The sequence below is a fragment of the Oryzias latipes genome, chromosome 20, assembly GCF_053564925.1.
Source record: "Oryzias latipes strain Hd-rR chromosome 20, Olatipes_Hd-rR_3.1".
NCBI lineage: Eukaryota > Metazoa > Chordata > Actinopteri > Beloniformes > Adrianichthyidae > Oryzias > Oryzias latipes.
In genome coordinates this window covers 22,803,366-23,919,066 of record NC_136256.1, presented here as the reverse complement: position 1 = coordinate 23,919,066, position 1,115,701 = coordinate 22,803,366, and the positions used below count along the sequence as shown (strand labels likewise).

General features: G+C 39.2%; 29 protein-coding genes and 10 long non-coding RNA genes across 124 annotated transcripts; 17 read left to right on the top strand and 22 right to left on the bottom strand.

The window, feature by feature from the left end:
- Positions 1-13,802: 13,802 nt before the first annotated feature.
- Positions 13,803-34,468, bottom strand: dnajb6b (DnaJ heat shock protein family (Hsp40) member B6b). The gene is made up of 10 exons (XM_011488993.3): positions 34,328-34,468; positions 29,242-29,350; positions 28,226-28,335; positions 27,272-27,325; positions 26,979-27,086; positions 24,590-24,700; positions 24,356-24,500; positions 24,207-24,277; positions 15,993-16,151; positions 13,803-14,788 (listed from the first exon to the last, which is right to left on the bottom strand). Exons 2-10 carry the CDS (start codon positions 29,304-29,306, stop codon positions 14,679-14,681), a joined length of 933 nt encoding a protein of 310 aa, XP_011487295.1. The 5' UTR covers positions 29,307-29,350; positions 34,328-34,468; the 3' UTR covers positions 13,803-14,678.
- On the top strand, positions 34,404-45,879 carry LOC110017261 (uncharacterized). Its single transcript, XR_002292610.2, has 3 exons — positions 34,404-34,544; positions 45,123-45,195; positions 45,739-45,879. It is a non-coding gene; the product is annotated as an uncharacterized LOC110017261 (long non-coding RNA).
- Positions 38,402-65,792, bottom strand: ube3c (ubiquitin protein ligase E3C). Its single transcript, XM_004081117.5, has 24 exons — positions 65,593-65,792; positions 64,945-65,050; positions 64,807-64,860; positions 63,902-63,976; positions 63,270-63,416; positions 63,059-63,174; positions 62,805-62,962; positions 62,171-62,324; positions 61,209-61,429; positions 60,232-60,383; positions 59,246-59,433; positions 56,533-56,619; positions 56,285-56,442; positions 55,352-55,578; positions 52,860-52,964; positions 51,756-51,843; positions 48,815-48,912; positions 48,315-48,447; positions 46,148-46,395; positions 43,333-43,545; positions 41,858-42,046; positions 41,712-41,778; positions 40,833-40,963; positions 38,402-39,369 (listed from the first exon to the last, which is right to left on the bottom strand). The coding sequence occupies exons 2-24, from the start codon at positions 65,008-65,010 to the stop codon at positions 39,199-39,201; spliced, it is 3,246 nt and encodes a 1,081-aa protein (XP_004081165.1). The 5' UTR covers positions 65,011-65,050; positions 65,593-65,792; the 3' UTR covers positions 38,402-39,198.
- A 3,560-nt stretch (positions 65,793-69,352) lies between these two features.
- Positions 69,353-71,601, top strand: mnx1 (motor neuron and pancreas homeobox 1). The gene is made up of 3 exons (XM_004081116.5): positions 69,353-69,983; positions 70,444-70,604; positions 70,924-71,601. Exons 1-3 carry the CDS (start codon positions 69,479-69,481, stop codon positions 71,209-71,211), a joined length of 954 nt encoding a protein of 317 aa, XP_004081164.1. The 5' UTR covers positions 69,353-69,478; the 3' UTR covers positions 71,212-71,601.
- Positions 71,602-72,867: 1,266 nt separating this feature from the next.
- Positions 72,868-80,304, bottom strand: nom1 (nucleolar protein with MIF4G domain 1). Its single transcript, XM_004081114.4, has 11 exons — positions 79,227-80,304; positions 79,030-79,142; positions 78,029-78,224; positions 77,524-77,847; positions 77,291-77,401; positions 76,937-77,107; positions 75,958-76,079; positions 75,744-75,876; positions 73,636-73,767; positions 73,423-73,532; positions 72,868-73,219 (listed from the first exon to the last, which is right to left on the bottom strand). Exons 1-11 carry the CDS (start codon positions 80,118-80,120, stop codon positions 73,042-73,044), a joined length of 2,484 nt encoding a protein of 827 aa, XP_004081162.1. The 5' UTR covers positions 80,121-80,304; the 3' UTR covers positions 72,868-73,041.
- Position 80,305: 1 nt separating this feature from the next.
- On the top strand, positions 80,306-115,867 carry lmbr1 (limb development membrane protein 1). The gene is made up of 17 exons (XM_023949893.2): positions 80,306-80,584; positions 85,395-85,467; positions 86,417-86,456; positions 87,146-87,285; positions 88,660-88,763; positions 95,872-95,998; positions 96,375-96,443; positions 96,534-96,598; positions 96,869-96,941; positions 103,276-103,365; positions 104,316-104,392; positions 104,871-104,948; positions 107,875-107,948; positions 108,199-108,289; positions 108,956-109,022; positions 113,268-113,429; positions 113,787-115,867. Exons 1-17 carry the CDS (start codon positions 80,522-80,524, stop codon positions 113,870-113,872), a joined length of 1,479 nt encoding a protein of 492 aa, XP_023805661.1. The 5' UTR covers positions 80,306-80,521; the 3' UTR covers positions 113,873-115,867.
- A 690-nt stretch (positions 115,868-116,557) lies between these two features.
- On the bottom strand, positions 116,558-129,485 carry rnf32 (ring finger protein 32). 2 transcript variants are annotated; one of them, XM_078938657.1, is made up of 8 exons: positions 129,400-129,485; positions 128,587-128,818; positions 128,359-128,501; positions 127,300-127,404; positions 127,033-127,190; positions 124,887-124,995; positions 119,424-119,591; positions 116,558-116,930 (listed from the first exon to the last, which is right to left on the bottom strand). In XM_078938657.1, exons 1-8 carry the CDS (start codon positions 129,412-129,414, stop codon positions 116,700-116,702), a joined length of 1,161 nt encoding a protein of 386 aa, XP_078794783.1. In that variant the 5' UTR covers positions 129,415-129,485; the 3' UTR covers positions 116,558-116,699. The 2 variants fall into 2 exon arrangements, with proteins under 2 accessions (XP_078794783.1, XP_020568321.1); XM_020712662.3 differs by lacking the exon at positions 127,300-127,404.
- A 46,461-nt stretch (positions 129,486-175,946) lies between these two features.
- LOC144988307 (uncharacterized) lies at positions 175,947-182,379 on the bottom strand. Its single transcript, XR_013652167.1, has 2 exons — positions 181,855-182,379; positions 175,947-177,483 (listed from the first exon to the last, which is right to left on the bottom strand). It is a non-coding gene; the product is annotated as an uncharacterized LOC144988307 (long non-coding RNA).
- Positions 182,380-190,055: 7,676 nt separating this feature from the next.
- shha (sonic hedgehog signaling molecule a) lies at positions 190,056-197,507 on the top strand. The gene is made up of 3 exons (XM_004081111.5): positions 190,056-190,641; positions 193,665-193,926; positions 195,340-197,507. The coding sequence occupies exons 1-3, from the start codon at positions 190,342-190,344 to the stop codon at positions 196,014-196,016; spliced, it is 1,239 nt and encodes a 412-aa protein (XP_004081159.1). The 5' UTR covers positions 190,056-190,341; the 3' UTR covers positions 196,017-197,507.
- A 1,660-nt stretch (positions 197,508-199,167) lies between these two features.
- On the bottom strand, positions 199,168-224,924 carry rbm33a (RNA binding motif protein 33a). 16 transcript variants are annotated; one of them, XM_011488988.3, is made up of 19 exons: positions 224,644-224,924; positions 220,612-220,687; positions 220,194-220,242; positions 219,691-219,764; positions 219,298-219,601; positions 217,218-217,367; positions 216,643-216,811; positions 216,252-216,469; positions 215,146-215,455; positions 214,352-214,413; positions 210,849-210,978; positions 210,085-210,449; positions 209,459-209,713; positions 209,056-209,361; positions 208,017-208,748; positions 204,537-204,713; positions 203,691-203,870; positions 203,351-203,439; positions 199,168-203,005 (listed from the first exon to the last, which is right to left on the bottom strand). In XM_011488988.3, exons 1-19 carry the CDS (start codon positions 224,660-224,662, stop codon positions 202,933-202,935), a joined length of 3,738 nt encoding a protein of 1,245 aa, XP_011487290.1. In that variant the 5' UTR covers positions 224,663-224,924; the 3' UTR covers positions 199,168-202,932. The 16 variants fall into 16 exon arrangements, with proteins under 16 accessions (XP_011487290.1, XP_011487292.1, XP_023806154.1 ...); XM_011488990.3 differs by having other exon boundaries at positions 199,168-202,981; XM_023950386.2 differs by having other exon boundaries at positions 209,459-209,638.
- Positions 224,925-230,317: 5,393 nt separating this feature from the next.
- Positions 230,318-259,044, top strand: LOC105356694 (uncharacterized). Of its 2 annotated transcripts, XR_013652196.1 has the most exons (6): positions 230,570-233,344; positions 243,562-243,898; positions 244,105-244,278; positions 246,665-246,745; positions 246,847-247,014; positions 258,518-259,044. It is a non-coding gene; the product is annotated as an uncharacterized LOC105356694 (long non-coding RNA). The 2 variants fall into 2 exon arrangements; XR_002292591.3 differs by lacking the exons at positions 243,562-243,898; positions 258,518-259,044 and adding an exon at positions 230,318-230,456 and having other exon boundaries at positions 230,559-230,617; positions 246,847-247,884.
- On the bottom strand, positions 250,965-255,334 carry en2a (engrailed homeobox 2a). Its single transcript, NM_001104744.1, is given in 5 exon segments — positions 250,965-252,958; positions 254,500-254,563; positions 254,565-254,777; positions 254,779-254,782; positions 254,784-255,334. Coding segments are annotated over 5 exon segments (807 nt in total). The 5' UTR covers positions 254,990-255,334; the 3' UTR covers positions 250,965-252,638.
- Positions 259,045-265,348: 6,304 nt separating the features above from the next.
- insig1 (insulin induced gene 1) lies at positions 265,349-406,058 on the bottom strand. 2 transcript variants are annotated; one of them, XM_011488987.4, is made up of 7 exons: positions 274,267-274,391; positions 273,496-273,895; positions 273,050-273,400; positions 271,849-271,973; positions 271,379-271,545; positions 270,864-270,963; positions 265,349-267,231 (listed from the first exon to the last, which is right to left on the bottom strand). In XM_011488987.4, the coding sequence occupies exons 3-7, from the start codon at positions 273,381-273,383 to the stop codon at positions 267,202-267,204; spliced, it is 756 nt and encodes a 251-aa protein (XP_011487289.1). In that variant the 5' UTR covers positions 273,384-273,400; positions 273,496-273,895; positions 274,267-274,391; the 3' UTR covers positions 265,349-267,201. The 2 variants fall into 2 exon arrangements, with proteins under 2 accessions (XP_011487289.1, XP_078794785.1); XM_078938659.1 differs by lacking the exons at positions 273,496-273,895; positions 274,267-274,391 and adding an exon at positions 406,047-406,058.
- Positions 298,449-316,587, top strand: LOC144988330 (uncharacterized). The gene is made up of 3 exons (XR_013652198.1): positions 298,449-298,562; positions 298,875-298,942; positions 316,451-316,587. It is a non-coding gene; the product is annotated as an uncharacterized LOC144988330 (long non-coding RNA).
- Positions 319,429-335,634, bottom strand: htr5ab (5-hydroxytryptamine (serotonin) receptor 5A, genome duplicate b). Of its 2 annotated transcripts, none has more exons than XM_023950345.2 (3): positions 335,494-335,634; positions 331,983-332,766; positions 319,429-323,788 (listed from the first exon to the last, which is right to left on the bottom strand). In XM_023950345.2, exons 2-3 carry the CDS (start codon positions 332,688-332,690, stop codon positions 323,456-323,458), a joined length of 1,041 nt encoding a protein of 346 aa, XP_023806113.1. In that variant the 5' UTR covers positions 332,691-332,766; positions 335,494-335,634; the 3' UTR covers positions 319,429-323,455. The 2 variants fall into 2 exon arrangements, with proteins under 2 accessions (XP_023806113.1, XP_023806114.1); XM_023950346.2 differs by having other exon boundaries at positions 331,983-332,763; positions 335,494-335,623.
- Positions 352,369-360,683, top strand: LOC144988153 (uncharacterized). Its single transcript, XR_013651978.1, has 3 exons — positions 352,369-352,431; positions 354,114-354,247; positions 359,567-360,683. It is a non-coding gene; the product is annotated as an uncharacterized LOC144988153 (long non-coding RNA).
- Positions 365,068-367,036, bottom strand: LOC101158564 (uncharacterized). The gene is made up of 7 exons (XM_011488984.4): positions 366,817-367,036; positions 366,440-366,584; positions 366,258-366,371; positions 366,037-366,181; positions 365,815-365,963; positions 365,595-365,734; positions 365,068-365,521 (listed from the first exon to the last, which is right to left on the bottom strand). Exons 1-7 carry the CDS (start codon positions 366,944-366,946, stop codon positions 365,358-365,360), a joined length of 987 nt encoding a protein of 328 aa, XP_011487286.1. The 5' UTR covers positions 366,947-367,036; the 3' UTR covers positions 365,068-365,357.
- LOC105356692 (uncharacterized) lies at positions 368,388-372,030 on the bottom strand. Of its 2 annotated transcripts, XM_011488983.4 has the most exons (7): positions 371,774-372,030; positions 371,560-371,704; positions 370,352-370,465; positions 370,126-370,270; positions 368,986-369,134; positions 368,773-368,906; positions 368,388-368,678 (listed from the first exon to the last, which is right to left on the bottom strand). In XM_011488983.4, the coding sequence occupies exons 1-7, from the start codon at positions 371,877-371,879 to the stop codon at positions 368,530-368,532; spliced, it is 942 nt and encodes a 313-aa protein (XP_011487285.1). In that variant the 5' UTR covers positions 371,880-372,030; the 3' UTR covers positions 368,388-368,529. The 2 variants fall into 2 exon arrangements, with proteins under 2 accessions (XP_011487285.1, XP_020568390.1); XM_020712731.3 differs by lacking the exon at positions 370,352-370,465.
- dlgap1b (discs, large (Drosophila) homolog-associated protein 1b) lies at positions 385,911-486,209 on the top strand. 7 transcript variants are annotated; one of them, XM_078938655.1, is made up of 15 exons: positions 385,986-386,119; positions 413,755-413,829; positions 414,484-414,616; positions 422,148-422,230; positions 436,695-436,814; positions 445,124-446,230; positions 448,152-448,366; positions 451,882-452,059; positions 454,509-454,764; positions 474,897-475,282; positions 475,357-475,436; positions 480,037-480,452; positions 481,426-481,517; positions 482,703-482,855; positions 483,337-486,209. In XM_078938655.1, the coding sequence occupies exons 6-15, from the start codon at positions 445,154-445,156 to the stop codon at positions 483,550-483,552; spliced, it is 3,069 nt and encodes a 1,022-aa protein (XP_078794781.1). In that variant the 5' UTR covers positions 385,986-386,119; positions 413,755-413,829; positions 414,484-414,616; positions 422,148-422,230; positions 436,695-436,814; positions 445,124-445,153; the 3' UTR covers positions 483,553-486,209. The 7 variants fall into 7 exon arrangements, with proteins under 7 accessions (XP_023805707.1, XP_023805709.1, XP_023805708.1 ...); XM_078938653.1 differs by lacking the exon at positions 436,695-436,814; XM_078938654.1 differs by lacking the exons at positions 413,755-413,829; positions 414,484-414,616 and having other exon boundaries at positions 385,938-386,119.
- On the bottom strand, positions 448,700-462,730 carry LOC110017305 (uncharacterized). The gene is made up of 2 exons (XR_002292673.3): positions 462,579-462,730; positions 448,700-452,215 (listed from the first exon to the last, which is right to left on the bottom strand). It is a non-coding gene; the product is annotated as an uncharacterized LOC110017305 (long non-coding RNA).
- Positions 462,772-463,206, top strand: LOC144988331 (uncharacterized). Its single transcript, XR_013652199.1, has 2 exons — positions 462,772-462,910; positions 462,993-463,206. It is a non-coding gene; the product is annotated as an uncharacterized LOC144988331 (long non-coding RNA).
- A 2,281-nt stretch (positions 486,210-488,490) lies between the features above and the next one.
- tgif1 (TGFB-induced factor homeobox 1) lies at positions 488,491-493,097 on the bottom strand. Of its 4 annotated transcripts, none has more exons than XM_078938658.1 (3): positions 493,032-493,097; positions 490,674-490,903; positions 488,491-490,075 (listed from the first exon to the last, which is right to left on the bottom strand). In XM_078938658.1, the coding sequence occupies exons 2-3, from the start codon at positions 490,896-490,898 to the stop codon at positions 489,413-489,415; spliced, it is 888 nt and encodes a 295-aa protein (XP_078794784.1). In that variant the 5' UTR covers positions 490,899-490,903; positions 493,032-493,097; the 3' UTR covers positions 488,491-489,412. The 4 variants fall into 4 exon arrangements, with proteins under 4 accessions (XP_078794784.1, XP_020568328.1, XP_011487284.1 ...); XM_020712669.3 differs by lacking the exon at positions 493,032-493,097 and adding an exon at positions 492,929-492,977; XM_011488982.4 differs by lacking the exon at positions 493,032-493,097 and adding an exon at positions 492,214-492,744.
- Positions 493,098-494,171: 1,074 nt separating this feature from the next.
- On the top strand, positions 494,172-497,244 carry otud1 (OTU deubiquitinase 1). The gene has a single exon (XM_004081106.5). The coding sequence runs from the start codon at positions 494,811-494,813 to the stop codon at positions 496,083-496,085; it is 1,275 nt and encodes a 424-aa protein (XP_004081154.1). The 5' UTR covers positions 494,172-494,810; the 3' UTR covers positions 496,086-497,244.
- Positions 497,245-497,821: 577 nt separating this feature from the next.
- kiaa1217 (KIAA1217 ortholog) lies at positions 497,822-614,330 on the top strand. 47 transcript variants are annotated; one of them, XM_023949985.2, is made up of 22 exons: positions 497,822-498,211; positions 562,014-562,300; positions 581,886-581,966; positions 582,972-583,167; positions 586,437-586,635; positions 587,463-587,556; positions 593,577-594,394; positions 595,281-595,385; positions 595,829-595,878; positions 598,233-598,372; positions 598,525-598,700; positions 600,994-601,124; positions 601,878-602,025; positions 602,643-603,129; positions 603,264-603,462; positions 603,534-603,823; positions 605,015-605,170; positions 605,408-605,530; positions 608,254-608,331; positions 608,419-610,050; positions 610,573-610,704; positions 611,693-613,269. In XM_023949985.2, the coding sequence occupies exons 1-22, from the start codon at positions 498,142-498,144 to the stop codon at positions 612,215-612,217; spliced, it is 6,117 nt and encodes a 2,038-aa protein (XP_023805753.1). In that variant the 5' UTR covers positions 497,822-498,141; the 3' UTR covers positions 612,218-613,269. The 47 variants fall into 47 exon arrangements, with proteins under 47 accessions (XP_023805753.1, XP_078794738.1, XP_078794762.1 ...); XM_078938617.1 differs by lacking the exons at positions 497,822-498,211; positions 611,693-613,269 and adding exons at positions 523,588-524,790; positions 614,162-614,330; XM_078938627.1 differs by lacking the exon at positions 497,822-498,211 and adding an exon at positions 523,588-524,790 and having other exon boundaries at positions 603,537-603,823; positions 608,419-608,511.
- Positions 614,331-617,365: 3,035 nt separating this feature from the next.
- On the top strand, positions 617,366-626,619 carry nphp3 (nephronophthisis 3). Of its 2 annotated transcripts, none has more exons than XM_011488978.4 (27): positions 617,366-618,191; positions 618,291-618,416; positions 618,498-618,648; positions 618,734-618,886; positions 619,098-619,231; positions 619,826-619,986; positions 620,060-620,216; positions 620,485-620,559; positions 620,645-620,815; positions 620,920-621,023; positions 621,374-621,488; positions 621,587-621,730; positions 621,838-621,935; positions 622,019-622,121; positions 622,223-622,305; positions 622,657-622,807; positions 622,892-623,056; positions 623,123-623,217; positions 623,819-623,941; positions 624,027-624,216; positions 624,294-624,535; positions 624,643-624,718; positions 624,793-624,920; positions 625,023-625,263; positions 625,368-625,493; positions 625,609-625,724; positions 625,799-626,619. In XM_011488978.4, exons 1-27 carry the CDS (start codon positions 617,865-617,867, stop codon positions 625,965-625,967), a joined length of 3,924 nt encoding a protein of 1,307 aa, XP_011487280.1. In that variant the 5' UTR covers positions 617,366-617,864; the 3' UTR covers positions 625,968-626,619. The 2 variants fall into 2 exon arrangements, with proteins under 2 accessions (XP_011487280.1, XP_011487281.1); XM_011488979.4 differs by having other exon boundaries at positions 617,372-618,191; positions 619,829-619,986.
- A 40-nt stretch (positions 626,620-626,659) lies between these two features.
- On the bottom strand, positions 626,660-630,233 carry uba5 (ubiquitin-like modifier activating enzyme 5). Its single transcript, XM_004081104.5, has 12 exons — positions 629,763-630,233; positions 629,587-629,632; positions 629,356-629,445; positions 629,150-629,259; positions 628,982-629,068; positions 628,771-628,855; positions 627,890-627,994; positions 627,681-627,808; positions 627,468-627,603; positions 627,314-627,392; positions 627,149-627,255; positions 626,660-626,951 (listed from the first exon to the last, which is right to left on the bottom strand). The coding sequence occupies exons 1-12, from the start codon at positions 629,933-629,935 to the stop codon at positions 626,874-626,876; spliced, it is 1,224 nt and encodes a 407-aa protein (XP_004081152.1). The 5' UTR covers positions 629,936-630,233; the 3' UTR covers positions 626,660-626,873.
- A 67-nt stretch (positions 630,234-630,300) lies between these two features.
- acad11 (acyl-CoA dehydrogenase family, member 11) lies at positions 630,301-647,237 on the top strand. Its single transcript, XM_004081103.4, has 20 exons — positions 630,301-630,484; positions 630,577-630,676; positions 632,196-632,321; positions 632,520-632,681; positions 632,759-632,923; positions 633,002-633,143; positions 633,218-633,339; positions 633,986-634,092; positions 634,314-634,425; positions 634,713-634,790; positions 635,721-635,859; positions 636,004-636,111; positions 636,650-636,748; positions 645,325-645,394; positions 645,802-645,887; positions 645,967-646,038; positions 646,148-646,302; positions 646,418-646,534; positions 646,602-646,711; positions 646,780-647,237. The coding sequence occupies exons 1-20, from the start codon at positions 630,363-630,365 to the stop codon at positions 646,892-646,894; spliced, it is 2,307 nt and encodes a 768-aa protein (XP_004081151.1). The 5' UTR covers positions 630,301-630,362; the 3' UTR covers positions 646,895-647,237.
- On the bottom strand, positions 639,494-643,158 carry ackr4b (atypical chemokine receptor 4b). Its single transcript, XM_011488980.4, has 2 exons — positions 642,808-643,158; positions 639,494-640,875 (listed from the first exon to the last, which is right to left on the bottom strand). The coding sequence occupies exon 2, from the start codon at positions 640,867-640,869 to the stop codon at positions 639,769-639,771; it is 1,101 nt and encodes a 366-aa protein (XP_011487282.1). The 5' UTR covers positions 640,870-640,875; positions 642,808-643,158; the 3' UTR covers positions 639,494-639,768.
- A 41-nt stretch (positions 647,238-647,278) lies between the features above and the next one.
- u2surp (U2 snRNP-associated SURP domain containing) lies at positions 647,279-655,305 on the bottom strand. 2 transcript variants are annotated; one of them, XM_011488976.4, is made up of 26 exons: positions 655,170-655,305; positions 654,343-654,441; positions 654,131-654,245; positions 653,719-653,843; positions 653,555-653,625; positions 653,360-653,448; positions 653,180-653,215; positions 652,987-653,069; positions 652,702-652,867; positions 652,406-652,617; positions 651,998-652,041; positions 650,491-650,595; positions 650,339-650,405; positions 650,098-650,261; positions 649,825-649,987; positions 649,663-649,742; positions 649,498-649,585; positions 649,257-649,394; positions 648,974-649,163; positions 648,814-648,894; positions 648,684-648,735; positions 648,455-648,596; positions 648,266-648,376; positions 648,069-648,196; positions 647,807-647,983; positions 647,279-647,731 (listed from the first exon to the last, which is right to left on the bottom strand). In XM_011488976.4, the coding sequence occupies exons 1-26, from the start codon at positions 655,239-655,241 to the stop codon at positions 647,593-647,595; spliced, it is 2,937 nt and encodes a 978-aa protein (XP_011487278.2). In that variant the 5' UTR covers positions 655,242-655,305; the 3' UTR covers positions 647,279-647,592. The 2 variants fall into 2 exon arrangements, with proteins under 2 accessions (XP_011487278.2, XP_078794734.1); XM_078938608.1 differs by lacking the exon at positions 653,180-653,215.
- Positions 655,306-658,793: 3,488 nt separating this feature from the next.
- Positions 658,794-666,189, top strand: pcolce2b (procollagen C-endopeptidase enhancer 2b). The gene is made up of 9 exons (XM_004081100.5): positions 658,794-659,029; positions 659,205-659,313; positions 660,445-660,700; positions 661,634-661,758; positions 661,840-661,976; positions 662,065-662,228; positions 662,872-662,955; positions 664,913-665,080; positions 665,388-666,189. The coding sequence occupies exons 1-9, from the start codon at positions 658,905-658,907 to the stop codon at positions 665,516-665,518; spliced, it is 1,299 nt and encodes a 432-aa protein (XP_004081148.3). The 5' UTR covers positions 658,794-658,904; the 3' UTR covers positions 665,519-666,189.
- Positions 666,190-666,949: 760 nt separating this feature from the next.
- On the bottom strand, positions 666,950-680,919 carry trpc1 (transient receptor potential cation channel, subfamily C, member 1). Its single transcript, XM_011488975.4, has 14 exons — positions 680,573-680,919; positions 680,269-680,469; positions 678,612-678,766; positions 678,437-678,538; positions 678,130-678,332; positions 676,687-676,818; positions 676,392-676,587; positions 674,366-674,702; positions 672,373-672,512; positions 670,609-670,758; positions 668,737-668,921; positions 667,883-668,084; positions 667,468-667,662; positions 666,950-667,388 (listed from the first exon to the last, which is right to left on the bottom strand). The coding sequence occupies exons 2-14, from the start codon at positions 680,432-680,434 to the stop codon at positions 667,161-667,163; spliced, it is 2,391 nt and encodes a 796-aa protein (XP_011487277.1). The 5' UTR covers positions 680,435-680,469; positions 680,573-680,919; the 3' UTR covers positions 666,950-667,160.
- Positions 680,920-686,078: 5,159 nt separating this feature from the next.
- On the top strand, positions 686,079-688,696 carry chst2b (carbohydrate (N-acetylglucosamine-6-O) sulfotransferase 2b). Its single transcript, XM_004081098.5, has one exon. The coding sequence runs from the start codon at positions 686,611-686,613 to the stop codon at positions 688,006-688,008; it is 1,398 nt and encodes a 465-aa protein (XP_004081146.1). The 5' UTR covers positions 686,079-686,610; the 3' UTR covers positions 688,009-688,696.
- Positions 688,697-689,333: 637 nt separating this feature from the next.
- Positions 689,334-752,558, bottom strand: LOC101157820 (sodium/hydrogen exchanger 9). Its single transcript, XM_023950088.2, has 16 exons — positions 752,309-752,558; positions 751,516-751,682; positions 747,734-747,811; positions 747,516-747,592; positions 742,892-743,007; positions 735,163-735,268; positions 731,222-731,360; positions 730,186-730,291; positions 726,951-727,039; positions 726,232-726,345; positions 723,040-723,151; positions 721,893-722,046; positions 698,943-698,988; positions 697,139-697,194; positions 690,908-691,013; positions 689,334-690,838 (listed from the first exon to the last, which is right to left on the bottom strand). Exons 1-16 carry the CDS (start codon positions 752,502-752,504, stop codon positions 690,659-690,661), a joined length of 1,842 nt encoding a protein of 613 aa, XP_023805856.2. The 5' UTR covers positions 752,505-752,558; the 3' UTR covers positions 689,334-690,658.
- On the top strand, positions 746,024-781,326 carry dipk2ab (divergent protein kinase domain 2Ab). 5 transcript variants are annotated; one of them, XM_078938607.1, is made up of 6 exons: positions 746,024-746,103; positions 760,633-760,888; positions 760,981-761,053; positions 761,146-761,514; positions 774,437-774,740; positions 779,061-781,326. In XM_078938607.1, the coding sequence occupies exons 3-6, from the start codon at positions 760,985-760,987 to the stop codon at positions 779,405-779,407; spliced, it is 1,089 nt and encodes a 362-aa protein (XP_078794733.1). In that variant the 5' UTR covers positions 746,024-746,103; positions 760,633-760,888; positions 760,981-760,984; the 3' UTR covers positions 779,408-781,326. The 5 variants fall into 5 exon arrangements, with proteins under 5 accessions (XP_078794733.1, XP_078794730.1, XP_023805887.1 ...); XM_078938606.1 differs by lacking the exon at positions 746,024-746,103 and adding an exon at positions 753,180-753,930; XM_078938604.1 differs by having other exon boundaries at positions 760,633-761,514.
- A 95,139-nt stretch (positions 781,327-876,465) lies between these two features.
- LOC144988140 (uncharacterized) lies at positions 876,466-1,105,874 on the top strand. Of its 2 annotated transcripts, XR_013651956.1 has the most exons (4): positions 876,466-876,707; positions 1,005,500-1,005,638; positions 1,104,453-1,104,613; positions 1,105,736-1,105,874. It is a non-coding gene; the product is annotated as an uncharacterized LOC144988140 (long non-coding RNA). The 2 variants fall into 2 exon arrangements; XR_013651954.1 differs by lacking the exons at positions 1,005,500-1,005,638; positions 1,104,453-1,104,613; positions 1,105,736-1,105,874 and adding exons at positions 905,694-905,751; positions 906,031-907,315.
- On the bottom strand, positions 989,829-992,141 carry LOC144988303 (uncharacterized). 2 transcript variants are annotated; one of them, XR_013652162.1, is made up of 4 exons: positions 991,841-992,141; positions 990,682-990,756; positions 990,330-990,383; positions 989,829-990,252 (listed from the first exon to the last, which is right to left on the bottom strand). It is a non-coding gene; the product is annotated as an uncharacterized LOC144988303 (long non-coding RNA). The 2 variants fall into 2 exon arrangements; XR_013652163.1 differs by lacking the exon at positions 991,841-992,141 and adding an exon at positions 991,571-991,729.
- Positions 1,006,210-1,038,382, bottom strand: plod2 (procollagen-lysine, 2-oxoglutarate 5-dioxygenase 2). Of its 2 annotated transcripts, XM_023950214.2 has the most exons (20): positions 1,037,939-1,038,382; positions 1,024,290-1,024,381; positions 1,022,900-1,023,036; positions 1,020,991-1,021,154; positions 1,018,505-1,018,617; positions 1,018,350-1,018,413; positions 1,018,052-1,018,149; positions 1,016,382-1,016,483; positions 1,014,505-1,014,630; positions 1,014,293-1,014,414; positions 1,013,364-1,013,468; positions 1,012,356-1,012,481; positions 1,011,260-1,011,401; positions 1,010,471-1,010,533; positions 1,009,310-1,009,423; positions 1,008,973-1,009,038; positions 1,008,690-1,008,794; positions 1,007,925-1,008,071; positions 1,007,153-1,007,278; positions 1,006,210-1,007,034 (listed from the first exon to the last, which is right to left on the bottom strand). In XM_023950214.2, exons 1-20 carry the CDS (start codon positions 1,038,039-1,038,041, stop codon positions 1,006,879-1,006,881), a joined length of 2,271 nt encoding a protein of 756 aa, XP_023805982.1. In that variant the 5' UTR covers positions 1,038,042-1,038,382; the 3' UTR covers positions 1,006,210-1,006,878. The 2 variants fall into 2 exon arrangements, with proteins under 2 accessions (XP_023805982.1, XP_011487276.1); XM_011488974.4 differs by lacking the exon at positions 1,010,471-1,010,533.
- Positions 1,049,050-1,057,958, bottom strand: si:ch73-206p6.1 (phospholipid scramblase 1). Of its 2 annotated transcripts, XM_078938183.1 has the most exons (8): positions 1,057,827-1,057,890; positions 1,057,172-1,057,246; positions 1,054,689-1,054,738; positions 1,054,337-1,054,379; positions 1,054,017-1,054,237; positions 1,053,762-1,053,923; positions 1,052,798-1,052,959; positions 1,049,538-1,052,680 (listed from the first exon to the last, which is right to left on the bottom strand). In XM_078938183.1, exons 4-8 carry the CDS (start codon positions 1,054,362-1,054,364, stop codon positions 1,052,651-1,052,653), a joined length of 603 nt encoding a protein of 200 aa, XP_078794309.1. In that variant the 5' UTR covers positions 1,054,365-1,054,379; positions 1,054,689-1,054,738; positions 1,057,172-1,057,246; positions 1,057,827-1,057,890; the 3' UTR covers positions 1,049,538-1,052,650. The 2 variants fall into 2 exon arrangements, with proteins under 2 accessions (XP_011487274.2, XP_078794309.1); XM_011488972.4 differs by lacking the exon at positions 1,054,689-1,054,738 and having other exon boundaries at positions 1,049,050-1,052,680; positions 1,057,827-1,057,958.
- Positions 1,105,738-1,112,605, bottom strand: LOC144988141 (uncharacterized). The gene is made up of 3 exons (XR_013651957.1): positions 1,112,461-1,112,605; positions 1,112,203-1,112,339; positions 1,105,738-1,105,854 (listed from the first exon to the last, which is right to left on the bottom strand). It is a non-coding gene; the product is annotated as an uncharacterized LOC144988141 (long non-coding RNA).
- Positions 1,112,606-1,115,701: the final 3,096 nt, after the last annotated feature.

Here is a 1,115,701-nt window from a genome sequence, read left to right as displayed (position 1 = left end):
ATGCTTTCAAAATTGTAATTTTGACAAGTTTGTCACTATCTTTTCTTTCTATAGGTCAACTTTATTAAAGAGATGAATGTTTGTCTCTAAAATGACATAAAAGGATATGAAGAAAGACAACAAGGAAAATAACACAAAAGACAAATAAAGGACAAGTTAATTTTAATTAAATAGAATAGAATAGAATGCCTTTATTGTCACTGTACACATGTACAATTCACATCACACACACATGCAGTGAAATTAAAGCCGCTCACTATTCAGTGCAAACATACAAGAGAGAAAAAACTCGCAGAATAATATAATAATAAAATAAAATAATTTCTCAAAATGAAGGGCACAGTTTACAAATTACAAACTACAAAAGAACAAAATCTACAATAGAAATTTCTGCAGAGAGGTAGTTATGACAGACACAGAAGAAACCTGCTGTGTCCATGAGTGCAGAGATATATTGCACTTAATGTATTGCACATATTGGGATGGTTTTTACATGATGGGAAGCGCATAGTGAGAGAGAGAGACATGGAGGTGGAGCTGTCAGTGACCGTGCATGTGGGAGTTCAGGATGGTTATGGCTTTTGGGAAAAAACTGTTTTTAAGGCGGTTTGTCCTTGATCTGATGCACCTGTAGCGCCTTCCTGAGGGCAACAGGTCAAACAGTCCAGAGCCAGGGTGGGAACTGTCTTTTATGATCTTCCCCGCTCTGCCTAGACAACGGGAGGAATAGATGTCCGACAGGGAGGGGAGAGGGGAGCCGATGATCCTCTGAGCTGCTTTGACTACCCTCTGCAGTCTCTCCCTGTCCGCCATGGTGCAGCTGCCGTACCACACTGTAATGCAGTACGTCAGAAGGCTTTCTATGGACGTGCGGTAGAAGGTTGTCAGCAGGCTGGGGTCCAGATTGTGCTTCCTGAGGACCCGCAGAAAGTGGAGTCTCTGCTGAGCCTTCTTGATGACCTCTGTGATGTTCTCTGTCCAGGAGATGTTGTTGGACAATACAACACCCAGAAACCGGAAGGTGTGAACCCTCTCCACACGCTCTCCATTGATGTAGAGGGGAGCTGGGTCGGTGCTGTGCCTCCTGAAGTCCACGATGATCTATTTGGTTTTCTTGGTGTTCAGAGCTAGGTTGTTGTTTGAGCACCAAGCTGCCAGCTTCAGGACCTCCTCCCTGTAGGCTGCCTCGTCTCCCTTTGAGATGAGTCCGACAACTGTGGTGTCATCAGCAAACTTCACGATGAGGTTGCGACTGAAGCGATGATCCAGGCAACTGAGAAAATATAAGAAAGAAAAACATAGGTAGTCTATTTAAACCTGATTTCAAAGTAGGCTAAAATAATAATAATAAAAAGGTATACAGAAATAATTGAAAAATGACAATAAAAAAATTTGTTGACATTGGAAAAATAATTGCTCATTGAAGTAAATAATTCACAATATTGAAATTACTAATATTAAAATACTGAAATTAAACTTTTGTAAATTTTGTAAATATTTGTATATAAACATATATAAATATTCCAAAACATTATGAGGTTTTAATGCGTAACTTTCTGACGTTAAACCTGTGTTGCAGGCTGCTGCCTTCCTCTGACCTGATATTTTCCGTACCATATTTGAACATGACTAAAACCTTCACAGACATTTAAGTTGTGATTAAAATGTGAGTAAAGATTTCAGTCGGTGCACCACAGTCCAGCTATAACAAGGTCACTCTGGTGGTTTAAAGGATTAATGGTCTGACCGTGATATTTAAAGAGATTCAGCAAAAGGTCCTGAGTTAAAGGTGAGGAGTCATTATCAACATCTGTCTGAGCAGAAAAGCAAAAGACGACCTGTGAGAAAATCTTCACTCATTATCCTTCTTACTTCCTTTCTGTGTTTATTAATGGGAGCCGAACAGCCCTGGTGACATTTTACACAGTTTCATGGCCGTCCCATCATGCGTCTTGGGGATACCTTGGCATTTGGCTGCAATGTTTTTAATCAGTGTCTGCAGCGCTGACCAGCACGACTTCAACCCTGCTCACTGTCACTCATCATAAGCGAGTTTATCAGAACGCATCTAACCGCCAAACTCCGCAGGGACCTTAACCATTTGCATACTAAGATTGCTTTCTTTTGCTCGGCTGAGAACGCTCCTCTTTTGCATAATTATTAATGATAAAGAGACGGTGAACAAACGTGTCAGAAGGTATTAGCATTGAGTATACAACTAGATGCGAAAGGATCCGTTCAGTGACGCGCTGGGAGAAGAGATGAGGGCAGAGGAGAGCAAAACGAGAGAGCAGGACTGTCAGGAGAAACACTTTTGTATGAAGAGAAGGGGTTAATTAAAGGTCCAAAGATGGAAACAATAGACAAGAGTGACACTGTTTGGAGGAGAAACCCCATAGAGATGAAGAGTCTGCATCAAACAGGAAAAAAAAAAAATTAAATGTTGCCCAAAAATAACTAAAAGAATGAGAAAGCGAGAGACATTCTCAAAGGGTTTCCATTGAAAGCAGCAGGAGGCAGTAAAAGCAGCAGATATATAACATGCAATTACATCAAAGGAAGTAGCGCCTGGCAGAAGGCGAATCCACAGTGGTGAACAGCATAAGATGTTTACATACAGCAGAGTAACTGTAGCTGCTCATTTCATTTCTGCTGTGTACCATTAAAGCAGCGGGGCCCATATTGTCTGTCATCTGTTGTCGGTAATTACCACTTTTTACATAGTCTTACCTTCAGTGGATAATGTTCAGTGTCTATATGAGAAGTGTTTCATCTGAACAGTTTAACTGTTTGCCACTTTATGTGAAACATCTGCACCCTTTTTTTTTTTACAGGACAGGAACAAATAAGTCCTGCAGACTATGACACCCCCCCCCCCCCTGTGTTTTCTCCTAAACACAGACCTGTGCACCCTCTGCGCCATCTAATAGCATGATATTATAAATGCTTCAAGCGCTTGTTAAGTCACGTCTGCGCATTTGTGGCACAATAGATGACCTTTTCTGGCTTAACGAGGCTTTTTCACAAGTTTTCAAATCAAAACATGCAGTAGAGCTTGGATTAAAGCTTCTGTGGGGTTTTTATTTTATTTTTATTTTGGTACTGGATAGTCCATATTTACTTCTCAAATGTTTGACTGGAAAGAAAAAAATGATGTTCAGAAATCCTCTGCTTGCACCTGTCCTCCTTTTTAGTGGGTGTGAGACTTTCCAAACTTGGCAGGTCACATCAGTGAGAATAACCTCAGGGGTCGCCGCCGGTCTCAACTTTTGTATCCTTCAACAAATAACTGATAATAACCTTTAACCTCACCGCTTTGCATTTGAATGGACATCAGTATGCCACAACCCCCATTCTCTACAGCAACCTCAGGACCAAATGAAAGGTCAGCCCTCAAAATCTAAACTTGATCTTTCTTTTTTTTTTTTAATGAACCCATCCAGATGTGGGGATGAGGGTGGGGCTGGGATGCAAGCTTCAGACTCATCTGCATCACAGATCAGGGTTCTTAGAGAAAAATCAACCATCCATGATTCATTACATGTTTCCTGCTGAGCTTTTGGAGATGGCAACCGTCCTAGCAACAGGATCCTAGCAACAGCAACAACTCTCTGCCGCAGCAGCGGCCTATCAGCAACACCGATGTCTGATCAAAATTTAACCAATGACGAGGGGGGAAGCATGTGGGGAGCGTGATGATGTGTTTCCTTCCACATGCAGCCTTTCAGGCTGGGAAATGTTTCAGGGTGTGAACTCCAGAGGTACAGAGCTGTGTCTTTTTGGGTTACATGTGTGAAGACTGACCTTTACTTTTGGATTTAGGGCCATTTTGAGACTCGTGTCCACTAAATTATTTTGTTCAAGTGTGAGCTTTTCTTGTGGTGCTGAGGTTTTGAGACACTTTGATAAAAACTGTGTTTTTGGTGTTTTTAACATGTTTTTGTGGCATTTTTCTGATCATTAAGGGCATATATTAAGAAAATTATTATATAGCATTTCTGGGTATTCCCTTTATGCAGATAAAAAAAGAAAGTTTGAATAAGATTTGATTTGCACAAAATATTCTGCATGGGGGACAAGCTCCCTGCTCTGCTCCATTCCTATGGATCCACATGTAGACGACTAGATCCATGTCTGTCTTCGGTTTTCTCCTCCGAGCTGACATCTGGCTCAAGATTGTATGGGTGTTGTACCAGTTGTGTTAGGTTAGGGGTTGGGAGGGGCTGCAAGCTAGTTAGAGAGCCTGTGAACAGAAAGCTCTCAGTTATGGGTGACGGAAAGGAGGGACAGGGTTGCTTCACGCCAGCAGTCCCCCCCACAACTATAAAGGTAAATTTTGAATGAACTCGCGCCGCTGTGCAGAAACTATGTTCTAGAAAACGATACAAGTTTTGATTTTGCCTAAAAACGACATCATCATACTTAAAAGACCACTGGGAACGCTTTCAAAATGCCTTTTAAAGCAGACTATCAGTTAGACTTTTGGGAGAAATATATTTAACAAAATGCGGGAAAATGAACAAACATCTAATCTTTAAAAGAAAATCATTATAGCAGAATAGAACACAATAATAGACTAAATATATGCACTTTTCACTACCGTAACACGATGATTTAGCTTCAGGAACTATAAAAGAAATCCAGCACATTAGCGCAGCATCTGAACAATTATTGAGACAACCACAACAATCATGCTAACAAGTTCACTAAAGTCTTTATATTAAATGACTAAATCCAAGGAATTCTGAGTCATCTGTGTCACTTCTGAGCAATTCCACCAAGTCTGGCGTTAGACGTGAGAGCGTGAGCGGCGCTTCTTCTGCTTTTTGCTGCGTTGCTGTCAGTAATAAATAGTGATACACACACCTACAGCGCCTTCCAGTAGTTGTTAGTGGGAAAATAATAAACATGTAAGTCACACCCTCGGCCCAACTATCCAAAAAACTGTGACCTATATTCCGTAAAATTCGGTAGCTTAAAACATGATTGAAGTTGGTCTTAAAGAACTTGGCAGTTGTCTAAATGAGTATAGACTGACATTACGAAGAGGAAATGTTGGTGGTTTTATGTGATCTGGAACCCTGTCATCATACAAGCTGATAAATGTATCACAATATAAACTAAATATTTGGTCATTTCTGTTCAGTTCGCATCATGTTTTGTGGTTTTTGTCTGAGCACAGAAAGGATTTGTGCTCTGTTCGACTTTTCCAACAATGCACTAGCTTGAATGATGCTTTGCCGAGGCCTTAAAAGGTTTAGTTAAACTTTTTTGTGCTTTATTTGATTAAAAAAGTTCATTTCCAAGGTTTCTGGTGTAAACATGACTCAAAGACAGAAGATTTCAACCTATGATTAAAGCATGAAAATAATATATTTAAAGCTCAAATTGAATTGATTAGTTTATTTTAAACAATTTTCAAAACAAAGAAAAGACAACAAAAATGAAATTACCTAGATATATTCAATTCATTTAGGAATTCATTCATGGATCGATTAAAAAATAAATTAAAGAAAATAATCTTTTTGAAATCATAATTCCTCCTAATCCATTAAGTATAATGATTGTTTAATTGCTTGGATGGGAGGGGGATGAAGCAAATTTATATAATCCCGCCCTTATTATGTATTACATAATTTTTTTTACATTATTACCATGATCCTGTTTGTAACACATTGATAAAGTTTTAAAATCTTTTAAATCCACGTCGAAATTAATTTTAAGTTTCAAAGATGGACTCACTATTGATTTCCACAAAAAAATGTTTTAAATAATTAAAAAAAAAACATTTTAATGTTCAAAAAGAAAAATGTCCAGGGGTGTACACAGGGGTGTAGATAAAAACAGAAGCTCACCTTAAAAAGGAGTGTAGTGTTCCTCCACATCAGGTAGGGGGGGCGATGATATTATCTTGATGAAGTTAGGTCACAGGGAGCCTTGAGATTCTACTTTGTAGAAGTGCACTGTTAATAGCCTTTTGTTATAAAGGCAGGTATGGTAATTTGTAGGAATAACATCACCTATACATCTGCTTGGACCACAGTGATCTATCCAATATTAACCGAAAGGCTAAATGCTTTGTTTTTGTTTTAAATGCCCTCTTAGCAGCATAGATTTACCACAATACCAGAAACTTCTATATTAGACTCCTCCTACATGCAAATTATTTGAAAGCATTGGATTATTATTTTTTTGTTGTTGTTCTGCTTCGCTGTAATGACATGCCATTTTTCAAAAAAAACACCTTGACCGTCATCTTATGTCAGATAAGCCTGATGTTCCCTTCAAAGGAGCATGGTCTGTGCAGCCCCCAAATGGCCTGACAGCATTTTCTGTGATGATGCATTACACTGATGCCTTCCTCTCCATTTCGGAGCAATCTCTCTTTTTCCTGCCTACTTGCACAGCCAGAGAATGAAGAGAAACCACAGATGGAGAGGTCAAAAACACCCATGCATCATTGACATTCTGACTTAGATGGGTCCGCTTCGACATTTACACATAGATAACACAAGAAAACATTTAAATTGACACTTTACCCTCTCAGGGATGATACAACTCCAAAAAAAATGCATGTAATAAACCTACAGAGCTGTTTTTTTTATAAGCTTCGCCACAAACCGCAAATTATAGATCAAATCAGTCTAATCTTTCTGATATTCAATTTGTTTCCAATCTAGAAGCAGAAAGCACCAGTGAAAGTATTTAAACAGCACAATAAGGATAGCAAAAGCCCTCTCACTCTGCACATAAAATGTTATTTTAGAGTCAAAACTGATTTACATATTGTTTCTTTGAACCACTGCATGCATGTTTTACTGCAATCGGGTCCTGATTGCTCCCAGCGGGAAAGAGGCGTTTTTGTCATTTAAATAGCCCCGCGGATTGTTCCCTTTATATTTTTGTCAGAAAGTTTGAATCTTGGATTCAGAAAAGGCGGTCTAATCAGCACACTAAAATTACTTGTAGATTCTCTGAAAAACATCCCAGATTATTTCAGATTGACTCTAGCATCCAGCATTTTAGAGAAGCAGCTTCCTTTCAGCTCCTGGAATGAAAGACAAGCATGTGCTTTCATTTGAGGAACATTGTTCCTGTGTTGGTCTCTCAGCTTCAGGATTTCAGTGGGGGCTGTTGGACTTGTCGTCATACCTTTGGGTGACGCATTTCTGAGAAACCATGAAAAAAAATGATGAACGAAGTAAAAAGTAAAATCGATTTTTTTTCTTTTTGCATGATGTAGTCAATGAGGAAATAGCCGCTCAGCCCATGTCAAAGTGGACGCTAAAAAATCAGTCTCATCTGAATTTTAGGGAGGGATGGATAAACACAAAAAAATGGGTCACTATGTGATATCTTTTCATCATAATGACAAACACAGATACACCGTTTGAGCAACTTTATCAGCAGCATCCTTGTAACATTAGACATCATTATGGTCTGTTGGAACAACTGTCACAAAAAAATCCATGTTTGGAGTAAAGGTTCCTGGTTTTTCTCTGTTAAATGCAGCTTTTTTTATTTTGAAGTTGAATGCTCTTCTTCTGTTTCATTACTGGCTCTTTTCTGCAAAATGAAACCTTCCAAATGCGTTCATTTTTTTGTGCCCTTTGCGAGCTTTAAGGGTCTCAATTTAGCGATTGGCGCAGCAGCTTTAGGGAATTATCGGATGTATTTTTGACATTTGACTGAACGGCTTGACACGCCTTGAGAATAAGTCGGATGTGGTAAAGAGAATCCAGCAGTTTTCCAAAATAAAACTTCCTTCAGAATCAGATTTTCATTAAGGACATGGAAAAAGTGTAGGTTGCGTTTTCTTTTACTGCTGCCAACTGTCCAACCAACTGTCCCATAATCCAGTACCAGTCTGCTGCCTGGAGGTTGGGGACCACGGGTCTAAAGAATAATGCGTTTGCATTCACACCAAACGTCATCCGAGTTTACGTTTGAGTGCAGTTCAGAGTTAGCTTGTCAGAGCTCAGGAGAGCATTCACATCTGGGAAATGAAGCAGAGCATCAAAGGAAACAAACCGGTGCGGACCAAACAGCTGGTCTAATTTTATACATATGATTTTTATGGGTGGCGTAGTGATAGGACACTACAGTAGTGAGTTTTGCTGTGCATGCGTGGGTTTTCTCCAGGCATCCTCCAACAGTCCAAAAACACGTTTCATAGATTAATTGGTATTCCATTAGATGTGAATGTGAGTGTGTGTGGTTGTTTGTCTCTGTGTGACCCTGCAATGGACTTGCAAACTGTTGAGGGTGTACCTCACCGTCACCCAACATTGGCTGGGATAGGCTCCAGCAGCCCTCTCAGATTGTAGGTTTGGGGTTAAGCTGATGGATAGATTTTTTTTTATCTTTCTATCTGCTTGTCCCATCTATCTGCCATAGAAAATTGGGATCAGTATCATTGAATATGAAAATAAAACTGCCTGAAAATCAGCTCAGTCAAAACCAAGGGGACCATATCTGTAACTGTAAAACACAAACTGCCATGTAACTAGACTGTAGGATGATAGTTTCTGTCACTTTCCTCATAACCAATATGAAATTGTTTATTTTCAGAGGATACTTTTTTATTCCAGGTATTTGCTTGGTACCGTTTAAACTCTGAAATATTTTTCTGTAGAGTTTGAGGAGCATATCTAAAGTTTATTACAGGCTCACTTTCAAGCTGTGGTTCACTAAAACTGCATTATGCACTCCTGTTCCCCGCTGAGCTGCTGTATCCAGGGATTAAGGCACATTCAGAGTCTATATGAGAAAACAGTTTCCTGAATCAGAGGAAAACTTTAGGCACCCTGCAGTGAAAGCTCCTGCAAGCTATCTCTTATATAAAAAATGCTCAGCAGTTGGGCTCATACACTCACAATTCAAAGCTTTTGATTAAACTCACATTTATGCTTTCTTTTTTATTAGACAAGGGACAGTAAGTTAAATAATTAGAATAAAATTAACAATCATTCAAGAATCTAAAAATTGCAGTTAAATGTGTGAAGAACAAAGCCCTTGAAAAGAAAGGACTCAGAGTGTACGCGTTTTTTACAGATCTGGTATTTCAATGAATTGCTAGTAAAGGCATTTTTTTTTGCAGGCGAAGGTGTGAATCTTTATGCATGTTAACTAGTTTTACTAAAAATGATCTTTTTGGTTATTCTGCTTTCTGTCTTCTATTCTGCTGAGTGCACTACAGAAAAAGCACAAAAAAACTGTCTCACTCCAGTTTAACTGCTCCTAAATCCCTGTCTGACAGCTGTTCCAGAATGAAGCCCATACAGGTGGCTTTTTGTTCCCTTCCACGTGTTCTATATTTTTGTGTCATCTAAGTGGCATAAGGACACCACATCATTCTGGGGTTTTCTTCTTCTAATACATATGTGTCAAACTCAAGGCCCCTGGGCCAAATGTGGCCCTCGAGAGCATAAAAGTTTTTAATTTCGTAAAATAAAAATTGGTGTGCTTTTATTCATATCTAGGGGGAATCTGACTTGAAATATTGGACTGGGCAACTATACATTAGGGCGTAAACACTGTCCATTTAACCTAACCTCTCAGAATCAAATGTAAAAGGATTTATGCTAAAGTAACAAGCAAACATATGTTTTCTATGTAACTGTAATTTTCACTTTAAAAAGTTATAGTAAATAAATAATGAGTTATTTAACATTAAGGAGTAGGTACGTTTATTTTTCATTACATTTAGTTACATGTATAAGTTATTTCTGGCCCTTTGAGGACAGCCACTATGCTGATGTGGCCCTCAGTGAAAATGAGTTTGACACCCCTCTAATGTGCATCAAGCTTTAATTATTGGATGTGTGTATGCAATTATTTAGGTTTTAGGTGCATGAGGGGAAGCAATCTGTTCAGATCTTAAGGAATTTAGCACCAGTTTGCACAACTCCCCCATCAGATGGAAAGATGACAATAATGTTTGATGATCTTCCTGGAAAAAAAGCATCATTCCACGTCTCTTGCTTGTTATAAATCAAACGGGGATGCTGCCGGTTTTGATGCCTCGTGAGCTTACATTCTCTTCGCACTTGTTGTTATTTTGTGTGAACATGTATGCATTCTTGCTTCTGTTGCTCTTGAACGCCAACCGCTTTTAATCCTATCTGAATGGTTTCTCGTTGTTCCAAAAACATGTATTTCAATGCAAAACTGCAGCTTAAATACATGGAAAGCGTTCCTCTTCCTTTGATGTATTTTCACTTGGTTGTTTGTGGTAAAGTGCAACAGAACATCAACAAAGCAACAACAAAAAACACACATTTGGATGCCATATTTAAAGGTTAATAGTTGCTGTTGTAAAAAAAATCATGCAGCGACTTATACATCTTCCTTCATGAAAATAAAATAAATAAAATATATTTATTTATATATTTATTCATCATATTTAGCTATTAGGGATGAGGTATTATAACTTTTTTGTGTCAGACTCCCCCTTTCCTTTAACTTTTGTCTAAAAATGTCTGGTTGATATAATTTTGGTAACAATAGTGTAAATTGATCTTTTTTTCTTTCTTGTACATTTATAAGTTGATAAAATGCAGAAACATTTCGTTTTTAAATATTTCTTGAGATATTTTATTTATTTACCCTGTCAAAGCAAAGCATGTAAACAAGATCATATTTTTAACTAGATCTTTTCTTTTTACGTTTAGATTCCTGGGATGCTGAAATGTCTCTGGAAATTAACATAGGAAGTTTGTGTATGTTTAAAAAAGAGAAAAAAAAGGAAAAGTGCGTACTAATTTTGTTATGTCTTGCACCCAATTATTATAATAAAATCCGTAAAATATTAGACTTTTTTTTCAACCATGATGACTGAATATTTAGACATTTATTCCAGCATCTGGGTTTGACTCCACAGTATAGCACCTCTTAAGAATGTTTAATTTTTATTTCAAAATTCATAATTTCATAACATGTATGCATTTATTAGAAATGCATTTAAATTGCATTTATTAATCTAATATATATATAATTGTATTTCATGTGTAGCTATAAGTTACTCCACTACGTTTCTGTTTTTTTTTCGGTAAAACATTTTATCAAAATATTAAACCTTTGGTCAAAATTGACTAAAATGTCTGGCTACTAAACAACCGGTTACTGTTATCTTTCTAATATTGATCACCTCCCGTTTACGCACTTGGCAGAACAAACTGTCCTCTACGAACTTGGCATGCGTTAATTTTATAATAATGCAACCTTGGCCGACCATTATCCCTGACGTATTTATGCGTTTAAGAATGCTGAAATATTCACTTTTAAAATGATTTCCTCAAATTGTGTTGTCCATTATTTCTACTCTTGTTAAAAATAACCAAAATTGGGTTGTTTTCAACCCAACAATGAGCGATCAACTTTTTTCTGGGTAATTTTAACTCAGATAGCTAAAGGGAAAAAAAAACACAATTTGTGTTAAAATGAAATCACTATAACTCAGAAGATTTGCATTGCTCTGAAAAGTAACCCAAAAATATATTCCAGCTTGATTAACCCAAAAAGAAGTGTTTAAGAGTGTAACATAAAAAAGCAGATTTTTCTTTTCTTTTACCTGTCTAATGTGTATATAATTACATTTGATTGATATAAGTGCTCCTCTTCATTTGTTCTTTTTTTCCACCCCTACAGATGCAACAGCGTCTGCGTGGCACTTAGACGGATGAAGTGCCTCCAACCTTTTGGAGGTGAAAACCCTCAAAGTAAAAGTCACTCTGAAGATTTCACAGATGTTGTGGGGGGTTTTTTGTGTTTTTTTTCTTGCAGGAGGACGGATGTGGAGTTTAAGTCATTGAAGGAAGATGGGCCACTGGCTTTGCACAGTTTAATTAAATCCTCAGAGACTGCTGGCTGCATGGGAATAAGGGCCAAATGAGTTGCTGGGTCATGTGTTTGCGTTCTGCTGCATGAATAATACAAAACACTGCAGACTCATTCAAGTAATCTCACAGTATTGCTCCTTCCAGAGCTCTGCTGGCGTGACAGAAAAGTCCAGAACATTTTGTCTCTGGTCCCCCTCAATTACTGTGTTCAGAACAACAGTAGGTGAAAATTCATAGCATGCAAGATGGGAGGACAAGTGACTCAGCGTATAAAGAGAGTGCACCTTGCATTTTGCAGCATGAGTTTTATGACACTGGAGCCGTGGCAATCTGCTCAAATGAAAGTCATGATAACCCTTTAAATTGCATTAAACTCAGACTCAGTGGAAGAGCAGAAAAAGGAAGTATTTAGCTCATCTGAATAAATCACTTGCCAGATGTGTAATAGTATTTTCAGGTGCAGCCATTCACTGTAGAATGACCAGCTGTTCTATCCCCTCCCAGCAGATTCTCCTCTGTCATCAAAAATTCATCTGCTTGAAACTCTTAGACAGGTTTTTGTTTCCAACAATAAGTTTCACAATTTGGTAATGATCTTTTACCCTTGTGCTATCCTAGGCACTTTACCATTGGGAGTGGGGTCATCTAGACCCACTAGACAGTGCGCTGAACCTTTTTTCTTCAATGATTTGTGATCTTCACTGGTGTCCATGGATTACATGAAATCCTTCCACCTTTATCCACCTTTGTCATGGTAGGGAGAACACGTCAATGTAAGGGTGGGGTCATCTAAGATAGCATAAGGGTTAAAGGACATAGTTTCTGCAGAGCGGCTATACTTCATTAGAAACTCACCTCTGAGTTGTGGGCGGGAGCTTGAGCGTGGAACAGCCCCCTTCTTTCTCTACCATTGCTGAGAGTTTGGAGCAGGGAGCTTGTGGCCCACCTTGTGTATTTTCTGAGTCACAAATAAACTGCTTTTTTTTTTCATCTGTTCCTGCTCACAACATTTTGAAATACTCAGAAATACAGTGTTAAGGTTAATTTTCTTCATATATGTCCACCATCAACAGGAAAATGCAACAAAAAACATGTGAAAAACACCAAAAGCATGACTGTGACATGAGCAGCCATCACAGCCACAAATAAAAGACGATGTTTTGATTTATTCTTTGATGTGTTGAAGCCTTTTTTGAAGCATATTGATGGATATCAGTGTTTAAACGAACAAACCTGTATAGGGCTGCTGCATCAGGAAGAATGATGGAGCCAAGGATGACACAGCCACTGCAATCTTTTTTTTTTTTATTCCACTCACTTTCTCAACATCAAATCTATTTTTTATTGCTTTGTAAACATCCCTGACCTGAAACTAAAGTGTTTTTGAAAAAATAATTTTAACATCTTCACTTGTCAATGTAATAAATACCATTTTTTTTGTCATCTGTTTTTTTATTCTACTTGTTTTTCTGTCCATTTTTAAGATAACTGTCCCTGAATCTCACTGTACCATATAATAAATAACAATAAAGGCTTTTCTTTAATTCTTTCATACTTTCTTATTCTATTCTATTCTATTCTTCATTTTAACCCCAACAGCAGCTCATAGACACATGACAGTAAATATTGTTTTTATTTATTTTTAAAGTGTTTTATTTTTTAATGTTATTTATGATCGATTTGCTAGAACTACAGTAACAAGGTCATTTCCCCTTTGTGGGAACAATGGAGTTTTGTTCTATTTTATTCTGTTCTATTCTATTCATACCATATGTCGCTCATTCACCACGTACCATTTAATACAGGACTCTTATTAATTTAACATCACTATGAATTAAAAAACATTGAAGAATATCTGTTTATATTATTGAAAATTAATTAATTCAGAAGGGGTTGAGCTAGGCACAGTTCCAGACATGACCACTAGGGGGTTTAAACACGTCAAATCAAATTACCCAACCCTTTACATTTACTGGATTTATTTATTTTTAGCATCACACAAAAAGAAAAAGCTAAAATTGGGAAAGATTTCCTAAAAATAAGACCCGCTTTTGTTTCATGAGGCAAATTTTTGGTTGCAGTACCATAAACAACATTTTCTCTGACCAAAAGAAGATGATTCCTATTAGCGACATTTTTTTTCCCAATCATTTATTAAGTGTCCGTGAAAAGTGAACACCTTTTTAACCAAATATTTGCATTTACACAATTTTCACAATTTATTTAGAAAAAAAACAGTCAAACACTGATGACATGAGGGGATTTTTCAACCAAATGAAATATAGAAGGAACTAAAAACAGTCCAAACAGGATAAAAGGAACATGATATTCTTGAACATTTTCAACCTGTTTCAGTTCATTATCCTCCCTTTCATTGTCTCCTACAAAAGAAGTATCCACTGAATAGCCTGACCTTCACATACCCTCACCTGCTTCACAGAATTAGCACAGGAACTTTGTATCAAACAAGGCTGTTCCTGCCATTCTCCTTCCACCTGGGCCCTTTTCAAAAACTTCCCAAAAACACAGTAAAACTTAGGAAAGTCCAATCATGAGAGATGAATTGAAACTCAAGGTTCCATTAATAACAAACACAGCCACAGCTGAATCGTTAAAGCGCGTCTCGGACAAAATAAACCATTAAAACGGAGGTCTCTGCAGGCGAGCATCTAATGTAGAAGTTAAGCTTTGCGTTGCAGCTGATTAACAGGTGGAGAAATGAAGCAGCAGTAAGGCTGTCGGCTCGCCAATAATTAGCACAAAAAAAAAAACTAATGCCACAAAGAACTCATGGCTCTTCTGCAATCAGACATCATGTTCTGTACAAGTCAGAAGAGTTCAAAAAAAGGCACCAAGTCCACTGAATCTGGGGAAAAGGCGTCCAGCTCGCTTCCTTTTGGATTCTGCCTCCTTCAACCACAGCTTCTTCCTTTTGGTATCCACATGTCCTTCAAAAATGAAAGTATAAAAGCAACGTTATTTCTCAATGAAATGACAAAAAAAAATATTTAGCCCCAAACTTAAAAATGCATAACTTTATAACTTTCCATTAATGTCATTATTTTTGCATCTCAACGTAACATTGTTGTGAGTAAAAACTTACCAAATCACCCAATGTATCAATATTGACGCTATCTAATAAAAAGATGTTACTGCAATGTTTAATGGATTTCATCAAAGGGTAAAAATTTGATTTTTCTTTTTTTTTTGGCAATTCCTTGATGTCTTGAGCTTTACAAGGTTAAATACGAGTTCATTGAGTGAAGAATTATGAAGACAACAGTTTTGGATTTTGAAATGGGAACATTTTTAATTCCCTAAATGTGAAATCAAATGTTGTAAAATTGCCTCATTTTCAAGACTCATAATTTTAATTTCTAAATTTTCAGGGGGGGGGGGATTCACACAACTGTCACATAGCATCTGAGAGTTTTAGAACTGGAAGGTCCACTACTGTCAGACCAGCAGCTCTAAAAATGATCAGTGTGTTCTAACCTATAATAAGCATGAACAGGTTTATGTTTATAAGCACATTTCTCCATCCATAAGTGTGGTAAGTGTGCTTTGAGCAGCTATTTAGAGTTTTATTTTCAAAGTACTTTTTTCTTGGGTAAAAATGCAAATAATTGACCCCTTAAATGCCACAAACTACATCACACGCATGTTAATTGATGCTGTCTTTGCTCTGATATCGAAGTTGAAGCCACAGAAAGCAGGTTTTGTTAAAAACTTTCTGAGGGACTTGGAGGACTGTGTCATTCTCTCAGACAAAGAATCAAGGCCTTTGTTTGTGTCTCAGCAGGAACTACACACGCTGAAATTAAAGCTTCCATGCTAACGAAGCCGCCGCCATGTGACGCTCGGCGAATGTGTGCTGCTGATAATTGCTCCGCTTTTGTGGCTGACTTCCTGACCCCGTGGAGGAAAACAGGGGGTGGACTCCGACCTCTGATGGTTACAGCGATGTAGAACAGAGCTGCTTAATGAACATATCTGCCCTCTGTGTTTACATCTGCCAATCAAATGAGCCCCTCTTCTTGGTCCTGCTTTGTGTGGCCATCACGCCTTAAAGTACACAGTTAGTTGCGCTCATTAAGGCTCTTTAAAATCTTTGCTGGTGATTAATCAGCATGCAGTGGCGGGTGGGCGGACCTCTTGTTAGGCCCAGACTCAGTGGGCCGTGCTCCTCCTCTTCCTCAAAGGGGTTTTGAGCAGAGTTCCTCAGGTAGCGCTGGTGCAGGCCCAGGCCAGGAAGTGTGTTCTGTCTGCGGCGATGAAACTCCTCCTCCAGGGGGTCTTGGGCTGTGATGTCTGCGGGTGTGAGCAGAACAGGGTGGGAATGAATCACACCTAAGCTTTTTCACTGTCTGGATGAATTGCCAGAGGTGTTCGACATTAAATCTGTTTTGTTTTTTTTCTCCTCCCCCCCCATGCAGCTCTTGTGAATTTCATCCTTCTGACAGGAGATGTGTGTTGCAATAAAAAAAAAAAAAACCTCACATATTGGCTTCTGATGCCCTTGGCAGTGTGAATACAATCAGACAGGAGAAAGTAGATGCACACATCTATTACAGCAGGTTGAGCACGAGTCTAAAAGGTATATTGATGTAACCAACAAGAAACAACAAGAATGATATAAAACAAGTCCCTGAGGATACGCAGATGCCCCATTTTTTCCCAAACACTATATTTTTTATTCATATTTCATCTGCCCAACTTTATTGTGATTAGTCATGTAAATAAAATGAGATTTGGTTATTCTTTTCTCTAGGTAATTTACATTTATATTGAATTAGTGGCAGGCAGGGGCTAGGGTGAGGGGGGGTGTTATTATGCTGGGAGATTACAGGCAGATCTCATTGCCATTGTGTTGTGTAATTAAGGCAGCGGAGAGGAGGAGAAAGGAGGCCAGATGCTCGTTGTGTTGAAACTGGACGCATTGTAGGGAAGGATCTGCACCAGAATTTTTTTTTTTTTTAAATCCCCTGCAAGGTGTCCGATAGCTCTGCTTTGAACGCAGCCCAAATCACCAGAGGCTTTAACTGACGTCAGGGTAAACTGTGTGAGCATCTCAGCTCCAATACAACAGTCGATCCATGCATCCCCCGCATTTCCTTTCTTTTTTGATGTGAATTAGATGGAAAGTGTTGGTAGAAATCTCTGCCAGCTCCAAAAGTGTGCCAGAATTTTTGAATAGTTTCAGAGATGAAGCATTTTTAACCCTTGTGCTATCTTAGATGACCCCACCCGTACATTGACGTGTTCTCCCTACCATGAGAAAGGTGGATAAAGGTGGAAAGATTTCATGTAATCCATGGACACCAGTGAAGATCACAAATCATTAAAGAAAAAAGGTTCAGCGCACTGTCTAGTGGGTCTAGATGACCCAACTCCCGATGTTAAAGTCCCTAGGATAGCACAAGGGTTACAGTTAAAGTCAAAGTTAAAGTCCCACTATCTGTCACACACCTAGGTGTGTGAACTTTATTCTCCGCATTTGACCCATCCCCTGGGGGAGCGGTGAGCTGCAGACACAGCCGCGCTCGGGAACCGCAATACACACAACAAATAACAACTTCAATATTGAATGAATTTTAAAAAGTAAATCGTTCCCAGTGGTTTTTAATTAAAACTGTGCAACCTGTGCTATTTTCTACAAACATAGTTTATGCAGAGCGGCAGTATTTGATCAGGAGTACGCATCGAAATTGTGGGCGGGACTGCTGGTGCAGAGTTATCCTTCCCATGATCTTTCTGTTTACATGCCTACATCCCTAACTTCAGCCCCTCCCAACCCCAGGCCAACATTAGCAGTGGGACAAAAAATGGTGAGCAAGATTGGAGCTATCCAGCCGTACAGTTTTGAGCCAGATGTCAGACAAGGAAGACGTACATGGATCCAGCCGTCTACAAGTGGATGCATCAGAATGGAGCGGAGCAGGGATCTTGTGGTCCACTGATTATAGTTTGGAAGTAAGATTTTTTTTTAACCTTTGTGCTTTCATAGGCACATTAACGTTGGGAGTTGGTTCATCTAGACCCACTAGACATTGCTATGAACCTTATTTCTTCAATGATTTGTGATCTTCACTGGTGTCCATGGATTACATGAAATCTTTCCACCTTTATTCACCTTTGTCATGGTAGGGAGAACACGTTAATGCAAGGGTGGGGTCATCTAAGATAGCACAAGGGTTAAACAAAATCTTAAGGTCTGTTCCTCCATTTGAATAAAGAAATACTCAGAAATATAATTTTAATCTCCTTTTTTTTTTAGATGTATCCTCCATCATGAGAAAAATGCTACAAGAACACGTTAAAATCTCCAAAACACTTATTTTCATAAGGTGTGAAGTCTTTAAATCGTTTGAAATCAGTTTTTAAAACATAAAGACACAAATGTGGAGAAATTTGACTAGAATTAACAAACGCATGAACATGGGCCTCAGGTGGATCAGGGGCAACATATCTGTAAAGATTTGGAGTAATCCAGGTCAAGTTATCGCAGAATCCTGTTCATTTTAGCGATTCATTGTTGGTGTGTGCTGGATGTGAATGAATGGGGCCCAGTCTCCTGGGCTCAAACGTCAAAACAGAATTGTAAATCAGAGACAAAAAAATGCCTCTTCTCTCTGTTGAGGGAAGATTTCTCCAGACATTCGATGCGTTCTTAATTTATTTATTCAACCATCTGCCCTTTTTGTCCAGAATAATGTCCGCTTTCCTCCAGGTGAACTGCTGAGTCCTGGTTTGGTGCTGTGGCTCTTCTGTCCTATGTCTACTTTTTGTGGAAGGAATGTTTAGTTTCTGTAATGTTGGGATCAGAGCAAAGATCTCAAAGCTCTGTTTCTCCCTCTGTGTTGGTCCTTGGGGTGGACTAGTTTTTGTCTCTGCGTGTTGCTGTGTTTCCAGTAACAGGGAAGGAGGGTTTAACCCTTGTGCTATCCTAGGCACTTTAACATTGGGAGTTGGGTCATCTAGACCCACTAGACAGTGCGCTGAACCTTTTTTCTTCAATGATTTGTGATCTTCACTGGTGTCCATGGATTACATGAAATCTTTCCACCTTTATCATGGTAGGGAGAACACGTCAATGCAAGGGTGGGGTCATCTAAGATAGCACAAGGGTTACAAGCAGGGATGCCCAGTTTAGATACACCTGGATAGTTGTAATTTGACATGACATCTAATGATGTGTCACACCTCTGAAGTCAGCACATAAAAAAAACCTGAATTCCCAGAAAGCTAGAGAAACTACTCAAACGAGCAGCTAAGTGTTTTCTAGTTAACTTTTAAAGTCCAATTGCACTCAAAATTGATCAGAGTCATTGTTTCAACAATTGACTATATATGAAAACTGGACTGGGAGCCCCCTCCCCCTGGCATTACAAACAGGAAGTACCCACGGGTCCAAAGAGCCAAAATACCATAGACTTCCATTGAGAAATAAACAGCTTTACTCAGTCATTCTTTTTGTCAGAATAAGCATTCTCACTCTGCTACCTTTTTTAACACGTTCTTGTACATTTTTTTAGTAGTGCAAGTTATTCAAGTTTTTAACTGAGCAATCAAAGGCCTTAATGAAAGTCAATGGTGCCCACAGGAATGTTTGATTGACAGATTCTCAAAGGGTTGGGGTGTGGGCTTTCAACAAGCCCAGTCCTGACTGGTGAGAGTGGTTGCCATGGAAATATTGATTTGGACCAATCAATGCTTACTGACAATGTCTGGCTCCAACATGGCAGCACCCATATCCCGAAAAAGAAATTGGCCACATTTAGTTGGAGCCAGATATAAGCCTTTCTTTTTCTATGGGTGACAGCACAATCACTTGGTTCAATTCTCTTATAGGTCAATGGTTTCAATTGATACCCCACCCCCCAAGGAAGTTGGGGAGTGGGGTTCTGGTAGTTTTTTTTTTTTTCTTATTAAAGTTAGTCGTTCCACATTTCAGCCTTTTAAATGCATACTCCGTCTGTAGAAAATCTTTCAATCTTTGTCGGTGAGTCATTTAAACCATTATTACAATAATTTGGCCTCATTTAGGATCAAACTGAATGGCAGCCATCTTGAAAATGTGTACTTTCTCCCATCAGTTTGATGTTTTTCTTCCTTTCGTACATCAGCCTGACATAACCTTGGTTGTGAATTGGCGCTTCACAAATAAACCGAATTGACTTCGACTGTATGCATCCCTGAAAATCTGCTAAATAGATTTGAGGGAAAGGTCTCCGGTCTTTCAGATCTGATAAATCTGATAAAACGGAATATTCAATGGAGGAAACTTTTGATTTAAACACTCAAAAACTCAGGGACACCAGGAGTTCAAAGGCTGGATGTTTGGTAGTACCAACATTCACTTACCGCCATTTTATTCCTTTGATACTCCTAATAGGTAGTTTTAGTATTATTTTTTACTTGGATAACATTTTTCTCAAAACGATTTATTCTACACATTAATTAGATCCATTATTATTGCTCAAATAAAATATTTTCTCTATTTTCATTTTAAACAATAAATCAATGTTATAATTTTTTTTTTGCAACGAAAAGATAGATTTTTGGCTTCTCTATCCACTTGTGATCAAACTGGCCCCTATACTTTCCGAGATTGTTTGAGGATGGATGTGCTCCAGCCTTAAGAGAAACACAGATATTGTCAGATTTCCATTCTCTTTGAACAGGTGTGTTATTGCCACAGGCCTTCCTTCTATTCTGATTCTAGTCCAATTTCTGTGTCACAAGTGCTTTACCACTGTGTTCAGACTAAAAATGGGTACTTTAAACCTAATCTAGTTATTTTCTTTCCTGTTAGGAGCTCTCAAAGTTTACAAGGATTGGTTGGGTTTTAACTCCAAACTTGAGCAATACTTTAGAGTTTATAAACCACCCTGTTTGGCTGAACACTTTTAGAACACAGAGATGACCTCAGCAAGGAGAAACCAGTTCCCAGGGGATCTTTTACCAAAAAAAAAATATAGGGGGCTTTACTGTCAGAGATAAAGCACACAGAATTTGTCTGATTAAGGCTAAAATGTTCAGGCTTTTTTTTCCCCTTGAGAATTATTATTTACCTCAATTAGCAGCCTGGAAAGCCTGTACAATTTCAAAATTCCACTATCGAAATGTATAATCCATCAACTGTTAATTAATTCTAACAAAGACGGTATCAAAGAGCGGAGATGATAGCATTTTTTTATTATTTTTTTTCGTGTTCAATGAAGCAGCCTTTATTTTCAGGATGAAGGTCTTCATTAAAAAAAAAAAAAAACAAAGCAAGGAGAGTTCCTGGATGCTTTCATTTGCAGCTATTGTCTTGAGAATGCCTGTCATTTATCTTCAGGCAAAAACAATGCAGCCTGGTTGTGTTTGAAACACAGCGTCTAGACTGGAATACAGGCACCACTTCACACCTAAACACACAGGGACACCAAATCGATGTGTGACAGACGTGTGTAGCCTTACACGTAGCAGGCTGGAGCTTAGGTGTTGGCTGAGGAAGCCTAAAATAAATCTCTGCTCTGAAGGGGGCTAACACCACATGACAACTACAACCAGATTATTATTTTTTTTAAGAGTTCCTGGGTTAAAGATGTCCAGCTTCGTACTGATGTGACGTTATTTTTGTTCAGGAATCCCCTAAAGGCAACAGCAGGCTTATCTTTGTGATCTTTTTAGTAACCAGTGATGAAGCACACTTTGGGTTTGACGGGCAAATTCACGGGGGGGGGGGGGGGGGGGGACAATAAGATTAATTTATTCCTTCACGTTCAAATGGTTTACTAAAAATTTGACGGACATTGTTTCCATGGCTATGATGTGTTACTCCATTTAACCAGGTTTTAGTTTGTCCCCCCAGATTTTCTTTAATAAAGCAACAGCGCCATCTAGTGTACAGATTGTCAAATTTACTTTCATCTTGAAAGTGTGCGGAACAAATTCTTCATATGGAGGATTTGTTACATTTTTAAGATTTTATTTTAACCCTGTGCTATCCTATGGGGTTCAGATGACCCGATCCTCACATTAAAGTGTTCTCCCTACCATGACAAAGGTGGATAAAGGTGGACAGATTTCATGTAATCCATGGACACCAGTGAAGATCATAAATCATTGAAGAAAAAAAGGTTCAGAGCATTGTTTAGTGGGTCTAGATGACCCAACTCCCAATGTTAACCCTCGTGCTATCTTAGATGACCCCACCCTTACATTGTCGTGTTCTCCCTACCCTGACAAAGGTGGATAAAGGTGGAAAGATTTCATGTAAGTTGGGTCATCTAGACCAGTGGTCCCCAACCTTTTTTGTCACTGCGGACCGGTACAACGCAAGACACGTCCACCTCGGACAGGGGGGTGATGTGATGTTTGGTGTTCGCGACTTTGACGTGCGTTAAGTGTGACGGATGTGACAGAGAGAATCCGGTCACTTTTCAAAATAAAACGTTTATTTTCGAAAAAAACAATAAAATGGAAATTTTTTCTTTCTATGCGGCCCGGGCCCGGTGCCAAGTGTCCCGCGGCCCGGTACCGGTCCGCGACCCGGTGGTTGGGGACCACTGATCTAAACCCCACAATACAGTGCGCTAAACCTTTTTTGTTCAATGATTTGTGATCTTCACTGGTGTCTATAGATTACATGAAATCTTCCCACCTTTATCCACCTTTGTCATGGTAGGGAGAACACGTCAAAAAAAAAGGTGGGTCATCTAAGATAGCACAAGGGTTAAGCGAACGTTTCATTTTTTTGTTAAGATTGCGACTGGAAAATGTTACTGATCGTTTAGAAATTTACTGTGACATTTGAAAGACAACGTCCGACATAGGGCGCTGTAACACCGTTTAATGTCCGACAGAGGGCGCTGTAATACCACGACTAGACATTGCTGCTGCTGCAACACTTGTCTTCCATCTCCGTCTTCAACAGTTCTGCACGCGGAGAAACAATTTGTTTTACTGAATCACTTTGAAAGAAACGCATGTTTAATGAGAACGGTCTTAATGCCACGTGGAAACGAAAGTACGCACGCGCATCAAAACCTCTGTGACTTTTTTTAAGTAAATAAAACCTCCTGATTCAAAACATCTGAATTCCACCTTTTTGCTCCTCTTGACTTGACATGTCAAATCACGCGGCGGGCCGGTTGTGTAATCAAACTTCAGCACATTCTCCATCCACCAAGCCAAAAACCATAACCCTGGAGGCCTAACCAGACCCCCCCATGGTAAATATAAACAAACTATTTTAATGTCTTTAAACATAACCCTGCATGTGTGTGAGATGCTTTCCCTCAGCTGAACTCTGTTGAAGGATCTTGCTGACATTTCCACAGAAAGACACCTTTTACAGTAAAACTAGGAGGAGCTTGAACAGAACTAGTTCCTTGGCCTCTTTCTTCCACGAGGGGTTATTTTGAACAACACAGCGTTTTGTTTTTAAGTGTGCATGCTGAATGAATGATGAGTCGCATTAGTTGTTTTAATGATGCACAGCTGGAGCTGCATGAGTGAAAAACAGGCATGATTCTAGTTTGCAGCAACCGTGTGAAGCAGGCACAAGCATCCGCCTTTACACTACAGGTGAGAGATCATTCAAAGCCACTCAAGCCGAAGAAACACAAGACACTGTGATGGTCGCAGGGTTTCCATCGTGTTTCCACAAACTTTATTGACTAAAAACAGTCCCCTGCGTCTGTTTACCAGCTGTGTGGATTGTTGAGATGAAGATTCACAGTCTGAGTTCAAGTGAAACCATCAAATCAGGCACCATGCAGAAACAAAGTGAACACTGGGGTTGTTGTTTTTTTCCAAATGCTTAAACAAAGGCAAAAGTAAGAAAATGCATGTTAAGATATTAAATGTTTTAATAATGCATATCATTTCTGTTATACACACAAACAAACAAAAGCACTCAGGTTAGCTGGGTGAAGTTCTTGTTAAAGACATTAAGAGTGGGGTGTTAGATCATTCTGTGGTTAAACCGGTCAAACGGAAAGAGCAAAAGTGACCAAAATACACCAGGCTGTGCTCCTGTTAGGACAACGAGGACATTGAACCGCCTAGATGGAAAAGAAATGAGCGGCATATACTCAACTCTGCATTTGGCAGCTAGGAACAATTCAAAAAATGGTAGAAAACAAACCGAAAAAGAAAAAGAAAACCCAGCAAATTGGTCCCTTCAAATAATAGAATAAATACAAATACACAAATTCTGAAACTCAGTAACTAAAATGAGGAGACAGCTTTTTGGGAAGAGCGTCCACCCATGAAACGCAGGATTACAGAAGACATCGGTGGTTTTCCAGAGGAGAAAAGGGTTTTGTTGGAGCGATTGTTACTTGTTATCCAGTCTGAGTTGCTGCTCCTTACCATTGATTGTTAGAGATTTTAACTGACCATCCTCCGTGACTTCTACCCGCTCCACCCCGTTCTCCACAACCCTGTCAGAAAACAGAGGTTTCAAGATTAGAACCTGAAGATTGCAATGAAAATGAGCCTGCTTTGATGTCATTCATTACTTTTTTGTGGTAATTTTTTTGCCGTTGATGATTTTGGTGGACGTCGACACTGATCTGAAGTTCCCGCCTCCCCCACCACTACCAAACGAAGAAGACGAGAAGGAGGCAAATCCACCTCCACCCATGTCTGAAAACGAGCCAAAACCTGAGTAAGAAAAACAAAAAAAAAGGAAGTTAAACTGCAAATCCTGCTGGGTCGGATAATTGTCGGGTAATTGGAGGTGATGAACACACCTGTATCAAACCCGTGGAAGCCAGGAAAGCCACCAAAACCAAAGAGAGACCCGTTCATGCCTCGGTGTGTGCTACTGTAATGACCGTGGCGGACCCCAAAGGAGTCATCACCTATGGAGAGAAAAGCCAAACAAGTTTGATTTAGTCAGAGTTTTACAGAAAGTCCACGTTTCAATTTATTCAATTACATAAAGAGACTTTGGCAAAAAAAAAAAGGTCTGATTGTTACCATTTGTGGGGTTATTTAAGCTGCTGTTCCTTCTAAAATATAAATGTCAAACTAGAAAATCATCCTGAGTGGGTTTCTCTTTTCTAGAACAGCCTATGCCTCAGAAAACTATTAAACCAAAGTAAAAATAAACTGCTAAAGAGCCAAGAACCAGATCTCCTCCTAAAGCCTGGTGGAGCGCGCTCTAATTGCTCTGCCAAACTGGGTCACGCGGTAGGAGAGGGCCGGATCGCCGACTGTTACAGAAACAAAAGATTCGTCCTTTTGCCTCACATGTTCCCAGCGAACAGGTTTGACTCAAACGCTGACATCTTACAAGAAAACTCCTCCCAGACCACATTTTCAAAGCTGAAGCATGAGGATTACCTTCAAGAACTTCCTACAACTTCCCCATACCTTAAAGAAGAGCTGACACCGCCCCATCATTCCCACAGAGACCTGCGTCACTAGGCCCGTGGGGGGGCTTTGCTGTGGACGAGTGACAGATCCACAGGACCAGCTGCTCTCAGCAGGTCCTGTGGACTTGAGGACATTTCTTAACAGCTTTCCCTGGCTGCCATCTTAAGAGCAGTTAAGAAACCAAAATGGCTCATGAAGTGCTAAAGTGAACCTGATCTCTATGCGTCTTTATAAACGCTCCAGTCAAACTTTGTGCCCAACTTTGACCTTAAGTGGGACAGAAAAGGAGCTTAATGACCCAAGTGAGCAAACGGCAGCGAGAGCATTTCAATAAGCAAAGCAGCAAGGCGTGTAAACAACAACAACAAAACATCCCAGAGCTGAAGTTTGTAAAGCACCGCCGCATGTTAAGTCCAGATTTCCACCAGGTTGTACCTGCTCCAGGACACGGCACACGCACTCCTGCCGTTATTTCATCTGCTTTTGTTTTAATACAGAAGCTATTTCTGAAAGCATTCCAGCTGAGTGATGTCGGCGAGCAAATCCATCCACTGGCTGCCTCCGAACTCCTTATTTAGAGTTTCTGGAGGTGAGGTGCACATGCCTTCCAATCGGCCCTCTGCTGAACTCCGACACCTCGGGACATTTGTTTTTTAGAGGAAGGAGAATTGGTTTTGATTGTTTTCTTTCGCTTTTCTATATCTTTAGATTATGCTTCATATACATATATATGGCAAATACTAACAGTATTCACCTTAACATATTTTAACCTAGTTTTTCTACATATGAAAATGATAAAACAGTCCAACTGTAGTGGTCAAGTTGGGTCATTTGGATGCCAGGATTTAGTCATCCTTTTATATTATAAAGCAGGGGTCTGTCATCAGATGTGGCTCTTTGGTTAAAGAATTATCAAATGTTTCTAAAGTTGCTTTTTTTTTTTTTAGACTACAAAATGCATAAAACAAAACCAAATAGTCGAATGAGTAGAAATGTATCTGACTCCTTCACAAACGGTTGAAGAACAGGACATGTCACTTTGTGAGACTCCAGACTACAATAGCTGATAATCCATCAAGCGGTCCGGCTTCACGGTTTACCAGAGTCCCACCAAAACATTTAGACAGAGCACTAGAAAAATCAATAGATGAGTGAACAAATCAGAATTTACACATATGCTACACAGAATTACAAATCATCCATTTTAGACAAAGTTTCAAAGGTTTTTAGGGTGCCACACCGTCTGTAAAACACGGTCACTTAATATCAGTGAAGTTTATGAATTTCTGGCTGAGATGCAACACAAACGGTAAAATGAACTGTATAGGTTTTTGGTTTTAATCACTGCTGACTTTACACTACCGGTTAACAACATTTGCTGCATCGTATGTGGCAAACGCAGTCTTTTATTTTGAAAAGAAGGGATTTGAACCTCTCTCAACAGTTAAAAACTATTTCAAATTAAGAAAAAGAAATTAGTTATTTTCTGTTTAATTTACATTTTAATTTACAATTGTCATTTCAACATAAATACAAAGAAATGTCTTGTGTTTCTAATAGGACTTTGTGATTCCTATGATATTGCAGTCAATGGGAAATGAACCCGAATGGCTCTTTTAAGTTGAAAGGTGGAAACCCCTGTAATTCAAAAGTATGAAGATGCTGCTGAAGTGTTTCTCACATGATGACCTTTGTATCAACACACACACACACACACACACACACACACACACACACACAACAACAACAAAATGGACTTACCAAACAAATCTGCAAATGGATCTCTACCTCCAAAGAATTCCCTAAAAACGTCCTCGGGATTACGGAATGTGAAACCACCCCCACGGAAGTGATCCTGGTGGCCCCCTCCTATAAAGGTAGGAAGAGAAGCAGCCACGATCAGCAACAGAAAAAGCAGCCATCTGTTTAATTTGTGAGAATGTGGAATAAAAAGCCATTTCCATGGATATTTCCCACCAACAACCCAGACTAAAGAAGAGACAGAAAGGAAATAGCGGTAAAGAAAAGATTCCTTTATTTCAGTTTTTCCTTACCTCCTCCTGATAGGCCTTCTTTGCCGTAGCGGTCATACATGTTTCTCTTACTTTCTAAAACAAAAAATTAAAGGAATTTTCAAAACTACATTTTTATTAACTTATGAGAATTGACATAAAATAAATACATAAAAACAAATGAAGCCTTTACTCACAAACACATTCATTGAGGTGTCCATGACTTGCAGATGATGAAGACGAGCATGTTTGTGATTTTAAAGCTTGTGTGTGATTAAACTCAACCTTTAATGTTAAATCTGATTCCTTTATTTATCAGTGGGACATTTTAGCATAAAGTGGATTGTATTCAGTTAAAAAAAACAGTTTTTGTTCTAATTGTTTGCATTTTTCGAGCTAACTTGTCTCCATGTTTTTGTTAATATTTTGGGCTCATGAAATCTATAAGCTGAGCTGCAACGAGAAGTTGAAAGTGTCCGTGTCACAGACTTGATCCTTTTTGTTTAGGTCTGCTTACTTTATCCACAAACATTACACATCATACGGGCTGTTTTACCTTTTTTTTTGTTTTCAAAATATTTTTTTCCAACCTTTCAATATAACTTTTTAAACTATTTTTTAGGACTACAACAGTTGTAGTCCCACGTCTTTCTGTAGAGTTTATTTTAACAATATCGACTTCTTGTGATGATTTTGGGATTATTATTCATGAGTTACTGAGAAACTGATGTTTGTCTGGAATGAATGTGATGTTTGGTTTATTGTTTTTATGAAAGATGTATTCAATACTCGACATAAAAACACCATATTTAAACATCTCACATTAGAGTAGCAACAATTTATTCTGACATTCTACTTAACAGCATAATAGCTTTATTTATTCTGACATTCTACTTAACAGCATAATAGCTTTTCTCCCACCACCGATAAGAAGTTACATAACATGATTGAGTTTTTAAAAAAGTGTTTTCTATTTAGAGAACCGTGTCTCCTTACCATCTGAGAGCACCTCATACGCCTCTGACAGCTCTTTGAACCTCCTCTCCGCCTCCTCCTTGTTGTCGGGGTTTTTGTCCGGATGCCATTTTAATGCCAGTTTTCTGTAACTGTGGACACAGCAGGTTGTGAATAATGTGGACGGAGGAAAACAAAACGTTTTCTTACACAGCTCAATCACACAGATACGCCCCTCCCATCTCCACAGATAATAAAAAAAAAAAATACTGACGAGCTGTGCGGGCGTCACGTAGCATTGTGCTGCATCAGCTGTTTTCTTCTAAACTCAGCAGCAGAAACAAAAACTGAGGACAAGACAGGACACCACCACCCCCCAGAGAAAAAAGGCTTCACACAATCCTGGGATCCACTCCCTGATGGTGCCACTGAACACTCTTTGTGTCTTGTTGTCAGGCTACTGCTAATTGTGTCACAGTGGTCTTTGTTGAGCCTGACAAAAGATTTTGTCTGAGCAATCTCCATTTAGCATAAAGCTCATTTAAGCTCAGAGATGTCATAGGAAAGCTGCGTTTTATCATCATTCCAGCACCTTGGTACTGGATAAAATACAACCTTCAGCTCATAAAGATTTGATCACATCTTGTGTGGCGACTGTTGAAAATAAACTGAATTGCAATCAAAGCATAAACAGATGGGGTTATAGTTTCATTATACGGTGTTTGACCTGAAACATCCCTACAGAGAGAGAGCTAAAGTCTGAGGCTTTTATTTATCGGAGCGAAACTGCCAACAGGTTCAGTATTCTTTTAGAAAAAAGCTAAATCTTTTTTTAATTCCTTATCTTGTAAAAATCCCATGTATTTATTGCTTTACTGTGAAGGATGACTTCAGCACATTCCTTCTTTCAATTGGTTCATTCTCAGCCTTCAAATCACAGGAAATGCCTACTTTACAAAAATAAGAATCTGGTGAGATAATTGACCTAAACTCTTGAGCAGACTAAGACTCGGAGAATTTAAAAAACGAATACTGGACAACGGACAAAAACAACTTACGCTTTCTTGATTTCCTCTGGTGTTGCATTCTTTGGAATTCCTAATATCTGGTAGTATTCTCCCATAGTTCTGTTGGTGGACGTATTTCTGCAGTTCTATGAAAGCTTTTCTGTATGGAAAAAAAGGCCAGTTTGTGAGTAGGTATGACATAAAGAGGTTTTTAAAATTGATCATGTTTCAGCGTCGAGTTTAAAAGGAAAAAGTCACATCAAACATTTCATCCACATTTTTCTAGATTTCCAAACTTCCTCATGAATTTAATGTCTTTTCTCTCATTTCAATAGTGTAAAAACATCTTCATTGTTGGGTTTTTCAGTTAAGGATATTAATGTTGCACCTGATCAGAAAGTACAACTTGAGAAAACTCTTGCAGTTATGAAACTAAAATGTTAAAAACCCACTCCAATGAAAATTGTGTCAACATGTTTTTGTGGCATTTTTCTGATGATGGATGACAGATGAGTATATATGTATATATAGAAAATTTAGCTTAAAACTGCATTTCAGAGTACTTTATTGCAGTTGGAGAAAGAGAGATATTTGTGGTTGAAAATACATCAGACGAGCTCGCTGCTCTGCTCTGCGTTCACCAATAGACGACTAGATCCGTGTGCGTCTGTTTTCCTCGTCTGAGCTAGCATCTGGCTGCATAGCTCCAATATTACTCGGTATTTTTGTTACACCAGTAATGTTAGGTTGGGGGTGTGAGGGGCTGTAAGCTAGCAGGAGAGAGTGTAAACAGAGAAATCTCAGTTATGGGTGACGGGTCGAGAGGCGGGGCTGCTCTGTGTCAACAGTCCCGCCCTAAATTCAGAGGCAAATTTCCAATAAACTACTGCCGCTCTGCAGAAACTTAAAAAAACACTGAGAATACTTTGAAAATTCATCAAAAAACAATCGTAGCGGCTCTATAAATTAGACAAACTGATTCATCCGCACATCGATGAGACTTCCAGAACACTTGAATTAAGTAAAAATGATCCAGAACTGCCGTTTCCATCTGCCATAAGAACATTTTAATATTTTCTTTTATGCAAGTTCTACTAAACGCACCAAAACTGGGCGGTCATCTTTCATCCGGAAAAGAATCTAAACATGTGAAATAGCTTTTTCTTTTCATTTTTGAAGTTACCGTAGTTAGAGACTGAGATGTCTTCTTTTTTTTTCTACAAAGTTATGAAACTTCTTAAAACAAGACACTACAAGCCTGAAATGAAGCGCCTGAAGCTGTGAATTTTTGTTGCTGCTTTTAGTCTGAAGTCAAGCTGAAAAACGCACAACCAAACCAGATGAAGACACACAACTCCAGACATGAAAATGGTTATAGAAACCAGAGGGGCAAAATACACTGATTATTACAAATAAAAGTGTCATAAGAAAATGTTTTTAATGTTATTTATTATGACCAACCTTTACTGCAGAAGAAAAAACAAATGAGTTATCTAGTATTTTTCTAAAAGTCAGCATAAGAATGAGAGAACTTTCATAGATTTTGGAAAAATCTGGAAGACAAGAATTATCTCCAGACTAATGTCAGGGTTTGTTTTTTTATCCTCAACATAAATATTCTCTTTTCATTGAAAATTGTTAAGCTTTTGGAGCGTAAAGTGTTTTAAATAACATCGTAGAGTACAAGGTTGTCTTGGTTTCCACTGACAAGGACAACATTAGAGGTAAAATAATGAAATTAGCTAAATATTTGCTTTTTTTTTTTTTTTTTAGACAGTTGAAAAATGAATAGTTGGAGGAAAAAGATGTTAAAGAAAAAGACGATTTTAAATCGACATGGAATTGTTTTCGTTATTATTAGAAGGCAGTTTGCTAAACACGACTCCACTGTTTCCTATTTTTAACCTGTGGCCTTTAACGTTAGATTGTATTTGTGTTATGTGGCAGAGTGGGGGGGGGGTGACAGAGGTTTTTGAGCCCTGGTGGAAGCATGGTACAGACATTTAAAAGGGAGAGATCAGGGATGTTTAGGTTTTACTTAAAAAAGACAAGACAGCTCTTTACAGGCTGTGAGGCTCCCAAACTTTAGTAATTACATTAAAAAAAATTAGCTTTTTTTTTATTTTGGCATCACTTTTTCAGGGTTAAGGCTTTTCTTAAAAGCAATTCATTCTGCCAGAGTTGATTAAGAATAAAGTTTGACTGTTTTTCCATCAAAAACAGACTTCTTTGTGTGTTCACTTCCTCAAAGTTTCACTGAAACTTTAAACTGGAAAGCAGATGTGTACCATTTTAACACGCTACACAAACAAGACACAAAAGTTATTTAAAACTAAAATGACATTTAAACTATTCCAAAACATCTCAGTTGGCTGCAGACTCATTCTTCATCCACCCTGTTAAAAGTTGATCATCCACCCTGTTAAAAGTTGATCATCCACTGGCAGTTCAGTGCACTAAATTCCCCTTTTCCCATGATCTGTTTACCTAAACAAAAGCGAGCTCTGTTCTACATCCTGAAATAAACCACAAGCGGAACATATCATGTCTAGAGTTAGATCTGCTGCGCCGACGCGCACATGCGGGCAGGCATGCGCACAAATAAAAATAAAACCTCCTCAAAGCTTTTGTCAGCCCGTCAATATGAAGGTGAGATCAGGAAGGGCCAAATGAGAAGTTGTGAAGGATTTTGACACAATCGGGCCATTCTGAGGTAAAAAAATATTAGGACATCATAAAAATGAGGACTTTAAGAACAGTCATAACAAAATAACATTAATACGGAGGTAATGCTTAAGTTTTTGATGTTACACAGAATAAAAAACATGAAACCAACAGATATTTCCTTTAAATTGAGCAGTAAAAGATTAAAAGAAACTGATGCAGTGGTGTGCCAAATAAGCTTTCCCTTGGAGCTGTGCTGTTACGTAAATGGGGATGAGTGAGATTAAAAGTCAAATTCCTTCACTGGTAAATCACAGAATTGAGTCCAGCGATGAATACTAAAATATTAAGCCATTTAAGGTTCCAGCAGGTGAATTGTTTCCAAGTTGTGTGTAATCTTCCAACATTACCCCAGAATTGCACTGATCAGTTGTTAGTCATGCTCTTGCAGTGTGGAAAACTTTGGGGTAAATTCCATGAAGTGCATTAATACTTATCCCGATTTTTCAATCCCATCATCTACTTTTAATTCAAATCTAACATCTTTTCTAATAGTACAAAAAAATAAATCCCCCCAAAAATTATACATGCTGCCCTTTCTGTGTATTTTTATAGATATTTTTGTCTATCAGGAAGCTGAAGTTTATATATTAAGACTATCAACATTGGTGAAACCAACCAGGAAACTAAAGAACAGTAACTTGAATGATCCATTCTGCAATGTAAAGAAGCAACACTCTCAGATAGTGGCACTGATCACAGTGCAGTTGTGTCATATTACAGGTTAAAGTATTCAGACCCAACATATCAGCTTTCTTTCATGCTGCTTTTTAAGCCTGATTGCATAACTCACATCTATATACAGTTGGAGATAACCAACCTACACAATGAGCTGGAACTTTACTTTTAAAACGTTGATGTTCTGCACAACTTCAAGTTAAGTAAATGTGTTGTCCAACAGCGTTTTGTCAACAAAGCATTTGCTTTTTTATTTTGTAGAATTTAGCACTGGAAGTAACAATAACTGTATAGTTTGTTTTAAATAAGAATAAAGACTCAAATCTATACTCTATTTAATATCACTATTAACATTTAGTTTGATTTAAATCTTAATTTTTCTTTATTTTAACCTACTCAGGAACTATCAAGTTAATAGACGTTACCCTATAAGGCTGAAAAACAAAAATCTCTATTTAGTTGTGGATTTTTGCAAATTAGTATGTAGCAAATTATTAAAATAAACAACGCTCCACATAAAAACCATTAGAATATGGACCAGTACCATGTTTATATTCAGGGAATTTTTTTTTATAGATCTTTTTTTTTCTAAAAGAACCCCATCAACAACTAAAAATTATTTTAGATTTCGAAAAAAGTATAATAATCAGCAAGAAGCATCAAAAACTCAATTAAGACTTTTTTCCATTACAAAATACTAAAAATGTATTGTTTAAAATAGGATTTAATTGATAAATCTATGGACAGCTTAATTAATTCAGAGTTAAAAGCTACTATTTCAAATAATACTGAAAACATCACATTTTTTCAAGTATTAATTATTAAAAAGGAGGTTATGGTTTAGTAAAATAAGTCCAAATGACATAAAAAAATGTATAAATACCATCTTTATCTTATTTTATTTTTTATTTTTTAAAGTTGGACATAAAAGTGTGTAAGTCCAAACTCATGCCAATTTATGAGATGGGGAAAAAAACGTAATTGTTTCATAAAGTGTTTAAACAAACTAGTGTTGATAAAAATTCCCAGGTGTGAAAAGAAACTGAAAAAAAAAGAACAGGGGTTGTTATGTGCATTTTCTAAACGCTAGCATCAACTGACCAATCAGAGGCAGGAGCTGGAAAAATAACTTGTGAAAACAACCAATCAAATGCGGAGAAACTTCCAGAAAAGCTTAAAGCTAAATATGCTTTATTTATTTTTATGAAATAATCTTAAAAATAAATAACTTTATACAACAAAACTATATTCGGGAACAAAAAAAGGAGGGGAAAGTTAAAAGTTTAGTGTCATCTTTACGTTAAGTGCGCATGTTTTAGTAGCTAGTAACTCACGAGCGCTTACATAAGGATTTTAATATGAGCATATTGATTAATAATTCGCCTAGGCTAATATCTAAAGTTGCAAAAGTACAGACTCTGCATTTGAACTGATTACATTTGTAGTTCGTCAGGAACTAATATATTTGTTTTTAAAGCCATATTACGACCGGTTAAAAACTCGATTAGCTTAAATATCATCAGTTACTTAATACAGCTGTGCCGACGTAAGGAAATAACTTCGCTAAGTTAACGTATGATAGTTAATTTTAACCAACCGCTATCGGAGCATCACTGTAACTTAGAGTCCTTCAATTTCAAAGGGTCGTTTTTTACCGTTAATGTCGGCGAACTGAAACTAGTATTTCCCGCCGAGAGGCGTTTGAGTTTTCCCGGTGCCCTGGAACGCTGCTTACCCCGGAGGGGAAAGTGTCCTCTGCGTTGCCCTGACGTCCTCTCGCTGTCGCCGCGTCCTTCTTCTCCTCTCGCAGGGTTCGTTTCTAAAAAACCCGGCTGGTTTCCGATGCTGCTGTAGCTTCTCTCTGGCCTTGCCCCCTACTGTGGCTGATGCATTCAATGCCAACGGAAATCGGAAACTCTAACTAGCTCAAAGGGCTGCGACTAATCTTCCAGGTATTTTCCACCCACATGTGTTTTGTGCTGATTCATTAAGCACTTGATTAACAGTGATGAACATCTGCACAGGAGGAATAAGGGGTATTTTATGTCGGTCATCAAGGAAGCAAAAGAACTGATGATTTATTAAAAAAAAATTAAAAGTAGGCCATAATTGTTCCATTGAGAAATCCTAAGGAGAGGGTTAGGGTTATCTTTTATAGGCAATGGTTGTCCCTAACTTATTCTCAATTAAAAAGAAAAAGACCACTGGTGGTTTTAATAAATCATTGTGGTGTTTTTGTGTGAAAAACAAACCAGTTATCACACTAACTGGTTTAAACACAGCAAAAATTCAGATTACAGGGAAGAAATCTGAATTCTAATCAATTTCTGTAAAACATTTGAGATAAAAATTCAGATTAGTATTCATTGAATACAAAAAAGCTCTAGTACAACAGATAAAAACAATATATATGTTTAAATATGTATACATTTAATCCCCAAGCGTAATTGGCGAAATAAAATAAAATTTTTGTAAGAAAGTTTTGGGAAAACATTAGGGGAAAAAACTTTTATAAAAACTATATAATCATTTTTTAAACGTATTAATTGCTCCTAGTTTAGTTACATGTTTAAATGCCAATATTTCCTTCTTTTATATTCCCTCACATCTTAAAATATTAATTTATAAAAAGAAAATTAAAATTTATCCTAGTTTTGACCGGATTCCGTTAAACAATAAATATCCGTGTATTTTAATTGCGTGTCCTTCAGAAAGTCGGTTTTTCAGGTAGTTTCCTAAATATATTTTACTACACATTCTTAATAACAGAAAAGCACCTGCTTGAAAATAGTTAAACTAAATATCAAATGTACTTTGTTTAGTGTTATTGCTTGATATAAACCCCCTTAAATAGGCTTTATTTGAGAAGTGCGGACCTGTGGACTTTTACGAGCGACATTTGAATGCGCCACATGACAGGGTTTCTGAGACGAACGTTTGTGAAAGGCTCGTGAGTCCCGTGACCCGCCGTCATGGTGACGTGCAGCACAAACAAAAATCCTCAAGCGGAAGGGTCTTCAGAGCAGCGTAGATCTGTCTGTCTGCAGTTCAGACAGACTTGATAAACCAGGTGGATTTTGATAATAACAGAAACTGTTGTCACGCGCCATTAATGTGCGCCCCCTATCGCACAACACGACCCACATCCACCGTGCAACCTGCAGAGCAGGAAAAACCTTGCAAAGGTAGTATTGTGTTGAAACTGGTCTTGTAACATTTCTTTTTGGCTGAACTCGTCCTAACCCAAAGAAGCCAATGCGGGTCACTGCCGTTTGGAGTTAAACAGAGAATGAAATGGCAGGCTGGAATCCATTTAAAAGAAAAATGAAGGTCGTTTTTGCAGTAAGATCCTGCCAGAGAGCTTGCCAACTATGAAGGGCCCAAGGAAACTTACAGCTATTAGTTATTGTAGACATTATGGGCAGTCAGTATGTAATTTAGACTCATTGACCAGAAGGCATCACAGAAATATAGACCATGGACAGGTCAATGCACACATCATAAAGTTAATGCCTATCTAAATGCATCCGTTTATCTGACTGGTGAGACTTCAGAATGCAGAAAATCTAATTGTGATTTTTTTTTTAAATAAACAATAAATTCAGTCAATTGTTTAATTTTGCCTAATCCAATAAAGTGTAAAAAAGTTGAATAAAAAAAGCCATGTCACATTATTTTATTAAAGTCTGTGTTTATTTTTTAGCAAAGTGCTTCCATGTCAGTCTATCCAAGTGGTGGACTTCATGTTTCTGTCCGTCAGGAAGTCATAATTTCAGGCGGTTTTCTCAAAATTAAAAAGCAAAAAGCACTCACACTTCTCACTATGAGTTAGGGTATTGTGGAAAAAATTCAATGGATGTTATCTACACTGTGTTTGTTTCACTTTATAGATGTTCAGGATAGGGAGGCAATTATATTGGGATGATAGACAAACCGCATTTAGTGGTTTCCACATAATGGTCTCCTTGTGTTCAGTGTGTCTTACTTTATTTATTTTTACTTTATTTGGGCCCAAACCAACAAAATTCTAATAGAAAAACCCTTTCAATGCAACATCAGTTTCAACGTTCTGTGGGCATTTAAAAGCGGATTTAGCCATTAAGTCATTCCTTGACCATCATTCTAACAGCCATGAACACACATCACTCACCGACGAGCAGCACCACCTGGGCAAGCGTCTTTGGGTTGGCAGTAGGCAGTCAGATGGTTGCAGGTGAGCCGGCGTTCCTGCGTTACCTGCTTCAAGACAGAACTACTGGCAGAGTTTGTGACAGACTGAGGGGTGGAGCCCCACCCGTGACAGACCGCAACCATGACCAGAACCTAAGGACGTCTGCACTCGGACGTGGTTTAGAAAATGCCACACAAACCATTTACAACCGACTCCACTGCTTTGGCTTGAATGCCAGGCGAATTTGCAGGTGACTCCACTAATGCCGAAACACTGCTGTGAACATTTGCAAGACGGTGTGACCTGGATAATGGTCTACCGTCCTGTTCATGTGCACAGAAATGATGGTCGTCTGCGTTACTGAAGATGGCGAGGTGAGCGATACGTTAACAAGGTCCCCAGGAGGTCTGAGCAGGGATCACCACGCAAGACAAAACCAATTTGGTTATTGTAGATGGTCCAGTCCCTGCATGGTCTTTCATCACAGAACCCATCATCATCCTCCAATTCCACCAGCACACCCCCAGCTCTCTGTTCATGGATGATCATGCTTCCCCACATGGCGCAAGAATTGTCACAGCTGGATTTCAGGAAGTGGGAGTGACTTCTATGGTGTGACCGGCAGTGTCCCCTGACCTGAACCCCTATAGAGCACGTCTGGGACCAGCTGTAGCAGAGACTGGATGATCAAACCCCAAGTGTCCTGGCAGAACTGCATGTAGCACTTGTGGAAGACTGGAACGCCTCAGAACAACATCAGGAGGCTAGAAAGACGCACAAGACGTCACTGTCCAGCTGTCATTGGATCATATGGTGGAAATACCCACTTTTGACTATTGCGAGGAGTGTACTGGTATGTTTTGTTCCTTGTGTGTCACTAGCTGCCACTAGATGGCGCTAACATACAGTAAAAGTTTTGGGTGTGCTGTTCTTTTATATTTTTTCCTCTATTCTGATTTGTCTAACAAAACCTGTTAATGACTTGATAAAATAATCAACATTGCAGGCACATGCTACAGTTCCCCATCAGACTCTAGTGCTTATTGATAGTTCTTTTCCTTGCAGCAAGATAAACAAGCCTAAAAGCCTCAATTAGCCCTTAAAAACCCAAAGAGCAAGCTAAAGCATACAATGCTCTGAAGATGATTCATAACGTCCTGCATTAACGTTGTCAGTTACAATCCATCACAGGGTAATAGTCTTTAATAAATCTCTGAGTAATTGAGATGAATCCCTCATTTCAATGACAAGTCTGGTTTTTAAGACCCAATTACTACTATGAGCTCTCCCTGGCCGAGCTGAGTGTGGGGTTCTTTGCTCCGGCACGAGAGTGAAGAGAAGAGGGTGGTGAGATGGACTCGGTCCAAAAAGCAGGAAAGATATCTTTCCCCCCCTCGACGGCACGGCATCCGAGGGCAGCGTGATTTACGATAAACGCACACAATCTTAATTTGTGCTCGGCCCGATAATGCATCTCAAGGCCAGAATAGTTCTGCTCAGTGTTTCTTAACTGGATGTTTCTTTAATTATATGTCAGAGGCCGTAAAACTGCAGCCGAGATTTCCCCGCAAAGCACCGTTTTATGCCTCGGTCATTACTGTAAATTACAAGCAACAGGAAGACTAATGGAGAGAAAAATGAAAACAGAAAAGTGGGATTTTTATTTATCTCCATAAAGTCTTTGATTTTCACCGTTGCAAGTCCGACAGGCCTCATCCGTATGACACATGTGCTGACCAGGAAAGAGACTGTTAGTGTGGACACGACCTCCATTCATTACACAAAGGAAAGAGAAACAAATCTGTACAAATAAAACAAATCTAACCACAAAAGAAAGGCGATCATGACATGTACATATTCACAAGACCATGTTTATAAAGTCTTCTCTGCTTGTTTAGTCCATCAGTCTTTAACACTTTAGAAGATGTGTGCACACTTGCGGTAAAATAACACATGATGGTTATTACTGATAGTATTTAAGAAATCTGTTAAACAGGAATTTAAACTACTCTATATGTCATTAGATGATAGCTGGACACAGAAGCTCCGTTGCCTACGCAGCCCTTGGCATACCACCAGGTGGTTTTAGAGTCTGACACCCTTTGTTGCTATATTGCTTTTTTTTGTTTTGTTTTTTTCGTTTTTTTGTCGTACAATGCCACTAAATCTTTGGTGAAAAACAACTATCAGTCCTTGTGAGAGAACACTAAAGTAAGAATCCACTGCAATTGAGTCCTGGAGGGATTCAGGGGAAACAGGATTAATCCTTTACTCAAATTCTGCTTCACGACTGTCTGCGGTTGGCGTGCGTCTCCTCACCCACACACTGCTTGGCACACGCTTCTTCTCACAAACTAATCATTTGGAGCCTCTTTTGTTTCCGTCGTCACACCTCAGTGGAGTGGAGTGTGTGCAGATGGAAGGCTCCTTCCCGCTCAGCTCAGCTCGAAGCCGGCAGAAGACTCGATGGCGTACAGAAGCTTGCTCCTCATCGACTGCTGGTCACAGAACTCTGGGAGCTTTAGCAGGTTCATGCAGGTGCTGGCGGTGGGCAGACGCTCAAGGTCGCTGCCGCCGTTGTGAATGCAGAAGGCCGGGTGTAGCTCCTGTTGGGAGGGGTTAAGGTGTTGATTAGCCATTTATAAACTACCACATGTTCAAGTGCTTAAAGGCAGGCAGGAGAGGGAGCAACAGGTGTCAGTGATGATCTCAATTTCACAACCAATCCCCATTAAGCAATAAATGTCAGATTCCACACTGGGATAAATGTTAAAAGACAGACATTAGGAGCGAAACTAATATGGCAGAGGGATAAATTTAGGAAATCAGTTTGAAAGGTACTGGGGGGCAGGCTGGCCAGCAGCTTGACCCTCGGATGAAATCCATGAAGGATTGTAATTTCATGTTGTCTATCTGGCATTTTTTAAATCAAGGCCCGCCGCTGATGAGAGCCCCTCATCTTCAGACTGTGACACCGACCATTTCCATCATAAAACAACGACTCCGCCCTGATTTCATCCCGCTATCCAACGCCGGCGCGTACGGCTCAGCAGCCATACTTATCCGATTAAATGGCTCTTCGAGGGCTTCGCTATAATGACCCCATTTTTCTGGCAATTACCGTATTAAACTATCGTTGCTTATTGAGAAAGTGTCATTACTTTGGCTATCATTCTGGAGGGGGGAAAAAAAAGACAGTTTCCATCATCTTTTTTAAATAGCTTCTCGTGACAGAGCTATTTCTCCTCTAATGAATCTTGGGCCGTCTCCTGACAGCTAATTAAAGCTAAGCTGGCTCGAACTGGAGACCGGGTCAGGGGCCATTCGCCCACAAATTACCGCCCTTACAGGCCCAGGGACGAGCCAAAGTGGGAGGGGCGTCGCATCCAGTCGCAAAAGTCAAATTGATAAAACCAAGAGAGACGCAGCCGAAGAACGTCCTTCCCTCGGCACTGCAGTTCAGCTATAGATTTTTAAGAACCACTTACAGTAACAAGGATATTTAAGCAATCAAGTGATAAAAAGAAACTTTAATCGGAACGCCGGCTCCTGTTTATCCCATCTCTAACTGCTTGAGTGTCCCACAAATCAAGGTGGTGAGGAAGGGAAATGGTTTCCAATTAGAAGATCATTTCAGAGAACAGTGAGCCTCAATAATTCACAAGCGTTTAAGGAGCAGTAGAAAGAAATTAGAAATAGCTGTTTTCTGCCACGTGACACAAAAGGAAGGAGGTGAAAAGTTCAACCTCCTACCAAGTTTTAAATGGCAATATTTGTCCAGACGAGGAGTTCAGTCAAGCCCACACAGAATTCAGCTGCTGACAGGCTTTTTTTTTTCTTTTTCCAGCAGAAGGGTTCATGAACTATGACACAATGGTGAATGTTCAGATAAGGCTGTCTCCTAATTGGGAAACGATCATTTTTGAGAGTTGCCATCAGTCTTCAGAGTATTTTCATTACTAAAGCATTAAGAAAGAACACTCTTTACTGTGAAAACCAACCGATACAGGAAGTATGTAAAGTCTGTGGACCAAGTAAACAGAGAGGAAAGTTCCTGAGAAAGACTCACCTTAAATCCAAGCAGGGGAGGTCGAGAGCAGCTGGTGACAAACCTCAAGAGTTTACGCTTTTCCTCTTCTGTGAATCCTTCCACTACTTCCCAGAAGATCTGGATGACCGGGTGATTGGCTGAGTAACCGCCTAAAAGATACAAAAAGTATATATTTTACAGTCTTGACTCAAACTTCAACTCCTTGACCTATATCTATTCTTCACATTGAATCTCTTTTTGTTAACCTGTCTGAAAAGTAAGCATCAGCAAAGAGATTCATATCTGTCATTTCTAGAAAGATGGCATGAAGCAGAAAAAGCCCTACATATTAAACACCAGTAGAATGTACTTTTAAAGACCCACTTTGATGAAAATCCTATTTTTAGTGTTCTTGAGGCATTTTTCTGATGACAAAGGACATATATAGAGAAAATTAGGCTTAAAATTGCATTTCTGTGTATTTCTTGATTTAAATCATTGTGAATCAAAAGCAGACAAAAAAAAGGTTGGAGAAAGATTGTATATGTGATGTAGAAAATATGATGGGTGAGCCACAAGCTCCCTGTTCCCCTGTGCCGCGGGGAGGGAAAGGGGGGCGGGGTTGCTCCACGCCAACGGTCCCACCAAAACTCAGAGGAGAATTTTTAATGAACCACTGCCACTCTGCAGATAGTTTGTTCTTGAAAATGACACTTAAAAAAAAAAGACTAAAAATTGCGTAATCATGATTAAAAGTCCACTGGGAACGCTTTTGAAATAAATCAAAGGATGATTGAAGTGAGTCTTTAAGGCAATAATGTGGAAAAAAAATCATAATACTCATTTCAGCCTTTCTAAGTAAATCTAAGAGAAAATAAAAATGCCAACACCCACCAGAACTTCATTATTAGAACCCACCTGAATAGTTTGTGAAGTTTTTCAGGTCTTCGAGACTAATTGGTACATAAGCTCCAGATATCAGCACCTGTAAATATGTTGTCCTTAGTTTCAGTGAGTAATAGAAATGTTTGAACTTGAAGTTTTTCCGTTTCGCCCCGTGATACCTGGATCTCCTGCTGATCAAACATCCGCAGCCACTCAAGGTTGACCACATTGGCCAGACCCTGTCTGAAAGCCAGGCAGTGAGGTCTCATGTGTTTGTTCAGCCTGTAGTCCGCCACCAAATGAATGTACGCTATCCGGTTTGCTGTGGTCACAGGAATGTCTTTGCCTCCTGGCTTCAGTTCAACCACCTGAAAAAGATTTACCGTTTAAAAAAAACTTTTTTTAAGGAAAAGATTTGATCTAGTTTACTATATTGTTATATTCAGAAGTTAACCCCACAATGAAGATGTTCCACTAGAGCAGATGGATTTATATCAATCACAAAAAGGGCAAAAAAAAATAAAAAATTCCCTGTTGATTGTGCCTGTATGAGGAAATCAGTTTGAATTAAAAAAAAGGAGATTATATGCCCCCAAAAGAATAGTTTCTACTGAAACTGCTGATGTGACTGCTTCAAATCCTGCCAACACCACACAGTGTGACATAAAAAACAATAAAGACCTCCCATCAATTTAACCAAACATGTTAAAATTGTTTTACCTAATCCGTCTGATATCACACCAGATTTTAGTGTATTTAAAAGTATACACAGATTTTGAAAACCAGACAGAAACTGAGTGGTTACAACAGATGACTGATAGCCTGTTTGTTTAACAACAAGACAAACTGAAGACTAAAAGCCTGGTAAGAATGACTCGGCACACCACTGACGCAGTCCTAAAAACTCATCGATAAGCTTCACAAAAGATTCTTAGTATCCCCATTCCAGGTTAATATGAGGTTTTGTTCTGGATTTTCCCTGAATGCTGTGTGCTTCACTCAGCGGCAGGTGACCACTTTCAGCCGCTTTCTGCCTCACCGTGAATTCTTATTATGTGCTAATGTAAGAGAATTACTGCTGTTATCTTGCTTGCCTTGGCTATCTCGGGAGGGCAAATGCAGGGCAGTCTGCTCCCGGGTGTGTGCCTAATCTTTCACAAATTGTTTTCCCTATCGTGTTTGCGATTGCCTATTTTGAACCAGAAGAGGCAGATTGTCGCTCAGGTGTTGTTTGAGAAGAGCTAATAAGACGCGTTAAGGCCCTGAGCAAACAGGGGATCAGTGGAGAGTGCAGGTGTCTTAAAGCCCTGGCGGCGTTTGTCGACATCACTGTGAGTTTGGAGAGGCAGTGCGCTTAAGAGCTGCCGGTTGCTTTTGTCAGGCGTGAGGTCAGAGCATTTCTGGGGGGAAAATCAGGAAAGAACGGTCAACAGAGCTTATGTGCTCTTCACACCGCAGTGCTTGCTTGAGAAAGACAGCGGCAACGTGCTTTATCACAGCTGAGCGGAGCATCAAGACGGAAATGAATCAGTCACGCCGCAGCGAAACACCAAACAGATTCACTGTGGTGCTGATGGCAGTAGAAATGGAGGTGAAAAATCAATACGCATTAGTTTATTCGGTCCAGTCCCACCGCCTCCCAACCAACAGTCACCTGAGCTTCTCCCAGGTCGTTGTTAACCACTGTGAAATTGAGGCCGAGCTCTTCCACATCATCCTCGTAGCTCTTCAGGAAGAGCAGGTTACGGTACATCTCTGGATCCAAGGAGGCCAGGTGGTGGATGTCCACATCTGCGCTGGTTCCAAGAAGCTTGGACAGGAAAAAACTGGCAAAGGGCAACTCTACCAGCATGTTCTCATACAGCGCCTGTGGAAAATGTGAGCATCATCAGAGGGCAGGTCCAGAAAACTGAACAGTCTATATCTAACTCTTTACCTTACAGAAGTCCCTAACAGGGGCATAGAAGTAAAAGAAAAGAAAAAATTAGAACTAGTTTCTTATGCGCCCGAGAAAGAAACTCATGCGCAGTTCACCAGTTGATCAAAGCTGGTGTAACCCCTGCACCAAAACAAACTACCGGTACACGACTCAGAGGGGAATTTCTAATAAACTACTGCCCCTCTGCAGAAACTATTTCTAAGAAAACAACACAGGTTTTTTGATTTTACTTAAAAACGTCATAATCATAAATTAAATAAAACAGTGGGAATGCTTTTAAAATAGCTCAAAAGATGATCAGAGTGGCTCTTTCAATGAAGGCTAGATGGAGAACAACCTGGAAAAGCAGCGGATGTAATGCTAATGAGCATACATGCTAAAAAAATCTGATCACAACGTAAATAACAAAACATTACATCAAAAGTGATGAGACGATAAATCTGACCACATCAGACTGGGATCAAAACACAAACCACAATCCATCTTAAACACACAGGCTTCTTCTCAACTCCACTCAAACTTTACAAATGCAGACTCTCACCTTGACCCTAAATACCATTAAGAACTGCAGCCGGGCAGGTGACTCATAAACCCAAAGCTAATGTACTGGTATAGTTGGAAAAAGAGCCCATTGAAGACGTTAAATTATGCGGGTCTTTATAAATGATAGCGCAAAAACCCTGACCGCATCAGCTAAATGGATTATAAATCCAGAGGATTTCCATAATGTATGCCTCTTAAACACACATGAATGCATAAATCACAGCTATTTTCTAAACACAGGTTAATTGCACAACTTCAAACATTGTCTATTTTATATGCAAAATAATCCACTTAGCATTACTCTAGTGGCCGGTGCTTGTTTCAGACCATATGTGCCGCATGGCCCCTTGAAACCTATCAATAACACTTGTGCCGGGAAGAGGCAGCAATAAGGATATGGAAAAACCTGTAGCCTTATTTTTTTCAACGCCACTCCCTTTATTTATGAGTGTTTATTGCCAGAAATTGTGCCAAAATGACTTGGGTTGGAAAGAATTAATTATCACAGCTCGGGCCTTTTAATATAAGTGAGTGCAGTGGCAAAGCAATTAAAGCAGATCGCGGCGCCATCAGGTGGAATAAATGCCAACGGCATAGCAGGTGCATTCTGTTAGCTGCCAAATAAATTTCTTAATTTACAACATTAAAAATCAATGAAATTATAACGCCTTTCAAACGTATCTCAATCGATCAGAAGTGCAACCTTCACACAACTCTTGAGGAGGACCGGTGAGAGGAGAAAGCTGATGATGAGGATGAAGTGGAGGGGGGGTGAGATCTTCCTCACCTTTTACTCTTAATAATGTGCCAGTCGATCGGCTAATGAAAGAAATGAAGCTCAGAGGGAATCACTCACGAGTCCGATCCCTTCTTGATGAAAATAACTTTTTAATTTATGCTGAAACCACAAAAGCAAAGCAACCTTATCTCATGTTTTCCAATTTGTGTCCTAAATCTTTCAGCTTGTCAGCGGCTTGGACCAGTGAGGAAGAAGGATGATGGCCGGCCTCTATTCTGATGTTCAATCCTATTTCAGTGAGTACCCTGGACAAGCCACTCCTGCCTGTAATACATCACCTCCACAACAATGGCACGCCTCGGACATTAATTAAGAATATTAATCTCCTGTGTCCTTTGAGCCGCAATGTGCACTATGCACACTGCAGCGGCGGTGATGCAATCTCAATCCATATAAACGGTTGCCTTTTATCCAGGCAATAATGGCACTAAACAAATATCAATACGCATCTCAAATGGACACTCAAACGTCCATTTTTATGGAGAAAGAGGAACTTGAGGAAGGGTTAATTGAAAGTCAAATTCAAATTAATTTCCCTCAGTCTAATTGCCCGTACCATTAGTACCATAGTACCGCAGGGACAGCAATGTGGGGCTGCTGATTGATCATTTCTCACCTGCAGAGGAAACATGCAAGAAGAGTTCAAATGCTCTGATAAATGGACTCAGCACTGTTTAGTGCTGAGTAAGAGAAGAGCCCGAGATGTTCCGGACTGTAAAACAGATCAAAATGCTATTACCACATGCTTTGAATGCTTATTTATGCCCTCTTCTTTGTAGGCCTGCTGATTTAATGCCGGCCAAATGCAATCACTACACAAACAAGAGGTAGGGAATCATCGACTAATGGAAGTCCTAATTGAGAGGCGTCCACTTGTCATGAGGTAATTCTTCTCTGGACCAAGATGATACACCCCAATAAGGAGGCCATCTTGATAAACAACCCCCACCACATGCATTAGGGATGATTTAGAAATGTAAGGCTCTAACAAATAGTCCCATCCAAGAAGGGGAAGGACAGACAAACAATGGTGAAAACACATCAAGGACGGAGCTAATTAACAAAAGAAGTCTGTGACCTTACTCTAAAATCTTTGAGAGAAATAAGGATGAAGGAATTTACTGTAATACAAAAAACATCTTTTAACCAGTGGCGTATGATCAAGCTGCCTTTTGCACGGAGGCTAACCTTTCCGAGGATCCTGCCCAGGAAATAGTAGTGTCTTGTGAAGGACTCTCCCACCAGCATCTCCGCTGCAGGATTGGGATACAACAGTCCCTCGTTTGTTGTCTTGAAGAAGCCCTGGTTGGGGTTGAAACCTGACTTGAGGAGCTCGTTGAGGAACTCCCGAAAGATGCCACCACCATCGATGCCCGCCTCATCCAGACCATGAGCGTTCAGCAGGTGGACACGAATCCTCTTCTTTAGGTCTGGTTCTAATAAAGAGGCAGAAATCAGGAGAGAATTAAAATAATGCATATTTGATGTCATTCAGGGCCCTTTCATTATTGTTCATTACGATGTATTAATATCAAAAATATGATTACACTACATAATTTTTGATTGTTGTATTTTAAGTCCGTTTATATACTCATTTAACATAAAACACGTGGACTTGATATAATGTTGATGCATCAATTGTTTAGAAAAATCATTTATAAAATCAATTCCACACTATTTAATCTGGCAAAAAGGTTTGTACATGATGGCTCATTTGTTGCATATTTGTTACACTCAAACGTTTTCAGCCATCAAAGATATGTTTTGCATGACAGAGTACCCAGACCAAAACTACTCTAACCAAAAAGAAGACGAAGATTCACCTCAGTTTTCTGCGAAACCTAACCTTGATTATCTCAAAGAGTTTGAAGAAATTTTCTATAAACTGGCAAGAAGGCTGTAAATCTCACTGCATAAGGAGTAAAAGTAACAACATTTAAAAAAACGAACATCCATACCTAGAATGCAGACTACAACTGTCACAATAAATCCATATTTATGGAAAAGACTTCTGGTTTTTGTCTGTTAAATGTAGATTTATTTATAAGTCGACACTTGTTCTGTTTCTCACTGGCTCTTTTCTGCAAAAACAAACCTTCCAAATACGTTTGTTTTTTGTTAATTTTGCTAGCTTTGGGGTTTCAATCTAGTTGTCTGTGAAGCGGCTTAAAGAAAATATCGCGAGTGATCGAGTGACTTGTGTGGTGTGAGGAGGAGAGAATCCAGTATTTTCCACAATAAGACTTCCTCCAGGTCAAAATATGAATAAAATGGTAAAAATGCAGGTTGAGTTTCTTCTTTTTTTCTCTCTGTGGCCCAGTACCAACTGCCCCACGGACGGGCACCAGCCTGCAGGGGTTGGTGGCCAGTGCCTTAAAGTAAAGACCCTTGGGATTTACAACAGGACAACAACCCAAACAACACCAGAAATACCACTTCTATATCTGACTGAGATGCTTTTAAAAAGTTGTTCATGATTCAAAACTCTCAAATGTAATGAAACTTTGGCCTAAACAATTAATGGATTTAGGGGGAAACAGTTTTTCACACCATGAACAGGTCCATGTTGGAATTCTTTCCCCCTTCTTATAAACATCTTTATTTAAAAACTCTATTTTGTGTTCAAATGTGCCCCATTTGCCTGAATTTACCTTAAATGCAAAAACTAAAAGATATCAGGCCAGAGGGCAAACCCTTCATATTCTGAATATCCACCAAAGCAAACACATATTTAATAACATCCAACAACAGATCGATTATTCCGGAGAAAATGAGCGGAATGTACGGTACTTTATTGTGTTTTTAAGGAAATGTTTTCCAAGAAAGGCCTTTCTCAAGTATTCAAATCAAACTCAATAAAAGCTCATTTTTCAAAACAGTTCATGTACAGTGATATATCAAGGCAGCTATAACTTATAGACACATATATGATATAGATCATGTCTTCAGCTCAGGTCTCCTACTACTCTTCTTAATCAGGTCGCTCCCAGTGAAGTACCCTTTCAAATTTGAACACAAAAGAGGTGCCTTAAAATAATTGATTCAGCTTTTATGTGGTCCATTACAATAATCAGAACCACAATTATGCTTTTCCTAAATTCAGTTCTGCATAAAAGAACCAGGTTTCTGGTTTTGTTACAAATACAACCTATAAACAAGATCCTCCGATGTGCAATTTTAATGGAGCCTAATAAGAGTATGAACGGCAGCATCATTCACTACAGTGAGTGTTCTCCTCTTCTCTGCAGCCATCGTAAAATAAAAGTAGGAAATAACGGCAGCAGCTGCTGCTTTTCCTATGACGAAGACACAGAAAGAGCAATTCACGCAAAAAACAGCGCAAAGGAAATCCTACCATTTTCTGGAGAGAGCTTATCGTAAGCATCTTCATAGATGTAGTTTCGTCTGATGGTGACATTGATGCCATCGGAGAAGGGCCCGTCGCCCTGCACGTCCCGTTTGTCAGCAAAGATTAGCCTCTGGAAGATCTAAAGGGCAGATGTGAGCGCGGTCACAGAGTCAGCAACAAATCCTGCCACCAATAAAACTGTGGTCTACATTTGAATTACTTCCCTTTTTAATAAATACGGTAACAGTTTGGAAAAAGGTACAATCTAACTTATAGATAATAAAATGAGGCTTCCAAAAAAGTGAAGTGATAAAAAATGTCTTAGTCTATTGCTTCTGATAAAAGCACGATTCAAATTTCAGCAACAGAGATTAAATCTGTACATGATCCTGTCACCAAGCAGATTACTCAAATCTGACAGATTACAGACGATGCCTTCTAATTTAGTGAACACATAGTAGATGGAATTCATCTGTCGCAGGCGTGTTTGTGACGGCAGGTTGTACCTTTACTCGCTCCTCAAAGGGAACAACAAAAGGGAGTTCTGTGAGGATGGCCAAGTTCCTCTCTTCAGACACAGACAGCTGTGGCGGCTCCAATCCAACTGCACAGAAGGAACAAAGTTGAATCGGTCGATTAAAGTGTTTGACACCCAATAGGAAAATTATTTCCAGTCTAAATACTTCTTTAAGGAAGAATTTACTATTCATTCTTACAAACTAAATTGTACAAATCAAGACCCTCAATATGTTAACTTTAAATTCAAAGCATTTTGATTTTTTACATCTTTTTAGAACAGATTAATTGAAATATTTCACATTAGTACAGCACCACATTACCCTCAGGGTAAGATGTCTTGGTACTTTGGTACATATGACTAAACAAATTCCTTAAAAGGTATTTAGTAGAGCTAAATTGTTTTTCCTTTTTAAAAAAGTAGAAAACAGTTTTTCAAGTCTATAAAAATTGGGGTAAAAAGAAATGTGTGTGTATATATTTATATATAAATAAAGTTTAGACACACCTTCTTATTCATTTGAATGAAAAATATAGATAGAGAGATAGAGATAGAGATAGAAATAGAAAGATATTATTTAAATTATAATAATAATTATATATATCAGTGATTTTTTGCTTTTGAAACTTAAGCGTAAATCTGCATTTATTTTACTTAAATAACAGTACGACAGAAATGCATAAAGCACTATAAACATACACTCCTTTTTTTCGAACAAAACTTCTGAGGGCGAGCTGTAATAACTACATTAAGGTGAATTAGTTTTATACTAGTAACAACTCCATACCACCAGCTTCAATAGATTTAAAAATTTGGTTTTTTCTTAATATTTTGTAGTAATTGTAGTTCTAATTGACATTTTTGTCCAAAGCATTTCACAAGTCTATAAAGTAAACAAAGATCTTATTTCCTAATCCCTCATTACATGCAATGAAAGGGAAGTTTCCCTCTAGCTGAATTTTATTCAACAAACAAAAGTACAAAACATAAAATCAAAACAGGTAATAGAAGCAGTGTCAACAGGGCTAAAGAACAGTCTTGAAATGAAGTCAAACTTTAATACATCAGGTGTTTCTCCCCAACACTCATAGTCATTCCTCACTGTTCAGCTGTGATAAAGAGTCTGTCCAGTGTTTACAGACCTGCCCTCCTAAAGCCTTTTAATAACACCCTTTTAATTAACTCATCTGTGAGCTGCCCATCCACCTGCTTGGACTTATCCATTAAATTGATGTTTATTTTGTACTAAACGCAGAATTTAGATCATTTAGCAGGTAAAAAAAAAATGCCAGAATGGCTAAACCGCTCTCCATCCTTCTCCATTCTACTGCAGCTCAATTATTCTGCTCAATTAGTCAACCTGATCTGCATTTTCCCATTAGGTTTCCATCTTTGAGGAGAAATATGGCCTCGGAGTGGTCAATACGCGTCTCATTCATCAGCCTCCGACCTGTCCATTTAAGGAAATGAGAAAAGGCCAGACAAACACGCACCAGATGTGGTTGAGTTCATCAGGTACATTCCTACTAATTGAAATTATCCTATACAGCCTCTGAACAGCATTAGCTAGATCATACACACACTCTTATCAGCTCGTTTTCACACCACACAGGAGCCAGCTCTAAGGAAAGACTGCCTTTTTCTTCAAGTCTTTAATTGGATCACAGGTCATTCATTTTGGTGAAATTAGAAATGATCCTTGCAGTTAGTCCTACATGTAACATTCCATAACTAAATGGTAAATGGCGCCTACCCGTATAGCGCTTTTCTACCTTCCTCGAAGGCCCAAAGCGCTTTACAGTCACAGTCCCATTTACCCATGCACACACACACACACACACACCCACACACACACACTGCCCTACACTGGCGCCAGCCGTTTCACCAGAAGCAAGGTAGGACTCAGTTTCTTGCCCAAGGACACTTCGACATATGAGTGGGCAAGGCGGGAACCTGCAAACAACCGATCAGAGATCGACCGCCCCACTATTGCACCACATGATATAAATCCTTTTATTCACAGTATTGTTTCAAAAGTATACAATCAATAGTCTAAGGAGAATCTACAACCTGTCAGTCGAAACATCTTCAAAGATTGTTTACGCTGCAATTAGATCCTCCCTATTAGAAAATAAGGAGATGACTTCAAGCTCTTAAGAAGAATATCAATATTGATAACAGCTCCATAAAATATATTTTAAAAACACAGAGAAGGTGACTTTGAACGGCTATTACTGTGATTTCCCAAGCTATGTGTCAAATTGACAAGCATTATACGATTCAGAATTTGTATCCATTGCCAAACGCCAACGGAGCATCCCTGTTCTGTCCATGAAATACAGCATCGTGGATTAGAGGTTTGGTACACAACAGTCTATTCTACCATGGAATTATGAGGGTCAATATTGTTGAGGGGGATGAATGCAAAGATCAATAGCTTTTAAGTGTTCCATTTTATCATAGGATTTAAATATGTGAATGCAAACAGTTTGGCGTTTATCACTTCCATGTTGCTCTAAATGGAAGCGCTCATAAATGATTTACACACAGAGTTTTGTGAGATCTGCAGTTAGTGCTTCAGAAGCTCAAGATTTATTTTTATTAGATAAATATTCATCTCCAGATTAGTCAGATGCCTCAATGGAAGACATTTAAGTCGTTGGCTAAAAGACAAACTTGACTCTCGACTTTCTGATTCCAATCCACAGTGCATAGTATCTGCACTGATAAAAATAGAGATAGTACAAATGATATGAAATATTCTCAAAATTTTGTCCAATTTATTTCCACCGTGATAAAGAGGGAAACCTGGTTGTTGGAAAACTCAAATGCGCCAAACAAACTGTTCACGCTTTAAAAAGAGGCAAATAGATTTACTCCTATTTATATTTACTCCTAAAGATAAAAAATATTGGGATTCTGCACTTTACCATCAAGCGTCGACTGAAGAGGCCCAATACGACCCATCCTTCGTGTCCTCCACACATGTCTTGCTGAAGGGACATACAGTTGTGTGACCTTAGGAGAAAAGATGCTGCTTATAAAACTGGAATCAGCTGAAACTGTTATGACCATTGACTGTATATTAGAACTGGGTCAAGTGAGTGTGACTTGACCCAAGAGGACTTGCTTCCGGTTCCAACGTAATGAATGAATTCAGTCTACTTTTTCGTGATACAGACGTTGGAACCAGACAATGTCAGTATGCAGTGATTGGTCCATGTCGGTCAGAAACAACATTTCTATGGCAACCACTCACACTAATCAGAAGTGAGCTTGTTAGAAGTCCACACCCCAACTACTTGAAAGGGGGCTTGGGAGAATCTCTCAATCAATTGCTTTGAACGTATGACATGAGAGCACATACTGAGACATCTGATTGGCCAGATGAAAAAGAGCAAGAATGGTTCAGTCATTCTTTTTGTCAGAATAACAGTTGTTTCTCTGATAATTTTGTTAACATATTCTTCCTAATCTTAGGTTTTTTATGATATTTCTTCTGTAGTCCAAGATAGTCAAGTTTTAAACTGGCCAAATGGATGCCTCAATAAAAATAGGTCGTCGGTTGTCATACAAACATTGCAAAAATTGGCAACTGAATTGACTTTTTTTGGTTGGAGCCGGAAATAAACCATTTTCTATGGTAAAACCCATAGACCTTATTTAAAATATATACACATATATTATCCATAGTTAAAAACATTCATAACAGGACAATGTACATAACTATTTGGTGTTTACTTTGTTAATACTTAATTGATACTTAATTAATTAACAGGCAGCTCAAGTCAAGACGTTCTAACTGTACCAAACATCATTATATAACTAAGCTGCAAATAACTAGACAAAGTTCTGGCTCATTTTTCTCAGTTCTGAGCTCCATTTATCAAATGTTACACTGAGGTCAATGCTGCCTGTAAGAGATATTGACCTAAACCACAATGAATATGCAGAGTTTTAAAATGATCAACACCTGACACGGTGGGGTACATATGGGCTAACAGTAGAGGTAAAATCCCCAAACAGATATGCACCTTATCCGCTCGGATGTTGACCTCATCAGAAAGCCAGTGACCTTCTGGGCAGAAGGGTCGTCTGATGTCCCGAGCTTTCACCATCTTCACCAAGTTAGTGATGACCTGTGTTGCAGACACACAAACACACACAGACACACATTACAACACTGTTGTTACCCTTAAGTCATAAACAAAAAGTACATTGAAATGTTATGTAATAGCAAAAATGTGGGACTAATGTAGTGTTTTGGGCTTTTGAAATGAAGTTCTTTTTCTTTAAGGAAAGCAATTTGAGAATTTAGCCATTAGTGCACCATTTATGGAGGGTATAAAAGAAAAACGACCTGCACTAGCCCTCAATTTCCAGCGCTCTTAATTACAACAGGGTTTGCTGACATCAGCTATAGGTCAGAGAAAGCTAAAGCTTCAAGGTTCTGCAGGCACTAGGTTTACAGGAGGCTCACAGCTACAAGAACATACCACCTAAATGTGAGGTTATCCATTTTTCCTGACATTGTAAAGTTCAGATTTCTTTTCCCACAAACTTGAAACTACTAGCAGGTTGATAAAGGTTGAATGTAAACCAATATAAGAAGTCTGAAGGAAAATTGGACTTTTATTTATGAAAAATTAGTTGTGATGTGCAGCATCTTTAACTCTGTAGAAAAATACTTCCCCTTCAAATGCTCTCAAATCTCATCCAATCACAATGGGCTGCTCTGTTGCTATGGAAAATTGGAATAAGACAACTTTGAATAATCGCTCGCATGTCAATGATGTGATACATCTGCCATAACAGTTACAGCCAGTCAATTTCCATAGAATGCATCAACTGGATTTTTTTTCCAGTTGAAATGCTTTTCTCTGAGGCGTGTCATTTTCATAAAGTGATAATCAATCCCGGCCAATCACCAGAGGCAACCATAGCTCGCAATAATGCCAAGTGCAAAATGCTGTAGAGGTGCATGGAGATGGGGTTGGAACAGACCTACCCCCTGACTCTGGGAATGAATAAGCATTCCTTAATTAGCCCATCGGGTTAAGTGCAAACCTTAATGGGCCTTTCCCAAACTCCAGCGTGACATCGTTCTCCAAACATGGCCAAGAAGAAAGTTCCATTAGCAATATTAATACAAGCTTAGTTGATCATTTTCATTCAATTAACTTCTTTCAATTAAATAGATAGCTGGACAATAGAGGTGATAAAAGATGGGGAGGGACGGCTGATGACACGAGGCAAACATTAGTGTGTTAGGGGTCACTAACGTTAAACCGACTGTAAATCCCAACGTTCAATTTGGAAAATGCATTTCCCTGCTCCCCACTTCTTTAATGGGTCGTTTGAGCTGACAAGGGGCCTTAGGGAAGATCTTTTATAAAAATTCCCAACGTCCTTTTCAAGCGTTTTCCACCGTTTCACATGTTCATTTTTAAACCACTCCTAAAGCTGAGAACCGAGCAGCTTAAATGTTTGCTCTTTGAAAGGGAAACAAAGAAGCAAACGAAAAGAGTGGAAAATGTCAAATGAGAATAGGATTAAACTAATGTTTTCTGCCTCATTTCCTCTGGGTAAATAACCAATGGGTGACCTCTGTGGTTCTCCATCTTGTCTTTGCCTGCTCATGCATGCATGCATGGCTCCCGCTAACACAGATAATCGGTGTACCGCTCTGCCTCAATGCACAGGGAGACAACAGCACAATTAGGTCCAATGATAATGTGTTACAGACACTATCAAGTGTCAACCCCAAAGAATACGACCCATTTACTGTTTATCAAAGAGGTTTAGGAAATTCAGAGGAAAACAGCAGCTTGAAAAATGTTTCTCAGGCACAATTGTCCTGAAAGTTAAATGACCTACAGCACAAGCACTTGTCTCATTTTTCACGCCAACTACTTTCTAAATCTTAATTTTCAATTTTATAATTGTTGTTGGATGCAAAACAAAAATATGTGCAAGTAAACACATATTCAACTAGCAACTTCCATCGTATGTCGACTATTCCCTGAGTTAATTGAATGTATTTTTACTAAGTAAATGCAAATTTCTGATTTGATTTGCTTTTCAGTAATTTGTTGCTTTTTTGTAGAAAAAAATGCATCTTTAGTTTTAATGTCACTACTAACTTTTGTATTCATTTAAGTTTCCTCGCTGTTGAATTTATTTAACTTAATATGTCTAAATAACTATTAAAATGAATTCATGTTGTGAGTTAATATTGCTTTGATTCAGTTATTGGCAGTGATTTCCAGTCCTAGTGTCAAAAAATCTTATTTTGAAAGTCTTTTTTCAGTAAAAATTAAATCTCCTGACAACAGATGTCTTTTACCTGTAATCTGAATCATGCAAAACACATGACAACTAAAAGAGTAAAGACAAAAGTTTTTTTCTGATTGAAAAAAAAATTAAACATTACTGCATGTCTGCCTTTGAACATGCAGGCAGATTTTTACAAATCTGGAGTAAACAATGCAGACATTTAAAAAACAAAACATGTATTTTGTCTTACCTTGAAGAGCTGCACCCATCGCTTCTGCTCAGCTTGGATGCGCTGTTGGACCTCATTGTTGGTCTTGACACCCACACTGCGGAAAGCGGCCATGTATTCCTCTCTGTGCTCTGTTTTGGTCTCAGGGTAGGCCAGCTTGATGATTCCCAGACACGCGTCTCTCAAACAGCGAGAAAGAGCCACCAGCTCCGACAGCGTGAAAGGCATCATGAAGGATTGTACATGACCTGTTCCGAAAAGGAATTATTTTTACATAGACTGACTTTCCTGTACGTAAAATTCTGGGAATGTTTCCTGTTGTCTAAAGTTGAACAGAAAAAAAATATTTCATTTTTTAACAGTAAATGACAAGTGCAGGATGAAGGAGATGGCGGCTTCAGGAGATTTTCCAGCAACTCGTCAGGATCCTTTGCAAAACTAAACTGTTATGTCTGAGTTTTTTGTTCCCCAGCTTTACAGACCCCTTTCCAGGTGCTAATGGTTGGACTGATAGCTTGTGATCTGAATAAAAGAGGAGTTGGACCAGTCTGTTGTCCAGTTGTGGTGGCAACAGGCTGGACTCAAAGGTTTTCTTCTGGATGTAATTTTATTGGAGCTTATAGGGGAGAGCTGCCATTTTCTATGCAACCTTTTTCTCCTGTTAATTCTGGTGGCCGGTTAGTCAGTGTGTAGGTTTGTGACTTTTATTTTGTAGGATTTGAGCTAAGTCTGTGGCCTTGAGTGTACCTGACGTTAGGATGCTCCTGGGGTATTCCCAGTTTTGTTTGAGTTCTGCTATCTAATAAATCTAAGTTTATTTTCATCTCCAGTTCTTTACCTTACACATTCTTTGTTTTCCTGTTTGACAGAGGCTAGTAAGAGCAAACAGAAACGAACGACAAAAAACTCATGTCTCCATTCAATCGAAGCAAGCTGATGGGCAGGGTCCTTTACCTTCCATTTCATGTCCAAAAAACTCGCTGTCGTGCACAGAGATGAGAGAGTGGCTGAACAGGGAACTGAAGAGATAGAAAAGCGGGATGATGCGGTTGGAGTCCTCAAACGACATGGGGGACCCTCGAGAGATAAGCTGTAGCAAGGGCACCATGGAGCTAGAGGGAAAGAACGCAAGCAAACATTGTACACAGACAGTTATGAAAAGCCAGACATATGCAACATAAAATAAACACCCTAAGGCTCACCCTGTGATCATTTTGGTGGTCATGGAGGTTATCAGATGCCACAGATGCTGCAGGAACCTTGCGTTGAAAGCTAAGCTGTACAAAAGTCTGCAAATAAAGAGAAACACACATTTGTCCATCCATAAACATTTGTTTAGATTATACATGAAGCACTTATCAATCAGAACTAAGACGAGGCGTATTAAAGCCATTTTCCAATAAAAGAACCAATTGAAAGAGCAATAAAATGACTCTCAGCCAAACTGTCTGCAGGGCTAAGATTGTTAACTTCATCCTTTTTAAGTAGAGGACACAAAGAAAACCGAAAGGCAAAAATACGTGACACCATTCACCAACAGTTATTTCATAGAATTTTCCTGGCCTTTCTCTCCTTTTATATTTTGCGAGGGCCAAAAGAAGAGATTAAATGAGCCATTAAGCTTTATTTAGGCGAGGCACCTTCCATTAGTAAACTAGTTGCTGGTGAGGGTGCCCAGCGTGGGTCATAAACAGCCCTCATGCTTCCTGCTGGAGCCCCATTTAACTTAATGGCTAGGGGTGTGAGACAATGGGGGACAGCGGAGGAGGAGAAAGAGGGGGCGGTGGCGGTCCTTGCCGTGACCCCTGAGCTTGAGCAAGCTTCCACACTCACGGCGAATTACAGGATAACTCCGAGAAGGGCCCGCATACCTTCTCTGCACTCAACAAGCTCTGGCACAAGGGTGTGAAGGTGGTCTTTGTTCAAGTGTGTGTTTGTTTGTCCTCAACTGCAGGGCTTTTCACACTGAGGGTACGTACAAGTGACAATAATGTGGTAAAAAAGCTCAAAAACAAAATGAAGTGCCTCAGAAAATGACAAAGAAGAGGCAGCTATAAAGATGGCTGTCTTCACCGGGGAGCTTTGTGTACATTCACATCCGAGACATTGTGAGTAAAAGTAAAAGAAAAAAAAAAAGGTTATATTTATTCATAGTGACGTTGTCCACACTCAGGTTTCTACCCCGACAACCCAATATGCCAGAAGTGGCTCTAAAAAAACTTCAAGTGGAATGAAAAAATGGACATTAGCTCAGGAGTGTCAAACTAACCTCCATAAGGGCTGAAAAATAGTTTGTGACCATCTGTCGCGCGACCGCGCTGTGGAGGAAAGCGCAGACTGCTGCTGTAGGCTTGTCATGTGGGTGTTTGATTGAAATGAGAAACAAAGCACTAAACGCCAGCTGACACGCTGATTTACAGCCCGAAAGAACCCGAACCCCATTTCAATCACGGAGTGAACCACCTATAAACAAAGTCAAGACCTCAGAAGGAGGTTACGGATGTGTATGTGTGTGCGAGAAAAATAGCAAATTAAAAAAAAAGGGTTTGATGAATAATGCCAGGATCATTTCCTTTTGGATGTGATGGAAGAATCTCTGATCAGGAGAGACCCGGCATCCTCGCTCAGGTCAGATTTGATAACGCGGAGCTGAAGAGGGATTACACCTTAATGCAAATTAGTTTTTGCAGACTTTTTATTTAGAATGACAAACATGGGGATTCCTTGACAAAAGAGGAAAAACAAGCAGCAAGCAGGCAAAAGTAAATGAAGATCACTTTTATCGGTGTGGCTCTATTAGTGTCTGAGCTTCACACGAGGCTACAAACAAAGTCAAACTGCACCAAACATCTAAGACAAGAGCAAAGCTGCTTTAGAGCATTTAGAAATGACAATGTGATTCTCCGTTGTTTGGACTTTATGTAATCCAATAAAGACCAGCAGGCAGCCTGCAGTTTCATAGACCATTTTATAACATATTTATTAAAAAAGCAATGCGCTGGGCTAGCCACACGACTGGATGCCCTATGTCTCTTTCTTGTGCAGTAGGAGCAGTAAATCAAGACAAGGATGCAATTTGCCCCCTTTAGCCTCTTGTAAAGCTATCCTGTCCACTCCTGCAGTGATGAATCTTTCCCTGTGAGCTAATTATTTTGTACAGATATCCAATAATGATAGAAGATGGAGGACGGGGTTTACACTAAAAGAAGAGAAGGATGAGGGGATGGAAAATCTACACTAGCACTAGCACCGACTACTAACCAACCGCACTGCAGCTTCACAAGCTCAGCTATCCACAGGGTATGTTAGGGTGGAAAAATAACTAACCTAATGTGAAATGCTTCCAGTGTAAAATCTCTCTTTCAACCAATGACAGACACAAGCTCCATCAGTAATTAACTACATCAGCTTGACCTTCCACCAAGTTAAGTCGAGATCATCTCCTGTCAATCAATGCACCGGCCCGCCTCCTCCCACGCCACCTCTGACATTGGAGTCCTAATGTAATCAACCCGAGAAGGGGTAATTGCCTTCATCAAGAACCGACAGCTTCCCTGACATCCCTGCTTCCTCTGCCGGTTGTAAATGCCAGTGGGTGCAGAGCACAGAGAACTGTCCGTCTGCCTGCATCACTTCCCTCTTATTTACATTATTGCTTGCAGGGCAAAAGCACATAAAGACAGGTTTTCTCTCAGTCAGGACAGAGTGTAAATAAGCTTAGAGATGAGAGGGGTTTTTTTGTGATCCCAGACAAGTTAAGCATTCGACCAAATAAAAGATAGGAAGGATTTGAACCACATCTATTTTAATAGTTCATTTTGATTCGAGGAGGATTGCTTAAAAGTGAGGTGCAGCTTGGATTTAAAGCATCCACAAACATTTCGCGGCCCTGTTGAGGTTTTTTTTTTTTCCTACCTGACTTTGGGCACCATCAGACGGTGCTGCACCATGAGTGTGTGACAAATGGAAGCCATCATTGTGAAAACGTCCTCGCTGGCCGAATCCCTCCACACCAAGTTCAGCAGGGCATTCGTCTGTTGCTTCGTGTCCAGTTTGTGGATGCATTCCTCTGTTATCTGCTGCACTGAAATCCGGCTGTTATCCTGCAAGAGATGCAAAGCAGACGTTTAAATAACTGCAGCAAGCAGATAAGATCAAAGAAATTAAAATATAACATGATAAACTATAATCCGAACTTGGTTTGCATTGATTACAATAACCTTTTTTTACACAGACTGTTTCAGTTCTCAAATAATCCATCTTTAGATGCAAAATTTAGTCTTTACTGTTACAAGAAGCTCCTAATCCAGCTATGTTCCCTCATTTTTAAATCAGTGCTGTAAATAATCAACAGAAATGAGTTTTTAATGCAGGCAATCATTTATCTTTTTATCTTAAACTGGTAGACAGATCTACCAAAGAATAAAAATTGTACCTAAAATTCTTTATTATTCGTTGTTGTTCATGGATTGTGAAATTTGTAAAACTGGTGGTTTGATTTGCAGTTCCAGGGATTGTACTGTGAACATTGTTTGAAGTATGTTCAGACAGATATGATTAATCTCGCCAGAATGCGAGGCTTTTTTCTGTTGGCCGCAGGTGAGAACAACTCTGGCTCACAAGGTTTGTAGCAATTAGGTTAAGGGTTCAAGTTGGAAGAATGAGCCAAGATATGGAAACGAGGTATTTGCCATGCTTGTTTTTGTTTTTCTATGCATCATTTTACTCAGCTGTATAGTGTAATGGCGCAAAAGCAAACAATGTAAACCCACAAGAAAAAGTGTGATCGTGTGCAGAAATGCAAATAAACACCCTTTGCAAAAACTGACCGGAGCCACATAAATAGAAGCTCGTCATTTTAGGTGCTTGGAAGGCATGTGTACATTTTGTGCCGACTGTACCTGCATGGTTGGTGGGTGGATCTTGGTGTCATCTTCATCCTCAGACTCGCTGCTCACTTCAGGCCTGCTGGAGCTTTCTGACACCGGCAGCAGAGGCAGCAGCGTCTGCAGAGCTCGCAGGTAGAGCAGGAGGCCCTCCTCTGACAGCGAACCTGCCAACACACACACACACACATTCACCTCTGTCCAATTCACTATGCCTCTCCCATGGTAAACCATTTAGTATTATACTTTCACTTTTTGAATACCTTCTTTTTTAAATAAAGCTTCATCTCACTCCGATGAAAATTGTGTTTTTGGGTGTATTTTATCTTTGACATTTTTCTGATGATGGAGGACATATATAAAGAAAATTAAGCTTCCATTGCATTTCTGAGTATCTCTTTACTCAAACCATGTAAATCAGGAGCAGATAAATAATGCAGTTGGAAAAAGAGCTTATTCATGACGTAGAAAACATGCTGGGCGGGCCACGAACTCCCTGCTCTGCTCAATTCTGATGCATCCACTTGCAGAAAACAGATCCATGTACATCTTAGTTTTTCATCGTCTGAGCTGGAATCTGGATCTAAACTGTATGAATGAAAAACTCCAATATTGATCGCCATTTTTGTTGCAGCGGTAATGTTGGGTTGGTGTTGTGAGGCGCTAGTGGAAAAGCTTGTAAACAGAGAGCTCTCAGCAACGAGAAGGGGAAGGGGGGGCGGGGTTACTACACGCCAACAGTCCCGCCCACAACTCATGTAAATTTCTAATGAACTTCTGCAACTCTGCAGAAACCATGTTCTAGAAAACAACGTTTTTTTGTTTTTTTGCTAAAAATGGCATAATCATAAATAAAAGATCAATAGGAATGCTTTGAGAATAGTTTAAAAGACGATCGAATTGGGTCTTTACTAGCGGAAAGACAACATATGGAGTAAAAGGGAAATGCAGTAGATAAATATATGTCCTGAAATTCTTTCTGCAAGGCTTACCCAAACGGTTTTCTCCTGTAAAAAGGACAAAATACAACAGCCATGGTGCCTGGCTGTGCGCAGCAGAGGAAGATACAACTGTTGCCTGCAGGGAGCTCAGGAAGGCCTCGAAGGGGAATGAAATGCGGCAGTCTGAGAGCGCCGGGATAAAGAAGTGAAAGATCTGCTCGGTAAATGGGGCAGAAATAAACTCCTCAGTAAACGCTGCAAATACAAATTGCCTGCAAAAAAAGCAAAAACAAAAAGAAAGAAGGTAAAGAAGACATAAACAAAGCTTAATAAAAACACTCGAGTAGAAATGGCTAACAGGGTGGATTATTTTTACTTTTCTTTGCATGAGTTTGCCAATGTTTCCTTTCCAAATAGAGCTGCTTTGTGTATCCAAGCCACACACATCTGGTGGTTCAAGTAAGATAATTAGCTGCTAGAACCAGTGTGTACACAAGTTTCTCTCACACCCGCCTTGCTTTTCTTCTGAGATGAATAGCCGTCCTCTTGTCGTTTGCTATTAAGAATGTCTCAAACTCAGAGCAAACAGACTGATTTTCTGCGCCGAGTCTGAGAGACTTTTATGGCTTGTTGTAAATTGGTCTCAATTAATTCTTGTTTCCCCGTAGAACAGAGGGGACAAAAAAAAAGGAGTTCCAGTGTGTCAGTTAAGCTTAATGAATGTTTTATGAAGAGTTCACTGAAGACAAAGGACGCTAGCTTCTCCACCTATTTACTGAACTTTAGTTCCGTTTACTGCAAGCAGCGGAAAACCTGCAAACATGCAGATGAAATTTTAAGCAAAAATAATCGATCTGTTGATCTATTGATCAAATATTAAAATACTCGTATATCTTTTTTTTTCTTTTTTTTTTTTAAATCTTATTTAACTTTATTTTCGTTTTGATTTAACAAATTCACAATAATGCTCTGAGGTTCAATAAAATGAATTTGCATAATTTCTCTTGGTTTACCTTGCGCCTGTTGTGCAAGAGGAGTAAGTAAAGTGCAGAGGCTTAAGCATGTGCTCCAACAATGTGCTTGCCAAAGGGACAGAGGGAGCGTCGCTGTACTCCAGGCTGGAGGGAAGCCTGTGATTCACAAGAATGTACAGCGACCTGTAGTATCCTGTGGGAGGACACACACGGACATTTGGAAAACGTGAGTAAAAGGAAGAGAAATATAAATATTAAACACCCAATCAAAGTCTGTCTTACAAATACAGGGGGGGAAAAAAACAAAATATTAAACTTGGTTAGCGTTTACAATTCTAACTTGTTCACTTTTGTGTGATATTAAGGCTTCAAAAGAAAGATTTACAACATATAAAATGACTAAATTTATGTTTAAAACTTCTGATAGTGCTATCAAAGAGTCATAATACTGAAAAAGCATAAAGGCTGTGTGCGTTTCAGATAAAACTGTTTGAGGAATTAAGTTGAATTCATTCTAATACACATTCGACAGCCCTTATTTATATATATATAATGCTTCTGTGCGACAAACTGTAATAACTCACAATCTTAAAATTTTGCTTCACACAGGCGACAAAAATGATTCATATACGTAAAACAACATATATGTTAGTGTAGAGTACTGGTAACTTACCTTTCTGTACCATATAGTGCAAAATCTGCTCAAGTATCAAAGCTACATAGTTAGCATCTAGAATTACAGAAAGATATGTTTTCTCTGAAGAAAAGACTTCCAGCATGCGCATGGGAACTGCAACATTTAATCTGTCGTCTGTAGAGTTTTGCAGAAGCCTGAAAAAAGAAGCGAAAAAGACATAAGTGAGTTTAGATCCTTCAGATCTTAATTTATGTAACGCCCGATTAGAATTACACTCCCATGTACTCCACCTGCAGCAGAAGCCCAAGATCCTCCTGATTTGAAACATACATGTCTGCTTTTGCGGGGTGGTCAACAGCTTTACAAACAGTCTGTTGTGTTTCACCAGGTTCTGGCATAACCATATCTTTAAGAAAAACAAAAGCACAAAGGATTTCAGAATACATATCTCTGGGTGTGATAGGAAAGGGGAGCAAAGACAAATAAATGTTGCATTCTTACCAATCTATGTGAGTCCAGGTTCTGTCTATAGAAAAATATCAGTCGTCTTGAAAGAAGGCAGAGATCAGAACTGTCCAGAACATGCTGGGCTCCCCCTGCCTGTGTCTGGCTGACAAAAGTGTCAAACTGGGCTCTCTGAATGGCATACTGGTAGAAAGAAAGATATCTGAGGTAACATGCAGACAACTAAAGGCAAAACAAGCTTCATATTCATATAACTACAAATGTAAAATGAATAAGGAATTCATTTTTTCTTTTGTCCTTACAATGCAGCGCTTTCCCTTCATGTAGCCTAACTGCTATTGACAAAGAAAGAACAACTTTTCAATTTATGAAACAAAAGTAGTAGAAGATCATTTCCATTTCAAACTATTAAGGTTGTAACTTGTCTACACATCTGCTTTCCTAAAACCTGAAGGATTTTATCATTAATTTATGGACTGGTGGCTTCTATGGTTTGTCCCATACTCAATACTGCGGCATCACGACTTTGCTCTTCTGATCTATGCAAATTCTGACATCTACAAAAGCTTTAAAGAAGTTAGCATCTTTAGTAAATAATCAGCGGGCTCGCAAGATGAACGTATGTGAAACCATTGAGACAGGGTTTAGACACAACCTGATTAACATACCTGTTGTTTCATGTCCTGATAACCACGTATGTAAGACTGAATGATGATGGCATTCTTCAGTCTTTTTCTTTCATCCTGGCAGACAAAAGAAATTAATCTTACATTCAAGTTAAGTTGTTACATTTTAATGTAAAATAAATATATAATTTGAAATCTACCCTTTATTTATTTCTAATCTGCATTTTAAGCGGTCAAACACAAAAAAGGGACAGAAAAAATGTCAAAAGCACAACAATTATGAACACAATAATACCACCTAATACCAAAAAAAGCACAACGACATAAACTAAACATTTAAACGTAGAAATATTTCAGCAAAACCTCAATAAAATTAGATGTGTTTGATAAAAATGTGAATCTTTTCTGCAACATTTGCAAACCAATTCAATTCTACTTAAAAATGCATGTCAAAAATATTTCCTCTTTGAAACAATAGTACTAATGGATCACCGACACTAATGCTTTTAAAGACCCTCTCAGCTTTTGAGCAACCCAGTCCCCCAATTGTCTTCCCCATTGCTCAGAGCGCTCCGTTTACCCACTCTCCCGCTAGCTTACAACCCCTAAAAATCACTAACCTAACATTACAGGGGCAACAAAAATGGTGAGCATTATTGGAGCTATCCAGTGGTACGGTTTTGAGCCAGACGCCAGGAAAACAAAGACGTGCATGGATATAGTTGTCTACATGTGGATGCTTTAGAATGGAGCGGATCAGGGAGCTTGTGGCCCACCTAGCAAGCTTTTTTTTCAAACAGCATTTTTATTTATCTGCTCCTGATTCACAATGACTTTAGTAGCAAAATACACAGAAATGCAATTTTGAGCTTAGGGTTGCTACAAGAACATGCTAAAAAACACCATTCTCATTGGAGTGGGTCTTTAAGAGATGTTTAATAACTTACTTCTCTTTTTCTCCTTTCTTCTTGTGTTCTGTGCAACAGGGATGCTTTCTCTTCCTTAGAAAAGAGCAACAGAAGGACATGAAAATACTATAGCTAAAAAAAGACTCACAATTATACTTCTATACACATAACATGTACCTTTTTACTTGCTCCTCCAAGGGACACCTTGGGTCTTGTTTTGAAATCTCCCTCGAAGCTAAACATCTTCAGATGCTTCCCATCGACTAAGGCTTTTTAAACACTTCTGAAAGACAAAATAAATCACGAATGGGGTCTGAAATGAAACAAAAACCAGACCAGCCGGCTCGTGACTCGGCTCATATCCATAGCCTGGAAATATAACACTAGTACGATCCGTTAACATCGAGTGTCTAGACTAGACTAGACATCATCCACAAATACATTTGCTTTATGACAGACAACACAGGCAGATCTCTTACATGACTCAACACCCAAAACAGCCTCAGTTTTTACTGCAACAATAGTTAGCTAGCCAGTTATCTCAGTTAGAGTTAGCTAATGACTCAGCAGCTGGCACAGGCTTAATTTGGATTTGTTGTGCTTTCAAAACCAAAGTAACAACGAACACACAAAAAGAGAAACATCTGTTGACAATAACGGTGACACCAACTCCAGCTCAAGGTTGTAATATGATTATGTTGACATTATAGCAAACGGCTAACCAGTCGCCGGCTAAGCACACAGGCTAATTTACGAGTCCGTAAAGTCAACGGCACACAGAATAAACAACACTGGATCGGTAACGTGCAGATGGTTAAGCTTTACCTTTGTTTTTACCTAAATAAAATGAAAAAAAAATTGGCACTGAGAAGGTTATTCGTCTGAATCCAAACGTCAAGTCTTATTTTCCTTCTCCCTGAAAATCAACACAGTACAGTAACTTCGCTTCTTCCGGTTCCTGCTAATTCCAGGAAGCTGATTGGCCAGGATGGGTGTCAATTTTGATTTAGCCCCGCCTTTTCACTAGAGCCGTTGAGAAGGTTCTCTCACTGAGTGGTCAATGTTTAACCTCCCAAATGTTCCCCAAACCAGCTTATCGACGCTCTGTGCACTATTAAAAATAAAAAAGCCTTGGCTAAATGTTTAAAAATGAATTCATCTTAAATAACATTCATATTTTTAACAGCATTAACACAAACATCATTTTTCTGTTTGCACATCCACACTTCAAGCACAGTACTCATTCAAACAGAATAGCTGGTTTTCATGTAATTAGTGCACCAGTAACCTAAAGAAACTTGTATCGTTTTGTAAAATGAATAATACTGATAATAATAAGAAATATATAAATTCATTAATTAGAAACATACATTTTTTTCAGTCTTCTATTGAATCAACATCAATGCTGTGACGTACAGGCTTCTAAGCTTCACTCCCCTGCAGGCAGTTGCAGACAAGATTAAATTTCACCCATTACTTAAAGTCTTGTGCTTTATATTACCTTATTACTTTTTTATTTGTTTCTAAAATGAACATTTCTAAGATTTTATTTCTATTACTAACAGCTAAGGAAATAGTCATAAACGTAAACCTAAATTATTGTTGTTGAATGTTTGCTTAACATAAACTTATAACGAAAAAACAAACTTCCCATTTGGCTAAAGAAATTCTTACTAAGTTTTACAAAATATTTTTGCCTATTTTACTTAGATTTAAAATCTCTGAAGAATATGCTAAAAGGTTTAATGATAAATTGACCTCTAAAAAAAATTTTTTTAAATGTACATGTTAAGGACAATGATGGGTTGGTTACCAAGAGCTACACCTATTTAGTGTTAGATAAGTATTGCAATTTTAAATTGAAATATTACTTTTCTGCTGTGGAAAGGTCCAATTAAATATGGTGTACCTCAAGTCTCACAGTTGGCATCCCCTGATTGACACTGACCACTTAAGGGGTTGGACTGGGGTGCTAAACCACCAAATGGTTCCCGAGCGCGGCTGTGCCTGCAGCTCCCCCATGGCTGGGTGAAATGTAGAGAAGTAATGTCACAAACCGAGGTTAATGACAGTTTAAGGACTTTAACTTGGCCTTTTACCTTGGTGTCTTGTTGTTTTGCCCACATCTTGATCATCCTTTCTCTTTGTATCCCATTTTCATTCAATGCAAAACTATAAATCTTTATTTTTATAATTCAAAATTGTTTAACATTTCAGTTTTACTATCAAGTATTTTTGTTCAAACCAAACAAGTTGATTTTAATTGGTCACTCTTCTTTGATGTCAGATCTCACAAAACAAAAACTTTGCTACATTCTAAAGGTCACACTAAGTCACATGTAAATAAATTAAATTGTCATTCAAAATATGATGCTATTTATTTGTGATTGTTAATGTAATATTTTTATTCTGTAGTTATTTCTGCATTATTCTTTGATTTTTAAGTCCCATTTGTAGCATGTTCACTATGCAATTCAAATTATTGAGATAATTTTTTTAAAAATATGACATCTGATTTTTATTTGGTATTTTGTATTGCTCATTAATTGTTGCGTAAAATATGAAAAAAATGTGACGTTTATAAAATATTAAAGCAATTTATTCCACTACATTTGCAAGTCTCTTCAGTTTTTCTTTGATCATAACTTCCTTTATAAAGCATTTTATCAATTAACAATTCGCCTCATTATCTAAAACATAATCCACATGTAATAAAAGCTTTTTATCTAAATTTCAATTGCAATAAAATGTGTTTTTTAGAAATGATAAATTACTAACTAGGAAAAAAGGAGACTGGAGGCTCTTCAGGATTTTAAGGAATGTCTGAAAATTTTATTATATATTGATTTAGAAGGTGACACATGGAGACCAGATTTTGTTTCATTATGTAAACATATAAAATATAGTTTGCAACGTATCCAAATATTACTCCCCCAATTCGGTTTTGTGATATTTCTGTCTTAATCTTTGTTTTCTATTAAAATAATTCAACTTTATAAAAAACAATCAATTCAGTCTGTCTTGGATGCATTAAATGATTTCTGAAGGGACAGTCTGTGTGAGTTTATTTTCATGACAAATAAAAAAAAGTAGAATAATTATGAACCTGTAATGTTTTAGGAGACCTCCATTTTTTTATTGGTGCCAGTTTAGCTGCATAAATTTATTGTATTAAAGGAGACAGAGTGGGCCCTTAAATTGCCTTTTCATAATGAACACATTTAGTGAAGGTAATTAATTTATAAACTCTTCCAATTTGTCACTTTGATTTGTATTTTAGTTAATTGTGGACGTAATTACGGTGAGAATTAGCGGCTTTCAGCAAAGGGAAGGGTTTCAAGGTCCGGTTGAATCTCGAGCACCTTAATAATTTCCCTCTCTCCAAGATGTGATGAAAAGAAGCCATAAATCAGGGTGATCGCTGAGGGCCAATAGTAAATGGTTCCATATTTCACCACTGCTTTAATAGAAATATTCATGTGGGGCCCTTAATGAAATTAAACTCGTGATGGGGACGTTGGGAGTCCAGTTGGAGCTGAACATGGATGGGGAGCACAAAAGCTTTTGGGATGATCCAAAAGTTGTTTTTAGGCGGAAATCCTCACTTATTAGAGGTCAAGAAGATGTTTTTTGTAATGGTGTCAACGGTTGAAAAAAAAAAGACAAAATAAAGTTGATGTATATGTTTAAAATATTTTCAATAAGTAAGAAACTATCTGGTTTGCTTCCATAATGACTAAACTTTCGGGATTTCCTCGCAGGCCAACATCAATCTCACAGTTATCATTCTGTAATTGGTCATGATCATCAAGGGCCACAATTAAATGGCGATCCTTTACTTGAAAAGTACCAGCTGACTTGTTGATTTCCCCAGAGCAAATAAACGTCCCAGGAGCGCGCTTCGCTGATGAATTGACAAAAACTAATCAGCTTTATTGGTAGACAGGTTAAGGGCAACGGGGTGTCAATAATTCTCGTTCTGACCTCCTCTTCCATTAACTTTAAGTGGCTTATTAGAGCGGAGTCACCCGGAGCCAGGGGCCCATTACGTCTTTCTCCTAATCACATTTTAGGACTTTCAATTACAATTGTTGGAGACTAAGTTTTAATTGTTTTTTTAGGAGAGTTTCAAATAAATAAACTTTTTTTAATAATATTTTGCAAAAATAATTTTGAATTGACTTAAAAAATATTCCAACATTAAAAAAACTATTTGTTATTTGACTGAAATTAAAGTAATATTAACGCCAACCAATTGTCACATCTGCGACTTGTGCGAATGTTATCTAAAATTAATCAAAACTGAATACTATAAAATAATTTAAAATTAGGCTAATGATTAATCTTTGCGCTCACCGCTTTTTAGCCCATAGTCTCATTCCCATCCATAATACTTCTTTCTGTGGCTACATTGTGAACTATAATGTGTTTTTATCCGCATCATACTCTTGTTTTCAAGCAGCCCTCGTGGCTTGAGCATTGCAGAGTCTCGTGCGTAATAACTGTGATCAGTACGGGGCGTTTTGCGCGCATGGCACAGCCCCCTATAGGAGGCTGCACCAATCGCCTCCATCTGACCAGAATTAAGTGTCAAACGGAGCTCCTCTCTCACACTCTGGACCGCATCATAACTTTGGAGAGGTGGGAAAACCGCGCTGACATTTCTTTCAGTTTCACAGGCGCTGCTACAGGGACGCGCAGCCGGTGACCCATGGAGAAATCCAAGAACTTTCGCATTGATGCGATTTTAGCCGTCGATACACCAAAGATGCAGACGTCACCGCTCGCGCTTGTGACTTCTCTGTCTTCATCCTCCTCTTCTCCCTCCATCCCAACCTCTGGAAGCGTGGCAGCCCCGGAGCTGAGCACCAGCGCCGACTCTTTACGCGCTGAGACGCCGTCTCCTCCGAGGATTTCCACCTGCGGGTTGATTCCTAAGCCAGGCTTCTTCAACAGCCCGCACGGCATGGTGGGACTGCACCCACAGAGCACCGCAGGGATCCCGGCTCAGGCTCTTTACGGACATCCCATGTACACCTACTCCGCAGCTGCGCTCACAGGCCAACACCCTGCGCTGTCCTACTCCTACCCACATGGCTCACATCACCATCACACCAGCGATCCCATCAAATTAACAGCCAGCACTTTTCAGCTGGACCACTGGCTCCGCGTCTCCACTGCTGGGATGATGCTTCCAAAAATGTCTGACTTTAATTGTAAGTAATATACAGAACATTTTAAAAAAACAGATAAAACCAAACTTCCAAATTAATCCTGAAAAAGTCACTTTTGGATTTGTTCAATTCAACTATCTTCTGAATAAAAAGGCCGTCTGTCAGAGGGGTTTTCTTTTTTAGTGAGAGGAACTAAAATGGGCAGATAATGGACAGAGGGGAAAGTGGCGCAGCAGTGTGAAAGCCACAGCCGACATGTGATTTGCTCTCCAAATACTGCCTTTTCTGTTTCTGCTCGTTTTAACAGATTTGTTCAAAAATCAAGGGGCAAACACTTGCACTAAGGGGATAGTCATAAGATAATGCTGCTTAAGCAAAAACACTCGAAGACAAGAAGACAGTGTGTTATAAGATGAGGCAGATTTAAGATCTTATTTTGTAATCAACTTTATTAGAAATTGTTTGGTTTTGCTGTACTAATATTCTCGTTGTTATTCTGCAGCTCAGGCCCAGTCCAACCTGCTCGGGAAGTGCAGAAGACCGAGGACAGCCTTCACGAGTCAGCAGCTGCTGGAACTGGAGCATCAGTTCAAACTGAATAAGTATTTGTCCCGACCAAAGCGCTTTGAGGTGGCCACGTCCCTGATGTTGACAGAAACGCAGGTAAATCGCGCGGACTTCAGATTTTGGAAAGATGGTTAAAATATAAAACTTTTGGTAACTTATACTGAAATACAATCAACAAAATAATAATAATTCTAAGCATATGCACGTTGGAAAATATCTGCATCAACCACTTGGAAGGTCTTTTTTTTTTTACTTCTTAGGTCAGGTTTGCGCGCTTTTGCGCACCAGCTATTCTGTGTTTTTATAGCATTTAATGCATAAAGAAAATGTGGGGTAAATATAAGTAATTTAAGAGATTATTGCTTACTATCATGCGGATCCATCAACTGAAAATTCCATCTGTTCCTTTTCTCAGGTCAAAATCTGGTTCCAAAACAGACGCATGAAGTGGAAGCGCAGCAAGAAGGCCAAAGAACAGGCCGCCCAGGAGGCCGAGAAGCAAAAAGGATCCAAGAGCGGCCAGGAAAAAGCGGACGGACTCGATCAGTCGGACTATCACGCCAAGACAGACTCGAGGAACGGCAGAATAAGAGACTTCCGGGACAGTGACGACGAGGAGGGCGACACGTTCCTCTACAACTCCTCAGACTGCTCTTCAGACGACGAGCGGAATCACAACAGCGACATCAGTCCGCAGCCGTGAAGCTGCGCAAAACAAGACGAACTTTTCTGTTTTTGGAAACACTTGCATGTAATTCAATTCACTACCATGGAACAACCGAAATCATGAGTTTAAAACTGATGTTTTTGTAAGCAATAACAGGCTCTCTTTTTTCCAGCATCCTCCTGTTGCGCTCGGCTGTGATCTGTGAAGCTGCATGGCTCTAGGATTTGCAGAATTAACCTGATTATTTTTCCCGAAAAATCTAACATTTTATTGCGTTTATCTATTTTTGTGCTGCCAAATCTTTTGGTAAACCTCTTATTGTTTATTTTTCTAAAATGTATTTAAAAATGGAACTCATACAGGTGCATGCATATTTTTTAGCCTCTCTCCAGCTGTCAAAACATAAAAATAAACTTTTATATCAAAGGTGACTGTAGCATGATTGTGGCCGCAGGCACGCATGTAAAGAGGACAAGTGCTGCTGCATGCATGTCCTCTTTGAAGGCGCACAGTCCCTGGATTCATGATTTAGTGGCGCAGCTTCAGCCAGCTGTTTTTTCCTCCTCTGACAGCTCGGGTCATGGGAATCACTGTTAATAGCGCTGTCGGATCTGTGCAAACGTGCAGCGAGAGCAAACAGCAAGTAGGTAGTGAGACGCAGGAAACATTTCACACCACACTAGCAATGGTCTCGTATTAATAAAACCCTTTAAAAGGCGTGCTCAGTGCGGTTTTGGCCGCAGGGTGAGGCCTGAAATCATTTTCAAGTCATGACCTGACAAGGAAAAATGTCAACATTCATCCAAGAGACTAAATTAATAAAGAAAATGTTAATTTGATTGTACGTTTTGCAATCATTTAAATTATTTTTCTTTAAACTTTGATAAAAAATAGTTATTTATATTCCCAAATCCGTGCTTAGGCCCAACTCACCTGTATGCCCCGTTAGAGCAATAACCTTATGTTCCCTGGTGATCAGTGATGTTTGAGTGATTTCCTTCCATTTGTAAATGCTTACAAGAGGATCTGCCGGTTATCTGCAGCTGTTTGTTTTAGCAGGCCAAATTAAAGTTCAGCCTGGGGTCACCAGGTAAAGCTCTGACAGACAAAAGCTTGTGTATGACCTGAACACGGAGTCCATTGATCCTATTATCTCCACCATACCGAGCAAATCTGCCTTTTCTCCATCATTTAATAAACACACCTGTTTGTTCCTCGAGAGATATCAGGAGCCGCCATGAAATAAAACAGCAGCTTCATTCGTGAACAACAGACATTTCCTCCTGCTGACCTTGACGGCCAATTCCTGACCCCAGGTTACCCACACTGCAGCCCTGGATGAATTCAGACGGATGGAGATAATAATTAGGAGTAAGTATCGAATGTAACAGAGCAGCTCTGCTATGCTAACCATGTGGGAAGCTCCTGGCGTCAGGAAGCAAACACACCAGAGAGGATTCAGACTCCCCAAGCAGGTCGCTGCAGCAGAGTGTGCAAACATGAATGAACAACACAGCAAACCCTTAAATTCACACGGTTCACACACAATGGAAAGGTAGAGAAAAAAAAAATCAACAGAACGAAAAATCAAACAGACACGGCTTTTCATAGAATTACAACTCCATGAAAATACAAAAAAATCAATTTTGTGTTTTTATATCACCAAATGTACAAAAATTAGTATGGACAGTATCCAGTAGTCTAAAATCTTTATTTTTGTATCGATTTAATCAACACCAGAAGGATAAAATAAAAACAGTCGTTTTTTCTTTTCTATAAACAGGTTTGCTCATTATACACAGTATTTTACCCAGAAGGTATTCCTTGGGCTCCATAGGTGTTTTGGATTTCTGGTGTGTGTATGTTTTACAGTTTGAGTGTGGCCTCTTTGGCCTCCATAGCTTTGGCGGCGACCTCGGCGCGCTCTGACAGCAGCGCCGCTTGTTCAGCTGGTGCCTGTGTCTGTGCGTTCTTTAGAAGGAAGTGGCTGATAAAAAGCTTTAAGCCTTCCCGCAGCATTGCTAACTGGGGAATTCCTGAAATCCTGGTGAATGAGAAAAAAAAAAAGACAAATGTTGATTTTTCAAATTTACGATTTATGTCAGGCAGCAAAAAAAACAACAACAGATTTTTAGCCTTTTGTTGCACAAAATTGACTAAAAATCTTAACAATTTTTAATCCAGGGACAAATGTATTTAGATCATTTCTTTACTATTTGTTAAAAAAAATAAAAATAAAGAACAGACCTTCCAAATATAGCGGCCAAATCTTCAGGATCGGTGTCTTTTAGCAGTTTGGTCAACACCTGACGCAAAAAGCGCACAGTGGGCTTATCGAGCTCCCCAAACTCTATCACCTAAAAATGCAAAGACAGTGACTATGATGAATACTTTTTCAGTTCATGCAATGAACTGAAAAAGCACATGTGAAAGTGTTGCCTACAGAGAAACATTTGGTACCTTTAAAATGGAGAGTGAAAGGCATTTCCTTTGAAGGAAATGGGTCACCAGCTGGACCAGATTGTTAAAGGTGCTGCTGGAAAGGTTGGGCAGCTCTCTGAACTTATCCCACAGACTGAACTGGAACGTCATCTGTTTGAAAATAAGCATTACATCAAGTTTTAAGTTTCTGTTTGATCTAAATAGATGTAGTTGTTGCACCAAATTCTCCTTTTTGAGTACCAACTAAAAGGTAGCCTTTTGATTTCTGCACTGAACCACCAGAGGTTTGGTGAACTCAACTTGTGATGCAAAAGGATCCAACTTTTTAATAGGTAGACATACTTAAAATGTTTGAATAAAAACATTCGGGACATTCATGCACATTCACACACCAGTGGAGCCACACTGGAGGAACGGAGGGTGAAGTGTCTTGTCCAAAGACACAACGACGGTAACTGGGGTGGATCAAGAGCCGCTGACCCGCCTGAGCCACTGCCACCCCCAATGATAACACAAATAACCAGTTATTTGTGCGTATATTATCAATTTTTTTCCTATTCAAGATCAAAACTGCAAAAATGGGGGTGTAGCATTTTAGATAACCATTTGGTTCTTAGGTATTAACTGGGTTTCAAAAACTACATGGACTTTCTTACAAAGATCAGGCCTGGTCCATTGACCATTTCCTATTTCCAACCAATGAGATCACCGTCTTAGACTTTGCCATTACATTCACTTAGACTTTCTTTAAAGACCCACTCTGATGAAAAGTGTGCTATAACTGTATTTAACATTTTCTGGTGGCATTTTTCTGATGATAAAGGACATATATAAAAAAAATTAGGCTTAAATTGAGAGCTCTCAGTAACTAAGAGGGGAAGGGGGGACGCGGTTGCTCTGCGCAAATGGTCCCACCCATAATTTAGAGGCGATTTCCGAATGAACTACTGCCGCTGTGCAGAAACCGTCCCAGAAAATGACACTGGCTCTTTAACTTTTGGCTTGAAACGGCGTAATCGTAATTAAAAGACCACTGGGAACACTGTTACAATGGATGAAAAGGTGATCGGGGCGGGACTTTAAAAAAACACACTCTCACACTTACGCACACAGACACACACAAAAACAATCAACACTGAGTCAGAGAGATTATAAGGATCAGATTGAACTTTTTTTTTGTTTACAAAAAATGGCAAATTAGACTTTTGAATAGAATAGAACAGAATAGAATAGAATATACTGCCAGCAGCAGTTAAATTGTAGTTGGTCCAGCAGCAGCAGTGCACAGGGCAATAGTGAGTAAAAGGTGAATTCATAACTAAATACAAATAAAAAACCATAAGAAACAGCACAAGAGGTACAATAGACATAATAATAAAATACAGGAAACACAATAATAAATACAGTTAAAGTATAGTGTGCGGTTTGTGTACACTTTTTGTTCATTTTTCAGAGGGATCAATTGAGGGTGTTCGTGTAGCCCAGGGGAAGAAGCTGTTTGTGCGTCTGATGCTGTGTGACCTGAAACAGCTTTGAATAAACCTAAATTAGGAATAAAGTGTTAATAGGGGCAGAAAACTAACTATTTTGCATTCACTTAGAGAAGTTTTTTCCCCGTATTTCCATATCAGACAGGATCAGGTATTATCATGACTAAATTGTGAGTGAAAATATGCGTTTCCAAAACCACATCAGACACCTTTACCAGCCGACCACTTTGCTAAGATGACTTTCTCATCCAAACCCAGTTAGCATGTGAACAGCAAACATTCCCAGCAGCCCCATCTCCAGCTCTTGATGGAGACAATGGTTACCAGTTTCTGACATGGCGTTGGGGCAGCGTAGAAGGCGTGAAGTGTGGTCTCAACCTCATTGTTTGCAATCACAGTTAGAGAGGTGTCAGAGGCTCCCACACTGCAGAGGTGATCTGCAGGCCACACACAAACTGGGGAGGGCTTCACAGGTTCAACAAACACCAGCAGATCATCTGATTTAGTCCTCCACGGAATGAAGTGATCGACTTTTAAATTGCTTTTAATTCTTTTGAACGATCTAATAGAATGAGCCGCATTTCCGACACAAGCCTTACCTTCAGTTTATTCTCAAATTGCTGGGAAAAAACGCACCTGAAAGCGGCGATCGTGGGAGCAGAACTTCTCTCCCAGCACAGCGTAGAAGCCATTGAAGGTTTTCTCTTGCAGACAGCAGTCCATCAGAACGTGAACAATCTCTCTCTCCTGTTTGTCTTTCAGGCCCATTCTTTCAAAAGCAAAAGCATATTTCATTCATTATATTCTCCAAGCGAATGCTAAAATATTCCGTCTCAATGCTATAACAAACCTCAGCAGCTTCTCAAAAGCATCCAGGTAATCTTCACTGGTCATAAGAACACAGAAGATGTTTCTTCTCACCTCAGTGTTCATCCTTTGCTTCCTTGCCAGCTCTAAAACTTTGGCACTGAACTAGAGAAGAAACAAATAAAGATTCAAAAAATATCATGTTTTGGCTAGTTTTTGCTTTTAATCAAACATTTTTACCCAGATCTGCTCCTAATGTAAAATAAAATGATAGTTTTTGCACAGTTTTTGTATTTTTTTCTTTTTTTTTTAATAGAAATTTTAGAATTTCCTTTTACAAATGTGCATCCTTGCTTAATGTAAACGTATGCTCCTCTCTGTTATTTAAAATAAATCATGTTTTTTTTTCTGTTTTGCAGTGGTTATGAATCAGCATCACAACAACTGTCAGTGTTTCCCTTTACAATATTAAAACAGACTGTAGCCTAAATATTTATGTAAAAAACAAATAGTAACAAATCATCTTGTTTTTCATTTTAACCTAGAAAAATTGCTTAGGAAGACATTAATGCACACTTTCCCTCGCAAAAAATAATGTTTACACCTTTTGCATCTATAAAAGTGCTTTAAACCAGGATCTGTTATGGTCACTTTGAGTTTGGCCGATGTTATTCGCACACATTTACATGTGACTAAGCACAAAAATGGATGGAAATTCATGTTGACCTCACGTAATCCGTGCGATCGAAAGGTAGATTGCCGCACTGCCTGCACGTATTTTAACCGACCCCCCCCATGGAGGGTTTGTAGGACCTTATCTATCAATTTATTTATTTTCATTTTTTTCTTGTTTTATTTATCGTTTCACACACTGTTTTTACTGTCATGTCTTATCTGTTGTTGCTGGAGAGCTGATCCATCTATCCATCCATCCATCCATCCATCCATCCATCCATCCATCCATCCATCCATCCATCCATCCATCCATCCATCCATCCATCCATCCATGTGTGGTGGTGTACCCAGCCTTCAGTAGAGCTGTGCTTGGCAGTTGGGTCCTCTTGCTTGCCGATCATGGGCACACCGCTCCAAGATGAACCAACGATCCACCAGCGGCCCACCTGCTCAGCTGCAAGCAGATTCTCCAGCGAGACCCTCAGTTTCACATCACTGCCTCCTGAGCTTCGGTGGATCTGTGTGCCACACATTTATAAAGCATTTAAGCAATAAGCATATTTTTATATATGTAAACAAGCCCGAACAAAATGTAGATAAAATGTGCTTTTAACAGATGGTGTCACGGTACACTGAGGCCACCTGGTGGTGAAATTGAAAATGACTTGAAATAAATTCTGACAAACTGTTTTGTCACACACCAGAGTCCTCTGCAGCTTCTTCAGTCTCTCTACAGGTTCAGGATCATAGCCAGGAATCTTCCTGATGTCATTGTTCTTTAAAGCCAGCATAGTTTCCAGCATGAAACGCACCTGCAAAAGGGTACATACATGTTAGATCGTCTTCTAAAATAACAAAGACATAAAAAACAATATACTAAAACTAAAATTTGTATTAGTTACAAATGTGGGAGGGAGGTAAATTACAGGCTGACCCTGGTTTGGTCCTGAAACTTTGACTTTGTGTCGTTGGCTTTGCGCTGAGCCTCAGAGATGAGCTCCTTTAGAGCCAAAGGGTCGTCCTTTCTCAGGGCAAAACCGACATTCTTCAGCACAAACAGAATGAGTTCGATGTCCTTCTCCAGAAACGATCCCAGCAGAAGTTTGAGGATGTCGAAGATGAGGGTGGAATGTACCACCTGAAAGTTATACAAGTGAGCCACGATGGCCACGAGGTTGTCGCACTCTTTCCCTTCACTGGAACTCTTGTAGACCTCATCAAACCTGCGCACAACTGTCTCCAGAAAATGAGCTCCCACCTGGAAGGAAATGAAACATCATCACAGCTGCTAGTAAAGCTGATGCTGCCAAGCATCTTTAGGTGATAATAAAACACAAGATGTCTGCAAGTCCCACAATAAGCTAATGTAACTTAATTAAACCAAATACAATTCTGTTTTTGCATTTTTCAGAAGCTTCACACAGCAGATATAACCTTACCTCTAGTCCCACAGAGTGATGGAGGATGCTGACGAGCAGCACATGCTCCGTTACCAGGCGATCTGGCATCAAAGTCGGCGTCACACAGGCTGCAAGCAGCACCTCTGTCAGAGTGTCATTCATGTCTTTCCTGCTGTAGTTCATAAACAGCTCATTCAACTGACTGCAGACGAAGCCCATGTTTGGCTCACTTAGCCTGAAAACATCAAACGAAAACATTCATTTGTGGAAACCGCCCAAAAAATGAGAAAATCTACATTTTAGCATAACTGGACTTAAGCCTTTCTAGTAAGGTGATTTTCTCAGATCTTGAAAATGAAAATTCAACACAATTGATGCTTCTGATATACTACACGATTACATACAGGTTATGTATGCGGATTTGTTTCTGGTAACTCAGACTTTTTGCTACTAGCGCAGACAAACCTCACATAGATTGAATTTATCAAGACAAACCAACAAAAACAATTCAATATAGAATTAAGCTATAAGATTTTCTGTCTTGAACATAAAGCATATACAAGTCATCTTTGCCACTAACTGGGCTGGATTGTAAAAGAAATTATTTCTTGAGTTTAGTTTTACAGGTTCTGCGGTTTTGAGGTGGAAATGATCCCTGGACTAAAATCCAACCAGTTATTCAATGGGGTTTATAGCAAATCTTAAAATGTCTGATAAAGGCTTCTTAGGACTTCATCCAAACCTTTCAAGAAATTTCATTAAAGCTCATTTTCCTTACAAGCTAATTTATTTTATTCTGCAATCAGAATAAAATATAATTGTATACACGATGTGATCACACATTGAATGGTATAGAACCGTTTTACAGAAATCAAATGTATTAAACTTTCTTTTAAATACAGGTCATATCAGGATTTGGGTCAAATATAGTTTTCCAAGAAGGGCTGAATTCAGATGGTTAAAGAAAACAGATTGAAGATTACAAGTTGACAATCCAAAAAAATGTATATAACTTTATAAACATATAGAAGAACTGCTACCTGTTCAAGAGGCCTTTGATATTCCTTCGGAGCTTTTCCAGCTCAGCTTTGCGTTTATCATCTCCAGCGTTACGCAGCTGAGGTGGAACGTACTTTCCAGGTTCAGTGGTGACCTTAACATTAGGAGAACATCATTCATAAATAAATGCACGTCTCAGCGTTTGGTAAAACTAGGAATTCTAAGCATCTGAACTTACAGCTTCTGACTTTAAGCTGGGAGGAGCTTTTTCATCACTCTGATCTTCATCCTCTGATTCTTCTTTGTTTTCTTCATCTGCAGCATCACTTTCCATCAGCTCATCACTGCCTTCCCTTACATCCTCCTCCTCATCTTCCTCCATGTCATCCTCCTCTTTATCATCATCATCATCATCATCATCATTTTCGCTCACTTCACTGGCCATCTCATCTTCAGCTTTTTCATCTTCTTCTGACTGCTGAGTGTCGCTCTCTTCAAGTTTTTCGAAGTTCTCTTTGGCCATCTCCATGTCGTCATCATCATCATCACCTCTGTACATTCCTGCAGCCGCGGAACCAGAGTCGAGAACACCCAGGATGTAATCTAGCCCATCAGTCACAAAAGACTGAGGAAGAGTCTTCTTGTTTTTCCTCTTGTTCAGCCCAAGAAACCGCTCTAGCTTCTTTATTTCTCTGTCCTCTTGTTCATTTGCCTCCAACAGCGCCATCTGTCTTGACTCTTTCAGTCTGTTGACTTGTTTCCCTTTTTTGGTGGATTCCTTTTTTTTAGATTTGTCTTTATCCACAGAGGCAGCCTTTGACACATCCTTACTTTTATCCGTCTTTTTATCCGGATTTTCTGTTTTCGTTGTGCTCTTGCCATCGTTGGGGGTTAAACAGGGACTCTTCTTCTTGCCTTCGTAGTGACTCTTCATTCGGGCTTTCTTCATTTTTCGCTTCTCTTTGCGTAGTTCTTTTCTGCTTTTCTTTTTCACAAACCTCAGCTCATTTCTGCTCCCGACTTCGTCTGGACCACTTTGACTTTTAACGAAATCATCCACGGTCGTCATGTACTTTTGTAGCACTGGATTCGCCTTCTTTTTCTTCATTTTCTGCCTAATTTTGCCTTTCATTTTTACAAATTTAACTCAAAGTGGGTCATTCCATAAAATATTTCAGCTCTCTTAAATAGAAAACTTGGCATCCACAATTGCTATATTAATACTTTTTTTAATCATCTATTTTCTTTTTATTACCTAAACAGCACATGCGGACGCTGTTGTTGATATGACCTATGGACACGTGACAATCTGCTTCCGGGGCACACCGGAAGCCCGCCCCCTGCTGGTGACGGCGTTTATTTGGGGGCGGTTTGTATTTGTAAAGGAGCGGCTTGTACTTCGCTTTTAACTGTCACTGGGCTGTTTATGCCGAGGAGAGGAGCAGCTGGAGATTTTGGAAGGTGTTGCCAGTCGCGCGAACCGTGATGTAGAGGGCGTGTCGCTTTTTTTTCTTCGTATTTGCAATATGAAGAATGGAAGAAGACGATGTTACCATCAGAGAGCAGAATTTTCATAGCCAAGTTCGAGAGTATATCGTAAGTAACGGAACTGCAAGCCAAGGCTAGCTGGCTATATAGCTAGCTGGCTAACGTCTTTAGTCCTGACTTAGGCACTAAATAATCGTAATTATTGCAATCACATTAGAAACCATGAATCCAACTTTTATTTTCTAATTAACAATAGCACTGTTTGTAATTTGAATACAGAAAACATTAACAGATTTCTAATAAAACACTTGTGTTCGCAACACTGCGTTAGCTGCTGCTAGCTTAGCACCTTAATACGGAGGAGGTACTAGAAAGAAAAACGACTTTTAGTTAATTCCTACGTAATTTATTTATGTGTCAAGAATCCAACTTATAGAAAGTGAATTAGAAAAGAATAAAGATTTTATTCATCTGTTTTTATTTTTGAGCACTCAAATCTTAGTCTTTGCTAATATCAGTGTTTAATCAATGTGATTTTATTTTATTTCTATGTATATCGTTTTAAAAAAATACTTTAAGCAAAAATAATACATCCCTGTTTGTCTGGGACTGACAAATTTAGACTGAAAAGCAGCACATGTTAAATGTTATGTTCCTGAATGCACACAAATATTTTGGTTATTATTGTGCAGCTATTTACAATTCATTCCTGCACCAATGGATATAAGTGCATCAATACGTGGGTAATTATTTTTGACCTGAGCATAACCGGATAAGCTTGTTTGAAAGGGACAAAGGGCTGGGTTTGAAATAAAAAAGGATCAGGCTGACCAATATTTACTTTGAAAATGCCACCTCCATGTTTTCACTGAATCGGAAGGACTTATAATTAGTTTGAAATTAACAGTTAAGTTGGTTTTATCAAATTAATTAGTTTTAAAATGGTTTTATTTTGTCATTTTTCAAGCAAAAATGGCATTTGCATTTTTTTTCTACATAATATTTTATAATTACCTTAATGATAATGAAATCTTTTTCAATTTAAACCATTTTAGATTTAACAAAATGGTTTTAGAAGTAGATAAATGAATACATGGTTTAATTGAATCCTGTTGAATTATAATTCCAGTTAAATTATCTTATAAATTTTAACCTTAATTTGATTTAATATTGAGAAATGGGGTCTACACATTTAAGTGTGTTATTTAACTGTTCTTCCTTAAAATAACTGTTGAGAACTCTAATTCTCATAAAATTATTTTAAAAAGAGTTCTTGACAAATACATAGATTCACTATCTACTATTTCATTGGCGACCTCAACATCCCAGGTTTGGCTTGCACATTTTGTCCCGAGTGTCTATAGCTGCGTCTGAGGCCTGTATCCCATATCAGCTTGCTTTACATAATCCCTCTGCACCAAGTTGTAATGTGAGTGTATCGTCTAACATTAATGATTAGGAGAACCATCATAAGGATGGTTTTCTGTCTGATGTTACTTCTGTGGTAGTGCTGAGTCAAAGCTGGTCAACATGTTTCAGTCACAAGATGTTACACTTGTTTTGATGGATGTTAAATCTGGAAACCTGTGTTTTCTACGGTGTCAATATTTCTTATAATGTTTCCTGGCAAGTTTGTCAAAAACTACTCTAAAAGTACCCTGCTGTGGGAAAATAGTCTAGGTAGCATGACATTTAAAAAAAAAAATGTGGCTCAACTAGTCATTTGAACAAAATTCAAGGATGCCTCTGCATGTTGTCACTTTGCTTTGACATGTTTCTCTGAATATGAAAGGTCTGTTCCATCAGAATTGCATTTCTTTTTTATCATAACATTGTGATGCACACTTTTTTAGTTTGTGAAACCTCCTTCTATTAAATCATTTTATTGGAATATTTGGGACATAGCAGTTACTTGCATGAACTTTCCAAAGGTTAGAACAACAAATACTTTGGAGTTTATCTGTCATAGGTTTAAGAAAACTACAGCAAACCAATTAAGATCGTTTGCAAATTGTTAGAGTTGGTGTCTTCCCAATATCCATGCATATTTTTATCTAAATGTGACTTTTTCCTCAGAACAGTGTTATCAATAACAAGGTTTACTGCTGCATTGACTGTTTTGCTTGCTTTTCTGTGCTGTTACCCATCTGTCTTTCTGTTTGTGTTGGTTTATCAGTTTAAAAGCTCCAGATTCTGCGTTGTTTGGGATTTTTTACCCAACCAGCATCATTACAGGCTGTAGTTTCAATTAAAAATGTGTTTATTGTGCAGCTTGCGAAGGGGGGAAATGGTTGTACATTTGTTACATAGCATTTTGTATTCTTTTCAAGACCGGTTGAGGAGATTTGTCTGAAATGTATACGGTCTGGCTGAGTCATTTCATAATCAGAGCTCGAGCCATGCTGAGTTATGCAGTGCTGACAGGCTGCAAAGTGCTGAACTGAGGGCTTCTAACATTAGTTACATGCTGTCTCACTATGGCGGTAGAGGAGAGGAAACGGGATCTTTCTGACTATCCAGCTTGTTGTGAATCTTTGGTTATCTAATTAGTCTTAAGTATACAGAGATAAACAATGATTTATTGCTCCCTGTTCATTTGCCCACCTTAACTGGGCCATAAAGAGAAAAAGAAATTTACATTTATTTTTTTTCTGAACGTAAGAAAATGTACATTTTAGTGACATTTATCTTCCTGTTATGTTAAGGATCAGGGTTTGGGTGACAAGTATGTTTCTTGAAATGTTTAAGGGATTTGTCCAACATTGAGGTGATGATATTTGGATATCACCTGAGGTTGGTGTTTTCTGTAATCATATCAATTGTGTTGTTGAACACCTTTTAGTTGACCTTTTCACCGCTTTAATTTTGAAAGTCACTCTGAAACTAAGCTATTTCACTTTTGAGTTTTTCCCCTGTAAATATTTTTAAACTAATTGATTTAGTGTAATTTATTAGACAAGAATAATCAAACATTTGGGTATACATATCAATTCAAATGAATGGACGTGTCGAAACGTTTGACTGGTAGGGTAGTCTTGTCAAACCAGCTGATTAACTGATTGAGAATAAATAAAATGTTTCTTCACAAAGAAGCATTTGGGGTTTTTGTCTGTTTACTTCTATGTCCAAGTTTAAGGTTGTCTGCTTATTATGTTGTCATATGTTGACTTTGCCTGTGTTTCTCATCTTGTTTATTTGGGCTATAACATGGCATATTTTCTTGTATTTAATCAAATATGTTGATTCTTTTTATTCATGGAGGTCTGTTTGAATCCTCAAGAATGAGTGGAAATCTGCTCCGTTCAGGTTAATCTATTCCATTACTAGGAGTATCTATCAGGAGGAGGAGCTCATAGCATTTACATGAACAATAAATATGTTAGATTATAAACTCTTTCTAGTTTAAATCAGTTAAACGAAATAAAACAATTGGTTAACAATATACATACAGTACAGACCAAAAGTGTGGACACACCTCCTTCATTTGAATGAATAGGTGTGTCCAAGCTTTCGGTCTGTACTGTATAAACAAACAAAATAGAAATAATTAGTACAGCAAGGAACTATGGATACGAGCATAAAATCTGTATTTGACAATACAGTCTATGTGCGAATTCTCCATCATGTCTGAGTGTCTCGTCGCCACAGTTGTTCCAGAATAGCAAACCCGAATATGACTATTTTAAACAAAGATATTCAACCAAATAGGAGCTCACAGTCACTACTTATGGGGGCTCAAGTTACTTTGCAACAGACCCTGTCCGATTTCTGTCTAATAAACTCATTCAGTTAGACCATGAAGGACTTTATAGACCAGATAGGCAGATTTGAGCCGTTCAAAACTGAAACAACACAGTAGAACGGATTGATCTCTTTTGTCTGGGATTTTTAATGCTCTTCTATAGCATGATTCAACAGAAGAAGCAGAGAAAATATCGTGCAAAGTAAAAAATGTGTTTGCCATTTTATCTTTTAGAGATGCTCTAATATTTTAAAAATTACCCAAATATTTCAAACACATTCTCTGAACAATAATCTTGAGTCCAGTACCACCTTGGGGTATTTGAATTGTTTAAGATTTTGTAATACTTTTCCTTTAAAGCACATTTTTGATCACCTTTTTTTGGCTCCAAAGTTGTGTTTGACAGCATTACATTGTCATAATGTCAAACCATTTTTGATTATTATTATTCTCTGTAGTTGTTGCTTCAATCATTTGGGGTTTGACTAAAAGAGCAATTCATCAAACTCTATGTGTAAACTCCACTAAGAAAGCTAGGTTATGTGTAATCCGGACTAAGACGTTTACACATTTGCATCATTAAAACTAAGTTGCATTTTGCAAGACTGTTGTAAGCCAAATGCCTTTGGGATTCTGAGTACCTGAGAGAAGTTATGTAATCATCTTTTATGATGGCATCAAGAAAAGGTCCGCATGACCTTGACTTAGAACTTTTGTTGATATCAAGAAAAGAGTACGGTAAATAAACACTTCATAAAACATATATATATATATATATATATATATATATATATATATATATATATATATATATATATATATATATATATATATATATATATATATATATATATATATATATATATATTTTTTTTTTTTTTTTTTGAATATTTCCAACACTCAGCTTTTTTTTTAACTTTGAATTGAAACTTAAAAACAATTTTTTTTATTTTTTTTATTACATGCGTTTTGCCATTTTTAAGGCTGGACATTTACATCTGACTGGAATCCAGAGCTAATATTCAGATCTGTCAGTTTATTCAAGGATAAAATTCTCTAACATTGAACTGTTTTGAACATCTCAACAGTGTATCTGAACTAGATGAATGAAATGTTTTAAATGAAAAAGTTCAAGAACACAGAGTGTTGATTCAATGACTTTTTTCCTGTTTTTAGATTTGTTTCCTCCTGTTTGCTGTCCTCTACATCGTGTCTTACTGCATCATAACCAGATACAAGAGGAAGAGCGGTGAGTCTTCTCTGACACATTCAACGTCGGCTCGGTAAAATCCGGCCATGAGCTTGAGCGCTTATTGTCAGCAAATCAGTTTCACACCAGCCATCATTGCCTTTTCTCTTCAGGAGTTTCTTTTATGGCATTTAGATGACAGCTTTGTTTTTAACTTGAAGGAATGTCCCGGTATACAAAGATTAGCTGTACAGAAGACAGGCAACACCAGTGCTAATAGTCATCTGCCCTAGTTAACTCAGTAGCAGAATGAACCGTATCCGCCCTTCATTGCTTTCAGGGCTGGGTAACATGAGTGTAAATTGCTGACATGTTCTGCTTAGTGTTGTTGTAATCCCTCAATAAATCCTCAAGTTTTACAAGAACGCTTTGTTATTTCTGACAAAGACTTTTCTCCATCCAATCAGCCTTTGGAAGATCACGAACCTGTTGCAAAGCTTGCAGGACTTGTTTGTCCTCTGGCTGGACTGGTTGCAATATTTTTGACATTATCGCTCATTGCTATGTGAACAATGTCTACCGTTTTGTCATTTTTAGGTATGAATCACTTAAACCAAAGGCAGTCATTTACAAAAAATACAATTGAATAATTTAAACACGAGTTCCTCTGCCTGAAAATGACAGACACGTCCTCTGTGACGTTCTTGTGGATGTTGTTTTCTGGTTTTCAGGTATTTAAACTGTTTACGAGGCCCTAAAATAAGTTTATGGTGTTGTGTACTGTGACACACAGATTATAATGCACCGTGGAGCTTGAATATTAGTTAAATATACACATGTATTTTGCTACAGCAGGTTGAATGTTTTGTAACTAAATGGTTAAATCTGTTGTCTGGGGTAAAGAAACGAGGTCAAGCAGAGTTTATTATTTCATTTTAAAGATCTCTTTTGAAGTGTTGTCCTTTTTCAGACAGTTTTTAGAGGTCTGGGTGCTCTGCTTCTTTTACAGATGAACATGAAGATGAAGATGCAGTTGTCAACAGAATATCGTAAGTGACTTTTTCTCATTTGTGGAACAGCATCATTGAGATTTCCACAAAATAAGGTATTATTATTATTATTACAACAATTCTTATATGATTGTTAAAGATACTTCACAGAAGTGCTCTGTTTAAGTGTTAAATGATAAAAAGTAAATAAAAGAAAAAGGACAAACCGGGATCTTTTTATTGAATTTGTTCATTTTTTCCTGAAGTATCAGATCGGGAATCAATATCAGCTGATACTCAAAATCAAATGACTCTAAATCGGATCGGGCTAAAAAACCTGATCGGGATATCCCTATTATAAAGTAGCAGTTTAATTACTTTTATCCAAAGATTTCCTTCCTGCCTCTCTGTAACATCTTATGCTTAACGGAGGACTTTAATTTTCTGAAGAGCAGAGAGAAGATCCAAAGAAATAATAACTGTAAGAAAGTTTCCTCTGAAGCTTGATTGTCAGGCCTAATTTACATTTTCATTAATTTTCCAAAAAGCATCTTACTAACTGAATATTATAGTAATCTTATAATAGGAGGTCTTAAAAACACCAGTACACCCCCCCCCCCCCGTTTTTTTTTAAATTTTAATTCTTTAGTCGTCTTTTTACGTTTTGCTTTAATCTTTTTTTAATCGGCAGGTTCTAATTTGGTTAACATTTTTGAGTGGTTGCGTGTTTTTTCCTCCTTCCTTTTCAGATTATACCTCTGCACCTTCACCCTGGCAGTGTCTGGAGGAGCCGTGTTCCTGCTGCCTTTCTCAATCATCAGCAATGAGATCCTCCTCTCCTTTCCCAGAAACTATTATATTCAGTGGCTCAACGGGTCTCTTATTCACGGTTAGTAGCTCATCGAGATGAGTGTGTGGTTGTGTTTTTCAAATTAAAAGATGTTGAATAACCTTAAAGGAATAACAATCCTTGAAACGGCGAGAATTCCAAAGGTGAATCACATTGAAACAAAGAGGAAACAATGTACATTCATGGTGGATGCTCTTTTCTTTCCTTTCATTAAAAAATTAGCGACATGTACAGAGTAACATACATTTTTCAACGTTAGAATTTTACAACTTCATGAATGCAAGGGAGCAGTTTGAAGAATAAAATTCTTATTTTATGTTCACTCCTTACTTAATCAAGAAATACCTGTATATAAGAATGTATATTTGAATGAATATACATATCTTGAAATGGTTTGCCATTGGCTATTCACAACCACAATACAGATAAACCAAAGGAAAATGGACAGAAAGATGAAGTAACAAACACTAATAACTGTTATCATAACTCCCAAGTTTGATCTGTCAATCCTTTTTTTTAAACTGAAGAATATGTTTACATCTTTTCAAATTACTCTGTTGTGAAAAGAAAAACACAATTGTTTTAACGTAGCGACAGGGTAGTTGAAATCAATTCTCCTATGATTTAGATGGTCAGAACAGAAAGTAAAAGCTTTTTGTGAACTCTCTGGCATCCCTCTAATTTTAATTTTCAACTTTCAGAAGAGTAGATTTAATGAGTAATACATTTGTACCTTGTCTACATCCAACTTTCTGAACGTTTCTTTACGCAGTTTATAGTTTTTTATTGCAGAAACGAATAATTCATTTCTGCAATAAACAAAATGGCCATACATTAGTTTTATATGGATTACCACACACTTCTACACAATAAGTCAGAAAAGGCAGAATAAGTGCAACCTTTTCATTATTATATCCGATAAAAATACTTCACATTATTCAACACAAATATACTTTCGGACACTTTAGTTTAATCATATGATACGCATGATTTTCAAAGATAGATTTTCATCCATATTATCCTAATAAATCTCAGCTCTGCTACATTTTCTATTTTTACACCATCAATAAATTGTGTTTTTCCTTCGGTTTCTTTTTTGCAAAAACCCTAAACTTGGAATTCTATTTAGGTTTGAAGCAACTGTAAGAAACAGTCTTATTTTTTTCCATTTTCTAGTACAAACATGTTCTCTGATGATTATCTGGCATTTGGGCTGTTTCTATGTTGAAACACACCACCAGGTGGCAGTAAAGTCCATAACTTCTAGCTTCTCTAAATGAAGTGTCTGGGTGTATCCTTAAATAAACACTAAAAAGAAGCTTATTGATACTTTAACAAAAGAGTTTTATGATTGATCATATATGTTTATGTTTAAAAGCATGAATGAGTGTGAAACCTGTTGAAATCCTGCAGGTCTGTGGAACCTGGTGTCATTGTTCTCCAACCTCTGCCTCTTTGTGCTGATGCCATTCGCCTATTTCTTTTTGGAGTCTGAGGGATTTGCAGGTTCAAAAAAGGTAAAATTCACACATTAATGCTAAAGTGTTCTTAAGGGAAGTTGCATGAAATTTTAAGTAAGTTTGCTGACTTTCATAACAAATTGAACAAACATCTCGCAGCTTTTTATTTTTTAAATTTTTTTTCCAAAATGTTTTGATGCACAAACAATTTTATCTGAGTGAAAATTAAAGTTTAAACATGTAAACAGAAAATTAGCCTTTTTTGGTCCAGCTGTATTACCATGCAGGAGGGTTTTTTTTTTCTTTTCGGTTAGCGACCAAAGCAGCAACAGGTGTCTCAAGTCTTTGCCCTTTTCGTGACTCAAGCAACTGACTGTAACTGCCACCGCAGAAAGCTCATTAAGTTTGAATCTGGTCTTCGCCTAGTGCCACATCCTGACAAACTCTTTCAATAAGTCTATAGGCTGCAAACGCTTCAACACTGCTGCATCGGCCCCACTGATTTAAAGTCTGATTCCTTGTCACCCGCTTCCCAGCCCCCTAAAATAAAACTTCAAAAGCGCAGGCTAATAATCGAGTTGTAAGGCTCAGCGAACTTCCTCGTTTAATTGATTACTCACCCCCCCCCATAGAAAAAAAAAGAGGCTGGAGGCTTGTGTTCCAAAAGTCCATAAAGTCGCAGCAACATGACGGGACAATAGGGCCTTGCGAAATGGAAGGCAAAAGATTTACTTTTAATACACCTCTATCCTGTGTCACAGTTTGAACTCTCTCTGGTTTATGTCCCTCTTGGCAAAAGCACATAAAAATTAGTCTGTACTGTAGTGTACGGGCCAGTTCTGTTTTTCTTTAGTCCGCTAATTTGTTTTTGTTGGATTTCGTGAGGCCTTGATGTGCAGGAAGCACAATCACATTATGTCTTTTATTTTTTTTCTGTCACTTTCATTCAAAACCCTTTCCTTCCATAAATGTACTCTAAGGAAGTACTGTTTAGTGTTCAGCAGCACATCCAGTCGTATATTTAGTGCATGTTAAAGAGGATAGAAAATATGGGAGGGATTGTCTAGTTCCACTTTAAGATCTGGCCTGCCTGTGGAGGAAATAATGTGACCGACACCAGAAGAAAGTTAAACGCAGATCCCAGCTTTTATAATGTGGCATTATCCTTTTATCCTATAACAGCATTAAAGCACAACATCATAAGGTTTTATGTGGCATTTTAACCTCCTGGGCTAATGTTGAAGCCCCGCAAGATCCCTTTGACTGCGGAAATGAAGCAAATGATGAATTTCATTACTAACGTCCCGAGTCAGCTTTTTCATGTGGCTGTGTTTACTTTTGACGATGCACTAAAAGACGCCAGGAGAATAAGGATGGAAATGTGGATGCTTTTTAAAATGTTTTTCTTTTTTAATGCTCACTTCTTAAAAGGTTCTGTTGCCTGCCTGATTGATAGTTTCACAAATTGTCCAAATTGTGGATGAATCAAGGGGACTTGGGGTCCTGATGTCAGATGTTATGATTTAGCTTTATTTGCTGCTGTAAAATGTCGAGCTTTACAGCTGCAAGCTGCGTCTTTCACTGCCAGAGGTTGTCCAGTGTGTTGGGTTTCTCATTTGCATGCACTGTGCTGTGGCAGTGTCTCATTATTTTAGAAATGAAATAATCAAAATGCCACTTTTTTATTGGTAACGGCCTAATTCTGATGTCTAAGCATGTGCTGATGTATATGTCAGACTTGTATGGTCTTACAGACATTGAAAAAGCAGCTTCTTAACTTCTAGTTTATTATTTTTTTTTTATTAGAATCCATTTGAAATCAGTTAATAGATCCTAAAAATATATTATTCGAAATGGTTTTTATAGAGGTCAAGCTTTAGTTTTTAGATCTTCAATTTAAATAAAAGAACATTTTAGAGCCAAAGCTTCATTTACTAGAACTTATTCTAAGCTAGGTTTGTTGTTAAGTGCTCAAGTTATTTTTTAACAGCGGAATCTGTTGAAAGACGTCTAAATTGTTGCAGGCATGCTTTGGGTCGAAGCCAGTATTGAAATGTGTTTGATCCTAAAACGAGTTGGAACGAGTCTGACCCCATGACTGACCCAGCAAAGGGCCAACAGGTTTCATTTGGCTGTTAAAGAAACTCCTCATCAATCTCATCCTAAGCCCTAACTCGCCGATGATGAGAAGTGTGTTTATTGTGGAGGAGGAGTGAAGAGAAAACGTCTCGCCCAGCAAACCCGTTTGGTGTTACTAAGATACTCCTCTTTGTTGGAGCTCCACAATAGGGCCTCGGATATTTATTTCAAATCTCCTGAACATGCAGACATTTTTCCCAGGCCTTCTTTCTGCCGAGGAATATAAAGTGGTGTTTACATACCTTCCTTTAAGGTCACAGTGTCTCCCTAAAGCTGCTGGTTACAATGTTCGTAACCACAGCAACATATTAGCTTGAGCTGAGAATTTGAAAAAGGACAAGCGAGGTTTCCCGTCCTCTCATGACTCAGTGTTTCTAAACGAAGTGAAAAGTTGTGGAACTTGATCTGTTCTGGACCAGTTCTTTACCGTTTTTGGTTCAGAGCATTTGACTTGAATTGTAGCATTTCGTCTGGAAGTCGAACTAGCTTAGCGCGGTTGAAGTAAATTGTTGTCGGTTGACTCAAAGGTGTGTTTGAGACTCAACTGTTGAGTCCAAACAGGTTTGTATTTGTCGATCCTTTGAGGCTTTACTTACAACAGAGACTGATCCAAAGCAAAATGGAAATAATACCAAATGATGCTACGCTTAAATAAAAGATTTCCTTCCTGACTCATTGTAATTGGTAAAGGAAGCATTGCTGACTCTTGCTACAGTAATTTGCCTTGATTCTACTTGTTTTTTTTCTTCATTTTTCTGTGTCAATGGGACTTTATTAAGAAGTCTCAAGTCGTTTGAAGTTCATTGCACAGCTTTACAGGGGAATGTCCCTCTTTTCCTGCTTTCTGTCTTTGACACGGCATTGCACTGTGGCTGACTGGCTGAAGGATACACTAATAAGGTCTCTTAGCATCTGGCATGTCTTTAGCAAGGAGAGCAGTCTTTTTTTTTTTTTGCCAGGGAGTGAAAAAAGGGCCCTGCCCCCTTCTTCACTTATTACACTCTTTGCCCTTGTTGCACGCTTCCCTGACAGTTGGCAGAGGGATGGTGCGTGAGATGATTGCTGCCACCACCTGCTGACCTGCCAAGGATTGACGGCACCAGCTAGGAGAAAGCTCCTGTGCAGCTCTGATCCTTTTCCTTGTCGTATTGCCGTACATTTGTGCAACTTTACAGATAATTCTTGCACGTTTGCTGTAATTGCCTCTTTTTACCTAAACACTAAAACAAGCTCAAAAGCAAAGGATGATGACATCAGCGCATGTTAGGTCTTAGTCAAACTGCATTTACAAATGGATATGGGTTGTTTGGAAGCAAATAACAAGCAAACCTTTATGGTGCATGTAGGTGGCCCACAGGAAATATCAAGGTTGGAGACTCCTCTATATGCAGCAAATTTTTTCTGTGGGCATGCTGCGAGTGGCAGGTCGTAGTGAACATTTAAACAACACGTAAGGGACATGCAGGCGCATTGTACCGATTTTCATTTTGTCCAATTCTGCAAACTGTGCAAGGAGCCAGTAAGTGCTGTTCATGTGATAAGTGCCAGCTGCTTGGGTGCAGCACGACTGGTATAATTTAGAAAACGAAACGATCAAAGTGTAGTTTGTGTGGTGTAAGGGCGTTGTATAACAACATCACCTGTACGTCAAGTGCGAGGAATTTGTATCATCCTTACAAATGCTTTATGCTACACTTACCACATGGACGACAATCGTACCATCCATTTTCATGATGGCCTCTAACGAGCCACACGGGAGCTACACGCCACACACGGGCTCCACCTAAGATGCAGCCGCTCCTCTCTATGACCCTACACTGGTCTGGACAAACCAATAACTATACTTTAAAAAAAAAAAGTTACATTACAAATGATTTGCCAAATGCTCTATATCTTAATGGAATATATCTAAAGTTATAGTTTCAATAGAAATTAACTACGCAGTGAAAATGTAGTGTTTTTTTATTTTTTAGAACTGAGTCAGAATGAAATAATGTCTATCTCCTCTTGTTATTTAGAATGCAGTTCTAGCGACCTTGTCTTGAAGATCCTGGGATCTAGATTGCATTTTCTCCCTCATTGCGTCTTCTAATCACTCGAAATGAAATCGGGCAAATGACGTGATATGCATCCGATTGTACTACAGGCGTAAAATTCCAATCACAGATGATGTGATCAGATTGTCTCACATTTCGCAGCGATTGGGTATAAACCGACCCTAAGGCTTTAGAGGGAATATTTCTGAACCTTCCTCATTTTTTCTATTTGGTGCTTTTGAAGGTATATTCAAGAATCTGAAATGAATCTGATACAGCTTAGCAGATGGATTAATGAATGCATAAAAAGTTGCTACTTTTGGGTTTTCTTTAAAAAAAAATTGACAATGTCTCAGTACTTTATGAGCAAACTCTGCTGCTAACCAACTCAATCTCAGTGTGAGGATCAGGGGATGCTGAATATTTCAGAGTGTCTATATTTAGAGGTAGTTACACATTTAGAAATGCAAGAATAGAAACTTCCAGCGGGCACTTTCAGTGCCAAGGCACAAGCCTTTTACTTTTTCTTTTTCTTTTTTTTTTTGCTGCCTTCAGCATTTGACAGTTTTCTCTTTGATCACTGATGACTCAGCGAACCCTGTCCTATTTATAACAAATCCATATTAGAAACAAAGGCCTATATTTTTATTCCTTTGTGGAATAATTGCAAGTATGCTTGACTATGAATTAGCAATTTCCTCCATGTTGCCTCTCAATTCAGTATCTAGTTCGAGCAAACCAGGTCTGAAACGGCTGATTGTTTCGTCCAGCAGCCGGGCCTGATGATAAAAAGAGGTTATGAAAACTGTCTTTGCCCTAAATGATCTGAATGTGGAATGATTTGAGTCTTATAAATGATTGAGAAGCCTATCTAAAGGGAATATACCTTCAACATGGCATGGGCAGCTTGTTAAGGTGGACTGGTGTGCTTGAGCGGACACATGTCCCATCTGTGGGGTCTGCGTGTTCTGAAGCATCCTTAAGAGAGCACATGTGGGATGTGGCTGAAGTCCCTGAAAGCATTCCTCTCTCACCTCTGGCACCTCTGGGGAGGGAGATCTGCTCAAACGTCGGCTCGTCTCCTCTTTCACTCTCCCTCCGTTGTTCTTTTTCATCTCTTTCTTCTGTCCTTTTTATTAAATCTGCTGCATTGAGCATTTTGCCATTAAATGAAACTGGAGAACAGAATGTTTTTGAAGTGTTTACCATCAAATCTATAGGGGAGGATATTTGAAAATATTTGTCTGCTTAAAGCCACAGTCTTGATTTATGGTATCATTGCAGATGCACATAAACTGCACCTGTTATGTCTGTATTGGTTGATCTTTTTATTCGCAATTTTTCCAACTCTTATTCTTTCTAAATGAGTCCCTGCCGGTTGACTGCAGTGCTGGTGTTGTCCACACTGGGGCACTCTAAACCCTGCCCAACTCCCCACTTTGTTGTGCTAGAAAATTCCTGCCTGAAGGCTTTTCCAGAAGCAGAAAGCATGTAAAGCTTAAAACCAACAAAGTGATGCTACTTTGCATTTTAACTGATGTGAATAAGCTGATGTGACTTATCTTAATGTCTTTTTTAAGTACAGGTTTAATTAATAAACACAAAATATAAACGTTACCAAATATATTTGACTATTTTATGTGTTAATTGATTTTAAATTGCAATATGACTTTAATAGCAGACAGGCTGTTTGCAGTTGAGCAAAAACTGTAAAATAAATGTACTCCACAAATAAAATAGTTTTCTCTTTTTGAAGCTGTCTTTGAGTAACAGGGGAACTGTTCAAAGAGGGACCCCCTTCATCTACTTGTTGGCAAATGCTGAACAGCAACCGCACAACCATTATGTTAGTTGGTAACAAATTGCTCACATGTACCCAATTTAAACAGCTCTCAAGAGGCAGGGAAGGCTTGTTATCCCATGCCTGGTTGCCTACCTGACATGTGTATGAAAGAGCCTATCTATCTTACAGTGCTAGACAGCTTGGCTCTCCAGCAGGGAAGTAAGGATATGGAAACTGTGTGAACAGGTAGAGAAAGACTTTATTAACCACTCAGCAGTTTGTGACCCGGAAAACCCAAATTACCCCAAAACCCTCTTGTCTGTTGGGCCTGGGACATGACCGCGGTACTAAGGGAGCTCCTAATCTGCACCATATGGGAGGTCTGCTCTTGATCGCAGACAGTAGCTGACCCAACCAGGCTTCATGGTCCTGACAGCAAACCCTCGCACCCCTCCCTTTCTCGTTTCACCTATGCCGCTCCCAGTCTTTAGTCGCCGCATTTAATAGACCTTAATATGTCTATATAAACGCCCCATTTACGCAAAAATCTATTGGACGCTTTAGTTAACGGCTCTCATAAGCCAGTTTGTGGAAACAATAAATATTGCATCCACAGTAGCTTGTTTAATTGAAATCAAATACTTTTATTACTAGTATCGGTATGTTTTTCTCTCTTGAATTAATGGAAACACAGGCTATTTAACTGCATCTGCGGGTAAAACATAAATCCACTTCTCATCCTTTTTCCTGACTGTAGGATAGTTTAACAAAGTTTAGTTCATGTAAGTTTGGGTTACTTTATGTGTTTAAGCACTATCTGTACTATTAACAGCTTAATGTCCCAAAGTAATAACTGAGGCTCTACTTTTATTAATGTGATGCTTGATTCTCCCTTGTTTGTCCACTACCAAATAAGGAACTATCATAATAAAAAAACAAAATAGAAAACAATAGATTTTCTTAATTTTCTCCATTGTGTTCATGTTTACATTTTTACTCCACCTCTGTTTGATTAACTGCCAAAGTCAAACCTGTTACCTGGAAACAGATTCAACACTAAATCTGTGTTAAAAATCCTTGACTTGTGTAAAAAACATTCCTACATTAACATGTTTTTTTTTTATTATTTAATAAATTATAATATTGTCTAAAAGATTGGAAAAAGTTTCTATTTTGGTTCAAAAGTAGGCGTGTTTTCTCCTTTCAGGGCATTAGGGCGCGTGTTTTGGAGACTTTTGTGATGCTCTTCCTGTTGGCTTTGCTAATTCTGGGCATTGTATGGGTAGCTTCAGCATTTATCGACAACGATGCAGCCAGTATGGAGTCGCTTTACGGTACGTGACTTGAAAAGTTTCGCTTTGTTGTGTACTGTGTTGCGTCTACACAAAACATCAGTAGAAAACTTACATTTCCTTGTGTTAAATGGAAGGTTTTTATTTTTTTATTTATTTTTTATTTAGTCCTTGTGACTTTAGCCCTGAAATTCAGAGACCCTAAAACTAACTTTAAGTTCAACCGTGGGTAGGGGCTTACTTTTCCCTCAGCTGAGCCCAAGCTACATCTGAGAAATTACTGCATTATTGCCATTTTAATAAGAGTAAAAAGCATATTTAAAAAAAAAAGTACATTTAATTTGTAAGTTTAAGCTAAATAAAACATTTAAATGTATGAAATTACAGTGTTTTTTAGTGAGTTTTCTTTTCTTTTCAGATCTGTGGGAGTTCTACCTGCCATACCTCTACTCTTGTATATCTCTTATGGGAGGGCTGCTGTTATTAAGTAAGATGTTTCATTTATTTACACAAAGCAACAAGATCTATCAAACACCCTATTAAAAGTGAATCAAGCTGTTGTCTTTATCCTGTGTAGTGTGCACTCCTGTGGGATTGTCAAGGATGTTCGCTGTAATGGGCCAGTTACTAGTGAAGCCAACAGTAAGTCATGGTTTATCTGTACTTTGTGGATGTTTGGCCGTCAGCAGAGAAGCTTCTTTTTATTTTTTTTAATAGGTTTTAATGAAAAGCTAGAAACTTTAGAAAGCTGAGCCTTCTGTTCTCAAAGGTGATTCGGTTAGCCATTTAAATGAATGACAGGACTACAAAACTATCACCAATCTTATGCTCCCATCTGTCATCACTCTAGTCCCTCTTTGGGCCTAATTATAACCCATTTAATCTTTTTCTACTTTGCTCCCTCCCCTTTAGATCCTAGAAGACCTGGATGAGCAGATTTACTGCATCCATTTGCAAGAGGAAGCCCTTCAGAGGAGATTAAACGGTATGTCTGTGGGAGAAGTGTTGGCACATTCTAGACAAGGGCAAGGGTTGACTGCGCTGTTGGGTGTGATCATGAAAGCCACACTGGAATCAATTAACATTGAAAAGTGGGCCTGACCCACTCGGACACAACATTCAGGAGAGTCTTCATCGACAACATTCAGGAAAATGTTTGTGTGTTTTTGACAATGACCTTTCCAATCACAAAGGGGATGTTGGGGAAAAGCCAAAGTAGCCGTCTTAGCACTGTCCATCTGTGAATTTTTTTTTTTCATTAAGACTCCACCAAAACTCTCCAGGGCACTGTCACTGCCGCTGAGATGATTGCCTCATTTAAGTTCAGATCCAGAATTGTATCTTGCTTAGTGTGATGGAAATCTTATCATGTTTCTGTGGACATAAAAGAGTCCCTCTTCACGAACCTTTGTGAGGCAAACACAAGAAATTTGATGCTCTTATCACTTGTTCACAAAGGGAAAGTTTAAAGAGCTGAAGGACGGCAAGAATGTTTTTTTGGCCTGCATTTCCGCCTCATGTCCAGCCCTCTGTGTTCCCTAAAATTCTTGTTTAACGGAGTGATCTTAAATACAGGAAGTCAGGTTCCAAAACGTACTTTTATAATACCTCAAGCACGCAACAAGGGCATAGATGTTAGTAAATGAAGAGCACAAGCGTCCTTTCAAACCAGGAAGGTAGAAGAGATCACTCCGTGATAACACATGTTTTCGAATACTATGCCTGCCTCTTCTATAGACTGCCACCAATGCGTACGCTTTCTTAGGGTTCATTCCACACTGGTTTGCTTTGAACTAACTGATAGAATAATTGTAATCTGTTCCTTATCATCTCTTGAGCTGTTTGATCCTTACAAGTCACTGTGAGGTGCAAAAAAAAAAGTGGTCAACACAGTCCAAGCTGCTTTGTATTTTCTTCTTAGAGGAGACATGGAATTAGATGTGAAGGATATTGTTGAGTGGAATGTAACTTATCAGATATGAATATTTTTATGGACATCTGCACATACATGGTGTTCAGGCTCATGCGTAAAACTGAAAGACGGAGATTTAGTTCCTTTGATCTAAGATCATTCCCCAGCCAAGAGTTGAAACATAGAAACCCTTCGTGGGTCACACTCCAGAGACTATCAAAGTTGTCTTCTTGCTTCACCTATGTCCACTCTGCATCAGTTCTTTCTAACTGATTATTATCCTCTTACTCAATTTGTGTTTTGAGCCGCATCACTCGATGCGTTCAGTTTTATTTACGTGACAGGCTGTTTATTGTCCTCTTTGTTCATGCAATCACAGGTTTTTCAATGGTGGATTTACCTGTCTTTTAGCATTTTTGTGCCCTACTTTTACCTCTAAAAATATGGGGTTTCTGTAAATTCACAAATTGTTAAAAAGAAAATACTGACAGTTATAAAAAGTGTTTCCCAAAATGATGTCAATTATTCTTTAAAGTAGTGTGAATCTCTTTACAGACAGATTGCAGATTCCAGCTAGACCTATGTGTACAGCCTTAGAAAACTTTCAATAAAAAGTAGTATCTTACAAGAAAATCTCCTCTTGGGACAATAGCGAGTCCCACAAGCGTTTCTCAAGTTTTCTTCACAAATGCCCTTATGGAGGATATAGGCTATCAGCAGGTGCAAATCAAGGAAAATATCAAGGTTGTAGACCGTCCGGTGAGCCTGCAGAGCGAAAATGTTCATGCAGATTCTTTCTATGGGCATATTCCGGGCACAGGTCCTAGCAATTACTTATAAAACCCAGGAGGGTAAAGTAAGGGTGAAGTAGATGAGGCATTTCAGCTATAACATTTACCACACACACGACAAATGTACGTTCCATTTCCGTGACGTCCCTTGAGGTGGCCAAAGTGGCTTCAACTGCAAGACACACCTGTGCTCCTCTCTACAACCCTCCATGGGCCCGGACAAGTCAAAATTCCCAACTTATTTGTCGGCTAAACATTTATGTACAGATGAAGAAAAAGGGGTCGCCTGCATGAAGAAATAAACTTTTAATTACTCTTGCATATAAAAGGTAGTATCTTACTGGGAAATCTCATCTTGGAACAAATTTGTGAGTCTTATAAATGTCCCTAAGCATTGGCAGGGCTCTGTGTGCTCACATCTCCTGTTTCAATGGAATTTTAAACCAAAAGGATCTGCTCTTATTTAGTCACAGGCTGGACATTTTAGTCTTTCAGTCAAATCTGACATTTATTTATACATGATTCTGAAAAACAAAACCAAACAAAAAAAAACTTTAAATTGTGTAATGTATGACTAAAACAGCACAACACAATTAAAAATAATGTTTTCCAAGTAATATTAAAGTGATTTTAAACATTGACTTTTTAAATAATAAAAATTGTGCTCTTAGTTTTTTTTCACCTCAATCATGTTGTGCTGCACAGTCATGACAGGAAAACACAACTAGAAGTTAATGAGCCGAAGAGGAAGAAGTGAACCGTAGCCGTGAAGTAACGGCAGACGAGTGAAAATAAAGTAACCGCTCTGTGCTGACAAGTCATTCCAGCCATTTACACGTCAAGAATCTGCAACCACTTCGATTTCATGCTGTTGATATGAACCAAAGATCATTATCATTTCTGAATCATGCATCATATGTGTTGTAGAACTTCTATCAAAGTTTCTTTATCGAGTTAAATGCGGAACGAGTAACTCTATGTTCACATTAGATAAATATTGGATGAAAGATCAGGAAAACCTCTAAAGTTTTTGCCAAATTCCTCAAATTTTTATGGAAAGTTTACTCTACTTTGCTACAGTGGATGTACAAGTTACTACATCAATCAACATAACCAACTTAGATTAAATGAAATAATCCTTTTTAGGAGATTTGACAGGACAAGTAGTTAGACTTGCACACACATTGTAGTGCTTTTTTCTTTCTTTTTTTTTAACAAAACATTGAATCTAGATAAATATCCAGTGTGCTGCAGTTCAGTCATAATAAGGCAGGCTTCTTTAGAGCCTCATCTGCTGAAAACAGAGAGCTTGTCCAGATGCTATGCGGCACAATGACCTTGCCAGTGCCTCTGTTGTCTCAGCATGGTGCTTAGCATATTTGTGGATGACGTAATTTTTTGACTGGAGACGGTTGGACCGGATCTGTTGAATTACTCTCAGCCTTTCTGTTTGCCAGAAATCTCACTCAGCATCTCTGCCTCGCTGTAACTCTTTAGCTTGATGGAACCGGCAGAGGGAGAAGAAGGATATATGCAACTTCAGTCTGGAATGATGTCATTGAAGGTTTCGGTTCTGCTTCACATTTAATTCTCAAAAAAATGATGATAGTCTTTTTTTTTTTTTCTTCTTTTCCTGTGGAATATAGAAATCCATTTTTTATTTCAACAATGATTCATCTTTCCTTATGACAGATGAAAAGTATGTTAGGAGTTGGCAATGACAATGTCACTGAGCAGATTTGACTTCCCAGAGGTGAAATGTACAGTTCCTATTCAGATGTTAAAGGAAGCTGTCGCAATATCCGTGACATTTCCTGTGACCGCTTTGCTCCAAGGGTTCAAACTTTCCCTAACCAGACAAGGTGCGTCAAAATGACAGAGGACAGAAAAAAGTCTGATCAAAGTGATTGGTTCTTCGCTCCTGTAACAAAGATAAAAGATGGTATTTTTATTGCACCCTGGTAACGCTGTAACACGGAACTAATTGGTCTTGATCTGCCAGTCACCCTGGGGGCTGCAAATGGATACTTTTATTCCTTGGCTTCAGGGGCCCCAATGCTAGTGTGTCAAGCTGGAAAGAAAATGGAGTAAAAGAGATAAATTATCCTTAAATGAGCCAGCCTTGTGGTTTTCCTGGAGAATCCCTTGCTGTCTTCTCCAGCCCACTCAACCAGTTATGGCATGTGGGAGACAGCTTTGACACAAGAGATTATTTTTACTTGTTTGAAAGCCTGTTGCTTTGTAGCGAGCAGGATTTCTTGATATGATGTGATGTCTGTTATAAACAATATGGGACAAGATGAAAACACGAAGAGGTAATTTCCTTTCATTTTTTTAAGTGTCATAGTGAACAATGTCCTACAGTAACTATTATTTCTAAAAGAACTCCAGATTCCAGTTTCTTTAAACATTTTATGATTCTAAGACCCAAAAAGTACAATATGGAATCACTACCTACTCTTGGTAAAAAAAAAAAGAGAACAGTTTGGCAGAATAATCTATTTCCACTTAAGCTTGGACTCAAAATCCGTCACTGCATATTTTTATGCCTTTAAATGCGTAATGCTTTTTATGGGGTGCAGAAGATCCCAGGTTTGGTTCCGCCATCAGTGGGTGAATGAGACTGTCGGATGCTTTGGGCCTTCTAGCAAGGTAGAAAAGTGCTGTGTAAGTATACGCCATTAATACAATTTAAATTCAGCAAAATAACCATTTTCTCCAAGTGTATTGATGCTTTTCTGTGGGCTTTAGCTTTTGTTGATATAAATGTAATGTCCTTTAAAGACCCACTCCAATGAAAATGGTGTTTTAGGTGTTTTGAAGATGTCCTTGTAGCATATTTCTCATGATGAAGGGCAGATATAAAAGAATTTAAGATTAAAAGTGCATTTCTGAGTATTTCTTTAGTCAAATCGTGATCAATCAGGAGCAGATGAAAAAAGCCGTTTGGAAAAGCTCTCAGTTGTGACATGGAAACTGAAATGGGCGGGTCAAAGGCCGAATCTCAATTCTTCTCCTACCCTTCTGGCTTCTCCCTATCCCTCCAATTGTTGGGACATTGGGAGGGATAGGGGGGTCTGAAATAGTTTTTTGAAGGGGAAACCCTTGCAGCAGAGGGAAACAGAGCCCTCCGCCGTGAAGATAATCTGCGTCGCACACATTGCTTCACGTGGGTGTGCTCTGAAGTACAGTTTGCAAATGTAAGTAATAACTTTTTGTTTTTGTGTGACTTTTTGAAGTTATAAAACTGATGTTTTGTATTTTCTGAGCACCGACAGCTACGCGCTAACGTGGATGACCGGCGACTATTGATGACGTCATCGAGTGGGAGTGACGTCCGAATTATAAGACACTATTTTTCTGTAACTTTCCATTTGGAGGGCTAAATGTAGGGGTAGGTAGAAGCCGTAGGGATAGGGGAAGAATTCGGCCAAACCCTCTCTGCTCTGCTCCATTCAGGTCCACTTGCAGACAAATAGATTCTTGTACGTCTTCGTTTTCCTTGTCCGAGCTGTCATCTGCCACAAAACTGTACATCTGTAACTCTGATATTGCTCACCGTTGTTGTTGCACTGCTAATGTTGGCTTGAGGTTGTAAGTGGCTGTGAGCTAGCAGGAGAGCGTGTAATCAAAGGGATGATGGGATATCAGCGAAAGCTTACTTCTGAGTCAACAGTTCCGCTTTCAACTCAGAGATGGATGTCTGATGAACTCCTGCCGATCTGCAGATTCTTGATTTTGGCTAAATACGGCATAATCGTAATGAAAAGACCTCTGGCTTTTGAAAAAGATGGTTGGAGTGAGACTTTAAGCTGCAGTTTTCCGAAGTTTGAACCGCTGATTTATTCATTTTAGATTTGCCTTTTCTTTTGTTGTTAATTTTTATTTTTTTAAAGCAGATAGTGCTCACCTTTTTTCTGCATATATTTTTACCTTTAGCTCCATTTTTTTTTATAACTTAATATATTGTTGGTTCATCTTTTAAATTTAAACAGCTGTCTGAAAGCAGCTCTTACAGTTTTGCCACACCTCATATTGAGTCGTCTTTTAAAGAGCTTTCATAAATCTTTTCATTGGTTTAAGTGGCAGTTCTCTTGTTGTAGCCATGTTTCCTGTCAGTCAGTATGTCGCAACAGCTTCTTATACATGCTGGCTTCTAAACACCACTCTCATTTGAATATTTAATGTTTGTCTTTCAAATGCAAATGATTGATTCTGTCGTTGTCCACTAATACCCTCTGCAAGTTTGTTGGCCACTGTTTTACGCCAAGAGCTCCGTCCAGATGCAAACATTTTTCATTTTAACGAACAAAGGAAAATTCACAAGGCATCGCATTTCTTCCTCTTTTGCTATTTTTTTTTTGTGCCTTGCCAGTTTTGTGAAAAAATGTTTTAAGGAATGTTTTATTTGACTAGTATTGGTCAGGCTGTTTTTACTAGAGAAACAGCTCAATTCGTTATAACACCAACAGTCTCAATGTGACTGCATCTTAGCCCCCAAGAAAACAAAGAACTGATTTATCAACTTTTAGAATTCAAAAAAGTGATAAATGTTCGCCAATCCTTAAAATGCTTTCACACCTGCAGTCTGATATGAGACATTTCTATCTTCACAGGAGCTTCCTCACACAGTTACGTCAGAGGAAGCTTTGCTCACCAGCTCAACAAAGAATTGGACATTATTAGAAATCAGAGAAATAAATTGGGTAAGTGTTTGTGTTTTGTGTCAGGTCTAATGCATATTGTTTTAGGACCTCGAACTTTAATGAAAATAAATGGCAAAGATGTTGGCTTTTTACATATTGCTGACAGGCAGCCGCTCCCTCTTCATCTGCCTTAATTTCTTTATTTGGACTTGGATCAGAACTGCCTGATAATTCCCATCCATTTTAGGATATTATAAATGAGGCCTGAGCCTTTTGGGGAGCAGGGTGGGGAGCACAAAGGCACTTAGGATATTGGACAACATGCAAACTTTATATTGTAGCCAGCCTTTTAGTGATGTCATTAATTTAGAAGGATGGTGCATATAAAGTGCACTTGGCAAACTTCGCGGGCAGGCCGGCTGGGTACACTGGGAGAATAAGGTGGACTAACAAGGTTGGAAGTAAAGAAAGAAAGTCAATATGGCAAAGACTGCAGGGCAGTCACATAGGCATCACAGGGGGGACGTCTGGAAGACAGTCAGCCCCCCTCTACAAACATGACCGTTCAGCTGCTAAAATAAGAGTCGAAATTGAAATGTCATCTGGCTTGAAAGACGCGTTGGTTGCGTTCACTTAAAACCACAACATAAATCACAGAATTAATTTGATTCCTTTTTAACCAACTTTCATGACTCTTTCCATTAATTAAGAGGATAGTGAGTAAATTATAGAGGAGCATGGTTTTTGAAGGTACTACCTGGAGGAGGTGGTGTTGTGATAAGAGGTGAGATGTGTCTGCTACACAAATCCACCATTTGTTTAACCAAAACAAGTGGTACAAACTCTATAAATAAAGCCAGAAGGCTTGCAGTGTCAGCACTCATCTTTAATTAAAAGTGTTTCATTTTTAACTACAAGTGGGGATGGTTTTGTTTTTGGAGGAGTTTCATTCATCATCATCAGGGCTTGGGTGTTTTTTTTGTTTTTTTCATGGATTTTGCTTTTCTCAGAGAGAAGAAAGAAAGCATCAGGATGGGAGAAGAACTTGCTGTATCCCATGGTGATGTTGATCCTGCTTGCAGGAACGGTAAGCGCCGAGACTGACCTGCCATTAAGTTCATATTGTTTGCCAATGGCGTACACAGTCTGGCTGCTGGTGGCTTTAACTAACGCCGTGCTTTTAAACTCGCCGTTTTTTCCCACCGAAGGAAAGGGTGGGGAAACGACTTTAATGTAATAGCTGTTTAAGACGCAGAGGTAAAGTAGCAACAACTGTGATTTTCAATAAATTACAGTGTGGGAATACAGTTTATGTCATCTGCTAGTGTTAGATAAGGCACTGAGGCCATGTGTGAGGCACGAGTCTCCTTCTTCCTCGCATTAGGGACTTTAATTTGGAGTGCTTTACCGTCACAAAATGGTTATTATGCTTTACTATACTTGTGACTCAGCAAAGCATCTGCAAATTCAATGAATGGTGATGCCGGAAACTTGGCGGATTGGGTCAATCTTTTTTGTAATTATGCTATGTGTAAACAAATCTTTGTCTTCCTTTGTGTCTGCAGACGATCTCTGTTATTATGGTGGCACTGAATATCCTCTACCTTCTAGTGGATGAGACTGCCATGCCCAAGGGATCCACAGTAAGCTGCCTTTCCAACTGCAGACCATTTTCAGCTCTTCCTGTCTTTGTCTCACACACACAGACACACACAGACACACACATACGTCAAATGTAAACTGCAGAGGTGCTTGCCTATCAGACCTGTCATGTTCCTGGCAGAGGCATAAATCAAATTCCGGATATGCTCAGGTGCATGTTGGAAGAAAAGGCTTGTTGAGATGATAATCGGGCTGAAACCGCTGGTTTTGTTTAGAAAGCTCATTCAAAGTCATTTCACAGGGTGCAGACTCAATGAGCTTGCTACGTGTCATGTGCCCACAGTGATTGAATAGGCCGCTTTCCCTCACTCCTGCAAGGCATATAAGGCCAAGTGAGGGGCTTTAACAGGGAAGCAGGCTAAGTGTGGAACCCAAGTGGCTCATCTTTATCAAACATGCTGTTTTAAGCCCCCTGAATCTCATCCTAAAAGGCAGCAATGGAGGTGTGTGAACTCCTGCATGAGCGTGCACGTTTGAGGTTGCATTCTTGTCTGGAAAGGAGCAATGTAAGATATCCCATTTCTCCTACATCTTATTTTGCGTCTGACAGTGCTGTCCTCCTCATTCCAATTATTTTATCGAGCAGAGATGTTTTGTTGAGCTATTGCGCATCCCAGAAAATCCCCCAAATTATGCCTGTCATGTAGCTTGACGCTGTCATCGCTCATGATGTGTTGTATTCACTAAATGGTTTCTCAAGTTGGATGGATGCCACACGTATGATCTCACAGGAGTGGGGCATAGTCCTCTACTACAATCAATACTAATATAAAATCCATCTTTTGCTATTTGTTTTTTTTTTTTTAATTTGCTCTTCAGCTTTCATGCTGCCCTCTGGCACAAAATTTCCCTTCTGTCCAGCATCAGGAAGAGCATCAGCTCTGTGTAAAGAAAGGCGTTTGCAGAAGCAGAGGGTGTCTGACTTTGACGTGCGGACAGAACCCCAGCAGACCACAGACTGTGGGAAAGTCAAATTAGGCCCTGAAACATCGATTGTCATGGATGGCGAGTACAAAGAAACGGCACTGCCAGTGTTTGTCTTCCTTTCCAGCTAAGCGTCCTTCTGCAGTTTTCGTCGCCCTGACGAGTGTCCCGTCAGCTTCAGGGAGGAGGATAAGGAATGTGGACAGACGAGGAGGAAGAGCAAGCGCGTAAAACGACAAAGCTGTGCCGATTCTGTTAAACGACACAGCTTTACAGCTTTATGAACAGGCGCAGGCCGAAACTATAAAAATGTTAATGCAGGCCAATCCCTTCAGTTCCCATCACACTTGACATTATATGTTGTAAAAGGCCCAATTACAGAGGCTGATGGTGATTCCATCTCCACTTGAAATGCTCTTTCTTAAACGCACACAAACAACTAAGTGGTATATCTGTCATCTTTGAACTTTGGTCTTTTGAAATCCAACGTTTGTTTAGAGTCCCAAAGGCGTGGAAATTTGTTTTTGAGGCTTTAATCGTATAATTTAAAATTGTAGTCATTGTCCAGTACTAATACTTGTAATATTCTCCTATTTTTAGATGTCCTGAACAAGCTGTAAACAGGCTACAGACACTTATGTTTCATTATTGCTCCATCATGAATTGACATTTAATATGCAGAAGGAGGCCTTGTAGACCTTAAGGTCTTGGTTATTTTTAGTGTGTTTCTTCCTGTGGAAAGAGAAGTGTATTTTCAAATATGTTTGTTGTTTCGTTGAAAGCCCAGTTGATCCTCCAGTTGATCCATCGCCAGCTCCCCATAGCATCAGGCACTTCCTTTACACCATGACGAACAGTTACTGTATGCTCCATTCACCTCTCGTTTCATTTTTATATCTAAAGTAAAAAAGATTCAATGCAAAATGCAGTATAATTAAATCTGACACATTATACCATCTGAATGATAATTCACCTTATTTCTGAAGCACTTATGTACATCAAACAAAACACCAAACCAAGCACATTTATAATAACTAACGTTGTTTTAATTCCATTCAAGATCATTGTAGACAATTTTCGCATCATCTGTTGATGTGTCTACTTTCATTTTTGATATTAAAGAAATAAAGTAGAATCATCAGCTCTGTGGACCACAACTGTACAAAAGGTAGTTTACTTTGGTACAAACAAAACCCCTGACCGACTCATCATGATGACTAAACAACAAACTGGTATCTTATGTGTTCTTATGTGTTATCTTATATGTTCTAGCACCCTCGTATAGGCGTCAAACAGCCTGCCTGGCGTTTGTTCATTCTCTTATATAACACAGGAACTCCAAATCCCAATAAAAAATGAAGCAACCCAGTTTTGTACTAAAACTTGTTTCCGGTTTTATTCTCACATTACGTTTGTAGAGATATTTTATTTTTGTTTTGCATGTAATTGAAAAAAGTCAACGCAGATGATTTCTTCCATGTTTTAAGAGTTTCAATTCCGGCGCCAAGTGTGACTAAAGTCAGAATTTGTCATTTGACAAAACACGCTGAACAGATTTACGTCTTTTCATGCCTCACTTCATCTCAGGGTTTAGAAAAAGAAAGGAGGGCTTAAGGGGTGGAGTGAATCTAGTTTATGTACTTATGCATTTGTTTAGTTGTTTTTTTTTCCCCTGTGTGTGTTGTTGGCATGCTGTCAGCCTGTACACCCCTGTTAGTAATGAGCTGTTTTTGTTTGAACACCTGTCCACATATAGAATGATCAACAGTGATTTCCAAAGAGCCTCTTTCATCTCTTTCCATTCATTACTTAGTCCATTTAATTCTGTCTTCCAAGTGGCGAAAATTCTTTGTTGGATGTCTGTAGTTGCAGCTGCACACAGCACCGACATTTCTTTTCATATTTCTTGTGACTTCAAAAAAAATTATGATTAATGTTTGGGGATTTATTGTGATAAATTACATTTGTGTCTCCATCTTTCAGGATCGGGGAATTGGAAACGCTTCTTTGTCCACCTTTGGAGTGGCTCAGGCCGTGCTGGAGATCATCCTCATGTTGTATCCTTAAAGTGTCCTGTCCTTTGTCTGTGGCCAGAGTAGCATGCTCCACGAGCAAGAGCAACATTGTGGAGGCAGCTTTGTTTACTCGGGGGGGGTATAGCTCAGCCGGACACCATTCCGGAAAGCACGTTTTGGTATTTCGTCACCTTTTATTGAAGCTGAAAAGGTTAGGTTCCAGGACATGGTTGCTCAATGAAACTCTGACGGCTGCAAAGTGTTTTCGGTCCTTGATTGGTTTGCTAAACAGTTACTTGATGGTGTCTTCTGTAGTCGGCTTCTACAGCCTACGCGTCTTTGAAGGACTCACTCCCCGGAAGGATGACACAACCATGACAACGGTAAAGATGGGATGTAAGGACAGGGTGTGTGCTAAAGCAGGGGAAAGAATGCTGAAACTGCTCCTAAGGTGCTGATGTGATTGCCCCCCTCCCCCCATTTAATCCATTTCCTCTTTTTTTTTTATCTTCCTTTTTTTGCCCCTTTTGTCTAGTTCTCCAGCACCTCCTCATCTGAATTCAGAGCTCCTACAGCTCACTAATGTTTTCCCCGGGGCCCTTCAATGGCTTTAGTTGATCTGTCCAATATTTGTTTGTGGCTTGCGTCAACACTGACAAAGTGCATGCTCCTTTCTTGCACATCAGAGGGAGAATTGAGTGTGGGAGGGGGAGGCGAGGAGGGAGGGGGTAAAAGATGTGTGTCCTGTTCAGCCCATAGTGGCACCTTTTCACTTGATAATGAGTTTGGGAGTGGTGCAGCTTGTTAACTAGCCATGACGCCCCAGTGAAAGGATTTGAGGGGATAATAGAAAGAACCTTGTAATGAGCAGCTTCACTGCCTGTAATTATTTTATGTGGTAACAGTTGTGCACATCACACATTCACTGCTTGGAGTTATTATTTTTCTCAGTCCCTGGGAGTCTCCATTAAAATATCAATTATTTTATTGAAACTGAAATCTGAAATAAGCCATTTTTTCTTTTTCTTTTTTATAAATCCTACTTTTAGATAATTGGTTGCTGTGTGTCCATCTTGGTTCTGAGTTCAGCCCTACCTGTGATGTCCAGAACTTTGGGTGAGTCTTACTATGCTGGGATATTTTACATTCTTTACATTCTACAAAAGATGGAATTAAAGATGTATATTTCATCTTTGGATGGGCTTTGATAAGCATGATGCTTCAGCCCAGTCCACTTTGGTTAATGTTGAATATACCATGGTCCAGGTGAATTCTTGATTCTGATTGGCTGCTGGGTGTGGATTAAAGAGTGATAATGCTCAGTGATAACCGCACGCCTAAAAAGAAACTCCGGTCACGTGGCCTAAATGCTCTATGTTACTGCGAAGGCTTCTTTAAAACAAACTTTTGCTTCATCATCTGAACAAAAACAAGTGGTAAGAGGTGAACTCTCTCTCTGAGCTGATGCTTTATTTAACCCATCATGACGGCCAGCATATATATCGCTTTCCTTTGCTGCTGCACTCGAGAATGAAGGTCACATGTAACAAATGGTCTGCTTTTTGTGGAAAAAAAAAGAGATCCTAACAGAAAAAATAACAAGAATAAACTGTTTGAATGTTTATTTCTTTTGTAAGTGACCATGGTATAAGTGGGATAATGGCCTGCGAAGTGTGCAGTGTAAGAATTAACGCACTTTTAATTCTTCTTCCACTTTCGGCTTCTCCCATCAGGGGTCGCCACAGCGAACAAGTCGCATGGTAAATTTGGCAATGTTTTACGCCGGATGCCCTTCCTGACGCAACCTTCTCAAACCGGGCTTGGAACCGGCAGAGGTAGAGAAGGGAACAGGGAGCAGCCCGGAGTCGAACTCTGGTTTCACGGATGGAAGGCGCCGCAAACCAGCACGAGCTAAACTGGCTCCCAATTAACGCACTTTTAATTAATGTTCAAATTTTAATTTTAAAATCTTAGCTCAAAAATGTTATGATTTGGATGAACTTTAGAGAAAAAAAATGAATTTTTTATAATGTGAAACAAATAATATAATTATTTACACTTATTTATGTACAATTATTTGGCAGTAACCTTAACTGATGATTTTCATCTCTCGCTTCAGTTACAAACACATTTAAATGAAGCTACAAAGAACATTCACGGAAAATGAACTAGTATTTTTCAATGTCGCTGCTTTGACACTCTATGAAGCCATTAATGTCAAATGCCTCTTTGCCAAACACTTGAGTGCAAAGGCTGCATCTCAGAACTGTCACCATCAGGTCATCTCAGTTGAATTCTCCTTCAATTTCCCGTAGTGACATCAGACAGAAAGTGGAAAAATGACAGCGGCGGTTCAATCACAATGGCTCTGATAAACATGCGGAGTGCAGAGCCCAGCTGTTTAAATAGTGCTACTCTTGAGTGTGAGAAGAGCCAACAGAGTGCAGGAATGAGACAGAGCAAGCATGTTGTGAGTCACTGGGAGCTTTACAAAATATCAACAGGTTCTGCTTTGTGACGCTGAATAAATGAAAGGAATAGATGCATGAGACAGCAGTGAAGAGAAAGGGCCTCCTAGAAAAGCAACAAAAAAAAAAAGATATGAGAGTCGAGTGTGACAGAAAGAGACAAGAGAGGGTTTTGAGTGTTGATGGGATTTGTGTGTGAGAAGATGAGGGGGGAAAAATGAGAAACTGTAAGAAACTTTAGCACACTGAACAGCTTCATTTAATAGTTAAAAAGAAAAAATTTTATTCCAACCAGTGCCCCAAAAGGCTGTGAAGTTCAGATGAAAAGTAACCTCTTTGGAGACTATATTGCTTTGATTCTTATCCTTTATAGCCTTATATTATATACACAGTGTGAAACAAGAATTTTTCAGATTTTTTCGTTTTGAAAATTAGTTTGAGAAGAAGAATAGAAAATAGAAAATAATACACGAGAATGGGTCACCAAACCACACAAATGCAAACGCTGGCTGCGGAACAAAGAACACAAAGTTCTAAATTCATAGACCAAGACTACTGACTGTAAATGAGAACAGGACCGAGTTTGACCCCCACCCAGGGAAAATTAATGACTTCTGGCTCCAATCAAAGAGTTTTTTTTTTTTTAAATGGAACACCACCATGTTGAAGCCAGACATCATCAGTAAACAGTAGAGATGCAACGATTCACTTTCCCCGTGAATCGGTTTGACCTTCGATTTTTGGGCCACCGTTTTGTTTAATATTTAGAAAAATATTTTTTTTTTATTTGCTTATAAGCGAGTAACGATTGAGAAAAAACTTTCAGTTGGCTCATACTGGTGTCATGTAATGTAACAATAAATAAATACTTTTTAAATTTAGCACAACAAATGTTTGACCATTTTAATGTACGTAAACAGAATGTATGCATTAAGGATGCAACATTTCACTTTCCACACAATTTGGTTTTTTGGTGTAACACATGGCTCGGTTTTTTCGCTCTAGAATCATGATACGCCTTGTAAGGAAGCAGTGGTCCGGTCAGTCTGAGTCAAAGTTTCTATGGCAACCACTCTCGCCAATCAGGAGTGAGCTTGTTAGAAGTCTACACCCTCACCACTTAAAAGCGGGCTCTGGAGAATCTGTGAAAAATTTGAATATTCCACATGGGGTCAGCAGGCACCTCCTACTTTTATTGAGGCTTCTGATTGGTCAGTTTAAAACTTGAATAACTTATCATGAAATATCATGAAAAAATTTTAGGATCAGCAGGAACATGTTAACAAACAAGTATCAGAACAAGAGTGGTTATCCTGACAAATGGAATGACTCAGTAAGAGCTGTTTTTTATTTCAGGAGAAGTTTATGGGATTTTGGCTTCTTGGAGCCAGTGGATTCTTCGTATTTGGACTGGCAGGCGGAGGGGCCACTCAGTCCAGTTCCTGTATACAGTCATTGTCTGAAACGCATCAGTAGTTTTAAAGTTCTAAAAAAGTCTTGGACCGGTTTGCTCAGTTAAATCCAGGTCCTGACCCACTGCCACCTGATAGTACATTTATTAGATATAAAATATTACGTTTAAAAAAAATGCAATCAAGTTTGGGCTGTGGAATTGCATCTAATTTGAGCATTAAGTCAACAGCACAAACTTGGAACAGATGATAAACTTTCCTAAAAAACCAGGATCAAACATCATGTTCTCCTCCATTGATCAGATAAAGAGCACTTTGAGGACGTTCATTGCTTGCTGCCAGCTGTTTAATATGCCTGTGACATTTGGAAGATTTTTTTTTTTTTTAAACCTCCAATTAAATTCTCACAAATTGCCAAATCAAGATCAAAACCTTTGGCATTAGAAACAAATTTGGGCAGACTTAAGTGGATAGCTGTATCGACTGGGGTCTCCTTCATTTCTGTTCCTGACTCTTCACAGGCAATTTTGTTAAAGGTCCCTGATGCTTGCCAAACTGCTTACTGCGGCTGGAAAGACGTCTCTGCAGACACTGAATTGATAGCTCAATGTAATTGACGGAAGAGATTGTGAAGTAGTGTCCAGAGACTCGGGCCTTCTTCAGTTAATTTTATTGTGACGTCTGCATAGACGGTCTGACAGAGTGAAACGGTTAGAAATCATGGAAACTAAAGAGGATTTAAAGCCTTATTTATATTCATTTTATTCTGCAAATAAAGCAATTATTATGCAAGTATACATTTGTTAAATCATATTTTCGTTATCACTTTTTAACGCACGCGGTCGAAGCCTGAACCGTCCAACGCAAAGCGCGTTAAAAAGTACTAAAACACACTTCGAAGGCCATTAACCCGCTTATACCATGGTCACTCACAAAAGCAATACACATTAAGCAGTTTTTAGTCCTTAATTCGTTCTTTTTTCCCCCGATTTGGATTGCTTTTCTGACAAAAAGCGGACGTCGCATCACATATAGATATAGATATAGATATAGATATAGATATATGCTGATCTATCCGATGGGTTGAATAAAGCAGCAGTTCAGAGAGAAAGTTCACCTCTTACTGCTTGTTTTTGTCCAGATGATGAAGCAAAAGAAGCCGGCGCAGTGATACGAAACATTCAAGCTAGGTGACCGGAACTTCTTTTTTCACCGTGCGGTTATCAGGTTTTAATGCACACCCAGCAGCCAATCAGAATAGAGTTCAACCGGACCATGGTATAATTATAATTAAAAAACCACTAGGAACGCTGAGAAAATAGCTCAAAAGATGATTGGACTTTAAAGCTGGATGGATATTTGTAACAAAACACATTTTTGGTTGGATTTTTTCTTTTTCATGAAGGGAAATGACTCTCACAGAATTGGCTAAACCGTCTGAAGCCTGATTTCTTGCCTCATCACTCTTCTTCTCTTCACAGGTATGACTAGGTTTGATCTTTTGGGAGACTTCGGGAGATTCAATTGGCTGGGAAACTTTTACATCGTCCTTTCATACAACCTGCTGTTTGCTGTCGTGACGACTCTTTGTCTTGTGAGGAAATTCACCTCTGCGATACGAGAGGAGCTCCTAAAAGCCTTGGGTAATTTTTTTGTTTCTTTTTGATTCCTTAAAACTTCCTTGGTATCTGACACCTTTAATGTAGTTTGTGTGTTGAATTATTTCTGGCATTAACACATTTTTACCTAATTTCCTCCCAATTTCAGCTCCATTAAATATGATCTGAAGCTTGAGGAGCTTCCCTTCCTCTCTTTAGAGATGTTTGGAGTTAGATTTTGTTTTGTGGCTTGTAGTGGTTTAGTGCTGCCCCTGAAGTCAGGGACAGGGATAGAAATGTCAGACAAAGGCACAGAAAAGAGGGAAAAAAACATCAGTACATCTGTCTAAATGAAAGACTGAATCTTAATGAGATTTTTCTGTCTCGTCTCCTATTGTCCAGGTCTGGATAAACTGCAACTGTCATACAGCCCCACGGACCCTGAATCAGGGAAGCTCTCGGCCAATGGGCATCAGAAAACTCTGTGAAAGGGCCGAGAGATCCTCGCCGTCTTGCACTTCTCGCACGCACACACACATTAGTAAAGCCAAAGGGAGATTTTGACTGTAGCGCCAAACTGCTGAAAAGCATTGGAAGAAATCTTTAAAGAAAAAAAAAAAAAAAACAAGAAATGGAGGCAGTTTTAACTGTTGCTTCAGGTGGAAGCTGAGAGCAATTTAGCTTCGTGACATTCCATCCTCTGCGTCTCTGATGGAAGTTAGCCGGCGCCGAGACCGAGGAGTGAAACAGACTGTCACTGCAGTCACCTTGATGCTGACCTCAACCCACGACTGTGACTTCCAGACCACCCATCCCCTGCTTCAGAGGCACGCGTCTCCTCGCCATCGTCAGCTGGTTTTATTTTGAAATGTTTACACCGCTGTGGCAGTCATCAGCAAAAGAAATGAATCTCCTCTCTGCTTGGTTTACCGTCTTAAGTCTTAATCTGTTTCTGTGCTGTGGAACCTAAATACACCATTACAATCAGTCTATTCAGATGTCATTTTTCTGTCTGAAATGGATTCAGGCGGGATGACTGTGCATTATTTTGAATGTTTGGTGTTTAAAATGTGAAAAAAATGTTTTTGTTTTCGATTAAAATCGAGACATTTTGTAATATACATTCATATCCATTGATGAAAATCAAATTAAATATCTATAAGAAATGTACATTTTGTTGGCATTTTAATTGGTGGACCTCAAAATGAGGTTCTTCTGAGAATTCAGGTTTTAATCTGGTTTTATGCAAGTATGTTTAAATGAAAATGTCATTTTATTTGAAGGGTGATATGATATTCCTGTTTTTAGTAGTATTTTGTAAATGTCATTACACGTTGGGTTGTCCCAGAAAAACTGACCGGGCGCAGAGCGTTGTTACGTTTGTAAAATGGATTTACATGTAAATATGCTGTTTTCATACCTCCAGTTTGTCTTTGTTAGTGTGCGAATGCATTGGAGGGTTTGTTTTTCTGCAACACAAACCACCAAAATCTTATGCAAGTGTGCAAAGGTCTTCATAATGTCAGAAACATTCACCATTAGAGCCAGCTTAAAAAAAAACTAAAACTTGGTGACTCAGGCCCCTTTTCAAGTTGGGGTCTCGCGGCATCATCTTCCTTTACACATTCAGAACCGCCTTGAATGCCTTAAAGACAAACCTCTCAACAGTTTGTTCACCTGTAAAGTTTATGCACATCTACGTTTTCTTGATGCTTCCACTGTGATCATCTTCCTACCGCTTGAATCTGAAATGAGCTGGAGGTCACTTTTTGAGTTCTGTTTTTCTCAGTTATTAGCCAGTTTGTCGTGTGTGTTTTAACCGTGACTGAAGAGATGCGTTTCTAGGGCTGAAAAAGGAAGAAAAACCAAACTTGCATACACTTTTAAATGTTTTACATTAAATCTGTCTGCATTTTCTGTCAAAAAAACTGGAGTCTTTAAAAAAAAAAAAAAAGTCCTTATTAAGGTTTGTCTCATACCATTTCAAATTTTTTTTAAGATGTCATAAGTGAGTGCACCTTATGGTATTTTGTGTTATGCCTTCACCCGATTCATTAGCACCTAAATAAATATTTAAATAATAATAAAAAAAATCAGGGGGAGTGATTCTTCAAGGAGTTAGAGCTGTAATCTGGTAACTAAAGTCGAAGGGCTTCCATGTCTTCTGGATGAGTTAAACTGCCCTAAACTCAAAATATTCCACAATAATTGTGCTTAAAGACAAAGAAATTCTTTGTAATCTGGAAAAAAAAATGGATCATTTAAAAGAAATCCTTTTTGGTGTTCTGTGGAGCGTTGATGTGTATTTGTGAGCGGGTGGTGGGGTCCAGTGAACTCCAAGCTCCACCTGAAGCTTTTATTTCTGTCTTCTGTCTGTAAAACTGCATGTCATTTTTTCATACATGTATAATGAAGGTATTTTTTTAATTGTTTCTGAAATGTTTTTGATGTTTGTGTGTTTGCAAATAAAAAGTAGGCATTTATTAGTGTGGCATTATGGGATGGGTGACAGCAATCTCTTTTGTAACGGTTAAATGAGAGAGTTGCACATTTCTAAGCTTCTAAACTTCACTCTAGCTTTTAAAACCAAGTGGTATCCATTTGTTTATCTTTTAAATATGAGGAAGACAAAAATTCAGTGATCGCCTAAATGACGTTAGAAATCAACCTCAAATTTTATCACAAAGAAAAACTGAAGCAAATTACAAATTTATTGACTTTTATTCCTTTAAGTGTCTGCAGTAGGGGTGTGTATTTTTCCCCCTCACGATTCAATACGCATCTCAATACATGGTCCACCGATCGATGCATAAAAGATTCAACTAACTTTGAGGCATTTTGGCAATAAAAACTGTAAATGAAAATCCCTTTTGACATAGATACTCTTTTTATTTTAAGCAATAAAACAAAAATGTATTTTACATAACAGATTCAAACATTAAAAACCTGCCATTTGGGGTCTTAGAGACTGTTTTGTTCCTTGTCGTTAAAAAGTGTTATTAATTTATTCAGGTATTGTTTGAGGTGTCAAAAAGGATGTTATATAAAATCAATTGGCCTGACTTGGTAGAAGCGAGCTTTTGATTGGACATCTTAGTGTTTACATCACATGTACATAAAAAGTTAAAGACAGACACAATAGGAAGACAAACTGATACTGCTACTACTCTTACTATTTTTATTGATTTTTTTTGATACCCATCTGTATCCTTTACATCCCTAGTCTGCAGGATATTAAGCAGGTTAATTCACTTGGAAAAGAATGGTAAGGTAGTTATTTTAAAAAAATGTAAATCTTTGTCTACAAAGGAAATCCTAAATGAGCTTTTTGTGGTATGGAGATCTGCACAGGGGACATGTTGGTCTTCTGTCTGCTATGAAGGCTTCAAAAGCCTCCAAACAAAACTGGTGGAAAAGGTGGGAACAGGACAGGAGAAGCGTGGGCCGCGGGTGTAGATGGGCGGAAATACCAGAAGCTCTTGGGAAGCTGGTGTCCCACAGTGCAGTCAGACAGATAGGGCAGTCCCGCACTCCTCTCTGGAAAACCTGAAAAACATGGCGTAAACTTAGTTCATTTGTACAAGAATCAGTTTAAAGACAAATCATCTTTTGATCCACTTTCATAGCGTTCCCAGTGGTCTTTTAATTAGAATTAAGTCTTTTTTTTTCTGCCAAAATCACTGTTTTCTAGGACATAGTTTCTGCAAAGCGGCTGGAGTTCATAAGAAATTCGCCTCAGAGTTGTGGGCCGGACTGATAGGGTGGCTTTCCCTGTTGCTGAGAGCTCTCCATTTAAACTCTCCTGCTGGCTCACAGCCCCTCACACCCCAACCCTAACATTACCGGTGCAACAAAAACGGCAAGCAGCATCGGAGCTATCCAGTCATACAATTTTGAGCCAGATGCCAGCTTAGACGAGGAAAACAATGGCCCACATGGATCTAATGTCCACAAGCGGATTTATCAGAATGGAGCAGAGCAGGGAGCTTGTGGCCCACACCTGATTCTCAAAGATTTACATAACGAAATACCCAGAAATGCAGTGCTCAGCATAAATGAGTACACCTCCTATAAAAAGTACTAATTTAATCAGTAGCTCAATGAAGAGAAGAAAAATTTCCAAACTTTCCACAAGGTTGAGTTTTTTTGAATGCATATTTAACTCCATAACATAAAATTATGGGTTAATAATCTAACTTAGATCAAATAATCTTCAGTTTACTTAAATTGGTTGAAGCAAAAATGAACACACCCTGAAACAAAAACTACCACATCTAGTATTTTGTATGAGCACCGTGATTTTTAAGAACAGCATCAAGTCTTCTAGGCATGGAATGAACAAGTTGGCAACATATTGCAACAACTCTCTTCTTTCATTCTTCAAGAATAACCTCCACCACCATGTTTCACTGTAGGCACTGTGCATTTGTCTTTGAATTCCTCACCTTTGCGACACCATACAGTTTTAAAACCCTTAGCTCCAAAATGGGGGATCTTTGTCTCATCACTCCAGAGTATAGAGTCCCAGAAGTCTTCATCTTTTTCAGCATGGGCCCTAGGGAATTCTAGGTGTGCTTTTTTGTGCATTGGCTTTAGGAGAGGCATCCTTCCTTTGGACGATAACCATGCACGCCATTCCTCTGCAGTGTGAGCTGTATGGTGTCATGGGAAACAGTCATTTTGGCTTTCTACCACTTTAGCTAACTGCAGTGAACTTGCATGGCGATTTTCTCATCAGAAGATGCTCCTGTTGAGGTGTTAGCTTCCGTGGATGGCCTGGACGTCTCTGTAAGATGTTTGCACTTCCATCTTTCTTAAAGTTTTGGATCACTTTTGCTGTAGTATTTTGACTGATATGTAAAGCTTTGACACATTTCTTTTCCATGGGACGCCATTGCTGACAGCATGAAACAGGAAAGGCTTTTCATTGTCAGGAAATGCCCTTTTATGGTCACCTGCGTGCTGGACACCTCTTAAATGAATCATTCGACTCACCTGTGGTTGACAGCCTGTTAATTAGAATTTTGTTGTCCTAAGTTTGGCTTTTCTTCTAGACTGTGACTGGGGTGTACTCATTTTTGCAACATGGGCTTGAATTAATTTGTTAGGAAAATCCCTTCTTTGTGTGTACAAATTAACATACCTTGTTTGCAATCAATGGCTCACCTTTGCAGGTATATTTTTTAGTATGGTGTTTACCAGAAAATGTTGATTCTGAAAGGACACTAAAGGTTTTCTGCCAAATGTAGTGGGGTGTACTCATTTATGCTAAGCGCTGTTTGTCCTTGGCCATCAGAAAGTGCCACAAAAACACAACTGTCATTGGAGTGGGACTTTAAAATGTGAATGCTTTTAAACATTTCTGATGGTGTAATTCCAGCATTCTCCTTATCAAGTGACACATAATTTTAAAAACTTCAAAAGAGGATAATGATTGATCCTTATAAACGCAACTCAGCTGCAGTTTACCAACTTCCATTTACCGACCAATGTCTCCTGCTAATAAACTTTTATTACGAAGCAGAACTCCACCTTATAGAGTTTGGAAAAATGTGAAAGGCATTTTGAATTCACTGTAATTCATTTCAAGGCTGTACCACTCCTCCATTCAGCTGAACCTTTTCACAGCAGATAAGGACACAAAAATAAAAGACACCTTTGCACACAACCTACCCCTTGATGAAAAACTCACTGAAAGGCAACAATGGGGCTGAAAGTCTTAAATGTCTTTTCATCTCCTCAGCAGCAGTCCAAGCAATGAAAAGCATGTCGTGCATTATTAGAATTGCTCATATTTTTTTTCAGCAAAAGGATTATTAGCCCAACCTTACATATTTTTGACATTCACTTGGTAAAGTGAATGATCACCTCTGGAGAGAAATGCACTTTCTATATAGCAGCTGTGATGCTGTTGTTTCCTTGCAAGCTTCAGCATGTCAAGAGGAAGGCAAGGCGGAAAGAGGAATCAGACCAGGATTAGACATTTTTACGGGGCTTTGTTGAAATGGCACAAATGGACGACTGGCTCTCCTTTCAGACCTGTGTCTTTATTTGGTCCCAGTTGTTCTCCTGCGGTTTGGAGGGTCGCTTTTTCTCCAGCTGCTGAAACACTCGTCTGCTTGATGACAGTGAGCGGTCGATATCTCTCAGAAAATCCTTCGTGTCGGTGTGACAGTGTCGGACAAAGCTGTCATTCAGCTCCTGCAACTAAATTAAAAAAATAATCACATTTGAGGCACAAATAATGCAAATGCTGCCTTCAGATGCACAATAGAGAACGGTGTGTGTGTGCGTTGCAATGGCTGGGGCATGCTGACAGGGAGCTCTTGTTCAACAGCCAGATCGATGCAATCACGGCTCCCACTAACAGAAAATTAATGGGAAAAAAGAGATTGTGGGGGGAAATGTGAAAACACCAAACACTGACACCTGCTCTGCTCCAAATGCATCGCACTGCAAAAACAGCCCCTTTAAAAAATAAATGGAAAAAAAAAATCTTAAATTAAAAAAAACACTTTCTTTAAATAAGCAAAAGAAAAATGTGCCAATGGGGCAAGAACCACCAAGAATTCTTATTATAGGAAAAAATTCAATCTTAAGAGTATTTGCTATTAAAAAATGTCTTGATAAGATTATTTTTCTTCCATGAAAGCCCATTTTCTTGACACAAGAGTCTACCTACTTTTTTCAAGAAGGAGATTTTGCAGTACACACAAACATGTCCTCTTTTGTTCAGGTGATGTCACATGGCTCAAATAAAGTCAGCAAACTTACTAGCTTCAACACTTCAACAACTCTTTCAACAACAAAGTTTCATTTTTCTGCTGTTCCCGTTATCTGTCCTCTGCTAATTACAGCAGCTGTTGCTAGGCAACAAAAGATATAAAAATTAATCAAGAAGGCCATTGAAACTTTAAAAATAAGGATAAATTGGCATGGAAACTACAAATATCTCATGGATAGAAAAAAAAACATAGTTTAATTTAAAAAAGTGTATGTTATGGAATTCTAACATTTTTTCTTGTATAAAATAGTGCATGAAATGGGAATAAATGTGTGATAAAAAATATATTAACAGCAATTTGCTAAGGAAAACTATTATAAAACCACTATTGTGAATACACTTGAAATGAAGTCATAGTACAGAAAGTTAGTGACTATATATTCTTACAGAGTAAGCGTGCTTTATTGTTAATTCTGCTGCAGCTGTGAAATACTTGTGTTGTAAGCCGGAGAGTTAAAAACAACAGATTTGTCAACACATATTAAAAAGTGACATCAGTGAGCCATGTTGGGTTCTGTTTGAGAAGATGCTTTTGTTTTTTTCTTTTACACATAAAAAAACACTCTCAAAACTAAAACCCTCCACTTAGTCTGTGATAAAGACATCAGAAACCTTTTACAATCAAACTTCTATCACTAATCAAACAAGGTGTTAACTCAGAAGGAAGGTTTTATGTGGCTGGACGTCTGTTCGGGTGAGTAGAGCCTCAGGTGACCTTTGACTCGTTGCACGGTGGGTCTGGATTAGAAGCAACACAGAAGTATGGAGGTGGACGCAGAGCTGTTATCTCACAGCAATCCATCTCCATGTCGGTACCGTCTTCCCTAATGTGTTGACTCAGGGTTGGACCTTCAAAAGGGGGCAAAAACTCCAATCTCCGCCGAAGAATATGCTCGAGCTGACCTGATATGCAGGTGTCTTTTCCAGGGAACACCCATGGCTTCAAGATACAAAGCTGCTTTATAGCCTGCTGCTATGATGAGGAAAACTGAAAGAATACACTTCTGCAACGCATACAGGTCTCAGCTTAGCACCAACACGCCTGTTTGCATTACAGTCAGCTAAGCAAATACGTTTTTTCCCTTGAAATATTGCGTCAATCAGACCTGTCAGTGCGGTGTTGTGCCGCTCTTGAAGATCACCGTCATTGTGACAAAAGATATGAGACAATGTCATACCACCCACAGCCACAGAATCACGCAACTAAAATTTAAAGCCGCTACGGCAAGAAGGTCCACCAGCGAACGTCCCGGTGCTTCACATTAGAGAAGGTGTCTCATTAATAAATGAGGGAGGTGTTGGAGACTGACAGGGGGGTGGGAAGGTCACACTGAACCGTGTCACGTTGTATGTAAAGTCCTCCTGCACACGTCAATATGGTTAATAAACCTCGCTGGAGCACTTTGCATGATTGCAAACCTCCACACCGAAACACTAAGTCTCAGTACTTATCACATTGAGCACACAGAACATTGAAGACGACTCGACTGCTTTAACTTACCAGGTCTAAAAGCTAGTTTAGTAAAACTTTATTGAACAAAACTCAGATGGAGGAGCAGAATGTGAAGAATGTAAACAGTTATTCAGTCGTCAAGTGAATTTGGTTAAATTTTTCTGTTTTTTTACATTTCTGAAACTCATAGACCCCTCTGATGAGAATTGTGTTTTTGACATATTCTTGTGGCATTTTTCCTGATGGTGAAGGGCATATATAAAGAAATCTAGGCTCAAAATTGCGTTTCTGAGTATTTCTTGCAGTTTGAAAAATGGCATATTTGTGACGTAGAAAATACGCTCGGCGGGCCACAAGCTGCTGCTCCATCCTGATGCATCTGTGTGTAGACGACTAGATCCATGTGCGTCTTTGTTTAACTCGTCCGAGGTGGCATCTGACTCAAAACTGTACGGGTGGAAAGCTCCAAAATTGCTCGCCATTTTTATTGCACCGCTAATGTTAGGTTGGGGGTGTGTGAGGCTGTAAGCTAGCAGAAGAGTGTGTAAACACTGAGCAACGGGAAGGGGAGGTGGGGTTAGCCCGCTCCAACAGTCTCACCCACAATTCAAAAAGGGGAATTTCTAATGAGCTCCTGTAGAAACTATGTTCTAGAAAACGACACAGGTTTTGAGATTTTTGGTTAAAAATGAAATCATTCTAATTAAAAGACCACTAGAAATGCTTTGAACATAAATCAAACGATGGTAGGAGTGGATCTTTAAGCAAACTCCTCTCTTCTATAGTAAGATGAAATTTACAGACATTTAAATAAACTTCACTCTTCCATTCTTTCCTTTTTCAAGGTTATACAGGATCGACCTTAACCATCACTGAACTAGAAGAGAAAACAAGACCAATCTAGGACATGGAGTCCAAAGATGAGAACTTGGCATTGAGACTTGGACTTGTGTCACACCAATGGAATCTCACTAGGAGAGGCTTCAGAATTGACCACCAGTAGTCTTGATTAGAAACTGGAGCTTGTTTGTTTTTACCTATTTCCTCCAGCACACCACTTTTAGGTTTGAGAGGAAATTAAAAAAATTTAACTGTGTTTTTGCTGTTTTTTTCATTTGTCCTTTAAGAGCAGATTAATACCAGTTTGTAACATAGAAACACTCATTTTAACCACTTGTTTTAGGACTCTTGGCTTGACTTGAATTGATAATAAAAGGACTTTTGAGCATCTCTCACAGACTCGGACTGAAGGGGGGATTTAGAATCACATGGACGTTCTGAGTTCTGTAGGCTACTTTGTGGTACTTTGGTTAAGGCTCTCACCTCACTGGGAAAAGGCCCTGGTTCAAATCCCGCCTGGGACATTTCTGTGTGGAGTTTGCATGTTCTCCTCATGCATCTGTGGGTTTTCTCCAGAAACTTTCACCTCACAGTCCAAAAAATGCTTCATAGGTTAATTGATAATTCTAAATTTTCCCTATAGGTGCGAATGTGTGGCCTTGCAATGGACCGGCGACCCAACAGCCCCATGGCCCCAAAAGGGATTCAGCAGGTTCTAAAGATAAATGAATGCTAGGAGTTAGTGTGGAGTTTGACAGATGCCTTTCAACTTACCTGTCATTTCTATAAGCCCAGATGAGCCTGAACTTGCAGGGACTTTCACCTCTGGAAAGACTGCCAAGTCTCTTGAATCTGTTGCACTTGTATTAATCTTTTTCAACTTAAGAATAATGACAAAAACTTGTTTGGTGAAGGCTCCTATGGCACTCCAGGATTGATGGACAGTAATGTGTTCTCCATACAATAACTGCTGATGTGATTTCTCCTGAGTATAGCATTTTCACACCTGAACACTCCAGGCAAGCAGACGATTAAGCTTTTTTGGTGGTGATCAGACATGTTGTTGATCAATTCATCAAATATCTTCTACATGTAGACTGTTGCTCCTGTGGAAACAGTGCCGTGTATCTGATTTCTTTTTTGTCTTTCAGCTGCTCCTTTTAGAGATTATTTATCTCAAACTAACCCTCTCTTCCCATCATGCCCTTCTTCCCTACAGTCAAGAATCTCCTCTTTGGTCTTCCTTGAGGCCTCTTTCCTGGTAGTTCCAACCTCAGCATCCTCACTGTTCTTCCATCGTCTTCAAATCATCTCAATCTGCTTCCGTACACTTATCTCCAAAACATCAAACTTTAGCTGTTGTTCTGATAGATTTATTCCTTTCTTTGTGTTTTAAATTTAGTTATATATTACTAATTTTAAATTCTTAAAAAGATATATGTTAAGTAAAAAATACCATTATGATATACTTTCAATGATTACATTTCTGTTTGTATTGGTTAAAAAGATTAAGTGGATGAATTTACCAAATAAATTAAGATTAGAATTCATTAAAGACAGTTTTGAGCAGTGCTGACCAGTGCAGTTTCTGGTTATCAAAGGTTCACTAGGTGGCAATGTTCCCATTTCCTATGATTACCATAAAAGCACCACAGCTTTAGGAGTCAAATGACCCCAAACACTGACTGCTTATGAGACTGATGGTCAGACATTTGTCAATATTTCCTCTATTTGTTGCGAGTTGAACAGCTTTAGGAGATCAAATCCCAAAATGAAGACTCACATTAGGTATTCAAACACTTCAGCTTCTTCACCTCTTCACCCTCTTTCATCCTCAGTGTGAGGATTGTGCACACACACCAGACAAGTTCAGACAGATGAAAGAAAGTCAGACCTAAACATGCACATGGTGCTGTTGTGTTGACCACAATGTCCAGACTGTTTAAACTTAAACACAAATCTTTTGTCCACAATAGTGGACAAACAGTGTATGATTCACAAAGCATCAAAGGTGCTCGACAATGAGAGCAGTCAGGGGTGTGTTTAAACCTGTGTGTGCACATGCGTTAGCAGTGGGGTCGGTGAGTCCCTGAAACCGGTGTCCTAACCTCAAGTTGAGAAGCATCTTGGTTTTTATTTGACCCCCCAAAAATAAATAAATCTATAAATCACAGGGTAAAATGACATTAGGTCTTGCAAAGTGATCAGATGCACGGTCGGAATGACAAATGTACTGCGCCCACTTTTTCTATTGTTATTGACTGAAGGTCACTTTTTTCTATAAAAGCGCCAGCCATGCATTCTTTCAGTTTACAAAGCTCTTCTTTTGTCTATTAAGTGTTTTTCCAGTGTCATAAACATACAAACACACAATGACTAACATGTCCACGAACATTACGCAGCATCCTACAAACTCTTTACTCACCCTGTCCTCAAAGAACCTGCGTCTCAGCTTTTTGTCTTTTGGACATTTGGTTCTCATGATTTCTCTGTAGCTTTTACGGGCAGAATAACCACGCCAGTAAGCTTGAATCCTAAATGCACACAGATTTTAAAAACAAAAATTAAAATGAAATAACCAACAAATGTAAAATAAATATCAGAAAAGCTGCTAAATGCAGATGTTTTTTCATGCCTATTGTGGTGCATTCTTGTTATTATGGGGCAGCAGTGGGTCAGGCGATTGAGCAGGTCGACCAATGATGGAAGGGTCGGCGGCTCGATCCCCGCTCCCATAACCGATCGCCGCCATGTCTCTGGGCAAGACACTCCACCCTTGCTGCCTCCAGCGATTGCGTATAAGTGTCTCGGGTTATGACCGAATGCTTTCACTATTCACTTTATAGTGAACTATATATTGCGTTTGCCATTTTTTAGTGCTGTCCGAATCTACAATTCCAAAATCGAGTGCCCTAGAAATTTCCCAGAAGTCTCAGCGAAAAAACAGTATGCATCGATGCACACTAGATTGGCGAATATAGACCACAATGCATTGTGTGGGATCAATTTTTGCCAAAAAAATGTATTTACATATATTTTTTGAATGAATAATCAATATTTTCATCCTCAGAACTTAGTGGATCTTAAATGATCGTTGCAAAACGCTCACATAAATAAGATTTTCACTTCGTAAAAACTGGTAGCAGTTAAAAATGGTCAACTTATAAAACGATTCAAATCAATTACAAAATGTGGCATTCTAAATACATATTAATGGAGTCAACATGATTCATTACTACGTAATTTTTGATTAAATGTTTTCTTTAGATCAAAATTGTTTTTAGTGTATGCGTTTGTTTATGAAAAAATACTGTTTGTATAAACTTAGGTTTGGACTGAATTAAGAAAAAGGGGCTACACTCGATATAAGTTGTCAAACTTTATCCAAAGCCCTTTTGGAACTTTGCAATTTATTGTTTTACTTCTGTTAATGATATTTGTTTTTTATTTTATCAGTTCCAAAAAAACAAGTAATACATTTTTCAAAATATAAGCAGTGTAACAAGCATGAAAAACATGTTGCTTTTTAAAAAGAAAACAATCACTCCCTCACACAGCAGCTTTACTACAACCCACTCTAGTTTATAGATATGGCTGACCCTGAACATAGTTTGATTGACCTCTGTAACTCAGAGCAGCTGCAGGCGCATGAAGTGATGTGTGGATGGACAGTAAAAGGAGTTAAACTTCAGACTGACTCCAACATCACCTCATTCAAAGTCAATTGGAGCTGCTTTGAGAGTGTATGTTCCATGTAAAACTTAAAATGAAATTATTATTAAATGATCATATTTGATCAATGCAAATAACGGTCATGTAAATTAACAAGAATATCAATGTGACTCTTTCCTTTAATTGAATCTTATTTTATAACAAGAATCTGTACCATGAGGCCACATGTGGCTTTAAAAACAAAAATAATAGGATAGTTAGTTAAGTTTTGTTATTTAGACTTGTTTAGGTTTTTGTAATGCAGTGTTTATTAAAATAACAGTTTGCTGACAGACATTAAATTACAATAAGAACATATTAAAGCACATTTTCTTATCTTCTGCTGCACAACAGTGTTTAGTTGCTGTTCAGAGGTAGATTTTTTAACATATATATTTGCATTTACACAAATAGGTTTTCTTTTTTTTAATTGGATCTACTCTAATGCCATGAAATAAAAAGATGACGGTGCACCATCGTCATAGTGACAGAAAATCTCCTGTTTGATTTGGCTTTGTTGAATTTTTAATTCAAGTAATCTGTTTTGACACAGGATGTGTTTTATTTTTTTAAAGTCTGTAGTAAAATACATTTATTTTCTAAAGAAAAATATACACACTGTAGTTATTCAGTTAATGTTAATATTTAAAAGCCACATTCTATATAATAAATATCTCAATGGCCTCAAAAAAGTGTTATCTAAACAATAAAGTGGGGATATGCAGATCTCACTGCGTTTTAGTCACTAAGAAACTGGTCCAAGTGGCTCCTTCACTATTAATAGTTACACACTTACCCTTAAATATGCATTTATTTATTAATTACTCTATTTATGGATGGTTTTTTTTGTCTGGGATTACCTGATGGCACACTGATGCCTGAAAAGACGAGCAGCGTCGTGGATCACCCGTGTTTCGTACTGCTCCCTTCTGCACACGGGGCAACGCTTCCTTCCAGAGAACCTCTCAAAGGCCTGCAGACATGTTCTGTGGAAAACATGGGAGCAACACAGCAACACCTACAACAAGAGAAAAAATATATACAAGTTTAGCTGCTAAGCTAATATTGACCTTTCGGCATATCTCCTCCGGAGTCGCCATAGTGAATCAGCTTAAAGTGATCCACACATTTGGTTTGGCAAGACTTTGACGCAGAGTGCCCTTCCTGACACAAGGACTGGGACGGGCACAGGAATTATAGGACACCAAGTCTTTCATCCAACCGGAATAGAGCTGTGAAAGAAAAGGCATGGAGTAGGATTCATTCAGATTTGCATCGTTTCAAGATTTCACACCAAACCTCTTCAAGCTGGTGGCGGACGTGTGCTAGTAAACAGTAAAAAGAAGCCCCTCCCTGCTCATCCGCTGTGAACACCACACGGTGAAAGCGTTCAGTAACATGAACATGCATCACATGCCCAGTGTGATCGTAGCTTTACCCTGAATTTCCATTGTTTTTGTATTGTACAACACTTTCCATCAGACAATCATTCAGGGAGAAACGTCACAACTTGCAAATGTGCAGGTTTGCATCCATCACAATGCAGAAAAATGACAGACAAAAAAATGTAAAAGTACAGTTTACGGTTAGTTTTTAAGTAAAACACACTGCATATTGAAGAACAGCCACTTTGGACAATGCAACCACTCCTAAGAGCTGCTGCTGTAAGCAATTTTGACTGTCACAATATAAGAACATAACACAATGGCAGTGTCACAATATGGAGGCTTGCAGGAAAACGCCAAATCAACACAGATTCCCTGTTGTCACTTTCTCCTGTTAGCAGGCTCTAATTAACTCGCCCCCCCTCGGACTCAACCTAATATTTACACATGCGTCTATGGCAACTGTGCTTTGTGAGGCCGTCTATTCTAGTCCCACATTCTTGAGAAGATTGGCATCTTAAAAGGAGATCGGAAAGGTGTAAAAAAAACTGAATGACCCTCACAGTAACACACTGATTGCTTCATCATCAGGTCACAGTTGAGCTCCAAGGCACTATGGGTAAATTTGTACAGTTGTCTACACAGATTAAAACATACAGGAACTGCAGAGGGGGAAAGTGGGGGGTTGGGGAAGGATTTGAGTATGTGTCTGTGTGTTTATGGAAACCCAGGTTTTCTAGAAGAAGTAGAAGATGTTTTAAAGCATGCAAAAAGCAAAAGGTAAAAGGATGCTTGAACTACCTGCGGTTGAAGGCGAAACTCCTCCCTGCATATCGTACATGGCTGAGCGGATTCCTCCCGTAATAAAGACCTCTTCTTGACCTCCATCCAATCTCCTTTTGTCAGTCTTTCTTTCGGGGAGGCCACCAAACCCAGTTTCTGAGCTAAAATTAATCAAGAAAAAAAACAACATATAAACAATTCTTAGTAGAATAACAAAAGCCGTCTAAAATCTCCAGTTATTTCTACCTAAAGTTAAATTAGGTGGAGTAGGTTTAAAAACATGTTTAGTTTCCTGTTGCGCGTCTCCTCTCTTTAGATCTTCCAGCTTCTCTCTTGATGGAGGTTTTCTTGACTTTCTGCTGTGTCTTGATAAAGGATCAGAAACGGAGAAGTCTTCACTCAACAGGCTTCTTATTATGTGGTCTTGAAAAGCGGCTGATGTGATCGCCCAGTTGTTGCTTGTTCTATAGATCGAGCTCTGTGAAAAAAATGAGCACAATGAAACAACAAACCAAATATCATAACCCTTTCCCTCATGTTTTAAATATTCATAAAACGCAACTGAACATTTTTTGCTTTAAGCTAAGTTCAAAAGGTTGGTTGTGATACTTCTCAATCTTCTTTGTCATCTTTTATGTTGTGATTAATGCTTTTAACAAGCTTGATCAAATACGAAAAGAAAAGAAAAAGGCATGTGATGCCAAAAAGAAAAAACTTTAATAACATTTTTTCTTATGGTCTTCTTTAACCACAATAAATAATTTAGAAAAACAAGGCTCACTTTCTAAAACTCTGCAGGTTTGACAACATTTTAAAAAAGAAATACATAATTAAAGGATCATAAAATGCTACTGTCTATAATCCTGCGGGATTAGCTAATTATTTAATTGATAACATGTGTTTAAAAAGCAATATAGTGCTACGAACAATTATTCTAGTTTTGAGACAAAAAAAAGCATAAAAACAGGTGCAATGTATTCTTAAAACGCAAAATTGAAAAGTTATTACTGTTTTCTACCTGAAAACATGACAAATTAGATTAAAAAAAGAACTTCAAACCTTCTGCATTGCCATCCTATCAGCAGTGTTTGAGATGTTGCTAGGTTACAAGCCCCACCCTTTGAGTCTGCAGCACAGGGACTTGTTTTGTCTCTGATTGGTTGATCCACTGGAATGAACTACCATGATTGGTCTTTTTTCCTCTTCTTAAACCATCATAAATATAACATTTGGAAACAATTATGCAGATTTTTTTTTTATCTCATCTGCCTGTTTTATAAGTATTTACATTTTGTACTAACATGTTTCAGAATCAAAAGCAAAACAAGACTATTTTTGCTAATTCTTTTGGAAGTAAAAATACTAAGTGCTTTTTTTAAGTAAGTTAAATTTATTTAATTAGATTTACTAGCTTGAAAGTAATACTGGAGTGTGAAATACTAATAAAAGAAAAGGAACAGTCATTTTCACTTAAAATTCACAATGAAAAAAGAAATGAAAAAAATTATAAAATGATTTAATAAAAACACAAAAGCAAAAAAAAAGTGCTTTGAGAAAGTATGACAGGCAAAAATTTTCATTAACCACAACAAACAAACCCATTTTTTTAAATGTGCAGTAATACAAAACATTCTACAAACGTAAATGTAAATAAAGAACCTACTTATGATTTTTGTTTTTAAACGTTTTAGATTTTTCCAAATGCCAATATGTTGATATCAAATTTAATGAAATAAGTGCTATTTTTGCTTAGTCTTGTTTTATTGATTTTGTCATCCCGAACCCAAGAAAAAATAATTTTGCCACCCTGTAAATTTTTGTACATTTACAAAAGATTTTCTTTAATTTAGGATTTCTTTTTACTTATTTGGTTGTTTGTTCTCATATTGTTATCTCACATCTCCCAAAAGAATGTTATTCTAAATAGTTTTTTTTTTACGTATTTAGATTGTCATATTTTTACACTAAAGATGAAAAAAAATATCACAATCTTTAGACTTTATTTTTCCTTGTGTATTTTTATTGCTCATTTGGGAGCTTGCACATCTTCTGCCTTTTAAAAAAAGTCTGGGTCTCAATCTCAGTAATGATTATTTTATGGTCAGAGAGTTGCCAGTGATCAGTTGGAACCTGCCTGGAAGGAGTTAGTCTGTATGTGAGTGACTCACCAAGCTGTCGTCAGAGTGGGAGCTGAACAAAGCCAAGCTGCTCATACCTGTGCCGTGAGCTCAGGGATCCCTCTCAGGTCACCCTTACACCGAAAACCATACACACCAACACAAAAACTCTCTCAATTTGTGAGCCTGATGATAAGTAAGCTTTATTTCTCACATTAAGGCCAGGGGTGCACAACCCTACAAATGCTTTTCAGTCTCGATTGGCTTTGATCTACTCACTCAGAATCAATGAAAACAGATGTCTGAGGAGAGGGCTAATGATGAGGTCTGTCAATCCGGGGACTCCTCTAAGAAAACAAAGTGAAGACCTGGCTATAGGTGGAGAAGGAAACCTCTGAGCTTCTCAAGAGGCTGCCACATTCTTGAGATTAGGGCTAGAAAAACGTAGACCACTGCCGTTAATGCCCCAGACAAAAGAATGGAACAATTTATTAGTTAAGAATTCAAGCTTGGAGCAGAATCAAAGGCCTGCCGTCCGCACAGCCAGACCAAGAGATTTGGTTTGTTGTTTTAAGTAAATAATCGTGCCTAAAAGATATGACAGGGATGGGGCTCAAGTCCCTTAAAAAAAGCCTCCATTCTTCCAACTGTCATCAGGATGGATTTTAGTGTCCGCTTTTATTTTCAGCAGGGTTGTTGTTTGTCTTTTTCTTCATGGATACCGTTTTAAAGAGGTTTTTATGTGACCTTTTTTGCCACCGAACCTCTTTTACTTATCTGTGGCATTTTTGAAGAGACTTGCAATAACAAGTAGACAGCCAACAACTTAAAGACTCACTCCGATGAAATTTGTGTTTTGGGTGTTTTTAGCATGTTTTCGTAGAATTTCTCTCATGATGGAGGACATATTGAAAGGAAATTAGGCTCAAAATTGTGTTTCTGATTATTTATTTCCGTGTATTAGTTAAAGGACCACTGGGAACGCTTTTACAATAGATCAAAAGATGATTGAAGTTGGTCATTAAAAAAATGACGGGTGCAGTTTTCACTGGCTGTGGATGAAAACGTAATTGCAGATAGTTTTACACCTGAAAGCATTTTTTTTTCAGTCATGACATCATCTAAAACATGAAGAAAAATGTACTCACAGAGGTGAGAAAATACTCCACATCCTTAAAGGATCTGCTCAGTTCAGGCTCCTAAAACTAGTTTGTGTCTATACATCACACGCTGTGATATATTGCATTGTTGTCAAATGAACAATTGCTGTGAGATATAGATGAGAAAAGGCAGCCCATAATGGTTAATTAGCAATTATGTCAGCCAGTGAAATGGCCAGGAGACCAATCACTTTGATAGAAGACAGTGGAGGGGGACAGAAATCTAATTATTTTATGGCTTGACCCATAATGCTGCCTTAACATGACTTTAATCACTCTGCGGTGCATAGGGTTCCCCCACAGCCTTCTGGGAGTGCACCAGTTGGGATGGGGAGAGTCAGGCTTTGCCATTCGCTGTTGGATCCTGCGTCATTGCTGACTAAGTAAGCTATAAAAGAACACAGCCATCATTACAGCCGTTTGGTTGCATTTCAGAGAGATGGAGCTCCTAATGATTAGACATGTCCTTTGTAAATGAAATACAAATCACCCCAGGCTTTTGGTTTTACTTCATTTACTAAGTGCTACATTACCTCATACTTGGGACCTAACAATGGATTTTCTATAAATCTCCCAGTAGTTGAAATGATGAAGGGGCTCACATATCACTGGATGTGCCAGTGCTTATTAGCACTTGAGAAGTTATTGATTTGAGATTTTGATTAATGTCGGCTGGTGGCATTCGGAGGCTCACCAATGCCCCCTGTGCACCTGCCTCAGACTTTTCTCACCAACCGACAGTTTGTGCTGACTGCCAGTCGAGCTCTGGCAAGAGAGCAGCCACTGCAGTGCCCGGTGTCCGGAATAGCTGCAAATCATTCTCTATTTCCAAGTTCTTCATTATTTAGGCATAAATGCATCAAAAGTGCTCAGAAGAAAACAAAGGGTTGACCTCCTGAATAAAGTTTATTGCTCGGTTCAGGAACAAAACCTTTAAATCTAGTAAAAAAGTAGTTTTTTAAATTAATTAATGTTTTAATTTTTCTGTTGCCTGCTAAAGCTTTCTGCATGTCCGTAAAGTCTTTTGACTTGGCTCCCTGTGTTAAAAGTATGATTAAGTATCTTGCTTTTAATTATAGTTGAAAAATATACAGATTTCAAACAATATCTGGTTCCAGGAGTGCTTTCTTCGCTGACACTCAGTTAATTTTAAGGAACAAGGTTACTAAAAAAGGTCATAAAAAAAAAACAATAGTCTTTTTGTGCAAAACCACTACCACATAATTTTAGCTTCCACTGAAATATTCATTTTTTCAGGGATGCACATATTTAGTTGATGCAGAACTGGAATAAAAGTCAGTAAATCTTGACTTACAGGACATTTCTGACCATTCCTCCAAAAACCTGCGCTCTTAACACCAGCCCCTCCCAATCCACGAAAACCAGCGGGTTTAATACAGTTCAATTTAATTATATAGACCAATATTGCAACAATAGTCATCTCATGGGCTTCATATGGACAATTGAATAATAATCATAAAGAACATTCATTCATTCATTTATCTTCTGTTTGTCCCTTTTGGGGTCACGGGGCTGCTGGAGCCTATCCTGGCCACTTATTGGTGAATGCAGGGGACTCCCTGGACAGGTCGCCAGTCTTTTGCAGGGTCACACATATCACACACCCATGGACAATTTGGAGTGACCAATTAACCTATGAAGCATGTTTTTGGATGGTGGGAGGAAGCTGGAGTCCCCGGAGAAAACCCACGCATGCACGGGAAGAACATGCAAATTCATTGTTTTTCTGTCTTGAACCAGGGGCCTCTTGCTGTGAGGCAAGAGCGCCAACCACTGCGCCACTGTGTAGCCCCATAAAGAACATGAAGTCATCCAATTCAATGGGTAATGGCTGAACTAACTAAACAGACTTAGCTAAACTGGGCATAACTGCAAGAGCCATGAGCAACTTGTTGTGGATAAAAGACAAATTTCTTATTTAACTGAATTCAAATTACAAATCCACCTCTCAGCTCAGTTATCTGAATGGTGGAGTATCTTCTCAGGAGGGTGTAGATCCACAGACCAGACATTCCAGACTCCAAAAATGGAAAGCAGTCCACTCAAAATATGTGTACTTTATTAAAATTGTAGACTGCTGTTCCTGTTAGGGATGAGTAAAACACAAACAATGTATTTTCACACACTGCTGCGTGACAAGTGATGGACCTTTAACTTGTAGGGTCAAAGGACACACAAATGATATGTGCAATGACAACATTTTCATTGCCAGGAGTGTCATTGCCAAACCTCTAAATCAACTCAAATGTCTATTCAAAAGTTCCCAACTTAATCCTATTTTACAAAACTTGGAAAAAAGCTTAGATATTTGTTTAATTTTAATTAAAAAACCATTTTTGAAAATTACATCAGTTATTTCAGATAAACAAAGATTAAAGTTTCATTGGGAATTCTCTTAATTTGACTTGCGGATCTGAAAAAAAGAAAATATATTGCTTTTTCTAAGTGAATTTTGACTTAAATTAAAGGACTTCAATCAGGGCCGAGGCTTAGTTCTGTTCAAATAAACACATGCAAGCATTCAATCTTCTTTCTCTTTCGGCTTTTCCCATCAGGGGCCGCCACAGCGAAGCAACCACTCTTTCGAGGATGAGTCGCATGGTTAACTTGGCACATGCAAGCATTCAATATAAAAGTAATATTAACAGTATTGTAAATTCTTCTGTATTAGTATCAAGATGCAAAATGAAGAAAATAACAGATAGGTCGATTTTATAGTGTTTTTTATCGTAACATTGCTATAAATACATTTTGCTGATGCAGAGGTACAATAAAGTGTTAGAGTAGCTTTACAACAGTTTCAAAAATTAAAGCCTTTTCAGTGGAATCAAGAGTGAAAACAGGAGCTTGTCAGGGATGAATTGTGAGCGCAGCTATATTGGAAAAGGCTTTTTCCATCTTGATATTGACCATTACCATGGTTATGTCTTCTTCATCCCCCTTTATGACTTCTAATTAACCTCCCCATCTTTGTCAGATGACATTCAAACGTCTGAAAAAATGGGGAGACTAAATCAAGCAGGTAATAAAATGGTGACTCTAGAATCCCTTTCTGCACATTTTTTCCTTGAATCTTGAGTTGCTTTTTTCCAATATCTTTAGACAAGAAGAAAGCCAAAAAAATTGGTCAATTCTGCATTAATTTGACAATTTCATAAAAGTTGTTGTGTTTTCCATTGTAGTGGAGTTAACGTTTACTCTTTCAAACACAATAAATTTTCATTTTAAATGGAAAATAAACTCAGAAATTTCCAAAATTAATAAAAATAACCAAAAACAAACTAAAACAATTTTCTTTTACTGTTATTCTGTCTGAGCTTCACAAGAATGACAGATTTCAAAGTAATGGACTGCAGCAGGAACCAGTCATTTCTGGCATGGTTGTGTGGCCATCTTTCTTTATAATGGACAATAATTGAGCTGAATCCATCACTATGGCTAGAAATAGACCACCATAATGGCTATAAATTGTTCCCCGTGAAGGCACTGAAAATCCAATCACTCCCGCTGTGTGTGAGAGGCATTGCAACCTCTGTGCATTCCCTTTTGTCCTCACAATTTGACCTCATGCTGATTGCATACAATGCAAACTCAGGCAAGTAAAATCACACCTTTTCTGCAACACTGAATGCAATCAACTGGCCTTTGTGATGTGTTGCAGGCTGTATACCAGGATTCCTGCCCTGAAAGAAAAAGGGTTTCTGGTTGAGGACTTGACCTTTGCATGATATAATACACAGATTCACAAATAAATCTTGATAGCACGAGTAGCATTAACATACTAAAGTATGCAAAGCTAGCACAGCAAATATAGATTGGTGCTGATTACCACTGGGGTGTGTATGCCACCCAGTCGTTCACCTGCTCAAAGAGTAAATATGAAATTAAATTGTTTCATTTTTTAAATTAAATAAAATGTGCTTCTGTAGATTTTCCTCCAAACTGTCCCATAAATCATGAGCAGCAGTTGTTTCATTTTATAGAGGCAAGCCAGGAGTTCAACGTTGCTGCAAGCAATGCGTTTGTGCTGAACCTCACAAATAAAAAGTTTCACATTCTCTATCCAGATCTACATCATATTCAGGCACTTTTGTCTGCTGCAAAATGATAACTTTCTCATAAATGTACTGCACAGCATTTGTAATCCAATACAGCTGGAGCCAGGTCAGTTTACCAAACCACCAGTTGGGTCTTCAATGTAAAACTGTCCTGAAATAAACAAAAAAACAAAAACAAACTTACATAATTGGCTAGATTTGAACACATTAGCAATTGTGCTAGGGGTCCATTTACATGTGACTTCTCATATTTTGAAGATGTGGAATTCTGAAAAAATAGATGAAAGGCAGTTTTTTTGCGTAAAAAGTTGCGTATCTGCACAAAAATGCTTTTGTCTGCATCAGAATCATTTGGAATTATGTTAATTGCGTAAACGATTGAAGAGTTACGGTGGTTGAAAGTATGTCAACAATGGAGCTAAATCTCCGATGCATAAGGGTTTAGGGTTCCATGATGCCCCCCTTGGATGTTTTTTGGAAATATCATTGCATCTGGATCTTTCTTCTTCATTCATGCTAACTCTACTCATCTGAGAGAAATGCACGCATCAGTAATTTGATGAAGTACATGTGCCACGCCTGTGACAGAATGCAGTACTTAGTTGCCATTTGCTGCTGAATAAAGACCGCCAAACAATTTGATGGCCACAAGCATAGTCAATCATTCACAGAAGATCGAGCCTCTGCACTCTGAAGCACGTTGCTCAACCACTCAGTGAGCAACTCATTCACTACTCTGTCGCTCAAAGAAATCCGCACAAGCGGTTGGTTTCCTGAGATTCTGGAGCACGATAAAAGCTCCAAACGCATGCTATTTGATGTGCAACCACAGTTTCTATAACTTGCCTGATCAGGTGTCCAACTGTTAATATTTCAGCGACTGTTTATTTTTGTTTTTCTCCTTGAATGACAAAGTTTGAAAGACTGTCAAACGGCTCGACAGTAACAGTATCAAACACAACATACCGCCAATGATTTATGTCCTTAACAAGTCACAGGTCACAGAGACTTGAGAAGCTTGTCTGACACCACTAATATTACTTCTCATTTGGATTTTTTAAACAAGTGTTTATTGCAGCTTTGAACATTAAACAAAAATTTTTCTACTTTTTTTTTTTTAGTTTGTGTGTTTAGGTATTAAGGCACACAGCCACTTCATACATTTTGCGCATTTTCCACATATGAAATTTCAGTCTTTGGTGATACTTCCATGATATACATAATTCATAAATCTTTCTTGCATCCGTCATTCATTCATGTGTGCAGATGGCCGTCAAGGTGTTTCAGGATTGTCTTTGTCTATGTTTGGTTTGTAGCTGTTCGGTTGAGAATTATGCAGTTTAGGCGTATTTTATGTAGTTTATACAAAATTATTACGTTATAGGCACAATAACCGTTCGGCCTACAACTACCGTTCGGGGTCCTTAGAGTAGTGCTGACGTCACATTATGTGATTGGCTGTCCGTTGATCCGATGACGTATCAGATAGTGATTGGTCTGGACAAATTACGACACTACCATAGAAGAAGATATTATGAAGTCAGTTGTAAACAAGCAGAGCTCCGACATAGAGCGAGATTATCTTCTAAACGTCCTTTTATCATTGTTATTAAGTGCATTTGCAGACGAACTGACTGCGGTCCGAACCCTTCTCCGGACCAAACACTATAACAAAGCACCTTCCCCGCCTGCAAACACGAAGCCACGAGACTCCACCTGCTCTGCTCAGAGACACTGTTCACTTGTGTGGAGCAGCAAGTTCATTCTAACAGCCACATATCTTTTTACAAAGTGGGTTGTGGAAAAATCTCTCTATAAACACTACAAAGGATAATTTCAGACACAACTTAAAAGGGAAAAGAACTTTATGTTGCAAAAGGAAACGTGAAATGAAAATAAGTAGAGCCCGAGCAGATCTCCACGCTACATAGTTTGTCCAAGTGGGGCCACCGTGGTGTGACGTTATCCTCAGTCGAAATGACCCCGAACGGTAGTTGTAGGCCGAACGGTTATTGTACATATACCGTAAATCTTATGCAATTGTGCCTGATTTTTGCAAGATGCATACTCATATATGTGAGTTTTCACGACCGCTCCACGTATGTCTAAAAGACTTTTCATGCATGTACCACTGATGTGTAATTTTTCCCCCCGCTTAAACGTATCACAAATCACGTATAATAATGCATGGTTCATGTTCTATGTCGATTTACATGTTCTTTGCGTGGTTTACTCTTACCTCTTCCATGGTTTTTAATGTAGTTCATTTGTAATACATCTGTGAAAAATGTATGTAAAGATCAAAACTTCCACGTATATATTAATGTATGACCAATTTTCATCCAAGCAATATGCGCAAAATGTACGTAGTGGCTTTGTGACATGGCCTATAGCAAAATAAAGATGTTGTGCTGATTCTGCATGACCTTGATTTATTTTGACACTAATTAATGTAATCTCATCCAGGTAGAACAGGTCTTCCAGCCTTCCCTAGACCTGGGCCAGACATGCTACACAACATTAAACCAGGTAACGTTCCTGCAAGAATCACATTGACTCTCTTGCCAGTTGGGGGGACAAATCTAAAAAAAACAGTGGTAAAGGTGATAAGTTTCTGGCTGTTTTCCTGTTCTGTCTGCACTTTCTAGGAAAGCAGAAGAACTCCTTATCTTTTCATACTTGAGATGGAGCTCATCAGATGCTGCGGACAATACCTTGGCCTAGTTTCAGCAAAAAAAGAGGCGTATTTTTGTAGTCTGGATTTTGGGTTTTGTGATTTTTGCCTGAAATAAATCAAAAACGAATTTGTGCTGATTGCTTATTAACCCTTGTCCTATCTTAGATGACCCCACCCTTACTTTGACGCGTTCTCCCTACCATGACAAAGGTGGATAAAGGTGGAAAGATTTCATGTAACCCATGGACACCAGTGAAGATCACAAATCATTGAAGAAAAAAGGTTCAGCGCACTGTCTAGTGGGTCTAGATGACCCAACTCCCAATGTCAAAGGGCCTAGGATAGCACAAGGGTTACAGGCAAAAAAGAAAGAAAGGAAAGAAATATTGCTCAAAGTGTCCTGGAAGATCAAGGCTATTAAAGGAGAAGTTCTGACTTGTTTACATTCCTACGTGATGTTCTACTCAAAATATCTCCTTTTACACCTCAAATCAATTTTCAGAGGTATGAGGACTTATGAAACTTACTCCCTCTGATGCGTTTTCCAATTCTCTCAACTTTTTGTTGCGGTTGACAGAGCTGTCAGCTTTTTGTTTATTTTACTCCAAATAAAAGTTCTCGTGGTGAAAAAAAAAACGGCCGCCACAGCTGGCTGCTGGGAACCCAAGATGTCATCCAAGCAGCACAATACCTGACCATCAGAAGCTGACAACCTTTGAACTGTCAGAGCTCGGCATGACAGCATCCACTGAGGCTAAACAAGACATGTCAGGCTGGCGTGTAAGCAGACATTTAAGGTCGGAAAAGGCAGAAACCACAGACAACGTCTTCATAAAGCAGCGCCCTGACCATTCAGAGATTTATTCCCCCCACCGTACACGCAACCTGCTGTACGCGCTCACATCTCAGCCACGCAGAAGTGACTTCAAAAGGAACAAGGAGATAAAACAAAATGAATTGCAGACACATCAAGCCTCCTGTGCCCTTTAAAGCTTAATTATACCTGTTGGGGTGATGAGAGACACATCACAGAACCTAGTGATTAATAAACAAACGGTGCAACCCATAAAGAGTCTGACAAGTCCCTGCTCATCGCCCTTCACATTTAGACTGGGGTGTTCATATCAAAGTCTATCAAACAAGAATAAAGTTGGTGCAGCTTTGGCCGAGGCCTAACCCCCTTCTTTCCTGTCCCCGTCTCCTGGTCGTCTTTCCTGTTTTCCAACGCCAAATGTCTGTCTGAGACGCAGGCAAGTGCTTCAGAGCACCAGCCTGGGCTTTCATCTTTCATTGCCAGGTCTAGATCACTCGACTGGGGCTTTGTACCTGCCGACGTGGTAAGTGTCGCATTTGCAGAGGGTTTTGTAAACAGACACACCTTTTGAGAAAGACGATGGGAACGAGATGAAGTTACTAAATGCTGAGGAGGAAACATTCCCTCGTCTTGAAAGGGATGCTTGTTGGGTCAAAGTTACAGCAGCCACAGTTGAAAATATGACATACAAAATGTTTATTTATCTTCCCATAAGTTATGAACAGTCCAATGAAACTGTGACCCCTAAATTTCATGTGACCTGTTTGTCTGAAGACATTCAAGCGACAAAGTTGACACATTTGTAATTATCTCAGACTTTTGGTATTTCTAAAGCCCCTTTTGAGTCAGTGTGGTATGACGCTGTTGGCAATGCAAGCTTCTTGCTTTAAGCCTCTTTGACCAACCAAATGGGATTTAACCTGATCATTTCACTAAGACAAGTCTGTATTGTTTTAGGTATTTTTCCTTTTAGCCATATTTCCTGACGATTTAAAGGTAAATATCAGCTATAAAACACAAACTGTATATTCAGGTGTATTTTGAGGACACAGGTTTCCTCAGACTCATGAGGCATAACTGGGTCAAACTTGTTTGGTAACCTATCATGAAACAATTTCACGCAATGAGTATTTATGTGACAATAACAACAGCTTCAAATGTGTGTGTAATCGGAGCGATGCAAAGACTGTACTGAGGAAAATCACACATAATTATCTCCACACTCTGCCGTTTACTAAACCAGAACAAAGCAATTTGGACGTTTTTTGGCTTTTTTTTGTTAGAAATATTACTGTTTTGGTTGTTTTTGTCGAAGCTCTTACTGATCCCATTTCAAACCACAGCAGGAAGTAGCTTTGTTTGGAAGGACCTGGAAACTTGAAGGGCCAATATCCGGCTTTAGACAACCACTGGGTGTTATGCAAGAAGAGCTGAACTCTAGGTTTGATACAATTTTAAAAATTATAATGTGAAACTTAACAAACTTTGTGGTTGCTTATGTAGGTCATACTCTCACAGTGACTTATACCTTATTTACTATTTTTCCGAGAAGATTTCACAAGACTGCATGACTTTGGAACTGCAAAACAAGCCCAAATCATCATTTTCCCACCACTTTTTCTGAAGCATTTCTGCCGACACACAAAGCTAAACACTCTTCTTGGGTTTTTTATGTCCATAACGTCCATAACTCCTGTGGACTTCCTCTAGCCAAGCCCCCCAATACACACACACACACACACAAACAGTTGGAAGTTTCCTTATAATCGTTTTATTATAGAATTAAACATTTAATGTGCTCCACAGAACCTGTAGGGTCTGAGGTGTGTCCTTTGGGTTTCAATGGATTTTTTTTACCTGTTCCACATTCTTACCGTGAGAAATCTTTAGCTGAAATATCAAATCCAGAAAAAGCCTTTAAGTGTCTAAAGGTTCTTTATGCTTGTCAGTAAAGTGTGCTAGTGTAAGAATATGTTATACTTGTTTAGAAATGGTTTTGTTGCATTTATGTGCAGCAAATACTGATTCTACTAAACAACAGATGGTCTCTGTTCTTTTGCTCATTGTGTTCTAGACACAATAACATATGTGGTTATTATATAGAGAACTTTAACGTACCTTAAGTACATTAAAGTTCCATGTAGTTAGATTAAAAACAACATTTAAAGTTTTTTTTTGTTTTTATTTGAAAGAGAAGAGTACACCTGTGTTGTCTTGTTTTTAATTAAAGTGTGTTCTATTGGGCTTTGGTTTATTACAGACATTTTACTTACATTTACTTTCACAGGTTTTATTTGTTATTAACACAGCTATTTCCCACTATGTTCATATTTTTCACATATGAACATAGAGATGGTAGATTTTTTTAAATTTTATGTTGCCTCTAGTTAGCACACTTAAAAATTATTTTAGATTTTAAGCTTTTGTTTTCAGATTTTTTAAATACTTCAGTTTGTTTCTACCCGGCTAAAAACTTAACCCATGAGGTTAACTCTTTTGGATCTAAAAAAAAAAGAAATGAAAACCTAGTTATGATCATAAAAATATGTTTTTATTGAAGTTCTAATAGTTTTGAAAGCATTGCTTCTAGTTACCTTTTTAACTTGGTTTTCTAAAATGTTCATTAAAAAACTGATACGTACAATTTCTATTTTGAATATAAATAAAATCAAAATAAAACCCCTATAGAAAAGATATAATTTTACTTTTTTTTCTTTTAAATATCTTAATTATATCAGGCTACTATCTGTAATTTGCCATCTTCAAGTATTTCAATGTGTGAGAAAAGTGTATTTAAAGGAAACTGAATTGTCAGGATAAAGTAGTTTCTTAAATAATGTGTAAACCCTAGGAGTTATAAATGGCTCTTGTTAGAGGTTGCATGACATAACTGCTGTCTATTACCGAAACCCGTGTGTTGTTCTGCAGGGAACTGCTGATAGACTTGGGCCAAATGAAAGGGCTGACTGAGCCTGCAGAAGTGCGGTTTACTATAAATGATCATGCTTTACCATTGATTTAACTAATGATGAGTGCTCTGAGTGCAACAATAGTAATTTTCTCATAAAGCTGTCAGCAGTTAATCAATCTGCTAAGGGTTTCTCTCCTTCAATGTAAGATTTATTAAATGCGCATCGGGGCTTGTTCAGGCTTGCTCAAGCCTGTCTGCTCAAAGCAACTCTAAATGTTTCTCATTGACTTTGATTTTATTTGTCACATTTCCCAAAAATATTTATGCTTACTTACTGCTGAGATAACAGCGTTTCATCTCCTGATGTGAACCTCATGTAATGAGCCTTCATCTTAATGATTTCCCTGAGCTCTCTGAGGCTTGAACTGCAAACGCCTGAAGGACATTTTAGGCTGGTACATCTGCCAACAATAGGAATTTCCCTAATCTAAACAACTCCAGTTTAGAGATTACAAAAACTTTACACCACTAAAGTGTTTCAGTACCTCACATATATATATATATATATATATATATATATATATATATATATATATATATATATATATATATATATATATATATATATGATACATAAATAAAATAAATCCCTTCATGCATTTGGCCAATCGGATGGACTCCTATACATCATTGACCAATCGGATGGAACGCTTTTATGTTAGATGCTCGCCTCCTCTGTAGACAAGGGTCATTTGGAGTGTAATTTAAGTTATGTTGACTCATTTAAATTAAACCATGCAGTGAAATGGAAATGATGTATTTAGTTGTTTTGCTATTTGTTCTTGTATCGCAAGTCATATTGTCATCGTAATATTGATCACTTATATCGCAAATCGCAAGTTTTCCTCATATCGTTCATATCAACTGAAATTCATCACATCATGCCGCGTGTCTTTGGTTTAAAAACAAAAAAAACAAACACAAAAACGTGATGTTTTTTGATTATATGCCAGTTAATAATATAACTGGTGGTCATGATAAAACTATAGACAAGTCCCAGATCTAATTGGATTATTTTATATTTACTTGTTTTTTTTCCCTATTCCTAATTTGCAAGACTCAACTGAGTAGATTTCTCAAATTTAAAAAAAAAGAAAAGTACAGTGTTTATACATTTGTGATTTAACTATTATTTAATTGCTTTAAAGGCCCACTCCCCAATGAAAATTGTGTTTATGGTGTATTTAACACGTTCTTGAGGCCTTTTTCTGATGATGGAGGACATTTGTAAAGTTTTTAGCTCAAAGTTACATTTCTGATTATTTCTTCATGCAAATCATTGTAAATCAGGAGCAGACAAAAAATGCAGTTGAAAAAAATGAGCAGAAAATACGCTGGCCGGGTCACAAGCTTCCTGCTATGCTCCATTCTGATGCATCCACTTGCAGAACCCATGAAAATATTCGTCTTCCTCTTCTGAGCTGGCACCTGGTTCACAACTCTGGATAGCTCCGATATTGCTCTTTGTTGCACCACCTATGTTAAGTTGGGGTTTTGAGGGGCTGGAGGCTAGTGGGAGAGACTGTAAACAATGGGATGATAGGAAGTAGGGGCAGTCCCACAACTCAGAGGCAAATTTTCTAATGACTACTGTGACCCTGTAGAAACTATGTCCTAGAAAATGACATAATTTTGGGGATTTTAGCTAAGAATGGCATTATGATAATCAAAAGACTACCATATTGTTGAAAAAAATGAATCTGAATAAAATCAAACCAATCATTTTTACTTTCTATTTATAGCTCTGTAACAAAAAGGCTTGGTGGTGTTCTTACAACACATTTACAATTACAGATTTTTTTTTGAACACTTTTTTGAACATTTTAAAGGTAAATGTGACCAATTTAAGAACCTTTCAAAATAAAAGTACTCTATAGCCTACATTAAATGACTGATTTAAAACAATTTTGTAAAAAAAAAAAAAGTCACACAGTAACGAGATACTTTCTCGTTATTACGAGAAGCTGTTCCAAAAAATATTTTTCGCAGTGGCAGCTCAGAGCTTCCGTAACACAGTGCAAATCTGAGCTCATATTAAAAATGAAACGTAAAATTATTATTTGTGCTGTCAGTGCTGCTCCTTCTGCTCTACTTTGAAGTCAAATATTAAAGTGATGTTTAATGTGGTCATGGGCTTCACATACAGCCTTCTAACTGCAGTCAGCGCCTTTAAAACACACAGCCAGGGCTGTAATTTTTACAAGTTAAGGCAAAATGTGCTCTAAATACAGTATCACAGTTTCAGATGAGTGGGGAACCATCTCATCAACATTTGATATTCAGTCAAGCATTTTTTTGGCATCGAGTGGCATGTTGTTATTAAAACTATAATCATAGATTTTGTGAATGAAACGATTCCATCAAATGGCAGGTATGAAACACCTATTTAAGAGTGTTTAACATTTGGCCACCATCCAATGTTTTTTTTGAGAATGAGAGCATAGTTTGAACATAACACCTACTTTTACACCTATAATAAAGCTGATTTCTTATCTTGTTGAATAAACTTAATAAATTGCATTTCCGTGTAACATGTTTTAATCTTATGGCATATTTTCCTTGAATAAGCAAAATATATCTGTTTTCGTTTTAGCAAGAATTCTTTGAAGAACAAAAATCTATTCACTATTCATGTTTTGTTAAATGAAGATTATTTTGCTTTTGAAAACAGGTTTTAAAATACAGAAACTTAGGCCACTTTTGTTGAAACTGAGGTCTTTTTCCTTTCCTAAGATTCCATTGTTGCAGTGTATGAATTCAGAACACAATTACTTTAATGATAACTGAATGATAAGATTTATTTCTCATCTCATCCACTTTTTTAAAGATGGATTTGTCTTAATTCTGCTTTTTACATCTAAAAATGTGACAATTCACAGCAGAAGCCTTTCCTTCTGTTTTGTATTACAAGTGTTAATTTACAAAAGGGGTGTCTTAAACTTCGCAGCCTCAAAGCTTGAATAGCTCTTGGGTTCCAAGTCTACTGTTTAACATGTTTTTGTTGGTCCCATCAGACAAACAGAGAATGAACAGGAGGAAAAAAGCTGCTGGTTGTTGAGCTGGGACCACCAGCGGCTCCCCTCTGCAGCTTTTCCAGCTGTATGAGGCGCTGTGGTGCTGTAAGAACAGGATAGCTCTTGAGACGATTGCCTTTCACTCCTGAGATGGTGCGTAAACAGAGCAGGGGGCGACAGATGGGCCTCAGCAAACTGGTCCCGTTGACCTTTCAACCCCACTGTCCAGCAGCCCTCTCATCTGTATAAGAAAATGTGGAGGAATTCCAAGGAGATTATCATCCTTTGTGTCCTTTGGTTTGCCATCCACTGGAGATGATGGATACAGAAGACAACAGCAAATGTGGAGCGCATTCCCGGGTTCCCGGCACGGCGGCACCTTGTTGTGCCGACGTAATTCTATGACACAGAAGTTGCAGGTGTAAACAGAAAATCGTGGAATGTTTGTTAATGCATGTTGTTTGAGTGAAAACGTGCATTTTGGTTAAGGTTGACTCCCAGACTCCCACCCTGTCTTACAACAATTAGTGTCCAAACAAAAGGTGTGACTGCAAACTAACCACTTTAGTAAATTCATGACATAATAAAAGTTCGTTTTGATGCAACTTCTGCTCACCGCTGTTTACCTGCTGACAGCGTTTTCATGGAGATAGCAGTAATGAGAAAGCTGACTGTCTAAATGAAGGATTTCACCTTCCTTGGTGAGGCAGAGCAGAGTAGCAATTTAGAAGATTATCACCTCAGATTTCCTGAAGCTACACGTTTGTATATATTCTCATTCTTATCTATTTTTTCTTTCCAAATATAAACAAAGTCTTTAATTGAATTGAATGTATGTTGTTGCAGGGCAATTTCCGTCTCAATCTAATTTTCTTGATTATATTTTACATCATTCTGGATTTTTGTTCTCCGATCTTTCAGACGTGCTCCAAAAAAAGTTGGGTTTAAAGTTTGCCATTTTTCAGAATAAAACTTCAGATGCTCCGTTGGAAAATTCTGGCTTCCCTTTGCAAAAAGTTAAAGATGTGAAATCAAAAACCTACTCAACTCCCTGAGTGATGAATGATGGAAGGAGTTGCTGTATCTACAGAAGCATTCCTACAGAGTTCACTTATGTTTTGTCCTAACAGGTCAAACTTGAAAATGAGATGCAGAAGTTTTATTTTACAATAAATTCAGAATCAGAGAATAGTTTAAGTCTCTTTAGCCTGTGGAAATAGATCCCACTGTTTATAGATTACACTATAAAAGGAAAACATGCCCAATTTGTTGCACCTTTATAGTGTTGCATTAAAATGGTTCCACAGCACAAAACAAACTAATTGAAAATTAAGAAAATAAGAAAGGAAAAAACTGAAGGCTTTTGTAGGATCTAAGATGGAACCATTGATCAAATGTGATCAATTAACTGATCATAAGCTAATTCACCTTTACACATGCAACTAATTGTACGTAAAATGTTCCTGGTTGTGCAGGTTTTTGCACAAAATGTAGATGAACAGACATAATCAGAGGCAGTTTTTGGCTTTAACTGTCAAGCATGGCGGGGGAGGAATGATGATTTGACAAGTCCTGGCAAGAGTGAACCTCTGTTACTATGATAAATTTTGCAGAAGAAATTTTATAAATAAACATTTGAAAAACAGATTTGCACAGACAATGGTGACTCAATTACAGAAATGATGCTGTCAGATTTTAAGTTGCCTTTGTCCATAATAATTTAAATCAGTTCTTAGACAACATATTGGAGAAAAGACTGCTAATGTCTGATATGTTTAGACTACAAGACAAAGTAAAAGTAGTTTTTAACATTAGTTTACATTTTTTGTTTTACTTGTTAATATTTAAACCTCAATACTTAAAATTTGGGAATTAAAAAAATTGCTTTTGAAGGTGAGTTTCTTCAAATTGAAACAACTACCAACCCACTAACATCTAGTTGTGATGCTGCCTTCTTAATATGAAGCAGATATTCAACAATATATTTGTGAGTTGGATACTCAATCTACAGTCTATGCCTGGGTGCGAGATAAACAACAATGCAGCATGGTTTAAACTGTTGCTGATCCTTTCGGGGGCATTTTTAACATTCCTTATTGAGTTTTAATCTGCTTTGCTTTCTTTTCATAGAATAAGCTGGTCAGGTCAGCATTGTGGTTTGTTTTCTGTGCCAAATGTAGGAACTCCAAGTACTGTGAGAAATACCTAATTGATCCTATTGCACCTCACCCTAGCAATGTTTTAGTTTTTCACCGAAAAACGAAGCGGACCAGATGTTGTCCCATCCAGACATTGTGCTCAGAGATGTTTTACAGAGTTTCTCTCTGTATCAATATTTCTCCTGCATAGCTGCAGGATCAGGCTTGCAGCACTCATGCTTATATAACAATGCTGATTAACAGAACATTTCCCTTTTGTGGACGACCACAAAGAGCAACTCTTAGCATCCCTGCGGCTGAGTCACCACAGAGCTTGGGCCCCATTCATGTTTTTCCCATGTTGCAATTTACTCACTGAATTAGGCTTCCACCAGAAAAAGTGTTTCGGTCCCAATTATCATCCGGCAAGAAAGAGGGGCAGTCGGACAGGGGTTGGGCGGGGGGTGCTTAAGCCTTTTCACCAGCGCTGCCTTGTTTCGCCTGTTCCTCTCCTTGAGAGAGTAATGTGTTTCCTCACACAAAAGGAGGATCTTCAGAGATATGCCAAGAGTCTGGAGAGTGTGTTTGCTGGACCTGTGAAGAGACCTCTTTAGGAGGCTTTGGGGACAATAGAGCATGGGCACCGGCCATGGTTTACTTTGTCCACGCCAAGCATTTCACACGCACCCGGGGCAACAGCCGGTCTGAGCAAAGGCACAACATTAGTCCGAGTTATTGAAAGGCCTTTTTCATCTTTGTCACCAAATCAGTGCAATTATTGCTCTGAGTTAGTTTAGGTTTTTTTCCAGCTACATGGGACTCTTCACACTTCTTTACCAGCAAACTATTTTCTCTCTGATGAGGGGAAATTACTGCTCTTGTGATACAGATACCATCATCTAATTTATCTGATTTAGTTTTGTGATTAAAGAACGCATCAAGATCTGTGCATCCATTGTGCATCCATTCTTTAATTCCGCTATTCTGAAAATACTTTACAGCTCATAAATATTGATTAGCAATTGCTGAACATGTAATTGTAATATTTACATAATTAAAATGCTTCTTTGCAGATAAGGTACATAAAATCTGACACTTTTTTAAACAATTTCAGGTAAATAACGAGTTTGCATTTTAAGGATAGACATCCTTTTCTTTCGTCTTTACTGCATCAACAGTCTTATCAACCTGCCTCCGCCTTATTGTTTGTCTTTCAGTGGTCAGGTTGTTGTTGCTATAGAAATATATAGATCTGACAAGCCCTGTGTTCCTCTCACTGAGTGCTAAACACAATAGAAAAACAGTGGAAAAAACTGTTTAAAATTCTTGTAATTGAGCAGAAATCACTCCATGGTTATGAACATCATTGAAAGTAATGTAAAAATACAATCCTAGGTTGAAATGGTGTTTCATTTATCCATCATCTGACAGGTGGATTCCTATTTAAAGATTATATATTTACCTCATCTTTCATAGTAGTATAGTTTGGCTGGGACTTATACTCAGATGCAACTTATATGTGATTTTTCCTAAATAATTAGAAACAACTGCCAAAGGGGATTGAAGGTGTCCGTGTCAGTAATTGCTACCGACAGCAACGCAGGAGAAGGAGCACCTCTGATCATAAAGCGACCTTCACTCTTGCCTCTGCAACTTGCATTCAACCGACCACTTTAAAAGGAAATGTCTATGTCAACACACGCTGTGCGCATTACTGACTTCTACTCTGAAACTCTCACGTTAACGCATCACTTTTCAAAGCTCTTAGGACCGAATCCAGGGTCTATGCACAAAATGGACGGCTATTGAACGCCCGTCAAACTTTGACCAATTTGATTTGATGATGACTTATTGATGACATCACATATGTACCAACTGTTTGAAAATTGATCATGAAGGAGCAATTAATAATTGTGTTTTGTGTACAAATGGCAAGTCTTTCATATATCAGAAGCGAGATTTGCACAGCTTCTACATTTCGCACCAAACCTCTTCCAACTGCAGGTACATGCGCTAATATCAGGTGGCGACAGTCCAGTGGGAACACACACGCATTCAAGAATGTACATATCATGTCCAGTGGAAACGTAGAATTACACTGGGCTTGGCGAAATTGTTCCAAGGCAATAGAATTCAAAGCATTTGAATTTGAATTTGAGTGATTTATGATTATCTTAATAATTCTTCATCTGCTGAGCTTGATTCCTCCTGGGTTTCCTGGAGCTAAACAACCATCCATGTGTTACTGCATATATTCAGTCTATCAGTGTTATATACTCTGTTATTATGATTTCCCTCACAAGATCAAATGTCTGTTCTTGTTCCCATATTTAGTTACATAAATGTCTCCCAAAAGTGCAATTATTCTTTAGTGCGACTTATATATGTTCTTTTCTTCTTCTTCTTTATCATTTTTGGTTGCTGCGATTTACACTCCAAAGCGACTTATAGTCCAAAGAATACGGTAGTAATCTGTGGGTAATTTTCATAAAGAGAGAGTAATGATGAAAAAAAACCCTAACGGTTCTCCTCCAAGCAGCACGCTCCTGGGGAGCAGTCACCTGAGACAACCCATAAATACTTTGTTAAGAAACACCTGATAACAGTGGCAGGTGAGCTCTTATGAAAACACAGCCACTTCAAACATCAGCCTCTGAGCTGCGTTTCCAACCGATGTTGTGTTAAATATTAATCTCATGCATTCCTGCAAAATCACAGTCAAATCTACTTGTGGAATGCAACATTAAGCTCTGAAACTGTACCGTATTTCCTAAACCACGAAGAAAGGCATGCTGGGAAGGCCTGTGCAGATTGTTTCTTAACCTCTGTCTCTCATCAGGGGGCTCTCAGTACTGATCCTTAAATTACTGCTCATCCAGGAGACCCTCCACACTGGCAGAGTTTGACAAATATGATCGTCGTATTCTCCCTTTGGTTTAAGTCAACAAAAGCACTGAGACAGCCAGCACTGACATTTGGACTTTGGCTTCTAAAGGCCATTCAGTTCATGAGGTGAAGGTGTGACTGTATGCCAAACGCATAAAATCCTAATGGATCACATGGTGCAGGTTTTGAGTAAGCGTGTGCAGGCAGATTTTTTTTTATTATAAACCACTCAACAGAATTAGCTTTTGACCTACATTTCCTTTCATGCGTTTGAGTGCTTAAGCTACAACTCAGAAGAACTGTGACTTGACTTATTGCCTGAGCAACCTACCAAAAAAAAAAAAAAAGCAAGTCATTTATGAATATTTGCTGAACAAAAACGAAACCTTCTTTTCACAGTTGTTTATGGTTTTGTTGCCTCTGTGGCATTTGAAAGGGTTTTTTGTGTGTGACTCACTCCAGTTGTAAATGCTAACAGATAACTTCCGAAGACTGAAAATCCTCCTTTGATACTGTGATGATGTGGGTGGACAGGTCCGTGAATGGCGCTTTTCTGAATCTAGCTTGACTTCTGATGGTGTATTTAATTAAATATGTTCCCTCTAATCTGAAAACAAAGACACAAAAACACAAATTCAACAGGATAAGATTAAAAAAACATGACCACATATGTGAGATGACAATTTTAAACAAACTGCGAAATATAATGATGTTTCATAGCAACAACAGAAAGACTCTGGGGTATGTAATATGATGATGTAGCATCTGATAACATAGAATAGGGACGATCAACATATTGACAAGCTGTAGTACTCTGTAAGCTGATACAGAGGGAAACCACTGGCAAAAGGTTTGTAGACTGTTATAATGAGACTGAATATTCAAAGTTTTTTTGTTGTTGCATTAAATACAGTGTAGAATTTATAAAGATTTAAAAAGGAAGGGCTTAACTGCAGAACACAAACGAAACCTTAAAATTCCATTAATTGAAATTTCTGTAATTGATATTTGTAAAGCACCGTAATGCTCCACTACATACTGTTCACTACATACTGTTCTTGTTCTATTTAAGACGAAGTTCTATTTTTTTCCTGACATATTTGTGGGTAATTCTGGCTGAATCCAATTGATTCTACAGCCAAAATTGACTCAAAAACATGAGAAAAAAAATATTGATATGAAATTAACGATCACAACGACAATTAAAACTAGGTGGACAAATAATAAAAAACATTACACTTTAGGAAACAAAAGAAAATTCCGAAAACCGAAACATTAAAAGAAATATTTAAAAAGCAAAACAAGTAATTTCTAGAAATCACAATAAAACGTTGAGAAATGAAACAAAATAAGAATTGGAAGAAGTCGGTATACTGAGATTTCACTGATTATATCATAATGTAGGAGTTTTGAAGAGGAGGGAGAGCAGAAGGAGGTTTTGCTCGAACTGATGATGATGAGTATCCATCAACTGTGGTAAAGAGTTGATTGATCAATCACTGAATGTTTGCAGTGGCTGTGGCCAGAAGTTTAAAGTCACACTCCAATCATCTTTTGATCCATTTTAAAGTATTTCAAGAGGACTTTTAATTATGAGCATGACATTTTTAGCCAAAAGAATAAAAAACTGTGACATAGTAATTCATTAGAAATTTACTGAGTTTAGGGTGGAGCTGCGAAGAGCAAGCCTGCACTGATTACCCATAATCCATTTGTGTACAAGCTCTCCCGCTGGCTTACAGCCTCTCACACCTTCAACCTAACATTACAGGAAAACAAAAATGGCAAGTGATGTTGGAGTTATCCAGCCGTACAGTATTGAGCCAGATGCCAGCTCAGACGAGGAAAACAAAGATGTACATGAATCTATTTGTCTGCAAGTGGATGCATCAGAATGGAGCGGAGCAGGGAGCTTGTGGCCTCGCTATTGTAGTTTGTAAATAACAGCTAAAAGGTTTTTTAAATAGCACTTTGTCGTCTGCTCCTGATTCACCGCGATTGAATATCAAAAAGCATTTTATATGTTTTATTGTTTCATTTCATTATATGATCATTATATGTTTCAATGTTTCATTTTATAACATTTCATTTTAAATTCTGTAAATTACTTTTTCACAATCTTTCATTTTTATTTTGTTTCTTTTCTGATGTTGGAATTTTTTTTTTTTTTTTTTGCAATTATGTTTTGGTTTCTGGAATTTGTTTTGATTACTAAAATATGATGTTTTTTCTTGTTTGTTTGCTTTTGTTTAGATTGTTGTGATCTTCAATATATTTGTGTTGATGTGATTTGTACCTGAACGCTGTGTGTGGCTGGAAAATGAAGTGAAACTCTGTGACGGGAGTATCTGGCACAGATAGAGCATAACAAACTGTTATGGATTACATTTAAAACAATGAACTTTTTTTTAATTAATAAAAATACACATATGTATTCTCATACCAAGCATTTTATAGTGGCCTATGATTTTTTTTTTTAAAAAGCTCATGTAATCCTATTTTTTAAGAATTATTTTTAAATACACACACAAATGGAGCATACATTTATTTAATTAACAATTCCTATTATACAATGGACAGGAAATGCCTCCATATTCTAAATAAATTGATGAAAATTAGCATTGTGCAAACATGGTGTGTTGTAGCACGTATTTCCTGTTCATTACTGTGCACTCTCCAATTCAAATAAATGAAATAAAAATCAATAAATAAAAATAAACCAGTGTGGTCAATGCTGCCAAAACGGTTTGACAGAATATGTGTTGTATTGTTTAAAATCTCACATAAGGAGACTAGATCTGAAATAAGCCATAACAAGGAGGACTTCAGACACATTTGGACTGTCTTTAGGGGCTGGGAACAAGATGCTGTCCAAGGAAATGGTAAAGTCGCACAACGATACAGGAATTCATAAAAAAATAAAAATAAATAAAGAATAGATAAAACAGATGAGTGCAGATCGATAGGCTCAAAATAGTGCACACATATTTGAGAAAGTAATGCTTTTTGCTGTTTTATGATGATTAAGAAGTTGGTCATGAAACTTGACAAAACCCCTTTGGACAGCCTCGGTTCTTCACATCATTATGCAGATTTCGCGGACGGTCTGTGTAATCCCAGACAAAGACTTTTTTGGTAAAATAGGATGCAGGTTTTACAGCAGATTAATGCCACAGCGATGTGTTCCACCGCAGATGATCCAGACCTAAACACACCCCTCACGGGGTAGTGGAAATGTCGGGGGGCTTCCTTCCTCTAAAAGGGCGTAGGGCCGCGGGGTGACATGCACTGCAGAAATCATCCTGTTGGTAATGTTCTCACTGGGAGGAAAAAAAGGATGCCAGAAAGAAAAGACAAAGTAATTCAGGTCGCTTTTGTTGAAAATCCTCCCAAGAGCTACTCAGGCCATGATTTCATTATCAGTCCGACTCGCACTAATCCTCTCAGAGAGGAGTTGGCCCTTGTTGGATGTCCATACTTGGGTATCAAAAACTCTGGGTGTCAAAAGGGCTGGGAGGGTCCAATATCCCTGAAGTTTACCGTGTGTGTTTGTGAGGCTGTGTAATTAATTGTGCGTGTTGGCAGATGAATGTAGAAATGCTGGTGTGTGAGTGTTGAGTGAAATGCTGGATGTCTGAGATCCTCCCAGGCTCTCTAGACTGTTTTGATTTCCCACTTCATGGAGGACGTGAGCGTAATCTCCTCAGGATTCCCCCTCTAGAGGTTTTTAGCTGCCATAAGCCACCATTCAACAGGCAAAACCCAACATGGGCTCCACACAGCCAGCTGGTATTACTGCGTGATTGGGGAGGGGAGAAGCCTTAATCTGCCCTTGGAGCTAACCTGTTGCTGAAAAGAAACCAGTGGCATCCAGCCAGCCAGCCAGGGGACTGCCTTCACTGACAAAGAATATTCTTTTTGGAAGAAAACCTGCATGGGAAAAAAAATTGCAAAAATACTCAGATTTTGTCATTTTCGTCCTCATGAATTCATTGAGCAGGCGGGTGAGACGTTTGCACTGTCATACATTAATGTATTATTGATTTAACATGTTTGAGTTACCTTCAATCTAAAAAAAAAAGAAAATATATATGCATTACAGTGTGTGAAGCAGGCAGACCTTCAAAATCAGACTCTATGCGCCGCAAACTGTTTACTTGCAAAGATTCAAAACTTTGTTGTTGACATTCAAGACCCTTTACCAGGCTTGCTACGCACCTTTCCAAGCTGATCTCTAAATTAGCACAGTCAACATGTTTTTGTCTCATTGGGAGAGCTAGGATGTAGAAATAAAGAAATTATTATTGAAATGAGTCAAAGTCCTTTTCCTCCAAAATGTTGCCAATAGAAAAACATGACAAACGGCATAAACTTGCGAATATAAATGTTGTATGTCAGTGTTAAAAGCATATCACATTTTGAATGTTTAAATGGTTTCATTATATAATTTGTCAATTTATGTTTTTGATAAACTGCATTCTAGTTAACCTCATACCTCCTCCTTGCCCTTTTTACTGTTTTTGGTGTTTGTTGATTGGCAAACCTACCTTGCCCAGGCACTATAGTTGAAAATTAACTTTGCAGCACATTCACAGAAATATTCATCAATGTACCCTGACCCTGTTGGAATAAATATTAAACAAATAAAGGTTTAAGACTCAATATGCTCTGTAATTTTTGGTTTAATTTTAAGTATGATATCTTAAGTCGTTAAATAATGACAAGTTAGACTGGCATTCATTGTCATCATTATGGAAATAGAAATTTGGATTTATGTTCTAAAAATAAGTGCTAGTTTTGTTCGCATTGGGATGTGTAACATTTAGTTTTAAGTAACCATAGCATATTTTCCCTTTTTGAATGCTTGTGTGGAAGTCATTGTTTTTAGATTATGATGTCTTACTTTGAAAATTCTTGTTGCATGAACAGATAATTTTACTATTTTGCAGTGAATTTCTTCTTAAGCTTAGTTTTCTTTTTCCAGTTTTAGGCTACCTCCTTGATTAAATTAAACTGTCTTTTAGTGAGTTCACACCGTAGAATATTTAATGCTGCTTTGCTGGTGTTTATATTTTAAAATAATTTTATATACAATGTGAAACAATATAATATTTTTAGGGGTTCATATTCCAGCTGACTGAAAACGGGCAAGTCTGTGGTTTTTATTTACATGTATATTGATAAAAATAGGTGATTTTAAGTATTGTTACATTTTAAAGTTTTAAAGATCATTGTTACAGTAATTGCATTTCCCGTGGTCTTTTAATTATAATTATGCTGGCTTTTAGTTAAATTCTAGCACATAGTGTCTGCAGAGCGGCAAGAGTTTATTAGAAATTTGCCCTTTAAGTTGTAGGCGGGACTGTATTTATAATTATGCCCTTTCAAAACAGCATTTTTTTCATATGCTCCTGATTTAACAATCATTTGCATAAAGAAATACTCACAAATGTCGTTTTAATCCTAATTTTCTTTATATCTTCCCTCATCAGAAAAATGCCACAAGAACAAAAACACATTTTCATGGGAGTGGGTTTTTACAAGACCACACACGACTAAAATGAACAAATTCCCAACAATCCCTTCTTTATTTAGTTGCCTATACTTTATTCCAGATTTAATCCTAAATCAAATATATGTTAATATCCTAAGAATATTTGGGTTGGTGGCTCAAAAAGGATTTTTCGGATAAACGGAACAGGTGACAAGGCTATATCCATCAGCCTTATGACAAAAGCTTCCATAATCTAAGTGTTTATGTGAGGCTCATTTGATTAGGACCCAGTTACCAAACCAATATTTTGACTCTGTGGTAAAGTTTTTTTGCAGGAAATTCATAAATAAATCGATGGTTATGAAATGAATTCATTGCCTGCCACTCAAGTAAATCTTTATAAGTGCTTTATCTGAAAACTAGTATTGTTTGGAGTAACAACGTGGATGTGAGATGGAAAATACTAACAAGGACTGAGGTGACCTCATTGCAGTGCAGTAGCATGTCCTCCTCTCCAGCCAACAGATTCACATCATATTGCACATATTGATGGATTGCTGGCTAGTTTGAAGAGCTTAAAATAAGTTCCTCTGCTGTGCGATCAAGTCTGAGCAGTGTGTCTTATAATGCAGCACTAAGAAGAAAAGGCCCCGTCACACTGGCTCTCTGTTACTCTCAAGGTCCTTCGTCATTTGACTGTCTGAATGGCTTTGTGTGACAGTTGTAGCTATGCAGCACTGATTGCAGCCAAGACTCACCGTGTTACCATGGAAATGGCGCTCACGTTACTCCTTTTGTGCCGTGCTGTTTTACTTTCATCCGTGACAAAACGTATTATTTAAGAGCTAAAGGTTCGATTGAGTATTCTGCTGAGGATAAATAAAATTAGGATCATCATTTTTCCTAATGTAGGAAAAATGATTTTTGAGAGTTTTTGAGAAAGAATTTTGTTTTTGTTTGTGAATAATTTAAAAAAAAAATGTAAAAGGAGCCTAATATAGCAAAATTTACAAACTTCATGAGTGCAACAATATTGCTGCTTCAACCTGTGGGCTTGAATTTAAAATTTGCCATTTACGGAAGTGTTTTTCAACTGTTTGACAACATTTAAACAGTTTTAGGAGCATCACTGCACCTTCTTGGTTTAAGAAAATTTACATAAAAACTCAAGAGTACTGAAATGGAGGCTGGATGGATCAGTTGGCTGGGTGTAGGATGTTTCCCAGGGGCGCAATGAGCCAAAAAAACCAGTGTTAAGGCAAGACCTTTAGTGCTGCTGCCTATATGTCTTCTCCCTGTGCCTTGAAACTAAAGGGTTGTCAGGAAGGGCATCCAGAGTTGTATGTATTTGTTTTCTTCTGTATGTATACATATTTTCCAAATTCAAATATTCATAACATTTTTGTAAATAGTTTGACAAAAACGATCTTCAATATTCAAAGAACAGCCTGAAAGACTATTTTGCAACGTACCATTAAATCCAGGACTTTTAGCATAACCTTGAACAGAATAAACATCAAGAATATTTGTAATAAATGTGGAAATAATTTCAGGCATTACAGGATTGATCACGGCAGGTAAGGCAACAATAGTTTTTCCCCTGAAAATGATCTCTTCTGAGGTTAAATCAGAAGCTGCTAAGATATTTTTATTAATAAAAATACCATATTTTTGTGAGTCCATATGTGTTTTTAAAAATTATCTGTAAAATGAAGAATTATTTATTTATTTGCCTTATGGTATTTTTGTGATTTTCTCAGATTATTTTTTTTGACTAACAGAATTTTGATCAACAGTTTGTTTATTTTTATTAACCTTTATTGTACCAGGAGGATCAGTTGAGAACAGTTTCCCATTTACAATGATGACCTGGCATTTTATATTACTATTTTTTTCGCATTATGTTCTTTTAATAATAATTTTTAAAAAGTGCTCACTGCTTTTAAAAAAATGTACGAATTGATTTAAGAATTGTCCAAATTAATCTTAATAGTGTTTAATTCGTAGTTGTTCATATATTTTTTTCCTATAGTCAACAACATGAGACCTAAAAATTAACCATTTTTAATGATAAGCAAACTTCCTGATTGCCAAAAGCTGAAATTTTATGATTAATGTAGGCTAATCTTTTCAAAATAAGGTGTATTTTGATTGTGAGCAGCGCTGCACCTCAGCAGACAGTATAAATACTGCATGTGTCATCACGGGGCTTCTAAGAAGCCATGGCTGGGGCGCTCTCAGATTGGCACTGCACTGTTTGAAGTTGTCTATGTGAGAAAGAAGCCCAGGGACAATTATCTTGTACATCCTCAGCAGTTCTGACATGACGGAGGAAAGGCTGAGTAAAGGAAGATCAGAGGAGAGAACACATAGAAATACATCTGAGGCCTTTGTAGATCCCAGGTATTACCGACTGTCTGAATTACCAGGATACACATACTTCACTAGACAGTCAACATGTCATGTCTTAACAGCGTTTGGCCTGACCTAAGAGCCAAAATTCTTAAATGAAGCCTGGTGAGCTCCGTGCCGTTTCGCAAGCTTAGATGAGGTCTTAAGCCTCAACAGAAGATGAATGCCGAGTGCTAAATTAATTTGAGGCATTTTCTTTTGTGTGCTGACAAAAGCGACCAGGTTGGTGCTGCTTTCCATAGCTGATGACAGATCATTGGGCTGCTGTGTTTGCCCAGGTGTCAGGCCTCCCGCTGCAGACAAGCAGAGGGTTTGTCCAGGCCGCCGAACCTCGCATTGCTGAAGTAGCTGTGTCTCGATTGTACACATCGTCTTATTCAGAGCTGCTGTGAAAGAAGTTCTAAAAAGTAATTGTGACAAAATAAAGGTGATTGAAATGTTGGAACATGCCCTGTATTCAAGACATTTCAGGCTGCAAGGAAGAGACTTTTCAAGTATCTGTACGCTGTATTCTTGAATATCTTTCTAAACATCAATCAACGTGAAGTGTATACATTTAAATGTGTTTTAATTGCTTGGTTAAGTTAAAAAAAAGTCATGTTTGGTAGATCAGTGGAGGAGTGATTAGGAATTTCTGAAGTATAAACTTTTTGGATATTGTTATATCTGCATGATCCTGGTGAAGTTAAAGAACCACTCTGATGAAAATTGGGTTTTTAAAAGGTTCTTGTGGGACTTTTCTGATGATGGGGGACACACACATATAGATAAAAATTGCATCCTGATTATTTCTTTATTCAAATCGCTGTGAAGCACGTGCAGACAAAAATAAATGTTGTCTTTTATAACAGAAAATACACAGGCCAGGCCACCAGGTCCCTGCTCCGCTCCATTCTCATGCATCCACTTGCAGACAATTAGATCCACGTTAGGTCTTTGTTTTCCTCGTCTGAGCTGACATCTGGCTCAAAACCGTACAGGTGGATAGCTCCAATATTTCTCGCCATTTTTGTGTTGCACCAGAAATGTTAGGTTGGGGATATGAGAGGGCTGTAGTAGCAGAAGAGCGCATAAACAGAGAGCTCTCAACAACAGGGAGGGGAAGGGGTGGCGGCGTTGCTCCTCAATGATCGCACCCACGACTCAAAGGGGAATTTCTAATAAACTACTGCAGAAAATATGTCCTGGAAAAGGACATAGGTTTTTTTTAGATAAAAAAAATTGTCTTTATCATTATTAAAACACCACCGGGACCCTTTTAGAAGTAAATAAAGAGATGACCAGAGTGGAACTTTAAAATGTTGGATCATCAGTCAGATGTGTGTAGTACTGGGTGGAGCCATGGCTGCACAGCTGGCACATGCCTCTGCAGCTCTAAATTGCCTTTGCCTGCCATGCATGACATCTTTTACCTTTATCCAACCCCAGAGATGCTAAGCAGCCAGTTTGCATGATTCCCAGTCACTGTAGTATATTTTGCATATCTTTAATGGTGTTTATAACCACCTTTCAGGAGGATTTAAAAGCGGTTTGTGCAGTCACAGTGGAATCACAGGTGGCTGGGTTGAAGGAGTGTCATTTGCACTTTTTCCACAGTCAGTTTCTTCCATGGTGTGTTTTTTTGAAAACCTTGGATTCGATCGTGTGCTCACATGCTCATCCTGCAAGTTTATATTTGTCCCCCTTTTCACTTTTAGGAGTTGATATAAGAAGGGGGGGGGGGCAAAAAAATCCTGCTGAATTATGTGTCAAAGTTGAAAAAGAGCACAAATTTCTCCACATTACCACAGCTTATGGGACAATAGTGCAAGGGGATTCATTTGTCCACAGGGTGAGCGGAAAATAATTAGCAACCTCTGCCACTTAATTTGGAGGCTGAGACCTTACCCTGCGAAGTTTTGTTTTTCTAAGCCTCCAACATAACAGAGTGTGTCTTGCCGTCAGCACCTTAAGCAAGTAAAAGCACTTCTTTTATGAACTAAACCTGCTAGATATTTGCTTTGTGAAGCCCTGCAAGAAGAAAAGGGGAGGGCCTGCAGTGAATAACTTTTAAAACACTATGGAAGAAATGAAAAAAGCTGCAGGAGACATGAAAGAGCAGGAGAAATGAATTGAATGTTGTTGTTTTTTCAATTCTAGTAGAAAGAGGGCGATGGAATCTGAGTTCTCCTTTTCCAAAAGCTTTAGCCAGGTGATTCATCACAGCGCTCTGTCAAAAGGGCTTTCCACAACATGAGATGAACAATAACACTGTGATTGCAAAGACAGGAGTGCTCGATTGAAAGATATCAGCTATAGGGTCAGCAGAGGAGAGCCAAACAGGGGAGCAAAAGTGAAGGTGGAGGGAGGGGAGAGAGGCTGCTCACTGATGGAAAAAAAAAAATCGTAACCCTTCCAAATGGGTGTCAAGAAAGCTTTTCTGCGTAACGAGAACATCCAAATTTAACCAAAACAAATTTAACAGCTTTTTAACTGTGAATAGAAGAGCTGCCAGGCTTGCCAGATTGCCAGATTGAAAATGTAGCAAAGAAGTGCAACCTTCAGACTGATGGCGAGTCCTCAGCTGGGGAGCGATGCTGAGCGGAGCGTGAACCGCCGCCAGACACCGATATCGCCCAATCAGCCTAAAGGGATTCAGATTCTTCATGCACTTCCTGACCAAAATTCTGTGTCACCGCAAAAATAATAAATGTAATCCCTACTGCAATTTAGTAAGGTGGAAGTTTGCATTACTGCAATGAGGCACATTGCAATAAAATCACAATAATTCACAGTTTAACCCTTGTGCGATCCTAGGGACTTTAACATTGGGTGTGGGGTCATCTGGACCCCACACCCAATGTGCGCTAAACCTTTTGTCTTCGTTGATTTTTGATCTTCACTGGTGTCTATGGATTACATGAAATCCTCTTCACCTTTATCATGGTAGGGAGAAAATGTCAATGTAAGGGATAAATCAGGGGGGAAAACATTTCTGAAAAACATTTGTCCTTTTCTTATCTGATGCAGAAATGCAGTTTAGTTCAGTTTCCTGATTAAGTGTCTACACAGCAAACTGTTTGAGACATTCAAGATATTTAACTAGGTTTTAAGTTGTTTTAAGTTCTGTTTGCTCTACACCTTTCCAAGAGTCTCTCAAAATCAGCATGAGAATTTAGAAGTTAATCTGTACTGCTTTAAAGACCCACTCCAATGAAAATCGAGTTTTGGTCTTTTAACGTGGCATTGTGGCATTTTTCTAATGATGGAGGACATAAATTAAGAAAATGTAGATTTCATTGCATTTTTGAGTTTTTTGAGAATCAGAAGCAGACGGAAAAATGCTGTTGGAGAAAGAACATATTTATTATGCTGTAAGCTAGCAGGAGAGCATGTAAACAGAGCGTACTTGGCGACAGTGAGGGGAAGTGCGGGCGGGGTTGATCCGTGCCAATGTTCACACCCAGAACTGAGAGGTATATTTCTAATAACCCCACAGCTCTGCAGAAACTATGTCCTTGATAATGTTTTTTCATGATTTTGCCTAAAAACAGCATAATTATAAATAAAAGACCACTGGGAATGTTTTGAAAATAGATCAAAAGATGATCGGAGTGGGTCTTTAAGTTGTGTGCCAAACAGAATACTTATTGCAACTGATAAATTAGCACTCTGGAACTTTTTTGGCATTACTGAAGCTTAATAAAAAAGGTGACATAGGAAAATGTAATTTAACATTTCATGTTCTCAATGAAATAACATCAAAAAGAGGACTTGTTATGGGCAAAAAACTTTGTCTTTAAAAAGAATAGAATAATATGATATATAATATGATATGTAATCAATGAGCTCACACACTCATATTCTGCGGTCTGACCAGGAGTAGGCCCTGCCACTTCATAGGTCAGATAAATCAGAATACATTTAGATTTTCATAGCACTGAAAGTAATAACAGGGAAATCAATCAAAACATGTCCTTAATATCCAAAGAAAGTGTTATCAACATCTGCAATAGACATAGAGTTCCCACTCACAATATAGATATATACTATTTATGGCATATGAAGTGTTTTTTGGTGTAATTCCATCCAGCAGAAGGTGACAGTAGAGAGAATGGAAGATTAGAAAGAAACTTCCAGCAGAACTCCAAAAGGACGAACATCTGCCGTGACCGTGCCGTGATTTGAACATTTTTGTCAGATGGGCTCATTTTCGCCGTTTCTATCTTAAAAACAATCACATTTCACGTTTCCTCACTACACACCTTGGTGTTTTTTAGCATACCATTGCGTGCTCCACAGCAAGATGTCAATAAAATCAAACCTTATCATTTCTCTAGTGTTTTTAATCAAAGATTGGAATACCAAGGCATGCAGAGTGCAGAAACAGTTGCATTGCATCATTACTTCTTTCAACAACAGTCTTTTTAGGAGTGCCTACCAGAACAGCAATCATGAAAGAACTAAAAGATGCCGGCTGATGTTCTGAAATGTTTTTTCATTTTAGCTCTAAGAAGGATTTCTGCTGTTCAATAGAAGCTGGCGTCTTTTGTCACATTTTGTTTTTTCATAATGTTGCTCGAGACCTTTCACGCAGACTTCACTTCAAAGACTCGCACAAACAGTTTGGTAATGATTCTATGAAATCATGTTAAATCTAAACTTTACCAGCTGGCAGTTTTTCTCTTCTGTTGTTTTAACTAGTATTACATTAATCTAATCTATGTTTAAATGGCTAAATTGGTGCAAAACAAAGTTTTTTTTGTTTTTTGAATTGGGGAATAAAAACTGTGCTTGTTTTTATGATATATAGCTTGGTTTATTTTCCATTACAGTTTTACCAAACATACGTATTTAGAGTGTTTTATAAGACATATGATGTTAGGACAAACCAGGAACCGGAAAGATCACCTGGTCAAAAAAACAAAACAAAAAAAAATCCTGAAAAGAAAATCAAAGCTTGACTGCCTACTATATTTTCTACACACTGAATACTATAGATTTTAATACAAATATTCGAACTGTTAATAACTCAAAGGTCACTTATAAATGACTCTAGAATAGATTTGTCTAGAATATTTATTTATTTATTTATTTTTTAAGATCACTGGTGTTTTGGTTTATATTTTTAATTTTTACCTCAAAATGCCTGCGAATATGCACTGTCTTCATTTGTAAGCGTGGAAAATATTTGTTCCAGCAAAACGTACAACCTTAAAAGTAAACTTCACACTGTGACGTTTTTTAAAATTTGCAATAACCAAAAATGTTGTGACCATTTCCCTAAAATATTGTAAATTGAGGACCATCATTTTGGGGGGTTTATTTTTGTAGAATTTCAATAAGCTCTCTAGTTTTGTGTCCTTGACCATGTCCTGTTTGTACAGGGATTTCTTCTTGTTTTTTGTCGAGAACTGATGCTGTAGGACCCAATATATGTTTGTAGGAGGCTTGGTGGCAGAAACCTAAAGATTAAATAACAAACCAAAACATGGCAAAACCAAGGGAGAAACAGAAGAGTGACAAAGTAGATGATCCGACAAGAAGAACGGAAATCCAAACGCTTACATGCACACACACTGTAGACAATGAATTAAAATGAAGAGGGCTGTGAATGATTACAAACCTAAACCTGGAGTGACTGACAGAGGGAAAACAGAGCATGCTCAAAATCAGGAACACGAATGAAAAACCAAACGGCTCCATCCACACAGTTTTTGTGCTTACTTTCAAAAACGCTGAACTTTCTAAATGAGTCCAACAATATTTGCAGGAAGTTCTTTCTGCATCTATTCTCATACATTTCCTGTTTCTAATGCAAAATAACCACATCTTAAAAATGTATATTCCCAATCTAAATAAATCAACGTGAGAATATTGTACTAGAGAACTGGACTGAGCAATCCCTCCCCCCTCGCATTCCAAAACAGGAAGTACCTGGTGGTTCTAAGAAGCCAAAATACCATAAACTTCTAAATAAACAGTTATGACTCAGTCATTCTACTTGTTAGAATGACCATTCTAATTTTTTTCATTATGTTTTTTTTTCTTTATCACAAACTATTCAAGCTATAAACTCACCAATTAGATGCCTCAGTAAAAACATGTGGTGCCTACTGGTCCCCACCTCACACTGTTTGATTGATAGATTCTCCTGAGCCAGCTTTTGGTGGAAGCGGTGTGGACTTCAGACAAGCTTACTCCAGATGGGGACAATAGTTTCTTCATAAATGTTGACTCATACCAACTCGGACCCATCCCTGTCGTCTGGCTCCAACATGTCCATATCATGGAAAAATAGCGACTGAATGGGGGGTACGTCACACTCACTCAGTCCAGTTCTCTTATACAGTCAATGGTTTTTACTACTGATCTAACAAACCATCTATTTTAATGGCCACGAATGAAATAATTAACTTTCAAACAGGAAAAAAAAGACAAGAAAGCAGGAAAACAATTACGTGATTTTAATTTAATCAATTCATTAAAATGTGTCTAAACAGCACTGAAGATGAGCCTGAGCTCACCTGAGAGGTTATCAGGCAAAAACAAAACAGTGAAATTATATGTGAGAAACAGGCAATGCCAACAATTTGTCTTAAGTACGACGAGCACTATGATTTTTTTTTAATTTGCTTTCAAGCTGAATGAAAATGCTTCACATTCATTTTTACATTTTATTTTGGTTTTTCTAATGTTGGCCCACAGCATCACATTTCAGAATATATGTCTACCTCCTCCAAAACGTAATAAATGGGTAATAACCTCAGTCAGTATTTACACTCAGGGCTGAGCTCCACCATTACCCCTCCATCGATATCAGCACTTTACGTTCAGAAGACTCAGAGCCGGTCCTCCGGCCTGTAATTTTCATAGTCCCTAATTCACGGTGAGAAGGAATAATATTACAGGGTGTTGAGATAAATAGTGATGACACTCATGTGTAATTGTGAGAGGAATCCACAACTCTCACTGCTTACAAAAGCTGCTATACCTTACCACCTACTGTATGTTATATGAGAGGGCCTGCGTCACAACAGAGCAGGTATGAAATGTGCTCTGTGGGAAAACAATCCATGACGTATGGATGATGAGGAAACTTCAAGAGGAACATCTTCTGCAGACAGGGACTTTGCATTTGGCTTCACTTCTGCTGTCCGCTACAATAATCATTTATATTTTCTTTTCTTTAGGTAAAAGGTCATTTTTAATTCTGTAAGCATGCTATTAGAGGCTATGTTTTGGCTTAATCTTGTTAAAGATAATCAAAGTTAAAAATTAATGTGTTGATAGCAGTGTAATAATGGACTTTAGGCACGACGCCTCGAGTTGGTTATTCCTTTTGGGGCAAAAACAATCCGTTTTATTTGCATAGAAGTACCCATTTCATTTCGAACTTTATTTTATAAAGCAATGTTATAATTTGTATCTAGTTTTAAACAAATAGGCATTTAACCACAATAATTACTGCACTAAACGGGTCGGTTGAAGCTATAAACCTTATTTAAGCCTTTGCTCATCTCAACTTCAAGTGACGGTTCAGTGCTTAGAGTTTAAGAATTTTTTTGACTTGTAATACAACCAAATGCTAATTTCCCGTAACATGCTTGCTGTCTTTATTGACCATACTTTTTATTTGTCGTCATCTTTGTGCGCAGAAAAGCAAAAAAGAGAAACTTTGTGAAAGGTTATTGGCTCACTGTGCAGCCTAAAGTGAAATTGTTTCCTTGTTACTCACATTAAACATTGAAAAGATGCTACTTTTACTTATCATAGGTCTAAAGAAAATATGGAACAGCATTAAAACAATCCACACAGTTTGCCACCAGAGTGTAACTATTGTTACATGGCAGACTCAATTTTTAGGTAGACTCCTGGCTTGCAAAAACCTGGTTTAAGAAGCATCTTTGTGCCAAATTAGGTTAGTTTTACTATGCAAAGCGACATCTTCATTGTCAGGTTTCCCTCAGGGATGCATAAATTGCATCCACTGCTGTCTGTCTATATAACTTTACTGAAAGCACTTTACTAATGTAAAGTGGTGCATAATGGCATAAGCCGCTTTTCTCTGTGACAGAATCAGCTGATGATTGCGTGAGAACTTCATTACTATAAAGTGTTGGATATCAACACACAGCTGTTTCTCTCCATTTCAGAATCAGCTGATTCCCGTTGATTGCGCAAACAGACGAAGTGCTATGGTGGTCTAAGGAATGTCAACACTGGAGCTTAAGCTCTGGTGAGAAAGGGTCAATATCCTTTGAAATCGAATAACTCCTGTCCTTTACAGCCAAATGCATTATAAATCTAGGAATTAATATTTTTCTGTCCAAGCAGCCGGCAGATATACTTACAAATATCCCAGGGTGCAAGGTATGACTGTCATGACCTGACTGGTATGACCTGACTGTTTCAAAGTCCTGTCCAAAAACACAGGGAATATTTAGGACTTTTGTTTTAATCCAAAATGCACAACACTCACCATTTCTGTCTCTTGTTCTTATTTTGTTCTTATATGGTTCCATTTGGAAAATATTCACATCATTGAGATCTCAAAAAATATATTTCAAACATATATACAAACAATGTTTTTCAGCAGAAATGGCAGAATTTAGGCGGTTTGGGAGAAGAAGCTTTCTAGGATCCATAGGAGTGGAATAAAATGTCATTTTACTGTTTATATAAATGTAGATGCAAGTTTGGGTCCAAACTTTATCCCATTTCATCATCGCGCTAATCATTTTTACTATCGTGTTTTTAGTTTTTAATTGCACTAAGTCACAGGATACAGTGGGATAAGAGAGATCAAACCTGGAAAGCTGCTGAGTGCAGGTTTCTGTTAACAGAGGAATTAAATCGGAGCAGTAGGTATGATTGTGTTTAAGCTGGGCTTTTTTCTATATTTGACTTGTGATAGAGAAGCAAATAAAATGTGGCAGCTGGAAGTAAAGTCAGTGGCATAGATGTGGGCTCATATGTCCAGGGTTTTATAGAAACATATATTTCTGGCTATTTCTATCTCCTACAAAGATCTAGATTAACATTCAAATTGATATTTTTGTAACCATCAATCAGAGCAATCGCAAGGCTGCAAGAGAGTCATTCCAGAGCAGTTGATTAGTGAAAACCTTGATACTTTTATTCTGAAAAGTTAAACAAGACAGGCTTTTGGTGATAAATTAGATTTAAAATATTGCAGATCATAAATATAGAAACTTTTTAAAACACACTAGAAACTGTTTTATAGTTTACTTTACAATGCAGGCTTAAACAAATCACACAGGAATGTCCCAGTTGATGTGCTACCAAACGACTGCTCTCCTTATGCTTGCATGTATTGGGATTTATGGAGGGCCAAGTAAAAACTGAAAGAGGAGACTGCTTGAGAGCGTGACCTGAGGCATTTTAGAAAAGGAAATGTCAAATTGTTGAGACAGATAATATTTACAGGCGTTGTTGAAATCCTGATCCTAATCCTCTTTTTTTTAATGCTTTCCTTTAATTCTTGATATTAACTTCTTTGAGCTTACAAAGATATTAATGCAAGAACTGAAACCAAGCTGCAAGCTCTCTTCCGCAGTTATCATCTACGTATTATTACAAGCGATTTCTCAGAAGTCTTCCAGAGTGAGTGTACTTTGGTAAGCACTTCAGAGCAGAGAGGTAAATATTTGCTGTCTTGGACACCACTATCTTCAGATCCACTCTTGTCACTTGTTCAACTAAACTACTTATGGCTATACGGCAGTAGATTACTTTCTTCTTTTGCCTGTGAGCCTGCAAAGATAAGAACAAAATTCCAGCCATGCAAAAAATGAAAAAAACATTTGAGAGCATTTTTTTATCAATCAGCAATCTAGGAAATTTTATTTTGTATTTGCATATTCGATAAAAAGATGAAGTAGAAAAGCAGCACTAGACTAAAGTCCAAACATCTCTGTCCATCAGTAATCCCAAAAACGCAACAAAGACAAACATTAGGCACTTCCCCAGACCGATGTTATACTATAAACTGTCAACCAACACTTTAGTGGAGCCATTGCTTCCTCCTGCATGCTGGCCTCGTCACTGAAAGCTTCCCTATTTGCTCTCCCCAGAAAAAGAAAAATCCCACCAACATATAAAAACTCCTCTAGACTATCCTGAGATACTCAATTTCCACCCACAGCCTTACACACGATTGAAAAACATCTGCTGAATGATAAAAAGAATCGTCTTCTCCAAATTAGCACCGCATTCAAAAGTTCTGAAAGGCTGCTGAATGTCAACAATGGAGGCTGAGCAGCAAAAAGCTTAATTATCCGTGATGTGTGCGGCTCGTTTGGTTGTGCAGATCATGTCTCTACCCAGGCTCAGTCCAGATGATGTAATATCATATTTGTCTGGAGCATTACATCATCGATACTGCTGGTGAGACGGAGATGCTCAGGCTGCACAGCATCAGAAGCACCGGGAAGCTAAAACTGGCAACATTGCAACATTCGGGGGCCAGGATTTCTGACAGATAAAATTAGGACTAAATACATTTTTATGCTTACATACAGGTTTCCTCATTAACATCCCTGCATTAAAATGCATGCTGATTCTAAAAACCGATGCAATTTATTAAGTAAATGACAAGCTTCCTTCGATTTTTCTAAACATTCCCAGCAGCTGTCTCAGCCCTTTGAAGTTAATTCTATTTAACAGATATATCTTAGGTTCTCCCAGACTCATTTTATGGCTAATGGTTGTCTGTGTTTCAATTACAGCCATACATTGAAAACAAATAATGTGTGTAGCCCCAAATGTTTTAATAATGGAAATTTAACAACTCAGAAATTCTTGTTTTTTTAGAAGACAAAGTCATCGCTTGTGTATGCATTCCATTTTTATACAAACAGCAGAACTATTTATGTATTAAAGACCCCATCCAATGAAAAATGTGTTTTTGGTATTATTAACATGTTCATTTTTCTGATGAAGGGGAACACATATGAAGTCAATTAAGCTTGAAATTGATTCACACTGATTATTTCTTGATCAAATCATTGTGAATCAATTTCTTTTTTAAATTTAATTTGTGACACTGGCTCAGCTACAAACTCAATGCTCCATTCCAGAAATGTTAGATTGGGGGAGTGAGAGGCTGTAAGTTAGCAGGACAGCACATAAATAGATCGCTCAATTATGTGTGATAGTAAGGGAGACATCCACTCCGACACTTGACGCTCTGCAGAAACTATGTCCCAGAAAACAGAAGGTTTTTTTTTTTTTTTATAAATTTTGACTAAAAACGGCATAATCATAATATAATCAAGGACTTATTGAGCCTGGTGGATTGCAGCCATAACAGTGCAAATTCAGATGTCAGTGGGGTTTGCACAAAATTATTTAAACAAAATTTGTTTGGACAAATATTATTTAACATCATTCATGAGACTCCAAGCAGTGAAAAAGACGTACATGGATCTAGTCGTCTACAAGTGAATGCATCAGAATGGAGCGGAGCTGGGCATAGTTTCTGCAGAGCTGCAGTAGTTCATCACAAATTCGCTTTGAAGTTGGTGTGGAGCAACCCCAACCCTACTCCTCGTCACCTATCTGTTTATACGCTAGCTTACAGCCCCAATCTAATGTTGCTGGTGTAACAAAAATGGCAATATTGGAGCTATGTAGTCATACAGTTTTGATCCAGATGTCTGTTCAGATGAGGAAAACAAAGACGAACATGGATCTAGTCGTCTACAAGTGGATGCATCAGAATGGAGCTTCATTTATTTTCTATGTCACAACTACAAGCTTTTTCAAATACCATGTTTTCATCTGCTAATTCAAGTCTATTTAAATAAAGAAAATGAAATTTCAAGCTTAATTAAAAAAGATAAAATAAAATAAAAAATACCAAAAATCACCATTTCTATCAGAGGCAGGAAAACTCCTCACTAAGCACTTTATGCACTTTTCTCAGACAGACATGAACATTTTCATACTTTTCTCTCCTGTTTAAACTTTCAAAGTTCAAACCTTAATAGAAAGACATTTCCATTATTATAGAATGAAAGTAAAGATCTGTAAGTGATCGAAGATTTATGTAGATTTGACAAGCTGAATGCATTCTGTTCTGCAGACACAGCATAGAGGAGCTTAATTTACAACGGCTACAGCCAATCATGATGCAGAGCATAATGCGCTTTGCGCTACAAAGTTGCACTGAAAAATATCCACAAAACAACACAACTGCAAAAGGTTAACCGTGAGGGATCACTGTATCCCAATATATTCCATAACTGTAACAGAGAAAATCACTTTTTGTAAGACTTTAACAAACTTTGTTTGCATACTAACACACCTTTTACATAAAAAAACAGATGTTTTGATGGAGCTGTGAACTTTTAATTAACTTTCAATTTTGCTGCCATCACAAACAAGCCAATTATTTGTATAAATGTTTTTTAAGTCACTCTGTCTTTGTTCAAACCGGGATCATAATGCTCAGTGTTAGCTTGGTTTATAACCACCTGTCTTAAAATTGAAAGATTTCTGTTAGCTGTGGCCTTTCTGTTTTTTTTTTTCCCCAATGTTTACAATGAAGTTTAAGGCTAGTTGAGTGTGCATAAAACGCCTGTAGAAGTGCTTATGGCTGTGTGTTGACCAACACAGCCATAAACGGAGCACTGAGAATTTGTTGCAGCCGACAGTTTCCAGCCGTGGCTCAAGTCAACATCTATTGGATTAATGGCTCGGTGTGTAACGCTTGATTTATCTGACTGTTTGAAGCTTGCTGGGAGCTTTAATACACAAATGCTTCATCCAATCAGGCATTTCTTTTTAGTAAATAAGCAAATGAAGTTTTTTATGTAGTAGCAAAACCTCAACCGACAAATTGGCTTAGGTTAAAAAAATAAATAAATCATAAACTGTTATTTGATTTTTTTTCTTACTCAGTGAGGATTATGGATTTCTTTCTTTTAACTCAAGATACACATTTCCTACAAAATCTATACAGATTTATCAAAACACACATAAAGATGTGATTGATTGCATTTCTTCCTATTAACAATTATTTGTTAATTATCTTATGACCATGGGTTATTCCCACATTCTAGCACTTTATCATAGAATTAGTCTATAAAAAGAAGCTTCTCTACCCTCTTTGTCCAATCTTTGCTCTCTATTTTATTATTATTATTATGATTATTGTTATCATTATTGTTATGTTCCAATGTATTTGCAGATGTTACAGTTTTGTTTTTGGTCTCTCCCTGTTTAAAGTTAGTCATTTCTATCCACTGTCACCCTGTGCAATGAAAGAGTAAGAGGTTGAATGGAAATTGTTTATTCATGCATTCGTTTTCCAAACCCTTTCAATAGCTTTTGGGGTCATGGGAATGCTGGAGCCTATCCCAGCCACAGTTGAATGAAGGTAAGGTACAACCTCAGTGGTTCACCTGTCCCTCGCAGGGAAGAAAGTAAATAAATTGAACATCATTTTGTTGGTTGGCTCTATTTTTAAACCAAAAACACAAAACAGTTTGATTTTGAACTGGAATGGAGTGTAACAGTTTAAAGGTCATAGTAATATTACCAACACAACTCTTTTGCATGACCAGGCCATCAAAATCTGCAAAATACATACATATTTATGTGTGTATTATAGTTGACTAAGGTGTTTCCACTCCAGCAATTGTCACCGTCTTCAGATGGTTCCACCTTCTGACTCCAGCTTTGCTGAGGGTCCCTTAACCCTTTAACACCTGAGTATTGGTCCCGCTGTTGCCTGCGACATCTTCGGTATTGGTGGTGGTGGTGGTGGTGGTGGGGGGGGGGGGGGGCACTATTGGTGTGGGACCTTGGAGGTTTAGCAGGTTGGGGTCTCCACTGAGGCAACACTCCTTGGGGATCCCCACTTCTCCTGGGCGTCTTCCTCCTGGGCAGGTGTGGGCGGCCTTGCTCTCTCCTGGATCTCCCGTGTGGGCTGGGTGGGTCCTTTACAGCTTTCGCAGATTTTTTTTTTTATTGTTTTGATCAACACACTTTATTGGAATTTTCAAGACCAAAAAACAAATTTTGAATGATTCAGACAGCTCTAATATTAAGATTATCCGTATTGTCATTTCTGCATTAGTTAGATCCTGTTCTTATAATGTTCTTTGTATAGCGATTTGAGAAAATTCTAAAGGCTCTTTTTTTTATGTACCTTTTTTCATAGCTTAATGCCATTAAGAATTCCTTTTTTTAAGTTTAAAAACATTAAAGTCCCGTAGCACCATCAGGACAACATACATGGAAGAGATCTTTGTTCGTTCCAGGGTCTTTTGCTTTTGTTTTGTTATAATAGCCCAACTCATGATCTTTCTATACCTCTATCTACACCAATCACATGTCATAGACGTAAAGAAGTATTGTTTTGTTGGGAACATGCCTTTGTCATTTGGTTGGTTTTGCCAAAAAGTAGTTGTCTTAATGGAATGTTTTGTTCTTTTAACTTGTACATTTAAAGTTGTTTCGAATCTGGAGAGTTTGCAATAAAAAACTTATTTGAACTTCCAGTAGGAAAAATGAATATACTTTATTTCCGGTGTGAGATTTCACAAAAGCTGCTATAAAAACTCTCTATTTTGTTGTTTTCAGCTATTCTTTGAAAAAAAAAATGTTCTGATTACTTAAGTAAGAAAAAAATACCAGATTAAAAGTAGGGAAGCCATCCCTTTGTGTAAAAAGAAACAATCTTTGGTTTTTCTTCGCTTCATCTTTCATCCAATTGCCTTTTTTGCTTCACACAAGATAATATAAATGGCACAAAATTACTTTCATAGCATAAAACAAGCAGAAGGTCAGCAGAATCTACAGCACAAAAATGCTTTTTAATTCATTATGTCTTTGGTTAATGATGGAAAATATGCTGCCCTCCCTGAAAAATGCGGAGAGCTGATGGTTCCGGAAGGTTTTTCAGAAGTGTAAATGGTCAGAGAGTCTTAGAACTTGGCTTGAATCAGGTTTGTTCGATTACCTGATTATGCCATTTAAATAATAACTGCTCCTCACTCCCTTAGAATAATTCAATTGGGAGTATAATGTTGCAAACCATTGATTTTTAATTTGCAGGGTTTGGTAACGTCCATAAAAGCACTGACAGGCTGTGGATGAAAATCTCCATGCCCTGAGTTAATTACTCGCATTGGAAACACATCCTGTGTTCAAAGGTTGGAGCAGAGAACATAAAAAAAGATCATCCATGATCATTTATGTAAAACTTCATGGTTGCCCTTCATCTTCGACAACAGTCAGCTCTACTTAGTCAGCCACAAGAAAGTGTGGCTGACAGTTTGCAGGAACCCGCCTGTAATTCTTACTGATACCTGTGTGTTCAACTTCCTCTTCCTTGTGGCAAAACGCATCAAAAGCAGTTTAAAGTGAAAGCTAAAATCAGCAAATGTCAAAAAACTTTCCTGGAAATCAATAAAAATATGTGTATTTTTGATAGAAAAATGGTAGTTTCTCCCTGAATTGACCCCATCATATGATAATAGGCCAAACAAAATCATCCAACTGTTGTTTAAGAATTGCAAAGCACAAACAAAAAATGTATTTGCGGCTTGGTGAACTGATCACTGTGTGGATGTTAGGCCACAGGGAGGGCTATTCTTGCATTGTGAATACATTAAAAGCAAAAGAATGGATTTGTTTAGAGTTAAAACCCTGAAAGCATCACTTCAGACCAAAAAACATGCCCGGTCCTGCGCCTGAACTCGAAGAATCACAAAGGGGGCAAAACTCAAAATGTGATGCCACGTTGATACCCCTTCAACCACACAACCTTAATTAATACTTCTCTCCCCCTGCAGTTACCTTCATAAGGAACACATGCGAGGAAGATGACCTGATATTGAGAAACCACATGTAAGGAAGGCATCATGGAAGCAACAGATCATGTTTACTTTCATAAAATGGCAATCCCCCTCAATCACTCCCCATCCTCCTTATAGCCGCTCTCTACCCAGCAATTAAATCCAGTTAGAGATTACTCTCTGCAGCATCCCTGTCTTCACAGGAGTCTCAGCCTGCAGCCTGGACTGATAATAACTATGGTCGGCGTTGTTTCAGTCATTCATTTGATAAAGTGCTTTTTCACCTTGCAGCTTTCATTATCCACACACCAGACAGAGCGAGCATGTGTGCGTTTATTCGCCCGGCTCAGAGCAAGCTGATTAAATAAGTGTCATGTCTTTATTGTCCAATCAATTTTTTTCCAATTTTGATTAAGGTGGCATAGCATAAAGGAAGGTGAACTTAGATCTATATTAAAAGAGAGGAGGTGGATTGACACCTCTGGAAACAATGCATGGAGGAAACAGAAAAAAAAAAAACAGAAGAGAGACTTTTATTTTGTCAACTAAGATCGATCCTGTTGACTGAAATGGCCTTGGTTCATGGCAGACCGTGTCTACCAGCAACAGCTTAGCCAGCCCACTAAGGCGTCTGTCGGCACGTCTTCTGGGAGTTCCTTTAGGGAGTGAACATAAAGAAGGCTTTCGGAGAAAAAGATGTTTATTGTGGTGACCCGCCTTGACATGGTAACGCTGCTTCCAGGCCACAAAGACACGTTACTCCAAGGCTTGACTTTCAGAAAACTTGAATCCTTTACAAACAAAAAGTATGTCAACAATTTTCCCATTAAGCAACCATAAATATCCAAGAAATTTGTCCTTTTGGATTTTAAACTTTTCCACATTCTGTAAATAATTGCATTTTTAGTACTTGTTCTTTTTTAATTATGGCCGGCAGCAGTCCTGGACTGCAAGGACTAGATTGTTTTCGCAGTTCTTCTTAAAAATGTCGCCATCGCCACATGCTCAATCAATAACTCACCAAAATCTGCACGGAACTTGTACCCAGTGAAAGCAAATTTAGGGTCTAGGGAACCACAGCCCCCCTCTCTCAAGAAATTATGACATTACAGCATGCTTAACAGTCAAAAAAAAAAACGAATGGGGCAAAAATCTCTTATGGGGCTTATAAAAGATATCAAAATCCATTTACAAAACCAAAACACACGTGTCAGGGACATCTAAAGAACATTTTGAAATTATTATGGGATGACCACAGGACCTAAGGCGTGTGAAATTTGGTGATTTTGGCATTTTCTCACAACATGGGAAAATATGTTTGTTAGAGCGACCTTCACAAAATTTCACATCCACATGCCACTGTAGGTTAATTCTACAACTCCAACCAAAGTTTTGTTCACCTTTGACCTCTGGAAGAGGCCACCACCTTGAATTTTAGCACCAGCTACAAATTTAAATTCCTCCTGGGGATTTTAATCGAACGCCTCCTAACTCCTCAAACATCATTGGGAAGCCACTTGGGGAAAAATGTTGGAATCAGAAGTTGGTGAATTTGAACGGCTTTAATGTGGCATGCTTGGAAAAGTAATAACCTTAATCACAACCGTAATATTGTGAAAATGTAAGACATGAATCCTTGGCTTGGGCTCAATGAAACAACATGACATACAACATGAACATATTAGGAATTTGGGCGGGATTAAGAAAAACTTCCATTGCCAAGAAAATCCAAAAGTTTCCTTTTGGCAATTCTTCTAAAAAATTATATAGACCTGTTCTTCACCCACAGGCAACCAAAACATGAAGTAGTTGCTATGGAGATAAATCCATCAGAAAAGCCACCATTTTGGGGAAAAAACATGTTTTTTGTCATGAATGTGTCACATGCTGCTCTGACCAGGATGGCAATGGAGAGGGAGAGAGTGAGGACAGGTAAAAAGGGAGTGGAAGAGGCACAACACTGCTGGCAACTTTAAGTTAAATTGCAATCACAAAGTCTAAAACTCTGACCTAAATTGACAACGTGAGTCCAAAATCCTGTTTGATCTCTTTTAATTCCAACTACATCACAAAGCATTAATATTTATTAGAAGGCCACACACATTTGTCTTCAGCATAGCAGGCAGATGTCAGCTCAGATAAATGCCCACAGCACATCATTTATTAACTCTGTTATCTCCCACAGACACTTATTCAGCTCCTTTCTACTGTAACTCACTCCTCTTGAGAAAATGCTGCTCACTTTTCTGGCGTGAATTGGCAAATAATTGTTAGTCATGGGAGGAGTCATCCTATAATATGCGCTGGGAATTTTAATCTTGACTTTTAATAAGCCTTTGACCTTCCTGCGTCTGCAGCCTATAATTAGAAATTCTGCCTGGGCCAGATTGACAGAATGCTGTGTCTTAAGGGAGGTAAAACCTTGTGTGACTGCGGTCAGCAGACCTTCTAAATCATGCGGCGGCATGAGAAATGTTTAATCTAACAAATTGGTTTCTGTTTCCTGCAATGGTCTTGTCCTTTTTTTTCCTTTCTTTATGCTTTTGGTCTTCTAAACGTGGACATGATGTCATTGTCTCATCTTTTTAAAAGTCACCGTGGAGCAAATACTGTAAGGGAGAGGCAGAGAATCGTGAGCTAATGGTCTCTCCTCCTTCAGCCAAATCTAATTTGGCCCTTATCTTCTCCGTGTTACACTGCTCCGTTGAGCAGTGGGGACTTTAACCACAGTTTGTTTGTTTGTTTGTTTGTTTGTTTTTATTTGCATATAATAATTAAATCTTATTTCTGTCATTAACACTGCGTGCTTGCAGAATTCGAGTTAATAAAGTTCCTCCTTCTTTGCCGCTTTGCATCAGACAGGCTGCACTATATTTAGCAACTAGCGTTTATTTACCTCGTGTCCTTGCTGGTATGTCCTTGTTAAATGAAGGCGAACAGGACTGTCACCATCCAGAGGACGGTGCTGCCCAGCCCCTCAGGAATTGATGGATAATGTGGGGATGTGTGGACCTCTGTGCCGGAGCAGAAAGAAGAATACGAGCACTTGAAAAGCCTTCTGCACTGCAGACACAAAGATCTTACAGTTACAGGAAATCTGTGTGTACAGGCAGCCACCACAACAGGCCTGTGTGCCTCCAGTCATACAGGTATTTGAGTTTTTGCAGCCTGTGAAGGTATTTAGACTTCATGGCATAGTGGTATTTGCACCTTTGCTGTTTCAGTGTGTCAATGCCGAGCGCTACACAGAGCCTCATGGATCAGTGCTTCTGTATGGATTCCCTGGAGCAGCCTCTTGTTCCTTTAACATTCCAGGTACATCCACACCAGCTCCTTCCTGTCGCTGCCCTTGTGTGCCGCTGATTGACAAGCGTCCGCTTCTCTCAGGCGCATAATCAATCTACTAATTGGTGTCGGAGGGTCGGTTGCTGTTGAAGTGTCCCCTGCTCTTTCTTTGCCTAATTTATCTTTGTCACTGCCAGACTCACAAGGTACATTAGCTGGGAAAGTTCAGCCTCTGCAGAGCCTTGTCTCACTCTCTGTATGCTTCGGGGCTTTGTTCATTTTTTTTCCTGCAATACATCACACAAAGGAGTAAATGTTAGCCTTGCACTGTTTCCATTGGTAACCATGGCTCAATAGGTAGAAAGAAGGAGCGGGGTCAGTCTTTCTGCGCTGCATAATTTGTGGAAACAATGCGCTTTATCATAACTCGGAACAGCAAACACAGCAAAGAGGCAAAAGAACTCGCAATTAGAGAAAAGCCTCTTAAAGTAGTTGATTGGGACAAATGCAATCCGTTCAGAAATTCAAGGAAAAGCCTGTATGTGGCCGCACAAATAGTATCAAACACATGTGATCACCCAAAGAGGCACAACTGCCTGGGCTCTTGAAGGAGCACTTCACTTCTGATTGATTTGCAGGTAGTTTCTGCCCAGGGCGCTAATCAAATCCTGATCTTTCTGATTTGCGGATGTTCAGGCAGCAGCAGACGGGTTCTGCTGCCTCACCAGCAACAGATTGATTACAGCTTTAACTCAGATTTATCCACAAATGAGATAGGGGTCGTAAATATTTTATCTGCCTTTGTTTACAGGTTTGAACAAAGCATCGGGCCAGAGCGGTACAGTGGAAGAAAATCCATTTGCTTGATCCCTGTCTTGTGGATTAGGCCCCCAGTGCCCCCTGTTGGCCCCCAAATCATCTGTTGATCCTCTCACACGCTGATCTGCCACATTTTCAGGGAGAAACAAAACTCAGGAAAACTGGATTAGATGTGAGAAATTATTGTTTTAGGTCAAACGAAGTGTTTCACATTCATTGTGTCTCTTCTTTCATCATACAAGGACATTTGTGAGCAGAAATAAAGTTGAGAATATGAACAAGTAAACCTGCTGAAAAGGTTTTTCATGTTTTCTTTTATTTTCTTCTATTTTTCTTGAGGTATTTTAATGTAATTTATAAAAACTTTAAGATCAGAGGTCGTCAGATTATAAAAGTTTCCTTTTCAATGAAGATAAATCTACTTTATTCCTACTTTTCCTAATCACTTTTTCAGTGAATAATAAAAACAAACAAAAATAGCAAAGTTGCTATTTAATAATCTTCAAGGCTGCTTTTATTATTTATATTTAAATCAAGAGTTTGTCAATTTGAATTAAATGGTTTTAAGCATCCAAAAGTTTATCTTTAGACTCTAAAAATGCAACAATATTTCTTAGCAACAGCTTTGTTGGCATGAAGGATGACCTGATAAATGCTGATTTTTATGGCCAATGGTTTGAACAGGCAGAGCTAAAGGTTCACAGTTCATGTTGATAAGTGCGAAAACTGCTGCGTTAAGATTAGAGTCTCACACAGAGGTTTCTGCACTTCTATTTCAGCAGAGGAAGACTGCAAACTGCCTCCACATCTGCAGAGCTGCCTCCCATGTTGGTCTGTTGTGTGTCACGTCGCTGAAGCTCCGACCCAGACACACAATCAGACAAACACACTGATGGAGACACTAGCAGCCGTGTACACGAATGTGCAAAGCCAGCAAAGACAATACGATTTTTTTAACCTCTCACTCTGTCTAGACCACTTTTGTTACAAATGCTTCTCCCCGACTTTCTGTATTTTACAGAAAATGCATCCTTGGTAGTAAATTCAACACATTTTTGGGTGCTGAGCTGCAGTCTAGAGGGCAGTCTTCTCGACAATATAGCAAGAAGGTGAGCTTTTGCACACCTTGCTGTCAGTTTTTAGGGAGCAATGAATGTGGAAGATGTGGCAAAATCTCATAGCTGCTTGGAGCGTTTTAAAAAGGTCAGGCGGTGGGAGTCAACCTCCAACGGTATGAAGAAATCAAAACGGGACACAAGAGCGTCTGTGGAAGAAATGAAATCACCAGGAAAGATGAAAAGTAGAAGGTATAAATCATAATGCGAGGTTTTCCTTTGCCAATCGCAGAGAGGTGTGGTTCTTTGGGAGGAAAAAAAAGCATCATCTAAGGTGGGAAAGGTGTTTTCCCACCAGAATAAAGCATAAACAACAATTTTAGGGTGCTCCAAACAGTAATCAATTTGTGCTACTATTAAAAAAATAAAAGCCCTGAGCAAGCTAATCTCTGTAAGGTCGGCCTCAATGCAAAATCCATCCATTGACTGGAGTGCGAGCAGACCTGTTTCCTGTGCGTTTGATCTGCAACATCTCCACAAAGCTGAAAGATAATGTACAATTTGAGAGTATGTTCAAATATACAAGGCACTAAAACTGCCTTCAGTTCACTCCTCAAACACCTGCGCTGTCTGCTCTGTGATCCCCTCACCTGTGATCTAAGCCTTTTATAAACCTCCCCAACCTGCAGCAGCACAGTGGAAAAAACATTCATGGCGCAGACTCCTCCCCCTGCGCCTGACGGGGCAGCCATTCTCCCAGGCAGTAAAGATAAAGGAAGAGGAGTTTCCCACCTGTCGGCAGGAAGTGACTTTAAGTTCACTTAACTCTTGAGCAGCTATATACTTCTAAGATCTCATCAGTTTAAAGTCGAAATCCAGAATTTCACTTAAGCTGCGATAACGTTGGACCTTCTGCAACGACAAAGAAATATGTTGATTGGGACTTGTTCAGACCTGCCCCAGCAACCTCTTTGCCTCTGTACATCTCACTTAAAGCAATGCTTGTTTGTACTTTTGAAATGTATGTAGTTCTTGGTGGTTTTATTTGCGGTGGCAGGACAGGATTAGCCTCGGCTTACTGAGCTGTGCTCAGACGCAACAAGAAGGAGACAGCCTCTAGACTGTATGAACTTAGTGGAGTGTAAAAGACCAAGTCTGGCTTTAGCTTCTGAATCAACAAATGCCCTGAAAAAAAAGGCACAACATTACTATAATCAATTGTTTATGTTGCCTTGAATTCAGTTTTTTTCTTCGCTCTGTGCTTGCTTTTATGACATGGTCTTTCTGCTTTCATTTTGCAGCAAAAAAAAAAAAAAAAACTTTCAAAACCACCACCTGCAGAGATGGAGAGTGGAACGAAAGGAAAATCTACCCGTTTTCCCTGAAACGTCCAAAAAAGCCCTAATCACATCATCATCTGATGCATCAATCCATTTTCTGAACCCACTGAATCCCTTTTAGGGGTGATAGGGTTGCTGGAGCCTATCCCAACTACTGCTGGGGAAAGGCAGAGTGCAGGACAGGTCTGGTGCAGAGTCACACACACCCTACTAGGGAGAATTTGGAATCAACTATAACCTACGAAGCATGTTTGTATCCCGTGAGAGAAAACCCGCACATGCAGGGAACTAACAAACTCCCAGCCGGAATTTGGAACAGGGCATTCTTGCAGTGAGGCAGGAGTGGTAACCACCGCACCACCCTTCATCCTCCTCTTTAGTAGTTCTATGATAATGCACATCATATTTTTATTCAACACTATTTTGAGACCGGCTGGGACCTTTTTATGTGGAGTTTGCGTGTTCTCCCTGTGCATGTGAGGGCTTCTTCCCACAGTCTAAAAACATGCTTCATGGCTAACAGGTGTTCATAAATTGCCCTTAAATGTGCTTGTTTGAGTGTGTGGCCCTCCAGGTGACTGGTGACCTGTTCAGGGTGTACCCTGCCTTCACCCTACAATAGCTGGGTTGGCTCCAGCAACCCCATGAAGCCAAAAAGGGATTCATCTGGTTCAGACAATGCATGGACTGATGGATGGATGGATGGTAGTGATAGTGATGCAATAGGAAAAGAAAATTAGTGATGGTCCCAATTTTCTCTAGTGAATTAAGAGCAAACATACACGGGTGACCTGAAAATATCAGACAAATGTTACCAAAAACCTCACAGTCAGATGGGCGCTTTTTCTATAATGCCTTGTGATTATTGTAATTATTGCAGAACGAAAACCCTATTGAAGGGTAAAAGCTTTCATTGTGGCGATACTTTTCCAAGAAAATAGACGTGCAGAGCATTTGTGACGCGAACAGACAAATGGAACTGAACTCAGTGTAAAGTGCGGAAGCGCAATAGAGGCTTCTTCTCTGACTTTGTTCAGCTCTCCGTTGGAACAGTTGTCCCACCAAACTATATGTGAAAAAGAAAATCCAAAGGATGACGTAAAGGCTATGTAAAAATGTTGCATTTTAAATACTTCTAATCATGTAAAAAAAAAAAAAAATACTTTTAGCCCAGAATTCCAGTTCACTCATTTAATCAAAGATTCATTCATCTGTTTCCCAGACAAATATTTGACCAAAATACAGGGATTCTGAAATAAATATTACATTCTCTATTTCATAGAGAATGCTGCTGGGAAATGCAATCTGCAACTCCATCCAGATCCTGAGCAAAATGAATCACGTTGGATCGAAGAAAGCAGAGTTTACCAACACCGGCGCTGGACATTGCAGCCCAAATCATGACTGACTGTGGAGATCTCACAGCTTTGGTTCGGCTACTCACCAGTCTTCCTCCAAACCCTTGCACTTTGACTTCCAGATGACAGGCACAGAAAAAAAGACCTTGGACCACTGGCCAACAGTCCAGTCCTTCTTTTCCTTGGCCCACTTGAGATGTTTCCTCCGTTGGTCCAGGTTCAGAAGTGGTTTGACCCAAGAAAACCAACAGTTGTGGCCCATTTTTGGGCCCTGTTTTTGAAGATGTTACTCCAACTCATTCCACTCTTTCTGGATGTCTGCAGGTTCTTGAACGTTGTCTTTTGATGATCCACTGAAGCCCATGGTCATCCCTTTTGCTGCTGCATCTTCTCCTGACACATTTTGTTCATCCATTAGACTCTCCGGGGTTCTGCTTGGACACAGCGCTCTGTGAACAGCCAGCCTCCTCAGATATAGAACCTTTTGTGGCTTACTATAAAAAGGATCCATGATGGTCTTCTGGCTAGTTGTCAAGTCCAAAGTCTTCTCCATATTGAACCATACTGAACCCATTCAATGACATCTGGGGAACCTGTGCAGGTGCTTTGAGTTTAGTAGATGATTAGTTGGTGAAACAACTAATTGAAACAACCCCAATTTATGTCAAAAGAAACAAATAAATACTTGGGATCAATTAAGCAGTGGACCCTGAATCTATATTCTATAAAAGTTAATTTTTTTTAAAGGAATGATGGAAATGAATACACTTTTCCATAATATTCAATTTGTTTTGGAAATAATCTCTCTGTAGGTACAAATATTTTCACAACAATCCTGATAAAAATATCAAAAGCACCACTGACCATTTTAAAATAATGTTGTTGTGTATCTATTTTTATTAGTTTAGAAAATCAGAAATACCTTTCAAGTTAGAGAAATAATCACAACTCTGGGAATCATTGTTAGTTTTAAAAATACTTACATTAGATGTGGGGATCCTCAGAGATCAAGTTTAGGTCCAGGCTTCTTTTACATGTTCTCCTTTTGATGTTATGCTGATGATGAGACTTAAGAAGACTTGGTGGGCCAAGAGCTCTAGCTGCATCTACCATCTTTCTAAAGGTTTTCTTTAGTTTTATGTGACTCAGTTTCTCTGTGCATTTATTCTTTTGAGCTTTTAATTTAATTTCATTAATTCTTCCTAAGACTTTTTTTGCTTTGAAATTGATTTAAAAAATACCCATTTTGGGTGAATCAAGATTGAAAATTCGTCTCTCAAGTGGTTTATTTGCCCCATTTGCTGTTCCAAAGTCAAGGCTGAAAACGTTGAATGAGCTTAAAAGTTCTGGGCCTTGTGGCCTTCAAGTGACCTGCTTGAGGAGATAAGATGGACAGAATCAGTGTCTTATGCTCTTTCTTTAACAACTTCTATGAAATGATCTCTGCTAGACACTTCATCTTAAATGGGATTCTTCTTTAAATGTCACATTTTGAAATCTTATTTCTAGTTTTTATGAAAGCTTATTCAACATTTCTTCTTCTTTTTTTTTCAAAAGTTAGGGCATTAAACACATATTTAACCTTTTTTTGGAGCCATTAAAAAAAAATTCTGAGCTCAGTCACACAGGTTGTCTTTGTTTTTATTGTCTGTCTTGATTTTGTTCATCACTCGTCATAAATCAAAGCAGTTCAGTGAAGTCTCTCATCATTAGGCATCCTGTTTCTTTTAAGCTAAAGAACAGAAGCCTCTGCCATGAAAGACAATTAACCCTGACTCCCTGAGTCCACACAACCACGTTGCCTAAACAAATCATAAAAATAGTTATTAGAGTCCAGCTTTTTCTGAAGCTGCCATAAAGGGATTTACTTCCTTCGTGATACCGTTCTTAGAGAATTCCTGCCTGTTGGGCAAAATGACCAAAGGTGTCCTGAGAGAGACGCTGTTCAGGGTGACAGGGTTTGAGCAACGGGGGTCAACCCCAGAGGTGTAGCATTGCGATAATCAGACTGTTTTTTTTTGTCGCAGCACTTGACATTTCCCATCAGCACCGGCTCCCATTCCTCACCTGGACTCTCTCAGACTTTTAGCCCCCCAACCAGACCTTTTTCCACCGTCTGTTGACACAGACAGGCCGCTCCTTTGGTCGCTCAGCTCATTAACTGCTTGCATTCCCACTGCCACAGTTTTTCATGCAAGAGTTTTTTTTGTTGCACATTCACACACGGAAATCGATTATTAGGAGAAGTAAGTGGAAAATGGGTATCCTGTCCGATCATAGTAATTACAATAAAGACCCCAAAAAGTCATTTATTTATCTTTTCTCATTTTTTCACTCTGATGAAAAGTGTGTTTCTGGTGTTTTTAAGATGTTCTTGTTGCATGTTTCTTATGATGTAGGACATTATGAAGAAAATTAAGTTTAGATTTGCATTTCGGAGTAGTTCTTTATTTAAATCATTGTGAATCAGGAGAAGACGAAAAAATGCAGTTTGAAAAGCTTAAAGTTGTGATGTAGAAGCTGCCACGGCAGGTTGTAAGGTCACTGCTCCACTCCTTTCCAATGCATCCACTTGCAGACAAATAGATCCGTGTACGTCTCGGTTTTCTTCAACCGAGCTGCCACCTAGCCAAAATCTGTACGACTAGATCACTCCAAAATTGCTCACCATTTTTGTTCTACCGCTAATGTTAGATAGGGGGTGTGAGGGGGTGTAAGCTAACGGGAGAGCGTTGGATGACAGGAAGTGGGGGCAGGGTTGCTCTGTGCCATCAGACCCACCCACAACTCAGAGGTAAGTTTCTACTAAACTACTGCCACTCTGCAGAAGCTATGTCCTATGCCAACACAGGTTTTTTTGCTTTTGGCTAAAAACGCCATAACACAATCAAAAGACCACTGGGAAGCCTTTTTGTAATAACCCAAAATACAATCGGAGTGGGACTTTAAGATTCCATAAAAGTCAGAAACATTCAATTTGAATTTAAACATTCAAAATAATGAGTGTCTGAAAATATGTTTTATGATCTTGCAGTCAAAATGAACCAAATATATGAATCATTGAAACCTTATTCAGCTCTGAATCATCACAAATTATCGAATGGTGCAGTCATGTCTATCCAAAGCCTCACTCAGCGCTAAGATATGAGCCACTGCATGCTGGGCACAACTTCCTTGTTCCTTCTAAGCAACAACTTTGACCAGCAGCCACAGTTTCCTGGATTTGTAAACTTTGAATGGATGTGCAAAGCAGGTAGGACACAGGTGATTGTCATCTCCTTTGGTTTCACACGCCTTGTGTCCCATCACTTCCTCTTCTGGCTAAATTGAGATATCTAGAGCAGATGGACAAATCTGAAGGGAAAGATAAAAATAGTTCTAAAAGTGAGTATGCAAATAACCAATCAGCAGCAGCAATGTTTGGCAGATATTTTCCAGGACAAAAGAGAAAAAGTTGATTGGGAGGGGCGATTTAGCAGAAAGATAGGATATCTGAGGTGACTCAGGTGGTTGCTGCGGTTGTACGGGGAGTGCAGTAGCCTGCTAACGGGGGCGTGATTGAGGCTTCCTCGCTGTTTGTTGTGTTCCTACTTCATACTTCAGACAGAGAGTCATTAACACGGCTTTTATAGCCTCAAGTGATGGGCAGAGATCATTAGAGAGATAGAATCAGTATCTTCAGTTTAATAAAAACAAATGCCGAAGAGTTCATGTTGAAGCAAAGTGCTTATCTCTAAGAAGTAGTCAGATCACTATGAATCAGCTTCAATCAATCGAGCACTGTTTCACAATTTTATGTCTTTCAGCCTTTGGTGTCTTTTGACTGAATCTCTTTTATGTAAGCTTGTACATCACATATCGCTGCTTATGTTCAGCGTTATCAACCAGGAGGCTCAGAAAAGAGTTTGATCTTTTCTGCTGCAGTGAAGGATGTTGCTAAAATCTTTTCCATTGTTCTTTTCTTTATGTTGCCAAGTCACTATTCAATAAAAAAGAGACATCATCAGCATAGAAACAAACTTTATGGGATTTGTCCTGACAACTGTCTCCCATTTAAACCAATTGTCTTGATTAAATGTTAAGTTTTGTTGTTTTGTTTTGGCAGAAATAATTAGTTTCGTTGATGCATTTATGTTTCATTTTAGCCATTGACAAAAAAAATTGCGGAGTTTACGCAGAGGAAAGACTTATAAAAATCCCACAGTGATGACCAGTTTTTTGATTTCTTTGTGTTGACACGCTTTCCTGCGTGTACACATTTCTTTGAACAGTGCAAAACTGGTAACGTCATGTTGTCCAGCAGAGTCAATGAGAGTGTGTGTGTGGTGAGTGTCTGGTCCTGTGATGATGGGATGTCTAAGATGCAGCCTGCTTCTTACCTGATGACAGCTGGGAAAGGCTTCAGGTCCTCATTCGTGACCCTGAAAGGAATAAAATGAGTTTACAAACATTTTCCGATTCATCTTTACTTTAAGAGTCTAGTAATCTGAGTCGTTTGTCCTAATCAGACTCTGTCATCTTAATCCTTCATTTTCGGCCAGATTCTCATCATTACGTTCTCATTGCATTTTTTTTTTGTTGCTTTTTTTGTTAATATTGGTGTAACTTCAGTGTTCAACTCTTCTGTTTAGTTTTTTGTATAACCCACTTTATGCCAAACTAATTGTTTGAGCTATTATGTGTATTTTAATGTTAATTCCACACAAAAAACAACCCCAATTGGTATTTTGATCCATTCACGCATTTCTGAGCATGCTTTAAGACCCTGCTCTCTGAGCACCAGCCCCTCCCAATCCACAAAAACAAGCGTGTTCTCTCATTGTGACGTGGACAAGGGAGAACAGCAAAAAAAAAAAAAAAAAACTACACACTATGTGCAAATAAAAAAAATTCAAATAAAAAAAAAAAAAAAAAAAAAAAAAAAAAGACAAGGGAGAACAGCCCCTTCCAGGAAGAGTCTGCACTGCTAGCACCGCCTCCAGGCTAACAGACACACCCACTTTCTCTGCTGAGCTAGCGGGGATCAGCCAGATGCTTTAATTTTATATATTCAATATGCACATCCATCTTTGCAAAAGTTCAGATGTTGTTTATTTTCGTGGATGCTGCTGTCATGAAGTGGGCGGAACCCACATGAAGTAAAGGCCTCTGTGCCTTAGAGATGGAACCGTCTTACTTCCTGGTAGGAAAATGAGCTGTGAAGATAACTAACATTTCATTTTAAAAACCATTCTTTAGTGTGCCAAAGGTAATATATTATCATACAGATGTAATTTACTCTGAAAGACTTATGAAAAGCATGAGATAGGCCCTTTAAATCCAGGAATCCACTTAATTTAGCATCAATTTAAATAAAGAATATTTTTTATGTAATTGAAAAAAAGTCAGGCACGAAGGGGTTAACTTCATGTATTCTTCTTCCACTTTCGGCTTCATGTATTAACGTGAAATAATTTTGCAAAAGGTAAAATACCATTTTAGTGTTATATGCAAACAGTTGAGTCACAGAGATGATAAGTTTAGCCAAAAAATTATTACATTAAAAAAAACAGTGTTTCTGCTCTGATATCACTGACATATAATTGCGCAACGTCGTCAGACACGTTGAACACGTCTGTCAAAAACCCCGCAAGCTCCTCCCCCGTCTGTCCATCACTATTTCCTAACGTTGTTGTTTCACTGCAAGGCGGCCATCGCCGACTCGCACAGACCTCATCCCCTTCACACTCCACTCTCCCAGCTCCTTCCCCTCCCACAGAGTTCACCCTGCCCTGCAGTTCAAAGTGGTTTTGCCTGTCTAGCCTTGGCGTTTAATGTTTAAGTATTGGGAGCGGCTGGAGAGTGCAAATAAAATGCCTTTAAAGACTCCAGGGCATGCTGAGGGCTGTGATTCCAGATACTGTATTGTGAAATTTCCATTGTACATGACAGATTAGCCTTCGAGCATCAGAATCTGTTGAGCCAGATTTTGAGTCTTTACTTGCACATAATGCTTTAGGCTTAGATAAATCATTTGAAGGAAGCGCATTCAAAACATTATTGCTGTGACAAAGACGTATACACCTTCATGGGATGGATGGCAACCTATACCTGTGCTGAAAAATGTTTGTCAAATGTTCAAAACAAGATAAAGGATTGAAGGTGGACCCCACCTGCACTGAAAAAAGAAAAGAAAACCTCACCTCAAAGAGTCATGAAGAGCTGCCCCTTCTGTTTGTCTGGAATAATGGAAACTCTGTTTGCAGCAAAGCAAAACAAGCTCCTTGTATGTTTGTGCGTGATATTCCGTAGTCTTAATCCATCTAACAATGTTACAAAACATTCAGACAGGAGGAGGCTTTAAAGCATTAATTGGGGGGACTTAAGATGGTTAAACTCTATCAAACACTTCCAGTTGCATCTCGCTTGCGCTTGATCAAGACTGTGGTACATGAAATCAAACATGGGTGTGGGTTCGGTTTATTTGGGAAGAAATGTTCATTCTTTTGAATGTCTGACTAATATGGGAAGCTTTTCAGAAATATGGCTCAATGTGAAGATGTGTCAGAGTGGATGGGAATGCAGGTCTGTGGGTTTTAGGGGCTGCTTTGTTTGATGGGACACAGAAAGAGGCGGAAGCTGGTGAATGGCTGCCCGTTTTCACGCCTTGTGCTGGATTAGTAGTCACATGCAACAGGCTTCTGAATACGAATTGTGAAATTCACTCCCTATTACATACAGACTTTATCATGATATGAAAACTCTGTGGATGCACAAATTCATGAGAATTTTGTTCTTCTGACATAAAAAAATACATAAATTCTTACTTTTGAGCTTGCACATACCTTCACTGTCTGATTCCCAGGTCAAACCCGAAAACTGCTTGGACATTTTTACATTTTTGTAAATACTCTGCACCTCAGGTCTGACTGAGAGTCGGTTCCTCTGTGGGGGAAACTCAAGTTCAAACCCATCAGCACTACGAGCTCTCGGAGCTGCATTATTCATTGCATTTTCTGTATTATTCATGTCATTCCACATCACATTTTGTCACTTAGAAGCAATACAGTTCAGTCTCTAATATTTTCCCTGTTGTTGCTTTTGTTATTACAACACTTTGCCCATGGATCATTCACATGAGGACTCTCACCACCTCCTCCTTTCAGCTCGGTGGCTTTAAGGAGTTTGTGTGTCACATCAGGATTGATCTCAGAGCTGCGACACCTGAACCAACACTCTGACCCGGAGCCAAATAGTACCACGCGGTGTCCCTCAGGGAACTGTAAACTCCCAGCACTGCTGTGTTTGAATAGCACCTCTGCAAAAGCAGCTGCAGAAATATTTCTGATGAGAAAATGTTTAGAATTTCTTTGACAACTGAGAAAGTGATGCTGGAAGCAGTTTGTTTTAATCAAAATTTGGTAATTGTGCAGCAAGTATGGTCTCACCTTCACTGGTTGTTCCAGCATGGCACCATGAGAGGTGCACCATGCTGGAGAATAGCCAAACTGAGATTTAAAGAGCTAGATTTGCTCATTAATATTTTTTTATTTCTGTCTTTGGGTCAATTATATTTTATTTTCCTTACATTACTTATCATCTGAATGTGACATTACAGATGGCATTCCTAATTAGTTTTATTTGAATAATATGGAGTAAAAAGCTTTTACATCTTTCTTTTTATGGAACGTTTTATGTTATATATTTACCACAGACAACAGTGTCACTCTGGAAGTCACTTTGCTCACTTTTCTTAGAATTTAGATCACCTGATAGAAAGAAAATCCTGTTATGGGTTAATTATCTCTGTGCTTTAAAGCCCTCTGCATGCCAGGACGTCGGTTAGAACAAATGCCAATCTTTGCTCCTTTTTATTTTTTACACTGAATGCATTTATTGATTTATTTTTGTTTTTCACTGCAAATCCAGGTGTGTGCATGCGCGCGCCGGGAGCACACTCGGCCATAAATGCGCACAGGCGCGCGCAAGCGCACGCGTTGAAGTCACTTCATCCAAGAGAGCGCCGCTTCAGATTTGAGCACAGCATTGTGCAAGTTGTCTGCGCTTCCTCTGCGTGTGTGTGTGTGTGTGTGTGTGTGTTTCGTGAAAGCTGGAAAACGGGAGGGAGGGTGAAAAAAGACGGTTTATAATTGATGTTTTCCCATGGAGGAGCCCCTCCTCCCCGCAGCGGAGGCTAACCCCCAGGTGGGAAAAATCTTTTAAGATTTTTTTTTAATGTGTGTGTGTGTGCGCGCGCGCGTGTGTGTGCAGGACAACATCAGGAGGGTTTGTCTAGTCCCTCCCCTGCTATATAGATCGGTGCTATAATACAAAGCATTAAAGGCGGTCGGCTCACACACGCTGCAGCTCGACTAGAGATCCCGTGGCTTATAATTCCCTTACTACTTTTTTTCTTCCAACCCCTCTTTCGATGTGCCCCGTTATTAGCGTTAGTCTGAGGCGTTCATTTCCGCACCTGCCGCGGTAGAGACCAGGCGAGACAAGGACGGAGCGAGAGCCCTGACAGACGCGCGGCTGAGACCAGCACCGGTGACTCGTTTGAGATCTTTAAAGGACAGGAGGGTGGACAGAAAATGCTACTCTGGGCCAAATTTGTTTTGGTCGGCCTCTTCTGCTTGTCCTTAGTGTCTTCTGGGATGGGCTGCGGACCGGGAAGGGGCTACGGCAGAAGAAGACACCCGAAGAAGCTGACACCTCTTGCGTACAAGCAGTTCATCCCCAACGTGGCGGAAAAGACCCTCGGGGCAAGCGGCAGATACGAAGGCAAAATCACAAGAAACTCCGAGCGATTTAAAGAGCTGACTCCCAATTATAACACAGACATCATATTCAAGGATGAGGAGAACACCGGAGCCGACAGGCTAATGACTCAGGTAAGGAGACAGAACCATTTCCTCCCCTCTTCTCCTAACGCACCATCCCGGCGCACTGCAACAACCTCCTTGTCGGTCTGGATTGCGCACCTTAAGTGAAGTGTGTTGTTCCTGCCGCTGAACTCTTCACACTGAGCCTTTTAACTTCACTGTGAGAGCAGATGCACTTTATGCACCAGCATGGGAGTTTGGAAACGCTGCGGGCTTGAAGCGAGCATTGAAATCCAGAGAAGTGATGTGCAGGAGAACAGTCAGGACACTCGGCCTGCATGGTTGTGACAGTGTATATAAAATATTAATGCGCCCCTCTCCTCACATCTATATTCACATCTATATTTGTATCTCTATGAAGCCTGATTTGTTGCTCTACACGCGCGTATTCATACTAACTTACATACAGGGCTTGTTTGGATGCTGCGGCTCATTTATGCGCCTTTTCTTGTAATAACAGCCATGAACGTCGGGTTTGCGCGCCGCTTCAAAACACATGGCGCAGCTCATTCGCACAATTATCCTCAACCAACTGCTGTTTGGCTGCGCTGGATTTGTGCACAGTTTCTTTAGCTTCATCAAGACTTCAGGACTGGATCAGGATGGCATGTGTTTCTCTGCTCCCTCCTGATGCAGCGCGTTGGTGATCAAATCAGCGCAGAGAGGAAGACGCGATACAGTGGAAAGATGCAGTGGTTTCTGCAGGATGCCGCGTCGCTCCAGTGTGACTTTTTAGCACTCCCATCCTGGTGAATTATTCACGCCGCTTGGGTGATATTGACTCAGTAAGAATGAAATGCCGGTGGTGATGATGGCGTCGCAGGTTGTGATGAAGCTCTGAACCATGCATGCGCATGAGCCTGATAAAATATTCACCGTGCGTCCGTTCTCCGCGTGCCCCCACCCTGCGCTCCCCTCATCCTCTGTGTGAGACGCCTCGAGGGTCTCACTCGTGGGGAGGAAATCACTGGCCCGGGAGGTGATTTCGAATATTAGAAGAACAGAAACATATATAGAAGCACCTGCTTCAATCTGAAGACTCTTTGGAAAATGTTCCACCTGCTGCACTGGCAGGGCGCGTCCACGTGGATGAGTGGCTAAAATGCACGTTTAAGTCTGTTTATTGCTGAGTCGTTTGTGGCTGGCGCCTCACTAGCCAGTCCTCATTCAACAACTCTTTGTGCGTGTAAAAGGAACTCAATATAAACTTTGAACTTTTGGTCAGTCGGGGGTCGGCGCAAGTTAAACTAGGTTATTCCTGCGTCATCGTGCATTTCACAGCAGAGCAATATCAAATTCAACCATGCAAATCCAAACAGAGGGGAACGCAGTAGTGAATGACATAAGCATAATCACATGGAGATTTAAGCTGTCGCAACGTTTTTGCTTTGTTTTGGGCTTTGTGCCACTTGATTTTTACGCGCGGGATTTTACGCACGCAGAAAGACCGGCTCCTCTCCTTATCTGGTGTTTCAGAAAACAGGTGTTGTACATGAAGTAAGGCACGTGCCTTCAGGAGCTCGGTTAGATGTGTGCAGTAAATAAATTAATGAGTCAGCTCACTGAAGTCTGGCCAGGACTGTGTTTTTGAAGGAGGAGCAGCTCGCCCCCAGGAAAGTTATCAGCAGATTTGGTTTGCTTTACACAAGTTTTCAGATAGTTTTTATTTATTTTCTCTACATGTCTTCCACAATCTGATCTGATCATTGTGGGCATCGTTTTTCGTTGTTTCTTTTAGAGAACTGCACTTCTTTATTTTTTAATTTGTCCACTATTTTTGATTTTTGAATTACGGAATTATCTTTTGCTGTTTTTCGGTCTTCACGCTTTACAGGAGATTAAATGGCTCATAAAAGTTTCTTTCGTGTTTATCCATTCTGTAAAGGTAGAGATGAGATGGGAGTTTGTTTGCACTGACAGGTAGCTGACAAGTGTTTCCTTTAACCCAATCATTTGTGAGAAGATTAAGTGGGCAGGCTGTTGAACAACTTTACGAGGAGCCCAGCGGTCCAAAGCGCCCCGCTGGGCTTCATGGTGGCTGAGTAGAATTTGGCTTGATTCGTGGCACACGACCTGATGAATTAATAAAAGGATAAAGCTTTGCACCGCTTTGTTCCATGTTAAAAGTGCGCAAAACTTGTTTTCTAGTTGTTTTAGTGCATTTTGCGAGTGAAACAGCCCTCATAAAACAGCAGTTGTCATAGAATTTTCTGAATGAAGCGTTTAGAGATGCTCTTCTGCACGCCCTCACAGATCTCCAAAGGTCTGTCAGTCAGCATCCAAAAACACCTCAACTTAAGCAAGCAAGTCACGTTTCAGGACTTTGCCGGAGAGGATAATGAACGTTTTTCCTTCGCTTTTTTTTCTTTTTGCACTGAAAGCCTCTTTGTGATGCTTTTTTTTCCAAATTGGTTGGGCGTCAAAAATAGTTGTCTTGTAGAAGGCCAAACATCTTCTTTGGGAGCGCAGAGAAGCTGTGGGTTCCAGTTTGTGGCATTTGAATCTCCTCAAGATCATATTCATATCAGCTGCAGATCAATAATTCATTTAAAGAAAACACACCGGCAGAGCACTTGCGCGTCCCGTTGACTGCAAACATGAATCTATATTAATGATGTTTTTGGGGCAACACGTTTTGATGGTGAGGGACGCTGCTTTTCCCGAGACTGAAGCCCCACATGTTATATGCCAGTGAAGCGAATGCGGTGCTTCATCCATATTTCATGAGCAGCTTTCTTACCCGAGATGTGCCCTCTGACGCGACTGCTCGTTCTGAGAAGTGCAAGCTCAGGATTAGAATTCCAGCTTCCAGAGCTTCACCTTAGCGCGTGGGGGGGGGGGGGGGGGGTCTCAGTGCCGCCGGTGGTGCTCCAAAGTCGAGGTGAGGCCTTGGAGTAACTTCAGGCAACTCAGAAGTGTGCACATACATATTACTTTAATGCGCAACTGTTTTTTGCGCAACTGTTTATCGCCTTTAGGTCCTGTTGTTTTGTCACATCAGCATCATTTGACGCATGTCTCCGTGTCCGCAGAGATGTAAAGACAAGCTGAATTCGTTGGCGATCTCGGTGATGAACCAATGGCCCGGGGTGAAGCTGCGGGTCACTGAGGGCTGGGATGAGGACGGCCACCACTTCGAGGAGTCCCTTCACTACGAGGGCAGGGCCGTGGACATCACCACGTCAGACAGGGACAAGAGCAAGTACGGCACCCTGTCCAGACTGGCGGTGGAAGCTGGGTTCGACTGGGTCTACTATGAGTCCAAAGCGCACATCCACTGCTCTGTGAAAGCAGGTATGGAAACAGCAGGTGCACCCTGCAACCTCAAAATGAATTTCACTACATTTGGCTTTCTTTTCGGACTAAAAAGAAGGGGGGGGGGAGTTCTTCGAAGTCATCAAGAAGGGAGAGGGAACATGTTCAATCCATTCCAAATTAGTATTTGATAATATCTGTGGCCTCAGTTTCACAAATAAACAAAATCTGGTTATTTCAAATAAATCAAAGGCGCAGACTTGAGTGATGTATGAACACAAAAGCAGCTTGTGGCGCTGTGAGCATTTCCCATGCAGCTTATTCCTTGATCTTACATCGCCCCACACTGTCTCCTGGTGGCAACCACGGCCCAAACCTGGAACCAAGCAGGTCCATGTGACCTGGAAAACCGTGGAGGACCACAATAAGAAACGCAATTTGTGGAATTAATCTGGATTAAGAGGCCTTTTTTATTCTTTTTCATTTAAAAAAAATGGCACAATTCCTTAATTTCTTTGTATTTAGACTTTAGTTCTGACTGCAGTATAAATAAAGACTTCTAGGGCGCACACTAAAGTGTTTTTCCACGTTTTCGTGCTCAGAATTTATTGATAAATCCCTCATTTGCCATTCCTCACACATGTTTGGAGATCAGAGCGCGCGGGCCTGCCCGGCGTGTCATCGGGGGTCATGCGACTTTACCAAACGGATTTAGCCCGAACAATGTTGAATTGGTCGGGCTAAATCTGGTTTTCAGTTGTCACCTTATTTCATGCTCGGGAATCTTAAAAGAAGATTAAAAGCCCCTCAGATTCTGAGTAGAACACCCCCCCCCCCCGGTCTCTTGTGTAGGACAGTGTGATCCCAGAGGCTGGTATGTGAAGAGCTCCACCAAGGCCAAAATTATTGTCATCAAGACTGACAACAAAGCAGGGAGAGGTGGTAGACAGGGGAGGGGGCATTGATGTTGCTCAACAGACAGCATTTAAGAGTCCAGGCCCTCATTTAAATTCAAATCTACAACTCGAGAGGCTTGGAAAAGTGGCTCCACTGTGTAAATAGTAGTTGTGAGTCGCCTATTTGTGTGAATTGTCACATAGAGGTTTCTGCACCTGAGTAAATATGGGGAGAGTCGCTGGGAAAGGCGTAAGTGTTCTTTGCCGAGAGTCGCTGGATCCACAGGATGATTTAGAATAACAATGCCTTCCCTTTATTGAGTTTTTTTAAATTAAGGAAAAGGCTTTCAGGTTCTTTTTTTTTCTTGCAGACAGCGTGAGCCAAGCCAATACACATCTGGCATCAAAAAGGATCATTATGCATAAAGGCCCTCTAAAAAAAAATAAAGCGCCAAATTAATGAAAAATTTGCGTGATTTTGCGTGAACTGTTGTGAATTGACTAGGATTCTTGTGAAATGTATTTAAAAAGGGAAAATTGTGCTGTATTTTGGCAGAAAACTCAGTCGCTGCAAAGTCGGGCGGTTGCTTCCCAGGATCCTCCACGGTCACCCTGGAAAATGGCACCCAGAGGCCCGTCAAAGATCTCCAACCCGGGGACAGAGTACTGGCCGCGGATTACGACGGAAACCCGGTTTATACCGACTTCATCATGTTCATAGACCGGGACTCGTCCACCAGCAGGATCTTCTACGTCATCGAAACCGAGTCTGGCCAGAAAGTGACCCTCACCGCCGCGCACCTCCTCTTCATCGCCCACAACTCCACGCAGGCAGAGCGGCGGATGTCGGCGGTTTTCGCCAGCCAAGTCCGGCCGGGACAAAAGGTCTTCGTGTTCGGGCGAGGTCTGCTGGCGCCCGTGACCGTGAAACGGATTTACACGCAGAGGCACGAGGGCTCCTTCGCGCCGGTGACAGCGCAGGGGACCGTGGTGGTGGATCAGGTCCTTGCGTCCTGTTACGCAGTGATCGAGGACCACAGCCTGGCGCACTGGGCCCTGGCACCGGTCCGGCTCGCCCACTGGGTGTCCTCGTTGCTCTTCGGCTCCCAGCCGCGCGTCAGCGCGCAGAGCGAAGGGGTGCACTGGTACTCCAAAATCCTTTACCAGCTGGGGACTTGGCTCTTGGACAGCCACTCGATCCATCCGCTCGGGATGTCAGTGTCCCCGAGCTGAAACCCCTGAATGAGACTCAAATGTAGGAACTTTCGAACTATTCAGTAGATTAAACTTTAAAATATTAATAATAATATTAAAACAAAACAAAATAAAAACGAACGAACGACACAAAAGGCCCCAGCGGAGTTGGGATATTTATTTCAGTGACTTTTCCATGGTGTGTCCTCTTTCAAAGAATGAATGGAGCCTTACAAAGTTTCTCTTTGAATAATTTATTCTCGTGTGAACTCTGCCAGTGTCACATAAATGGATTGTGAGACGATGCGAGCAGCAAATTGTGCATAATCTATTTTTGTATATCTCCAATGCAAAAAGGAAATAAAAAAGTAAAAATAAGAAGAAAAAAATATACATAAAATGATGAAAAAAATGACAAAAAAATACCGCAAAGAGATCCTGTAGGACGGAGCTAACTGACAGGTTGTTCTTATGTGCAGAATTGTGCAACTGACTGTTATATTTTGTGGGAGAAAAAAAAACTTTGCGGAGTTTCATAAATTATATTTTTATACACAGGAATGTAAATTACATTTTGACGGATCGATACGGAATCACATTTCGTTATCTGAAATAGTGTAAGATATGAGAATATATTTTAATTTAAATAGCTGGGAAAGTGTTCGAATGAAAGAAAAACAAAACATGTACTGCTTATCAAGAAGTGTATTATTTTGTAAACTGATGGTTTGTTGGAGCGGGACAGATATTCTGCCTCATGTCTGCATTATCTCCTTTTTTCTGTGTGTTCTTATTTTTCTTGTTTCGTCTAAGGAAAAAAAAAATCAAAATGCAGATTCTGACAATTCAGTAACAGTTTAAGTGGTAATGAAAAAGTTCCGTTGAATAAATGCATAAGAAACTCCTGTTAAAGTACTAAAATGATATTTTTCTTTTCATATTTTGTAATAGGGAAATAGTTTTATATAGAAATGACCTGCGGCAGATGCACAGTTTGTATAGTCTATTTAGCCAGACAATACCAGTTAACTTTCATAACAGGGCGATGTGTCAAAAAATGTCTAGAGTTTATTATTTATATGTTTATTACAAAAATGAGATAAAGAAAAACTTTAAACTTGTTACACGTGTCTGTCTAAATGCGCTCCTCTGCAGGAACATCACATATTGAGGGATTTTGTCACCAATTAAATGTTGTTGTTTTGTTTTTTTACCTTTCTGGTTCAGCTTCTTTTCAGAAACGTTTGGTTGCTGCTATTTCTCTAAAAAAATATTTTTGTCTTTTTTAATTTAATTGGATTGTCTCGGCCTATATATATGTGAGCACCAAGAAATTTGCAGAAAATGAGGCTTTGAAGTGCTTCTGGCATGCTTGCGAAATGTTGAGAGCTCATGTCAGATTTAACGAGGTCTGCCCATCTGCAAATAACTTCTAAGTTGCAGACAAATGAAACAGCAGAGTGTTTGTTGGCTCTGAGTCTGCTGCTGCAGCTTCAGGTCAAATAAAGTCTTTATCACAGCTTCTAAGCATCTTCACAAATCACTATAATCCTTCGGTGTTTTCATAGAGCCTCGGAACGCTCCTGCTGAGTCTGAACGGGAAGCTTTGGGTTGTATTTCCCTTATTGCGCGTCTCTCGTTCAACTGATTTACAGCGCTCGCTTCCTGCAGGAGACCCGGAGACTTATAGGCAATGCAAGGGCGACATCGTGTGGCCAAACGTTGGTACTACACACCAACAACGTACATCTCAATTCACGTTTTCTGAGATTTAATTGGTTAAAAAAAATCAGAATACTTTTTTAGAAGAGATGGGTAGCTAAGCAAAATATACTCAGCGAAAAGCAGCAACATAAATAATTGTCTTTATGTAAAACAATCAGAAGTTTAAAAAAAAGAAAAAAAACAACTCAAGCAATTTTTAACTTTTATAATCACTCAAATGATGAAAATGTTGGTACTTTAGATGAATATAAAATAAATGAATGTACTTTTAATAAAAGCAACCTAACTAATTTAAAAATAACGAGATAAATGTAGCGTACTAATTAATGTTTGGTGTTTCACAGACATTTCACCCAAATTAGTTCTGTACTGCTTATATCTCTAACTTTTTGCAGAACTAGTTTTCTTTATGCAGATATGCACAAATTGGATTATTTCAACACCTAGAGGCATCAGGTAAAAACCAAATAATGTAGGTTTGAAAAGGTGCATGAAAACTACTCGACTACTCTTTTAATCCGAATCTACTTGGTAAATGTTAAAGTAACTTCAAGCTTTCTAAATGAGGTACAACTGCTGCGATTTATCACAATATGAAGTAATTCAGGGGAGGTTTCTCCCATAATTGTTGAGCATGCACGAACAGGATTTCAAAACTCTTTTTACACTTACAACTTATGGTTTTTCTTATTGGAAAAGCTTTTTTTTTAAAAAAAAAAAAAAGTCCCAAAGTGTATCTAAATGTAGATGTGAAGAATGTGAAGCTTTGCTCTCCCAGAAATGATGCCATGTCATCCCTCAATCAGACTTACTGAAGGTAAAAGGGGCCACTGAACCTGCCTTTCTGAGGACTGTTGCAACATGAGCAGGAATTCCATCTTCGGCTACCACATTGTGTTTTGCTGTTGATATTGGGAGCTGGAAACTCCAGGGAGGGACAAAGCGGGGCCATCTCTCCCGGAGCTGTGACCTTGGGTCCCCGTCGGATACAAAAGCGTCCGCGCAGAGCAGCATTCCTCAGAGCAGGTAAACAGAGCTTCTCTAATCCCTCTGGAGGCCCTCAGTCTGCTGCAGCTCAACAACAGCTTTTACAAATGTTGACATTTGCAAACATGAACAGTCTGGCTTTTCTGGAAAACAGAACTCGCTGTCAAGTCTCCACCACGGGGCTTCAGGTGGCACAACTTGTTCCATCCAGGAAGCTTTTGCTTCTCCGCGGCAGCCAAAAACTCACCTCAAAAGGAGGTAACTTTATGGATAAGAATCTTTATCTCCTTTGCTCAAACAGTTATTTTGCTGAAGCTTTTTATTTCTAGCTATTTATAAACGGTTTGCAACAAAAGATCCTAAAAATCTGCAAACATTCCTGGTTTAAAACGATACGTTTATGTTGACTTCAAAACCCTTTAACCAAACATTTCCTAAATATTCAAACCAAAAGTGAGAATAAATTCCATAAACACAGTTTATTTTGCTCCTCATCTTTTATTTTCCAACAGTTTTTTGAGGAAAAATGGTACAAAAATGTTAGTTTTCACACAACAGCGTGTTACAGTATTGGAAAACATTTCCGAAAAATCCAACAGAGTAAACATCATCAATGATACATCAGATGATATATCAATTGCTTTTCGAAAAAAGGCAGCGAGTTTCAGTCGTTTGGTTTCCCGTACAGTTCGATATCAGGAAGAGTCTTTTTGTAAAATTCGACCAACAACGAATGTCAAGACGCTGGGATGACCTTTGGTGCAGAGAAAGCTGTTAAAGCGGCTTTGCTTTAGAGTAACGCGTCTGCTCAATGACCCCGGCTGTCGTCACACAGATGGAAACCTCCATCCACTGGGCTAACAAAGAACGGTAATCCAGGCAGGCCACCCTGCTGGATACAGAAGTGGATTCAACAGCATCGGAAAATAAAAAGAACAGGCGATGAAACGGATTATTGGGTCAGGGGGACAACAGGAGCAGCAGCAGCAGCTGTTCAGGGAGGAAAAATAAAAAAAACACGCAAAACCTTTGCTGGAGGCGGCGACGCTGAAATAATTTTTACAAAAGGGTTAAAAGGTGGAGGCGGGAACGACGCAGCAGCATCCGATCATCAGGTTAGCACCTCTGCAGGAAAAACGGGTTAAAAAGAACAGTCCATGGAGCTGCCTTCAGGTGTCAGCGATGAGAAAACCTGAAAACTGCAACACCAACCCATCTCCTCACTGGTCCAGCATGCCTTTACCAACTCAATTACAAAGAGTCGTCTTATCTGAAGAACTAATGTACAAAACAACATCGTAAATTAGCAAACCTTTGCAGCTAATCCTAATTCTTCCAGATTTGTGCAAATAACCTGAAACTTCTTGTACGTTTTATTCTCAAAGTGTCAAAAAGGGAATTAAATGTTAAAGCGTGTGCATTTCTATGTCTTCAAGACGAGAAATCTTGCAATATTTGTTGATAAAAACATGCCAAACCACTAAAGAAGGTTGTTGGGGAAAAAACAGATTTAAGCTGATGGAGTCACTGCTTTAAGGTGGATTTGTCCTGTAAAAACACAAAAATCATCATTAATGTTCCAGCAAACAGTCCTGATGGAATAAAACACATTAGAGTTGATTGAGGCATCTTTGATGCAATGACATAAAATAAACACACATAATAGCCCAGAAACATTAAAGCCATAAAGTTACCTTAAAAACTCTGATTTAGTCACATGTGGCGGGAAGATCGATGAGGTTAAATGTCATTTTAAAAGCTGAAGAAAGAAACTAAATGTTATAAATAAATGCTTTGATTCTACATGAGAATTCACAGCACATGTTGATCATTCTTTCACTGAAAGTACAAAGAGATTCAACGTGAATCTGTTCTGGTTTCATGACACAAAACCGCGTCATCATCATCATCATCATCATCATCATCATCACCGGCAAAGCCCGTACTTAAAATTCAAATCCATAGGATTTACCGTAAAGAACCTCAACTGAGCCAACAACAAACACCCGGTACAGAATGTCAGTTCAAAATAGAAAACAAATCAAAACTATAAACAAAAGAAAAACATCTCCACAACTCAAAACAAAAAGAGGAAAAAACATAAAGAAGTCACTTCCGACAAAACGGCAACATACAAACAGGAAACCTTCAAACCATGCAACGTCGGGTTCTGCACAAAGAATGGAACGTTCTCCATTTGGCAGTTTTGAGATTTGTGGTGTTTCAGAAACTGGAATTCACTCAAGTTTAAAGAAAATGCCACTAAATTTATGAATCACGTAAACAAGAATGAAAGCAGCAGCCTCAAAACCTTAGCTAAAATGACAAAAATGAAGACTTTTACTGTCTAAATTCAGCTTTTTGTCCTAACTGGTCAAAAAAAAACAACAACCTGGATTTGAATTATGCTTGAATTGTGCAGTTTGTTAGTGAACGCCAGGCGTCATCACACATAAACCCAAATCTCAAATATTTGTGACATTAAATAAATTCAGTGGCATTCCATGTAAAATGTGAGGTAGCAGCTTGTTTCCAGTGTTTCTATAAAGTTGAAAACCAGAGTGGATCATTCCTCCAAAGGGATTTTTTGTGTGTGAGGTGAACCAACAGATTCCATCAAGTACATCAGCAGAAACACAATGAAGATGCGTCGGCGTAAAGACAGTGGACACACAAGCACGGGCTAAAGTTAACCGGCTTCACATACCTGCATATTCACAGTATATTGGCCGTATTTTTATTTTTTTTGCATGGTTTTTTTAACTTTAATTTTTCCAAAGGTGAACAGAAATGTGGTCCAGATTTTTTTTTCCTTTCTTTTGTGGTAAATTTTACTTTAAAATAGAGACAAACTCTCCTAAAAAGGATTTCCGTCTGGACACAACAGCATGTACTCAAATATAAAATAGCTTGATACAACGTTACCAACACAGGGGAAAAAAAATCTCTACTTATTTACATGACACTTTTTTTAAACAATGGTTGCCCCCTCCACTTTTTTTTTTTTAATACAAAAGTCGGAACTTTTTCGTTTGAACAATAATTTACATTTGAAAATGGCCATTATTCTCAAACTATAGGAAGTGTTTGATGAATGCAAACCTAATTGAATAAATGTAAATAGTGTTTTTATGCTAATTCTTAGGTGTGAAAACAGTGAAATGAATGGAACTGCTCCCATTTGGAGATCAAGAAAGACATGCTTTATCTGGGAGACATTTTCTAATTTATCAACCTATATGGTTAATGTTTTGCAACATTTATTCAGACCAATTGGCTTTATAAGGACATTTGCTTCCATTTTATTTATTACTTTTAGAACATGTATGTTTTTTAACTAATTTTTGCACCAAAATGTTTTTTTCTTCCATAACAATATAAACCAAATTCTGTATTTACACACACTCACTCCATACATCAACACCAAACTTAGACTTCTTTTCACTGACTCCAAATACAACTTAACCTAAAAAACAAACAAAAATCAGGCTGAAAACTGATCCTGCTTCACAGTTAAAATACTTATTGAAGTCTAGAAGAAAGAACAACCAAAAGAAAAAAATATCTGTTCCCAATCTTGAATCCTTCAACAACAAAACCAGTAAAAATCCCCGCAACAGCCTTTTCTATCTTAGAGGTTAAACCATCACACACAGCCTCGCCACTAGGTGGTGCCATTAACCCATCGCCTGAAAGCAGCAGCTTCCATCAGCTGTGAGGAAACACTGCCATCTACAGGGCAGAAGAAACACTGCTACAGAGAAGCTTCTCAAATTCTGTCTCTACTTTTCCCTGCAGGAATCCAACTAAAGTCCAAGAATAGAAAAGACGACCAGCTCAAAATTTGAAAGATGTTCACGTGACCTTCTGCATTCATGATCCTACAAGCAGAGGGGAGCAACCATTATGTCATCGTTACATGATACTTAAGTGTCTAGGGAAAGGGAAAAAAGGAAGGAAAAAAAAAAACTGTTTAACAAACTCCACCAAAGCAGGTTTCACTGTTGAGAGTCTCTATTTAGTGCATTTACAAATACAAAGCCTTGACAGGCAAAGAATATATATGTACATGCTTACGAGTCATTTTCTAATGTTCACTAGTCCAAGTGGGGGGGAAGGGGGGATTGATCAATGGTGCAGAGATGTTCCTAAGAGGTGACAAAATCGTCCAACGTCAGGGATGAAAACGAGACGTTAGGAGACAGGAAGTTCTTGTAGAAGACGCCCGACTCTGTTGTGGTCCTCATCCATCGATCAGGGAGACGTCGATGTGGGACAGGTCAATCATGTGCCTGTGTGGTCGATCACAATCACGTCTGAACAACGGTGGAAGGGAAAACTCATACTCAGGACCCTGTACAGTAGGACTGGGTTAAAAACAACTAACCAAATCTACTGATCGCGTCTCCTTGAAAACATTTTTACACAGTTTTGTTAATGAAATGTGAGATTTTCAGATTTTTTTAATAGCTCAAATTACTAAATAATTAAGATCCAAATTAAGTTGATGTTGTGATTAAGATCAATAAATCATGTCAAACTGAGATCCAATGGATTCAATAGTGATGTGTAGCCCCACTGCGTAGCAGATCAAATCTAAGATTATGATAGTGTCATAAATAAGGAGGTGTGGTTTGAAATGTCCTCAAAAAGCGGGTTACCTGTGGAAGCTCATTTGGAAATTCAGTGCATGCTGAGGATTGGCAAACTTGGCAACCGCTTTTCTTTGCTGAGGAATCAACTTGAACATCTGCAAGGTAAATAAATAAAATAAAAATCAAACAGACTGAACTTCTCCACGAGAGGGAGTGGGGGTGGAGAGTTAGCATCATTTATTCACTTGAAACAACACTGCCATAGTCCGTCAACAGGGGGCGCTGCGGGATAAAGAATTTGACCAGCTGCACATTTGTTCTTTGGGAAAAATACCTTGCTTAAAAAAATAAATAAAGACACTTTATACATTTGTGATGCTGTGGTGTATTTGAATTGGGCTCTGACCTCAATGGGACCGATTGATCCGAGCAGGTTCTTCAACTGATATTCAGTGGTGGATGTTGAGAGGCCCTCGATGGACACCGTACGGCGCTGGTTCTCTGCTTCTCTTTGGGTCTGCCTGGCAGAAACCGGACGACCTCGACCCACGTTTCCACTTCCTCTCCCCCGACCAGACACAACAACCTGCACGAGCAGCGGATGCAAGAATTGGAATATATTAGTAAAGAATATCAGGAACAGGAAGCCGGAACCTTTTCTTTCTTTTAAAGGCAGAATGGCGCTGGGACTTCAGCCATGTGGAGAGCATTCTGTGCAGTTAACATGTTTTTTCCTCCGCTGCCTCTCAGCCTTTCACCAGATAGACTCATCACATTTCTACATAAAGCATCAATGTCAGAACATGATGCGTGTCACATGATGCATCTTCATTAGAATGAGAGGTAGGGTTCCCTGACTGCAGAGAAAAAGGACGAAGACACAAAAGAGAGGAGGCAGAGGAAATATGGTGTGTGCGCGTGTGCAGGGACGGGAGCATAAAAGAGAGGCGCGGTGACGGCTGCCTTACACTGTCGGCATCAGTGAATGTGCTATCTGTGACAGGAGCCTGGCAGTGACAGGCGTGCAGAGGCCAGGAGACCTTGTGGAGCCCTCTGCGTTGCACTGCAGTCAGCTTGCCAATCCTGAATTGGAATAGCGACCCGCTTAACTCCAGCTCAGCTGGTAGATCTACTCTTCTTTGGGCATTTTGACTTCTGCTACAGAAGAGTTGCCACCTAATTACATTCTACTATTTCAGGTGAAAGAACCGGCGCATCAAAAACACAGACGGATCTCTTATCGGCGACCTACCCTGCCTTGCTGCTGGTTGCTTATGTCCACACGGTTAGCCTGCGGAGCTCCGCCTGGTCCCTGTTGCTGCTGCCCCACTATAGTGACCATCCTTTGGATGCCCTGGTTGAGTGGAGGTCCTTCCCAGTTACCCTGCTGCTGCACCAGGCTGCTGTTGGCCTCGAGCCCCTTTCCACTCTGAATGGGAATATAGGAGTGTAAACTTTTATTTCAAACTACAGACTGTGGTTTGAAACTTCCAAACAGGAAGTACCATAAGTTGAAATCCCAGACTTACACTGAAAAATAAACCGCTATTACTCAGTCACTCTATATATCAAAATAACCATTCTTTCTCTGATACCTTTGGTACCAAATTCTTAATAATCCTTTTATTCCCCCATATTTTTTAGTGCAAGTTATTGGAGGTATACAGTGTTCCCTCGCTACATCGCTCATTCACAGTCTTGCGGTTTTTCTGTATCCTGATTGGCTGTAGACCGTTTCAATCACTCTCCAGTACAGAATGTGCTCAGTTTGCCAAAATCACATGACTCTTCAATCGTGACCAGATCTTTGTTTTCATTCTATAATTTTGGAATTATTATTCGTGGATGAAGATGTGAACCTTGGGAGTTTAAACAAAGGAAAAAGGAGATACAATGTTTATGTGGGTCTGAGAAACGTCTCTAAAGTATGGAATGAGGAGTTTTATTCCTGTTTTACAGCCAAACATCTATATTCCTACTTTGTGGACCTATCATGGGTTAGTTTTAGAACGTCGCGTGTCGAACTTTCAAAATGTTTGACAGATTTCGTGGGGCCTTATTTCAAGTCATAGGAGTGTGGATTTCCAACAAGCACACCGCTGATTGGCGAGAGAGGTTGCCATAGAAATGTTGACTCAAATCTACTTGGACCAATCACTGCTTACTGAGGACGTCTGGCACCAACATTTTGACTTGATTTGATTTGAAATGGGTCATTTCAAGCAATCAAATAAGAATAGTACACAAAAAAATTAAATTCATCAGTTATACATTCATACAATGACATATCAAACTTAAGATAATTAGACATAAAACATGACTGTATTAAATTAGTTTTTGTTGGAGCTGGAAGTAAACCATTTTCTACGGGTGACGTCACACTCATCCGGTCCGATTGTGAGATACAGTCGATGCTTTAAACAAAACTCGAGAGTTTAACCCTCGCTCCCAAAGATTTCACAGGCCGTCTTTACAACAATCGTAAATCAGCAAGCAGCGGGATAGGATTCCTATCTGTGCAGAATAAAGATCAACCTGACAAGGTAATGGTCTCATTATCAAATAAAGTCACAGCTCAACTCTGTTGACATGCAGGGAGGAACTGAAGGTCGTCTCTTCCTCGACTCTGCAGAACGCCGTGACAGATCAATATGTGGGAAGAAAAGAGGCGCTATCTCTGACCTGTCCCCAGCTGAGAGTAAATGGATTAATCCCTTCTATAGAAATCACAGATCTTGATTGTGCTCAATGCTAAGCTGCATTACACTAGAATGAACGCCCCTCCGTGCGTGTGTAACCCATCCCCCCCACACACAACCCATCCCCACCTTTTGTGTTTCACACTTCTTTGTATTATCCCAGATGAAAATATAATTTGGCCCTTATCTAGAAGACTTAGCTACACAAATCCAAATCCTCAAAAGTGGCAACTTTCTTACACAGGTATTATGTCATCCTCCCCCTCAAAGCCACCTTCAACCAAGTAAGATTAATTATAAGGGGGTTGGATTGGCACCTTTGTTGCCTCACACCTGAGCGATGGATTGATGGAGAAAAAAAAACAAGTGAAGGACGACAAAGAGGAGCGGAAGGAGAAGAGTAGATAACATTGTCAAAGCTTTCAGTGATGACAGCGGAACAAGACACAAAGACGCTCATTTTCAGCCCAACTGTGAACCGTGGCTCTTTCAGTTCCACCACTTTTTCCCCATCAGATAGCTTTAAACAGGCTTCAATTAACACACCGACTCTGTTATCTTTATCTGCAGGAGGGCCAAGATTTGGGTGCAAATTGTTGTTTGTATTTTAAATATGATAAGAAGCTATAATAGCTAACATGCATGTCTGTGTTTTCCAGTATGAATTAGTAGGGGTAAAAACTTGGAATGAAATGTTAAAAGCAATTTGTGCCTCTCAAATTTAAGTCCCACTCCAACTATACGTCTTATTTATTGTAAACGTTCCCAGTTGTCTTTTAATTATAACTGTGCAGTTTTTTTAGGGCGTATTTTCTGCAGTGCAGCAGGAGTTCATCAGAAATTTGCCTCTGGGTTGTGGGCGGGACTCCTGGCGCGGAAGTAACCCTTCATTGATAACCCAGCATTCCTTTGTTTACACTCTCTCCCACTAGCTCACAGACCCTCACAACCCCAAGCTAGCATAGCAAAGAAACGGCGAGCAATATCAGAGCCGTTGGATTCCAGATGAGGGAAAATGAAGACATTTATGGATCAACTTGTCTTTTAAGTGAAGGGTTTAGAATTGGAGCGGAGCAGGAAGACCTTGGCCCACCCATGGCAGTTGCAGCATCACAAACCTGAGCCTTTTCAAACCGCGGGTTTTTATCTGCTCCTGATCCATCACAGTTTGAATAAAGAAGTACTTAGAGATTCAGTTTTAGTCTCAAATTCTTTCATAAATGTCTTCTATTACAAGAAAAAATGTTGTGAATCAGGGGCAGACAAGAAAAAGATTGTTTTGTTACGTAGAAAAAACGCTGGACAAGCCACAAGCTCCCTGCACCGCTCCATTCTGATGCCTCCATTTGTTGACACTTAGATCCATGATCTGAGCTGTAATCTGGTTAAAAACTGTACGGCTGGACAGCTCCAATGTTGCTAGACATTTCTGTTGCACTAATAATATTAGGTTGGGGCTGTGAGGCACTGTAAGCTAGAGAAAGAGCGTGTAAACTATGTCCTAGAAGACGACAAGTTTTTTTATTTTGGCTAAAAGCGACATAATCATAGTTAAAAAACAAAAACAAAAAAACCCACTGCGAATGCTTTTAAAATAGCTAAAATGACCGGACTGGATCTTTAAAAACAATTTTCGTCTGTCCTGAAAAGAGGACATCAAGTATCAACCTTTAAGAGCAGCGATGAGGCGTTCGCCAACTCCACAGATAAATGTCAAACTTATCTCCAGCTTTTCTGTTTCAAAGGTAAAAATGATGTCTAGACATAGTGGCTTAAATACCACTTCCACAAACTTTACAGGGGGGGGCACTCTTAACAAATCAATTTTGTCAAAATGACAGACATCAGTGTGTCATTCCTATAGGTTAGACATCATCTAGATTACAAAGTAGACAGTTTGGGCAATCACTGGCATTTCTTTTCAAAGCTGTGTAGCATCCCTTGTGGATAAAATCTGCTCAAAGATGATCAAATAAATGTCAGAGCCGAACAAAAAAGAAGGTGTCGGATAAAAAAAGGAATCATGTGCTCACCAGTCCTGAAAGTTTGACGACTCTAACTTTTTGTGGCACCTGCTGGCCTTCAGTGCTGGTGGTTCTGGCTCGCTGCATCACTGTCCTTTTAGCTCCGGGTTTGGGTCCCTGGGTCTGGGCCGGGCCTTGGTTCAATGAAGGAGTGACGGGTATGTTTTGTGACGTTTGCATGGACGGAGGCTCAGCGTTAGGTCTGTTGACACCCTGCAGGATGCTGTTCCTTCGTTGCGGATGCAGTGCCTGTTGTTGATTCTGCTGGTGCTGCTTCCACTGCGGTTCGGAACCAGGAACAGGGTTCTGTTGTGTGGTACTCTTCCCCAGCTGCAGACGCTCCTTGACGTTCGGACGGGAGGCTGGAATCTGAACGCCACTGTTGGGGGGGATGCTGTTGTCTTGATTGAGAGTTCTTGGTGTTTGGTTTGAGGTCTGTTGCATTTGCTGAGGAAACTGTCTCTGCTGCAGTGGCCGTTTTTGATCCGCCTGTAGCAGCGGTTGTTGTTGTTGTTGTTGTACGGGGTGTTGCATTTGCTGATTTGGCTGAGCTTGTGTCTGAGCAGTGCCTTGGCTCTGCGTGTTCGTCTTTGAATTAAGCCTTTCCAATAGTTCCTTCTTTCTGACACCAGCCTGCATCTGTCTTCGCATTTCCTTCCTTCTTAAAATCTCCTCTCTCAGACGCTTCTGCTCCTCGATCTTAAGACGATACTGCCGAGTCTCCTCGTCTTCATTGGGATCCTGTAGCAATAAATAGAAAGCGGATAAATTATTTGTGACTTTCATTTCTTCACCACAAAAAGGTTTAAAGGAAAAAAAAAGACATTTGGACCCTTAAAGCAACAAAAAAACAGGAGGCCAAACATATTAAATTTTATTAATTTAGTCTGCGCTGTTAAAAATCTGATGGGAAGCTTTCCCCTCCATGTAAGCTCCAATGTCTTAGCCACTTTAATAGCCTAGAGGAAAATAAATACTTCCTCATTTTTTACAAGAATTTTGCCATCGTTGGGAAAAAAATAATGGATTTTATATTTTCATTGCTGACCTGTTGTGTAGTGCTTAAAGGTGTGCTTTGGACTTCCATGCGAACATCCGGCTTGCCTGCTCCTGCAGGCTGAGGTTCAGTCTTGGCAACAGCTTGGCCTCTTCCTTTGCTGACGCCAGACATCGGTTGAGGGGTCTGCCCAGGATAACTCCTCTGCGTTGTCCTGGCAACAGTCTTGATGTTGGCAGTGGAGGAGGCGGGGCCTTGTGTGGGGCGGGAGCTGTTCATGTTTGTTGTGTTCGTCGCTACAGGGAGCTCTCGCAGGTTACTGTTGCGCTGCTGCATCTGTTTGGAGGCAGGTGCGCTCTGGAGAAGTCAGATAATTACATTTAGCAACATTTTGGAGAAAAAATATTTTTAGTCTGTGATAAAACTAAACGGAGTAAATATGGTAATTTCTCACCATTCTGTGCCTGTTGGACATGCCGCGCACTTGGGCGTTCGAGGGGCGTCCGGGCATCTGTCTGGGGCTGCCATGGGCATGTGGCTGATGGAAAGGATTCTGGCCATGATGCATCATGGGTAGAGGTTCTCCGAGATGTACCTGTGGGTGTTGATGAGGTGGTAACTCTTGCCTGTGGTGCTGCTGGTGCATGGGATGGGATGACAGTGGGTCGTGATGTGGAAGCGGGGAGACAGGAGGGCCAGGCATTAAACCCTGAAATACCAGAGGAAAAGTGCAAAATGTAATCCAAATATTTATTATGGTGACACCAGGAAGGTAATTATGAACAAACTTAATTTGAAGCTTTGGATAGGACAAATTGTGCACTAATCACCTCTAACCAGACCCTCTTTGGGCCACAAAGCAGAAACTGAACAGGAATAACATCACTAGAGGGAGCTCTTGTCTATGTTACTCAATATGATGGAGCAGCACCAGACTCTTCCTTAAGGAAACAGGAGTTATCTCAAATACAAGCAGTCGTCAAACGTCCTCGTTTCTCAAACAAATCAAGGGTGTATTGATACAGAACATGGACAAACACACAAATACCTAGAAAGGTCTTAAATGACAAAATCACTTACTCTTAGTCGTACCTGCATCCCAAACTGAACTTGTGGATGAGGAAAAATGTTCCCCTGCTGGCCAAATGGTTGACGAGGGCCCATGAAAGATCTAGGCTGGTTTGGGGGACCGCCCTGCTGATTGAAGTTGACCATTCCCTGGTGACCTTGGTGGGGAGGGAGGTTGGGTCGAGAGGGTTCTCTCTGAAAGAGTCCTAGTGGGCTTTGGCCCGGCTGGTTGAAGGATGGTCTTGGCGGCCCGAAGCCCATATGGCCCTGGCCTGGCAGCTGCTGGTGGTGGAGGCTGTTACCGCTGTTCAGGAGAGGGCCGGGACCCTGGTGATCAAACATGTGCTGCCCTGGAAATCGCACTGAATCCACACGCTCTGTGTTCACACAAGGAGACCGAATAACAGAGATATCAGTGTTTTTGTTGCTTGAGAGCTTGTTTCAGTAACAGCCTCTCCAGGTGTACAGGGTTATGACACGACAATTACAACATAAAAACGGATCAAGGTACACAACGCAAACCACCATGAAGGTATTAATTCTGCATTTAAAATGTGAAGGGGAAAAAAAGTATAAATATGTATGTTTAATTCTGTTTCCAAGGTTCATTCTGATGTATATATATACACACATGCATTTAACATGAGTTCTGCTAATGGAGCCACAACAGAGAGCTAGCAGCATACCCTCTAGGTACAGCGCTAGAGGTGATGAATAGGGGTTAAATATTCTAAGAGAGCTTTGTAACCCTCGTCAAGGCTGGGTGCAAGACTCACCTCCCATAAACATGGGCTCTCTGTCTTGGGGGGCTTGATGTGACTGGCTTCTCAAGGGCTCCATGTGATGAGGGGGCCGCTGGGGCTGACCAAAATTACCTGGCAAGTGCTGCTGGAAGTCTCCTGGTCCCTGAGAAAGCATAAAAGTACACAATTATAGGGCATTCTGGGGAAAACCACAAAAAATAGTAATGTGCCGGGCAGTGATTGAAGTGTCTGAGTCATTAAGCAGATACAGAATCAAGAGTTTAAACATCAATATGCATTCCAATATCAAGGAAACCCTTCAGCGTGAATCTATAAGCAAACTTGGATTAAAGCTACTTTGGGATCTGTGATAAAACCTTCTAGAAGCCAGTCTAACAAGGAAAGGCTATTTCAGCAGGGGATAAGTGCCCTCATCTTTGTTTAAACTACTTCACATGTTCAACAGCTTTTCACTCATAGCATGCATGCTACTTCCCATCCAAGAAAACCAGATAAAAACCATTTAATCCCTCTTTGGAATTCAAATCCCCTTCATAACCATCTTCTTTATTCCTTTAAACATCCATCTCTGTTGAAAAATTAACCTGCTATTCAACATGTGGCACTTACACAAATGGACTGCTTGCCTCCTTCAAGCCTATTGTAAATTACTTAAGATGGTATCGAGGCTTAATCCATCTTTATTCCACTTCTAGGTGGAGGTATTTAGTAACAAAAAAAAGGTGTTCGAAAAGCTAAAAGGCCAGAGTTCCAAAAAACTTGCTTAACATAAAGTTAATGGAAGGTGCTTTACAAAGACAGGAAATCACACTGGGGGCGCAATCATCCCATTCTGAAAGGTCAGACAACCAGGTTTACACAATGAGGACTCTGGTGACCATATAATACCTCTCAAATAACACAGCTCATCCTCTCACTTCTAATCCAGGATAGAATGGAGAGTGAGCTCCTCAATAGGAACTGATATATTATGGAAAATAGCTAGAAGTTATAGCATCTAAATTCATATCTGCAGAAATAAATGCACTTTTGCAACATTCACGTCTAAAAAAAGCCGCTGGAAACCGTTTACAGTTTCCAGCGGATTCTAACTTATAAATCAATTCCCTGCACTGATGTGGTGGTGAAGTGCTGACACAATCGACATAAATCAGCTGATTCTGTAGCGGAAAAAAGCAGCTTTGCACTGTGATGCAACACTTTACTTTTCTCCGTATCAGAATCTGCTCATTTACATTGATCATGTAAACGATGGGGCAGTAACGGGACGTCAAAGAGCGTGTGTTACTTAGGTGCTGCTGACAACGTCTCCGGTGTTAAAGGGTTTAAGGGATAACGCTTTCTGAGGCAGTGAAAAGCCGCTTTGCACAAATATGCAACACTTTATATTAGTTAGGTGTTGTACATGTTGCATTAAGCCACTTTTTTCTGTGTCAGAATCAGCGCGAATCTGGTTGGAAACACATGAATTGCATAAACGGTTGAAGAGTTATTGGGATTGAAAGAACATCAACACTGGAGTTAAAGCTCCGTGGTTAAAACGTACAGCGACCTAGATTATCTGCCATGTTTATTAGGTTTGATCTCAAACTACATATAAAACACAACACGATAACAACTATTTTACTGTTCGCTCACCAGTCATTTTCCAGCTTTTTCCTAAGCCATTGCTTTTGGTATATCTCATGCTGCTTAGTCTGATTTGTTATCAGTTTTGGTCCACAGGGCAGTCTGTCTGCGTTTACACTGTAGTGAACTATTCTCAGGATCATTTGCAATATGACAGACTTATACATACATTTATTTGAACTGTAAGGTGCTTTGTCAAACGTGAAGAGTTTATACATTGAGACTAAGCATCAATTGTAAAAATCCACCGTACCATTTAAACTGTTTAATTGTCAACTGATAACATTTAAGATGGGTCATTTGATCAGTTATGATCAGTCTGGTTGGGTCATGTGGCCTAAAACCTTTGCTTAGTCACCGCCTCCATAACCTGGAAGCAGCCAAAAGATTTAAAAAAGAAAAACTTCAGCAAAGCAGAGAATCTACTTTTTCTCAATCTGTCTAAAAATGGTGATTTCTTAAATTATTTATTTAAGACTCTGCATTTAATAAATGACATATTTGTAAACCTAGATGTTTCTAATTTACTTAATCCTCAAGTAACATTTCATGAAAACTAAAACCAGTCATTTACTACAACCAGGTTGTACAAAGTACCCTCTCAATTTTCCTAATGTGCTGAATATTTTACAGATCAATAATATAATTAGGAAGGAGCAGACAGAAAATGAGCTGCTAATTTCTGAAATAAAAATCTGGACAGAATAAACATTTCCAATAATGACTAACTGGCGTTGAGATTATCATTTTAAAACCCACCTCACACCAAAAAATGATTAATGCAGTACTACTGGAGGCTATGACCCCCCCTGTTTGCCTGGCCTTTCAACAATTAAATCTGATGTGATGATAATGTATGATAATCATGAGTAATCAGGTGCCCACTGGTAAATGGAAAAGTGCGGCGTGGTGTGTCACCTGCATTTCAAATGGTTTCTTTGGCAACACCAGTCTAAATGAGCCTGACTTCAGGGAAACCAATGCTATGCTGTTCATCGTCTAACTTATCTGCATGTTTATCGCACTACAAATGTCTGAATAGAACCCCTTACTATTGTGCCCTTAGTGTCCACCTTGCTTGTAGACTTTTGTGATGCTTGATTGAAAAATAAACATTTAGAACATGTGATAAATACAAAGCAGTGCTTTTGATTAACATTAACAACTCAGCTCATCTGATTGAAATGGGATTGGGCCACTCGCTGAGAGCTCATTTGCATAAACCCGTATAATATGCACTTTCCAGAAAGATGTCAGGCAGCATCAGCACCACCTGATGCCCAAGCACCACTGAATAGAAAAACGGATTGACTCTAGGCACTTTGGCTGACTTCCTAACATGTCAGTTCCCTCAATGCAGTAATTACTTGAACAGTATTTCTGTCATCTCCGGGATGGCTTCTTTGTGAGGGAAATAAAAGACCTGTTCTTAGAGAAAGTGTGGAACTTCAAATCCCTTTGTATGACAGAAAATTCAGACTTAAGGGAATTATTTGCACAAAAAAGCAAAGGTGTTAACCTCCATCAAATAAAATGTTAAAAAAACTATCACATTTTATTGGTTCTACTAGAGTTGATGATATGAAGGCAAAAACTCCATATTTGCAATTCCATCGCATGACAAGCAGCTAGTGAACAAATCAATCCATGAAGAGCAGCTACTTTGGACCTGTCAAAGCAGCGTCAGCCCGCAAAAAAGCCTACTGCTGGGAGCTCCGATCATGCATTTCCAGCTGTGCAGCCAGTCTCCGATCAGTGTTTACAGATTTGATTTAACCATGTTTGGGTAGTGCACAGTCTTAATTAAGGTAATTATATTTCCTTCAACAAAAGGAATGCTAGCTGAGGTGAAGGGAAAAGAAGGTAGAGGAGCAGCTGCAACTCACTGGGAACCTCTGAGGACCCACAGCAGGTCTGGGCTGGCTCTGAGCAGGAGGCATCAAGGGCACTGCAATGAGAAAAAGAGGGGCAGACATTTAGAGCAGAAGAGGTTGGGGGCGGGGAAGGGAGTAACATTAAAACAAGAGGAAGCAAGTTCAGAGAGGGCATCCTTTTAGAAGGAAATTATATCTTCACACTGACAGTTCTTAGAGGTTGATGTCAAACTCCAGCTCAGATTGGATCCTCACGGCTGGGACCTCAAGAAAATATAAAAGGTCTTCTAAAAACAAATAACACATTTGCAGCTTCATAAGACCAGGTAGAATAAAAAACAAATAGAGCCCGATTTGATGTAGTTGGCCTTCTGTGTAATTTAAGTAAATGAAACGATTTGACAGCTGCTACAACTGGTAAAAAGCTATTTCCGCTCAGATGAGTGAAAATTAAAACACAGATGCCCTGCGGAAAATACAAGCTGACATACCATATGCAGCATTTGCTGTTTTTTAAAGAAAAACCCTCAACTAGACACGTTTTGTAAATGAGAATTCATTCGTGAATTGTTTTGACAGACAACCAATTGTGTATGTGGTTTTCTCTTGAGTACTTCAAACAACAGCGTGTGGGTGGATGCGTCTCACAGTGGCCTAACCGGGCTGCAAATCTCTGTAAATCAATACTAATCCACAATTTTGATGTGATTTCAGTATAAATCTAATCTCACTAGCTTTCTTATAGATGATGGAAGTAACAATGCATATCAAAGAAACCTATTTTCAAAGTTCAAATGGACAAGAACCTTGTACAGATGACTGTGAAGGTCCTCTGAAGTGGGGGTTGATGTGGATGTTTTTAGAATGTGGAGGCTGCTGCTGGTGATGCTGAGGGAAGTTGGGTGGGGGCGAGCTCATCATTCTTGGGGACGTATCCATCTGTGGCCGCAGTGGCGGGGAGCGATGTGCCATGTGAGGGGGCATGAGAGGCTGGAGAGACTGCTGGGGAAGGGGACGCCCGTGATCCTGGAAGGGATGAGGCCCTCTTGGACGTGACGGATGGTGCTGATGGGACGGAAGTTGGTGCTGATGGGGGGGCGGCATTCGGGAAGATGGCTGTTAATTGGAGAAAAAAAACAAAGAGATGAAAAACCACCTGTCAAAACACGCGTCTCTCTTAAGATTGGGACTTCACTGGTTTTAACCACGTGAAGACCCAACAATTAAATTCACCAGCAAGACTTCAGCCGGAATCCAGTTCTGTTTAAATTTCTTCCAAGGTTTAAAGTAATCAAGCATTCAGTTCTGCAGAAAGTTGCCTATTTTTAATAAAAACAAAATACGGCTGTAATATTTACAAAATACAATAGTCACTTCATTTTCAATCAAAAGAAATCCTCAACCATGGCATGACTGCATGTTGGCACAGTCATCATATAGTAGGATGATGGCGCAAATTGGTCTTCATAATTGGTCAAGCAAACAAACATGTAAGTAACCAAATTAGTTAATGTAACTCGACAACAAAAGGATGCAGCAAAAAAAAGAAACTACTCATTAACCGCAGTCAACACAATGTTTGCCAACATGTTATCGATGTGCCAATGTATTTCATTTCCAGCACTGCCGTTTGTTTTGAATTTCACTGCTTATTATCATTAATTAACGCAAACTAAAGTAACCAGCTGTTGGAGTTACATTTGCAATGGATTAGACAAGAGCTTTAACTCTGTTCAAGGGAGTGAATACCTGAAAAGAAGCAGTCAATACAGTTTTTTGCTTTTTACAAACACAAAAAAAAAGACCCGTATTATGCATTACATTTTTAGTGTTTAAAAATATTCTTCTGCACCAGAATTCTTAGTAGTCAAACATATATGTGCACGACATCAAGTTGTTGTAGACGTTTTACCTGTATGTTCATGTTTCCCATCAGTGGAGGCATTATCTCATGCATTCGACCTCTTTTCCCTCCTCTGAAATCTGACGATCCAAAACCAGGGAAGCCTCCTCTGCCCCTGCCTCCTCTTCCTCCTCGTCCTCCACCTCGGCCTCCGTAGCGGTTTTGTCTCTTCTGACGCTCTTGCTCTTCAAACTCCATTAAATCTTTCTTGGCTTTCTCCGACAGCTCTAATGATGTTTGAAAGAAGACAACATTAACTGTCTGAAAAAAAAACCCGTCTGGTAAATAAAATGTATGCATAAATAGAAGGAATTACTTTTTTACTTAAATGAAGAAAATGACAAATAAGTGAAACTAATTCCTGCATTGGCAACATACTAAAGTTATGAAATGTTTGTACCTAGTTTGTCAGGAATGTTCCGTCTTTTATTGCTTGCATCTGCCAACCGCTCGATAGCACCGTCCTTCCTCTCAGATTTGAACCGTAGTCGGCCAGACTCTTCGTCTTCCTCCTCCTCCTCGTTTGATTCCTCCTTTGATTCGTCGTGGAGCATAGTTTCATTTTCCCCCTGTAAACATTCAAGTCTCTAGTTTGTCGAAATACTTTTATAGGTTTCTTCTTGGCTTTGCGAATCTAAAACAGAAAACTAAACCTAACGAAATCACCATTTTCCTATTTATGTAAAAAAAAATCATGTTGAGTTTCATTATTTTATATTAATTTAAAAAAAGGACGATTTCCTTCACTTCCCTTGCCTTATGGATGCTGTTATTTTTATTGGGAAGGAAATAATTCAAACGTTAAGAATGAGGTCATTTGGCGTCTCTATCTACTAACTGCAGTAACATTTGTGATGCAAAATAGCAGAACACAAGTTTGCAAATGTCTGCAGCTCTCTTAGGTTCCAAGCACTTCGTCCAACAACAGACGATGAAAACAATGAAGCTGAATCCCCATACAAAGCTAAAGCATACCTCCTCTGTGTCATAGACTCCACCTCTGTCCAGGTCGGTGGCCTCTTGGCCTTGCAGTTCTTCACCAACATTCTCCTCAGCATCTTCCTCCTGAGCAATGCCATCCATATGAAGAGGCTCCTCCCCATAGGATGTTCGGTATTCTTCATCCTAAAAGAAATTGGACAGACCAGGGAGACGTTTATCAAGTTGCAATAACTCTCCGGTTACCATTACCAATTCATCATTTAATATCGGTCATTCATTAAAAACGATATTTTCCATCCTCGCAAAGCATAAATGGGAAGTTCTGCTTTAAATAAATAAATAAATAAAACAGAGATGAATAACTAAGTCAAGCTTGAGTTGGATGAACTAATAAAAACTGTTGTAGGCTCAGAAAATTGGAAATTCTGGCAAATGTAGAAATAAAACTCTGTACTAAGTAAACATACCAAAATTATATGGTAAGAGTTTGGGGGGGCGCTCATGGGAACACCCCCCCACCCCAATCTAAGCCCAAAATTTCCATAACAGTAGGAGCAAGGCTTCATTACTATTCCTGACGGCATTTGAAATTCAATGAGATGTAAATGTTTGACATGATATACAGAAATGCAGGCAGGGATAAAAACACTCCTCCCTGCTTCAGTGATGGTGAAAATATCATTGACTGACTCCTCACAAATCACTCAGTTATTGGTCGCACTGTAAGTTCATGACTCCATGTCAGAAACGATGCTGGGATGTTCGGAGGCAACAAATCCTTTTTATTCCACAACAAGATTTTGTTTTTACTCTAAAAGCAGGTAAGACATTTAACCATAGGATTTATTCCAAATGAACTCTATATTTACAATTTAATTAGGTTCTAAGCTAACAGGTCTCAAGACATAAAATTATTTATTCCCCAACAAAACTAACATATTTTTCTAACTTATAAATCAGTCCGAGCATAAGTCACAGCCGCCAAAAACATAATCATTTATAAGTTGCATTTTAATGTGACTTATAAATTTAATTTTAATTTAATTTTAAGGAGAAATGTATTTATGTATTTAACAAAAATACTTAAACAAGAACAAACATTTCATCTTGAAAGGCAAATCATAATAATGATATAGATAAATGTAACGCGTTAATACTTATGGAACTTCATAAAAATTAGGAGGAATCGACTAAATTAGCGCAACGTATGTATAATTATTAAGATATCCATTGCATTAAGAACATACCAACAAGTCAACTAAAGTCTATTCAGCATTTCAAATGACAAATAGTAAGGACAATGTCACAGCCAAGCAGTTAAGTGACCCCGTAAACAGCTTTTGCACAGAATTCAAATAGACACTCACACTAGCACACATCTTTAAGATCCAAAATAGACAGCCACTTGGGCTAAGGAGGTCAACGTCTTATCTTTGTTAGGAGAAAAGAGGTAGGCCAATATATCTCTGTCAGGTGCCAAACACAATCACATGATGGCAAATGGAGCACAGCAGACATTTGCACATGGATCCAGTCTTATCTTTGATCCTCTTAGCCCAGGCTAAGAGGAAAGGGAAACGAATAAAAAGAAACTCCCATCAATCATTAGAAAACTGTATGGAGTGTCCTTAGGAAGGTCAATAATCTTTTCACCTGCATGAGACTTTATCAGATCCAGTCTGAAGCCAGAGAAAAAAAGCCCCACACATTAACCTCTGTCGATTGGCAGCACATCTCCAACACAAAGCAGCTTTTTACACCCCTAAAGATACAAGACCCAAGGTCACAATGGCATGGGGATTTGGAGGCGACAACAGAGCATTACCCCACGCCAAACAAGCTGTCAACAAAACTTTGTCAGCAAGATGGAGAAATTTGCTGGCAGGATGTGATAATGAATCAAATCACCCCCCTGCCCAAAAATGCCGACCAACATCTCCTTCCACTGAATAGATTTTCTATCCTGAGAGCCTCTTCAGTCAGACGAGAAGTGACATTATCTCTACCACACAATAGAGATGGACAGGAAGGGGATTGGATAATTCGTGTGTGTGTGTATAAGAATGTGTGTACATGGGTCTTTACATGAGAGTAAGCAAAAGTGAGAACTCACTTGAAATTCACCATCTATAGGTTCATTGATTTGAATGTCCAGCACTTCATCTTGGTACCCATTGTCATCCTCGCATAGGTCTCCAGTGTACTCAATCTGGTCCTCAGAGATGTCCGGATTGTCTTCTTGGTTGTATTCTTCAGTATATGCCTCTTCTTCCTCCTGCTGGTACACCCCCTCACCCCCTTCTTCACAGCCTTCTACACCCAGGTTCATAACATCATCTGTGTAGTCTATATCCTGAAGGTTGCCGTCTTCATCATATGATGTACCCATGTTGTATGTGGCATTGACGTGCTGTTCACTAAAAAAACATGAAAAAACGCCATTAAAACCGAATGTAAAGTAAGACGGAACTAAAAGCAAAATTGGGCAAGTTCTGATACAACTTACCCCATATGTGCATCCTCATCATCACTTTGAAGAAGGTCATCATTCAGCTCTTCATCTGAGACTTCTGAGGGATTCTAAGACAAAACAAATAAAGAATTTTAAAAGTAGGGTCATTTCTAACTCGCTTGTGTCAGGGTATGCAGAAAAGGCATTGGGGCAGAAGGCCACCTCCAGCCCCAAGGGATGCTTCATTTTCATGTGGTGAAGGCAATCTGGGCAAGTCAGTGCAGCGTTTTTTTGTCCACTGTACTTCCTTTTTGTTCACATCAACTAATCCCCCCATGGAGGAGCCATCTGCTTTAAATACAGTCACTGTGACCATTCTCGAAATGCTGTTTCAGTTCTAGCACGTCGTGCTTTGGATGTTATCTTCTCCTTGTATGGAATAAGACGCACCAAAAAAATAAATCACGTAAATATTGTGTCCGACATGTACACACACACATTCATTACAATGCAGTATAGGGTGAAATTGAAATATATTTCCTTTTTTTTCCCCTTACCTTTTTACTAGATAACCAATCCTCTCCTAACAGGTCTTCTTCCAAATCGCTACGGTAAAGAAAAACAATAATAATAATTAGGTGTTAGCAATTACTAAGTTCAAAGATGGTACAAAGGTGCAACAGAAGAGGGGAGCTCCTCTGTGATTGATAAGGTGAGGGATATGGAATTATATGAAACCAGCAAAAAAGATGTTAAAACAGGCTTTTCTACTCATTTTTGGCACGGCTTTTCCACTTTTAATTGCCTTGTCAATCAGAATGAAAATATCATTCTTGATATGATGTGACAAAAAAGAGCGAAACATAGAAACACAAAAATACACACTTGGGAGCCGTATCAACACAATAAAGCTTCTTTTAAAATTAAATCATTAACTTTGGACCCAATATGCAACAGAAGAAAGCTGAGTTTTACCTCTCTATAGTATCATCTTCACCCCTTCTTCTCCGTGAACGCTCAGCACCCGGTTTGTCGTATTCAAATTCAAAATCTGTAAAAAGAAAACAAATAAAATGCTAAGAATAACATTTTTTACTTGCATTTGACAATATAAAATGGCGAGTAGAGTAGTTATCGCTTCATTAGAAATGTTAATGTGAATTTTAAACTTTCACATCCAAAAATCATACCATCAAATATCAGAAATCAAGACAACACAGAGAATAGAGGAATTATATTTTAATAACTTTTAATAAGGGGGGAAAAAAACTTGAAAACAATAAGTGACGTGATTTTTTTTTTTACTACCTAAGCCTTTATATTTGCCCAGTACACAAAGTCAATCTCACCAAAAAAGGAATAATATTTCTATCTATGTTTTAATATAAAAACCCGTTCCCTTATGTCAAATGTTACCATTTTCTTACTTACATGTTGGTACACTTTATACGGCTTTATATTCTTGCTTTGGTGCACTCTCTTTTAAACCACAAGTTGCAAAGATCAATGGCTTATCTCATGGCCCATCGGAACATATTCACTGAGGTTTAACAGGTTTCACCAACGTTGGCTCTATACATAAATTATCACTCTTGCTCCAGGAAAGGGAGCCTGTGTGAGTAAATAGCCAAAGGCAAAGAGCAATACTAAATTCCCCTCAAGTCTGACACAAACGCTTTAAAAGTGAGAGTTAAGACAAACCGACATGCAATTAAGTTTTAAATGCAATGTTCATGGTGGCTGTCCTCATACAACCAAGAATACTTTATCTGATTGTATTTTTTGCTAACATCATCCTTTTGTTTTTGTTTGGTTCAACATGACTCTAGCTTTGTTACAAAAACGCAATTTGTTTTCCTTTTTCTAGGAGTTAGTCTCCAAAGTTGCTGCACAAAATTAACAGGAAACAATGTTGACAACATGTTTGCCAAATATTAAATGGAGGTAGAATAACAAGCCTGTAATCCACTAGTGATCATTTTAAACAGATATTCTATAAAACAATCCTACATAAAAACCTAACAGAAAATCTGCAACTTTTTGCTAAAGAGTCTAAAGGTATTTATAAGAGCTCTCATCTGTCTGCCCAGCTGTTGGACAGGACAAGTAAAAAAAGCAAAAACAATAAATAAATAAATAAAAGTATTTATAAGGTTATTTAAACCAGTCTATGAGCAAAGCCCAATAAATCAACAAAATTATGAAAGAAACAGACTTGTAGAATCACAGCACAATCTCTAAAATGACCAGTCATCTATTAACTGTCTGCTTCACTGGACAGTCTGCACATCCATGTTCTTTACAATACTTCCCATCTAAGAACTTCCTTTCCACCCTCAAACTCTGAATTCCTCTAGACGAGGTGTCTCTAACCCTGTTCCCCGTGAGCTATTGCTTGTTTTGCAGCTAACCCCACTTCAGTAATTGCTAATTGCTAATTGACTGAACACTCCTGATCCAGGTGAACCAGTAATTACAGAAGCAGAGTTTGCTGCAAAACAAGGTGGGGAGTAGCTCATGATGAACAGGGTTGGAGACGCCTGCTCCAGAAACTTTGTTTAACCGAAGAGATAAATAAATTTCTTTTCAATGAAAGTATTGTGTTGCTGTAGCATCCAAGTGCTTCTTTCCCAAAATTTAAAGTGAATAACTGGCCTCTATCTACATCTTAAACTATATATCTAGGCTACAAAAATGATTACTTCTAGACGCTTTGCTAAGCATTTGCAAAGGCCAGATTATCATTCTGTCATATTTACATGTGGGCTCCAGTAACCCATGTGCTATCCTAGGCACTTAAACGTTGGGAGTTGGGTCATCTAGACCCACTAGACAGTACGCTGATCCTTTTTTCTTCAATGATTTGTGATCTTCTCTGGTGTCCATGGATAACATGAAATCTTTCCAGCTTTATCCACTTTTGTCATGGTAGGGAGAACACGTCAATGTAAGGGTGAGGTCATCTAAGATAGCACAAGGGTTAAAGGTCATCTGGGTCCACACAGATGTCATGAACTCTGAGTGGAACACCTTGCTAGTCAGTTATTCTATCCAAACATTTGTATTGCCATTAAAAGTTTGGCGACACTAAAGCAAAGCCATCCAAACTACAACACACAGCATAACACAATGTAAACAAAATGAAAATGTAATGGTAAAATGCTGACAACAGTTCAGTTTTTCAGAATACCATGACTGCTCAATGCAGAAGCAGCCAAAGGCTTAAGGCCAATAGATTACAAATGAAACTGCAACATTGTTTTAAAGGGTCCGAGAAGAGTTAAGATTTGCTTTTAAACAAGGCAAAGTAAAAATAAAAAAACATTCTATAAAAGACCAAAAATGTCTAATGAAATCATAAAATGGGAGACTTGGTTTTATACCTCCAGGAAAAGAAAAACAAACATTAAAATATCAAATTCAGACAACACATGTTAAAACAAAACCCTACATACTGGCTGCTGACAAAAAGGTGTCATCAGACATCCTTTGATTTATTCAAATAATCATAAGGCAAGGTTTTTTTAAGTTAACTTTCAAAAAGTATTGTAGTATCTGGACGTGTATATTACAAAAGCATATATAGTTTTTGTTTTCCTAATTTGATAAGTTTAAGGCCTCAGGTCACGATCACTCTGTCCTAGACAGCAATCCACTCTTTGATAATGTGTGCATCTTTTTCATCGGGCACCTTGATCAGTAAAAGATTAATTAACGGTCCCATGTAGACCTTCAAGATGTGGATGGTACTGATTTTGTTATGATGGACCAAAACGGTGCCATCTCTCTGTAGAAAGACAAAACCCCACCACTAGCAACACTGTGAAGACACTGCAAACCCAAACACCCCCATGATCCTCTCTGTTTACCAGGCCAGTTTGAAAGTTTATACAATTACTAACTTAAATTGTATGGGTGTCATTTTCTTGAATACATACATATTATTGTCTGCAATTCTTTGGGAACTAAACCTTGAACAAACTCTGAAGTTGTAAAATAAATCCCCCTTGTGAAGACTGACCAAACTGAACTCTACTTTAAATCAATAAATTAGATCAAGTCCATTCATTGACTTACTGTATTTGTATTTATGTTGTGTACATATATTACTCTTGCTTATGTCTAAATATGTTTTTCTGCTTTATTTTAGCACTGATGAAGGGGGGGAAAATCCGAGTTGGTGATGGTCAAACCAACGATGGCAATAAAATATGGTCTGATTGTCTAAACTAGGCTTCCATGACTCGATTTTTCTTTTACTTAATAAGTAAATTATGCTGTAAAGCTACTCTTTTTTATGACATCGTGTTGTACAAATTGGCTTTTACCAACCAAATCAAACAGAAGCTAAAATGCTTCACAGGGTTGACCAATACAAATCCAGCCAACCTGAATTCATTGGGCCATGGCGACGAGCCTTTTCATTGATTATCATGATCATCCAACATATAAATATAAACACTGATTTCCATACATACACTTTTACCTTTGACCACCAAATACCCTGTTTATAATGTTATCCAACGTATTTGTATTTATTTATTTTACCGGTGTTTTCGCGACCGTTGTTTGAACAAAAACACGTCACAACGATTACATATTTTTGGACTTTAAATCGGCATCTAAATAGCTTCAATAGTTGACAAAATAACATTTAATTGCCAATATAGAAGCAGTGTGCGTTTATTTGGACAGCATTGGACATTTTGCAGCTCGTTTAGCAACAGTTAGCATACATGCTAACTGCCTTTTACGTGATCTGCAGTTCATGGACCCAGCAGTGTAATAAAACATTAATAGGCTAAAATAAAGTACGGTTTTACTTACTTCTACACATAAATCGGAAAACAAAGGCAACCAATAATGTATTAAATTGATTTCAGGCGTTTCGGCGCTAGCTGATGTCCAAATTGCGGCCTACCGTAGCTGAAGCCCGTTCGTGTTCCGCTGTTTGCTAGCGCTAGCTCACATTAGCTCCAAGTATTGTCGAGAAAATCCACTACCCACCTTGTGCGTTAGCTGACATGATGCAATCTCCGTCCCGCCTAACGTCTGATAAGAAAGTCAAAAGTCCGCATCTAAAAATTCAGTACATCGTTACAGTAAAACCAATATGCTAGCAGACGCGGAATGACTTTCCATCCACGACCAGGTCTCAAACATGGCAGTGGTGGAGTCCGCCGGGATGGAACGTTCGTTGTGGGTGGAGAAACGCAAGCGGGTCCTTCGACCGCGTTGCGTTGCTGCACCGCAAAGGCGAGGCAGACAAGCATCCTGCCAATTCTAGGTCACACAACCATGGACATATTAGCCCAATCTATTCATTAAAGCTACAATTTCAGAATCGTAAATAATCGTGTAATTTGTTTTCCAAAAAAAATAATAATAATAATCATTTGTTACTTAATTGGAAGTTGTTGCTAACTCCCACTTTTTAAAATAATTGTATTCTTCGTATAATATAAAAAAACTGACTTACTTTGAACATCTTAAAAGAAATTATTTAGTAAATATAAATTTATACTAATTATTTAAATGTACTTAACCCTCAGGGAGTTTGCCATAACACCTCTGACTTCATTCAGAATTGAAGGTGATTGTTTTACAAAATGTTGACATGTTTTGATGCAACAAAAGTATAGCTAGAGTTATGACAAATAATTCTTGAGACACCCCTTTTAAAAATACTTGTATGTAGTTAAATGGAGTTTTACCTGTTTTTGTTTATGGGTTCATTTTATGTAGTCTTTTGCAATAAAACATAGAAACTGTTTGATCTAAATGTTTGTGATTTTTGCAAACATTCAATTCTAAATGTTGCCACTTAGAATTGAGGTTTTTTTGGACAGTTTCAGATTAATTTGGGGAATTTTTGTCTAATACCATCAAAACCCTCTCTGTAATAAAAGAAGGTTGTACAAAAAATGGTTGTCAAGCTTTGCCACAGAAAAAGTTTTAAATATAAATTAATTGAGCATATATATATATATATATATATATATATATATATATATATATATATATATATATATATATATATATATATATATATATATATATATATATATATATATATAAGTGTGTGTGTGTGTGGGTGTGTGTGTGTGTGTGTGTGTGTGTGTATTTATAAATATGTTTGTGTGTGTCTGTGCCATGGAGCTTCAAATAAATGGATACATCAAAGCTCAATAGCATATATCGATAAAGTAACAACCCTCTTCTCATCTCACTTACGTTGCCCCCCCTAGCACCTGTGTGCATCTCACTGCATTTCTGCTCTACTCTACTTTCCCATGGGGAGCGCCACAGATTCACCTGCGCATTCAGGCACCTGCTCCAAGACTCCAAACAGACTTCCTGAGCGCAAGCTGACCTGTGGTAAAGCTAGCCAGTTGGTAAACTAAAAGATCAATAAGCTGAGCAATGGGAAGGCAGGAAAACTGTGGAGAAAGGTGGAGCAGGTACCAGTGCCTGGAATAGAAGTTCATCCAAAATGGCACTGTGCCCCTCCACAGCCAGAGTTCTGCCACCTAAAGAGCTTTGATAAACCAAGCCTTGGTAGAAAGCATCTAGCACATGTGTGCATTGTCTCATTCTGTCCAGAGAGACCTACTACATAAATAATAGCAGCTTTTAACCCTCAGGTTAATGGTATGTTTTTCTGGTATGGACAGACAAGGGTTTATACCCAATTCTAAGCCAGGTAATGAAAAAGATGGACAGGATTGAAACAGCACAGTCTCCAACACAGCAACAAAGAAAGGGGGAGAGATTATTCTCAATTCAAGGACATGGGGTCACAAGTGACAACCATTTACACTTTGATTATTAATAATTTTGGGCTCTAAAACGAACATGAGTTTGCTTCTGTTACGTGATTTTCTATTTAGACTTGCCAATTTTCTTTAGCACACTTGAGAAACAAAAAGAGTTTTCCATGCATGTCTAAAATCCGAGGTTAAATACTTCTGTTGCTGTGTTGATATCACAATTTTTAAGTACAAGGACCAATGCATTTCCATGTAAATGACCCACGCAGTTGAGCAGGCAATCAGAGGAGCAGACAAGCAAGGAAAGAAAAGCAAGATAAGATAGGCTGAATTAAAAACATCCTTTCCAAAGTAGACAAAAACATTGTTTTTCCTAAACCGTTATATGGGAAACACAAGCTAAAAGGTCAGATTATTTCAGCAATCAAGGTCTTTTTCAGAGTCGAATAATTTAATGGAGGTTTGCGAGAAGGCAGAGCACGCTACACTAGAATTTTTTGTGAAGCTGCAGCTGCACCACAATAGGCAGAACAGAAGTGACTGCACAATCAGAAAATCAATGGATTAAGCTCTCTGCTTTGGGAAGTGAAAAAAGCAATCTTTCTATGCTTATAGAAAACAAAACCTAAATAATATGTTGAAAAGAATATCACAGTTATGGCGCCAAATAAAAAGCTACAGTTTAAGAACAATGAGCAAAACTGAAAATTTCTTACCCATGTTCGAATTCTGAAGAACATTTGTTTTAGGAGTGCACTTCTTTCATACGTTTTACCTATTACCGATCTCATCTGAGCCACAGGAAAAGATTACACAAACATTGAGATTTCCTGGATGGCAAAAAAAACTAAAAACCAAAGTAACAACTGAAACAGGAAAACGATTAGTGTGCAAAACCTTAGTGGTTTTCCTGTAGTATGCAAAATGGAAAACGTGTCCAAAAATATAAATCAGGTACAGTTTTTGCTTGAGTGAGGCTGTTTGAATTCCTTATAGAGGGAGATTTGGTTTTCAAAGTGTTGCAGAGCACAACAAAATTTAGTTTTTATAGCTGCCAACCTATAAATTTTAGGAGATTTGAAAGGAAAAGACAGTATTTTAACAAGTACAACAAAGGTTTACATGGCACACTTTTTTTTAAACATTTGGGCCATTTGTTTTTCTTTTAATACATCCAAATAAAAAATGTCCTTGTGATCGATATAAGCTTAGTTTAAGCAAAAAACACAAGATTAAAAAATGTCAGCGTTTGAATAAAAATTCGAACATTTGTCCTATTCAAGATTCTTTTGGTCACTTTTCATCTTAAAGTCATCAAGTAAACATTTTAGTGATCAAATCTTAGAGTCGAAGTCTGCATTTAATGTCAGGGTTGTTAGGGTACAGCAGAATTTACCCCCTCCCAGATTCCTCCTAGGCTGACAAACGTCAACAAAGACCCAAAGAGACACCAAAGAGAGGTGAGCAGTGAACTTGAACTGAAGCCTCATTGTACTGGCTCATTATGGGGTCCCACTGTGAGGAAGAGGCTATTTTGTAGCACCACAAGGTCAATATCGGAAAGGCAGGGCGAGGGGAAGGGATCAGCCATGAGATTTTTAATTTGGAAATGCGTAAAAAGACTTTGTTGTGAAAGGAAATAGTCTGAATTCTAACGGACTTTGGGGATTGAAAACGCAAAAAGTAAAAATGAGGTTGGCTGTTTGTTCCCTTGTACATGATGCCTTTTTTACTACTGTAGTGAACAGTATCAATCCAGAATTTATTAAAATATTTCCAATTTTTGCTTCTGAAGCCTTTTGCATCACAAATCATTCCTCTGAAATTCATGCAGTTTATGAAAAAGTGTCTAGAATATCTGTTTTAAAGCTGTTCAAATGTTTCCACCCTGCTTGGATTCACTTTCCCAGGAATTTTGATTTCACTTCCAAATAGATTTGAAAAGGGAAGCTGTCACACTCTATTATTGCAACCTCAGTGTTTCAGAGCTCTTTCCAAATCCAGTGGTTTTCCATAACAATGCAAATTAAAGGGTGCAAAGCTGGAGCAGACCAGACTTGTAATTTCCCATCCAGAGGACAGTAGTTCCTGACAACAAAGTGGTCTGTATGCCCTTTGTAGATTTGACAGAAAATGAAATTCCAAATTGGAAGTTGTTACGTGCAATAAAAAAAAAGTTTTGATCTCATTTTGCAAGGATAAGCACATTGAGAGATACACACTAAAGCTATAAAAAAAGCTTTAGTGCCAATAAGCAGTAAAGAAGTTTCAGTTTAGTTTCAAGTTTTATTCATGATTAAAATAACAACAAGATGAATGGCTTTACCTACCATAATGCAAATATGAATGTTATTGGTGGAAACTGGTAACTGAATATAGTAGCTAACTGCTAAACTGCTGAGGGTTTCTAAAGTAAAGCACTGTTTGGTAAACTTCAGTAGTTAATAAAGTTAATTCAAAAATTTTAGAGGTTGCCAAAATCACAATTTTAAGCAGGAATTTTTCAGAAAGAGCTGAAAGTGTGCTGTGGGTTTAGATGCCGGAAAAAAAACAATGGGAGAAAATGTAATTAATAATTAGAAAAAATACATTAAAGAATTGTGATATGTTTGGAGGTGAAACTATGCAAAAGCATTAATTCAATTATTTTTTAAAAGCTGGTGTGATTAATATGTTTTTATTTTCTGTTTACTTAAGGCCAAATAACTAAAATAATTGCCTGAAGGAGCTGAACATAGCCAGTTTATACCGCAAATAATTAAATCAGAAAACTGATTGACTAAATGCTAAATGTTCAATTTTGAAATCAGGAGATGAAAGTTAAAATCTAGGGATGCAACAATTTGCTTTTCCCATGATTTGCTTCAAATCTCAATTTCTGGGTATTACAAAACAACAACAAACAAAAAATGTTATGAAAATCTGTTTTTACATTTGCAAATGAGCAAGTAAGAGTGGAGGACAACCTTTTGGTTGGCCTTTAAAAGAGGTGCAATGTATTAAAACAATTCTAAATAAATTAAATATGGCACAATACATGTTTTTGATACTTTTAACTTAAACATATGTAAATGTATGTTGTAAGGATGCAACAATTTCTACTTTCCCCACCATTTGGTTTACTGGTGTAACATACAGTTTAGTTTTAAACAAAGACTTGTGCGGTACATCGATTATCTATCCACTGTTGGCGAGGAGCAATCCTGCTTTAATTTTCCATCATCCCTTGGTTTACACTCTCTCCCACTAGCTTACAGCCCCTCACACCTCCAACCTAACATTACCGGTGCAACAAAAATGGTGAGCAAAATCAGAGTTACCCAGTTTTAAGCCAGATAGCAGCTCTGATGAGGAAAATTAAGACGTACGTGGATCTGGTCGTCTTCAAGAGGATGTATCGGAATGGAGCTGAGCAAAGAGTTTATGGCCCACTGATAGTAGCACCTATATCATTGTTTTTGTTTTTTTACTTTTGCTCCTGATTCACAATAAGACACAGAAATACAATTTTAAGTTGCATTTTCTTTATATATGGCCATCATCACGAATGAAACGCAACAAGAACATGTTGAAAACACTAAAATACAATTTTCATGGGAGGTTAAAATATAATATGGACTAAAATAAATGTACATAAGTGGGTTAATTAGATGTAACATCGTTCCTCAGATATGATACCAGTCGCCTCTGCTATTTTCTTTGACAGAATTGGCAAGAATCAGTGACCCACATCTCAGTTCAATGAACTGCTTAACTCAGACCTGTTTTCTTCGGCTCTCTCTGTCAATGGACGGGTGAGGAGGTAGGATGGGAGGCGGGGTCAAACCTCGCGGGAAGCTCTGATTCGATGCTGGAATCCCTTCCACTTCCTGATTGGCCGCTTTTGCTGTCGCTCCCGATCCGCTGCTGACGCTTTCCGCGCCATTCGGCGTGCACGCGCGAGGGAAAGAGGCACGTAACCGTTGGGAGACTGTCTGGAGTCTGTCTGAAATCGATAAATTTGGAAAATGGAGTTTTACGATTTCCGCGAATTGACGGAAACGCCGCTTGGTGGGAAATGTTTTATTTTTTATTTTTGCTTTCCTCCCTCTGATATTTTCGCACACGAGTCATCCCGCATAGCCGAATATTTATTTTATTTATTTATTTTAGATAAAGGCTCTGAAAGTTTTTCCTCTGCAGTCTGGCAGCAGACATCTCTTTATGCTCAGGTAGGTAAGAACGACGGCCGACAGGGTAATGTCCAACAGCAAGTCGCATTATTTCTCCTGTGTTATTATTTGTGTTTATCTGGAAAATGTAAAATATTTTTGCTTTTTTTAAAATTTTTTTACTGCGTATATATTTAGCGAGTCGCGTGGTACAATTGGGGCTGAATATTTTCTGAAATGATTACCAAAGATACGCTCTGTAGTTTGTGTATTTTCTAAGTTTCTTGATACTAAACAGTTCAGTTGTGGTAACTTTGACCTCAGTCACCCCGCTACTGCGCAGGTGACGCACCTCTGCTGACGCGAGACATCTTCTGTTGTCCTCTGCCGTTAGCCTAGCTAAGTTGAAATTCTACCTCGATCAACCTTATGGTTAGAATTATTTTAATTAATTTATGTATTTTTAACCTTTTTTTTTTAGTAATACCAAAGTCATGTTAGCATAACTAAGCTATAGAAAGCACAAGTAGACTTTACCAATGTATTGTTTGTTGGTTACATGTCTAAAAACGACCATGTATTCTTGTTGCCCCCTCCTTCTACCATTTGAATGCTGGGAAATATGTAACCATGGAGTTCAGTAGACAACACTAACAGGTCTGTGCCTTTAGCCATATATATATATATATATATATATATATATATATATATATATATATATATATATATATATATATATATATATATATATATATATATATATATATATATATATATATATATATATATATATATATATATATATATATATACATATGCACACACACTAAAAGGAGAAGAATGGCACACTTTAGGCTTAGAAAAAGACCTATCCAGACAGGATGATTTGTCTATGAAATGATAACTACAATGCTTTGGACAGCATGAGAGTGCCTGATCTACTGCCGCTGCGGCGGACCAAGTCTAGACGCTTTTGCTCTGTCGCTGCGGTTGTCTGCAGACGGTGCAGTCATATGACCTGGGGAGGCTTCCTCCTAACTTCCATTGCAGCTTATATCCTCGTTTGTAGCAAGATGGCTGCTAAGGCGCTAGAGGTTTCTTTCTATATGCAAGCTCAAGGTTGTAGAAGCATGACACCCCAATGGTGGGATGACTAGCGTAACTTGCATCACAACGAAACGTTGAATCTCAAGAACGTAGATAGAAGTTGATTTCTTAGGTTACTTTGTATCATGTCCGATACAAAGTAACCTAAGAAAGTAGATAGAAGTGCTAGAGATGTCAATTTTTAATGGTTTTTTTTCCGTTGCTAACTATTTGTCTTATGTTTAGCACTGCAGGACATCAAATTTTAAAAAATAAAAATAACTTTTTGATTGTTTAAGAACAGCTTTGCTTTTTTAAAAACACAATTGTTTACAGTTTTTCAATGCAACCTCAAGGATATTTGTTAAGCAAGTTATTAAATGCACTCATCAATGCTCAGTAGTAATCCCATACATGTTAAATAGATTTAAACTAAAATAAAGAAACTAGGCAATGACCTTTGTGCTTTTTGGTGTACTAAAAATGTTTTCTAGAAAGCAGAAAGTCCATGTTTTTTTAATTAAAAATACTAGATTTATAAAATGCCATTATTATTTTTCTGGGTACAAAAAAGCAATTGAAAAAGAAGTCAGGTTTGTTTGTATTTTCTGTTTTTTTTTTTTTTTTGAGTTCACTGATTTAGCAGACAGCAGTGAAATGTTTCTGGTTCAGTGGTTTGCAAGTTGTTTGAGTGTAAGATCTTCCAGCTTTCCTCCAAGCTTGGTCAAAGAATGTGAAACCCATTTGTTCATCTACCTGCTCAAACTAATGATTAAGTTTACAATTTTTGCAATACTAACACATTTAAAAAGTACTTAGATTATATTTGTTTTAATTTGCATATTGAGCAGATTTCGTACTGTCCTGATGTTTTCTCCAGCTCTGAGATAACAGAAAATGCTAACTATGACTGTAAAGGTGCTCCAGGCTTCATTCTGACAACAATAGTTACTTTCACTCTGAAAGTCTGAGATGTTTATCTTTTTTTCTGAAGCCTGAAGAGATCTCTTCATTTCCCCCATCTTTGTGCACACTTGCCTACTGTCAGACACCGACTTTTATCTCATCTCTTCTCATTGCCTAATGGCTTTTCAGTGATTGTATTGTTTTAACTGGGGTGTGTAGCCTCACCAAAAGCATGCAGGCCTGTCCTAAGTCTCATCCTGTGTGCAACAAAAATGACTGGAATTGCAATTAGAAAAGGTAAGGAAGAATTTTGTTATCGTAAAATTATCGTCATATTTACGCGTTACAACGTTTAAAATAATCAAACTACTTAAAGTTTCTAAATTTGAGTGGTAGTTAAGAATAAAAAGTGCTTAAACTTGGTAAGTACATTACTTATAATAATACTAAAGTATCTGTTAGAATGTACAATATATCCTAACTTAAAGTGGAACATTTATACACTTTTATTAGAATTGTAAACTAGAATTAAACTAGTTCTACCAGCACATTTTGTTCTAAGTTTTTTTTTTAATCTGTTTACGCAGTCTGGATCTTTTATTTTTGCATAAAAAAGGAATAGACTATAGGAATAGACTAGGAATTGAATTTTTTGCAACAAAAGTTTTTTTGGCCTTTAAGTAGAAAAGTACTTGTTTCTAATGGTTTTGTCTTTTACTGTTACAGGGGATTCATGGTTTCGTATAGTTTTTCACCCTCTCAGGCCTTCAGTCTATACGTTTTCCCACCAAAATGGTAAGGTCTGTGTTTACTTATTCATTACAATACACTTGAGCAGGTTTAATTAAAAAAAGCAGAGCAGAGAAAAGCAGGAATGCCTCCCAGTTCTGCAGTTTCTGAATGCAGTTAGTTGCCTGGGGGGAGATATCCCTTCTCTGTAGACAGTAGTATTTGGAAAGCTTGAACTGTGGCCGGCGATGCTGACATTCAGCCAATCAAATTACCTGTTGTTATGTACCTCTCTGCTGCTATCATTTTTTAATCCATACTTCTTTCTGATTTTTTTTTTTTTTAATCATGGATGTGGAATTTTTACTTAAGTGGAAAATGCTGATGCAAGAAACGCTCTCCGTCTGCATGGTGTTTTTCTGTGGGTTCATAGTCTCCACCCACAGTTTGGTCACGAGGTCTGACTTGATGATGATGACTGGTGAAAACTAGCTTTCATCCAGGCTCTAGCGCTTCCTGGGCTTTATTGCATATCTGTCTCTGTTTCTGCAAGTAAAACCTGAGAAAGTTTCAAAGCTTTGCTCTGTACAAAAGCAGCACCTGTCATTTCCTGCAGTAAATGCAGGGTTGTTGTTTATCTCACAGTCTTTGCTGTGTAATGACACACTTTCCTTTGACATTGGTGAGGCACACTGAAAGTCAAAACCCAGGCTGGGTGAAAGAGGATGGTGCCATTTGCTTGTCGTGGATCACAACTGGGACCCACAACTGTTGGACTTAGCCATGAAGCACTCGGAGCCACAAGCGTCCATTTTAGGCTGACGTGAAAGAGAGGAGCTGCACTGTAGCTGTTGGGGAGAAAAATGGGAATCACGGCGGAATAATTGCCAGGAAATGAAGAATACAAATTAAACAAACGAACGTTTAAGCGAATCGTAATTAAAAATACGAATGCGTGGAAACGTTAGCATGGTTTTAAGGGCTTTTATGAACCCAACTTTGTTATTTTAAAACGCCGTCTGTTTTATTTTAATCATGTCGAATTCATCCTAATATTTTGTATGATAAAAATAATAATTATACAATAAAAAATTATTCTTTATATATTATTTATGTATAAATACGTATTTTTACATTCAGTGATAAAATAATATTTACATCCAACTTAAAACAATACGTAATGTAAGAATTCGGTCGTAATCAGTTTCAGTCATTAAAAAAACTAAGAAATAATAAGAAGGCGCATGAAATAAACATATGATATATATACAATTTAAAATATTTGTATTTTCTTCTGTTTAAATTTAATATTTATCCAAAAGGAATATTTATGAATAGAAAAGCCTTTGAATAGCATTATATTTTGATTTACTGTATAGAAATAATAAAAAAATTATGATTGTTTGATTAAAAAGTAAAATTATAGCTTTAATAAATCTAAGCTTTATATATATTTAATATTAAAATACTATAATAATGATTTGTTGCTTTTAAAGATTGTTTTTGATGAAATTGCTATTTTATTTGGATTTGCTAAAACAAAGAAACTGATTACATTTCTATGCATGTTTTTTAAAACACAAAAATGATTCAATTGAGCTTTTGCAAATTTTTGTCGTAAACGGCCAATAATTTATGTCGACTGTGTATTAAAACTGTAACAAAATAAAAAATATACAATAAAGACATATTTTTAAATAAAAATGCACGGTTCACAATTTGTTGCAGGTACAGAAAATTTGCATTTTATTTTTGATAAACTTTGAACGGGTGGAAATACGTGTTGCAAATCTTTTGAAAATTGACCATTATTTTTAAAGTTCTACTTTAATCTAAAATCTAAGCAAAAGATTTTCTTGTAACTGCTGGCAGAAATTTCATGGGTGAGTTTTTGGCCTTTGCTGAGTTGCTACAGAAAAAGAAAAAAAAAAATCAATTTTTGCCTTTCACGTGAGTTTGAGTGTCATTGAGAAAGATGGTGACACTTAATTCTTTTATTTTTGTACTTTTGCTAACTTTTAATATTTTATATCAGTGTTTTGACCTGTTGATTTTATAGCGCAAGCAAATTAGATGAATACGTTTATAACTGCATGTTGAGTATTTATATCTTCAGTTAGATTCAATTAGTAGATTAGCTTTACATTCAGAACGTCTTTGGAGATTTTGAGCTTGTGTTGTTATTTCTTTTTAGTATTTATAGTTTTTTTTTTTTATTTAAAACTAGCAAATTACCCCAAAACAAAAAAGTTCATTTTATTTATAAAATTTTTACTATTTTTTGTTTTCAAAGAAAATACTAAAAATGTGTGGGCCTTTCAAAGTGCCTGATTTTTTTGTCACACCTCTTCACAGAAGCAGATTTTTTAAATTTTAGACTAAAACTACAAAATCACATCGATTTTACATCCTTGAGACCCCTGACTGTAATGCAAATATCTGTTGCTATTTTTTTGTTTTATTAAAGGTGAGGGCTTTCTTTTGGGACAGGAGTGTAGACGTTGTCCACTTGCCTGCTTTTGTTACAGCAGTAGCAGATCCAGCCAGTCCTCACTTGTGCACATGCTGCATGTCCGTTCCCAGTCAGCAGCGTCGCAGTGACGGCTTCAGCTGTACTTCCTGTTTTCATTTGACTGCAAATCCTGCTCTGAATTTTACATGGAGTGTGCTCATCTATTACACCCTCATGAGCTCCACAAAAGGAGGCTGTGGGTCAGAGTGAGCACCGTCTGACTGAAGCACAAGGCTGCATGCTTGCTTAATCTGAACACCAGCTTAAACAAGTACTTACCTTCTGGAAAGAAACTTCTGTGCCTCAAAAGAACTTCTGCTTATTGACTTAACTTCTCGGGTTTCACAGAGTTCTCTGCACTTTGAAAGTGCTAAATAACAGAGTTTAGAAGGATGGATTTTTTAGAAAAACACATTTTTCCGTAACCTGTGTACTAAAAGTGCCTTTAGAAAATATATCAAATCTTAACTTTACACATAATTAATCCATATTTATTCTTGATATCCAAGTAAAAGATTGTTTTCTTTTGACTTAAAGGGGCGGCTGACAATAAAGAATAACAGCCCCGAACAAATAAATAATCTATTTGTTGTTTTGGTCAATAATGGATCCATTTAATTTCTCTAATTTATCTGATGTCCAACTATATAACAGTAATAGATCCTTTTCTCTTTGTATTCTCTTACAATAGTTTCTAATAAGATATATATATATATATATATATATATATATATATATATATATATATATATATATATATATATATATATATATATATATATATATATATATATATATATTTATTATTATTATTATTATTATCTTAAAAATTGAAACGAAAACTTACTGATTCTCCCAGGGTTTAAACCAACTTTTGTAATATGCTGTCCTAAATAATAACCTTGGTTAGCTTTAAATATTGATTGGCATTAATATGCTGGAAGCACATCGTAACTTTTACTCAAACCTTACATAAAAACTATACTCCAGTTATAAATACTAATAACAGTCCATAAGCCCACTTTAAATTCTTTTTTTTCTTCCAAATTTAAAGCTCCAGTTTGACCAAAATCTCAAATCCCCGTTCTATTTTTGTCTTCAAAGTTAGACTCTTACGTTTTGGTATTTTCCTTTAAGTAAACTAAGTATTTCAGAAACATGTTACTGCATAAAATGTCCCCAGTGCAGGGGCTTTGCAGAAACTTCACTTCAAAGTGGGATATGTGAGACTTGAGGGTGTGCTTGCATTTTTCCCTAATTGGGGCTTATTCCAAACACACCTTGAATACCTGCTTTCCCTTTGCCATTTGACCTTTCTGTGAATTAAGATAGCAAGGCAGGGTTGGAGCTCGTCAACCCTGCGGTACATCTTAGTGAGGGGAGGCTGCACCATGACTAATTAGTAAATCTCACTTCTCTCTAAGGTGAAAAAGAAAATCATTTCCTTTGCATGGAGCATGGGGCTTGATGAGTAAATACCCACCTGCACCAAGTTGCACTAACTTAATAAGTCTCCCTGGACTTTGAAAAGTGAATATTTCATATTTCACTGATCTCTAACAGGTTTTCTGTTTTATATTTGACTTTTGAAAGCCTGCTAAGGTGGTTAAGGCTGCACCCACCGACTGCAGGGTCTCTCCTGTCACACAATGGCGTGGAAAGGTCAGGCCTAATGAAGTCGGGGGTGCGACCCTCAGTATTCAGTGACTATGCATGGACTCCCATCCCACCGCTGCAACCATGCCGGTTAATCCCTTTTTGATCCTAATTGATAGGCATTAACATGATCCTTATCCAGGAGCTGTGTTTTGTCTTCCACAGCCCTTCTCTCTGGGTGTCAGTGACACAAAGTGTGAAAGCGCTAAACCAAATGTGAAATTGATATTTTTCGTGTTTGTGTGCTTAAACTCTGCCTGTGTTTCAAAACAGTCGGACAGAAGTGCTCATTGTTCAGCGTTTGCCCTTTGAGGCTCAAACCAGGACTTAGCACATAACCTCTGGAATCCGACTGTGATGTGAATGGTGTCAGCCCATTTTTCAGATTGTTTTCCTTTGAGTCCCTTTATCTTCATCACCAGATTACTGCCTTTAAATATGAGCTAATTGCCCAGTAAAACTGTTTAAAGTCACAGTTTCTCACTTTTATGTAAGCATAGACAAGGTGTGACTTCCACAGTCCAGCTGTTAATACCAGCTCCCAGGAGCTTCTCCACACTTAACATTTGACCGATAGATTGCAATCCGTTAAATGTTACTAGTCATGGTGTGAAGCCTGTCAGGCATCAACTAACTTTAACGGGAGACATTTACAAGCTTTGCCTAAAGTAGCTGATGCATACAACTGATGATTATTTTGGCTTTAATCATTCGATTATTTCTTCGATTAAGCAATTAGTGCTGGTCGTTTTGGCAACATCCACGTTGGCTTCAGTTCTCTGGTGCTTGACAGGAAACAAGATGTTTCTGTGCTCGTCCAAACGAAGTGATTTCAAGGCTGCAGCAGAAAATTATGCTTTTTTTCTGTTAATCTTTATTTATAAACCCAACCGAACAATTTGCTATTTCGTCTCTTGATTCATTTTTAGAGATTAAGGCTGTGTCCGAATTCCCACTCTAATCGCAAACTACTACAAAACTATTTAGTGCGGCACTTGGTAGTGCCCTAGATTTTAAAAGCAATACGGACACCATGCTCACTAGTTTTTTTTTTTTTTTTAAACAGCGAATTTGCCGTCTTCGATTTCACAAAGTGAAAATCTAAATGATAGAATTGTTTTGCGATGACCATTAATGAATCCAAGGAGTTTTGAAGATGAAGATGAAAATGCTAATGGTTTATTAAAAAATTAAATGCAATTTTTTCGCAAAAAATGTTCAAACACAATGCATTGTGGTCTATTTGCCAATCTAGTGAGCATCGTTTCACACTGGTTTTTCGCAGAGACTTCTGGGAAATTTCGAGGGCACTCTATTTGGGAATTGTAGATTCGGACAGAACTACAAAATAGCAAACGCACTACGTTGTGCACTATGTGAAAGAGTTCGGACATAGCCTTACAGTCTATGCAAGTGTTTTCTAATGTTGAGGTGTTATGGATTTATTTGTTTTTTATTTACAAATGTATGTATACCTATAACTTTATTGTACTTTTTTTTGCAATTTTTTGGTGAACAATAGTCATATAAGCCACTCAGTTATACGTTTATTTTAAAAGATAATACAGATTAAAATGTCCACACTGTTTTGTTTAAATCTTATTGTCAACATGGGATTAAAACATTTTGAGAAGGCTTTCTTAGATTGAAGTTTTTAAAAGAAAACTTTTTTTGTATCAGAGTTGCACCGACTACATGAGAGAACATCTCTTTTTGTCTGTCCAAAATACTAATATATTTAATACATCGGGCGACCGGGGTGCAACGGTAGGGCGGCCGACCTCTGAAAGCAGCATTCCAGGTCCAATTCCGGCCTACCCGCCAGTGTGTCGAAGTGTCCTTGGGCAAGATACTGAACCTCTGATGGTAATAGGTTCAACAGTGGAGCCGCCATCAGTGTGTGACTGTAGAGCGCTTTGGGTCTTCAAAAAAAATTCATAAATACAATACAGTCAATCAAACCTATGATAGCATTAATGCATGTTACAACAAGAAAAATCTATTTAAACAAATTTTATTGTAAGGTTTTATACGTCCACAATTTTGGTGTTAATATACTAAGCATAGTGGAATATGTATAAAATCCTCATTACTTATTAGGAAATGTGTCTGATAGTAACTAGAAGCTGTCATCTTTATTTAAACTTCCTCCTGATTTTTTTAACATGTGCCGACGTTCATTTGTCCTAATTTTCTCACAAAAATATGAACACTACGTCAGCCTAACAGGACTTTTCTTTTTACCACAGGTTTAAATTAAGAACATATTCAACTTATTTAAGGAAGAAAAGACACATTTACAAGTGGAGACCAGCCTTTCATGACATCCCTTTAAAGAGTTTTGGATTATTTTAGCACTTTTTCACATCACAGTGAATGTCTTTGGACCCAAAGGCCTCAAATTTCTGAAGAGATTGTTGTAAACCACAACCATCATAACACCAAAGCACTACTGACAGCACAAAGACATCAGTTATTTCATGGATTGACCTTAATCTATATTGTGGATAAACAGTAGTTAATACTCGTAAAGGAAAAACAGTGACATCTTGGTTAGTTTTAAGTTTTTTAGGGACTAAAATGCTGCTAATCATATTTCCTTCTTAAGTGCATACATAAAAATGCTTCCACATTTAAAGCCTTTTATGAATAATCTTATGGGATTTTGCCTAATGTCCCAGTATGCCTAAAGCTGCACAATTAAAAGTATTCCTAGCTATTGTGCTCAACAGTGTGCAAAAAAGTCACTTTAGCTGTAAAGTGCCAGGTGTCATGTCGGTTCTTGTTGGTTTCACACAGCGATCCCCGTCCCTCAGTGGAATGCATGCCTCCTGTCTCCATAGGATTGAGTGCTATTTCCAGTTTGTTTGTTACAGTGAATAATGAGTGCTCTGTAAGGGCTGATAACATAATTTGAAGATAGATGGAAAAAAAAGACTTATTATGGAGTTCAGACACTCCAGATTGGGACGGCTCCCGTGTACTCCACTTGACTGGCACCACCTGCCCTCTTTGTATGTCACACTCGCTTCACATATCCCTCTGCTGTGAAAGGAGCCGGGGTCTGCCAGTCCTGAGCAACTCCCAGCAGAAATCTGAGATGAATCTGATGCTGTTGTTTAAATTACTTTACCTTAAACCATTCCAGCTCAGGATGTATTGGAATTTTGGTTGAGGAAAGATTCAGTGACAACAAACACAAGGGAGCTTTCTTTATTGTTGCCATCTTTGCCAAAACTGTAAGAAAGTAAAAAAAAAAAAAAAAGAAAAAGGCAGAGTACTGGAGAAAAAGTTTCGGAATACTATCTTTGTTCCCTTATGCTGTAGAAGGTTTCTACATGTGTGATTAACCTGAAGGTGCTCGTCGGGTGTTTTTTGTTTTGATCGGCAGGTGGAACAGCATTTGGTTTTCTTGCTTCTTTTCTTTCTTTTTAAAAAAAAAAGAGATATTTTTGTGGCAAATAGAGAGCAAAATTGAGCTTGTGCACCTACGATATGAGTGGTTTGTTTCACATCCATCTGTGGCTGCATGTGAATATTTTTACTCTGCCAGTATTTTTCTGCAGAAAAAAAAACATGCAAAGCAGTTCATGAATATGAGAACACTGGAGTCATTTGAGTTGATAGAAAACAAAGTTCTAACGTGCCAGTATTGCACAGAAAGTACTTGTAGTACTCCGCAAAACTGTCCAAATAGCACATATTTAATTATTATGTTTTATTTTCAACTGTTTGTTTATACCGCTGTATCTTGCAGCATCTTTACCCCAAAACAAAACCACAAGCCTGCAATCTTTAATTCTCTTCCTCTTTGCTGCTTTTCTGGTTCTTTTGATCAATACAGACAAGGCCAAAGAGTTAAATAAGGTACAAAAAAAAAAAAACCTTGATGCGGTTCAATTTACACATGTATGGAACCCATACACCTCAAAACTAAACACAAGAATGCAGTTTGGGGGTCTGATTTTGCCAGAGCCTGTTTTTAGGAGGCTTTTTGAGGCCAACAGTAGCTGATGTTTTACTGAACATTTGATATAATTTGAATATATTAATAGAGATAAGGCACCTTCATGCTTAGCCTTAAAAAAGCATGCGTGATCTGTAAAATATGGCCAATTTTGATTACATAAACTCAAAGGTGCAAGATTATACCAAAAAAAATGCAATAAAGATTATGACACGATTCATATTTGTCAATTTCAGGTTTTTTTAAATCATTTAGTGTAATTTTTAGTGTAATTTTTTACTTGACGCATCCCAAACCTTACCTGCTTCAGATCAGCCTTTCCATATTGTTTAGACTTGAATCACTTCCTGTAGAAGTGACACAGATGAACATATCACATGTGAGGTGCTTGCAGGATGTTCCCACATCACAGCGAGGAAAAGAGGCGCTTCTTGTCATGTGTTGAAGCAGGTCTTTCAAGACACACGCGCTAATTTCCGATCCACTCAAGGTGTATAGTAGCTGTCATGAATCCTACCAGCAGAAATTCACTCATGACACTCATTTCTATGAATCCAATTGTGGACAATCGGACAATTATGGGCAGGATGCGAAAGATTTAGTGTGTTATAAGTGTGATTTTTTTGTATTTTGTTTAAATGTGTAGTTTGTTGGCTGGAATGAAGATTAAAATGAACAGTTGAAGAAAAGGAAGGTAAAGTAGGACACGCAATTCAGTTTATCTATAAGGCAGCAGTGGATAGAATAAACTGTGTTGGGTTAATACAAATCTCCCAGAGTGTAAGGTTCCTGTACTTACTCTAAGGCTTTTTTGGTTTTGACTAAAACTCAAACTACAATCTAACAATATTTTCATGAATAAATCCTAACCTCAATCTACACTATAATCTGAAAAACCTTTTTCTTGAAAGGAAGTCAAAAATACCAGTCCATTTAAAACTTTGACCTGGAGTATCAGTTGACAACAAAATTCTAGTCATTTTTTTTCTGCTGAAAAAGCTGTAGAGTCTGCTCAATCCAACTGCATTCATCCCGACAGAAGCACTTAAGATCAAGGGCCCATCACCTTTGCCACTAATGAGGCTGTTTATTTGCCAAATTTTCTTGCGCACTGAAACTGAGTGGAGAACAGGCCGTGCATAGCAGATCACATCATCAACATTAACCAGAGTCCCAAGATGTTTATGAAAGGGAGAGTAAAACACTGAAACTTTGAGCATGCAGACCTCACTGAGGTCACCACAAAAGGACACTTCAAAAACGATGCAACAGGCTTTAACTGAACGTCATCTTTTTACAAAATTTCCATTTTGAGGATATCAATTAAAAGGCTTTGAAGGTACTTTCGGGCCACATTGAGTCTAAAATCGTGACAAAAATACCACCTCCTGGTTTGGCGTAATGGAGGTCAAGTTTGTCTGTGTGCGGTTCAGTCTACACATGTATGAAACCCAGTTTCACCTCAAAACTAAACACAAGAATGCAGTTTGGGGGTCTGATTTTGCCAGAGCCTGTTTTTAGGAGGCTTTTTGAGGCCAACAGTAGCTGATGTTTTACTGAACATTTGATATAATTTGAATAAATTAATAGAGATAAGGCACCTTCATGCTTAGCCTTAAAAAAGCATGCATGATCTGTAAAATATGGCCAGTGCCATGCAGTATCTGAGGTTGCAAATCAATTATATTTCAATCAGCATAATGTCTTGAAAATCCTTAGGTCTAGTCCACATATTGGCTTTTTAGTCACAGTTGTGCCTAATGTACTCTGGCTTGAATTATTTAGCTGAGTTTCTATTGACCATTGTTTGAAAAATTCAGGACCATCACACGTTTTAATGCTTTTAATCCAATTTCCATCTCAGATCTTGTAGTGTGAGATTGTTTTGAACTGATGAAGGGTCTGGGAGCATTGATGAGTTGAAATGAGGATGTTTTATGTATGTGTGGCCCTCCTCATGAGTATACGGCTTTGTTTGCAGATGTAGATAGCCTCCCAGTCTCTGCGTAAATGTGAGGGTTTACTGTATGTTTGCTTATCTGTCCAGCCATTGATTCACTCAGTGTTCTTTTCATTTAAGGCTGTGCACTGGCTGAGGCTTTTTTTTTCTCTTCTTCCCTGGGACCTTTCCTATTATTTTTGGACCAGATGGCGAGGGGCACGGAAGCACCTCTTTTGTGTGGGTGCCCCTGTGAAAGGAGGTTGTTCTCCTTAATGTAATCAGCATCACCGGAAGGGTCCATTTTGGTCCGTGAAAGAAGACAATTGGTCTGGACACGTCTAGATTACAGAATCGCAGGGTTCATCTCCCAACCCTGCCCCCTCTGACCAAGGGCCCGGCAAGGAGGATCCTCATCTTTGATCAGTGAAGGGTGGAGGTGCTGATCCGACCCCATGCAGGCCAAAGGCCACCCCCCCCACCCTGCCCTGTTTACCCTGTACTTGGCTGCTGCTGACACCTCCTTCCGGAAGAAGCCCAAGAGAGGTGGGGTGGTTTGGGCATTAAAAGGGAGGGAGCTGGGTAGCTGGTGGGGGGCACCATGACCTGTCTAGACACTGTTGTTTCTTGTTGTCGTGATGTTGCCAAGGAGATATCGTGAACTTTGACCTCGAAAGCAGTTGGTTAGGAGCCACATTGGTCATTCACAGAAGACTTTTTTTTTTCTTCCTTTTTTCTATTTTAATTTGCAGGATTGGAGGTGGGGATCTGGACGGGAATGGATGTGATCCACATCAGACGCATCCTACCTTAGGAGGCCACAGCCAGGACTTTTCTGGCTAAGCTGTCCCATGAGACCAGCGACAGTACAGCTGCCTTTTTCTTCCACCTGGATACACCTTTGAACATTTTCTTTCCCAATCACAGTAAGTAAACTTATATTTTATAAGTCATTTGGTTAATAAACAGTTTGCAAAAACGCCTTTCTGCATCAAACCTTCTCTTTTTAAGATGTTTTGCTTAAGTTGCTGTCTTCATTTGGAGTCTTTTATCTTTAACATATCATGCATGATCTCTATTAACCATTAAAAGGTTGAGTGCAGCACCAAGCATTCCTTATAAAAGATGCTCTTCTGTAAAAAATGTGCACTCTTCTAAGTTGATTCCTTTATTTGGTGCAAACAGTTGGATGACGTGTTACTGAAGGCTCAGATAATCTTTGTTTTGGCTTGAACCTGATCGTTTGGGATAATGCGAAATCTGGCTTTGATGGTAAAGCTGCTCCTCAGGAGAGGGTGTAGTAATTTCGCCATCATGGCCGTCGCCAACACCAACCCCGCCCTCTCGCCTGCCACTCAGGAACAGTTAAAATGGAAGCATGCAGCAAAATGAGTGAGAGGGAGAAAGAGGGAAACGCCCACCAGTGCGAGCTAAAACACGGTTGACTGAGCTGAACTTCGCTTCGTTTTCCTGCCCAAACCGTGATGAATTTCTTTTTGGGTGCGTTTAGGTATCCGACTATAGGTATAAAATGGTTGATAAGGCTGGAATCCTCTAATTGTTCACATCTTTTGTTAGAGATTTATTTTTGACTTAGTCAATGAAAGTGTGCATTCGGTTGCTAAACAACGAGAAACACCAGGTGCCAAACAAAAGCTGCCTTTGGCGCCTTTCACAAATCTGGCTTCATCTTGATAACATTGTGAGACACTTGGCTATAAATCACATTTCTTTTATATTTACATTTTTTCTGTTTATTTGAGTTAAAATATCTACTTTCGAAGTGGCAGTTCAAGATTCACTTACGTATTTCGCCATGAATGGATATATTTCCTGTATTTTCTTAGCTCAAAGGCTGTAAAAAAAATTGAGAAACACAAAACTACAGTCTGCATCATCCAGAATAATCCCTGAGCTAAAGCCTTTTTTTAGATTTAACAGTAAAAAGAATTTGTCTGCAGGTTTGCGGCTGGACGGTTTTAGCGGAGTGTGATTGAGGATCTATTTGCTGCAGCGTTGCAGCAGTTTTGTTTTAAATTCAACTTTTATTGTAAATTTTTTTTACATGCTGTATAAGATCTATAAGCAAAAACACAATTTTTTTTTGAATATCAGGAAGAAAACACGTCGAAACAGAGATTATAGAAAAAAAAGACATTGAAAGATTGTATCTACATTCAAAGAATATTAAAAAAATAAATACATTTTACCAAACAGAATGATTTAGTGGTTGACTAGTGTTGGGTAACATTTCTGTACTTTTTATTGTTTGTTTGCTGAAAAAATAAAAAAAGTTACAAACGTTTACCCCATTGGCAGATTATCTTTAAATAGGCAAAACAAATAACCTGTCAATGGGGTTACAAAAACGGTCGAAACAAGAATTTTTTTTTTTGTCAGAAAAAAATTCGAATCACTAAGAATCACATATTCTTAAAAGAAGATTATTTTTTTAACTCGTGATAAGATTATTTTCTTGCAAGACACAAAATACAACCATTTTTCTTGAAACTAGATTTTTTAAAACTTTCTTCAGATTTTGTTTTCATAAGGGTGGATTCTGTAAGGCATCAACGTTGTAGCAGCTTGCTTTTTCATTTTGGTTACTACAGAATATATTATTGTTATAATTATAAAGTTGATATTTGTATCCACATGATAGAAAACAGATTGTATCTGTACCTATATCCACTCTTACTGGCTGAATTATGGTGTTCCCTTATAAGCTAGCATTTATTGTTTATTCTGTAAAATCACTTGTTTATTACAAAGTCAACGTTTAAACCTGCTTCAGGTAAACAACTCTTCTATAACATGTCAGTATATTAATTATTTCCGAGGTAACATTTTCTTTCTGTTTGCTGAGATGCCACCTAGATCTGGAAACTTGTCTGCTGCTTGGTGCAGCCGTTAACAGAGACTTCCTGATCACATCGTCACTTTCTGCTTTGTATCACATCACTGTGAAAGAAAAAAAATGGCGTGACTCATGTGTGCTGTCTTACTTTGAGCATTGGTCACAGCCGTGTTTGTCTTCTGAGGTGATGCAGTGACGTGTGAGTGTCTGCATTCGTTTTCTAGAGGGAACAAAGTGCTGTGATCATAGATTAATGAAACCCTTTAGCGAAACAGCTCTATCTATGCATGTGCTTATTATGTCATCTAGCTAACACCAATTAAAAGCTATACGCTACACCAACCCAATGCTTTTTCAGAGAGCTGAAGACCCTTTTAAAGTCGCTCAAAGACGTGTACGCAGTCTTAATAAACACCGAAATTAAGGATTATACCCAATCATTTCAACTTTCACAGGACTGGCTGCCACTTCCTAACAGCTCTATTGCAGAGAATCCCACATGTGTTCTGCAGAGGAGAGAATTTGCACATACAGAGGTAAATGTCCACCTTTTTTTTCCTTTTGGCTCTTCCTTCTCACCCTGAATGACACTTTATTATTGGCTCTTGTTGTGGTTTTCTTCCTCTCCACCGTGCAGGGAGCTGGTTGTGGACTAGGAGGAAGATGTCACACTAAAGATGGGTTTTGGTGATGATGTAGCTGCTGTTGATGCAGCATCGAGCTCTCACTTTGTGTCTCTGTCAACTATGATCCGTAACCACAAAGTGAGTGACAGGCCAATCCCCGGGGAACCAGGGGGCCTGAGGTGAGTCAGATGTGTTCTTGACCTTGTCTAACTGTGTGTCAGCAACTAACACAAACTCAGTAAAGAGAAAGAAACACAACTAAAAGTCCAGAAATGACACAATCGCACATGAACATCTTCATTCAGCATGTTGAGAAGCAAACAAATCTACTAAAGCTATGTGTTTTTTTTAACTCTGGATTTCAAATTCTCCCTAACTGATGAGTTATGAAATTATCATTACAAAGCTCATCGTATTCTCAACAACACCATGAATTGCTTTGTGTACACTCGAGTTCCACTGAATATTTTACTACTGCAAACCAGTTTGAGTCGTAAACATACTTTATTCTCAAAGCTGTTCAACTTTTTTACTTCACTGCTTCACATGCAGACCATATAACATTGCTTTTTATTCAAACATGTCAGAAAAGTTGTGTTTTTGTGTTGACTCGATTCAACACAAAATCATCTAAGGTATGATGGTTTTGTTTGAAAGGAATCGAACTTTTTCGGCATTAAACTTTGATGGAGTTCAGGACGTCTTTCTGCTCCAACCTGGCTATCTCTTTATTTTTTATTAAACCTTGTAATTAAATAAAAGTTTTGTGAACTGCAACTCACACTGGTCGTTTCTTGTTTAAATAATTTAATTCCATGTGTAAAAAATTTGATATTTTTTTACTTTTTCCCAATTTTTTCTTTTTTTAAAACACATTAACATGTGCATTATTGATCAAACTCTTGATCTTTTTGATTATTACCTAACGTTCTAACACATGGATTCATTTTGTAAGCAGAAATAAAAACATATGCATTGATGGATATTGTGAAAACTATGTTGCATTAAATGCAATAAACAATAAAGTTGCACCTTTTTGCTTGGATAAATGTGATTTTTTTTTTTTTTTCCACATGCATGTTTATTGTAGTTGAGTAATTTCCCCAAACTAGTCATAAAACTGCACCAAAAAAGAGGAAAGATTACAGAGTTTTAAAATGAAACAAATGATGCAACTTGTGCAATCACAACTTAAAATTAAAGGGCAATTTTATTTTTACATTTTATCCATTCATCACTTTTAGAGTTATTTTCTGCATTTAGCTATTTTGTGGTTAGAGCCAAAGCCTTTCCCACAACTTTTGCCAAAGTAAATGCTCTTAACTTTTGTCCCCAACCATAACATAACATCAGGGAAATATTGAAAAGGTTTTCTTTTTTTTCTTTTTTGGGTCCTCAGTTTCTTTTAAGTGAACTCAAGGAATTCTCTTTTTAAGAGTCACTCAAACACGGTGTGAGAAATGAGTTGCCCGGGTTTGACTTCACCAAAAAGCATCCAGTTTCTATTGTCTGCCAAGTCAACTTCTGCAGGCCCCAGCGCCCTGACTTCCATACATGAGAGATCAAGGGTTACCAAGGTGCTTTGGAGGAAGGAGAGCTCAATGTGAGTGGGGACAAACTAGTCCAGAAAATACTCATTTCCTCTGCTTGTTTGGTGGGGATTCAGATGAACAGATTTTTATCCTCCCATCGCTGTTACTAATGAACACTGTTGCTTCCCTTTGGAGGGCCCTGTGGCCGCTACCTGTCGCCTGCTGTACAGTATGCGGCTTGTTAATTCTCTGAGTTTGGCCAAAAGAAAATTTGTTCAGACTCTTGTTTATCCGGTAGTACCAGACAGAGGCACCTCATGTAGAAAAAAGGTAAAAGCAGTTCTGTCCACCTCTCATTCTTGCCAAAAAGTTCAGCCACTGAGCCACGGCATTAACTTGTATTCTAACAAGATTAAAATATATTCGTCCTGGGGATTAGCATAGTTAGGTGTCCTTTTGCCTCTTTTTTTTTTGCCTGCACTGGTGCGTTGACAGTGGGCTTTGATCTGTGTTGCGAGGCAAGAGTCCTGGCTTGGACCTTACCATTCGAGTGCCAAGTGTGAAATTGGCCTGATGTCATCCCCATTCTTCACCTTTTACATCTTTCACCACTTTAATTATGTTTCCGCCACAAAGCCCGGGCACCTCTGAGCAGATTCCACTCTGGCCGTAGGAAGAATTTAGAAACTGTGGGTAAATGACACAGTAGGGGAGGGGGAGGATGGTCGGAGAGGTCATAGCAGGATGGGGCTCTTTTGTGTTTGGAGGTGGACATTGATAGTTTCCTGATGGATCCAACACATTGATTTTTACAGCATGAGAACTCTCAGGAAAATTACAAAAAAATGAATTGTTTTGTTTTAGTTTCCTTGTGTTTGTGTCCAATTATTCAATTATCTTTTTAAAAGCGTTCCCAGAGGTCTTTTATTATAATTGTGCTATTTTAGCTTAAATTCCAAAAATCTGCGTTGTTTTCTAGAACATAGTTTCTGCAGAGTTAATCAGAAATTCATTTCTGAGTTAGCATGGAGTAAGTCTTCCCCCACTTCCCATCATCCCTTTGTTTACACTCTCTCTCCCACTGTTTAACAACCTCAATCTAACATTACCGGTGAAACAAAAATAGCGAGGCATAATGAAGCTATCCAGTCATACAACTCTGAGCCAGATACCAGCTCGGACGAGGAAAACGAAGACGTGCATGGACCTATTTCTCTATAGGTGATGCATCAGAATGGAGCGGAGCAGGTTTGCCATTGTAGGTCTTAGGTCACACGTACAAGCTTTTTACATCAACATGTTTTCTTCTGCTCTTACTTCATAACAATCTGAATAAAGAAATACTCAGAAATGCAATTTTAAGCTTAGTTTTTTTTTTGTAAAAATGACCGCCATCATGAGAAAAATGCTCCAAAAACATGATTTTCATTGGGGTGGGTCTTTAAATGAAGACCCAGATGAGGCGGTCTTCACATGAACCTCACTTCCATAAACGAGACTAGTCATTCTCGGTTCCAGGAGAAGTTATATCCACGAAGCCTCACCGCTTTGGCTCTCATTTGGGCATCAGTGTCCCTGTCTGAACTTCCTGTGGATGCGCTGAAGGAAGGATCAAAACAACAGGGGCGTGTGCACATGAACCGAAATGAATGGAGTCTGGGGATGTGTGTGCGCACACGCGTGTGTGCATGGCAGGAATGAAATAAAATGCAGTGATTAGATATGTGTGTAAAGCAGAGAGCATGAGTATAAAGAGTGAGAAAGCTGTGTGTGGAGAATGGGTTACTGAAGGGCGGGGAGTGGGGGAACCAGCCACCTGCAGCCATGACGGGCTTTGACCTTCATTGCTCTTTCCCTCCCTCCCTCCCTCCCTCCCTCTTCCTCTGCTCTCATTTCTGCCTCGTGATAGAAGCAAAGGCTCTTTTCAGAGGAGGAGAGGAAGACTGACCGTCTCGAAGACAGCGCTGGGAGCTGCCCCATCCACTCCAATGCTAGTCACTGGCCGTTAGACATGGCGTTCAAAGACTAGCGGTGCAAGTATGGAAATGGAGATAAGGCATTGTTGGGGAAACATGCCGGGGAATTGTTCAAGGCTTTCCCTTGCATAATGTTTGGATGCTTTTGCAAATGTTTCAATCTCAGAACCCATGAATTTGATCCTCCACAAATCAGACTGAAGGTTTGCAGGGGAAGGGGTTATTGTGCAATGCAAATTACTTCTGTGTGATTGAATTTGTGAATATTTCATGCATTTATCTTTTATGGACAGCACGTAATGAATTTGTTTCATGGAGAGCAAAAGTCCAGCACTGATGAAGGCTTACATGTCCTTCTGCCGCCAGAACTCACTTGGTTCTCCTAAGAGCAACACAAAGAGAGCAGAGTCTTGTTTGCGTATAATCTTCAAGGTTTATTTACTCTTCTTTTGCAGTTTTCAGGAGTCAGTTAATTACACAATTAATACATGATACAAATTATTTACATTTTTACCAAAGAATACTCCAAACATAAAATAAAAAATAGCATTGTATTCTACAACTCTGTGTTGTCATTTTATTTAAACATGTTCATATATAGATAGATATACGCTGATGAGTAAATTCATAATGTCGTACCAGCAGTTTTCATAAAGGCATTAAACTTGAGTAGTCTGCATTTGAAGTAATACTGCTTCTCTGATTCAGCACAGTTATGTTTCATATAAGGTTCCCACTTGAACTTTAAGGCAAAGTGTGTTTTCGGTTTGGTGGATTTTAATTCACACACACTTTTTGCAGATATACAACGAAAGAAAATTTAAAGAAAAAGAAAATTTGAAAGGCAAAAAAGTCCACAATTTGGTATGGATACAGTCTGAAACTTAGCTCAATCATACTTTTGTCAAGAAAGGACCAAAGTCTATAAACACAGTTATTTTCCCAAGTAGAACAAATTGCAGCTTCCATGCAAAGGCCCCATAAACAAATGTTCATTCACGAAAAAAAAAAGAGAATAAGAACAAAAAACAAAGAGTAGTTATTGCAAGATAAACAAGCAGTGTAAACACCTCAGATATCTACTCTAAAGCAACACTGGTCATTGGATAGATTTTTTTTCTCAATATAATCTATATAAATACACATATGAAGTCCTTTCAACAACAATAAGCGATTTCCAACATCTGTAATACAGTCACTGACAGATTTGCCTACTTTGTATGATAAATGGATATGTCATAAGAAGTTTCATCTTGGATTTCCTCCAATAAAAAAAAAAACAACCAATAACCAGCATTCATCGTCAAGAGTGCGAAAATGGTATTAATCATTGTCTTCATGCTACAGTGTTGTTTCTGTGACTGAAAAGCCAGCATTACAGTCTTTATCTCGCTACAAAATGAATTATATATTGCTATTTCAAACTATAATAACTGTGCAGACACATTGGTATGATGAAGGGGAGATGCACAGCTTTCAATAAAGACTATGAATCAAAAGCAAGGCCTAACTTAGTGGTATGGTTAAGTGGCGTGTTAGAAAAACAATCTATTTCAGTTTCTTTGAAAAAAAATGTAACTTTTGTGGGGTTTTTTTTTTAAAAACAGCGTAAAAAGATCTACAAAAAGCCCAATTAGCAGTGTTTGACACAAGTATCTCCTTCAGTCCATTTCTTTTTTACACCAAATACGATGAAGGAAACCAATAGAATTGGCATTAAAGTGGAGTTTACACTTCCTAAAATTCACAGTAGCCTGGATGCAGCAGAAAAATCGTCTTTGGACTTCAGTCTTTTTCACTTCACTGGCAGATCGAGGGCCAGTCCTCAAAATAATAACAATCACATTGGATATAAAAAAAAGGGGGGGGGGGCGTTGAGCGTGTGTTCCTCTTGAAAGGGGCGGGGACAACAAAGAATGAAAACATACTTTTTATACAACATCTTTTATAGACGTGATATTGCAGAAATATGTCTCTGTTATTCTTTAAAACAATTTATGCTGGTATATTCTATACACTGGCCCTTTATTTTTAACATTTTATTGCATTGTAGACTTGATTAAGCCTCCCATAGAACGAAAAAGCACTATAATATTCCCATAGGAAGCTATGGTTTCCTTAAAAACCCAAGGATTCTTGTGACCTTTTGCACTGGATTCATCCGTAAATGACTGATAAGTAGTATTTTTATGTGCTGTGACATTAAATATTCCTGTATTTTTGTGATATCTCTATAAAAATCTATCATAGGATTACTATAAGTTCTTTTTCGTCAGGAGGCGTGTTGTTTCCAAATCAATCGCTGTCTGATTTTTCGTCCTTCGACGTGACGGTGGCGTGATTGTACAGTCCCTGTGCCATCAGGTGCAGGGCCAGAGTGTTCTTGGTGCCGCTGGCTTTCTTGATTTTGGCCCTTTTGTTCTGAAACCAGATCTTGATTTGGGATTCGTTCAGGCCCAGCTCCTGCGCTAAGTTCTGCCGCCTCTGCTCCGTCAAATACCGATTTGTCTGAAACTCCGTTTTTAGTCTTTGCAGCTGCTCTGCGGTGAAGGCCGTCCGTGGTCTCTTGTCCTCTTTGCTGGTCGATTTCTTCTTTGGTTTGCGGGATCTTGGCCCTGTGTCGTGAGGGGACGGGGAGGTAGGGGGTTACAGACACATTTGGTTTGTCAGAGAGGGAGGGAAAAAGCGCAACTAAAAGTCTTAAAAACACAATTAAAGCTGAGCAAACAATTATCCAAACGAGTGCGCAACACAGACACGAGTGTAGCCTAAAATTCTACCACTTTGCATTCATTGCAGTGCCTTCAAAAGTATCCACAATTTGGTGCGTAAAAGATGTTTTAAAAAAACAAACAAAAAAAAAAACCATATCATCTAGAACTACAAATCCTCCAAAATCTAAAAAAAAAGGAAAACAAAACACCACGTGTCCATGTCCCTATTTTTTTTCCAATCAAATACCAAATGAAAAGTATATTTTTTGCTGTCATTATTCATAAACCCGCGTAAATAAATTAAATCATGAAACAAATCTTGCTACTCCAAGAAAAACGAGCAAAAAAACAAAAACCAAAGCATGCATGCTTCCCTGTTGCTCTGCACACATGCACGCAGCTCACATACATGCACGCTGCACACATGCAGGCTGCACACTCACCGCCACCATCTGAAGCAATACTAGTCAATTACAGCGTAGAAGCACCGCTGACGCAGCCTAAAGCCTCTGTCCTGCAAAGTTCGTCCTAAAACTGGTTCGATTGCAGAGCTGCTGCTTTGCATTTTCCCCCCTTTGTACGCCACTTGAAAAGCTCCTCAATGAACAAACGTGAACAGAATCTGAGCAGCTCACATTACAGACACATTAATTTTCCAACTGGATGGAGGCCTGTTCGATGGAGCTGTGTCAGTGCCGCGTGTTGAATCTATTCAAAACAGTGCGCTAAAACACGGCCGAAGCTGCTAAAATTCGGCCAGAAGTTCATGAATCAGTGTTCGGCAGCTTTACAACTCGTAGTAGTGAAGGTACACGCCTTTCCATATGGTTACATAATGCATAGGAACAAGTTGTACTCCACTTTTTGAAAGAAAAACACTCGGCCTTGCTTTAATACGCTGAGTCTGCGCTGGTTTTCTTTCAAAATAGAATGAATTCTTATCACTTAATGTTGGTCAGTTAGAACATTTTTGTGTATTTTTACGCACTACTTGTGCAGCTCCAACAACAAATACGATTTTATAGACGCCTTATACTGTTTACTGCATGCATAACTTTCCTCTTATGTCTTTCTGTTGAACATTCCGGCAAAAAACCTTAAGAATTTGTTATTTAATATAGTTTGACTTATAATAATAATTGGTTAAACTGTTTTATCCTTTGATAATTAAAACGTTACCGTTGTTATTGTTTTAATTTTACACTTTAAAGGTAAATTTTTGTGTCTCTTTTGTCATGCATTAAATGATTACTGATTGCTTGTATTTTTATTTATTTATTTTTGCGTGAAATGGATTCGTTTTTGTGAATGTTCGGTCGGCGCTAATGCGCGCTGCCTGCTTCACTCTGCCATTGGAAAATCGGTCAAGCCATCCGGGGTCAGTGTTACGGGGTATTTCAGGTTAGCGTGAGTGCGGGGTTGTAAAAACGCATGCCACCAACCTGAAGAAGGCCGGTCCGAGTATCTGGTGCAGTAGACCCACGCTGGCCACAGCATGGGCTGCGCCGAAGCGGATGGGTTCGAGCTGGCTTGGGAACTGTCTGAGTCTGAGCTTAGGCACTGGTCTCCACTCTCCCCCAGGGGTTGCAGTGGCTCCTCGGCGGATATAGTGGGCTTCTTTGCGCCGGTGACTGTGTGTGGAGTGGAGGTCCCCTCTGCTGGAACGGTGCTCCCCACAGGCTCGGTCTGGGGTGCGGCGGGGCTGTTGTGGTTGTTCTCCCGCGACGCGAGGCTCTCCTCGCGGTTTGCGCCTGCGTCCTTTCTCCGTCCAAAATCCGGCCGCAGGATGTTGTCGATGAAAAAATTGGTGACTCGGTGAGGAATCTGCAGGTTCCCCGGCGCCTGCAGGAGGGGAAGGATGGCTCTGTTGGATTCGTCTGCCGACTCCTGCCGCTCCACCACATCTCTGCTGCCGCGATCATTTTCTTCCATACTGATTCACTTTCCCCGCTTTACTCGCGTTAACCCCTTTATCGCTCCCTCCGCTGCAATAAGATTCGCGCAGAACTTCGGGGAAATGGGATTGCCCAAAAAGAAAACCAGCACTGGTTGAAGAAATAAATACAACCTCAAAGAATACGCAGTGCCCTGGACACCATGCAAAGTCTTGCGGCCGTGTCCTTTGAGAAAAGCATAATTTTAGACATATATTCCCTCACTCTCGGGTTACAACTGAAAGCTCTCAGCTAAAGCATCTGCCATTTGCGCACCAACAGATTCACTGCCACTGGATTTCAGCGTGCCCAGTAAAGCCTACACCTAAACTAAACTAGGGGTAAATAAAGAGGCTCCTAAACTGATGCTCTAATACTCTCACTCTGGAGTTTTGTTCTTATTTTCAATACGAGCCCCCTAAGTGACGCTCTCCCACCGTCCTCCCAGACACGTGCCTTAGACCAATAGCATGCCAGAAACCAAGCCACATGACGCAGACTCTGGAGCAGTCCACAAACGCCCATCCTTCCCTTGTAAAGAGAAAGAGTCCCGGACTATGGGAGAGGAAGTCTAATTTAAATCCAGTGCATGCTCCTACACAGGCTACTCCCAATATTTCATCTGCATTTGAGAAACGGTGACATGTTTTATTTTATTTATTTGAGAGTTTGGAAGCGCAGTGCGCATCAGTGCGCGTAAAACAATAGGTGATTGAAGCATCGGTTGTCAAAGTGAACCGCAAGGACCCCCGGGGTTCCTTGCTTACAGGGCAGGCATTCCCGATGAGAGAAGAAAAAACACATTTCAGCGCATTTAAATGCACCGCAACATAGTTTTAAAACAAAATATTCAAAAAATGTATTTCTAGTGGGTGCACGTGGTTCACGTTAGCCCAATTAAGACTGAAAACACCTTTACCTAAAGGAATAAATGTTTTACGTCAAATGACCTATTGTGGAAATCCAGGATTTGAAAATTACGCAAATAAAAAAAATATGATCTTGGATATAAATGAAAAGCTTACTGGATGTGGATTACGCACTACATTAAATACACACACAAGATGCAAACAGAGCTCAACTTGAAATTGTCTTTTTCTGTAAGAAAACGACAAATTGGCACGTCAAAGCTTCAATTTTAAACTACTTAAGCATTTTTTTTCTGTTTAATCATCTAAAACGTCTCTGTTTTCTTATGGAACAGCACGTCGTTTACGCATTTGAATATTTCTGTTCATTCTGGACTCCGCTTCTGTCTTTTAGTTGGTAGTAAAATTCATCAGAAATGAAAGGTGACAGCCCGAGAGTCCTTCTTGTGTGATTTCAAAGGCGCAGGGAAGCGTGATGAGTCTTCCCATGTTCTGCTGTTTGCCTGTCGTGACGCTGCGCTCGACCCAGAACTGGGTCCGTATCCCTTTAAAAGAAATCAGTGATGCAAACAAACTGTTTTGTGCGCGCCGCTCCCGACCCAGAGTCGCGGCAAAGACAAAACTTTGAGTAACTTTACTGACCAGAGTAAAGTTTGCAGTTGTTCTCCCAGGGCGCCGCCGGTGGCTGAGCCGGTTCTCCACCGACGTTTGAACCAGGACTGCGCGTGAGTGAAGCAGGGATGCGAGGATGAGGAAGAGCAAAGCACAGACAAAGTCAGTGAGGAGCTTCTCCGTGTTTCAGTTTGTTGGAAAAACAATGATCCTTTTTTAACTTTTCTTAAAATTTCTGCTTAAGATACAAATCATTGTTTAGTTATTTAACTGTTTTTTGGAACACAGGGCTAGTATCCATTCATTTTAATGACATTTGTTTGACTGCTTATTTTTACGCAGAAATGAAACGTGTATCCATGGTAATAAACAAAACTAATTTAGATTAAACCATGGTGTTTTATCCAAGTATTAAAACGTGAGATGCTGTAGTTTTCACTTATAATCGACACGCTCGCGTCAGGTGTATTTGTCTGTAATTTCAGTGAGTCTGTGTTTGTGTGGGACCTCGCACAGATGCTGCACGGTTAGGCCAATCTGGAGGAATTTTAGCTTCCTTTTTTCTTGATTCCAAACTGGAAAACACGTTCGCCGCTTCTGCTGCAAATGTGCCCCATGACAGAGTCTCCAATCCACGCAGGGAAAGTTGAGAGTGAAAGATGTAATTAGACAGGCCTCTCTCATGCTGCGATTGTTTCTCGTATGTGAGGGGAAGTGCAGATTAATGTTCAGCGCCAAATAAGCAGCAGACAATGGAGCCACAGACAGGCCGCTACCGCCTGGGCTTGGCCTCTAACCTCACAGCAACACGGGGATGTCTGGAGGAAATGACACCATTTCAAACTCTGAATTGGAACAAAAACCTTTGTGCACTGCGAAAAACTGCAGATTTCAATGCCCCAACCAATTTGCATTTAAGCCCTAATACAGGTTTTTTTTTCTTGACCTTTGTAAATTCTTATTATAAATTAAGAAAAAAACAAACACTTTTAAACAAAGATTCAGAAGTTTTTAAATAAAACTTTTACTTGAATGAAGCTTTTTTGATAAAACAGTTATTTATTTTTAGGTAAGCAATCTTTTTTTAGTGTCTGCTCACTCTAGGTTTTATTTATAGTAAATCCATCATTGCGATTCTTATTATTACTAGTTGCATTGATACATTTCTCAATGATTTACTTTTCTGTTAATAAATATTTGTTTGCACTTTGTTTAAAAGTTAAAGCTAAATATTATTAAACTGGTAAATAAACTCTTTCTCATTTCCTTTTCTTGAACTTTAAGCATCGTTGTGACAGATCGTGTTGTTATTTTAGTGTAATCATGACATTTTTCACTTAAGCCTCTCAGTTAAATTCGCAAAAGTCGGTTTTTCAGTTTGTTGGTCCCCTTGCACCGAATAAACCCATTTTAAAAATTATTTTATTTTTCCTACCTTTCATTTTCATGTATTTATCCCTATCGCCTATTTGTGAGCTAAACGGTTTGAGTAATATTGGTTTACTCTGGTAAAATGAACAAAAACAATTTTTAATGACAAATGTGCAAAATCTGCTTTTCCAAAACTGGCGCAGCTCCTTTCAAAGGTGTTTTTTCTTATTTTTGCTTAATCTGAGCATCGCCGTTTCACACATGAATCACTGCTGAAACATCCGTGCAGCTGTTTCTGCAAAATCATTTACGAGAAATCATGGTACGTGGAGCAGAGGCCTCGTCTTTGTTTCACAAAATCATAGTCAGGCGTTGTTATAGATCACAGAATAAAAAGCTTAAAACAAGTTTTTTTTTATACATTTTCATTATTGCATTTTAAAGTCAATAAATACATATAATAATTTGCCTAATTTTGTATTTATTTGTTTATATCAAAAGCAGTTTTATTCTGCTTGTATACATCAGATTTCTGTGCAGTCTCTATTTTATATTCACTTATAGCCCTGTCCCCCCTCCCTTTCTCCTGCTCCTGGAAACCCATCGTATGCACAGTGCGCATGTGCTCTGTCCTTGAGTTCCTATAACCTATTTTTTCTGTATTTTCTCGGTAGGATTGTGTTATACGTCACCAGCGCTCAGTGCTGTGGAGTACTACAAAAGGTGACGCGCAGAAGGAGGATTTGTGAATGGACGCCGTGATGTGTGCCAGCTCACAGATCAGAAGGCGGTGGGACCTCTCCAGATGCATCCCGGGGCCCAGCGCCCCTCCCTCTGCCGGTCACCATCCCTGCCTCCAGATGAATGGGGGCCTCTGAGATATCAGCTTTGTCACCATTGCAGGGGTCGCAGCAAATCCTCCAGCTTCCTGTCCCTTTCAAAACCTGAAAGCGCGACTCTACATTTGATGATCATGCTTGCTTTTTCTGTGGCTTCTTTAATTCTGTGCCCTTTTTATATAGAAAAAAATATATAAATTGTGGAAAGAAAGAGAAATAGGCTTGATGATCATTTTTTAGAAAGGGGGAACAGTTGCACCTGTGCGCCTTTGTTGTCCCAGCAATTCGCTAAGAGTGTTACAATTACGGTAACTGGGCAGATTTAGGAGGAATCACAAGTAAAAAAAAAAAAAAGTAAACAACATTTTTGCGTCTTCTCATCCAAAGGCAAATTTTAAAGTTGCAAGTCTGTTGGCAATTACTGCTGAAGGGTTCATCCAAAACTCTAAATACAACGAACAAGTTGGTTTTAATACTTGCTTTTCAAACTTCTGCCTTTTCTGTCGTGGAACATTAGTGTTGTGTTTTAGTTTGACTGCGTAAAAGAAATCCTCTGGAGTCGCCACGCAGTCAGCCAAGGGGCTGCTGCTCCTTGTTTGAGCCCTTTATAGGTTTTAATAACCCCTAATCCGTCTGATCGCTGTGGCGTAGATAAGTCTCATTTGAATGTGGATTGTTCTTCAGGAGAGCCTCGTTTTTCTCCACACAAGTCTCAAACAAATGCAACACCCTGCGCGCAATTAAGGTCTAAGCTACATTAGAGGAGGCTAATTGAATGCAACTCAGCTCCAATCACCAAAGAAAAACAGTTTGATGATCACTAATTATTACCTTGTTTGAAATATGGAAAAACTGGGATTTTTGAAAATCTAGAGGATGAAAAAGCTTAAACTTTCTTTTTTTTAAGTCCTGCGTAAATTTAGTCAAGGTTTTAATTTTGAATCCATCTTTCTACATTTATAAACATACAAAAACTCATTTAAATAAAATAAAACAAAATTAAAAGTTGCATTCTTAGAATTAATTTAAAGAAAAACAACTTTTTTTATCAATTCAAAAGTAATTTAGATTTTTTTTAATTAATAAGTTAAAACACCCGAATCGTTTTCCCTGATAAGCTCAACTGGTGTCAGCTCTGGAGTTTCACGTCTGACTTTGTGGAATGAACTCAACGAGGTGCCTATTTCTGGAAGTTTTATGGCTTTACATTCTCAGTCAGTCACACAAAACAAATAAGCTCCTGTCCGTCAAGTGGGAATTAAAAGGAAAGAGGCGCCAACAGAGGAAATTCAGGCAAGAAAAGTTATGAAACGAAAAGGAGCAGCTTCAGGAGGGATTCAAGGAGGCTCAGTTATTTAACAAATGGTGACATTTGATTCTTGTGTGCGGCTTTTGGGTTTGTGCGCATGTCTCCTGCACCTGTTCTTTTCAAGGAAAAGATGAACAAGTGGTACGAGGACAGGTGTAAAGCACTTGCTAAAGAAAAAAAAAGCATATTTCTGCATCTAGGAGTCATTTCACCGACCAGAATATGGAAACAGGTGAACTCCTGCAGGCAAAAGTGAGTCAAATTTAATTTATTTGGAGTTACTGGATGGCGTGTTTCTGTCTTTAACTTAAGTTCAGTGATCGATGAAAGGTGGAAGAGAAGTGATTTATGAAGCATCACAGATTTTTGTTTTTACTCTGTAATTACGAAAGTTACAAATACAGGCAAACTAAGGCAGTGCCTGTGTTTATTTGGTTGTTTTCGGTTACTTACTGAAGGTGTATTTTCCCCTCTCCTCCCTTCGTTCCCAGATCGGATTTATTTGAGAAACAATTCAGATTATGCGTCGCGTCCAGCTAGCAGCTTTAATTATAGAGGACGGAGGTCAGTCCCAGGCCGCCTCTCGACCCCTCTCCCTGTGTGGCACCGCGCCCTTTGCTGCTAAACTCGCCAAAATAGTGTCGGCCTCCCCTGAACGCGCCATGTGCCACCGGCTCCGGGTCACCCCCTGCGCACCTGAGTTGTTTTTACCCCCCACTTAGTTGACATGTCGTGAATTTGTCACTTATCAGGAAAATCAAAGAACTGTTGCGTGACTTTCCCGCATGGGTGTTCGGCTGCCAACTTTGTGCGCGTCTCAGCAGCCATGCAGGCCTTCCACCTGCGCGCGTCAGGACTAATTGCAACATGACTGAAGCTTTTTGATAGGATTTCTTCGACACTGCTCAAGCAGGTGACACAGCTTCTTTTGCTGCACATCTGCTGCACAAACAGAAAATTGTCCATTTTGTCCTTTTATCTTAACAGTTCTTTTTACCTAAAAACTTTAAAAAGAGAAAAGTTATTTTGTTATTTTGTTTTCATGTTTTGTTCGTGTGCTGATGTCGCCAGCCTCTCAGGTTAGGTCTGACAATAGAAATTCCTTGATTTATTCCAACCACCCTTCATTAAGCTGGTATTCTTATTACCCCAGTCGATTTTACAGAGTCTGATCTGGGCTGTAAGGGGCTGTTGGTGTGTTTAATTTACACTGGGAAGGATTTGTTTGGATGGCATGCATAATCAGTCATTACCTGGCGTTTATGCTGTCTTATTTTTTATTATATTGCACCACAGAAGAAGGGAAAAGAAATCTACACAGAGCTAAGGAGGATGATGTTGATGGTGGCTGCTGGTTAAGGTCAGATTTTTTTTTGGACTATCCTGCTGTTTAACATGGGGTACGAGAGGGGCAACTAAATAGCTGTGACAGAGAAGGATAGGCAGAGTAAGCAGCCTGTGATTGCCATTTGAATGGTATCTGAGAGGTAATTTAAGCTAAAATGGAGTCCACTTCAAGCTTACCACCCCACACACCCATCCCACCATTCCCACCAACTGCCCCCATGGCATCCACTGTAATTAATTATTCCTGGCCGGCACTGGGAAAGGCAATAAGCGAGGGCAGAGTACAGGAGTGGACCCCCCTCTGGTGTAATAGAGACTCAGTGGACCTAAACGACACACACACACTCTTTCATTATCTATCAGGGAGCGGGACATTAATGCCACCAAAAGACCTTTTGGCTCAGAAATCAGAGTGCAGTGACTCCCCCCCCCCACTCTCAGTCCATTTCATTGACCTTTTCTATCATGCATGTGACTCAGCCCACTCTCTGCTCTGTGACATAAATATTACAAGAAGGATATTCCTGCCAGCGTTTAATAAATGATCCTTTTCTATCAAAAAGTGTGCGTTCATCAGCGGCTGTAAGGGAAACCGCACACATTTACAGTATCGATAGGACTTCTTCTGAATCTTTTAACAATCAAAGCTTCTTTTCTCTGATGTGTGAAACACAGCAAGTGTGTCTCATTAACAAACAAAGGCAGTAAACTGACGTGTTGAAGCCTCTGCTTGATAAAGAACAGCTCCTGCATGGCATTGCAGTTCCCTGTTCCTCCACTAGGGGCTGCAGAAGTCATGTCCAGACCGTCTTGGAGGATAAACACTGTCATCTGGTGGCTGTGAAGGCCATCACTCCTGAGTAGACACCTTTGTTCTACTGTTTGCTTTACAAAAGCTTGCATGTTTTTTCTTGTATTGCTCACCTCATTGTAAATCTTTTTTAAAAAAACGTTTGCATCAAACCACATGAAGATATCAGTCGGTCCAAGTAGACCAAACACCAGAAAGACCAGAAGAACAGCTTAGAGCAGCGCAGCAGCAGGAGCAACCATCATAAGGAAAAGAATTCATAAATTGGAATTGTTTTTTTTTTAAGGCAATCAAAACAAAAAAGATTTAAAAAAAAGAGATCAAACTTTATATGATTAATTGGAAAAAAGGAAAGTAAAGAAGATACATCTGTGTACATCCGCATACACTTGTAAATGATACCATTATAATTCATCTTAGCTATATATACATATATTAGTACTTCAACAGTACATACAATATATGTCACACGGAATCCATTAAATGTGAAATATGTTACACAGACTGGTTTGTCACTTCTAATTAGTTATTTATACTTTACCAGTCCCAATGCAGATTATTTATGAAGTCCGTAAGCATCAATAGTATCAAATAACAAAGAGGAAGTACTTCCTGATTACATCAAAGGACAGACATTATTCCAGAAATCTGTTTATGCTTTATTACTTTTTTAAAAATCCAAATAAATGCTCTCACAGTCAAATGTTTACTTTTTAAAGGCTTCTTAACAACACAGGTGGTTCTGGAGGAAACTAAAGTATATTTTCCTTTTCAGAAGTTCTTTTTTGACAAGCTTCCACTGAAAAAACAATATTTATGCATCTGTGTTATTAGAAATATGACTTTGTAATTGTCTACAAGTTGGTCTTTGAATAAATTCCTTAAATAATCCTTATTGATCGTAGTCATTGAGCAATCCACTTTGTTGCTTGACCTGTGAGATGCATAATAGTGATTTACCTTAATCACATATATGATGGAAAACCATTTTTAGGGAGTGGTTTGACAAAAATAAATAAAATAATAAAAACCCTAGAGATTTTGCACCATTTTTATCCATATCCTCTTTTTTTTAGTTATATTGTGAAAATCTATTTTCCTGTTGGTTCATTAAAAGACCTCATTGAATATAATGTCTTATTTCTTTTTAAACGTTCAAATGAGGATCACAAAAAAGATGTTAAACTCAACAAAGCTGCTTTTTTTCCAGGCATGTTGACTCAACGTTTTACATTTTAGGCCAAAATGGCAGGAATTTTGGGAGTCACAAAGGTGCGGCACAGACACGTCTGCCAGAGCAAAGCTATAGATGGTGCAAATCAATACATGGGCCCCTGCTTGTCTTGTCTGATTGCCTTGAAGGGAGGATGGAGGGAGCGCAGGGAGAGGAGAGCCGGGGTGCTTTTGGCAACGAGGAGGCGCTTTAATGGAGTCTTTCAGTTTGCTGTGGCTGGAAATGAAAGGAGGTTGAAGCCTGGCCAATTATTCTGCCTGAGAAGAGACTGAACAGGGAGAGGGAAGAGGTGGCGTGTGGCGCTGGATGGTTGCTCCGCCAGAGAGATGGGAGAAAACGGATGGATAAATAGTTAGAGATGGTTATATCAATGCAAAGACACATAGATGTACAGAGCGGCTGCCAGAATGAGGGCCTGATTCAAAATAGCCCACAGATATTGGCCCCGTTCCCAGAAATTTCCCCCAGTGCAAAAGGTTAACTGTCAGTCCCCCACTAGGTATAAATAGGAGTCTGCCCTCCGGAAAGGCGTGTTCAGAGAGAGGGGGTAGATGGAGGCAGCTGGAGGAGGGGGGCAGCTCTTCATGATCTCCATGACACACATGGGGGGGGGGGGGGGGGTGTTGAGCCGGGGAGGGTCTGACAGAGAAGAGGAAGGAAAGATGCACCCAGGATTCTTCACAGAATGACAGAAACAAAAGCGTCCTGGTCCTTTCAGCCCGAAAGGACCCCACACAGCTCATTTCTGATAAATCATCTGAGGAGGTCAAATCCACTCAGCTCTATGGATCTTCACAGAATCATCACAGAAACTGTTTTCCTGTAATGATTCATTTCTACAACATCACATATCATCGTTTGTGGTTGACAAGACGATTCATAGTCAATATGGATTCATTTTGAATGATCTGATCCACTGACCTAAAATCGATCCAGGACATCTTCAACCGGTGTGACTCCTTGTATTTTTTGCAAGATAATGAAGTCTAAATTAAATATGTGTACAAACAAACAAGTACACAAGAATTAATGGCAAATCCATTTAAATTTTAGCTTCCTAAAGTTCAGCCCACTGTTGTTTTTCCCCCACCAAAATAATCCAAAGGGAACATTCTAGCACAGTGTATGGTATGTTTCCACACATTGGACTGGAATAATGGCTTGATCGTTTTTTGCTCTCATCATATGTGTTGTCTGCTGTGATGCACTATAATTGGCCTTTCCGTTATAGTAAAATAAACCTATCGTGTCTCAATCCAAATGCTATTTTGCAAAATCGACATAACTGGTTAATTTAATTTTAAAATGATTTTATAATGGTTAAGGGGGTTTGAAATCATGTTTTTGGTGTTTTTTTACATGTTCTTGTAGCATTTTTCTCATGATGGAGGACATCTGTTGAGAAAAATTAACATTAACATTGTGTTTCTGTGTATTTCTTTATTCAAATTGTGGTGTATTGAGAGTAGACAAAAATAAAAAGGAATTTGAAAAGCTTATAGTTGTTACGTACAAACTTCAATCGGCTTCTGACATATTCACTTATAGACAAGTATATCTACATGGGTTCTGGTTTTCCACATCTGAGATGGAATCTGGCTCAGATGTAACTGGTTTTCTCCGATGTTGCTCGTCACTTTTGTTGCATTAGTAATGTTATGTTAGGGTTGTGAGGGGCTGTGAGCAGAGGGTTGATGGGAAATGAAAGCAACAATGAAACCGGTCCCCGCCCACAACTCACGAGGAAAATTTCTAATGAACTCCTGCCGCTCTTCAGAAATCATGTCCTAGAAAATGACAAGTTTTGTTTTGAACCAAAAGGAACATCATCATAATTAAAAGAATACTTTGAAAATAGATCAAAAGATGATCTATTGTTTGAGACTTATGGATCTGGTTGGATTGTAGGAATATAAATCGATTGAATCTATTAATCATCTATTTTTAATGATGATGACAAACATCCTTGTTTGGAAGTTTTTATTTTTTATTTTTCACTTGAATTCATGGTAGCAAAAACAATACACAGCAGAAATTTCAAACACTTAACAAACTACAACGACAAAACAAAAGGTGTTTCATCGGCAAAGAAAAAAAAAAAAAAGGAACATAAAGCTTCCTCGTCTGTTTTGCACCCCTGAATGTGGCCTGAAGATGTCTTCCACAAAGAGTATTTACAAAAATTCATCAGGATTTCTTCAGATCGTTCCACAAAACTGTTTGTTTTTCATCCCGTCTCTCATTGGTTTTGATTTCAAAGGCATAAAATCGGACAAAGACAAACACGTTATTGCTTTTTCCTGAATTCAAATGCACACAAACATTTATTTGAATCTTTTTTTTTCAAGCAATTTGTCAGAAGAAAAAATAAATAAGTGTGTGATTGCACTTTGACTTCTAAATCCCTCAAAGCTAACAGACTGTTGGTCTAACGTGGAACGAATACCTGTCTGATGATGCAGTGATGTGTTCCGGAAAAATGACAAACCTAAACCGCAACAGTGACAAAAGCACTACATTCTATACAATACATAGGCAATCACAGATTGCAAATCTTAAGCATCTGACGTCCTTATCCTCCCCTTTAATTATCTGCATATTTTGCAAAAAGGATCAAACCAGGTGTGAAACGAAAATAGGTCAATTTGTGCGATCACACTAGAAAAAGAAGAGATTTTGCTGAAACTCTTAAAAAAAAACCAAAAAACATTTTAACTTTTCTACAAACGTTCTTGTGCTTGAAACTATTTTACCCAAACATAAGACGGGAAACAAAATCCAGAGGAAAAGAAATACTTTTGTGCTCCAAACATCTTACGTTTAGTCTCAGAGCCTAAAATCTGAAAATGCTCTGGGTTTTACACGACACACGGGGCAGGTTGGTAGCAACGTCACTGGCACTTCCTATTTTTCCCTGTTTCTATTCATTCATTATCCTCAAAAAGAAGCATTCTGGGAAATCATTGGCTTTATTTTCTTTTTAAAGATCTAACAACAACCTCGTTTCTGTGAACCAAATAGCATAAATGTCAGTTTTTACATCTGAAGGAGAGTCCAGTTGAAAGGATGAAATAAAATCGACTGAAGTCATGTGACAGGCAAATGTCAAGTTGATTTTTTTTTTAATTTTCCTGTGATTTTAGCTTCTAAAAAATTGGCAACTACAGGAAATCAGTCGTAACCTGTGCTGCACATTTAGCTTCATTAGTGGTGCTAAATAAGCAGTTTTCTTTGATTTATGCTTTAAAGATAAATATTCTGGTCAAGGCGAAGGCCCTTTTTTTTTCCAGTTTCTCACAAATTTTGAGGATTTTGAAAGGAGAAAGCAAACGATTTCCCAAAAATAGCCCAGAAATCAAAAGCGTCCATTCTCACCCTCTGGGTGAATTTGAGGCACACCGACCGTTTCTGTTCGGGGACATGCTTGTGCCCCTTCAAACAGCGTTTCCCTTTTATTTATCCTACGTCAGCTGTCCAGGCGGACGCCGTAGCACTCGGTGGTTCACGTCCCCGCCAGGACCTGTCCACGCTTAAAACCAGTCCACCATCCACGTCAGACATGAACACGCGAAAGGCGAAACTCCCGTTCGGTGTGAAGGAAGCTGGGATGCTAATGGGAGGAAGAGGCTTGTTGCTGCAGAGGACTATGGCACGTTTTATGAAGGGATGCTTTGACCTGCACTCTGACAGCGCAACAAAAGAGGGAGTCAACGTGACGAGTCCTTTTTCTCCTGTTGTTCCTCACAGAACTCCTCCATCTCCACTTTGGCTGCCCTTCACTCATCTGTCCTTATTCCTGCTTTAGTGCAGCACAGCGTTCAGTCCATGTGGGGCTTCTCAGTACCGCCCTGAAAGGAAACCAGGATCATTTTCATTAAACAATTATTATATTAAAAATTAACAATGACACACCCCTCTGTTCCATTATGTGTTATAGATGCAGGTTTTCACATAAAAACATACAATTATGTGATTTTGGAAGATTATTTTTTTTCAGTGACTAATAACTTCTGTCTGCTTTTGTGTTTTGATTTCTGTTCTTCTTTTAAAAAATAACAGAGAAAGCCCTTCCCATGTTCTGAAAAGGAAAATCGGCATACTGTTGCTGAAAACTGGACCCAATTTAAAAAAAACAACATATCGTTTTGGTAATATTTGCCATACAGAATAGTGAAACCTCACAATTAAAGTCTCAACTTTATCCATCTAAAAAATCTGGAGAAAAAAAAAAAAAAAAATCGGTTTTTGACACATTAGTCCCAAAACATTAAAATTTATGTAACCACTAATTTCTTCTTTTGATCCATTTGACATGTGTTTCCAGTCGTCTTTTACTTATAATTATTCCGTTCTTAGCCAAAAATAAAAAATAAAGTCGTTTTCTAGTACGTAGATTCTGCAAAGTGGCTGTAGTTCATCAGAACTTCTCCTAGGATGAACTATTGCTGAAAGCTCTCTGTTTACACACTCTGCTGCTAGTTTACAGCCTCTCACACCCCCAGCCTAACAATACCCCTGCAGCAAAAATAGTAAGACATGCTGGAGCTATGCAGCCGTACAGTTCTAATCCAGATTACAGCCTAGACTAGTAAAACCGAGACGTACATGGATCTAGTCTACAAGTGGATGCATCAGAATGGAGCGGAGCAGGGAGCTTTGGCTCGCCCAACGATTTTTTTAATGATTGGATTAAGAAACGATTTAAATTAAGAAATACTCAGGAATTCAATTTTAAGATTAATTTTCTTTATATATGTCCTCCTTTATCACAAAAATGCCACAAGAAGATGTTCAAAACACTAAAACTCAATTTTCATTAGACTGGGTTTTTAATTTGAAAGTATAAACGATTAAAAAATGACTTAAACCTTTTATTATGACAAATTCTTTTAGTAGAATCGGCTTAAATGCAAACTAGACAAGTGGAATAGAAATAAAGTCTCAGGTTCCTCCTGATCCTTCTCATAAATGACGCCATGGAGCGGAAGGAGGAGAGAAAAAGAAAAGGCTGAAAAGTGCGAGTTCAGACTTGTGCCAACAGTCCTCGGGCCTCATCACAAACAAAAACAACAAGCAGCAAATGACCCTTCGGTCAGCCGAGTCCCGACTGGCTCTGTGTCTCCCGGCGGCTGTGAGAAACAACAGCTCTTAATCTGCTTTCACGCTTTTACCGAGTCAAACTGAGGGAGTGACGGCGCTCTGGCTTTACAGACAGAATGAGGTGAGGCTTCCGGGCACGAGCTTAATGAAGACATCAAGCCGACTTGATGGGGTAATTATAAAGGAGAGGAGGGTGTCCAATGCTCTTTGCACAAATTTAAACCATTACAATCTTATCTCCTGCTCTTGCTCAACTACATAATTCCATATGAAGTGGGTTCGCTGCAGCAGAGGCTTTTGGAATATTTTGTGACTGGCTGCTGCTAAGTAATAAACACAGGAGCCGGTTTTTGTGACAATCAAAAAAGTGTAAACTTTTAAAAACAAACAGACAAATTAAAAAAAAAAGTTAATCAAGATTAAGAGAAACACCTGACTGTTGCAAATCAAACCAGAAACACCTACAGAACTGGTTCTACTCTTTAAAGGAGTGGAAAATGAAGATGAGACACTTTAGATTTATTTTCTCTTTCATTTCAACTGATGGTTAAACAAACTCACCAATAACCCCCCCCCCCCCCCCCCCCCCCCCCCGCCTTTCCTCAGATGCTACAGGATTTTGTGGAGTGAAATGGAAAGTGTGCAAATAATTGTATTCGCTCACTGAATGCAGATTGTGCCTTATTGAGTAAGAGAATTGTGTTTTTTTGTGGTGTATTTTCATAGGATGACAAACGTGTAGCAAAGAAAACACTAATGATGTTAAAGTTCAATATTCAGAACCAGAACTTGATCAAACTGCTTGAAAAGAACTGAAAGGGTTAAAACGTTGAATGTTAAAATCGTGACATACATTTCAGTTATTGAACCACCTTGAAGAGTTTGAAAGTTTTGATAAAGTGTTCCCTCGCTATATTAGGGGGACATATTTTGTGGATTTTTTGTGCAGTTTTGCCCCAGTGCATTGAGTTCTGCATCCTGATTGGCCGTTGACCTTGTCAACCAATCCCCTCCGTGCAGAATATGCTGTACAGAATATGTTACTTTTCCCAAAGTGACATAAATCTTCAAATCTCAATCAGATTTTTGTTTTCATTCTATAATAACAGGATGGGATTTTCTATAAAGATTTGAGAAAAAAAGTGCAAAAATATTAATGTCTTTAAGAGAAAATGGTATAAAGTGTGTTGTGAGGGCTTATTTATTGTTAAAAAAAATCATTAAATACCTATTGCAGGTAACTTTTTGAAGGTAACTACAGCGACAAACTAGGGAAAACTGTAATTTAATTTTTTTTAAATGAAGATGTTGTGACAGAAATATACAAATTTTAACCAATAAAATAGCAAAATAAGAATCTAACATTACAGACTATTGTGCTGCAGCCCCTAATCAACATCACCACATGCTGGTCAAGTAGATGGATTTATTGTTTCAGGAAGTCCATAAAACATTTCCTGCTTCACATTCAGATATATTCTGACTGACATTGTTGCTGTTTTGGAATTTTGTGTGCACACCTCAGAGGCACACCAGTCTAAAAGGAGGCTGAAAACAAACTCTGCAACTCTACAACAAGCTTTTTTTTAGCCCCAACAGTGAGTCTTCTGGTGTAGTACAGTTCACCTGTTTTGAGCAGCAGGTTAGATGTTAAGCTGCATTCCCACCAAACGAGATTCACGCGGCAGAGTCGTCCAGTTTCACTGCAGTCAATGTACAGATGCAATCAGAGCTCCTACGGAACAATCTAAGTGTTGAGTGAGGCGCAGTGAAATACACATTTCTGAAGTTTGGCAGTCTTTTGCCCGTGACGTCTTGATAATGTAATCAACGGGTGGAGTCCAAAACCACCAGGGAGGAGAAACTGATCGTTAAGATATTTTTCTTATTTGTCTGGATACAAAATAAAAAGTGCCTCTAATTTTATTTTTGTTTTTATTTGTCACTCCTCAGAATAATGCGGGACACCAGGTCTTCAAAAGTGGGTCACAGAGAGACGGAAGTACCGCTGAAAGCGTCCGCCATTCAGACGCAACTCCTGCAGTAGACGGTGAAGATCACCGTACTGCGAGAGCCTCTGAATGATCTCATGAACCCAGACATGGAGACGTGATTAATGATGTTTTTGTAGAGCAATGTAGCAATGAAGCTGAAGACGTTGGACAGAAGCTCCTCCCACACACGGCGGGCGGGAGCGTCAGATTTATGAACACCTTTTTCAACCAGCGTCCAGCAGAGAATTCGCTGCGCGGCAAAATAGAGGCGGAGGACGCGGATTCGCAAAGCAAATCGTGTTTGGTGTGAATGCAGCTTTAGACTTAGGCAGTTAGGTTTGTCTGTGCGACTCTTTACAAGAAAAACAACTGACAGAGGGCTTTACCATGGCAAGCTGGCGTCCTATGTTCCCCACAGTCACACCGCCTGAGAAGAATATGCACGGCAGCCACGAGCGCACATAAAGGAAATCTGGAGATGTGTACCTACAGCAAAGAGAAGGAATCAAGGGTCAGATAATTGCAGGTATCGCGAGGCGGATGGATTAAAAATGTCAACAATCTCTCATAGAAATGTTCTGATCCTCTGGTGTGCCGTTCTGCTGTTCACCATGTAAGCAGGGCTAAATGTTACGCAACTACCCATGTGAATTTGAAGAATGAGATCATCTAAAAATAAAAGTCTTCAAAGCGGAGAAGAAAAAAAAACAGATTGCATCCAATAACATTAGTAACCAGTCAGTTAAATGGATTCTAAGTGACAAAGGTCAACTTTTACTACTGCACAATCACTTATTAGTGTTGAGAATCAGCCATAAGAGAGAAACATTCTTGTTTGTTCACACAACATTGAAACCACACGTTGTTGCTCCAAATCTCCCCTGAAAAAAGGCTGACTTACTGGTAAACGCCATTGTAGACCAGCAGTTGTGTGATGACAGTAGCGAGGAAGGCGGTGGTGATGCCCAGACCGAAGCCACTCCTGGAGCGGTCGAACGTCCACCACAGGCCCAAGGAGAGCGCGGCCAGGGTTAGGGAGAGCTGCACATTGTTGGCAAAGTCTAACTTCTGTTTTCCAAAGAGTTAAGGGGAATCACTTCGATGTTAGCACAGGATCAGATGGTTTGAATTTTTTTGACTAGCTGGACTGAATGAGAAGAACAGACGTTTACGCACTTCCTTTCTTTGCAACAAAAGAAACAAAACAGAACAGCAACAAAATTTTAAACTAAGACTCTTTACTGGTCGGAAAACAAAAGACTCAACAGGGACCCTGTATTTAATTCATCACTGGAAAAGGTTTGATTCTTGTTGTGGCTAAAGCAAAGCAAATTCATGCGGGGCAAGACTTGGAGGGTGATAAAAGGATACAACACTGGCGTGGTTGATTCCTACAAAGACGGCGATGCATCTCATGACGCTGGCCCACTCCCTCTTGAACTTGTGAGGCTCTCCCAAATGACTGTCGAGGCAGGGGTACAGCAGGCCGATAACAGCTGTGAAGACCAACAAATACGCCTGAATTATGCAACAAAAGCAGAAATACCGAGACCCACTGAGGGCAAATCCTGTCAAAGAGCTGCAGTGACAGAAAATTTGCTGAGACGTGCGTTTCTATACTTAGTGACTCATGTGAACGCGATACTGTTTTGTGTATTTGCAATTTCAAGGCTCATATATGTGAATTTATTATTTATTTAAATTACTTTCTGAGAAAAAACCTTAAAGGTAATTGCCCTAAAAATAAGTGGTTTTGGACCTAAATTTGACCGTAAAAGTATAAACAAGTTATTTATTTAAATTCTGAACCATTCTCTCCACATCTTTAATGTAAAACAGTCAGAATTTATAATTTTTATAGGAATAAATTAGAAACGTTTTTCTATGTTAAATATGAATTAAACATATTACATGAAATTTGAACTTTGGTTTACTCAAAAGTCGTCTAAAAAGACTTTAAAACCAAGAAAAATCGGTTTCTGTTTCTCTGCCTTCCTTCAGCACGTGGGAGGCGGAGCCACAATGGAATGTTTTCTTTTTTTTAAAACCCCACTTCCTGTTTCTACAAGAAGGGGGAGGTCCTCCGCTCACCCGTTATGACACCAACCAATGAGGGGACGTCGCACGTCGCGTCCGGTTGTTTCAGCCAATCAGAGCGCAGAAATAGCTATCATATGTGCCCAGCCATCTTTTTTGATATCTAACACAAAACCAGCCAGATCCACACCGCCCGAGAGAAAAAAAGCTTACATAATGGTGGAAAGAAAGGATGACTAATGTTATGTTTCACTGCGAAAGTCTAAGTCAATGATATTTAGGGTATTTCTGTCGTTTTAGACATAAAAATCGACGGATTCGCTTGTCGAGCCCTAGAAATACACCTAAAGAGACATTTTTTTTAATTTAACCTGAAAGTTTTTATGTCACATTTGTGGTTATTCTCACCAAAAATAGTATTTTATTAGGAAAAACCTGGAGCATTGTGACCCCTCCCCTATCTGGCCTCCTTTGTCGCCAAACAGCAGCACAATTCTGATTAAAAAACAGAACAAACAACCTCCAACAAACTCACCCGCTCCCGTCCCGCAGCATGGAGGGATCCACCAAGCGGAGGAGAACAACGTTGTCATCACCTCCTCAGGAAACAGAGTGACGTTCCTCTGGATCTGCAGTAAATTCAGCACCAGGGCCAGGAAGACCCCGACCGTGAAGAGGACCAGACCCCGGCGGATCAGGTTGGTGGTCCGGACGTCGTGCAGAGAGCCGTAGGCGCTCCCGAGCACCGTGGTTATGATGGACATCATCTCCTCAACCTTGGATGCGACCCAGCTAGCCCCCGATGAATGCTTAGTGTCAGCCTTAGAAGAACAAGAGCAGCTCCAGCAGTGGTCCTCCAGTCTCGGCATTTGGCACTTTTTTTTTACTGTTAAATCAAAAAAAAGATTTAACTTACAAACATAAATCATTTATAGCATGGGTCTAGATGATGAAAGTAAGTCGTAAACTGTAAGTTCTTACCTTGATCTCTCTTGAGACTGTGTGACCCAAACTTCCGTCCTGCTCGTTGGCGCCTCGGCCAGTGATCAAACTACCACCCTGTTTTGTTTTCCCGCACTCAACGACAAGGACTCCGGTCACGTTGTGCGCTCACATCATCGCTTCAGTAACAAAAAAAACACACACAGGGTCGCTTCATTCCAGCGCACGGCGCTCGTTCAGAGGCTTCCTCTGCAGAAAACAATCACAGCTCTGTCGGGTGAGAGCCAGGCAGCCAATCAGAGCGCGGTGGCTGATATGACGTCACGCCACCCCACCGCCCCCTCGTCCGGCGCAGACGCTCAGATCAGGAGGCTGCGGCTGAAATGCAAACGCTCTCAATGGAGAAGTTCTCTTCACTTAACAAGTACAAATCAATCACCTAGAAGTTAAAAAAGAAAAAGAAAACACAAAAAGTGAGGAAAAACTACTGACAAAGGAACCATAAAGTCAAAATACTAAAAAAAACCAAAAGAATTAATTGATCAAAAAAGCATCACCCTCTTATTTGCAGAGATTGTAGCAAAAAAAGGTTTGATTGGTGTGTCAAATAAAACAGTAATGCATAATAACCAATTTTTGTTGCTAATAAACATCTGCTCATTATTTTCATGCTGAGCTTTAAAGTTGAAAGCCTTTGCATAGCCTAATGAAATACTTTAGTAGTATCTTCTGTTTTTAGCCAATAATTCATTTCTTGTAATTATTCTAATTCAACAATAATAATGTAAAGAATTAGGAGACTGTTCTTACCAGGAAGAACGCAGGTTTAATCCTTAAAGGTTGGTCTATTTCTTCCTTTGTAGCTACATCAGCGAGTTACATCGACTAAATAACCCTAATCCAAGTCACAGGTGCTCTTTTATAGGCAGGCATCAGGGAATGGGGTTAGTGGCACACTTTGTTGTGATGTTTTTCTGATGCTTGCACAAGTTGTTGACCCATAGGTCATCATAGAGGAGGTGTGGTTCGGAGGGAGGCTGCAAAAGGTGTGTGGCCATCCGCATGTCATTCACAGATAATGTCATGCAAAGAGTTCATTGCCCGCCTTTCAAGGACTAAAAACAACGGGGACAGGACCTACGTGTTTTACGATCATGCCTCTAGTCCAGTTCACTGCCAATTAGGGAGCACAGTAACCATTACCGACCCTTGACTCACATACAGCTGTAAACACCGTGTTCCATGCAGTTTAACCTTATAATAGCCACAACATAAAATCATAATTTTTAAAGAAAACTCACTTCTGGTCAAAGTAATCATTTCACACGTTAAGAAAAGCATTAGACAAAAAAACATCCTTACATCCTCTTAAAACATCCTTAAAAGTCACATTTCTTAACATCAGTGTCATGATAATAAATTACATGGATGAATATCCTTTTTACGATGTAAATTGACTTGCAAAATGACTTGTTGCATCATGACTCACAGCAAATTTGTAAACAAAAACAGAAAGCGTATCAATCAGATAGCATGTCCTGTTAATTAAGTTTCCCTCTTAAATTCCTCTTTTGCTAATTGACTGTGCTGCTAATGGCTCAGTGTTGTATTCATTGTGTCACGGCAATTATGTGCAGCTAAAACGCAGAACTAAAAAGGAGGATGATTTTTGTTTTGTCAAATGAAGCTGTGAAGCAGAAACTTATTTCTGGTTGCCACCCAGTGATTAGCTTCATGACTTGAAAATATAACATAAAAATATTTGTCAAAAAAAAAAGAAAGAAAAGAAAATTAACAGATTTTCCCTCAAATATTTCTAAGTAAAACAAAAGTTTAACCCTGGAGAACCCATGGAGACAAGTTTGGCCGCTGTTTTTTTATTTTTTTTTCTTCAAAATTATATATACATTTTGTGTATTTTTTATTAATTTATTTATGGATTTTCAATCTTCTGGTCTATGTTAATTGCTGCAAAATGAAAAAAACAACAAAAAAGCCAAATTAACTTCAAAATCCCAGAAGAAAATTGCTCTTGGGTTCTCAGGGTTGAGGCATTAATCAGTCCAGATCTTTGTATTGACCAAATAATCGAAAAAGAGAAGATAAACTCTGGATATATTAGCATTTCTAAGACATCTGCAGATGTCGATTTATTCATTAGTAATTTATATTTTATGTCTGATGAAATAAATGATGCATAACATTTTTCCATATTTACCATAACAGAATAATTTTAGGTTGTTTTTCATGCCTTATTTTAAATTTACAAATAATAAATATACTATTTTAGAAGGAATGTGATTGTTTTTTTCTGCTGTAAACATTGGAAAAGCTCTGCTTTGAGTTGATTGTACCATTGTCTTAATCTCTAATCACCTTCAGACTAAAAGTAATCTTCTTAACACAAGTTTTTAGGTAAACAAAACTTCTGGCATTTTTATGTTATTGGGATCAAATTAATTTGCAAACAAGGTTATCTCAGTCTAATCCAAGTTTATTTATACAGCAGGTAAACAGGCAATAGTAACCAAAGTGCTCCACTATCAGATGCAGCTCAGGCGGACACAATGGTGGAGTCAGGGAGTGGCAGAATCAGAGTCTTTAATATAAGTTCAGGAGGCCATCCAAAAGAGGACTGAATCAGGAACAAATTGCTCTATGAACTCTGGAGAGATTAAGGCTGGATTGCTCACAGGGAAAGAAAGACAATCTGGCACTGGCTTGAGAAAAGAGCACTGCTTATATAGGGAAGACAATGAGGCACAGGTGGAGCACATTAGGGAGGAAGCAGATCACACAGCGGAACTGGAAATGAAGACAGAAAAGACAGCCTTCAAAATAAAACAGGAAGTGACAGCCAGAGGGCTAACTAATCCTGACAGTACCCCCCCTCCCATGGCCGACCCCGTGCGGCCCAGACCCGTGAGAGGCGTGGAAATCCCGGATGAGCCGGGGGTCCATGATATGGCGGGAGGGAACCCAGGACCGTTCCTCAGGCCCATAGCCCTCCCAGTCCACCAAGTACTGGCAACCTCGGCCCCGACGCCGTACCGCCAGCAGGCGGCGGACAGTATATACAGGGCCTCCATCAAGTATCCTGGGGGGCGGAGGTGGTGCAGAGGGTGGAACCAGGGGGCTTTCCTTTACCGGTTTGATGCGGCTAACATGGAAGGTGGGATGAATCCGAGAAGACCTGGGTAAGCGGAGTCTGACAGCAGAGCGATTAATTATCTTCGATACTGGAAATGGTCCAATAAATCTCGGAGCCAGCTTACGACACTGCACTTTCAGCGGGAGGTCCCGGGATGAAAGCCACACCTTCTGCCCAGGCGAGTAAACCGGAGCCGGACGACGGCGGCGGTCTGCAGACTTTTTGTATGAGTGTGACGATTTCAACAGGGCTGCCCTCGCTCTGATCCACATGCCTTTACAACGACGCACCATAGCTGCCGCTGAAGGAACCGCAACCTCCTTTTCCAAGCTCTGAAACAGAGGAGGTTGGTAACCAAAAACCACCTGAAAGGGCGTCAGGCCAGTGGAGGCAGAGGGTAACGTGTTGTGGGCGTATTCCACCCAGGGAAGAGATCTGGACCAGGACGAGGGATTCTGCCCAGACAAGCATCGCAGTCCCGTTTCCAGATCCTGATTCACTCGCTCTGTCTGGCCGTTGCTTTGGGGGTGGTAACCTGAGGTCAGGTTCGGCTCAGCACCTATCAGGACACAAAACGCCCTCCAGAATTGGGCAACAAATTGTGGGCCCCGGTCAGACAGAATGCTCTGAGGAAATCCAAAGTCTTTAAACAGATGGGTGGTGAGGAGTTCAGCAGTCTGTTTGGCAGTTGGAAGCTTGGGCAGGGCAAAAAATTTGGTCATTTTGGAGAATCTGTCAACCACTGTAAGAACCACAGTGTTACCTTGAGATTCAGGTAATCCGGTGACAAAATCCACAGAGATCTCTGACCAGGGACGCTGAGGAATAGGCAGGGGTTGAAGGAGTCCAGCTGGAGGGGCATTTGAGGATTTCTGTTGGGCACAGACAGAACATGCAGACACAAACTCGGACACATCTTTTTTCATATCTGGCCACCAGAACCTCTCTGTTACACGAAACAAGGTCCGTTTCACCCCTGGGTGACACGATAACAGGGAGGAGTGCCCCCACTGTAGTACTTCACTTCTCAACTCCGGAGGAACAAACAGCCGATTAGGGGGCAATGCTGCAGGACTGGCGATGGATCTGTTGGCAGACCTTACTTTGGATTCAATGCTCCATGTGAATGCTCCCAGAACTCTTTCAGGAGCCAAGATGACGGACTCATCCACAGGCAGGTCAGCAGAGGAATACATCCGCGACAGAGAATCCGGTTTTATGTTTTTGGATCCAGGTCTGTATGAAAGTATATAGTTGAATCTGGAGAAAAAGAAAGCCCACCTTGCTTGCCGGGGATTCAGACGTTTAGCTGTCCTTATGAATTCCAAATTCTTGTGATCGGTCCAGATAAGAACCGGATGGACTGCGCCCTCTAGCCAGTGCCTCCATTCTTCCAGTGCGACTTTGACTGCCAAGAGTTCGCGGTCCCCCACAGCATAGTTCCTTTCTGCAGAAGACAGCTTGCGAGAAAGGAAAGCACAAGGGTGAATTTTTCCGTCCTCACCCGACCTCTGGGAGAGGACAGCTCCTACACCAATATCGGAGGCATCCACTTCCACGATGAACTGTTTAGCTGGGTCCGGCAAGGTGAGGACGGGAGCTGTAGTGAAGGATGACTTTAAACGTTGGAAGGCGGCGTCAGCCGATGCAGACCACTGGAAAGTAGTTTTAGAAGAGGTTAGCGCATGAAGGGGAGCAGCCACCGAGCTAAAACCCTTGATGAACTTCCTATAGAAGTTTGCAAAGCCCAAGAATCGTTGGAGATCTTTCCTGGTGGTAGGGGTGGGCCACTTCAGCACACTATCCACCTTGGATGGGTCCATGGTCAGAGACCCCTGAGAAATGATGTAACCCAAGAAACTGACCTGGTCCTTATGGAACTCACACTTTTCCGCCTTCACATAGAGGTTGTTGTCAAGTAGTCGTGTGAGGACTTCTCTTACTGTGGAGACGTGTTCGTCCAGGCTGGGGGAAAAAACCAAGATATCGTCCAGATACACAAAAACCTTTTTATTCAACAGATCCCGGAGAACATCATTCACTAGAGATTGAAATACGGCGGGGGCATTTGTGAGGCCAAACGGCATGACCAGGTACTCATAATGTCCGATGGGGGTGTTGAAGGCCGTCTTCCACTCATCCCCCTCCCGTATTCTGATCAGGTGATAGGCATTCCGCAGGTCAAGTTTTGTGAATATTTTAGCACCCTGCAGAATGTCAAAGGCAGAGGAGACAAGGGGAAGAGGGTACCTGTTTTTGATGGTTATGTCATTTAGCTGAGTGTAATCTATACAAGGTCTCAGGGTCTTGTCCTTTTTCTCAACAAAAAAGAATCCTGCACCAGCAGGGGAAGAGGACGGCCGGATCAGCCCCGCCCGTAGCGAGGTCTTGATGTATTCTTCCATGGCAAGACGCTCAGGGATTGACAGGGAGAACAGCCGGCCTTTAGGAATGGGTGCCCCTGGGAGGAGGTCAATGGCGCAATCACCGTCTCTGTGGGGAGGTAAAGAGGTGGCATAACATTTATTAAACACATCCTTTAAGTCATGGTAGCACCGAGGAACGCCTTCCAGGTCTGGAGTGTCGTCAGGATTTAGGTTAGGGGACACAGGAAAACAGTCATTAAAGCAGCTTTTCCCCCAGGACTTCACAGTTCCCATGGACCAGTCTATGTGAGGGTTGTGCCTGAGAAGCCACGGGAACCCTAATATCAGAGGATGAGCTGCTGAGCGAAACAGGTGAAAGGTTATCAGTTCTGAATGTCCGTCAGGAAATGACAGAGTCACGGGAGGGGTCTTGTGCGTGATGTAGCAAAGCAATCTGCCGTCCAGTGCAGTGGCTGTGAGAGGTACTGACATCTCAACTTCCTTTATGTGTAGTTTGGAAGCTAGCTCATAGCTCATCAAGTTGGTGTCTGCTCCGGAATCTAGCAGCGCACCCTGAGCGGATGTGGAGGTGTCAGTGGTGAGCGTGACCTGCGTTAATTGTCTGGGTACAGAGATCCTGGACTGGGTTGCACTCACCATGACGGAGGAGGTGTTGGTGGAAACAGCTCCCCTGATAGGGCAGTTGGCGATCAGGTGTCCCAGCTGAGCACAGTAGAGGCAGCGACCCTCGCTGAAACGCCGTTGGCGTTCTGCTGGAGTTAGGCGGGTGTGACCCACTTGCATGGGTTCAACAGCATCAGGAGGTGGAACAGCCCCTGAGCATGATGGTTGAAGTTCAGGGGCGTAGGGCAAACTTGGAGGTCTGGAGAGAGGGGCAGATAATCTCCCACGTTGACGCTCTTGTAAACGTTGATCTATTCTGGACGCCAGCGAAACCAGAGCATCCAGCTCTGGGGGGAGGTCGAGAGGAGCGAGATGGTCCTTTAAACGCTCCGACAATCCGGTGTAGAAGGCATCCACTAGCGCCGGCTGGTTCCATCCACTATCAGCAGATAGGGTTCTGAACTCAATGGCATAATCCATTACTGATCTTCTACCTTGTTTTATGTTCACAAGAGCTTTGGCAGCCTCTCTTCCAGGGACAGCTGAATGGAAAATCTGTCTGAAGGTCTCTAGGAATAAAGGCAGCGAGTTGCACACAGCGCTGCGCCGGCTCCATTCCGATGTGGCCCACGCCTTGGCTCGTCCGGACAGGTAGGATACGATGTAGGCGATTTTGGCTCTGTCTGAAGGAAAAGCGTGGGACTGGAACTCAAAATGGAGCTCACACTGCGTGAGAAAAGAGCGACAGTCTCCTGAGTCCCCGGAAAAGCGCTCTGGACTGGATAGTCTGACAGGGCGGGGCTCGGAAGGTCCAGGGGGCGTAGTAGCTGTCTCAGAGGGAGCAGAGGGAGTCACAGAGGAAGAACACTCCGAAACGGTCCGATTCTGGAGCGCCGTGGTTACGTCAGAGAGCTGCGTTGAGAGTGATGACATGGCAGTGGCAAAATCATGGCGAAGCTGTGCGAGCTGTTGGTCCTGCTGGGTTATTCTCTGACCTTGTGTTCCAAGCGCTGCAAGGAGACGTTCTGACTCCGATGTATCCATGTTTTGGCCAGATTGTACTATCAGATGCAGCTCAGGCGGACACAATGGTGGAGTCAGGGAGTGGCAGAATCAGAGTCTTTAATATAAGTTCAGGAGGCCATCCAAAAGAGGACTGAATCAGGAACAAATTGCTCTATGAACTCTGGAGAGATTAAGGCTGGATTGCTCACAGGGAAAGAAAGACAATCTGGCACTGGCTTGAGAAAAGAGCACTGCTTATATAGGGAAGACAATGAGGCACAGGTGGAGCACATTAGGGAGGAAGCAGATCACACAGCGGAACTGGAAATGAAGACAGAAAAGACAGCCTTCAAAATAAAACAGGAAGTGACAGCCAGAGGGCTAACTAATCCTGACATCCACAAGACAAAATAAAAGTTTTTTAATGCTTTTTTAAGAAAAGTGTTCAATAAATTTCACTTTTAGACAAATGTACAGCTGCCAGACGTGGTTCAGTTGAAAGAGGAATGAAAGAATGGATAATTTCACCTCCAGATTTTGTCCCACAGTTCCAAAGCTGCTTGTTTGGAGGGTGTTTTCTGCCTGAAATGATCACTGAAGGAATAAAAAAAGCACAAAAATGAAACCTGATCTAACTAGTCCTATGACCATCATTAATAGATTGGCTCCTACACGTTCCTGCGCCAAAATACATGAAGTACAGTATATGTTACTCATTATCCTTCATTTACTTTAGGCCATTTGTCCACTGTGTGATGCATCAAACAGCCAATGAAGGCAAAAGATAGATTTAACAAAAATGAAAAACAATCGTGAATTTAGACAAACACAAAAGAGGCTTGAAATGAGCTGAATTTAACTTAAAAAAGGAAGAGACCAACAAAACACAAAATGAACAATTGTGTATCAAGAAAGATGCAGAGGGAACATATATGGGGGTTTACTGTTATACGAGAACCTACAGTTATCAAAGACTGTAAATTCAACTAAACACTTGTTTTTTTTACTAGAAATGTCAAAAGCATGAATAATTGTTGATGATCTCAATTAATCATTCATTCATCTTCTAATCCGTTTTTCCCTTTCTGGGTCACGGGGCTGCTGGAGCCAATCCCGGCTACTTGTTGGCGAAGGCATGGGACATCCTGAACAGGCCGCAAGTGTGTCGCAGGGCCACAGTCACACACCCATGCACACTCACATTCACACCTGGGACAATTTAGAGTAACCAATGAACCTATGAAGCATGTTTTTGGACAGTGGGAGGAAGCCGGAGTCCCCGGAGAAAACCCACCGTGCTGCCACTACAAATAAAACCAGAGGGTCTAGTTTGAGTAGTTTCTTTTCAAACTTGGGAATTCCCGATGACAGTGAGTTTCACAAGTGTAGAAATTGTGGGGCCAACTATCTCTTGGATAATAAAAAAAAGCCTCAATGACTGGTCAAAACTGTTGTTACTTACGGTTTGTGCATTAATCTCAAAGAAAAACCGCACTTCCTAAACATCAAGCGGAACAGTTTCAATGTAGGGATTTGTTTTTTCCCCCGGAGAGTTTGAGTCAAGACCTCTGTACAGTATTTGAGTCAGAGTGCAATTGTGATGCCTCCAGCAGCCCTGCTCTGCATGCTTGAGATGTTTCTCTCCTCAACATGCCTGAGTCAAATCAAAGTGTCACGATCTGGCTTCTGGAGAATGCGGTGTAGAACAGAGGACCCGAACCAGGCCTGCTGGAACATTTATACACTTTAATAAATGGACACTTTTCTTTTCTTTAAACTAAGTAAAAATATGAATGTATTACACCATTTAGCCTTTCCTCTAGCACAAGGCTTCAGGGATTTTGTTCAGTGTCTATACCAATCCATACAGCCCATGAGCACAGTTGGCCATGGAAAATCTGATTGATTGTCTCTTTATTTTGTGCACAGACGTGCAGAAGCATATCATGACTCAGCATCAACAAAAATTGGATTTAGAGCAAACAGTGAAACGGTTGTTCTTTAAAAAAACCACTCCCAATGATCTTCTGATCTATTGTCAAAGCGTTTCCAGTGGTCTTATGATTATGATGATGTCTTTTTGAGTGCAAATGCAATGCAAATTTGAGTTCAATGCAAATTTGAGCTTAATTTTTGCGGCAACGGCATGTTAAAAACACCAAAAACATTATTTCCATCAGAGTGGGACTTTAAAGAAAGTTTTTGTGGTTGTAGACATTTTCAACAATGAACAACTTTTGTGGAGAAAAAAAGACATTTTCAGTTGTTGGATGGAGATGTACATCTGTCAGTTTCAGTACAGTTTCAGTACATCTGAAACACACAGATTTAAAACTACAATTATTCAAACTTCAAAGTCTACTTGTATTAAAAAGAGACAGTCACTGAGGTTCATCTCTCACAAAATATGCTTTTTTTGTTTTGTTTTTCCTTGCAAACATACACTAGAAAGTGATAGCAATATTTCCATAACCAGGAATGACTCATACAGAATTCCACTTAGAAAATATAAACTGCATATTTTCACTGTAAGCACAGAGCTGCGCAGCTGTGGCCACACACACAGCAACAGTCCTTTCCTTTTGATTACTGACATTCACAAACGCCCCAAAACCCCAGCTGTTTTTCTCTTTCACCTGCTATCGCCCCAGTCAAACCCTAATGAAAGTCAATCTCATGAAGAACTGTGTGGTCTTTAGACATCAAAATGTATCCAAGGAAACTGTCGAGGACACATTGAACAAACAATGGGGAGTACAACAAACGGGAATCGCTGCTCATTGCAAAGAGGGATCACTCAAAAGTGTCATCCAGTATGAACGGTTACTTGATGAAACTTTCAAAAAAAAAAAACCTTGACAGTTTTATTCTTTCTCAAAAGGAAACCCACTAATTCCTGACTTTGCTCTGTCAAAAGATGGATTCATTTGCGGACAAAAACAACCTTTTTGCATCTTTTTGTTGAATCTCCTTGAGGTAAATTGCATTGTTGAGGATGACTGAAGTCAGAATTTACTTCTTATATTGCCTACATGCAGCTCCACTTTTAGCCAGGGTTTAGTCAATCACAGAGCACACACTGTCTGGTTGTGTTTGAGCACTATTAGATCTGTTAGTAGCACCATTTTCTACCGATCTGCATTCCTTCTAAGTCTCAATGCAGTGTGATGTGATTCTTGGGATTCCTTGCAAATCCTGCATAGAGAACATTGTGTGTTTGCATAGTAATCTAACCTTTTTAGGCCAAGATGCGTCACTTTACAAGATGTATCTCATAAGTTTGCTTTTAAACTGCATGTAAAACACCATACAGACCATACATGCTAACTTCCTGCTGTGGCTACTCGCCAAATCAGAGAGGGAAAACTGCCACAAAGCTGTAAGAAATGACACAGAAAGCTGTTTACACAGTCATTAGAGTCCTGCGATATGTGAGGCATTAGAAAATGGAAATGTTGGCCTATCATTTGGATTGCAATTCAAAATATCAAACATGAAATGTGGAAAAATAGAGGAATTTTTCCACCAAATGCCTCACTAATTGGATATTCTTTGGGGTTCATGTGTAAAAAACAGAACTAAATATCAAAATTACTGAATAAAAAAAAACAGCCACTGACTTTATAGCTCAACGGTTGAAGTGGCAAATAGATTAGTGACGGTTGCACACCTTTGGAAAAGAGCAGAGGGGGATGAAAGACAGACTAGAACAAGAAAGCATGTCACAACTCTGTGACCTTTACTGCGAGGGTAATTCGTTTTGGATCAATTTAGTTATTACACAAAGGCAAATATATTGAAGAGTGAGCTTCTTACTATGTGTTCTAACCATGTCATCACACAATTTGAAAGATAAAGCGGCTTTTTCACCCCCGCTGAAGTGGCTCCAGATTAAGTTTTTCAGTGTTAGCATTACAGCTCCAGCCGGCACATTCAAACTGACCGACTTGAAATTGGTTTCACTTGAATAGAACGAGAAAACCCATTTCTAAAATGGCAGCGATAACCGAGTACTTAAATATAAATGTCACAGCTCCTCTCCACTGGAGCTGTTTCACTGTATTTTTTAGCAGATAAGTCAAGCGTGAAAGTGCATCGAAGGTTGAAAAGTTTGCATTTGTTTCCGAGGTTTCATTTCAGAGTGCTTAGAGTTGTTTTGATCTATAAGGAAGGCGTGAACAAAGCCGCCGTGTCTTATGGACCGAGAGGGCCATTGAGGAGAAAATTCTGCCCTTTCACAGTAACAGGTTTCTCTTTCTCTCCCTTCATAGCCCTCTTAACAGACATTTGGTCAGCGGTATTCACTCTTTTCCTTGAACTGACATGACTGCAGTGCATAGATAATGACAGCAGTCATATTTACTGTCTTAATTTGGAAAGCCATCTGGCCTATGCTGATAAACCACCCGAAAAGTAGGAGGAGGGAAGGAGGTCAAGCACAGAAGGGGGGCTCCTCGAGGCCCTAAACTAGCACAGCACTAGCGTAAATCTGCAGGAGTCCTCTCCTCAGCCTGAGGACTTAAGGCTTGTTTCAGGGAAGGGGTGTGTATACATTTCCCAGATGGATGTGTTTCTCTCTTTAATTCAGGGCTATCCAGGTGCCTGAGGATAAAAGCCTACAGCAGTGAGTGTGTGGAGGTGCAAAGCTTTTGTCAGTTTATCCCTGGATTGTGTGTGAGATTTTTCCAAAGAGAAATTCTTCGTGTGACCTCAAATGACTTCTAAACAGGAAGCTAAAATTTTTTGAATATTTAGAAAATGTTAAGAAAGTCAGATGAAACGGAAAGCAGTTTCAATCTAGATTCCTTCATTTATTTTTTACCTATTTTTTTAACTTGTCCTTTCCAACAGCTGGGCAAACAGATGAGAGCTGAAGGCCTCTTGTTTTGGACATATTTGACTTTAACAATAGGGGTTTTGAATCTTCAGACAAACCAGACGTAGTATGTCTGAATAAACCCCTTTTGTAATCGAGGCCAAACCTTATTCATTCTAATCGTATTTGAAAATCTTTGGTGTTGGACCGGACGGAAAAGGAAAGGAGGGAAAAAGAGAGATGGATGTTAGAGAGAGAGAGGGGGGGGGGGGTAGAAGGGTGATTATAGGAGGGGGGGGGGGTTAAAACCATGAATCTAGATTCCTTCCAATGACAGCAAGATGCAGAAATGAGCCCTTTTGTTAGCTAAAGCCAGGCCATAATAAACACAGAAATGACAGAGAATAGAGCAAACAGCTCCTAGCAACCGACAGTGTCGGGGATGGCGCTGTGGAGGTTTACGCCACGTCAGGAGATAAAGCAAGATGCTCCAACACATCAAATGAAAAGAAGATCAAGCGGTTCAAAGATTATGCTGTTAGACTCGGAGGGGTTTTTATAATAGGAAAAGCCTGCTGGAAGAGCAGGCAAATTGATCTATCAAACCCCAGTCTGACAATTTCTCCCTCAATCCTGTGTGAAATTATGAAAGGAAACATCCTAATCCATCCTCACGAATAGTTGATGAAGACAGGTTCAGCTTCATCCCGTGTATCGCGTCTACTTCACGTGTCAAAACGATCACGATTATTCCTCAGCTTTAAATCCTTTCAACCAACAGGTGACAACATTTTCATGTAAATGTTTAAAGGTAATTGCAGCATCTATTCCGTTTTTACGGATGGAGAAATAATCCACAGTTTCCCCAAACTTCCCCAACCCTCTTTTCTTTCTTTTTTCCAAAAACCCTGCTTTACTGAACTGCCAGTATGCCGAGCCGTTTCATTGGCTCTCTGTGCCGGTGTGGAAGATGAAAGGGGATTTTTGGGTATAGAGAGTATCAGCCAGCTTTACAGAGGTTGCCGTGAAGGCCCGGGCTCTGCAGCCTGAGGGTGTGGCACCAGGATCCTACCTCCGTGTGCCTTTGTTCTTTGGTGCTCAGCTCATGCACAGATCCTGCATGCTTTCCGGTACAGTGTGCTTATTTTCTGGGGGTTTTACACCAAAACAGAAAGGTACACTGGGTTAATATGAAAAATCACCATTCATGGAGTCTAGTTCTGAAGCAGTGACTGACTTCTAATGATGTTTCCTAAAAGGAAAATGCAGGAGTGCATTTTTAAAACTGCACTTAATTGTTTTTCTTGCCACTACTTGCATAACATCAATCACACACCTGTTTGGTAAATATTTACCAGCGGTCACATGTTGTAACGAAAAAGCTGATGATGACTCTGTCGTTCTGACATTTTCATTTGCATCGCGCAAATAAAAAAAACCATGTAGAACAGGTTATTTTTCATGAAATTGCCCATTGTTTGGTCTGTGTTTGCCCTGGAATATGATCCTGCAAACACCACAATCCTGGCAGAGGAGAAAGCAGGTTTGGATGGATTAATAGAATACGAGAATTCTGCTTTTTTTATTCTAGATTTTGCACAAAAAAAAACTAAAAATGCTGCATGTAACAATTGCCTCAGGCAGCGTTGTGCTTATTTTTCACACAGTAAATTCATAATTCAGCCTCAACTTGATGGTAAGTGTGACTAAACAGCCTCAGACGACAATATATAAGGAACTATCTCTGTTTTTTTCCTTTGTGTTATGAACAGAACAGAATGGAATAGAATAGAATAGAATGTTTAATTTTCTTCATATAGGGAGCACCACAAAATCAAAGGTAGCCACAATGTCAAGGTGCATTAAGAATAATAAGAACAAAGGACAATAATCAATGCAGAAGCAGTATAAATATGTATACATATTTAAAATGTCATGATGTTTGGAATGCTTAATTTGGAAGCTTTATGATTCATAGGTAGTAACTGTTTTTGAGTTTATTTGTGCTGACAAATGTAATGAAAGAAACTGCTTGTTAGTATCTTTTTTAAATAACATGAACAACTCAATTTAAAGATAAAGAAGGAATATAGAGCAGCAAAAACTGAAACCAGGCAAATAAAAACAAAATAAAAACACATTAGAATATGGATTTATAAAAAACAACTTAATATTGACAAGAAAAACCATTGAACTTTGAGATGAGCACATTAAATATAAAGAAAAAAATAAGAAAATGATAATGAAACACGTCGAAGTTAAATGTCAAAAAAGGATATAAAAAAATTAAAATTTTTAGTGGTTTAAAGTTGATCAGCAATTTTTATGCCAATACTCTAAGGATTTACCTTCTTAAGCCAAAATACAGCTGCAAAATTTTCGGTTTGACACATCCAACAAAATGTTTGGATGTTATCAACTGCATTTCTTGACATTTTTAGCACAAAAGATATATATATATATATATATATATATATATATATATATATATATATATATATATATATATATATATATATATATATATATATATATATATATATATATATATATAAATTCAGCTTTGTCCTTTCTTTACTTTTAAAATGTGCTGGTCCTCTTGTAACTTTCAGTTCTTGTTTTCTGTAAATGGTTTTAGAATTTCATATCAGGTGGCCTCACACTGAACATGCCACACGGCTGAATCATCCTCTGTGCTGGATGCCTCTTTGACAATCACTAGGCTCTCTCTGTTGCAAGGCTTTTCTCTGACTGTTGGGGTTGTGTGTTTGCGTCACTTTTATTCTGTGTGTGTGTGGCAACATGACACAACAGCACTATTCAAGCCAGAACTACTCATGAACAGGACGGTCCCGGGAGCCAATGAGCACGCTTTCCAGTCCCCCAGCTGTCTGCTCACATGTCAGTCTTAGCCAATCTTCGCTGTTCTTTTAGTGGCAACATTTGCATGTGAGAGGTTGAGGATGAGCAACAAGTCTGCTGGAATTTGTTTCATGAGAAACTCCCTACACGGGACGCGTTTCTAGCCCTCGCCCGGGTTTCTAACATGTTTTTTTTAGTTTGTGTACATTATTAAAAAGGCCTTCATTTTTTTGAGGCTCCAATTCATGCCTGCCTCTCCTTCCTGTTACGGGTTTTGGAGCCGCGCTGTAGCACATCCTAAAATATTCCTCACATCTTTAACCTCAGGCAAAACGGCACGGAGACAGAAATTAGTCAGGATGTCGGACAGATCCTGGAGCGGCTTCACAGGCAGTGAATAATAGGCCAGTTCACCATGAGAGCACCCATGGGTGATTCTATGAGCACGACTACATGACTAATATGAAAGCATGTTGGATGACATGTCTTTGTGACAAAACGCTTTTGGCTTTTTTAACTAAAGAAATGCAACTTCTTTCCTTGTAATTCTGCTGTCTACCTCATATTGACAGAATTTTATCAAGCACATACACTTTTGTTCAAACTGATTTGAAATCAAGATGTGAAGAAGACATTTGGCAAAGAATGGTTCGCTCAAGGACACCTCGACGTGGAGAGTCACTTGGAAGCTGAACACATAACCTTGGAGAAGCCTGTTTTTTATGGTGACATCCTCCATATTTAAAGGTTTACATCGTGTTCAAGTTTCCCTGAAGTCCAGAGGAAAATCCGAGGATGGGATCCCACTTCAGTCCACGTCGGCATACAGGGGAAGGCAGAGGGAGTTTGGGAACAGAACCGACTGACGTCAAGCCACTACACAGCATTTTGCACGTATTTGCGCTTTGTCAACATGTTTACGGAACATAACTAGACTGACAAGGATCTAGAGTAAACATGTTTAAAGATGAGCAAATAAATGAGGGTTATTTAGATGAAAATCCATGCACGAGCCAACTTTGTGTAGAAAAATGTTTTAAATTTAAACCTTTTTCAATATTGTTTATGCTTTTAAAGGGTCAATCTCTTTAATAAATGGTTTATTTTCTCCACATTTGCTCCAGTCATTCAGGGTCATTGTAGGGCGGGAGCACTTCTACCCCAGACAGGTCATCAACCCAGGAAACGGCTGCAGAGACAAGACAAACAAACTCAACAGCTATTTGGCTTTTGCAGTGAAGTTCATTTCAATCTAAATGAAACGGGAGCGATGTGTAGTTCAATAAGTCACCAGTAGGGCCTTTTTACTTGAACAAGGTAGTTCAGCATCTAATCCAAAGTGAAATGCTTTATAATATAATAAAACAAATTCACTTAATTGTTTCTCCATTACTTTGGTTTAATGGATTTTTTTCTGAACAACATAACAACAAGAGGCTTCTATGTCTCATCTATTTCATCATTTTCAGAAATGACTGTTACATCACATCCAGCCGAGATGACGATGGCTTGACTTCTAAGAAATAATCGACACAGAAAAACAAACATTTTTACGATTTCTCAGTAAATAAAAAGCTCAATTACTATCTGCCTGACATTTCAATGTTCAGAAGAAGGGGTTGCACGGTGGTGTAGTCTTACAAAGAGAAGGTGCTGGTTCAAATCCTGGCTAGGTACTTTCTGTAAGGAGTTTGCATGTTTTTCCTCAGGTTTTCTCCCATCCACAGTCCAAATACATGCCTCATAGCTTAATTGATGATCCTACGTTGTCCATCTGCTATGATGGGCTCCAGCAACCTGGTGTGCCAACAAGCTACACTTTCAGTAGAAAACCTGCACAGAGCTTTTTAAACATAAAAAACAAAAAACCAAAATGCAGAATCATCACTTACTCCCAGACAACAACACTGATGCTGCAGCTATGAGTAAAAATTGTCAAATGTTTTGATTTCTTTAGGCTGAGTTTGATTCTTTTGGAACAATTTCATTGCAACTTGCTGTAGAAGCTTTTTGAAGCCATACCTCCACACAGCTTAATGTTTAACTGCCTGCAGTTGACTATCAGTGAGTTATTGAACAACATGTTACTAAAAGAGGTCAGTGTGGGTAAAAAACTGTAAAAGTTAAAAAGTAAGCCGGTCGTGTTTACTGTTCTCAGAGGATTTCCACCTAACCCCTGAGTGACACAAACACCGACACTGATCGGTAACACTAAAAATATTTTACGTAACTGGGGTAAAAAAAAACCAACAACACCTCATATCTAACATGGTACACATTAAAATGAAGCTTCTAGAGTGCAAAAAATTCAGAAAATGAAATTCTAGTAGCTCAAATGTTTTTTCCAGTGTGTCCATGTTAAAACCTTGATGTCACTGCTAGATTAAAACACTTATTAACACTTGTGCCACTCCCTGACATCAAGACGATAAAAGTTTCAGGATTTGAACTTACAGTACGACTGTCCTTGTTAGCCTGCTGTGCACTTGTCACAGCGGAAACCTTGATGCCATCTCTGGTCTTCTTGCCCCAAATTGTGTCTTCAGCCTTGAATCAAAACACTGCTGCTTAAGTAGTGAGGTCGCGATGAAGAAGAGGACCAATTGTGTAGTTTTTTTCACAGTAGAAAGTACCTAGACAGTGGCAATACGGATCGAAATTATTCTTTTTCTTAATCTAAGAATGCAAATGTATCAAATAGAAGCAAAACAAGTGTTGGTTTTCTAATTTTAAACCTTTTTTTTTCAAAGTATTGCATACTATCAACCACATGTTTCTTAGTTGTTGTTCATTCTGATGTTGATAAGATGTTGCTGTCACAGCATGGTTACGGCGGACACAGCACAGGCTGCATGTTCCACTGTAGGACCTGTCACCTGTGATAAGATGGAAAGGTGTTTATGCTGAAGAACGGATGTCTTTATCTTTATGATAAGAGAAAGGAAGACAGAACCCCCCCCTCCCCCCAGCAGAAAAAATATATATATGTGCTTGAAAAAAGTCATTCATGAATGTGAAATTCAAGAGGACTCCTAGTGGTGGAGTAAGGTTCAAGTACAACATTTTCGCAGTTGCACATATTAACCAGCAGATGGCAGCCACATCACAGCCTAAAAAAAGACACAACTGTTGTTTGTAAGGCTCATTTTCTTCAAAATATATACAAATAGAGAATTCTTACAATATAATCCAACAAAATGACTTTTTTTGCTCATAACTTCGTGCTGTCTTTCGTACTAAAATAATATTTCAACCTGTGACTCAAGGAAAATATATTATTTTAATTAATTCAATCTTGTATTAATGAGAAAAAAGGAAAAATCTAAGGTTAATTTGAAATGGAAACCTTTTCCAAACCTTCTGGGGGATACTATACATGATAATTAAAATTTCTGCTACAGGTCTCATGAGGAAATTAAAGATATGGTGTTTTTTCTTTACTAAAAATTTTCTTTTTTAATGACTACGAGTTAAAAATTTCAGCTTGAGTTCATTTTAAGGAGTCCCAAAAACTCCATTATTGTGACAGACGTATTTGTCAAAGGCATCTCCTCTGGTGACCTTTGAGGTCAGAGCAAAAGGACTTTGTGTTCCTGTCGTGGTTCCAGAGTTAATTTTTTTGTGTAAGCAGGTTTTTTAATATACCTTACTGTCGCGCTCCCTTGTTTCTAGCACAAATTTAGCTGTGAAACAAAATTTTGCATGCAAAAATCAAAAAAAGTCTCCTCTTCTGTCATTGCACATTTGATTGCTTTCCACTCATTCGGTCATTATCATCCCTTCAGGAGCAATTGTTCAGCATAGATCTATTACGATTGTCGGCTTATGGGGCATTTTAGATCAAGATACATGCAAAATGCTAATGGATGCTGCCTGTTCAGCAATTGCAGGCAATTACGACCAAAGTTCTCTTGTCATTTAATTGCCGATAATGAAATCAAGAGATACGAGGATCATAATTTGAGTAAATATACATATCAAAACCCCTACTTTGATTCTGAGTGGCTCTGCCTGACGTCAACACACTTTGACTTGGATGGTAGCTCATCTAACTAAGACCAAAACAGTTATACTGACAGATGAAATTGTTGAGCTTTTAGTGCCTTTTATGTCGTGATACCATGTAGATCTGAAGATCTCTGAAAGCTCATCTACATCTCCATCCTTGGGAAAAAGAGACGAGGAGGAGAAGTCAGCTCATTCCCTCAACACGCCTCTGCGGTGAGACACTGAAAGGGGCACGACTTTCATCAACGCCTGGCTGCTTGTGAGCTGAGCCATGGAGAATCTAAAAGCCCCGAAGGCAGAACTGAATCCAGAAAGTCAGGTGGAGGCTCAGGCGTGTTATGTTTGACACCCACTTGAAGCTTCCCGATGTACAGATGAGGAGAAATGTACGCGCTGCTCCTTGGAGTGTGTGTTCTGCCTGTCATTAATCATCCTGAGCAAACAGAAGCAAAGATGAGCAAAGAAATGTCATCATGAGGGAACACAAAGTCCTTGAGCCTGAAGAAAGTTTCAGGAAATTAGAAAGAAATGAAGATGATTATGCTCTTTAATCAAATTAGAAGTTATTAACCGAATGAGGAGATTAAAATGCGTTAAGAAATCGGAAAATTGAAAATGAAGTCCTGAGGGATTCTCATTCGCTGCTAATTAAAACCAAAGCCGTTCAGTCAGGCTTCAGTCTGTAAATTTTGTCCTTTAGTCCAGCATTTTGCTTCACATTTCAATTGTCCCACCCTGAAGAACACTCTCAGCAGTGGAACTGAGGGGGTCAGATCCGGAGAGGACGTCAACAATCAGTCAGTGCTAAATTTTAATGAGCCCTCACTGAAGTTTGCTACGAACGAGCAGCTGAAATATGATCAGCAAATCTGTTAATTAACACTGAATAATGATGTGCACACTTTTTTCATTATATCAAAACTTTCATTACAAACTTCTAAACACTGGATGTGGAATCTAGCTGTGTTTCCTGGTCCTCAGGCTCCCCACGTTCCGCACGCTTGACTTTGCTCACCGGCTGATGTTACACTTCTGAAATCTCACAGAGACTCTCTATTTAAAAGAAAAAAAGGAATTTTATTAGCTTCAGTGAGGAAAATCATATTGTTTCTATCTCATCCCTTAAGTATGGAGCCCTGGACATGATTTTCAAAAACAAACAAAAAAAGCAAATTGTTCCCTAAAAGGAAAAACTTGTGGCCATCTTCTGCATGCAAACAAGCCTTTTGTGGCCAGCATTCAGCATTTCATGCGCTTAGGATTTTGTGTGCACAAATTAAAATTGTTTGTTCACAAATTATTAGTATTTTTTGGGCTTAATTTAGCATTTTGTGTGCACAAACTAGTATTTTGTTGGCGCTTAGGATTTTGTGTGCACAAAATAGTATTTTGTGGGCCCAAATGAGCATTTTGTGTGCACAAATTATAATTGTTTAAATAATGAAGCAGTTTTCAGAAAGCTTCATCTCAGACTCTACAAGCCTCAGTTAGCTTGCTGAATGAACACTTTTGCGACAGTACAGCTTGAAAAAACATTATGGAGTAAACAAAGCTTCTTTAAAAGGGTTGGAGGTCTTTTTACCCTCCACTGGTTTAAACCATTTTCAGCAACCAACTGACAAAACTTCGCTTGATAGACTCAATTTAAAACAATTCAAGGTTTTGAAATGTCCCACAGAAGTAAAAGATAAAAAATAATCATAATCTTTTGAGTTTAAATGTGATGGAAATGCTTGGTGTGGGTATATCATTTATTGTCTCCAAAATGTATTTGACAAATGTAAAAAACTTTGTGATAAAATGTCTTTACATTTATCATAAAAATAAAGTAAAACCTTTAGATCAATCTTTTCACAAACTGTGAAATACATTTAGGCTTATTTTGAAAAAAAAAAAAAACTTCTCATCCCGTCAGCTGTTGTGGAAATTTGTTACAACCCATTTTTTCTAATAAATCCTCATGTCTGGAATTCTTCATTTTGTAATTTATCCACAAAATACCTCCCTCAGCACCTCGTTGACAATACCTTCTTTTCAGAATATAATTTCGTCAAATTGTTCCTTCCCTGTTGTGCCACACTAAGAAAATACTGTTTTACTCTGTCAAAACTCTCAGAGTGCAGTGAAAATAAACCTCTTAGAATAAATTGCTCTCACCTGTATGGCCAGATAACAGGACTGTTACTGCATCTGTTCTCTTCAGGGGGCTTTCACTCGGTGCTCTTTCACCTCTGTGGTAAGTCGATGTATAGATCAATTTCACGAGTTTCTTTTTCCTTCTTTTTTATGCTTTGCTGCACAAAACCTTGTTGTTAAAGCCAAAGGTTTTACTGGAAGGCCACTGACAGAAGATTCCATGTTTTTCTAGATTTAAAAAAAATATTGATTAATTTTTGAAAGCAGAAAGTTGTGCAAAGTTAGCTTACGTTTTGTTAGTTTTACTGCAATACTGTAAAAGTTTAATATTGTAGAAAGCATTTTTAAAGTATTGATTTAAGACACTGAAATGCCCAGCTGGAACTCTATTGCCTTTGCCTGCAGGAGAGTTTCATCACAGCTAAAGCACCTGGTTTGAAAGGTCTTATTTTAAAATATTACTAAAATCAGATTATTTGGTTTTGTCTGATATATTTGGTAGATACTTTCTTTAAGTTTTTGGGCTAAATAAAGGCTAAACTGCTTTTCTTTTCCTCAGGCAGTAACTTATTTTCCTCTCTTTGCAATGACATCTAAAACATGTTAAACTACATTTTAATACACAAACTATGACTTTACAGTATATTTGTGTGTTTTATGTGTTAAAATAGGACTTCCATATTCACTCACTGGCCACTTTATTAGTTACACCATGCTGGTGCTGGGTTGGCACCACTTTGGCCTTCATTGGTTTCAGCAAGGTACTGGAAACATTCCTCAGAGAGTTTGGTCCATCTTGACATGACATTATCATGCAGTTGCTGCAGTTTTGTCGGCTGCATATCCATGATGCCCATCTCCCGTTCTGCCACATCCCAAAGGTTCTCTATTGGGTTGAGATTTAGTGACTGTGGAGGCAATTTGAGTCCAGTGAACTTGTCAAGTCTGACATCTCTGGAGCTCTATGACATGAAGGCTAATCCTGCAGGAAGTAGCCATCAGAAGATGGCTTACTCAGGTAGGCCAAGATGATATCCTCCACACCATGACACCACCACCACCAGCCTGGACCGTTGATGCTAGACAGGGTGGATCCATACTTTCATGTTGTTGACGCCAAAATCCAACCCTACCGTTGTAATGTCGCTGCAGAAATTGAGATCTTCTATTGTCCAATTTTGGTGAGCCTGTGTGAACTGTAGCCTCAGTTTTTTGTTCTTAACTGACGGGATTTGCACCTGGTTTGGCCTTCTGCTACTGTAGCCAGTCTGCCTAAAGGTTTGACGTGTTGTGCGTTCAGAGATTCTCTTCTGCAGACCTCGGTTGGAACCAGAAGTTCTTTGTGTTCCTGTTGCCTTTCCATCAGCTGGAATCAGTCTGGCCATTCTGATCTAATTTCTGACATCAACAAGCAGGTTCCGCCCACAGACCTGACACTCACTGGATGTGTGGGTAATTTTTAAAAGAAAGCTAACTGAATGCATCTTAGTTCATTTTATAAAGAAAATCTAGTCATTTGAAGGTGGAAAAGTCTAGTTTTTGTGATGTTCGGCAAGGCTCACGTAAGTCAAGAATTATGTTTGAGTTCAGACCCATAATTTATCACTTCTGCCAAATTATTAGTAAAGTAAGAAGCATTTACGGTCACTACTACATCAATTTTTAAAATTGCTTTTAGCTCAACAGCCCTGCATTTTGTTGAGAGTTGTTGTTCTGCTCTCATGTTGATAAACCCTGGCACATTCCAAAACTCTGCTTTCAAAGCAGATCCCATTAATGTCCAACCATCCTGGCAATGAGATGCCTTAATGTCACCAACAAACAAACTCAGCACTTCTCATAATCTATTAAAGGTAGTTTCTGTTTGATCCTCAACAAAAGTAAAAGCATTTTGAAATGTGGTTTGCCAGTGCTTTGCCTAAAATCCTCAAATCAGCAGCAGTAGCCAACCGTGTGCACAGCATCATCCGCCTTCCTCTGTTGCTGCTGAAATCCAGACCTGTGGCGTTTATATGACGCTAACACACATCCCAGTTACTGACAGGTGCAGACACGCTCTACTTTTGATCTCTCCAGTGAGTGCCTTTCTATGATTATCTGAAGCTACCTGGCTTTGATTCATTTCCTGTATTTCTGCAGAATCCTCCGTTTCCAGGATTTTGGTTTGTGCTTTCAGATCTACAGCAAGTAGGAGCAGTAGGCCAGCAGTAAATAGAGACTACGCCTACATCATATTTTTGAACAAAGCTGCCTATATAGTGATGATGTAAAATAGTAGACTGTGTAGGCATTAGGGAGCTGTGATGTATTTAAGTGAAGAAAAGGTATTCTAGGTAACCTCCTCTTCATTAGAGAACAGCTGGGCACAATCGATGAAAATGTTTGAAGGAAAAGAAATATGAAGATGTATTTTTATTGTGTGCAGCTATAGTAATCCTGTAGTCTGTGCGTTACGAGCTGCAAGGATGTTTTTGAGGATTCTTCTTTCTTGCTGTGCCTTTGAGCAAACATTTCACCCTCACTGCCTCAAAAACTCATCAGAATTTGCACGCATCTGGTTTCAGGTGAAACTGATTTATTTGGGATATAAAGACCCCCTCCCCCCCAAAAAAGAAAATGATGGAATCACGACGGGAGAAACCCTGAAGAAGAAAAAAAAACCTGTCTACAATGGTTCAAAATCAAGTAATGAAACCAAAATACACATATAGGTGGTATCGAAATGAAGTTTTAAAGTTATTATGGGATTGATACAGAAAGGCTGCCATTTTGAGCAAAGTATGTTTTATGAATATACAGGGAAAATGAAGGGCATGTAGCAGCCCGTCAGCCAGTGAGGCCGGGTCAAAGGGGGTGGCGAGGGTGGGCCGTACAACACAACTCGCTGCTTTAATGTTTCTATTGCTTCTCAGTGTGGACGCTTGTTAATTAAAGCATTGCAAAGACATGATGTTTATCCTCTGAAAATCTAGGATTTAAATGTTGCAAATCCCATTTTTTAAAAGCGTTGCTTTAAAGTTTTTAGCTGACATTTGCTTTTGCAGCAGCTGTCAGATCTGATTATAAATAATTTTGTTTACTGTACTTATGCTTTCCGTTCTCATGCAAACATGATGCCGTTCAAGCTCTAAAAAGCAGCGTTATTATAATTACTGGTGTGTCTGGTAAAGATCAATAAACGACCCAACGATAATCACATCAAACGCTCTCATTAGGGGCTGACAGGGGTGTTTGTTTTGATCTGAACTGAAAAAGCTCTTTGTCTCCATGCTGTAAACTTTTTCTTACATGTGAAGGAAGTGTTATATACATATTTGTAAAGCAAATGCTTTTTAAAAAAGATTTTTTTTACCTTTAGTTTGAGCACAGGATGCAGGTTTCTGCTGCAAAAATTACCGTGGAGTGTGAAATTTAGTCAAATTGTGCTATTTCAACAGAGTAGCCCAGAAGCTGTTTGGAGAATGCAATCATTTCATATCCAGTAATTTATCTTTTCCCTAACTGTGTGGGCCAATTGAAGTCAGCCACAAAAAAGGCCCTTCAACGAGCCAAATCAAACTGAGTTCTTTGTAAAGAGGAGAAGAGAAATCACACTGGAAAGGCATTTTTTAGGTTGTCCTTTTTAGTGTGAGTGCAGAAAAGATATTTCACCATGCGACTTTTTGTCCCTTGTTACAAATTCCTTCATGAATCATCCAGGCTATGCCTATTGATAACCTGAGCACAGACATTTGATGAGCCGCACAGGTGCCTTGTAATCCTTTTTTCATCACTGCGTTGGGTTGTTTCAGTCAGAAAAGATAGAAAACTTTTTGTTAAAATGTGTATTTTATTTTATTTTTCTCTTGAACAACTTACGCAGAGGATTCCAATGTCAAAGCATGTGTCTTTGTCCTTCAGATGCTTTTAAATGGTCAACATCTTTATCTGAGATTAATTATTTGGGTCATACACGAGAAGATGGGGACAAAAGCAGGCAAGGTGGAACTAATTAGACAAATGAGGTGGGTCTTGTGAGACTGGTTGCAAGGAAGGACATAAGGAAATCAGGTTGAAGGCGTCTAAAGGAATCATCTAAATTTGCTTTTATCTTGACTTCATTGAAAAGTGACAAAAAAGACACTTCTGGAAGGAAAAGGTTAGCCTGAGAACCTGGTTTTGATGTATGGATGAGTCAGAAAAGAAGGATTGGGTGAATTAACTCAGAGATAAAGTCAAATCTTTTAACGTCTGAGCTCATTTTGCCAAATTCTTGCAGTTGGATTTCACCTTTTGCTCTGTTGGCATTAAATAGTATTGATTTGGATTTATATATGGTTTGGATGGATTGGGAAATAGTTTGAGAACCACTAAATTTAGTAGAGATGTATCTCGTACCTGTTAACATTTTTATTTGATGAAATTGACTTTATGTATGCTGTTTTTTTTAATTCATTCTTCTGAATTCAAGGCTTCAGTGCCACGAGGAGTCATCGTGTGAGAAACAAGGTCTGGTTATATCCATTACACAACAGAAAGGTAAACTGCACAAACAACCACAAAAACCTATACTTACTGCCAAAGGCAATTTCGAGTCTTAATTCTGGGCTACATAAAGGCTGAGAATGGAAGTACAAGCCGTAAAACAGCTGCTTCTGTGTTTTCCACTCAGTCAATCAAAGTCTTATATGTACAAAGATGTGTGGCAGAAAAGTTCTGTCTGTCTAGCTGTGAAAATGTAAACGTCCTGCTAAAGTTCAGGAGGCCCGAGCTGAAAAAGTTCAGCACTGGCCGCTCGTGTTTGGAAAATTACATGTGAATAGTAATTTTCTTTATGGCATTTCATTTTTTATGCTGTTCAAGGTAATTCATCAATCTGCATGTGCATCAAATCAGTTCTGAGCTACAACCTCTGCTGCTTCAATGCAGCCTAAATTATATATTAATGGACTTGTCAATTTTCTTTTTTGTTTTAATTTCATCAAATGGCAGGGTCTGATACACACGTTTGTTTTGTGAGTCTGCAGACTTGGAACCAAAAAAATGCCACTTTTCACCATTTCTTTATCGCTAAAGAGAAACTTTTGAGAATAAACGGCATCAGTTGGTGTTGTTTGTGGCCCCCCTCATGTCAACCTCTTCACTCATGCAAGATGCAACTTGCAGAAAGGGCGGAGCTACTCAGCTCAGCACCAATAGCCACGCCCCTGTAGAGGAGATTTTGGAAACAGTGGTTGCAGATAGACATGAAGCATGGCTTTTTAAGACATTTAGGTTGTGGAAGTTTGGTTAAAAACTTCATAAGTATAGTTAAAACACCACTGGGAAAGTTTCTATAAAAAAATTGTCATTTGGGACTTTAAAAGTTTACAGTATTTATTAGTGAATGATGTAACCTTTTATATAAACCCAGATTTACCATTGGGAAAGCTGTTTTTTTTTCTAGTCAGACTTTTTAAAAAAAAATATGAATTCCATTCATCAAATAGGAAATTCACAATAATATGAGTTTAAAAAAAGATGTTATTCTATTTTGTGTGAAGGACGGAAAAAAATCAATAAATAGTTCATTTGTATTTAGTGTTTGTATAAGAGTTCAAAGAATGCAGGCCAAGTGGGTGGTCCCCACCAGTGACGTGCAGTCAGGAGAGGCAGGTGAGGCACAGCCTCACCTGTCATTATGGGAAGAAAAGAGAAAAAATAAATTCAATTATTATATTTAATCAGTAAGTTGTGCTTTGCGGTCATTTTCCATTTAAATGTACCATTTTTGGGTGTTTTTTCTTTTCAAAATCGCTGAATTCCCGCATTTGCCGTTCAGATACTAAGTGACCTGCGATGAGGCACCAGCCCGCTGAGCCTCACCTTGGATTGCGCAATACCTATGCAGTCAGACGGTACTGCTGTCTCTCTGTATGTCGGTTCAATCACTTGTACTATATGAGCTGAGTTTAAATAATTTAGCAGATGTATATGATGCACAGTGCTTGTTTTTATAAATAACTGTATGTGAGGGACGTGTTTCTTGTGCTGAGCGCTAAACGACGGCGAAAAAGCCGCTGGGTGAGGCCAGACATTCTCGTGCCTCATGTTGCAGTTCTCGTGCCTCATGTTAGGGGGCGCCGGTGAGCCCTGAGATTATGACGCTAAAAATACTAGAAGAAGTGATAGCAAGCGGCAAGTCATTTTCTTCAGAAGGAGCGGCGTATGGACTTTATTTACAACTAAAGGTAAGACGATAATAACGTTTGTGCTTTTTTCTATGCTGCAGTTTGTATATGAAAAAAAACATGTTGAAATTATATTTTAAACAAAACGTTAACTGTTGTCAATCAAATGGTGAATAAGTTACTCAGTTATTTATACTCATGGTTCATATGTTTGTAAATCTGACTGATGACGTCAGTGCCTCACCAGCCATTAACCTCACCGCACGTCACTGGTCCCCACACATGTTCCCCTCACCAAATCTGAGCCTCTTTGAAAAAAGTTTGGACACCCCTGCTTCAGGGGCCTTGTATCTTGGTAACTAGAATTATTTTCTTGAAATAAGAATTCTCAGTACAACCATTTTCTTATCTCGTTGGCAGATTTTTTGTTATTGTTACTTATTTAAAGAAAATCTGCCATTTGTGTCAGAATTTTATGACATGTATCTGAGGGGCCTGTTTTTACAGTGTGATGTCTGTCATGACTGCTGCTTTTATTTTGAAAACTACTTGGCTGGTGGTGGAAGGTGCTTTATAAATAAATAATTGATTATGATGAAATGATGATAAAGCAGTGAATTTTCCAAATATTTAGGAGTAAACAAGAATCCATCTCATTTTATTCTTTGTTTTGGCCAGACAATCTAGAACTGCTTACATTAATATTAATTATGTTTTGTTCCTATTTATGTGTTTATACTGGATCTTTGCTGTTGGATTATTTTCTTTCGCACCAATAAATTATTAAACTAATGCATTCCATTTCATGGTCTCCAACCTCCAGCTCCTACATGCTCGTGTTCACGTTATCTCCGTTTTGATTATAGAAAAATAATTGAAGCTCCATGTTTGCAAGAATATCAGACAAAACTACCTTCACAATGGGTTTCATCCCAGAGGTGGAGACGTTTTGTAGTAAAAGCTAACAGACATCTCTGTTTTTTTTTTTTTAATCACTAAACCATTAAACAGCTTCTTAAACTTCACTGAGCTTTACGACCAAAGCCTGACTCTGTTCATCAGCTATAATAGGCATAATTAACACTTGAACCATCCTTTATTGACCGTATTTGTATAAGACTAAAAAGTACTAAGAGGTAATGCATCAATAAAACCATTTCATGCACCAGATTGCAAAAATTTGTGGTTCAAACCTCTTGGGAAGAAACAGGAATAACTCTTTTTATATTGTAGTTTATGTATAATATTTCTGTGTTTTCCAGCTTAATTTAATTTTTTTTAGATTATTTCTTTTGTTGCTAGAGCCTTTTCACTACGACAACTTGATCCTGTTTTAAACCTTCAGAATATATACTTGTTACTCTTTTTAATACTTGCTTTCTACTTTCACCTTTGAGTCGTATTTTCCATATATTTTACATTAATTTCATTCCAGTATAGAATAATGTTTTTCATGAATCCACCCAAAATGGCGGCGTTTGAATCTTTAATAAGAAGCATGTGAATGGCGCTCTGGAGGTGAAAGAAGCGTGAAGCTGAATTGTAGGTTGGAAGCTGTGACGCAATAGAAAGCTTTAGGGGGGGTCCCAGTGGGAGCCCCATTTTAGAGCCAAAGCACCAGGCGGGAAAAAAGTCGCTCAGAGCGAAAAGGAGACAGAGAAGTCCTTTCATCCTGATTTACATTCATAGAATAACAAAGTTAGATGAAAGTGCCGTTAAACAATGCTAGTGAGGGTTCAGGAGCCAACATTGAATAAATTGAGTTGAAGATTTGTATCAACTTACCTGGTTATTTTCCATGTGCTGATCACTTGGATCAATTATCTGATCCAGTTGGTCACAAAAAGCAAATAGGATGGTAGATTTAGAGTAGGGGTCTGTATCACCAAAAGAGCGATTTGGTTCAGTGTCCTACAGACAAAAAAGGTTTTGAAAAAAAAAAAATAACGTGTAATATTTTCATTTGCTACTTAGAAAGTTTTGTTTACAATGTGCTGGCATAAATATTACTTCATAGAACTCGTGGAACATAGTTGGCCAGCTTGACTTGAGATCCTAAATCCGACTTACTGTAAATCAGTCAAACTGGAAGTCAGTATCACATTTTAGCAAAATATTGTTATTAATTTGGGGAGAAAATGAAGGAAATTGAAAAGTTTTACTGTGGGGCAAAAAAGTATTTAGTTGGCCACCAATTGTGCAAATTTTCTCCCTTTAAAAGATGAAAGACCTGTAATTTTAAAATAATACTTGTTTGCTTAAGTATGCTATGCTTACGTATGCTGTGGTTGATTGAGTGAATGAGAGTCAGCTGTGCAGCATCCAGGAAGCGTGCGCTGGAGTTGCTGGGATATGAAGTGCATTCAATACTCTGCAGACTGCTCCTGTCAGTGACCAGAGGGGGAGACAGAGCTTTGATTTCTGACACCAGAATATCACTTTGATTTTTAAAGAATTTATTTGTAAATTATGGTGGAGAATAAGTATTTAGCAAATAACAAAAGTTCAACTAATTGCTTTGTTATATACCCTTTATTGGCAATGATAGCAGTCTTCAAAATCTGTGAATTTTAAAATCTTTAATTAAAAAATAATTGAGTAGATGGGTCAGTATAGTTACTTAGTTACTAGGTACTCTAAATGCTTTTTTCTATATAAATAAATAAAATTGAATTCACGTGTCACGTTTGTGTTTCCCCGAATTTCAATACAACACATCAGGTCTAATATGTTTCTTCAAATAAGGTAAAGGTTTGGATGTAAACTTTTTTTTTTACCATCAGTAGACTGTTGCATGACTGCATTGGCTTCCTTGAAAGGTTATATTCTGCTTTATAAATGTACATCAAATACCAGAGATTTTTTTCCGTTAGAAATAATGATGAGAGAAAATGAAAAATGAGTGGAGGAGACAGATGGAGTAAGATGAATAAAGGAATGCAGGGCACTGGAAAGACAGAAAAAATGGCTCAGACAACAAACCTGTCGAGCTTTGCTTCTCAGAAGAAAGAGGCTTGTCCTGGTTTGCATGCTTTGATGATGATGGAGGAGGGCAGTCTCTGTGGACTTGAAGCCTGTGGGGGATTCTGGGAAGAGTGGAGAGAGACAGATGTGTTTGTGAGGGCCGGCAGAACAGGTAAGAACACAGGGAGGAGGTGGGTACATGTGCTGTTAAAGTGACAGACAGGTTGCAGGTCAGGATGGATTGGGCGCCAGCGCTGAGCGCCCTTTTGTTCAGAACGGTGACGGATAGGCTGACAGATCCGGACAGGCAGGAGCCTCCGTGAACTGATGTATGTAGACGACCGTGCATCTGTAGTGTGAACAGAAGATGCTGGAAAGGTTGATGTAGTGAATACATACTTAAGGTCAATTATTCAAAGACACAGGCGGTGAGTGACAGTGGAAGAAGGTAGAGGCAGGGTTTGGAAAAGGATGGGAGTGGGAGTGAAACAGAAGAATTGCAAAGATGGATGGTTTGAAGAATGGATGAACAGAGAAGAGTTAATCTTTTTTGTAAGGATGAGGGTCCACAGGTTGAGAAAACTTTTGAGGATATTTGGGTACAAAACAAAAGAGACATGTCAATCAATCTGTTGTGTCTATTCTCCAGTCTGTCTGCGTTCATTTTTTTTTCATATCGCCAGTCACGGACACAGAAGGCCGGCACTGTTAAACCATATTCCCTGGGGGCACACATGAATCGACCTATGTAGTTCTAAAACTGTGCCATGAATACAGATCGAGCTTCACAGCGGGCTCCTGTTTTTTTTTAACTAAAACATCACAACATGCAGGGCTGTTTTGAACCTCCCTTGGATGTGGTGGCAGACTAAGCAGACGCACGCGCAAACGGTGATGGATCAGGGGCAAACCTCCAGTGAGGCAGATTCCTCTTCTATGCTGCTGCGCTTTATGGCAGAGGAACCCCCAACCGCTCTGTGACTTTGATGGGAAAAACAGCTGAGGTAAAGAGTTGTATTTGTAAAGTTGAATAGTCAATAATAAAAAAGATGTTTATTTCTTAGCCAGTGTGAGTGTTGATGTTGCTATCATCAAAAAAGATCAAAGAATAAAAGACAACCAATGCGGTTCATTGAATCCTTGAGATCTGTTTTTTACTTCTTTCTAATCCCTTCTGAAGAAAAAGAAGATAATAAATCAGCAGTAATGCATGTCTACTTCATGTGTCAAATTTACAAAGATGAATGGTGCTAGTTTGCTAAAGAAAGCAGGTAAAACTGGAGGTTTAGATCTCATCTGAGTGGAATCCCTGCACATGACCTGCTGTCGCACCATTGTTGATGTACACAAAAGCAGGTAGGCCGATGTCGACCTCTCCGCTTTGAAGATCGTGTTTTTTTTCTGTGCTTTGTTACCATGTGCATATATTTCCTGTGTATCAGAGAACTGCGATGAAGGCTTGATTGGTGCATGTGGCAGGACCTTGCTGTCCTGTTGGGGACTCGCCTCAATGGACACAAAACAATGAAACCCACTTGGACAAAAAAAAGCATAAACGAGAGAGAAAGACAAGCTTCATAAAGACCTGCTTTTCTATTTTTTATTTCTTTTAAATCTTACCTTACTATTCTAATCTCTGAGTAATTTATAAAGTAGATTCTAATCCTTCTAAATTATAATTTTATACTGGTTTAACCTCTTCATGCCGGATTGTGCAAATTCACAGGGTACCATTTTAAACACACCTGTAATTTTTTGATCTATTTTAATGTATTCTATGGAATTTCAGCCGTTCAGTTGTAAAATACGGGGTCGCTTGGTTAGAATTGTGCCAGCACGGTTTTAATGTTCACTCACTCAGTTTCTAAATACGCCCGCTCAGTTGTCTTTACGCCCTTTCAGTTAATGGCAGAAATGTAATTCTATAGTATTCCTTTGTGGCCTTTTCAATAGGGATAATGCCGTTTAAAAAAAAAATCTATTTAACTTTTATTTACCCAGGAATGTCCCATTGAAATTAAGAATATCTTTTTCAAGGGAGTCCTGGCTAGGTGGAAACAGCTTATATAGTTTCTGCAGAGGACTCCCACCCCCTTTCCTCCCCCCATTGTTGAAAGCTCGGAGCCTGGAGCTTGTGGCCCGCTCAGAGTATTTTTTACGTCATAAATAACCTATTTTTCAAACAAACAAGATTATTCCATTTGCTCCTAATTTACACATAAGATTACTCATGTTTCATTTTAAGCACCTGAAAAACCCCAAAAACATGATTTTCATCAGAGTGGGTTGTTCCAGGATTCCACTTTATTGACTTTCACCATTTAAAGGAAAAAATATTGAACCAGATTTTTTTTATACAATTGGAATTTAAGTCAGACATGAATGGGTTAATTGTTTTCAAGAAGTGTTGTTTTTTAAGCGAAGAAGAAATCAAAACTAACTATTTTTGGATGTTTCTTTTAAACTGTGAAGCCTCATTCGTCTGGAAAAAAAAGATTTTAATCACAAAAAAAACCCATAATCCTTTTTTTTTTTGGGTTAGCTGAAACTATCAGATGCTGGCATGGGCTCACGCAACAGAAAGATGCACTATCATGCAATCTTCTTTTCCATATTTGCCTCAAAGGTTCATTTTAATTAATCCTTAATCCTTTTCTAAAAGTCTGAAGTTGAGAGTGTGGACCTGCTGTACATTTGAGATGCATCGCAGAGCCAAACTGGCTTGTTTTTCTAACATGGGATATGATGTGATGCGGCCAGACTCCATTAACTGCAACCTGATGCTGAGCAGTCTCTGCCAGGTTTCTGCGATTAGTCAAGTGGAACAGTGGTGCTCCAGTATGGTGATGGATTCATGCAAATGTTGGCTGTTGGGAATACGTTGATCAATAAACATCTGTCATCTCTGCTGCTTTTTACATTTTTGACATGCTCTTTGCAAATATGCTCCCTGCCTATAAAATGTTTGGAAAAGGAAGTAAAAACACAAGCATACCGATATATATTCTATTTTTTTAGCAAATGTGATGCCTCAAGGGTCTTTTCAACTAAATGTTTTAATCCTGCATGGATTTATTATTGGGGTACAGTGTCTATGTTACTCATAAAATAACAATTATTTGTTTTTTCTGGAGCTTTCTTTCTGAAAAGGGGGACATTTTCTTTCCTCTTGCTTTTTTCCATCTGTTCTCTCAGACAGTAGTTTGATTCTTTAAATGCAAACTACACACACACCCACACACACACACACACACACACACACCCACGCACGCACACACACACACACCTACACACCCACACACACAAATTGAATGAAAAAACTGAATGACTTTTTGAAATTTAATTTTTTTATCTGCCTAAAGACACACTCTGATCATTTTTGATCTATTGTAAAAGTGTAAAGCAGTCTTTTAATTATGATTGCGCCATTCTTTTCCAAAAAAAACCCAAAAAAAAAACATGTCTCTAACCTTTTATAGGGTATGGACCAGTTTAACATCAGACAATATTTTTACAGACCGGTCTGAACGGGGCTGAGGTTGGTGTTTACTATTTTTAGCTTCCAGTTTCGATGTTCACAATAAAATTCTACTACAAAAAATTTAGTTTAAAAAAAATCTGAAAACATTAGTAGATTTTTTTCTTTAGTTTTCCAGATGAGAAGGATTCAGGGAAGGTAAGCTGTTGATTTGTAGAAATTATTTTTGATTTGTAAAAATTCAATAAAAGCAACATTTTCTTCCATAGTTTTTTTCCCCATAGAATACCATTATCACACTGAGAACTCAACCAGGCTCAGATATCTTTCAGAGCAAAAGGTTTTTTCACATATTTCTTACATAAATCTTGATTTATTGTGTATTGGTTTTTAACACAAGAACATTTTCTTTGCCAATGTTCCATGACAGCTGCCTGCCTAATTCACCCATAATCTCCCTTTCACAAGTTTCCTCAGATCAGAAACATCTTCAGCAGGTCGGCAACTTTACTTAATTGAGTCTTCCTTCTCTGTCGAATGTTTGCGGCTGGTTTCATCTTAGAGTTTGTGCCATAAATTTAATGATTTGACTTAAATTTAATGATGGATTAATAAAGCAAAACAAAATGACACAACCGTTGTAAAACTGGTATTTTCTAAATATAATTATAAACACGAAGCCACCGCGTCTGCAACTTTATTATCTGCTTGGGTGAAACAAACAAGAATCAGTCATTGTATATCAGGCAGAGCAGCTTCTGGTACGTTGAAACAACTGTTTCATTAAATGCATATGTTGAGGAAGGCTTCAGGTTTTGTCTGTAAATAGCAACTTTATGTTTTTATGAAGTCGAAGACCCTTATTAGGTTTCCTTATTGGCTCTTATCTCCCTAAAAATACGTTTTTTTTTCATTAGCTTTTTTAGCTTTGGTCTTTTTAGACGCTTTGAGATTTTACCTAAAATGTAAAGCGCATTCTAAACAAAATTTATTATTATTATTATCATTTTTAACTTAGCGATCTGAGCAGCTGCTTAAAGTCATGTGATGCGTCAAGATAGACAAGTGTGGTGAACAGAATAAATCTTCCTTCAGAATCATAAAATAAGGGTTGGGGACCACTGTTGTAGGACACAGTTTTTGAAGAGCGGCAGAAGTTTTTATATTTTATTTTTTAGAAATGTTTACCACGAGCTGCATGGGTACATAAGTGCAGAACAACCTCTCCCCCTTCTTGTCACCCACATTGGGGAGTCATCTGTTTACCTGCTCGTCTGCTAGCTTTCAGCTCCAATCTAACATTACCGGTGCAAACAAAAATGGCAACCAATGCTGGATTTATCCAGCCATGAAGGTTTGATTCAGATGCCAGCTCAGACGAGGAAAACAAAGACAGTAATGGATTTTATTGTCTACAAGTGGATGCATCAGAATGGAGCGGAGCAGGAAGCTTGTGGCCCCCACCTTTTGTCTGCTCCTAATTCACAGTGATTTAAATAAAGAAGTACGTAGTAATGCAATTTTTAAACTGAATTTTTCTCAAAATATACCTTCAATCATCAAAAGAATGCCACAATAACATGTTTAAAAACACCAACATTTTTTATTGCAGTGGGTCTTTAAGCAAAAATCTATTTAAATGCTACAGAGAAAAACCAAAGAAACTATAAAGTTATCACGTAAAAGTTGAGATACAGTTGTCTGTCTGCTGTGGTTGAGGCAGTTTTCTGGTTGTTAACTGAACAAATGTTATTATTCTACTTTTGTCTAGGTTTTTAGCCTCAAGGACACTTTTTCTCAGGAGTAAACTAGTTTATGTTCTTCTGTAAAGTCTGTAAAAGAGCCGAGAACTTTTTGCTGGTTTTTCTGAAAACGCCAAAACAAACTGCTCCATTGCTTCCAAATTGTCATTTTATTATGTCATTTTCCACTTTGAGCAATCCTCAGGCGTTGTTTGCTGATTTGTGGCGTAGTGCAATTTCTTTTTTAACCTCGGTTTGAGGCACAGGGGTGGATAGCACTCAGTTTGTTTGCTGGCAGTGAAGCGCTTCATCCTACATGTTTAATTTTTGGCACAGCTGAGAAACCCTGCAGAACATTTTGTCTGTTCACACTGTCAATAGCATGAGTAGCAAACACCCCGGGCACAGTTTGTTAAAAGATTCTCAGCTATTTAGAATTTGTCCAAAAAAGGCCTTCTTATTCATATATTTTAAAATATATAACAAGTACATTTTTCTCAATAATCTGCATTTGTAAACACAAACATGCATTTCTGACTGTAGTGATGATTAAATCCTGCATATACATGTGAATTTACAGAAATAAATATGTGTGCTAAGTTGTTTACCCTTCTGGGATGTAAAATATGAGGATTACAGGACAATTTTCCCTGTTTATCTTGTCGACTCTTTTGTAGTGGACAAAGAAAACATGGTATGTGTTGCAGTGGAGTGGAGCAATTTAAGTGAGCTGTGAGAAATTGTCAAAGTCTACCTGTGGCTACAAAAACCCATTAGTTTCTTGTTGATACACTTTGAAGTCGTCTGCCAAGTGCCTCCAACTAACAGTAGAACATTTTTGCAGTTACTTAAGGAGATCATGTTACAGCCGGTGAATCAAGGAATAACGTGATCTTCAAACGTCCACTCAGGATTATTTCTAACAAAGCAGTGAGGCAGATGCACTGACAGAAGATTTGGAGGAAATCTCCTTTTTGCGTGACGCCATTAACATGCTCACACTTTCTTTTTGACCATCAAGAATCTTAAGTCATGGGTCATCTTTTAGGGATTTGTCAAGAATCATTAATGAAAATGCTGCAGAGCTACAAGTACAGATAGACATTTTTGCTTTCACATATCGTAGAGGCTTTTAGCCAGGCACGTGTAGAGTCAAGTCTAGATTAGTATCTTTCATTTGATTGGAAATAAAAAATGGCAAAAGCCAAAAGTGGGATGAACGTGTTAATCTGAAATATGGGTTTAGTAGATTTAATGCTGTGTGTGATGTCAGAACTATACAAAAAAGCTGTAGTTAAGCCTGCAGAGATCTACTCCTTTCATCTCAAAATACCATAGCAACAAGCTTAAATAATAATGCAGTTTTCCAGTGATGCCTAACTCAGGAAAGGGTCGTAAAAGTCATGTTTTCTCATGTCAAACTGGAGAAGACTCATCTCGGTGTGCACTGTTATTCCACTCCATGTTATGAAGGGCCGATCATGAGATAATAGAATGCCAAACAAAGCCTGTTTTCTCCCTACTGAGACTTGTTGCGATTATTATGTACTGTATGAAGTGTAATTCTCAGCCTCGTTTCAGATCCAGAGATCGGTCAACATTGGTTTCAAAGGCAGTTTGGTCTCATTTGCATACACGCCAGGGGGCATCTTCTCTCTGAATCTCTGCACATGTCACGAGAAAGCTCTGAAGCTCACGCACTATCACAGTTTTTGAAACCGATCATCAGACAGGGCAATCAACCACCTTCTGTTCCTGCACAACAAATCTCATTCATATTGTAATACTTCTTCAAGGGAATTCAAAGCAGAAGCTCACACTGCGTGTAATGTGAGTAACGATAATAAGGCAGCAGTGACATGGGTATCACCAGACATCAAAGAGAGGGTTTCAAACCACCTCCTTCAGGCTCAATAAGCTGGGCAGCACCAGGCATGACACTGCATGTGTTGATCCTTGACAACACACACCTCAGGTAAATATTACGTCATCTCTTTTTCCTCTCTAGTTTGCGGGCAACCGTGCTTCCAAACCAAATACCTTGTCAGGCATCCCAAGCAGATTATGTCTGCAGCTCCGAGCCGAGCATCTCGGCTTTTGCAATCCTGAATATGACATCAAAAACAAAACCTCTCAAGGATCCAAAAGTGTTGATGTTTGAAGGGAGCACTGCAGGGCCTATTTATATTCTTCCTCTATACATTCCATCAGAACTGATTTTGCTGTATATGGGATTGTCCACAAGTCATACGACAAAGCCCAAGCCTGACTTTTAAAGAGTTTTGAAGCTGTTTTGTGATTTCTTTTATACTTTAAAAGTGACATGAGAGCCATCTCATAAACTCATTTCCTCCCACAAGTCCTGCATAACCTGGAAAAATTACTCTTTGACAAATGAATAAATACAGCGCTTCCTTTTACTCTCAATGCCATAGCAACAGAGGATGGAGCCATCTTCTTTCCTGATGAATTAGCAGAAGAATGCAATCACCTCGGGAAATAGAAAACAGCCATGGCTGTTAGACTTTAATAGACTAAAGTATAAAAAATATGAGACAAAAGAACATTGTTGAAGTTGGAAACATCAAAGTATTTCAAGTCTAATAACATGAGGATGTTTTTTTTAAAGATACAGTGTGATAAAAATCACGTTTTTGGTGTTTTAACGTGTTCTTGTGGCATTTTTCTAATGATAGAGGACACAAAGAAAATTAGGATCGAAATTGCATTTCTGAGTATTTCTTTATTCAAATCACTGTTGGGGGCAGATAAAAAAAATGCAGTTGGAAAAACCCTGTAGCCGTGATGAAGGTGCTACAGTCGGCGGCGTGGAAGCTTCCTGCTCCGCTCCATTCTGATCCATGAACATCTTCGTTTTTCACGTCCGAGCTGGCGTGTGGTTCAAAACTGAACTGCTGGATAGCTCCGATACCGCCCGCCATTTTTATTGCATGTTAGGTAGGGAGGTTGAGGGGCTGTAAGCAAGTGGAAGAGAGTATAAACAAAGGCACAATGGGAAGTCAGGGCAGGCTTACTCCTCGCACTAACAGTCCTGTCAACAACTCCTGGGTAAATTTCTGATGAAAACAACACAGTATATTTGATTTTGGATAAAAATCGCGTAATTGTAATCTAAAAGACCACTGGGGATGCTTTGAAAATACTTTATAAGATGATTGGTCAGACTTTAATGAGCTGGTTGAACTGTTAAGTGACCTGATCTGCTTTTGGACTCCATGGTTGTTGTTCTTCTGGCCTGGTCTCACACTATGAGCCTCTCTTCCTGCCTAAGATTTCATCGGAGACGTTTGGCCGTCAGTCAGTTCATCTCACATTTCTTCATCTTGGAGATCAGGCTCTAGGCTTCTACTATTTCTGCTATGCGATGCTTCTGTCTTCTATATGCTCTTCTGATATTGTTCAAAGAGAAAACACTTCAGATGGTTGATTGGAAAGCATACACCTTCAATTTACCAAAAATATTCTTCTCAGGTGGGTGTTCAGGGCTGTTTGCAGGATCTGGTTTGGCTGCCTTCATGGTGAAACATTAAAAAAAAAAATTAAATTATGTGGCATTTTGCAGCTTCTCCTTTGTGTGTGTGTTTTTCGTGCGTGTGTGTTTTAATATTACTATAATTTTTTTAATATAAAAAATATTGACTTTCTAATTAAAAATAATGTAGATGGACTCAATAGCAGACAATTTTGTTAGAAGCATCTTATCTTTGAACCATAATTCTGAATGGTTATGGATCATTTTTGGTATTAAATTTGTTTCAAACTGCGTTTAATGCGTTTAATAATCACGATAAACGAAACAAACAGAAATAACACTAGTAATAAAAACAACAACAAGCAAAAACATGTCTATGTTTATGACTACGCATGTTTACCTGTATAGTCATATTGTTAATGTCCTCATAGTAGTAAATATCTTTCTCATGCTAGTATTTATTGTATATTTTTGAATGGCTTTGTATTGTAAGGTTTGCTTTTAACCACTGACTTAAAAGAAAACAACACTATCAAGACACTGTACATTAGTATTTATATTAAAACTGTGTTCATTTTAACAAAAAAAAAAGAAGTTAAACAGATGACATTGCATGTAACACTCCATATAAAGCTCAATAGAAACATCCTAGTTGTAAAAAAAAGTCGATGAAACGCTGTCCGGTTAAATATAAATTCTTGCAGTTTTCCTCTTAGTAGAAATTTCATTTTTTCAAGTTTCAAATGTCTCATTCTTGTATATTAACAGTAAAAGGGTCAGGTCTTTTTTTGTTTCCAACTTAACAAAAGAATAAGTCTTTGTGCCAAAAGCGTCACAAAATGTAATACAGTACTCTGGGTGTCCAATAGTTCCACAGCAACCGGCCTCACTCCAAACAAAAGCAGTGAGTGGATCAGATTTGAATGATTTCTGTAAAATTTTGCAAAAAGTTTGTTATCATAAGTTTTTTTTGTTTTAGATATGAAAAATAAATACTGGTTCACAAAAATACTTGTTTTACTTTTAAATTTTAATAATAAAATAAATATATCTTCCAGTTTGTATGGGTTTATCATAATGTTTTGGTGATGTTCTGCAACAGCAGCATCTGCTAAATCTGCTTGACATGCTCTCCACACTTGCATTGCATTAAGTATTCATGGCTTGGCTGGAAGGGGTTATTATTGGGAATGAATAGAGAGGTCAGAGAAGAAAAGATGCATCCAACGATGACAACACAAGGAGTGGATCTATTGTAGAAAAAAATTAGAGATGTGACATTTTATTAGATATCATTTTAAAGTCGGGAAAATCTAGTACAAGCATATTTCTGAATTTACCTCACATGTCATGTCATTTTGAAATGTGGAATGGAAAATTAAAACTTTATTTTTTTCTTTTTTTGGTTATTTTTGACCATGTCAGGTCAGGTGTTCTGTTGAGCTTTGCAGCTCCACCAACAATGAAGCCTTTAGTCTCTTGGCCTATTTTTTGAAAACAAAAATGTTAAACAAAAATCCCGTTCATCAACATTTAGTTCTAATATTGTTCTAATATTGCATTATATGTCAGGGATTTTTTGCTAATCAGGAGCAAAAACATTTAGTTATGCATAATCATAAATGGTCATCTGGTTAATTTAGAGTCAAAAGCTACAGGAGCTCAAAGCAAGAAGTCGCCTTTTTTCTTGTCAAAGAATAAAACAACTTTACTTCTATTAGATTGTCAATTAAAAACTTTTCAATAGTAGAACTGGCTTGAATCACAGCTGAACAGAAAAACTCATCATCTAGATGAAAAAAATAGATTTTTCCTTTTTTTGCGTGCACTGAGCTAAAAATGGTAAAAGGCTATAATAAGAATAAATTGTCTTTTAGTTCCTGCAAATGTGGTTATTGCTGCTGTTGTCAGGGGACATGAGGATGTAAGCAAGTTAGATGAGGCGAACACATGGTGCCATTATTGCGTGATTATAAGGCTCTGCATCGCCAAGTCTTTTGTGTATTCCCAGAATCTATAATAACAATCATAAACGTCTTTTGATGTTATCGCAGATGTTTTTATAACAGCAGATTGGGTTATCTTTAATCCTCAGATGAGGCTTAACATTTCATCAATATGCTGTTTCACTGCAGAAGCTTGGATTAAAAAAATGTTTGTATTGATATTTCTTTTTTGTAGATAATATATATATTTTTCAACTTGTCCTGTCCAACAACTGAGCAAACAGAGCTGAAGGCCTCTTGTGTTGAACAGAATTTACTTTTACAATAAGGGGTTAGGCATCTTCTGATAGCAAAGGTGTATATTTATATAAAAGCCTTTAGTTTTTTTATTATTTTTTTACTTATTTATCAAACTTCATTTTATATATACAGTGTATATATTTTTTCCATTTTTCAAAGAGGGAAGAGAGAGAGGAAAAGTGTGGGAAAGAAAGGAGGGGGGGTGAAATAGACGATAAAGAGAGAGGGGGCGAAGTAAGGGGATACGAGTGCCAAGCTGCTAATTTGAGTGGGTTGTGATTTTGAGCTTCACAACGTTCATGCTAGATCAGCCAGAAAGAAAATTGTTACATGCAAGGATGAAATTCTCACGCTAAGATGAGGTTTTGTAACTGACCATGGGTCACACTGGAAGATGTCTGATGCGTCCATCCCAACCCATCCACTGCGGGTTGGGAGCGAGGAATAGAGCAGACAGGGAGCAGTGTGACAGGGTGCAATGAGGGTGGAGATGCAGATCAGATCCTCCTTAGCCTGTCCCGCCAGACCAGGAGAGAGGGGGCAGGAGACCCCCCCAGATCCCGGAGCATACCAGGCAAAAGGACCCACGCAGCCTGAGCAAGGGCGACCGCCCCCCTACGTGAGCCCCCAAGCACAGCTGAGCACGGGTATCCCCAGCGTAAGGGCCCCTAAGCCACGGGGCAGACTGCCTCAGCCGTACTGGATGGCAGCCATCAGGGGCCACTGGGCGCTGAGACGCGGGCCAAAGGGGGAGCCACAACCTCAAGGACCCAAGAGCCGCCCACCACCCAGCCGAAATCTTGTTACCACAGGCCAGAGCAAGGCCGACGGGGCCCAAAGACCAAGACGCAAGCACAGCTCCACCCCACCCCCCACACTACCCATACACCTCCCCTCACCCTACACCTCCCTCAACCCCTCCTCCCGTGCCCTCCCCACCCTGCAGAAGGGAGGGTGGCCCCCAGGCCAAATACCTTTTTCATGCAGGGCCATTGTTTTTTATTTAAAAATGTTTGATAATCTGCAACACTTTGGTGATAAATATGCAAACAAACAAGACATGACGACGGTTGCAAATACCTTTTTGCACCACCTGTACAACATGACAGCGTGTGATTACTTGAAATTTTTTTTTTACTATAAGTCTCCCCCTCCCATCGTTCCTTGTTGATTTATGAACTAACCTTTATTTCTCTCTGTTCCACTGAGGAACAAACTCCCTTGAGTCAGATGATCCATGCTGTGCGTTGCTGCTCAGAGACAGCGAGGGGAGGAAATGGGTCTACACCTTGTCGATGCCTAAGTATGCTTAAGGTGTAATTTTTTAAAGAACTTGAGACACTAGTTTAAAAATGTGGTGAAATACGTGTGGTAAAATACATCCACAGCTCCCAATTAGTCATTCCTGGGGTCTTATAAATATATTCTCAAGAATAAATTTAATGGTTTTTACAAGCTAGCTGGCTGTTTAACACTCACAGTGCGTACTTACTGAGGAGACTTTTTCACCTGACACAATTTTCCAACACACAACAGTGGTCTGTTTTCTCCCTCAATATGCAGTTTTTAGTAATACACCAACTGCACATCCTATTAAAATGCAGATTAGAGATAAAAGCTGAAACAAAAATGAGTAATTTTTGTTGCAATGAACTTTCCATCTATCTGTGGCAAAATACATTGTCTGTGGCAATGGATAGATGACACATGTGCAATACCACGCCTTAAGAAGCGCAGCAAAATGAGGTTTCAAAGGTCTGGAAAAGAAACCCTGGTGAAAATGACTTTTTTGGTTCTGCCGGTCATAGCAGAGTTCATTTGCTGAAATATGTGACTTAAGAATCCATAAAAATCCAGCGTGCTCTTTCTGCTGCAGTTGTATCTTTAGGCAAAAGAAAGATTTATGAGCTTCTCTGTTATATTTTGATAGTTCCAATTCTTCATTCTTCCACAGTCACCTCTCCTTTGGCCGAGAGTTTGGATGGAAAGCAGTCGAGGCGTGGAGTCGAGGAGAAGGATGTGAGCGTTCATTCGTATCACACATCCATGCACTTGCTCACAGGGATCATCTCCTCTGTGTCCTCGCTGTGCCGTTTCTATTTGGATAAGTCGTAGCTGTCACAGAATAACAAGTGGGACAGGAATCGAGTCAGAGAGTCAATGTTGCCGCCAACGTGAAGAGCCTGGACACGACAGCACAAAACATCCAGTCATTCTACTCCAAAGGTTACCAGAAGCATGTCTTCAACTCAGTTTAGGGTGATGAGACCGTTTTGAGAGAATGAGGATAAAAATATACCACAAGACGTGCTTAGAGACGAAATTTAAGGGGTGTCACTAGGCTATAGTTGTGCCACCGAGAGCTTCCAGCATGTGTTATGTATGCACCGTACCCAGGAAAAAACATAAGCAGCGACATAGCAGGTTGACTTGCCAGAAGCAGTTGGCTTTAATCTGAAGTCATTTCAGCAAAGCCCCATTTTCATGCATTCTCTTTTCCCTGAAGGCATGAGTGGATGTGAACAGGAGCACATACCCCTCGGCCCTGATATGTGCATGCTGGCTGTGGCACCAGGAACAGATTTAGGTCATGCCTGTGCCTGTTTCTAAAATGACCCACGGTGCATTAGCAGGCTTCATAAAAAAATGATTTAAAACTAAAGTGAGATATTGTTTTTTTTGTCTGACTTTTTCTGCCACTTTCCTGCAAAATTCCCAGAATATTATGTACCCATCTGTGACTCATACTACTCTATTCATGTTTATAAAATCATAGAGTCTGCTACCAAAGTTTAATGCCAATTCCCCTTTTCACGGGGTAATTTTTTTTTAAATTTACATTTTAAATGCTTAATTTGTTTTTAAAGCAAATGTTAAGACAAAATTGCGAAAAATATTTTAAAAATTGTGCAATTATTTTTTTTTTTTTCTGGTTGTAGTAAAAGTAATTTCTGATTAGCATTTCAAAGGCAGGTTAAACATAGCAGAAAGTTCACAAATTAAAAAAGGGAAAAGTTTTTGTTTCCTTTTACTAGTCCCGTTACCACCGAACTAGAAAAAATAAATGTTTGTATGCTTTTTTTGTAGTTTACCGTAACATTTTCATTACAAGTTGTAAATGCAACCGCAAGGAGACACAATCCAGTGTGTTTGTGTGCCTGTCCCAAGTCTGGGTAAATGCAGATGGCTGTGTCAGGAAGGGCACTTTGTGCAGATGCTGTGGTCTAAAATGGATCAGTGACTGCATCAGTTGTGGCTGTAGAGTGTAGTTAGATGAGAGGATCAGAACAGAGAAAGTCAGAAGCTGCATTTTTTTTTTTGTAAATCTGGAGAAAGTCTACAACAGAATACAAAGAGATGAGCTGTGGTTTGTGGTATTATGCTTAGTTAAAACTTAGTTAAAGATCTACTCCAATGAAAATGGAGTAGAATTTAATATCCTCTTGTGGCATTTTTCTCATAATGGTGGACATTTGTAAAGACAACTAAGCTTAAAATTGCATAACAGGATATGTCTTTATTTTCTTCATCTGAGCTGGGATCTGGCTCAAAACCGCACAACTGTATAGTTACAAACAATACTGCTCATCATTTTTGTTGCACTGGTAATGTTCGGTTGGGGTTGTAAGCTAGCGGGAGAGTGTAAACAGTTGGATGATGGGAAATGTCGGTGGAGTTACTCCGCGCCTACAGGGTTTTGAATGACAAATCTTTAAAAATAGATTTAATTATGAATTAAGGAATTCTTAATTTTTTTCTCTTTTCATTCTGTGTCCAATTTGAATTCTGCCAGTTAGCGATGAAAGAAAGTATGTAAAGAGTTAAAATTGCGACACAGCGTGTTGTTGGCAGTGAAGCCAAATATCTATGTTGAACAGGTGAGGGGCAATTAGTTAGGAAGGGCTCATTCATCTAAGAGTGGGCCCATTTTTCCCAGAGGCAATATTGCCTTTGCAAAGGGCCTAAGAAGGTTCTGGCAATGATAGATTTAGTTAATCATTTCAATAATAAATTAAGTGTTGTATGTTGTGTTGCTATGAATTTGCTTTGCTAACTGTTACTTGCAGAAAAAAAAAGAAAGGACAAAAAATGTGCAAACCTTTGCATTTATCTGGTGCTGTGTTACCAGGCCACAATTTTAATAATCTTTGTAATTTGAAAGGCAAAATTTTATCACCAGTTGAGTTTATACTAAAGATGTTTCCTTAAATATATACTTATGAGGGACACTTTGTTCATTTGCATAAAATTGCACAGCATAATAATGAATAAAAACATATTTTCTCTTTATTTATTTTTCTAACTGCATGATCCCATCCCATCTTTTGTTTAAACAGATCTGTTTACGCTTTGTTGGACTGGAATGTCAACATTTCTGAAATCTTCTTAAAGTCATAGTTATTCTAAAGGGGAACTAATAGGCTCATTCCTTGAATTCAAAACAAAAATATAACTAAGGAAGCAACCAAATATGAAATGAATAAATAAAACAAACAACAGAAAATTTTTCTTATCTGTCAACAAAAAATTGTAAACAAAGTCAAATTGGAAATGAGTACTAAGCAAGAGAACAATTAAAGCTTAGCAACATTAGGAGAAAGAGACACCGTTTGCCTAATTGAGCTTCAGTTAGCTGTTAGAATGAGAAGAGAATAAATGTTTCATTCCTTCTATGTACAGTTTTGTAATTTACAGTATTTGAAACGATTATTAAAGGGAGGTAAGGTTGTTCAGTTAAGATTTTTTTTTTTAGTTCAGATTACCTTTTGATAGTTCTGTTTTTGTTGTTATCACAACTTTCTGCTTTAGCAGCTATTTTATTTTAAGAACCCAAGGATTTTATTTAAAAAACAACAACAATTTTCTTCATTTTTAATAAAGAACTCAAAATCCATAAATAAAGGGACACATTTTCACAAAACAGCCACAGAGTTTCTCCAAAAACGTGTTTAATCTTCCACCATCAGAATTGATCTCTGGTGCAGTGTGACGACACGTAATGCAACAGTTTGCAGACAAATCCAGCTTTTTCATTTCTAAATCAGTGTTACAGAGTATTATTTAACTGAAAAACTCACAGATTTGTGGGTGGAGACCAGATTTGGTCAAAGTGGCAGCTTCTGCATGAGATAATTTATTTTCTTAAGAAAAATAGAAAGGTGTTAAAACATCTTTAGTCAGACATTTAACGTTTTAACACAGGTTTTATGTTCTTTAAGGCAAATGGACTTTAAAGGTAGATTTCAAAAATAGTTTTTGCTGCTCATTTGAGTAGCTTTTTCCACTTTTAAAGCTATGTTGACACCTCTGCAGTTGACATTCAGGTGGCGACTTCCAATGAAGACTCTATATAAACGGGCATAGATGTGCGTTTGAGGCTTCCATGTCCAAAACATTCATGTTCCCACGTAGATACAGAACTTTCTACGCCCGTTTTTGGGCTCTACGTACAAAATGCATGGCCATTGAAATCAGGGACTCTGATTTAGTAATGATGGACAATGTCCTTTTTCATTCACGGAATTACCAACCATTTGAAAATTTATCATGGATGAGAAATTAATAATTGCTGTTTGTGCCTGGAATTATACGACACCAAGTCTTTCATATACAGTGGTATGAGAAAGTTTGGGCACCCCTGATAATTTTCAAGATTTTTCTTCATAAATCATTGGTTGTTTGGATCATCAATTTCAGTTAAATATGTCATATAGCCGTTGAACATAGTGATATGTGAGAAATAAAATGAAGTTTATTGGATTTAAAGAAACTGTGCAATAATTACTTAAACAAAAATAGGCAGGTGCGTAAATGTGGCCACCCCTGTTGTTTTATTGATTTGACGACCTTTAGTAATAATTATTGGAACACAAAATTTGTATTATAAGCTCATTGACCCTTGACCTACATACACATGTGAATCCAATCATGAGAAGAGGTATTTAAGGTGGCCAAGAGAAAGTTTTTCTCCTCTTTGCATCTTCTCTGAAGAATGTCAACATTGGAACCTAAAAACAGCTGCCAGATGACCTGAAAACAAAGATTGTTCAACATCATAGTTTAGGTAAGGGATACAAAAAGCTTGCTAAGAGAGTTCAGCTGTCACTTTCTACTGTGAGGAATATAGTGAGAAAATGGAAGACCACAGGCACAGTTCAAGCAAAGGCCCGGAGTGGACGGCCCAGAAAAATCTCAGATAGGCAGAGGCGAAGGATGGTGAGAACAATCAAACTCAACCCACAGAGCAGCTCCAAAGACCTACAACGTGATCTGGCTGCAGATGGTGTCATTGTGCATCGTTCAACCATTCAGCGCACAAGGAGATGCTGTATGGAAGAGTAATGCGGAAGAAGCCTTTTCTGCGCACATGCCACAAACAGAGGTATGCTAAAGCACATTTGGATAAGCCAGCTTCATTTTGGAATAAGGTGCTGTGGACTGATGAAACTAAAATGGAGTTATCTGGACATAACAAGGGGCGGTATGCTTGGCGAACAAAGAACACAGCATTCCAAGACAAACACTTACAACCCACAGTCAAATTTGGTAGCGGTTCCATCATGCTTTGGGGCTGTGTGGCCAGTGCAGGAACTGGAAATCTTGTCAAAGTGGATTCCAGTCAGTATCAGCAGATACTTACAAACAATGTTCAAGAATCAGTGACAAAGTTGAAGTTGCGCCGGGGCTGGATACTTCAACAAGACAATGACCCTAAATACTGCTCTAATTCTACAAAGGCATTCATGCAGAGGAACAAGTACAATGTTCTGGAATGGCCATCTCAGTCCCCAGACCTGAATATTGAAAATCTGTGGTGTGATTAAAAGTGGGCTGTCCATGCTCGGAAGCCATAAAATCTGACTGAACTGGAGATGTTTTGCAAAGAGGAATGTTCCAAAATACCTTCAACCAGAATCCAGGCCCTTATTGGAAGCTATAGGAAGCGATTGGAGGCTGTCATTTCTGCAGAAGGAGGATCTACTAAATATTGATGGCATGTTTCTGTTGGGGTGGCCACATTTACGAACCTGCCTATTTTTGTTTAAGTAATTATTGCACAGTTTCTTTAAATCCAATAAACTTCATTTCATTCTCAAATATCACTGTGTTCATCTGCTAAATTATATATTTAACTGAAATTGATGATCCAAACAACCAATGATTTATGAAGAACAATCTTGAAAATTATAAGGGGTGCCAAAACTTTCTCACTCCACTGTATCGGGATAGACCTGCGAAAGAAAAGGCCTGGAGGAAGATTCATGAGAGTTGTCCCGCATTGTGATATTAAACCAAGACTCTTCCACCTATAGCTGGTGGACAAGCGCTGGAAATAGTAGAAAAAAAAAAGAAAAAGAAATGCCTCCCAGTTTGTCTATAGTGAACAAAATGAGCTAAATGTTAGGGGTTCAATGATTCATTTTAGCAATGATTAAATTAGCATAATAGTTTGTGGTTGCTGATTCAATTCCTAAAAACTGTTTTTTGTTTTTGTGGTGGACCAGTTTTGTATTTAACAGAATAAAAGATCCTTCTGAGCTTTTCAGACACACACAATGATGTTAACCCTTGTGCTATCCTAGGCACTTTAACACTGGGAGTGGGGTCATCTAGATACCACAAGACAGTGTGCTGAACTTTTTTCTTCAATGATTTGTGATCTTCACTGGTTTCCATGGATTACATGAAATCCTCTCCACCTTTATCCACCTTTGTCATGGTGGGCATAACACTTCAATGGTCATCTTGACCCCATAGTATAGCACAAGGGTTAAATGGATCGTCTTCAGATGAACCTTTACAGTCCAAGTGTCCTGAAGAACTAGAATCCTGTGTTAGCAGTACCAGGATAACTGAGAATCCCCACATAACGTATAACTTTTTTTTTTAACTTCTGTGATAATCTTTGTAAGAATATGTTCAGCTTAGCTTCTCCTTTTCCCAAATCCACTTTTCAATTTACAGTTTCTTCTCTCTCTCTCTCTTTTTTTTTTAAATAAACATGCATGATTTTAGCACTTTACATTGTCGATACAATGGGAAGACATGTTCATCCCAAACCTTATAGATTTTTCCATCTGTCTGATCTTTTATTCCTTTGCAGAAACTCAACATTTGTTTGTTCTGCCGCCAATGTGAGGGTAAACAGTGTAGTCTGTTTTCTTTGTCGTTTCTTGTAAGGAGCATGTGGGAAAAGAAACGGTCAGAATTGTATTACACTGCTGGGAGTGGAAGCACATTTGTTTGTTGTGCAGATAATTTCTTGAAATCACAAAATCTGGCGCTGGCTCCAGCGGGTGACATTATTTTTTTTAAGAAGCTTGAACATATGATTGTATCCTCTGATAGTTCTTCCTATTTCCCACAAAGCAATTCATTCACAGATGGAAGAAAATGAGTGTCTTTTTTCCAGATTTGCGGGTGTGTGCATGGACACGTACATGGATACATATATTTACTCAGCATCACGGAACAGCATTTGTCTTTATCTACAGAGTTGTTTGAGTAGATTTAAAGTGACAACAGTTTATGAGTACAGGTAAAAGTGGTGGTCTCTGAACAAATTATGGCTTCCTTGGTGAGATTACAGCTGTAGTCTGTTTTTTTTCTAGGAAACAAACTTTTTCTTTTTTTTACTGTTCAAGCTGAAAATGTGTATCTACACCGCTCTTTTTATTTATTCCTTTATAAATTTCTGAGAATAAATCCATTTGTTTTTGACATATATTTTTTAAAAGTACTCCCAGCAGTCTTGAATGTCATTAAGATGTTTCATAGGCTGACAGGAGCTGCCTGAAAATGATAGATTTATTCCTCTTCTTCTTGCTTAGACCTCCATCTCAGCCCAGCTGGGAGGTTTCTTTTGAAAGGAAACCATAAACATAACAGGGAAATCTTTTCTCCTGAAGACATGGTTGAGAAATGAAGCTGGTGTGATCCAAGCGTGTGGACTTGCTCCTCACCGCTGCCGGGAAAAAAGGTTCCTCAAGGCATTGTTGTAGTTTTTATTAAAGGCTGTGTATATGAGTGGGTTGAAGAAGGAGTTGGAGTAACCCAGCCACAGGAAGATGCTCTTCCAAATCGGTGGGATGTCACAGGAGCACAGCGGCACGATCAGCTCGGTGATGAAGAAAGGGATCCAACAAAGTACGAAGACGCCGATCAAAATGCCGACCATGAGCGCCGCCTTTTTCTCTTTCTGCTCACGCCACGTGTCCCCGTCCGTCTGGAAGGTCACAGTAGCGTGTCGTGCAGTGAACACCATCTGAGGCTGCTGCGCTTCGTCTTTTACCTGGTCGATCACAGAATAATTGAGTTAGTCTATTACTTCATTCATCAGTGAAGACAAACCTGGTAAGCTTTGGAACACAGCAGCAATATCTTACACTTCATGGGCCGCAGAGAGGCAATTACTGCAGCGAGCGTTTTATGGTTGCTCAACAAAAGATGAATTGTGTGCTGCTGTGAATCCACAGTTGGATCAACAAGCTGAAGATTATTCATTCAGTTCTTTTGAACGCACAACACAAAGTACACAGAGCTGGAGCAATGTCTTAATCTGCTCTATGCAGCATCCTGTTCTGTGCCATTTCAGTGACTTACCGAGCATCCAGCAGAGAGAAACTCTCTTCTGGAGACCTCCTTCAGTTGGAAAGTTAGTTGTTGCCAAGCACAACGTCAAGCTTTCTGCTCCTCTATCTGCTGGTAAAGCGTTCCAATTCAGATCTTTTTCTTTCTTTTGTTTAAAAACCTTCTGCCAAACTAGGGGGGCCTTGATCACTCTTGTGGAATCAATCATTGAATTAATTTAGGTCAGTAACTGATGAAGAAAATCCAGTCACAACAAAGACAAACATGAAAGCCTGCTGGTGTTAAGAATGGGAATTAAAGTTCAATGGGTAGTTTAAACGGAGGCAGTTCATCCATTTAAAGCAAAGTGTGCAGGAGATTGTCCAAAAGTAAGACTTCTGTGCCGAAAAGTTTAATGGAAGTTGGGATTTGTATCACTCTAAAACTTCAAAAAGAAGTAAGTATTGGTAAAACTTAAACTCTAGGTTTGTAAAAGAGTTAAAGATAATATAACTTTTCTCAGAAAAAGCAGCAACAAATTGGCTTTAATGAAAATTTTGTTTTTGATGATGATGGAGGACATATATTAAAAAATTAAGCTCTTATTCTAATATTTTTGAAACTGGAGCTTGTTTGTGACTCACGGCCACAAGCTCCCTGACCCAAACATGGAGGAGAAGGGGGGTGGAGTTGCTCTCTACCAACCACTGAAGGAAAAATGAGTAAAGAACCTTATTCTGTTTTTAACAGCTGCTTGAAATTGTAGTAAACTTGAGTAATGTTGGCGCTGCCATCAGTGTGTGAATAGATGAATGGGACTGTGACTGTAAAGTGCTTTGGGCCTTCTAAGTAGGTAGTAAAGCGTTATATAAGTATACAGCATTTAATATTTATTTATAGTCCTGCTATGGGGGTCAGAGTTTTTTATCAAGATGATAGCTGTCCAATAAAGAAACCCCTGAGCCCCATATTAAAAGAGTCTGCTGAGGTGACATGATAAGCCAAAAAAGTTTAAAAAATATTGAAAATATGACATGAATGTGTTTCACTTTTAATATCAGGCTGGGACAACACACATGAACATTATTTAAAAAAAAGTTAAAATCACAACACAAAGACTACTAGGGAATAACCTACAACCACTGCATAAATTTGACAGTTTCCACTTTAAGCCCCACTCCTAAGAAAATCTGATTTTTTGTGTTTTTATCATGCTCTTGTGGCATTTTTCTGATGACATAGGACCTGTATTTGGAAAATGAAGCTTAAAATTGCATTTCTAAGTATTTCTTCATTAAAGTCTCTTGCAAATCAGGAGCAGACAAAAAAATGGCTGTTGAAAAAAAAGCGTATCTGTGACGTATAAAATACACTGGGTTGGCCACAAGCTTCATTCTTATTCATCCATCTTTATAGACAAATATTCATTCCTCTTTGAAACTGTTTTGTCCCTTTTGGAGTCACAGGCTGCCGGAGCCTATCCCGGCCACTTGTGGGAAAAGGCAGGTTGCCAGTCTGTCGCTGGGCCACAAATTACGCACCCATGCACGCTCACATTCACACCTAAGGATTAACCAATTAACCTGAAGCATTTTTTTTCCACTGAAAGGTCCCATATTGGTGTTTCAGGCCTTCTTGCTAAGAGGCAAGAGCGCTATCCACTGCGCCACCATGCAGCCCGTTATAGACAGAAAACTAAATCCATGTATGTGTTCTTTTTCCTATTCAGAGGTGGCAAACTGTAGAGCTGAATAACCATTTTTGTTGGACCTGTAATACTAGGTTGGGGCTGTAAGCTAGTGGGAGAGCGTGTAAGCAACAGGAAAGGGGGTCGGGGTTGCTCTGCACCAATGGTCCCGCCCACAAATCAGAACTACTGCCACTCTGCAAAAACTAAAAAAATTTGTTTTTGGCTAAAAACAGGAAAATCATAATTAAAAGACCACTGGGAATGCTTTTGAAATAGATCAAAAGATGATTGGAGTGGGACTTTGAGCATAAATAGACATTCCGTAACACAGAAAAGTAATGCAACATGTCATGTACTGACAACGTAGACAAAGAGATCTTGAAAAACCGAGGGCGGGACGTTATCTGTCAGCTTGTTTTAGATGAGGGAGAAGCAGGAGGATGAAAAACAAGCTTACAATAACTATGAAATGCAAGCATATTGGCACATAGGTTTAATAAAATATTTAAAACAGCCTGCTATTACTTTAAAGACAAGATAGAAATTCGAGTTTAAAGTTTTAAGCTTTCTAATCTCCTTTCTTCTCTACAAGGGCCAAAGGCACTCATTTCATTCAGAAGTAGGGGTAGATGAAAAATTCAATGAGTGATAGTACACGTGAAGAATAATACTTTGTTAACTAGAAAGGACAGGACTGGAAACGGAATCAATAACCTTCAAGATAAAAAAGGTGTAACTACTTTGAATCGAGGCTGTCAGGTTGGCATTAGTGTCAGCGTCGGCGTAAAACCAAAATGGCGTGAAATGAACAAAAAGCTTTTAAAGCAGTTTTGACAACTTTCCTTGATGTGCAAAACTTTAGTGTTTGCCTTAGGCTCTGAAACAAAATACATTTATGGCAACAAGTTGACAATGATCGTTCCTGAAAAAGAGAAAGTGTTGAAAAGATGGAAAGTAAATGCTTATTCCGTTTGACCAAACCTCTTTGTTCCAAAAAATAGAATTTAATCTACTTTCTGTTTCTGGTTTGCCTACTTTACTCTGCCTTCATGTTTATAACTGAAGTGCAGAAGCACAACATCAAGGAGGTTGTTTTTGATCTAGACCAGTTTCGTATTGACATTTACTTACACAAAAAGCAAATGTCTCTTTAAAATAGAGGAAGTGCCTTGTAGCTCATAGAAGGTCAGCACGATACTTGCACTGTATATTTCCACATTGCTTTTTGGTGAGCCTGTAGAGGACACAGCGCCTGCACACGGCGCAAGGAAGCTGTTAGTGCTGCACAAGTGATAAGTCTGCACTCCTTGTGTGCAGACTGACTGTTAGAATTTAGGAAATTATACATGTAGTTTGTGTTAACGTCCTATAGATACGTTAATATCCTGTGCACACTCCGTGTATGCAGCCTTTGAGCGGTGTCAGTTAGGAGCCAATGCATTCACCTTACTAATGACTGACGTATTTTTTGGAGTAGAAGTTGTGGTGTTTTGCATTGTTTATGCCAGGGGTGCAGCTTAAATGTGATTTTTTTTTTTTTATAAATAGGTTTATGCATTTGTTATTTTCCCCTCTAACTAACAGTTACTAGAGGGCACTACAGGTGATTATATCAGTATTTGCCACTAACAGCACACAGAAGAAGCGCCACTTAGTCTGATCAGCGGGTCAAATCCAAAACAAACAGAGGAGAATCTGATCATTTTCCTCCAGAACTTTATATTTTTCGTATTTGGATTGTGAATTTATTATTCTTGTTTTTATTTTTTCCCTCCTTGTGCAAAAAAATAAAATAATAAATGTGGCACAGTAAGTCAGACAAAAGTAAGACAAAAGTAAGACAAAAGTAAGACAAAAGTACCGCTGAAAGCTGCCATCGTTCAGATGCAGCTCCTGCAGTAGATGGTGAACCTCCCTGCACTGAGAGAGTCTCTGAATGATCTCATGATCCCAGACATGGAGACGTGATTACCGATGCTTTTGTAGAACTCTTCAAAATAAATGATCTTGATCTTTCGATTTCATCCATGTTTTATCCATGTCTTCCATGCATTGTAAATGAGATACATAGTTGAGATGCTTCCATGTAGAACCGAGGCTGAAAACCTTTGACGAGCAGCAAATTTGACGTGCATTGAAAGAGAGGCAGCAGACACAAATATTTTTGCCTGATTCACAATCGGTGTGAAAGCAGCATGATTTGGTTCAGAAGAATCTTTCTTCTCCCAAAAGTGCAAATTAATCTATAGTGCGACTTATATATGACCTTTTCTTCTTTATAATGCACTTATTGGCCACTGCTACTCATACTTAGGAGCAACTTATATTCAGAAAAAATATGGTGGATTGTGGCGTTAGGGCACCATACAACAGCATCACCTGTACATCATCAGTGTTTGTAACTTCCATTATCCTTATAAATACTTCAAGACACATTTATCACACACACGAAAATGGAACATTCCATTTTCATGACTTCCCTTAAAGTGGACTCAAGGGTGATGAGACTGATCCTGTCCACGACCCTCCGTGGGTCCAGACCACCCGGGCCCGTGTACGGGTCAACCCCTGTATGGGTGCATGTGATAAAAACCAACATAACATGACAGAAGTGTTGTGTACTCATGTCTGTGTTGCACTTTTAAGTGACCGTTATTGCTCCAAGCGTGAATTTACTTGTCAGACTTTGAGAAAGTGGCAGAATAAACTTGGCTTGGTTTACTTTCTTGAACTATTTAGCCATGGTTTAGTGTCAAAAATAGTTAACACTATTATTTCACACTTACAAGAAATCCCAATGAGCTTCTTTTTCAAAACTACCAACTAGCAGGAATGTGCAAATGTGATTATGACTCCTCCAGACAACATGTTTTTCTGTCTATTTGAAGTGTTCGATCAGCATCTGCAATTACCAGAAGAACGTTGATGTACATTTTCTTTTTGCTTCATTTGTACAGCATTGCAAAGCTTGAGTTCATATAGTGTGACACATTTATGTGTTTTTCAGTTCTAACTCATTTTGCTTCAATTGAGTTCAAGTGTTGTCAGAACTAATCAAACGTCAGTGAAGGGCAATGATTTAGAATCTATTGCACATACATTGCAGCTTTGCATGCTGAGGAAATCATCAATATTTATAAGAGCGGGAATGAAAATGAAAAATCAAACGAGATTTCACAAAATCACTGAAGGGGAGTGTGTAGATTAGGCTTTTATATTAAATATATATAAATTTCCTTTCCTTTCACTGGAATCAAACGTTCTGTTAACAAGTGTTTGCAGGAAAAATTAATAGTTGCACCTTTATTTGACATTAAAAAACATGCAAATAGAACATGCATGCAGCTTAATTGCACGCTGCAATGAAGGTTACAAACAAGAAATTGAACAAGAACTCCTGGCAAACCAATTATAGGGGAAAAAAAGAACTCAGAGGGTTAAGTATGGAGTTTTATCCAGGAGGTGATAAGCTTGGTGTAGCATGAAATTACTGAAAGTGAACATTGGGAAACAACTAGCTTGCCTCTGTCTAAAATAAATACCAAGTCAACAGCCTGACACGCTTTCCTTGGAAGATGAATCAGAGCACACACCGAAGCATGAAAAGGAGGATTGTTAAATTTTGTGCCACAAATGGTACATTTCACCACCAAACAGGGCCTGGGAGCAATGGGACTCAGGTCATCGCCAAGAGGTTGCCAGGCAATCAGTGAGGACCTCAAACTGATGGAAGACACGTTTGAAGGTGCTCCTAAAGCTTTATGAAAGCAAGAGTTAGGACAACAAGAGTCTCCACTTCTCAGTCATTTATCAAACAGCAGATAAAATTTAGTAAATGCTACAAGAAGTTTTCATATGAATAAAAAGAACAGAATAAATCCTATTTATTATGAACCGAGTGGAGGTTTTTGTTCCCTGCGTGCATATTTGAATAAACTTGAATTGTTTTAGGAAACAGTTTTATTGCCTCTGCAAGAGGGTTCTTTGTGCAACTAGGTCATGAATGCATGCAACACACTTATTAATAAACTATTTCTGCAGTAATGTCTGTCTGTCTTAAAGTCTGTGTGGGAGTTTGGATGGATGGGGGCAGGAGGTTTATTTTCTTTGACACTACTGCACATATCCTTGCTCTGCTACAGTCTTTGCTAAAATTAATTTACTCTGAAAGAAATGATGAAAGTAAACGTTGCAGAGAGACTAAAACAATCCAACAGTTTGCTGTGGAAAATCAACTCTTTGAAAAGAAGACATTGCCTAAATAATTGATGCTGCAACTTGACTCAAAACTGATTTTATTTTCTAAGAAGTTCTCCTTGATTGTAACCTCATTCCTTTAGCAAAATTAATGCCAGGTCTACACTGCAAAAAGAAATGATCATACAAGAAAAATAAGAGTCAATCTTGCTTTCCACAAAATTTGAATATCACGGAAAGGTCAATTCATTCCCATAATTCCATTGAATAAAAGTGAAACTTTTATAAAATGGACTGTGACTTAATTTCAAGTTTATTTTTTTACATAAATTTTAGCTCATAAAACCCACAAAAACAGAATTTTATAGAATTTGAATACTGTGGAGAAATCTGCTCAATTTTTGCGGAGCCTGAATATTTTAACCAAATAATCATCAACTAAACTCAAAGCACCTTAACAGGTTCCCCAGATGTCATTGAATGGGTTCAGTATGGTTCAATATAGGGAAGACTTCAGACTTGACAACTAGCCAGAAGATCATCACAGATCCCCTCTATAGTAAGCCACAAAAGTTCCTATAGCTAAGGAGGCTGGCTGTTCACAGAGCGCTGTGTCCAAGCAGAACCACGAAAAGAGAAATGTGTCAGGAGAAGATGTAGCAGGAAAAGGGATGACAGTGGGCTTCAGTGGATCATCAAAAGACAACATTCAAGAACCTGCAGACATCCAGAAAGAGTGGGATGAGTTGGAGGAAAAGTTTAAAAAACCACCACATTCACAGAAACGGTAGGGTTTCTTGGGTCAAACCACTTCTGAGCCTGAACCAACTGAGGAAACATCTCAACTGGGCCAATGAGAAGAAGGACTGCTTTGGCCAATGGTCCGAGGTACTTTTTTTTTCTGATGAAAGGAAAGTGTACTTTTCATTTGGGAATTAAGGGCCAACGGTTTGGAGGAAGACTAGTGAAAAGCAGAAACCAAGCTGTGAAATCTCCACAGTCACTCATGACAACAAACTTGCCGAACCTACACCTCATTGAAAATGTATGGGATGTTATGAAGAGGAAAATAAGGAGCACAAGAACAAAGTAGAGCTGATAGCAAGCACCAATCGAGGCAGTTATTAAGGCAAAAATTATTCCCAACCAAGTATTGAAGATGACATATCATTTTGAAAGTTCTTTATTTTGATTGGATCATAATCTTTGTTTTTTTTTCTTTCTGCAAAAACTGAGGAGTAAATGGTGATTTCTCCACTGTATTCTAATGTTCTGAAATCCTGTTTTTGTGAGTTTTACGAGCTGAAACACAAATTTATGTAAAAATGAACAACTAAATAGTTGAAATGAATTAAAAAGTGGGCCCTGAATCTATATTCCATTAAAGTTGAATTATTTTAAATGAAATTATGGAAATTAGTACACTTTTCCATGATATCCAAATTTTTTTGAAAAGGGTCTGTATATCAAGGTCATAGCAGCCATCGAATGATTCATATCTTTCGAAAACAACGTTTGTTGGTGGTATACCATTTAAAAACAAACTGGAATTACTATACGTTATCTGTTGGGGGGGGGGGGGGGGGCTAATTGAGGGCCAACTTAGTTTTCATAGGGGAAACTTGACTGACAGAATGTTGGGTAATGCAGTATGGCTCACACACAGACCTTTATGCGCGCTGATTAGATAAACGGCAAAGCCTGGAGGGTGCAGTGGCCCATTAACGATGCCGGAGATGATATTTACAGCCTTCTACCTTCGGCCTACGCACATCAACGAGCTGATGGTGATGAGGATGATGGCTCCAATTATTTTTCCGTATGCTAACGAAACACATACTTGTATCTTTCTCTGATTACTAATGAACGTCTTATCAAGGACAGTGGCAAACAGCAGCACAGCAAATCCCTGTTTGAAGAGGAGAGGCATTAGTTCTTAGACGGTGTGATCATTTATCACAGGAAAAGACTGATGATCGTGTTTTTATTTGTCAAAATCAGGAGTATAAAGAGAAAGATGAATGTTCACCTCTGCCATTGGAGTGATGGTATTCGTCTTTCGGGAACCGATCCGAAACTTGGCTGCTTTGTAGATCTTCCAGTAAACAAACAGCACCACACAGAGTGGAAGGTAAAACGCTCCAAAGGTGGAGAAGATGGTGTAGGAGGGCTCTTGGCTCACTTGGCACTTCATTCCCTCTGAGTATGTCTCTCCCCAGCCAAAAAGAGGAGACAGGGAGATGATGGATGACAGAAGCCAAGTGAGCGCGATCATCACATTGGAGATCTTTTTGCGAGTCTTGAGCGTGTACTCCAGATGCCTGGTGATGGACCAGTACCGGTCCAACGCAATGGCTGTCACGTTCCAGATACTGGCTGTGCAGCAGAGAACGTCAAATGAGATCCACACCTGACACAGCACACGACCCAGTTTCCACAACCTGCCGTTCAGCTCGTGGACCAGACTGAGCGGCATGACCAGCGCAGCCACCATCACGTCCGAGATGGCCATGGAGGCCACCAGGTTGTGAGGGACTCGGTGAAACGTCCTCACCCTGAGGATAGTCACCAGCACCAGCAAGTTCCAAACAAAGGTGGCCAGTACCAGCATGGCTAGTAAAGTGAGAGTGAGCACGCTAAAGACGGAGAAGGGTCTGTAGATGTTCCCCCCGGAATCATGGCCGTCCACGGCCCCAGAGAGGTTAGCTGTGAGTGCGCTGGCGTTGGTGCTTGTCATTGTGAGCGCTCACGACCTCACAGCCAAGGGGCCAGAACGTTCAGAGACGGTCTCTGCAGACAGCTGCTGCATTCTGCTGAAAGGCAGAAAGAGGTAGCATCAGACACAATTGTTCTCATGCAAGCAACAACAATGTGGGCTAAAGGCTAACGTTGCAACACTCTTGGAATTGTGAGGTCCACAGCTTATTTTTACACATAGGTTCAAATTGACTATACTGCTCATTGTGTCACTGACAAGAGAGGTGGTTCAGTGATTTGCTCACAAAAGTAAAAAGCACTTCAGTTTCTCATTTCAGCCGTCAAGCAACCTGCCTTCAACTTTCAAGTGCAATTTCATCAGCCGTTAAAAAGGCTCCAAAGTACTCGGCAGCAGAAAAAGACCATTAATATTCAGTTTCATCATCCTACAGCTTTTGATTCCTTAGTATCAAAGTCGCAAATTTGTGATACAAAATGAACAATTTATTTCAGGATGTCAGATTCGTCAGGATGCGCGGCTGAGATTTCTGCAGAGGAAAGCGGCAGTTTTTTTTTTTTTTTGGGTGCCTAAAAAGTGTCTGAGAGGTGATCTATTTTAACCCAGTTCTGCCTACATTGGGAGCCAGGCAGGGGAGAGATGTGACCTGCCAGCCGTATCAAAACATTCACAGGAGAGACCCAACAAGCTGCTAAGTCTTGCGCTGCACATTGTTCCCCACTGCAGAAACACTGCATCTCCAAGCACGCCTACTGTCTGACAGCTCCTTGTATTGATCTCTACAGCATGTAACTTTTATAAACAGATTCATCTATGTATGTGCACATGAAATGCATAAAAGGCCAATCTTCAGCTGCACAGGTTCTTGATTAATATTAAAAATCCATCAGTTTTTCTCATTGCTGCGATAAGAGCCAATACTAGCGAACATCAATTATTGCATGGATTTGATTTCCTAAAACAGATGAGCCTGATTTATTTATCGCACGTGATCTCTTTTGAATATTGGATAATAAAACATGCATTAACTTTACCTGCTTTAGTGTATTAATGCTTCAAGCCATCCTTTCTCAGAATAACAGAGCTCAAGTTGTTAGCTTGACCTCAATGTTTGAGGTCGATATGTGTCTTAAATATTAAATAATTCATTTTCAAGATCTTCTGATTTGACATTTATGAAGTACTCCATTGCTCTCAAAGCAGATTAAAATTAATTGTGCAAATAAATGCACAAGTTGACATCTAATCACCTGCATTCACACTTGTGACCATTTTACCTCTCACAGCATCACTTCAGGATTAAACAACAAACGCTAATCAAAGTTCAAAGCAACTTTTGTCCAACAGATCATCAAGTAAGACTGTTTATCAAAATCATGCTCTCTCATGGCTCCATCAGGTGGATTTGCAGGCTTTCGGTCACAGCTTTAATACATCCTAGCAGGTACCGGTACTTGAGGGGGAAACCATTTCTCCATCAGCATTGGAAGTAAACGGCATGTGACACCATCTCTGAACACCCCCCTCCACCCCCCCCACCCCCTTCCTGGCCTGTAATCATTGGCTGCAGCCCTCACCAATAAACTCTGCACTTTCCTTCTGCCTGCTTTCATCAGCGAAGCCTAATAACAAGCTTCGGAATTGGACAACTGTGATGAAAGGAAGAGGCAATAAAGCGAGCGGCGTTCAGAGACGCAATCCTGCAATAATTCTGCTGTCATCGCAGGTCAGGTGCTTCGACCGGCAGCTGCCACTCACTCCGACAAGATCCTGCTGCTAAAAAAAAAAAAAAAAACACATGCAAAACCTGTAAATGCATATGGGAGAGGAGGGAAAGGAGCAAACGCTGAGGGGAGGAAGAAATACCAGGATTAACAGCTTTTGGCAACAAAAGCATTAAGTGAAAACACCGCTTGATATGTTCCAGAAGCAGCTGCCTCTCTGGGTATAGCTGAAATGCTCATGTGGATTTCAATTAGCAGCTATGGATGGTGATTAACATCTCATTAACCATCAGAAGGTATCTTCTTTTACATTTTAGCTGGGTATATGGGCATGCAAATTGGTGTAACGGTGAAGAATTTTCCCAATCCTGACAGAGCTGTGGGAGGAAGATGCTGTATTTCATTGCTAGTTAAAATTCTGCAAATCCATCATGCATTTAATCCCCCGCCCCAACTCCTGCATAGCACCAGATCCTTCAAAAACACATTGTTAAAAGAGTCAACAAACTCACACGGTTGTGTTTTCCTGTTTGTTCAAAGCAACCTTTCTGTTTCTGATTCTCTTTGTTGATGCCTCTTTTATCAGAAGTCACAAAAACTGCAGATTTTTGACATCTCTATTTGTTTCCAAATGTCAAAGCCATTTCGCTGTAAAATTGCAGCCATGTGAATGGCTTGTGTCAGTGCAAACGTCTCTGTGAAGAAAGTCTTGTGTGTTCAGCTGTTCCACTATTTTTCCAAGGAGTTTTCTGAAAGGCTGACATTAGCTGAGGCGGAGAGATCATGCAGATCTAGACTTTTATAGAACAATAAAAAAAAACTTAAAAAAGAATGATGAAAGCTTTTCTTGTCAAATTCACTTCTTTTGGGGTGCATCTCCTTCAGAAATTGCTCATTGGGTTAAACAGATTCGTTGGATTCCTGTGAATTTTTATTTCAAATCACAAATTTATCCTTTCAAAATGCACCCTTTGCTGTGACTATTTCTAACTGCAAATGGACAATGAGCATCTGAGAAAAGCCTCCTCACTTTTCAGCCTCACGTGCTTTATTAGGATTCGTTTCTATCACATAAGAAGGCTGCGTGGATCAAAACTCACCCCAGTAGTGGTTATGCAAAACGCAGTCCTCTGCTGTGTCTGATGTCTTCATGGAAATTCACTTTTTTGCTGCTCCTTCAGCGGAGTGGCTGAGCCGCCCGCGTGCGCCCGACAGCAGAGACGCACCTCGCGCTGAGGAAGGATACAGCATTGCTGGACTGAACCACAGCGCGATCGGAGGGGGGTGGGGGGATGAAGTGGTTTTCTGACTAACTCACACAGAAATTCTGTATTTTTCTGCGCGCATCGGAGATTTGAGCGTCTCCGCATCATCTGAGCGCGCAGCTTTATTTTGAGACATTAATTTTAACCGTACACTGATGGATTGGGAAGATCATGCTGCTTCGTGATGGATGATCCTCGCTTTCGCACTTTATCCGTCCACATCTGTTTCATTAGTTCTGTTTGGGTTTTACGCCAATAAAGTGAGATTTTCATCAGAATTTATAATGCCAGGCTGGAACTGTTGAAGCAACTGGCACCCAGCTGTCAATAAATGGAAGACCAAAATAGTTCAGAGCTGTGCCCCCCCCCCCCCCCCCCCCCCATGCGAACTGCCTGTTTATCATCACACACACACACACACACAGACTGTGTGATGAATACAGCCGTGTAGGGTTTGTGGTTTCAGCACTGTGGTCAGCGCCAAGGGACGCCAGGTCATTACTGTCACATAAAAAAGCCAATTTATTTCAGCACATCCTGCAAGAAATCACACGGTATCCATTGGAGCTTTAGCGGAAATGTTTTTTTTTTCTCAGCTTATTTTTAGTCAGATTTAATTCAATTTTAGATCATCAGTTTTAATTGCTTAGACAAGTATTTCAGAAAGCAGAAACTCCAGTTAATGTGAGACTTAAAGCTTTCCAAAGGCACGAACACATCTTATTTGAAGACTCACTCCAATCAAAATTGCGTTTTTGGTGTTTTTGACATGTTCTTGTGGCATTTTTCTCATGATAGACGACATCTATAAAGAATTTTAAGGTTAAAATTACATTTCTGAGTAGATGAAAAAAGAACATTTAAAAAAAGGCTTATTTGTGAGAGGGGCACAAGCTCCCTGCTCCACTCTATTTTGATTGATCCACTTGTTGACAATTAGATCCATGTAGGCCTTTGTTTTCCTTGTCTTATCTGGCATCTGGCTCAAAACTGTACAGCTTAATGGCTCCGATATTGCGCGCCATTTTTGCTGAACCGCAAAAGTTAGGTTGGGGTTGTAAGGGATTGTAAGCTACACGGAGAGAGTGTGAACAAAGGGATCATGGGCATCGGGGGTGGGGGGGGGGGGGGGGGGGACGACGACGTGTAAAACCCAGAGGTTAATTTTTGATAAACTCCTGCTGCTCAGCACAAAATATGTCCTAGAAAATGACACAGTTTTTTACATATATGGATAAAAATGACAAAATCATAATTAAAAGGCCACTAGGATTTAGGATTGAAACGCAATGTTTCAAGGTAAAATAAAAGTTGCAGAATTTTAATTGTGCATTGATGGAGGCTCATGGCTTCATGCACTCCGTCTAATCAGTCCTGTGCTGTGGTGTGTGGGAGTTAGGCACCAAGTGGGGCATCCAGTTAGCTGCTGTTTTAACTCCTACATGTGCTTGTCACTGATAAAGGTTAGGTTTTTCTCCCGAGCCATGTTTGCCACTTTGGACACTTCAAAGTTTTTTATCTTCCCCTCCAAAGCTCCAAAACATTTTCCCCAAATAAACAAAAAAAAAAATTGGCCCACCAAGTGGGATTTTCTGCACAAACTGGAGACCTTTCCCTCCTTCCAGGCTGTCTTCTTTTCCAAACTAAGTTGCCTCTGACGGTTTCTCCTCCAAAAGATTTGGAAAGAAAAGGTGCTCGATGCTTACTGAGTTTCTAGCTTTTTCAGCTGGATTTCCCTGAGTTCCAGCAAAAACAAGGCAGTGCAGGATGGGTCTAAACAAAAAAAAAGAAGACTTTACAAATTTTCTTGACTTTGACCACATTGTTCACAGTTTCCATATTTACCTTCAGTCATCACTGCAGAAGAGGGGGATCTGAATGATGATGAGTTCAGCCTTACTGCTTTAATATTAACATTATATCCATGTGTCTCACTTTTTCCCCACATCTAGTTCCCTACTATCAGTCATCAGGTTATCTCACCTCTGCTGCCTCTTCTCCCCAGCCAATCTGTTAGTGCTAGAGGTGTTTTAGAACCAGGATATTCTTCTATGACTTTCTCCTTCCTCTCCTACAGCTATTTCAAATCCCAGTGGCAGAACCACTGCACACTCGTAAAGTTGTTGGACTTGGAGTAAATGTTTATGCTCTTCCTGAATAGATTTCTGTGACTGAGGGCAACTCAGAACATGACCACAAACCAAACAAAAGCCACAAAACCCTTACAAATACATGTTCAACTTCTAGATAATTAAACATAATTAAAGTTTTTCTGTTGTTGTTGTCCTTTCGGCTTTTCCCATCAGGGGTCGCCACAGCGAACGAGTCGCATGGTAAACTTGGCAATGTTTTACGCTGGATGCCCTTCCTGACGCAACCCTCTCAAAGCAACCGGGCTTGGGACCGGCACAGAAGTAGAGAAGGGAACAGGGAGCAGCCCAGAGTTGAACCCTGTTTTCACAGACGGAAGGCGCCGCAAACCAGCACGAGCTAAACCGGCTATAATTAAAGTTTTTCTAAGCTTCAAAAATAATTTTTTTATGTTCATTCAGAAAAGTTTTTGCTTTAAATGTTTACATCACTTCAGTCATTGATGCAGTTTGAAATCCCACCTCAGGAGAAGAGGGTATCTGAATGTTGATCTGAATTACTCACAGACAACCCTGAATGTTATCTGTGAGTAACATTAAGTCTCAGAACTTATTTTGACACCAATCACCACTGATCTGATGAAAAAAAAAACTGTTATGGACAGAATTTAGTTTTCATATGCATTTTACAATTTTACAAATTTTTAAAACTGATCTATTTAATGAAGTTGGACGGCTGCCAAAAAAGTATAGCCAGGAGCCCAAACAAATCATTTCAATTCATTCAAGTGATTCAAAATGTTAGACAAAGAGTTTTGAAAGGTTCTGAGACATTGTCCTCCTTGGTTAACATATAAAATCTTAAAGGGCAAAGTTCAGTTCTGCTGTAAAAGTCTTTATATGTAGATCTGAAAGAAGCTGACAGCTAAAGAGTGGATGCAGAGACTTAATTGCAGTTTCCAGAATGTCAAGGTCAGAAATTGGAGGCAAAGCTTTTAGCTTTCAGGTTCATTTTCAATAAAACAGCTCCCTGTTAAACAGATAGGCGGACACATTCCATTTTCAAGACTAGGAGTTAAACTGACATTTTAAAATGAGCCCAGGTCAAACTGATCTTTTTAGCTCTATTGACTTTCAGGAGGGTTATGTATTCTTTATGCATTTATTTTTTTTAACTTTGGGTCTATTTTAAATTTCTGCTTGCATGCTGACTAATTTGAATTTCCTTGCCATTTCCAAAAATAATGGATTTGGCCAACAACCAGCTATAAAACGGGCTCACAAATAATTAGAAAGGGTTTTAAATTATTTTTTTTAAGTTAAAATGTGCTATATTTACAGAGCCTCTATAGTCCTAAAAGTGTAATTTCATTTGTTTTGGAGCAAATGAATAGAATAAGTCTGCAAATCGGATACAAAAAATACAGGGAGGGTTTTAGTTGGATGGAAAATCAGGTAAGACTATTTGGCTTTTGTTTTCAAATATGCTGAAGTACGCTGCGCACTGGCATAAAATGTGCAAAGTTAAGTTGGGTTTTGTCAGATGCATAATTTGGTCACACAACGTACCAGCGAGAGACAATTTAATTTGAGTAAAAACACATGATTTTTAAATGAAGAACACATTAACTTCTTTTTGCTCCTTAATCATCAAATGTCATTGTGACAGAAAAGGACCCTCTGTACTTAAGCTACTTTCATACAATAATATTCCCACAATGCAGGAATGCAAAGTTTAAATTCTTAGTCTGATTTGTTTTGCATTCACACATGTGGATCTAAAGCTGCGTTCACACTGCCGGTGTTCAAGCGACCACTTTGAACGAAAATTCTATGTAAACACGTCCAAATGCACCATTTGTGCTTCCGCGTTCAAAACTCCCGGGTTCTTGCAGGTTTCTACTGTACACAGAAAACACATGGCCATTGAACGCATGTTGCAAGTTAAACCAGGTTGTACTTTGACCAATCAGAGACTCTGATTTGTTAGTGACATTTAGCTAGCATCCCTTTTAATTCACAGAAGTGCAAACCGTTTGATCATGATGGAAAAATCAATAACTGCGGTCTGTGCCTGTCTAAAATTATGACACCAAGTCTTACATATTTCACAATAGAGCTGTGAAAGAAAAAGCCTGGAGCAAGATTTGCAAGATTTGCTCCACTTGGACAATTCACACCAAGCCTCTTCCAACTAGTATCGGGTAGCAACAGTCCAGTGTGAACACCATATGCTAAATTCGCATTCAAGAAGCCTGGAGTGTATCAAACTGCAAGGAAGAATCCCACAGTTCCAAACCCTGATTACTTGGGGGCAGTGTTTTCTGACCATAGTGGGGGAAAAAGCTAGAAGAAAATCTGTGAATTCCCCCAACTTTCTGGTTATTATGTTGCATTAAGTGCACAAGGGAACAGAATTCAAATATGTGGTCTGCATCAGAGTTCAGATGAGTTTTCACATTTGAGATCTCATACAGCGTATATTTGTCACAATTAAGCTTTTTTCATCTGCTCCTGATTCACAACAATTTACATAAAATAAAATAATAACTCAAAATACAGTTTTGAGCTTAATTTTCTCAGCAACTGTCCTCCGACATCAAAAAATGCCACAAGAACATGTTAAAAACAGCACATTTCCATTAAAGTGGGTCTTTACATGTCAGGAACTCCACTCAAATGAACACTTGAATGCATCTTAAGTGTGGCTCCACCCTCATCCTTAACACTCAGCACCTGTGAGTTCTTCTCTCACCTGTTTGCTGTCGATGGTTCTGCTGAGAAGCTGAGACTGATTCTTGTTCCCAGAATTTGCTTTCAGGCTGGTAAATTGGGTTTGGATTGCATCTTTTCACCTTCTCTCAGGTCTTGCTGCTGTTTTTTTTTTTGCCCTCTTTTGTTTGGGGTTTCTTTTTTCATAACATTTGCTTTTTCCATACATTTTTGAATTTGATCCCTTTTAAGCTGCTTTGTACTTCTATACATAAGTCACTCGCTGTTGTCCTGGTCAATACATTTTGTTCAGTAGTTTTCCTTCTTTGTCCTTTGTAACTGGATTCGGTTTTGGTCTGCATTTCCATTGCTGAGATGATCTTTGTTTGTAAAGCTTTATCCAGGTTTAGTTTGTTTTTCTGCTTATCAGAAAGCTGGATGTCCTTGAGTGGCTAAGCTAGTGCGTCCCCCTCTGTGCGCGCGTGCATGTTCCAGACTAAGTTTCTGGGTTCTCAGGGGTCACAAGGGGAGGTTAGTGGTATTTCTGGATATTCTTTTTCAGAAAGTGGCCCTCCAGCAGATTTTTTCCCATCATTCAAGAACCTCTACTTCCATTTTTGCCTTCAGATTGCCTACCGACTGTCTGATTTATTTATCATAGATGTGAACCCGTGAAACTGTTTTCCTTCATTGCCAGGTGGCATTGTTGGATTTTTGCTGTGAAGGTTCAGAATAATTATTTCTATATTCAGAAGAGCTAGCTGTGCCTCTGCCTCACAAGCCTCAACATGCAGCTCATCAGGATAATCCACAAATATGGAAGCTCGTATTTATCGGATCCTCTCAAACATTTTATCCACTTTTCTGCTACAACTCCCTCGTTTAAGTGATAATCTATAGAATAACATCACCCTAGTAGCTGCTAATACTTTGAGGCTACTTTAATTAGGAATATCAAATCTTTCTAATTAGAAAGTGTTCATTGTGAGCCACTTGACTCACTGAAGTGTTTTTGTTCATTCAGGTGTAATACTAAGGCTCTTTTCACTAAGCCGTTTGATCCTAAGGTGCAAAATTCCACTGCAGTAGATTAAGAAACCACAGTCACCGTCTCTGCAGCATTAATTTAGCTCTGCATTTAATTGTGTCTGCGCAGATGGAAATGTCCCCCCACACTGTGTTTCTGAGCAGCTGTGATTCACATCGCACTTGTTAATGCAAACATCACACGTCTTTGCTCGGCCCCCTCTTCACGGTGCAGAGTCCAGTCTTTCCACTCCCGCTGTACATATCTCTGACCTTGTCCTGCAGTACTTGCCTGTCCCCATAAATCACAAGCCTTCAAATCCGGCTATTACAACCAGAACGTACTGCTGTCAGCCGCTGTGGCTTGACAGCAGCTCCTGGAAAATGACTATTGGCAAGATACAGTCAATATTTGATTTTTTTTGTTTTTGTTTTATGTCAACATAGTCACGAAAAATAAATAAATAAAAATGGGATGAAAATGTTTAAATATTTAATAAATGCATTCCTAGATGTATTTTTTGTGCACCAAACTTTAAACTTCTGGATTAAACTAAAGTTTATTTTTTCCTTTACTTTCTGTTAAAGATTGGCTATATAGACCCTCTGGAATTGAACAAAACCAAGGATCACCAGCAAGCAAATTGAAATGGTACTTTGTGTAAGCACCAATCTTTTAGCAAAAGTGTTTAACCCTTGTGCTATCCTAGGCACTTCAACGTTGGGAGTTGGGTCATCTAGACCCACTAGACAGTGCTCTGAACCATTTTTCTTCAATGATTTGTGATCCTGGTGTCCATGGATTACATGAAATCCTCTTCACCTTTATCCACCTTTGTCATGGTAGGGAGAACACGTCAATGTAAGGGGGGGGGGTCATCTAACGTAGCACAAGGGTTAATAAGTGAGTTAGAGTTTACTCACATTGGTCTTCTTAATTTTTTTTCTGTTATTTTAGGGTAGTTTGTTATTTAAAAAAAAAAAAATCCTTCTACTCTGATCCAGTTTACCTGTTATACTGTCATCAAGCTCCACACCAGACCATTAACCACATAGCCATACAAGATTACAATCAAATGTTGTTGCTTTCCCACTTCTATATTCGTGCTGGTTTTTCTCTATATATATCTTTTTATGCTCTATGCTTCACCCTGTTTACATCTGTGACACGTCTTCTGCCAGCTACAGCTGGAAAAATGACATTTGTTGCTTGAGTGTCTTAAAAAGGAAATTTCCTCCTCCTTTTTTTTGGCTGTGGTGGTGGTGTTACATTAATGGAGTTTTACACTTTTAGCCAATTTTGTTAGGACATTCCCTTAAGATTGATTTCTGCCTTAACGTCTTTGCACCTATGGACACTCTCACTCGAAGTATGGCCTTCAAAATGATCATAAATTGTCTTTTTTCTTCAAATTTATTTAAATTATTCAAAAAAAATACTTAATGTGTTGCAGAGTTGATATGAGGATGTGTTTAAGTCTGGAATATTTTATGGTTTTATTGTATTTTTAATCAGGATATTTTAATCTTTTTATGATTTTATTGTTTATTTGGGGGATTGTTATGAATGCATGCAGCAGCAGCAGCAGACTGTGCTTGAATTTCCTTCTGTTATGCAACCTTTTTCTTATTGCAACTCCATAATAAAAGATTTTAAGAAAAGCACAGATCAACATGGACTTTTCTTGAGATTGTTTTCTTTGCTCAATTGTCCCTCAAGGTTGCATGTGTGAAAGAATATGACACTTTTGATGCATAATGGCAGCCCTGAGGAAGAATCTGGATTTACTGAGACTGTCTGACATGTCGTTTCTCTGTCAAATGGTCTTTCAGACGGCTAACAGAAGGCAGGGCCGCTTAATTTTTGTTTCACCATAGTGTCCTCTGTCCCATTATGGGGGGTGAATGGCGGTTTAAGTTAATGAGCCAGCGTATGCCTTTGAGTCAGCAGTAAAGGAAGCCGTGCACTTGTGTGTGAGCTAAGCACAGCCTCTCTGAATAAAGCTGTTGTCCCTCAGCTGACTCTGCATCTCCAGCTTATACCGTTTCAAAAGCAATGATGCAATCGGCCTAAATATAAATCAACAAAAGCATCATTTTCTGGTACTGTTGACAGATTGAGTCATCTTTAAACACAAATTAACATGGAGGAAAACAGATTTCTGAGCTAACATTTTTTTGTAATAAAGCAATAATTTATGAAGCAAGTTTAATGTGCTGCACGATCTGAAAATACACCAGGCTTAAATTAGTTCTCTTTTAACCATTTTAGAGAAGCAGAAACTGGCAAGCTGCCGTCCAATACATATATTGATATGTATCTGCACTTTCCCACCCACAGCTAATTACCGTGTCAGTGGCTGGCAAATCCTGCAGCAGGTGCAGACAGGCAAGGTGTTAGGTTACGATGTGCTTAGGCAGGCAGTACCGGACAATGAAAAAGGCAGGAAGATTCAGTAAATTAAGGAGATGGAGGTTTTTTTTCTTTGACAGGATGTTGGCAGAGTAAAAATTCCATCTCATGAGCGGCGCCCCAAGTTTGTCCTGCATGCTGAAGAAGATTTTTCAAATTTATCGTTGCATAACAAGCAGCACAGGTTTTGGTGCATGCCTCAAATAATTTGGCCTTGAGATTCATGCCAGAGACAGCAGGTGTCACTGAAAGTTTTCTTTTATCTGCTCAAACTCAACACAATTATCTGAAAACGTCTTTCATTTTGTAATATTTATGGCTCTGACAGCCACTCATGTTTCCTTTTGCCTATTTTCTCTCATTGGACACATTTGCAAAAAAGTGACGTTAAAACAAATTTAAGTTATAGATACAAAATCTTATTTGCAATCTTAATTGTTTTGTAAAAACAATAAATACAGTCTGAAGAACAAAGATTAAAATGTGTCTGTATTTATGTTCATATATTTATTTAGATAAAGCAACACACCTAAAAACTAATCTATAAACCTTTAGTTCTCAACTCAGATTGTGGTCCTTGCCTGTTATGCACCTCCAGGAGGGAAGGGTATGAAATAAAAAAGAGACACCAAAGCAAATCAATCAGCCCTCAAGCCACCAAAAATATTTAATAAAGCTGCCAAGACGAACCATTTTATAACAAAAAGAATCAGTTTAAAAAGTTTATTGCCCCAGATGCAAAGATAACAAAGTAAAAAGAAGCATTTCTGGAGGCAAAAATAAACAAAACAGAACCAACTCAAATTTCAGATATTCTATTTGACCTTGGGGCTGTGAAGATGCCAGGTATGCAAAGTCCTCATCCTCCAACACCGAGCCGGAACAGTCTTCCTTCCTCCAATCCAGCACAGCCACCGGTCCTTATTGACCCAATCCAGAGCACCTGACAGAAAATGAAAAGAACCTACAAAAAGGAACTTTCACTCTTTTAGAATTGTATAGATAAATGACAATACACAAGACTTAAAATATAAAAAGCACAAAAATGAAAATGAAAACATTAACCAAATCGAAAAACGTGTGAATGGAATAAATGTTTAGATTTAGTGAAGAATGCCGTCTTCTCTTCATGAATTCCAACCTGCCTTTCGTAGAAGTTGTTAAAAAGAAATTCATCTGCAAACATTTCTAAGAAACTTTGGTCAGCCAGTCAGGAAACTGGTAAGAAGGAAATTAGCAGAGAATGCACAGTTTGTGTACTTGAACTTTGAAGGTGTAGTGAAACCAATAAATGCTTTTCCTCGCAAACCTGTTGCTACAATTATGTTACAAGTCACCCTCAGTTTTTGCTGTAAAGAGACTGAGCTGCTGACAGGATGAATTGTTGCAAGAAGGACTTTGCTAAGATTTGAAAATCTTTGGTACAATCTTAGTGTCCTATCAAAAAGTTGAAAGGGCAGCTCCACAGTGAGAGATCAACTATCAAACATGGAGGAGGAAGTGTGTGGTGGTGGCGCCCTGAACCAACACAGCTACTATATTCTGAGGACAAAAGAACACTGAATTGTACTGAATTGGGATAGACAGAAACGTGAAAGCCGAGATTTCTGCAAGAGTCAAACGTTTTTGGGATCTTTTGCAAAAAACAAACAAAGACCAGAAAGAAAATTTCTAAAGATTTCTTTAATTTGTTTTGTTGAAAGAAGTGTACATGTTCAGCTCCTATATCTGTAAAAAGTGGCTAATGTAATATATTGAATGTTTGAAACACACAATGGTCTAATAATTACTTTAAATTAAAGATGCGTGTAACTCCAGCTGCTTCTTTGTCCTATCCTTTTCATTTCAGAATCCGAGACTTTACGCTGAACAATTTTTTAATGAAAAGCTGGAAACATCAGGGGGCCCTATAAATGCTTAACTGGTGGTGCACATATTTGTTTACAGATTAGTGTGTTTGTGGTAAATTTAAAAAAGCATATGTTGGATATTTGGTTTTTAATTTTCCTTTCCAGGAAGTAGTAAAGCAATTTCACATTCTATAACAGGTGTCTTAAGTACAACTCAAGAATAAATATATAAAATCTAAGTACTACACCTTCATTTAAAAACCATTCACTCAATGCAGTCGGTTAAATGTTGCAATTCTGATTGGCATAACTAAAGCGAGATACGGTTAAAAGATGTAGGGTTCCTAAATTATTTTCTACGTTGAGACCTTTGTTTTTACCATCTAATAGTGTGGTTGGATACATGATTTCCTTTTGTCTTTCATTTCTTTTTATTCTTAGGCTTCCTCCTTGATAAAGTCAGCAGTGAGACCTTAAAAGTAGGAATCTCAAAACATGAAAGCAATGATGTGATCAAAAAATAGAACCATGAATTAAATGTTTCCTAGAAACTCTCTAGTCCTTTTATCTTTGCCTTATTATTGTAGGGAAAAAAAAAAACCTCAGCGACTCTGATTTTCCTTCTCTAATCTGCCCTGAATCTCCACTTATGAACTTCCGACTTTTTCCTATTAGGTTTAGCCTGCTAGAGTCCAAAATGGCAGTCATAATTTATTTATCTATTTATTTTACTTGTCCTGTCCAACAGCTGAGCAGACAGATGAGAGCTGAAGGCCTCTTGTGTTGGATATATTTTACTGCTACAATAGGGGTCATGAAACATTTGACACACTGGGTGTATATTTAAAGAAACCCCTTTTGTAATTTATGCTAAACTTTATTCTTCTTACTCGTATCTGTATCAGTCTTTTGTTGGACCAAATGGAAAAGAAAAGAAGGGAAGAAGAGAGAGTCTTTTTTTTTTTAAAGAAGCGTTTCGCAGTGATGCAGCAGTTCTATTCAGATGCTGACATTTTGCCAAAGCAGCGTGTCTTTGAAATCTCTACACAGTGTCCTTCACTGCTGTCATGAAGCTCCAGTCTCAGTAATATCAGATGCTGAGTAACTGAACACTTTGGCATCATTCTGCACGACGTATTTCTGAGTAAATGTCTGCAGGGAGAAGCCGGACAGCTGGTGGGAGCGTCACATGCTTCAGGTCATGAATACTGCATGATATCTGGTACAATATGGTTTTTTTTGCATAGAATTTATTTTGCGTTTAGGAAGTTATTGTTCTCCACAATCTAAGCTAACAGAATAGCATGAGTTTTAGTTTTAGTCATCAAAAAACAGGCAATTTATGAACATTTCTAACAATAAATCAACTGCTGTGCCACAATTGAAAAGCAGATATTTGGTTTGTCAAAATGTTTAAAGTTGTGTTTCTAACCTATACATTTTTCTTCTGACTGCAAAGTTTCACATTTGCATCAAGACGCTGTACTGAAAACGTTTTCCTTTTTTGACAAGTTTGTTCCTGCACTGAATAGAAATGAACAGTTCAGACAGGACAGCAGTGCGTGACACTGTCGCAGTGAGAGCAGGTCTGATGTCGACAAACAAGGAAACAAAACTGAAGACATCTCAGATACTTCAGGAATCATTTCTTAGGGGTGGAAAACAACTCTTCCTGATGTTCAAAACACTTTACAGCACACACAATCAAACAAGATGTCAAAGAAAAGGTGAGGGAAGAAGACAAACCAAGAATAATAATAAAAAATAAAACACTTAATGAATATTTTCCATAAGATAAGACAACTAACCAGGTTATAAATTATTTTGTTCATTATTTTAAAGCTAGTTTGCAGACTCCAAATGAAAAACTGAAAAACAAATTATGATTTTGTTACTGTAAGAAAAAATAACATGAAAATACCAACATCTGTTTTCCAAGAATTCATATACCTACAACAAATTCCAATCTCTGCAATTTAAATGTACTGGTTACAGTTTCGGGATGTAACAGGTTTTTCTTTAATAATTTTGGCTCATTTCAAGAGAAAAAAAAAACAAAACAGAAAAAATAGCCTTGATTTTGAGGAGTACCTGTGACTGAAATGTCTAAACAGATGTATGTCAGGAATACAAAAAGTAAAACATTTATACATTTTTTTTAAATAAAATGCCATTTTTCATTTAGGTTTCTCAAAAGGTTGTGCTTTTAAAGCATTGTAATAAAAATTCCAATTATCTGTCACCGTAAAAGCAGCTTCTAGATGCATTTTAACCAGGTTGAGTAAAAGACCACAAAAGGACACGTTTGGCCAAAAAAACACTTTTTTTAAATGTAAATGCTGGGAGGCTCAAATTGTTGTGGATGTTTTACCTTTAACTTCATCTTTTGGTCTTTATTTTAAATTGTTCCCAATGGTCTTTTAATTATAGTTACGCATTTTTTAGCGAAAACCTAAAATCCTAAATAGTTTTCTAGGATGTAGTTTGTGCAGAGCGGCAGTAGTTCATTAGAAAGTTGTGGGGGCTGGACTGTTGGAGAGGAGTAACGACTCCCCCTCCCCTCCCCATTACCAGAAAATCTACCGCTAGCTTAAAGTTATGGAGTCCTATACTGTTCATAATTAAATAAATAAATATTTAATTAAATAAATAAATATGGCCTCATGCAAAAACACAATCAACCAATAAATCTCTCATAAATATATAAAAAGATCATGAAATTGTGAAAAACCTGCACACAGACTTTAAATAAGCCATTATATTATTCAATATATTTCATTTTGCTTTTAAAACCTGTTCATTATTTTAAAACAGCATTTTCAAATATTCATTTTTAATCATGTGGAATATTATTATAATTCTGTCTTTTTTCAGAAGCTCGTATTTCAAAATCAATGTTTTCCAAAGTAGCTGTTTTTATTTCATGTTGCTGTTTTTCACAATGACTGATTTATTTCATGAAGAGCTTTTTCAGGAGAATAGGTCTGTCTGTCAATCAGTGAAAGTGGGCGGGATCTAAACACTCATTGGCTCATCCATGGAAATCGACTCTTATTCCTCGATACCCGCTCAGTGGTGTGCCAGTCAGAGAGATGACATATTTCAGTGATATCCGCGCGGATTTGCTGACATTAGAGATCAAATAGAGTCAAACAATCTGTCTGCTGCAGCAAACATGGACTCTGTTTTTGTAGTTTGAGGGTTTGTGTGGACCAAACCACAGAGGAGCTCCGGTCGTCCACGGCTATAAGTCCCCCGTTGTTGAAACACTCCTCATTCTTACGCCATTCACTCAGAGCTCACATCGTGCCTCACACTGTGTTGGCTCACAGGAGGCGAGCTGGCGGACCGACAGTCAGACCAGGCAGCTGTGGAAAGCGGGACAAGCCTGCTCAGGCCTCCTGAACCTTATGATATTTTTCTATTTTCATTGAGACAATGATTTCGGGTATTTTCGGGTATTTTTCCCTCCCGGGAATATGTTGAACCTGCGATGACGTTTCTGACCGTGGTCGGAAAACGCAGCAGAGATCCGGGATTGATTGAGCAATTCTGCAGACAGGGTTTATTCCAAGAATCAGGCTCTGTACTTTGGAGGAAACCTTTTTTTTTTTTACTATTACTTTTCCGGGGAACAGGGCAACAGACCATTAACTTGCGCTCACACACTCACTCTCGCGCTGCCTGGGCGCTCTGATTTACACGCAATTTAAGACGTAGTTTCACTGCAGGAGCTGAAGCAGAGACTCTCTCTGGGATGATCTCATCAACTCAAACATGGAAACATTGTTATCATGTGAAACTATTCAAAATAAATAAACCTAATCTTTTAACACTCCATGTGCATTGTGCATTTTTACTGAGATAAGCACAGGCAACCGCTCCATGTGGCTATCAGGCTAAAGCATTAGCTGGTAGCCCCTCCCACACGGGGCATGTTGCGTTCATGGAATTCCAGTTCATAGAAGCGTAGTGGAACTCCAACAGCCACCCAGCCTAACTTAGACCACTACTAGATGTTAATGAGAAGATGAAAATTGCAGAACCGACCACAAAACCAACTGAATTATGCATACTCACCCAAAGCCCCTTTTATCCGCAAATTTAGAACAAAAACTGCCCAATTTCGTGTAACACTGTGGATGTGTTGAGGTGCATTCTCCCCCTAGTGTTGAGGGGTGTGTATTGCGCCGTCACGTTCGCTGAAACATCTTCGATCGATGTAGTCAAGGTGCTGCTGCTCATGTCTGAGTAAAGGAGTAGCCAATTACAAAAGTGTCTCCGCCTTGTCTAGTTTGATTGACAGACAGACACAGTCTCCTGAAAAAGCTCTTCATGAAATAAATCAGTCATTGTGAAAAACAGCAACATAAAATAAAAACAAAGCTACTTTGGAAAATATTGATTTTGAAATCCAAGGTTCTGAAAAAAGACTTAGCAATATAATAATATTCCACATGAATAAAAGGAATACAGTAAACCCTTGTTTTTCGCGGGGGTTACGTTCCAGAAAGAACCCGTGATAGGCAAAAACCGTGAAGTAGAAACCTCTATCTTTTAACAATTATTATCCAATTAAATACTCTATTATACATTGAAAAGACAGAACAAACCATTTTACAGGCTCAAGCATTTGTTTCACCAATAAAAGTACCTTAGAAACGTTTTTTTCTATAACTTCTGTTCTGTACTGTCAAATAATAATTTTAATCATCAATGTGAACAGAAGGCTTCAAATCGCGGAGATTAGCCCCGCCCACCGCGACCCGAAGAATTGTCATTATAAAATAATGATTAAAAAAAGTACAGTGGGACAAATAGTGACTTGGGTGTATTTAACTGCTCTAAGTCCAGACTGAGCCGCTGCATCCTGACTTTACTCTGCAGTGTTTTCTTCTTTTGCAGCCCGCGGTGCAGCTGCAGGTGTGTTTGTTCGGGGGAAGAAGAACATAGTGATTGGCAGTTGGTGTCGCTCTTTTTTCTTCTTCCCAAAAACATCAAAAACATCCTTATACACCGACATGCCAACATCAAGAGAATTTGCACGTACATAATGTAAATTTGGCAAGCTGTTTTACGTACGTGTACATATTAAACTGCAACGTTATTGACGCACAGGTAGAGAAGAGCGGAGTGACTTTTTAGCCAATCAGAATGCAGAACACAATGCACGATGCCAACCCGTGAAGTAGCGAAACCGTGAAAAGTAAACCGTGTTATAGCAAGGGATCACTGTATTTGAAAATGCTGTTTTAAAATAATGAACAGGTTTTTAAAGCAAAATGAAATATATTGAATAATATAATGGCTAATTTAAAATCGGTGTGCAGGTTTTTCACAATTTCATGATCTTTTTATATATTTATAATAAATTTATTGGTTGATTGTGTTTTTGCATGAGGTCATATTTATTTATTGAATTAAATATTTATTTATTTAATTATGAACAGTATAGGACTCCATATAAAGTCCTTCACAGCCCCAACTTGGCATTACCGGTGCAACAAAAATGACAAGTAATATTGGAGCTATCTGTACAATTATGAACAAGACGTACATTGATCTATTTGTGTTCAAGTGGAGGCTTTAGGATGGAGCGGAGCGGGAAGCTTGCGATCCGCCCAGTGTACATCACAAATATCCTCTTTTTCAAGCACCTTTTTTTCGTCTTTTCCTGATTCATAACGGTTTGAATAAAGAAAAACTCATAAATGCAATTTTGAGCCTAATTATCTTTCAATATGTTTTCCCCTTCATCAGAAAAATGCCACAAGAGCTGAACACTATTCACATCAGTGGGGCTCTGAAGAATTTGTACAGTGTTTGTAGGGAATTCTTTATGTCGTCAGAGTCTGTGTTGTGATTTTATAGCATTTTTTTCTGTTCATTTGTGTTGTCTCAGTGTTTAATATTTGAAAGTGAAACACATTCATGTCACGTTTTCAATATTCGTGAACCTTTTTGGCTTTTCATGACAGCATAGCAGGCTTTTGTAATATGGGGTTCAGGGGTTGCTTTATTGAACAGATATCATCTTGATAAATAACTCTGACCTCCACAGCAGGACTATAAATACTTCAACATTACTCAAGTTTACAACAATTTCAAGCAGCTGCAAACAACAGAATGAGGCTCTTTACACATTTTTCCTTCACTCGCTCTTCTCGGCTATAAGATAATGGTTCCTTGCACCAGGTTATGTGATATCTTGCTGTCAGTATCAGTTCACCCCCCTTATTACTTTTTATGGAATGAATCTTAACCAAATATATTCTGTTTCAGTGTAATATTGACAGGTTTCTGCTATCTGTGAATTTGGACTCTTGGACTTTGCATTGTGGAACAGAGAGGCGAGGGTTTTTGTGCCTTGTTTTTTCCCACATGCATATTTGATTATCATAATGCAAATGCAGACACCCCCTCTCCCCCCACACACGCACACATTTGCAGCAATGACACGTTAAGCACAATACATTTACAAATACACAGTGAACGGTTGCAGAGATTGTGAATTCTTGATTGCTCCGCTGTGCTAAGAAATACCAAAATAAAATAGAACGAAACTGGAACACGTGACAGCTTCTTATGGTAAACAGAAACACTTCCTAATTTAATCTGTGCAGGAAGGAACCCGTTGTTCCAGAGTTGTCAGTCTTCATGAATATGGCTTCTCATCGAGGAGGTAAATGCCACTTAGAGTAAAGTATCTTCCATGCATGACTTCACAATGAGATTATGCTGCACAATAATCTCTAGAATTAATGTTTTCATCTTGCTGTTTTTGCTATTTGGAGTTATGGTAAAGGGAGCTTTTATTTCATGACAGTTTAGAAACAACTGGACCAGATGTTAACCATACTCCTGCCACATATATCTAAAATAATTACTCCCTCCTCACTCACTAATTGAATGGGACGCTTCAATGTAAAGACACTGAGGCTAATTCAATCACTGGAATTTAATTATTCTTCAATAAAAATGTGTAATTGAAAATGTTAATGAACTATTTAAGTCATTTTAAGGGGGAATTGTCCAATTTCAGATCTAATGTGTCAAGTGATCCCTTGACTCATCTGGTAGGTGATTTGCCTGAGGTGCTGCCCTAAAAAAAAAAAAAAGGCAATTAATAAAGTACTCAAGGTCATATGACATTAAATTCTGAGAGGTGCCATTTATCTTCAGCTCATGGAGACTGGCCAAGGTAAAACGTTGCGGTACTTCATATTCTTTTGAAACTACACTTGCATAGTTGCAATAATTCATCTAAAACGGTTTCCATGCACCAGAGAAGCTCATTAAACTTCACTTTGAGTAGTTTCCTGTCAAAACTTTAACTATTTGAATGGTTATATGCCAAATTTGTGTGCAATTCATCTTTGGCTTTTGCGTGCAGCAAAGATGGGAACATTGTCGGGGGCAAAGATTACAAGTTCAGCGGCCTCTGCAACCCATTTATTGACTGCAGACACCTTAGGCCAGTCTTCACCATCACATCTTAGAAAGCTGCGAGTGTGCGTCAGGATCACATCTGGAGCAAAATTAAAAAGCCCTTTAATCTATAATCTGCCACAAAAGGACAGTCAGGACCTTTGGGGTTCAGTGGGTCTGATACTTCAAATTGCTTTTCAGAAATCATGGAGTCACAGATGATCCTATTTTATTCTCAAACTTTTCCCTGTTGGTAGAAATAATACGAAGTCACCGGTGATTTTTATTTATATATTTTTTCTTACTTTCCTGGACTTCAGCAGGTATGTTGATCTGCAACTGACATGAAGTCTGCCACAGTTTTCTATATTTATGCTAGGCTGACATTTAAATCGGTGCTGCTCCACGCTGAACTGCTTCAGGCGTTGTGTCAAAATAACAATTGGGCGGCCTGTACAAAGCGCCATTTTACCATATTCCCTCCAGCGGTGTTTACATTCACATTTAAACCACTTTCAACATTGAAGACGGAATGAGTGCGGGGTAAAATGTGTTTTTGAAATGATTCTCCATGGTTATAGCTTCTAAATTGTTTTCAGAGTTGTTGTTTTTCTCCACACACATAGTAAGACTTTCACTCTTTAGGGAAAAAAAAAGTTCAGCTACTTCAGGCTACTGAACGACAGAGTTATAGTTCCACCAAAAAGGAAAAAAAAAGTTAAATTATGAGATTTTAAGTAGTAAATGAAAGTCGTAAATAAAGTGGAAGTGAGCATACAGAGCAGCAAGTGAACGCCACGCAGCAGCAGAGCAGACAGACTAAACTCAATTGATCAGGTGAGCTGAATGTTTATTGATAACGTTCCAAATGTTTGGAAGCTCATTTGTTTGATTTATGATTTATTAATGTTTTGTTTATTGATGGGTGGTTTGCAGGATCTCTGCAGCTCGATGAAGCCATCGGTGTCCCTGCAGCTGTCCACCAGAATCCTTTCTTCCTCCACCAAATCTCTACGTTTGTGTGATGCTTCAGTCTAATGAAACGCGACGTTTCATCTTTAGGAGGGGGCGTAAGTAACACTGTTTACTTCCGCATTGGTGTTCGGATGACAGGTTCATGACATCAGGTGACAAATGAACTTCAGGTTACGTGAATGAAAAGGAAAATAAAGGCTGCAGCGGTCCCCTACACCCAAACGTGTCTCTGAGCTCCTAAGTTAACATATGAAACTCCGCTTTTAGGACACCAAACCCCGGAAAGCCGGCTCCACTGACAATAGTCTGATTTTGAGTCTTCTGTGTTTCTTTCTCATTTATCTGTGACTTTTTCTCTCGTAATTAAAAAAAAAGATTTTTTTTGGAAACTGGCCCTAAAACTGTCGTACCACGGAGTTAAATTTTTATAAATATTAATTTTTTTACAAAATAATATTCCTAATTAAAATTGGAAAGAAATTGATAACAAAACAAGAAAATTAGGTTGACTCAATTGCTAATTTATTTGTTGTTTTTACATGTTCGTGTTGAGTTTTTCTCATGATGGATTTAAAACTAGGCCTAAAATTGGGTTTCTGAGTATTTCCTTATTCAAATCCTAGCTCAAATATTGCTCGCCATTTTTGTTGCACCGCTAATGGCGGGCTTACACCGCACCAACAGTCCCACCCACAACTCAGAGGTCAACTTCTAATGATCTCCTGCCGCTCTGCAGAAACTACCGCCAAGAAAACGACTAAATGTTGAGATATTCCTAATTAAAAAACCACTGAGGACAGTTTCACAATAGATCTAAAGATGATGGGTGTGGGACTTTAAGATGTCTTCTTTAATTCTGTCAATCCATCAGACGACAATTTTGTGGTTCAGGCCACTCAGCAGCTAGCTTTAAGCTAGGACGGTTCTCTGCGCAGACTCACCTCATTATAGCATGCATAGTTTTGGGTATCTTTAATGATATGGCTGTGCAATTTCCTAGAATTTAAATCAGTTTTCTATGAATGCTTGCAATGCAACACTCCAGGGCCCACAGCAAAAGTCCCAGAAGAAAGCTGTAAATTTAGAAAGCGTGAAAGCAGAGAAACATTATTTCCCAACTGATTACCAGCAGTTAAGTTCACAAAAGAACACTGTGCACCTCTGCACAAGCGCGTAATGACTTTTCTATTTAAGTTTACAATCTTAAGGCGTCACGGTTCCTTAGTTTTGTTTCAACGCTTGCCTTTGTGTTTTACATTTGCTTGTCCTTTTTTTTTTTCTTTCTTTTTTGTAAGGTTAATTTTATCAAGGTTACTTTCTACTCTGATGGTTTTGCTCCATGTGCTTCCTTTCATTTCCCCCAGCAAATACAGAATAACGTTGTTGTTTTTCTTTGTTTGCTGCTGAAAATGATCTTGTGTTCATACCTCTGTAAATCTTGGAAAGATCTCGGTAAAGTGACCGCTAGATAACAATGTGAGGTGCCATTATTAAAAGTTACATTTATCTATTCAAGACCACAGAAGGGAATGCATTAAATAAAAAAAAAAAATGCTCAGAATAAATCAGAACTTCTGATGGGCTTCCACAATTTACCAGTAAGGTATTAAAGTTCTTAAAAGTTCTTAAAAGACAAAAAGCAAGAATTTAATATTTCCAGGGATGTTAATTAAGCCATTAATGGTTTTAAGGCATACTTAATTGGCCTTATTAAATGCAATTTTAAGAAGAATAAACTGGAAAAAAATATGGGATTATTTATTCACAAACAATTAAGGAGCCACAAACCGAAGACAAAGGAAACTAACAAGCAAAGAAAAGCATCAAAACAAATCTTGACTCTGCTGCAGCTCATTACGACAGCTTGAATATAATTAATGCATTGGCTTCAATAACAAAACAGCAATGTTCTCCCTCATTCATGTCTTTGCTTATATTTCTGCCATTGTTCAGTGATACAGTGGAGCTGACTACAGGAAAGGAGAGATCACAAGTGTTGCTGTAGTATAAAAACAGGAGGGATGATGGGGATTTTAGGGGGATGAGTCTTGATCAGGAGTGCGACATGATACCTCGAAGATGGAGCACATTTTTTATTCTTTGAGGAGGCAGATTTTAAAGTTTGAAGCAACGTGATTCAGTTCCTTTATCTGTCTGCCTTTTTTTTTTTTGACCTCGACCAGCTGTCAGGAAGAAACTGAATAAGAAAACAAAGAAAGATGGCTGTGCAACTTCCAGACCTGAATATACTCAAAAGAAGGGTGCAGCACAGCCCCAAGGAACTAAATGACCCAAATACCAAAAAGCTAATTACATAATACTATTGTTTACATTTCAGTAAAACAAACTATAGTAAACTGCTGCATTGACTTTAAGGTGCACACATGTTCAAAAGAAGGTTTTGATCTGAGTTTATCATTAAAAAACATTCATTTTAGGGTGAAAAAAACACATGCCGCCCTCCTGTCTTCCAGAACAACAATTAGAGAAAGGATGCACCGCATGCCGCCTGTGACAGAATAAATTGGCCAAATTAGCACCTTATGTGGTGGAAGAATAATTGCTTTAAAAAGTCGTTAAATGTCAATGTGGATTTTGCTGGGGAAGGAAGCTTCTACCTATGCAGAGTTTTGATTAAAAAAATTGATGAATCATTCAACTTTAGTCAGGAGATTGTTTTTTGTTTTTTCTGTTTTTCTCATTTTTTTGTGTTTCTTGTTTCTAAAAATGATCTGAAATGTTTTTGTAAATATTCCTGTGAATGCCAATACAAATTAATAATGTGGAGGAATTTTCTCTCCATTTTAGCAAAGATATTAATTACAATTATAAGATTTTTTTTTAAATTCAACACTTTGAAAAAAGCCCTTCGGGTCAATTTCTCTGTCCACAACCCAGTAGGAGCCACAATATCTCACTTCAGCCTTCAGAAACATAGGCACTCGTTTGTATTGATGTTATTATTATTATTGTGATGGAAATAAACAGTTTTGGCATAAAAAAACATGAGCATGAACAGAGAAAAAATATTTTCTTCAAAATCTTAAACAGTTTATAACTTTCGACAGATGTTCGCATAACTTTGTGTTATAAAGGATCCTCTCAGTCCAGCAAATGTAGTCGTAGATACTATAATGTCAACTGTTTATTTTACTGTTTGTGGTGCATTTAAGACAGAAATCCATAAATCTAACCAACCCAAATTAAATCAGTTAATTAAGTCAATCGAACTGTTTAAACAACTTTAAATTCTTGAATTTGTTCTAAAATAGAAAATTTCCCTTTACTTCCCAGTACGCCTTAATTCTAGTTGTGCTTACTGACCTAAATTTTTAAGTTTGACTTGTGATAACTGTTTAGGAATACTTTGGACAAAGTATGAGCTAATTTACTTTGCTTTGTTTTACTTTACTATTTGCATACTTCTGACTTAACAGTTACTTTTTTAAACAAAAAGTCTTTATTTTTCTTTAACCAACAGTGGGTAAAAGGGCCACACGAGGCTCCGGAGGCTCAGGTTACAGACACCTGATCCAAGGGGAACCAGCCTCCGATAAATTGCATTACTATTAAAAGTGAAAGCAAATCATGATATAGTTGACCAAAGATCAAATCTAATTCTAAAGTGATATATTAACCATTAACAAAATGTTATAAAAAAAAGTCAGTAGAGAGTTTTGGTTCCATTTTGAAATGTTGCTGTCACTTGTGAGCATTTCATCACTTTCAGAATAATCTGAAACATTCAGCAAGGATTTATGTTTCTATTTCAAGTCCCTGACAGACCACCAGAGAACCACACTTTATATAATTATTGCTCCTGTTAATTACAACTGCAAATTAATATCTTTTGATTAATATCAACACCCTCCTTGTTGGTTTGCACCCCTAGAAGACATCTGCCATTGCCCACCTGACAAAAAAACATTCTCTAATTAGAAAAATGGTTAAAAAAGCAGACGTTTAGGTGTATAATTATTTTAGAGGATGTCATTCTTTAGTATCTGCTGCCCCCACATCTGGACTGGGTAGGTTTGTTTTAAATATGGAGCAAAAGGAGTCAGGGATTACCAGCTAATTAGTACGCTTGTGTCATGGGAATAATTAATTCGGAGCATTTACATTTATTAGGATTGTCACGTGGAGCTAATTGGCATCGCTTTGGCAAAAGTTGCATTATTGAAGACCACCGGAGTTCTCCCAGCAGCAAAAGCAAATATGTCAAACTGCTGTGTACTTTTATTGCTCCATTAGATGTTTTAGTAAACTGTTTCTTGCCCACTGAAGAAAATTTAAAAAGTGTATCTGTTGCAGATTCGCTTTTGCCGCAGGATGTCCTGCATTTACATGCGTGCTTGTATCTTTTTTAATGGTGTTTAGGATTCCGATTTGTGAGATTGCAAAGGAGGTAAACTCATGAATCATGGGAAATGGTAAAAAAAACTATGCAAGCATGTCATTTCTAATCTTTAAATAATGGCAAATAAAGCCAACAGGCTTTTCAGAAAAAAAAACATCAACAGAAAAGAAAAGAAAAGTTATTTTTTCCCTGCTCTGCAATTAATTCTTTCTTGCACCAAAAATATACGAGTTATATACAGTATGAGTCACACATTTTCCAGCCATAGAATGACATGCAGATTTTGTTGAAAGTAATACATTTTTTGCATAAGAAAATGTTTTTTTATTATGTTTCTAACTTTAATTCCTGACATAATATTTAGGAAAACTAGGACAGCCTCAGAGACCTTATTTATGATAGTTTTTCATAAATACACTCTGGCAACTTTTCTGCAGGTGTGCCAAGAAACTTTAATATGTTTAATTACAAGATAATCATTGAAAGTTTGTTTTTAATATGCAGACATCTGTTTTAGCCCGTTCGCTGTCAAAATTATATAATTCTGCACAATAAATTGCAAAAACACACAAAATACTGAAAAATAAATGCCATTTTATTGGAAAAGGTTATTTTGGAAGATCTGTTTTGTGTTTTAAACGTTATCTGTTGTGGATTTTGCAAGACATTTACACATAAGAACAAAAATAACTAAGCTCAAAACCGTTCATGATTTGATTAAATGCACGCAAACTGTATTTGAAGGGGAAAAATATCTTTTCAAATCATTTCTCATATCTTTTTTATTAAAATTACCTTTCAGACATTCTTGAATACTTTGTAAATAATTGTTTAGTTTTGTTTTTTACGTTTGAATAATAAAGAAATTTTGAGCTGCACTCATGAAGGCCTGATCTAATTAGCCGCTTAACTTCATTACATTTTAACCCTATAAATGAATTTAAATCTGTTATTTTCACTCCAGTTTATTTTAAAAGCTGAAGATCACTCATTAAAATGTTAGCGATAATTAATCATGCACATCTTTGTAACTGAATATCCTTTAATTTTTCAGGTTAATTTAGCTGTACCCTGAAGAGTGAGGGGGCCTGAGTGGGAGGATAACTTGGCACAAGAAAAGATTTCTTTTTCCAACCCAATCTCTTTTTTTCTACATAATTATATCAATTGAGTTAATTGGAAAGGCTCATCTGCATATCTGGGTTATTGCTCTTATAAAAGGAGAAGGTCTGTGGGGAGCACAGAAACAATTACAAAGCTGCCAGACAGTAAAATTCCTGTTTCCAGCCACACATCTGTTATTTCCACCAAATGCTGCACTCCAGGGAGGATTTGGCCCCAGAGCTCCAGAGTGGAGGGTTGATAATACTGAGATGCATTATGGGCGAGAGTCACATCCATGAAGTAGTTTAATAGACTTCAGCTGACATCTTTAAATTAGCAGGTACATGCAATTTGCTTTTCCTGCACAGAAACAATTGAAATTATGTTGGATATTTGTCAGTGTGGAAAAAAAATACAGCTGGGGATATTATTGTAATTATAATCTCTATTTTTTATCAATTCTTTTATCATATTCTCTTCAAATGAGGGTAACTTTTTAATACTTTGAGATTGTGTACATGATCTCTTCATGCAAAAACCTCTCCAGGAACTTTGTCATCAAGAGAGGCCAGAGTTTGCAAGCGTGTGCAAAAGTTAAAATCAAAGAATGTCCATTAGACCTCATTAGTAACGAGCAGTTTGGGTCTAAAATTGCCCCAAAGATGAAAATACTTTATCTCTGATTTGCATGTTTATTGTTTTTCTTTTGAGTATTTAAAGAGTAAATTTACAAAGATGGAGATACTTTGAACACCATCAAGGTCCTTTTTTGGAGTCCTGGTTGTTGCTTCAGGACAGTGACAGACCTCTTTCTTCATGATTTCAAACAGAATCTGGGAGCAAAGTCTTAATGCTGTTTCTTGAACATCTCAGACCAACTGTGAAAAATAAAGTGTGTTCATTTGCAGAAAGTTTAAATGAAGGATGGAGGTTAGTTTTTTAAAGTAAAAGTATAGAAAAACAAATTTCTAAATGTATGTTTTTGGAATATTGCTCAGATGGACGCCTGTTCTGTTTTTCCCTTAAAGACCCATTCCAATAAAAAGTTGTGTTTTCAGTATTTTAAACGTGCTTTTGTGGCATTTTTCTGGTAATGGAGGACATGTAACGCGCCAACAACAAGTTTTTTTATTTGTATTTATTTATTTTTGGTAGAAACAGCACAATCATGCTTAATATCCCACTAGGAACACCTTTAAAATAGATCAAATTATGGAGTGAATTTATAATGCAGTTTAGAAAAAGCACAGTTCAGGCAGGAGCTAGCAGTCAATGTTCAGTGTAAAACCAGCTCTTTGCTCTCACCATGTCTTATCTCTAAACATTTGTTTTGTTTTAAGATGTTTCCAAGTACATGGTGTGTTTGCACAGCCATTAGCACAACACCACATTCACCACTTCAGCTAAATTTAGGATTCTTATCAATAACACAATCATTTTCTTGATTCTGTTTGCTTAGGATCCATTTTTCTGCTATTTGGATAACTCCCAGACCTACACACAAGATGGTTTTTGTTTTTTGTGAAGTTTTTTAGTGTGCTTCTTCTCATTACCTCGAGCAATTTGTGGTTTGCTGCTTTTTCATTGTGCCTGTCTCTTCCCTTCCAACCAGCAGGTCTTCTAAATCTGTGTCAGATCTGTCAAATCCATTTACCATCATTTACCTGACTGTGCCAATACAAACTCTTAAAAATAAAGAGCTCATCCTTTAGTTTTATGTAAAGTTGCTTTTGAATCTTAAAATAATCTGACTTAATCAGATTTAAAAATGAAGTGCTGAATACTAATCATGTTTTGCCAAACTCTGTTAGAAAATGAAATCAAACAGTCAATCCTCTTGAGATTTACAATTTCTGTGTTGCTACATGATATTTTTCAATACTTTGGTACATGATGACCCTGGCCTCTGTGACATAGAAGCTGATGTTGAGCTTTAATGCAAATCAAACATAAATGCCTCAATCCTTTCTTGTCTGCACCACTCTCACAACTGAATATCTAGGCCTAGGATAAATAAAAACATTCGTAAAGTTGTGAAGAAAATGCACATTGTAGCTGATCATACAAGTCCGGTTTTAGACATTTTTGGCATTAAAACCTTCAAAATCAGCATCACAATTTGGCATGTAAACAGTCTAAAGCCTAAAATGAACCCCAATATTAACATCAAACACCCTTTGAGGTTCAATATTACCCAAGGTGTGACCTTCTCTAAATGTATAAGTATAGCACTTCTTTTTTATTTTTGTTTTTTTTTTAACTTGTCCTGTCCAACAGCTGGGCAGACAGATGAGAGCTGAGGGCCTCTTGTGTTGGACATATTTTACTTTAACAAGAGGGGTTATTAATCTTCAGACAAACCAAAGGTATGTCTGAATAAACCCCTTTTGTAATTGAGGCCAAACTTTATTAATTTCAATCATGTTTGAAAATCTTTGGTGTTGGACGGAAAAGGAAAGAGGGGAAGAAGAGAGAGGGACGTTAGAGAGAGGGGGGGGGGGTAGGAGGGTGATAATAGGAGGGGAAGGGGGGTAAGACCATGAAGCAGCATAAAGCAACAAGTTTACTGGTTGTTAATCATTATGGTAAGGTTCAAATGTAGTACAAAAAGGGAAGGGCCTATCCACACACACACTCAAATGTTATAAACACACCTGCTAGCTGCAAAAATGTCCACCTGTCGACATGTACACAAAACAGATAGTGTTCACACGCATACTTATGCCTTAAGACCAACTAGTGTGAAATATTTCAGTCATTCAATCATGCAAACTGTTAGTGCAAAGGTGAGCTAACACCTGTGCTCAGGTGAGTGTTTATGTTCTTCTAAAATGGATGGTGGAACGTTACAAGAAGGAGGGAGAGTGCCCAGCCATCCCCACCCCAAGACCCCCACCGCAGCAGCAGCGGCAGCCGGAATCCCCCCAACGCCACACGGGAACCGGCAGGGAACAACCGCCGCCCGGGCGACCAAGCCCGCCACCCAGGCCAGGGCCAGCAGGACCGCCGCAAGGCCCCCACAGCCAGAGAGCAGGGAGGCACGGAGGGAAAGAGAGCGCTGCCCCAGCCCAACCAGGAGAGCATGCCCCCCGCCGCGCTGGGAGCGCCCAACGCAGGGCCCCACCGGAGAAGGACGCCCACAGCCCCAGACGAGCACCCCACCACCACCCAGGAGTTCCGGGCATCCCCCCGCCCCTACCCCAGGTACGAGCCAGGACCCCCCAAGGGAGACCCGCTCCGCACTCCAGGCAGCCATCCGCCTGGCCCACGGTTGGTCCAGGGAGGAGCAAGGCAGGGGCCCGCCGCCCCCGCCCAGGAGGGGGGAACCCCGGGGAAAAAAGAGGGCCCACAAGGGGTGTTATAAATATGGCCCGACCAGGCTCGGCCATGTTGGAAGTTTGGCGGGGCCCAGCGCTCAGGGGCAAGGACCAGGACCCACCCCCCAGGGACACCAACCCCCCCCGGCTCAGGTGTAATATGAACCCCCCCACCATGCGGAGAGAGCACCGCCGGGCCCAGGGAGCCAGCACCCAAGGGACACGGCCGCCATCGCCAAGGGGCCCGCACCCCCCACCAGGGAAGGGGTAGGGGACAGATGGACCCAGGTCCCACCTTCCTTGCAAAATGTGTGTGCGTGTATGTGTGTTTGAAAGAGTGTGTGCATGTGTGTGTGTATATAAGTATAGCACTTCTGAGGTAGTAGGAGAGGAGCATATTAGTACCAGCCAGGCTCAGTTTGGTCTTAAATGAAACTCCACTTAAAAAGAAAAAAAATCCTGTTAGAAAAACAAAAAGTTTAAATTAATGAAGGTCTTTTGTTATTATTAACCTCTTGACGCCTGAATGTATTTCCATCCAAAAAACATATGCTTTTGCTTTCTCGTAGTTGCTAAATTAAAGTAATTTTGCAGCCATAGGGATTTGATGCATATTTGCAATAGGCATCAAGGGGTTTCATTCATTTTAGTGTTAAATAAATGTTCTTAGAAATTGAATAATCCTTTTTTTGCTGTCACTATTAAAATATGTCACTTTTTGTTAGTATTAGTTAAATAACATGATACCCCCCCATAAAACATGTTTGCAATCATTTTGTTCCAATATGTTTTATTTTTGCAGAAATCAAGATGGTGAATCGTTTAAAACTTAAAACTGAAAATAAATATAATTTAGTCTCTGACTGACTCTATTGTGAAGGCTGAAAGCATTCACTTCATTTTCTTTTCAACTCGACAATCATTTTTTGACTTAATTTCCATAAAACTCATTGTTTCTGGATTAGACATGTAAACTTTTCAGAAGAAAAACAAAATTGATGACCATTTTTTTACAACAGAATTGGTTTTTATTTGCTTCTTCTAACAAGCTGATGCTGCCATGGACACATTTGTGTCTCCATTGTCTTTTGTCTCCCATGCTTTTATCTGGGGCTCAGCTCAGTGTCCTCATCAAAGGTCGCGCTGCTCTTCCCCACAGCCAGCATGCATGTTTGGTATTCCATCTTTAAAGCCACACGAAGAAAAAGAGGGCTCTCATAAACTTGAGCGTGCATGATTATCTCTGCGACACAGACCCAGAGAGCCGCAGAGGGGGAGTTGAGGAGGGCAAAGAGATGTTTAGCTCTTCCCAAGTGCAGATTTCATTTTTATTTAAAACCCAAATGTGGTGTTTTTGTCACCCCCGCTTACCTAATTTGTGATTTAAACTAGTTGTGGTCACAAACTGGTGTAACTTTTTGTGCAATTTGTGTAGCATGCTTGTTATTTTAATTACATTTTCTTTTGTTAATCAGAAGTTGAGTTGCAGAGAAAGGCCCCACTGTGCCATCTTGTGGTACATGTTATTTAGCATGCTACATTTGAGGTTAAGATTTGCTTCCCTCTTCTGGAGGCTCGTTTAATGTACAGTATTTGGGGGGTGAATGTCGTTCACAGCAAAAAGTATGAATAAATAGGAAAGGAACACAAATTGAAAGAAGAAAATCACTGGAAAGTAGCAAAATGAAAAGTCATTTTTACTTAACAAGAAATCCTATAATACGATATAAAAATATAGAATACAAGGAGTTCCAAGGTTTCAAAAGAGAATATTAAAAAGCTAATTGTTAGAATTACTTTAAATTGAAGGTCATACAGCCCACTAATACATATTCTTTTGCTAGTTCTAAGCAAATGGTTCATATTTTTGAGTTTCTATGTACTTAATAGAGTTTCACTTTGATGACAGTTACAAAAAACTAACGTAATGAGAGAAAATGATTCATTTTAGAACAAAACATGAACAAAATGAGAAGGTGATCCTAGTATAAGTTGGCCCGTCTTAATAAACCCTCTTAAAAAACTAAAAGTAACACTTATTCTTACAACACAAATTAAAATTTTTGTTTCCCAATGATTGATGCCAAAATAACATCCTTAAAAAATTGAATAAAAAAATCAGAGGAAACTAACGTTTTTTGAGACATAAGTGAAGTTTTTTTTATTATCAAAAGTATGTAGCAAGTACATTTGGACTCATTTTAGTAATAATTTTCTTTTTCTAAATCTTAGCTCTTTAGGACAAACCCCATTCTTGACTATACTGATTTGGCGAAAAGCTTGGAAAGGTGTCGAGTACAGAGAAGTTCAAACAACCTGGTAAAATGGCTTGAATGTCTGAATACAAAATCCTTAATAGCTTGCAGGGTTCCTCTTGATTTAGAGAAATTGCCATCACGTGAAATAGATTAACAAACTCTTTTGTTAGTTTGGAAGTTTGTGTTTGTTGTTGACCTCCAGTTGACAAACGGTCTGTAAGTCAAAGTTGAATTTCAGAGCAGGCTCAGCCAGAGGTTTCCGCTCTGTCTTCAGGCATGACGTGATCAAATGGATGAAGCTCATGACTGTTATCAGCACCATGAGAACACCTGAAGATAAAAAGAAGACTTCAGGTCTAGATCTACATTAACACAAATGAGCCATTTTGAATTAAAATCTCACCGCAGACAGCCGTGTTTATGGAGAAATCTCGGACTCGATAACTGTTGGTGAACATGGCACCCAGGCCTAGAATCAGAATGCCGTAGATGCTAAACGTGTGGCCCATGAACATGGGTAACAGAAGAATCTGGAGAATGAACCTGGAGACAGACAGTGGAACCCTTTTAGTAGTTGTATTTTTACTAGGTTCAACAATTTGCTTAAATCTGCTTGCTCTTACCACATGGCTATGCAGATGGAGAGGATAGAGAGGACAACAGTGCTAACCACTGGGTCTGGTACTCCACTATTGTACTTGAGTGCAACGCCAAGACCCACAGATGCATTGAATAGAGACCACCAGGCAAACACTGCCAAACCGTTCTGGGTCTGTCCAAAACATTTGGTATAAATTGTTATAAAAACTTCTCTCTGAAAATAATTCTTTCCTGCCCAGACTCACCAGATAGCGTGTCCACGAGATCACATTAGGGTTGTTGATGGCCAGCCAGGCTTTGTGCTTGCTGAGACTGGAGTAGGACATGTAAAGCATGTAGAAGCTGTAGACTGGCAGAAACCATCTGAGCAGCACAGCTCCCACGATGTAACTGTGGAACGCGGCAAAAACTTGAATTCACTTGTTTATACTGCAAATGCACCATGAGAACACTGAACGCAACTCACTGTTTGTCCCACATGTACATGCTGGACATTCTTAAGACATTGGTTACGGTCCATATCAGATGGAAAATTGGAGGGTGGATTTCTGGATTGCAGGATTCTGGGCCAAGAGCATTTCTGCAAATGAAATCGGAAGACGCGGAAACTTCGCTCTTACAAAAGTACCCCCTCCCCTTCTGCTGTACCTCCTGTAGAGACTGACGGCTGCATAAACAAGCCACGCTTTGGACCACAGGTCAATCACAATCCAGCAATTATCTGACCACCAGTCCATAGTAACCTCCAGGTAGAAGGTGTTAGACACATTTCTGGCAGAGTTCTGAAACAGAGCTGGAAAGAAAACAACATTTTACTAAACTGAAAGGAATACCTCAAACAACAAACATAATGCACATTAGTGGGATTTTAGACGATAAACTCTTGCTACAAAATTATATAAAGAACAACACAACTTTTTCATATTTTAAACTTCGATTATTAACTTTCTGCTCCCAGAATGAGAATTCTGCTGCCAAGAAATGATCCAATTCTGGGAGCAGGTCTTTAACATTCAGTCACTCACCGTTTGGCACATTTCCTTCCTGCGACAGAATGAAGAAGACATCTGAAATCATCTGAGAGATGAAGGCAAGTATGATGCTTGCAGCATGTTTCATCAAATGGTGACTGTTATTTCCAGCAAAGACAGTCATTGTGGATGTCAGTGAAGAGTTCCTGCTCTTTGCAGCTCTTAGCTCTCAAACGGTTTTTTCTCTTCTACCACTATCTAATACTTTGGACTTTGGATCATTGCATGTTCCTTTTGATTTTTATGATCCCTGTGTGACCATAAAAATCAAATGAGGATCACTGTTTAATTTGATTAACAGTTGCAGGAACCAGCAGGGTTCCCACTGCATGGTTGTCACGACCGCGCACAAATGGAAAGTGCTGCTTTCCCAGCCTGAAGGCCTGGCTGTGTGGAATTCATGACATTTTTGTGAACATCCAGAATTCTTGCTCTGACAGTTCATCACCAGTCTCCTTCTAAAGTGAATGATAGATAACAGCTATCTTTGAAACTGTGAAATGCATTAGCAGTGACACCACTGCAACATGGGGTTTATTTTGCTAACTTGATTAACCAAACACATTTATTCTGTTAATCATATTGAAGATGGCTCTGAATTTGATATAAATAGATTCATGATGCTAAAGAAAAAAAAATGAATCCCATCTTCTTTAAAATAATTGTAAATAAAAATAAAAGTAAAGTTCTATTTTTCTAAATGGACTTTTGTTGGTCTTTTATTGTCATTACTTTGCGATTCACATTGCACTTAGTAACACTTAAGTGTTACTTAGACACGTTTTGTTTTATTGTGTTTAGTGGTATAAGTGCGTCATAAATGAACATTATCTACACATATGGAGAAATCAACTACCAATATTGGGCAATAACCAAAGAGGAATCACATTTTTAAGAGACGTTTTTCTAAAATTTTGTTGGTCAAGATGCTTTTCTTTAAGTTGTCCTCTGAAAAAGATAAGAACGTTCTTTAATGGTAATTATTGGTCCTCTTCAACTGTGAGAGAATTTATTTGTATGATGATGCAGAAAATAAGGCTGTTTTGGTCTATTCTTCAATCCAGATCTTCTCAAGAGCTGTGATGTTTTGAAGTTTTCACTGGAAAAATGGACTTCCAACTCCCTCTACAAATTATTTGAGGTCCAAAGACTGGCTAGACCACTCCAGAAACTTGTGAGTCAGCTTTTCCCTTGAGTCTGCAAAAGTTCTGGCAATCTTTGGAGCTCTTCAGGATTTGAATGCATGATAACACAGTGTGTTCCTACTGGTAACCCTTTTGTTATTGTGGTCCCAGTTCTCGTCAAGTCATTGATCAGTTTCCCCAGTGGATCTGGACTGTTTCCTCTTAATAAATTATCATGTTTTTTTAATTGGATTTTGCTAATAAGTAATAGCCTGAAAAACAGAGGAAGAAAACATTTATTTCTTCATTCATATTTCTGATTTCTTCCTCAAAGATCTTCTTAATTTTAAACTTAGAGGTTCTTAGTAAAGTAAAGTAAAGTTTTAGGCTTTTTATATTTTTTTGTACATCAATTTAATTAACATAGATAATTCCAAACACTTTTTGGATTGGTTTCTTTATTACTTTATTAACAAACTTACTCGTATTACATAGTGTTTTAAAGCAGCCATTTACAGTTTCTGATAAAAAAAAAAATCTAGAATATATTTACACCTCATCTCTTGGTATCAACATCTTGCATTTAGAGGAAAAAATTGCTTTGTGTTAAAGAAATTTCCACCGGAGACATGCTCAGCCCATTGTCTTCGTAAAGCGGCTGTTTGCAGTGTCTCCATACCACCAGGGTTAAGCGTGCTACAAACATGATGCAGGATATACCCAGGATCGCAGCTGTAGGAAATCAGAATGACATATGTAAGGACAAAGTAGTGCAAGATGAAAATAGATGATTTATCTGGGTATGACGGATTGTTCCAAAGAGCACCTGCAAAGATGTAAACTTGATTCCCTGGAAATCTGGAGTTTGTCAGGGAGCCTGCCAGCCAATAGATGACCACAGGGTAGATGGTCACGATGTACCGCACTTCATCAACAAAGTAAAAGTTCTCTAAGAGAAACCTGAGAGCAAAGGGAACCTAAGTTTACTTTTTTTTTTCAGTCGGGAGGGTTGGTTTCAGTCAGAATGAGAAGAACTCACCACACCACCAGCTCCATCAGAAGCAGCAGCAGTGCCAGGAATGAACAGTCACATTTAAATGTTTCTGTACGGTGCTGTAGGTACATGGTCAGACTGAGCAGTGTGGAGAGAGTCCCCCATGATGCATAAACTGCCACTCCGTTCTGCACCTAAATGAAGAAAAACTTAAGTCAGAAGAGTTAACTAAAGAATCTAAAAGAGTGATGTGAAATCTATTTTGTCCGTTTCAATGATTTTATTTTTTACTTTAATGAAAAAAATGGTATTCGTGCTTTTAACGTTGTGTAGGCAACTTTTACTTTTTTTAACTTTATTTTCTCTGAGTTTGCATCTTCTTTTTTTTGGACAAAAAATAGTTTTATTTTTGGCACATCCCTTTTGCATACTTTAAATAAATGCAAAGAAAAAAATTGAAACCATTTTGAATGCTTAAGATATTGGCATTAAGTTATTTATTTGTCTTGACAGCCTTACAGAAGCTACTTCACCGCTGAAACCTTCTTGGTCAACCTTATTAAAATGATTCTTGAAATTCAGACATTTTTGTTTTTAATTCAAATTCATTTCATCAGGAAAAACCCATTTTCGAAATCCACAAAATAAAATGCAGAAAATAATGTAAAATTCGGTTTTTACAGTTTTAAGGATGCTTTTTCTTTTTTCCAGGGTTGTAAATTTCTCATTGGCTGTTATTATTTCCCTTTTTTAAAATCTATTTTCATTTTGAAAAAAGGGAGAGCTATGATGCTGAAATTAGGAGCTAGTGTTTTAAACTCTTAGCTCAGGTACGACACTTGAAGAGTGAATAAAAATACTCTGATGAAAAAGAATAAAATAGCTTTCTAAATGTTTATGTGCTTGGTTCATATGCATGTATCTGCTCAGGTAAGATAATCATGAGGGCAAACACAGACACAAAAGACTAAATTAGAAGCGACCCTGACACGGCTAAGCAAACCTTTCAATTCTGAGTATATTCTAGTACAGTCTAAAAACCCAAAGGTTTGTTTGCAAAACCATTTATAGCTTAAATCCTGGAACTGTTTACTTTCTCAGTTTCCGTCGTAATAAAATTGTTATGAGCTCTAAAGTAAGCAGAAAGGCATCAAAACTCTTTATGACGATTTTTTATGAGTTTACCAATATTCTGAAGAGCCACAGGTCTGCTTTGTGATATTTGTTCAACCAGGGTCCATAGGTTTGGAGTCCATTGCAGGCGAAGAACAGGACCATGTAGTCGGTAAGTGTCATCAACGCAGAGGTTATAAGTGCTGGCATCAACAACCTGTAGAGTATACAACGGTTTAGTTAACTGATCATGAATGACCATACCTGACAATGATGCTATTAAAACATGTGCACTCACTCTCTATCATATAAAAACAACCAGGTAATATTCAAGCCAAAGTTGATGATAATGGTGACATGAAATCCATAGGGCAGCACTGCAGGTGTGGTGTACATCCAGTCATACACATTCCTGTAGAAAGTATGTTCAATATTGTCAGATATGAAAGCAAAAAACACTGCAGCAAATACACTCACTGGTCACTTTTTTAACCCTTGTGCTATCCTAGGCACTTTAACGTTGGGAGTTGGGTCATCTAGACCCACTAGACAGTGCGCTGAACCTTTTTTCTTCAATGATTTGTGATCTTCCCTGGTGTCCAATGGATTACATGAAATCCACCTTTGTCATGGTAGGAATAACACGTAAAAATAAGGGTGGGGTCATCTAAGATAGCACAAGGATTAAGCACACCTGTCCAGCTGCTTGTTAACGCAAATTTTTAATCAGCCAATCACATGGCAGCAACTCATTGCATTTAGGCCATCTGTTTGCAGGTCAAAGAGAGCTTCTGAACGGAGAATAAAGGTGACTTTGAATGTGGAATGGTTGTTGGTGCCAGACCGGCTGGCAGGAGTATTTCAGAAACTATTTGGATTTTCACCCACAAGCATCTCTAGGGTTTACAAAGAAAGGCCCGAAAAAGAAAAAATATTCATTGAGTGGCTGTTCTGTGGGTGGAAAAGCCTTGTTGATGCCAGAAATCAAAGGAGGATGACCAGACTGGTTCCAGCTGATAGAAAGGCAACAGTAACTCAAATAACCAGTAGTTACAACCAAGGTCTGCAGAAAAGCATCTCTGAAAGCACAACACGTCCAACCTTGAGAGATTGGCATCATGGATGTGCAGCTGACAAGTCCGCAGCAACTGCTTGATGCTGTGATGTCAGTATGAACCAAACTCTCTGAAGAATGTTTCCAATACCTTGTTGAATATATGCCATTGAGGATTAAGGCAGTTCTGAAGGCAACAGAACAGAACTAGTCAAACCCGGTACTAGAAGGGTGTGCCTAATAAAGTGGCTGTTGTTTGTATGCGGAATCTGTTGGGAAATCATTTATTGTTTGAGTAGGTGAAGAGAAAATAACTGCAAACCATTTTTACCTTTGATTACCATCGAATGATTTCTGACAGTATGATTGAGATAATAATACACTAAAAATACAGTTGTAGCTTTAATGTATTTGAAGCATTGTGTGATAATAGACAAGAAAAACGTGCTCACCTTCTGCAGAGGCCAGTCAGAAAGTATACAAACATGGCAAAAACCCAAAAGTATGTGAAATCCCATACAAAAAAAGCCCACTGAGCAGGAGTTATGAGTGTAGAGTACTTCCTTGTCACATCCTCAGTGCGCTGCCGGAATACACCTGCATTCAAAGTTTCATCATGAACATCCTGAAACATCTTGGTTTTCTTATTTAAAAAAAAATAGTCACCTGATTTATCTCCGAACCCTGAAAGGAAGTTGAACGTAATGGCTGATAAAAAAGTAAACAATCCAACAAACATGAGAACAACACGAGCTGGGTTGTGGTTAACCATGTTGAAGGTGCCTAGTTCAGTTTCCCCAAGAAGGTATTGACAATGTCATCTCAAAAATGGTCCTTCGTGTCCTCCTTTGGCTGAAAAAGGACATGTGTCTGGGAAAAGCACGTGAAGGAGAACGTCAAAAGCATAATTTCTCACAGCCAGCTCTTTTTATGACCATGCTCTGAGCATCTCTTATCTTTTCCTGTCATAAATAGCCTTCTCTTTCGTCGTTAAAGCCGGGGTAAAGAGTAAAGACCAGCCCATGGAACAACAGAAAAAATATGTTGAATGACTGAGGCACTAAATAGGTTAACTTGAGTTTTGAGGAAAAATTTTAAAAGTTTTAAAATAAAGTTGTTTAGGTTTTTTGATCAAGACTATTCATTGAAAAAGAATTTGGTATAAAATATAATATGAGCAATCGCAACATATTTTTGTTAGTTTAAATTAACTGTCTCAAACTTATAAGGTATTTAATATTTCCATATATTGTGTTGAAGAAAAACACAAAAGTAGTGAAAAATAGTTATGTTTTAGCGCTGAAAATGTGAAGTTTCACATATTTCAGTGTTTCAAAAAAGTAACATCATCAAAATAGATTTCATTTTTTTTAAACAGCCATCCATCCATCCATCCGTCCGCCCATCCATCCATTTCGCTCTTCCCTGACCGGGTTGTGGGGGCAGCAGTCTAAGCAAAGATGCCCAGACTTCCTTCTCCCCGGCCACTTCTTCCAGCTCCTCTGGGGGGACCTCGAGACGTTCCCAGGCCAGCCAAGAGACAGTCTCTCCAACGTGTCCTGGGTCTTCCATTGGGACATCCCTGGGACACCTCTCCAGGGAGCCACCTCAACTGTTTCCTCTCATTTTGGAGGAACAGCGACTCTACTCCAGGCTCTCTGCGGATGACCGAGCTTCTCCCCCTATCTCCAAGGGAGCGCCCAGCCACCCTACGAAGAAAGCTAATTTCAGCCGCTTGTATACAGGACCTTGTTCTTTCTCTCATGACCCAGACCTCATGACCATACGTAAGTATTGGAATGGAGATCGACCGGTTAGTTGAGAGCTTTGCTTTCTGGCTCAGCTCTCTCTTCACCACAACAGACCAGTACAGCGACTGCATGACGGCAGATGCTGCTCCAATCTGCCTGTTTATTTCATGCTCCAATCTTCCCTCTTGTGAAAAAGAACCCAAGATATTTGAACTCCTCCACCTGGGGCAGGAGCACCCCACCCACCCAGAAAGGGCAGACTAAACCTTTTTAAACCTGTAATAAGATTTTTAGGGTCAAAATTGTATAAATAATACAATACATTTTATGGTGGTATTTTAAGCCATTGTCACAGAATTTCACCTCCATACTGTAATTTTTAACAAAGTAGAGTTCTGAGCCTCACCACACAGTGGCAGTATCACATCCTGTGAAACTCTGAGGCTGGCCACTTGTGCTCAAATGCTGGAGAAAGAACCATCAGTTTAAAAAGGTCAAAATCTACTTTACTCATACAGAATATGTTCTTACAACATATTTAGCTTTTACTTAAGCAATACTCTCAACTTCAATTGCCTGTTTTCATTCAGTTACTGTTGGTTTCACAGCAAACGTGGGATTCACGTTATTTGTTTGATGATTACACAACTAACTATAAAGTAACAGTAAATCTTTTCAACATAGTTTAGGTTTGACTTTACAACCACAATAAACACATTAGTGCCTTCAACAAACACACCATTCTCGAGTTGTGATGCATTGTGGGGTTAAAACAACATTTATTTAACACTTAAACTATTAAAACAAAAACAAAACAAAAAAGGAATTGAAAGCAAGAGCTTTAATAAATGAGAGAAAATGTTAAATACTGGAAATTGGTCTTTACATAACTCTTTTGAAAAGACTTGACATGCTGGATTAAAAAAATGGTACATCACAAGTTTATTCTTAACACAGGTAAAAACCCTTTTTCTACCATACATACTGTTAACGAGGGAAAGTTTATTTTTTTGTTAAGGTAGTTTTATTTTATGTCTATAATTGCCAGAATGAACGCGTTAATTTAAATAAAATACAAGTCAATCAAATGTGTCTAAACTGTTATAGTTAAATACTTTTTTTAAGCATTGTTCTTTTTAAAAATCTTGCTCAATTAATTATTTGGGTGATTACTTTTTACTTGTGCTTGAGTAATTTGACTTGACTTGACTTTAACTTGAGTACAATTCTTATTTTTATTATCTACCTACCTCTGATGCAAAGTGGACACCTGGACTGCTTAGAGACTCTCAGAATATACTAAAAATATAAATAATTGTGCATTAATTGCTCTAAATAATCTTCTTTAATTGGAGGACTCCAAGATAGTAGATATTAGATCTTAATTTTAAACTTTTTTTTTTTCATCCTGTAGGGAGTGTTGCTAGAAAAACGAATTTATGGCTGTCACTGTTTTGTCCACTCAAATACAGTCAATTTGTTTGTTTAAAACCCATTTTCCAATAAACATATTTTTCGATGTAAAGTTTTACCACTGCTTGATTTTTATACCTAAAATCCTTACAAGTTTCATACATTATTTATAATTTTAACAATTTTTATCTTCAATAACTTTCTTTTAAAATCTCCCCTATTTGTTATAATTTGGATTTGTGTTACACAAACTGTCACTTGATTATATTTGATGAGCTATGAGTGCTCTGTAATGCTCAAATAATTGCCTTATTAGTAAAAAACGATTTATTTGGTTTTTTTTAACCATAAAGAAAAAAAGACAGAACTTAATGGGAAATGGTGACCATTAATGTATAAATGTTTAAAAATGTAAAAGTAATGTTAATTGAACATGTAAGAGAGACGGGTAAAACATGGACTTTTTTTTGCAAAAAAAAAAAAACTTTTGCTTTCTTGTCAATGTCTCATGTTAGAACATTATCTTTTTACAAAAAACATGTATTTTTCTTATTTTCATCCAAATTAGTTAGTGAGTGGACAGGCAGGCAGTGACACAGCAGCCCAGCAGAGGTTAGAGGAATAGCTAAACCTTAAAAACCTTTCCTGCTGTTTCCTCACCTGGCACCAGATGTTGCCTTGTGGTGTTTTCCTCTCACCAGCCTTCAATAATTAATGACGTTTTTCTCTATCAAGGCTGGATTAAAGGTTTCATAGAATTTAAGCACAGTTATGCTTCTGTGGGTGAGTCATAACATTTGAAAATTGTGGATAATATATAGAAGCACTCCACTGATGAGACTCTTCACGACCCTTGAGTCAACAAGCACTTTTTCAATGTTTAGTACATGCAGCGATGGTGAATTTGCTCAAAGAACCCTTGACTAGTTTTGGTTGTGCAGGCGGAACGCATTTGGCTTCATTTCTGATGTTTTAATCCCACGTTGGGTCTGGATGACTCTTCTAGCTTGACTGGCTGTGACCCACGCTCCTGGCAGAAGACAAATTATTGGCTGTTCATCATCTAATGAGTTAAATCATATCCAATTACACACCCGCCACCTTTGATCACTTCCATTATGAGGGATGCGTGCATGATGGGTATTACTGTCATTTTTGTACGACATTATGATTCACTTAATGACTCATGTAGGTCTTTGCAGCAGGAAACGGATCACCACACAGCGATTATATCCACTGTTAAATAGTAACATTCTGTCGACATGTTTTGGGGTTCCTGTCCCAAAAGCAATTAGCTTTAACTGACAACCATTCAGGTAAACAGAGAGCGGAAATTTGGATCAATTGCGAAAGGGGAAAAAAAAGCAGAAAATTAAAGAAAAAAAAGTGTTTGAAAAGAGTTCAGTGTGTGGATAGCAGCAGCCTCCCTGGTTTCATTTCTGTGCAGATGAGATTGGACAACTGGGACAGTCTTACATGAACCATTCAATAATTAGGGACCATGGCTAACAAGCTACGTGGTCTGTTTATCTCCTCACAGCTCAGAGTGACTTTCATGCTGTATTTGTGCACGACATTTGTGGATCCCTCTGGAACCAAGGCGTCTCTTAATGTCACAATTACACTGCCATGACCAATAGGGGAAACGGTGTCAACTAGATTACACATAAGGATGGCAAAGGACAAAAAAGGTGAGAGAAGAGGAGAAGACATTAACTTCTAAATGTAATCAAGACTCACTCTCAGTCCCAGGAGTACAATTTAGATCTTAGAAAGTGTTTACACTGCATCTGATTCAAAACCTGCAGGGAAGCATTACCTCAGACAAACAAAAAAATCAACTATTTGACAGAAACAAGTATTTCAACTGAGACGCACCATGATGAAATGCTTCCAAAATTGGTTGTTGCAGCTTTTAAATGTGGAGGGTTGGGTCCAGCATAAAGGTGAAGCCAAATTATAGGCATATTATGTACTTTCATGTGGCGATCCCTTTGGAAAGTAGCCTAAAGCAAGCAAATATATTTGAAACTGTGAATTTACCAATAATTGGTTTGATTGGCTCCAATTTGCATTTTACAGTCTGAAAATGTCATGCAAGTCCAACAGCTACTCTTGTGGAGGCGATTTTGTCTGAAGTAAGTACCAGTAGAGAAGAAAACAAGCACAACTCTCAAGGCTCTCTTTACACCTGAGAGCCACATTGGACATTGGATCTCTAACAACGAGGAGTTATGCCCCAGTATAATCTTTTCCAGAAAAAAATAATATTTTCTTTCAACCAGCTGCAGGGGCGATGTTTTAAGAATTTATGGAACTTTTACTGGTAAGCCAACCAATCTTTCTTTTCTGTTCTCTCATACAAGTCACCACATGACATAAATCCCTGCAATATCAAGCTACCATGGTCTGTAAAAGGCTGTCATATTTTTGCAGAGAATAAAAGATGGAGCTTGGATGTAACACAAAAGATCTTTAAAGGAACACAGCTTATGGTATTAACAGCTTCTCAAGTGTTGTTTGTTTCCTGTCTATCTAACCCTGAGTGCTGTTAGTTGAGCATGAGGAAAGACCCACCAGATGAGCCGGTGGTTGACCAACTCAATTCATTCTTGAGACCGCAGAGCCCTTTATCACTTCTTGCTATCTTGAGTTAAAACTGTTCAACTACTGTGTATTTTACAAATGTGTTTTCATTGTCATGCAACTCAGTTTTTAAACTAACATGATTTTAGTTTATACAAACAGCCCATTTTTACTTTTGCCAAGCTAAAAGATGTATCAGTTTACCTTAAAATTATGTATTACTGACAGTTGAGTCATCAATTAAATTAAAATATGCATCCTATTTCTTGTAGTGATGACCTAACCTGAGAATTCCAGACCTCCATGTCCCAGCTGCTTCTTATAACTCTTCAGGAAGGAGAGATTTCCAAGCCAACCATAAAACACCTGAAGCATGCTGTGGGTCTAGCCCGAGGCTTCCTCCCAATGGGACTTACATCAGACAATTAAAAACCTATGGGACATATCCAGACGGCACAGTGACCCGAATCGCAGATGTTGGCTCTTTTAAACTTCCTTTGCACTCCCTCTACTTTCTGCATTGGTGTGCAGCCATGTCGCAACTTCTAAGCTTCAATGCTACATTCAGCTTTGGCTCCTGTCTCTTTCTAAGAATTTCTGGACCAACAACATGGCTGCTTCACCGCAGTCTTCTACACCTTTTGTTTCATTCTTGCTGACACTCTTCAGTCACACGTCACACCTGAAACCTTCCTTCACCCTTTTTTTTCAATTTGCTTGAAAATGCCTCATCACTTCCTTCCCACACTCTGTTGTTCTGGACTGTTGAGCCTGAGTTCGTAAAGTCCTCCATCTTCTTCACCTCTGCTCCCTGTAACTTCACCCACTTGAGTTCCTCATTTACACACAGATATTCTGTCTTGCTGTGGTAAACCTTCTTTCTCTCTAGATGTCCCTCCACCTGCTCTCTGCTCTCACAACAGATAACAAATTGTCATCTGCAAACATTACGGTCCACAGAGATTTTTTAACTAACCTCATCAGTCAGTCTGTCCATCACCACAGGAAACGAGCAGGAGCTTAAAGCTGATCCTTAGTGCAGTTCCACCTCCACCTTGAACTCCTATGTCACACCCACAGCACATCTCACATCTGTCATCCAGCTCTCATTCACGTCTCTCCAGACTTCAACATGCAAACCACAGCTCCTTTCTCTGTATCCTATAGACTTACAATTACACAATGCAGCTCCTGCTGACCTTCTCTGCTCCTCCAGCTATTCAATTCAATTCAATTTTATTTATATAGTTCAATATTACAACAATAGTTGTCTCAACGTGCTTTATACCGGTAATTTTATAGTAATTATGAAATCATAAAGAACATGAAGTCAAAGAATTCAGAATGTAATGACTAAACTAAACAGACTAGACTAAACTGGGCATCCTTGCCCTTCCACCCTGCTTTTCGGTAAGGAAAACCCCCTAAGAAAAAGGGATTCTGGAAAAAAAGAAGACTCAGGGATGTCTACATGAAGGAGGGATCCTCTCCAGGACAACAGGCAATGTACCAGAACTCTTAGAGAAGAATTAGCTTATCTAAATCTACAACTACATGTTTACATAGTCCAGCAGTTGGGTTCATCCAGATGGAGTTGGGGCACCGTTGGGGGGGGGACGCGAGACGAACCAGAGGCAGGGTCCATGGCCAAGTGTATGAGCATCAGCATTATCTAAGCAAATGTTGTATCTGTGATTCTCTTTCTTGGCATGAAACCATGCTGTTGTTCTCAAGCATAGGCCTAATCTGGGCCTATAGCTTCTATAATTTAGCAGCCACTTCTCCTTTTGGTCTCCTAAACACTCAGGATGCCGATCTTTCTTCTTTTATTGGTGTCCAAACCTCTAGTTTTCCCTGCCAAATTCCCAACATTCAAAATTCCTACTCTATGTCCTTCACTCTTGCCTTTCCTATTCTCTCTCTCCTCCTCCTCATATGTGACCAATAGCAGGCTAGTCCAGTTTCCTTCCTGTAGGTAAACAGCACCAGAGGCAGTCGTTGTTAACCTGGCTCAAGACGCCACCCAACCATGCATGCATCTGAACTCGTGATGGGCACTAGAGAGCTAAGGATCGCGCCCCCTTGTGATTGAATTGATATCCCCCAATATTTTAAATAAATCTCAGCTGTTTGTTTAATGTTTTCTGAATAAACTCTAAATGTCTAGTTGCACATATGAAAAAAAAAGTCAAATAGTGTATCATAGTTTAATGTGTAACAAAGCATACATAATATCTGGATTGAATGCTTAGAATAAAGTAGAGTAAAAGCCCATCTCATGAGGATGACAGGAAAATCGTAGGTTGCAAAGGATCAGTGACAAGAGAAACATAATTAGGTGTGCAAATATACTTTTACTGCATGCATTTTATTTTCATACTGTAGCTGTGGTTGCATCTAACAGCATAGGCTGGTGATGCTTTGGTGACACCCTGGCATCAAAGCTTTCCTTTAACATACTAACATTTAACAACACATGTCTGCCTGCAGCAGATTGACTCTTTATAACCAGCTTTCTTATTTTTTCCTATTCTCTCTGATTTACTTTTATATTCCCCCCATCTCCACTCTTTTATTTCTGAATCTAATACTGTCAGAGCCATAAATTTCCTGTGGCAGAATACACAGTGATTTAGTGACATTCTTGGAGTGTCTCAAATGTGGGACTGCTTGATTCCAAGGAAGGTTTGTTACGGTTTGTTTCTCTTAAAAACTTTTTCAGACCCTGTTCCTGTACAATCTTTAATGACGTGGTAATAGCCGTGTCTTGTCTGACACAACTGCCGGTAAAACTAATGGAGCTACTCCAGTTGATTCAGTTAAAGTGGAGTGCCCTCTGAAATGAAGGACGGGGTTTATTGTGATTGCAGATGTAAACATGTTTTTGTTGATATTTTTCCATATGTCTTAGGAGTAGCTTAAATGTCATATTTTTTTATGATACTGCCAAACACGAAAACTGTATTCTACACTTTATTTGTAGATTTGAACCCACAGAATTTGACAGCTGTCCTTCAGCTTGGGTTTTTAATGACTCTTGGGAAGCAGAATATATACTCATGTTCTATTCACACTTTCGGAAAGATGTCCTAATGTATGTGACACATGCTGACTTTTTAACAAGGTCAAAGTCTTTATTCAGTGTGCGAGAATGCCCCCTGACACCTGTCACTTTAGGTGGACTAGTCATGGAAAAGAGACAGAGAGGGCATGGAGCATGAAAAGGGAGAGGAAAGCAGTGCAGTGAAGCAAAGATAATGCAGTCTCTTTCTGATTCTCTCAGCACCTTCTACCTGTCACCGAACAGTTCGGGCAGGAATTGCTCCTGTCTGTGTCAACCGAGGAAACATGGCAGCTACACAGAGACACAAGGTGACAACACAATGCAAAATTTCAGTGTTAAGAGCTTTTCCCAGGAGCAGAAGCTTCTCTCACAGACACCCAAACTTTGCTATGATAAGAAACCCCTTTAGAGGGTAGAAAGCATTGACTGTCAAGTCAGAATTCTGGTTGTTAAAGAAACCATGGCCTCCTCATAGAATCGAGTCATGGAGTTGCAAAATGCCTTAAACGAATCCTGTTGTTGATAATCATCAATGAGAAGTGCAGATTTGTGATTTAGATACTTATTTCCTAAGGTGAAACAAAACAGTGCACTCATAGTTGCTGTAACTGAATGCAGAGGTGTTGCCTGATGATTGCAGACAAACCAGACTGATGGATCCTTTGCTTCATTTGGTGAAGCAGGAAACAAATCAGAAAAGCTGCTTAGTCCTGATTTGAGATAATTTACACAGGTTGGGATATAAATTAGTCTGGATTTTTTCTCTCACATTTTTTGTGCTTCCTCTGTTACAATACTGAGCAGAGTATATTATTTAAAGTGAATTTTAATTAGAAAAACAAACACATACGGGCAATCTAGACAAGCTAAGCTTTGATATGCTTCAAAAACCAAAGGATCTTAATGAAGTCCCACGCCAATCATCTTTTGAACTTTTGAAAATTGACTAACTCTACAACATAGTTTCTGCAGAGCGGCAGGAGTTCATTGGAAATTCACCTCTGAGGTGTGGGCGGGACTGTTGACATGGAGTAAGCTTCTTCCCTTCCCATCATCAATCTATTTACACTCTCTTCGGCTAGCTAACTTCCAACCAAACAGTCTCGGGGCAACAAAATTGCGAGCAATGTTGAAGCTATCAAGCCGCACAGTTGAAAACGTTACTGGGTCTATTTATTTATAAGCGGAGGCATCAGGATGGAGAAGAGCAGGGAGCTTGTAGCTTCTATGTCACATCTACAAGCTTTTACCAACAGCATTTTCTGTCTGTTTCTGATTCATAACATTTTAAATAAGGAAATAGTGGGAAATGCAATTTACTTTATATATTTCCTCCAATGTGAGATAATAAGAACACGCTTGAAACACAAAAAACATGATTTTCATCAGAATGGGTGTTTAAAATGTTTCCTTTTCCTAATTTATTATCTAGTAATACATGTTTTTGCAATTTATTACAAATTGTAAAAAAAAGCTTACTTTGTCTTACTTTCAAATTAACTTCAAAGAAAATACAACACTGTTGCATTCAGTTAAATACAATAGAAAAAAATTGTGTTTTTTGTGAATTCGTCTTTTCTAAATTAAGGACACAAACACAGCTGGACTCATTGTCCAGGTGTCTCAGGGAGGATGAGGTTAACCCATACATCTTGCTCTGTGTCTCTCATCCACTGGAATGACAGATGACCACTCTAACACTGTCTCACGTGTGATCTTCAATATTTAATGCTTCCTCATGAATATCCCTTTGTAAAGTTTAGGCAAGTGTGAAAAGCCCAAGTCCCATTGAGGGACATTTGGAGGCTAAGCATGGATGAAGAATGGCAGCTAAATGAATGGGGGTGGAGTGGAAATTGTGTAGAAGCTGCTCTTCCTGCACAGCAAAATGGAGAGTCACTGTTGCTTATATCCAGAGGGTAGGCAGAATTGTGTCCATTTTTCTAGTCTGCATGGTTCGCATGGTTACACTCCGCGACATGGACATAAAGATGAAATGGTTCTTATCATTCAGGGAGTGGAAAGTTGAATGCTGAATACTCAAATCCATCCTACTCAGTTTATACATTCATACATTTTTACACATAAAAAAACCCCCCAACAATCCTAGTTTATAAGTTCTTGGTGCAGAAAAGATGTAGAAATACCCACACCATGCACCCACAAGTAAATTCCTCTCAGGGTGTAATTCTTTAATGTGATACACGCATTTTTGATTCTTGTGGGAGTTTTTTTTCTGCCTGAAACTTCATGGAAAGACTCATTGTGGATTCCACCCCTGCATCTGAATAATTCAACTTCAATGCCTTTTCTATTTTTAGTTCTTTTACGAGTGTTTCGATGCCTAAGAAGATGCATTAGCCCACTGTGAACAACATAAACCACGATGTTAATTGACTTCCAGGTTTGTACCTCTGATTTGTGTGGTTAAAAAATCTTCAGGTATGTGTATGTGTGCACTTGTTTTATCACTCAACTGGGATTAGAGATGTGCATTATAAAGGCTAAACAGCTACAAGGTTCAAATTAGGTGCTGGTGTTTACCCATCACTTTTCAGGGTGGAATTAATTTGCCTCCAGACAAAGACTTCTCTATTAAACTAGGTTGGAAAGCAATAGCGTCTTCAAGGAAGCATCAAAGGTTTGCATACGTCCCTCTGGGCTTTTTCATGAGTATTGATTGAAAGTGCTGGGTGGGACTGCGTTTAGAGCCTTCTGAATCCTGACGCCACAGTCAGGATCTGTTAATCTCCTAAGTTTGAAAGTACTCTTAAAAAAAAAGCATGTAAGTAAAAGAGAGCAAAAGAAGAGATTGATAGGTACAACTGAAAGGAGGACATGTCTGTTGTTTAGTATGCCACTAATATGCCCCCCCCCCCCCCCCCCCCCAAAAGTCGGATGTTATGCAACTCAAACTGCTTTTGTCCTCTGACATTCGACATGCAATTTGCATCACACCATGAGAGCAATATTTTTGGTTTTATTCCAGGTTTTGGTCTTATTTCCAGACATGTGCATGAAGAATTTAATATTTAGGATACTGGTAGTCTTGTTTTATTTGCAGCATCTGCAGAATCTTTAGAGATACAAATTTGTTAATAATTTACACTCATGTTATTTGATTCTCAGCTGCCAGAATCGTTGATTAGACTAATCAAATACATTAAAATTAAAATATTCTGTTGGCATACTTGAATCCACATTTCAAAATCTGTTTGTAGTCTGAATTATTGAGCTAATTAACAGGAAATGCAGTCTGATGCCTCACGGAGAGACCTTTTCATGGAAAGTTAAGAGCATCTGATAGACCTTCAGTCTGTGATTTGGTAGTAACTGTGCTTACAAAGTAAAATAATAGTTAGCATGCCCTTTCTGTCATTTTTCATATGTTTGCATACCTCCTTTGCCATGAATTATTGATAAATAGCTGGCTGTTGCATGCTGAGCTAGAGAAAGAGGTAAACCCTGGACTGGATACCACCATGGAACGGATCTAGAAATACAAAGTGTCATTCTTAGCCACACTTTGTGGTAACAAAGATTTCCAAGTATTATGTGGATTTATTATAGTAGATTTAAAAATATAGATTTTTTGAGAATATAAATTAGAAGAATGAAAAGCACAATAGCAGAAAATGTTGGGTTCTGACAAGATGCCCATGTTGCCTTTTCATGGGGTTATTACCCCAAATTGCCTCCTAGACACCCCATAAAAACCTTTTAAATGATCCAAAATCATGCACTTTGAAACTGCTTCTAAGAGGTGGATTCAATGATTAGCTGCACTTTGCTTTTAAAAAAATTGTCTCCTTTCAAGAGGAATTAGTCTCTACATTGGGATCAGGAGAGATTAAATCATTACTCTGAATATTAGTGTCAAAGGGAGAAAAATAGCAGCAAACTTGGGAACGAGAATTAGCCCAGTGTGATATCAGCTACGAGCTGTGCAAATCCATTTCAGCTCAGTTAATTCATCATGCTGGACTAGCATGCAGATAATCAATCTCTTTTGCATATTGCAAGCAGAGGTGCTGGTTGGAGCTATATTTCTATCTCTCTGCTGCTGCATGTTGTGATACAAAGGAGAAAATTAATCCCACCAACACTTTTAGCACCAATAAATAGTTGATTCTTTTTTGATTGAAAAACTTTCCCATAGTTTTTCAAAGTAACACCCAGGTGTTGGGGTTTGATGTTCGGGGTTTGATGCTGCCCCTTCCTTTGCTGTGATCAGGGCTTTGGCACTAAAGTATACAATCTAAATCTATGCTTTGTTGTTTCTTTGTCCCAGCGCATAGCAACACTGCAATATTTCAGTGATCGACAGAGTTTTATGGGGAATGTCTGTCTGTGTGGCCCAAATACTTTTGTTCCCCATACATTGATTTTCTTTTCAAGTCAGAGCTGAAAAATGTGGCTCTCTTATTTTACATACTGTCCTCATTAACAAATGTGTCAGTGAAATATGATGAAATAAAACATTGAAACAGAGAAGAGATGCAATAATAGGGAAGTTGATGAATTCAGGAAAGTTTTACATTGACTGGCAGATTTAAGATGAAACAAAAAAAGAAAACAGATTAACCAGCACATCCCATAATTGCCTTCAGGTTTTAATCATTTTTCAATTCACTTATTTATGTTTTATTTAATTATGCTATAGCTTTAATGCACAGCACTTTGTTTCAATTTTTAACTGTATTAAAGTGCTTTATAAATAAAGACGATGATGCTGATCATGGCTAAAAGCATTTAACTTAGTTTCCTTGTAGATACATTTACTCTTTTATCACTCATTTATATTCGCCTTTATTGTTTAATAAAGAGTTGAAGTTACACCTACAAATTTGTTATCTTCTGTACTGACCTGTATAAGAAGTATGTGACGGACATATATGGCTCTATGCACTGGCGTTTTAAGCAATAAGTTGAAAAGTGTCGCTATTTGAAATTGTCAAGTTGTGTTTAAAACATAAAATGTTTTTTGTTTAAGTTTTTGGAAATTCACAAAACTTTGAAAATTGAGAATTTGTGCAAAATATTGACCCCTTTTCAGGCAAATATGTATTGAACCACTTCTGCACCAAAATTACCACAATTTAGCATCTACATAAAAGCAGACACATATATTTTTCATAAATGCAAGTGTCAAACGGTCTTAAAAATTTAGAGATGTAGTCATAAAAGTCTTACAGAGGCATACAGAGTTTGTAAGATACCTCTTGGGGAAAGATGTGGACTGTAAAATATCCAGTTAAGTCACCTTGATTAGCTCTGCAGTCTAGAACTTCTGCTTTAAATTGTATAACATTGTTTCAATTTGATAAGAAATACCTGAAAACTGACAGGAATATTTGAAGTTGCCTTCAAATTCAGCCTCAAGCTACAGTTTGTTACTGATAGTGTCCTGAGTTTCCCAAATTTTATTTTCTTTAGAGGGATATTGCTTTGAAATAGTCTTTTATCGGTTATCCTTTTGCTGCAGACTCCTTTCTTTCCTTTTTAATCAGAAATGAGGTCCTGGAAAAGTATTAAATAAATAAAAGATAGAAATATATTTTTCAGAGCTCTGAAGGACTCTCTAGGAACTTCCCTCCAAAGAAAATAAATAAAATAAATATGATATGAGTCATTCATCTTTTACTTAATTTAGGTTTGGTAAATTATTTTATTAATATTATTTTAACTCGATTTATAATCAAAGACAAAGAAACATTTTTTTTAAACAACATATGTGCACAGTATACTATTTTTGTTTTTTCATTAAGACAACATCAAGAAAAGGACATATAGGAACGATATAAATATATAAATATATATATATATTATTTATTTGGACTCAGTTAATTCATTTATAGGAATCATTTTCCTTTTCAGAGATCTGTTGGACTAAAAGTGTGGTTTGTGGTTTGGTTTATGGAAGAATCCACGCAGACAGGAGACTCCATGTTGTGTTTTCGCTTCCTCCTTTCATCTGAAGCGCTGTTTCATACATTCAGTGATGCTCCTACAGCCCACAGACAGAGCGATACAGGGAGATACTACAGTCCGTGGGACCTCACATCCCAGTGACGTCCTATCGTCAACCTGAACTTGTCATCATTTAAAAAGGAAGAAGCCTTTTCCAGAGGATTTTTACAGGATTTACTGTGGAGGCGACGGGCGGACGCGCAGCGCGCGGTGCTGGCAAAAAGCAAGGTAGGGGGCAAATGCGCAAATTGTTCTCCTCCTTAAGCGTTAAGAATTTTAGTTCTCACTTGTCATCTGTTAAAGCAACCATAAAATGTGACTAAAAAGGCATTTTTCAGTCAGAATTAGTTAAATGATGCGTCGTTAGAAATGACGGTCAGTTGCAACTTTTTATACTAATTATTTCAATGTTTTCTGAATTGGTTTGTGTATTATTTATTAAGTCAAAGTTTGTCTTTCCTAAATGGTGCATCCGTGCGCGTTCACGCCACTAAGTGATAATGAGACATGAGTGCGATATCCAATCACCCCCATTCTTGTGCTTTGACGGAGGAACCGCGTCTGCAGTTGCGTCTTTGGCATTTTAATACGAAAGCAAGCTGCAGAACGTGACTTTGTTTCCCTTTACGCAGCACCAGGAGCTCTGTTCTTTCTTTCTTCATCTCAGTAAAGGAGAATAAAAGGTTTCTACCACTTGTAGGATTGTGAGACACCTCATTTCTTACATCCAGGGCTCCATAATGTTATTGAACATCTTTGGCTTCTTTGGAGTATTAGGGCATGGATTGGTGTGCCAAAAGATCCTCACTACCAGTGCCACAACAGCCTGTGATTCCAGTCATTAAAACACTGCCCCAAGTATAGCCTGTGCAGAAACGAACATCACATTTGTAAATTACTCTCCAGACTATCTCCAGCTGTGATATGAATGGATCACTTGTCTAATATAAATGCACAACCAGTTCATCTGAAAGAATAAAGATGTGCTAATGGCTCCTCGTGCAGATGAAAATGATATGCTATTAGAATAGACAATTTGTGTGTCTGGATGGCTACCGAGCCAAATGGAAGAAAATAGATGCAAACATTGTTCTGACTCCTGCAGAGGTGGCGTAAAGAGCCAGGCATGCCAAGGAAGGTCATGGATATAAGACTAAGTTGTTATTAGTCACGAAATAATTGAAGAAGTTGGATAACACAATGTTATTATAGGATGCGGCTCCCTTTGGTTTTTTGGGTATGAGGTAATATGCAATGAAATCAGAAGCATTCCAAATTTAATAATTTATCATTTTTCCCTTGTGGTATCTTCAGTGCTCCATTTCTTCTAACTTGAAAAGACTCAGGTGGACATTTTTTTTCCCTTTTCTTTTTTTTATAGAGCAAGCTCTGTCAAAAACAGCTAACAATCCAGCCGCATGTTGATTTTTCTCCTGCACATAAATTGCTCCTTCCTTCTTATACCATCCATTAGAGACCTCTGCATCTTTCAAATATGAATAAATGCTGAGCTCTCACAGAAAGCCGAAGATGGAGTGTGGTCTTTTCCTGTCAAGCAATGAATGTCTGTGCTGAACTCTGCCCCTCTCTGTCAGTCATTCTTCAATTTTTGGCCTCCCCCTACATCATTGCCATTGCTAAATTATTAAGAATCCACTAACAAGAAAATATTTTGTGCTGCCAGCTTTTTCTCTGTCACTTAACCAAACATTTATTTCAAATATTGATTAAAAGTGAAAGCCCATGACCCCAAAAGGCATATATTGGGTTCAGAAGATGGATGGATGGATTAAAAATTAGAAAAACTAATAGTTAACCTAAAGATTAAATCTGTTAAATGTTTGTGAATTGGTGATAAAACAGACCCACCTGCCACATTAATCATGTCTTCAAAAGAGACATTGGGTGCTTCACAATTGAAGGTCTTTTATATTTCACACTTCTTCTCTAAACTTGTGAATTAATGATGCGGGTAATGTCGACCAGATGTGTCCCTGCAAATTTCTCCTATTTCTGGATAATTATTCAAGATTAACAAACACGGAAATTATAAAGAGGCCGCTCTATTTTAGAGGCCCACAAGGCAAGAAAAAGGTTGTGACAAATACAGGCACAAATAATGCTTTCTGACATCTCATGGGTTTATGATAAAAAGAAGATGACTGCTGAAGAAAAGGTTTTCCAGTGATGACATAGCTGTTACTCATAATTTTGTCTCCTGGTAAGGTTTTGTTATGGAACAGCAAAAGTCTCGATAGTGTTGTAATGATGGTGGTGGATGACAACAACGATGAGTCAGCTATTGCCGTGTTCTCTGATGGGCTGTAAATCTGGACTGCGTTCTTTTCTTTGCTGATTTTTAATTACGCGGCACAGTTCAACAGAGCTGAGACCTGTCAGGTCCCATTACTTCTTGTTGCTTTTCTGCAGTTCACTCATAAAAACAGGACGTCTCCTTTTTCCGAGGCTACACTCACGGTTTTTTGGCTTGAGGGTACTCTTTAAGCACTCCTGTACTTGTTCTGTAATCTCAGTCTGTGCAACACGAGGCACACTGTTCTGGTAAGGCTGGCCGACTGGGAGCTGTAAGCACAGCAATTTAATTTCTTTGTCTTTTCTCTTGTGTTTTCTTTTTTATATGTAATGGAAGAAACCATGCTGCTGCTGCTGCTGCTTTGGGAAAAGCTGGTGGGCAGATTTAAACCGTGCAATTTCAACTGACTTGAAGTTTTTCTGTATTCACTGATGACTGCTGTCAAGGAAAGGATTTTGCTGTTTTTTGAATTAAAGCAGATTTATCAATTATCTTCAAATGTTCTGTTTTCTGTCTTGGTTTGTCAAAGACAGTCACTACTCCAGTAAATACAATAACTTTTAGGGTTAAGTAGTTTTTGCCCGCAGCTTAGTCATAATGTGAAGTTGATTAGACTCACTTGTTGATGTCACCTTGCAATATACCATGAAAGAATGCCTACATGTGCAGCAGCATTGAAGTCTAATTGGGCCACAAACACTGCTTGTGATCAACCTTTCCCCAATGGGTGGTCTGTTTTTATGGCATCTATAGCACTGGTGGAATGTTTTTTCCCAAAGTGCAGCAGGAGGTAAAGACCAATCATCTTTTGGTCTATTATAAAAATTATTAAGATTATATCGTTTTTAGCCAAAATAAAAATAAAAAATCTGTTGTTGACAAAGTTTCTACAGTGCAGCAGTAGATTATTAGAAATTCCCCTCTGGATTACAAGCGGGACTGTTGACATGGAGCAACCCCACTCTCCCTTCCTGTCACCCATAACTGGGAACTGATTATGCACTCTCCGGCTAGCTTACGGCCTCTTACACCCCTAGCATTACAGGTGTAAAAAAAATTGGCGAGCAACATTGCAGGTATCTAGCCAGACACCAGCTCGGACAAGGAAAACAAAGACATACATGGATCTTGTCGTCGACAAGTTGATGCATCTTTTTCAAACATTATTTTTTCGTCTGCTCCTGATTTACAACAATTCGAAAATATAAAATCGGAGAAATACAATTTTGAGCTTAATTTTCTTTGTAATTTTGTCCTCCGTCATCAGAAAAATGCCACAAGAACACCAAAAATAAAATTTTTCATCAGAGTGGGTCTTTAAGGAGTCAAATATGGTGGTAAGGCAAATAAAATAGACTGAAAAGAGACGTGTTTGTGTGCCGTTCAGTTGTTGGAGCATGGTCCAGCTATTAGACCAGCGCCACCGTCAGGTAACATAATCCACCAGTGAGGCTTTGGGCCACGCACCAGAGAAGTCTGCCGATACAGAGCCTTTCTCTTGTGCTTTATGTTCAAATGCAGATTTCTTTTAGCAGTGGAATCCGCCGCTATGCAATTTATAGGGTTCCTAAATAGGTGTGTGGCGCAACAGCACACACACCCAGTCATTGTTGTATTTAGTAGGAAGAACTTTGAAACAGTTGAATTGATAGTGGCAAAGCCTAATATTCTTTTTTCCGTCACTAAAGGCAAAGAGAGCACAGAGGTAGACAGAATGAGAAAAAGCTCCTATGGGAGATGTGAACTATGAGTTAACTGACTGGACCGTTTTAATAAATTATTGCAAAGTGTATGGCGTCTTGCATAACTGCTGTCAACAGTAATGTGCCTGTGAGGAGCAGATTGATAGTTTGAGTGGATTTCATTTGTGTTTCAAAATGTTCTAATATTGAATTTCTTGCAACATAATAGGTTTTGACTTTATCTCTATAATGGAAGCTTGGAATTTTTATAAACATGTGGTCATGCAACAACTCAAGCCCTGCTCTAAATATCCATATTTGTTTCAGTCTGAAGTCAAGCTTGTCGTACTAATTAAGAACCACTTCAATGAAAATGGTGTTTTTAACATGTTTGGAGGACTTATATAAAGAATATTAAGCTCAAAATTTTTTTTCTGAGTATTTCAGTTTTAAAATTGTTGTGAATCGAGAGCAGATGAAAAAAATAAAGTTTAAAAAAGGGCTTATTAGTGACATAGAAAATGCCCACAAGCTCCCTGCTCTGCTCCATTCTGATGCATCCACTTGTAGACGACTGGAATCTGGCTTAAAACTACACGGCTGGATAGCTTCGATATTACTTGCCACTTTTGTTGGGGGGGGTTGTACGCCAGTGGGCGAGCGTGTAAGCAGAGAGTCCTAAGCAACATGAAGGTGCACTACTCCCGCTCTGCACAAACTAGTACTAATACTGTGTTCTAGAAAACAGGTTTATGGAATGTTTAAAAAAAACAGCATACTCAGTTAAAAGACCACTAGAAATGTTTTCAAAATAGAGAAAAAGATGATTGGAGTGAGTGTCCAAAGTTGATGTTTTTCTGTATTTTTCATTTGTTAAATGTTCTCTCATCACTCACACAGTGACATCTGGATGGGAGTGCTCCATTTTTTTATTTTCCAAGATCCCTTTCAAACTATGAAAAGCCGGTTTGGACGATTCTGCTCATGTCTTTGTACCACGATGTGTCACCATATGTGCACGATTGTAGCAGCACTTGTTTGCAATCATGCTAAAAGCTTCTAAATTGCTTGAATTCTTTGTCTTCCAGACTGAAAGTGATGAGGGGATGCTGAAGTGAATATGTGAATCGGGACTGTGTCTTGGCAGCAGATCATAAAGATTACGCCCCCAACCGTGCACACTTTAAATAGCCATGCTTCAATGGATTAGCCTCATACAGTTATACCTGGCAAACATTTTTTTTTTTTTTTTTTTGCAATATTGAGTTTTAGGCTGTATATTTATGAAGAAAAAAACTTTTCTTGTACTTGAAAAGTTGCAGCTGCTTAACTATATTAAATGGCTGCCACTCACCTTTACAGGTCGAAGGAATCTGTTGTTTGTTCTGTTTCTTTCCTTCTCTTGGTTTTGTGAGCCAGTGGAACCGAGCTTTGGTGGATACCACTGAGAATTGTGCAGTTACTGGCATGTCTACAGTCAGTAGGTCCAAAGTTGATGGATTTTTTTGCAGAGGGATATCTGTCATATTTTTATGTGAGAAACTTTCTCTGCGGAAAGTGGACATGCTGAGGCAACAGTTTATAAAATCCATAGACTCTCCGCTCCCTGCCAGCATCGTCACATTGAGCTGAGGCCTGAGTTTATATCACAGCAGAGCATGATTGACATTGAAAGGAAAAATCATCCATTTCCAAATGATTGTTAAACTAATTTGGTCAAACGAAAAGCTGTATCAATCATCAATTTTTATGATGTCTTTTATTCATTCCTACTTTAAACTATGTTTTTATCACTTTTTGGGCTAGTTTTGTGTATAGATAATAACATTTTCTATGCATTTCAGTCTCATGAGATGTTTGCCACATAAAGGGGAGATCATTGGAATGTTGGGCTCATGCTAAGTCTTTTAACCTCCACACAGCAAAGTTCTCACATTCTAAAACATGACAGTTTCCCTGCTCCCTTGGAAACATGCAGACATTGTGATCCTGATGACCTACTGTTTCAGATTTCAGTTTGACAAAATAATAATCTTTGCTGGCTTTCCTGCTGATATTAGGTCATCCATTTACGTGTTTCTCTCTAATCTACAACAACAGCTGATGTTTCATTATAGGAGCTGTGCTAAACTGCTCTGCGATAAGTGTTTCTTTAAGGAAATGTTTAAAATAAGAAACGTAATACATTTTGCTTTTCTTTCCAACCAAAACATGAAGAACAAGATATTTTATGGTTTATACCACCCCAAATTTCAAAGATGATCAGGTTTGGGTTGTGACTGAAAGAATAGGACCAAGCTTTCTTTCCAGCATGACCAAATTCTCCCTTAGAGGCAGGGGGAGGCTCTTGGTCATACACAGCTTGTGATAGACCCAATTCACATTGAGGAGGCTATATTTCTCAGCTAGCCTAAGAAATTGTTCTCCCCGAGGAGGTAAGATATGAAACCAAAGTTAAAAAGTGAAGCGTTTTATATAGGAGTCTGATCATCTCAGAATGATGAACAAAAATTGCTTTGTATTTCCCCTTGAAATTTATAGATGGATAACTTTTACCAAGAGAAAGACACTATGCGCCATCATGCCATTTACCGAATAGGTCGTGTACCTGATGAAAATAAAATCCCATATGTAAATAACTGGAAATCCTTGTGTTCATTTGATATGAATTGATTGATTTCAAGCATTAGAAAAATTTGGATGCTGCTGAAAAAAAAAGACAAAACACAGATCTATCAAACCCATTTCAGATATCAATTAATAAATTGATTAGAAAATATAAAGAAAAATCAACAACAATCTTATCCATAATCATAAAGAGACCAAATACAGTAATACATGCGGTACACCTTTATTCTGAAAAATTTCTACTGATATAGAGTACCCGACTTAGCTGACCAAAAGTAGTTTAAAATAATAACATTTGGATGAAAACTGCACTTAATAAGATGCAGAAACCTTCTGAAATAAATGTGACAACAAAAGGTTTAAAACCAAGCCCCGGCTTAAAAATCAAATGCGCTTTCTAATAAGGGGAAAACTAAATCACATTTTTTATATAAGTTTTATGGGACAGCAAGGTCAGCAAGAAGTCCTACATTTTTTGTTTAGTCTTTAGGAAAAATGGGACAAAAGGGATAAAAAATCTTGCAATACTGTAATGTGATGTAAGTCCCAAATCCTGGATTTTGTTTATGCATTAGCATAGATTATTTTGAAGTTATTCGGTGTGCATTAAAGTAAATGTCCAAAAAGATGCAAAGATTTGAAGCTAGCACAGAACTTTATAGAGACCATATTTATAAACTGGTTTCATTGCAGTTATTGAAATATTAAATCTGAAATGTCAACACCATCATGGTGACTCCATCACTTAAGCTTTCAGTTTGGAGTTGAATCTGCAGTGTACATTGAAATTGCTTTAGCAACGCAAGAAAATATGATTTCCATCTTCTTTTATTCTTTCTGGATTTGAAAAGAGCTTTTCTCCCACTGTAGATCAGACACAGCTTTTAAATTCACAGAGCAGGTTTTTGGCCCATTGGAGCAGCGTGGGGGGCTTCCCTTGACCTGCCAGCATCCATCCTGCATGCCACAGCTCTTTGCAGTGCCCTACAGCAGCTGGCCCAGTTGCCTCCACTAGTTGTGACAGCAGAGGGGAGGTTTGGGTTGGGGTGGGGGGTTATGAATCAGAAGCATGACAAAGATTTACCAAGAAGCGAGCGCTCCCTGAGACGCTGGGTATTGTCACGCAGTGTGCACTCACAGTTCTATATATTAGTTTTAAAGCTCATGAACACACTTTGTTTGTGACTTTTCCTCGCATTTGTTTTTCGGTTCCTTGTATGTGTCTGTAAGGCTGAGTTGCATAAGCAATAACATTTTTCAATGAAACTCACTTTTTTATGGAACTTTCAGTGTCTGTTATACAAAAGTGAGTTAGTGAGAGTCAGAATCTCTGTGATGGTCTTTCCTAATTGCTAAGAAATAGCTATAGAATAAGAAATTAATAACAATCTATTGTGTGATTATTGTGTGTTATCTTTAATCTGCAATAAAGGGTGTGTATACTGTGAATAATATATATGTATATATATGTGTGTATGTATATATATATATATATATATATATATATATATATATATATATATATATATATATATATATATATATATATATATATATATATACATGTATGCATGTATGTATTTTTATATATATATGTGTGTGTGCGCGCGCTTCTGTGAAGGCTGATAGCCTGATTTTAGTTTAGGAAGAGCTTTAAAAGCATAACGGTAACCCTGCCAGAAGAAAGTAAATCTGAAAAAAGCTTTTCCTGCATTGAATTGTTGATCCACTAATCATCCTCCTTGGCCACCCTACAAGGATCTAGCTCTTGTACTTTCATCTTTTAGTAAAATCTTTCCACCTATCTACATTTAGAATAGAAAAGGCACGAGTGAAAAGAAAGTGGCTCAAACTTCGTTTACTCAATTTATCATGTTTGCTTGCCTTATTGTTTTAGTACAATACAGTTCTTGGTTATCTTGATGGGTTGGATGAACCATAGGATTATCTTGGATTAACAGAGATAACATGGCATCACATAACGGCAATAATGTAGGAAAGATTCTATACCCACGTTGATGCCTTGGTTCAAAATATGGACGTCAGATAATTGATTTGAAGAAAAAAAATGGCGGCGGGGTAGAGGGTGTGGTTTTGCCGTAATCATAACATGTGCTGCAGTTTATATAGGAGACGATGATCTCTGGAATGTCCATGTGAGAAGAGGCAGGGCCCTTAAACTCTGCCAGATTTCATTTCATGCTCTGCAGAGCACAGCCTCTGAGATGGTGACATTTACATGGCCTGCTATACTACCGCTAGTTGCTCCTGGCCCAAGGCTCTGGCTAAATCTGGCACAAGGCCCAACAAATGTGTAGGCAGTGTGAGCAAGAGTGCAATGAGGAGATGGCTAATGTTCTTTACCAAAGAGACACACGAGAAAGCTATATGTGGAACAGTGTCGCAATTATCCTCAGATTTAAAGCCCTTCCTTTGAAGTTGGACCCAATATATGTAATATATTAGTGATAATCCATCAAGTTGGTTCCTTTGTCCTTGCCATAAATATGTTTGATACTGGATTTTTTGCACAGTATATCCGTTGCAAATTGTAATGGTAATGGCTGTTTTGAGCTGCAAACATGCAAAGTCATGAACCCCTGCAAACAAATGAAATTAGTTCATAAAAAAAAGCCATCAAAGCAATAAAATATGAATTAATGTTGTGTATGTGCGTGCAAGAGTGTGTGTGGACATTATTGTTCAGTCTGTAAAACCAGCTTTTCCAGGGATTATCTACTCCAAAGACCAACTGCTCATCTCTTGACCAAAAGGTCGTCATAGTTTTAATGCTAGTGAGCCCCCCTCTGTTTCATTGCCCACCAACCCTATTGTCTTCCCAGTAAAAGAAAAAAAAACTTGCTGTTTCTCTCCAGCCAGCAGGGAGAAAAAAGGAGATGAAAGCTTGGCAAGCTCCAATTTCAGTTCTTTCTAACTCGGCCCCTGAAAAGTTTCCCATAGGGTGAGGAAAACATTCAGAGCGATCCCAAACATGAAGCTGTTCTGGCTGCAGTCAAAGGAAATCCTTTGGCAATAGGGGGAATTTTTTTCTTCTTCTGAAATCCTTTTTGACTGACTCCACAGGTTTTTCAGTGAACTCCTGCATTTGACTCATTTTAGTCTTTAAACCTAAAAAATGTCTTTTTTTTCCAGGAGATGTCAGTGACTTAAGTCTGGAAAGTCTTAAGTTCTAAAAGTCCCACTCCAATGAAAATGGTGTTTTTAACATGTTTTTGTAGCAATATTTTGATATTTATAAAGAAAATAAAGCTTAAAATTAAATTTCTGAGTATTTCTTTTGTCAAACTGTTGAGAATCTGGACCAGACAAAAAATGCATTTTAGATAAAGCTTGTAGCAGTGACACAGTGTTACAGTCAACAGGCCAATTCTGATGCATCCACTTGCAGATGACTACATCCATGTACGTCTTCGTCTTCCTCATCCAAGCTGGCATCTGGCTCAACTGTACGGCTGGAGAGCTCCAATTTTGCTTGCCATTTTTGTTGCACCGGTAATGTTTGGTTGGGGCTGTGATGGGCTATAAGTTACCGTTTATAAACAAAGGGATGATGGGAAAAGAGGGAGGCTCCCTCCGCAAACTACTGAGCTACTACTACTCTGCAGAAACTATGACCCCCTAGAAAATGACAGTTTTTTTATTTTTATTTGGTTACAAGTAACAAAATCAACATTAAACGACCACTGGGAATGCTTTTGAAATGGCTTCAAAGTTGATCGGAGTGGGACTTTAAGCCATAATTTCTTTGGCTGTATCATCAGATCTAGAGGAGGACAAGGCAGATGGACATAATGAGGGCAGTAACTGGAGAGCAGGTGGATGTCAGCATTGCCACCACGCAGTCTTACTGCTCTGTTTGTCGTGGTAAAGTGAATCAGTACAACTGTCAAGCTGATGAATGCACATTGTGAGTAGATTACAAAGTTGCAAATCTAGCTATGGTGCATGCTAAGTGCCATAATGAGATGGTAACAAAGTTAAGGAATCATTAGTAAGCATGTGTCCCGGTGGAACGGTGAGGGAAAAGCGAGCTCGGGGAGGTTGCAGTATGACAGATGGCGACTGTATGTGTGTGTCAGTGTGTGAATGAGTGAATGCTTGGTGCAAGCGCCCAGGGTTGTTTTTGCTCACAAAACAAGTGAAAAAAGAACCAAATATGGCATTTGTTGTGATGATATTGACGACAGCACTGCTTCGAAATGATGAAGTGTGGTTTTCTTCTGGTATGATTCATAAGGAGGGTCAGCTTTTACAGCCGCTTGATTTATTTCAGTGTTGTTTATGCAATTGATCACTATTGGAAACAAGCATGTTCACTGAAAAAAACATAGTTATGTTTGTTTGTGTACATTTTTAATTACCTATCATAAACAAATATGTCAGTATTTATATAAACTACAGTATTTGCTACACCAACAATTTAGCATTTTTTATTTAAAAGATACATGTTTTGTAAACATGTTTTATTTATTTTCAGGGACAATTGTGGGAGCGTTTTCTCTCAGGTTATTACAACAGTCAACAAAATAATATGGAGTGATTTAAAATAAATTCCACCCCTTTTTTAAGTTCATCCAAGATGTTTCCTGTTGCATCCAAGTGAAAGAGAATGGGGGCAGAGGAGCGAGAGCTTGAAGTTGTGGTCCAAAGCCAAAACATGACCAATGCCAAAGTGGCAGGCATGGAAGTAGGAGGGAGGAAGTGAAAAGATGGGAGGGAAAAACCTGCTTGATTTAATAAGCACAACAGCTGAATACTGAAGGATACAGGCCTATTTTATACCAATCTTTCAGATTGCCTCTCATTAAATGGTTTAGAGTCGGTGATATTAAGCCTTTTTTTTCAAAAGAGGCTTTTTTTCTCTTCTATTTATATAAATCTAACATAAAACATAAAATAGCTTGAATAGCATAGCAGACCACTCTTTACCAGATTTGTTTGTATGTGTCTTGCACATTTCTTTACTGCTGGTCATTTCAGACACAGAATAAGGAGTTGTGTTTGTGCTTAATTGTTGGACTCTTAGGGGGTCTTAAAAAACCTCCTAAATCCTTGCTGTTGAAATATAATTTTTGATTTGCAATGATCAGAAACAAAAGACAAATTTCTTTTTTTGTTTTTGTAAAGAGGTTAAGGTTAGAGGCTCAGTCTTGTCTTCTAGAAATTGATTTTCTGGTTCTGTACAAAACCCTAAAGACCCACTACGATCATTATTTTATCTGTTTTAAAAGCATTAGTGTTTTTTTTTAATTATGACTATGCCGTTTTTAACCAAAAAAAAAAAAAAAAAAAAAATTTCTATACAGTTTCTGCAGAGTGGCAGTAGTTTATTAAAAATTCATCTTTGAATTGTTGCCGGGACTGTTGGTGCAAACTAAGCTATCTGTTTATGTGCTCTCCCACCAGCTTATAGCCTGTTACACCTCCAACCTAACATTAGCAATACAACAAAAATGGCGAGCAATATTAGAGCTATCCACTGGTAGAGTTTTGAGCCAGATACCAGCTTGGATGAGGAAAATGAAGACATACATGGATCTAGTCGTTAAAAAGTGGATTTATTAGAATGAAGCAAAGAAGGGAGCTTGTGACCCACCTATTGTATTCTTGATTCACAACAATTTGAATAAAGAAGTACTCAAATGCATTTTTAATCTAAATTTAAAATTTGTATCATCAGAAAAATGCCACAAGAACAAATCAAAAATAGTTTAAAAAAACACTGTTTTCATTCGAGTGGGTCTTTAAATATGCGGTAAAAAGGTCCTGTTTTCCAAATCAGATTGGTATATGGAAACCAGCCAGACATTTTATTTCTCTGTTCCCTTAAGTTCAAATATTCTCTTTTACGATACTGAATCTACTTATGGATTCACTAATACTTTCATTAAGAAGGAGGAGAAAGGTCATAAGTGCTTGCAATGGTTGTACATGTGTGACACAGACGGTTCTTTGCTAATTGAGCACAAACTGAGCAGACAGCTGGAGGTCAGGCATCAACCTGGCAGTGTGAGCTGAGTGATGGGGCTGCTGTGGAATTAGCTGGCCTCTCGTTCTGGTATTGGTCATCACTTTTCCAGGTCAACAGTCTCACTAAGCCTTTTCAGAGATATGCCTTTTTCAGTTCAGATAATCTAGATATATACAATAAAAGTGTTTTTGGATAGGTAAAGCAGACTGGAATTGCAGTGATATCAAAGTATCATTGGCTAATTGTAAGTCATAGTGTATATGTGTGTCTGTCTGTATCTTTGTGTGTAAAAGAAGAGAGGGAGAGAGGCACGAATGGATGTCTCAGAGTAAACCAGCAGCGTTAAGGACTGATTTCAGCACCACGGACAGTGTTTGGTGCCTCCCTGCAGGTCGCAATTTCTTTAAAGTGCTTGTTCCACCTGGAACAAATGCACACCTACAGATACAGAGAGAGTGAGATCAAACCCCCTACCTGCCTTTTTTATGCTTCCTCCTCCTGTACTTTAGCATTGAATTTCCATCTCATTAATTTACCAGATCTCATTCAAACATGTTTTATTGCTCATTATGGTCTGGATAAGGTGACTCTGGCCTTTATTGTAATTTTTATGAGCTTTGGTTTCATTCTAATAAATTCTGCCCTCGGAAATAATTACAGAAAACATGGACATCTTTTTCTTCTCTAATTCGTGATCAGGAAGTAAATTAATTTCTGCCGTTTTGCCATTTTCTTTTGAATGTATCCAATGCATTGTGCTACAGGGAAGCTTCTAAAACATGATTACCAATTTTTGTAAAGAAAGGTAAAGAGGGAAAAAGGAGAGAGGAAAAAGGCCTCTTTTTTCCTCTCTCCTTTTCTCTCCTTCCCATGCTGCCAAGCATGCAGACAATGAAAGCTCGCATGTCAAAAGAGTGAAATGCTGGCATTTTTGAGGATACCCAAATCATCCTGGCGGTTCTGTCAGAGAAAGAAAAGTGCACAGACAGCAGAAAACGGCTTAGTCAGGGTCATCACTTGCCAATAGCTTTAGAGAACTGTGACAGGCCAGGGCATTTTCCTCAGGATCCAGTAAACTTTGAAAAAAAACAAAAAAAAGATGTTCATGACTCCTTTTTGACAGCAAATAGTTTTTTGTCATGCTTTCCACTAAATGCCGTTGTCTTGACGTTTTCTGGAATGTTTGGAGTCATAGTTGTACTTTAAATGTTTCTAAGGTACAATCCAAAAGATAACTGAGCAAAGTCCACTTTCATTCATTTATTGTGCTCTTGGTTTTCAGTAATCCTTTTAAAGACCCACTTCTATGAAAATCATGTATTTGGTGTTTAAACGTGTTCTTTGGGCATTTTTCTGATGACTGAGGACCTATATAAAGAACATTAAGCTCAAAATTTCATTTCTGAGTAGTTGTTTATTCAAATTGTTATGAAATCATTGTGCATCAGAAGCAGATATAAAAAAAAATGCCATTTGAAAAAGAGCTTATTTGTGACGTAGGAAATTCACTAGGCAACAAGCTCCTTTCTCCGAGCTCTAAGCAATGGGGAGGGAGGCGGAGTTATACCACGCCAAGGCTCCCACCCACAGCTCAGAGGCAAATTTCTAATGAACTCCTGCTGTTCTGCAAAAACGATATCCCAGAAAACGACAGGGTTTTTTTATTTTTATATTTCGGCTGAAAAGAGGGCATGATCATGATTAAAAGACCACTGGGTACACATTTACAATAGATAAAAAAATTATTGGAGGGGATCTTTAATCTTTTGAGGTGTAGTTTAAATAATTTATTTTTATTTTGACCACCTCCAAACACTTTGTTTCTCTGTCTTGTTAGGTACAGTGGGGCAAAAAAGTACGTATTCCAATTGTGCAATTTCTCCCACTTAAAAAGATGAGACAGGCCTGTCATTTTCATCATAGGTATACCTCGACTATGAGAGACAAAATGGAAAGAAATAAAATCACAATTTCTTATTTTCAAAGAATTTTTTTTGCAAATTAAGGTGGAGAAAAAGTATTTGGTCAATAACAAAAGTTCAACTCAGTACTTTGTTTTATACCTTTTGTCGGCAATGACAGAAGTCAAACGTTTTCTGTTAGTCTTCATAAGGTTTTCACAAACTGTTGCCGGTATTTTGGCCTATTCCTCCATGCAGATCTCCTCAAGAGCAGTGATGTTTTGGGGCTGTCACTGAGAAACACGGACTTTCAATTCCCTCCAAAGGTTTTCAATGGGATTGAGATCTGGAGACTGGCTAGGCCACTCCAGGACCTTGAAATTCTTCTTACAAAGCCACTCCTTCATTACCTGGGCAGTGTGCTTGGGATTGTTGTCATGCTGAAAGACGCAGCCACATTTGATCTTCAATGCTGATGAAAAGAGATTTTCACTCAAAATCTGACGATGCAGGACCCCATTTATTCTTTCCTTCACTCGGATCAGTCGTACTGGTCCCTTTGCTGAAAAACAGCCCCAAAGCATGATGTTTCCACCCCCATGCTTTACAGCAGGTAGGGTGTTCTTTGGGTGCAACTCAGCATTCTTTCTCCTCCAAACACGACAAGAAGAGTTCTTACCAGAAAGTTCTATGTTGGTTTCATCTGACCATAGACATTCTCCCGATCCTCTTTTGGAGAAAAACTTTAGATGGCCAGACATGTACTGGCTTTAGCAGGGGGACACGTCTGGCACTGCAGGATTTGAGTCCCTGGCGGCGTAGTGTGTTACTGATGGTAGCTTTTATTAATTTTGATCCCAGCTCTCTGCAGGTCATTCACTAGGTCCCTTGTATGTCTTCTATTTCCTAAAATTGCTCCCACAGTTGATTTCTTCACACCAAGCTGCTTACCTATTGCAGATTCAGTCTTCCCAGCCTGGTGCAGGTCAACGATTTGGTTTCTGGTGACCTTAGACAGCTCTTTGGTCTTGGTGATAGTAGAGTTTGGAGTTTGACTGTTTGAGGTTGTGGGCCGGTGTCTTTGATAGAGTTAACAAGTTCAAACAGGTGACATTAATACAGGTAACGAGTGGAGGACAGATGATCCTCTTACAGAAGAAGTTAAAGTTCTGTGAGAGCCAGAAATCTTGCTTGTTTGTAGGTGACCAGATACTTATTTTCCACCATATTTGAAAAAATAAATTATTTTAAAAATCAAAAAATACGACTTTCTGGATTTTTATTTTTTATTTTTTATCATTTTGTCTCATGTTATACCTGTGATGGAAATTATAGGCCTCTCTAATCTTTTTAAGTGGGAGAACCATCAGAATTTGTGGCTGACTAAATACTTTTTTTTGCCCCACTGTAGTATTTGTGCCAACAGCTCATCAATATCACATCATTATACTGACACCCTCTCTTCTTTCCTACTGTTAAAAGATTAGTCAGATGTAGTTTTCATTACATTTCTGTCAATGTGAAATTAACAAAAGACACACAGTACTGTTTCTCATGTCTGTGACCTTCATATAGACCTGAGCATTTTGTTATTAAAGTAAGTTAAAATCCTGACATGCTCATCCTGTCCTTTTTGGCTGCACTTTTGTCACAGCCGGATAAGAAGGAGCAGCTAAATGAAATGAGAATAGTTGGGATGAGCTCATGCCTTCTGGGGTTTTTGTATGTATCAGTAACAGAATTGATGTTTAAAATGCAAGCAAATATTTTTGACTATATATTTTCCACCTGCATAGCTGCTTATTATGGAAAAAAACATTAAAAGTTAAATTTTGTAGTGGCCTGAGTGAGTTTTGCAGTCACTCACTGTTTGTTTTCTAAAGAATGACTATCCTTCCATCACTATTTGGATTGTCACCGGAGAGTTGGTGAAGCCTGTCAATCATATCTGTTGCCGTAACAACTTTGTTATTCTCAGGATGTAATGGGAGGCTGCGCAGCTCTTCTGTCTGTGAGAGTTTCTGAATCCAAAACCAGAGCAGCATGTAAACAGTTCAGCTGCCTGATAAAGGTCAGGTTCTGTTATTGTTCCAGCATTCATTGCTGCCTAAAGCATCGGGATAATGGATGTTTCATGTGACTGGATTATTAGCATTTAGCTGACAGTCTTATCCTCACCGATTTATAGATTATTTTTAACACTTACAGGATTAGTTGTTTTTTTTTTTTACTGAGAAAATCCTGTTTGAAAATCAGTAAAACAATAAAATAGTGCAGCTAGGAGAAAAAAACTGCAGACATCCAATACTAAGTTGTTCCTTAAAATGTCCTTTAAATTTTGATTAAATTCACATTAATTATTATAATACCAGTGGTATATTATCTACAGTAAATACAAATGGGCAACTAACTTGCAAAAAGTAAAAAATGTTTAATTGTTCTAACAGCTAGACCAAAAAGTTTAGATAAATATCTTTTTTTAAAGTTTAAAATGCTTTTTAAAAGCAGCAGTTAGCACATCAGCACAGAAACAGTGAAGCACAATTAATACTATGCTTACAAAACACTGCCACGCGAGCACATGTACAAAAATACACTCAATGATGTCATTTGTATAATCTGACGAAATCTGGGCCACTGTTCACGACGAAGCAGCTGCAGGGATGAGCAGTCGCTGTCACAATGATTTGGTGTGTAGGAGGGGAAAGTAGACAGTAAAGAGGACCATTTGTGCATAAATGTACCTCCACACCTTTATTGAGAACGGACGTTGTTGGAGACCTCCCTTTTTTTGTTGTATTCTTGCTTTTTATGCACACCAAAATCATAAATACTCTTATCAGGATAAGCTAATATTTGTGATGCTGAAGGATTTCTGTTCCATGAACACAACTCATACATATTTAATTCATATGCGGTTAAAAGGAGCAAAATGTGCGATAGATAAATAAATAAATAAATAAGGTGAAAAGGGAACCCATTGTGATTTTCAGCACTTTTAAATAGGTGCTGTTGGCTTAAACAAAAGCTGCAATTACCAAATCATGTTTAACACCCAGCTGTGATGAATGATATATTTCCTTCAGGCCCAAATGCTGCTATTTCATAAACCCACTTTTCCTGCCAATTTAGAGTTGGCGCCGCATCTTGGAGCCTCTTCTATGCCAATGTGTCACTTTTAGGCACCACTATCAAACGGTTTGATTAACAAAATGTTACATTTGATCTCAAGCCATGCAGTAAAATTCTGGATCCGATTCTGCTGAAATGACACCAGACGTTTAGACTTCCTAATTAAGGTTTTGAGCAGCACTTAACAGGGATTATGATAGTACCATAGAGCTTTAAACATGATTCGACAGAATGTTTTCACACCGCACTGAAGCAAAAAGATCCTAAATGACAGAAGTTGTCAACAAACAAACACACAAGAGAAAAGCACAATAACCCAACTCTATCAGATGTTTACAAAAACCTGTGAAAAATGTCCACCCACAGCCAGAACACCCGTCTCTCAATCATTGTGTGTTCATCGATTTCTCTGCAAGGCTGATTCAAAGTACACCACACCACAGTGCTGTGTCAACATCCCCAGATTGCCATAGGGAAATGTCAATGGGAGTGATTAACTCACCGAGTACAGGAAAAGGGTGGATGTTTCACACTGAACTTACTAAAGTCATATTTTTCTTACATTTCTTTGCGCCTAAAACTGCTTAGAAGTGTCTAATATTTTTAATAGAAAATGCTTTGATTGTTTTTCACCACTTTCAAGGTTTTTAATTACCGGTAATGAGAACTGAAACGCAGTATTGATACCAAGCATTCGACTCAGCAGCTTGTTTCTTAGATGTGCGATCTGTGTTAGCGCTCCTTCCTGCATCAACGACGAAGGAGGCTTTTGCTCGGGATCTCCGCTGTGTGGTACAGAGGGTTGGAAGTCCATTTGCTTGCCATTCCGATCGTCCATCCTTTACCCTGGCTTTCGGAAGTGTGCTTTGTCCTACCACCATCAACATCCAAAGGTTTGGCAATCAGACTCACATGCCCTCTCCTTTCCTCACTGAGCCCTTGTAAAATGCATGTTTTATGTCATAAATGATGTTATGTTTTTGTACTTTTTTTTGTACTATGAATGACAAAAGTTTAACTTTTGTCATTCATAGCAAAAGTGGACGACAGTGTTTTCTGCTATATTAACATGTGTTATCGTGTGGGAACGTCACCTGAAATATAAAATACAATTTTATGAAGTTTTATTTTTAAAAGTAGAACGGAAGTTTTTATTTTGAAACTGGACCTGTTTCCTGTTTCTCCAGCTTTTTACAGCAGAATCGATGCACCAACGTACTGGAAACAGAAATCCTCTGTAAATGTTGCGTGGCATTGCAAAGGGATGGACATCAGAGGCTGATTTGATGTAGGCGATGTAAACAATCCATTTGATTAATGAACGTTCTATTTTTTGAGTCAGCGCAATGCAATGGAGATGCGACGCAGACAGACCAGAGTAAATCAGGCTTTAGGTGTCAGAGTTTTTTTGGGTGTCAAAAATCCAAAGTGTAAAGAAAAAAATGAAAGGGCTAGAACACAGTGCTCACACAGTGTTCTATACAGTGCCTTCTATACAGAATTTACAAGGTCACTTTTGTACAAATTGACTACCAGAGTACCCTTTCATTCATGACAAAGACGAAAAATACACAACAAAAGGTACCAAAATTAAGTTATATTAAAGTTCCATTACAAAATAATGTCCTAACAGCAGATTACAGCATCCATTGATTGACTGTAGTGGTGTAGATGGTAGTAGTTCACCTTTGTACCTGCAAACCAAAACAAAAGCTGTGAGCAAAAAAAATACCAGTCTCAGAGTCTCCACAATAGTGTTTAACCATCAAAGAATCATGGTAATTATTTTCTAAGCTAATGACTAGCTGATGGTGTAAATGACCCAACAGGTTGCTGCGTTGCAATCTTGATTTACTGCCCATGTTGAATGAGAAGGCACATTCTCATCTGCCTCCTCCAGCCGCTCGGTTATTAGCGCCAGCAATTCTTCTGCCAAGTCGGTGTCTGGCTTTAGTGAGAAGACATCCTCCAAGTGGCATGTAGACAACCTTAACCAGATGCACAGTTGTCTTAGTGTTGTCCCTTTTGCTCTGCCATGGTAAACCAAACACGTTTTTAGTCATCTCTGCTTCTAGCTGCTGGCCGTGCCTAACCAGATTTTCCTCAGCCGATGTCACTTCTGCAAACTCTAATGGTTAAAACCGCTGCTCCCCGAGTCCTCTCAGGTTCTCAGGTTTGATTCCAATAAATCGTATCAAATAAAAGAAAAGACAAACAGGTCTGAATGCCATAGCCAAAGTTCTGCGCTCTCTGTGTTTCTGCCAAACGACCTTATGCACACAGGGTGTAGTATTCCATCTAAGCCTTATTTCCTTCAGCATGTATAATCCCCTTAAATTCCCTTCTGATAGCCCAACTACCTTCACTTAAGATTAGCCGAGGCAGAGATCAAGGAAGGCTTCTTTTGCAGCGCATAGGACTTGTTTCTGCCATGGATGTGGATCCTTTCCACATTCACTGTATGTAAAGCATAATGACAAAAAAGTGTGGAACCTACATGTGTGACACTTGATCTCTGTGCAGATGAAAACGAACCTTTCATCTCATTAAGACGAGCTGTCAAAGACTTTCTGTACACAATTCTGCTTTTCAAGCTGTGCACTTCTCTTATACTAAGCAATGTTTTTTTGTTATAGACTTATATAACACTTCATTAATTATGCTCATGGCTGATGTAATGTGTGCACAATATATGCTGCCTCCTATAGGCCTCTAGCATGTTAAAGCCAGTCATCCAGATAAAAATGCTTCATCTTCAGATTTTTATTGGGGAGACTTGAAAATGAACATTAGCTTGTTGTTGCTTAACCCTTTATTTTATGACATGACAGGATCTGAAATTTTTTACGGCATTGATTCCCCTTAATGTCAGTAACAAGGTCTGTTTGGCTTCATCAGAGCTAAACAGGAAAATTATGAGGTCAGATGATGGATTTACAAATTTGTTAAAGTCCCACATGACCATTTTGTAAAAATAAAAACGTTCCCAGTGTGTTTTAAATATGATTAGGATTTTTTTTTACAGAAATCACATGACCTAAATGTCTTAAAAGGCCATGTTTCATGTTTAAATGAAGCCTCTATTTCCAAAATGTCCTCTACACAGGTGTGGCCGTTGGTGCTATGCTAGTTACGCCCTTGATCCTCCTTAATGCAAACCATGACTTGCATGACTGAAGGGCTTGACACAAGCGGTGGTGGGCACAAACCACACCGACTGACAGTCTCTATTCTCTAAAAGTTTATCTTTAGCAATAAAGAAACTTTAAAAAGTGATATTTTTGGTGCAGAATCAACATTTAATGAACAATCTGCGCCTTTGCAGCTGCGCATGCTTAAAGGGGAGGGGTGGAGGGCATGAATTGGAGGGCGGGGGACACAATCTGATTTAAATAATATTTTAAAAATCATTCTATAATCATTCTATAACCTACCTTTTTTTACAGGTATATAAAATTCTGCATAAGGTATATAAAATTACAGGTATATAAAATTTTGTGTGAAATGGCCAAATAAAAACAGGGAACACAAAACGATGAGGTCACCAAGGTGAAAATTGGTCTAGTTGATGACTGTGGAGAGGCAGTTTATTGTCAAGAGGCAAAACGCCAGAGAGATGGACAAAAAGAAAGGTCAAAGCCATCTGGTGCCCCATTTAGAAAAAAAAATAAAAAATAGGAGAGGCGAGATAAAGAAAACGGTTTGTCCTCATAGCTGGAGATGCACTTTTTCTAGTGCTTTCTGCCACACCGACGTCAACAACCAAAACTTCTTTTTTGTGGTCGATGACTAAAACTAAAGTAGGCCTAAATGTTGCAAATTACAATTATTTTTTAGGCTTTTGTTTTCTCATAAAACTTTTGCTATGCCTTTACATTAGTGGAAACCCTTAATAGTCAAGACTTGTGTGTCTACTGTAACACTAAGGCTTTATTGTATAATTAGTTCATAAATGTTGAATGAGGTGTGATGGTTATATATATAGCATGCTGCTGCTGCCATAAGATGCTAAAGGGGCAAATAACTTCAGATTAGTCATCACTTTAATAATCATTTGAGGCAGCCTAAACAATTTCAAAATTTTCTTAAACTAGTTACCTGAGGATTTAAAGTTAAAGTGGGTTAATTTTGAGCAGGCATGTATGAAGTTTGTTTTTTGTTTCTTTCCATTATGTTGGGTTCTATAATTAGTCCAATGGAATTTTCATAAATCTGTTGGTAGTTTTAAAAAAGAAATATTTACCATCTACTACAACTTATTAAAACAAAACCTTTTTCAACCAGTCATAACTAGAAACGTGCCGATCATTGGATTGTAAACGGCAACAATGCATTGATTTTTTTTTCTCTCTTAAGCAGAGATCAATCTATTATATATTGTATATAGTATTAGAGGTTTTTTGTAGTTGACATGAACGAACAAAATTTAGTTGGGACTCAAATGGGATTGGGGCCGCCTGGGGAAGGTTTCGCCTTGGTAGTAATTCAGCGTCGAACCGTCATGTGCTCACATTTCCAGCCAGGCAAGGTAACATTACCTTCAAGTGAGTTGAAGGGGAGGTTAGATCCTGTGAAATATGAATATAAACCTAAGGCCTGAGAATAATTACCTGCTGTCCCTGAGTAGATTCCAGATTTTTGCATAATGTCACTTTCTAGCTGAATTTGCAAAGATTTTAATGCTTTATAAACTGCTTAACCCTTTAGATGTGTGTTGTGTATTATTAATAATGTAGAAGTGTAAGTCATGTAAATATTACTTTCACCAATCTGTTGTAAAAGAGGCGGGGCTTAAGAGATCAGGGGCCTCATTTATAAAACTTTGCGTAGGATTTGCGTCAGAAGTGGCGTACGGATGAAACATAGGACGTGCGTACGAACAGAAATATTCGGAGTTATAAAACCGTGCGCACGCACATCCTACGCATCTTTCCCTTAATAAATCACAACCAATTCTAAATGCTGCGCAGCTTTTGCGGCCTCATCACACGCCCATAGTTGTCCATAAATAGTCCGTGAAACACCCACAAATGAATATTAATTTATTGCGAAACCATGCCAAACACGGAGAGAAAATCAAAAAAACGTAACTTCACTCAATGTGAAGTAGAAGTTATCGTTGGCGAGGTGGAAAAGAGGAGAATAATGTTGTTTGGAGGGCACAGTGTGGGCGTTACTAATGCCAAAAAGGCACGTGAGTGGCAGACGGCGGCAGACGCCGAAAATGCTGTAGCCTCACAACCTCGGACCGTGGCCGAAATAAAAAAGAAAAGGTCATCAAAGTCAAAGCAAAAAAACGTCTAGCGCTGTACCCCCCCCCCCCCCCCCCCCCCACACACACACACACACACCCGTGTCTGCCACGGGTGTGTGTGTGTGTGGGGGGGGGGGGGACACCGGAGCTGACCCCTCCTGATGAGAGACTGGCGGCAATAATTGGGGAATCCCTTTTAAGTGGAGTGGTGACTGAGGCGCAGGGGGACACCGACGCGCCAGATGCACGGGGTGACACACCCCCAAAAGCCCGCAGAGGAAGTCGGAACCGGCTCATAAGCCACTCGTCCTCGTTTGCCAACAAGTCTCCTTGCTGTCTAAAGATGCGTTCTCTCCGAATTCTTCCATTTGCCACATCTTCTAAGAGCGCAAGATCAGCCATTGTGCGTCATTACGCATTGCGATGGGGCATTTTATTTCCCTCCATTTAATTACATCTGACAAGCTACAGATGTCGGTAATAATCGACGTGGAAATGGGAAATTGTTCAGCGCAAATGTAATTTCTTGTTGCTTTCTGAATGGTTGAGACATACGCCATACATTGTTTTATGAAAAATAAAACAAACTAAAGGCATATGCATGAATACCATAATTCTGTAGCTTATGAAGAAATATTTTACTATGAAAACAACTTTCCCCAGTGGAGAATTAATGCATCTCTCTCTATCTATCCATCTGTCTGTCTAATTGCACCTATATCTGCTCCGCCAGACGGACACATTGACGGGAATATCAGTTGTGTACATTATTTCGTTCTGTTAACTATATTATTTATATTATTTATGAGGATGAATTGCACAACATGCCAATATTGCAGAACATGTTTCACTTTTCTTTTTGCAAATATGTGTTCATTTCAATTTCTGTTGTAATTTTCGTTTGATTTTTTTATTTGTTTCACTGCTGATCGATCAAACGGGTGATCGTGTAGGCTGTTAATTGTAAGACTTGCTTTGTGAAGTCTTCATGTTATTTCTGAGAGGCAGTATTGTCATTGTCACTTTCACGTGTTTCTTCCATCTGCCGACGGTGTCGCCGTTTCTCATTTCACCCGTTTTTGTGCGTACGCCTGGGTCAGAGCTTGCGTGAAGGACCGCACATTTTCCCGTCAAGTTTGCTTTTTATAAATTTCAACTATTGCGTAGAGAGTGGCGTACGCCTTCTTTTGTGCGTACGCAACGTTTATAAATGAGGCCCCAGGGGCCTCATTTATAAAACTTTGCGTAGGATTTGCGTCAGAAGTGGCGTACGGATGAAACATAGGACGTGCGTACGCACAGAAATATTCGGATTTATAAAACCGTGCGCACGCACATCCTACGCATCTTTCCCTTTATAAATCACAACCGATTCTAAATGCAGCGCAGCTTTTGCGGCTACATGACCCGCCCATAGTTGCCCATAAATAGTCCGTGAAACGCCCACAAATTAATATTCATGGCTTGCAAAATCATGGCAAACACAGAGGGGAAATCAAAAAAACGTAACTTCACTCAATGTGAAGTAGAAGTTATCGTTGGCGAGGTGGAAAAGAGGAGAAAAGTGTTGTTTGGGGCACAGTGTGGGCGTTACTAATGCCAAAAAGGCACGTGAGCGGCAAACGGTGGCAGACGCCGTAAATGCTGTAGCCTCACAACCTCGGACGTGGCCGAAATAAAAAAGAAATGAAAGAAATGATCGGACATCAAAGTCGAGGCAAAAAAACGTCTAGCGCTGCATCGGCAGAGTGTGTCCGCTACGTGGGGGGGGGGGGGGGGGGGGACCGGAGCTGACCCCTCTTGATGAGAAACTGGCCGCTATTATTGGGGAATCCCTATTAAGTCCCCCTTATCGGCGTCCTCCTCCGCCTCAGTCACCTGACTGAGACGGAGGGGACGCCGACGCGCCAGGGTCAGGGTGACACAGGTAAGAGAAATAATTCAAATGAATGCAGTCGAGTCACATGTATGCAGGCTACACAATTACAGATTATTAATATAGAAAATTTTTATTTTAGTTGCTGGGTGTTCCAGCGGGGCCAGTGGTTACGATGCTGCAGCTGAGCAGCCGTCTGGCCCCAGCGTCTCCACGGCACGCGGCTCTCAACCCTCCAGCAGTGGGCGCGTCCTCACCGATGCAGTCCTTGAAATGCAGAGGGAAGTCAGTAGTTCAATCAGAGAGGTGGCCGAAAATTGGGCGAAAATTGAAAGTTGGGCGAAATCAAGATCGCCCTGACTGAAATAAACTGCACGATGAGGGAATTCTTAAATAAATAATATTTTCCACACCTCTTTTTCTTTACAAGCGACGCATCACTTCCAAACGCTGGCGCACAGCAGCAGCAAATGGCTCAAATGCGTGGGGATGGGGTTCAGGGTCGGGGCCAACACAGCAATCAGCGCCAGGGGGTAGAGGCACGTTTTTAAGCTGTGCCACATTGTGTAGCACAGCACATGCCAGCACGATTTGGCACGCACTGTCACTTTCACGTGTTTCTTCCATCTGCCGACGGTGTCGCCATTTCTCATTTCACCCGTTTTTGTGCGTACGCCTGGGTCAGAGCTTGCGTGGAGGACCGCACATTTTCCCGTCAAGTTTGCTTTTTATAAATCTCAACTATTGCGTAGAGAGTGGCGTACGCCTTCTTTTGTGCGTACGCAACGTTTATAAATGAGGCCCCAGATGTTTCTAACGTGTGATTCTGCTCAGCCGAACTACATATTAAAAACTGGGTGGGTTTTTATCATTGTATGTTGTGAATTAAATCTATTTAAAGATGACGTGACAGCAGTCTACAGTGGTGACTCTTGGGTAAAGTATAGCTGCTGCTGTGGCTTCATTTATATCTCAACGGGGGATTTTTTTTTTAATATATCCAGCATCTCCACAGGCCTTTCTCATGGATTATTTTTCTTATTCAGTGACTACAACCCACAGACTGGTCTATTCTTTTAGTTTTGTACTTTATTTTGAACCACTTTTTATAAAGGTATTCACTTGTATTTTTATTGGTTCGTGTATTTACTTGTATAGTATTTACCACTCCAAGGCTGCTACAAAAACACATCTTTTCTGTGATTTTAAAAGTAATTTATTTTGATATCCAACAGTTTCCTGTGTTTTTTTCTGTTTTGTTCACTGGTTGGTCCTCTGCGCCGTATACCGTGCATCTGCCTGTCAGGAGTAACTCATCTGAGTGACAGTCTAGATGCTCACAACGTCTCACTTTGCAGCCGATGACACCAGGTTTGCGCTCCTTCTCCCTGCATTTGAGCTTCAGCATTGTGTGTTTTGATAGCTTCCACTTGCTGCTCTGCTCTGCGGAGAAAGCTGTCGCACCTTTTCCGGACTCCGAAATATCTGTTTTCTTCAGAGAGCCGGGGAATTTCACAAGATCTTTTTCCTGTTGTTAGGCTGTTAAGAAAACTACACCAAATAAAAAAAAAAATAAAAAATCAGAAGACCTAAACAGCCATAACAAGAGCAAGTTCCTTCTCTCAGAATTAAAAAAAAAAGTTTCTTAAATAGCGCCGTATTAGTTCACATTGGTTTGGCGTGATTGGACCCTCCAGATTGTGTTTCCACTTAATCACTGAGTGCACCCTTGTTTCAACCGCCCGTCTCCTCTGCCTATGCCAATCATTTACAGCCCGTGGCGACTTGTCAAAATGCATGAAATTATGGGCCTGCTGTAAATCTGCTGCTGTGGGATTTTCTAGGGTGGTGACAATCAGATTTGGTTAAACCTTCAATGCACTCTAATGCTGCTGTATCAAACATCAGTTCAGAAATTGTTGATAAAAACTGTAATTCTTACATATATGTAGCTGAAAGTTATGAAGCCCATCTGTCATAAACAAATACTCATACATTTTTGTGCAACACATTTGTTAATCATTGAGAAATTATTAAAACAAATGTGAAAATGTAAAACTTCTATAGTGTTACCAGAAGCTCAATTATTCATTTTTCTTTTTGTCTTTTCTTTTTTTTCATTGTTTGCAAAATAATTAATAGAAAATAGATTTGAAGGGCTGAGTATCCTCTTTATTTATCACGTTTTATAAATAATTACATTTATTGTGTTATAATATGTGTATACACTAATGTCTTCTACTGTAATGTTTGAAAGGTGAAGTTTTTCAATGATTGTGTTTTTGTTAACTGTGAAGATTAATAAATTAAATTAATAAGTTGTACAATTTATCAAACCTCACTAAGTTAAATTTATTTATGTTTGTTGTTTGTTTGTGCAAAGATCTCAAGTTGCTATAACATATGAAAAGACACATTTTAGTAAAAGGTTTTATCTTTAAAAGTTATGAAGTATTTAGTTGGCCTGTGCATTGCTGCTGATGGACCACCTGGAATTAAATTTCTCCTGCAGTTAGAATAAAGTCTTTGAATTGAACTAAACTTAAAAAATGTATGAACAATACTATTTATTAAGACTGAATGCCAACTTTAGCACTAACTTCAAATTTTAGCAATCTTTACTAATAAAATTGTGATATTTTTTCCCCCGTTTTCATTTGTTTTTGTTCTTTTTGCAGACGGTTTTTCCTTTTTCTTGAACTTAAATCCTTTACCTGAAAATATTTCAAACAATAACTAAATTGTGCAAATGAAGATTTATGAATAGGAAGTAAAACATTTCTGTTTCTCATATGTTTGGTTAAATTGTGCACATCTTTAAAAATGTTGCTGGTGCCCCGTAGTTAGTTTATGTGTATTTTGCTAAACAATAAACACAAAGAAACAAAAATTAATTAATAAATAAATATTACTAAAATGTTGGTAAAAAGATCAATGACTTATTGTCAGAATTTTTTTGATTATGTGGTTTGAGTTTATTACCATTTGCAATTCAGTTTAAAAATATTTACTTTATTTATCACAAAGCGTTTCCCTTTTTGCAAGTATGAAAAGATGATAATCAATCACTGCTGTTATTCTTAGGGAGCCGTGCAGTGATGAAGTCGGAGTGTAGAGGCTTTGAGAAGATGAAGAGAGATATTCTCCAGGGGAAATGAGGTGGGAGCATGAAGGAACACCAATTATGCATGAGGGAGAACAAAAGAGGAGAAGCTAGTGGGAAAAATCACAAATAAGGTACTGGGTGCAATATGTTCAGAACGAGACCACTGAGACAGAAGATAAGACTTATGAAAGGGGAAGCAGATGGAAGCTGAACTTAGGATGCAATTGTTTTACTTTTAAACTCTGTGGAGAGAGTTTTTGTCTTACCCAATTTATTATGTTTTCTATGGAAGCAAATTTGTTGAAGCTCATCTTTTTGTTCTGTAATGTGTAAAGTGTCTTAGGTTTATTGAGGATGTGTCATTCATTTCCTGTGATATTTGCACATAATTTTTCAGGTCTTTTTACAAGTTAGCACATCTATGTGACTAATATACCAGTGTTAAACCCAAATAAATCATTTTCGGATTTCTTAATATTTTGAAAATGTCAAAATGAAGATGAAAGATTGCAAAGCAAGCACAGGTTTGTAGGTTGGTAAAGAGGGATTTTCAGAGCCAGATTTACACTGTCCTGGGCGAGGATTTTGTCCTGCTTCATGGAGACGGTCAATAAGGCATTCTCTTTTAGTGACTGTGGTGTTCAATGTATCTCAAAAGCTTAAGTCCCATAAGTTGTCAGACACACGTATGTGACATTTATTCTCAGCATTTGATCCATCTCCTGGGGGAGTGGTGAGCTGCAGACTTGGTCACGTTCAAGGAACCGTTTGGTGGTTTAACGAGCTGATGTAGACCAGCAGGAACAGCCCCTTCCAGCCCCTTTCTCCATGCAGCTAGCGGTGAGCTGCGAAATATTTTCCTTTTTATGCACAATATGCACATCCATCTTTGCAAAAGTTTCGATGTTTGTTTTCTGCAACTGTTTAAAACCCGTTGCAAACTTGCTGCCGAGGTCAATTCTAGGTCAACATCGTGAAATGGGCGGCACCCACACAGAGCCAAAGCCGGTGCCTCAGAGATCGAGGCATCTTATTTTTGGGTTGAAAAAAAGCTCTGGAACTAAAAAAAATGTGTTCTTTCATGTGCCAAAGGTAATATATTATCATATACATGGATTTTGTTTGCTATAAAAGGCTAAAGAATGGCATGGTATACTTTAGGAATGAAAAATGAGTATCTTCTACATTTTATAAATGTGTCCAACAATCGGAAATAAAACACAATTTAAAGCCATAAGGAAAAATTTGGTCTGAGCCTCCCTGGAGTCGGTCTGTAAGAACAGGAGCTAGAATACAACTTGTTCTGCTTACACAGAAATCACATCAGTATTCTTTTCACTTGCAGGCTCAGCAACAGTCACACAGTCAGAGATAATGCACCATATGTCTCCTTTATTCCTCTACAGAACTCACACTATGCCTTTACGCTCCTTGCCAAATAGTTCGCATATATCTGATTATGGGAAAATGCCATTTTTATGTATTTTGTTCTGTAAACCCCAGTGTGGTTCCATAAGTACTGAGGATAATGCCAATATTATTATAGTTTTATCATGTCAGGGAGGACAGGATCACATCTAGCTTTGCATCAACTGTGTATTTGTTTTAATGGCTACTTTGTCCACAATCCAAGTCAAGATTTGGTTGAATGTTTGGGTGTTTTTGCTGTAATAGTGAAGTGTTGTAAAGTATTTTTTTGCACCACTACTTTTTCTAAGAGTGTATTTTTGTACTCTGCTCTGCACTTAAAGACTTCTTCTTCCCAGTGAACTCTGCCACACTAAAAAATGATGTCTTTGCTTTCTAGGTCAAAGCTCCAGTCACCAACATTCGGTCTTTCTTTGTGTTTTCACAAAACTGTTGTGTCAAAAAACGGCAATTTTTATTACACTCTTTCTCTTGTGGGAATGTCCGTTTAAACGTTTGCAGATAACTGTGTTGAGCAGATCACCAGTCAATGCATTTTATCCAAGAAAATCAGTTAAAAGAATGTTTTTGTAGGAGAAAAATTTGGCCAGTAGTTCACACAAAAGATAAACAAATAGAGAAGAATTCTTTTTTACTAAAGTAGCACACACAACAGTGGAGAAGGTGGAAGTTAGTGAATCTGTTAAGTTTCAGATCAGATGTGTAAGAACCACTAACTTTGGTGGAGTTACTGGATAGTTTAGGAAAACTATATGAACAAAAATGCTTATAGTATATTCATGGAAAAACCATGCCAAATCCTAAAATATAATCACATGTTAAAAATTATATTTCAAAATGACCATTGCATAGACAATCAAGGAAGTGCCATGTGAGTCCAACTGCTTTCTAACAGTCTTTGTTTTTCCACTGATTATGACTTAATTTATTTAAGCAGTTTCCGTTTTAGATAGTATCTAAGTGGCTTTATTTAGCTTATTTCATTATTTTTCATACATTTTTTATTTAAGTTACATAACTTGATGCTCACTTTGGAACTTGTTTGCAAATTTCTGACTTTCCCCAAAGTATGAGAAGTCAAAGGCTTTAAAATGTTTAATTTTCCGACACAGATTTTTAGCTTAATTGTGTGGAGTTGTGAAAAGCAATACAATATATGAAATCTGTACTTGGCTAAACTATTTAAAAAAACTGTTACTCCCCTCTTTAACCCTTGTCCTTGCTGTTATTTTTACTCCTCATTACAAAACAGTTCAAGCTGTTCTCTCTGTTTTATTAGGACATCTACATCCATGTTAATGTCATTTAATGTTATTTTTTTCTTTCCTTATTAATATTTGTTATTGCAAACTTTTTAAGCCCTAAACACCAAAAAAAAAAAAATCTAACCCTTATTTATTCTAATGCTAAAATCAAGCCACAGTTTCTTAAAGGACCCTAAAATGTTTACAAAAAGTCAAACGCTTCTCATGGTGGATTATTTAAGTAAACACGCGTGTTTTCAAGAACAACCCGTTCTCAGTGTGGTGTTCTTACAGCAACGCTGTGAATTGTTTCATTACGTTCTATTTCTGAGAAGCCAGTTGTGTGTCTTTGAATCATAACCTTGGTTTTAATTAAAAATGAAAATCTTGGTTAAAAATAAAATAACAAAAAAAAAAGAACCACATGCATAACGGCTAATACAGACAACGCTGCACCAAGCAGATCCGTTTAAATGTACATATATATATATATATATATATATATATATATATATATATATATATATGTTTATTTACCACAAACCCAGAGGTACATCTGTTCGGCCATGTAATAACTGTTTCTGAGGATTAAAGCACACAAACAAAAGAGAGAGTTTGTGGCAGCAGATGAGCATGCTGGTTTAATCACAGCTTTTTTTTTTTTTTTTTTAAATCAGGAATTACTTTAATCACACAGAGATTTGGTTTTATGAACGGATTACTTTGCTTTTCTGCACATACATGAGAATGTAAGAGTTCACATTTATCACCGTGTTCCTGCATTTTCTCCTCCCTCTCATTCTTTCTGTTGATTTCAAGAATTGTTGAAGGTGCAGGTGACCCCATCTTTGCTGATGGGATCAGCCTGAATACAAAACATCTTGGAAAAAGTGAACCTTTCCATGAATGCTGTCAGATTGTTGCTCTGAGTTCTCACATGTTTACTGGTAACTGTGTTTGCATTGAAGGGAAAGGGTGGTTTAGGAGTTCAGAGGACTAGCAACACAGAAGCCAAATCCCTTCTTTGTTAATAATTCTCTGCTTTTCACAGCCGCTTTAATCCTCTTCCTCACGTGATTCACCTCTACGTTGCAGAAACGTCGGCATGCTTTACACAAACAAGCAAAGTGCACAAGCTGTTTGTGCGCACGAGCGTATGCTCCAAATCTTTGCTGATCTCAATCGTGTGCATCTGGGTGTATTTCTGTTACGTTTTCAGCCAGATAAGAAACAACATGATAACGTTTGAGTTGATGTTATGAGTTCTTGCTCCACAAATTCAATTCTTTGTCCATAAAAAGCTTCAATATCAGATCTGCTGCTGACTGGTGGGAAGTCATGCTGATGTGAAAATGTAATAAAGCATGGAGATAATCGCTGGTGAAGTTGGAATAATGACCGACAGTGATAGATCTTTGCCACGCCTGCAGGGTGATTATGCATCATGCTAGCCGGGCAGGCGGCTGGTGCTGCTGCTGAGCGTAGCTGGGTCTTGGGGGGGTTGGGGCCACTGGCTGAACCGCTGGCCATTCTAATCTGCCAGAACTTCAAAGGATCCCCCGATAGTCCAAATCCCCGTCTCCTCCAGTCCAGCCTCCGCAGAGAGCTTCCTGTGTTCTTGTCAAACTCTGCTTCATCTTTTATGCAGGCTCTTTCGGGTTTTTTTCTTTATCTGTCAATTTCCTTTTAGTATTATTTTTTTTTAAATAATTCTGTCTCTTGCAGTATTGCTATTATTTAGATTGTAGATTTTGAAGCTAAACTATAGTTGGCCGGAATACTGTTTCAAGTCTTTTATTATTACATAACCAGTTTTGTGTATGTACTGTATGTTTGAAACCTGGTAGCAAGGCGGTGTAGTGGTTAGCGCTCTCGTCTGACAGCTAGAAAGCCATGGTTTAAAACCCAGTAGGGTCTCTCCTGTGTGTCTGTCCTTTGCATGTTCTCCTCATGCATGTGTGGGTTTTCTTCGGGCACTTCAGCTTTCTCCTACAGTCCAAAATCATGCTTCCTAGGGTAATCGGTTACTCTAAATTGTCCCATAGGTGTAAATGTGAGTGTGTGGCTCTCCAAGGTACTGGTGACTTGTCTGGGGCAGTGGTCCCAGCTCCGTGGGACAGTTGGTGGCGGGCTGCAGAGGAAAAAAAAGAACATGCCCTACATCTTTTCAGTTTTAATTTATAATCCGATTCTGGAGGAAGTTTTATTTTGGAAAACTACTGGATACTTTCCACTACTTCTGACTCAGACAAAGAATTGACGCATGTCAAGTTGCTCGGTCACGTGTCGAAAATAAATCTTAAAGAGGCTACACGGACCTCTAAATTGAAACCCTCAAGACAGCAAAGTTAACAAAAAAACAAATGTATTTGTAAAGTTTCTTTTCGTTGAAAAGCTCCAGTGAGGAAACAGTTTTTTAGGGAGTAGGGAGGAAATTTGGACACAGCCGTGACTCTGAACAGGAGTTCAGATGTATGCATGAAAATAGTTTCTTTTCTCTCTTTACTTTTGTTGTCACTGTACCGCGTAGGCGTTTGTTACTCAGCTTTCATTTTTTCATTCATGCTCATCCTCTTCTTACTTAGTCTTTCATGAATACATATGTTGATCCATTTTTAACAAGCCAGCCTTCCTCCAACCTTAAAACCTGTTTTAAGTGATGAGAGCAACGCACGTCAACAGAGTGTGAAATTGAAATTCTCCTGTGAGGAAGAAGGATGATTTACAGGGAACACAGGAAACAGGTGATGTCAAATCTCCTCTTTTACCTAAATTGCTGTCAATTCTCATTTTAATCTCCAGAGTTACGTGGGAATATTGTGTTTTTACCGTATGTACAATTAATGTCCCCATTACAATCCTTTATTTCTGCATTGATATTGCAGAAAATATCAGTTATTTAATTGTATGGCTTTTTCTTCGTCGTTCCAGTGGTTTGTAACAGCAGCTTCAGAAATCTTTTCACATAATATGGCTATAAGACATTAAAAAGGAGTTTCTTCATAGAACACTTGAATAGCAAAATGATTATTTTGGCTGGTGCTTCATCTGTCAAGACTAAAAATATTTCATTTATTGTACCTCTTGGCCAAAACCTTTTACAACAATGCTGATCTTACTTTCAGAGCTGTGAAAACTTAAAAAATAACCCTGATGTTTCTTTTTTCTGCAGCTTTTTATTGTTTGCTTCATCTGTATCTAATTTAGTAAATTCATGCAAAGCGGATTCAGCACATTTAATGATTCAACCCTTCAAGAACATTGCAGCTGGATGTCTAAGTCATTTAACCTCGACTCTTACCAGTTTGGCTGTGATTAAATGCAGATGTAGTTCAAATAAATAACATTTTGGATGAGGATGCGTTTTCTTTTATTTATTTATTTCATTTTACAGTACTATTGTGGAACTGGCCTTTGTGATCTTGAAAAGGATGTTTAATATTTTGTGTCAAAATGGTTCTTAATGAGCATTTCAGTTGAAGTGTACCAGTGGGAGAGCTGTTCTGTTCAGTTAATAAAGCTGCCTCTTCAATATTTCACATTGTAATTTTTTGTTCAAAAAGAGTTATGGTAAAATGATAGCCATCTCAGATTATCCTAATTTTTACCCGTACTTATTTGCACAGCTTTACCCCGTTTTTTTTGTTTTGTTTTTTTTTTAACTAATACAACCCTGTATACCCTACTACGTCAAAGAATTGATAGAAAATTCTTTTTATTTTTTATAATTAGGATGTGTTCAAATTTTTTTGCTAAAATACCACATTTTGCAATATGCAAAATATATTGACATAGGTCTTCAGGAAAAAATACATTTTTGTACCCACTGTCTCAAATTTGATCCACAATTTTTATCATTCTGTAACTGTATTACAAAGAAATACTTGGCAACAAATTTATCAATCTTTCAATATAGCAAGTAGTAATTAAAGAAAAATAACATGAAATGAGTAATTTTCACCATAAAGTTTTGAAAAGTAGCCAGACTTTACCCGGCAAGTCTTTTTGAGATTTAGCGGAACCAGACGTTTTGAAAAGCCCTTACACTGCCCCTAGTGGAAAGTTGATGAACTACAGGGCAGAAAACGTGGACCAAGTTATAGGCAATGGGTTTTTAAGGAAAGTTTTGATCTTGTTAATACGATAGGAGATTTTAGAAATGCATGTATCAAATATGACACAAATGGTTATATGGGGTTCATAATTACACCCCAAGACGATTGAGAGCTGTTAGGAAAATAATAATAATATTGGATTGAAATTTTTCTAAGCTTTTGCAGACGCACAAAGCGCTTAAAATGTGTATTAATTATTCAATCACTCCTCTTTCATACTTGTTGATGATAAGGTACTGATGTAGCCACAGCTGCCGTGGGGTGCCTACAGTCCCTCTGTCCATCACTGGGACATTCATACGGATTTACACACCAGTGGAGCATCACTGGAGGCAGGGAGAGTAAAGCGTATTGCCCAAAGACACATTGACAGTAGGCCAGGTTAGCAGGGATCGAACCGCAGACCCTTCGATTCGTGGCCGACCTGATAAACCACCTGAGTTTAAAAAAGCAAAACCTGGGAAATTCTGTTTTGTACAATTTGGACAAAAACGGACATACATATAGAAATGAGGGAAAGAGTAATTTCTTCCAAAAAATAGTTTTGTCTGTTTATGTTAAAACAGGGTTTCTTTTAACTATAAAAACAAAAGAAATGTTGAATCATTTTTTTCCTTTAATCTAAACCACATATTGTATTTTTGGTATGATTCAAATTGTTTTTAATTAATATAACTAACTCTAACTGTTTAGGAAACTTACCTTGTTCACTGAGTGATGCTGAATCTCCCCAAAAGTATTGTTGACCTCCCTCTGACCTGTTTTCAAATATGTGTGTGTGCAACCTGTTCCTGTCCAGTTCCACCTGGTGGGACTCGGACGGACCACCATCTGCTCTGTGCCTTCAAGTGTGAACTATCTGCCACCTTCTTCACATAACCTTCATGGAATAACAGCATGAATAGATAAATAGATTCATGGAATCTATTTATCAAAAAGCATAACTATGAATTGGCTGTTTCAATTTTTGTAAGGTGCATCTTAAAGTTAAAGTCTTGAAGAAAGGGCTGCTGATGTAAAATCAATATTAACAAAACGGTAAAAAGATGCAAATGAGAGATGAAAAGACCAAATGGAAAAGAAAAGTTTGTGTGAAACCATAAGAACAAAACAGTAAAGGTGATATCACACTTTTAGAAATTCTTTATGCAGAGACACAAAAGTTCAAAACACCTCAAGGACTTGACATGGTAGATTTAAGTAAGTGTAAACATGCTTAAAATAAATTCTACCCCCCCGCCCCTTTGTTGTTTGGAGTCTCCTACCAGACGGGGTGTAGGATCTCAACCAACAGTGTTGCTATTGATTGTACAGCCAAACAAAAAAACTCAGCTTATTATGCAAAAATATTTTAATTTATTTTAATCTTGTCAGTTCAGTCAGGAAAGAAAGTCTATCCTTGGGTCGCCTGAAAAGAAGAAAAAGTTCAATGTTTGCATTATAGTCCAGCATTTCTCCAATAACATAGCACAGTGCAGTGGGAAGCCTGTGCACACATGAACCAAAGCAGCCGCAGCAGCACCAAAGGAGTGTTTGAATGCGCACCTTGGATAAACAACTGATTCCATATTTTTTCTATCTAAGGTGGAGAAATGTTCGCGCACGGACACAAAGTATGGCATTGAGCAAAGTGCAGAAAAGATGGCGAAGATGAAACAATAAAGCCGGTGAGTAATTCTTAGAATACATTTCTACCGGATCATTACATTGTTTGCAGGTATAAGCAACTTCACCAGGTCAGCGATCCCTGGTTCTGCATGCTGAGGCACAACATGTGCAAAGATATACTCTGACATGAATTGCATCAACTTTAAGTCAGCTCATCCATAATTCACCTCTGACCTTTTGAATGCAACCTTCATTGCAGCAGATATAACCTTAAAGAGCATTGTTGGTGGAGACGCATCGGTCAGGACTGACGGGTTGTGGAAAACAGACAGAGTGACGCAGAAGCGACTGGGAGAACTGAGGCGAACTGAAAGAAAAAAGGTTTAAGAGATGTAAATGAGACACGAAAAAGAAGAGCTTTTGTTCAAGATTCAAGAAGTGTTTATTGCCATATTCAGTGAAGTTTCACAGAAATGGAATTTGCTCTGGTGCCAGTGTGCAACATAAAACAAAAGAACAACAGTAAGCATATATTTAAATGTGGATGTTTACACAAAAACTTTCACTGGTGGCAGAACAGAAGCTGGCCTTGAAAATTATACTTAAAAATTGCAGACAAAGGCCAAAACAGAAATTATAGGTAAAAGGAAAAAAATGGGTAGAAAACCAAAATAAATGGTGCTATGAAAAATATTTTACATAATTTTCATAGAATAAAATACTTACCTCTTCAGCCATTTTGCATAAAAGTGTGCCAGAATAGTTTTTCAAAAAAGAACATTTGATATAGTTTTGTGTATAAGTCATAAATGTGTACTCATGATAATGAGTGAATTGAAATAACAGTTACAGATAATGTTCGTTTAGTGCTCCTAATTAGCCAAACCAAACCAAAATAGGTTTTAGACTAACTGTGAAGAAACTGAAAAATGACTCCTCCAAAGCTCAACAACATAGACCTCCATGTTTACCTTTAAAGGGGTGGGAGCTTGAGGGGGATTATTATTGTTTTTTTTAAATTATTACTATTTTTTTAAATATTTGTTTAATGTATATGTATGGCATTTGTTATTTAGTGTGTATAAAAGTTCTACATACTGTAGTTTTGTGCAAAGTTCATTGACAGTGTTCCCTTGTTAATGTGGGTTATGCTCTAAAAAACAAAAAACAGAACAAATCCATGAAGGATGCCTGTAGGTGTTTTGGGGCTGTTAACATACTCCAATGCCCAATTCCAGGCGTCGAGGGTCAGTGTCCTACATGCTTTCCAACCAACCTGCCATTGAAGCTCCTTATTAGTTAAACACACCTGTTCAAGGTTATCAGCAGCAGATAAGGCAGGGTTTCCAGAAACCAGTACGAGGCCTGGATTTGGGCAATCCCAGGCCTGCACACTTTATACACTTTTTTATGACAGACATGAATATTTTTTCACTTTTCTCAGATCAAACCTTCATAGAAAATATTCCGGTTTTGTAGAATGAAAGTTCAAGACCTGCTTGCGATGGAAGATTTACGTAGATTAGGAAAACTTAATGCATTCTGTACAGGAGACATGGCACAGAGACTGGTTGGACAGATTGAGGTCTATTTTGAGGTTTTATTTTTGGTTAACAACACTTTGTGGTGCAATGTGCTATAAATAGAGATTAATTTGATTAAGACCACTGCAACACATCACCTTTTACCTCAAAGCGTATAAAAGACACAATGCTTACATTACGTAACTTAATATACCCACAAATGTGATTGTCTGTCACAGAAATATTATTAATAGTTGAAGCATCATTGATGGTGTGAATTTGTAGATTTCTTACAACCAGATAAGCAACCAGGGGCCTCATTTATAAACGTTGCGTACGCACAAAAGAAGGCGTACGTCACTCTCTACACAAAATGTGCGGTCCTTCACGCAAGCTCTGACCCATATGGAGTCCTATACTGTTCATAATTAAATAAATAAATATTTGATTAAATAAATAAATGTGACCTCATGCAAATACACAATCAACCAATAAATCTAAATACGCCATTGTGAAAAACAGTAACATGAAATAAAAACAAAGCTACTTTGGAAAATATTGATTTTGAAATCCAAGGTTCTGAAAAAAGACGTAGAATTATAATAATATTCCACATGATTAAAAATGAATATTTTAAAATGCTGTTTTAAAATAATGAACAGGTTTTTAAAGCAAAATGAAATATATTGAATAATATAATGGCTAATTTAAAATCAGTGTGAGGGTTTTTCACCATTTCATGGTCTTTTTATATATTTATGAGAGATTTATTGGTTGGTTGTGTATTTGCATGAGGTCACATTTATTTATTTAATCAAATATTTATTTATTTAATTTTGAACAGTATAGGACTCCATAGACCCAGGCGTACGCACAAAAACGGGTGAAATGAGAAACGGCGACACCGTCGGCAGATTGGAAGAAACACGTGAAAGTGGAAATGACAATACTGCCTCTCATAAATAACATGAAGACTTCACAAAGCAAGTCTTACAATTAACAGCTACACGAACACCCGTTTGATCGATCAGCAGTGAAACAAATAAAAAAAATCAAACGAAAATTACAACAGAAATTCAAATGAACACATATTTGCAAAAAGAAAAGTGAAATATGTTCTGCAATATTGGCATGTTGTGCATTTCATCCTCATAAATAATATAGTTAACAGAACGAAATCATGTACAAAACTGATATTCTCGTCAGTGTGTCCGTCTGGCGGAGCAAATATATGTGCAATCAGACAGACAGATGGATAGATAGAGATGCATTAATTGTCCACTGGGGAAAGTTGTTTTCATATTAAAACATGTCTTCATAAGCTATGGAATTATGGTATTCATGCATATGCCTTTAGTTTGTTTTATTTTTGATAAAACCATGTATGGCGTATGTCTCAACCATTCAGAAAGCAACAAGAAATTACATTTGCGCTGAACAATTTCCCATTTCCACGTCGATTATTCCCGACATCTATAGCTTGTCAGATGTAATTAAATGGATGGAAATAAAATGCTCCATCACAATGCGTAATGACGCACAATGGCTGATCTAGCGCTCTTAGAAGATGTGGCAAATGGAAGAATTTGGAGTGAACGCATCTTTAGACAGCAAGAAGACGTGCTGGCAAACGAGGACAACTGGCTTATGAGCCGGTTCCGACTTCCTCGAGCCGTCCTGTTGGACCTCTGCGGGCTTTTGGGGGTGTGTCACCCTGTGCATCTGGCGCGTCGGCGTCCCCCTGCGCCTCAGTCACCACTCCACTAAGGGATTCCCCAATTCTTGCCGCTTGTCTCTCATCAAGAGGGGTCAGCTCCGGTGCCCAACCCCGGTGCCTCATTTATAAAACTTTGCGTAGGATTTGCGTCAGAAGTGGCGTACGGATGAAACATAGGATGTGCGTACGCACAGAAATATTCGGATTTATAAAACCGTGCGCACGCACATCCTACGCATCTTTCCCTTAATAAATCACAACCAATTCTAAATGCAGCGCAGCTTTTGCGGCCTCATGACACACCCATAGTTGCCCATAAATAGTCCATGAAACACCCACAAATGAATATTCATTGATTGCGAAACCATGGCACACACCGAGAGGAAATTAAAAAAAACGTATCTTCACTCAATGTGAAGTAGAATTTATCGTTGGCGAGGTGTAAAAGAGGAGAAAAGTGTTGTTTGGAAGGCGCAGTGTGGGCATTACTGATGCCAAAAAGCCACGTGAGTGGCAGACGCCGTTATGCTGTAGCCTCACAACCTCGGACCGTGGTTAAATAAAAAAGAAATGGTCGGACATCAAAGTCGAGGCAAAAAAACGTCTGGCGCTGCAGCGCCAGAGTGTGTCTGCCACGAGGGGGGGGGGGGGGGGGGGGGACACCGGAGCTGACCCCTCTTGATGAGAGACAAGCGGCAAGAATTGGGGAATCCCTTAGTGGAGTGGTGACTGAGGCGCAGGGGGACACCGACGCGCCAGATGCACCGGGTGACACACCCCCAAAAGCCCGCAGAGGTCCAACAGGACGGCTCGAGGAAGTCGGAACCGGCTCATAAGCCAGTCGTCCTCGTTTGCCAGCACGTCTTCTTGCTGTCTAAAGATGCGTTCACTCCGAATTCTTCCATTTGCCACATCTTCTAAGAGCGCAAGATCAGCCATTGTGCGTCATTACGCATTGTGATGGGGCATTTTCTTTCCCTCCATTTAATTACATCTGACAAGCTATAGATGTCGGGAATAATCGACGTGGAAATGGGAAATTGTTCAGCGCAAATGTAATTTCTTGTTGCTTTCTGAATGGTTGAGACATACGCCATACATTGTTTTATCAAAAATAAAACAAACTAAAGGCATATGCATGAATACCATAATTCTGTAGCTTATGAAGACATGTTTTACTATGTAAACAACTTTCCCTAGTGGACAATTAATGCATCTCTCTCTATCTATCCATCTGTCTGTCTGATTGCACATATATTTGCTCCGCCAGACGGACACATTAACGAGAATATCAGTTTTGTACATTATTTTGTTCTGTTAACCATATTATTTATGAGGATGAATTGCACAACATGCCAATATTGCAGAACATATTCACTTTTCTTTTTGCAAATAAGTGTTCATTTGAATTTTTGTTTGATTTTTTTTATTTGTTTCACTGCTGATCGATCAAACGGGTGATCGTGTAGGCTGTTAATTGTAAGACTTGCTTTGTGAAGTCTTCATGTTATTTCTGAGAGGCAGTATTGTCATTTTCACTTTCACGTGTTTCTTCCATCTGCCGACGGCGTCGCCGTTTCTCATTTCATCCGTTTTTGTGCGTACGCCTGGGTCAGAGCTTGCGTGAAGGACCGCACATTTTCCCGTCAAGTTTGCTTTTTATAAATCTCAACTATTGCGTAGAGAGTGGCGTACGCCTTCTTTTGTGCGTACGCAACGTTTATAAATGAGGCCCCAGGTGATCATCAACGAGACGACTCCTATCTGCTGTTTTGTTTGTCCTCATCACTGAGAAGAGCTTCACACACAGAAATGTGCTACCAAACATGCAGAAGGTTGAAGCCGCATGTAGATGGAGCTGAAGCATTTCTGCAGGAATGGAGAGAATAAACTGTGCAGCCCTATAGTGTTGTACTTTGCCTTCAGTGTGCCAAAACACTGCAGTTAACCAGTTCCACCTGAATCTGCACAGGTGCAGTTCACGAACGGGTTACGAAACGGGTTATTCTTCAAAGTGACCAAAGCGCAGTGCAAACTCAGTATGCTCAGATTCTCAGCAAAGGGGTGTTTTGATATTTGTCTCATAGCGCCGTAAACCACATTCACTCCACAAATGAGACACACAGGTTTATCAGTAATGCCAGTAAACATATATTCTGCCTCCAATTGGTTTTCAAAGGCTCTGTTTTCAGAATCAACTCTTTCTCTTCTGCATTGTGAGGGCTATTGTTCACCAGGGCAGGTGAAGCACTGCGTTATGGGATCTGTAGTGAATATGATGCCAACGTTTTATTTTGCCAGGCAGCTGAAGCGCTGCATTATGGGGTCTGTAGTTGATTTGTAACCAGTGCTACATTTCGCCGATCCATTAATAACAATAATATAAAATGATCTCGCTGGCTGGATGCAGCCCGCAGGCCTTTACCTTGACACATGTGTTATATAGAGTCAACTATTTCAAATGTCCATATCTTGAGGAAATGTGATTGAGTATTAATAGACACTGAAGTGGGGACTTTATGTAATCTTTTGAATTCAATCATGTAGTCATAATCCACATTAACTCACCCCATGGCAGGACCCTTCAGTCCAGCTCTAGTAAGACTGAGCCCTAGAAATATGAATTTAAAGCTCCAGGATTTCGAGTGAAACATCTCACTCATATTCTGAGATGCTGACACATTAATAAAAAGCAAAGCATCTCTGAAAGAGGATTATGACTTGTAGGTGGAAACTGAACATCTTCACTCTGCATCAGCTGGGCCTTTGGTTGTACTTCTTTTGGAAAGCGAATCGCTGAAGTCGTCACACTTTGTCTGCTGGTAAATGTTATCTGTAAGAATTTCACGGAAATAAAGTAAAAATTAGAGACTTTATGCATTGTTCACTGAATGGACAAGTAACTGTTGGGTTTTTGGGATCAGTACAATGCTCTTCTAAGAGTTCATAAAATGCATAAACTGCTGTCTCTGCTCACTCATCATGGAGAATAAGAAAAGGAATGTGGAGAAGAGTGTAAGATGGGGGTACTGATGGATGAGAGCAGGAGAGAGCAGATGTTCCAGTTACCCACAAAACCACAACATTTATACAGAGCATAAGGGGTGGATTTTGGAGGGAACTTTTTTCTGTTAATCTCTTGAAATAGAAATGCTTATCATTCATTAAACGGAAAAATGTTAAAAAAAAATGCCAAAAATTCTGAAAGCCCAGATAAAATAATTACATAATTAATCAAGGGGAACCAAGCAAGCGGCAGATAAAATAATGCCGCCATCCTAATGTGTTCAATTGTAGTTCAGTATAGAAGTGGTGCAGGAAAACACAGCATGTATTTTTACAACTTACACTCACGAATAAAAGTTTTAAAGTTTGGCTGAGTTTACCTTTCTAGCACCTCTTATGCTACATTCATTAGACACGCATTCAGTAACACGCTAAACATGCAATCCTGAACGTGTTTACAGCATATGGTGTTCACACTGGACAAGCAGTGTGAACACTTTCTTTTTCTACTGTTGATTAGCGCATGTCCACCACCAACAGTTGGATGAGGCTTGGTGCAAAATGCTGAAGCAGTTAAAATTTTGCTAATCTTGTTCCAAACTTTTTCTTTCTCAGCTTTATTCAGATAAATAATTCCGCCGGGCACAAATCGTAATTATTAATTTCTTCTTCATGATAAATTTTTAAATGTTTAGCACTTCCGGGAATGAAAAGGGACGTCATCCATACGTCACTATATCCAGGTCCCTGATAGGTCAATGTTTGACTTGGTTTAAAAAGTCATAGACACTCGTTATAGAAACCTGGGAACATGAGTTTTAAACATAGAAACCAGAAACGCACATTTAGGCTACGTTCACACTGCAGGCTGAAATGACCCATTTCCAATTTTTTTTTTTTTTGCCGCTATGCGACCTGTATATGATCTTTTCATGACAGTCTGAACGACAGATCAGATCTTTTCAAATGTGACCCAGGCCACTTGGCAATGTGATCCTTAATCCGATACGTATCCGATCTTTTGAAATGCGACCTCTGTCTGAACGGCCAGGTCACATGTCTCTGAACCGTACGCCATTGATATGCTAGCCTTCTTTTATTATCGTTCTCCTTCCTCCGTAACACACAACATGAACGCGCGGCCCCAACACACTTCCGCTGCCCCCTCTCACTCCCTCCTGCGCTGCACATGCTCTCTCCTCTTACGCACACTCACGCGGCCCCAGCACATTCACATCCCCATTCCACAACAGTGGGTACAGACGATCCCGGCTCCGATGCCTTCTTAAAATGAGAAGATTGTTGTTGTGCTGGCTCCTTTGTGAAAATAAATTTAATGATGCAAAAAAAGCTCCGCTTTTGACAACACTGTTGTTGACATCCATTGTTTTTTTGTTTTTTTTTAACTTGTCCTGTCCAACAGCTGGGCAGACAGATGAGAGCTGAGGGCCTCTTGTGTTGGACAGATTTTACTTTAACAAGAGGGGTTATTAATCTTCAGACAAACCAAAGGTATGTCTGGATAAACCCCTTTTGTAATTGAGGCCAAACTTTATTAATTTCAATCATGTCTGAAAATCTTTGGTGTTGGACCGGACGGAAAAGGAAAGAGGGGAAGAAGAGAGAGGGACGCTAGAGAGAGGGGGGGTAGGGGGTGATAATAGGAGGGGAAGGGGGATAAGACCATGAAGCAGCATAAAGCAACAAGTTAACTGGTCGTTAATCATTATAGTAAGGTTCAAATGTAGTACAATAAGGGCGGAGCCTGTCCACACACACACTCAAATGTTATAAACACACCTGCTAGCTGCAAAAAATGTCCACCTGTCGACATGTATACAAAACAGATAGTGTTCACACGCATACTTATGCCTTAAAACCAACTAGTGTGAAATATTTCAGTCATTCAGTCATGCAAACTGTTAGTGCAGGGGTCGGGAACCTATGGCTCGCGAGCCATATATGGCTCTTTTGATGGTCACATGTGGCTCGCAGACAAATCTTTAATTATACTTTTTTTTTCATTAGACCAGTCCTTCAAGTTCTCGGGCGCGATGCGATGCCAGAGGCGCGCAGTAGTAGCGTTGCTTGGAGAAAAAACTATCAGTTTACTATTATCTATTATTTCACAGAGTTTGTACCACCCGGAAACCTGTGAATTGCCGTGCCTAAAACGGCGCGCTCCCGTCTCTGAGAAAGAGCGCGCAGTTGCGGGGACGGGATGTGTGAGGGAGAAGGGGGGGGGGGGGGGCAGCAGGTGAATCGCGCAGGGATGGCAAAAACGTAAACCCCGCTGCCCATCACTCACTGCAGCGTGAGTGTGTGTTTGGCTCCAGGTCTGCATGTGAGCAGTCTGTCTCACATCTACAGAACATTCAGACCTACGATCACGTTTAAAGTCTCAACGCCTGCATGAAGCAGAAACTCATCACGTATCAACCGGACAAGACCATCAGCAAAACTACCACGAATCATTTATTAGCAACAGCATAACGATGACTTATTGTACTTTAAAAGTGTTAAAATTACATCAAATGCACACATTCATTTGTATTTTTAGTTTTAAAAATATTGTCGCGGACTGAGTTTAACTTGGCTGTTGGGCCTCGTTAAAAGTTCTGGAGTTCATGGAACGCATCGATCAAGCAGTGATCTGATTGGCCCTTTGTTCTGTCGCTCAGCCTGTTGTTAGGGAGTTTGGACCAATGGGGTTCAGCTATGGGGCGAATAAGGGAAATGGGAGGACTGGAGCGGGAGCAGGGGAATAAAAAGTTGAGAGAAGCGCTCTCGTCTCGTCTCGGCGGGCGAGAATAAGGAGTTGCTGAATTAATTGTACGGCGTTTGTCAGGGGTCTGCAGTAACCAGAACAAAGAACCTTAAAAGAGGTTAAGTCTCCGTGCCTCAGTGTGGGAAAGGGACGCTACATTATTGTATGGCTCTTTCAAAATTACATTTAAAAATATGTGGCGTTTATGGCTCTCTTGGTCAAAAAGGTTCCCGACCCCTGTGTTAGTGCAAAGGTGAGCTAACACCTGTGCTCAGGTGAGTGTTTATGTTCTTCTAAAATGGATGGTGGAATGTGGAAAGAAGGAGGGAGAGTGCCCAGCCATCCCCACCCCAAGACCCCCACCGCAGCAGCAGCGGCAGCCGGAATCCCCCCAACGCCACACGGGAACCGGCAGGAAACAACCGCCGCCCGGGCGACCAAGCCCGCCACCCATCCATTGACATCCATTGTTAACGTTAGCTACTTCCGCAAACTACGAGTGACGTCGTTTACTGTTGAGTACTCTTCTGCGCATGTGGGTCACTTCTGGATCATTTCACGGTCACACAGGAGATCTCAAGAGTTCCCATTTCATTGGAAATGTGAACGCCGTTGCAAAAAAATCGAATTTCTTTTAAAAATCGAAATTGAGCATTAAGCCCTGCAGTGTGAACGTAGCCATTTTTAATTGGAAGTGGTTGCTTAAACCTTTGTTGTCGAGGCTGATGTGAAAAGCAATCAAACAATTCCCATGGCTTTACTTCCAATTTTAGTGTTTTTTTTAGCGAATTGTGACACAACAGCAAAAAAAAAATCCATGGATCCGTAGATCCATAATGCACAGCTTGAAAGATGGTGGTCATTTCTTTGGCTTGAACTTCAATCTAAAAATTTCTACATGTTTGATGCATGAAAATGCAGTCAATGAATATTTTTACTTCTCTAAAAATACTAAAATGTTATGCGATTAAGGAGATTAATCAAAATTTAACTAAAAGGAAATACTTTAGGAATGTGAAGGTTCCCAATTAGTCAATGGACAAAGATGGAGTTTCTTGCAAGAACTTTTAATATTTTTTTTTTTCCTGTGTTTTTTTTTTTGTAAAAGAGGATAAAAAAGTACAAAACAGAATAGTTGCAAAACTAAAGTAATTTGGGCCCAACTGAAAAAAGTAATTAAATGAAACAAAACAAGTGGGACTAAACTGAACAGGCCTGATCAGACTCCTCCCCTGCACTGACACACTGGGGAAGCTTCATAGACAGGGAGAAACCTACTGGACACATGAAGGAGGGGAAAACTAACTAATCAAACATTCCAACCAATTAATCTAATTACAAAACAGGAAAGCATAAACCACACAAAATTCATATAATACAAAAATAGTCTTCAACAAAAAGTGGACTAAATCATTTCCTTTTAAATAAACAAAAATAAAGTCCATGAGGAGAGTTGGTAACCCCTGCAGTTCCCCAGTGGAATTTCCCAATCTGATTACTATGGATGGGATCACCTGGGATGAAAACTCAGAAAACAAATAAAAGTGAATAAACTACTTTTTCTCACTTAAAACAAATTAATCAAATGCGTGTGCCCATTGTTAATTTATTTTAATTAAACAAAGTAAAAATGAATGTTTTATTTTAAAGAAAAATAAAGAAATACTAACACCTACATGGTGGTTTGAGGTTCAACCACCACAAGGTAAAATTTAAAAACAAAAGTTCTGAATAAATTATTTTGAATGAAAGGGATTTCTAAATTGTAACATCAAGCAAAGTCCTTCAATAACACGTTTATAAGCTAAAATAATTAAACTCCTAATAGAAAACACGACTTTATATAATGTATTTTAAATTTGTCCTAGAATAAATGTGTTTATATAGAAGAGGGTGACTTGTCATGAAATAGAAAATGTGTGATTTTGTATGCAAGTCAGCGATGACCCCTGAGGCCAGGGGCCTCTGCCAGTAAGCTGGATTTACAGCAAGCACGGCTTAACACTTGAAAACATATCGTTGTTTGAGTCATCACTGAAGGGTATTTGAAGACAAGTAATGTTTTTCACAAAAACATTCAAAGCCAACGAATTGTATATGGCAGAGGCGCTTAAAGAGGCAGCAAAAGATTTGCTTGTTTGCAGCTTCTGCGTAAATGGGTGGATAAATGAGTCGTCCTGCTGTGCTGCCACTTTTTTAATTTGACGTTATTTTCTTTCCAAATACTAAAATCTTGACGTTGTGCCATTGAAGCCAAACTGATGGTTTCCAGCACCAAGCTGTTTTCTCTAGTGCATGTTTACAGAGATTAGGGTGCAACTGGGTGCGTAATTAGGGACCATCAGATGAGGTAAATCTTAGCCAGTGGGAGGTGAGCCACAGGGCTGACACTAGCAGATGAACACAGCATACCACCAGAAGTTGGGAACTGGAATAAGAAACGGGATGAATGACAAATTTGTGGAAGGTGGTGGCTGTTCTCCTCACAGATTAACTAAACCCAGCAGCCCAAACTGAAAATAATCTACTATAATGTTGTGTTTGTTTAAAAAAGTAGCCCCTTTGTTGTTGTTTTTTTTTATATTAAATAAAGTTTACCTCAAAAAAGGCATAAGCAATTGCAGTCATTGACTGTATATAAGAACTGGGCTGAGTGACCCCTCCCCTTCTGTTCCAAACAGGAAGTCCTAGCTGGCTCCAAAAAGCCAAAATTCCTAGTGAGAAATACACAGCTATTACTTAGTCAGTAAATTTGTCAGAATAACTATTATGCTCCTTTACCTGTTTTTAATATCTTCTTTTTTTCTATAGTAGATGTTATTTAAGTTATAAACTGACAAATAAATTGCCTAAAAAAAAAATAACTGGAGCCTGCTGCCCCCCACTTTGTTCGATTAACAGATTTTGTGTGGCCTGGCTGTGGGTTAGCGAGAGTGATTGCACTTGAAAAAAATTACATTGACCAACTAAAACCAATTTGTGCTTACTGAAAACGTCTGGCTCCAACATGACAGCATTCATGTTGAGTAAAAATGGCGACTGAACCAGAAGTAAGCAATTTTTTTTTTTTTCGTGACGTGACACTCACTCAGTCCAGTTCTCATGTACAGTCAATGGGTGCAGATGAGATAATTCAAATCAAACTTTATTTAGCAGAAAGTGCATTCCAAAATAGATAAATAAAAAGCAAACTTCTATCAAATAAATTAAAAAACAGGCAGCCACACAAAAAATATCAAAAAGACGAAGACATAAAAAACACTCAAACCCACACAATGAGTAAAAAAAAAAACTACAAAACATAAAATCTGACTTCTATTTGCTATGAGCAAATATTATTTTGTGGATCTTTCCACACCAAGGACCATCAATACCACAGAGGAACCATCCACATATCCACAGCAAGGGCCCCAAAACCCAACTAACAGTGGAGGGTCCTTAGCCACCAAGCAGACAATCCCCACTACTATTGTATTATAGCTTTCAGCAGTAGGACTGAGTTTATCTGCTGAATTAATTTAATTTCAGTTTACAATTTAATTACATTTTCCATTTAGCACAACTGAATGGATGATCAAAATGCTGTTCTAAAACATTTTTAACCTACTTAGTAATTTTAACTGAAAAAGAGTGGAAATGTAATAATTGAGTCTACAACCACCTGCTTAGTTCATTAGGGAAAATGTAAGTAAATCTCTCTTTACATTTCTTTTAAAGTTTAATGAAAGACTACATCTGTTTCCTGCAGAAATTATATTCCTTTATCTCCTTTTAAGTCATTCTCGTGATAAATCCTAATAGGGGAAAAAGGTAATTTTCCTTATTGTAATGTGTCATTTTCAGTACACCAGTAAATTGGAAGCTGTTATCTGTGTGTACAGAAGCAAATTATAAAATGGGAAGCTAATTTCACTAACTTAATGAGTGGAACATGTCACAGTTCATTTGGCAGCACCCTCAACACTCACCTTTACACTCTTAGCGCTTTGTTTGGAACTCTCAGCTGGTCTGCAGAAAGGACTCTCCATTCAAAAAGGCTGTTATTTTGGTGGAAGCGTGAAAGATAATCACATTTAAAAGCATCTCTCATAAAAAAATTGTGCAACTAATTCTCCTGGAAGCCACAAAAAAAGGTGTTCTTTAAATGTTTAACCACTTGAAAAATATGACCTTTACATATGAAAACCTGCAGAGAATTTTTTTTTTATCTCGCACAGTCGCACGGTTAAGCGTCAATATTCTTCAGTCTTTCAACCAAAAAATAAAAAATAAAAAAAAAAGAACAGAAAATCTTGAGAGTTTCTGACTGATCAAACTGGAGCAAACTTTTTGTAATTGGAAAGTCTCGTTCTGGCTTCATGTGGGGGGGGTTAAAAAAATGCTGATTCAATTATGGGCTTGGTTGCACGAATGATTTAAGTAATAAACTGGGATTCGTTTAAGTAATTGCCTCATAAAGTTCTGTAGCTTAAAAGATTAAATCAAAATCAAGAGAAATTTAGCAGCACACATATACATTCATTTCAATCAGAATTAGAATTAGCTTTAATGGCCAAGTATGAGTGCACATACGAGGAATTTGACTCACATTAAAGGTTCCCATGTGTGTTTTTGTACTCAGTGGCGGTTCAAGAGTTCATCGGAGCCACATCTCAGAGGAAGACGCTGTCTTTGTGGTGAATGGTTTTGGTGTACAGAGCTCTGAAACACCAGCCCGAGAGGAGTCTTGAATGATTCTGTACTGGGTGTGAAGGGTTAGTGGAGATTTTACATGCCCGCTTCCTATCCCTGGACCGATACAGGTCCTGAATGAAGGGAAGGTTGGAACCTCTCTGCAGACCTGATGGTTCTCTGTAGTCTGTTCTTGTTGTCTGGTTGCAGATCCAAACCTGACCATAATGGATGTGGTCATGGCAGACATGAGCCAGGTTGAACTTCTTTATGCCTTAGTCATATGCAACCATATGGGGGTTGACCCGTTTATATGCTGTGGGTTTTTGGTTCTCCAGCCCAGTGGAGGATGGTAGAGAGGTTAGGCTGCATCATGATGGGATTGCTGGTGTGTCTTGCAGTTCCCTTGAGGCTCGTGCACCCACCTCCATGGAACGTACCATTGTTGTGTATTGTATGTGCATTGGGAAGTATTGTAAGGATACTGTAATTTACATACACTTATGATGTACTGGTGATGCTGTGGTACAGTGCCCTTGTGTCACACTCTAGTCATTGGTGAGGTGTACAGGTGATCAACAGGCTACTCACACAAACTACCCTCTCATTGTCTTATTTCCTCATTTCTAACAGTCAGGGTGTGCATGCAGCGCACTGTTGTTTAAGAGTTTGTTTTGAGCTGTCGCCCACAGCATGGTCATAGTAAAAAAAGGTCCATACGGATTTTCGCTCTACGGGCTCACTGGGTGATCAATGATCTTAAAATTTCGTGAGGGCCATGGACAGGTTTGCCAATTTTTTGTGGATGTACTGTAACAACTTCAGGCCTTCATTGACAGGAGAAGTTCAACCTCTGCTGGGCCTTCATCTGGATGGAGTCTGTGTGGGACGTCCACTTCAGGTCCTGTGAGACTGTGGACCTGTGTGAGTCTATTGAGGGGACCGTTCTGTTGGGAATTGTAAGTGGGGGAGGGTTGAAGGGAAGTTCTTCTTGAAGTCCACTGTCAATTTCCATTATTTCCTTTTTTATTTTAATGTGTTAGTATTTATTGTATAAGTAAGTCTCCGTTAAGCGATGTAAAATGCTGAGCACTGTTACAACCTGTGGGAGCAGCAAACTTCTGCAGTCTAAGTTAGGCTACTTGTCCTGGCTTGACTTTGCTTAAGAGTGACAGCAGACACACTGTCAATTTTCACATTTGTGCACTCCATCAAGATACGTATTTCCATGCTCTCTTCACAGGGAAGATGTGCTCTGCTGTGGCACCTGCTCTCTGCAGCATGCTTGGTTTAGGACCCTCTCAAAAGCAGAGAAATCTTGACACCTCCAAGCCTCAGTGTGTGTTTGCTGTGCCCAGTGTGAGTCCATTTTGTTGTTGTGTATTCACGACTCCTTGGCTGGTGAACGTGTGTGTCGCAGTCGATTTGCATTCACCAGCGCTCATGTGACAAGACAGCGGGTTAGACTTCCCCTCCCTTGTTCAGTTGGATCTCACTCCCAGATCTGTCAACATGTGCCCTCGATGTGACATGCCACCCCCGCCAAAGAGGAGCCGCAACTCATCAAGCTTCCACTCATCCTTTTACCCAAGTTCTTCTCGCCTGTGACCTCTGCCCTGACGGGCTTAGACTCAAGGTGGACATGTGCAATCAGATCAAATGGATTTGTTTCATATATCATTTAATTATATTTAATTGGGCACTTTGCAAGTAAAGCAACATTTATTTTATTTTTTTTTAAAGAGTGTGCACAGGGAATTGTTTGCACTGTTGGGATGGGATGACACACCATCATTTCATTCAGCTCTACCAAAGCACTTCTAAAATTACAATATAGTTGAATTCAAATCAAGATCAATACTGGATTTGAAAACAAACTATTTTCATTCTGCACATTCCTGTTAACAGCACCAGCCCATTTAAAGGGTATTTACTACATTTGCTAAGAGCATATTAACACATTTGCATTTAAAGTTGGCTCAGTTTCCTGGCATGTAATTAACTGTGGAGTCAGTGGCTTGAAATCACCTGACACTTTGCCCTCCCTGCAGCCACAGCTTGACGCTAATGCTGCCTGACAGTGGCAAGTGACTCCGTTGTGCCTACTGTACTATCAGAGAGCATGCGCATAACCTGGTTTTTATTGCAGCTCATGAGAATCTGTGGGTTTGCAACTTGTGTTGCACTTTGCATCCCATTCCAAATGAGTGGAGCAAGAAGTGTGGAAAAACAATGAAGGAGCTGAACATGGGTTTGCGGTTTGTTTGGGGAGTTTTAATTGACCCTGTTTGGTTTATTTGCAGCTGCGTGAAGGAAAATAGCAGCTCTAGTGAAGCAGCTCTGTTCAGCATCCATACGCAGCACAAATGCGACAAAAAAGGAAACCGTCGCCTCATGCTGACATAAGCAGCATTCTCCACTTTTTCAAAATGCAGGTCAAGGCCGCAGTTTAATAGATGAGGGCACGCTGTGTTATCTGTGGCACACACAAAGATGCTCACAAGCACACACTCTCCAAGGGTCGATTCTCTTATCCCCATTACAGCTCTAAACTAATTCCGCTGCCTTCAGGATTAGAAGCTGCAGATTTTTGTGGCTTCTAACGGAAAGGGAAGACACTTCTCTGTGTGAGCACAGATGGAATCGTGCATACCCAGGCATAGGCAGATGTTTTTCTTTTATTTTATTTTTTTAACCTGATGTTTATTTATGTGTATAGCAGGCTAAAAAGGCTTTAATGAAGTGTGCCCCACTTTAAGAAGACTTATATAAAATGCATATTTGGCCCAAAAACAATTACTTTCACTCAATATTGGTAATACTAAGAAAATGTTCTTTTTAATTATAGTTTGTCAAAATATTGAAAATTAATGGAATAATTATGGAATGTTAATCCTTTATTCTAAACTCACTTTATTGTATGTAGTAAGATGGCTGGATGTTTTCACCTTATTCCAATAGTATCTGTAAACTCAAACTTTATTTATTTGTATAGCGCCTTTCATTTTGACCAAAAACACAAAGCGCTTTTACATAAAAGCAAATAACATAGCTATAAAATATGAAAATTAGTTAAAACAAAAAACACAGGACAATCATACAAAATTGGAACCCCTCCCTCACCAGATTCCTCCCTCCACCCACCCAGTTCCCCCAGTATAACCCTGAACAGAAATGAAGAATTGCAGCTTAAAGAAAAAGTCTGGCTTGGTACTGCTGTGTGGAAACGGAATAATGGGGATCCATTCATTTCAAGGCCCAGCCAGACCACGAGCGTCATTGCGACAGCGCCCGCCCAACACAGCAGCTCAGGGCCCACTGTATGGCTATTAAACCACAGAGCGGGACCCCAGCCCGTCTAATGAGAACGGGCACCGCAGCAACAGCACCCCCTAGAGGTGAAGCCGGTGGTGCCCCAGAACAATGAATCCCCAAGAGGAAACCATGTAGGAAACACTGGAGTGAGAAACATGAAACACAAAGTTTTAAAGAAATTTAAAAAAAAAAAAAAAAACTGTTGGTTTCTAGGACATGGTCTCTTTGGAGCATCAGTTGTTCATGAGAATTTCACCTCTGAGTTGTGGGCAGGACCACTGGCAAAGAACAACCCTGCCCCTCAATCTCCTCCTTGCTAATTGCAATTTTAAATGGTAAATGTCTTTATATATGTCCTCCATTATCAGAAAAATGCCACAAGAACATGTTAAAAACACCAAAAACACGATTTTCATCTAACTGAAACAGTCCTTATTTTCAGCATACAAATTTTCAAGGAAAGGTAGCCAGAGCCTTTTTGGTCAGTAATCCAAATTTCTATTCTTTTTAGAATGGATGATACTTTGATGAGTTACCTGCGTGCCCCTTAATCATAAAAGGATACAAAGCGTCGGAACTGACAACCTCTGTTGCCTTCCACACATATGATCCCAGGGCAGTTGGAACATATGAGTTATCAATAGCCGGCGTGAAAACACACTGCTTTCCACCAGAAAATCCATTTGTTTCCATGGCGATGCTGTCCTCCCATGTCCAATTTCCTTAGCTGCACTTTATGGATGGCTCTATTTGGAGGAGGGGGGTGGAGACAAAGAAAATAATAATTTCATACACTCTGAAATATTAAAACTTGTGGAAGTAGATTGTTTTAAAAAAGCACAGTGACCTGGATTTTATTTATATTGCTGAATTATCTTGGAAATTCTTTTTTAGGAAACAGAATCAATTAACTTTTTATTGGAAGATTCAATTTATCAAAGACTATATCCATGTTTATAAATACATATATTTCTAAATATGTTTTATTTTTATTAGATTTAAATAAGTAATTTCCCTGTGGTGGGATCAATTATGGTTATTTTCTATTAGTTTTTATATACATATATTTATTTCATATGTACATTTTTATATGTTGCCATTTGTATGTTTATTTTCATTTATTTTATCTACTGTTTATTGCTGCTTCATTTCCTGTTCCTGCTGCTGCTCAGCCTGCAATTTTTTTACCACAAGTTTCTTTTCAAGACAGTATTTTTTTATATTTATGCCTTTTACGAATAAAAAACTACATTTTTTTTATCGGTAAATATAACCTTTAAAATGAAAGGAAAGGCTCTAAGCTGACAATGTTCTCTCTACATAACTATGATGGATTCAACCTTAAGTCATACAAAAGCAATCTCTGTGGAGTCACGGCCTTTTGTTAAGGAGTCAGAGCCAAGTGTCGGAGCCGCTCAGTTTAATCTGTCTCCTTTTAAAGATCTGGGATTTCACATTCACAACATTCATTTTTATGAATAAATTGCCATTTTATATGGCATTTTGTTAACATTTATCTATGTTGCAGTGCATTTTTTAAAAACTTTTTTTCAAATGGATTTCATTTGTTTAGTCCACCTTGATCTGTAATGCATTCGTCAGGAAACATCTTGGCAGTTGCTCTAATTCACAAAGAAAGGAGCTTTCTTTTAGCAAACCAGACCTCCCCTTCATCCATGCTGCCATGTGGATTCACGATGCAGTGAGCAGAAACATCTGAATGAAAGTGTTTATGGAAAAACCGACAGTTCTGAAAATCTTAGTTTTTTGATAAACTAAAATAAATACGTACACTCCAAAAATTACAAATTTGTGTAGTTTGAATCATTGTTTGATTACTAGTTGATGAAAAACTTTTAAAATTGAAAAGTTATTTGAGATTTTTTGTCCAAAAATGTTTTATCTCTGGATAGCTTTTTTTTGTGCCATCATTAAAAGCATCTCAACCAGAAACAGGTTGTTCCTTTGAGGTCGATGTTGCCTGATGTGTGGATTTTTCCTGGTCATGCGTTCACAAATTCTGACAATGAAATACATTATTAGTGCCTTAAAATCAACAAGAATTGGTTTAAAAAATAACATGTTGCCAACATTTTTAAAAACAAGTAAACAAAAAACATATTACATCTTAAAGAATTTAAAGATTTGTCTCACTGATCTATCTCACTGATATGTATATCTGTTTTGTGGAAAAATGGTGCCATAACACATAAAGCTGATGGTCTGAGTAAGATCTTAAATATGTGACCTCTGTGCCTCAATTGCCAAGCTTCAGTCTGCATAAGGCTTTTTTTGTGATTCCTCAAATATCAAGACACAGGTGGACAAAATCATTGTAGACACTCTGTAAATAATGGATAAATCACTTGATTGTAACAAAAATATGAATGAAAATTTTCGGAAAAACAGATGAGAATCAGATTTGGCCGTTAAATTCTTCCTCAACGGAGTCACTATTTTGAAAAACAAACTTGTGAATAAAGGCTAAGAAAATTATTGCAAAACATTGTGAGGCAATTACTGTAATCAAAGCATTTCTGTTTCTGTAAATGACCCCTCTGCACCAATTAACCACTACTGAGCAAACGACTCCAGTTGTCTCATGTTTGAAGACTGCCTTTATCAGATCCCATGTTTAAACTCTTTTCACTTAAAAATTCTCCAATGCTTTACTTTAAAATTCTTCTCTTCTCTAAAATTCTTTACTTAAAAATTCTCCAATGCTTTACTTGCCATTTTTGAGTGACTTTGCGATTCACATTTTGGGATGTTATTGGTGTTAAACAGCAACTCAGAACATATTTTTTAACACTAAGCAGCATCACTCTAGAATACCTTGATAGTCTTTAGATTTTGATGTAACTTCCTACAGGTTCTGGGCACACTGTTTAGGAGGCTGCAATCAGTCCCACAATATAATCAAGCCTTCTCTGTGTTTCACAGAGCTAAATAATTCTGTTTGTATTTGAGCACCCAAAGATTTAACAAAAAAAATGTTCTTTCTGTTGATGATTCTAGAGGAGAATATGTGTAATTACATCATCACTACATAGGAAATTAGTGTTTTAAAAGACCCGCTCCAATGGCGTTTTGGGTTATTTTGAATATGATCTTGTGGCATTTTTCTGATGATGGAAAGAAAATTAAGCTAAAATTTGCACTTTTGAGTATTTTTTCTTCAAATTGTGGTGAATCAGGAGCAGACAAAAAAACGCAGTTGTGTCTTCGGTTTCCTCGTCAGAGCTGATATTACTTATTAGCCGGAATTGTTTTACAGGATTTGTTTGCTCAACTTAATTACAAGCTAACTTCCCTAAAAAAAACACGTTGTATTCAGTTTGACTTTTTTCAGTTCTTAGAAGAAATCGGTTCAGTTTTAGATCAGCTACCATACATTTGACAAGTGTTGAGAGCAATAAGCAGGTCAGTCAACCTTGCTGAATGTAGAGCATAACATAGAATCACATGGGTCAATAAAGGCCACAGCTGACCGAAAACACCCAGCAGATCTCTTACATGTGGAAAACTTTGTTTTGCTATTATCCAAATCAAAATTGAGAGTGCTAAATCATGCTCACTCTGAGTGTATGTGTTTATCTGCATTTGTGATGACCCATGCTTAGTTTTGATGCAGCCTGCAGACAGCTGTGTCACAAACGGGATCACCGCGAAGGCCTCTTATTTAGGTCACATTCTGTGCTCCAGTGCCCAGCTGAAGGGATCTCTTTTTAACTCCCGATGAATACTTTTACTCTGACACATCCAAGTGCTCTAGAAACAGTGGGCAGACCCTTTGAGATGTTTGTTTTTGCTTTATTTCATAGTTATCCTTGTCAGTGTCCTCCTATTGGTGGGGGTGTGGTGTGATCACATGTTACTCCTCCAATTAAAAAAATGAATCTTAATGTAGCCTAACTCTCCCCTCTGGGTGATTTAATCCTCTGCTTAAGTGCTGACTGTAAAAATTGCATGAATAATATATATATATTTTTTTTATTATTCCAGCATCCAGTCTACAGTTAAGGAAAATAATAAATGTGACTCACTTATTTAAATGCATGAACAGGTTTTACAAATTCATTTGACATCCTATCCTTTGTCCTAAAGTTGCGTAAAAATATTTAGCATGTTTTTCTTTCTTCGCTTATTTCTTCCTGCAATCCCAGTTTTCTTTCTACAAATGAAATCCATAATACTGGATGTATTTTTTTTTAAATCAAATTGTAATAGCAAAGCGCTCTGTGAGGGTATACTGCTGTCGCTGTGCACCAGTGGAGCACATGAGCTGTTATTGCCTCAATAACTTCATTTTCAGTCCTTGCAAGTACTGTGCGTACAGCAACAAGTCTGCCGCAGCCCCAGATGGGTAAGAAAAGCACTGAAAGGGTGCTGATAGAGGCATTCGGTTTCATGTCACACTGTTGAGGAATGCCCATTTATTGTACTTGCCTTTCCCAGCCTGGACATTGTCTGCTGGGATTACTGGCCAATTTGTTTCCCTCTAGAATAAGTAAAGATTAGGAGTAGAAAATACAATCAGGCAGTGACCTTTTTTTGTATGTTTGTTTGTGTTTGTGAGGATACTGGTGCATTCTCACTGAGGAACTATACTGAAAATCAATGCTTTCTTTGACCTATTCCTCCTTTTAATAACCTAAATTTTCATGTAGCATGTAGCAGTTTTAGTAAAGGGCTCAAAAATAATAAAACTACCATACTTTCAGGTCTTTGAAACTAGATTTTTAAAGCTAAAATGTGATTTTTCTTGTGTTTTGGGTAATATATAGGTGCTTAAATTAAGTTAGTACACAGATTAAAAATGTTCAAACTATGGCAACCACCTTCGCATGTCTGGAGTAAGCCTGTTGGAAGCCCCTGCCCCTACCAATTGAAAGTGGGCTCAGGAAAATCTGTCAATAAATTTTCGACGTGAGACTGCATAATTTTATTGATGCATCTGCTTGGTCAGTTAATAACTTGCACTACAGATAAAACATGAAAAAATATAGGATTAGCATAACCAAAAAAAAGTATCAGAGCAAGAATGATTATTCTGACCAATAGAAGTACTGAGTTAACATTAATGTTAATTTCTTTATGGAAGTCTATGGGATTTTGGCTTCTTGGAGCCAGTGGGTACTTCCTGTTGAAAACGCTGGGGGTACGGGTCACTCAAGTCAGTTCTCACATAAAGTCAATGATCCCCACTTACCTACTGATGTGGTCTGGCTCCAACATGGCAGCATCCATATCGTGAAAAAATAGATACTGCATTGACTTGACTTGAAGTACACCCTTTCACTGGTTGACGTCACTCTCACTCGATCCAGCTCTCATATGCAGTCAATGGATTAACGAATACTAACAGGATCTTTAACAAAAGATTATACAAACTAAATCAAAGATTTAAACGACTATGAAATGAAGAGGAGAAAAAAGTATAGAGCTGATGGATGGGGATGAGATTCGGCCTGTGAGGTTTTATTTTTCTTTTCGATGTAGCCCATCCTTTGTCTCTCATCTTTCATTGTTTCCTAACGGCAAAACTTCATTTTTCAGTATCCTTGAACAAATATAATACACAACTGAGATGAAAATAGACGTGCTCTCCTCATGACGGCTCCCCTTTATTCTGGTTCTGTTTGTTTCTGTCTCTGATCGACTGTCACTTCTTCGTTCAGTTCTACCAGACCAAATACTAAGATGTTCGAGGAAGCTTGAGGGTGGATTGGGTGTCAGGGGCAACGTGCCATGTGACTTCTATGTTTAGAGATCCATCCTTTTGAAGTTTTGAAGGACAAAGATAAAAAGACTGAAAAGGGAGTAGACGTTTAGTCTTCTTCATCCAGTTTTGTCATCAGTGATGGAGTGGCTCAGTGAGCACTTAAGGAATATGAAATCAAAAGATATTAATGAATTGTTTTTTTTTCCCTGTTTGGCTGTTTCTTCGCAGAGTTGACTTCTTGTGGCAGTAGTTGGTTGCATGTTTAAACCAGCTACAATGACCATGAAAGGCCTGTCCACCAGCCGCAGTCACCACGCAGTGACCTGTGACCCCTCTTATGACTCTTTAACTTTGGGACCCTCGGACCGCCGGTCTTACTTCCTCAACCAAGGGGAAGCTCAGCCTGCTGACCACCCCTGCTACAACCAGCGGAACTTCTTCCAGTCGGAGTGCGGCACCTATCCCGACCTGTCCAGCTGCACCTTCCCTCGTAGACATTACAGCTCCAACCATGAACTGAAGGAGGAGTGGGGCGCTCTGGTGCCTTACACAGGACCAGCAGGCAACAGTAAGGGAGGTGGAGGAAACAACAACCGCATCCCCTCTAACTTGCTGGAGCAGTTTGAGGGTCAAGCCCCTCTGCAGCATGAAGGTTACCACACACTGCAGTACAAGCGCACTGCCTCAGAGCACCAACGCAGTGACAGCCCTGGTCGAATACGCCATCTTGTTCATTCTGTCCAGAAGCTCTTTACCAAGTCCCATTCTCTGGAGGGGCCCTCAGGGTCTGGTGGAGGGGGGAGCGGGAGGATGAATGGTACCAAGTCCAGTTCTGATGAGCCCCCCTCGTGCTCTGGCACCCTAAAGCACAGTAAGCGCAGCAAGAGCAAGGACCGCTCCAAGTCAGAGCCAAAGATGCGCACAGCCATATCGGGCTACTGGAGCTCAGACGACACGCTGGACCGGGAGGTGTGTCTCTACCATCAGCAACAGGGGGGCGGCAACGGAACTATGCCTACAGGAGTCATGACTATGGGACGTCATCCAGACAAATCCCAGTCACAATACTTCATGGAGTCCTACAACACCATCAGCTCCCAGTCCCTCAAAACTTCACGCAGCAACAACGACGTGAAGTGCTCCACATGCTCGGGCAGCACCAGCGGGGGACTGCCGCTGGTGGGTCCTCTTGATGGCCAAGTTCAGCTTAAAAAGAGCTTGTGGTCCTCTACTCTGACAGTGAGCAGAGCAAGAGAGGTGTACCAGAAGGCATCAGTCAACCTCGATAAAGCTCTTGTGAAAGCTGAGCCAGGACGCACGTGCCATTTCCTTCAGGTAAGAACCTTTCACCATTCCTGCCTGTATGTCATGGCTCAGCAGTAAGAGATTCAGTTTTTCTGCCTTTAAACATCTTTCATATGTCCCAGTTACACAATAACTCTCATTGTTTGCTGAAGGCTAAAAAGAATGTGCTTAGCATCTGCAAGATCAGGACAAACAAACGGTTCTGTAATATCCAGCAAATTCAAACAAGAGAAAGAATTACCCTTTTTTTTATCCTGTCTTCCGGTCACCGCCAACAGTCATATGCATGTAGTGCCCAGCAGTTAGCATTGTCTTAAAGCTCAATTTATTGAAAAATCGTTGCAAAAAGTGAGCTGACCATGGACCCAAAGAAAAGACCAGCGACTACCGAAATAATTTATTTGATTCAATTAGTCATTGAAGTACAAACATGTCTATGCATGATAAAGAGTAATTTAGCATTGGATGTATATGGTGTATTTTCTGCAATTAAAAAAAACTAATTAAGGCTCTTAAGTGTGTCTTAAAGTGTTGGAAACACTATAGTGCCAGTTTTACTCTTGATTTTATTTATTTTTTCAGATCAAGTCTTAACTAATCATGCTAAGTTTGATATATGTATGTATAGATACATATTTTTGTCTTCTTTAGTAATATTTTGTTTTGTTTGCTTGAAGAAGAACAGCTCCAAATCCTGTTTCAAAGAGATTCCACAACAATCCTTATGCTTCAATCATCCATCTTTGCTGATGGAGTTTCTACTGATCATAACAGCAACAATGTGTGCACATTTTGGTTCCCTTTACAGCAGCGGAAAAGAAGCTGACTTGAGAGATCAGAAATGCTCACACAACGGCACATGCACTCAGACACATCAGCCCATCCAATCATGCTGAACTTCTCTGCTTTGGAGAAAATAAGAGTGTTTCCTCGCGGTTCGAGGGAGCTGCAGATGCGAAACTGAATGGAGAGATGGGAGATCTAAGGCAACGTGAAAAGAAGCATGGAAATACTTGAATTTATGAGAAAAAGAAACAAAATAAAGGTAGCATAAGAAGGAATTGGCAGGAAGGAAACTTCCAAGTTCCAGCTGTGCGATCCATCCTGAAACCAAAGCAAGCTCATCAAATAAAGATGTACTTTAAATAATTACTGCAACTGAAAGGAAAGACTGAACATTTTTACTCTGCTTGTGGGATTACAGCAAAATCAATCAATCTTTTAGTGCAATATTCACAAATTATTAGTATTCTGCACTTTCATTAGGATAATTAAGATAGCCAGAATAAAAGCATGACCTGTAGAGATAATTTTAATGTTCTTATTTATAACTTTTTACTTTGCTTAGATTCGTTGCAAACTCTATTACCAAGATTCCAACACAGTTGCCCCTGACATTAAGGTCAGCGTGGTTTCCTAGCTACAACGCAGTCCAGAGAATAATTCCCGTGCTTGTTTTTTTCAGCTTTGTATCTTATTTCTTTCACCTCAGAGCTGGTGCTATAACAGCCACTCACGTTGGGACTGCAGTGGTTCTGCTTAACAAAACCCCTTTTGTTCCCCCCCGACTCCCCGTGTCTGATGCCTTTGACTCCCTCTCTTTTAGATTAGAGCTGGGAGATAGCCTGCTTCCTTTTGGTCCTTACCTTCATTGGTGTGTGTGAAAAGTAAGGAGAGCGGACAGAAGCCAGGTTAATGCAACATTTTGTCAAAAAAAAATTAATTCCCTGCAATTGATATGCAGCTTGCATCACAGGACAGAAAAAAGAAGGGCTCTGGGGCTGCCAAGCTTTTGGTATGACAAAGGCAGATTTTGCATAATATGCTGTTACTCGTAAACCTTTAAAAGCAGGTTATGTGGACACCAAAACAATTTACATGTACCTGTTTTTTTAGATCATATGTGAACAACTCAGATGTATTCCCTCTTAATCTCACTTTATCTCCACAGGTACCTCAGGATGATTGGAGTGGTTTCTCTCCTCTGGGAAAGGATGACGAGATCCCATGTCGGCGGATGCGCAGTGGCAGCTACATCAAGGCCATGGCGGAGGAAGACAGCGGCGACTCGGACTGCAGTCCAAAACCCTCGCCCAAGGTCCAGGCGAGGCGCGCCAGCTACCTGAAGGCCACACAGCCATCTCTAACAGAGATGACCACACTCAAGTGAGTATGTGTGAAAAAAAGCCAGTTTTTCAAGTGTTTTTCAGCTTATAGGCCATTATGCCTTTTTTAAACTAAGATTTTAGTCCCAATTGTAGATGAAGAGGTCTTTTTGATCACACATTTAAAATCAATCCAGAGACAATAATTAATTTATTGCTGTGAAGATTTTTTCATGCCCTGAACCTACTCTAAGAATGTGGATTTAATATACTAGACTTTGTGCTCCACTTTTCTCAAAATGAAAAAACTAAAGAAAATCTGTCCTTTAGATTTTTCAGTTCCACTTCTTGTGGTTAATATTCAGTTATCTTTCTTTTGATTTGCAAATGCATGTTTTTCTATGAAATCAACTACTGGAGGGTTGTACAAAAACCGTTGTGAAGGTCATTGGTCCCCAAACCCCGGGCTGCGGACCAGTACTGGGCCATGGGACAGTTGGTGCTGGTCTGCTTTAAATTCATAATCTGAATCTGAAGAAAGTTTTGTTTTGGAAAATTATTGGAATTTTTTGGCATCCACTTTGACAGTTATGGATTAAGGGAACATCTATTTCATACCTTAATGATTCCTACATGAAATCCAGAGTACAAATAAAGTTTGAACCAGCTGCAGATATTGTGCAGAGGATGAAAATAAACTTTACCCTCAAAAGTTAAGGGAAACTGGAAACTAGGTAAAAGAGAAGATTTGAAGCCCACTTCAGCCTCATAGAGACCGGTACGTGAAAATATCGCCGGACAATAAACTGATCCGTGGCCTGAAAAAGGTTGGGGATCCCTGCTGTAGGTCCTCCTTTTAGAAGATAGCAGTCAGTAAGTATTATTAAGTGAAGAAAAAAATGTTACAACTTCTCAAGATTCCCATTTCCTTGCAGTTTGAGTACTTTTTTTTGAGTCCTTGCATAACATTCTTTAACACATTTTTAAAGAAACATTCCAACTTTGTAAAACATCTTGCAAAAATTGCACAAAACAATATAGCATCATCCCGCAAGACAATGTTCAGGGATGACACTTTTCTTTTCTATGTATAGCGAAACTGCAGCTGAGGGCTGCGACTGATGATCTATGTAATGTCTATAAATTAGAAAACGCCATAAAATGCCCATTCGTAGTTATTATTCACAGAAGATCAAGCACACAAATAGGCATTCTTACATAACTACAAATAGCACAGCTTGGCGCTCACTGGAGGACGGTGCAGCGGAGGCCATCAGTACTTGACAGAACCCAGTGAAACAAACCAAAATGTGCTGTACATAGGGGATAAAATAGATGAGAAAGTCACTGGTTTTCATACTCTGCTTTTGGGATCTGGCTCAAATGTGCTACACATGAGTCACAGATACAGCCTTAGATAATCACATCAATTATCACTGAACGCAAAAAAATATTAAAGTTCACAACAACAATTTTTTTTAAATTAACAAAGAAAAATTACATTTTAGAAATCAAAACAAAATTCCAGAAACCACAACGGGAAAGTATTTTTCTAAAAATCAAAATGAAATCTTAAGAAATGAAACCAAATAAGAAACCAGAATAGGTAGGCATTAGGGGACATCATTGATTGGATGATGTCAATTGCCGTTTTAAAGAAAAGGGGAAGCAGAAGGATGTTGGTAAAAAAAATTAATTCAGCAATCACCTAACTTTTGCAGTGGCTGTGGCCAGAAGCTATAAGAAAGATCTTCTGTCGGAAGAGAATATCAAATACCAAATAACTTCTGGTCCAAAGGATGAACAAGCGTCATCATGCAATCAGTGACATCCCATAATATCTATTAGTTTCCAGTTTTCTTTTTTAACATATCATTTTAATTTCTGGAGAATTTTGTTTTCCAAGATGTTTCCTTTTTATTTAGTTTCAGTTTTTGGAATTGTGTTTTGGTTTCTAAAATGTAATGTTGTTGTTTTATTTTATTGATTGATTTATTTATTTATTTATCTGCATTATTTAATTGTGGTGATCTTTAAAATCTTTTTACGTTCAGGGATTTATTGATAAGATTTGAACTTCAGGGCCACCGTAACAGACTAGCTCAAAAGATATTTTATCTCAAGAGATATTTTATCTCAAAGGAAAGATGCATCCTTTCACGACTTTGAGTAACTTTTAAAAAAAGGAAAAGGAAAAGAGAAACAAAGATGAGATGTTGTTGTCCCAGGCCATCAGAGGAGCACATATTTATTCCACTTTTTTTTAGAAGACGCCAGGTTGCACAAATATCTCTCATAAATATATATAAAACACATTGATGAAGACTTGCACTTACTCTATCCCTCTGTGCATCACCTACAATCACAAGTAAAGTCAGTGTGGTTGATACCTGTGATTCACACCACTTACTGACGCTTGGAACAGCTATTGTGGTATATTTTGCTCAGCTGGAGTGTACCTGTGGTCACTTGATCCTATGGGAGAAAAACAGCTGAAAATAAAAGCCAGAACAAAAAAATGGCAGTTCTTTCTAAAGATGTAATCACATATTTGCATTTATTCCTATTGAAAACATAACCAACAAAGCACATGATGCAAAAAAAGGTCTTTTATATCAATGACAATTTTTTTATCAACTCATGTTGCAAAATTCATTTTATTCTGCAGAAATTAAGGTTTATCAAGACAAAGATTTAAAACTCCAAATAAAAAAGCTAAACTTATAGTTAAGAAACTGGAGAAACATACCCAAGTAACATACTTCTCTCAAAGCAGATTTGCTATGCTTTTACAGTCTTTTTGACATTAGTATTCCTTTTCCAATCAAGTTTTTTCCTTCAGCTATTGTATATTTCACCATGCTCTAATCCACTTTGCTTTGCTTTGGTAACTGCTCTATTTTAGGGAGGAGATGCATAATTAAAGCAGATGTGACCTGAAGGCAAGAAACGAGTGTTGTACAGTTTATTTCTATGGAAAATTTGTAAGTACCGATCAGTAAAATAAAAAAAAATATCTTTTCAGATTCAAACTTTTTGTTTAGCCCGTTTTTCGTATTCTAGTGGAAATAAAATGGTTCCGGTTTTATTTCTGAACATCTTGTCACTGTGGAACCTGAACACACACAGCTCCTCACACTTACACAAAGGAGCAGACTGGCATGAAGCATGCTGGGCAATTAGATGAGAGGCAGGTGAGAGGTAATGAGACACCTATTCATCTTCTTTGGAGAAAGGGATATGTGTGTGTGTGTTTGTCTGCACTTAAGTGGACCTACAGGCTTAAACACGCCCGTCTCTGTCCTGATGTGTGTTTTTTTCTTGCTGTGAGTGTTTTAGGGAAATGTTTACTTTAGTACTTTAAGGCCAGATGACCCAAGCTGTGAGGGTTCCTCTCTGCTACTGTGCTTGTTGATTAGATAAGGACGTATCCTGAAGCAGCTGTGGATTGATCTGTATCTCAAGGGTTCAGTCTCTCATTTGCTGTTTTTGTCTTTTGGCATCTATTTCTATTATTTCCTCTTTGACTCTTGTTCCTCTTTATTTTCTTTCTGTCTGTCCTTTTTTATGTGGCAGGATTTCCACAGAGCACTCGCCCAAGCTGCAGATCCGGAGTCACAGTTACCTGCGGGCGGTGAGTGAGGTTTCCATCAATAGGAGTCTGGACAGCTTGGACCCGGCTGGGCTGCTGGCCTCGCCAAAATTTCGCTCCCGAAATGAGAGCTACATGAGAGCAATGAGCACCATCAGCCAGGTTAGTTGCACTGTCGGGGCTGAAGGCTCTCTGTCGTTGGCCCAAACTCCCCCTGTTTCTCAAGAGCAATGTCCGTTGAGTTAGAGCGTTGAGAGAAAATCCAATTCAACCCACCCCTTTCCTGCAAAGGCTATCCTCAACAGTTGCGTCACCATTCTGCAAAAAACAAACACACACACACACACAAAAAGGTTTCAGTCAGACGACTGTTCCCCGATTTTTTGGAGCTCAGAGGATTTAGATTCAATATGAAGATTGGCTTGTTAAAAAGAGGACCATTCAAAATCCATCCATTCAAATCCTTGACACTTTATTTCTGGTCCTCGTATTTTCTGAGCTTAACTGACAGGTTTCAAATCTTTGTGTCAGTTTGGCAAAAGATGTTTAAAGAGATTAAAAATTGTGTCTTTTTAGCTTTCAGATGTATTGAAGAACTGGTCAGGAAACTTCCGTTTAAAGCAGAGGCTGTCATGGGTCCCCCAAAATAAGAAGCAATTCTTTATACTGTGTGATATTTGCAGTGACAGTAGGACTTATTATACCATTTTACCCCGAGAAATAGGCATATGTTTGATCATCCAAAGGCCACAGGCAACACTTTGCTTCACCATCTGAATGATGGACCTCTGTAATGCCCCATCTCATCTTTTGATCTGTTTCAAAAGTTCCTAGTGGTCTTTTATTTATCATGAAGCTGTTTTTGGATACATTCTAAAAACCTGTGTCATTAAAATTCATTTGAAATTTGCCTCAGAGTGTGGGCGAAACTGTTGCTTTGGAGCAACCCCGACCCCTCTTCCTTTACTCGTTGCAGAGCGGAGCAGAGCAGAGAGCTTGTGGCCCACCCAGCAAATTTTTTGTCTAAAAATAACATTTTTTTCAAACTGCCTTATCTCGTCAGCTCCTCATTTGCAATGATTTGAATAAAAAAATACTGAGAAATACAATTTTGAATTTTATTTTCTAAAATATGGCCTCCATCATCAGAAAAATTTCACAAAAACATGTCAAAAATTCAAAATTTTCATCGGTGTGGGTCTTTAAATTAAACTTCTTACTACATAACCTTGCATGATCCAATCTTTGACATCCACCCTTCATTGAAGTCTTTGACATGTTCTCCTAAATCTCGTTTACGCTAATTAAAGCTGGCTAAGTTCAAGGGAGAGTTGTTTAATCTGTATTCAGGCCTGCATCAGACGGCTCTGCGACACTCATCTGTATTTATCAGCTTTGACCGGCACTGAAGAGAATACAATACCTGAGCGCACACTGTAATTATCAATGAGGGAGCTTCACCCAGGGCTGCAGGAAATCAGGAAAAGGGTCACTTTTAACAAACAAGTCACAGCTAAAGACATAAAACCGATTTATTTGAAGTTGTCTGCGTGGCATCTTGGGGCTTTCAGTCTCCTTTTGTTTTGTGGACTATCACCCGCATTCCATTAAAAATTCGGAACCCTGCCTAATTATTCCACAAAACCGTCTTTATTGGAAAATGTGCTTCACTGTAGCCTGCAGCGCTATGTCACTCCATTCCACATTTCTGTAATCTGTTAGTTTCTGTCACTTCAGGCCTTCTGCATGTCCACCCAGGTTATTGCAAAAAAGGGAAGATTTAATCGTCAGCTGTTTAAACACAGCCTTTGGTGTGAAAATGGCTTAAGGTATTTCTTAAAGCCGCTCCTGCTGTACATGGACTTCCTTGAAACACGTCTCAAATCCCAGCAGTTTTTGTTTAGACACTTCCTGTTCTCACCTTTTATAGCCACACAGAGTGGCAACCTGTTTTCTGTTTTTAATCAAAGTCATGGCCTACAGAGATTCCTTCTTTTTTCACCCACCGGGTAATGTTACCTATAGTAAATTTATTTTTATAAATTGTTGTTTTAAGGTGACCATTGCCCTAAAGCTTCATGAGGCTAGGTTATGACTAGTTTAGCCTGGAGAACCCAAGAATAATTTTCTTTTAGGCTTCTAAAAAAATGTCTTTGTTTGTTGTTTATTTTAGGTATGAGCAATTAACAGCGGCCAAAAAAAAAAGGTTTATATCAAAAAATAGAGAAAAACAAATGTGACCTCCAGGGTTCTTCAAGGTTATAAAAAAAATAGAGAATAAAACAATAATTCCTTTAACACAAATATATCCAAGATGCATAAAGATTCTTATTTGTCTGTTATATTAAAATAGTTAATGTATTCCTTTATAGTTTTTGTAAAGCAGGATACAAAGAGACTTTCTGGTATTTAAAATTCTAATTAATGTTTGTTGTGTTCATTGTCACAACAAATATTGCTTTATCCACTACAATAACACAATCATTTGAATTGCACTTTGTTGTCATATTTATTTTATGGCACCTGTTAATGTTTGCAGTTCTTTTTTCCTCTCCTGTGGATTCTTGTATGCACACCCTGCATGTCTGTGTGTTGACTCACTCTGACCCAGGTGAGTGAGGTGGAGGTGAACGGCCAGATTGAGGCGGTCTGTGAGTCGGTGTTCAGTGAGATGGAGTCCCAGGCGGTGGATGCTCTGGACCTGCCCATGCCGGGCTGCTTCCGCATGCGCAGCCACAGCTACGTGCGTGCCATCGAGAAAGGCTGCTCGCAGGAGGAGGAAGAGGGGCACGCTGCAGGGAGCAACAGGAGGAGCAACTCTCCACCACGCACCAACACCACTGTCAGAACCATCCAGAGCAGCACAGGTTTGTGAGAATAAGTGCACGCAGACACTTATGACTCACAGAATTCATATATTTTCCATTAATAAGTGGGCCGTGGAGGTACACTGTTTTATAAATGATGCACCATTACATAGAATTAACCATGAAAGATAAATGAACTCCAGTTACTTACTGCAGTGGAAGGCATTTTATTGATGATCATCATTTCTAATTGCATAGTCCCTCACTTAATGTGGAGAAAGGCTTGGCTTGCCAACTGTGGACTTGTTACCATTTCCAAACACATTTCTTTGCATATTTATCCAACTGACCTACTTTTCTCTCGGATACAATAAGATGAATCCAGGGCTGTTTTTGTTTTGTTTTTTCATATTAACAGTTTATCTGAGCTCTAAAGCTTAGTGACTCTTGGATCTTGTTTGAGCCCTCATGGTGTGCCTCATAGTCTGGACAGCTTTACTTTCCAGCATCAGTGCATGCAGTATTGATGCTGAGAGCTGCTGGCATCCAGCTCTGGGAGCCTCTACTTTCCCCTCTGCGTATCCAAGCGTCATTCCCTTACACACTGCATGTTGAGTCACTGTCACCAGATGCCTTTCAGTTCAGCTTGGATTTAATTATGTCAATTTGTAGTCTGCATTTTCCCAAACTAGCAGGGTTACACACAGCTAATTAAGCTGCTGCTCAGAAGAATGTAAAAACTCAATTAACCTATTTATACAATGCTGTCCACATTTGCCGCAAAATAATTCATTATGAATTTAATTTCCGTTTAATATTTAGAATATATAAAGTTGAGTGCAGTCTTTATATCATTTTATATAATGGACAGGCAGGTTTACAATGCAGTTAAAAGCAGGGGTGAATTCACTTGATTGCTGTGTTGTGGTAGTTATTGATCTGTTTGAGACTGATAAAATGAAGACACAGATATCCGCAGCTCCCTGAGGAAGCAAAAGTTAATGAAGACCATCTATCAGGTGAAGCGTTGCGAAGAATGAAACCAGCTTTCCAACTGCACAGCTGCTAATCCTGTCAGGGGTAGCAGGGTTTCGTTTGTGGGGCTCTGGCATGTATTGTTGGTGCATCTCTTCCATTGTGTCATGCAAAAAAAAATCAAATTGCTGCCGAGCTGCCAGGAGTTTAATCAACATCACTTAAGTTTAAAGCTTAGTTTTTATATCTGGACTTGACAAACACAAGCTGGCTTTAGCATTTGTACATCTGGGCTGTTCTTTCTACCCTTTATGACATTTATTTACTTTTTTAACTCAAACGTTAGCTATAGTATAGTTTTATGTTAATAACATGCTCTCCAAAACTATGAAAATCTTGGTTGACGTATGATATGTTAAACTTGCTGGGGTAAAATCATAAATTATTATCAATTAAACAGTTAGTTTGTTAAATATGCAGCAGTTGGCAACAAACAAATTCAAAAAGAGATAAAATAAGAAAGTCTAAGTTGATTTCTATGGTGTAAGATGTCTTAAGGTAAATGTGACTTAAAGTGCTTCAGAAAGTTTTGTAAGATAATACGTTGACCATCAAAGCATCCAATAAGTTATCATTTAATGGAATTATAGGAGTCCTTTGACGGTATATCAGCCAAAACTTTTGTTTGTAGACACATTTAAAAAAAGAAAATAACAAAGTTGTTCAAGAAATTGAAATACAGCTAAATGTTACAGGAAAATAACATTAAATAGGGCTTCCTGAAACCATAGAACAAACAAAATAGTTAAAATTAAAATAGATCTGACTAAAATAGTTTTTTGTTTTTAGTCCTGACTCTTTATTTTCTTGTATTTTAAAATAAAAATTATATATTTGAGGCCCCCAAAGTGACCCAAAAGAAGAAATAGTTTTTTTAAATGTTTATCATGGCAAAAACGTATCTTTGACCCAGAGGTTTGCATGAATTTGCAGAAGCTGAGATGCAAACAAACAAGTCTGGGAAATGTGGTTTGAGTGATCGATCACTGGGCGATGCAGAGAACAGCTCGCGGTGGTTGGTACTCAAGGTAAAGTGCATCGCATTACTGTCAGAGTTGAGCAGCTGAACAATTCATAACTTCCTTAAATCTTCACTGCTGAGTCGTTAGTCTTTGTAATTAATTAACTGCTGTTCCTTTTTCTCATCTCGGGGGGAAATCTGGGACCGGGGGGATTGGAGGAGCTCGACGTGACTTCATTTTGCCCCAAGTACGGTTTACCTTTTAATGCATTGTCACGCATCATAGGAAGGTTCCTTTTATTGCCATTTGGTGGATGATGCAGCCTCCACTTAAGGTTGTAGGGGCAACACCTCAAACCTGACAGTAATATATCCTTTTAGAGGAAAACTTTCACTTTTTCTTTGTTTATAAAATATAATTGCAATTTAATCAACTTTTTGTTCAACAACATTTTTGTTTGCACGAGTGTAATTCTCACTCAGGCATTTAAAAAAAATCAAACTTAAGATATGGAAACAATAACCTGTGCTCAAGATGTTTACTAGTAAAAATATATATTTTTAAAACTGTATTTATTTTTGCGTGAAGCTAAAAATGGACAGCATTTAGATTCGATTCAGAAAAAAATACAATATTTTCTTATTCCCTACAAAGAGGGGGAAATAATTAATTTGAAGGGGAATGAAAGAAGAAGGGGAACAGTATGGCCTTATGGTAATAGAAATTGACCTCTTACTGGAGGGTCATTGAACCAGTGGGATAAAATCTGGGTTAGACAGATACCCAATAGCTTTTTCTCCACCCTCGTTAACCCCGCAGTGCTGCTGTGACCCCAGCTGCTTCGTAACCCTGCATAGTGACCCATAGGTTAGTGTGTTATTTACTGGACAGCTCCTAGGTGTGACTGTGAACTTAGCTGTCCTTGAATTCGAGTCCCACTATCACTTGGTTTGACCCTGTAACCTCATAGATGTTGCTGGTGACATCTAAACAACACGCGCTCTTTCACATGCCAAAACTCTTCAACTGTTTACGCGATCAACGTGAATCCGCTTATTCTGACACGGTATTGGTTTTCCACCAATATGCAGCACTTTACACTTTATTAACCTTAGGTGTTGCATAACAGCGCAAAGCCGCTTTTCTCAAGGACATTATCTAATGATTTGGGTTGATGATGCGATCACTTTTCTACTGTAAAGTGTTGCTCATCAACTCAAAGCTACTTTTCTCCACTTCAGAATCCACTGGAATTATGTTAATTGCATAAACTGTTGAGGAGTTATGGTAGTCATAAGAATGTAAACACTGGAGCTAAAGCTTTGGTGTTAAAGGATTAAAGAAAAAAGTTGTATTCTCTGGAATGATCACCAAATGTTTTTTTTTTTTTTTTACAATTTTCCTGATTCCTTAGTCGGAATTTAAATTTCTTTAAAACAAACAAACAAAAAAAGCTCAAATCTTCCTTTTCTTCATTTATTTAAGCTTCACATACAGCTCAACACGAATTTGAAAGACCTGATAATATAAAAACACCAGGTAAGACAGGAATACAATTTAAGCCCAACAACCAAAATACACCAAAGTCAACCGATCTGCTGTCTTATCAAATTAAAAAATCTCTCTTACCAGTCTTCTCTCTAGTTTTTCTGTGACTATTCCTGTTATTTCCCTTGGCTTCCAGTGCACACACCAGCCCACCTGCATGCCTTAGCCTGACCTGCATGGGAGTGTACTGCACTGATGGAAATCTATCCCACCTGCTCCCCAGACCGACAAGCTCAGGCGTGGCAGCAGGTGTCTGTAACATCACCCATAATGCAGAAAAAGGATTTTAAGTTTCATTTTGCTTTTACTGCAACTCTGAGATATGCGTTTTACATCCTTTATTAGAGATTTCACACAATTATGTTTTTTTTTTTTTCCCCACAAAGTTTTGTTGTATGGCTATATGAAGGTGACTTGGTGCGATTTTTTTTTTCCCCGTCTCAGCTTAAATAACTGTAGTATTTGGGGTGTAGACTTGTGCGATCTCATGAAACACCTCAGGGGAATAAAAGGTGAGCAAATTTCATCCTCACCTCCTCGAGCTCAAAGTGGATGTGGTGTAGCATCTACACGTAATGGTGATGTAACAGGATGGTTTGCAGGCTTTGTGAATTGCCAGCTCCTCATTACTCGCCTTTCAAAGTGCAGTTGTACAATACCCAACGGGGAGAAAAGCTTGTAAGTTGAAACTTGAACAGAACACTTCATATAATGTTGTCTTCATTATAGGCATTTGAAATTTATCAGTTTCTCTCCTCTCGCAAGCCTGTGTACGCTAACAACATTTAGCGAAGTCGTTTCCTGTCAAGTAACCCTTTACGGCTTGCGCATTTGTGTTTATTGCTCTGCTCTAAGATTCAGGAAGGGCACGCACACACGCTTACACACAGTTTTCACGGGAAACCGTCTGGGAGCCAAAGGTGAGAAGTAAAGAGGTTGTTGTTGTTGTTAAATATTGCATGCAGTTTCTTAAAGCTGGTTCAAGCACCAGCTCCAAAGAAGCAGCCCACACTTATTGCTTCGCTTCCATTTGTCTCCGCCACAAACCGCCAAAAAATATCACACATACAGAGGGATGACAAAAATACCAGCTTTCAGTCATGCTCTTCTTCGGTTCACCGCTGTGCCGCTCCAGCCCATTATTATTGATGATCTTTTTAATCCTGAGGAAGGAGACCAAAGTAAGGGGGTTGTCCTTTGATCTCTTCTCTTTGAACGTCAAGTAGCTGTGGCTGCCTCTCTGCCCGCTCACAGGAGCATGCACACACTTTCCCACCAACCTAACCGCTCGTGCGTGTATGACTAGTGATCGTTTGGCAAAGAAATCTTCCCCATTGGATTGGTTTAATAAAATCAGCAGCAGATCTTTGTGAACTCACACAGCAATCCATTAAAGCAAGGATTTGGTACTAACAAGATGTGGCTTCTCCATCATACAGCCTCCTCACTTAACAAATTAGCCTCCTTTTTATTCCGTCTTCCTTGGCCTCGGCTACTGCAGCTTTGTATTTGCTACTGTTAGTAGCAGCAGTAGTGACACGTCAAGTAGGATAAAACTTACAATTATGGAACAAAATCAAAACATTTTACCATATTTCCCCTTTCTCTCTGAGCTTAGGCTTCCATTAATCACAAAACAGCGGGTATTGATCACATTTTATTTTTCTTTGTATCCATATTTCAAAGGTTCTAAAGGAAAGGTTAATAAAAATGGCTTTCCTCCATTTGCTTTTTATTACAGGGTTGTGTTTGATTTGATTTTAATGGCTGTGAATTTTCTTCACTTGCAAACAGAGCCAAATCTGCTGAATAAAGCACTCCTTAGGAAAGCATTTAAGTATGCTTGTGGTTCAGGTGTCTCATGATCTCGTCAAACACTCAGCAGAATACAAACCGTTTCATTTAGTGTGCTGAAACAGCTCTGGGTGACCCTTTTTCTTTTAATCCGCCTACATTACAGAACTTTAGTTAGAAAACACTCAATTATAACAAATTGTTTGCTGTCTTGTAGAGTTTGTGCTTCAAATAAATACATATTCATTTTCCCAAACATCAAATTGCCAAAATATGAGTAAAGCCATAATACAATATAAAAGTTGGATTAAAAATCTAAAAACGAATATCAAATTCCTATGATAATCTCAATCTCAACTTTAAATGAAGCATTTTGTAGCATTTTTCTATTGACGGAGAACATTATATAAAGAAAATTAAGCTCAAATTTGCACTTCGATCCAATATTGCTCACCATTTATGTTGCAATTGTGTTTTTTGCAAAGCTGTAAGCTAGCAGGAAAAGGTGTTAATATTGTGTGATGGGAATGCGAGGCAGGCTCGCCAACAGTCCCACCCAGAACTTAGAGGTGAATTTCTAATGAACCTCTGCCACTCTGCAGAAACTATGTCCTACAAAACGACAGATTTTTATTTTTTTTTCTAAAAATGACAATCCTAATTAAAGGACCACTGGGAACGCTTTTACAATAGATCAAAAGATGATTGGAGTGGGACTTTAACTAAGTCTTTGTCAAAGAGGTGGCACAGCAATTCATTCAGTGATAAAATAATAAAAGAACAGACTGTTTCTGACTGTTTTTCAGTTAAGGGCCCAATGTAACTCAGTGCTGCATCACTGCTCTTTCTTCTTACTGTAGTTGTGTGACTGAACAGGATGAAGGAGCTGCAAGCCAGCTTGACCTGATTAACAACAATAAGTGCTATGGCTGGCACCTTATCCCGGAGCACTGTTCACGGAGGCTGCACTGGTCTGATTCAAATCTCTAAAGTCTGGTCACATCAATTACAAACTATGAATTTAACCAGCTATTTACTCACTTCACCAACATACATAAACACAATTAAATGTATACATTAGCTTTAGAGCCAGCTATTCAAAGAAAATGTGTGGTTTTGGGGATGGTTGTTTAAAGTGATGTTCACGTGACATTTATTCTAACAGGTTGCATAAAGCAAATACTGCTGTAAGATAGATGAAACATATTCAGAAGACCTGGTTTAAGGGAAAAGGTCATATAAGTGGAAAAACGCATAATAAAAATTGTTAGAAATGCACTGAATAGTTTAGTTACTGAACGACAAAATAAAAGTTGATTTTCTGGGTCGTCGACCTCTGATCGGTTTGTAAACAATACAACATACTGTATAGGGATCGACATTAATAATGAAATATTTAAAAACCGCCAACTTGTAGCATGTCTGAGGATTTTAAGGTTGAAAGTAGTTGTTTCCCAGTAAGTTTACCTGCTTGGAACATGTTTTTCTAATAAACAAGTGTTTAGAACTTGGGACGAACATTACCACTTGTTGATATTAAATGCTTTAACTTAAGAGAAAGACCGAATTCACTGAATTCTCCCAAAAAGCCATTTATGAAAGAATCTTATTACTTTAGGTAAATTTCTCCTACATTTTTCTCATAATTTTGTCTTTAGAGCCCGTTAAAGAGTGAATATTAAGTATACTAGTTCCACAACTGAAACACGTGACAAAGTCGAAAGAGGAGGGGGTCTTATGATGACGGTATAAGTGGACTGTCCCACCCTGAACGCGAAGGTGGGGGTCAGGGCGCGTCCACATCACGAGGGTGTCAAAAAAAATCAAGTATCGTCGGGATAAACAGACATTTGAGTTGCTTTGTCTTCTCAGCTCGGTGCAGGAAGTTCCCCGTTTTCATGTCGTTACTCCAGGGTGTGTACAGCGCTGTGCTGGGCTTGTGTGACTTCTGGATACGCCTTTGTGAGTAAAAGCCGCTGTTCAGCACTGTTTTTAAGTGCGGCGTTTTGTCTGACGGCGAGCTGCGTCAATACCAACACACCGGAAGCTAGCCCTCTGGCTTTTCAAAATTAAATATTGTTTTGTACCAGCTGGCAAAACAAGAGTGTTCTTTTCCCTACACTGTAGTATATTCATACATACATATTTACGATTTCAAGTTGGTGCCGCCTTTAGAAATGTTTCTACTCATAAGAAATAAAATATTTTAGTCAAATATTTTGGAAATACAAATCGGACGTTACCTCACTATATTAACTTTTAATGAAATCTCTGCTTTCACTATATGTCTCTTGCTATAATTTCATTTTGTATAACAAAAAAAAAACAGTGAGCCTTTATAACTGGCTTAACATTAGATAAAAATATCTCAAAAGTAATAGGCCTTTCAAATATTTATATAAAATAAACTATTAGGCGTGAGGCGATAGTGTTTCTTTTCAAAGGGTGTCTGTTGCTATGTCTGAATTTATGATTCCATTTAAGAAGAAAAAAAACATATTGATTTGGTTTTTAAATCTAGTTTGATTTGAGTACCTTTCTGATGGTAGATGGTGACAGGTGTGGCTTCCATCCTTTAGAAGAAGGTTTGGTGTCACTCCAGCCTGTGGATATTGAGGTCAAGCGAAAGCCCCGTCTGGAATTGGAGTTAGCAGGAGTACTTCTCACATTTCTGTTCCTGTTAAAGTGAGCATCCAGAGGGCAGAGGAAAAGAAGATGCAACGCCCCGTGGGCTTTTTTTGGAAATGATAAATTGTACCACTTATCATTCTAAAGCCTGTAAAGGGTGGTGGTTTGAGCCTCTAACATCCACGGCTTGACAGATAAGCTCACTGTCGCCATGTTACTAATCAACCATCTGTGTTTTGGTGAGTCATGGCCACATTTGCCAGCTCTGTTGCTTGCCTATAGCACACCTACCGCCTTTTTTTTTTTACATTCTATTTTCAGAGGAGATTCAGGACCCCTCACTGCATCTCCCCTTGACTTCCAGGCACAACATGGCACAGGCGCCGACACATGCAGCATAAAAGGGATGATGATTCAGATCGTGCTGATGCTGGTCATGTTAATGATGAAAAACATCCTGAATATAGCGGAGACTCAGGGATGACATAGTTACCCTTGATTAATGGCTCAAATGTTAAACACTGCAAGTGATGAATGGAATTTCAAATTATTTGTCTCTAGAAATCTAGAAGTTTATTCTATTCAATTTTATTATCACACATAACAGCTTGATTCTGAAAGTCCAGGGAATTTGTATTAATTATTTTTTATTAATTTAATGTCTAGGTTTTTTGTCTTATATCACAGAAGATTAATAACTCTCAAATCCTCTTCACTTCCTGGAATAACATCAAAAGAGGGGGATTATTTTCTTCGTTTCTTTTTAAAGGAGATGGGGATTTTCCCAATCAGGCACATAAGGGGATTTACTGACACCTGCTGGCCGATGTCAGTGACTCACATGTCCAAAATGTAGACTTTTTCAAACAGTACTCTATTCATTTAAAAAGCTAAGGAGTTCTTAGTTTAACTTTAGAATTCCTGCCAATTCAAAATATCATTTTTATCTGCAATTATTTATTGCATTTGGTTATGTCCCCTCTAGTCTAAGTACTCAATCTTGACAACACTTTCTCTGATATTTATTTGATTTCATTGCCTTTCCTTGTCATTCTGCCCTTAAAAGGCCTAATTCATTTTTTTTTTAAGTATCATTCCAATGAAAATAATGTTTTCGGTGTTTTTAACATTTTCTTTTGACATTTTTCCAATGATGGATGACATAAATTAAGAAAACTAAGCTTAAAGTTGCATTTCTGAGTATTTCTTTTTTTCAAGTTTCAACTAAAACGCTGTTTAAAAAAAAGGACTTTTGTGATGTTTAATATATTCTGGGCGAGCCACACGCTCTCTGCTCCACTCCATTTTTATACATCCGCTTGTAGATGACTAGATTGATGTACGTCTTGGTTTTCCTGGTCTGAGCTGGTATCTGGCTCAACCGAGAGCTCTCAGTAACTGAGACTATATCCTAGAATACAACAATTATTATTATTAAAAACGGCATAATCTTAACTAAAAATCATAATCATAACTAAAATACCTGAATCCTACTAGATCTATTGTTTATTGTAGTTTTGTAGAATGTCATCTCAAGGTTCAACCTACTTCTGTGCTTCCTGAGTGACAATTTGGCATATTTTCTCAAAAAATGAAGTGTGTGCGTGGCTCTGAGGCTGTGTATATTACTACAGCATGTTGTGCATCGACATACAGTTTTCAGACTTCTGCTTTGCACTAACATTGATATTCTGCAGTTTAAGCAAGTTCTGCAAAAATCTAGAAGAAAAAAAATATCTTGAACAGGAAGTCAATGCCTGGAATGTAATACTTTAACTCTTTAACAGAATATTTTAATTTAACACCATACAGCTTTATCTCATTTTTAAGGTGTTCCAGGCAGAAGATGTAGCTGAACTAAAAGCTTGCTTTTCAAAATTACTCCTGACACATTAAACTTGAGAGAAAGGTATGGTGTTTTCTATATGCTTATAGGAGAGAGCCTGAATAATTTAGGACTAGAACATAGAACGCATGTTCTTGCTTTTAATGTGGTGTTAGAACGTTTCTATTTTTTTAGGATTTTTTTCTTCTTCTTGTAAAGACAATTTCAGATGTTTTGTAATATCGGTGCCAGCTTCTGACAAAACAGAAAAAAATGGAGTGAGAGCACGCTCTACACAAAGGGCGTTAAGCTTTTATGAGCTTTAAATGAGTGTTTTAATCTATTTTTAATACAGTTTCTTAACCTGTTGGGGTTTTTGTTGAATTTTCTTTTTTTTTTAATTAAATTTTTTTGGCAAAGATGCACCAGTTTGTGAAATAATGACGTATTTTTATGCTTTTCAGAAAATGTCAACCTTAATTTAGGATAAAAAAAATATATTAATACAAAAAAAAAGGAAAAAACATTTGTTCTTTTCTTTTTTATAATAATTATTTCAATAATTTCTTGATTTTTATTTTGTTCTCAAGAATTTTGCCAACATTTTCAATAGATGTTAATTTTGCTTTGAAACTATTACTAAATCCCTTTTTTGTGATTACAAAAATAACTAGATGGATACACTAATGTTTTCACAAAACATTTATTTATTTATATTTACTGTAAAATTCAATGCTGTTTTTATCTCTTGAATCTAGTTCTATTAGAATAAATGTTTCAGTTTTTATTGGCCACTAGAGGGAGGCAGACTCCTATTTTAAAGCTTTGGTGCTTTAGGTCAAAAGGGTTGCAGCAACTCATTAGATTCACATTGAAACTTTGTTTAAATATTTTTACTTTTCATGTATCTCTTACAATAAGAGCATTATTGTCTGTAATGGAGATGTTAGAAGTTTAATCATCTTGGTACTTTTCTTTTTAATCACAGCCGGCATTGTAACTTGATTTATTTGTGTCTCCAAGCAATGAAAATTAATTTTTGTTGAGAGCGTTTTGCAGGAATCCTCTTCTGAGCTCCAGCATTCACTCCTCCTGCCTTGTCTGTTCTTTGGTTGCACTCAGACATACCTGCACTCCGCTTTATTTTCTGCTTTAGCGTTAATTACAGGCTAAAGCCTTGTCTTAGTTGCATACGCCTCTGCATTTGAGCGACACCTGTGTGTCAGTGGATCAAAGCTGCCATCATCCAAGGAGGAATTATTATTCAAAGAGGGATGTAAATTAAACACCACTGCGGTGTCATCCGTCTATTTGATGCTCTGAGCTGCTCTCTCTCACACACACCTGCGTAATGCTGTCATTCCCCTCGCTTTGATGGTCCGGGGAGGTGTGTTTGACAGGAAACAAGGGCCAGGTCAAGGCATGTGGTGACACACTAGCGCATGCAGAGCTCGCATGTGAAATAAGATGGAAAAAGACGGCGCTTCCAGGAGTGGTTGGCAGCTGTGCCGGCTGTTTGAGCATGAGGGTGGGTGCACATGTGTGTCTGTGGGTGGCTTCCCCATTTTGCAGCTGCGGGATCAAGCCTGAACTGGGAGCTCGATGTGGGTAAACTGTGATTTGGCTATCTCTCTTCCTGGAGGAGATAAATCGTAGCCATGCTGGTGTGTCAGCCGCACAGTAATTACTCCGTTCTGTCATGACTGTCTGAGAATGCAACCAGTGGAAACTTGCACTGTCGCCCTTTTCCTTGACACGATTGGAAAAGTCTCGGAATCGCTTTTATACAGATCACCAGGCACTTGAGATGCCCGTCATCAGATAAAGAGGTCCAGAGGAAGCAATTCTAGTCTAAACATCTGACATCTGTGGTTGTCATGTTGATTTTTCCTTTTTTTCAATCTGCAAGGAATATAAAAGTACCTTTTTTATTTCTTTTGGGTCTTGCGATATGAAACGCCACACTAGGTGTCACCGTAGCCTGTGGGACGGCATCATTTTTCTTTAGTTGTCTCCCAATTGTGAGTTTAGAAAGAGCTCTGATCATCTTTTGACCTATTGAAAAAGCCCTCCCAGTGGTCTTTTTATACCGAATTGTGATGTTTTCAGCCAAAATGAAAAAGCCTTTAACGGTTTCTATGACAGTTTAGAAAGTCATCATAGGCAGAAAGTCATCTCTGAGTTGTGGGCGGGACCACTGGCACTTTCTCCTGCTGTCTTACAGCCCCTCACAACCTCAAGCTAAATTTACTTGTGCAAAAAAAAATGGCAAGCAATATCAGAGCCGTTCAGTGTGAGCCGGATCCCAGCTCAGATGAGGAAAACGTAGACGCACACGGATCTGTTTGTCACCACTGGATGCATCGGAATGGAGCACAGCAGGGAGCTGGTGGCCCGCTGATTATAGCATCTACGTTACTGCCACAAGCTTTTCCAATTGGCTTTTTTTCCATCTGCCCCTGATTCTCAACAATTTGAATAAAAAAAAGGCATTTTAAGAACAATTTGATACCACAAAAACATGATTATCATTGGTCTTTAGCTGTTCTATCCATGTTTATTGTGTCCCTCCGTAACCTGAACAACCAGTAACTTCCTGCCTGTACAGGCATACAGACGGAAAGACAATCAGAAGGATAATTCTTCTGGACTCAAAGCTTTTCTTCTAGTGGCTGCTAGGTGTTTACTTACGACTTAATTGGTCCCAGCCTCTGAGGGCCCGGAATGCTTTGATTACACCCATTTAGGGAGGCAGAGAGCCGTTGGGATATCTTTTGACACAGGAAGTGCAGGCTGGAGTGTCATTCATTCCTGCCCCCCCCCCCCCCCCCCTTCTTGCTTTTGGTTGAAAAAAATTAAGTTAAGACAGAGGTGTGTGTGTGTGTGTGTGGGTGGGTGGGTGGGGGGGGGGGTGTTTGTGGAGGAGCTGACAAAACTCCAGCAAACAGCAAAAGAATGGCTGCTGCAGGGCACGGCTGCCGTCTGCACTCTGAACACACACAGTAGCTTCCTGTTCATACCAACAGTTTGCTCTCTGGATTGCTCTCCAAAGAAGCGAGGGGTAAACGGGCCGCGCGGTGCTTCACGCCGGGTGGACAGGGGCTGCTCTGTCAGGTAGGGGGGGGTTCCACCACTCCTCCCACCCCGGCGCTTCCTGCTCGTGTTTTGGCATCAGAGAGAGCAAAGGAAAAAGCAAAGTCCTGAAAGGATTTCCTCAGTGTTGACTGTGGATGATCCTCGCGGCTCCTGCATGCTAAAGCGGGGCAGGGCAGGTCCTGCAGACGTAAAGCCCCCAGGGGGATGAAATAAAAAACACACAAGAGGGACTGGAAGTTTGAGCTTATTGAAAGGGAGAAAAACATATTATTTGGGCCGGTTGTTGCAGAATTTTGAAAGTTTTTAGGCGGCTAAATTGTGCGGTTGGGGGGTTGGAGAGGCTCTGAGGATTGGTGCATGGGTGGTTGAGGCTGTGCAGTGTGGGAGGCCAGGCCTCAGTGCAAATTAAAGACTCCTCTGTGAAAGTCCCAGACTCAGCCACAGTTCTGTGTGTGACTGAGCGGGCCTGTGTGCGAGCGGCCGGCGGGGAAGAGAACCAGCTTCCACCCCCTCATCCCTTTTTCTTTTTTAACCAGTCATTAAAAGTAAGCCACAACTTAGCCCGAGTACATACTGAGAGCCTGCAAGAGAGGGAAAGAATGTGTCTCCTCTTTCTCCTCCCTTTCCTAAAGCTTTGCTGCTCCACTAACCAAGTAAAACCGAGAGGAAAGAGGAGGAGGAGGAGGGCCGATTCCACTCAGATTTTTAAGACCCCGTCGGACCCCTCCCCCGTGTAAAGAGTAGCAGGAAGAGTTTTTTTTTCTTTCTTCTTCTTCTCAGGAGGAGAGAAGGAGAAAGATGAATGGGGAAAGGAATGCAGGAGACAAACACTTGCTCTCGGCAGGAGAGTGGGAATGTCGAGGAGGCTATTGTTCCTCCTCCTCCCCCACCAGATTCTGCAGGGAGTGGATATAAACACACAGGAAGGAGATGGGGAAGAAGGGTGAGAAAAGTCACACCTGAGAGACAGACGGAGCTATGTAGCATCTTTGCAGTTAGTTATATTTATGCTGGTACATGCTTTTTTTTTTTTTTGCGCACAAACACAGGAGCGAATATCTAACATCTCTGCTTTCCAGCCTCCACCTCCTTCAACAGGATGTATGGGGTCAGAGGGTCAGGACTAGAAAACCACAAAAGCCAGTATGCACCAATATACCCTTGTTCTTGTTCCAAACCCCCCCTTTCCTTTTTCCTCCCATTTTTCTCTTCCCTCTCAGAACTTTCCATCATCTCCCCTGCTTGCTTGCTCCATCCCTCTTCTGGTACAGGAGACACACAAGGCCTTACATTTTGGTTTTGGGCCCAGATGGCTTAAGTGTGCCTCTGGCAGTGGATTAGCCCCCCCCCCCCCCCCCCCCCCCCCCCCCTCCATATGCAAGTGGTCAGGACAAAGAACGTCAAACAGGAGGGGGAAAGCAGGAAGGAATGCAGGGGAGGGGGAAAGAAAACCCTGGACTGAGAAACAACACTCCACTCTGATGTTTAAGAATTCCTGGGAGAGACGACTCACCCGTTTTTAGGGTTTCTTTTCTTTTTTTTTTACTCCAATTCATACTTTTTCCTCATCCCCTTCTAATTTGCCTCACGAAGCAAAAGAAGGTGAACTTTTCACCGCACTCGTGCATTTATATGTAAATAGCAGCTTCACCAAGCAGTGATCCTTCATGTAATGACGTGACAGCAGCATTGTGCTTTAGCCCTCAAGTCTAATTCCAGGGCGTTTTTTTTTTGTTTTTTGTTCATTTTTTCCTGAGGTTTTGCTTTGTGCGCTTGGCTGCGACTCCACAGGCTTCCACTTCCAGTGGACAGTCATGTTTTATCACACAGCTGTGTTTGGCACTCGGAGACTCTGTGGTGGCAACATGGCTCTGGTTGTATTTTTAGTCTGGCAGGCACCAGCTGAAGTGGACTGTCATAAACAAAACGATTGAGCACCAAAACTCAGCACCTCTCTTCGTCTCCCCTTCATGCTTAACGCATTACACATTCAGATCCTTCTGCTGGCTCCTTAATCACAAATCCAGCTTCCTTTAATGACTTACTGATGCCTCTGCGCTCTGCGAGTCTGTCCTCGGCTATGATTGACTGGCTACAGTTGCTCATGCTGTAATTGCCGGCACATCTGATGTGTGACTCCGCAGTGAGCCAGTCATCTCTTAAAGTATCAGTCAGTCGGTGAGCCATGCTGTGGGAAATGAGTTCAGTGAAAGCATGCGTGAGATGTGTGGGCGTGTTAGCTCTAGTGTTAGGGGCTAATGCTCCAGTTTATGCCCCACAAAGCAGCTGGAATGTACAGGAATCGAAGGAAACGTCAGGCTCCCTCCTTTCTTTCTCTTTGCCTTATTCTGTCCCTTCAGGTTTCTCCCATTGCTGTAGCTCCCCACTCCTACCAATTGGCAGCACTCTCCCTTTTTTCTTTTCATTCCCCTGGAGGCAAGTCTTTTGGACAGAAACAACATGGATGTGTCTCTTCATGTTCTTGTGGACAGGTTAGGGTAAAGCCCTTTCCTAGCAGAAGAGGAGAACAATGGGACCGCCTTGGAGGTCTAATGTAGTATTCCAAAACAGAAAAAAAACACATTTTTTTATTAGTGAAAACTAACAGCAGCTCTACAAACATAATATAAATAATAAAAACTCCAACTTTTAAATCTTTAAGGCCTAAAATCACAACAAGGCTCTGCTTTTGATCAACTCCACATTATCTCTGTTGTCAGAGTAACTGAAGAGCATTAAACCATAAAAGGGGAATGCAGGTAACCAGCCTCCATTTGAACTCAGGTAATTGCAAAGTAGGTTAAGCGACTATTGCTTAACAGAGGGCAGCTGTCTGGTGGATGCTTGTAAACACACTCTTATCTTGCAGTTCGCAAGCCTGTCAGAGCAGCTACCAGCTGTTAACACTGGTTTCTGTCAGAAGGGGCACTGTAACCACACATATACCCAGCCCGTGTCGTTGCCCCAGTTTTATCTCAAGAAATGCTGAGGTTGTTTATAAATCCTCTAGCATTTGCGTTCAAAACTTCCTTGTGCGCAGGCATGCCAAATGCACTCCTTTGAAAGGCACTCAGACCTTCCCCTTCTGCTCACACACACATACAACACAGTGAGCTATTGTGTCTGAGAGCTCAGGCATCTGGAGAGCAGAAACCCTCGCCGGTGACCTCTGACCTTTGCTGGCTGGCAGTTATAGACTAGCTGAGTCTCAGGTGACTCAGAGGGGCTTTTCACAGCCATTGTAGGTCGTGCGTACGTTTCTTGAATCCAAAAATAAAGCCACTGCTTTTTGACTTGTTGGAGGTGACGATGTGTATTTCTTGTTTCTTTGTAGTGCTGCTTTGTTGTGGTGTAATTTCACACTGTGTGAACCTTTTGCTGAAGGCACAGTCACTTGATGTGGTGTTATTGTCATCTCATGACTCTGTCCCAGAAACTTGGGAGACAAGCCTTTGTTTTTGACAGCTATCCAAGGTAAACTGGTTGGTAAAGTTCACAATCAGCTGCACAAAGCCTCAGGGCTCAAAACATTACCTAATATCCTTTCACACCTATATTCTAGTTTGTTCTTTTTCATGTCGAAGTTATGCTAGTTGCTTCGTTTTGTATATTTTTGCAGTCATGGAGGTTTCAGCCAAGTGTCGGTTTACGCTGGCAAGACGAACAAATGGTCCGCAGACGCCAAATCGTCCAGCAGAGTTTATGTCGCTATGTGTCGCCATGGTCACCGCGTAACAAAAGGATCTCCGCTGGTGTGACTGATTGTGAGCGTGCGTGTTTGGGCAGACTGTCAGAAAAGAGAAAAACGGACATATGGACAGAGCCAGCAGACGGAAAGTTATCCTCTCCCCCCTCCTCCTATAGGTCTCATTCAGCTCTTCCTCTCCCGTGCCCTCTCCCCACGCTGCAAACACACTGCAGCTGGGCTCAGCTGTCATTCCTCCCCAGCCATTGTGTTGATGTTAACGAAGGCGGCGTTTCCCCTTTGGCGTCCACTAGGGGGAGCTTGCTGCTGTTTTCAAAAGGAAAACTGTGATCTTTGAAGTGGCCTATCACACAGATATACAGATTAGAGATTGCAGTGCAGTTGTCTGCCCTCAGTCTGTCTAGCGAGATCAAAGTGATTTACTTATAGAAATAACACACACCTTTGTAGAAAGTGACCAGCAGGGTCAAAAAGAGAAGTGGGCCGCACGTCTGTTTTTGTTCTGAGGGCCACAGGAACTAATGTTTCTGGTGAGGGAAGAGGGGGATTCTCTGATTTTATCAAGACCAGGGGTGAGGAGAAGAAGCAGAAATTCTTTTCAAATGGACTTTTGAAGTGTTTGCCAAAGAGGGGTTTGACAGAGCTTCCCCTCACAGGAGGCTGCACTCAAACTTGTGGGAGGAAAGGAATAAAATCAGTTATATTCTTAGGAGATATTGAGCATTTATTTGTTGGTCAGTGATCCAAACTGTGTGAGATGGAAGGAAGGCTTTCTTTTAGTGTTTATCTGCGTCTGTCAAAGAGATTTTTCCCACATTCCTTGTTAAGGGTTTACTGTGTGGCATTCCTGTTTCACTCTGTCCTTGACTGTCTATGTGTGGGAGGTCTGGGGTAGTGTAGCTGTCTAATGCTTTCACGAGTGCTGGAGGATCAGGTTTTTGTTCTTATCATTTTTGTGGAAAGTGGAAACTTGGCCTCTGCCTTATCAGAACATTTGCTTCAGTCAGATGTTTTCTCCTCATGCCAGAATCAAATTAGAGGATTTACTTGTTTTCCTCTGTTAGAATAAGTTTTTTCCAGTGCCATGCACGGACCGCCACCTTATTGACTGGAGTCCCTGATGGATGGACAGTGTATCTTGGACAGGATGTTTGCGGTCTCCCTTGATGTGGAGAGGTTGAAACATTAAGCGGGATTGTGTCAGTGTTATTCGTGTGCCTTTCCAGGGTTGTGTGCGTGGGCATGTTCTGACTCTTGGGTGTGTTTGGCTAACCTGTCTTGGCATTCGAAACCCCTGTCATTCTCTGGAGTGTCTGGCTTTCACGGTGACAGCTAGGAGGGGACTGCACCTCGTCTCCAGTTTCATACGGAGCTTTGTGGGGCGACTGAAAACCGTCTTTAACCCCTCGGTGGGCCTGAGAGTGCACACATCTCATCGTCTGGTGTACGCACACACACACGTGTGACTTTTAGATGACTTGAGGGGATAGAAGCTCTGACATTTTATTCTTTGAACCTCTGTAGTTGATAGGGGCAGGACCTCACCCAGTCCCTTTTTGTGAGTGCATGTGTGCACCGAGTGTGTGTTTTTGTTCTTGTGTCAGTTTGTACTCTACGACCTAGACGAAGATTAGCCCCAAATGTGCACCAAATTCCCTATGGGAGGTTGAGACAGTGGTGAAGGCTTAGACGATCTGCTTAAATGGCTTTGGCAGTGATTCCTGCACATCCAGTATCTCTAAAGCAATAAATATGACACTCATCCATCTCGTCTTTCTTGTGGCTCGTTGTGCCATCATCAAAGGCGCATACATTAAGTGATCTCATCTCGCTGCAGCGCTCATCACATCTGAGAACTTTCCAGCCTGTCAAAACCTGACGGAAATCTTTTCGGGAATCCTCCAATCTCTGCCGGAGAGACGGGAAGAAGGTGGGAGGGCGGCGGTGGCGTTCACCTCCACTACCTCTGAGTTGCTGTCAGTGAAATGGCAAGGCACAAAGCAAACAAGACAACATTAGTTTTAGACGTGGCTGCGTGCGCTGAGCAACAGTTGTCTGCCACACACGGAGCCCTGATCTCACCACGGTAGGATGTTTGTCTTTTGTGGGGATTAAAGACATCCAGGAAACCCCCTGTCCCAGTTTTTCTGCAGAGCAGAGGGAAGGCGGCCTAGTTTGGCTGATGGCAACGGCACAGGATGGAGATTCCAAACCATAATGTTGTTAGAAGATGACTGTTTTCGTCCCTCTGTAGACTGGTCATGTTTTTCTTTGTCTCTTGGCATGTTTCCACAGACAGGCTTCTGACTTAGTGTGTGAGAGCCTCCATTGTCCGCTCAGAACCTGTAGCTGTAACATGAGATGGAGAGAGCGCTGACGGAAGGACGGGGTGTGTTACTGAGCGCAACCATGATGATTTTTAAAATAGATGTTTACTTAGAGCTCCTGCAAAGCCTTTGGAGAGCTCTCCAGCTGACCTGTGGTATAATTTAGCATCTGTGCTAAATTATGCGTGCAAACAGCAGCAAGGCTCATAAACCGAATGAAGTCACAGCTATCAAATGGTTCTAGATTTGTACAGTAGATGTGTCAAGGGCTTAACCATGTAGATCAGTGGGTCAAGTGGCTGACATACTAATCCTATTACTACTGTAGATGCGGCTCTGATTTGTCAAAGTTGGCCCTAATCTACCGTGCGTTTGTCTACAGCACGTGGATCTAAGGCCAAATGGGTGAACAGCTCACTTTCGTTGTGTGAAAGAACTTGCAGAGAGGTTTTATGTCAAATTTACAAAGAAATAAAAATGTTTTCATCCTCTGCTCTGATAATTTATCCAAAACAATCAAATAAAAGGGCTGTGAAAATCTCACAGGCTTCATTGTGTGCCTCACTGTTATTCCACATGATATTTTGTTTTCTGTTTTAGGCAGTGCAGTCTAAACAAAGTTATGATTTCTAGCTGAAGGTCATGCATGTTTAGTATGGCTTTTCTGTTAGAAATACTCACTGAAAAGTGGATTTACTCCCTAAATTCCTAGTAATCAGTGTTGATGTAAAAGATAATGAATCTTTTCAGCAGAACATTCAACAGAAATTCAGCTAAGTTTGGTCTTTAACTTGTAAATCCACCTTTGAACCAATAATGATTTTAAAAAAATGGATAAATGATGATAGTCAACGTGACAACAGTTGGAGGAGCACAACAGTCAATATTAAGACTTAATGAGCCTCAAAACTGTGTACAATTTAAAGCAAACAGAAAAATACCAAATTTTGCAGTTCTTCAACTGACCACTGGAGGCTGGTTTCAGAAGGTAGACATTCCTCAATGATTGTCATGTAAATTTGACCCCAGAAGGAAAGTGTGGCTATACCACAAAAACAGAGCCTCTGGAAATGACCTAGAACTGTTTAAGATTTGTAAAAATGTCTTTGGGTGACCAAAAGAAAACTGGACCTTACTCGTGTTGCTTTCTTTAAAGTTCAAGTTGAAAGTCAGGAAGTTTTACTTACACAGAGGGTTATTTAGAACTTTCAAGTCTTAATTTACCAATGTTTTCTTATATCTGGTTATTTTTTTCTGTGTCCTCTTTGCAGTGTCATCATGCATCACTACATACAAAAAAACTCCCCCACCGGTCCCACCACGAACAACCCCCTCCAAGCCCTTCATATCCATCACAGCCCAAAGCAGCACAGAGTCCGCGCAGGATGCATACATGGATGGGGGCTCCGGCCAGAGAACGGGAATGACCTCCCAGCCGGGGCTGTCAAACTCCACAGAGAGCATTGACAGCATGAAAGCCCTGACAGCAGCCATAGAGGCGGCTAATGCTCAGGTCCACGGTCCTGCTAGCCAACACGTCACCAACAGCACCATCACAATCACTGCCACAGCTACCACGTCTGCCGTGGCACATGTCGGCGCAGATGCAAAGGCACAGAGAGAAGCGCTCCGCAAGTGCCTCTCCATAGGGATCCAGGTTTGTCCCTAGAACAAAAGTTTTGAAAGTCGGAAGACTAAAGTTTGACAGTACGTACCTGCTCCTCCTTTCAGGTGGACCCAGAGGACGAAGGGCCTGCAGAGGAGCAGTCAAAATTCCAGTCAATTGGAATTCAAGTAGAGGATGAGCGATGGTAAGTGGATACACGCATAGATAACAGAAGGAATGAAAAAATAATTTAGACATGTCTTCGGGGAGGGCTGAGTCAGAGGACGAGACTTATGAAGACAGAGAGAGGTTTGTAATCTGCACTGCCCACAACCCTTCCCAAAAGCATATCCATTCTGGCTGCCCCAAAAGCAGCTGTCCCCAGTTCAAGGGAAGCTGGCGTCAAAGTCCCCTCAGCTAGGGGCCCCACGCGACAGCTGGGCCAGAGGATGTGGCAGAGCTAAGAAGGTGGAGGGGGTGAGTTGACAGCCATCTGTTGCTCAAGTCATTGTGATTCAGACTACTTTGAGGCTGCGTGTTTGTGAATGTGGGAGGGAGAGAGTAGGAGATGTTGTTTTATTGGTTTATTTGGCTCTGAAAGACACTGCTGGGCTGTCAACTACAGTTCCTTCTGTAGGAAAAGCTGTCTAGTCTGGATACTTCCATTGTCACACATGAAATCAACACTTCGCCTTTTTAAGAACTTTCTACACGCTCTCATTTAACTTGTCACAATGGCAACTTTGTTTGGTGAGGAAAGCAAACCCAGTGGGTCAGTGCAGGTTAAGATTCAGTTCAGTTGATTCTGAAATCAAAGAGAGCTCTGCTTTAATCAAAGGTCACAGAGAGGCCAGGCTCAACAACACAGACTAGCACAGTGTCAGGGAATGCAAGGGGATTTCTGATGAGGGAGTTCTCAGCTGACCAACCAAGCTTCCAACTCCTTAAGCCAAATATTAACTCATCCACACAGCCTCTAGTCGGCCGTACCGCGCTGCAGCCGAATAAATTATTTCGGGTTAATGTTTGTTGAAGACTAGATGATATTTTTGTTGGTGCACGCTTGATTGTTTACCTCTTGGCATGCTTCATGTGTGAATGGGTATATGTGCCCACCTGGGAGGTCTAGGCATGCTGCCCCCTACGTTAGATTTCCAGACAGTGTGTCTGTAAATCTACAGTCTTCCTCCTGTCTGTGTGTGTGTTTACACACTTCAACAGTAGTTCAAAACCTCACCTTGGTGTTTGAACTGGGATCGACTTGGAGGGCTTGGAAACATAGTATAAAAATATTGAGATGGTTTTTATAGTATTTTCAATTTCAATTCAGTTTCAATATTTTTTATATAGCCCAAATTCACAAAAACAGTCGTCTCGATGGGCTTCGTGAAATGATAAAATATTGTAGATAAGATACATTTTAGAAATGTTTACATGGAGAGCATGTGCAGTGACTTAGTTCTATGCACAACTATGAAATCAGTTGTAAGTATTATCATACGTGATTGACAGTTTGTAATCTGGCTAATGCTGCAAAACGCCTTCATCTGCAGAAAATGCAATCTGAACCGACTTCTCTGCAGATGTTAAGAAACGTAAAAACCCTGTCCAACGAAGATAGTGTTTTTGGTGTTTTTAACATGTTCAAGTAGCATTTTTCTGATAAGGGAGGACACATATGAGGAAAATGAAGATCAAGACTGCATTTCTAAGTATTTCTTTTTTCAAATGAACCAGGAGCAGATGAGCAAATGTCATTTGAAAAAGCTTGTACTGGTTGCGTCTTTGTTTTCCTCGTCCACGATGGAATCTTGATCAAAACTGTACGGCTGAATCGCTCCGATATTGGTCGCCATTTTTCTTGCACAGCTAACGTTAACATGCTTTGATTTAGAGTTGTTGGCTAGCGGGAGAGAGTGTAAACAAAGTGATTATAGGAAATGAGGGAAGGCATACTCTGCACAGTTTCGCCCACAGAAACTGTCCTAGAAAACCACAGTCTTAAACAAAAAATGTTGGATAAAAATGGCAATACCATGCAACATCCTCTTTTTGAGCTTTCAAGTGTATTGTACCATAATGCCCCTCCCAATCCACAAAATTGTGATGTAGAACAGTGAGAACAGCCCCTTCCAGGAAGAGCCTGCACTGCTATCCCCACCCCCACGCTAACACACACACCTACTTTCTCACCGGAGCTACCGGTAATCAGCAAAATGGTTTCTTTTTGTTTGCACAAATGCACATCTATCTTTGCAAAAGTTTGGATGTTGTTTGTTTTTGAGGCTGACGTCATGAAATGGGCGACACCCACACAGAGTAAAAGCCAGTTCCTCATTGATCAAGTTGTTTTACTTACAGGCAGGAAAAATATCAGCGAAAATAACTAATATTTCATAAAAATTTATTCTTTAGTGTGCCAAAGGTAATATATTATCATATACAGTATACGGATGTAGTTTATTCTGAAAGCTTAAGAAAAGCATGAAATAGGCCTTTTAAGGCATTTCTTTACACTAACTTGAAAAAGTTTCACTAAACTGATCAGATTATTTTAAGTAGTTTGAGATAGATGTTTTATATACATAGGTTGTGTCTGAATTCCCTCACCACTTAGTGCACCATTTAGGGCGTTCACCATTTCTTAGGGGTATCTAAATCTACAATTCCAAAATCCAGTGCCCTGGAAATTTCCTCGAAGTCTTTGTGAGAACCTGTGTGCATCGATGCTCACTAGATCAGCGAATAAAGATCACGATGCATCGTGTCTGAGCGATTTGTCATTTGAAAGAAAAGGTATTTACGTTTATTTTGTTTTTTAAATTATCCATGTTGCCATCATCGCAACACAGTGGATTTATAAATAGACTTTGTAAAATGTTCACATTTATTAGGTTTTTACTTTTACAAATGGGTGACGTTATATTCTGCATTAAAAAAAGAAATGTAGTGTACATGTTTCTGAATTGCATTGAAATCTAGGGCACTGGATAGCCCTAAACTATACAGTTTTTTAGGGGTTAGGGAGTGCTGAGGGAATTCGGATACAGCATGGATTCTCTGTATTTTCCTTACTTCTACCTCTTGTTTTATAGTCTCTAGTTTGACTTTTCTCTTTCAAAGCCTGTGTCCCTCTTGGTCTTTTGTCTGTCTGGGCTGTGTTTGGCCTTGCCTGCTTCTGCCCCTGCAGGAAGTTGTTAGCAGGCTGATAGAAAGCAGACTGAGGTCATTAAAAGCGAACACCTGCTCAGAAGAGTTACTCTTTAACTGCTCTTCACACACTGGGCTGCTGGTATGCACACATAAAGCACATGCACGCTCTGTTTGATCTCCCGATGCCACTCCCTTGTTCCTTACTCTCTTGCTTAGGAAAGAACAGATGAATGAGAAGAGGGGAAGTGGAGATGAAGGGTTCAGGAGGACTGAGAGTCCGGAGATGGGCTGAGGCGGGAGTGATAGAGCTGTGATCTTTTGTGTGTCGTGACTGCAGGCAGGTCAAAGTAAGGTTCATGGGTGAGAGGACTCTGGACTTGATTGAGTCAGACAGAACGTCTAACAGGTTAGCAGCTCAGCCTTGTTTTGGCATAGGAGTAGTAGATTAAGGAGTGTGTGCACCAGGATTTTGACACTGAAGTGGACATTGATGCTTTATTTAACATTGCACTCAGATCATCTTTTGATCTTTCTTAATTTTTATGCTATCTTGTGGGGTCCAGATGACCCCACTCTCAACTTCTCGCCTTTCAATTCGAGTTGAGAATTGTTGGGATGGAGTAAGCCTGGCCCCTCTTCCCGCCATCCATCTGTTTAAACTTACAGTCTCTCACCACCCCAACCTAACATTACCAGTGCTAAAAAAAGGGGGCGAGCAATATTGGAGCTATCCACCCATACAGTTTTGAGTCAGATACCAGCTCAGACGAGGAAAACAAAGACGTGCATGGATCTAGTCGTCTACAAGTGGATTCATCAGAATGGAGCAAAGCAGGGAGCTAGTGGCCCACCCAGCATATTTTCTACGTAACAAATATGGGCTGTTTTTGTCTGCTCTTGATTCTCAGCGACAAACAAATATTTAAAAAATACAACTTTGATCTTAATTTTTCTTCAGGTGTGTCCTCCAGCATGAAAAAATGCCACAAGAACCTGTTAAAAACAATAAAAAAACAATTTTCATTGGAGTGGGTTTTTAATGTTGCATTATTCTACCACTTGTAAATCGATTCCTGGCTTTTTCTATTTTGAAATACTGCCAATAATTAACCTGCTGACTAAATTGGCCACCCATTTCCCGCTCTGCAAACCCGACACCCGCGCCCTTCTCACATCCTATTTATTAATGGGGTGGTGAGCAGTTCAAAACAACTGGGGCCAGCTGTGGCTGTGTGTTTTTAATCTTTGAGTATTTCAGCTGGGACAAGAAGTGTGTGTGTGTGTGTGTGTGTGTGTGTGTGTGTGGGGATGGGGACTTAGCAAATCCTGGCTGGCAGTAGCACAAACTCTCAGAGGCAAGTATTAAGCAGCAGCAACGCAGAGGTGTAAAACCGCGTGCTTGTATGTCTGTTTTTGTGTGTACCTCATCTCCAAAGCAGGGCCTGAGATGTGACAGATGATTGCAAGCTCTATTGCTTTTGAATGAGCCAGGTGACAAAACACAGACACAAAGCTATTCATCAAGATTGTGATGGGATCGCTGTGATCACAGTTTTCTGCCTTGAAAGAACGTCCATTGTCTTCTGTTTAAAGAAGGACACTAGTCACGGGCAAAATAAGGTCTTATCTTGTGCTCTTGCATCCTCTTGCAGCCACCGTCGAATGACGCGCTCCAACAGCGTAACCACAGCTGTGCAGGCGGACCTCGATGACCCCGCCGATGTTCCAGTGCTGCCTCCTCGTCATTGTGCCACCATGCCACGCCAGCACTCCCGAGATGCCGCCACCCCCACTGTTAGCATCCAGGGCTCCGGGAACCACTACCACGCTTGTGCCATAGACGACCTCGGAGAGATGGGCTTCAATCCGTCCATCCTGCCCCCTCCGGACCCCTGGATGGACAGTCTACCCGAGCCAGACACAGACCCATCGGACACCACTGTGCGATCTGTGTGCCCCCGCGATGGCCGCTGGTTCCTGAAGCTGCTGCAGGCCGAGACGGAGCGAATGGAGGGCTGGTGCAGACAAATGGAGCAAGACGAGACTGAGCACGAACTACCCGATGAGAGTGAGTTCAATCCCTCGATTATTATAAAAATCACTGTACAGGGAAATTTGGTCAGTTACTTGGTACTTCATCCTTAATTGGGAGGGTGTAGCTTTTTGTTGAGCTGAACCACAATAGCTGCTTGTTCCTGTCTCATCCCCTTTGGCCTCCACAGACATACCATGCATAGTTATCAATTGGCCTCAGCCTCATGTGTATACCTATCTCCCATGCAAACACGTTCTCTCAGTGCTCCTTTGGTGCAACTATTTGATCTTGAAGGAGCGCTGCAGCAGCACTTTTCTGTGTTTTACACGCACACACTCACGAGATCAAACAGAGAAAACAAGCCTCTGGCAGCAGTCCTCACTGCGCAGCTGATTTCAGGTTTTGCAGAAATGTCATCACCTGTGCAGCTCATGTTTTGGTTTCTGGCTAAAGATTCTTGCACAAAACAGGGAAAACAGGGAGGGCATCTCAAGGTTATCCCACGCTAGAGACACAAACACACACACACATGCATCCTAAGATGCACATATTTTGAGGGAATGAAGACTTGGTTAATTTTCCCCCCCCTATCCTGTTTCTGGTTCCACCGGCTTCATGTTTTGGATGTGTGCGTTTGAAGCCTCTGTCTACAGGGATGCATGAATCGGGTTATGCTGTGTAGTCTTCGTTATCTCAAATAACAAACAACAGAGACTTGTTTACTACTATGGATCTTCACATGCCGTAAATGTTGCATTTTCATTTGCAAGTTTATGAACTTCTATTTTTGGAGGGAATTCTAGAATATTTCACTTCAAAAAATGTTTGGCGGCCCCAAATAAAGGAGGATTCTAGCATATCCTTTTCTTTTTTCTTTTCTTGTTGCATTACTAATGCAGCTCCCTCTGAGAGTGGTGCAACATGCCTGCAGTATGCGGCTCTGCGAGTAATTGCATTGTGAATTGTGCACGTGTGCGCATGCATGTGCGTCTGTGTCTTTCTGCAGTCCTGGGGAAGATCCGCAGTGCAGTGGGGAGCGCCCAGCTGCTGATGTCCCAGAAGTTCCAGCAGTTCCGGGAGCTGTGTGAGGAGAATCTGGTATGTGTCACCTCATCCTCTGCATGCCCCCCCCCCCCCTCCCCATCCAACAGCCGGCCCCCTCCCCCCCTTAACACTGACATCATTCTGCACAAATCATGCTGACAGGCCAGCCGAGCAGTCATTTACTATGCATCCGGTACAAACGTCGCATCTTTGCCACCTTTCTCATGAAAAATCCTCTAAATGATCGACAGCAGGAGCACTTGCAAACCACAGATAAACACATTATCATTAAATCTGACTGTATAGTTTGATAATGTGCCCACTTATTGTTTTCTGTTCCTTTATTAAGAATTGGGCATTAAATTCCGAAGATGTCATTAAGACCTTTTTTGATTTGTGTTAAAAAACAAACAAGTTATGTAGTAAGCCCTTTAAAAAAAACATGATTATTTGACACATTTGCTGATGAATGGATTTTTTTTTCTACAAGATTAGATTTTAAGTGATTTAACCCCTTCATGTCCTATGTCACTAATTTGCAATGTACTGTTAAATCTAAAACCCCACTTAATTAAGCATCACCTTGAACAAAAAAAAATCATATTTGATGTACTAGTAATGTTAGAAACTTTACACAAATGGATTACAGGAAGTGCAGGAATACTCTATCCCATCAGTCCCGCCCACAATTCAGAGATGAATTTTTAATGAACCATTGCCTCTCTACAGAAACTATGTCTTAGAAAACAACACAGATTTTTTTTGATTTTGGGTAAAAACAGCATAGATACAATTAGATTGCAATTAAAAACCCACCAAGAATGCTTTTACAATAGATCAAAAAGATAATGATCATTAGGAATCTTCATCATTTGAAATTAAAAGAACATTTTTTTATAATTGGAAATAATAAATATAATAAATAATAATAAATTATAATATAATATAACTTAAATTTATATTTATTTAAATAAATCTGATATCAGAGGATTTATTCATTTTCTGATTTTGGCTCAAACAAGGTAAATACTCCTCTGTTTGATTTGTTAAAGGATCAAAAATCAACTAAGAGATCTTAATTCATACAAGCCCAAAATGCTCACTTATTAGAGAAGCATGCCATCCTGTGATCAGTTCGTTATCATGCTAAGGTAAACATTTTCAGTCATGCCACTACGAATGACCCATTAAGCATATAAACAACCTGTGTTTGTATGCTTGTTTTCATGTGTATATCAGAACCCAAACGCACACCCGCGACCCGTCTCCCAGGACCTGGCGGGTTTCTGGGACATGCTCCAGCTGTCCATCGAGAACATTAGCCTGAAGTTTGATGAACTCCACCAACTCAAAGCCAACAACTGGAAACCTTTGACTCCCCCAGAAATTCAGGTGCAAATTAGAGAGTCTTAAATGATCAAACTACCCGACCTCAGACTTTATTTGGAATGTGCTTTAACCTGCATGCTGTCATGATTGTGTACTTGTTCAAGCATTTTTTTTGTAGCATGGACATGAGTTTTACATACTGTCATGTTGCCTGCCTGACGCCGCTACTTGTGTTGTGTGTTTTTTTTCTGTTGTCAACAGTGAGCTGCTTTTGAGAAGCTACTCTACCTGCCATGCACCTTTGGGGCCTGTCTATCTCCAATGGTCATTTACCTCACGCAATGGCCATCATCGTACTGTCTTACCCCACACAAATGGCTGCCACTGTGAACCATAATCGCATGTTCTCACATTAAGCCGACGACTCTAACCCTCACGCAGACTGGCTGCAGTGTGTCGCTCATCCCTGTGTTAAGCTGCTACCCGCTCCTAGGACTCACTGTTGTTGTTGTTTTTCTATAAGACTATCTATCATCTTGTTCAGGAGAGAAAGATGCCCCCTCCTTTGCCAAAGAAACCCCTGAAGAACCACCCGCCATTGGCTAGGGACCGCTCACTGGAGAGCTCAGAGCGCCAGCGCCTGGAGGCTCGCAAACGGCTGCTAGCTGCCAAACGTGCCGCGTCGGTGCGTCAGAGCTCTACGACCGAGAGCGCAGACAGCATTGAGATCTATATCCCTGAAGCTCAAACCAGACTATGAAACCCTCACGTCTACTACTCTGCACCGTCCCATAAACGCAGTAGCACTGAATGGTAATGCTAGGGTGCTAACATCATCACTTTTTTTTGTTGTTGTTGTTGTTGCTAAATTTCCAGATTACTTAATGGGGAACACCCACAATGGACACTATTTGAACAGTAAATGTACATTGAAAGTATTTATTGAACTATTTATTTATATATGTATCTCCACTTTCCATCTCCCAGCTTTGATGTAGCAGTCCCTCTTCCTCTTGTTCCTCCGTGTCAAAAGTATCAAACAATCCCCCTTTCTTTTAAGAGACCTGATCAATCAGGGTTGGCAGCGGTGCATCACCCAAAGAACTTTTATCTTGCAGGTTACTTTTGTTTGTTCTTTTAAGCAAGTACATGGGGATGTTGAAGAAAACGATTTATGTGTTACAAGATGGTCTAAGCAAACATCTCAAGATATTCATTTCCTTCAGCGAAGTAGAGTCCCTCTGGAACAAGTTACAGCCCCCCCCCCAAAAAAAAGAGCATTGTTGGAAAACACCATAAGCTACGTTCACACTGAGCTTGTGTGGCGCCTTCAAGTCACAGTTGGAAGAGACTTGGTGCGGTATGTCGAAGCGGTGCAAATCTCGTGAATCTTGCTCCTGGCTTTGCATTTCACAGCTCTATTCCAATATATGAAAGATTTGGTGTCACAGAATTCTGGCCCGGCACAAACCGCAATTAATAATGTCTCCCCCGTGATTAATTTTCTAACGGTTGGTACTTCCATGAATTAAAAGGGATGCCACCCATGCAACGCACATTCAATACCGGTTTTATGGTACGTAGATCCTAAAAACAGTCGTAGACGCTTCGGCAGCTACGTGGAAATGCGTGAAATGGAAATGCGGAGACCTTAAATTAAATTTACACACATTTACATAGACTTTTCATTGGAAGTGGTTGCTTAAACTCACGTTGCCGAGGGCGGTATGAACGTAGCTTTCAGCTTTTTTTCCCCAACCGGTTGGCGCTTGGCGGAAGCCCGAAACGCGCGTTTACGTCATTGGAAGCGGCCTCTTGAATGCGCGATTTTCGAGCCCGGTGTGAACGTAGCATCAGACCTAATCTGTTTCACAAAAGGAGGGTGTTTTTTTGTTTGTTTGTCTCAATAGAGATTTCAAATGTGCTTCCTTCTATTCCAGCTCCAGAAGGGGATCTGGTTGTGATTAACGACAAAGGTAGCAGATACAACAAACTGTTAACATCCTTCTAATGTCATTTTAAGATCAGATTAAATGGTTTGTAAAAACGAGTTATAAAGACACGATCGCATGCTGAAACATATTTTTGTCTTTTTTAACACGTTGATTCCTTACATTTTAAGGTCAAACTCCTATGTGTAATAGACTACGCTCAAATATTTGCTACGATACCAGTAGCTGAACTATATTTTACTATGTTATTTATAGCCAAGAGATATTTATTGACAGTAATGAGAATACCGAACCGAAAAGGGACTATTTCTCCTCACTGTGTGTGCACTATCTCTGCCTCCAAATGAAGCAATTACAGAAGGTCGTACCGAAAAATCCTGTTTCTAATCTTTTATATTTGCGTTTAACTTAATTAGAGGGATCAATGACTGTTTATGGACATTGTGATTATTCTAGTTATGATAATGCACTGAAAACAAGGCCCTTATACTGTGTCTGTGTTTTATTTCTGGTTCTTCGGCATTACTGGCACCTTATTTTGTCTTTTCAGTTTCAGTGATCAGCCTTAATTTCTAATAAGATAGTTGAGCACAACAGCAGTCTCAGGGGAAGAAGTGTGTGTGCGCGCGTGTCTGACTTCATGCAACTGTATGTGATGCTTTCATATATATATATATAAATGTATAAAATCCTTCCATCAGGATAATCCATGATTCTAAATTAAGGTACATCTGTCCATCATTTAAAGGATAATTCTGTTGGACTTTCTTCAGCGTTACACAGTTTTTTTGTCTGCTGCTTGAATGTGGAGACAATCCGAATCTGGTTTCTGCTCACGCTGATTATTTTGATCACGGAACAGAAGAATAGTTCAGTTTTCAGCGTTGATCACACAAGCGTTTTGTGCCATTCTGTTGGTAAGAAAAAGGTTTCTAACCTGACCTTTTTATTAGCGGGATGTTTGTTTGTTGAGGACTCGATCATGTCAAAGTACAATTTTTGTTTTTTGTATTTCCTTTAGCTGATTGATGAGATTTTTTTTTAAAAAACAGAAGGTACGTTTAACGGTTCTTCACTTTTAATAAAATTTTATGTAGACCATTTTAGCATTTTTATGTTGACGCTTGTAGTTGCATTAACTTATCTGTTAAAGAAATATAGATTCTCTATTTATGTTTATGATATTGACATATCAACACAGCACTCCTGGTATAGCAGGGAGTTCAAACCAGAATGTTGGATTGTGGACGCTGCGGCAATCCTGCCAGTTCTGAAGCTTGTGATTCAAGAGAATTAAAAAAATAAAATTAACATTTGTATATAAATGAATGTTTCCCTATGTATATGTAGACTGAAAACACAATTAAATAACACATTATATACATTTTGTAGTTAATGTTATTACACTGTTGATGTTATGGCACGTGTATGACCTCTTATCAGCATTAAACAGTCATTGCCATAATTCTGTCGCGTTTATTTTTTCCATCTCCATGTGTGATTTCATTTGGAATATAATTAGATAGATTACAAGGCCTGCATGGTGTGTTTTTTAGGCGTACCCCGCCCCTAGAGGGGTGGGTCCCCATAATTAGACAGCAGGCATGGCCTTGGCTTAGCCTTGATGTTGCACTACTTGCAGCTTCTGGTGATTTGCTGCGAACACAGCAGTGTAGAGGGAAGACGTGTCGTTTCCAGCGGCTGAGATTAGACGAAAAGATTGTTTGTTAGAAATGATGGAGGTTTCACCCTCCTGACGGTCAACCATGGTGGGCTGTATCTGCCTGCTCAGTTTCTGGAGGTTTCTCTAAACCCTCATCATTTCAGTTACATCACAGAACTTACAGCGCTGTAACTGTGAGGGATAAAAGCCGGGGCTTTTAAAACGCGTGTTCTGGTGGTGTGCAGGTACAACCTATAGTTTATATCAGGGGTCTGCAACCTGAGACTCTGGAGCCTCTTTTATCCTCTATTGTTGCTAAAATGCAAACAATTCGAATACATTTTTTAGGTCATTTATTTTTCATTTTTCTAAACTCAAGTCATCTTACATGAGTAAAAATTACCTTTTCTTAAACCAATGCTGACATTGCACTGTATCAAGAGGCATTGAGAGCTTTACAATTCCTCCAAAGTGTACACGACAGATAACAAGGCAGAAAGTTGGTAAAAGTTTTGATCTATTGACAGACTGGTTTATTATATAGGTTATTATATAGGTTAAATAGGTTTAAACTAGGGAAGTCTGGGCATCTCTGCTTAGACTGCTGCCCCCGCGACCCGGTCCCAGATAAGCGGAGGAAGATGGATGGATGGATGGAGGTTTAAACTCATTCTTATTTTATGTCTATTTGCTGTTCAGAGGCACAGTTTAAGAAAAATAATTGCAAATCTACTATCTATTTGACATGGGAGGTATTTTATTTTGAAAGGATCTTGTATATGCTGCTATCAACAGTAATATAATATAATAGAAATATAAAACTGTTTGAATTCAACTATTGTAAATTTGTACATGCTACATGTTATAAATAAATGACTTAATGTACAAAAAATATAATATTTTGTGAACAGTAAGGTGGGACTTTGCGGCTTTTGCTTGATTTGAAATGAGTCCAAATGGCTCTTTTAGTGTGAAAGGCTGCAGACCCTGATTTAAATGATTTCAAGCCTTGAAGGAAAACAAAAAATATCAACAACAATGAAGATTTAGATTAACCATTCTAAAAAAAAAATCAAATTATAATTACAAGAAAATGTATGGATGTGTATATGTTGCATTGAGACATTATGATACAGGAAGTACTATTTTTTTACGTATTTTTTTTACATTAAACATATTTTAAATGTAGTCAAAATATTGATGTGTGTAAGGTATGAGAAACTGGTTTATGAGGCACAAACTGCATCAATCCAGCTTTTAAACCTATATTCCTGTTTGGGGTTGTGGGGATGCTGGAGCCTAACCAGCTAATGGGGGGGGGGGGGGGGTACCAGTCCATCACAGGGCCACCAAAAGACACACTTAACCCATAAAGATCCAGTCACATTTTTCCTGAAAAATAAAACAATGTGTTATAAATCACAGGCCAAGTGGACAAGAAAACACATTTCTGATATGTTCCTGGGTTCTTAAAGGTTGAGGAGTATTCTAGAGTTGCCAAATAACCTACTCAAACCTACTCAAAACACATGGTTTTTTACTGTGGCAGGAAGCTGGAGAAAACCCAGATGTTTGCATAAGGAGAACATGCAAACTCCAAACAGAAAAGACCTAGCTGGGATGCGAACAAGCGGCGTCTTACTATGAGGTGAACCACTTCACCCCTTTGCAGCCCCCTAGTTTAAGATAACCCTAAACGTTTACCTGAAAGAAGCTCTCAATTTATAGCACAGAATTATCCATATCCATTGATGCACAATGAAGATTATCAATGGCTGATAATAGTTTTTAAAAAAATGTGGGGGAACCAAAAGGAGAATCCAAAAAAAGCAAAACCAAAAAGGAACAGCTGTCTGATCTGCCTTCATCCCTACAGTTACATGTCATTCAGTTGGGCTAATTTATGCAGGATTATGCTAATTTAAAGGGAAACCTCTTCACACCCAGGAATGTCTGTGAAAACACGCACTCTTTCTCTGTCCTGCTGCATTCCCACCTTTTACACACCAAAACTAACTAGACGTCTTGTCATCCTGGCATGATAACTGTGTGTAAATGTGTATTGAAGAATCTAAATGATCAGTTATAGAAAAAAACAAAACTTTATTAGAATCCCATGTGACCCATCTTTGCCACAAACATTGCACAGTATGAAAAGAAATCACATCATTGGGCATCATGTCACATTGACTATACACATGGTCCTAATATACATGAAAATGCTCGTTTTTGGTGATTTAAGGAGGAAAAAAAACTCCTTTTCAGGTCATGAAACAGCAAAAAAGAAGGAACTTAGTGTTTTATTTTCCAGTCCACTGGCCATCGTTTTCACTGAGCGACAGGGTAAAGGCTCAGTCTATGAACCTGCTACATTAGATGTAAAAAAAAAACTTAACAGGAAAAGAAGAGTTGACAAAAAAAAAACAAAGTTTATTTCTTCTTTTAAAATTGCTAGAAGTAAAAAAAAAAAAAACTAACAACATGAAACATTTACAGTAGTGAATAAGTTCTTTTCGATGCCAAGAGCAAAGTACGTTTGAGATGCTGAGATGACCGCTCTCCGCCTCCGACGTGCAAACAAGTGAGGCAGACGATTCGTGAAGGGATCGGTGAAATGTTGAGCTGCAGGCGCGAGCGGCTTCCGCCCCGTCTTTGTGAGACCGGGCTGGAAGGACTCCTCCTGCACAATCGGATTCAAAATAATGGAAAGACATAAAGACAGGCAGCATTTCTTAACGTTTTTGGTCCCTGTGTGCAAATAAAATACACATGTAGATACATACGCATGTATATGAAATGACTAAACAACTTATAGCCAAGGCACCTTGATACTGTTTTTCTCCTTTTTCTTTTAATTAAAAAACATCATCATATTGATTGGTATACCAAAAATAGAAATGATCAGGCGTTCATGTGGATTTGTTCTCTGTTGCGTGCACAAAAGTCACTGAACTGCAGTGTTCTAGAGTGGAGATGTAAAGTCTGTTTCCCTCTCGGGGTCTCCTTTAGGAGACCAGCTGTTTGGCTTGCAGCTCCATCTCTGCAGCCCGTTTCAGGGCCACATCCACCAGCAGCTGGAAGCCGCTGAAGTCTTGTGTGAGGTCTGGAGGAGTGGGAGGTGGGGTGTTGAAGAGCCCGCTGCGGGGGCTCAGGTTGCCCTCCATGCTGGTGAGAATGGTAGTAGTGGGTGGTTGCTGGTGGCTGCCTGGTCCGTCGTCGCGGCACCGGAACAGCGCCTGAGCCTGCAAGGACTGCAGCAGCTCTGCTGCTCTGTCACAGTTCATCCCTGACGCTGTCGGGTGGGGCGCCGCTGCGCCGGCCTGCACCGCCGCGGTGACAGTGGTGTGACAGATGACAGAAGGCCGGGTGGGCACGAGGCCCGGGGAGGGGGACGGGGAGGTTGGAGAGGGTACAGGAGGGGACACCGCCTTCCTCAGGACGCTGGGCACGGCCGACTCAAAGCTGGAAGGGTGGAGGGCTCGCTTGTCGCACATCTCCTCTGTCCCTGCAGCGGGGCTGCTGTGTTTGGGGGACTGGGAGCTGTCGGAGAAGCTGTCACCAGCCTTGCTGCCTTTCCTGGAGATGGTGAACTGGTTGGGGTCTTTGCCGTCTTTCCTCAGCATCTCTGGGAGAAGTCGCCGCCGTGCGTTGATGAACCAGTTGCACACCTGGAGAAGAAAGCGGGAAATGATTGTGAGAAAACCGCAGATCATTTATGATCTGATCTGCAGTAAAAACTGGGGGAAATCCCACCCATTACTAAAACTTGACAGGATTTCTGTCGGTTCAACCATCACAACCATTTTAAATCCACTTCTCCCAAAAAGCTTTTAAAGAGCTAATCTCTCACACCAATCATGGTCATCTCCCTGCTCTTTCCCCGCTCCTCCAGGCTAGTAGTAACTGGTTCAGAGGGGCTTGCAGCTCTACGTAAATGACTCTCTATTGTTCCCAGACAGCTGGGATGAAAAGAGGCTGGAGGGAGGGAAATTCCTGTCCCGCGTCTCTGCCAAACCCGCTGCACTGAGCCAGTGAGTTCACTCACGTTGCCTCATACACTTCCCCGCTGCAATGTCAAGCTGGTTTGGATGACCTTCAATTCGCTGTTGATGTGTCATGCTTTGTTTGTCATTCAGACAGGAAATTCTTTCCTCATGCTAACACTTGTCTGCACTCTTTCACTGGGATCTTTGAAGTCCACGCTCTTCCTGGCAGCGGGGTGGTGGTAAAGTAGCCCTATCCTCCCTGCTGCTTCTGTGTCTGTACCTGCAACGTGGAGAGCTGAGTCTGCTTGGAAAGGAGAGCCTTCTCCTGTTCAGACGGGTACGCGTTGTAGCGGTGCTCGTACAGCCAATCCCTCAGGATTTGAACAGACTCCTTAGGCAGGTTCCCGCGTCGTTTCCTTTTCCCACTGCTCCCGCCGCTGGACGACAGGTCCAGAGGGGCATCCACGCTTTCCTCCTCATCCGTTTCACTCCCGGACAGCATCATCAGACCTGCAGGAGAACAGGACAAAGAGGATCCATTAAAGCCTGTTGTCAATTCAGCCGCCTTTTTTTTTTTTTTTTGCCGCAGCCAAACACAGGGCTGTCTGGGAGGCAGCTGATGTGTCAGAGGCAAGCTGTCAAGTTCAGCCATGTGATTCATATAAGGAGTGAGGGAGGGTGTGAGGAGGAGGAAATAAGGAGGGAGGTGGAGGGAGGGAGGGAGGCAGAGGAGGAGGGGGGATGTGACAAAGGCTGGTCTGATGCTGTGTCAGTTATAAAACCTGGCAGGCTGGGAGCAGATCACCTTGGTTTTTGGAGAACAGAGACATTTCAGTTTGACATTTTTCTTTAATTCTTCCACCTAAAATCTATTTTCAAATTCTAATTTAAATCCTCTTGGTTGTATTTATACATATAAACCCAGAGAGTATAACATAGATGATTCTGGACACGTTTGTTTGTGTGGAACAACAGATTTCTGCGCGTAAAACAAGCACTTTTTTTGCAGCCTGAACTTGGACAGACAGACTTGTGGGAATAGACTAAGAAAGTTCCTAACAGGATGAGGTAATTACGCAGGCTGGAGCGAGCAGAAGGGGGAGGGGAGACCTGTTGCAAATCAGCGTCTCCAGACTAAACAAAAGAAGCCAGAGCTGCGAGCTTCTTTGTATGTTAACTCCACTCTCAAACTGCGCCCATCGAGCACCAAAGTCCTCCAGAAGCGACAGAGCTTCGCGCGACGAGCAGAAAAAGTGCGAAAAGCGCGCGCAGAGGCTGCGTTGGGAAGTTTAAAGCAACTTGTAAGAGGCTTTCCATTGTGTGCGCTGGACCACGAGGTCCACGAACAACAGCAACTTCCCACAATGAGGTCAGGAGGAACAGTGGCCCACTTTTGGATTTCGGTCCGACTCAAAGGTGCCTGGACGTCTTTCCGCACGTGGCAGACGTTTAAAAACACACAAGTTGATCGATTTGCGTGGGTTGTAATGTAACCAACTTTAATTGGTTCAATAGAGTCTTGTTAGGGACTTCAAATAAACTTTAAGTTGGGTTAAATACGCGTTGGCTGAGGAGAGGAAACGGCGCACGTCGACACAGTCGAATATAAGGAGGACAAAACTCGAATAAAAGAGGTTTTGGGGAGATGAAATGAGTGTTTAGCAGGTCCTGACACAGCGCCAGCACATGGCAGAAAAGCCCCCTGTCACGTCTGGAAGGAAACAATAGACTGCGTGCTTTCCTTACGAAGGAAACGGCTCTTTTAAACCGTCTCCCTGCCGACTATTTGACTTTGTTTCAGTCCAAAACATCCCACCTACCCCTTTTCGTCTTCATCTCCGTCCGAAAATGCGCGCAGAGGAAAATTCAGATGTGTGTTTTTCTTCTTCAGCGTGTATCCGAAAATCCCTTATTCATCAAAATGCGTCTCTCTTCCTTCGGTTTGAGGCTCTACGTCCTCCTTTTTGTCCCGGAGACTCGGTGAGGGGGTTACCTGAGATCTGCGCGTCCCCTCGGCTCAAAGCCCTTTTCCTCATTGACTGTGTTTGATCCTGAAACTGGGTGACAGCTATCTTTGACAGCTGCGTGACTCAACGCTCAGAGATCCTCCCACCGCGCGGCGCAGGGCAGAAAATCTGACATCAGCTTGTTCTACTGACATAAATGCGGATTCGTAAAGCTTTTACTGCGGCGGACTTTCTCCATCACACATCGACTATGCGTGGTTGAAGTTACGAAACACACATGGGCGCGTGGGTTATTGTTTTCAGGCGGAAATCGGAGGGAAAACAACAACAAGACGCATGTGCACGGAGCACTGCGGACCTCGTGGTTCTACCAGAGAAAATCACATTTAGGATAGATTTTTGAGACATTTTCTAATTTAATCACATGAATATCAGATTTGATCAAATTTCAACACACATTTCGTGTTATCTTGCAGTAAAACCGAATTTTAACCCCGTTTTTTAACCCAAAGAATGTGTTTTCTCACTCCGGCTGGATGTGAAGCGCTGTTTTGCACACTGATCTCACCCCAAAGCAGCTGGAATATTAGCGCACAAGTCATGGCCACCGTAAAAAACAACAGAACGGCGAAGGAAAACATCAATGCCTTCATTTGTATGCAGTGCACAACCTTGCGACAGCTGCTGGAGCGTCGTGCCTCTCTGCAGGCGTTTGTTCCAAACAAGCTTTCGGTTCCACAACTACAGAGAAATGTCGCCACTTAGCGGTTGTTTATGGTAAAACATTTCATTAAAACATTATGTCGTCGGACTCCCTCTGGTGGTCAAAACGCGAACGTGTAATTGTTGGAACAATGATAATGAAAATGTAAAAATATTTTTTTTGGGTTAATGGTAAAATAATGGGCACCATAAGCTCAGTATTTTAATATTTTTGTTCTCTTTTTTTTCCCTCAATGACAACAGATATTGTTGAATAATTTAATTAATTTCTCCATGTTGTGTAACCAATGTTTCCAGAATGTTCTTCCTGAAAAGATTGGATTACTTTTCAGCTGTGGGTTTAACTGACGCCAGTCGGATGTCTATTCCAAGCACGCAGATTGAGTTCCACAATCCACAAGCTCTGACAGTGTAAGTGTTTAAAAAAAGCTTCAGGAGCATATCTAAGCATTGACATGTCTGCCAATAATGTCCAATGGACATATTCACATGCACCAAATACTTTCAGCTCACAAACAAATTATGCTTTTACATGGTATTTTAAGGTTTGTTTGGATAAAAATTGACATTTTTATTGATATAAGAAAAAATACTTTTATTTTGCTTCTTTTAATGTATCAAAAGGTTGTGTTTTTCCATTCATAAGGCATCAATAATAAAAATTCATGAATTAAAATAAAAACAAATGACAAAAAAAATGTAAAACTTGTCTCAAAAAAGATAGATACAAAAAGACAGATACAAACAAGGCTTTTTAATTTAAAAATAGTTTTCTTTTTTTCTGTAACCCATTTTCAAATTAACTTGAGGTTCTGCGGGATTACAATTTTCCCTTATTAATGTTTTATTTAAAATGTTAAAAATAGATTTTTATTTTGTCATATAAAACTTTGCAAACCTATAAAACACCATTATTGTGAATTTTAGCTATAGATTTTTAATCATGAAAATGATTTTTGATGTTAAGTGTTAGGTAGCCAAATATACCATAACTTTGGGTTTAATTGAAAACGTTATAAGTACTAGGTTAGTAGTTAAGTTGGAATGTTAGAATCTGAAGGTTAAAAAATATACGAACTTAACTTTTTTCAAGTCTTTAGTTATTTATTTTTCTCCACTTACACAGTTAATAACATTTTCAACAACACGAGTTAGTCTGGACAATATAGGATGGTTAAGAAATGATTTTTTTTTTATTCCCGAAAACTCTTGTAACATTTTTATAATTTCTTTAACTTAAGATTTGTTTAAAATCATTCACAAAAATAGCATGAAATTAATAACAGCTATAAAAACAATCTACATAATATATTACAAAAATAATAATAAAAGTAAATGCAAATTAATAATTTGTGATTATAATCTGAGACAAATAAAATTAAAACATCCAAAAAACATTAAACGACGATGAGGGGTTTTATTTTGAAGTTTCCCAAACGGAACTGGTATTTTGTCCTCCGGGATTTGACGGGCTTTTACACTGAAGGGGTTTGGTTACAAACAGTGAAGCCTAAAATTAGGGAGGCACCCCAACAGCAGATGACGCCACACAGCTAAAGTGGACCTTGTCGTCGTCGTTGCGTGTCCCCGATAACAGGACTCGGGGCCATGGAAACGTTCCCCGCGAGTTTCCCGCTGTTGATGACTCCGGGGGTATTTTTAGCGCTCGTTGTCATCTTTTCGTAACTGCCCCGGCGGCGGTGTTCAGTATAAAGGACCGTTGGAAAATGCAGCTGTACAACAGCGCGCTCACACACTACCCGAAGTCGTCGCGGAAAGTTACAATAACTCTGTCTGCAGCCCCCGAGCGCCTGAACGGGACGCCGCGAACTTCCTCCGAGGTCGACTTTGCCCAACTTGACACAACTTCGTCAACTCACGCCGCTCCGCCCGCGGAGACTTCTGGAAACATGCCCGCCTTTTCGTGCTACGAGGCTGCTTCTACCAGGAGGCCGCTTTACTTCACCTCCACCGCCGAGATATTAATCCGCCGACCCGACGGAGTGCAAAGGCCGGTTCCCATTCACATCATCCGACAGCCCAAACCCCCCTCAGGCCGCCCCCACAAGCCCTGCAGTGACCCCGACCAGGAGACCATGGTGGACTGGACAAACCATCAGACTGAGGAGGCAGGCTGCACAGAACTGCCAGGAGGATCTGCTTTTAAGAGGAAGAAAACCACTCAATCCACAGTGGAATGTAAGGAGGAGGATTCTGGACCTTATAGGAGCAACGGATGGGCGTCATTCCATGAAGAGGAACTGGCCCCCTCAATGGTTGCCATGACGAAGAACTTCAGAACAGAGGATCTATTTGACATGAACAGTATGGAAAGTACACCACCATCAGGGCAGAACCAGACTCTGAAGCTCAGTGTCCTGCAGGAGTCGCCTCCGCAGGGGTCCCAGCAGAGAGACCACAAAGTCAGCCGGTACCTGGCTGAGGTGGAGAAGCAGAACAAGTACCTCCAGGAGAGGAACCAATACAGGTACCACATCATTCCAGATGGCAACTGCCTGTACAGAGCTGTGTGCAAAGCCACGTACGGGGACCAGACCAGGCACGGCGAGCTGCGGGAGCAGACGGTGCACCACATCGCCGACCACCTGGACGAGTTCAACCCCATCATCGAAGGCGACGTGGGAGAGTTCCTGATCAATGCGGCGCAGGACGGAGCCTGGGCCGGCTACCCGGAGCTCCTCGCCATGAGCCAGATGCTGAACGTCAACATCCACCTCACGACGGGCGGCAGCTCAGAGAGTCCCACCGTCTCCACCATGGTGCACTACCTCGGCGAGGAGGACGCCTCCAAACCAGCCATCTGGTTAAGCTGGCTCAGCAACGGCCACTACGATGTGGTCCTGGGCCGATGTCTTCCCAACCCAGAGTACGAAGACTGGTGCCGGCGCTCACAGATGCAGCGGAAACGAGACGAGGAGCTGGCAAAGTCCATGGCGGCCTCACTATCGAAGATGTACATAGAGCAGAATGGCTGCGTGTGAGGCCACAGTCTGTTCCTGATGGATGCTGTGGACTCTGCTTGGTTGCTTTAAATTATTATTCTTTTGTAAGTTTTCTAAGTTTGTCAGAAAAAAAGTGCAGTGCACATCGCAGACCATCTTTATTAGCACTTGTCAACTATTTTTCCATTTCTTTGTGTTTGTCTTTTTCCAAGTGGCACATAGCTGTATTATAGCTGCTCTCTTTTGCACAAAAGTCCTGTCAGACTCGTTTGGGAGAGTTGTATTTTGTGCTGCTTTCTTGTCATTTATTCCAAATGTTTGGATTGTTTTCTTTTTATTTTAAATGAAGTTTGTTGGGGAAAAAAACATGTTTTTATTTTATAAGATTGTTTTAACAGTTTTATTTGATTGTTTCCATAAAACTGTCATTCAGCATCGATGATCATGTCTTTTTAGTCGCACAACACTAATCTTATACAAACCCTCCCTTTAAAGTGCAGCATGGTGGGAAGAGATAAGAGATGCACGCTGCACTCTGATGCTTTGAAAGGTTAAAAGTTATGTTCTAGCTTGATTAGCTGGTGTCTTTTCTCAACTTGTGTAACATAGTTTCTTCAGAGCGGCAGGAGTTCAATAGAAATCTGCCTCTGAGTTGTGTGGCAGCATTTCCCATCATCCCTTTGTTTACACGCTCTCACAATAGCTTACAGTCCCAACCTATTATTTACCGATGCAACAAAAATGGCGAGCAATACTGGAGCTATCCGGCCTTACAGTTTGAGCCATATGCCTGCTCAGATGAAGAAAATGAAGACATACGTGGATCTCCTAATCTGCAAGTGAATCCATCAGATTGGACAACATATTTTCTACATCACAAACACGCTCTCTTTATAACAGAATTCTTTGTGTGTTCCTGATTTACAACAATAAAGAATAAAATTTATTCTAAAGAATAAAGAAATACTCAGAAATACCCATTTTAACTAAGTTTTTCTTTACAAATGTGCTCCCATCATCAAAAAAGGGCAAAAGAACATGTTAAAAAAACTGTTTTAATCAGAGTAGGTCTTTAAAATGGGAAAAAAAGTTTTAAAGACAAAATTTTCTGCAGAGTATTCAGTTACACTGTCACCCTGTTTATCCATGTTTTCCTAGATTCTTTGTTGCATTAAAGTAATGTACCATTCATTCAAAATGTGTTTTGTTTCCCTGTGGCAGATGACAACCTCACCGTGTTCCCATTCCATCCACTAGATGGCAGTGTAGGCTCCTCACATCTCACCACACAGATGTTTTTTATTTGATACAAATTAGGACGGAAATTAAAGGACTTCAAACTATAGGGATTAGAAAAATGCTAGACATCGTTACTTGGCGTTGAAAGAAGCCAAATAGATGATAAACACTTTTTCCTCTTGCAAAAATACTGAAACTAATCAAATGTGCAGCTCAAAGAACTAAATAAAGGACAACACGCGCACAAAAGATTACCAGTCTAAAAATAAAAAGAACCTCAATACAAATACAATTTAGTTTAAGAAAAAAAAACAGAGAACTAACTAAATGCAACCAACATGTTAAACCAAAAATAATTAAAGAGTTTGAGAACATTTTACAGGTAAAACAATATGTAATAAAACAATAAAAGTGCGCCAAAAGGCACGTGCAAGTGAACCAAGTGCCAATAGAACGGTATAAATAAATAAATACAATCATAAAAGATACGTTTTCTCTTCATCTCTGAACAGCGATGACGTCACTCTGCGGGCACTAATGCGGGGCAGAAAAGTTTTCATGTTTGTTGATGCGGGAAAGGAATAGTGGACGCCCCCTCTTCCCCAGCTCGATTCAGACCCGTTCAGAGCAGGGAGAAGAAGGCGTGCAGGTACAGCGGACCGTCACCGAGCGCACAGCTGGCACGCGCATCGGCGCGCGCGGACAGCCTTTCTTTATAAAAATATAAATCCACGGGTGCGCGCCGTTACGCATCTGAGCGGGGATCCCACGCGCAAAACGCAGCGGCACCTGAACGCATCCTCAAAAAGTTCTCGCATACTTGAAGAGGCTTTGACCTGCGGGGGGAAGAGCGGACATGTCGGGGCACCGGGTGCAGTTTGCGGACCTTCCTCCGACTGAGCACAAAGGGAGTCCAAAATTTCACAGTAAGAGATCATTTCTTTGGCTGCTTAATTTGGTTCAGATGATGAACTCTACGCGGATGAATAAGGGAAAATTCTCCCTTCTCAGGCCAGGGAAGGGAAACTTTTAAGAGCTTTATTTAGACTACAAGTCATTTTTAAACTCTACTTTAGCCTTAATTTGAAAAAAACGCAATTGATGCGTAATTTTAAAACTAGAGTTGAATTTTTATCTTATTTTCTGTCTAAAATGTTAGAAATAATACAGAATATTTTTCCCCATTACATGGCTCCTCTTAGCAGAGTATTTTTCTTTCTATGCGTGACTGTGCTGAGTCTCACCTCTGATCTCCTCCACTTGGAGATCAGTGCTGTGATGCCATTTGCCCCACTGTTATTATCTGAAGTGGCAGTTGCCCTTTTCACACTGCTGCTAACTTTCTTTTCTTTTGGCTCCTTAAGTGAGAGAAGCAGCTTCCTTTGAGCTCACCTTAAAGGGACTTTTTCCATTTCCTGCTTCTGTGTTTTTGGATCAATAAAATACAAAGATAAAGCATGTGGTTGTGTTGGCCCTGGAGGTGTGATCGTATCCGACTGGGCTGCTGTGTCTTCATTACAGCTCAAGAAAAATCCAAACTTATCTCCATGATGACAGGTTCGATTGGCAGAGCATGTAAATGAGGGCATGGTGGATAATTGCTAATTTGCTGCAAAGCCCTTTGGAAGCCCATCTTTACCTCCCTCCGGCTTCATGAAGTTCGTGGCTGAAGCCTTTCTGTTCGGTTGCAGGTTTTTTTTTTTGTGTGTGCAGTTTGGACAGTAACATGTGTGCAGACTGCAGGGGCAGAAGTGCTGATGGCAGTTGGAGCTCAGATTGTATGCAGGGAGTGTGGGGATGATGTGTAGAAGGGCACAACAGCAGCTTCAGCAGCAGCGAGCCACACATTCTGACTCAGCTAATCTGTTTTTCCTGCTGCATAGAAGCAAGCGACAGGGGTCAAGTTTCAGTCTTTTCCCTCTCGATCTTTGTGATGCACAAACCTGAGCAACATACTATTGCATTGTAGACTTGGAAGATGTTGCCAAAAAACACATTTTTTTCACTTGTTGTGAAATTGCAGATAAAAAAGCACCTCTGGCATGAAAGTAGGGCTGGGGTCTAACCACACTTCCTTCATTTACGCTGTGGCTGATAGTGATCTTTGTGCCACACTAAGGCAAGTCTGCAATGAGTAAGCTTGCCAAATCTTTGATTAAATCTGTACATTGATTAAAAATGTACGTTTAAGATTTACCCAAGATTGCAATTGAAGGCCAACATAATCTGTCCAACCTTGTTTGAACGGGCTAGGATTGTTTTTTGTATTTTATCGTTTTAAGCGAACCAAAAGGTTTAAAAAACAACCTTACCTGGCGCCAAACCCTGACGGGAATAATTTAAAAATTGTAAAGCAAAAACTAGCTACATTTGTTTGTCCTGTGACATACATGTTAATTAGCTTCTATACTAGACCACATTTCCTAACAAGAAATTTTCCAAATTTTTTTGGTGTTATTTTATGTATTTAATTTATATAACTGTTTCATATTTCGGTGGTGCTACTTCTTTTTACTTTCTTTTGGTTCAGTTTTACACATTGGTGTCCACCTGAAAATGACTCAATTATCTTGATTTTAAAGATCCACTAAAGGAAAATTGTGTTTTTTTTAATTTTAAACATGTTCTTTTGGCATTTTTTTTTTCAGATTTAGCACAGACAAATTACGCTTAAAATTGCATTTCTAGGTTTTTATTTATTCAAATTTTTGTGAATCTGCAGCAGATGAAAATATGCTGTTTGAAAAAGCTTGTAGTTGTCATTTAAAAGATATGCTGGGTTTGCTTGTAGACGACTAGATCCATCCACGTCTTGGTTTTCCTTGTCTGACATGGAAGCTGGATCTAAACTGTACCTTTGGATAGCTCCAATGTTGCAATTTTGCTTTTTTGCACTGGTACTGTTAGGTTGTGGGTGTGAGAGACTGTAAGCTAGCGGGAAAATGTGTAAACAGATGGATGATGGTAAATGAGGATGAGCTAACTCTGCCCCAACAGTTCTGCCTGTAACTGAGAGGTGAATTTCTAAAAAACTACTGCAAAAATGATGTACTAGAGGACACTGACTTTTTGATTGGGGTTAAAAATGACATAATCATAGTTAAAAGACAGAATCTCCACACTTCAGTTTAAGATTCAAGACTAATGGGAATGCTTTTAGAATAGCCCAAAAGATGATGGGAGTGGAACTTTAAGCAGATGAAGGTTCACTTGTTTGTGAGGCTTCGTGCTTGTTACACAAAGTGGACCATCTGAGAAAAGGAACTCTAGTTCTTCTTCTTCTAGGTGCCTTCAGAAAAACCCTGTTCGCTTTCACATAGGACTTTTGACAGTGAGGATACCAACTTGTAAAATCTCAATCAGTCACAATTGTCTGCTTGGGAATGGTATCTTTTAAAAGAAACCTTCAGCAGTAAGAAAAAAGCACATCCAATAAGAAAATACTTCTTGTTGATTGAGCAGTACTGACAATGATAATCCACAATCCATTGATCAAATATATCGAAACACCCTTGAGACTTTTTCAAACATTTATATTCATTTGGACTTCCTTGTTTTTATGTTGTGGGCTTTGTGGGATTTTTTTTCTTCCTCTTAATGTTTGTCACTTTTTCTCTTCATTTCCTCTCTAGTTTGCTGAAAAGTTCATCTAAAATGTAGCAAACCACAGCAGGATTCACCTGTAGGCAAATCCAGCCTATTTTAGTGTAGGTCGACCTTGTTTGACCCACACCAGCGTTTAAATGAGCATTCACACCTACTCAAACACAGCAGATTATCCAGGAAAAAGAACTGATCCAGACCAAACAGCCCTGGTTTCACCCTTTACAAACAAGTCAGTTAAGTGATACCATGTGGTGGAAAAAAATACCACCAGTTTTATGTCCACCAGAGATTTTTGTGTTTGATGCCAATCACAAACGTACGTGGTTGTACTTTTTGTTTGTCTACCTCACCAATTTCACACTTATTGTTCTGACTTACTTTACCGTTCCCCATCATTACAAAAAGAACTACACTCACATTTTCCAAACTAATGTGGTTTTGATGATTCTCTACATAGATTTTGAAGGAGTCATTGCAAATGTTCTTAACTACTCAAAGTTCTTGGTTGGCTGATTGCCTTTATTTTGGCATTATGGCTTATGAAAATGATTATGTTGTCATGATTTATTTGATCAGGATTATCATTTCTCCTTTGTCGAATAGTGATCACGGAGGATTTTCTTCCTAATTTCACCAAAGTTTTGTCTTTCATTGTGTCTTGGCCAGCTGCAGTCTGAGCCATGGTGTCCATCATCTCAAATTACCAATGATATTTACAGATTATGTCAACAGCTTGCAGACAGAGATAAGCAGCCTTATTTGCAGGGTTGTTGTCTCCATACGGGAAAGAAGTCACAGGAGCCTTTTGAGATGCTAATCAGTTAACCTGCTGACAAGTTCCAGAAAAAAGAAAATGTTTTCCTCAACTTTGCTTTTCAATAATTTAATTACTTCCATGCAAGATATGAAAAAATAAGGATTTTTTAATCAATGTGCAATTGATAAACATAGTTGCATGTTATTATATCCTCAGTCTCTGTGCAAATGGGACAAGCTTGCCAGCTGCTGTGCTGTAATCACAAATGCAGATAGAGCTTTTTCACCAGCCGAGGAATGCATTTGGTGGCTGCGCCAGCGTCACTCTGGGGGGATCCTTCCCCTGCTGCTTATGACTCTCTGTGAAAACATGTCAGATTGTCACGAAGGTAAGGATTATCCATATCTCCCATAGATAGTTCAGTCTCTGTCATTAACATCATCTTTTTTTTTGTCAGTTGCTCCTGACTCGAGTGAAGGATGCTAATGTCTGCTTGGCTGATTGAGCGAATCCCTTAGGAAATAGCTTTGCTCTTTATTCTAAACAGCTGTTCTTACAGTGGATTAAAACTAAGTCTCTGAGAGAATAGAGCAAAATATTAATTTTGATATCCTTAAGAGTAATGTGCCATTAGGTATTTTATTTTTCCCTCTTTACATAAGGGAGAAACTTTTACATTTTTGTTACCAACTAACGTATCCATTTTGAAAAAAAAAAAAGGAAAAAAATTAAGATTTTGGAAAAAATAAAAGCCCTAAACTTGATTGGAGCTTTAGATGAGCCTAATATTCAGTGGAATAATTATTCATGATGTATTTCTATCTGATCTCCCACTTTCCCTAATTTTCCCAATTCCTACTGACCTTTTCACGGCTCTTCTGTCATGTTATTTCACTTTACCCACCTCCAGTGTTGCCGTTTTTGGAAAGTGAAAGTGCTCTGCTTTCACTTTTTTTAAATTGACCTATCAGCTGAGGGCAAAAACAAAGAAGGGATCATTGCATAATGCTTCTGACCCGTGACATTTTGGTTTATAGTTGAACACGAGGAAGTATTGTCAGCGTAAAGGTCATTCTTGAGAAATGCAGTTTAGTAGCTCTTAATGTAAAGACCCTGAAAAGGGAAAAAAATAAGGTTACTTTGAAACACAAAGAAGTCGTCAGGTTTAGGCTTCACTTCTGCTTAAGTCAATTCCATCTGTTTTTCTATGGCAGAAACAGATGCCATTAGTGACAATTACAATTACAATGCAAAGAATATGGGTTAAAGTCTCAATCTGAACATCTTTCGGATCTACTTTAAAAGCGTTCCCAGTGGTCTTTTGATTATTATTACGCCGTTTTTAGCAAAAAAAAAAAAACTGTGTTGTTTTCTTGGACATAATTCCTGCAGAGCAGCAGGAGTTCATTAGAAATTTGCCCCTGAGTTGTGAGCGGGACTGTTGGCACAGAGTAAGCCCACCCCCATATCCCATCATCCATCTGCTTACACACTCTCCCGCTAGCTTACAGTCCCTTACAATCCCAATTTAACATCACTGGTGCAACAAAAATGGCAAGTAATACTTAAGCTGTCCAGCCGTACAGTTACAGTCAGGACCATAAATATTTGAACAGAGACACATTCTTTCTAATTTTGTTTCTGTACATTACCAGTGACTTTTAAATAAAACAACTCAGATGCTATTGAAGTGCAGACTTTCAGCTTTTATTCCATGGGTTGAACAAAAAGATTGCATAAAAATGTGAAAAATTAAAGCATTTTTTTAAACACAATCCCTTCATTTCATGGGCTCATAAGTAATTGGACAATTGACTTCCATGCTATTGCATGGGTAGGTGTGGGCAATTCCCTTGTTATGTCATTATGAGTGAAGCAGATAAAAGGCCTGGAGTTGATTAGAGGACTCGTGCTTGCATTTAGAAGATTTTGCTGTGAACAGACAACATGCCGTCAAAGGAGCTCTCCATGCAGGTGAAAGGAGCCATCATTAAGCTGATAAAACAGAAAAAAAAACATGCGAGAAATTGCTACAGTATTAGGAGTGGAAAAATCAACAGTGTGGTACATCCTGAGAAAGAAAGAAAGCACTGGTGAACTCAGCAACCCAAAAGACCTGGACGTCCACGGAAGACAACAGTGGTGGATGATTGCAGAATCATTTCCATGGTGAAGAGGAACCTGTTCACAGCAGCCAACCAAGTGAACAACACTCTCCAGGAGGTTAGGCCTATCAATATCCAAGTCTACCATAAAAAGAAGACTGCATGAAAGTAGATACAAAGGCTACAGTGCAAGATGCAAGCCACTCATAAGCCTCAAGAATAGGAAGGCTAGATTGGACTTTGCTACAAAGCATCTAAAAAAGCCAGCACAGTTCTGGACAGATGAAACCAAAATCCTCCTCTACCAGAATGATGGCAAGAGAAAAGTATGGAGAAGGCATGGAGAAGCTCATGATCCAAAGCACACTACATCATCAGTAAAACACTGTGGAAGCAGTGTGATGGTCTGGGCGTGCATGGCTGCTAGTGGCACTGGGACACTAGTGTTTATTGATAACGTGACACAGGACAGAAGCAGCCCAATGAAATTCCGAGGTGTTCAGAGACATACTGTCTGCACACATCCAGGTAAATGCAGCCAAACTGATTGGGCGGCGTTTCATAACACAGATGGACAACGACCCAAAACATACAGCCAAAGCAACTCAGGAGTTTATTAAAGCAAAGAAGTGGAATATTCTTGAATGGCCAAGTCAGTCACCTGATCTTAACCCAAGTGAGCAGCATTTCACTTGTTGAGGACTAAACTTCAGACAGAAAGGCCAAAAATTTCCTTGGAGTCGGTCTTTAAAGGGGAACTCTACCCACTCCTCAGAATACATGGATTTACTCTGCCTTCTTTTACCGTATATATATTTATGTTCCCAAAATAATCTAAGAAGCATCTAAGGCTTGATCTGAAATCACAAAGATAGAAACATACTACATTGAAACCGTGAGACCAATGGGTGGCTGTGGCTCTCCACACAGTTATGATTCATCCATCACAGGAAGTGCTTTTGAAATATCTGCAGTTCTCCACAAAAGGTGTTACAAGGTTGTCTTCCTTGGAGTTGAGAAACAAGCTATGATTACATCCCCTGCATCTCTTCCACTAATGCTGCGTGAAATGTGACTGTTTAAAAAAAAAATCATTTTCAAAGGAGAATCAGAATCACTTTATTTGCCAAGTACAGCGCATGTACAGGGAATTTGACTTCGGTTACTTGTGCTCTCGTGCAAACTAGCAAGGTAGAAGGATAAATAATAAACGGATAAATAATATAAAAGAAGGTAAGTGTAAGCCCAACTCAAGTAACAGGGAAATAAAACAAGATTCAAACATGGATGAGTTAAAAGTCACAGTCCGTTCTTTCATGTTCAAAGGAGATCATCTCCTAAGGTTGACATCTAATAGATAGGAAACAAGCAGTGAGCAAGGCTGTATGCTAATGCATTGTTTTGTAGTGGTGTCTGTGGTGGCACCGGATCATTGAGTTGGGCTTATGTTTACATCCACATGCCACCCTGACAACAACAAGGCTTTTTTTTCACAAACAGTGATTTTAAAGACTCCAGAAATCAATGCAAAGATCTGGGTCACTGCACTTGGTGTCAGCCTGGACAAACACGTGGAGATGGACATTTCTGTAGAAACACAAAACAGATAGATAGACAGAGTACTTTATTAATCCCCAGGGAACTTTCTAAAAAAAAAAAGTTTGTAAAAAACCCAAAGTGGTAAGAAAATAAACTGCCAGTACCTCCAATTTGATACAGATCAGATATAAATGTTTTTCTAAAACAGAAAACCCAATTTAAGAAAAACACAACTGCAAAACCAGGGATGCATTCAAATGCAACCGAGAACAGTTTTTTTTCCCCACAAGACAAAAAAAAATCACCCTTTTTTTTTTATTATTTTTTATGTTTCAGTTACAAGTTTAGATAATGTTTTTTGTTTTAGCTTTATCTGTTTATTTCTTGGGTTATTTAAAATAAAATGTTTTCATGATTGCTTTAAACCTGAACATCAGTCCTTGTTTAGTGATGTCCAGTTCATCAGGTAAACGGGTACATTTGAGGTTCAAAGCAATCAGAGTAAAGCCTTAGTCACCACTGCCCTTAAGGGTGGATACCAGCTGTCTTTGGGTAAAAAATAGGTACCTATACGGGGCACGTAGGTGACCTGAAGGAAATATCAAAGTCGTAGACCGCTCTGTGAGCCTGTAGAGCAAAAATATTAATGTACATTTATTTCTACAGGGATACTGTGGGCAACAGGTTGTAGTGAACACTTATAACACCCAAGGGTAAATAAGGGTGAAGTGAACCCTGCGGACTGTGCCAGGGACATGTTAGTGCTGCTCAGGTAATAAATGCACACTCCTTATGTGCAGCCTGACTGGTAGAAATGAGGAAATGAAACAAAGAGAGTGTAGTTTGTATGGATGTCCTATGGGGACTTATGTAAACCTTGCGTATCATTCTGTGCGTGCAGCATTTGCCCTCAGTAAGGGGCTAGCACTCACACCTTACAACTGACTAGAGTCAATAGTAAGGTACGACAGCATCACCCGTACATTATAAGTGCCTCTAACTCACATTGTTCTTACAGATACGTCACGATACACTTACCACATGCATGTCAATGGTACGTTCCATATTTATGGCTTCCCTTGAGTTGGGTGTTAGAGCGTCATCTGCAAGCGCTCCTTTTTAAGATGCGGCCGCTCCTCTACGACCCTCTACGGGCCCGGACAACCCAAAAACCTGCAGGATGTGACTAAGGCTTAAAGTGCATCAGCAGATATTGCCCCAGAGCCAAAGCAATGTGTGTGAACACAGCTCTACCCTGCAGCATCTCTTCACCTCAGTCATCCCATGATGCTTCAGTTGCTTTTTCGTCTTCTTTGTAAAAAAAACTGTACAGACCTTAGTTAAATTTTGGACTTCATCGCGCAGTTCGTGCAAATCAGGGAACACATTTCAAGACATCTGATGACAACAGGAGGCAAAGGCTTGACAAACACACGTCTGAACAGATTTTCCGAGTCAAACTCTGTTTTTGATAAGACGCTCCTGTTCACATATCAATTACATGGCTTGGCTATAAAAAAGCCACCCGACACCACTCATTCGAAATTCCAAACATTTTGTTTCTGCATTTAATTTGATAACTGAGCAGTAGAGAGAGGGGGGGGGGGTCTACTTGCAGTCAATAACCGCAGGGCGCTCCTGTCAGTGTGATGAATGGAAGGTTTAGAGTGAGGATATAAGTGGGTGTGTGTGGAATGGGACAGGACGCCACTGATTGGGTGCGGTCAGAATGGGAGACGGTGGGAGGAAAACATGCGTTCAGAAAAATGCTGAGAAAAACTTCCGCGTGTATACATGAACAACACCCTGACTTGCAGAAGTTCCCTCATCAGCAAGTTTATTCACGTTCCTTATATTAAAAAAATTAATTAAAAAAAATTGCTGTGTTGCTAACCCAAAAGTTCCTCTTCCTGTCAATTCTATGGTCAATTTGGGCTAATCCATTTTTTTCAGATTTTTTTTTAAAATTAAACTATTTTGATTTGTTTTAACCCACATTTAAACAAATTTTATTGAAATTTTAAGAGCTATTTAATTTTTTGTCCTAAAGATTTCTTTTCTTTCTTTCGTCAAACTGTAATGAAGAGGGAAGGAATTCTGTCCACGGAGTTTGACCATCCTGACAAATCTGGACTTATGATCCAATTCCTCACCTCCTCCCCCCCTTGACACACCTTTAACTCTAGATCAGAGCTGCCACAGGTGCTCTGGCAGAAGAAACAAATAAATATGATGAACAGCCTTCCTGTCGGTGCATGTGAAGCTGAACTCTGCAGCGATGCAGACCCGGCTGTCAGGAGATGCAGCAGAGGCCAGCAGTTGTGTAAGAGATTTAATGCGTGTGGGGCTGGGCGTCTAAAGAGGGGAGGGCTGCAATCAGCAGACCTTTTGGCAAGGCTCACCAGGAGTTTTTGTGTTTGTTGGTTTTGCTTCCAAAGTCTGCAGCACATGATCATACAAAAGGAATTCCTTTTAAAATATGAGTTTAAAAATAATAGTTTTTTTTTTTTTGTCGTTTTGTTATTTCCTTCAGAACATTGCATTTCTTGGAACTCTGCCTCTGTTTTCAAGAGCCTTGTTATCTTTCATTGAGAAATACATCTTACAAATCATCCCTTTATATACTTTTTGGCAATTGTAGCAGCTATCCAGTCAGCTTGTAACCACTAGATGAACACCAATTTTGATTTATTTATTTATTTTACAATACTGACCCTTGGGGATGTACTTGTTTGTGTCTGTCAACGAAACGGTGTCTGTTCTCTGAGTCAGTCCAGCTGCAGCCTTTGGACCTTTGGGATGGAATGTGTAATTATCCTTTCCAGTGTGACACAGAGTCATGTCAGGAGTCTTGTGTATGTGGTAATCGGTTTCTCCCCTTCTGCTATTTGCTTTCATGAATAATAGGACGATTTAAAAGAAAAGCTTTGTTTATTAATAAGTAAAAGCCCGCACTCTGTTCCCAAAGATAAAGAAAATGTGGAAGCACCAAATATTGCAATAAGAGACTGCATATATTAAATGACTCATGTTTTTTAAAATCCGACTTAACATTAAAATTTAAACTTATGTTCTGCTTCCTAATTTTTTTAAATGTTTATTGCTTTATTTAAAAAAAAACTTTCACTTTACTTTGTCCTCTCTCCATCGTCCAGTTGGGCTTAATAGACTCCAGTTATGAAAGCCAGCCCTGTTTATATTTCTTTTTCCCTCTATCAGAACCCCATAAGTGATCAGATTATCTAGCCAGTGTAGCATTCACATTTAAGACATTATCTTTTTTAAGAACTTGTGTCCTTCTGACTACCAGAGCAAAGCAAATTTGTCCAGTCAAAATGTTTTAAATCCATCAAAAACTACAAGTCCCAGAGCCCCACCCTTTTGAATTTCACATAGATAAAAAGCCCCAAATGTCCTCTGTGATACCAAAAGGACTTAAGTCAGTAGTATGCAGTGGCTGAGAGATATTCTGGTTTAGAAATGTACTCCACAGAGGACATGTTTGTAGTGCTGGTAGTCAGCAAGACGACTTGCTCAAGTTGAACTGTGTATTCAACAATTTCTGGGGGTATTCGTATTTGCATTTGCATCAGATATGTATTTTTATATTTTTTATTTTTTATTATTTGTTACAACACAGTCAGATTCCATGAATGGTATTAAATGGGATGTGCGATGGCGAAACTTTGTTCTGACACAGTTCCCAAGTCAAACAATGTCTTGTGGTTTCATGAGAGGAGTAGTGTTGTCAAAAGCAGAAAAGGTCAGTCTACTGCTTTTGTACAGTTTGATTGTTTTGAAGAGAAGCTGGTGAATGCAGCAGGGGGTCATATGAAACCTCCTCCAAAAATGACAGTACTAATAAAACATCCAATCATTTTAGGAGACAAATTGCCCAGATATTGCCTGCTCAGGTAAATGTCTATGTTGCATTTTGGCTCTGTTGTGGTTACTGTTGCTTCACACAGTGGTTATAACAAGTGATGTCAGCAGCAGCAGAAGAAACACTCTGCTCCGCGTCTTGGATTGCGTTCATGCGGGTGAGGCGTGTCTAACAGACTAGGAACCAGCCTTTACAAGTTCCATGGCCTCATTTGCCATTTTGATTAAGTGCTTTTAGTAAATTTAGTTCAACAAAAATACAATAGATTGTGAATAGAGTTGTTGCCACATTCCATGTCATCATCTGCATCTGTGCTGTTCAGAAAAATCTCACAAAAACATAAATAGGAAAATTCCTGTTACTAAAACAATTAAAAGCTCCAAAAATGATCTTAACTTTGATCTTTTTTTGGCAAAGTTGACAAATGATGGGACCCTTTCTTGCAGCCGGAAGCAGAACATATTTATACTTGATATGCAATTTGCCAATCCAGTCTCAAAATGTTTTTTAAATTGTTTGGCTGCCATGTATTTTTAAAATTAAGTTGCCTTGTAATTATGTGCAGTTAATTTCAGTTTAGTGCACTTTCTGGATTCCGTCTTTTGGCTTCTTCCCGTTCAGGGAAATGCCGTCGTAATGAGCTTTGAGAGTGCATCTTCTGCAGAAATTTAGTTATTGTAAAGTCACGCCTTTTTATTAGATGTAGAATAAAACAACTGTACACCATGGTTAACTGGTGGGAAAAGATTAAAAATATGATGTAAAAATACACAAAGTTAATGGAAAAATGAGTTAACCGGCTAGAAAAAGTGAATTAATCTAATTGCATTTGATTTTCTACCGTGTCACAGTAGTTTTGTATTAGAGCAATAAGTTTACTACTTATAATGGAATTTGGAGGTTTGTAGGTATTTTTTTTATTTTTTTTTTTTTAGGAAATATTTACACGCAGATGTTTCTTTACTTACCTGCAGATGCTCATTTTCATTTTCTTGTACATTTTTTTTTTTGCCATCAGAGGCTTTTTAACTGTGGAGTTACAAGGTGACAAAAAGCAGGCATCAACTTTCCTTTGACCTTCAGGACCTTCAAGTCCCCCAACCCCTGAGTCACCCGAGCCCCCTGCTCCTGCCGCCGAACTTGACACTGAGTGGCGCCCATTTTAATATCATAAGGGATCCTCTCTGATGGAGGTTTGGGGTTAGTCTTTGATCTTCCTTGCGCTTGGTAATGAGGATCAGACTTTGGAGGTTTTGGCCAAAGCCGTCCCACCCCTCCCTGTTCCACTTAGAGCAGTGGGGCAGCAGATATTTAAGAGCAAGCTCGACCTCCAGAGAGGCTTTATTTTTCTTTCTTCCCTTCTCTGTCTCCTTCCATCTACACATTCACTTTGCTCTCTCTGTCCTATCTCCTCGCCTTTCTTTAATCAGTTCCTCAGCACCAAGATTGCTTCAGAATCCTAGACCGGTTTCATCATTTCATTAAGGATGCCTCGGTGCAGATGAACCGGACTTCTGAGACCCGATAAGCACCTTTGGAGGAGCTGGTGTTGCAGCACAGGCTGCGACCAGGCTCGGTATCATCTGGAAGGCAACATGAAAACATGTGTGTACACAAACCGACGGTGAGGCAAAGGGTCAGAGCAGAAACCAGACGGCCGCTGACTGATTGACCTTTGACCCGAGCTTTAAAAATAAAGTCCGATCAAAACCATGTGTGTGCCAGAGCTTAAACCACACTTCCCTTAAAGGTAAAGGCGCCTTCCTTCTGTGGAACTAAGAGAGCTTTTATTTTGTTAAATTTGGGTGGTGTCTGGAGATTCTTGTCAAGTGGAATCTTGTAAATGTTTAGATCACTGTTGAATGATCACAGAGCTTTTTTTTACCCTCCAGCTTGTAGAAGGATGAGTAGATTGATGTCACATGTTGCAGCATGAAAATAAGCAAATCTTGCATTACATTTAGACCCAGCTTTTGTTCCTGTACCTACGATTTATCACAATTATCTTTGAGGGCTATTTCTGGGCAGGAGAATGGGCAGTTAATTTAGATTATTGCCATATTTGGAGGCAGTAAAGCTCAAAGCCATTATTCCTGTAGGATTTCAACCATTAAGAGGGAGGAAGCTAAAGAGCTTGTATCTTTTCTTTTCATAACAGACGCTTACCACAGGTTTTGATATTTCACATGACTGCCTTTCCTCCCTCATTTATTCGTTATGCCATTAGAGTCATATTACCCAAGATTTTTCTTTTATAGCACCATCCACGTTTTATTTTTAGACCGTCAGTGTTTTCCTCCTCCCTGTTTCTGTCTGTTTCAATTCAGATGCTTATCTTTTATCCCATGTTTGCCAACAAGGAGAGCATGCTGTTGGTTCAGCACATCTGGCTGCTGACTGCGGCTTCGTGTGGTCGTGCGGGAACGCGTACATGTTGACGCGTCTGCCCACATGCATTACGGTGCACTGATGGAGCTTCATATTTATGGAGGAGTCAACAGCAGCCTACGCTGCTAAATTTACTCTAACTTTAATGTCAGATTTTTGAATTTATTTTTGTAGCCTTTTTGCTGTTATTAAAATCAAAATCAAAAATGTGTAAATAATTTGACTACAATGAGACACATTAGTGTCTTGCTAAAATATTTTTACATATTCTACAGGTTCAGATACAAACAGGAAAGATAGAAAAACATACATTTGTCAGTTTAGATTTTTTTTTTTAACCACAGATTTGGTTAATCCACACACTGGTGCACCTAACTACGACTCTTCCACTTCCATGCTTCACTGTAGTGACAATGCATTAACTTTGATAGTTTTATTTCAGCATTTCAGTTGCATCTCAAACATGTCAGATTATTTTGAAAAGAAAAATGACCTTGGGTGAACCTAACTAGATAATCTAACCCAATATTTAACCAGTTTTTTCACATTCTCCTACAATCTGATACTTTTGGTTATAAGCAAACAGTTTTTCATGGGCTCATCAGATCCACTCACATAACTTTCTATATTTTCTTCAGACCAGGTAAGGCATATAATCATCTTTTAAGAAAGATTTTTTAAAATTGCTTAAATTGTATGGCTTCAATCTTTCCTTACAAATTCAGTATTGATAAATCAAATCCTTAAATGTACAAGTTTCTACATGTTTCTCCAATAGTTTTTTATGTCGGAATTAATATTTTGGTTTAAAAATTTAAGTTTTGTTCGGTTTGTAATCATGGTAATCTGTCAAATTTTTTCATAAATAAAAAAAAATCACTTTAGAATAGAAATGTAAAAAATGAAAATATTTGATCAAATTGAATAAAACCACGAACCTGTGAGTCACAATAAAGCCAATTCAGTTTTTTTGTAGTGCTATCCACCTATCCTGATTAATACAGATCCAAGACCAAATTTGTTGAAAAGTAGGCCGTTCAATGCAAAATTATATTGATACATGTTAGAACATTCAAAGTAAGCTTAGTTAAAGTTGGCTTCTAGCTAAAAAACTCCCGATTCTTCTTAAACTTATGAGTAATGTGGCATCATACAGTCACTTGAAGTTAGGGAATGGAGTAATGCATCCTGTAATATTGCATAAGGTGGTATTCCCTTGTTTTTTATGGAAGCGGTTCTGTAGTATAATTAAAAATAAAAGTCAAAACCAGAAATGCTCAAAATTAAAATGAAAAAGCAATCCACCAAAATGCTTTTTCATTTTCTTCTTCAACACCGCTTATTCTGTCACTTGATTAAAATGATAATGAAAATGGTATTTGACATTTCATTTTCAAAAGGTTCTCTGGTAAATATGTAGCAAAATTCATTTAGAAATGTCTAATTTTAACAATTAAAATGGATTAACAGAAATGCTTTTTCATTTTCAAAATGTAGCTGCATCAAATGACTCAAAATTAATATGAAAAATCAATCCACCAAAATGCTTTTTTTTTTTCTACTTCAACACCCCTTATTCGGTGTCATAATTAAAATGAAAATGCAAAGATGGGATTGCATTTTCATTTTCACATCCACCCTGCGAAAACTGTCGCATAATTCAATCCGAGTTGGCTTTCCAGAGGGGAGGCAGGGCGAGGACGTCGGTGCTATCTCCGTGTGTCCGGCTGCTAAGAGACACAGACATGCTAGGAACATTGGAGCTTTTGCGTTAGCGGCAGAGGAGAGGGCTTTGTGATGGTTGTGAACTTCTGATGATTGTACACAGCTTCTCAGGACTACGTAGCAGCATTTCCACCTTCCGCGTTCCTCCTTCGGACGCACCGCGGTTCGTCGAAACTTTCCCCGGGACTAGCTTTGTCTTCGGACTGGCAGCCGGATCGCCGAAGGCGGAAGTGCTGCTACGCAGATCTGAAAAACTCTAAATCATCACATGAATATGTGTTTCCAGTGGTGTCCAGACAGAATTCAGGCTTCCATGGTTGCATTAATTTCTGATAATGCACACTTTGAAGGCCATTATCCCGCTTACACCATGGTCACTTACAAAATAAATACTCAGCTTTTAGTCCTTTATTCTTGTTATTTGTTCGGTTTAGATCGCTTTTTTCACAAAAAGCGGACTCTTTGTTTCGTGATGCTGTGCATTGTCAGCTCAAAGCACATTACAATGCTTTGACTTCAGCGGCAAAGGAAATTCATGATGGGTTAAATAAAGCATTAGCTCAGAAAGAAAGTTCACCTCTTACCACTTGTTTTTGTCCAGATGATGAAGCAAAAGTTTGTTTTAAAGAAGCCAGCGTAGTGATATAAAACATTTCAGCTATGTGACCAGAGCTTCTTTTTTAGGTGTGCATTATCACTGTAGATTATCATTTTTTAATCCACACCCAGCAGCCAATCAGAATCGAGTATTCACCCGGACCATGGTATCAGTCCAATAAAATGCTAACAGTTTTTTAAATCTTTTTTTTCTTCGACTTTACAATTTGCTTTATTATTTTATCTTTAAAACTATTTTTGTGGCAATGCTTGCATCTTTTTAGTACAACCCCAGCTTCTTTTTCTTACAGATACATTTTAAAATGATGTCACTATAAACCTGTTACTGTACAAAAAAGTACATTCCGAGTGGTAACTTTTGTCATCCTTTTGCTGCAAACAACACAAAAATTGAGATCAAACAGTTTTTTATATTTTACAACAAAAACCTAACGTGTAGAGACAAACTACAAATTCAAATTACTCCACAAAGAAAGCATAGACAAGGTCAAAGCAATGTGAAAAATGTCTGAAAAATAGGCTAAGCTACTCTCAACTATAAACAAAGTTTCATGGAGATTCCAAGGGGTATTACAATCATATTTCATAACTTTTGTTATGTTTTATTTTAAACCAAAATTGTCAAAGCAAATGACTTTTTTTGCTCAATCAGGACGAAAAGGAAGCATAAAGAAAACTGAGGCGCTTGACTGGACCGACCATCAAATTTTATTAGACACCTTAATTTCTTAACCTCACCATTAAAAAAGAAAAATTGTGATCAGTGTCCACACATTCATGTATTTTATTGCCCGAATAGATTGCTCATTGGCTTTCATTGGTTTTAGTCTGCTCCTTGGTCCAGTGAATAAGCACTGTCTATTCACACTGTTCCTGAACCGCACCCGGGAAACATTTGCAGGCAATATTTTTGTGGGTCAAATTCTGTAAGTCTGGTCCAGATTTCAGACGAGCTTTCACACCTGCTAAATCAAGTGTGCTATGAGAAAAAGGTACTAAAAAGGCCCCTTTTTTTTTAAACCTCCCAAGCAGTCCAATTTGCCCCATGCAACTCATTATTTCTTACTTCCAATGTGATGTAAATACCTGATCAATTTTAGCAGAGGAGCAAAATTTTTGCCTGTTAAAAGTGCAAAATCGCATCGCTCATGATCAGATTTTTTAAAAGCTGCCAAACTGATTTAGTGACTCAAGCCACAAAAAACAGAAACGTCTAACGAAAATCTACTTTTTGGCAGGCATGTTTACTCATGCAGACATGCAGACACACAGATTATTCACAATCCCCCAGAGTGCACTTAAACAAATGGTATTTTCACGTGTGAAAGGTCACAAATGAAAAAACTGTTGGGAGCATAAATTTAGGTCCATGTGTGTCAGTGCTGGCGCACAGGGAAACATCATTTGTGTGAAATATTACTAAATAACTGTTGAGGAGCTGATGCTCAGTCAAACGCTGCATCTATATATTCTGCATATGTCCCCCAGGGTGGAGCTTTTACAGCATTTTGGAGACATTCCTTTGTGTTTTGATAAAACTTTGTGTTGATGAGGTCAGGTCAATGCAAGATTGGAAAAAGAAAGACAAAAAAGCATTATGGGTAAAAAAAACACATGAAAGATTTTTCAGATTATGATTATTTAATGTTGATTATTTAATAATGCATGTGTTTGTGCATATTATATGCTATTTGTATTTCCAATATGTTTCTCAGCGCAAGCTGGGTTATTTCTTTTGTCTGATGGGTTTTTGGACAGCTGGATGATTCTTTCTCATGATGTATGATCCACTAAAAGGCCACTTTTGCAATTTGAGCTGTTTACATGACACTAAGGAAAAGATTCCTCAGGTCCTGGTCCTGAGAATCTTCTTACCTCTTTTTTTGTTGGCTATGTCCGAATTCACTCCCTCAAACTCCAGTGCCAGAGGAATTTTCCAGGAGTCACTGCAAACAATCTGTGTTCATCGATGCTCACTAAATTGATGAATATAGATTACATTGCTTTTGAGCAATTTGTCATTTGTAAAAAATGTGTTTCACTTTATTTTTTTTCATCATCAGAATACAGTAGATTCACAAAAGTTCTTCATCAAATGTTGATATTTATTGGGTTTTTACTTCAGCTAATGGGTGATGTCATATTTAGTGTTTAAAACAAAAAGTAGGAAGCATGTGATAGATAGATAGTCCCCCTAGATAGTCTTTTAGGAGTTGAAGTCCCCATTCCAATTATCTTCAGATTTATTGTAAAAGCATTCCCAGTGGTCTTTTAATTAGGATTATGCCATTTTTAGCTCAAATAAAAAAAACGGTCATTTTCTAAGTTATAGTTTCTGCAGAGCAGCAGTACTTAATCAAAAACTCACCTCTGAGTTGTTGTTGGTGGTACTGTTGGTGAGGAGTAAGCCCACCCCTGCTTCGCGACATCCTTCTGTTTACACTCTCACCCACTAATTTACGACCCCTCAAATCCACAACCTAACATTACCGGTGCAACAAAAATGGCGAGCAATATCGGAGCTATTCAACCATACAGTTTAGAGCCAGATTCCAGCTCAGATGAGGAAAATAAAGACGTATGTGGATCTATTTGTCTGCAAGTGGATGCATCAGAATGGAGCGGAGCAGGGAGTTTGTGGCCTGCCGATTGGAGCACTTGTGTCACTTCTAAGAGCTTTTTCCATCAGCATTTATTTCGTCTGCTTCTGATTTACAACAATTTCAATAAAGAGAGAAAAACTCAGAAATGAAATTTAAGCGTAATTTTCCTCCATCATCAGAAAAAAGCCACAAGAACATGTAAAAAACACCAAAATTATTCCTGGGTCTTTAAGGAATAGTGTAAAAATTCAGACTTGGCGTTTGTTTTCTGTTACCAAATTTTTCTTTTTACAAACTCCTTTTTGTCCTATGACTGTTTAGTATTTGTCATAAGAAATGCAGCACCTTACTCCCTGATGGCCTTTTGTCTATTTTGTTTCTGTTCAGCCATTGAACCAAAAATCAATAAGCAACAACAGCAACAAAAGACACAGACTTCTTTTTTGTTTGAAAATGCAGCACATTTCCTTTTTCCCACTTCAGGCAGAAGCATTCATTGTCCCTCCAACAGCAGACCTAACAGTTATCTAGATACGGAGCTAAACTCTCCTAAAATGTTAAGACGCAACGGCTGTAAGATTAATGCAGAGCTTCTGCTTCAGACCTTCAGAAGATTTCCAAACTTTGCATGTTTTCTAGCAAATCAGTGCTCAAATGTCATGCCCTTTCAGGCTGAGAATGACTCAGTTGACCACAGGGGGGCCCCAGAGACAGAAAAGGAAATCCTCAGATGCAGACATGCATTCTCATTGAAAGCTGGATTACTGACATCATTTTTTTATGGTCTTCTGAGCTGCAGTGCTTCTGGATATGTGCAAGAAGTATCTACTTCTTTTCTTTTATAAAAGCAGTTTGCTCATGGCTGCATCCTATGACAGGATCTCTTAGCAATCAATTGTGAGAGGAATTACTTCTTTTTTTTTATAATCGTCAAAGCATTTTTTACTCTGTCACAAAATAAAACATTGCTCAAATGACATAGACTATCCGTATTATGGGCTGTAATTAGTTAATTAGTCTACAACGAGGGGATTTCACTTCATTGGAACTTAGTTTAACCAGAAGTTAATGGAGAATCTTATCTAACTGGTCTTAACTGAACGATTGCTGATCATTTACAGACTGGATCCAGCAGATAATGAGTGACATGTCTGGTGGCTTTCCCCTCTGAGCAACTGCTTCTTTACTCTAATTGGCTGCAAACTGTAATGGAGTCTTGGCAGGTTCCCCCCCCCCCCCCCCCCTCTGAGTCACTTTTCTTCAGGTGGTGGCTGATAAATAACCCCCAACAGAAATTTCTGACCAAAATTTTGCAAAATAAAAGCAAATGTTGATCCTAAGCATTTTCAAAATATTCATGGAAATCACGTCAGCAACAAATGAAATGCATAAAAAAGGCAGCAATTTCATTTGAAGCCCAGCAGATATGGAGGTAAATTTGATGCTCTAAGATTTGGATCTGTGTGCTTTTTCTCACACACATCATTTTTGCAAAGTCACAATTGCAAGATCACATGTTGTATATTAGTCATGTGTTTGCCGTTTTAATTCACACAGATGCTAAATCCCGTCATGTAGGTTAAAAGTAAAACATACCTTCTTTCTTCTTACTGACAAAACAACCAGTTTGAACAACTTGCGCCCAAAAAAAACGTCGACAAATGGAACATGTTTTCCTGCACCTACACAGATTTTCTGTGCACAAGTCACAAGTCCCTGTTGGTGAAAGTATTTTTCTACACCTAAAGTCTCTGCAAGAAATTTTGTGCTGGAAGTCTAAAAAGAGAGAATTCTAACTCTGAAGCGGAACAAGAGAGGAAAAAGGGGGATTTGCAGAGCAGCACGAGCATGAGGTGGGACATTAATATCAAATAATCTAATGTGACCTAAGTGTGTATTGTATGTATTAGTGCAAAATTTACAATCTATGTACATAAGTAATTACAGTTCTTCTTACAGTTTTGTTAATTTTAAAAAAAAATCATTGCTCTTATTTATTCCCATTTGTTTATTATGTCAGTGTGTTCATACTTGTAGTATTGTGTACAATAATGCCTGAAAAAGAAATCAATTCAAACCAAATCACAGTAACCATTCAGAAACCCAAGAGGTTGTACTACTTTACATCTCAAAGTTCCACTCCATACCTATTTCGATTTATTACAAAAGGGTTTCCAGTGTTTTTAAAATTAGGATTATGCCGTTTTTAACCAAAATAAAAAAATCTTTGTTGCATTCTACGACATAGTTTCTCAAAAAAAACAGCAGTTAGTTGATTAAAAATTTGTTGCTGAGAGCTCTTTGTTTATGGAGCTACCTTGTAACTCTTCACTCACCAAATGTAAAATTACAGATGCAACAAAATTAACAAGTAATGCAAGAAACCTGACTTTGTTTCCCAGGGCGTGCAATGACCCATAACAGAGTGGGTCCTCAGGCAAGACCCCTTACACTGTTGCCTATCTGGGTCTCCCTGTGCCTTAAAAAAGGGTTGTGTGTGGAAAGGCATCTGGCGTAAAAACTCCACCAAACTTCCTGTGCGAATCAGTGAAAGTTGGTTCATTGTGGCGACCTCTGATGGGATGTGCCCAAAGGTGCACAGCAACAACAACAATAAAGCTATCTGTCCGTACAGTTTAGAGCCAAATACCTGCACAGATGAGCAAAACAAAGACGTACATGGATCTAGTCGTCTACAAGTGAATGCATTAAAATAGAGCGGAGTAAAGGCCTGTTCACACCGTGACTAAACAAAGGGCACCAATGTGAGTGTGCACACCGACGTGAAAAACGCCACGCGTAAAAGCGTCATTTTTAAAAAAAACGCCACGCGTAAAAGTGTCATTTTTTTAAAAACGCCAAGGGTTCGTTTTTTTGGTTTGACGCGCCGCGTCAAAAACTATACGACCAATGAGAATGGCGCTTTTGCACATGTGTCTGGAGCTTCTGAAGTTACAGTAAAACACAACTTGGGGGCGCTCAAACACAAAACTGTCTTGCTGAGCACACATACGTAACGGCGAAGCAGATATACGCCAAGTGTCTACATTGCCGCGAAGAAATAAGATGAAGAAGATGCACTCACTGACGGACATTCTAAAATATCCCCGAAAACGCTCATGATACATTTTCAGCTCTTGTACCAGTCGATAAAACTCCCCATGTTCTTCTCTTCTCGTAACTATGGGATGTACCCAAAATCGGCGTCTTTTCCAAAAAACATGTTAAAAAACGCTGGTGAATAACGTGCGCCGATATTCGTCCCGGTGTGTACGGCCCTTAAGGATCAGAAATTCACCTCAGAGTTGTGGGTGAGACCATTGGCATGGAGCAACCTCTGTTCCCCTCCCCGTTAGGTCACTGCCATCATGGATCGTTGGTCCATGATGGCCGCAAATGGGGTGTTTTTCTTCCTGCCAGCAGTCATTCCTTGGCTTTCACTTGGTCTTTTCTTACGTCAGTGTTTCTGGTCCTGGTCATTCTAAGGAACTGCACGACTGATGTTGGTGTTAGGGTACATGCAGGTCCCTTGGGGTCTTTAGGTGGGCATCCTCACAAAAAAGTGGTCATAGTTGTTCGTAGTATTGTTCTGATTTTGGCAATTTTATTTTATTGATGTATACCATGGGGAACTATGTAACTTTATCTTTGTTATGATAATTTTATATCATTTTATTTCATGCAATTTCATGTTAACAATGTACTTTTTTATTTTATTTTATGTTATCTACAGTCTCTTGGTGGTTGGCCATGGTCAGCACGGGGCAGAGGATAAAAACTAGCTAAGGCTACAATCCTGTGTATGTACAGAGTTTCTCTATTTTTAGAGCATTCCCCACTGCTTTTTGCATGCATTGTCCCTTTATTAAATAAATAAATACAAATACATATACAATCAATTATTTGTTAAAGAATAAAAGGGTTTTTATTATAATTCTACAATGGAAAAGTTTTCAGTTTCTGTTCTAATACCACTTAACAAGCGACTTTAAGTTTTTAGTTTTTCGGGTGTTTCGGACCATACAAAGACATTTTATATGAACATCAGATTTCTGTCTGCAACAGGTAGATAGAAAAAATGCAACTTAAGCAAGTTTTCTTTTCCTTTTGTTGTGAATTGACAAAGCCTCTTAGATAAGAGGTGAAACGTCTTCTAACTTTAAAAAATAAGTCCAGATGACAGCCCTTAAACCAACTACTATTTGTTGTGATTGGCGTAGTTTTCATCTCAGTGGACTAGGTGTTGCAGAGTACCGGTAAATGATTCATGATACTGTTAGGATGAATCTCTGAGACACACTCAACCCCCAGAGGTTTGCTCAACCATAATCTTCACCATAGAGGTTACCCCCCCACACACTCAACGCCCTTGTTACTGATAAGATAAGAGTGCTGTGGAATTGTTTTTTTTTTATTAGTGATGCATCAAGGATTTTCTCAGACAGTCAGCAGTGAGTCATAACTCAAGTGTTTTCATTCACTTTCAGCACAGTTTTCTCTGGTCTGGTCAGCCACAGCTGTTGTTTGGCTCAGATAAAGACACTGGACACAACTTTCCCACCGCCAACAGAAAACAAGTAAAAGACTTTCTGTAAACTCAGGACTATTAAAAGTCAGCTAAAACAACAGTTTGAAGACCCACTCCAATGAAAATTGTGTTTTTGATGTATTTATCATGTTCTAGTAGCATATATAAAGCAAATTAAGATTTAAACTCCATCGCTGCGTATTTCTGTACAGTATTCAAATTGTTATGAATCAGGAGCAGAAGAAAAAATGCCGTTAGTAAAAGCCCATAGCAGTGATGTGGGTGCTACAGTCAGCAGCCAACAAGCTCCCTGCTCCGCTCCATTCTGATGCATCCACTTACAGAAAAACGATCCACGCATGTCTTTGTTTTCTTTGTCTGAGCTGGCGAAACTGTACGGCTGGAAAGCTCTATAATATTGCTTGCCATTTCTGTTTCACCGATATTGTTAGGTTGGGGTTGTGAGGGTCTGTAACCTAGCGGAAGAGCTTGTAAACAAAGGGATGATGGGAAATTAGCACAGACTGACCTCACAAAAACAGATACTGGTAAAATAGGATTCCATTAATGTTACATCCACTATCTTAAACTGTCACATAAAATAAAAAGCAGCTTTATATACATTTTGTTGTTTAGTTGAAGAATACATTCATCCAAAATATACAAGTAAGTTTATAGAAAGCTTCCTATGCTAAATGAGTTGGTTATCATTTGTTTTTAGCCAAAACCCTCAAACTGAGTTAATTATTAGAGAAATACCAGTGAGGCCCTAAAAAACCCTGCTGCCCCCCCTATTCGTCTTATATATTTATGCTACCCCCCTCCTCACACACACACACCCACACACACCCACACACACACACACACACACACACACACACAAAATTGGCTGCATTTCTTGCACCATCATGAAATAACCACCTCTCTGTTCCACAAATGGGACCTGTCTGTGTTTCTTGGACTGAGTTTTAAACTGTTTCTTTGGTCTGAGCCTCACAAATAAGACGCCTTCTTAATATGATTTGTGCTTTTATGTTTGTAGCCAAATGCCGACTCAATTAAAACAATCATCTCCTCCAACTTTGAGCTTTTGAAAATGAAACCCTTGCGATTTATACTTTTTGTTACTTCCACTTTAAAATCACAGGTATTTCATGCTGAAATCTCCTTGCTTTATAATCTATCAAACTACATAAAATCACAGGCTTCATTAGGAAATGCAAATTATATCCACCTCTAAATACTACATTAACGTGGTTCAAAGCCTTTGAACCAAGGTTGTGTACTATGGCGTGAACTGCTGATGAGGCTTGGAGACATCCAGTCCCCACAGAGGTCTTTCATTTGCTCCAAGGATTTACACTGAAGCTCATCCCATCATGATACCAGAGCATTAATGTTTGGTCTGGGTTGTACCGTAGACCCTCTTTGCGGGCTGAACGTAATCTAAAACGCTATAATTTTGTAAACACGGTCAGCCGCGTTGTGACACATAATCTGACAATATTTCATTTTTCTGGTAATGTCCTAGCAAAACTTCACTCTTTGCTTTTCGTTCCCACGAGTTCCCCTGATCTCTCATTCTGTCAAAATGGGAAATATGTAGGTCAATCTGCTTTCCTCTTTATCTACAGCCACAAAGATAAGTGGCACTGTGACTAATATTTCATATCTGTGTGATCAGTGATGGGCTGTCATGTTCAGAGGGCTTAGCTGTGTAAAATGCATTCAGTAAAGGGGGGGGAAGGGAGATGTTTTCAAATCTTCTGAGTCGATTTAATGGTAGATCTCAGAGCGAGCTCCTATTTAGTGTCAGAAAACAGTCCAGTTGTTTTAAACAGGCGTGTCCAAAACATGGCAATGACTTCTGAGTGGTGGGACTTTTTTTATTTTCATGATATCTGAGGGGCACAGAAGCAGTTCAGAGGGAGTGAAAAGTCTCTGTGTGGAACTAAGCCTGTGGCCACATCCATGAGGACTCCTGCTCTTTAATAATGTTCTGCCTGAACACAGCTGATCCTTTTTTTTTTTTTTTTTTATGCTATAATCTATTTTCGCGTTTTTAGTGCGTGAGCACGCAGTGGAATCGGTTATATCACACTCCTGTTTTGTGCACAGATTACACAAGTGGCATGAGCTTGAAGTTGACCTGTCTGCAGAGTTGGACAACATTATGGGATTTTTAATGGTTTATGTCTGTTTCCACGGCTTTAAAGCACACAAGCCGTTACATCATTCTAAAATTATCCCCGTTTGGTTCAAAGTTGTTGTTTTTGATCTTTTAAGAGGAAGTATTTTGGGAAAATACTTTTTTTTAATGAAATTGAGCAAAAGGTGTGCCTTTAAACATCCTTCTTTTCCAGATTATTGTGTTTTATCTCTTTAGAGCTGCAGATTAGAAAAGCCTCATTGTGTGTCGTACACACACAAGCTCACACAGGCTGTAGCTGTTCCTTCCTTTGGGCTCTGTGAATTTAGCACTAAGAGAGCGTGCATGCGTGTGCTCTTGAACATCACATCACATGTAAAGGGAACTCGCTGACTGATTTCAGTAACCACAGACCTGCAAAGAAAAGGATGAAGAAAGCGAAGGCAGTGAGGGGGAAAGAACGAAGCGAAGGCTGTAGCGGAGTGTGGCTTTGATGACGTGAAGTGCTGCTGCTCACACATCTGGAACAGCTTGTGCATCTGCACCTGAGGAAAAGGGCTCCTCAAAAAAAAGAGGAAAAATCATCTGCCGGCACTTTTCTCATTCTTGCTCAGTTTTTTCCCTATTTTCTGTGGCAGTCCGGCATTCTTTTCCTCTCTGGTTCCCGCATGCCGGAGCACCGGGATGGTTTCCTGCTGTGTGACAGCAATGAAGAGCATGTAAGCCAATGCAAAAGACAAGAAGACAGACAAGAGGAAAGGAGGACAAAAACAATGGAGGGATTTGTTAATCGCGAGGTAGGAAAGAGTTTACAACCTTGTTATGATAGTTGGTGAAGAGGAGGAGCAGGCAAAGAGATTTGCAAAGAAAAAGGAAGGCTAGTGGAGAAGAGTGTGGAAAAACTGAGATAGAAGAGGGATTAAGAGGCAGAATGCGCTGACAATACGGACCAGAGTTTCTGTTTTCAGTTGGGATCTCCGTCTGTCACTTTATCCACTGATAAAGCTTTTTACAGAGACACATGCTCACTGTTTGCTTGGAGGATGATCCCAGGAGGTCATGCCAGAAGAACAAACCTTGCAAGCAGCTATTAGCCAGCTACCTCCCAGCTTGATTCCCCTGAGATCCCTCCCCTCTTCCTTTTGACCCTCTCAACTTACCTGCTCCTGCCACAACACGCTGCAACTCAAAAGCCACGAGTTACACTTGCTGAAGAACCCCCTGAGTGCCCATGGGACACAGCTGCAATCATCCTGGCTAAGACAGAACAAGGAGCTTTCACCAAAGGATGTCCAAAGCCTCCAGGCTGGCCCGGCCCTCCTCAGCAGGGCCAGGATCCAAGCTGCCCTCGCCCAGGAAGGAATTCCCCGGCACAGCAAACGTCACCGCCAAAGCTCGGCTGCTTGGCGTCGGGGAGAAGCTCATGAGAGCAGGCAATGATGGTGTCCTGAACAGGCAGAAAGCCTCGGCAGAAACTGTGCGACAGGAGAAAGAACACTGTGAGAGCCAAGCTGCCAGCCAGAGCCAAAAGGTGAGGATGGTCACTCCTAAGACTATGGTCAGCTCACCCAAAGCCTCAAGCAACCAGCAAGTCTACAGTCAGAGTAAGTATCCAACACGTTTGTCTGATCTGGAAATGTTGGGATTGTTTCTCTCCTTTAAATAATTAATTTTGCATCTGGCTGCAAAGAGGCAAACAATAATAAAAAAAAAAAGTTCAGGAAAATTATAAGAAAACAGGTTTGCAGGTACTTTTAATATTAAATACATGGTGTGAACAGCTTTAGTGGGATGAAGATTTGTTCCTTCCCATGAAACTTGTGTTACTATCCCACTGTGTTGGTGTCAACAGGGCCTTATCTTCCCCTTGTAGCCAACAGTTTCCCAACCCTGTGGGGGGCAGCCTTCATGTCTTCTCTTTGACTGTCACTTCAAACTCCCCAGAACGAAACTTGATCAAGATTGTTCCTGATTGAAGATGATGTGTTTAAGTTTTTCAGCTGTTTCCTATGGTTCACCGGTGAATCACTCCGGATTCTTGCCGCCTAAGACATTAAATACACTGCAAAAACAGTCTCACTAAAAATAAGTCAATTCAGACTGAAAATTTGACACTTTTTACTTTCTTAAGACTCACTTTTTGCAGTGTAAGAAATCCTGGCTAGTTACAGTGTGGAGGTTATGCAGATTTAGGCTATGGGGGTGAGTCAAGCAAAAGAGTGACAGAAGGAGGTCAGGAATGTGAGCAGGGCATGCTGGGAAATCAACAGGTCCCAAGTCGTGTCTGTGCGCGAATCCCTCCCTGCTGTAAAGACAGGTTAGGGGTTACAAAGGGGCAGGTTTTTGCTGGAAACCAGATGTGCTCGTCCGTGTCGCTTTCAGTCACTACCTTACAAAAATGAATGGTTTTTCTGCAGCACTGATTCGATTAGAAGGTCACATTCCCTTTAGCTAGTAAAAAAAGTACTTTAAATAGGTCCTAAAATAAGTTGAAAGGATCCTGAAAGCAACTTTTCATGTCTGTCAGACTTTTCCTCTAACATTTTTGTTACATTTTTCTTTTCCGCCCCCTCTGCACTGTCTTTCTTTGTCTTTTTTCTTGCAGATATTCTCTGCACAGAAGCTCTGCTTTTGTGTCTTGTCGTGTTTTGACAGCTTTTGAATCACTTATTGAAAGATGCGACCAATTCCCACACACTCGCACTAATAAACTTGCAAAAGACCATGAAAAAAAGAATAAATAAGCCACGCAAACGCTCCGCATTTCAACATTGGCCTGCAGTGCATTTTTAAGTTTTAATTTTCGCTTTGAAGAATTTAAAAGTTTCCCGTTGAAAAGGCAAAGTTACAGCAGTGAAGTCCCTCCGGAAACCTGCAGCACAGCGGACCCATTCCACAACACTTTGATGTGCGATGCTTTTTCTCATGCGGTGACTCCACGGTAATCACTGCATGGATTCAGTATGAACTCCAAAATCAGTCTGCATATTTTGGTTTTGCAGGTTATTGCCTTCCCATTCAAGGCGCATGTGCAGTTAAATCAGCTCACTCATGTGGGGAGACCTGACCCTTCAAGGTCTTCATCTCCCAAGCTAATGCCAGCCGCGGAGCATGACGTTAGCTAAAGTACAAGCCCACAGGGTCAAACAAAGATTATTTGCACACCGCTGGCAGACTTTAAGTGCATGTGACAGGTGACATTTCCACTGTGTGGTAATGTCCAATATCTATCTGAAAGTGGCAGCTCCCCCCAAGAGTGAAATTTGTTTGACATTTTCTGTCTGAAAGGCGACTAACATGATTCTCAAGTCAAAATTTTGAAGTTCAGCTTTCTCTTGATACAGTCAGACACTACACCCATCCACTGATATTTCTATTAGATTCACTTCCCAACTTTAGAAAGTTGCTGCAGGATGCAGATGATCAGATATTAAACCAGCAACCCGCCTTCAAAAATGCTTGGAACTTGCCTGACAGAGGTTACAGCAATGCTCATATTTATTGATTCAGCTGCAAATTTTGCCTCTGTCAGCCTTGGTTTAAGGATTTTACTCATCAAATTTCTTTAATTTATGTCATTTAGTGAAAACATTGATGCAATATTACTCTTTTCTTGTGTACTTTATTTCTTTTAATTGTTATGGCCAGTTTGGTTTGCCTTTAAATTGCACACCGTTGGTTATTTAGGATCCCAAAACTCTAAATGTAAATACTATCCCGGAAGAGAAGAGGCTTGTACATGGGCCACAGTCCTTTAAGCATAAATCAGTAAACTTTCTTACCACCCACTTTACCCTGTGCTGGGCCCCCTGGCGGGGCATAGGGCCATCCTCTTTGCTGGGCTGGGCTGGGGCTGGGGCATGCACTCTCTGTGCTCCTGTACCTCCCTGCTCTTTGGCATTGAGGGGCCCCTGTGGCGGTCCTATTGGCCTTGGTCCGGGTGTCTGGCTGGATTGCCCGGAGGGCGGATTCCCTCTATCTGCTATACCGTGCCGGAGTCAAGGCCCGTACACACTGGGACGAATATTCGCCAGGCGTTATTCGCCAGCATTTTTCGCCATAATTTTTGTGTTCAAACCCAGGCAATTTTCGCTGACGTTGAGCTGAGCGAACATGCAATTTCATTCCCTGACATTAGATGGCGCTTAATGTAAAACAGATATACTCCTGTACACAAGGTGGCGCTGCGCAACTTTACGCTTCTTAAAGTCGCTTTGCACTCAGAAGAAGAGAGCAAGTATTTACGCGCTTGTCACAATCATACAAAGAAAACATGAATATTTCAAGCACCAGTAGCTCCAACTGGTGCTTGGTTCGGGGATATTTTAGAATGTCCGTCATTATTTCTTCGCGGCTGTGTAGATGCAACTCGGGGTCTATCTTCTTCGCTGGTATGTGTGCTCAGCAAGGCAGTTTTGTGTTTGAGCGCCCCCAAGTTGTGTTTTACTGTAACTTCAGAGGCTCCAGACACGTGTGCAAAAGCGCCGTTCTCATTGGTCAAATAGATTTCGACGCGATGCGTCAAACCAAAAAAACGAACCCTTAGCGTTTTTTAAAAAGTGACGCTTTGACGCCGTGGCGTTTTTCGCGTCGGTGTGCACACTCACATTGGTGCCCTTTGTTTAGTCACGAGGCGTTGAACGTCGGCAAAAATCGCGGGCGAAATTCGTCCCGGTGTGAACAGGCCTTCAGGGGCCCCTGGCTACCGCTATCGCTTCTGCGGTAACGGCTGGGCAAATAGTGTGTGTGACAGATTGAAATGCTTTAAATGTGTTGGTTTGTATGCATATGTGTGTGTGAACTGTAGTTGTGTTGAGTACATGTTTACGTGATTGTATCTGTAGGTTTTGGAGCCAACAGGTATGATTGTAACACTTGAGTATGTGTGTAGACTGGCCCCACCCCTTTTGACTATCATTTGCACCAGACAGTAATGATGAAAATCCTCCAGCAGCTTGTTGCTTAATGATTGTACCCCCCCCCCCCCCCCCCACCACCACCACCTCTGTAATCCTCCTCCAGATCTCCTTAACTCTCCCTTTCCCCCTTTCTTCTGTGGCCTGTCTCCAACATCACTCCCTTCTTTACTCTTCTTCTTTTCCATCCAGTCAAACAAAAAAAGACGGATGCAAATGTATTCAATATAAGTAAAGTTTAGTCGAAATTACAAAATGGGGTTTGTACAACATACACCTTGTGTTAGAAGAACCTCAACCTTCCTGTTGCAACAGTAAAATCTGTCCAACAAGAGGCATTCAGCTCTTATTTGTCTGCTCAGCTGTTCAACAGGCAAGGTAAAAAAAAATAATCAGATGGAAGTGTGCCATAAGACACAGCTGGACAGATCATGTAGTTCTTCAAATCCAAAACTATTTAACACATTACTTGAACAGTCAGAGTGACTATGAAGTTATGTACAGTTTTAAGGTATTTTCTAGAAATGTACAGCTGTAAAACCTACAGCATTTTTTAAACAAGCATCTTGAAAGTTTTGGAAAATTTGAGGACAACGACCTTTTTCTCTCTTTTACTCCAAGCATCCAAACTTCAAGGCGCTTTTCAGTCTAGACCAACCTCAAAGTTATCATCGCGGTGAATACCTGCATGAGTCTTTGATCCTGTGACCCATAAAGCAGAGATTTGTCCCCGGAGGTTCTCAGGTTCTGGATGAACTCACCTCCTGGTGATTAAAAAAGTGAGTCAGCAGAGGGCAATGGAGACTGTGTTGATGGTGAGATGCAGCTCCCTGTAAGTTTGGCTGTGTGGTTTATGTTTTTGAAGTCTTATAATCGCATCAGCATGTGGAGGGATGCTCCGACTTGCTTTCTGATGTCTCAGACATCCCATGTACCTGTTGATTACAATTAAAAAAGTATTTGGATTTGATTTAGTGCTGAGTGAAGGCAGACTCGTTTGAACACGCTCCCACTGTGTCAGATTTCGATTCATTCGCTGGAAATGTGGAGCAAATTTTGTTAATCTGTAGCTGACTTCTTGAACACTGCCCTACTTTTTCTTTTTTTTAAAAAGTTAGTGCAAAAGGAATGAGCGCGTCAGAATATGGGAGGAAACTAAAGGTTTAGAAGTATCTTTCAGAGTGTTTTTATGTTGGGTCAAAAGTAAAGTGAATTAAATGATTTAGTGCCTTTTCAATCTTTTTTTAATCAATGACTATACACATTTTTGTGTAGTTTTAATCCTTTTTTGCTGCAAATCCACCCTACTCATAAACTTTCTTAGATAAATGCTTTTTTTCTCTCTCAGTTAAAAAAAAGTCAATTAGAAGAATGTAAAGAGCTTTTATTTTTTTAATGCTAAAACTGAAGACGTCACAATGCTTGGATGTTTTCTCAGCTGTGGCAGACAATGCCCCTTTTGTCCTTGGCTCGTCAATAAGTAACCGATGAGTGCAGAGAAGCTCAGTGAGTCATTAGAAGCTGGAGACAAGGTGAGCTGCCGGTGTATTCAGAAGACGGGTGGATCTGACTCATCCGTCAGACACAGGCGGAAAGTAATGGCCTCTGAGGAAGAAGAAAAAAGAAAGAGATGAAGTTCAGTGACGACTAATGAGTGTTGACTGTAAATCCCTTTTTTGTGACCCCTTTTTATTTTAGGGATAGCTTGGGGCAGTGATGCTTCCTGCTTGTCCTCAGCCTCTTTTCTTCTCAAAACGGGGATTGGGTTTCTATGCCTGTGGGATTAGTGTTTTTGTTTATTTCTTAATCTTTATCAAGCCAGCCTGGACTTTCCAGTCCCTGCGGTCTATGCATGTTGGTGTCAAACCGAGTGCCGCTTGGACATTATTTTGCTTATTTATTTTCTACTGCGGCTCATCATTTGCCTTGATTACACAGCAAAGCCTTCAAAGCTGTAGCTGCAAATGAAGCGTGAAGTTTCTTTGAATCAAATATCTTGTTCAAGATTGTTTTTCATGTGTGTGTGTTGCAGCCCAGAGCAAAGATGTGGTTGATTCAACCAACTGAGAGGAGTAAACAGACACTACCACTCCCTTGGGGTGGGGGGGTGGGGGGGGGTGCTTTCAAAAAGTCAACAGCGAGGTCAATGTATTACAGATTTCCCTCTTGCACTCTCCTGCAATTTAAAAGAGGAATATGATTATTATTAATAGTATTAGTTGGACCTGTGCCTACAAAGGTACAGGTCCACATGTGTAAACCAAAAACAAAATGTATGTTTTCTAGTAATGTTTTAAGGTATACATAAGGTCCAGAAAAGATTTAACCAGATTTGTCAAGATTTTACATGGTTTCTTTGTTTTACTTTCATGTGGGTGGCCGTGTTGCAGCGGTAGGGCGGTCGACCCATGATTGTAAGATTGCGGGTTTGATTCCCGCCTTGCAAACCCATGTATCGAAGTGTCCTTGGGCAACACACTGAACCCCACATTGCCTCTGGTGGTAGGTTGGCACCAGTGTTCAGCAGCGGGGCCGCCACCAGTGTTAGAATGTGTGTGTGAATGTGTGTGTGGCTGGGTGAATTGGGTCTGTGTCTGGAAAGCGCTTTGGGCCTTGTAGGTAAAAAAGCGCTATAAAAGGATTGCCATAGTCATGTGTTCAAAAAAAGAATTAAATAATCTTTTGAGCTCATTTCAAAGCATTCTTTTTGGTCTAATTGCTGTTTTTAGCTAAAATAAAGAAAAAAAATCTGTGTTGTTTTCTAGGACATAGTTTCTGCAGAGCGGCAGGAGTTCATTAGGAATTCGCCTTTTGAGTTGAGGGCGGGACCCTTGGCACGGAGCAACCCCAACGTTTCCCTTCCCCATTGCATGGCGGAGGAGGAAGCTTTGTGGCGCGCCCAGTGTATTTTCTATATCACAAATAGACTTATTTTCAGACATTATTTTTATGTCTGCTCTTGATTCAAAACATTTTGAAAGAAATACTCGGAAATGCAATTTGAATCTTAATTTTCTTAATATATGTCCCCCATCATATGAAAGAGGCCACAAGAGCATGTTAAAAGTCCCCAAAACACAAATTTCGTTGGAATGGGTCTTTAAAGGCTAGTTGCCTTTATACAATCTCTGGTGCTCTTATGCAAATCTTTGCACTTTTACACTAAGCTGTATGGTCCACACCACTCTGTATCCTCAAATAATTATGATAAAATTATAATAATTATAATCATTTATTCTATTTTGTTATGTTCATTAGTGCTCTTGCGAGGCGTCCTCTTGAAAACAAGGATCTTTGTACCCTTGTAAGTGAACTCAGGTGCATTTCAGTGAAAGTGCAAATGGACTAAGAGGCATATCAAAATGGCGAAAATGAAGCAATTGGCGCCACATAGTAAAACAATGGAGAAAAAGTCCAAAGAAGTGCAATTTTTGAAAAAGTAAGAAAATAATTCCATAACAGTGAAAAGGCAGCTGTCAATGTATGGATTTACATGATCAGTCAGTTGAATGGCGCATTTCAATGAAACCTTCATTAATGTAGAAATTCCATCATTAAAAGTGGCAGAACTTCAACTATTAATATACGGTAAGTCAGGCAGGGAATTGAACCTGCAACCAAAAAATGTGTTGCTGTCTTAGAGAAAACTGCTGTTTATGGTGTTTCTGGGAAAATATACAAATAATTGGGACTTTTTTTCCCACCTATTTATACCAGGATAATTGAATAATTTTAGTTTTAAATTGTCACTAACATGAGAGCTATTTGTAATGGAAATCCCAACACATTTTCAGTTTCAGAAAGTTCACATTACATAATCTTGGAACAAAAAAAAGGAAAATTTTAAATTCTCTCTTCCTTATTTTGATGCTCAGTTTAAAGTTCAGAAGGTCAAAATCGATAACATAAAAGATAACATTTTTTGACTAAATGTATGGATCTGCTTACATTGGATATTTATATAAACACAGTTGAAAATATGTTAAAATATGTAACATTATATATTTATTAATAAAAAAAAGTATTAAAAGAACTGACTGGTGACTAATAGGATCGGTGAAGAGCACATGATCTGATTTGTCAGGGGACCAAAACTTGTGATTAAATTGTAGAAGTGGGGTTTTTAAGGTCAAACACAAAGTGCACTTTGTGTAATTTTAATATAAATGGAATCCACAACTAAAAGTCATCAGGTTGTCAGGAATTACTCACATTTAACATACATTTTTATTGAATATTCTTCATTAAAAAATCAGAAAAACTCAGTTGCTCTTCCAAATATTCTAGCCTTTTGTTCTCCAAGTTTTATTTTTATAAATTAAAAACCCTATTCAGATTTATTACCAATTATAATTGACTTTTTTAGGGGACCATCAGTAAAAAAATAGTTCTGATCCTCATCTGGTCATAAAACTGTCTGGAAGGTAGTTGCAAAATAGATTTATTGTTGAGGACTAAGAGGGCAACTTGTCTATTCTTATAACTCGTTATCTTTGCAGGCACCGTATGAATTATTTAAGTAAAAGTACTGTGATCTCCATCTTTCTGATGGTCCATCTAGATTTTTTTCCCCCTTCTTTATTCTGTTGTCTCCTGCGCTGTTTTTTCTGCAGCCGCAGCAGCTTTTGACGCCCTTGTCTGCCCTAGTTTCCAGCTCTGAAAGTGACAGTTATCTGTGAGCAAACTATCTGCTGTGACAGAACCTCAGCTCAGCAAACCACCAACAAATGGAAACTTTTTTCTTATTACAAGTCTTGATTTAAACCTTCAACTTCAATCTAGACAATCTGATTAGACCTGAGAGAATATATTAAGAGTCTGTCAAATTTTCTTTCTTTCTTTTAAAAACCATCATTAGTTATATGTCCGATAGGCTTTGGGGAGATTGCTAAACGATGAAGAGGAGTTACCCGGAGGAAGGTGTGTTTCCGCAATGAAATAATTTTAAATATTGAGCAGATTAGATTATATTACTTGAAGTTATTGCAGACAATTCTTCAATCTGCTTGTGTTTGTGCATGGAGCCAGCATCACGTCATTTAGAATCCCATTCAGCCAGCGAGCTGAATCAAATACTCATTGTACTTTTTTCTGGATACAATTTTTAAAAAGGCAAAAAGTGAGCTCTTAGATGCCTGATTAGGAGTTTGTGGGGAGCAACATGTTACCCTTGTGCAGTAGCCAAAGGCCGGGCTCTTAAAGATTATTGATGATGCATGTCAGGAGATACGAGCGCTGAGCAGCAGGAGGGTGCTTTAAATTTCTTTGATATATAGGCTTCCTTTTTTCTATTTGTCTCCTTCTTGTCCAGTGGGAGAAATTAAAACATTGCAGGCCAGAAAACTGTATAAAAAGCTTATTGAAGCTTTTTGTTTTTTAGGATTTTTTTTTTATTGGATGCACTTGGTCAGGTATTGTCTTACAAAAGCTGCATTTAGGCAATTTGGACAAGTTTGTGTAATCCTACATACACACCAGGCATGTCAACGGGCATTCTTGAACATGATTCTACCATACGGCGTTGACACCGGACTGTCGCTACCTGATCCTAGCACATGTAGTTGGGAGCAGCTCTGTGTGAAATGTCAAAGTGGTGCAAATTTCACTCCAGGTAATTTTTTTCTACAGCTCTATTCCCATATATAAAAGATTGCACTTGCCGGAAACAAACGGCAATTATTCATTTTTCCTCCATGATAAATTTTCAAACGCTTGGCACTTACAAGTAAAGCCTGACTGCTCCAAGTTCAAGTGGTTTAACTTGTGACATGCGTTAAATGGACACACGTTTTGTAGGTAGAGCGCGAAAGCAAATATCAAAACCTTTGTAGTGATGAGTGAGCGCGAGAGTTTTTATCCTGGAAGCCTGAAATGCGCATACAAGTACATTTACATGGACTTTTAATTAGAAGTGGTTGCTTGAACGCGCATTTCCGAGCCCGGTGTGAACGTAGCATTACACTGCAGCATAAATTAACTTAGATGTTCACACATGTTAATTCCAGGTATTGTTGTTACAGAGGTCAAATCAGTTCCTGCAGCAAAGCATTTGTAATTTATGCAATCCATATTTGGATCTGCAATGCCTGGAGGAAAGTTGATGTCAATTTTGTCACTCGGGGGCTTCAGGTTTGCAAGGTCAAGCATAAATTGGGTTTTATGCCAGACCATATTCACAAATTCACAAATTTAGTCCCATTTGCACTTTTCCACAAAAAATGGAAACTCTGTTTATTCTCTAAAGGAAATGTGTTTGATTTTTCTACAATCTGCATAGTTTTTGTTTGTGTTTTTAGTCAATAGAGAGGCTGTTTTTGAGTTTATTCTACTTCCGGCCCATCAGTCTATTTAAAGCTTGGTTGAAAAGTTGCAGGTCCAAACGCCTTAATTACACAGCACAGGGGAACTGCAAAATGGTATGTATTTGTGTAGAATAAGGCATTGTTTATGCTTATTCTGGTGGGCAGTAATAGACATCACATTCATTATAAATTAATTAGAAAGATGCAGGGTTGTTTTGCTATCACAGTGCCCCAGTTCAGTCATAAAACAGTAAAGTGCACATGCTGCAGCCCCTCAGAAGAAGAAGATGACTTGGGTCCCGATTGAACCGTGGTTGATGGCTGCGAATGTGACTTCCTTGTCTGTGTGGGTTAACCAAGAATAATTGACCTTATAATGTACCTCATTTGCTGGCAAAAAAACGAGACTTTGCTGTAATTATTGTGGGCTCGCCCGGCTCTGAGGCCATTAAGATTGTTGAGATTGTGGAGTGATAAATTCCTCGTCATTACGGAAGAAAAGTAGGGCTGCCGCTTAAGCCAGACACCTGTACCCATCAGTCATCCTTGATTATGCACCTGATTATTGCATTATCCTTTTTTTTTTTTTCAAACATCTGCATTTTTGCATCAAAGCTTTTTTTGAATTAAAAAAATATATACAGGAGACAGAAAATAAAAGTTCTCTCCATTTATCCGTTCTTTACCTTCAGATAGCTTGCAGGCTTTCTGTCACTCCACATAATTACACCGCACAGCACTTCATCTTCTGAGAAGGGGACAAGTGTGCTGAGTTTCCAGCACTCCACACTGGTGAGCACAATAACCTCGTGGCATGTGTGCTAGCGCCCCCAGCTGTACAGTTAATGGGATTTCAGGCTGGAGTTCCTTTGACTGGTTCTGCCTCTCTTGCGCTTTTGAGGGTTTGATTTGACGCCTTCGTTTGATCCCTGCTAGCACAGCTTGTTCAGTAGGGACAGGTTTCTCCTAAACCTAAAACACTGAGCCGAGTCTTGCAGCCGTTCAGCTCCTCTGAGCGACTTCAGCATTAGAGCCTTTACTATGGAATCAAGGATCAAATAATCTCCCCCACCCTGATATCCGGGGATTTTTCAGAAACAGAATATTACTGTTTGGCTGTGATGAAGTCATTGCTGAGACGGGCATGCGTTTCAGCTCAGCAGCTGAAGCCATCATGACACTGACGCAACGTTTTAGCTTGAGCTTTAGAAGGGAGCATGAGGGGATTTCGGCTGCGTTGGAGGTTTAAACACTTCTCAGAAAACTGTGATTCCTGTAAAAGTCATTTGTTATGACTCTTGATTTCAAGTCCAGCATTTTTAAATAAATGTGTTTGCATATTTTTAAGTTTTAAAGTGGAATATGCAGGTTTAAAATTCCCTTTATCCAACTAAAAGTATAAACATCCTTTCAAAACGGCTTTGAAGGAATCTAAATATGATCCTTGTTGTTATTTCATCATCATCATCCTGTCACATCTATTGTTTTTAGAAGCCATTTCTCTGTCATGCTCAGACAAACTTGTCATAATCTTCACTGGCCAACAGTTTTCCAAAATGCTCAGCAGAAGTAAGGAAATTCTGACAGGCATCTAAAGAGCTTATCTCACATCACTGCTTACGTAACATTTGATTTAGCAGAAAGGCCGTGGAAAAAGACAATTCAGGGCAAAAATCCAAAGATGACTCCCAAATGTGATTACTTCACAAAGCAGGGATTCGTATCTTTATGTGTGTGTTTTAATAGTTTCATACTATCATAGATGTGCCGACAAACAAAATGAGTTGCAAACCTACTTCTACTTCCTACTCAGGCAAATACATCACTTTAAAATCCATAAAACTTAATTTTTCTTCATTTAGAAAAAAATACACAAGACTTTCCTGTATAGGACAACCTGTCAAGCAGGAGCACAGCATCTGCAACTTTTGTTATGCAAAGAAGAATCCCAAGTCTAACAGGTCGGTTGATTTATGCTTTAATGGACAACATTCAATGTACTTTATTTTTCTTTTCATAAAACACCCTTAATTACTGTAAAGGTAATTGACCTATAATCTTCAACATCATTAAAACGCACGAACTGAAATTCAGTGATCCCAGATGTATTTTACGGCTTTATGTCGAACATAAATTTAAATCTGTGTAAAAGTTCTTCTCTCCTGAAATGAGTTTTCTTTACTTTCCTCTCCTCTCTTGCATTTATAATGGGGCTAATCTTTAAATGTTTCGTTGCATTTAACTTTTTGTCATGTGATTTCTTGTAATCTCTCAGACTTGAAGACGTGAAGACAAGTCTTATAGGAGTCATCAGGACAAATTACTGGTTAAGTACAGGGGGAAAAAACAGCTTTCAAAATAACATGCAACCAGTATTCATCAATTATTCATTGTTGAAACATTTTCCAGAGTACCAATAACCAGCATTTTTACAGATAAGCAAATTGCTTATTTTATATGTTTTTATTACTGCTTTATCTCCAAATCCCTTGCAGGCATGTTTTGCATATTAACATGTTTGGGGGACAAATGTAATTCTGCAGCAAAACTTTGGACCACTCTAGGTTTATTACATGCAGAAGCTGATAAATAATGTATTCTCTTTATTCTTTGCTGTCCTATTTCACTTTAAATTAAGACTAATAATTCTTCAAGGTTCAAAGTGTACTTGGGAGACATTTTTTTCCTTCTGTAGATGCATTTTTGCTGCACTTGCATGTCTTCAAAGAGTTTTGAGGGGGTGGATATGGACAGGCATGCAGATGTGGAACCAGCTGGGGCACACTTATGGGTTATTTTCACTCTCGTTTTGCTATTTATTTTACTTTCAGCACCTCATTAGAATCTTTGCATTACAATACTTCATCACCTTTCTGACACAGTTCTTACAGTTTTTATATAGAAGTCTTCTTTGGTTCATGCAGTATAGATCTGCCAGAAAAAACGAGTGTGTCTGGAATCGCCTTCTTGAGAAGAACAGGAATTCTGCTTGCTGCTTTACGGAATAAAAAGTGATTTCTGGTTTTATAAACAATTCGCTTTTTTTTCATCCCTGCACTCCCTTGCTTTGCAGTTTCTTTGAGGTGTTGTTCACTTTATAGACAAAAATCTCAATTTTGGTCTTGTATATTCAAAGTATTTTCTTGAGGTTATGTGGTTTGAGTTGCCAGTCTTAGCTGCACTGCATTGCACAGCTTTTTCCTGTCAGCCTCAATAATCATGCACTCTGACATTTCTGAAACTACAGCTTTATCTAATGACACCTGGAAATAAGCAAATCATTTAAAAAAATGTCTTTTGAAATTATACCCCCATGGAAAACGGTTAATATTTCCATACATCTGGGTGTGAAATTGGTTAATTCACCTCAACAATCTGTAATCCGCTGGTGACTAAATCATGGTTGTTTTTACTTCTTTGGGGACACGGATCAACAGACCCGTCCTCGCCGCTGAGTGATGCACGTGTTTTCTGAGGGAGAGAAAATGTCTAACTTCCATCTCACGCTGTCAGCTCAATTTGTTTGTGTATGTGCGGCTCAAAGACACGACGCGTCATGTGACCCTGTGAGCTGCCTCATTGGGATGAGCGATGCCTCATTGTTTCACTCCACAGGACGATCCGACTGGCCTCATAGTGCCACAAGAATTTTTTTCAGCCCTCATGTGATCTCACACCTCTCACTTTGCATTCTCATTACTCCAGGCTCTTATAAATTAATTTAATCAATATCTGTTTCGGTTGTGCTGTCTGAAAATTGGCGATGACAGCGAGCTCAGGGAGCTTTTTCATCGGGTTAGGAGCGTGAGGTTAGTGCTTGCAAGCGGAGATAAGTTTGTGATGTTTAAATACAGCAATGCACTACTAGGTTAACACATTTTTTGGGCTTAGTTAATGTACTTTCATTTCATTTTATGTGGATTTCAGCTGCATTCTTCAGGAGCTGTTGTGTTGTTTTCATATTCTTATTAACCCCATGCCGTTTTAAACCCAAAAAAATCTCAAACATCGTTTACTGAAGCCCCACTTGAGAGCTACCAAGTCAAGTGTAGGATTTTTATGTCACTCAAAAGCTGGCTGTTTCCCCCGTCTTTGCAGACTCACACGTATTTGATTTGTCTCCAGCTTCTCTGCTGGTGACTGACACAGGCATAGGCTCCAAACTAAATAGCCCCGGGTGAAATCCTCACCTTCTCTGTTGCTGCGAAATCCCCCGGTGTGTTGATTTATTTTGTTTTTCCTCCACAATTGTCAAGGTGTCTTTTCAGCAATAGAGGGATTAGCGCTTGGAGCTTAGTCAAAGCTGGCTCTGTTTACCGTGCTCTGGAAGCAGGAAGCGAAGGAAGGCTCTTCATCACACCAGTTCAAAATACACCTACAGGTGTGAACATACGGAGCACACCTATGCAAATAAAGCACACATTGTATTGCCGTTTTCCATCCATCTTTTCTCAAGGCAACACCTTTTCTTTCATCTTTTGAGATAGAAAAAGTATCATGAGAAATAAACAAGGCTGCAAAACTTTAACTCCAGCTTTTCAGAAGCTTTGGCAGCGCACCTTCTCCCTTTTCACAAAAAAATTCCTTCTTTGATGCCTTATTTTGTTAATTTTTTTCCCCTCAGCTCCTGAACAGAAAGCCTCAGTCATTTCACTGCTCAGATCACGCCTGTCAATGTAAAGTTTTTTGTTCCTGCTGCATACAACAGGAAGGGTCTGTGAAGGAGAGTGGCCTCCCTGCAGTAACACATGGTACTCAGACTAAACAACAAGATGAATGTTTCCTGAGTTCACTTGGCACAGAGGCACCCCAATCTATGTGTGTGCCCCAGCTGAACGACTGAAAGACCTGCATTCAGAGCTGAAACAAGGAAAGGCAGCAGCAGAAAAGAGGAGAAATTACTACAGCAGATTGGGGGGGGAGACAGGGAGACATTCAGGCTTTCCAATAAAGCCAGTAAAAAGGAGTTTAGGTTGCAGCAAGTTTTACCTACTGGAAATGTTGACCAAACTGCATTGACAAGCCTGGCATAATGCTGTGTTCACACTGAACCCAATTTGCGCATCAAATTCACATCTAACTCGTGTCAAAATTGCTGCTCAATACTTGTCCAAAAAATGTGTTCATAAACCAGACACTCAATTAAGGTTTTCTGCCTCATCGCTACATTGACCGTATCTGTCATTTCCATGGCATGGAAGACGTGGATGAAGATCAGGTTTATTTATTTTAAAGAGTTCTACAAAAGGATCGGTGATCACGTCTCCATGTCTGGGTTCATGAGATCATTCAGAGACTCTCCCAGTACGGTGAGGTTCACCATCCACTGAAGGAGCTGCGTCTGAATGACGGCCGCTTTCAGCGGTACTTCTGTCTCTCTGTGACCCAGTTTGAAGACTTGTTGTCCTGTATAAGTCAGAGGAGGAAAAAAATAAATAAAAACAAGAATTGAAATTAGAGGACCTTTTTATTATGTACACAAACAAATAAGAAAAATATCATAAAGTTCAGGAGGAGAACAGGATACAGAAGAATCATCCGATTCTCCTCCATTTTGGACTCCACCCACTGATCGGACTGAGCAGCGCTTCTTTTTCTTTTGCATTGTGATCAGTAGTAAATACTGATACACACACCTAAAATGCCTCCTGGCGGTTGTTAGTGGAAAAATAACATACCGGTTCATGTGTGCCTATTTATTTAAAAAATAACACAAAAGTTGCACCTGAGTATGAGTCCCACCCCTGGCCAAACTATGGTAAAAAATACCACTTATACAATATAAAAATACATTAAATGCATTTCAACCAACTTATTCAGGGTGTGTCCTGCCTCTGCCCTGAGGTAGCTCAGCCCCTGTGACCCTGCACAGGAATAAACAGGACTAATGGATGGTGAGGTGAGTGGATGGATGGGTGAATGGGTACGGATCCTGTTCAAATGCAGTATGCCACTTTATCAGATCAACAGAAGGGTTTTTGTTGGACTGAAGGACACGTTTGCTTTTCCTGCTTGACACTTTTTTTTGTTTTTAAGAGCTCAGGCTCCTATGAACACCTCTACGACCCATGAAGGTGTTACCTTCTTGTGATGATGGAGCAGCAATAAAAAGCTCAGTGTGCTGCTGTCAGCTGTCCTCCTCTAACTCCCTCACCTTGCTGCCCTGCACCCTCACATAGTATCTCTACTTTACAAAAGAAAAAGTCTGCATGTGTTTGGTCAGCTTAGCGGGAATGGGGGGCTTTGGGAGCAGGGGTTCTTGTATCAAGGCCAGAACGTTTGGCAGACGATGAGTAAGCCGCTGTGGTGAGGAGCCCTGAGCCTTTGCGGCAGCTATGAAGGCTGAGTCTCATTGCAGTGTAACAGCAAGCTGTTGGATTTAGGGAAAGAGTTTCAGACACACCCCCAGCCCCATATATCCTCATGCCTTAAAAATGTATATTTGTCCTGTAAAACACTGGAGCAGGAAGCCTCAGTCACGTGTTTTCCTTCAGTCTCCCTCACATCATATGTTCTCTTTCTGCTTTAGTCTGCTTTTTGAAAACTCAATAGCAAGACATTAAAAGGCATCAGTCAAGAGAACACACATGCACACAGACTTTTATGTGGGACAGGTCAAACAATGGCAGTTGGCTGAGAGAGAAGCGGAAGGGTTAGTTTCTTGGAAGGTCTGATTGGAGCATAAACAGCAGCCCAGGAAGTGCTGAGCCGAGAGTGAAGGAGGTAGGGCGGGAGGGGGGATCAGAGCAGATCTGCCAGGACAGAGCGAAAAGTTTTGGGGACTGCAGGGAGCAGTTTGTTGTTTCTGCCGAAAGGGACTGCGGCTTTTTCTTCTGTGAGGACATACTGCGTTACTGAAAGACCTCAGGGTGAGTAGCTGCATCACATGTACTCGTTCCCTGCTTTAAAGATATCCCAGATGTTTTTTTCCCGCAAAAACATCATTAAATAGATCCATGTAAAACTTATTGCTTCTGTTGGATGCATTTTCATTTTCACCGAGTTTTCAGATTACTGCGCTGGTAGGCTCCCCCTGGCTCTCAAAGCTGCTTGTTTTTGCATAGCTGTTGTTTTTTTGTTGGCGCCTTGAATTGCGGCCAAGCTTTCAATTCTTGAAGGGGAAGGAGAAAAAAAAGCCGGTAGCAGGGATGGGGGGATTTCAACTAATGTGTGTTTGGCTGCGTCTAATTAAACTGATGGAGAGGAGGGTAGTGAGGGTCAGACTGTGAGAGGATGAAGCTGAAAACAGCCAGGTCAATTTTTTTCGCCGTCATATTAATTACTTAAGATCAAAACCAACCAGCTAACGTGAACTTTTACTTCACCTTCTGAACTTTTCCAGGTCTGTAAGATCACAGAAAGGGGGGGGGGGGGGGGTGTTGTAGCATCAAAGTGGATGTGATTTACTATAATTTGCTCCTGTTTGGTGTATGGATCTAATGCCAGGTTTTTCCCACCGGAAAGATTCTGCATTCCTCACTTCTAAGTGAACATCAGTGTCACTTGAATCCTTTTAGGCTCAGTTGTTGTGAAAGCAAGAAAAAAAGGAAAAAAAAAAAGAAAAAAGCTTAACTTTGATTGTATTTACTTGTGTACTGCACAAATCAAGACCAACGAAAATACAGTATTTGACTTAGTTTAAACCTAAACTTTAGATATTTTACAGCCCGTTTGGATCGCTCCAGCCTCATTAGAGTGGAATTCCGTTAAATTTTTCCATTGCTCAGTATATTTGCATCTGGAAAAGGCTGCTCTGCGAGTGTAATAAATGGAAAAGTCTCTGTTATCACTTTTAGGTGTCAAACTTGCTGTAAAATATCCGTTCTTGTTATGACAGGATTCAGTTTTAAGAAAAATATAATAAAATTATTCAGTTTTACACAAGATTGTTAAATATCCCACAACCCTCACTTTTTCTGTTTAGCAAGGTTCACATGTACAAAAGTTTTTTTTTTCTGCTCCCAAAGTTTTATTACTTTTGTTACGGCAATACAATGTCTGTCCTTCACATCTTATTGAAGTTTAGTCATCCAGCAAAAAAAAAAAAAACAGAAGAAGAAATGAAATGTCAGTCACATGCAACTGTACGGGTGCTGCAGGTTTGTGGGTTGTCGGGGCCCTTGGAGGGTCGTAGAGATGAGCGCAGGTGTGTCTGGCAGTTCCCTTGAGACTCGTGTGGCCCTGTCATGAAAATGGAGCGTACCATTGCTGTGCGTCTGGTAAATGTATCATGAGGTAATAGCAAGGCTAGTGACGGAACTTATGACTTTCAGGTGATGCTGTTGCAGTGTCCTTGCGCCACACGAGTAATGTGTGGCTCCTTACTGACCACACCCAAATGCTGCTCGCACAGGATATGCTTGTGACAGTAAATCCCCGTAGGACAAATTACGCTCTGATTGTCTAATTTCCTAAATTCTAACAATGGGGTTGCAAGCAAGGAGGGTGCAATGGCCGCATAAGGAGCTTATCACTTAAACAGCACTAACAGGCTCCCTGAACAGTGCACTGGGCGGTTAAAAAATTAAATACTTAAACGACACACCTCTCGCACGTCTCACCTTCTTCACCATTACTTACCCTTTTTCATTGTATAAATGTTTACTACAACCTGTTGCCCGCGTCATACACATAAAAAAATGTGCATTAACAATTTTGCACCAAATTTTATGCAGGCAAACAGCGTGCCCCGTACAGATGTGCCCGTTTTTCACCCGTAGCCACCGAAAGAGCAGTTGTGAAGAAGATAATTGTCTTTGTGCTTTTGCTCCCCTTCCAGAGCCCCCTCATTTCACCTTTCACTGCTCATTTAGGGCTTTTTGACAGTTTTTTACTTTGCTTTGGTGACCTTGGGATTGCCTCACATAGGCTTCCGAGTGGAAACTCTTAATAATAATAGATAGAACAGGATCACTTGTTTTGCACCCTGGACCAGTTTGTTGCATCAATTTTTTACATAGAACTCATCATTTCTGAAGCTGTGCAGGAGATCAAGCAGTAGCCAAACGTGATAGCTGATACAGGCTGAAGGCCGCCACGGGGAGTGTGGTGGAAACACACCTGGACCGATGGCATATGGCGTGGCAGTGTGAGGCTGTCATGGGGTTATGAGGTGTTGAGGGCAGGGGGAGGACCAGGTGTTTTTCTAACACGCTGTTCAAACTGTCATCCTTCACAAGGCCCTGAAGCATCATATGCCAGATCCCTCTGAGGTTTGATCTAACCTCTCTACAGAACTTTGGTTTTTTGGTGGTTGAGTGATGGATATGATTAAACACCTCAATAGTGGAGATCCCCACAACTTTAGTTAAAAACTGTGCTTCTGATCTCTGATTTTTTGTTTTTCAATCTCTGCTATAGCTTACTTGTGGGAACATTTCTCTTAATACTTCTTGTGTGTTTCAACATGAAACCTTCCTACAAAAACACTCCCATCCTATTTTGTGAAAACCTAACAAAGTTGATCTTCTCATGCCTGTGAGGATCTTTGCTAGGTAATCCAGCTTTCTTAACAAAAACACTCATTATAGGACAGAGTATGAGGGCCACCATAAAAGGAGAAAAACAAACTCATTTATAAGAAAAAAAGTTAAAACATTTTAAGAAAAAAGCAAACATTTGATAGTAAAGTTGAAAAATTCTGAGAAAAAAGTCAACATTTTACAAGAAAGAAGGCATACAATTATGACCCCCAAACAAAATAAAGAATTTACTAGAGTAAAGCCAGAAAGGTCTAATTCAAAAATTCATACTTTTACAAGGAAATGGTTGCACTTTTTGAAAATAAAATGTTGCATTTATCTTTTAAAATGTGTCACCAAAGACAATCAAACATCACTTGTTTGATTTATCAGAAAAAAATCAGATGGAGAGCACACAGCCCTCAAGAATCATGCAAAATCAGCTTAACTTTTTTTGTAAAACTTTATTTTTAATTTAATTCCATATTTACATTTAAAACAGGATGACTTTTTTCCTTTTAAATCTATACATTGACTTTTTTTACGACGTAATTCTTGTACAATGTTGACTTTTTAAAAGTAATTGTTCAACTATATTTAGGCAAAATTTAGACTTTTTTCCTCTTGACAAGTTTTTTCTTACACATTTGGTTTATGTTATTTTATTTAGTGGAAGCCCTAAAACTCAGTCGTACATTTGAACCATGACTAGAAAATGAAACTAAAACCTGGTTCTCATGTGAACCTTGCTTTCATATTTAAAATATGGTTAAAACTGTTGGGTGTGTAATTCCCTATTTTAAAGTTTTTGATTTTTACGTGTGTCTTGAACATATAACATATAAATTTGTTAAGCAAAATTCTCTCAGATTATGTGGTCCAGGTCGCCTGTGGCTGCTAGATTCTGAATTTTCTAAACTAGCAGGGAGCAGCAGATCTTATCAGATAAGGAGATTTTCTATCTTTTTAACAGATTAGAAAAGCAATTCCTTTGCCAAAAACACAGCGGGTTCAAAAATAGGCAAGAATTACAACTGCTTTAAAAGCCCATTAATTGATTTTTTTAATTTAAATTTTTTAAATTTTGACTTAGTCTGCATTTTTTTTTTGCTTCTGAGACTTTTATATCTGATGTTTTTACATTTTTGGTGCCACATGAAAACTTTTTTTAAACTAGTTTAGGAGGTTTTTTTTAGACTATTTCAAATTTAAAATTTCTTTTTTTCATAATAGTTTTCATTGGATTTGAACATTTTTAAAATTTAAACAATCTGTATTACACTTTTAATTAGCACTTTTTCTTCAGTTGTTACATTTTTATTTGGTATTTCACGTGTGGTAGAAAATCTCTTGGTAGCCCTGAAACCTGGTGTGTTTCCTCAAATGTAAAGTGGGCAAATTTTATGGAAAAGTTCATTTCTACTTCAGTTTGTTAAGCTTACTGCTGAACCTCAATATTTGACAAAACCTGAAGTTTGAATCTGTTAACTGTTGGAAATTTCTCATAGCTATTGTTTTATTAACATGTTAGTGGACCTACAAAGAAAAGTGAATCGGCAAAAATGACAAAAAGTTTCAGTGAGTTACAAATTAGAGCTGGCTTAGTCTGAAAATGTTAATAAAAACGTATTCAAATCAAACTTTATTTATAAAGACTAAAAGCAAAAACAAAGATACATTAATGATGACATGGATGGAATGACATGGATTTTTGCAGAGGAATGTGAAAAATTAATCAATGTTTAATTGCACATTGTTGAACTTTACAACTGCCTCTGTATAATTATGAACTCTTGTTTGCCCACCTCCTCCTATTAAGATCTTTATTAAAAAGAAACACTGTCCCATAACTCACCGCTCTTTTCTCTAAGTTTAAACATTCCAGTTTTTCCGTCCACTCCCAGAAGAATTCTGTTCGAATTGTTCCTTCCTCAACACAGAAGAAGTCACCGGGGGTTGTTTGTGTCTGGTGACGAACACACTTTATACACAGATGATAACAAAAGGAAAAGGTTGGGTTTTTATCGAAAGTTCCTGGTCTCTGAGAAAGATTTAAATTACAGAAGTGTCAAAAGAAGATTTTTTTTGGAGGAAAAAAACTTTTTCAGATGAATATAACTTTAAATGACAACCTGAAAAAGTCCTTACATGTCACGCCTGGAAGTGTATAACTCACTTGAGCTTTTTCATCCTCACGAAAGATTAATTAAGAGAAATCTAAATTTGAGTCTTAAAGGTGGCTAATCCCAATAAATATGGATGAGACTTGTTCTCTGCCTGCTAAAACCCAGCGGTGTCTTGCCCTAGCTCATAAAATGTCTAATTTTTTTTAATCATTGGTGTTTTTGCTATTAAAGTAATTACCCTGGCATGATTTTATAATTACCCCATTGACTGACAAACCCAGTGCACACTCATATAGTCATATTAGGATAGTCCCATCTCTAAAACCTGTTGTAAAGCCTCTGACAGGAGCAGGATGTTTCTATTAAACCGGGATATTCTTGGAGCTGCTGCTGTCTGAGCTCTGGAGCTTCGGGGAAACCTGTCCTTCCTCTACATGTTAGAATGACTGTGTCCTGCTTTGACTGATAAATAAATGCGAACGTTTAGAAATAGAGTTCCGAGGATGCAATATTTAAACAGCGCCCCTGGGATAAATGTAATGTAATCATTATCTTTGATGTGTGTTGTTATTACAAGCGTGACAGGGTCCGCTGCCTAGGATAAACCTGACGTCTCTCATGTTAAATGCAGCTTATGGTGGCAGGAAAAGGAATTTTATCCAAACCTTTCTTATTTATTTCTTTGATTCCTTTTTGTAAGTAAATGTTGGTCACATTTACATCCACAACTCAGCTTTCACGGTGATCACAAACTAAGTTTTCAGTACTTTTTTGGGTTTTTTTTTCTGACGTGTCCCTAGAAAGACACATCTTAATCTCTTGGATTTACAATAAAATTCAGCTTTTTGGATTAAAATAAATACCCAAAACAGTGTTCAGGCACAGAACAATTTCAATGTGGCTAAAGATGGAGACAGTGTGAAGGATTTTCCTGAAAAGACACAGTTGACACATTTTAGATTAGCTGTTAAAAAGCACAAAAAGAGTTAAAGACAGAAAGGAAAGATTCTAAATATTTTTTTTTCTAGAAAACAAGCAAAAAATGTTATTTGGAACCACTGTCCATAGTTTTGGTGCAGTGATAAATGGACTTTTTAAAGTTTGATTCTGGCTAATTTTCTCCAGAGTTGTGAGCGGGATCTTTGGTGTGGAGCAACCCCGCCCCCTTCCCCGTTCGTGTTGCAGGGAGCTTGGAACAGGGAGCTTGTGGTCCCTGTCTCTTTTTCATACAGCATTTTTTCATCAGCTCCTGATTCACAATGATTTAAATTTAGATAAACTCAGAAGCCCAAATTTTAAGCTTAATTTTCTTAATACATGTCCTCCATCATCAGAAAAACACCACAAGAACGTTTTAAAAACTCCTAAAGCACAATTTTCAGCAGAGTAATTTTTGTTTTTTTATTGTTTAGATGAAAATCTAAATCGTCACTCCTTCTAATTCACAGCTATTCTTTATAAAACAGTCAGCTAATCAATAAGCCTTCAAGTCTATTATTATCTCTATGAAAGGTCTGTGGGGGAAATTGACCTTCCTATCGGTCTCATTTAGTTTTCCAGTTTCACATATTTCTGTTGCAGTTTAAGCCAAAACTGAAGGCCCCAGAAAAGCGTTTTCGTTTGACTTTAATGCAGCAGAGAGACGAGGAAACAAGCTGTCAACAAACGAGCTGGCACAGTTCCCACTCCTGTGCCCTTCATCACCTTTCCTCAGCACTTTGTTTCGAAGTTTCCTTCCCGTCATGTTTTCCCTTCACATGCAAGTGTTTCCTTCCCGGCAGCCCTGCAACAATGCCCGGCTTCATTTTCAGCTCTCTTGAGACGTGAGACAAGCAGGAGCCTATGGACTGCTGGGCACATGCTAAAGCCATTAGGCAGAGGATGATGGTGGTTAGCCACAGCGCCATCGCAGAATTACCATCTCACTGTGCACATAATGAAGTGGAGGGAAGGATACTCTTCCCAATTTCTGCTGGTCTGTTCCACCGTCAAGCCAACAGTCAATCAGCAAGTTATGAGAAGAAGCCAAAGGGGCCTGACTGCAGACTACAGAAGTGACCCCCAATCAAGCCAGACTTCATCCTAATTGTAATTTTTAATCCAAGGTTATCTCAGGTTTAAAAAAAAGGTTATACTAACATTTTAAACATAAGTCACGTTGCATCTTTTTATGATAAATAAAGTCCCACTACAATCATATTTTGTTCTGTTTTAGAAGCAGCTGTCTTTTCATTATGATTATGATGTTTTTAGCCAAAAATTAATAATAATAATAACAACTGTCATCATTCTTGGATATAGTATTTATAGTGTATCAGTTGTTCATCTGAAATTCACCTCTGAGTTGCGGGCGGGACTGTTGATGCTGAACAACCCCGCCCCCCTTCCCATCCTAGTTGTTGAGAGCCCAGAGTGTGGAGGTTGTGGCCCACGCAGGGTGTATTCTGCGTCACAAATAAGCTCAGTTTCTGACTAGGTTTTTTTTCTCTGCTCCTGATTTACAACAGTTTGAATAAGAAATGCTCAGAAATGCAATTTTAAGATTACATTTCTTGATAAACAGTACAAAGCAAAAGTTTGGACACACCTTCTCATTCAAATGAATGGGAAGGTGTGTCCAAACTTTTGGTCTGTATGTCTTCTATCCTCAGAAACAAGAACATGTTAAAACCCTAAAAACATGACTTTCATAGGAGTGGATCTTTGAAGACATAAACTATTTTGACTTTTAGTTGATTTCAGTCCAGTTGGGTGACTTTTTATCCACCTGGGGGCAGCACAACAACCTTTAAGACAATGTTGTTCAGTTTTTTTGCATATAATGTTCTTGTAATATCAGAAACAGAAGAGGTAATTATGTCAACAGGGAAGGAATTACAGCGCAGTCTGGACTATTATCAGTTGCAGTTTCTAAAGAAGCAGCTGACAGCTGCGCTCTTGAGTCTTGATGATGGCACTTATTCTGAGTGTTGCTGCCCTGCTTTCCAGCTTTTCTTTTCATTTCATTTTCACCCTGACCAGAACCTGTCTTCTTGAGGAGAGAGAAACAGAAAAACACCTGAAGACGTCCCCTTTGACAAGCGTTTCACCGTTGCTGTGCTGTGGGTCGGTGGACCGCGGCTCTCAGACATGTACTGTATCACTTCTGTCGGGGGTCATGTGATACACAGCGGGTCCCACTAAGCTGAGTTTCGCTTTGATCAGAGTCCTCCTCACTAATCCGCTTGAGCTTTTGATGTTTGCAGAGAACACACGAAACAAACACAAATTCCCACAAATTGTGAGGAAAAAACAGATGCTGCCAAAAAAAAAAAAGGAAATTGGCTGAATATCTCGTAAATTAGACGTCTGCACAAACTTTCAGTGTTTATTCCTACTGGTGACTTAGTTTTTTTTATTTTTATTGATAGTATTAAAGAGGTAATCTCTCTCCAAAGCAAATATGATTAGAATTTGAGCGATACTCACCTGGGTTTTGGTGTCTCTATTCACAGCATGTGTGAATGAGTTGCAGGATTTCTTTAATTACAACTGGAGGACACAGACAGGATTAAGACACGTCTCTGTCTTTTTGTTAGCAGCTGAATAGCTCTGGGTATAAGTGAAAATCTCACAAACCACCAGGTGTGGAGAGATTTGATCTGAATCCACTTGAAGGACTGAAGTTAAATGGAGAAGAAAGGAGGAAAAGGGAATTGGGGAGGGCAATAAAAGAGGAGTTTTACTTTGTGTTTATTATGGCTCGTCCTGCATTACATCACTGGGATGCTTCAGAACTGATGGGAGGTGCTGGTTTTTAGTGTGATGTCATCTGCAGCCAATCGTAAGTCTTGGGCACCAGGAGTGTCTGGCCAGACTTAAAGCATTTTCCTCTTTTCATATCACATAGCCTTTATGTCTTTGCAGCTGCCTTGACTGTTTTCAGACATGCAGTTTTTATTTGTTTTTTTCATACACCAAAGATCAGCTGCAGCTATAAAACTAAAATTGGCAACATTTTACAAATGATTAACATATTCAGCAGCACATGCTGCCTTTGTGCAACATTAGATAACATTTTTGTTGCATTTAGTGCGCTTAAAGCTTACTGTTATAAGAATATGAAATTTTGAAGACAGTGAAAAAATTAGCTGGCAGATGAGGATGCTGATCCAACAATTTGGCTTTTTCAATCTCAAATGCTAAAGATGTAAACATTATAAAGGTTTGTTTTTTTTTAACCCACATTTAAAAAGCATCTAACAAATCCAGAGTTTAAAACAAGTCAATTTGACATGAAGGTTTGCATTCATGTCAGAATTTGCAAACGTTGATGGAAAAATGAGATGCACATTGCACAAAAAGCAAAAAGCAATCAGCAACTTCTCCCCTCTTCATTCTTCAGGTCCCAGACTTCCATACGGACGGTTTGCCTCTCCTCTTAGGAAAGCATCGTACAAAAAGCAACAAAAAAGATTTGTTTTTTTATCAATCAAACGATGTATTTTGCAAAAGAAAAGTTTGCATTTGTTAAAAAAACACTCCAAATCATGTCTTATCTATTGCAGAATTGAAAACCATTTTGGACGTTGGTGTAAAAGTTGTTTTGTATTTTTCTGACCTGAAAAAGAGAACAAAAAAATGCGTAGCAGAGAAAAATCATACACATTTTTAGACATGCTTTTCTGTAATTTGAAGTTAATGCAAAAAAGGAGCTGATTGTAATTAATCTTTGTGTACAAATGCTAAATTAGACGTTGGAATTACAGGTTGAAGGATGTTTAAACGCCTGATATTACAAAACATACAAACAATAAAAATACACAACAGGGAAATAACTTTACTTGGAACTTTTGTTTCTTGCTGTGTTGCTTAAGGATCATGACTTTCTCAGCCAACAGTTGCAGCACAGTGGTTTTTCTTGAAATTTAAACCAATTCTCAATCATTCCTGCATTTTTGTATCCATCTCTTCACTTACAAACAACCAGAAAAAAGCTTCCTTTCTTTGATTTGGATTGACGTTACCCTCAATGCAGCTGGACTGCATAGATAATTTGTTTAAGATGAATGCATCTTACAATACAGTGCTAAAAATCTGGATTTTTCTGACATTCCAATGCAAATTGACATCACCCTCCTCATTTGAGCTCTTAGATATTTAGCATCAAGGTGAAAAACGGATTTAATGTTAGTAAATACAAAATAATCTTTTTTAAAGTACAGTAACTATTCTGTAAAATAAAATCAGCCACATTTTAGCTGCTTCCCATGACCTGATACTTCCTTGTGCTTTATGGCTGCTTTGTGCTAAAGCTATTAAACCTTGCAGGAACAGACTTTTGCTCCTCCTCTTTCATGGGAAAGCTGCAGCATTTCATTTGCTGCAGCCTCACAACAGTACAGCTTCTGTTAGTCCGCTTCTCACTTCCACTCAAAGTAGACAACCTGCATTCCTATGATCACACCAAGAAATTTGCTATATCAGGATGTGGAGCTGTTTTTGCATTATATCAGGATGATAGCTATTGTTTGTCAGCAAGTCAAACACACAAACTTAAATGTTGCATTTTCTGCATACAAATGCACAAAAAGGTATTTTCGCCAGCTTTTTACGTCCAAACATCATCTGTTCCACAGCGCCAGAGAACTTGTATCCAGTCCACACCCTTCACCGATTGGCACCCGCACATTGAAACAGGAGCACACAGTCACATGCAACACATGGACAGCAGGTTTTTCTCAGATAGACTGCGACAAAGACGGCAGTGTTCTCAGAATCTCAGAGTGGCTTCCCCTCCACGGGGCCCAGTTCATATCCCACTGCCACCTGCATCACTTATCTGCTCAGCAGCATTTGCCTCTCCAAAGGAGGACCCCTGGCTGCCACTCTACTTCATCTGCTCTGCAGCACACACAGAGCTCTATTCTTTGGTTGCTTGAATCCAAAGTGCTGTTGAGCTGATTTGGCATATATGTTAAAACAATACCTGATGCAGAAAAGCTTTTTTTTTTAATTATTATTATTCCCACAAAGTCTAGAATTCTGTTTTCCACTCTTGCAGTGTCAGGTAGTTACAAACCTGCCGCTGATTAGTCTGCAGTAGCATGCCGGGTAAAAGGGAGATAAGAGGTGCGGTGGAGGCAGTGAGGAACTCTCGATTGACTGGGACTTAAGCTGCTTATCGTTTATGAGGCGACTCAATCGAGAAGCAATCCCTTTTTTAATAAACTTGAGGGCGCTAGCCCACTGAAGACATATTTAAATGGAAGCCATGTGCAGTTAAACGCATAGTTAACTCACTGCAGCATGCAACACCAATTACTTTGATTTGCTTGGGGGTGTTGCATTAGTGAATCCATGGGAAAATGTGCTACATCTAAATGTTATTGCATCTTTTCTCAAACCTTTTTGTCGTAAGTTAGCAGAAGCTTTGAGTTGTTTATTTCTAAAACTACTTTATTGCTGTGATTTCCACAGGCAGATGTGATTTCTATCACATAGTTATCAGGAGATCCCTCAGCAGGAGCTCTTTTGAAGCAGCACAGATTAGTCCTAAAAGATCAGATCTCTTTTATAATAAAAGTCTACGTTTGACAAACAGTTTGCTTCCCTAAAGCACACATTTTATAAAAACTAAATTTTCCAACAATTTCTGGTGATCTTTTTTATTTATTTAACTTAGCTTAAACAATTTAGGCCTAATTTGTTCTAAAGATCATTTTTTGTTCTAATTTATCATAATTTCTGCAGAGCTGCAATAGTTCGTTAGAAATTCGCCTCTGAGTCGTCGACGGTACTGTTAACGCAAAGTAAGCATGCCTTCATTTCCCATAATCCCTTTGTTTTTCACTCTCTTCTGCTAGCTTACAGCTCCTCACAACACCAAACTCGCATTAGCAGTGCAACAAAAATGGCGAGCAATGTTGAAGCTATCTAGCCGTAAAGTTTTGAGCCAGGTGCCAGCTAGGAGGAGGAAAAAGGTATTTTTTTCTTCTGCTCCTTATTCACGAAGATTTGAATACAGAAATACTCAGAAATGCTATTTCAAGCTAAATTTTCTAAAATTTGTTCTCCATCATCACAAAAAGCTACAAGAACATGTCCAAACACCAAAAGTATAATTTTGTTCTGAGTGAGCCTCTTTTCAAATAAAGTTCCCCCAGATGGGGGGAGAGGTAAATAAACCTTCCTCCCTGACTCCCGGGTGGATGTCCTCCTCCCACCTGCAGCTATTCTAAGCATCTCCCCGTCCCTCCCCATCAGGACACCACTAGTTTCCCGGTTGGCCCAGCGACTGTTGTCAAGGGAAACCATCAAACATCTGCCCCGGTGGTGGCTGGGTTGACTTGCACCTGCTCTGGTCATGAGTTAATAAAGTGCATACACTGCTGGAGTTTACTGCCAAAGATTTACTCTGAACCACACACACACACACATGCACACACACACACACACACGCACTGCCCCTTAGTGGCCCAGTTAATATGTTACTGAGAAAATAGCGTAGAGTCTGTCTAACAGTGCACGACAGAGGAGTAATAGAAACACACAAGCTGCTTATTTTCTCTGTTTCAAGCTCACACAAACACATTTCCTCTCAATTGGCATAAGATGAGTGGATTTTGCTCTAGAGCACCCCCTGGTGTCAGGAAAATGCAGGGCATTTAGAAGCTTTTGATTAGTTTTGGTCATGTTTATTAGACATGGGAGGAAAAATCCAAGCAGCACAAAACAGAAAGAATAAAAGTCTGCACAGCGGGCTTTTATAATAAGATTGATTTTCCACTTTAGTTAATTTGAGGATATCTAAATATCACAGAATGACTTATACTGGTAGTGTGGATGGGCGGGGAAATCAGTTGCATTTAGGACTTTTACAGTAATTATCTATTTAAAACTGCTCTGCTCTTCTAATATTTTAACTCCCATCCTTCCTCTCCACCCTTGCTCCTCATTATTCCCTGAACTGATCCCTACAAACACAAACTGGACCACATGCATGTAACTCATCTGTTGTCTGTTTTGTTTATATAGCTTTGTCAGAGCGGGAAGTCTGGAAAACTCAGTGTATCCAATCACACACGCTCACTTAAGTACTGTGCAAATACCTTGCACAGCTTGATTAAAAGGTAAACTGCACTCTATGAAAATCCCATGGAGCTCTGGGTTCCTGCAGGTTTGAGCAGACACAGATCCTGTGATGGTCTCTTAAGCATTAGAGTCACTATAAGCAGCACGAAGGCAGAATATGACAGAAAAAAATCAATTGAAAGCCTAATTTTTTTGGTAACTAAATTCAAATGAAGTAAATTTAAGGGGATCTCATAAATGATGACATAAAAGTTATTTTCCGTCGCATGAATGCAAAAATGTTACCCGCTTTACTAAAACTACAATAAATAAAGGACAGCAGGTTCCACATTTTTATAGTGGCAGCTTTTGTCTGTGGGTTTTGTCAGTGTCCTTCACTATTTTTCTTATATCTTACCTTTCTTAAAGATCAAATTAAGGCCTGTCAAAAATGTTCCAATGTGATGCTCTAAAAACTCTTTAAACAAAGAGATTAACTGCTGTTCTTTTTTATTTATATGCTTTTAATGTCTTTTTTGTTCCAAACTGTTGTCTAACTCATAAAGACTTAAACTCTTAGTGGTTTTAACAACAAAGTCTCTGTGGAGTCCACTCATCGTATAAACTCTAACTCTAATTTATGTAGAAGTTTATTAATTTGACCTTTGTGATGACATTTTGACCCTAAAACAAACTGAGAGCGGCAATCATCTGCAGTCAGAAAGAACCATTTTTAACACAAAGGCCTCAGTGTTTTGCTGTTGAGCCCCAGACTCAAGCAGAAGTTCAGTTGATTTTCTGCTCCTGTCTTTGTGTCGGGAATCAGCTGGGCGTTTCATTTTAGGAATATGTGAAAGGTTGGGTTTTTATTCCTCATACCTCAAAGCCAGATTGGAACTGAGACGATACCTCAGAGGGTTTTTGTGAATCAATCTGTTTGCTCGCATACATACTTGTATGTGTTAGAAAATGTGGTCATGCTGCATTGCGTTGTGTCACCTTAGACTGAAACGTATCTGTTGGATCAGCTGTAAGTTTCACTGGACAACCCGCCAACTTTCCCATTCGCTCTAAGCCGCGGCAGGGCAGCTCCAGTGTGCAGCGTGGGCGGAGGAAAATAAAGTGATAAGAAAAGGGCAAAAGAATCTGATTGTCTTGGTCTGCTGTGAATAACAAGCTACTCTTTTGAATAAGCACATGATGCAGAAGAGTGGGCAAATACATGCACGTCTACAGTTCACTGCTATTTAATTAACCCCTTCATGCCTGAATTTTTCCAGTTGTATAAAAAAAATTATTCAGGGTTTTCTTTTCCCATTTAGGATGTTTTGATTTAACCAAATAAATAGTATGACTTTATTAGGTTCAAAAAAGATCTTAATTTGCCACCTATTCTTGCACATTTTTATAATTTTTCCTGAATTTTCAACTTTTTTAAAAGCAAAGCTGAATAGTTTTGAGTTAAGGATATTTCATTTAAACATAAAACATCTTTTGCATATGCAAATCAGTTGCACGTGAATGCATCGGATGATATTCTATCTGATAGCTTTTACATGATATATATGATGTCTTATAGTCTAAGGCTCCACTTTGTACAACCCTGTTTGTTGTAAAGTCATGTAATGTGAGTGCTTTTGTTTTATTGCACACAAATGGGCTTTGTATGAAACTACGTAGTTATGGGACAGTAATAGCAGGGGGCAGTGGAATGCATTCCTCAAGAAATGAGGCAGCGGCGTAGTAACTGCAAACACTGGGACGCCCTGCTCCTCGTCAGACCCCGGTGTTCATAAGCGAGTGCATGTTGTCTTTCAACTGAGAAGGTCATCATTTACTCAACTGCTGCAAGGAGAGAATAACATTCCTCTGAAAGTGGCGGTGGTGGTGGTGGTGGGGGGGGGTTATTTGTTGGTCTGAACGCTGACGGTAAAACGTGCAGCAAGGCAGGTTGTTTTGGACCACATAATGCAGTTTCTGGTTTGGAGGAGCTGCTCTGATTATGGGTTGGGTTTGGCAAAGGCGGCCCTCTGTGTTTGTTAAGGATGATGTGCAATTTTGAAGACTGGGGAATTTTGACACATAAGCACTGACATTCAGATACATCTGTAATGCAGTGACTCAGTGTTAGATACCACAGTTTTCTTTCTTTCTTTTTTTTTACTCTTTCTCAGCTAAAGCGTAAATTTTTATTTTTGTCATGTTAAATATAAATTACAGGAACAATGTGATCCAGTTCTCACCATGATTTAATTTTATTATATGTTTTATGTCTGATTTGGTGACACAAGTTACATTTTCTTTATTTGAGGCTGCATTGTTTTAACCCTCTAAGCCCCACTACATCAAAGAGTCAACTCATAATTCCCTGTTTTTAAATAAGATTTTTTGAAACTCTCTTATAGAATCCACAAAAAAAGCTGTAATATCCTTTTTTACAAGTTGAATGAATGAATGAATGAATGAAGCTTTATTTATATAGCACTTTACAACTCCTTTAGGTGTGCCAAAGTGCATAACAACTAAAGGAAGGCAAAGGAAAATTTAAAATTAGGCTATTGAGCACAAAGTCAAAAACAGCATAAAATTACAAAGTAATAAAATACATAAAAGATAAATAAGAATGCAAAAAATAGATAAAATAAAATGCCATTGACTACTGAGCATCAAAAGCCCTTCAAAAAAGTATGTTTTTAATTGACATTTAAAGCTGGTAAGGTAATATCATGCGTAGTTCTGCAGGAACAACATTGATACAGATATAAACAGTATCAATCATGATATGTGAATTTAATACTTTTCTCACAACAATGTAAGTTTACGAATCAAAAAATATTGACATCATGGATTAGGAAAAATCACGATATTTACCCACTGACTCAAATTTGATACACAATTTTAAAAAGGTACAAGTCTATCATTAATTATGAACAAATGTCCATTCAGTTAAAAACGCTAGAAGTTAATTAAAAGAAATGTTGATAACAGATTAATTATTCCTGCCATAAAGTTTTGAAAATTAGCAAAATGTTTCTTTCCAGAAGTGTTTTAGAGATTGCATGAAAGCAGCCTCTTTGAAATGACCAGGAAAAACACTACTGCCCCTAGTGGATTGATGATGAACTACAGGGCAAAAACATGGAAGTTTTTAAGGAAAGCTTTGATCATGCAAATGACACAGGGGTCTCAAAAATTCATTTATCAAATTTGATATTAAGGGTTATTTAGGGTTAAAATGAAAAAGAACATGGACGTAATATAAGGGTGATTTTTAATCATATAAAACGTATATTTATTTAATTATCTTGCTTAATTTTAAAGATTCTCAAAAGGAACTTTTGCATTGAGATTAATTATAAGGGTCCAAGTCGGGCATCTGTTCTCCTTAAAGTCTCACTCTGATTATATTTTAATTTATTGTAAAAGCGTTCCTGGTGGTAATTTAATTATGATTATGTTGTTTTAATCCAAAATCCAATAACCTAAATTGTTTTTTAGGGCAGTGTTTTTCAACCTTTTTTGAGCCAAGGTGCACTTTAATAAAAAAAAAAAAAAGACAAACTCCATAGTATGCATTGATGAACAGTCTCTCCACAATATTGTGTGCATTTTTTGTATTAATCGAGGCACAAAAAATTAAAAGTTGCAGCTGTATTTCCTAAAAGTTGTGATAGTTTTCAATAATAATTTTCAACTGAATTTGTTCAAATTTGCCAAGGTAGTGGTTTTCCCCCACTGTAATATGCCATCACATCAATGAACCTAATGCATCATGGGAGTTTAACTGCAGTGGTGCTGATGCCGGACAAACTCACGTCTCTGAACTTCATTATATTTGTATTTCATTTTTTCACATCATTTGCCCAGTCACATCAAACGGGATTCACGCAGCAAACTCGCATCCCTTTGTTTTAACACGTGTCAAAAAAACATTCCACGGCACACCTGACCATCTTTCACAGAACACTAAGTGGGCTGCGACACACTGGTAAAAAAAAAAAAAAAACTTTTTAGGACATAGTTTCTGCAGAGCAGCAGAAGTTCATTAGAAATTTGCCTTTGAGGTGTGGATTGTTGGTATGTAGCAAACCCCCCTTCCCATCACTCATATTTTTACACGCTCTCTCACATCTCCTAAAACCCCCTTGCTTACATTATCAGTGGGACAAAAAATGAAGATGTACATGGATGGAGTCGTTTACAAGTGGATGCATCAGAATGGGGTGAAGCAGGGAGCTTGCAGCCTGCTCTCCATATTTTTTATTTAACAATAAAGCTTTTTTTCCTAATGCAATTTTTCCGTTTGCCCCTTTACAATAATTTGATTGAAGAAATACTCCGAAATGCAATATTGAGCTTAATAAAAATTTTTTATGTCCTCCTTCATGAGAAAAATGCTACAAGAACATGTTAACATTCTCACTGGAGTGGATCTTTAAGAGAAAGAGCATCCAGCAACATTTTATCATACAGCCTAACACTTTGACTGCATCATGTGGTCCCAGTTGGCCTGCTCTTCTACCCTTTAAGGCACAGTGCCACAGTATGTGAGTGGGTGAGAGAAGCAGGCTTGTCTCTGTGTGTTAGACATCACACGTCAGCTGCTCTGTTGTGTTTGTCTGCGCGCTCGCCCCACCAGTTTCAATTACATGGCCCACCAACTCGCCCATTGATCCCCTCACGTTTTCCTTTTTAAAGTGCGTCGCTTTCACTATGTTCACTTTGGGTCACTTGCATCAGCAGCTGCAATGAAACTAACTGCAGCCCCTTAAAAAAAAAAAAAGGGTAAACTCACATGCAGGAACTTTTTGGGACTGTTTTTTTTAAGTGCACAAAGCCCGCTGGACTGGCTTTCTTCCTGATCTGTCAAATCAGATAACTCAATCCTACATTAGGAGGCTGCACACTCGTGAGAGCAGTTTGGACATTGCTCAGAAGTAGGTTATGACACATTTGGATGCTAGCATGTGGTGGGCCTCTCAAGAGACACAGATATAAACAAGAGACAGCCTGCAGACACAGCTTTGATTAAGACCAGACTGAGTATATAACAATATGTGTGTCAGACACCCTGACACCTGTTAGAATTTGAAATTTAAGAGTTTTTCTGGACCTTGTCATCTTTAACAGCAGTGGATATTCCGTCCCACATTTACATTCAGTCAATGATCCCTCCAAAGGGGCAACAGAGCTTGTGGCCCAAGGGTAAGGGTCTAGTTGCTCTGTGTCCTGGAATGCAGTTGACTCTCTAAATCCCCACCAGTCTATCCTGGGGCAGTGGGGCAGGGCCTATCTCAGGCCCCATTTTCCACGTGAGTTACGTCTGGAATCGCAAAGCAGGCAGTTTGCTCGTTCTCCAAGTCTGGCGTATTCACGAGTGCTGTTGGAGTCACACAGATAGTTATGGAAGAAGAAATAGCAGATGAAGACAAAGATTGTGTTCTCATGGAAGGTAATGAGATTTATGACATGCCAGATGAATGATGCACATTTTGGTGTTCTCTGTCTGAGTGCGTTTGGCTGCGGAGAAACTGTTTGGGAGTTAAAAATAGGGTTGGAAGTACATGAGACATGCTGCGGCTCTCAATTTGAGGAGGGTGGGGGTTTAAGTTCATAATACTACACCATTTCGTTTTTCAAGCTTACCAAAAAAGCTATTTTAGATAAGTTGTTTTGAACCTTTATGTGTTAGTCTCAGAATGTCTTATGGGGGCGAAATGGGACCATATTTCTCCATGTTAGACAGTCCACAACACTCTGCAAGAGGTCCTTCATTTCCTGCCATTTCCCTCTAAAAGGCACACGTTATAGCTCTCAAAACCCTATGAAAGAAATAGAAGATGAGCTTTCTTTAGTGCCTCCCCTCCAGCTTTTGACACACCTTGCTGATTATAATGCAGATAATAGATGTGCAAATATGCATGCCTATACATCTCCTGTTGCTTTGGTTATTCTCACGTGAAAGAAAAACGGAGTAACGTTTTCTCTCATTCAGTCTCCTAACTAATTACATGTTACATTATAACTATTGTACTGTGGACACGCTTGCATTAACGGGTAAAATAGAACCCGCAGTATGTTTGTATTTAAGCTCTGAATGAAAAAACAAGTTGTTTTTCCTTTTCTATTCTTAGTTTAGAGTCTCAAATGTTTGGTTGGCCCCATTAAACCCCTCATTTATGACCCACTGAAAGAACAGCTTGCATTATTTGTTAATGTCAAAACAGTCACGGGATGAGATGCAAACTTGTAAAAATTGGTCCAGATTTTGAATCGAGCAATAGCCTCAAACATCATGGTGGAATGTTATTACAACAGCCTTATTAATCTATCTTGTAATATTCTTTAAACACATCTACGTTTTGTATTATATCTTCTGTGACATCCTTTGTGGAGGGGAAATTTTAATTTCTTTACATTTTCAGATATTTTTGTCTTTTTATTTAAATTGTTATGAAATTATGTCAAATTCACACTCGACATCAAATGGAACTGCTCCGTTCCAGAGGCAAAAAAGTAACCCCAGACCATAATTTTCTCTCCACCATGCTTTACAACTAGTCACCTTTTTTCCACTGATACTAGCATTTCACATTAGAAAATGCTAGTTAGAAAAGTCGGTCTTGAAAAATGTAAAGAAAAAAGTAGGTGACATTCTCTTTTGAGTCTTAAAGATTTAAAAAAGAAAAGGTGTCTTTTTGATGTGGTTCTCTTTTAAGCATCTGGTCTTTGGTTCTCTTCCAAACAGTAGTTTGCCTCTATTGTCATTTTTGGACGGAGAAGACTTTTTCCTGGCATGTCTTTAATGCAATCCTTTTCTAACTGTCAACACATGAACTTTGACAACTGTTGAAATATGTTCTTGCAGTTGTGTTTTTTTCAGGTTCATGGAGTCTTAGTCTTGCATCAAAGTCTCAAGCTGGTTGTTCTCTTTCCCCAGATTCAGACACCGACTTTTGGACCAGATGTAGATATTAACTTTGCTTAATCTGTTGTTGTCATTTCTTTCTCCATCTTTTGAACAGAAATGTGTTAGTGGAGCAATCTAAACTTCAAATGTGAAGATTATTATCATATCATTATTGCAATGACCTTTTTTTTAACGTAGCAGGTGTTTCACATTTGCTCAAAAAGTAGGGTCTCAATAAATCATTGTTCCACTTTGATAATTGAAAAAGAGGGTGCTCAGAAATCACGTTAATGAATGCATGACTCAAGATAGAACATGTGTAGTGTGTGTTACTCACACTTGTACACGCACAGCATTCAGCACCTCCATTTATGTTGCTAGCTACCAGCACGTCAGCTGTGCATCAACATAAACCCCCATTTTGCCTCCATCTTTCAACACACAACAGTCCTGCACTGAATAGAAATATATGTCAAGGCTCGATTCCCAGTGACAATAGAGAAAATCACATTCCTCCTCCATTTCTTGAATCTATTATTTTAACTTGTGTAACTTTTTTTTAAAAAATTACAACAAAACCTTTGAATTTCCAGAAAGTATTGCTTTGTAACTTGTATTCCAAGCAGAGATCATTTTTACTGACAGATTTCTTTTCAGGATTTATACTTGCATAGATTTTTGTTGTAGCTGGAGCTGACATAGCATGCTAAAGTTAATGCTGTTATTGCAGCAGACATTTGGATATAAAGTTTAAAAATTGCTTAGCTGTGTGAAATTTGTGTTTTCAAACTTTAAATGATGAATCCAAAAAGTTTGTTTGTTGGGTATATCTGTAGTAATCTTATTTTTTGCACAAAGTTAGCATACAGTTGTGAATAAAAGTACTACTTAGCAGGATGTGTATTGTTTTTGAGGTTTGTCAGGTAACTTAATATAAAGAAGATCTTCATAAGATGATCCAGGATTAGTTTAAAAACTTCTTAAAGCATTTTTCTATTACCTTTTTTGTCCATTTAATTTCACATTTTGATTATAAATATTATATTGTCTGTTTCCCCAGAACAAACCAAAAGCAACTTGAAGGTGACCTCCCCAGAGGATGCTGAGCACGTAAGCCGCAGACAGGCCTCCCCAAATGGGACGCCCCCATCAAAGGGGGACGCCAAAGGAAGCCGTGCTGTCCCTCGAAGGCACACATTAGGAGGGGCCCGCAGCTCCCAGGAGATTCTGGCTATGCAGCCATCAGATATGGACAAGAAGAGGGAGGCCTTCCTGGAGCACCTGAAGCACAAATACCCCCATCATGCATCAGCGATCATGGGTCACCAGGAGAGGTTGAGGGATCAGGTCAGTAAATTTAGATTGACCAGACAAACAATTGTTGTTAAGTATATAGATTTTTTATTATCTTGATTGACTGGCAGACTCTCATAATGTAGATCTGATTATGGTTTTGATTTTTTCAAAATGTGCTGCAGAGGCATTCACCTTCTAGATCTCTTTTTGTGTGTTGGTATATCTTTTTTTTTGGGGGGGGGGGTATACATTAGGGGATATACATTTTTATGCTGCTATCATTCATTTAATTCTTTTTTTCAACCTCAGTGATCTATTTTAAAACTTTTACGGGAAGGTTTGGGTTTCCACAGCTGCAGGTTTTCCTTTTACCTTAGACTGATTTTCTGATAGATTAACTTGCACAGTGGAGGAGGGTTTTATTGTTGATCTCAGATATGAATCATAAAACAGTGAGAATAAATTGTGTTCTTCTGGAAAATAAAGGGACGAAGATTTTTTGGTGATTTTTGAAACGCTATGGCTGGGTTCAGACTGGACACATTTGGTTTGCTTAAAGTGAACCAGAGGTCGTTGACCATTAAAATCCGGAACAAATTTTCAGTCTGAGTACACCCAAGCGAACCCTGGTCTGGGACCAGGAACCGCTCTCAGACACATCTTCTTAGGTGGTCTCGGTTTGTTTCCAGTCGGACTGAGCTTCGGTTCGCTCTGAGATTCCTTAGTCTGAATACAATCCGTTCCCGGAGCGGAGCAACTGAACCAAAAGGGCTGTAGCCGATGTAAATTGAGGAATGAAGCAACCGATGAGCCGCAGACAAATCTAAATCAACAATTGTTGCTTTATCAAACAATAAAAAGGGTCCAAATCTTTATTTGTTAGTGCGTTTATTTTAACACAGCTAAAAACACTTCTTACATGCTTTGTGTCTTGTCATGTGGCATGAGCCTAACAGGCGATGCTGTGACGTAATCCTAAATGCTACCTTGCAGTTCCTCACGAATTCTCTTAAAATAATGCCATAACACCACAACGATGAGACTTCAACTCAATGGAATGTGAACGGATGAATTCAGACTCATCAAAGACAATTTTTAACGTGATACACATTGATTCTCACTGTTTTCCCGACAATCTATACGTCATAAACACCTATCAGTACGTTTTTAGCCGTCTTCTTGCCAGTAACCGCCCTGCAGCATTTCTCTGCCAGACCAAAAAAGCAAGTAAAAAGTGTTGAGCCTGACGTTGATACAGACGTTCAAAACTTGTGAGCAAAATATAAAGTTTGAATGGACTAAAAGCGCAGGTCTTCCATAATTTCAGCCTCTAGACTAAAGAGATCTTTAGTCACATGGTTTTGTTTACAAGCTTTAGTCCGTAACAGGAAAGTCCCCTTGACGGCAGTCTAAATACAAACCAAACGCAAGGTTCAGGACTTGATCCGGACCAAATTAAGCGGACTGAGCCCAGACCAAACGGTTTTCTCAGTCTGAATACACCCTATATGATGCATTGCTGGAACAGGATGTCGTAAATTACTTAATTTTTAAAGAATGTAATGACTCAAATGAGCTGTTCAATGTCCTTCTATTCCACTGGATTTTATAGAAAAGAGTTTTGTCTTATCCCAATTTTGTTGCAAAAACTCTAATACATTAAAAGTCTTGTTAACTTTTTCTACTAGTTCAACTAACTGTTGACACAATACGTTGTGGAGGTAATGACATTTCTTATAATTAAAGTGAATGCAGAAGTGGAGGTTAAACTGACAGGTGTTTCTGCAGATTGAGTTTAAAAGCAGTAATGAGAGTAGTGGGGATTTTTGACCCAGCAGCTGCTGGATTAACAGGAATGGGACTGGATAAAGAAAAAGAAAAAGTGACGAGAATTGAAGAAAGCATCTGAATTTTAAACACCATTAGACAAAATTACGTTTAATCCTGCATGCCATCCATATGCATCAGTGGATGCTAAGTTTGCTTATTTTCTTTCCTATTATTTATAGAGTAAGTTGTTTTTGCAGAAGAAATGTAGAGGTTAAAACAGCAACAAAAACTAGAAAATAATGTCTTTAAAATAAAGAAATTAAGTAAAAATGGTGATTCAAATACTTTCAAAGTATAGATTTATAGGTGTGGAGTTGGAAAAATATAGTGGTAAATAAAGCCCTGTTAAACTTTATATATTATTTCATATATTATACAATGTTTTCCCTTTATCCAAAGTCAGGAATTATGTTTGAATTGTGCTAAATATTTTAACAAAACTAACAAAACCCCACAAATAATTCATTGCTCTGGGGAAAAAAACCCCATAAAGGATGTTTTTACTTGCAGCAATTAATGTATTGCTTCAGTCCATTCTAAGAATTATGGATATTTCTATTATCCCTAGTGTACTCCAGTGGATCCACACAATTATTCACTCCTTCTTTTAACTGTAGGTAAAATGTGAGTTTTTTCTCCCATAAATATCCTTCTATGTTTCCCTCCCACTGCAAAACAGCGAGCATTAAAGAAATAGAATACATCAAAACCACAAAAGGTTTGAATTGGCTATACACTCCTTTTTTTAATAACCCTAATTTGACTTGCTTGTACTCTCAGACAACAAGCCAGCCTGCGGCGTGTGCAGATTCTACGAACACTTCCTGTAGCTGGGCAGGTTTGGAAGTCTTGAACTTTTCAAGTCACTGAAACCGATGGAGAGGGAAGCTGGAGTCACCGTAGTGGAACATGTAGCTCACCTGTGCATTGTGCTTTTGTTTGTGCTGGGTCACAGGGCACAAAAGAGATGGACAAACTGGCTTTGTAGCCTAAACAGTTGAGGTAATAGTGAGATGGGCAACAAGCCACAAGGGAGCTCGGGGCAATTGTTCAAGTCATTGTGCAAGACTGATTTTGTGTGCTTGTTTTTAGAAGACATGCAAAGTCAACCTTTCCTTCAGGCTGATCTGAATCCTCCAGATTTTTACACATGTACTGTTTAGTATCACATAAATTCAAAGTTTGGGGACTTTTCGAAAACATTAAAAAATGTCAGATCAGGAAAATACACTCTGTGACTGTTTAATCCATCACACGCGGAAAAGGAGAGGAAAGATCTTGTTGTGAAGTTATTGCTAGTCAGACAGGTAGGATCAGCTCAGAGGTGGGGTGGAGTCAGTTGCCATAGCGACTTGTGATGTCACTACCAGAGGGTCTCAGTTTACGTGTAGGTGCCTGTTAGAGAAGAGTGTGCAGGAGCGCTTCAGAGCAGCCTTTGTATCTGGAGGTCCTCGGGAGGCATGGCTCTCTCTAAGTGAGGAATACAAAGAAACTTTTTATTTTTATTTTTATTTTTTTGCGCACAGACTGGGAATACATGTGTCACACCGGCGGCGCACCGTCCGGTCAGAGCCAACAAAGGTGGGGTTCATTTGCTGATGCGTTATTAAGTTTCCGAAAGCTGGCACCGTTTTTAACTAACCCTTTGAAAAAAAAAGCGTTCGAGTTTCTCTGGTCAATTGTTCGTGAAAGTTTCCGTGCCGCGGCGCGCGCAGGTGCTGCAAACCTCCAACAAGGGAAAAGCCCACGCAAAGAAAATTTGAGGGGAAACCTTTAGTGCTTTTGCTTTGCAGGCTGTCTGTGCCAGTCGTTTTTCAAGATGAGCGCAGGGGTTTCTTTATTTTCTGCCTGTGCCAGCTAACAAGTAAATCTATTATGACTCCATCAGGGCATGGGTGATAAAACATGCTGCATCCTGCCCGATTGGGATAAAGTTATGACCCTGGATTGTTTTGCAGCTGCCTGGATTTACTGATCCTATAAATGAGAACTTGAAATGCTTTTGTGCTAATATTAAAATCAAAAAGCTGTTGGTATTTATAATTTTTTTTCAAAGTTTTAAACTTTCACGTTTCTTGTATTTTGCTAGAATTTTCTAATAGAATTTCCAAATATTGCAACATTCTACGTAAATTATTATTATTATTATTATTTTGTTAAAGCAAACGATAAATCTGAATAGGATTTATGGGTGCATTTGCAATGAAATGCAATCAAATCCAGGGGTGGAGCAACAGGGGGCCCAGGGGGTTAGCTGCCCCCTATTGCAAAAAGGTTTGTCCTACCAATTTCTGAGTATTTGTATCGTTATGGACAAAGATAAAAAAAAATAAAAATAAAAAAAAGCATCAATACAAGCTTTTTTTTGCAAAAATAACAAAAGCAATATTTTTCAACAAAATCATGAGCCCCTCAAATTATTTGTTACGCCTCCATATTTTTTATCCCGGCTGTTCTGGGCTTTCATCAATTTCTACACAGTATTTTTTATTTTATTCTTTTGCTTCTGAGAATCTAGGCTTAGTAAAGAGTTGAATCGAAAGCTTTAAACTGATGTTAGTGACAGTGTTTGTGTTATTGAGGTTAAAGGGGTTGGTTAAAGGAACAAGAGACTGTGATGTCATCCAAAAGAGCAACAAGAGCATACATTTAAGAGCTGATTAATAAAAAGGAAAAAATCAAAGATCATCTTTATCGTGTCACGATTTGTATGCAAAAACAGAAGCAGGTGGAACTAAAGACAAATTGTTTAATCCTTGTCATTTTGCGCCTTAGGGACTTGTAATTAACTCTGACAAAAGTCAACTTTGTTTACGGAAACATTGCAGATATTGTGAGGGATAAAAAGACCTGTGTGTGTTCCCACGCAGATGTTAAGACGGCAGAAATACAGGAAAAGCAGCTACAGTGACTGTGCATGCTTTCAGAGGTGAGAAGGGAATGTCTCCTGGGGTTTGGGTTACAAAGGCGGGGATCCATCAAGGTCAGCCGGAGGTTGCGATGATAATATCTCAACATGCTAAAAAGTGGCTGACTCCACTGTGAGCAAGCAGACATTAACCAACTTGCACTGTGTGCAATACCACCTCTCTTTTTTTCTTTTTCTGCAATCCTTCCACCCACAGCAAAAGCAAGTGCTTTAATTTCCTCCACTCATCTCGCCTCCAAAGACCTGGATCCCACACAAGGGAGAGGAGATAACAACCCACTGGCCTGACCGCCACCCATCCTCTCACTCCTCTCTGTCTGCCTGAGGGCTATGAGGAGGACAAACTGAACTGCTTGACCGATCACAAACACACTGAATTCCTTCCTTCCGCCTGTGTGTCAGCCTGTGTGTGTGCGATGAGCTGTGACTGCGTTTCTTTATGGAGCGGAGCAGCCATGTTAGGGCAGCTGTCTGCAGCTGAGGGCAGCAGACAGATGAAGTGACAGACACGTCTGTCACCACTAAGTTGCTATAGTTCCCTGGCTGATGCTGACAATTGAACCAATGTTACACAAGAGGCTTGATTTGTTTTTTTTTGTTTTGTTTTTTTAAAATTAATTTTCATGTGATGTGATGCAGCTCTTATGCAGGACATGTGAAGCTGTATGCATCTGGACTTTGCTGCTTCAGATTCTGAGCGTATAACAACCTTCTGGTCTACATTTTTATTTAGGTTATTTTCTTAATGAATCGGATAAATATACATTTGTCAGTTATTTGTCAGGAATAGCAGCATTTCCAATAAACTTTACATACAGTTTTTGTGCACCTTTAAAGTCTAACTCCGATAATCTTTTAATTGTATTCTAAACGTGTTCTAAGTGGTCTTATTGTTATGATTATACAGTTTTTAGCCAAAAACGGAAACGGCTGTTTTCTAGGAAATAATTTCTGCAGAGCAGCAGTAGTTCCTCCAAGTTGTGGGCAGGACTGTTGATGTGGAGGAACCCTGTCTCAACTAGAAAAAAATGACAAAGTTGGAGCTATCCAGCTGTACAGTTTTTAGCCAGATGTCAGCTCAGACGAGGAAAACGAAGATGTACGTGGATCCATTTATCTGCAAGGGGATGCATCAGAATTGGCAGAGTAGGGAGTTTGTGACTTGCTGTTGTAGCTTCTAGGTCACAGCTACAAGCTTTTTCCAAGGGCATTTTTTCTTTCTGATTCACAACGATTTGAATTAAGAAATACTCAGAAATCCCATTTTAAGCTGAATTTTCTTCATACATCTCCTCCATCATGAGACAAATGCCACAAGAACATGTTAAAAACACCAAAAACACTATTTATATTGGAGAGGGTTTTCAATGCAGGAAGTATGAAGACAAATCTTAACCGTCTAAGTTAAAATGAAGTGTATTTTCAAAACAGAACCAGATAACTTAGTACACTTAGTTATTTTATTTAACACAAAATCAGGAGTAACAAGGAGGCAAGCTGTTCCTGGTCTCACTGGGCACCGATTGTGTCTGAATTCTCTCTCTTCTCACTTTTGAATGCACTATATAGGGCATAAACTATTTTTAGGACTTCCCAAATCTACAATTCCAAAATCCAGTGCCCTGGAAATTTCCCAGAAGTCTCTGCAAAAAACTACTGTGCATCGATGCCAACTAGATTGACAAATATAGTGAAGGATATATATATTTCAAATGTGGATTTAATTGTGTTTTCATAATTGGATCATAGTTTAAATAGTAAAATAGTTATAAATAGTTAAATGTTCACATTTATTTGGCTTTTACTTCGGGCAATGGTTGACATCATATTTGTCGTTTAAAAAAAGAAGTAGTGAGCATCGTGTCCGAATTGCAGTCAAATCCCGGGTACTAGACTATATAGTCTTGTAGGAGTTAGGGTGTAGGGAGGGAATTTGGACTGTCCTGGTCCTCTACAGCAGTGTTTTTCAACCAGTGTGCCGCGGCACATTAGTGTGCCGTGGGAGATGGTCAAGTGTGCCGAGGGAAATTGCCGTCATTAACTGATTTAACAACATTTCCCATCTCCAGGATATCAGCTCTGTGTTCATCCAAACAGGCCCTGATAAAACACTGAGGAGTTAGGAATATAAAAGATCGTAAAATACTTTTTCTTTGCGTTTACTTTATTTTATTAAAGACATTTTGATAAGAATGACGTTACCACGATTCAGCTGCAGCTCCGGCTGTATTTTGGAAAAGTCCCGTCGCTTTAACTGTCTCCACCAATCATTGTTGGGGAGCTTAATCACATGTCATCAGTCTGACCAATCAGAAGTGTTTAAAGTCTTCACTTCCTTGTCCCGATTTAGCTCGTAAAGTCGCTCAGTTCTAACAAAAATACCAGCTAAAGCTCGTCTTTAGCGCTGTAGCTTTCCACAGAATCCGGTATGAGACCGTAGAACAAGTGAACAAGAAAATGAAGCTCCGAAAAGCGATCTCCGCCGGCCGTTTTATGCACTACATCTCCCATGATGCATTGGGTTGTGAGAGTGACAGAGCACAAGGAGATCTGTTGTTAAACGTCTTGAAACCAACGAACACATTACAAACTGTTTTTAAATCTTCTAACTTAACTTTTATTGCATCTTTTAGAAAAAAACAGCTGCAGTTTCCAGCTTTTTCTGCAACAATTATCTCAAAAATGCATGTGAGACTGTGGAGGGGCTGTAGATCAATACAGACTGAGTTTCTCCTTTTTTTAAATTTTTGGATGCTGGTGTGCCGCGGGATTTTTTTAAGGTTAAAGTGTGCCGTGGCTCAGAAAAGTTTGAAAAACACTGCTCTACAGTAGTAATTCTTCTGTGTCTTCACATACTTTTTCATCTTAACATGAAAGTCACAAACTAAAATTTCACAGCGAGTGCTGAACATTACTTTTTGAAAGACTTGTGACTTTAAATGATGTTCGCACCTCACCGATGTTGCATGAGACAAAGTCTTTCTTTCTTAAGAAAAAGGCGAAAAACTTTAAGATGTTTTTTTTCTTTCTTTGTAAATGTTTGGAGCAGTTTCCGCAGTTTTTTTTGAATGAAAATGTAAAATTGCACAGGTACAGGAAGCCATGTTTTGCAGTTTAGAACCATGTAGACATTTTCATATATATATAAAAAGCAAATCCTTTAAATCACATTTACCAAGGACAATAACCATGTCAGGTGTACTTACTGTTAATTTTTGATTAACTTTGTTGTATTGAAAAAAAAAACATATTCACTTTTAGTCATTTGGCCTTTAAAGGTTAAAGTATTTTTATTCCTGGTTGTCAGATTTGGTTGGAGACCATCACAAAAATCATATTTTTTTAATCCATAATGTCAATTATATGGAAAATAGGCATCTAATACCACCATGGCTAACACATTTACTTCCTCATATTGCTTATTTTTGAGAAAAATATCAAGAAAATAGATTATAATTTTGCCTCCTGAGTTTTTCTTGTTAAAGTAAAACAGTGAAACAGTCTCCCACATTCTTTTCTCTGTGGGTTCCTGGCTATGCCACACTCCCGCTCCACAGAATCAAGGTCAGCTAGATAACACTGACTCCAAGTGTGCAGCAGCTCACTGTTTGAAACTTGAACAAGTTCACAGAAACAAAGAATAAAACTGGGATTAGTCATGGCAGAATGTTAGGCTAGGTTTCAACTCACCTTAATTGCAATTTAGATATTTATTTTTAATACTCAGAAACCAATAATGTGTTTTTGCACCTAATGGTTGCTTTTTGTTTCTAAAAATTTGTCAGTCTGGAGCAAAGCATCTGTATTAAATCATTCAACCCCCCCAAGAAGAAGAACAAGAAGGCTAAAGAGAGGAATATGGAGGTCTGTTGGGGAACAGATCTCGTGTGTCAGGTAGTTTGGGTTTTAAGGGTACATCACCCCAAATGAGAAGACAAGTGGTCCATAAAGCGGCGCCAAGGCTGCGTCTAATCCATAGTGTCACTGGGGGGTGGGGGTGTTTAATCGCTCCGACAGAAGGTCCCGATGGAACCTGCCAGTGATCACTGCTGATAATGAGTCGAGCCAGACAGAATTTTACACGCTGTCTCGAATGCAACGCCGCTGCGTTAATCAGACCAGCTAATCAGGTCTGAGCTCCTGTCAGAGGCAGATTCTTCAGCAAAACAGAGATGTGTGGCTGCCGTTGTCTTAAGCCGGGGAGCTGCTGACCTGACCCGTCAGACAGGTAGTGGTCATGAGGGTGTAAAAAGTTCAGGTTGTTTTAACAGACACTGGAGTTACCATTTTAACCTAATGCCCCCTGCATACCTTTGTGCACAATTAAGGCTCTTTGTAAATATTGCAGCCGGAGGAGCCTCACCTACAGATTCTTTGACTTATATAGATAAGTTGTCACAAAACAAGTCAACTAAATTATACAAAAGCATGGAGGAGAATAGCTTTTAGCTGCTCTTGGTAATCCACAGGCATGCAGCCCAGTGGAAAGCAGTGCTGGAAAAGTACAGGTCAGATTACTCTGAACTCAAAAAAATGCAAAAATACTCACATAAAACCTCAAACTTCCATGAATTTTAATGTCTGATCCCACTTTTGAGTTCTGTAACTGTTTTTTTTAGGTCTATTTTTCCTGAGAAAATTTCACCCGTTTTTTAGTTTAAAGACCCACTCAGAGGGAAATTGTGTTTTTAGGGATCTTAACGTGTTCCTGTGGCGTTTTTCTGATGATGTGGGACATATATTAGGAAAAATTGAGCCTTAAATTGCATTTCTGGGTATTTCTTTATTAAAATCGTTGTGAATCTGGAGCAGACAAAAGGAGGCCATTTGAAGAAAAAAAGCGTATTTGTGACCAAGAGAAGTGGACTGAGCGGCCCTCTTAGATTTTTTCTGTAGCTCAAGTTATTTAAGTTATAAACTAACAAATCAAGCCCTCAAAAAGAGTGTGGTTTCTTGTCAAAGCATTTGATTGACTGATTCTTACGAGCCCATTTTCAGTGGAAGAGGCATGGCCTACCAACAATCTCACTTCTGAATGGTTGCTATAGAAATATTAATTCGGGCTGACTCGGACCAATTGCTGCTCAATAACGCCGCCTCTTTCCAACATGGTGAAGTCCGTATCGCGGAAAATTGGCGAGTGAATTGAATTTATTTAATTGGAAATGGGTGACGTCACACTCACTCAGTCCAGCTCTCTTGTACAGTCGATGTTTGTGACGTATAGGAAGACAGAAGCTCATTAAAGATCTGACTTCTTTTGTTCCCTTTCTTTTTTTTTGGCCTCCTGTCTTTGTCCTTTTTTGGTTCATCTTTTATTGTTAGATAAATGTGGAATTGTGTTTTGTTTATGTATAGGATCCTGCAGCATAAGTACCGGTAGTTTATTGGTTTTGATTTGTTTCAGGTTGTTGTTTTTGTCTGTGCAATAAAACTTAAAATAAAAGAAAATTAAAAAGAAAGAAAATACGCTGAGCCGGTCACAATCTCCCCGCTCTGCTCTGGAATGGGGAGAGGAAGAGGGGCGGGGTTGCCAGCAGTCCCTCCCACAAACGTATGTCCTCGAAAACAACACAGATTTTTTATTTTGACTAAAAAGTAGCATATTCATAATCAAAAGACGACTGGGAACAATTTTACAAGAGATCAAAAGATGATTGGAGTAGGACATCTATTATGATGCGTTTATGGGTTTCGATCTAATAACTTGAACATTTTAGCTCACTAGGTAAGAGTTTATATCTGCGTATTTACTATGCAAGTCTTTGCATGCCGACCAACATCTGGACTCCTCCTTGAGCCAGAGGGATGATCCTCACTTCAAAAGAAAGGGCAAAGATGGAAGTGCAGAAGAATGATTTCACCGCTGACAGAAGCAGCTCTGAGCATCTGGATCAGGCCTCATTTTGATCTCCTGTGCTTTGTTTCCAGTCGCCCTTTCTTCTGTAGTGATAAGGGAGCGGAGCACATGTAGAAGTTATGAACTTAACATGACTTAAATTTAGACCAGTTGCTGTTTTAGATGTTAGAACAAGATGGCAAGTTTACTTTAAATAAGAAAACATGGACCATGAGGAAACATTACCGTGCTTAGCTTTAGATTCTACAAGGAATAACTTCATAAATGGGTTGGTGCCACAGTTATTTTGGGGGTTTATACAAATATGGAAAAAATCTTACCTCAGTACGGCTAAAGTTCAGAACAGGAAATGTGCTACCCGATGGAGATTTGGCTGCATAAGCCTCAGTAGCTGCTGTCTTTATTAAAGAATTTGAGTTTTTGTATATTTTTGATCAAATCATTTAGACCTTGGGAGTTTTTGTGTGGTCATTCGTGGCAAAAACTGCTGCATGAAAGAGGGCATTTGGAACAGAGCAGGGCAAGTGGACATGGTGTAACCACCAGTTACTGATAGATAGAAAGGCAGAAGATTGGATCCTTGTTTGGGGAAATGAGACATTGAATGTAGGACTGAAAGGCTTGATAAAAACACAGGATTATTCAACACTGTTGAATTACCAAGGACTCTTTTTTTCTGCAGGATCATAAATAAAAAAAAATATTATTTGTTTTATTTTTGCTATTTGGTCTCCCTAATGTTACTTTTGTTGTATATTCTTTCAATTTATATTATTAATCCCCCCATGATGATGACTTGAAAATTTTTAATTTTATTTATTTATTTATTTATTTATTGCTTGCATTTGATTGATTTATTTTGTGCGATGATATTTAAGGGAATGGTGAATACGGAGAGCTGGTGTGTTTGCAGGTATGCGCCTGAGTTAGTCTGTGCATAAGGAGAGCTACGTTGTACTGTTGATTTGGCTTGTTTCGTTGTTTTTTATTGTTTCTCATCTACTTTATAAACGTCTGAGAAAAAAAACACACTTGGAAACTTGGAGCGTTTCATACCTGCAGCACATGTATCAGAAAAAAAAAGACAGCAGTCTTTGACTTTGTGTCAGATCCACAACACACATTTACATTTGCAGAAAAGGGGGAGAGCACAAACCAGACCTGACAGTTTTTTTTTTTAAATCATAAAAATTCAGAAACTGTTTTTTTCTGAAAACCAAAAATACAAAATATATCTCACTGCTAATTTCAAAACTCAAACATATTGAGATTCTGAGAACGTCAGCAAAAAGTTTGCATGTATTTGTTTGGGTGAGACAGATAGGGAGCATATAAGGACTTTTTGTGTGCACCTTTTTACAGGTATGTGCAAATCATTTTACGGATGGCTTGTGTTAAACTGTCAGACTGTGTGACTTCATCTGGTCTTTCATGACAGCTCTGCTTCAGTCCATAAACAAAGCAGAAATATGACTTTTATTGCTCCTATATAAATATACTGTGACATATTTCTGAATTGGCACTTTTTTTTATTGTGGTTTGTATTGTAGTTGTACAGAATTACTGGTAGTAATAGGCCAATCCCCCTGTTAATTATTGATTTGATCTTTTAGATTTCCATTTAAAACTTGTCAGTTGCCTCTAAAAAAACCTTTCCCCACAAATGTGATATAAACTGAATAAATGTGGAATTTAATTAGTACGTAATTCATAAATTCTTACCTGAAAAACGATTTTTTTGCTCAAAGAAAACACGACTTTAGAAAGAAAATTGATTTTATTGGTCGATACTGATTCTAAGTAAAGATTGATTTGGTTTGAATTATTTTTTTTTTACTCAGCCCTAGGCACCACCTTCAAGTAGAACTGCTATACTGACAACAGTCATTTGAACAGGGCTAGGCTGCTGTAATGATCAGAATGTTTGGGGTTACAGCCTCAGGAACCGTAAGACAGAAGATGAGCCCAGACGAGCTCATTAATGATCAAGCAGCCGTTTTAGGCAGTTTTTTGTTGTTGTTTGTTTTTTTTCTTGCAAGAAACTTTTTGAATCTCAAAGCATTTTTTTTCATTTTTGAAGCTGGACATAAGAGCGTTTGATCACCACCTTATGCTGCCACCTCACACAAATGTAAAAAACAATGAGCAACGGCTTTCCCTCTAATGTCCACATGGTGGGGATTTTTTTTTTTTTTTTGCTTACATTGTGCTTGATGGTTAGCGATGGGGGGGGCGGAGTGTGTGCATCCGCTGTGGGCTAGAACGAAAAGAGAGCAGGACAGGGCAGCTGTGCAAAGCAAGTGGCTGAAAAAGCACCAGAGGAAGAGACTCTTGTTTCCCTTGGATCGGGGAGTTTCCAGTCTCACATGGAAGTCACTGAAGACTAATTCTTTCAAGAATGGTAAACAGTTCAGTTGTTTTTGTATGCATGTTTGACACTTTTACTTTGAAAGTTAGATTCTTGGGAGTCGACTTTGGCTGCCTTCCTATTTCAGGTGATGTTTTCTTTAAGAGACCATTCTGGGCTCAGACATCCAGTTTGGGAGTCATGAGAAAACTGCAGCTGATTGGCTTGCTGTGTTTTTGTTTTTTTCTGTTTTCAGATCGTCATTACTTTCTGCATCATCCGTCATTATCTTGTATAGATGGTGTGACTTTGGAGCTTACCTTCCTCGTTATTGTCAGCTTTGAATGGGATTTCAACGAAGTCGTTTAAATTAAAATGCCAATTAACAAACAAACCGCTTTGTGAAAGGTCATCTGGGGATTGTGCGGCGGGATTAGAGGAGGAATGCATCAGAGCAGGGAGCGAGAGAGGGATTCTGCAGCCATGAATGGGAACGGATGACTCTGGGATTTAGTTATAATGGTATTTTGACTATAGAAGACAAAAGCACACAGACAGTATACAGACTGGTTTATTGACAGGAGCTTTGTGATTGTACAGAACTGCAGTGCCTCATAGTTTTATACAACTTTTTTTTAATCCTGTCTCACTTGTTTTTCATCAACTTGTTGTGGTAGTGAAGGTTTTGTTCAAAAACAGGATTCAAGGATGCTCTTTATTTGTGGTTACTAAAAAAAGTACACTTATTTTTTAAACCTAATTCTAATTAGAGCAACTTCTTTTCAGAATATTAAGAAAGTAATGCATGGAAAGGGGAAAATGTAAAAGTCAATGAGCTTTGCTTGAGGAATTCGCATGGTAGATCACATCAAATAAATAGCTGTTGCTTTATTAACAAATCACTTTAAAGACCGTCTCTGAAGGACTGTACAATATAAAAACACAAAACAGGAAAAATGCTGCAAAAGTATACAAATACAATGCAATAAATGCTCAGAGCTATTAACATCCTATGCAGACATTCAGGTAGAAATGTCTACACTTGAATTGAAATTGTGTTAAAGACTAATTGAGAACAAGTGAGTTGTGAGATGGAATTCATTTCAAGTACAGATGAGACCTGTTTTATGGCACAAAAATGTCAAGAAGACCCAGAAATCATTATTGTTGCAGTTCCTCAAATGGCCACCAGAGACTGTTTTCAGAAGTGAGCACATTTTTTTAAGTGACTTTATGTGCATGCCATTTATTTGATATATGTTTTTTAATTTATTGCGAGCATTGTTAAAAACTTAAAGAGTAATGTATGCTTTTAATTTGAAGTCAGTAGCGTCCTTTGAGAAAAAAGGTAATGTTTTGTTTTGATGTTCACCTTTTGGGTTTTGATAAATGAGTGGACGGCAGAGCCATACAGTAGTTTTGCCGTTGTCTGTAAGGATGGCATCATAGGCATCTCTACCAAACCATTCAAACTAGTAAGACGGTCTCTTGTCGTTCATTAGGGTTATTTAAATGTATGCACTAGGGCTGCACGATATGAGGAAAACTCGCGATATGCGATATTGGTGATTAATATTGCGATAACGATATAATTCGCGGTATATAAACAAATAGCAAAACAACCAAAAACATCATTTCTATTTCACTGCAACAGTTTAAAAGTTATATTCCAACTGACCCTTGTCGACGTAGGAGGCAAACATCAAACATAAAAGGGCTCATCTGATTGATCAACAATGTAAACGGGTCTTTCCGATTGGTTAAATGCATAAAGGGATTTATTTCATTTGTTCAATATTTCAAGCTGCCATGAGATTGTTTTAGCACATTTAAGGTAAACATTTATTGCGATTTTCGCCGTCTTTTGCGGTATGCATATTGCACAGCTTAATGTCGCGATAACGATAAATTTGCGGTATATTGTGCAGGCCTAGTATGCACTCAAAATAAAGGCATGTGTGGTGTTGGAAAATGTCTTACTATTGCATTTTTGACCTAATTATATACGTCCTGAAGGGGCCGGATAGCCGACCCAAGTGACTGCAGCGGTGAAAAAGGATGCAGGAGATTTAAGAAAAACCTTGGATCAAGCCAGATTTCACTCTTAAATTAAAAGGGCTTTATACCACATAGGCCTGCACAATATACCGCAAATTTATCGTTATATTGCAATATCCAGCTCTGCAATATGCATATCGCAAAAGACGGCGAATATCGCAATAAATCGCAAACCCAAAATGTGTTAAAACAATCTTCTAGCAGCTTGAAGCATTTAACACATCAAATTAATCCCTTTATGCTTTGACCAATCAGATGGACGCCTTCCCATTGTTGACCAATCAGATGGAGGCCTATTATGTTAACCCTGGTCCTGAAGAGCCTCAACCCTGCCTGTTTTCCAGCTCTCCTTAACCAGCTTGCTGTTGATTGGCTGACTCAAGTGATTTCACATCCTGATTGACTGAACACACCTGATTTTGGTTATCATTATCGAGCAGTCTAGGGAGAATTGGAAAACAGACAGGGTTGAGGCTCTTGAGGACCAGGGTTAGCCACCCTGACGTTTGTCCCCCATGTCGATGAGGGTCATTTGGAGTATAATTTTTAAACTGTTGCAATGAAATGGGAATGATGTTTTTGTTTATTTTTCTATTTGTTTATTTACCGCAAATTTATCGTTATCGCAATATTGATCACTAATATCACATATCGCAAGTTTTCCTCATATCGTGCAGCCCTAATACCACATGTGTTTGTTTTTTTTCGCCCAATGTTTTATATCTAGGAAGTAATGATAAAATAACAAAAAATCGGATTAATATGTGACAAAAGAAAGGGTTGGTTACGGCATGTCACTGTATTTGTATTGCGGCTGTTGTTTCAAATACATTCCAAACTGTGGCCTCTAAGTGAGACTTCAGTGTGTTTGTTATTTCATATCATAAAGGTGTCAGAAAAAAAAGGTTTCTTTCCAGAACAAAAGTAGACTGTTTCATACGCAACTTCTTACTGTATAAACGTATTACCTTTAACATGTAAGGGGGAAAAAAGGACCAATCAGTTGGCTTTTTGTGGACTGACAGCATGCACAGAGCACGATCATGTGTCAGCTTCTGATGGCCTATACTTACACCTCCATGAGTGACACAGCAGGGTCCCATCAGGACCTGCCATTATTTTTAACAATCATAATTTCCTTTAGACTCCGCTCCACGTCAGCCTATGTGTCAGAAGCCGAGATGGCAGCAGCATGATATAATATGTAATCTACCTCTCTTTCTGAAATCATGCCGCATTGTCCTTCCACTGTTAAAGAGCTTTTTTTTATTTTTTTAAATGACCACGCTGGGTGACACATTGCAAGGAAAAAGCCTTTCTGTTGTGCACCTGGCAGAGCTGGCACTGTAGAGAGCTGCGTATCACATGCAAGAGCGCTGACCCGTTAGGTCTTGGCTGCTATGCAGACTCTGAGCTGAGCTTCCTTGTAATGACAGTAGGCTGTTTTTCAATCCCCCCCGTTACATAAATGTTTGCAGGATGTCGTGAGCTTGGGTCACATTTTCTGGAACAATGGCCCTGGCTCACTCATGCATGCATACATCCGAGCTCGCAAGCACACCAACACGGATATAGAACAACTGAACTGCTCACAGCCTTTAATCTGTTTGCTTCACAGTTATGGTTTTCGATCAAATCCCGGACGGTTCAGTCCCAGACCTCGAAGGCTGGTGTCCTGTTTCCTGTCCATCCACCTCTGCCCTTGCTGCTCCGCATTGGTGGAACACACCTGATGTAGGTGACCAGTGGGGGCACAGATGTCTAAAAAACAAGCGGGACACCAGCTTTTAAAGACTGGGATTAGATGGCCCTAATTTAGCAAAACTTTTTCTACATTATTTTATTATTCTCATTTTTTTTATTTGTGAAAAAGGGGAGGAAAGATGGAAGTGAATTGTTTTGATCTGTCAAGTACACAACAATTCATGATAAAATTGTAATTGCTGTCCTCTCTGGGTCTGTCACACTTTCTTTGCTGCTTGATAAAGGCCTTTTGCTAACAGCCCGTTGGCGTTAGCTCTCCACTGACATCCCCCCATCACTGAAGTTGACATTTTCTGATTTCATAAAAATGTTGAAGCGTTTTTTTCCAGATGGATTTTTTCCCAAGGCTGTCTTTTTTTTCCCATTGCGTTCAAACTTTTTTCCTTTATGCATACTAATATCAGGGAGTCTGTTATACATTTATCATAGCTGTCAGAACCACTGTGGTGTACAGAGGGAGCTACTGCTGAAAGAGCAGAACCGCCGGCTGCAGGGATTGGTCCTAAGTGTGGGAAATCGCTAGGCTGGAAAGCACTGTAGGTGCGAGCGGGTCGAAGCAGGTTTTACTGTGATAATCCGAGGTTAGCCTGCGGGTTTGCATCTGGACCTCAAACTCTGAAAAAGTTAGTATGGTAAGAGTGTCTCTGAAAACTGGGTGTTTCATGTCTTCTTTAGCTGTTACATAAAACGTGTGCTAGAGGAAAAGAGAGAAACAACTCCTAATGGACAGACCTAACCTATTACCTGACTTCAAGCAGTAAATGTAAGACATAGAATCTCATTTGCACTTTTCATCCACTGCTTTGGTATTCTGTGTTGAATCTGAAGCTCATTAAGAGGAATTACAGGTGTTGTTAAGTGGCCAATTCATGCCTATAGAGTTGAATATAAGCATTTGTAAGCTGTCTAGGCTTGGCAGGATATGACATCATAAAACATCATAAAAAAGTCTGACAGTTTCAGGATCCAGCCCATCAAGGCTATAATAGAACCGAACATTAGGGGTTAGCTATCAATAGTATTTGGATTAACATTGTTTTTTTTTTAGCTATTGTGAAATTCTTTCGTGTTTTTATTTTTACAACGCGGTCACTAAACATTAAAGGTGCTGCGTCACTTTGAATTGATTCGATAAACGGTGCAAACCAAGCCCACCATGGGCCGCTGATGTGCTGTAATGGGAATTTCTGTCAGAAGGGGAAACTGGGCCGGTTATCAACAGGATAAGCAATCATCATTGGCGAGGACGTTTATGGTAGCGAATCAGAGCCAACATTGTTTGATGTTCCAAACATGAACACAAAACAGTAAATAGGTGGAAGAAAGTGCAGAAACAGTCAGTCTGGAGCACTTCAATAGAAATTAGGCATTTTTCAGATATAAGCTCTATTTGAATTTCCTTGAGCTCAAAGGCAAGAACGTGTATGTAGAATGAACATTATGTCCAGGAGCGAATACACCCAGCGTATTTTCATTGTCACAATTGGGATCTTTTTCAAACTGCTTTTTTTTGTCTGCTCCTGATTCACAATGATTCGAAAAAAGAAATACTCCGAAATGCAGATTCAGGCTTAATTATCTTAATATATTTCCTCCATCGTCATAAAAATGCCTCAAGAACATGTTAAAAACACCAAAAATCATTGGAGCGGTTCTTTAGATTCCTTTGGTTGACCTCACATTTTAACGATGCAGTCTTTGGCGTCTACGCTCAGATTCTAAACAGCCTATATTTAGACTGTAAAAGTTGCTATGAGTATGTAGAACATAATACAATAAAGATGTTTTTCTTTTGCTGTGTTTAATTTGATCTGTTTTATTACAAATAAGAAAATTAAGCTAGTATTTGTGTATTTTTATTATTTGCCTGGATGAAATTCTATAACCAACAGTGATGTGTGACTATATTCTTCAATGTCTGTTTGTAAATTTAATTTATTTATTTATGTGTTGGTAAACACCACTGCTGTCATAAAGAGCAGAATCTAATCCACGCTTTATTACATTTTTTTAAACTAGTGTCTTCTCTGACTGATTAATATTTAATTTGATGCAATAACTGTACTTGCAGTTACTGGTTCTGTTTGATGGCAGCTTTTTCTCCTCACACCAAAACACCAATGTTTAATTTATGTTTAAATTAAAGTTGAGCACGAGTTCAAATTTATTCTGATCACTGTTTTGAATCGGATTACATTGACAGATCGTTTTGGCATAATGGCTACCTACAGGTGGCAGATGATGCCAGTCAAATTTGACACCCCCACGGCTGGCGCAGTTGCACGAAAGGATTAAGCAGCAGTGTGGGAGGGCTGTTTGGACCCCCCGTTGCTGAAAAAGATCCTAAATAATTCAGTGTTAGGATTAAATTCCCCAACACATGTTATGTATCAGATTACATATCAATTTAGTGCAAACTTTGTTTTAAGTAGACTATGACACCATTAGAGAAGGACAATTTTAGTTTTTGTGTGCTGCTGCTTAAGTGAATTTTAATGGGATTACAAATTTTAATTGAGGGTTAACAGATTTTTATTCATCAGTATGAACAAATTAGAGAAATGTATGCATAATCACCTAGCAAATGACTGCGAAAGAGTCCGTCCAAGAACCCATTACTTTAAAATGGAACTTGCTTCCCCCTATTAATCGTAACTGCTGATTCAAAGCCAGCACGTTCTGCTCAAAGAAACACTTCCCATTTGTTTTTCTTTTGTTTTTTTAATCTTTTGCTGTTGACATTGATTGATATATGTGTTTGATGACCGTCTCTTTCTCCATCTCAGCTTCCCACTGAAACATCTTGTCCATATGGTTTTTTTTGCTCTCTCCCTTTTTCCTCCGTCAGTCTCTGCAGGTCATGCTCGCCTCCCTTCACTCTGAGCTTGACATTCAGACGTATTTGATGAAAATCCAATTGCCCCACAGAGTTAGTTGGTCTTTTTTTCCCCCCTTTTATCTGCATCATGCTGGCCTGCGTGTGTCTTGTAGTGCGTGGCTATATGTGCACCCTCACTAGCGCCTGCTGTGTGAGCTTGTTCCCAGTATGTCTCAGCATTTCACTTTACCTGCCAGCTTACCTTGACCATCAGGCCTAACCGGTTTGCCCCAAGTATAAGCTTCAAAAATAAATCAGCTTTTGTTATTGAAGTGTTTGTTTTTGTATGTATTTTTCTTCGTCTGATTAGTCATGTGTTTAAGTGGGAAAGAAAAGAAGCATGTTGTGTTGCCCGATGGGTCTGTCCGTGTCTTTGTTGGACTGGCTCTCACATTGGTGCAAAAGGAGGGCAATGTTTGCTGGCCCCCTTCTTTCAGTCGTCTCTTGTATCTTAGGGCTGATCACCTTACAGCACCAGTTCAGTGGGCCATGAAGCTATGTCCCACACTGTCTCATTGCATGCTTGATAAGGCTTTTTCATGCAGGTTGGATTACAGAGAGCTCTTCCAATCTAAAAGTTTTGATTAAAGAATTCCTAATCTGCTACTGGTTGTTCTGATCACACCTCAGTTTCTGTCTTTCAGCAGTAAATTGTGAGTCACATTGTCGTAAACTTAGAAGCTTTTGCATGATTGATGATTGAACCACAGGTGGAACTGCACTGCAAGGATTTTGTTTGCGAGCATGTACCAGTGACAAACATGAGGCTGAGGGGACTTTACATGGTGGCTGTCTTGGGTTTTGTTTGCCTTTGTTTAGCAGGAGTCGAGCTTGAAGTTATCATTACAGGTTCTTTAATCTTGCCTGTTAAAGAGAGGGCGTCTCTCAAAGCACAAGGCAGACAGAAGCAGACATTTTACTCCACAATTGGCACAACAATTCACTTACTGTTGGAAAACATGGATGAAGTTTGAAACTCAAGTGTTTTAATGTGTTAATTTTTTCTGTTTTCTTATGAGCTCATCGTTGTTGTTTTTGATGTTCTTCCCCCTGCAGAGCAGAAGCCCAAAACACGGCGCCAGCCCTCAGCCCAGTGTCGGTGACCAGGTTGACCATCTATCTTTGGCCTCCCTAGAATCTTTGGACACCATGTCTGAGGCAGAGGCGCCCACGGCGTTCACCCGCGGGAGCCGGGTTCGTGCCAGTCTGCCTGTTGTGCGCTCGACAAACCAGACGAAGGACCGCTCGCTAGGTACATCAACCTTTCTGTTTTAAAAAAACAAAACAAAAGCTCTATGACTTTAGCTTGGGAGGAGACAACAAACAAACCATTAAAAACGAAGGTCCCAGCAGGGTGGCGCAGTGCTCAGTGTTCTTGCCTAAAAGCAAGAACGGTGGCCCCGCAACAGTTTGTGTCCAGGGAGTTCCCTGCCTTCGCCCACAGGTGTCTGGGATAGGCTCTGGCAGCCATGTGACCCCGAAAATGGATTTAGAAGATAAATGGATCCACCCAATTATGAGATGGGTTTCCTTTTCAAGCTTTCAAGATGGCAATTGTCTTTTCTGAATGACAAGTGAAGGAATGTTAGTTCCCTGCCAAGACAGCACGCACTCTGATTCATCAGACCGCAGACAGTTCAGACCAGTGGCAGAGCTAGAACATTTTATATGAGGGTGGGGGGCAGAAGACTTTGGAAGGGTTGCAAATGAGAGAAGTGGGGTATTACAAATGAAATTGTTGATAAAGGCCTTTTGCTAACACTTTATTAGAGGAAAAGCGGTGTTTAAACAAAAGGTGTGGTTAAATCTTCTTAATAATAAGCAATAATCACACGATTTGGTCACACAGTTGATCTGAACTCAGTTATTTTTTTTTGCCTTGGGTTTTCACAGTTTAGATTAAATGTTATCTAAAAAAATACATATATATACATATACTGTATATTTATATATATTTGTGCTGCTTCCTTTTCCACAAAGCAAACATAAAAGGTTCTTGCTGAGCTACCCTTCAAATTAAAACAAGCTCCTTGAAACCAGTTTTTTTTTTTTTTAAGATGTGACCAAGATGACTTCATTTCTTTGCTTCTACTTCCTAAAACTCGTTTTGGTAAGAAGTTAAAAACCATACTCGTAATTACAGATGTGCATAAGTGAAGGCTAGATAACTCATTTATTTGCTCCCAAAGTGAACATAAATCAAGTTCTGCTGGAAGAACCAAAACTTTTACCAACATAACTGGAAAATCTTTGCTACTCATTCCAGCTTTTCATATTTTTTTCTTGTTCTTATTTCATCTTGGAATACAGTTTTGAGGCAATGGATATCAGAAATACCGCTTTTATAAACATGTATAGTAAAAAATAATTTAGACAGTGCGAAATTTGAATTCAGTAAGAAAAACCACATGATGTAATTTACTAAGATCTTTGTTGGTGGCAGAAAAAGTGACCCCAACAATTCCAGCTCCATCTTAAATAAAAGAAAGAAACTTAAATTAATTTGCAGACTTAAACTCACACATGCATGTTCCATTATTTCTTTCTAAAAAAAAAAACCATGAGGACAATGCATTAGGACAGAGGGTTATGCTGTTGATTGGGAGGAGAACAAAAAAGGTGGGGGCTCCGCTTTACGGCGCCGTCCCTCCCACCGTCTCTCACACATGATGCCAGCGAGGCGCACACACTCTTCCCACTGAATCCCGGCGGACATTTGGGGCTTCCCTGTCTTCTGTGCTTTTGCTGCGGTGTTTTTCTTGATGTCCCAACGCTCGGCTGAAAACAGAAAAGCCTTACAACCCCTACTGTAAGTATCAGATACTTTCTGATTAGATATTTGTGCAGTCTTATAGAACTTAAAGAACGTTTATGCAATTGTATTGCTTTGATTTAAACTTTTTTGGTAAGAATGGATTGAGAGACGTACTTCAAAATCCCCATTTTCAGCTTCTATGCCTGCACTTCATTGTAGTTCCTTGGTAACAAAACCAGCTGGCCGTTTGTTTTCAATTCTGAGTGAAACCAGGTGCTCAGGAATGTTGCACGGTTTGACTGTTAAACCTTTCTTATTGCAAATCCGAAATCTCTTCGTAATTGTTGCATCATTTGTATAAAATTCACTTCAAAAGTTAACATCTAAATGATTTTTTTTCCCATAGTGGATGTCTGCAGAAAGACGAACGCTGTTCTGCAAATTTGAGCTTTTAGTTTTAACTGTGTAGTTTAAAACAAAACAGCAGACTGACTGCATTTTTACTTCCTGAATTTGGAGCATGTAGGATCTTGTATAATATTTCACAAACATCTGGTAGCTTTTACTGGCTTGGTTCTTTTTGTATGGGATGTAAGCCACGTGAAGTCAAACCCCTTTGTTTTTTTAGGCTGAGCTATTTTTGGTGTAGAAAGTGACACGGAAACTAACAGAAACTTTTGGATTTTGTGATTTCATAAAATTCTTTCTAAACACCTTTATGATCATCAAAATGCTGACCTTTTCAGGGAATGTTTTTTTTTTCTTCATATTTTACTGCTTCTGGTTATTCAAGTGTCGAGTGGGTGTGTCCATAAATGTTGTGGGAGAGACATCTGTTTTTCTAAAACTGCACAGATGCCACACCCAGAGGTTCAGAGGTTCAAGCTCTGGTCTGTTTGATGGGCAATTATTTTTTGTTCCACCCTGAGCACACTGCTCTGCCGCTGCTCCGTGTCCCATGAAAAATTAAATCCTGAACATGCAGTTCAACATGGATATTTTGCATTAATAGGCCCATATATTTACAATTCTACAGTCACAAATGCAAGCTGCACAAAAAAAAATTGTTTTCTTTGAGTGGGGTTTCATTTTTTATCATCCTCCTCTTTCATACAGCAAAACCTGCTAAGCAAAAACTGGAACTGTTGTTTTTTCACAAACACTTCTGTACAGATGCCAACATTGAATTAGTGAAATATCTATTTCTGCAAATATTTTCCACAAAAAGAACTGGTTGTTGAAGCTATGTCCTGTCTCAACAAGCATGTAATAATCAAAATATAACCTAGTTTAAATAAAGTTCTTTAAAAACGTTGTCTTCTATTTGTCAAAGGAGTCTACCTGCTCCCAGAGAAGGAAAATATCCTATTTTGAAACTATTGAATGTCTCAAAAATATGTAAATAAAATATCCTCTTGGGGGAGAACTTCATCCATTACAAGGTCAAGCTTAATAAATTTAATATTGTGACCAACAAACAAGGGAAACATTAAAGCAGTGTTGTGTTTGACGAAAGCAAAAAAAAAGAAAAAGTAATTTAGTAAAATTAGATATTTAAAATAAATGGAATGAGCTAAATTCTTTTTTGAAAAAAGTGTCTTTGAGCCCAAAAATCTTTTATTGTTTTGAAAATGTCCTTGCTCTCAAAGTGGGAGAGAAAAAGACAAACCGTCCATCTGCACATCTCTGCCATGGAAAACATTTGGAAGGAATTATCTTCAGGGTTAATTGAGGTGCCTATTTTTTTTTTTTTTTTTGCTTTTTAGGTGTTCTGTACCTGCAGTACGGGGATGAGACCAAACAGATCCGCATGCCGAATGAGATCACCAGCATCGACACAATCAGAGCTTTGTTCGTCAGTGCCTTCCCACAGCAACTCACCATGAAGATGTTGGAGTCGCCCAGCGTTGCAGTTTACGTCAAAGACGACATGCGGAACATGTACTACGAACTAGCAGATGTCAGGTAAGGATGCTTGGGGGAATGTGGGACTTTTAATATAATACAGAAGGGGACATGAATAATAAATTAAAGCTTCACCCTTTCTTTCTTTTTTTTACTCATAATGGTTGTTTAATTCAATCAGCACTGCAGATTGCCCCTTTTCTTGAACAACAAATCACGCAATACACAAGTCGGTCCTTTTAAACTCCTCCCCTTTTGTGTCCATGGCTGCTTAGGAAGGGAAATGCACTTGGCTAGGAAACTTCTCTTCCTTTTCCTTCTGTTTTTATGTGTGAAACTTTCTTTGAGCTCATGACAAAAGAAAGGAAAATATTCCTGTTTTGTTTTTTTGCACTGCGTTTAATTGAAAGCAGTGCAAGCTCAGTGTTTTTACTTTTTTAAGGGTATGATTTATGACAAATTAGTTCAGCATTATTTCCAAGAAGACAAACAATCAATAAAAAAAACTATTTTTTATAGGACGGCTTCTGAATTTGTAAGAAACTTTGCCCTCCGGTCTACAGAGTTCCTCCTTGAGTGAGGTGAAGTTTGTACTTTATGACTAATTCTTTATCAGGGTTGTAAAAAATTGTCCCGTGGTGCCGTTAAGTTGGCACAAACAGCAGTAGCAAGTGTCTGTTTGCCACACGAGCTGCTGAGCCGCGTCTTCAGCCACACAAAGTAGATGGTTTTTTTTTAGATTTGCAGAAAATGTCACAGAACAGGGGAGAGTCAGAGCCTGTGTCGGGGTACGTGCCCTTGGCTGGGCTGTTAAAGACATCCAGGCTGAGACAAGATCGTCCTTTTTCTGACGGGGATGTCTGGGCTGCCTTTATGTCACAAAACAGGAACATCGCCGCTCACTCCTGCCTGAAGGTGTACCACAAAGACCCAGCTCAGGCGTTCAGCCACGGACCCCGACCTGCCAACGGCGATGCTCGGGTGAGTGTTTCAAATGTCCCATTTGCCTTACATCCTGTTTGCATTCTAGTGAAGGAATGTCCTCCTGCCCCTCTTAATCTTTGAGGAGGGGGGGGGGTGTTGTATTGTTCTCCTGGGGGCCTGCATTTGGGCTTTTGCTACACGCTCTGCTGCAGCTTGTTTAAGAGACAATTCAACTCCGTTCTCAGGACGATTTCCCTTGACCACCAGTCCTAATCTTTTTCTCTCCTTTCGAGTCTGCTTCGTTCATTTCCTGCAAATGCAACAAAACTGGAGAATCCATTTTCTTAAACCTTAATTTACAAAATCTGGCCGACTTTGTTCTCTAACTCACAGCTTCACTCTGTCTGCAACAGATTTACATGCGGCAGCGTTAAACTTACAGCCAACTGTAAACGTCATGAAAAGAAAGTTTTTTGGGGGAAAACCTATAGCTTTTGCATCTAAAAGAAGAGTTATTTAATCTGTGTGTATGAGAAAGAGCAGAAATACAATCTAGATTAAAAGGACAACAACAATCATACTGCATGTATGGTTTTAAAAAAATGTAAAACTTGCACAAGAAAAGGGAAATGCAAAGACAAAACAAAGCCAGGTAATGTTCAAGGTAGTTTCATGAAGCTTGAGCAAACATTGAGAAACTGCTGACGTAAAGTAGGACACGCAGAAAGGCACTGTTAAGAATAGTTCTGTTACTTTTTAACTAACAGACAGACTTATTGGTGTGGTATTCTGGCGTCAGAAGAACAGGAAGTAATGTTGACATGCGCTCTGATTCCAGGCAGCGCGTCTAACTCAAAGTTCTGTTTATCAGCGCTCCAAACAAACACGAAGAACAGTAAGGCAGCTCTTGCTAAAGCATTTAATGTTGGCAGCGTCACGCTTTCATTTTTTGTAATGTTTTTCTTAATAAAAACACTGGTTGATAATCACAGCTGAGGGGGCCTGCAAGTTCAGCAGGTCACACTCTCCATAGCAACTTAATGTGGTCAGGTTATAGCGATGGCTGCAAGCTGGCCACCAGTGTCACATGATGCAATTTGCTTTTGGATTACCTGAGAACACAAAAGTGCTGAGTCCACAGTCTGGGCTTAGAGGCTGAATGTTAATCATTAGGAGAAATGTGATCTCATGCTGTTTACCTGAATTTACTTGAAGATTTGAATGGATGATTGGTTTTTTAAAACATCTGGGATTTAGGAAAAATGTGTCTCTAATCCAAAAGTTTGTAATATCTAACCAGAGGATGTGTACACTCGGATTTAAAGAGGTATTTATGTCTTGAATGTGTCATCTTTGAAAAAAAGAAAATCAATTTGTTAATGAAAAACTTTATACAAATTAGCAAGAGGGTTGTGTAGACAGTAGTTTAACATTCAGTTGTCATCAATCTGGGCTTTTGCCTACTGTCTGTGTGCTTTGTTCTTTAAATTTTGTCTGAGTAAAAGCATCATGTGCAGTTTGAGTTATTAGTTTTGTAGGAAAAACACGTTATTTCACCCGGTTATAAGTTTGTGTTTGAGGACGGAGGGTTTGAAGCATGTTGTGTCAAAACAGCTTTCATTGATGTTCCCCTACTAGCAAAGCACATGCTATCAGTGTATTAAAAATTATAATAATAATAATAATTAACATTTATTTAATTTTTGAGCATCATCAGAACTGAAAAGAAAAAAAACATGTTCCAGCTGTGTCATTTCTGTTGTGCTTCAGCTCAGTTCTTTGCTATTTTTGAGCTTGGAAGGTTATGAGCCCCAGTCCCAAAGTAAATAGATCTATTCTTGTGGTAGTAAAATCTGAAAATAGAGTAGGAGGCGCCAACATCTTTACAGGATTTCAAAATAATCTTTGATGATTTGTTTTTTCCAAAAAATTCTTAACCTAAATAAATTTAAAACCTTATTTTGTTTCTGATTTGAAAAAAAAAGAGACACTAGAAGGTTTGAATCCAATAAATGGTTAGAAGCATCCTCGGTTTCTGACATTGACCTACTTGGGATGCTGCATTTCACAAGTACATCCATCTTATAGACCCTGAAAAGAATCAGGACATTCGAGATGTTCTGAGAAAACTTCAGTAACTTCACTTCTTCTTTCTCAATAAAAGTTTTTGTGTCAAGATGAGAGAGTCCACACTGTTTCCTGATGAGCAGCTGTTCAAACCCTTGTGAGGGGACAAACAATGTTCTGCATGAATACCGGGTTTCACTCCTGGCTTTTTTATTTAAAAGACCCACTTCAATAAAAAAATATATTTTTGGTGTTTTTAACATGTTTTTGTAGCATTTTTATGTATGTTGGAGGACATTTAAAGGATTTAAGACTAAAACTGAATTTCTGAGTATTTCTTTATTTAAATCATGATGGATCAGGAACAGATAAAAACTCAAAACAGTGCAAAAAAAGCTTTGTTGTGACACAACTGAAATAGGCGGACCACAGTCTCCCTGCACCGCTCCAGTTCTGATGCATCCACTTGCAATCAAATAGATCCGTGCACGTCTTGGTTTTCCTCATCTGAGCTGAATTCTGGATCAAAACTGTACGGCTGCAGAGCTCCGATACTGCTTGCTGCTTTTGTTTCTCTGAAGGTGTTAGGTTGGGGCTGTAAGCTAGTGGGAAATAGTCTAAACAAAGGAATGATGGGACATCATCCTGCCACTCTGCAGAAAATACATCTTAAAAAAGACACAGGCTTTTTACATTTTGGTTAAAAACTGCATAATCATAATTAAAAGAACACTGGGAACGCTTTTACAATAGATAAAAATATAGTTAGAGCTTTTTTCAATTAATTTACTGCATCGATTGGGGAAAAGAAAAAACAAAAAAATAAATTTTGCACGATGTGCATGTATGTTGAGGAGGGCTTTTATCATGATTAGTATTTTTAATAGTGTTTTTAATATTTATTTCATGTTAAGAACTGTAGGTGTTTGGTAACTGGAAAAGTGCTCTAAAATAAAGTTGAATTTGATGGGGAATACATATATATATATATATATATATATATGAAGGTGTGTGATAACTATTCATGTTTTGTTAACTCTTGCATTTGCAAACTTTCTGCTTTAAAAACTGAAAGACGACCCCAAGTAATTTGACATATTCAATTGTATTTCTGCTCTTGATCTGATGCAGACAAGTGATGTTACTATTATGCATAAAAGGTATCGCATAAACAGTTGTGGCTTTTATCTGGGAGTCCATTTAATTTTTGTGAAGCTATCAAAACAAAAGAAGAGAACATTTTTGCTGCTTTAAGCAGAAACAATACGACTATGAATGTTGACACGCCGCTTACAGCACAGCCCTTTTTGTGTGTTTGGCTTGGCTCGCTCCGACTTTCTGCAGTTTGTGAATTAGTTTGGAAACTGTACCTTTCGCTGACACAGCAAGAGACTGTGTGCACACAAATCACACAGGCTGCCCGCATTATTAGAGACTAAACACCGGGATGGAAAAGGGAAAGTCTGCATGTCAAACTGGCACAGATGTTCAGCTGAAATGTTCTGAAAATATTTGGGTTTTAGGGCTGTTTTCCTATTTATCTTGAACTGTAAAGGTGCACCAGATGTTTGGCATTGACAAAAAGAAAAAGAAAAATCTCTGACTTTTAACAACAGCCAGAACAATTCCCCTCAAAAGTACCAACTTTCCTTTTAGAAGCTTTTCTGAGTGCAGACACCTTTGAATAGCAGCGCTGTTTGGGGTTTGACAACAGTCATCAGCTGGGCTTTTTCGCGGTGTTATTGCTGCTCGCTCAGAATGGTGGTGGTTATTTTTGCGAGCTGTGTGAACTTTCACTTTGAACGGGTTTCCTAGTCACATTGTTTGTTGTGACAGCCGAGCATAAGCCCTTTGTATTTGAACACTCGGATCAAGTTTTGTATTCCTGCCCGTGCGAGCACACATGCCTTAGTGCACGCAAGAGTTACACCCACTTCATTGTTAACTTTTTGTTGGAAATCCATTTTGGTGCTCTGAAAAAAAAAAAAAAGGAAATAGAGAGAGCTGTAAAAAGCTGTACCTGAAGGTTTTGAAAGAACCTCATGATGATTCTTTACTGCTAGGTGTAACCTGTGAGTCATGCAAAGGAAGAAACAATAACATCCAACTTGACGGAAATGGAAGTGGGTTAGGCTAAGCCTGCATTTATCAGTCTACTTTTTTTATTACACAGGTTTTATTACTGTCTGTCAATTAAATTCAGTTAGAGCAAATAATTAATTATTAAGCTTAAAATTGCCTTCATGAGTAATTCTTTATTCAAATCAGTATGAATCAGGAACGCCATTTTCCAAAGAGCTTATTTGTGATGTAGAAAATACGCTGGGTGGGCCACAAGCTCCTTGCTCCATTCTACAAAGGAAAATGGGGGCGGGGTTGCTCTGTGCCAGCGGTCCCACTGACAACTCAGTTGCAAAGTTCAAATGAACCACTGCCACTCTGCAGAAACTATGTCCAACAAACCGACACATGTTCTTGCCTAAAGAAAAAAGGCATAATCATAATTAAAAGACCTTTTGGAAATGCTTTAAAAATAGATCAGAAGATAACGGGAGTGGCTTTTTTTAAGAATATTTCCAAGCATGTTACCTTTGTGGTGTATTTCCTTTTAGCAAAATTGCATTTTTGTGCTGTAGTTTTTCTAAATTCTAAACCAACTAAGATGTGAATGTAAGATGTGTAAGTCTTTATTGCAATAGCAATACACAAATAATACAATCACAGAAATCTGTGATCTAGCTCCTTTTGCTGGTGGAAGGAAAGAGAGAGGAAAGAGTTTCTCCTTTTTGTTTGTAGCTTTTCCTCCAACAAAATAAGTCATATTATGTTTAACGCTGATCCTCAGAGTTGCTTGTGATAAAGATCCTTGCTAAAAATAAGGTTTAAACAGAGAGCGCACCACAGATTTTGCAGCAAATTAACCTACAACAATTTTGCCCCCAGGAGGGAATTCCCTCAGAAAGTTGTTGTCTCTCCTGCAAAAAAGCAGGTTTGTTTAAAGCTAAAAAAGTAAATCACTTTAACAACAACATTAAAAAAGACATCAAATGACAAAAATATGTGTTCACAGGTTGTACAATTTGCTTTGCAGGCATAATAGCAAGAACATTAGGTGAAACTCTGTGTTTGTGGCCAAAAAGAAGCTACATTCTGATTTTGAAAGCTATAAAGATGGGGTTGTTTTGTAAGAAGCAACAGTATTACGTTTTTTTAATAGTTGCTTTTGTTTCAAGGGCATTTTGAGTGCAGAAATACAAATTGCACACAAAGTACATACTGGTTGACGCTCAAGCAGACAAAAGTATGCAGTCTGGTTGTCTGCCCCACTTTCTCCATTTCACTTTTTAAGCTGCATTGCTCAGAGCAGGGGTCTGCAACCAGAAGCTCTGGGGCCGCCTGTGGCTCTTTTATCCCTCCATCGTTGCTGTTTGGTTTTAAAGAAAAATGCTAACAATTTACAAAAATAATAGGTTTTTAGTTTGGGGCAATTTGTTTTAGTTGAGTTATTTACTGCATGTTTTAATTAGCTTACATATCAGATAACTGAAAATGATTTCATGTTTTATATTGTTAAAAAAGAAAAAGGATGGAGGTTTTCTTGCATTTTTAATTCATGTAAATCCTTTGCCACAGGAGTATCTTATTCAACACAGGGTGTATTTTATTTTTTTAAAAAAAGGAACCCATATGTACTGCTGTCAAAAGCGAATAAAATTAGAATTAGTTTAATATACATTGACAACATATTATTATCAAAGTTTAAAACCTGTGTTTTATTAATGAATGGCTTTATGGTAACAAAAACATAAATTGTATTTGTCTAAGCGGTGAAGTGGGACTATGCGACTCTAGCTGGGTTTTGGTCAGTAAGAAACTGGACCAAATGGCTCTTTTAGCGTTATAAGTTGCAGATCTCTGGCTTAGACGGTTCTGATTATGAAAAAGAATATTTTCTGCGTTTTAAAGTATTAACGTTACTCTCTTTTTTCATTATGTTTTTTTAAATTTAGATGCTTGGTGAGATGGCGCACCCTGGCCGTGAGGGTCAGCACCCTCTTAGACACCCACCGATGGGTCCCCCACCACACCACCCGATGCAAGGACCACTCCCTCCTTCTTCCCACCCAATGCCCCCGTCACCGTCCAGAATCCCATTTGGATCACGACAGGGTTCTCTACCCGGGAGTTCTACTGTTCCCAGGGAACGGATCTCTAATGCCAACCCAACAACGCGATCCATCTCTCCCTGCCCCAGCGCTATTCTTGAGAGACGGGATGTCAAACCAGATGAAGGAATGGCTGGAAAGAGCCACAGTTTAAGCAGGGGGAATGAGGGCTTGTATGCTGATCCATATATGCTCCAAGAGGGACGGATCGGCATGGTCGCTGCACCCGGTTCTCATCCCTGTCCTGGGCTTGATGGACCAGAGCATGGCATGGCAGGTTTCCACCGGGCGTCCATCCGCTCCACAGGCTCTTATGGTGGGCCCAGCCCCACGGACACTATAGATCACCCTTCTCTGTTCAGACAGAAGTCTAGAAACAGCCAGCTTCCCACATTGGGTTCCAAGACTCCTCCTCCATCGCCTCACCGGATGACTGAGGTACGGATGGTTGACATCCACAGTGGGCCTCCACATGGTGTACCACCACATGGTGTACCACCACATGGCATTCCCATGGAGAGAAGCTCCCCAGTGCGCCAGTCCTTCAGGAAGGATGACGTTTCAGGAACTAAGCCCAGAAACAACATGGGACCACCTGTGGTTCCAGATCTCCAGGGTCAAACCCTGGGAGCCATTCCAGCTCCAAGTGAGGATCTGACACGGTAAGCCCTCATCAAACCAAACCAAAGAGTTTGTTTAAATCCAAACTAAGACATTGCATGAAGCATGGACTAATTTTGCATCATGGTTTCACCCTAACCATTAGCTCTAAAGTGCTGACTATCATTCATGACACAGCAAGGTTTTAACCTCATGGTTTTCCAGCTTCCAGAGCTGCAAATTAAACCCCACAGACTAATGCGCCTACATGATAATGGCCATTTTATGTGAACAAACTGTTGTTGCTTTTTATCTGACCAAAGTTTCTCCAGGATCTTTTTTTGAGTTAAGAACTGCACGAAATACTATAAATCTTTCTGATGCTCTTTATTTTTCCAACAAAAATAGCTGAAACTAATTTCCTGAACCATGGTTAGGTTTGACTGAGACCACAGAAGAAGTGTAGAATTCCTAGAAAACCAAGCTTCACTCAAAGAAAGTATATAAGCTTGGAAAAAAAGACAAATCTGGACAATTTTAAATACGTTTTTGAGCTCATTGGGTCAGACCGATCAAACAGGACCACCTAAGAAGACTTTAACCACAGCCTCAAATGTCTTGGGATACCTACTTGGCATTTAAAGATAACTTTCAAAATAAACTTTTAGGAACTTTCTAAATAAACCCCTAGTTTCCTTTAGCTGTCCTGGAATCTATTAATGCACTGGTGGTTGTGATACAGAACTCAGGCATTGTTCTGATCCTGTTACCCTTCTGTCAGTTTATTGTCTGCAGCCGCTGAAGCCCCCCCCCCTTTCCTTAACACAACCCATATCCTTCCTAAAGATAAACGATTATTTCTGGGGAAAAGGGTTGCTCTGCGATCCATTCACAAAGTCAAAGAAACAACAGTGATGGTATGAGCAAAGTTTTCTAATGTTTCTGCAGAGAGCGAATGAAGGCTATGGAGCAACAGATTGCCAGCTTGACTGGCCTTGTTCAGCATGCACTTTTAAAGGGCCCAAACAGTAGTGGCACCAAGGAGCCTGCAAGGTAAGCCCTGACGGAAAAGGATGGAGTGAGGCGTCCGGGAAAACGCCTGGTGATTCACTTACAACCAGAAAAGGAAGGGTTTTCCCTGAAACACTGAAAAGGGGTGTGACACGTCAGCTGGTGCAGAGGAAAGAAGTCCATTTCTACAACAAGAAACAGTTTTGCACCTAAATAACAGAAGTTGCAACGTTTTTGCTGCTTGTAAACTCTTTGCAGTAGAGCCTCTTTGATCATTCTTTTTGTTAGTTGATGTTAAACTTTTGTGCCTGCAGAGAATTTGTGCTATAAAACAATGCTTGTTAACATGATTAACATCACTTTAACCACTTGAGTTTGTCAGACTTCATCCAAATGTGTTTGCTTTAACTAAACTCTACCAGCACAGCCACAGCTCAAGTGTCTGGACATTAAAGTGATTTTCTGATGAATTTCTCTTATCTCAGTGAAAGACCAACAAAGGCTCCATCTCCAGCCGGCAGTGCTCCCAGCTCAGGTGTGTATTTCTGTCTTGTCCAGACAAGCCTGAACTCAGCATTAACCAGAAACCGTCCTACTTTGCTAGCCGTACTTTTCTTTTCCTACCGTCTCGCCAGCACATGCATTTGGAGTTACAAAGTAAAAAGTCAAAAGCCAACAGAGCTCGCTCAAAAACCTTGAAAGCTAGACTGAAAACAAGTTCCTACTAACTCTCAGTTCTGGGAAGGTGATTCAGCGATCTGACAACTGCTGCCAGATCTGGCTGAGATCTGCAACCCCCACCAGCAACAGCGGCGAAGCAGAAACTCAACACACTCTGTGTGTCTTGAACGCTAATCCTGGGTATTACGGTGCATTTCAGAGGGATTTAATCTGCTGTGACTAAAACAATCTTCAAAACATCGAAGAAGTTACAGTCTGCTTTTTGAATTTGCCAGACCCCCACGGCCCATCCCAAAGCCGGAGGTTCTTCCACAACGTTAGCGGAGTTCTTTTTATTGACATCAGTAGTTTACATTGTAACCAGTATCTCAGGTCTGGGCTGTCGTACGGCAGATGATAAGATAACCACCTTTTTGTTTGTTTATTTCTACTGACTGAATCTTCCTGTGACAGATTTCTGTCACTCTAGAGTTGCATGAACAAATCAGAAAGTTTTCTTGTCTGACTCTCGAGGGGTATTTTTTGTAAAGATGATTCAGATTTTACTATAAGTATCTGTTTTTAAGGATTGTTTCGAAATACACTTTATTTAAAACATGACCCAGATACAAACTTAGTCAAATCTTTGCCCTTTAAACATAATGTAGATTATTAATACAAAATAAAATCATCATAAAAGATTAGGGTGGTTTAAAAGTTTTATTACCAGTAAAATGACATTGATATATTTTTATTTCTATATTTATAAAAGATAATTACACTATTATATACTTTGGGTTAAAACAAAATCACAAGGGGCAGAAAATTGAGACAACATTGTTTACAAAATCATAGAATTATAGTTTTAGAATTAATATGGTGTTGCAGGGTTAAAAATTAGAAAATTAATTATTTTTACTTTGCCATCAAGTTTATTGTAGAAAGAAATATCAAATTATTTAAAAAGTTTCCTTCATAAAAATAAAATCAGCCTTTTTTGCAGAAACAGAAAAATAATATTAAAACAAAATGTTCTCGAGATTTTAAACTAGTTTGTAAATATAAGCCTAATTTAAAAAAAAAAAACATACATTTCAGATTTATTTTTACCCAAAAAAACTGAGCAATTCCATAAACCTTGCATTTCAGAACTTTACATTTCATTTGAAGAAACCTGCTGTGTTTTCTGTTATTTTTCCATAAGTCCACTCACGTACTCCGGTGATTGTGCAGACATTTTAAAGCCTTTTCATCCAAGCCAAAATCATTGGCTTAATAGGTTTCCATGGTTTCTTCATTTGCATCTCTAAAAGGTGGTTGACAGATATTTCAAAGCTGCAGCCAGTCTAGCTGTTTTTATGTCTGTGTTGTTGCAAGAAAATACTTCCAGAAATCTTTCCATAGAAATGTAATTATTACATTGGACAAGTATATAAACAGAAAAATGAGTTTATTTGCAGAAAAAACAAAGTAATGAAAAGTTGGTTGAAAAAACGTTTCTTTTTTTGCTTTAAGAATTTATAAAACTTGAAAACATTTTCATTTAGTCAAAGCGTGTCAGGATAGTGATCAAATGCTGAGAAGTAAACCCAAAATACAGAAGCATTTTGAAAAATATGATGTGAACTTTTAGTGAGGAGTAGATGCATTTGATTGACTGATGATTAAAAAGTGTCTAAACATTTAAGTGAGTTTCCCAGGAGCAGTAGGTTTACCACAAGTTCAACCAAAGTCAATGTGGGACTAAAAATGACAACAAATAATGACATTGTATATAAACACTCCTTAAAGAAAGTGCAACAACCCAAGTGCCGCGTTCCAGACTGTCAATTAGCATGATAACTGATAACGTTCAATAACAAAAACAGTGCAATATAAGAACGTTTGCCTGCAAAAATGCCTCTTCCATAGTTTGAGTTTGCAAAACAAGTTCTGCAGAAATACCCAGATCCCTGGTGGGGTAGTGGTCAGTTATAGAAGAGTGAGAATTTGGTCTCGTTAGCAGAAATGAGCTCATGTAAGTGAAGAAACCAACCATGAACTCCTCTTTATTGGCAAAGTACTTGAGTAAAATGTAAGCGTCTGTCCAGCTGTTAAAGCTTCTTTAAAATTTGACCATGCAAGAAGACAATGGCTTTGAGCAAACCTGCAGGGTTGCAAATGATGTTTGACTTTCTTTGTATTTAACACCTCAATCAATCAATAGCTTGTTTTTCTTTTGCTACCCAGGTGGTTCCCCAGACTTGGCTCCTAAACGCAACAAACCCTCATCAGACAAGAGCTCTGCTCCTCTTAAAGTCAACCTCCTGCAGTTCAGGAGGAATGTCTCTGACCTCAGGATGCAACTTTATCAGATGCGACAGCTGCAGGCAAGACCCCTTTGTCCTTTTCATTGATTTGAGCGGCTGTAAAGCACTGACGTCCACCTGTGGCCTCATCTGCTTGCTTTATGGGTTCCCATGCAGGTTTGTAAGCCTCCAGAGTCCTCTAATATTTTATTTCCCTGTTTACGTCCCTGCAGCTCCAGAACCAGGAGACCGTGCGGGTACAGCTGAAGAGAACGGAACAAGAGATAAGTGTCAAATTCACCGAGGCCATGCGGCGTCTGGAAGACCCTATTCAGAGACAGAGATCTCTGGTGGAAGAGGACAGGCACAAGTACTTAGGCCTGGAGGAGCATGTTCTCACTCAGCTTAAGTATGTTTAATTTTTTATTTAAAGAATCCACTTAAGTTTTAGATTTTGTGTAAATTGATAAACGGTGTGCCAAATATATTGATCAAAAAGACAAAGCTCCAAGGCACAGTTGTGGTGTGCAACATTAGCCGTGCAGAATGAGACCGGTGTGTCATGTTTCCATTCAAGCAAGCCCCAGAAGCTTCTCCTGGCACCGCGGCGCCAAAGATTGATGTTGAGAATGTTTTGCTGTGATGCTGAGGCAGATCAGTTATAAAATGCACAAATAGGATCAACCACATAGGAAGATTTCCATGAAAAGATGGAGGGAATCTGCCCTATTATCAAATTAAAGCACCACACAAGGACTTTGAGGTTACCATGGGGGCTGCTTGTGTTTTCACGAGTTGGCAGAATTTGCAAAGTTGCTCTGCAGACGGAGCAAAAATTGTGTTCAGTGGATGTGAGGCTTAAAATGACAACAAATAATGACATTGTAAATGATCATGTGCAGATAAACAGTTAAGTTCTTCTAGCCTGATTTGTTATCGTGCAATTCCTGCCCCCATTTGCCACTGTTTACCTGAATCAGGTGTGTGCAGCCAATCAGGCCCTTAACGGGGTAGCAGACTTTGAGAACACTTTGTGATTTTAAACTCAGACGTTCATTGTTAGTTGGACAACAGCAATGTGTTCCTGCGGGGAATAACTGAAAATGTTTTGCAATGTTCAGAAAGAGATTATGGGATTGCAACATGTCTCTGTCAAAAAGTGCTGCTGCTCTTCTGGTCTGACAGAGTAGGCAAGATCCGTCACCCCTGAATACATGTGCTTCATGAAGATCTAATAATTTTATATGCAGTTGAAATTCCATCAAAACAGGAACTTTACCTTTAATTTTGACATTTTTTTTTGTCTTAACCATTGTTGTGTATGACTTAGTTTAAGTGGATCCATCCATGTCAAAGTGTGCCATCCTTCCGTCAAATCTTTCCTTTGGGCTTTAGAGCTGAGCAGAGACACACCCATGTGGCTCCAGTCGGTGATCTTCCATTTGTAGGAAAATCCCCAAAAGGTTTCAGTTTCATGTGCTCACCTGAGCTTTTCCATCCTAAATGCTTTGACAACACCCTCCAAATTATAGTCCACAGGTTTACACAAGCAGGCAGGGCCTGCATTTTTAGAGCAGGCAGGCTGGAACAATAGGCCAGACTGTGGAGTAATTATCCTGCTCTTTCTTTAATTTTGTCATTTCAACTTGCCAACAGGAAGTGGTAATTGAATCTTCTTTAATTTGCATGTTTACTAGGCTTGGTGAAGCCTTTGCCATGCGGGAATAGGGATGCTTTTTTCAAAGGCGGTCATAGCAGCTCGTGGATTTTTAGTAGTGAACCAAAGTGGTTTTGGGGGATAGCAATTAAGATTAATAGGTGGTTGACGTATCTCAAACACAGCTGCTGATATCTTAAAGTTCAATAGAGGAATGGGCATTGATTTAAGAAAAATAACTATTTTGACCTTTTAAATTTTCTTAGAGAAGCGTGAAAGTGATATTCTGTGATGACATTTTATCAGAAAGACCTTAGGCTTTTACCTTTAAAAAGACAAATGGCATAAAAACACACTTTTCATCATTGGCTTGCAGTGTCTCAGAGAGAAATTTTTTGTCACAGTTCACTTACATCATTGTTGAGCACGCCTTGACTGGCCAAACATTTAAACTCTCCACCCACTTATAGCCAGCCAGGCCTTCAGAATTCGTTTGATTGAATTGATTGGTTGATTGTGTATGTTTGTAACCCTTGTGCTATCTTAGATGACCCCACCCTTACATTGACGTGTTCTCCCTACCATGACAAAGGTGGATAAAGGTGGAAAGATTTCATGTAATCCATGGACACCAGTGCAGATCACAAATCTTTGAAGAAAAAAGGTTCAGAGCACTGTCTAGTGGGTCTAGACGACCCAACTCCCAATGTTAACGTGCCAGGATAGCACAAGGGTTAATACAATCTGAATTTAAATCACAACTTTGGACCTCAACTTTGCCAAGTTGCCCTTGCAGAACATCCAAAAATAAATGAATCTACACTGCCCCCTGGTGTTGAAAAGCGTAACTGCAGCTTAGTTTTAACATGTTACTTAAGTACCGAAGATGATTATCAGCACAATCAAACCGACATCTGATCGCTTTTATTTTACTTCAGTTAAGACCTAGGCCTTATTTTAACAGTTGTATATTTTACATTAAAATATATATTGGTATTTTTTTGTTGTTATTTGTAATAACCTGTGTTTTCATCTTTGCTTGCAGTGAGCTGGAGCAGTACGTAGGTTCCCTGCAGAAAGACTCAGCAACTGCCCAGAAAGTGGTGACCCTTAAGGACGTAGAGGAAGGAGCCATAACGCTGAGGAAGGTGGGGGAATCTTTGGCAGGGCTTAAAGGTAAGATGATGGATTATCTTTTTATATATACTGTACCTCACTGATACTTAGACTTTTGTTAGACTGAAACTTTGAAAACATTTCTGGTGAATATTCTGCAAAATCTTCTTCATAGCCACATTTTTGCCCAGCTTGCTAGATAGTTGATGGTTTGATCCTGGTGGGGGGCACTGTTGTGTAAGTGGGATTATGTTTGGGGCAAAGACTCAAAAAGGGCTTGATTTAAAGAAAATAAAAAAATTAAAACTTTGTCCAAATCTTTAACTTACTTAAATTATGTAAGTTGCTGGAAAATTGACTTATCCGTTTGAGAGTATTTTTTCTGCAGATCAACGGTGTCCATTGTAAGCGTCAAAACATTTTTTGTTAGTTTTATTTTCATGCCGTTAAAAAAAGGTTTTTTATTGGCAGCCTTTTTTTACCTCCGATTTAGCAGAAGAAGCTACAATTCCTCTTTTTTATTTGCGTTTGTCTTTTGTTTTTTTGGAGTAATTTGCTTTTGCTGATTCCTGTTAAAGACTGAATCACTTATAAACCCTCCCTAATCCATCAATTTTAGGATTTAGGAATTTAAGGGTTCTGTTTTATTTCAAAGCACAAGGCTGCTTTAGAAACTGATGCAAGTAAACCCAATTGCACAAACAAAAATAAGGAAAATATAGTCTGTTTACCAGAAGATGATCACATGTGTGAGAAACTTCTGGAGACATTTTTTGCTAATATTTATATTTTTCTTTCCGTGGAATTCCTCAGGAGAATTCCCAGGCCTGCAAACCAGAATGAGGGCTGTGCTCAGGGTGGAGGTGGAGGCTGTGAAGTTCTTAAAGGAGGAGCCCCACAAACTGGACAGCATGTTAAAACGAGTCAAGACTTTGACTGACACACTCAGCAATATGAGAAGGTACGCCGAGAAATGAGAGTGAGGCAGCAATCCAAAAAGCAGGCCATGGAGGTGACGCTTTACAGGATGTGGAGTCTGTGATGAGAAAAAAACTGCACTGGTTTTAATATCAAGCCAGTATTTCGCTCATCAAAGGTCATTCTATGTTAATAAAAGAGCGTGCCATGCAGCTGTACTTACTTTCAGCATCTGTACTAAACTGATAAGCGAATGAATTGGCTGCTCAATGCAGCGCCTCATTTCCATTATTCATTCATTCCTCATGGATACTTGGTGATGGTAGAGGTGTGGGTGCCAGTTTGCGCCTACAGTCCCTCTCACCGGGACATTCGTACGCATTCACACACTCCAGCCACACTTGAGGCAGGGAGGGTGAAGTGTCTTGCCCAATAACACAACGACAGTTGACTTGGGGGAGTGGGGATCGAACCACCGACCCTTCGATCATTGGACGACCTGTTCAACCTCCTGAGCAACTGCCGCACCAAATGCCCTGCTGTTAATCCATAAGACTTTTCATCACAGAATTTGATGGTGTTTCACTGCGGATGTTGATAATTTGTCAGCGCTATTTCCATCTGATTTGTCTTACACACCTTTTTTTCGACTCTCTGCAGATGTTCAACTGAGTTTTCCCAGAGAGGACGCGATTGTTCTACAAACGTCCCCGTGGCTAACAGCCCTGCAACAGCAGACTGCCCTGCAGAAGCTCTCCCAGCACCAGTCCAGGCTGGGTTAACCCCTGCAGCCCCGCCAGAACCCCAGAGCTCCACCGTGAAGTCTGAGGTGATGCCTTCCTCCCCAGTGGTCATTCATCATGTTCAGAGCTCCCCAGTCCTTATGCAGCAGTCCCAGCAATCTGCAGCTTTGATGACTCAGGCCAGCCCTCCACCCACCCCCAGCCACACTGTCATCTCCAGCCCCAGCCTGAGCAAGACTCAAGGTCGGGAGTCTCCCAAAGGAGCCGCCTCAAACCCACAGAGTCCTGCTCGTCATAAGAAGACTCCTGTGAATGGTGGCAACGGAACAGCTCATCAGGATCTTGTTATTGAGGAGCTCCAGAACAATAAGGAGAGAAGTAAAAACAGAACTGTGTCCATTGAGGTATGTTGAACCAAATGACTTTATTTTTATGCATATTTAACTTACTTATGCTGAATGACACTAAGTTGTGAATTTTTCTCGTTTCTGATATTGTGAATCTTCTGTTTTTCTGTGTTTTCACGCAATATCTATAGGCAGCAGAGAAAGAATGGGAAGAAAAAAGACAGAACATGGGTCATTACGATGGGAAGGAGTTTGAGAAGATCCTTCAGGAGGCCCAAGCCAATATGATGAAGGGAATTCCCAACCTAGAGACTGATGAGAGCCAACTGCTGCCACCCGCTGCTGCTGTAGGACAAGGAGACGTTCGTAATCCACCTGAGTCCCCATCAGGTATGATTTTTTTTTTTTATTAGATCCCAGGAAAGTACACGTTGTTCATGTATTATTTGCTGAAATGGCAGAAGAACCAGAATCAGGGTCTCCCTCTGACAATCCAGCCAAGAAGGGGCCCGAGAAACCTCCCAAACCTCCAATGGAAAAACCCACCAAGCTATCAATGGAGAGACCTTCCAAAACTGCCACGAAGCCAGCAGCTGCTGACGGTTTGACAAAGCAGGGGTCGGATAAGCCCAACAAGTCCCCGCCCCCACCTCCTCCGAGAAAAACCTACTCAGCCTCCAATTCAGGAATGACTACAACTCGCTCTGGAGAGGTGGTGTTCACTGCCAGAAAGGAGAGCGTGTCAGCTCAGGTCAGTACAGTTAAATAATGAAGAGATGCGTCTTTTGATCACAGTCAACTATGCAAAGAACCAGAGTTATGTGGGACTGAACTTCTCTCTACATGAAAATCTTTTTATGATGCTCACACAAAAAACTGTTTCAGGTTTTAATTTAAGTTAAGTTTTGTGACAAAATAGTGATAAAACACTGAATGTAAAAAATAAAAAACCCTAATGTGGATATGAAGACAAAAAAGACACTCAAGAAATTTACCATCCACGCTGCTGTCATGAATACAACTGCCACCGCACCATGGGGAGGCATCGGAAGAATTTTTAAGATCTTTGGAAAACCGTTGGCGTTGTCATGAATGTAGAAGGCTGAAGTCAAACCTCAGTCATTCAGACAAGGATGACGTCATTACGAGATGGGCGGCCATAGATGCTTAAATGTCTCTGAATAGCAGCCGTGCAAATGCAGTCCCACCAACCTCCAGCCTCCCGTTAGTCTGAGGGTATATCTGCCCCACTCTGCGCTGCAACCACGGCCCCACCCAACAACTTCTTCTTCTACGCCCTTCCTTTGCGCTTATCTCTTTTTCTATGAGTAGTGCAGAAAACACAATGTTCTGTTTTCTTTCATATTCTTGTCAGTATCAACTGGAATTCGTCAATACGCAGGTCTCTGAGTTGCTGTGGTGCTATCAACACCATGAGGAGTTTTTTGCAACATCATTGACATCTCATTTATATGCAGGACCCACGATGGCCGTGATCACCAGATTGACAACTGGTCATCGCCGGGTCCCCGGCCCATGTCAACAGCCATCGTTGCGTGCCTGCTCTGCCACCATCCACCTTGATTTCTATCAATCGGATGGTGGCAGTGGGACAGCAGAACGGGCAGTCTGATATCGGCTAATCATTAGACGATTTTGGGGACAGATAATCGCGCTGGGGCCTTCCTGCCACCCGCCTGTCACTACACAGATGTCAAAAACTTGTCCGGCCTGCGTAAAACTTTAATTTTTTTCTTAAAATCTCAGCAGCCATCGCGCAGTGTGTACAAATGCAACTACATCCTCACGATTACCACACAGCAACTTGCCAAATTTGCTGAAAAACCTTTATTTTGGTCATTTGGGATATGTGACCATAGTCTTAGCTTCATCATTTAAAAAATGTTATAATAGGTTATTTTGTTTCCATGACTTGAATTAGGAGGATGAGGAAGATGCTTCACCTTCCTCACCCCATCTGAAGCCTACCAAGGTCCCACCAGAGAGCAAGTCAAAGCCTGCCACGCCTCCCCCTGTTACTGCTGCTGTAACCATGGAGGAAGAGGATGAAGGCCATAAAATCATGGCGGAACTACAGGTGAGTTATATGGAAACACATACATGAGCTCAAATTTGAAGAAGGGATGGGGAGTTTGATTTCTGCACTGCGGGGGGGTGGTTGCTTGTTGCTTCTTCCTGTGGTGGGTGACTTCTTCAGCGGCCATTTCCCTTCATTTGCAGCAGCTGTAAAGAGAGAGAAAAAGCGACCCAGAATTCACTCTTTCTCTTCAAGGTCCTTGTCCCAACGTCCCTTTCACTTGTTTCCGCCCTTCAGGTTTTCCAGAAGTGTACAATTAAGGAAGTAGGGGGGAAAAATTTGGTAGAACCCACCCCTCGAATTGAGCCCCAAATCAAAGAGTTAAGACCTGGGGCTTTGTTACCCCTCAAAGAGAAAAAGGTAAAATACTCGCCGTCCCACAGCTGCCCAACTAACTACTTCCCTTTTACAATCAGTTACTCTCTTATTCCTACAACCCCTGTGCTCCTGCTTTGGCTAAAAAAACCTTATAAATGCTTCCACACCACAAAACTCCTTTCCTTGCTGCTTTGTGTTTCTTCTTTTGACTTTGCTGGAGATTACATTTTGGATTTGTTTCTTTTTTTAAGGATTAAGTCTGCATAAAATTGAGCTTCTGAAAAACTATGTCTGTTGTACAATGTCTGGATTAGTGGAATTAATAGGCTCATGTCTATTCTTCTAAATAAATAAAGACCTGTAAGTTACACTGTACCTTACAGGCAATTAAAACGTCTTCTGTCTTTCTTTACTGTTCCTAATCATTTGCAAGTCATGCAAACATCCCAGTCAAAGCTCGTTGTGGTTGACACAAACTGTTTTTGCAGACTTGGTTCACTATTGGTCAGTCTGGCCCCTGTGCATGCTCCTCTCCTTCACTCATTTCCTGAGGAATTCTTGATTTCTCTTTATCTTTGCACAACTCTCCCCTCAGTTTGCTTTTCTGAGCTTTACACTTTTATAATCACTAAATATTTATTACATTTAAAAACACAATCCACATAGTTCCTATTAAGTCAATTGTATGTAGGAGAACAAAAGATGTTCTCATTTTGTAGATGTTTTAAATGAGATTTCTAACATTTGCATTTGTAGTAAAGATTCCACTAAGAAAAATTTGTTTTTTTTAGACAAAATGTCCTAAATACTCAATGTCAACAAAACACTAGCTTGCTGTTATGTGCATTCATGTTATATGACTAAGGGAAAAAAGTGTAGTTTTACACTTAAATTCTAGTCGAGGACAGAATATTTGTTATCAGGGTTGAAATAATGTTGTCTAACGGCCTATTTTTAATTCCGGAAAGCTTGTTGATGTTTTTAAAGAAGCTTAAGAGAACAGGGGAAAAAATAAGAATATGCTGAATGTTTAGGAAAAGAAACAGAACCAGGTATTAGTGGGAGCAAAACAAAATGGTGTAGTTAATAAAGAAAATGTCTGTTTTTCACTGAAATTGACATATTTCGAGAGAGTTTTTCTCTGCAGGGTTGCATTGTGACTCACTTGGACGGAGTATTAGAACCACCATAAAAATAAAAGAATAAAGTCATAAAATTATGAGAATAAAGTCATAAATTGAGAAAAAAAGTCAATACTTTACAAGAATAAGGTTATACTTTCATAAGTGAAAAGCTTTGAGATGAAACTCGTAAATTAATGCAGCAAACGGCTGTTTACTAAGAAAAATTACAACAACAAAAAAGAGCCAATATCGTGTTTCAGCATGAGAGATATAGAGTGCATTGTAGGCTATAACTTCAGCATTTGTTTCACAAAGAAGGAAATACTGAGTCTTATAATAAGTCAACATTATATTATCGTAAGTAATAACATTGAAAAGAATTTGCAGGAAACTGGGCCTCTTCAGAAAAAAAAAGTCACACAGATTTAGGCAAGATTGTGTCTTGCAGTTGGCCGACTGCAGGGATATCGCTGGTTACATAAATGAACAAATCAGAGTGAGGGGTTTTGTGGTTTCCCAATAAATATTAAGACTGGTGATAAAGGAGTGGATTTCCGGCGGGTGCCGTTTAAGCCACGTTGCATCTATGTGCAACGTGGCACACAGATGCTTGTGTTAAACTAAAGCCTTATGGCTTTGCCATAAATGGCTGCATGGATGGATTTTGTCAGCATAAAACGGGGATAGAGGCTTACACCACCAACTTTATTTCTGAACTATGTTTAGGTCACCCTGTGCCGGTCCCCAGCCTGGACAAAATACAGGGTTGTGTCAGAAAGGGCATCCGGGTAAAAATCTCTGAAAATACACCTGAATAAGTGAAAGCTGATTTGCTATGGCGACCATGGAAGGGCTAAGCTAAAAAGTGAACAATTCCTGTAAAATTACAACTTTTTTTCATGCTTTTACAACTTTATTCTCAATTATATATATAAATATCTGGACATATATATCTATATATAGACATAGATATAGATACTTTATTTTGGCCCTAATACTCTGTCATAGACTCCCAATTCAGAAAATTTCTTTTGTCACTTGGGACTATGGGTCCTTAGATTAGAAAAGAAAATATTTAAGTCTTTTGTGCAGTTTTTTAATCAAATAATTAGTGTAGTTATAAGTATGATACAGACTTAACTGCACAGAAAACCTAGAGTTTTTAATAATTCCTCAAGGCATTGTTTTGCTGTCATGGAGAGCCTATAGAAGTAGAAAGCAAGTTTTATAACTAATTTTACATGACACCAATGTGCTTTTGGCAGAACACGGCAATGTTGTTAGCTGTTAACAAAAGTTTTAAAATACTTTTTACATTAGCATCTGTTTTCCTTGCTTTACTTTAAGTTGATACTGAGATTTCATTGGATTCAACTTGGCATTTTCAAAATTTGTCTCCTTTTAAATGTGAAAATTTGCTTCTGCACGCATTTATGAAATATTTATTTTCAGAGCAATGTGAAAAGGTGTTGCAGAAAAATCTAGGTTAGTCATGAATTTAAGTGTTTTCAACATCCTTGTGAGAAAAAGGTAACTGGCCACTTGGATTGTACTTTGTGGATGTTTCCTCAAGTGAAATCTGCTGCAACTTTGAACACCAGTCGCACTGTAATATTATCCCCTCACACAATGTCCTACCAGAGCTCAGAGCCCAGTCGAGAGGATAAAGATCCCAGCACAGATGAAAACGGGAACACTACTGTGCGACAGAGCCCTGGGGTGTGTATAACCAAACTCACTCTGTTTACAGTCATGCACCATACATACCTGATCTTAAATGACAAATTATACATTTTAATCTCACAGGTAATATATTATGTGACTGGCCAGATTACCAAAGATCAACCATCACCTTCGGGATTGGAAGACACATCAGAACACAGGGAGCCTCCAACACAGGTGTCAAATGTCAATGCTAATGACATTTCTCCAAGCCAGCAACAGCAGCTGCCGCCATTGTCTCCACCACCTAAATCACCTTCTGCTCTTACACCTCCACCTATATCCCCAAAACCTACGGGACTTAATGGATTCAAACCGCCAATGAAGCAGGTTAAACACCCAGAACCCTCCAAGAAAAGTGCTGAAATGAAAAAGGGAGAGGTTCTCAACAAAGTGAACACAGAAAAGAAAAGCAAAATGGCTCAGGATCAAGTTTCTTCAAGTAAAAACATCATGTCTGAGCAGGATTCATCCACAACAAGAGTTAATAAAGTGCCACCTAAATATTCTGCTCCACCACCACCCAAGAAAAGCTCCAGTCAGGGCAAAAAACAGCTTAAATGTATTTTAGATGAAGGCGAAGAAGGGGCAAGTCTTAGTCCTGATTTACCTGCAGAAGAAGCACCTCCACCCCCATATAATTTTGCTTTAATGATCACAAACACTAAAGTTCAATCCCTGTCTAGTGGTGAATACCAGGAACTAGTGAATGCCAAGAATGGAAGTGTCCAGACGGTAACTGTAGGCAATGCAGTAAACAAAGAGAACTCCACGGCTAATCCTGCTGGGTTGCAGGATAATGGCTCCAACAAAAAACCTGTCATTATCATATTTAATGAACCGATGGATATCCGCTCCGCTTACAAACGCTTGTCCACCATCTTTGAATGTGAGGAAGAGCTGGAGAGAATGCTAGCAGAGGAGCGCATCGACGAAGAAAGCGAGGAGTCGGATACTGAGCAAAGGGGTGGGCTGTCGGCCAAAGCCAAGGATACAGATGGGGTCGATGGCCAAAAGATTGGTTCAGCAAAGGGAAATACAGATCGTTCCAGCTTATCGTCCTCATCCTCTTCGTCTGTCTCTGATCTAATAGACCATGGAGTGAATGGAGAGGCCAAGCAAGATGGCAAGAAAAAATTCAAGTTTAAGTTCCCGAAAAAACAGTTTGCAGCACTGACGCAGGCGATCAGAACAGGCACCAAGTCAGGAAAGAAGACTCTACAGGTGGTTGTGTATGAAGACGAAGAAGAAATCGACGGTACGGTCAGGCAACACAAAGAGGCTAAAAGATTTGAAATTGCACGTTCAAAGTCGTTTGCTGAAACCTCGAGGGGATCAGGATCTGCCCCACAGAAAAGACAGGACTCTGATTCACTCTGCAGGACAGACGAAATTCGTAAAAACACCTACAAGACTCTGGACAGTTTGGAGCAGACTATCAAGCAGCTGGAGACCACTATTAGTGAAATGGGACCCAAGTCCTCTAAGGAGCCAGGCAGCACTGAAGATGCTAAGACAAGGAATGGAAAAAACTCAGAAGGAGGTGGGCTGAAGAGGTCTTCCTCTCTCCCTGCCTCCAAAGGGCCCACTCCTAAGGTACCAAGCAAAAGTTCTTTGCAGAAGAAGTCCAAACCTCAGCTACTCCCTCGTCCCGTTGTCAGCTCTTCTTCCACCAACACCACCTCAGCCCCGAGTGTCCCTCGCAACGTGCAACAGGTCTCTCTTTAGATCTTGTCACTCCAGGAGACTTTGGGTCCTTCTCTTTCACTTTCTGACCTGCCTTCACTCCCTCCAACCCTAACAACTGAAATGACAAAATCATTAATCCCCTACACAAGTGTCCATATAAATCAGAAGTGACCATTGTGGCTTTCTGCCTCTATGAGATTATGGTGACATGATTTGGGATTTGGGGATTTTGTTGGGTTCTTTACTACCATCTTTACTACTGCAGTTAACTGTTAAAACTTAAACACTTTTTAGGAAATGGTGCAATGAACATCAAAGACATTGTCCTGATGCTCTGGTTACTTCTTTATTCTTGACTGCATGTACTATACCAGCTGTAAAATGTTTGGTCCCACTTGGTGCATGGACTATATACTGGTCTTCATTGTTGAAAAGTTTTTTTTTTTTAACCTGTGTGTGCCTTCACTTTTCATACTTCCATTTTGGTGTGCTTTTTCCCCTGTCTTTTTTTTTATTTTTGTTTTGTTTTTTATTTGGATCCCCTTGCAGAACACCAGTGTCGCTTCTCCTACTAGTCGGATGCCCGTCCCTATGTCTGCGAAGGCCAGACAGTCGCCGGGTGCGACAGACAAAGCAGGAAAGCAGCATAAACTCCAGGACGCTCAGAGGCAGTTCCGACAGGTAGTTTTAATGTAGGGACTTACCAGAGACTAGAGAAAATTGAAAGCATGAAGTAATTAGGAAGGCAAAAGCTTTTAGGGGGGATTAAAAAGACTACCAAAGCTGTGAGATTTCAAATGTTTTGCAAAAAAAATAAAAAAAGATGCCTTAATGGCAACTGTGGATCTGTGTCTGTTGAGTTTGCAATGACAAGAAGGCATGTTTGACTCTTGACTGTTACACCACATGTATGCTTTTTGCATGTCTACACTGTTCATGGTTTTCACTGTGTTGGTGGCCTAAAAAAACTTGGGGGGTGAAAAAAAAAGGCTCAGAAAAGTGGGATCATTTGCTGCCATCATCTGAGTTGTCATCACATCTCCAGATCACAGCTGAGTTCCTAAACAGTGTCACAAAACTCTGAGATGCTTCTGGCAATGTTCAACCACAGACTTAACAGACTTTTCCGCTATGCACCTCTGCACCAAACCAACATTGCTGCACAGCTTCCCTAACCCCACGGTGATGTAACTCCTCGTTGTGAGGACTTCGGCATAACCCGCTTATCTTGCACCCACAGTTCGGCGGAACTCAGGTCCACGACTCTCCTGCCAGCTGTCGCTCTTCACACCCCTAACCATGTTCTCTAATTCTCTCCAGCCGTTGAATGCATCTTTCCTTTTTTGAATCCTCCGCTGCAGCCCCTAATTAACACTAACCACGCCTCTAACACACAGATTCTGTCTGCCATTGCACTGTCTAAACTTTGCAGTGTTTCCTGGTAACGTGCCTTCCATTTCAATATGTCTGCCTTTGCCTGTAAGGAACAAAACATCTGTTTTTTTTGGCCTCTTTTAGTTGTGTCTTAGCAATGTTAATGTTTGTAAAGTTGTAGCCTCTCCGTGAATAACTTGTAGTTATGTGATTTAACATTGTCTTGTCTTTTATATGTGTTATTTTACCAATCTTCTTTTTTGACAACCAGTATCTGTTTGGCATCTGTTTGCAGGCTAACGGAAGTGCTAAAAGAGTGGGAGGGGATCATAAAACTACTTCCCCCACTATACCCATCTCTAAAATCCCTGCTTTTTATCCTAGCTCTGCTAAAGGCAGCTCCCAATCTGCACAAAACCCAGAGGCTACTAATTCCATTAACCAATCTTCCTCCTCTTCCTTTACGACAAAATCCTCCATCTTGTCCTCTCATACCCCTCGTTCCGGTCCCCAACCCTCCTCCCATATCCCCTCACTTTCTAACGGATCCCTCAAACTCCCCACACCCTTACAGCCCACAGGTAAAGCTCTCTCGTTCTCCTCGCAGACTCAGAATGGTCGAGTGCACTCCTCCTCCTCCTCCTCCTCCTCTTCTTCATACTCCTCCTCCCCCTCCCCTCTGTCGCCCACACCTTTGGGCCCAGGTGGAAAGAGCATCCGCACCATACACACCCCCAGCTTCACCAGCTACAGATCGCACAACGGCAGCAGCGGAAAATCCTGCATTCCAACAGCCACAGCAGCAAAGGACTCAATTTAGCACCTTTGTCATGGTCTGGCTCTACTGCACTGCAGGTAGACTTGATCATGTGTCATAGAAATGTTCTTGTTTCTCTCTCTGTTTTTAAGTTTTTAGAAAAGTATTAAATGATGCACTCCTTCCACTCATCTCTCATCTGACTCACACATTTTATTTTTCAGTTCACATTTGAATTTTAGATCATGCTTGCTTGTACTTTTAATCTCTCTTGAAGGTGTTAAAGATAATCTGACAAAATATTCTGTAGCACAACTCAAAAACCTTTCAGATGTACCACATTGTAGTTCAGGGTGCTTTTGCCGTATGTAAAAAATATATATATTTTCTTCTCATAGAAATGAATAGGAAATATAGAATTGATGTACAATCAAAAATTCATTGTAAAAAATATATTTTATTTTTTAAAAAAAGAGATAGAAAATTCAGTATATTTAATCTTCTATATTTCTTATGTTGCCAGACATCTAACAGCGCTTGTAAATGCCTTTCTTGATTGTATGCAATATGTATACATACATTTTAAAATGAAATTCATGACTAATTTTAGTTTTCAGTGTGTGTATCCTTCTTTTACAACCATATGAACTGCCAGTTTGCTTTATAGATTTACACCTTGTATCTTGAGTGAACCAAGTTTTCATTTATTGTGCCTATTTGCCAAAGTTGTGGTATACTGACTCCCTTCATGCCAATCCTGCAGCTTTACAAGTCCAGGCTTGGCGTGATGGCAGACGTTTTGGGACTATGTTAACACTTTTTTTGTGTGGCTTTTGATGTAATCCGTACTTAAAACACGTTGAATCATTCGTTCAAACACATGTATATACAATAAATGCTTTTAAGAAAATAACGTAGTTTTGTAAACATACCAAAGTTTATTTGTATGCATGCCTTTCAGATAGCAGAGTGATGTAAAAGAACTGTTTGCACAGGTTGATTCTGTAAATATTTGGTTTTCTCTCCTTATTTTTCGTAAAGCTTTAATAAGTGAGCAATGTGGTAAAAGCAAAAGTGTGTTTGCATAGTTAATAAAGACTTGCATGCTTCTAGTGCGTCAGGCTTCTGTTATTTTTTGTATTTTTCTGATTTCCTGTGGTGTACTGTGTCTACCTGATATTAGTGTGTGTGTGTGTGTGTGTGTGCGCGCAAACATGTTTATCTCTGAGATCTAAAGGTCTATAACCACCAGACAGGAGTGCTGTCGGTCACACTTCTGCTTCTTATCACCTGCCTCACACGAGTGTCCTACACTGGAATTATATTGTAGATTTAAAACTCTGCTGTTTTTACAGGTCAGAACATTAAGCGGAATTAAATTTATTTTATTAATCCTTAAGGGGAAATTAAGGAAGATAAGGGAAACTCTTTTTTTTTTGAAAGCTTGATTCCTGTAAGTGTACTCTTATTTTTTTGTTAAATATTATATTTAAAAGGTTAGATGTTTTATAGCATACAGCTAAACTGAACAAGTTAATATTAAATGCTTAAATCCAATTCTAAGGCAAGTGGTAAACATGTTTTATTTACTCTAGGTTTTGTCATATTACCATCAAAAATGAAGTACTTTTACTCTCTGAAGTCTTTAAGTTTATCCAAAAAATAATACTTTTTACTTTCTAGCCGTGCTTTATAGCTGTTATTTGTTTTTATTTGATTTTCTGAATTATTACCATCTTTAAAAAGCACCCTTTCCATATTCTGCTAAGCAGAATAAGACTTCCTCTTTAAAAGAATTTAAAAAAAAACTTTTGGTTTTGCAGCATATGACCTTTCCAAGTCACACACTGCAGAGTTTTGTGTCATGTTATTGAGTCACTTAAAGGTCCTGTGATTGTTGAAAACCACAGGTTTATCAATTACAATAAATACCTCCGATAGACATGTGTTTTCCAACATTTCTTCTTGTGAGCTGCTTTGAATAAATGCTACTTTCTGCTGCACCAGGCTTGTCCACATCTCCTCCAGCCATGAACGCTTCTGAGGAGGATGCAAAGACCCTCTACAACACAACTATGGGATTATGGAATATTAGCCTTTCTGGATTTTACATGCTGATTTTCATCGTTGCTGTACCAGGAAACATCTTGGCTCTGTGGGCATTCTGTAAGCAGAAAAGCACGTCTCCATCGAAGATCTTCCTGAGGAATCTGGCGATAGCTGACATCTGCTATGTTCTTGTTTTACCAATGCGTATCGTGTACCACCTCTCCGACAGCCACTGGCCTTTGGGACATATCCTCTGTCAACTGTCGGGTTTTCTCTTCTACCTGAACATGTACTGCAGTCTCTACCTCATGAGCTTCATCAGTCTGGATAGAGTACTGGCTGTGGTTTTACCCTTAAACTCTCAGTCGGTAAGGAAGCCTTTGTTTGCAAATATAGCTGTTGCTGTGCTTTGGGTCATAGTTTTGGTTTCTATGATTCCAACACTTTTCTCAACAAAGAACCAGACGAATTCAACAGGCACCTGCAGCAAGCTGTACCTGGAAGAGACCTCCCCTAAAGCTTTGGTTTCAACTATTGTGGCTTTTCTGATCCCCCTCACCACAATTGTCATCTCATACGTCCTGATTCTGCTGAAACTGAGAAAACTCAAGCAGGATGATTTGCGTCGGGTAAAAGATAAGGCAGCAAAAATGATTATACTCATCTTGGTAAACTTTCTGTTGGCTTTCATGCCTTATCATGTGTGCAGGATCATCTACATTAAAAGCCTCAATCCTGTCCCTGGCAACATGAGTGAGGCTCTGGTAAAAGCCAACCAGATCACATCTGCACTGACATGCATTAGTGGTATACTGGACCCTGTGATGTATTTCTATTTGAATCGTGTGTACAAGAACACATTTTTGCAGCTATTCTGTAAAAACAAAGAGCAAGATAAGTCATCGGGATCTAAAAGTGGACTAAGGGCAAACGAGGGGTTTTGAATGAAGCTAAACACCAGTGGGACTTTGCACTCCTGTTCATTCAGCATGCTTTGTTAAGAACAAATTTGTACTCATATGTTGAGCCCTGTTTCTGTCAGCAGCACATACTTACTAGTATTTAAAATAGTGACTTTCCAGTTTTTGTCAATCAAAGCAACTTTTTTGTTGTTGTCAAAATCATAAACTTTTTCTAATTGTGAACATTTGTCAACCATGTTTTACAAAAAGATTTTTGGCAAAAAACAGACTTTTTTTATGTATGAAAATATGGACACTATTTGTAACTTGTACATTTTTTTACGTAAACTGTTGGACTTTCCGTTGGTTATTTCTATTCAGAATTTGTTTCACAGTGTTGTAAGATTTATTATATTATAGTTTTTTGAGTGTCTTAATGCAATATTATGTTTATAAAAGTGCTTGAACAAAAAGCGGTTTTTGGTTAATCAGGTTTTTTAAATGGTTTTTGCTTGACTACATACCTTTCATGCTGCAGATTTTTCCTTGCAGTTCTGTCTGTTGCTTTTAAGTTAAAGTTCACTTCCTGACAAGCTGATCTTGTGGTTGTATTTGGTCAAATGTGTGAAAACAGCAGCTCATTCTTTTCCGACAACATATTTTTGTCCTTTCCAGCTAGTTGATGACGACTGCATTTCTCATTTTGAGAGATGCGTTGGGACAGACAGCTTTGAAATTCTCACAGTAAATTGAAATCTGCCTCACAACCACATTTTACGTCATTCTTACTTGGTGCTTCCCAGCAAATTATTGCAAAATATTTGTGTGGTGTTTAAAGGTTATAAGGTGGGAAATTTCCCTCCTTCTTTGGTTTTATTATTTTCAGTGTGAAGAAAAATATAGATGGTGTCTCAAAGTACTGATTGTGATAGATTGGCATCCTGAACCATTTGAATACAATTGTCGTAGAATATGAAGATACATTTTACCTTTTGCCATAGTGTATTACATCAAAGTGCAATAAAAAATTTTTTAAAAATGTGAATTTTTTACTTGTTGAAATTATCAATTGAAAAATGATAAGACAAAGAAAGATATAGAGTAAAACCCAAAAAGATATATCAATACAACCATCTTGAAGTTTTTCTAGTCAAGGTTATGAAGTGTAATGTTTTACTTTTTGGAAATCCTGTATGGCTATCTATTTGGAATAAAGGAAAAGGAACAAAACTCATCTGAGACTGATCTTTCAAACCTATGAATCATTAGATTTGAGGAACTAACACGTTATCACTTGTTGCAGTTTAAACCTCAAGTTTAGACTTTTTGAGATGCGACTCCTTAAAACAAAAGACTGAAGGTCCTTTGCTCTAATTTTAGCCTCAAGTGAAGAGGAAGTGCAATTACACATGTGCGCCATGCAACAACATTCAAATAACATTCTCATTTAAAATAAAGTATCTAAAAAGTTTTGGTTCACTATAATAGTCTCGCTTTGCCTTTTTTTTAATGGTGACTTCTGCAACTCACTTTGGTCCAGTCACAGACAAATAGATGTCTATTGTATCACCTTCATTTTTTGAATGTTCAGTCATTTGGGGTTAATTTTCTGTATGATGGGGATCATACATTACTTTGATTATCAAATACATTTGTTTAAAAATGTCTCCTCAGATTACACACTTATACAAACAATGTTATTTTATCATTGTGATACATCTTGTTTTGTTTTTTTACTAAAAAAAATACACTAACTTTAATCCCTTTAGTAAACAAATAGCTATTATTTTTTAGAAAATAATCACAAGGCCACAAAGAGGTTTTACCCTCTCACATGACACTATGTCACACAGCAAGGCTCAGTGTTTTTTATCTAATATCAAATGAAACCATATGATATTTGACTTCAGTCAGACATGGTTTCATATGGTATATGCTTTCATTTGAGTTTTTCTTTTGTGGTCTTTAAAACAAATTGCATTGAGAAAAATCAGATAACTGCAATAATCTGATTTAAAAAGTAATACACACTTCAGAAAGATGTTGTGTAATGTGTGTGTTCTATTATTGTTTTGCATTTGGTTTATTATTAGTCGTTGGTTCTGCCCACAGGAGATACAGAAATAGATTATATTAGTGGAAATAAATCTAGATGGGTAATCATAACATTTCAAATCAGGTAATTACTATTATCAAATAAAATATATCATAACCTGGTGTTAAAGAAATGCAACTTTTAAAATGCCCCTCCACGGCTTCCGTTCCCTTGAGTTGTTACCAAGGCAGCAGAGAAGAAGCTGTGAGGGAGTACACCCTTTTTTTCCTGTCCACATTTTTCCTCCTTATCTGTTAGTTCTTCTATGTTTTAATTTAGTTCTGTTTACTACGCTTAATAATTTAGTTCTGATTGTTCCAAAGCAAGCACGCTGACATGCGCGTCATGCCAGTTTTGAGTGTCGTAAACTTCGCGAAAATGGAGTAAACTTCAGCTAAAAGTTAGCTAGCTAAAACTTTGGTCGACAATTGAGAATACATCGTTAGGTGACGTTTTCTTATTGTACAGAAGTCCTGCTGCATATTTGGGGGGATTTTTTTATGATGTAGTGAGAAGAAACCGAGCGGAAATCTCAAAATTCAGATAATTTATTTGTAAATAAAAACGTGTTCATCATTTGTTTATATTGTTCTATTATTAGCTGTGTCACACGTTGGCAAATATGGAGTTTAGGAAAGGTTGAGAAGTCATTAGGCTTGCCATTATGGGCACGGCGTCGTCTTTGGTCAGCCCTGGAGAAGTGATCGAGGATGGATATGGTGGAGAAGGAGGGGAAGCCTGTGAAATACCGGTCGAGGTGAAGCCTAAAGCCCGACTCCTCCTGCGCAGCTCTTTTCGCCGAGGGCCGCGGGGGATCGGGGCCAGCTTCAAATCCACGGGGTCCGTGGATCTGGAGTATGCTGCTGAGTACGAGAGACTCCGAAAAGAGTATGAAATCTTCCGTGTCAGCAAGAATAATGAGATCACATCCATGCAGAAGAAGGAGGCCAAGCTGGATGAGGAAAACAAGAGGCTGAGAGCTGAGTTACAGGTAAAGAGTGTGTGTCTGCGTGTGTGTGTGTGTGTGTGTGTGTGTGTGTCCAACCAGAGGTTCTTGTGCTGAAATAAACATTTGTAAATCTGTCCAAAGGCTCTGCAGAAGACCTATCAAAAAATCCTGCGAGAAAAAGAGGGTGCTTTAGAGGCAAAGTACCAAGCGATGGAAAGGGCGGCCACATTCGAACATGACAGGGACAAAGTCAAACGACAATTTAAGGTAAAAATCTTCCACATCTTTTACTGAGATCCACGCCGACCGGGATTCTCTTCAGTTTATAAAGAAAAAAATTGTGTTCAGATTTTTCGGGAGACCAAAGAGAAGGAGATTCAGGATCTCCTCCGGGCAAAGCGGGACTTGGAGGCCAAACTACAGCATTTGCAGACTCAGGGCATCCAGGTCTATGACCCAAATGACTCTGACTCTGATGACAACCAAACCACCGTGACAGGTAACCACAGAGATCAGCAGGCAGCGGGGGACTTCTTTGGGTCTTGAGTTTGGTTAAGTCTAGTTGCACTTCCTGTTTTGAGCAGTTGCAGGAACACAGTGTGAGTACTGGACAGGAGGAGTTCTGGGAAGTGAACCCTCAATGGGTAGCATGATGCAGTTACAACAGACGTTCAGAGGACCAGAGCTGGCTCACAGTTTGATGGACGTGGAAGGACCCTTTGCAAACGTGAGCAGAGGTACGTTTCCTTTAGATAAGACTGTCAGAAACAAAGTTTGGAATGTATCCATGACAAATATTATCTGTAGAAAAATCCCTAAAGATGTGGAAAAACTGCTTTAGCGAGGCAGACTTAAACATCTTTGCTTTTAAGTTCACTACTGCTCAGGTGGTTTTAAAGCAACACAGCCGTTTGATTTCTTCCCCAACTCCTCCCACGTGTGATGTAGATGACTGGGATGCGGCAGTGGCCAGTCTCCTTCAGGTGTCCCCTCATGTGCCACAGGCCTTATGGAGTAATACTGTCCGCTGCTATATCATCTCTACCCAGGAGACCAAAGCAGAGCTGGATACTTTTCTTAAGGTTTGTTATGGGGTCATCTTTAAAGCTATATTTGTTTTAAGTTCTGCATCAAAACCCACTCAGATCATCTTTTGGTCTATTTCACAACCATTCGAATAAAGAAATACTCAGAAATACCATTTAAGCTTAATATTATTTTAAATATGTCCTCCGTCATCAGAAAAATACTATAAAAGCATGTTAAAAACACCAAAAACACAATTTGAGTAGGTCTTCAAAAATCTTTGGGGATCCAGGGTTTGTATTTGAAAAGAACTGTTCTGTCTTGGTGGGAATAAAGTTTTCAACACATACTTTCTATCATATGAAAGTGATGTTTTCTGATGGGGAAGGTGATGTTTATATTTATCTGTAGACACATTTTGCTACTGATTGAAGAAATTTGCTGTGGCAACTGTGAGGTTTATTGTCTAACTGCTAGAGCAGAGAATGGAATGGAATCATTTGTCTGCATAAAATACATTTTTTATCCATTTTGCCAAGCAGCTGAAGTCGAGAGTGTAGTAGAGAGTCTGAATCTGAAAAAGGAAAATCATTTTCCTTTAGAAACACTTTTTATTTTAGCTCTCATATGTTCGTTTGCTCATTCGTCAGAAGCATTCCTCTGTGTTACGGGGAATGTGTGAGGACCTTGGCCATTTCTACCTGAACGTCTGTTTCCAAGAGGAGCTTGCTGCTTCTTACGCTGTGGAACGCAAGCGGGAGATCGAGAGGAGTTCTTTGTGCGTTCTGCTTCTCAAGTCCACCGGCACAAGGTACAGGAAGTTGGTAGTGAGCTTTGGATGAACATCAACTCCACTGCTATTCATCCAAATGGTGTTTGTGCAGCTCGGTGGTGGAGGACTATGAGGAGGTTTTCGTGAAGAATGCAGACGGCCATCCGCTGGTGCTGTACCTGAAAAAGGAAAAAGACCAGAACTTGACTGAAACTTGTAGACAACTATTAGAGAAGATCAACACTGCAGACAAGACTGCAAAAATCAAGGTGTTCATCTTTATTCTAAGATTTAAAAAGGGATATGAAGGTAAAAGGCAGGGATAAAAAGTCAAAGGTGATCATAAAAATCTAATAAGGCTTCTTAATGTGCTGTGTGGTGCTAAAGTTTTAAGAATATTGAATTTAAAGGATACTTTCTTTCCTGTGTTTCAAAATTTTACATAATCACTCTGAGACATTTGTTTTTGTGTTCACAAAGTTCATTTCTTCCACACGTTGTAATATTCTCCTGCTGACCTAATTGGACATCCCTCAGGTGGTGGACCATAGCGGCTCTGCAGACGAGGGGGCTTACCTGATATATTCTCAACTGGAGAAAGTCATCAAACAGGTGAAAAACTCACAGTCAACTTCAGTGTTTTCATGAGAGTTCAGAGTTTAAATACAATTTTTTGAGTTTCATCATTGCTTTTTAGGAACTGCTGGGTTTAGAAGGAACAGATGTTGACTCAAAAGACTCTGGTTTCGATGAAGGGCGTGAGGAAGACTCGGGTGATGTGCTCTGGGATTTGCATGACGAGCAGGAGCAGATTGAATCTTATCAGCAAGCTTGTAACTTCAGCACCTCCCACCTGGGCTTCCAAAAGGTCGAGAAAACACTAGTATATATCTAAAATGTGCTTCAACTTGATTATTTCTGTCCATTAATGGCACTGACTTTTCTCTGTGTGTGTGTTTGCGTTCTCCTCAGTATATACATCGTCTGAACGACATGATAGCTGCTCCTCCTCCCACTCCGCCTCTGCTGGTATCTGGTGGTCCAGGTTCTGGGAAGTCTCTCTTACTTTCCAAATGGTTAGAAGTTGCTTCCACAACTCTCCTGATTTAAACTCAAACCAGCTGAATTAACTTTGTTGTTTTTTTAAATCCTGCTCTCAGTATTTCATACATTGTTGTGATCATTTTTTGGGCCTAAAAAGCCCAATCTTTCCATTCTAGGGAATGACAGGAATAAAATCATTTTCTGTGAATCCTGGTAAAGTTGTGTCATCTAAAATTCATAATCTGATTTATCTAATTCTACATTTTGCAGTCAATCATTTGAGAAAAGAGGTAGGCGCTCACAGTGTCATTTATTACTGTGAGCAAAAGTATTTTTTTTTTTCAGATTGATGTACTTTGCTGACAATTCTCACTTTCTCCAGGATCGAGCTCCAGCAGAAGCAGTCCCCCAACACCTTGGTCCTTTATCATTTTGTCGGCAGTCCCGTCTCCACAAGCTCAGAGCCGGTGCTCATTATTAAGCGACTCACAGTCAAAGTAAGAAGTTTCAGTCAACTGTTTTCCCTTCAGTGAAGAAAAGCTTCCTGCTGTACCGGAAAAGCATCAGACCTGGATGTCTCTCTGTGGTGCCTTAGCTGCTGCAGCACTTCTGGTCCATTTCTGGACTGTCTATGGAGCCGAATAAGATCCTGGAGGAGTTTCCCCGCTGGCTTGAAAGACTATCAGCACGTCATCAAGGAAACATCATCATCATTATTGATTCAATCGACCAAATACAGGTGTAACCCTGCCTCCAGCTGACACCAAACTACTCTAAACAAGAATTTGGTTAATTAAAGACATGTTGTTTTCTCTAAATCTGCAGTTTTTTTTCATACTTTTTCAGCAAGCAGAAAGGCACATGAAATGGCTGATTGACCCACTTCCTGCCAATGTCCGAGTGGTGGTGTCCGTCAATGTAGAGACCTGTCCTCAAGCTTGGAGGTGATGAATACTGGTTTTGTCATGTGACTGACTCGTGGATGCAGCTACAAGAATTCCTGAGCCTTCATCTCTCGTACCTCTAGGTTGTGGCCCACGCTTCACTTAGACCCACTCAGTCCAGCTGAAGTCAAGAACCTGGTCAGTGCAGAGTGTCAGGGTGTGGATGTCAAGCTTACCAAAGACCAGGTCAGTTATCATTGCATTAAGCATAAGTAGCACCATTGCTGTTTTGTTTTTGCTTTTTTTGGTCACATTTCTGCACTTTAAAGTTCTAAACTTTGTTTTAGGAGAAGAAACTAGAAAGGCACAGTCGCTCTGCATCTACATGCAACGCGTTATATGTCACGCTGCTGGCGAGGATAATCACCAGGTCAGCCACCTTTTGCATTCTGAGCTATTGGAGAAAATAATTTTCCTATTGAAATGAATTGTTTTCTGATATGTTTATAAAATGATCAGGCTCTTGCAGCTCTCAGATGTATTTTTTCAAAATGTTAAGCCTTTTCAGAGTGTTTAAAGATATTTGTTTTAAAGAAAATGTTTAGTAGTTTGTCTTAATGAACGATTATTTTGGGATTTTCAAATTAAAAGCTTAAAAATGTGCATTTTTAGTGAAATCTCAATAATCACATTTCAAGAAATAGAAAAAAAATGTTTTATTTCTTTATTTTTCATAGCTAAACCATCATATTTAGAGTTCCTTATAAACATGTCTCCTTAGGTTTCTTCCTAGCGACGGATCTTGCTTGTTCCTAGAGAAGAGCTTGGATCAGTGTCTGCAGTGTCAGGACACCATCTCGCTCTACCGACTGGCACTCAGGATGATGATGAGCTCCCTCAGCTCTGACAAAGATCAACACATTCTGAAAGAGGTAAAGGTCACAAGTATCTATTTTAGTTACTTTCACTTTCTGGAGAAACCCCTAAAACGTCAAACGTTAAGTTCCTCTTCTCAGATCCTGTGCCTTGTGTTGGCAAGCCATAATGGAGTGAGTGAGTCAGAGCTGCTAGATCTTTTCCCAGAGCTGGGGTTTCCCTTGTTGTCCTCTCTGCTCCACCGCCTGAACCAGCTCTGCATTTTAACCATCCGTTGTGGACTCCTTGGGTTTCAGCACCGTCAGGTAAACGAGCGCTAGAAAAGCACATTCAAGGATTCATCAGATAACAAATATTATGATGTGTGTTAGGCTTGTGAAGCTGTGAGGATGGAGTTTCTGGATGCAGGACGCAGCTCAGCATCGTATAGAGAGAAATTAATCCGCTACTTCAACCAACAACTCAGGTTCTACAATTGGGAGAAACCGTGGTCTGTATATGAGAACCGGATCGAGTTAGTGTGACGTCAACCCTTAGAAGAAGGCTTACTTTCGGCTCAAACCAAATGAAGTCAATTAAGTCATCATTTTTTCATATTACGGACGCCGCCATGTTGGAGCCAAACCTCAGTAACCGGTGATTGGTCCGAGTCAGTCTGAGTTGAAAGGGGACTGCACCAAATCAGTCAGCAAACGTTTAAGGCATTTGACTCGGGGGCCACCCGGCGCTGTATGCTTTTATTGAGGCTTCTGATTGGTCAGTTTATATCTTGAATCACTTGCAATAAAGAAAAAAATATCAGGAAAAAAAACAAGGATTAGCAAGAACACATTACAAAAAGCTAGCAAAGCAAGAATAGTCATTATATAATGACTGAATAATAGCTGTTTATTTCTCTATATAAGTCTCTGCGGTTTTGGATTCCTGGAGCCATTGGGTACTGCCTGTTTTGAATGCCAGAGGACAGGGGTCACTCAGTCCAGTTCTCATATACAATCAATGGGACAAACATGTACAACATTGGTCTCATTTTTGTGGCTGGACGCTTACATCGTTGTACGTTTTAGCCAGGACCGTGTGACGTGGCGAGTTGCAGATGAGCTTCCCTGGCTGCTTCAACAGCAGGACAACAAGAGCAAGCTACAGCTCAGCCTCTTAAACCTGTTTGTCTCCCAAAACCTTTACAAGAGGTCCGTATTCACGTTAACTGAAAGTCAAACACACAAATCTAATGTTGTCATGATTAGTAAATGGTTCCTTTTTGTCTTTTTTTAGGGGTCATTTTTCGGAGCTGCTGGCCTATTGGCAATATGTGGGCAAGGACAAAAGCTCCATGGCAGCTGAATACTTTGACTCTCTGAAACGCTACGAGAAGGGCTGCGAGAATGAAGACAGCATGACTAAACTCGCAAACCTTTATGAGACTTTGGGTCGTTTCCTCAAAGACCTGGGACTAACTGGTCAGGTAGAATCCTCTTTTAATGCCAGGAAAGCTCGTGCTCTCACTGTCGAACGTGGATCTGAGTGGGTTCATTTGTCCAGGCTGTAGCACCGTTACAGAGGTCCCTGGAGATCAGAGAGACGGCGCTGGATCCAGACCATCCCAGCGTGGCCCGCTCACTGCACCAGCTGGCAGGAGTCTACATCCAGTGGAAGAAGTATGGCAACGCCGAACAGCTGTACAGGCAAGCCCTGGAGATCAGCGAGAACGCCTACGGCGCTGAGCACGCCAGCGTGGCGCGAGAGCTGGAGTCGCTCGCAATGCTCTATCAAAAGCAAAACAAGTAACTCTTCTCGTGTTTATTTAGAAAAGATTTTTTTTGGACAACTCTAAACAACATTTGACTTTAAATTTCCCTGTTAAAAAAACATTTAAACTTTTTACTGAAAGGTATGAACAAGCAGAAAAACTCCGGAAAAGGTCGGTGAAGATCCGTCAGAAAACTGCCCGTCAGAAAGGTCACATGGTGAGTTTGTTTCCTAGAAATCCTCACACTATCCTGCTTACCTGCTCATACGTTTAGTCCTCTCCCTCCTACAGTATGGCTTCTCTTTGTTGAGGCGTCGAGCTCTGCAGCTGGAAGAGCTGACTCTTGGGAAAGACTCTGCAGATTGTGCCAAAACTCTAAATGAACTGGGTGTCCTTTACTATCTCCAAAACAACCTGGAGTAAGACTCAAGAGTTGCATAAACCTTCTGTTGAGAATCCTTTCAGTCTTGTACTTTTTGCATTTCCACCCACTTTCTAATCTTTACATTTTCTCTCATCAGTGCAGCCAAAGTATTCCTGACCCGCTCTCTGGAAATGCGCCAACGGGTTCTGGGTCCGGATCATCCGGACTGCGCTCAGTCCCTCAACAACCTGGCTGCACTGCACACCGAGAGAAGGGATTACGATTTAGCGGAGAACATGTACGAGAGGGCGCTGGAAATCCGCAAGAAGGCTTTATCACCAGACCACCCCTCTCTGGCATACACACTCAAACATCTGGCCATGCTTTACAAACGCAGGGTGAGACTGATCCACTCAACACCGACAGAGAACTTTTCTTTGTTTGCACAAATGCACCCGGCGCTGGTTTGTGGCAGGTAATCCCACTGACGTATGTTTGACAGGGGAAGCTGGCAAAGGCAGCTCCTCTGTACGAGCTGTCCCTGGAGATCAGGGAGAAAAGTTTTGGGCCCAAACATCCCAGTGTGGCCACTGCACTGGTCAACCTGGCTGTCATCTACTGCCAACTGGTGAGACGAGTGGAAGGGAATACTTTTTAAAGATACTAATATTTGCTTTGAGTATTCCTGTTGTTCAGCAATCCATGTTACGCAAAGCTAAAACGTCTTTTTTGATCTTTGACAGAAGAAACACGGCGAAGCGCTGCCGCTTTATGAACGAGCTCTGAAAGTGTATGAGGACAGCCTGGGGCGCTCGCATCCCCGCGTTGGTGAAACCCTAAAAAACCTGGCTGTGTTGAGGTAAATTAAAGAAACACATTTTTAAATGACATGTATATGCATCTGAAGTTTCATGAGTAATTTTCTTTTTCAAGCTACGAGAAGGGTGACTTTGAGCGCGCAGCAGAGCTTTACAAGCGTGCGATGGAAATAAAAGAAGCAGAGCCGTCGCTGGTGTGCGGCAACGCTCCGTCCCACCACTCATCCAGCGGAGACGCATCCAGTGTGAGGGGGCCCGCTCAAATCCCACAAGCCCAGAGGTGACTCTCTGCTTTGCTGTTGCCCCAAAATCTGTAGTTCTACTCAAAGCACCGTCTCATATAGAACACAGAGCAACATCCTTTATATTATACTATCCTTAATAGGAAGCACACAGGAAACCATGTGAAGGGTGTGAGTCAGTAGTGGTTTTAAGTTAAAAAAAACATTTTAAAAACAGACGAATTAGAGCTTTATAAGCTTGTCTCATTATGTGAAACGGTGATGTTAAAAAAAACAGAAACCGTCTGACTTCAAGCACTTTTCAACACTTTCTACTCTAAAATCAAAGGATTTTGTAAAAACAAGTGCGCTCAAGTGATGAATATATGACAGCATGTTTTGTCTTTTTATAAGTATCAGCTTTATATATAAATAATTTAAAGCATTACTGTACTTCTGGAAGCAAACGGTGGGAAAACTTCCATCCTTCCTTTTAAATGGTCAAATCTAAACTTCATTGTTCATCTTTTTACACTTTTTTTTAAATGATTCTTCTGAAAATGTGATTTTAGCTGAAACCAAATATTTCAAAGCAGCAAAAGTATTTTAAGTAAAAATAAATATTATTAAATGCAAATGTGTTTTATGTGATTTTGTAAAAGAATGCACATCCAATATGTTAATGAAGCTCCATCTAATAAATACGTTAAATTCTCGTGTTTGCATTGTTATAAAACTTGCACACAGAGCATAGATCCATGCATGACATATTTATTAATGCTTTGCAAGCGTGATTTCACATGCCGTGTCTTTATTTAAGAGCACTATTCTTGCATTCTTCCCCCTTCAGCTGTCAGATTGGGTCCTTCTCTAGATGCTCATCACTGCAGTAGTTAGCTTTTACAGGAAGGATGTTAGCAGAGGTGTTGCATGGCAGATGTTTTTTCGTTTTATCTTTATGGTGGTTGATTACAACTTTTTCATCTGAGCCATGAGGTCCTCAAGGCTCTGCTCTGTCTCCTCCACCACCTCTCCACCTGCTGACTCCTAAAACAAAGAAGACATAAAGAAAAACAGCCTTAGATTACTGCAAAATGTAGTGTTGGCCAGTTAGAAGGCCGAGCCGTGCAAAGAGAAATGAGCTAAAACTGTTACCTGTGAAAAATAATATATTAAAAAGATAAAAGGCGGTCAGTTTAATTCCTAAAACTTTTGTTGCATAGTTAAAAAACAAACAAACAAACCTCAGCTGGAATGGTATAAGCCACAGTGATGCCTTCTGGGAGGTCAGGTACGGTCCCCGATGCAGGTTGCAACTCTTCATCAGTCACTTCTGACACTAGTTCAATTCCTAACAACAGTTTTGTGTTAATAGCCAGGAGAGACATATCTCAGAGTAAATATCTCACCCCAGTCATTTTCTTCATGTACGATCTCCTCCTCCTCCTCCTGCACAAACACCTCCTTGGGTCGCTCCATTTCTTTCTTCTAAACACAGAAGAAAAGGTTTCACACGTTTTCCTCATCCTCCCAGCTGAACTGAAGGGGAGCGTGCGTACGTACCGTGTACTCCTCCTGTTGTCTCCTGCAGTGACGGTCGTGACACTGAGGGTTGGCCTTCATGGCCATGGAGGGGAAGAAATCCTGCATTGCATTGTAGCCCAGATAGTAACTGACCTTTCCAAACTTCAGCAGGTATCTGGAAGTATTGAGTCAACATTATACAAACTTCCACAGCCTCTAAATGTAAATCCCGCCCGCATAACGGTGACCTACTTGAGGACGTTTTGCACCAAGAGGCCTGCAACCACGCCCATCGTCGTTGGTAAACTCGCAGCACAAACACCTTCCCGTTTCAGCGTCTTCTCGTCGATGTTGGCTGCCACCACCAGCGGAGGAGCACACTGACAACAGAAAAGGCTTGTTTACATGTGGAGAAGTATGAACCCACAGGCATACATGCATAGGGGCGTTTGTGAACGCACAGCAAAGCAGGCCGTCTCCCCGGGATTAATAAGCTGGATGTGCCCGGATACAGCATTCTCACTCACACCAGACTCCATCCAGATCTGACCCAGTTCATTACAAGCCTGAAAGAACAAAACATTGAGACAGTTTAATCATGAGGGGGATAGTTTATTTTAGACATATACTGAAATAAAAGAATAAAACAAATATCCGAAAAAGGAGGGAGAGAATGTAAAAGCCTCTCACCACATGACCTAGACCTTTTTAATTATTATAGCCCTGCTCCCTTTCTAAAGAGTACACATTTGGTTTCAAATACACACTATGGCTACACATTTATGGGTAAATATCCATAGAAAGATCTGAGACATGATGTCATGAATAAATTCTGGTTCAGTTCCATTTAGATCTTGATCCCAACACACTGAAATGCATCCCCACACAATTCAATTTATATTCATAAATATTTGCAGATATGTCACAGTTTATGTATATTTTGTATATGTACATATCTATTAATAAATTATTTATACATTTGTGCTTAAACTCCTTTATGTTTAGTTTAGACATTGTTTTTAATTGTAAATGGTTGTTTTGCTTCACACATGTTTTGTGTGGCCTGCGTATTTACAGTTTTCCCCCAGAAAAAAAACATTTTTCTATTTTTTATAAATTACTTTTGTATATATTTGTTGTAATGAATTGTTTTCTGCATGAATATTATAACAAAGTTTGAGATCGACTCGTATTGCTGTTTCTTGATGTTTTGAACGTAAGGTTGATTTATAATTGTTCCCCCAAACTTCTATGTAGTTAGAAAAATATAGTCAAGTCAATTTAATTGCAGTTTAAACAGGAACAATCTTTACTGCAAACTCTGTTTTAGAACTATACTCACTGTATTGATGGCCATTCTGGCCTCAAAGTTGTCTACGCAGCTCAGGACCAAATCCACAGGGTTTCCCTCTTCAAGCCCCCCATTACTAGAAAAAACAAGATTATAATTTTATTCCGTTCTAATGTTTTCCTTCATTTATTGCATTCTTTGTGTAGCATTGTGAGGCGACCTCAGCTGTGAGTCATAAAGTGTTATACAGCTATATGCATACCTGATGCGATCCATGAAATGGGTAAAGTTTTGCATTGTTGTGATATTGTAGTTGTGGGTCTCAAACACAACGTCAGGGTTGATGTTTCTGTAAGGAGAGAAAAAAAAAGGAAGCTGCAACTCACGGAAAGCACCTCAATGACTGGTGTGTGTGTTTACAATGCTGCACCTGAGTGTGTGCTCCGCTGCCTCCACCTTACTGAGGCCTGCCTGATGAGGCTGGAAGAACAGCCTGTTCATGTTGGCAAGCTCAACTTTATCGTAGTCAAAGAGGAGCAGCTGTGATGGCAAAAACAGAAGGGACAGGTGAACTGAGTGCCAAAATAAAAGCATGCATAAACATCCTGACAAAATGGAACAAATGGTTTCTATTACCTTACCAATGCCACATCTCGTGAGCATCTCAGCCGTGACACTGCCAACTCCTCCAACACCAACTACAGCTACTGTGAAGGTCCGGATTTTCTATAAACAGAATAATACACTTGTGATTTTCTGTATTTGTTTGCAGAGGCTATAGGGGCAAAGCTGTAAACTGGAAGGGCCAAAGGACTTGAGGGGAAGAATTATATGCGTTTTTCTTCTAACTGTAGTTTTGCAACATACCTCATAATCCTCCACGATGCCCATCCTCTTCAGAGCCATCAGGCGGCTGCAGGAAAACAACAGATTAGTTTGTGGTCCATGATGAGTAAGAGACTCACTGGGCGTTGTTTCCCAAAGGTGCAACCATTAGCGCAAAATCTGTGATCAGAATTTTAAAATAAGAAGTGAAAAGTGACCTGTACGGATTGGAATCCACCACTTCTGCGCTCATTTTGTCGATTTTCGGTCTGTTCGTGGCCTGGATGAGAGCATCCTCCGAGGAGGAACATTGTTGTTGTTTCTGCTTACATTTGATCAGCTCGTTTTCCAGCTCTCGCACCCGCAGCTTCAGCTCCTCAACCGTCGACATTAGTTAACAAACAATTCCTTTACGATGATTTACTCCAATATCCAAAACGGCTAAGTTTTAGACGAGATAATTTCCCCTTAAAAAGTACACGTCTACGTTACAATAAGCTGTCAGCTTGTGTGTTCTCCTAAACATCATCCGTGTAGAAACCAAGCTTTGTTTTAATGTTCCCAAAACAGTGACCAATAACGTAATTATAATTTGATTGTGTGAGCCTATTTGTTCGTTCATTTTTCTACATTTAAATATTTACTAAGCAAAACAAACAAATAAACAAGAAAACAAAAAAACTACATTCATAATTTGTGGACGGTACGCGGGTGTGTGCATCACTAAATAGTCCGACCAGAAACATGCCGACCATGGGAAAACTTTTCGTCGCCTGCTGCTTCATAAACGTTAATAATTAATCTAGAATAGCTGAACCATGGACGATCTGACAACTCCAGTTCGACAGCAACACAAATTCGACGTCAGTAAACTTCAAAAGTATCTGTCTGCCAAATTACGATTGTCCGATAATGGGGCTCTTTCTGTCAGACAATACAGGTAATAAAATTAGCCAAAAAGCAATTTGTTTAGTGATTTATCTGATTTAAATTTAAGTGCTAACAAACATTTTCTTTTTATTTATTTTTCAGTGCGGGTCAGTCAAACCCGACTTTCTTGATCCAGTCCTCCACCACCAGCTATGTTCTGAGGAAGCGACCCCCCGGAGAGCTGCTGCCTGGAGCCCATCAGGTCAGGAATCGGACTTTGCTCCTGCAGAAGCGACTTTTCTGTCATGAATGCATGCTGAGGATTCGGGGATCCTTCCCCCGACCGATGCTGGACTTTAACAATCTGTGCTCTGATAAAGTTGTTTAAGATTTGGCATAAAGTGGATTGATTTAGAGAAGTACACAATCTTCTGTTTTGAAGACTTTTACTTTTACTGGTGAAGACAGTGGTTCTGTGGAGAAAACAAAGCATTTGAAGCACTTTGTTACAGAACAAATGTCTGTTGATGAAGACACTAATATAGTTGTATTTATAGGGTGAAATATTAAAGAACATTTCATTTTAAAAACAACTCTTAAAAGTTGCTCTCTCCATGCATGCTTACATTACCTATGTCCTTGCGCCTCCTAGTGGTGAAAAACAAACAATACATCACTGTTGCAATAGTTTTTAACCTGTAATCGTGCTGGGAATGTTAGTGTTTAATATGATTGCCTTATTTTAAGTATGGTGTTCAATTTTGGGGTCATGCATTAAAAAAAACAATTTAATGCTGTGATGTTTACTGCAGAAAAATTATTTGAATAATATAAAAAGAGGGAACTTACAAATATTTTATTGATTAAGTCAGGACTGTTGCAATTGGAAGATTTTGTAAAACAGCAAACTTTAGAGCTTCCAAAATTATTTATTTTTACTTCAGAAGAGGGAAATCAGAGGAGGAGATATGATTTTGTGTTTCAAGTTTACTTTTAAGAAAATGTGTTTTTTGTTTGTTAGGGTAGAAATGTGGAATTCCCAACAGAAAGTTCTGAAAGGTTGTTTGAATTTTTTTTTGTAAAGAAGCAACTCATGTGTAGTTAGCGGTGTGTGTGGTTGTATTGATCAGACAGCCCACTGTAGATGAAGTGAAAATGTTCTAGATTCAGGTTTCCTAATCCCTGCCTGAAAGACCTGAAGAATAGTTTTATAATGATCTGCAGACTGTCTTTAAATATCTAACATATTGTTTTTTTATAAATGAGTTGACTCTAAGAGCATTGAACGATCAAACTATTGATAATTCAGTAAAATGCAATTATGTGAGATTGGTGGAATTGTATTTTAATTGTGTTTTTGTCTGTTTTTACTGGTGTCTGCTGGTAAACTTGAGCTGACCTGAAGCTTCATCCCTGTTGCAAGAAGGCCGATCAGTTGTGGCTTTTTTCCAGCAGGGGGAGTAACTGACCAAAGTTAGACCACATATTTGGCATTCTTTAAGGAGTGTCTGCACATTTTAGAGAAGAAAAAAAAAAACCAACAACCTTTAAACCACTTTTTTGAATAAAAAAATAATAATATAATTTATTGTGTTTATTGGATTCTTATTTTAGTCTGACAGTTTTTCCGCCTCTGCACAAACCAGCTGTCATATAGAAAACCATGTTTTTAAACTGCAAGGAAATACATCTGCTATTATGTGAAAAGACATATTTCTATCTCTCTTGCAAATATTTCTGATTTATCTAAAAGTGTGTCATTTAATTGTAATTGTTTGCAGGTCAACAGGGAGTACTGCGTGCAGAAAGCTCTTTTCTTGGCTGGTTTCCCTGTTCCACAGCCGCTCTTGCATTGCACGGACACCACCGTTATCGGAACGGAGTTTTACCTCATGCAACACGTGAGGGTAAGATTTAACTTGGTCTTTTATTACATCAGATAAACATTAGATATGAATCTTGTTTGCGTTTTTCCAAGTTCTCAGTTGAAAGCCTATGAACCTAAATTATGTTATTACTTCCAAATATTTCTTTTCCATTTTTCTGCTAAACAGATGTTAATTCTTATCTAAATCTGCTGTTGTTCACCTGTTTTTGGTGGCCAGGGTCGCATATTCAGAGATCTGCGCCTCCCTGAGGTGAATCCAGCAGAGAGAAGTGCTTTATATGTAGCTGCAGTGGAAGTCTTGGCAAAGCTGCATTCACTGGACCTGAAGTCGCTGGACCTTGAAGGATTTGGGAAAGGCCCGGGGTACTGCAAGAGACAGGTGAGATCTGAATTTAAAAAAAGAATCTGTGATGTGTGATAAGTGTAAAGACGGGATCAGATTTTTCCTCCCTGAAGGTCTCCACCTGGACTAAGCAGTACGTCGCAGCTGCACACAGAGACATCCCAGCCATGAATGAGCTCTCCGATTGGTTGATGACAAATTTGCCAGGCGAGGACGACGAAGTCACACTTGTCCACGGAGATTTCCGACTCGACAACTTAGTATTTCACCCAACAGAGGTACAAGTTAGTGTTTTGAGCTGCGTTTGTGTGGATTCCATGCAGTTTGTGCTCTATTAGTGTATTCATTGCCACCAGGCTCGTGTGATAGCCGTGTTGGACTGGGAGCTCTCCACCACGGGCAACCCGCTGGTTGACCTGGCCTACTTCCTCATGCCTCACTACATTCCAACAAACTTCAGCATTGGCAACATAATAAACACCTTTAAAGGAATAGAAGGTCATCTAAAAACCTAATGATACCTTTGCGCTATAACCTGACAAGATTGACTGACCGTCCGTTTTTCTGAGCAGGCATTCCAGCTGCTGCCGACCTGATATCCATCTACTGCACGTGTCGAGGGACTCCAACGACTCTGCCGCATTTAAATTTCTACCTGGCTCTGTCTTTTTTCAAGATGGCATCGATTTCACAGGTCTTAACAAAGTTAAATATCTATATTTTTTAAATAAACAATATAAGTCTGGTAATAATAATAAGCTTTATTACAGACTCGATGTCCATTTGCCACACAAATACACAAAACATATAAAAGATTTAAGGATAAAAAAAAGAACACTCAAACAAGTATACGAAAAATGACATAAAAAGTATTAGAAAAAAAACAATGTCATAAAAGTATGAAAATCAATGACATAGGAATATAAAAACAATAAGATAAGAGTATAAGAACAATAAAATAACCAGGTATCATGAACTTAATAAAAAGACTAAAACTGCCGACTTAAACAAAAAAAGAAAACTTAAAAGTTTAAAAAAGACGACCGGACCAAAACCTCCAAATAGGGGATTTGTATCTAAAAGTGCTGGGCTTTTACATTAGTGAGAGTTAAAATGACATCATTATTTGAATCATTAAGACGACAAATAAAACCATAGATAAAATGTCTTAATAACGCTTGGAGAGTATTAACTCCAACACCAACAAACAAAGTCCTTGCACTGCACCACCGAGGCTGTTTTAATAAAATCCTAAGGGCATCATTATAGGCAACCTGTAGCTTCCTCATGCTGGTATTATTGATATTATTGTCTGACATATTTTTTTTTGTGTGTCTCAGGGGATATATGCTCGCCACCTGCTTGGAAATGCCAGCGCTCCCAACGCGGCTCAGTTCGGCCAGAGCGTGGAGCCCACGGCTCGGGTTGCCTTGCAGCTCGCAAAAAGGTCCCCTCCAGTGTGCAGAAATTCAGCATCATCTTCATTCAAACAAAAGTCTTACTCTTTTTACCCCTCAGACCTTTTACATCCTGGCACTGACTTGTTAAAGTTGGCCCCAAAGCCCGTACAAATACTGACTAAGAGTGCAGCGCTCGGAATTTGGCGCCCAAGTGGTATTTCCTGTGTTCCATGAAAGCTTTTGACATCTGAGGTGTGTTTAACGGCAGGTCCGTTGAAGGTCCAGGTTCAGAAAGTCTGTTCCTCCAAACCGCTAAAGGCCGAGCTGTTCTCCAGCAGGTCCAAGACTTTATGCAACAGCATGTGCTTCCTGCCCAGGAGGTAGGTGCCCACAGCTGACGTTCTCTGGATAATAGATCTGCCTGCTCAGATTAACAGTTAGCTCAAATGATGTGACGGAGCAATTCATTCATGAAATCAGGGTTAAAGAGTGTGAAAACAAGGGCTCTCTTCTGTTCTTTGTGTTCCTCTGTTGCGGAAGAATTGAGCGTTGGGCATCAGAGAGAAGCACAGATCTCCTCGTTTTTCCAGCTCCAGCTGATGATCAATGTTCACCAGAACAGTGTTTTCTTATTTTATAGGACAAAATGTGTTTTTGTTTTTTCCAGGAGGTTGTAGAATACTACACTGAGCATGCTCAGTCTCCTCAGAGGTGGCACACGCCCCAAATAATCCAAAATTTAAAGGTAAGCCAGTTTTCTGTTTATATTGGAGAGATGTTTTTTTTTAAACTGAATATCCCAAAAATATATATATATTTTAAAAAGAGTAGTTGTGTTAGTTCCTCCATATCGACTTGCTTTGTCTTAAAGTCCCACTCCGGTCACCTTTGAGTTATTTTTAAAGCGTTTCCAGTGGTTCTGTTAGTTATGATTATGCAGTTTTTAGCCAAAATCCAAAAAACGGTGTTGTTTTTTTAGGACATATTTTCTGCAGAGCAGCTATAGTTCATTAGAAATTTACCTCTGAGTTTTGGGCTGGACTGTTGGCGCAGAGCAACTCCAGCCTCCCTTCCCGTCACCCATAATTGTGCTATCTGAGCTATCTGTTTACACACTCTACCACTAGCTTATGCGCATCTGTTGGGGCGGCCGTGGTGCAGCGGTATGGCGCTCGGCCCAAGATCTTAAGATTGCAGGTTCGATTCTCACCTTGCACACCCATGTGTCAGTGACTGTAAAGCGCTTTGGGCCTTGTAGGTAGAAAAGCACTATATAAGTATACGCCATTAACCATTTACCATCTACAACCCAACATTACTGGTGCAAAGAGCAATATCAAAGCTATCCAGCCGAACAGTTTTAAGCCAGATTCCAGCTCAGACGAGGAAAACAAAGACGTATCTAGTCGACAGGGAGCAGGGAGTTTGTGGCCCGTCCAGCGCATTTTCATACAATACAATCTTTATCAAACTGCATTTTTCTTTTGCTGATTTACAACAATTTGAATAATGAAAAAATGCAATTTGAAGCTTCATTTTCTTCAGATATGTCCTCCACTATCAGGAGAATGTTAAAAACACCCAAAACCACTTCAGATAATTGAAAAAAAAAAGGGACAGTTCTTTCTACAGTTTCTATGGGGTTTCTGCTCCTGATTTTTGTTTCTGCATACAGGCAAAAGCCAGAGAGGCGGGGCTCTGGAACCTCTTTCTTCCTGCTGTCAGTGGACTCAGTCAGCTGGACTATGCTTACATTGCTGAGGAAACTGGACGCTGCCTTTTTGCACCTGATGTCTTCAACTGCCAGGCTCCTGGTGAAACATATTTAACGTAGAATCCAGTAAAATAAGAGCAAAGCATAAAGTCCGTGTTACTAATTTAGTGGTAGGAAACCTGTACGTTTAGTGCCGTATGTTCTAGTTGTAAGAAAGCTGTGCATTTCTGATGTTTTTCCACAGACACTGGAAACATGGAAGTTCTCCACATGTTTGGCAGTGAAGAGCAGAAGAAGAAATGGCTGCAGCCTTTGCTCAGAGGAGAAATCCACTCCTGCTTCTGTATGACAGGTACTTATGGCGAAACAACTTCCAACATCAGAAATGCTGTTTGTTTTCCATTTTCTCTTTGCACGTCTGAGGTTACAGACTGCCGTCAGGAATCCCTCTCTTCTGTGTTGTGGTTTTCTCCTTCAGCGACATTTATGGTCTCAAACAAAACAAGCCGTAATGAGCTCGGCTGCTACCGACGCGGTAAAAAGTCTGGCTGAAAGTGGTACCGGTTTGCAACGGCAAACGCAAAATTCCAGACTAGTAATTTCTTCCTGTTTGGTGCCCACATGTTGCCTGGAATCAGTCAAATCCAGTTGTGTGAAGTGATTAATGGGTTTTGTAAACACACGTGGCAGTTAGTTTTGGCTTTTGTCGGCAGTTTGGTCAATTTATTTCCCTCTAAATGAGGAAAAAACTCATCTTTAGGCTTTAAAAACACACAAAAAAAAGATGATTGCTGATGCAGAGAACAGCTGTGGTGTGCAAACAGGGTTGGCAGAGACGTGCATGTTTGTTGCTTTATAGTAAAATTTGCTCATTACGCTTTATTTTCCAGAGCCTGACGTTGCCTCCAGCGATGCAGCCAACATGGAGTGCAGCATGCGCAGGGATGAGGACAGCTACATCATTAATGGCAGAAAATGGTGGACGAGCGGTGAGTCCATGAAATGTCATCCAAACCCCAAACATGTTGGGGGGTTTTGGTTCATTTACAAGTGCAAAACAGAACAGGAGACTCAATAAAATACTTATATTTCCTATTACCATGTTTACTTTAACAGGGAAAAAAAAAAGCCATAAATGAAGGAATTCTTGCAAACCATCAAACCTGCAAATGTTATTGTTTAGTTTTCCACTAAAAGGGAGGAAGTTTATTAAAACAACATGTGGGAGCATCCGAGTCCTAATGGGATGCAAAGTAGTCCAAACTTTGGCATGTGTGGGCACAAAGTAAAGTTTGGGTGACTCATTCTTAAAATATAAACAGTCCCCAGTGATCGTGAAAATCTTGAATCTATTTCTCGGGGGGGGGATCATATGGTTTTGGCTCGCTAACAGGCTGAACCAGTATAACGGATCCTTTCCAACCACTCTACAGACAAGATTGGGTTTGTAAATGTGTGATGAGTCAAACAAAAGCTTCAATATACTTGACTTTAATAGTTTTTTTGTCTCAGCTCTGTGGACATTTGTGTCTAAATATTAGTTTTTTATTTATTTATCTTTTATGAGAGCTTCAGTTTGTGTAATAAAATAATTCCACAATCCCTAAAATCGGACATTTTCACTTGATCAAAATGGAATCTGTTTCTATCAAAAGGATTCCTTTTAATGATGTTAGGTTGGGAGATTATTTCAAACCAGTGTTGCATAATGTTGTTTATTCAAACAAAAATATACATAAAATTCCATTTTTACCGGCCAGTGTTTGCAGAGCCCCCAGAGCCATCAGGATTCCTGTGATTTTTGTCTGACAGTCATCTGTAGTTTGACCCCTGAACCTCTTTGAAGTGAATTTTTCCACCATCTGTGGGTGTGAGGACGTCTTCTACCAGCAGCCAACCATCTTTGATAGGAAAGAATGTGATAATAGTTTTTCTGCTGCTTTCTATTTGGTTGCTGTCGATCTTTTTTCTGTTTTTTAAATTTTTTGTTTTGTTTTTGTTTTTTTGCAGTGGAAACCGCTTTTTTCCTTTTTTTTTTCTTGAGGTTTTGCAGTGACTCAGAATATCCACAGTCTCACTGCACTTGACCACAAAAGCTGAAGTCAACTGAACAGAGTTTGTTTCGATTTATTTTGGAGGTTTACCGTTGTCATGAAGCGCTCATTCTTTCCATTTCTCACATGTCCTTGTTTGAAGTTTTTACAAAACATTTGAGGAGTTACTTAGGGGACTTGGGGCTTTTATTGTGAAATATTATTTCTCATACTCAGAAGGAAAAAAAAAACAGCTAATATTAATTCCAAAGATAATTCAGTTGTGGTTTAGTTCATTCTAACAGTTATAATTGTTTCAAAATAAATGTAGGCAAATAAAATGATTTGATATTAGATTTCAAATCAGTTTTATTAGCATTTCCAGCTTTAAAAGAAATTTTCCTGAAGTAAGAAGAATTTCAACTTATTTATTGCATTTTTGTCTTTATTTTTTTAATTCACTCATAAAATTCAGATAAATAGTGTAGATTAAAATAAAAAGATTCCACAGAAGCTTAATGTTCATTATTTTTCAAATGAGACATTAAATAAGGACTTATAAGTAATTCCGGAGGAACTCGTCCTGCTGGGAAGAGGTGGTTTTTCTGAGGAATTTGAATGAACTCCCCCCCCCCCCCCCTTTTTATAGCGTCTAATTCCTCCCTGTTGCCAAACCTGACGATCTTCTGTAACCTTTTAATGACAAAATGTTGTTTTAATTACAGTTTTTAGTCTTTTATTGCACTAGTTCTGTGTCTGTACTTGATGTTATTCAGTAAATCTTAATCTGTGCATGCCGGTAATCTGCAATCCTCCATCTTTCTTCACTTTAGCTGTTGGAGGCAAAAAAAAAAAAAAAAGTTTTCATAGATGTTGTTCATCAGTTCATCATTTTGGGAAATTTCCCAGAGTTCCCTGCTTCACCCACAAAAACAAGCATGATGGAAATGAGAATGCAGTGATGGTGTTCTTTGTTAAGACCAATTTTATGTTATTTATTTGAGCAATTATGGGAAAAAAGGGAGTAAATTTCTTTATTTCTTTACTTTTGATTTTAAATACCAAACATTTCCTTAAACTGTGCCGTATCGGTTTCTTCCTAACAGCCTCTTCCAGAGCCGTGTGACGCCTTAAGAACGAGTTCTGCTCTGTTGTTGTTTTCTTTGTTTTGAGAACAAGCAACTTAATTCTGTTTCTTTTTTGAGCTTTTACTTGGAAGTGCTGGAAGCCGGGCTTTATCAGACACACCTGGTTTACATCCGGGCTGAACGGCACCACGCTGGCTCCCACTGAGAGAGGAATATCTTAAGACGACCGGTTGTTGTTGTTTTTTTTAGGAGGTTCCTGCAGGGAAGCTTTGATAAACAATGCTGAGCTTTACTGCTATAAGGATGTTGAAATGAATAGTTCTGTTCAACCGTGAGAGGATTAAAATGCAACACATTGTATGCATAATTCAACATGCCATTAATAAATAATATTCCCCTTTTAAGCCTAAATAAACCCATTTCCTGATATTTGCCAACCCTCCTTGTTTGCTAGAAGTTTAACTCGCCCACTAACATTCGTTCTTAAAAGACATTTAAAATCTAAACAGAAATGTTTTTAGGATCACAGAAACTTTAAAGTTCAGTTATTTTTCTTATAGCATGGTCTAAAAAGTAACAGAGTCAGATGAATTTAGTTAAAAAACATAAAAAAGACGAGACATTTTGCATTTAATCGTGTAAATACATTAATATAAAATATGATACTGCATATAAAACCACTGTAAAAATGTTATTTCTAGCTGACAGTTAGATATTTGTGTCTATATCTGTTGACAGAATATAAAGGTATTGATGGCAGACATGCAAAGAGCTTATAAAACTTCCTCCTGTGGTGCAGCGGCATCCGTTCCTGCCGCTGGGGTTCGTTTCTTCATGTGCCAACAGTTTATCAGAGCTTGCATGAGGGATGCTGCGTAAAAAAGGACATCAGATAGTGAAGGTGCTGGTGTCTCGATCATCTGAATCTGACTGGGAGTTGTTTTGGCTCTGTGTGCGGAGTGCGATCTCCACAGCCGGCTCCTTGCTTTCAGGTCTGGAATGTTTCCCGAGCCGCTCTCCGAGGTGCTTGGCGGCCCTCAGGACGTGACTCCTAAAGGAGGAGCCCATGAAGGCGTAGAGGAGCGGGTTGATGCAGGCGTGGGTTAGTGCCAGGCTCTCCGTCACTTGCAGGGCGTGATCCAGGCCTTTGCTCACATCGCAGACCGTCACCAGGACGTAAATGATGTCCAACGCTCTGCACAGCTTCACCACGTTGTAGGGCAGCTGGGTGAGCAGGAACACGGCCACCACCGCGAAGAGCACACGCAGGGCACGCCATTTCCTTTCTCTTCTCACCCCGGGAACTCGAGTCAGTGCCCTTCCCATCAGGGTGTAGCAAACTATCATGACGGCGAAAGGGAGCAGGAATCTGAGGATCACCTCCAGCAGCTCCAGGGCAGCCTTCGCAGGCCGAGCCATGTTGCGTGGGTAAAAGGCGGTACAGCTGGTCCTGTGATGGGAAGTCTTTACCCCGGAGAACACGAGCTCAGGGAGGCCGAGGAAGCTGGCCAAAGCCCACAAGGCAACGCACACCAAAAGCCACTGCCTCCTCGCCCTCTGACCCGTCTCAGCTCTGCCCGTCGAGCTGTGGGTCACGGCCCGATAGCGATCCACGCTGATGCACGCCAGCAGCAGCATGCCGCAGCTGAAGTTTGTACTGTAGAGGAATGACATCAGCTTGCAAGCGGCCGAGCCAAGCGTCCAGCCGTGGACGGCGTCGGCCGCCCAAAACGGCAGCGTGAACAGCAGCAGCAGGTCCGCGATGGCGAGGTTGAGGATGCACACGTCTGTCAGGGTTCTCAGTCGCAGCCGGGAAGTGTACACGACCACGACCAGCGCGTTCCCGGTGAGGCCCACCACCAGGGCCAGGGCATAAATGATGGGGAGGAAGACGCCACCGAAGGAGCGCACTGTTGCTTTGTCACAAACACTGTGCTCATCGTTATAGTCATACGTTTCATTCCCCTCGTCATATTCATAGTCCTCCATTATCTCCTGCACAGAAAATAAACACACAAAAATGAAAGACTCACTCCAGTTGTCTTTGGAGCGATTATAAAAGCATCCTCAGGGTTTTTTCTAATTAGCCAAAATTAAAAATTTAAAACAAAAGGACAGTTTCTGCAGAGCAGCCAGGAGTTCCTTAGACATTTGCCTCTGAGATGTGAGCGGGACCATTGGCCTGGAGCAACCCCGTCCCCCTTCCCCTCACCATGGCTGAGAACTCAAAGTTTGTGGTCCGCCCAACCCACAATTTTAAGCTTAACTTTCTAAGTAATTGTCCTCCATCACAGGAACCAAAAACATGGTTTGCATCAGAGTGGGTCTGTAAGAGGAATTCGTTGTTGTTTTTCGACTGAATACTTTTCAAGCCTCTGTTTATTTTGTTCATGCAGTGATAACTAGAAGGTGACGCAGGAAACAGGAACAGTGCCTCACAGGAATTTCTCCTACATGGTTTCCCCAACAGCTGCTGGTTCCATGTGAGTGAGAGCTGGAAAGCTTCAAAGGGGGAAGAGAAGGCGTCCCCCCCCCCAATAAAAACTCCTCTGTATCCTGTGACCCACAGGCTTTAGGAAACTTTACGTTAGTTTCTTTTTTTCTTCTGTCATAAAGAAAACTGTAACTGAAATTTTCTTTTTAAAGACCCATTCCGATCATCCTTTGATTTACTTTTGAAGCGTTTCCGGTGGTCTTATAATTATGTCTGTGACATTTTTTGGCAAAATCAAATAATAATAAGGACCTAGTTTCTGCAGAGGTCATTAGAAATTCACCTCTGACTTTTGGGAAGCCCGCTCCCCTTCCCGTCATCCATAACGTCATCTGTTTACACTCTCTCCTGCCAGCTTACAGCCCCAACCTAACATTACTAGTGTAACAAAAACTGTGAGCAATATCAAAGCTATCCAGCTGTTCAGTTTTGAGCCAGATTCCAGCTCAGACGAGCTCAAAAGACGTAGGTGGATGTGTTAGTCTGCAACTGGATGCATCCGACCGGAGCAAATAAGCAAATAAGATCTGCAGCTTTTCATCTGCTCCTGAAAGAAATACTCAGAAATGCAACTTTAAGCTTAATTTTAGATATTTATAATGTCCTCCATCATGAAAAATGCCACATAAACCCACATAAACATGTTAAAAACACCCCAAAAACACAATTTGCATCAGAGTGGGTCTGTAATCTAGTGATGAAGAATAAAAAAAAAAAGACAAAAATGTTGCCTGATAAAGATTGTAGATATAATTCTGGGTTTTTATTATTAAAATAATGACATTTACTGGTTTTTTAAGTGACATAATGTGGAAAGTGTTTATTGCATAATCAGCCATTATTTCTGCGGTGGGAGAGGCAGCAGTTACTTAAGCAGATTTTCATTGGAAGGTTTAGAAATATGTGAAGTATTCACCACTGTCCAGAACCGCACATCAATATTTTAATGTTTGGTCACTTGAAAATAAATACAGGAATTTAATAAAACAAATTCAGGATTCTGCTGGAAGAAGAATTACATGCAGCCTTTAATCTTCGGGTAGATTGTGTATGAAAGTTGGATTTTATTGATTAGCGTTGGATTTTGTTTGGCGTTTAGTTTATGGAAACGATAAGACGGGGTGAGCTGAGCCAGCTGAGGTGTGGCAGTGATTTCTGTTCAGTATAATAGACTCTACCTGATGCTGTGTTATGGAGCCACAGGCTAAGACAGGATAAAAGCCAAACCTGTTATCATTATATTGCCATAAACAAAATCAAAGCAGGACTTTGGCCATGAACTGACTTTCTCATTATCTAGAAAAACTCCTCTTTTGTCATTTTCTTTCCATGAACTATAGAATAAAAAGCAGGTTGGTTAGAAGATTTACTCAGTATTTAGAGTACAGTAGTACTTTGTTAGTGAAAATACTTAAATCTTTAAAGCTTCTTACCCGTTTCCTGGTTTCCTTGTGAGCTTTTCCTGGACTGAACAGACCACCTGTTAAATGACACCCTCTATGATAGTTCCAGGGAGACGCTCTGTACGAGCTCCAGGACTGAAGTGACTAACGCCCGCTTCGGCCCGCCCCCTCCACTGCAGACGGCGTGCTTCTCCTCCACGTAGCTGAATGTCTGTGTGTGCGTGCGCGAGCTGTCATAACAAATGTAGGCTGGCGTTGAGGAATACAAACCCCAGTTGTCTTTGAAAGCCCGTGAAGCAAAGTGCAAAAGAGGGTGCTTGTCTGCCTTTCCGGATCACCCTTTAGGAGTTTCTGCTCCCTTCTTGTAAAGGGAGTGCCTCTCTGGCCTTGAGAGGGGGAGGGAAAAAAGAGAACAAAAGCAGGATTTAAAAGTAACATATGATATGGATATTCTTTCCACGAGGTTTGTCGTGGGTATTGTGGTTTGCTGGAAGTCAGCCATTTTCAGTTGAAACCGTTTTTTTAATTATTTGTCAGCAATCTAGACTTATTTCTAATGAAATGTACACACAACAAACTTGTTTTTTCCCCTTTGTTTCTTTAGAAAGCTTTTTTTTTTTATGTTTATGATTTTTAGCCAACGTGGAAACAGAGATGTGTGGAAAGCTTGCATCCAAAACATATTTCTCATTCCTACTTTGGCCATACATAACCACAAGTTTTTGAAGGAATGTCTTACCGAAGGTTTTGCTGTTACTTAAAAGATGCAAATGGATGCATGGGATGGTTAAATGTCACGCACAGACTAATTACCGAGCCTTGAAGGTCTATTTTCGTTCCAGTGTGGATGGGGCATGTTCAGGCATGACTTTAGGGCTCAGGAATATATATAAAAAAAAACTATCTGTCCCTGGAGCCAAACAGGCTTTCCTAAATGTTCTATGGGTGGAGGAGTTTGCTTCTAGAATCAGACCAAACGTGTCTCACTGAGTTGTATTTTGAATCCCTGAATACTAATTAAGGACGAGCATTTGTTCTAGTCTGTCATCTGGTGTCCATCTGTCCCGTCTGGCCGAAGGGGACGGTTACTCCAGCTGACCAGAAATTCAACAATTACTCACCCTGTCTGGATCTCATGATGAGGAATTTCAAAATATTCTGAATTTGGTGATTTATTTTCTTTTTTTTACATTTCTGTGAGGCAAAAAAACAACAACAATACAAATAAACAATACTTTATGTATACAGTATATTTAATGAATATCAGCTTTAGTCAAAAAATGACTAAAAACATAAAAGAAAGTTAACAAATATTATGATAAAATATATTTTTTAAAGTTGAGGAAATCTCAGCAGCAAAGCAAAAAGGTAAACAATTAAACAACCAGAAACCCCCCCCCCACTAACTTACAAAACAACTATACAACAAAAAACACTACCAAGGCAACAAAACAATTGTTCAAAACAGAAACAATTAAAAAATCCAAATAGACTACATGGATCCTAATGTGTCAACAGTAAAACATCAAAAGCAATAACAATTCTACGATAAAAAAAAAACATTTCATTTTTTGATCATTCCTATTTTAATCTACTTTTCTCAGTTTCTTGACTCATACTTCAGGACATTTATGTTGCCCTCTAGTGGCCATTCTCCATCACTTTCTAATATAAAGACAAAGGTCTTATTTTTGTTTTTAAGAAACACAATCTGGTTTAAATCCGAAGCTAAAATCAGAAAAACATGCATGTGAGGAAATGTAAATCCTCATGTGGCGTCTTCTGCTCTCATGGCCGTAAACTGTCTCTAGCCGTCTCCGGGTTCAGCACTTTCCAGGCAGGAAGTCCCCAACGTTTCCCAGCAAATTTGAGTCACGAAACGGTCAAGGACAGAGGGAACAACTGTGGGTCCCATTGTTCGTTTGGCCAAAGCAGAGGGGACGATGATGAATACAAATGAGCCACAAGACAGATTTTATTTCACAGCATTTCCTTATAATTATAATAATAAAATAGCTTAATCAGTCATTGAAAATGGTTAAACTGATTGATCTCTAATTATATCACTTCACCTGTCCCAAAAGGCATGATTTGTTATGTCTATTTGTCCTGATATAGTGTTATTTTTAATCATAATCAGATTAAAATAATTTGAATATATTTTAGATAACTGTTCTGTATGTGGTATGTTAATATACAAAATAGTTATGTCCATTTTACATAATTATTAAGTGATTCATCGTTGTCCTGTGATTTATTGATACTGAACCTTAATGACCTGAAACTGTGTTGGTAAGGCATGGATATCTGATAAAATAACATTATTACATGATAAATCATGTAATAAAATGGTTACGGTAGAACAGGAGTGGTAGTACAACATTTGATTTAATCTCTAATCATCCTAAATTGATAAGTCTTTGTATGAATGTATAACTACTGATTGGATTGTTTTGTGCATTATTCTTGCGTTGATTGCTTGAAATAAACCATTTCAAATAAAATAAAAAGAGATAAATTTAAAAATCGCTGCTTTGTGCCCCACAGGTGCCGGCAACCCCCTCTGCAAAGTGGCCATTGTGATGTGCAGGAGTGGATCTGAGGATGTTCTCAGCAGGTCAGACGCTCACTTCCTCTGCTCAGGGTTGTTTTTCTGAGCTCCTCTTCCGCAGTAAAGACTGATTATTGAATTTGTTGCCTCAGTATTGAAACATCTTGCAAACATGTGCTCCTGCACTTCATGGCTTCCCTGACTTTAACCAGGAGTGCTGACTATTTGAGCCTTTGAGTTTGTTTTACTCACTAAATCGATTTGTGACCATGAAGCGGGTCTAATAGAAAAAGTCTAAACCAGAGCCCCACCCAAGCTAATGTCATTCCCTTTCCCCCTTGTTTTGCAAACACACCCAGTGTTGCAAAGACAGCATGACTCACGCGAGCTCTCACATGTGAAAGCATCAAACTTTGTCGTCACCAGCTAAAGCCTCTAAAATAAACCATTTTTTTCACTGTCTTGTATTTTAGGCACAGTCAGCACAGTATGATCCTGGTACCTATGGACACACCTGGTGTAAAGCTCATCCGACCAATCACAGTGTTCGGACAGGACGGTAGGATTCTGCTGTTCATCTAGAAAAAATACTTTTTTTTTATTAATAACAAAGTAAATGGAAGCTGTTCTGTGTCTAGACGCCATCCATGGCGGACACTTCGAGGTGCTCTTTGAAGATGTCCGTGTCCCTTCATCCAACATCATTCTGGGTACAAGTTCGGCTTTTTTTCTAAATAAAAATGTAAAATCCCCTTTGTCTTGGTGGAGAAACATAGCTGATCGCTCCTGCGGTTGTTGCTCCTCTGGTGTGGTTCTCAGGGGAGGGCAGAGGGTTTGAGATCGCTCAGGGGCGCCTGGGGCCAGGGAGGCTGCACCACTGCATGAGAGCGGTTGGCTTAGCCGAGTTGGCCCTGGAGTTGTTGTGTCAGAGGGCAGCTTCTAGAAGCACGTTTGGAAAGAAGCTGTACCAGCATGTGAGTTGAAGCCTTTTTTATTTACATTTCAGAGATGTGCTGGAAGTCTTTGTTTGTTGACATCCTCTGGGTGGATATTGGGTTACTCCTTATCTTCTGCTTGGTTTCTGCTCAGGAAGTTGTTGCCCACTGGATAGCAGAGTGCCGTCTTCTGGTAGAACAAACTCGTCTGTTGACGCTTTGTGCTGCTAAAGCTCTAGATACTCTTGGAAGCCGGGCTGCTCGCAAGCAGGTAAAGCTGTTTTTTTCTGTTTCGTGTAATGCAAAAGTCCATTAAAAACTAACAGAACTCTTCACAGATCGCCATGATCAAAGTGGCGGCAGCTAGAATGGCCTGCAAGGTGGTGGACTGTGCCATCCAGGTGCACGGAGGCGCAGGGGTGTCTGGGGATTTTCCTCTAGCACAAATGTACGTTCTTTTTATTTTCAAACCTCAGCAAGATGATTTTTGTTTGAAGTTTGACATTTTGCTTTCAGGTACTCGTATGCACGGACTCTGCGCATCGCAGATGGACCCGATGAGGTGCACCTCTCCACCATCGCATACCTGGAACTGAAGGATCAGCTGAAGAAAGCGCAGGCTAAGCTATAAATGACAGCAGAACTCACTTTTCCCTGGTTGAAATTAGAAATGACAAGTTTCAAAGTGGCAGAAACTTCCCTAAATGGATGGGAAAAGAAGTTTGTTGAAATGAGTTTCTCTGGCAGTATTAGATTGGAGGTGGCCTTTTTTTTTTACATTTATGCATTCTAATTCTGTAAAAATACATCTTACACAATTGTAAATAATACTTTCTGAAAGTTTATTGATTTCAAGGCACTTTTTACGTTTACGACTGGATGCAGGTAGGATTATTTTGGCTAAACTTGACCCCAAACTTTCCTTCTTTGTAAAATAACTATTAATAAAGTGGATGAATAAAATTAAAACTAAACTGATTTCATTTTCTGCTATAATTGAAACCAATGACACGTGTTTATTAGGAATTATTTTTAATGTGAACTACAAAAACAAACTGACCACATGAATGTAAGACTCATCTTCACACTCCTTTGATGTGTGGTCTACATTTGGATGAATTCCATTTGAAGGTGATAGGAACTATGGACACAAACACATTAGCTTTCTTTTTTTTCTTTTTTTTACAATATAAAACAGCAGTGGCCCCATCTCTCTAATACACAAGATGGAAACCCATGCAACACCATCCATTCACCACAAACAGATCTTCAGCTGCCAGGTCAGTCGACACATTGCGGTGCAGAAAAGGCTGGTTTGTCGAAAGAATGTCAGTGTTTGCTCTTCTTAGATTTTTTGTGGGACCGGTGTGGAGACCTCGACCTGGAGCGGGACTTCTTGGTTGATTTTTTGGGCGTTTTTGAGCGCGACCTCCTCGTTCGTTTCGGTGTGCGTGGGGATGAAGGCGACCTGGTGGGATAAACGTATTAGTGACTGTGAGGATATTCCCTCCCTAAAGATGTCAAATCCGTTCTGCGGCTTCACCTTTTTGAGGATTTCTTGTTGCTGGATCGTGGAGAGTCTTTATGAGAGGCACGGGACGATGTGTCTTTAGAGTAGGATCTGTCGGAGCGTTCCGACCTCTCGGAACGTGGCGAGGACGAGCGGCCTCTTCTGCTGCTGCTTCTTGTTGGACTGGGAGAGCCGCTGTGATGCCGCTTTCTATCAACAAGAGAGAAAGCAGGTTTCATGAAGGCGATCCAAAAGTCGCTCGATGAGCCCGACTGGAACCACGTGACTGTCTCACCTCTCCTTTCTCGTAGGCGTGTCATCTTTCTCCTTTTCTTTCTTCAGCTCCTTCAACCGAGCCTCAGCTTTCTCCTTCTCTTTCTTCTCCTTTTCTTTTTCCCGTTCTAGTTTTTCCTTTTCTTTTTCCTAACAGAAAGCAACAATGTGTTTTCCCCCCGTTGTGTTGGCTGATCTCTGTGGAGAAGAGTTGCATACCTTCAGCAGTAGTTTGTCCCTGTAGTGCTCCACCTGCTCCTGAATACTCTGACCGGGCTTTTTGGGTCTCTTCCCAGATTCAAGCTCATCCTGAAATTTCATCACTTTGACCTGCATAGAAAATAACATTCGAAACATAAACCTACAAAAAGGGATCAATCACAGCAACAAAGGGCGGTATAAAATGACCTCAATCTCTCGGAGCTTGGTGCGTTTCTCCTCGTTCATCCCAGATGACTTGGCTTTCGTGTCGGCGTCATCCTTGATGGGGTTGGAGTAGCTCTGGTTTTCCTCGGAGCGAGGGCTCCTGTCGTCATCGCTGTCCTCGCCCCTTCACAAGTAAATCAGATTTCATTTACACATAATGAGACAACGAGCGAGAGGAATCTAGAAATCTTTATGTGGCTGAAAAACTGACTTTTTGGTTTCTTCTGGCTGCTCAAAAATCTCCCATTTTGATGTCGTCACAGCTAAAAAAAACAGTAAAAACCAGTCAAGTAAGCAGAATAATAAACTTCAATGCTACATAAAGTTGCGTTTCAGCTCACCTTGTGCCTGCAGCTCAGCTTCGTCCACAGCTTCCCATTTGGAGGGCGCCACCTTAAACGTTGCCTCCTTGGACTGATCGACTGTAGTGAAGAAAATAAAGATTGGAGCCACTCTCCACAGAAACAATTGCATCACTTCCTTTTAGAGCTGCTCACTCACATGGGATTCCATCTATATCCTCTTCCATAGGCTTGATAGGAATGCCGTCGATGTCGTCCAAAGGTGCTCCGTCGATGGGTTCCCCGTCGATGGGTGCTCCATCAATGGGCACCCCATCCACATCCTCCAGTAGGGTGCTTTCTACAAACTCCCCTATGGGAGCGCCGTCAATGTCCTCTGCGGGCTCAGGCTGGTAAAGGGACAGTTGCGTCATTCATGTGGAGACGTGGAAGGTCATTTGATGGGTAGCAGAGTCAAAAAAGAGCTTAGTAGGAACATTCACCTCCACAATGACAGTTGGAGGCTCCTTGTCTGCGGAGAGATTGACTAGACCCAGGAAGATGTTCTGCAGCTTGATAAGGTAAGGGTCTGGGTACACCGCCCAATCCTCCCATGCCCGGAAACATGACATCACTCGTTGCTAAAGCAGAGAAGGAATGCAGCCATAAATAACTCAGGGGGTTGAGGCTGTTGTCATAAAAAAGTCTTCCCTTATGTCAAATCTATAGAGGGAGTATTGGTACCTTAAAGTTCTCGCTCTGGAGGTGGCCTTGGATCGTTTTGTATGTGGCGTTGAGATCTGAGAAGATCTGGCAGAGCTTTGTCTCAAAACTAATGAAAGAGAGAAAAAACAAAGGTTAGTGATTGACAGAACAAAGCAGCGTTTAGTCAATGCAAACAGAACTTACTATTTTCTGTAGTAAGATGCATTGGATACTTTGGCTGAGGAGTTGTACAGCACATCTGAAACTAAATACAACCGTGCAATCTGAAAGTTCAGAAAACAGGAGTTAGGGCTTTCAGAGGAACTTTTCTTGGGTTTCTGGGTTTTGAAAAGGTTTGGGCCGTGCCTTCTTTGGTAGGGGGGTTTTTAGGATGGACAGGGACTCTGCGATACACTCCACAATCTCCTCAGCAGCTTCGGCGTGGTTCAGGCAAAACAGCATGGCCTCCGCCACGTCTCCTCTCTTGGGACTCAAACCTCGAAGCATTTCCTCCAGTTTGTCCCGCTCACTGGACGACAAAGAACGCCAGTCAGCGTTTAGAATTGTAAAAAACAAAACCTTATGACAAAAAAACTACTAAAATGGCTTATTCATTCACTCATAATGATGTCATCTTACTCTTCTTTCAGGCAGCCTTTCTTGCTGCCCTCCTCTTCTTCCTCCTCTTCCTCACCGTCATCATAAGGACCATGGAGGTAAGGATTGAGAGGTGGTGGACGCCAGAAAGAGCCATTTTTAAACATCCTAAAGTCATCTGTTCGCCATTTGGCTGTCGATTCCCCCTGATAAAAAATACACACATTAAATATGAAAAAAAAACTGATCCAAAAGGTTTTTCTTTGTTTATTTTTTTAGTTACCTGTAATATTGTGAAGAGCTTCCATCTGTAATATACATGTGCCGGACTCTGGTTTTCAAATAAAAACCTGAAAAAAATAGCAATCATAAGACTGCATGAAAAAACATTTATATAATAAAACAGAAAATATTTGGAAACCTCATGACACTGACCTGTACATGGGATTGTTGATTTCTCTGTTCATGATCATGGCTTCAAACATGGGGCCTTCACGCACCACAAACTCGATCATGCGATGGATGAGAGAGAGCAAATTCCTACAAGAAAAACACAGTTAAAGCAAACGGATTCAGACCCGACGTCTCAGCTCTACTTCCAGCCTGCTTTTTAAAGGTGTAATTTATGCTTGGTGGGTTTGACGCCTTCCACAGCTGCCACGCAAATCCAAACTCTTTCCACAAATGCAGGAAAATGTTGCTTCAAACTGATTGGGAAGAAACCAGCATTGAAAGATTTGCAACTTCTTAAAATTTCTATTTATTTGGCAGCTGTCAAAGTTAACCAAGAATAAATTAAGTGACAAGTGTAATATTAAACAATTATAACATATCCCTAACATTGTTTTCTTAATTATTGTGTGCAAATTGCAAAACCTTCCTAAATCCACATGTGTTCCCTCAGGTTATAGTGACACTACATTTCTTTTATTTAGAATTGTTCTCATCTAAAAATGTTACAGGAACTTGAAGTAATTGTTTAGAGAACATGTGGAGAGCACTGCAACAGTTATTTAACAGAAGCTTTTTTTTTGTCAGTACAATGCCTTTCACATCCCACTTTATCCTAACTAAGATGAGGTGAAAAAACAAAGGATTCTTGGCCACAAACATCGGTTCTATCTGTGAACTTGACTAAAGATAGTGCAAATATGGTCACTATAGCTTCCTGAGAACGTTTGAATGGGACTGTGTGGTGCAAACAGTTTACGAATTAGCCTAAAGTGGCGAAAAAACCTCAACAACAAAAAAAAAAAAAAGAAAAGCAAAGGAAGTCTTCATTTGACAACACAGATCACATTTACTTGTATTGGAGTCGATCGTACCAATGACGGGGTAAAATTCTGTATACTTTCCCAATCCATCCCATGATGCTTTTCGGGTCCCTCGCTGCTGCAGACAGTTCAACTTGTGCTGCCCACCAAGGCCAATGTCAAAGGTCGTCTAGTGACTAATGCTGTCAGGTTTGGATTTGCTGGCAGGAGCCAGATTTACTGAGCTCCCGTCAGAAGGACAGAGGCCAAGGGGGGAGACGGTCTGAGTGAGCAATGGTCAGTGAGCAGACTTTGACAACTACAGACCTACGATCAGCAGCTCATGTTGGTAGCAGTGTCGAGAAGAACAGCACAAATACATGTTTATGTATGGAGTGGAACTGTGAAAGTGATGACATTTACCTCTAAAAAATAACTTTAAAATAAGCTTTTAATGATGCTTTGCTACATATTTGAGGAGAGAATGGATGATGGTGGGATGTGAAGTAGGCAAAGTACAAATCAGACTTCTCAGGAAGTGTTACACTCTAGGAGTGCTGCAACCATTGCTCATCCACACTGATCAGCCCCCTGTAGCATGCAATGATCAACTGATCAATAGTTCAGCTTCAAAATGGGATGTTTTGCTCTAAGTTTGTACACCAAATTGAAAAAAGAAAAACATGTACCTTTCTGTTGGGATAACCACTTTGACTATGGCTTGCGACAGAGTCTGTATATGAAGTCACATCAGATAATAGACATAGAATGTGAGTATTGTTAAAAAGGCAACAGGTGCAAAATATAAAAAAGCATTTCATAACTTTCCTTCACTGCTGTCAGAATGACTAAAAGGCCAAAACCCTCCATTAGTTTACTAAAATTAACCATAAACCCCTCACTGTAACACAACTGACAATCACTACACTCGCACTATCAAAGACAATACAGCTAATATAACTCATTCAAAAGCATACATGGCTTACAAAAGAGTAAAACCTGTCCTGTCTCCTCATTGCCAATGCTAACATCTTACCAGCACATTTAATAAAACTATGTTACAGCCCAGGAAATCTCTGGCTGCCATGTTAAGTTACCTTCTCGAACTCCTCCTTGTTTTTGGGTGGAGGAAGCAGGGGAGCGTTTGGATTCTTTAGCCTCTCTCGGGGCTGTGCATTGAAGGGAAGGCCGGAGGGAGGCGGCGGTAGAGTGTGCTCCATCATAGAGGGAGGGATGTAGATGGGATGGGGTGGAATGGGAACACCTTTGCCCCATCCTAATTTCATCTCAAAGTTCATGATCATCTTTCCTGTAAATTGAGAAGAAATAAAGGATTAGAAAAACTTTAAACACAACTCAATTCAAAAGTTAGTTCATTAGCACCCTGATGTACCATTGAGGTGTTTGAGTGCTCGCTCAGCATCCCTCCTGTTCATAAAAGCCACAAAGCCACAGTTCCGCTCCCGAGCTCTCTCCTCATCTGTCCGTGGCCACATGATCTTCACACTGGCCAGAGGGCCGTAGCGACCAAACTCTTGACACAACATTTCTTCATTCATCTAAAAAACAGAATAGTCAAAAAAGAGAAATTTACTCTTCATTTGCTGGAAGATTTTCATGACAAAAACTTGTTTTTAAATAAGCAAAGGGTCCCCTCTCTGTTATCTGGATGACCTACCTGTGGGTTGATGTTTCCAAGATACAGGTTCGTTGTGGATGGGTCTCCTACATCGTGGGAACCTGGTGCACAGTCATCCAAAACTGCAGACACAAAGGAGAGAAAAGAATGTCCTGTTGCTGTCCGACGGCACAAATCTGACTTTCTGAGCAAGCTGCACATATTCACGGCCTTTATATTAAATCAAAATTACCACTGGACGGACGGTTTCTTCTTGAAGAACCATCCGCTAAAAGAAGCAGAAAAGCAGTGTAAATTTTGTTTCTGGGTGAGAGTGGATAAAGGGGTAGCAGGTGAGGTCAAGCGTGCGGGACAGGGCCTTTCAGACCAAGTTAGTACGCCAAAGACTTGAACAGAGCGCAAAAAGACTCACATGAACGTCTTCCCTCCATGCCAGCGAGGGGCTCAAAACGACTAACACGGCCTTTCAACTTGTGTCTTTCATCCCTTTCCTCTTGAATCCTGCCATGAATGCAAACAGTGTTAGTTTTTAAGTACGATTATCTAAGGCCAGACAATCAAAACAATATCTTTTGAACAATCCCAAAATGTTCATATTGAAACATACTGTTTAAGTTCTTCCTTGAAGAGTTCCAGGTTACTCTTCTTCTTTTCCTTTTCGGTATTTTTCTTAACAGTCTAAAATTCAAATAAATACATACTATGAGAAAACAGAAGCAAAGGGGGATACAACAATTAAAAACGCACATGACTGACTTTAGTAAAACCTACTTGTTTTCTGTCAAATGCTAAAAATTGGGGTGGGGTCTCCAAAGGCAAGATGCTTTTTGTTTGGGCGTCAAAACGGGACTTGGGCTTGTATAACTTTCCTTTTTTCTCATCAGCGGCTGCTTCTTCTAGAAAGATATTGAAAAAAAAAGATCCAACTCAATCTATTAGAATATACATAAGAATATATATATATGAATACTGTACCAGAAATATGACGACAACTGTCAATTAAACAAATAAAGTGATTTATATGGTAAAGTACAAGACACATTTTAAGAAAATTACTAGTAAAATAAAACAAAAATTTACAAGTTTGTATTTGTTTGCAACAAACGTTGTAATAAGCATAAAATAAATGTTTAAACACTAACAAGTGTGTTTTACTCTCCACAGTGATGATCAAAAACTGTACCTTTTGTTGCATTTGCGATACCACCACGGACAAATGCCTTAACTTTCCCCTCTCCTCCACCTTCGAATGCAGCAAGAAATTCCTCATAAATCTCTGCTGCTGCCCGCTCATCCTCCTGAGTTGAAAAATAAGACATTTTAAAGGAAAATTTCTAAACAGATTCACTTCTCATATAACATTTTATTAGAGCATGAAATGAGAATAATGCTTGCCTTTTTCTTTAGTTCATCTTGTTCCTTTTTGCTTAAGGTCCTTTTTGCTACTGCCATCTTGCCAATGCTAAAAGATTTCAGTTTGCTCTCAAGCAGCGCCTGCACATCATGTCAAAGAAAAAAAAAAGTTGGCTTTCAATTTGCATTTTCTAACCACTAATACAAAAGATTTTATGGCATAAGAGCATCCAAATAATACCAAACAGTCAATGTGTTCTATTTTGGTTACACTTTTTTTAAATGTCAAAATAATAAAGCAGGTAAACTTAAGTTTAAACAGACAGCTCCGTTTCAAATATGGGCATTTAAGAATTTAACCTTAGTTTTGCTCAGTTCAACATTTCAGTTTGAAGTGACTATTTAGTGGATTTAAAAACGACATTTCTGAGAGGCCCGAAGAATGTGTGTGGACTGGAGCGCGACTGAATATATGATCTACGCGGCAAGTAGCTGCTCCCGCAAGCTACCGTTGACGTACAATCAGCGCTAAAAAGACAAAACATTACACCGTTTAGATGTTTAAGCCAAAAGTTTGTAACCTAAACTGTTATATTTACTATATTTACATTAGTTACTGTACTAACTATGTTTATTCTCTTGTCAACAGCTAACCGAGTCTAGCTAAAAGTGGCTAGTTTGTTAGCTTAGCTTAGCTCAATGAAGTCAGTAAGGCTGCTGCACGTTTGCGCGGCGGTACGTCTGAAACTTATCTTTCTTGGAGTCACGCTCTGTTACTATATGTTTTAATCAAAGTACTCTCTCATTTAAATCATTTTTACTGTGACAGACACTTCTAAATGGGTACAAAAACAAAGTGAAAATGTCACCTTAGCGCTAGCTTTTTGAGAGCCAGGCGTTCGGTCCGCCATCTTTTGTGGAACTAAAATAAAATCGATCATCGAATCAATGATATGTGTGTATAAAGCAGAAACTTCAGGGCGTATAATCGATCACCGAGTCACTGTTTTTTGTTTTTGACATTTTGAAACATCTTTAAGATGTTTCAAAATGTCGAGGAATGTTTAATCATTAAAGAACATGTAGAAAAAAAGACCTTAAAAGCTTTAATGTTATTTAATGGGGAAAAAAAGCACATCACAAAAATCCAAAAACCGACCCCAAAGGTTGTCTAAATGTGTGACAGGACCTGAAAAAAGAGCAAAAAAGATTACACATTTTGCAAAAAGTCCATAAAAGTTCAACTAAATCAACAATTCCAAATGTGAACGGTATAAATGTGTTTTTAAAAAAGTGTTTTAAATTTGCAAAATAATAACCCACTTGCTAGGCAGTACATTTTTTCTAATGTAATAGAAAAATATGTTAGACTTGTGAAAAAAAACATTTAATTTTAAATACAGTTATGTGTTAGAAATAAAAAGAATTAATGTAATATTTTTTTCATACGTCATGAGCGGAGTGACGCTCACTTCCGTATTCCTCACGCCTATGGAAGCGATTATGTAGCATAAATAAAAAGCAAAGTCAAAACAAGAAATGCTTTTTCATTTTCAAAATGAAGCTGCATTTTTTGACTCAAAAATATAATAAAAAAGCAATCCACCAAAATGCTTTTTCATTTCCTTCCTCAACACAGCTTATTCTGTCACTTAATTAAAATTAAAATTAAAATGGTATTTGACATTTCATTTTCAAACAGTTCCATGGTAAATGTGTAGCATAATTCATTTAGAAATGTCTAATTTGACCATTAAAATGGATTAATAGAAATGCTTTTTAATTTTCAAAATGAAGCTGCATTTTTTGACTCAAAATTAAAAAGAAAAAGCAATATTTCAAAATGCTTTTTCATTTCCTTCCTCAATACAGCTTATTCTGTCACTTAATTAAAATGATAAATAAAATGGTATTTGACATTTCATTTTCAAAAAGGTCCCTGGTAAATGTGTACCAAAAATCATTTAGAAATGTCTCATTTGACAATTAAAATGGATTAACAGAAATGCTTTTTAATTTTCAAAATGAAGCTGCATTTTTTGACTCAAAATTAAAAAGAAAAAGCAATATTTCAAAATGCTTTTTCATTTTATACCTAAAACCGCTCATTCTGTGTCATAATTCAAACGAAAATGCAAAGAGGGGATTGCATTTGCATTTTAACATCCACCCCGCGCAAGTTGTCACAATATTCAATTCGAAAAAGCATTAGCAGAGGGGAGGCGGGGCGATGACGTCACTGCTTTCTCCGTGTGTCCGGCCGCTGACTGACGCACACACGCGCACCAGGAGCAGACTGTGTTAGCGGCAGAGACGAGGGTTTTGTGATGGTTGTGAACTTCTGATGAGTTTCCACAGCTTCTCAGGACTAAGTAGCTGCATGTCCGCCTTCTGCGGTCCTCCTCCTGACGCACCGCGGACAAGCTTTGTTCTTCGGACCGCCAGCTGCCTTCGCACAGCGGAGCGCGAAGCTCCGACGATCGCTGAAGGCGGAAATGCTGCTACGATCTGAGAAACCATCAAATGAATTTGTGTTTCCAGTGGTGTCCAGAACAAAATAAAGACTGATTCCCACATATTTACACATTTATCTGCAGCTTTGCGGTGAATTTGCTGTTTGATTTATTAAGATCCAGGAATCCAGGTTTGAGCTGGCCAGGTCCAGCGGTTTTTGAACAGGACCCGGTTTTACGTGATCTTAATGTGAAAAATGCAGCAGAATGTTCCTTCAGCTCCCTCGCGAATCAGAAGCTGTGAATCGTAAGCCAACTTTAGCGTCGTCTGACCGCACGGATTTAAAAACATATAATCGAGCAGAGCAGGCCGTAAAATATTAGCATAACTGTAATAAAAGCACATTATGAAGATATTCTCCTGCAGCTTCGCGCTAAGTGAGTGTTTTGGTCCAACCAGCAACGTTTAGCATCGAGAAATCTGCTGTCTGTTGATGGAGCTCCAGCTGTCATCAAACAGCAAATTCACCGCGAAGCTGCAGATCAAGGTGTAAATATCTGTGAATTACATCAGTCTTTATTTTGTTCTGGACACCACTGGAAACACAAATTCATTTGATGGTTTCTCAGATCGTAGCAGCATTTCCGCCTTCAGCGATCATCGGGAGCTTCGCGCTCCGCTATGCGAAGGCAGCTGGCGGTCCGAAGAACAAAGCTTGTCCGCGGTGCGTCCGGAGGAGGACCGCAGAAGGCGGACATGCAGCTATGTAGTCCTGAGAAGCTGTGGAAACTCATCAGAAGTTCACAACCATCACAAAACCCTCGTCTCTGCCGCTAACACAGTCTGCTCCTGGTGCGCGTGTGTGCGTCAGTCAGCAGCCGGACACACAGAGAGAGCAGTGACGTCATCGCCCCGCCTCCCCTCTGCTAATGCTTTTTCGAATTGAATATTGTGACAACTTGCGCGGGGTGGATGTTAAAATGCAAATGCAATCCCCTCTTTGCATTTTCATTTTAATTATGACACAGAATAAGCGGTTTTAGGTATAAAATGAAAAAGCATTTTGAAATATTGCTTTTTCTTTTTAATTTTGAGTCAAAAAATGCAGCTACATTTTGAAAATTAAAAAGCATTTCTGTTAATCCATTTTAATTGTCAAATGAGACATTTCTAAATGAATTTTGGTACACATTTACCAGGGACCTTTTTGAAAATGAAATGTCAAATACCATTTTATTTATCATTTTAATTAAGTGACAGAATAAGCTGTGTTGAAGTATAAAATGATAAAGCATTTTGAAATATTGCTTTTTCTTTTTAATTTTGAGTCAAAAAATGCAGCTTCATTTTGAAAATTAAAAAGCATTTCTATTAATCCATTTTAATGGTCAAATTAGACATTTCTAAATGAATTATGCTACACATTTACCATGGAACTGTTTGAAAATGAAATGTCAAATACCATTTTCATTTTAATTTTAATTAAGTGACAGAATAAGCTGTGTTGAGGAAGGAAATGAAAAAGCATTTTGGTGGATTGCTTTTTCATTATATTTTTGAGTCAAAAAATGCAGCTTCATTTTGAAAATGAAAAAGCATTTCTGGTTTTGACTTTGCTTTTTATTTATGCTACATAATCGCTTCCATACACGGCCAGCCTCAGTGTGATATTAATATTTTGTCCAGCAGGTGGCGCTGTTATCCTGTCCAGAGATCATTTGGTTCCACTATGCACACTTATCCTGCCTTGCATTTCACGTTCAGTTCAATAATTTGTTTTCAGGGGTAGCAAACTAATAAATCAGTCAGAAAAAAGGGTCTTGTTCGGAGGGGGATGACGTCACTGACATACATATGTCTGCTGCTACACAGACAGGTGGTACCTTTGCTGGAATGTTAAACGATGAGGATTAGAGTCCCAGTCAAGTTTAATCATGCCATAGTATTTTTTTTTTCACAGCCCAGGTGAAGTTTGAAGCTAATCCGAGACCCCTCTCCCTCCCGGCGTGTCTTCCATCCCCTGTCCCCCCCTGTGCCCCGTCCCTCCCTCCCTCACGTTTGACAGACGCTTTATTCACGAGCTGCAGCCTGCCGCCGCTCAGACTCCGAGCAGGAACTCCCGGGTACTTTCTATCCACCCACTGAGCACGATGCCATTCATGTCAAGGTGCGAGCGCAGACGCTGCCTGCTCCCAGCTATGTGGCGAGCATGCTGCCTTTTCTGCGCATGGTCCCTGCTGCTCCTCACGCAAGTCTGTGCGCAATCTGAGCGGAGGTAGGCTTTTATTTCCCGTTTATTCTGTCACATTTTTTATTTCAGAGCTGTTAAAGCTGCGGAAATGGAGCCGTTTGCACAGGGACATTTAGTGTGGACTACCTCTGGACAGAGATACTTCTAATATCAACTTTTTTTTTTTTTTTTTAACAGAAAACATCTTTTTTGTCTTTAGGCCAATCTTCACGTGTGGTGGAAACATTACTGGGGAGTCTGGAGTGATTGGGAGCCAAGGGTACCCAGGAGTTTACCCTCCAAACACCAAATGTGTTTGGAGGATCACAGTAAGTTATTCTTGTCTTTTTAGCCAAATAGATTAAACTGGGTGTAATTAAAAGTGATTTTTTTTCTTCAAAAAGACCTAAAGTCAGCTCAGACTTTGGTTGCTGCATGGTTTCATTAGTTATTGTACTGGAAAAGGTATTTATTAGTAGAATAAGGCATTACTAATAAGCTTTTGTTATATTTTACTTAGTAAATGTTGAGTCACGTGTGATTTATAATAGACAGACTGTCCAAAACTGGAGTGTTGCAATTGCTACCAAACATATAATCTGTCAGTCCTTTTAAGCTTATGTAAAACCTATTTTAAATTAATACTTGAGCCAAACTTCTTAATTTTTTTATTTAAAAAGCTCATTTTCATTAGGTTTATTTGTTTTAGTCTTCCTGAGGCCTCAAGTTCTCCATTTATTTTCCATTTTTTTCTAAGTAGAGAGCCCATATTTTACATTTTTATGGACTTAAGTGAGTAAAGCTGAGAGTTAGTTCTTTATTTATGAGGCTTTTAAACCAAGCAGAACCTCTATTATCAGTTTTTATTTACGTGCCCTATCACCCCTCATTGATGGAAAACATTGTGTGGTTCATTTGCCACTTTAGAATTTTGCAGATTTTGTTAAAAAGTATCTTTGAAGACTCACTCCAATGCAAAGAGGTCATATATAATGGAAATTAAGCTTAAAAATGCTTTTATGTGTTTTTCATTATTCAAATCGTTGTGGATCAGTGAACAGAGAAGACATGCCAAATAAAAAAGAGCGTATTTGTGACGCAGAAATGACGCCAGGTGGGCCACAAGCTCCCTGCTCCACTCTGCAACGGGAAGGGGGGCGGGGTTGCTCTGCACCAACAACTTAGAGGCTAATTTCTGATGAGTTACTGTGGCTCTGCAGAAACTTTGTCCCAGAAAAAATAGCACAAGTTTCTTTCGATTTTGGCTAAAAACTGCAAAATCATAATAAAAAGACCACACTTTAAAAATCAAAAGATAAAAGTGATGCGTAATCTATTACATTTTTTAAAGTAATTAGCAAAATGGCGGTTTTGCAGCAATAAAACTGATAATCTAACTGCATCAAAAAAATGTAATATAATCACCTGAATCTCACTGCCACATTAAATCCCCCATTTAGGTCCCAGAAGGAAAGGTGGTAGTATTATCGTTCCGCACCATCGATCTGGAGAATGACAACCTCTGTCGCTATGACTACGTGGATGTTTACAGCGGCCACATTAGTGCCCAGAGACTCGGCCGCTTCTGTGGGACCTTCAAGCCGGGATCACTCGTCTCTACGGGTAACAAGATGCTGCTGCAGATGGTATCTGATGCCAACACGGCCGGGAGTGGCTTCCTCGCCGTTTTCTCTGCCGCTCACCCTCATGAGAGAGGTAGGTGAGAAGCTGGAGTAATGGGCCGGGTGTGTCAACTTTCAAAGTTTGGCCATATTTATAACTAAGATGAAAAACCTTTGTGGTTTTCATTTGTTCCTAAGAAACAATGACATTGTGAAAAAGAAAACAGCTGGATTTCCACTCTACTGATAGCACCATGTGGAATTTCTCCCTGAATCAGTCTATTTGAAAGCCAAGTAAGATATATCATTTGAGGTTACAAAAGTGGTTCCCGCCTGCTGTTCCCATCTCCAGTTCTCATGGAATTTTAATGTCAGACTTCTCTTGTATCGTCCATGAGGCATTTTCCCGAAGTTTCACATCTGAAGGGGAAAACTGTTAAATCTGCACAGCACGTAGCGTGACGTAAATGTTGTTTTATTTTATTGGAAACAAGTTTGTTAAAAAAAAGCATTATTTGACATTTCAGTGAACAGTTGTTTGTGAACTGAGGTTTTTCGTCTGCTTAATAATATAGAAATATGTATTTAAAGTTAATTAATAATTGACTTTATGACATTTGTATTAGTATTTGAGTATATAATGCCTGTTATAAGGTCATGATTGCATATTTGTATGATCGATTACAAATTATAGTTATAATTTAGGATGGATTTAGGGGGCTGCATGGTGGGGCAGTGGTTAGCACCCTTGACTCTCCTGGTTCAAATCCCTTTCTGCTCATGATTGGGTTTTTCTCTGGGCTTTCCAGTTTCCTCCCGCAGTTCAGAGACATGCTTTATAGGTTAATTGGGCTCTCTAAATTGTCCCTAGATGCGCATGTGACCCTTTAACAGACACATGACCTGTTTAGGGTGTACCCCACCTTCGCCCGACTGTGGGCTCCAGGTGCCCCATTACCCTGAACAGGATACAGCAGGTTCTGAAGATGGATGGATTTGAGCAAGTTTTTTTTCTACACCTTTACAGGGGATCAGTACTGCGGAGGCCGACTCGTCAAACCCAACGGGACTTTTAAAACTCCAAACTGGCCTGAGAAGGACTATCCCGCTGGGGTCACCTGTTCCTGGCATATAGTGGCGCCTAAAAACCAAGTGAGACTTTCTAACTCCACTTTAGAATCTAAAGTTTGCAGGGGGGGGAAAAAAATCCAAAATGTTTGTTTCCTGCTGCAGATCATTGAGGTTAAGTTTGAGAAATTTGACGTGGAGCGAGATAACTACTGTCGCTATGACCATGTCTCCATCTTCAACGGGGCGGAAATAAACGACGCAAGGAGGATCGGCAAATACTGCGGAGACAGCCCCCCAGCGTAGGTGATGCAGCAGATTCCTCATTGAACAAAGTGTCCCCCTCATGGTTGGTTCATCCTCAGTGTTCTTGTCTGTGCTTCTTCTCAGACCTGTGTTTTCAGAAGGAAACCAGGTCCTGATCCAGTTCCTGTCCGACCTCAGCCTGACTGCCGACGGTTTCATCGGTCACTACAAGTTCAGACCAAAGAAATTTTCAATCACCACCGCACCTCCTCCCACCACCACACACCCAGTCACCACCAGACCAATACGTAAGTAAGAGCTCGTTGACTGTTCCCCTTCTGTTCAAAAGAGGCAGCAAAAAGCTACAAAAAAAACCTGAAAAAGTGCAGCTAAAAATAGTTTGGAGTCAAACACAGAGCCTCCTCTGCATGGCGGATCGAAAGAACACACTGTACTGGATGCTTCAAGTCCCATTAAAGCCCCTTCAAATCCCAACTGAAAGTCTGTGTACACACATGTTCTCCTTTGTGAACCAGATTCAAAACGAATCATTACAAAGTGTGGGTGTCTTCATTCAGAATCACAGCCTCCTTTCATTCTCCTGTTCTCACACATGCACACGTGGTGAGGCCATGTTGGCTCCACTCCCAGCCATGATGTCATGCTGTGGCACAGCTATCCTTCCTCTCTAGCAAGAACAATATTTAGACAATTACTTTTTGTTCTGTAAGCTTTTCTTATTTCTTTTAAAGACTGACTTTTATCTTTTTTTTTTTTAAAGAAAAATGCAGGCTGTCTTTTTTCATTATTCTCAGTCGAAGACAACTGTTCATTTGGAGACTCATGTTGCTGAAAATAGACCTCAAGAGAAGCAAATGTGACCATAACTTACCAGCTTGCATCAAACAAAATTACAGACTGAAATGTGTGTGTGTGTTTGTGTGTGTGCAGCTCTGAAGTACTCTGTTGCGCTGTGTCAGCAGAAATGTAAACGAAGAGGAACACTCCACAGCAATTACTGCTCCAGCAACTTTGGTGAGACCATCAATTGTTTTTATTTTATTTTTTATTTTATAAACCTACATAATTAATTGACAGATTTCAGCTTTTGTCTTTTTGGTGGCTGACCACAAACAGCCTGTAAACCAAATTCCCAAAACAGAAAATCTCTGGAAAACTTTCTAAAGAAGTTGTTTTCTATACTGAACGTGTCACTATCTGTGCTCCGTTGACTTACTTTCTGTAACCAGGGTGGGGGGTGAGGGGTATGTACAGTAAGTCCCAGTTTTCTGTAATGTAAACATTCACAGCAACTGACTGTGGGTAAACTTCCATTAAAATAAAATGTTTGTATTCAGGTCAGCTGCTCTCCCGCTCTCTGATGTTTCCCCTCCTGCGATGTTAACTGCACGTGTTAGGCTGGCATTTCAAAGAGCTCCTTTGGATTAGCAACAGTGACTGAGGGAGTGGAAAAGCTGTGGTGGCACGACTGGAAAATGTCCCGTTTGGATAATGCGGCAAAGAAATCCACACACCATATTTCAGAAGTGGTGAGACAGGAAGCTGGAAAAAGCTTATCTAGTTAACACTTGAAGTTGTGGTTGTCGGTGTCCGATCATCTTTTGATCTATTTTAAAAGCGTTTCCAGTGGTCTTTTTATTTTTATGATGCCGTTTTTAGCCATAAAGAATTGTCCCTTTCTAGGACATATTTTCTGTAGAGCAGCAATTCACTTCCAAGTTGACTTTTAGTTGGGAGCCACTCTTGTCCTCTTCCCCTCCCCCCAATTGCTGAGAGATCTCTGTTTACACCACTGACAGTATGTCACTGGACAAAGCGAGTGAAAATGCCTTACCTCCGGCTCCAGCGAAATGAAGCCAAATTCAGCTTTCACTTTTCAGTGATATGTCCGTCGCCATTTGGAGCCAGTGGACAGTGACTGGTCCTGCTGTCGCCAATCAGGAGTAAGCTTGTTGGAGGTCCACACCCCTTCCACTGAAAGCGGCTCGAGAAAATCTGTAAATCAAACGTTCGAGGTGGGGGCCAGCGGGCACCACGTGCTTTTACTGAGGCATCTGATTGGTCAATTTATACCTTGAATAACTTGCGATAAAGAAAATATATCATGATGACAAAAATACCAGAAGCAGAGCCAGCAGGTACTTTCTATTTGGAAAGCGAGGGAGGAGCTAGCTTAAAGCCCCCTTACACCCCCCCAAGTAACAAAAACCAGATGAGCCAGATGCCAGCTCGGTAGATCTACATGGATCTAGTCGATTACAAGGAGTATCCGAGTGGAGCAGAGGTTGGAGCTTGTGGGACCCCCAGTGTGTTCTACGTCACAAATACGATCTTTTTTGACTGGCATTTTTTCATGTGCTCCTGATTCACAACGATTTGAATAAAAGAAAAAATACTCAGAAATGCTATTTTAAGCTTCATTTTCTTGATAAATGTCCTCCATCATCAGAAAAATGCCACAAGAAAATGTTATAAACACCATTTTTATTGGAGTGGGTCTTTAAAGATGTTAACAGGTTTGTGTAATACTGGGGTCACTCATCAGAACTTTGTCTTTCCAGCCAGGAACATAAACAAGAACACAAAGAGAAATTCAGACATGCATCCATGTAAGGAATCCTGGAGAAAGACCATGCAGCTCTGTTCAGTAACATCCAGCTGCTAAAGCTCCACAGCAACAATCAGCTTGCTGTCATAACAGGCAGAAAGAGCCAGATTGTTCATAAAATAACAATCTAATTAGAAAGATTTATAGTTTTAATCACAAATATCTGTGGTAGAACCAGGATGTCGATAAACTGTAATTTGGATGTACTCTACTTGGTTTGGTAAAATGAGAGGCTTTTTTCTTAACTGTGTTAACCACTTGTTTTCTCAGCAATTATTTCCAAATGTAAATTAAAAAAAATGTCTGCAATTCTATTTGTCCTTCATAACTCTTGTGTGTTGTTGTGGTTTGCGTCTGCGTCAGTCATAACTGGGACGGTCATTACTGCCATGATGAAGGGAGGGAGCATGTATGCCACTGTCTCCATCATCAACGTGTACAAAGAGGGCAACCTTGCGATCCAGCAAGCAGGGAAGACCATGAGCACCAAGATCATCATCCTGTGCAAAAAGTGTCCATTTATAAGGAGAGGTGAGTCTGCCTGAGCAGGTAAACCTTTACGGCTTATTAAGATATGCAAAAGAGTGGTTATCATCTGGTTGACTGTTTTGAATAATGGCTCTGAGTTTGCCTCCTTTACTGTGTCGTCACGCCCAACCGAATACCCGGATTGCTAGGTGAGCGGCAGAACTCACTGCTGGAACAGTCAATGAAAATCTATAGGATGCATTTATACATTAACAGATGCCAACCAGGCGCAATTTCTCACGTTCTGCCTCCCTGAATGTCTCTGCTGTTCCGCCACTGCATTCAGGTTTGTTTTGTGTGACCTCACCAGGCTTAAACTACATCTTCATGGGCCAGGTTGACGAGGAGGGCCGCGGGAAAATTGCCCCCCAGCACTTTGTTATGGCTTTCAAGACAAAGAACCAGAAAGGACTCAATGTCCTGAAAAACAAGCAGTGCTGAGCTCCTGTAGCTGTGAGGATCCCCTCCGAGGTGGTCTGCCCGGAGCGCAGCTGGAAATGGAAACAATCCGGCGGAAAACAAATCCCCGTCTCAGCAGCACAAACACAAGCCAGGATAAACAAAACCAAGTCTGTGTGTGGAGCTGCTACAGACACGCACCATTTCTTCTCTTTAAAAGAGTTTTTGTTTTCAATTTACTAATAATCTGGGACTATTCAGATGAAATGTTTGTTTAAAAATCCATTTTTTTCTACATTTTTCACAGTGTAAGCAGAAGGAAAAACAACTCAATATTATGATTTTACTTTTTTTTAATTGTTTTAATTTAAAGAGTAATGCTAAGCATGATGTCTGTCCCCAGATTAACACATCAGATTAAAATCCATTTGAGATTATTGCAGTTGTTGAATGGAGTAAAACCTGCTGTTGAAATCCAGTGTTCATTTTTCAATGGGCCGGGTTGGAAGTCTAAAATGTGGTGATTACAGTGCAATATTTCCTGTTTTTCTTTAAATCATTTCTCAGATTTTATGTAAACATTTATTTCTTCAATGGTTGCAAAAATGAACAACACACTTGTTTTAAAGGAAAAACATATTTTCATATAAAAAAGGTTATATATATTATTTATATTTGTTTTTCTTGGACAGAATTAAATTCTTTGAACATTTTCCTGTTTGTGTCACTGTTTAACTATGTTCATCCAGAAGTGGAAATTGCTTTGAATAAATGGGATTCTTCATGGTTGCCCTTAGCGAAAAGCAGTCTATTTAAGTGTACTACAAGTATACTTATTCTGTATTAAAAGTGAGGCAGTATAATTGCTTTTTCTATATATTGTAAATTTAAAATGTCAAAACATTAAGTCTGAGGAAGTATTCAGTTATTAATATACTTCCTACACCACATGTACATGCTCTACACCAGGGGTCTGTAACCTTTAACACTTAAAGAGCCATTCGGGTTGATTTCTCATTGACCACAACACAGTAGTAGCCACAAAATTAAATCAGTTCTAATTTAGTGACAATGTATTTTTTTAACCACAAGGATCACTCAAAATCATTGAATTTGTTCAATATGTTGAACCACTTGATGGATTGGAGCATTATGTGTAATGTAGTCGGTAGCCTGGTGGAGTATCACACATTGTTTTTCAACTTTTTGTGAATAAAGTTTGAGTTAGTTAACTTTACTTATTTTACTTTCTACTTATTACTTTACAGTTACTTTTTATTTGTCTTAAACTAGAGAGCCATAATGGAGGGGGAAAGAATCATGAGGCTCTGACTGTTGCAGACTTCTGGTCTATACCATGCTGTCCTTATATTTCATGGAATAAACCTCACGTGAATAACTTTTTGCTAAGGGTGACGTGACCTGGAACATTCTTCCCAGGTTTTTAACCAATTAAACTAAAAGAAGATCAAGTATTTCCATAAATTTTTATTCATTCCGTTGAAAACAATGGCTTTATATATTTACAAAAAAGACAAAGGTCTGACTTTGGGGGCTTTGGTTGCTGATTAAAAGTTTTCTAAAGTTTGATATAGTGAAGTTCCCTATGCAACTGCACATGTTGACATCCCAGATTAACACGAAATGAAGGTAGGAGAGGGAGAAGCGAATAAATGTTGTGGTTTTAGCTCCGTGGATAGAACATGGCATACTTGGAGGTCCTGAAGCCCAGCAGGTCTCTCATCTCATTGCGAAATTTGGACAAATCTTGGCGCAGGTCGTTCAGGTTCTCCACTGTGGCCTGGTCTGTGCTCTGCATCTTCTGCCTTGTGGAGGTCAGGTATCGGTGAACCAGGCAGCACATGATCTTCTGGTAGTTCTCATCCCGCTTTTGCTTCAGGTTCTTCCACTCCTGGAGGTAAACAACAGGAAGGAGGTAGGTCACATAAAAGACAGAAAGCAGAAAAGACCGGGGATCTTATTTTTCTCACTTTGAGGCTATTCTGTCTCTTCATTTTGCCCTTTGGAGTGTGAGAGCAGATCCACTTCCTCAAACTGGTCACCAGGTAGCAGACAGTCTTTGGTGAAGGGAGGATGTTGAAAGGTGGAGGCATAGTACACTTGTCATCAAAGTAGCTCAGCCAGAGTTTAGCTCGAGCAAACTTCCACTCCTTGTCCTCGTGATTCTACAAAAAGCACCAAAAAGTCAAGAAATGTGGCAACAAAAAGTAATCTTTATTTAAATCTAATTTCCAGCAGTTCTTTAACGTCAAAGAAAAGCTTTAGCAGCTGTGCAACATTTCAGGAACACTTGGAACAAAAAAAAACTCCACCAGTTCCTGCTCTGAACTCGGCTTTAATTACTCATGAAGAGAAACGTCAGACTAGTGATCCGTGCAGACTTACAGCAATTTGTCTGAAGCTCTTATGGAGCATGGCCACCAGCAGCTTGGTGAGTACAATAACCACCACGATGTTGTAGGTGCCTATGATCAAGGCACCAACAAAAGACCTCAGCTCCTCTGTGTAGCTGATTCGGGTGACGAAGAGGGCAACGTGGGCCAGCGAGAAGATGTACCAGAAGAGGGCGTAGCAGGTCCCCATAAACCTGGAAAACAGGTAAACGAGGGTTTTGGTGAACACACACACAAAAAAAAGTAGAATTCTGGTTTTATAAAAAAGAAGGGGTTTTCAAAGCAAAATAGATTTCCTCCAATCCAACAGAAAAATTGCTGCAGGTACTCCCCTAAGCTTAATTAATAAACGAGCAGCTGCAATCCTGCAGTAATGTGCAGTTTTTTAGAAGAATATTAGCTTTGTTTGCAGGGTAGGCATTCACTGCAGAGGCTGCTGAAACTCCTCCTAGCTTTCCTCCACTTCCTTTACAGAAAACATTTCATCTAAACATAAGTGATGATAAAAATGTTCTGCCTAAATGTAAACATCAACAAAAAGAACGCATCCTTCAGAGCATTTTCCATATGTTTAAAGACATTTAAATAGTCACTGTATTCATTTGTGCAACACATCTGTTCTCTACAGGTTGTAATACATTTTTAGTTTCTCAAAAAAGACAATACTCTGCTAAACTGTATTTTTTTCATATGTTTGCTTTATTCCTGTTTCTTTTTAAAACACACTTTAATTGTGTTTAAATTTGAATTTTGATACAGATTAGGAGTAAAAACAAGAAACATGTCTGTCATCAGTTAAGAAACATTCTGGACATTGACCACTGATGCAGAAAGGTTTGATCATACGTGTGGAATGCGTCGTTGCTCTGTTGCTGGCAGAAGATGCCTTCGCAGTCCTTGGTTGTTTTCTTTTGTGGGTCTTTTAGGTCTTTTCCGTACAGCTGAGTGAGTCCAATGGTGAAGGAGAATAGGACCAGCAGGAAAAGGCCCAGAAACTTTCCAAAATCCTGCAGCATCTGACCCATGGAGATCTGTAAGGCATTGACAAAGAATCTGACATTTGCCCACTGAACCTTTATAGAAGTATTTACAGTAGTAATTTACAGTAGTGTCCTGTTTTTACCGATTGTAGATTATTTCTACATTCAAGCTACCTCAGCATTGTTTCTCTCACAGCAAAGTGGAAAAACCCCCAACATATTCTGGCTGCATTAGACCTAAAGTTAAGAAGTTTTCTTGAAAAAGCCTTATGGACTATTAAGAAAAAAACACTTTTTATAGATCTGAGCAAACAAATGCTCGAACACGAAGCCTGCCCTTACAAAACATAAACAGACAGTGTCTAGTGCAGCTGCTCTGCCCGCACCTCAGGGCGAAGGACAACTGGCATGTTTGCACTGAAACCAAGGCAGCTTGTTTAAGAAGGATCGGCCTGTTAGGATGATTCCAAACAGAGTAAATCCCTTCAGTGTACTCCTTTACCGCTGGTAAATAGCTAGCTGAGGTTGTTCCATGCTTGCCAACCCTGACAGATAGCCTTAGTTAATTACTGTACAAACAGAACGCAATGCGGACTAAAGGGGGATTTACTGAGTTTATGCTATGAAAAATGCATTTGGAGCAGCCCAAAAAAGTTAACCCTACATCTTTGCAAAAGAAAGAGATGTAGCATACTGGACAAGAGTAAATACCAAAAACGTTATCTGAACTTTAAGGTGTAATAAATGACATATTTTCTGACAAACTCTTGCACCGTTAGTGACGGTGGACTCAGGCTGTTGCTGAGGTTAAGTCTGGGCCACGAATGAGCGGATTCACACTTTCCACCACTCTTTCCAAACTGAGCAGGGGTCCCGACCCCACAGACACATGAGCCGGCCCTTTCAGGAAAGACACATTCAGGGAAGTCTGCAACCCCCATATTCATGACTCATTCTGTGTGCGTTAGCTTTACCGAGCAGAACTGGACGAAATCCTTCACCATAGAGTGTGTAGGTGCCTTTCTGGGGCGGCGTGTCTGCCACGTGAGTGTGAATGAACACACAACCACATCTATCTGAGCCCATTCCAGTTTTTCCACATCCTGCCAACCCAGACGCTGATGTCACAACATGCGTGCAGAGATGATGGGAGGAAAATCAAGCAGATGGAAGTGAAGAGAGCTGGGGTTTGAGAGTGTTCATTAACAAACTGCTCAGCAGGCTGAGTCTTTTATGAGCCAACTAGAAACAAGAACTTGACAGTGAGAAAGCATTCCAGCAGGCAGACTGATCTGACTGAATCACTGAGGCAGCTATTATGCAAGCCAGTTCACACACGGGAGAAAAAAATCCTGGATATGGCTGCTTCTACCATTTCTGCAGTCCAGCAAACTGAACAGACAGGTTGGACTATCAGGGGAAGGAAACAAACAAAAGGAAAACAAGCAGAGCCTTAAAGTCAATTAGAATAACTGTACTAAGGAAGCTTCTAGTTCAAAACTGTTTAAATTTTAGATTTAGTGTAGAAAAAGAGCAGATACTCATCAGTGGTAACAGCAACTGAATGCTCATGCCAATCACAGCTGCAGCAAGGCTCAGTGTGAGGCTTTGCTCTTGAATTTTTTCACATTCACCAAGACAGCAAGAGAGTGGGTGCTCCACAAAGCATTTTTGAGAATGTTTCGTAAGCTTTCTGCCATATTTTCTTTCATGACTAAACCGACTGCTTCTGTCTTACCTGCAGAGGGCCCAGGATGGAGCTGGTGGTGTACATGAAGAAAAGGCGCAGGTAGCTCAGGACGTTGGCAAAGGCAAAGAGACCCTCTGCCACCAGGATGGGATGGAAAGCGTCCCAGTTCTTTCTTTCCATCTCTGGCACATCTTTGCACTGCAGAAAGCGAGTCCAGTCCAAGGCATTTAAGCGATTTGAACACATTTATTCACATTTTCTATACCGGGCCACAATACCAACCAGGAAACTAGTTCTTTTGTTTAGATCAGGGGTCTGCAACCTTTCATTCAAGAAGAGCGATTTGGTCCTGTTATTTATTGACCAAAACTCAGTGAAAGCCGCAAAGACCCACTTTACCCTTTAGAAAAATACATTTTAGTTATGTTTTTTGTGGCCATTACTTCATTCATTAATTATGTCATGATTGTTGAATGAATTAAATACTTCATTTATAAAATGTAGCTTTTAAATATCAAAATCATTTAACTTTTTTTTATATATCGTAATTTTAACTAAATTTACTTTTGACAGAAGCATTTGCATTTTCCTTTCAAAATAAAAGTAATCCTGTGTCAAATGAGATCCTCCTGCTGAAGCAGATTTATTGAATTTAAAATATGACATTTTCTATCATGCCTTTGATGTGTGGGCTGCATGGCGGCACAGATCCCAGCTGGGACCTTTCTGTGTTTGCATGCTCTCCCCATGCATGCGAGGGTTTTCTCCTGGGATTCTGGCTTTCTCCTACAGTCCAAAAACATGCTTCATAGTTTAATTGGTTACTCTAAATTGCCCCTAGGTGTGAATGTGAGTGTGTGTGCGCGTGATTGTGGCCCTGCGACAGACAGGTGACCTGTACGGGGTGGACCCCGCCTTCACCCAATAGTGGCTGGGTTAGGCCACTAAAAACGGGTTCAGGACATGGATGGATGGCTGGATGGAATTTGATTCGACTTCATCCTTGTTGTCCTTTTACTATCAAATATAAACACAACATTAATGAAGAATCCAGTTTTAGAAAAATACATCTAAATATGTTAATGTAGTGTAAAAAAATTTGCCTCTGAACAGCAACTACACTCTGTTGTGCAGCTGAAAATAAGAGGTTCTTTAATCTTACTCTAATAATAAAAAACTCTGGCATTGAAGTAAACCTTTTACCATAGTTTCGCTCAGTTATCAGATATGTTAAAAATATAAACCTAAATGACAAACCTTAATAAACTAAAACAAATGAACCAAAACTACAAACCCAAAGCTCAACAATAGAGATAGAAGAGCCACATGTAGCTCCTGTGCTACAGGTTTAGACCCAGTTTGGATCTTTGTTCATGTTGTTGCAGCCTGTCACCACTAGGAGTCAGTGTTAAAATGGTCACGTTAGTGTTACTAACTGTTTCAATTACTTAACTGTGTTAAAAAATAATAAATCTCCATTAAAAACATAGTGATATTTCTATTTTTTTAAATCACCACTTACAATTAGTGGCTTATAAATGTTCACAATCCTCATAATACTTAAAGAAATTAGTAGCAATGCAAAATTGCAAAAATGTGTCATTTAAACCTTTTAACTGGTTTAAATTAAATGCTAAGAATCAAAGTGTGTAACTCTTTCTGAGTGTCAGTTTGAGCTGCTACATTTTATCAGACATGAAGAGAGCTGAAGCTGATGGAACTGAAATTATTATTTTAAGAGTTTTTGACAGTTTCTTTCCTGAATAACATTTATATAAAAACAACAGAGAAAAAAAAACAAGGTGTGTGTACCTTGCTATGAGCAACAATCTTAAGGGTGAAGGTGGCCAGGTAGAGAGAGTTCATCACAAAGCTCAACTGGTTCCTGGATTCTTCCAGAAAGTCTTCCAGGCCTTCATACCACAGACGTTTCACGTCCGACCACACCATTCCTACAGGGAATAAGAAATTCATCGTCTCACTGGAAAGAAAAGCATTTTTTGATGTCATCTGGAATATTTTGAAATCCTCTCCAAATTTAATCATAATTTATCTCACAGAAGAGGCCCTGAGGAAACAGGAATGCAAAAGACTAATGTGATGAAAATGTGTCGCCTCCCTAAGTGTGTGGAATTTAATAATTTAAAAAAAAGAAGATAGAATTGAAATGAATAAAAATATTTGGAAATAAATACGTAGTAAAATGAGTGAATGTAATGGCTGAGCCCCTTGATGACTTAGCAATGCAGCCCATTAGATGTTTCTTCATCCACTCAAATGTTTTCGAAATGAAACACTGAAATCAAGAGCTGCAGAAATATCACAACACGTACAGGAAGCCAAACACTCCCAACATCCAATCCCACTATTAATGTGAGGCGTTTGGCCCAAGGGAAAGAAAAATGGATGAAGGAGAAAGACGAAGGAGGAGAATGGCAAGAGGAAAAGAAAAAAAACATGAATGGAAGCCGTTGATTTAGTTGTGATAATGAGTTGTTAACATTTAACTTGCAAAAAGACTGTTCACATCCTAAAAATACGAGAAAGAAACTGCATTTTTTCAGTTCAGCACATCTTACATAATGTTCTGAACCTGCAGGCATCCTGCAGTGCGCCTTGCAGAAAGGTTGCTTTAAAGACCCACTCCGAGGAAAATTGTGATTTTGGTGTTTTTAACATGCTCTTGTAGGATTTTTCTTATGGAGAGCATATATTAAGAAATTTAAGCTCAAAATTGCATTTCTGAGTATTTATTATTCAAACTGTTTGAAAAAGAGCTTCTTAGTAATGGAGAAAATTTACACAAGCTCCCTGCTCCGAGCTCTCAGCAAGGCAAAATTACTAATGAGCTACTGCAGAAACGATGTCCTACAAAACAAAATTTTTTGGGATTTTGCCAAAAAACAGAATAAATCGCAATGAAAAAAATGTTTTAAAATGCTTTAAAAATAGATCAAAAGATCCGAGTGGGACTTAAGAAAACAGATTGGGTAAATTTTTCGAAGTTAAAGTGAAAATCAAAGACACCCCTGCTGACTTACTTTAGGAGACTTTAGTCTAAAAAAAAAAAAAAAATTAGACATTCCCATCTTTAGGAAAAAAGTATAGATTTTCCAACAGGCAAACTCAACAAAGGAGAGGAGTGGCATTATAGCCTTTTGAAATATTTCACTGATGTTAAAAAGTAGCACACGCATCATGTAATGTTGATGTAACTGCCTTAATAAATGTATAACCTGTCAAAATTAATGACACAATTAATCAACAATATTAAAAAAGATGTTTAGGTCAGAGTAGGAGAGAAAAAAGCTTCACTGCTGAGAAGCCAGGAGGCCATTAACGAGGCTCACTGGATGATATTGATTTTTTTTTTCCAAGGAAAAAGATAAGAACTTTCATCTCCTCAGTGTCCAGCCTCGCCCCATCAGGCAGAAACTAACATGTTTATGTTTGCATGTGTGTTGACTTCAGTGATGACAGCACTCAGATGGGCCACAAAGGAGAAATTAAATGCCGGAGCTCCATCCTGTGGAGTTCAATTAGAGGAAGAGCTGACCCATTTAATCCAGTCAGGCTGGGCTTTCTGTCATTTTCTGTACAGGCAACAATTTGTCATGCAGCGTCTGATAGAATTAGAGACTTCAGGCTGACCGTCATCTTGCATTTTCATTTCCTGATAAAAATGCTTCAATATCATTTTTTTCCCCTTTAGCATTGAATGTTTAGTCTACATTTAGTTAAATGGACACGGAAAACTTCTTTATCCCTCAGACTTGGTGCATCATTTGCTAAGGAGAAAGCCCACCTATGATCCAGAGGATGAGAAGGTAATCAATCATCTCCAGAGCGGGGCCCATTGTGTTCTTCTTGCCTTCGTTGTAGACCAGAGAGTAAAGGTTGAGCAGCAGCAGGAAGGTGAAGTAGGAAGCGCTGTGGATGATGAATTTCACAAACGGGGTGTGGATGATCTGGCCGACGCGCGAGCGTGGCACCAGAAAGTAGCAGACAGACAGCAGCGGCCAAAGTATGGCCACGCTCAGGACGGTGGCTATCTTCAGACAGGTGTGTTTGCGACGGTAGCTCGCCGTCTCTCCGAACCAAACGGTGTTGAGGAACTGCTGACAGTTGGATTGAGCCACAAACTGTCGGCAAAAGAAAGCAAAAGTATTTGGATGTGATTTTACAGAAACAACCAAACATCTGGAGATGATAAAAATTGAAAGTTAAACATTTTCTTTTGCTGCATTTACTCAATCGTCATTTCTGTTGCCGCACTTCTTTCTGTTTCAGTTTTTCAGTCAAAGATAAACTCTAGGATGTCCTGCTATGTTCTGGTCGGTCGTCTAATTGATCAGAGTGTCAGGGTACAGGCAGCTGCTGGTTCTCCGCTTGTTTTTGCCAGCAGGCAACTGGCAGGCATTATGTAAATACACTGCTCCACTGCAAAGCCAGGATGAATGTGAACATGGGGTTTCATGCAGTCAACGAGCAAATGTTTCAGCGCGGATACACAGCACTGTGCTGCTGCTCCATACCAAACCACAAAAAAGCTTTTAGACCTTCCGGAGAGCAGCCCTCATCTTCTGCCTCGTTAGTGTTCTCAGAGGAGGAATAAGGAACGAACAAAGAACACTCAGAAACACAATGACAGCGTTTCTGCCAAGCCTGTTGAAGAAAAGAAACGAGTGTTCAACCAGAGACGGCTGAATCTTTTGCTCTTTTTATAATAATGTTTGATCTGTGTTATTTCTCCTGCAAAACTGTAATCGTCCCAACTATTAATCACACTCAGCTTTTACCTTCAGCTTTGACTGCTGTCCCCTGAAGGAAGCAAGTGAAGCTACAGTGTGCTGCACCAACTTGTGGTGCTTCCCATCATACCTGAGCTGAGATTTAAAACCTTGATTTTAGACATTCAAAACATTTGACAAGGTTTGGAGTCATTTTAAATTATCTCTGCTCTACAAGCTTTTCTCCAAATAAGGACAGTTAAGATTTTTTTTGTCCCCATCAATAACTAAGATAAGGAAATTATTATTAAAATGAGTCAAAATCCTTTTGCTCCATAATCTTGACAATAGAAAAACTTCATTTGTGGTTAAATTTTAAAGATGTTAAAATTAAATGTTGAAAGTTAGACTGGCATTCACTGTCATTATTTTAGAAACAAAATTTTGATTTGTGTTCTAAGAATAAGTGCTAGCTTTAGATTTTATGAAGGTTTATGAAGGTAGGCCAACTATGATCACTTTCAAAAATGAGTCTTGTCCCTCTAATCAAAATGAATGCTAATAAGTTGTATAAAAACTCCAAAAATACAAATCATTTACTTAGTACTGCAAAAATAATGCTTAATAGTTAGCTGTGAAACCTTCAGTTTTCAGTAACTAACAGCTTTTTTAGCTTATTTTACTTTGTGATTTTTTTTCTTGTGTGGAACTCCTGGTTTCTAGATTTTGATATTTTATCATAGAATTTGTTAAGTTAAAATGACTTCCTGCAGTCAGAGATAATTTTATCACTTTCTAGTGATTTAAAAACAAAATTGTGTTCTTTACCTATTTTTACGCCATCTCTTTTTGCAGTATAAATACCAAATTGGTACTTTTAGCTTAAAAATTTGTTTCCCCTAATCAAACTCTGCTTTTTGTCCATTTTCTTTTTGCAGAAAAGTTTTTTCTGCATCCATATGACATGTCAAAAGTCCCTGCCTCTGCTTCTGCATGATCCATCTCCAGATGTTGATGCACTTTCAAGGGTATGTAGAGGAGCAGCGAGCTTTGAGCTTCAGTGAAAGTGCCCACTTTAATGGCAGATCTTCACAAACCAACCTCTTTCTGGTTGTACTTGATGGCTAGTTTAAGCCGGCTCAGGTTCATCCGCTCCTCCAGCAAGCCTCTCTTGTCGAGATGATCTTCGCTGGATGTGTGATTGAGAATCACTTCCAGCTCTCTGGAGTTTCGCGCCTGAGCCAGAAGGTCTTTGGCAAACATCTTGCACTGCGTGGCCAGCTCCTCATAGTCATTCCTTCAGATAAAATCAGGTTGACAACATTACAGCCTGAATCTATTTGTCATGGTGGTGGTTTCAGTGATGTTACAGCACTGAAGCAGCAGTTGGATTTACCTAAACTCCACCTCTACAAGGCTGAGCTCCTTCAGGTCTGTGCTCAACTCAAACGCTCTCAGAATGGGATCCTCCTCCGTCAGCATGATGAGCGCCGGGCTCGCCAGGCAGCGGTAGATGTCAAGCCGGAACCTGAAAATTGAAGATTGTAGAGCACAAACGGTGCACAAACGTGAAGTTACACTTAAGTTGATTCAATAACAACGCCAAACCAGTTTGAACTTTCAGTTTTACTACACTGCACTACAGCTACGTCTTAGAGTAAAGGAAAAAAAAACATACTAACCAATAATTTTGGAAGCGTATTTTAGAAAACGAGAAGCCTAACGGGACAATATATGGAAAAATCATGACTTCCTGGTGTTGTCCCTTGGTGCTTTTTACTTTCTCTTTTTTCCTTTTTCTTTTGGGTTTTAGTAAATATTTATGTGTTTATTGTGTAAAAATGTATCTATAAAATGTTGTACGACTGGGGGTGGGAAATAATACAATTTTTCTTCAACCCAACTCTTTTTAAAGCATTTTATCTCTGTTTATCATATTCATTTAATTATTTTATTTTGTGTTTGAGTTTAGTGACTAGTTTCTGAAATATTGACAGGAGAACAACAGGACACCTATAGATTCCTGCAGACAGTTGAATGAATTGAATTGAAAAGTGAGATAATCTTAGTTGGAATAGATGCTCTGATGTTTTTGTTGCATTAAGCTGGACACCATTGTAACTACACCTTTTATGTGCCTTTTTTAAAATAATAATAAATTCTTATTGCTCCACATGTAACCTGACTGCTGTCAAATTGCAATTAGAAATGATTTGCTGTTAAAAGTAGGGCTGTTCTGCTCTTAGTCGCAAATCCTGAGGACCAACTAATGAAAGAAAGCTTCCTTTTTCTTGCCGTTATGTTTCTCTCTGTGGTTTGGCAGATACACTGCAGAGTGCTTCAATTGATGCACTGTGTGGGAGGCGCTGCTTGAGAACAAAACTGCCCAGCACCGGATATCAGCTCAATGCCATCTGCAAATCCTATATACTCAGTGAGAAGCCAAGGACCAAACCACGAAAATACTGTCGTTTTGTAACTTTAATGAAATGTGAATAACTCGAAAATCTTCTTATCAAAAAAAAAAGCACATTCTGTGGATGGCATTATAAAGCCAAATCCATTTGTAGAGGCGGAACTGTCGTAGAGTTAAAAACATTCCTATAGAAACCTCTGCACAACCCTCTAAATCGTGTCATTTAATGCTTAAAAGACATTTACTAGCTGCTAAAAGCAAAAAAACAAGAAGCTACAAAAGATCTTGACTGCTTTTCTTGACAGGCACTCATTCATCATTACTCCTATCTTCTTGATAAATGGGTTAATTTGCAAAGACAAAAGCCAAAAGTTCAAGCTACAGAAACTCACATCTTCTTTAAAGCACGAGGAGCTCGTGTACCTGGAGTGACGTAAGCTGTCCTTCTTGTTTTTAGCGTTGCACAACGTGCACTCGCAGCCCACGGCGTGAGGTCTGGGAAGAGAGATGTCCTGTTTCAGCAGCATGGTCAAGATCTCATAATTGTTCCTGTGCGCTGCCAGGATGACCGGAACCACGTCCATGGTGGTTGAATACTCTGGATTCTGGATGCGCTGCATCAGTTTCTGAGAAAGACAGAACAGATTTTAAAGAATGCAGTAATACCAATCTGTTTGCTGCATTTTTTGATTCAAAGGGGATTTTAAAGCCGTCGTGAGAAGAGACATACAGCAATAGAGGGCTTGGAGGATCGTCTCGGTTTGTGGTTGAGGAGGATGTCCACAGCCCCCACCACCTCCGAGTCTATGGCCACCAACAAGGCATCTGTTGCCTTTGCAGAAAAGCACAATGTTATGAGACGCTGTGCATTTAGTGGCAAACTAAACAAATGAACAGTGGGTTACCTGGCAGCCATGCTCAAGCAGAAGCTGCAGGATGTCCAAATTCTCATTCTCAATGGCGATGGTGATGGCGTCTCTTCCCAGCACGTCTATGCAGTTGATGTTGAGCTCGCCGTGTCGATTCTCCTCCAGCAGTTTCTTCACCATGTAGTAGTCACCTGGAAGAACATATACATGTATCACAATACGGAGATTTCAACAATTTATTCTAAATGAAATATTTATTTTAGCCACACAAAGAATTTTCAAATAGCTTTACATGGGGGTCAGATTAGGACATACAGGGAAAAGGACTCGTACAATAAAACTCTGAAATTAGAACAGAAAAACGAAGTGAAGGTAAAGTTTGGATTAAAAAGAAATGTAAAACACTGCACTGTCATCCACTGCAGTGCTTCTCAACCAGGGTGCCACTGTATACTAGTGGGTCACAAGAGATGTTCAGGTATGTCGTGGGAAATTATTCATTTAATTGGTCTAAGAAGAAATCTAGAAATAAGGAAATTAGACAGAGCGTTGTTTGTGTGGGTGTCCTATGACACCCCGTCTTAAAGACACACCCCATGCATTTAGCATTTGTGTGTGGCCAGTAAGAAGCCAGTGCTCACACCTTACTAATGGTGTGATGTAAGGACACCGAAAGACAGCATGCAAGCAACATACATGATTCTATTTGTCTACAAGCGTCGGCATGGAGCAAAGCTGTAGGTTTAGTGTCAAACTTTGTCACACTGCATTTTTTCTTCTGCCTCTGATCCACATTGATTTGAATAAAGAAAGACTTAATTTTCCTTATTTATAAATGTCCTCTATCATCAGAAAAATGCCACAAGAACATGTTAAAAACACTGAAAATTTGATCAGAGTGGGTTTGTAATACATACTACAAAGTGCCTTAGCTCAAAAGACAGTTAAAACATTGATTTGCAGTTTGTGTAATTTAATAAATTGTTTATGATGGGCAAAATACCTAACAAGGGGTCACTAAAAATAGCAAAAGACTTTCACAAAAAATGATTTTTATTGCAAATAAACATTACAGACGTTTATCTAAACTAATCCTGCCTTATTTGGGTTTGTGGATTTAGAAAAAAACGCACACAATTTAGTGCATTAAAACAATTTGGTTAAAAGAAAGAGGTGAAATACCAGTTTAAACATATTTTTAATGAACTTTCATTAAAAAAAAAGTTAATCCTTGGAGAGGCATCCAACACTCACATGTACCGTTATCTGCAAACCACTGATCTGAGCCACAGATGCAGAGAGGGGAGCTTTAACTGGGGTGGCTGGGCTCCAACAGTTCCCCTTAATCTTGCCTAACAATAACATCTCTCACAGAGGACAGCTTCTGCTGCGCAGTCATGTTTCATCAAGCCTTTATATGGTCACAGTGGCAGTCACTGTCTCCCAAATCTGCCTTTGACTGCTCTTATCAGTGCAGTTGAGAATGCACATGCATCTCTGCTGCTCCTGCTTTGTTTGCCTTGTTAGGAGCTGCCAGGAGTCAGCAGAGCAGGAGCAGCAATCTGCAACATGATTCTGGATGCAGCACTGATGTCCATCTCAGGATGTCTCGGTCATCTTTTCTTCTCCATGTCCAACTATAGCTATTAAAATACCTGGCGAGGACATTGAATTTCATTGAACGGAAGCCAACCTTTCTCGCATGCCAGCAGGAAGAGCTTCTCGTCGAGCGTCGTTTCCTCCTTCACTTCTCTCACGTCTTTCAAGGCCATGAATTTGTCCGGAGAGGAGGTGTCGGTGCCCTGGTAAAGAGCGGCCATCACGACGGAGAGCGAGTACGGACGAACACCGACGTGCATCCCACTAGAACCCAGCTGCCATGACACCAGAAAGCCTGTCACAACACGAGAGGGGATCAATGTCGCGGCTCAGCTGGAGGCTGGAAACGTCACGGGTCCGCTCGCCGTTGGCTAACCGCTACCTTCCTTTACCTTTACCTCGAATCGCGGATTAAACGACGCCAAGGGCCGTTGGAGCGCGGACAAACAGGAAAACTGTCATTCCACGATGTTTACGTGCACCATCTTGTCAATCTCATCGCAATTTAGTCCGCTTCCTTTCTGGTCCTGATGCTGCTGACGAGGATACAACTGCGCATGTGCGGGCCAATCTAAGGCTACGTTCACACTGCAGGGCTTAATGCTCAATTCGGATTTTTTGAAAAAATCCGAATTGTTTGCTAGACCGTTCACATTTCCAAGTAAATCCGAACTTTTGTGATCTCCAGTGTGACCGTGACACGACCCAAACGAGACCCGCATGCGCAGAAGCCAGAAGAATACTCAACGGTGAACGACGTCACTCGTTTGCGGAGCCAACGTTAACAATGGATGTCAACAACAGTGTTGTCAAAAGCGGAGCTCTTTTTGTAATATTAAATTTATTTTCACAAAGGAGCAGCACAATTACAATCTTCTCATTTTAAGAAGGCATTGGAGTCGGTATCGTCTGTACCCACTTTAGTGGAAGAGGAATGTGTATGTGCTGGGGCCGCGCGCCCGCGTGTGTGCAAGCGCGTGCCGCGATAGAGAATAGGGGGGGGCAGTGTGGGCGCGCATTCATGTTGTGTGTTACGGAGGACGGTAATAAAAGAAGGTTTCCCCCAAAATAAATGCTATGGACTCTTTATTAACCCGTTCTGGAGAATCTAAGGATCAGAACAGGGAGGAGGAGGAGGGGGATTGCCTGGGTCCCCCGCGCTTCTGAGCACGGTCAAAGGGGAGAAAGAAAAAAAAGTTATCGCGGTAAAGGTTCAACACCACGCTCTGCCGTTTATCTGGAATTTTTTTCAAAAACCGCCCAGTTGCGATCAGAGCCCTGGAGTTTGGCCTGAAAAGAGCGATCAGCCCAAATATTAATCCAATCGGTGACCTCTCTTCCCTTCTACTGACTGATCTCAGCAGCATCGTCCACCATGGTTGATGTTTACGTTCTCGTTCCCGCCTACTTCAACGCAAAATGATGACGTTTGTTGCGTGTCGATGACGTACAGTTCGGAATCAAGTCGCCTGGCCGGTCAGACGGCGGTCGCAATTGAAAAGATCGGCTACAATTCGGAATCAGGCCGGCAAACCCACGGGGCCTGGGTCGCATTTGAAAAGATCGGATCTGTGTCATTCAGACTGTCATGAAAAGATCGGAATTGGGCCGCTTAGGGGCAAAAAATTCGGAATTGGGTCGTTTCAGCCTGCAGTGTGAACGTAGCCTATAGCTGCACTTCATGAGGCGTGATGTCGTAAACGTCCAGTTTTGAAAATATTGAAAAAATATTGTTAATTAGTTACTTATTCAATCTGAGCTTTGTTTACATTAATACAGAGCAAGAAAGTTTGCTCCTATTTTTTCTTAATTACTGAATTTTATAATCCACTTAAAAATATTAATAATTCCATATGGTAGAATATTTTACTTCCATGTTCTCTAAAATAGCATAACAAACCGCAAGAAAAGTAATAAGTAAAAAGGCAAAATACGTTTGACTTAAAAGGAATTAATTTCATTAAATGTAATTTGAGATTTAAAAATGTAAGTCCTATAATAATAATAATAATTATTTTTTGCAAAGCTAAGTTTTAATTTCAATGGCACGTTAAGCTGGGGTCATTATAGCGCCATACATGAGCCTTTTCCTTTGTATACTTAACTTTCTCTCTGCAGGGCACAGTGAAAGTAATTCTTACTGGAAAAAGGATTCCACATCTGAAAAGATGGAGCTTCACTTTACAAAACAGTATTTGTTAAAACTCCAGCTTTGAAATTTATGTTTTTAGTCACATTGTTTGCATCTTTTATCAAAGGGAAAGTTTTTTTTTTGTTGCCATGAGACAATATGAATGTGAATTCTACTTTTAGGCCACCCACCTGCATGTTTTCCATATTACCCTGCCAAAACACACCTGATTTACAGCACTGTAGAGCCTGGATAATTACAATCATTCAAGCCAGGTGTGTGTAAGCAGAAAACCACATCCACGATGGTGGCCCTTCAGAAACACTGCTCTGAGTCTAGGCATAAAGATAAAAAACTGTTGTATGTGTACAGACTAGGCAGCTTCATTTATATACAGAGCGCATTTCGGAAAAGCAAAAGCTTAAAACCATACAAGAGAGTTAAAAAAACATTAAAAAATGAATGTGTCAATAGGAAAGCACCACATCAAGCAAAGCAATTGGATAAGAGGAAAATTGAGATTTAAATGTCAATAAAGCTTGAATATGTTTTAATTTATCAGTAAGGTGGCTCAATCTGTGTGCAGCAGAGCAGCTAAAAGCAGTTTCATGCTGTTTGGTTTGGGCCCCCACCACTGATAGATTGATGAACCAGCAACACAATAACTCATTGAGTCATTTGCCCGACAGTAAGTTTACAGACCTAAAAACAAAGGAAGCATGATCACATTAACAATAAAGGCTGCAGTTTTTTTAAAGTTATTATTATTATTATTATTATTTTACAATTAACTTAATGAAACAGTTTGTTAAAATCAGCTGTTTTGAGTTCTGGGACTTGTTTTGTGTAAAACACATTCCCCCAGCAGGGGGCAGTGTTCACAAACCTTATAATAATAAACATCCCACCAAAGACTTAGTTTTTGCCCGTGCTGCTGATTGGCAGCACCGACTTTTGTAATCTTAACTCTATTTGGCAAATGACCTAAACTTGACAAATAGTAATAACTAATAGTAATAATAACTGCCATTTTCATGTGTGAAGTATCATGCAACAAACTTAACTAGATATACTGTGGTATGTGGCCCTTAATGAGTGCAAGGATTTCTCAATGTGCAGAAAGGACGATTTTTCTCAAACATTCTCCTCCTCCAGATGTGTTAATCTCAAACAGGAAAGCCTCTTAGGAAATATGATTTTCAATCTGCTTTCCTGTGTTCAAACACATGAACTTAGAGCTTCCCAGAGCATTTGCCATGTAGTTTATGAAAAACAGATGTCTTTTAGCCAACTCTCTTTCTGTTCATGATTATTATTATATGCCCTAACAGAGTGCATGGTTAAAATATGAATAGATTTGGCTTATCAATCAACCAATCCATCCATCCATCCATCCATCCATCCATCCATCCATCCATCCATCCATCCATCCATCCATCCATCCATCCATCCATCCATCCATCCATCCATCCATCCATCCATCAATCAACCAAACTTTATTAATAAAGCACTTTTCATATGAAAGAATAACACAAAGTGCTTTACATTAAAACAAAACAAAATAAATAATATCAAAACAAGCATGAAGATTAAAATAAACAAGCACAAAAAATAAATAAAAATAAAAATAGGGCCCCCCTCCCCGTACCTACACAACCCCCCACTTCTTACACATCTTCCACCCCCCAATAGATGGGGAAAGACAATGAGAATTGGAAAATACGAAATAGGCTAAGCACGAAAACGCTGATAATTGGAACCTCCCTCTCTGTGAACAGCTGCATGACCAGCCAAATGCAGCATCACAGGCGGCGACCGCTCCACCATAGCTAAGAGGTGATGCAGGTCCCCATCCAGAGCCGCAGATGCTGAACAGCATCCGACCCAGAGGGAAAGGTTCCAACTCAGGACGCATCGTAAAAGTACAAAAGAGAATGAAATATTGATATGATAAATATTGATAAAAGCAATGAACAATAAAACATTGAAATAAGATGAATTAAAATTAAAATAACACATTAAAATCGAGTGTAAGTTCAGAAAACAAGATAAAATGGATAAATAAAAATAAATAAATAAATAACCAAATAAATAAATAGTGGTAGTAAAAAATTTGTTAAAAGCCAGGTTAGCTTTTCTTAAAAACTTTAATGCTCTTTGCGGCTCTCAGGTCCTCTGGCAGACTGTTCCATAAACGGTGGCCATAGTGTTGAAAAGATGCTTCTCCGTAGGTTTTGGTTCTTACAGTCGGAACGGTCAACAGACCAGTGCCAGAGGATCTCAGGGTCCGCGAGGGTTCATACCTTACTAAAAGATCTGATAAATAAAAAGGTGCAAGACCGTTAAGACATTTAAAAACGGTTAAAAGTATTTATAAGCAGTTTAATAACTATTTAATTTCCGTTACCATAAAATGCCAAAAGGTTTGTTTCATTAGGTATACTTAAGGGTATAGCAGGTCCACTATAGACCACAGCATTTTAAGGTTACAAATATATAGATTCATATAAAAAGAAAAATTTGTGTAAACTACGTCCTTTTTAGCATCGACTTAGTATACTTGTGGTATACTTAAACTGACTTCTTTTTGCTAAGGGTTAACAAAAAGAATTGATTTGTGTGGCGAGCTACAACATATATATATATATATATATATATATATATATATATATATATATATATATATATATATATATATATATACATACATATATATATATATATATATATATATATATATATATATATATACATACATACATACATATATATATATATATATATATATATATATATATATATATATATATATATATATATATATATATATATATATTTATATCACAAAATTAAGATTAAAATTGAATTTCTGAGTATTTTTTTTCAAATTGTGGTGACTCAGGAACAAACAGAAATACCTGTTGGAAAAGCCTGACGTATGGGCTATAATTGACAGGCCACAAGCTTCTGGCTTTTTTGCTTGATTCAGATGCATGCACATACAGACAAATAGATCCACGTATGAATCTGTTTCCTCGTCCAAGCATTTGGTCCAAAACTGTTATGACTGGATAGTTTCGATAGGCTATTGCAACGCATTTTTTTTGCACCAGAAAAAAAAGGTTGGGGTTGTGAGGGACTGTAAGTTAGGGGGAGATAGCGTATAAACAAAGGGATGATGATGGGAAATGGAGAATACATACTCAGTGCCAACAGTCCTGGCCTGTTGCTCTGCAGAAACTTTGTCCTGGAAAGCAACACATTTTTTAGAAATAAAAACAACAGTTTTTAAAATTTTACCTTAAAAACAGATACATATAAAAATAACATAAAAATAAAACAATTAAATCAACTAAAATATATATATATATATATATTTTTATATGTATATGTAGCCTATACTTAATGATTATATTATAAACACAATATACATCATTATTACATCAAAATTGTTGAATTGCATTATCTCATATTATTTACATATGTAAATAACATTTCATTCTTGTGTTTTCATCTTAAATATTACTTTCTTGTTCATGTAGAACATGGACATGTAGGGTGGAGGGCGGTTTAAAGATTGCTATCTTGTTTTTTTTGGGCGCGCGGAGGGTTATGGGGATGGAGACCTTCCAAACAACGGTATCCGCCCGCCGTCTACCATTGAGAGTGTTTCCATGGCAGCTGCTGAAAGACGAACAGGCGGAATGACCAATCAGAGAAGCTCTTTGCGCTTGACGTCACAACACAAACCAATCCTCTGTCGCGGTGGGCGGGCCTTGCCCTCCTGGAAGGATTGACTCGTCTCAGTTTGTTTCAGTGAAACAAGCGCTGGAGCTGGACGCGTTTCGCGGCCGGACAACCGCCTCTCCGCTCTTTTTTTTATGCGGGGAGAAATTAAACCCGCCCTCCACCGTGTCGCGCGGTGAATCCCGGCAGGACGCGTCTTCTCAGGATGCTTCAGAGGAGAGCTGCGCAGGGATTCCTCCGCTGAACATGGGAGAACAGGGCGTCTGTGACGATGAAGGCTCCTTCGTTTTTGTTTTGAACGCGGGCCACCCACCGAATCACTGCAGCCGTCGGCGTGAATCGCTCCAGGCGCCGCTCCTATGAGGATCATTGCGCAGTGCAGTGAGGACCGGGTCGCTTCCGAACTGCTGCTGAATATATTACCTAATCAGCCGGTGCTGAAGCGGTGATAAATTCCGGGTGCAGCCCGCACACACTCACGCACTGCTGAGCGTATTGCTGCATTGTTGTGTATGTAAACTGCTTTGTCCGGCGGTGGGAGCCGCTCACAGGTCACAGATGAGAGGTAAACAGTATCATCATCCCCTAAAGTTGACAGCGCCCTGGGAGAAGGATGCCGGATTTGGCAGGAAGCTCAAAACTTACCGGAATCATACCAAGATAATCGCACAGCCGGGGATCGTGATGAAAGTCCTCCGCAGGAAAAGGATTGTGTTATTTATGGCCTATTTCTTACTGCTGGCCCTCACCATGCTTAACCTGGCCAATTATAAATGGACCAAGGAGCCCCAGCAGTGTAACCACCAGATGCGGAGCGCCACTTATCAGAGCAGGTCTGACATCCGATTCCTTTACAGGCCCTCTCTGGCCAAAAAGAGACAGCTCATTTACGTTCTGACCACCTGGAGGTCGGGCTCCTCCTTTTTCGGGGAGCTTTTCAACCAAAACCATGAAGTGTTCTTCTTGTATGAGCCGATGTGGCACATCTGGCAGAAGTTGTACCCGGGGGATGCCGTCTCACTCCAAGGGGCGGCCAGAGACATGCTAAGCTCTTTGTACCGCTGTGATCTGTCCGTTTTCCAACTTTACAACAGCCCCGGGGGAAAGAACTTTACCTCCTTGGGATTATTTGGGGCCACCTTGAACAAAGTGGTGTGCTCCTACCCCCTCTGTTCTGCCTACAGGAAAGATGTGGTGGGGATGGTAGACGATAAGGTGTGTAAAAAGTGCCCCCCTCAAAGCCTCCGCCTGTTGGAGGAGGAGTGCCTGAAATACAACACCGTAGTGATTAAAGGAGTTCGCATTCTGGACGTAAACGTCCTGGCCCCACTCATGGAGGACCCGTCCTTGGATTTGAAGGTGATACACCTGGTCAGAGACCCTCGGGCAGTGGCCAACTCCAGGATCAAATCCAGACACGGGCTCATAAGGGAGAACCTGCAGGTGGTCCGCAGCAGGGATCCCAAACTCCGCCGGATACCTTTCGTGGATCCGGGCCACAAAGCCAACAAAAAGGACGGCTCCGACTATCACTCCATCGGAGCCATGGAGGTGATTTGTGACCGCACGTCCAGGACTTTGAGGACTGCCTTAAACCCACCCAGCTGGCTGAAGGGGAAGTACATGGTCGTACGCTACGAGGACCTGGTCGAGAACCCAGTTAAGACCCTGAGGAACATCTACCGCTTTGCCAACCTCACCACCAACCACGACATCGAATCGTTTGCATTAAACATGACCAGCGGCTCCAGTTCCTCCTCCAAGCCATTTATCGTCTCCTCCAGGAACGCCACACAGGCTGCTAGCGCCTGGAGAACAGTGCTCAGCATCCAGCAGATCAAACAAGTGGAGGACTATTGCCACCACTCCATGTCTGTTCTCGGGTACGAGCGAGTGAGAACAGCCATGGAGGCCAAGGACTTGAGCAAACCACTACTGTCCCGCTCCAAGATTTAGAAAAAACAAACAATAAAACCCACTCCGCCAAAGACCTTTAATCAATGTCCATTTTGCTTTTTTCTCTTCTTGTGGAATTAAAAGCTTTACTTTCTGTGTTCATGAAGCTCCACTGGCCACATCAGGAATGTATCGCTGCCCTCAGTCAGGCTGCAGGTGAATGCGAAGGAATCAATTCTTTTATTACTCATTAGCAGAGCCTGAGAACTTGATTACTGAAGCTGCACCCACAGAAATAAAAAAAAAGCAGGAAAAAATCTTTGATTCACGTGTCTTGTTAATACGACACAAACAATTGGATGTTTTTGGGTTATTTTTGAATGTTTAAATCTTTAAAGGTGTGTGTGTTTTTTTTTAGCTCTCCGTAATGTCTAAATGGATTAAAAAAAGAAAAAAAAAATCTTTTTGAAGACCAGAAATCAGAGACAATCAGTGAATTGGTTTGTTGATGTGCCATAGAGGATTCCTCCGAGCCACCAGTACTGCTTTATCGAAATAAAAAACCCAGATCAGAGGACTTTGTTTCTTTAAATGATGGTTTCTGACACCTAGACCTTTGTGGGATAATAACATACTGTGGACATTATTACTTCTGGAGTCTGTACCACCATTTCAAATGTTTACAATTGCTTGCTTCTATGGAAACACATGATCTGGGAATAATGAGTAAAGTTCACAGTAAACAAGACAGTTGATGCATGGTTTCCTACTTTTGTGTTGCTGTGTAAACACAAGCAGGGGCTCTCAGTTAAGGTGACTGAGGTCACCGAAGCTCAATTTCTTCCTTTTACCTTTTTGAAAAAAATGACTCATAGCAAGCTGTTGTGCCGCCCTCCACGCTGTTTGCTAATCAACTTTATTGGGTCAACAAAAAATCTTATTTACTATAAGCATTTGTGGTCTGACAGGAAACGGTGCAGCCCCAAGGAAAAACAAAGAAATCCTGGTTTCTTCATGAAACTAATAGTGCTTTTTTCTATAATTTTACAAAAATACTGGTGTGGCTAAAATAGGCATCTATATTTGGAAATAGTCCCTCTACTGATGGAAAAAAAAAGTCTAAAAGCAGAGCAGATGTTCAAAATACACTCTGCAGGTATTGCGCAAACAGATCTAACGATTAAGGAACTACTTCTTCTGTGAGAAACTTTGCAGAAAGAAGGGAGGTGCTGAATTTAATTTCAGTTGAAGATAATAAAAATAAAGGTTTTAATTTCAGAAATGTTGTGGCCATTTTGAAGGTTATGTGTGCAGCTTCATCGCCTCCAACACAGATTTTGAGCCTGAAAATTAAAAAAAGGCAAATAAAGATGCAAAAAAACGTATTTAATACTAGAATTTATAGCAAAATAGAAACGTCAAACACTTTATGATACTAATTAGATGACAGTTTTTGTAATTATACATTTGTGACTCAGAAGGGTTTAGATGGGCCCCTTCTAGGTCCAACCATTCTAACAAGATATTCCTGTTTTGTCTTGTTATGCACCTTACTTTGACAAGCTTAGTTTGTTTTTTACTATAAAGAATGGCTAAGCATGCAACCTTTTCTTTTCTATTTATCTGAGGCTATATTGTGTTGACATGTTAAGGACAGAGGATTTAATGTTCTGTCTGTCCTAATAGGTTTTGTTTTGCACAAAATGTAACAGATTGCTCACAAGACAAACAGTAAAAAGACAGGAAGAGGATAAACGTAGTTCAGTAAAAACAAAAGGCTTCGACCGTGAGAATGGATGGCAAAAACATCCTTTTGCTTGGCAACCAAATAACATGCGTCAATCCTAAAAAGAAGATTTTTCTGAACGATCCACACTTTCATTCTGTCAAATAAATAAAGGTTATCTTAAAGATTTGACATGATAACAAACTTTGTGCAGAAATCTATGCAGTGGGAAAACCTGCAGGGGACAAACCAATTATTTTCTGTGCAAAGACTCATTCCAGAGATACATTCATGCTATCATAAAAAAAAAACAGTTTCTTGTTTGGAAGTCAGTGGCGTTATTAATAAAAGATGAGCTGTTGCTATATTTCTAAAGCTTAGTTTGTGTAGACAAATGCAGTTTGGTGCCCTCTGCTTCGCTCCTGACATATCTATGTACAAAGATGGACTCTAAAGCTATAAAATGCACTGGATGCCAGTTCTCTAATGCTGTGTGGAGATTCCAGTGTTTGGCAAAATTCTGGAAGGACATTAAATGATAATGAAAGAAGAAAAGAGGGTAATGAGCTAAGTTGAATACATCTCAATGTGTTTACAGAGCTGCATCGCAGAAATGAAAGTTTAAAAAGCCGAGGGAGAGGAAAAAAAAGCAAAGTTGGCACAAAAACTTCATTTTGGGCTGATTAAAGGAAACGGCAGCAACCGCTGATGAGCTTACACCAAGTGGATTATGTAATCAAATGGCTCAAAGTTGTCCCGCATTAATGACTTCACATCAAGAATTTACATTTTAATTTGGCTCACAGAAGATTATCTAAAATGTTTTTTTCTTTGTTATAAAATTCCAGTAAACAGGGAACGGAAAAAAACCTCCAGCAGAGCGACAGGAAGTGCGCTCGGTTTGCTTTCACTTGTGAGCGACCTTCAGGAGCCACTTCCATTTTTTTAAAAGTTTGACACCAGACAGTGCAGGGTGGGTCAAAACTAGGAGGTGTTGACTGAGGTCTCCATGGTGTTAACTGGACTAGTGCCAAGGCCTAAGTCCCCCTCTAGTAGGTCATCATGGGGTTCTGATCCAGAGTCGTCCGGTGTCGGTGGAGGTTCGCTTTTGTCCAAATTCAAGGGAGAGGTGTGTAGTTCCATCTCACAGAACTGCTCTTCATCCTGAAAGGAAGGGAATAATTACAAAAAATTGCATTTTATTTCATTTAAATCAATACAGAGAAAAACTACCTCTTGGACATGCGTTGGGCTGAAGATTCTTGCAAAAACTCCACACCACTGGGGCAATAATTCCGTCAGTGGGGGGCCACAGTGTGTCAGCATCGGCTTTAGATATCTGCAGTTTTGTTTAGGCATGAAACTAGAAATGTGGCATGAAGGTTACACAATTTTGGCAAAAGCAGATGCAAAACAAAACAAATTGTATTTATCTGGATTTGTGGTAATAATATTATATTTCATTAACTGTTCTCTGTTTAGAGATTAAAACTGGGAAAAACAAAACAAAAAGTATAGAAATAAATTACATATCCTATATGTATAACATCTAAATATTATCTGTTAAGAAATAAAACATTGAGATTCAACTTGTCAACAAGAAACCTGTCTTTTCGTAAAGCTTAAAATAATTACACAATAATTCAATCTAAAACACCTTAAAGATGGACGTTTAGCATAAAGAGCTGTGTCTAAAAGCTGCATGAAGACAAAACAAAACAGGAAACACAGATAATTAAAGAAAAACACAGCCAAGAAAGCAAAACATAGAGGCAGGAAGAACAAATGAAAAACAGTTACCGGTAAGTAAAAAGCACTTAAAAAAAAAAGTTTTAAAAGTTCGACTAAAGAAATAAGGAAAAAAAAAAACAAATGCTTATGGTGAAGTCCAACGTCAAAATGCAAAGCTGTCACAAATGCCTAAAGCTGCAACAAATTACTTCATGTGTTAAACAATGAAGCATATCTGTGAGTTTTTGATTTACAAACTGAAAACTGAGCAGCTTTAAGGGACTCTTTTCAGAAATTGTCTGATATCCAAACATTTCTTTAGGACTCAGGAGGCTCACATGTCATCTTTCTGTTAGGACCAAGTGTGATATTGATCAAATTTATGAAATATATTGCTAAAAAATAATGGTTTAGGTAAACAGCAATTTGGAGAAACACAGATAGTTTGAAATTAATTTGTAGTGTTTTTTAGATTTGATAAAAGTTCAAAAGTAAACACTCTATATCCATATAACATGAAAATAATTGAGGTCATATTAAGAAAGCCCTTTCTATAAAGAATATCATCAGATTTTTCAAATCTGCAGAGAACGGAACATCAATAAGCTTCAGGTGCTTGAGCTATTTTTGCTTCTTTTTCTTAATACTGTATATATTATTGATGTAACAGTTCGTGCCGGCTGAGTACTCATCTGAAGAAATAATAGCTCTTTTCCAAGAGTAAAAAAAAAAAGAAATCGAGAGAGGGGAATGCTGCAGGAGAGCAGTGGAAGAAGGTTACAGCGATAGGAGTTAGTGATAAAAATAATTTGCTCATAAAAACAAAAAGTAAGATGTGGGTCATTATCGTGTTTCGGGGAATCAGGTCAGCATGTAATTGAAATCAAAGATGAGGTCTGTAGGTGTTGATGTGAGGTGAGGCAGCCTCCCGATTGCGTGTGGGGGGGTCATTTTATGCAGGTCGTGGAGGCAAAACACGATCTGCCCACTTGATAATAGAAACTTTCCACACCTTAAAAAAGTTCCAATAAGAGCAGATTTCATACAAAAGGGGGGTGGAATCATATATATTGTATGATTCCCTCTTTAAAACGAATGCAGACATAGGAAAGTTTCTGACAATTCTAACAACCATATTTCCATCAATGCTCATGTTAGATTTCACGTAATTCATAGCATGGGACTTAGAGGTACTGCACACCCTTTTGCATAAGCGTGGGAAAACTGGCATAAGGGGGAAGTTATTCAATTTCCTACATTTAGTTCTGTTATCCCCACAATGCAATGTTAATATGGCAGAAAAGTAATGCGTCACATCTGCCAGATAACAGGATTGGGGCCTCAAATGTGGAAAACAAAAAGAGGCATGAGGCTCAGGAGGAAGAGACAACAACTTGTTTGGGATGTGCAGGAGTGAGTTGTTTACTATGCTGCAACAATGTCCTACTTTTGTTTGCTGGATTGCCACAAGACGGTTAATTAAAATCGGTCGCGCTGCGTCTGGCCCTTGCTGGTACCACAATGTGTGTGTGTGAGTGGTAAGAGTTGCTGAGTAGTTCTGGGAGGGTAGAAGCTTATGTGGTGCTTCAGCCACAAACCCAAACTCCAAAACATCCAGAGTTACCCTGATGTTCAAGTAACAGAACATTTGGCCAACCATCCCTCATATTTCAATGTGTATTTCTATTTGAAAATAAAAAGAGCATCCCATCTGCTGTATCTATTAGAATAAATAGTACATCAGATTGATTTGTCCACATAGGGTTTTGTTTCTCCCGGCTATTTTATTCATTTATTAATTTTTGTGGCTCCTCTTGTGAGTTTTACTTTGGTCTTTATTAGTGGAAACATCCTGAAGACTTAAAAACTTTGATTCTGAATTTGAAGCTCCTTATTAAAGTCAAAAGTTCAACCTGCATGTAAAACTGCACGCCGTTTGTGCCTTTTTCAAGAGTTTGCATGTCGGGGGTTTGTGTTGCGAATCAGGCAGCCACAAGTTTTTTTTTCTTTTTTTTTTTAATGCATTTTGCAAAATCTGCAAATATGTAAGAAGTAGAACTATGAAGCTTAAAAGAAAATGGTGTTTGAGTTTTAGAAGAAACTACATGGACTGGCTTACTATTTGAACCTGGCTATGTTTTTGATTGATTGGTTTATTTCAGGCAGTTTCAGCAATGAACTCAGATGAAAAAGGAAAACACATAGGAATAGAAGATAGAATAATATCCTTTTAAGATATTATTCATACATTGCTTGGAAAAAAAAGTTCCTCTTAATATTATAATTGCTCTTAATCATACATAATACAATAAATAATTAAGTGTTTGCTACAATCTGTTCCCCACAGCATGCTTTTAGAAAAATGAATATTTTTCCTTTACAGTCTCACCAAGGGGTTTGCAATCTTAATTTTTTTTGGAGGTCACCTATGTGCCCTGTGAAGGTTTGCCCATTTTTAGCCCGCAGACAGCCCGTTTCAATGTGTAAGTGCCTTTGTTCCAAAAACAATGATTTTGTCCTAGTCAGAGCTCCTTCCAGGCAAAATCTCCTTGAAGCGATCAGCTGTTGTAACTGCATGAGATTTTAATGCAATTTAGTTGAAGTCAAAACACCAGATCGTATTACAGAGCTAGGTTTTCCGTTTTCCTGCCTTATTCTGTCAGACTCTCCAGGACAAAGAGATCTGAAAGAGAAAAAAAATATCCGCTCCTTTGAGACAAAGACTAAACTGAAGGGTGCAAGGAGGCAGACTAACCATACAGAAGCAAACCTTAAATTAAGAAGTGACCAAGACTGAAATCCAACAGCTAAAACAAAAGCCTGACTGATCCTAAAAGCATGGGTGGCCTTCATGGAGCTGGACTCTGAACTACATTAGGTCCCAGCCTTTTCTATGATTGTATGGAAACCTCTGCAGCAGCACAGATCAAAAGGTCTTTGATGTGGGTCAAAAATGACCCATAGGAGGAAAAATGTTCTTCTAAATGAGCACTGCCGCAAGGCGGACAAGAGACATTCTGTAAGAATTGAATACCTGCAAGCTTTATTGGAGCTTATCTTTCTTATCAAATTCTATCAAAAAAAGGAGGAAATGTGTCCTTTTATTTCTAATTTTCTAACTATCTCCCCATTTAAGAAAAAAAGGAAAACCACAAATAAAGCCGCTCCTGCTTAACATGCAAATGAAGCCATTATGTGGGCCTGTAACTATAACCGTAGGGTAAGTACAGTCTGTATAGTCACTATGGTTACTCATGTTTCAATGTTTATAAAGCAGTGAAATGGAGATGTTTTAAATTCAATATTGACAGTTGCTGCTACTGTACATGTTAGCTCGCTGACACCCTCAGAAGACTCCGCTCTCAGATTATGTTTCTGCACCGCTTGTAAAGGTATGCAACAAAAATCCACATTTTACAGCTTCTCCTCTCACATTGGCAGCAGTAAAAAGGATTAGATAACGTATAATGATGCACAAAAGATATATTTACAGAGATATAAACGTTCAGCTAGGGAATAAAAAAAGCCTTCGTGTTCTGGAATTTAAACATTAAATGTGCTATGTGATGATAAAGAACTGTAGTGGTTATATACTGACTGTTGTGTTTCTGAAAATTTGGCAGTTAAATTGTATTTCTTTGACCTCCTTCTGTGGGAAATGTTAACGACGAACGCATCTCTCTGCAGGGACGCTTTGGTGACAGGGACACAGAAATGCGTGAGCACAAAAAGGAACAAAGAGAAGGCATAATTTTGTGGAGCATCAGCTCCATGCTGCTACATATTTGAGAGAGAAAAAAACAGCAGCACAAATAAACACACAGGCATGAATGATCGTGAAACAGCTGCAAATGATCAAAAGTTTAGAAAAAGAAATGCAAACCTTAAAGTTGGTGAGAGATGCAAGACCAGACGTAAAAAAGATGTACAACTATTAAAAAGGCAAGAAAAATGGAATAGAACAACAAAAAATGATACAAGCAAAAACATGTTTGTAAAGATTTTTGTGTCTTGAGAAACATATTCAGAAAGCTTTAACAGATTATTACAAACCCGCTTTAATCAAACTTGACCACACCAGGTTTTCAAAAAAACTTAAAAGTAGACAATAATTAAAAAACAAACATTAGGTTTATGATCCTGTGTTCGTTGCAGAAGACTGAACCCTTGCACTGAAATGTTCTGTATTTGACTGAACATCATGAGAACCGTGATTAGTCAAATTTAATTTGCTTTAACTTAATACAGATCTCGTGAATTCCTAAGGAAATTCACGAGATCTGTATTACTGAAGCCAAAAACTGAATGTTTGTGGTTCGGTCACATCTCTATATGTTGGAGGCGGTTATGATTTAAAAATGTGTTGTTTCAAACTCCACAACAAACTACATAGTTACTTGGTTTATGTCAGAAAACATACGGCACAAAAACAAAAAAAAGTCTTGTTCATAATTAAAATAATCTTAACATTGAAGCTTGTGCCCAAACACTTAAATTTTTAAATTTTAGTTATACGTACAAACTTTAAGGATCTTAAATTTAAATATCCCTTATGATATTTAAATATTCTGGTGTTTTTAGTAACTATGATGTTGGAAAATAAAAGCTTTGATTTAGATTAGCCTAAATGGATCTTTAAGAGCCAATAATTTATTTTTAAATAACAAGACTCTTGCTTGTTTTTATTTTATGGCAGAAAACATCTCCTCGGGCTGCTGTTGTTTTCACGATCCATGAATACAGGAATGACAGTAATCTGATTGTGCTTTGTGCTCACTGTGCAGGGAATCTGGCAAAGAAATGAGCTTTTGTGTCACAAAGATTACGTTTCATAATATCTGAACACATTCATGACTTTTTTGGACATTTCCCATGTGGCTATGAGAGGATTTTAGTCAGAAAGGAATTGCGCGTGACCACTTAGTTAACAGATAAAACCATGAAGTTAATACGTAAGGCTGAATTCAGTCGTTAGAAACTCGATGCAAACAATCCAAAAATATATTTTTCAACAGAGTTTTTGGAGAAAAAACTTTTTGCAATCCAGGTGAAAACTTTATATTGACATGGATCTGCATCAAAAATGAGCAATGACTACAACTGTGGATTTAAAATAGGCAAATTATGAGACTAAATGAAAATCAAATCAGGTGCAGCAGACTCTTCTGAAGGAGAACCTGCATCTCATCTACGTCACTGCTACAAGCTTTTTCCAACGGCATTGTCTCATCTGCTCCAGATTCGGAATGACTCAGAAATGTAGTTTTAAGCTACATTTTCTTAATAATCTTCTCCATCATCAGAAAAATACTACAACATCATGTTAAAAACACCAAAAACACGATTGTCATTGGAGTGGGTCTTTAAAGTTGTTTGTAACTGCAGAAAGGGATTTCTAAACCAAAACAACATCTGAAATCCTGTTCTGATGTATTTATTGTGTATCGCTCCACTTTTTGACTTTGCTAAGCATTTAGCCTGTTTGAAAACTGTACTTTCTAAAAACATCAGAAAATGGGAAAAACTTGACACTTAAAAAAATCAAGTTAAAACAATCTTCCACATCACTTTCTTGTGCTTTTCATAACTGAAAAACTAGAACATTAAAGCATCAGTCATGGTCTTACATATTGATAAATAAGAAGTCTTATTTCTCCTAAACTTTGAATAAAAAACTCAGCCGAAATTGATGTGTCTGCTCTTTAAGAGGAATAAAAAGCTGTGAAAGGATACTTGTGGTCCAGATTGTGCCAAAGGCCTCTTGCTGTGTCCGGCCCCCTCATGGAAACCTGTGGAGCACAGGAGAACCTGTGTTACTCCCTCAAATACAAAGACGCTCTGAGCTTTCAGTGTTCCGCCAGAAAAGCTCAAACCCTGCACCACCAGGCAACCTGCAGGGCCAATAACCTCTGAATAAGACGAACCTCAGACCTCACACACATGTGGAATCATTCAAATCCATTCCAGGTACAGTGAGATCACACCCCCCAGATGTCCCTGAGTGCACTCTCATCTATGATATCTTCAAGGATTTACATAACAAAGCACCCGGAGGCTCAACCTCGTCTCTCTACTGGGATCCAGCAGCAGCCTTGCCAGTAGTGACTCCGCCGATGGTCAGGCCTTCCCCGTTCACAGATGAGAGTCGGGTCAAAGGCGATGATGAAAGAGGGGAGATCTACCGGGAAGCAGCAGTGGTGGAGTTTGAGGTGTGTGTGTGTGTGTCTGTGCACTGAGACGCTCTGGCATGGATGTCGCACAGACTGTCACTTAGAAGGAAGCAGAAACGTGTTTCTTCCTCTTGAACTCCTTGTTACTTTGATGTCCTCTGGTGTGAAGAAAACCACGAGGAAGGTTTAAAGGCCGACGTCAGGATTGGACAGGATGAAAGAAGGATTGAATCGCAGCATTTGAAGAACAAACATAGATTAGTGAGGATCTAGTTCAGGTTGTGTTTGGCTGTGGAAAAAAAAAAGGGTATGAAGCAAACATACATTGGAAGAACCATAATGCATCTCTACCAAAAAGAGAAAAAAACTGTTTCTTAAAGTTCACATGCACTTTTAGAAGCTGTGCTTTTACTCTACTGCTTTTTTAAATATAATCTGCTTCCTTGTTTCAAACCAAGATGAACACTAACGTGCGCTGCAAGTTATTTGATATTTTTAAAGATTTAAAACCCTGTGTTTAGACTTTTAAGACATTTTAATTATCTTTGCTCTACAACTTTCTAAGGCTTTCTCAAAATTAGGACAGTAGAAAATGTTTTGTCTCATCATGAGCCAAGATTATGAAATTATAACTAAAATGAGTCTAATTGTTTTGCTCCACACCCTCAATAATAGAAAAAAAATGATTTAAGCATGAAACAACTCTAATTGCAATATCATTTTTGATTCAATTCTTAGGACGTTATTTTAGAATTACAGGTATAAACAGATATTGACAAGTCCATCATTGTCATTATTTTGAAAAAACAAAATTTGAATTAATGTTCTAAGAAATTATAGATTTTGTGAGGATTTATTAGGATAGGCTAACTTGTACTAAGATGGTACTCTCCTTTTGTTTTAAAACGAGTCATTTCCACTTGTTTTTTGTCACTATAATCAGAATGAACTACAATTAGTTACATAGAAACTCCAAAAAACATAAAATTCCTTAGAACTAGCAAAAAAAAATACTTATTATTGGGGTTTATAACATTCAATGCGAAGTAACAAACAGTTTTTCCCTTTTAGATTAATTGTGTGGAACTCCTTATTTCTAAATTTTGATTTCTAATTATAAGATTTGAGATATAAGAAAATGACTTGCTGCATGGACAGATCATTTTCCTACTTTCTAGTCATTTCCTTCCTAAGATTGGTGTTTTTCCCCCCTGCTTTTTAGGCTACCTCTATTTTTCATATTAGCAGTTTGTGGACATTTTTGGTGACCTCCTTTTAGCTGAAAGCTTCTATTAAAATGTTTTTGAAAGCCTGTAGAAGTGAGGACATTTCAGCTAAAGAAGTTGGATTAATTTTGAGCAGTTTACCTCAGAAGAAAAGTCCTTTGAATCCTCCTCGGAATCTTCCCCCATTCTGTTGTGAGTAAAAAGAAAAAAGTCAGTGGAAACATGTCTGAACATTTACTCCAGCGCTGCTCATAACATGGCAATGATGGGGGATGGGGATCAGTTTGTAACGCGTCTCGGTTTGACTCTGACCTTTCCAGCATTTTCATCAAAATCAGCCTTGTCTTCTCCATCACACCAGGAAAATGTCAGTTGATAAATGGCAAAACAGCGCTGCAATCATACTTGATATTCTACATGGCTGCTGCTATTATCCTGTCAAGGTGCGAAGCCCGTTTTGGCTCTGCGGGCACAGTGGGAAAAGCAGGCTGGATGCTTGCGTACTTTGAAATGAATTAAAGTGACTCAGCAGCAGCTGAAGGCGGCCTCGCCAGCTGAAAACAAAGCAGATTTCTGGATGCATTTGCATATGTGCTGAACGTATAACCCTATTCAAATCTGAAACATCTGACCTCATGCTTAACACAAAAGAGGAAAATAGGTTCAGCTGTCGGCTGTGGCCGGCTGGAAGACTGATGGCTGCCGACGTTTGTTCCTACAGGTCAGCGGTTAGGCCTGAATGCATTGCATTGCAGATCAAGACAATCTGAAGTGGTGTTATCAGTCTGTGTGGCTGTGAGGTTTTCAATGTGCTGACACCAAAGGCTTTTACTGCAATGAACAGCGTAGACTCACATCAGTGTGTTTAACTAGAGCGGCTATTTAAAGATTTTGGTCTTGGCGGCCGTCCCCCTCCATATTCCATTTTCTCTGCTGTTGTTTGCTTTGACCAGGCTTTCATTTCTTCGCTCAGATTATCGCCTCCTCTCTCTCTGTTTGCTTCTCAAGTTTCACCTTCGTCATTGTGAACAAAACAGTGGAAGCTTTTTTGTGCTTCTTCTTCAACACATGCAAAACCTGGGTAGGGAAAATCTAATAAAATGGTTGGAGTTTTATCCAATTTTGATATCTGGTGGAAACCACTGATCTGATGATTACACTACTTCCTGTTTCTGCATTTTGTTTTCCTTTAGACTACAAACATTTTTTCATGAATATCAGTAAAGTGTTTCTGCAGGTGTTTTCAAACTCCACCTCTCTTTATTCATTTGTATTTTCAGCATCTCTCATCACCTCCATCACTTTTTACCTTTTACCTATTAACCCTGCTCTGAACCATCGGTCTTTTGTTAAATCTTTATCCCACAGTTGAGCACACAGATTGCTGCTCGGATTTGCAGGTAACATCAGATTACTTTAAATACATGATATTCAGGTTTTCATTGGAAAGGGAACTACATGCTGGCATGCATTGCCTTCAGATGGTGCGTTGCATTCCAGATCTGCCACCAAGATAGAGGCAGAAGAATAAAGTGTAGTGAAGAAGTGACAAAAAAAAGAAGTTGATTTTAGGAGGATGGGAGATGTGCTTACCTACCTAAATTTGTTTTCAGGAAGATAAAAGTAAAAAAAATGGACAGGAAACAAAAGAGGACAAAAAAAGACCCAAAACAAGAACAGCAGAGAAACCAGCAGCAGGGTGTCTTTTTTCAGGTTGACAGTTTGCTTTGTCACTCCAGGGAAACACTTCCCCCGTCATCCACTTCTGCTTGCAGCATTTGGTTTAAAACTGATGTAACCCTTCAGTTCCTTTTCCCAAATTCACTCCTAACTAGCATTTAGTGTGATGTAAAGAAAAGGGAAAGAGGAATGTTATAAAAGCCAAGCATGGCAACAAAGGCAGAAAGACTGTATAAATCTGTGTCTACAAGCAGGAAATAGGCCACAAGGGAAAACAAAACTCTGTTTCCCAAGTGGAATCCTCCCACAGTTGTCTTCCTGAATAGAGTATATACAAGTTCTTGGGTGTTTATGGTAAATCTGAAGCCATCCAATAAAGCGCTTTCATAACAAAAAAAAATTGTGAAAGGACCATAACCATCTGCAATCTGGTTAGATTGGTTGCATCAAATTTGAGTTCCGCATAAATTGCATAATTCCAGTACATAAAAACAAATTTTAGTTTTTGCAGAACTGCTAAACTGAAATGAATTACATTCTTGAGGCATCAATTTTACAAATGATAGAAACGTGTAACAGCAAAGAAAATGTGCCTGGAACGCTGACGATTTTATAAATGTGAAAAGATGTTGATTCCAGCTGTGGTCTCTGGTGCTGCAAACACAGAACTTTAGCCACAAGTAAAAGTCTGACAAGATGGCAACAACAGCATGTGTACCTTATTTATGACACCTCGTCCTCCCCCAGAGGGAATCTGCACTTAATTTTGTTAACTTGCAGATGAAAAAAAACCTCTTAATTGCTAAAAATCACTCCTACTTGATAAAATCCCTCAAAAGCAAAAGTACAGTAGTACTCCCCTTTCTTTTCAGAGCTCAGTATGAGCCTTTTCCTGCTTTTAAAGCTTTCTCAGGGTGTAGAAAATGATGAGAGATAAACAGAAATCATAAAGGGAGTGTAGCATTGAACCGGCTTAGCTTCATAAGGAATGTGTTTCTTTTGTTGTCTTCAAGTCTGAACAAGACGGAAGCTGTAAATAATCCTTCCAGTTTTCTGCTTTCAGCTCATATTTGGCTGCACTTCTCAGGAGAGGGATGTCAACACAACTCCTGACAGTGTGCAGGCTTCACAATAAAAACAGGACTAACAATTCACCAAAAAGATAAAAAAAACACTGATGTGTTCTGGTTCATACCTTTAGTTTTGAATGAACTATTAGTATAAAATCAAAATCTAATTCATTATGACCCATGGCAGTCCTGGTCTGTTTTTTCCTGGGCTGTTTTTTTTTCCACAATGCCAATACGCAGGAAAAAAAATGAATCTTTGAGGTGCAAGAAAAAAAAAGAAAAGCAACAATTAACAAAACCAAAACACACATGTTGGGAATGTCAACAGAAGGTTTAGAAATTATTATGGGATGGCCACAGGACCTAAGGCTTGATGGCAATTCTTCAAGATTTCAAGAGTTATTCATTTGTCGTTGTCATTAATGAGCAACGAAATTGCGTTTAGACCATCAACAATTACCCTAGTTATTTCCAAAGTTTGAAAAGCTTCCATTTACTAAATAAATACCCAATGAATAAATAACCAAAGTGCAACATTAGTACAAAAACATTGCAAGGACTAAACAAAATGTGGCAACCTGTGAGATTTGGCGATTTTCAGATTTTTTGCACAATATGGTTAAACAATTCTTTGTTCCATCAATCTTCACAAAATTTCACACACATAGTGCCAGTTTTAAGTCAACAACCACAAATCTAAGTTGTGTTCAACTTTGACCTTCTGCTGTCATCTTGAATAAAAAAATAAAAAATAAAAAAAAAATTAAAAAATCACTTAAGTGGACCGATCTCTTTTTACTTCATAACTCCTCATTGAGAAGCTACCCGGGAATAAATGCTAAAAGCTGTAGTTTTTGAACGGTGTTAGCTTGGCGAACTTGAATTAAAAAAGTGGCGTTCCGCTGTTGCTCTCACATTTTTTACCGGAGAATTTAGTACATGAATCCTTGGTTCAACTTGAATGAAACAATATGACATACGATATGAACATATTAGAAATCTGGATGAGGTTAATGCAAAACTTCAGTTGCCGGGGAAATTTAAAAAGTTAAATTCTACAGACTGTGCCAAAAATTACACTAATCTGTTTATTACCTTCAGGTGACCAAAAAAATTATATGGGTTGCTATGGAAATGTTGTAATTCTGGTCTATTTGCTTTAAAAACTTGACTTTTTTTGCTTAAAAGGTTTAGCTGGGTTTTTGGTCAAGCTAAGATTTGAAGATTTGAAGACAAATAGTCAACGGGATGACTGTTTTCCTTAAGATCCAACCAAATGGCATAAATACACAGGCTCATAGGCCCTCATAAGCCCTAGGAGCACCTGGCCTTTTTGCCTCATAATAAAAAGTGCCCTTTTTTGTTTTGTATTAATATTAATAAATTATTAGACAAAGAGAGATACAAGACAAAAAAACAGTATTTTATCGTAGCCATTTTCTTGTAATGGGGGGTTCTGAGCTGCTTTGGTGGCTTGACTGGGACTCAGAACCGCCAGAGAGAGAAAGAGGAGAGAATGAGGGACGGCGAGAGAAACTGCTGCTGCACAGAGACCTGGAGAGATGTGACAGAGAACTTGTCACCGTTCAACCACCTTAAATACGGTTATAATGTTAGAATAATGCTCAAGGAGTCTGTCTCTATTTTAGCCAGACGTCTGAGCGGCGCATCAATTCTACACAACGCAGGGACAGGAAGTTGGGCAGTACGTTTAGAATAAAACAACGGGTGTAGTTTAAAAATAAATTAACCACAGTCATAGCCAGTTCATAGCTTCCTCACTACACCTCTGACACTATGGTAAATTAATCTGTTAATATTTTCTGATTAGATTTTCCTTCTTTAAATTCTGTATCCTTCAGTTTCACAATCTTTTGTATTCAAATCTGGCCAGTCCCAACAAAAGCCTGTTTTTAGAGGATAAGATGCAAAAGAGAGTTTATCTGGCTGTGAATCCCCATTTAGAACCAGAGTCACATTGGGTGCAACTGTCAGGAACTGGAGGTGTAGAAGCCAAAATGCTGGATGCTGGGCTTGGAAGCAGAAACATACATTTTGTAAATGAACCAAAAGAGGGCAAAAACTGTGGAGAGGCAAAAAGCAGATGATCTGACAATAGAACTGAAAACCAGACACTTCTTTACACTGAGGACAATTGACAGCAATGAAGACAGCTGTGGATGATTTAACACAAACCTGGAGTGACTGATAGCGGACAGAACATGACCAAAAATACCACTTCAATAAACACAGAATCCTCAGAGCAACATTTTGAGAATAACTTAAATATTATTTTTGTCAGACAACTCATGCAGTAAAGAAAATGTATTTCCAGATTTCTTTTAGTTTTGCATAAGGCTCCGTTCAGTTACATAAAACAAAGATCTCCATAGAAAACTTTGGGTATTAAACTACCCCTAACGGAGCTCACAGGTGGAAGCCGGAGAGGAGGGTGGGATGACGAACGCAGAGCTCGCGGAAATGGAAAAGAAGGATTGGACCGCACAGCTGGAACTTTAATAGGACACTAAACAGGTGAGTTGATTAGACTGAACCGCCCTCAGGGAGGAGTAACCAGGTCAACGCTCTGCTCGAGTTGCCTGCCTGAAATACTCCCAAGGTCGTTCATTAATGATTACAGCATTTTGGGCATCAAAGTTGTAGGATATCTGTGCTTAAAATATTACCATCTGTATAAAACTTGATTCATGTTATGTCAAGTCTTTGAGTATGTGAAAAGGTAAAGAAATGACAGTTGTTTCACTTTCACCTACACGGCTCCCATAGCTGTGTAGTTATTTTTTAGAAGTTTATTTCTAAATGTCACTTAATTTCCATATTGTTTCAAGGACAAAAAAATGTGTTTGTTCTGCCCTTTTCTGACTTTTACCCCTTGCCCTTCTAAAAACCTGTGGACGTCCCTGTAAACACAACTTGAACCCAAAGTTGTAGAGGATCCTGCATCTCGGCAGATCCAGCATTAGTTAACAAGCTGTGGTGGCTGTCTCACTGAGAATTTTCAGAACACTTAAAAAAAATGTGAATCTGCATCACAAAGAAAGAAGCTTGATGCTGCAGAGGACGGCAAAAATAAATTGGATTCTTCTCATTTACATATCTGCTACAATGCAATTATCTGCAGGCTGGCAGTAAACTTCTTCATCGCTTTGGAAAGAAAGAGCGGGTTTGAAGACAGCAGAAGATGTGCTTTGACTGTGGGACAAAAGGGCTCTGGCAGCGATGCAGAGGAAACAATGAAAGGTTTTATATGAGCTGACCAACAGGAACAAAAAGACTGGAAAGACAAAAAAACAACAACGACATGGCATGCATTCAAACTGCTGAGACAGAATATTTAAAATGAAGATGTATTCATAAGAAAAACTTCCAAGTAAATTATGTATAAAGTAAATATTTTCTCTTTGCTTAATAACATGCTTAACTGAGATAAAACATTATAGCCTTTAAATTATATTGCATTTTCTTCAGGGTAAATTATAAACCTTCAAGATCCTAAAAGAGAATTATCGTAATTTTCAAGTTTTTTTTTAAAAGTTATACAGTAAAGATGGTTAAAAGGTCAAACCACAATTTGCTGTTTCTGAATAAGACTGTAACATGTTTCCTAAAAATAATCTAGTTTTAAGATTTTTCTGAAGTATATTTTGAAACCCCTATTGTTGGAAATTTTGTATAAGAACGTTAACAAGTCATATGGCTACTTTTGGCTTACTCTTCTGATACATCTAGGCGTGTGATATATCACTATTTCATTTCAATCCATCATATTTTCTAAAGCTTTAATGGAGAGGGTTGGTGCTGTTTTGTGTGTTTTTTTGTGGTTGTTTTTGTTTGTTCTGTTTTCATTTTTCTTTTCTTTTTTTTTAGAAGATTGTGCAAAAGTACCTTTACTTTAACTGATATCTATAGTTTGATGGGAATTTTGTATAATTTCTACATATAACATATAAAGTAGGGGGAAAAAAAGGTTTAAAAAGTGTTTTTATGTTTTTTTTAAAGTATATGTTATTGTTGAACTTATTTTAACAATTTGAACTATTTTAACCTTTATTTGTAAATGTTTGATTTAATGATGAATGCACCTTTTAGTATTATTAAATTAGTTGTAATTTCTGTCTGCCTGCCTGCCTATCTATCTCTCTATCTATCAAAGCAGTGGATGCAGTTTATTTTTTACAGACTGAATGGCTTGACGTCTATTGATGCAAATTCCCATCAAACTACTTCGGCTCCAAAATTACCTTAATTTAAAATCTACTTGAAAGCAAAAACACAAGAGACATTTTTTTTCCCAGCATTGGAAATAAATCCAGCCATCAAGGGGTTAAAAGGCTCATTAAAAAAAGCTACATTTGAAAGAAAGCTGCTTCTTAAATTAGTGTTTTCAAATGGCCAGAAGTCTTCTTGAAAAACACTCTAATGTGTCTGTGATTGTAAAGAAATAAGTGTGTTTCATCTAAATGTTGTTCTTCAGAACTTAAGACTGAAAACAAACATATAACTTCAGATTAATATGTAGCACGAGCCACAGTTTATTGCATTTCTTCATCATTTTCACAAAGAAATATTATGAAAAATCAAAGAACGGTTAATTATCAATAAACACAGAAACCTCAAAGTAGGTGCATGCTGCAGTTGGGATATGATTATCATATGGTTCCCAATTATTGAAAAAACAGCCTCATGGTCAACAGCTTTATGTTTTTTTTTTCACAATGCTAATGTTCTGCTGAGTTAATAAAAAACAGGCAAATTAAAGACCGACAGTATGCAGGCTCTTGAGAAGTTGCAACAGACCTTTAGTCAATGGGGTCGGAGGTGTCACCAGAAAACAACTTGAAACAGACACGATTAAAACAAGAAGACATTGGTTTACATTCAATATGGCAGTTTTGGTCTTATAAATGTTGCTGAGGTGGCTCTGTGTTAAGACAAAGACACAAAACAAGGTTGGTGAGAAAATGAGGATAGAAAAATTTCAGGATTAAATCTAACAGCTGCATTTGTGTCCATCTTAAAAACCTCCCAATGAACATCTACCTCTCTAGGAACCTTTATTTCTACACAAGTTGTAGTGAAAGTGAATTTGGCAAGGCAGAGGGGTTAATGTACACAACACTACAGAAACATGTTATTTCAAGTTGGATCTGCTAAAGTTAGAGTCATTAGCAAGCTATGCGTAGCATTTGTAATTATGTGTGGCTCATTAGTTCTATTGCAACCATTTCTTATATTTTGTACCGTATTGGACACTAATGAACAACCACCCACTCAACAGATGTCCAGAGATTTACCAGTTCCTCTTCTGATAAGAAGTGAGCTGCAGAAGAATGAAAAAATAACATTGCATTTTGAACCTGGGTATAACAGCTACTCATCACATCTTTAAACTGATATTATGAATGCATTTGTGCAAAAATATCCACATTTTTTGTGGCTTCTAGATCCAATCTTACAAAAAAAAACTCATCTAAAAGATGCAATGTTAACCCTCAGAATGGCTGCTGGCAAATGTCCCTGCTCTTATAGGAGAGAAATTGTATGTCTAATGAATTGCTGCTGAAGTACAAACGTGTCATCATTTATACGTTTACGTCACCTACGATAAATAGTTGGACAGAGAAAGAGGATGTTATTTGCTGTCTGGCAGGAAAAACATTAGAAAATCAATACCTCTCAAAACTTGCACAAAACATAAAGCCACAGACAGCAACTAAGCTCAGTAAGAACTGGAATAAAACAAATAAGCAAATAACAGGAGAAATACTTTTTGTATTAATATTATTATTTTTTTGCTTGATTTTGACTTCAGGTACTTTTGATACATCTTTAATAGTTCTTAACGATAAATACTAGATATGTTGTAAGACAAAAGATAACTATATTTTCTATATTACTTGTTGCCATGTTTAATATTTCAGGTTTCATGTTATTATGGTTATGTTTAAAAATATTTTTCTGAGCCAAATCATATTTTCACACTAATTAGGCAGGTTGTCATCTTTGCATCATATTTGCATTTCCAGAAATCCTAACTTGTGTTTTGCACCTTCGGGGTTGCCATGTCACTGTGAAAAAAAACAACTCAAGTGACAGCATCCACGGTGTGTATGTGTGTGTGTGTTTGTGTTACCGAAGTGTTATTCTGTTGTTCCCTCCTGCTTTAAAGATGTCCACAGAAATTGTGTTTACATTGATTTAGGAATAAAGCTGATATAAAGCCTGGGCTGGCAAATCAATGATTGACTAAACAGACTTTTGAAGAGATGATAAAAAGGAGTTTGCAACCGGCCTGTTAGTCATGAAAATAAAGCAGAAGTGACAGAACCCTATTTAACAGTCCAAGCGTCTGAGCTGGTGTGCTGTCATGTCTGGATGTGCACAGACGCCCGGTTGCAGCTGCAAAGTGGCCTCTGATAGCTGATTTCGTTTTCAAACACAGATATTATCAACCACCTATTTTCTACCACCTGCTCGCTCTTCTGCTGCTGCACCATTCCCTCCGTTTCCCCAGCACACATTTTCCACTCGATGTTGCTGCGGGGGAGATTGTTCTCTATATGTAGGTGCTGATGAAATTTTGAGGGCAAGTGTTGAATAATTTAAGAGGGTGTGGGGGGGGGGGATTATGAAAGCAGTTTCTTGGCACAGAGCTGCTGGGTTTGAATCAATAAAACTTCCCAGATGCCCAAATCTCCAGCACTACCACCTTCCACCCTCCTCCTTGAGACCGCAGACCCTTTGCTCTGAAAGCCAGACACATGGCCGCGGGGACACGGCAGGCTGGACAAACAGATGCTGGAGGGGTGATGAAACACAGTACAACAGCCAACAGAAAGATGGTGGGATTGTTTATCTGTGAGGGTCGGTGTGGGTGACACATGCAGAAATGTCCCGTTCAGAGTCCCCACATCTACTGGAGCAGATGGCCAACAGAAGCCTGGCCAAATGTATTTTTGCTCCTCTGGTTCTGCCTGGGGAACAACATCCAACACATCCACATCCAACGCAGTGAGAGGGGTTGGAAAAAAATAAAAGACTCTGGACTAAAATGTAGAAAATTCAAACAAACCTGCATTTCTATGGGTTTAAGTGTTAGCTAGGGCTGATGAAAACCCACAATATGCGACAATAGTGATCAATATTGCGATGAAGAGATATAACTTGCTATACATGAACAAATAACAAACCGACTAAATGCATCATTTCCATTTCACTGTAATGGTTCAATTAAAAAAAAAGAGTCAACATAACTAAATTACACTCCAAATGACCCTTGTCTATATAGGAGGTGAGGATCTAACATTAAAGGGGTCCATCCGATTGGTCAAATGCATTAAAGGGATTTATTTGATTTGTTAGATACTTCAAGCTGCCATAAGATTGTTTTAGCACATTTAAGGTTACCATTTATTGCAGTTTTCGCAGTCTTTTGCGATATGCGTATTGCACAGTTTGATAAATTTGTGATTTATTGTGCAGGCCTAGTGTCAGTCTTGGCCTTTTACCAGTTTTGCAAGCTCAGTCATCAGTCAGTGATCACGTTTTCTTCTCCAGTGTCTCTTAAAACTTCCTCATTCCATACAGCTCCTCTCTATCCACATGTTGGCACATCCTAAAAAAAGCTTCCAGCCTGCTGGTTTTCTCTGTATTTGGCCAGCTCTGTTGATTACTCTCTTTCCAATGATTCCAATGAGAACAAGCAAGTGGAAACACTACAGCTAATGGATATGCGCTAATCAAAGAAAACACAGACAGTTTATGTTCTCTATGAAAGCTAACATAAGATTCACAAGACTGACAAAGATCGATAAGCTTGTAAAGCAAAGTCTGTCCCTAATTCTGTAATTTGGATTGATTCAGAACCACAAATCAGCTTATTTTCTATCAGCATTTCCATTTTGTAATGTTTATTGTTAATGTTTACTTCATTTCATGAAACCTAATTGACTCTTTTATTTTGAAGGTCTGGTAAAACTATATTGCGATGAATTGCAGTATTTTTAAGGAAAAACACTAATCAAAAATGATTTGCCATCTAAAAGACCCACTTCAATGAAAATCATGTTTTGGGTGTTTTTGCCCTTTTCTGATGATGGAGGACAGAAAAAAATCTTAAAATTGCATTTCTTGAATATTTCTTTATTCAAATCATTGTGATTTAGGAGCAGACGAAAAAAAATACTGATGAAATAGAGTGCATTTGTGATGTAGAAAATACGCTGGGTGGGCCACAAGTTTCCTGCTCCGCTCCACACCACTCTGCAACAGGGGAGGGGAACAGGGGGTGGGGTTGCTCCACGCTAAATGTTCCACCCACAACTCTAATGAGCTACTGCCGCTCTGCAGGAACTATGTCCTAGAAAACAACACAAGTTTTTTTTAATTTAAGCTAAAAAAATATGATCGGAGAGGGACTTTAATTTGCAATGATGACATCTCAGTTGTTTACTTAACTTTTGACACAATAGTTGTAAAATAAACAGACTTAAATGGAACTTTTTAAGCCATGACTATGAAGATCAAGGATTTATAGCCATTTCATGATAATAGTAATACTCAGCATCAAATGTTAACTTTTGCTCTACGATCTTTTGGGTTTTTCATCCCTTTCTTGTCCCTCCATAAATACTTATTACTTTAAAAGGTAGAGGGCTGAAACTATAAAAGACTAAAAAGAATAGCTCTATAAATAAGAAGTACTCATTGAGAGTGACAGGTCGCTTGGCGGCTGGGGACACTGGCTAAGCTGAACTCCTTTATGCTGTCTCTGATAAACAGATCCTTACAAACACACAGAGAGAAAACATAGCCATCCTAACTTTATTTGTGTCCCCCCTTCTGCAGCTCTGTTTCTGCAGCAAATCTGGGCCCCATCAGTACCACGCATCCACCCTCATTACAACCACATTTTTAAAGCATTGTTCATCCAACAGCAGAGTGAAGATAATATGCATGCTAGTGGGTTTTCATTTGCTCTTGCATGTGCAAGGGAGAGGCACTCCATGTCTGTTTTATTATTCATACTAGAGTGTGGATCCTCTTTCAGCCCACAGACAGCGGCCAGAGACACATACAGATGATGTTCAGGGCTAAATTTGCTCCTCCAGTGCTCTGCTACTCAGCTGAATTTTTTTTTTAACCAATGAACAAAAGAGCTTCTTCAGCTTTGCATCTGCTTACATTGGGTATTCATAGCTGGGTTGTGCATTTCAAACATCTATCCACTTGCCGTGAGCAAATAAAAGCACCAATATTGACACAAGTGGCTGCTTTTATTGCTTTGATGCTGTTTTTAATGGCCCTCCTCCCCCCTCTTCACATTGACGTCATATCCATTAGGGCATGCCTCTGGGCCTTTTTAGTGCAGGCGGGAGCGAAGGACTCCCACGTATGAGTCTTTCATCTGACAGACAACCTGTGCAGCGTCTCCAGACTCTGTCACAACTATCAATCTGTCGTGAAAGTCGATGGGGGACACAAAAACACACAACCAGGCCTTTTTTAAGCTTTCACCTTTTTACTGTATATACAGACACACAGCTCAGCTGCCACGACTCCTGTGTGCGCTCATAGTTGGCCTATAACTCTAGCAAGCTAATGTGAAGAGATAACCCTTCACGTCTGATGAGCATCAGCCCCATAACTCACTGGCCTCTTCCAGCTTCCACGTCTTCCCCTCTGATCCCTGCAGCAACATCTTGGATCACTTTTCCAATTATACCATGAACTGAGCCTTTTGTCTGATCCCGAAGCATCACTTCACCACCTTGGCTCGGTTTCCCTTTATGAATCTTGAATGGGTGTCAACCTTAGGGTGCTCAACACAAGAGGTGACAACTCAGTGACAACTAATCAGGAAGGTGTGGAGTCACAGCTGAGTCACACTCACAAGCTGCTTTTTCCTGACTGAGAAAAGATGCTTCTGAAATGTAAAGCCCCAGCTCAGTTCTTGGATCCTCAGGAGACATCATCAGGGGTTGGTGTAAAAACTGGGTTTGCAGAGCTCGAGCCATGCTGCACATCTAAACCCTATTAGCAACCGAGGCCAGAAGTTTTGAGATAAAAATATGACTTATCGCCCTGAACAAGAAAAGAGGAATGGAAGGAATGTTTATGGATTATAATCATGGCAACCATGTTTCCAAAGTAAGCCTGAGCTTTGCTCATTTTTAAGACTATATATTATTCTATATTTAAGCCTCTTCCACTTTTTTTTTTTTTTTTTTTACTTGTCCTGTCCAACAGCTGGGCAATCAGATGAGAGCTGAAGGCCTCTTGTGTTGGACATATTTTACTTTAACAACAGGGGTTATGAATCCTCTGACAAACCAGAGGTATCTCTGAATAAACCCCTTTTGTAATCGAGGCCAAACTTTATTCATTATAATCATATTTGAAAAGTTTCTTGATGTTTATCATTACGGTGAGGTTCAGATGTAATACAAATCTGGAAGGGGCGGGGCCTGTCCACACACACACTCAAATGTTACAAACATACCTGTTGGCTGCAAAAATGTCCACGTGTCAACTTGTAGACCATACAGATAGTGTTCACACACTTACACTGTTTCATACTTATACTAGTGTGAAATATTTCATTAAATCACACAAAATATTAGTGCAAAGGTGAGCTAACACCTGTGCTCAAGTGATTGTTTTTGTTCTTCTAAAATGGATGGTGGAATGTGAAAAGAAGGAGGGAGAGTGCCCAGCCACCCCCACACCAAGACCCCCACTGCAGCAGCTGCGGCAGCCAGAACTCCCCATGTTATTCTATATATTTAAGCCTCTTCCAGTTTGTCTTTGCCCCCTTCATCTTCTTAAAGAGCAGTCTGCAAGGAAGAATTAAAACTTTTTAAAGACCCACTCCAATCAAAATTGTGTTTTTTGGTGTTTGTAACATGTCCTTGTGGTATTTTTCTGATGATGGATAGAGAAACTTAAGTTCAAAATTTGATTAGATCCATTTGCATCTTTGATTTCCTCGTCTGAGCTGGTATCTGGCTTTAAAAGTGTATGACTGGATAGCTCCAATATTGCTCCCCATCTTTGGGACATCGGTAGTGTTATGTTGGGGTTGTGAGGGACTGTAAGCCAGCGAGAGAGCATGTAAACAGATGGATGATGGGAAATTGGGGAAAGCTTGCTACAACAGCTCCACCAACAACATTAGAACCAAATTTCTAATAAACTTCTTCCTCTCTGCAGAAACCATGTCCTAGAAATTGATCGTTTTTTATATTTTAGCTAAGAATAGCATAATCATAATTACAAAACAACTGGGAACACTTTTATAAAAGATCAAAAGACGATTCCACAGGAACTTTAAATATTGGCAGTGCAATAGGATAGACCTTTATAGTCATCAACCTCTTACCAAATACCAGATCATGTGTAATTGACATATCCTTACCTTCACCTTCAGAGCTTTTCATACAGAACAGTGGTCTCCAACACTCGGGCCGTGAAACGGAGAAAAAAAAACCACGACTTATCTTCTTTTCCATTTTATTTACAATCAGATTCTGGAGAAAGTTTTATTTTGTAAAACTACTAGATTTTCTCCACCATATCAGACTCATTCTTGACGCATGTCATGTTGCTCGGTCATATAACAAAAATACATCAGCTACTTTTTTAAAGCGGCTGCGCTTGAATCACCTAAGCTAGCAAAATTAACAAAAAACAAACATATTTGGAATGTTTCTGTTTGCAGTGAGGAAACAGAAGAAGAGCTTCGGACTTCAAAGAAGAAAGAAAGCTGCATTTAACAGACAAAAACCAAATTTACAATATTACATAAACAACATGTTCATCAGAAATTCAAGAACAAACTGCTGTGTCCTTGTAAAACTGGTTTTTCTCTCAAACATTAAAGACAGATGGGAGACAAAGGCAGCCAGTGAGAGTGACAAGAGGTCAGTGGGGCATGAAGAAGAGTAAGTGACATCAGACGAGCTTTTCCATCCCTCCATCTGTCCACTCAAAACAAGCTGGCCAGTCATTAGCTGGGCTCCAGCTGTTCCAGTTTTGATGACTGCTCACTTGGACACACACACACCAGAACACATAATAAACTGGGCTTTGAGTTTTTCTACAACTGTGAATGTAAAATATTTCACAATAAGTTTCATTTTAAATGCACTATGACTTTGCATCTCTCCACTAAAACTCGCACTCGTTTTGTCATGTAGACACCAGCAGGACCATCACCACGCCGCAGGTATTTTTGCTGTAACAGGTCACACAAGCATAGAAATATGAGGTTGCGTGGCTGGAAAAGGCCTGTCCCAGCATTCATCTGGAAGTGTTACATTCTTAAACTGTTTGATGTTTTGTTCTAAACAAGTTACACAACTTGTAAGGACACCTAAGTTCTCATACTCAGAAGTTATTTTTCGCAGAAGCACAGGAGGAGGCGTGAAGGATTTGTTTGAGGGACTTGTTAACCTGAAACTGCAGATAAGTTCTTAGGAATGAAAAACTTCCTTCATTTATGAAATCCACTTCACGTGTGAAAGTCAATGCTCTTTTTCATGGAGATTGTGGCAGTCATTGCCTTAGTCAATCAGTTGGAAGTATGTGTTGACTCATAAATACTGTGAAAGTGAAAAGAACATATGTTTTGTATTTACATTAAATATGAACTTCAGAAATTAATTTAAAAATCAATACTGGCATGGAGATATGACATATAATAACCTTAAAGCCTCACTCCAATCATCTTTTATGATCTATTTTAAAAGCGTTCCTAGCAGTTTATTGATTAGGATTATGTCATTTTTAACCAAAAAATTTAAAAATGTGTCGTTTTCTAGGACATAGTTTTTACAGAGTGGAAATAGTTCATTAGAAATTTACCTCTGAGTTTTGGGCACAACCTCTTTCTGTCACTCATAACTGAACTATTTGTTTACACACTTAGGCAGTCTGCAAGCTAAACACAAAGGCTGCTGTGCAGAACACCTACTACCAACTGGTAATTTCATAGACTGAAACAAAGCAATGTATAAAGTAGGATGTAGATGAACGGGATGGGAAGCCAGGAGGACCAAAAGGGGGTGAGAAGTCAAACTCCTAACAAAAGCAGCTTCTGAAAGTTTGAGGTTTGCAGCTCATGATTTGAATTTTCCGTCTGGCAGCTCAGCTGTGTCATCTCAGATCATCTTAGAGCAGCTCAAACATTTCAGTCATTGTTTGCTTAAATTTGCTTCCTACTATTTGTTGACTCATCCGTGTTCGCAACTCAACATATTTATTGAATACAGTGCATCAGGTTTGCATGGTAACATGATCACCTTCTTTTGAAAACATTAATGCAGATTTACACCTAAAACAAAAGTAAACTTCATGGGTAAGGATGATAACTGGAAACTCCACCTCCACTTCTATTCCTAGAAAGTAGAATTCTAAGAAAGATGATTGTTTGATCTGGAAAGCAACAATAGATAGATTTGAATGCTGAGGAAGTTGACAGATAATTTCCCTCCCTTTAATGTGAGTTGTGAAAACCACCCAATTCCTAGTTTCTCTCTCAAATATCCTATATTGTTAATTTCACATGGTTCCAATAAGGCATTTTTCTGCAAAGATGTGGATTTTCTAGTATACCTTTCCAAAAAGTTGAATAAGACATTCTCTCTCATGCTAAAACTAAATCTCATTTGGGTTCAATAACCAGAGGGCTTCCATTCATTTAGAATCAAATAAAAACTTTTCTAAATTTTCAGTGACTTTAATATCTGATCAATTTTTGATTATAAAGTTTAATTCATGAAAACAATGTTGTAATTCAAAAATTCTTTGATTAAATTAATTTAAAACAGATCAATAAGCCACTACAAATCTATTGAGAAATAATTACAACTTTTTAATTAAAAAAATGTATCTCTTGAAGATGAATAAAAGAAAGGGAGATGAAAAATACAAGTTGAAGTAGGAATTTTCAAAAGAAAGGTGGACATTAAAACTTGAAAGCCCTGAAATCTGAATGCAAAGTACAGGAGTTGACCCTGGAGGAGTAATGGGGACTAATGAGCTGCATGTGCCCAGGAAATCCAATACACCTCCAAAGAATTTAAAATTCATTATTGTGTTTCTGTGCGGATAATACAAATTATATCTATATAGTCATGGACTTCATTGCTCTTCAAATTAAAATGATTCACATATATGTATAGATTGCATTCAAGAAAACTGGAAACAACATGAGTGAATTAATCTGGAAGATTTATTCCTAAACAAGATATTTTATGCTTGAAAGCTTCAGCATGTTATCTCAGACAAAAGTAGAGAGGTGTGAGATTGGGATAACACCACATCGAGAGACAACAAAGGCAACAAAGAAAACCGCAAACCAGACAAAAGCGCCGTTTGAGGACAGAGACTCTGCGCCCAGATGGATTTCACACAGACACGAGCTTTGTGTCTGCTTCACGACAATAAAAAGAAACTTGTTAGACTGGAAAACACAAACAACTTGATTGAATAACCCAATCTAATCTACAGTTCATTAAAAACAAAGATGCTCCAGGTTTTGCCTGACTTCACAAATTAATGTGTTGTCTCTGATTGTTCTTTTTTCAAGAAAGGTGCCTTCGTTTAATAATATGAGTACTTCTGGGTACTGTAGTGAGAATATCTAAATTGCTAAAAGGCAGAGTGAAACCAGCAATAATTAGGATAGACTCCTCTGGCTCATCCCTGAAGCAGCTGTATGTCATCCACCTCAGACCCCACACCAGACCTAATATAACTAGTATTTTTAAAATGCTTTTCATACTCAAGCGTAAAAATATCCATGACCACTATTTTTGCATGATTTTTTTAGGTAATCCTTTATGTTTTATGTCTTTTTTCTAAGGATTGAGTTTCAAACAAACATTTACTTGCATCATTTTAACTGAGTTGACCATTTTCTACAACAAAAGGTTATTGTTCCTTTTGTGTCTCTATACATAGTTTATTTTTTATTTTTTTGTGTCTAAAATGGTTTATTCCAAGGATTTATGTTGATTTTGACACTAATAACTTGAAAGCTATATAAAATATCTATACATTTTTTCTATTTTAATTTCAGTATTTTGCACGGATTTGAGTTTTTTTTTAATCCGATGCCCTTCCTAAAGGAATTTGAACAATGACCAGAATCGTTCATAAAATGACACATCTGTCATGTCTTTTATGATCAGTGTGCAAAACTCTTCTGTTAACTCTTTTAGTTGTCGAAGACGATGGTTTTCGACATCTTTGCACTTGTACTCACTTCAATGCAAGGCTGGATAGAGGGACGGGCAAAATTCCCCTAATTGCCATGACTGTCCACCGCAAATGTGATGACCAGCAAAAAATCCACAATCAACGAAAGAAATAAAAAATGTCTTAAAAAAAACCTCTAGAAAAAACAATAAAAAGTACAAAAATTAGGGCTGCACGATATGAGGAAAACTCGCGATATGCGATATTGGTGATTAATATTGCGATAACGATATAATTTGCGGTATATAAACAAATATCAAACCAACCAAAAACATCATTTCCATTTCAATGCAACAGTAGGCCTGCACAATATACCGCAAATGTATCGTTATCGCGACATCAAGCTGTGCAATATGCATACCGCAAAAGACGGCGAAAATCGCAATAAATGGTTACCTTAAATGTGCTGAAACAAACTCATGGCAGCTTGAAATATTGAACAAATGAAATTAATCCCTTTATGCATTTAACCAATCGAAAGGACCCGTTTACTTTGTTGATCAGTCAGATGAGCCCTTTTATGTTTGATGTTTGCCTCCTATGTAGATGAGGATCGTTTAGATAATAACTTTTAAACTGTTGCAGTAAATGGAAATGATGTTTTTGGTTGTTTTGCTATTTGTTTCTTCTTTCTCTTTCAGCTTTTCCCATCAGGGGTAGCCACAGCGAACAAGTCGCATGGTAAACTTGGCAATGTTTTACGCCAGATGCCCTTCCTGACGCAACCTTCTCAAAGCAACCAGGCTTGGGACCGGCACAGAAGTAGAGAAGGAAACAGGGAGCAGCCCGGATTCGAACCCTGGTTTTACGGACGGAAGGCGCCGCAAACCAGCTCCTTGTTTTGCTATTTGTTTATATACCGCAAATTATATCGTTATCGCAATATTAATCACCAATATCGCATATCGCGAGTTTTCCTCATATCGTGCAGCCCTATGCAACAGTATAAAAATTATACTCCAAATCTACTGTCAGAGTGGTTTATTGTTAAAATAATCGTAATGCTATTGTTCTTATCTTTTCACAACGTTGAGGAGTTCATCAAGTATTTAATTGCATTTACATCTATAGATTTCTTTTCCAAAATGTTATGTTTACATTGGATAGTAAAAGGAGACAAAGGATATCGGCACACCAAAGTCATAATGATAGAAAAGGCCATTTTTGACTTGGGTTTCTTGCATTTTGGATCTTATTTGACAAAGGGTTTTATTTATTTTGAAAGGTTTGGTATAAAGTTGTTAAAGGTGTTGTTAAAAGTTAAAGGTGAAAGGTTGATTTAATTACTGTAAATATTTCAAATGCACATTTTATAAACAAATGGATTAATGGACACAAAAAGAGAAATAAAGTGTATTTTGGTTATCTGGTGTTTTGGTCAGAGAGAAACCGGACCAAATGGCTTTTTTAGCATTCAAGGTTGAAGACCCAAATTCACTACAGCCTGTTCCAAATACAGTCATGCTGTTAATTACCTGCTTTAGGCTCCTCCCATAGTACCTGCCTCTATTGTGCAGTCCTTGGTTCTAAACCCGAGTTCCTCTGCTTCAACTGAAGGTAAGTTTTTATCTTTAATAGTTGATTTTTTTACATAGTTCTTCTTTATGGTCTGACTCAGACCACAACATGTATGACCTTAAATTTTTGCAGGTAGTATCAAATTATGAGCTGGCGCTCCAAGCCCACCCTCTGTTGCCAGTTTCTTGCTTCATCCAACAGACCAGCAGTTCTCCTGCAAACTGCATGTGTTCGCTGCACTGCTGCTCTACACAAACACTATTCCTTTGTTCCTTTGCTGCTGCTATGCAATTCAGCACATAATTATGCCCCCATGTACAGCAAATCTCCCCTGTGACGAGCTCCATTTACATCATGACAGAATGTGCTAAAGTGACGCTGAAAACATTCGATGGAGGAACATCACACGTTGCAAATATTTAATTCTGCTGGCCTCGAATAACTATATTTTTTAAGGACATCCTCTTCCTCTCTATGCCTTCTCATTTCATCCACTGATCTTGTGTTATCTGAGAAACTGTATTTTACAGTCTCCTCTTGTTTTTTAATTTAATCTAAAACCAGCCTTATCTTATCAGCTGCACCACAACTGCTAAAACGGGTTTAAACCAAACCCGCTGCGTCTGTGCTGCACCTGTCCAACAACGTCTCCATCTCTGATCTCTGTCTCCTTTGACTTTCCCTTCCTGCATGGAAAATTAGAAGCTGAGCAGTTTTATATTTAGTCAACATCCTCCATATAGAGTACAGACCGAAGGTTTGGACACACCCTTTCATTCAAATGAATGGGAAGGTGTGTCCAAACTTTTGGTCTGTACTGTTTATAAGACCAAAGAACATCATGGCCATCTTCCAAAGAAAACACTAATTGTTTTCTGCAACTTCATTTCTTAATTAGAATTGTATTGACTGTTCAGGGTCAAAAAGGCATGGTGGAAGAGCAAACTGAAGGCACCGTATTTCAAATTGCGTGAATGACTAGTTGCATCCATGTTGTGTTATTTGGAACCTGCTTTCCAATGCAAACTAACTCATCTGTTATCGTTAAAATCCCACTCCGATCATATTTTGATCTATTGCAAAAGCGTTCCCAGGGGTCTTTTCCGTATGATTGTGGCATTCCGATTGAATTTCAAACTGCAATTTTTTATTTGCTCCTGATTCACTACGATTTTAACCAATTACTACTTAGAAATGCAATTTTCATTTTAGTTTTCTTTCTATATGTCCTCCATCATAAACATGCTAGAAGAACATGTTAAAAACACCCAAAACACTATTTTCATTGGAGTGGGTCGTTAATGTCTATTTTGCACAATTTTTAAATGACTAATTTCAGCAAAACTTCAGATCTGACCAAAAAAAATCTATTCAAAAACTTTAAGATTTTTGTGGTTTAACCTTCACCCTGGCCCACTTTAAATTGGAATTGAACTTCTTCTGTAGCCTTCAGCTACATGGTGCTGTGGTGGTAATTGTCACGTTGCCATTTATGCCCTAAAAGGAGCTGCTCCCCAGACTGAAGCCTCTGTCCTCCAACAACCCACTTTAATGCTCTAACAATAAGTTTCAATCACCATTGTAAAAACCAGAGGAGAAAATGTGTACCCTGCAAAGATCCCGACTTCCCACGATTGTCGTAAAATAGGAATATTCAGCTTTACTCCATAAACTTTTCCAGAGCTTTAAACTAAGTGGTGCTCAACACATTTGCTCAACCTAAGAAAAACTACATGCAAATCTTCTATTGCTGTCTTTGCTGACTGGATTTGATGGCTTGTTTGTTCTAGACACCCTGAAAAGTTAACACCCTCCCATTCAAATGAATGGGAAGATGTGTCCAAACTTTTGGTCTGTGCTGTACATGTTTTCTTTCAAAGTGGTCAGATAGCATGCAAGCTAAAAAAAACTAACTGAAAAACAAACACTGCAGATTATAACCAAGCCCTACTGTTGCCAAACCAGGAAGAAACAAATGTTAAAGCTACTCCAAAGACAACCTCTTTTGCAAAAAGAGAGCAATTTACTGTTAACTAATGGACCCATTCCAATCATCTTTTGGTCTATGTTATAGGTGTTTTCAGTGATCTTTTAACCATGATGATGCAGTTTTTAGCCAACATTTCCTGCAGAGCGGCAATAGTTCATTTGAAATTCACCTCCGAGCTGTGGGTAATGCTTTTGTCACAAAGCAAGCCCGCCCACACTTCCCGTCACCTATCTGTTTAAACTGTCTCCCACTATCTTACAGCCCTTCACAAGCCCAAGCTAACATTACTTTAACAAAAATAACAAATAATATTGGAGCTACCCAGCGTTACAATTTCAGATGCCAGCTCAGACGAAAGACATACATGGATATACATGGCTCCTAATTTACAACAATTTGAATAAAGAAATACTCAGACATGCAATATTAAGCTTGATTTTCTCATTTATGTCCTCCATCCTGAGAAAAACGCCACAGAAACATCTTAAAAACACCAAATAACATAATTTTCATTGGAGTGAGTTTTAAGCAGTCTGACTTAAAAAATAGACTAATGTACAGCCTGTTGTCAAAAACCTTTTCTGAAATAAGTTGTTTTGAAATAAGTTGCTTCACAGCTCTCTCTTTACCTTCATGAATCTCTTTTTAAAATACCTTCATCCCAGACCAAATGTACCACTTTTCACCATATAGAAAATGGTTTTAGTGATCTTTATAGGGGCTGTCTCTCTTATCTGTTTTTGTTTTGCCAATTTTCTGCTATTTTATAAAAAGAACTTTGCTTACATCACATTCATTCCAATGAGGTCATTAACAAGTTATTTGTTCAAACTACTAAATAACTTCATAATTATGAATTGTTAGTTTTTCCAGTTCTTTTCAAAATTGTCATTCATAAAACTGCCAAATTTGAATCTAATTGAAATGCAAATAAGTACAAAAATACAGTGTGGAAGATTATTTCCATTTCTATTTGTCACATCTGACTTAACAGACAAACATTTTCCATGCTGCTTCGAAAGAATGTAGGAGTCAATTATGCAACTGTGATATGGGCCACTGATTGCACTTCAATAATACAAGTTACTAATTACTGCCTTGCTTTCTTCCCGCCTCCTCTACCCTCCTGAATAATTATCACCCACTGGCCTTGACTGAGCCCAGACTTAAAAGAGAAAATGAGGGGCTTTGAATGAGCTACTCTCATTTAACGTCAAGATTTTTTTTATTTTATTTTACTGTCATGAATACATTACTGTGTATACTCTGCACCTAAATATTATCTTCCATGTAATATTCTCTCAGAGGCCTGCTTTGCCTTGAGCTCCAGCTGAGCTAATGGAGGCCAGAGCTGACACACAAAGAGCCTTCAGGGCTGAGTGAATGAAGAGGCTGAACTCAGGCATGCCACAACATTGTATTCAGAGCAGGCGGTCTATGTGTGAGGTATCTGTTTAGCTGTTGCTGCCTGTCCAGCACACAAGAGAAAAAAAAAACAAAAAACATCAAGATGAGGTTTGGTTTTAACAGCCTCACACAGGCAGCACTAACCTGATATCCAGAGCGTGCAGCAGGGGATCAGCAGCTGCTCCCAGAAGCCAGATGGTGAAGCCAGCAAGGAGTAAAGTGGTTGTGAGGATGGTTTGCTTTGCTTCTGTTTCAGTGTCCCTCACAGCCAGGCTGAAGGCAACAGCTCCCCTCAAACCTGACAGCGAAAGCACCTTTATGAGAAAATCTCTTCATTTTGCCACCAATGAAGCCAACAGACAACCTTCTAGAGACCAAACATTTCAGAAGAAACCCCCCAGAAAACCATTCTATTATTATTTGTAGCAAACGGCCTCAAAGCAAGCAGCTGTAGAATGCTAACAGACATAAATATAAGGACGTGAAACTAAAAAACATTTTCTACACATATTTTTTAATCACCATGGAATGGGAAATGGGGAGGCGTTGGTTGCGAGGGTGGTTTTGGAGGAAATTTGAGCAAAATACTGACACTTGGGCTTTTAAAAACAAATCTTCTTATGTAAGAAGTAAAGTGGGCCAAGAAAGCAGAGAAACACGCTGCAGTGGGAGTACTACTTCACATCAAACGTTTCCCTTTTCCTGATTCATCAAAACTGGTCAGGGAGTCTAAATTAAGCTTAGATACTACAGTGAGATAATGTTCTATGCTCTTTCCTTTCAAAATAAGAGGGCCTGAGAATTGAAAGCGCAAAAAAACATTAAAAAAAAAAGATTATTGTGAGAACAGGTCAAGAAAGCACTGATTTTCATTTTCTAATAACCCTTTCAAATAAAACCAACTACAGGCTGTAGATAAACAATATAATATATATTTATTAAATATATATTTATTTTATAAACCTAGTTCTTCTTTTGCCCAACCATCATTTATTCATTTTTGCAGACATACAAAAATTACATAAACAGTTAAACAAATTAGTTAAATTTAAAACCAGAAAAGGTGCAGGGAAAGACGCTTATAAATTAATTCATAGATCTATTGAGTAAACTTCCATTGTAGTTATGCAAAAGCATTTAACACAGTAAAAGCAGGAATCTAGGACATCCAAAAGCCCCATCCCCAAACCCTGATCTTAGCCTTTAAACCTAAAATTATATTATTCTGTAATTAATTCACATACATTTCTTAAAGGTAATTTTTACATATAGAAGATAAAGAAAGTGGTACCTGCAAAAACCATGAAGTGTTGAAAAGAGCAAGTTATCTTGTTTGTCCGGCCAAGGTTCAGCAAGAAAGATAAAGGGTAGATATTGCACGCTCTTGAAATAAAAACAGTTAACTGTTGAAAAATTAGGAGCTGATTAAGGAAAACATTGAAGCTGACATATTTTCAAAGTGGTAGTTTAAAACATAAGCTTCTAAGTATTAAAATAAAACAATAATCATAGAGTGCATAACAAAAAATATTAAAATGAATATCAGAAAAGCAGAAATAACAATTGATTTTAGACATACTGACACACCCAAAACAAGCTTGTAAAACATAAAAAAGCAGTTTTAATATGCAGCACAGACTGCATACAATTCAGATTAGCTCCACATTTATTAAAACTTTTCAAGCAATTAGAAGCATTCCAAGAAAATAAGTGTTAAAGGTAACAAAAGTGACACATTCTTACATCAAACAGCAGGACTACTAATGATCTCTAAATTTGCAATCGTTCATGAAATGTGTGTTTTGTCAATAATCTTCTCCTCCCTGCAGGCATAAGGCTGAAGATGAGTCACACTGCACAGGTTGCCTCTGAAAAGTCAATGTGGTTTCAGGTTCTTGCTGCTGTATTTATATCCTGTTGTGTTCTATGACAAATCGGTTTATTGTTGTTTTGTCAAGTGATCCTTTTTACCTTAGGGTTGCCAAAATATCAACATACAAAATCTCACTGTGCGTTTATGATGGAGGCACAGCTGTGAGGTGTTATACCAAGGTGTGAAGTCAGTCACGCACTACCAGCTATCTCTGCTTTGCCAAATTTTGGGAAACTTTGGGCAGAAGGAAACCAAATGACATTTTGGTAATTATCCGGGACATCCCTGCCATCCTGGATACAATTAGCATAATTTGTCACACTTTTGGTAAGATGACCTTCTATGCTCTTTTGAACCTGAATGCAGCTTGAGATCATTTAGAAACTCGTTTTAATGACACTTTCTGTAAATTCGGGGCCATTCCATAACTGAGTCATCTGCGTAGAACAGGACATTTGCATCCGCACCTAAGAGAAAATGTGTGCAATTCTCATTTAAATTAGAATTATGTCGAAAATAATGACCTAAGCATCAATATCTTAGTCTGACAGAGTAATGAAGGTTATTTACATCTATCAATATTGGATCCAGCTCACCGTGGCTTTTTAAAAGCAATTTCTGCCTACTAAAAGAGTTATTTCTCTTTATTAAGCCCCTACACTTGAGTCAAATCAAAATAATATCAAGCTTTCCTCTGATAAATCCAAATCTTTTTGTCCTTGTGGACTATACCCATTAAAATCTACCAAATAACTGTAAGTTATTTACTTTTAAAATATTTTTATAGCTCTACAATATGATGGTGACCTCCATTTCCCTCTGCTTGTGCATCTCGGTTATTGTCCTGTGAATGTAGGTTGCCAGATTTTTATGGACTTTTGCTTTTTGTTACAGAAGCACAACAAGCACAACTGAGGACAAATGGGCTCAAGTCAGACTTTTTTCCCCACTGGAGGCCACTCACAGGAGCAAAGGAGAAAAAAAACTGCTTGGTTGATGCTTTCGCTGGCCTCTTTGACCCAATGCAGCAAGACGGATTGTAATAATAATTGCTGGCCATCTGGTCAGTAGACTGTGAAAGAGCAGCTCCTAGAAGTACAGCCAGTGGAGTCGTCTTTCTGGCACGCTCTGTGGTCATGCCAGCTCTCAGGAAAGGACGATTGTACAAAGAATAGCCAGCAGTCTTTTACCACCCATTTGTTCCCAACACTAAGAAAAACTGGCAGCTACCAAAGCAGCTCCTGAAATGAGCCATCTGTAATTTTACTTTAACAAGAAACGCTATAAAACCATTAACTTTTGAATTTTTCAGCCCATTAGAACTTCAGTGGCTTATAGAAAAATCCCGGAGATCTATTAAATCAAGGTCAAACCACAGGATTGCAGCTACCTTTAAATCCAGGATTTGAACAGTTGATTCTAAAGCAGGGACTATTTTACTATCAGTTTAAAACTGAACTGACACTGTTATAAATGATTTCACTTCAGAATTATTCTTTTTTCCCCCCATTTTAGTTGTTAAACATTTGGCTACACATAAATCTGATTTGATTTGACATTAATTGACTTTGTGAAAGCAACTGTCTGACGCAAAGGCTTCTGTGTCCGTTAATTTCTGATAATGGGCACTTCTTCGGCCATTATGCTTTACATAACACCTATTGCTGACTCAACGATTACCACTGTTTTGCAAAAGAATTACGATCCATAATGATAATAAGTTCACACTGGGCATGCGACGCGCAGTCTTGAACACTGACTTGGTGTCATAAAATTCGGGCTGGAAACAAACAATTTTTCTCCAAGATCAATTTTCTAACGATTGGCACTTCCGTGTATTGAAAGGGACGCCATCCATCTGTCACTACCAAAGCTGAGTCCCTGATTGATCAAAGTTCAGCCTGGTTTAACTTTCAACGCATGTTTAATGGACGCCTTTTGTATGTTGAGCCTGAAAACTGTTGTAAAATCTTGCGTAGAGAGGGCTTTTAATGTGAAAGCCAGAAACGCACTTTTATGTGTGTTTCCATAGACGTCTGATGGAAAGTGGTCCCTTGAATGCAGGTTCTTGAAGGCGATGTGAATCCAGCATTACTCTTTTGTATTGGAAATTTAACATTTTAAATTCTACAAAAAAGGTAACTGAAAAAGAAGTTTCTTCTTAAGGTGATCTTTTCATAAATAGGAATCCTGTTTTGCGGTGGCCTCTGGAACTAACAAGGAATGATCTTTACATTTGATTCAGTCCTTACTACAAAACAAAATACTCTGCTCATTCAAACATGAAATGTTTCATAACACCACAGAGCTGTTCAAACAAGTCGCAGCAAATGAACAGCAACATTTTCATTTGTTTTCATGGCGATGGCTTTGTAAGACGTTGCAGCAGGATGTGGATCCGCAGAGAGAATCTGATGCCAGCTGAAAGCTCTTTGCAAACTCACACCTATTAGGTTTAAGTGGAAATGGAAAAAAAGAAAAGACAACAGGAGGAAAGCAGCACGTGCAGCGATGAGGATTGTTACACAGCATACAGAAATAAACCAATTGGCACAAAGTTTTAATTGAAGACACTGAGGATGCCTCATTATGTAGAAAAAAAAAGGATACAATTGCCCCGGAAATGAAAAGAGCTTTGAAGACATGAGGAGGAAATGTCAACAATATATATCCCATGTAGCTGTAGATGAAAATCTCCCCCAGGAAGCTGAAGACTTCAAAGAGCTGTAAATTATAAAAGCGATTTAGAGTATCATAAGAAAGAAGGTCATCTGGGACGTGGCTATGGTTAGAAGTGAGGACGATAAAAATGTTGTTTGTGATGGTTTTTGAAGTGGTGTTGAAATAGAAACAATTTTCTGCTCTAGGTTTATTTGTATGGAATTCTCTTTTTAAGCCTTAAACTGATCACATCATTTAAATACATTGTTTGTATTTAAATGATCATAGCAGTTGGACACTTAGTAACCTCTTAATTAGATCTGTATGGAGAAAACATAAATCTACTGCTGAAGTCAATCTGCCAAATTTTAATCTTCTCTGCTGTACATCCATTTATTGATAATCCACTTCAGACAATGGCTTCAATTGTACACTTCTATTAAAGGAATGCTGCTCTGTGTAAATGATAATGAATAATAAATGAATACATGAGTTATTTGTGTGTTTATTTGAGCTTAAGTAAAGTTTTTCAGCACAGTAATCTCTTAAAGTCCATATGTGGTGAAGGGGCAACCACAGAGATTGTGCTTCACCACCATTAGTGCTTGTTTAAACTAACATTCAAACACTCTTAGTCGAAGTGAAAGCACAAAAAACAGTGTTCTCACCTGCTTTGTTCTTGACCTGCCTTCAGCAGATAGATTGAGAATGGTGTACCTTGCCTGGCTCAGTCCACAAAACAGAACTGCCACAATACCTGAAGGAAAAATTAAAGACAAGTCATTTAAACATTTGACTAAAAAAATGTATCCAGCTGAACAACAACCGTGTTCAGTGGGAGTAAGTAGCTTCATTTAAGAGCAAAACGGTGTGAAAGAAAGAAAAAGAGAATAGAATAAGTCTCTGTTAAGCTTTTACAGCTGTAAACCCAGAAGAAACAATGACATCAAGCACCATCTTAAAAAATGTATTAAATTCAGTATTCTACAATACTAAGGAAACCTTGCTGTTCTCAGCCCCTTAAAACAAACCAGACCAACCTAATAGCATGTATCCACCCACAGTCCCCAATAGCTCCAGCTGAATAAACAGTGTATACAAAAATATGTAGTCCAACCCAATTCAACTATTCAAACATTTGGCCGCTCCACTATAAAGCTAAGAACTGGATCTCTGGATGGTTCGGAGCACCAGAGATCATCAAAAGAGAGAAAAACATGACATAGGACAAAGAAGAAAAAAAAGAAGAAATTTCAGCTATAGAAGATACAGACTGGAGCTTTTAATATAAATTTGGGAGGCTGTCCCCAAGGACATTCTTTTTTTTTGGACAGACTCAATTTCACATTCCTGCTTTTTCTATCGTAACACTCAAATAAATGGGTACAGACACATTAGAATGGCAAGGATTGATGAAGCAACTTTATGCTTTTTAAAGTCCCACTCCAATCATCTTTTGATCTAATTTAAAACCATTCCAAGTGGTCTTTTATTATAATTATGCCATGTTTAGCAAAAAAAAACCTGTTTCGTTTTCTAGGACATTTTCAGGTTTTTAGGACAGTTTCTGTAGAGCGGTAGTAGTTCCTCAGAGATTCACCTCTGAGTTGTGGGTGGGACTGTTGGTATAGAGTAAGCCCAACCCTATTACCAATCATCATTATGTTTACACTCTCTTTCGCTAGCCCCTCACAACCCCAACCTAACATTACTGGTGCAGCAAAAACGGCGATCAATATCGTGGCCACCCAGCCATACAGTTTTGAGCCGGATGCCAGCTCAGACGAGAAAAAACAGAGATGGATCTATTTGTCTACAAGTGGATGCACCAAAGTCACGCCTAAAAGCTTTTTAAAAGTGAAGTCTTTCATCATATTCTCCACGATTGGAATAAAGAAATACTCAGATAAATACAGTCTTTCCCCCATCATTCGAAAAATTCCACAAGAACATTTTAAAAACATGATTTTTTTTTGGAGTGGGTCATCAAGTACAGCATTAAAGGAGAGAGATCCTCGGCTCCTACCCACCCATCCAATTTCTCCATCTTCACCGCGTGCTTTAACGTGCTAATGATGACCTGAAGCTGTTCTCCGTTTTATTATTTAATGAAAGCCCAACGGATCCTATCTTGGTTTAATACACTTCTTGGTTTACATAACAGTTTAGGTAACTCCTAATCCTATCTCCACGCACAGTCTCTTTGGCACAGGCAGCTTGGCAACAGATTAGATTCATCCCATCATGGGGACTTGTGAGGGGCACAAGATTAATCATAGCGGAGCTCCTTTCGAGTTGGGGGTCATTAAGCACACCCTCACTAAAGTCAAGCAATTAATGGAGACAGGGAGGGTTTCAATTACGAAATGAAATCTTGGAGGACCTCCAGCTCTCTCTGGGTTTCTTAGCATGAGTTGCTGCTTCACAATTTATCCTGTTTTTCAGGAGATGATGGATTTGATCCCACAGAAATGAGCTGACATGTTGAATTTAAGTAAAAAACTGAAAAAATAACCCTAAATGTCTGACTCAAAGCACAGATATCGCCCTGCTTGAGGATTTGTTGGGGTTTGCCTTCATTACTGGCCAGCATTCAGAGAAGTGTACATCATAAACAGTCTGGGTCTAATGTACAAAAGGTCAAACTATTTCATTAAGACCATCTTCTGCTTCTCTGCAGACCAAAGGGAACACTTTACTGACAGGAAGTGCTCCAAAGCTGAAGAAGCGATAAACATTCAGTTCTGGCAGGATCGATCGTGGTTTAGCTGTTGAACCAAAACCAGCAGTTAAAAAAAAAACAGAAACCCACAAAAAACAAGTTTGATTCTTGTTCATGTAGAACATGAACACCTCTACTAAAATCAACTTCAACAATCACGCTATAACTGCAATTGCACCTTGAAGATTTGTTGCAATATTTGGAAAATCTCTAACATATATTTTGTGGGGAAATGCTGTCCAACAAACTACTGTAAAATAAAATGTAGACTTTCAAAGAGAGCAGTGAGTTTAAACACAATTAATGTTATTGTGAGATAAAACCATTTACAAGAAATCAGTTATGAAGTAAATGTTTTTGTTAAAGACAGAGCACTAAGCTAACACTAGCAGAGGTGTGTAAAACTGTTGGTTTAACTATACTGTAATTAGCCTTAAAACTGCGGTGGAAGTGTCATGGTTGAGAGCACTTTGTGTTTTTTTGTGAGCAGTTTATGTAAGAAAATTGTAAATTTTAGAGCAACAGCTAAAGTAGGAGAAGGAAAAACCAGAACTATGGGCTGGATCGGCCTTAAAACCTGAGTGTGTCAAAAAGACATGGTCGGGACTTTTTTAGGTAACTAAAGGGTCTTTATTGACACCTCTTTTCATTTTCTTTTCTCTTTTCTTCCTCTTTAAAGCAAATTTTACAATGGTTATTAATGTTCTTAATTTTTGCACTGTTATGTATTGTGATTTTAATGTATTTGACTGTTTTGTGAAGCACTTTGAATTACTTTGTGTTCAAATTGTGATCTACAAATAAACTTGCCTTGTCTAGGTATACTAAAAGAAATGTTGTGTGTGTACGTGTGTGTAGGGGGGGGGGGGGGGGGGGATTTATGTCCAGCAAGTTTTAGATCAGTTAAATGTGAAGACAGTCATGCTAGAACTTCAAATCATTTCCAAGTAATGATCTTTAGAAACCTTAAAGCAGGAGAAAGCCTTGAAAGCCAAACTGCTGCTTGTGTCGGTGATATTCAGGGGGCGCTACGCAAGTCAGTGTGTAACAGGTGAGAAAGTGATGCTTGAGGGTAAAAGGGCAGCATTTTACTCAACAGGATCTGTATTCAGTCTGACCCCCTCTAGCCATCTGCGGTTTTGCAAGAAACACACAAATTACATAAGTCACTTCTTGTTCACCTGAGAGTCCGCTGGCTTCAGCTGAGAGGAAGCTGCTCCAGGACAGCAGCAAGACGACCGACGTCTCCAGCAGAGGACTCTCCCGCAGGCGAGTGAATTTGGTGAGGTGGAAGGAGGGTTAAAGATGAATCAGAATCAGAACGAGGAAACAATCATGCAGCCTTTATAACTTCATAGACTGCATCTGCAAGACAAATCTCTACATGGACATTATAGTGCAGCAAGCTAGAGACATACTGCAGTACTGCTATCATGCAGTGGGCTCAATAAGCCTGGGGATTTGAGGTGTAGAGGAACCACTTTGTCTTAATGAGTTCTTTTTTTTTGCATCACACTTTCACACTCCCTCTAGCAAAAGCTTTCTGCAGACCATATGCTTGTTTTAACCCAGTGTTTCAAGGCATCACATGCAATGTTACAAGCCATAAATTTTGTATGTATTGCAAAACATGATCTTTCTGCAGTAATGTACAGGATTCCCTAGAAGCTGAGTCTTCGAGGCTTTAAAAGGCTGTTTCTGAAAAAGAATTCAGCAATTAAAGTCCTATTTGAAACCTGTTTGAATCAAATACCATGTTTAAGGGTTCATTTCACTCATCACATAAAAAACAACATATGGGCACATAAAGAATGTGATTTTCTTAGCACGTTGGTATTTTTAGGTAGAACAAAAGTAAATCTGCAAATTACAAATGCCGGTTTTGTTCCTTAGTTGCACCCAGAGATTAGTCACAGCCTCAAACACCATGTGGCACATCCTCATTTTTCATACCAAAGTCTAATTACTTGAAGATCAGAGAGAAATGCAGCACGACGACAGCGGTCGAAAATTTTATCATTAGCTATTGACGTGATTGAAGACATTTCTACAACCGTTAATGCTTCGACTGTTGCTTTTGTTGATAAAAGTGGTACAGTAAAGGCTTGTCAGAGAAGCAATTACCACGTTGAGCGAGAGAATTTATTGCGGCGGATGCTGGGGTTATAATTGAGCCTGGGGTGAAATGATGGGAGGGAGGAGGGGGTGAAAGGATATGAGGGCAGTTATTATTGTGAAAATGAATCCCATGCAGAAAGAACCTATGAGAATTCCAAGAAAGCTGCCAACAGAGTGGAGGAAGGCAGATGGGTCAAAGGCGTGTCCCGTGCCCTTCCGGTCATAAGTAGCAATGGCGCTGAAAGAGAAAAAAGGACATAAACTGAAATAAGGACAGAGGGCAGATTTAATAAATAAAAAATGTCAATTTAACTTCTTCCTCTTTCGGCTTCTCCCATCAGGGGTCGCCACAGCGAACAAGTCGCATGGTAAACTTGGCAATGTTTTACGCCGGACGCCCTTCCTGAGGCAACCTTCTCAAACCGGGCTTGGGACCAGCACAGAGGTAGAGAAGGGAACAGGGAGCAGCCCGGAGTCGAACCCTGGTTTCACGGACGGAAGGCGCCGCAAACCAGCACGAGCCAAACCGGCTCCCGTAAATTTAAAAATAATATTAATAATAAATAAATAAAAACAAAAAATTGTAACTAAAATGAAAACAAGTGTTAAAGCTCTACACCAACAAATCAAGTGCAGTCATCAGAAATGTGACCGACTAATTTAAGCCTTCAGAAACATGTTAGGTGCATTCAAGAATGAACATAAGTGGTGTTCACACTGGTCTGTTGCTACTCAATATCAGCGGATGCCCGCCCTTACAGTTGGAAGAGCGGCTCTGTTCCGATGCATGACTGAATTAGTGTCGTATAGTTTCATCCAGGCACAAACTTTCTAATTTCTCCTCCACGATCAATTTTTATATGGTTGACACGTACATGAATTAAAAGGGATGCCATCCATACAGAAATACCAAGTCCCTGACCGGTCAGAGTTCGACCTGGTTTAACTTTCAACGCACGTTTGATAGCAGTGTGTTTTGTGCATAGAGCCTGAAAGCAGTAGTAGAAACTTGCGTAGTGACATGTATATGCGGATGCCAGAAACACACATTTTTGTGCGTTTACATAGACCTGTCATTGAATGTGGTTGCTTGGACATGTGGAGCCGGCGGCGGGGTGATGTAGCAATGGTCACATCCACCTGTAAAAGGGTTGACCCTTTCAGACGCATCCATTTAAGGGGTTCTTCGGCTGTGTAGAGGGTCATAGAAGAGATTTAGCTGCATCTAAAGAGGAGCTCAGGTGTATCCTGCAGTTCCCTTAAGGCTCATATGGCCAACTCAAGGAATGTCGTTAAAAAAGTGGAAAGTAGCATTGTTGTGTATGGTGTAAGTGTATTGTAAAGCATTCGTAATGTAAGTTTTATGCACTTATGCCTTACAGAGGATGCTGTCGTACGCCAGACTCTAGTCTTTAGGAAGGTGCAGGTACTGGCCCCTTACTAACCATCCACAAATGCTGCATGCACACGGTGTACATGTGATCCAGCCCGTATCCACCCATAAGGGCAGTTGGGATTAAGGCTTTAATGGTGTAAAACCTGCTTGAGTTGTTACCATAAATTGCCGCGTCACACTTCCACTGAATTTTTTTGAGGCCACTCAATAAAATACACACCTAAACAAAACTGACCAAATGTTTGTGTCAAAACGTCAAGCTAGTGACTTACAGGAAAATGCTACTGTTATCAACAAATGAAGGAAGGAAAATAAGGAAGGAAAATATGTTTTCTGCTATAAATATTGACTCTGCAGAGGGAGAAGAGACATGTCATCTAGTTCAAAGGAGGCCTCAAAGACAGGATGTAGGGGGGGCGTCCCTGGTGTGTTGTTTTTTGCATGGAGTGTGAGAGTTGACCAGTGTGTGAGTCTGCTGTGGAGCATGCAGAGACAAGCTCCCATGCAAGTAGCCAAGGAGGTCACTGCCTCTGTGGAATGACAACACGTCTCATGAGCCACTAAATTCCAGTGGGCTGTTAGGAGTTCGGTTGGACTTTGACTATGTCCGTTAAATGTCAAATTTGAGAGAAAGGAAACTAAAGCAAAAGCTTTTAGGTCCTATGAAAATAATAACGCAGAAAAGAAAAATTGAGAATTTTTTTTAATTCTATCATGAAAACAAAGATGAGGGCACTAGAGACTCAGAAATGGAAGGTGAAGGTTATGAATGTAGGTGTGGCTGCAGGCGGTAGAACGTAGCGGAAAAGAATTTAGCGGTAAAACGAGAAGCAGCCATTAACCAAAAAAACAAAACCTTTTGCATCATTTATCTAATAAACACATCAATGTTTTAGCACACAGAGATTGGGATTTAAGAAATGTGTCACTGCCCTTAAAGACCCAATCCAATCATCTTTTGATCTAAGGGTTTCCAGTGGTCTTTTGATTATGATTATGTCGTTTTTAGCCCAAAAAATAAATAAATCGTTTTTTTAGGACATAATTTCTGGAAAGCATCAGTTAGAAATATACCTCTACATTGTGGGTGGGACTGTTAGCACAGAGCAATCCCACCCACACTTCCTGTTATCCATCTGTTTACAATCTCTTTCACTTACACCCTTCTTCACACCCCGAACCCTAACATACCCGGTGCAACAAAAATGAAAAGCAATATTGGAGCTATCTGGCCGTACAGTTTTGATCACGATGCCAGCTCAGACGAGGAAAACACACAACGTACATGGATGTAGTCATCTCTTATGATCAATCTGAATGGAGCAGGGCAGGGAGCTTGTGGCCCGCCCAGTGGATTTTCAATGTAAAAAAAAATGCTCTTTTTCAAACGGCCTTTTTTCATCGACTGTAATAAAGAAATTCTCTGAAATGCAATTTTAAGCTTAATTTTTTTTAAATACATGTCATTCATCATCAGAAAAATGCCACAAGAACATATTATCATTATTATAGTGGGTCTTTAAAAACAAGAATTAATACACTTTATTTAAAGGAAAATCCCTTGACGTTCAAACAAAAGTGCACTCGAGTATCTGGTACTGCGAGGTCTTATACTGAAATGTTTCGTGGACTTGATTGACTGGAGGCTCGGTCAGGGCATCTGAGAAGTTCTGCATCTTGGAAAGGACCCACAGCGTAAGGTTGAGCTGCCTTCAGAGGCCGTTTAAACTCCCGTGCCAGGACCTCGCATGCTGACTCATAAGAGCGGGCTTTGTGTGGGAGGACTGGTTAACTGGCAGGCCGGGGGCACCGTCAAAGTGACAAGAGACATGACGGTTTGTCACGCCACTCCAGGAACAAACATGGCACTATCTGACTGTTAGCCTGGAAAAAGATGCGCAGCCTCTTTCATCTGCATTTTAATGTGACACATCCTTTTTCTTATAGCCGCCTGCCATGTTTGCAATCAGAGAGGCTGGCTTTTTAGTGTTGGGCATATGTGATGCGTCTGTTGGCATGAAAGCAATAAGGAAAGGGGCGATACATATCTAATTCCTGTCATTTTTCTGCCACGTTCGTTTGCATATCTGCCCGACTGGTTATGAATGTGGAGACATGTAAATTCAGTCCCTTCTCTGTCTCCTGCTTGCCACCTGTCAGCACATTTACATGCTGGCTTTGTACTGTGTAAAAAAAATAATAAAAAGAGGAAGACAACAAGTGATTAGTATGGACGGATTTTTCTGTGTGGCGCTGGACAAATGGAGAGAAAACAAAGTGCAGTTCACTGAGAATATTATGATGTATTCCATCTGAATTCAAACACTTTTTTTTTAGCTGGGTTTGTTATGCTGGGAGTGTGTGGCTACTCTAGCAATGCATCTCTCAAGTGAAAAGCTTAATGAGATGCTGGCAGTGCTGGAGGCAACATACTTCTACAGTTCAGTGCAAAGTAGCCAAAGCATTCATGCTGTTTTACCCATCACACCTTTAGCTCAAAGCTGACAGTTTCTATTCAGCCAGCCTTCTCCCACACATCAGCCCCCATGATGCCAGCTGGAGAAGTCTGAGAACCCACACAATTAAACCGTGAAATATACTGCAGCCTAAAAGGCTTAGGAATACAAAAAAACAAGATACTCACTGTGTCAAGACAATGGCCACAGCATCATTAAGGACACTCTCGCCAAACAGCAGGGTGTGCAGATCCAAATCCACGCGCAGGTCTGACAGCAGGCCGAGGATGGAGACTTGGAAGGACAGAATGAGAGAAGTTGGTCTCCAGAAGGTAAGAAATGACTAGAAAGCAGCTCTGCTCATCCAACAGGCCGGGTTGCCTGGAACATGCATCACCTCTGCTATGACAAACAGCACGGACCGACGACAGCAGGACTACAGTGGAACAATGAAAGCTGACAGCAAATGTCAGGACTAATGCATCTGAAGAGAAACAAACCTGCTTATCCCCAGATAAAGAATTCACATGCGTAAGACAAGACAGGCGGATAATTATGGGGCGCAACGATAAACGGTGCTGCTGGTCGTCATTTGATTTTTCCTACTAATAAAATAAGATTGTTCTTTTTTATTTTAGTTGCCATGTAAAGACTGAATTAGACTAAATAAGATGCAAATATTTTTATCTGTAACTGTCAATAGCTTGAACATCACGGAGGTACGGTGGCCTGGAAGTCCAGCAACAAATCACTCAATGCAAAAATATAAAGATCAAAACGACACAAAAAAAACAAAAAATAAATACTAAAATACAAAATTACATTTTGTAAATGTTAATAAATATTTAAAAAATAACTAAACATAATTCCAAAAGAATGAAACAAAATATAAAGGAGACGAAAAATGTTAAAAACAAACTGAAAAAAGTAGGTAATTTAGGACATGACTGATTGGATGATGATGTTTGTTCACTTTTTCAACAGGAAGGTTTTTGGGATGGTGATATCTTCCAACAGAAGATATTTCTTTAAACCTCTGACCACACACACTGCTTGATGATTGTTCAATCGACCATTTACCACATTTGAGGCAAAACGTTTTTCTGCATGGTTTACTTTTTTTTCTTTCACTTTTACGTTTCTGGAATTTAGTTTCGATTTTATTTGATGTTTTTTTTTAACCATTGTTTTGCTTTTTTAATTGTCGTTGTGATCTTTATTATGTAATTTGATTTGTCCTACCGAGCCACCGTACATAAAACAGTAATGAAGACAACAGAAAAACTAAAGAAACTATTGATTTAATTTTCAAAACTTTGAGGCAATTCTTTTTTTTCTCATAAGAATTTTTTCCCCAAAGTTATCATTGAGATTGATTAATCTTTTAATGCAATACGTCAGTGATTATTTGTTAGGGAAAGACTGAGTGTCCGTTGGATTTGAGGAAAGATTGATTCTTACCTCAAAAAACAGGGACAGTTGAGGCACTGATGGGATCTCTTGGATGAGCTTTAGCCAGAAATCACAGTTCAAACTCAATAACAGCTGAGACAATAATTGCTTCTTTAAAATCAGCCTTGATCGATTTTTTCCCCCAGAATAAAGTGTAATTTATGGTGCAGGCTGAGCACTTAAAGCTTCAAGGCATCAAGATTTTTAAAACAGTTTTTATGGCAAATTTAGCTTTGTTATCTTGACAAAATATAGTTAATTATCAATATTTGTACAAAACTTGTCAGATGTCAAAATCATTCCTGGATTTTAAATTATAACCTCATCATGAAATTGAAATATAAAACAAGATATTCATTTCATTTTATGAAGAAAATGACTGGGGATCTGAGAATTCGTGAACACAAGAGAACAAAGAAGTGATGCAAAGTCATCATTTTTTGGCCCTAAGGCAGATCTGGCATTAAAGATGAGAATCTTTCAGTTGGGGAGTTGTTGAACACATACAAATGTGTTAAAAACCAAAGACATTGAAAAAGTTAATCATAAAACCAAGTTTTGCTTTAAAAAAAAAGAGGAGAAGAACTGTGTAAAACCCTTATTCACGGCACAAATCCACAATTATTTATATGCCCTTTAATATGTAGGCTCTTATTGACACTTTTAAATTCATAGTTTATCATTATTCTGTAATACTTTACTTAAAACCAGGTGGGATTTTTAGTCGAGTTTAACAGATCAAATGAAACTTGAATCTCAAATGTAATTAATATTAATATGTTGATATTTTTTTCCCAGTTGTATGGAACTATAAAACATGCACACAACTAAATGTTTGTTTAAATGTCCCAACATACAGTAACACTCAGTATATCTCGGTGGTAATACTTTCTGGTAGTCACAATGTTCTTTATATTAAAGCTGCTGGTGTTTCTGTAGCACAGCTTGGTGATTTCTGCAGAACATAAATCTGCATGTAGCTCGGGGCATTTAGGGAGTTTATATTGAAAGGAGATAACCACTAGGATTATGGGAATGTGATTACTCTGGCCACAGAAAGGTGGGGGCCAAAACTTTCAAAAGACTGAAGTCAAAGCTTTATGAAGGTAAAAGCTCAAGCTTTTGGGTTCAATTTCTCATGATGTATTTGAAATCCAATTATGTTTAAACAGTGTGGGTTTACCAGAAGCCACTTCCAGAGTTACACCTTGACACTCTGGCCTTCAGAACTGCCTTAATCCTGCCTTAATTGAGCCAAATATGTCCAAAGTTGAGGTGTGTGAGCAAACACCTCAACATAATATTCACGGCAACAAACCATTCTGTCACCACCAATGTGCCCAAGATGGAAAATGTTTCTTCCACCTGGAAAACTGAACTTTCATCAGGACAAATTCCACCAAAGGTCAAAGCAATCACCCGGACAGCTACCCTTGCAATTTATTTCCTCTAACAGGAACCAGACCAGAACAACCACCCCAGCACAAACCAAACTTTATCAGCAGATGAAAGCCATATGTCGCCTTTCTGACAATTGAAGATTCAACGCAAGAAGTTAAATCGTTTTAATAAGGCAAACATTTTGATGGTAGCAGCTTGTAGACGTTTATCCATTAACTCGTGAGGGTTTAATAAAAAGTTAAAGATTTTCTGTCATTGAAGGTTATTACCTTTGTCTTGATCTTTATCAGTCCGTTGATTTATGTTTTTAGCTTTAACAATACACTAAAAACATTTGCTTCAGGTCTGGATAAGTCAAAGAAACTGTCAAAAAGAACTTGATCCAAAAATCTAAGTTAAAAAAGTCTAATTCAGAGTACTTGATAGCACTGCTCCTATGTCAAGTGTTATGCTAGTTGCCTTATGGATTTCACCTTAATGTAACACAACTGTGGGCATGATGGAATCCCATGAATAAAACAACCACAATGTTTAAGATAATCTATAATTTGGGCTTAAATTCAATTAATTTAAAACTTCACAGGAAAAAGTCCAGTTTCAGCTACATGTGCTATCAATATCATCTAAAAGTATCAAAAAACTTTCACCTGTTATAATTGCTGAACAATGATTATATTTACTGTCTACCTACTGATTTGTTTGGGGGAAAAAAGCTGAAAAACAAGTGGCAAATCCATCTTTTTCCTTATTCTTGAAACACTATTTTGAAAGATATGCATATATTCTTAGGAAAACACAAACATCTAAACATTGGCAACCCATCAGAAAAAAGCAACTCTTTCCTAAAAGTTTAATAACTGATTGTTAATAAAGGTTAATCCAGAAACACTGTAGAGTTTCAAAATAAAATAAAATTGCTACAGTTGCTGTTTTGATAATAAAATAATTTGTGAAATTCAAAGCTCCTTCATTGATGCTTTCCTACAAGCTTTAGTCCGTAAATTCAGCAAGCCTGGACTTCTAAAAACCCCTTTTTTGATGCACTTACCTTAAAGCGCCTAACTGTTTTATAATAGAAATATTTCAGTTCTTTGTTTGTCGCAGATAAAAAACAGGTTTCATGGACGATATGACTTCTCAGTACAAAGGTTGGAATGTTATTATTTTCAAAGGTTCACAAATGCTAATTGCTCTCAATTTGTTTTTTATGAAACTCTAAACATGGTTTCCTGTGAAAACAGTGAACTCAAATATGCAGCTACTTTATATTTTATATCTCGGTGGTAATACTTTCTGGTAGTCACAATTTTCATGATTGAATGTCATGCAACTAAAATGTCCTGTTCCTTCATATCCTTCATACATTATTAAACAGCTCTTTTCGTTGAAGGCTGTAAGCACTCATCAGTTAAATTTGATATATATAGCTAATGTTTCCCTGTTATATTGGGATCCCAGGGTTGCTGGAGCCTATCCTAGCTATTGTTTGTGTGTGGGTATGTTGCAGTGCAATTTTGGACCTAATTTTATACATTTTTTCCCCACCAAAATTAGAGCTAATTAACCCAGTTTAGCATTGTGTATTTGCAGCATTTACATAACATCATGCAAGTAAATCCACTAAAAAGGTTATTGATTTTATCCACTTATTTTTTATTTACTTTTACAATTAATTTCAGAGAAATAAAGAGAAAAATATACAAACCCTACAAACTTGTTAACGTTAGGTTTGACTTTTTTCAGGAGTCAAATAGCATTAATCTGATGATCTGGATTTCAAACATTTGTCAGTACAGCTTTTTTTTTTTTTTTTTCTTTAATGAAACACCTTTTTACAGATTTGTACTGACAGCTGCACTTCTCAGAAAAACATATTGGCGAGATCAAAAATTGTGAATGTCATGTGAAAGTGCTTTGCGCCACAGGATGGACAAAGTGTCGACATTGAGTGACAGGAAGAATACCAACTCAGACAAGTCACTGACATGCCTGTCAGCGCCACACTTTCCGGCTTCACAAGTGTTTCCTGTGAGATATCTGCTTTCATATTGTTGTGCCATGTTGAGGAATACTAATAATTAACCTCACTGGCCCCATGTTCTGTGACATTTAGTAAATTGGTGAACGTGTACACATCTAAAAGATGATGAAACAAAATCTAGATTGGAATATAATATTTTACTAATAAATGAACAGAAATAAACACGCGCCATAAAATCTCAAATCAAATCAAATCAAAGGACTTAGAATAAAAACTTTGTGTTATTATTATTATTTTCTATTCTTCTTCTTTGTGGTATTATAATGTTATGTCTGCTGAAGAAATTATCCAAAAAAAAATTCTATCAAGATATAAGCAATGAATGACTTTTCTTTTCTCCATGTAATATAGTAGTTCAGAAATGGGCAAAACAGACAGACCATAAAAAAACAAGAGTTCCTGAGAGATCCGACTGATCTGCTTCTCTGGTCTTTGACAGGTTTAAAGCTCTTCCTGGTTGGGGAAAACCTTCATCCAGACTAGGGTGAGTTAGGCCCCGCAGTCAGGATTTTTCCGGCTCCCTGCTCCCAGAATGCCTGGCTCACACAACAACAACAAGGGGAAAAAAAAAATGAAAGTACTCACCCTCTCCCCTTGCATAAGGGGTGAGGGTTGGCTGTGTTGTCATGGCAACCCCATCCTACAGCTGTCAAGAGCTCATCAGTTTCCACAGCAACACCATAAAGCGCAGACAATAGACAATTATTTCAGACATAACACAATTGAGAGGGTCGAACAGACGCCTTATTAGGTCAAATTCTGCCGCAGAAGTTCATCCGAGACAAAACTCACCAGCATTTTTTTACATTGTTATCATTAAGAATAAGTCATTAAGCCACATCAAATTAGCTGTTTATTTTGTCATTTCCTGTATACATGTAACTTTTACTGTTACTGTATTTGTAAAAAGAAATACAATCTAGAAAATGTGACATTTGTTTATTTACTTTTACTAAAATCTAAAGAATTCTAAGAAAGGTGTTGCATTCATGAAAAATAAATGGAAGAATAGTTTTTCACACTTTTAAATGAAACATTTCATATCCATTGCCCTTGATGTTGTATAACTGAGCAATAAAAGCGTATTCAACCTGCTTTTAATGTTCTCAGCATTGTGTTAATCTATTAACAAAAAAACAAAACAAAAAAAACAACATATTGGACCCAAACTCTTCTCAGCTTCTCTGTAGTGCTGTTAATCAGCTCAGAATAGAACCCAGCTATATCTGGAACTTTTGACATATTGACTTAATTAAACCAAATCCCCAACCAGCTCGAAAATCACCGTCGGCAGAGTCGAATAAAATTAGAAGCATTTATTGTTGTGAAGCACCATAAGGTGGCATCTATGTGGATTTCCACACCAAAATTGATTTTATGAGTGAGTAACATGAAGTCAGATACACAAAACATCTTCTTTGGTGCATTTTAATGTGTGTCTTTTACAGCCGTTATTGTTTTCCTACAAGTTTTGAATGGAGAACACTTTGTACTGTTTTCAATCCCCAACTTAAACAACACAATATAGTTTAGTTCAAATTAGAAGCTTTGAGTAAATATAAACACCCAGAAGAATACTACATTCTTCCAACGCCCTTCGTGTACAATTTGCAACTCTTATAACAATAAATCAAGCAAAGACAATATATAAAAACATATTAGGAGTGTCTTCAAGATTCCAGAAATAAAATATGTACTTGAATTCTAAAAGACAAAAGACAGTACGCCTTTGGTTTTAAAGACAGATTTGAATCTCCAGGCTCACTTTTCTTGCTGCAGAAGGAATTTAGTTCAACATGCCTTTGTGGTTGTACTGTGTCATGAATAATTTGCACATCTCCACATCTCAAAAGCTAGTAATGTGCTTTAAATGACAACTATCCCAAACTACTGCAGTCCATTCTGCTTTTATATGGGCCTTTCCTGTAGAAATGTTTGTTTTTACCCTCCTTACTACCAGTGAAAAAATACTTTGTCCGGGTATTTTTTTTTCCAATCCACCAAAAACTACAATAGAGCCCCACCACTTCATATTTGGTATCATCAAAATGCTCCAAATGTCCTCTGTAGATACCAAAAGGAGCTAATTCAGAAGTATGCAGTGGTTGGGAGGTATTTAGGTTTAGAAATGTCCTCTGCAGAGATTGCTGGCAGTCGGTCCAACACAGACATGTTTAAAAACCAAAACATGTATGGCCCTTTTACTATCTTTTACTAAAAAGTCATTTCACATTTAGACAAAGTCAGCAATATGATCGCACTAGCAAATGAGTCTTTGCTGTCAGTTCAGTGTCTGCTGGAGGACTGCTTCCCAGTGAATTAAAGGGAAAAAGAAGGAGCAAAATTTTTTTTAAATTACCCTCTTTTATAGCTGGTGCTATATTTGGACAGAGAGATACAGAGACAGCCTACGGGTCTTTGGTTCACGGGCTTTCAATGTACTGTATTTTGAGGCTAATCAAAGTGACGAGCGCACTGGGGTTGGCAGGGATGAGCACAGCTCTGAATGGCAAAATAGCATCACTCAATGTGACAACTTAAACCATATCTGCAGCCGCTCTTTGACACCAACTGAGATCAGGTACCTTTTGGCATAAATAATTAACTGGTAGGGAAGGGATGACATTCACATTGAGACAGAGGCGCGTCATCACAGAATGCCACATGACAAATCCTCTTGACTACTTTTGAGGAACACAGATTTGTCTGTTCCAGACCACACAAAAAATCTGGATGAGATCAAAAGCAAAGCAAAAGATTTCTCATGAGACTGCAGATCCTTTTTTTCTGACAAATTGAGCATTTTCGGCTTTTCTGTTCTGTAAAATCAGGTTCAGGAAGGATCATTTTAGGATACATATTGCTAAATTAATTAACAGTTAATTAGATGAATATTCAGAGATTCTTGTAATAAACGAAGCTGTTCAAGTGCTCAAAGCTCCTTAGCATTTTTCATCCTTTTAGTATTTCCTGCACAACAATTTAGAGGTTATCATACAAGTTAGAGTGAAAAAGTCAAATACCGGGGTCTGTGGCTGAGGTGATTGCACCAAATAGAAGGCAGTCAATGAGGACGTAATCTCCATCTGCTGCTTGGCCCAACAGCACCATCAGCCTGGTGAAGCCGTACATGCAGACCCTGGGATGCACAACACAGAGACAATGCAGTCATAAAGAGCAGCAGGCCCATCAGTCATCCTTCTAATAACTACCAGGTTTCCTGCACAGCAGGCAGGGTAATGGGGCCCGAAGCTACCAGCAGGTATGATGACCCTTTCCTGCGCTGCAGCTACACACCACAAATGGACAGAACAAGGTTCCACTTATTCTAATATTTATGTGGGTTGATGTAAGACCCTCACCACCAGTGCAGTATTAAATCTGGAGAAATGTGCTTACATGCTCAGACATGCAGCAAATTTGAATTTACACTATTATGCAGGCTTGCCTATTAAAGGCTCATTGGAATTCTTGATGTATTTTGAACACAATTACAAAAGCTTTCTTGGAACTGAAGGTCATTGAGTTAGAAAATCTTTTGATATAAACTCTGGAGGATGATCCTAAAGTAAAATTTGAAGTCAAAGCATCCCAGAGCAATCCATCGTGATGCTTTCCTTGTAACAGTACAACTTTTAAAACGTCTCTTCCTGCAATCGGCTCTGCAATCTAACTATTGAGTGAAAACTGCTGTATGCTAAGCAGTGATCTAGTTGGCAATGACAAAACCCATAATAATCGACAGGCTAATATATCCTCTGGGAAACCCTTTTTTTTTTCCAATAGTGTTTCCCAGTTACCATGGTGACAGCACACAACCTGTCCCTATAACCGGGATTTAAAAGACTATCTTCAGGTCGAGCGACTAAGCTGCCTTATTCATGAATCTTAAAGGGAGATCTGAGGTTAGAGTGCGTATGTGTTTGTGTGCATGCATGTGTGTCTGTGTGACATATATGGTAAGGCTGAATGACTCAGGCTGACACAGACTGAAAAACAATGGGGTTTAAGTTCTCATCACCCTCCTGGCACCATCTTTTTTCCTGTTTGAACAAAATGCCCCAGTTGTAGGTTTAAAATGACGTTTCTTTTAATACTTGTGTTATATGATGTTGCATCACCATGGCAACATATAAATATATCAACATTAAAGTCTAAAAAATAAAAAAGAAGTCCAAGAGGACCTGGCTGTAGATTTCAACGACCAGAACCGGAATTCCCTACCTTTTTTCTCAAAAAAAAAAAAAAAAAAAAAAAAAAAACCCTACTCAACTCAACTTTATTTATAAAGCACTTTAAACAGAACAAGGTTCACCAAAGTGCTGAACAACACAAAAATTAATAAAAGCACATGAAAATATAAAGCATAAAACACATAAAATAGGTCCGGATTCCAACTCAGTTAAAAGCCAAAGTGAAAAAATATGTTTTAAGAGCAGATTTAAAAATACTAAGTGAGTCTATCTGTCTGAGGTACAGGGGCAATTCGTTCCAGATTTTTGGTCCGAAGACCGAGAAGGCTCGGTCACCTCTCAGTTTTCTCCTGGTCTTCGAGACGACCAGCTGTGTCTGATTTGTTGACCTAAGGGAGCGGGGGGAGTGTACACCTGAATCAGGTCAGACAGATATTTTGGAGCGAGTCCATGGAGACTTTTAAAAACAAATAGGAGAATTTTAAAATCAATGCGTAAGCGAACTGGGAGCCAATGAAGAGATGCTAAAATGGGAGTGATATGTTCTTGTTTCCGTGTACCAGTTAGAAGACGGGCAGCAGCATTTTGGACTAACTGCAAACGAGCAAGTAATTTCTGGGAAAGCCCAACATAGAGAGCATTACAGTAGTCCAAACGTGTTGAAATAAAAGCATGGATTAAAATCTCAAAGTCATGGCGAGAGAGGAGAGGTTTAACCCTAGTTTAACTGGTGATCCTAACAGTTAGCGTTTTTTTTTTTCTTTTTTCATTTTAAGCTTTAATAAAGTAAATTAAGTAAGTAAGCTTTAATAAAAGTTCATTTTAGAATTCTGGTTAGATTTATGGTTAGGGCTATGGTTAGGGTAAGTTGTATGTTTTTCGGTTCTGGCTAATGATGTTAGGGGCTGTCTTGTCTGCAACCAGGTCCCTCTTATAAAGTCAGAAAATGATTATAAAATTCTTATTAACCAACACTATGCTTTAATGCATTATCTCAGTAGTTCAAATACTTTAACATAGCAAGAGTCATAACTAGAAAAAGAATTAAAACTTCCAATGTACAACAAAGACTCATCAGCAAAAGGTTTACTTATAAACCCTTGTGCAGCCTAGTTTTAGTCAGATCTCATCTTGAATCACAGTATTGGATAAATATTTACAAACATACACATTTACCAAGTATGGATGCAGCAGCTAAAATGCTGCATCCATCCAAACTTTTTTCTATTTGCTAGGGATTCATCATACCCTTCCACCTCCAAATAATCAAATTCCGCTCTAAGACAGTGTTTACAACTACTGCAAGCAAGCTCCTTCAGTAGAAATACACATTATAAAAGTGGTTTCTTATTATCATAATTCTTACTGACTGTAATTGAGGTCAGATTGTGAGATTATGAACCACTGAAACAGAATTATGGGTTCCTCATTTGTTTTGCAAAAATCTAACCTTCAGGTGTACACATTGATAAACGTGCATCCTTGTAGATGTTACATGTTTAGGGTATATCATTTCCATGCTTCTTTATCCTTAGTCAAATCAGTCTTCTGCACAAAGTTTTGCCTCTAAGCAAATCAGTGGTGTTTAGCAGAGTCCTGCCTGTTCTGTGAAATCATCAAATCAGAAAACACCAAGAAAGTTGTTTAGTCATTCAAGGCTGTGGCTGAGGTTCCATGCCAGCACAGATATTGCAAGTCAAGGAGCTGCAAATCTTAGAGGCACTCTGGAGGGACATTTACAATAAATCTGCATGAGAAGACAATTTCCTTTAAAGGCAGACAGTGCCACCTGGTGTCGTTTGGGTGGAACAACAACAGCTCCACAAGCAGAACATGTGTTATTGAAGATAAAACAGTGATAAGGCAGACGTGTCTCGGGTTCCTCACATGCTTTGAAACGGTCACTGGCTTGGCACTAATTAAAGTGATTTGTTGCACCTGTGCTGCTCCTGCCATTAAAGGGAAAAACAGAAACAGCTGTGGAAATGTTGCTAACAGGAAAAAACAGGACAAGAGGGAAAACTGCTAACTACACACACGACGTGAGTCATTACAGTCTCTGCTTTTCTGCAAAGCTCTCTAATATGACAAAAAAATAAAAAGTACTTTGTTGTAAAGCAGCTGCAACCTGGTTGTAGAGATCAGATGCATTTTCTGTAACTCTCTTGTTAGGTTTACTTATAAATCACACAAAAACCACTGTATACATTTGTATGGTAATCATTTCCATACAATAATTTCAAAACACTTTTTTGGAGGAGGTTACATCATTGACAGCGAGTTTAGGTGTGTTTCAGCGGTCCATCACATCCTGATTCCAGACATTTTTTTTCTCGATAGAACTCCTGTTTGAGTACAAACTGTTACGATTTAAGATTGAAAAACTATTTTCTCAGCTGAGGTTTAGACCATTCAGTCTCATTTTTAAACTTTTATCATATGTTGAGTTACAATCAGACGTGGATTATATCTATTACACAAGTCTAGCCACAAAACCTAATAGAGCGCTATTTATGTTCAGATAGTCCAGAATAGCTTAAATAAAAGTTTACAAAATAAAAGCAATCTGAGTCAGTTGATTAAAAAAAAGCCATAATTGGTTTTCTCATGTTTGTTTTATACAGAAAGTTTCTGCACCATGTATATATAATAATAATGGATTGGGTTTATCTGTGGTTTTCTAAACGCTCAAAGCGCTTTCACTGTGACCATTATTCATTCATTCCTCATTCATGCTTGGTGATGCTGAGCTGCTGATGTAGCCACAGCTGCCCTGGGGCAGGCTGACGGGGGCGTGGCAGCCTGCGGCCCCTCTGACCATCACTGAGACTTTCACATGCATTCACACACCAGTGCAGCCACACTGGAGGCAGGGAGGGTGAAGTGTCTTGCCCAAGGACACAATAACAGTTGACTGGTGGGAGCGGGGATGGAGCCGCCGACCCTTCGATCATTGGACGACCTGCTCAACCGCCTAAACTACTGCTGCCCACAAATAAGGCAATCTTGAATAGTCTGTATTGGGTTCTCACATCCTACATTTTATTCAGAACAGGATTTTTTGCAACTAATCTGATAAGAAAAGACATGGAGCAAGATACAAGGCTATTAGGAAAAAAAGTTTATGATTTTAGCAATGGTTTTAAACATAAAAAGTCTTAAAAAAGGCAGTTTAACAAGCTGGAATTCAGAACAATCACACCACAAATCAGTTTTATCAAGACTTTGTTTTGTAATAGTACAATGGTGTCTTGTGTTTTTGGATATGGCTGAGGTCTATAGGAAAAATTTAAAAATAGAAAACCTAAACAGTGAGTATATTAGTAATGTCTTATACAGGCAGTTATGTCTTCAATAAATAAATAAAAATGACAAAAAGGGAAATTCCCCTGTAATACGACAAAGCAGTTTTCCTGTATAACTGCTTTGTGGGTGAATACGCTAAGAGACTTACCCAATGCACAAACAGCTGATCAAAGTACCAAAGAAGGCGAAGGTCAGCACAGATCCAAGGTTTGCAATAAATCGTTTCTAAAATATCGATTGAAAGTATCAGTTAGAAAAAGACCGGAAACAAGCAGAAATGTTAGATTGGCATTTTTCACTCTACAGAAAAAGTGTTTGGGTTCTGTTTTCCGGCGTTTAGGATGTCTCTCGGGACAGCAGCCTCACCTGATCCAGGGTGTAAGCTCCATAGAAGATGATGGGTGGCAGGAACACATTGAAAAGCACATCCAGATTAAAGGTCCCCTGTAAAAGACAGAGCTGGTGTGTTAGCCACTGACAGGGGGAGCAGGAGGATCCGGTCAGGACTGACTAACAGAGATTACACACACATTATTCAAGGCAGAAGCCCTGTTTCTGCATAAATGTGGTTTCCTTCAAATCCCAATGTGACAATAACCCAACGTATTAAAAGAAAAGAAAAAGAAAGACGGAAGATTTGAATAAGAATACGCCAGAAAGTGGTAGACAGCTGGTGCTTTAATAAAACACAGCAATAATCAAAAACTGTCAAATGTGGCATTTGGTTGCCTTAAAAGCACTGCTTAGTGCTTCATAATGTTGTAAAAGTACCCAATTGTTTCCAGACCTAGACTACAGCTGATTAAAGCAAAGCATCACGGTGAGAAGCATCGCCGATTATCATCAATTTAATAGCTTGTAGCTCACGAAGAAAAAAGCAATTACTGCTACTGTAATTCACAAGAAAAGCCCACCCTTGCTACCACCCAAACTGTAGCCAGAGAGCATGCCATCCTTGTACACTCTGTTCTCTTTGTGTCTGTTTCTCATCCTTATCAATCTGACGCAAAGCAAGCCACTCAGAATGGTAGCCTTTCATGCCTTTCAACCTTGAAGCCTTTTCATGTGTGCTGAGGTGCATTCTTCAGATCAAAAGGCTGTGATAATTAATTCAGATCAAAATAATGTAGTATTTTCTTTTTTTTTTTTCATGTTTCCACCATCCCCAAAAGTTCATGTCATCTCTACATTTGGGTCTAAAGAACCAAATGTAGAGATGACATCCTCCACCACAAACTAAACAGAATGCATAGTTAGATAAATGGAATCCAAACAAACATGGATTTGAGTGAGCATTTACCAGAATGCATGGGAACTATGAGAAATTGCACTTTATAAATTACCATTTCATTTCAATGCTGGAGAGCCACCATGCTCGCCCAATAATTTACCCATGAAGTGGTTGCTAAGCCAACAAATTACTTGCTTTTTTTTTTTAAGCTTCCATAAACCAGCTCATAATAAAAGTATGTATTTGTGGCCGCAATTATCCAAACAGCACAATGTCCGTGCATTTCTTTCAGTCTATGCGAGTTAGGTCTGATAAACAGAAAACTGCATGACAGAGACTAATTGAGTCGATAGAGTCAATAAATAATGCATATGCTGGCGGTTTTCCTTCTAAGAGCGACCTGCAGCACATCTTCAACGATGGAGGTGTGTTGTAAGCACTAACTGCTTCTTCAGTTGAGCAGCACTAGATTTAATCAGACCACAAACTTTAATGCTGCACTCCCAGGGGGCACATAATGGACTCAGCGATGCAGGGAAATTCTTATCTCTCCCTGCAAGGTCCCCATATGTATCCGGCTTAATGGTTTGGAAGCTTCACACAGCCCGACTAGTGTAATGGCCTTTGTAGCAGCCTATGCTGGTTTGCTAATGAGACCCCAGCATCCTTAAAAGGTCAGAGTCCAAAGCATTAATGAAGAGTTACAATCAAACCAGAAGATTTGCAGGTTTTTTATTTCTTTGGTTGAATATCCCTTTAGGGGGAGACATTTTTTTTTTTTTCCAATTGGACTCTTTTCCCATTTTCTCATTTCTTTAAAAGGTTTCATGGCTAAAGAAATAATATGGGTCACATTTTGTTTTCTTTGATATGAAAACCTCTTTGATCAAAACACCAACAGACAAATGAAGCTGGAAAACAGAACAGACTCTCAATTAAGATTCTTTTTTTTAGTGTTAAGCTGCTGAAAGATCTCTCAAAAATATGAAGCTGTGTGCTGTCACATATACATTATGTATTACATCAGTCTTTTAAATGCACTCAAACCCATGGGTTTCTTCCCAGAAAAATACTTTTCCTTAAAGGAACTCTAGTCACAGCATTTGCTGAAAAGGCATGATTTTTTTTTAATTTATCATTAGTTTCTTCATAAATTGTGCAAATTTTACCAAAGGTTTTCAAAAATCACGTGCTTTGTTTGATATATTGTGCTAATTTTAACAAAAGTAAGCAAAATCTCTGTGGTTTGTTTGATATATTGTGTTAATTTTACCAAAAGTATACAAAAACTATGTGTTTTGGTTGATAATTTGAGCTTAATTTTACCAAAAGTAAGCAAAAACCATGTGGTTTGTCTGATATATTGTGCTAATTTTACCAAAAGCGTGTTCTGTTTTTTCATAATATTTTGGGCTATTTTTAGCAAAAGTAAGCAAAAACTACCTATCTGGTTGATATACAGTGCTAATTTTACAAAACGAATATCAAAACTATGTGTTTGGGTTGATATTTGAACTAATTGTTACCAAAAGCATTAAAAAAACAGTGTTTTGGTTGCTATATTGTGCTAATTTGACCAAAAGATAGAAACAAGTATGTGTTTTATGTAGATAAGTATATCTCCATTGGTTGAGACAGCTTTTTGTCAAATAATTTCAGCAGTGCAAAGCTCTCCAACATTTTCTTTAAAAATGTAATTGTGGATGTACAGTTTAATGAGACAAACAGAAATTTTTGATCACTTATCAGGATTTTTATTTTCCTGATGACGCCGCTTCATTCATGTCTCGTCTGCCTCACTCGATCTATCTTAATACACCTTTGAAATGAAGGCTACATCTGCCTGAAAACCTCTCTTCTTCTCCTTAATATCACTCTAATGTGTGTAAGATTAGATTGCGCTCTTCCTCTTTTTCCTCTGTTGTACCATTTCCCTTTTTTTTTTTAATAAAAAAGTCATCATCATAATGACCACAAAAACCAACAACTAAGAATGGTTAGAGGATAAATGAGATTTAGCTGCTAAAAAAGCCCCCGATGGTTTCCTTATAATTGTTTCTGCTGCAGAGTTTAATATGCATCTCTTTTAAACGGCGTTAGTAGGAGCGGTTGTTTTTGACGATTCCTAAATGCTGCTCTTTGATGGGCCTCATCCACTGCCTTGCATTTTTGTGGTCTTTTTTCATTTTTGGTTAAAAAAAAAACAAGTAAAAAGTGCTGAGAACTGCGCTGAAAATGCAGAAAGATTGCAGTACAAGGTTAAAAAAAGACAAAAATTCTGAATAAAACAGTAGGAAATTGAGGATTTAATAAAATCGCATGATGGTTTGGCAGCAAATAGTGTAGAGAAGCTGAGATTACACTAATAAATCATGAAAATGTAAAGGAATACAAAGCTAAATGTGTTCTAAAGATGTTCTTTAAATGCTTAAAATGTTGTAAATGACGAACTTGTTAAGATTAATAATGAGTTTTTAATTTGATGTCCTCATGCATAGACCACAATTTTTAATCAGAAAATGGTTAAAAACTTGACTGTGTCAATGTAAATCCAGAGGACTTGTCTTTAAAGATGTTGTACCATAAAAAGTACCAAATATTTATTAAATTGTTAAAAAGTTAATGAATATTTTTTTGGTGAAGGTTTCTTAAAGTTCTTGATTCTTAAAACAACAATGTTTTTATAAGATTTTAAGCATTTCCCATTCAATTATAATAACCATAAATTCATTCATTCATTCATTCATTCATTCATTCATTCATTCATTCATTCATTCATTTTCAAGTGGCCAGAGCCTATCCCGGCCACTTGTGGGTGTATAACCATAAAACAGCTTAATATTTCAAAAAGCATAAAACAACTAAAAGTCCAAGCAGGAATCTCCTGTACATCTTCATCTTCGACTGCCATAGTTACCATCTGAGAGGTTGAGTCCAGTGGGCTGGACCAGTGCCCTTGTGATGAGATGTTGACCATGACAAAGGGTGGAGTGGCGTTCAGATCAGTACATGTGCATGTATGGTTTTTGATGCCCTGAGCTCCATCAAACTGTAAATACCTCACAGCTACACCTAAAAGCATACCTGCAGAAGTAAAAAAAAAAAAAAATAATCACAAGATGGGATGCTTTTAGTACATAAAACCATTCAAATTAAGGATGTAACAACTAATCGACTTAATTGAATAATGGATTTATATTCCTACGATCCAACCAGATCTATCTGAGGCAAGTTGTTAATCAGATTAACCTATACCACTATAAAATTATATCATAACAATTTTAATACTTTTTTGTTTGTATTGTACACATTTACTTTACACGTCATTATCTTGCACGAATTACAAGGAATCTGGAAAACTTCATCTAATACCACTGTTTAGTACCCCGGTATCGAATCATTATTTAAATGAAATGTAAATTAGAATACAAAAAAAGGAATACTGATATACATAAAAGATTTGTGGCAACCTTTTCTGGAGCTCCTGCATAAAGGCCATAAACAGTAAATAATTCAAATCACTTTCTAACTTAAACTTCTGGCGCAGAAGTTTCAACTGTAAATTTGAATACCACTTACATATTACAATTCAGTTTGTATTCTGGTAAAAAACAACACATTTTGTTCAACGATGAGTTCAGGAAGTGTTCTGAAACTTCCGTGGTGTGAACTCTGTCCGTAAATGAGCCTGGGTTACTTCACTTACTCACCATAAAACATAGCACCTCCAGTTTCATTCACGAGCCTGTACTTGAACTGTTTTAACTTCCACACACTGAGGATGGTTATTAGTGCTAAACTAATTGCAGCGAGGACCAGCAAGGAAGCATTTTCCTGCCTGAAAGTGTCAGTCCCCATCACTTCAATGACTTGCTGGAAACTTTGCGCCACAAGAAACATCCGCATCAGCAGAGCAGAGAAATTTGTGTTGCCTTCAAGGACACTTGGATACTTCTGTGTCCTATTTGCAAGTAGAACGTTTTTTGTTCTTGTTCGTCTTTTTTTTTTCAGAAAGCGAACAGGTCTATATAAAAAGGGAATCAAAATAAATATTTTTTGTAAACAAACTCGTGCTCAATGCACGTTAATGAAAAATATTAGACTGAAACACAAAAAACACAACAGGTGATGATTTTAAACAGGGTCTCCAATTATAAAAAATAAAAACAGACAGATTGGCTTACTATTGTACCATAAATTTTTATTGTAACATAAATTATACACTTCTGCTTTTTTAACGATTCTTTTTAAACCTTCAACATTGATTAGACCACGAAGTGGGTGTCATTCCCTAGGTGTCCGGTTGGTGGCGCGATGTACAAACTAATACACGAACAGCCCCACTCACAAAACCTCTGTCTTATTTCCAAGTTAATCTGTAAGACTTGGTGATTAGGTAATAATTAGTTTTAAGCCTATTTGGCTTATCAATTGTTTGCGCTAATTTGTTTGAATTGCTATGAGAAATAACTATGAGAGAGATTTTTGGAATAAAAATGTACTTTGTGGTTGACGTGAGGGGCTTAAAGCAGCAGGGGAAACGTTAAGTAATGCTCCCAGATAAAGCCCAATAGCAGTAGTAGTAGTAGTAGTTGTAGTAGGAGCAATAGTAATAGTAGTCAAATACATTTTTTTATTTCTCTTTTTTTACATTACTTTTTGACTAATCGAATTATCTCTAATTTATACAATATTAAGTTTTTTAAATCGTCGAAACGAACAAAAAAAATGAAACAAAACATGAACGTGGTCAAACTTTCCACGTGGGGTGGCCTTCCCCACGAGACTCTGTTGGAATCATCGCCTAGCAACGTGCTGTCGCAAACCGAGAGCGGGTGTCGTAAAGAGTCAAGGGGCTGTTGTTGAAACAGAACCCATTGTGATGTGGAAGAGGAGTGAGCGTCTGACTGAGAGGAGAAAAAAGAGGCACCTCTGTGGCCACAAGGGGACTCCTAATAGACCGACAGGCATGGACCTTCATTCGCGACGCGAGCGTGGTTGGGCTTTGTTCGGTGGAGATCCGCGTCGTCCACTCGGAAAGATCCGGAATACGAAGAGTTAAGAGTGACATCCCAACTGTTTATTTCGGCAGCTAACAGGCTAGCTGGCTAGATATCTAAGGGCTAGAAATGGGAAGCCCGTTAGTGTCCGCCTGACAGAGAAATCTCCGTCGAGCTTTGAACAAACGCCTTTCCGCTCAGATAATGTCGGCAGTGATTTAAAGTAGCATTCGTTCGCCTCACAAGTAGTCGCAACTTTGAAGAATGAGACCAAGTGAGCGCTAACCATTTACTACGGACGGACCGGAGCCGAAGGGGGAAAAGTGTCAAAGGTTTGTTTCTCTGTTGTTTCTCGTCTCTTTTTAGTTTGTGTTGTCTTTGGACGGACTCCTGCAGAGCCCAGAACTGGCTGGTAGACAATTTGAAGAGTAAGCTTAATTTTATTTATTTTTCTCTCTCAAAAAGTCTGATTTATCCCATTTTCATGAAAGAGGACGTTCTATTTTATTATTTTTGTTGGCTTAGAATAGATGTTGTTTCTTTTTAATAATGTAGATATAAAATTAATAATAATAATAAAATCTGGGTGCGTCTTGTGTGTTTAAAGTGTTGCAATAAACTGTGTATTTCACAACTATCCTCTACAAATATTAATAGAAATGAATTTCTGTTGGAGCATTAGGGACATTTTTCTTTACATGGTTTCCTCATAATTTTACTTCATGAGCTTTCTCATTTTAAAATTAGCTGGAGCACTATATTAACACATTTTTTCACTTATATTTTGTAGTTTTCTCTATGAAAAGTTGCGTCCTTTCCTTGCTAAGCACTACAGTACAAGAAAATAAAAGCATAATGTAGAAGAATGGAGGTTTCTTTGCATCGCCGCTGTGATCAGGTCTGTCAGGCAACAATTTTGTAAAGATCTGAATTGAATTTGTTTTTTTAATGAATTCTTTGGGGTGCTTGGATAATATTTTAGTGGGGGAATTATTTTGAAGGCTCTTATTTTCAAGGTTAGTTGGGAAAAGAACCACAAAGTAGCCCCTGATTCACTTAAGAGATTCTGCTGGTGGTTGATTTGAATGTTTGATTGCTCAGCAGGGAGAGCGTCTTGTAATTGTAGCCTAAAAGCTCCCATAGGAGCCATATATTTTTTGCATTTTCCACTCGCCAATTTCTTCTAGGACAAAAGCTGCTTGTACTGCAAAAGTGAGGTAAAGGAGAAATGGACCCATTGTGTTCTCCCGTTCCTCTCGCCAAACATTTTTTCTCTTTTTAAACTGTTTTGACAGCCTGTTTTTTGTCAGTTCAAGTGTGGCCTCACTTAGCTGGCATGTTTGCTTAGCGGCTGCATCGGCACAGCTTTAAATAAATGTCAAATTTGTCAAACTCCAAAGCTCTGTTTTGATTGTACGTCAACAAACATCATTTCAAGCATCCGCGTGAAGGCTGCCGCGTGCGCTCCCAAACAGCTGAGTCATTTTATAGTAATGTTGATGCCATTGATATTCCCATTTAAAAGCTTGACGCTTTGGTGTGGTGCCGATCTGAATGGACTAATGTTTACTGAGGGGATGCAGCTAATTGGGGCTCATATTCTGGGAACTCAATTTTCCATTCGACTTGTGAATTTAGCTGTCTCTTGTATTAGTTTCTGTCTGTTTTCTGTGCAGAAGCAGCTCGGCTGTGGCTGAAATATGTTTTTTTGTGATCAAACATTATTGACTTGCAGTCAATAAGCTTGGCCACAGTAGTTTTTCTCTCCAGCAAGAGGGGTTGTGGGGGTAGAAAGGGCTTTCACCGAGCTACGGGTAGGGCTTAGTGGTAATGCCGGCGGCTTGCAAATACGCACATTCAGTCAGAGGCTGAGAACTGCCACTCTGTCATTTTGCTCACAGGAGCAGGAACCCTGTTTCCGATAGCTTAAACCTCCCTTTTTTTTTACTCCGTTTTGCCAAGTCACTTCCTGTATTTTAGACCTTTTATCCACCCCACACTCCCTTTTGCATTTGCAGAATTAATCAAACTTGTTCTTGTGTGGCTTGACTTCATTATATTGTAATGAAGTTTAGCCTCAGGTGCAGAACAGGAAACGGCTTAGCCTGAAAGCAGCCGTGTCCTCGTACACATTATCTTAAAGCAGTTATGCACAAAGAGCCAAAGAGCTGATTATTCAAGAACAAAATTTATGTTTCCACCCACCACGCCTTCTAAGGTTCTTTTTTTTTTTGTATTCTATCATGATCTAAAACCCATGCAAGTCAAAATGCTTGGATATTACCATGTCATCTTCCTCTGTTTCAGCCTTTGTCATTCTGTTTTAAGTCAACACGGAGCCTGTTGCTTCATCTCACGCCTTTTGTGTCCCAGTAATGAGCCATTTTGTGGCTCTTAACATCTGCCAAACTTGGAACATTTTGAATGTGAAACTCATCTTCCATGCATGAGGAGTCAGGCTTTCTTTTCATTTGCCCTCTTTTCTTCGCCTCTCACTGTATTTTTGCGGGCTTAGTGTGCTGACAAACTTTCCATACCCCACTTTTTCGGAGTCTCTGCGTTATGGCATGAAAGGTAATTTTGGGCTCGTTCTAAACAGGGCGCCCCTTTTTTTTTGGTAGCGTGCTTGCCGCCGTTTCACAGAGGCACGGTGGGGGAGGAAGTGAAGGGGGTCTAATTTGAAACACAAGTTTCCTGTGGGCACAGTGAGAGTGGCCCTATAAGAAAACAAGTGCTTTAGATTTCACCACCCCTTGTGTTCCAGTGGCTGACATCTGCGTTTGAATAGAAAGCACATGGCTTCACTTTTAAGCTTAAGGTGAACTTTACCTTTGGAAGCGGGTAACCTTAATGCTTCAGCTCCTCACAGTATGCCTTTGTCTCTGCACGTACTTGCAAATGTGGATTATCCTTAGGTGGTGTACGCCTGTAGACTGTGAGCATGTTGGGTAAACGCATGTGGAGTAATTAATGTCGAAACATTTGAAAATGGATTGTGCTCTAGTCGCACAATTAGTATAAAATTGCAAATATCAGGTATTCAGAAACCTTTTTGTTTGCTTGCTGAATATATAAATGCTTATATGCATTAACTTTTGAGTAAAGCTCTTAGTACGACCCACTGAGGTGATCCAGGTAACACAAGTTGTAAAGGAAGAAGAAACGGATCCTCTTTCTGTCAGTCAGCCAGCTTGTGCATCTCCTTAGTTGCAGGTCTTCTGGACTTGTTCCAGCTTGCCCTGGCCATCTGTTGCTTTTGCCTAGTGAACAACTTCTTGGCCCTGTTGAGATTATAGTATGTGGTTTCTTTTTGGCCTTCTTTTATCCTAGCTAAATGTCATATCTGCTCCAGAGATATTGCAGTTGCGTCTGTGCCATGACTGCTGTCTGTGTCAGAAGGTAAATGGCACTTGAATCAAGCTCTTACAACGGAGGGATATTGAGTTTGCCTCTCAAGCAATCAGCTTTCTTGCACTCCTTGTTGTGGAAGGAACACACATCATTTCATCGTTTTTTTTTTTTTTTTTTGAAAATCTTCGGCTTTTCCTTTTATTCCAAGGGAGACGTCTACCTGACACACTCGCTGGCGTTATTTTATAAGACTCCATTAAGTCTGAAATATGAATCCGTCCACTTTTAGTACACAAAGAAACAAATTTATTGGAAAAACTTTATGTAGTGAATTTATTTTTGTGCTAAATTTTTGTTAACATTTTGAGTTTCATCAAAGTTAATTTTTCTCCCTTTGGAAAATTCTGTCTATGAAAGGATTCTCTTTTTATGCTTTTGTTTATTTGTTTGAAAGCACTGCATTCAAATGCTGTCCTCCACATTATTCAGTCTTAAAATCCCACTCCAATCATCTATTTTCAAAGCATTTCCAGTCATCTTTCAATCACCATTATGCTATTTTTAGGCAAAATAATAATAAAAAAAAAACCCTGTTGTTTTCTAGGACATAGTTTCTGCAGAGCTGCAGGATTTCATCAGAAATTCACCCATGAATTGCTGGCAGACCCGTTGGGCCGGAGTAAGCCGGCCTCCCTGTCCTATCATTCCTCTGTTTACACTCTCTCATTAGCTTACAGCCCCTCACAACCCCTACCTTACATCACTAATGCAACAAAATGGCAAGCAAGATCTTAGTTATCCAGTCGTTTTGAGCCTGATGCCAGCTCAGGCGAGGAAAACAAAGACGACATGAATCAATTTGTCTACAAGTTGATGCATTGGAATGGAGCGGAGCAGGGAGCTTGTGGCTTGCTGATTGCTGAATATCGCTCGCTGTTCCATTTGCTCGTACAGAACTGGGAAAAAAAGCTTTTATCTTTTCTGCCCCCTCCACATGGAACCCTCTACAAAAGAGATGGAAATTAAAAGAACTCATTCCTCTGAATATTTTTAAATCCATGCTGAGATCGGAGGAGACTTTTAACTGTACCTGTTTTACATGAGCTCTCATTTTTTTTTTTTTTTTTTGTGGTTTTAATGTTGACATTTTTATTGTAAATGTAATTTATTGTTTCCCCCCTAGCCAGGACTCCCTTGAAAAAGAGATTCTTAATTTCAGTGGGACAATTCCTGGGTAAATAAAGGTTAAATAAATAAAAATATTCAGCATGTGATCAATAATCTGCTTTAAGTGGACTTATTTTGTTTTTTATAGTATGCGAGCCTTAGCCCTAATTTCCTGAGATAGGAGTAAGGAGTTAGAAATAAGTGTTCTCAACTCTTCTCTGAAATTCCCCAGCCTCTTATCTCTCAGACCACTGCTCTCTTGGTTGTGTAGAGCTCTCAACCATCTCCAAGCAGAATGCTGGGAATTCACTGACCCCTACTGCCGACTGAGAGTTTCCACTGATGTGATCAAAATCATTTAACATTGTTTACCTGGCCACCATGGCTGCTTAGCTTAACCGTAGATGAACTGTCCCACTAATAAACTGATCAAGGTGACTCGAGATTATGATGATCTTGCCCTAATTTCTTAAAAGATATAGCTGTGGTTAATCACATTGAAAAGTTTTATTCGATTATACTCAATTTTACTAGCAAACTGTATGTTTACTGAGCTACTACTCTACCAGATGTATAGTACAACAATTATCAGTGCCTGATATTTGCAGTCACACTATAAGAAAAGCATTCAAATGCTCATGTTTTTACCTTAGTGAAAGTTCTGTGACACGTCTGAAAACAGAATTGTTCCTTCTGCAGCCTGAAAAAAATGAAAATATAGTGTTGCTGTGTGTATCGCGGGAGTGAAATCTGTGAAGTAGGATTATAGATGTTTTAAGGCTATGAAACCCCATCACTACACAATTTTCTCTAACATTTTTACATTCCTCCTTCTTGTTTAAACACTGAAAGTTCAAACCTTCATTGAACAATAAGTCCAGTACTTTAGAATGAGACCAAATCGAAGATTTTGGTAAATTCGGCAAGGTGAAAAACATTCTTTACAGGAGAAACGTCACGAAGGAGATTAACTGGAAAAAAAAGTCTACTACAGCCAATTAAGATGTAAAATACATCCACAGTTAAAATAAAAAAGCATTCAAAACTCCACCACAAAGCATGACCACGAAGGTGAACCGTGGTATAGTGATGGATGACTGTATTAACTTCTGCATCTAAAAGTAAAGAATTTCAAATACATATTGTATTATTAAAATATTCCCATGCACATTGTTGGTAGCAGTCAATTTGATCAGTCAGCAGGTCAATAATGTCCAACTGTTTGATTAGTTTACATTCATGATGTAAACATGCTGTTGTTCACCTTTCCGCACATCCCGTCAGGGTTTCCCACAGCAAATCAGCTTCCACTGATTAGCACTGGAGGTTTTGAAGAGAGTTTTTATGCTGGTTCCCCTTTCGGACACAACCCTGGGTTGTCAACAAAATCAGCTGACTTCCTGACCCAGTTACTGCTGGTGGCGATTTCACTGCAGAGCCGCATGTTTAGGTGTGTTGTCTTTGCAACTCATCCAAAAATCCTGAAATGCACAGATTTCTCCCACCATGATCAGCAGAGGCAGCAGGTGTGTCCGATGAAACCGGACATAATCATTTTGAGAAATTCCATTCAACTCTCCGTTCTGTTCCAGACCAATACGGCGTCGCCAGCCAGCCTTCATATAAGCCACGTTCTCGCAAGTCTGCTTTAACAGGCGTGTTCTAATGAGCGCTAATTGAGAAGAGCTAATTTGCATGGCCCAAGTCTCTGCTAAAGGGCTGTAAAGACTCTTTCCTGAAAAGCTACTTCTGACATGGTTTCGTTGGGGGGTTGACTATGGCAGACTGTTAGTGGGCTTTGTTGTCATCCTGCATTCCCAGCCTCTTCAATGCATCACCCCAAACTCCTTCCCTTCTGTGCTGACATCAGTTTGCTTAGTGGGGGTTTTTCACACATTCCCATTCTCTGCTTGAAAATGTTATTTTAGCGACACCAGGCATTTTCAAAGAAACAACTTCAAAGCATGATTAAAAGGACGCAAGGCCGCCATGATCAAAGGTTAAATATTGCACAGCGTGACTCTTCAATGCAAACTGGGATTCCTGCAAGATTTTTAACTTCACTGTTGAGTTAAGCTGACTTAAAGTAGTCCTGTGCATCAGAGGAAAAGTGATGGATGCCTTTATTTGGGGAAAGAAAATCCACACACAAGTCGACCTCAGATTGTTGAACTATTTATGTCAGGAGAGAATTTTATTCACTACCTCTTATTTTTATGTTCAGCTTTTCTTTCTTATTGGACTTTCGTATTGGGGACTGATAAAGAAATAGTATTCAAACAAAGGCTCTGACAGTGCAGACAAGACCTAAAAGTCAAATGTTAGAAAGTTTTTAATGCCACAGTCAGCACTTTTGTCTCCTTTCAGGCATTGTTTTGTGGTTATGGGTGAAAGGCGAATTCAAATGTTTTTGTTTTTTTTAGACTGTTTCACATTTCTGGTTTATGAAATGTTTATTGTTTTTTTACCCCAAGGTAGTGACTTCCCCCCCTTTTTCTTTATCTGCATATTTTCAGGACTGCCGGCTGGAGTTAGCATCAAAACGTCGCAAGGAAAGATCATGATGCAGTGGCCGCTGCCAAACTCTGGCGTGGGGCAGCTGTGCCAACCGTGTCGCTGCAGGAAGCTTTAGAAGTTCCGCCTTTGCACCATGAAGGAGAGGCATTGAGGTTAACTCCCTGAAGATCATCTCAATACCTCTCCTCTCCCTCGTCCCTCTGCAACCCCGTCCTCCCGTCCGCATCATGCTGCGCTTCCTGCCTCTCAAACTTGGTCGGCTGTACCGCTGTCTGAAGCTCCTTTTCTTGGTGGGATTGTTTGTCATCTTGCTGATGAACACTCACAACCTGTTCGCTTCCTTCCAGAAGAATGAGCTCACCGACAGGCGATTCATCAACCTCAACAAATGCCCCGCCTGCTTTGGTACCAGCTGGTGCCGTAAGTTCATGAACGGCCAGGTTTCCTTTGAGACTTGGGGTCGCCTGCGATTCCTAGATGTATTCAATGTCAAGAATGTTTACTTTGCACAGTACGGAGAGCCCAGAGAGGGGACTCGACGTGTGGTGCTCAAGCGGCTCGGCTCCAACCAGGAACTGGCCGAGATCGATCAGAAAATCTGCAAAAGGGCCACAGGCAGGCCGCGATGTGACCTTGTTCAAGCGATGTACAAGACTGAATTTGCTCGAATCAACGGGGACGTTCGTCTGCTCACTCCAGACGTTGTGGAGGGGTGGTCAGACCTGGTGCACTGTCCCTCTCAGAGACTGCTGGACCGAGTGGTTCGCAGGTATGCTGAGACTAAGGACTCTGGCAGCTTCCTGCTGAAGAACCTGAAGGACACGGAGAGAATGCAGCTGCTCATGACTTTGGCGTTCAACCCAGAGCCTCTCGTCCTGCAGGTAACATGCAATTTACACATGTTCATCTTTCTGTCATAAAGTGTAAATGATTTGCAATATTTTAGCCTTTAAATGTTTTTATTTATTTATTTATTTATTTGTATGATGTTGACTATTGCAGCTTTTTGAGGAGATATTGCATGGGTATAAATAGACGTCTGCCACCTGATCCGTGGCAGCAGGTGTTTCTCTATTAGTTGATAAGGTATGTTTCCTGAATTACACATGGGGGGATCAGAGCATCGGAACAAAGCAAACAAGGGTGTTGGCCCCACAGAAGGCCTCTGGTAAATTACAGGGCACGGGATCGTCCTCCTTCCTTTACAAAAGATCTGAGACAAGCTGGAACAGCCTTCATGAAATCCGGACTAAAGAAAGGCTGCATATTACTGAAGCACAAATATTCTGCTGCTTGGAAGGGAGGGAAATACTTTAAAAAAAAAAAAAAAAAACTTTGGCCTCTGTAAAGGGAAAAAAAATGAACAGATTTTGACTGCTGGCTTTTTTGCATAATTCAAGCTTTAAATAATTCATTTGTGTATTTTGTACGACTTTCTGATTTTGTCTTTTGCTGATGACTCCACCTGATAACGCTGATCTGTTATACAGCATTAAACGGGTGAAGAGGCGTGTGCAAGCCGGTTGGAGCGGCTGGAGGAACGTTTCAGATGTGACAAAAGAGTGTCAGCAAAAACAAATGGAAAAGTGGTTTAAAAACTGGTGAGAGCTAGCAGCCATGTTGTTGGTTTAGAGACTCTGTAACAGACAGGAGGCAGAGCTGGAGGTGTTGAAGTTCTTTTTAGGAGTGAGAAGGATGGATAGGATCAGGAAGGGATCCATCAGAGAAACGACTCATGTTAGATGTTCTGTAGATAAATGCACGGAAGAAGGTTGAGATGGTTTGGACACGTTGAGAGGTGGGACACTGATGATGCTGAGGTTGGAGCTACCAGATAAAAGGCTTAGAGTAAGACCAAATAGAAATTCATGAATGTAGTGAAGTAAGGCACGAGTGGGAGTTGGTGCCTATGTCAGAATTCCCTCCCTAATCTCTAACTACTAAAAAACACAAACTAAAAACACTAACTACTAAAAAACTATCCTGCTGGGCTATCTAGTGCCCTGGATTTTAATGGCAATTCAGACGCCATGCTCACTTTTCTCATGACATCCTCTATTTCACTAAATGATAATCTAATAAATACAAGCATTTTAGGACTATTTATAAATCCACTGTTTTCTGATGATGTACACATGGATGATTTATTAAAAATAATACATTTAAACACTTTAATGTAAAAATGCAATGGATTGTGGTCAATATTCCTAAATGTGGTGAAATTGATGCTCACTGACTTTTCGCAGATACTTTAGGGAAATTTCTAAGTTACTCGATTTTGGAATAATAGATTCGGACGGCTCTACAAAACACACTATATAGTGCCCTAATAGTGAGTAGTGAAGGAATTTGGACACAGCCAGAGAAGTAAAGTTACAGTAAATAAAGTGTGGGCATGGTTAGCAGGAAGCAGATAATTTGATGTTACGACTCCTAAAGGAAACAGATGAAAGGCAAAGATGTTATTGTTAAGAACGGTACTTTTCTGCATTAATTTGTTAATGCATTAACAAAAGGTGCTTGTTGCCACCATTAAAAATACTCTTCTATAGTTTGTCTTTGCCAGGTTTTTGGTGAATATCTAGTCTTTTATCAGTTCAGTTGACCTGCATGTTAAAGCTGTTGTTTGTTTTGCCATCGCGACATGGCCCACATTCCTGTCCCTAACTGATTTATGGGTCACCAATCAATTTCAATTTCAATCTGGCATTGACTGAGTCTTGTGAGTGGACAAAACAACAGCGGTCTTTCCCTGTGTTGACATTCAAAAACATGTGCCGGACCCCCTTCCCCTTACTCATTGAATCAGACACCTCAGGGCATTTTAAAGGACAACGGGCAAATACGCTTTTTAGTCTGATCAGTCTGAAACATCAGATTAGCCTGGTTTGTTAGCTTGCTGTCTCTTTCCTTTTAGCCACCTGTCTCTGCTTGTGTCTTCCCCTGCCTGTCTGCTTTGCTTGTGTACCCTACACAGATTATACCACAAGTGTTTTTTAACGCCAGTTCAGAGACTTGGTGACTCACCTCCTCCTCATCTTTATCTTGTACACAGCTATAGATGTCTCACACCAACACTACATGCCCAGCCATTATCCTCATATCTCTTCACAAACCACTCTCTGTAGCCTTCAAATGTTTACAGAGACTCATGAATTGTTTATCTCATGCTGAACTTGTGACCCATGGGGTAACCTGTTGGGAGGTATGGATGGATAACACACAGAGAGTGTCAGGTTTCTCAAAGACTCACACATCCCGACTACTTTGACTATTCGTAAGCATCGCTGAACTCAAAAGATGGGAAAATTAGCTATGAGACCTTGAGACCCCATACACAAAGTTGAGCAGCAGTGGTCCATAAAGAATTAATGGCGTTTGTGGAAATCGAACACCTACTACATCAGTTTTTTCTGCTTCTTCTCTTTGCTAGAGGTTAGACTGTTCTCTCGGGATTGCTTTTTTACAATAGGAGGAGGGATGCAGGCTGCATTTTATGACCCACGATAAAATGTAAGCCGATCCCTTCTTTAACTTTTTACCTCAGTGCTTTCCTATTGTTTATTTGGACACTAACGGTTTCTAGCAACTCATAAAAGGGGGTTCTATCACTCTGTTGATTAGCCCTCCTGTAGAAAAATAATGTATGATACAATTTGATGATAATTCAAAGATTTATTTTGTCTGTACTTTTTCCTTGGTTTATACAGTTGAGTAATGAAAAATATGCTTTCTGTCGCCTGTTCAGAGAGCTGCTCTCGCTCATAAAGAGGCTTCTGTTTCCAGTCTTTTGAAGCCCCAGGCAGTAAATCAGCCCTGATGCACTAGAAAAAATCTGACTTTCTTAGTCACTGACAAACACACTGCTGTGTTGTGTCTGGACTGGCCAACAATACGCTTTCTGTGCGTTCGGTTGTTCACAAATGTGCACACACAAAACACTCCACCCCCACTTTTGTGTCACGTAGAAGAGAATTTGGCTTTGAGAAACATTTTGTTTGGAGGACAAAATGATGACAGCCAAACGGGAAAATCTGAAATAAGCAGCTTCTTATCCAACTTTATCTTGCTTTTTTATTCCATCTCAACACATTGTAATTCAACTCTGAAGTTTTTTGTCTTTTTGTTGTTGTCTTGTTTTTTGCAAACATGGAGAATGTACACAATCTTAATAAGAACGTGTTGTTTTGCATGAAAAGGTAGACATTTATTAGTCATTTTCAAGCTTGTTGACGTTCTTCTGGTTTCTCCGCATCTCCAGCTTGATGATGGATTCATCAGGTGAGGTTTTGCTCACATCTGCTCCATCACTGAATTAGTTTGATTTAGGCCAGCTTTGTCTTCCAAATCATTAAACTTGGTGGGTTGGCCAGAAACATGTGACTGCACTCGCACCCTTTTTGGTCCTCAGCCTTGTCGTGCTCAGCGAAGCCGAAAATCGGATGTGACAGGCCTGTGGGGTTAACTCAGTCAGCGGCACTCTCATCTCCTCTAAACTGAAATCTGCGCAGTCCCAGACACCCTTTTTCCTCTTTTTATTAACATATTCCCATCTTCCACATTTTTTAAGATGCTCACCTCACCTGGTCTGAAGACACTGTCATCACAAAGCAGGGGCTTTCTGAAGCTTATTTGCCTAGAACTGACAATTGTAAGACTAATATTAGGTAGAAATAAAAGGAAAGGAGGGATAGACAGACTTGGACTGAACTTGATTCATCCACAGGGGACACTTCTTAGTCACAATAGCTTTATTATATTAAAGACAAAAGGTTTAGCTTATTTCCTGTTCATACCAAGATTATTGAACATATTAGTTTTAATTCATTCATAATTCGTCTTCTAAACCCGTTTTGTCCCTTTCGGGGTCACAGGGCAGTCTGAGTCTATTCCAGCCAATCATAGGCGAAGGCCGGGTACAGTCTGACCAAATCACATACACACTCGCACTCACACCTAGGGACAATTTAGAGTTACCAATTAACTTATGAAGCATGTTTTCGGACGGTGGGAGAGAGGCGGAGTCTCCGGCGAAAACCCAGACATGCACAGGGAGAACACGCAAACTCCACACAGAAAGGACCCTCGTTGGTGTTCTGGTCTTCTTACTCTGAGGCAAGAGCGCTAACCACTGTGCAGTCTTATTAGATTTAATGCAAAAATTACAATGAGGTCTACTACAATTCCAACTGAACTTTGGTTTGTTTCCTATTTTAATCGCCACTGCTAATCACACAGGCTACACAAGTCTGTATGTTCCTGGAACTGACTTACAAGTAATTGTTACATTTTTAGTTTTCACCCAAAATGAAAATTAACCGAAAATGCAGGAGGAACTAAGGAAAAAGCTATTTGTGGAATTATTAGACATTTTAATTAATTCTTTGACTTTTCGTTTTGAACTAATAGGAATGCTTTTGGGAAATGAAGTATCCATTAAGCTTAAATTAAGATTTAAAATTAGCATGTTGGTAAACAAGCTTCATTGGTTTTTATGTATAAAAAAACTGATCTGTTCTGCAGTAAAGGAAGTGATCACAACCCGTTTTAGTTGTTCCTTTTTTATGTTAATTCATGTGATGACACAACACATGATGTCTGAGCTTAAGGAAGAGCCTTCTGTCTTGAAGGCTGGCTCAGTTCCTGAGGTCTGCCGGAGAACGGTATTTAAGTTTCTAGCCTGTGATTAGTACCTTTTTGTTTTTTGGGTCTGAGGGGGATTGTGATGCTCTTAACACATAAGAGAAGAGGGTGTCCATGCTGCTTAACCCTGCCTCAAGTGCTCCCAAACCCTCTTTCAGTATTCCTAGACCATTGTGTACCAACAGAATCCTGTTAGGATAAGACGAGGAGTTATCTGGGCTCGACTCCTGTCTTTTGGCTGCCCCTGTTGGACGAAGGCCCTGGTGGAAAGGAGAGACGGGAGGAAAGAAGCAGAGGGCTTTTGTGAATGTGTCTAGTACAAGCCAGGGCCTTGTGGTGTTTTCTCTCATTTGAATGATCCAGACTGATTGTGTTACTATAATCCTGGATCTCTTTCCTAACAAAACACAGATGCACAGACGCCACACAGCTGTGTTTGGTTAGGTAAATGCCGGTGGCTTCCCCTACTACCCTTTCCCACCCATGAGTTGCCTATTTTAAATTTGTTCCCTTCCTCTCCGAGGTCACTACAGTTACAGTCCTTACCCAACACCTACCACAAGCCCAGTTCTTAAAGATACAGCTCTGCAGGGAAAGAGGGTCACGCACTACCCTCCCTGGGCCCCTTAAGATGATACAATATGCTAAGCTAACAAGAAGTGCTGCACTGTGCTCTACCCCCTGGAGAGCCCGTGGCCTAATCTTAGAGCAAAAACTTGCTTTTTGGCACATTCGCTTACCTGCACAAAGAAAACTGCATGAAAGCACCTGGTTTCTGCTGGAGAAATTTTGAAAGGTCAGCAGTATGCAGTGACGTCTTTAGATTTCTGAACGTTAGCAAGGGTACCAGTCCTAACAAAAGTTTCTTTACATCAATCAGTGCTGGTGCTGGGTGTTGAGGGGACTGCTCATAGGCAGGCACCTGTTATTAGATTAAAGTCTTTGGAGTGTTTAATTGGTCTTTGTAAAGAGAAATGCTCTTGCCTTGAGCTTTGTACTGTTGACAGGTTATAGTGCGAGGTCAATGAGAACAATCTCCCTGCTCACCATGCCGCCCAGCTGCCCCTGAGATAATTGGTGCCTGCTCTGGAGTGTTCAACCATTCATGTGGGGCTCAAACCACAGCTGTCAGGTCCGAGGCCAAGTTTTTCTTTGAGTTTGTTCCCTGTTGTGAGGAAGGCAATACCACCTATACTGAGCCACCGCTGCTGCTTGTGACTTAATGTGTTCCTCATCCTCCAGTTGAGGGGATTTAGGTGTTGCTCCATGTTCAGTGGCTCAGGTTGGCAGAGAGGTTTAAGCTATCAGCTTTCAAGGCAGTGTTTGCTCACAAATTCAAATGGCACTATTTTGTGAAGGCAGTCCTCATCCTGTTCTCATTCTCTGTACACAGGAAACGCCTGCAACTCTCAAGACGCGGCTAACCTATTTTATCAATACTCAAGAGAGTCTACAGAATTGTGCACCGTGTGTGTAAACTGTTTCAGGTCTGATGAGTGGATATCGCAGTTGACCTCTCTGATCTTGCGGTTTTGTTTACGTATTCATGTATTTTCCCTGAGTTCTGTGCTTTTAAAAAAATAGAATTCCACATAAACAGCAGCATTGTAAGCAGTTCAAAAAACAGCTTTATTCTGCAGTTTATATACTTATTGCAAAAAAATATATAATATTTTAATTGGCTTATTCTTCAATTCCAGCCAAAAGTAGACTCTCAATAAAAATGTAGGTTAGTCTCCTAAAATGTGGCTTTCAGGAGTGACACCTTGACGATAGAAGACTAAGCTATTGCCGGCTGTTACACCTATCTGTCTTGTAGGCTTGTTCATAGCATGAACTTGTGAGGTTCAGGGTCAATTTTTGTTCTTCTCTGCTGCCCCGGAGCTCTGGTTTTTGACCTGCTGCAAAAACCCCGAACAGAAAATCTGTTTAACATTACAATTCTGGTTAAGTGCAACACAATCTTCAGCCTTTTAGGAAGTTTTGAGAAACCTTTTAGCACACATCACGGCCACTGATGATAAATAGAGAACTGTGGTTTCTCGCTATACCGCTGTTCCCCTTTTGCAATCTCGCTGTTTCACAGGTTTTTTTTAATGCAATTTTGCATGCCCTTTTTTTCGTTTTTCCATTCTTATTGCCTATAGATTATTTTCAATAAACTTTCTCCTTGTCGTGTCTCCAGTGCAAAATGCATCCAGATTGCCAAATTTACATATATCTTCAATCCCGATCAACTATTTTGTTTTATTCTTTAACACTGGACTTTTTTTCAATGAAGGGTTCAATTTTGGGGGTTAAACAAAAGAGAAAAGTGTATAAAGTGTGTAGTGAGGGGCTTTACTGCCTTAAAACATTTATATTATTGTAAAGTTGACTACTTTGAGGATTTCACCTATTCTGCGATAAACGAGGGACACTTCTTTTTATACGATGTATGCATAATTGCAACAAAACGACATTTTCCTTATTCCACTAAACTAATAAGCGATTTCTCCTTCTTGTCAAACTGCAAGCTTTGATTAAAAATGAACTTTACAGTCTGTATGTTTACTTTCTTCCTGCTACTACAGGGATATTTGACTTATTCTAAATTAACACACATATGAGTCTTTGGCTCTTTTCAAAAAAAAAAATGTTCCAAGCATTTAAGTTTGGACAGTCTTCACCAGTTATTACGAGTTTTGGAGGAGGTGGGGGGTTAGGTTGAAGAAAAGCTAGCTGGAGAAGCAGCACCAGACGAGTGAGATGGAGAAAGAAATGGCACCACGTACGCTTTAGCTGAGGACTTGAAGCCAGCTCCCCTGTGGGGGTGTGAGCGCTCGCCGCGGACTAACAGACTGTATTTTAAACCTAAATGGCCAGCGAAAATGCCAGACGGGGCTCACCACACTTCTTTCCAGACACACAAGGTCAACAGGAGAGCGGCTCAGAAAGGCAGTCCAGCTTGACGGCAGCATCCCTCCAGCGTTACAGATTCAGAGAGCAGATGCAACCCCTTTTGGCAGTGAGCTCCTGTAATGCAGCCATCAAAAATTATTCGTTTTAGAAAATCAAATCAAGGCGTTTTACGTACACTTAGTTCTTTGGCTGGATGTGCCCATGCATCTCTCAGCTACACGTCTGATTGATGGACAAAAGATGAATCTGTCCTAGCTTGTTCACTGGAGTTTTATTGAAGACAGAAAATGTCGAAGAATTTACACCACACCCCGCTCTTAAAGTTGCTCGTGTGAAGCACTTCAGAGGAAAACTGCTCTTTCCCCTTTTACTTGGAGGATGAAAGTAACCAATTCCTTTTAAAAATGTGTTTATTAGACTAAGCTGCGCGTCCACCATTCATGTGTGTGTTTGATGGGTCATTGTTCTTTGCAAGGCAGCCAGGCCAATATCTTGGGAGTCACTCATGTTTACTCACCCTCTGAATAGAGGTTGTTATCAGCCCTGGTCACGTTGCATGTTCTCATTCACATGAACTCGGACACAGTTTCACGCAAACACTTGCACTCACATGCGCACACAAACAAGGCGCCTCTTTGGAACCTTCTTACACACACACACACACACACACACACACCCCGAGTGGCCCAGGAGAAGGGCATGCCTTTGTCAGCAGATGTCAGGACGCAGGTGTGTGTTCTTGCGCTTCTCGGTCCAGTTGTTTCATCCTCTTCTCCAGAGGCCAGCCATTTGTCTGTGGCTCTGTTTCATTTCAGAACCCCCCCAAGAGGACGCCAGTGTCTGTCATGTTGATGGTGAAAAGCCACCTCACTCTCCACTCTATGCTCTCTGTGCATCAACACAACTTCCACAAATAGATTGCCCTGCCCTGCACCAAAAAGTTGCCTTTGAAAAACATGATTATATTTTTATTTTGTGCTTTCTAACTATGCCTTATTTTTTTCCCTTGCCAGATTTAAATTTATGTGTATTCTGGGATTAAAATGCGGGTTGTGTTAGTGGTGTAATGGCTTGCACAGTTGTTGTTTTAAACCCAATCCAACCATCTTTTGATCTATTTTAAAAGCGTTCCCAGTGGTCTTTTAGTTAAGCCATTTTTAGGCAAAATCAAATAACTTTTTTGTTGTCTAGGACATAGTTTCTGCAGAGCAGCAGGAGCTCATCAGAAATTTGCCTCTGAGTTACCACAGAATAAGCCTTCATTTCCCAGCATCCCTTTGTTTACACTCTCTCCTGTTAGCTTTCAGCCCCTCACACCCCCAACCCCCCAACCAATCATTATCAGTGCACCAAAAATCCAAAAAATAGCGAGTAAAATTGGAATTATCAGCCATACAGTTTGGATCCAGATCAGACGAGGAAAACAAAAGACGCACATGGATCTATTCGTTTACAGGTGGAGGAATTGGAATGGAGCCGAGCAAGGAGCTCGTGTCCTGTGGCCTGCCGATTGTAGTTTTTTACGTAACTACAAGCTTTTTCAGTCTGTGTTTTCTGTCTGCTCCCAATTTAAATAAACCCTCAGAAACATAGTTTCCATCTTAATTTCCTTAATTTATGTCCTCCATACAAGAGCGTAAAAAACACAAAAATACAGTTTTTATTGGAATGAGTCTTTAACTGGGTTCATTCTACTTTTTAATGTCTGCTTGAAAAAGTTTGTTAAAATACACATAATTTAATGTACATTTCGATGCTTGGTGGTTTATCCATTGTTAATGGATGTATATACATAAACCTTTTTTTTTTAACCAGAGTCTGTACTAAGAAGTGATGTGACCTTTAAAAGCTGTAAAAGTTGCTGGGATGTGTCATTGGCAGTTTTGCAGCCTCAGCTCTTTTTTCAGCAGTGTAACATTATTGGGACACGACTGGTAAAATTCACTACCTGTACGTTAACCATGCAAACACACACACACACTCTTACACACACACACACATGCATGCACAGAAGGTCTACTTGAAGAGTGTGCTGGAAGTAATATTAGCCTTAGCTTTTCAATATACACCCCCCTCTCTCTCCCTAAACGCCTCATTGCGGACGTTAATGACTTCTGCAGAGTAACCATTTAAAGAGCGCCAAGAGAGGGAAAGCTACTTAAATATCTAAACATCTATGCGATAGATGAGTGTGAATCCGTTGCCATCATCCACATGCATCTCTACACGGTTTGCAATTTATGTTCCCTAGACTATTTCTTGTACAAAAGTTGAATTTAAAAATGGCTCCCAGGTAGGAGCTGTTAAGAATTTTAGTATTTGACGTAGAAGTAATGAATCTGTCAGCGCCATGAGTGAGCAACATCTATGTTAAGAACCATGGAGGAAGGCCAGGCACACATGAAGGTCTTCTCATAACAGCCGTTGACAGTGTCTGAAAGTAGCCTCAAGGCATTTATCCCTCTCCTCCCCTTCCACCAGTTACCCTCCCCCCCCATCTGCCATCGCTCTACTTCTGCTCCCATTCAGGCCGGCAACCTGACAACAAAGAAAGAGATGCGTTTAGCGGGCAGGTCTTTGCCGGTTTATTGCTCCTGTCTGCTGAAGCGGAGAAGTGAAAGCCACTCGTTTTGTCTCTTCTGTTTGCTGTCTCCATCATAGTCTCCACTTCCTCCTCTCCTTGCTGTCTGTCTGCCTCCATCACCCCCTCTCCTCACATCTCTCCGTCCATCCTGTGGGGGGTTAGAGAAAAGCCGATCTTTTACAAAGCTGCTTTAGCCAGAGCAATGAACAGGCTAAGTTTTGTCAACATGACCAATAGTTTCCTGGGTTTATAGCAACCAAAAGTAAATGCGAGGCTTGAATGTGGGTCAAAGGGAGAGGAGCATAATGACGATGTACCACAAGCTGATCTAGCGCCCGCTGAATCATCTTTACCTACCTCATAAATTAGGCATTTTTGAAATTTAGCCTTTTAAATCTTTAATCCAAAAATCTCTGATGTCAGACTGCCCACTGGCCATCAGCTTTTTAGTATTAAAGGATTGTCTTCTTTTTAGCCAATATTTGAAAAAGCAGCCAGCCCACCATTATTCTATTTTTAATGTATTATTTTTTTTTTTACCTTTTTCACAAACCCTGCCAAGCAAGTTGACTCCGAAATTGCAGATAAAAGGTTACAATGTTTTGGATGAATGAGTCATTGCCTGGCCTTACAATGACAGGCCCAGACAGGCTGCAGGAAAAGCTGTGGACAGACTTTTGACTTCTTCACATTGATTGAGTCACCTCAGGGAATTTGGCTCAAACAATACGCCATGCAACTTATCATAGCATTTTCCTCTTTTTTTTTTTTTAAAGCAGATTGCAGAAAACGATATGCTTGAGTAACAGAGATAAAGTTGCAAAACAAGCTGAGGCTTGCTGTAAAAGGTCGCATTCCCATGTTAAATGCACTGGATAAAGACTCTGAACATCCTTTTAGTAACAAACCTGACTGTTAATGTGCATCCAGTAAGTTGCATCTGCAACGATGCAAACAAAAAAGTATTGGACACTTGGATCATGTTTTAAGTTATTTCAAAGTGTTTCTCATTGGTCTTTTAATTATGATTGTCATAATAAGCCAAAATAAAAATCTATGTTGTTTTCTTGGACATAGTTTCTGCAGAGCTACAGTGGTTCAATGGAAATCCACCTTAAAGTTGTGACTATTGGACTGTCGCAGTGGATGCATCAGAATGAAGAGGAGAATGGAGCTTGTTGCACGTTTTCTACGTCACAAATACGAATTTTTTTCAAACTGCCATTTTTTTCCTCTGCTCCTGATTCACAACAATTTGATTTAAAAAAAAAGTCACAAAATACAATTTTAACCTTAATTTTTTAAAGCATGTCCTCCAAGATGAGAAAAATGCCACAAGAACATTTTAAAAATAACCAAAAATACAGTTTCAATTGGAGAGGGGTCTTTAAAGCAGATTTCATAGAACATGGGTTAACATAAGAGCTGTTTGATAGGCAGCAGTTCACCCATCGGAGGGTTCTTGGAACCATGCACGTTGTCCTGGAGATCCAGCAGCTGCATGGCAGACGGGGAGCGTTGGAAGGGCTGGTTAACACGTGTATGTCTTTAAATAATTTGTATTTCATGAAAGTTTGAAGGGGCTGGGCTGTCATGCATTTTAAATTTCAAACCTTTCAATTGAGATTGAAAGCTGGAAAAATATTAAATTGCCAAGAGCACAAAGTGAGACCAAACAGTCGCAGTAGTTCACACCTTACCGGCGGTGTTGTCCTGTTTCTAATGCAGTTTGGCTTTCAGAGAAGTCGGTCAGCACCGGCTCCAGATGAAACCCAGGTCATCCTGTTTCTCTGTCCATCTAAAACAAAACAGATGCTTACTAAAAAATACATTTATCTATTTTATTATGTATTTGTCCGCTTTTTTTGTGGCTTTTGTTGCATAAAAATGGCTCTAAGAAAAAGAATCAGAGACTGGAGTGATTCTCTAAAGCTGATTTCCTGCATGCCTCCCCTTTAAATGCTTGCAGACGAGTGTGGCTATTTGCTTGTATTAGTTTGACCTCAATAGTTGAAGAAAACCTTAGAGAGATTAGGCTTTTGTGCCACCAGGACAGTAGAACCACCACTTCCTGTTTAACATTGGTGATATAAATCAGTTTCAACCCTGAACCTTCATTGAATTCTTGTCAACATGCCCAAACGGAATTAACCTGGTTAGCAGGCACCACAAGTCTTTTTGAAAGCCCCACTGCAACATCATAACACATCAGGTTCTCCTGCTAACTCCTGCTACCACAAATCACCTCCTATCAGAGCTGTGGAACCACCGAGTGCAGCAGTGAACGTCAGCTCATAGCTGTAGGGCTTAAACACTGGCTCTTTCCTTTTATTAAATTTCATTCGTTATCCCCCTAGCTGACTCTGTTTCACGTGATCCGCTGGCAGATTTTCAGCTATTGTGCTCAAAATTGTGTTTCAAAAATTACCTGAGGCTGCACACGGCATCTTTGTGCCGGGATGTCTATGATTTCTTTTTTTTTTTTCCTTTCATCCCTGGCTGCACTCTGTATTTTAAAATGTTTTTTTTTTCTGTGCAAATGAAAGAATAATTTTTGCTTCTCTGAAAGTTCTCTGGGTTCATATGTTAACCTCTACTTTTCAGGCACAGTTGGTCTCTCACCCCATCTGGATGTTTTAAAATCACCGGCATTTGTCTTTGTTTCTCCTTCCTAGAGCTTTCCGTCAGATGAAGGTTGGCCGTTCGCCAAGTACCTGGGCGCCTGTGGGCGCATGGTCGCTGTTAACTACGTGGGCGAGGAGCTGTGGAACTTCTACAACGCACCGTGGGAGAAGAGGGTCGACCTGGCGCGGCAGCTGATGGACATTGCCGAGCAGTTGACCAACAACGACTTTGATTTTGCGCTCTACCTGCTGGACGTCAGCTTTGATAACTTTGCGGTGGGCCCACGTGACGGCAAAGTCATCGTCGTTGATGCAGAGAACGTCCTGGTGGCAGACAAAAGGCTCATCAAGCAGAGTAAGCGCTATGCTGCATTCACACAGAACGGGATTTGTGCCACAAATTTTCGTCCAATTCCTCTCTCTCAAGTTCGCTGTCCGTTTGTCTAAAAATGTGTTCATAAACTTGACGCTGTGTGTGGGAGGAGCCACTTAGATCATAAGCTTATTCCCAAGACGGTGAGGTTCATCATCGACTGCAGGAGCTGCGTCTGAAAGACGGACGCTTTTACTGTGACGCAGTTTGACGATGTGCTGTCCCACATTAGTCTGAAGAGCGGGGGGACAAAAAGGGATAAAATAAGAGGATCTTTTTATTATTGCCTCTATAAAAATAAGAAAAATATCTTAAAGCTTAGAAGGAGACCAATCAGATTCTGCTCCATGTTGGTTTTGGACTCCACCCGCTGATCACGTCATTAACATGTCACGGTGCCGAAGCTCAGTTCCTGGTTGGTTGACCCCGACACATCTTCTTCGCCAAAGTCCGGGTTTTTGAACTCTGGATCCAAAATGCGCCTTGACGTTAGAAACGCGCTGCTTCCAGACCGCAGCAGAACCTTTGATTGTGCCCCTGACACCGAATGGCTTAAAGTGTGAACACGCCTTTATATACACATATTTGTAGACGTCTTTTGTTCTTAAAAGCGTCTAAAACGTCCTCAGTTTGGCAACAGATAAAGTTCAATGCAGAGCTGCATATTTTTCTCACTACAGCACCATTATCTGATGGTTGTTTTCATATTCATTCTGTTTGTCACATATCCTCGAAAGCTAAAGAATGATTGGAAAACTGACAAGGTTTTTTCGTGCAGCTCAGGCTGGAGTAAACGCCTCCTGGGACGTACGTCTGTGGGTACGAAAACCCCTCCCTTCTTCTAAGACGATACACTTCCAGCTCCGCCTCAAAGACACACATCCCCATCAAAGCAAAGATCATCGGGATAATGAGCCATGTCTCCTACCCTAGTTTTTTTGTTTTTTTGTTTCCTAAAATAAACTTCATAACAAGGACCGGGAAGGCAATATATATTTCCCCTCCAGTCCCCCCCTCAGAGGTGCCGTTTCAGAAAGAGGGACGGCCACCTAGAAAGGCTCTCAGAGTCGTCCCCTCCTGTAAAAATCTCATTAAAGTGATTAACGGTTGTTTTGGCAGTTCACGTTCCACAGTTGTGCTACTGACACATTTGAACAATTTTTCCATTTTTTTTTTTGTTTGGGCTTTTTTATTTTATTTGTTTTTTATGCTGAGGGGAACTATTAGAACGGCTTTATCTCAAGACCTCCAGTCATTTTGCCAGATTTAATGACATGCAGCATGGCAAGTTACTCTTGCATGTCGTCTAGCTTCATTTTTTTTTTCCCTCCCCCTGGAGTTTGGCCCTAATTTTTCAGGTTACGCCTGTGTGTATATGCGCCATGCTCAAACAGGCACATATTTGTTTTATTCCAATAAAAGCTGTAGTTTTCCAGTCTCTCATCAAAGCTCTTTGCCAGTCCTGAAGCGCAATCCAGGTGGAGGCTGGCTTTATTTAGAGCTTGACAACTCGAGCTGCTTAGCCTGCCCTTTCAGAGTATAAGCCTCAGGTTTATTTGCGTGTTTGTTTGCCGGAGTCTGTTTTGCGTGCGCGACCATGCGTGTGCGCCAAGTGTCGTGTTGTGGCGGGAAGAATGGGGATGACGGCGGTAATGAGTATTAGGAGGTCGCTGGCATCCGTTGGACGGCGGCAGAAAATGGGAGCGGCGGCATCCCCGGGCTCCACAGCCGTAACATGTGATTGGGACCGAGTGTGTGTGATGCAAATGTCATCAGTCTAAATTGAAACCAATTGATTCGCAAATCAAACATGCAGAATGCCGCGCTCTGCCCCGCCCCTTGTTAGAGGCTTGACGTGAAGAGATCTGAAGGGAGAAAACGCCTGCTGTGTCGGGAATTATCCTCTGCACAGTCCAGTGGCGCGAAAGGAAACATTTTCCATCATGAGTTTATAGCGTTCGTGGGTGGCTTCACTCCCAGTAGCTTTTAAAAACACTCCTTTTATAATGTAACACAGACTCTCTCATTAGCCCCCTCCACACACACAAATGCACTCCTGCAGACACCACCGCACATGTGTGCTGCTCCACTTCAAGCACACACTCATTCTCCTTTCCACTTTCAATAATGCACCCTAACATGCATTGTTAAAACCGACTTGCTCTCTGGAAAACGCCACCAGTAAGGCCGCGCTAACAAGCAGTTCAGGCCCGCCGTCCCTCCGCCTCAGCGCAGCCTTGTGAAGGCGGAGGAGTGAGAGGAATGCGTTCCAGCCCCACCTGAGCTCCTTAACATGGAGAGTAGCAGATACATGCCAGACGGGTGAGCCCAGACAATTGTATTTCATCAGTTGCTGCACTCATTTGAATTGGAAATGGTCGAGTTTGATTCGGAAATGTTGCACGTTCAAGTCCTGCAGGAAGAGAAGAACTTGTGTTGCAAGTAAATTAAGGGGAGAATGAATCATTTTAACAACGATTCGATTTGTATCATAATTTGTGGTTGACGATTTGTCTAACTCTGTGAGAAATACCTGGTGCTGAACAGTACAGCAAAAGTTTTCAGATTCCAGTCTATATTAAATATGTGAACAAACAAGTAAACAAGAATGAATGGTTCACCCATTCACATTTTATTTTTTTATTGAGTTCAGCCCAAAATTACACAAACAGAACATTATGGTCACATGTCTTTGCTAAATTCCACGTTTCCACACATTGGACTGGAATGATGGATTGATCATTTTTGCTGTCATCATGTGTGTTTTCCGCTGTGATGCTCATGGTTGTTTTTACGTTATGGTAAAATAAACTTAACACGTCTCAATCCAAATGGTATTTTGCATCATCGATTGTCGATCTATTTCCTTTTGAAATATCATTTTGTCCCCATCTTTTTTTAGGTGGTATAACGGTGTGATTTAGTGTGAGTGATAAAGAACGGGACGCTCTCCTGATGCCATCTGTCAATCAGCGCTGGGGTGTGATGCGAGTCCGGCTCTGACTCATTAACTGCTTTCACCTCCCTTCGCTGCTTTTTCGTGTCTAGCTTTATATGTGCTCGTTGTGCGCACGCACAGATGGATCCATCTTCATCAACCGCACTGATTGAGGTTGATGTGCCCCTCCCCCTGGGGGGGGGGGGGGGGGGGGTACTCTCCCTGGGCCCCCTAACTAACAGGGCAACACTGAATGTTTGATTGAGTTGTTCTTATGAGCCGGAGGAGAAGTGCATTACCAAGCTGATGCGCTGATTATGCGTCTGCATCCTCTGGGAACCCCCCCCTCCTCCTCCCCCCCCCCCCCCCCCCCCCAACAATGTTATTGATCTGCTTTTTAATGCACAAACCAATAGCGCTCCCATCATTCCAGGTTATTTTCTTTCCTTCCTCCGTTGCCAGCCCGATCCTCAAGAAAAGGGGGGAAAAAGCAATGGGAAATGAGCTGCAGAGAGAACTTTATCTGCCCAATAAATCAAGAATGGGGGGCTGAGTTCTGTCAGACCAAAGTGGGGATGAGTTGTTTGGCTCGTCGGATCATGAAAAAACATTTCCTCTTATTGGTCCGGGGAAATCTTCGCCTCGCTTCTATCAGCTAGTGTTGATTTCATTCATAATTTCGTCTAAAGCAGCTGAAAAAGAATACATTTTGTCTGTAAAGAGAACGAGTAAAGAGAAGGAGCTATTCATAGTCATAAAAGTGTCAAATTTATTGTTTTCTTTTTGTTTTGTTTTTTACAGCTGACTAAAATAAAGCTGCTCCTGTTACACCGGGAAATAGCTTTAATGATACTGTTAGTATTAATGTTTTTCTTTTTAAACTATATTTTTTTAATTTGTGAGGTTTACATCTCCTAAACTAAGTTATGAAGGTTGTGACCTGCTGCAGTATACAATGTTCCCTTGCTTTATCGCGGTTCAGCTTCTCCAATCACGCCATGTCATCGACTTTTTCTTTTTCTTCTTTTTTTCTGTGGAGTTTTGCATCCTTTCTTTTTTTTTAGGGCTCTGGTTCTGCGTGTTCAGCATCCTGATTGACTGTCAATCAATCTCCTTCATGTCGTGTCCCCTGTACAGAATGCGTTCAGTTTGCCACATTTACACATATCCTCGATCGTGAGCCGATCTTTGTCTTCATTCTATAAAACTGGACCTATTTTTCTATGAAGGTTTTAACTTTAAGAGTTTAAACAAGAGAGTAAAATGTGAACATGTCTGTCTGATTTAGGACCTCTACGATAAACGAGTGTTATCATTTGTGTTTTATATTGGATGAATTGACCTGCTTCTCTGTCCTCCCGCAGACAAGCCGGAGAGCTACGACGTGTGGTACGAGAGCCGCTTCGAGGAGTGTGACAGGGAGGCGTGTCTGTCCTTCTCCAAGGACTCGCTTTGTTCCAGGGTTACCGTAGACCACAACTACTACGCGGTGTGCCAGAACCTTCTGTCCCGGTACGCCACGTGGCGGGGCACCACAGGGGGCCTCCTCCACGACCCACCCGCCCACATAGCCAAAGACGGACAACTAGAGGCTCTGTTGGACGAGTGCACGAGACCTAAAAAGCGCTACGGCCGCTTTCAGGCGGCTAAGGAACTGCGCGAATACCTCACAAAGCTAGCTGCCGCCTCTTCCTCAGCCACATCCAGGTAATGAAAGGAGTCTGCGTTGGGAGTGACGCACTGAGACTGGATTTTTGTACTCTTCTCCCCGGACTCCTGAGATCCCGGCTCTTGTACATGATGTCATTCGTTCTCCTTTGTGCACTGGAGCAGGAAAGCGTCGCATCAGGACGAGGAAAAATGAAACTATAAATCAGATTTGTTAATCCCCAGCTTTTACCTCTACTTTGATACTTGTGTGAGAGGAGCGTTGTGCTTGAAAGTTCTTGTAGACCCAGGATAGAGAAGGGATAGAGGTAGCCTTTATCTTTTACGTGGGTAAGAAAAGGCTGGGAAAAGTGAATCTCTGCGCTGACTCAGGCTAACGCAGAGCAGCAGCAACATCCCGAGCCCTGATGACGTCCATCCTGCCACTCTCACCTCAGTCTGAAGGGTTTTGTTTTGTTTTTTTTCTGTCCTGTAGCGAGGCTGAGTGTAAGTCTGTAGGTACATGTTTGTTTGTTATGTTTGCCATGGCTTTTCTTCTGTAGCATAGCTGCCTGATGAAGGGAGCACCGGTCTCCTGTCAGGCTGCAGGTGAAGTCCTTTACAGCAGGTGTCATGGGCGATCCCATTTTCTCATAGAAGAATGAAAAAAAAATCCTTGGCTGCTAAATAAACATTTTGTCCTGTAAATCACTAATTTTCAAGTATGCTGGATTGTGGCAATCATGTTTTTTCCTTTTATTTTGTAGGAATCAGAAAGGTTGAGACATAGGAAACTCTCATAGGAAATGGCAGATTAAACGTTGCTGGTCTCTTAATGCAGATGTGCCTGAACCAAAGAGGCTATTTGGAATCAGAACTCTAAGGTGTACACAGATTGCACTTTTCCCTCCATTCATTTCACTTTTAGTTTTGGAAAGGAAACAGTTTTTGTGACCTTACAAGCCTAAATACAGACGTTTTATCCCCAAAGAAACTTGAGTTCAGAAGAATTTAAAGGAAAAAAAGGTTTGCTTTTCAAAAAACGCTCCTACAGAACTGATACATGATTGGTCAAAAACATCCTGCATGAGGGAGAGTAAATTCCTTAAGTAAGAGAAAGTCATTTTAAGATGGTGAGAAAAGATCTTAAAACCACACAGCAGAGTGTCCCCTAGTGGCAGATTCTCTTTAAATGTCTGTAATTGATAAATGAACCCTATTGTAAGTCCTCTCCCACTTGTGCTGAATGTAGTAAGTGCTGTCAGACCAATAATATGAAAGGGAATAAAGAAATCTGGAATTACTTTCTTCCTCCAAAACTGTCCCCTGAACTACACTTTCAATCTTAGTGGGATGGTTATTTCCGCAGAAGATGTATAGTTTCTGCACGCTGGGAGGACTTTGAACTCAGTGGACCAAGAAAAGTAAAGTAGAATCACTGTAAGGCTCATTTGGGCTTCAGATGAGAAGACGCTCCCGAGCTAACCCTAGAAGGAAGTCCAGCCTCTGCCTTCAAAGTGTCTCACAGGTTTTTTCTTTTAATGTTGGAAATCAGATGCTGAACGCCCAGTGGATTCTTGTGTAGCACAGACAAAAGAAGGACAGGCCGATTCAAAAATGAATGCAAGCCACTATCTGTGGGGACGACTGCAAAGTAAACCCTGTGTTGTTGTTTTGTTTTTTTTCTTCTTTCTTGTTTCTGTTCTCTCCTCTGTTTGCGGAACCTGCAGGGCTAATGTGAACCTTGCCAGCCAGGAAAAGCAATAAAGACGAGTTCGGGTAATGGCTTTGTGATTTTGAACCTCCATCGTTTGTTGATCCCCAGAACGGAGGTTGAAGGGATTTGTTCATGTGTAACTCGCTGTCCACTTTTGTACTGTAATTTTCCTTTCAAGTATTACATCAGCGTTGTCTGATTTTTTCCTGTGCCTTTAAATATTAAAATAAATGAAGATATATATATATATATATATTATGAATATATGAACTGTGTTGACTCTTCTTGATTTTTTTAATATAATTTGATATAATTTTTGATCATTTATATCATTTTTTTATTTTATTTTGCTCTCCACTGAACAAACATAAATTATCTTTTTTTGATCCATAGTTAAAGAGCTCAACTGTGAAATCATCTTTTCTTTCTTTTTTGTAGGACATCATCCAATATATTTACACATAGTTTAAAATAAGGACGAGTAAGTAACACTCGAGTAATGTCGCACAAATGTTGAAATGGTCTCTTCCCTGCGCTGCATTTGTGTGCGTTGGAATTTCGCCGTGGCGAGTATGCGCATTGCTAATTCAGTGTCTCCTCTGCCTTGAGCAAGATCTCGCCCAAGTGAGGTAGTGCCCAAGCCTGCACCAAAATTAGAAGCTACATCACTGACACTCTGCTGCTCTTCCACTTTTTTTTTCTTCCTTCTTCTCTCAGTGGTCATTTCTCCACCTCTTTTCCTCTTCCCCCCCCTCCTCTGTAATTGTGCTTCTCTTTGATACACCCGCTGGTTTGCGTGCAGTTAATGTCACACTAAATGTGGTGGAGTGCCGTTTAGGCCGAGCGGCGCTGCGTTGGGATGATGAATGCATCCAAGGTTGGTTAACTGTGAGAAAAACTCCCCCCAAAAAAATGAATGGGCCACCAGCCTCTCAGCTTTAATAAACAGGTTTAAATAAACATGAGGCCATTTCCATGCACTACCACCAGAGGTTTTGGATTCTGGATGGAGAGAAGAGTGGAGATGATGAGGCAAACAATATGGTTACGGGGGAAGTGCCTGTAAAAAAACAACCAGGATTGTTTCATTGGTGTGTTCTCCAATATGTTTTTTTTAGTGTCAAAAGCAAACGTGGTAAAAGTTTTTGGATTCTGTCATTTGTTACTTTAGTCACAAAACAACGTTAAAAATAGATCATGTCTTACATGAACCCTGTCATTACATTTGAAATTTAAGATGAAAATTGAGGCATGAAGCCACTGAATCCTCTGCTCTGGATTGGTCTCTGGGCGTAGTCCAACTACTGCCATGTTTGTTCCGCCTTTTCGTCTGTTTGGGTAAAGTTGGGATTTGATAGTGTCTTGTCTGATCGAAAGATAAAGTTGAGAGGCTGAAAAATGGAAAAATAGTCTGTCTGCAGTCCTTTTTGAAAAGAAATCGTCTTTAGTGAATGAAATGGCCCCTTCTGTAACTGGATGTTTCCTTTAAAAAGGAAGGTCAAATTCAGCAAATTGCAAAAGAAAGGAGGTGCGGGGCTTCCTTTATAATCTCTTTTAGCCAAGGAAAAGACAAGCCCATCTATTCTAAAGGAAGAGGAGGATCCAGTCCCACAATTCTATGTAGTCACAACATGAAAGGATCAATTATTTTAGTCTGATGTATAAAAGTTTTTTAACTTTATTTTATTCCTTGAAGATTTAAGTAAAAACAACAAACAAAAAACCCAAATCAAACCCACAAAGAATCAGGTACAGCCAGAAGAAAGCTTAGTTTCAATAAAAAAGTTAAATCCAGTCGAGGCTTAAAAATTATTTTCAAGTAAGTTAAGTATATAAAAAAGCGATTAGAAAAGTATTTAGGTCAAAATTAACACATTTATTTGTACCAAAGCTTCTTTTATCTTCTACTTTGTTTGGAGTCTATATAAACAGGAAATCAACATTTATATCTTGCATCCTTTCTGGGTTTCACTTCTTCTTTACTGTTCTGAGAATCCCAAAATAAGTCATTACATTTTTTTTCCTGTGCAAACAGCTCATTTTGAGATTTTGCCTCATCTATGTGCCCTGACGCTGAAGACATTCAGTTCTTGGCAGACATGTTTAATAGCATGAAATGTCTACTTTTTCTCTTTTTTTCCTGTACCGTAGCATCGTAGCCGTCAGTAATCTGGAACAGCAAACACGGAATCCATTTTGGGTTTGGGAAACAGCAAAAATGCGACAAATCGAAGCAAGCGAAGTAAAAAATCGAGAGTGGAGGTGGTGAAGTTGACGTCTATATGTTTTCCTGCACATCCATATCGTAGTTATATTTTTAGTGGGAGATTAACAACTATACTGGTTTTGGATTTGTTATGAAGCTTTAAACCTTTCATGCCCTACATTACTCTTGTTCACAGAGCTGTGCAGCTGTTAATTCTGCTTAAAGAGTTGTGGGGAATCTGTTCTTTAAAAGCTTTTTGTTGGGAATTTTCAGGTAACGTGTAGGTCAACATCAGGAGATGCGTAAAAATACACAAAAATGGCAATGGAGGTAGAAAAAGTGTCACAACCACAACACTGCAGAAATATTGAAGTCTTACTGTATCGGCGGGAATGATTAACCCTTGTGCTATCTTAGATGACCCCCCCTTACTTTGACATGTTCTCCCTACCATGACAAAGGTGGATAAAGGTGGAAAGATTTCATGTAATCCATGGACACCAGTGAGGTTCACAAATCATTGAAGAAAAAAGGTTCAGCGCACTGTCTAGTGGGTCTAGATGACCCAACTCCCAATGTTAAAGTGCCTAGGATAGCACTATGGTTACTCTAAAGTTTCTTTCTAGTAGTGAGGCCTTTATTTTTAGAAATAATAGAATAACAATAACAATTAATTATTAGTAGAGAGTCTCCAATAATACCAATAATAAATAATTTCTATGGAAATTTTCACCAATACTGATGACATACTGTATCCTGCCTCCACTAATGAAAACAAAGCTAAACTTACCAAACTGATGTCACTGAAACACAAAGTCCGACTTATACCAGAGCCCCTAAAAGGGACATAGAAGTAAAAAAAAAAGAAAGAATAATGGTATCTCTTGCGCACGAGAAAGAAACAATTGTGCAGTGCACCAGTTGATCACAGCTGGTCCCCTGCTCCAGAACAAACCACAAGACATTGGAAACCGTTTTAGGTGACGTTTTACGTTTAGACGTTTTAGGTGAAGTTCAGGGATAACATAACAGTCACACCGTCAAGCAAAGTTATTTTTTCGTGTGTGCCAGCTGGTTTCTTGTCTGCACCAGTCAGTTTCTCATGCGCACCGGTTAGGATTTCGTACACACCGGTTAGTATTTTGGGCAAACCAATTAGTTTCTCGTGTGCACCGGTTAGTTTTTCGTGCACACCGGTTAGTTTCTCGTGCACACCGGTTAGTTTGTCGTGCACACCGGTTAGTTCGTTGTGAGCACTGGTTAGTTTCTTGTGTGCACAAGAAATCAGTACCAATGTTTTTTTACCTTTATGTCCCTTTCTAGGGGCTTTGTGGATTTCCTAGTGTCTAAAATGATTGACAATATTTAAATGAAGCAACTGTCATTGTTGTCCAACTACATACATTTGTGGTACAGTTTAGAAAGTGTCATAACCTCTGAACACCATTGTTGTTTGTGAAGCAGTCAAAAAGGCTGAATAGGATTGTGCAAATACACAGTTTTCTGTTTTCTTTTAAATCCACTCTGTCTTTTCTGGCTTGTGACATTTGCAAAGAGGGTCAAGGAAAGGAGCCTGTAAACAGTGAGCGCAAACAAACCATGTTTTTTCCTGTTGTCTCAAAGCCTTAACATGCTAGAGGTTGGATCAGAGCACCGTCCACTATGTCTCTGAAAGTAGTGCTACATGTTTAATAACTAGCATTTGCAATTAAAGTTGAAATAATAAAGGTTTTTTCTTTACCACCCAGATTAGAGCTCTGCTAATCATTGATTGGTGAAAAGAACATTTAAATGAATACGTTTGTTGTTTGACTCCCTTAGTGGAGCTCTTTACAGCATTTTTAAAATCCATCATCTGAATTCCAGCTTATCAGCACAGAGGAGGTATGAAAGGCAGAGGTGGAAAGTATTGTATAGTGTTCGGCTGTCATATTATCTAAATCTTTACACGACTTTAGTCTTCCCTGTCATATTCTAAACCAAGAAAATGGCTGATATCTTATTCAGGTCATCATCTGAAAGAAAGAAGAGAAGAGCAAGACAACCACATGTTTGATTACAGCAAAAGAGGGAATGAAAAATGAGGGGAAAAAAAAAAGTTTCCTGGTTTGTCGGCTGAAGTGATGTAAAGTCTATTTCATGCTCTGGCGAGCCTGCAGGGACAGGCAGGCATTTTTAGAACCAGGGTGACCCATATTTTCACTGAGGGGTTGTGGGGGTAGATTTGGTGATTGTTAAGGGTGGGTTGGAAACAACAACGTGTGAAGATGTGCCAGGGTGCACTGGCTGCACGTCGCAGAGCCTGTTGTTTTGGGGATTTTCCGGGTCTGGCTGCAGTTCAGGAGTGAGCTCCGAAGACTCAGTGAGCCCCTCATGGAAAATCATCACTAATGCAACACAAGAGCCGCGAGAAGCAATGTTCCTGTCAGGCTGCATCCCTTCAACATGGTTATGTCACTCTCACATCTATTATGCCTCATTTAGAGAGTACTCTGGTTTTTTTTTTTTGTTTTTTTTTTAAATGCTGGGGCACTTTTCAGCCCAAAAAAGAAATTATTCATAGTTTGCATGTTCAACACGGAGCAAAACCAAGCATCATGGGAATCAGAGTTGTTGAATTCTGTCAAATTAATAAAAAGAGTTTTCTACACATGATGATTTTACTTTAAGACAGACTCTGATCATCTTTTAAGGTATTTTTAGACTGTTCCCACTGGTCTTTTAAATATGATTATGCCTTTTTTTTGCCAAAATCAAACCTGTGTCATTTTCTAGGACATAGTTTCTGCAGAGCAGCAGTAATTCATTAAAAATTCACCTCTGAGTTGTGGGTGGGACTGTTGTCAGCAACCCCGCCCCCTTTGTTGCAGAGTGGAGCTGGGAGCTTGTGGCCCACCCAGTGTGTTTTCTACATCACAAATAAGCTCTTTTTCAAACAGCATTTTTTTTCGTCTGCTCCTAATTTATAACAATTTGCATTTTTAGGCGTGTTTTTTCTCATAAATGTCCTACATCAACAGAAAAATGCCACAAGAACATGTTAAAAACACCAATAACAAGATTTTCATCAGAAAGGGTCTTTAAAAAACACGGAAAAGACGAAAACAGAACATTAAAGAGGAAAAACGTTTTAAAACAGAGGAGAATTCAAAGACAAAGCTCATGTTCTGTTGAAACAGCTCTTGTTCCTGACACACTGAGTTTGTCGCCTCAAGACCTCAGTGGCTTCAGAGTGAGCCGCGCCTCCTAAAAAGGAACATTTGAATTTCTTTCTCCCTTGGTGGAGGCCTGTCCCCTGCCGAGCTGAGCCACCATCAAACTGATGTGCGTGTCGCACTGCCCTCCGTTTTCTCTTTCCCTCTCTGACCTTTTCAAGTTGACGAAAGATGACTTTAAATTAACTGCAATATCTAAATTCATTACATTTATCTGAATGCTAATTAACAGTGCCAGCTGCTGAAGAGGTCTCGCAATCAGCAGTTAGATATGCGAGCTTTCAAAAGAACTTCAGACGACCAATAGAGATCAAATCTCATGTCTACAAGGGAGGGACGTTGGGAAATGTTGAATTTTTCAGAGAGAAATGTCTGGAAAGTCATTACAACAGACGGAGAAGCTGCTTTCACAATTAGGTCACAAGTTGACAAATGCAAAAAAAAAAGGTTTTAAAACTGCAAATTAGCATGAAATTTGATATGACTGTGTGTGATTAGGATACTTTGAACTCTTTTACCCTTTTCTTTCTGTATTTGAAATATGTTTGAACATTAATTAAGAACACTTTTATAGTTATAGTTTTATAGTGATAGTCTGACAGAGCTCATTCTTTTGGACAAGGAGTACTAAAAAAATGTTTGGTCTGCTTTGCTTGCAAGATACCCACCTAGAAGCGGACCAAACCATCTGGACAAAAGGTGGACAAAACAAGCCCACACCTTCTGTTCCTGAATTTGATACAAAAGTATCACGTGTTGCCGTTTCCTCAATGATCACTGGGGCAGGTTGCAGAAGCAGCAATATTCCATCTTTGGCTGTTAAAGAGAACTGGACCAAGTGAGTGTGATATCACTTACAGAAAATGTCGTACTTTCAGCCCCAACAGAATGAATTCAAATCAGTTGTCATTTTTTCGATCGGAGTCATCATTTCTATGGCAACCACTCTCGCCATTCAGGAGTGAGCTTGTTGGGAGTCCACACCCCTACCACTGAAAGCACGCTGCCAATCAAAGGTTTCGAACGTTCAGTGTGAAACCACATACCTTTACTAAGGCATCTGACGGATTGGTCAGTTTATAACTTGTCCTGTCAAACAGCTGAGAAAACGGATGAGAGTTGTTTATAGCTTCAATGACTTGCAAAATAGAATGATTAGTAGATGTTTATTTGTCAATAGAAGTCTTTGGGATTTTGGCTTCTTGGAACCAGCGAGTATTTCCTGGTTGAAACGCAAGAGGGGGGGGTCACTTAGTACAGTTCTCAAATCCAACTCCAACCCTTCCATATTAAAAAGTCCAAACCTAAAACAGCCCGTGAACAGGTTGCAGAAGGTTTTTGACGCGTTTTCATCCCTTAAAAACTTTTAGAGGATTTTTTTTTAAATCCAAGATTTCCTTTTTTAAATTAGTTTTTAATTTTGAGCATTTTAATGACATTTTTTAAATTGACAGTTGGGCTTTTCAATTATTGGACCCAGCCGAACTTCAGGCAAGACTTTTTCCTGCCTAATTCCTGCTTTTAGAGCATTGCTGGGTTGGGTGGAGTAAACTCCAGTGAATGTAGGCTTTATTTTTGCCATGCAGTCTCCACTGGGGGTATCATCAGAGGGAGGCTCTGACTTTTGTAGACATAAAGGATGTGCATTCCAAGTCTATTGTTCTCTCTTAAATGACTTCAGTCACTTACTTTCTTTGGTTGCAGTTCTACCATTTGATATTTCTGATAGTTCCTCTGGATCCTCCGACCAGTTTTGACACCAACCTTAGCAGGTTGACTATCCCAAAAAAAAAAAAAAAGAACATATTGTCCAGGCGTTTTAGCATTTTTAGGAAAACCAGCTCTCATGGCTCAGCTCATTAATAGGTACAGACTCTGCAATTTTTAACAATTAAAACAACTTAGCCACTAAGATTTATCTAGAACAAATATTTGTAAATCACTATTACAGAAAAATACATTATTCATATAAAAAGTCTAACCCCTAACCCATGAAATCTTTCCACCTTTATCCACTTTTGTCATGGTAGGGATAACACGCCAATGTAAGGGTGGGGTCATCTGGACCCCATAAGATAGCACAAGGGTTAAGGTGCACAGTCTCTGTGTCATCCTCTGTGCTTGATCTATTTCCATCCTTGTTTGCTTGTGCTCTCTGCACTCTTTGCTGGTTTCTTTTTTTTTCCTACTTTCTCATTGAGTCAGTCTGTATGCTGTGTTTGTCGCTCCGCCCCATCCTGGTTTCTGTTCCCACCACACATTACGTATCTGACCAACTGCATGCAAAGCAGAGGAAATTGCCCAATGGCACTCCCAAAATGTTATCTTTTGTTGCACATTAATGATGCACCATGAAGTTTTGCTATTAATCCAAAGTAAACAATATCTTGAAAAAGTTATCATTTCCATAATTCTACAATTTAAAGACAAACCAGATGGAGACATACTTTGACTCCCTACTCTGCTGTCTGGGAGGAGGTCACTGGAACTATCATGCGGCTTATCTAGTGAGAGACCAGCATGCCCACAATCTCATTACCCACCCGTGCAGAAGTTTAGCTTCATATTATTGTCTGCCCTGGGGGAGCATGTTTGGATGGATGAGAGACTCCAACCTCCATCTCCTGGGGCACATTAGATGACACCTTGGGGCAACGATTAGAAAGATCACTCATTCAGCACACTGACTTTTCCAGATTTCTATTCCTATCCACTAAGGACTGAATTTTCCGCCACCGTGCACACAGATCCGTACTCGCACCGGTGATCCAGACAGAAGATCTCAGCCGTTACAGACACTAGATATGTGCATCAAATTCTGATGTGCATGCATCTGTTCAATAGAAGTGCCTTCGTTCAATAGATTTTTTAGGCCATCTGCAGGGAAGCCAAGATATGATTTTTTTTGGTAAATCTTGTTACTTGCCATATGGCATGCTATGACTCAGACAAGATGTAATAAGCGCTTAGCGAGTCAGAGATGACACCAGGTGGCATTTGCACTGATTGTGATAAGTGTTTTTGGTCCCACTGCAGAGGCAGGGTGCTGAATGTTGGCAGGACGAATCGTCACCACACCAACTCAGATAAGACCGGTTACTCAACCCTATCTTGCATGGACAGAAAATCCCATAATCCACTTTTACCATTAGTCCCATTCTTTGCCCTTCTTTGGTCTCAGACGAGGTGCCCTCCAGAGGTTGGAGAGGACGGCGCGTCTGATGCAAGCTCCTCAAGACTGTTACTCCTCTGCGACCTCACTTGACATCTACACTGTGCCTGTGAAAGAACAGCGCTAAAATCCCGGGTGCTTTTCACCTTTTTTTTTCTTCTAAAAACCCCAACACAATCTGGAGGAAGCCATCGCTTAGTGACACTCGGATGGACAAAATAGAACATTTTCTCAGCTGACTGTCCCGCTCATCGAGCGATGTTCAGTTCAAGCTGATAACTGGATGGAAAAGTTTCATTCAGGATTATGTCCTGCTTGCCGTTCTTCTTCAACAAGCACAAACCTGATAAAAAAGTTGATTACAGCTATTAAAGGGTTCTATCTTTCAGCTTTGATTTTTAAGCAACGCTGGAGTAAATATATGAGCATCTGTGCTTGAGCAAACACTAGACATTCGCATCCGTCACCGGAGTCGATTGTAAGGTGTGGAGCAATTGGATCTTCTTTGGTTTTGATTAATGCTGCAAGTATTTTTAGTCAAATGAAACAATTAAATGAGGAGTAAAATGACAATGAGCTCAAACACCCAACACCATGATTTTATTGATATTGAACCTTTTGCACATTTGTATTCAGATAAGAAAAATACTGTCCCTGTGTGTGGTGTCATGTGGCACTTTTCCCTCTTTGATTGGTAACAAATGACCAGGTTAACACAGCGGCTTGCCGTCGTCTGGGCGTTTGGCCTGTCTGAAAAAGAAAATGCTGGGTGATATTTGAAAAGCATCCACTCAGAAGCTGTCAAGTCCGTCTGCCGGGGTCAGACCTGCGGCTATTATGTGCTGCTCTTCCCCTCCAGCTCTCCCTCGCTCGCTGGCAAGTCTGTGAGGATTGCGAGATGAAGCGCAGATGTGAACTAGCATGTAGCGCACGTTTGTGCTATTCCACTATGCTGACAGAGACTTCAAACAGCTCTGTTAGTGCCCCACAGAGGGATTTCGCGAGACGTCAAAGCAGCCAACAAGGAACGACAGACAATTATTTCCACAGTTTCCCTGCTCAGCTGCTGCTGCTGCACAGAGATTTTAGCGTGCATGTTCAAGCAAGCCACTCCAGAGAAAGTGCCTAATAAGCAATTCAAAGCTGTCGTTGGAATACCGAGACACAACACACATGGGCCTACAGCAGGCTGGACGGCAATTTGTTGAGTAGTTATGCTGTTTAACTGTCGAGAGGCAGGTGATAAGTGTGTGCGAGAAAGACAGGGGAGCTGTGTGAGTGCATCCATATGGTGAACCCAAACATGACCTCTGTTTTTATCTGCTCGCAATTCCTAGTTTCTCTTTATGGCCTGTTTTCACAAAGGGGGTTTAAGGTAAGAAAAACAGAAGAAAAAAAAACACGTTAACTATTAATAATTAAAAAAAAAATAATGTCACAGGATAGAAAAAGGGAAAAGAAAACTTCAGAAACAACCAATTTCACTGTAAACACAAAAACGTTTCAGGAAAATATATTTAAACCACAAGCATTTATTGTGTGTATAAATGCACTCAAGCACTATTCAAGCTTTTTTTTAAACACCAATACAAAATATTTTATATATATATTTCCATTTGCTTTCATTTATATTTATTTCACTTTTTTTGTTTTGCATCTTTTGCTTGGTTGTTATTCCTCCAAATGATTTGGTGAGAGCCGCTTATCTGCGTTCTAATCTGAGCTCCTGCAGGATAAGATTGGTTCATTTTCCTGAGTGTGGATCAGCAAAGGGTTAAGGGGGATTAGATTTGTGCTCGGACAACAAAGAGCCAATGCTCAACCTCAGAAGAGTGCAATTGTAAATTGCATCTTTACGGTTATTGAAAGATTTTTACCTGTTTACTTGTTCAAATGTTACGAAGAACCATGCTATCCAGCTTTGACTTTCTCCTTGTTTGTTACTGCTGAGGACTGCGCGGTGCACGGTGGCGCAGAAGGCCCTGGTTCAAATCCTGGCTGGGACCTTTTTATGTAGAGTTTGCATGTTCTCCCCATGCATACTTGGGTTTTCTCCCACAGTCCCAAAACATGCTTGACCCTTGTGCTATCCTAGGCACTTTACCATTGGGAGTTGGGTCATCTAGACCCACTAGACAGTGCCTTAAACCTTTTTTTCTTCAATGATTTGTGAACCTCACTGGCTTCCATGGATTACATGAAATCTTTCCACCTTTCTCCACCTTTGTCATAGTAGGGATGACATGTCAATGTAAGGGTGGGGTCATCTTAGATAGCACAAGGGTTAATAGTTTGTTTGGTTAGTCTAAAAGTGTCCTTAGGTGTGTGCGTGGGAGTGATTGTGTGCCCTGCGACAGACTGGAGACCTGTCTAAGGTGTAACCTGCCTTTGCCCTACAGTACAGGCTCTGGCAGCCCTGTGACCCTGAAAGGGATTTAGCGGGTCTAGAAGATGGATGGACGGATGGATGTTACTGCTGATGGAATGCAATTCTATTAAGAACCTGTAGTTGTACATCTTTAAATCCCAAGAAAGTAAATTTTCCTAAAGGTCATTAAAGTCCCACTGATGCAAATCGTATTTTTGGTGTCTTTAACATGTTTTTGTGGCATTTTTCTGAAGATAGAGGATATATATAAAGAAAATTATTTTTGTTGCTTAAACATTTCAACATTTCTGTTAATTTTTGTTGCACCAGTAATGTTGCTGATGGTTTTTGGGGCTGTAAGCTAACAGGGCAGCATGTAAACAAGGAGCTCTCTGTAACAGGAAAGGGGCAGAGGTTACCAACAATCCCTCCCAGAACTTGGAGGGGAATTTCTAATGAACTACTGCCACTCTGCAGATACTATGTCCTAGAAAATTACACAGATTGTGTTAAATTTTGACTAAAAAATGGCATCATCATGATTAAAGGACCAGTGAGAACACTTTTACGGATCATTAGAGTTGGACTTTAACTAGATGTTTGCATGAGAAATAGATAGTGCCTTTTAAAGTTTAAAAACTTTATACAAAATAGAAAATAAAATATAATTTAGGTCCATCCATTTTCTTAACCAGCTACGTCCCATTTGGAGTCATGAGGTTGCTGGAGCCTCTCCTAGCCACTGTTGGGTGAAGGCGGGGTACAACCTGGATAGGACAAGAACGATTTAGCCAAATCTTTGGTTTTAATGCAGCAAAAGTTTGACAAATCTCCCTCAAAGTTTTGATGGAGCGAAAGAAAATGGATGGTCCTTTAAGAGGTGAAATGTCATTAAAAAAGCTTTTATTGCTTACTATTAGCTGCAAAAAGAAAATATTTGTGTTTAGGGTGCACATTGACACAAGGATTTTGATGATAAATGTTCTTTTTTTCCAAACGGATCAATCTTTCAATGAGGTTCAGTTGGTATTTTCCCAGTATGGAATATCAAAGTGAGATACAGTGAGATTGGGTGTACTGTAGGTGCACTGTTTAATATGTATAGTGGTTTGTGTTTCTTCTATATGGCCATTCATGTATAATAGATGTGGAACACTATTTATTCAGGCCCATACTGACTATTTGTCATGGAGCTTCAAATACGTTCTCGCCGCTTGAATACTTATGTATTTATGTTTTTGGAGTGGGCTTGTGAGTGGGAGAACAAATGTGGTCGATTTTTATGTTTTACAACAAAAAGAGAAAAACATCAAAGCTCAAAAGCCACCGCGATTTAATGAAAGAAAGGATATCCGCCAATTGTGCAGCCAAAGCAAAAGAAACAATAGTTGTATTTTTGTCACTAAAAGTTTAAGTGTTGATGTCATGCTTCGGTGGGTGAATGACTTTTGTGAAAAAAAAGAAACTTTTATGACAGGAAGCTTTCAAAGGATTTTTTGGGGTTAAATTTAACCCTGACTGTCATGATAGCGGTTATTACAGCAGTTCAAACAAAAACCTGAAACATGACGTGATCCAAGAGTAAAGACAACAGAAGCTGCTGATGAGCAGCAAAAAAACACAAGTTCAAATATTGAGAGACAATTAACAGAAATAGTTGAGAGTAATTGACTAATATTAACCTGGTGTGACTGTGAGACAAAAGCTGCCATTCAAGGTGTGTTTTTGGTGCTTTTAACATGTTCTGGTGGCATATTTTTGATGATGGAGAACACATATTTAAAAAGAATTAAGCTCAAATTTGCATTTATTGCTGTGAATGAAAAAATGTTTGAAAAAAAAAAAAAGCCAATTTGTTGTAGAAAATATGGTGGGTGGGCCACTAGCTCCCTGTTCTGAGCTCTCAGCAACATGGAGGTCAAGGGGGGCGGGGTTGATCCACGGCAACAGCCCTGCCCACATCTCAGAGGCGAATTTCTGATGAACTACTGCTGCTCTACAGAAACTATGTCCTAGAAAATGTCAGTTTTTTTTTTTTTCACTTTGGCTAAAAATGGTACAATTATGATTAATAGACCACTGGGAACACTTTTAAAATAGATCAAAGATGAGTGGAGTAGGACAAACAAAGAACATTGAACCAAATTGAATTGTTTTCTGCTGCACTTTGAAAAAAGAAAAAAGGTACAAAAAAGACGGAAATCTTTTTTCTACAGAAAATCATCCTCCTATAAATTAACCCAACACGCATAGCTTGGTATTTGTGTGTTATGTTTATGCAGTTACATTTAAATTAAGTGCATTTTGTAAGATAACTGTACTTTTACTTTCTTTTAAATATGTGTAAGGAGCCAGTTGACCAGTTCAGGGTGTAACCTGCCTTTGCCCTATACAGCTGAGATTAGCTCCAGCGACCCCAGAGGCAAACTTTAATAATAGCTTGTAACGAGGGTAGAGATTGTGAATTGATTGCTGAATTTGTATTAAAAACTTTGCGATATTAGCTTATGTTTGCCTTTTTTGCATCCTGGAGTGATGGGCCATCAGGGCTTTCTGTAGTCCGATCAATCATAAAAAATATATATATATTTTCCTTGTCTTATTAAATCCACTTAGTTCAGCTGCTAATAGTGTTGCGAAATAACATTTCTTGCATTAAAGTGGACTCATAAATTAATTTTTTTTAAAAAGGTGGAAGTATACAAAACAGTTTGCTATGAAAAAATACTAATTCATCACAGCTAACGGGGTCAGCATCCTGACAGTCAGGAGCCTCACGGCTGTTATTCTGTCCACTAATTTGATGCATTTTAACAAAGCATGCACAAAAGAACGAGTTTAACATTCGCAGGGATTCTTTAAACCATCTAGAACTAATATGATATATTTGAAGAAACCTTCAATAAGAAGGAATGCTGAGATTTCTCAGCACAAAGAAATCATGGGACCAGCAGATACCGCAGGAACAAAGGGATTAAGCAGAAAGATGGATGTCTGTCACATCCGTCGGATAGTGAAACCAGCTAGTCAGCCTGCCCCAGAGCTTTTCCCATAATCCCCCATGGATGACGAGGCGAGAGGCTGTGTGCCAGGTGGAGCAGAGGGGAGGGTCAGCAGTGGGGTTAAGTCTGAAAACAGTCAAGGCTATATAACCTTTAGTTGAAAGCCTTTCCCAGCAGAAAGCTCTTAAACTCTCATCATACAGGTTTCTAAATGCATTTTTGAAGGGCTATTTATTACAGAACTGCTACAGCTTTCTCAGATGTCTTTGCTTTTTCTTGATATTGTCTGTACATTAGGCACCTTGACCTACAGCTCAGGGTACAAATCACCAAGAGGACAATCTGTGAGGCTGGCAGCTGAGGAGATTACACTATTAATCCTCTTGTTAACCCTAATGCATGAAACAAACCTATGCTTAGAGGGATGCACTATAGGGATTCACTGGTATGATCTGGAAAATAGATAATAAGCATAAGAGCTGGCAGCCTCAGCAACAACCCATCATCCCTGCTGGTTATCACCTTAGTTCTGATCCTTCCGTAGATTTTTCAAAATAAAATCCTGTTACATCTACGAATGACTCGTAGAAGAGGAGCCTGCACAACGCCAGGATTTAGCTTATTTTGATATAAGAGGATGAAAGGGCCAGATGATATCATGGGGCTATAATTACTTTGACATGACCTCTTTGCCAGTCACAGAAGACGTTTTTTTTCCCCTCCAACACAAAAAGTAGGGTGGGCCTAAAAATGCGATCAATGCTGGGAAGTGGCCTCAGAATGAAAGCCTTGGTTTCAGCCTGATGAGATCAGGAGGTGCACAGTGACCTACATCTCCCTCAAAGAGACATCTGTTTCCCTTTCACACCACACATCAAAGTGAAATTATTATTAACAATTAGTTTGGATGAGTCGAAGCAGCTATTCACGTTCATCTGGGGTGTTGAAATCTGTTATCTTAGGACATGTTCTTGCCTTAGATAGAAAAAAAAAATCTTTCCACACTTAAAATATTGCCATCTGCAGCTCGGAAATCCCAGATGGAAGCAGTTCAGGCAGGGACAAGATGCAAAAAACGATCATTAGTATACTATCTGAATAGATTGGTGTGTGCTGTCTTGTTGTGGACCCTGGAGGTCAAAGCGAAAGAAGGAGGATTACAGCGAAGGAGCCGAGTAGATTAAACGGCAGCTGACTTCATTGTCCTGAACTTGTTTTATTCTTCCCAACTCAGATCAGCTCTTAGAAAACAGCCACACTAATGAGAATGAGGCACATGCTGAAGAAGCGAGAGTTACTGTTCGCTCTCACTCCCTGGCAATCAAACATCAACAGTCCAAAGGAGGGCTCAAAGAGGAGTAGCACGCTCTTTCACGCCCATGTTTTTGCCACTGATTTGGCACTGATCACGCAATCAATGGCTATAAATAATCGTTGGTCCTTGTTGAAAACCATTTCCAAAAATATCCACAACCAGGATGAAAAGACAAGACTTGTACCTAAAAAAGCCGAGCCGTAACACTTTCATGTTTTGCATGAAACTCGTGACATGTTTAAATAAAGGACATTTTCAGAAAGAACATATTATTTTGATGATTTTGCTAATCTGAGTGGGAGTTTGTGTAAAAATTACTGGATGGGGTCAGGTCTGCCAGCCTCTCCTAGCTCACTTGAGAGAGTAATCTCATCAATGAATAACTACTGTGCTCCATTTTACATGCCCGCTTTACACGGCCCCCTCAAAACAAACTAAATGCCAGCTCGCGTGGGTGTCGGAGGGCAGATGAAGCTGATGCATCTAAAACAAGAGGTGGATCTTTCCTCTCAGAGGACTTAGGAACCAAACTTAGGATGACATTTTCGGCTGCACAAGAAAAAAAAAACATTCAAAGCAGTCTGGCTGATGCGATCTGCAATTCTTCAACTGCAGTTTAACGGTTGCTGTATCAGTAAATAAGAAATCCTTGACATGACATTCAAAAAAATAAAGCGAAAAACAAATTGTTCTCTCAAAATACTAATTTGCATACAGAAATTAGTTTTTGTGGACCCAAATTAGGATTTAATATGCACAAAGTAGTATTTTTTGGGCACAAATAAGCATTTTTGTGCACACAAATGAGTAATTTGTGGTGCAAAAATTAGTCGTTTGTGGGTGCAAATGAGCAATTTGTGTGCACAAATTAGCAAAAAGAAATCCTTAGGGGCTACAAAATGTTAATACGTTCCACAAAATATTAATTTGCTCACACAAAATACTAAATTGTGACTAAAAACTAATTTGTGCCTACAAAATATAATTTTTTGCACAATAAGCTAATTTGAGCATACAAGATACCAATTCCTGACTATAGAAGGCTAACTTGTGGCCAAAAAAATACAAATTTCTGGCTACAAATGATTAAATTGAGGAAACATTTTTTACATGTATATATTTACATGGACATGTTTATCTATCAAAAGTCATGTCCATTGCTCCTTAAGCGTTTGCGCACAGGAATGGCAAGAATTATTCTGGTGCAGAATCTGCAGGACATTTTGGGGTGGGTGCTAAACGTATTTGAGAATAGCACATGCAGATGGGTGATGTTGAGTAAACGGCTGCAGAAACCATTTCCTGGTGGACGTGCAAGAAATTTTTGAAAAAGATTTTTGAGCAATGACAGAGAAGTATGCGTGTCTCCAGGAAAATGATCCGGATAAAAGCGAAGAAGATTTTTGATACAGAGATTGATGATTCAATTCAATTTTATTTGTATAGCCCAAAATCACAACAACAGTCGTCTCGATGGGCTTTGAAGTAAAACATGAACTCAAAAGGATCATGAATACAAAGAGTTCAATGGAAAATACTAAAATGAACTGACAAACTGACTAAGCTATACTGGTATCCCTGCCCTTAGACCCCCCTTCGCGGTAAGGAAAAATTCCTTAAAAAAACAGATGATGCTTCATAGAGAGAAGAAACGTTCGGAGCCAACATAAAACAATGTTCTCATCATTTCAATAAATCCTGGTATGGTCATCTAGTGTTGTTGTCTGCTTCTCTTGACCGAATTTCCCTGCAAAATGAATCCATTACACATCACCATTCTGTTTGTGAGCCGACCGCCAACAAATTTTTGGAATAATTGTCGGGGCAACTTAAGGCAGATATGCAATCTGCACATCCGTCTTTGCAAAAGTTCGGATGTTGTTCGTTTATTTGGGGGAAACGCAGAGGCGCTGATGAGGCTGGCTTTAGGTCGACGTCATGAAATGACAAATTTCCTCAAGGAGCGAAAGGCGGAGCTGCAGAAATTGAGTCATTTCACTTGCTGTAGGAAAATAGTTTACAGAAAAAACTCACAATTCATAGATATTTTGTTCCTTCGTGTGCCAAAGGTAAGACATGATCACATATATGGATATAGTTTACACTGAAAGGCTTTAGAAAAACATGATATAGACCCTTTGAAAGAAACTCCGTGCTCAGAAGCCAATAGCAGAGTTGATAAAAAGGCTGGAGAGCATCAGCTTTTACCATCATTGCACATTCCAGATGATCCCTTCATGGGATATTTGTATGGATAACAAAAACACTGGTCATGACAAGCATCAAATAATATCCGTTAAAGGAAGAGAGCTTTCACCGAAGACTGTCAGGAATTCAAAGAAGTGCAATCAATTACTCATCCTCCTTTATTTCAGAATTACTTCCAGCATCACTTGAGAGGAAATGAAATGGTTAAGATATTTGAAGAGGGTTTTGTGAATGCGGATACCAAGTCTGGGCCCTGGTAAACACTTCAACACACTCTAGTGACTTCTTATCTAAGCAAGGCAAGTGTGAGGGTTCATCTTATTAGACTTTCAGAAATAGGCTGGAGTGAATCTTTCCTCTTATATAGAGAGATTGGCAGTGCAGTCAGGAAAGTGATTTCAACGCTGCATAGAAGTGAATTGCTGGGGGGGGTGGGGGGCTTGGTTAAGCAAGGGGCTTAATTTGCTCTGGAGTGTGTATTCTCATACTGATATGCCAAAATGTAATTGGAGTCGGTGTAAGAGCTACTCGTTTTCATTTCAGATCTGAGGCCGTTCGGCTGAGATTCATCTTCCTCCTCCGGAGTTGTATCATCAACATTGTATGTTTTATGTCGCCTCCAGTCAGATCCATTGTGAACATCTCAGATTTATCTTGTTTTGGTTATGTAAAAGACTTGTCACTGTGGAGATACAGCCTTATCTGATGAGATCATAATTGTGTCAAATTCTCCTCAAACCAGAAGAGGAAGAAGAAGGAAAAAAACAACAAGTCAAACACAAATCTTGTGATTGGCTGAGGTCACGACATATGAAGATGAATGTCAGTAAACACGGGTGCGCACACGGAGTCGTCGCCACTTCCCACACACCTCTCCCAGTGTGACTCCTGTGTAATGATCTGGGGAGTCTGGACAGCCGTCTGCTCAGCTTCACTCCGCCATGGGGTGCTGAGCTGAGCAAGAGGAGGAGAACGGGGGGAAAAGACAGGAGGAGAAGCTTTTCGTTTTCATCCTGGCAACTTTCTCTTTCCTGAGCAGACATGTGAGAAATTAACAAACACAACCACCCGCAGAGACCGAAAAAGATTGAAGTGAACTTTTAATGAATGGCTGAACTCAACAAATCCATTTCCCTCAGATAAAAAAAGAAGCATGCGGAATTTTCGTACTGTGATTTATGTCTGTGAGTCATTCAGAGACAATCATTTTCCATGAAAATAAAGGAAATGGTGACTTGTTCAGTAGTCGGAGCCAGTACATGAAAAAAATCAATCCCTTTAATTGACAAAAGATAGGAATTTTTCATTGATTTAATGGCACAGAAAGACAAAAAATGCTCTTAAGATTTATATATGAATGTTTGACATGTAAAAGAAAACAAAAAAAGGATATTTGTGTTTACTTTTTTCCTAAACCCACAAAAGCCTCAGTTTTTCATCTAGAACATTTTTGAGGACATGCAGCACAAAAATGAGTCCAAACGGAAAAACATAGATGCTGGTTTAAGTAGGTCACTGTTGCCTACTCTAAATATTTTTTTTTTGTATACTTCAACCTCTGACACGTATGACAGCTTCGAAGCAGGAAGGGTTGTGGGCTGAGCGTGCATTTATTTGTAATAACTGCAACCGTGACCTCTTAGTTCTGTGTACTGTAGTCAAAAGAATCCTCAAAAGGATGGAAAACTTCTGTGCACAAACAGAGGCTGCTAACATGAACCACAATCGACTTCCTCTCTTGGATATCTTGCATTGGATTATTCTTCAATCACAAGTACACAGAGAAGGTGAGCTCTGGGGTAAGAAGCTTACTGGGAATATGAGCCTATTATCTTTGAAGAACAAAATAAGGAAAGTATTATACAAAAAGAATATGTTAAAAAAAAAGAGGGGAAACAGTGAAGGCGGGGTTTTAGAAGAAACCAAGAGGGCTTCCATAATCCACAAACTAAGGAATGGAGAGTCTAAGGCATTCAGCGTGACAATATTTGTCAAAGCAGTGGAAGAAAGGGTTGGGGCAAAGGCGTAAAAATACGGCTGCTTATTGGAAGAAAATAAAACTAGAGTAATTGAATGATGTGCTGGAAATGCGACAAAGACTGAGACAATGGCACCATCATGTGCAGAGCACACAATCACTGGGATTTGGCTCTTTGCAATAAACCATCAAAGAACAGGTTGTGCTTTTTCATTTCAGCCTAAACCCAGTTTTAATTTAGTCAGTAAAATGTGGCTTCACACCATAGATATTTAATGTGCTAATTTAAAGTTCCCCGTCAAGAAGATATAACCACACGCCTTGACTTTGTAGCAAAAGATAAAATTTCTATTAATGTGCAACATTCTTATTCATCCTTTTCAGAAGAACAGGAAGCTTTTAATAAACTCAGGACTTATGACTGCATTGCTTCTATTGCAAGGATGTAAATTGTTAAAAAAGTTGAATTTTCCATCATCTCAACCCAGAGATGATCTTTTGTTAGCTTTGTAGTTTTATTCTGATGGTCAGCAACCTTTTTTGCTTTTTTCTTTTGAAGATTTTGGTTAAAGTGAATGTGTTTTAACCCTTTAAAACCAGAGCTTAAGCAGCAGTGTTTACATTCTTTCGACAACCATGATGCTGTCTTCACACCAAACACGATTTGTACGTCAAATTTGCATCCTCTCCCTTGGGTTAGACCCATGGTTGTCCAAAAATGTGTTCATAAACTAAACTCTCCTGCCATGTGTGGGGGAAGCTACTTCTGAAGTATTCCGCCTCATTGCCACAAGCATTGACTTTATATATCATACACAATCCATAGAGCTCTGCAAAGTTATGCACTGTGGGAACATCTCTCCAACAGGCAATTCAAATGTTATCAATAGGACTTAAATAATGTAGCCACATTAATATATATCCTTAATTTACAGTATATTTGTGGGCATAGTTTACTACTCTGTTCCTATAGAGTCCCAATCCTGGTTGTTAAGTCTCCCATCCTTTTAGATTTCAGGTATTTATCCATTTATTCACAACTGATTTAATGGATTACTACAACTTGGGGAGAATTATTTGAAATGTAATGTGAACCCGGTCTGTTGAAGGAAACATCTAAAACCTGAAAGAGGGGACCCTATGGGGACTAGAATATACCTTTCCTTAAGGCCCGTACACACCGGGACGAATATTCGCCAGGCGTTATTCGCCAGCGTTTTTCGCCACGTTTTTTGTGTTCACGCCCAGGCGATTTTCACTGACGATGAGCCGAGCGAACATGCAAATTCATTCCCTGACATTAGATGGCACTTAATGTAAAACAGAAATACTCCTGTACACACTTTACGCTTCTTAAAGTCGCTTTTCACTCAGAAGAAGAGAGCAAGTATTTACGCGCTTGTCAGAATCATACAAAGAAAACATGAATAGTTCGGGGATATTTTAGAATGTCCGTCGTTATTTCTTCGCGGCTGTGTAGATGTAACTCGGCATCTGTCTTCTTCGTTGGTATGTGTGCTCAGCAAGGCAGTTTTGTGTTTGAGCGCCCCCAAGTTGTGTTTTACTGTAACTTCAGAAGCTCCAGACACGTATGCAAAGCTGATTTGAAAAGTTACAATAGTAGATTAAGCGGCAAAGTTACAATATGTCAAAGAGCGCGTTTTATTTAGGTGTTGCCAGTGACATCTCTGATGTTAAAGGGTTAAGATGTCTTTTTTCTAATTCTGCTTTTACAGAAATCTTAGATTACTAAAACCTCGCTCCACTATAATTTTAAGATTTTGATCCTTCCAAATTTGGAATTCCAATCAGTGTTGGAGCATCATTGATCCATAATAGTGTTGTTTTGACTAACAGGAGTCAAAACCTTTTTCTGGTTCATTAAGAGCTTCCTTGGAAACAGAACGAGTCGAGAACAAAGGGATTCGGATGGAAATAGAATGGGAGTTGGGGTTATTTGATTGGAAGACCAATGTCAGGGGAAACAGGGAAACAATCCTGCCGCCTCCCTGCCAATAACCGTTGCTTCACTTGTGACCTCATCAAGCACATTTCCCATCGTTCTCCATCGAGATCAAAAACCTCCTTGATTACTACACCTCATTAACATGGGTGACACCAGTCTTCCTCGAGTGCTCTTCTGTTTAAGCTTCAGCTTTGTCCAATCAGTCTCCAGCTAAACTACTCAATAACTTATGCTGGTTTGAAAATAACATGGTACCATTAAGGCTTCTCCCAAATGTACAACACAAAAAGAAAAAGAAAAAGAAAAAAAACGAAGGATCTGATCCCTTCTCTTAAATTAAACAACAAAAAATCTACAATAACAGCCTGTTAATGGAGGATAAATAATTGGTCCATTTAGCACAACATTTTTCAGCTAAATTCAACAAAAGCAAAAACATTGACAGAATAAGAGCTACACAACAACAAGAAGTTTTTTTTTTAATTTTACTATAATTTTTTTTACAAGCTCTGGGTAAAACCATAATGGAGAGTACAACAGGAGTGCATCAGAAGCATATACACAGTTGAAGTTGGAATGAAATAAAGTACACGTCATCTTCCAGAAACACAGGTTGACCAGCAACTGAAGTGAAAATTGATCGAATCTGCTTTGTAAGCATCCCAGTGAGATGCAACCTTTAATGCACTCTACTACCGTTTTGTGTACAACCACAAAACTTTAAATCAAACCCAAGTTTATAATTTCTCAACCAAACTGCCACTGAACACAAAAGGAAATGCTATAAACCAATTTTTTGGCATGTTAGACCTTAAAATGCATCACCACAGACCTATCTTCTCTTTGCTAACGTTTAATTTATGGTGGCAGAGGCAAAATAAATGTAATTTCTTCTAAAACTAACAAAAAAGACGTTATTTAATTACTTTTCCTAAACATTTTTTTGTTATTTATACTGCAATCAAACTGCAACAATTGACAAAAATGAACTTGCAGAGGTTTTTGTTCACAATAAGAACTGTTTAAAAATATTATATACATTTAAAGTGAACATATGAAACCATTTCAACATAATATTTGCCATATGTGAGAAAATTCTAATAGGGACATCCACATGGTTACAGTCATAGAACTAACGGTATTTCTGCTGTGAAAACCTGTTTCTTTTTTTTTTTAGGTTAGTCATGATAATAAGAAAATGTAACAATAAAATCTGGCAATAGAAGACCAGGTGGGCAGCGATGGTTTAGCTATGCATGTAGGAGTTTGAAGAGAGGAAGATTTTGAGCTAAATACTTACAAAAACAAAATTATAACAAATAAAAACATCCAACTTTAATAAAAAAAGCATTTAAAACAGAAGAGTTTTAGATGAAAGAAAAAGTAAAAGTTAATAAATATGCAAAACCAAAAAAATCTTATCAAAAGGGTTTTAAGACCTCCAGATTTCAAAAGAAAAGAAGATGTTGAAAGCTGACTGAACATTTATTGGAGAAACCACAAAAATGATCATAATGAATCTCAAAGCAGGTCAACAAAATACTGGAAACAGAACACTTTCGTGGAATGGATGAAAATGAAAAAACAGAATTTTTACAAAACAGTGTCTTGTTTCTTGAATACTGAATAGACAAAACTGAGCTGCAGATAATCTGGATGTAAATTGGGTCAGATTTGAGCCAAAACTAGCAATTTGATAGATTCCATACACTTTAGTCGAATGATGCTTTGACTTTATAAAATGCTTGGATTCATCCATTTGCATGAAGTGCAGACTGGAAACCAAAATGAAAATATAACAAAGTCAGACAACATTATACAGAAAATTCCAACTGACTTCACAATCGAGTGCCCTGAGGAGCAGTTTCATTCAGATTTTTCTCTGCTTTTAAATTTATTTAGTCATCACCAACACTTAAAATCAAGGAAGCAAATAAAATAAGATGTTAAGAAAAAGTGATCTGGTTTTGTTTTGTCATGACTGGGACTCTAAAATCAAAATGTTTCTCAAGTAACCCTTGTGCTATCCTAGGCACTTTACCATTGGTAGTTGGGTCATCTAGACCCACTAGACAGTGCTCTGAACCTTTTTTCTTCAATGATTTGTGATCTTCACTGGTGTCCATGGATTACATGAAATCTTTCCACCTTTATCCACCTTTGTCATGGCAGGGAGAACACGTCAATGTAAGGCTGGGGTCATCTAAGATAGCACAAGGGTTAAGAAGGAATTTTTGTGTAAACTCTGCAGGCTTTCATCCAGAGACTGCATAATGTTGCAGCAAACAAAAACCTTGTTGGAAGGTCAGGTGAGACCATTCGGTTAAACTGTTTTCTCTTTTGTTCTTAACACACATGACAAATTTAAATAGGTTGGACTTTTTCTTTTTTTTTCCTTTCAGGGGATGCTGAATATGAAATATTGTTATCAAGGTGGATTTTCCAATTTATTTATAACCTTTTTCTTCTGTAGACCTTTTTCTTAATGAGCCAACGTCATTTTGTCACATTGCAACTGCAGGAGATAATAGTAAAGGAAGTGTCTTTGTGAATGCAACATCACAAAACTATGACAACTACAAACAGTCTTCCAAGGCTTTAAAAACAGCAGGTAAACCTGCTTTCATGAATAACTGTTTTTTTTTTTTCATTTGAGATGCATTTCAAAAGGAGAATCCTTTGCTTGTTTACATCCTTGTTCAGACAGATGGAACAGTTCTGGAGAAATGAGGCCAGACAAATCTCTGCTTTACATCAGGACATAAAAAAAAACAGCAATCCCAAAACAAACTGCTGGGATGACTCCACGCTCATCTTCAGTGTAATCTTTTACCCAGCACAATGTTGTTGATGCAGAACTGGATGTCGTTGACAAGCGGAGTGTGCTTCGCATTCATTCCTGTGTGAATTGGTGTCAAAAAGCCTAGGAGGCTTCCTAATCCTTCCACATCGAAATAGGACATGTTTCTCTCAAATTACAATGGTGTACTGGCATAATTACTGCGACCCCCGTCTTACATAAACAACTGGATGAGGCTTGAGTTGATTTATTTAAGGTAGGAATTTATTGTGCATCATGAGAAGTGATGTAGGAGTCTCTCTGTTAATCATGCACTCATTACGCTTGCACCAGGGGCTTCTGTGTCTGTGTAACGCCATTATGCAGACATTAACAATGGTTCTTGACTGTCTGAATGTGACAGATGCTGCTGGCACTTTCGAACTTTCTCCAGATCCTGCAATGTTCTAACCTGGAGCTTCTGCAACTCACCATCTCCAGCAAAGACAAACACGTTTTAGCTACAGTGCTTCTTTTCTGTTAGCAGGATTGCTCAAAAGTCAAGTTGATTTCGGTAGAAAAGTGACCAAAAGAAACCCCTATTCATTTTTAATACCTGTGGCTTGGGCTGTGTGCTACGTCCAGGTGGAATCCAGGAGTCAAGCCTCATTCAAAGCACCCCGTGGGTGATTTTTTATTGTGTTAGTTGGTGAATCCTCATGACTTTCCTCCTTCAGCATCACTGATGGAAGACGGGGAGATGTCTGAGGAAATAAAACACCCTTACTTTTAGCTTTATTTTTTTAGTCTTGTGCTGTCAGAAGAAGAGTACAGCATACCTTCATTTTTATTTCCAGCTTTTAATAGGGAATAGATAACTTGTCATTTTTGCCAAAATACAAGAAAATCCTGTTGTTTTCCAGAGCGTTGTTTCTGCAGAGCAGGAGCAGTTCTTTAGAAAATTGCCCCTGATTTGTGGGTGGGACTGATGAGGCGGAGCAAGCCCGCCCCCCTTTTCCATCACCCAAAACTGATAGTTCTTAATTTACTGCGGAGAAGGGAACCTGTGGCTCACCAAGTGTAGTTTCTACCTATTCCAAATGATTAGTATAAAGAAATACTCAGAAATTGAACTTTAATCTTATTTTTTAAATAAGATGTTGTTTATTATAAATAATATAATAAGTCCTCCATCGGCAGAACAATGCAACATGTTAAAAACATCAACAAAAAAAAATTGTCATCACAATTTCCTTGAAAGTGAAGGAAAAAGTGGTGATTGATTTTCCTTCAGAAACTAAGAAAGTAATCTAACCAATTATTAATAATCAGGGTCATTTCCTTAAAATTCACAAGTTTTGATACTTTGCTAACCAGTTTTATTAAGTTAGACTCTGAAAAATGTTAAAAGAATATTATAGAGCTGCACTTACTGTAGACTGGAGAGAATTGTGATTTTCAAAATGGGGGATGCAGCAGTTTTTCTTTTTTTTGTCTGACAACGCAGGCATGAGGTAGCATGCTAAACGTCAAAGTTCATGACAGAACAATTAGACGGTGCGTGAACAAGTTCGGCTGTGGTTGAAGGACTGTCAGGAGAAAATCACTGGAAAAAAACACCACAGAATCACAGCCTGGTTTCCAGAATCGCATCCAAATAAACCGCAAGACTTGTACTGCAACACTTTTCCTGACAGGCAAGACACAAGTGGAGATGCTAGGTCATAACACAATCTCATGTGATTTCAAGTAAATATAGCACAGACACTGCATGTCAACAGGGAAGTGAGGCAGTGAGGGGAGTAAAAATACAGGCTTCTTTGCAGTCACAAACATTTAGGACATTTATGGGAACAAGTCCTCTAAGTCAAGTGAGACATCATCTGCCTTGGTCCTTTGTTGGGCTTCGTCTGAGGCACAAATCTACTGTAGCATACAAGTCATGACCGACTGAACATGTGTGGTGACTCCAGAAAAAGCCGTTTGGGCAAAAGTCCATGAAGAAGAAGAAGAGCTCCGCTATGTGTCTGTGTTGATTTTTTTCTCAGGGTTTGCCACAAAAACTTTTGGATGTTTCTCTTTTTTTCTTTTCTTATTTAGGCTGACTGAACGTTAAGGCAAAGACAAAAGCATAAAATCTTCTCAAGACAAAACCAGACTCCAAGTGAGAAATCTGAACTATTTCATCCAAGTATTTTTGTGGTTCTTTTTCTTTTTCAAAACTGCTCTAAACTTTGATAGTTATTGCATGGCGTTGGATGATGAGACTCCTCCCAAACTGCAGTTAACACACACACAGTGGGGGTGCACAGGAGTCAGCATACATTATAAGAAACAGCTGTTCTGGCCTTTGGAAAATGTCAAACCATTTAGTAACAGAACCAGATAATAATGTAATTAGAACTTTCTATTTGTGACCTCTATTCTGTCAGATCCCAACATTTGATGGTGCAAGCCAGACATAAATGCACTGAAAATATCGTCCTTCTCAAAAAAAGAAGAAATATTTAAATATAAGATGTTTTTTTTTTGTTATAGGTAAAAAATAATCTGCCAATGGAACCTTATCAGAATTTGTCTTGTTAAGAGTTTATAAAATAGGTTATCTTAAAATTACCTATAAACACTCATATGTAGACTGATTGTTTTGGTAATTAGAAATATTATGTCTTGAAGTAGGCATTAGTGCTCTAAAACCTTTTATATATTTAATATAGGTCTATTTTTACTCTTTATTCCCCAAATTATCCTATTTTGAGCGCTACAACAATCCAGCTATCCTTATTTAAAAGTTATAATCACCTTAAAGTATAAAATCAAAGATTATAAGATAAATTATAAGTGTCACGAGTGAAGTGAAGGTTTTTTGAATAAAGACCTAACTATCACAAATAAAACTTCTGCTTAAAAATGTTATAAAGTAAAGAAAAATATTCTTTGAGATATTTATTGATTCATGTTTGTCTTAAATGAAGAGTAATAGCTAGAAATTAGACAAGAATACTTGGTGAGATTATGTGTTTTTGCAGTGTTATGTCAGGAGCAGCATCTCCTATTTCAGAGCTGCCAGTGTTTTATCTTACAAACATTTCCGCGTGACTAATATGAGCGTTGTTTATGTGTATGCAGTGTCAATCACCTTGCTTTCCAGGAGGGAGGCCTAATAGGTGTTCCCCTCTTATGATCATCATAAAAGTCATATAATGCATCAGCAGAGCGGTGGAGCGCGACATATTCTTGTATAATTACTTGTACACAAGCAGGAGTCCTAAAAATGCTGACATGAATCATTAACTGCTTCCATGCTTCCATCTCTGATTAGTGGTTTGCAAAAAAAAGGATTGGGACGGTTTTGTTCGGACGTTTGAGGGTTTTGGATGGGAAGTTAGACGCAGTTTGGTCTATTGTTGAGGAAGACTTCCTACAGCCAAGGCCAGATATGAGCATAGGCAAATGCCCTGACTGCCCCCCCTAATGTGATGGCCCTCAACAATCCAAAATTACCTAAGGAAATAAAATAAATTACTTAAATAAAATAATAAATAAAAATAAGTAAAAGAAAGAAAAAAAATACAAAAACAAAAAGATAAATGAAAGAAAAATAAAAGGACAAAAAAATAGTAAAATGAACAAACAAACAGAAGGACAAATAGACAGACAGAAGAAGAAGAAAAAAGATAAGGGGCACAAACTAGTGTCCTGCATGTGTTGGTCTCAAGCCTGGTAAATGCAGAGGGTAGATTGAAGAAGACCTAAACCTATACGTTTACACTTAAAACAATCTAAAAAAAAAAAAAAAACTTAAGAAAAAATACAGAAATATGATTATTTACATATATGTACATTTACAAAACATCTGTAAATAGTGTGTGTGTGTGTGTGGGGGGCGGACTTGGGTGTGTTGGGGAATTATATATATATATATATATATATATATATATATATATATATATATATATATATATATATATATATATGTATATATGGGGATTTATCTTGTCCTGTTTATATTTAAAGCAAATACAATATAATCCCATAGTGCAAAAAGTCCAAAAAGGAAAATAGATTATGCGGATAATTAAAGCGATATCATAGGGGCTTTTTCTTGAAGGCAAAGCACTGTGGTGGTGTTTGTATTTTGGGCCTTTTGAACAAATCAAGTATTTAACTAGTGGTAGTTTTATGATTTGCTGGTAAACCTAGTTTAATTCTTTTCTGGCATCCCTAAACGCAGCTCATTTCACCATATTGCAACGTGGGATAATCGGCAGTAGTAGGTGTCTCTTAGAAATAGATACCCTAGTCTTTTAATGCCAGCCCAGTCCATGCTCTCTTTCCAAGCAGCATGCGCGCACACACACACACACACACACACACTTGTGAGGTACCGCATTTCAAACACTTTATTTATATCCATCAGGCTAATTAGTGTGCACAGGATCCAAATACTGAGAGGTTCTTACAATGTTTGGACAATTATAAATACATAAAACACCATCTGCTTGAGACTGCCTGGCTGCCTGCAGCAGCTGAGATGGAGCAAAATTTGCCAACTATTGTCTCTGATCTGAGTTATCATCATGTGAATTTATTGGCTTTTGCTAAATACATTGATTTATGTCTGCTCAACTCCAGGAGCTACAGCTGCCGGATGACTGAAGTAAGTGTGCATTGTTCATAAGCAGCATTAGGCCTTATTAAAAGATGCACTTAACTAAATTTCATATAAATTTTATGTACACAATAAAGCTCTAAAGCACTTAATAACCATTTATCTCTGTGCTGACAAACTCGAGCGGTAGGCATTAGCACAAGATGAAAGCCATTTGTTAAGTGATGATGCAAAATGAAAGCTTGTGAACGTATCAGTAGAGTGCATGCAGTCTCTGTTCTGTTTGCTTTTTTATGTGCCTGACATAAGGATTTATCTTCAACTTTCATGTAAAAGTACCAGTGTTCTAGCGCCCATCCATACAGTTTTGACTGGACCAGAATTTGCTTTGCTTTTGTTCATCCAAATGCTGGCGAGGAAGAAAACAGGTGAAATACGGACTACTTAGGAAAGTGGGACTTCCCTTTCAGGGCAAGTCTGGTGAGGTTCTTTTTGTGACAGTGTGAGTGCAGATAAACTATTCAATCAAATAAAAAAATAAAAAAACCTGCATTCAAACAATAAAATAAAATAAAATATCTTTAAAATTTATTATGACCTGTCAGTCAAAAACATTCTGCTGTCTGGTGCAATTTTGATATGAAACATAAAATAGTGGAAATCATAAAGAACAGCTGAAATAGGTTAGCATACGTTCTATCCAGATATTTCTGTTTTTGGCAACCGGAGTACCCCTGGAAGATGGATGGATGGATGGATGGATGGATGGATGAATAGATAAATGGATGATCTTCTATGTTTATGTCAGCCTTAAACAGAGCAGTATTTTATGGGCAGCCCCCTATTACCCCAAAGCATTAACTAAGTGTTGGTCATGTGGTGTGGTCTGCTCTTCATAGTCCAGCATGAATGCAAACCAAACCAAACCAAACCAAATGAGCATGTCTGCTGAACATCATAGTCTCAAGCCAGAAATATAATCGATTCATTCATCTTCCGATCCCACTGAATCCCTTTCAGAGTCACAGAGTTACTGGAACCACCCCAGCTACTGCTGGTCAAAAGCATGGTACACCCTGAACAGGTTTCCAGTCTATTGCAGGGCAACAAATATGAATCGCATCAATTATTTAAAGTGTATGCAAAACAAGTCAATTCATCACCCATTACAGGCAACTGAACAAAACTGAACAGAAGCTAAAGGATCTTATATTCCTGACGACGTTCTTGCGAGGTTTGTGCATTCTAGTTTGTTTTATTTTTCAGTGAAATGTCTTGTTGTAATCGTGTTCTGTGAGTTGTCCACCGTCACACAAGGTTCCAGTTAAATACCCACAGCTGTTTGCATTTCTGTTAATTGTCCTAAGGATATTTAAGTGTCTGTGTTTCAGTTCATTCTGATTTGGTCCTTGTCTTTTTGTCACACTTTTGGTGCAACTTTTTGTCCTGTTTTGTCATGTTGTTCATGCTATTAAACGTTTGAATATCTGCCACAAGGCCTGGTCTTTTAACAACACCAGTAATTGATAAATCTGGCAGATATCTGGAAAATTGAATCCAGAAGCACATTTAGAAGAACTTGCTTTTTTGTTCTCTCAGTAGTTCTGTCTGTATCAGTTCCAGTCAATTTAAGCTAAAAAGGCAAATTCTATAAATTCTCTTCCTGAGGTTAGTCTGTGGTCCCCCCCCCCCCCCCCCCCAGCTCATAACTTTTAGCTGAAAAGCAAAGCAAAGCGGCTAAGACGTCTAATCCCAGTGATCTATCCACAATGTGTCAACAGTTGGTTAGTTACAGCTAATTACGTTTTGCCAGCATTGACCACCTGAAAGAGACCATCCATTAAAATAAAACTTTCAGGAAAGAAAATCGATTCTAAAGTTTTATAGTTGGAATTGTGAACGGTCTAGTTTGAATTTAAAATGCAAAGCTGCAATTAAGGACATAAATGTCTTTCCTCCAGCGGCAATGAAATGTTGCTGGAGGAATGCACTAAAGAGAGGAACTTGAACCAGTTGGTAGAAGGTATAGATTGACATAAAAAAAATTCAAGTGGTGCTCTGAACACTTTTTTTCCCCCCCATAAAAATGAAGTTTTTCCATCACTACTGATTCAAATGCAGAACTTGTGAACAGAAACCTCATTTAATACATTTACTCTCAAACAGCTGAGATTACATAGGACAGAGCCAATGAATGAAAAGACGGAACAATAACAATAACTGATGGAACGCCACAGACTTTAATCAAAAGCTGTGGAAACAAAAAGCTGGGGGGAACCAGAACAAACTGAAAACCTTTGAACAGAACTAAACCAAAAAACCAAACAATTCAATAAGAATAAAACTTGTATCAATGCAACCAAACTCAAAAGCAACTGATCATATTATTTACATTACTAAAAAAATATTTTTATTTTTTAGAAAAGATCTGATTTGATAGAAGTCAGTAATTGTTACTTTTAAATCTTCTCCCAGTGGCTCTTAGTAGAAAAAGATACAATCAACATGTTTAGAAGAAAAAAAAAGACAAAGTTATCCATCAGACTTTTCTCACAGACCTCGTTCTGATTTCTGTTTTTACTGGTAGCAGCATGGACCAAATAAATCACGGTAACCGTGATTTAGAGGTCATGCCGCCATCTTAGAGAATTTAATAAGGAAAGATAACAATTAAAAGATGACACCAAATTGCAACAATGAAAATCTTCTGGTGATCTGATTTAGGAAGCCGAACGATAAGATTAGAGCCTTGATAACAACTCTCTCTACAGGTGGAAATGGGCTGTCAGCAGGTGAAAAATGTACAAATGTGCACGCAGGTGGCCTTTACAAAATATAAAAGTCGTAGATCGCTCAGTGGGCTTGTTGGGTAAAGATGTTCATGTGCAGTTTTTTTTTTACAGGCATGCTGCGTCAGGTCGTAGCAAACACTTATACAACATGTAATAGTACATAAGGGGGAAGTAGATGAGATGCATTTTCATTTTTTAACCCCCCAGAGATTTGTTACTGCTCTTTATCCTCTGCATGTGTCCTTTCAACTGAGTGATCTGAGTGAAGACACCTGGTAGAGGTCTGATGAGCTAGGCTAAGTTGGTTGGTGCTACCTATTTTATGTTATGGACCTCGGAAACCTGCACCACGTGATAAAGTCTTAAGATACCTTAGATTCCAGACTCTGATGGTGGTCATGGAACTGATGACACTTTCCCAAGGGGCCAAATGTGGTGGAAAATGCAGGAGGTTTGGCCTGGAAGGTGAATGGACAAACCGTATGAAATTTAAAGGACAGGAAACAAAAAAAAAAGACAGAATGTCAGGTAAAAGTAGGGATGGCAGCCCAAAGAGTTTATGATGTAAAAACAGCGGAGTTTCTCTTTGAGATAATGCCGAGTCTTTAGTTAAGTTGCCAATGAATTTCTTCCAAAGTATTCCTTATATTTTGCTCTGAAACCTCCATGATAAACAGATCTTCCATTCCATGGTCTCCTCAGTTGCATGAACTTTTGAATTCTTTTAGTATTCTCTGAACCACACTTATACTAGTATTAGAACAACGATGAATGAAGTCCACTGGTCTAAAAGAACAGACACTTGAGGGTGGGATGAGGGCAAACGTTCAGCAAAGGAGTTATATGAATATAATAGCAGGAGCTATTAACTAATAACAAGGCACAATCTTTTCAGCATTCAAGCAATGACGAGTAAATTAACATGTCTTCATGAACAATTGCTGCACGATGGACTCTGCTTTCAGTCAAAAGCTCTTTGTGCTTTTTTAATTCATTGTGGTTCATTTTCATTTTGCCTCTATTATGCTCTGCTGTTTGTGTTGCATCAGTTGTTGTGCCATTGCTGAGCTTGTCCATTGACCTTGCATTCGGCTGCAGTTTTCACTTTGTAACCTTTTGTGATTAGACCCAAGGACACTCGCAGTGATTCATTGAGTTGAACTTTCCTTTAGTTTTTGTTTAGTGTGTTTGTGTGTTTGTCTTACAAATGATTAGATCTGGTCCCATATATTGTAAGTGACCATTCATCTGTCCTTGAGGAAGAAGCCAAGACTCTTGACGGCTAGCATAAGGTGTGTGTGTGTGTTTTATAATTTCCCCAAATCTTAACAATGGATTTGGGTTGTAAAAACAGGCAACTTGCTTCTTTATCCCTAATCTGGTCTCCATCCAGCTTCTCTTTGTTATCTTTTCTACCTTGGAAGTGTGTGACACAAAGTTGCAGTTGAATTAATCAAATGAATGAAAGAGAAATGGAAAAAAATGGTTTGGGACACTGACCAGAAGCCAGTTTTTAACTCTAGCTCGTGCTGGTTTGCGGCGCCTTCTGTCCGTGAAACCAGGGTTCGACCCCGGGCTGCTCCCTGTTCCCTTCTCTACTTCTGTGCCGGTCCCAAGCCCGGTTGCTTTGAGAGGGTTGCGTCAGGAAGGGCATCCGGCGTAAAACATTGCCAAGTTTACCATGCGACTCGTTCGCTGTGGCGACCCCTGATGGGAAAAGCCGAAAGAGACACACATTGCTAATTCAGAGGCTTTAAAGTCCCACTCCAAATCTAGTTTAAAACTGTTGGTCTTTACTTATAATTATGCCCTTTTGTGCTAAAATCAGAAACCTGTAGTTTTTTGGACGTAATTTTTGCAGAGCTGCAGTAGTTTACAAGAAATTTACCTCTGATTTGTTAGAGGGATTGTTGGCTCGGAGTAAGCCTTCCACCTGTTTCCCATTATCCATCTGTTTACTCCACATCACTGCTATGATCCTTCTCAAATGGATTATTTTCGTCTGCTCCTGATTCACCACAATTTGAATAAAGAAATACTGAGAAATGCAATTTTAAGATTAATTTGAAATCTCCTCCATCACAAAAAGGACACAAAAACACTAAAAACACCTGTTTTCCTCAGGAGCCGGTCTTTAATGTTGGAACATCCCCAGTAATGCTTAATTGCTGTGAATTGTTATGGTCACAAGTCATTTATAAAGGCCACACTCCGGTTGGTGGAGACGTTTAAGATCAGGTAAGTATGTAAAAGTTAATTCATGGTCTGGATTCAGCTACTTTTATTTTTGAAGGGGCTTCCAGCAAGAAATGTTATCCTTTAATTTAAATTCTGCCTTAAGGGAATGGAGCAAAATTTCTTGTTTTACCACCATTAAATGTCTCTATTGGGAAATTTAATTTGAAAACAAAATAAAAAATTTCAATGAAAATTGGAAAACAACACAAGGCTTCATCCCATCAGATATTTTGGTTTGAACGCTGCACATTGTGCCAAACGTTTCGGGCTTTGTCCAACAAAGAAAAAGTGGCAGAATTTATTCATTCCTAAGGGATTATGTCTCGTGAAAAGGGTGCAAGATTAGGTGCAAAAAGCAGAATTTCCTGGTAACACATCCAGTGTGGATTTCAAGCATAAATGAAAACTGAGAGGTGTGAGAGTGTGAAGTGATGCAAGTCTAAAAACATGGTCAGTAGAAGCCAAGTATCTGTCCATAAGCATTGTATTATGCTGACGACAATTTGTAAAATTGCTTGTCAAAACAATTTAATCTAGTTGGTTTTTCTTTTTTTATGTATTGTTTTGTGATGTAGTTTGGAGGAACTGAGGATTTTGGGCAAACAGGGAAAAAATACAAAATTGGATTTTATTTTGGGAGCAGACATCAATCAAAATGACACCTGGTACTTCATTAGTCAACCCTTCTTACAGACTGCTTACATTTGCATGTACAATGTGGAGCTCCCCTTTCATTTTGTCCTATTTGCTTGCAAAAGTTACCCCTGCATATGTATATAACAAATATGTCCGTCCAGCTATAAAAGGGTGCTTTTTTTATATGTGCTGTTGAACTTTTTATGTTTATCTTTATTTTTAAAATATTAAACTACAAAAATAATGGATATATTATTATTATATGTTAAACAATGTATTTAGTAATGTGTCAGCCTTTTTGGGAACTCCAATATCCAAGAGCTAAAGAATAAATGGAGAACAGAAGCAAAAATGAGAGAATTTGAGGAAGTTGAAGCCATTGCTTCCCCCAATCAACATGATGAATGTAGGATCACTGGCAAAGAAAATAAACAAGCTTGGAGAGCTGATGAAGATGCATAACGAGAATCAGGGATGCAATATTATGTGTTTTACTGAGACTTGGCCGTGAAAGCATATTTCTGATTCCAATGTCTCGAACTGTACTGGCAAAGCTTGTGGATAAAATGGCAAGAGTAAAGGAGGAGCGATTGCAGAGCTTGTGCAAAACAGATGGTGTATTCCTGGATATGTTACTGTGAAATAGGGAGTCACATATTGAACCGTTAGCTGTGAAAACTCTATGTGCACAGTTACAGTTTCGCAGCAACAACAACTTTGATCAAGCTGGTGTCCAACCAAAAAAGACTTTGTCCAAGTCCCGCAGTAACCAAATCCGATTTCATGCAACTGCGACCTGATGAAGTACAGTCTATTGCTTGCATTTTTCATTATGGTCACGGTGTAACTCCGCAGTTGTGATCAAAGTCAATGGGGGAAAAAAATGCTGACATTTATTTTGAACCAATTTTCTTGTAGATAAGGATAAAAGAAAAAAGAAAAACTATTAAAAATGGTCAAAAGCTATTTAGATTGTTTAAACAGGAAGCCTTCACGGGTACAGTATGTAAATATACAATCTGCTTGGCGAGCTCCAACTGAGCTTTTTTATTTTTTTTACAAAAGAACACATGGCCACAGTTTCTCACTTATGAATTAATTTCTTTGCGAATTCCTGAACCTGTGATATCTTTGTATCTTTTATTCTATTAGCACACATTTGTTAACTTATGAATGCAAAAACTTTCAAACAGAACAAGTAATTAAACACTGAGCTGCACTGATGTCTATCTCTTTGAATTTTGTGTCTATGAAACTCAAACTGTACGTTGTGAAGTTAGCCAGCTGCTTTAAAGACTGACATGTTTTCATGCTTCCCCACATACACAACTTTTAGTTTTACTCTGTCATTGTCTCACAACATGTCAAAACTGACTGACAGGGACAAAACCCAGGTGAGAAGAAATGTAGGGTAACAGTTAAAAAAAAAAGCAGGAGGTTTTAGACGTGTAACAAACTGCTGAATGTTGCTAAAGCCTGTTGGACATCAAATAATTCATATTAACCAAATTATAATTACAAAAATACAATATTATGGATGTTTTGTTACACAATTCCATTAGAAATGTGGTATTATTGAAAATTAAAGGTTGCTGTGAGCTTTTGATGTTTAATAATGTAAGTCATTAAAACAAATCTTTATTATAATAATTATATTTCATTTCCAGAATTCAATCTCCAAATAGTTATCTTAGTTTTTTATACTTTGATCACAAAGTAAAATATCGCTAAAATCAAGTTCATCCAGGATTTGGTATTGGCAAAGTACATAAATGTTGGTATAAAGAGTTTGAAGCCGGCAAAAAAAATAAATAAATAAATAAATAAATAAAAATAGCAATAAATGGTGTTTCTGTAAAAATGCTTGAACAATGGGTTTGATGAGCAGCCTTTAGTTTTGGTCTTAAAATATTTAGCAGAAATGTTTGTGCAAAGTTACTTAATAAAATTTAAACTTTCAGTGATGAAAGGAGGTTAAGGTACTTTACTAAAGTTAAAAAACAAACTGTCATGACTTGCTAGGCGAGGCAGACCCAGACGCTGGAACCAGGAATGAAAACACAGGTGAGTTATGAGGTGAGTAATAGTGTTTATTTTGATCCGGAGTGGCTTGGAGTCGTGAAGAATCAGGAAGCTGGATAGTGGCTCGTGGCGGGGCGGGAGGTTCAGCAATAGTTCGTGGCGTTACTGAAGGTTCAGCAATGGCTTGTGGTGTGACAAGAGGAACAGCAATGGCTCGTGGCGTGACTGGAGGAACAGCAATGGCTCGTGGCATGACTGGATGAATCCTGGAAATGCGTGAGGTACTTCTGCTCAGGAAGCCGGGAAACTCAGGTGACCACTCGTGGTTTTGAAGTCCTGAAGACGAGGCGTAAGACGGGGTTAGACAAGAGCATAAACACATGAACTAAGAATAACTTGATGACCAGACTATGCACCATCAGGGGTAACGAACTGGCAATGAATACTGGATCTGGATCTCCTCATGATGGTCTGGAGGGTAATGAGGTGAGTTACCACAGCTGGCATGAGTCAGGAGCAGAGCAGAGAGGGGAGGGGGAGGAGAGCTGCCAGAGGCACCATGACAGTACCCCTCCCTCAACGACCGTCTCCAGGCGGTCCAGGACACAGATCAGGATGGGCCCGATAGAAGTCGTCGATCAGGGACGGTTCTAGGATGAGGGAACGGGAGATCCAGGACCGCTCCTTAGGACCGTAACCCCCCAATCGGCAAGGAACTGGAAACCACGGCCCTGGCGCCGGACATCCAAAACTCGGCTAACCGTGAAGGCCGGGACGCCACTGATGACATTGGAGACAATTTGCATGAAAAGAAAGCACAGGGTTTGAGCTTGCCAGAGGTTTCCTCCTTTTGAGAAAGAACTGCTCCAACACCTGAATCTGAATGAGTATCAGAGCCGAAACGAAACGTTTTTTGAGGTTATCGAAAGCAGTCTGAGCCTCTGTTGTCCAATGAAATGGGTGACAAGTTGAAGTGAGTTGAGTCAAAGGGGTACCAATTCAACTGTAATTTCGGATAAAGCGACGATAAAAATTGGCGAACCCCAGAAATTGCTGTAGTTTTTCACGGATATCTGGGGGTTCCCAGTTCATGACGGCCTCGATCTTGGAAGGATCAGGTCAGATGCGACCAGCCTCTATGATTTAGCCCAGAAATTGAACAGTGGTAACGTGGAATTCATACTTTTCATATTTGACGAATAATTGATTTTCCAAAAGTCTTTCCAGCTCCTGACGGACAGGATTTTTGTGTTGAGTTTGGTTTTTGGAGTAAATGAGGATATCATCCTGGTAAACGTAGACAAAGCGATTGAGGAAGTCTCTGAGCACGTCGTTTTCCAATCCTCTGGAAAACCGCAGGAGTGTTAGTTAGCCCGAAGGGCATAACCAGGTATTCATAGTGTCCGAGGGGCGTGTTGAAGGCCGTTTTCCACTCATCTCCTTTTTTAACACGAACAAGATGATATGCATTGCGTAAGTCCAATTTTGAGAAGATACGAGGTTCCTGAACAGAGTCGAATACAGAAGTTATGAGAGGGAGTGCATACTTGTCCTTAACAGTAATTTGATTTGACTCACGGTAGTCGATACATGGGCGTAGTGATTTGTCCTTTTTCTCCATGAAGAAAAAACAGCTCCTACCGGGGAGGAGGATGGAGGAATGTGTCCTGGGGATAAAGCCTCTTTAATGTAACTTTCCATGGAGGACTTCTCTGGGCCAGATAGATTGAATAACTTCCCCTTAGGAAGAGTAGCACCAGGGAGAAGATTTGTGGAGCAATCAAACTGTACAGCTTCATAGCTCCTCTATTGTTCACCATTTTCGTTGCACCACTAATGTTAGGTTGGGGGTATGAGGGGCTGCAATCTAGGGGTAGAGTGTGTAAACAGATGGGTGATGAAAGGTAGGGGCAGGGTTGCTCCTTGGCAACAGTTGTGCCCACAACTGGGCAGTGAATTTCTCAGAAACTACTGCCACTCTGCAGAAACTGTTTTAAAATGACACAGGTTTTTTTGTGCAAAAAAAAAAAAACGGCATAATCATTAAAAGGCCACTGAGAGCACGTTGAAAATAGATCAAAAGATGATTGGAGTGGGAGTGAAAACATAAAACTGAGAGATTTTGTTTTTCTGACATGACCTTCCTTCAGATACATATTACCAAAGTATTTGAAAAAAAAAATACTGTTATGAATGACAAATAAAAGGTGTGATCAGGTTTTGTTTAAATTATTTTGACAGATTTTTCACATTTCCACATTTTTGTTTCATTGCACTAAATCTGACCTGAAAATCTAATTCCAATAGTGAAGCAAATAAGAGGAATAATTTATTTATGTATTTTTAGTGATGAGATTTTGCTACCAATTCCCAGCATTTCATTTAGTCATATTGCAGAATCCTTTATCCGAATGGACCTTATAAGTGAAGACCCAAGGACACAGCCAATCTCAAGACTTGAATTTGAATCCCCGCTGGTTGATTGGCAGACAGCTGGAAAGCCCACTGAGCTCCAGATGCCCCGATGACTAGGAACATCTTATTATTAACTGAGAAAATAACTTGCACACTGACAAAAATGTAATTTATAAGGTTTGCTTTTATAAAACAACAACAACATCTCAATAAAAAAATAAATGTGCCTGTTGAGTATATTTGGTAACTGCCTATGAAAATTTGCAGCAAATAAGCAGAAGTCACAGTAAATGTATAGTTTGAGGTTGTGAATTTTAATATGGGGAAGGAACGGATGAATATTTAGCCTTTATATTAATCATGTTTAATCTAGTTAACCTGTTATGCTTTTGAAGTCCACTTTGCTTGATCAATGCAGCATCTTCTGTATTGTCCCCACAAAGTGCTTATTTATCACTTTTGCACACAACCCCACAGGGGTTAATTGTCTCTGCCCAGGGACACATCAATGCGTGGACTCTCATGAGCAGAAATGGAACCCCCAACCCTATAGGCATGTGGCTGCCCCCACCTGGGCTTGTGAGGACACAATATAACTTCCTAAACCCAAAGAGTTTGTTAAATAAAATATTTTTGCACCAAGGCTCCGAGAAAAATGACAGGTCATTCACTTCAGAATTTTCCCTCGCATCGAGCACAAAAAGGCGGTTTTTGTTTTGCCCAAAGTCGCACCCTCCCTGAGAAACGTGGGTTATGTTTGACTGAGCATTTAGTTGCACGGAGGAAATTAGCACACCGTGATTGACAGATGATTTTCTGTTGATGAGAAGGTTGCCAGCACTCAATGCAGCAACTAGGTCAAGTCTTTCAGACGTTCATGACAAGTTGCTCCCTTGTCGCTGTCCCCTGAGGGTGTGGAGCATTTTTTCCCCCTTCACCTGTGCTCCCCAAGGCTTTAGAGAGGACTTTATTGTGCGCCCAGGTTCTGCTGGAGTTCAGTCTGTGGTGCTTACATGCCGATGGACAAGCGAGACAGTTTTTGTATATGATTAGACTGCTGCACTCCGGTGTACATGCAACCAACGTCCAACATATACGGAGGAAGATGACTCCTCATCCCTGTCCCTGCTGCATTATTGAGTGTGACAGGACTCTGCTGAGTTTCTCTACCATTCCCTTTGTACTGCTTTCCTTACCCACCACCAGCGCTCTCCCCCCAAAGCCCTCCTCTACATCCCGCCACCACATGTGTCCTCTGTGAAATGGAAATGCCTCCCCATTAAAAAGCGTCAACCTGAAGCAGATCACTGCTGTACTTATGCTAATGTAGACACTGGGAAATATCACATAAGGAGATGAAGAAAGAAGTTATAGAGGCGAGAAAGCGGATAAAAAAAAATTACAAGCCTCACTTGAGAGATAAAAAGTATAGTGTTTCTAAAATGGAAATGAATACTATTGTCACAGAAACATAAAACAAACATTTGCAGCTCGGCATTAGGAGTTTGGGTGGATTTACGCAAAGAAAACAGAAGAGTAAACTGGGATGAGAGATAATTGGGCTCACACTTGGCCTTTCCCTGCAAAGCAGAAGTATGAGCGTGCATCAGCATTTGCAGGTGCTCTTCGTTTTGTCGTTATGAGTCTGCAGGCTTGATTCACAGCTGTTTATGTTGCTCTTAATGGTTCCATTTTTCGAAAATCCCTTCCTCTCTTGCATTTGTGCTCCAGCGCAAATTCATGAAATTTATCCGCTGCTTTTAGGACTTTGGTTAAAGTAATACTCTGCGTTTATTATTTGATGAAAATTTTGTGTTAAAAGCTGCATGAAATGAAGGGTCTTCTTGCTAATACATTTGGCGGCATGGGATCAGCACCTCTGTCACTGTGGAGAGTGACAGTGCTGATAAACCGTAATCAAATCCCCTCCTCTGAGGGTCTGCCTCATTCTTCACTGCACATAATTTGGAGAGAGGAGGAAAATTAAGTGTCCTTTTGATCTCTGCAGCTGAATACTGAACATGTAGCAAATTACAAAGAGATGCCTGCTGCATATGTCTGGAGGATTGCTTCAAAACAATACCTTTTTATGTACGGTATTTATATATATTCTGACATGCTTGATTGTCTCAGGCCTTGATTATCTCAGTGTGCAGCAGGGCTGTCATTTATTATTCACGAATATGATTATATTATTAGAGGAGTCGCAGGGTCAAAACACTTTACTGCCAAAAAAATATCAGTATTATGTGATATTTTTTTCTCTTACTTTGAATTTCACTTTGCTTTTTTATTTGAATTCCCAATAACTTACATAAAAGTTGGTCAAAATTCAGAAATGTTGGAAATTGAATTTTGAATCCTAAAATGTAATAACTCACTAAAACGCATTATGCAAAACTAGGTTAGAAAAAATGATTCACCCTCTTTTTGCTTGCAGTTTAAAAAAGGAATGAGGTTGTCAAACATCAAACCTTGACCAAAAACTTGTTAATAAACGATGTTACATTCCTGATAGCTGGGGGACCTTTAACACTAGGGCTGAGCTATAATGCATAGCATTAGATCATATGGTTGAACCCATTAAAATGGCCGGTGAGTGTATAAAGTAGCTTTGAACACATCATTACTCATAGCACCTTCTCAGCAGTCAGATCCGCATATTTCCTGTCCAAACAGAAATTCTTGACGAAGTGTGTTCTTTATTGCAATGGTTACCATGACTACAGTTTGATGTTAATTGCATTAAGCAAATCCAATTTGCCAAATGAATATCAGAGTGTCATGCAGGGTGTTTCATGAGTCTGACATTCTTAAAGGGCTTCTCTCACTGGATGAAAGCGCTTAGCATCAACTTCTTTTCTTTGTGTGTCCACATTGAAGTGATGATAATGAGGAGTCTAATGATCACGTTAATAACAGTGGTAAGGATAAAAATTAGAGGAACAGCTGTCTGTTCCCAGATGTGTAATTACACAAGCAATAATTATATTAATTCCATGGCCAAAGTAAAAAAAAAGTAAAAAAAAACAAAAAAAAAACTAGATCTTATTGACTTTATTTCTTATCTTTTTTCATCTTTTTATTTGATAATAAAAGTTGCAATTTATCCCTGAGCAGATGTAAAAATGTCAACAAGCCAAAAAAATATACTCTGCATTGCATCACCTTTTAAAGCTACGTTCAGAGTGGTCTTTTAGCATATGGTGTTCACACTGGACTGCCCAGCGAATTTTCTATGTCACAAATGCAATCTGTTTTTTTTTTCTTTTTCAATCGTATTAGTTTCCTCTGCTCCTGATTCCCAATGATATGAAGAAAAAAACATTTCACCGTAATGTTCTTTATATTTGTCCACCGCATCAGTAAAAAGTCTCAAGAACATGCAAAAAATACCAAACATAATTTTTATCAGAACGGGTCTTTAAATTTACCAAAAGCCAGTAATGCCATCACTCATGTGTTGAATCAGAGGGTTGTGTCACGAAGGAAATATGGTGTAAAACCAAATCAAAAATGTGAATCATGGACAGAACTTCCATGCCGGATTGGCTGTGACCCGGTTTAAAGAAGATGTATAGGATCAGAAATGAAGACATCAGGGGATCAGCTCGTGTTAGATGTTTTGGATATAAATGTGAGGACGTGGATTAAGATGGTTTGGACATATTGAAATGAAGGAACGATGATTAAGTTGGTAAAAGGATGCTGAGATGCCTCCCAAGGTTGGGATGAGGATGGTGATTTACTGTGGCGACCTTGAAGCGAGCAGCTTAAAGACAAAAAAAATAAACAAATATTATCTGAAAGTCTTGCAGCTAAATTCTCATTTCAGGAAAAAATATTCTGGTTCCTCATGCTTCCACCGCTTTCTGTTCATCTTTCCTGTAAAGTTGTCACTTTGATTGCTTTGCTGCTTTAAAAACCTTGCAAAAAAATTGAAGTTAAACGTCAGAGAACTCAGTGTTTCTTTTAACAAGTCTTTTCTTTGCCACTTTTTTCTATTTCTCTGTTTGGAACAACACCACTTTTTCTCATTTGTGTTTTTATTAGTATGTGCAAATTTGGGGTCTATTTGCTGCTGAGTTGTCACTCTGACATTTTTTCTATTTATTAAACTAAAATCCAATTTAATTTTTATAATATATATTACTTGTTTGTGTGCGTAATCTTTTTAACATTAAGACCAAATTTTGTCCTCAACAAGTTTTTCACAATTTTTAAGGGAAGTCCTAGAATCAGGTTAGGCTCATGCAGCTACAAACATGAGAGGCTAAATAATGTGCCAGTGGAGCCAGACAAAAAGTTTAGTCAGCGTAATGCGGGCGATCAAAACCCTAAAGTCAATTTCCAACCAGTTACTATAGAAACAGTTTTCTGAAATTCAGAGTTCAAGCCAGGTAAGCCTCAACTGTTAAACTTTATATGGATCATTTTTCAAAGGAAGTCGTTTCCTTACTGTAAGATTTGATTGTTTTCGTTTGTTTCCTGGCGGAAAATCTTTTAGCATGACACAAATATAGAGTAGCCATGACACATCCCACCGTCTGACCCTCATAGCTCACTCTCACAGAGACAGAGGACATTCGATTACTCCCTCGCGTTAATCTTCTTTTGCAGTACTGTACTCGTCCTTGTACATTTTGCAGATCATGATTTGTGTTTGTAAGAAAAATCCTGACAAATTAAAAGTCCTCAGATGTAAAGTTTCAGACCAGACCATTATATCTTTTTGATAGGAGATGGACAAAAGAGATGTTTTTGTCAAAGGTTGTGCAATTTTAGGAGTTCAGTGAGGAAAGATTGTCTGAAATAAATTAATATTCACTTTTTTCACTTAGGTGTTAGCTTGTTTTCCAATCAACGTGCCATTGAAGCTCCTTATTGGCTGATCCAGGTAATCAGCACCAAATAAGGCAGGGTTTCTGGAAAACCAGAAGGACACCGACCCTCGAGGCCTGGATTTGGGTATCCCTTTTTTAGAGGATAAGAAAACCAGTTAGTCTCTAATATGGTGATCCAGAGCCTCTCAAACATGAGTAATAGTTCACAGAATGGTGAGTGTGCTGCTCGTGCAAAAACTAGAATATTTTCAGCTTCCATGAATTTAGCAATGTAGTGGAGGAAAAAGGGCCTTGAAATCTTCGGCAGTGACTCTATGCGTTCAAAATGCCATCAATAATATGCGACTGTGTTTATTTTCTATGTCATAGGTCTGCCCCCATACTGTAACTCCACCACCACCGTGGCCAACTAAAGTAAAGACATTCAAATGATGCGTTTTTTTTCTTATGTAGTAAAAAAAAAAAGAGGCAGCAAGCAAATAAGCTTTTTTGAAATTGTTTCATAAAGCCTTTGCAGAAACTGATTGTTGCTGTCAGCTGTCTGGTCCTTGAAAATCTTAGAGGCGAAGAACTTCACGGGTTCCATCAAGGGACGCAGGAACACAAGTTTTAAATTATCAAAAGTGTGGGCATCAAGCTAAATTTATACACTTTTAAATATGGACACACATTTCAAAGCTGATAAATTAATATAAAATTAAACAATTCACTGAATCTAATGTCTGGTTCTGCTTTAGGTTCCCAACAGACTATGTTTAACTTAATTATTTGCAATATATAAAGTAAAAATGCCACAAAAGGCAGTGGTGACCAGCTCTGTATGCGTTTTGATGAAAGTGTAAAAATGGAGCGTGGGTCAACAGGATTTGCGTTTTATATATTGAAGGAAATGTTATTTTGGAAAGCTACCAGGTTCCTTCCACCACTTCAGTCTATGACTCATTCTTGACATACGTCTCAATTACTTTAAATGAGTATTATGGAAATTAATAGCTACACTTTTCCATGATATTCTATCTTTAAGGAAGGGTCTGCATTTCTCCCAAGTATTTTAGTTTTAAAATAAATTAAAAAATTGCAGTGATTACACTGAGTGCTATGAAACAAAACTTTGTTGAAACAGTTTTGTGTTTTTGAGGGTCTAAAAGTTGGATTTTTTTGGAGCACAGCTGAAGGTGAAAACTGTCCTTTCCATGATCCTTAATACTTTTTCTGCTCATGATCTTGTGACTTTGAAAGCACTAGAGCTCACATACTTCTTAACTAAGCTTTTGAGTGATGGCATGGTTAAGTATCATGGCCCACCATTGTCAAGTGGTCAACCCTTGAAGAGGAACAAATTACTCAGAGGACTGTGTGTGTGGAGGTGGGGGGTTATGTCCAACCGCATTACACATTACACGGGTGAAAACAAATGTAACGCAGCACATGAGAGTCATTGAGGCAGAGTTTTAATTATTGTCAGTGTCAGGCTCCACCAAAGCCACTCGTGGAGGTAAAAATAGAGCAGGAATTAGCCTCTTTTCGCTATCCCTGACAGCTAATTACATATAAAATGACTACCAGCACCAAACAATAGCAGCCTGACATGAACGCTTGACTGCAACAGACAAGACTTATATTTTGATTTTAGAAGGCTGGGATCATAGGAACTCTGAATGCATCAGAATATCCACTTTTTTTTCTTTGATTTTGTAAACCTGTTTAGTCTGGCAGCAGAATAAGATGCATGCTCAATTTAGATGTAGTCCTCCCTTTTGATGCAGCCTTGAGCTCATACCGAGGCCTGTACGCTACTGAACTGTCAGATGCAATGAATGTCGAATAAGTTCAGCCAGAAGGACAATTTTACTGGCCCCACTCCAGACGAGCAGAGACTTATTCATTAATTAGATGCATTTCCACACACAAGACTATTAAAATCTTCCAGTGTATTTAAATTTAGCTGATTTGGTTATGGGCATTTTTTTCTTTTTCGATGGTTTAATCAATCCAATTGTTGGTTAGTAACTTTTAGTGTCTGCCTCTGGCCTGCATTTTGGTCAACTGATGTTTAAAAAGAGTTGGTTTGAAAGGGAAATGAAGGGTTCTGCAGTTTTGAGAGCTGCTTTGTTCTGCCAGCTTGGCACAGGCTCTTTGCTCTCTTTCTAGCCAAGGATGGACAGAGAAAGAGCAATGACAGAGTAAGTGAATGGTCTCTGGGACCCTGAGACTCCTGGGGGGATTTCCTGGACACCAAATCAGTACATGTTCTCTGTGTTTGCTTCCTGTTCTGTTTCAGGAGGGAATCTCAAAACCCTATTTTTCTTCTTGTTGAAAATCAGTTTGCAACATGATACTTGCAGGTGTGCATCCATGTGAGTGGGCCTTTGAGAGGAGGCAGCAGCTGTGTTTACGTATGCGTACGTGCGTGCGATCCCAGACCTGCCGTGTCGCCTTATCTACGGTTCGTGCTGCCGTCGCAGGCTCCTGGCGTAAACAAACGGCAGCTGATCTGTGTCATCCACACATGACAGCTCAACAAAAAGACACACAAATCATGTGTCGGCCTTGACGACAGCCGTCGCACCCTCCTATTGTGTCGCCAGAGTGACTTTTTTTATGAGAGGCACCAGAGCAGGACGCTGCAAAACGACTGGCTTGTTAATTTTCAAAGACACATTTGATCTCTACAAAGTTCAATCCACATTCATGTTAAAAGGGAAAAAAATAACACTTTTTTGAGATAATGGATGAGGGCCCACAGGACTGAATTGCCTTTGTACTTTCAGTCTTTGTTCTCATCCTGCTGTTTACCTTGCTAAATAGTAAAGGTTTAAACAACAGTGGTCGTTAAGACCTAATGAGCAAAGTTTCTTAAGCACTCCAGGAGCTACACTTTGGCACTAAATGACTCCTCAGAAAACTTTGACTCAGGGCCGGATTACATTTTTCTGTGGCCTGGGCAAGGATTTGGCAGGGCCCCATGCATAAGGTACGATGGCCCTGAAATGCAAATCACATCAACAAATCATTCGAAGCAAAAACCTTTTAAACAATAATCAAAAATAGTATTTTTTATTAGAAAATAAAACAAAATTCCAGACACCAAAACCAAAAATCTAAGTTGAAAAAAACATTTCAGAAAGTAAAACTAATTTCCAAAAAACAAAATGAAAGTTAAAAAAACGAAATACAATAAGAAAGCGGAAAAGGTAGGTACTGTGACATCACTGATTCGATGAGAATATCCGGTATCGCTTCCTGTCAAATAACTTTAGGTTAAAATGATGGAAAAACATCATCCAATCAGTGATGTCCCATAGTGCCTACCTTTTCAGGTTTCTGTAAAAAAGAAAAGAAAAGACTAAAACAACAAAAACAAAAAAAGTCGTGACAACCAATCAAAATCAAAAACAGAAACATTATCTACCGTAGTGCACCTTTCTTTCTTGTTACTGCAGGGTTTAGTGTATTTTTTACAACCTTGCTGGACTATTTACCCCTCACAGAGCTGCAACAATTTCTGTACTTTCTTTATTTTTTTCTTTTTTTTTTACCACTGTGCTAAACGACTCTGCATCTCGACAGCCTTAAAACCACATGTGCCAAATTGTCTGGAGAGATCCCGCTCATTGTTTTTAACTGCTTCTCTCCAAAGCGGCAAATGCAATGCCTTGCAAGTGAAAGGTGTGTGTTTAAGGAAAAGCGGTGTGAGCATGCAAGGTCCAGGGCCCCTCACACATTTGGTGTCCCCATATGTTTAATCTTAATGCTTAGACTCAAAAATCTTTTAATAATAAGTTAGGGGTCTTTTTTTTTTTTTTTTTTTTTTTTTTTTTTTTTTTTTTTTACTTGTTCTGTCCAACAGCTGAGCAAACAGATTAGAGCTGAAGGCTTTTTGTGTTGGACAGGTTTTACTATCACAAAAAGAGGTTATATAGCTTCAAGAAACTAGAGAGTAGATTTGTATAAACCCCTTTTTGTCGTATTATTTTTTATTTATTTGTTACATTTAGTGTGTGTGGGGAGGGAGAGGGGAAGAATGTGAGGGGAGGGTGGAAGAGAGTAAAAGGAAGAAAGGTGAAAAGGTGGGGGATACAAGCACTGATTTGAATAAGTTATTAATTTAAGCTGTAACAATTATACCAGATCTGCTGGAAAGACGAATGTTACATCAAAGGTGAAAATCTGACACTAAGATGAGCGAAAAAAAAATCTGTCCATCAATACACTGTAGGTAAGGAGGAGGGATGAAGCAGACAGGGAGTGTGGCAGTGTGCACGTGCACGTGGGGGTGGAGATACATGCATGCTGCCGACGTGAACCGTGTGTTCATAAAGGGAGCCAGAACCTACCCAGCCAGACCAGCCAGACCAGGAAAGGGGAGGAGAGCCCCCCAGGCCAGAAGCCCCCCAGCATCCGGACCCAGGCAGCCCGGGAGGGGAGGAGGAGGGGACAACTTAGGGGTCTTTTGATTTCATTTTCTTTTCTCCAAGTTGGAAAATACTTCCAGCTCTTGGACTGCAAACGAAAATATCTATATAAACGTACAGAAAGCTTTGATTTGAAGCTTCGCCAGAACCTGGACAATTCCTAATTTTCCTGAGCAATAGCTGCAGGAGAGGTGACTCCCTCCATGCACCTCTGGATAGAACAGTGATGATTGACATCAATTTCTAATTTCTAATCAAAGCTTCTGTGTTAATGCGTGAAATGGAATAAAGACATAATCATAAACTTTGTAAGTGCTTCTGCATGAGCCAATTTCCATTTTTTCTTTCTAAGTGTTTAGAGCTCTGGGATAAATGGTGATGCAGTTAAGGCACTGAGTGATATTTCTAACTGACGCAAAGCAGCAAAATTATAATACTTGAAAGCATTGGCAGTGATTGAAGCCCAGTAAAGCAAAGCTAAATGTGTTCAGCTGAAAGACATTTAGGGAGCCATTAATATGAAAAGAAGTAGTTATGGAGGTGGGGAATGAATTAAACTAAAAGCTCTTTAAAAGTGCAGCTCCAGGTGATGTCCAGCAAAAGAGAATATTGTTTCTTTTCATGTCCCCAGAGGGAAATGAAAGCAAACGGACAGCCTGAAAAAAGAATGCTGCCTGAGACTGCAGATCTCCAGTTTTTTTTCACGAGATATTGAGGTCAAATGGGGTCTTGCAACAACTGTGAACATTTAAAGTTGTGATGGATATCAGATTTATATTAAAGGAATTGTGGAATTTCTTCCAAAACTATGACGCACTTTGGATTGAAGTAACTGTGAACCTGGGCACTGGGCGCACTAAATTTCACTTCTAGCTCCTACAAAATTAAGTCAATTCAGTCAAGCCATTTTATTCACAAAAACTCCACCTATGTTTGACCCAGACAATGTCAGTGAGCAGTGAGGAGTCCAAGTCGGTTTAAGTCGATGTTTCTATGCAACCGCTCTTGCCAATAAGGAGTGAGCTTGTTGGGAGTCTACGCCCTTACCACTTGATAGCCGGCTCAATAGTATCTATCAAACATTTTCAACATACCATACAGGTACCGTATACTTTTATTGAGGCATCTGATTGGCCAGTTTATACCTTGAATAACTTGGACGACAGAAAAAGAGGATAAAATAATCGGGATCATGAGCAAGAATGGTTATTTTGACAAATATAACATATTTTCCACACTGGGCGCACTGCATTAGAATGCACACCAAACTAAGGCACATTTTGGCTTCGTGGAGGAAGCAGGTACTTCCTGTTTGAAATGCGAGGGGAAGAGGTCACCCAGTTGAGTTATCTTATACAGTCAATATTGGAGACTGAAAAGAAATAGATATGTTCGTGTCATACCACCTGCTGACCTTCGGACATTTATTTATGCAGAAGCTGAGAGTTGACAGTGACTTGTTTAGTGGGTGTTCCCCAGGATACATGACATTCCTATTTTCTTGCCATTGGTGTGTCCAACCAACAGTGTTAAGTCTGTGTTTATTCGCCTATGAAGTCTTAGACTTCGCAACAGTCTGTCATTAGGCATGCATCATTTTTGACTTTTTTGACATGCAAAAGGTGGCTCTGTTGGCCCCACCAGCAGCTGACATTAATCACAGTCAAGTCTATGAGAAAGACCAGAGGTTGCTGCAGCCTCCACTTCCAGCCCCAAACCAAAACCTTGCTTTTACAAAGAAAAGATTTGAGAAATTGTACTTAAAATATCAGTTACGTCAACAAACCTTCTTATTTTTGTAATGTTGCTCTGATATATTTGTTACAGAAGTTTGAAAAAATAAAAGCATGGGTTCAGGACAGTAAGATTTACAGTCAAATAATTGGTTGAAACCCAGAAAAGATGAATTAGTCTTGCAGATAAAGACCAACTTTAAAAAAGAAAAAAAAAAACTTGTTTCAATCTTACTTTGTGATGGAATTTATTTATCCTCCTATATACAGAAACCTAATGTCAAAAGATTTAAGCACAAAACTCACATTAGAATTTCAAGGCTGCTGTTGTAGGTGCTAAAATGAAAACTGTGTCCTGGGCTCAAATAAAAGCCACAAAGAACTACTTATTTGAATCCTTGAATTGAGTTCACCATTTTTCTTTTGCCATTTGTTACCTTTTCACGTAATTTCTCTCCCCAAAAGCACGGTTAACAAAAGAGAACTGTAATTTCCTGGAGGTTTAATGCCTTCTACCTTTTCATATGTAACATCTCATGATTTCTCCATAATTTATGTATAAAATGTAAATATATGGCACAGAAAAAACAAATCAAAATCATAGTAAATCATAAATAATTTTAAAGCGCCTTTTAAAAGCCAAAGGAACAATTTGAATGAAATACAAAAACAAAAAAACTGCCATTGGTTAAATTACAGTGACAGGAAAGTGAAAAACATTTATAGTGAAAGGAAACTGGTTTTATTAGAAAGTTGAAATTAGAGTTCATGTTGTTGCTGTTGGTGATTCAGGTAGAGAGAGCAGTCAAGTAAAGGGGAAACAAGGATCTGAGGGAGCAGGAAGATGTATTCATTTGTTTACATTTTTATTTATTTGACCAGGTAGATCAATTAAGAAACAATTCTTATTTACAATGGCAACCTTGACTTAGGAAGTGTGTTTTTGTCTAATGACAAAGGAGACAAAACTACACCAAACAAAACGGTGATTAGGATTAACCTTATAAATATAAGAAGCACAAACAGTTTTTTATTTATTTATGCAGCTTTCATTCCAATTCATAATGATTGAGCATTGATAGAAATAGAAATTTTGTGATCGGTGTCCATATCTGAGGACAAAATCCTAAATAGTTTATGTATCTTTTTTACATAAAGGTATTTGTTTTCTCTAGAAACACAGGCGAATCCGAATTCTTCCCCTACCCCTCAGCCTTCTCCCCATCTTCCAATTGTAGGAGCATTTGAAGGGGTAGGGTCGTCCAAAATAGTTTTTTAAGGGCTAAAAAGGGTGTTGGACGTCGTGCTGTCCTGCGGAGGAGAAGCGTTTTTCTTCACTTGGATGTGGTCAGAAGCACAGAAGTTTACATTTAAATGTAAGTAATGACTTTTTGTCATAGTGTGACCTTTTCTAAAGTTATAAAACCAATGTTTTTATGTATATCTGAGTGCTAGCAGCTCTGTGCTAATGTAGCTAACCCGTGACTATTGATGAAGTCATCGAGTGGGAGCAACGTCTGAATTCGAAGACACTATTTTTCCATAACTCTCCATTTGGAGGTCTAAATGTAGGGGTAGGGAGAAGCCGCAGGGAATGGGGAAGAATTTGGATTTGGCCATAAAACCTTTTCTCACTCACAGGTCCTCTACCAGAGGCCTTGGACCTTGAGGGTTTTGCGCAGTTTCGTCACTGTTCCCAGCACTGTGGTTTTTTAGACTGAGATGTCTGAAGTCAAGGTTACCACCCCCAATGCTACATCACCATGGGAACCACTGTTGCTGTCATCTTCCAAGCTTTCTCCAGTTCTTCCTTGAGTCCCTGGCATTTTTACAGTTTTTTATATTCCTTCTTCCTGGTGTTGCCATCATCTGGTAGTGCCACATCACACAGCTTTTTTATTTTTTATTTTTTTTAACCACAGCAGCTTTCCTCTTCTCTTTAACTACCACCACCACTGTGTCATTACCAGTAACTTCTGTATGTTAAAGTCCCACAGTTTGCACACTCATTCTCTACCACTTTTGGAGGGGTTCCCAGTCCATATTCCTCACATATGTTCCTGTACTCTTTGCCAGGCACTTGGTTTTATAGATATAATTATGCAAAAATAGTTTTTTGGATAAAGTCTATTTGTTCTGTCTGAAGTTAATGAAAATGCCCCCAATTTACATTTTATTTTCTGACAATTCAAAAGTGAAACTCTCATTCTCCTGAAGGCTGAATGAAAAAAAATGAATTAGTCACCTACTGAGGGCAGCAGTAATGTACTGGCAGTTCAAAAGAACAATTAAACCTGAAACAAATGGGAAATGAGAAGTAGGCATAAAAATGAGGAGATACGTTTTATGATAAGTTGTTAAAGACACAGTCGGCTAAAGACAGATGAATGTAAGTCCTCACTGTGAGAGAGATTGAAAAACTTTACATCAAAACCCCTGTGGGAACTAACCATAAGTCACGGGTGCCGACTCAATATTTGTGTGTGCATAATGTGTTGTGAACTTTAAGGTGTGCTCCAAATGTCCCCAGGAAATGAAGTTCCATGACAACTCTGAGGAATCAATTAATGGGAGGGCCTAGGTTCAGGCAAATGATGAGGTGGGGTTTAGTCCGCTGGGCCACTAATTAAAAGACGCAAAGCTCATTTCTCTGCAGCGCAATGCTCTTTTAAACAGATTCCTGATTTCACACTATCGCACTTTAGAAATGTACAGTGGTAGATGTGTCCAACCTAAACCATGGAACTAGCCAGAACAGGGGTATCCAACTCTAGGCCTCAAGGGCCGCATTCCTGGCCCTACTTTGCTCTGGCATGTTCTGGTTGGCTGGTCACATTTGAACCACGTAAGAAGTCATTAGTAGGGTTCTGACATCTGCAAATCGTGCAGTCACACCAGCCCTCAAGGCCTGGAGTTGCCTATTCCTAGAACCATGAAACCAAATCCAAAGCCTTAGTCAGATGCACCTGTACGAGTGCTAAGGGCTTTTGGGTTGTCCGTATAGGGTCAATGACAGAAGCACAAGAGTTTCTTGATGTTCTCTCAACACTTGTTTGGCCATCTTAAAGGATATCATAAGATGGTTGTTTTGCATGAAGTACATGTGTCGTAAAGTTTTTGTAAGGCAAATAAAAGCTGTTTGCACTTTTGATGCTGTTTTACGGTGCCCTCATCTCACATTCTAGCCATTCTTAAGGTGTGAGTACAGGCTTCCTATTGACTGCGTGCAAATGCCGCTTGTATGGACTGTGCAGATAATATGGAAGTGGTTGTAGGGCCTAATTTCCTAAGTTCCAACTCTCAGGCTGTATGCAAGAAGTGCATACTTATATCTTGAACAGCTCTGAGAAGCTATTTGCAGAGTGCTCAGGATTTGGAGGGGGTGGGAAAAAAAAGAATAATCTGTATGACACGCCACTTATATCACCCCTATTTACTTTGCGTGTTAAGTGCTACATCCTGTCGCCCACAGCATGCCCGTAGAAAAAAATGTGTACGAACATCTTTGCTTCACGGGCTCACCGAGTGGTCTACGACCTAGATCTTTCATGTGGGTCATCTCCATGTTCTTTCCTTTTGCATATTTTTCACCCAAAGACAGCCACATCTACCCTTATGGGCAGTTGTGACTAAAAACGCTTCAACCGGCGCAGATGAATGTTGTCACATCTTCCAAACATCAGTAGTTGAAAACCTTCCAACTGGAGGTCATTTCTGCCGCCAAACAAGAAACGACATTAAAATTCTTGATGATGTCTTGAGAGCATCCCAGGAAAAGGATTTGTCCGAACCCAACAGGTTAATACATCAAAACTGAAAGGATTTTTTTCCAATCAAAGAGCTGGCAGGGAGCTATGCTGGTGTTGGCTAATCAACTCCCCTCATGTTCGGCTTTAATTCAGTGCAGTGCAAAAGACTTACATGACATTGAGAGAGAAAATTACCTGTGAGCCAATAATTTGGTTAATAAAGATCCCATTACTAATCATTATGCAACTTTGCTGATTCTTTTATCTCAAGACAGGCAGGAGGGACAGAAAAGAGATACTCTAAGTGCTGACAAAGACTTTTTTTTATCCTTTTGTTTTAGACTTTTGAGATATGGCCATGGTTTTCAGTCACTTTTTTACATAATGTTTAAGTTATGTTCACTTTGTTTCCATCAAATCAAGATGAGACGAAAGGCGGGCTCACCTTTTTATCTTCACATCAATTTACCTTGTCCTCTGTGAGCCCTGCGTTACAGCAGCAGTGCTCTGACATGAGTTCCTGCTACTAAATGAGGATGTTGAGAGGATGTTTATTAGCATTTTTGCAATAATGCAACTGAACTATCATTTTTTGAAACATTCAATAGATGTCTCTGAGAAGACAATGTTTTGAAATTATGATTAAAAAAATCTAATATAACAAAGAAAAAATTTTAGACAAAAAAACTTTGACAAAAAAAGAACAACAAAAAAGAACAACACAAACCTAATTAAAACTGATAAAAAGCAGATTTTGAGTAAACACAGCATAATCATAACTAAAAGACCACAGAGAACACTCAAAACATGATCGGAGTGGAGCTTTTATCCAACCCCTTCCTTTTGTTGTTCATAACCACTTAAATGTCACAATTATAACAATCCAAAGCATTTTTTATTCAAATTTCCTACTCAGATTTGAAAATGCACCCCCCCCCAAAAAAATTCCTGCTTTTTCTGCTCATATAAAAATAAAGAAACACTACTTATGGTATCAGAGTGACATTATCATTAAAAAGGAAAGAATCCTGTTTAAGATGACAATAATCCACTTGATGGTGACAAAAGAATGTGAAAAACAGATGAAAAAAAGATGGAACTTGACTATTTTTAGAACGTCTACAGTCTTTCAAGCTGCGTTTCCACTGAGCAGTCCAGACCAGTCTAGTTTATAATGGTCCAGGCAATTCAGGTGAGTGTTTCCACTTAAATCTGGACCGTCACGGCACATGCAGGGTGTAGACCGATTGCGTATGTTTGTTTGGTAGAAGATTGCGAACAACAAAGAGGAATACGCTGGCGCGGCATGTTCTTTTGTCATAATGTCCGTCCGCCAATCAGCGGGTTTCATCACATGACGACAGTACCTCCACCTTACGTGGTCCGTTCCATTTTTCTATAGACCTACAACCAACGAGAGCCAAAAAATTGTACGGTTTGGGCCGGCTTAATGGGTCAAGTTTTTAATGGAAACATTCACAATACTGGACCGTAAATTGCACTGTACCGTGCCACTCACTGGGAAAAAAAAGCTATAGTATTGATGTTTCATCAATGATTCAAAAAGAAACAGTTGAATAATGTGCTCACATGAACTGCTGGTTTTGATTATGCTCATGCATAACCAGAACCATATTTTGTCATGTTTATGACGGGATATCCACTAAATCCTGTTGTCAAAGGGGGCTGGAGAGTTATAACTTTGGTAAAGTTAATTTGACCTCAACTAAACTGAAATTGATTGTTTTAAATATAAGTTCCATATGGTTCTGGACATGGTTGTTTTTTTTTCTAGTAGTCTTGGGTAACTTTGTAAATTGATCTCTCTTAAAAAAGACTGAACTGAATCACACAGTGGTGAAACTAAGCTGGTTTAGTTTGGATTTTTAGGGAGAAGACATTCTTTCCTGATAAAGGTAAAAAAAAAAACCTTTGTTGGTCAGTCTACTCTAACTGTGGATATCTTGGACTTTACGGTTAAAGTCAATAGATAAGGTCCTCTGACGTCTGTACTTGCTACTGAAAAGAAACGGTTCCAGGAAAGACTAATCCGTCAGTTCTGGACGTTTCTCAATGGTAAACAGTGTTCATTACAGTGCAAAGATGAAGTAATTGTTTGGAAATGCCTTTATAAGCTCTCCTGCATTGATTTACAGAATAAACAACGCTAAGATTATGACTGGTATCTTTTATTGGCATTTTGGTAGCACACACTTGAATGCTCTCGACCTGAAAACAGTCATAGCCCGCGCTTCTCGAAAGTACCTGATCCATTTGCCAAGCATCAGTTCAATATGTGCATTTGCAGCTGAATGGTTCCGGTACCATTCAGCTGGATAGCAGAAGTGTTTCACCTGTGAAAATGCGGGTCTGTGGCTGGTTGTTTTTTTTTTTTTAAGATCTTAGCCTTTTGCCTGGGGGGAAGAAGTTCAAAGAGTCTGCATGAAGGATGGAACAGTTCGGAGATGATCGTGCTTGTTTGCTTCTTTGCCCTACTGGGGCACAGTTGATCAATGGAAGGCACTTTTTAGCTGATGATATTTTCAACAGTAGGTTTTTATTGTGACAGGATGGTTCAGCTGGGAATAGTAGTCCGTAAAAACTCCAAATAGAAAACATGATTTAAAAATAAGAAAATAAAAATACTTGAGATAAACATTAAATCTGAAGCCCAAAGTCTCAAAGGTGCATTCTGGCTATCCTTTTTTTTAAACACCACTTCGCCCATCAACATCTTTTCTGCCAATAAAGTATCAGCAAAATGGAAAAACACTGCTTTCTGTGAAGTGAACAGTGCAGATCACCGAATTCTTGCACAATTATTATCCTAAATGGTGTGAGGAAAAGAAAAATCTTCAATTCCAGAATTTTTCGGACAAAAGATAGCGTGAACACCCCATGAATGTGCACCTTAAGTGTCAACAGGGTACTTTTTAATTGGCTAAGATCTGTATTTGTTTGAAAGTTTACTGCTGTTCAATCGATGTGGGGAAAAAAAAGCATCCAGTTCCTGATCTCACAAATAAGAACTTTGCAGCTGATTCATAAAACATCCATACACTCCTGTTGAGTATACTCTGTAATTGGCTAAGCAAGAAGGGAAAAAAACGAGGAAGAAACAGGAAAAGGTGAAAAACCAAATATTATACAGTGCTGCATGTGTAGGACCTAAAAAATAACGTAACCAAAGGTATGGGATGAAGGAAACCATTATTCCTTTCAAAAGAGCTTCATTTGTTTTCTGCTGGAGGCTTCTGGCAACTGCATAGATAAAAGAAACACATATCAGTAAAAGGGAGGATCAGATATAATAACCTGACTCTGTATTTATGTATACACCGCAGGAAACCAGAATACATTAAATCCTTTGTTTGCCCTAATAAAGTAAAAAATACAGAAAAAAAACACATTATAAAACTGCAAATTGCTAAAAGTAAAGTGTTTCTGTTTAAATTAAAACTTGAGTAAGTGTTTTATGCCAGATTGCAGTTTACTGTTTGATAATTTCATATAAGGCCATAATGTGCAAGCTCACAGTTGTTATTTCACATATTTGTGAAGAAAATGCAAACAGAGACATGTGAAACTCTTAAATCAGCGTGTTTGTTTTTCTTTGAAAAGTGTGACTGAGAAGCGTTCAGGAAGATAAATCTTTGGTGTAAAAATTAGTGAATAAGGTGGGAATAAAAACAGATTTGTTCTAGTTAGCATCAAACATGGCGAAGGTGGAAAGAGTTTATCTACAAATTTATATATATATATATATATATATATTCATTTTTGTTTTGCAGCGGGAGAAAAGTCTAATTTACCTATTTAGTATGTTCCATTTGCAGTTTAACCACACATGCTAGAGCTTTTAGAGTCCTTTTAAATAAAAACATCCATAATTATAGTTTAGTGCTGCATTCATTATCTGTGAATTGAAAAATAAATGATGGGCCAAGTGTCACAGGACTTTTGATGTATGCACTTTTAGATAAAAAAAGGTCAGCAAAAAAAAAAAAAAAGACAGAAAATGAGGATGGCGCATGACTAAATAAACCATCTGTCTGTGGCCTACTTTTACAGACTAGCTTGAAGCAAACAGATTGCTAAGTGAAGTTAATTGTTAATTCAAACTGCTGCCAAGACCAGTCTGGGAGATGGAATATGCCTTTTCATTTAAGAGTAGCCTTCAGTGTGGTCTTCACATCCAATTAAGACATTCTCTCCAGTAATGATACAACTGATGCCACACATCACTCAGCATCATCTTAAAAATAGCCTTTAGTGACTTTTGCTATGCATCAAACCTGAAGTTAATGACCAACGTGAGGTGCGGATTGATCGATTGCCTTTTCCAAAGATGCATAGCCTGCAGCCTGTCAGCTGTTCTCACAGGGCCCACAAAAATCTTGCTGATAAGACTGCCCTTCAGAAGTTCTGACAGTAATAACATGAGAGGTGTTGATCTAGGGACATCAAAATGCTATTCCATTACAATTATTTAGTTCAGTAGATAAAGAAGTAGGGTGACTTGCTCGAAAGCAGACATTAACTAGAAAGAAACACAGAGGAAAAAGAATTTGAGGTATTAAAAGTTTGTTCAAAAAGTAAGTGTGCTCATTAATGCAATTTACCCTTTAACACTAGACCTTTAGATTCAGTGTTAGCATTCCTTAGACGCCCATAAATCTCCAACCGTTTATGCAGTTAACATAACACTCTACAGTAGTTACAGATAATTCAGCTAAATCTATAGCAAAAAAATAAAAATAAAATCTTTGCACCGTTGACAACACTGTACGTTAGTAATGTGCTGCGTATTGGAAACTATTGGCTTTATATGAGACTTGAACCGAGTGAGTGTGATGTCAAATGACTTACTTCTGGCTCCAACGAAATTAAGTCAATTCAGTCACCATTTTATGGATGCCACCATGTTGGAACCAGATGTCATCAATAAAATGTGGTCTGAATCGGTCCAAGTCAAAGTTTCCATGGCAACCATTCCAATAAGGAAATGAGCTTTCTTGATGTCCGCACCCATACCACTTGAAAGGAGGCTCGGGAGAATCTGTCAATCAAACATTTTGGATGTTCAGCGTGGGGGCCAGCAGGTACCACCTACTTTTTTTGAGGCTTCTGATTGGCCAGTTTATAACTTGAATAACTTGAACTCAAGAAAAATATTGTGAAAAAAAATAGGATTACCAAAATCATGTAAAAAAACAACTAGCAGTGCATCAGTTTCTTGGAGCCAGCGGATACTTCCTGTTTGGAATGGGAGAAAGGAGGGATCGCTCAGTCCAGTTTCTTTATACAGTGAATGGGTGAGACCTGTAGGTTTTTAGAGTTCTCCTGACTGGACACAGTTAATTAACAAGGCCTTCATTTACACTTTTTATGTGTAGTCTAAGAACGCTCCCAGGCACTCCTGTCAATGTTTACTATCCTAACAAAATGCATCATTCATTGCCATCTGCTCTCTGGGAGCACACATGTAGGGGCGCTGCTGCTGCAAAATTAATCGCACTTCTAATGCGCCTTTCCTAATGGGCCTAATCAATTAATCAGCTCCCCGCAATCTGAAGGCATCATTAACCAGTGCACATGCCACTAATGTCAAAAGAGGAGCCTGCACCTCCGCTGCTTTCAACTTAACAGGAATAACTGCATTCAAAGTTGTTACTTTACTAATCTACAGCATATTTGTTGGTTAATGAAGAAGTCTAGAAACAAGATCATAAAGGGAAGTGAGCGGTGCTGTCAGACACAACAACCACTGATCACACATCCAAGTCTCGATATCCATTCAGCCCTGACAAAAATGCATCAAATCTAAAGATGCTAAAAATGTTGAACAGTGTTTGACAAAGATTTCTTGATCTCACTCCAGAAGGTGCTGTGGGTCAGACTTCCCAAAAGTTTCCTAGAATTTCTGCCTCACTTACATACAGCTTGGTTGTTTTGAGTGCAGCTCTAAATGAGTGCATATGAGTTTGAGGGTGGGCGCTGAAAGCAAAAACTCATTTTATCACGCACTCCCAGGCCATCGACAGTAGGATCATACATTCAAGTGGCTGCCTTGTCTGACTGCAGAACAGGAACAGACTATTTTAAAACCTTTGCTTCCCTTTGTTGTTCCATTCTGGCAGGCACACGTGTTGAAATTAGACTAAAAACTTTGTGTGTTAAACTTTATGCTTACACATTTCTGTGGCCTTTAATGAGCTGTGAAATTTTGCATCTCCTCCCCACTTTTTTCTTGCAGTTGGAGCATTTGTTCAGACATTGTTCTTTCTCCAGAGCACATGCAAACAAAGCAATTGCAAATCTCACATTTGCTTTTAGTTCTCTTGAATTCGCACAATATTCCGTACCTCCTGCTTAAACACACTCATGCAGACTCACGCAGCTGGATCTGTCAAATTCCTTCCAGAAACTAATTCACATGCACCACCATTCAAATGTTCTCCCATCATTTTTGGCTCTAATTCACATGCATTACACAACACACACACACACAGCTCCCAGACGATCCATCCTTGGCATAGTGTGTAGCATCTGCTGGGCTATGTTTAGTTTTGCACTACATCTCCTGAGTTGGCCTTTTCTGGACCCCAACATTTTCTGATGGATCACCTGCAGACCTGGATGGATAGGGCCTCATCCTCTACCCACATCTTCGGTGCCATTTCATGCTATCAACGCTACTGATCTGTCATTTTCATTGGCCATTTATTCCTGTGGAGGTGCTGAATGGTGTTCACATCCCCACATGGCCTGTGACCACACAAGCCTCTGACTCCCACTTGCAGTTTCAGCTGTTCTGTCAGTCTGGTTCTCACATTTTCCAGCCACATTTTGTCTCAGATGTTTCCTCGTAATAGATTTTTTGTTTGTCTACATTTCTAACAGTACAGATTATTAAATATAACATTTTGTTGCAAAAGCTTGTAAATTTAAAGTATAGGGTATTCAGAAAAAAACGTTTGTTCCAGAAAAATGTGATGAATTAGGTCCATATTCTTTGGCAGTTGGGTTCTAGGCCAATGACGTCCTGCGTGCTTGGGATGTACTCAGACCACAAATGTATAGACTCCAGAGCCTAGCTGCTGATGGTGGTAAGAGGCCAATCCAAAGCATCCATCTAGATGGGGAATGGAATAGAGGACAAAATTTGCAATCAAAAGACACCAGAAAGCTTTAGATTTCTGGTTTTATTTAATGTTTCCATGCACCAAAGACGATACAAAATGAAGATTAAACGTACAAGCTCCTGTTTTGCAAGGTTAGAAAGAAACACCCAAGTTTCTGATTTGTCTACTTCATTTTTTCAAAAGCCTCAGGTTTCAAAAGCGGTGAGCAAAACAATTAAAGTGCAAGAAAAAAGGTGGCAATTTAATTAAAAGGTGAAAATTGCACTGTTTGCTATGGGGACGAATGTGCAAAAATAAGTTATTTTCCTTCATAATCAGTGTTACCCATAAGGTAACAGTTTATTTTAGAGTGTCCACTGATGCTGGTGCATCATGTGGAAAAAAAAAAGGTTGTGCAAAATGACTCTTGGCAGCAACAGTACAAACTGTGGCACATTGAAATTACTTTAATAACAGCCTTCAACCAGTCACTGTGTGACCAGAAATAGCAGCAGTAATGCATGTTATTTCTGCTTTATTAATCAGTCTTCCAGCAAGTAGTATTTACTCAATTGAAGATTGCTAAAAGAGATCGAAAAAGGGAAAAACTGAGGCAAAGAAATAGCAAAAACAGTCCAAGTAAAAATCAAAGGATCTCCCTTCGGTTCAGACTTTTCCTGTTGAGCATTTTCAGGCTTGTGTCGGATGCTCTGAGATTTGGCTAGCAGAGAGGAAGGATACAAAGACCAGAGGGGAACCTGCCTATCATTCAAAAAGCTAAATTCTGAACCAAGGGACTTTCAGTATCTAACCGGGCCTCTGAAGCTAAACACGTGTTTAGCCCTGCAGCTGTGCAGGGAGGAAGCTAAATAGAAAATCAAGGAACCGATAAACAAAGCTGAGGTGCCAAAGAGAAGCCCTTAGCCTGGGGAAAGACGGTGCAGACATTTTTCGCTCTTTGGCCTTGAGTGTAAACACATGAAATGGGTTGTGTGGCATGTACACAGGCTGTTTCCTTTCAGTGCCTTATTACTTAGGGGGGCCTGGATGTGATTTTGAGCGTGGGCCTCTGTATCCTCTGGAACATTGGAGAGATGCAGAGTTAAATCCCCCCCCCCCCGGAAGGTGCCTGTGAAATACATGCATTAATGTTTGCATAAAGGTTTCCCCGCATTTCTTCGTTTCTGCTTCGTGTTGGTTAGCAAGCTCTGTTTGATCCACTTTTTATTTGCTACGGTTGCCTTCTGGCAACATCTTGGGCACCTATTGGAAGCAGCAGTGATATAGATTGTTAGAGCGCCGGGGTAGAGTACTTGCAGTGTTTTTACCATCTAAATCACTCCTCTCTTTCTACTGAGGGAAAATTGAAAGTGTGTGTTTCTTCCTACTCTGGTTTTATCAAGGCAGAGTGGGCAAAGTATTCCTCAGTCTCTCTCAGGAGGAGTGATACAAATCAGTAGCTCACATAGCATTAATCAACGGCCTGGGAGGTCAGCTAGGCATACCTGTCCCCTCATGCATCCTTCTGGTGAGTCCTTGAGATCTTGGCTGCAGCAATCAATCACAGATAATCCCCTCATGAGGCTTGGATGATAAGATTTTGTTCGTCGAAAGACGAAGAAAGAAAGTTTGCATCGGATTCCTCTTTTTTTTTTAAATTAAACTTTGTTCCTACTTTGAAGTGGAAAAACTTGGTAGTCCAATCATCTGAAGGTAACTGATAATCAGGTAATAAAAATTGAAACATGCACATTTTCTATTCTTCACAAGAAAATGTCACCAAATAAAAATCATATATACATGAGTAATAATTATTTTTATGAATTTTTATTATAGATTTTGATCACATTTGAGTTTTATTTTACCAATCTGTCTGATTTCTAGCATTTTCTTTGTTGCATCTGGCAGGATTCCTTCATCTGATTCTTGATCTGGTGCCCTGATATTATCACAAAAGTTATCGCAGAATTGCACAGTATTGAAGGACATGACCCTTTAAGCATGTGCCCCAGCCTCATGCTTAAATGGGTTTAAGAGAGACAGAATCTTGGTTTTGACTGTGTTTTTTCAAAAAACGTTTATTCGAGTGGAGATGTTCATCGCTTCATTTGCTGTATAATTTCTTTTTGTAGGGTTTTCCTGCATTACAGATCATTAAATTCAATCTTATCTTTGCAGTTTTTTAGATGATAATTTGTTGCATACGGAAAGAGACTTTTAGTTGGTAAAATATCTCACCTGGAATTTTGTACCAGCATTTTGCTCGTGTCATTATGACCTCTTTTGCTGCTTTGTTGCACAATCTTTGACTAGAAGCAGAGGAAATCAGTATTGATTCACAGAGCTGGCCCTCTAGAGGTAAGGCTTTTGTTGTGTGTAGTTGTTTAGGATTTGCTTTGTATGCAGGGAGGCTGCAGAAACTCAAAAGTGTGGCAGTGGCTTCCGTGTCCCCCTGGAAACTCAGGGGGAGTTGCCCAAGCCCGGGTTCCGGACTTATATCACAACATAAAAGGTGTTAAAACCCAGCTGCAGCTGTGACTGACAAGTCCAAGCTATCCATTTCTTGCTCAAGGATAGAGTAGTAAAAAAGCTTCTAAAACCAACTCACAATCTTTTCTTTTTATTCTTTTTTTAAGGGTTGGGGTGCACAGTCAGGACGACATCTCCGGCATCTACAACACAGAGGATGTGTCCTTCTGCTTTCCAAAGATGCTGTGGGTAGATGGAAATGGAGTGTGTGGTGCTTTTGCTGCTTTCAGTCATCAATCAGAGCACTGACCCTCATCTTCCACCTCCCATCACTTTTTCTGTGTTTTTGTCTTCGCAGCAGCCAGGACTCTAATGCAGATTCAGACACTTTTGGGACTTTGACTGATGTGCAGGAATCCTCTACTTTGATCAAAAACTGCAGATTCTCGAGGAGTGCAGAAGGGGGTGGGTCTTACTGTAATCTGAGGTCCTGCTGCTTCCAGTGGATTGGAAAGCTTAGCTTTTTATCACTATTAGTCGTCATTTTAAGATATGGACGGCATTTAAAGACTAGGAGAACACACATGGAGTCCTCACTGTGGTGATGCCAGATCAGGGTTACCAAGAAAGCTTTGGAACATAAAAAGCCACAAGCACCACTCCAAAAATAGCTCTTTTTCTCCCATGATCCTTATATCCAACTTCCTTTCCGCAGTTGCTTTGATGGATCATTTTGTCTTCCTAATAGCAGCTCCAAATCCCTGGATGCTCTCCATTTGTGTTCCATGGGAGACTGTAACAATTTAGCTGAATCCATCTCAGAGATTAGAGTAGGAGCTGAGGAAGAGGACGAGACAAAAGTCTAAGCTTTGCCCGAGAGGGAATACACTTGCACTTTATTTAGACTTTGCTTTCGATCCTTTATTTCAAGTCAGCTCTTTTGTCAATATTAACTGAAGCTCGCCTCTTACATCTTTTTCAGCCTAAAAGAAATGACGCAGTCTTCCAAAGCCTGCAGATATCTTTCAATCATGCATGAGTGGTGGATGGGGGCTGGTCGTCACTCTCTTTCCCTCCTGGTTTGGTTTCCATCTTAACTGGGAAAAGGATGAGAGGGATTTTCTATCACACCCAGGGCTTTATCACATGAAGTGCATGAAAAAAGAGCAAGCGTTGTGTTTGTCAGTGGCCTCAGCCTGCTGTATCAAACTTATGATATGAGCCGGAGCAAATCACATTACCTTCAGTCTGTCAGTCAGTGATGCATATCTAATACCTTTCTTGTTCAGGTTTCTCATTAATACCAACAATTTGACATTGATGATTATATGCTGTCCTTAAAAATATTGAAACATCTTCTCACTGTTTTAAGATTAAAATTTGTCAGACTAGACCGCGTACGAGATTTCAATTTTTTATGATAAAATATAGCTTTTGGCTCGCGGTGTAATTGACAGGCTTGTGGATTGTGTGAGAGAGCTCCGAGAAAGTGGGCATGAACTCCGGTCTGTCGTTATCTTTTTATGCAGCTATCAAGTCTAAATAAAAACAAATGAGAAAACTTCTTGAGATGCTGATGCTCAAAATGCAGTCAGAAGTAACTGTAGCCCTGAAGTGCAAATCACAGCAACAAATACATCAATGCAAATCCATTTTATAGATCACAACGACAGCTTAAAAAGTCAAACGATTACCATAATAAAAAAAAACAACAGTGCATTTCAGAAATCAAAATAAATTCCAAAATGCAAAACATAATCAAAGAAAATTAAATCCCGAAAATGTAAACAAAATTAAAAGGAAAAGTTTCAAACACACAAGTAATTAACACAAAAATAAAAAGAAATGTCAAAAAAATGAAATAAAACTAGAAACCAGAAAAGCTGGAATTCATGGGGTTGTCAGTGACTACATGATGACATTTGTTCACCTTGTTCAACCAGAGGTTATTTGACATGGTAATATCTTCCTACAGAAGATATTTCTTTAAAGACCCACTCCAATGAAAATCCTGTTTTTTTGTTGTTTTAAAAGGGCCTATATGATGTTTTTCTTAAGCCTTTAGAGTAAACAATATCCGTATATATGAAAATGTTTTACCTTTGGCAAACTAAAAACTATTTTTAAATAAAATATTAGTTATTTTTCGCAGTTAATTTTCCTGCTCAGAAGTAAGACGATTCTGAGGCACCGCCCCCGCTCGTTGTGGGTGCCGCCCATTTCATGACGTCTACCTAGACTAGAGTCGTCCTCTGCAGCATTTCTGCGTTTTGCCCACGAAAACAAACAAAATCGGAACTTTTGCAAAGATGGATGTGCATATTGTGCATATTAAATGAAAGCGTTTTACTGGCCACTGCTAGCTCTGTGATGAAAGTGAGCGTGTGTGTTAGTCTGGGGGCAGTGCTGGCAGGGTTCTTTCTGGGAGGGGCTGTCCTCACTTGTCTACATCAAATTGTGAGAACTGGCTGGTTTTGGTGGACTGGGACGGGCTGGTGCTCAGAGCACAGGTTTTTAGAGGAATACTCAGGAATATGTGACTGGATCAAAATACCGCTTTGGGATTGTTTTTGGGAGGAATTAACATTATTTTGTTCACCTTTAGGTTCATCCCATTAGGGGTCACCACAGCGAATCAGCTTTCATTGAAAGCTCAACAAGATGATTTCACATGATCTATGCCCTTTAACACGTTATTGCATTGAGTGATTTGTTTAGCCTTTCAGATAATTACAGTTGTTTTATTAGATTGTTTACTAAGCTGACATTTAAATGAAAAATAAAATAAAAAAAACTTGAAAAAGTACTTTCACACACAGTTTGCTTTGGTTTGGGGTCGCTGGTTTCGTGGCATTGCTGCCACTTGAATTGCATATGTAATACATGACCACTGAGACTTTTTAAATCATTAAAAAAGCTTCCAGCCAAAGCTGGATAACCTAAAATTTATCATTTTGCCCCCTGATAATATGACACAAACATTCAATGTTTTTATAATCTTTTGAGATTAAATTGTAATAAACTTTCTTTTTCAGTGATAAATCACCTTTAAAATACCAGGAAAAGCTTGCAAACTCTGAATATTGTTTCTCCTTGTCACATGGCTTTTGTTTTTAATCTAAAACATAATCTTCATTCATTTCCTAACACCACAGAAACATGCTGAGACAATTAAAAGATAGAGTCCTGCTGACTGATGTGGCTAAATCACTACTGGAAAAATATTGAAGAAAAGTTACACTTTATTATAAACCCATTTTTAACAATTGATTGAGGCTTTTTTATATTTGGTACTTAAGGAATTATAAACATAAAAAGCAGAAACCTATAGCATATAGTTCGTTTAAAAAATCGCTCATCACAAATCAATCAATCTAAATACATGTATATTCTGACTGTCAGGTTTTCCACCAAGGATATTTTTTTCATTGAAGTTCATTTTATAACAGGTTTGCTGATAAAAAAATAAAATAAAAAAAAATCCACAATGTCTCTTTTCAGTAGTCTGATTTTTAATATTTTATTATATTATTAATATTTTCCAATAACAGCTGATGTCAGAGCCCACATACTTTTTTCACATCACCGGTGGAAAACACTTCAGGTGTTGAAAATCACAGCTTGGCTGTGGAGGCGATTGGAGATGTGGAGTGATTTGTGTTTTTTTGGCCCTTTGAACAGAAAATGTTGTTTGGAACTTCATGCCGTTATATTATACTATTGACAAGAGAGGAAATGACAGGCCCACATCTGCGAGGAGGAGAGCATCTTTGAGACTCCGAGAGCATCAGTCCCCAGGACCAGTTTGCCTGTGTCAGGGGGAAAAGACGGCAAGAACTGTAAACACACTTGACATGACTTGGGTCACGCAGAGGTCCGTGTGCTGACCTGTCCCTCAGCGCCAGTAGCCATTTTCAGCGACTAACTCCCTCGACTGCACGATCAGTTGAAGATTCAGGGCACTTAGTGCTGTGAGGCAGCAGAGCTAGTAATTGGTTTTCACGCTTTAATTGTTTGGCTGAATCATTACAACTTGTATCTGGACAAAGAAACAGATTGTGGAAAGATATTCTGTAAATAATAGAATTACTAAAATTAAATTCTTTAGGCAACAATGTGATTTTTTCCCCCCTTTAATCTGCAGGATGAAGTGAAAATGTTGCTCATATAAATGTGTCAACCACACACGCACCTTTTTTTATTATTTAATAGAATTGTGCATTTTCTTTTCAGCTTGATAACAGAGTTGCAAACACTTGCAAGGATACATTGAAAAGTTCTTTCAATACAAGCACTTTTTGCTTTGCCCTTTAGTTTTACAAGTTTACTAACTGAGAGAATAAGTATTCAAGGATGCTTCGACACGATCAGTGAAGGTGAATTTTGTTAAATGCTGCAAAAATAAAAGCATTGAAATTTGTTTGCTGCATTCTAAAACGTGTTTTCAAAAAGCACAAAACTGTTTCTTTGAATCCTCTGGTTGAAAGAAGTGGCTATGGTTGATTTTTCTCCAAAAGCTCTTTGAATTAGACTCTCCATCCCTGTAATCTACAATGGACTGATGCAACTGGGATTTCTATTTCTTGTGATTTCAATACTTTGATCAGAAATGACAATGTTCTTAGTCCCGCTTGTTTTTCTACAAGAAAGTGTGTTGAGTTCTTTAAACCCACTGAGACAAAAAGAAGAAACATTTGTTTTTAGACAGTTAAAAGTGGAAATGTGGTAGAATTTATAAAAAGTCTTCTGGATTTTTACGTGTTTAACCAAAGCAAAGACACAAACAAAACTGAAAGCAGAAAGGTCACCAGCCTAAACCCTCGGATTTAACTCTTAAGTCCTTGCCTACAATAGGTGTCTTCATTTTCCTCTCTCACATCCCCCTCCAAATCAGGCCATTACCGTGGTAACCCAGGGAACCTGCCAAGCACTGGGGAGTCTGTGGGCCACAGCCAGACTCAGTGATTGAGGTCAATGCAAAAGGTCAGCAAGTCGTTTTCAGACAAAAGTTCCTGCTACCTTTTGGCAAACAATTTCTTGTCCCTTGGCTACCAATCAAACCGGTTTGTGAGCCTTTTGACTCGTCCCAAAAGAATCAAGGCTCTTTTTTAGCCAACCCCCCCCCTCAGAATTTAATTAAAGCAAGTGAGCTTGTGATGTTGACACATCTGTCACATTTTCTCTCCAAAAAGCCACTGCCTGGGCTCAAGATTTTTTTTTAAAACCTTTGAGACCACAATCCTCTTGGCACGCTCTTGAAAAAGCGGCAACATGTAAAGACCGGGCATGTTTCTGACCAGCCCTTAATTTTTAAGTGGTCTCTTCGGATGCAGACCAACATCCCAGGCTTATTAAAAAGCGAACTGAGAGGCTCCTTAAATGACATATGATCATGACTGCTAGTAGAGCTTTTCGGCTCTGACTGGCTCCTCAAGCTTGGCATAATATCCTGCCTCACAGCTAAACAAGTGGATCTTTCTTATATAAGACTAAAGCAGGAATGGAGGTTAATATTTTATGGCAATTGATCAGCAGGATGTGATGGTTTTCTTTTAGGTCTCCCAGTTAGGAGGAAGGAAGCCAGTTCAGCAGATGAAGAGTTGCTGGATAAGTAGACATTTGATAGTCTTTGGACAAGACAATGAACTCCAAATTGGTCCAATTGTGTCAGCGTGTAAGTGTGTGCATGATGGGGCTCTGAATTGGATGAAGAATTGTTAGACTGTAGCATAAAATGCTTTGAGTGGTCAAAGAGATTAGGAAAGTGCCATTTAAACAAGGTCTGTTTACAAATTAGAGGGTGACACATTGAATGCTCACTCTTATGTGAGCATGATGCGCACTACTTAGTGCCACATGGTAAACCCCGAAGGGTTGGTTGGAGGAATCTCACTGACATGGCAAATATTGGGGAAAATAATCGCAGCTTTTTGCTCTGATTTCACACTTTATTAAATATCTGCTCAACTATGCAAATAACTGTTATGAATCTCAGGGATTGTATTTTGCAGAGAATTTGCGTTCCGGTTAGAGGGGACGGTGACGGACCCAAAGGATCACTAAAGCTCACAGAACATTTTCAGTTGAGCACTACTGGATTAAAAGCTGAGAACATCTCCACACACCGTATTCGTTTTTTGTGATAACTCAACACCTTTTCCTCCTAATTTCCCCACACTTAATTAGATGTTTTTGTACGTTCCCCTGTGTTTGGCCCAGCCACTTTACCATCTTTGCTTACACGCAAAAGCTTGACGCATCGATTTCTTTCCTGACTGCCAGCGACTTGAATATGACTGCCACATAAAGGCAGAAAGGTCTAGTGAAAAAAAGCCACATAGGGAAGATGAATAGAAAAACAAAAACTCTACACGAGGAAACAAGCTTTCAATGTCCGGCCAAACCTTTTAATTTTCCGCCTCATTAAGAGCTCTATTGCAGGTGCTGGGAGCCCAAGGCCAGAGGCCGCTTGAGACACAGGCAGACCCTTTTAATAGCCTGTTTACAACCAGACCTGGGCAGCATAGTGAGCAAATGGAGGGATTGAGCTTGTTAACACTAATGGCTGCTGTGAATGATTTAAGGATTTACATACTTACAAAGGTCACATTTGTTGGGTTCTTCATTGGGTTAGAGTTAAACCTGCATTCACTGAGGTTTATGATCCGCGCTGATCATTTTCAGGGATGGTTGCTTGTAATGAAGCATAATTGGAAACTGCTTCCTTCTTTTGTGGGCACTTGATGGGTCAGACATTTGTGCTCCATTCAGCAAAATAAGACAAATGTGCTACGAGCAATTTTCATTGCTGTCAGGTTTTGGTTGGTATTACAGAGAACCACAGATACACTGTGAATGTTCTCCAGCTTTTTCTTTTTAGTTTGTTTTACGTATTATGTCTTTCAAACCTTGTCAACTGGTTTTAGCCTTTATTTGCATTCAACATGTCTAATTAAAAGTGAACATTCACCTGAATTTTTAAAGACCCACTTTGATGTTTTTGTTGTTTTTAACATGTTTTTGTGGCATTTTTCTAAAGATGGAGGACATATATTAATTAGGAAAATAAAGTTTAAAATAGCATTTCTAAGTATTTTTATTCAAATTGCTGCAAATCAGGAGCAGATGCAGAAATGCAGTTTCAAAAAGAGGTTATTTGTAATGTAGAAAATGCAGTAGGTAGGATATAACCTCCCTGCTCCGCTTAAACAGAGAGCTCTCAACAACAGGGAAAGGAAGAGGGGATGGGACTGCACCACACTACAGTCTCCGCCCACAAATGAAAGAAACATTTTGAAGGAACTACTTCTGCTCTGCAGAAACTATATCTAAGAAAAAAACACAGGTTTTTGGATTTTTGCTAAAAACTGCATATTCATTGTTAAAAGTCCACTGAGAAAGCTTATAACCATTTGAATCAATAGTCACATCAGTGTAAAATATCAGAAATGTGCTCTGTAGGCCACTTGGTCTGTGATAAATTCCACATAACTTTATTTTTAAGGAAAAAATGGGTCTGAGTTCCTATGGGATGAAATAGCTCCATAGATGATCGAAATGGGTCATTAAATGACCATAAAAGGAGTGTCAAACTTCCTAATTTTTTTTAAAACTAATATGTAATTTAGTTAGAAAATTAAATCCAGAGTTGAGCACATAAACATGCTGTGTGGCTGGATGATTACAGCACTTTTTTCGTCAAGCCATTTCTTTGACTGAGTATAAAGCTTAAACTAATGAGAGCTGACATAAAAAATGTCAAAAGGAAAAAAAGGAAATTATGATCATCCCTATTTTCATTAAGGTAAATGCCTGACCTTTACCTAGATTGGCAAAAAAAACAACCTAAATGTTAAACCAAAACCTTTAAAATTTTAAAACAAAAATGCCTTACGTTAGGTTTTTTTTCCATTCATATCTGTCAACTAAGGATTTATTTTATCAAAATCAACTGAACTAAGAAAATACAACAAAGTTGGTAAATCAAAAAAAATAAATAAATGTAAAAATATAGGTAAAAATACAATGGTATGTTCATTTTTGCTAATAAAAAACACAATATCAGAAAATATAATCATTTTTTGGGATATATTTTTTAGATGTTAAATATTTGAATGCAAATTTACCTAGACTTCTTTTCATTAAATTATCATGTATTAAAACAGACGTTTAAATCAGCTTTTTTGCAGTCTGCAGTGACTTTTTTCTCCGTTTTCTCAACTTTGTGGCTTTTGACAGTTTTTTCTTTCTTTCTAGAAACTTAAAAAAAATATTTTAGAGAGAGTCTGGTAGACCTTATAACACATATGAGGCTATACATGAGTTTGGACAGGGACTCCAGGCAAAAAGAAGTTAAAGAAGTGTGACTGAAACAAGGGAAGCTTGAGGAGAATGGGAAGAACACAAGCGTGCCCCATAGGCTGCTACTTTTGCATTGTGAATTTGTCTGCAGAGAGAGCATGCAGGGTTAAAAACTGTCAGCAGTAAACAAAGGTGGACGACCCACTGAGTAACTTCTAACATTCCCTGACATCTGATTACGCACCTAACCTAAGGCACAAATCAACCTGTGGAGGTGTTTGAAGGGTGTTCACTTCTTTCGAGTTCTAACAAACGCACCCCCTTTTCTCCTTTTCCTGTCATGTCCTTTCATGTTCCGTTCATCAGCCTTTTAATTGTGAATTTCAACAAATCTACCCTGCGACGTAGCCCTGGGATAACCAGAAATGATGACAGCTCGTGAATAAAAGTACGCTTGTGGGCTTTTTTGTGAACTGTTTGCTCGTTTTTGTTTTGTTTTTTCCCCCCGACTGGCTGCATGCCTCCACCAGTGCAAATGAAAGTTCTTCCAAGTCACTTGCCATGACAGGATTTCCCTGGGCTCCTTCTGCTGTTGATGGTTAGCCCTAATGCCCTATTTGTGCCGCGGTGTGTGACGTTTGGTTCTGGAAAAGGCCAGTAGGTTGTAGTCAGAAGTCTTGGAAGTGATGGATGGGATGAAGGGTGACAGAGAAAGAAAGTATTATGCAGTTTAAGATTTGAGGAAACTCAAAAAGATGCCAATTTAGTTTTAATTGTTCAAATTGATTCAGTTTCATTTCTGTTTATTTAAAAAACACCAGGTCACAACTGAGAATCTTGTTATTTGTTACTAAAAGAACATACAATCAAACTAAATTATTTATAATCATTGTAATGAAAGTCAGGCCAAACTTTTAAGACTATTCCAATATATCTAAATTGCCAAATTGTCCTAATTGCGTTGTATTTTCTTAGATATGTGACCACTAGTACATCAAATAGTTTTCAGTGTTATCCCCAAACTGAGCAAAGAAGAGCAAACTTCCTCCTCACTGTTTAAAAAATGTAGCTAAATAATAGTTTTTACAACGTTGAGTCTGTTTACATGACACCAAATATCTGATCATGTTCTGTTTTATCAAGTTATTGTTTTTTTAACACAGCATGCAGATAGAGTTTCCAATATCCTTATCTGATAACAGCCATTATTCAATAATACACTATCAGATGAACACAAGTAGACTTCTTTCCAGTATGTTTCCACCTTTATCTGGCATATTTGGTTGTTCTGCATTTGTGCATGTGTAAATGAACAGGGCAAATGCAAGTTACTTGAGACCAGAACCATTTCTTCTTCGCAGATTACAAATGGAAAACAGCAACATGTTGTCTATATTTTTTTAGACATACCAGTTTCCACAAAGGTAAAGTTAATGCTACAACCTACATCGCACTAGTGCTTGTGAAAAACAGATAGGCAGGAAGGTTTTGAGAGTGACAGGAAGTTCAAAAGTCATTTTTATTAACTGTATGATACCAGGGTTGTGTCTGAATTCCTTCACCACTTACTACATAGTTAGTGGTGAAGATAGATAGATAGATAGATAGATAGATAGATAGATAGATAGATAGATAGATAGATAGATAGATAGATAGATAGATAGATAGATAGATAGATAGATAGATAGATAGATAGATAGATAGATAGATAGATAGATAGATAGATAGATAGATAGATAGATAGATAGATAGATAGATAGATAGATAGATAGATAGATAGATAGATAGATCGTTTTGTTTCTGTCATGTTTGAGTTCTGGTTCCTGTTTCATTTTGAAAGGTTTACTGTTATGTCAAGGTTTTGAGTTTTACTTCCCTGGTCCCAATCTCTTCTGACCATGTTCACCTGTGTCTTGTCAGTCCTGTTTGTATTTAATTCTTGTCTCTGCATTCCTCTTGTGCTGGTCCATACCGTCTCTTCTCTTCTGCCATGTGTTCATGTTTTGCCCACAGTAAGTATAGTTATGTTTTCCTGCTCTGCAGCGCTTTTTGTTAGGTTAATAAACGGGTTGCCCTGGAACCGTGTGCCTCCCGTCTCTGCATGTTGGGTCCTTCGTGGTCACCAGCCCTCCCTATGACAAATATAGACTACACTGAATTGAGTTTAAACAATTATTGTGGAAAAAAAAGTATTTTAACTGATTTCTTTGTAAACCATCCATGCTTTCAGCCCTCCACCGCGAGGAGGAGGTGCGTAAACCGCAAGGGTTTCTCCTTCAAAAATCTATTTTGGACACCCGTATCCCTCCAAATGTCACTACAGTTGGAGGGATAGGGAGAAGCCGGAGGGGTAGGGGAAGAATTCGGATTCAGCCAAAGTCTACTCCATAGTTATAAAGCACCAGTCCCTGTGATTAAAAACCTCAGTAATAGTTCACTACAGGTTTTTCTTTGTCCATCATTGGTTGACTCGCTGTGAGACTCAGTCCCAAAAGAAATGAATCATTACATCTCCCAGCTAGACCTTCTTTCCATGGCCCGTACAGTTAACATTACCAGTTCCATTGCCATCTGAAGTGTACTCTGTCCTGCTCTCTTGATTGTAATGCCTTGTGTTTCACGCTGTTTCTTTTTAGCATTGTGCACACACACAAGTGTGTACACATGACTTTACGGACTGTGGTGAACATTACATCTGAACAGCAGCATACGGAAAGTCTCTACTGCTGCTCACCTAGACAACCAGAAGACACGCATATTTGTTTCCATTAACAGACAAAAATCCCTCCTATAATAGTCTGAAGTGTTCTCTCGGAAAACTAAAGATTAATAATACATATTTGCTCTGTTCTCTCCAAAAGAGCCAGAGGAGATTTTTCTTGGAGGACAGTGACCTTTTACAGGTCATCACACTTCTGTTTTAGAAAATACAGCAGGATGTAAGAGAAGCACAGTCATACAGCTGCCTCTTGTAGGACATTGCTATACTACAGGGTTGCATTAGCATAGGAAAGGTCACTTTTGCTGCTTTTCATAATTTTCCCATCTTTGCATCATGACTCACTCCTGTTAAGCAGATTTTGTCATGCGTTTATGGGCTGTAGAGCTTTTCAGATTTGGTCCCAAGGTGAGCCTCTGTCTTTGTTGTGTTTTGACATTTAATTTACATTTCTGTATTTTCTTATTAAGCTCACTTTGCAGCATAAAGAAGTGCTGCAATCACTCAGAAATAGAGTCAGGATCTGGCACGGGTAAACCGCTGTTATCATTTGAGACTCCGAAACTATCTGTGACCCAAAAGGTTGGTGGTCAATTTATGCGACTTGCTGTCTCGCATGCTGACCGACAGGGATAAAAGCCTAATAATCCCCACTCCTTTTGGTGTCAAACACGACGTTCAGGGCAGAGTGATGGCTCTATGACTCGCCGACTAGCTGCTTCTGAGCTGCATTTTCATCAGGATTCAATTGCCTCCATCTTCAGTGTGTGTGAGCGATGGCAGGACGCCACAGGAGGGACAAGTGGAGGAAAGAATAATTACTGGCCGTATTTCCTCACCAAGTTATTCATGCACCAGCAGGCTTGACAAAAAAAAGGACTCTCCTCCTGCATTGTTATTATGAAATGAAAAATGGGCAGCAGATGAGTGCATTGACAGGCTGTTTGGTGTTTTTACCTGTCATTTGTCTCCTTTTGGACAGGAGTGGTAACAGTGCAGTTTTAAGTGGTGCACACCCACTCATATGAGCTTTGCGGCCCCCACTGTAGATGGATGTGCTGCACCGTAACCGTATATGAGTATAATCTGGCCACATGCTGTTTCTCTCACATGGAGAGGTACACAGCTTTTTTTCTGATGTAATACCTTTGAAAGGCGGTCTAATTAAAAACTGACCAGGCCACTGGCAGGCATTGATTGTTGTGTACCTGCACCTCCAGGATAAGAACGAGGTGATTCAGCTGCAGGAGTACTCCGGGTTAATTAGGTTCAGCAAGCAAAGAATACACTTGAACATGTGGAGAGTTTGTTTATTTGTATTGTACTTCATCTGCATCTCTTCTGTTGCTCTATCTATGAACCTCTGCCACCCAGCTGAAACCGGGCATAAATACTTACTGAACGTTTGCAGGAAAGTGCAAAACACTGAGCATCACATACACATCAGCTCAACCCAAGCCCTGTCATTAGCTCCAAAAACTCTCAAGTTAAGCCGTCTTCCAATTTTTGTGTTTACCGGGTCAATTTGCACCAGCTGTCAGCCAAATGAAAACTAATGAAGGTGTCATGCAGGCTTTATTTATGAGCTTCAAATTGTGTGATTCAATCTACCTTCACAACGTTCCCTCATTGAGCTTAAGAGCTTTAAAAATCTATTGAGGAAAATCTCCATTATGCACTCCACCCCTTTTATAGAACCGTCCTACAGTGTCTCTAATTGTTATCTTGGTCAATGTGACTTCCTTAGCCTTAATAAACGGGGAAGGGGAAGAAAGGTCAATATTGGCTTCATTTATCAGTAGTAACAAAAAGCTGATGCTGAACAAATTGAATAGACTTCAAGATGCCTTGCGCAGAAAGACTAACTTGAGTTTTATCCTGTTTTTTTTCCTCATTGTTTTTTTTTCGTTTTTGTATTCTCTTGACAAAAGATTTGTACAAATTAGTGTTGAATCTGACAGTTTCTAAGTTTTACAATGGTTCATGATCTAACACGGCCCTCATTTTCGAGCACCAGCAGGCAGATCTTTGTGATAAAATGTCTCATGTCTCACTTTCTGAGACAAAAAGCCAATGTCCCATGGTGCACCTTCCCAGAAAAGACATTGAGATATAACATTAAATGTTAATGCAAGTCGCTCAAGTGACTGTTGTGGCATTTAACAAATGGACTGTCAAGCTGCTTGAACTACTTATCCTCACATAGTAAACTGCAAATTCAATTGATCCTTGACATATCCTTTATTCTGGGATCAGCAATGCATGTCGAGACATAATTGTTTTATTAATTGCAAAAAAAACTGATACAATATTAGACACTTTAAGAACAAAGTATTTTTTTCTCAAGTCTCTACTTTCTGTAAAATCTGTGCTAGTGTTTATCTTGTTCTAAGAACAGGAAGGTTAAAAAAGCAATTCACTCTGAACCACAACTCACAAAACAAAATGACCATCAATTATTCATGGCTCATAGTTCATATTTTCACCCTAATATTTTAAATATTTTAAAAAAGAAAAACTTTTTTAGTCATTCAAAAATATGGAGCAACAAACCTTGAAAATGCAGATGGCTCAGAAGGGTTTGGAGCAAAGATAAAAACATAGAGTGGAAAGTACACTACATCAGCTGACAGGCAGTATTAGAAGTGTCAAAATTGCACTGAAAAGGCTCTTTTCCAACGCCTGTTATTATTGTGAAATGGGTGTTTACATGGAAAGATATTTCAAATTAAATTGACATTCTTCAGGTCTTAAACGTCATGTTTTTGCACTTTTTGATGAATGACTACTTGCCATCTTTAAGAACTCAAAAATGTCAGGTAATTTAAATCTAATTTGTTACAATCAAATCAGGAACCAGGTGACCTCCTTTCTTATCTCTGGATCTAGATTTTAGTAACTTTATATTGTTTTAGGTTCTGAAAAATACAGAATTAGCAACTTCAAAGCATTAAAACACAGATCACTTTACATATTTATCTGTAGTTTACTTGCACTTCTACCTTTTGAGTCAATATTAGCTTAATTATTCGTAAATTTTAAGAAGAAATGTCAATACAAGCTTCTTTAAGCAGTGTAAAAATAACAGGCAATATTTTTTAAATGAAATCTTAAACTCTTCAGATTATGTGTTTTTTTACTTTGACATATTTTGGATCCATTCATTTGCAATTATGGATATAAATTAGTCTCACTAGATTTGTGTGTGTGTGCAATACTTGATTTGTAGCTTAAGTTTTGAATGTTTGTGTGTGTGTAATACTGGATTTGTAACTCGTGGAATACATTTTGTGCGTAACTGTGTGTAATTGTGTATTCTCATGTACACTCAAATGTTAAAAATGCAGGAATATGAAATACAGTTTACACACTCACAACTTGCAATGACAACAGCTTAAAACTAACTGTGAATTCAAAACTGCTCCTACGCATACACATCTTTGAAACCCACTACAATAAAAAAACAGGGTTTTAGTGTTTTTATCATGTTGTTGTAGCAATTTTCTCATGATGGAGGACATCATATATATATATATATACATATAAAAATATATATAAAAATTGAGATTATTGCCCAGTTCGACTAATTTCTCTCCATACAAGGTGGCCTTCCATTCTGTAGTCTCATTTGCCAGCCTTAAAAAGTCTTCTGCCCCCATCCCACCTCCAATATAAAATCTTCAAGTTCCGCCACCGAGTAGGATGTTGGTACCTTTGCTTATTTTTGGAACTTAGCTTAGACTGATCAATATGTATGATAGTTTAAATGAGATCATAAGATGTCGGCCTTTGGCTTTAGAAGTTGGAAGTATTGCAGTCACTGCATGAGGCGATGGAAAGTCATTTTGTCCAAGCCGCTCATGCCTGTTATGAATTTGACTTTGATGTGACCGGACACAGCAGCTCAGAGACATTTGCTCGTGAACTTCTCCTTGTGAACTCTGCGGTTGAGGCTTTCAGGTTTACTCTCTCATCTTTTTCCTGCTTCCTGTCAATAAACTCCAAACACACACACACATCATGGATGTGCTGCCCTGCACACAGTTCCAGGGACCTCTATCATTAAAAAACAAACATATGAGCTGATGGCAGTGAACCTGGTGTGGATGCAGCAGGATTTGTGCCCTCAAACAATCTGAATTTACTCGTATGACTGAATGCATCTCATGGGTTATTGAAGGTGTTTTGCATTTTATCAATTATTTTGTGGTTTCCTAAAAAACAATATTAAATTCACAATAAAATATTGACCAATAATGAGAACTTGTTTTTTGTGACTTTTTTCCTCGAGAAAGTTTTCTTTGTAAAGGATGCAGTTCAGCAAGATAAATAGGGATTATTGTGTTCAGTAGATCACATCTTAAACCGAAATGTTTAACTGTTCAACCTGAGACTGAACAGACGGAAATATAAATTTGCTAGAACATAAACCAAGCAGTGATACTTGGCTATGCATAATTTTATCTCATTTTCCAGGTCAGGAGATGATTTCTTGATGACTGCGTCACAGCCGAACAGATGGGACTCAACTGGAAAAAAGGCATCTGGATTTTATTAAAGCGCGCAAGTACACTACAGAAATCTGCAGTGATATCTGAACAGCAGTGCTTCACAAAAGTGATATACTTCCTAAAATTGTTGGGTCTATCTGTCCAAAAGAAGGAAACAAACTCTGATCCAGACTGACCTTAAAACAAAAACGTGAAATTGTATATAAAATTGCAGTGAAAGAAACACATTTAGGCTTGCAAAAATGCACTCAAAATATTTTAAGATGTCTACAGAAACTAATTTTTAGCAAACCCTGTCAAATAATTGGTAGGAAAAAAAAAGAGGTTTAACTTTGTGCACCTCAGGGGTGATTAATTCCTTCAGTGTGTCTAAGCTTTTACTTCTTATCCTCAGAAGTTTCTCTGTGTGAATCTATGGACGTGGCTTTAACGAGATCTAATTATTGCATTCTGAACTGTACTGAGTAGACAGCCACAAGTTCACTTCTGGTGTTTATGCACGGCCTTCCAAATGATTTTGTTCCACTTGGCTGAACACTTTAATGAAAGAGTAAACGCATCTGGAATGGTGAAATCAGCTAAATTGGGAGGATTAGAACTTCCTTTTTCTTAAAGCCTTGATGTTTAAATACCCCAAGTTTGTTGTTTTCGTTCTGATGTGTTCCTTTTCTTCATTTTAAACTTTCAGGCAGCTCACATTTCAGCCTTCTCACTGACAGCAAGTTTTGTATGAAACAACAGATCTTGTAGATTTGGGCATCAAACTGTTTTATTCCCTTTTTTTATCAGTTATTTCATATCTCCGTTTTCTTATCCATTTCCTCATTTCACCCCCACCGCATCTACACAGAACTGCCTTTTTATCTGATGATCTGGTTTTGTTCCCATGACACCCTGTTCTTGAATATAATTAATCCCAACCTATGAAAGCATGTTTGGGTCACTGGTTGGCTTTGACCTGTTTTTAGCATTTAAATCAGGCCAGACTTGGCTGTGATCTCATTACCAGAACACCTGGCTGTATTTGATATGAAGCCTGGGCATTAATAAAGATCCCTCATGGGTTGAGGAAGGAAAGATGAGGGTTGTCCTGGAATCCAGGTAATTTACTGCAGCAGAACAAGATGGAGAGATTGTGTTATTATAGACTTGATCGCTTGGCAGGGCCAGCTCGTAATTGATCTGTGCTCTGCAGAAGAGCTCAGTGGTGATGGAGGGTGTGGTTGTAGAGGAAGAATTCGATGAAGAATGTAATACATACTGTACAATGGTCAGAAAGATCCATAATTTGAAAAGTGAGAGGGCAGGCAGAAGAGGGTTAGACAAGTAAATATTGATCACACATATACGCTGTGTGACACAAGCTTAGCAACAGCAGGAGGGCAAGGTTTGAATCTGCTAGTATTTGTTTGTTAAAGCTAAAAAAATATTATAAAAGAAACTAAATTGAGTAGTTGTGCAGAAAACAAAGTGGCGTCTGGATAGTCACTAAACATTTACAGTCTTGCCATGAAATAACAAAGTCAATTCACAATGCCTGTTTGAGGTTCTCTGCAGCCTCTTTTCTGGCGCAATAAAGCACAACTGCTTTGTGAAAAATGTCTAAAGATTAATAATAATTAAAGTAAAGGTGGTGAGGTGAATTGCTTTTTAGTTTCCAAACAGATAACTTTTTCTCATTAAGCCCGAAATCCACACAAATATTTTTAGTAGGTAATTCTGTTTTCTTTTTGATACTGTGTCTTCACACAGATAACTATATTTAGTGGTTCTTGACTGGTTCTTCTAATGCCTGGTTTATACTTCACAGGGATCAGCCATCACATAAATCGTATCCACAATAGTTCATACTAATGTCGGCAGCTTTTGCATGCGACTGTCCACGATAACTGCGATCAACTTCTGAATGGAGTTTATAATTTTCCAGCGACCTGATCGTCTCCAGCGTTTATTTTTAACATGACGGACATTTTGATCATACACTTGCTACGTCAGTGAATGTGCAGGTACATGAGGAGGCAGAGGGGGAAGTGGTGTGTTCCTCCACCAAAGAGAAGCAGGCAATATAGAGGTGAAAAAAAGAATCCAAAACAAAATAACAGGGACGAATTGCATTCTCTAGACTTAAACTTGTGAGATAGAAGATATATCTTTCTATTTTCTATCTAGTTGTCCACTCTCTCTGTGTCTGTGTGTGAAGTTAGGTATTTCCAAACTTCATCTTTCATCATCTGCAACGTTGAAAAGACATTTTTCTGGACAGAGCTTGATCCATCATCACATACTCTAAGAAATAAATTCACATTAAATGACGCAATTTGGACACGATTGAGTAGAATTCCAGTCGTAGATGATGTCATCAGCAGGTGTCCCATTTTTTAGCTCCTATGGCCTTGAGACCAATGTGACTTGAGCGATTTCAAATCGCTTTAAAGTATTAACCAGGCCTAATTGGTGAAGACTTTTCTTTTTTTATTTTTATTTTTTACAAGCTCTTATTATTTGTGAATTTATTACAATAAGGCTGGTATAGCTCGAACAGCCAAATCTAGATCTAATTCAAGGCTGTTAAATCTTGTTTGAATTATAGCTGCTCACAAACTGTTACCAGAACAATACTGCATTTCCAGAGTTCTGTAGTGCAAGACAGAATGTCAACATGCAGTGGTCTCTTCCAGTGCTCTGACCCTGAAACACTGTTTGTAGTCTTAGCATGCAGCAAATGTGGAGCAGTTTCAATTAAAATTCCACATTCCACTCCATGGTTTACATATAGTTAATGACTGTGCTCTCTGTTTGAAAAGACTCCACCTAATTCCAAAGGCAACATGCAGAAACCACCTTTGTTTCATTTGAAAAAAAAAAAATCCATATCTAAATCCTCTTCAACATCTCTCCCAAACAGATTCCCTATCCGTTTAGATCATTTATCATTTAGCCTCTAACTTGGTACAATAGTAGAGATGTCTGTCTTTATTATGGCAGAATGGGATGCCTCAAAAGTCAGTGTGTTCAAAGCCTTAAATACTGACAAGAAAAGTTACCATTTAATTTTTTTACTGTAATAATAGCTTCCATCAAGTCAGATGGTACTTTTCTTCCAGACTGTTTTGTCATTAGCTTTGTAATGACTTGTTGGTTTTTTTTTTCTCAATAAAATACTTTTTTCCCATGTAATCTGTTCAAAAGCTTGAAGGTAAGCACATGAAAAGATTCCTGAGGGCCTCCAGACCAGCAGAGGATGCTGGGCGTAAAATTAGAGAAAAAAGAAAGTTTGTTTCAGATTACAGACAGACATCGAAGGTGAGTATTTTTCTGTATATTTTCAGGTATTTGCAGTCAATTTAGCAAAAAAAAAAAAAAAAAAAAAAAAAAGAATAAAAATATATGGATTTTGTGTCCCAATTCATTAGACATTCCTTGTTTGTCAGATCAGGTGAGTTTCATTATCTTATCCTGAACCTGAATAATTTTTAGTCCTAAAAAGAGGTTCGTTTTTAGTCAAGCTATGTGTTAAATCTGTGTTATAGACCAGAAAAATCAAATGATTCATTTTCACTGCAAAATAATGATAAATAAAAAAATGATTCCCAGCTGGAAATGATTGTAGAAGACACAGGCCAATCTAACACAAAAGAAGAATGAGGTGGGTTATTGTAGGCTGAGCTGAACAAATGAAGGAAATTAATACATTTAATGCAGTTTTGTCTGTTTTTGAAGACATGAGTTTGTTATGTTTTTTACGTTTCTCTACTTTGTAAAAAGCTGCACGATTTTTTTTAAAATGTTGAGCACATGCATTAGTTTGCAAATACCCTTTTCTGTGTGGTGAGGATTGCCTGTGTCAGGTGTGTTCTTTCATTCAGGGTTTGGTTAGCTAAGAAAACCGGGAACATCGACCCTGAGAGCTGCAGTTAGACACCTGTGACATAAATTAAAAGTTTTGTCACCCTCATTGTCAAACAAGGTAACTCGAAGACAAACGCTTCTGTAGTCTGAAACCATATCAGTTTTGAAATCCATGCACATGACACATGTAGAGCTTTTGTCTCCTGTTGGATAAAGACAATGTGACTACATCTGTCTTTGACAGTCTTTCTGATGGTAGATTCCTCACTTTGTACAGTGGCTACATGTGCAAATGGAGACAAATGACCTGTGAAGTCTAGCAGAGAATGATCTGAAATATTTCCATGTCTGCAGCGATAAAACTATTCAATCTGAAAATCCGCAACGGAATTTTTGTCATTTTTATCAGGAAAATGTCAAGTATTCTGATTGATTATCATCTTTTCAATCTGTGAGCGCTCCAGGGCAATGCTGCCTGCACCACAACACTACAAAGACACACAGATCCTAAAGGATTCTCATAAAACAAATTTGAACCATCTCATCTCACTGTAAATGCATAATATCAATTTGTGGAATTGGGATATTTGTTTTCCAGGAGATGAATTTAACAAGTAAATCAACCCTCACTGTTTACTAAATTCATTGCAGAAGGTAAAAAAAAAAAATCTCCAAAGCCCAACACAGCCTGTGCTGGCCACACAGCTCTTTCTCCAGCCACTGCAAGAAGACACAGTATTGATTGTTTTGCCCCAGGGAGTCAAACATGCAACAAATGGAACAGCTCATCTGAGTTACTCTAAATTATTTTGCGCTTTTCATCATAGCTGTTTAGAAGACGGGCCTTCCAGGAGCCTAAAATCAATTTGGCATTGTGCCACTTGACTCACTGTATGCCAACAGAAAATCAGAGCGCTCTTTCCTGTTCAGCATAAAAAAATTGTCCCAATTTAATATCTGGGTGAGGAATACTCTATGTTGCCCTAGGCTAACTCAGTTTTAAATCTTTTAGCATTTTACAGATTTATTAGGTAAAGGAAAAAGCAAAAAGTACCACTAACATGAAATGAATCAAATAATGTAGGTGCTCATTAAAAATATTTTGCACATAGGTATAAAACAAATGTTTTAGACTGTGAAAACAGTGTAATATTGGTGACAGAATACCCAGAACTGCAGCTATGGTGAATATTCTGGTCCACGGTGGTCTATCAAGGGTGGTGGTCCTGGAACAGGGTTGTGGGTGGGCTACAACTAAAACTAAAAGCTGGTCAGAGTGGTAAAATCCATTAAAACTGTTATGTAAGTTAATGATAGGTCTGAAATGAAGATGTCAGAATACAGATTGGGTAATGGCATGTTTGTAAATGCATAACTGTATATCAGTCAGAGCCGCTCCCCACCAGGAGCACCAACAGTGGGCATCAAACTAGATCTCAGGGCAATGGAGGACCGTGCGCAGGTCTGATGATTCACATTCCTTTTTCTTTCTTGTATGTGGTCAGGTGTTTGCATCAAACATAGAAGAAATGTGGAGATTTCTCTGTCTTCCAGATCATGCTATCACAGGATTCTCTTCTTTAGCGAAGATGACAATTTTGTGAGTACTGCAAACAAAAGCTCTGCTGAAAAACCTTCAATCTGTCCATTCTCATGGGTGCTGTTTATTCTTACCTTGTCGTTGGTGCAGGCAATGTTCACCCTCACAGAAACTAGAAGGAAAAAAACGTTTCTTGACATCAAAGAATTCAATCAACTTAAAAAATGATTCATAGATTGATGGACACAATTAGTTTGAGTTCAAAATCCATAGATCTAAATCTATTTTTCCAGGATGTGCTGGACGGATCTAATTTACAGAGATCTCTCACAATACGCTGGAATAAAGGAATGTCTCATTGGTGTATTTATGTGTTTCTCACACTGTGTATTTTCTTTTTTAATGAAGAATTAATATTTTTTTATATTTGATGGTGTTAGTTCTTAAGTAAATGTAACCATTTTTGTCCTGTTATGTCATTTTACCAAAACAAATTAATGTCAAGACATTGGTGTCTGACCACTTTCCATGTTGACAGGTACTTGTGTTAAATATAATCTGGAAACATTTAATACAGACAGCAGCAGAAATTGAAGGATGGTTAGGCTGCTGTAATACTTTGGGTTTGACATAAAGTCTTAAATGTCTAAGAAAAAAGAAAAAACAACAAAAATGAAAACGTTTTGTTCATTTGGCCTTGAATTCACAGCACAAATGTGCAGCGTCCTCTCAGGCTGACACGACACCTGACTTCATTTTCCTTTTCTTGGTCCACTGGTCATGTTGAATGTCTGGCAAAGGTTCACGAAGAGATGACATCTAGGTCAGCGTGAGTGACTCACAGCTCCAGCAGGAACACAGGGTTTGGGGTTGTAGGAGGTGAAAAACACTCCAGCCAGTGCACACACATGAACATGATGGGAATGTTTGTCCTCCAATGGCTGTAACACCAGTATGCATATTAGCTACAAGTGTTATGTGACTAATAAAGTCATAGGGTAAGAACACACTGAGTAATTCTGCCCTTAATGTGCTGGATAACTGTTGCGTTAGGTTATTGCAGAAAAAGTACATTTTATTGGTTTTTATTGTAGAGGTGACAGCTTTTTACAAATGAAATTTGCAAATGAAATTGAAAACCCTGAATTTGAAAAACCGTTCATTATTGCCTGTGTTCACCTAAATTGTCAATGATTCTCCCAAGGTGCTGTGAGAAAAAAATATATATTTGGCACTATTGTGGCAGAAATTCATTCATGATGGGCTTCCTGTTCATCTGCTTCACAGATTTATTATGTTTATTATGACGCTCTCCATTAGAGCCCCGTTTGCTGCTATTATACCACGCTATTTCCATCACTAACAATAAGACTCAAACAGAATGCAATCAGAAAAGCAAAGAAGATACAAGCCCAGTTTGACACTTACAGGATTGTTCATCATTAGCCAACATTGTTTGAGAGACAGAGGGATATGTCATTCAACTGAGGGGCTGCAGTACATGCTTCCAAGCTGAATGGTCCATGTGACAGTGACCATTCCTCTCGCGCTCCTACAAGGTTCTTCATCAAAAGTGTCATTAGAGGGAGGGGAACCAAGGAGGACTTACTAATGACAAAAGATGCGATTCATTTAGCTTTAGTGCAAAACATTCATCCAAAATATCCTCAACCGTTCGGAGGCTTTGATTAAGAGATTCAGGGGAATCGTTTTAAAAGGAGTGTCAGGAGGAGAAATATGGACCATTTCCCAGTGCCTGCAATCTCCCTCATTCTCTAGCTCAAAGATAGATAAGCAAAAGGTGGATAAATGGTCATTACTCCAAGCAGGAAGAACAGGTTGAAAATTATTTCTTTCTGAGGTTGCCAAAGTTTCTAATGATATGATAAACCTACTCATTAATTTCTGAATGACACTAATGTCCATCTCCAGTCTCGGGGGTGAAAAGTCCACCCTTTTTCAACTCTAAAGTTTTAAATATAGGGACGTGTGGGGAAAAAAAAAGATCTAATTTATACCACGTTTAATCCAGTTCAAGATTAAAAGTGATGTTTTTATGATACCTAAAGAGATTAAACTTTTAATAGTAAGAGCAAACTAAAGGAGCAGAATGAGAGACACTAATAACATTCTGTAATCATCTGTATGATGGGAGTATTCTCAATGATTCTGTAAATCATAAAGGTTGAACATCAAGTGCTTGATTGAAGCCCTCTAAAGGTTGGTTATGAGGTGTAGTTTAGTTATTACCCAACAGCCACCCTTACTGAAAGTTGTTTGATCCGTCCAGCCTTTATTTTCCTAAATGTGGCTTAAGCCAGAGATTCCCACTTTGCTTTTATCCAATATAAAGTGTTTATAAATGAGTGATTTTAAATTACTTCAGAAACTAAGAAGCAATTTGTTCCAAATGATGGCACTTGTCATTTTATCCACTGGAATCTTTGGAGAAAACATGTACTCCTACTGGCTGTCCATGATGTCATTTTTGGGCAATTTCTCTTCTAGATCTCAAATTTATGTCCTGTAGTAGAAAATCTGCTCCATTTACTCAAAGGAGGACCTCCCACAGAGATACATTTTTTTATTCCCTAAAAAATTCTTCTCTCTTTAAAATAATTATCTCCTATTTTTATGGAAATGGATAAAAAATTATTACCAATCTTTAAACATTTGCTTCCATAATCTGAGATCAATGGTGGAGCCTTTTTATTGTGCTAAGGTTCACCGTCACTAAATGTTAAAAACCGGGGCGGTTTATAAAGTGCACAATGTAAGAAGCTCCTGACAAAGACTTGTTCTCCTGATTCCTGTGTAGTTTTTCAAACTCGTTTTAGTTTTTTATTAAATTTATATGGTTACCTAATGTAACAATGTAATAGGAATCTATTACTTTTTATTATAATCTGATTAAATTTTTTTTTTCTAACCAGCATGTAATCATGTAAACGACTTTAATTTGCATTTTGCATATTTTCTTGCAGAACAAATGGGGAATAACAATGTGGAAGCAATTACATGGTGGGTGGTTCCCTTCCAGCATCTGTCATTTTAGCCTTTGTGCTGAATTACGCCGCGACTCCTTTGGTTCTCAGCCTGCATACAGTCTAGGAATCTTCAATTTTATGCGCTCACTCACTAATAAGCCCACTGAATTAAAATCCAGAGATTGTGTGAGGGAAATTTAGACAATTTGTAGAAACATCAGAGGGACAAGTCCCTTAAGAACAGGGCTTGATAACTTAAGAAATAATATTATAGTGCAGGTGGCATCTAGACGCCGGGGAAATGGACTCAGAACAGATATTGATATTGTGATCAAATAAAAAGTGACAGAGCAAAAGAGGAGAAAAGTGAGAGGCTGGAAGAGTGGACAAAAGGGCAAGTCGGGAGGAACTCAACTGAATTCTCGTCACATACAATGTGGACTTAACTGTCACCGTGTGTCATCCTGCTGTCAGGGCCCCTAACATTCAGTGTTAATCTGAGACAGGCTACAGGAAGGAGGCTTCTGTGATAAAGGACTCTTCAGCATACTTCAAAAGGCACAAAATGTAACCCAACATCAACATTCCTCTTCTCTCTTGTGCTAGTTTAAGTGGACACTGTACATGTATTTGATCAGTGTTCTGTGATTATGTAAAATCTTTTATGCGCCATTAAAAGCATCAAGTGTTACTTTAATAAATGGCTCTCTAAGGCACACCCAGTACTTATACTAATTGTATTTCCCTGCAGCGAATGATACCACAGAGCCATTTATGTGAAGAGTGTGTTTTGGTGTTGGTGCTGACTACACACGTGGGTTGGGGAGTATGGATGACAAATGATGCAGCGTTGTGAATTTATTGATGTGCAGTACTGACTTCAGCACTTCAGCAGCGGTTGCTCCATGGATACGCTTCAGTGCGGTGCTCACAATCATAAGTAGGCTTTGATTTGCAGGGAGGACTTCGCTATGAAACAAGTGCGACCAATCTCTCTCTGACAATGACTGACGTGGTCTACATTCTTTTTGCTTTAGTTTTCTTACCATTATCTAAACTTTGTGTCCTCTTCCACATAGCCTCTTCCACATTTAGTTAAAATTTTTATTGTATTATTTAGGGAAATTCAAGCAAACAAAACAAAAACAGTTTTTATTTACAATCTTTTATGAAGGAGTTGGTTGGGAGAGTCTGTATGCATATATTGTGTCTTGCTCGCAGTCTTAATAATCTTGCTGAGCTGTGGTTGGTCCTGAACCTTGCAGCTGCCAAACCAGGATGTAAAGTTCTCTGTCAAGATGTTTTCAATGGCAAGGCAAGTTTATTTGTATAGCACAATTCGTACACAAAGTAATTCAAGGTGCTTCACAAAACAAAAAAAATCATTAAAATCACAATACATCATAGAAATAATAAACATAAAATTTACTTTAAAAGAAAAGAAAAATTTTGAAAATTGATTTAAAAATAAAGGAAGGAAAGGAAAGAAAAGTGCAGATAGGACCTTTCAGTCATATACACGGCTAAACAGAAATGTTTTAAGTCTAGATTTGAACATGAACACAGAAGAGGCCTGTCTTACGACTTCAGGGAGGCTGTTCCAGATTTTAGCTGCAGAATATTGAAACGCTGGTTCCCCTTGTTTAGTTCTGACTCTGGGAATCAACAGGAGGCCGGCCCCTGAAGTCCTCAGAGTTCGAGATGGTTCATATGGCACTAACATGTCCGAGATGTACATTGGTGCACGGCCATGGAGAGACTTGTGCACAAGCAGAGCTGCTTTGAAGTCTATTCAATGGTGTCCTTGTAGATGGTGATGAGGTGAGGTGCTGGAATTCCTGCCTTTGTGGGTCTGCGGAGGGGATGGAGGCGCTTTTGTGCTTTTCCAATGACCATTGTGGAGTTGGTGGAGAAGGACATGTCATTGAGATGCACTCCCAGGATCTTGACAGTGTTGACCTTCTCCACAGCAGCACCATTTACGATCAGATATGTGTGGTGGTGGTGGTGATTGCCAGATGCCCTGAAGTTCATCAAGATTTCTTTTGTTTTGTCAACGTTGATCTGAAGGTTACAGGATTTACACCATACTGCTAGCTGCTCCACCTCTATTCTGCAAGCAGACTCATCATGGCTGTTTATAAGACCAACCACTGTTGTGTCATCTGCAAACTTAACAATGTGGTTGGTGCCAAGTCTAGTAATACAATCGTGCGTGAGCAGACTGAACAGCAGTGGGCCCAGGACCCACCCTTGTGGTGAGCGTGTGCTTACCACAAGAGTCCAATTGCAGCTGAGGGTCCAACTGGATATTGCCGTATCCAAACCCAGTGGCCTTAGCTTCTCCAGCAGCTGCTGTGGAATGATCGTGTTAAAAGCTGAGCTGAAGTCGATGGAGAGGACTCTAGCGTAGGTGCTTTTCCTCTTAAGATATGACAGTATCAGGTGGAAGGTGGTGGAGATAGCATCTTCCCTGGATAGGTCTAGTTTATATGCAAATTACAAAGGGTCCATATTTATTGGAATACTGTTCTTGATGTGCTTTAGAATCAAGCGCTCCAGACATTTGGTCCCAATTGGTGTGAGGGCCACGGTGCGAAAGCCACTTGGACATGCTGGATTTGACTTCTTTGGGACGGGACTGTAGTAATAACAGCAATTTTATAACCAGTGGGTACAAATGCCTGCCTGAGTGATGTATTAAAGATGTTGGTGAAAACATCTTTCAGTTGCTCCACGCAGTCTTTCAGAACCCGTCCAGGGGTTCTGATCAAATAATTGTTGTTATCTAATGGAAATGGATACCACAAACGTTTTTACTTTCAATTTATACTTTTTGGTTGGTGTTGGTACAGGGTTAATACCCTTAAAGCTATATTCTATGTATAGCCTCAGACAGACTAGAGTATGGTCAAAAATAACAACAGTGGGAAAATTTGCAAGCTACATAATTTAAATTTGCATTAACTGAAAACTATATTTCAAAATAGTTTTTTTTATGTATTGCTGCCCTTGGATGCAATTGTGCAAATCTAATCTAAACTGTATCACATAGCCTATTGGCATCACTATGGAGATCCATTCAGCGGAAAGTGCCTCTTTATTCTGTTCTGAGATGCCAAGCTGACTTAATAACTTCACAAATGTGTGCCAACAAAATCCTTAACTACACTACTCATAACCCCTTGCATTATAGTTCCTTGAAGTTGTGCCTCCTCCATTCTTCCCTTTTATAATCTATGGTAACATAAGGAATATAATGTGATGAGTTTGTTGTTTTCATTAAGTTTTAAAAAGTTTTTATGTTTTAGAGGTGCACATCTATAAAGTGTCCGTTTCATATAAAAAATCCTCCAGGAAGCGTTAATGCACTGGCACAAGGTCTTGGTAAATCTGGAGATTCACTTTGAATGATATCCTCAGCTTCTGAGTGTTAGACATTTTCTCTACTTGTTTTTTTTTTTACAGCACGGCAAAGATTCACACAAGACTTACAAGCCATCAGACTGTTACAACATCACCATCAATACTACATCTTCTTGGACATATTCTCAGTATTGATTGGAAAGGAATATACAGATGAGAAAAGAAACGCTGCATCTGGTATCAGCCAGCACATTCACAGGCAATCATTCTGCAGTTGACTGCCTGCACATTTGGATCTTTCTTCACAAGAAGAGAGAATTTTCCCAGATTGATTGATAAAATCAAGTATATGAATAAAAGAAAAACATAAACATCAAAATGTTGACCCCACAAATCTAAATATTTTAATGAATGTAAACAGTCATATCTTGTCTGGGTAGTGCTCTTGCCTCACAGCAAGAAGGCCCCTGGTTCAAGTCCCAGCTGGGGGACCTGAAACAGAACCTCAATGGGGGACCTTTCTGTATGGAGTTTGCATGTTCTCCCCATGCACGCGTGGGTTCTCTCTGGGGTCTCTGGCTTCCTCCCACCATCCAAAAACATGCTTCATAGGTTAATTGGTTAATCCTGCAACAGACTGGTGAACTGTCCAGGGTGTCCCCTGCCTTTGCCCACAAGTGGCTGGGATAGGCTCTGACAGCCCTGTGACCCTGAAAGGGATTAAACAGCAGAAGATGAATGAATAAAAACAGTCACTTAGTCAGGTTGTGTTTTAGCAATTTCTACTTGCATTTGTTGCCTTATATGCATCACTGCCTTTTTATGTGCTGACAAATGGGCCACCTGTTCACCAGATGTGCTGCTTTAAAGGCTTTTTTGCTCAACGCTAACTGTTGCATTTCATTGCAAAACCCATAATACCAGTTGTTCTGGCGATGCTCTGATTTGGTGATGCAGTCTCTGTCACATCCACGCTTGTTTTAATCCTATCAACTCAATAAAAACACATTTTCTATCTTGTGCTCTTATTATTTGTTATTGAAGTGTCTGTTTAATCAAATGACCAATGGTGAGTCACTTCAATTTTAATCCTTCAGTTTGGAAAATATTCTTAAAAAGGGATTGTCTAAAATATTTTACCGTCTAGCGCTTTAAGGACACGCTAAATTTTTATGTTGTTCATGTCTGACTGTTATTCCGCCGCTGCAGTGATAATTAGCTTTACGTATTTCTTTCTTGCAGCTAGTAATGTAGATATTGCTTCACTTTAGGCCTAAAGGAAGAGGGAGTTTTTTTTCATCGGCAGAGAGAAGGAACATGCGTTTTAGTCCCTGGAAATAAATGACCCCAATGTGTAAAATGTTCAGCTAAACAATAAAAGCAAAGATTTCCATGTTGATGAAAAAATGTGCATTGGAAATGCAACAGCATGCATGACCCAACAGGCTTACAATACTCTGGGATGAGCTCTGCAAGAACATAATGACACCACTTTATCATCACAAGTACCTGTTGTCTGTTTTTTTTTAGGGCTTAACATTTAGAAATCCTGTACTTCAGCTCATTATTCTTGCCAGAAGCAGATAGAGCCTACAGTCATGGACATACTCAGGAAAATTAACCACCATGTAACAGTGTGTAAAGCACACATATTCTTTCTGCAACAGTGACTCACTCTTTGGGTAAAAGTCAGCAAAAATGAAACATTAAATGCAATTCTATTTTATTCAAGAGCAGTTTAAAATCTGCTTTTAAAAATGCATATATTTTGCATTATTTGTAAAAAAAGAAAAAAGATAAAGCCATTACTGATTGGCATCTAAACTGTGCCAGATCATCTTGACAATAATAGTTTCTGTTGCATAGCTGCACAAAACTCCCATAATGCTTTTCAGACTGAAATAACTCTGTAAAAAATGGAGAGGGTTTAATACCTGCTGCTTGTTCTGTTATGGAGGGGCTGTACAAGACATATTTCATCCTTCACCACTGACATAGATACATTCTCACTCTGACATGCATATATTCCTTTACATAAAAATACGTTCTCATGCTTGCATACATACATTCTCACTCAAATACATATAAATGTAAATGATATATATGTATGTAAAAGAAGTATATATACTCTGTGGTAGAAGTATATATGTGTGTAAAAGAGTTTGCGTGTGTGGAAGATGTCAATCTGATGTTCAAATGTTGAACTGAAATTGACATTAAAGTGAGTTTGTCATTAGGAGCATGTCATTAGAAGGAATGTATGTGAGTGCAAGAATGTACATGGTAAATACTTGTATAGCACTTTTCTGCTTACTCGAATGCCCGAAGTGCTTTATAGTCACAGCCAGACACACATGCACACACGGATGTGTGTCAACCTTCCACCAGAGGCAAGGTGGGGTTTAGTGTATTGCCCAAGGACACTTCGACACATGGGCAGACAAGACAGGAATTGAACCTGCAGTCATCTGATTAGAGGTCGAGTGTCTTACCACTGCCCCACAGCCACCCAGATATATGCTAGTGAGAATGTATGAATGTGAGAGTAAGAAAGTATCTATCTGTGTGAATGAGAATGCATATATATGAGCAAGTACGGCATATATGTATGTGTGAGTGAGTATAAATAGGTCTGTAAGTGGTTCAGAATGAAATATGTTTTGTCTGTGCCTTTTTTGTCACTCACCAAAAAACAAACAAACAAACAAACAAAAACAATACAGTGAACGCTGCAAAAAAGTGAGAAACACCCAAAAAGTACAAGAGAATTTGGTTAACTATTGAGCTGGAGCAGAAAAACCCTCTCTGATCATTTTTTTCATTTATATAAAAATGTTCCCAGTGTTTTTAAAAAAAATCACGAGTCGTTTGTAGCAAAAAAAAAAGTCAATTTCTGGGGCATAGTTTCTTTAAATTACTTAAGGTAATTTACAAAAAAGAGAGGGTTTTCTACTGCAGTACCAGACAACGTGTTAGCACTTCTGATTGATTTAGTAAAAAGTTACTGTTAAGATAAATAAACAAAGACGATCTAGTGTTATTCAGTTTTAGCTGATAAATCAAATCTTAAATAAATGTTACAGTTTTTTAACAGTTGGATTAGTGTAATTTTATTTTTTTGACTTTGTAGGCTACTTTAATTATCCTTTAGCACTTAAATATTTAATGTATTTAATATAAATGCACTTGGGAATAAAAAAAATTTGGGGACCAAATTAAATCCATAATAATCCTTTGAAGAAATGTAAATATTACTTCTTGTCATGCTGGATACAGACGGAGATGCGGAGGGCAAGTAGTCACAGAGGAAATCTATGGTGTGTGAGTTCATGCAGAACAGCAGTTTGTTATTGGTATTTTGAGTGAATTAGCTTCACTAAAAATACAGTTATCATGCTCAGCTGAGCCCTAAACACACTTAGGGGCATGCTAAGCAGCATCATGGACCATTTACCTCATATGCAGAAAATGAAATCTGCATTTAAATCCGACAAGTTGAGAGGTTGCAGTAATCCGACGCAGTGTGTCAATGTAATTGAACAGCAGAAAGTATACTGTCTGCTTGCAGAGATATCACATGATTCCCACATTTACTATCCATTGCTTCGCACCACAGAATTAGAAGAGAAAATTAGGGTAGCACCTCAGGCAGTAAATAAAAATATTAAACTTCACAGGAAAGCATAGCTTCTGAACGATTGCCAAACATCTTTGACAACAAAAGTACCCCGAATCGGTTATTTTCACGTTAATGGAATAATGGTTTGTAATCTAAAAGGAAGCCAGGATTTTACAGGCGGTGCAGCCTTTGCCTTCGCTCTAACAGTGGCTTAACTTGAGAGACAGCCTCTTGTCATTTTGAAGAAATCAGTTTCAAAGTGGTGAGGTCATTTCAGACAAAAACGACCTCAACCCGAGCCCTCAGATTTCATGAGTGATTAACTTTCTAGCTGCCCTGCAGGTGAATTTCACCAGAGCTTTCTCTCCTGTGTCTCTCCTCGTCACTGTCTCAGCTCAAGGTGGGCTAATGTCAGCACAGCTTCTTGAATTTATCATAGAGCTGAACAACCAGGGAGGCTTTGGGTGGTGTGGATCACATGAATAGGCAAAGGGAAGTTAGCTGCATCATAAAAGAGTGAAGACCGAGAATTAAGAGATTGGAGGCAGCTGGATAGAGGATCAAAAAAATAATCTTAAAGTGCATCTTTTAGTATTTCTTTATTCAAATCAGGAATCAAGAGCAAACGAAAAGTTCTGTTGGAAAAATCTTGTAGCTGTGATGTAGAACCACAAAGGCTCCTCTCCCTTCTGTTGCATGCATGCACGTCTTTGTTTTCCTCATCTGAGTTGGTATCTGGCTCAAAACTATACAGCTGGATAACTCCGATAACGCTCACCATTTTTGTTGCACTGGTAATTTCAGGTTGGGGGTGAGAGGGGCTCTAAGCTAGAGGGAGAGCACATAAACAGACGGACGATGGGAAGTAAGGGCAGGCTTACTCTGTGCCAACAGTCCCACACACAAATCAAAAACAATTCGAATGAAGTACTGCTGCTCTGCAGAAACGATATCATAGAAAACCACACCGTTTTTTCTGTTTGGCTAAAAATGGCATAATTATAATCTGGGAAGACTTTGAAAATAGATCAAAACATGATCGGAGTGGGTCTTTAAAAGAGGTAAAGCAAATGTGTGCCTGTCCTGACGATAATCTGAGGGGCTAATTAACTTTTAAACAGCGTAATTAAAAAAAGGTGTACAAAATTGAAAGGCAATGTTGAGCCATATTAAGTTTGAGGACAAGTAAAAAAAGGAAAGGGATAGGAGGAAAAAGGGGAAATTTTTGACTCCAAACCAGTTGGTGGCAGTACTGTGCCATTGAGTGGTTTGGTTATCACTAAAGAAACCCCAGAAGAAGAGAAAGTGGAACCAATGAATCTCGACTAAAGTAAAACCAAGGAGTGGAACCAAAACCCAAACCCGGGCAGCATTACAGCCACCAGTGTACAGCCTGATGGAAAACATTGGAAGAAGAAGGAGAAGGAGGAGGAGGAGAAGGAAAACCCAAACCCTGACAGACCACAGCTTCACTTTGATTGGAGAAATCAGACCAAGGTGAGCCCACTCAGTTTTATGGATTCAGAGGCTTTCATTGACAAATGCCAGTGATTTCCAGGCACTTAGCTGCATTGAAACAGCAAAGTAGTAAAAACAAAAACACATGATGACAAAAATAATGCAGGATGGTGCAACATAACAGCTTTAAGTTTGGTTGAAAAGTTCAGCAGCTAAAACCAACCTACTATGTTTGGTTCTGACCCAATTAGCAGAACCATGCTTGTATAACCCTATACTGCAAACAGCATGTTTTTAAGTCCCCTCAACATTCATGGTAGCAATAAAATAAATTCTGCAGCTATTGGATATATGGTTTGGTAATCTATGGAATGGGTGTGGTCTGTTCTGCTTCAAAATGAACTGCAGCCTCAAAACCTTTTTTGAGGGTCAAGTCTGCTGTAAAAAAATAGCTTATGTAGATCTTTCTTTGTTCATGAAGCTATTGAGCAAGGTATTAAGTGTGGCTTTACAGGATCTCTGAAGCGTAGGCCCGATTTATAATTTCCACTCTGGTTTTTTTGTTTTGATTTTTCTAGAGACAAGCTCAACAATAAATGTCAAATTGTTTTAAATAAAAATAAAAAGATAACATTTCTGTCAAGTCAATGTTTAATTGATAGAAACTTAACTTGCATTTAAGAATTTATTGGAAGAACCCTAAGATCATTTGTTGACATTTATGCAAAATTCAGTTTCATCTGTAAAAGTATAACATAAAATAGAACATTGGGCTTTAGCAAAAGGGATAAGCGCCCCACTGCCATTAATGTCCTCTATTATGACATTTCTTCACTGTAGGGACAAACACTATGGTAATACACACATTAAAAACATCATCACTCTTGCATTCAAGATACAATCCATTTCAGTGGTTGCCCTTTATAATCAGCAAAATCAAAGGCTGCAGTCACATCTAGTAATCAATAATTAAATAATTTCCCAACCAGAAAAAATTGTCCTTTAATTATTTAGCATGAAAGACCTGCACTGATATTTGGGGCTTTGCATCTCCAATATTTGGTAAATAATAAATAAAATGGTGACCGGAGAGAACCATTTTAACACAATTTGCTTTTAAATTTGAACAGTTTTCCCAGATTTTTCCTTTCAGGCTGAAACTGTCTTCTGCTAGTTTTCATTGACTTCAGGGAAACGTTTACAGTTCTGATGGTGAGAAATTTCTGTAGGAATATCAGAGACTCTTTTAAAATGAGATATCATGGATTGACTGAGATAAAGGATGAAGGAAGTTCCCTAAAAAAAAAAACACTTCAATTATCTTTTTAACTATATTAAAAGTGTTTATGAATGTGCAGTTTTTAGCCAAGATCAAAAAACCTCCAGGACATAGTTTCTGCAGACCGTTGCAGAGTGCAGCAGGGAGCTTGTGGAGCGTATTATCAACATAAAAAAAAGTTTTTGAAATAGGATTTTTTATTATATGCTCCTGAATTACGACAAATTTAATAAGAACTCACTCAGAAATTGAATTTTAGGCTTAATTTTATTACAAATGTGGTCCATCATCAAAAAAAGGCCACAAGAAGAAAGAAAAGCAAGAAAAACAAGAAAAACTGTTTTTTTTTTTTTTCTAGAGTGGCTCTGTGAAATAATAACTCAATGAAGCACAAGAATAGTTGATGTAGCTTCTCATATATATTTTTTCCATTTCAATTATTATTCTTTTTTTGTGTAACTATTTACACGCTGATGTCTTGGATATAAAGCTTTAAAACCTGAATTCAGCCATGCATCTAAGTGACTAATTTTAATCTTTTAGTGTTTGTTTAGTTCCAATTGTGTGTAAAAAATTATTTAATTTTCTTAAACTTCTTTTCCTTTATGTTTTCTCTTTGCAATTAAACAGAGGGAGCAAAAAATCGTGTATGTGACGCATTCAGATCCTTGTTTCACCTTTCTTGTACGTTTCAGCTGAACACTGAGAATTTGTTTCTTAATTTGGTTCCAAATCTGAGCACTGATCCTCAAAAGCTCCTTTTTTGGGGAGCCGGTGTTTTGCACCTGCTTTCATTTAGTGAATTCGATTCTAGTTGCCCGTCCTCAGACTTCTGCATGTCCTCAGCTCACTGTATAGTCATAAAAATACCTTCTTTTTTTCCCTTTCACCCAGCCGGGAATGAAAGTACTTCTGTCCTGATGAGAGGGCTTGCAGATTGCTGATTGATTAGAAATCTTCAGAGGGGAAAGAGGTTTGCGTCTGGGACGGATTTGGATTCGAGGAGTGAAGCATTAGGGTGACATGCGGACAACACAGAACCAAGAGGACTGAAAAAACCTGGATGCTCGGGGACAATGTGTGCTGATTTGGGCTTCACTGGGAGTGAGAGGCGTTTTTCACAGAAACGCATGTGGGATATTTTACAGGATTCAGTGCAGGTGCTGGACAAGCGTGTTCCTGTAAGGAGTCTCAGCATTAAATTACTCTGAAAATAGAAACAGCCTTAAATAGATGCTGCCGACCTATTATTTGAAACTGCAGGAGAGAGAGGGAAAAAAAAAAGAATGTTTACTCCACCATATTTGCTTGATATTTCACTTAAGCTGCAGGAAAATAACCTACACAGCAAAACACCACACAAAAGGAAAGGCATCTGGCTTACTTCAAAGCGTACGTGTGCCAAACAATACCAGTTTCATCAGAGCACAATGACAAAGTGAGTGGAATAATGTCCTTAGATAAAAGACAGTGTTGCTACAAACCGAAACAGTTCTGATTCAAAGAGTTTCTGCTGGTGAGGGAAGGGCATTTTTTTAGAGTATTTTTATAGCTTGATTCCTGAACTCAAGGCAAAATGTGCCCCATTTGATATCTTGATTTCAAAAGATTTTTTTTATAAGTGGAAAAAAAAGTTATTTATGTCGAGGAGGATTTGGATAGTGTCTATCAAATGTGTTTTCCTGTCGAGAGAAAAAAGAAAAGTCTGCTGAAGCATGTGGAGCGATCAGATGGATCCACCCTCGCAGATTTATGTTACATCCAGATTTGATTGATTTCTTTTTTTTTTACCTAAATGTATTTTGTCAAAAAACATGTAAAATTTAGTGATATCTGGAGGATTTCATAACTGACAGAAGGTCAGAGTTTAACTGAAAAGAACAACTTTCAATGTTTCTACAGTTAATATTTTCATTGAAATTATTGAAAATAGTATAAATGAGAATTTGTTCAGGTTTGTGATAGAACGTATTGAGAATAACTTATTTTAATGTTATTTTTTAAAAAGTCAAAGCAGTACATCTCAGTCTTCGTTCGGCATTCATATGACAGAATTTTTAATGACTCCCATTTAAAATTAAATTTAAAATGATAATCAAGTACTTCCTAATTTAGCAATTTTTCTTCTGTACCTTGTCAAACAGTTTGAGAATCTTGATTTGCACAAAGATTACCAGTGTTCGCAATCCTAATTATGTTGCATTATTTATTTTTGTTTTGACACCATGATTTGAAAGAGAACTGCTAGCTAGAATCCCTTTCTTAAATTCTTGCATAAATCGAGACTCTGTCTGTCAGACTTTTCTGAGGGTTGTTGACATTTCTCTTCATGCACATGCCAAACATTAGAGTGCCCTCATTCTCCATGTTTTCGACTTGATCCCAGGACAACAGTCTTTGCCTTGTTGCCTGAAGTCAAACCAGAGAGTGCGTAAACATAGTTTGCCTTGTTGAAGATGTAGAAAGTAAAACCTTCGGGAATTGTAAATCAAAGGAATTATTTCTGAAAGGCCAAAATTAAAAAGTTGAACTTTTGAGAACAAAATGGTTTATTATGGATCAGCTTATCTCCAGGAAAGTTTACACATGAAATTACTTAGTTTTTAGCCTTTTTGGAGAATTATTTTTTTTCTTCTTACTGTGATAGCTATAATATAAAGTTTTATTAATAATTTAAAAATACAAAACAATGTTTTTTTGTTTTGTTTTTTAGTGGTGGACTCCCCATGCAACCTCTTCCACAAAATTTCAGACAAATTTCTACAAACAACAAATGATCGCTTCATTTGACTACATGAGAAATGTTCAAAACTTTCCTAATTAAGGCTAAAATAAGCAGGAGTATTGATATCCTCTCATATAATGAAGGCCTTGGTCACAACTGCCCTAACAATACTGGTGGAAACATGCTGTCTGCAGGGAAAAACAGAGAAAACCTTGTGTGCCCCTCACAAAATTTTAAGATGAGACCACCCAGTAAGCCCAACGCTTATACAACACTTAAGGGTAAGTAAAGTAGGTGAGATGCAGGCGTGTCTAACAGTTTTCTATTTTTTTCAACCTCACTGAAAGCTGCGCACTGTGCAAGGAGCTGGTTATTGCTGTTCAAGTGATCAGTCGATGCTCCTTGCACAAGCATTGCTCACTCCATGGTTGCGGCCTGACTGTTACTTTCTGTGAGCATCTTACGGGTATTGCACATCACCTGCACCTGTCTGTGCAGCATTCGCTCATGTTCAGTAAGGATCCATTACCTGCAACTCACTAATGACTAAATTGTCCCATAAGGACATTATACAACAGGATCACCTGTACTTTATAACTGCATGTAACTTCCATAATGCTTACAAGTACTGCATGATACACTTACCACATGCATGAGAATGGTACATTCCGTTATCATGGCGTCCATTGAGGTGGCCGCACACGCCTCAAGGGAACTTTAAAACACACTTGCTTACCCCTTCAGATGTGGATTCTGTCTACAACCCTCCACAGGCCCGGACAACCCAAAAATCTGTGGCAGCCATACGGGTTAACCCCCATACGGGTGCACTAAGGCATTAATTGTTGATCTTTAAAAGCATAAATATAAAAGTACTTTCCAGTCTTTCATTATTTTTTACCAGACTTAGAATAATTTTGCATCTGCCCTGAAGCACTCATTAGGAAGAGGTCAAAATGAATTTCTACATCTTTTGCTGTCATGGAAAAAATGTGTTATTTTCGTATTTTGTTAATGTTCAACTGTAAAAATATCCTCTTTTTCCAGTCTTACATTCTAGTTATACAACCACAGTATGAAAAAGTAGTCTTGTTTCTAGAAAGAATATTCCCTAGGTAATATACAGTATGCCAGGCCATTCTGGAAGTCTTTGACAGCATAAATTGTGGCAGTATTTGCGAATGCTTTCAAAGTTTCACTTCGCTGTGTAGCAGAAAATTACCACTGGTTAGACAAGAGACATCATGTCAAATATTGAGGAAGAGCCACTGTATTAGAGAATCTATAGCTAATTAGAGCATCTGGGTTACGAGCCAGACAGTTTGATGAGAACATCAAGAGAACATGTACGCGGTGTGTCGATACTGTTTGTGCTGCTCCCTCTTGCACTCTCACACCGTGTTCAGCAATATTGGATGGCTTTCACCAGCCATAAAAAAGAGTGAGTGTCCAGTGAGCGAGTGGCATTGTGCAGTCGCGCTAAAGGCTTCACTTCATCTGCAGCCAAAATGATTAAAGTAAAAGCAGCATCCTTCAACATATGCACCATGAGATTCATTAACTGCTCAGGAGAATCTGAACCTTTCTATTAATTTTATTTTCCTTATTTTTTTGCTAGGAATGGAAAATGTAGTGAGCATCCATCCTGATTAAGGTTGACATGTTGTGTGGGTAATTTATTGACACATATTTGAATGATGTATGCATAAAATGTTAGCCGTTGAGGCGCTCATTATTTTAAAAAACATTTCGGCATATTGGCTATCGTAAAAGCTATTAATATGTTGAGAATGTACTTAAATGCAGTGAATGAACTGTTGTGTCTGCGCGCTGCTTTGATAAGCCTGCAGACAAGAGCACAGTGAATAGTACGGCTGCCTCATCCTCTGCATTAACGTCTTTTGTATCCGTGCCACAGGTTCCGAGCACTGTCAAACATTTTGACATGTCTCCCAGTTGTTTCATTGTTTTGCTGCTCGGAGTGAATTTCAGAACTGTTCAGTAAATTTGGTAAAATATTTATTATCTCACCTCTGTCTACTTCTTCAGAGTTATTCCTTCTAATTTCGCCTGCTTCATGTTTTGTGGTTTTAATCCTCAACCTAAAAAATCTTAAAGCTTTGAGGTTATCAGACCCCCATCTAAAGTCTTTTTTTTTTCAAATAAAAGTCTGTGAATTGAACATTCCTAAAGATGGACCAAAACAAAAAATATAATTGGACAGTCTTGTTTTGCCTGTATTATGTGCTGCACTGCATAATGTAAACGTACATCATTTTGTTGCTGTTGTACCATTTATATTTTAATACCTGCAGACTGGCAGATTTTAGTGATGGTTTCTGGTCAGCAGCAGCTTCTGCGGTCATTATAAAATTCAGCCTGTTTTTCCACCCATGCAGGAAAGGTTGAAGTTGTGTTTAACCCTTTTAGATCGGAGCTTTAACTCTAGTGTTTACATTCTTTTGACAACTCCAACCATTTATGCAATTATCTTAATTCCAGCTGATTCTAAAATTGAGACATAAAGATTCACGACATGTCAAAGAGTGTGAGGTATGTAGGTGTCGGCTGCGCCAGTGTTAAAGGGGGGGGGGGACATTGCATTTCACCAACGTAACTTAATGTTATTTTGATCATTTATGTCCCAATAACCATAGGTTTTCTTTGGGAATTTCAAGCTCAACCACACTACTTTCAGCTGTGTTATGCAGCAAACGTCTTAAAAATAAAGCTAATTTCCTTAGATTATCCTTTCCTGCTTCCTTGAAGATTTTGTCTCCTCTTTTATGTAAACTCACAGGATTTAGCCACAACAGCGTGCCAAGATAGACTTTAGCTACGTTCACACTGCAGGGCATAATACACAGATTTTTTGGGCTTATCCCCCAAAATGTGGTCCAGGTCTTCGTAAAATGGACAGGTGATACGTTGACGGCCACTTTGTTTGTTCCAGTCTTTAACCTCCTTATATTTGGCTCGGAGGTTTTTTATTTTTCCCTGGCATTGGAGCCAGGATCGTCTGTACCCACACTCGGCCATTTCGCTGGACATTTTTTCAAAAACTGCCCGGTTGCGATAAGAGCCCTGGAGTTTGGCCTGAATAGAGCTGTCACCCAAAATATGAATCAAATCGGGGACCTCGCTTCCCTTCCACTGACTGGTCTCAGCAGCATCGTCCGCCACGGTTGTTGTTTATGTTTTCGTTCCCGCCTACTTCAAAGCAGAATTATGATGTTTGTACCGTTTCCATGACGTACGGGTCGGATTCATGTGGCCTGGCCATTCAGACGTAGGTCTCATTTCAAAAGATCTGATGCGTATCAGATTCAGGACCACATACCCAAGTGGCCTGGGTCCCATTTGAAAAGATCGAATCTTTGTCGTTCAGACTGTCATGAAAAGATCAGATACAGGTCGCATAGGGGCAAAAAAATCGGAATTTGGTTGCTTGAGCCTGCAGAGTGAACGTAGCCTTTGAGTCAGTCCGTGGTGCTGCATCTTCACCACCTTACAGCCTCCCTGCAGTCCTGTTGATGAATCCCATTTCCAGTGTCGTGAGCATAACCCTGCAATCACACCACGACCCAGGTCTTTCAATCCAAGTCAGGTCTCTACAGTGGAGACCAGCCGTTTTCCAATGTAATTAACCTAAGAATCTTCCAAAAATATCTTTTCTGAGGAAAAGTAAGAAAGGAAAAGATTTAAACAAGTCCTTTAACCCGTTAACACCAGAGTTTTAGCCCCAGTGTTGACATTCTTTGAACTAGCTTAACTCTTTAACAGTTTATGCAATCAATGTCATTACTACATATTATGACGTGGAAAAAAGAAACAGCTTTGTACTAATATACAACACTTATCACAGTGTTTACACAGTCAACAGAAAGAAGTCGATTCTAACGTGGGGAGAAGTGGCTGTGCATCAGCGCACAGCGCTTATCTCCAAACTAGAATCTATCAAGTTTACGTTAAATGTGTAAACGGTTTTAAGAGTTATAGTAGTTCAAAGAGCGTGCGTTATTTTGCTGTCGCAACTGCGCCGATGTTAAAGGGGTTAAATGGCAACTGTTAGATTTTTCTTGTTTGGTTTTATGTAGGAGTACGACTTAAGGGTAAGTTTGGATTTACCTCAAGTCTCCGTGTCAAACATTTTATACAGTCTTATATTCTGCAAATGAAATACAAGTTACTGACTTGAATGTACATATCTGCTTGATATAGGTCTGTGGACAAATAATGATGGTACTTTTACATTGATAAAAACCTTCATGCCATAATGCAAAGAGCTTCTCTCTTTTCACATTCCTTTCTGGGGAGAAACAAAAGCTTTGAGTAAAAAATTAAATTGCAATTATTTTTTAAAAAGCAACATTGGTATTAATGTGTTTATTTTTTTGAACATGAGCAACTGCTTAAGAATGGAAAAAAAAAATAGATATATCTGTGCTTCATCAATCTTTTTCATGCTGCCTTTCTTTCTGTTTCTTTGTCATGTCACACTGTAGGAAAGAAAGCAAAATGAAAAAATGAAGGACAGCTCAGTGAATTACAGCCTTTTATGAAGAGCTCTTCTCCATCTGCTTCATTTTTCCAGTTCTGCACTCAAGTGGCTTTCCTCCCCACATTCACCCAAGTGATATTTTGTAACTATCGATTCTGGCAGCTAGGGAGCTATCGTAATTAAAAAAAATTCCATGTGGAAGATGGTAAACACAGCTCAAAGCCAACTGTGGCAGAGCTTTTCAAGCCTTAATGAGATTTCAGTGGAATAGCTAAGCTACAAACCTGGAGAATCAATATCTTCTCTCTCCTTCTCTCTCAAATGCTTTTGATAATCTTCTCTAAAGCCTTGATCAATTCCAGCTGATGCAACTCATTAATACCTGTCAGAGCCCACTTAGAGTATGTTTTAGCTTTAGTAAAGGATCAGAAACAGTAACTTAGACATGTTATATGGTTTGATCACACTGTCCAGTAAATAAGCTTTAATTTAAAGTTACTGTACTTCCTGGGGGGTGTAAATGATCAATCTATGCAAACTGCTGTTCAATCCATCAGGCAGCACTTAACAGTGCAGGCTTGGGGTGGCTCAGCTGACTGTTCCAATATGCTTTTAAGACTGCGGGGGTTTCTTATGGCTCTTTCTATTTGTGTCTTTATTACTGCAGATGATACTACACTCATAAAACAACTGGGTTGTTTCTCTTTGCAAACCTAAATCAAGCTTTTGGTCACAAAGTACAAATCGAGTCCCAAACCTTGTGCTTCAGTTGAGCTTTTACTGTCACAAAAGTATCCATGGTGCCTTTTAGTAGTATTTTGAATGCAACACAACAAGAAAATGGTAAAAAAAAAACAAAAAAAAAACCTGTTAAATCTCACAGTGACATTCTGGGAGTAAAGTAAACAAATAAACATTGTTCTCAGCTTTTGCCTTTCTTCATTCTTCCTTTAAAAGAAGACGACCCAGCTAAGACTTTCTTTTATTTTGAAATGAACCATTTATAACCCACCACAGAAGCTGCATATAAAATGAGGCAAACAGTCGTGTTATAAAAATGTTGCCTTTAACATCAGGCTCTAAAACCCAAAGCGAGCAAGTAAGTAAAGTGATTGTAAAGTCCAGGATTTGTCGAGCCGAAATCTGACAGAGGCATTATAGGACTTTAACTGCACTGCAAAAAAAGAAAAGTTCGTAGAACTTAAAATTGTAAGGCAACAAACTTCGGTAAAATTTTGAGTTAAGGACCTAAACTCAATATTTTAAGTTTTGTGTTGGAGTTTTCAAACTCATTTATCTAAGTTCTTCTAACTCAGTTGTAAGTTGTATGAACTTAAAAGTTCAAGTTGGATTAACTTTGAATCGTAATTTTGACCAACTCAGATGTAAGTTACAGTAACCTAAAATGTCACGTAATCCTTACTCTGAATCTTAATTTTTCAGAACTCAGGCTTAGATGTACAAACTTAATTTTATAGGCTGTAACAACTGTAAATTCCAATTATTGGTGATTTGACAAAAGGTTGAAATAACTTAAATTTGAGTTTTAAGAGCACCTCTGTTCTTGACTTTGAATTCAGCTTCATAATCACACATACTTTATACCCTGCCACATTTTCATACTTCCACATGCAACCCAGATCTTTTCAGGATCATTGAGGCACAGGTGAGCAGTCACAGCTCACCTGCATGTGTGCAGCAGGACACATATTCAAATTATACTCTGTAACTGCAACAACATGAGGAGTGTCACTTCTCTTCACACCTCCCTAACTCAAGGTGTGGGAATCAACACTTCCCATGAGTCTTAGTTGCCATGGGCGGGGCTAAGGCCCAGTTCACCAAAACGTCGTTTACAAAATGGCTGAAGCCCGGGGGGGTTCCAGAAAGCAGGTTTTAGTTATAACGTTAAGTTTGAGGCTAAGGAAGTTGATAACCTCAGCTTTCGGTTCCAGAAATGGAGGTATGTTTCAGGATATGTCAAATTGCCGTAGCAACTCTTGCTCTGAAGATAACCTGGTCTGGAGCAGGTTTAGTTGAAGCTTAGTTTGTTTACAGAGAGGTGAAGCAGCATGGCGTGTCCATTTAAAGATGATTTAGTGGATGAAGAAGCTCAGATAATACTTTTTCCACCGTGAGAGGGTGATAAGACCACATATGGATGTTGGAAAGAGAAACTTTTTTACTTTGACCTAACTTAATTATTTGCTTCAGTTAAGATAAATATATTTTTTTGTATAACTACATGTTATCTTTAAAATAACATGTAGTTATCAGACAGTTATTTTACTTTCATTCAAATTAATTCAATTAAGTAGGTGTAACTTTGATGCTGCTGTTAGATCGGCACCGCAAGGAATTGTGGGATACAACGTACTTTATGGACTTGCTAATAATTATGTCCTTAAATAAGAGTTAAAACATACCTGCAGACACTTCTTGACAAACCACTCAATCAGTGGACAATGCCAACTCCAAAAGTTGGCATTCCCGCATTTCACAATTAAAAAAGATAAGTTCACAGAACTTTATCACACTGTAATGAACTGCAACTTAGATATATAAGTACAGACAACTCAATAAATAATGTTAAACTGTACGACTACCTTAACTTGCTGAACTGACTTAAATTGTTGAATTGATTAGTAGAACTTAGATTATAGAGTTATTACAACATAAAAGATTTTGTTAAGTCAAAAAATTTAAGTTGGATTTATTACAGTGTGGTCCACCATCTTTTGGCTTAATGCTATGTAGCTTATTTGTTTCTATCTGCAAGCAGGGAATGGTCTGCAAAAGTGTGCCGTTTATTTGAACCTCCTCTGTTATTAAAGTGAACTGATGCAGCTATTTGCTTGATAGATGCCTTGAAATTGTGGATAGATGAGTTTTCTCTTAGGGAATGCAGTAAATTAATAATAAAAAGTACTATTCATGTGAAATTGTAACTTTAGGCGCATTGTTAGAAAATATAAAGCAGAGATACAGTAGGATAGAGTTTACTTTACGAGTAGATCCATGCCATGCTTGCTGCGTTTCACATATTTGCAACCCAAATACCTGGTTCTTGACCTAAACGGTCATTTGAAACCACAACAGCAGCATGAGTGTAGCTTATTTATTTTACATTTAATAGAATTTTTGGAATATTTCATTTTTATTACCCTGAGTATTTTACTACATAGTTCTAAAAATTATTTTGCTTGTTGGTCAAAAATGTAAAAAAAAATGACATTTAGGCAGAAGTTTAATAACTTAATTTACAGGATTTTATTTTAAGAAAAAGCCTTGATTTTGGTGATGTAGAGTACGCCTTGATAGTTTGACGGTGCATTCATTGAGGTCACTTACAACACATGCATCCATACAAAATACATATGTGAGCTCGGACAGTCTGTGTAGAAAGCAGCACTTCCTGTAAACCTATTTTTAGTCTCGATGTCACACCTCTGACACCATTTGTCATTTCAGCTTAACAGCAGGCTCACAGAACACCCTTTGTATATGCAGCCAGGGAAGATCTTCATGCTTTTGCTGTTTTGAAAACTTTTATCATTTTTGTAAGTGACTTTTTTTAATGTATTACAAATTATTTCAAGAACATTAGAACTTTCTAAAAGCTTAATGAGTAAATGTTTGCTTGTTTTTAACTGAAGTTAAAACTTCAAATAATGAACTACAATAATGTTTATTTAATTAAGACAGTTTAGTTTTTTAGTGGTGTCCTTTAAACAAAGTCGAACTATTCTTTACGGACACCTTTAACACATTTAGAGGTAGCCTAAAGCTTTAAACCTAATCATATATAAAATATGATCTTCTGAATGTGATAACTCTGACCTTTTTGCCCCCCATAGTTTTATTTTATGCCTATAAGCCTATTTCAAAATTCGGTTACCACAAACATGCAAATCTGAAGGAAAGCGAGATCTGCTTTCATTTCTACACTTGCATGGGCTGCACAACCCTTTGACTTTTGCATTTACAGAAAAGGAAGTCTCATGAGTTTTGCCGAGTGATGCTCAAGGTCAACTCACCATTAAAGGGGAAAAGCCTTAAAATATACTGGTATGTTATCTTTGGACGATTGGTTCTTTTGTCTTAAAAAAGAGATGCTGACACTACGTCTCATTAAAAAAAAAGTCAAAAGACATTTAATTTAGCCTTTTAGCCATCATGGATTTGTCTCCTGACATGCCTTTTGTCAATGCAACGAGTTCTGCTGGTTAGAAATAATTTCCCAGAGGTCAAAAACGGTCTCTGATTAAAAACGTGCATTTTATACTCACAAATATTTGCAGCATTAAAGCATGCACAGCAGTTTTCCTGTTTAATTTATTAATTGGAATGCTGAATGAATTTGATGCTGTGTGTTTCTGCCTGCTGTATTTAAACCAAAGTATGTCTAATGTATCGCACAGGGTTTGCCATGTATTGAAACATGAGTAATGTGGCAGTAAGACGAAGAAGGCAATGAAAAAACAACAGAGAGACGTCCAGCAGACCTCCGGGCTTTAACAAGTCTAGAAAAAAGGCAGCGGCCCAACGCCAGAGATAATATTGCCAATAATTACTCCCATCCCTAATGGGTGGAGGACCTCAGTGTGCCTGTTTCTGTCATATCTGGGGCAGCTGCACAGCTCATTCCAGGCTGCATTGGCTCTGTTAAGCGTCAGTGGGGGGGGGGAGGCATTAGCGGACCCAGGAGAGGAGCGGGATGAGGTGATAACAACATCATAGGGAATCTGCCTCTTTTAATGCTCCACACAATGGAAAGTTGGCCCTCTGATCTGTATTAATAAAAGGTGTACGGTGCTTTGTTTGTTGAGCAGCTTGAATTTGTTTGGTTTCTCTTTACTGCTATTTGTCAAAAGTCGACATGCAAAAATAATGGGATTAGAGATTTGGATATTTTAAAATAATTTCTGTTATTATGAGTATGAAGGAAACAATTGTTTTATTGACATTGATTTGCTGACAATGGGAACTTTTCTCAATAAAATAAAAATAATAGTAAGAAGCAGTGACAGGCAGCAATTTGCATTTTTATATTTTGTATTAAGTATTTCAAGAGGCATTGGGTGTGCAGTGAATCACTTAGATTTTATAAAATAAAGTGAGGAACATCAACTTAAATGAAGTGAGCAAGAGACAATGCAGAAATAAAGCTTTTAATTATGTAACACCCACTCAGGCATCAAACGCCTGTTTCATTATCGGGGAGCATTAAAAGCCTAAATACTTCTGAAAATTTGCCACTTAACTTTTAAAGGAAACTAATTGTGAAAATAAACAAAAAGGAACAGATGAAATTTCATTAATTATTAAAAATACACACTTTGCATTCACGTTTCACATCTCGAATGCATCACAACACATAGGACTTTATGCTTTAGTCACATCCACGCGTACAGGGGTTGACCCGTACGAGTGCTACTGATTTTGGGATTGTCTGGGCCTGTGGAGGATTGTAGAGAGTAGGGACTGCCTCCTAAGGGGGAGTGGCTGGGGGGTTTGCAGGTCCCTTGAGGCTCGTGGGGCCACCTTAAGGGACTTCATAAAAAATGCACGTATCATTGTTGTGCGTGTGGTAAGTCTTTCATGAAGTATTTGTAAGAGTAGTATTATGCCCTCTCCTACCTCTTTGAATCCTTCTAAAATGTGTGTTTTGTGTCATAAACAATGAGGTTTTTGTACTTCTGAAATTAAACTTTTGTTTTCCGTTGTGAAAATTAAACTTCTGTGTAAAGCTTGTATTACCATGCTGGGGAAAGATGTCTGCACAATTCTCTAGGGGCAGTGTGTGTTTTTTTTCCCCCTGCTCTGACTCTTGTGGAATAGCAACTTGTCAAATTGGGTCGCAAAGAGATGGAAGTACCGACCCACCCACAGCTCCTGCAGAAGATGGCGAACTTCAACACTGGGAGCATCTCTGAATGACCTCATGAAAACAGACATGGCGACATGCTTGCCAACGCCTTTGTAGAGCTCTACAAAATGAGTAAACCTCAGCTCTCAAAATCGTTCGTGTCTTCCATGTAGCGATGAGACTAAAAACTTTTGACAGTATAGCTTCTCCCACACACAGCGGGAGCGGCAGGTTCATAATCACACTTCTGGACAAATGGAGAACAGCAAATTTAACGCACGTCAAAGCAGAGATGTGTTCAATGTGAATGAAGCAACGTAACACAAGTTTGAGATTTCAGCTGTTATAATGTATTTAGTCTACTACTGCTTTGTAATGGTCATTCCATCAAGGAGAAGGCAGAGATAGTTGTTTTTGATCAAATATTTCTGTAGCTGCAAATTTAGCAATTAAAGTGAAGCTTTGGAGTTGCACACTGACTGACTAGAATATTTCAGAGGAAAACTTACCTGTGTCCAGATTGTGCACTTTAGCTGTCTTCTCATTTTACCTGCTGTATATCAATTTGAAAAAATGTAATTGCCTTTCCAAGGAGGTGTGAGGCTGCAGATGTGCATTTGCTTTGCTTCTCTTCGTGCGCCTTATTAAAGCTGACCCCTCAAGATTTGTGAAGGGACCACTTAATGAAACTATGCACCTCTAAGACTTATGCAACCTGCGAGCAGTAGTAATACGTCCAGTCTCTCCTTTATTTGGTGACTCATATAAAGATGTTCTTTCTGGGATCAGTCCAACACATTTCAAATAATAGGTTAATTAGAGGTGGCTGTTTTAAAATTGTTTACGTTTATTTACTTTGCATAAATCTAAACGTTCACAGCTATTGCTTCAAAATCAGCAGGAAGAATGAGGACTAGGGATTACTTATGCCCAAAGAGTGCTGAAGACCAGCGGATTGATTATTCGGTGTGAGAACAGAGCAGTCAAGCAGAGAAGGAAGGAGTAGAAGCAGGAGTTGCAGTGGTTTCTGTTGTTTAGTGTTATTCCATACATCGTTGACCTTTTTTTTTCTTTCTAAAAGACAAAGTTTGCACAGAGAACTCAATCCGATAATTAGTCTGGGCTTCAACACGAGTCCTTAAGCTCATGCTGTCGATACTTCTGCATGACCCAACAGGTGGATGTTATCATCTGCCGTAATATGGCATACACCGCGTCTGCACAGTCTATAATATTACCACATGAAAGGGATAAAATACTTTGAAAGACAGTGTTTTCTCTGCTGCATCTGAGTCATTGATTGTTTGTGGTTTAGAAAGAGGAGGGGGCTGAGAGTGGATCTCGGTACTATCGGCTTCAGTGTGCGAGTGAATCAATTCATCGACACCTGGGTACTCCTTGTGCCATCAGTCACCCGGCCCATCTCATCACTCTGTTTATTCAACCATTGTAAACAATAACAGTCTTCATGCTTGCCTGAGTTTCTTCCTATAATTACTCAGGCATATAGAGCAGAGATATAGGGACTTTAATAGTTTTGCTGTGGCTTTCGACGATGAACGAAGGGAGATTTCAGTGGCTCCTCCAAATATATAGTCTCGCAATTCACTAAATGCGCAGATAACAGACTCGTGTGCATAATTCTGACAAGGGTTAAGGTTGAAGTGCTCCACCTCACAGGTAGGATGTTGTGATTTCTTTGATGGAACATGGAACAAAATTAATAAGTACTTCCTGACGTATTGCTAGGTAACAAGTTTGGAGTAGATGAAGTATCACTTAGATATAGGTAAATATTACTTTTACTTGAAAATAACCAACTATTGAAGTGATTTTAATATGAAATCTACATATAAGATTACAATGATCAGAACAGTGTTTACAATCTGATAAACTGCATGGGTTGTTGTACCGGGGTGAAATAAATTAACATTGTTCTAAGTTTTTGACTTGCTGTCATAAAATATACTCGGGTGTCAAATAGCTAAAAACGCTAATTGCCATTTATGATTTCATCAGATATATTGCTTATACCTACAGATGTGTATAAAAATGAGCCATATGCAGGATTTACAGAAAATTCTGACCACCTGTAACTTTTATTTATAGATAAGTCATGAACCCTTTTGAATTTACAAGGCATGGGGACTTCAAAGACTCAAGTTAAACCTCATGGAGTCCACTACACACTTACAAGAAACCCAAAGTTAGCATGCCCTAGCAACAGAAACATTGTACTTGGCAAACTCTATGTTCTGTTCTGAAAACTATTGTGTCATCTGTTATGAAGGACAGACATGCCTGGCCTTGGTGTGATTCTGTAAAGTTACAACAGCAAATGGCAAATATTTTTTCTTAGATTCACTATTTAACAAAGCTGGAAACAGTATTAGTGGTTTGTACACAAGACCATAGTGGAAAAAAATCAATTCAGTTTTCAATACTATAATAATTATTTTTTCATTATGTCCAGTCTTTTCCCTCTTTTGTTTTTGGTGGATACATAATCAACAAAAAGAGCAGATTTACCACTTTGTGTTAGGAGTGTGAAGCTACATTCACATTATACGTGATTTGCGCATCAGGGTCTCCAAGTTTCAATGTTAAGTCAATGTACAGATGCGATGACAAGTCCTACATTATGTTTTTAGAGTCAGGCGCGGTGGTCTGGCAGCAGCACGTTTCTGGTGTTTCCAGAGAATCTGATCTGATTGTATTTTTAGAAATGCATCCACACACTCAAATTCACTCTTGGGGACATTTTGGTGTCACTAATCAACCTATAAAGCCCGTTTCTGGACAGTAGTAGAAAATTAAAGTGGACAGAGTGAACTGGAAAAGGGTTCCAGCTGGGATTCTAACAAGGGCCTTTTTGCTGTAAGGTGTTGCGGCCGCGTAACGCCTTCCCAGGATCGTATGGTTAAGGACACCAAAAACCTAATGTGCAAGGGGAAATGGGTCTTTGTGAAGTTTCAAACATTTTGCAAAAGGGAGAGCCAAGGGTGTCTACAGAAAAGAAGCGCTCCACTTCTGGTCTGATCTCCTCGTCTCTTAGCTCCGCCTCACGTTGAGCAGTTTTTTACGACCCAACACGTGTAGATCAAGTCGTGGCATACAATGGCTCTGTGATTATCCGTATAAGCACTAGATTAAGCGACCAGCCGTTCCTAGTAAGACAGTTGGGTCTGCATCCCTTCAGGACAGAAAAAAAAAACAGATACAGCTTTCAGCACTTCCATGTCCTTATATGGCGATTCGCGCTGATGCTGCTTGTTCAGTTTGCAGCAAGCGAGCACAGTCGTTATTACAACACAAATCCAATGTTCCTGTATATAAAGAACCAAGTAAATGCATAATCAAAAATTATAAATTATATAAGTATAATAAAATATGTAATCATTCCACAAAGCACTACAGCCATCCTTATTTCTTAAAAGTAAACCAAAAACCTAGCTTTGGCAGAAAAGTTAAGAATTAGGAAAAACCTAGCAATTCTGCATCCATTTGTGTATGACTAAATGTTGGAATTGAAGTGTAACTGTAAAGCACTTGGAGCTTTTCAAGGAGGAAGTAAACCCAATTTAGTATTATTCCTGTGGATGTAAGCATTTTATTTGATTGTTTATTTTTTAAACAGTATTTCCATAAGCAGCCGGATTTCTTAAGCACATGCAAATGTACAGTGTGCTGAGGAAAGCAAAGCTTTACGTGGCAACTATGAACGTAAATGTAAATTTGTGGCTGACGGCAGCAGTTTTCCTGCGCAGATATCTCCACTAAAGCATGCCACGCTTGACTAGGACTGCTTTTTTTTTTCTTGGACATTAGACAAAAAGATATAAAAACTGTAGCTTTTAACAGGCAACCGAAATATTAATGTGACTTAAAAAGGGTCAAAGGTAACCATCATAGCATTGGAGAGGGGAACTTAAAGAAACAAATGCACAAAATGTCATGGTTGGAGTACTTTCTAAAATACCATGACTAAATATTATCTGGTATGTAAAGACAGGGTCTGTGAATCAAACTTTATGTTGCAGCTTTAGTGCTTTCCTTGTTCTGAAGTGATCTGCTGCTATTAATATTGCACATCTTGCTGAAAGGAATTCCGTGCCTTAAACTGACATAGACGCACAAAGGCTACTAATCAAAAGCTCTTGTGTCGCCATGAAACAGAAATATTAAAGAGTATATTGCAACCTTTGATCCACAGTTTCACCTTTGGGCTTGATAATAACTCAAATGCTAATGTTTTATGTTAACAATAGACACTAAAAGCTTTGGATCAAGGCTGAAAGTGAGTAATAATGTGGTACCAGAGTAGTTTACCGCATTTAAAGCTCCATAAAGACTGGGCTCTCGCAAGTATTTTTATTATTATGGTCATTGTTACAAGTTCGACTAAGCTTTTGCTGAAAAAAAAAAAACCCTACATTTTTGGCAACAAGTATTAAAAGGAGATATTTTCATCCACCTTCAGCTTCAACAAAGCAACACTTAGTGCTCTTCTGTCATGTGAAGCCCTGGATCCAAATCCTTGAAAAACAGGGCTGCTTGTTAAGGTTATGATGAATATGTCGATGCTTTGACTATATTGTGATGCATAATGCACTTGAGCTCGGTATTCTAGCACCCACTCACATTGAAGTGAAATGTTATCGGCTGCTTGGATACAAGGTTAAATGGGCCAATATTGGTTTTCAGTCAAGAGCCTAATCCAGGGGGTAAAGCCGTGAGACAGCTTGACAGAAGTGCACAAATATCAGCAGTAACACGATTATATCCTCATCCCTTATTTTCAACTGCCAGCTTAATTTGAACTGAAAAGCACTTCTTTTTATTTAGGTACACAGCAGGTCCTTTGATCTTTCACTCAGCAGTCTATGCAAGCTGTAGTGTGTGGGGAGAAAAAGTTCCTGAACGTAAAACTTAAAAAAAATAGGAGAAAAGAAAACATGGCTGTAATGTTTGGAACTCACATAGTTCTGACTGCCTCTCTTATGAGGCAGATGTACCATGACCCACAAGCCAAAACACATGCTTTGCCTTTTTTTCTGCTTAATTCCCTTGATCTAGTTTGTTTTCTGTTGGATTTTTATGGAAACTGATTGAGCTGTCTTGGATTATCTGCGTCTTGATCCTCTAAAGTTGAGCGCTTTAATTCATTACCGCAAGTAAAGTGTTGCCAGAGCTGCCGAAGCAACTGCTGTTGATCTGAGGAGTACATCAACAGATGTACAGATAGATAAGTTAAAGAAAATATATATTTGCCAGTTTATGTCTGACAAAAAATGTTATCCTTATACAAACGCATACTGATCAATTCATCCCCTCCACTGGAAAGCAAGTAATTCAGACCAGATTAAACATGTTCACCAGATACGCATTCAAATCATTCCGTTGAGATATTTCAGATTTTTGTCGGTAGGTTAGTCTCTTCTGGACAGCATTAAAATGACAAGTTAATTCTCAGAAAAAAAAAAAATCCTTTCATTTTGCATTAAAATGTCAAGCCATGTCTCCCACAGATTCCAGCCAACAAAGGGCTATTAAAGGATCTACTTTGATGTTGTCATGTGAATGTTGTTCAGAGGCTTCTGTGGGTTAATGGACGGATAATCGTTTGGAGTATTTGATCTCAGAAAAGTATCTGGTATTACAAAGAGACAGACTTCACAATGTGTTTTTTTTTTTTCTCCATCGTGGCTATAAGTGCAGCATTAGTAAAAAGGAAAATTGTTACATAAAAACAGATTATTTAACAATTTTTAAAATATTTCTTTTGCCTTCATAGGAAGGACATGAAAGCGCCTTCTTGAAGTACAAACAGAGAACAGCAGGAAAATGTAAGTCTATCTGTTTTGCCGGCTTAAGATTTATCTCACAAGCAAAGCTTGAATCTAAGATTGTGGCACCTCCTTCTACGGGACTTATGGAGGTTTTCAGAAATTTTTCATTTTCTTCTTTTTTCATTCATTCATTCATTTTCTTAACCGTTTTATCCCTTTCGGGGTCACGGGGCTGCCGGAGCCTATCCCGGCCACTTGTGGGCAAAGGCAGGGGGGACACCCTGAACAAGTCGCCAGTTTGTTGCAGGGTAGAATGTCCTCACTCACACACCCATTCACTCCCGCACTCACACCTATGGTCAATTTAGAGTTGCCAATTAACCTATGAAGCATGTTTTTGGATGGTGGGAGGAAGACGGAGACCCCAGAGAGAACCCACGCATGCACGGGGAGAACATGCAAACTCCACACAGAAAGGTCCCCCACTGATGTTCTGTTTTTCACGTCCCCCAGCCGGGACTTGAACCGGGGGCCTTCTTGCTGTGAGGCAAGAGCGCTAACCACTGCGCCACCGTGCAGCCCCTCAATTACTCAATTCTCTAAAAAAACTCAGAAATCATGTACCAGGATTTTTCGATAGCTGGATTTATGCATGCATTGTATTTCTCCCAACTATCTGATTTTTAAGTTAGCGTAAACAGAAAGTCTTCGGCTCTCTTCAGATTAGACACATTTCTTAAATTGTAAACAGAGTAGGAAGGAAGTAATGATGACGATGACATAGACACTTATTGAAATTTGGTCAGATGAATGCAGGCTCATTAAAACAACTTTTAATGTGATACACTTTGCTTCTCACACTGTTTTCCCGACTATTAATATTTCCTAAACAATTATCAGCGTACCTTTATAGTTGACGTCTTCTCAGTAACCGCCTTGAAACATGTCTCCGCCAGACCAAAGTAGCGAGTACAAAGGAGCGTTCCTGAAGTTGATATAGACATTCAAAATGGTCAGCGAATAATAAAGTTTGAATAAGTGAACTATTCCAACAAGGATTGTCTTTATTCTTTCTTTTGTTGCTTTGCCTCGCCTTCGTACTTCCTGGCCAATAACTGAAGAGAACCTTGGTCACATGGTTTTGTTTACAAGCTTTGGTTCGGAACAGAAATGTCCGGTAGACGGCAGTCTGAATACAGACCCAACGATCCGGACCAACGGAATTTTCCAGTCTGACTACACCCTTACCTTTTTAATTCCAGAAAGGAGAACACAGAAGATGTAAACCATTAGTTTCACTGGATTTTTTTTTGTGTGAATTAACATTTGAGGAGGCAGGTAGAATAAAAAGTTCAGTTGGATCTTTATTGTGCAATGGCTGTTTGAAAAGGGGCTTCGACGTTTTGCTATCTGGATACAAATGTCATAAAATGATGGTGCACAAAAGTGTTGGGATCTTGAAGTTCAGCCAATGGATGCAGGGTCATTGCTTTGATACACATTATCTGTCTGGCCACACTGCAAAAATGACTCAAAACTCAATGAAATTGAAAATATATGGTACATGACTTGAAAAATGAAGGTCAACTTACCTTATCTAACAGCTTGCAGTGCCTCAAAGCCATGCTCTTGATGTTTTAAGTTTCTAATGCCTCAGGATATTTTACAAAGGTCTAGCAGCTCAATGCTTTCAAGCTTTTAGTGGCCAGATATAAGAAATGTATAAAACCAAGCAAACACCTTTTCCTGCACCTCTGCTGGTAATTATGAGGATAAATGTAAGCATCTCACTTATGGGCCCCATGGGTTCTCCCAACAACTCAGACTTAATAACAAAGCAAACAAAATCAAAAGAAATTTCCTACATCTCACTACTTGGTGTTAAAGCGGTTTGGGTTTCCAATTTTGTACCTTCATTTTTCAAATTATAAACTTCTTGTATTTAATTGCGGTTGTTATGAATAATTGCTGCCTGTTAGGAATAATGATTGCAGTTCTGGTGATGTCCAAGACCTTTCTAATACGACTTAGAGAAAAGAACAAGGATATACAGATTATTCCGATTTTCTGCTGTTACACAATAGCTGTGCTCTAATCAACACTTAGAGATTTAATAAAAAAAATAAATCAACACCTATCTAAGCCTGTTCATATGAACCCTGCTTTCATTTCCTCCATGATATGAAATGCAGAAGCTAGGTGATGTGTTTTCCTCCCTGTTTGACCTTTTTTTAGGTTGCTGTCTTCATGTGTTTTAGTCTGTTTTTTCTTCCTCAATCTCATCAATAATTACCAACTAATTTGCCCCTAATGGTAGGGATTATTGTTTCTTTTTCGTTTTTTTTTTACAATAAAGTAATTTTCATTTCATTCATAATTTTTATATTTCTGAGATAAAAACAGTTGCTTTTTTATTTTATCTTGTAATTTTTGTCCTTACAGGTCTGGAGGGAAAAAGACTAAACTGCATTTTTTGTTTCGCATTTGTGTGATACAGCTTATATCCAAGTCCCACTATGATCATCTTTTGATTTATTTTGAAAGTGTTCCCATTGGTTTTTAATTATGATTATGCTGTTTTAAGCCAAAAACAAACAAAAAAACACAATGTTTTCCAGCACAGTGTTTCTGCAGAGCGGCTGTGGTTCATTAGAAATTTGCCCATGAGTTGTGCAGGATCGTTTGCATCCTGCCCCTCTTCCAATTACCCATTGCTGAGCTATCTGTTTGCACACTCTCCCAATAGCTTACAGCCCCTCACATCCCCAGCCTAGCAGCAATGGTGAGTAATATTGGAGGTTTCCAGCCATACAATTTTATGACCAGATGCTAGCTCAGGCAAGGAAAAAGAAGACGTTCATGGATCTAGTTGTCTGCAAGTTGTAAAAAGTTGAAAATTCCATTTTGCTTATTAAAAGGTTTAAATTAATGGTCAAGCATGGCAGATAGAGGATGACTGTTTTTTTTTTCTCCCTCAAAGGGAGGTTTATCGATGAAGGTCCTTATTTATCCAGATGACATCGACTTGAAGCCGAGTCATGGCATGTGGACTTGGTCTTCTTTTTTGAAACATTTCTCCATTCATCCAAGTGACCTCATCAAGGAAAGGTATTACTTGAACGTTAAAGTCAAATATTGAAAATGTTGCTTTTGTTTTACCCACAATTTCCAGTGTTGTAGATTAGAGCAACTAACCCTTGCTGCAGTTTGCAGACCGGGGTGTGGCTCAACGTGGGCGGGGTTTAACACATTTCGCTCCGGCCACTGTATGTGATTCTACATAGTCACTGCAATTGTCGTATTTTTCTTTGCATTTAAACGTTTCCACGCGCAATATTGCCACGTACTGGATTCAGGAGTGTCTCCTGAGATGATTAAACTAATGCTCGCCACATACAGATATCCATTTAATAGTGCACATTTGAGTAATATAATACTTCCGGCTTTTAAAGAAATAGAAATAGTTGTGCTTTTTTACTTAGTCACCCCATGGCTCACTCTTGCTCTATTAGTCATGATGAATCTCCAAGCTCCATGTCAACAGCAAAACTTTTTAATGAGCTTTCACAGTTTCTTTCTCAGACAACCTAGATTGTTACCCAGACAAAATTAAATGGCTATTTTATTGCTGTCATTGCCATTAATGATTGTTATAAGATGTTTTTCAAATGCTATTTTGTGCGATTTAAAAGGCATTACATGTTTGTAGAGAAAAATACAGTGACTTATCAAACCCAAACAACAGATTGATTTTGTTCCCATTTATTTAAAGTTTATTTGCTTCCTACCAAATTGATCTTGTTACTTAGTTCTTTTTTACTCTTGGTAAAGTGTCTGTAGTCATGCAGATGTTTGCCCTGCTGTTCTCTCAGGTCATTTATATTCATTTAGCATTGTAAGTTTAAATCAGATTCCGTTCTGCTAATAAAATAGAGCACAGGAGGGCTCTTGGTTGTGATTATAATTAGGGGCTGTGGTTGGACACACACAAAGAGGGTTTTTCTATGAAATATATCTCTGGGGCTCTCAGTTACTCTGGTTTTTACACTTATATAAGTTTCAACGACATTTTAAAACCCTACTCAAAACGTTTGAGTTTCATCAAAGAAATGGTTACAAAATATTCTGGATCCATTTTTATTTTTATCTGTTTCAATTTTTACTAGATATACACACACAATGACAGTTATTGTATGTTTTATTTTTTATTGACGTGACAATAGCCGTGGTTACATGCGCAAAAAATCTTGATCGGATCAATGGTCGGATTAAAATTCAACCGTGTACATGGGATCAGAAAAACTTTTTCCGATTAGAACCTACGTTCACATGGTCACACTTTCCTTCGGAATAAATCATTTGGGCATGCAAAGTAGTGTTGAAAATACCGGAAGAGGAAATGGGTCCCATTGTAAACCAACGAGTTGCCATATACATTCATGCAGCAGCTCAGTAATATACGAGATGATCTTCTAAACGTGTTTTTATTAATGTTATGAATATTATGAAGTGACTGTTCGCTCATCATTTTATTTTTAATCCGTGTGGTCAGTGCTTTTTTGTGTAAGAACGGAGCTGGAAGAAGACTAACACACGCCAACAACATTAGCCTTGGATGAACACAAAATCCATGCGGGAAATGCTGCAAACTGCATCTTGGCTGCACGTAAATAATTGGGAATAACATCAGCCTTTATTTTGTCGGGACACGACTGGAAACACAAATCCATGTGGATTGTATGAAGGTTTCTAAGGACTGAGCGGCATTTTTGCTTTGAAAAGCTCACACACCGCCCCAAAGCCGCTGTGTGAGCTGGAAGTCCGAGCTCTGCTCGGATACACGGAGTCCAGCAGCCGCTAACCCAGAGCGGCGGGATGGATCGAAGTCCGAAGTCTCCCAGACATAACAAAACACGATAAATCTGCTCAGATACACAGTTCGCTTGGTCCACCGGCACCCGGTCCCACATGCGCAGGGTCCAGACGTCACGGGGCACAAAGCGCTACTCCCTGGCACCCCCCTCGTGAGGGGTGTAAGAGAAGGGAGAAGCGAAGAGCCAGCGGGGCGAGGGAGCGCCGCTTTGCACCGGGGTCGGTCCTGTTTGAGATCCAAAGCTTTCCCTGGAGCAAAACACCATCTTTGCATGACGGTAAACCAGAGCAGAAGTGACACACGATCGGAATGAACTGTTTACATGCAACACGACCGGATCAACAATCGGCATAACCCACCTATCTTGATCAGAAAGAAATTTTGATCCGAACGAGTCTGATCGGGGAAGACTATTCCAAACGGCATGTTTACATGACACATTTTTCTTCTGATCAGGCGTTCTTTCCGATGACTTTTGTCCGTGTAAATGCAGCTATTGATTTTAATCATCAAGCATAAAACCATCGACAGTCAAGGGTTTATAAAGTACTGACTCCTTATCTCCTTTTCCTAATGTTATGCTGCCATTCAAAGATGTATTCTCAGCCTGTACCTCTTTTTCTTTGTTAGTGGGTCTTCAATCTGCATTTTATATGGGTTATCACACAGTTCCAATTATCGTACCTGCAGTGGTCTCTTTAGGGTGATTAACGTGGGTGGGTGGATGATGAATAACATCATGATTAAGGGAGATAGGAAAGTAAAAGATGGAGAAGAAATGTGGGATGTGATTGATTTGTGATGGAGACCTGAGCTGAGTGCAAGATGTCAGTAAATATTTAAAATGTATTTGTTGGTAAAGAATGTAACACATCAGTCTGCACGTGTGTTATGTAAGGTGATTAGTCATATGTATTTTCATTTACCAACTTTTCAGGGTAATGAGCGTTTTATATAATCTATTATTTTAAACTGAGAACCTTTAAAGAGTAGTTCAGAAGTCTCAACTCTGAAAAGAAGTTCAAAATTATTTTGTGGTTGTGCTTTTACAAGTTTGTTGAGCCATTGCTGCCAGAAGCAAGTCTGGGAGTGTGAAGACTTCCATACATCATTGTGCTGAGGCATTACTGTGGGTAATGAAGTGTGAACTAGAAGCAGCACTTTGTTTTGTCATAAAGAGTGGGAGGGAGCTCACTGTTGCACAAGGAGATTGTCGACTGCCTTCAGGTGATCACAGCCAAGTGCCTCAAATTGTAATTGTCAGTTAGAAAAAGAAAAATGAACTCAGTCATTGCTTCACATTTCAAGTGGAAGGCAGAGAAAATATGGCTGTGCCTAGGAAATATGTTCTATAAAGACCACCAAGTGTCTGGCAACACTTCTTTAGACTGTTTATGAATAAAGCTGTTATACATTGTCATTGAGAAGCAAGAGTCCACTCACAACGCAACATAAAACACATATATTGCATATTATATAAATAATACAAATGTCAAAATAAACTAATAAACCAATAATAATAAAAAAAGAAAAAGATCTGCTAGCAATCAAAGATTTGCGTTAATTTGGCAAGATGAACGCATTCTCTATGGGAGACATAGCGTGGAGGGTATTGATTTACAATAGCCTACTACCAATCAGGATGCAAAACACAATGCACTGCAAGAAAAAAAGGCAAAATCTGTCTAAAAAAATATACATAATGGCAAGACCCCAAAAGCTGGGATGGAGCATACTCGCTTCTATTGGTAACTCTACTCAGACAGACACAGGACGTAGTTTATTTGCTGAACAAATTAGAGAAACAAATCCTTGGTCTACCAACTGCTATATAGGCTTTGTTTCTCACACAAGAGGTAGGCTGATGTAAGCCTCCCTGCTCCTAGGTGCCAGCTATCAAATGTCCAAGAGGAAGCATTACATAGAAAATCAATATTCCCCTTTTGTTCTTGAGTCAGACCAACATTCCTTCCACTGGTTTGTGGCTCTGGCATCCTCTGGTGGCTTGGAGGTATTTTTTTGTTGTTCTTTTTGAATTTGTGCTTGATTTTATCATCAAATTGTACCCTCCAAACAAACAATTGATAGGATAAATTGGATAAAGGGCTAATTGAATGCCTCAAAAACACTGGCCTTGGTGCATACTGTAACCAGCCGTGGATCTGTCATATTCAATGCAGTTTTGTCCCCACTGGGAAAGACTTTGAGTTTGTTTTTGTAGCGCTGTTGTAGGTAAAATAAACTTTAAAAAAAATAGATGCACAAACATTTCAGGAGACAAAGAGAAACCACTTGATTCTCAAAATAAAACCATACATGGGGACTTCCAGTCCTGTTGAATGGATCGCTCTCATGCTACGCTTTTGGAACGTGCTTGGTTGGATTTAAAGTTGACAGACCGAACAAAAACATGCTGCTTACACCACATCCCAAGAGTTTATCCAGTTCTTGACAACATAGATGTTTTACATACAAATACTGAGTGAATTTATTTAAACTGGCTTTATTGAGCCAACGCGGACCACCCTGGTTACAGGAGACATCAGTTTCATGGATTCTGTGTGTCTGGTCTGTAGAAGTTTTGCCTCTGATGGATTTCAAACCTTTGCCAAAGATGGCTATGTTTAATGGACTCACCTTTGCAACAGCTTTCTGTACCAGACGCTCTCCTTCCACCCCTTAAGCTTGATGCCTCCAGAACACATTTTTCACAACAGATTGAAAATGTCTGTAAATATAGCAAAAAGGCGACAAGCATTGTTTTTTTTTTTTTGGAGTATGATTTCTTTATCGTCTTCTGAGGATATTGATTCAGAAAGAACTATCAGAGCAACCAGGGTTGCTCTGATAGTTCTCACTGACAGTTTTCTTTTGTCTATTGATGTTACTCTTACAAATATGCTGTTCAAGTCCCAGTTGAGTCATTTTCTTTTGAATGTTTTTGCTTTTTTACCCCATTGTTGGGAAACTCTGGATTTTCATTAAGAACACCCGCATGAACACCCCCTCGCCACCCTCTTTCTATATCCTTAAGTACAGTGAAAGATATTTGTTAAATTTATTGTCTGGACCTTTGTTCCAGCTGGACCAGAATTTATTGGTTTCCTCAGCTGTGATAAGTGCAATTTGCAATTCAATTTGAAGACGCAAAAAGCACAGTCTGAGGGGAATATGATAATTTATTGTTTGTTGTTTGACACACTGCAGGTAATTTGTTTTTATATCAGCCCGCTTAGCTAATTGCATTTACACTTTGCATTAGAGTTGGTTAATATTTGGAAATACTGCTTCTGAGAGGGGTTAGAATGTGTTACTAAACAGGGCCTGTGCTTCTTTACTCGTTGTTTGACATTACATTATCACTAATTCAGAAAATTAAACTGGAGCTGAACAACAGCTTAAGGGAAGGAATCTACCTGTAAAATGATTCTATTTGATCTAAGATTAAGCTGTGGTACAAACCTCAGAGTTCCCTCATTATTTCTTGTTTTATTCTTTTTGAATTTCATTTTATTTTTTTATTTTTTCTGCATCTTTTGCCAAGCATCCTTTTTTATTAAATGCAGTAGTTTTTGGGATTTACACAAGTAGACAAAAAGGCATACAGCTTATCAGAATCAGGAATCAGAACTTGGTATTACATATTATACATATATGTTAAATATTTAAGTTTTTCGGATTACAACCTGTAACTCATCTTTATAAAAATTCATGAATGTTCACAATATTTATTTATTTTTTCATACTCTTTGCCAAACAGTTGATTCAGACGTTTTTTTCCCTCTGTATACACTTGTTTTCTGAAGAAAGAAAAAAAAAAGTGGCCTCAAGATGGTCTGTTGAGTTTGCATTGAGGCTGCTGCTTTGATTCCTGCATATTCACAGTAACCTTATTAAAATGCAACAGAAATAAACATTATCTTTTTCCCAGCCTCATTTATAAAGTGAGCCCACAACACGTCTATCTGTGTGTTTTTTTTTTTTTACAGATCTGAACAGGAATCTGCCTTTCACTCAGACCTTTCATTTTGAACAGCAAGGTTCCAGGTATTTTTTTATTTTTCATTATTTTTTTTAAGGTGATTAAGGTGAAGTAAAGTTTTAAAAGTTGCACGTACATGCACACAGGTCCCCAAAATAATTAAAGTAAAAAATACACATAACAATATCAAAAAAGTAGACGAACTAAGCGCCTAACAGGGAAAAAGTTATTTTTCATAAACTTGAAGGAATATGAAACAAAGCTTTGAGTGGTAATGCAAATTTACGTTTAACTCTTCCAGCTGTGATGGTTCGAGCAAATGGATAACCTAATTTTCCTTTTAGAGTTGTGTGTGACACTAAACTGAGAAGTCTTGTCCCTTTGAAGAGGAAATAGCCAGTTCCTGTTCTGGCTGCCACTTCCATCCATCCAGGACGTAACACAAAACAAAATATGGCAAACCAAAAAAGAGCTTTTTGATCTGACAGCAAGTCATCCGTTCTCAGTCTGAACAAACCAGGCAACAGACAAGAGGATGAGAGATCAAGGCACAAACACATCAAGACACATAGAAGAAAAAATCCACCTATAACGAGCAGGAAGGACAACTAACAGATTTTCTCTTAAACTCTTGTTTTTTCCCTCTTTTTTGTGAAAATTTGTATCCATAGAAATGCTGACTGTTGTGGTAATTTCCTTGAGTAATGGACAGAATTGCAGTTATTCCACTCATTACCTTTTCACGTGTAGGTTACAAACCAAAATAAAAAAGGCTCGTTTTCTGAGACTGATGTGAATTAAGTGTAACATTGTTATAACTTTACACATCTTTTTTCTTTTCCTTTGAAGACAAAGCTGGAAATCAAACGAGTGAACCTGCTTTTCTATAAGCCTTTTTTTTTTTCCACCTTTGCATGCTTTTTTCTTATGGAGTTCATTATATTGCCACATGCCTTGCTCTATTTTTGACAAATCTTTTACCACTTTCTTTTTCCTACCTTCTATTCTGCAGGATTTATTTTCAATACAATATATATTTATTTTTACAGAGCCAGATAGTGCATCAGCCTTATTTGTATTCAGTGACTGTGATTTCTGCCTCTGTTTTTAATTTATTGACTGTCTCTTTATCTTTTTCTGCCCTTGTTTCATGTTTATTAAATCAATGTGTGTTTGGGCACCAGTGAGTTAATCTGGGGTATAACATGAGACATCAGAAAGGCAGCGCAAAACAAATGTCATGAAATATAAAATGCAGCTTTTGTAATTTTTATGTTGAACCTCCATTCCCCTTTAGGAAACTGAGTACTGAAGCAAAAATGGGAATTTGTGTTGAAATGCGCATTTTTGAAAATGTCTGATCTGAAGAAAATGGATATGAACATAGTGACAGATATTATAATGACCTGTTTTGCATTGCAACTTAATATAGGTGCTGGTTTTAGTTCATTTATTCAACTGGGACAGCATGCATGGCTCCTGACAAGAGCGTAAGGAAGTAATGATATCTTCTTTTGCAGCACGTTGTTTATGTCTCCGCGGGGCTAATTACAATGGTGAAAGTGTTAGACTTCCAACTGAAGCCAAGATTTCACCACTATATTCAAGTCTTGACACCTTTTATGAAGTAACAGGACACTCAAACTTTTTCCTCACGTCAGCTTTTGTTTGGAGGAAAAATTAATTATACACATTAAGATATATATATACATATATTCTTTATTTTCTGCCTTAAATAAACAGGTTTTTAGCTTTTTCTATCAATTTATGGACCAAGCAATTTCCCTTCTTTGCACTCAAAGCTGGGATAATGAAGTCCTTATGCTTATTTGACTGTGAAGACAGGTAGATATTAATAAGTGAACAGATTTAGCAGTCTGTGTTTGCCAGCACAAGGCCAGATGCTGTCAAGAAAAACCGTGCATCATAATCTTGTTCCATCTGGCATATGGTAGATGCAATCTCTAAAAATGCTTCACTTGAAGAATGCACTCTCTTAGGGCTTGGCATGCACCCTGCTGTCAAAATTTAAGCTATTGTGCTGACTGACTCCAAACATTTGGTTTTAGTTGGGTGTCTTAAAGTGCCATTTTTTTTGCATCTAGACAGACAAAGCCGTCTTTACCCACCGGGTGGCTCTGGGTGCACAGAGAAATGACATTTTTGGGGGGGTAAAAATAGAGAATGTGCAGCCCAATATCCACAGTATTCCTAAGTTGCACTGTCTTAAAAGCTGTGCACATGGTTCTATTGCTGCTGCTGCAGCTTCTTGGTGGAAAAGAGATTATTTTTCTTTGTGGCTGCTGACGATGAGCTGAGCAGAAGAAGCAGCAGAGGCCAGACTGGGAATATTTATCTTGGTCTAAAGAGGGACAGAACACAAACATCCAGTGTAATTTTAACCTCCAGAAAGTCCACAAAGGAGGGGCATGATGACTGTGTCAATATTAAAGTAAAACAGGGTGTTTTCTTTTCTCTACAGTTTTTCCAAGTGATGATAAAAATATGTTGGATGAAAAGAAGGAAAGATGAAGGAAATCTGAGTAATTTCCTTGTAGTACAGCAAGGCTTGGTAACACTTTGGCCCTCTTCTAATGGCCTTAATACATTCAAGATTGCTTTGGCCATTTTTTTTTTCTCTTTCATTTTTGCTACAGTGAAATGAAAAACACTGTTACTTTGGAAGGCACAGCTGTTGAAAGGAAAGCCTGTTGGGAAATGTTTTGTTCACCAGTCCCACCAGAATTGTAATCAATGAAAAACTCAGTGCCTATTAGCCTTGGTGAACTATTTAGCACTGGCTGGCCCCCATTACTAAGACCAGTCAATGACATTTGTCACTTTAAAGCTATTAGGACCTTTTTCTATAATACATCTGCCTCTAAGGGGTCATTGTTTGGTTGCTTTTTTGCACTAACCTAACTTTTGAGAAGTTATTACTTTGAATATGATGTTTCTAAAGGCCAAAAGTGGGTTTGAATAGCATTATTCTGTTTTTCAACAACAACATTGTTGAAGAGATTTGGTTTAGGAGAGATCTAGAGCAGTTTTTCAACCTCTTTTGAGCCACGGCACACTTTAACCTTGTCAAAAATCCTGCGGCACACCGGCATCCAAAAATGAAAAAAGGAGAAACTCATAGTCTGTATTGATCAACTGCCCCTCTGCAATCTCACATGCATTTTTTGAGAGGATTATGGCAGAAAAAGCTGGAAGCTGCAGCTGTTTTTTTTTCTAAAAGATGTAATGAAAGTTAAATTAGTAGATTTAAAAACTGTTTGATGTGTGTTTGTTGTGGTTTCAAGACGTCAAAGGAAGACTCCTTGTGCGCTGAGACGCTGTCACTTTAACCCAACGCATCATGGGAGATGAAGTGCAAACAGACTAGCGTGTCTGAGCTTCATTGTTTTGTTCACTTGTTCCACGGTCTGATACCAGATTCTGTGGAAAGCTACACCACTAAAGACGGGCTTTAGCTGGTATTTTTGTTGGAACTGAGCGACTTTATGAGCAGAATCGGAACAAGGAAGTGAAGACTTTAACCACTTCTGATTGGTCAGACTGATGACGCGTGATTAAGCTTCCAAGAATGATTGGTGGAGATAGTTAAAGGGGCAGGACTTTTCCGAGAACAGCTGACGCTACGGCTAAATCGCGGTACCGTCATTCTTATCAAAATGTCTTTAATAGAATCAAATAAACACAAAGAAAAAAGTATTTTATAATTTTCATATTCCTAATTACTCTGTGTTTTATCAGGGCCTGTTTGGATGAACAAAAAGCTGATATCCTGGAGATGGTATGTGTTTTTAGATCGGTTAATTAGGGCAATTTCCCACGGCCCACCTGGCCATCTCTAGTGTGCCGCGGCACATTGGTTGAAAAACACTGATCTAGAGAAAGGAGACTTGACAGAATCTAAGATTTTCTGACATCAAATGTAAAGGGTATTACATTGATATGTTACACTCAGTTCACAGCTCATTCATTTGCCTCTCTACTCAATGTTGCACTTCCAAACTTTACCATAAAAAACGAAAAGATGGTACTGAAGTACACCCAAAAGGAGATGAGAAAAATCCTCTAATTTTCAACAGGACAGATTCTCGGAGAAATAAAAGTTAGATTTCTTTGAACTACAAGATATTGAATGTTAAATGTAATTCAAGTTTAGTCTTTAGGCTGTTGGACTCTGGAACATGGTCTGACAAGCTCAGATCAGATGGAGGGCCTTAGGTGAAGAGACCCCAGAGTCTGATAGCTGCCATGAAACTGATGATGCGTCCCAGGAGAAGAGAGGGGTTGAGTGGAAGAGTAGGAGGGGCTGTGTAATGGCCTGTAATGTGGAAACACAGACAACGGTGAAATTTAGAGGAAACATTTATTGGTTGGATAACATGGACAAAATGGCTAAAACCTAGCAGCAAGTACACCCATGATGGGCTTCGTATTACCGAGAGCTTGCACATAGTGGAAGAAAAGCACAACAAAATACAAGCTCTACTGCAAGACAATAGACATTTGCTAATGTGTGACATGTGAATAGACATAGGACTTTGGAACATTGAAACACCGAAAGACATAAATGTGACGTAACCATCACCAGCTTAAAAGTAATTCACCCAAGAGTCAATGAGGACTTCCATGTTGGGTTGGGTGTACATGACATGGGTTGAAAAAGTCTGGAAAGGCCTGTCATGGCTGCAGATCCTCTCATTAGTTTTTTTTCTTCTTTGTTTTCTGCCCAGCACTGTCTTACACTGTGCTGATTGTTATTTTTTTGTGCCATTACAGTACTGTACTTTTTTAGAACGTTTGAGGCTGTGGTTCCAACTGTGATAACTTGGGCTGGGTTGCAACGAGACCGAACTCCAGGTCACTGATCGCCCTTGATGCCCACAGTGACATCACAAATGTGTATGTTGCTTTTAGTCTTAAGAACAGCATCAGTGGATATATTTTTCTTGCAAAAAAAAAAACAAGAGACAGCTGGAGCCTTCTTTTTTTTTCCTTTTATTGCTTTAAAATAAAACATGCACCATGGTCCATGAATGGTTTAACATTTACGTTGACAACTTTATTTAAAGCTGGAAAAGACATTGTAACATTGTAAAAAGATAAAACAAAAACCAAATGGAGTAGGGGCATTTATGTCTGCAAAATGTTAGGATGGTAATTATAAGCAAATACTCTTTGACGTTGGATTCTAAGAAGAATGAAATTCAAATTAAGCCAAGAAAACTATCTGTGTCCTTCAACATGTAGATTAAAAATGGAAAGGTGTTAAAAGAGAGGTGAAATAACTGAAGTACAATGTGTAATGTTATTGTTTGTTATTCTACTTTTAAGGTTTCTTTTTGTGAAAGCATAAGGCCAGAAGCAGCAGTCAATCAATTAAATACAGATTTTAGAACTAAGGTTGACATGTTAGGTCAGGAAAAACAAACGTCAAGCATGGATTAAAGATTGAGTGGATGGAGCCGTTCAAAGCTAACAATGCAATCTTTAGGAGAGTGGTGGTGTGAAAGCTAAACAGGACAAACCAGAGAGCCACAATCATGGATTGCAAGATGAAAAATGTCAGAGGCTAGCAGCTATCTTTAAATGAAGAGGATTATTTAGCAATACCCTTGAGCAATAGATTCATTGAAGTATTGGAGAAAAAGAAGGTTGAAAATCTGAATCATAACACATGGCAATGGACGGTATGTTCAGCATATTGTGCATGAATTGGTTTTTATTTTTATTTAGAACATTGCCGGGTGGAATGGGGCATATCTTAAAACCTCTATCATCAAGGGACACACGGACCAAAACTAGCAACCAAAGAAGCCAAAAGTGAAAAACCAAATGGGTCTCTGATGCGTGCAGCTGTTAAGTATATGATAATAAACACGGAGAAATGCACCAGTGGAATTAACACAAATGACATGCAGAGCAAATGCTTGTTGAGGAAGATGTCACGAAACAAAACAAAAATATATAAAAAAATGTATTCCAGATAACCAAAAAACAGACTGCAAATCAAACCACTTGGATTATCTTTGGGGAGCACATGTACATCCGGGGAGTATCTGGAACTGCACATGTTAGAAATATTTGACAAGCTTAAGTTATACTAGAAAAAGAAAATAAAACAAACAAACAAACAAAACAAAAAAAAACAAAGACAGTCCTTTAAAGTACCAATATACCAGTGGACCAGGACACGCTGGAGAGACTACGTCTCTCGGCTGGCCAGGGAACGTCTCGGGGTCCCCCCAGAGGAGCTGGAGGAAGTGGCTGGGGTGAGGGAAGTCTGGGCATCTCTGCTCAGTCTGCTGCCCCCGCGACCCGGTCCCGGATAAGCGGAGGAAGATGGATGGATGGATGGATATACCAGTGGACCATTTGTTTGCCTATAACTATGTCAGTGAGATCGGATATAGAGGTTTTACTTGAAAGAATATTCCAACACATAAGGAAACGTTTACAATAGAATCTTTGAATTTACCCACTGAGGGACCGGGGAGGGAGGAGCAAGAATTAAGGGAAATCTATCTGCTGATGCAGCCAAGAACCAATTGGTAAATTATGAGCCCACTGAGCTACATGTGGTAATAAACAGCCCCCAGGGGGATACACCCAGTGTACTGTGCTTTAAAAGGAACCTGGGTGGCAACAGTGCTCATAAAAGCCTTCACACAGCAGATTGGATAACTGAGGGGCCTTAGGAAGCAGCCAATTCTGGGGTCCCAATCGCATCTACTAGGTCTTGCAAATGGACACCATAAAAACCAGGAGCTGGGTGGTGACTGTATCAACAAACTGTGTAAGGAGACCTGAACACCTGTGCGGACAGAAGCTTTACGATGGCTGGATCTCCTAAATGTAACCAGACATGAGTCCAAAACAACTTCTGGTTAAAAAACATCAGGAGGACGATCTCTCGGATAAGGCACAATTTACTCAATTCTTGGGTAATTGACTGAAAAGAAGAAACAATTGTCTAAGGTAAAGGAAATTGAAATTTCTTGGCAAGAAAATATGGGCCTAAAGGCTATTGGACCAAGGAAGGAAGATAATTAATTCATTAACTAATTAAAGCATTGGAGTGGAAGAGATTGCAGTTCGAGATACTATGAAAGTAGACACAACTCCTGGATGAGTGGCATTTCCAGGTTTATAGAAATCCATTGATCAGCATTTTTAAACTCATCACTAACAACAAATACTGGGAAATTTGCTGACAGATTACTGATCCCAACAAAAACCTCTATTTGAAGCCACTTGTGAGGTTGGTGTGCACTCTAGGAAAATAGTGTGGCCCGATTAAAGCTCAAACCTGCCCTCATCCATGTCTGAAGTGTGGGCATCCTGCCCACAGGTGCACTGGAGCCTAGAGGGGTGCAGCACAAGTATTTATTATTCACATGCATTACACATGGAAATATTTAGGTGCACTGCAGCACTTCATTAAAAAGCAATACATTCCAGATGCATGCTATTCTTGTGCTTAGCAATTGGAGTTGCTTAAAAGCCCTTACACTGGTGGTCCTGGGGGTGGCATAGGCAGCCATAAATGCACCCTTGTTTTTATGCAAGAAACAGCCTAAAAATAGATGCTCTCTATTTATCATTCAGCAGTAACTCAGTCTAGTCAATTCAATCAATAGGATTAAACAGACAGGAAGTCTTTGTGTGAGATGTAGAGAAAAGTGTTGTTTTGTGAAACCCCTCAATCCTAAGCCTAAAAAAGCCTTCGCTCCAGTTCCTTGTTCTTGTGTTAGATGGTCACCAGGACTTGCAGACTATTTGCGGACTAATTTTTCTAGATGGCACATTGATCCAATTCCAATAAACGCTAACTGTACAAACTGCTGTTGGGAACTACAGGAGGTTTAAAAAAAAGATATGGTTATGCTTAACTGGAAGTGGCTAACATTTCTGAATGACCAAAAAACATATATTGTTGAAAAACAAAATAGATTGATAAGCTTTGGAGCTAATAAGATTGAAGCTATTTATCTGCAACAGAAATTAAACAAGCCTTAAGTCATTCCTAGTGGTGTTCCAACCTTTATTGATTATTTACCACATTCTTTGTCTGTATGGGAGCATATTGGAACACAGTATGGCAACAAACCCTTGGGATCTTTAGTTGAACAGCATTATGCAGCTGAAAAAAGTCTCATTTCAAAAGATGCAAGAAAAAAGCAAGAACATTGATGGAGAGACAGACAATTATTCAACTGAAAGTTTTCTTCCTTACAGAGAATTTTCAAAGAAAGACGAGGTGTCAGTGAATACAGCTTCTTTTACTTTCAAAAGTTGTTAAGAAACTTGGGGAAACTCTGACAGGAAGAGGTCTGGCAGAACCAAAGTCACAACTGAACCTGAGGACATGTTTCTGATAACACCTGAATGCTAGCCAGCTCACAGGAACAACTGCTTCAAGCTTTGTTGTAGTCATTTTAAGTCTTTCTGTCGTTCAACTGTGAAAAAAAGAATTTGAGCTGCAGGGTTGCATTTCTAAGATGTCAGAGTTAGACAGGGGCATACCTGGGACAGACTACTGTGGATTGGAAAATTTTTGGTTCAACATGTAGAAAGAATCTTTGTGTGCCATCACAGAGGTCAAAGGATGGCTCAAGTATAGAAGAGGAAGTGTGATGGTATGGGGCTGTTTTTTTGGCTTCATAGTGTGTGACTTGTATAGAGTGAAGTGCGCCCTGAACCAATACCACAACATTCTGCAGCACCATGCAATTCTCTCTAGTATATGTACCCTGTTATTCAGGGATGCAACATAATCACCCGAAACATCAATCCAAACTACCATGACTACCAGAGGACAACATAACATTGATGTAACTTTCAAAAACATGGAGCAGTCAGCACAATCTCCAGACTCCAGCTGGTTTGAGATGAACTGAACAGAATAGAAACTTCTTTCAAGAGTTGAACACTTTTGGGAACCTCTGCAAGAAACGTAGGTAACATCTCCGGTGTTAAAGCAACAGAGTTAAATCTAGCTACTAAATGACCCAAACAAGACATAACTGTATGGTGTATGAATGAAAAGGAGTTGGCTGAAGTTCCAAAATCTGTGCAATTTCTTCCAGATTTAAGCAAGTTCATTGGTGAAATATTTTCTTTGAAGTTGCTGGTGAAGTTAACATATCTCCATGAATTCATAAATCTTTGCAGAAAAGTTTAATCTTGTTGAAGAAACTCGAGGGTCTCAACATACAATCAAATTAAGACACCTGCTGACTTGAAAAGGACTAAATAGTGGGGTGGCTGAGTACTTAAATTATTTTTTCTGTCAGACACTGGTTTGTTTTTGTTAAACATACCGACATGTGGGGTAGCTGGTTTAAAATAGGTTATATTTTTCTAGGGGCAAATCTGTATGAACAATCAATGTTTTAGCTTTTTTGTTCCACCCCTATAAAGTCTTCAAAGCTTTGTCTACTACTGAAATTCATCTAATATAAGAACTTTTTAGTGACCCAGCAAATAAGGTCTTACAAACATGTTTGTTTTTTTTCTCTGTAAATACAATAACATCATTTGCAAAGCAGCAAAAACTAAAAAGTGAATAAATCCAAGTACAGATTAGTTTTCTTTTATGCTCTTATATAACAGTTGTGGGAAAAGTAGACATCTCTTAGGGGCCCAATCTAGTCAGACACTACATCTGCATCACCAAAGTTATTAATATTACACAAACTGTTATAGTAAAATGCCCCACTGGGTGAAGCACAGTCGTAAAAACGCTTTCGTTTCTGGTATGAGAATAAGCGGAATAGCTCTGAATCCTAAGTGACAGGAGGATGGGGGTGGGGGGGTATCAAAAGATCAGCACACAGCTGCTGCGTACTCAAGAGGCTGAAGAAGTGCTTTTGTGGGATTTCACACTTACAAAATATCTGGAAATACAAAAATCAGCATAATTGGAAGCATGAAAAGAACCTTTGCTTCGCAACATAAACGCATATGTCACTGGCCCCAATAGTGATGTTTAGGCTTCAGGCTTGTTACTGCTGTGGTCTGAGTGTGATCCCAGAGTATTGATGACTCCTTTAGTTTCATCAGCCTGCTGCACATGGAGGGGCGGGGTGCCACCTTTGCTATTTTCTTGTAGAAGGGAAAAGGAAGGTCAATGAGATCAATTGAAGCAAAGCAGACAGTTCAACTAGCTGGGAAGATAACAGAGCAAGTGAATCCTCTTTTATCTAGTTTCACCCTTTTTCTAAGCAATGTAATGTAATGTATGAGAGCATGAAAGGGCACGTTGTTTCGATATCTCTAAAAATGACATAAAGCATAAAAGAAAAGTATAATGTGAAGAATAATAGTTTTATGTAAATTTTCTTGCAGTGACCTAAAGTCCAAATTTGCCATCTTTTGATCTATTTTAAAAGCTTACTAGTGATCTTTTAATAATTATTATTCCCTTTTCGACCAAAATCAAAAATTCTGTGTTGTTTTGTAGGACACAGTTTCTGGAGAGCGACAGGAGTTCATTAGAAATCCGCCTCTGAGTTGGCGAGGTGCTAGTCTGCCCTCACTTCCCATCATCTCTCTGTTTACACTCTTTTCCACTAGCTTCCAGCCCTTCACAACCCAACCTATTGTTACAGTGCAAAAATTGGAGCTATCAAACCATAAGGTTTTGAGCCAGATTTCAGCTTTGATGAGGAAAAGAAAGACATGCATGTATCTGTTAGTCTACACATGGATGCATGCAGAGCAGGGAGCTTTCAGCCGAAAGTCAGATCTACGTCACAGCTACAAACCTTTTCCAACAACATGTTTTTGTCTGCTCCTGATATACAAAAATTTGAATAAAAAAAAGCTTTTTTATCCTTATTATGTTATCCATCATGAAAAAAATGCTACAAGAACATGTTAAAAACACAAAAAACACAATTTTATCTTATCGGGTCTTTAAAACAAGCACAGCAATCCATGAAGTCCATATCGGGCCCTCCAATTATGTGTAAATGTTGCACAAGTATACTGTATATCATAAATGAATACGGAAAATACAATATAAAATACAAAATACTGTAGTCACTGATAGCAGAGATGTCTAGTTTGTGGTCAAAGAGAACAGGTTTAACTCGCCAAAAGAAAATTAGCCATAATGCTGTATATTTGTTTGTGTAATGATCAAGAAAATTGGTTTATAGTCTTTAGTCAGAATCACTTTGTTTTACCCAAGGCCAACATATATTTTTGACAAATCATAAAAAATCACAGCAGACAAAATGAAAAACAAATCTTCCCTGGTGACGTATTAAAAAAGGAGTCGCTACAATTAGCTGAATCTTTCCTTCAAACAGCTGGGTGCAAAAACAAATTGTGCAGTGCAGATTGTACAAGTTTTTATTTTACGTTCCTGCTGCTGTAAACAAATCACTCCCATCCAATATCTCTTTCTCCATTTTCCTCCTCCCCAGTTGAACTCAAAGGCTAGATTGTATACTTGAAGCATTACTCTGGAAACACATTAATATTCTAGCCACAGTGTTTCTTGTGTTGTGTGCAAATTAATCCAGAGTGCAATCCTGCTACATCATTCTCCTTTTGCAAAAAAAAGACAGGTATCGGTGCATTGGAGTAAAATGTCTCCATCGGTGTATATTTGCTGGAAAGAAATGAAAAAGACCTTGAACATCAATGTCATAGCTAATACAAGGAAACAAACAACTGTTCTTAGGGGAAAAGCATTGTAGGCCAGAAATCAATGGAAATGTCAAGAAAGGCATTAAACAAAAGCATCAACAGAAAACTATTTGGCAGATCAGATGTAAAATCACCCAAATAACACTTTTCAACCATCTCAGCATTGCATTCAGGACTGCACTGGTCAATTTGGGGGAAAATAGAAAGAAAGAAAAGCTATGATTGGATCACTTACACAAAGGAAATTTCACAAAATGTGGATGTTCTCAGTAGACACAGGCTATGAAACAGTTCGAAGCATCTGTTTTATTAAGGACAAAGGATGCAAAAGACAGAAACAATCACTTAATGTATCTGTGCTTAGACTAATTTAAATTGAGTTCCCTTCACAGTCATGACATCAATAAATATATTTGCAAAAAAGTGTTCAAATTTACCAAAAGGGTCAGAATCAAAAAGGTTAAAAAATGGCTGTGGTTATGACCTTATAAGTGGATAATATTGAATGTTCCTGACTGTTGTGAATGACTGAAGGTCATCTATTGAATTATCTCACCAGACCCAGCAGACTCAAAGTGCTACTCTTATGGATAATATGCTTACAAATAATATAGAATACACTCATGAGTGGACTAATTATAAGTGACATAACCAATCATTGAGCAGTTTTTGCACAATTTGACATCTAGTGAAGACAAAGAAAATAATAAAAGAACCAGTCTATAAAAGGTTAAGAAATGATAAAAACAATGGGTTCTCTTAAGAATGACTTATCCAGACAAAACTGGAACTCAGAGAGAAAGATGTGGACATCACTTCTAAATGTTTTTTTTTTTAGAAATATTTTGCTCATTTAACAATAAGAACAATAAGAAATAAATACATTTGCCAAATTGGTTAACTACTGGTCTACAAAATGCTTGTAAAAAGAAAAAAAAACAACATAAAAAATTCTTAAAACGAGGGTCAAGAGTAACTGGCAAAGATATCCCATACAAAAACAAACTGAAGTAACACGGCACAGTAAACAAGTGTACTTTAATAATTTACTGAATGAAAATAAAAACAACGTGAAGCGAGTTTTAGAAATTTTAAATAACATAATTAAAAATGGGACAAAAAGCAAACACACCCAGATTACTTTACAAATGAGAAGGGTCAAAACTATAACATCAATGAATCAGTACATTAAATTAATCAAATGTGACTTAAGTGTGTCTTTTTTGTTTGTTTTTTTAACTTATGCATTTCATCATTTCTGGAATGAGTTTGATAAATCTGTGTGATACAGATTACGTCACTTAACATTGTCCAGCTGTCAGGCTTAATCGTCCATGCTTTTTCTTTTAATTACATCATTTTGCTACTGGACTCACAAGACGGAACCAGACATGCTGGCACCAGTCTGGAAAAGGCAGAGGATGTGATATTCGCTGGAAGCAGTTTACACTTTACCCCCGCGCACACAACTAAACTACAGCAAAGTGCAAAAACCAGAGCAAATGCTGATCCACACTCAGGGAAAGCCAAAACTTTTGGGCAGAGGAAGACAAAGCTCTATAATTTTCAATTGCACCTTCTTGCTGAGTTTCTTATCAGAGTGGCTGACATTATACCTTTGGTGTCTTTGGAATTGATTTTTTTTTTAGAGTGTCTGTCGACCCTACAGGATTGGTTGGTCCCACTCTCGGGGAGGAAAGATGTAAGTAGCTCTACAGTGGAGCAATTAATGAGATTTCAGTTTGAGAATCGATCTGTCTACTGGAAAAAGAAATAGGACGGAGTTAAGCATCAAATCCTGGAATGTGAAAAAAAAGAAGTCTCTTCTACAAAATTACCAATAATTGCACACATTTCCTTTTATTTGTTAGCACTTTCAGAATCTAGTGGATAGGTTAGATATTGTTTTCTCACAATTTTTGGCCTTTCTTGGCTGCAATCAACTTCCTTTGTCAGTGATGTACCACGCTAACAATAAGCTCTGATACTGATGAGAATGCTGAGCAGACATGAGCAAAGGTAATGCATTTTTGATGCTCCCAATGGCTGCCATTTCCTTTCCCGGGGATTAGTTGCACTGCACTTTCAGGATCCCTGTGTGTCTCCAGGTCAAGCTTCTGAATATTGTAAAGTTCTAAGGAGAGGTTCTCCCTCAAGCTCCTAATCTGTCTTTTCAGGCCAATTTATCCGCATCACTTTAGAGTGAAGTTTTCCAAAGATGGGGCAGTTGGAAGTCCTTCAACCCTGCCCTTGAAGACTTGCACCTTGCTCCCAAGACGTGTAATTAAAAAGCTTCCTCGTCCACTTTTCACTCTTCATCTCTTATTTCCAGACCTGTCTTTGTACCAGTGGCAGGTTATCATTCTCTGAGATCTATGGTGTCTGTGAAAAGTTTGGACACACCGGCTGTATCATTAAACACAAACTGGCTTTATTTTTCGGTTCAAGGATCTAAGTGTCTCCTTCTCTGATACGTCTTCTCAGATTCTCTTCGCTGCATCCTCGCATACATAATTACAGAGCATCGGCAATGCCGGGTTGTGACAATGATGTAATAATGATGCAGATTTATTTCTGTCCCACCAACAAATGTGTCCATATGCTGCCACACAAATCATAGAGCCTGCACCTTTAGGTTTTAATAGCAGTGCAGTTATATCCCTGGAGGTGGATCCCTGTCATTCAAGACATTGAGCAGACATTATTGAGGAAGGTAATTGGCAGGGAGCCTCATCTCTGGAGGTTTCCCTGGGCCACAATGATCTGTCAGAGGACTGTGAGCCTCTGCCATTAATCAGTGTAGGGATAAGAGAAAGGAGGGATGTGCCAGCATCTGTGCACAGACCTCTACCTTTGCTTCCCTGTGACAGAAAAATCCTTACCTAATCAAACTGCCTATTCTAATCTACACTTGGCTCGATTGTGGGTGCCGTGTCACATGAAAGTTATTTCGCTCTCTGTGCACTTAGGACATATGTGGTACAAATTAAATACCTCTTTTTTTTTGTTAAACAGAATGTATTTATATCAAACATTAATACATTTTAAAAGTTTTTATTCTGGAGCTGGGAAATAAATAAAAGATGAAGCAGAATTTTACAGTAACTATAAGTAAAGATGATAATGGATCACAGTTTTTATATGGAATCTTATTTAAACAAGGTCTCCTCTGATTTCTGCTGCCAAAAGCTGAAATGGAAACACACTCACCAAACCAAGAAAATCCATGACTGGTCGCTAACATGAGTTATCAGTCGACTGGGAAGGGTCCCAAACTTGTCTCCAGCAGTGTCTCACCAAAATGAGTTCCAAAAACATAAACCTGATTATCCGGTCCAATGTGATGTTGAATATTGTGACTTTGGCTGATTGTTAAAGCAAGGCTTGTGTTGGGTCTGCTTTGATTAATTCACAGTGAGTTTTAGTTGTTGTTGTGATTCATGTGGAGTGTAATTATAATAATATGGTAAGCATTTTAGACTTACAATGGGCTACCAGTCACTGCTTTGATAATAACTATACCAGAGTTTGAATTACCTAGAATTTTGTAAAGAGAAAAAGGAGGAATAAGAAATCAAGACCACAAAAAATTACTTTTACTTTTGAATTTTTGCATTGTTTGAAATTTGGTTGCACATTTTTTTTAACTAATGCTCTGCAATTTGTGCATCAAGGCTAGAAAAAGCTTTCTAATTGACACTTTTTGCAATTAAATTTTAAGACAGTAAGCAAAATGAGAGACAAAATTAAAGAGACAAAAATAACAAATTTAAAACATTTAAAAATTAAAAGGTGCAATTCAATCCAATGTATTTCTTTTGGTGTTTTAGTATTTGAGTTATATTCTTTTGTTTTTTTTATTAAATGCTGAAAATTAAGCATGACAACCTCTGCAATGAAACTAACATTGGATTGTGTAACATCACAATGCTGCAAGTCTTGATTGGGTTTATGTTCTCTAACTAAAAGGAAACAAATGAAGACAAACAAATGCATGAAAAATACTTCAGGAAAACATTTTTTTTGCTAGATTTATAAATGAAATCCAAAGAACAGAAGCACATTGACAAAGTTTTGTCTCGGGACTGGAGGAGACTTCAAAGGAAACCTAGTCCTTGATGGAGGAAAGATTATTAGAGAAAAACAATCAATGCAACAAGAATATAACAAGAAAGGGCATACCTAGAAAGCCTGGAGGAGGCAGACCAAGACATACTGTGGTAAAGCTCCTCGGATATAAGAACAGGATTTCAATATTAAAAAGCTGTAAAAAAAACAAACAATTTTTATAAACAAAGATTATGCAGACTCGCAAAAAAGGAAGGAGCTGGTGCCTGAATTAAAAGCAGCAGGGCATAAGGATATTGTCTTGCTCAAATATGGCTGCAGTACTGTAAGTTTAAAGTTAAGTATAAAGTTATTACGTTGTAACAATTTCCTCTATCTTACTGCAGAGGAAGAGTACAATAAAGCAAAATATTACCTGCTTTGAAAAAAGAAAAGGCGTGTGCAACTTAACATAAACATAGAAAATCCAGCAGTCTCACTTTTAGTTTGTTTTAGGCGTTTTAGTAATTTTTAGCAGGCCTTAAACATATCACCCAGCAAAATACACACCCAACACCATATAAATATATTCACACACATTAATTCCAAGCGTCTCTGTTCAAAACTACAGTTTGATGTAAATGAGTTCGTTTTTCAGACTCTCAGTCCCAGCAATGCATTGCGTTTAACCCAAACAAAACAAACAGGCTCGATCTCACCGGCTTTCCGTCAGTCCTTGGTGTGTAGATTCCATGAGAGGGGAAAAAAAAAGAAGAGGAAAAAACCCACGCGTTAATCTGTCCACCAGGAAAGGAAAAAGTAATCCAGGGTGTAGAGCTTGAAGTGGAGCGGCTCTGGAACATTCAGTGTCGTCCTCAGACACGGCTCTCTCTTTTCCCGGGAAACGTAGTTTTTAAAACCACAGCTGTTTTCCCACGTTGCAGCCCGTGTCATTGGAAGCCCCGCCCCCCTCGTAGACAGAGGTCTTCTTAAAGGCGCAGGCTGCCTTTACTTATGCCCGTTCAAAACAGTCACAAATGTAAATCATAACAGTCCCACACTAAACAGCTAAGGCCATAATATTTTCATCAGCATGTGAAGCATATATTTTGCCCCTGCAGGGATTTATAGCAAAATATTTAATAACTGTTCATCATGCTGTTTGTGGCAGTGTCACAGATCCCCCCCCCCCCAGCCGGAGGTACGGGGGATACATGCCCCAAGTATGGTTTAAGATTGCTCACATGGACTGTATCAACTTTATCATGGTTCTGCCATTGCAGCTTATAGTTTATGGGACCTAGAATTTTCGTCACAATTGCTGGACCTGACCATTTCGGCGCTAGCTTCGACGAAAACTTGTCTGAGGCTTTAGACTGTGGATGAGCTCTAACCCAGACCAGATCTCCCACACCAAACTGCGCACATCTCCTGTGAGTATTATAATATCTGGCTTGTCTGTGTCTGGCCACTCCCACTCTTTGCCTTACCTCCTGTGCTAACTGATGTTGTCGTTCCAACAGGGAATACTGAGGCTGTCGAGGATCCAGTACTGGTTTTTGATGTATGAGTCTTTCCAAGGGGCCTTTAAGAGTCCGTCCCAATGCCAGTTCAGCTGGAGTCCTCCCTGTACTTTCATGCTGGGTGTTGTTAATAGCAAACCGAAACTCCGGCAGCCACTTGTCCCATTCCTCATGTCGACTGCCTACATACGAGGACATCATGACCTTTAGGGTGCGATTCACACGTTCCGTTAGGTTCGTCTGAGGATGGTAGCTGGTTGTCATTTTATGTATGACACCCCACTTCTGGCAGAGATCAGATATAAGTTGGCTGGTGAATTGTGGACCTCGGTCTGAAACCAGATATTTTGGTACCCCCCACCGGGTGAATATTTCGTCTCTGAGGATGTTATATAATCGCAGTGTTTTGCTGTCTCTTAACGGAAACAGTTCTACCCATTTTGTGTAGTAATCTACAACCACCAAGAGGTAGCAGTTGCCTTTTCTACTTCTGGGAAAGGGACCCATGAAATCGAGCCCAAGCATGAATCCCGGTTCTTCAACTTGCGTGGACTGTAGGAAACCGGCTGGCTTTTGGTTGCTTGGTTTGTATTGTTGGCATGTTGAGCAGACTTTGACATGGTTCCAAACATCTTTTCGTATTGTAGGCCACCAGGCAACTTCCAGGATCCGCAGCAGAGTCTTGAGCCGGCCTAGATGCGCCCCTAGTGGATTGTCGTGAAAGTAATGAATGAATGTCCCAGTGAAGCTGTGTGGTACCACCAGTTGATATTTTATGCCTAAGCCTTGGGTTGGTATTGTCCTGTACAAGACATCCTGTAATATCTCCCATCCAATCCTATTCATCTGTGGTCCAGTTGTGCTTGCTTTATCCCGCATTTCCTCGACCTCTGGATCTTGATGTTGTGCACGTGCTATTTCGGCCAAGGAAATGGGCAAACCCATGGTGCAGGTATTGGGTTGGTCGGGGATGTAAGATGCCACTACAGCCGACAGGTCTTCTTTGACAGCGCGGGATAGGGCATCAGGTACGGTGTTCACACAGCCTTTTCTGTACTGAACGTCAAAGGTGAATTGTTGCAGCCGCAGGGTCCATCTGGTCAGTCGAGACGATGTTTTGGGACAGTTGAATGCCCACGAAAGAGCACTGTGGTCAGTATAGACAGTAAATTTGGAGCCTTCTAAATAGTGCTTCCACTTCTCAACAGCCCAGACAACAGCCAAACATTCTTTTTCAGAAGTGGAGTAGTTGCGCTCTGCTCCTTTTAGAAGACGTGAGGCATAAGCAATCACTTTCTCCCCTCCTTTTGTTTGCTGGGTCAACACAGCTCCGAGTCCCACGTCACTGGCATCTGTCTGTACTTGAAATGGCTTGGATGGATCAGGCTGTGCCAATACTGGAGATGACTGCAGTGCCTGTTTAAGTCTGTTGAAGCTCTCTTGACATTCAGCGGTCCACTCCCACTTTACTCCCTTCCGCTTAAGGTGGTTGAGTGGAGCAGCAAGGTCTGCAAAGTGGGGTATAAATTTGTGGTACCACCCTGCAAGACCCAGAAATCTCTGAAGGTCTTTGATGTTCTGAGGGGTAGGATAGTTAGTCACGGCTAGTGTTTTGTCAAAGTCCGGCTCTACTCCCTTTTCAGTGACTAGGTGTCCAAGGAACTTTAAGTTGTTCTTCAGGAAATGGCATTTCTTGAGATTTAAAGAGAGATTGTATGCTGCAAGTCGAGCAAACACTGCTCCAAGGTCTTTCAGGTGCTGTTCTGGAGTCGGGGAGTACACAATGATATCATCAATGTAGACAAAACACATGTGCCCCTTCAGATCTCCCAGCACTGTCTCCATCAGACGCTGAAATGTTGCCCCTGCATTTTTTAGTCCAAAGGGCATGACTTTGAACTGGAAGAGACCCATAGGTGTGATAACTGCCGTTTTCTCTTTGCTTCTGGAGTCCATGGCTACTTGCCAATAACCAGATTGCAGGTCAAGGGTGCTGAACCATCTGGCACCGTGAAGTGACTCCAGAATGTCATGTATGATGGGCATGGGATAAGCGTCTAATGGGGTTTTGGCATTTAACTGTCTGTAATCAATGCAGAAACGGTGAGTCCCATCTGGTTTTTTTACCAATACAACTGGTGAGGCCCAAGCGGACTGAGAAGGTTCTATTATTCCTTCGTGTAACATCTGATTTATGTGTTCCTCAATAATTTGCCGCTTCAGGGGGGAGACTCTGTAAGCTCTTGTTCGAACCGGTACCTCGTCATTTGTTACAATGTGATGTTGGGTGATGTCAGTCCTTCCCAGTTTCTCTGTGCACACCGATGGCCATTCTTGAAACAGTTTTTGCATTTGAAGGGGATGGTCTTTGAACCGGCTTTCTGGTTTCTCTACAGATGCATGGTGTTGTGTCACAAAGGGCAGTAGAGAAGGATCCATCACCACATATAGGTTCAAAGGGTTGTGAGCTGGAGTCCATGATAGGTGTCCTGGCGTCCTATCCAGAAATGGAAATGAACATGACTTGTCTCTGCCACGGACTTCATAGGTGTTTTTCCCCAGGTTGAACTGGACCTTTGTTTTCCTCAGGAAGTCCAGGCCCAAAATCAGTGGGAAAGTCAGGTGTTTATCAGCCATGATGTGGGTGTCGATAGTCCATACTGCTCCATGCCAGGTATAAGCCAACTTCACCTTTCCTTCAGATGTATGAGCCTGTCCATCTGCCAACACAAAAGTTAAAGGATCGCCGGTTTGGAGTTCATCACCTGGTCTTCTTAGCCTCCGCCACAAGCTCCTTTGCATAAGCGTGAAGGTGCAGCCTGTGTCCAGTACAGCTTCCCCCTGAAGTCCCCTGGTCTCAATAGGGATGACTAGCAATGTAGGTGGGGTGGTGTTGGCTAGTGCTAGATGGTGACTTTGTCTGCTTTCCCCCTCCGAAGTCACTGAGACATGGTGGCTTTTGCTGGTGTGTTTTTTCTTGGTCTTGCTGCTGGCGGCTTGACTGTTAACTCTGTCCCAATAATATTTTTTGGCGGCCCAGTCTCGCTCCACCATGGATCCAACCTTCACCAGCTGTTCCACTGTCTGCACAGTTCCTCGGAGACAACTCACTAGAGCGGGATTGCAGTTGTTCATGATGCGTCGAACTATTTCTCCTTCAGACATGTCCGGTTTCCATTTCAAACAGAGGGCTCTATAATCATATACAAAGTCCCGTAAACACTGGCCCGGTGTCTGCACTTTGTCCCTCAATTGTTCTTCTACTTCCGTCATGTAGTCTGAGGGTAAAAAAGCAGCTAGGAAGGCTTCTTTAAACCCTTTCCAGTTACTTATTTTAGTCCTTTCTGCAGTCCACCAGCTCTTGGCAGAGTCTTTTAGAACAGTGGAAAATGTAGCCAGAAGTTCTTTGTCTGTGAGGGGGCGCAGGGAGATGAAAGTTTCTACCTGCTCAATGAAGTTCAGTACATCTGTGGTGTCTCTTGATTCTCCGAATGTTGGAAACTCTAGCCGCACAGGAGGCTTGGACCCAAGAACAGGAGCTCCAGACACAGCGCTAACAGGTGGTAAAACCTCACTGACGTTAGATGTGGTGTAAGGAAAATATTGTGGAGATTTTGGAGTGCTGCACCTAATTATTTCTCCCAACTCCTTTTTCCATTTCTCATCTCTTCTTTTGAGACAATCCACCATTGCTTGTTCTAAACGTGTTAATGAATCATTTAACGACTGTTCCAGTGTTTCAAACTTTTGGTCAACATATTCTCTGAAACTCTGCTCTCTGTTTATTGCACTCCCCAGTGAAGCTCTGAAATCATGTTCAAGAGTATTTAACTGCTCCCGTACAGTGTTAAGAGAAACCTGGTTCTGATCAAGAATCTCCACAGGTTCTGCCTGTACCGGTGCTTCATCTTCATCATCACTGCTGTTGTCACCTTCATTTTCAACCCGTACATCATCAATATACATTTCACTTAGCAATGAAGATACCTCTGATACAGGCTCTCTGAATGTTACAAAGGAACCTGGGTGAAATTCAGGTGATTTAGATGTTCCTTCCCCTGCTGCCTCTGTGCTGTCTGCCATTTTAATATTTGCAACCAAAAAAACAACCTCAAAACAAAATAGAGACTGCTTCAATGCTTGTATGATTTGTTGCTTCACTAAAATAAAAATTCATTTCCCCATACTGGCCACCACTCTGTAACAATTTCCTCTATCTTACTGCAGAGGAAGAGTACAATAAAGCAAAATATTACCTGCTTTGAAAAAAGAAAAGGCGTGTGCAACTTAACATAAACATAGAAAATCCAGCAGTCTCACTTTTAGTTTGTTTTAGGCGTTTTAGTAATTTTTAGCAGGCCTTAAACATATCACCCAGCAAAATACACACCCAACACCATATAAATATATTCACACACATTAATTCCAAGCGTCTCTGTTCAAAACTACAGTTTGATGTAAATGAGTTCGTTTTTCAGACTCTCAGTCCCAGCAATGCATTGCGTTTAACCCAAACAAAACAAACAGGCTCGATCTCACCGGCTTTCCGTCAGTCCTTGGTGTGTAGATTCCATGAGAGGGGAAAAAAAAAGAAGAGGAAAAAACCCACGCGTTAATCTGTCCACCAGGAAAGGAAAAAGTAATCCAGGGTGTAGAGCTTGAAGTGGAGCGGCTCTGGAACATTCAGTGTCGTCCTCAGACACGGCTCTCTCTTTTCCCGGGAAACGTAGTTTTTAAAACCACAGCTGTTTTCCCACGTTGCAGCCCGTGTCATTGGAAGCCCCGCCCCCCTCGTAGACAGAGGTCTTCTTAAAGGCGCAGGCTGCCTTTACTTATGCCCGTTCAAAACAGTCACAAATGTAAATCATAACAGTCCCACACTAAACAGCTAAGGCCATAATATTTTCATCAGCATGTGAAGCATATATTTTGCCCCTGCAGGGATTTATAGCAAAATATTTAATAACTGTTCATCATGCTGTTTGTGGCAGTGTCACAACGTTTACAATAAACTTTTTCATCTGTGGCGCAGTGGTTAGCGCTCTTGCTTCACAGCATTCAGGCCCCCGGTTCAAGTCCCTGAAAACAGAAAATCAATGGGGGACCTTTGTGTGTGGAGTTTGCATGTTCTCCCCGTGCATGCGTGGGTTCTCTCCGGGGTCTCCAGCTTCCTCCCACCGTCCAAAAACATGCCTCATAGGTTAATTGGTTAATCTAAACTGTCCATAGGTGTGAGTGTGAATGGGTGTGTGATTGTGGCCCTGCAACTGGCGAACTGTCCAGGGAGTCCCCTGCCTTTGCCCACAAGTGGCCGGGAGAGGCTCTGGCGGCCCCGTGACCCCGTAAGGGATAAAACGGCAGAAGATGAATGAATGATAGTCGTTCATCAACATACAAGAACGGCAAAGGCTTTTTGAAAATACTGAACCACAGACTAAGCACATTGTTAAAGTTGATTGTTGTTATTACACAGAGAAATAGTATGAAAACATCATAATAGATATAACATGTTTAACTATTCACAATCATGTCTTAAGCTTTATATACTTATGTCATACAAATCAAGGAGTACTTGAATAATTTCACCAGAACAAAAAAGGTTTCTGCAATTCCTGAAACCTTGATGAACCTAGAAAAGTGGACAGAATCAGAACTGGATTCCTCCATATAGACAGACAAAGGAAATGGAGATGTAGCTGTTTTTGTCAGTAAAAATCCTAATTTTCTGGATGTTAGAAAACATGTTAAAACGTATAGCCATAAAAAAAAGAACTTGTGAGCTGTGTTTGAGGTCATTATGATTTGTTTTTGAACTATTTACATAATCAATAGACGAGATCTGTTTATCAAAACTGTTCATATTTTTGGAGATTTTAATATAGATTTACTTAATCTAAAACATAACATTATAATAAATTATTTCACAGGTACAATACAACGTATGAAAAGTTGAACAGACAGTAAATACAAACCAAACACTGAAACTGACGTGTCAAATGATAAAAAGGTTTTTAAAGGTATTTCAAAACCACTAATGCATACTTTATTTTATTTTTTCAGTATGTGTGTATTTACAGTTAACAGTAAAATGGCTAAAATTGTACCTGCACAAATGTGGTGACAGACATGAATTTCCAAACTACAGACCGATGTTATTAAACCATAATTCTATTGAGCGAAGTTTAAGTGTATGGCATTAGAGGTGTATGATTACAACAGCTGAAGAGCTACTTGAATAACAAGAAACACTTTGTAAGGTTGGGGAACTATTGTCCTGACTGTCTAAATGTTACGTGCAGCGTCCCACAGGTGTACATTTTGAGACCTAAATAAACTTTTTTTTTTTTTTTGCACTACGTTACGTTGTTTTACATCGATGATATACGTGAAGTATCCAAAGTGTTTAAACATGTTGTCTTTACTGATGATGCATGATACTGATGATACTATTTTGCTCTGGAACTGACAAGAACAAGCTTATCTTTAGCTTCTCAAGTTGTTGAACTTGAGAAAAATGAATAAATTTTCATGGAATATGGTAAAACAAAAATAGCATACTTTGGAAAATCACAAGTGATGCAAAAGCAAAAATGTTCCTATATATAGTGGCATAAACATTGGACAAGTTAATGAAATTACTTTTCTAGGGGTCTCTTTTTTCAGATTTTTGGAACAGTTTGTAGTGGAAGTTTATCAGAATGAGTCACTTATGTCATTATTCGTTGTGTTCCTTATTTTTTTTTTCGAGTACTTTCTTAAGTTCTGTTCAAAATAAGTTCAAAATAACAATAAAAACAAGCAATCTATTCTGTCAACAGTTGTAAGACTCTCCCTTCCTTGTTGAGTCCACACAGACAACGGATGAATGTTGTTTAGCAAGTCAATAAGACTGTAATTGCGTGCATTAAGAAGGTATCGTCCCAGAAGAGGTCAGGGTAGTCAAATCATTCCGAGTCTGAATGACTTTATGTTTTGCACAGAGGAGACCTGTGCCTTTGAATGCAAAGTGGCCTGCACCACATTTCAAAGTGATGTGGGAGGGGACACATAACAGATGACTGACTCCACCACTGAGGTATACCTTTAATTTGTTTTTCCACTTTGGTTGAGCACTTGAAGAAGAGAGCCAATGACGTCAGGTAAGGAAAACTACACATAGTTAAAAAAATATTGTTTTCAACAAATATTCTTTCCAACGGAATTTGTAATTGAGTTTTTAGTCACAACTACCCTTGCGGATAGATGCTGGTTGTCTGCAGGTAAAGAAATGGGCAAACCTTGACGAGGCACACAGTTGGCCCGCACAAAATATCAAGGTCATTGACTGCTCGATGAGCCCGTAGAGCAAAAATGTTCATGCACATTTTTTCTACAGCTATGCTGAGAGCGACAGGCCTGAACTAACACTTATACAAAAAATGCCAGGGTGAGTAAAGGTGAAGTAGGTAAGACGCTGGTGTTTCCTATGGATTTTTCATTGCACAAGAAGACTGTAAATGCTGTTCATGCGATAAGTGTTTGCTTCTAGCGCACAGCCTGGCTGTTAGAAATTAGAAAAATTTGAGCATCCTACAGGCATTTACATATCGCGTGCACACTACGTGCACACACATTTGTGCACAAGGACTTAGCACTCGCACCTTTCTAACGAGTAGAGTGCAGTACATGAGCACCATGCAACAGCATCACCCATTGGATATTAGTGCGTGCAACTTCAATTAGCTCAACGAACACTTCACAATACACTTACCACACGCTTGACATTTGTAGGCTCCATTTTTCTTATGGACTCCTAAGCTGGCTGTAAAGGCCTCAAAGGAACTCACCTTATGGAAACTCCAAGGCACACCTGTGCTTCTCACAAGATGCGGACGCTCCTCTCTACAATCCTCCGCGGGATCAGACAATCAAAAAACCTGCAGCACCCACATGGATCAACCCATGTACGGATGCATGTCACTAAGGCTCTAGTTGAGCTTAAATCAGTTTAGGTTTTCTTTGCATGAACATTATGTAGTCTCAAGTTCAGATGTATAAAACGATGGTTTCTCAGGCTTCATAAACAAACCAAAGTAGCACAGGGGTTTCTGCTTCCTTGTGCAACACCTCTTTTCAGAGGAGATTCTTATAGTCCACAAGAATGTTGTTGTTTACCTTTTGGCATATCCTGTCACGGGTTGCCACAGCGAATCCCCCCTCACTGAGTTGCCCAGGTTTGTTTGGCAGATATTTTTAGGCCAGATGCCCTTCCTGACGCAACCCTGCATTTTGACTGGCACAGCGAGACCCAGACTTGGGTCCTCTTTTGGCCACATAGTTGGGCATAAGCGTGAAGGGTCTGGCTTAAAGATGAAGCTGATCGTGCCCCCTGGGAAATGACCCCTGGTTTCCCATGGTCCAGTCCTACATGCAGCCAACTGAGCCATCCAGCTGCTATAAACAGTCTATAAGAATAGAGGCTTAATTTTTTCATTGGACTTAATAATAAACACAGTTGTGAAATTTTAGAGGAAGATGACCAAAAGAAAATTTCTTACAGCAAAGCCTCTAAAGTTTCCCTTTATATTGCCTGTTCTTTTATTTGATTTTGTTTAACTTCAAGTGATGGTCTTTTTGGCCTGGTTAGAAGGAAAAATGAAAATAAAAGAAGAGAATCATAAAGACCTGATCATAGTGAATAATCCTATTGATTTTCTGTGTGATAAGTAGTTCAATCATGTGGCTGTTTTTAAAAGACATAAAAAATAAAAGGGTTTGTCTTTTTAGAATTCCCTACATGAGGCAAAAACTAAGCATTTATAATGGAAAATATCAGCTTCAGTAAATAGACTCAGCCTCATTAAATCCCTGCTACAGTAGACCAACGTCTTCACAGTCAAATTATATTGTAGTTATCGCTAGAAAAACAACAACAAAGCCTGCTGATGTCTTGCTTATAAAGAAAACCATTAAGTCTGACCTTGGGACTTAGGTACCGTATTGCTGTTCCTGCATAACAATCAGAGCAACCGTGGAAAGAAAACAACAACCACCATTGGCACGACTGGCGACTTGAGAACAGCTTTGTATACACAGCGGACAGAGGAAATGTCAGCCGTACAAGCTGGTGAAAGCTTTGGGAATATGGCCACGAATTATTGAGGGGAGGACAAATGAGAATTTGTTTTCAAACAAAGAGGATTTTTTTTTTTTTTTTTTGTAAATCTCCTTGTAGTTCTTGGCAATTTTCTTTTCCCTCTGTTTTTTAATGCTTCACTTCCTTGAGGATTAAACTCAGTAAGTATTCAACTAAAATTTGCAGCGTGCACTCATAGAAACTGCCAGTCAGAATTAATGTACAAACAGAACCACGGAGCGGAGAGGTTCTAGTCTTGTGGTCGATATCTAAATATCTGCTCCCCTGGCTTCTAAAAGCAGCACAATTAATAAAACAATCTCTTCTCAAACTGAAGCATTCTTTTTCACATCACGCTTTTGCAAGATCTTGTACCATGAATTATTTAGAGGGGTGCAAGAATCCCCTGCTACCCCATTCACACATTGGACACACACGACTCGATGAGCAACAGCTGCTATTTGGACTGAGATAGTTGAGATTTTAACCCACTGGACCTTCTTGGAATATAAACATATCAATTATGCTCACACGATTCTTGTGCTTTTCTTTTTCTTTAAACTTGGCAGAACTTTGAAGTGTTATTGAAATTATGATGGTGCTGGGCTTTCATAACCCTTCTTTTTTAACCTTGGAGGATTTAAAAGAAAAAAAAACAGTTCATTGTTTCTTTTATAAAACACCTGCAGATTGCTATTGCGGTTTAATACTCTTACAGATAAGCAGTGTCATGCTGCAAACGTTTTTAACAGGTAATTTCATTCCTAAAGGCCATGTCACACAGCCACTACATACATTTTGCGCATTTTCCACTGACATATTTTTGGTCTTCTGTGATACATAATTGATAAACCAAATTCATGTGTTTCTTGCTTCTTCTTTTTTGAATTCGGTTTTTGAGATGATCAACATTTTAGGTCGGTTGAGAATTACCCAGTTTATGCATATTTAACATAGTTTGTACATAATTATTGCGTAAATCTTATGATATTGGGTGTGATTTTCGTGAGATGCATACACAAACCTTTGGCTTTCTTTGACTGTTCCACGATATGTCCACGTGAATCTAACAGACTTTTCACAAATCTACCACCGATGTATAACTTATAACACTTATACGGTGCACATGTCACATTATAATTATGTAATTGATGCAGAAATCACTAATGAATTGCGTATAAACAACAGTGCAACAAATCATGCACGGTTTGTGTTCTACATTGATTCTGGTGTTCTTTGCGTGGTTTATGTCTCCCGTGGCTGTAACATGGTTCATTCGTGATACATCTGTGAAAATTTCACACAAAGACCACATCTTATCTCACTTTTTCCACACATATTCCAGTGTGACCAGTTTCATCCGTATGCGTAAAATGTACATAGTGGCTGTGTGACATGGCCGTAAATATTCTGTAGCATGGTTTTTGGATAAACATTGGAAAAGCAAAAAAAAACAGAGCTTTGAACAGCTAAAAAAGTGATTTGAGCAACAGTAAGATACTGATGATTCTAAATTAATCACCTATAGAGTGATTGAGATGAATAAATTATTGTTTTCTCTACAATATTGGTTCAATAAGTCTAAATTTGTTCCAATATGTAGAGAAATTCATTTGAAGAAGTTTCAAACTAACAGGAGGGGAGGCAATGTGAAAAGAAAATCTGTTTTAAAACTATTTTAGCGCCAAAACAAATTGACAGTTCAAATGTCAAGATACACGTGTTGATAATCCAGCACTACGTTTTAGCCTTTTATAACCACGTAATCATATTTACTTGTATAACTTCAAATATTCCAATTTCTTATAAAAGGTTTAATTTATAACATTTCGTGCAGGTAAGCTAGTTATTCTAAAATAGCTCAAATGCTGTTCTGTCAAAAAAAGTTGGGCGTTCCTCACTGAGCGATGAAATGGAAAGCAAACCTAGATGATGATGCAGAGATGATGCCTGAAAATTCCCTTTGATCTTCTCTGTATGGCCTCAAGGAAGTGTGAATATGCAGTGAAAAGCCTTTCAGGGATGTTTTTTATTTTTTGGAAGATCTCACATAAGCAGTTTTAATAATTCATATTGTACAATCGTTGTTTTACACATCCTGTGGCATCTTTCTGTATTAATAGCTGTTATTTTTAGGTGACTCCGCCTCTTTTTAGTTTTTTTTCTACATATACAGTATATATTTGATAAGTCATGTGATTTGTATAAGAGCGACTAAAGAATTCCTGCTGCTCATGTCCTTATTATTATAAATGCTGTGTTAGGCTGAGCAAGTGTGTTAAGAGTGTTAAAGAAGTTGAATAAATCCCCAAGAGAGTAAGCTGCTTGAATTGCATTGCAGCTCTTCTAGTAATTTGTTTTCAAGGACAAAGTGATTTGGAGGAATGCATAATAACTCTCTCAAAAGAATTTTGCCAAGTTGCTCCGCTCTGAAAATATACAAAAAGTTCTAATCATGATTCATGCCTCTTTCTGTTTGTTTTTGTGTGTTATGCATAGATCCAGGGACGACATCAATTATTTACCCACTTTTCAAACATTTCGACTTTTAGTGTCCAAAAACGTGGTCCCCTTGGAATAGCTCTATGAATTTAAAATACAAAACATCTATGATTTATTTGTTCTCATAATTAGGCACAAGAACAAACTTTTCATAAAGATGCCTCACATTTTCAGAGACAGCAGTTAAGTGATTTATTCCTCGAAACTGGTACAACTAACAGCATTCATTTTGAACTGATCGCACATTTACTCATGCTTGTCTGCATCCAGATTCAGAAGAAATAACAGGCAGTTCAAACAAAGCCTGTAATCATTTATTTATTTTTCTGTTAAGGGTGTAAAAGGCCCAGGAGTAATGTATGTTAGCAATAAGAGAATAATGAAACCAGGTTGTTAAAGATCTGCATGTATTCTTGTGTTTTTAAATAAATAAAATTCTTTCATTTGCAAGAACAAAAGTAAAACTGCCTAAAAAGTGGAAGTGCAGCTACCTCAGGAGGTTGGGATTCACAGAAATGTGTGTGACTACAAAATTGGACTCAAACGAAACTTTTTGATGTATATGTACACATCCAGATGGATTCTTCACCAACTCAGAAATGAATAAGGCAATGATTATCTGTCTGTTTGATCCACATTTTTTAGACACAGACATAATCGTAAATCCTTTTGGGAAGCGTTCACATTGCACTGTTTGGTCCAAAACGGGGTATAGTGTTCACTCGCTCTATCACGATTCACCCTTCACTGGCGTGCTGTTTTACAGCTTTTTCTGTGCAACTTTGCATGTGTTCCCCTTTTTTTTACTTTTTTAATGGTGAATTGTGTTCTGCATTCTCATTGGCTGTAGCTCTTGTCAATCTGTTTCGTGGCAAGTCTTCTGTCCAGAGATCCTGCATGTGCAGCTTGACATAACTACATAAAGGTTTCATGCTGATATTTTGTAAGATGGTTTGAACTTGGAGAATTTTAAAAAAGAGATGAAAGTGTGTAGGTGTTCATGTCTGTCTGAGAAAAGTGTAAAACGTGTGTAGTGACAGGGTGTAAAAACCTTAAACATCTGTAACCCTACTTTACGGATTGCATATCACAGGTTATTTATTGAGTGAATCCCCCATAATAGATGAGAGAATTCTGCAGTAGTACACCTGAAAACAGCAATCTTGGTTTATTTGCAAGTGAGCCTTGGTGTGGTTTGTTGACTGCTTGAAATATTTAAGGAAAAAAAGACTAGAAGTAAGAGAAAAAAGAGTGAATGTCTGAAGCAGAGTAATTGCAAATAATAATAAAGAGAATGGGCACAGCACATTTTCAAAGAATAGCAAATCTCCCAAAGGTTTAAATATTTCATTGATAAACTTAGAAAGGCAAGATGAAGGCAGATGCGCATCTGCGAAAGTCAACAGGATTACTATTATATTTATTTATTTAGTTTGTATATATATATAGTATATATATATTTTTTAAAGATAATCCTACCAAATGAAAGTCTGGTACATTCAGCATTTAGCCCAACAAAACAGACTTTTCTGGATTGTCGTGGTGTGAAATTGTTAAAATCCTCTCTTCTTTCATACCTTGTGATGGCCTAAAGAACCCTAGTTTGAAGTTAGCTCTAAAAAAGATTAAGGATCTTCGGTCAGAACATTGAAACTATAGACTATATAGGAATTAAATGTGCTATTTTTATCATAAGAAAATAAGGTACAGTAAAATTGCAAAATGTTCTTTGCATTAAGAAATTGCATATTAAAACATGGATTTGGTTCAGTACAAACCTTTTAGAAATGTATCAAATGTAATTTCAACTGGATAATAATTTCATACATTCAAGATTAGAAGGATGGCCAAACTCATTATAATTGTAAGAAAATCTATTCATGCTGCAGCAGACACAACTTCTCATGTCACCACCACTGCATTTTTCTATTTGCCAAATTTCTTAGTGTTGGGATATATGAGTCCATCGCTTTCAGTATCAACCCCAAACATCACTATTCAAGGTCTTATCTGTACTCTTTGATAGACTCCCATAACATTTAGAGTTCAGCAAATTACTTCTGCCCTTTAAGGGCTTAAAATGTTTCATAAATGTTATTTTTTTAATCTTTACTAGAATTTAGTTTTAAGTGCAAAAAACTCTTAGACACTTTTGAAATTTTATGAATTTTATCTGGCATTTATCGCTGAAAGCAAATGCTAGACATAAAAAGCTTTGTGGGTACAACCCCAGATGCATTATAGATAAGAGTATTAAAGCAATAGCGCATCTTTGTCCTTGCATGATGTTACAAAGCCATTGTAGCTCCAGGCAACAAAACGTATGTGCTAACATTGGCCCTCCAAAGTCAAAGAGATGTCAAAGCCTTGCTTGCTCCTTTTGCCATATTCAGTAAAAAAACATCTGATTATAGATGGTGACAATGTTGAGTTAGTTTTGCTTGTGCAAGGCAATTGGTGGTTGAAGTGGTTGATTTTTGTTTTTATTTATTTATTTATTTTATTGGAAAAAGCTGCTCCTTTTCTGCTCAACAGCAACAATACTAAGAAACTGAGCATTTTTGTTTTTTTACTATCAATATTTTCTTTTCTTTCGTACAGACAAAATTAACCTTATTTTTAGTTCCAGACTGACATGTTGATAATGGAGGAGAAATACTCAGAAATGCAGTTTTTAGCTTATGATATCAACCAGGCATTATAGTAATGGACAAAGAACAGAAAAAGGCGTTGTGGTGGATGTGGCAGTACCAAGCGATGGTAACATAAGGAAAAAGGAACACGAGACACTGGATAAATACCAGGGACTCAGAGAAGATCTGGAGAAAGCATGGAAAGTGAAGGTGACAGTGGTGCCTGTGGTAATTGGAGCACTCGGGGCAGTAACCCCCAAGCCTGATGAGTGGCTACAACAGATTCCTGGAAAGACCTCAGACCTCTCAGTCCAGAAAAGGGCAAGGAACAGTTAAGATATGATAGATAGATAGATAGATAGATAGATAGATAGATAGATAGATAGATAGATAGATAGATAGATAGATAGATAGATAGATAGATAGATAGATAGATAGATAGATAGATGGCCGCCCACTACAAATCTTATCCTTTGGCTTAATGTTCAGGAAGTGAAGCAAAAAAGACCAACAACCCAGTGCAGTACTGCCAGCAGCATCACACCCAGCAGGAGCAAGCAGGTCGCCATGGTGAGCGTGATTGAGACTATATCTGCAAGCCGTTCATACTGGTCACAGCACACATCAGTCTCATCTGTTTCTTTCTTTTTTTCTCTCTCTTTCTTGGCTCCGTTACTAACAAAGGATTAACAGAACCAACACATGAAAGATGTTGTAATTACTTGTTCATAGAAATATTACATCTTTAGGTCTTTTCCCCCGAGGCAAATGTCATGAAATCAGCCAGCTGACTAGTGTGAAATAGAACAAAGAGCAGTTTTCTTTGGTTCCAAAGAAGAAGAAAAAATGAAGCTTTGTTCTGATCTGTGGAACTCATTGAGTAAAACGAATGGCTGATTTATTACAAATGTCACCAGAAGCCCATGAGCAAATTTCAGAGCACCTACACCAATAAAATAAAATGCCTTTTTTTTTTTTTTAGAAAATATTGAGTAAAACATTGAAAACTGTAATAATAATAATTTCGCTATGCACTGTGCACATAACTCAAAGACAAAGTACATTATTAAAATGTAGAGACAGAGTAGATCTGATGACTTTGGCAGCAAAAAAGAGAAGCAATGTTAATTAATTCAGCAGATGCTAAAGAGCACGTTTGTGTTGCAGAAGGAAGAATTGTGGGAAGATTTTGACAGCTTGTTTTTATTGCCACCCTCCAGAAAACTTAAAAGGTAAAAACACTGAATATTTATCAAACACCTTTGGTGGCATTATGACCATGTGCAAAAAAAAGAGGAAAGCATTTTTTCTTTCTTTTTTTAAAAACCCAAATACCAAATTGGAGGCTGTCAAGCATCACTAATTGAAACTGAGAAGTGTTTTTGTTTGTGCCATCTGCACAATTTCATAAAATGCCAATGATGGCATTTAAATGCTGGTCTTTAATAATGCTTAATGTACAGAAAATGCTAGAAACATAGTTCATTTTTATGTGCATCACAGCAACATCAAGATTTTAAAATGAATATGCCTGAGACAAATGGAGCATTAAAAAAAAGAGCTTTTGGGTTCTCTCAAAAGATGGGAAACAACCAAATTGTATTCTGAAGGATGTGTTATCCTCACGCTCCTGTAGATCCTACTGTTACGGTTTACAGCTCAAGAACCCAGATGCAGAGTAATACTGTATACAAAGGCCAAGTTTGAAGACAGTTTAATAACAGTAGACCAAAACCAAGGTGTAGAAGACAAAACGCTCCAACAAAGAGATACAAAACAAGGTGGCTTAAATAGACAGACAACCCAATGAACTAACAAGGGCCAGCTGTGGACTCCAGCAGGAAGCACAGGAGAGTGGGCGGAGCAAGAGGAAGAAGCCACAGCAGACCTGCACAAGATCACAGAGTGAAAACCAAAAACAAAACAAGCAAACCGTGTCATAACCCCTCCCCCAACGTCCGGCTACCAGACGGACGGCAAGGCTGGGTGGGATTGTCCCGATGAAACCGGGCGATGACGTTCTCGTCCAGTATATGTCTCTCAGGCACCCACTGACGGTGCTCAGGTCCGTAACCCACCCAGTCAACCAGGTATTGAATGCCCCGCCCCCTTCTTCGGGAGCCAAGAAGTTGGTTGATCGAATAGACAGGACCACCATCTATGTAACGCGGTGGGGGTGGTTCCAAATCAGTGGTCTGAAGACAGCTCTCCCTCACTGGCTTCAACTTGCTGACATGGAATACCGGATGGACCTTCAAGGTTGACGGAAGGTCCAACCTTACTGCTACTGGATTGACGACCTTTGTGATGGTGAAAGGTCCAAGGAACCGTGGATGTAGTTTTCTCGAACCTCCTTTCAGGGGTATGTCTGAGGAGGAAAGCCACACCTTATCTCCCACCTTGTACACAGGAGCCGCGGACCGGCGACGGTTGGCCACAGCAGTGAACCGCTCCTGGTTCCTCAGCAAACTGGCTCTAAACCTCCTCCAAGTACGCTGGCAGCGTCTCACAAAGGCAGCCGGACCAGATGTAGATGTCACTTCTTCCTGATGTGGGAAAAGCGGGGGTTGATATCCATAGGCTGCCTGGAACGGGGAGAAGCCAGAGTTGTTGACTAAGGAGTTGTGGGCATACTCAGCCCATGGAAGCTGCCTGGCCCATGTGCCAGGGCTCTTGGCACACATGGCACGCAGGGTGGTCTCCAGATCTTGATTATAACGCTCCACCTGGCCATTGGTTTGTGGATGGAATCCAGAACTCAAACTAAGAGTGATCCCCAACAGCTTGCAGAACTCTTTCCAGAACTCTGCCACGAACTGGGGTCCTCTATCTGAAACAATGTTAGCAGGGAGACCATGCAGTCGAAACACGTTTCTGGACATCACTTCTGCCAATTCTTTGGCAGTGGGTAGTTTTTGTAGAGGGACTGCATGGGCCAACTTAGAGAACCTGTCAACTATGGTCAAAATTACAGAAAAACCTCTGGAGTTTGGAAGTCCTGTAATAAAATCAACGGCGATATGGGACCATGGCCTGGAGGGCACTGGGAGAGGCTGTAAGAGGCCAGCAGGAGGTCTTCGGGGTACCTTGGCAATAGCGCATGCAGGGCACGAGGAGACAAATGCTCTGATGTCAGAGGTCATCGTGGGCCACCAGAATCGCTGTCCAACTAAGAAAATTGTTCGAGTGACACCAGGATGGCAGGCCAAACGAGAGCAATGTCCCCATTTGATAACTTGTGAACGGAGACTCGAGGGAACAAACAAACAATGGGTTGGGCAACCAGATGGAACTACAGAGTCATCAGACACAGAGGCTTTAACCCTCCGCTCTAGGGCCCACCTTGTTGTAGCCAGCACCATGTTTTGAGGAAGGATGGTACACTCTTTATCTGAAACTATAGAGTCGCTCTCCCTCTGGTGCTGCCGGGACAGAGCATCTGGTTTGGCATTCTTGCTTCCTGGCCGATAGGACAGGGAAAACCTGAAACGGTCAAAAAACAAGGCCCATCGAGCCTGGCGAGAGTTAAGTCTCTTGGCAGTTCTTATATATTCCAGGTTCTTGTGATCTGTCCATACGAGAAATGGGTGTTCAGCTCCCTCCAACCAATGACGCCACTCTGCAAGAGCTAATTTAACAGCGAGGAGCTCCCTGTTCCCTATGTCGTAATTTCTCTCTGCAGGAGTGAGCTTGCAGGAGAAATACGCGCAGGGATGCAACTTACTATCAGATGCCCTCTGGGACAACACCGCACCCACCCCCGTGTCAGACGCATCCACCTCCACAACAAACTGTTTGGAGGTGTCAGGGTGAACCAGAATGGGAGCCACAGAGAAACGTCGTTTGAGCTCAGAAAATGCTTTGCTGGCATCATTATCCCACAGGAAGCGTACCTTTTGTGACGTTAGTTTGTGGAGTGGGGCAGCAATGGTACTAAAGTTCCTGATGAAGCGTCTATAGAAATTTGCAAAACCAAGGAAGCGTTGGAGCTGTCTCCTTCCCGTTGGTTCGGGCCAATCCAAGACAGCTTTGACCTTGGTATTGTCCATAAGAACGGAACCTGGAGATATCACATGACCGAGAAATATTGTCTTGGTGGTGTGAAACTCACATTTCTCTGCCTTGCAGTAGAGCTGATTCTCCAGAAGCCGTTGAAGGACTGCTCTCACATGCTGCACATGAGTCTCAGAGTCTGGGGAGAAGATCAGAATGTCGTCGAGGTAAACAAAAACAAACTTATTGATCATGTCCCCGAGAACATCATTTATGAGACACTGAAACACAGCTGGTGCATTAGTTAGCCCAAAAGGCATAACCAAGTATTCAAAATGTCCACTGGGAGTGTTGAAAGCCGTTTTCCACTCATCCCCCTCTTGTATCCGCACCAAGTGGTAGGCACTGCGGAGATCCAGCTTGGTGAAGATGTTAGCCCCCTTCAATAAATCAAAAGCAGTACTTAGCAGGGGTAGAGGGTAAGTATTGCGAACTGTGATGCTGTTAAGTCCTCTGTAGTCGATGCAGGGACGCAGACCACCATCACGTTTGCCAACAAAGAAAAAACCTGCTCCTGCTGGGGAGGAGGAAGGGCGAATTATTCCTGCCTGAAGGCTCTCCTGAAGATATTGGTCCATCGCTTTACGCTCTGGAGGGCTCAAGGGGTACAGATGACCTTTGGGTGGTTGAGTTCCTGGGAGCAGATCCACGGAGCAATCATAGGGACGGTGTGGGGGAAGGGACTTGGCCCGAGTCTTACAGAACACATCACCTAAGTCATGGTAAACAGAAGGAACCTTGCCAAGGTCAGGAGGTTCTGGAGCAGGTGTGTTCTGGACAGAAGAACGTAATGTAGCAGCATTCAAACAGTTCAACAAACAGAATGGACTCCAAGACAAAATCCTGCCACTAACCCAGTCTATGTGAGGGATATGTCGGCAAAGCCATGGATAGCCCAAAATGACATGGGGCTTCATTGACTCAACAACAAAAAAAGACATCAGTTCATTATGATTTCCAGAGACTGTCACTTTAACAGGGATGGTGCGAGCGGACACTCTGTGAATGAGTGCTCCATTGATGGCATTGATGAACAGGGCAGCAGGCAGGGGCTCTATGGGTATCCTCAGCCTGTCCACCACCTCTTGGGATATCAAGTCTCCATCAGAACCAGAGTCAATAAGAGTCTCGAACTCACCCAACCGCAGATCACAAGCCACCAGAATCGTCGTTGGAGGTCGAGAGGGCGGAGAAAACAGAGAAACGCGGCTCACCAGTTGCCCTCTCACTGATGAGCCCTGGTGTTTTGCCCGACAGCTTCTGACGTAGTGGCCGGGTGTCCCGCAGTAAAGACACAAGCCACCTCTCATGCGTCTCTGTCGTTCTGTTGGAGATAGCTGCCCCAAGGCTGCCTGCAGGGGTTCCGGAGGAGTCTCAGAGGACGGAGTCCAGTCCTCTGGAATACGATGGGTAGGAACAGGTGGTGTCGGTCGCTGACGTTGGTGATGTGTCGTAGGGCCAGGAACGATCCGTTCCAGGGCTCTCTCTCTCATGCGTCGGTTGATCCGAGTGGCGAGATCAATCAGGGCCTCCAAATCTTCAGGAACCTCCCTTGCTGCTAGCTCATCCTTTAAGGAGCTAGAAAGTCCTTGGTGGAACACATCCACAAGCACCTCGTTAGGCCAACGAGTGCTGGCAGCAAGTGTGCGAAACTCTACTGCATATTCGGAAACAGTGCTGGACCCCTGGGTCAGCCGGAGGAGTTGAGAAGCAGCTGTTCGGTGAGACTTGGAGGGGTCAAAAACCATCAAAAGCTGAGTGGAAAAAGCACTGAAGGAACAGCAATGGGGCGCCGCCCGATCCCACTCAGCCAAACCCCATCGTTTTGCTCTTCCCGTCAAAAAACTTAGGGCATAGGCTACTTTGCTCTTTTCGGATGGAAACTCACTGGGGTTGAAATCAAACTGAAGCCGACACGAAACAAGAAAGGCCTGGCAGTCTTCAGCCGTCCCATCAAAAAGTTCAGGAGAACCAAGTCTTATCTGTCGGGGTGAAGGTGAAAGCTGCTCCAGACATGTCGTACGACCATGAAGCTCCAGCAGTTCAGACATGCAGCCATGCAAGTCCTGGACAAGTGAGGCAATCCCACCATCAGTTGGAATGGCTCCATCTGCTGGAGGTAACGGGACATCACAAGCCTGAGAAAACTCTGCTGGGTCTGTCATGTTGGTTGGAGCGTAATGTTACGGTTTACAGCTCAAGAACCCAGATGCAGAGTAATACTGTATACAAAGGCCAAGTTTGAAGACAGTTTAATAACAGTAGACCAAAACCAAGGTGTAGAAGACAAAACGCTCCAACAAAGAGATACAAAACAAGGTGGCTTAAATAGACAGACAACCCAATGAACTAACAAGGGCCAGCTGTGGACTCCAGCAGGAAGCACAGGAGAGTGGGCGGAGCAAGAGGAAGAAGCCACAGCAGACCTGCACAAGATCACAGAGTGAAAACCAAAAACAAAACAAGCAAACCGTGTCACCTACATGCTATTGCATAATGTATTAAAAAAAAGACCCAATTTAAAGACTAGAATTTCAGCTTTTGACACTTAAAGGATAGGAGATAGCAGGAATTCATCAAAAACTTGCCTCTGAATTGTGGGCGGGAAGATTGATGCGGAGTGAGCCTGCTCTATTTCCCATCATCCGTCTGTTCATTTGCTCTCCTGCTAGCTTGCAGTTCCTCACAACCCCAACCCAACAAACATGGTGAGCAATATTGCAGTTATGCCATTTATGGAAACCCTCATAAATGCAGTTTTAAGCTTAAATTTTTCTTACTATATATGTCCTCCATTAGCAAAATTCCACAAAAACATGTAGAAAACACACAAAAAAAAACATGGAGTGAGTGTTTAATTTAATAGATTTAAGATCTGCCTTTCTTTTCATAATGCTACCTCTCTTGATAGTCTAGTTTCAGTTTACTGACAGGCTCTCCACATGTGGATCAATGGATTAGCCACTATTATATTCACACAACGTAATTTTCCTGGAAATTTAATCGACAGAAACCTGAAATGTTATTAGCCATTGATCATCAAATTATCCTATTAAAAATAGAAGTTGGTACCATTGTGCTTCTTTGTCTTCTACTCCTATATCATTGCTTTTTGGAAATTTAATGAACCAATTTTCCCCCTTAACACAAATATTGTGTGGTTGTACTGCTTCTCCTTTTGGAGATGGATACATTTTTTCATGAGCTGTGGAAGTTTGTGTTTATTTCTTCTGGACATGCATGTTCTAATCCACGCTTGTGTTCTGTTGGGCACTTCAGATCTTATTGTACACTTTTCTAAACCCATTTGGAAACAGTCCTCACTGTTGCTTGGTGAAATCAGCAGGGAATGCTCTTAACATTCGCACTGGATTGTAACATTTTCTCTGAGCTCTCAGGGTCCTCTCAGCATTACAAATCTAAAGCAAATTTCACATTTGCAAGCATCTGACTCTCTGAAAGCACAAAGCCGCGAACTGGCAGACATTTTCCTGCACCAAAATACCTTGTACGAGCGCGTGTGTACAAGCCATCATTTGCATGTGTTTATTTAAAAGCTGTAATGTGATTAGTCATCCTCAACCTGATGTTGTGGGGGACCTAATCAGTGCCAACATGATCTTCAGGTGCCTCCAGCATGTGAGACAACAGCAGGGGGAAAAAAGAGATGGTAATTTCTGCCAGAACAACCTTTCAACCACCCACCTTACCCTCCAATCCTCTCCTCCGCGCTCCTTCCTTTTGCCCTTGTGATTAATGTGCCAATACCCTCCTCATGCTGCCCTTAAGACAAGAGCAGCTTACTTCTTCCCTTGCTCTGCCACAGGTCCCCACACTGACACAGTCAAATAGGATTAGATTTTGTATTTGGGGTGGAGAGTGTTTTCTGTGCATCTGTTTCGGGGCACTGGAGGAGCATCCATGAAGTAGCTTGTTTTTCTGTCAATTTATTTCACAAGAGAAGAAAGGTGCAGCATTTCGGATGGGTTGATGCCTTGGCAGTCGTGTTGATGTGGAAAACAACACTGGAGGGAGGAAGATAGTCATTTGAGAGGGAGATTCATTTCTGTCTGCCACAATGCGATGTGTGTCCAGGAGCTGAAATCATATCCCGGGTTCAGTCCTAATAAAGCTTGCTGGGATTAAGCTTTATTACGAAGCAGGGAAGCTCCATAAGGCATCTCATGCCACATGCTGAGACTGCAGCATTGTCTGTCTGATCTTCTGTTAAGAGAGAAGCTGCACTCTGTCGTGCATCTGGCTTTATGATAGCTTAAAACACCAAAAGACTAAACAGATGCTCAGAAACAACAGATTTCTGCCTGAAGGGCATGTTTACCTCATCAGCTGCAGATCAACAGCAGCAGAGAAAGGTTGTTTTGAAATTCTGTTTGCATGATAAAGGAATGGAACTTCATTTTGCTGTATTCTTCTAAAGTTTTTAGACACAACTTCTCTTTTTAAAAAGTGATAACTGGAACATTTTGTTTTACTGTATGGCACTAACAGAAACCTGTTATTAACTTTGTGGAAACTCCTTTCCTTTTTAATTTTTTACTTCTAAAATGAAGCAAATAAAGAAACAAAACAGCCAGTTTGTTTGTTTTGTTTTTTCATGCGGAGGTTTGCTCTCTTTGTTCACAATTACTGCATCTTGGTCTATTTCTATAATTTTATGCTGCAAAAGATAATGATTTGAGTTGGTGGGTGAGACTTTTTCCATGTGGAAACTGCTAACATTTGTTTACCATAATCGAGACACACATCACCACAAAACTGTCACATTGATAGAACACTGCTGGTTAAAAATCCACTCCAATAAAAATGGTGTTTTGGTGTTTTGATGGTGTTCTTGTAGCATTTTTCTCACGATGGAGGGTAAGGAAAATAAAGCATAAAATTGTATTTCTGAGTATCTCTTTATTCAAATCATTGTGAATCAGGATAAGACAAAAAATGCAGTCGGAAAAAGCTTCTAGCAGTGACGTAGATGTTACATTCTGCTCTGCTGTATTCCGATGCATCCACTTGCAGACAAATAGATCCATGTAGGTATTCGTGGTCTTTGTCTAAGCTGGAATCTGGCTCAAAACTGATACGGCTGAACGCCTCTGATGTTGCTCACCATTTGCGTTGCACTGATAATGTTGGGTTGGGGGTGTGAGGGGCTGTAAGCTAGCAGGAGAGATTGTAAAAAGCTGGATGACGTGAAGTAAAGGCAGGCTTACTCTCCACCAATGGTCCCGCCCACAAATCAGAGAGGAATTTCTAATGAACTACTGCTTTTCTGCAAAACTGTCTTAGAAAACCGAGCAAGTTTTTTCAGTTTTGCCATAAAACGGCAAACATAATTAAAATACCACTGGGAACTTTTTTTTAAATAAATTAAGAGATGGTCAGAGTGGGACTTCAAGTCTTATAAATTTTGCAGGAAAATCACCACATTTTTTGTGTTGCAGCACTTTCTTTTTCCAGTTAAAAAAAACATCTTTATTTAAAAGAAAACTGCAAAAATGACAGAAATTTAGGAATAGCTGATGGACTGGTTCTAATTTTTGAACAGCATTTTATTGGATCATAAACGACAAATGCTGGAAATCCCATAATTCATCTGTTTCTATTACAATATTTAAGCTTGGGTGTGTTTCAGTGTTAGAAAATGTCAACATCTGGGTAACAAGAACAACGTGCTAGCTGTTGACTGAGTTGAAAACGTCCAATCAGTTGACATGTCCTTTGCAAACATCCTTCTGCACAGAGCAACCTTAAAGAAATTGCACCACTCTGGGAGGGTTGCATATTGCTCATCTTGTTACCTCATCCACTGCTTTGTCCTCAAGCTGAGGTGTTTTCAAAGGATGCAAGGCCAAGAGCAGAGATCTTAAGCAATCAGGCTCGCAGTGCATGTGTCTGCTGTTTCAGCTGCAAATGGAAAGAAAACACGAAGAAATTCTTTTGCAGCTTGTAAAATCCTCTTATGTTGAGAGTGTAAGCTCCCTGCATGAGTGCAACAACAATTGCTTTGTGTTTATTCACACAGCGGATGTGGACTGTTCCACTATTATTCAGCAGCCATGAATTTTACAAATTGGAGTTTGACTAATTATTAGCCATACTGATTATCAGAGCCAGTATTCCTAATGTGCTCAATTATAACCATGAGTTCTTTGCCTGGATTGATTAAATTACTGCATAATTTAATTAAAATCTGTTAATTTGGTCTGCAGAAAAGCAGGCTGCCTGTGGTCTATGGCTTAGTGTCCCACCCATGATGAAGAGTCAGTCAATGATACACTGAATTTTGGGAGAAAAACAAATGTGTTATATGCTTCAAGAAAAAAAAAACAGTTTCTCTAAAAAATATCAGTTTTTAAGAGCACAAAACAATTATAATCATTTTTAAAGAAGCAATCATTTTTCCCCCTTTAATTGGAAAAAAAAATTTATGAAGCTTTATGAGATTTATTTGAAAGTTTTAAGATGAAGTACTTTTTTTTTCCAGGCCTTGGTTTCCCATAATTGGCAAGTCAGTCAATGTTTCTGTAAAACAGGTTTAGTCTGACAGTAAAATGTTTTTTTAAGATACCAATGAATTGGCACATTTATTTTATTTGTAATTTTTCTGCTTTTGATCAAATCTATCTGCTCAAAATAGTAGAATAAATCCTCTTGTCTCCTCAGCCCCTAAAGACCAACATGGATCCAGGCTTTTCACAAATGGCCACAAGCGTTTCCTTCATCCTCTTAGTACTTCAGATAGCACTTTTTATTACTTTATTATCAAGGTGGATGATTGAAAATGGAGATGAAGAAAGAGATCTATCCCAACAGAAATGTCTGACTTCACTGGGCTAGACTGAGTCTGTCTTCTTAACCACCTCTCTGTCCATCTGTCACAGAGCGACAGCAGACGTCACTCAGTTGCACGTTGCCAGTCAGGAGTCTGACTAATAAATCAAAGTGACACTCACTGTTCGTTTAGGCAGTCACAGCTTCTGATCATTTTCATGCACAATTAATGTTCACTAGAATCCACAAGGTGCTGGAGTTTTATTCATCAGAATGCAGTACAGGATGCGGTTGAATTTGCTGTGCAGGTGGAAAACATTCCCATCATAATGCAGCTTCTGTTCCACACAATCTGTTTACTTCCTGTTTTCTTATTGTCTGCTGTGAGAAGGGGTTGATTTGAGGCCACACTGAAAAAACCCAGCTCAAAAATAATTGCCACCCCCTTTATCACTGACAAAAATGAGTGGCTCATCTATTTCACTGTTCAAGGAGAAATCCAAGAACTCAAATTCCTGAGACGAGGGGAGAATCACCGCATAAATATGCCTGTTTGGCTTACCTTCACCAGGTTGTCCGTCTTTGCTCCATACAGCTCAGTGTTGGCAGTGACCTTCTTTGCTAATATGAATTACAGTTGCATTTACCCAGCAGACAGTGGAGAATTTATAAAATCGGTCTGCCATATCCTCTCACAAGACCATATCTAAGGCCACAAATACTGCATTATTATCCAAACACATCACAGTGGAAGGCTATATAGCTACAGCCTCTGTAAAGCTGCCAAGTCATGGTGCCTCCTCTGTGGAAATGCAGTATATTTGCCGTTGTGGATTGCAGTCATAAACAAGCTAGTTTCTGTCCATAAATTTCCTCCCATTGTTTATCATTTCATTCCAGACCACATCCACCCTCCCTAGACACCAACTGAGCAAGTCATCTCTCATGAAACATAGATCAGAATTCTGACTTAGAACCTTGGTTGAAAAGGTGGAAAAGCAGGAAAAAAAGAAGGCTGCTGTATCTCAGAAATGACAGACTGTTAAGGGGCAGGTGGAAGCAGCTGCTCTCACCTTTGCGATGTCCAGTTGGGTCATGAATCGCATAAGTCAAACGAGCTATCGCAGAAAGTGGAGGTCAGACTATGTCCTGACAAATCAAATATGTCATTTACTCTTTCGATTGTAATGACTGATACGCCTCTGAGTGGGACTGGTCATTAAGCCAACAGCGAAAATCAATAATAGAGTATTTTGGGCTTTCCTGCACAAAATAACAGAAACCATTTTAAAAGAGGTATATAGGGAGAAAACACATAATATTCTAAAAACACACCCAATATGAACAGTTATAAATCTAAAACCTTATTTGTGGTTGATTTATTTCCATACTGATATTGTTCAGAGGTGGATCAGAGCAGTTTTTAAAAGACTGATACAGTATACATTTGGTGTGATCAATAGCTATGCTTGAGCATAGTACTTCAAGTAATGACTTTAATTGTGTCATGTAAGATCTTGGTTAAAACATTTTTTCTTAAGCCATAAAAAGCCAATGAACAAAACATTCTAGCTATTTCAGACAAACTGCATGGTTTCTACACAAAAACGGCAACTTGGTATTATGAACACACTCTTCCACTTTCTATTTTTGGGCAAATATTAACCAATAAAAAAAGAAACCTCAATCACATTACAATTATGGTATACCACTCCATCTTTTTCATTTTTGTTTATCGTCTTTCATTTGTTTCTTTATAAACCCAAAAAATGAGTGCAACAAAAAAGGGCTGGAGTTTCCATTGTTTTGGTCAGTTGATGATTTCTTTATGTGTGACCAAATTCAAGCGGATATTTTTAATACGTATGGCGTGTACTTGTCTTTCGGCTCAACGTGCACTACAGTCCCATTCACTTATGCAAACACACATTCACAAGGCACCAACCTCTGGTAACAAGGAGCAATGTGGGGTTCAGTGTCTTCCCCACTTTGACACATGGACAGGCAGGGTTGCAACAGAACCTGTGATCCTCCCATCAGAGGTGCAACAGCTCTACCTTTGCACCTCAGCTGTCCTAAACATACTTATCCTCAGTACAGTAGTATTTTGATGTAGTTACAGAAGCATAAATATCTATCTTCTGTCCAGCTAAAATGATATTGCTTTCCACTATGAGATCAAACACTGGAGTGATTGAAGATTGACCACCAACAGCAACTTTGTGACCTTCCCAACTCTCCAGCTACCTTTCTTTAAAAACACGCTTTGATCTGGGAGTCAAAGAATCGCCACTGACCAATACTGTACCAGAGATGTATAAAATCTGTGCGAATGCTGGAAGTTTAAAGACCCACTCCGATAAAAAGCGTGTTTTTAACATGTTCTTGTAGCATTTTTTCTGATAATGGAGAACATTGTAAGAAAATTCTGCTTGAAGTTGCATTTCTCTTTCAATAAATGTGTTATGAATCAGAAGAAGATAAAAAAAAAAACTGTCATTGGAAAAAGCATATTTGTGATGTACAAAATATGCTGGGCGGGACACAAGCTCCCCGCTCCACTCCCCAATACGGAGGAGAAGAGGGGTCAGTGTTGCTCTGCACCAACGGCCCCGCCCACAACCGAGTTTCAAATGAACTCCTGCCGCTATGCAAAAAACCACGTCCTAGCAAATGACACGTTTTGATAAATTTTTCATTTAAGCTAGAAACAGCATGATTATAAATTAAAGACCACTGGTTACATTTAAAAAAAAGATTAAGTGTGAATGAACACAAGGAGGTACAAAATCCACCCAACTACGCATCACTTCAATTTAAACCTGTGCGTTCAGCAGCAGGGCAAAAGTTAGGGGAAGTTTCCTCACAATCCAGTAGGAACTGTTACAGTAAGCATCCCTTTTCATGTCATTCTGACAAATAAATAACAAAGTATAATTCTGAATGTTACACACATGGACATTCTTATGAGAAATGTATGAATCTTAGAGTTAACATAAAAAAGAGAAGATGATGCAAGTCAGTGCAAGAGAATTAAGTATCTGAGTGTCCCCAAACACTACATTAAAAAGAATTGTGTTTGCTGCCAATAAAGCAGGTTAAATGTGTGTTAGGTTAAGTCATTCTACACGCATTTCTTTTTCAGTTACAGTCAATTTGGGAAACATCTGAACAAACAAGTCAATATCCAACCGTAAGCAGCTCAGAAGGACACACCACTGTTAGATCTGTGCTCTGACGTCCTGTGGCTGCCTGCATCAGAATGAAATATAAAACGTTTTCCTAGCAGCTTTCCACCTGAATGTTTAGGTCTCCAACCCTTCCTGCTATTAAACAGCAACTGTTGCTCACTGCAGCACCCAGCACAAAACCACAAGCTAAACTCTTCAGCTTTGTCATCCCAAAACTGTTAAACAACCTTTTCAACCGTACATGCACATTTTCTTACCTCTCAATATGCAAAAAGATGCTAAAAAAACAACCTCTTCTACATCTTCTTTTGCATTCAAAAACAACTCCATCCCCTACTTGACATTTCTTGCAGCTGTGACATTTTCCTTGCTTTAGAATTTGTGGACTCTGACCACATTTTAGCTTATGAACCTTATTTATAAGTTGTTTTGGATAAAAGCGTCTGCTCAATAACGAAAGGTAAATGTACATCAAGCATGGGCAACCAAATTCACATTAATTTTAGAGCAATTTACACCAGTCCACTTTGTGAGTGTTTGGCCAATATTCACTTTGCTATCAATGCAAACAACTCCTTAGAAAATGTCGGGGGCCATTAGCAACAGTAGCTTGCATTTGTCAGTCTGTTCTGATGAAAAACTACACTCAGGCAAATCAAAGCTCCTTAACTAAAAGGAGATGGTAGTTAATGCCAATGAAACAGACATAACATTTCTAGCATAGAAACTTAATCAGTTGTCTGGAAATGCAAAAAGCATCTTTAAATGAATCTGCAGGCTTGCAGACCTAACAATTCAAACTATGTTCCTGCTAAAAGCAGAAGTTCACAATAGAATGTACTTTAGATGCTCGAATATAAACAAACAAAAAGAAAAGACTGTGAATAGATCTCAGAACATTTTATTCTGTATTAAAATAGTAAATCAAGGGGCCATTGGGTTTAAAAAAAGACTCTGAGTAAAAAATGACATTTCATTTAAATCAAGGGAAATAAATGGTTATATAATGTATAAAAATAATTCTGTTCCAGCTACAGAACCATGGCTTTTATAGGAACTTGATTTCTTTGAGGGATGAGATTACTGTTGAGTAACACGGATCAGGACGTCATTTACATACACAGCAACTGCCAGATCAGCTTTTCGAGATGCAGTCTCTTTTAGCTACACTGCTCAGTAGATTTATTCTTTTCTGAAAACAATACAAAAATGTTTTCCTTGGTACAAATAACAAAAGTGGTGATAATTAAGAGCTGTGAGTTTTTAGATTGAAGTCTTCAGAGAAGGTCTCTATAGCAAATGCTACATCTTTTGAATTACTATTTGCTATTCCACTACATCCCCAACAAAGGAAAAATGTTTCTTTGTACAGCTGTGCATGGCAACATGATCCCTTATGTCATGGTACTAGACTTATATCTTTTTTTGTAACTTACCATGTTTTATAAGTGTAAGTATCTTTTTGTCACACATTAAATCAGTTAGTTTAATTCTAAAAAGTTTAAACATTTTTTTTTTGTTTTACTTCAGTCACTCCTTAAAGTTCTCTCATTTTAAAACGAAAATTCCTTTTAAAAACACTGAAGTGGTCTTAATGTAAATTTAGCCAATTAATATGACAATCTGATAGTTAAATACAATAATATTTTTTTTTATTCCATTTTAGTAGATAGCCTATCATTGTTTGGGCCCTAAAACCTAAATATACTTTAAATTTATTTTCTCTGAAGCGTAAAACCGTCATGGAAATTATTTACTTCAGAGAGGCCATTTTTGTTTTGTTTTTTTCCACACTTTTTCGGTTATTTCGTTGCAGACTTTGATACCATTATTTTTCACATTTCTTTGTTTCATGCATTTAGATGCTTGCCTTCTTTTGGTTTCTTCCCTCTAAATGTTTACCATCAGAACCCCCTGCCCTTTAGTTGTTCTTGTTCCAAAGTTTAGACACAGCTGAGGAGCAGCGACCGTGTCTTTTGCCACACAGCATGTTCAATTGCTTTCCTGAGTGAGATATTTAATCCTTTTCCCTTGTTTAAGCTGACAGCTCTCTTGTAGGCGCCGTGTTTCCCGTCAATCAGCCAGGTGCAACAGTTTTCAAGGTCTGCAGGCCTCCTACTATAAGCACAGACTCATTTACATCTTTCAACAGGTTTTCCATTTAGTGATGACAATTCAAAAAGCCACTCAGTCATTTATTTTCTGTCCTTGATTTGACAGGAATAACAGATTTGAAAGAAGTTTTTTATGTTTGTGGGTCCATCTCTTCTTTACAAAAAAATTATAGAATACCATATTTTCCGGACTATAAGTCGCTCCGGAATATAAGTCGCACCAGCCCAAAAATGCATTATGAAGTAGAAAAAAACACAGATAAGTCGCACTGGACTATAAGTCGCATTTTGACGGGAAATTTATTTGACAAAATCCGAGACCAAGAACTAATAAGTTCCACAACCTCAAATGACACAATCATAGCAGACTGCTTATCTCATAATTTCACAGTAATTCTTTCTCCTACTTATTTATTTATTCCTTTCATGAAGTATCATTGTCCAACTAATACACTGTTTTCATCCTGTATTTGTAGAATGCAGTCATTTTTATTGCATTTCTGAATCTATGAAATCATTGGAAAATAGAATATTATGTTGTTAGCCTTCAAGATCTTACTGTAAAAAAAGTTTGCTGATTCTCTGAGTCACTTAACATACTCTTAACACTTAACATACCTCATACATCAAATTGACCCAGGAACATCATCTCTGTTCCTCACAAAGGAACATAACAGGAGGGTTAACAATGTATTAATTTCAATTTAGTTCTAATATAAGTCGCTGCGGAGTATAAGTCGCACCCCTTGCCAAACTATGAAAAAAAGGGCGACTTATAGTCCGGAAAATACGGGTAGTGACTTTCTTGTTTTTGGTTTTCCTTCAGAATTTATTTGTCTTAAGCTACTTACTCACCAGGCATGTAATGCATGTTCAAGGTCGTGCTAAACAAGCTTTCTTGAACGTACATTTTGCCTGACTGTCACCACCCGATACTAGTGTATGTCCACAACTAGTTGGAAGAGGCTTGGTGCAAAATATACAATTCTTGTGAATCTTGTTCCAGGCCTTTCCTTTCACGGCTCTATTCTGATATGTGACAGACTAAGCAAATCTTTCACCTGTTTCTCCGCGGAGCCCGTCTCCTCACCATTCCCAGTGGTCACCGGATGTGACCGGGGTTTGACTTTCTATCGGGTGAAAATCACGTTGTTAATACTGGGGTTTTGTTCCTGGTCATCCATTTCTTTTTCAATGATCTCCATCCTGTTGATATTTTGCTCATTCAGAGCCTCCAGATGTCTCACCTTCTCCAGCATGTTGAGGATCTGTTCATGCTGGATCTTCGTGGCGGCTCTAACTTCCTCCAGGCAGGAAATCAAGCAACTCAATATCATCAAATTCGTCCGTCACTGTTTTTTTTTTTCAGGGGGATGATCAGGGATTGCTTTTCGCAATCTTTACACTTTTTGCAGTGCATAGAGTTGTGAAGTGCAGCTGCTCTATGCCTCTGTGGTATCTTCCTGGAACCGAAAGATGGAATTTGTCCTCTGATCAATCAACAGTTGGCACTTCTGCGTATTAGGTGGCAGGCCATCCCTACGTCACTATCACTCCCAAGTTCCTGATTGATCAAAGTTCAACCTGGTCTATTTTTCTTTTTTTTTTTTTGTCCTGTCCAGCAGGACATCATTTTTAGGGGAAATTGAAATATGAACTCACAGATCGTGCAAATTTTAGAACCCGCTCTAATTTGTGAAACTCCCCACATTTGTGAGAGATTTCTCTGCAGTGAATATTGAGACTCCCTTCACGTATCATATTACAAGTGTACCTAAAACTTATGTCTGTGAAGCATCTATTGGGCTTTTCTGAAAAATGTATTGTGAATTTCTGAAAAATTTATTGTGTTTTTGTGAAACACAGCGTGCACATTTGTGAGAAACACTTATTGTGCATGTGTGAAACATTTAGTGTGCATGTGTGAAACATAATGTGTGTGTTTGTGAAACACAGGGTGTGCATTTGTGAAACACAACGTGTGCATTTTCAAATTTATATTGCACGTTTGCATAAAATAAAGTTGTGAATCAGTGCGTGTGTATTTGTGAAACAGGTTGTGTGCCTTTCTGATTATTGAGACTGAACTAACTCCATAGTATGGTGCCCTGCCGACCTGGTTTAACTTTGAACGTGCGTTCAGTAGCCACACGTTTTAAATGTAGAGCCTAAATTCGGGTGGCTCATTTACATATGTGTACATAGACTTTTTATCAGAAGTGGTTGAACGTGTATTGAATGTAGCTTCATACATATAGTCAAGGTAAACTCAAAGAAGGATTTTTTTTTTCCTTTGATAAAAACGACCTACCAACCGTCTTGTGCGTTTAATGCTGTAATAATTTTTAATAACGGCACATTTACTGAATTAGTCTAGCTCAGTTGGCAATTATGCTTCAAATTGCTTCATCAGTGTGTGTGGAATCAACCCTACAAAACAGACCGTTTCGTCATTACATTAAGTTGCCTGGACGTTGGCTTCTTTATTGTTTTATTATTAAAATTCTCAGAAATGCATTATGGCAGAGTGGATGATGATTGCTCATCATTTTGGTCTCCCCATCAGTCACGAACATCACTCTGGATGTAGGTTTAATGCCTTCTGTGGGCTTTCTCCCACCTCTGCATATTAATAGAGCAGTCTGTTAAATTACTTCTGCGGACTGAAGTCAAACACTTGCTGGATCTCAGAGCTCCCATTTGCCATTGCTGAAGGTGAAAGTTTTGCAATTTTCCTCCATACAGGGAGGTTATTAGGGGAAGAATTGGATTCATAAGCCTATGGAAAGAAGCAGACTTTCCAGCCTGGAAGGAGTTCCACTTCAAAGAGAACACAGGGTCTTTGAAGCACAACCTCAAGTAGGTGTTGGGGAGAATGGTAGAGTATCACCGTGATTACAGTGCTCCTCGTTGCTTTGCCTCTGGACACAAGCTCTGGAAGATGGATGGTGATAGTCACCGACATTGCAAAGATAATATGATTTGATCCTAAAAGGATTTGCCCCCCCCCAAACTTGCCTGGATACAGCTGTCCAGATTAACTTTGTGTCATGTCCACCGATCTCCACCTCAGGTTTGGCTACTTATGACTTCCTTTTCCTTATTTCTTTCATCCCTTTCCTCACATTTGGTCCCATTATTCAGCTCACTGACCTCGACACAGATCCGTTCATACGCTGAACCTGTAGGAAAAAAAAAGGACATCCTCAAACTTTTTTCTATCCTCTTTTCTTCTTATTCTTTTTACTATCTCTCTTTAGAGGGGAAGAACAAGGCGATGTTCCAATTCACTATGTGGCTTTAGCTCTCCCAATGTACCAGTCACCTTCAATTCCATTACAGCATTTCTGCCTGAATGCCGACTGATGCAAAGCTCGTAGCGGCTTTTATATATTTTTTTCAGATTCTTTTTTATTTATTTAACCTTCTTTTTTCTTCTTTTTGCACCATCCTCTCTTTAATTCTTTAAAAGCCTTCCCACTGTTCATGTAAAGATAGATGCACTACTTGTGAATGGAGAGAATCCCAATTAATTTGAAGGTCGTTTATTTAGTCCTCCTCATCAGATCAATTTTAGAAAGGAGAAAACGGGGAAAATCGTTACACGGCCTAAAAGAAACCTAAGTGAATTACAATAATTATTTAATGCTTGGTCTTGATCAAGCTAAGTGTCTGTACAGGCTCTTTATTTATTTCCTTAATAGCCCCCTTCATCTCCCAAGGTCCCTCAGTAGACTGTGATAAAAGAAACATTCAACAGAGTGTACCCAACTGTAAAGAAAGGGGGAGATGCAATTAAAATGCTTTCATCCCAGCCCTTTTTATGTATTAACCAACATGGAAGAATAAAACACAAAAATCTGAAAAACAACCCTCAATTTTTCGGTTTGCTCTAAATGATTTTAGTCTTCTTTGAGCTTAAAAACATAGGAGGATAATTTTAATTTCTGTTGTGTTTATGGATTAAAAAAATAAATAAATTGGAAGATCATAGCAAGAACATTTATTTCAGCACAAGCGCTCACCTACTCACCAAAAGAAAAAAAAACTGGAGAGCAAGTGTTGTTTGAATGAATCCTGTTATTTTCATGAATAAGTCAGCAGCGACTGCAGCTGCAAATTGAATGTCGGGAAAATGAGGTGAGATTTGTTGGCATAAATCATAAGAGCTGGATAATATAAAGCAGAATTTAGCTGAGGACCCGCACATGGCACAAACAGGAGGAGGGAACCGGTTGGAAGGCAAAGAAATGGAATAAATGCAAACAAAAGGCCTGCCAGGCTAATTAATTTGTGGAACAAATAGACAAATAATACAGGTATGTATAATGAGGGGGGAGAAATCAAAGGAGATGCAGGTGTGGACATTAGCAACAATAGCAAAGCGAGCTGAAAACATCTTGGGGAGTAAAGGTAACCAAGATGCTGAAGGTGGAGAAAAGAAGCAGAGCTGAGCTTCAGAAATCACATTTCATGACTTTAGGTCAGGGGCACGCCTGGATGTTCTGGGGGCCCTGAGCATAAATATGTAGAAGGTTCCTTCAAGCCAAAATAAATAATGTACAAAAAAAGTGCGCAAGAAAATAAAATAAAATTATAAAACCTGAAGGAAGATCTTTTGAAAGTGTATTGTGCCCCAAAAAACTTGCCATTCAAAAATAAAAAGGTGAAATTAAACAAAAGGAAATAAAAAACTTAAATAAATACCGTAATTTCCGGACTACAAGCCGCTACTTTTTTCCTGCGCAGTCCTGCGGCTTAATCAGTGACGCGGCTAATTATTGGATTTTATTGGCTAATTATTGGATTTTATTGGCGGCCGCCGTGTACGTATTATTGGACACAGTGAATGGTTTGAATTCTCTAACATCAAACACAAGTCATTTGTTTTTCAACACACCTCTAAGCAGCCAAACAGCATGGAGTTGACTTCAGGTCTTAGACACTTCAGTCATGGTTCAACAAAACGAAACACGCATGTCCAGCCGCATCCCAGAATCCTTTGGTGCCATTAGACCCAACGTGCACGTGATCGCCGCTACAATATGATGAAGCTTTCAAGTTAAAAGCAATCGTTAAAAGCAGCGTGAAAAAATCACCAACGGGTTTGGAAAAGCCGGTCAGCTGCGTGACGGAGAGAACAGCGCATGCTCAGGAGTGCATTTACCTCTGAGTCATAGTGACTCGGCTGGCTGCACGTAAATATGTGGCAATAATATCAGCCTTTATTTTGTCGGGACACGACTGGAAACACAAATTGACGTGGTCGTGTTAACGGTTTCTAAGGACTGAGCAGAGATTTGCATTGAAACGCTCACAGCCTCCGTGTGAGCTGGAGACTGCGTGTCGTGTGAGCTGCGGGGCCGATGGCAGTCTGAAGGCTCCCACGCGTAACAACGCATCCGCCCCTCATACACAAAACGTACAGTATTAAGTCCGATTGCTCTGCACAGACACGATTTGCTCCGTCCACCGGCGCAATGGGGACGAAGCGCTCCTCCCTGTATCCGCGCTGGCCAGAGCTGTCGGAGTAGATAGGAAGGGGAGACAAGGAGCGCGCGGGAGCGCGGAGGCGTCGAGCCATTCTGCAGGCTGCAGCCAGGGCTTACTCGAGGCGTCCGCGGAGCAAGTGTTTGTTGTGGAAGGAAACTTCTGACCCACGCGCCGCGAGGAGGCGCGCGTATCGCGCTGAGGCGCGCGCTTTTCAGTCGTCGCTGCTTTATTTTACTAGCGTGTTTTTTAAACAGCCCTGTTACTCCCATAACGCTGCTGCGACACAAGCGGAAGGAGAGCTTTACCCGTTCACCCCTCCATGCACTGCTGCTCATTCTTAAACACGTACAACAGAATGGCGAGCCGGGCGTTGGCCCCGCCTTTAGCCCCTAAGACTCATGGGAAATGGGGGATCGGGGATGTAAATTTCCTCATCATAACTGAGGGATGTAATGTTGATTATATGGTTACTGTTTGTAATTTTATGTGTGATACCTAGATTGTCAATAAGTTAAAAAAAAATAATAAAAATAAAAACCATAACTGAGGAACTTGTGAACAGAATAGAGGTGCATACTGTTTGGCAGATGCAGATAAACTCAAAGACATGAGCCTGATGCAAAAATGACTCCACCCACTGAGTGCTAATAAATCACACTTACACTCTGAGTCAGGAAGTGATCCGTCAGGATGACAATGTTGCCTAATTCATGCGGCTTGTACCCCGACGCGGCTTGTGTATGTATAAAATTAGTTGAACACGTGAAAATGGGTGGGTGCGGCTAATAATCGGGTGCGCTTTGTAGTCCGGAATTTACGGTATGTTAATGAACTTTCACACAAATCAGTTCTGCTAAAAACTAAACCTGTAAAGTTGGCACGGTTTGATTATTCAAGTAAATAAACACAAAATCAAACAAAATTTGATTTTAAAAAAGGTAACCTACTTTTAAAAGTACTGTCATCTACAGGCATTTATGCTTCATGAGCTCCCAGGGGCCCCTCTTAATATTGGGGCTCGAAGCATTTCACTGCCTGGCACTACCGCTGTGGTTACTTTGCTTTAAGGAATGGAGGTGCACAACCTTCTCAACCATCCATATCTGATTCTTGCTTCTCCCAGAAAAACATGTTTTTAGGATTCAGATTAAAGAGCAAAAAGAATGCGCTGAGGCATTTGTGCGTGCAGATGTCATGGATTATATCAGTTTTTCTTCCAGTGAAATTTCCAGACAGGAGATTTCACACCACACTGACACACAGCAACACAACAGCCCAGAGAAGTATCACAGCTGTTAGTAAAACTGTCAAGAAGCATAACACATTGATTTGTGTCCTTGCACATGACTTCCTCTCTTCTTTTCACATGCTGGGGCTGCATCTAACCTCAGGTTTGATCCACCTCGGTATGATTTGCAGTTGAATCCTGCGTGGGAACAGTGGAATGTTGCTTCGCTGAATTGTGAAAAAATTATCAATAAACAGTAGATGCATTTAATCCAAGGGCTGTGAAAGAGGAAAAAGAAAACAATGTGAATAACATCTTGGACAAATTATATATTTTTATTCAAACCAAGGGTTTTGCTGTTGTGTAGTGGTTAGCCTTCTCACCTCGCTGCAAGAAGGTCCTGGTTAAAATCTAGACTGTGAAGAGTTGGCATGTTCTCCCTGTAATGCTTGGGTTACCTCCAAAATAATTTGATAGATAACTATTTGAGTTTGTGGTCCTTTGATGGAGTGAACATTTATTCTAGGTTTTACCATGGCTTTGTCCTGAATTAATTGGGATAGGCTCCAGCATCCCTATGACCCTGCACAGGATCAAACAGGAACAAAGGTATGTAGAAGGAACCAAAGGCAGCTGTGAGAGGACTAGTCAGGGCTGCTGTTGAGGAAGTGGAGGAGCTAGAACATTTTAAATAAGGCTAGGGGACAGAAAACTTTGGAATGGGGGGGCAATTGAGAACTGCAGAATAGAAGGCCAATCCAAATCAAATAATCAAAAATACATATTTCAAACTGTCGTATTATTGTTACTGTTTTCATTATTAACACAGCAGTACTTTTAGCTAAGATGCTATGACTAAAACTCAAAAAAGCTTGTTTTAATGATCTCCTAATCCTTGTCAATAATGATACTAATACCGACTAAAATTTAGGGAAAACTGGGGGGATGGGACTGCCCCTCTGCTCTGCCCTTGTGTCAAAGTAAAATCTGGACCTAAAGGGAACAGTGCACATTTTGAAGCCATTAAACACTCACTTCGAAGAAAATTGTGTTTTTGGTGTTCTCAACAAGTTGTGGCATTTTTCTATTGGAGGAGGACATAAATAAGGACAATTAAGCTTAAAATTCTATTTCTGAATATGTCTTTATTCAAATTGTTGCGTATAAGGAGCAGATGAAAAAATAAACTATGTAGTAGAAAACAACAAAAGTTTATTGATTTTGGCTTAAAAACAAAAAACAAGTGGTCTCAAAAACATCTCACTCCGATCAAGATAGATATGTTTATATAAAGGCTTAAAGGTCCTGTGTTTTACAATTTCTACTAGTTTTCTGTTTATAACTGAATTCAAGTTTTTATGAAGGTATAGTTCACAGCTAAGGTTTTAAGGCTAAGGTATAAAGGTTTAGGCTAAGGTATAAAGTTAGAATTTTAATGCATGAAATAAACCCATAAAAAACAAAACATCATGTATTTTGGGTTTTAACTTTAGTGAATATAAGTAACCAGAATAATAAATAGAATAATTAGGCTTTGAAAGACATTGTACTTTATAGGTTTTTTACTTTAAAAAAACACATTGTTATATTTTTGTTTTTTTGTTTTACTATTAAATATTTAATTGTTGAGTGAAAACTGTTTAGTTAACCTTTAATAAACAGGTTCCAGTATGCCTTTTAGATTCCATGTTATAGTTGTTAGAAATACCCACAGATAAGATGCTAAATGAAATCTGTTATTCTAGCTTATGATGAGGTTGCTAAGTCTGATGCTAACATTTTGCAAAGGAATTTAAGACCAGAGATGAACTGTGATGGTTGCAAGTTCTTAACACAACTTGAAAGTAACAGTTCCATTTTCTGTTTTTCACTTTTGTTGTTAATATTTATAAAGTTAAGACACAACAGAACATTTTTTTTTAGTAAATTGGACAAACTGTTCTCATTTCCTTGTTTAGATGGAAAAAGCTGACTCAAATTGGCCAATCCCGATTCTGTCATTGAAAAAGGAGGAACAGTTTGGCCAATTGGTATAACGTGTTGAAATGAAACTTTTTTTTCTTCCATATAATGTAATTTCAATTTCACAGCATCCTCTGGGGTCAGAGAATCTCTGTCTGTCGGTGCCCTGGGAAGGTAAACTTAATTTACTGCTATATCTCTTTCCACTGCAAAGGTGCAGCATATCCAATAGTGAACCTCCTAAACATAATCAATTATCTGAGCTCCCATGGCAGAGAATGCAGAATGCTGATAAGACAGCGCAGGCGGTTTTTTTTTCCTTCTTTCTTTTTCTAATGAAGAGAGAAAAGAAGATTTTGTTCAATACCCTGGGGGAGTTTTTTTTCCCGTCACCCGATAAAAAAAAAGAATTATTCATCGCATCCTGTTAGGATAAAGTCGATCATTTGCCATGAGAAGTTGAGCCGTCCGTTTTCAAGTTTAGCGAGGATGACCTCAGGCTGTGTTTTTCTTGTGCCTTTATTCCTTAAAGGTGTGGTTGTCATGTGGCCAGAGAATTGCCTTTGACTTGTTGCCATTATTTCCACATCTGACACAGGAAAGTATTTATTAAAGTGCAAAGAGGCTGTCATGTTAAAGCTGCTGGCGTAGCCTAAAATCAGCATTGCCTCATTCAGAATGATCCCTCCTCTGCTTCAGCTGGGGGTGGCATGTGATTTCATCAATAACCATACACACAGAATGGGTTTTATCATTAGTTTGTCGCATCAACGACATTTTAAAAATCAGATTTGCATGAGAAAAAGCTTTTACTTGATCTTTGAGCGAAGTTTATATAAGACTAGTACTTCAATCAATTCTATTGATCGTTTCATCAAGCTGATTTACATGTGAAGTACTGGGGCACAGAGATAAGGAGCCTCGTAAATAAAACCTAATGTTTTTATTGACTTTTTGAACATTATTTTTCATTTATATATATTAAAATTCTCAATCTGATGATGATCTCTGACCTTTTATGAAACGTGCCACACGGGGGACTCCTCAAACAAACAGAAAACACAGATTAGCCTTCCCTCCTTGTAGTTTGTGAGGGTAAAAATGATTCAAAGTCATGCTGACCTTTTTGCACGCAGCGTCTGGGGGAAATGAAATTCATGTTCAGGAGGCCAGGCTGTTTGCCAACACACTGTTTTTCCACCATTAAACAAGAGTTATGTCACACTTCCCATTTAATCACTACGCTTTTTTTTCTTGAAAGTCTTGGGCTGAATCAGTGCGATCAGCCAATGACTCACTGTTAGAGGCCCATTTGACAGATTACACCTGCAGTCACACTTAAAAGGAATGTTGGTGCGCCTGAGTTTGATGAGACCAGAGTCCCACAGTTCCATTAAATGCTTCCAATTGACCTTCATGGTAAACGAGCAGGTGCACTTTAGTCAACAATTGAACTTAATTTTAACGCAGGGCCCCACATCTAATCCTCTGCAGACGGCTCTTAATCAGGAAGTCTGCCATCGTCGTTATGGGAACAGCTCCACCCTTTTGGAAGTCAAATTTTAGAGACTGGAGTTACAGGCAGCCCTGTTTTCTCAAGGGTAGACGAGCGGCTTTGAGGGCAAGCCGAGCAGTTTCACGGTCCAGTGATGTGTGGTGAGCTCTGCAGAAGAGTCTCTGGATCATCAAGGCAGCCCGGTGACAAAGTGTGGAGCTGAAACCTGTTTAACACTTCTTCATCACTGTCATAGACATCCAGAGGGAGTGAGGCATTTCTCTAGATCCAGGAAGAAAAGGAGACTCTTGGCAAGGTTGACCACGTCCGTGAAATTAGAAATACTTTAGGCCTAAATGGCCACTGAGTGTGTTTGCTATTGTAATTATCTGCAGTCCCTTGGTCTCGGGTTCCCGTTTTGCTGCGATAATACGTGTTGTTCATGTGTCGCGTGCGCAGTTTGGGAAAAATCTAATTGCTATTTGGGAGAAAAAAACTCTCACACCAATGACCGGAGCAACAAACCCCACTTCACACATAGATTTAGAAAGTGGGATTGCTTTTCCACAGAATTGTGTGTTACAATAAGCATTCTATGGGAAAACAGCAGTGTGGAGGACAAACTGCTCGATTTAAGTTAAAGTTTAACAGAGGATGTTTAAAAATCCTCTAATGTTAAATGTATAAACAGATATTCTCTTTCATCCCTGCATCTTAGAGTTCTTTTTCAAAGAGGGCAAGTCCCTGGCCTTCTTTTAAATAGATGCACTGTGTGCAAACACCCAACGAGCTGCACTTCAAGCAAGGATGTGACCCAGCTGCCAAGCTGAATAGACTATTTAGTATTTAGAATTGCATGGCAGATGGTTTTGACCTACCCTAAACCAGCCTCTGCATAAGCCTATGAGCACATGAGTGCATGTGCGAGCTGTAGTTTTTCATTTTTATTTTCTTTGGAAACATCTGATTGTGTATGATCTAGGCAAGCGAGGAAGGATGAGCGTCGGAAGGGTTGAAAAAGCCGGCATGAAGCTATGTGGATATTCACACAAATTCCCTCAGTGTGTTCAAGCACAGAGTGTGGGAAGGATGAAATAACTCTGCCAAAGCCACATGGGGTAAGGGATGAAGCCCAGCTTTGTGAAAGTTTAACAATTGTGAGGCGGTAAAGCTTCTGCCCTGGAAAGCATAACTTTAGGGCTTTCCTGTGAAATCAGGTTCGGCTGATTTTCTTTTTTTTTTTTTTCTTTGAACCATTTCTCTTAGAAGTCTTGTGGTGAACCTGCTGTGAACATTCGTTAGAGTGACCACAAGTTTAATCCAATAAACTTTTCTCCAGAGGGAGGAAAAGAAAGGACAACAAGGAAGCTTTGACTTCGAGAAGAGTACGATTAAATGTACCTGGATTAACATGTCAGAGTGAAAGCCAGGAGATTCCATTTTCAGACAGGAAACCATTTCATCCAATAAACTTCCAAGACTGTGGTGACATCAGCAAAGCATGAACTTCTTCCCCGGCCTCCCAGCCCGTTAGAATACATTCAATTCTGACCGAGGTGCAACACAGTGATCCAAAAAGAACTGAAGCGTACATCCACTTCCTAAAAGTCCATATATTGTTAATATTATTTATTCTGTTTATTTCACAACTAGGTATTGTGTCTTCTATGTATCAGGTCTATACCAATATTTAATAATTCAATTTTTGATCATTTATTTCTGAAATAAATCAGTTACACGCAAATTATCGTTCATATTCTTGAATCAAAGTAAAAGATAATAAATACATATTTATTTAGGCATGAATTGAAAATGGAATACTTTAACCTTTTAATAACCACAGCTCTACAAGGTCGCTAAGCTGTTGCTGTTTTTATTTTCAAATGAGCACATTAAGTTTCATTTAAGGGTGATTTAATATTGCCTTTTTGTTTAATTGTTCTTCATTTGTGTTTATTTCGTTTCACTTCTGGAGCAGATCATGACACCTCCGCAACATTTGCATTTAAGGTGGGTTTTATGCTTTGCTGTAGTGTCGCCATAAACTGACAGCACAACCTGACAGGATTTGCTTTAAACATAATCAAATGTTGTGAATTATCGTAATATAGCATTCATCTCTCTTGTATAAATAAAAGCATACAAACGATTTAATGACTAAAAACAATATTTTTGAGCAGTAGAAATTAGTATAAACATTGTTTTTCATCTGATATTTTTTCAAAGTTATATGGCTCCTTCAGAACTAAGATTTAAAGTTTGATATTAATAAATTAAACGTTCTTTTATAAGCAGTTAATGCCTTTAATGATCAGAATATTGTGTATTTAAGTGGCTTTACATCAGAGATGGTCCCAGCTCAGCGTCCTCTGTTTCTTTAAAAGAATGAAAAAATAAAAAAGCAGCCTCTGCATTTCAAGCATCACTGAAAGGCAATGGTTTCTGAAAACTGCAGATGCACCTACTGTGTGTGGGTGTGTGTGTGTGTGTGCATGTTTGCGCGTGCACGACGTAACATAAACCAAAGGCAGGTCAGCTCGACATTATTGAACGCTCACCAATTAGTATTCCTTGATGGCCTCACAATGGGCAACAATGTACAACCCAGAAATGCTCGACAAGGGAAATGAATACGAATTACTTTTGTTAACTTTTCCAGTGTGTTAGCTGTGGCTTTTGCTTGGTGATTAGAGATCTTAAAAATATTTAGGAAGGCTCTGCTAAATATAAAGCCAAGGAGACATTCTTATACCAAACCTAACCAAGTGTGTAATAGCTTCGGCTGAGTAGGGGTACAACCATTAATACTTATAAAAGGGGACTAGGTCCTCTCAAGGTGGAATTGGGGCTTTCACTAAGAAAGTGATTTATGTCACCTTTTAACCAAGTTTTTTCTTTTAAGCTTTGCAAACAGAATTAAAATTTAGTTTCATGCAATTTCCAAGAGAGTTGGCAAAAGCTGAAAATTGCTCTTTATTTTTCAAATTTTTTTTATTTCCAGCCTCTTATGGGTGCTTGATGGTGAGTTTTGTGTAGGGTATTTAGAAAAAACAATAGCAGATGGTAAGGAAACAAAAATTATGGGACCTTTTTTGTGTTTTAATAAACTGCACGATCAGCATGAAAGCTTTAAAATTCAGATTTTGACTTATAAACAACGGTTTATTGTAAGAATAGAACATTTGGAAATTGTTGGTGTAAGTTAATCTAAATTCCCAGTTGAAATTGATTAAAATTATACCTATAGGTGACTGATATCCACAGATCAAATCTCAAACATGCGCTCCAACATTATCAAGATGACATGACAGTCTGAATGTCTACAAGGAAGACATATTCAGGGTTTGTCACCTTCTTAATTGGTGAAACCATTGCGTTGTACATGCCCATGGAAATGCTTTATTAGCCTGATCAGGGCTGTACAGGGTGAGACCCCAAGCATAAGACCCTTCTTAAGTAGCTAATAAGGTCCTTGGCAGATAGCAGGTTGTTCCAGGATAGCATGCCGACATGATTACTGTAGGGAGAGAAGGAACTGAATATCGTACATCTATCCAAAAGGATTAGGGATTTATGCATAAATGTTATGTTAGTAATATATGCAAGTACATTCAGCACTGCTGAAGCTTTTTGTACAGAAGCTCAGCCGCTGTTAAAAAAAAGAACACATGCTTGTATCCCGCACCTTTTCACCTTTCTTCCTTTTACTCTCTTCCACCCTCCCCTCACATTCTTCCCCTCTCCCTCCCCACACACACTAAATGTAAATAATAAATAAAAAATAATACGACAAAAAGGGGTTTATACAAATCTACACTCTAGTTTCTTGAAGCTATATAACCTCTTTTTGTGATAGTAAAACCTGTCCAACACAAAAAGCCTTCAGCTCTAATCTGTTTGCTCAGCTGTTGGACAAAACAAGTTGAACAAGAAAAAATAAAAAAAAATAAAAAAAAATAAAAACACATTCAAAAACCTATACTCTGTGCTGCAGCAAAGGGAGCTGGAAAAAAGGTTTAGATTCCTTGTCCACCACCCACAAAAATTTACTGCATTGCATCATGTCAGGGTTTCTTGTTACATGTTGCAGCCTAAATAATGAGAATAATTGCCCATACCAATGTGCTGACTAACTGACTAAACTTGAAGTTATTTTTTTTTAAAACGTTATATTTTTTGAACTATCCGCTCTAGTAAATATTGTCTTTTCTGATTAATTACAGAAGTTTAAACTAAACTAATGCCCTCCGTGTTGGTTGCTAAGGCCTGAATGCTGGTGCAGTTGAAAACATCAGAATGCATGTGAACGTGTTGTTCCAGTGCCCCTTTTAACTATCACAAGGGACTGTAGAGGTACCCAAATGGAAATGCATACCTATATTCCTGAATGTTGCTTCTGTGACTACTGGTTGTCAAGGGTGATCACGAAGACGGCATATTTTTTTCAGCACCATGGACAGTGTGCTGTGCAAAAGGCCACGGACAAACCAAGAGCAGCGCTGCGGGAGAGGACTCTTAAATAACTAACGTCTCTCTCAAGGCTCTCTGACTTCAACAGTCTTCAGAATAGTAATCTCAGACTCAAAGAATGCATTTTTCAAAGAAATATTTCATAGCATTCCAGGTTTCATAAATAAAAAACTACAATAGTTTGAGCCTAGTAATTCAAGTGTATCAATGATAATGTAGCTTTTACATTTTGATAAAAATGTCATTTTGTTCTCGAATTTTCTCTGCATTGTGTAAAACTGCTGTCTGCATCTTTCTCTAACTGGAAGAAATACCCAGATAATTAGAACTTTTTGAACACAACATAATAGAATCAAAACAACCGTTGTTTGGAAATGGAGCCCGTCTATGGTTGTCATCAACTTGGCCAGCTATAACAACCAAACCCTTTCCTGAAAATATACTGTGCTTCTTTTGGTTTGTTGAATCAAACATGGGCTTGAAATGTATCAGAAGCAGGGTGAACCAGCATGTTGAGGCCTGCAGATTCAGACTTTTCCGAGATCCTGGTTTGGTCCAGGCAGGAGACAGGACAGAGTGTAGGTCGACTTTTGGACCATTTTAACAAATTGGACCAATAAAAGTCAAACGTACGCACGTTTTTGAGCACATACGTATCCTATTGTAAATAACTACCAATATACTGTTTTAGCTCAAAACTATTTTTATTAGAACTCTGTATAACGTTTTGTTGACTTTATAATCAACTCATGACATGTTCCGGTTTGTCTTGAGATTAAAATAAAAGAAATGAAAGTTGATTAAATTCCACAATAGAAATTTAATCTTGTTTTTCAAGCCTATATTTAAGCCTTTCAGGGTAAACTATATCCATATACATGATCATATTAATGCAAAGACGGGATTGCATTTTTATTTTCACATCCACACTCCGACTAGTGTTGCATAATATAATTCAAATTAGAATTTCCAGAGGGGAGGCGGGGCGATGACATCAGTGCTATCTCCCTGTGTCTGGCTGCTAAGAGAAACATGCTAGGAGTAGTCTAGCTTTGTGTTAGCGGCAGAGAAGAGGGCTTTGTGATGGTTGTGCACTCCTGATGATTTTACACAGCTTCTCAGGACTACGTAGCAGCATTTCCACCTTGATCACCATTAGCTCAGCGGAGACAGTAGGCGTGGTTTTTTTTAGCCGGGGGCAGCGCAGACTTTTTCTGGAAGGGGTGGCTCCTTTTCATGGATTGGGAGGGGCTGCTTATCAGAGAGCAGCGTTTTAAAAGAATGATCACAGATGCGTCAAATGGAGGAAAATACCGCTTTGATGTTGTGGTCTGTGAGGAATGAACGTCATAATAGAACTAAAAGTTCAAAAAAGTTGATTTGGCATGATATAGGCCCTTTAATTCAGTTTCTTCAATGTTTCATGACTGAGAGAATATGTGCACAATTGTGTTTTGGGTGCCCCACACAACTCAAAGGGATCACCTGACTTTTAAAGACGAAGTTACATTTTTTTTTTTTATTGCTATGCATAATTCAGCATTACAAGTCTTTATGCAGCGACTCTGCTGTCCCCATGTTTTTCTTGCCCAGGCTATTTTCTGCCCACCTACTGACACAAGCCTTTCCCTACCATATGGAGCCCTCTCTTACGGCTCCTAGCAACAGCTTGACACAGCCTCTACTGCTGTTTAATAACCAGGACAAAAGTAGACACACTCGCATGCATGAAAAGGTAGCTTACAGACACACGGCATAAGGCCCTATATGAATACTGTATGTACACATTAGTATGACGTAAGCTTATACACATAAAATAAACCATAAATGCTTTATAATAAGTGACCTCTTCCAAAGGATGCTTCCCTTTCACACCAACCTTTGGAGTGAAAGATTGACAATCTAACAATCACTGCACCTTTTTAACTCTTACAATGATACTCGAGCATGATCCTGAGCTTTTCACAAAGTTTTCTGCACCAACAGAAAGGGGAGGATTATTTGTCACAGAAAAAAGCAGGATAATCCTTCATATATGATCTCTGCTTTTACTTGTGTACAGAATGGATGGGTGAAGATGCATGAAGACTCACTGCCTTATTGCGTTCTAAAGTGTTAAATTCGAAAGATCCTAATATTTATTTTCTTGGATTTCACACATTTTGACATGTTTTGTTGAGGTCAGGTATGCTTTGCCGTGGGCGGGGATCATAATTCGCAGACTTTTTCATTCTCTATTTTTTTCAGCTGTTTATATAGATGTCTTTGTCATGAGTTCCCATGTTTTCCTATTTCATGATGACATATCCAGTTTCTGGCTTACATCGATATTTTTCAGTCCAGAAAAGACTGAAGAAAAACGAACTGCCTGGAGCCAAGGGGGTCCGTGCTGTTCAGTGGAACAGAAACAGTATTAGCAACATTAAAGACAAAATGTTATATTCAAAAGCTCATTTTCACCACATACATCATCTGTGCATTCCACGATGACGTTTTACTTGACAGAACAAAATAAAGTTTCTTATTTTACCTGTTTTACTTTTCCTGAAGAATTCCATGTCTTACAATTTAAATAAAATGAGTTTATCTGCTCTTAGGATTTTTCAAAGAGTGCCTCTTTTTCTAGTATATGTCAATTGTACATTGAATACAATATAAATTCAGTTAATTGTTTACATTTAAAGTACTCAAAAAGTCTACAAAGCTGGCATATCCTAGTTATCAAATTAAAAATCTGACCACTTTTGATGTAATATTGTTTAAAACCCCCTTCCTTCTTCAATGACTCAGGTTAGGAAAAAGTGAATTCAGAAAAAAAGAGCTGGACAACAACCAATTAAGTCCATATCAGTGCCACCTTATTTTTTTGCTTTTGTACAGCAGAATGCATCTTCACACTTGCCTGATTAAAAACGAATGAACATCCCAGGACAAGATGACATCACGTAGAACCATACATGTTCCACTCATGGATGGAAGTGCTCTCTGCATTCGGTGTGAACCCATGCCATCTTGTTAAGAGCAGTTTGGAAAAGGTTTCTGCTGCAAAAACACTGAAATTACTGACACTGTTAACAGAAGAGGATATTTTCCCTCTGACATGCCCTGCCCGACTCAATTTTTGTTATGTCCTTATTTGATTTTAAGGTGTAGCTTTGCCGCTTTGCCTTATTTCCATGCAATCAAGCCAGCGCTTCTTCTCCACAACGTACCTTGTTTTATTGTACATTTTGATATTTCCACCAATGTAAAAATGGTTTGAATTTACTAGCTTTGTTGAGAATGTAAGTATCACATTCTGTCACACACATACAAAGAAAGTAAAAAGTATAAAATGTTGAAGCCCAGTAAAGCCAACCTAATTTTTTTCCCACTGACCTCAGTAATTGCAGAACTCCAGCATCTGCCTTTGTCCTCCGTTTCTCGTCAGGATGATTACTGTCATATAAAGAGTCAATACAGAGAATTTACCAATTTGAATCATTTTTGCAGCTTCTAGGTATTCCAGTAGTTGCACTGATACAACACATAGCAAAAATAAAGCTTTCCTACGGAATCTGTAGACATGCGGATTTTGATTTAAATAAACCGTTTAAGAACACACTTTGCAAAAAGACACAAGATAACCAAAAATATATTTATTATTATATTTGTTTGTTTTTCTGATCTTTATATTTAACCCTCAGGTTGTCATGGATCCTGTCCCAACTTCTATTAAATCTTAAATCTATTAAATCTTTCCCTTATTTTGTCAGCCTTATTTTGTCAGCCCAAAGTTCAAGTAACTTCGAAAGAATTCGGTCTCTCTGGTCTCCCATAGCTAACTCCGTGACTTAGGGGGTGGGGGGGGCCTGGTCGTCGCTGCTCCTTGCCCTTCTGCCGTGGGCCGGGGTGGGGGTCGGGGCCGCCGGTTCCTGGCGGGGGTTGTTGGGGGCTCCGTTGGTCGGGGGATCGGGTCCGGCGCCTGGGTGGGGCGGGCTGGGGCGCTGCGTGGTCCTTTGGGCTTGGGTGTGGGGGTGCGTGGTGGGGGGGTGGGGGGGTGGTCTGGCCTGGCTTGGGGGGGTGGTCCCTTTGCCTGTGCTGGGGGGGGTCGGCGGGGGGCGCTGCTGGGGGGGGGGGGGCAGCGGCACTGGATGGGCTTCCCATCTACGCCTGGGGCTGGGATCGGCCCTTCCCTGGCTCTGGGGCGGGACGGGACAACCCTCTTGGGGCCCCCGGTCGCTCTGGGTGTCCTCCGCTTCGGCTGCGGGGTCTGGGGGGGGGTGGGGTGGGGGGTCTTGTCGGCCCTGACCTGTGGGGGGGCATTCTGGGGGAGGGGGGGGGTCCACTATTGGTACGGGGCAGGGGGGGTTGACGGGTCGGGGTCTCCGCTGAGGCCATCGGCGGTTTCCCCGGCCGGTTGGCTGCCTCGGTCCCGTCGAGGCCTGACCAGAGCTCTTCTAGGGCCGGCGTTTGGGGGTGGGGGCCTGGGCTTGCTCCGGGGGGGGCCGGCGCTTTCTGGCTCCTCTCTCTCTGTGTGGGGGGGGTGGTGCTGGGCCTGGGGTGTCGGCGCCTCCGGGGGTGGGGCCCCTGGGCTTGGTGGGCCTGGCCCCCTTGCTGGGGGGGGGGCGGGGGACAGCTGTTTGACCACCGGGGGACAGTTTATCAGCTGTCCCCAACTTACCCCCTTCCTCATATAACCTCATAATAGGGTGAGGGGGTGGGGGGCTTAGCCTGCGATGAGCCTTTGGGGGGGGGTTTACTAGGCAGTGGCCCACCTCCTATGGTTGCCGTATGGAGTGGGCCCCCCCTCTTTCGATTTTATTTGCACCTTAGACATGTAGGGCCCTTGGTAGGGGGGGTGCTTGGACATCACTGCCAGCAAGCAGCGGATGTCCTCCTAGCACCCTACCCGCCAATTTTAACCGCACCTTAGACATTTAGGGCCCCTTGGTGGGGAGGGTGAGGGGACGTCACTGTGAGTAATCAGGAGATGTCCCCTTAGTGCCCTACCCGCCAATTTTAACTGCACCCCCCTTAGTACACACACCCCTCCCCCCTCAATATATACATCCCAACATAAACACACACACATGCACACACACACCATCTCAAACACACATACACGCACACACAATTTGCAAGGAAGGTGGGACCTGGGTCCTTCTGTCCCCTGCCTCTTCCCTGGTGGGGGGTGCGGGCCCCCCTTTGCAACGGCGGCCGTGTCCCCGGGGTGCCGGCTTCCTGGGCCCGGCGGTGCTCTCTCCGCGCGGTGGGGGAGTTCACATTACATCTGAGCCGGGGGTGTCTGGTCCCTGGGGGGTGGGTTCTGGTCCTTGCTCCTGAGTGCTGGGCCCCGCCAAATTTCCAACTGTGGCCAAGCCTGGTCGGGCCATATTTATAACACCCCTTGTGGGCCCTCTTTTTTTCCCCGGGGTTCCCCCCTCCTGGGCGGGGGCGGCGGGCCCCCTGCCTCGCTCCTCCCTGGACCAACCGTGGGCCGGGCGGATGGTTGCCTGGAGTGCGGAGCGGGTCTCCCTTGGGGGGTCCTGGCTCGTACCTGGGGTTGGGGCGGGGGGATGCCCGGAACTCCTGGGTGGTGGTGGGGTGCTCGTTTGGGGCTGTGGGCGTCCTTCTCCGGTGGGGCTCTGCGTTGGGTTCTCCCGGCGCGGCGGGGGGGCTGCTCTCCTGGTTGGGCTGGGGCGGCGCTCTCTTTCCCTCCGTGCTTCCCTGGCCTCTGGCTCTGGGGGCCTTGCGGCGGCCCTGCTGGCCCTGGCCTGGGTGGCGGGCTTGGTCGCCCGGGCGGCGGTTGTTCCCTGCCGGTTCCCGTGTGGCGTTGGGGGGATTCCGGCTGCCGCTGCTGCTGCGGTGGGGGTCTTGGGGTGGGGATGGCTGGGCACTCTCCCTCCTTCTTTTCACGTTCCACCATCCATTTTAGAAGAACATAAAACCTCACCTGAGCACTGGTGTTAGCTCACCTTTGCACTAATAGCTTGCATGACTGAATGACTGAAATATTTCACACTAGTTGGTTATCAGGCATAAGTATGCGTGTGAACACTATCTGTTTTGTGTACATGTCGACAGGTGGACATTTTTGCAGCTAGCAGGTGTGTTTATAACATTTGAGTGTGTGTGTGGACAGGCCCCGCCCTTTTTGTACTGCATTTGAACCTTACCATAATGATTAACAACCAGTAAACTTGTTGCTGTATGCTGCTTCATGGTCTTATCCCCCTTCCCCTCCTATTATCACCCCCTACCCCCCCCTCTCTCTAGCGTCCCTCTCTCTTCTTCCCCTCTTTCCTTTTCCGTCCGGTCCAACACCAAAGATTTTCAGACATGATTGAAATTAATAAAGTTTGGCCTCAATTACAAAAGGGGTTTATTCAGACATACCTTTGGTTTGTCAGAAGATTAATAACCCCTCTTGTTAAAGCAAAATATGTCCAACACAAGAGGCCCTCAGCTCTCGTCTGTCTGCCCAGCTGTTGGACAGGACAAGTTAAAAAAAACAAAAAAAAAAAAAAAGGAAAAAAAAAAATCTTTCCCTTATTTTAAATCACAAATCAGGGATTGACAGCCATTCATTAATTAGAACCATCTCCATTTAAACATTGATAAATTAATCACATGATGTTTACATTTCATTTTTGCAGAAAATAGAAGAATTAATTGGGAAAAAAAACCTTTGACAGAAACATTTTTGGAATTTATTTTTATTATTTTATTTTCAAAAGTCCTTGTTTTTGTCATTTTCTAAAGTCAAACTTTCAAAACGTTGTCAGTTTGAAACTGAAACCTTCCTACACCATGTTGAAAAGCAGGATTGCGATGGCCTCACTCTTCTCAGTTTCATATAAAAGCATGTCATACCTCTATTTTTTTCATTCTATTATTAGTGAGTTCTTGTTCAAAAAATGATCATTGTGTTGTTGTCACTTGGTAAAAACTACATTTCAAATAATTGTAATCACCTTTTTTAATGGTTGGAGTCGAATTTTGGAAGATTTTCTGTAAAGTGAACCTCAGTTCATTTTCAGATTTCCAGCACTTGTTGGAAACTGTGTCTATCAGAAAATCTATTGTTGAGCCTATTTGAGTTTTAGCTTTCTAAAAATGTAGAATAAAATCCTTCTCTTGAATTATTTCTGCATTAGTATCCTTTTCACTGCGAGCTGCCATTTTGGCCTCAGTGGCTGCTGAATGCGGGAGCTCAAAAGACAAGGCAATTTTGTGTGGTGAAACCATTTTGTAGAAAGTAATTTTCCCGGCACAGGGGCTTAGTTCAGTGCTCATACAGGTTAGCACCAATAAATTGCCCACTCTTATTGTGCTTTTGACATATCGTTTGGCATTATGTGTTTGCTCGGTATTACATTTATCCAGGGTACAGGGAAATATTGCAAGGTCACATTCTATACTAAAGTGGATTTAATGATGTAGCAACACCAGGGACATTTGTATGAGGATAAATGTTGTGACATTTTTGAACCGGTAGAGGAAAATACAGGAATATTGTTTAAAAGACTCAACACCTCACCCTACAGCTGGAGCTTTTTGTTCACCAGGGTACGAACTTGAATACATAATCTATCACACAGATTGTCTTCTTTAGTTGCTAATAATATGTGACAGACTCTTTCCTTTTGCTCTTCTGAACTATGTCTTGATGGCCAATAAAGTTGCTCTTAGTAATCATAATCTTTCCTCCGTGCTGTCACCACACAAACACTAGACCTGCATCCTGCAGCGTGTGACGCTAGTAATCAACCAACCAGTGGGCCTCACAGAAACCAATCAGCAGCAGACGCCGTCTCTCCCAGCATGACTGGCCGTATCAGAGATGGCCGGTGCCACCCACAGTGTGCCATCTGCACTACATTTCATTTCAAAGCGCCTTCCAACGTGTATCTGCTTTGGAGGTTTGCACTTGGTGGACTTTTGTGTTCAGAGAAGCTGCTGGTGTTCTGTAGCTTTAAAGAGGGGGAAATCAGTTTTGTTGTTTTGATAGGTATTGTCAGAATCTCATCTGTCATTTTCAGTGTCACTGTTTCCACTGGGAATGCCCTCAAAGCAAAACTGTTAAAGATAACCTCCAATGTTTTGTAATTGTACTGGTCAATTTATGATTGGTTAGATTTTTCTTTTGGAATCCCGAACTACTGCTGCTCTACAGAAACCATGATCTAAAAAACAACACGCTTTTTGATTTGGCTAAAACAGCATAATCATAACTAAAAGACCACTGGGAACGCTTTTACAATTGATAAAAAAAAAACAAAGATTGGAATGACACTTTAGTTTTCATTTAATGGCATCACTGGAGTTGTATGGAGTTTTGGCAAGGTTGATTTTCTTTTCATATTAGAAACTAAACTTTTATGGATGTAAGTTAGTTAATGACAATATTTATTCTATTTCTTGAAGAAACACTGGAGAAACGGTGACAGAGGGCTTGAATGCCAGTTTGATCCTACAGATGAGCTTATTGCTGCTTCGATAGGACATTGTCGTGTTTATATATTCAATTCTATCTAGCACCACATTGCATTATTCTAAGAAGGCTGGATCACAGAGGCTGTGTAATAGTTTCTGGAATTAATGGGTTTAAAACCTCAGGTCTCACCTCTGGATGTTACTGTGACACGTACCACCTACCTAATTATAGTCATAGGCTGTGTGCAATTTTTAAAGGAAATACTACAAAGCGATGGCTGCAGCCTCTTTTAACAACGTGATGCTTCCTGTAACTAAACAAAAAAGGATTCATGGAGGGTTTGAGAAGCCCAATGAGTTCAATATATTAACTCATATTAACTTACTACATCTCAATTAAATGAGCAATCTGTGTGATGTGGTCTAAAACAAGTCTATCCAATGTAAAGGACAACATGGCAGGCCCGCACATGTCTGGTGGTGTCCAAGCTCATTGCAGCCTTTCAGCAATCTAGCTCAGTGAGGTCTCAAGGAACCAGGAAGAGGCCACAACAGATGTAAAGATCAAGATACCAAGACCCCCAACTTGACTACCAACATCAAACCTCAAACTAAAGTAGTAAAACCCAGTAACCTAGTGCCGATTGGAAGGTAGAGACAAGCAAATATATCATGCCTTCCAAGCTAACTATAAAAACGAAGAGTGCTGTAGAGAAAACACAACTTTTCATCAAAACATCTCAATGATCAAACTCCATATAATCAACCTTTTCAGTCTCTGTTCATGCATTACGCCTTCATGCACGTGCACCAGACGGACTGTCAGCCAACTCTGCAGGGATGGGGTGGATAAGGACTCAGTTCTCAGTACTTTGAATGGTCAACATGACTTGGACGATAAACTCTTTAATAGAAAAGAACTTAAAATCTGTCCCTAATCTTTTTTTTTTTATTATCTTCATCTTTAGATGGATACAGTCAGTTGCCATCTGTAGCTTGACCACTAAATGTCACCTCATAAACGTTAAGACATTTTTTCAAGACCACAAATGATTTTATCCTAAAGTAAACCACCAGTTGTTACAGTTTAGATGTTTGTTAAGTAATCATGTTTTTTTTAAAAGGAAGACGAAAATAAAATGCAATGCAACAAAAGTGCGACTTTTTACTATTCAGTTAGTGTATCCCATTGGTTAAGTTGTGGTCTTGCACAAATATATTCCACTTTTTGAAGTTGCAAACATGTTTTTAAAAGTGCCAAGTTTTTACCTAACAAATATATATATATATATATATATATATATATATATATATATATATATATATATATATATATATATATATATATATATATATATATATATATATAAAGGAAAGTATGATTATGCCATGAAATCTATCTACCTCTCCTCTCTATTACTAACTCAAATCCAACTCAAAGATACTGACAGTGAAAAAATAAAGGTAAAAGACAGAAAAATATCTTCAGGACAATATTGAATCCCTTCAAATGAGCCTTTTTTTCAATGGTTAAGTGTCTGTCTTTGTCTGTGTTCCTATAATCGAGGTAGATCATTGATTTCGCTCGAGTGTAATTCATTCTCATCTTTGACATTCTGACAGAAGATTGTGCTGTGTTAGCCAGATGCAATCAGGGCACAGAAACAATAGAAGCATTGTCTGCCACATTTCATTGTACGAGGATGATTTCATTCTTCAGCAAACCTACAGCAGCAGCAGAATACCTCTGGGTCCGCTGGCAGCCTTGACACAGGAACCTTAGATCCATCATGCCATATCTTTGTCTTTCTGTGCTTTGTTACGTTTTAGGGGCCTTCTCTCCAGTGAAGATAAATGCTGTAAACACTGCTTTATGAATGAATAAATTTCCCCTGTGCCACCAACGCTCCATGGCCCACCGTTAATAAACTGATTCATGGTGTAATTTACCCTCTCAAGTGTTCAGAGCCCCCTTTTTATACCCTCTATTTATGTTTGCTGTTATTTCAAAGAGTCAACTGAAAAGAAACGCTAGAGAAAGAAGATAAATCACATCATGCAGCTTTAATTTATAGACGTGAACTGGAGTAACACGAACAAATTCTGTCAGAGCAGATACCACCAAGGAAGAAAAACATGACAGGAAGGAAAAGCCTCATGGCTGAAACCTAGAAAGAGAAAACCAGGTTGTTTTAAAAAAAAAAAATCTCTTTTCTGCTGAAGGAGGGTTTGTATTTCAGTGTTTTTAAAAGCATCACAATCCCTGATGGTCTTTTTTTAGAGTTGATAACAGATGCATCCTTTTTAGAGGTCTGTGGGATGTAAAAATAGTAGTATGAAAAGAAAAAAAATGATTAATGTAGTATTTATATTAACATAATTTAAACATCTGAAATTGTATTATTGGGATACATAGGTGTCCCATCTGGTTCAAAGTGAAACCGGTAAAAGCAAGCTGAGTGACTTTAACTCCACCAATGATTTGAAATTCCAATACCTTTGACCTGTTGTCAAGGTCTGACAGTGGGAGCATCTGTTATCGAGTCACAAAGCAGTTGGTGGACAGGACTTCAGGTAACCTCACCTGCTTTCAATTGGTAAAACTGAGTTGCCATTTTTTTGACAATACAACAAAAAAAAAAAAACAACTGATATCTTTTTTCCTCCTCCTTCTTTCTTCAAACGACTTTTTTTTTTTTTTTTTTTTTTTTTTTTTTGTAGATGTTAGTGCAAATGATCATGAAAGGGTTGATTTGTGAGCCTTAATGTCTGTCGTCACTTTTGACAACCATGTAATTCATCATCTGCCAATTAAAATATGTTGTTGCCAAGATCCCCAAGAACAGTGGATCTCAATGAGGCTCTGTTATCGCTATGGTACACCTTACAAAAAAAGCATAAGGTGCTTTTGGTAAATGCATCAATCACTACAGATCAAAGGAAGCTATTAAGTGTATATGAGAACTTGATTGAGTGAGCCCTCCCCCCTCGCGTTCCAAATGGGAAGTTCCCTCCAGTCCTGGAAAAGCGGAAATCCCATAGACTTCTATTGAGAAATAAAAGGCTATTACTCAGGCATTTTCTATTTTTCAGAATCGCCTTTTTTTGCTCTGCTGCATCTTTTTAACATGTTCCTGCTAATCCTAATTTTTTTTTTTTTGGTGATATTTTTGCTATAGTATAGGTTATTCAAGTTACAAAATGACCAGATGCTCGAAAAAATAAGGTGGTCTCACATTTTCCCTCGCATCATTTCAGTGGAAGGGGTGTGGGTTACTAAAATGCTCACTCCTAATTGGAGAGAGTTGTTGCCATAGAAATGTAGACTCTGACTGATGTATCTCATCTTACTGAAGATGTCTTGTTCCAATATGGACATATTATAGAGAAATGGCGGCTGAATTGACACTAATTGGTTGGAACTGGAAGGCAGTCGTTTCTATGGATGACGTCACACTTGCTCTGTCCAGTTCTTTTATATAGTTAGCAACAGAAAGTAGAAGTAGAAGCAGTAAAAGTGACTATAATACAGTTGAAGTAAACTTGGATTTTGTAGTTGGATAGAAGCTGTTTTTCCGTCTTTGGTCTGATAGCCCCTACTGCCTCCCTGATGGTAGGAGTTCATACAGACTGAGTGGGCCTTTTTAATCAGCTCAGTGGAGTTTAGACTCCACAGAGATTCTCCTCTTTGTGGATTTCCAGGAAGTGGAACTGTGCCGCTGTCTCCACAAACTCTCTGTTCAAATCAAACTAGGAAATGTGTTTTTTGGTTCTTATAGTCTATTATTAGTTCATGGGTTTTGTTGGTGCTAAGTTGCAAGTCCTACACGACTCTGTCATCCTCTCCACTTCCTCCCCGCAGGTGCTCCTCACACCCCCAGAGATGAGTCCCACCACCGTAGTGTCATCTACAAACGTCACAATGGTGTTTTGACCACTGGTGGTGCGTAGGGGGGAAATTACTGAGAGGGCTTCAGATGTGATGAACAATTTTCCCCTTTTGACTTTGACCTTGCAGGATCCACCTGCAAGTAGAGGGCCAATATCTTTCAGTTTGTCAGTTTGGTTGAGGAAAAATGGCATTAAAGGTAGAGCCTGGAAATGTGGGAGTTCTTTGGAAAGGGAACTATGGTATCAAAATGTAAACAGGCTGGGACTGTGGAGTTGATTCAGTTACTAGTTGTAGATCCTGGTGAGGACCACCAGGCTGGTTTGCACAGTTCTTCAGCACATGTCCTGGGATTCCATCTGGTCCAACTTCCTTTTGGAGGTTGCCCATTGGAAGAGTGAGTCTCACCTTGAAGTCATCCACTGTTATCGTGAGACTGGGGAGCAAAATCTGCTGGTTCTGTCTCAAAACTAAAAAATATGAAAATATTCAGGGGCTCCAGCATTGGACTTGATGTTAGTGAGCTGTTGAGCTTCCGACCAAGCCTGCCTGATGTTTTCTTCTCTTCACGTTGGTCTTAATCTGCCTTTTAAAGTCTTGCTTGGCCTTTGTAGAACCTTTGTGCTGAAATCTTAATCCACGCTTTTATAACATCTAGAATAGATTATTGTAATGCTCTTCTTTCTGGCGTAAAGAAAAATACTATAAATCCTCTGCAGACTGTTCAAAACTCAGCTGTGCAGCATTTAATTAGAACCAGAAAGAAGAAGCACATTGGTCCAATTTTGAAATCTTTGCACTGGCCAATTCCATGAAAACTTTTATAAACTAATAAAAGGAACCTTAAAATGGATCCTAAAGCTTAGGATCCATTTTAAGGTTCTTTTATTGAGACTTGGCCCTTCATTTTTATCAGATTTACTTTTAGTTTATGACCCCCTCAGAGCCCTCATGTTTGCAGGTGCTGTTCTGCTGGTGGTCCCAAATGTCAGAACAAAAACCCAGAGCGAGGCTAGGTTTAGGTTTCAGCACTGTGTCCTCGCCTGTGTGGTTTATTTATTTATTAATTTCTATTTTTAATAACGTTTGCTATTTTAATCATCCTACTATTATTTATTGTTATTACTATTATTATTTTAATATTGAAAGCACTTTGAAATGCTCCATAGTAGGAAAAGTGGCGTACAGAAATGTTGAATTTGATTTTATTCAGGTTAACTTTGGCTGTTCTGAGGAGCCCCGTCTCCAGACCTATGTTCCTCTTCCTCACCAGCAATCAGACCTCCTGGGTCACCCAGGGTTTGTGGTTCGGATTGATATTTGAATACATTTTTCTGGTGTCTATGCCATTGTTGGTTTAATAACTGTGTGTTGCTCCAGACACTCAGATGCAAAAATATCAAACAACATGCTAAAATATAGTCTATGAATCTAAAATGTCTATAGGGTGAAAACAGGAAGAAAATACACAAAATTGCTTTTTTATTGACTATCAAAACTTTAGATTTAAAAAATAAAACTCCACTTTATTAATGAGCTGATCAATCTCATAGGAGTGAATAAACTTGCCTTTTCAACAGAGAGAACAAGTTGTAAAACATGTTTTTTTTTAATAAATGTAATGCTAATACAAATCAATTTTTTGTTTTACTGATTCACCCTTTGATGCTGAATCATTGCTGTGTATGGGGACCCATGTATTCCATGTTTTTATGCCCCATAGAAAAACAATTTACTGTACAACTCTTTTGCTCTGCCATTTAAACACATGTAGATCTTCCTGTGAATGTTATTTTGCTAATAAAAACGTATTGCATAAAAGCGATCAACCCCCCTCACCCCCCACAAGTGGTAAATAGGGAGAAAAACCTTTAGCCCCCTGCAGAAAACAGGGGAGAGACAGGAGAAAACACTTGTAAATCTTACAGTTTTGTCATGGAAAGCTGCATTCCAGAGGATCTGCATCTGCAAAAAGAACCATGCAGGGAATGTACTCTAGTCAATGGTCGACTGTGCATGGTGAGGAGGAATTGCTAGGCCCACTGTTAGTTTCAAAGCATCCTGTCCACATTAGGAGATGGTGACATTTACTTCAGAAAAACACCACTGGAACCTCACTATCATGCAAAGAGCATTAGCCCACATCATTTACTAAAGATTTTGCAGAATCACAAACAGTTATTTGTAAATAGCTTTTATTCCACAGAAAATATCACAGAAGATATAAACACAAATGGGATATAAAATGAGGCAAAATGCAGTCGGCTGTTAAAAAACACCTGTAGACCTCAATTAAATGATGAATTTTACTGTATCAAATAATTTATTATTTATTAGGCTGTGCTGAGAACTTGATTTGGCATAATATGAGTTTTCTTGAGTCTTTTAAAACTACACCTCACCTGTGGCAGTAATATACCTGCTGGGACATTGCTGGGGCCACATTTCACTGACATTCCTTAACCCTTGTGCTATCCTAGGCACTTTAACGTTGGGAGTTGGGTCATCTAGACCCACTAGACAGTACTCTGAACCTTTTTTCTTCAATGATTTGTGATCTTCACTGGTGTCAATGGATTACATGAAATCTTTCCACCTCTATCCACCTTTGTCATGGTAGGGAGAACACGTCAATGCAAGGGTGGGGTCATCTAAGATAGCACAAGGGTTCAGCATGTCGAACATAATGCAATGAATAGTTGTGAAAACATAAAAGACATGCAGAAAAATGAGCTATGCTGATCCAAAAGACTTCAAACACTGCTCCACATTTCCTTGGGTTGTCATCAATAAATTAGCAGAGTTTGAAGTGGTGAGAGGAACAGTTCTATGGAAAATGCAAAGAAGACACAAATGCAAACACAGATCTTAAAGTTACCATTCGAATGAAAGGGCATGTTTGCAGACAACAACATACATTTTTGACTGCACAATGATTTTAAGGGATTCAATTTTGCCTTTTTTGAAACAAGATTTTGACCTGTTTTGTATATTGACAACTACATGATCCCTTTTCCAAAATGTGTTACAAATTGAGAGGTCGTTATTCTGAAACTTTCCTAAATAGTTCAAATGAAAGGGGGAAAAAACAATAAAAATAACCTTTTAATACCAGAACTGTCCCCGGAAAAACCTAGATAACACGCGCTCTAAGACGTACCAAAAATTCTTCAACTGTTCACACAATCACCATGAATCAGCTCATTCTCTGCAGAGAAAAGTAGCTTCTCATTCCATGTTGCATCACGACTCAAAGACGCTTTTCTCCACGACAAAGTCAGCGCATTTACTGTATGTGGATTGCAAAAGCCTTCTCTACTGTCAAGTGTTGCATAGTGGCTCATATCTGCTTTTATCTGCTTTAGAATCAGCTGGAATTACATTCATTGCATAAACAACCAGAGAGTTATGGAAGTCAAAAGAATGTCATCAGTGTAGTTAAAGCTCCAGAGAAAAAGAGTAAAGTTAATAAAGGATCAACCAAATTAGAACAATGGCAGTCATCATATGCACACCTATTATTATTGACACTTGGATGCTTCAAGTAAAACATTAAGTCAAATTAAACGTTAAAAAAATGTTAAGAATTAAAAATTTTAACTAATTTTTCTCACAATCATATATTTATTGCATTTTTTATCTTGTTTTGGGATAAGGGGTCAGAATATTAATGTGTAAGTCCTGCAGGACTGGGAGACTGGCAGATGGACACTACTGAAGAGGGCGTTCCAAGGACTAAACCAAACGGAAAACCAGAGACTCAGAAATAAAAAAGCCGTTTTTAAACTAAATTAATTTAGTAATTGGGAAAAACATAAGAAGAATAATCAAATTTTATAAAAATCGTGTTGACTGGCCTAAATTTAGAATAATTCATTCTTCACATTCAGACATTTTAAAAGCAACGACTTGGTTACAGATTCCAAAGGTATGTAAGATTCCAAAATGATCAGAATCCTTAACACAAGACTCATAGAAGCTCCGTCTTTCCAAGCAAAAGTAAGAAACTCAGCTTAACGTTTAAGACTCTCATAGAAATATTACAGTAAAACTGCAAACATGATTAGAATCTGTTTTTTGGGTAGTGCGTCTTTTATAAAAAAAAAAAAAACTAAAAAAAAACAGCGTGCTTTGGTGATTAACAGCCCTATGTGCTTGAGAAAACCACAGAGAATTTTCTTACAACCGTCTGCAGCCTCTTCCAGAAGTCCAACTTTAAAAAGTGTTACCCATAGAAACTATGGGTGTATTCAGGCTGGAAAAACCGTTTGGTCCAGACCCAGTCCGCTTACGGTAATTTGGTCTGGATGGGGTCCTGAACCTTGCAAAAAGTCCCATTTACTGCCAAAGCTTGTAAACAAAACCATGTGACTAAAGATCTCTTCACTCATTGGTCAGGAATTACCAGGGTGGGGCAAAACAACTAGAGGCAGAAATTACGTAAGTCCAGCAAGTCCTTCAGTTCATTCAAACGTTATATTTCGCTTTTAAATGTCTGTAATAATCTCAGGATCATCACTTATTAATCACTTTTTTGGTCTGGTAGAGAAATGCTGCGGGACGGTTACTGGCAAGAAGACAGCTAAAAGGGTACTGATAGGCGTTTGTGACATATAGATTGTCGGGAAAACAGTGAGAAGCAATGTGTATTGTGTTAAAAATTGTTTTGTTGAGTCTGAATTCATCTGGTCACATTTCAATGGGTTGCTGTGAACTACAAGGTATCTTTTAGGGATGACATCACAGCAGCTCCTGTCTGGCGCATGCCGCATAACGAGACACAGAAAAGCATGTAAGAAGTGTTTTCAGCTGTGTTAAATGAAACGTTCTAAGAAATAAACAGTCTGACCCGTTTTTCTGTTTGATAATACGACCGCCATTGCTTTATATTTGTCCGTGCCTCATCGGTTGCTTCAGTCTTAAATCTGTTTACATCGGCTACAGTGGCCGTTGAGTTGTTCCACTCCGGCTACGATTGTTTTCAGACTGAGGAATCTCAGAGCGAACAGAAGCTTGATTGGAAACTACCCGAGACCACACCAAAAGATGGGTCAGAGAGCAGTTCCTGGTCCCAGCCCAGGGTCTGCTTGGGTGTTTTTAGACTGAAAATTATGTCTGGATTATCTGGGAAAACGAACTCTTGTTCACTTTAAGCAAACCAAATGTGTCCAGTCTAAACACATCATATACGTCAGTGCCATGGAAAAGCACTTCCATGTGCAGTTAGAGCTTAACTCAGAGGAGCAGAAAAACCTTTTTACGCAGGATCTCTGTGGCCACATCAGCAGGACAATGCCGGAGCTCATGTAGCATGACTTAATAGAGTGCTGCTTCATAGGGACAGGGCGCACCGGTCTGCCTGCAGCCCCCTGCTCCTCTGGAAATGTGAAGCATATCTAAAAGATGAGAATCCGGGAGAGATGATTTCTTTTGACCTGTGGAAATCCTTAGTGATAACAAGAGTGATGTCGATAAAAGAGAAATATTTCGGTCTCTGAGCCATCATATGCCAGATGTGTTTATATTTTCTAATAAAGTGGATTCCTCCGATCTGAAATGCCCTATTTGGCCTTCAGATAATGAATAAAAACAGATTTGAAACACAAGACTGTTTGCATTGTAGCATCTGCTTCCATTTAAGTGTTCATCCACCCCTAATATTGATTCAAAACTGAATTACCCCATTGAGGATAATCCCACTGAGTAATTCCTCCGGCGATGATTGGTCATCTTCAGTGTGCTGGCTTGTTTGAGACTATCCAACAAAATAAAGGAAAGAATTCTAAAATATAAAATTTTCAAAAAGCCTCCATAAAAGCTATCTCAGGCCAAATTATTGAAACCGTTTTTTAAAAGTTTTTTCGTGTTAAGAGGGCAGTAATACGTTGAAGAACACATATTGATGAACATGTATGAAAAAAAGTTTGAAGCATTTTTTTGCCGTCACTTTTCTCCAAGCAGACTAAACTGTCACAGCTTACAGGTTATGAATTACCAAAGTCACAGAGTTTGTTCCCCCATCTGATCAAATTAAACAATCTACACGAAGCAGACTGATCGTACCTCCAAGTGACACAAAAATTAAATAAAGATTCATTATTTCCATCGTCGCTTCCAGAAGAACGTCGTTCCCCCCTTATTTTCTGCATTGTAAAAAGGGAAAAAAATATAATAATTTTCCATTTCATATGTATTTCCGCTTCTCTGCTGTGAATTTTTAGGGCACAGAAAGGCAGTGTGGTGTTCATGCCTTATTAAAAGTCAGCCTTGTGTCCCATATCTTATCAAATACAGAGACATAATTACAAAAACAACCCACTATGCTAGATTGCCAAACTGAATGGAAAATATCACATTTATAATGAGCTTTCTCTGTTGCTCTGTCCCTCTTTTGTAATGTAAAGTGGTTAAGCACCTCTGAGAAAAGGGTGCTGCGTTGCCTCTGTAAACATCATTTCTTCAGTTTCCTGCATCCCTGGGACATCCAGTTCTCCCGAGAAATAAAGTAAACCTCTTTTTCAGCAAACTCAATTATGGTTGGAGTTCAATCCGCTGATTTCTGCCTTTTTATATAGAAATTCTATTTGTCAAAAAAAACACTTAAAATGAAGTGATAAACTGCAACCAAATAATGAAAAGTATGTTGACACTATGTATTATTCTAAAACGTTTGTGAAATAGAAAATTTATCCAAAGCTTTGGAAAAAAAGAAAAACAATAAATAAATAAGAAATTGAAGTTTCCTGTGACACCTATAAGGACCAGTTTTAGACCAGATCCAAGCTGATCTCCATCTGCTGCTAATTCACAGTAGATAACGGTACCAGAATTATAATCATGAACAGAATCTCTGTAATTAGCCCAAATCTATGTCCCATCACTGCCCGAATGTCAAAACGTGTAAAGTCTTTCATGCTAAACAAAAGGATAATTACTGTACCTCATCCTATTCATCTCTCAGTGCTAATTAGGCGACCATCAACTCACTGCAACATGTTATTTCAGGTCTCCAGCTTGTTTAGGTTTTTGTTTTGTTTTACTTTTTCAGGAACAAGAAAAACAGTAGATTTTTCTTGCATGTTTTACTCATCATAGTATTCCTATTATTAAAAATTGACTCCATTTTGACGTCTTGCTGTACAGCTTGCATTAATATGCAACAAAGCATCTGAAACAAAGTAAATACTGATGGCTTCACCTCATAGTGATGGACATTCTGAGCTTGGGTTTTTAAAATTAAGAAGACTTTTGAGAGCAATGGCACGATTTTCCAGTTTGTAGTTTGAGTTGTTGACATTTCTCCAAGTAAAATAAACAATTTAGAACACCATGACATTTGAACCCTTTACTGTTTGGGTTATCTTCATTTTAGATTTCAGAGTAATGTGTGTCTGAGGATTTACTGTATATTTGTCAAGACAGACCCCTAAAAGCTTTTACTGGCAGCTGTGAAGACATCGAAGATCTTTACTGTCATTTCAACACAAGGTGGAATTAAATAAGTTTCTGTCATCCTGGGCCAGCCAATCACAAAGCATTGTCACAGCCAATCAGCTTTCACTGATTTGTACTGGTTGTGTGGCAGAGATTTTAACACCGGATGCCCTTCCTGACACATCCCTGTATTTTCGTCCAGGCTGGGAACCATAACAGGGGGACCAAAACTTGGGCCCCTTTGTTTGGCAGTAGCGTGAAGGGGTCTTGCCCAAGGACCCACACTGGATGAAGCTCATTCCGCCTCTTGGAAAGGAAACCCTAGTTTGCTATTTGCCAGTATTTGCCAAAATAAGGGTTGAATAATTAAACTAAAATGCAATTAAGAATAGAATATGTTAAAAAAACAGTATGTGAACACTGCAAATTGATATAGGATAATATGTTGATCATCAGTTGGGGTGGGGCTGCAGGGGTCCTCCTGAGTTTAGCAGTATTTTTGCTGCATTCACACTAAACATAGCAAATTTTGTGTTTGCTGACTCTGATTTGACCCGCAGAGAATAAACTACTTGACGTTTGTCTACAAATGTGTTCACAAACCTGCTGCTCCTGGCACAGGTGGGAGGAGCTTCTGTCAAATGTTTTTAGCCTCATCGCTACATACAGGCATCTGAATGATGGCCACTTTCAGCGGTACTTCCATCTCTCTGTCATCCAGTTTGACAACTTGCTGTCCTGTAGTATTTAGAGAGAAACAGTACAAATAATATTACAGAAATTTTTATTATTTCTTTGATACAAGACAAAAATATAAAGTTTAGGAGAAGAATGACCAGATTCACAGAGTTGGTTTTAGAAACCCACATTGATTAAATCATCAACGCGACAAAAGGCCAAAACGGAGTTCTTGATTGGTTGACGCAATACAAATGCTTTGCCGAAGTTCAGATATTTGAACTCTGGTAATAGATTTTTCGCTATGCTATGCTGTTGTGTCGTCCATAAAGCTTCCGGGACAAAGCCGTGCCTCAGTCTAGTGATCCACTAAATAAGTTTTGTTTTTAAGTGTCAAAACTGTTTTGAAATTCCTGCTACAGTGGTCAGGATTCAGCAAATGGCTGGTTTGTTAGGAGTAAGGAAAGATGGAAAATGGAAATGTGTGTGTGGATGTTTGTGTACTTGTATTTGTTACCTTGTTTAGACCAAGCATGTTTGAATCACTGACCTTCATGGCACTTGCAGGCTTAAAGGGAAGGGACACTTCTAAGTCTGTTCAAAGACTTGTTAGGCTTCAAAGATAAGGATTTAAATGGAAGTTAGGTGAAGGTCAGGATCAGAGTTGCTGGTTAGACTGAAGAACAGTATGGGAGTCAGTGGAGTGTCCCCTCAAGAATAGCTGTACGAGCATGAATGTGTGATCACTGAAAAAAAAGACCTGTTGGATTGACATAAAAAAATCATGGACATCGGTTGCGCGCAAAAAAATCATGTTGAACCAATATAATTATTGCACATAATAAAATCATGTTCTACCGTAATGAATGCTTCTTTGTTTCTGCACCTAATAATTTTACATTAACAAACAAGATATTATGTCATTTACCATAATTTTTTCAAACATTTAAAACACTATTATTTGTTTGAAATTACATAGTTCATTTAATTTATAAATTATTTTAATAAAATTTAAATTGAAAAATAAAATTGCAGATTATTATTTAAAGCAAATACTTTCTTGTGCATTATGAAAATCCAATGAACATATGACACTGAACACAAATTTCAGATTTAACTTTTTTATTATCTAAACTTGAAAAATATGTTTACAGTGTAGCATAAAATGACAAATCACAATAAATTGGGCTTACTATTTTTATTAAACAGAAGATAACAGAGCCAAAGCAAACAGCTGGAATCCCTTCTTAGGAAAAAGTTAAACTATTTAAAGGTCATTTTATTCAAAGAGTCGGATCTTTAAGCCTGAAACCTTAGACACCACTTTGCCTTACAACTCTAATACAGTTTTTTTTGGATTACCTCAAAGGTGTGTGACGGAATGTCCAAGGGAGAGAACCCAAGAGCAGGAAGAACGACCCAAATCCAATAGTTCACTCGAAGGGGCTTTAATGCCAGAGAACCATAACACCAGAGCGTAGAACGAAGACGCTCCGACACAGAAACAAGATCAGACACTGCATAAATAGACAAACCAATCAACATAATACAGAACACCTGTGACCAGCGGGAGAGCTCAAGAAGGGAAGGGCCTCCAGGAGATCATAGCAGGAGCAAAGTCACGGCCCCATGACAAGGTGTTTCTGAGATGAAGATGGTAATCAGATTTGTGCTGTAAATAAGGCCAAAAAAGCCTTGGCAACTGCCACTCAGACACTTGGTGGGTCGACCACCACAGCCTGGGAGATGTGGACCACGAGAATGTCCTCTTCCTCACCACTGCCAGTTTCCATTAGGAGGGAAATTTCCACCGTGGTGTCCTCGATTGCCTCCTGGAGTGCTGCATGGTCTTCATTCTAAAGAACACAGAAGATATTTGTGTGCACAGTTCACATTTGAAGTTTAGTTAAAGCGTCTAGATTACACAACTCACCTGTACTTTGAATAAACCCCTGAACTTGCTTATATTGGCGAGAAGGTCAGCAGTCTGAAATACAAAGAGTCAAAAAATTTTTAATTCACATGAAAACTTTGGAAAAATACAATTCTTACCCTTGGCTCATCAATAAATGTTATAGTTACTGGGTTAACAAAATCATTATATACTTAGTGTCATGTTAACAGAGGTAGTGGGATAACCAATTTCATTATTTATTATGTATGTATCTCTCTGCATAAAAGGTGCGTGTAAAGAGTAGGGCTGGCAATCTTGATTACCTCCCGATTCTATGACAATCCAGGAGACAATAATTCCAATAATATATAGTAAATGCATGGTGACCCACCTGACTCAGTGAAGACTGGAGCATGGAGCCCAGCATGATCAGGGAGGAGCAGTTGGAAGTGTTGTGTGATGAGCTCTGTAAATTAATCAGGAAATAAATATAGTGACACTTCCACAGCTTTGTTGTATAATTTTACTAACTAAATATGCATTGGTTTGAAATCAATAGCTGCAAAAATATTCTTAAGAAATTAGACCAGAAAGAACATTTGACACCCCCCTCCCCCCACAGGATTCAAACCACGCTTAATGAGAACCCGCGAATTTTGAGATGGAAACTGCAAAACTAAACTAGCAGATCAGGAGTAGCTAATCCCCCCACCCATAAAGGATTCCCATATTAATTTATCAAATAGGGGGAATCTGTGAAGTAGTATTACAGACATTAATATAACTAAGGCTGTAAACTTTTTACTACACATTATACACTTGTTCCAAAAGGACATGAATATTTTCACTCCATTAAACTCTCAAAGCTAAAATAAAAATATGTTCAGCATCATAGAATGAAAACAAAGCTCTGATTGAAACCAAAGATTTATGTAAACTGGACACACCGAACGCATTCTGTGCACGAGACGCGCACGGAGAATGATTGACAGCTGACTGAGACAGAAGTGCGGTGCTGTTTGCTGGTCAAATAATGCTGTCCTTAAACTAGCTCATGGTGGAACGGTATGGAAAAACTAAATAATGACAATAGTAATGATAGCTTTTCACATTTTCCTTCAATTTCGGTCTCCACAACGCAGAATTTAGCAAAAAGAAATCCACTTAGTGACGATGAAAATTCCCCTGGCAGAGTTTCTGACTGTGGAAAAAAAAACGCCGTGCCCGCAAGCGCCCACTGCCCTCTGTCAAAAGCGAATTCCTACGGCATAACTACTCACCACTCTTCCCCGTACATCATTTGAAATCACCGCGTTTACAGCTGAATCTGCCTGCGACGTGAAAGTACAATTTACCGCGCACACACACCTCTCCCTACCTGCCGTCCGAGGGCTGCGGCCGGCAGGGACAAAAGTGGCGCGCAGAGCCTTAACTTTGATAACTAAGACAAAAGTGGATTACAAAGCTCTTCCCCGTGGAAAAAATAACACTAATGATACATTTAGGCCTTCCACTTTCTTAAATTAATTTGTTAGAGTAAATTAACTTACCTTTTTTAAGTTCCTCCAGCCAGAGCAGGTGCTTGTAGCTTCTCTAAAATGGCTGACTGCAAAGTTTCCCCTCCTGGAATTCTTCTTCACCGATGGGGTTTACTTATCCAAAATTAAGGGGCAAAGGATCAAGCAGAACTATTTCATGTTTTGTCAACATGATTTAAATATATAAAAGTAACACAGCAAGAAATTATGTGTGATTTTCAAGATTATATTATGTTTCGAAGGTAAACATAATTTGTTCATATTAAACAAACATGTTTACTATTTGTAAATTGAACAACCCCACTTTTCCCGTTTTTTCAGTGATTGTGAACTGTTATTCTGCATACAGTCACAGTCAGGAGGTGTGCTCACTCTAGTCTGTTTACTGCGCACATGTTGATCTGTTTGATGTCTCCTGAAAAGAGCAGGTCACTAACTACTCCATACAAATAGGAAGAAAACATTTCTATCTGTCACTGCGACGCAAGAAGTGTCATTTCACCGAGGATCCTCTGCCGGTGATCTGTTTTTTTCTTTGAAGTATCAGTGACAGAACTCATGCTATCTGTTGCAGAACTGCTGTTTATATCAAGCTGACTGTGCATGAGCTCCTTAGATCCAGAAATCCCTCCAAGTATTTGACAGACACAGAAACTATGCTAAGTTATTTCCCCTTCAGCTTAAAAAAAAAACACCATTTAGATATTTGTTAGTGGCTGTTTCTTTAGAGCAACTCCTGAGTCGGAAAATATGTTCTTGCTATATATATATGCTAAAAAACATATTCTTTACAGTAAAGTGGCAAGAATATATGTCACACTGCTAATGCACTATTGAGTAAAGTTTGAAAAATGGAAGGAATTCTTGACTAAAGTCGCGATTTACTCACTTTAATTGCATCACAGCGGCTGCCTGGGTTTTAATTAGGATTATTTGAGATATTTTTTTCTTTTGTGCGAAAATGACTTGATGTGCGGAACAGGAAGTGGAAGCATAATTGATGCTACAAAAGCCAAACTCACATGACAGCTGTTTGGGCTAATGGCCAAGGGCTGTCACTGAAACATTGTCCGTTGCCGTCTTCCAGGATTCAGGTAGATCCCGTCTTTCCCATGTGTGGTACCTGTCCAGGCTTTTATGTCAGAATTATCTTTTCATCTTTTGATGCTTCTGTTTTGTGAATGAACACCTCTCTCTCTGAACTTTTTTCTCACAGTAACTTCTTAAATCAGCCAATCTCAGAAGTATTTTAAATTAGTTTGATGCATTTATGAAAATTAAGAGTTTGTTTTACATCTGAGCATATATTTTGCATTTTCTTTTATGCGAAAAAACAAACTGGTGCATCAGCTTTAGCTGGTCAAAAGGCTTATTTTAATAAGGTAAAAAAATGCAACCATCAAGATTTGTTAGACTCTTAACAGAAATTAGGCTTTATCCTGCAACTGATGCCTTTTTTTGGGTCTGACATTTCATTTTCCTCACCATGTCAGGCTGTTTTTTTAGTTTTCAAAAAACGTCAAGCAACTCCAGAGCTTTGAATATTTATAGTTTTTATTTTTCATTTTATTTTAATTGGCAACCAGACTTTTTTTTCTTTAATTGATTCAACTAAAGTAATTTGGTGACTCATTATGTAAAACTTTCTGCACACTAATTTTAAAAAGAATTTATAAAACAATCCAAAAACACAAATATAGTGTGTGAATACATAGCAATCATGAATTTCTTTGTACACAAGCCAGGTTGAGTTGGTGAAATAGAGGTGGCACTCTGATTTAAAGCACTCATTTCTCTCAGTCATTACATTCTGTGCATGAGAGCCATCAACTCCAAGACTCGTTTTACTTGTCTGTGGTGTTGCTTCAGCTGGCCCTGCAGAATTGATGTCTCAGTAATTCCTTATTGAACGAAAGATGAGTTTAGCATCCAAACTTCATATGAGGGATCCATAGATGGACACTTGTTTTTACGGCATGGTCTCTAATAGAAACCTCAGACTGTATTTGTCATTTCTATAATAACCTCTTCAGGTATTACAATTGCTTCCTGTTGTGTTTGTGCCTGACGATTGTGCGCTATACTGCGTTTTTTTATGCAATAAACACCTCATGGGGTATCAAGTTCTTCATCACAAATGTGCTCCAAACAAGCAGTAAAAATTAAGCCGTGCCATTTATATCTTTGACAGCAAAGAAAAACCTGTAAATTGTTCTGCGGAATCTTGTCATCTTGATAGCTTTTGTACTTGCACACCTTTCCTCTTTACCTCCCCCAGCTGAGATTAATTGCTCCTATATCCAGTACTGACAACAGCATTTATGGAAAGAGGACTTGGGGTGTAGAATGCCTGTATTTCCGGGCCTCTATTCAGCTTTTTTATATCATTATTAATATTATTATTATTCTTTCTTTGTCTTCCTTATTTACCACTTTTCTTGGATTCGTCAGAGGAAAAACACACAGGGAGCATGTAATGGAAAATATGACAGATATGGAACTCCAGGCAGCAGCCTGCAGGGGTAGAGGAAAGGTGATGTCTCGATTTATGATTTACCCACCACATTGTTCGTAAATGCATCAACCCAGATACCACCTGCTGCCTCCACCGGTGCCTTTGTCACTCACACAAGTGCACCAAATTTAAATCACTGAAGGAACAGTGAGACGCTGCATTTGCAGAGTTTTATCTGCGTTCAGAGAAGCGCAAACACAGACAGTGAGCTGTTTCTGCAGCCAAACTGTTCCCAGCATTCAAACCAGAACTGTCTTCAGAGAAGCTATAAACTCAAATGTTTGACATTGCCCTCATCTTATATTTTTGTTGACTGAATCAAATTAGAGAAATCCTCTTTTTAACGTGCAAGCTTTCATTCATAACACCATAAAGAGTGTTTGGGATTTAATAGATCTTATTAAAAGGTCCATTTTTTTTTTCTCACTTTGGATTTAGTTCTCTTTTAAGAGCTCTGCCGTCACTGCTTTCAGAATTCAAGGTGCTCTGGCACTGAGGTGCTGCAGTAAAAATTTCAGCTGCTGCTGAGCATGATGAAAGCTTAATAGAGCGAGTTTGAGTTCATGTGACCTCCAGATAGGCAGCCATCTATCCGTCTTTTTTTCTAAATCTACTTCATCCCGCTCTGGGAAATGGGGGGGCTGGAGCCTGAAACCAGCAGGTTCTCCTTTTTTGTGACCTGTGTGCCTTTTTATGTTGACAGCAGGAAATAATATTGTTAACTGTTAATAAATGAAGAGATGCAACTGACCTTCAGAAAATAAACAGCTGTTGGTCTCTGGGATAAACGAGTAGTGCACTTTGTTTTTTTATTTTTATTTTAGTACTAACGTAACGGGTTCAAATTGATTTATTACATAATAAATACCAATAAAAGTCTCAAAAATGGTTATATTCTAGCTGTTGTGTTAAAAAATTAGCATTAAAGGGTATGTCACATAGCCACAATGTACATTTTGCACCTATTGCACAGCTGAAAATTGGTCATATGTGAATATAGGTGGAAAAGGTGAGAAAAGTTGTGTTCTTTCTGAGATATTTTCGCAGATGAGTCATGAATGAACCATGGACGAAGTACAAATAAATCACGCAAAGAAGACGTAAATAAATGTAAAAGTCAAATCTGCCCTAAAATGTGTGCGTCGATTGCGTAATTTTAAGGTGATATGAATGCTGTATACACCATATATAGGCCATACATTGGTGCGTGAAAAGTTAGACATATGTGGAATGGTCATGGAAAGCCAGAAATTTGTGTGTCCATGTCACAAAAATCACGCACAATTGTATAAGATTTGCATAATAATTGCGTATAAACTATGTTAAATAAGCATAAATTGCGTAATTCTCAACAAAACAAAACAAAAACTTTAAATGGTTTTAAACCAAATCCAACTCAAGATTCGTCGGCAGAAACCCTTGACGGTCATTAATGAAACCCTCATGAATCACGTATATTACGCATGTGTTACGGAAGCCTGAAATTTCATATGTGAAAATGCGCAAAATGTAAGTAGTGGCTGTGTGACAATGCCTAAATATTTATTTTTTATTAGTTTAGGATTTTTTTTTTCTATGTCTTGTTTTTGGACAGGCAAAAACAAGAAATAAAATAATTCTTGTTTTTGGATTCCCACCTTAATCCCTACAAACAAAAAAAAACTATATGGTACTGGACTATCTAGTGCCCTGTAATTTAAAGTACTTTGGACACCATGCTCACTATTTCTTTTTAACAACAAATATGACTTTATCGATTTCTAAAATCGAATTGATATGAGCGTTTTGCGACAACCATTTATGAATCCACTGAGTTCTGAAGTTGAAAATGTTGATGGTTTATCAAAAAAAAACATTTAAATAAAAAAATGTGCCAACATTGTTTAATGCCAATGCATTGTGGTCTATATTCGCCAATCTAGTGAGTATTGATGAACAATGGTTTTCCCATAGACTTCTGGGAAATTTTTAGGGCACTGGATTTTGGAATTGTGGATTCAGTCCACATTTTTTGTCCACATTAAAGGGGTCAACGGGGACAGATTACTAGTAAATATTGAAGAATTAGCAGAAAATTAGCAATAAATCTATCATGCATGTTTTTTTCTGTCTGGAAAAAAAAAACGAATATATGACAGGAATGGGAAAAATCCAAATTAATCTTGTTACATTTGAAATGGAAAAATGAGCTCTGATTCTAGGTGAATTTTACTAGTTGTAAAATTTTTTTAAACATTTCTCTTAACACTGAGCCTTCAGCATGAGCACCTCTTTGCTCACTTGCTGGACAGTTTTGTTAATCCGAATTGGTTCATCATTAATTCTTGTCGACAACACTTTTGGACAGTTCCTCTCTATATCTGAAAGAACAGACTCCGCTCAGTATCTTGGAGGCAAATCACGTCTCACTTTATTATTTATTACAGCAAAAATATAGGCCAGCTCCCTAAAACAAAACAAAAAAGAAAGTTTTTGTCAAGAAACACAAAGTAACTCCCAGATCATCTCCATGCCTTACAAACATTTACATATGCTTTTCAGATGAAACCAGGCTCTGATCGGGCTCACTAAAGGGGCAGACATCCGCCAGGAAGCCACATGAAGACACACTGGGTGCATTTCTGTTTACACGCTGCCTGCCTCCACCCCCCTGCCCGACCCGCTTTCAAGCCCCAGTGGCATTCTTCTGTTCTACTGATGAAAGAGATTGCTTGGGTCTTGAACTAATGAATTGCCGTTATTATTAAATGATGTTTGTAAATTATGACCCAGTTTGCTTCAAGTGAATAGTGCAGAAACCCAAAGCCTACATCATCAATTAGAAGCTCCCAACAACTGCCAGCAGTTAGTTGGGTTAAAGTGGTTTTTGGATGGAGTTCTGAGAGCAAAAGAAAATCTATTGGCGGCTCACTGGCGCTCCCTTGTGGTGGAGAAATATATTGTTTCTCAAGTTTTCACCTTGAAAAACTACTATTGGTAGACATGCTCTTAGATTTTATTTTGTGCTTAATATAGTCAATCAAAAAAAGAGAAAAATCTGCTTTAAGCTGCTCTTCATTAAAGCATGAAGATGAACGATTACTATTGTTCAACAAACAACATAAATCTCCTTATTTGTTTGCTTGTTTTATTTTAAGAGTGAAATGTAAATGTCTAAACACTTAAATGTATTAACCCTTGTGCTATCTTAGATGACTCCACCCTTACAATGACGTGTTCTCCCTACTATGACAAAGGTGGATAAAGGTGGAAAGATTTCATGTAATCCATGGACACCAGTGAAGATCACAAATCATTGAAGAAAAAAAGATTCAGAGCACTGTCTAATGGGTCTAGATGACCCAACTGCCAATGTTAAAGTGCCTAGTAGGACAGCACATGGGTTACGACGCAAACAGTCAATCCCAGCTTTGGCCACAAGGGGGAATTAGAGAGACGCTTTTGATCAAGCGTTTCTCTCATTTTAAAATTCTGCTTTGGTGTCAAGAATCCTAAAAAGTTCACTGAACTCCTGATGTGATGATCAGAAACGAATAAATGTGAATCATCTTCATGTGCAAAACTATTTTCAGGCGACAAACCTTAAGACATTCTTTTGAAAATGGGTCATTCATGGCTCGCTGAAGTGACGTTTACTACTCAAAGCAATATTTTATCTCATAGAGATGGCACAGAAACATGTGTTGCTCTAAAATATAGCAACAGCTTTAAATCAGTCCTTTTTGATGAAGATTTTTGAGGATAAACTGTTTGATAAGAACCCCCATTGATGCTCAATTTCCTTTTTTAATCATTCTTTCTGAGAATTACATTTTTATTTACTTAAACCACTCATGAACTCTTCAAGTCCTCAATTTGAAAGAAGGCATCACAATACTACATTTCTTAAAAGGCTTTCTCCTGTAATCTAATCATATTGCAGTGGCAAATATGCACAGGGTGAGCTGCAGTTATCTGATATTTAAAGGTCACATCTCTTCTTAGTGCTTCTGCATTTCTGTCTTTAGCTGAACAGACAGTATTTAGGTAATTCATAAGTTTATGTGATATGATGGGATCTGTTATGAGCAAAACATTCCTTTTTGTACAAATAAAGATATTCTGAGTGTGTTAATGCATTTCTAGGTTCTGTGAAGTGGTAAGAAAACAAATATATATTTTATAATAAGTTTTTGCTTGGTTAGGATGCATGTATTTGCTTATATTTATATAATATATGCTTTAACGGTGTAAAAGAGCTTTGTCTAAATCCAATGTAAATAAGAAAACCTGTGGGAGGTCCTAAATTAGAAAAAAAGAGAGATATAAACAACAGAAAACCTTTGTAAATCATTAAAATATAATAAGGTTTTTTTTCATAAAAAAAGCAGTCTTACTAACATCAGGGAAACTGTCAAAAAAATGTAAGAGACAAAAAAGAGACAAAATAATCACTTACAAATTGGCATAATAGGAAGACACGAGATCGGTAATGTGCATGACTGCTAAAGTGAGGATCTAGGAGTGTATTACTGCATGTGTTTATGTGATTCAGTTATTCATCTTCTCAACCCGTTTTGTCCCTTCGGGGTCATGGAGCTGCCGGAGCCTATCCCGACCACTCGTGGGGGAAGGCAGGGGACATGCTGGACAGGTTGCTAGTCTGTTGCAGGGCCACTATCACACAGCCATGCACACTCACATTCACACCTAGGGACAATTTAGGTTCACCAATTAACCTATGAAGCATGTTTTGTTTATCTGATAATTATTTTTATTGCTGTTGAAAAATGCTGCAGCTGGATTTTAGCAGGCTTTGTGATGGATTCTAATTTTTGCAAAGATCCCCTTTGCATACCTTCCAAAAAAATTGCCTCAGGAAGACAAAGTTCATTTAGTTCTGTCAAGCTTATGATGAGAAAGTCTTTCCCGTCGTTTGAGAGTCATCACAGTAATTTCACTTTCTCGGCGGAAAGGTTGTGAAACCGAATTGCAGGAAAAAGCGTGCAAATGTAAAATTGAAGTCGTTTTTTTTAATCACTACATTTGCCCAGAATGAAGTCCAAAGTGAAGCATGACCTGTTCCATTCCACTCCTCTTCCTCACTGAGCAGATGTCGGTCCCACATAGCTGTAATGTGGGACTGTCTGCAGAGCTCTCCCTTCACACATCACTCCAGCCCACCAGGGAAAATATCCATCGCTATCAGGAGTGAGTCATGATGTACGTTTGGTAAAAGTAACTCCTCTGAAATCATGTCGTCCTCCTCCAGGATCTCTCAGGTTTCTGTGGGACTATAAATCCCCTCCATCTTGCGGCTCACATTCTGTTCTATAACTGTTAAACAGACCTATCTATTTCATTGAGTCAAAGTCAAATAACCACGCCGTCTGGCATTTAGCTTAATGTTTCATTCATGACTAGGACCTAATAAAAGACAAAAAAAAAATCGCTTTATGCTTTCTTTTGTGTTTTTTCAGGCCACTGTCTTGCAGTTTTAAAACCAGTCTAGTATTTCTCCCTAACTGGAGCAAAAATATCAAAACAAAGCTGCCATTGTCTGACTTTTTGCTTTTCTTGATGCAGGTCAAAGGAATTATATTCCCACACTGCACACATATCTACAGCCCTGCCCTCCCCCCTCAGTCCGCAGTAGACTTGTTACTTGTACCAATTTTGACATAAATCCAGACGTCTTGGTCTGTGAACCTCCGCCATCTCCCCCTGCAGATGAATTTCACAGCTTAGTGCAACAAGGGTTCGGGGGTGGGAGAGGAAGGGTGTCACATTCCAGACCTAGTGAGGCTAAAAGGGAAGGAAATCACCTCTGCCCAGACTATGATTCATTAGTTTTAGACTGAACTTTCATGTTGGCCTGTGTTGGAGGCTCCTGCAATTCTGACTGTTTTGGTCAAAGTTGCATGAGAGGAAAAGCACCTGGTCAATTACACTTCTTTTTCAACACTAATATGTTTTTCCTAATCTACAAAAAAGCAGAATGGCTATATTAGGAGTTCAAAATACAGTTTTTTTTTCAGTTTCTGAGCTCAGATTTCATTTTTTTTTTCAAATGCCTTACAGTTGGCAGCAATGGAGTGAATTTCACATTTAAGACCTAAAGGAGAAATATGGGACTAAATGCAGGAGGCAGTTTAGTTGTATCTGTTATATTGGCAGCAGAGTGAAACCTTCCCAAAATTTAGCAAATATCAACACAATCAAACAGAGCTCTCAGTCAGAGAAATTACACTTTATTCTAGAAATAATTGGTCATAAGTAAAGCTACAGTGGGAATCAAGAATTTGGGCACCCCAGGTAAAACATTGTTGTGCATCAAGAAACCAAGAAAAGATGGACAAATCTTCAAAAGACATCAGATTATAGATGAGACATAATTGTGATATGTGCAAAAACAGGCTTTATTCCCATCATTTACCTTTTCAAAACAACAGCAAACAAAATGTCTTCGTTGCCCAGCTCTTGCTTTAACTTCTACTGTTCCTGTTGATGCCATTTCTAAAATACATTCCGAACAGGGTATATTTACATCTTAAAAAGTTTTGCTATCTTTTATAGCCTTCTTCTGCTTCGTGAGCTTTAACTATTTTCAGTTTCAGTGTTCTAGTCAACTGCTTGGAAGAGTCCATGATACTGATTGTTGGGGGCAAGGTCAGATGACTCATCTTGTTCAAAATCTTGGTCTTTGCAAATGATGATTGTGAACAATCCATGACATTTTCAGGTCTCAGTATTTTATTTTATTTTATTTTTTACATTTTCAGTGTTTGATTTAAAAAAAATAATGGTAAACAACAACTTTGTCATATTTTATAATTTAGATGTTGAGCCCATGTCAAAATCTTTCACTTATAATAAAACAACAAATTCAATAAGGTATCGAGAATAGAACTAATATAGAGATGAAGTGTTTAGTCTTGTTGCCACAGAGCAACAGGCATACTGGCTTGACTCTCTTTGCGAGGGATTTGCCTGTATTTCTGCTGGCATTGTGACTTTTCTTTAATTCAGGTTCAGTACCAAAGTCCAAAAACATTCATGTTGGTGAATGGTAGTTGCAGTTTGTGTGGACATGTGATTTCATTCTTGTCCCTGCTGACTTCAGGGACAAAGAAAATATGCGCACAAGTCTTTCTTGCCAAACCATCACACACAAATACAGAACATATTGAAGGAATGCAGAAGAAACATCTCTATGCAGATGATACTCTGCTTAGCCTATCATTTTACCATATGGTACCCCAGCCAGGGGCAGAGCTACAAGCCGACTTCTGTGACATTTCTGCATGAAATGCAGTGCTGTCTCTTCTTAAACTAGGTATTGACCTTTTTTAAACTAGAGTATTCAGCACAATTTCCACAATAATACACTATACTCCTCAGAGTAGTTCACACGATCTTGATTTCAGCCATTTTGTTATGTTTGACACTAACTTTTGAAAACTTTCTCCTCTGCCTTCTTAAAGCTTTATCATTCTCACTTTTTTAAAGTTGTTGAAGTTGCCAACTGTTGATTAAGGGTCAAATCATCAGTAATCCCTTTACAAAAACCCATAAAAGGAGAAAAAAGAAGTAAAGTGTTCCTAAATGGTGCCAAACACACGACTATCAAATCTGGTGTTGAATGTTTCTTTTTCTTTTTTTTAATCAATAAAGGTATCTAAATGGGAGATGAAATTCCCCCTACCTGTGGTAGATCTTTTTAGTCAGAGCCAAAGTGCTAATTGGAAGGATTAGGGTGGATCACTACTGTTTTTTTTTTCTTTTCTTTGTGTGCTGTGGTAACCAAATTGCCAACATGATGCTGTGCTGCCTCTGTTTTTTTTCAGAGGGCACAGAGTTCACATAAAAGGCTGTAAACAAACACATATTTTGACCTATTTCACATGTTTTCTTTCTAGTGATACTTTAAGACAAAGTGTTAACTATAAACCCAACAAAAGCTGCACAACTGGAAACATACACTTATGCCTGACCAATGAGGAGAACTGGTTGACAGCTTTATAAGGAGTGAAGTCAAAGGCAGGAATATGAATACTTTCAGGTCACTTCTGCACATTGCTTTTTTCTATTCAACATGGCACAGTTTGATTGTATTTAAACAAAATAGTTTTAGCTGATTTAAATGTATATGCTGAGCCTGACTGATAACCTGGTTCATTGACATGAATAAGTTATAACAACAGTGACAAATCTTCAGTATTTCAACTTTTCTGGTTGGTGGGACTTTGATATGTTTGCATTCATGCATAAAAGTGGCCCTTTTTATTTTTGAAATTGTTTTGTTGGGTTAAATGTCCAACTCTTTGAAACCTCCTTGCCCACTTTGAAGTGACAAACCACTCTCCTGTGGAGTTTCCAGGAATCTGACCACCAGCCTTCCCTGATTCCCTGTGCACGCATTCTGACCTAAGACACGTCGGCTCCATTTGAGCACACAAACCCTGACATCAGAATATTCCACATTACTGTTCTTTCATCACAAAGCAATGGTTTGAGACACACAAACAGACCAAAGACTGAAAGAACATGCACAAGACGCCAAAATAGATCACAAAGTTCACTTCTTTTTTTTTTTTTTGGTCACTGTAAACTGAGGTCCTGTGGCTTTTGACAACACCCCATCCTCCACCCATCCTGTGTCCCTCTTTTGTTTTCCATAAATCAATATCTGTCAGGGGGTGTGGGGCTGCTGATTGTTTTTACAAAGCAATGGTGTGTAATTTGGTTAAATGGTACGTGCACTCAGTTTACTTTGAGATGGCAAACAGTCTGGCTGGTAAAAATAAGGGATAGTCTCGTCTCCAAAGCATACAATCAGCTTTAATTGATATTGTGGACTGAATGCATTTGATTACTTACCTGAAAGATAGGCGGGATGAAAGGCTTGCGGTAATCATATTGTTTTGGTGCAATCATATGGATCTCCTTACACTCATCTTTTTTGGTGTGGCATGCAATCATAAATAGTTTTTTGTCAGGAAAGGCCAAAAACAAACACCAACACTAAGTTTTAGAACAGTATTTAGGTTTTATGAATCTATATTTTCCTCATTTCACTTAATGCATTGTGCTCACAGAAATCTGTGTTTATTGGGAGTCAAGAATAATTGCGTGGGCTGCACGGTGGCGCAGTGGTTAGCGCTCTTGCCTCACAGCAAGAAGGCCCCTGGTTCAAGTCCCAGCTGGGGGACATGAAAAATACATCAACGGGGGGCCTTTCTGTGTGGAGTTTGCATGTTCTCCCCGTGTCTGCGTGGGTTTTCTCCGGGATCTCCGGCTTCCTCCCACTGTCCAAAAACATGCTTCATAGGTTAATTGGCAACTCTAAATTGTCCATAGGTGTGAGTGTGAGAGTGCATGGGTGTGTGATTGAGGATATTCTACCCTGCGACAGACTGGCGACCTGTCCAGGGCATCCCCTGCCTACGCCCAAGTAGCCGGGATAGGCTCCGGCAGCCCCGTACAGAAAAGCGGTACAGAAAATGAATGAATAATCGCTTAGAGTTGTGTTAAAAATCTGAACATAAAATGAATGTAACACAAAAACTGAAACACTCTGAGGGATCCTTTGTATTTAGGTAAGAATCTATGTTAAAGTATAAATCTTTATGGGATGTCGTATGCTCCTCTGGCTTCCATATGTTTTTAGCCTTCCAATAATGTCCAGAAAACCACCAGCAAAATTTCCTATTGACTGTTGTACATACTGCTTGTTTTTTTGTTGTTTTTTTATAATGTTTTCCTATCTTTTCCATTTTCTTGTTAGTTTACACCTAAAAGGTTTATTAGGTGATGGGTTTTGTCAATGCGTTATATCAATCTTAAAATAAATGGTATAAAGAAAAATTGAATACTCTGTGTGTTAACTTAAAACATATACCTTTAAAAAAAACTAACTGTAAGATTGTTTTCCTAAATAAAAAAAACTTTTCCTTAAGTGTTTTATAACCAAAAAACCTCAATTCGTATCCATATTGTGATGAACTGACGTAAAAATGCCTTCTCCAGCTTCACTGCTTCTTCACAGAGCACTGTGACTTGAATGCACAGCTGCACCGAATCTTTCCTCACTTGATCTCTCACTCCTCATAGTACTTTTCCACTCTCTGAAAATCGCACTGAGCTTGAACCCAAATAGCTCCCGTCGCTCCACCTCTCTTCTTCAAACATAATTAAAGAAATTTACAGTGGGTTAACTACGGGCTTGTTTGAAAGTACACACAAGTGTACAAAGTTATCCTACATCAAATGGTGTGGAAGATTCAATAAATAAAAGTTCCACTACATTTCTTGACAAGTAGTTTTAAGCCATTTGATGTTTTAACAGTGTAAGTGTAATTCTTCTTTTATAGGGTCCAAAAAAAAAGTAAAATTTAATGACTCCAGTGGAACATAACATCACTTATCTCGACTCTTGGGTGTGACTTCCTTCTTTTTTATTTCATGTTTAAAATACTAAACATAGGAGTTCAGTCAGTGAAGTTTAAATGAAATCTGAAAGCTTCTGTCTTTGAAGAGTTAACACATTTTTCATATACTATGAAAATAAAGCATCTGACAGTTACATTGATGTAGTTTAGAAGGCTGTCAAGTATCTGCCACTGCAGTGTGATCCTTTGTGTGCACCAGCTGAAGTCAATATTGGATGGAGAAGACTTTTTGTTGCCACACACTCTTAGTCTGTAAGCCATGGGCACCAGCTGTGACCACACACTTCACTTCGAACATGATTGTAAACACTTAATTTCAATCCATTGTTTAAACAAGAGCAGATTGTACGCTGCAGTGATGGCTAAATCACCATCCTCCAATGGCCACCCTGCAATTAGAGGTGTGTACCAATTTAGTCTGGTATAAGATCTCATTCTCCGTCTCTACTGGCGTTCACCATGAGCTTGGATATTCACTGAACACAACCAAACCCAAAACGAGAAGAATTATAAGACGGAAATGATTCGTAACGTCTTTTAATTAATCGGACGTGTGAGATTCTCCCTGTTTTGTCGATGTGGAGGTTTTCCTGCTTGCCTGGCAGGGATCAATGTCACCTTTCAGCGAGTACGGATGCAGGCCACGGGAAATGAAGGCCACAAAGGACTCTTTCAGCAGGAGTCAGCCTCTCCCAGTCTGACCTGAATCTCCTTCTTTTCTCGCAGTGTTGATTCTCTCAACGACTCCGGCAGCTTTAACCCTGGCCTTATACGGAGGTAGAAATGGGCCCTTCGTCAGCCAGTCAACTGTCAGACTGAAAACACGACCACGAAGGGAGTCTCCAAGGGCTGCCAGTGCTAAGAGGTAACAAGGTTTGGTGAAGACTTTTCATGCTTTGATAACATTCTATTCAGCTGCTCCTTCATTCGTGATCATCACATCTCACTTAAATTGGGATAATCACATGAAATAAGCACTTAGTGCCTTCCTTAAGGGTAACAGAATCTCGGAAGTCTGCATTCAAAACACTCCTGCCATGTATTTAACAGCCCTCATCTGTACAGCTTTCATTGAGTAACATGTACATGTTTGCACACAGTCTCTAAGGTACACCGAACTACATTTGCACTGATGTACATCATCGTACCACACCCCCAACACTTAAGCAACTTCCTCCTTCCTCCTGGTCTCACTGGAGAAGTTGAAACTTCCAGACGTTTTTCGGCACCTGGCTAAAGGATCCTGGTTTAGTCAGTCAGAAGCAGTGTTTTCTTTACTTTTTCTTTTTTTCCTCCATCCAGCAGGTGGGCAAACAGTGAGCAGCTGAGGCAGCTTTCACTGTAACAATAGGGGTTAAACAAACCGACCCTCTTGGGCGCTTTAAGAGGTACAGTTTCTCTGCAGTGATACGTTATAAAACACAGTGACAGACAAGTTTTGTCTAAGAGATAGATTTATTTAACGTTGACAATAAATTAAAGAAGTTCATTTTTGCTAAATTTCAAAATCCAGTCCCACCACAAATGGAAAAATAAAAGTCAATGAAGGAAGTGAATGCTAAGCTTTTCATGTAAAAACAATAAACCAGAATGCCGGTATTTGGATTTTTAAAAGTGCAAAATTACAAAAATGGTTTTCTTTAGTACAGATTTGGAAAAAAAACAACAACCTTGGATGTAGAAACAAGGGAAGTCAAAAAGCACCAGTAGTAATCTTTATGTTTTAGAAAAGAAGTAAAAAAAAAAAAAAACACCTTCAGTGATATTCATCCCTGAATGAAAAGTAGAAACACAACAGGCATCTGCACACTTTCCTTAATGTTAACAGCATTTGAATGACGGCCTCCATAATAATGCTGAATCCAAACTTTGAAGATCATGGCAGCCTACAGTACATGTACCTCCTTCAAAAGTGTTGCTTTATCATGCTTCTGTGCTTTTTTCAACATCACTTCCCTTTTCTACTCTGTTTGACAGAGATCATTTTCAACACTTCAGTTTTAAAAATAATTTTAAAGCAAAAGCTTTAAAAATTGCTGCACAAAACTACATAAGAAAATAAAAAGAGAAAATGTGTGGAGGGAAAAAAAAAAGAAAAATGAATTTCAAGGATCAATGAAAGAAACTGCAATGTAACGAGTGCCGTTTGTGGTGGGCAGGCCTTCGTGAAGGTGAGTGAGTCTTCCTGGATGCATGAAGCTCCAGCCTTTTCTTGGTGATTCTATGGAGCAGTTGTATCTGTGAAAGCGACAGCCTCCACCCTTCCAAAAAATAAAGATAAGACCGAAAGAAGTGTGAGATTTTATTGTTTTGGTTTCTGTTTTTGTATAAAAAGGATTTAAGTGTTTTTCAAAGTAACAGACAAAAACCCTCAGTTACCTGAAAGTCACTGCCTTTGTTATTGAGAGCGATGTTGATGGTAAAGGTGGAAGAGTCATGGTGGGGTCTTAAGTACGCCTGCCTCTCAGGTGTATATTTAACAACAAAATTCATTAAGGCATAACCCTATATAGGGACAAAGATGCATCAAGTCAACTTTCAAACATAAATAGAAATAGTACTCAGTAAGAGACGTGGTATTTTTTAAAGACCCACTCCGATGAAAATCATGTTTTTAAGTGTTTTTTAATGTGACCATGATAATAAAAGACGTAATTTAAAAATATTAAGCTTAAAATTGCATTTCTGAATATTTCTTTATTCAAATGGCTGTCAATCAGGAGCAGAGGACAAAAATGCACTTGGAAAAAGAAAATATATTGGGTGGGCCACAAGCTCCCTTCCTGACCATTTTTTTTGTACTGGTAATGTTAGGTTTGGGGGGTTGAAGAGCTGCAAGTTAGCGGGACAGCTTGTAAACAGACACCTCTGTTTAACAAGGAATGGAAGGGGGGGAAGGGTTGCTCTACCCAAACAGTCCTGGCCAAAATTAAGAGGCAAATTTTCTAATGAAATCCTGCTGTTCTGCAGAAACTATGTCCTAGAAAATGACAGGTTTTTTCTTAGAACTGTGGCCACAAAACAGCATAACCATAATTGAAAGACCACTGGGAATATTTTTCAATATAAATCAAAAGATGATCGGAGTGGGTCTTTAAAATACCCTTTTCATTCACCCTATGTGTGAATCTTCCCACTAGGTGATTCTAACCTTTGTGTAATAACCAGAGAAGACCTTTAGTGTAACGGGTGATATGAACTCTCGGATGAAGTGTAGCCACTCTTTATCAAACCCAATCTGCTTCATATGAATATCATCTGTCGGCACCGTCTCATAGCCTCCAGAAATCCTTTTGTCCTGAGAAATCGAAGGAAAAAAACCCAAAGCAGTGTGATTAATAAAAGAATAAATGACTTTGAAAGAGAGGGATCACAGCTTCCATTGAAGTGATTAAATTGAATCTGTTTCCCTGTAAAGATGCTGGCTGAACTGCTATGTCTGGAGGAGGTTCAGCTATCAAGTCTAGCCCTTCACTGAACACTATATTGCTAGTCTGTACTTATTCTTCACTGGACAGTAATATGAAAATTAAAGGCTGGGTAGTGGTAATATAGACAGTTTCCTACAGCAAAATCCTTAGAAACCACTTGGATCCCTTTGTCCAGTACATACAAACTAAACAGAAATGGTACAGCCCCCCTGTTACAGTTGGGGTTCTAACACTGATTTCATGTTGGCTCTGGTTCTAGAACTCCATTTGAGGCCTTTTTCTTAAAATCAGGAACAGTGACATCATTAGTTGTATTGACATCCTCACTTCTCACTACCAGGAACCATACCATACCATACAAATCAGGTATGTGACAGCAGCCATTCCTCATTTCCTTAATATTGTACACAAACAGCTACACACACAAAACACTAGTTGTATTGTAGGGCTGCCCTGTGAGGATTAATTCTGCTGACAGTACTAACCTCATGTTTGCCCCCAGACCATGAACCATAGTGCTCCATTTCCTCTACTATTTCATCACAGGCCTTCTCTGAGAGAACTGGGAACCAATACACATCTGGACAGGGCTGAAATGCAGACACACACATAAAGGGGACCACAGCAAATAGTCTTGAATCACACCTCCACCTAGACTTGCAGCAGCAGTAATGTTAAAACCAGACGCTGGGATTTCCGTGCGACATGATGTCATGCTGTTTTGCTGTCTCTTAGTCTGCATTCTGCAGGAAACATGTCGATACAAACCTGTTCCAAGTAGTTGTGTGTGAAAATCTGGGTGTAGTTTTGGTGGATGTACTTCTCCTTCCAGTCCTACAAACACAAACATTTTTTTGACTCTTTGCTGACCTGCACACCCCACAGAACTAATCCCCTTCTCCCATATAGCATATCTAAGCTTGCTAAAAACAGCTTCCCCATTAGTGAGCCATGCCACATTAAAGTCATTTGGTTCAAAATTATGTCATATTTCCTATTTTTACATTATGACTAGCAATGTTCACAACATGTTGTTTATCTCATAAATTTACACGACTGTGATGTGCTTTTAGAGGAAGAATGACAGGAAATAACTATAATTTACCACAGGGTTTTCAAATATCTGCCACAGGTCGTTGTTGTAGTGAGAAGTGTTGTAACTGGCTGTAGAAATCAGCCTCCCGAAGTCGTGACGGTTGGTGATGAACATGAAGACTCCCTGCAGCAAACAGGAAATTGGTCTGTACGTTTTAGGCAAGATGGAGAGCTAAATGAGAATACATGTTGCCTCTCAGCCTAGATCCTAAACAGATTGATAACTAAATAGCTATAATACATGCAAGAGTAACACCACACTTGGACCTCTGGAGGTAAACGGTGAGATAAAAATGAGAATAAAAGACTGATTTCAGTGAGTTTTTAGGCAAACTGAAATCAATTTGGTTTAACTGGAGTTGCATATAAATAATCAGAGATTATTTATGAGTGGGACAACGAGGATTTTTAAGTACATGGGTTGAGAAAAGGACAAATGCGATCGCATTAGGGGAGGTAAGATTGGGAAAACAGAACAAGAGGGGCAGTGTGGGAAAAAATAAAATCTGGAACCTTCCTTTGCAGTGAGGAGTGTTGTGTGTAGAATTTGACTATCAGACTAGGCTTCATTGATGGTAAAAATTACAACAAAATGGACAGTTTTGTGATCTTCTGATGCAAATTCCCAAATGTGAATACCGTAAATCAAATTTTGAAAAGGCCAGATGCCTTACATGGGTGAAAGGAGATAATGCTGGAGCCTAGTCTGAGATCAGTCAGCGTTTTGAGAGAGAGCAGCTGGTTACTGCGTTTGTTGTGAAGTTTGGCTGCCCAGGATAAAGCATCAGAACAGGGGACTTGCATGTTGACTGCCTTCTGTCTTCTATGTTACTTTGTCTTAGAGAGTAAGTATTTCTTGTTCATTCAGAGGCAAAAAATCATTTCAATGAAAAGTTATCACAAGCAAAAGGTCAACATCAATTTCCAAAAAGCTGCCAGTGACATAGACAGCAACTGACAAATGAAATAGTTTGCAATTGTCATTTTTTACCCAATCGCAAATGCAGATGGTCCATTTTAAAAATGTTATTGTGAAGAAAAGCTTAAACCAAAATATACATGTTTTTATGCAAAAATAAGCCTGCAAAGGAAATGAACCAAAGCTCAGATCCATGCAAACCCATTGGAAATGGATGTTTCAGGATATAAAATATTCAAAGTAGATGGAGACCTTTGAGGGCCTGAGCATATGGAATGATTCCGGAGAAGGGGAGTCTTTTTCTCTGTGACTGGTCTAAAATAAAAGAAAGAAGCATTGTGTAAACAAGATAACATAAATAGAAAAAACCTGAGAATAGGAGACAGCAGTGACAGTCACGTAACGCTCATGTCACAGGTGTAAAACTCAAGAGGAGTGGAAATGTGCCTGCATGGATAAAAGGAGCAAGGGTCCCTCTGAAGCTGATGTTTTTTTTTGTGGGTTAATGTGAGAGGAATGCATGCTGGGAAACGGGCCAACCAATCCAAAGCAGTTTGGATTAGACATGGCAGTGGTTCATTGCTGAATGCAGGTGGCATGTTAGCAAGCAAAACTTGGTGAATAATTAATAACTAGGAGAAAGGCACAAAAAGACGAGGCAGCTTTCATCAGCCAGCACGCCAGGCAACGCTGAGCCAGGCTGAGGCGATGACAATGAAGCTAAGAGATGGCAGAGGATCATGAGATTCCACATGAGCAATGAACCGTAAAGCATCACAGAGGAACAGCGGAGGATCATGCATCAATGACACACACACCCAAAAAAAACACGCATTCTTATACACATACTTACCCAAGCATGGTTTCCTGTTCGCTTTGACAGCTGTTACATGCAATCTAACTAAGCCTCAACTCTTCAATACCATAAAAACTAAATATCCATGTTGTGATCTTATGCAAATATTCATTGTGTGACAAATATTTCAACTAAAACACTTTTATCCTATAACTTCTATTAAAAGTTGTTTTTGACTCCCTTACCATTTCTCTGGCATTTCTACACAAAGCCATATCTGGGTCCAGTTTCTCCAGAACAAAGTAGTTCCTTTCTTTAAGTTCCTTCCTCAACACAGCCCCCTTGATGAGGTATACATGTGCCATGTAAGGAATGTTCCACACGCCCCTTGAGTCAACAAGACATGGTGAGAAGTAAGAGTTAATTTTGCAGTGACCTTCATTTACTGCATTCTTTCAAAAAAATAAAAAAGACCATGACAACATTGTCATTCCTACTGTTGTGATTTAATATTGATAAATTAGACCAATTCTGCCTTTATTGACTCTTAGAAAGCACATTCAAAAAGGAAATTCATGAAAAATTAAGCTATTGTTCCACTTTATAACAAAGAATTGTTTGAGCAAAATGAAGCAGGACTTAAAGACCCACTCCAATGAAAATTGTGTTTTTGGTGTTTTTAATCATGTCTTTTGTGTCTTTTTTTCTTGATAGAGGGTATATACAAAGAAAATTAGGTTTAAAATTGTTAAAATCATTGTTAACCAGGAGCAGTTGAAAAAATGCAGTCGGAACAAGTATGTAGCAGGGACGTAGATACTATTGGCGGACCACAAGCTCTCTTATTCCCCCGATGGACTATTTGCAGATGATTAGATCCATATACGTATTTGTTTTCCTTGTCCGATCTGGCATCTGGCTCAAAACTGTACGGCTGTATAGCTCAAATATTGCTCATAATTTTTATTGCACCGGTAATGTTAGGGTGGAGTTGTGAGGGGCTGTAAGTTGGCGGGAGAGCATGTAAAGTGATGGATGATGGGAAGCGAGCGGGCTTACTATGCACCAACAGTCCCTAACACAACTAAGGGACGAATTCCTAATGAACTACTGCAGCTCTGCAGAAACTATATCCTCGAAAAAATCTCTGTTTTTTTTTTTTATTTATTATTTTGGCTAAAAACAGCATAAGCATAAATAAAAAACCACTGGGAACAATTTTACAAAAGATCAAAAGATGACTGGGTTGTGACATTAATAACACATAAAAGATCAAATGAGAGATCACACATGCAGGTGTGAATGCCGACCATATCATGTTAAATTCCACTTGCAACTTACACACGCTTTCTTTGGACAATGTCTACATAGTCTTCAGATCGTGCATAATACCCATCCAGACTCAAGGCTCCCCAGAAGTTGGACCAAAGCTTGCCATGTCGGGTGACGAGGGGACCAATTATTTTTCTAGAGGGAAAAGAGGAAAAAGAGCAAAGAAATGGTGTCGGAGCAGATAAAAGTGGGAGAATTCTCACGGGCAGTCAACCACCTAATGCACTGGCTCTCTTCAAATCAATGTGCTGCAACTGAGAGATAAACCTCCAGATGGAAATACAGAGTCACTGTAAAGCAGATGGTGAGGATGTGTAAGGCTAAACCAGACCTATGCCTCCTGCAGAACTAATTTACATTATCATAACAAATTCTTAATGGAGTTTTGAAAACTGTAATCAATATATATGGAGCATATTTCCCCCAGACTATGATTTAATAAAAAACAATATTTTTTGTAATAAAGACAACTAGCAAAAAGTAAAGATTTACTATAATTTGACCATGAAAGACTTGCTGGCTGGCATTTATGCAAATAGGTGCACTGCGGCAAGCTTAATGGCACATTTTCATGGTTTTCCTCCCACAATCCCAGTGCCAGCAGAGAATTCTCATGCTGCCTTTAAATATCCTAGAAAGGCTTCTTTGCTTTTCATGCCTCCAGTCTGTCACATTACCGCCACAGCTGCAGTGATATACAGTTTATGTGAGGCTTTCTTCCCAGTCATGTGCAACAGAAGGCAGAAAAAAGAAGATTTGTATGTTTGTTTGTTTTTGCGTGATTCTCAGTGGCATTTCAGGGTTTAGTGCAAGAGACTCCCAATGTTGCCGTGCGGCCGGGAAAAAAACAGGAAGCCAAAACAGCTTATTTTAAAACGTTAATCGTCTCGCCTGTAATGTTCTTGAGGTTTAGCCCCTTTAGGGATAATTTCAATGGTTCAATGATCACGACAGAAACCGAGAAAGCTGGCTGAGCTGGCTCCACTGTGGCTTCTTCTGCAGTCACTGGGTGATTACCTGTTTTGCTCAATGAGAAGCTTTAATGTCTGTCTGTTGGTTAGCATCACATCCGAGTCGATGCTGAAGTAATAGTCACACGTGGCATCCTTTCGACAAAGGTCCCTAGTGACATTGAAAAAGGAAAATAAAACAAAATAACACTTCATAACTTGAACTTCACCATTTTATAAGTCAAACATTTCTTTGATCAGAATTTTTACAAGAACCAAAGTCTATTGTACAATATCATAATCACAATGGATGAGGATGGGCATGAGGCAAATTATTTTAGCATTTATAGAGCTTAATTTAAATAAAAAGTCTTTAAAACAAGTTTTTAAAACAAAACAAAAACACATTTTCGTATTTGTCCTGGCCTATTACCTTTGGTGTTTTTCTGGTATTAACAGAAAGCTACTAAAAATACAAATTCTAGGATGTTGTGTGTGAATTTTGTCAGCATTACCCACCCAATTGTAGTGAATGTACTGGATCGTCTTGGTGTGAAAGTTCCCAAGTTTAGCTTATCCTGTTGAGGAGTTAGTCTAAGAATTTTGATTGAATGTAATTAGAGTAATTTATTTCTACCACTAAATAGCTCGGGGCAAAAATACATTATATAAATTATATTATATGATGTAAACTAAACTTGTTTGCAAACTGTCAAATTCTAAAAATAAGTTACAATTATAAAGCAAGCCGCTAGCAGGAATGCCAACTGTTGATCCCTAGCTTTCACAGCTGCCCCCTTCTTATAACGTTCACAAATCGCAAAGGGAGTTTTCAAAACTTTTAAACATTTAAGAAGTATTTATTCAAACGTAAAATTTTGGAGCAGAACAGCATTTAGCCGTTTTAAGCATAATCCTTTGTTAAGCCGTCACTGACATAGAGCAGAAGGATTTTATTGCTTCATTTTGTGTTCTGTGTTAAAACGACACACATACATGCCCATGTTCCTGGCCTCTCCTTGGCTCAGGTTCTCTTCAGGTCCAACAACTTTAAAACTGCCGAACACATTCTTGCTTTCTTCCCAGAAGGTCTGGATGTGCTTTTCGTGGTAAACCTCCTAAGCAGGGAGCCCAAATTAATGACTAAGAACAACCATGAAGTGCCGAAATATCCTGAAGCCAACCTGCGAGCAGCTGCACACACTCACGTTGTTGTGGACAAATACTTGAAGTTTATCTTTGGGATAATCCAGAGTCAGCAGGCGGTGCAGGAATTCAGGTAGGAATGGGGTTGGCTGCTCGATGAACACTCCGACCAACACGTTTGGATATTCCTGTTTAGATTAGAGGGAAGATAAATTACATCTGTTTGAAACCGCTAGCTGTGGCCATCCCGCTTTGTTTAACATTTAATCATAGATGTTTACATTTTGCTTCACACACGATTAAACAATGAAGCGGCTGCAGATACCTTGACGACAGCCAACTTGTGCTCATCTTAACGATTCTACTTGAACTGTTAAAATGACACCATACTGTTCCTAGAACCTGATTTACAGTTTTCTTACTGCTGATTACAGCAACTGGGTATGTTCAGCCAATCAGAATCATTTAATTCAGGTAGAGAGGAAGGCAAGGCGAGCTGGAAAAAAACAAGGAGGATGGCAGCTGTCAGGGACATGGGAGAGGCAACCCGCCTCTGACCAAGCCAACTGACGATGGCACAAACATAAAAGACCCATGCATTTAAAAAAAAAAGAAGACAGTTTGGGGTAAAGATGATATATCGTGACCAAGAGACAGAGTGGAAGAAAGACTTTCCCATGACACTCAGCTCCAGCCTACTCAACCCAGTCTGGACTCGTGATCCTCTTGACCAGTTCACAGCAGAAGTCTGGGCCGGAGATGAAAGGCGATCTGAGCAGAACCATCTAATTTGCAAGTTTCACAATGACAGTGTTTCAAGCACAAGCAGGGAACCTCGTGCATCAAACCAAATTACGCTTAAATGTTACACCAAGAGCAAAGACACACAGGCTAATGAAGTGACAAAGGCCAAAAACAAACTAAACTAAAGCATACATAATGGCATAGAATAGAAACACCCATACTTTCATACACCACAAGAAAACAATATAGAAGACTGGCAAAGCCCTGGTCTCTGGTGGTGAAATACTTAGTGTCTGTGCCGGACATTGAATGAAACCGGTCTCACAGGCCTGCCTGTGAACCAAGTTTACACCACAAAAAAGCCCTGGACACAGTGTGACCACTGTTTCCACATGACCTATTCTTCCAGAAGTCTCTATTCCAAACAAACAGAGAATGAAATGTCTCAAAATCATTGTTATGAAAAGCATTTTCTGGACAAAGAACCGTGGTGAGAAATGTTTAAAAAAGGCCTTGGTGCACAATTATTTGCGGCCTAAAAACACTATCTTAAAATCTTCTTTTATCTCTGCATTACATTTTTGCTGCAGAAAACACTGTAAAAAAAAGGGAGAAAATAACATTCAGGGTGTCGACTGCCCACAAATAGGAAAGACGTTGGTAACATTCTTCTTCCTTCTTGTCAAGACCCAACCACACATCCAGAAACGTTTCCAAGAGCCTGCCATTCCTTCTGTCTATACATTGCCAGCTTTGGCTGAACTCTGTGACAAATGTTCAGCATAACCACTATAACTTACTGCTGTGGATAAAACCCACACAGAGAAACCCACTAAAGGCAGGCTGGTCAACGGTGACACCCCTTTAAATGAACCTTTCTGAAAACTTCCAAAGCCATATCCTGCACCACAGTGGAGCAGTGCTTCCGCTTCTCTCTGGAATTCACCTCGTGTTTATAGTCTTATAAAACTGCCCAAAAGGATGCAACTATTATTTTTGGACAGATTCATACTAACAGTCTTGCTTATCTGTTCAAATAAGGCAAGTTAGAGACTCCTCTTACTGTCTAGACGGACATAGATAGTGGGCTCATGCTGGAGAATCAGAGAATAGAATTGTCCCAAGTTGAACTTTTCCCAGGACAAAATTTAAGTGACCAAAGAGCTAAATAATGACTTAGAAAAAAAGCACATACTTCTAACTGGGTCAAGTCCAGAAGGTCATCATCACAGCCACTGCAACCGTTTTCATAGTTCCATGCATTGGGAACATAGTTACCCAGGTAGTTCAAGTACATCTGTGAACAGAAAGCAAGTGAATAAATTACTTCTGTCCATATTTCAGAAAAAAAATGTGTGAAATGTCAGCTTTTTCCCTATGAGTTAAATGTGTCATTGATATTTGAACTGAAGCAGAAAACAAAAGATCAATATTTCTATAATGATGAACCATGCCCAAAAAATTCACGTTTGGTAATATTTTAAATAGATTTAATTTGAACTATTTTCTTTTTCAGAAGCCTTATACATATAAAATACCCAAAAATGTTTAGCCTGCAATGATTTCAAAGGATATTTATAATGCGATGTATAGTTTTACTTGAGGTTTTACCACAAAAGTCAACAAATAAATTTCAAATAAATCATAGAAAAAGCAATATCCATTTATTAAAGTATTTTTTTAAGGAAAAAATTAAATTTATTTAGTTTTTGATGTAACCTTTTACAATTTTTATCAATGAAAGTTTTCACATGGTTACGGTTAAATTACCAGTATTAGTTATGAGAAAAGTTATTTTTTATAACTAAACAAAATTGGCTTTGAGTAGAAATTCAAATCAAATTGTCAACTTCTGAATAATTAGATTTATTTTCAGTATTTTGGCAGTAATGCCAACCCCATTACCACTGATGTTACTTTCATATCATTCCGTATCTATTATTCATAGATGTTTCATGGACTTTTGCCCTTTTTTTAAAGTTTAAAGTTGTTTGGTTGAGTAAATTGAACCGCTCATTAGTCCAAGTATGAAGCTAGAAAGTGGTGCTTAATCTGTTTTTTTTGTTTTTAAGTCTTAGCAATCTTTACACAAAATATACTGCACTGAAGATGAACATTGCATGCACAATTTCCAAAGTACTGCAGTTTTCCAGTCTTTTATTGTAGACACCAACACTGTGATCATGTGCTTGTTGCCACACACCATTTGGCAAAGTCCTTGGTATAATAATAAGCTTCCAGGCAGACAAATGGTAACTTCAATGGTAAAAACCACTGCCAGGACACTTTTCTGTCATCTACCATTCAGAGCTTCTCCTTCAGCTGTTTAAGGCTCTGGGAAGAGTGAGTCAATAGTTTGGTGGTTTTAGTTTGTCTCCAGGGAGATCCAGACACACGAGGCTGGCGGGGAAACAGGACTTGTGAGGAGTTACAGGAAGGAAAAGACCAGATTTAAACTCCATAAAAGTATCATGCAGGCCTTTTTTTGCTGATTGATCGCTCACACTGACATAAAGACTAATAGCATTGAGTAAATTGGGAACAGGTGGTAAAACATGAAATATATCCTATTTTTGTTGATTCTTCTTCAGGGCTGCCTTGAAAAAGAGGTTTTAAATCTGAACGGGACCCCCTTAATTAAATAAAGCTTAAATTAATTAAATAATTATAATAATAAAAAATCAACTGGTCTTTGTATTTGGGGGTAATATGTAGCATCCTGTTTACGTATTTCTGTGCTATATTTCATTTTATAATCTTTATTTTCAATGATGTTTAATAAACCGGTTAAAAAAAATGTTGCTAAGATAGATCATCTGAAAGTCATGTAGATGTGTCAACAGGTCACAATTTTTTTTTACTTACTTTAGTTTTTCCGTTGCCATGAACGACAATGGGCAGAGAGTCGTACATTGTGTTTCGCACTCTTACTCTGCCTGTTCCAAACTTAAGAAGCACTTCATCTGCCAAAAAGGGGAACACAAGACATTTCAATCCGGCTGATAAAAGCTGACTATCATATTTTGTCATAGGCCATGTTTCACAACAGAAAAACATCCAGTGTTTACTCCAGTTTTGAAGCAATTCAACGGACACATTACTGTAAATACAACAGTTAGGTAAAGATAAAATAATGGTGAATTGGGTTTCTATAATTCCTCACCAACAGCTCCATTCAAGTTCTGGAAAATCTGGCACTTGTGGTCAAGAGTCATATTGAGAGTTTCCTGTGAGACACGGCAAATTAGCTTATACATAAAAAAAACAAAAAGAAAAAATGGTAAAGTGGATGGTGGTGCTGACACAACAAAAACCTACTCGTTTCAATGGATCCAGGTAGATTTTGGTGTAGAAGAGCTGGTCGTCGTCATTATCGTGGAGGTTCCATTCTGAGACAATTCTGTTTATATACGGGGCATAGCCAATTATACCTGCAGGTAATTAACAGTGTGAAACACATAGTGAGATCTTAAATATAGGGTTAGACATGTTTATAAGGTCATTTACAACTGCCAGACTGTTGGTGACAATTACACTGTGTGCTGGCTCCAGGGAATGCACACTTTTCCCCTTCAGAGTCTGTTTTGTTGTTTTTTTTTGCCATCCTCAGTAGGTTAGTTTATATTTTTCAAAGGAAAGAGTGTTTTTTTTGGCAATAACCCCAAACTCACAAGACGTCAGCCTTCTGCACTCTCTTGACAGGAATTGGTGTAAAAGTATGTGACAGGAAACCTGTCACCTTTTTGTCATGCCCTCTTGCTGGTGGCTGAGCTGCAACCACTGTGTGATTTCCCTCCCGTGAAAATGTTCTCATGGCAATCTCTGCTTCAGTTTCCTCTGGCGCTCCCGTTTTTTTTTTTTTTTTTTTTGCTCTCTGCCAGGCACACAGGCCACAGCAAAAGATTGCAGGGTTTTGCATACCATCATTTGCGAAAAAGCCTTAGACTTTGTAAACAAGTCAATGGATATACATGACATAATGTAAGTGGCAGGAGTGAGAAAATGGAAATCAAAGGAGATCGGGACTTTTGTGCAGACTATGTTGTTTGGCCATGAGAAAAAGATCCTGGGAAGGTGCTGCCTATTGACCAACTCCATCCTTTAAAAAAATGTTTTGCGCCATTTTTTTTTTTTAATTGGGAAATACAAAACCCTACTAAGTCGGGAGACAGACTTTAATCTATATGCTATATCTAGCAGTTAAAGCTTTTTTTCTGCTCCAAAATAATAAAATCTTCAAATAAATTAGCTGGGATTATTCTTATCTTTGTAATACTGCCTAAATAAAAAGCAAAAGTGACATATAAGCCCTTCATATCCTTCCTTCTGCTCCATAACACTGCACTCTCTGTGACATTGGAGTGTGTCCAGATACCAAAAAACTTTCCCTACTGGTCACTTGGGCGGTAGCTGTGGCAACACAAACAAAGCCTGCATTTGTGGCATTTTCAGGGCCCCAAGACAAATCCACATGTCATGTCAATGACAATGAGCGCTAAAAACGTTCTCTGATCGGTCTAAGACGGCTAGACTCCACTATGGGAGGTCAGACCAGACTGATGGCCACAACGAAGGCAGCATTTCCACTTCTGAGGAACTCTGTCTTTCAGACCAAGTATAGGAGCATGCTCTTTGCTGGACGTGTCTGCACATTTCCATGTTTTTTTCCCATACATCCCCAGCCCATGATATCATATTTGCATTACGCCTACAGGCATGTTACATAGCTATCTGCCAAAGCAACCACAGGGAGGCTGATTGCTAAAAAAAAGAAATCTCCAACTATGTAGTTAATAACCACATTGATGGACTTCTCCCATATTCTATGAAGTGTGGACAGGAAATACCTCAAAGTGCAAGTTTACAGAGTAAAATACGCTCCAATAATGCACCTCGAGACACAGAAGGAAATCCTGGGGTTTTTATATTTTCAAAACCAACACTAAGTCTGGTCCGATCCTGCAGAGCTGCCCCACTACTCCTTACACTAATAACAGCAAAGATTTGCTGCTGTTCAGCCCACTGAATTCCGACGAGGCCTGCAAGTCTTCAGAGGTCGATAGCTGATGGTGGAATGTGCAAATCCCTGTGCACCCAGAAATGCTGAGGGGGGGTTGGATAGATTTACAGTCCAGTTAGAGAAACACTTTTCTAAACTAAAAAACCCCAGTAAACCTCTTCATGTAAACAGAACAAATCTTAGTTGAAACTTTATCTTATCTCCAGATTGGCTTTGTTCAGGAGGGCAAAGACCCTAAATAAGATGTTGTTGTTCTCTACAGATAATTTGAAATACATTCATAATGTTGTAGCATTCATAAAAGCAGATTTCTATGAACAGATGATTTTTTTTCCATTGTTTCACTGTCTGGATGCAAAATCTACTTCAGCCCTGAAACCACCCAGAAGCAGCTTTTCCTGTGCCATTCTGCTGAAGGTCTTCTCAGGTTAAAAGTGAATTTTCCATTCCGACAGTGGCCTACTGCTCTGTCCAAAGCCAGGATATGAAATTAAATCCAATTTAAAAGTCTATTTTAATGTTGACTTTATAAAATAAGTGGATTTTCCATTTTCTATGAATACTATAAAATGAGTTAGAACAAATTCGACTATAATTGGAGCATAATGAATTTAATTTTGGTTGTAATTTCTAGATAATTGGCTTTACTGGGCTCTGCCATTTCCAGATTTGAGTAATATCTAAGTTTTGAACGTTTCTTGAAGCCCTATATACACAATAGAAACAGCATGAAGTCAGAGAACTGTAAAAAGGTTCACCTTTTTTGAACATTTATACAACCCACCTCCGGAGTTAAGGAAACGTTTGCCACTGCGCACCGAGGGGTACTTGTCAGTCAGGCGTTTATCAGGCCATATCAACCCCTCTGCAGCAAACAGAACTTTGTGATTGGCCTGCTTAAACTTCTTGAGAATCTCTTCAGGTCCTCCAGCGAAGATAAGATCATAACTAAAAAGAAACAGTGAAGATAAAAACACACCTGATCTTTATCGTTTTTATTCATTCTTGAGGAGTTGTTTTTTTTCTAGAACATGCTCGAGTATGTCAGACACCAGACCAAGCCATCAATTTTCCTGAAACCAATAGAGATCTAAATGTCAACACCGAACATTCCCCATGATTTGTTAAAGCAGGCTTTCAGGGAGCTGGTGTGGTGTTTCCAAAAGTGCTCAGTTTTGACACACACTAACAGACAAAGGGACACAAACTGCAAGAAGGCAGACTGACAGACAAAAAGAAAACGTGTCCTTTTGCAAAGACCAAATTTTTTTGATGACTCCCTTATGACATTATTTTTAGGTAAAACATTGTCTATTAAAAGAAAAACTGGAAATGTGAGATGTAATTTACCATAACAAAGGAGTCGAAAACAAAAAGTCATGCCAGAAAAAACTAAATAAATAAAAGTTTAGTGTAGGTGAGGAAGTCTGTATGTTGTGTTCACATCTGGAAAACACATGCTCATACAAGTATCCTTTGTGACTTGTTCCCTCATAAATCATGGTCATTTCCTTCATCTGAATTAAAAAGTCGAACTATAATTTCTTCAAACCACCTAAGTAAATAATTCAAAACAAATCCGTCCAGGAAACCTATGACCCTTGCCCTTTTATGACAAGCCGACTGCAGCTCAACTCCAACATTTAACGGTCATTCAGCTCTTGGGCAAAATGCCCAACCAAACATTGTGACCGAGTGTGAGAAACATTTAAAAAAAAAAAAAAAATCTTTTGATGAATTACATGCAGATTGAAATAAATTGGACACTGTTGATTCAGCGTTATGAGCCCCATATTGTTATGATTTACCCACTTTTTTGCCTTTATTTTACTGGTTTCAACAAAGGTGCATTAAATTTAGGTATAATCATACTTTGCAATTTATCTTTATGGATCTCTTTCTGCCGTATTTAGATATTTAGTCAAGAACTACTCCTTGCTATATTACTTTCCTATCTATTCATCAAGCCTTGCATTTATTTTTACATCGGCCCCCCAGCCCAGACATCAAAATTTGGAAGACATTTTAATTTGCACTTTACAGATGATATCTGAAAGTGTCAAACCGCTTTGGCTGGCTCAGCTGGAGTGTACATAGAAAATAATTGCAAATGGCTGACAATCTTCTTCAGTGTAGAAACAGTTTATTAGACTAAAATCACTTCCTCTACAAAAAAAAAAAAAAGAAAATTACATTCCAATTACCTGTTTCAAGGGTGTGACAGCTCTTCACAGCAATTATGGTTCACATTATTCAAGTTGGTGCAGTAAATAAAATTACATTTCTCTCTATTTAGGGAGAAATGAATGCCATGCAAAGTTCTTATTATTTTTAAACCCTAACAATACTTATGTGAAAATTTGCATTGGCCTTGAAAGCTGATAATTCAGTTCCATGCATGTGAGAAGTACTTTCTTCTCATATAATAAAGCTTTAGCCTGAATAAGTGCTGTTTTTATCCACAAACACCTCTCACTCAGGAGATACCACATCTAAAGCAATAATCACAGCCTCTGAGAAACGTCTCTCAGCCACAATTAAAGTGTTTTGCACTATTTTTCTGTGGAAGAAGTTGAGAAAAAAGTTTCTAAAAGATTTTGGCTGCATAATAAAGTGAATTTGTCTGTGAAAAGTGACACCTGAGTATATATTGTTTTCTAATGTGTAGAACCGAGAAAAGGTTAGTGAAGTACCTGTCCACAGACAGGATTACAAGGTCCTCCTGGTCAGCGAGAGCTTCCATGGCTTTCTTCAGTAGTCTCACTTTTTGTCCTCCACCGATAGAGTGACCCACATCACCCCCTTTCCATTTCTCTCCCATTCCAAGGACCTAAGATAAACACAAAGACAAATGTAAAACTGAAAGGACAATATTTCTTCACATTTATTTACTGCCCGAGGATTTTTAAAACTTTCAATTGATACTATGCAAAAAGCAAAACAAAGGAAATCTGTACAACAGATTGTGTTTCTAAATTATTTTATCAGTTAATTTATATGGTAGTGATGGTGCTATTTGTTATTCATGGTAAAAACAAGTAGAAATCTTGTTAGTACAAGAGTATACAGTCATTGTTTCAATCTTTTAATGACATCAATCAATGTGTCTTTGCGACATTGAATAAAAAAGGTTTTCTTAAACAAATTAGATTTTTTCTTGTGGCAATGCCAAAGTGATCTATGACCTATTGATTTGAAATGACGTAGAACATTATCAGACAAATGTGCATCCAGCTGTAATGGCAACATGGTCTGTTGGTTTCAAGATAGCTGGTGTGTTTAGGTGAAACTAGGACCTCACCAGGCTGTTCAGAGAATTTATAATCTGCAAGTACATAATGACTTCTCTAATGACCAACATAGGCCATTAAAATAAATTCATGTGATTTTTTTTTGTTCTACCATTTTGCAATTGATGACAGTAAGAAGGGGATGGATGACACTGCTGAAACAATAATTTGAAACCATTGTTTAGCTCCCTCATAGTCCTCATTGCATGATTTGACGCCACAAGAAACTACATACACTTTGTAGAATCAGGCAACAGGTGCCACAAACTAAGAATTTGGAGGTCAATATGAAAACGCCATGTACCCATTTCAGAGCAACTCTTTAAAAATGTGTGGACGCATGGTGATGTGAAGGCTAACACTGTTGCTTCAAAGGGTGTGATTTCAATCCCAACAGGTTTTATTTTGGGTAACACTTGATTTTCCTTTTCATAGACCCGTGATTTTACTTTCTCAAGGTATACTCCAAAGAATTGCCCTGCATCCAGATTTTCTTCCCTTGTATCAAAGAAAATCTCATCTCTGTTATCTGCTACTGATGTTCCTGTCTCAGATGCAGCCCTTATTATACCCCCATCGTGTGAATGGCAACATAAACTTTTACCTCTCTCTGCTACACTTGATTTTAAATCAACCATTGAAGTGAACTGATGGGCAAAACTAAGGAATCCATTAGCGTTCTTGCAGTTTGTTTTCATCAGACCCAGTAAAAGACGATGCTTTATTGCTGTGTTTCAGTACATTCATTTTAACATGGCGGCATTTGGCACCCTTTAAGAAAATAATATCTTACCTTTACAGTGTAGTTGAAATAGTTGGCAGAACGCATGAAGCGCAGAAAGCCATCCGTTTCCTCTGTGGCCACAGTTAAGATGAGCAGTTTCTCTAAAAATGAGAGACATATTTTGATGAATATGATGACATTTTTCAGCTTCCAGATTAAAGGGATAAAAGGGTATGCTCTCTGAAATGAAAAATGAGTCACTTGAAGTTGTAAAAATTTTGGCTTCAGTTAAAAGAATCCGCAGAGACATTCTTATATTTTTCCAAGCATAAATATAAGTATTGAGATTCCCATTTCTGTGAACCATGTCTCTTGTAAACCTCAAACCTATATGTCAACAAACTGTGGACTATTTGGTTCGGCAGTGTAGACCTAAGTTTCTAAATAGAAAGAAGTACTGTAGTCTTAATTTGATTCCAAAACAGAGGCTTTTTTTTCTCAAAGACGGGCTCAATTATCTCTTTCCTCTTAGGTAGGAAAAAGTCCCACAAACCTCGAGGACATGTCCAGTGGCCATGAGCGCTGAAATCTGAGGTTTGACGAAGGGTTAACCAAACACCAATCTTCACCAAGCCCTAACGTGAAACCAGAGACGTGAAGAAATTCTTGCAGAGTTTGTGTTTAAAAACAGGCAGCTCAGTTGGAAGCAGGAAGGTTCCTTCTGTTCAAGTGTGAAGGAAAAAGCCCTTTGGTTTTCCTGATCATGTCAATGAAATGTTATTGCACGAATGGGAAGCGCCACTTCGTACCCAGCTGCCCTTTAAAAATGTGTAAAATATTAATCTGCGCCAGTCTTCAAAGAGAGAGTCTAGCAAAGACGTTTAATGACACTTTAATGCAGTTTTAAAGGACCACTTGAAGAGTAATCAAAATTTTCATTGAATTCATGGCTGCCAACCTGCCCTCTACAGAAACACTCAATGTAATCCACAAAATCCTTGTAAAATATTTATAAGTCATTGGCACTCCAATTTTGATTACAATTTTAGAGTCCAAAAGAACTATATCAGGATCTATAAAGGCTTGAGTTTGAGTGAGTGTAACAGTTTAGTCAGTTCAAGAGGCAGAGCAGCACCTTATGAAAAAACAATTAGCAAAGCTATGAAAATAAGTGTTTTGTTTGAACCTTTATTTGTCTATTTTTTTTCCAAGACCATTTTTACGACCAAATTAATTCTGATAAAAAAACAACTTTAACCTGGGATTTTTATATTTAATTTTTAACATCCAGACTGATGGTGTCGTGACTAGTCATTCTATTCGAACATTTTCATTACAATTGAGTGATACCTGATAAAAAACTTAAGCTTACTTACATTTTCTGTTTAATGTGACAAAAGTAGGTATCAGGTGAAATAAACTGTCATTCCATGAGACTGGCAATTTCCCTCAATATATTGTCAAAGTCTAGCATTTTCTGAGTCTTAATGCTTGTAAACTCAGACATGAGTTGTAATAAAAAATTAATGAAGTGAGTTAACCAGACTGAGATCTGTCTACTGAGTCTACGCTGCTCCTAAAGTAATCTAAGAAACCGAGAAAATCCCAGGTTTAACTTCATGAACTGTACAAAGAGCAGAGACACTTGCCGTCTGCAACAGGTGCTCTCCATTCTTGCTCTTGGCTACAAGGAAGATGTTGGAACATAACTGAGGCAAGAGGAGTTTTCCTTCATCTGGGAAACACATTTCTCTTACAGCCCTGTAAAACAGGTGGTTCTGGTAGTAACACTCGATATTTACGGGCTTTATTCGCCTAAGCAAAGACATTGACAGGAGCAAGTAAGAGGTGGAGGGCAGCAATATGATGTATAACATGAACAATCTCCATGTTTGGATATTTTATGGAAACAACACACCTAGTTGGAATTGGAAAGTTTTCCTTCTGAGACATTTTTGAAGTGCTTAAACTATCCTAAAAGCAGATGCAATCCCGTTTTCTTTTAGGATTTCTTGACATGCGGAGAAAATCTTGAGAGAATGATTAGTTCTATACTATCATAATGGTACCCATAATCAAAATAGTGTTCTTTTTTTGAGTATATTTGTTATCTGTGTGAGGTTTTTTCTGCTTACACTTTTCCTTTTTAAAATCTGAGAGTTCCCTCCAGCAGGCCTTCTGAAAATAAACACTTGTTACTTCCAATGTCATGCAAACCTTTGCTGTCAGGAAAATAGACACTGACAGCTAACACCAGTTAGCCTTTTGGGATGTTTCCCTGACCCTATGAAAGCTCACACTTTGTGTCTGTCGTAAATATGGAGGCTGAAGGCTGCCTCCCAAAGAGCAGGCCTCCTCTAAAGCACACCCCAAGGATGTAAGCTGTGTTTGTGAAGAGAGCTAAAACTTACTGTTTACTTTGAGTTTATACAGCACATCTGCTGTACAAACACTTAGAAGTTTCTTATGTGGTATGAACACAATAACGCCCAGACAAAGCCTTGTGTGAACTATGGCTGAGAACCTTTGATGGTTCTTACAAGACTGCCTCCAAAGACAACACAGCTGCCAACAAATGTAATTCCTAGAAAGACATCAATGCAGCCAAGATTTGGATTGTGGAATGATTTACTCTCGCTTTCATTTAAAATATATCACTGTGATCTCAAACCATGTTTCCACTGAGCAGTATGGTCTGGTCCAGTCTGGTCCGGTTTAGAATGGTCCATGCAATTCAGGTGAGCGTTTCCATCACTTGGACCATCACGATACATGTGGAGTGAAGCCAACAACAACAATGGAGGTCATCCAGCAGCTCAGTTTTTTCCGCTTGGCTTTTGGTACATGGCATATACAAAGCATGTCATGTTGTTTGAGAGAAGATTGTTTAAGAGAAATACAGCTGCCTTCATAGCACTTTCTTTTGTCATTATGACCTTCAGCCAATCAATGGGTTTCAACAATAGCTCCGCTCTGAACAGTCCATTCGATTTTTTTATGGACCTACAACCAAAATGGTACAGTTCGTCCAGCTTAATGGTTCCATTTTATAATGGAAACGCTCAAAATCCCGGACCATACCATGCCGCTCAGTGGAAACAGGGCGGTAGTCATTAGTCATTTCTTATATTATCTCTTTTGTTCATAAACTTTCACATATTTAAAATAATGTCACAGAACCTGAACCGCAGCAACCTGAACAAAGACTATATGCTCTCACCTCTCTCAACGTCCTTCAGAAGGACATAGAGGAGGAAACCGCACAGCAACATGGTCTGTCCAATATTGTTTGAGTTTGTCGCAGGGCCTGGTCCTGGTGAAACATGCTTGCAACAACCAGGAAGCAAGACATTAGAGCTCATCACTAACCAATGCTACCAACCTTCCAAGAAAACTCTTTTTGACTGAAACATCATTCTGTGACAGTATAAGATTCCTGTTGTTTTTTCCTTTTTCTTTTTAAACGTGGCTCTAAAAAGCCAAAGGCAAGGGTTTTCATTCAGATTTACAAGGACATGTCAACTACACAGTTCCCTATAGCATTAAGAGTCTCGAGAAACTCAATATGGATCTTGCCCATGCCCAACACAATGCCACCATGGAATGTTTTGACCAGCCCCACAACCTCAGTCCTTGCATGAGGCAATCAGTTCCTGAGTCTACAGGTTCTGACTCCACGGAAGAAAACTGATTTCCCCAGGTTTTGTTCCCGAACTAAACAGCAAAAAACAGACAATGTTAAAAAGGAAATGACATATTTAGGCATTAGCTGTTGGAGGACATTACTGACAAAAGAAGTTCCAATCTGCACCTTTATGTAAACTTTTTATCTGTATTTATTTACCCTGAAAAAAAAAGTGTTTGGGTTTTATGAAGTTTTGGGAAAATGTCTTTTTCTAATACAGCTAAGGTTTCTATTGTGGGCATGAAAATTATACAAAGACAGAGTTTGCTCTTGACAGTACAGTGTGAAAACTCCAAGAGGAGAGGAATGAAACTCTAACAGTGCAGCTGCAACTCATCTCCAAAAATAGACATTGATGCCAAATGATCTTTCCTTTGCAGTCATTCTCTGTAACACAGCGCTCAGCTATCCATGTAAACTTCTGCGCTTGGATGAACAGAAGTCCTGACCCATTGGCTGGGGCTTGGACAGGGCAAGCTTTTCATGCAGAAAGAAAAGGGGTGTCAAGGGAGCCTGCCTAGGTCTTGACCGTGGGGATCAATTTTTTCTTATTTCTTTGGCCAGAGAACAAATGCTCTGTTCTATTTTGGTTTTCCAAGTAAATAAACCCTCGTTACCTCATGTCTCACCAAAATTGTCAGGTCTAGGAAACTGTAAGTCGTTTATCACATGTCACTATTTTTTAGGGCAACAGAACAGAGTTCTGGATGGTTCAGTTGGCTGCCTGTAGGACTGGTGCATAGGAAACCAGGTTTAGGGGTGACCCTCCATGTCTGGGTCACCCCTGTGCAGATCCCCCGCTCAGATTAAATACCGGGTTATTTCAGGAAGGGCATCTGGCGTAAAAATCTATGCCAAATAAACTTTGTGTATCGGTGCACGCTGCTTCACTGAAGGGAAATGCCGAAAGGTGAACAAACAAAGACTACAATTCATAAGTATGTTGTGAATGTCTGTCACTTGATTTTGTTCATTTGATGACAAACAGAAACAATTCAAAATGTATTTGTGTTTGTCCAGCCAACTTTATCTAGTTTGCACAAAACTCCATCATTTTGAAAATGCATCACTATAAAATATACAGCACTAGAACAGGGAGAGTTTAGGGATGTGATTCAAGAATGTGTTATTCTAAATAGGCAATTCATCTAGTAAATTTCATAGCAGCATTTTCTGAGCTGTAAGGATTTGTAAATATTAACCTTGACTGTGCATACATTTTTAGGGGATTCCAGGAATCGGAAGGATTGTCAGCGCACAAAGGGTCGCAGAGAAAGCCTAAAGTAAAATCCCTTGATCTTTTTTTTTTGTTTGTTTTGTTGATGATACTACATTGCCATGTATTACACTAATAATATTTTCAATAATAATATAACAATAATAATATTTAACCTTAAGTCTTATTGAAAATCCTCCACATTGTTATTAAAATCAAGTCCGAGAAACCTCTATCTATGCATTTATTTTTGTAAATTTTTGTTTATGGGTTCCATAAACGCCAATAAGTTACAGTAAGGCTGCACAAAATGGTAGGGAGTGAACGCAAAAGTCCTATATAGATTTTTCCACATGCCTAAACATGTTTGTACTGATGTGTGTTTAAATTCTCGGAGCTCTGCCAACATTTTATGTGCAAAAGCTGCATATCTTTAACTTTTTAAAAGGTCTCACAGACCTTTTCTACATTTTTTAAACATAAATCTAAGACACATTTGCAACACTAGAGTTTGTCTCCAGCTTTAAAAGACATTAGAGCTTAAATAAACCACAGACAGATGTAATATGTATATCTATAAAACAGAGGCCTATAGTCATTAAATTTAACCTACAGTAACAAATAGCTTTGTTGTTGGGTGAGCACTCCATGTGCAAGCAATTAGCCCTGAAGGGGGGGGGGGGAGCATGACCGCATACAACAGAGATAAGACAAACGCTCAAGCAGAGTGATGTCAAACCTTATCGATCAAAACTAACATCTGAATTTTAATTTTAGTATTTTTATGGAAGCATAATTGGTCGTGTGTCCTCAAAAAAAGGCTGTACCTTCAATTACACGTGTTAAACCGCAGGCACTGCACTCTACGGATGTGGCATGATGTCACCAGCATTTTAGCCCGGAAACTACTTTTCAGTCTTGTCATACGTCATTGTGAATGTGGAATCGTTTATTTATTTAACCCTACCAAAGTAGCTATCATGCTTTTGCTATGCGGTGTTCCTATATAAAGAATAGTCATTTGCTTTGGCTCCAGTTCAGGCCTCAACTGTTTAGAAAACATAATCTTCACCGAATCCTCATTCTAAATAGGAATAGACATTTTGTGGCAACTCTATGAAGTACAACAACAGTTTGTGGAAGCAGATAAATATGCGACTTTTCTACCTTTTATCACGATTGGATTTTCCACCGTTACAGTGTTGAGTGCATACAAAAGACTACAACCAGATTTTTACCCCCGTTCTGCCTAAAGGTATCTTTACTTCATCGCCATTGCAACAATATTTGACTCACAGTCCCCTTTGCCAAAAGGAAGCAAGTATATTACTGATTGATTTAAGCAAGCAAATATGTTAAATATGTTAATAAAACCCAAGTTCCCTCACACATTCTATTCAGATACTGCAGCTAATGGCATGGCAAATCTACATGGAGAAGATGTTACAAAAGTACCCTCAGCTAATGCGAATACTTATGATTATTCATAGGTAAGACTAAGGAAAAACCTCATGTCTACTCTTTGAGACTAATTTACAAACAAAAACGACTAGAGCCAGATCAGTTCATCAAATTACCACTAGGTGCTTACTAGTAATTAAATAAGCAAGTTAATCCCAATCAACTTCAGTAAAAAATCTGTCTAAATAAAAAATAAATAAATAAACAATGTGTGTAGGTAAATGTAATTGCAATCATTTTTTCTTTTTGCATTTGTTGTTATATTAGGGTTGTGATGATTGATGGACTTAATTGCTGCATCGATTTATATTCCTACAATCCAACCAGATCGATCTGTCTGAAGCAAGTTTAATCGAATCAAATCGACCTATACTATTATAACATCATTTCAAAATGACATAAATGAATATTGGAAAATACAATTTGAATTGAGACTTTGTCAGTTTATAATGCAAAAACATCCAAGTGAATCACAGCACCAAACGCACTTGATGACAGCAAAATATGATCAAGCCATCATTTACAGTCCAATGTCGGAAAACACTTAGAATTTTGCAAAGACATGTGATCATACAGTGTGGTAGAATGTTATAACAATGTTCTGTTTGTATTATTTTGGTTTGGAAAAACAACAGTGAGATGAACTCAACAAAACAGAAATGTGAATGGATTTGCCATTAATTCTTGTTTACCTGTTTGTTTGTACACATATTTAACCTACACTTGATTATCTTGCAAGATATACAAAGGAATATGGGAAACTTCATCTGCACTGTTCAGTACCCATTTATTTATCTCTGATTGACACTGGTAGAAGTTTTTGCTAAAGATGTTTTGGATCTATTTCAGGTCAGTGAATTGTATTTAATCTGATCTTTCAAAACAAACTAATGTTGACTATGAATCATATCATCAACCACAAAATCATGGTATGAATTGAATATTTCTTAAAATGAAAAACTCAATCAACTCAAACTCATCAATGATGCCTATATACATAGTTGCCTTTTATGTATGGTTTTTAACAAATGAAAATATAATTTTACATAAACAGCATGTGGTATTGTGATTGACAGCTGACATTCTTATCCTTGTCTCAAATCAGTGTGACTGGCCTTGTTTTCCAACAAATCCAGAGTTTTCCATCCATTAAACCCTTTTTGGAAAGTCTGTGGTTTGGTGATGTTATAACTGAAGAAGAAGACAACAATCACACATCTATAAAACTTTGCATCTGGCTTTAAACTGGCCACATACAGACCAACAGTTATGCTTCAACCGTCTAGTCACTAGATGGAAATGATGCTGCAAATCACCACCATGGTAATCCAAGCATCACCTTTTAGATGTTTAGTCGTCATCAGATAATGTAAAACACTCTGAGTAAAAGAGCCTTTACCCAATACTTAATTACAAATTTAAGAAAAAAAGGAACAGCACAGCATATTTGGTTAGAACGCAGTTTTGAAATGAGCAGAGTGGCAATAATGTGACAATGTTTTAAGGCAAGCTTGCAGTCTTAGTCTGCCAAATTGGTTTGTTAGTTTGTTACACTGTAATTATAGGCAGTAAAACGTACCATAAACACTGCATATATACGAGTAACTTTAGGAGAGATTTTTCTCTCCTGTTTAAAGCCCTCCCTGAAGCATATTTTACATACTCGTGGCCATTGGATGGTGTCAATTTACCTTTTACTAGTTTAAACAGAAAAAAAATATTAAACATTATAACATTTCTGATGACTTTCAACTACAGAAAGTTTATTTATAACGTGTTATTTTAATTTTCCATTAAGACTACCATGAGAGGGACTTATTTTATTCTAGCACCTAACAGATTTATTATAACTTCATACAAATATATTTTGAAATGCTTAATAATAATCAAATCATTTCAAATATTTCCTGAAAAAATAAACGATCAGACAACAAACAGTTGTGTTCCATCAAACTATCAAATCTTGGCAGGTTAATGCACAAAAGTGTGCAGAAGCACGACCTCACACCATAAAACCTGCATGTTCAAATCCAGCAGTGAAAAGCGTGAAAGGCTCCATTCAGGTTGTATGAACAGAGGGGGTCCAGCAGCCAAATTTTTGTAACTTTCCAAAACTACCAAACCAATACCCACACCCTCTGCTCACAGCGACCATCCAGGTTAATGCTGGTGAGAATTTGGCAGAGGCCTGCATTCCTACATCATACATGAATCTGTTTCACTACTGAATCACACTGTTCGTATTGGATTTCAACCATTTTATGCTTTGAGTTAAAGATATAGAATACAGTAAAAGAAAAAAAAGTTTAAAACTGCACCAACATGTACGACTTCTGTTTTTGACAATGAACAAGAAATGCCAGGAAAACTCAACACAATTAGGAACCAGCTTTGGTTGACACCAGGGTTTGCTGTGAGGTAACGTTGCCTTTTCTGAACCCACCATCCAGATCGTAAACATTTCATTCATCAAACTGGCACTTCAATAGAATCATACACTTCACATGTTTACAAATGTGTTCACTATGTCGTCAGTGTCAATTCATCTGTAAATATCTTTAAAAACTGCGATGGATTTTCTAAAAACTAGATCTAAGACACTGACGTCACAGTACAGCAATTCTGTAATACTTTTAAAATTCCTAAACGATCTTTTCTCTACATCAACATAAGCAAAGTGGATCCAGATTTAGGACCTAACTGTGGGTGGAGATGTTCCTAATTTCCCAGCAGTAACTTCACTTTGCAGACGTCTGCCATCATCTTTGGTTCTTTAAAAATGTCTGCCAAGTTTTCTTAACGTTTGTGTTCAGTACTATCCTAAGTATGAAAACAGCACAGTGTACTATGAGCTTCTTTCACACAAAAGCGATACAACATTCTAGCATTAATAATTTTCCATCATTTTTGTTTTAGCATTCTAGTTCAAATTCAAAAGTCATATTTAGAGTAACTCAACTGTTGAGCCTTAAAGTCCCACTCCAATCATCTTTTGATGTATTTTAGAAGCGTTCCCAGTCTTGATTGAGCCAAAATAAAAATAAAAAGCTGCATCGTTTTCTAGAACACAGTTTCTATAGAGTGGCAGTAGTTCATTAAAAATGTGTTTGTGGGCGAGACTGCTGCCGCTGAGTAACGCCGTCCCCTTCCCATCTTTCATGTGGTTACGTGCTCTCCATTGACTGTATAAGAGAACTGGACTGAACTAGTGTGATGTCGAAAAAGTTGCACTAGTCACACTAGTCGATTCTTTCGCAATTTTTCCGTTATTCAAACACTATCATTTGGAGTCATTCACTAGTCATTCAAACATTTTGAACGTTTAAGGTGGGGCTCATGCGGCACCACATGCTTTTATTGAGGCATCTGATTGGTCAGTTTAACTCGAATAAATTGCAATAAAGAAAAAAGATATATATATATATAGAGAGAGAGAGAGAGAGAGAGAGAGAGAGAGAGAGAGAGAGAGAAGAATTAAAGGGTATTTAGAATGTGCAAAAGTAATAACATTAAACAAAAAGAAGAATCTACACCTATATACACTATTACGACTTAACATATGTTATACGTAATAATAAAATAAAATAAAATAAGGTAAAAGACGGTATATTCAGATGGGCTATGGATGCATGATAACCGGTTTTGTACGTGCATATTTAAACTGTGGCATTGTACGATCTAACAGCTGTTCATTCCTACATGGAGGGTGTAACAGTCTGCCACTGAAGGAGCTGCTCAGCGCCTCCACTGTCTGATGTAGTGGGTGAGAGGTGTTGTCCATGATTGATGTTAGCTTGGCCAATATCTTCCTTTCACCCACTTCCTCCACAAAGTCTAGTGGACAGCCCAGGACAGAACTGGCCGTCCAGACTAGCTTGTTGAGCTGGTCAATATAGATGTCAATCGGATTTTGGCTTCTTGGAGCGGGGACTTCCTATTTGGGGGTGAGGGGGGAAGAAGTTACTCAGCCCAGTTCTCTTATGCAGTCAAGGTTGCAAGGTTACAGCACCTAACCACCCCATCCTAACATTATTAGTGCAACAAAAAAAAATGGCGAACAATATTGGAGCTATCCAGTGTACAGTTTTGAGCCAGATGCCAAAAGCGAAGACGCACATGGATCTAGTCATCTACTAGCAGATGCATCAGAATGGAGCGGAGCAGGAAGCTTGTGGCTTGCCGTAGTAGCTTCTGCAACACACTTACAAGCTTTTTCCAACGACATTTCCAACTGCAAGAGAAAGTAAGATTTTTTAAAGTCAGAGGTGCTCTCTTTAAACTTGACCCATTACCTTTTAGGTTTTAAGACCCAGGTACTGCTTGCATGGCCGGCCCTCCCTATACGCGAATTACGCAGCCGCGTAGGGCCCCCGTCATCACCAGGGCCCCGAAGTGGCGAAAAAAATGAAATAAAGAAAGACCCAAATCTGGCAACCCATTTCATAGAATTTCCGTACCAACGTGCGCCCTGAATCTTGTGCAAAAGAAACTTGCCTGCACTTTTGTGATCCCCCCTTCAACACACCTGAACCAATCTGGCAACCCAAATAAGGGCGTCACGCCCCTCTTAGCAACGATTGGTCAACATCATTCCATCTGAACCATACACAGCGTGCATTGACGAGCGCATTTTGTTTCAATAAAGTTGCGAAAAAGAAAAAAAACGAGCACATTTTATCACACTGATCAAAACGACAAGAGAACTTCATGCCAGAGAGACTTTATCCATCAGGAGCTGAAAAAAGATTAAGAACTTCAACATCAATCTTAAGGTAAGTTTGGAGGATGTTGGAGCCATATTATCCTGCCTTTCTGTGCAGATGCGCAATTTACGTAAATACTAATCGATCCGAGGTGAAGATTGCACATAAACGACCCCGTTTGTCGTCATTTCCAATGGAAAACTGGAAAATAATTCTGATATCCAAGTTTCCAAGATCATGAGGTCGGACATGACCTTCCAAAACGGCTAATAGCAAAGAAAAGTAAATAATGATGATGGTATGGTGGCTGAAAAATGTTTTAACTCATGTCATAATCGTATTGTTTAATTGTTTTGCTAACACATATAGTGCGTTCTGCATTTTCCGGTTTATGTCATTAAAAAACTGCTGTTTATTATAGCAGGTCAGGTAGTCTGACTTACTTTTTCAACATTGAATGTGTCTTAAAATCTTGCATTGGCATACAATATGGAGAATCAAAACTGCCAAATACAAATAGGAAATAAATGTTCTCATTTATAAATGATAAACAAAATAAATGTACTTATTTTAAAATCATGAACGTAAAATAATAGATAAAGACGTGTATAAATGCTTGTATTTCCATTTATACTCAAATTAGTGTTCACATTTATTATTTATAAATAGGTACATTAATTTCTCATTTGTATTTTGCAGTTTTGATTCTACATAATGATGATGTTTTGCACAGTTCCGTCTCAGCCGACAGTTTCTTCTGCTCTCATAACGTATTGGAGGAGGTGCAGCGTCCACATCCCAAGATGTTCTTGTCATCACTAAGGATGGACTCTCAGGTAATTTTATAGCATGTAAAGTAGCTTGAAAAACAGTGTCTGCATAACCCCTTATATTTATAAACAGCAGCTGAAGAGAATGGAGTCCCAAGTTCTTCATAATTAAATTAATAAATATCACCTCATGCAAATAATCAAACAATAAATCTCTCATAAATGTATAAAAAGATCATGAAATTGTGAAAAACTGGCTTTTTATTGGCTTTATCAGTGATTATTCTATAATAATATTTCTTGTTTTTTAGCTGCAGAAGGAACTTCTGTCACCACATCTACTGTTGAAAGGGAAACATTTGACTGTTTTACTTTTCACTGTTTTCTTTTGTTGAAGTTCTGTATCTTATGTTCCAGAGGCTCCAAGAGAGACTATGGAAGAGGAGCAGACTGGATCCAAAATTCCACCAACCTCCAGTCCAGTTGGTCCAGCTGAATCACCAACCACACTCTCTGATCCAGTAAGAATGGATTTGGTGCAGAGAGGTCCTTTTCAGACTGAGAAAGACTATGACTTTCCAAAATCCCCCTCATTGAGCTGTTGTGTTCTTTATGTTGGATTTTTTTATCGTTATTTGATTTTCTGTTAAGTTGCTGTTTTAAATAAGTTGGAGTTTTGTGAATGTCATTTGTTGAGTGCCTAATGTTACATTAAAAAATATATATCTATATGCATTTGTCATTCATATTTATTTCTTTGCATTTAAAATTTGTTGTGCACCACTAAATGTGCATCCAACATGCAGGCAATATACTGTATTCAATTCTTCGGCAGCAACAATAATTCACAAATGTATTAATGGAGATATTTCATTTATATTACAACAACAGTTGCGCTTTGTTGGTGCTGCAGATCAGTTAGAGGGCCCACAAATAAAATTTCGCTTAGGGCCCCCAGAAGACCAGGGCCGGCCCTGACTGCTTGTAAAGGCGCCCTCCTTACACAGGCTTTTGTGTTTCGACATGCAGACCAAACATAATAAAAGCTTTATTTTAGGTACAGGCACATCTTTGAGTTATGACATATTCTTCCTGGTGATAAATCTGTCTGCATGACATCTCTAGTAAAGCCTTATATATCTCTGTTAGGATGTGAAAGAAGGTGCAGAAGTCAAATACTTCAGTAAATTCTTTATTGTGGTTTGATTTTCAAACTACTAAAAAATCAAAAGGTTACCTTATAATGTAAGTACTGGATTGTGTGATGCTGGATTAAAAGGTCCCTACAGCATTCTAATAAAACTGAGACAAAAGGTTTCCATTGAGGATGATCATCTCCATTCATCCTTCACTGCTTTAGCACCTCACCTCCATGACCTCTGCGAGGTTAACCGCACGATTGGGTGCTGTTGCTTCAAACAAGGCTGTTTTCTGCGCAACACATAGCTGCACGTTTGTGACGGGTTTCACTCCCACCATCAAAGCTTCGCTTCCACTTGTTTGATTGTCGCCCTGAAACGTTAAAGCCTGTCATCTGTGCGTAAAAGAGCAAGCTGCGCGCCGTCAAAGGACGTGAATGAAAAACAAGTGAGAAACCGCAGACGGCTCGAGCCAGACATGTTGAGATTACCACAAGGAGCCCCAGGCGTGGAACCTGCGCCGCATCCACGGTGACATCATGCAGCCGGCAAATTACATCTCCGAAACACGCGAGTCCTTATGTGCACTATCGGTGTGAATCCTCTGAAGCGCAGCCAGAGTTTTAGGATTTACGCCTCCATTACGCACGGAACAGCAAGGATAAAGCTCCCCGGCGTTGAGGAGGCGCAGCTTGCATGAGAGGCAGGGATCCCCGCAAAGAACAGACTGAAAGTTGTATTTACCTTTGGGAATACTCTCAAAAGCCGGCGGAGCATCCGCAGAGAAGACAGAAGCTGCAAACTTGATCCCAAATGAGAAGAAAACGCAAAACCTTAAGTACTCCATTTTTGTTACAGTGCCGGACAGAGTGACCAGCGGTGGTCTGAGGGGTCTGGATGCAGGCTCTCGCGATAATTGAATAATTGGAGGGGAAAGTGGAAGAAAAAAGTCGTGCGTATTTGGACCAGCCGGTTTGGAGCTCCTTGAACCAAACTTTTAGTTCCAGGGAATGGATGTAAAGTGCTGCAATTTTAGAAGAAATTAGAGAGCAACAGGCGTGGTTCCTTAATTGCTGCAGCAGTCACTTGGGTTCCTGTTAAAAGCCCAAGTAGAAGAAGCAGTGAAAGAGAGAAGAAACGTTCGCACCCACAGGGAAGTCCTGCGTGAAAGTGCGACTAAACACAGCTGTATTTGTACCCCCCACCCACTGGCTGCTAAATATCCCTCCCCTGGTCCCCTCCTCCCTGGGCGTCCGGCTGACCAGTACTGCTCCACCTCAGCAGTCTGCCTCACACTTTTTATGCATTGTTTCACTTTTTCATCCACAGGGTTCAGTTTTGACCCAATGTTATTCAGACATGACCCCAAACTGGGTTCTTACACAGAAACGGCCCCTAACCAGCACAAACAAAGAGGCATTTAACGGTAAAACATATCTAAACCTCTGTGAACAAAGTTATAGGGCACAATAAATCTGCATGTTAACCTTTTTTGGGGGCATTTTCTTGTTAATTCACTGAGGCTACTAAAGCTGAATAAAATATTTAGTGAAAATACTTTTGGACTGCAATTACTACTATTAAGATTTTTTTATGTGTGTATTCATTTAATTACTTTTGAGTCTTTGTCATTATCAAAGCCAAAAATTTGATTCAAAATGTATCAAATGCCTAAAATGTCAAAGATGGTATAAAAAAGTTACTTTTTTTATCAATATGAAGCAACAACGGAAATAGAGAAGAGAAAGTGATGATTCTGCAGTTAGAATTCCATCCATCCATTCTTTTTAACCCACTTTATCCCTTACGCTATATCCCTGTGGAAGCCTGTCCTGGTAACTGTTTGGCGAAGGCGGAGTTCACCCTGGACAGGTCTCCAGTCTGTCGCAGGGTACACAAGCATTCCAACACACACTCACACATGCTCATATTGGGACACTTTAGACTCCGGTTCAGTCAGAATTAAAGAAATTAATTACCGGTTATGTGCAATCAGACGAGTAAAATAAGAAAATAAGATGATAATTAATAATGATTTAAATCCTGGCAAGACAACTTATTAACTACCAAGGTTTGACACGTTGCTTTTAACATGTAGTTATGTGTTTTTAATCTAAAACTGTAATATTTTCACACCACTTGCTCTTTTTTTCATTTTTTGATCAGAAATCTTAGTGAACCAAGTGGATTCCCTCAGTTTTTGATCCTTAGACTACATCATTTCAACGAATACATGAGGACTGAAGAGGAGGTTAATGGATGTAGTGAAGGAGGACATGAAGGTGGTTGGTGGGACTGAGGAGCATATGGATGCAGACCCTACAGGGAGCGGCCGAAAATCAAAGACGACCAATAACAGAAATTGGTTTTAATGTTCATATCTAATGTGAAGGGGCAAAAATTAGATTTTTCTTCATCTTATAAACCTGGCAGAGTTTTGAGATCCATATGGTCCACATGGGTCAGGCTGTAGAACCTCCGGTTTAATAAAAATGAATTTCAGATTTTTCCAGCCCAACTTTCCAAGAAATTCAATGTACTTCAATGTCCCTCCATCTTTAAGAACAGTCTTCCGATCTTCCTTTTTTTTCCTTTTTCTGAATAACTTTGTGGGACGGTTGTAATGAATGCTGGCAGATTGTTTTACCTAATGAGATCACCAGCTTTGTGGCTTTGAGTACAGACTAAGAGGGATTCTTTCCAGTAAAGCCCTGAAAAACCTAGAAAACAGTTCAGAGGAAAGAGTGACAGAATTGTTTGCCCCCTGAAGCTCATTGCATCCCTCTGTGAGTCTGAGTGCCAGCTGCAGCAATTGCTTCATATGACTTCATTGAGTTTATGGCTTTTGACTACATCGTTGGTAGAAGTCAATCTCATTTTATGAGAATAATTACTTGTTTCCAGATAGACCCTGAAAATACCGAAAAGTCTGCACAATGCCAGAAAAGTCAACATGAGATGCTGCGCTTGGATGTCTGCCATGTTGCTTTTACTGCTGTTCAGTACGCAGCAGACACTGGAGACAGCTCACTGCAGCCAAACTCATAGAGATGGGTCTCCTGTCTTAAATTGCAAGAGCAACACAGAATAAGAACAATGTTCTTGATATGAACACTGAGTTAGTACAGCTCATTATCCCTTGTTTCAACACTTACACTGCAGGCTTCTCCTTCTTACAATTAGAGGCAGTTGAGAAAATAATGTGCTATATGTGACCAAGTACAACTGGGCTCTTTGCCTGTTGGTTTGTGCAGAACTGTTGCAGCTGGAAAAGAAAAGTGTTTGTGCTGCAGGAACTATTGCTAGGAACTATGGCAGCATGTCGCACTGTTTTTTTTTTCATTTCACTTTCTTAAAGCTGCTGAAAGGCTTGTGAAATGTTTGTTTTTATTTATTTTTGCCTTTAACTACACCTGGGTGAAATAGATAACAATTATACAAGCTTGAACTGCCATTACAATACTCCTGTGGGAACATGGGATACAGATAAAAAAAGGAATTACAAGACCATTTGATTTGAACATTTTCTGCAGAGCTGCTTGCAGATGCTTGACAAGTTTCACATTACATGAACCTGGCAACCAGTTTAAACCTGAGGTTGTTGGTGAATACTAGAAAACGTCTGGATACAGAACATACAGACATGCATTGACAAGTTTGCAAGAAGGTTTCATAAGGCTTCTGATATATATATATATATATATATATACTGTTCTTGGTTGATACACATTTTATAAAGAAGGTTTGAGTATCTATTATGTCTAATATGACAATTTAGCAACAGTCTTTAAAATAAAACAAAAAAACAAAATAAAAAATCTGTTGCCCTTCAGAAACATTTGTTTGAAAAGACACAATAAAAAGGTTTTTAAAGGTGAAATGTGGCCCCAGCACTGCTAATGTACTGAAATCCTTTTTAATAAAAAGTTCTGGCTGAGAGCATTTAATAAATTGTTGCTTCGAAACAAAAATCATTTGATTTATTGACCTTGTGGTCAAATTTTCAAGTAACTTAAAAGGTTGAGCTTTACCAAATGACCTAATTACCATAGTACCTAATATTTTGGTCATTGCCCATTTAGTGCAATGCTTAACCAGAATTAGCTGCGATTCAAACTGTAATCAGTGTTCTTCAAGTGAACATTAGCACAACGTAGGCTGCTAATTATTAGCACTTTCTGAAGATGTGAAAGGCTGAGTGAAATGGGCGAGGTCTCCCCATGAGGTGAGGCAACCTGGTTATTACCTTACACCTTACATGTAAGCCCATGCTAGTGCTTTTACGCTGGTATAACGCTGCACTCTGGATTCATTTGTCAGTCTCTCTTTTGTTTGCTTTTACACTAAACCAGGTCAAATCATCTGAAAACGTCATGTAGTAATTATTTGCTTGATTGGGGTCAATATCGCTTGGAAAAGAGCTCTGATTAAGAAGAACATGGTAAAGGAACCAGCACTTCCTGCTAGATTTCTGATGTTTTTCACTCCCCACTATTTTTTTAAGGTTCTTATAATCCTTGCTATTTCTCCAAATACCCCAAATGCATGGCTCTTACTTCTTACTGGTTTACTTTTGTTCTTTGGCTCAAGAAAAAACTTTGTGTGCATTCCCACACCCAAGGTTTATTAGTATTTTAACCTAGACTATGAGGAAAACATGTTGCTTTATTGTGTACATCTGTGTGTTGAGCTGTACAATTGTGAAAGTGGTATGCTATGACTTTATAAGTCCCCACTGCAAAGTCACATGTAACTTGGAAACCACAGACATATGTTCTTAGTTCATGCTCACTAAGCAAACACTGTAAAACTGTGAAAGCATCTTGGCTTTCTGACTGGTTACCTGTGTTTTAATATTCTGCCCTCATGCCTGTAGTACCCCCCCCCCCCCCCTGTTGTTCCGCTGAATGGGTAAAATACTTTTGTCATAACATTTACTACATAAGATTTCACACTTAAGAAAATGCTCTTACCTGCAGGAGGCATACTTGGACATTAGTATTATACAGTTGTCATTGAAATTCAAAAAATGGCCCCCAAAACCGAAGCAATTGTCAACAAACTAAGGTGAGAAAAAAACGTGCAGTTTTTGAAACTGTTGAAACAGTTGACTAAAAGATGGCAAAACCTTGTCAGTTAAATAAGATACAACAATTGAAATGGAATAAGGCAGTGGAGAGCCACGAGTCCGCAGGAAATGTGAAAATTTGCATTAGACGTGCAAGTGTTACCATACATGTCTGTAATGGTGAAAAACCTTGAACCATAAATGCAATACCAGTGTGGCAGGAAAACAAGTAAATAAGTTCAGTTTTTGATTTCTTCACTGCATTTTGCCATTTTGGGTCATCTAGCAGTGCAACTTATTATTTCAACTTGCAAAGTCGATTGGTTGCGTTCATTTATTGATAATGGACTCATTTCAAATTTATTGTAAAAACCAAGCCATAAGTTTTTTTATTGCGTCATTTATTAATTGGCATAATTCGGGCTAAACTTTGTTTTTGGGTTTCCTACATGTAAAAGGATGTTCCGTCTGCTTTTTAAGTACAGTTGCAACATACACAAAATACACATGCTGCATTTGGTGGAGTTTTAAGCTCAGGCTTTTAACAAAACATCCATAAAGTTAAACCCTGAATCTGTAGAGCCATATATTAATAATGACAGAAATCATCATAAAATCATTTGATCACATGATTCCTCAATATTTCAAGTTTTCAAATTTACTAAACCAAACAGAATCCCATAGACTATTCTTGTCTGGATTCACCCTAAATAAGCTTTATTAAAAATTCACGTCAAATTAAATAAAATAAAAAATAAAATAAAAAAAAAATAAAAAAAAATTCACATCAAATTAAGCTACACGTCTCTTTAGAATCTAAAAATAAAAATAAATAAAAATAAAAAATTCACGTCAAATTAAGCTACACGTCTCTTTAGAATCTACAAAACTTCAAGTCAAATTTCAATGTACTAAAAACTATGTCATGTCTCAGGCTGGCGCCTTCTGCCCGCTGCAGTGTGGGGCTGTAGCTTCCATTATTTCCTTTATTATGGTATCATATCCACTGAATGAAACATAGAAGCCCGCTGTCTGCCAAAAACAAAAGCGACACACTGGAAGCTTTGAAGACTCCACCCACTTTACTGTGAGGACGCCACATGCTAGACACTAAATGTCCACCGAGTCTTTTGGTGGACACATGATGTCACCAGTCGCCCACAGCTTCTGGCAATTTCCAAGCCCAAAGCACATATCTGTATGTGGTTGAGACGCACCTTTGATTTCCCTCTGCTTTCTAATCTTTTTTGGTGGTAGAAGTGAATGGTTTTGCAATTACGCTGGTGAGTCACATGTCCTAAAAACTTGGCCCCTCAACCTTTCTACAGAACCCACAATTACACCGTGATTGCAGAAGAATAGGTTTTATTTTTATTCCCAATGCTTTGATCACTTCACAGAGACTTAAATTACAAGTCCAGAACAGTGGAAAGAGTATCAGTCATTTCTTTCACTCAACTCATCTCCGAGAATTCATCAGTTCAGACCACTTTGGTCGTATTTATGGGGCAGCAAAGGGCTCCACTGACCCAGAGTGTAGTCTGGACTTGCTCGATGGCGCCATGTTAACCTTGTTTCATCAAAACTAAATGAAATTAAAGAACTTAAAAAGAGTGCACGCGTTTACCTTTTTACAGATTTGAAAGTTTAAGGCAAAAACGTCTTTCTTAGAAAATAGCATCTTGCTGGATAGGTTTAGGCTTTTGGGCAGTGTTTCTAGAAAATAACACATAATGAGCTCTTTGAGCAGCCTCTCATTTGAATGTAACCATGAGGTAGCTAACTCAAAACCACAAAGCTTCCCTAAACTAGCCAGAAGTAGGTTGAGGAAATGAAGATTCAACCTTCCATAAAACCTGTCTTCCAATGCCACCTCAACGCTTTCCATGTTCTTGGACTACTAATTTGGTTACTGCAGCTTGGGGGAAGTCTAATTGATGCCTTGCGTCCGTTCACTCACAACAGTTGTTCCAGTCCATCTGACATCTGAATTCTTTTTATATCCAAGTGGTCATAAAAGAAGACTGTGTGTGGCAAGATGGTCAAGGTTTAAAATTTACACACGAAAGTTTGGTGTCCCAAAAAGTGACTATTTTTACATTCAATGCTTTATTATTAAAGCGTTTTTTTTTTCTCAAAACAACAATGCTATCTTGTATGCCTAATCACTATTTTTAGCATTTTTATTAGTACTACAACTGCAAGTTGCTTTTTTATATTTTATTTTATATTTTTATATTTTCTGGTTAAGTTTTAGACATAAATGCCCATTTTCTTCTTTGATATATAATTTTTAAAACTTGGTTACAGGTGGCTTTTGATATTCATGATGACTATGTGTATAAACGGCAAAGATGATGATCCCTGTTGTCATTTTAAGGATTCTAATTTGTTGTCAGGTTGGGGGGGCTGATGAGCATGAAGGACCCAAAATGTAGAGACGGGAGGCACACGGTTCCAGGGCAAGGGGTTTATTCTCAAACAAAAAGCGCTGCAGAGCAGGGAAACCTAAACAAAACTCACTGTGGTAAAACATGAAAACATGACAGAAGACGGTCAGGGAAGAGAAAGGCAGACACAAGATTTTAATACAAACAGCACTGACAAGACACAGGTGAACATGATCAGAAGAGATTGGGACGAGGGAAGTAAAACTCAAAACCATGACATAACAGTAAACCTTTCAAAATAAAACAGGAACCTGGGGGGTATTCCAGGAAGCATGTTTAAACTAGCCTGACTTTAAGCCTGAACTCTGGCTGAAATCTGCCTGAACTCGCTTACTCTGGGTATGTCGGTTCCAAAAGACCGGATATGAGTTGGCGTAATTACGCTCGACTTGGTAACCCTGGGTTAACGCACGGTACATAAAGACATTCTCAATAGATCGCCGATTTCTGGAGTCACCATGGAAACGCGTGGTGAAAAAAAAGAAATCGCTGTACTTAAGTGAGACGGAGTCTGAGATTTTAATGACGGCGTATGAAGATTATACGTCCATCAAAAAAGTAACATGGCTGAAAAATAATTTAACCCTTGTGCTATCCTAGGCACTTTAACGTTGGAAGTTGGGTCATCTAGACCCACTAGACAGTGCTCTGAACCTGTTTTTTTCAATGATTTGTGATCTTCACTGGTGTCCATGGATTACATGAAATCTTTCCACCTTTATCCACCTTTGTCATGGTAGGGAGAACATGTCAATGTAAGGGGGGGTCATCTAAGATAGCACAAGGGTTAAATAATTTAGTTAAATTAATTCAAACTCAATAATTGTTTATACAACTCAAATTTACGTATTTATCTAACTAAATGTCACATTACTCCATTAATCTTTTTTCCATCTTAATTATATTTCTTGAACTTTCATATGTCTAAGTTTGAGCCGGCAGATATGCTCATTTTTATAACAATAAAAAGAACGGGAAAAAAATGCACGGAGTGCCAAAATTCATTAAATAATTTTCCGTCACTGTTATAACATATGTGGGTGGTAGGGGTGCTATATAAACTCATCATCCTCTCCCTTACTCTCACTCATGGTGCAGAGACGTAAGCATAGTAGGACAAAATAGCTCGGCAAAACACGGTGAAACACAGTAAAACAGCTATACAACTAAACACATTTTGTAAAAAACCCACACTTAAACCCAAATCCGTCCAGACGGGCAAAGGGAATGATATCCCAGAATCCCTTGCGGTGCCGATCTAACGGCAGCACCAAAGTTACACCTACTTAATTGAATTAATTTGAACGAAAGCAAAATAACTGTCTGAAAACTATGTTATTTTTAAGGTGACCTAACAAAAAAAAATGATTTATCTTAACTGAAGCAAATAATTAAGTTAGATCAAAGTAAAAAAGTTTCTCTTTCCAACATCCATATGTGGTCTTATCGCGGTGGAAAAAAGTATTATCTGAGCTTTTTCATTCACTAAGTCATCTTTAAATGGACACGCCATGCTGCTTCACCTCTCTGTAAACAAACTAAGCTTCAACTAAACCTGCTCCAGACCAGGTTATGTTCAGAGCATGAGTTGCCATGGCAACTTGACCTACCCTGAAACATACCTCCATTTCTGGAACCAAAAGCTGAGGTTATCAACTTCCTTAGCCTCAAACTTATCGTGGGAGCTAGCATAACCTGCTTTCTGGAATACCCCCCAGAACTCAAACATGACAGAAACAAAATGGAAAGCAAAAACCAATAGAAAGAAACCCAAACCATGACATTTGTCAAAATAAAGCAGGAAGTGGGCCGGTCAGGTTGACTGGAATTCACTGGACTCCACTCAACTTGGCTACACTCCAAAAACAAGCGGGTCAGAGTAAAGTAAGCTTTGTTGATTCCACCCAGCTGTTATTCAGAGAATCAAATTCAGTAGTCATGAAAAGAAAATAATCAATAAAACTTTCAAGGCCAGGATTAGTGTGGTGTAAATCTTCTTTAAAAATGTGTTGTCTACCTTTTGAAACCATTTTCTGGTGGTCGTTTAAAGAACTGCAACATTTAGTACTTCTAGGTGAGTTTCATGTTTGCCAACAGAATGTGAAGGCTTGATTCAGACGTGCTCTCTTGGAGAGCATATGTTTCAATGTTCAGGTACTTACATATTTAGGACGACTTAGACCAACAGCTACAGAGGACACATAGTGTCTTAAAAAAACTCATTTGTTGGATAAGTGGAATAATATGTATTCTGACTCAAAGGAATCTTTTCTGTTGCTAATAATGAAGGATCTACAAAAAACATAGTTAAAATACACTGTGCTAAATAAACAATAATTATACAGTTGCTCTTTTCTATTTAATAAAAATTCTTTATTAGGAAATTACTTATATCGATTGAGCTCACTTAATTTATTTGTGTGATATGTAATTAAATATGGTTTTCCATGTTTTATTGTCCAATAAATTACATGATCAAATTACAAGATGGCTTTAAAACCATTTAATTGTAAAACAATTTGTGAAACTATAAGTTCTCAACTTTTTAGTGTGGAGTTACTCTCCAACTGTGAGACTGGGGTAATAAATGGGTAATTATAGCAAACATATTAGTCTGGTTATCTGTGTTTCCAGTCTCAAGTATCTCACCAAGAAGAGTGTTTTGATATGTAATTTATGTAAGATATGTAATATGTTACAATATAATAGCAATAAATCACAATCTACACATTTTAACTATATGAATTTAGGATTGTGTTATTCTATATATTTTGAAGACAAGTTTATGTGAAGTCAGAAACTGACTAACAGTCATGAGCATCAGATAAAAAACAGCAACAGAAGAGCAGATAACTTGCAGCATGTTTTCCTTTAAGAATCATAAGACGTCATCTTTGATTTTAAATGGTTTAAATTGTTTTGAAATGAGCATATCATGGTTTTTTTTCTGAATTTTATATTAGTTTAATTTTAATAATATTCTTTATTCCCTTGCATTGTGTTGCTTATTAACTTATTAAAGTAAATATAGAACAGCATAGACAAAGGACTCACACTTATCCCCTCAAATATATTTTCAGACAATATAAAGGAAAAATGGTTCTCTGTTTGTGACTCAGCTGTAGCTCTTGATGACTCACCAGTTTGTGGTTTTTGATTACTGTAGAGGTCAGACTTTAGCTAAAATATTTGACAATTTAGAAAGCAGCTTTCTGGCAGCATAGTAGTTTTTTTTCTTTCTTTCTATATGTTCTATAAAATAACCAACAAAACATTCACAGAATGCAAAAAATAAACTGCATCCACTGCTGCCTGATGTGACATTCATTTGGTAAAATAAACCAAAAAACACTGTTTTAAAGATTGTGATACATTTAAAAAAGTGTTTGTGTTATTATTTTGAAGCTCCATTGCCCTTCTTTTAGTATATGCTGGAGTTCTATTCCCCCTTGTGTAGCCTGCAATTACAAAGTAACTGAACTGTTCCGTTATTTTTCTCTTAATACAGTTCTTGAAAACTGAAAAAATCTAAATTGAAGCTTGATTTTAGAAACTTTATCAAAGAAACTGATTCATTCACTTGTTATAACATGGCTCCATGCTTTTGTTGCCTTGCTCTGCTATAAAACATTGATTTATATTTGCATACAAACCTTTAAAATTGACCAGATTTATTTGTAAATTGCATTTTCAAATGTGATTCTATGCTATAAAATTGGTTTTAGTGTGTCAACAGTGGTTTCATCTCAGAATGTATATTGTGGTTTTAGTCCACATTAAAAAAAATAAAAAAAGTTTCAGAAAAAAGGGAAAGAGCTGCAGGCAGATTTTTGACGGGTTGATCAGCCATCCAGCTCACCTCAGCAAACACAAGAGCTGCCAAGTCGCTTTTGTGATGGCAAAAAAAAAAAAAAAAAAAAGCTCCAGCTCCACAGAATTCTCCACAATGTGTTCCAACCACTGGTTTATGACCATCCCACTCGGAGCGTTGCCTCAGATGTACCGTATTCTGACATACAAGAAAGATAAACTAGGAGTTTGTGAGTCACTGTAATGACAGTGCATTCTGTTCCCATGAGATGATGTTGAAGGTATCCTTTCATCAGCTCCTAAGGTTTGTTAAAAGTGGTCACACGTTGATCATGTAATAAATTCACCCTAATAATAAAAATCTGTTGTTTACATTTGAACAGATGTGCAAATATATAATTTAACTGTTGTAAACCAACACATAAAAAAGCAAAGTTTTAGCATCATTGCTGAAGCTTTTATATTTAATGTTCTATTATTTAAAAAAAAAACAAAAAACGTAATAATAAACGAATCAGAGACAGATGTTTATGTTACATTTATTTTTTCTACTTCTGATGACCTCATTTACAGGATTTCTGCAGCTAAAAGAAACAATCGATGTAATAAAAACAGTTTGTTAGTTAGCTGACTCAAAAACAGGGCTCAGAGCTCAGTAAAAGTACTAAAGCAAGGATATACTGCATCAATTTAAAACTGTGTTTTTATGCTTCATTCACTTAAGAAAATGATCAAAAAGGCATTTGACTGTTTGCGCAGGCTATGCTGAAGTTTTCATTTGATTGATTTAACAGTTTATTAGTTCACAGTTTCAGAGCAAAAATTAAAGAAATATCATTTCAGCTGTTTGACTAAACAGCACCACAACACTCTCTGCTTTCTTTTGTATTTTTTTCCTTGTAAACACAATCAATTTTCAGGAAATGAGCAACACTTGACCTACATAAACGGAGCCATTTCTGAATAAATGCATCTTTCTATCCCCCCAGAAAAGTAAATTTTAAGAACGTCAGCATGTTCTTCATCTTTAAATCAAAGATTTAAATCACAATACAGCGAAAGAGTGAGAGAAATCCACTTGTGGTAGTTTTACAAACAAATGTCAGTGCACTGAAGGCAGGATGAAACAATGCAACAATTTTAGGTCCAAATATGCAACATAAACTCGTAGAACTGGCAGTAAAGTACTTTTGTTTTTACAAAAATAAAGCTCTATACCAAGTTTTTATTAAAAAGCATCTTAAGATGGACCTTTTTCTGGATTTGCAAATCGGCAAACACCTTACGTGTAGAGAAAAAAACACACTTTTATTCTGGCTAAAACTAACACCTGGCATTCTTTTTATGTAGTACACAAATATAATTACTACACAGTATTTGTGACCAAACAGAAACCTGCATGATGGTTTAATGTCGACTTCTGTACCATAAATGATATGTAAATTTAATGTTTGCAGAATAGTTATTTGCAAAATGGATGAAGATTTCCAGAATCAACATTAGCAAACTCTATAGATTAAGAAGCAAACACACTTCAACCTGAGATTCTCCAAAAAATATACAATGTCTTCAGTCACTAGTGGCTGAATACATTTCTATGGCGAAAGCAGGCGATGCGACTGATCATTCAGAGATGAACATCTAGCTCCATCCAGTGGACACAACTGAGACTGCATAAGAAGAGGTACATCCACACCCAAGGTGAGGAAGAAAAAAAAGGAAATATTGAACATTTCATTACGTTTCCCAGAAGGTTTTATATCAAGAGTTTAACAACGGGCAAGTTTACTCACAACACTCGCACACACGCAAACAAGTGCAAAAACAGCACACAACACCTGCAGCTGACAAAATATTAAACTAACCAATATATAAATAATTAAAAAAGAAACTAGGAATAAATGACCTACTGTACTGAATATTTAAAAGTAACTCTTTTTTCAACTTTCAGGATTTTACACACAAAACAACAAAAATAGATTTTTTTAAGGTTTTAAATAAAGTAAATACATCCTTATATGAACAATGTTTTCTTACTTTAGGAGCTAAAGTAGAACTACACTTAGATCTGCTTCAATGATATTTAATCATTTTGGTATCAAACCGTTTTTTGGCAGGTGTTAAGTCTATTTTTGCACTGCTCCCTTTATCAGTCAGGAACTTTAGCATTTTGCTGCCACCCATCATTTTGGAAAAGAGGCCATCTGTAAATATCATCTTATTTTGAAAATACCGGTACTCATTTTAAGCAACAAAGAAAAGACAATTGTGTATCTTCCAAAATCTCCCTTCAGAGAAAAAAAAAAAACCAACAGAACAACATGCCTAAAAAAGGTTGGATAAAAAAACACATGGCTATCCATGAAGACAACATGAGCACAGCTCCAACCTGCCAAACTAGTAGTACGAATTATGAAACTCTTCAGTATTTACTCATTTACAACTGTTTAAATGTAAATATAGTCAAAAGAAATTGTGTGTTTTTGGACACTGAGATCCTGGTAGAGATGTTTGGCAGCAAGGAAGAGACATTTGGGAAAATGTATCATCACTTCCTGTGAGGCATGGGGGTGGAAGAATGATTATATGAACTTGCTTTAACCGCGATCGCCATGCAGGTTAACTGGACAAAAATCCATAGCAGCAGTAAAATTGTATAAATATCATTATTGCACCACTGCAGTCCATCTAGAATAGGCCTGCACAATACACCGCAAATTTATCGTTATCGCAATATCCAGCTCTGCAATATGCATATCGCAAAAGACGGCGAATATCGCAATAAATCGCAAACCCAAAATGTGTTAAAACAATCTTCTAGCAGCTTGAAGCATTTAACGAATCAAATAAAATCCCTTTATGCTTTGACCAATCAGATGGACGCCTTCCCATTGTTGACCAATCAGATGGACGCCTTCCCATTGTTGACCAATCAGATGGACGCCTTCCCATTGTTGACCAATCAGATGGAGGCCTATTATGTTAACCCTGGTCCTGAAGAGCCTCAACCCTGCCTGTTTTCCAGCTCTCCTTAACCAGCTTGCTGTTGATTGGCTGACTCAAGTGATTTCACATCCTGATTGACTGAACACACCTGATTTTGGTTATCATTATCGAGCAGTCTAGGGAGAATTGGAAAACAGACAGGGTTGAGGCTCTTGAGGACCAGGGTTAGCCACCCTGACGTTTGTCCCCCATGTCGATGAGGGTCATTTGGAGTATAATTTTTAAACTGTTGCAATGAAATGGGAATTATGTTTTTGTTTATTTTTCTATTTGTTTATTTACCGCAAATTTATCGTTATCGCAATATTGATCACTAATATCGCAAGTTTTCCTCATATCGTGCAGCCCTAATCTAGAAGTGTTTTATTAACCCTTGTGCTATCCTGGGCACTTTAACGTTGGGACTTGGGTCATCTAGACCCACTAGACAGTACTCTGAACCTTTTTTCTTCAATGATTTGTGATCTTCACTGGTGTCCATGGATTACATGAAATCTTTCCACCTTTATCCACCTTTGTCATGGTAGGAAGAACACGTCAAAGTAAGGGTGGAGTCATCTAAGATAGCACAAGGGTTAACAATATCCCAGAATATTTTTAGTTTAAAAATTAGTTAGTGCAATTTGTCAGGTTTGATAACTGGAGTGAATTTTATAACCCCTTTGTTGTTTTACTTATTTATTTATTAGTATAAACTATTTTCCTATAGTTTTATATAATTTCACACATGATGCTGGATCGTTTTGCTGTTTTCCTTTTCATGTTTGATTCATATTGTTCCAGTTTGGCTTGATATTATCCATTTATTGATGGCCCAACTAGAAAAATCTCTTTTGAACTGTTTGCTCCAGTAATAAAAAATATATATATATATATATGAATCAAATAAAATGGAGCTGCTTTGCACACTTCTATCTGAACAGCAGGGCATTACAGCCAACCTGAGAAGCTAAAACTGAAGCAAAGGTTCTTTCTAAATGTTCATGCACCTTCGGACTGTACCCATCCAGTTCCCTTTTAACTATCCATACGAAGGCTGCTGCTCATTTTCTGGATGGATCATCATGGCTTTGTGGCCTTGTTTCTTCCAGGGATGTAGGAAAGTATAAGCCCATTTGGCTTCTAGTTTGTGGTCTCAAAGAACATGAAATCCTGCACACATGCAAAACAAGAGGAAAGGGTTACAACCGAGGCTCCAGTATGAACGGCAGATGCAGCATTTGTAGTGAAATACAACTTGTAAACAGCATTGTCTAAAGTTGCACTTACGATGAGAAAGCACGCTCCGATCATGACGGCTTTCATCCTCACATCCAGATCCAGGGGAAACTGGATCCCAAAGTTGTCCGAATCTGTGAAAGCCTCCCGCAGGAGTCCTGTCCACTGCTTACTGATTTTTCCAATCTTATTGACTTCATCCATCGTCAAAATCTGAGAGGAAAAAAAAGTTCAATTACAGAACTCAGTTGCAATAAGAGGATTTTTATTGCAGTGTTAGTCCTTGGTCTCTGTCATGCGTTCACATTGGACGAACCTGCTGGTTGGACAATACTTTAAGCCTTAGTCACATGCACCCTTACGAGTCAATGCCTGTATAGGTGCTGTGGCATTTTGGGTTGTCCGGGCCCGTGGGGAGTCGTAGAGAGGCGCGGCCGCATCTTAACGTGTTTTGAGGCTCGTACAGCCACCGCAACTGATGTCATGAAAATGAAACGTACAATAGTCGCGCATGTGGTAAGAGCATAGTGCAGTAAGGCTAAAGTCCTTCGCACAGACTAATGACATATGGGTGACGCTGGCGTACCGTGCAGTGGTTGTTAGTCAGTTGCAAGCACTGATCACATACTGACAGATGTCACATGCAAAGGGGTGTGCACGTGACAGTGCACTTTACCTTTGCGTGCTGTGTAAGTGTTCGCTATGACCTGTCGCCCGCAGCATGCCTGTATAAAAATATGTACATAAATATTTTGGCCCTACAGGCTCACCTAGCAGTCTACGACCTTCATAGTTCATGAGAGCCCCGCAGACAGCCTGTATCCCCCCGTAAGGGCAGTTGTGACTAAGGCTTTGGCCGCTTTTCCAAACCCTTGAGTAGTGTAATAGGTCTTGCAGCTTTGGTATGTGAGGCATGGCTTAATGAAAGCAAAGCAAGAAAATGATATTCTGCGTAAAGAAAAAGGTACAATCATTTTGTGGACATAGTTTGAATTTCATGCTGAAGTAGACGCACCTCAAAGTCAACATCGGGAAGGCAGCTCCAGCCACAGAAGGGCCCGTGGATCTTCAACACAGGCTCATTGTGCTCGTTTGCAACAATAAACTTGGGGAAGAAGGGGTGCCATTGCTGGATCACGTAGCCCACTGTGTTCCCAGGGGGAGACTGAACCTCCAGCTGTGTGGAGCATTTGGAGACAAAGTCACGGCCTTCATCCCACCAAGGAAACCACTTCACATGTCAAACCCAGATCGCGCTGCTCACACTCACTTCTTGCAAGCAGCAGGGGAAAAAGCACGACATGCACTTCAGCGGCCTGGTGACGGTGATGATCTCCTGACCGAAGTTGTCCAGGACGTGGATGGTGAAGGAGCGCAGGGGGCCGCAGCACTGCCGGCTCAGGCAGTCGTTCTCCTCCACGGCGTAGAACACGTTCTGGCCCATGACGTTTCGAATTTCATACTTGTTGTTGCTTTCAAAACCAACAAGAGCTTCATGGATTAAAAAAAAACAAACAAAGATGGCAGTGAGCGAGTGTGGATAACAAACTGTTAGTGATGCAGCTGAAAGGACACAAAAACATCCTTTACCTTCCACAAGCTCAACCTTTTGTTTCATGAGCAGCTGGTCCACCTGACAGCAGTAAACAGAAGACTTATACTTAGGTTCACTTTCAAATTCAGCAAAAAGAACAGTTAAATATAAACTTAGAGTAAAAAGTGTTTTCAAAATGTCCAGATAATACATATACATTTTATTTTTGCTTTTTATTACTTTTAAATACAAAATCCTGGTTACCCATAAAATCGAGACTGATGAGTTTTAGTATAAAACATAGTTAAAAAAATCCCAATTGAACTAACTAAATCTATTAGATTACAATCCATCTGGAAAAAATATGGCTGATGTTCTGTTGTTTTTTTTTGCGTGTGTGTTACTGACACTGAAATATGAAACTCCTCTACGGACCAGTTCTGATCACAGCAACATTTCTGTTAAATGAGAGAAAAATAGGTGACTGCTTGCAGATCAGGTGGTAGTTTTTTTCATTTCAGGATCTTATATTTTTCATTTTTCTGTCCAAGAAACAAACTATTCAGTTAAATTGTAGTCAAATTTGTTGTAAAATGTTGTTTGTTTGGGAAAACAATTATGCATTTTAAAAACTTTAGTAAAAATACATAATAATTAAATTAATTATTAACCACTGAGTCAAATTTGGCCCTCATCTTTTTTTTTCACATTTTTTTTTTTAAATTTTCTATTTTTTGTTTTTATTTAGGCTTCTGTTAATTGCCGCTTCCCAAAGTGTAATAAAAATATAAAAAAAAGTTAAATTTTACTGTAAAAGCCCTGAAGAAAATTGTTGTTGGGTTCTCATTTTCTATTAACAAAAAAACAAAATGACTAAAAGACTTATCTTTGACATTAATTGAGGGAATTTTACATTTTAGTGAAAGCCGCTTTGACAGCTCTTGAGCTTACAGGAAATGTGTCTGCAGGTTGACTGCTGAGTCAGCACTTTTAAAGCACAACCAATGCAGCACAACAACAACATAAGCTGCCCCTATAATGTTACAGAGAACTAACCGGGCCACTGCTCCATTCATATTTTAGTTACAACTTTGACATGACACAAAGCTGCAGCCACAGCAGGTAATGAACCCATGTGGGGTTTTAAATGACAACAATTTCAGATCTCATTTCAAAGCAGCCCGGTTCCTGCAGAACATTTAAAAAAATATCATTTATTATTGTTCATTAAAAAAAAAATGTGTCTCTTAATGTTTATCTTTTATTGCTGCTCCAGTATGCAACATCTTTTTTTCTTTTTTATTAGAATTGAGATGCATCAAGAAGGACAGGAAGGAATGAAGATTAGCTTCCATTTCTTTTGCTATAAACCAGGGGTCTACAACCTGAGGCTCCGGAGCCACATGTGGCTCTCTGACCCCTCTGATAGAGGAAAAATACTACGTCTTTTATTTTGTAAAGTTACACTTTTTAGACTACAAGGCACATAAAGCAAAACGAAAGTCTGATGAGTCGAACGTTATTCTACTTATTGACAAACAGTTGAAGCAAAAATAAATATCCCTCTCGCCTACAGTAACCATAACGCTCCAACAATCTATCAAGCTTAGTTTATCAAAGTCATACTAAAACACCAAGACTGGTTTTTCAGCACCGTGTACAACATAAAATCACATAGAGGTCAGTTAGCATGACCAGAATTCCTAGTATTCTATTTTTGAAAAAAAAAAAAATCAAGGATTTTAAATGCAGTTAGTGGTCCAAAAAGTCTGGTAAAGGTCACTTAATTAGCTCTGATTTAAATCAGGTTTGTTCATTTCTGGCTGTGATGCACCACAAATGGTGGAATAAACAGTGGGATAGGGGTGTTTTTTAAAGTCCCAATACAATCGTGTGTACGATCTGTTGTAAAAGTGTTCCCACCGGTCTTTTAATTAGGATTATGCCCAAATCAAAAAGCCTGTGTCGTTTTCTAAGACAGTTTCTGCAGAGCAGAAGGAGTTCATGTGAAATTCGCCTCTGACTGTTGGCACAGACTGAGCCCAAGCTGATTTCTCCATCATGCCTTTGTTTACACTCTCTCCCCTTAGCTTACAGCCCCTCACAAACCCAAGCTAACATTACCGGTGCACCAAAATGACGAGCAATATTGAAGCTATCCAGCCGTACAGTTTGGAGCCAGATGCCAGCTCAGAGAGGAAAGCAAAGACGTACATGGATCTAGTCAAAGTGTCTGCATCAGAATGGAGCGGAGAAGGGAGCCTGTGGCCTACCGATTGTAGTTTGTTCATATCAACTAGCATTTTCAAAAACCATTTTTTGTCTGCTCCTGATGCATCGCGATTTGAATAAATAAATACTTCGAATCACAGTTTCATTTTCTTTTTTTTTCACACCTTCATTTTCTGTACATATGTCCTCCATCATGAGGAAAATGCTACAATAACGTGTTAAAACACCAAAAACGTAGCAGTGCGTCTTTAATCAATGTTGACCTTTCACTATCTACTACTACAGTTTCTGCACTGAAATAGTTCTAATGGGACAGGATGTCTTTTATTTTGAAAGGGAGTTTGTGAACCTCTGTCAGAAGTTATGAACTATTTCAGATTTAGAAAGAATGCTGTTTTCTCTTTGTTTGTTTTATTTATGCCCCCCAAAAAAACAGTTTGTTCATTTACTATAATAGTAAAAATGACATAAATACAAGTCAATGCCTTATTTTTCTAAAGAATGACGTCAGACTTGTTTGGCTCCTACTTGGTTATAGTGGTTGAGAAATTGACAATGGCTCTTCAACTGTTGAAGGTTGCAGACTCCTGTTATAAACGTGTACAGCTGGCAGCAGGAATAAAATGTTAAAGAAATTGTAAAGAAAGGGGCTAAATTACCTGTGTGAGATATTCTAAGCCTGGTGGGCAGCCTGGTATTCCCGGGCTGGGCACAGCATACATATTCATGTGGACCTGTTGGTGAGGGGACTGTTTGAAACAGAATACTGGCGCCATCTTCTGCTTATTTAGGTCACAGTTATTAACACGCGTGAATCTATCACAGAAAGACAGCAGTGGAGGCTTCGTGGTTCTGGTCGTGTGGACAAGCGGCCGCAGCGCGCGCTCTCAGGTCAGGCTGGCTGACCTGTGTTTGGGGGTTGGGGGGCGGCGCGCGGCTCCACCACCTCCTCCTCCTCCTCCTCCTCCTCAATGCTGCTGGGAAACTCCGCGGCCATACCTACAGAAACCTCCGCCTTTACGACACGATTTCACTGAGGGATTATACAGCCAGAGGCCACCCGAGCTCCACTCCCCCATGACTCATCACATTGTTAACCGCTTGTTAACCGCTTATGTGGCTGTATAGGACGAGGGGGGGCTGTGCTCTGCCCTATATCCGAGACAGAGTCGTGACAAGCGACTAACTTTAGCCTAAACATTAACATTCAGCCTAAAAAAGGTCCCATTCTACCGAAATCTGTCATCTGTTGCCGTATATCGATTAAAAAACGCGTAAAATAAGGGGATGTCACAAAAAAGTAAACAAACTCACCTGTTTTGGACGTTTAGCTTGAAATAATAACAGGCCACTTGGGATGAAACCAAACCGTAGGAATAAACCTCTGATGTGATTGGTCAACGTCACAGGACTTCCTGTTTTCATGGACCAATGAAATTAGAGCTGTATAGAACTGTGTGCAATAGATGTCAAATCAATTGTAAAGTGGAAAGATGCGTGATTTAAAAACAATGTAGTGGTGTGATGTCATGTTGTTTTTTAATACTTTTTACCATTACTACTTCGTAAATGCCTGTAATGTGAAATGGGAGCATGTATGTATACAAAAAATAATAATATTAAGTCTTATAATGTTTTTGATTTTTCTGGGCGAAATGGACTAAAGACAAAATCTCAGATTTTTTTCCACACAAAATTTAGCTTCCAACTTTAATATTTTTTTTCTCTATCTCCTTACTTTCTTAAACAAAAATGATAAATGACAGAATGTGTTTAATTAAAACTTTATTATAACTCCTTTGGGATTTGACCTGAATTAAAAATGCAACTAAATACAAGCTGTAAAACTGTTTGTAAAGCAGAGCAGTGCTGGAGCATCCCGTAGTAGAGAGTAACTCAATAGAATACTTCCGCTTTACATTTTGAAACAAATTCCTTGTACTCCCACTTTTGGTGGCATCAGGATTCAAATTGATTTAGCAGTTTAAAGGTTCCAGTTTGTTGGAGTTTGTTTTTCCAAGTCTAAATCACAAAACAAAACCAGTTCCATATAACTCAAGAAACTCTTGGAGGAGGACATGAGGGTAGTTTGCAAGGAGGATGCAGATTATTGGGTTAGATGGGTGATTCTCTGGTGACCCCTATGGGAGCAGCTGACATACAAAGAAGTCTTTTAAAAATCCCCCAAATCCATGGGAAGACAAATAAATTCAAATGTTTTTTTTCGACTGCTGGGGCTGTGAATCCAGAAGAGTGCTCTTCGTTAATAACTTTAAACTGATCTGACAATGGTAGGACCTGTTTAGGGAAAGGGCCCACACATGTGCAGATGTGGAGTGAGCTGACTGGTGTCCATCTTTTCTATGAATGCCTGGAAAATGCTATCTGGTGCATATTTATGTAGCACTTTACTACCTTCTTTGAAGTCCTAAAGTGCTTTACAGTCACAATCCCATGCACACATACATTCACACATTGATGGCGGCTCCGCTGCCGAAAGCTGGTGCCAACCTATAACCACCAGGATCACGGTGGGGTTCAGTGTCTTGGCCAAGGAAACTTCGACACATGGGTGGGCAGGGCGGGGACAAAACCTGCAATATTCTGATCAGAGGTCGACCACTCTACCTTCTCACCACGACTGCTCAATAACAGATCATGTCTCCTGTTTGCTACACTGAATAAGTTAACACGCCCTCCAGCTTCATATCTTTCAGGACTAATTTCCACATTTACATTAACAAGACCCTGCGCATTAAACATGCATCAAACTTCACAATGCAAATCACAACTCTGCAGCCAGAGAGACACTCAGAGCTGACACACTTCACACCTGTCAGTGAGAAAACCATCTCTATTCTGAGTTCATTTAAATGCTGCCTCAATGTCGTTCCCACATTTCTAAATCTGTGCAGAGCATGACTCATTCACGTGGTTAACCTCTCACTGCAGTCTTCCAACTGCTGCCACCAAGCCTCTGAAAGAAGAGCGATCTTGATGCAAGTGTGCTGAGTAGCTATGTGCTCGTTTCAAAACAGACCCTCTTTGGTAGTCTCTTAAAAAGCTCACAGATTTTTCTCCTGCTGAATGATTGCTTTGATGGTTTTCAGGGGGGGTTTTAGGCCCCTTCACACAAACACATTGAAACTGTTTTTATCAAGCTGACAGGTGACATCCCACAGAATACAGGTACAGATAAAATCTCTGTCTGAGTGTTGTTTGATCAGAGAGCTACATTTGATACAGTCATCCATGTGATCCTAAAGGACTGGGTAGGCATCATGATTACTGCCCACAAATGGCTTTATTCCTCTCTTCAAGACATGTCATACGTTGTTGAAACAGTTAACAATGTCTCAAACCTGTGGGGTCCCCCAGGGGTCCATATTGACACCTCTTTTAATCAATAGGTTTATCCTACCTTTAGGCCAACTAACACACAGTAAATATGTATGCCATACACAGTTATGCAGATGTATGGATCAGTGGAGTGACTGCCAACAGATCACTTACTTGATCAAGAGCAATTTGCATCAGGATTGGGAGGTGCTCAGAGCGCAGGTTTTTAAAGGAATCCTCAAAGATGTGATCAAAATACTACTACATTATATTACACTTAAAAGCACAAATAGTTGATTTTGCATGATATAGGCCCTTTAAGGCATCATAAACATTGCTTATTTTAGAAGAAAATGGCTAAGTTACCAAGTCACCCAAACAAGAGAGATGGTAATATAATAAATACATTTGTATTTTCAATCATTTGAAGGTTGCTGTGTGAACTCAATATAAAACTTTTTTTTCAACAAGCAAAGTTTCATTTTATTCATTTAAATCTACACATTGCAATGTTTGTTTTTAGGATGATGTTATCCAGGCCCCATGATGTAGTGCAGCTAAGAACTGAAACCGTGGTTTCAATTATTCAAACCTCTGGGTTCAAAATAATCTTACAACAACTTCAATAAATTAAGTCTTGACCATCCAAGAATGAAAATATTTATCAAAAAAGTTGTATATATATTTGTATCTCTATACAGCTTCACACATTTCCCATAAAACCAGCAAACGTTTACAAACATCTTCAGAGTATCTACATTTCTTATGTGTTGCTATACTTAGCCTCCATTGGAGAGCAGTGTTGAGCTAATGATGCTCGGGTCTCAACACCATTACTAAGACTAATGCAGAAATTGCCTCTTCATTGTAGAAGGGAATATTGAAACCCACTTTAGAAGCACATATATGCACGCAAATGCACTTGCTCCCACATTACAAATGGCTTTGAGGTTGTCGGTTCGAGTATCCCTATTTGCGAATACAAATTGCCAGATTTCCTCAAGAGCTGCTGATTTCTCCAAGCAACACTAATGAGAACAAACGATGACTCACACACAGATCTGCTGACACTTCAGGCACCCAAAGAAATGTTTTAATTGATTCATGTTATAGAAATTGCTTAAAGTGAGCTGGAGCTGCTAGAAAATTAGAATTAAAAAAAAAAATAACCCCCCTTTTTTTGTTTAACGTTTTAGATTTAGATTCAAAAAGGATATTAAAACTGAAATGTTGGAGGCAAAAAAATAGACATAACTTTTTTCTTTTCTTTTTTTGGTCCAAACAGAGTGACAACACGTATGTTCTCCATCAGCGTGATCAAAACAAAGTCAGAGAGGGACTTTGAAATGGGAGTGTTCCCCTGCTCTCATCTGAATAAACAGTCTGGACGGTCAGGGGTCTTTGAAAGTCAGTCAGATTGTCCTTTGACTCCTTAGGCCCATACACTCCCACCAAGACACAGAGGGTGTGTGTGTGTGCCAGTCGCGTCTCTTCTCTTGATATTTATTCTTGTTTTACAGTCGTTCTGGTTTTTTTTTTCTTCCTTCTTCTCTTTTTTTAAGGTGGTCCTCTTTATCCGCTTGGGTAATCTTTCGTGGACTCCTAACGAGGTTGTCAGGTTCACCGCATAATGAGGAGCCTAAAGATGAATGTAAAAACGCTTCCATTACACCGCTTTCATCCTCCTGTTCATTAGGTTAGCATAAGGTTACAATACATTACTCCGGTCCCTACTCCACATCCTAAAAGATTGCACATGCCACTGTGTTTCAGTTTGGCGCGATAATGTTCATGCAGGCAAATGCATACCTTAAGGCTGCAATTTGAAATAAACTTTAGATTATTTTTCCTGTGTGATGACTATTTCCAGATTATGGAAAAAAAAGAGTTTAGCTATTTGTATGTAAAAAAACAAAAAAACAAAAAAAGCATTTGCAACAGTCTCTCCGTCTCCCCACCTCTAAACATCCTCTGCTTTCCTCCCTCTTAATGTCCCTCATTTCTGCACCCCTGTCAAGTGCTTTGTTTGCAGTGACTTTCCATGTGGTTATCTGAGCGGAGACAGTATGCCTCCGCCTGGCACTGGACCTCAGTTTCCACGGCAACTTTATAATTGTTTTGGATGCGTTCCAAACGCCACTGGATACTGGGGCATTATTGATGTCAAAAGAAACATGTATGAAACGAGGAGATGTGGACGTGTCCATATGGTCCCGCACACAGCTTCTTGGAAAGCCATTTAACCGTTTTTTTTTTTTTTCCAATGGGAGCCTAGTGATACCATTGAAAAGATGCCACATGCGTTGCATGATATTTCATAATTTTGATCCCCTTTGCACCACAAAGGGATAATAGCATACAATACAAGTCAGGGAGCTGTGAAATATTTCTCCTATTCATGCCATTAAGTCATTGTCACAGTGTGCACTGTAGGCTTAAGTATGGCAGCCTTACTGAATTCAATATATCCATCAAGATGCTTTTGAAAAACCGAGAAGCGAAAACAAGAATTATTTCCATCCTAACTTGGGGAGGTGGGGGGGGGGGGGGGGGGGGGATCGGTGACAATAAAAGCCTGCACTTGCGCTGCTGCTGGCCTCATTGACTTCAAGTGGTCTTTGTTTTGACAGGGGAGACAGTGATGCCAGCAGTTGCCTCCACAACCAGGCTGCAGCCCTCCGTCCCCTGCCAGCTCTGTCCCTGCCGTGCATGCGCACACCTCCTCGCAGCACCCCTGAGCTGCGATTTGTGGCAACGTATCCCCCACCTCTCATTAAAACAGTAGTGTCAACAGCAGCTTGGCCCCTGAGTGGATCCATCCAAATGTCCCACTTGACTCACAAATCCACCTTTTGGAGGTGCTGCTTCAGAAATCAAACCCTTTTTTAAGCAGTTAAATCTCAAAATGAAAAAAAATAAATAATGATAAGACCCTGATTTATTTTACTCTACTATATTTTTTTACTTTATTTTTTTACTTTATTTTTACTTTATTTCAAGCCTTTATTTCAAGCCTCCCCTCTGCTTAATTTATGAACTGTTAGGTGGAACCCAGAGAGTGAGAAGTGAGTGAGACCAGTGTGAAAGCGCTGAATAGAGGAGGGACAACAGGCCCTCCAAATAACACAAAAGGGGCACCGCGGCTTTTGGGAGGCAGCACAGGCCTTCCTGAAGCTTCTCCTCCTTCCAGTCAGGCACACACGCGACTTCAAACATGGAAGGAAACTGTAACACAATTACAGCAACATATTAGCAGCCTGAAAGGAAAAGGATGCAAAGGTAAATGCTTGAAAAAGCTATCTTTTTGGTTTTGAGGTGCAACACATTTATTCTGTTAAATACAAATGTTTGATGTGTGAGAATGAGAAAAACAGTGTATTTGCTTGACTTAGACCAACAACCCTGCTGGGTTATGCAGAATTGATTGCAGGAAATAGTTTAAAACTAAATTGAGTTAGGAAAGTCGTACAAAAGAAAAAAAAAAGAGAAAATCCTAAAGTTGAGAGCATCCTGAGCCATCTGCAGACCACGATCCATCTCAGGCACAGGGGATCACAAAGGTGTTATTTTTCAAAGCTGGCCCTGTCCACCTCCTGCCGAGGTTGTGCGTCCGTGGTTCAAGGGAAGGTGGAGAACTTCTGAGGCCCTGTTCCCCTTGTATCCCCCTCCCTGTCGCCTGCCTCCTCGGGGGCAGCCCTTTGAGGGTGTCATAACTGTGGCCTGTATAACATGGGTTACTGCTGGCGGCAGTTGGTCACAGTTGATAAAGTCTTTAAAGAAGCTTCCCTGCTCGTGGTTTCTGTTAAAGCTCTGTCTGCCAGACAGCTACAAGCATAAGCAGGAAAAGACTCTGGAGCGCTCCTGCATTTTTCCTCTTGAAGGATAGAGGGGGCTCCAAGTCCATGTTTGTGGGAAATGTTCAAAGCATTACATTTAAGCTCTGCTGCCTTGTTCTCTCTCTTTAAAATTGAGAGTAACCTCTCCATTTTAATTTTGTGTGGTGATGTTCATGTGTTGGCTCTGCAAAATGAGTCCTCTGTGTGTTGTGCAGTGCAACACTCTCCATTTCACAAAAATAAAGGGAGGAAATCCATTTTGAAGATGACAAATTAAGCTGTACATGGGTGAAGCTGGAGAACATGCAGCTGTTTGGTTGCCATCCTGTTGTCTTGCGAGCTGGGGGGTACATGGAAGGTAAAATAGGACAAAAATCTAAGACAGTTTGGTTGTAATAGCTGGAGAGGGTGTGCAGCACCTGGTACTCACCTCTTTCCCTAGAGTCCCTGCGGACGAGATGTCCTGCTGGGACACCGTAAAACTTGATTTTGAAAAAACCCCATCATGCTGAGACTGATAAAAGAGAAAAAGGGGAGATGCTTTTGTTTTCAAATGTGACTGCTTCAGGAGAGAAGGGAAATTGTTTCGCAAATGTTGCTTTTATTACCTTTGAACCACATTTTTGATGGTTTTTTACATTTTTTTTTTCACCTCCAGGTAAACATTTGTTAATTTATATCGACTGCAGCGTCTATATGCGATTTTTGTAGCCTATATAAAACTACCTCATAACATCAAACATGTTGATTATCAACAGAAAAATAGGCAATAAATTATTATTTTTAAAAAAATCAATTAAGGAAGGAAAAAGTAAGGGGACTGTTCTGCGATTACAATTCAATAAATCCAATGTTGTTGGTCATAATTGATTCAAAAGTTTTTTTTTAAAAATAATAAATTTTTAAACACAATGTTTGTTTTCTAGTTTTTTTTAGTGTTAGATTTTCTTCAATAATTCTTCCTGATTTGTAAATGTGCCAAAAGCACACGAAGAAATAAAGAGAAGACTCCATCGAGTTGGTGTGGCATTTTTTTGCAGCTGTGGGAGTGTGTTGAACCTGGCCGGGCCAGACGAACACAGAGAGCAGCCCCATTGCGCTGTGTGAGTCAGTGCAAAGTGCAAAGGCCAGTGCGGTTCAGGACTTCTCCGCAGGCTGTGCATGGTGAGCATGTGGACGAGCTGCTCAGAGAGGACCTGAGGAGACTCGCAACTGCACAATGCTCCTCTGTTCTTTGTGCTGTTCCTCTGTCTCACTTCCACTCGGTCTCACTCTCTTATTTTGGTTTTTTTTGGGCACACTCTCCTCTTCCTTTTTTTGTACATGCACATCGACCAAAAGTTCTCTCCACACAGTTGGAAGGACAGGGGTCACTGACTGGATGCTCCCAACAGAGTAGTTCAGTGCAGCCCTTCTCTGAAACATGCACACGCATCCCCTCATGTTAATGTCTTTTTCCATGCTGGCTCGCCACACAAAAGCTTTCCCTTCAGAGAGATGTTCAGTTTTCCGAAGTGATGTTCTCCACATTTATTGTATCATTTCTATAAACTGGTCCATGTATATTTATATGTAGTTAAATACAATAAAATAAAAAATATAATATGAAATATGTATATAACATAAAAGATATTTGATTTTTGACACACTCTAACTTTTATGACAAAAAAATATATGACAAGTATTTTTTCAATCATGATAAAATATTAACTTTATAAAAAAAGAGTTGCAGCTTTCATCACATAAGTAATTTTTAAAATTATTTTAAATTCATCCTGCAGCACAAAGCTTAAAAGCCCATCAATACATTCAAATAAGCTTTATTTTGAAGTAGTTTTGTTTAAAATTATTTTAATAATATTTGTTATGATAAAGTGGAAAAAAGAAAGAAATGGGAGTGTTGAAAAATGTCTACATGAGTGACTGACCTTACTTTGACAAAACTTCCACTTTTGTCTGAACTGATGGAGCATTCAGTCAGCAGATGATTCAGTCGACAACCCCTTAATGCTCCCTTAAATTAATTACTGCTACAATGCTGTTGTACTGATCAAAATCGCAGTCATCCTGCAGCCGTTAATCATTAGTGTCAAAATCAGAGAAACATAACCCAACCAGGCTGTGTGTATGTGGGGGGTTTGCAGCTAGGAAGTGGAAACCATGAGGAACAGGAAGGTTGATGCGTCTGCTGCTTTGACGTCAGGCATCCATCTACTGGTGTTATTCCTTAATCTGATTCACTTGGCTGCTCGGCAGACCAGCGTTGCCTGTTGGAAAGGTTTCACGTGTGTGATGGATGCTACTGTCAAAAATGCCAAGGTCAATATGCGACAGAGCGGCGTAGAAAAAAAAAAGAGTAGACTTTCTCATTTCAAAAGTGGTTCCCATGTATCATCAAGTCTGCAATCTGACCTTGCTTTTCTCTGTAATAACATTCAGTGGGAGGACAACTGCTGGGCGAGGGTGTCATGGGTTGGCGTTGATCTTTAAAACGGGTCACGGGGCTGCAGAGAAGAGGCCCGTGTCACTCATGACAGTGTGCAGGCATATTACTTACACTAAGACAGATTAGGAAATGGAGTTGTGCGCTCTCGCATGAACGCTGGGAGACAATTATAACTTGATTTGAGCATTATAACAGAGGGGCCACTGTTTAATGGCATGCTTTCCGTGCAAGAGCAATTAGCTGATCTGAAGGCGCATCAGCAAATCACGGTGTAAACAGATTTAGAGTAATGAAATGAACATTTGGGAAAGTGACAAACAGCAGAGGTGAACTTGTCACCTGTAAAGAAATTGAATATAACAATTTGTCAGTTTGATTGACAGCGTCAGCATTGCTTACTTTTGCTTCCTGTTTATCAATTTACACAACTCAGCATCAGCCAAGACCTAATCTTAGCTCAGAAAGCTTTTTAGACCCCAGAAGCACACCTCTTCTAGAGTGGAGAACCAGCAGATATCAAATATTTGCCACTAATTAAAGAAAGAAAATCACTGACTGTATGCCTCAGAGGTGAAAGAGGTGACAGTTGAATTTTGCTCCTGATATCTGGGATCTAAAATAATTTCATAATTTTATAATAAGAAGATAAACAATTTTATTCATGTCTAATAAAAGGTTCATAAAAAAATTAAAAGGAATGTGTTTGAGCAGGTTTTACAACCAATAAATTAGGTTTAAAAATCTGCAAAAACAAAAAATGAAATTTGTGAACTACAAGTGATTAAAAATGAATGTTTAAAATACATAGGAATGAAACTGATAGTATACTTTTTTACTCTAATTACAGAGAATTTCTCACATTTTAGTTCTGCAAACATCTTCTACTACTGATTTTACTTGGACTTTTTTCATTTAGGGAGTTATAGGGATGCAGAATGTAAAAACGTCAAAGATTTAAACAAATTTGGCATCAACTTGAAATTTTATTTAGACCAATTGGAGTTTAACACAAAATAGAATTTAAAAAACATTTACAAACATTTATAAAAAAACATTCATATCTGAGTAAAATCGGGAATAATGACATTTCTTTAAATTTTTATTTATAAATTTGAGTGAAGTTTTTCTCTTACATTGTTAGGACTTGTATCAGGAAACTAATGTGTAAAATGCATATGTGATAATTTCTGCCTGAAAAACAGTTTCTGTATTTAATGAAATGTAAAAACACTTAACCAAGTATATAAATAATTGATCGAGTTTCTGTCCACCAATTAGGAATAACAATCTCTGTGGTTAATTCTGATTTTCGATGTTGGAAAGAGTTAACAAAGTTGCTGTGACATACCCTTTTAAAAAAACTAAAGTCAGAAAAAACTGACTTCTGTTGCTTGTCTTTAGAGTGAAAATCAATAGTTGGAAGGTTTTAAGACATTTTAGTTCTTCTAACATAAACTATTTTGGTTGTTTTAGAAAATTGTACCAACTTTAGAGTGAGGAATAAGAGTTCTCCATCCATTTACAAAACCCTACCCGTATATAAACCCATTTAGTTCAGATTGAAGGTGGAAAATCTCCAGTCATTTTCAAATTTACAGCCCATCCCAAAGCTTAATTACTGAGACATATAATAGGATGGCCTGAAGTGAAGAAAAACACAACATGTTGAGTTTTAACGAGCTGTTACCCCCAACAAGGTGAACATCACACCCTCAAATTCTTTTTTTTACCCTAAGTGATGTAAGGAAATGGCTGCTAACTCCACTGCTGTTTTCCCACTGAGTCTTCATCTCCGACTGTCCGTTGATTTGCAGCTCCCTCTGTGGCGACTGACCTCCTCAACCACCTGTGGACGGCCCCCTTATGCACAGTCAAATATGCTCACAGGAAGGAGCAGGAGAGGAGAAAATCAGGTTGTTAAGCCTGTCCACCAGAACTGCTGCCTTCATTCTGTCCAGCTTACTCTTTTTATTTAAGTCTGGGGATGAGAAATACCCCAAGTCTCTGAAAATGACTTCAATTAAACGTACTGGTAATCACTATCGCTCAGAACAAAAGTCAAGCTGAGAAATCCCTTGATGGAAATTGTTATAATTGCCCTAACAACAGGGATGTATATTTCCCTCTGCTTAATTACATGTGACTTAATATTTAAATATACCATTTGTGGATTTTAAAGTATTTTAATCTCTGCCATTAATTTTAAATATCTAACATTTGTAGCAGTGGGGGTGCAGACAAACACCTTTTACAGTGCGACTGGTTACATGTGGCAGGTAACGCTCGCAGAATGTCAGGTATGTATTATGCACGAGGTGCTGCTGACAGGCCCCATACACCTCAACAAGAACAGCTAATTGTGCTTTCCTCTTAGAGCAGAAGGAGCGATGTGAAACAGACGGACTTGCAGCTTTGTGCATAAACAATAGCACCCTTTCCACAAAGAAAATAGTTGTAAAAATTAAAAAAAGTTATATAATTAACTACATAATTTACATTTATTTCAAGCCGAAATTTGATGTGTCTGCTAAAACCTTTGACCATCTACTGATTATTTATGTATTTTAACCGACGGGACAGAACATGTAACTATTGAATGGCATTAGGGTAGTTAAAACGTTATACGTTTCATTGATGGTGTGTTGTAGGATTAAACAACAATGCAAAGATGCTGGACATAGAAACACAGGTTAGTTTGCAGAATACAGAAACAAGTGATGAGTAGGAACACATTATTTAACCCTTTTCCTCACTGATTCAACGTTCAGACTTATTTGCTGAACACATCACAATCACTACTATCAAACAATACTCACATCCATAGTAAAACCTGTGCTAACCTTCAAGTTTTCTTGTAAATTGTATCCCCCAAAATGGAATAGATTCTCTAAAAATTCAGTAAAACTTACAAAAGTAAATAAAATCCTCCATAATTGAATAACTTCAAGCTTAAATCTCTCACTAAAGTAACAGTCATCACCTCCGTGCTTGTTTCTTTCTCTCCCATAGTGAGTTCATCCACTTAGAATCAGGAAATCCATCCGAGCACTCATCCATCTACTGTATCCATCCATGAAACATCAGTGATTTTGTGCAAAGATTCATTTCAACTGGGAAAGTCATAAAAGCAAGCTGAAGTAATATTGGTGTTACTTCAGTTCTGCGGCTGTTTCGTGTTTTATTTTTCAGTGTACACATTACAATACATAGCTCATTGCCATCATCCTTTAGTTTGATCGAGCAGATTGGATTTGAAAACAAGGACAGCTTTTAGAAACCAACCTAAAATGAGAGGAGAATTTAAAAATAATCAAAACGTTTGTGTTGTATATAGTTCTAAAAAAATGATTTCTAAATCAAATTATGGACCACGATGCCCAAAATATAAAAACTGTAAAGCTGGTTTGAGTTTGCAAGGTTTAGAATCTCATCATCAGACCCCTCGTGCTGCTTGCCTCGATCTTCCAGAAACTCATTCTTGGGGATTTTGGGTCGATAACCCCGGTGTCCTGGCCAGCATCCAGTCCTCCCAATCTGGCTGCCTAAATCAGGACCTCATCTAATTGGCCAAATGGCCTGCTGCTCCAAAAGAAAAAAAACCACTGCTGTGTGGCAAAGGCCTTGTGAGGAATCAGACAATGTTTGCAAACCTTTCATGTTTGGTCTGTGCTTAAAGATGCCTCCAGCAATCAGGTCAGAGAGTGTAAGTAAAATAAAGAAAAGTGCACCCATGTGGAGAAAACCCCAGTATTTTTCAATGTTCTGCTCCAACTTCAACTGTGAGAATGAGCTTTCACTTTCAGAGCAATTACGGCAGCAAACACAAATCAACCCGACACAGGGACGCAGCCCTTCCACCACGCTGGCACTTATCAGGAGTTGACAATAGGCTAAAATGCTTCAGGGCCCAGAAACCCGCAGAAATGCAAAGGCAAGCGCGCACCAAAACAGACAACTGAGTACACATGAGTTAGGCAGGCCTTTGGGTCGCGCAGTGTGAGTGAAAAACAGGGAGTGGGAGTGATGGAGCAGCTGCAGCAGACTTATAGTGGGTGGGCCTTACAGCGAGCAGCAAGGGGCTCCGGAGGCTTAGGGGATGGTGGAGGCTGAGGAGGGCTGCAGGGAGACCCGGAGCAAGGGGCCGCCTGTTTAATTGGAGCTCATTTACACAGCAGTGGAGCAGGAGACACCTGAAGGGCCTCCCCTGCCTTATCAGCTAAATGACTCCCGCTCCCCATTTCGCACTAGTCAATTTTGTTTATTCAAATGCTTTTCTCTCAGGGAAGCAACTCCACTTCTGATAAGACAGCTTCTTTTTCTTTTTTACAATTTCTTTTTTAGCTATTAATCTAAAGGAAAACATACAAAATATTTAAGAACACTGGACAAATTAACATTTAATCTAAATGTTTTTAGATGTATATACGCCTTTACGCATAGACATATTTAAAAGAACACAGAAGTGTAAATAAATGCCAAAAAGATTTTAATTTTTAAACTTCCACTTCATTCAAATATTGATTTTTACATTTTCCAAACATATTTTTTTCTTTTTAATCACTGAAAAATAATAGTATGTCATCCACATAAGCTTGTAGACATTTCATATTTTTTTAATGACATGCACCTTTAAATGGTGTTGTGGAAAAGCTCTGGTCTGTGCTGACAGCTAGACTCACCCCACATATGTTTGTTAAAAGAAAACGGAGGATGGCGATGGAGGAAACGCAAGGCGAGGGAGTATGATGAGGAGGAAGAGGGAGCAAAAGAAGGAGCAACTTACTGTAATCATAGTCATGTTCAATCAGACACCTGCTATTAAGTTGATAAATACACTTTTCCCAGTGTGAGTCCGGATACACTGAGTACCCCTAAGGCACTGTTCTGCTCTTTAACTACCTACTCTGCCTGCTCCTTTCCTCAACCACCAACTCTCTTGCCATTAACTCACATTTCACCCAGTCACACAAGAAATCCCGAAACCTCGTTCCTTACAGGTCGCTCTGTGATTGACTAAATGTACTCCTTGGCAGACACAGGGCAGATTTGGTGAGTGGTTGTTCAGGTTTTTGGAGAGTGAAAAGGTGGGCACATTTTTGGTCCATTAGTAAGTACCATTTCACTCAGGTTTTTCCCTTCGTGCTTACGGTAATAAGAAAAAATGGGAGCATGATATCTGTGTATGTGTGTGTTGCAGGATGAGAGTGGGGGTTGCCATTGAGGCAGGGAGGGCGCACAAAGCTTCTTGCCTCCTTAATCTCTTGTCTCGTCTTTTCAGCTCCCGTCTGTGCCCACATGCTGTTGACGGGGCAAAGAGGATGCCTCCTGTCGAGATTCTTACTCAGCACGGTGTCATGGGCGCCACGACACCTGATAAGCATTAAGTACAGGCTGCGATACCTAAGTGTTATTATTGTTGTTTCTTCGTTTTATGTCTCATTAGAGCCTCAGCCTGTTTGACTTGACTGCAGCTGTAGGTGAAGGTATATGCATTTTAAAACTTTGTTATATAACGCCTTCGGTGCAAATTACAGGTAAAGGTGGACTCAAGGGATGTAGTTAACAGGTGACTTTAGTGAAGCAGCTAAATGTCTAACAGTGTTTCATAAGTCTTACTGAAAGAAAACCATTTGTCACATCTTACTGGTAACTTTTATACAGAGATATCTGTTGAAAATATCCACATGATTTTTTTAATATCAACATTTCTGAATAAGCTATTCTTTTTCTATTTGGAGTCTGACCTCTGACCTATAGTGTCAATAAATATCCCAGCTGTTAACCCCTTGAGACCTGAATTTATTTCTAGCTATTAAAAAACAAACAACATGTTTTTGCTTTCAAATAGATGTTGAATAAAGGTAAGTTTGGAGGAGAAGTAGATTGATGCATATTTGCATCAATAGATGTCAAGGGGTTAACAGTAATTGCAGTAAATTATTTGTGGTGAGTGATAATAGCAATGAATTTATTTGTATGTGTAATAATTTCATAAAAATAGCAAATGAGGCAACAATGTTCTTCCACTTTGATCAGCAGCGCTTCAACACAGTATTCTGGGTTGTCTGAACCCCTTGCAACAATATTATGTATGTTTTAAAGAATGAACAAAAATAACTTGGCGAACATCAAGGCAGCCAGTGAAATCTAAACTTTCTTTGAAACCCGAATATCCTGTGTAGATTGTCCCGAAAATGTTTTCCTTAAGTTCCTTGGAGCCTAAAAGAAAATTCATAACGCTGTGGTCAAAGTTCAAAGCCATCCCCTGCTTGAACTTCTGAAAACAGGGGGAAAAAAGAAGTGGCATTACATACAATTTCTCTCCAAACATTGCACATGTCACTGATTGAGTTGCAAACTGGCTGAGACGAGATGCATCTGGAGACACCAGAGGGGGGTCCCTCTCCATCTTTCTCCTCTATTCCTCTTTCCTTCCTCTATCTATCTATTTAACCATATCGACTGAGTCAAATTCATCATCTGTTTTGAGGGCAGAGCACATGATAAGCATAGAGGCAAGCGAGGCGGCCGCTATATCACTTGGAATGAATGGACGACCTCGCTTTGACCCGACCAGGGGAGGAAAACACATGTTCTGCTGGTTTCGGCTGGCTAGCTACCTGCTGAGAGGGTTGGGAATTCCTCCAGCAGGAGGGATGGGGAGATGGAGGGATGGGAAAGGTGGAGGAGTAGGAGGAGAAAATGAGTTGGTCTTCATGTGTCTGCTCTGCCCTGACATTAACTTCAAGAGGACATTGGCATATTGTCCCGTTGTGGACGGTGAGTCGCTGAAGTGATTCTGAAGGTTTAGGGGAGCTGTGGTCTGCATTGCGGGGCGCAAAAACATTGCGGCGTGGGGAACAGTGTGTGAGCGTGCTAACCGCTGAACTACCATTGGTGAATGGATATTTAACATGAGCTTACAAGGCTGCAAAGCTGTCTGCTCACACCACAAATCTTGTGTTTCCTGCTATGAGCTCAACAGGCTATTTGGCTACCTATTGTTTTTTATTACGTGTAAAGCAGTTTTTCACTTTCTAAACCTATTGGGGAATGTGAACTCCTTGTCCACCACCCCCCCTCTGCTCTGCATCAGGGTTTGTACTTTCTCCACCCATGTTCCAGTGAATTACAACCATGGATTTCATTACCTAAGAAGCTGTGTGACTCTGCGTCCACATACGTTGGGGGAACAGCAGGAGCATGCGTGACTTTTCACGTGCGTGTCGGTTGTTACACGGTTTCCTCTCGCAGGTTCAGGCTTGTAATGTAAGTTCATGCGTGGCCACAGCCGTCTATATCTTGGAGGTATGAGTTTGCATTTGTACCCATTTTGCGCACACGGTGAATCGATGTTAACGCCACCACTGGAGCCGGCATATTCAAGCTTCCCGGCTGTGCTTCAGTGTTAGACTGTTACAAACTGTTGAGAAGGGGCCTTGGCCTCATGTCTGAACACGGAGCAGGAGAATGCAGAAAAGGCAGCATGTGGCAGTAGAGGTATGGATGGCTTCAGGAGGGCGTGGTCACCGCATAAAGAGGCCGATTTCTGTTGCTGGGGTGTGGGATGAAGGGTGGAAAAGCGGCTGCTGGAGGCGGTCCGCATCGCTCCTTTATTTACTTTGACCCCATGCCTGCAGGAGGCCCAAGGAGGGCACATGCCAAACTCCCCAGGCGGGCAGAGCTGCCCTGCCCTCTCTGTCACCTCGCTGCCCGCCCCTGTGTCTCCAGCGAGATATATGTCTTTTTGAATCCGGGCCTGCGTGAGTGGCAGCATTACTCTCTTCTCTTTTCTCATATATCTTGACTAAAACTGTAAGTCTGCAGGTGAAAAAGGGAGGTTTTAGACGTTGATTCCTTTTGAAAATGATCCCTCAATAGTAAGTTTGGCATCAGCAGTGTCATGCATATCATTTAACGATTTAAATCACACCGCATTAATTTCTGCTTTTAAATCTATTCTAGCTTTTAAATATTAGGAGTAATGGCTTTGATTTATTTTAAACAGAATCCGCTTTAACATTGAACCATATTTTTGTAAGATACAATTTCAAAAACACAGAGAAGTGATTGGTAAATTATACGTTGGTCTCATCATTCTCACCCTTGATAAACTCGCAATTAAATGAAGGAAATGAAGATGATTAAAAAAAATAAAAAGACAAAAAATGAAAAAGAGCAGCATGTGTTAAAATGTTAATTATTCAAATGAGGCCAAATGTACCTGCCGGATGTTAATGTCATCACAATGGTAATTATTATGGTGAAAAGCTACTGACACTGTGATTTAGTGTGTTTTTTTAGTTAAAGTAATTAGGTGATGTGATGAAGAGTTAAAAAGAAAAAATAAATAAGTTACATGGAGTTTTCCGGATGAGATTTTTTGTTTTGATAGATTCTGCAGCACTGTTTTACTTTAATAAAAAATACTGAAATTTGTCCATAAATTTATTTTTATTTAAATGGTTTATATGTGGGGAAAAATAGATCCTGTTGGACCAAAAGAAAAACAAATGCTGACTAATGTTTAAGACTAAATAAAAACCCACCTTGTGTATACCTGTATAGCTCCACCGGATTAAACTCTTTATTTATTTATTATTTTACTTTTTTTATTCTCAGTCTGAACTCCCTTTTCAACCTGACATGGCTGCCAACGCAGGAAAGCCTTCCCTGACGTCACGGACCAGCTTTAATCGCCGGGTCTTGTTTAGCGCAGGGACAGTTAATTGATTGTCAAATCATGTCATACTGTAGCGGGTAACAGAGATGACTCCGGGGCAAATATGTTCCTCTCGCACAGGGTGCCCTCCTGCCCAGTGAGCTCAGCGGAGTCAGTCGCTGCACAGTGGCAGTGCTGAAAATGTCACCCCAAGATGACAGCCGTATTCCATTACAGCCATCGCTCAATATCTTCACGCAGGGCAAATTACAGCGTTTCAGTCGAGCATAAAGCAACAAAAGAAAAGCCATATGGATATACAATCAAGCAGAATTATTTTTCGAGGATTCTATCCCACGCAAATTGGGCTTTATCACTGGATTTGATACTAAATCACGGCTGCAAAATTGCATTTACGCTTTTCTGAGAAAAGGGGAAAAAGTTCAAACATTTAGAAGAAACACTTTGAAATAGATGTGTTTTGTGTTGAGGCTTACATGCTGGGATATATTGAATGACCAATTACGCCACTGTAAACCGCTTTGCCATCGAGAGCTGAAGCTAGTGACAAAATCTATCCAATTCCAGTGGTTGAAAGTACCCAGAATGTATTGGACTTCTATGGGGATGGGAATGGAGCTGCTGGGCATCCAGCAAATTTCAGCTCCATCTTGTTTCTTGCAGGAAGGCTCTGGCGTGGGCCTGTGGTTGCCAAGCGCCTCCTGAGGTGACTCTATCAGAGCCAGTCAAGCCTGAAATCAATCACTCACACCCATCAAAGGCTGCCCTGCACCGCCATTGTGACTAAGCCATCTGGGCCTCAGCACACTGTCTACATTTATCTTTATGAACTATATGCAGCTTTTGTGCTTGGTTTCTCACCATATTTGTGCATTTTTGCATGCTTGCGTAAAAATAAAACGAGAACAGGTCTCTTTGGCATGTAACCATAACCAGCTGTGAGTGAATCAAGAAGGAGCAGGGGATGACCTTAGCATCCATCATGGAAGCTAACTGAGTTCAGCCACACCTTCCACACCTATGCTTGGAGACATCTGATTCGGCTTGTTTTCCAGTCTGGAGGTTTCAGCCTGTTGGCCTCGACGCGGCCAGTCCTCTGCTCCTCACTCCTTCTCCTCAGTGCTGTACGTGTCAAGTGTGAGCACGGCAGCAGCCATAGGAGGGCAGTAGAGCACCAGCACATCCTTCTCCGGTAAAATGGACCCTGCAGCCTCGGAAGGTGCCCAAGTGTGAAGCACTACTTAGAGGGATGTTGGGAGTGCAGTGACAGGCTTGGGAAAATGTGGACAGGTCAGACTAAAACTCCATGGACTCTGAGCGGTATGTGTGCTCAGTGTCATGCGAAGAGACGGGAGTGAAGGGGCCGGGGGGGGGGGATAATCACAAGAAGAAAGGAAACAATCAATGCTGCAAAAAGATGGCAAAAATGACCAAGTATGAGTCAGATTCAACCTATCTAACAAGCAATCTTTTTTTGTAAATGTCTTTGTTGGTGCTTTTTTAGCACATTCAGTCACACAGTAAAACTTGATTTAAAGTAAGCATTTGACCCAAAAAATTTCATAACTTTATTTTAAAATAATTTTGAGCAAAATTGGTCTTGCATTTCTGTGGGCAGACTGTACATCAGCTGTTAAAGAATTGACTTGATATGCTGGCAGCTTCAATTTTATTATGTACTTCTATTATGGAAGCTATTTTCTTTTTCAATGTCTTTTTTTTTTTTACCAAAAAGTATCAGAAGTGTATGGTGCCAGGGAAGTCTAGTTTTTATTTTTCATTCAAACCACATTCAACTAGTTTAACACATTCATTTGCACATTCATAATTTACTAGGTAAAGAATAAAATAATCTTAAACTGTTCAAAATGAATTTACAAGAAAATGTACATGAACATGAAATGATAAATTTGATTCTCAAACTTTAGTATTTCCTATTTCCTATGATTTTAAAAAACTCGTTATTGTGTTTCATATTTGTTCAAATATGTACAATCAAGAGCAAGGAACACACTTTTAGTAAAACTTCATCATTTTATTCTATTTGTTAGAGAAATACAGTGTGTATATCCACCCACACAAACACACACAAGCAAACCTTTTTCATTTTAAATATAAACTGGGAACTTTCATCTGTGGGAAAAAAAAAAACAAAAACACACATTTTTTTATTTGTTGCATTAGCTTCCATGTTCTCTCATTCCGCCCAGACAGAGGATTGGGATGGCCCAGTCCCGAGTGCAATATCCCAGACCTCGCTCTGCTCTTTTATGTAAACACAAACTCCTCGCTGTGAAGGGGTCCCATAGTTAAGAATTCCACTTAGAGAGCGCTCTGAACTCTGCTGCGATACAGCAAGACTCATGTTCTCGCTCAGTTCTTTTAAAGCTACTTCATGTAGCTCTAAATGTTCAATACCCAGCTGACTGAGCACAAGAACGTCAAAAATTTCTGGTTGAGTCACAAACTTTTTGACCTTATTTATTTATAAATAATTCACACTTATATTTTATCTTGATATTATGAAACCCCATATGGTCATTGCAAATAAATAAATAAATAAATTCAAAGTATTTTATTATTTTCTAAAGTTAAAATCCCTATTATTTTATTTGATTTTTGTACACGATGGCTGAAAGAAGTGATAAATGATCATCTTTCTAGTTTTAGAGTAACCATTGTTTATTAATTTATGTACACTATTTATTTAATAAATGAAGCATGCTTACTTGAATTTACCGTAGATACAATGTGCACTACAAATTAAATATATTATCAAAGATATTATTTTTTTTTAAATTAGTTTTTGAGTTGCAGCTTTTATGACAAATCTCTCAAGTCTTTTAAAGTTCAGTTGAACTTTTTTCTCTTTTCCAACAATTGTTGTTCAGAACTGATGTGATATCCAGCAGGATCCAGAACTTTGGTTGATGACAACAGCAAATTTCCAAACCTGATAACCGCGTTTATCAGTGCCAGAGGGCAAGAAATAACCTTTTAGTTCCCTCCTGCTAATTGTTTGATTTCCTGTTGTCGCCTGAGAGCTCCGTGTGCTGTAGAGGAATAGGGAAGGCCCAGGTTGGCACAGGAGCCGGCGTTCACTTCATTTGTCTCAAACACTGTGGATAGCTCCAGGCTAGCCTTTCTCTCTGGAGCATTGTAGAAATACCAAACAGTGACATCTGACGTTGTCTGTCTGCAGTCCCTTTTTTATCATACCCCTCCGCTCCCCCCTCCATGCCATCTCAAGCTGTTCCTGACACCCAGGCGGTGCCTGTCGCTGTTTGTTTCTCAACAGTACCTGCACTGATAAGGTGAGAAAACATAACAAGATTGTTTTTTCATTTAATGCAAAATCGTTTCTTTGATGGTTTTATAGATGTGGGTTTAAAAAGAAGGGCCCCCTCTGCTCCATGTCCTCCTTTCAGTGTCTGCTGTTTTGTGGCTCTCTCGTTGGCTTGCAAAACATCTCATCCCATACTGATCCCAGCTCCAACTTCAGCAGGTGGTGGACTTTAAAACTTCTTGTTTGTAAGCCGCCATGGCAGAGATGACACATTTACGTTTAGAAGCGCAGGCCAAGCAGCCTGTGTGCATGCAGGCGGGGAGGATTCCCCACTCGTGGCGTGAATTGTGGGGTTCCTTCAGAGAGGCCATAACATCAGATAGGGTGCCACACTCACCTACCACTGTTTGATCACACAAGACTATTCTCATGTAAATGGTATGCTAATCTGGATTTAAAGAGATTGTTTTAATCGGATTTTTGCTTTTTTATTTTGTTTTTGTTTTTTCATTTAAAACTCTGGAGGTCCTAACAAAATAAATTCGATTGCAGGTGGAAGTAAATCAATAAATCCTTTAGTGGATTTTGACATGGAAATCCCACTGACAGAGAGAGTCTTACTGTGAGTTTGACTGTGTAGTTTCTATAGTAAGTACATTGGAGACAAAGCTGTGATCTGAACAGCAAAAATATGACACGCCCACATTTTTAGAGCTATATCATACAGCAAATAAACAGGTAATATCTGTTTTTATGACATTTCATTTGTCTTTACATGTAAAATATGGTGATCAAAAGCAAACATGAGCAGATCTGAGAGAACTGTGCAGAAAGTGGATGTGGAGTGACTGACTTGTGCCACATCGCCTTGGGTTTTGTGTGACGGATGCCCCTGCCAGTGCCTGTGCGTTTCTGCCTGCCAGCAGGCCTTTAATCCCTTCTAATGGGGGTTGTCATCTCACCGCTAATTTAAATGCTGCAACCACGAAGCTTCCCCACCTGGCTAAGCTAATCCCAGAGCGAAGGGCCCCCTTCCCCACAGCTAGCCGCCTCGTTTTGGGGCCCACGGGCCCGGGGGCCTGACCACCCTCCTACACAACAACAGCATCTTTCAATCATCTCTCCCTGATTGTATTAATCTTATCTGTGTTTAATTACATTTTTTTAAGATTATTGCTGTATGCCATCTTTGCACACTGTGGGGGCCGCAGAAGGCTGCTCATTTCAAATGCATTTTCATTTGGGCACAAATCCCCATCAAAGACTGCCAGAAATTATAGAGGAGCCATTTTTTTCATGCTTGATGGAATTTATAAACCTAATTGTATAGCCTATAGTTATGTTTGCAATATTCTTACGGCATTATGCTGTTTATTTTTGTATAGCAGACTAAATAGACATTAAGATCTGGCGGTGTTGAAACAATATTATCTTAAATAAACAGTTTAGACATAACTGTAAGGGTTACAGCTAGTAGCCAGCAGCTTAAGTACAAAACTCTTGTCATAAAATGAACTCAAACTGTTCCCTTGCGTATCTGAGATGTATCTTTTTGCAAAAAGCTGAAATTGTTTTTGCCATTAAAGAACTAGTATGTAAATTTTTGCAAGGAGCTTTAATTAAAATAGAATCTGAATATGTTTTCCACTCTGAAATTGAGCAGCAAATTGTCAAACGAACAACAAACACCAGCACTTTTCCAGGTGATTGAGACTCGAGCTGTACTTGTTTCCTTCTTCCCCACATTGTGAACATAAATAAGTCACGCGTCCAAGAAAATCTTACCCAGGTCTACAAGTCCTTATTGAATAATCTCATCTTTGACCTTTTTGTGTATTTTTTAAACAAGAAACAAACTTTTTTTTAGATGCTCATTCATTGAGTTAAAGAGGACAAAGGGCTGCAGGGTAGTGGGAGGAAACTCCAGCAGGTGCAGCTAATTAACCAGGGGCTAATTCTCTGCTGTTAGCAATGACACGTCTCCAGGCTTCATATTGTTACTTTAGAAAAATGCACATGGCCCAAATGAATATTTACATGCTAAGTAACAGGTGTTTTGCATCTTGGTTTAGGATCTCCCAATGCTGCTTGATGAAGATGAGATGGCTGACAATGATTGCAATCAGAAATATGCTCTTTTTGTTTGGTTTTTTTCCACACACAAGCTAGTAAACAATCAGACATCTGGTCAGATGAGGAGTTATGTTCTAAACACGTTCATTTTGGCACTTGTCCCTTAGTCGTCTAAGAAGTACTGGCGGAACCTAGATTTTCTTTGGATTTTGAGAATGATATGTTAAGGTAAATGTTGCTGGTGCTGGAACTGTGTATAACAGAGGAATAGTTTCTGTTGAATGGCTCGTCTTGTAGCACAAATATATTACAACGACCATTACTGTGAGCGTTTTATCAGAAAAAAAAACACCGTGGCAAATATGAAGGTGTTACGCAAATTATGTGCCGGAATATTTACATTCAGTGGTGATGAACTCTATCTTCATCCCGGCACATGCATCTGTCATGGTGTTATGCTGTGCCTGCAAAGCTTGTAGTAATCAGCGGGACATTGTGTTCCACTTTAATAAGGAATGGGGGGTGACGGTTCACACAGAGACGGTTGATGGTTTTTTCTTTTTTTTTTTTTTTCTTTTTGCCTTTGCATGTTTCGAGGGGTGATCCAAAGTTAAATTGCAAAATTATCCATAGATGAGAGTTAACTGGATGTGTAAGTACAGCAAGGTGTAGGGCAGAAGGCGTCTATCACCTGAACCTGGGGATACCAGGTCTCCCGCCCAACAGGGGGCGGCGGAAATGATGATTTAAACATTTTCAAAAAAAATTATTTGATGTTCAAAGATGCAGCACCTGAAAGGAGGTGTGGATCTACATCTACACAGGATTACATGCACCTTATTGTTAATCCTTCAAGTGGCGCTGTAAAATAAATGAGATGGCAAGCTCGGTTTATTTGAATAATTTCCAGGGTGCAAAGAGGCTGATATGGGCTTGCGGGGGCAATGGGGTGGGGCTGGATAGAAACGAGATTTAGCAGCACATAAACTGATCATTTAACTTCAAACATCCCTAGTCAAACAGACACCAGACGACTCTGATTTCTTACACACAAACGTGTTTGATCTACGATAGGTCTGTCTCTTTTTGCTTAGTTGTCTAAATAGAATAATGGAAGGCAGGAGTCTCTCGATTCGTTGCAACAGTCCCATCCCTCACCAGGATTCCAGGTTGGCGAGAAAGAAACTTTTTACTGACGACAACCATGGACTTAATTTCTCAGCCCTCTGAGTGTCATTGTCGTTGTTTGGTGATCAGATCACTTGTAAAGCTCTATTACCAGCCATTCAGCCCCAATAGTGGAAGAGGAACCCTGTAATGACTCACTTCAACAAAGCATCGCTGATAAAAGGATTAACTAATTAAATTAACAAGAGTAAAGTACTTTATAACTGTTAATTATGTGGCTCCCTTGGCTGCTCTGGGCCACTAGCACCCTTTGTTTGAAAGCCCCTTGTCTGTCCTAATTGACCTCTGGGGAGCGTTTTGGTGTGTGCATATGTGTGCTTGGGTGTGCATGTGTGCCCACTTGGGGGTCGGATTGTCTTACACAATAAAATGGCAAGTATAAACAAACTGACAATTTACTTTGGTGCACAGTGACACTTTGTGGATCATGGCGGTGCTTTCCTGAATGACGCTCAATATGGCACCAGAGAACACTGATCAGGGTTCAGGCCTGTAGAAGCCTGATTTCTGAAAGGCCCCCACTATTTTTGACACTATACTATCAGTATGTTTCTCTTGGCTTTTCTTGCTCTTTTTTGATCCCGCTTCAAAATCGAGAATGTTTTGTGGGAGAATCTACATGTGTATGTCGTTCGTCACCCTGGGTCTGTTGCTGGGAGCACAATGCCAGTGTTCAGTACGAGGCTTTGGATAAAGCCGGGGAGTTTGTTTTGTTTAAACAGCCCATCTTTTAGACTTTTCATGCCATCACAAGAGAACAGGAGTAGAGACTCTTTTATTCTCACTGGTGTCTCCACTAACGCGTGGCCAATCACATTATTAATCTCCATGGCTGCTGTCAAAAGGCTAACATATGTGACCTGGTCTGCTATCTATTCCCGCCTGAGCCAGCTCCATCCTTTCCCACTTGTTCTTGCCCCTTTCCATCTTCCAATGGGCTCAGCTACCAAGATCCTAATGATGTCCTTGACAAGCTATCCATCAGTTGGCAATTACAAAATTTGCCATCATGACCATGATGCTTCCTGCACTCTCTTCTGGGACAACTGTTCCTCCCCAGTGATTATGTCCTGGTTCTGAGGGGAAATGCTAAGTTTGTGGGGTTCTATGAGTGTGTGTGTGCGTTTTGGGGGTTTCGCCACTTTGTGCCGTAAAAAGAGGCCGCCCCACAACAAAGACAGACATGTTGACAGCAAACACAAACATAGCAAAACAAATGGTCCACGCCTACCTCTTTAGATTTCCATTCAAATGCACTCCACATCTCTGTGAAAGTGCTCTATCTTCTATAGAGGGAAGAACCTACCAGCTGCCATCGTCTCTCCTCACTACAAAGAGGACCTTTCACTGGAGAACAATGAGAGGGCTTTTCTTTTCTCTTGGCACAGAGCCGCTGCTCCACCGTGTTTAATTTCAGTGGCCATAGATCAATGCTGAACAACACTCCAAAAGTGATAGGACTATCTGAATCAGCCCACAAGACTTTTGTTAACATCTGCAAACATGCATTCAAACGGTGACCAAGCAATAACCTGCAGCTGTCATTGTGACAGTCAGCAGTTAAGCGCCTCAGTCTACGCAGTCTTCAGAGAGCTGCCGTGTCTGTGGAGGTGTGTTTGGTGAAGAGTACATCCTGTTTCAGATGGATACATTTGCAGATGATGCCTTTCATGGTGTCTATTCTGCAGCTCAGTGGGAGGAAGAAGTGGGACTTTGCCTCGCTTTTCTTTCGTCCCCTTTAAGTGGAGCCACCGGATAGATGGCATGACATCACGGGCCAAGCTGGCAGCACAATGTAAAGGTCATGCGGCCCATTGATCTGGGGGGCCCCTGATAGAAACCCCCTGTATTATAGGTCTGCACACGCGGGGACTTACACACACTGAGCCATAGAAACAGACCACAAATGGAGCCTTGTTGTCTCCGCATTCAGGGACTGCAATCAGTGGATTTACACTTTGATGTGGGGCTGAGGAATAAAGGCCTTTCGAGCACTGACCTTTATCGACTGATGGATTAAATCCATAGCCTTCTCTCTCTCTTTGCAAACTATATATCTAAGTTACAGTCCAGTTAACCTGAGCAATTGTAAAGCTGTACTTTCAGTCTTTTTTTTTGTGCCTGAATGCTAGTATGGAACGAGATGTTTTTTAGGTTAAAAAAAAATAATGGTGCACTTTATTCAGACACAAGAGAGCAGGCAAAAAAGAAGTGACATTCATACTTTACTGGGAACCCTAAACCTATAAAATGGCTCCTAAACATCTAAGCACCATGTTTATTGATTTGTGGACTCCTGACTATAACAAAGTGCTACCAAAGTTTACATTTAATTTTTTTTTGTTAATTCCATACATTTTCTTGAGAATTTTCAAATGTCTGTACACTATAAAATCAAGGCAGCTTTTATCATCACTTCTGATATTTAATCAACTTAAAATTGGCATGAAAGAGCATTTAAGGAATTATAATGTTTAATGAATTCCCACAAAATTTTGCAGTCAGAGGTCAACAAAACAAAGATTTATTCTTTATCTGGTTAGACATGCAGTGCATTGTGGGTTATAATACTGTATAATATAGGGGGAAACATCACTAACTGATGTGTTAGATAACCAGCACAAAATGATTAATTCAGTTTACCTTTGTTTATTTATGAATTGGTAAACATTGTTGTCTCAAGGCAGTATAGAATGCCTTAAAAGCATCAAAACAAGCAAAAACTACAATAATTTATGAGTGTTCTGTTCCGGTTAAGTCCAGATCTTTCCAACAAGGTGAAAAAAATTGTACTATAATGATGGCCTATATAAATGACTAACAGATTAACCTGAAGATTTTTCAATGTGACCCCAATCCTGAGCATGCAATTAGGTAAAAAGATGACTCCCTCTCAATGGATGAAATATAAAAAAGCAGGAATAACATTCCACTATTAGACTGTTCAAATCAGAATAATTAAATTACGCATTTATTTCCAATCTATTTACTTTTTAGAGCACCTATTAACATTACAGGGAGATTCCAGTGCTTTTTCTCTGTTTGAGGTAAAAGTAACAATCAGTACATTCTTTATACATGGCCTGTTTAATGAAAGCATATGGCCAAATATAGCTTTAGATCTTTGCAGCATCATTATAATTGTTAAAGGAGTAATGGAGCATTTTTACTGTCGCAAAGAACAGCTTTTGTCATTTCGGAAAAGTGTCCTTTAAACTGTAGAAGTACAGTGGTGTCCTTCAGGGCTTTGTGCATTAAACAGTTTCAATCAAACTCACAGTAGTGAAGCTCAACTTCATCGGTTCCATATTGTGCTTCCTAAAGGTTTTATCCCATTCCAGAGTTTTCAAAATTACCCCGTTGCCCTTTTGGGCATTTCTGGCTCTGCGGTTTTCACGGAGGTGCCAGCTTGGATCCAAATAAACAAAAACACAAAAAACAAAAAGAAATCTATCACTTCTCCGTCCACAGCTGAGCCAAATGGATTTGGTAACCTCATTCTGCTTTGCCAGACACATGCCAGAAGCTTGATGTAATCCGCTAAACATTTAACAAGCAACTAAAGCCACGGCAGAGAAGCAGTCATTTTGATGCACTCTGAAAATCTCGCAAGCAAATGCACTTATTTCAGCAAGTGCTTTAGGAAGACCCACCTGAGAATTGTGCGACTGCCTGCAGAGAGTCAACCATCAGCGTTAGAGAGCATTACCACTGAGCAGCAAAAATACACTCAGGCCATTTCCCTCTAGAAAATGCCAGCATACAAGTCTTTCCCATAGCTCTTCTAAGTGCAATGAGATTTCAAGTCTCTCTTTATAGGCCCTAAATGCCAACATGATCGCTGACAGAGCCCCCTTTTTTGCAGTTGACTTTTTTTGTTAGAAAATCATTTGTTTACAGCCAAACAACCACAGTTTAAACACTTAAGCTGTGACTTTAAAAGGGTTTGGAGCAGTACAGATCACGAGAGCATCCTTTGTTTTCAGCTTATAGTGTGAAATGTCTCAGAACAAAACAATTACATCACACCAAAACAAGGCCCAGAGTGTACAGCAATGACAAGAGAATTGTGCCTTCAGGCGGAAAACACTTCAGACTGAAGATGGGAATGAGAGACAGAGGAGGGGAGCATTTTCTGGTCGATGAGCACGAGGTACATGGTCCGTCCAGACAAATGGGGAGAAACAACAAGGTACACCGAGATAAAGCTGCAACAAAAAAACACATCTATGAAATATTAATGCAGGGTTATATTTACTGTGAAGCAACCGGCAGCTACCTCCAGGGAATACAGCAGGAGAAAGCGTGTGTTTGACTGACAACCACAAGGTGCAGACAAACATGAGGATAAACTGTAAGCTCAGACACAGAAACACACGTGTGCTTGTGAAGTAATGATTGGACCAGAGCAAGGACAAGACCTCTCATTCCTCTGGGGTACACAGAGAGCAGTTTCTTTGAATATCTGGAGTAAACCCAAACATGTTTTCTTCATGTTTGCTGTAAAAGCACCATGACAAATGCAAGATATATTCGTCTCTTTATTTTATTGAAACAAAATTCGCACAGACTTTGACTTTTTTTCTGTCTTGGCTTTGCTCCTAAAATCTCGCATTGTCCCAGAAATCCCCAAACTTTGCTTACCTAAATTCTGCAGCATATTTCTCTGCCACAGGAGGTGGTTATGACAAATTAGAAGTCTACAAATGCTCTGATGGTGTAAAGGCCCCAGCTGTCACCAGGGAGATGGTGATCGGGTTTCTGAGCTGCATGATCTCTTGGCGCCACAAAGAGTTCCATATGGTCATCCCAAATGCTCCACCTAAATCTGCTCCCAATCTCCACCCGGAGCTGAGCACTTCTACTGAATTAGTCACAAGGACTCCTAGACATATGTGGGGCAAGACAACAAATATCATATATCCTGCATCAGGAGCCTTTTACAGTACCATTCAAATTCACTGAAACATTGTCTTAATAATATTTTACTGTGACCTATTAATAAAAGCCCAGGTTAAGCCTGGATCAATAGCACCAGTTCAAAAAATTTTATTATAAATTTTGAAATAATGTTTTAATACAGTTCAGCTTATTGTACCATGAGCTATAACAAACCTGCCTACCATTTTGAGGAGAGGATCAATGGCATGGCATCATAGCCTGTCACTGATGGGCACTGAAGAGAAGGGGGATTGTTGATCTATAATTAACTGGTGGGTTGGTATTGATGTCATTGACACAGCATGGCGGTAGAAGGTGGCAGTGCCAAGGCACCTGTTGTTGTTGAGTGTGGCATCTGATATCATTACCTACCCAGCCAGAGAGCCAATGTCCCCGCTGGGTCACGAACTGTCCAAGCTCCAAACAACACTCACCTTTCACACACAGTCCCCACGTACACAAAGACACACAAACACATATAGCATCGCCTGTCATCTTGTCCTGCTTTACATAAGTAACTTTGATGACCTTAATATCTTGCAGGCAGGAATCCACAGAGAGTTTCGATTACTGGTAACGATGTTTTGATGGTGGCTTTTTGACTTATTACATCGAGAAACATTCAGCAAGGGTAGACTGTTGATTTAAAGGCTAACGTGTTGATATAAAACTCTGCAGCTGATTGGGAATGTTGCTTAGCTAAAAACAATGTGAGTATTTGTTCAGTTCACAAAAATAAACTGCATCCACTGCTGCTCGGTGTAAATAGTCTTTGTAAACTGTAAGTAACTCTGTAATTGTTCATCCCTAAAACCCTTTCAACTGAACACATTTTATAACACATTTTTTGTGTGTTACAAAGTATTTTAAACAACACAGCATCTTAATTTAAGTAGCAAAATGGTTTTGTGGTTTGCTCCCCTGCCTTACAGCAATAATTCCTAGTTCTGTCTAAAACAATTTGAGATTCTTCCCTTTAAGTAACTCTAGAAAAGCTATGGTTGTTTGGTTGATTGTCTTTGGTGGAGTGGTGCGGTCCAGCGTGCATGCACCTTAAGCCTGAGGGCAGCTGAGATCAACCCGTCAGACCCTCATGACCCCTATTACAAAAAAGTATGTTAAGAAAAGTGATGAACAGCAACATATTAGTGGTGTTATAAATATCTTGGTTGGCCCTGAATAAGACCGTGATGAAAAACAAAAAACAAACAAACAAAAAAAGTGGTTGTTCTATATTCCACAGGTTGATTGGTGGTTTCTTTGAAAGATTTTCATTCCCTGTATAAACAGAGATGATGCAGCGTGAAACTGCTTTTCTTTTCCATTCAAAGGGTATTTTCTCCAAAGCATTGTTACGTGGCAGAGTATTGTTTGAGGTTTGAGATGGGCTGTTGATTTTCCAGGAATATGTGCTCCTAGGTCTTCTACAAAAACACAAAATAAAAAGTAACTTCCATTGGTTTGAGATTCACATCATGTTTTTTGTATCATGCAAACTATTTTATTTTTGCAGGTTTTGGAAAGCTAGATAGAGAAATATTTAGAAACCTAAGAATTGTAACCTTTTATGTCACCACCAATGGGCAACAGCCAAATTCTTTATTGTCCTGGGCAAAATTAACATTTATTCATAACAATTTAGAACAAATTTGGAAAAAGAACATTTGCTGTAAGAGAAAATAATTGTTTCGGTTTAGTGTCATCTATTAGTGTAGCTGCTTTCCCAAGCACATCAGAATGCTTAAGCTGTGGGCACTGACAGCGATTTCACAGCCCTAACTGATTTTCAGGTTCATGCTTGTGCACACTCCACAACAACAATCAGACTGGTCAGATGTGGGGTTTTTAAGTAAAGAACACTTCCCATTCATGTGTTTTGCTCTTGTTTGATTGAACTGTATTTCAAACACTAAATATGTGTTTAAATAATTATGTCAAAGTGAAGAAAGATGCCAATAAAGCATCTCATCATTTATCCATATTATAGCCAGTTTTAACCCTTTGAATAATACCATTAAAAGGGGGGGGGGGGTAGCATGTTTTTGTATAAGGGCAACTTGGACCTAATAAAATCAGACAACATTCAACTTTTAGTTTTTTAACCATAGGCCAGCATTAAGGAAGCTGGAGGCATTTACATTGATGCTGCTTGGAGCTAAAGCTCTGCGTCCTCTGGGACTGCACATCATACTCTGTCAAAGCCGAGGGATTTGAATGAATTTTTCCTTCAATGATGGAAATTTCCCAGGCCTGTCTGCCAGTCTCAGGGACTGACACGCAAGCAGGCCTGTCTGCCTGCTTGCGTGTCAGTCCCTGAGACTGGCAGACAATATCTTCATCTGCATTGACCCTTTTTTGGCCCAGTCCTTTAGTCTCACTGAGAAGAACATGTTCATGTACCACCAACTCACTCATGCCAGTACACAACCATAGAACAGTAGAGTACATCTGGATTGTGTTGCAGTGATTGTAGGCCCCTGAGTGTGCAGCCTCTGTGGCAGTGCGTGGGTGAAAGCCAGGGTCCAGCGCACCATGGTGGGAGCTCTCCATCACTCTGCCTCCTGGCTTGACAAGCCCTGGCTCTGGGGCCCATCAAGGTCTTGCTGAGCACTCTCAAACTGTGCACTGCTGAGGAAGGGATTCTATATCCTTTTAATGGATTACTCACCCACATCACCTGTCTGAGAGGATTCTTTTGACAGGCAGACCCTCACCACATGCAGTCACGTGATTGTGCATGTGTAATGTTTGATAAAACAAGCAGAACTCAGACAAAATAAAGGTAAAAACCACAGTCATTCAGCTCTGAACATGCTTTTTTGCACTGAGGAAGTTTTGTTTAGAGAGAAAAGCTGTATTTCCTAATTCAAAAGGTCACTCGCCTCAGTCATTTGCTTTTAATTCAGATGGAGAGAGGCTGCTGGTTTCAAGCTGCTGGACACCTGCAGACAGGGGACAGGGCTGAGCCTCTAATCAGCCTAATTCATATGTGTCAAATCCAATGACCCACAGACTGTTCATACTAAAGGTCACTCAGAGAGAGGTACTCTGTCCCCTCAGGTCCTCCTACCTAATGTCAAGCTTCTGCAGGCATGTGCACACAACAGACCAATATTAGAGAATGAAAATCAACCTGCAGCATCTCCTGTAACAAAAGAGCAACCCTGTTTATTGTAAATATTTGTGTAATTGGCAATAAATACATCAAAAGACCAAAAATGGGATCAACTCATTTGTCAGTGTCAGCTGCATAGTTTTGTCAGGAATTAAATCTTAACAGCTTTTTGCGTTTTTGACATCACATGTATTAAATATTTTGCACCTTTAAGTGGATTTTACAAATGCACAAAATGCATAGGAAAAATTAAGTTTTTACATGTACATATAAAAGAATCTAAGCTAAAGGTCAACCTTGGTGCTTGAGATATTAGCTCTTTTTTTGGTCATATTAACAGTCTCTGACGATTTGCTTGATTTGGTAATTTAAGATTTTGATTGACTGAAATCACCGGATCCAGGTATTTGGTAGGTGGATAAACCCTGGAAAACAAGGAGGACAAAGCAAAGCATGTTTTTTTAAATGATTTTTCTGGGCAATGCATCTCACCTTCAGGGATTATATAGAAGAAATGTTTAGAAAATTCAAGCAAACTTTTCAGAAGTGAACGACCCTGGAAGTATTTCAGCCAGGCAACTTGAGCAGTGCGTTTACCTGGTTACTCCTCCCTGAGGGCGGTTCAGTCTAATCAACTCACCCTTTTCAGCGTCCTATTTAAGTTCCAAGTGCTGTCCAATCCCTCTTCTTCCATTTCCGCAAGCTCTGTGTTCGTCATCCTTCCCTCCTCCCTGGCTTCCACCTGTGAGCTCCGTTGGGGTAGTTTAATACCCAAAGTTTTATATGGAGATCTTTGTTTTATGTAACTGAACGGAGCCTTATGCCAAACTAAAAGAAATATGGAAATAAATATTCTGTCAAACTAAAGAAATATGGAATAAATCTTTTTTATTGCATAAGTTATCTGACTGAAATACAGTGCAATTCTACAAAAAAGACGAAATGTCGTCATTTTTTTTTTCACTTTTAAAACACAAATTAAACTGACATATGACATAGGTTAAAAGAAAAAATAAAAACATTCTTATTTACTTTTTTCTTTTCTTTAAAATAGTCACAATTATTTATGCAAAGTTCAGTTACCAAAGAGCTAAACCAGTGCCTCCTATATTCCCTTAGTTGGATACTGTACATCATTTTCCAGGGAGACTGAAATGCTTTTGCCAGTTAATAACAGCAATGAAGTTCAACTATTGATCTGCTGCTGAAGGGGACCTTAGGGGCATGTTAAGGACGGCTATTATTGCTTGTCAATGATCCCTTTATGGCCTTGAACTCAACAATTCTGCCACTATAAATCAAAGTCCAACAAGTCCTCTGTTAAAGCTCAGGAAAAAAACGTTGGTCAATAGATATTATCAAGTGATCAATAGATATTATCATGTGGTTATGGTTTAGTCAAGTAAACTATTTGTCAAAGCTTTCAATTTCACATTTCTGGAGAGAAAGCAGCAGTTTTGCTTCGTGAAAGCCTGTAGTGCTCTGTTATGAAATGGCGAGGTCTTCCATTAGTTTAACTGAGAAGGTCACTGATATTTGAGAAAAACAATGCTAACCTTTACGCGTGAGGAGATATTTCACCTGCATTAAGACTACGCCAAGAGTAACCCACTTGTTATTGAGCTCTAAGCCTCCTCTATCAATGTGCTTCCACGGCTAGGAAGGCAGCATCAGTAAAAACTGTCTACAATGCAACTAAATGGAGCGCAGGGACAAATCTATCCAACTTTAACCTTTGCGGTACTGATATTTATGATAAAGACCATAAGGCATTTGTGAGTTGCTTGCGCAAGGGCTTTAAGGCTAACAACACTTGTGAAGCAAAGGCGCTACATGGTTGCCTGTTTCATCTATCTGCTTCTGATGGCAATGTCATTACCTTTTCTGTACAGAAGTGATGCAAAGTTAGACTTTTTACAAGTTCCCTGCTATCAAAAGAAAACTAGTGAAGGTAAAGAGGGCATGATGGGTTCTGGCTCCGCTTTGCTTTTTGTGCACACAGTCTATTACCTCACCACGCTCTGAAGAAGTGACAGTAACTACTTAAAGGAGTATGAAACAGGGACAAAGGCATAACGAAAGTACTAACTTGAATGATAAATATCCAGTAGTTTGTCCACAGCTATATTCATGCACATCTTCTTCCTGGATTAATCTTCAACATCTTTACACATGTAAGAAGACCCAGAGATGATATATAAAACTGAATAAAAAGCAGAGTTACCTCTTGGATCCACTCAGCAGCAGGAAACCCTGTCTTTTGTTTTGCATATTCATAAAACAGCTACTTTCATCTTGGTGCCATTGTTCTTCAATTCAACACCATCAAAGGCTATCTCATATAATTCTTGCACATCTCTAGTTCAAACCTAAACAACCTGATTTGGTAAAATGTAATTCTAATTTATCATTTTTCTGCCCAAGGCAAAATCTCTGAAGCCTGGGGCTGTTTAAGAAGCAGTTGAACACAAAGACAGACCCTGGGAACTTTGCCCGTGCAGTCAATCAGTCCGACACCCCAGAGTGCCCAGGCCAGAGCAGCTTGTTTTTTTGTGCACAGATATAAAACAACTTCTACTTTCCCAGTGGATAGAAAAAGGGGGCACAAACTTGTAAATAGAAGTGATGTGTCTCTGTCTTTTTTTCTTTTAAATCTTTTTTGTACGTCAGTGTGGAGATGGTTGGTGGACGCACAGAGTCGCTGTGTCTGCAGGCTCAGCGGCAGAGCAGACTTCAAAGGCCGGCAGAGGTCTGTGACGGTGAATGCAGCTGGTGTCTGAGCCTCAGTGTTGGACACAGCTACAGGCAGGGTCTCAGCTGCTTCACAATAAAGACGCAAAGGGGACAGCGGGGCCCTTCAAAAGCAAAACACACACACACTCACATCGCAAAGCATTCACGCAGCCACACAAATGGCAATGTTCTCTGAAAATTATCTTCTGCACCAAAGTATCATGCAGTTTCTTCAGACAAACCAAGATCCCCTGTTGTGCTTCTTCCTGTCTTCATCCTTGGTTTGTCTAATTTCTCCTGTAATGGATGTTTAAAAAATCTTGAAAGTGTTTCCAACTTAACGTTTTTTTTTTCTTTCCTGGAATATATATTTTAAAACAACTATCAAAATACTAGCCTAAAATTTGAAAAGGAATTCAATAACCCCAGGACATTTTAATATCAGTTATTGAGCAAAGAAAATCCCAGAAATAAGGCAACTCACTGGAAATGATCAATGCAGACATACATACAACTCGACCAGGATTATTTTTAAGGTTGATGCATCCCAAAATAAACAGCATTTAGTAAATTCTCACAGCTGGTCAGATGAGCTTTTTTTTTACTGTTTTTTTTTTTTTGATTTAGTTTAAATCTATTAAAGACGATTGTTGATGCTAGGTGCATGAAATTGTATAATTTACTCAGAGGACAAAAAGTGAAACCTTGGTGGCGTGCTGAGGACAGCTTAATGTCTGATGTGGTCCAGACTGCACAGTGGGACACCTCGTCTGTGCTGTTGATGCTATTTTCCCCCATTGTGACCACTCAAGAAAGTATTTCAAAGGTTCTGAGGGGGATGAAACAGCATCACAAACTGATTATTATTCTTATTATAATACATTTTTATAGACTTTTTTTTTTTAAGAAAAAGAGATTTCTAGTGATGTATTTCATCTTTATGAAGTTTGTTTTTAGTTCATCGTAGCTTGTGGTTCACTTTAGTTAGGTCTTCAGGACTGTTTTCATCCTGCCCTCTGTGTCAGTTCCAGTATCGGCCTGTAGAGGGCATGCCAAAACAGCAATCTGGTCAAGCTCAGTATGAGTCCATGGACACACAATACCTTCAGTTAGAAGAAAAGCACCAGATGACTTTCAGCTGCCTGTAAAGACAGAGGAAGTATCATTCTCAGATAAAGGAAAAAGAAGACTCGAGCATTAATCAAGTTCTTATTGAGTCTAGATTTCCAACACGAATCATTGAAGAACATTGAATCTTACCTGCTTAAAAACAAGAAAAAATTACTACAAATTGGTAGTGAAAACATTGATACAAAATATTTTTGTTTCTTTCCTGGAAAATATATTTCCAGGAAAGAAACGATGATAAGATCAAACTGAAAGTGTCACCTCCTCACTTTTAATGAGAAGCAATTTAAACACACCACTCATTAGAATAACGCCCTCCCCCCTCTTTAAATGGGTTCAAGGGTCCTAAATAAAACATGACGTATCTATTGCTATCACGTTAGTCGAGACATTATTCATTTAACCATTTATTTATTACTCCATTCATCTACATAAATATTTAAGCATGTCTTGGCATCTTTATGGACTGCTTGCTCTGCTGCTCAATTACAAGGAGCTGTGTCCTACCATGGCCATATGCCTTCTATCTGGTGACACTATATCTCTGCAATTTATAGATGCCAACTCAAGGCAATGTCTTTCTGTTAGATTTTATGTATATCAAGTATTATTCTAGGACTAATGGCTGGCAACAATATGTTGCACCCATGTGCCCAATAAAGCTACAACAGTAAATAAAATATTGCATTACATGAATCAGCTGATGCTTTTTTTTTGGTCAATGTTGACATTAAATGGCTCTTGATGTAGTCCTCGTGTCAAAGTAGCTTGTTCTTACATTATGCTATTAGAACTTGCTGTGTATCACTTTTTATTCCACAACAAACGCTCAACCTCGTCAGGCGAGAGACGAATGTGGAAGCGGAGGGAAGCATGGAACCGTAAACACCCACCATGGGTCCTCTTTGGAAAGGATGAACGGAGACAAAAGCTGAGCTGGTCTTCTGCTGAGAGACAAAAACAGCATTTGATCACCTGGGTGTCCATAATATTCTCATGCTGCTTTTAAAGCATGACTATCACGAGAGACTCCTTTTAACTTCATATGTGTCAAGCCAATTTCGCCTTTTTATTTTGCTGGACGCCACAACTCTCTGTGCTCGACTTTCTCCCACAGTTTGGAAATCTGCCCATGATGGAGCCGCAGAGCATTGTGGGGGTTTGAATTTCATTTAACATATTCCCTCCAAACCTTAGCCTAGAGCCTGCCTGGTGCATGGATGACATTTGTGGCATGCCACCCCTGGCTCTTTTTCTACAACAGAGTGCCTGGTTAGGAGGCAGCGTTCCCTGCGTCTCCAGCTCCTGAGACAGCCATCACTCTGGGAGGATGTTTTCAATCCCTCAGCTCCAAACCCCTGGTCGCTCAGAGGGAAGGTCAAGTTTGGCCCATCAGTCACTGACCAAAGGACAAGGCCCAAGCAGCTGGTGGTCATCAGTGACTGCTGGGAGCTCAGTAGTGTGAGTTCTATCACACGACTGACCTTTTCTCAAAAGTTTACAAATGCTTCTAGAACTTTGTATGTGAATGTAATCATACATTTAAAAAAGCCTATTTCTAATACTAAATTGTGGAAAGGTTTTTTTTTAATACTTAACATAAGAACATCTACAGTTTATTTAACGTGTGTCTGACTTTAAAGTAGTAAAAGATCAGCTTGAACCTTGCTCTTTGATGTAGATTCACACTAATATACAGAGGTTTGACCTCACAGGACGAATGCTTCACACACACGGGTCACGTGTTGGTGCACTGACACGTTCAGCGACGCATCACCAAAGCTCAAAGGAAAAAAGCCATAAGGGTGTCGTTTGTGTGTTTACAGAAGTCATGGTTCGAGTTTTTTGGAGCATCTGCACCTTTAAATGCAGCTTGTTATCATTCATGGACACATGGGTCACACCATTTACACCCAGATCCATACCTTTATAGACACACATTTTCTTGAGTGTTTTTTTTTACATGGGGGGTGAGTAGAAATGGTCTGTTACTGGTCTGTGTTTTTTCCTTTCCCCTCTTTTTTGATGTGGGTCAAACTATGGCCAGGCCTGAAGGCAGCAGCCATCTGATCCCTCCTGAGGTGCCTCTGGTTTGGGACCCGTTTGAACCTCCACATGCTGGGAAAAACTCATTTCAGATACGTTTCTCTGGACTCTGAAGGCTGTGGAGGGGAGGCACACATCATGTTAAAGTCAACACCCCAGGATCAGTCCACCCTTTGTGCTGAGTTTTTAAGGGTGACCTCCATTCTTTAACCATGTTTGAAAATGTGAAGTGCAGTTGTTCGTATGGTCGCCATCCATTACCTGAGGAGAAACGCTTTACCTTTTCTAAAACCACATCTAGACTGATTACCCAAACACTATATTACGTAAAAATGCTCATCGGAAAATAAAAAAGCTTTTTCGGATTTACGTTGGAAGAGACATCTGAGCAAGTTTGCATAAGTAATTTGGGAATTTCCACCATTTGATTTGGGACAGATTACAGCTTAGGTTTTCTTTATGTCCTTTTTCTTTTTTTCATGACTTATAAAAGCAGACTGGTCAAAATAGTTGAATTTGTATTGTCTATTCACCTGAAGGTCAGACCTTTGGCTTGTTTTCCTTCACTTTTAGTACCCTGCATAACCACCGCCGTACAGAACAAATGATTTCCAAGACAAACATGTTTCTGAATCCCATAGCAAATTACCAAGACAAAAATCAAACGTTTTCTTACAAAAAAAAGCCAGTTGTGTTTTGTGTGGCTCAGATGAAGACCATTCCTTTCCTGTACAAGGGTTTAAACTATGGTTGGTCTGGCTTTACTCCTGGTTAGGCTGGCATGTTTTCGGTAACAGACAGGATACTGCTGTGTTGGTGAAGCTGCTCAGATTTATTCTTCAGTGTCAAAACAGGACAGTCTCAGCTTGTTGTGAATGGCCAAAAACTCAGACTACTGCTGCAACAGTAACCAGTTACTCCAGAAATACAGAGCAATTGGAAACATACACACCCACCTGCTTGATGGGACTAGGGTTTCTATAGCAACCACAAATAAATAGAAATAAAACCATAAAGATAGTGGGGAGAAAGCCTATTTCATTTGGTGACTGTTTTCACTGTTTTTTTTCCTCCATCCACAGCAGTGCATCGCTTTTTTCTCCTGATTTCCTTGATTTTGGATAGATGGAGTGGATGGAATCTAAGAAAAGTCTGAGAAATCCTGTTTTGCATGAAAACACACCTCTAAAGCAAATTGCCTTTGTTATGCAAGGTACTGGATTCTGTTGCTGATTTAATGTTAGGAATCTCTCAAAATAAATGCCTTTGAGGTTGGGATTGGATCAAGCTCCCACGCTGACTCATAACTGGATTTACCCTTTAACACCAGAGTGGTCGCAGATCTGCTGTAACTCTTTAACTGTTTACACGATCAATGTAAATCAATTGACTCTGATGCGGAGTAAAGCAGCTTTGCCCCCATTTTTGTTGCATAACGGCACTTAGCCAACAGTATCAGCTGATTTACGTTGATTGCATAAGCACTTCACTACTGTAAAGTGTTGCTTATTTACAGCAGTGTTGCAGAGTTACAATAGTCGAAAGAATTCCAACACTGGAGCTGAAGCTCTATTGGTAAATGGTTAAACGGGTAACACAATAAACACGTATTGTGTAAGTGTAATTTTAAATAGTAAGAGCTTGAGCTTCAGGTTTTTGTTTCAGACACTTTTATGCCTGAATAATTCATTGTAAATGCATCTGTTTTGCCTTTAATTGGTATCAGCTTCAGTTCCCACACTATCATTTTGATTGGAATACAGTACTTTTTAACATCTTCCCATGCTTGGATCTCAAACATTAACTCTGAATTATTATTACTAGTCTTTCTTGTGAACTATTTTTCTTTAACAGGCCTTTTCCATCTTTGAGTATCTTATTACCACACACTGGAATAGTTGTTCTGACTGAATTGTGGGATTTTGATAAAAACGGACAGTCTGTATCACCAGCCTGCAACATTTTAGACAGTATTGAGAACTTTTATGTTTCCTAATAACATAAAGATACTTTTTTTTTTAAATATTCTGACATATTTTCTCAAAAAACACCACATTAACTTCTTGCAATCTGAAAAAGCAGTTTGTTCTTGCAAGTTACACACTCCTGTGTTTTAGTACTTTTCTGCCACTGACATGATGTAAAGCTGTGTTTGTTCTGCTTTGATTCGCTGATCATTTCAAGGCTCATCTGACCTTTCAGAGATCACATTACTTTCATCCTGAGATTTCCTCCTAAACAAAAGGTCCTCAGAGTCTTGGCTTAACAATCGCGATACGTCGCTGTGCTTTTTCTTCTCTTACACACACAGCAGCGTTACTCACATTTGAATGAATGTTCAGGTTGTTTCCTGCTAGTGCACTATACTTGTTGGCAGAGTCAGGGTGAGGAATTATCCATCTCTAGCTAACAGCCACCAGTCCGACCCCATGCTGGAGCCCTGAGAGAGGAAGCGATTGCTCACAGCACAAGAGCACATTCCCTCTCAACACAGGGGGGACATGGCCATTTAACCCATCGAGGCCCGGTCTACTTTTCTTTTCACTCTCATGCAACGGTGTGCCTCTAACTGTGTGTCTTTCAAGTGCCTTTTCCAACACAGTGCTTTCGCGTGTCAGGCATAACACAGAACATCCTCCACGCCGGCGTCTGTCCCCGGTAACCCTGCATGTATAATTTATCGCGCATCGACCCCGCCTCCCTGTCCCACTGGCGCAACTACAGCATCCTTGCAGGCACAGACTCTTATAGTTAGACCAGCCTGAAGAATTGACACACCAAGTGGGCCTCCACACTTTTTCTAATGGCATTGTAAGCCCCCTGCCACTGCTGGGATGGAAGGTATTTAGCACCTCACTGTTTTTACTTTGGCAGAGGAGGGACACTTGCACTCCCCTGGCTGTATGGGCCTCGACCAGTTCCTCTGGTGTCATTTCCACTGTGGGCATGCTTCCTTTCCTTAAATCACTGGTATTTAGGTGGGTGGCAGTTTACTTTTGCTGGCTGTGTGTGCTCTCTAAGCCGCAGCCTGGTAAAAGTCTTCTGATGGATATAAATAATCCCAAAATGACAAGCCTAGGTGACATCAAGGTGAAAATCTCAATCTGTATATTGGCAAATATCTTAGACAGACAATTGTGTTACGAAGGTAATGGTTGACCATGCGTCATTACAGAAACCTGAGTGTCCGTGAGGAATGAGATGACAATGAGGGGAACTCTGGAAATGAGAGAGCTCGTGCGTGGTGAATGCATACACACCGAAACCATCGAGTGGGAGAGAAACGAGAACTGAACGGGTAGTTAGGTCAAGAAATGAAAGAAAATGGAGTCATAACGGCTGGGCAGAATGACTTTTAAACAATAAAATTGACGGACCTTGTCTTTAGAAGCAAAGTGTGGACGTTGTGAGCCATGACCAAAAAGCTATTGTTGACTAACGTCAACCGTGTGCGTTATCTTTGACCCCTGTGGCTTGAAATGGAAAAAGTGGGTGAATGGAGGAAGCAAATATGAATTACAGACAAAAATAAGGTGGTATGACTGTGGAAAGGAAAGAAATGGGTCATTCTGAGCCAATTCTCCAAATGATCCTATATTGTAAGTATCCTCGGGTAATGTATTGATATTCACAAAGAAAAGTGCAACAAGATTTATTTTCTTTTAATGGCAGTTCTCTCCATGAAGACATGGCAGTCTCCAAAGGTCACTATTATTTGCAGTCATGCTGCTGCACAAAGACAGACTAACTGAGCCAACAATTTCAATTAAATAGAAAGAAAATCAGGAATCAGAGGGGAAGAGAAAAATGCCCACATAGGTGTGTACACAAGTCAGAGGACCAGGGATGACCTTAAGTACCTGATACCTCATTAAAAGCAACAGTTTGGACCTGCTAATGGGCTAATTAGGCAAACCATGCTCACAGTAGTGTCACACAGAGTGAGGAACGCAGTCAAGAAATCATTTTATGCAGATGAATACCTAAAAATTGTTGCTTTAAAACAATGAATGAACATACTTTTTAAATGCAGACCAATCTGAAGCAGAACAGTCATGTAATTGTTGAAACCCATGTAAAATCTTTATTTGCAATAATATGAATATGATGTGAAACCTTCATGGTAAGAAAACAGAGGTATTTAAAATGGCTTAAAACATAGAAAACACTTTTTATTATAAAAAGCAATCATGAAATCAATAATTTGAAAAACATTACGTATAGCTTGAAGATGTAATGAAGTAATTTTGCTTTTGCATAAAAAAATCAAATTGGAATAAACCTTTTGCTGTTGTATCAGAGTTTTTGGGGCAACAAATGTTACTTGAACTCTTGAGGTATGCTGTTCCACTTCTGTACCAGCAAAATTCCTGGATTTCAAATTCAGTGTACTTTTGCTCAATGACATGGATCCTTAGTGATGCAATAAATACAAGTGAAGAAATTCCTGAGTGTATTTCCAATTATACAAAAAACATACATTCTTCAGTTGTTTTTTTTTCTTTCTGTTCAAGGTAATGCTAAATCAGGTGGAGTCCTGGATTGAATGATTAGTGCTGGCATGCAATTACTTTTTTAATGTAACTAATTAATCACGAAGTCTAATTAATTAATCTAATTAATCTATTTTCAATCATGCCAAATAATTGTTGTGAAAAGCCTCATTTTGAGTTTTTTTCATTTAAATTAGTGATATTGTATTTTAGTAAAAGATCAGGAAATAACTAAAAAAGTGGCTTTCTGAAGGTTTTTTATTATAACAGACTTTTAACCTGTACTTTTAGACCACCAAGGGGGATTCTTTTCAATCTCAAACAATTAGGGGAAAGAAAACAGGAACAAAACATCTGGGTCACAGTGCCCTAATTTAACAGTAGTAACATTTTTCAGTGCAATCTAAAAAATTTTGACCAGTGGCCACAAATTAACAAACACCTCGTCGGGCTTTCTCCCTTACTCCCTTACACAATGGATGATAGCTGTGGCATTATGGCTTTTGTTTCGGGGTTAGCTCTGTTATGAACTACGAAGTCGCACATGGACCATGTCACAGCAGCGACAAAGAGTGTGCCGCATACACAGACACCAAGACCTGGGAGCAATTTAAGATGCGTTTTTAGCCGAGTTCAAAGAAAACGTTCGTGCAAGTCAACAGTTGGACCCTTGTTGTTTATATTTAAAAAGATAATTATAGTTATAGATTAAAAATTAGATTCACCTGATTTTAAAAGAAAAGAACACGCTCATTTGTCTGTAATTAGTTAATAGCAATTAATGCGATAATATGACACCCCAATAAATGGTTTGTTGCAAATTAGCGGCATACGGCATGAAGGTGTTAAGGCCACTTTAATGTCTTATGAAGTAAATTAAAGATTCGCTGCAATCACCTTTTGAGCTGTTTTAAGTATTCAAGTGGTCTTAACTATGACTATGCTGTTTTTAGCATAAATGTAAAAAAAAAAAGTTGTTTTTTTTTGGATATAGTTTCTGCAGAGCAGCAGTATTTCATTGCCTCTGAGTTGTTGGCAGGACTGGTGGGGTGGAGCAACCCCAACCACCCTTCCCATCACCTATAACTGAGCTATCAGTTTACCAACTCTCTCACTAGCTTGTTGTGATGATATTGTAATATGTTCTATCTTTTGTATATTTTATTATTCTGGTGAATGGGTGGCCATATGGACAAAATTAATGTATTTAGTGTCCTCCAAGGGTAGGAATATGAACCTAACTATCAGTCCAACCATGGATGAATTGTTTTGCTGGAACAGCTACAGAAATGTGCAGAAATATTTGAAAAGTAAAAAGAATAAGAAAAATACCTACATATTAGTCATGTGAAAAGTGAATAACATGTAGAGATGTATACTATTGTAATCAATATGCTTGAGTTGGGAATTTTGGTGACTGTGTTTGGGGCCCAGTGGTTCTGTCAGCAGTGCTTGTTGTAGAGCCTGACAGCAGCAGGATAGACAGAGCTACAAAATGTTGTTTTCTCTCAGAGAGGGTGAAGCAGTCTATCCCAGGAACTGTTTTTACAGAGGGAAGGACTCCAGGTCCACTACATTAAAAACCTAAGACCTAACTTGGATTTATGACCAGACAAGAAAAAAGTGAGCCAAAAAAAGACATTGCCTTTAAGGCCCCACTTAGGTTTTCGACCATGTAAACCCATTTCACCACCACCCAAAATGCCTCAATACGATTGAAGGAGCTTCTGCTGGAACTTTTTTATAGTTCAAGACATTACATTTGTGTAAAGTACAGCAAACATTCTCCTTCTTGCTATGTGTTCATTTCTGCGTGCGTCAGTGAAGAAAGCAGCTGTGAGTGCAGCAGTAAAGCATCAGGTCTGTTCAGCTGGTCGTAAGCCCTCGCTTCAGTTGTTTTATACTAAATAGTATACACGTTTGCTTTCCACAGTTGGCATTTAAATGTAGTGGAGCAGAACTTTGAACGGTGACACAAAGAAGCAACCTAAATACAAGTAACAAAACATTAGAGGAGTAAGAAAATACTTTAGGTTAGCTTGTAACTTATACTCTACACAGATACTGATATTGATCTTCAAATAGGAGTTTAAAACTTGAGCTCAAGCCTTTTCATGTCCACTTTTTTTTACTGCATCTATCACTAGTTCATCCAAAATCTACACCTATTTTGAAGGGTCACAGGGCTTGCTGGAGCCCATCCCAACTGACTCTACAGCCAAGGCAGGTTTGAGCTCCATATAAGTTACCACTTTATAATTTCATAATAAATCAATTTTTCAAGTATAAAATTATAAAGTGATGCAGGTTTAAGTTTTCAAAATTCCCCAGGTTTCAAAATCGGTTGTGACTTTACTAGTTATCTTCATGACTGTGTGACATGTGAAAAACCCCTGAGCCAATACTGCTCATTTCAATTTTTGTTTTTTTAAAAGAGCAATACTTTTGTAAGTACAAAATGACAAAAAAAAAAAAATCAGTGAGACAGTGCTGTTTTTATTACTTTTTAATTAGTCATACTGCTGTGGAACTGGGCTGTTGAGGATTGACCTGGGAAGAACTGGCCAGCTTCCCGCTTCTCTCTTTACACTCCATGTATGTATGTGTCATTGTCGAGATTGCTAACTCGTCTCTACATCCATTTACCTGAAGTAGAAGCTCCATTGGGTTTCTGTGTTTTTTTGTGTTGGTTGCTTTTCTTGTTCATTGTGACCACATCAGACCACCTTCACTGACTTTGGTTCAACTAATCATTCATCCCTTACATGTCACCCCCTTTGTAGGCTACTTTCAAGTCTCGCTTCAATGAAAATTGTGTTTTTGATGTTTTTAACATGTTCTTATAGCATTTTTCTCATGATTGAGGACACATGTAAAAGAACTTATGCTCAAAATTTGATTTTTGATTATTTCTTTTTTCAAAGTGTTGTGAGTCAGGAGCAGATGAAAAAAATGCTGTCAGAAAAGCTTGTAGGAGTGATGTAGAAGCTACAATCGGCAGTCCACAAGCTCGCTGCTCCGCTTCATTCTGATGCACCCACTTGCAGACAAATAGATCCATTTACATCTTCATTTTCCTTGTCCAAAGTGGCATCGGGGTCAAAACTGTGCGGCTGGATAGCTCCAATATTGCTCACCATTTTGTTGCACCACCAATGTTACCCTGAGGTTGTGAGGGGCTGTAAGTTAGTAGGAGAGCATGAAAACAGAAGGGTATCAAGAAGCAAGGGCTGGCACAACTTAGAGACAAATTTCTGATGAACTCCTACCACTCTGCATAACTTATCTCCGAGAAGATGACACATGTTTTTGATTTTAAAGGATCGCTAAAAATGCTTTTACAGTAGTCCTAAAGATGATTGCAGTTGGACCTTAATATTGTAGGGACAGCAATTTCCTTTTTATGTAAATACCAGGGTTATAATTTGGTTATTTTTCTATGTTTCTGTTTGGGTTGTCTTGAAACGGCTTTGGTTAAGACTTGATAAATTAAGTAAACTGAAGCATTTTTAAGATGTATTTGCATAACCATCAAATAACACTAACATTTAATGTTGTTCCATTGTTTAAAATAAAACATTTAAAAATCTCTAGAGTTACATTGACAGTCGCATAAAAATGGCTTAGGCTTTGACCTCCAGCCTTCATCCCATACCAGCTGCAATGTTTTAGGTTTTTGAGTGCAAAAGTGTCAAGGAGGAAAAATGGTTTAGAGAAATGACATGCATGACGTCAAAACCCAGAAATATGAGGGACAAAAAGGATCTCACACAAAAAAGCAAATCAAACTGTTGAGATGGACTTAGGAGTAATCCATTGTTAGGAAACAGGTGTGATGATGGCAAATAAAGGGGGCGGAGCTCGAACCTGGAGCAATCAATTAATGCAATTTAAAAAAAAAATCAACTAAAGGCAACAAAAACAAATAAACAACGCTTGTCTGTAATCAATTAACCTCTTTTGGACAACTATAGGAAGAGTTTTAGTGATTGAAACACAGACACACAGTAGGAGTAATCAACCTTTTCTTTTCCAGCAAAAACAAACAAACAAACTAAACCTCATCGTAAGCTGACAGAATGTGTCAGTCATCACTGAGCCGCATCCACACATGAAAAGGCTTTGTGCTGAGAAACCCTTCTACTGAGACAGAAAAGGACATGTTGTTCTCAGTTGGAAGCAGACTATAAAGAGAGAAAAATGTGTGTGTCTGTGTGTGTACACGTATACATCCGTGCTGCATGTCGACAACGAGTGCTGATTTAGACATAGCCAGCCCCGGCACAGATGCCCCGGTCCTCCTTTCCTGTGGGTAACAGAAGGAGACTCGACAGAGCTGACAATGGGATTAATCCAAAGGCAACAAATGCTGCAAACTCTGGCATGAGTCGCAGAAGAAAAATACATATCATATGGACTCAGCCACACATAGATGCAAAGAAAATAAAAAAGACTGCTAAAGTAAATAAAAAAATAAGACTTATTATTGCTGAGGCATCTACAGAATGGGGGTTATTGCCCTTTGATGTATAGCAGGCTCTCACTGCTAATCTGTCAATCCAGCTTTCATCTCTTGCATTGTCAGCTCCCACATCTTTCTCTCTATCTGTTCCTGCGTCTTCCTTTTCTTTAGCACCCAAACTGGACGCAGTTTTCTGGGGCTGACATGAACATCTGCCATGCAGTGGGAGGAGCACACCAAAGAGGCTGAGACGAGGTTGAGTTCACATGAGCCACCCACGGCGCCGGACCGTTACAGCCATCAGCAAAGCTACCGTCTCACCGCTATCGGAGGTCGACCCCTCTGGCTTCTTGCGTGTGTTAGCCCGTGTGTGTTTGTTTGTCTGCATGTGTGTATCCTCCGATAACATAATCCCATAAGATGGGAGAGAAACAGTTTCTGAGGATAAGGGGAGAAAAAATGATGGCGGTGAAGAGCGAAAAGGCGATGGAGGAGAATGGGGGGGCGGTGAGCAGAGTAGGAGAAAGGCATTAGTAGTTTCAGCCAGCTGCCAAATGATGCCCTTGATTGCCTCTCTTCTTGTGCAGAAACAGAAGGTGTGAGGGGTGATTAGGCCTGGGCCCGATCCCTGATGAACAGATGTTAATAACAAAGCCCATGTTCATTGTGGTTAATAGCTAAGCGCGCCAGGGCTGGCTGCTGAGGCTAGGGGAAAATCTGCCTCCATAGCTCTTCTCCTCTCTTCTCCCTTCATGGGAGAGAGATAGGCTCCTTCTACTAATGTTTTGGCTGTACACTATACGTAATGAGCATGGTATTTGCAAGAAAAGGTAATGATAATCAGTCACAGGGGCAGGAAAAGAACAGCAAATGATGGTGCATTGCATTCGGGAGATAGAGGAGCTCAGGGTTTAGGCTGTTAACTTTTTTCTCCATGATATCTTTTGAGGATATCAGAGATATGGACGTGTTAATAAAGGATGGCTGCATGACTGAAATGGTCGTTGCCTCATTGTTGATCCTATTAGGCTATCATCCTCAGGCTTTAATGGCAGCCACTGTAATGTGCGGGGATACAGGCATCATTCAATTTTAGCAAAGATGAGCCATTCGGTTCTAAACAAAGAAAAAAAAAGTAATGTCAAGCCAATTCATCCTGTGATAACAAGTTAGAAACAACACTTTCTTTGATATCCTATTATAAAAATAATAATAATAATAATCAATAGGTTTTTTTGAGGTCAAATAAAAAGTGTTACTTGTTTATGACAGCCTCCACTTCCTCCCTTCTGAGGAAAACACAGTTTACGTATAAAACATTCAGATGCATTGAATTATTGAAGTATAGCAGATGTTGTCAATTGAGTAATTTTTGCTGTGTGTTTACCGGTTTGGAAAAACGTGTGATGGGATCCCGGGAACATATGCATCAATTCTGCTTTTTGTGTACACAGCATGGAGGGAGAGTCATCTTACACTCCAATGTCTCCGTGGGGTACGGCGAGATGGAGGAGCCGCATGCCGTGGCTACTTCTTTTATCCGGGCCACGAAAAGAGAAACACGGGCACGGCCCTATGGAGAAAATGTGACATTTTCCACACTTTGATACATCATATCTTCAAATTGATGTCTTGTATGAGATAGACAGAAGGAGGTATAATGAAAGTGCTTCAGTGACACAAAGATATGCCATCATAGCATTGTGGGTTTTCGATGAGGGAGATTTTCTGACCAGCTTGCTTTTTAAAGCACGGAGGGACACCTGTTTAGCTTATTCAAGTTATGAGAGGTGGGAGACAAAAAAACTGTATTTTTCTGGTGTTTCTAAGGATAATAGTTTGGACAACTGTAATCATTTCTAAGATACCTCTTGATTCCTTTTTATTCACTGAACTGAACAATTTTTTTTGTTGTGTAATGAAAACGATGACAAAAGATTAGAAAGAATTTTAGCTGTTATCATATATAAGCTGAGAAAATTGCTTGCTATGAACCTCTTTTTCTTTTGAATAGGAATCACAGGAGGTCATGAGCGTTGAGATGACAGCTAAAAGGCACCATTATCGTCTTGATAGCCAAGCTTTGGTCTGACAGGTGGATATCAGCTAGAAATAAATTAAAGGATATCTTTTATCTAGACTTAAATATCCTCTGTAATCACCATCACTGTGAGACACAAAGGTACACAGATGTCTTTTTATAGGTCCGACTCCTGTAAGAGAAAACATTCACTCCAGAAAGACGTGTCTATGTCTCATTGAACTCACACCTTCGGAGATCAATTTTCTTTTATATCGGAGAAGCTTTTTCCGATGACGTTTCTGGCGTTTTTTCCGTGTTTGTTCACTCTGCAGGAACTCATGGTTCCTTTGTGCCCTTATCTCGTGATAAGGTAACCATGAGTTATATGGTGTACGTTTATTGACAAGAAAACAACAAATTTCAACATTAACTGTCTAAAACAGGACAAAACATGAAGTAATGGAGTCACAGTGGGGTGTGCATCTCTCCCTTTGAAGAGGTTGTGATACACATTTGGTACAATGAAATTCTTAAATGATGGATTTTTATGCAGAAAAATAGTTTGTTACACCATTAAAAAATTGTTTCAAGTAGATTTTCAATTTCCAGTCTAGATAAAAAAAACATTATTTAGGTGGTGCTGGGTTACTGTCAAACAGATGTACTTTCAGGACCTTTAAGCTACCTCTCTCATTTCCTGTTTCCTGATGGACTTTGGTTTCTAAATTGACATGGAAACTTGACAAACTTCATTTATAACTGCTTTAATGCTTGCATTACAACATCACAAAAAACCCTGCCACTCTTCATAATCAATTATTGATGGAACCAGTTTGTTTTCCATTATATTTATTCTTGTGTTTGCTGGCTGTTCTAGTATCCTGGATCTTAAAATGATGCCATTAAAAAAAACATGTAGCCAACTGACTTCCACAAATTTCTACACTTCTTTTTCCTTAGTTAAAAAAGGACGTTCTAATTAAAAAGAAAAGTAATATGGCGGGTGGCAGGACTGGCTCTAATCAGGCTGTTACAGCTTTGATTAGAGACAATTGGTGCTGTCAGAAGCTGCAAATGCTCCAAATGTTTAAAAAAAAATGCTCTGAAAGATGTATGTTCTGTCGCCAAGATGGCGGCAGTACATTATTGGCTGGAAACGTACGTTCTACCAGTTTTCAGAATTGTGGCACCTTTTATTAAAGCTTTTTCATTTGAATAAACGATTTAGAGTGCAACATGAGCTTAAGACGGGCAAAACGGGTAATCATTTTATTCCTTTTAAAAAGAATATAAACAAAAATGTTTAGATTTTACACCGGAGCTCCAGTGTTTACATTTTTTCACCGTAACTTTTCAACCCCTAACGCGATGCTACGGCTATTGATAGATATTGTTAGAGGCTTTGGTCCTTGTGATTTGGTTTGGTAGTTTTTGTATAGTTTTTGAGTTTTTTTCATTGTAAATAAATTCCCAGCTTAATTTCAGCCTGGGTGTCAGGAGAGTTTTTGAGTCATTGTTGAATTTAGTTTTTCTTTTTTACCTTTATGTTACATCCTTTTACAAGCCCCTAGACAGGGGTGTTACAACATTTTATTTTACACATAAAACCAGGAGTCTTTGCTCAAAATATAAATTCATTGCAACAGCTGTTCCCAAGCCTGCTCTGCATAATATGTGGCGACCAGCTCTACAATTTCACAAAGAGTCTCTAATGCTACAGGAAACTTGCAAGAAAAGTTGCAGACCTGGTGGATTCAAGTTTGATTTATATATAAAAGTGCCACATAAATAAAGGTTGATTTGATTTGATTTAGAAAGTACCCGTTTTTGTGGCGATTTTTATCATTTTATGTTGTTGTATTTCCTGCTTCACTTTTAAAGTCAGTTGAGGCTAAAGTTTGCTCTATGTTTTAGCTTTGATTTTAACGGTTAAGGTTCAATCTGTGTCACATTTTAATGACTTTTACATGAAAGCTAATGTACATATTAAGTTTAATGCAGTTGCAGATATTTTACAGAAGATGAAGGTTCACTTTCCCCTCAAATTTTTAGGGAACGCCAACTTCCTACTCATATGGGCTGTATCCTAAAAAGTAAATAATTCAGAATTTGAACCGATCTGTGGCTTGAGATATGCTGGAGACCACTGCAGCAAAGGTCATATAATTCCATATTATAGAGGCAATAGCTTCAACCCACCATCTTTTAAGACAGACAGAAAGACAAATATTTAGAGGATGAAAGGGCAGACTTGCTGAACTAGTAGTTGTGGTCACATTTTTTATGCAGATCCAGGGTAACACATTCATTGAAAATACAAATTTCTGTCAGCAGGAATGTTTTGAACAAATATTTTGAACAATTTCATTGCCAAACTCATTAAGCTTAGATTTTCAATTTACCTTGTGAATTCATATCTTAGTTGTTTAGAACAACGTTTTTGTTACATTTTTAGTTGCAACAGAAATATTTGATTCAAAGGAAGCACATGAAAACACTGAACAAGATTTTTCTGCCACTGCTGCAGAAAAATGGCAGTATTCTAAAATGTTTCCTTTTTTGACCTTAAACCACTTTATAGTCATGTCTAAAGTATTTTCTGCCTAAAGGAATCCCCATTTAGCTCCTAACATTTAATTAAGAAAAAAGTCGATTTGCAAATGCCATTAAAACTCACAATTTCAGGCTATATGCAAATATATCAAGCTCTATGTGATCCAATGAGGAACAGAAAGATGTGCTGATATGGTGCCAAGAGAACACAAATAAAATTAAAAAGAAAGATTTGATTAGTGACATAATGTGCAGCAATGAATAGTAAAATTCATCTTTAAAAGGAACAAATGATATAGATGACAGCTCTTGTTCATCCTTTAAATTGAAAGGAGACAATGCTAGTTAAGAGTTATATTCCCAGCGGTATGCTTTTTCTCGCAGGCGTCAAGCACTGCTGTTTAATGTACACTCATGCCCCATCTACCTTCTCTTCCATTATTCCACTCTCCAAACCTTCGTCTCATGCACACTTTCCCCAGGCCCCATGCTGGCCCGCTCTATTTATTGAATACATCTTTTACTCTGCAACATTTTTCCACCTGAGCTGGCAGCTGCAACTTTTATGGGGGGTGGTGCGCACAAGGCCACGGAGAGAAGAGGACCCTTACATTTTCACTGCACGCATCATGCTCCAGCGAACGAGGGGCCATCTAGACTGGAATGAACTAACAGGGAAGATGACTTAGAGTATTTTTTATTCTTGTTTTTCTTTTTGTTTATATTATTTAAGAAGGGGAACGATAGCGGCGTTCGGCATCGTCTCTACTTCGCCTCATGAAAAAATAACAAGAAGTCAATTGAAGGGCCACCAACTGGGAGGACACAGAATAGGGGGTTTTGAAAGGGTAAGTAAACAGAAAACTGATCAACAAAACAATCTATTATTCAGGGCCATTTTTTAAGACAAAATCAGTTTTTAAACGAGTGTAATTTATAATGCAAGCAAGGAATCTAAAAGTCAAGGGGTTAAAGTTAAAACTACAAATTTGTGGAAGTATATTGGAATAATTTTAGTGCAATGACAAACATGCCAGTCATCTGACACGTTGATATGATTTATTATTTTTAGAAATGTAGGATGTGCATTTTGCCTACATGAAATAAACACCACGGCGTTGCGTCCGTTCATGAGGAGAGTCGAAACTTTTCAAGACAACATGCTAATTCTGTCCTATCATGTAACCCTATTAGACACAGGTCAAAACAGTACCAGTGTGGATGTGAAACTCACTCCATTAAACTGAAGGCCGGCTTTGTATTCATGGCAAAAGAGAGTCTTTCCAGCAGAATTACACCAGCTTTGTGTAAATAATCAAGCGTTGACCTGTGGGGTTAAACCCTGTAATTGAAGTGATACTTCAAAGAGACGACTAGCACCTTCCCCAAGCGGCAAAACGCTGCATGCATCAAACAAGGCAGACAAGGGGGGGGGTCTGCTCATGCACATGCATAGACACAGACATGCACTGCCATGTACAATGAGTGCGGAGGCAAAAGAGGGTGGAAACAGTGTGCCCGGGTTGTGTGACACAGTGGGTGTGCCTATTCTGTTGTGCTACTGCTGCTACTGTCTTATTTTATTTTATTTCATGTTTTTGATAGAAATATAAAGCAAAAACTATATTCAAACTAGCAGTAAAAAAATAAACTTGTGATGATTTTACTATTTCATGTCACTAATAATGTGCATCTAGTTGCAAAACATTTTGAAATAAAATCTTTTTTGTGCAAACCTAGAAGTGCATTTTTTTGGTATTTACTTAAAATCTATTCTCAGTAATATTTGCAAACAGCAAAAAAGAGGGACACAATTTGCTGCAGACTAACTATTTATGGATGAATTGCAACACTAAAAACCCATACAAGGTGTTTAAAGAAACCCACATTAAAATGCATAAAAAGAAAACTGAGAAAACTAGAACCCATGACAACAAGAGAAAATCTGCATCTGTAAATAATAAAGAAACATCAAGAGTAACACCACCAACCCCCTTCCTTTTTTTGACAGCACCAGAAACGGCTCTGACCCCCATCTATCCCCATGGCGACAAGAACCACATGCAGACCCGATGCTGAGCCATTTTGCACCAGCCTTGCTTTGCCACAGCACAAAGTCACTTTAGTGCCAGTGCTCCTCGCCAGCAAGCTCAAAAACATTTGCCCCACTGCAATTCAATTAGAAGCTGTAAACAAGTGACAAAGGCACAGAGAGGCAGCGTGGCAGTCTCAACTGAACATGAATCAGCGAGCTGGTGGAGAGGGAGAAAATGAGCTGTCTGTTACACTGTGAGGAGTGACTGGCGTTGCTGTAATCAGTTGTTTACAGTAGTTACACTGGTGATGCCCACCTTATAGAACTGTGTGAAACAGTATCTCCTTAACCCCACCCCTCCAGCCTCCGAGCATCACACACCTCCAGCATAGAGCCGAAGCCAGCGGAGAGAGGCAGATTGATCCCTGGATTCTGCGTTGCTACAGGCCTCCTTCCCTCATTAATTTTGCTGATTCCACCAGATGGGAAACAAAATATTAATTTTATTCAGCCCTAGGCGCAGGCTCTCTCTTAAGGTGTTCACTAAATCACCAGGGTTTCATCGCAGCGCTCTGATGTCGCAGCCTGACAATAAAACTCCTGGGCCGGTGGGTGGGACAAAAGGTTCATACTGTCATAAATGTAATTAATTGTGTGGCAAGAATGATTAATTTATCAGAAAAAGAAGAAGCTGACGTGATGGGCTAAGATGCCTAGCCATGCCTTCGGAAAAAGGAAGTATATGCTCACTCGAATTATGCAAATTAATTGACACTTTCAATGTGGCATAAAATGCTAGTGCAACTACATTGCATGGTACATTAGTCTGTTCATCCAATAAAACTGCATTCTTTACAAGTGAATCCATGACTCCAAGGGCTCCAGGAGACAATTCAGTTGCAACACAGATGTGAGAGTTTGGCAGAAGGTTTGAGACAGAAAGTAAAGAAGTACGCAGGGGGGCTGAGAAAAGACATGTTCACTGTACATCTATGATTATTGAGACTTCTGACACCAAAGAGGAGGCCAAAAAGCAAACAACCCAATTGCATAGGCACCTCTGTAACTTTGGTACAACAGTGTTTCCAGCTCCACCCCCCTGAAACCATCAGGCCTTTTGTTTAAGGATAAGATGACAACTTAGTTTCTTGGTCACATCTAAACAACCATGGATCATTGGTTTTATTGCAGTGTTGCAGCGCTGCCCTCCCACCCACAGAGCCAAAGTGGAAATTGGCAATGACAAGACATGTACTTGTGCACAACACACACACCAACAAATACACGCCTAATTATAGGCACTGCTTTACCACATTCAAACTCCAGCGAAGGATGATGATATCCTCTGAGGCACAAAACTTTGGACAAACGAGAAAGAGGAAGGCCTGCTTCACCGAATGATGCTTGTTTTGTGTTGTTCGTGCAACACTGTGACCCAGAAGTTTATCTGTAGAAAAGAACAAACCCAGAAGTTTAAAATAATCACAAAAGTGAAAGTTAGACTTGGTCATAAGCTAATTTCTGTACAGAAAGGATGCTGTTTTTGACATTTTTTCTCTTTGACTCACCTTTTTGACCTTTGTTGCCATCCTTACATCCTCAAATGACCCAACAACCAAGTGACGCTGCAAAACCATCAGCATAGGAAACGGAGAGCTCAGCCAGAGAGCTACATCGCCACCTAATGAAAGCGTGAGCACGCCGTTCTCTCCCTCCCTGCTCTAAAGCCACCTCTTCACCCCTCCAGCCACTCTCCCCACCCCCCCAATTTGATATACATGTGTCAAGGCAACGTGACAAATAGCACATATTAATTAGGCACTAGGTCAGGCAAGATTGCTGTTATTAACGATGGAAAAGGGTAAGGTTGGATTTAATTGCCTGTGACATCAAAGTCAAGTGACTGGTATTTCAAGCATCATTTAAAATGTTTGATATTGAGGCCATTGTACTCACATAAAGAACATCTAAAAATATAAAAGGAGACTGATGGAGAGGAAAATACCTACATGCTCTTGCTGCAGCTATTCTGAAGCTAATAACATCTCTCTGCTGATAAATTGACTAGATCCTGATGGAAAGAACATTGCGGTTGCCCCTGACTGACTATCACTCCCTCGATTTGCTATCTCAAGCTATTCACTCGCTTTTTATATCACTTGTACACTGGGAAGGAAGAAATAATAACTTCAACATCAAGTACAGACGTGGAGGGAGTAAATTTGCCTGGTTTGTTTTGAAGGCACTTGTAATGGTGTTTTTATCACATTGTGCATCTGCTAAAAACAATGGGAAAAGACAAATGGATAAAGCTTTTGTCCTTGTAAATTACTTATTGATGGTGCACTAATGCTAAATAAGAGCAGCTTTTGTGCAAAAATATCCAAAAGATGAAAACAAATCCCGAGCTTTACCATGAAACGATTTAAAACATATCCAAAGTGAAACTCGATGTGGCTCTTCAAATCTCCTGCAAGCAGAACAGATGTCACTGAAAGGAAAAAAATCAAAAAAGAAACGCCAAACAGGCTGCAACTGAAATTTTCCATGTTGAAGAAAGACTGCTATAATCAGCTGTGTGTCATGATGACTGATGATTTGGGGCCCCTATCAGATTGTGGCTGTTGCAGGCTGCCATGGCAACGCTGTTCTCCTGTTGGGCGTACTGCTAACCCTGAAATTAGTGCCGAGGTGTGGCGCCACCCCAAACTGTGCTCCAGTCCTTTGCTAAGCCCGCCCTGGTCTGCTGTCCACAGCAACGCCAAAACCTGTTGAAAAGATAAGCTCTGCCCCCCCACACACAAAAGTGGTGGCCAGTTAGACCAAACGAGGCAGGTGAAGGGGGGGGGGGGGGGGGGGGGGTTGCTCTTAGAATTCAACGCTTGGACTCATAATTATCACTCACAGTGGAATATATAAAGGCTTTACAAGCTTTCTTGGATTTTGAACAGTTGTACATACTTTTACCATCTGCATTTGACATTTACGGCATCAGTCTGTTTGAAACAAGCCCCAGGATGGTGTCTCCAGCGCTCTATTCAGACCTCTGCTGTCAAGCTTTTAATATAAAACAGCCCAAAAGAGGACTTATAAGAGCCAGTCGTTGATCATCACAAGAAATGGCGGCTGTGCTGAAAGCCGCACTTCCTTTTAACCTCATCCAACACTGATCTCCTTTGACAGAATTGCTTCATCCTTGTGCACCTTAATGTGCTGTTCACTGTCAGTACCTCCAGCCTGCATGGAAACAACCAAGCCGAGTACACAGAGTACCATTTCTCTGCACTTGTGCAACGCAATAAGACTCACCAGGTGCGCTACCTTCCTAAATTAGGTGATCAACAGGGAGGCAAAACTGGCATCCTGATGATCCCTGCCACCCGCACCGCACAGCGTTTGGGAAATGGCCTATTATTTTCCACAAGCCTTAAAAATAATTTACTGTCCCTAAAGTCTTTGATTTCCACCAGTAATAAAAAAAGAACAATTCGGCACAGGGTGTTGGAAAGAATAGAGAACAAAAAGTCCATGTTTTGCACCTTTTTATCCATAAATTTGATACCTCAGGTGATAATAAAATTCTTTCAAAGAGGTTGCAAATTTTGACTTGAGACTATAAATGTGAAAATAGTCAAAAACTATTCAAATGACTACTTCTGAAGTATCTTTCCACCTACCTAATAATAAATATGCTGCTTTTTATCTGTTACAATACACAAAGCTGTTTGCTCTAAACCTTGAAAGTCTAACAAGACACATCAAAGTATGTTATAACAATGGAATTTTAGTAAAACTCCTTTGCAAAGACATCACTTTAAATTGGATAAATTGGTAGGTTGAATTTATTTTGAAATAAACGTTAAGAAATTCCAAATTAAAAACCAAAACAAAATGTTTCCAAGAAGAATTTTTGCAGATTTACGGCTCCATTATGGTTTATTTAAATAAACATTCATATTGCAACAAGCATAACTAAACAGGCGCAGGCCAGTGTGGTCAGGGGCTTCTTGCAAAGGTGAAGAAAGAGAAATACATATTGATAAGATGCAGCGGTGGGCCCCTGTAGTCCCTTTCCCGAGAAAGGCCACAGACTGGAATTTTAATGAGTAGGATTAACACCCCCTACCAATGCTGTTTCTCCTCCTCACCCCCCCAACACACTCTCTCACACACATGCTCACATTTGTTCCCCACAAGCACTTCTGCTCGTGTGTCTGCCCTGCACGAAGGACAGGAAACCGAGTGCCAGCGAGGAACACACTGGCGTTAATTAACAACATCTGACACAGATGCCACGCTTGTACTCGCTCGAGAGGTGGTCCAGCACTTTATTTCATTTTGGTTATTTCCTTTCATTTTTCCCCTCCCCTTTTTCTCTCCTTGCTTGATTCACTTCTTAATCTCCTTGACATGCTGTCCTCTCTTTGCGTTGGAGACGTGAGGTTTGAGGCGGCTTTGAATGCAATTAACTTTCCACTTGTCAGGCACTTTTGTTTAATATTGAATGAGCCTTCGCTCATGATTGGGAAGCTTGAAAGTCTTGTGGCAGAGATGAACATGGTGATATTCAGTGACATTCACACCTTGCTTTGCTCTAATCTGTTTGCTCTCTCTGATACCCCAAATATTGTGACACCACAAACGACACCAAGGCCCTGCAGTGCTGCCAGTTGCCCCATGTGCCACCCAGATGAGGGTTCACATTGAAGAGCCATTTCACAACATGACTTAGGAGGCAAAAGTCAAGCCTTCAATCAAAGGCAGCGAAAGAAAAGGCCGTCAGACGTTGGTAATTAGCCCGAGCTTTCA

What these genes read in the sequence shown, in the direction of transcription:
- dnajb6b (XM_011488993.3), bottom strand. Translation starts at nt 29,306, where the DNA reads ATGGGAGAATACTACCAGATATTAGGAATTCCAAAGAATGCAACACCA. An exon ending in CCAGAGGAAATCAAGAAAGC is followed by an intron (nt 28,336 to 29,241) that starts GTAAGTTGTTTT and finishes CTGTGTCCACAG; the next exon opens with TTACAGAAAACTGGCATTAA. An exon ending in TCCATTTGCAGATTTGTTTG is followed by an intron (nt 24,701 to 26,978) that starts GTAAGTCCATTT and finishes TTCTCTCCATAG; the next exon opens with GTGATGACTCCTTTGGGGTC.
- ube3c (XM_004081117.5), bottom strand. Translation starts at nt 65,010, where the DNA reads ATGTTTAGCTTCGAGGGAGATTTCAAAACAAGACCCAAGGTGTCCCTT. An exon ending in TTTTGGACATGAAATGGAAG is followed by an intron (nt 55,579 to 56,284) that starts GTAAAGGACCCT and finishes TTTTCGGAACAG; the next exon opens with GTCATGTACAATCCTTCATG. An exon ending in TCTTCAGTCGACGCTTGATG is followed by an intron (nt 48,913 to 51,755) that starts GTAAAGTGCAGA and finishes CCTTCTGTGCAG; the next exon opens with TTGGATTGGAGCCGCCACAG.
- mnx1 (XM_004081116.5), top strand. Translation starts at nt 69,479, where the DNA reads ATGGAGAAATCCAAGAACTTTCGCATTGATGCGATTTTAGCCGTCGAT. An exon ending in AAAAATGTCTGACTTTAATT is followed by an intron (nt 69,984 to 70,443) that starts GTAAGTAATATA and finishes GTTATTCTGCAG; the next exon opens with CTCAGGCCCAGTCCAACCTG. An exon ending in TGATGTTGACAGAAACGCAG is followed by an intron (nt 70,605 to 70,923) that starts GTAAATCGCGCG and finishes TCCTTTTCTCAG; the next exon opens with GTCAAAATCTGGTTCCAAAA.
- nom1 (XM_004081114.4), bottom strand. Translation starts at nt 80,120, where the DNA reads ATGAAAGGCAAAATTAGGCAGAAAATGAAGAAAAAGAAGGCGAATCCA. An exon ending in CCAGCTTAAAGTCAGAAGCT is followed by an intron (nt 79,143 to 79,226) that starts GTAAGTTCAGAT and finishes CCTAATGTTAAG; the next exon opens with GTCACCACTGAACCTGGAAA. An exon ending in AGTTTCAGGACCAAACCAGG is followed by an intron (nt 77,402 to 77,523) that starts GTCAGCCTGTAA and finishes ACCCTTTTGCAG; the next exon opens with GTGCGTTTCATGCTGGAAAC.
- lmbr1 (XM_023949893.2), top strand. Translation starts at nt 80,522, where the DNA reads ATGGAAGAAGACGATGTTACCATCAGAGAGCAGAATTTTCATAGCCAA. An exon ending in CAGTATGGAGTCGCTTTACG is followed by an intron (nt 95,999 to 96,374) that starts GTACGTGACTTG and finishes TTTTCTTTTCAG; the next exon opens with ATCTGTGGGAGTTCTACCTG. An exon ending in CTGGAGATCATCCTCATGTT is followed by an intron (nt 107,949 to 108,198) that starts GTATCCTTAAAG and finishes TTTGCTAAACAG; the next exon opens with TTACTTGATGGTGTCTTCTG.
- rnf32 (XM_078938657.1), bottom strand. An exon ending in TCCACCTAATTTAACTTTAG is followed by an intron (nt 128,502 to 128,586) that starts GTAGAAATAACT and finishes GATTAATTTTAG; the next exon opens with CTCAGAAACTGGGTTTGGTG. An exon ending in GCAGGTTCTTTGAGGACAGG is followed by an intron (nt 119,592 to 124,886) that starts GTGAGTAAAGAG and finishes TTTTTAATTTAG; the next exon opens with TTGCAGGAGCTGAATGACAG.
- shha (XM_004081111.5), top strand. Translation starts at nt 190,342, where the DNA reads ATGCTACTCTGGGCCAAATTTGTTTTGGTCGGCCTCTTCTGCTTGTCC. An exon ending in CCGACAGGCTAATGACTCAG is followed by an intron (nt 190,642 to 193,664) that starts GTAAGGAGACAG and finishes CCGTGTCCGCAG; the next exon opens with AGATGTAAAGACAAGCTGAA. An exon ending in CCACTGCTCTGTGAAAGCAG is followed by an intron (nt 193,927 to 195,339) that starts GTATGGAAACAG and finishes GTATTTTGGCAG; the next exon opens with AAAACTCAGTCGCTGCAAAG.
- rbm33a (XM_011488988.3), bottom strand. An exon ending in GAAGATGATACTATAGAGAG is followed by an intron (nt 220,243 to 220,611) that starts GTAAAACTCAGC and finishes TCTTTACCGTAG; the next exon opens with CGATTTGGAAGAAGACCTGT. An exon ending in TTCCAAATGAGCTTCCACAG is followed by an intron (nt 203,006 to 203,350) that starts GTAACCCGCTTT and finishes ACCGTTGTTCAG; the next exon opens with ACGTGATTGTGATCGACCAC.
- insig1 (XM_078938659.1), bottom strand. Translation starts at nt 273,383, where the DNA reads ATGCCGAGACTGGAGGACCACTGCTGGAGCTGCTCTTGTTCTTCTAAG. An exon ending in ATGCTGCGGGACGGGAGCGG is followed by an intron (nt 271,974 to 273,049) that starts GTGAGTTTGTTG and finishes TGGTCTTCACAG; the next exon opens with CTGTTATCGGCCTGCTGTAC. An exon ending in GAATCAACCACGCCAGTGTT is followed by an intron (nt 271,546 to 271,848) that starts GTATCCTTTTAT and finishes TTTGGAAAACAG; the next exon opens with AAGTTAGACTTTGCCAACAA.
- htr5ab (XM_023950345.2), bottom strand. Translation starts at nt 332,690, where the DNA reads ATGACAAGCACCAACGCCAGCGCACTCACAGCTAACCTCTCTGGGGCC. An exon ending in CCATCACTCCAATGGCAGAG is followed by an intron (nt 323,789 to 331,982) that starts GTGAACATTCAT and finishes GTGATCGACCAG; the next exon opens with GTAAAAGACGAAGCGCAGCA.
- LOC101158564 (XM_011488984.4), bottom strand. Translation starts at nt 366,946, where the DNA reads ATGACTGTCTTTGCTGGAAATAACAGTCACCATTTGATGAAACATGCT. An exon ending in GCCGTCAGTCTCTACAGGAG is followed by an intron (nt 366,372 to 366,439) that starts GTACAGCAGAAG and finishes TTTCATTTGCAG; the next exon opens with AAATGCTCTTGGCCCAGAAT. An exon ending in ATGTACATGTGGGACAAACA is followed by an intron (nt 366,182 to 366,257) that starts GTGAGTTGCGTT and finishes CGCGTTCCACAG; the next exon opens with TTACATCGTGGGAGCTGTGC.
- LOC105356692 (XM_011488983.4), bottom strand. Translation starts at nt 371,879, where the DNA reads ATGGTTAACCACAACCCAGCTCGTGTTGTTCTCATGTTTGTTGGATTG. An exon ending in TGTGGCTCTTCAGAATATTG is followed by an intron (nt 369,135 to 370,125) that starts GTAAACTCATAA and finishes TTCTTCATTTAG; the next exon opens with GTGCAGAACGGAGTGGCAGT. An exon ending in CTGATGGAGCTGGTGGTGTG is followed by an intron (nt 368,907 to 368,985) that starts GTGAGTTCTTCT and finishes CTTTGCTCTCAG; the next exon opens with GTTTCTCTTAGAGAACTTTT.
- dlgap1b (XM_023949939.2), top strand. Translation starts at nt 445,154, where the DNA reads ATGTTTAAACCAGCTACAATGACCATGAAAGGCCTGTCCACCAGCCGC. An exon ending in CAATGAGCACCATCAGCCAG is followed by an intron (nt 452,060 to 454,508) that starts GTTAGTTGCACT and finishes ACTCTGACCCAG; the next exon opens with GTGAGTGAGGTGGAGGTGAA. An exon ending in TGACTCCCCCAGAAATTCAG is followed by an intron (nt 482,856 to 483,336) that starts GTGCAAATTAGA and finishes CATCTTGTTCAG; the next exon opens with GAGAGAAAGATGCCCCCTCC.
- tgif1 (XM_020712670.3), bottom strand. Translation starts at nt 492,429, where the DNA reads ATGAGGAAAAGGGCTTTGAGCCGAGGGGACGCGCAGATCTCAG. An exon ending in AGGGGACGCGCAGATCTCAG is followed by an intron (nt 490,904 to 492,386) that starts GTAACCCCCTCA and finishes GTTCTCCTGCAG; the next exon opens with GTCTGATGATGCTGTCCGGG. An exon ending in CTCAGCTCTCCACGTTGCAG is followed by an intron (nt 490,076 to 490,673) that starts GTACAGACACAG and finishes TTTCTTCTCCAG; the next exon opens with GTGTGCAACTGGTTCATCAA.
- otud1 (XM_004081106.5), top strand. Translation starts at nt 494,811, where the DNA reads ATGCAGCTGTACAACAGCGCGCTCACACACTACCCGAAGTCGTCGCGG.
- kiaa1217 (XM_023949981.2), top strand. Translation starts at nt 524,475, where the DNA reads ATGTCCAAAGCCTCCAGGCTGGCCCGGCCCTCCTCAGCAGGGCCAGGA. An exon ending in TACGAACTAGCAGATGTCAG is followed by an intron (nt 586,636 to 587,462) that starts GTAAGGATGCTT and finishes GTCACAAAACAG; the next exon opens with GAACATCGCCGCTCACTCCT. An exon ending in ACACTCAGCAATATGAGAAG is followed by an intron (nt 602,026 to 602,642) that starts GTACGCCGAGAA and finishes GACTCTCTGCAG; the next exon opens with ATGTTCAACTGAGTTTTCCC.
- nphp3 (XM_011488978.4), top strand. Translation starts at nt 617,865, where the DNA reads ATGGGCACGGCGTCGTCTTTGGTCAGCCCTGGAGAAGTGATCGAGGAT. An exon ending in TCAAGCTTACCAAAGACCAG is followed by an intron (nt 622,122 to 622,222) that starts GTCAGTTATCAT and finishes ACTTTGTTTTAG; the next exon opens with GAGAAGAAACTAGAAAGGCA. An exon ending in TTGGGTTTCAGCACCGTCAG is followed by an intron (nt 623,057 to 623,122) that starts GTAAACGAGCGC and finishes GATGTGTGTTAG; the next exon opens with GCTTGTGAAGCTGTGAGGAT.
- uba5 (XM_004081104.5), bottom strand. Translation starts at nt 629,935, where the DNA reads ATGTCGACGGTTGAGGAGCTGAAGCTGCGGGTGCGAGAGCTGGAAAAC. An exon ending in GCATCGTGGAGGATTATGAG is followed by an intron (nt 629,446 to 629,586) that starts GTATGTTGCAAA and finishes TTCTGTTTATAG; the next exon opens with AAAATCCGGACCTTCACAGT. An exon ending in CCAGAATGGCCATCAATACA is followed by an intron (nt 627,995 to 628,770) that starts GTGAGTATAGTT and finishes TTGTTCTTTCAG; the next exon opens with GCTTGTAATGAACTGGGTCA.
- acad11 (XM_004081103.4), top strand. Translation starts at nt 630,363, where the DNA reads ATGGACGATCTGACAACTCCAGTTCGACAGCAACACAAATTCGACGTC. An exon ending in CACCTTTAAAGGAATAGAAG is followed by an intron (nt 633,144 to 633,217) that starts GTCATCTAAAAA and finishes TTTTCTGAGCAG; the next exon opens with GCATTCCAGCTGCTGCCGAC. An exon ending in GCCTTGCAGCTCGCAAAAAG is followed by an intron (nt 634,093 to 634,313) that starts GTCCCCTCCAGT and finishes GTTTAACGGCAG; the next exon opens with GTCCGTTGAAGGTCCAGGTT.
- ackr4b (XM_011488980.4), bottom strand. Translation starts at nt 640,869, where the DNA reads ATGGAGGACTATGAATATGACGAGGGGAATGAAACGTATGACTATAAC.
- u2surp (XM_011488976.4), bottom strand. Translation starts at nt 655,241, where the DNA reads ATGATCGATTTTATTTTAGTTCCACAAAAGATGGCGGACCGAACGCCT. An exon ending in TATCGCAAATGCAACAAAAG is followed by an intron (nt 653,844 to 654,130) that starts GTACAGTTTTTG and finishes ATATCTTTCTAG; the next exon opens with AAGAAGCAGCCGCTGATGAG. An exon ending in CCAAGCTCCGAGAGATTGAG is followed by an intron (nt 648,377 to 648,454) that starts GTCATTTTATAC and finishes TTTTCTATGCAG; the next exon opens with GTCAAAGTGATGAAATTTCA.
- pcolce2b (XM_004081100.5), top strand. Translation starts at nt 658,905, where the DNA reads ATGCCATTCATGTCAAGGTGCGAGCGCAGACGCTGCCTGCTCCCAGCT. An exon ending in TGTGCGCAATCTGAGCGGAG is followed by an intron (nt 659,030 to 659,204) that starts GTAGGCTTTTAT and finishes TTTTGTCTTTAG; the next exon opens with GCCAATCTTCACGTGTGGTG. An exon ending in CGCTCACCCTCATGAGAGAG is followed by an intron (nt 660,701 to 661,633) that starts GTAGGTGAGAAG and finishes ACACCTTTACAG; the next exon opens with GGGATCAGTACTGCGGAGGC.
- trpc1 (XM_011488975.4), bottom strand. Translation starts at nt 680,434, where the DNA reads ATGCACGTCGGTGTTCGTCCGTACTCGCTCTCCGTCGTGATGGCCGCT. An exon ending in GACAGCTTACGTCACTCCAG is followed by an intron (nt 676,819 to 678,129) that starts GTACACGAGCTC and finishes TTCAATTTTCAG; the next exon opens with GTTCCGGCTTGACATCTACC. An exon ending in AGCAACGACGCATTCCACAC is followed by an intron (nt 668,085 to 668,736) that starts GTATGATCAAAC and finishes CCTGTTTTCCAG; the next exon opens with GTTTATGGGGACCTGCTACG.
- chst2b (XM_004081098.5), top strand. Translation starts at nt 686,611, where the DNA reads ATGAGAGGTAAACAGTATCATCATCCCCTAAAGTTGACAGCGCCCTGG.
- LOC101157820 (XM_023950088.2), bottom strand. Translation starts at nt 752,504, where the DNA reads ATGCGGATGTTTCTTGTGGCGCAAAGTTTCCAGCAAGTCATTGAAGTG. An exon ending in TGGACTCAACCTCTCAGATG is followed by an intron (nt 747,812 to 751,515) that starts GTAACTATGGCA and finishes TGTCTTTTACAG; the next exon opens with GGGACCTTTAATCTGGATGT. An exon ending in ACACTTCATGGTTTTTGCAG is followed by an intron (nt 722,047 to 723,039) that starts GTACCACTTTCT and finishes TTTCGCTGTCAG; the next exon opens with GTTTGAGGGGAGCTGTTGCC.
- dipk2ab (XM_078938604.1), top strand. Translation starts at nt 760,861, where the DNA reads ATGCTGCGCTTCCTGCCTCTCAAACTTGGTCGGCTGTACCGCTGTCTG. An exon ending in CAGAGCCTCTCGTCCTGCAG is followed by an intron (nt 761,515 to 774,436) that starts GTAACATGCAAT and finishes TCTCCTTCCTAG; the next exon opens with AGCTTTCCGTCAGATGAAGG. An exon ending in CAAAAGGCTCATCAAGCAGA is followed by an intron (nt 774,741 to 779,060) that starts GTAAGCGCTATG and finishes GTCCTCCCGCAG; the next exon opens with ACAAGCCGGAGAGCTACGAC.
- plod2 (XM_023950214.2), bottom strand. Translation starts at nt 1,038,041, where the DNA reads ATGGAGTACTTAAGGTTTTGCGTTTTCTTCTCATTTGGGATCAAGTTT. An exon ending in AGATATTTGAAAACCCTGTG is followed by an intron (nt 1,009,039 to 1,009,309) that starts GTAAATTATAGT and finishes TTGTGTTTGTAG; the next exon opens with GACTGGAAGGAGAAGTACAT. An exon ending in ACAAAGGCAGTGACTTTCAG is followed by an intron (nt 1,007,035 to 1,007,152) that starts GTAACTGAGGGT and finishes ATTTTTTGGAAG; the next exon opens with GGTGGAGGCTGTCGCTTTCA.
- si:ch73-206p6.1 (XM_011488972.4), bottom strand. Translation starts at nt 1,057,937, where the DNA reads ATGAAAACAGGAAGTCCTGTGACGTTGACCAATCACATCAGAGGTTTA. An exon ending in TCCCCTGCTGCTTGCAAGAA is followed by an intron (nt 1,053,924 to 1,054,016) that starts GTGAGTGTGAGC and finishes TGCTCCACACAG; the next exon opens with CTGGAGGTTCAGTCTCCCCC. An exon ending in TTCCCGATGTTGACTTTGAG is followed by an intron (nt 1,052,960 to 1,053,761) that starts GTGCGTCTACTT and finishes TTTTCCTCTCAG; the next exon opens with ATTTTGACGATGGATGAAGT.